The sequence below is a fragment of the Lissotriton helveticus genome, chromosome 1_1 (assembly GCF_964261635.1).
Source record: "Lissotriton helveticus chromosome 1_1, aLisHel1.1, whole genome shotgun sequence".
In the NCBI taxonomy this organism is placed as follows: Eukaryota; Metazoa; Chordata; class Amphibia; order Caudata; family Salamandridae; genus Lissotriton; species Lissotriton helveticus.
Window position 1 is genome coordinate 368,916,237 of NC_136057.1, and position 1,153,433 is coordinate 370,069,669.

At 46.2% G+C, this 1,153,433-nt stretch overlaps 3 protein-coding genes and 3 long non-coding RNA genes across 19 annotated transcripts in view; 3 read left to right on the forward strand and 3 right to left on the reverse strand.

Moving 5' to 3' along the window:
• Positions 1 to 12,534: 12,534 nt before the first annotated feature.
• Positions 12,535 to 234,353, forward strand: LOC144809094 (uncharacterized). Of its 2 annotated transcripts, none has more exons than XR_013606863.1 (3): positions 12,535 to 12,591; positions 183,971 to 184,107; positions 234,124 to 234,353. It is a non-coding gene; the product is annotated as an uncharacterized LOC144809094 (long non-coding RNA). The 2 variants fall into 2 exon arrangements; XR_013606862.1 differs by lacking the exon at positions 183,971 to 184,107 and adding an exon at positions 195,207 to 195,272.
• On the reverse strand, positions 68,431 to 511,171 carry WNT5B (Wnt family member 5B). Of its 4 annotated transcripts, none has more exons than XM_078673681.1 (5): positions 510,904 to 511,171; positions 137,235 to 137,365; positions 131,067 to 131,314; positions 126,345 to 126,637; positions 68,431 to 70,390 (listed from the first exon to the last, which is right to left on the reverse strand). In XM_078673681.1, exons 2-5 carry the CDS (start codon positions 137,306 to 137,308, stop codon positions 69,932 to 69,934), a joined length of 1,074 nt encoding a protein of 357 aa, XP_078529807.1. In that variant the 5' UTR covers positions 137,309 to 137,365; positions 510,904 to 511,171; the 3' UTR covers positions 68,431 to 69,931. The 4 variants fall into 4 exon arrangements, with proteins under 4 accessions (XP_078529807.1, XP_078529806.1, XP_078529808.1 ...); XM_078673680.1 differs by having other exon boundaries at positions 510,694 to 511,171; XM_078673682.1 differs by lacking the exon at positions 510,904 to 511,171 and adding an exon at positions 138,124 to 138,170.
• Positions 243,831 to 247,197, forward strand: FBXL14 (F-box and leucine rich repeat protein 14). The gene has a single exon (XM_078673679.1). It carries the CDS (start codon positions 244,330 to 244,332, stop codon positions 245,530 to 245,532), a length of 1,203 nt encoding a protein of 400 aa, XP_078529805.1. The 5' UTR covers positions 243,831 to 244,329; the 3' UTR covers positions 245,533 to 247,197.
• Positions 511,172 to 511,389: 218 nt separating the features above from the next.
• LOC144809110 (uncharacterized) lies at positions 511,390 to 520,403 on the forward strand. Its single transcript, XR_013606864.1, has 3 exons — positions 511,390 to 511,491; positions 519,701 to 519,775; positions 520,125 to 520,403. It is a non-coding gene; the product is annotated as an uncharacterized LOC144809110 (long non-coding RNA).
• A 119,029-nt stretch (positions 520,404 to 639,432) lies between these two features.
• LOC144809083 (uncharacterized) lies at positions 639,433 to 758,775 on the reverse strand. The gene is made up of 3 exons (XR_013606861.1): positions 758,621 to 758,775; positions 683,951 to 684,018; positions 639,433 to 640,200 (listed from the first exon to the last, which is right to left on the reverse strand). It is a non-coding gene; the product is annotated as an uncharacterized LOC144809083 (long non-coding RNA).
• A 270,087-nt stretch (positions 758,776 to 1,028,862) lies between these two features.
• ERC1 (ELKS/RAB6-interacting/CAST family member 1) overlaps positions 1,028,863 to 1,153,433 on the reverse strand; it is a 2,156,751-nt gene continuing 2,032,180 nt past the window's right edge. For 9 of the 10 annotated variants that reach the window (XM_078673690.1, XM_078673694.1, XM_078673688.1 and 6 more), the window contains 2 exons: positions 1,142,292 to 1,142,480; positions 1,028,863 to 1,035,600 (listed from right to left, as the gene is read on the reverse strand). In XM_078673690.1, coding sequence (XP_078529816.1) covers positions 1,035,463 to 1,035,600; positions 1,142,292 to 1,142,480 — 327 coding nt within the window. In that variant the 3' untranslated portion in view covers positions 1,028,863 to 1,035,462. Of the gene's footprint in view, positions 1,035,601 to 1,142,291; positions 1,142,481 to 1,153,433 lie in introns of those variants that run through there. The other variant, XM_078673692.1, reaches the window with a different exon arrangement.

Genomic DNA, 1,153,433 nt, shown 5'->3' on the forward strand with positions numbered 1-1,153,433 from the left:
ATCTTCATCATCTTCAGAGTCTAGTATCACAATTTCTTCAATTTCTTCATTCAATGCCTCATTTGCATTTGAATTCTCCAGATGTCGACTTTCCTGTCGATCTTCAGGATCTGGATTTCTTTCAGGTTCTTCCTCAGAATCTGAATCAGTTGTTGTGTCTCCTTCATCAGGATTTTCAGGTGTTGGCACACGAATAGTGTGACTAGCATGAATCCACCTTTTCAATCCTTTGCACTTTACTGCATTTGTTGTGACAAGAATCACCTGTCTCGCTTTTTGCCACCTGGGTACTAGACAATTTCTTCTCCGGTGTATTTTTGTCCTCACCCAGTCTCCTGGTAACAGATCATGAGCTTTTTCCTTGTCTCTTGTAATTACATCAGTTCCCACCTGATGGAACACAGAAGTCACTACGTCAGAAAGGTTCCTACAGTATTCCAAAATGACGCTATCATTTATACTTATTAATTTTCCAACTGGTACAAATGCTTGTCTCATGACTCTACCCATGACAATATCATGAGGACTCAGACCTGTCTTTTTTATCAGGGGTACTTCTCAAAGACATCAAAACAAGTGGAAGTTCATCCGTCCACTTTACTCCTGTAGCTAGACACATTTTCGCTATTCTATTCTTAATTGTACCATTTATTTGCTCAACAACACCTGATGCTTCTGGTCTGTAGGCACAGTGCAGCTTCTGTTTTATGTTCAATGCTTCACAAATCATTTGTAATAGTCTGTTTTCAAAATGTGTTCACTCGGTCAGTTTCAACAGTCACTGGAAAACCGTACCTAGGTATGATCTCCCTTAAAAGCAATTTTGCAACTGTAACTGAATCATTGTGACGTGTTGGAAATGCTTCCACCCATCTTGAAAATAGACAGACTATCACAAGAACATACCTCAACCTGTTATGTGGTGGCATGTCAATGAAATCCATTTGTAACCTGGTAAAAGGACCACCCTCCCATCCTATGGTTCCCATGCTCACAACTGTTTTTCTGTTTGGATTAATCTGCTGGCAAACTAAACATCTCTGACAAAAAGATTCTGCAATTAGTCTGAATTTTGGGTTGGACCATGTCTGCCTAAACAACCTGATCATTGAATCTCTTCCAATATGTCCTGGACCATGATACATTCTAGCCATGTCAGCAATCATGCTATCTGGCATAACTGGTCTGTCATCTTTGTAAACCCAAATTTCATCTTCCTCACGCTGTTTGCAACCTGCTTTTAACCATCTGTCTTTTTCCTCATCATCTGCCTCATCTTGTAAATCTTTTACTCCTTGCCATGTCTCAACTACAGATGTTAGCATGAGTGAATTCAAAACATGTTCATTGTCTTTTTCCCGATTGATTGAAAAATTATTCATTGCACAATACCTAGCAATTTCGTCTGCATAGGCATTTCCTTTAGTTATATAATCATTGCCCTTTTTGTGCGCTGTGCATTTCACGACAGCGATTTTTTCTAGTAACTGAATGCCATCAATCAATCTTTCGATCAATTTTGCATTCCTGATTGGAGTTCCCGCAGAAGTTAAATAACCTCTTTGAGACCAGAGCTGGCCATAGTCATGAACTACGCCATATCCATACTGACTATCAGTCACTATGGTAATTCTTAACTCTTTTGCTCTCTCACATGCACGAATCAAAGCAATTAATTCTGCTACTTGAGCTGAACGAATTCCTTCAAGACATGAGGCTTCAACCACATCTGCAACTGTGCAGACAGAATATGCTGCTCTCAGAACACCTTCATCTGTTCTCAAGCATGAACCATCAACAAAATAAACAAAATCTGATTCTGCTAACGGGACATCTTTAATGTCCTGTCTTGGTTTTGTACAGTATTCCAAAACATCTAAACACTCGTGATCAATGTCATTCTCATTTCTGATTTCTGTTACAGTACCATCAGGCAATAATGTGGAAGGATTTAAATTTACACACCTTGCTATTGAGACGTTATCTGATCCCAGAATAGTTTTTTCATATTTCGTTAATTTGTTACTTGTCAGATGCTGTGTTTTGCTTCTGGTAAGGATAATTTCAACAGAATGGGGTACATAAACTTTTACAGGAAACCCCATTATGATTCCTTCGCTCTGTTTAAGACTCACACCTGTTGCAGCCACTGCTTTTAAGCAGCCAGGTAATGCTTTTGCAAGAGGATCAAGAACTGCTGAGAAATAGGCAATTGGCTTTATCAGTTTTCCATGTCTCTGTATTAGAACTGACAATGCACAACCTTCCCTTTCACTGCAATACAGCTCAAATTCTTTCTCGTAATCTGGCATACCCAAAGCAGGTGCTTCACACAGACTTCTTTTTAATTGCTCAAAAGCTTCTAACTCAGTTGGTGTTAGAATAATCAGGTCTTTTATGTCTGCTTTTGTCAGTCTCTGAAGTGGGTTTGCAATTACTGAAAATCCACTAATCCATTGACGACAATAACCAACCATTCCTAGAAACATTCTGACCTGTCTCTGTGTTCTTGGAGGTTGCATTCCCTGTATCATTTTAATTCTCTCAATTGTCACTTGTCTGATTCCTTTTGCAATTCTGTGACCAAGGTATTTAACTTCTTGTTTGCAAAACTGTAATTTTGCAGGAGACACTTTATGTCCCTCATCTGCCAAATGATTTAAAAGAGTAATGGTATCTGATACACAGTTATCTCTCGTTTTTCCAGCCACAAGAAGTCATCTATGTATTGCACTAATGTCGATTTTCCAGGTAAGTCTAGATTCTCCAAAGATTTCTTTAACAACTGATTAAAAATAGATGGACTCTCTGTATACCCATGTGGGATACGACACCATGCTAGAATACGGTCCTGGAACCTAAACGCAAAAATTTGTTGGCTTTCTGGATGTAATGGAACAGTAAAGAATGCGTTGCAGAGATCTATAACTGTATACCACTCTGCATCATGCGGAATCTGATAAAGAATTACCGCTGGGTTTGGAACAACTGGGCAACATGGAACTACTATCTGATTAACCTTTCTCAGGTCCTGAACAATCCTGTACGTTCCGTTTGGCTTCTTGATACCCATAATCGGTGAATTACATGGGCTACTCTCAATTTCTTTTAGCACACCTTGTGTTATAAATTCTTCAATTACAGGTATAACACCTTCAATAGTTACTGCTTTCATTTTATACTGAGGAATGTTTGGAAAATCTACTCCTTGCTTTACTGTAATTTTAACTGGATCTACATTTTTCATCAAACCCATTTCGCTTCCTGTCAAATCCCAAATTTTAGCATTAACTGTTTCTTTTAATTCTTCTGGAAGATTATTTTTATCAAATGCAGGAAATAATTTACTTTCCTCTGGTTCAACCATTAACATCGTTAATTTGTAAAGCCCATCATCCTCTTGAGTTTGGAGCTCTATACCATCCGGTGAGCAATATATTTTGCAATTCATCTCACACAATATGTCCCTTCCTAGCAAGTTTACAGGACTGCTGTTACAAACTACAAATCTGTGTTTATCTTTGAATTTGCCAATTTCAACTTTGACAGGTTCCGTTAAATCTGTCTTAATTTGCTGATTAGCTACACCAACTACTTGGATGGAATCCCCAGAGAGGGGCAGGTTTTCTATTTCTACTGATCTAACAGTAGAACGGGTAGCACCTGTGTCCACAAGAAAAGTGATTTCTACATCATTCACTTTACCATTAACAAATGGACCTGATTGGTCTACCTCAAGAGTGGCTCCAAGCACACACTCTTCCTTCCCTCTCAGGCACCGTCATAAGTAATCATCAGAATCACTCCCTCCATTTTCATTCAACAAATATTGTTGAGAAACATTTTGCACATTCACTCTTTGTGATCTGTTTACCTGTTCACCTCCACAGAATCCCGTCTCTGTATTGTATCTCTGCACATTTACACAATTTGGAAGTGGCGGTTGTGGAATCTGACTCTGCTGATTCACTACCTGTCGCTGTAGCGGTTGCTGTAGCTGTTGCTGCAGATTTATCTCATTCTGCATCTGTGGATTTAATGATGCATTTTTAAAATGTCTGGGCGGATTTTTACATTCGCGCTTCCAGTGTCCAATTTCGCCGCAATTAAAACATGGGAGTTTTTGTTTCAGCTCTTCAATATTCACATTAAATTTTGGTTTATTATAATTGCCTTTAAATTTGCCTTGATTCTGATTAACATTTTTGTTTTCTAAGGTTGCTATTTGCTGCTCAGCTACCTTCACCTGTGCCCACATTGCTTTCTCCTTTAGCTTTTTCTGCTTAGCATCTATCTCGTCACTACAATATTTTGCTTTTCTCAAAATGTCATCAACTGATAATGATTGCCAACCAACAATTCCGTTCCTAATCATATCACCAATTTCAGGTCTTAAGCCATAAACAAACCTGTAAATAAAGTGGCTCATGTCCTTTTCACTTTATTTTTCATAGCCACTGTAGTGTTTAAAAACCAACAGTAACCTTTCATAAAATGAATGTACTGATTCTTTTGGTTCTTGATTTGTTCTATCTATTTTAACCCAATCAACTTCTTTTGGGGCAATCTTGTTTTTCAACCACACAATCACTTTGTCATAGAGATCCATAACATCTTTTGATGGAGCACCTGTTATTCTATCTCGAGGAGGTTCTTCTTTGGGCCAACTTACAGAAATTTTACATTCTGTCCAAAGATCTGATGGCACAACAATGTCAAAGAATCCATCAAGATCAATCCACAGAACTTTTGAAACTTTGATAAATCTATCTACCTGACGATACCACTCCACATGCTTTTCTCTCAGCCAAGGGAAATCATTGGTGAACAACAAAATGTCCTGTCTTGTCCAAGGAACATGCACATACCTGCCACCAGCAATTTCTCTCATTGGAAACTGACCCGCTACTCCTCCTCTTTCTCTCCTTTCTTCCTCTCTTTTCTTTTCCATTTTACTCTCCATTTACTTAAATCTCCTAATCTCTGTAAATATACAATCAATTCTTTTATATGAATTATTCTTCCATTGGTATTCATGCTTTCAATGTCTTTTTCAGAGAAATCCACTCTGTAACTCTTTCCCAACTTTTTCTGTCTACTCAAATCAATTTCTAATTCAGCAGCTAATTCCTCTAATTGATCATACTTTGTTTTCGTTTTCCATTGTATGCTTTTGCAAATAAACAATAATTAATCATCCTGATATTGCTTTAAATTGTCAGGTCCAATTATGCCAATAATTAATTCCTCCAAATCTGCTTTTAGTTTTGCAACATCAAGTAATTTATTTTCTGGAGTCTTTGGGGTATGCGTTAAATCTATTTTATTTATGCTCTTTCCAGGAGTTCCAGAATCAGATTCTGCACCAGAAGGAGTTTTACATGGTGAACTTGGATTAAAAGTTAAGTCAGGCATCATTGTTTTCTCTCTGTGAATTTCTGATAAATCTGAATAAAATTTTTCAGCCACTTTCTGAATTTCTGCATTTAATGGAATAGTCAGAGCTGAGTGTCTAATTTCTCTTTGATCAAACACTGGTTGAACAGGTCCAATCGTTACTGGAACCGTTACTGCTTCCATGCTTTTAGTTAACTGCTGTATTAATTCATCTCTTGATTGAAAATATTCTGAAGTATTTGGCATTTCCCCACATCCTTCTGTTCTCATTATATTTCTCAGAGTCTCATTTCTATGAACTGGAGTTTCAACATAATTTCTGTTTTCTCCAGATATACTGGAACTAGATCTTGTTTCTATTCTTTCAGGAGTTTTTGCATTATTCATATTTAATCTGGGTGATGCCTCATCAATAATTTCTCTAGGAGGTGCACTTGGAGTAGATCCTGGAGGAACTCTCGGGAAAGAAAATGAACAAACTGGTTGATAAGGAGACTGTCTCTGTTTAGTAATATAAATTTCTTCTAAAACTGGATCTTCTAATTTGCTTTCTTCAACATTATTATTTTTCTTTTGGGTATTATTCTTTTGAGCTGATACTTGGATTGGATTGGATTTCGTTTTTATATAGCGCGATAGCTACCCGCAGGCGTCCTAGCGCTAAACAAAAGACAGGTGTGAGAGGCCGGGTTGAGTTATCTACTGAAAAGAAAGGTTTTTAGTTTTTTCCGGAAAGGCAGAATGTTGGGTTCTGACCGGATAGAGATTGGGAGGGAGTTCCAGAGCTTTGCTGCATTTACTGAAAACATTCTGCCTCCACTCCTTTCTCTTTTGATCCTGGGAGTGATGACTTGGAAGGTATGGGCCGACCTAAGCTGTCTGTTGGGATGGTATGGGGTGATCAAGGTGTGATTCAGGATTGCTCCTTTCCTCCAGTAGGCGCGGTGGGTAATACACATGCTTTTAAAATCGATTCTTTCCCTCACTGGCAGCCAGTGGAGGTCTTTTAGTTCAGATCTCACTGATTGGCGGCGGGGGATGCGCAGGAGAGTACGGGCAGCGCAGTTTTGGATAACCTGGAGTTTTTTCAGGGTTGATTGGGGGACACCGAGATAGAGGGCATTCCCGAAATCCAGCCTGGAGAGGATTAGTTCCTGGGCCATGATCTGTCTTGCCTTAAATGGGAGGAGCGGCAGGATTTTCCGGATGAGTCTTAGGATGCCCATGCAGGTGGCAGATAATTTAGTTGCCTGGTAGCTGAGTGTCAGTGTATTATCTAACCAAATTCCTAGGCTCTTCACGGTGTTCTTGGCTAGGGGTGCCGGGCCCAGTGCTGGAACTTCAGTAACCATCACTCTTACTGGGTACAAACCATCACATGCACCACGTCTCCATCGACGCATTCTATCCTCATGAGTTTCCCTATTTATGTCTAATCTGGTACCTCTTGTTATGCCTTTTTTCTCTCGTTCCAATTCAAACATCTCATCCTCCCATTCAGCTAAAGCCTCAAATTGTGTGGGTCTAGGCTTTGGTTCAAGTGTCATCAACTTGTCTCTTAAATTTTTCATAACCTTAATGTTAAATGAACCATCTTCCGGCCATGCTAAAACACCATCATTCTTGGTATAATCCATCCAGTTTTCAAACCATAGGCAAGTATGATAACCATATTAAACTTCCATATATGCTGCAGGTGTTTTATACTTATGAAGTAACCTTCCACCTCGTGTTTCAATTTTCTTGTCAGATTTCAATTTATTTTTCAATTTCTGAAACCATGAAAGTTTCTTTTTCTGCTTGATATAATAATAATCCATGTTTTAAAACGATTCCGCTTACTTTAGAATAGATTGTAAATATTTCCTGTTTGTTCCGCAAAATCAACCAATCCGTGCGCGAAACACACCGACAAGCCAATCAGGTTAAGCTACGTCACCGCCTTGCTCAACCAATAGAATTACTGCTTTCAGGATGAACCAATCAGCTGTCAGCTCGTCTTAGTCATGTGAACCAATCAGTGCGCTTGCTGTGACGTATGCTAGCCAATCACAGCGTGGACCCTATGACGTATACTGCCGCTGCAGCTTCTCTTCTCTCACTCCTTAAGCACACCCCTCCTTCACAAAATATTTTTACAGCGCCATTTTAATAAAACTTTTCAATGAAATTCAAAGTTTGACTCAATCGTATTACAAAATCATTTACATTCATTCAAACGGAATAGATCCCTAACCATGTATACATGTATCTTGGCAGGACTTTAACCAACCAAAGAAAACCTCATACGCCAGTAAGATAGACGACGCTTCCTTACCCTTCACTCAAGCTTGGATAAAATCTACTACTCTTTTCACAGTAAGTTTTGAAACAGGCACCAAGTCCTTATACTCAAAACTAGAATTTCATAGACAATCCTCACTATACATTTTACCTTGCACACCTAGAATCCCTAAACTTGTGTGTACGTCCACAACACTAGTGATGTATGACAATACCACTATTTTGAAACAGAACAAATGCACTGTGCAACTTCACCTGTTACACTACTCTTGTACCGGTACATAACCAGGAATTTTCACACTGCTGGAAAAAACCTTTCGACTACATATAACAACTGAACAGACTCAACATATGTTAAACATTGATCCTATGTAATTACCATGTAGCATGACAGTTACCATAGCAACCGTAACTCTGCTACGAAGGAATTGATCCAGCGCCCCTATAGAAAAACTGTCTCACAAACGCTTCCCAACACCATAATACTCACCATTAATCACAAACCACTCACAAGGCCCATTAACTACCGAGACAATTTTTGGGCAACTGAATCATGTGACCTAATTAAACAGAACCTAGTCACAAACTATTTACACATTAATATACATCTGCAGTTTATCATTTCTTACCATGGTTTTATGCATTTATCATATTAATTAAGTCACAAGGTAAATGGATCAGCTGATGGTAACTAGACCATGAATAAACAAGACCAGCTTGTCGTTTCAAAATCTAATTTTATTAAACTTTATTATTCAAAGAAAAATCATCTTCTTTAATAAGTCTTTATTTTATTAGCAAATAAGCAGCATTTAATGAGGAATGATCAATTAGACTAATATTTTAAAGCAAATCAGTAAACATGTATTAAGGCAAATTAACAGTTTCCAATCCCTCAAGCTATTTCCCTAACTATTCTTTTCTCCACCTGAAAGGGAAAAATCATTTAGGCCTATTATCCTTACGTGCGCCAAGAAAGTTCATCAGCACAACACGCCCTTCTGGAATCGGAAAGCGAGCAGCGCCCTCCTGCCAAAGGGGCCACGTTTTATACCTTTTTCTGACTAGCTAATCTCACTAAAAGTATTCTTTCTTTTGCCATCCAGAGTTCTAATTGGCTGACAGATGTCAGTCCATGTGAGATCATCACCTCTTTTTCAATCCAAAAGTGAGCTTTCTAAAACACCATTGTCCTCTCAGTCATGCGACTCCAGCTTCCTCGGAAATGCAACAATTTATTGAAAATCAGTTCGTTGCTACCTTAACTTGGCAGTTTTGCCTCATCCTGTTCTTGATTTTGTCATTCTCAGAGCACATCCTGCACAAGAGTCATTCATCAGTATTTCTTTTATAACTGTCGATGTGGCAAATGTTTCCACTTCGGAATACGTGCAGGCTCCACTCTGGACAGGATTTCTAAGCACCATCTTAAAACTCTAGGCCTTAGGCCCCTCTCTCGGTAACTAGTATTCAAACAAACACAGGACATTAATTAATTGGAGAATTGAGACCCATTCTGTTACCCACCCCCATTGCTAATTATTAACCCGTTAATTAATGTTACCTAGCTTTAAGCACATGCCACAGAATTCTCCACAAACTCATGCCACATAAAAGACGGAAAGACTTAACATGAGCACATAAATAAGCACATGCCATTAATTAAACAGCCGCATTTAATACAGACAAAGACAATAGACAAGGTTAGTTTATTATTTTCGACACACTTACAAGTGCAACAAAGAGCACATATATTAGTCCCTTATGTCGTGTAAATGCATTTTAATCTAGGTTGATTAATAATTCACCACAAATTAGTTAGTACGGTTATTTTTATGGAAGTTTAACTTTGCGAGTCACAACAAAATTTTATTCTGAACCTCGCTCCATCAAGTTCCAGATAGTTTATGTGTTTCACTGCTTCCACAGGGCTCCAGAGATCTCTAATCTCCAGATTACCCATGTGCGCTCCCCAGCCTTTGAAGTACGTATCAGTTGTTATAGTCACCGTGGGAGCTGGTTACTTGAAAGGTCTACCTGCGCTCATGTTTGTCGGGTTCCACCATTCTATCTCCTTCTGAATCCTTAATGAAACAACCCCGAGATCCTCTTAGCTCCCAGTGGCTTGCGACCATCCATTGCAGAGCCATTCCTTTATGGCTTGCATATGCAGTCATGCATGTGGTATGAGGGGAATGAATGAAGACATCATGCCCATCAGCTGTGTGGCATGTCCTCATGTCAGAGACTGTCCCTTCTGCTAGTGGAAAGTTTGCTCTGTATTGCAGATGCTCTCTTGGGGACTCGGTATGCTTGCGCTGTCCTTGAATCCAATCTCGCACCCAGGAACACCTTCACTTTTTCCAGGAGTGTTGATGGCCTTTTGTGGTTTATGGTAAACCTAAGATTTTTTAAGCTTGTTGATGACTATTTGTATGTCCCTGTGGAATTTTGGTTCTGACTTTGCCTTTACTAACCAGTTATCCAGGTATGGTTAGACATATTTTGTTTTCTTTTTTTTTCATATTGTTTTTATTGATTTTTCATAAACAAGTTACAATATCTCTCAATGTGCATTGCAGTATTTCACATTTTCGGTTACATAGTACATACTTTAGTTGCACAATATACTTTATTAGGTATTAGTTAAAAAATAAACAGTAACAACATGATCAGTCACCTTCCTGTATGACACATTAGTTGTTGAGCATTTTTACTTCTTTGTCTAGGCGTGTTGTTAACGTAGTGCATTCAATAAAATTCAATTGGTCCCAACATTCAGAAGGTTTATGTGATCATACAGCTGTTTCTGAGTTTGCACTTAACACATATACAACGTAAGGGGCCCAAAGGTCCTTTGGTCGTTAAGCTTCGGGCAGTTCCTCTGCATAAGTCTCAAGTTGTGATCTACAGTAGGCCATATCACGAAACCAGTCGTTCTTATGTGGCACCTTTTTCCAGACCCAGTAGATTGATATTCGACGTTGGCTAACAGTAACACCACAGCCATCAGCTTATGATGAACATTTGGTACGGATTTGAGCAGGCCCAGTAGACATATCATCGGTGTGCATGCAATTACTATCCCCACCATCTCAGTCAATATGTCTGTTATTTGTTTTCAATATGCCGCTATGGGCTCACAGAGCCAAGTGAGATGGATAAAATCTGCCACGTCTGATATACAACGTTTATATTTGGTATCCTGGCTCAACCCACACTTATGTAGTTGCTGGGGGGTATAGTATGCCTGTTGTATGTATTTAAAATGTATAATTTTTAAATTACAATTAAAGGTGAGTTTATCCAATAAACTACAGCATACTTCCCAGTCTTTCACGTGACTTGTGTATCTAACACTGGTTCCATTTCTCCCTGGCATTATCCACTGAGCTAATAGTTTCTTCTTGAGCGGCTTTGTATAACTTAGGGGCATATTATCAAGAACGGCGATCAAATTATCGCTGCTTTAGCTGCAGGAAACTGCCGCTAAAGCTGCAATAATGGGCTTGATAATATGTCCTTGTGAATTCCCATAGCAGCCCAGGTTCTGGTGTTATCCTGGGCTTCTATGGGAATTCAAAAGGGCATATTATCAAGCCTATTATCGCCGCTTTAGCTGCAGTTTCCTGCCGCTAAAACGGGGATAATTCTATCACCGTTGTTGATAATATGCCCCTTAGTTATTAGTTTACTTCTGTCTGTGCTCACTAGCATAGTTGGTAGCGACAGCAACTTAGGTGGTTCCTGGGGGAAACTGGGATACAGCACTTTCATGGCCGCTCTTAATCGGTGATATACGAACTTTTGCATCAAACTGCCACTACAGCATTAATAAAATCATCTAACGAGATGAACTCCCCAGATGGGAAACCATCGCCCAGAGTGCGGAAACCTACTTCCTGTAATATGGCCAGTGCGCCATTGAGGGGTGGTGAAGCAATGGCAACTTATTTACATATATTGAGTATTTGCCGGCATGCGATGCTAGTGTATTACAACCTCTAATTGTACTCTCTAGTGTGCTAGCAGTTTAAAGGTTTGTTAGTTTGCGTTCATGTAGTAGTATAGCTTTAAGTGGGGTTGGGTATGCATCAGCTGCTTCGATAGCTACGTGCACAATGAAGTTGTGGGGTTGATACCAGTAATGAGCGAAGTGAGCATGGGCACATAAGTAGTATAAGTACAGATCTGGGGCATTAAATCCCCCTTGTGTATATGGGTGAGTACGTTTGTCAGCTGACTCTGGGTTGTTTGCCTGCCAAGGCTAGGGTTACCATATAGGACTGCAGCGTTTTTTAAGATTTTAGTGTGAGGGGAATGGGGATGTTAACAAAGAAATATAAAAATGTAGGGAGAACAACCATTTTCATTAGTGCGAGTCTGTCAGCCAGTGATAGGGGGAGACTTTGCCATCGCGCTATCTGGTCTCTCAGTTTTGTAACGGCTGTGCCGTAATTCAACCTGATGACTACTTCAGGGTCTCTATCCACCCACACTTCCAAATATTTAAGAGACGACGTGGCTATTTTTTTTTTCTTGGTCAGTCAAATAGCGTACAATGTTCACAATATAGATACACATAATTGTAGTCGCTGTATACAATAGGATCATTACACTAACATGCACCACGTCACCCCCTTTGGTGTCCATAAATTTACAGATCTACAACTTACACAGTGAAAAACAATGAGCCACATTACATCATGAAACAAATAAAGGGATAGAACAGATCTGGCATTCTGTTCATGTAATCAACACCATCTCCAACGAATAGGACTTAATGAGGTGTAACCTCCCGCACCGTACTATGAATATGCACTTACTAATGTACATAATCAATTTTCTGTTTGCGTGGAAAGGAGATATTGCACCAGTGGGTCCCAGAAATCTCGTGACGAGAGGCCTGAGGTTTGTCCTCTGCATATGTTTCCAGTTGTGTTTTACAATATGTCATGTCACTGATTCAATCTGTGTATTTCTGTACTTGTTTAATGCCCCATTTCATTGCTATTCGTCTCTTGGCCAACAGCATAGCCACTGCCAAGAACTTACATCTACGTGCCAGTTTGATCTAATAAATACCCAAAAGGCACATCAGGGTAGCATTAGGAATCTGCTCCCCTAGCATATGCGTGAGAATGTAAGTTACATCCAACCAGTGGAGCTTTGTGCACGCCCAGGCCATGTGTAGAAAATCTGCATTAGGGGCATTGCATCTGTGGCACCGGTCATCAGCCCTAAATCCATATTCGTGCAGCTGCATGGTTGTGTAATATACCTGGTGTATAAACTTAAAATTTATGATTTTCAGGTTGAATTGCATACATCCATTGTCCCAGTCATCTTTGGGAATGGTTGTGCCCAGTGTTGCTTCCCATCTGGCTAGGGGTCTATCCAGTGCGCGGAACTGTTATCGAAATGCCGTAGTATACAGTTTAGTAAGTAGGCTTTGCCGCGTGGTGGATATCAGGAAGGTCTGCAGTGCATTATGTGTCAGTGGCTCGTCCGGGAAGGATGGATACAGAGCTTTGACCGCCATTCACAGTTGCAGGTATACAAAGACTTTTAAGGGAGTGCGATGTGTGCTTAAGGCGGCGTCATCCTGTGATATACACTTCTTATTCGGGAAGACATCCCCATAGTTCTGAGTCCCATCACATGTAACACCTGTACCATTTTGTGTTCTTGCGTCACCGTGAGTTGTGGGTGATGTCATAGAGGTAGTTCCGGCGTATACGTTGGGAGTTTGTGTGCCCAATTCGCTAGTGTGTGCCAGGCTCTCGAGGTGCATATCGCTGGGTGTATTTCCAAATTTGGAGCATACTGTCTGGGTGATGATATAAATGAGAGTAGGGGAGTGGGGTGCATACTTTCGTGTTCTACAGGTATATGCGGTACATGTCCATGTGGCTTTAGCCAATAGTGAGCGTGTTGTGCTTGCGCGCAGTAATAGTATAGTTGGAGGTCAGGGGCACTAAAACCGCCTTGAATGTAGGGTCTTGTCAGTTCCTTCCATCCTACCCTTACGTGTTTCCCCACCCACGTCAGGCGGAGCAGTGCTGTGCGCAGTCGGGTGAACAAAGCCTGTGGGAGCCAGATCGGTATATTCATAAATAGAGAAACCGAGGCAAAACCACCATTTTTCTGCAGCGCCATTCTATCAGCCAGCGACAGGGGCAGCCTGATCCATCTACTCACTTGATCTTCCAGCTTAGCTATTGCTTTGCCATAGTTTTTGCGTACCACTAATTCTGAATCACGGTGTAACCAGACACCCAAGTATTTTACTGGTTCAGTCTGCCACTGCAATGGGTAATCAAGGGATGGTTTGGTCATCGCTGGAGTGAGCGGGATGACCACTGATTTGTCCCACTTAATACTAAGGCCCGAGAAATATGCAAACCTAATATATTCTCGGATAAGTGTATTCAGGCCCGGACTGGTCATTCCGGGCACCGGGCAATCCCCCGGTAGTCTGGATGGGGTGGGACAGGGGGCCGGTTCTGTTGTTGGGGCCGATTTGGACCGACTGTGACTCCCTGAGTCACGGTCGGTCCAAATCGGCCCCAACAACAGAACAGCCTGTCTGACTGAGGCCTGGTGTGAGCAGGACAAGGATTCTCAGCTGCGGTGCTCCAACGCGTGTACAGGCAGGCTTCTAGGCTATTATGATCAGCTGCCGCCCGCCGCCCTACTCATTATGATTTATTAAACCCCCCCTACACCACCTGACCTGTCACGCTGAGTGCGTCTACAACATCATCATGGTCGGGTGATGTGACGTGACTATGAGGCGAGGTCGAGGCAGGCATTCAGAGGTCAGAGGGAGACAGTCAGGAACAGGGAAAGAGAACGGCACCCCGTGATTTAATTCCCCCTGTCTTCAGGTGAGTGCTATTTGTTCCTGGCTGTGGCCAGATGTGATTTATGGGTGACTGGTGGCAGTGGCTCTGTCTGGGGCCGGGGCCGGGTGGCGATGCAACTGGGCCGGGCCAGAATCAAAAGCAAAAGGGCTGGGGCCTAAGGAAGGGGCAAGGAGGGCCTAGGCCCCGGCCCGGTTCCGCAGAGAAGTGACTTTTGTTTGTTGTGTGCCACTTGTAGCAGGGAGCGAGATGGTGGCTGGGCTGGCCTACTTCTCACCCTCCTTTCGTTTATTTGTTTCACTGTGAAATGGATCCAAAAAAGAAAAATACTTTTGCTGCAAATGTTGTCTTTTTCTGACTTTATTCTATTCCAAACTACAGCCTCAGGAGTAAGAGAAATAAAAGGTTCAACTATGAAACATAAATAAATAAATAAATAACTAAATAAAGCAAGACAGTATTCACAAAGCGGCCAGATTGATTTTATTCACACCCAAACACATTAGCGCCACTATACAGAGTTTACCAGTGAAGTGGTACTTTTGTTTTATCTTTTCTTTGAACAGCATTGTTTTCCATAGCTCCTTCGCTGCGGCGGCAATTCCGCCGCAGCGCTAGGGGGGAGGGGGGCCGAGCGGCGCTCGCATGCTCGTGACGGAGCGGTTCCACGGTTGCGCTGTGCTCATGACGAAGCGGTTCCGTCATGGCCCCGCCCGCTCAATGGAACATCCAGCGCTGGCGCGGAATTCGCTCCGCGCAGGCGCGCCGAGCGGGCCATGACGGAACCGCTCCGTCATGAGCACAGTTCAACCGAGGCTCATGACGGAGCGGCTCCGTCATGAGCATGGAAGGAATTAAATGAGGAATTGCAAGACTCCTGGAGATACTGCAATGCAAGATTGATGGGTGGATTGGAAAACAAAATGCGTACCGCGGCTCGGTGGTCATGGAAGTGGTCTTTTTAAACCATACAGCTTGCGTTTTGTAAGTCTATTAGCAATGGACATTAAAGCAGGTCCCTTGCGGGCCCTGTAGACATGTCCTTAATTTTTCAGGCACAAGCACACTCTGATTTCTGAATAGTGAGTGTAGATGCTTTAAGTTATCCATGTTGCTCCTGCTTACATTTTACATTCTTTACTTAATCTTGCATTCTCTATGGGTGTTTGCTTTTTTCCGGATGTTGTTACGTTTTTTTTAGGCAGCATATTGATCTTGTCTAATGCGTAATTTGAACTGAGTCACATCCAGGTATTTATAGCAGGGCACAATTAGGTTGTAGCTAAAGGCAGTGCGAGTTTCTCTCAGTGGGGCTGTATGGTGTTCAGTGGGGAAGAGGATGTGGCACTATGGTCAGATCGTGTGAATTTGGAACTGAGGAACCAGGTTCAGCCTTCATGACCAGCCCCCCCAGACCACTCACCTGAGGGAGCACATTCCCATGCTAGGCCTAAGAAGGCCCGCAAGGCCATAGAAGCCCCGGTGTCTTAGCACCAGCAGGTTTACCCTAGTGGGGGCAAGTGTGGATTAACCTTGGAGGCCTGTCCACCACAATCCATACTGAAGTTGACCTCTAGTCTTGCGGGCAGGCTTATAAAGCAGCACACCCTAGAGCAACAGTGACTCTGTCACTGAGGTCACAGGACCCTTGAGAAGTGCCAGCGGTGCGACCGGTGTGTTTGCACCGCGTGCTGGCTTTGGGTGGCAAGTATATTATGGTTTTAAAAGTGCTTACTGCCTCCGTCCTGGCATCCAGCAATTTTGGGCAACAATAGAAATGTTATGATAACTACATTGATTAATGTTCTTCCTAGAGAGAGATCGAAGTTTTGTCTAGTGGAAGTTTTGATTCATGGAAAGGTTGAGCAGAATGTTAATGTGCCTGCTGCAAAGAACATGTACTATGCAGATCACAAAGTGCAAATAATGTAAATAGGTCAGTGGGTTACTGATTTTGAAAGACAGATCTTGTAGTTTAGAAGTTAAAATCCTAACATAGAACAGTGCGCCATTGTCACCTAGGAGCTGCATGCGAACTGCAAGGAACAAATTAGAGCATTATTTTTTTTCCCCCAGTCTTTGATTATCCTAATGTTGCAAAAAGTGTTCATTTAGATAGAAATCAATTCTGATTATTAAAGAGAACCCCAACCATGGTATTACGTTTTAAATTCTGAGTCTGTGTTTGTTCAGACCAATCACTGATTGTCTCTGTGTAGTCTGTGTAATGTAAAGTGCTCTGAAACCCTACACTGGATTGAGTGGCGCTGTAAATCAAATTAAATGCATCTGAGAGAGAGTGTGGTTATGGAGACTTGAGGGACACTGTTGGAATTGAGGGACTCTGTGGCGGAGGTGGTCATTGGGGGGCACCAACAAACACTGTTGCACAGGGAACCACCAGAGCTAAAGCCGGCCCTGCCCTTGAGGCCAGTCTGCCTCACCCATTGGTATCACTATTGGGCTTGTTTAAGCAGCAGTAGCTGGAACTCACCAGTAATTGGCAATACAGGATTTGCACACACACTAAACTAAGTTCGCAAACTTCACATTCTCTCTGCTTTATGCACAAGCACTTTTAAGATGTGCTGCCTGCTTTGGGGACACTGGAATTATGCAGCAAAAGAAGACAAATTTACACCGCAGTGTTGACTACATTATGCGGCAAAAAAAGGCTGCAACGTAATGCAGTATATTTTCTGACACTTTATTGTTTTGACATTTTTACACATGCTAACATTCTCTTGAAAGATTTTGCCTTATTAGTACCAGTGTAACATAGAAATACAGCAGGGAGAAAGTTGATCAGTCAACCTTTGCAAAGGGCCGTCCACTTCGCAGCAGCACAATTCACATATTTTAGTAACTTTTGATCCGTTTGAGCTAAAAACAATTTATTAGTTAAAATTGTCCGATAATGTTGCAGATGTATTATGTGGCAATATACTAAGGTTGGTTCAATTTTGGCCTGTCTGGATTCGAACCGGGGTCCTCAGGGTGGAGAACAGCACTGCCGGTGTTCCTGCTCCCTGTGCCACTATCCTTTTTGTTAGACTGATGATACTTTTTAGGCTTTTAAATGCGTATCAATAGTAGAAAACAACCTGATTCTACCATCAGGTCCCTTTAAGAATAGGCGTGCCCAGTCAGCTTAGCCAATCAAGACCAGGCTTATAAAAACCCATAGGAAACAGAGTAACAAACTGTTTCGGACCGGCACCGACCAGAGAAGAGGAATCACCAGGAGGGCATTATTGCCCCTCGAAGGTATGCTAGCTGTATGCCCCTTTTTTTTATAAACAAATTTAGCTAACAGTAACCCTGTTCATTAGTAAGACCTCATTGTTAATATATTCTGCGCTACATTTCAAACAGATACGCTTTGAAATTGCCAACAGTGAGACTGACCGCGATTCATCACCGCGCAGTTCCTTGTTATTTCGGCAATATATAAAAGTTCCAAAGGTCTATTTGGCCTATTAGAGGTAGGGTATAATATAAACTGTAGCTCCCTTGATGTTTATAGTTAACGCGCCTTTAACCATTACTCTAGTTACTTACTGGCGCACCGTTTTCCTTACCAGATTCGTGCCCTTCGTTTAAAACGACAGCCAGAGTGCTGCACAATTGAATGTCCGATCAGCCCCGTTAACAGTGGAATCTCCGTACTAATATTTTTAGGTATGTGCTATTTTAATTCATGCAACCCTAACACAGTTGGTTGGGTTAATTTCTCCATCTCGTATACACACTGTTGTTCAACCTTAACAGATAATATTCATGGTGCTATAGTGCATCTGTCAATCTGTAACGTCTCTGCTCAACATGAAGTGACCTGCCAGAGAGCAAGATATTTGTCTAAACATAATAGGGGACTCCATTGGCAAACTCTATTTTATTATTTGCTCTCCGCCAGGATAATGTTTGAATTTTATTAACCATATTGTTCCTGTAGTAAGGACAATACAAAGTTTTTCCCCCCTCTTGTCTTTTATATAAACTTTATTCATTCATGTCTTTTTGATCTTAGCGTTTTCATAGTGATTGACACGCTCGCCCAATTACCACAAATATCACTAAGACAAATCAGAACCTGATGGTGCAGTGCCGTAAGCTCAATCTTTCAGGTGAGATCACTTATAAACTTTTAGAGTCGCATCCTTGTTCTCTCTACTTCTAGCCAATTGGCAGGCATAATTGAAGCGGGGTTATAAATATAATCTGGGTGAAGGTTTTATAACACTGGAACATGCGCACCTTAATGTTTAGTTCCTTTATAGCAGAAGACACTTTTGCCTTGAACAAAATGGATATCGAAATGCGGCCAGCCCCCATCCTGTGTTTTGCTGCTATAACAACATTACAGTACCGCCCTATAGACAAGCGGTTATCTTTACTGTTAGCTCATACAAAATACTATCATCTCATAATTGGCAAGATTCAGTCTTAGTCACCTTCATCTTGGGTATCTAGTTCTTGGACTATATGCGCTATCTCTTTACTTACACGCTCTGTCTTGAATCTTGTTTCCTCGAAGCCCACGATAGGGTACTCCCTAATGTAAATTCAAAAACTGTTAAGTTTAAAAAAAATAAAAAATATGACTATGTATGTACCGGCAATTAATAATGTACTTGTTGGACCCGGTCCTTTGGGCAGGTTCACCCCGTGACTTTTTGCTTTTTCCTAGCCTGTTTTTGGAACCTGGATTGGTGATTTTAGGCCTCTGCGCACTTTTTCACTGTGGTACAGTGTAAAGTGCGTGTGCTCTCTGTGAATGGATGGTGAGTGACCTGCCCTCCCATAGGAATGAATGGGGAATATGTATGCCCATGGTAGATTCCTGATGCATGGGGAGTGCAGGGTCGAGTTTGATATGTGTGAACTTGTGAGAAGGAATGCTGCAGAATGGTATATGCGGCATGGCTGTGTCTAGTCTAGAAGCGCCACTTTTAGAAGTTTAATTAACCCAAAGTGGTGGCTTGGCCCGATGGGAGGGAGGGTAGGCAGGGCCTAAACTAGAGGAAACCAAAAATTTGCCTATGCCTCCAAACAATGCAATAATGCAAACACTGAATGATTAGAGATAAACCATAAATTTATTAGTTTATCTCGACAAAACTTTTGTCATTGAATCAATACGTAAGTTACAAAATTCACTTATTTTAGGAGCAGACAAAGAGAGAACCATCGACTTAATGTTGTAAAGACTCAAGGTAAAATCTTTTTTCCTTCATGTTATTTCCTTCAGCGTGTAGTGGGTCACTTTCAAATCAGTGACAGCAGTCATTTTTCTTGTTACAGCCCAGACCCGCCTGACCAAAAGAGCCAAAGCGCTATTCCCAAAATTGAAGCCACACAGGCCACTACCTTCAAGGTATGCCGCACCACAATGCGGTTCATTTTGCACTTGAACACAATGGCGTTTGTTTGCATTTTACTAAAACAAACTCTTTATTCTTTTTGGAAAACAGTTCCCATGGACTCGTTCCCCGCCCTGATGAAAATCCTGTAAACTACTGGCAGGATTGGAAACGCGTCGGCATTTGACTTTAGGCATTTTGACATTTGAACTCATACATTTGTCTTCACACCAATGGCTTTTGATAGTCACATATTCAAAATGGGCTTACTGTGATTTTTTACACAAACGAATTCACTTCATGAGTTAGGGGTTGTTGTATTTGAAAGATTCACCCTTGCTCTCACATGTTGCTGTATTTATGATTTTCAAACTGTGATCGTTTACCTGTTTCTTGAAAAGTTTCTTTTTGATTCATTAATGTCCATGTATGTACGATTTAGCGCAATGTTTTTGCTTTATAATTGTTCACTGTAGATACTTACACATTGTTCGATTGATCTCCATATGGCTAGAAAGGAAGTCGATGGTTCTCTCTTTGTCTGCTCCTAAAATAAGTGAATTTTGTAACTTACGTATTGATTCAATGACAAAAGTTTTGTCGAGATAAACTAATAAATTTATGGTTTATCTCTAATCATTCAGTGTTTGCATTATTGCATTGTTTGGAGGCATAGGCAAATTTTTGGTTTCCTCTACTTTTAGAAGTTGGCATAATTGTGTAGTGAGTCTGCTGGCACGTGATTGGCTGATGTGCCTGAGCCTGCTGGTAGATGGACTGTCTGGTGAGTAGGACGGGGTCTGCAGGGCCCTGGAGGAGGGGGGTCTGAGTCAGCCGTAGATGAAAGGCCCCCATCTGCTGTCACGGATGGGAGGGAAGAGCTCTGGGGGTGCCAGGCTGTGCCTGTCAGCCCACCCTGCTGCCTCTCCCTCCGGATGGCCCTCTGTCACCTCTGACCTGAGGCTGACAGGAGAGGGAAACCAGATACACCCAGGGCTTAGGGCTCGCTTACACAGAGACTTCAAAAAACTTCAAAGCCTTTTCTGTGTATAAGAAGGGGCTGTGTTCCCTTCCAGTTTGTTCTTGTTTTCTGATTTGAATCTGCCAGGGGCGTGCTGCTGCTTGAGCTCAGGGGACTCCCTGAGTCCTGCCCAGCCCCTGGACTCCTGATGGACTTGCCTGGATTCCTGGGGGACCCCTCTGCCCTGCCTGGGCGGATGGGGGGACTTGGCTTTGCCCCCCCTGGGAAGCTCTGGGGCTCTGGCAGCATGGAGGAGCTGCATTGTCCTGTGGATAGCGCTGGAACTGGATTTCTAGTGCCTGGAGGCGCTGAGCTTCCCCCTGAGCGCTCTGCCTGTTTGCTAGCGCTATGGAGCGCTTGATTTCCCCCCAGCGCGTAGGAGCGCTTTATCCTTGGCCATAGTGCTTAGGAGCGCTTTATTGTGTCCTGTTTATTTGATGGAGTGGGCCGATCGAGTGCCTACCTCGATTTATTCTTTGTTTAAAGAAGCCGGTGCCCACCCGGCATTTGCCTCCCTTTCACCGCCGCCGCCCGGGCTTGGAAGCGCCTGAGGAACCGAAGGCGCCGCGCTCTCATTGGCTGAGAGAGCCGAGCCCCCTCACCAACGCCGCGACGGGATAGGCCCGTGCGGCGCAGCGTCATGGCCCCTGTCGGGCCATGATTGGAGGAGGAGAGGAGACTCGTCATCGGGGCCGCGACGGGATTGGCTGGTCGAGGCGGCCCCGGGAAGCTGAGAAAGGCTGGGGCGGCGCGTGTGGGGAGAGAGGGGAAGATGGCGGCCGTTGCGGGGCTCCCGTGGTCGAGAGGGAGCCCCGAGAGAAGGGAAAAGCCTGGCTGCCTCGTCGCCGGTCTCCCGTGTGGAGAGGGAGACCGGACCTGCTAGGCGCCGAGAGAGGTGCCGGCCGCCGGGAGGACGCCGCAGAGAGCGGCGCGACGATGGAGTCCTCCCCCCGCAGTAGAGTCGGTGAGTGAAGGGCTGTGGGGGAGGAAGCTCCGTGCGGTGCCGGTCGAGGCACAGAGTCAGGGCGGCCCCGGTTGGCAGCGGGTCGCCCCAACGTAGTCTAAAGCCCAGAGAGGCTCAAGGGGCCTCATCTTGTTGGCGAGCCCTGAGGCTCGTAGGGGCACAATGGACTTTGGTGCATCTAGGGCGGCCCCAGTTGGCAATGGGTCGCCCCAACGTGCGTGAGCCTTGAGAAGTTCAGAGGGGCCATGTTCTGTTTAAGAGCCTGTTTGGCTCCAACGACCCCCACAGTTGTCCTAAGAGCCTGCTAGGCTCAGGGGGCATATTTGTTCAGAGCCTGTGTGGCTCCAACCTTTTGCGCAGTGTTGTTCTAGGGCCATGAGGGCCCCGGCGCAGTTTTGAATCTCCAGCTGCCCAGCAGTTAGTGGGCAGCTGCACCGTTTAGGCGCAATTTCAGGAGAGAGTCCCTGTGTGGGACAGCGAGGGCACCGTGGTGCCAGGCCTTCCCAGCTGCGTAGCACTTAGTGCCAGCTGCCACGTTTAGGCCCTTGTGAGTGTGCCCAGGGGCCCAGCAAGTAGTGGGCCCCTGCATCGTTTAGGCCCTGACATTGAGACTCAGGGCGTTCTAGCCCCAACAAGGCCAGTTGGCCTAGGGACTGCCACAGGTGGTGGCTTATGTAGGTTTTGCGCAATTGTATGGTTCTTGCACCTCTGAATGCGATTTCTTGCATCATGTCTTATTCCTGCACCTCTGAATGTTTTTAGACATCATGTGACTATTGCGCTACTGTATTATTCTGGTACCTCTGAATGTAATTTTATTGCATCATGTGCTTTATTCTTAACACCGCTGAATGTGTAGGTTTATGCATTATGTGTTTTCCTTTACTACTCCTTTGAATGTATATTTATGCATCATGGGTAATGTGTTCTTTCTTAGACCCCTAAATGCTGTGTGATACTTAGGGGGTTGTTCTTTTTAGTACAGGTGGTCCTAGTGAGGTCCTGGTCCCCTGCGTGACAGTCTCCTAAGGGGTTAGGGTTGCGTAGGTGGTACTTACCTGTTCCCAGTAGTTACTGGATGTGATCTATAACTGTTACTTTGTGTTACAGTGAAGTTTCTATACTTTTATTCTAATTACTGACAAGTATTTCTATATCTGCAAAGTGTTGATTCAGACAGTGGCCCATGTGGCCCTGTCTTGTAAATAATCCCTTGTGAATATTGCCGTGCCAGTTGGCACAATGTACATGTGTAATTTCTATCTGATATGTTTTGACAATACAAAAGTTATTTTAATATAACCTTGTGTGGAGTCTCTTTTGTGGTGTACCTAGTATGTTGTTGCTGTTGTGCGCTGACGCAAATGCTTTACACATCGCCTCCGAGTTTAGCCTAGACTGCTCGTGCCAAGCTACCTAGAGGGTGAGCAGGGGTTATCTTGGCGTGTGACTTCCTTGCCCTGACTGGAATGGTGGTTTCGGCCTGGCTTTGGCGTCAGCCTTAGCCTACCCGAAATAGCCGGTTTCCTACATTGTTGGTCAGCGGTGCGGATTTGGACTTGTATTTGCACAGTGCCATAGCAACAACTGGCTACATTACAAAAACTCTGCGTTTTTCAGATAGTCACATATTTGGGATTATTGTTTTTGATTTTGTTTTTCCTCAAGAGTGTCATTTTCAGATGGTGTTCCTGCGCTTTATGTTTAGTGGCAGGTGAGAGAAAATGACAGGGCGGGACGCCAGTAGAGAGGGGAGGTTCCCATAGATTAGGAATCCCTTGCTGGGTCCAGTGTCCAACTCCTATTCCTGTCCCTGTGTGGGTAGATGGAAGAGAGGGAGGGTGGAGGAGAAATTGCTTGCTCAGGAGGGTGGTTATTCCCTGAGTGTAGTGTGTGTGTCTGGATTCCCCAGTATGGTAGGATCCAGTGGTGGCAGCTTAAATGTGTCCAGTGCGTGATGTCCTATTCCCAGTTCCCAGAGTATGGTGCCTGGTGCTCAGTAAGAGAGTGACAGGTTGAGAGTCAGAGGCAGTGAGGAACTGTCTCACCAGTCTGGAGGGGGAGTGTGTGGATGAGTGGTGTCTTGAACTGGAGGAGTGCGTGTGAGGTTTTTTTAAGGAGCTTGCACGTGAGGTGTACCTCTGGTGGTGTGCAGGAGGTCCTGCGGAGGCATTGGACAAGAAGGTGGATGTCTGGCGGTGTGCTAGATGTCTTACAGAGACATTAGGGAGTGATTCTAAAAGTAGTGGCATGTGTATCTGATGATCCTGTGTAGGTGAAGAGGTTCATGTGTAGCCCAGCTAGGTCCCATTAGGATGGTAGGGGTGTAGGGGCTCACGTCCTGTCTCAGTGGAGGCGGAGTGAGTGTGGGACGGTGTGTCCCACGTTGGCCCGAAACCCTGTCTCAGGGCCTGGAGGGTTCCCTAAGGGAGCGCCAGGTCAGGGGCCTAGGCTGTACTTACAAGTCATTTGAAGAGGATCTTCCTGTGTCAAGAGGACGGGGAGTTTCTGTAACCAGAACTCCGGCGGTCCTAGTGTTGGGCTGTACCGCTCCTAAGTGGAGGGTGCAGAAGTCCTGGTTCGCTGGGCATTTGACCGTCTAGAGTGCTTGACCATTTGTGGGGCCTCTGGAGGTCGTTCCCCGAGGAGGGGGGAGGCCAGGTTCAGGTTCAGCCTGACCTGGAGGGAAAGGGCATCTGTAGTCAGTGTCCTGACCGGTTGTTGGCTTCCAGGGGTACCGCTCCCAGGTGGGAGGGTCAGAACTCTGGAGGGGGGTGCAGAGGGACGGTGTCCTTACTTCTGACCCCAGTGGGAGGAGAGTGTGTCGCTGCTACGCCGCTGGCGTGTGCTCTGTCTAGCCTGAGACATACGGGGCCTGTAATCATGGAACTGGAAGGGGGTGCAGAAGGACGCTGTACTTCTGACCCCGGTGCAACTTGAGGGTTTAAATCCTATGTTGGGAGATTAGGAAGCTTCCAGGTCCAGAGGAATCTCTACCCAAGTAGATCAGCTGAAGAGACTGAGGGGGCTGCCCTTGCTGTGTGTTCTGGGGCCCACCTGCAGTTTGTTGTTTCCACTAAGGTAGAGGAAAGGGGGCTTTGCTGTGTGCTGTGTCCCCCCCACCTGCTTGAAGAGGGACTGTGCTGTGTGCTTTGTACCTCAGAAGTGAAATAGTTTCCAGACCAGTGACGGAGTGAGGTCCTGATCTGGTAGGAGAGTTGTGTTCTGGTGAGTGCTTCCCTGTGAGGGTTATTCCTTCACCCTGACTGGAAGCAAGGGTCCTTACTTGGTCTAAGGTACTTACCTCTGCCAACTAGAGACCCCCAGTTCTAACATTGGTGGAATAGAGGTAGGTTGGGGCATTCTTGCCGTGACCCCCGGTCAACCTGAGGGTATGGTCCCTAGGTTGAAGGATCAGTGGTAGTGTAGCTACACTGAGAGAGAGAGTGGAGATTGGCTATTGTGTGCCAGGGGCTTCTGCCCCCACTCTGTGGATTGGTTAGGACCTGTGATCCTTGGATGGCCTAGGGCCTGGTCCTGGCTGTGGATGACTAGTGTGTACCAGTGGGGTATCCTAGTTGTGCCAGAGAGCTTTTGTTGAGGGAAGTCTATGTGGGTTCCGAGTGGCGAAAAACTTGATGGTGTCCCTGCCCTGCAGGCCCGTGTCCGTGGTTTTGTCGCCCAAAGCATTGAAGACCATCAGTGTAGTGATTGGTCTACCCTGCGTTTTGGCTGGAAGGGGGATGTGTTGGACCCGGTCCTTTGGGCAGGTTCACCCCGTGACTTTTTGCTTTTTCCTAGCCTGTTTTTGGAACCTGGATTGGTGATTTTAGGCCTCTGCGCACTTTTTCACTGTGGTACAGTGTAAAGTGCGTGTGCTCTCTGTGAATGGATGGTGAGTGACCTGCCCTCCCATAGGAATGAATGGGGAATATGTATGCCCATGGTAGATTCCTGATGCATGGGGAGTGCAGGGTCGAGTTTGATATGTGTGAACTCGTGAGAAGGAATGCTGCAGAATGGTATATGCGGCATGGCTGTGTCTAGTCTAGAAGCGCCACTTTTAGAAGTTGGCATAATTGTGTAGTGAGTCTGCTGGCACGTGATTGGCAGATGTGCCTGGGCCTGCTGGTAGATGGACTGTCTGGTGAGTAGGATGGGGTCTGCAGGGCCCTGGAGGAGGGGGGTCTGAGTCAGCCGTAGATGAAAGGCCCCCATCTGCTGTCACGGATGGGAGGGAAGAGCTCTGGGGGTGCCAGGCTGTGCCTGTCAGCCCACCCTGCTGCCTCTCCCTCCGGAAGGCCCCCTGTCACCTCTGACCTGAGGCTGACAGGAGAGGGAAACCAGATACACCCAGGGCTTAGGGCTCGCTTACACAAAGACTTCCAAAGACTTCAAAGCCTTTTCTGTGTATAAGAAGGGGCTGTGTTCCCTTCCAGTTTGTTCTTGTTTTCTGATTTGAATCTGCCAGGGGCGTGCTGCTGCTTGAGCTCAGGGGACTCCCTGAGTCCTGCCCAGCCCCTGGACTCCTGATGGACTTGCCTGGATTCCTGGGGGACCCCTCTGCCCTGCCTGGGCGGATGGGGGGACTTGCTTTGCCCCCCCTGGGAAGCTCTGGGGCTCTGGCAGCATGGAGGAGCTGCATTGTCCTGTGGATAGCGCTGGAACTGGATTTCTAGCGCCTGGAGGCGCTGAGCTTCCCCCTGAGCGCTCTGCCTGTTTGCTAGCGCTATGGAGCGCTTGATTTCCCCCCAGCGCGTAGGAGTGCTTTATCCTTGGCCATAGCGCTTAGGAGCGCTTTATTGTGTCCTGTTTATTTGATGGAGTGGGCCGATCGAGTGCCTACCTCGATTTATTCTTTGTTTAAAGAAGCCGGTGCCCACCCGGCATTTGCCTCCCTTTCACCGCCGCCGCCCGGGCTTGGAAGCGCCTGAGGAACCGAAGGCGCCGCGCTCTCATTGGCTGAGAGAGCCGAGCCCCCTCACCAACGCCGCGACGGGATAGGCCCGTGCGGCGCAGCGTCATGGCCCCTGTCGGGCCGTGATTGGAGGAGGAGAGGAGACTCGTCATCGGGGCCGCGACGGGATTGGCTGGTCGAGGCGGCCCCGGGAAGCTGAGAAAGGCTGGGGCGGCGCGTGTGGGGAGAGAGGGGAAGATGGCGGCCGTTGCGGGGCTCCCGTGGTCGAGAGGGAGCCCCAAGAGAAGGGAAAAGCCTGGCTGCCTCGTCGCCGGTCTCCCGTGTGGAGAGGGAGACCGGACCTGCTAGGCGCCGAGAGAGGTGCCGGCCGCCGGGAGGACGCCGCAGAGAGCGGCGCGACGATGGAGTCCTCCCCCCGCAGCAGAGTCGGTGAGTGAAGGGCTGTGGGGGAGGAAGCTCCGTGCGGTGCCGGTCGAGGCACAGAGTCAGGGCGGCCCCGGTTGGCAGCGGGTCACCCCAACGTAGTCTAAAGCCCAGAGAGGCTCAAGGGGCCTCATCTTGTTGGCGAGCCTTGAGGCTCGTAGGGGCACAATGGACTTTGGTGCATCTAGGGCGGCCCCAGTTGGCAGTGGGTCGCCCCAACGTGCGTGAGCCTTGAGAAGCTCAGAGGGGCCATGTTCTGTTTAAGAGCCTGTTTGGCTCCAACGACCCCCACAGTTGTCCTAAGAGCCTGCTAGACTCAGGGGGCATATTTGTTCAGAGCCAGCAGTTCCAGCAGTTAGTGGGCAGCTGCACCGTTTAGGCGCAATTTCAGGAGAGAGTCCCTGTGTGGGACAGCGAGGGCACCGTGGTGCCAGGCCTTCCCAGCTGCGTAGCACTTAGTGCCAGCTGCCACGTTTAGGCCCTTGTGAGTGTGCCCAGGGGCCCAGCAAGTAGTGGGCCCCTGCATCGTTTAGGCCCTGACATTGAGACTCAGGGCGTTCTAGCCCCAACAAGGCCAGTTGGCCTAGGGACTGCCACAGGTGGTGGCTTATGTAGGTTTTGCGCAATTGTATGGTTCTTGCACCTCTGAATGTGATTTCTTGCATCATGTCTTATTCCTGCACCTCTGAATGTTTTTAGACATCATGTGACTATTGCGCTACTGTATTATTCTGGTACCTCTGAATGTAATTTTATTGCATCATGTGCTTTATTCTTAACACCGCTGAATGTGTAGGTTTATGCATTATGTGTTTTCCTTTACTACTCCTCTGAATGTATATTTATGCATCATGGGTAATGTGTTCTTTCTTAGACCCCTAAATGCTGTGTGATACTTAGGGGGTTGTTCTTTTTAGTACAGGTGGTCCTAGTGAGGTCCTGGTCCCCTGTGTGACAGTCTCCTAAGGGGTTAGGGTTGCGTATGTGGTACTTACCTGTTCCCAGTAGTTACTGGATGTGATCTATAACTGTTACTTTGTGTTACAGTGAAGTTTCTATACTTTTATTCTAATTACTGACAAGTATTTCTATATCTGCAAAGTGTTGATTCAGACAGTGGCCCATGTGGCCCTGTCTTGTAAATAATCCCTTGTGAATATTGCCGTGCCAGTTGGCACAATGTACATGTGTAATTTCTATCTGATATGTTTTGACAATACAAAAGTTATTTTAATATAACCTTGTGTGGAGTCTCTTTTGTGGTGTACCTAGTATGTTGTTGCTGTTGTGCGCTGACGCAAATGCTTTACACATCGCCTCCGAGTTTAGCCTAGACTGCTCGTGCCAAGCTACCTAGAGGGTGAGCAGGGGTTATCTTGGCGTGAGACTTCCTTGCCCTGACTGGAATGGTGGTTTCGGCCTGGCTTTGGCGTCAGCCTTAGCCTACCCGAAATAGCCGGTTTCCTACAGTACTTAGGTAGAAAAGTCTGTAAAAATCTGTATTAAAGACTGTCTATTTTAATTTTAATTTTAGATTAATTATATGATGGTACTTTCCTGACGAAGACACTTGGTGTCGAAACGCGTTGAAGAAAGCGTCACTACTTCACCCTTACCATCATTTTTAAATTTTATGTTCATGTCTGTTTTATTATTATGTATATGGGGTTTTAGAAAATATATGCATTTGTTGTGTAATTTGTATTAAGAAAATTATTAAATACTCTGATGATTTTTTATAAAAATCGTTTTTTAGTAAAGTGTCATTTTTAATTTGCTGGTTTTCATTGCACTTTGGATTTTTGTTTTTCCTGCGGTTGTTACTTGTCAATCAATCAATCAATCAATCAATCAATCAATCAATCAATCATAACATTTATATAGCGCACTACTCACCCGGAGGGTCTCAAGGCGCTGAGGGGGGGGTCCGCTACTGCTCGAACAGCCAGGTCTTGAGCTGCTTCCTGAAGGCGAGGTGGTCCTGGGTCAGGCGGAGGTGGGTCGGGAGGGAGTTCCAGGTCTTGGCGGCCAGGTAGGAGAAGGATCTTCCTCCTGTGGTGGCTCTTCGGATGCGGGGGACGGCGGCGAGGGCGTGGCCGGTCGATCGAAGTTGGCGTGTGGGAGCGTAGAAGTTGAGGCGGCTGTTGAGGTATCCTGGGCCTTGGTTGTGGAGGGCCTTGTGTGCGTGGGTGAGGAGACGGAAGGTGATTCTCTTGTTGACCGGGAGCCAGTGCAGATCTCTCAGGTGTCCGGAGATGTGGCTGCGACGGGGGATGTCCAGGATGAGTCGTGCTGAGGCGTTCTGGATCCGCTGGAGTCTCTTCTGGAGTTTGGCAGTGGTTCCGGCGTAGAGGGCGTTGCCGTAGTCTAGACGGCTGGTGACGAGGGCCTGTGTGACCGTCTTCCTGGTCTCGGTGGGGATCCACCGGAAGATCTTACGTAGCATGCGCAGGATGTTGTAGCATGACGAGGAAATGGCGTTGACTTGTCTGGTCATGGAGAGGGAGGAGTCCAGGATGAAGCCCAGGTTGCGTGCGTGGTCTGTCGGTTTGGGTGCGCTGCCCAGGGCGGGGGGCCACCAGGAGTCGTCCCAGGCGGAGGGTGAAGATCCCAGGATGAGGACTTCCGTCTTGTCCGAGTTCAGTTTCAGGCGGCTGCTCATCATCCACTTGGCTACGTCTGTCATCCCTTCGTGTAGGTTGGCTCTTGCGGTGGCGGGGTCGTTGGTGAGGGAGAGGATCAGCTGGGTGTCGTCGGCGTAGGAGATGATGTTGAGTTTGTGATGGCGTGCGATAGCCGCGAGGGGGCTCATGTAGGCGTTGAAGAGGGTTGGGCTGAGCGAGGAGCCTTGAGGGACGCCGCAGATGACTTCGGTGGCTTCTGATTTGAACGGGGGAGGCGGACTCTCTGTGTCCTTCCGGCGAGGAACGAGGTGATCCATTCTAGTGCCTTCTCCTGGATTCCGACGTTGCTGAGGCGCTGCACTAGGGTGCGGTGGCAGACAGTGTTGAAGGCTGCGGAGAGGTCTAGGAGGATGAGGGCCGCTGTCTCTCCGTTGTCGAGCAGGGCTCGGATGTCATCGGTAGCTGCGATCAGGGCGGTCTCGGTGCTGTGGTTGGCCCGGAAGCCAGACTGCGAGGGGTCGAGGGATCCGTTCATCTCGAGGAAGGCGGCCAGCTGCTTGTTGACGGTCTTCTCGATGACTTTTGCAGGGAACGGGAGTAGCGAGATGGGGCGGTAGTTCTTGAGGTCGGTGGGGTCGGCTGACGGTTTCTTAAGTAGAGCGCAGAGTTCGGCGTGCTTCCAGCTCTCCGGGAAGGTAGCGGTGTCGAAGGAGGTGTTGATGATGTCTCGCAGGTGGGGTGCGATGACTGCGTCGGCTTTGTTGAAGACGTGGTGAGGGCATGGGTCGGTCGGAGATCCGGAGTGGATGGAGTTCATCGTGCGGATGGTGTCATCGGTGCTGATCGGGGTCCAGGCGCGGAGGGTGGTGGTGGGGGGCGGTGGTTCAGTCGTGGCGTGTGCCAGTTGGGGGCTGAAGCTGTTGTGTATGTCCGCGATCTTGTTGTGGAAGTAGGAGGCGAGGGAGTTGCAGAGGTCTTGCGAAGAGGTGATGTCGTTGTTTCCAGCGTTGGGATTGGAGAGCTCTTTGACGATGTTGAAGAGCTCCTTGCTGTTGTGGGCGTTGTTGTCCAGTCGTTCCTTGAACGCAGTTTTCTTGGTGGCGCGGATCAGTTGGTGGTGTTTTCGGGTGGCGAGCTTGAGGGCAGTCATGTTGTTCGGTGTAGGGTCTCTGCGCCAGGCTTTCTCGAGGGCTCGGCAGTTCTTCTTGGAGATCTTGAGTTCATCGGTGAACCATGGGGCTTTCTTGCTGCTGGGTCTGCTGGGCGGGGTCCTCAGGGGGGCGAGGTCGTCTGCGCAGTTGCTGATCCACTTTGCGAGGTTGGTGGCCGCCTGGCTAGGGTTCAATACGCTGGTGGGGGGGTTCAGGTTCAGGGAGGCCACGAGCTGGTCGGCTGTGATCTTGTTCCAGCTTCTGCGTGTGAGCTGTTGCTGGTGGTGGTGGATCGTGGTCCTTTTAAAGCTGAAGTGGACGCAGCTGTGGTCCGTCCAGTGGAGTCCGGTGGCGTGGCTGAAGGTGATGTCCTTGCTGGATGAGAACACGGGGTCGAGTGTGTGTCTGGCGTAGTGGGTGGGGGTGGTCACCAGCTGCTTGAGACCGAGGTTGGCGAGGTTGTCCAGCAGGGTGGTGGTGTTGCGGTCGTTGTTGTTTTCCACGTGGAAGTTGAGGTCCCCGAGGAGGATGTAGTCAGCGGAGGGGAGGGCGTTCGGGCTGACGAAGTCGGCAATGTCTTCGCTGAATTGTGTGCGTGGTCCCGGGGGTCTGTAGATGAGGGTGCCTCTGAGGGTGGTCTTGGGGTTGATGTGGATCTGGAAGTGCAGGTGTTCGGCGGGTGCGAGGGTGTCGTCGGTGTTGGTCGTGATGCGGATGGAGTTCCTGTGGACGATGGCGATGCCTCCTCCAGTCTGGTTGACGCGGTCTCTCCGGATGATCTTGTAGCCGTCTGGGATGGCGATGGCGATGTCGGGTGCTGAGGAGGCGTTCATCCAGGTTTCCGTGAGGAAGGCGATGTCTGGGGCTGTGGTGTCGAGCAGGTTCCAGAGCTCGACGGTGTGCCTGTGGACGGAGCGGGTGTTGAGCAGGATGCACTTGAGGTGGCTGCTGCTGGAGTTCGGTTTGGTTTGTGCTGGTGTGGTGGAGGTCCGGGAGCAGGTGAACTTGCAGGAGTGGCAGCAGAAGGGTCTGTGGGTGCGTCTCGGGGTGGCTTGATAGCAGCCCGGGATTCGGCCGGCGTTGAGTGCGTAGAGTTCGGTGGCGTTGTAGGTTCGGCAGGTGGGCTGGTGTCGGCGGGAGCCAGGGGTCCTGGCGCTGGACGCGGTCCAGGCGCGGACGGGCGCAGCCGGGCTTACCTTTGGCGCGCCTTCGGCGCACCATCGGAGCGCCCGCTGCGCGTTCGCATGGTCGCCATTTATGGCGAAGTGCGAGGGAGGGAGGAGCAGCTGGGAGGCGAGAGCGGGGAGGGCACAGAAAGAAAAGGGGGCGTGGCCAACCAAACGGAGGCGGGAAGCGGGGAGCGGGACGGGAGGGCACCGAGGCAACAGAGGGGAGTACAGTACCGGGGGACAGGCGAGAAATAAAACAATTAACACAATGGGGCACACAGAAGGAGAATAGCGGGGCACAAAAGCCTAAATAGGCAACAGAAATCAGAAACAAAAAACACAGTTACATATGCCCAGACCGCAGGAGACCACGCCGCTCGAAGGCAGGGGACGTGGTCAGGCGGCAGCAGGCAGGGTCAGCGAGGCAGGCGGGGGGCACACGCAGCAGCTGGTGGCCGTGAGGCGTGGGGGTGTCCTAAACTAGGTCAATATATTGCTTGCCCTGACCCAGGAAATTGATCCACAATCAGGGGGTCCTTGTTATTTACCATTGCAAATATGGCAGAGTCATAATTATATAGAAAACTTTTGCAAACTAGGATATTTTTCCCATTTATGTTTGAACAGCTCTTGTGGAAAAAGGGAGAAGAGCTGATAACAGAATCTCGATGGATCACAGACAAATGGCTTGTGCTTCCACTTTTAAGCATATTTGGGACATTCTGGGATTGGAAATTGGTCTGTATACATATCAATGTGCATGTGCACAGTGTGGATGATAGTAAAATTGTAAAATGGCTGAGTGTTGCTTTAATTAGAAGAGTAATGTAAAGAACTGGACTAGTGATTCACTTAGAGTCATATGTAGACAAAACAATAACAGAGAAGCTCAAAGTTGTGTGGTCATAACCAGCAATAACAGACGGGGCTTGAAAAAAGAGTCCCCATAATGAACACTGTTAATTTTAAAAAAAATGTGCCCTCAAAGGGCAAGTCCCATTTGACAATTGAGCTTTGCATCCTAGTCATGTGTCACCTACCACTTCACCACTTTCTCCATTAATCGATTAGTACATAGTGATAGGCTTCTCCAGTGATCCCTCACTTTGAGTGGAACTACTTTTTTCTTTTGTTATTCTTTAGGCTTCAAAAGAGTACTCTTTAAATGGCATTTCTGTTGTTGATTGCATCTTCCAAGAACTTGCAATGTAAGAAGACTCTATACTAGGGACAGCCACATAGCCGTAAACATGTCTGGCCCTTTAAGAAGGTAGGTTCCACATTTTCCAGCGCTTGCTACTTCATGATTCGGAACGAAACCTCTGGGAGCATCCTCTTCTTAGTAAATATCGTACAACCCTCCCTCCACCATACTTCCTCCCAAGTTTGGTTTAATGTTATTGGATGGCCTATCCATGTCTAACTGAATCTGAGCAATACTACAGGTGATTGCTCCTTTCTCAAAACTGTGCTCCAACTGTCCTGAAAATGATCCTGCGAATAGAGCCCAAGTCTTTGGTAAATACTGTACAATGGTGTGCAAGCTTGTGCCCTTGTTTACAGTATTAGGCAATCAGTATTGGGGTACGGAGCAGAGATGCTTTGCTACCGCAGGACACATGAAACTACTCCGCCACACCCCTGATGAAATTTAAGAGGAAAGCTTCTAAATCAAAATAGTATTCACGATTAACATCAGAACATATTCCCTTCGGACAATAAATGTAAGAAAAAGGTGAAAACCTTTCTAAAGAGGGGTGCTGTGGTTCTCCACATACCACCTTCGCATCTAATCCCAGAGAAAATAAATAATTCCTCTTATGAGGAATTTGATGCTACTGTGTTTCATTGTATCGCTACAAGGAAAGAGAATGACGAACCACCCTTTAAAGTTTCCTCAGACATCAGCTTCCCTCATGTGGGAGACAGTCCTCCTTTTTCAAGAAGACTGGCGGATCCTTCAGATCTCTGGCGGAGATCGATGTTCTGCAGCCTCTGAGTGCTAACATGATTCCTCCTGGGTGGAAGTGTGGTCAGAGAGTGAAGACGTATTGAGAGCTAATGAACCCAGGGCTCCCGGGGCCTGCTATGAAGGGACTGTCTGAACAATTAAACAAAAGGTTTTGTTTTTGTGTTCACTGATGCAACTGAAAGCAATATACAACCCAAAACCATGTGGCATTGGTGTTTTCTCTCCTGTGGTTGCTTTTTTGTATACATACTTCCACATTTTTATTTGCTGTTGTTTCCAATTGAAATTTTCGGCACGTCATCGTAGTTACAACTTGAGCACAACTTCTGGCACGCACAGCAAGGTATTTCGCAATCTCTGACATGCAGTCCTCGTAATATTTTTATTTAAATATTAGCAAATCATGCATGTCAACCGCAACTGCACAGCAGCTCTGCATTGTTTCTTTCTGCATGCACCAACATGTAGAGGCCTTCAAAAATGCACAGATTCTCAGGCATGCCAGAGGTTTTCGTGGGTCCGGGGACCACAATGGGTAACCTGGTGCTCTTGAAGGTCATCATCTACTATTTACTGTGCTTTGAAAGTTGATACAATTGAATATGTAATGAAAAATGTGCTTTAAAATTCACCATTTTGGTCTGTTGTTTTCCAAACTTTTCTTGGAGGGAGAACCCACCCAAACCCCCCTAGAAGCGGTCGGGCTCGCTCGCTACAGTCGAGCTCGTTCGCTTCACTCGCTTGCTACGTGCCGGCGGGGGCTGGTATGGCACATTTTGCCTGGGCTGCTTTCAATTCCCAGTCCGGTCCTGAGCATATTTAAGTTAGTATCCGGGTATCTGGTGTATAAAACCATGTCGTCCGCATAAAGCAATATGCTAATGGCGCAGCTGGAACTGCAATGCTGTTGCAGTGCGTCTCTGGCATATCGTGCACGCCAGCGGTTCCAGTGATAGCGTGAATAGTAAAGGTGACAGTGGGCAAACCTGTCTCGTACCTCTATGAATACTAAAAGGATTAGATGTGGTGTCATCGATTCTGAGCCATGCACACGGTGCTGTGTATAATAATGTTATCCATCTCAAAAACGGGTCTGGTAATCCCATTCGTCGTAGAACATAGAACATATAAGGCCATTCCACAGAATTGAAAGCCTTTGATGTGTCAACAAAGCCGCAGCAGCCAGTTCTGGGTTTATGTGGTGGAACATGGCGAATATGGTCCGCAAATTTTGAGACGTGGAGCATAACAGGATAAATCCCGCCTGGTCCGCAGGACCAACTTCTGCATTAGTGGCTTTAATCTAAGGGCAATGACTTTGGCTAAATGGTTGGCGTCCATGGTGATTAGAGATAATGGGCGATATGACTCGCATTGAACTGGGTCCTTATCAGGTTTAAGGAGAGTTATTAATAATGCTTCGTGTACTGATGGGGGCAACATGCCGTCTTCGGCTGCCTATTCAAACATGGCCACCAGATGTGGTATCAATAGGTCTTTGTATTCTTTGTAAAACTCACCGGGCAGTCCATCTATGCCCGGTGCTTTATTACTTGGAAAGGAGTTGATGGCTTCTTGCAGCTCATCTTCGGTTATATGGTGGCTAAAGTATTCACAATGTGCATCAGACAACCACGCCAGGGCTATATCATCAAAATACTGACTTAGCTCTGTGGGATCGGGTGTAGCCCCTGCCGTATATAGACGGGCGTAGTAGTCCGAGAAACACTGCGAAATAGAGGGGGTATCGTATCGGGGTATGGCCTGTGTGCCCACAATCCGGGTTATATATGACGCTGTGTATGTGGGACTTATCTTACTGGAGAGCATTAGTCTGGGCCGACCTCCCTTCCTGTAAACCTGTGCCGTGTATTTCCTTGAGATATATTTAAGATCATTTTCCGCGAATTCATGGTAAGTGTCTATCTTCCCTCTAATTTCAGCCAGAAGCTTGTGGTCAAGGGTGTTAGTGTATGCTGTCTCTAGTCGTGTAATATCTGCTTCAACCATGGATAACTGTCTTCGGATATCTTAGTATACCCGCATGCTTGCCAATACAGAATCCACGGATTGTTACCTTGAAAGCTTCCCATAACACCTTGGCACTGTCCACTGAGCCCACATTATGCTCGAAGTATTCAGTGATGGCTTGTCTTAGGTCGGAGTTAAACACTTGGTCCTGTAATGCTCTTGGCTGTAGGCGCTACGTGTACTGTTGCAGCGTGTGTGAGGGGATGGCAAGTTCCAGTCGGACAGGCGCGTGATCAGAGAGGGTTTTGGGCATGTTTGTTATACCAGTGGTCCAGGCACCTACATTCGCAGTCGCCATCCAGAAATCAGTCCAGGACCACGTGTTGTGAATGGTAGATATGCCATTGCCCTCCCTGCGGTGTGGGTGCCGTAATCTCCATATTTCTAGCACAGGGGTCTCCAACCTTTTCTGTAATGAGAGCTACTTTTGATCAGCGAAAATCGTCGTGAGCTACTTAAGGCCAAGCAACTCACGCATTGATCGCTTTTTTAACAATGTGCTTGTTATCTTGTATGTTTTTGCTGATGATGTTTTAAGAATCGTCCATGTTGTCAGCACATCATAAAGTATTAATAATATGGCTTTTACTGCATGTCATCCATGTCAAATGTCCAGCACATGGCACCATTTTGATTTCACAGGTGCTGAAAGATGGATTGCTGCGACAGTACAGACAGCGCACAGACAGGCCTTATTCTCATTATCAAGAACTTAAAGTTCAAGTGATGAGAAATAAACTAGATTCGGCGGGGTCAATATGTTTCCAAATGATCACAAAACTGTTCTTCATGCAGGGCCCTAATCTGAAAGTTTACACATCAACTTTTCAGAAAACCTGAAGGATAGAATTTTTAACTGCAGGCAGTTAAAACAGCAGAGCAGCAAAATATCAGTCCTCGAGTGTGGAACATTACTGAAATTAAAAGGCCTAAGTCTCAATGAAAAGTCTTTTACTGCATGTCATCCATGTCAAATGCCCAGCACATGACGCCATTTTGATTTCAAAGGTGCTGAATGATGGGCTGCTGGGACAGTACAGACAGCGCACAGACAGGACTTATTCTCAGTATCAAGAACTTTTAAAATTCAAGTGATGGGACATAATCCAGATTCGACGGAGGCAATACCTTTCCAAATGAGCACAAAACCACACTTCATGCAGGCTCCTAATCTTAAAGTTTATATTAACTTTTCAGAAAACGTGAAGGATCGAATTTTTAACAGCACGCAGTCAAAACAAGAGAGCAGCAAAATATCAGTCCTCGAGTGTGGAACTTTACTGAAATAAAACAGCCCAAGTCTCGATAATATGGCGTTTACTAGATGTCATACATGTCAAATGCCCAGCACATGACACCATTTTGATTTCCCAGGTTCTGAAAGATGGATTGCTGCGACACTACAGACAGCGCGCAGACAAGGGTTGTTCTCATTATTAAGAACTTAAAGTTCGGGTGATGGGACATAATCCAGATTCGACGAGGGCAATGTGTTTCCAAATTAGCACAAAACTGCTGCAGGCTCCAAATCTTAAAAGTTTGCATCAAGTTGTCAGCAGATACATGAATGATCGAATTTCTAACTGCAGACAGTAAAAAATAAAGGAGCAGCAAAATATCAGTCCTCGAGTGTGGAACATTAATAAAATAACAAGGCCTAGGCCCTAAAACACTTTCATTTACATAACCTTACCGTTTACTTTGCGTGGCGCTCCTTTTCCTTCGGTCAAGGTCACTCTGATATTAATCCTGCTTAAATATGTGCAGCCGACATCGGCATTAATAAGGGAGTTCTTCAGATTCAATGCCTTTTCTATTCCATTCAGAATGTACACAAATGCCTGCCATTGCTGCTTTTAAGTTTCGCAACCCAGAGAGCACCACTCATTTCATGCCATTCATTTCAAATAAAGTTCGTAAAACCTCCGAAAAAATATCTCGGGACTTTTCTTGGCAGTATTAAGTGAAAAGCAGTATTCAGACCGTTATTGAACAATAGGCTATTAAAGGCTGCCATACTGCTTTCATTACTAGCAGTTGAGTTATTTGTAATGAATGACTCAATGTCGTGTAGAAATATGGCAATCCACATGACAAAAACGTGACGTGCTAGATAAAGTTTAGCACCACCTTTGCTTTGCGGGAAGCAGAAAAAACTACTACAGCCCTGATTGGCTCAGTTAAGTCAATCTGATCAGCTGGTTTGGGTGAGGGGGGACCTCACCTAAAAAAAGGCCTAAATGCTATAACAACATTGACGGGCTACTAAATTGAGACCTTACCGGCGCGAGCTATACATGGGGCCTTGGCGAGCTACTGGTAGCTCGCGATCGACCGGTTGGAGACCCCTGATCTAGCATATCATAGTATTCCATCCCTTCCCTAAGTGACTTTGCAGAGTTTCTCCCATATCTATCATTTCCTGTGAACCTATCCGTCAGTGGATCCAGGCACGTATTAAAACCTCCTCCCCATATTGTTGCAGATGATAGGAGCATTTGCAACTTGTTCCATATATCTGCAAAGAAGGAGGGATCATCAATGTTCGGTCCATAGGCTGTAACTATAGTTATGATTGTGCCTCAAAAATCTCCCTGTACAATAACATACCTCCGCTGATCGTCTGTGAGCGAGTGGAGCAGCTTGAACGGTATACCATGTTTGATTAGAAGCATTACCCCGCTGGCATAAGTAGAGTAGAAAGATGCTAGTCTATCTAGCTCCAATTCTGCACTCTGTGTCGTTAGTGAGGTGAGTCTCCTGAAGACAGGCCACATCTACATTATGATGGTCCAAATACGCAAAGACTTTCCTAATCTTCTGTGGATTCTTCATCCCTCGTATGTTCCAAGTCATGAGCGCCAATTTCCTCGTGTCTCGAGCACCATTAGCCATTCCCAGTGAGTGTGGCAGCATTTACAGAGCAGCGTAGTGTGCATGTGTGTATCGAGGTGTATGTGACTTATCTGAATTGACCATTTTTCTAAACTTTCCTCCCTTACCTCCCCCCGCCCACTTCGGCAACTCAATCATAGCGAAGACAGACCCAAGAAACTGATTACAATGTCCCCCCTCCCTTACACAATCCCATACTGAGAACAATAAACTGTGGTACAAACAAGGTGGCGGAAGCTGGCAGCCGGTCTTCCCTGTGACCTATTCATACGGGTGGGCGTCCGTCCAATCCTATCTGGTTTACGAAATAAAGAATAAAGCATCTAACATAACCTGATATGGCAGTTAGGGGTAATCAACCCCAGTGGTAGGATATAGGTCCTAACTATGAAACATGACCCTGTGCACAGTGAGCATGCACCATCATCCTTTTTTTGCATAGCAGTTTTAAACCCCCCAGTCAACCAAGTACAGTACTTTTCTGAGTCCATATATACTGTCACTCTGGGGCTCCTCATAACTCTGCCCCACTTCATTCAACATCAGAGGTGCCGCCTTGTTCTTCTTGTGTGCCTCTGGGAGATTTCCGATGTGGAGGTTGTGTGTTCTTTAATTGGAGGTATTTATTCACTTCCTTTGGCTCATTGAAGATCTTACTCTTACCTCTATCCGACACCCGCAGCCTAGCCGGGTAGAGCATCGCGTAGGGATGTTGTTCTCACGTAGCTTCTTTTTCACTTCCAAGAATTTCTTCCGTGCCTCTTGAATTTCCGAGGTGAAATCTGGATAAATGGAAATGTCCATCCCGTCGTGATTGAGGCGTCCCACCTCTCGGGCCTTACGCAGTGCTGCATCACGGTCCCTATCATTGAAGAGCTTTGCAATTATAGGGCGCAGCCTCGCCCCTGGTGGAGGCGGTGGCCCTAGAGATCTGTGTGCTTTTTACACTATGAACACTTCCGAGAAGGTGTCTCTGCCAAAGAGTGCAGTCAGTAGAGTCTCAAGGTAGTGTTCCCTGCTGCCTGTATTGGTTGATTCTGCCACACCCATAAAGCGCAGATTATTACGGCGTGACCGTGCTTCCAGATCCTCCGCCCTTGCCATTATTGCCGTCATGGCCTTATCAATTTTCGCTTGTTTCGCCTCCATTTGGCGCTGCACATCTTGTATGTATAAATTGTTTTGTAGCGCGCTCTGTTACTGGGGAGTATCCTGGCGCGATCTTCAGAGTTGGATATGCGTCGCTCCGCCATGTCGATTCTCTCCGTGTGTCTATTGAGACGTTCAGACATGCGGTCAACCCGGTAGGTTAGGTAGTCAATTTTCCCATCAATATTGGACAGTGCCGATTGAATCGTTACAAACATAGTATGAAAGTCCACAGGCTTGTCAGTGCTCGTCACTGACGTATTCGCCTTGCTGCTAGGTGGGTCATCTGGAATGTGCTCTGGTGCCTTTTTCGACTGTTCAAAATGCAGTTTGGGTTGGTTTCTGTCCGGCTTCCCCATATTCGGAGCTGCAAGTCGAGCTGGAAAGTGTCGCCCAATAACCCCCGCGCCGGGTCTGATGGCCTACCCCTCAGGCACCCAGCGTTAGGAAGTAGGCAGCCAAAGCCTATGTGTTCTGCTCTGCTTTGGTTCTGGGAATCTCCATGCATCTATATGGTGCATGCTGATAGTCTTCTCAGCCAGAGAGACTGCTGTCTCCCTAAACATCAGGGACCAGCGGGTGTGGCCACGTAGTAGCCCAGAGTCCACATCTAGGGACACAGAGAAACTCCAAGCCAGGCTGCACTGTCACAGGATTGTTCAGCCGGTCCCCACCAAGGCGCTTCCTTGCAATAGCCTCAACTGGGGGGGCATAGGGTGTCCGTGTCTAAGGATTTTCAAAACGGGATCATCTCTCCCGCTCCAGCCCCTGTGTGCAGCCTGTCTCCTTGTCTATGGGACGTGTGGCCCCCCGCAGTAGCAGCTGTGCACAGTCCCAGGCCACAACAATAACAGCTACCGTCTTTAGGGTGGTGACCAGCAATAGTAAATCAAAATGAAGGGTTCTCTGTTCCCTTCTGTCCACATCCGCATCGGGGGTAGTATTGCCACAGCAGTAGGCAGCAGAGCGAATAGGGTATAAGCGTGGAAGCGCTGTAGCTACCTTGTCCCCAGCAACCGCGCTGCACAAGGACTGGGTAAATGATCAGAAGCCGGCCTCCATGCTTCTCCACCGAGCGAAGCACTGCGGTCTCGGCAGGCACAGGGCAGGGTCAGTAGAGACGTTGGCAGGGCGCCGCAGCCGTCTTTGCCTTCCTCAGCAGTTCAATGCAGCAGCCACAACAGCGGCCCCACCACCACCTCGACAAGAGGCCCAGCAGTGTAGGCCTCACCTTCAGGACCGGTCCTCGCTCACCTGGGCAGCGGCGTCACAGCTCTCCGGGGACTTGCCAACAGGTTCTTAGCTCGCAGGCAGTTGGTAGTGAACAATAAGTCAGGCCAGTGTCCGAGGCGGCAGTCTCGATCAGCGCCAGCAAAGAGCAGTGCGATCAGGCCCTCACAGCCTGCATAGCTCCGCTCATGGTACTCACTTAGCCGGCTCACCTCGGCTCGCTCACCCATGTAATGCAGGCCGCACCTCGTCTCATGAAGCGCCGTGGCTTTTCTCCACACAGCGTGGGCACAGACAACAGGGAGCAAGCCTCCGGGACGTCGCCGTCTTCCAATGCAGTTTTCTTTCAAAGTTGGGCAGTTTGCGAGTCATGCGACCACGATATTTTCAGGATTTGGATATGGCCGGAGGAGCTCGCTTATATCGCGGCCATCTCCAGACGTGGCTATCTCCGCTAAGAGACGACGTGCACCATGCCAGAGGAAATTCTGTTTCGTGTGGTGTGGCTGCCGGGTTCAGCGGAAATACCACTGATTTATTCCAGTTTATCATTAAGTCTGAATACCGACCAAACCTAACATATTCCCTTAGTGTAGGCTCCAAATGTGTGCTTGGGTCGCTAATGTACACAACCATATCACGGGCGTAGAGTGAAATTGCTAGGGGCCAGAGATCCTAGCGCGGCCGCTGAGTGTTTTTGGCGTATGATGCAAGCTAGGGGCTCTAGATCTATGGCGAGTAAGATTGGGGATAGTGGGCAGCACTGGCGTGTCCCTCTGTGTATATTTATTGGCTCAGATGTGACCTTTGACACGGACTCGTGCTGTGGGTTTTGTATATAACAATTGGATCCAGTTTAAGAAAGCTTGTGGCATCCCCGTTCCAGCCAGCACCATGAACATATATGGCCACTGGATGCTGTCAAACGCCTTAGGGGCGTCTAAAAAGACTGCAGCCGCAGACAGTGATGGATCTATCTGATTTAGGACTGCAAATAGTGTATGCAGATTATGCGTGGTAGATCATGAGGGAATAAAGCCTGCTTGATCTGGCAGTACCCGGTCCGGGAAGCAATGACTTTTGCCAAAATCTTAACATCTGTGTTGATTGGATAGTGGGCGGTAAGAGTCCACATGTTGGGGTTCTTTGCCCGGTTTTAATAGGGTTAGACCTGGGTCTCGTAGAGAGGAGGGCAGGCATTTTTTGTCATATCATATGCTTCTTGATACATTGCCAGTAGGGAGGTATCAGTAGATCAGAGGCGGCTTTATAGCACTCGCCTTGGATCCCATCACACCTGGTGATTTGCCATTGGGCAATGTTCGGATTGAATCTCTCACTTCTTCTTTAGTGAGTGGTTGGACAAAAAACTCCCCTTGGCCGGGTGATAGCCATGCTAATGCTATGTTATTGAGGTATGAGTGTGTTTCATTTATTTCAGCTGACCCTCTAGCCCCATACAACTCTGCATAATAATCCACAAAGGCTTGCAATAGGTCTTGATAAGCCTGCACCCATGTATCTATTTGCATTTTAAGGGTTTGAATGGATGGGATGCCTCTCATAGCCCTGATTTTAGCGGCTAGACTGCGGCCCAGCCACCCTCCTTCCCCGTATGCTCTTGCTACCCATCATTTAGATAGATATCTGATCTCTTAGTCTGCCGCTTCTGTGTATTCTTGAAGGTGTGTTTTTATGTCTGCTAGTTTTAGTGGTTTGGGGTCATTTTCATACGAGGACTCGAGCTCCCGGAGCTTTTGTTCTAGTTGGGCCATGCGAGTTTGTAATGACTTTAGCACACCGGCACTGTGTCCAATACAGGTGCCTCTAATAGTGGCCTTGAAGGCAGAGTCGACAGACCCTGTGTTTTCGTTAAAGTACTGTATGATTGCTGTTCTTACACCATCCTTGAAGAAAAAATCCATAAGGGCAGAGGCCTGCATTCTCCATTGGAATGGGCGCAGAACATCAGTAGGTAGTGTTAGTGACATTAAAAACGGGTGAATAGTCGGAAAGCATTTTGGGCATGTGTGCCACTACGCCTATCCAGTTACTCATTGCTTGAGTCACTAGCTAATAATCAAGCCTAGACCACATGTTATGCACAGTAGATATAAATGTACCCTCCTTTGCCCTGAGGTGACTTAGTCGCCAGATATCGGTGAGATCCCATTCTGAAATTCCCTCTTTGAGAGTTTGGCAAGCTTGTTTGATATGGGGACCTTGGGAGCCAGACCTGTCCCTGCTTGAGTCAAGCGAAAAATTAAAATCTCCTCCCCATATAATTGTGGACGGTTGTAGTTAGTCGAGTTTAGTAAAAATTTTGGTATAGAGCTCAGGGTCATTTACATTAGGCCAGTAAACATGCAGAGGTGCAGAGGTACAAATGTAACACTAATAAATGTTTGCCATATGACAAACCTTCCCTGATGGTCAAATTCTGTATAAGTAGAGTCAAAGGGGACACCTCTTCGAATCAGTGTAAGCACATCTCTGGAATAAGAAGAGTATGAAGATTCTTTTTTGTCGTGTGCTCAGCGTGAACCAATGCTTGCTGCCACTTGTGATGTGAGGTGCGTCTCTTGGATGAGTGCGTTATCTATCTGGTACCTATCGAGGTAGGCAAAGACCTGCATTACTTTTTTAGGGTTGTTCAGCCCCCATGCATTCCATGTAATTAGTTTAAGTGAGTGTACTTTATTATGTGTTGAAGAGGTCTAGATGCCTTATCGGGGCAAGTCAGTAAAGTGATTTTAAGCCTTACAATTTAATGTGAGGGGCGAAGTAAAAGTGTGTGAGCATTCGGTGACTGAAAATTGGAAATCATAGAACATGAAACCCCTCCCACTCTGGCAAAGTAACCATGCCAAAGCCATACCCTTCATGAAGAAAACATTTCCCTTTTAACAATAAACTTCCACGCACTCGTAGAGGAGCACAGTGTAACCAAGACATGCAATTAAAGTTGGGGTCTACCCTGTTTGGGGGCGTCGGAAAGCTTTCAGCCTTCCTTGTACCGAAGGGGGCTGGGATTAAACATATAGTTCCCAAGACAGTCGGACCAACTTGTAGCTAGAAGTGTCTTGTGCACCATTGTGACCTGCGTCCACCCCATATTACATATGTGCCATTAGGAATAACTTATACTACATCATTACAAAAGTTAAACATGTCTTTTCTGTTTTTGTTGTCGTCACTTAGCTGTTTATTCAGATCGGTAAAGTAATTTATTCGCCCTGGGACTGGGGATCGTCCGCGTTCGCATCTTCTTTCATGAAGGGTGGTCTCTGCTTCTTTGCTTTTTTATATAGTCCATGACTGCTTTGGGGTTGTTAAAAATTAGGGGGCGACCATCTTGTTCCACCCTCAAGTGCGCCGGATACAACATGGCATATTTTAGGGCCAGCGACTGGAGTTTCTTTTTTGCAGGCCCAAACTCATGTTGTGCCAATTGTACTGACAATGTAAAGTCTGGATAAAAGGAAACGTTATTTCCCTCAAATTGAATGCCTCCTTTCGCTCGCGATAGAGGTAGTATAGTGTCTCTGTCCCTGTAATTTAAAAAATTCACAATTATTGGGCGCAGCGGAGTTCCAGGGGGGGAGGGGGAGGGGGAGTTGCGCCTGCAGGGTCCTGTGCGCTCGTCCCACTGCAAATACTGCTGGTAGATGCTCGTTGCCGAAAACTTTCCTTATCATTTCTTCTACATAGTGTTCCATTCGGACGGTATTGGTGGATTCCGGGACGCCTAGGATGTGTAAATTATTACGGCACGCCTCCAAGTCTTCATTTTTTGCTTGGATGATGGCAAGTACTTTATCCATATTTAGTTGTTTGTTGCTCAACGACTGTACGTCGTCTTCCGTGGTTGAGATTTGCTGCTCCGCCTCGGTGAGCCTACCATCCTGTTTCTCCAGCTTTGAGGCCATTTTGTCCATGTGTGCGTTCCGCGCATCTATTTTCCCATCAATAGACAGGAGACTGTGTTGCATGGCTTATAGAGTGGCCTCCAAGGAGACGCTCAGATGCGATGGTGGGTCTTGTTCTGAATCTGAATGGGCATGCAGTGTCGGTTTGGACCCTTTTTTTGACTCCAAGGTGAGGTGCTACTGCTGCCAGTCAGCTTTCCCCATGGTAGGGCCGAGCAAGTCCCATTCAGTGACCTCTAGAGTTGCAGGTATGTGCTACTTTTGCCCCTTATTTGCTCTTCTCTGCGGCAGAACAGCCAGTCCAGCTTCAGTGTCTGGCGCTGGCTTCCCGAGCCAGGGCCGTCAGGTGCAGGCACTGCAGTCTCAAGCCCACCCGGAGAAGGCCTGGCAGTATCTGCCTATGCAAGTGAGTGTGCACGTTTGCAGCTGTGTTTTTATCTACACACCAATGTGGCTGGCTGCTCCCAGGTAGAGTGTCACCCCCTAGATCTGGTCGGTGAGGGCCGGCAACTACCCAACCCTAGCGGCGGTGACCTATAATACTTTGAAGCACTTCTGGTTTAAAACCAGATACTCTTAGCCATGCAAGTCTTCTAAGCATAAAGCTGGTATTTATTCCCCGAGCTGCTCTATTAGCGACATCAAGGGCGCACCTTTGATGTATGTTTGCCCCTAGTGTAATTTGGTATGCCCTTTTTGTGTTCTGTTATTGTAGATGTTGTAAAATGTCTACTATTTCTTCCCAGTGTGACCTGTAACTTCGAGAACAGACCTATAGAGTTAGCAATACTGCAGTGATTAGAGGATTGTGCTGAGTTAGCAATACTGCAGTGATTAAAGGATTGTGCTGCCACCCTTTTTCCCACTGCATCTATAAGTTTACTCTCTTTGTCTGGTAGTAGAGCATCACCAGTTGCTTGAGAGTTTACTCGTTTATGTGCTGTTGCAATTACTAAGGAATCTGGGGTACGCTGAGTCCTAATGTAAGTAGGATCTGGTGGAGAAGGTTTATATTTTTTGTCCACTCTTGGGAGTGATAATTCTAGATTTTAAAGGGTATTTTAAAAAGTTAGTAGTATGTTTAGGGTATCTTTTATCATTAGTAAATATTGGGTTGAAGTTTGTGTGGAGGAAAGAGTTTCAAACAAAAAGTCATCCTCTAGTTCCCCAGTATGTAAAGGCACATTATGAAAGTTTGCTGCCCTATTAATAAGGTCATATGTGGTGGTATCATCTGTTGGGGAGGGTTTAGAGGGATGAAGGTCTGGATCCGTATAATCAGGAGGATCTGTGTCAAATGTATCCCAGCCATCTTGTGGAGGTAGTGTTTGTTGACCATCATCAAACCCATCACCTGTAAGAGAGCGTACTGACCCCTCTGAATGTATGTCCTCGTGGTCGTAAGAATGTTGACGTGAAGGTGTATATGGTATTAGAGGAGTAATCCTAAGTGGACTGGTGGCTTTATCCTCCTGTTTTTCTCTCTTTGCAGGAATTACATGTTCTTGATGAGGTCTAGTAAGTATTCTTCCTATATCTGGATAATCTACTAGATGTTTTTGTTTATTGTCTAATTGCTGCTGCACTTTTCAAATACTGGTTCAACCTCCTCTGAAGAATGCTCAACTGAGTGTTTGTGATCCGAGGCTTTAGATTTAGAGCTAAGAGTCTGATCGTTTTTTAGGATTCGAAGGTTTCGGTACCGAAGATGTGGACGCGTCTGCTTTGGATGTTTTCGGCTCTAAAGATTTTTTAGATTCTGAGGTGTGCTGCTTTGGACTGTCTTTTCGGAGCTGAGCCAAGGGAAGACTTTCCATGATCAGTTGTTCGGTGCCAACCATGGATGTTAATTTTTGTGGCAGTTTACTCAAGGTTTGTTGCCCAGGTGTAAGGATTTCTACCTCAGAGCTGGAGCTTTGTTCTCGAGAAAAAGTACCCTCATTTGCAGCCGACGGATGTGCCTCCATTTCTATTTCTTGTTCCTCTATTTCTTGTTCCTTGCCCTGAACCTTTAATCACCGATCTCCGGCCTATGGCTGAGAGGACATGTTCAGGATGTTCTCAGAGCATTATTCCTTAATCCCTGTCTGAGATGAATGAATGAACTATGTATGAGAATGTTTGTTAGTGATTGATGAATGTGTTTGAGTTTGAATGCAGGAAGACTGGTTGTTGATGGGGTGTTTTTTATCTTGTTATATTGAAATGTTTGAATAAATGAATATGCCTAGATGCACTTTAAAACATGAAGTAAATAAAAATAAAAATGATATTTTTTTTTATAAACTTGAATGTGTTTTTGTCTGAATCTAATGTGGCACTGATACCTTGGTGAGCACTAAATGGGTGACTATTGAAAAGAACTGGACTCTTGAAGAGCCTACTATTGATTGAAAACGGGGCAGATCTATCGTCCTTTTAGTTTATTCTGATTATTTCCCCTGCTGATCTGCCTCATATCCTACTCAGGGGGCCCCTTCCTTTGTGATATATTGGATACCTTTTCCCAGCCCTGTGCTGTGGGGTTTAGTGTGACTGTGCGTGCAGGGACCCTCATTCATTTGTTTGAAGCAATTCGTGCTTGTTGCATGTGTAGTGGTGTATAGGTGTGCACTAGCTGTGCGAATGTGAGCATAATTTAAAGTTAAGATTAATAGGACTCCTTTCTTGTCTATCTCCCAAAAGGAAAAAGTGGGGATCCAAAAAACCAAACCTTTTTTGTAGGGCGCCATCCATATATCTTCTAAAAAATGGACAGTATAAAGTCCTTCGGTTTCTCTGACGAAGAGTTTGCTAAAATGATTGGTGCAGAGGGAACATCTAGTACTTTTGCTCCATCTAAAAGAATTGATGGTGAGTGGGACAAACTCCTCAATCTAAAAAATAAATCTATACGAACAGAAGCCCACGCTAAAAACATGTTGGATTACTTAAAGGCAGGCACCATACCCATAGGCCTAAGGATCAGGAATATTCCTGGACTGTTTGTAGAACTCCGCCATTTTTTGGAAAAATGGGCATTAATCTCTAACAGATGTAGCAGAGATTATATGATGCTCATTGTTGAAACCGCTTGTGAGGTTTTATCCATGTTAGATAAAGAAATCCAAGAACTAGAAGAAAAATTAAAAAAGGAAAATCCATCTGACCTTGGGAAAAAGATCCTTGAGGAAATAAACATCGAATTGGATTCCTTTTCTGACTATCTTTTAAAAAGAAAAGTTGAAAAATTCAGAAAAGATGTTAGACTTTTTTCGCAAGAAAAAGCTTACCCGTATTTGAACCCCCAATTCTATACCAATCAGGGAGGGACCAACCAATATGGTAACCAGAGAGACACTAAGAGACGAGTACAAACGTTCTCTAATTCAACCGACTCTGATGGCAATAATGAAATGAACAATGACCCAAACTATAACTATGGATTTCAACATAATCCTGAACAGTTTGATAGATCCAATGGACAGGACCATTTTTTAGCCAATCGCGAGGCAACAACCGTCCGAGAAATCGGACCCCTCCAGTACCTCAATTCCTGCGAGGCCAGGGACCTCCGCAGAGATACATTCAAACTCGACAAACACAGTATTGGAGGAGGTAAAAGAGATCCCGGTGTTCAATTTATCGGACTATGACATCTCTAAGGAATCATTATCATTACTAACTCATGGCTTATCATTTGTCCCTTCCACTCAGGTGGATCGATTCGGGATATTCAGAGACTTACATGCGTTTTTTAGAAAGATTCGTCTAAAAAAATTCTTTCTAACAAGACCTGATTGTGAGAACACAGACAATGTGTCGGGTCTTAAGCCACCCTCTAATTTCACTCCCAGTCTTGAGACTGTGGGACCTGAAGTAGGTGTTTTTGAGAAGGCGGTCATCCATAAACTTTTGAAAGCCCTTAAATTTACTCCTTCCCCCAAACATAATTTAACCATCTGGGAGAATATGGGCCTGAAGGCATTAAGGAACAACCAAGATCTAACGATCAAGCCGTGTGACAAAGGTGGAGGAATCGCGGTATTTAAAACCAGCGATTACATTGAAAAGATGGACAGTTTACTATCTTCTGATGCCCACTATAAGCGGATCTTGAGATGTCCTGAGGAGAATTTAAAGAGACAAATCCTAACAATTGTGACAGAAGCGGCAGACGAAGGTATAATCTGTACAAAAGAAGCAGAGTACCTTACCCCCACACACACTAGAATGCCAATTATTTACGGCCTTCCCAAAGTGCATAAAAGTCAAACAAACCCTCCAATGCGTCCAATTGTTTCTACCATTGGATCTGCTACTGAACCGCTGTCCAAATATATTGACAAGTTCTTGAAACCCCTAGTATGCAAATTGAAATCTTACATCAGGGACACGGGTGACTTTATTGGAAAAATGGAAAATTGCGTATTCGATCCAGACAAAGAACTTATGGTTACCATGGATGTGGAATCGCTATATTCTAATATTCCACAAGAAGGAGCTATTATGGTCCTAGAAGAACTGTTACTCATAGAAGATGCCTTACCCAATGCCCAGCTCCTCATTGAATTTTCGAAAATTGTGATGAATGAAAACTATTTCGAATTCAACCAACAGTTCTACCACCAAGTTAAGGGGGTAAGCATGGGGGCCTCATGCGCACCGAGTATAGCTTGTCTATACATGGGCCATTTTGAAGATAAAAACATCTACAACGAAATGGCCCCATTCTCTGAGAATGTGAGAGCCTGGTCGCGCTTCATAGATGACATTTATTTCGTCTGGAGTGGCGACCAGGGCTCTCTGGATAAATTTATCAAATGGATAAATCTAGCGGACGACCACATCAAATTCACTGCCAAGGCGAGTAATGTGCAAGAGGAATTCCTGGATGTATGGGTAAGACACAATGGGGAGTGCCTATATGTGTCATTATATACTAAACCCACCGCAAAAAACACGCTCCTGGACTATGGAAGTTACCACCCTCGCTGCCAACGTGATTCCATCCCCTTTAGCCAGTTCCTGAGATTGAGAAGGAACTGCTCTCGGATGAGCGACTTCCTAGAACAATCAGACTTACTGAAAGTCAAACTCTTGAAACGTGGGTATCCCCACCGTTTAATCAAGGAGTCCTTCAAGAGGGCCAGGTATTTCAACCGTGAAAGCATGTTCCAAACCCAAACAAAGGATGAATTAAACAGACTGGTTTGCATCACCAATCACTCTACGGTGAATGACAAAATCAGTCAAGCCATAAATTCGCAGTGGCACATCCTGAATGGCAATGAAGGAGAAGAAACTTTAACCAAACCCATTTTTGCTTTTCGGCGAAACAAGAACTTGAGAAACCATCTAGTACGAGGGGTAGTTCGGAGACTAGATGGACCTAAACAAACGGGCCTCTCGGGCCTTCCACCTGTAAAAGGTAACCACCGGTGTGGCAACTGTCACACATGTCCCAATGCCATTGTTGGCGAATCCCTTACCATTGGAAATCGCCAGATAAAACTTAACACCATGAGTAACTGCCGATCATCAAACATTATATATGTTATCATCTGCCCCTGTGGATTGCCATATGTGGGCGAAACCGGCCGTGAATGCAGAATCAGAGTTGGCGAGCACAAGGGAAATATTCGGAATGAAAGGCGGGGAGCTCCCCTCGTTGCCCACTGGCTGAATATGAAACATACTGAGCATGATGTAAAATGGTCCATCCTGGAAAAGATCCGTGAAATTCCAGGCAAAAATACTACCTCCATCAGGAAAAAGAGGGAGGTTTTCTGGATTTTTTTATTAGATGCGGCTAATACTGGCCTTAACGAGGCATGCCCATGGGAAAATGCCATTTATTGACTACTTTCTGTACTCTGAGATGATGGTACCATGTATATTAAAGGAAAACACGAAGTTGATTATTCCATCTCGTGTTTTGGTCAAAACCCGGAACCCAGTCCGGGTCTTTCCTTTTCCTTGAGCCAGTAGCTGTTGAGCACACCTGAAACTCATTAGGTCTTAGCAGTGCTTTATAAAAAGAGTGAAGCGGCGTGTTGAGCTGTCGCCCACCGGCTGCCGGATGCGGAGTGAAGGGGAATTTCCACAAGGACCGTCCGTGTGAGTACGCTGCATGAAAATGCGTATCATCTAAGCTTTAGAAGCTTACTTGCATTTCGTACCTAGGTTGCTATTCGTATCTCTATACGTTAAAGAAAAGCACCAGCCACAGAGCTTACGCCGGGTCTTTACACTTTTGTGAGCCCAGAAGACCTAAACAGTGCATGAAGCCGTCTGTCTACAACAGCGGATTCCGCGCTGTAAATTTTGTTTAAAAACTTACTGCTGTAAAGTCTAACACCTTACTGCTGGGACACACGTTTATCGCGCTGCCTATTTTGAAAGCTTTAAACGATAGAGCTAATGCCGGGTTTGTTTGCACCTTCTATCCGGCAGATCCCGACGGTACTCTTTGCTGAAAGCACCGCAAGACGAGACCCTTAATTTAATTGATTGCGGGTGCGTGCTGAAAGCTGATACTCGCCTGGACCCTTAACTCTGTGAAACAAAGAAAACTGCTACGCGCTATTTGCCACGCGATTAAGTAGGTATCCCATGCTGTGAAACGCCTGTGCTTCTAATTCATGTGGTGGAAAGAGGTGTTTCAAACCCTGTTTTCCCTTTTTCCAGGCCGATTCAGTCTCCGGCCCCGAACCTATTACCTCGCTGCTTTATTCGCATATTAGGACTCCTTTGTACCTAGGTAAGACGTGACACTTATGAATTTGTGAGAGAATTGTGAAATTAAATCTTAGTTGGGTTACTGAAACGCTACTGTTATCTATTGTTCAGGATTCCAGGAAGGTTCCGAAATCCTGTTTGTTATTTAAAGGTGGTGACCTGCCATTACCTCCCCTTGGGCGGACTGCCTAAGTGAATTCGGGCCTGATTACAAGGTAATGCCCTCCCAACAAACTATCTTGATGGGGCTTTTGAGTGTCTGTAAATGGCTGTCACTTAAAACTGCATTAGGAACATGAATGTTTCTTAAAACTGCATTAGGAACCTGAATGTTTGGGTCCTCAAAAACGAGGGGTCAACCAATTATAAATCACGATAGCGATGCTATTTAACCAAACAGATTTTGAAACTAGGCCACCTTGGCGTATGATATGAAATAAATAGTGAAATGCATATATATATATAAAAAATGGATAAATGCTTAGTGCACACAAGTACAGAAACAAAAGAGTCAGGATGTATGTGAGGGTCCTCTGCAGGGGTCGTGATTGTACCTTTTACGCTAATGACTTGTTTTTTAATTTTTGCTTATTGTGTCACCCATTTTTCGAGCTCACCAAGACCCCCAACTTGTGATTAAATCATTGTGATAAATTACTATGTGATCAGTACATATGTATATAGGTCTACAGGATAAGCATTTGAGAAAAAATATGAGGATAGTAAATGATTATCTCTTTAAATTGTTTATGGAATGGGGGCGAAACACAATATTAAAATATGTGTTCTTTCTACAGAGTGCCTGGATATCAGAAGCATTTGTGATACTGTTACCTACCACCCCCTCTCCTCCCCTTTCTTTTGCCCTGACGAAGGTGCGGCCAGTCCACGGGCCTGGCACCGAAACGCGCGTCGGCGTTGAAACAACTTGCCCTGAACCTTTAATCACCGATCTCCGGCCTATGGCTGAGAGGACATGTTCAGGATGTTCTCAGAGCATTATTCCTTAATCCCTGTCTGAGATGAATGAATGAACTATGTATGAGAATGTTTGTTAGTGATTGATGAATGTGTTTGAGTTTGAATGCAGGAAGACTGGTTGTTGATGGGGTGTTTTTTATCTTGTTATACTTGTCTACTCTATCTGCTTGCATTTTAGGTTGTGGAAAAAAGGCTGGCAGGTGGACTGCTTGGTTAACATGAAATTTTGATACCACCTTTGGCACGAGCCTTGGGTTTGTTATCATAACCACCTTGTATCTGTGCATCCGTAGGTATGGCTCTTGGGTGGTGAGCACTTGTATCTCACTTACCCTTCATAGAAAGGTGTTACCGATGAGAAATCATCTTGAGGGTTAGAAACCTCAGTTGTGACTTCCTCATTGGTTCAAAGGATGACATCGTCAGCTGGGTGAGCACCACATTCAAGTTGGATGTAGGCATTAGCACGCTTCTTGGGAGTGCTACTTTCTTTACTTCTTCTAGGAAGCGCATTGCTGCGGTTGTGGTGAACAACCTTCCCCAGAGTATGCCTCTTGTGTATGCTACTATGACTAAGTTGACTTTACTAGAGGCATACGAGAGCTGTTTGTCTACTAGATGTGTCAGGTATTGTAGTTTCTTACCTGTCGGTGTAGTTTTGCAGCTTGAAGACTTTCTGGATTCACTATGCTGTGCATTATTCCGCCATCTAGTGGTTAAGTCCGGAATTGTAGTCCTTCTCTTTAAAAAAAATCGTGGCCCAGGTGGGCGTCGACATACCACCATTTGATGTCCTTCGCGACGTCGACGCGCTTCCTCCGGAAGCTCCCACTAAGGACCTTCCTTTTATCTTTTAAGGTATTTTTCCAGTTTAATCCCTTTCCTCCGGTCTCATCTTTCTGGCGGAGGGGGGTCGGATCGCTAGTGAATCCAGAAAGTCTTCAAGCTGCAAAACTACACCGACAGGTAAGAAACTCTACGTTTTGCAGCGTGAATCTTTCTGGATTCACTATGCTGTGCATAGACTTTGTAGCGGTTTGTCCTTATTGTGGTGGCTGGGTAGAAGATGAGCTCTGGTTACTGAATATGTGTTGTAAGACCTTCTGTCCCACTTCCGCTTCCTTGCTCATTTGAGTTTCTACGCAGTAGTGTTTAGGTAACGTATACACTGAAGACCATGTTGCAGCTTGGCAAATGTCTTGAATAGGTGCGTTCGCTAGAAACATAACTGTTGCTCTTTTCTTCCTTGTTGAGTGAGCATGAGCTGCTCCTTGTAAGTTATCCTGCATGTTTGTGGTAGAGTTGTATGGTTTGTGCAATCCACCGTGGACAAGCGATCCCAGGCAGTGCATCTGTCTACCTTTTCCGCCTCTTACTCCCCCTTATCTTGCGGAGTCCCACAGAGCTCCGCTTTATCCCCCTTATTATTTAATCTTTACATGCAGCCCTTAATCGCCTCTCTTCGCAAATCTTCGGCTACAATTTTTAACTATGCGGATGATTTGCAGTTAATTTTTCCTATTGACTCCTCCTTATCCTCTCGCACTTGGTTCCAGACTACCATGCTTGATATCTCGGAATGGATGTGCCATAATCAGCTCAAATTAAATCCTACTAAGACCGAGCTGATATTGGTAGGCGGGTCAACGAACCCATGGAATGCCAGTTTTTGGCCTCCCTCATTAGGGTCTCCACCTTGCCCCGTCAACTCAGTGAAGAGCTTGGGCGTAGTCATTTCTGGTGATCTATCTATGAGGCCTCATATAAATGCTGTCACGTCATCCTGCTTCTTCCACCTGCGTAGGATACGCAAGATCAGCAGGTTCCTCACCAGAGACGCACTTATACTTGTCATCCTGGCTCTCGTTATGTCCAGAATTGACTATGCCAACACTATACATGGGAATCCCTGCCTACCATCTTTACAGGTTGCAACTGGTGCAAAATCAGGCAGCACGTTTAATCTACCATCAGCCTAAACACCAGCACGTCTCGCCGCTGCTTCAGAGCCTGCATTGGCTCCCGGTGGCCAAACGTTGCACCTTTAAACTTGGTTGTACAATCTATAAAGCTCTGTCTGACCAAGCTCCTGCCTTTATCTCTTCTTGTTTGCGGCGATATGTGCCCCTGAGAGATCTCCGCTCCACTTCACACAATTTATTAGTCATCCCTAAAACCAAACGTCAGCGTTTGAGTAATCCCCGTTCCTGCCCTCCGCATTTGTTATGAGCGCAATGAAACCGTTTGGTGACCGAGCGCGGTATAAATAATTTTAACATGGCATAACATAACAATGGTAATTTTGGTAACTGGTCGTCCCAAAAAACTGCTGGCACAAGAAACAAATAACTACTTTGTCTTGCTGCACTCCTTTATCATTTCTATATAGTGCATTACAGCCCTCCTGGCATCCAGTGTGTGTAGCGCCCTTTCTGTGCTTGTGGCTGGTTTTTGAAAAAACTAGGTATTTGAATTGTTTGATTGATGTGGAACGGTGACACCACCTTCGGCATGAAGTGTGGGTCTGTTCTCGTTACAATCCTATCATTGTGTATTTGCAGGTAGGGCTCTTGAAGTATTAACACTTGTAATTCACTTACTCTTCATGGCGATGTGATAGCTACCAAGAAGGCTGTGTAGAAGGCATCTGTGGTGTAGCCTTTTGAATAGGCTCAAATGGTGCCTTCATCAATTGAGTTAGCACTTCATTGACGTTCCATGCTGGTGCTGGTATTCTGTTTGGAGGTGCGATTCTCTTCGCTCCTTCTAGAAATCTTTTTACTACTTGGGAGGTGAAGAAACTTTTCCCTGTTGCTCCTCTTGTGTAAGCCACTATCAGCACTAAGTGCACTCTTAGGGATGTGTAGCTTAGTTTACTTTGTAGTAGGTGCGTTAAGTATTTTAGTACTGTTGTCATTCCTTTGTGATTTTTCTTTGCAGTTTCTCCCTAATACACCATTCGGATAATCTTTTCCACTTTGCTATGTAGCACTTTCTTGTGGTAGGTTTCCTTACCTCCCTGAGTACTGCCATTGTGCTTGCTCTTAGTTTTAGGTGTGCAAATTCTAAGTCTACACGAGCGATGCTGCTAGACTGAGGCTCTGTGGCTCTGGGTGTAGCACCCTTCCGTTCTGCATTGTTAACAGGTCCCTTCTTCTTAGGAATCTGTGAGCTGGTGCTTGCGCCATTTCCACTATTTGTGAGACCAGGACTGTCTGGCCCACTGTGGTGCTATTAGTATTAGCGACATGTTGCAGATCCTGCATTTGTTGAGTACCCTGTGTATAAGTGGGGTTGGGGCAAAAGCGTATTCAAATGTCTTTGACCAATTTACCCATAGCGCATTCCCTTGGGAGCGATGATCTGGTTGACTGGATGCGAAGTGTTGCATTTTGGTGTGTTGCACATAGGTCTATTTGTGGTGTACCCCACTTTCGGAATAGTTTTTCTATTTCCTGTTGGTTGATCTCCCATTCGTGGTATGCTGACGTCTGCCTGCTGAGTTCGTCTGCTTCAACATTGTCCTTCCCTGGGAGATGTATTGCTAGTAGGTCTATTATTAGTGGAATGGCCCATGTCCATATTTCCTGTCCTAGCCCTGATAGTGCTACTGATTTTGTTCCTCCTCGCTTGTTGATGTAGAACATGGTGGTTGTGTTGTCCGTTTGAATCAACACCCTGTTTCGGTACGGCTCCTTCTGAAAGGCTTTTAAAGCTAGGAACACAGTTTTTAGTTCTAGGTAGGTGATGTGTTTGACCGCATCTTGCTGCGACCATAACCCTCTTACCTTGAGTTTGTTCATGTGCGCGCCCACCCCAGCTGGGAGGCGTCTGTTGTGATGGTCACTGTTGGAGTTGGCTGTGTGACTGGTTTCCCTTGTGATATGTTTTCCTTGTTCCACCACGCTATTTCCTGATGCACTGCATGTGGGACAACCACTAGATCTTCCCAACTCCCTGTTGCCTGTGACCATTGCTGCTGTATCCATTCCTGGAATGGTCTCATGTGGAGTCGAATATTTGGGACCAGGTGTATGTATGACATCATCATACCCATTAGCTTGCTCACCGTCCTCACTGTCAGAACTTGCCCCTTGCAGTAAAGATGTGTTTCCTTCATTAATGCCAAAGTTCTCTTTGTGCTGGGGAACACCTTGCCTTGTATGGTGTCGATCTCTGCCCCTAAGAATATCTTCACCAGTTCCAGCTCTATTGCCGACTTTCCCCAATGAATTGAGAAACCCAGACGGATTAGTGTTTGTACGACCTGCTGGATGTGTTGTGTGCATTGGCTGTAAGAGCTTGCCTTTACATGCCAGTCGTCGAGGTAGGGGTATACGTGTATCCCTTGCCTTCTTAGGTGCGCTGCTACCCCTGCTAGGCATTTTGTAATCACCCTTGGTGCAGAGTTGAGTCCGAATGCCAGTACTGTGAACTAGTAGTTGGTTTGGTTGATCCCAAACCTTAGTAGGCATTTGTGTTTTTTGTTGATGGGGATGTGTAAGTACGAGTCCTTGAAGTCTTTAGTTGCCATGTAATCCCCTTCTTGTATTTGTGGTATTACCTCTTGAAGAGATGTCATTTTGAATCTTTGTGTCCTTATGAACTCGTTTACGTACCTTAGATCTAGAAGAGATCTTAGCGTTTCGGCGCTTCTAGTAGCACGTACGAAAGTTCCTTAGCTGATTGCACCTTGTTCTTTGGTCTTTTGTTTGGAGGTTGTTTTTCTAGCTCTATACAGTAGCCGTATTGTATGATGTTTGGTATCGATTTGTCCGTTGTGACCTTCTTCCACTCTTGGAGGAAGTCCCTTATTCTGCCTCCTACTGGTGTTATGTGTTTGAGGAACTGTTTGTTGTATTGTATTGTATTGTATTGTAATTGCATTTATATAGCGCTTACTACCCCTGACGAGGCGTCGAAGCGCTTTTTCGGCGGGTAGCACGCTACTCCGGGACCCACAGAGGATTAGTGTTGAATTAGTATAGTGAAACATGCAAGTACATTTTAAGTGGTGGATAGGTTAGTCAGTTATTTGGATTTGGAATTATAGCAGAAGGATAGATGAAATATGAGGTAATTTCAGTGGTGTATATTAGTCTGTTACTTGGAGTGAGAAGGATAGCGGATGGATAAAAGGAAAAGAAAGATTAACATTCATATAGCACTTGTTACCCCTGATGGGTGTTGAAGCGCTTTTTGGCGAGTAGCACGCCACTCCGGAACCCATAAAGGATTAGTGTTGAAAATTAGTATAGTATAAATATGAAGTAATTTGAGTAGAGGATATGTTATTCAGTTATTTGGGCAGTATATTAGTATAGTTGAATATGGAACATGGAATTTGAGAAGTGAACATGTTAGTCTGTTAATTTTTATAGAAAAAAAGGATAGTGGAGGGATAAAAGAGTGAAGTTTTTTTTTTTTTTATGAGAATAAGGGCAGCATTTCTGGCCCTAGTCCCGACCAGGCTCGAACAGGCCCAAACAGGCAACTACCCTTGTCCTCTCTGCCCTTAGCCTCGACGCCCGGGCTGAGACGCCCTAAGCCTGGCCTTTTTTGTAGCCCTAGTAATCAGGTGACCCCTTCAGTCAATGGGAACCCTAGCCCTAACACTATCCAATCACAACACTAGCCCTAGCATCTAGAACCAATAGGAGACCAGGACCTTGCAGCCAATCTTAACCCTAGTCCAAGTATCCATTCATTTCAAAAACCCTGATCTCTACGTCCAATAAAGGCCCTAGCCCCATCATTAGTCCCAACCCAAGTCAAAGCAGCCACTGGTACAGGTAGCCCTAGTCCCTACTTCCAATAGAAAGCCTAACCCTACTCTTAGTCCCACAACTGGTCCAACAACCAATCACACCAGAAACCCTAATCACTACTTCCAATTAAAGCTCTAACCCTAGCCCTAGTCCCAACCCTGCAATGATTGAATCACAGACCGAGAAACCAATCAGAACCCTCAAATACCCAACCAATGAGGACATTAACCCTAACCCAATAGAAATACCTGGTACAACCACCAATCAGTGTACACATGTGCCAACCACTAGCACACCATATAAGGTCCCAGCAACCTCAGACAAGGTTTGCTGGCCAGGGAGTTGGAAGCTGTTTGCTCCTGTTCAGAATCTCCTAGGAGACAGACAGGCTCAATCCACAAAGTTGGACTTCAGCAGGTAAAGGCTTCACTAACTCGAAATCTAACAATACTGATTGAATAAAGCTTTACTCCCCCTGCTGGCCAAAAAACGAAGTGCACAGGCCCCAGTAAATACTGTTTCAACAGCTCACAGAAGCACCCTCTGATGTAGAAAATCCCTGTTGCTGGGAGGGGGGAGGCAGGGGGGCTGGCCTCACTGGCTTGTGAACACAAAATGGAGGCTGGGGGTGCACTGTTTGAGCACACAGGCCTAAGCACAGAGCAAAGGAGAAATTTGGAGGGAAAACTGATTTGTCACCAAGGAATTAGAGGGGCAAACTACAGAGGTTGGACTGCAAATCCCACAATTCAACACACTAAATGAAGGCAATCATGGGCAGGGAAAACCACACATTTAAAACACAACACAGGTGATAAAATATGCAATTACAGGCAGGCTAAAACTACAAATTTTAAACTGTAACAACCACAGGCATAGACAGTAAGCACAGAAAGTGAAAATCGTTTTTTAAACAGCTTTTTGTCTTGGGAAGAGACAGCACTAGTCTGTCTCCTTACCACTTCCTGGACTCTGCTCACTGCAATCTGGGCCACATGTAGGCTGCAACTCACAAGATGGAGGAGAATGATTTGGGGGTGCACCCAGCAAGGCCTTAGGGGCCTGGGCTGGTGTGAGGGGAGGGCTCAGACTTGCCTGGTAGCTGAATAGCCAATGGTCTGCTGGCCTGGGGGCGGGGTTTGGGGAGCTGCTTGCTCCTGTTCAGAATCTCCTAGGAGACAGACAGGCTCAATCTACAAATTTGGACTTCAGCAGGTAAAGGCTTCACTAACTCGAAATCTAACAATACTGATTGAATAAAGCTTTACTCCCCCTGCTGGCCAAAAAACGAAGTGCACAGGCCCCAGTAAATACAGTTTCAACAGCTCACAGAAGCACCCTCTGATGTAGAAAATCCCTGTTGCTGGGAGGGGGGAGGGGGGAGGCAGGGGGGCTGGCCTCACTGGCTTGTGAACACAAAATGGAGGCTGGGGGTGCACTGTTTGAGCACACAGGCCTAAGCACAGAGCAAAGGAGAAATTTGGAGGGAAAACTGATTTGTCACCAAGGAATTAGAGGGGCAAACTACAGAGGTTGGACTGCAAATCCCACAATTCAACACACTAAATGAAGGCAATCATGGGCAGGGAAAACCACACATTTAAAACACAACACAGGTGATAAAATATGCAATTACAGGCAGGCTAAAACAACAAATTTTAAACTGTAACAACCACAGGCATAGACAGTAAGCACAGAAAGTGAAAATCGTTTTTTAAACAGCTTTTTGTCTTGGGAAGAGACAGCACTAGTCTGTCTCCTTACCACTTCCTGGACTCTGCTCACTGCAATCTGGGCCACATGTAGGCTGCAACTCACAAGATGGAGGAGAATGATTTGGGGGTGCACCCAGCAAGGCCTTAGGGGCCTGGGCTGGTGTGAGGGGAGGGCTCAGACTTGCCTGGTAGCTGAATAGCCAATGGTCTGCTGGCCTGGGGGCGGGGTTTGGGGAGCTGCTTGCTCCTGTTCAGAATCTCCTAGGAGACAGACAGGCTCAATCCACAAATTTGGACTTCAGCAGGTAAAGGCTTCACTAACTCGAAATCTAACAATACTGATTGAATAAAGCTTTACTCCCCCTGCTGGCCAAAAAACGAAGTGCACAGGCCCCAGTAAATACAGTTTCAACAGCTCACAGAAGCACCCTCTGATGTAGAAAATCCCTGTTGCTGGGAGGGGGGAGGGGGGAGGCAGGGGGGCTGGCCTCACTGGCTTGTGAACACAAAATGGAGGCTGGGGGTGCACTGTTTGAGCACACAGGCCTAAGCACAGAGCAAAGGAGAAATTTGGAGGGAAAACTGATTTGTCACCAAGGAATTAGAGGGGCAAACTACAGAGGTTGGACTGCAAATCCCACAATTCAACACACTAAATGAAGGCAATCATGGGCAGGGAAAACCACACATTTAAAACACAACACAGGTGATAAAATATGCAATTAAAGGCAGGCTAAAACTACAAATTTTAAACTGTAACAACCACAGGCATAGACAGTAAGCACAGAATGTTGTGTAAAATCAGATTTTATGTCTTGATGCCCCATTAGAGATGTTGTTAGGGTGGGCGTTTGCCTTACGGCAAAGTCTCTTGGAGGTGGGTTGCTACCCTCCTCTCCGTGCCTGTCCTCGTCCGTTAGAGCACCCTCAAAAGGACTGTCCTCAAGGCTGGTACTGCCAGTTCTGCTGCTGCTGTCCCTGCAGCTGCTGGCTCTGGCCGTTTCCTTGATAACCTTGTTGGAAGGTTTGGTGCGATGTACTAGGCAGTTTGCCTCCCCTACCCGTTGGCCATCTTCAGGGTGTAGCCCTTCTCATCGCTCTGAACTGCAGTGCTCCCATGAACCTTGCTGTCTCGTTGTCCTTTTGAGCTGAATTAACTTGTCGTCAACTGGTGTTCCAAACAGTTGCTATCCGTTAAAGAGTGTGTTCAGGATGTTATTCTGTACCTCTGGCTTGAAGCCTGAAATTCTAAGCCATGCGTGTCTTCTCTCCATCGCCCCATTCATCATTTGCCTGCTGGACGTCTCTGCAGCATCCAAGGCCGACTTTAAACATGCGTTAGTCATGTTTTTCCCTTCCTCTACCGGGTGGACTGACCTTTGCTGGTACTGTTCTGGTAGGTGTTTCAGGAGTTGCCCTACTTCCTCCCAGTGCTGGTATGCGTGCCTGTTGATTAGGGTGTTTGAATTGGCAATGTGCCATTGAATCGCTGCACTCTGTTCTACTTTCCTCCCCATGAGTTCCATCCTTCTACTCTCCTTATCTGGAAGTGGTCCAGCATTTGTGGGTACATTGGCCCTTTTCCTAGCCGTTGCTAGCCATTATTGAATCAGCTGGCACTAATCCTGTGGTGAGTGCCTGTACTTCTTTTCGGTCTTTGGGGTCACTGATTTACATACAGCTGGCTCCCTGAAAGCCTCCCTGCCCTGGTCCAGCACACTAAGGAGCATGGGGAGGAACGGACTCCTTGGTTGTTGTGGTAACAGAGTTTCCAGGAGAAAACATGCCTTGGGCTTCTCCTCCTCCAATTTCACTCCATATGTCTCTGCAGCCTTTTTAATGATCATATTATAGACCCCTGTGTCGTCTGGCGGTGAAGGCCTCAAAGGGTATGTGTCTACTCCTTCTTCCGGTAGTTTGTCATCAAGGTCATGCCACTCCAAGTCTTGTGCCTCCGAGGACGTTGAGTCCTGGTAGGTTTGCTGATCCTCCTCGCCTTCGCCCTCGAAGTAATAAAGGGCCTCCACCTGTTCCTCGACCCTTTCTGGCGTTCGCCCCTTTCGACTTCGACTTTTTGCTTCGGCGGGATGTTGGACTGGATCATCCTTTCGTTGAAGTCCTTTTTTCGCTGCAGAATGCTCGCCATTTCGGCCTCGAACCTCCTTTTCTTCCTCTCCTTCTCGGCTGCCTGTTCAGCGTCGAGAGTTTGAGCGCTTCGCTTCGAGGTCGTCGACATCGAAGTCGTTGACCCTTCTTTTCTCGGCATCGAGGTGTCCTTTTCAGGGGCATTCTTCGACGACCTAGATTTTTGGTGTGTCTTTCGCTGTCTGGGAGTCCTTTTCGAAGGATAAACTGGGCTGCTTGTCCTTGGGTGCTGTTGCTTTCGCCGAGTGTTTTAACGGCAATGTTCCCTTCGAGGACTTTGCTTCATTCTTACGAGTGTCGCTCAAGTGTCTGGGGGTTGTCGACTCTTACCTCCTTTCGACGTTTTCTTTTGAACTTCGACGACAGAGCAGTCCACAGCGATGTTTTCCTCCTCTTCACTGGAGAGGCCCAAGTCTCGGAGCGATGGATATGGCCCTTGCCCCTGCATGGTGTAGTTCGCCCTTCTCTGCCTCTCTCTTACTCTGAGGGTCTTGGGTGTGAACTCCAAGCACGCGTTGCAGTCCTCGCTGTTATGGTCGAGCGGCAGGTAGAGGTAGCAGACTGGATGCCGCTCCTTCTGGGCGTACTTGTGGTGACAATTGGTGCAAACTGAAAGGTGTTTTGTCCATCCCCGTGCTCATGGAGCCCCCTGTGTGCACATTTTCCGTTGAAAGTCGAGATCTCGGTTGAAAACCTTCTCCTTCGTCGTCCCGATCACCTGACCTGTAGCGTGTGATTTTCTTCGATTTTCTGCTATTTTTGTCGAATCTCTCTCCAAATCTCTGGAACTCTTCGGTAACGAGCCAGACCCAACGGCGGAAAAAAGAATCTGAAGATGGCGACCAAAGGTGGGAGCTTCAGGAGGAAGCGTGTCGATGTCACGGAGGACAATAAATGGTGGTATGTTGACGTCCACCTGGGTCACAAAAAACAAAAAAAAAGAGTAAAAAAAAGACTACAATTCCGGACCCAATCACTAGATGGCGGAATAATGCACAGCATAGTGAATCCATAAAGATTCACGCTGCAAAACTAATGACTGGGGAATCTCTTCCATTTATTGCTGTAATGTTTGCTTGATTTAAATCTCCATCACCCTCCTTGGCAACTTAAGGTGCCCGAACTCTAAGTCTTCAGGAGCCATTCTGCCAGGCTGAGGGTGTTTGGTTCCAGGTACCACACTTGTCCCTCCTGTATCATTAACAGGTCACAGTGTGCTGGTAGTGGGATGTACTGCACTTAGGATATTACCATAACATCTGAGAATCATGTCATTTCGAGCCCATTGTGAGGCTGTCAGGATCAGGTTGACTTGTTCCTGTCTGCACTTTTGGATCACCTTCAGTATCAGTGGAATAATTGGAAAGGCGTAAGCAAATCTCCCTGACTAATTCTACCTAGAGTCATCAGTGACTCTAGGTGGAAAACCTTGAATTCAAAGCTTTGGCATTTTGCATTCTTTTCGAGTCCCTCAGATCTGGAATATCTGTCTTGATACTTCTTATTTTTAGTTCCCACTCATGTTTGGTGTCACCTGCTTAGTGTGTCTGTTTTTTTTGTTTTCTTTCCCTGGTAGGTTTAATGCTACTACTGATATCTTCTTCACTATCACCCCTCTATATAGCTCCTGAGCCAAAGATGATAGCGAGGAGGATCTTGGCCTTTTTTGTTTGTTCAAGTAGTACATTGTTGTTGTGCTGTCCATTTGAATTAAGACCATCCTCCCTGTCACATGTTTCTGGAAGACCGTTAGTGCCAGAAAAAACATCTTCAGCTTCAACACATTTATGTGTTGCAGTGCTTTCTTGGGGTTCCAGATAACACTGACGTTCAGCTTGCCCATGTGAGCTCCCCATCCCATATGGGATCCATCCTTTGTGATGGTTTCAGAGGGAGTTGGTGGTTAAAATGGTTTCCCAACTTTTTTCGTATTTTGAGGTTCTACCATTGCATCTCTCTCTGAACTTTATAACAACCTCTAGATCATTTCAACTCCTGGCTGAGTACGACCATTGCTCTTGGACCCACTAATGCATTTGTCTCATGTGTACCCTTGCGTGTGGCACAAGGGAAATACAGAAAGCCATCATGCCCATCATTTTCTCCAATTCTTTCATCATCAGGTGTTGCCCCCTTCTGGTAACTGTGACTCTGCTCTGCGATTGCTTTGACTCTCTTGTCCACTGGTCATGCTTTTTCTGTCTGGAATCCAAGATTGCCCCAGGAATGATTTTTTTCTTGCCTAGGTTCTGTGATGACTTCTCGTAGTTGATTAAGAATCCTATTGTGTGTAAGGTCTGTATCAACTTGTTGATGTACTGCTTAGATTGACTGTCTTTGCCTTTACCAACCAGTTGTTTAAGTATGGGTAAATGCATTTTCCGTGACACCAGAGATGTGGTTCTACTGCAGCTAAGCATTTTGTGACCACTGATACTGCTGATGTTATTCTGAATAGTAACACCTTGAATAGGTAGTGCATCTTGTACACTACAAGTCTGAGAAATTGCCTGTGGCGTTTGCTTACTGGTATGTGCAGGTAGGCATCCTTGAGGTCTGTGGTTGCCATGTAGTCTCCTTTCTCTATAGGGTAAATGACCTCCCATAGCGCTTTCATCTTGAATTTTGCGTTTTTATGAACTTGTTTAGTGACCTCATGTCCAGTATTGGTCTCCATGTTTTTCTGGTTTCGGCACCAGGAAGTAGTTTGAGTAAACCCCTTTGAGTCTTTGTTCCTGGGGGACTAATTCTATGGCTTCTTTGCTTATCAACTCTTCCACTTTCTGTTAGTAGCTGTTCGACTATTTTTACCTTCTTTGACCTTGGTGGTGAGTTGGAGAGGACTTTGTTAACTCTATGCAATAGTAGTATTTTATGATATTTAGTATCCATTTGTTGGAGGTAATACTTTCCCAAACTTACACGAATCCTCAGATTCTTCATCTTACTGGTGATTTGTGTAGGAGGGTTCCTTGTGGGCAATCACTTGGAAGAGTTCCGCCTCTTCCGCAAAAGGACTGCCTAGAGCTCGAGCAGTACTGCCCTTCTGTGCCGGTGGGTGGGTTCACTTTGCTGGCTCCTGAAGCCTGTGTGGGAAGTGTATAATTGCATGGCTCCTTTGAAGAGGTCGCGCTCTTTTTCTAGGCCAAGCCTCCCCAAAAGGTTCCCTTGTACTGTAGGGCCCCAATTGCCTTGGTGGTCTTGTTGTCCTTTTTCATGCGCTGGAGAACTTCGTCCACCGTCTCTCCAAATAGGCTGTCTTCTGTGAAAGTCATATTTATGATGGTTGATCAGACCTCTTGTTTGAAATCTGAGAGCCAAGCGTGTCTGTACAATGTCGGCGACATGAGGCTATCTACTCGCTGTGTCTGCTGCATCCAGCCTGGATTTTAGGCATGTGTTAACAGCTATCTTGCCCTCCTGCAACACTGTGCTTGCTCTCTTCTTGAATTCCTTTGGAAGATGTTCCATTAGCTCTTCCATCTCGTCCCACTGTTGGTGAGCATACCTATTCAGCAAGGCATTTTGAGTTGGCTATCTGCCACTGTGTTGCAGCAAACGTTTCAGTTTACCTCCCTACCATGTCTACTCTCTTCTGTCGGGAGATGGGTGGGTGTATTAGCTCTTTTCTGTGCAGTTGCCACGATGAGGGAGTCTGCTAGCAAATTTCCCCTGATGTTAGGTGGGTCTCTTAATGAGAAGCTGGTTCTTTAAATGCCTCTCTGCCTTGGTCTAGCATGCTTGGTATCATTGGGAGAAACTGGTTTCTCTTTTGTTCTAGTAGCAGTGTCCCCAGAACGAAACATGCTTCTTTCACCAGTTGCACTCTGTAGGTGCTTGCAGCCCTCTTTACTGCTGCAGTTTTATGCAGTGATGATGTCTGGTGGTGATAGTTTTCATGGATGAAATGGTAAAATTCAGAAAATTCCCCTAAGAAGAAACATGCAAAACCAATTCTAAAATCACACTCAGGCTTATTACAAACCAAGCTATTTTATGGACACCTTATTCATCATACATGGATAAGACTCCACTCCTTCATCTGGTGAGTCTGCATAGATGTCTTTCAGTCATCTGTCAAAGGTGAGAGGCCGTCTTGCTGTTCTTCCTCCAGTTCGAAGAACTCCTTCTTCAATTCTTCCAGCAGCTCTGGTGCAGTGGGCTGTTCTAGCTCCTGTTTCCTCCACTTCCACCTGTTATTTTAGTGGAATTATGTAAACCTGTAAAGAGTCATCTAATTTCCTTCTTCTTTTTAATTAGAAGGCTTCGAATTCGGCCACAAGACACTTTCTTTTATGCTTTACTTCGAGTGATTTTCTTAGTTCGTCAAGCTCCGCTTTATCGCTTCTTTTCTATGTCGATGATGTGGAACTTTTCAATGCTGAGGTAGGGTGCCTCGAGGCTTCAGCAGTTTTCTGCATCGATGCAGAGTGTCTCTTCCATGCTGACAGGGCTCCGGTCATGCTGTCTACCTCCCATACCTTTCATTCTCTCTCTATGACGAAGCAGGTTTAGAGGGTTTGTCTCCATCTGTGTCCCAGGTCTTGGAACTGTGTAGCTCCTTGGGCTTCACTCTGCCCTCTGGTGTTGATGATTTCGACATCATTGCCAGTTTCTTCGAGTCTGAAGTCTTTTGCTCTACAGTGTCTCATGCCAGAGGGATTACCTTTTGTCTGTGTTCCTCCCTCGACACTTTCTGTGACTCTTGGCGGTTTGGCTCTCAACGCCCTCCTCAAAGTCCGGCTCTTCCCTTTAGGCCTCCTCTGTCTCCAGGATGTTTTCAATCGTCCCTTGAAATGCTCAGGTCTTTTAAGGACTCCTGCTCTCTCTGTAGCGTTGCCATCCCATAGTGTGCTCACCTCTGCTTCTGCCTTGCCCTGATGGTCTTAGGCAAGAACTCCGCACTGTTTTCTGCGCTGTGGTCCTCAGGGAGACAGAGGTTACAAACCTTGTGTGTGTTCTTCTGTGTGTACCTGTGGTGACATTTGGGCAGAATTCAAAGCGGGTATGCTCCATCCCCATTTCTCATTCTCTGACCACGTGTTTTTGTTGCATCTGTCTTCTCACCTCCGTGTTCCTCTGTGGGTTTTGATGCTTTCTCTGTGCTGTCTTCTATCAGTCATTGTTAATCCTATTCCTTCTACAGTGATTTCTCAGTGGAAAAAAAGTTTTTTTGCTCCAATTCCTTCTTACTCAACTCCGGAGCTTTCCCTTAGGCTTCCAGACTCAATCGAAAGATCGGTCTACGTCGAGAGATTTCTGGGGCATACATTTGACGTCACACAAGGAGTTCAAACTCAAATGGTCAATGATGCCAATTAAAAAAAAAGAAAGAAAAGGCGGCTTTTAGGAGGCTTTCAGGATTCAACAACTAGATGGCGTGTAAATCCAGAAAAGATTCACGCTTCAAAACTACCCAGTCATGCATGCTTACTTTCTAGACACATAGATCCTGTCTATATCATGAAGACTGATTTTGAAGTTTACATTGTATGGAACACCATTCATGCTTTACCCGAATTCTATTCAGAATATATATATCTATACATCTATATATAGACAGATATGTATTTTATATCTAGATAACCCAAATGAATTTGACTTACTTGTTCAAAAGCATAATGATGACTGTTTGTTCATGTGTATACATATAAATCGTAAAGATGGCAACCACACCTTAACCCCATCATCATTTTACAGTAGGACTCACACCATGTAAAAGTTTTCAATGTGTTTTACTTGACAAGTTCCATTACAAAGATAATACATATTTACAACCTTGCTCATAATGCTTTCGCTAGGTCAACCTCCCTTATTTCCCCTCACCCAAACACGTTGTTGGCAGTCTTTACTTCAGTGGGGTGGAATGATAGTTATAGGGGAAAGTACTCAGGCAAACACAGCGTGTACCTAGCAACGTTGCACCATGGGTGTGTTAACGAGTCTCAAATAAATAGTCTGCAAATCCAAAGTAAAAAAAAAATAGCATTTTAAAAAAATAGCCTAACAGTGAGAGTCCTTTTATACTGTACATCCAAAGAAAGAGGAGAAAGAATGGACATTAATATTGTTACGCAGTAATGCCCAGTCCATGGCAATCCACACTATATGTTGACAAGAAACAAAATGGTTGCTCCGTGGCCTAACAGGTATACCAACATGATCGGCAGAGGGAAGTGGTGAGCAGACAATGGAATTAGCCTTGTCATCAAGATTTTTCTGCTGGTATTGCTTGCCTGACTTTTCTTCTGATTTGTACACCTGCTTACCATAGCCATAGTCCTTGCAGATACACTCAGAAGAGTCCTCACACTACTCTGAAGATGACCAAGCCCTGACTCGACTCTTCAGTGGAAGATGTAAATAAGGCACAATACTAAGAGCGCAGGGTACTTCACAGTAGGAGACATATTTGTAAATGAATGAGTTTGTACCACTGAACACAAATCTGGAGTTAAGTTGTCGACAGGAATGTTCAACTGAAGTGCTTTTTCCACCTTTGGAAAAAAGTGGAATGCAGGATTAGTCGAAAAATTACAAGCAGCCACTGGCATGTTGATCAATCGTTTGAAAGGAAGTAAGAATTATTCCGCTATGATACATTTTAATAAAGAACAACCAACTTCATTTGGGAATTCGATCACTGAGCGGCCTCGGCGTTGACAAGGGTGGTCTTGAAATTCAAAAACTGCATGCAAAAGAATATAGCACACCGCTGTACCCCAGAAACCAGGATGTGGAGTCACCTTTGATGTATTTATAGCCTTTACTGTATATGATCATTCAATTCTGTGCACTTGTGTCAACCTACTGCCCACAACATGGGGCTCAACGCCTTCAAAAAGTTAGATGGAGATGGTGAAGAGGAAAATCAGCTTGGATATACATAAGTTGTCCTTCTGGCACGTTATTTGACGAAAACAGAAAGGTCTGATGGAGATTTTTCACTCTAACATGATTCCACTGTGGGTACTCGATCTGGGCACCTATCTGTCGTATTGGTCACATGGTCTGGCACCAACAGCCGGAGCCACATCCTACCTCCTTCACAGCCTCAAATGAAACATCCATTCCATTGGTTTCGTTATGAAAAAGGTCTCTTAAATAAGCTTTTAATTATTATCTATCTATTTATTTATACAAATATAAAATATATATTTATATATTTATATAATATATATTTTGGCTGTTTTCGTTTTCTCTGCCCTGCTGGTCTTTCATTTACACACGAACTGATCGACAATCTCGGTACATTTTTTGCACTTGACAAAGCAGCACCAGTGGAACTTGCAGTGACAGCGTTCCACCTGGACGGTCTTGAACTGGTCATAGCCCCGGCCGCAGCACATGAGCTCACAGCCATCCATGCCCTCGGAGGTCTTGTTGCAGAGCCGGCCCAGAGTGCCCATGGAGCCGGTGGACTCGTTGCGCAGACAGTAGTCGGGGCTCTGGTCGATGTAGACCAGGTCCTCCACGGTAGGCGTGTTGAAACGACTGTTCATCAGCTCCAACTTCCCCTTCCGGTTGATGCGCATGGCGGCTGCACTGTCGTACTTCTCCTTTAAGTGATCTCCCACCTTCCGGAAATCCGCCAGCTGGAGCCAACAGGTCTTCAGGCTGCAGGATCCCGACACTCCGTGACATTTGCAGGCCACGTCCGCCAGCTTGTAAACCGCCTGGGAAGGAACAACAAAAGCAGAAGGGGAAATTAGTGTTTCAGAAGTATTGGAAACACAAAGGAGTGAATAGTGTTCAACATTATTCTCAGTTACAAAACTTTGTATCAGAATTCAGTATAAAAAGAAAAAACAAAACATTCTATTAAAAGACAACTCTCGAGAGCCCCGGAACGAGTGCAAACCTATGAATATGTTCATACAATCCTCTGTATAGAAGCAGCCCAGTGACGAGTGTGATGGATGTCGACTCTTTCCCATATGTGTCGGCTGGATTGAGCCTTTCGTTCATTTGCACTTTTTTGCTTTTGCCAATGATTTTATTAGGAGCTCTTTATCTTGGAAGTGTGAGTGAATGCGTCAGTAGTAGCACTGTAGCTGCACTCATCAGGAGACCTCAACCGAGCAGGACAAAGTCTGTGATGTCTCTAAGGAAGGCTGAGGCAGACTGTGACTGGCTTTGAATGAGTGTGAGTGAGTGTGACTGCAGTCAAGAAGAAGTACAGGTGTGCGGAGGTCGTGTTAGGTTCTGAAGAAGGTGTCTTTATCCATAGATCCCTGGGTAGCTAGTGTTTAAAGTGCTACAAAGAGCTTTACTAATTCTTAGGCTGGACCCCTGAACTCATGGCCTGAGAGAGCCATTCATCAGGCAGTGGAGCTTCCTGGCCGTATGTGTGACGTCATTGAGGAGGAATATAACACCAAATGGTCGACAACAACCACTCAAAAAAAAAAAAGGAGGAGGGACGGGAAGTGAAGTGAAGGCAATTTTGGACCCAATCACTAAATGGCAGAATAATGCACACCATGTAACTACAGAACGATTCCTGCTGCAAACTCTGATTATTAAAACATGGACAACCCATCAGGATCCCTATCAGTAGCCCTAGAAGAATGACAACCATTTTGCTGACTAAAGAACGATAGCAGGTAGTGCAGATATGACAGAGGAAAATTATGGATGAGTACCACTCAGGGAGGTAAAGACTCAAACCAGCCGAGCAAAAATCCTTTACCAGGGACAATGTACTTAAAGAGGAAGTAGGTTCACTTTGAACTCCAGGTCGCTCCCTGACAATCGGGTCTCCACTCCAAGACAATGTTAAAGGCCCCAATTACACTGAAATTAAGAAAATGTCACACAGCAATCTGAAACCTTGGTAGCTATGAACACGGTCTGATCTCGTCATCAGCTGCTGTCTAATTAGAGTCAGACTAAGTCAGCTGACTTACTCGAGCCGCCCAGCACTGCATAAGGCACCGGACATTAAGCATCAGAGAGTCAGTGTTGACGAGGTTAAGACAGACTGATCCACACCATCACTAAGTTACATTATAGGTCACAGCCAGGCGACCTCAGGCTGGCTGCATTTCAAAAACTCCGAAGTTGTTTCCTGTTTTACAGGATCACGGCTGCACGGCTCAGTCAGTCAGCCAGACACAGAGGCCCGCCCGTAACTGCACCAGATCACACAAGTTCGACAAACTGATACTAAAAGTCATCGGCACTCGCGAGGTACTTACCTCTTATCAGCGACACGAGCGGAGCAATTTGGTGAGGCCAACGCGCCTTTTCTTAAAGTTACAGCTCAGACTAGAACCACCAGCCGGTCAGTGTGGCATGAATGGAAATTTCCGGCCATTCATGATTCTTCTGGGCAGCTGGTCATGTGTCCTCAGCTCTGAGGGTGACGGCAGCGCCGGCTGCCTTTTCCCGACAGCCGGCTTCAAATCATCACGTTTAAAAATTTTAAAAAAACACCAGCAAAACACAGGCAGTGCAGCATGGCCACAACAGAAACAGCAATCTTCCCCTATAATTAACTAAATTCTCTGCAAGCAAGCAGGTGGCGGTGCGTGGTGTGCCTATAATGATCAGCTGTGAAACAGGCCCATAATTAAAGAGGAATGTATCGCGCCACATGGGCTCTGCGTGCTAGCGCATTAGACCGCAAAACTCTAAAATCATGATACCTGGGCTACGCTGGGTACTTCCTGCATCGAGGGTCGGCGAGAGGCAGTGCTGGCCAGGCCAGCCTCCGGCAACACAACTCACTCGGACCCTGCCCGCAGTATTGAGCAACGCCGGCCGCCGGGCATGCTTGAGGAGGGACGTGGCTGCGGCTCAGCTACATAGCTGCACAGTCAGGAACGTTTTCTGGGCAGCTACAAACCACTCCGGCCATCAGTTCGTAGTTCATATCAGCAGCCTATATATTTGCCGCCAGCTGAGGAAGGGTGCAAACTTCGAATTAACTGTTACTACGGCGGGCAGGTGGGTAACTGCAGTAGGACCCACTGCCTATCACACTGGGCACTCGCCGTTTCCTCCCACCTGATCTGTGAAATGGTAATGCAGCGGCCGCGTGGTGAACCCAATCCTGAAGTCTGTTACATTGTAATAGTAGCAGCTTCCCTTGGCCTCAGGCAGACCCCAAGCCTGCGGAACAGCACACAGCGAGCGCTTCGGCTCTGCACTTTCACATTATAAATTGGTGGGTTAGCAGCCAGAATTCTGTTGCTTCACAGCCAAGGAAGCGCTACAAATGCATGACTTTGCATTTCAGTGCGGTGATGCGGATCACCACACTGAAATACGTTAGTGTCACTCCTGGTGCGTGATACTTGGCCGGGCTGGGCTTGCAACGCTCAGCAATTAAGCTGCTGTGCCTTGAGACTGATCGCAGGTTATAAACTTACTGTCTAAGACAAAACTGATATATACAAATATATATATATATATATATAAAGCCACTGAGAAAAAAAAAGTTATAGTGACGCTATAGTTATATGGTAATATCTTATGTTACATTTATTTTTTTTAAACGTATAAAGTCACTGAAAAAAAAAGAGGTTAAAGTAAATTTATATGGACCTGAAAATGTCAGATTAAACTTAAACTAAAAAAAACAATGTAATTCACCAGTTATAGTAACATACGTAACTATAGTAACCTTCTCCACTCGGTCTCCCGGTCGACGCCCTCCGAGAATCAAACCTAAATGGCGAAAATACGCACAGCATGTGAATCTATATTAGATTTGTGCTGTAAAGTAGTTATTTCCTCAAACTGAGGAGACAAATACTCAGCGATTTATTGCAATATTTGATTAGATCTAATTCCGCCACGGCGCCACATGGTCACTGGGTCTATCGCTGCGGCGGATATGACTGCTTGGCTGCCAGGGCCCAGGCTGTGCATTCGTTTCTGCACAGTACCTGGGGCGAGCAGTAGAATGTGTTGTGTGGGTGCCCAAAGCAAAGAACGTGATCACAACACGGTCTCCGCGCGGAGCCTGATAAAGCGTGCGTGACAGCGCTGAAATCTGAATACTCGCTTAAATTAAAGACGATTAACACAGGAAGCATTCAAGATAACTTCCCGCACAGGTTGTCTCTCAACTACGTGGTGGAGGAAATACCTCGAGAGGGACGCACGGATTGTTCACAAAGAAGACAATGTGTGTTTTCGCCCTGAAATTTAGGATGTTTTATCATCTTGAAAGCCGCGCGCTGGATAACTTGTCTGCTGCTGGATAGTGACGCACTGCTGCCATCGTGCGGCAGGCTGCGGCACATACCAGGGCAGTCTACTTGGAGAACAAACAAACGCACGACAGAAAACAGCGGAGCAGGGTCAGCCAGGAGTTTCACAGCAGAGCTTTGAAGTGGAAAATACAGCACAACAGCTGGAGGCGCTGACAGTGACCAGCTGCAGCAAGGCGGATTGCTCAGCCAATTCTATGTTGACCTTTGGCGCACTAAAATGGTATCTCGTTAAAGCGGCGTGGCAGTATAAGAAACAAACTGTAATTCGCTAAGAACGCAAGCAGTGTAGTTACTAGCTGTAATGAGAAGTTGCTCTTTCAGGCTCATTGATAATAATGTAAAACAAGTTTACATCATAGGAAGGTCTCAGATATGTCATTATTCTATGTCTCGTGTCTGCCAATGCATGCAGTGGTTCAGACTTTTGCGTATATCTAACTGTAGTGTATCATGTTCAAAACCAGGGCTGTGTGGAAAACGGCAGGTAGATGCAAAGACACAAACAGGAATGTCTTCAAGGCATCCGCTCACAAAACAGTCCAAAGAGACTCAATCACACTGACCATCTCCATCACTGAACAAGACCATCTTTTAAACATGTCTGTCAATAAGCAATATACCTCCGCCAAAACAGTACAAAACACAAGCAGACACAGGACGAACAGATCACTGACTGTGGCTACTGAGAATATGAGAAGCCCAAAAAAGCAACCCGACTCAAACAGCACTTAGCAACCAGACTAATGGTGGGAATAAGCTAACACAATTCATGTGCTGTGCAGTAACGAGAAACAGTACAGTGTATGTGTACGCGTGTTGACACACTTGGGGGCAGATTTACTAAGATTTTACGCTGTGTTTGCGTCACAAAAGTGATGCAAATATGCGCAAAATCTTTTTATCCGATTTTCTTTCCAATGCTAAACTTTGTAGCGCGGGAATAATAATGTCAAAGTAATGTGAAGCAGCGCATAGAACTGTTCTGCATTACTAGCCTCAAGGGGACATTCCATGGGTGGGCATGGGCGTTCCCATACAACCACCCAAGGTTTCGGACACTAAACCGAATTTACTAAATAAAGTAGAAAGGGTTTAGCATCAGAAAATAGGGCACCCTTCAACCAGGCGCTAAGATGGAGAAATGCTTTTGTTCTACTTTATTTTCCGACTTAGAATGTGTGCCGCACAGTATAGCACACATACAAAGTGGGAAAATGTTTAAAATTAGTCTAAGCATAGTATTTCGTACTGGAAGGGCAACCTTCCAGTACAAAACCCATGCTTGACTCAGGGAGACACCTTTGCATTAAAGCGCAAAGGAGTCTCAGTGGAGCACAGCAGCTAATTTCAGCGCTAGGAAGAGGGGTGGAGAGTGCCATATTTCAGTAACTTTGGCATTCTTCTGCTCTCTCCTCACGCAACACAGCGCAGCAGCTGCACGGCGCGAAAAATTGGTAAATATGGCCCATAGTGCACTGTTTACTGTTCGAGTTTGGCTGAACTTATGACAAAATATAAACAGTACAGATACTGTTGGTGTATCTGCCTACACTAGGCACATGATACAACGAGTGCAGTGTTTATAGCTTGCAAGTCTGGTAGTACAAGCCAAAAGACGTAAATAGTGCAGTATATACATGCACGTCCACCTGCACGAAGTAAAAAAAAACTGTGTGCAGAGATCACATCTCAAAATGTTCAGTTATGGGTAATTGTTTACCCCATGGTACAGTGCTCCCCTCCCAGCACAGGGCTCTTATGTTTTGTTGCAGATTTGTACAGGAAATGTCTGCTTTACACTGAAGATGAATTAGTTACAGACAAATAATCAAACATTCTGGTAAAGGTTAGTTAACTTGGAATGCTGCACCATAAAGGTTTATTGAACCGGATTGCTTGGGCATAGTATCTTCATTACTTAGCACCTTGAGCCATGGAGAGCATCTCGGAAAAATCTGGGGGGAGGAGGGTGGCAACAGCAGGTGAGCTGTGGAAACCCAGCGAGCTGGAGGTTCAGTTTGGAAGTCATGATGCACAGAGTTCAAGAGCTAAATAACATAACGTGTATTTGTAACACGCTTGTTCACCCATAGGCCTCTTGGTGCCGAATAACAGATGTTTATTGTTACCCAACTAAATGATAACTTATTTTATCCACCTCGGAAGAATGAGAGGCCGAGTGGACCAGCCGGCATTTGAACCTGTGACCATGAGGTCAAACACAGGCCCCTACACAGGATGCATTAGTACACTAAGCCACCAGACCTGGCAAATAAATAGGGTTTAGGTAGAAAACCATGGGGCTGCTCTAAATCAGAAGCTTTCACTAAATTGAAGTGTTTGCCACCCACTAAGTCTTGCTGGAATCTCCAAGGCACAATCATATCAAAATCACTGCAAAAAACATGAAATCTGTCAAGCGTCTCACTACAATGAATGCACATTTTGTACAGACTTAAAGACATAGTATTCTTTCTTTGTATCTCTTCTTTAAAAACATAATTTCAAAGCTTGAATCGCCATGAAAAGCAGATCCACTCTCCAGAACATCGGCTGAGACCCTCCTTGTAACTGAACCTTCTACTATTCTTCTTGGACAAGGACACGTTGATGCTTTGCTATCAGAAGTTCAAAGTTAACAGGTATCTGTCCACAAGGAAGAATGGATTTGAGGAAAACCAGACTAGAAATATCACCAGGGATATTTAATCCAGGACAATTTACTTTTTGTTCCTGATGTTGTTCCCCACAAAAGATTTTGGGATGGGGCCACAGAAATCTTATGTCTCCACCTCGAATTTTATAAGACTCAAGAACTGGCCACTGACAGTTTTGGTGGCCCAATGTGAATCAACACATTAAGATCTATGTAAGACTTTGTAGAACCCTTGTTCAGGCCAAGAGTCTGCACAGAAAAACAGCAGATAGAGACATTACCCAGCCCAGAACAGCCCTAAACACAAATACCATCAACGTCATGGTGGAAATCTCAGACTCAGAGGGAAGAGCAGTCCTTCTGATTGCGGGTGACTACTTCATAAGCAAGATCTTTCGTTTACATGTCCACCACTCAAACTAATTTCGTATTTCCCTATACTTATTCACCACTAAACCTTTTTGGGTTCCGGAGTAGCGTGCTACTCGCCAAAAAGCAATTTGCCGCCTTGTCAGCGCTATATAAATGCAATTACAAATACATGTGGTAATAACACAGATATACGGAGGGTCCCAGTTATTTTGGGAAGGAATTAATAATGAGGTTGGAGATTTGTTCATTTACCTCAACTAGTTACCATGCAGACAGTCAGACAAGAGACTGAATTAAAGTTTGGAACAATATTTAAGATGTTATCTCATGCAACACCAAACGGAGTGGGTGCATTAGTTGCCCTGAGCTAAGTTTGTGCATAATAACTCCTTGCACTTCGCGGTAGGGTACTCCTCATTGTATTGTTCTTATGATCCATCCTCACATTTTATCCGATGGTGTTGACCCCTCAAAAAATCCAGCAGTACAGTCCCTGTTGCACAACCTTCACACAACCCAGAAGACAGCACTACCCCAGCTTTGGAAAGGAAAGGTTGCCTCCACAAAACTGCAGATCGCCACCGATAACGTCACTTTTAAGTGTACTGTAGGGGACCTAGCTTGGGTGGCCTCTAGGAATAGGACCATCACAAGGCTCCATCTTGAGTTTAGTCCTAGTTTTGTTAGTCACCTCAAGGTATAGGGGAGAGGATGTAGCCTTGCGGTTAGAGCTGTCGACCTCGAAGCGGGGGAACCGGGTTCGAGTCTCGGCAACGACGCTTAACATCTTGTGATTCTGGGCAAATCACTTAATCTTCCAGTGCCTAACAAAAATGAATGTGTCCGTCTGTAACTAAACTGGTGCTCATGTAAAGTGCTCTGATACCCAATGTCTCGGGTCTAGTTCGCGTTATATATAACTCTTTTATAAATAAAAAATAACAAGGTTTTTTGGTTCCAGAGGCATCAGAATAGCACATCACTCCCTCTGTGGTGCATGCCTCTCGAATACCCACACCTCATGCACCAGCCAATACATTACCACCTTCACTCATGATGGGTGGGTTCCCTGACTACGTACTGAAGGAGTTGCTGGATTTCTGATGAGTTTGGGGCCAGTCGCGATATTTAGAGGCTGGGCTTGACGCTTCTGAACAATCCTGCGAGATTATTTATTTGTCAGAGCTCCTAAGCTAATCAGAAAGTGTTTCATAAAACCTTTCAGTGGAAACCACGCCCACATCCAATATTGGGGGGCGCCTTTGGAAAGGGGCACTATCAGGAATCATTCTCTGGAATCTCCAAGGGTCAGGTCTACAGAAAGACATGCACTACCAATTAAGACTTAATTTTCCAAGGGTCCCTGCAAGTTACAACAGTGGCCCAAACATAGAGGCCTGGAAGCTCTGGAAGGTAGAAACTGGGTTGGCCCTTTACGGTTGGGCTGGAAACCTCAGGACAGCGGGGTCAATTATTTGTGTCAATTCAGTTGCAAGGACACCAGTCAAGGAGAACTGTGCTTCTCAGCAGCGATTGTTGAGTTTTCTCAGGTTCCAACTCAGTTCGCACCCATTTGGCGATCTCACATATTGTTTATGTTTTTCCTTTCCTCTGTTCCCTCAGTAAATAGTTTCCCCTAAGAAATGGCTTGACAAGTTTTCCCTTCTTCCTTTTGTTTTCCAACAGTCCTGTGCTACTCACCATTCCTCCATCGCTTTGGCTCTTGGAGTCCTTGGTTAATGAGCCAAAGTCCCGCTTGACCAATGTTCCCAATCCTTTTGGTTCTCTGGCTGTATCCTTGGAGTTAGGGGTGCTAGTTACAGTTCCAACTTCAATAAGCATCATATTTAGTTTGCACCTTGAAGTAAGTCATGCTTACTGTAGATCTGTTTCATAAGAGTTGTGTGCAGTGCTTAATTTGTAAAAAAAAAAAAAAAAAGTGCCAGGGCTCTCATCAGGTGTCCACTGTCACCTGATGACCATGCCCCTGCCATGCTGCCAATGATAGTAACAACACAACTATTAACTATCACACTCCTACAAGTGTGACAATTGAGACTGTTTAAGGCCCCCAAAGCTATAAGAATGGCTTGGGTGGCAGGCAATAGTCATTTGTAAGGTATATTTAATGAATATTTAACTGTTGTTCTGGTGGTCTTTAAATTTGCCAGACAGCACCACCTTGTGGCAGACTGTCACAAGCGCTGGTGTGCACAGTTAAGTGCTGGTGCTGAGCACCGGAAACCACCTGTTCTAATAAAGCACTGGTTGTATGCTTTCTATATAGAAACCTGGAGGTCTAGCGAGTGCTTGTAATTCCCAAGATGTGCTGAACAACATTACAAGCAGGCCCTTTACTCGTCACACTGACGGTGCAAAATCTCAGGGAGAGAGCCAGACTTTCTCTGCTCCTAAGAAACCACTATCATCTTCGAGTTCTGACAGAAGAAGTTTGAACAATTTCTACACTGCTCATAGGCGCTAGAAGTAGAAGTGCTGGGGGTGCTGCTGCACCCTCAAAATAACCATGCTGGAGTTCAGAAGGTGATTGAGCAATAAAGGTGACTTTCGTTTTTGTGTAAACATTTGCTGTGCTTTATTTAGAGAGAGGTCAAATGTCAGGCAATAACTAGTGGCAAATGGCTGTTTATTCTTTTAACATGGAGATTTGTGTTTACTTCCTCTTAACTGCAAAGCCAGATGATTTGTAAAGAGAAATATGTGGCTGTCTTGCAGGGGTACATGGAGATTTGTGTTTACTTCCTCTAACTGCAATACCAGATGGTTTTGTAAAGTGAATTATGTGGCAGTCTTGCAGGGGTACCATAAATGCAATTTTTTCTCACACAATACAATTTAAATACCATAAATGAACAGGACAAATGTTTCAGTCTGTATCAGCACTTCAAAACACACAAATGAAGCACATTGGTGTAATTCTTAAGTGCGATAGAAACAGAGATTTTAATAGGATCAAAATAAATTAAGACATACTTATTTTCCTAAACTCAAGTTCCACAAATTTTCACTTGTGCACTTTTCATCATGGGAAAACTGTCTGAGCAAACTTAGTGACCATTTCAATGGAAAATGTGCTGTCGGTGAATGATAATGCGCTACCATACATTAATAAGATATGTTGTCAATAAGGGAGGGATGAAGAGGAATAACTGGATTCACCCTTCTCAATAATACAACATGAACAAACAAGCATTTACAATGCAATGGTCTCGGCATTATTAAAGGTAGAGCTATTGGCATTGCTCATGACATTTCTTTATTTTTTTTTAAATCATAAATAAATGGCATTGTCATTTATATTGCCAATAGCTTAATCGCTTGCATATGCCCAATAGCTTAATCGCTTGCATATGCCCAGTCATGCTCCTCGCCCAGCTCTGCTGCTTCTACACAAATTTAGAAAGCGCTGCGAGGCATGACTCTGCTCCTATGGAAATACACAGAGAGACCTACACTATCTATGGAGAGATAGCTAGTGGCTAAATGCCTTCATGAGTAGCCTTGCTTGTTGATGCAGATGCTAAGCAGACCGCCTGACTCACTCACTTATCTCCTTAACCTTTTAACAGATACATCAACTAAGAAAACTTTCCTTCAATATTCATTCCACGAATAACTTCACAAAGCTTACAAACACCGGTGGCACTTCAGGATCATCTGTGGACCCTTGTTTACTTAACCTTTAAAGGAGGCATCATTGCCAGCAGCTAAGCTTCCATCGTTGCCAGCAGTCATCAACCACCATATTGGTCTTTAGCTTCTCTTCCTCAGAAAGGTTTTAACATTAAACAGGTGAGGATCCAATCCGTTATGTAGTTGGTTTTTAATGCTGCAGAATGGGTGACCCAGTAGCTCGTGCCATTTCCGATGAATCAAAGAGCCTGAAGGTTAATACATTGATGTGGACTGCTTGTACAGAGTGTGGTTGTGTATGAGTCGACTGGATCGTTTGTGTTATTGCAACTTTGAGAGGGTTTGAAGATACTATAATAGGTAACTAAAATACCCTGAAACGAATGGACCTTGGCACAAGGAACTCTGCAGCAGCTGCTTTGGTAAACACACCCCCTTCACCTTCCATGTCAGCGTCCTCGCACTACCCTAAAGCCGGTCCTGCCCTGGAAAGGCGGGCGACAGGAGCCTGGCTATGTAGTTAGAACAGACCGGATCCATTTCTGAGACGTTCTCTCGTGAAAAGCAAGCTCGAGAAAACAGTGCCAAATGCGTAGTCAATGATTTTAAATACAATTTAAAGGAGGAAAAGTGCAACGAGTGTATGTCACAGAGACGCATGAACACGCTGAGTAGTAGTACTGCTACCTAAAGACGGAAGGATGGTATCGAATAGTTTTCTTACCTGTCGGTGTAGTTTTGCAGCTTGAAGATCTTTCTGGATTCACTATGCTGTGCATTATTCCGCGGTCTTGTGGTTGGGTCCGGATTCGTAGTCTTTTCTTTGTTTTTTTTGTTTTTTTTTTGTAGCCCAGGTGGGCGTCGGCGTCACACCCCTTTGGGTGTATTTCCGGTGACGTCGGCATGCTTCCTGCGGAAGCTCCCACTCTTGGGCGCCATCTTCTGGTTCTTTTTTTTCCGTGTTTCTTTCGTTTCCGAAGTAATGGCAATGTTCTATTCAGGTGATATTTTACCGCTTTGTACCTTCAAAGTATTTTCCACTTATTCTATTTCCACCTCTTCTCTCTCCAGCCTCATCTTTCTGGCGGAGGTGGGTGGGTTCGCTAGTGAATCCAGAAAGATCTTCAAGCTGCAAAACTACACCCACAGGTAAGAAAACTATTCGTTTTGCAGCGTGAATCTTTCTGGATTCACTATGCTGTGCATAGATTTTGTAGCGGTTTCTCATCTCTGTGGCGGTTGGGTGGAAGATGAGCGTTGGGTATTGAATATGTGCTGTAGCACCTTCTGTCCAACTTGAGCTTCCTTGTTCATCTGTATGTCCACACAGTAGTGCTTCGTGAACGTGGGCACCGAAGCCCATGTTGCCGCCAGGCATATGTCTTGTATGGGTGTGTTAGCCAGGAAGGCTATTGTAGCACCCTTTTTCCTAGTGGAGTGGGCACGTGTCCCCTCTGCTAGCTCTTGTCCTGCACGCTTGTGGCAGAGTTGAATTGTCTGTGCGATCCATCGTGCAATGGTCTTTTTGGTTACTGCTTTTCCCATGTAACTGTTGGCGAATGACACAAAGAACTGTTTTGTTTTCCTGTGTCCCTTCGTCCTCTCAATGTAGTGCATGACTGCCCTTCTGGCGTCCAGGGTGTGCAGAGCTCGCTCTGCGGCAATTGTTGGTTTTTGGAAAAAACTCGGTATCTGTATAGACTGGTTCATGTGAAATTTAGATACCACCTTCGGCATGAAGTGTGGGTCAGTCCTCATCACAACCCTATCATTGTGTATTTGTATGTAGGGTTCTTGTAGCGTCAGAGCCTGAAGCTCGCTTACTCTGCGTAAGGACGTTATTGCAACCAGGAAAGCTGTTTTCATAGTTAGCATCTTTAAGGACGCCTTGTGGAGCGGTTCAAAGGGCTCCTTCATGAGTTCCGTTAGGACTATGTTCAAGTTCCATGCAGGTGGCGGCACCCGCTTGGGTGGTGCGATCCTTTTCGCACCTTCTAGGAATCTCTTCACCACCTGTGATGTGAAGAAACTACTGCAAGTTTTTCCCCTTGTGTAGGCGACTATCGCTGCCAAGTGAACTCTCAAAGAGGATGAGCTAAGGTTCTTCTCTAGCAAGTGCGTCAGGTACTTTAGCACTGTGGAGTCCTTCTTCATTTTATTGTGAAGTCTTTCTTGTCTGCACCATATTGTGAACCTTTTCCATTTCGCAACATAGCACTTCCGAGTGCTAGGCCTTCTTGCCTCCCGCAGGACCTTCAGGGTACTTTCTGGCAATCTTAAATGTGCGAACTCTATGTCCTCAGGAGCCACGCTACTAGGCTCATGCTCTCTGGCTCTGGGTGTAGCACCTCTCCGTTCTGCATGGAGAGTAGGTCTTTCCTCCTGCTGAATCTGTGGGGTGCACACTGTGTCATCTCCATGATCTGCGAGTACCATGTCTGCCTCGCCCACTGTGGTGCGACCAGTATCAGTGTCATGTTGCTCGCTATGCACTTGCTCAGTACTCTGTGCATCAGTGGTATCGGGGGAAAGGCGTAGGCAAATGTCCTTGACCAATCTATCCATAGGGCATTCCCTAGAGACCCTTCCTCGGGCAGCCTGGATGCGAAGTTTTGGCATTTTGCATTCTGGCGTGTGGCAAACAGGTCCACCGATGGAGTTCCCCATCTGTCGAATAGGCGCCTTGTCTCCTGAGCATTGAGCTCCCACTCGTGGGATGCCGATGTCTGCCTGCTGAGCCAATCTGCTTGTATGTTGTCCTTCCCTGGCAGGTGTATGGCTAGCAGGTCTATCTTGAGAGGGATGGCCCATCTCCATATCTCCTGCGCCAGCGTTGAAAGCGGGGCTGACTGTGTGCCCCCCTGCTTGTTGATGTAGAACATCGCAGTGGTATTGTCTGTTTGTATCAACACCTTGTGTTTGTACAGTCTTGTTTGAAAGGCTTTCAGTGCAAGGAAGATTGTCTTCAATTCTAAGTAATTGATGTGCTTTGTCGCATCTGTTGGTGTCCACAGTCCCTCACCTTGAGCTCCTCCATGTGAGCGCCCCATCCCTTCAGGGATGCGTCTGTGGTGATGGTCACTGTTGGCGTTGGGGGCGTTAGAGGCGTTCCCCTTGCTATGTTCTCCATGGTCCACCATGTCATCTCCTTCTGCACTGCGTGCGTTACAACCACTAGATCCTCCCAACTGCCTGTAGCTTGTGACCATTGCTCCTGTAGCCATTCTTGAATGGGTCTCATGTGGAGTCGTACATTCGGTACCAGGTGGATGCATGATGCCATCATCCCCATGATCTTGCTCGCAGTCCTCACTGTCCGAGCTTGTCCCTTCCGGTAGAGGCGAGTTTCCTTCACCAGCGCCCTCGCCCTCTTCTCGCTGGGGAACACCTTGCCCTGTAAGGTGTTGATCTGTGCTCCCAGGAAGATCTTCACTTGTTCTGGCTCCATTGATGATTTCTTCCAATGGATGGAGAACCCCAGGTTTATGAGCGTGCTTGTCACTGTATGTGCGTGCAGCTTGCATTTCTGCGATGAGTTTGCTTTCACCAGCCAGTCGTCCAGGTAAGGGTATACGTGTATTCCTTGCCTTCGTAGGTGCGCTGCGACTGCTGCGAGGCACTTTGTGAAGACCCTTGGTGCTGACTTTAGTCCGAAGGCCAGTGTCGTGAACTGGTAGTGGCTTTCTCCGATGGTGAACCTGAGCATGTGCTTGTGCTTTCTGTTCATTGGAATGTGCAGGTATGCGTCTTTGAGGTCTATTGTGACCATGAAGTCCCCGATCTGCAATTGTGGGAGCACCTCTTGCAGGGAGGTCATTTTGAATTTTTGCGTTCTTATGAATTTGTTCATGAACCGTAAGTCGAGAATGGGTCTCATTGTCTCGTCTACTTTTGGTACCAGGAAGTACGTTGAGTATACTCCTGTATTTCTTTCCTTGAAGGGTACCCGTTCTATGGCCTCCTTCCGCAGGAGTTCCTTTGCCTCCTCCTGCAGACACTGCAGCTGCTTGCCTGCTAGTGGCTTTCTTTTTGGTTTTCTGCTTGTTGGTCTCCCCTCCAACTCTATGCAGTTGGATAATGTTGAGGATCCATTTGTCTGATGTGATTTCTCTCCACTCTCGGAGGTGAAATCTTAATCTTCCTCCCACTGGTGTCATGTGGTCGTAGGTGTCTAGTTTGTCTTGACCCATCTGTACGTGCTGCCCCCTGGGATCTTTTTTGTGGGCGGGCACACAGAGTTTTTTGAAGTCACTTAGAGGTGGGCTGCTGCCCCCCTCTTCTATTTTGTCCCCGTCCATTTCTCCCTCGAAAGGACTGGCCTCTTTTTTGGTACTGCCAGGACTGCTTCTGCTGACCATGCTGAGTCTGCGAGTCTGCCTGGTGCGTTTGCTGGAAAGCCTGGTGTGATGTACCTGGCTGGTTTCCGCCTCTCCCGCCGGGCCTCCGTGACGGGGTGCCCCTCTTGTTCCCTCTGAACTGCAATGCTCCCATGGATCTTGCTGTTTCGTTATCTTTTTTCAGTTGACTGAGCGTTTCATCAACTGTTGTTCCGAAAAGCGTGTTGCCGTTGAACGGTGTGTTCAGGATGCTGTGTTGCACCTCCGGTTTGAAACCGGATATCCTGAGCCAGGCGTGCCTCCTTTCCGTGACGCCCATCATCATGAGCCTGCTGGCGGTGTCTGCCCCATCCAGGGCCGCCTTAAGGCAAGAATTTGCCGCGTTTTTTCCCTCTTCAACCAGCTTTTCGGCCTTCTGCCTGGCATCCTGGGGCAAGTCCTTCACCAACTGCCCTAGCCCCTCCATGATTTGGTACATGTGCCTGTTTATCAGGGCGTTGGAATTAGCCATGCGCCAGTGGGTCGCGGCATTCCGTTCGATCCTTCTGCCCACCAGATCCATCCTTTTGCTCTCCTTATCCGGTGGTGGGCCCGAGGTAGTGGGTACGTTAGCCCTCCTCCTTGCTGTGGCCGTGATAATGGAGTCTGCGGAGACCGTGCCCTGAATGTAGGCCGGGTCCTTTGTGGAATGCTTGTACTTCTTCTCAGTTCTGGGAGTTAATGCCTTGCATGTTGCGGGCTCCCTGAAAGCTTCCTTCCCCTGAGCCAAGACGCTCTCGAGCATTGGAAGGAACTGGCTCCTCGTTTGTGTTGGGAGCAATGTTTCTAGAAGGAAGTCTGCTTTCTGCTTCTCTTCGTCGAGCTTGAGCTTGAAAGCTGCTGCGGCAGCTTGTATCACGGAGTTGTAAGCCCCGATGTCGTCCGGCGGCGAGGGCCTCGAGGGGTAAGTGTCGACCACCTCCTCCGGGCTGTCGGTGTCGACATCTATGTAATCTACCTCCTGTAGGTCAGAGGGTGTCGAGTCTGCGTCCGTCCTGCTTTCCTCTTCCTCCCCATAGTTGTAACTATCGTAGGGATTCTCGTACTCCTCCTGGTCGTCGATCACCTCGACGTCCTGGTCTTGTTCCTCGACGACTTCGGCGATCTCTTCCTCTTCCTCGACTGCCTCCACCACCGGTGGCTTGGTCTTGTGAGGGATCGTGAAGGCCTTCATCTTTGCATCGAAATCTTTCTTCCGCTGCATGATGTTCTCCATTTCGGCCTCGAGGCGCCTTCTCTTCTTCTCCATCTCTGCCGCGTGTTCCGCGTCGGATGGGTCGGCCGTTCTTTTCGGCGGATGGTTCGTCGCCGTACCTTTCGGCGTCGAAGTTTTCGACGTCGACCCGGATCTTGGGTCTCTGGTCGTCGTCGTCGTCAATTTTGGGTCTTTCTCCCTCGGCGTCGATCGATCCTTTTCGGGGACGATTTTCGAAGTTTTCTGCTGATCAGCAGCCCTCGGCGCCGGGGACTTCTTCTTGGAGGATCCGCTGGGCCTGGGAGTAGTCGCGGACGCAGCCTTTTTTGGCGTCGGCGCTTTCGGGGTCTTGCCCTCGATTTTTCTAGACTCAGAGTCTCTCGGGTTCTTGGGGGCCGAAGAGTCTCCTACCTTGTCAGAAGTCTTCGTGTAATCGGTCTCTACGACCGTGTAGCTGTCGTCTTCGGCGGCAGCGTTGTCTTCTTCCTCGGAGGACATCCCCAGCTCGTAGAGGGACGGAGTCGGGGCCTTCCCCTGCAGGGTGGCGTGTGCTACCCTCTGCCTCTCTCTCACACGAAGGGTCTTCGGGGCGAAGGCGGAACAGGCGTTGCAGTCTCCGCTTTCGTGGTTCACCGGTAGGCAAAGGTTGCATACCAGGTGCTGGTCCTTCTGCGCGTACTTGTGGTGGCAGTTACGGCAGAACTTGAACGGCGTGTTGTCTATCATCGAGCGTCCAGGGCCTCTCTGGTCGCGTGTTCGCCGACGGTCGTCGATGATCTCGATGAAAAAACGCCTTCTCCTTGCCGGCTTTTCGTCGATGAAGTCCCCTGCAGTCTTCAGATGACTTCTCCTTGTCTTTTCTGTATTTTCTTTCTTCTTTCTCCAAAAATGTCTGGAGCCCAAACGGGAACGATCCAGACCCGACCGCGGAAAAAAAGAATCTGAAGATGGCGCCCAAGAGTGGGAGCTTCCGCAGGAAGCATGCCGACGTCACCGGAAATACACCCAAAGGGGTGTGACGCCGACGCCCACCTGGGCTACCAAAAAAAACAAAAAAAACAAAGAAAAGACTACGAATCCGGACCCAACCACAAGACCGCGGAATAATGCACAGCATAGTGAATCCAGAAAGATTCACGCTGCAAAAATTTCAGTTATCAGTCGCGACGGCCTCCGTGACAGGTATGTGGAGATTACAATGTAAAAGCAATGCATTCAAAACGCGAGGTGTTGAGTCTTACTATAACATGCTGGAAAGAAGGTAATACGAAGCAAATGCCATGTTTAGCAGCGAATGAGATCTTTGAAGATGGGGAAACAGCAACACCTGGCTCGGTCGGGGGTATACTGAGCACCCATCCTAACAGGAGCACCGTTGTGTCATCTTTCAAGCGCCCTTCGTAGCACAGTGCTGTACGGACATACGGACAGAGGCAATTAATAGCGCCGAAGTCTGCACCCTTGGAACAGTATCCGCGACACATGACTCACCGCTCAACGCCTGCACAGGCCCTGGTGGCCGGCCAGCGCTGCTCCAATGGGACGGGCTGGCAGCCGGCCACGGCTTGGCTCCAACAGGACGGGCAGCTGCTGTGCTGCAGAGATGGGCTGTTCTGTCACACGGGAAGGCGTGCAGCTCCTCCAGCAGAGGTGCAAACTAGGTTGCGCAGGAACGGCGTCCAGAGAAACGGGTCCCTGCGGCCATCCTTTATTCAGCAGTTTAAAAGTGGTGTGCAGTGTAGGGGAAGCGGTGGGGAGTGAGTTGCGGCAAGAAGCGGTGCTGGTCAATGCAAGCGCCTACCTAGGAGCAATTAATGTATGGCATTTCCAAAGTATGCATTAATCAGTCACGGTGTATCTACAAAATGGCGGCCGCAAAGCTCCGAAAATTTCGGAATCGGGAGCGTGTTTTTGGCGTTCTGAGTGACGGATGACATCACAGGGCGAAAGAACGCCAAAAACACGGCCCCAAATCCGAAAGAGACGGGGCTTTAATGGAGTGACACCCCTCTCCTCCAATGGCTGGCCTCCGTTTAGGAAGCCAGCCAATGGGGGAGAGAGGCGGGTTCAAGCCCCCATACTACAAAACATTAAATCTCTCCCCGAGACTGCGCAAGCGCAGCCTACGGTCCTCGACCTAAAAAGGAACCCAGTAGGATGAAAGGCTAGAGATAGGCAAACGTTCCACAATTAGAGAGAAATACTATTGGTACCATTCCTCAAAGTCCCCGGGTGAGCTGATTTAGGTGCAGTGGCCGAAGGCGGCCTTGACGAAGGTGTGACTACAGGCCCCCTCCTCCCCGGCGTGATCATGATACACTAGCATGGTGTCTACAATATACGCAGTGACGTTAAACCTGAGATTAATTTCTCCTGTATGTTGTGTGATTCTGCATGGCATACAAGATAATGTTTTTCTAAGAGGAACGTTAAGGAGTGGTACCAATAGGAACTATGTTCCTTGGTCCTGACGAAGAGCCATTAGAGGCAAGGGTCGAAACATGTATGCATGTACAATGTGCAGCTCTCATTGGTGCATGTACAACATTCAGCTCTCCTCAGGGACATGCAGCTCTCATTGGTGCACGTACAATGTGCAGCTCACCTCAAGGCCATGCAGCTCTCATCAGTGCATGTACAACATGCAGCTCTCCTCAGAGACATGCAGCTCCCATCGGCGCATGTACAACACACAGCTCTCATCAGGGAGGCCATGCAGCTCCCATTGGTGCATGTACAACATGCAGCTCTCATCAGGAACATGCAGCTCCCATCATTGCATGTACAACATGCAGCTCTCCTCAGGAACATGCAGCTCTCATTGGTGCATGTACAACATGCATCTCTCCTCAGGAACATGCAGCTCTCATTGGTGCATGTACAATGTGCAGCTCTCCTCAAGGCCATGCAGCTCTTATCAGTGAAAGTAGAACATGCAGCTCTCATCGGTGCATGTACAACATGCAGCTCTCATCGGTGCATGTACAACATGCAGCTCTCATCGGTGCATGTACAACATGCAGCTCTCCTCGGAGACATGCAGCTCTCATCAGTGCATGTACAACATGCAGCTCTCATCATTGAGGCCATGCAGCTCTTATCGGTGCTTGTACAATATGGGACATGCACTCCTCACTGGACATGTACAACACGCAGCTCTCCTCAGGGACATGTAGCTCTCATTGGTGCATGTACAATGTGCAGCTCTCCTCAGGGATCTGCAGCTCTCATTGGTGCATGTACAATGTGCTGCTCTCCTCAAGGCTATGCAGCTCTCATGGGTGCAAGTACAACATGCAGCTCTCCTCAGGGACATGCAGCTCTCATTGGTGCATGTACAATGTGCAGCTCTCCTCAGGGATCTGCAGCTCTCATTGGTGCATGTACAATGTGCAGCTCTCCTCAAGGCCATGCAGCTCTCATCAGTGCAAGTACAACATGCAGCTCTCATCAGTGCAAGTACAACATGCAGCTCTCATTGGTGCATGTAGGTCCACGGCCATGCCCAGGTGACCCTATGGACCACCCAGGTGAAACACGCAGACCACCCTAGGGGGCTCCTACTGGTGCCAGCCCTGATGGCGGCCTGCCTTAAGTGTGGTGGTTTCCTAGACCAAGAACAAGCAGTTTTTACGTTGCAATGGAAATGCTCCATCTAGCCAGTCGCATTCGGCCCTCCTGGACCGCCGTCCCGGGCGCCTGGCCCCGTTCATGGCATTCTTGGGGGTCTCTCCTTGCCTCGTGCTAAGCTCACCTGACCTCTTGTGGCCCCTTCCGGTGAACCTGGGCAGGGCTCTCCCCTGTCCTGCCAGGCTCGGGCGCCTCCCTGAAGGGCTCTCTCGGGTGCCCTGAGCTAGCTCCAGGCCAGGCCGCACTGATTGATGGCCGGGGCCTGCTACAGCCGCCTGGGTAAACAACACCGACCGCAGAGCAAGAAGAGCTGGGGAGAGATAAGGTGGGCCACTCGGGAGGGGGAGGGAGGACATATGGAAAGAGAGGGAGAGAGGAAGTGTTGCGATCTGGGCTGAGCACAAACAAATAAAGCAGGGCCATAAAAGCAGCAGGGCCCCGCGCCCCGGCGGAGGGAGAGGAGTGGAATGCCCGAGGCAGCCCCCTTCCCACCGCATCCCGATCTAACCGGTCCTGGAAACCATAACATCTGCGCGCCCTCCCCCACCCAGCGCCATCTAGGTGTGATAAACGGGGACCTTTTATTGCACTTTTATTGCAGGTGGCTGCGGAACGGGCCGGGAGGGGCCCTCTGCCCCGCGGCACCGCCCCAGGTACATTGTCGGGCGCTTCTCTGGCGTGCATGGGACCTTTATGACAGGGAGCGGGGGCAAGGCAGGAATCTGCCAGAGGGTGGGGGGGGGGGGAGACAGGGCCAGAACTGCAGGCGAAGGCTGGGTGGGGCAGGTGGGTGGATCGATGTGCAGGGAACTCACAGGACCTGGGCCCCAAATCAAGAGAATGTGGGTCAAATCTCAAATTCAAGAGTCCCCGGGTGTCTGCAGAGGGAATGTGCATGAAAAACAGGAGCCTCGTGCACTGAGCAGCAGGGCAGCGTCAGAAGTGTGGCGACGTGGACAGAAATGCAGGAGTGGGTCTAGGGCATACCGAGAAGGGAGGGCTGAGCCAGGCAAAAGAAGGGGCTACAAGAAACAGAGCTGACGGGGAGAGGAGGGAAAGGGGGAGGGAAGAGAGAGTGGAGGGAGGGCAGAGGGGAAATACGGAGAGACAGACGGACAGTGGCGGAGAGAAACTGGTGCAAAAGAGAGAGCACATGCAGAACAGAAATCTGGAGGAAGACCGAAAGAAAAAGAGCAAAACAACACCAAGAAAGACTCTCTTAACCCCGACGTAATGAGGCGTGAAGGGATGCTGCCTCAGACAAACTTTACTTAACATACACAGACAAACCTGGCAGTCAACCCGGAAGAATCAACACGACTTGGTTGCTAAAGGCAGATAAAACAGCAGCTGCCGATTCTATGCAAATGGCGGGTCCCCTGAACCTAGCAGAGCAAGGCCTATAACAGGCGACGAGCCACAGACCCCGAGCCTGCTGCGCCACTAAATATGAACCTCCTGATGTAACAAACAAATATACGTTTAATTACCTACTATATATAGTGCACCAAACGTTTCACCAATAAATGCATAACGAAAGGGAAACAGAAAACAATTTCACCTGATGGACACACATGGCATACTTAGAGGCAGGAGTTGGGCATGACAGGTGCTTGTATTGCCAGGAACTGATGATCATGACCTGGAGAAAACATACAATTGCGCCCAGGGCCTCTCTGGTCGCGTGTTCGTCGACGGTCGTCGATGATCTCGATGAAAAAACGCCTTCTCCTTGCCGGCTTTTCGTCGATGAAGTCCCCTGCAGTCTTCAGATGACTTCTCCTCGTCTTTTCTGTATTTTCTTTCTTCTTTCTCCAAAAATGTCTGGAGCCCAAACGGGAACGATCCAGACCCGACCGCGGAAAAAAAGAATCTGAAGATGGCGCCCAAGAGTGGGAGCTTCCGCAAGAAGCATGCCGACGTCACCGGAAATACACCCAAAGGGGTGTGACGCCGACGCCCACCTGGGCTACCAAAAAAAACAAAGAAAAGACTACGAATCCGGACCCAACCACAAGACCGCGGAATAATGCACAGCATAGTGAATCCAGAAAGATTCACGCTGCAAAAATTTCAGTTATCAGTCGCGACGGCCTCCGTGACAGGTATGTGGAGATTACAATGTAAAAGCAATGCATTCAAAACGCGAGGTGTTGAGTCTTACTATAACATGCTGGAAAGAAGGTAATACGAAGCAAATGCCATGTTTAGCAGCGAATGAGATCTTTGAAGATGGGGAAACAGCAACACCTGGCTCGGTCGGGGGTATACTGAGCACCCATCCTAACAGGAGCACCGTTGTGTCGTCTTTCAAGCGCCCTTCGTAGCACAGTGCTGTACGGACATACGGACAGAGGCAATTAATAGCACCGAAGTCTGCACCCTTGGAACAGTATCCGCGACACAAGACTCACCGCTCAACGCCTGCACAGGCCCTGGTGGCCGGCCAGCGCTGCTCCAATGGGACGGGCTGGCAGCCGGCCACGGCTCGGCTCCAACAGGACGGGCAGCTGCTGTGCTGCAGAGATGGGCTGTTCTGTCACACGGGAAGGCGTGCAGCTCCTCCAGCAGAGGTGCAAACTAGGTTGCGCAGGAACGGCGTCCGGAGAAACGGGTCCCTGCGGCCATCCTGCATTCAGCAGTTTAAAAGTGGTGTGCAGTGTAGGGGAAGCGGTGGGGAGTGAGTTGCGGCAAGAAGCGGTGCTGGTCAATGCAAGCGCCTACCTAGGAGCAATTAATGTATGGCATTTCCAAAGTATGCATTAATCAGTCACGGTGTATCTACAAAATGGCGGCCGCAAAGCTCCGAAAATTTCGGAATCGGGAGCGTGTTTTTGGCGTTCTGAGTGACGGATGACATCACAGGGCGAAAGAACGCCAAAAACACGGCCCCGAATCCGAAAGAGACGGGGCTTTAATGGAGTGACACCCCTCTCCTCCAATGGCTGGCCTCCGTTTAGGAAGCCAGCCAATGGGGGAGAGAGGCGGGTTCAAGCCCCCATACTACAAAACATTAAATCTCTCCCCGAGACTGCGCAAGCGCAGCCTACGGTCCTCGACCTAAAAAGGAACCCAGTAGGATGAAAGGCTAGAGATAGACAAACGTTCCACAATTAGAGAGAAATACTATTGGTACCATTCCTCAAAGTCCCCGGGTGAGCTGATTTAGGTGCAGTGGCCGAAGGTGGCCTTGACGAAGGTGTGACTACAGGCCCCCTCCTCCCCAGCGTGATCATGACACACTAGCATGGTGTCTACAATATACGCAGTGACGTTAAACCTGAGATTAATTTCTCCTGTATGTTGTGTGATTCTGCATGGCATACAAGATAATGTTTTTCTAAGAGGAACGTTAAGGAGTGGTACCAATAGGAACTATGTTCCTTGGTCCTGACGAAGAGCCATTAGAGGCAAGGGTCGAAACATGTATGCATGTACAATGTGCAGCTCTCATTGGTGCATGTACAACATGCAGCTCTCCTCAGGGACATGCAGCTCTCATTGGTGCACGTACAATGTGCAGCTCACCTCAAGGCCATGCAGCTCTCATCAGTGCATGTACAACATGCAGCTCTCCTCAGGGTCCTGCAGCTCTTATCAGTGCATGCACAACATGCAGCTCTCCTCAGAGACATGCAGCTCCCATCGGCGCATGTACAACACACAGCTCTCATCAGGGAGGCCATGCAGCTCCCATTGGTGCATGTACAACATGCAGCTCTCATCAGGAACATGCAGCTCCCATCATTGCATGTACAACATGCAGCTCTCCTCAGGAACATGCAGCTCTCATTGGTGCAGGTACAACATGCATCTCTCCTCAGGAACATGCAGCTCTCATTGGTGCATGTACAATGTGCAGCTCTCCTCAGGGATCTGCAGCTCTCATTGGTGCATGTATAATGTGCAGCTCTCCTCAAGGCCATGCAGCTCTTATCAGTGAAAGTAGAACATGCAGCTCTCATCGGTGCATGTACAACATGCAGCTCTCATCGGTGCATGTACAACATGCAGCTCTCATCGGTGCATGTACAACATGCAGCTCTCCTCGGAGACATGCAGCTCTCATCAGTGCGTGTACAACATGCAGCTCTCATCATTGAGGCCATGCAGCTCTCATTGGTGCTTGTACAATGTGCAGCTCTCCTCAAGGCCATGCAGCTCTCATCAGTGCAAGTACAACATGCAGCTCTCATTGGTGCATGTAGGTCCACGGCCATGCCCAGGTGACCCTATGGACCACCCAGGTGAAACACGCAGACCACCCTAGGGGGCTCCTACTGGTGCCAGCCCTGATGGCGGCCTGCCTTAAGTGTGGTGGTTTCCTAGACCAAGAACAAGCAGTTTTTACGTTGCAATGGAAATGCTCCATCTAGCCAATCGCATTCGGCCCTCCCGGACCGCCGTCCCGGGCGCCTGGCCCCGTTCATGGCATTCTTGGGGGTCTCTCCTTGCCTCGTGCTAAGCTCACCTGACCTCTTGTGGCCCCTTCCGGTGAACCTGGGCAGGGCTCTCCCCTGTCCTGCCAGGCTCGGGCGCCTCCCTGAAGGGCTCTCTCGGGTGCCCTGAGCTAGCTCCAGGCCAGGCCGCACTGATTGATGGCCGGGGCCTGCTACAGCCGCCTGGGTAAACAACACCGACCGCAGAGCAAGAAGAGCTGGGGAGAGATAAGGTGGGCCACTCGGGAGGGGGAGGGAGGACATATGGAAAGAGAGGGAGAGAGGAAGTGTTGCGATCTGGGCTGAGCACAAACAAATAAAGCAGGGCCATAAAAGCAGCAGGGCCCCGCGCCCCGGCGGAGGGAGAGGGGAGGAATGCCCGAGGCAGCCCCCTTCCCACCGCATCCCGATCTAACCGGTCCTGGGAACCATAACATCTGCGCGCCCTCCCCCACCCAGCGCCATCTAGGTGTGATAAACGGGGGACTTTTATTGCACTTTTATTGCAGGTGGCTGCGGAATGGGCCGGGAGGGGCCCTCTGCCCCGCGGCACCGCCCCAGGTACATTGTCGGGCGCTTCTCTGGCGTGCATGGGACCTTTATGACAGGGAGCGGGGGCAAGGCAGGAATCTGCCAGAGGGTGGGGGGGGGGAGACAGGGCCAGAACTGCAGGCGAAGGCTGGGTGGGGCAGGTGGGTGGATCGATGTGCAGGGAACTCACAGGACCTGGGCCCCAAATCAAGAGAATGTGGGTCAAATCTCAAATTCAAGAGTCCCCGGGTGTCTGCAGAGGGAATGTGCATGAAAAACAGGAGCCTCGTGCACTGAGCAGCAGGGCAGCGTCAGAAGTGTGGCGACGCGGACAGAAATGCAGGAGTGGGTCTAGGGCATACCGAGAAGGGAGGGCTGAGCCAGGCAAAAGAAGGGGCTACTAGAAACAGAGCTGACGGGGAGAGGAGGGAAAGGGGGAGGGAAGAGAGAGTGGAGGGAGGGCAAAAGGGAAATACGGAGAGACAGACGGACAGTGGCGGAGAGAAACTGGTGCAAAAGAGAGAGCACATGCAGAACAGAAATCTGGAGGAAGACCGAAAGAAAAAGAGCAAAACAACACCAAGAAAGACTCTCTTAACCCCGACGTAATGAGGCGTGAAGGGATGCTGCCTCAGACAAACTGTACTTAACATACACAGACAAACCTGGCAGTCAACCCGGAAGAATCAACACGACTTGGTTGCTAAAGGCAGATAAAACAGCAGCTGCCGATTCTATGCAAATGGCGGGTCCCCTGAACCTAGCAGAGCAAGGCCTATAACAGGCGACGAGCCACAGACCCCGAGCCTGCTGCGCCACTAAATATGAACCTCCTGATGTAACAAACAAATATACGTTTAATTACCTACTATATATAGTGCACCAAACGTTTCACCAATAAATGCATAACGAAAGGGAAACAGAAAACAATTTCACCTGATGGAAACACATGGCATACTTAGAGGCAGGAGTTGGGCATGACAGGTGCTTGTATTGCCAGGAACTGATGATCATGACCTGGAGAAAACATACAATTGCGCCCGTTGTGTGCTTAGCTCCTAGAAGCAGCACGGCACTGTATGGAGAGTAACTGTATTGTAGTGGGGGTTTAGGATTCAGTACACAGTGTAATGTAGTGTGTGGGAACAAGATCAGGTACATGTAACCGGAAGTAACGGCAGAGGTGGGTGGGGACATGAACACTAAATAGCACTAGACTGCACACTTCAGATGTGATATTGGAACAGTCTCCACACGCTCATAACCAGGTCCACTGGAGTTATGCAGCAGTGGGGGCAAATTATACGGCAGGGCGTAGTAAATTATGCGTCAAGAAAAGGTAAATTATGCAGCATCATGCCACACATTTTGAGATAGTATCCGTTCGTTTTAAACCTGTCAATAACACTGTCCGGGCATTAGTTGCACCTCTTTAGTACCAGTTTAACCCCTAAATATAGCAATGAGTTACAGAAAAGAGACCAGTCCATCTTTGCAAAGGGCCTACACGCATCACTGCGTTTTTAGTAACTTTTGAAGTGTTTGAGCTAGAAACCATTTTTGGGGGGATAAATTCTGCAGATTATGCAGCAGATGGTGGATTAAGGGACAAATACGGCAACTTTTTTATTGTGCAAAAAAATGCAGCTGGGGCACAATCTCATAATTCTAGTGGCCCTGCTCATAATACAGACAGAAACACATGACTTCCAGGTGAAGGCTCAGTGTCTGGATAGGACCCAGGCCTCGAGGTGCACAAGTCCACAACAGAGACATTAGCCCACACTGGGCACCATACACGTGCCTATTATGGGGGTGGATGATGGATCTTTGTCCGATGTAGAGGGAAAGGTAATGTGTGATGGATAGGGTAGTGGAGACAGGACATTTGAGACAGGACATTACTTTATTATAAGGAGTTTTTTCAGCTGTTGACCAGACTGGCGGTAATTCTGCAAGCAGGTTTTCCTATTTTGAGAAACATTCTTCAGCACAGTTCCTGACAGTATGCCTCACCGATGCTATTCAATGGGCAGTATTAGCATGTTCCTAAATACCGCACTCAGTACTACCAATACTAAGTTTATCAAAACACCAGACTGTGATGTTACCACATAATTAAATATGGATCCCATATAGACCCATATGGAATGGATCATAATATGCAGAAATCAAGGCACAACACCGAAGGTTGCGAGCAAACACGGCATTCTGGACTCTTTTCCGCAGACAAAGTCCGCAAAGGTTGATTTGGAGAATTTGTCCCCAAAAACTCGCGTGGCATTCAGTGGCAACGCATGTCCCTGCTGCAAATGGCATTAAATGCTCAATTATGATGAGGGCCTACCTGTGGGGGATTTAGATGCTGAGTTTTCACTGAGAGCAGAAAAAAAATACGGAACAGTTAGTAAAGACAGAGAAAGCAACAGGGGGAGGAGAAAGAGAGAAAAGCAAAGGGGTGAGGAAAACTGAATTTAACAAAAAGAGAGGAATAGAGAGCAGCAATAATAAGGCGTGATAGTGCGCTCTACAAATCTACATAATATGACGTGAGATAACGTGACTTACATGACATATTATGATGTGACATGACCTGACGTGGCGTGGCGTGACAAGACGTGACATGACAAAGAGGAAAAAATAAATGAAAGGAAGAAAGTGTGAAAGAAAGTGGATGCCAGATAAGAAGAAAGAAGACTGCCATCTTTATGGGAGAAGAACAAGATGGAAAGACAGAGCAAGATAGGCACATGAACTGGTGGACCGGTAACTGTCCTAGGCCTCTACCAAGATGAAGGAGTTGGTAAACGTCAGAGGGTTTCTGCTTGATATCATAATGTGTATTTGTAAAGTGCACATTCACGCAAGGGTATCTTGACGCAGAGTAACAGATGTTTATAGTTACCCAACTCAATGGAAGTCATTTTATCGAACTCAGAAGGATGAAAGGCTGAGTGGACCCGCCAGGATTTGAACCTGTGACCATGAGCTCAAACCTCAGGCTCCTACAGTGGATGCATTACTTCACTAAGCCACCAGACCCGGCCTGATGAAGCTGCTGTAGTATGTGCTCTGGGCATCTGCTTTAATGTGATGGTGAACATTCTAGCTGGTTCTGGATGCACCCTGGAACTGGCTGTGGCAGCTGTTTGTCTAATTTGACATTTTATTCAATGAATTGAATTCCCATTTTTATTCAGTTGAACACATGTAATCTGACTTCCAAGAATCCATATGTAACTGGTTAACTGCAGTTTGCCACAGGGATGGAGGGAAGCAGTGCTTATGTGAGCCGGGGGTTGCAGGTGGGGTCCACCGCTCTCAGTTTTGAGCACCAGGGCTTATTTTCTGCTTCAGACTTTTAGGAGAAGAACAGAGGGAAAAACACTCAAAAGGTAAAGATGGAAAAGCTGCCACAAAGGAAGAAAGAAGGAACCTGGAAGAGTGACGAAAATGGACAGGGAGTGACAGAGCGGATTAAAGACGCATGAGATGGATTTAGGACTACGCAGTCTTGCTATTCAGCGCACTGATATTCCTTTGCACCGGCCGTGGGCTGGGCACCGGCACACATTATTTTACAAGTTAAGCACTTCTTCAATATCAAGGTACGCTCAGATTGAGTAAAGCAGAAAATGAGAAATGCAGGAGACAGAGGTAGGAAAGAGAGTGAAAGACAGACAGGCAAAGAGATAAAGAATAGAGAATGAGAAGAGAGAGGAAAGAGACAGAGAAAGAAAGAAAACAGAAAATGCAATAGGTCTCGCATTAGGAAAGTTTGAGTGATTGGTATTGTAAATGACACTTTTTTTATTTATGTGTTGGTTTTGAAAATAGTAAAATTAATAGCTTTGTCAGTTACAATGTCAATAGTTTTAACTTTCGCAAATGTGACACCTATAGCATTTGTAATGCAATGTGTGTTGTATTTACGTGACTTAGATGTATTGATATTACAAATAACAATGGCTTTTAATTTTGTAAATAATGTGGTGGTGGATGCGGTGGTGGTGCATGTGGTGGATGTGGTGGTGGATGTGGTGGTGGTGGATGCGGTGGATGTGGTGGTGGTGGGTGTGGTGGATGTGGTGGTGGTGGGTGTGGTGGATGCGGTGGTGGTGCATGTGATGGATGTGGTGGTGGTGGATGTGGTGGTGGATGTGGCGGTGGATGTGGCGGTGGATGTGGAGGTGATGGTGGATGTGGTGGTGGATGTGGTGGTGGATTCGGTGGATGTGGTGGTGGTGGATGTGGTGGTGGATGTGGTGGTGGATGTGGTGGTGGATGTGGTGGTGGATGTGGTGGTGGATGTGGATGCGGTGGATGTGGTGGGATGTGGTGGTGGATGTGGTGGATGTGTTGGTGGTGGATGTGGTGGTGGATGTGGTGGTGGATGCGGAGGTGGTGGATGTGGTGGATGTGGTGGTGGTGGATGCGGTGGATGTGGTGGTGGATGTGGTGGATGTGGTGGTGGTGGGTGTGGTTGATGTGGTGGTGGATGCGGTGGATGTGGTGGTGGTGGATGTGGTGGTGGATGCAGTGGTGGATGCGGTGGTGAATGTGGCGGTGGATGTCATGGTGGATGTGGAGGTGGTGGTGGATGTGGTGGGGGATGTGGTGGTGGATGTGGTGGTGATGGTGGATGTGGTGGTGGATGCGGTGGATGTGTTGATGGTGGATGTGGTGGTGGTGGTGGATGCGGTGGTGGTGGTGGATGGGGTGGTGGTGGTGGATGGGGTGGTGGATGTAGTGGTGGTGGATGTGGTGGATGTGGCGGTGGATGTGGTGGTGGCGGTGGATGTGCCTTCCCAGAGTGATGTGGCGCCGTCCCAGAGTGATATGGTGGTGTTGTGCGGCGTGCAGCAGTGTGCGGGGTGCAGCAGTGTGAGGCGTGCAGCAGTGTGAGGCATGCAGCAGTGTGAGGCGTGCAGCAGTGTGAGGCGTGCAGCAGTGTGAGGCGTGCAGGGGTGAGAGGCGTGCAGGGGTGAGAGGCGTGCAGGGGTGAGAGGCGTGCAGGGGTGAGGGAGGGTGAGGGTGTGTGAGGGTGTGTGAGGGGGTGTGAGGGGGTGTGAGGGTGAGGGGGTCTGAGGGGGTGTGGGGGTGTGAGGGTGAGGGGGTGTGAGGGTGTGAGGGTGAGGGGGTGTGAGTGAGGGGGTGTGTGGGTGAGGGGGTGTGAGGGTGAGGGGGTGTGTGGGTGAGGGGGTGTGTGGGTGAGGAGGTGTGTGGGTGAGGGGGTGTGTGGGTGAGGGGGTGGGAGGGGGAGGGTGTGTGAGGGTGAGGGGGTGTGAGGGTGAGGGGTGTGAGGGTGAGGGGGTGTGTGGGTGAGGGGGGTGAGGGGGAGTGAGGGTGAGGGGGAGTGAGAGTGAGGGGGAGTGAGAGTGAGGGGGAGTGAGAGTGAGGGGGTGTGAGAGCGAGGGGGTGTGAGAGTGAGGGGGTGTGAGGGGGTGTGGCGGTGTGAGGGAGAGGGTGAGGAGTGTGAGGGTGAGGGGGAGTGAGGGGGTGTGTGAGGGTGAGGGGGTGTGCATTCTGAGGGTGTGTGGCGGTGTGAGGGGGTGAGGGCGTGTGAGGGTGAGGGGGTGTGCATTCTGAGGGTGTGTGGCGGTGTGAGGGGGTGAGGGCGTGTGAGGGTGTGTGTAAGGGTGAGAGGGTGGGTGTGTGTGAGGGTGAGAGGGTGGGTGAGAGGGTGGGTGAGGGGGTGAGTGAGGGGGTGAGGGAGGGGGTGAGTGAGGGGGTGAGTGAGGGTGAGGGGGTGAGTGAGGGGGTGAGAGTGAGTCAGGTGAGTGAGGGTGTGAGAGTGAGTGAGGGTGAGAGGGTTGCGAGAGTGAGTGAGGGTGAGAGGGTTGTGAGGGTGAGTGAGGGTGAGTGAGGGTGAGTGAGTGAGGGTGAGGGGTGAGTGAGTGAGGGTGAGTGAGAGTGAGGGCTCTGAGGGGGTGTGGCGGTGTGAGGGAGAGGGTGAGGGGGGTGAGGGGGAGTGAGGGGGTGGGTGAGGGGGTGTGCATTCTAAGGGAGTGTGGCGGTGTGAGTGGGTGAGGGCGTGTGAGGGTGAGGGGGTGTGCATTCTGAGTGGGGGGGTGGCGGTGTGAGGGGGTGAGGGCGTGTGAGGGGGTGGGTGAGAGGGTGGGTGAGAGGGTGGGTGAGAGGGTGAGTGAGGGTGAGGGGGTGAGTGAGGGGGTGAGGGGGTGAGGGGGTGAGGGGGGTGAGTGAGGGGGTGAGGGGGTGAGTGAGGGGGTGAGTGAAGGTGAGGGGGTGAGTGAGGGGTGAGAGTGAGTGAGGTGAGTGAGGGGGTGAGAGTGAGTGAGGGTGAGAGGGTTGTGAGAGTGAGTGAGGGTGAGAGGGTTGTGAGGGTGAGTGAGGGTGAGTGAGGGTGAGTGAGGGTCCGAAGTAAATGGTGGCAGGGCAGACATCATTGCAGCTAGCAAGTCGATCTTGACATTTGTATACTCTCTACTCCGACCAAGGCTGGAATTAGTCACTAGTTACAGACCTGAAGACTGGATGTGCTCTCTCTGAACACACTGCAGCGGCAGAGCTGTGAACATCGGCCCGATCAGATCTGCACACAATTTGTCATAGATAGACAATAAGCACATTGCATGGAGAGCAAATGTTCCTTCTGCTGGACTACGAAGCAGTCCGTAAGACATAGACACACACTACATGCTCTACTGCACAACCTCATGAACACACTACAAAGTCCGCAAGAGCTAAAGATAGAGCTAGGCAAACCCAAAGCGCAGCATACATATATCTACGGAAATCTAAGATGAAGCAAAATTAAACTCAAGGCTCACGGTGCCCTCAAGCCACAGTCTAGAACACCATGACTGGGAATCCATTTTAGACGGAGCCATAATGAGCGAGTGGCCAACAGACCCTGTAAGTCCCAGTGGGGTACACGTGTTACTATGGTAATCCCTAAACTAAAGCCACAATAAACATGTGGTAAATGGAGACTATAAACAACAAGCTCTCGGCATTGCTGTGGGGGAGGCGGGGGAGCGGAGCGCATTCCTTTGAAGTGTGATGATATGGGGGGGGGGGCAGGGGAGAGGAGCGGCCACATCAATGGAGAGCTGATGAAGTGCTAGGATTCCCCACGGCCAGACTGACTTTTGCGTGGCGCGCAGCGTACTTGGGAACACAGCGACATATAGCATGGGACAGAGTAGCAGCGTGAGAGGGACAGAAATGCATATTTTTAGCGCACAGCATGGGCGGGGGCAGTATGTGACAGAGGCAGAGCGTGGGCAGAGTGGGACGCAGCAAGAATGTGGGGTCAGAGGGGCACATAGTATGGACGGGGGTGGGGGATCAGAGGCAATATGTGAAAGGAGCAGAGCGTGCCATGGGGCGGACAGAGTGGTGCACAGCATGGACGGTGTTGGGGGAACGGAGAAGGCAGCATGTGACTGAGAGGCAGAGCGTGGGCAGGAGACAGCGTGGCGCGCAGAGTACTTGGGTTGAGAGGGACACTTAGCATGGGGCAGACTATCAGCGCGAGAAGGGCAGAAATGTTGATTTTTAGCGCACAGCATGGGCGGGGGGCAGTATGTGACAGAGGCAGAGCGTGGAATGTTTTTAAGACAAACTTAAAGAGAGGGCTAAGCGTCCCAGCAGACCGCGCCCTAATTTAAGCTCGGACAATTTTATAGAAGCAGCCGAGGGCCAGAGACTGCCCGCTGGTAAAAAAAACAAGCCTTTCACCGTAACACGGTGGGCAGGGGAGGGGGCGGAGAGGGGAGAGGTGCGACACGGCAGGCAGGCAGGGGAGGAGAGTAGGAGGAGGAGGGGGGAGGAGAGTAGGGGAGGCACGGCCTAGCGGCCGTGCAATCAAGTAGTGAGGGGGCGGAGCTGGGGGAGGCTGTGAGAGAGAGTAGGCAAGGCTAGCGGCAGGCAGGCAGGCAGGCAGGGGAGGAGAGGAGGAGGGGGGAGGAGAGTAGGGGAGGCACGGCCTAGCGGCCGTGCAATCAAGTAGTGAGGGGGCGGAGCTGGGGGAGGCTGTGAGAGAGAGTAGGCAAGGCAGGCGGCTGGGGGCATGTGCACGCGCATTTAAGCTCAATGCGCATGCGCATTGAGCTTAAATTTCTCGTGCACTGCAAGGAATCGCCACGATTCCTTGCAGTGTGGATAAAGAGCGGATAAGTGCCAATACTCTCGCCTTGCTCGATGCGCATGCGCATCGACAGGCGAGACCTAAAAACGAAGGAGAAAAGAGAGAGGAGAAAATTAGAGAGGAAAGGTCGAGTGGTAGAAAAGGGCAGAGAACATAGATTAGGGGAGAGAAATAGAGGGAGAAAGGGATACGAAGGGCTAGAGTTGGAGAGAAATGAGAGAGAAAGAGCGAGAGAGAGGAGGGAGTGAGGGGGATACGAAAAGAGAACGGAAAGAAAACCAGGAAAGTAAAGAGGAGGGGAAGGAATAGAGAGCTATGAAAAGTTCTTTCTGAAGCCTCCCGCACAGGAGATCAAAATCACCAAGAACAAAGACCAATATCTGTTCCAATCTCTACAGCCGTGAGGGCCCTGGGCACCGAAAAGAGGTTCGCGCAGTAAAACCAAGAGCACCAGGCTGGGTGCCATCAAGCCGGCAACTAAAGATGCCAGCAGATAGTACAGCGACTCTCGGGTACTGCATGCAACAGAATAAAAGAACACAGAGCAAGGGAAGCTAAACACCAAGGAACTCTGAGCAGGAGACATCACAGGCACACGGAGATCTACCCAAACAGAAAAGAGCAGGGGGTGATTGCAATCTGAATACAAGATAAAAGAAAGCAAAGAGCACGGGGTCATGGAGTCTGTTCAGAAAATACCAGGGGTGTGGCAAGAAAAGATCTGGAGTCAGAGAATATCTAAATCTGAATCACGAAAAGGTGAGGCAGGAAATCAGACTAAATGTGTGAGACAGGGAAATCTGAACTGAAAAGCAAACAGGGCGTGGGAATCTGAAAGGAGAAGAGCAGAGGCACTGGAGGCTGATCAGAAAAGAGCCTGCATGGGGTATGGAACTGTGAACGGTATAAGCACAGGTATGGGAATCCTACAAGAAAAGAGCAAGGAGTTTGGAAAACTGAAAAGACGAGGGCATGGGATAGTGAAATCTGAAAAGAAAAAGAGCATGGAATATGGAAATCTGAAAAGACAAGGACATGGGATATCGAAATCTAGAAAAAAGAGCATAGAATATGGAAATCTGAAAAGAAAAGAGCATGGAAATCTGAAAAGACAAAGGCATGGGAGATTGAAATCTGAAAGGAGCATAGAGTATGGAAATCTGAAAAAAGTATGGAAAATTACGTATGGCAAAGGGGTGAGATAAGGAAAATCAGACGCAAGAGACTGGGGCCTGAGAAATCACAATAGAAAAGACCACGGGGCCTGGGAACCGAGAAAAATGGAGCATGTCAAATAGAATTCTGAATAAAAAAAAGACATATAACATATGTAAACGAAAAAAAAGAATGCGTCTGAGACCTGGAAATCAGAGAGTCACCTCCAGCAGCCAGTGTGTGATTGGAGAAGCAGGAGCAAAGAGCTTCCTACCTTCCTCGTCCAAAAAAATATAGATGTGATGCTAACCGGCTCCATTTCATCAGCCCTCTTATCCACTCCTGGATTTCAAATCAGCAACTTCTGCGTTCTTAGTCCTACAGGCCTTCAATTGTATTAGAAAAACATGGGCAAAACCAATAGATGTCGCCCTTTGACCTATTGACTTTGCCAATGCTTTTTGATGATGGTGTCTAACATCGCCAAAAAGGAATGCTATTGGACCAAAAATAAAAGCTTGCTCGCAGTCGCTTCATTCCATATGCATGGGCACATTTTATGACCTATGCACACGTGCTTTTACTGAAACCAGAGTGGCCAAGCTGCAAATGCCACCTGCTGAGCTACCGAAAAATGTGAAAAAATAATTAGTAATATTGTGTCTGGATAGAAGAAAAAATAAAAACTGGGTGGGAGAAACACCTAACAGGGGGGGGGGGGGGGAAGGTGGAGGCCCGGTGGTGGTTATTTGAGAAGGGGAAGCAGCACAGAAGGGAGAGAGCAAGAAAACATATGTACTCTCATTGAGAGATTAAAGAAAAAGACAAAAAAGAAAAAAAAAGTTCCCTGAATGTGAGCAGTCAAAAGGATGCTAATGAGGTATGCCCCAGAGGAGAAACAAACACAATTAAAGTAAAGGAAGGAACGTCAGCGAATAAAAAGCACGCAAGAGTGACATGGGAACCAACCAACACAACCTTTTCGAATCAAGCCTAAATTGTGAATTTCTTTACGTTTTCACTTAGGTTTTAAATTCGGCAAAGCCGTTAAAACTCCTACTGTAATCTAAGGTAAATAACATTAATAAATAAAAGCTTGCATCTCCCAGTGCTGCGTCGGCTGCGCTATTACACCGTCTACACTGCTGGCACCGCCAATCTCCTCCCCATCAACCACGCAGCTATCTCGAACTGGGACAACACATCAAAGAGAATCTCCCCCACCATCTCAAACCTGTGTCACAGCTCCCAGACTGCCCTGCAGATCCCGACTCTGTGCCCCTGGGGCACGCCCTGGAGGTCGTAGCCCCCACCCATCCCAAAACTGGGCAGTGCTGCGGAGTCCCAGCAGACTCCGAGTCTGATTGGCTGAGCGGGATAACAGTGCATTCTAAGCATGACAGGTTCATCTCTGTGCAGATGGCTACCCAGGAAGGTAAGAAGTGACCAGGCACCGAAACCGATCTGGTAATGGGCATAGATGGTCATAATGGGAACCCACCAGTGGGCCCAGGTGGCATTCTTCGGGAGGGACCAGTGATGGAAGGAAGACGTCCAAAAAGAGAATACGGTAAACCCGGGCCTTTTAAAAAACAAGCATTTGAAATGCAATAGGTCGTACATTTACATGAGTTTGAGCTACTGGCATTTTAAATGACAAAACCTTTTATCTATTTGTTTTTAAAACAGATAAATAAAATGCATTGTCATTTACAATGCCAATAGCTTAAACTCTCGCAAATGCGAGACCTATTAAGTTGCAAATGCCAGCGCCCAGGCTATAAAAATGATAAAAAAGCGTTAGCAGCGAGCGTGTCCTGCCTGCTACAGCAGGCAGGACAAAGCTATTTGAGAAAATAGTGCTCCGAGGCTGTAATTAAAGCCTACTGAGTAACAACACTCGTAACAGGGGGTGTCGCCATGGGAGGTTACAAAATGAGACAAGGCAGTACTACGGAGGGATTACTAAGCCTATTGACCAATGAACAGCCACAGTTTACAGTGGACAATGACACAACCCAATGAAAAATATGGGTGGAAAGTGGGCAGAGATTCATGTCCCTACCTGTCCAGGCTTGACCTAAAAAGATAATCTGCAGTTATAACCACATAGACTGACAGACAGAGTAGGCCGGCAACCTTGCAGTGGTTTACAACTCGCTAAGAATCATGAATGTAATTTTTTTTAGTCCTCTGATAGAGACATGAACCCTCAACATGGTAGATTTGCTTGCCAATTTGTTTCTGCTTTTTAGCCTGAAATTTGTCCCAGGATGCTTGTTTCCTGTCCAGGGAAAACATGGCTTGGCAGTTCGAGCTGGACTGTTCCCATGAGGCACAGGGTCAAGACTGATTTGCATATAGCTGTGTCTAAACTGGGGTGGCAAAGTGAGCTAAAGAACGATGATGGATTTAACCCAGATCTGTGACTGGGGGTGAGTGTCTGAAAAGTTTCAGCACTCCGTCCATCATCTCCTTGTGTTTCCTCAGCATCTCGCGTCAGTGTGTCAGCATGGAAGTCTTTCTCCTCTGCCTGCCCTGGCAAAGATATGGTGTTTATTTACCAAAATGGTACCCTCTGGGGGACTACCTTGCTGTTTTATGTCGGACTAGGACAGTAGGAATGTTTCTTATACATAGTTAGTATGCAGGAGATGGTAGTCCTGCAGAGATTCCAAAAATCCTCATCATAATGAAGGAGGCTAGTTTTCGGCGAAAACCCCACGTCATGTAAGCAGTACTCTAACTAGGTAAAAGGTCAGTACCAAGAACGGTTAGCTATTTTGATGGCAGGGGAAATTTGTGGACACACCAGATGTAGAAAGATCTAAACAAAATTCTGCGCAAATAGTGCCGACAGTCCTTTCATGTGACCGACAGTCCATGCATCAGCTTCCGTCCATATTTACCATTGATTGTAACCACAGGAAGCATGATTTCCTTGATTTGTCTTTGAATTTATTTTGTGTGATTTTGCAAATCAGACCGAATTCTTTGTTTATTAAGGTCTTTTGACCATTATCATGTCACTACCGTAATACCGTGCACTATTCCCAACACCACACCCCTCCCCACCCGATCTCCTTTTGGGGCACTATTTGCGCAGAATTTTGTTTGGATTGTTCTACATCTGGTGTGTCCACATATTGTGATTAAATAACAATGTATGTTATAAATTTTGCATTGATGTCTATTTTTCTTAAAACTAGATCTATCTTTTCTTGAAATTATACGTTCTGGGACCCCTCTTTCCTGTACCGTACATTCACCCAGGTCCCAGTGACTTTTTGGGTATAACCCCCCTTGTTTGTAACGAATAACTAAGGACATCATGCACCACAGCTTGGGTGAATTACCCATTTAGTTATATATTTATATAGCACAACTAATACCCAAAGGCGTCTAGAAGCTTGACGACCAACATCCTGCAGCCATGCGGTGAAGTGTGCTGAATGATTAAAGTGAAATTAGAAATGTACTAAGGTTATGCCTTAATGAGCCAGGTCTTCAGACCCTTCCTAAAAGAGAGCAGGTATGGGGAGTTTTCAAGTGTGAGTGGCAACTGATTCCACAATCTGGTAGTGATATTTAAAAAGCTTTTACCACCCCAGTTAGACAGACTTGCTTTGGGAACCTCCACCAACGTAAGTGAGGAGGACCACAGCATTCTGATTGGTGTACACCAGCGAAAGTGTTCAATCAGATATGCAGGGCCCTGGTTGTGCAATGCCCTAAAGGCAATGCAAAGCGCCTTAAAGTTGATCAGTTTTTCAATTGGGAGTTAGTGTAAGGTATTAAGGACCGCCTTTGCAGAAGAGTATTTTGGCAATCTAAAAAGCAGATGAGCGGCCGAGTTCTGTATAATCTGCAGTTTAACCAGGAGGACTTTGTTAATTCTCTCGAGTTTCTTGGAAGCCAATTCCCTCCTGGGCGACTCCCAAACGGGTTTTCGTCCCGGTCAGGGGACTGACACCGCCCTGCTGGCGGTCGTGGAGAATGCAAGGAGCATGCTGGATTCGGGGGGATCAGTGGCAGTGATCCTCCTGGACCTCAGTGCTGCTTTTGACACCGTGGACCATCAGGTGCTTCTCCAACGGCTGTCGGGGTGGGGGTCACGGGTCTGGCCCTCAAATGGTTCGCTTCCTTTTTGGAAGGTCGTACATTTGAGGTGTGGGAAGGCCATGAAAAATCATCTTCAACCCCTCTCCAGTGTGGTGTGCCACAGGGCTCTTCATTGAGCCCTACCTTATTCAACGTTTACATGGCCCCACTGGAGAGTGTGGTACTGCCGCTGGGTATTAAAATCATCAGTTATGCTGATGATACTCAGCTGGTGGTAGGCCTTTCCCAGTCGGCGCACCATCCCGACAGGCTGCACATGTGTCTTGAGAAGATCTACTCGTGGATGTGCAGCTCAGCCCTAAAGCTAAATGGCTCCAAGACTGAGTTGATGCTGCTGGGGAACTCTTCTCCATCTTTGTCCCCCAGCAGCTGGCCAGACTGTCTGGGACCGGTACCTCCCCCCAAGCAGGAGATCAAGAGCCTGGGGGTGTGGTTGGAGCAGGACCTATCGTTTAAAACTCATGCCAAAAAGACTGCTGGCGTGTGTTTTGGCCTGCTCCGCTCAGCTCAGAAGATTCTGCCTCTGCTCCCAGTGGCTACTCGAAGGCTTCTCATCCAGGGACTTATCATCTCGCGGCTGGATTTCAGCAACGCGTTATTCCTGGGCGCGCCCGAATCCACCCTGAATAAACTGCAGCAAGTGCAGAACGCGGCTGCCAGGCTTTTGACGGGTCTCCCCAGGCGTCAATCTGCTCGCCCGGCGTTGAGGGTATTGCACTGGCTCCCTGTGAGGGACAGGGTGAGATTTAAGTCTCTTTGTATTGCCCACAAAGTTCTGCACGGGGTAGGCCCTCCTATTCTTGAGGAGATGGTCCAGCCTTACAAGGCCTCTCGTTCTCTTCGCTCTGATCATCAACATCTCCTCCAGGTGGGTAGGGCGAAAAAGGTTAGAACGGGTGGCAGAAGGTTCTCAATAAATGTGGCCTCCTTGTGGAACTCACTGCCCCTTCAACTGCGCTCGGAAGCTAGTCTTCTTCGGTTCCGTAAACTTTTAAAAACTTTTTTGTTCTCTGTTTAATCTCTCCTATCTTTCAGTAGTGCTATGTTCTGGTAAGCGCTGGGATGCCTATTGGTAACCAGGCGCTATACAAAACTCAGAATAATAATAATAATAATAATAATAATTCCAATCAGAAGGCTGTTGCAATAGTCCAGCCTTGATAGGACTAGGGCAGAAACCACTGTTTTCTGCAGGTCCAGTGGTATGAAAGGGAAGATTTTTCTCAGGATCTTCAGAGAATAGCAGGCAGCTGAAGTGATTGCATTCACATGGTGGGAGAAGGACAGGGTGGTGTCAAAGATGACACCCAGATTTTTTGCCTTGGCGACTGGTGAGGGGAGATGGCCTAGTTGCGTAGGCCACCAGTCAGAAGACCAGCGAGAGACGTCTCTGCCAAAAAGGAGAACCTCTGTCTTATTTGAGTTCAACTTAAGACAGTTCTCTGACATCCATCTATCCACATGTCCCATACAGGCATGAAAGCTATGGACTGTGTCTCGAGAGTCATCTGAGATGGATACTATAATCTGGTTGTCATCAGCGTATGACACCATAACAAATCCGTAGGATTTAATAAACCTGGCCAGGGGGACTACGTAAAGATTAAAAAGAGTCGGGCTTAAAGATGACCCCTGTGGAACCCCACATGGAAGATTGAAGCTCTGAGAGCTGAGACTGTCCATCTCCACAAACTGTTCCCGGTCCGAGAGGAAAGAATTAAACAATGATACGGTGGCACCAGCAATGCCTATTTCTGGAAGGCGATGTAGTAGGAGGCCATGGTCCACCATATCGAACGCTGCCGAAAGATCCAGCAGGATCAGTGCCGCCATGCCTCCCTTATCTACAGATCGCCTGATTTCTTCAGACGCCGTGATCAGTACGAGCTCGGTGGTATGTCCACTTCGGAAACCGTATTGAGATGGATCCAGGATGTCATTGTTAAGGATAAAAGAAGTTAATTCTTGGTTAACGTATTTTCAAGAATTTTTGCCAGTAGCGGCAGGCGGGCAATGGGACGATAGGTGCCAGGGTCTGCTTTATCCAAATTGGTTTTTTTTAATGGTAGAAAAATTGAGGTATTTTTCAATTTTTTAGGGAAAATGCAATTTTTAAGAACTAGGCTGAATACCTCTGTGAGATGGCCGGCTATTGGCTCAATTGCAGAGAGAATAATCTTAGGGGGACAAGGGTCCAGCGGTGAGCCAGATTTTGCGACAGAAAGAAGTTTAGTGACCTGCTATTGCGTTATAGGTGGAAACTCTGGGAGATACGCCGAGTCAGGGCTGCTTGAGTTCTTAGAAACATAGAAATCCAGACTTCCTGCGTCATGAGTTAGAACCAGCGAACCTTACTGCAAAAGGTGGATGCCAAGGTATCACAGAAGGCTTGATCCGGTGTATTATCTTTGTGGACTTACACTTGGCTGAGTTTTTGGACCGTGGCAAACAGTTCTTTAGAATTATTCTTGCCATTTTCGATCTTTTCTGAGAAGTATTTAATTTTTGCGGTGTGGGTCGTTCCTTTGAACTGGGTTATTAATTGCCAATAGCGCTCTTTTTCCTTTGGAGCATAATTAAGTCTCCAGCGCCTTTCTTGCCAGTGGCAATGACTTTTAAGAAGTCTTAGCTCTTCTGAGAACCAGGGTTCGGTGGGTGATGCTGGCACCTAAAAGAATCTTTAGGTCATCACTGTGAGCCTGACACGTGAGGCAGTAGTGTTTGGCAAATTTGTGCAAAGGTGAACAAGCAGCTGCCCGGCAGATGTTGGCAACTGGACTGCCTGTGGAAAGGGCCTGCAGCAAGCTGTCCGGGGGCCACTTGCGGCCCTCCTGACCACTTGTACGTGGCCCCCCTGGTGAACAGCAGCACAAGCTGCTGATAGTTGATGAGCACTATTATTCAGAAGGAAAATGCTATTCTTACAAATATGCATCTGTTCTTGGGATGTAGAGCTACAGATTTCTTACACTGTGCATTAGATCGCCACCCGGTGTTGGGCTTGGATGATTGCATGTTGTTGTCGTCTTGGAAGAAGTCTTTGTAGTCACGAGATAGGTGACTCCTCCCTTGGACGATAGTGCGCAAGGGCATCGGCCCCATCCTTAGATTGTTTTTCGCCATGATGGGAAATGATGGAGTCTGTAGAAATAAAGAAGGGATGTCCATGCATATATATCTAATTAAGATAGAACTGGAACAGATACAGGCCCCGGGGAGGTGGGAGGGCGTGTAAGAATCTGCAGCTCTAAATGCCAAGAACAGATGCATACTGGTAAGTAGCATTTTCCGTTCAAGGCATATGAGCTGCAGATCTTACACTGTGCATCGATTGTACAGCAGTGTCTCCCCTAGAGGTGGTCACATGTATCTGTTGCGGTAGTTTGAAATAGGGTTTTGAGGACAGCTTGGCCTACTGCAGCTTGCTGCTTAGCTTGCACATCAACACAATAGTGTTTAGTGAAGGTGTATGTTGTAGACCATGTTGCTGCCTTGCAGATGTCTTCTAGGGGAATGTTCCCTAAGAAAGCCATGGAGGCTGCTAGTTTGCGTGTGGAGTGCGCTCTAGGAGGAACTATTAATTTGCGTTTTGCCTTGTGATAGCATATTTGTATACATTTAACAATCCACCTTGCAATTCCTGATTTAGAAATGGGGTTGCCTTTATGTGGTGGAGAGAAAGCTACAAACAGTTGCTTTGTTTTACGAAAAGATTTGGTCCTATCAATGTAATAGAGAAGAGCTCTTTATACATCTAGTGTGTGTAGAGCTCTTTCTGCTACAGAGTCTGGGTTTTGAAAAAACAATGGTAATTCTACTGATTGATTTAGATGAAAAGGAGTAATTACTTTAGGAAGAAATTTAGGATTAGTCCGTAGAACCACCTTGTTACGGTGTAATTGTAAAAATGGTTCTTGTATAGTGGAAGCTTGAATCTCACTAACTGTTCTAAGAGAGGTAATAGCAATAAGGAAAGAGGTTTTCCATGTGAGAAATTGCAGTTCACAGTTATGTAAAGGTTCAAAAGGGGGCCCCATGAGCCTTGTAAGCACAATGTTTAGGTTCCACATTGGAGATAGTGGTAACCTAGGAGGAATGATTCTTTTTAATCCTTCCATAAAAGCTTTGATTGCAGGTATTCTAAATAACAACATATGTTGTCTGTTTTGTAGATATGCTGCAATGGGGGAGAGGGTTTGGCCTAACGGCTAAGGCGCTCGACCTCGGACCTGGGGATCTGGGTTCGAGTCTCGGTAACAACGCCAATAACCCCCTGTGATTCTGGGCAAATCACTTAATCTCCCCGTGCCTAAAAAAATGAAACACTCTACAAAAAAAATGGCTGTAAGATGTAAACGTATAGATGAAAATGCTAGATTACATCTTTGTAAATGGAGACGGTAACAGATGATATTTTGGATAGAAGCATCTAGAGGATCAATTTGATTGTTAGTGCAGTAAATGGCAAATCTCTTCCATTTTGCAGCCTAGCAAGCTCTAGTAGTAGGTCTTCTGGCTTCTTTAATGATATTCATACAGTCTGGTGGCAGGTTAAGGTAACCAAACTCTGAAAGACTTCAGGAGCCAGATCGCCAGATTCAGTTGACTTGGATCTGGATGCCTGATGTCTCCATGGTTCTGCGTTAGCATTGATGGTTTCAGAGACAGTCTTTGGTGTGGAACTAGAGAGAGTTCTAGCAGTGTGGTGAACCACGGTTGGCGTGCCCATGTGGGAGCTACCAGGATCAGTTTGAGAGACTGTTGTCTGAGCTTGCGTACCGCTAGTGGTATTAGTGGGGTTGGCAGAAAAGCGTACGCAAATCTGCCTGACCAGTTCATCCATATCGCATTGCCCTTGGCAAACGGGTGTGGGAACCTGGCGGCAAAGGTTGGGCATTTTGCGTTTTCGAGTGTGGCAAACAGGTCTATGTCTGGATGACCCCACTTGTGAAAGAATGGTTGAAGAACTGGCAGATGTAGTTCCCAATCGTGAATCTGTTGTGTTTGTCGACTTAACAGATCGGCTATCTGATTGTGAACTCCTGGAAGGTGTTCTGCAAGCAGATATATCTTTTGTGGAATGACCCATCTCCAAATGTTTTGTGCGAGCTGGGACAGTTGCAGGGAATGTGTGCCTCTTTGTTTCTGTATGTAGTACATGGCTGTCATGTTGTCCGTCCAGAACAAGACAGCTTTGTTTTGTATGTGTACTTGGAAGGACTTTTGTGCCAGGAGAATCGCCAGCAACTCTAGGTGATTGATGTGAAGCACCTTTTGTTGAGCAGTCTATCGTCCCTGAGTTGTGTGGTGGAGCAGATGCGCTCCCCGCCCTGTCAGGGATGCGTCTGTTGTCAGTACTATTTGTGGAACAGGCTCGAGGAACGGCCACCCTCTGGACAAGTTTTTGGTGTTCCACCACTGCAGAGAGCGATGTGTGCGGCTGTCCACCAACACCAGGTCTGTCAGTTGTCCTTGTGCCTGATTCCACTGCTGTGCTAGACATTCCTGCAATGGACGCATTTGCAGTCTTGCATATGGTACAATAGAAATGCAAGATGCCATCATGCCTATTAGTTGCATGAACACTCTGGCTGGGAGAGAGTGTTGGCTTTGAAACCTTGTGATTAAGGCTTGAATGCTCTGTATCCTGGCTGGACTGGGATAAGCTAGAGCTGTATTGGTGTTTATGGTAGCCCCTAGGTATTGATATACATGAGAGGGCTGTAGATGTGACTTGGTGTGGTTTATTGTAAACCCCAAGTTGTGCAGTGTCTGAATTGTGTTAGATGTGTGTTGAACACACTGGTTGAATGACTTGGCCTTTATGAGCCAATCGTCTAAGTATGGATCTGTTGTCTTCTGAGATGTGCTGCTCCTACTGCTAAGCACTTTGTGAACACTCTGGGTGCTGTTGTTACCCCGAATGGAAGGACTTTGAATTGATAGTGTTGTCCTTCTAGCACAAACATGAGATACTTCCTGTGAGAAGGATGTATGGGAATGTGAAAGTAGGCGTCTTTGAGGTCTAGTGTAGTGAGGAAATCGCCTTGTTGCAATAATGGGAGCACTTGTTGTAAAGTGATCATGTGAAAATGATCTGAGTGTATATAGAGATTGAGAGGCCTCAAATCTATAATTGGTCTTAGTGTCCCATCCTTTTTGGGTATTAGGAAGTAGAGTGAGTAGACCCCTGTTCCTTGATGTTGCAATGGAACTAGCTCTATTGCATCTTTTTGTAGCAATGAGAGAACCTCTTGTTGGAGCAGCGTTAGATGTTCTGTGGACATTGAACGCTGTCTGGGTGGTATATTTGGAGGGGTAGCTGTAAGCTCGAGGCAGTAACCATACTGGATAATCTGTCTTACCCACTTGTCTGTTGTGATGGAATTCCAGACAGGTAGGAACTGTGTTAATCTCCCCCCTACAGGAATGGTAGGCTGTTGGGGGATCTGAAGGAAGTCACTGTTTAGTGGTGGAAGAGGATCAATTGTTGTTGTTACCTCGACCTCTTCCCTTATTGTTATTACCTCTGTAGCCTCCTCTAAAGTATCCTTTATTAGAGGATGCTTGTGTATTAGTTTTAAATGAAGCTGAATTGTCTGCTCCTGCTTGTTTGGAGCCTCCTCTGTAAAAGGAGCGACGAAAGGAGCCTCTTGCTTGGGTGGATTGCCAAGCTCCCATAGACTTGGCTGTATCAGTGTCTTTTTTCATTTTTTCCAGAGCTGTGTCTACTTCTGGACCAAACAACTGTTGTTGGTTGAATGGTTGATTTAAGATAGTAGTCTGTACCTCTTGTTTAAATCCTGAAATGCATAGCCACGCCTGACGTCTAAGAAAGACACTGGTGTTTACTGCCCTGGATGCCGTGTCTGCTACATCTAGTGCGCATTTGATGGAGGCATTAGATATAACCTTACCCTCTTGTATGAGGTCATCTGCTTGTGCCTTATATTGATCAGGTTTATGTTGCAAGAGCTTCTCTAGCTGATCATATTGAGCCCTGTCATATCTTGCTAGGAGGGCTTGTGTGTTAGCAATGCGCCATGCATTACAAGCTTGGGTCGCTATTCTTTTTCCTGAAGCATCTATGATTTTGAATTCTTTATCAGGAGGTGGTGCATCTCCTGTTTGTGAGTTTGCTCTTTTCCTAGCGTTTGAAACTACTAGGGAGTCTAAGGGTAGCTGTCCCTTAATATAAGCAGGATCCCAAGAAGCTGGTCTGTACTTTTTTTCTATCCTTGGGTTTATGATTCTAGCCCGTACAGGATCTTTAAACACCTCTGGGGCATGTTTAATAACTCCTTTAATCATTGGCAGTATTTGCACAGATTTTTGGGAATGTTCAAAAGTGTCTAGCAAAAAATCCTCTTCTGCCTCATCTGAATGCATGGTGTCATTGTGATAGATGGCAACCCTATTAATTAAGTGTCCAAACCCAATATTGTCTTCTGGAGGAGAAGCTTTAGATGGATATGTGTGGGTCAGGAATATCTGGTATATCCTGTGGGTTTGGATACTCCCAGTCTGGTGAACCTGTTGGGTAGGGAAATGGGTCATCTGGGTCTTTCACTCCCCCCATGCTATACTGATCATCATCAGCATCCTGAGGAGGTATATGTTGTGGAGAATGAAGAGGAGAATTTTGAGGTGAAATGTTTAAAGGGAGAGCATGAGAGGGAGATACAGGAGAAGAAGGGTGCATAGGAGATGTGGCAGAGTCCTTCTTCTTGACAGGCAGTGGAGGTGTAGGTGCTGTATCTGACTTCCTCTTCCTGTACGGTGTAGTGGAAACATGTCCTGTTTTTGGGTCTATGTATGTATGTTTTCGGCTTCGGGCCTGGTTTTTGTTTGTCTTTAGCCTTAGGAGTTGTTGTATAGTCCTGTGGCGTACTTTTCGGCACTGAAGGTATTGTTTTCGGAGTCGAGGCCTGGTTCGAGGGCTTGGAGGTATCGGAAACAGGCTTTGTGGGTTTCGGCACCGAAGATTTCGGGGTGGTAGCAGGTTTCATTGGTTTCGGTGCCGTATTGTCTTTAGGAGTCGACGGTTTCTGGGTCTTTTTCGGAACCGGGACTTCTTACGGTTACGGTGCTGAGGGAGCTGGTCGTATCGGCACGTGCGGGTTGCTCGGTATGGAGCTACCGGAAGGCTTTAATATTTTATTCGGAGCCGGGCTCAATGGCGGGGCTTTTGAAACAGTGTCTCGTTCTCGACTGGGCCCCGAAGGCGGAGTTTTGACCTTAGCCTTTGGTTTAGGTGGTTGGGCTGGGGTAGGGCTGGGGTAGGGGCAGTCGTACTCATGCGGTATGGTATGGAGTCGTCAGAGTCGTCTGCCTCAGATACGATCCGGAGATCATCTGAATCTTCCTCGGGGACACATGGACCTTCGTCGCAGATATCCACCGGTTCCGGAGCTGATCTCTGCATGTCACGTCGACGGGCCCTCGGATCTCGAATGGTCTTCTTGGATCGAAAGGACGCACAAGCTGTGCAGTTCGACTCGTCGTGTTCAGGTGATAAACACAGGTTACACACCTCGTGATGGTCGCTGTGTGGGAATTTTGCTCCACACCAGGGGCATTTTTTGAATGGTGTCCTTTCCATGAGGTGTGGGCCTCACCGCGTGGGTAATCCCGACGGCCCGCGTCGAGGACCGGAATCGAAATGATGAGGTCGAGTCTGTTTATATTGAAGTTAAAGTTTGTTTTTGAAAGTTTTGTGCGTCGAAGTCTTCGAAAAGTGGATTTTCAAACCGGAGCGGAAAGGTTGCATCCGAACCCAGTAGCGTAAAAAAACAATCTAAGGATGGAGCCGATGCCCATGCGCACTATCGTCCAAGGGAGGAGTCACCTATCTCGTCACTACAAAGACTTCTTCCAAGACGACAACCACATGCAATCATCCGAGCCCAACACCAGGTGGCGATCTAATGCACAGTGTAAGATCTGCAGCTCATATGCCTCGAACAAAATGTTACAAACAAGCATTTGCAATGCAATAGGTCTCGCTTTAGGAAAGTTTGAGCTATTGGTATTGTAAATGACACATTTTGTATTTATTTGTTGGTTTTGAAAATAGCTAAATTAATAGCATGTCATTTACAATGCCAATAGTTTTAACTTTCGCAAATGTGACACCTATAGCATTTGTAATGCAATATGTGTTGTATTTACGTGACTTAGATGTATTGATATTACAAATAACAATGGCTTTCATTTTTTTTAAAATAATTAATACTTAAATAAAAGTTATTGTAATTTATGATGGCAATAGCTTAAACTTTTGTAAATAACTTTTGTGAAGATTATGTTCAGTGTATTTTGTGACGAAAATTCAAGAACAGAAGTGAAATATTAACATCTTTTTGTGACATTTAAAATAAATCTTGAGACATTGCGAGAACATATTTGAACCAGTTGTTGTTGAATGGTTGCACAGATTGATGCTGTGGTACCGCTGAGTGATGTTGTGGTGGCGACGAGTGATGCTGTGGCGTTCAGTGATGCTGTGGTAGTGCATAGTGATGTTGTGGTGGTGCTGAGTGATGCTGTGGTAATGCGATAGATAGAGGGAGGGCGATAGATAGATAGAGGGTGGGCGATAGATAGAGGGATGGCGATAGATAGAGGGATGGCGATAGATAGAGGGAGGGCGATAGAGGGAGGGCGATAGATAGAGGGAGGACGATAGATAGAGGGAGGGCGATAAATAGAGGGAGGGCGATAGATAGAGGGAGGGCGATAGATAGAGGGAGGGCGAAAGATAGAGGGAGGGCGATAGATAGAGGGAGGGCGATAGATAGAGGGAGGGCGATAGATAGAGGGAGGGCGATAGATAGAGGGAGGGCGATAGATAGAGGGAGGGCGATAGATAGAGGGAGGGCGATAGATAGAGGGAGGGCGATAGATAGAGGGAGGGCGATAGATAGAGGGAGGGCGATAGATAGAGGGAGGGCGATAGATAGAGGGAGGGCGATAGATGGAGGGAGGGCGATAGAGGGAGGGAGGGCGATAGATTGAGTGAGGGCGGGCGATTGAGTGAGGGCGGGCGATTGAGTGAGGGCGGGCGATTGAGTGAGGGCGGGCGATTGAGTGAGGGCGGGCGAGTGAGTGAGGGAGGGCGAGTGAGTGAGTGAGGGCGAGTGAGTGAGGGCGAGTGAGTGAGTGAGGGCGATAGCGATAGAGTGAGTGAGTGTGGGCGATAGAGTGGGTAAGTGTGGGCGATAGAGTAAGTGTGGGCGATAGAGTAAGTGTGGGCGATAGAGTGAGTAAGTGTGGGCGATAGAGTGAGTAAGTGTGGGCGATAGAGTGAGTAAGTGTGGGCGATAGAGTGAGTAAGTGTGGGCGATAGAGTGAGTAAGTGTGGGCGATAGAGTGAGTAAGTGTGGGCGATAGAGTGAGTAAGTGTGGGCGATAGAGTGAGTAAGTGTGGGCGATAGAGTGAGTAAGTGTGGGCGATAGAGTGAGTAAGTGTGGGCGATAGAGTGAGTAAGTGAGGGCGATAGAGTGAGTAAGTGAGGGCGATAGTGAGGTGTAGAGAGAGGGGAGTGGCGTAGAGAGAGGGGAGTGGCGTAGAGAGAGGGGAGTGGCGTAGAGAGAGGGGAGTGGCGTAGAGAGAGGGGAGTGGCGTAGAGAGAGGGGAGTGGCGTAGAGAGAAAGAGAGAGAGAGAGGGGCGTAGAGAGAAAGAGAGAGAGAGGGGCGTAGAGAGAAAGAGAGAGAGGGGCGTAGAGAGAAAGAGAGAGAGGGGCGTAGAGAGAAAGAGAGAGAGAGGGGCGTAGAGAGAAAGAGAGAGGGGCATAGAGAGAAAGAGAGAGGGGCGTAGAGAGAGGGAGGGGGCGTAGAGTGGCTTGCAGGTGTTGTTTTGGGTGCGTGAGATATATGTTGTTGTGTATGTTGGACTCTGATTTGTGAGCAGGTGGTGGGATTTGCCATGTTGGTGGTTTGTGTCTTCAAAGCAGTGTGTTTTATTGGTGGTGGTGTGGTGGAGATGGACAAGAAATCTATTTTTTATGAGAATCTTTTTTTGTATGTAGAGTGTGGATGGTAAGTCGTATTGTTTTATTTATGTATGTGGAACGAAGGAAAAGATAAAAGTATTTTCTTAAGAGTGTGTATGGTGGTGTTATTGTTGTAGTTTGTGGTCGACACGCCAAAATTGTCAGTACGGAATTGCTCTCTAATCTGTCAAACTAGGACACAGGGTGACAGCCAGACTGGGTGGCTGGGATAAAGGAGGATGGGGAGGAGATGGGGGGCGACAGCCAGACTGGGTGGCTGGGATAAAGGAGGATGGGGAGGGCTGAGAGGAGAAGGGGAGTGGAGATGGGGTTTGAGAGCAGTGTCCGAGAACTAAAGCGTTCAGTCTCAGGAAGAGATCGAGGCGCTCTGTGGACAATTTGGAGGGTGCTCGAAGGGAGAAGGGGGCTGAGATTGCAGATTGAGAGCCTGCTGTAGCACGGGTGTCCCTCACATTAAGGGTGGGGGTACGCTTCAAAGGAAGGAGAGGGTAATCCCACAGGGGGCTAGAGTGTACCCTAAGGAGGGAAGGAATGAACTCTTGGTGAGTGTGTACGCAGGGAATGAATGGACACTCGAGGAGTGAGTACACAGGGAAGGAATTGATACTCGGTGAGTGAGTACGCAGGGAAGCAATTGATACTCGAGTGATTGCACATGGAAATAAATAATGGACACACGGTGAGTGAGTAGACAGGGAAGGGATGGGACTCGGGTAGTGAGTGCACGGGATGCTTTGGTAAAGGAATCCGTCGGTAATCCCCGAGGGTGCCCTAAGCCAGAGGAGCGATGGGTGTTCTCTGAACGAGATAGGGAGCTAGTGAGTACCTTTTCAGAGAGAAGGGTTGGGCGCTCTGTATGTTGGTACAAAGGGTGGTGTTTTGGTAAGGCACGAAAAGGGCGATCCATATGGGAGAGAGATGATGCCTGTGGGGGGTGCGTGAGGGATCAGCATGAGGAAGCGCTTGCCCACTGAAGTAGACGCCTCTTGTCGAGGGAGGTGTAACTTAAGCCGTCGGGAGACTTAATGAGCCTAGTCATTTGACCAACTGCACTGAATGCTGTGATGTTAACCTATTGCGGAACTGGTGATAGAATACGAGTCCCAACATGCAAAGTGCTGTCCAAAACAGCTAGGACTAGCTGTTGGTGTTCCACGTGGCAGATGCAGTGATGTAATGCAAATAATGCCCCACCCCGCAGAATGTGAAGAGGACCCCCATACCTCACAGATACTCACTGTCCTTTGGCTTATGATGGGTTAGTGGGCCCCTGAAGGGTGGCGCCTGCCGCTCTGCAGGTGACCCGTGTTACTCCGCTGGGGTGATGAACACTTCAGTTCTGTATACAAAGATTAAGGCAGCATCAGGATAGACTCTTTCGAGGAGTCTCAAATGTTATGATGAGAGGGGATTAGGGTACAGAGTGATAAAGTGCTTTGCTGAGGATCAGAAGGAAACAGGGCAAATTTAAAGCGGCAGTAGGCCACGTAGCACTGCACATTGTTGAAAGTATCGGCAGAGGGGGAAAGGGTTAATGATCTGAAAATGCCGCCAAAGTAAACAGAGGCAGGCAATGTGAGAGTGCTGGAGGGGGGAGTGGATATGCAGTGCGAGGTCTCAGCGTTGGCTCTCCTCTGTGAGAAATCCACAGCTGCGTTTGTGCTTCCAGGGTGGAGAGGGTTCCGAACACGAGGAGGGAGGAGAAAGCCAAAAAAACGATGAGGAAGCAACAGAAGGGAAAGTTGAGGCGGGGGTAATATAAATGCCGTCCAAAACATAAATGAGTGGAAAGGGCCGCGGCAGTGTTTATACGCCACATCTAGAGTTAGAAATTGTAACCTGCTGATGCATAAGCCGGATAAGCAAGAAACAAAGCCGCCAATTATATGAGAGTGAAATGGTTAATAAAAATTGTGCCTTTAGCCCGGATGGTTGAGCTAAGTAGAAAATATTCATCTTCAAAGCTGTTGCGTACAATTAGCTGCAGCTTCCAAAAGAGCGTTAGGGTTGGGGATGAAGCTGTTTGAACTATATTTAAATCCTAATTTAAACAAGAAAGGGTGGAGGGGGCAGGGGAGGAGGGGTCCGGGGAGGAGGGAAGGGCCAGAGGGACTTGATGGGAGTGGTGGGGGGGAGGGGGAGGGTATAGAGAGGGGGAGGAGGAGAGACAGGACAGGGGGAAGCAGCAGAGACACGGCGGGTAAAATAAACAAGCCTTTCACCGTAACACGGCTGGCAGGGGAGGGGGCGGAGAGGGGAGAGGTGCGACACGGCAGTAGGAGGAGGAGGGGGGAGGGGAGTAGGGGAGGCACGGCCTAGCGGCAGGCAGGCAGGGGAGGAGAGGAGGAGGGGGGAGGAGAGTAGGGGAGGCACGGCCTAGCGGCCGTGCAATCAAGTAGTGAGGGGGCGGAGTTGTGGGAAGGCTGAGAGAGAGAGTAGGCGGCTGGGTGCATGTGCACGCGCTTTTAAGCTCAATGCACATGCGCATTGAGCTTAAAAGTCACGGGCACTGCAAGGAATCGCCACGATTCCTTGCAAGTTAGATAAAGTGTGGATGAGCCCCTATAGTCTCGCTTGCTCGATGCGCATGCGCATCGACAGGCGAGACCTAAAACAGGCAAGCATTTGTTAACCTGCAAATAAATGCTTGCCCGTTTATTTAACGTTTTTTTAGACCTCCTTATTCAACTCCTGCTCCACCCATACCCCCTACCGCCACCCTGCTGGCATCAGTGCGGTTCTCGGTCACACCATAGACTGCAATTTGTGGCCCCTGGACAAATGTTTGTGAATACCCATGACCTAGTGAAATGGGCCTAAATGTACTCTGGAGGGTCTTTCTTGGCCAAAGTGTAGGAGATTTAAACAGAGGATAACCCAACGTGAAATGGTGTGCTTTGTCCTTTGTGCCTTGCCCGATCTTGTTCCGGGAAGCCTACAAAGAGCTATCATTCACGCTTTCCTCAAGAGTGTATTTGATGTAGTAAGATACCGCACATCTGGGGTCTATGCTATATAGCCCCTCCCCCTTCACCTCCCAGTCAGACGTCAAGGAGAGAAGAAAGATATAAGTGTAGTAGACTTGGCCATATGGCATTCAGAGACGGCATTAGGCTAAAAGGAAGGGCAGGTGGACCCATGAGGGTTGTGTTGAGGACTGCCCCAGTAAAAACCATCTTCTGTGTGGAAGTAAGGTGTGACTTTTGGACATTTGTGGTACCGCTCAGGTAATGGAGAAGAGTCATTGCCCACTTTAGATTTTCCTAGATCTGCATTGGGGACTAGGCCTTTGCTAGCTAGTTTTATCGGTATGCAAATACATTGACATCTGGCCTCTGAAGTGAAGATGCATGGCTGCTAGCGCATTTGTAAATACAGGTTAGGCGTTCCTTAGTCTGAATTGTGGAACTGAAAACTGATAGTACTGAGACCTCACTGTGGACCTCTAGCAGCACCATTGTTTAGGAAAAACTGGGAGATGAAGTAGGCGTCCTGGAGATTCAGGGAAACCGACCAATCTCCCAATTTCAAGGCCAACAGGATCTAGCTTAGGGACAGCACCTAGAATATGTGATGTCCGTTCATAAAGTCTTGATCCAGCATTTGCCTAGGGCCTTCGTTCGTCCTTTTTGTAAAAGGAGGAAAATGTGCGCCTCTCTCTTCTGTGGGCACCACTTCCCGGACCATAGCATGAGCTGGTGCCTGTGCTTTGAATGAAGGAGGGTGGTCTGGTGGGGAGGATGGAAAGGGAAGTGCATAGCCCCAGCAGATCTGCTGGATCACCCAGTGGTTGGTTGTCATTTTGAGGTGGCAAAGCCACAGAGTAAGCTAGGAACAGGATCTGCTGCTAGTGACAGCACAGCCTAGCCCTGCCTCAAAAAGAGCAGCACATATGCTATGGTGTTTGAAAGTGCTGAGATGGTTACTATTGTCAGGGCTTCTCAGCCTAAGATAACCACAGAACTTCCGAAGCTGAGGAATTTCCATGTGGGATGGTCAGGTCTAGGAAGCTTACCACAACTCTGTTGTTCTTAAAATGTTCCACGGTGGAGTCACCCTTCTCTCGCAAAATGCTGCTCTCCGTCAAAGGGCAAGTCTGTGTTTGTAGCCAGGTCAGCTCTTGAAAATCTGGGTGATACATCAAAGCATGTGGATGCAGCGTGACACATGTACCCATAAACCGGGCAATTGTGTCCCTGAGACACGGCCAGGCTTTAAGATCTGCTTTGATACATTTTGGTCATCACTCACCAGGTCAGAGAATGGCTTCTTCATATTATCCGGCAACTGAAAGTTTCACCAGATCCCACGAGGCAAGAATTTATCGCCCCAAAGGGGAAATGGCTTTAGCCTGTGGTGAGCCAAGCTGCAGCAGACACATATCTTGCAACAATGAATCAAGCTTTTCGGATTTCCTATCTGGGGGAGCCACAAGAAAGGCATTTGGGTTCTGCTTAGAAGATGACATCTGAATAACCAAACTCTCTGGAGACACGTGGGAGGACAAAAATGCAGGTCACCTTTGGTATTTGACGATCTGCCTATTGTCTGTTGGACCCAAAAAGTGTTTCTTTCATGCAACCATTATTGGATCTAGGAGAACCCCATTGTATGGAAGCAAGGGCACCCCAGGACCCGAAGAATATTGAGAAATTACTCATGAATGTTGGACTTCAATCAATCTAGTACTTGTATAGCACGGCTTATCTCCCCAGTGGGTATCCAGGCACTGTGCTGCAGGTATCAATCGAAGATCCAGGTCACCCACAGAAGTCAAAGTCAGCTAGAAGGACTCTGTCACTTTCTGAATATTGTTGTTAAAGATAAGGCCTCTTCAGAAACAGGGCCTGAGGTGTAGGGAATGTATTGGTAAATACATCTCACACATAAAACAAAAGAAGCATGGAAAGCACTTCTATTTCTAAAGCTGAAAGGCAGTCATAATTTGCTGCCTGGCCCTCCAAACAATTAATTAATTAATTTATGCACACGAGGAAGACAGCTGGAAAACACATGCACTATCATAGAGTGCTTGAGAAAAAAAGAAAAAAAGCGGTTCACTAAATGTGAGCAGGGGAAGAACACAAGTAAAGACGTTATACTCCAGGGAGGGTCAACCAAAGATAGACAAGGCATGCCATTGATTAAGAAGCAAGCAAAGAAGAGGGACAAAAAAGCCAACCAATGGGAAGCAAGATTTAGGCTTTAAGCCCGCTACAAAGTCTTGGGAAGCTGATAATAAGTCTTCGCTGTAAAATAGGATCAACCTAAACAAACATTTGCAATGCAATTGGTCTCACATTACTGAAAGTTTGAGCTAGTGGCACTGCATTATTATTTGCAACACCAAAAGGTCAAACTTTCAGTAATGTGAGACCTATTGCATTGCAAATGTTTGCTTAATGTTGATGTTAGCTCCAGGACCCCATGAGTTCTTCAGCAGGCCAGTGGCCTGTAGAAAATGACCTAAGTGTTCCCCCTCCAGATAACGACATGGGTGGACGTTGCATTTGCTTGTAACCGGAGGGGGAGGGTGTGTGAACAGGAGTAAAGAGATGGCATGAGCTGGCCAACCAAAATAATCAATTGGTGATGTCCGCTGGGAGGGAACCAAGCACTAAAAAGAGGAACAGATGCACAATATTAACCAACAAGAGCAAAGGAATTTTGAAAAGCAGCCCAACCAGCCAACCAAAAGCGATGGGCGTTCCCAAAGTCCTAGATAGCCCATATACCGAAAACAGCATGCCTCGCAATGTAGCACATGCGCTGGCCAGGCTCAACCTAAAAACACTAGCATTTACTTGTACATATATGTGGTATTTGTATGGCACAAACCTAGTGGAAATGCAGCAAAGAGCTAAACAGGATCAAAGGCAAAGAAACAATCAACAAATTGTGTCAGTAGCATGGCCCCAGCTTATAAGCGGCAAAACTTCTCAATAGGACACAAAAAAACACTTAAATAGGACAGTACTGGCACTTTTATAGCACTATACATTTGAATAGATAGTAGGACCTCTGAGAAGAATTATAATACTGAAAATGCCCCACTCACAACTTTGAGAGGTAATCTCGTTTTAGGAGCAAACAGAAATTGTGCCTGCAGCAGGAGTCAATAGCCATGATTTATGTCAGGTGCAACCTGACACAATCTGTGAGTGCAAATTGGATGCACTTCTGGTATGAAAACCCTTAACTAGGTGAATTCATCAAAATTGCACTCCTACATATTCACACATCACCCCCCCTCCGAACATCCTGGTACAAGAATATCGAGGACAGAATATCAAGGGCCAAAATATCCCAAGGTATGTGCACATAGGTAAGTATAGATTTACTACTCCTAACTCCACATATACGTACCTTGAGGATAAACGTATCACACAGGTACATATATGCGGAGTTCGGTATAGAAAATGTATACTTACCTGTTGATATTTAGGATTAGATATTTTGTCCTTGATATTCTGTGACATCTGTATCCTACTTTTGATTTTTTGGGTGCACACCATTGAACTTTTTGCAGATATCTTCTTGTTCCAATATATCAAATTCAGAACTGGGTACAAACTGTGCACCCACTAATTATTGCATACTATAATTAATATGAACCCACGATCTGGGGGCCAAGGGTCATAGTCACGCACTCAAACGTATCAGCATTACACTGTTACGTTCACTTGGACTGAACCTACTCTCAGAAGGAAGTGCGTAATGTGGCACAACAACACCTACATGAAGGGTTTTACTCAGCGCTTAATTTGAGCTGGTGGTTTCTGGTGCTCGGCAATGAAGTGTCAAAACCAGCACTTGCGACAATCTGGCTAATTAAAAGATTGCCCAAAAAAAGTTCATTAATAATTAAATATAGAATTAAAATAATGATTACCTTCCGCCCAAGCCAGTCTTGTGGCTTTGGGGCCTGAAATGGTCAGAATTGTCACACTTGTAGGAGTGTGATGGTTAGAAGTCATGTAGTAAGTATCATTGGCAGCATGGCAGGAGCAATGTGTGGTGCAAGCAGCAGTGGCGTCCTGATGATAGCCCTGGCACCTACTGTTTTACAAATTAAGCACTGGTTTTACTTGCAGTATTGAACATGCGCGAGGGCCCAGGATTGCTCCTCAAACACGAGCCTCTTACCCTGCGTCCAGCCTCGTTGTTCTGCAGGTTCATCAGCGTCCGCGCCTGCTCCTCCGAGCCTTTGGGGTAGTTCTTCTCTCGCTCCCGGGCATCCACAAACTCCTTGGCGAAGCGGTAGCCATAGTCCACATTGTCCCCACAGCCTCCCCAGAGCCAGTCCCGGGGCAGGTCCTTGGGCCGCGTCGTCCGGCTGCAGCCACAGGTGGAGAGTTCACCCTCGCGACAGGCGCGACTGATGGCATTCACGACCCCCGCTGCACTGATCGCATAGGTGAATGCCGTCTCTCGACTGCCTGCCATTGGGGGAAACAGAAAGGGAATATATATCTGTAAGAAAGCAAACTGTGCACCAAGATTTCCAATCCCAGCATCCCTGTTTCTCGAGTATTTTATGTGCAGCATCAAAAACTGGGAGATCTCAATTGCTGGTATGTCATTTATTGCACTCCCTTGCATGTGCCCTGGGCCCAATCTTCTGAAGTTCACCACTCCCTGTTTCACCTGAAATAATAAGTGTGCCATCAAAAAAGTAGGTCTTAAGCCGACCAGAAGCCAAAATGTTTTATTCCCGTTTCTTGCTAGATCAATGGTCTTCAAGCTTTGTATTGGCCTATAAAAAAAAAAACATTTCCTCCACGCTCTTAAATTGACATATTTTTTCACAGTTTTCTATCAAACTTGCAGCTGTAAACCTATTTAACAAATCAAGCAGTGCAGTTAGGCTCAATCAACTATTTGAAAAATGCAATCAAATACATGGTTGCCACAATGCTACAGGCAGCCTGGCCCCCCTAAAGTGTGAAAGTATATGCAGTGTGATCCTTTATCAGAAATGGGATGGGGGCACTTTAAGGAGCCCGTGTCTCATTGGAGGACTGGCAGCTAGAAGTCAGCGCGTCGCTCTGCTGCCCTCCAGTGGTCGCTGCATGGTAAACCAAAGCACAAAAGGCTCTGGACAGTAAGCGGGCTGCGAAAGTATGTCTAAATGATACTACTCCGTGCGTGCGTATTATTAAAGGCTATTGGATGTGCCTGCTACCTCCCTCTAGCCTGGCCATTGCAAGCATGGAGAGACCGTAAACCCTAGAATATAGTGCTGCATTTCCAAGTAAGAGAATTTGAACATGGCGCCGAGCGTTCACTTCCTGTAGCTTGGACATCTGGTGGCCCTGGGTCAAACGTATTTCGGGAGGGAGGAGGGGCAGCTTTGAATTTATGACCCAATTTCAGCACTTTCATGCCCTCTTTGGCAGGGTCACTGACAGTGCACAGACACAATGGTCCAAATTCTACGTGTTTACATTTAATATTGAGGGATACTGATGTCTGTTTTCTGATTGTAATACAGCACCAGCTCACTAACATTATTGCAAATAATCTCTGTGCCACCCTCCCATTTCTGGTATGTCAATACTTGTGTTGATCTAAAAGAAACTGTTTTAATGGATGTTGCATGAAATATAAGCACACTTTATCTGCAAATGTCTGTAATAGATTCTCACACATCACCCACATTAAAAATAAATTAAAGGAAAACGGTATTTAAAACAATCTCTTCAAGAATTAATAATGGTCATCAGGGCTAAACTCTCTGCAGAGCAGTGGGGCCTGAAAGCCCACTTTGCCCATGCCTGAAACGCCTCTGCTTTGAAAGACCCTGTACAAGTAGGAGGCAGGATGCCCAGTGCTCCAATGCCATGGGCAGCCCGATTAAACACGGCCAGTGTCCCAAGCTTGGGACAGGCTCTGCATTCCGAACTGCGGAACTAGGTGGCGGGGGAGAGAGTTAGAGACAAAGGGACATATGTATAAAAGGGTTTTTTATCAATTCTGTGTCTATGAGAAAATGCGTGCGTACATAAGGCCCATATTCCCTCGTTAGGAAAAGTTACTACACTAAAAGGCGGGATCACCCGCTCAAACGCCTCACGCCATGCTGAATTGGCAAGTGCAGTTACTGGGGAGAGGACGCCCCATTTGACTTGATCTCTGAAAGTAAAGGACTTAGTAAATGGTATCAGAACAGGTGTCGAACCCACACCTAAATGATCAAAAAGGGCAACACTGACTGCATTACTGCAAAGGCCTTTAAAATGAATTTCTGTTGAGCTCAAATGAGAAAAAAAATGTAGCCCACTGCAGGGCAAACCGCTAATATTTCTACATAATGGATACATAAAATATAGAATACCTGACTTTTGCCAGCACTTTGCTCCCTTGGAACACCATTGCATGATCTCCATGGTGGGGGTTCATTCTGAGTACCACAGCAGGACTGAGTTAGAGAATATCGTTTTTTTCCCTTTTCGCTGGCTCTAGTGGGCATTCATACCAAGCCTCTACCATCATTGTCAAGGCCTCTCTCACCTCGGGGGCTCTGCGGTCTGCATGAGAATGGCCACAAGAGATGTGGATTTGAGCACCCCAGAATATGTCGCAGTGCACCCTGGGAGTCTGGTCCCAGCTCTGCTTCAAAGCACTGCACGTTCAGCCATCCGAGGCCACGCCTGCCTGGATGGCCGCTCCGCATTCATCGGTGGGTTATGAAAGGCAGGACAGGGCCCCCTCCCACGGCGTTCACACCTTCCCTTTAGTGTCCCCCTGGCCCAGGAGACGTCTCTGCAGGCAGAGGACTGCATTTCAAAAGGCCGTGGGAACAATGTGGCCGCCTCACACCTCCGCAACAAAGGCCGCGATGGCCTGTGAACTCGCTGCTGGGATCTGAGCGGCAGAAAGCAGGCAGCAGGGACGGCGGGAAAACCTCCCCTCACCTTTGCATACAAAACGGATTTCACACCAGCCTGTTCTGAAACTTTAATTCGGAATCCTGGCACCTCTCAAACAATGGGTTGCAAAGTGGCTGTGAAAAAGGCCTCTAATATTGGCTATGCAAGACCGTTCCTTTGTAAGGCCCGGGAAGGGTGGTACTGCCTACAGCTTCCGCCTGGAGGTGCCAGGAGCAAAGGTGGCAGAAAAGGTGCACGCCAGGGATGCTGCCAAGAACCCAGCCTGACCTCTCTCGAGTTAGTACAGGGCATGTTTGATTCGATATTATATTTCGAAGGCATGAAATAGTGTTTTCTAGGTCGGCAGCATGGCATCCCATTGACCCCCTCCCAGCTCCAGCAGTGCCCCCTCACCTATCTGCATGAGTTGGCAGCGTGGCATCCCTCCTCCCAGCTCCAGCAGTGCCCCCTCACCTATCTGCATGAGTTGGCAGCGTGGCATCCCCTAGACCCAGCTCCAGCAGTGCCCCCTCACCTATCTGCATGAGTTGGCGGCGTGGCATCCCCCTCCCAGCTCCAGCAGTGCCCCCTCACCTATCTGCATGAGTTGGCAGCGTGGCATCCCCCTCCCAGCTCCAGCAGTGCCCCCTCACCTATTTGCATGAGTTGGCACCGAGGCACGCCCTTGACCCCCCTGCGGCTCCAGCAGTGCCCCCTCACCTATCTGCATGAGTTGGCAGCGAGGCATCCCATTGACCCCCTCCCAGCTCCAGCAGTGCCCCCTCACCTATCTGCATGAGTTGGCAGCGTGGCATCCCCTTGACCCCCTCCCAGCTCCAGCAGTGCCCCCTCACCTATCTGCATGAGTTGGCAGCGAGGCATCCCCTTGACCCCCTCCCAGCTCCAGCAGTGCCCCCTCACCTATCTGCATGAGTTGGCAGCGTGGCATCCCCTTGACCCCCTCCCAGCTCCAGCTGTGCCCCCTCACCTACCTGCATGAGTTGGCAGCGAGGCATCCCATTGACCCCCTCCCAGCTCCAGCAGTGCCCCCTCACCTATCTGCATGAGTTGGCAGCGTGGCATCCCCTTGACCCCCTCCCAGCTCCAGCAGTGCCCCCTCACCTATCTGCATGAGTTGGCAGCGAGGCATCCCCTTGACCCCCTCCCAGCTCCAGCAGTGCCCCCTCACCTGTCTGCATGAGTTGGCAGCGTGGCATCCCCTTGACCCCCTCCCAGCTCCAGCTGTGCCCCCTCACCTATCTGCATGAGTTGGCAGCGTGGCATCCCCTTGACCCCCTCCCAGCTCCAGCAGTGCCCCCTCACCTATCTGCATGAGTTGGCAGCGTGGCATCCCCTTGACCCCCTCCCAGCTCCAGCAGTGCCCCCCTCACCTATCTGCATGAGTTGGCAGCGTGGCATCCCCTTGACCCCCCTCCCAGCTCCAGCAGTGCCCCCTCACCTATCTGCATGAGTTGGCAGCGAGGCATCCCCCCTCCCAGCTCCAGCAGTGCCCCCTCACCTATCTGCATGAGTTGGCAGCGAGGCATCCCCCCTCCCAGCTCCAGCAGTGCCCCCTCACCTATCTGCACGAGTTGGCAGTGTGGCATCCCCCCTCCCAGCTCCAGCAGTGCCCCCTCACCTATCTGCACGAGTTGGCAGCGTGGCATCCCCCCTCCCAGCTCCAGCAGCGCCCCCTCACCTATCTGCATGAGTTGGCAGCGAGGCATCCCCCCTCCCAGCTCCAGCAGCGCCCCCTCACCTATCTGCACGAGTTGGCAGCGTGGCATCCCCCCTCCCAGCTCCAGCAGCGCCCCCTCACCTATCTGCATGAGTTGGCAGCGAGGCATCCCCCTCCCAGCTCCAGCAGCGCCCCCTCACCTATCTGCATGAGTTGGCGGCGTGGCATCCCCCTCCCAGCTCCAGCAGTGCCCCCTCACCTATCTGCACGAGTTGGCAGCGTGGCATCCCCCTCCCAGCTCCAGCAGTGCCCCCTCACCTATCTGCATGACGCGGCCGAAGACCGAGGTGTTGTCCACCGTGCTGCAGTTCCAGCGCCGCTGCTTGAACTGGTACTGGCACTCCTTGATGCCCGTCTTGGCCCCCTCCCCGATGTACATCATGTGGTCCTGGTACAGCTGGCACAGCTTCTTCTGGCCGGGCGACAGGCCGGTGAGCTGGCTGCAGAGCGGCTGGGCTCCGATGATGTACATCTCCGGCCTCTGCACGGGGTTCAGAGCCAGCGACCTGAAACACAAGAGCGACCTTCAGCTGGCACCAAAAACCCTTCTTGCATTGTTGCATCGTTTATTAAAGCGCCTGGATGGCGCGTGCCAGGGCACTGCCGAGGGCAGAGTGCTTCACACAATTCATTCAACATTAACAGCAACAATATGTACAGGTTAAAAAAACATAGACATTGATAAAGTGGGACAGTTCTAGGAAGTTGTTCGTTGCAGATTGGAGTGGGCTGTTTGGCAGGAAATCACACAAGGGACACGTTTACCCGGAGACCCACCATCACCCAAGGCCATGTACCACCGCCCACCACGAGCTCAGCAAGACACACACAAGAACAGCCAGCTACACAGTCTAATCACCCGTTCTTGGCAAGTCCTACAAAACATGCACATCAAACATGACAGCAACCATCAACTGATGCCCAGGCATGACAACTTACATAATCTAAATACATACACATAAGAGCCACAACCCACTGAGTCAATGTCTGTCATGGCAGGGCATATAAACACGAAGCGGGGAAGGCTCCAGGGAAACGTCTGCCACAATCTCACGAGAAAAATACACACAAAAAAGGTAACAGTCATCACCTGAGGCCCAGTGTCAAACTATGCAACAAACTACACACGAAACTGAAGAGCAGTCCTTAGCTGAAGCCCAGGGCTTGCCAAGCCATGGTCTGACTAACCGGTACAGAAAGGGCAGTAGAAATGAAACAAGTTATTTTACTACGAAACACAAACCAAAGGAGAACGTTTGCTGCGTTACCATTGCACAAACTACACAAACCAAACAGGCACCACCATCAGCAGAGGCCCACTGCCAACATCCGATATCATCTACATCATACACCAAACACCATACACCAAACATAAAAGTACAAAAAAAGTAAAATACAAAAAATGAAACGGACCAATCAATGTCTTCCAGGATTTCTGAGCAAGGTACAAAACTGGAACCAAAATGACAGCACGGCCCTGATGGAAGAAACTAAAACAAGCAAGGATAACGGACACCACAGCGGATGCCCAATGCCACCCGTCCCACAATCACATACACCACACAAGCCAGGCTGGTGAGCAGTGGTTGAGTGCACCATGACCCATCTGGCAAACACAACGTACTAAATAGACCAACTGGGCCTGGGAAACTGCCCTAGTTTCTTGCACTGCGACACAAACAACAAATGCCAAGCAAAGTAGCCAAGTCACGCCACAGTCACATAAAAAAGATGAACTATCAAGCTGTAAAACACCTCCAGCGACTGCCACGATTATATAAACAGATGCTGAAGAAAAAGAAAATAATAATACCTTAAGCCCTGGGCTACCTCTGAAGCTCACATATAAATGAGGCCAAACTAAACAGTGATCAGCTTAGGATCTGGTCTAGACACCACAATGCACCAAATGAAAGGTTCTCTAGCCGAGGGCTAGCCCAGCGCCAGCATCCACATTACAGAGACCCGCCTAACAGACGGGCAGCCATCCTAGTGCAAAACACACACACTGTGGTGTTTACACTCCACAGCCTGGTGCGGTCACAACCAAGGTAGGGTGAAAGTACACAGCACAGAGCGTGGTATGACACGGCAGAAACGTGAGCTTTCCTGCTCGTGGCTCGTTTCCACCACACTCAAGTCACTCACAACACCAAAGCGGAGAGCTGGGGATAGGATAAATAACTAGACCAAAAGAAAGGCATTATTAACAGGTGTTGCGAGGACGCCGCCATGTTGCATGTGTAAAACAGCAGCTGTTGTGATTTAGGTGAGTTTTCGCCCAATTAAAACATGTACCTGTCAGGGGAAATGGGTGTTATTTAATGCAGAAAAATGCTGCTTCAACAGTCGGTGTCTTAATTACTACGGTCAGCCAGGGTGGGCGTGTCCTTATCTCCACGATGAACTGCCCACTAGCGTGGAGCCGCCCACAGCTCTGCACTGCCATTTTAATGCCCTTTCCCCCCTCCCCACACCCTGAGGGAGCTCCGACAGAGGGCACAGCAGAGCCTGGGCCAGGTTGTAGTGACGCCCTCTGTCTGCAAGTGACACCTGCTGTGGGTGCACCAGTGCAAAGCGCTACAATAGTGAACCTAAGGACGTGGCACACTAGGCACTACACCACAAGGGAACAGAAAGACAGCCGAGGCTGTGGCATGTGGCAGCGCAGAAGCGCTTTTCATGTACTCAGGGCAGATTCGTTGCCACTGACAAGGCAGGCAGGGTAGCAACAGAAGACAGGGCAGAACTATACAGAAGAACACGCTGTCCACACGTGCAGGTTAGACACGTGCCGAGTGGAAGGACAGTACACAGGGGAGGGAACAGATCGCACAGTCACAACACGTGGATTACACATATACAGGACTGAGGTACAATTCACATGAGGCATGGTGCATTTTCACCAGATAGGAAAGGGACCTTCAACAGACAGGGCAGAGGTTCACTTTACACAGGCAGGGCAGAGGTTCACTTCACACAGGCAGGGATGGGGTGCACTTCACACATGCAGGGCAGGGGTACATTTCACACAGATAGGGGGAGGTGCACTTCACAGACAGGTCAGAGGTGCACTACACACAGGCAGAGCTGAGGTACACTTCACATGGGACATGGAGCATTTTCACAGGCAGGGCTAAGGGACATTTAACAGACAGGGCAAAGGTTTACTTCCCAGACAGGGCTGAGGTGCTTTTCACACAGACACGCCAGAGGCGCATTTAACAGACAGGGTACATAGAGACACTAAGCACATGCAGGGCTGAGGCACATTTCATACAGAGAGTGCAGAAGTGCACTTCAGACAGGCAAAGCAGGGGTACATTTCACAGACAAATGTTCAAGAAACATTTCACACAAACAGAGCAGAAGTGCACTTCACACCGACAGGGCAGATGTGCACTTCACACAGACAAGCCAGAGGTGCGTCTAAGAGACAGGGCAGAAGTGCACTTCATACAGACAGAACTTAGACGAACTTCACAGGAACAAGGCTGAGGCACACTTCACACAGAGAGGGCAGAAGTGCACTTCAGACAGGTAAGGCAGGGGTACATTACACAGGCAAATGTTTAAGAAACATTTCACACGGGCAGGGCTGATGTACATTTAACAGACAGGACATAGCTGCACTTCACACCGGCAGCTTGAGACACATTTCAAAAGACAGTGCAGAGGTGCACTTCACACAGGCAGGGCAGAGATGCACTTAACACAGAAAGGGAGACGGGCAGGGGTGCACTTCACACAGAGGCAGGGCAGAGATGCACTTAACACGGAAAGGGAGGCAGGGCAGGGGTGCACTTCACACAGAGGCAGGGCAGAGATGCACTTAACACGGAAAGGGAGGCAGGGCAGGGGTGCACTTCACACAGAGGCAGGGCAGAGATGCACTTAACACGGAAAGGGAGGCAGGGCAGGGGTGCACTTCAGACAGGGCAGAGGTGCACTTCACAGACAGGGCAGAGGTGCACTTCACACAGATACATGTTATATAGACAGGGCAGAGGGACACTTCACACATGCAGGAATGAGGTGCACTTCACAGACAGGGCAGAGGTGCACTTCACACAGATACATTTCATATAAACAGGGCAGAAGGACACTTCACACATGCAGGGATGAGGTGAACTTCACAGACAGGGCAGAGGTGCACTTCACACAGATACATTTCATATAAACAGGGCAGAATGACACTTCACACATGCAGGGATGAGGTGCACTTCACAGACAGGGCAGAGGTGCACTTCACACAGATACATTTCATATAAACAGGGCAGAAGGACACTTCACACATGCAGGGATGAGGTGAACTTCACAGACAGGGCAGAGGTGCACTTCACACAGATACATTTCATATAAACAGGGCAGAATGACACTTCACACATGCAGGGATGAGGTGCACTTCACAGACAGGGCAGAGGTGCACTTCACACAGATACATTTCATATTGACAGGGCAGCGGGACACTTCACACATGCAGGGATGGGGTGCACTTCACAGACAGGGCAGAGGTGCACTTCACACAGATACATTTCATATAAACAGGGCAGAATGACACTTCACATATGCAGGGATGAGGTGCACTTCACAGACAGGGCAGAGGTGCACTTCACACAGACAAGCCAGAGGTGCGTCTAAGAGACAGGGCAGAAGTGCACTTCATACAGACAGAACTTAGACGAACTTCACAGGAACAAGGCTGAGGCACACTTCACACAGAGAGGGCAGAAGTGCACTTCAGACAGGTAAGGCAGGGGTACATTACACAGGCAAATGTTTAAGAAACATTTCACACAGGCAGGGCTGATGTACATTTAACAGACAGGACAATGCTGCACTTCACACAGGCAGCTTGAAACACATTTCAAAAGACAGTGCAGAGGTGCGCTTCACACAGGCAGGGCAGAGATGCACTTCACACAGATACATTTCATATTGACAGGGCAGCGGGACACTTCACACATGCAGGGATGGGGTGCACTTCACAAACAGGGCAGAGGTGCACTTCACACAGATACATTTCATATAAACAGGGCAGAATGACACTTCACACATGCAGGGATGAGGTGCACTTCACAGACAGGGCAGAGGTGCACTTCACACAGATACATTTCATATAGACAGGGCAGAGGGACACTTCACACATGCAGGGATAAAGTGCACTTCACAGACAGGGCAGAGGTGCACTTCACACAGATACATTTTATATAGACAGGGCAGAGGGACACTTCACACATGCAGGGATGAGGTGAACTTCACAGAAAGGGCAGAGGTGCACTCCACACAGACAGGGCAGAGGTGAACTTCACACAGCCAGGGCAGAGGTCAGGTGCACTTCAAAGGCAGCATAGAGGTGCACTTCACATAGACAGGGCAGAGGTCAGGTGCACTTCACCCAGACAGGGCAGAGGTCAGGTGCACTTCACAGACGGTAGAGGTGCACTTCACACAGACAGAGCAGAGGTGCACTTCACACAGGCAGGTCAGAGGTGCACTTCACACAGGTACATTTAATAAGGCAGAGGTACACTTCATACATGCTGGGATGAGGTACACGTCACACAGACAGGGCAGGGCACAGGTGCACTTTACAGAGGCAGAGGAAAAGCACATTTCATGTGCGTGCCAAACAAGCATAACAGGTGTGTAATTCACGAGGGCGGGTCAGAAATGCCTTTAACTCGGACGGCAAGTGCACAGACTTGACCCAAGCGGGGCAGGAGCCCGTGTTACACATGCCCCGCAGTCACATTTCAAGCAGGCGTCATATGGACACATTTTATACAGGCAGGCGGATGTACCTTTCACTCTCGTGTGGCAGATATACATATTGGGGATGGGGGGGGGGGGTTGAGGCAGCGGTCCCGGAGATGTGCCCTGGCATGAAGCGCTCAGGAAGTACAAGGGGCTGCCTAGAGGAACTGGAGTGAGAGAACGGGGGTAAAGTGCGCGGACAGTGGTCGAGTTTAGGGACAGTAACAGAGTGAGGGGACCGTGGTCGCGTATAGGGTCGGTGGTAGAGTGTGGGACGGCGGTAGAGTGTGGGACGGTGGTAGAGTACAGGGACAGTGGTAGGTATGCGAACAGTAGTACATCTCTTTATCCGTGTTAGTTCGTAAAGACAGGGTATGGTATGGAATAGTGACCAACATGAAGTGTAGGGCAGTCAGTGCGGTTGTGTGGAGGGGTATAGGATAAAGTGGGGCATGAGACCAGGCAGGGGTAGGATCAAATCACCCTGTGCCTAGCTCGCCTGTACCTTGAGCGTGCCTATGCCCCTGCGGGCGTGCCTCAGAGCAGCCAGCGAGCTCGCCGTGGCGCTGGGATCTGCTCGCAGCGCCACACCGGCCACGGCTTCAGAGCGACATGTTACCTTCACAGCACAGTAACTTGATAAAAAGAAAGATGTGGAGCGGTACTCACCACCAGGAGGCGCCCCCCACCGGGGGCGGGCAGCAGAGCAGGGCGGCGGCCAACAGCAGGCGGATCCCGGGCATAGTGTCCCGCAGCCCTCGGTGCAGTCCCTGCGCCAGCGGCCCCCACGGCACGGCTCCCTGCGGAGGAAGGAAGGCAGCGGAGGGTCACTACTGGTGCCCGGGCTCCTCGCAGACTGCCCCTGGGCACAGGCGCTACCTGCCCCTCAGCCCCGGGGAGCAATGGCACAGCACTGCCGCCAGACACAGCCCCTGCCTCGGCTCGGACACTCTCTCTGCGGCTCGGACCCTCTCGCTTCTCTCCCCCTTCTCTCTCTCGCTGCCTCCAGGCGCGGCAGCACTGCCCACGGCACCCAGGTGGCACCTCCGCGACCCCGTCAGCCCCTACCCAGCCCTGTAGGTCCACCTCTTACTCTGCTAACAAGACATCGACCCTACTTTATAAGTCTCCCACCCTGCTCCTGTCGCCCCTTCCTGCTTACTACCTGTCCTGCACCTCTGCCCTTCCTGTTTCTGCCCCTCTAACGCCTGTCTGCTACCTTTACCCACTTTCCAACCCGTTTCTGTCCCTCTGCCCTCGCCGCCTGCTCTTTACTTCTGCCTTGTTTCTGCCCTCGCTCCTCCTGTCCTGTTTCTGCCCTCCTCCTCCTGTCGTGCCCCGTTCTGCCCTCGCTCCTCGTGCCCTGTTTCTGCCTTCACTCCTCCTGCCCTGCCCTGTTTCTGCCCTCGCTCCTCCTGTCCTGCCCGGTTCCTGCCCTCGCTCCTCGTGCCCTGTTTCTGCCCTCGCTCCTCCTGTCCTGCCCTCTCTCCTCCTGTCCTGTCCTCACTCCCCGTGCCCTGCTTCTCCCTGCCCCTCGGCTGCCCCCGGGTGCCCGGACCTGCAGCTCAGCGGCGGCGCTCTCTCCACAGCCCAGTGAAGCCCATCCTCTCTCTGCCCAGGGCTCTGTCCCAGACACCGAGGGCCGGGGTGGGGGGCGTGTGAATGGACGCGCACTTGGGGGCCTTTCACAAACACAAGTGACACTGGGGAGGGAGAGCGCGGCCGGCGCAGGGGGCGGGGGGAGGAAAGGCCAAAGTGAGAGCAGAGCCCCCCCTATCTGCGCAGAGATCACGCTGCCCCCACCCCGCCCCCCTCCCGGGGAAAACCCACACATACAACATGCACCGGGGCTGACCCGCCTCCACCCCCCAGAGCAGGGACCACCAGGGGGCGGCCTGGGAAAACAAGCACGCCAAATGGGAGGACGTCTGAGAAAACAGGCAGTGGTGGGGGGAGAGGGGCCCCCACAAATCATGGGGCGGACAGGGCGTCCCCACGAGCCTGTACTGGGTACTGAAGGCAGAAGTGGGGGGGCCTCGCCAGGTGAGGGGCACTGGAAGAAAGTTGCCCAGTGTGACTGCCCTCCCCAGGGAATAATGTCACTGGCTTCAGAAATGACTTGAAGCCCAGCGGGAGACGCACCCTCTTTCACTAGACTGAGCGGGCCAACCAAGGTGAGATTACCACAGCGCCAAGGAAGCTGCAAGCGGCGCTATACTCCCTAAACAGCACATGCAGTTTAGCAAATTGGGGTAATGGTGCCTGGAGTACACACCAAAGTAAGATCCGGTACACATCCCGAGGATGGTGCACCCCGGGGAGGGGGGAGGGGGGAGGAATTCAAAGGGGTTAAGTACACATAAAAGGGAGTAAAGCACTTCTTTTGCAGTTTTATGGAGCGGCAGTTACATTACACAAAGCCACATTCATGTTTTGCGGCACCGGGAGATTAAGTGATTTGCCCAGAATCACAGGATGTTGAGCTGACCCCGAGACTGGAATCAGAGGGGTAAAACACATTCTGAGGTTAAAGCACCAGAGAGATAAATAAGAAACTGTGGAGGTAAAGGACAAGACAGAGTGGTAAAGCACAGACTACAGAGTGAAGGAGAAGCTAGAATAATAAAACACAAGTCAGACGGGTAAAGCAAACGTCAGGGCGGAAAACTACAAGCCACAGAGACAAATCACAGATCAGAGGAGCTGGATACGTATCAGAAGGGAAAGCTTCACCCAGAGGAGCAGAGCAAAAATCAGGATTTCAGGGCACACGCCGAGGGGTAAAGCACAAGTCAGAGACCGGATACAGCACACATCGGAGTGGTAAAGCACAAATCATTACTAAAAACACAAACCGCAAGGGTATAAAGTACACGTGGGGACGGTAAAACATCAGTCAGAAGAGTAAACCCATTTTTTTTTTTACTAAACTACAAATCAAACATTAAAGTTCAAACTAGGGAAAAAGGAACGAAATAAGGGGATACAACTAAAATCCACGGCAACGAAGAAATCGGAGGGAAGAAGCAGAAATCTGAGGAACAGCACACACATCGGAGCGGTAAAACACGGAGGGGGGTAACTCTCAAAGCTAGAGTGGGGTTAAGCCCAACTCAACTCAGGGCAGTGGAACTCAACTCAGGGGCTAAACCACACATTGCAGGGAGGTGTAAAGCACAATTCAGGGGGTGAAACAAAAGGATGGGTGAAGGAATAGACAGGGGTTAGTTGGATTAAGCAGACATACCACTGAGTGGCTAATAGCTCAATAAAGGGGGTTATGCACAAATCAAGGTGAGATAAGCACAAAAAAGAGTTTAGGCACATATGGATGCGCGTAAGAAATCACAACAGCTTAAAGAGAAGTATAGAAGCCAAACAGAAAAGAAGAAGAAGCAGAAATCAAGGTAGATTGAGAACATACTTCAATTCTTTTGGGTTTGAGGACATGAGTACTGTTGACATGGGTTTTGTAATAGTCACAGCCATCTTTAATGCACCTAGACAATTTGTTCACGGCCCATAGTAACCCAATTCTACAATCCACAACTGAGAATCAAGGACCTCACGAGCCTAGATCACAAATTGCTGCACCCACTTGTTTCAGGAAGCTCCCACGTCACTTGGTGAGACTCCAGGCCAAAAACACCGACCACGCTTTACTTCCAGGGGCGTACCACAAGGCTATATCCAAGGTGCGCTCAAGTGCTCACTCTACCTCCCCTCCCTTGGGAATATCATCTCATCGGTTGGGTTCTCATATCAAATTGATGCCAAAAACACCCACATCTGTTTCTAGGTTACATCTCACCTCCAGTCACGTTTTCGACTGTTTCACCGCCATTTTGCACTAGAAGTTTTCAAGGTCACTAATGTAAAAGCCATCTAGAAGTGAGGTCTGGTATTTTCCTGCCTCAGCAAAACTCCTCTGACCTGACACTGAAATTTGCAAACTCCACTAGAAACCTCAGGGTTCTTTTGAACTCATCATTGAAAATGGAATCCCACATTAACACAGCAACCACAGACCAACACCAATTATTATACATGCACAATATCCACACTCTCATCCAATGTACGCACCCATTAACTGACTAGTACTCAGCAGACACATTTATTGCAAGTTGACTAGCCTCCCTCCCTGAATACTTTTTTGCACCATTCGGCAAAGCCCCCACAGAATCGTACAATCTACCTAGGCATACCCCCGCCTCATCGTACCATCAGCAAGCAATCCAAGCTGCACCTTGCTCAGGAGGCTCAGCTACGCTCAGGCAGGTTGGGGTTTACTTGTGTTTGTGTTCAGAGAGGAGGTGGGATGAACTTCTACTGGAGCATGATCAAGCCTGATCTCCATATGGTGGCTCCATGCCTGGAACTGCAGTGGACAAACAAAGATGGAGTGGAATAAGGCCCAGGAATTGCTAGTGGAGCAGACGTTTGCAAGCATTCCACTCATCGACTTTTGTTGGAGACAAGTGTGAGAAGGAGTAGACCAGAAGCCAGATCTTCTCCATCTACATGCTACAGATCTGCAGCACCATCCCCGGACGCCAGAAGGGCCCCAACCACTCTACACTTCTGAAAATCTGAGGGTACTCCTCTTTACAGAGAGAGCAATGGGTCCAGAGGGGATTGGGATGTACTGGAGCAGCTGAGGTCATTTTACAATCTACTGGCACTAGAGTCTCTATCTAGGCAGGCACCCAACTACCTATTCAGATGGTGAAAACCTCAACAAATGGTTTCTACATGAGATAAGACAAAAACAATGAGATTGGGGGTCAGGCAGGAGGGGCGCAGTGAGTACTAACACAAGCCCTATAAATTGTCTCATGAACGGTACAGGGCTACGCTATAGATCAAAGGCCCTTTTATCACTGTCCAGATTGCGTGAGACTTCGGTATCCCAAGATAGATATTTTCCATCACAGGATCTTTCCTGTCTCTTCCAGGCTACGTCACCAGCGTCAACCCTTAACAGGTTTCCAGTGACAAATTGGGCACTCTTACATGGACATCCAGAAGACTGCCTCACCAGAGCCAGGTTTTCAACATCCTGGCCCAGTGGGTCCCCGGGCTTCGGAGGCAGTTACTCTATCACTCTGCTGATGCGGTCTGTGGTGCACTGAGGGTGCTAGAGGTGATCTACGCAGATGGTCCTTGCCTGGCGTCCATCTTTCAAGCCTTAACCCAGCCATCAGAGAGCATATCTGTAACCTTATAAACACTTCCTGGTATCTAACACAGTGGGACTAAGGGGTGTTGATCCCTTGACTAAGCAACCTAGCCTCGACTAAGCCATCATTAAGAACCATGGCCACATCACTCTTCTGACGGCTACCATGAAAGTGATGGTAAGATCTGGATAACCATCTTGAGGTTCAGGGGCTCTCGATTCGGTTCAGACAGGCTTCTGCTCAAGGTACAGCCCTGAAGGAGCAGTTATACTCCGGGATGGAGGTCAAGATGTAGCCTCCCGATGCTAGGTCTCTCTGATCCTTTTGACGTGGTCAACCATGTAAGCATGAATGCGTAGCAGGGCTGACAGGCTCAGCACTCAGCTGGTTTTATTATTTCCTATTCTACATTCCTTTCTCTGCTATGGCAGATGTGCACATCAATAAACAAGGTATTGAACCTGTGGCCTGTAGATTACCATATGTTTCAGAAGAGAGTGTCCAACTCACTGAGCCATCCTGCCAACTATACAGATAAAGAAGAAGAAAACCCCAGTAAGGGATACTTAAGTGCCGCACCACCTCGCTATACACAGATCATATATTTACTCAAGAATTACGTTGCCCACCTCCTCAGTCCACTGCTGGAGGACCCAACAATTATAAAACAGTACAAAATGCACAGAGAGGCAACATGGATATTTCAAAGCATAAATGCACAAAATATCAATCAATCCGGACTCTTCAGTGATTTCAAAAGATGATCCTTTAATAGCTTCTTGGACCACTTGTAGCGTAAAGTGATGGAATAATCTAGCCAACGTGGCTTCCTCAGGGCAAATTTCACAACGCACAAATCTTTATACCGATCACTGCAGTCCCAGGATCATAATATCTCAACACTTTAAAAGACTGTAAGGCATCAATCCATTTAGTACGGATATCCACAAGGAAACGCTTACAGATGGTCTACCACTTTTGCAAGAAAATTCACTGTCTCTTAGAACACGTCGCAAATGGTTCAATATGTAAAGTACATTCCAAAATTCCAAAGTTTCTTCTGGTCACTATGATAGGTGACTATCAGAAAAGCGTGCTCCACAGACGTTACTTCATGTCGGCGTTACTGCGTGTCAGCCTCCAATAGAGCGCCGTATTGCTTCACCCGCTGTCAGCCTCAAAAACGAGATGCCAACTATAGGTCATCTGCTTCCAAATGCATGGGTATAACTTAGTGGATTAGCATTTCACAGTTCTAATTCCTGATGGATGGGTGTAGGACACTTGCTTTCCAATAGAAGAGTACAGGTCACCTGATGTCCGGCACTTGATTTCTAATGGACAGGTAGAAGTCACTTGAATAACAGGAACCATTTGGGTAATTTATCCGTAATGGACAGGCCATGGTCACTTGTATTCCAAGGAAGGAGCATGTAATTACCAACTGAGGAATACGAGGGGTAGATTTTCAAACATTTTGCGCTGGGTTAGCATCACAAAAGTGATGCTTACCAGCACAAAATGTTTTTTACCAATTTACTTTACAGTGCAAAACTTGTTTTGAGTTGGAAAGTACCAAACAAGTAACGCAAAGCAGCACGAAGCACTGCTTTGTTTTTACTTAGCACCATGGCGGCATTACATGGGTGGTACGTGGGTGTTCCCATGCAACCACCCACAGCTTTTGACTCAAAACCATTTCTCCAAACAATTGTAGACAGGGCTTAGCGCCAAAAGTTAATGCCATCTGAAAGGAGGCGTTAAGAGGAGAAATGCTTTCATTTCTCCTTTCTACTCCTAGTTCGCATGCATGCTGCACTGTCCAGCACACAAAGTGGAAAAAAGTGTTTGAACTTGTCTAGGTATAGTATCTTGTTCAGGTTTTGTACCCAAAAATCTATGCTAGACTGAGGCACGCACCACAGGGCCATGGCGCACGGCAGTGAAATCAGCGCCAGCGCTAGGGAGAGCGCCATATCTCTGTAGATATGGCACTCTCCTGCTCCCTACCTGTCAAGCAACGCGGTGCAGCATTTCTGGCTGCAGCGCTGCGTTGCGAGACTTCTTTGAAAATCTGCCCCATGGTCTCTTTTTCCATTCGGCGTCTATTGGACACTCGTTTTTCCAGTGGACAACAGGGGTCCTCCTTTCCAATAGGTTTGTATTATATGGAGTTGGTATTCAAAAGGCACTTTCTATACTCCTTGTGAGGGCTGAAGCACTTTCCAAATGGTGAAGGAAGTAGCTAATACGTGTTATATTGGTGTTTGCACACTTTCAAGACCTGGGTATGGGTTACTTGTTTTCCAAATGATCAGTGGGTCTCTATTGATTTCTAAGAAAAGGTACACGTCATTTATTTATCAATGGGTTGCTGTGAATTACGAGAGCAGCGAGAGCGCCGGTTCCTCAATTACTTTTTTAAACCTTTAGCTTTACACAGTTTAACAGATTTATTTATTATTTATTGATTAACCAAGTTTGAAACAACACGTATATACGTATATATATTTATTTCATGGGTAGGACATATTACACAACCATCTATTGCATGCATTTTCAATGGCTTTCATCGGAGCTATTGAACAAGGGAACGAAACAGGATACAGTTCCAACCATCATCTCCAAAGACCCCCCCTCTACTGTTCACTTATGAGGGTCGTGATGTAATGAGCTCAACTGCCCAAACTGAGTTATGCCAGGGCACGAGGCACACCACCAAGGTGTGTTGACCACATTTTCCATGTACGTTATTATTACTTGTCCCGGTTCCGGGTCACTCGCACAATCGAGAAATCGAATCCGTATCAGTTCACGACCACTCATTTTATCATGCGCGATGGAGGCCAGCCTGTACATGGTGCACCTTTTATCCACCACAATCTCACCTCTGGCGGTCTGGGATCATCCATAGTCCGGCTACAGCTCGCCGGAAAGCCACAAAATATGTCGACTGATGTTGTTCTAAGATGCCCAGGGGTGCCTCTTCCAGCTCCTCAATACCGAGTAAGAATTCCCCCTGGACTGTGAGCACACGGACGACCTACCAATTGTAGACCACACGCCATCCATACTCCCTCGAGATTTCCACTCCCGAGCCCTCCTCATCTTTCCTCTATAGTTACCAATGGTTAGTTATGTGCTCAGGAACAACTTGTATTATCAAAGGAATTACTTCGTTTTTAGTTTGGAGAAGTGACTCTTTAGTGCCACTAAGTGGACAATGTTGATAATACAAGAACAGTAGGGCTTGGGTAGGGAAATTGTTTCACTTTCTTAGTCCGTAAAGGATGTGATTGTGCGCATCCTGTTTTATGCAACTCGATGCTTAACAACAACAACAAAGATCATTTCTCGAGCTTTTCACAGAATAAATGATCCTTTAGAGAAATACTGGGTGCATATGTTTATTATTCTCACCAAAGATACATAACAATACAAGCAGATTGCATGTTATTCAAAAATAACAAAACAAGAAACGTAAAGTACATAAAGTGATGCCAAAGGCGAGATCTGGCTTCTCTTTCTATAGCTTTCTTCGAGTGTGTTGGTCTGTTGTTACCAGTCTCCCCTGGACTTTCTGTCTTGAATAACAAATAAGTCTCTTGAAAATTAGGAGTGAATTTGTTACCTGTAAAAATTGGTTGATTCAGAAGGCAGCGCCTTGAGGCTTCCACGCCAGTGTGAACTCCATACACTGCAGACCCTTGGTAGCTCCTATTTGTCCTCTAATTCCAGATTCTGCCACAGCCCACCCGCACACATCCTCCCACCGGTGCCAGCTTCTTACATTTCCAAGAACCACCTACACTGGCTACCTTTGCAAGCCGGACACACCGCTTACCAGTGCCAACTTATGAAAGCATCCACCAGTGAAGAAACTGCCTACCAGTCCCACCCCTGGCTTCCACTGTTCACTGCTGCAGCACTGCACACTGTACACCGGTGCAAGCGCTTGACACTACCCACCAAGACCCGTACTCTGCCCTCCTGTTCTTTACTCTGCCCACTCATTCATGCTACTCACACCATACACCAGTGCCAGTCCTTTCACTTCCCACCAGTGTCCACTCCTGCATTGGCCATCAATGCAGCTTCTCCCACTGCCAACCACAGTCTACTCCTTGCACAGCCAGCCAATATTGTCTCCTCATGCCGCAAGCCAATGCGTGCTCATCACGCCTGCAGCAATGCAGGCTCTTCACACTGCTCGCGCCATCGACCGGTACCAGGTCCTCACACTGCTCACCAGTGCAGACTTGATATTCTTCCCACTGGTGCCAGCTCAACAGATTGCCTAGCGGTGCAGCCACGTGCAAGAAAACTGACTTTCACTTAAAACTTCCGATTGTCGATTCTCCTTTGTCTTTCGGTGTGACTCCGTCCTTCCTTTCCATCTTCTGCATGCCTCTTCTCTCCGAGCACAGCCTACTGCAAGTCACATGCATGTTTACTTTAATTCTCCTGCAACCTAACAATACCTAATCTGTTGTAGCTTCTCTATTAATACTGCCAACCCATGCATGAATTCACATTTCACCCCCATCCACTATAGATCACACCTAACTCCTATTAATTTAATCTACCATATACAAACTGGAGTACATGCATGGCATGGTTTCCTTAAGAGTGCAAGCCTAATCCCAAAAACCAACAATTAGCCAAAACCAACCAACCAAACAAGCATTGGCATAGCCAATAAGTCTCGCCTCTGGGACCTTATAAGTGTTTTGCCAGAGATGTTTGGAAGTTTGGTAAGTGGGCAGGGAACCCACTTTGAAACTGGCTTGGTGGGACCTGGCAAGGGGGCAGATTGTGAACTGAACTGCCTGACCACCTTACAGCAATGAACCCCATCAGCCAGGGTTTAGGAGTGACACTTTGACCCTCATAGTGTAAAAACATTCTCATTAATGGACTGTGAGGACGGATTTTGTCTGCAGTACCGAAATGCAATCCAGGTAGCAAGAATAGATTTAGTTCCACTGCTCACACGCGTATTTATTTTCACATCAAGATCAGTGCTCTCAGAAAGCAGCTGTTTCTAAAGGGCCCTGACTTCACAACACTCACAAATATAGAACGTCTCTGTGTAAGTCCCAATCTCCTAGTGGGACATGTATGTACTAACATGAAGTGGACTGGAATGTTCTGCGGGGCTCCGTGAGTGAGAACGGCTTTTCCGGGTGCCTGGTGGTGTGGACACAGGCTGCTCCTGGAGTCGAAGACAGGTTTTACAACATAATTGGGTCATTGGGATAAGGGTAATAAATGAGCCCCCCCTTTTTATTACTACAAGCGTGCGCATGCAAGATTTACTTTTACAAAGTTGTTCGTGTTTTACACAATCTATGTTTCTCTGTGCGGTCCGATAGACGTGAACAAAATGGGTTTCCAGCGCTGGGCTCTGTCCGGCCCGGGATAAAATGACTAGTTGTTGGTTAATACAATTAGGAGTAGGATGTGTTGAATGTGTGCATTTTTTCTTTCCATAGCACCAGAATCTCTTTTTGCGTCAGTGTCAAAAGATTTATTCTAGACAATAATGCTATTTTAAATACTCGCGTAATCAAATGCACATTATTTTATCAAGGTTGTCAATGCTATTATTTACCTTGATAACCTTCATGGCTGAGTCATCGTGTCGCGGTGCCTACTTTCCGGCGGGTTAGATCTACATCACAATAATTAGTGAGACTATTTCATATTTCGGGTGCGAATTTCAACAAGAACCCGCACAAAACTGACCTTTTGGCTACCAAGACATTCAAAATGTATTTAAAATATTGAAATAATTACGGGACATCTGGATTGAGCTGGTTAAAGATTAATAATTCGTTGTTAAAGTAAACATAAGTAGCTCTTTGATCCCAGACAGAGATGTTTACTGATAAAGATCACTGCCGGCACATTACACGCCGAAATCTGGCATCGAAACAGTCAATATTCGGCAGTAAGGATCATCACTCTCCTAAATGGGCACCCAATTGCGGCTGCATTTTTTTACTCGATGGGCGGCGCAGCCTTTTCCTCGCGTCCTTGAGAGCCCAGCATGCTCTTGCTACTAATCACAGCTCATAGCGCTGCCGGACGGGGCATGAGCGCTTCAGAGGGAGCCCGGCCCGGGAGAGGGGAGGCCAGGCCCGTGGGAGGGGAGGCCCAGCAGCAGCCGGGACACTGGTCAAGCCCGGGCCAAATGCAGACTGTGGTGGCTGCTGGATGAGTGTGCCTGAAGCACAGAAAACAACTTTACCCCGTCCTGTTGAACAAGTGCAACCTTGGGGGGAGAGACACTGCGTGGGAGACAAGCGCAGGCACGCTAATAAATCCAGATGGCCCCTGCGCCGCTGCTGGCTCCCTAGAGCAAAATGCTCTGGGAGTAAACATTTCACAAGCAGCTGGGACTTCCACACGCCTTTGGCCAATTGCATACTGAAGCCAGACGCAAAGGCCAATCGCATGTGAGCACCACATGCACGAGCTTCTATACAAGCTGAAATGATTCCAAGAGGTCGATTTCCTATGCAGCGCATGCACGCTGCCTTAGGCTCAACCTAAAAAACTAATACCCAAGGGTTGTGGTGCAGTGTGCTGTCTGACACAGTGCTACAATATCTCATCAAGGGCAGTAAATAATATAGAAATGCAATTACAATATATAACTCACACTAATACTATAGCATAGTCGGTTGGGGCAGTTGATTGTAGTTTATACAAACTGCATGATAATTTCCATAAACTGCTTGACACTCTAACATCAGACAAAACTGCTTCAGGTTATGTCCATCACCCAGTACTGTACCAGTCCAGAGACATAAATCACCCATCACAAGCTGAACAGGTATGGAATAACTGAAAGACCAGGCACACGTCGCTGACCAACAGAGGACCTTAATTTAGTTCACGGCTGCAGGTCCCAACAAGTGCCTTTTAACACATCACAATGGCAATCAGGTATACGACGATAGTAATAAAGTCCATCTCAGCAGATCTCTGATCCATATTTTCCTCCAACCTATGCCTGCTCATGGCCATCAACTTTAAACAAAATATCTCAGAATGGACAACCCAGGGCAGTAACCAGCTAACTGGACTGTGGAAATAAAAATTACCATAAAGGGACTGCAGAGCTGCTCGAAGCGGCCAGCTTACTGAAAACCAAAAACTGTGCACCTATCTCTCACACTTCCTCGTCCATCACTAAATGCTGGCGTCCCATAAGACGATAACACAAGAAAAAGGAAGCATACCCTGCCACTTTATATGGGTCCTATAATGGGATCCCTAAAATATATACACCGTAATTGACCAACACTCGGAGCCAAAATAGCATCCAACAATATAGATTATATTCAAATCATTTTATTTATTCTTTTTTTATTTTTTATCTTTTCTCAAGTATATATGATTTTTCTCAGTGGAATGCTTTACATAAATTATTTCATACAAAAGGTACACATCTGGTTATATGTCATTATAAACAGTGATATTGTCCCACACACACCGCACACTCTTCATCAACACTCAATTCTCAGACATATCCTTTTCACTTCTCATCATTCATACCATCTTCCATACATTTAAAAACAGCAACACCAGGGTACATCCCTGCCTATAAATGAAATCAAGATGGAGATTGCTTCATTTGACGAACTAGGGTGTAGGGCAGGTCAGGTTGGTACAAGGACCATCCAAGATGGAACAAGATTTCTGCCTCAAACACAAGTAGCGCCAACGCGCGTTTCGGTAAATGGCCAGGTCAGGCCGCACCTTCCTCAGGGCGAAGAGGTACCGCGGTGTAAAGGACAACACTATAATACAAAAAATAGATAGATTTGCACAACATTTCATTCTTTCAGTGCTGGAGGTTCTTTCTAGCACACAGACTCAGTATAAAACACATTTCATTTGGCTCTGAGGACTGCTGGTCTCTCAAGGTGATAATTTATTGATAAGCAAAAACTACATAAAGGTTAGCGCCTATTTCACAGCACAGGGAACTAAGAATTTATCATCGCCATCAACATTTATAACAGTACCATACTGGTATTCACTTTCAACTATCACCCATCTCCTTACAGCAGGAGAGCACATACTTTACAAAGATTTAGAGATTTAGTGGCTAGATGGATAAGCTTAATGATTGATTATAATCATAAGGTGTTTAAGATATCCAGCCTAGTCACAGTTCCAGGGAATTATAGTGTCTCCCCCCTCCCTACTTTTTAAAAAAAGGGAAAGGGGACATCAAAGTTTTTTCCTTCTCCCCCAGGGCCTAGTTCCGTAATAAAGGCACTTACCCAAAAAGAGTACTAAGGGTCCTTGATCAAGTTCGTTTTAGTGGAGGGTTCCCTCAGCGTTCATATAAGGGGTGGAGTACAGTTTACGGAGTTCCAAAATATAGCTAACACCGTCTAAACACCACAGAAAAATGATGATAAAATAAAATGGAGTAAAACTAGCATTAGTCTTCAAATGTCAAGTACAGGTCTATAGAGTTAAACGCACCACCATCTCTCAAGGATAGTATCCCATAAGACGATAACCACACCTTGGTGGTCCGCACTCAAGACATGAAAACACTTCCCACACAGGATCAAAACACAGATTACACCCTTGCAACCACACACTGTACATGCTGCAGCAAGCTACCCATGTAGGCAAGCGCTTCGGTGTCCCATATAGGGTAGTAAGTACTACATAAATGCTGCAATATAATACAATATTCAATTTGCCCTTCAGTGCTATTTCTTTACAATGCCAATTCATGCAGGCTCCTGCACTGCTGACGACTGCAAGCTCCTCACACCATCCATCAGTCCCAGCCACACTTCTCACGCTGCTCTCGGTGCCAGATCCTCTGACGGTCCACTCATAAGAGTCAGCTCCCCTCACTACCCACTAGTACCAGCTCTAGCAGTAAAAGCCTACCAGTCTGTATCATTCTAGCTATTCCCCCGCCGCTAATATCCTACTCACTTTCTCTTTCCAACTCTTCCTTCCTTTCCCTTTCTCTCCTACTGGCCATCTCTCTTTCTGTAATCTCATTTTCACTTCCTTCCCATCCTTTTAACTGTCATTCACTACCACTCTATTCTGCTATCTCCCACTATTTTCTTCTATTACCTCTTTCATCCATCTTGCTCCCACTCTCTTCTCCCTTACCCTCTCTTTGCATCCTTCCTTTTCTATGCTCTTTCATCTCCACTGCTATCCCCACCCTCTTCCTGTGTGGATAACAGCTCTCTGGCTTGAGTCTTGGTTTGTTTGGCTCCAGGCTACTACAAGCCAGGGGCTGTTATGTTCAGGCGATAAGAGCAGCTGCCAGGGGAAGGCACAGGGTGAGTGGGTAACCCAAGTCCTTGTCACAGTCACATGCGCTTCTAGTTCTTGTACCTGTTTGGAAAAGACTCTCTTAAAACGGAGCCAGGCAATACTGATGTGTGCCTCATTCGTGATTCACTCATCTTCATTTAGGCCAGAGGTCTTCAAAGGGTGGTCAAAGCTTAACTCACACAGTAATGGAGATACATTTATCAGCATCATTGTGTGGGTTAAAGTTGTTTTCGACATCTTTTCACAGATATGTGTGCTTGGTCTGCAAAAACATGTGTTCTTTCTAGAGAGATGAAGAGGAACTGGATCCAAGAAAGATTATTCACTGCAGGAAGGGGGTGCTGCGTGTGCCTCGGGGAACTGTGCAGTGTGTGGGGAATGACTGTCTGAATTATTCTTTTTACTCTTCACCAGTGGATGTGGTGTTTGTGGATTGTGATCCCACTGAAACTTGGGAGATACAAAAATTTGTAAACTGAGGAAGGTTTTCTTGGGGATGATCCCACTTAGGTCAACAGGGAGGCATTTTGCTTGTTGGGAGAAAAATATTACTCCAGGGAGAGTGACACGCTCCACAGGTGGGTGAATTGAACAATATTTCATGGGGCGGTGGGGCTGAGGTGGTATTGTGTGGGCCTGGGAACAGCAATGCAGGAATCAGCAGGGACAGAGGGCCTAAGGAGCTGGGAGTGAGGAGGCAAGAGGAATGTCCCATCTCTTATACCCCAAAAGAGGTCCTGTCAGCCAAAATGTCTATTCAGATAGGACTAAATCCCACTAGAACAGATACAGATCACACTCTGAATTTTTTTAAGTGAATTTCTTCATATTTTTTTTTCTCTTCAACAATTTGCTGCCAACATCTTATTACAATTCTTACATTTGTGTATCTGTATTTCCACATGAACACAATTCATTTAGCATGACTTTACATTTGTTCTTGAACTATATACATATATTTTCCTCCTTTAAAAACACATTTTATTTCAAAATAAAGCCACCCCCATTCTTCCTCCTCATACACACTCTCCTCTAACATCCCATTCATACCATCCACTCATCAAACAACAATCCAGAGTAACTTTTTGAAAATAAATTTAAAAAAATAAGACATTTGCTATTACAAGTGTAGAGTTTAATCTGGATCTGTTGTAGTGGGTTTAGTCCTATGTGAATAGAAGTTTAGGCTGGTAGGGCCTCTTTTGTGGACGGTTCCTCCGTTCCGCCGATTCTAAGCCTATTTTGAAAATCCAACAAATGTGGGGGGGGTCTCTATTGTGTGTTTTGCCATCTATTATACCTCTTATGTCCCAGTAGAATTCCTAGTGGGCAAGACGATCGAATAAACTTTCTATCATTATACAAGTTGAACACATCAAAAAATGTGATAACCCAATGCATGTCAGCTTGAGGGGCCCGACGCAAAAACATTTTGCTCATGGGGGCTTAGCATTATGTTTGAAGATCACTAATTTAGGGCCCAATCTCATTTATCCACATTTTTATTAAACAAAATGGCCAAAATCTCTCAAAACATTCATCTAGTCAGCTGAATGCATATTATATGTGAAATCCATGATGAACCAAACTCATACAATTTTGAAAGGTTGAGAGGAAATTCCAATGTCTAGGGGACAGGCTCTAACAGTCATTTCTGGTTCAACACCAAATACAAAAGCCATAACTATCTGGTTTCGACACCTCGTCAGTGGTAGGGTGCTAAAAGCATGTTTCCCCTATTCCAAGATTTGCGGACTTGGATTTTGCACAGTTTTCCTGCATGATTTGCACCTGGCTTTTCCAGGCCAAAATGTGGCTTCAAACATCCACCTGGTTCACAATCAGTGAGTGAGATGTAATCGTGTTTCATGCACATGCGAGATAGACTCTGGATTGGCTGGGGTCGTGGAATGTGAGCGAGCCTAAGTGGTGAACGATAACTGAAGTCCTCGGTCTATTTTCAATGTTCTCTGAAAGGGAGATTACATTCACTTCCTCTTAGTGAAAAATCATGACAGTAGCAAAAGGACAGCCCAACACACTTTTTAAACAAGACACAGGGCAGTTTAACACCACAGTCATCTAAGAAGGAGCCACTGGAAGAAAGCATGGTGCTTCAATCCAACAGGTACAAGTGAAGACATTGGACAACTTCAGGGCTGGCATGGAACAGGCTCAGGGAAATTAACTCTAAGCTAGCAGGAACTATTTAGAACGTGACCTTTGATCTGCGAGTAAATACGTTTCCCAAAAGTTGAAGTTTTCAACCAGAAATAAATGTATTCTACCTGAAGACGAAACAATTCACTTGGAAGTTAACACAACATTTGTAGACAATCAGCCTGAGTAAAATCTGGTTGATTGTGAACGGGCCATCTCTAAACTAGGTGAAAGTTATTACAAATTTGAGGCCTGCAATAGTCCTTCTTACAAGGCTCTTCTATCTTCTTCCAGCCTGTGTTACTTTAAATAAACAAGCCGGTGTGTCTAATTTGGTTGTAATAAACGGGGGTTCATGTCTGTGTTGTCAACATTGTTGCTTTTTTTCCTAAGTCACTCATTAGATTTGTCTTTAACAAGGATCTTTTGATTGTATTAATACTATATAGATTATATAGTTATAGGAACTTTCAGCCAGCCCTCTTCATCCCACTGCTGTGTCATTCACATGTTTCTTCTGCCTATTGCAACCTGGGGCATTTGGTCTGCCCACTTCAGCCATTGGAGAAGTGTGGCTCAGTGGTTAGAGGTGGCAGACCCAGAAGCTGAGATCAGCCGTGGACCAGGGTTCGATTCCCCGCCTCGGCGGGTCTCGGGCTCAAAAATTCCACGGACTCGACAATTCTCGCTCCGGTGCCTACTCGACTCACGGGGTCACACTCTGCGTCTCTGGGCAATAGCTTGCTTAATCTCCACTACGGCCCCTCGCGGCGGGATGCCTGGCTTTCACCTTGTGAATACCCTGCCGGGGTATCTCTCACAGGGGAATACCAGGACGGGTTCCCTAAGCAAGCGCCTTGAGACCCCTGGGTGAAATGTGCGCTATATAAATCGAAATACATTTACATTTACATTTACATTTACATTGGTTAAATTCACAGCGAGTGGCTGCATTCTGCTCTTTCCCAAGGAGCATATCAGCAGAAAGTAGCAGAAAGCGTGTTCCTGTATGCTAGAGGCTGTAATGGTGATCTGCGGTTTGTGAGACAAGAAAAACGATCATTGCTCTTGGGAATTTGTTTTGTATTGGTGTGGAGGACCAAGGAGTTCCGCCAACAATAACGCTTTACAAAAGCATTGACAACACATTGGCAAAGCTGAAATGCAGGCAGCTAATGCCAGACGTATTGGCCTTGCCAAGGTTTGTTTTTCCTTTCAAGTCCTTTACGTATATTTTAGCTGAAGCGCTATACAAATATCCTTGTAAAATTGGCCCAATTCATTCGCTTAAGTCCAAGAATATATTATTGACAGCTGTCTATTTCCACAGACTTTCGGCGGAACATTCTGTATATGTTGGATCCATTTGCAAAGGGCAGCACGGGTTAAGTGGTTCCATGGAAAATTCACGAAATGGTGTTTTCCACAGAAAATCTGACTTCACAGAAACTTTGCATTGAGTCTTAAAAACACTAAAGTAAAGAGGTAATGTCCAAAGCTACATGTAAATCTTAAGAGGGAGTCACAGATAATGTTTGGAATATTAAGTAGGTATACCGCGGAAATGGTGGATGGAGCGTTATATAAAAAAAACAAGGTGCAGTAACTGAGCAAGAAAACATTAAAAGTATATTCTCTTGTGGAGCGAGGGCCCCCGTGACGTCACAAGAAGGGTCTCGAGCTCATTTTGTTTTCATATGCGCGGTGAATGTGAGTGACTTAGTTTTTTTTCTGAGAGGAGGCAGGCGAGGTTTGTGGCACATGGAAGCGAAACTGGTGTCTTTTTTTCATATATTGATCATATATTGATGGCATGGTGGTTTTATTGAGGCAAACGTGAGGGTATGCAAATACAGCGGGATCCTTTACCTCCCGCACAGACCCCCGGCTCTCTCATCTGAGAACAGGTAGGCAGGTGCAATCCTGCCCCCCACCCCCGCTCGAGGTGTAGGACTGGCGGAAGGAAGGCAGCAGATCAAAGCCCCCCTCAAGCAGTCGCCTCCTCTTTTGTCATGCACAGGACCCTCTCGGAAATGGCCTAGTGCCCCTGAGAGCCAACTGCTGGAGTCCTCCCTCACCCCCACCTCTCCTTCAAAAGGATCCCGTGCCCCCCTCCCGCTTCCGGGAGCATGCAGGGTCTGGGGCTGCAAGGGATGCGGGCAGACAGGACAGGCACCAATATCTAATGGTTTTATGGTGGGCGGAGGAGTGTGGTCCAGGGTCGGAGAACAACAGGAAGCGGTTCAAAGGGACTTCCTTCCTGCTCGGTCACGCAGGACAATTAGGGGGGAAGGTAGGTTGCACCAAACGACTAGGCCTCACGAAAGCTCGAGCAGCAATCTGCCTTTAATGCACTTCACAGCACCTGGAATCCTTCCACCTCTCAAACGCGCCACTTATTTACCTCACTAATGTACCCACTCCTTACCATGCACGGACTTAATCTCGCCCATTGTTTTCTTAACCCCCCCCCCCCATATCAGTAACTTGCCCTCCAGACCGCAGATCACCCTTAAAGCATCCTCCCTCCTCACAACACCTAAACTCCAGCAGAACCTATCATAATAGAATACGGACACCGAAAAAAACTATTTGTAAGAAAAAAAAACCCTCATCGACCCAGAAAACAGTTGTGTTATTGACCAACATTATCACCTGCAAGATACCGTCCACTATCAAATCATAGCAAAATAAAACTGAATCTTTCCCCGACCCCATATCGTTTCACAAATCAGTTGTATTTCTGATTAGCATTATCACCTGCAAGATGCAGTATACGCTTAAATGATAGCAAAAAAAGGAATTGCCAAGCTGAATAAAAGTTCATTGTGTTTTAAAGACAGGGGGGAAGGCGGGTTACTGAGGGTGTGTTAGGTTAATACCCTGTTTTGGGTGGGCCCAGTACCCAGGGAGGGGAGGGGACAATTGTCTCATTAAAAGGTACTAGAATGGGCCTGAGAGAGCAAGCAGGCAGGTCAAGGTGAGCCCCCATGGCAGAACCTCATAGGAATTGGCGGGTCGAAGGTGACTGGGACCTGATTACCAATCCCTGGTCAACACATCCACTGCATCCTTTCCCATTACAGCTGCCGTTGTGTGGCACTAGTAGTATTGAGATCTGTTCACTACAAAGACACTACCCACCCACGCCACAATAGTTAGTCATAAAAAAGGGCATCGTTTAATGGGTAAGAGAAGAATGTGTGGGGGTGGGAATAACATGAAGCACGGGCTCCACAAAAATGACGGAGAGTCGTTATGTTTTCTAACCATAAAGGTTTATTAAAAATTGATTGCTTCCAGAGGTAAAATCATCAAAGAAGGGTCAATCAATAATCAATACATTAATGCATTAGTTAATATGGAGTTCAAATCAATCAAAGTCATATAAATCAGAGTGCGACCTATCTTAAGTCGCCTTAAAGGAAAAGTCAGGTAAAATCAATTACTCCACAGCACTGCTTCTCTAAATGTCCTTCAAACATACACATATCTGAAACAAAATGAGACACCTTGGGGCAGCCTGTACTCTGCAGGTGTACGGTTGCAATCAATTAATACATTCTACAGTAATCACGTAAAGAAAACATTTCACATGAGAACAAAAGCAATGGAACATCACATTTGTTAACTGGGACTTCAATTTCTCCTAGAAACAGGCTGGCAACCAGACGTTAGCCATTTTATAATGCAGGCCTACATTAGCTGTTGTCAATCTAAAAGTGAATTATACACAATAGCAATTGCATTTTACACGTTGATGTTGTAATGCAAAATATTAAATGTGTAAAACCCTTTCACTGGCAAAGCCTGAATGGAAGGTGCGGGCTCCCTCTGCTACTGGGATGCCAAACGAAAAGGGTGATACAGGGGGGGGGGGTGACGAGGGGGGGGGGGATGGGGGAGGGTGTGTCAAAAAGTGCATCACATCATGGTCTACTCATAGGGGTTCCCTGCTCACACCCCAGAAACAGCAGTTCTTGATGGGGAGCGAAGCCTAGCTGACTAGTTTTCAGCTCAGTAGCTTGAGGGGGGAGGGGTGAGGTTGGAATGGGAGGTGTGTGTGTGTGTGTGGGGGGGGGGGTATTGTCCATGAATCATTGGATTGACATGTAACTTTGACTGACTGCGAATGAGAAGTTATTTTATGGAAATATCAAATTAAACTAGCCCATTTCTTTAACTAGCAAAAGTGTGGCCTACATTAGTCACTTTAGGTGGTGTTATAGGATGGCGGTAGTGAGACATGTCTAGGTAATCCCTTCTAGGGCTAGAAAGCACTCTTGGGGTGTTGGGGGAGTAGGAGGCTGCAGCCCCTTTCTGGTCCAGACCAGAGCCCCAGCTTAACTCACCCAGCTTCATTTTCCTTCATGCCTGCTCTGTCTTGTGAAGACTAGAGAACTGGAGATCTGACACTTATCGTACTCTGTGAAAGTACAAAAAAGGCCCCGTTTTTTGCCCTAATTGTAAGGAGAAACAGCCTAAACCATGCAGCCTAAACAACGCGTGGCTAAACAACACAGGCGGAACCACGAGGGATGCCATCATCATTTAAAGAGAGCCCCATGCCCGTGTCGCTTGATATTCTTGCGCCTCTGATGGTCGAGGCCGAGTTCTGCCCAGTTCCCCTCTTACCCACTCTGTTAAGCTGAGAAGGCATTTGCCAAGATGGAACCTAAACTTACGATCCTTTACTCACCACACCTGGAACCTACCTGTCACAACGCTTTCCGAATCAAATACCCCCTGAACTTATAAAAAAATGCAGCAAAAAACTTCAACCATCAACTACTTAAATCTCATCCGGAAACGCTCATCTCAGACACCTACTTCTCTACCAGAAAGGGTGCTACCATAAATGACCTCATCTCCTACACGAATCGACATGCGCAATGGCAGAAGGCCATCCACTCTCGGCTCAAAATCTCCTCTTCCCTGAAAACGCCACATGGTCTGAGATTGACTGTGACCGCGGATTACAGAGCTGAACCACCATCTCCCTCTACAAAAATGGAATAAGTCTTATACAAACCTCCGACCACAATATAATGCAATTTGACACATTCTTTCCCTCCATCTTAAATACAGTGGCTAGCGGCAATCCCGTACACCGCGCAAGGGTTGGACCACCAGTGGTCTCCAGGACTCTCAGACTCTATCCCCTACTTCGACACCACCTCCCGCGGATCCCACACCTACCTTGTTGGACCCCCACTTCCTACCCTTATTCCTAATAACAACTCCCTCGCAAGGCCCACACTGTACGGGCTGCACCAGTACAGTCCTCTTGCGAACCCTCCCGCTCCCCCTGTATGGTGTGATAGTCCTAACTCGCCTAGTCCCAGTGCTCACAACAACCCAACTCTTCCCAAGTTGCCTTCCGCCAGCCCAATTCACACTCCCACCAGGTTCCCATCAGCCCCCACGGATCTTTATCCATCATTCCCCTCTTCTCCTATCCCACCCAGCCTCCAGAGCTTGCAGTGCCACTTCCCTGAATCCTTCCCCTTCCATATCCATTCTGAGCATGTTGCTCCACTGCCCAGAAATTGTTCCCGCTGGGCGCATCCAGTTTCCTACCGCCCTTCTTTCCCCTGACTTCAACACCTCTTCCCCTAGCCTATCCATTCCGAGTGGACAGCTCCAGTGTCCTGAATCTCTTCCAGCTGGACATAGACAGTCAACACCTGCACTACCTTCCCCCGACATCACTAGCTCTCCCCCGCCCCCGGAGACCGGGGACCATGCCCCCCAATCCCTTCCGCACATCTCACTGGAAGGCCGCCTTAACGATATAGTACTCTGCCTTCAACAACTCGAGACAGAGGTCCGCAGTATATTACATATCACTAACGCCTTGTTTGCAATTCTGAGTCCTTGCGGCCCCACTAAGATAAATCACCATCGCCGTTCGCTCCCTGTTCACGGACGTTCGGGGGTCCCCTTGACGCTCAGAGGTCACCGTCTCATGTTACCCTATACCACGCACTGAGGTCATCGTCTCATGTTCCTCATATACCTCATAGGTGGTCCTCCGCTCCGCTCCCTATTGACCCGTCGCGCCCCTCTAAATGCAAGCTCCCCTGTCTGATACAGATATTCTCTCGCTCCTACATTCGTGTGTGCCAGCTCCCACACCCTCCATAGCAAACTTGCAACAAATTGAATCCATCACCACGGATCCCTTCAGGAAACCTAGGCCTAAAACCAGAACCCTAAATGAGAATAACCTCACGCGAGTCACCACCAGGCTTCCCGCTCCAACAGACGCCATCATTAGTCTCAAATGTGTGCTCATAAATTGTAGATCTGCAGCGAAACATGCTTCGGACATTGCAGATCTAACCCTGGCGCAGGATCTTGACCTTGTAATGCTGACGGAAACCTGGCTCAATGACTCAGCTACACTCTGCATGGACCTCTTAATACCTCCCAACTATGACATCATTAGGTTGGACAGATCCTCAGGGCAAGGTGGAGGCATTGCATGCTTACATCGGAGCAATCTTTCAGTGAAAGTACTTCAGACTGACCTCCTGCCGTCCTGTGAATACCTATGGGCGTCGCAACAGAGGTGGATGCATGGAGACAGGCTCGAGATTTCTACAAATGTCCGGTTTACCGAATGGAGAAGAGATAAGAGGCGAGGCTCTAAATTAAGATGCTCTTATTCTAGAGCTGAGCCTCGTATCTCTTCTCCCTCCTCCATTCGGTATATCGGACATTGGTAGAAATCTCGAGCCTGTCTCCATACATCCCCCTCTGTCAGTGCTTAATTTGTGCAGGTGCTTTCAGGTGCTGAGCACCGGCACCTATTCTCAGGGCCGGGTCTATTGAATTTTTCTCTGAAGCACAGCCAGCACTGTGCACTGGCCATTAGAAAGCCCCAGCTCTGAAGCGAGGCTTGTGCACCTGCTTGTTTAGATTTGGTTCATGCTGCCTGCGTGCTAGCTTTGGTGTGTCTGGTATCCAGGGTGGGCGATGGGCTGGTGTTTTGTGTTATGCGCAGTATAAACTGTGCGTACAATCAACTGGAAGCATAATTTCAGCGGCGTCAGCCAGTGGTCTGCGCTTTCCAGTGTAGCTAAAGCTGCAAGGTCAGGTGAGTTGTGTGTGTGTTATTTTACACACAACTGTTATCTTACAGGAAACAGAGTGACAGAATAGTGTTCCTTGGACATGGGACAAAATCAATAAATTCCTGCACAGGGGCACCTGCAGCAAACTGCCTGCCTCAGTAGCACAGACAAGGCCTTGCAGCATAACAAAATAGTGGAAGGACCTGAGGGTGGTCCAAAAGTTTAAAAAAATGTCTTCCTGCCAGTCAATGTATTAGTATCTAGATTATTCGCTATTGATGGCATTACAATAAGAATTAGAGTGACATCTGGTTTCACTGCGATTTGTCTCATATGGAGAAAGCTATATTTAAGAAAAATCATGATAGGCGGGAAGATTGCGAACAGTACACTGCATGTTACTGAGTGATTAATAAAGCATTCTGTCGAGAGGGGCAGTGTAATGAGGCTCTGATACCCGATTCGGGTCAAGTTCGCGCTATATAAAACTCCGTAAAAAAAAAAGAAAAAAAGGATTTGCTGATGCTGGCAGGGCGCATGAGGCTTCCGGAGCTTTAACGACACAGAACGCACAGGCTTGTGGGGAAAGTGTTTGGATACTCATACTGACTCTGTCCCAGTACCTTCTTGTCCCTATCACACCCATCCAGTCCCTTCTGCAAAGGACACCATTGCAGCCACATGCGCCTTGATGAATACCTCCCAACCCTGCCACTGTGACTGTTGCCTCTGCTACCAAGTACAGTGCCCCTCCACAGTGGCCTTCTCCCGCTATCACAGTGCTCCTCTATCCACAGTACCTTTCTCACCTGTATCTCAGTGCCTTCTGCCTACTGTTCCCTTCACCTCCATATCACAATGCCCCTCCCTGCCACAGCACTCGTTCATTCCTGTTACAGTGCACCTTCGCTCCAGGCCTCACTCTCACAGCCATCCCTCCCCGCCATTGCTTTGTATTAAAGGTTGCAATGGGCCCTGAGCATCCATACTTTATGAGTTTGCACATGAGACCACAAAGCCCTTCTGAGTCTTGGCTACACGAACCAGGAGACTTTCCCAAAACCCACAACCAGAGAGAGGATACATTGGGAATTTATCAGTTTCGACCTGGAGAAAAATAGCATTGATTTAAAACATGCGATCAGAGGGACTAGGCTGTGTTGGGTGTGCTGTACCTCCCCCCCAACTCCTACAAGCCTGCTGAGATCTATGGTCCTGTAAACCCCTGCTGCATACTTGCAGCCTTATGGCCCTGTTGGACAGAGATCAGAGTTTTGTGTAGTTGCATTTTTGACTGTAGTGCAGAGGGGTAACGTAGAACATGTAGCATGCAGATGACACAACTGTATTTATGTGGATAGCTCAGTGGGTTTCTGTTTTTTGTCACAGATTTCCTTTTGTTACTCGCTGATCATAAATTACAACCCTAATATAGCACAGCCGGCAGACTCAGTTGAATTTTGTGCTTTATTAGTTAAAACGTGTGTGTGGACGTCTCTCTGAATGGAGTTGACTGTCTGACTTTGTTTGAAAATAGGTAGCAGTGGGATTTCGCGACTTATAGCTTGATCATGTAATAGAACTATTTGTTTGAAGCATATGAGAGTGGTTCTTCATCAAACCGTAAACCCAATGGTAAAACTGACACTTTATTATGTTTTATCAGGAATGCCTATTGTGATGGCACAAAACATCTTTTGATGGCATAAAACTTAACACAGTTAAAGAATCGCTATTGTGTGTCTTGGACAACACTGCTATGCATTGATGAGACAGGTCAAAAATGATACACTCCTGTAACCCCTCAACTTTACATAATTCATTACTATATATTTTTAATAAAGCATAGGTGTACTCTTTTCTTACTCTCCCTCAGTATCTGCTTTTCTTCCTCCCCTTCACGCCTCACTCCTTCCCTTCTCTCCAATATTCCTTTACTTACTGCCCTACATCCGCATTCTTACTTAATCACCATCTCACCTCATTAAATGCTTGTTCACCTTTCCATCTTTCTCTTCCACTCTACTCTTACTCTTTCCCTGCTGTCCACTCTTCTTCCCTTGCATTTCTCCTCTTTTCACTTTTCCTTCTCATCATGTTCCACTCCAATCTTGCAATCCCAATCTCTGCTTTCCACATTTCTCTTCACATTCTTTGTCTACAGTATCTATCTTTGCCTTCGGACCTCTTCTCCTCCCTCACTCTCCCTTTTAATGTTTTCCTTCTTGCACATATGTTTATATCCAAGTCAGGAATCTGTGTTCTATCTCAGGGTCATAAGTTGAAATCTTGGTGCAGCCACTCAATCTTTCATCTTTAGATAAAATTAGTGCAATTGAGCTGGATAACATTTTTAATTTGGTGTCAAGGCCCCATCTAGTGAATATGTGCTTTACAAACATATGTGGTGTGTTTCTCCCTCTATCCCTTCTTTTCTTCCTTTCACATTCTTTTCTTATTTCCTCCTTCTTTCATCCATTATTCATTTCCTTAATCCAGAGCTACTCTTCCTGCCTGTATTTTTTGTTCCCTTCTTTAATGTATTCCTTCCTTCATCCTTTCCTTTAAACAGCACAGTACAAGCACATTTTCTTTCATTTGCAAAGCTGCCTCAAATCCTCAAATTTCTAAAGCTGCATTTTGAGATTTACACACGTTCTCTAATTTGAGTTCACTTTTAAGTTGTTGTCATAGGTTCCTACATGTTATGTTATATTGATTTGTATAGCACACTAATCACCCAGAAGGATATCCAGGAGCTTAGCTGGTGTGTGGAGCCTGAGATGCTTTTGTGAATAGCCAGGCTTTCAGCTTCTTTCAGAACTCAAGAAGTGAGGAGTTGGCTCTGATTTGTTGACGCTTGTGGATGTTGGTGAAGCCAATAAAGGAAGTGGGTGGAGCTGGGGAAGTGGGTGTGGCCTCTATAAAAACTGTGAGCACCTGCACTTCATATTTTACAAATTAAGCACTGCCCTCTGTTTGTTAAGAGACCCAGAGATAAAACGTGGAAGGATACGAGAGGCTCAGGAGTAAGATAAAAATGTCCCCGCGAGAAAGTTTTGTAAATATACGGAACTACGTAGACGGAAATATGTAGGAGTGACAAGGTACAACATCGGGAAAAGGAATCGAAAATACACGGGATATAGTAATGGCGTCTAAGGCAGGTATGGTGCTGAGACAGCCTCCACTGTACATTTACCGGACTCACTATGCCAAATGTATTGTGGGATTTGTAGTCTTGGGTCAGTTTCGTTGATCCAGTCGATGGTTAAATAAAGGCCCGGCATTGAGTCGGTTCCCCTGGTAACATTTCTCCTGTACTGCAAAGGAAGAAGGCAGCCTGGCTGGGGCCATGTGGTGTGCAAGGCAGAGCAGAGGCTTCTTAATGCTGCAGTCTGTTTGTACAAATTAAGCCGCACTACAGCATATGGCCCAAGTGGCCCCTAATTACCCCTAAAGAAAACAAAAGTAACTCCCTCCATCCAGGAGAAACACATACCAGAGCTGCTGACGTCATCGATTGCCTCCATAAACCTCTGTTAATGGTGCCCTCGGCCCTCCCGAGATGGCAGACAAATGCACACTAATGCAAGGGAAGCTCGCTTAACCCTTTATGGCCCAGTGACCAAGGCAAGTCCCTTGGCTTGTGTGTTTACCCGCCTATTAACCTATACTACCGTCCCTAATTGGGACAAGATTCCATGAATATCTTAGAGGTGCTCCGGGCAATAAAACACGCATTTGGTGAACGTCGATACTCGTAGGTGGGTGTAAAAATCTGTGTGTGGCCACAACTATAACTGTTTGCAGCACAATATGTGCGGGTAACCGGCCCACGAGGGGTGCAGAACGGCTAATGACGCGAAAAAGGAAGGGGTGAAAGAGGAGATCGGGTAAGGGGGAGAAACAAAGGAGGGAAGGTTGGACGAGTGTGCCAGTGGTGTGTTAGTTTGGGGTGACAAACCGGGTATGTCAGAGAAAAAACTGTTATGCTCTCAAACCAGAGTCGCTTTTATACACTGGTGCAGTGATGAGCGGTATTTTCTGAGGATAGTAGGCAGCCTTGGCTGTCATGTTGGAGAAAAATGGGGAAAGGAGGGGCAATCTCCACATGCTACAGCAGTCATTAGGCTTAGGCTCGAGACATAATTAAATACTGAACAGATACTGTGTATTTATGGTAAGAAAACCTCGCATGTGAGACAAGCCTAGGGATACATGCATTTGTAGTGGGGCGGGTGGTGCTGCAGCAGGTGGGATGGGGCAAGTAATAATGGGTGGGTGGGTGATAAGGGGTGGTGGTGGTATGTCATAGGGAAAGAACAATGGAGGGAGGGGGTACAGTGGAAGGAACAACGGGCAAGCAAAGACACAGGAGGGGGCATGGGGCAAGCAAAACAGAGGAGGAGGATGCAACAACGAAGGACAAGCAACTACGCAACAACGGGCAAGCATTGGCGCAAGAGAGGGTAGGAGATAACATGGAGAAATGAGGACGGTGGAAGAAGTAATAAAAAAGTACCTCAATCAAAGCACGAGCTGCGGAAGAAAACTAAAAATAAACAAGCATTGGAAATGCAATAGGTCTCGCATTAGGAAAGTTTGAGCTATTGGTCTTATAAATTACATTTTTTTTTTATTTATGTATTTGTTAAAATAGCTAAATTAATAGCTCTGTCATTTACAATGCCAATAGTTATAACTTTCGCAAATGTGACACCTATAGCATTTGAAATGCAACATGTTTTTTATTTACGTGACTTAGATGTATTAATATTACAAATAACAATGGCTTTTATTTTTTTTGTTAAATTGTTAAATACTGTATTTAATTTGTAATGGCAATAGCTTAAACTTTTGTAAATAACTTTTGTGAAGATTATATTCAGTGTTTTTTATTGTGACGAAAATCCAAGAACAGAAGTGAAATATTAACATCTTTTTTGTGATTTGTAATAAGGCTTGAAAGCTTGAAAACAGCTTGAAACAGTGTCGCCTGTCGTGAACTGAGGGCTATAACTCACTGTGTAATGCACTATGTAAAGGCGACCACAAAATACAGAAACTGTGAATTGAACTTTACAGGTTTGAAATTTAAATGATTCCTTTCTGAAGCCGTACATAAATAATTCATATGTGGGAAAGAAGGGTGGTGGTTGGTGTGGTGTGCATGTATAATAGAGATTGTTTGGAATGAATACCGGGAACGCAGCAATTAATTTGAACCGGTGGTTTCCAGGGCTCAGTACGGGCACTTTATTCTCAGTGTCGGCGCTAATGACAGTTCACACATGGTGGCGCTGTCTGTTTAATTATAAGATGAGAGCAACAACAGTATTTAATAATTCAAAATACATTGAAAATGGCAATTGAGACTATTCCATGCCATTCGTATTGGGAGTCCTGGAATAGTTTGAATTGTTACACTTGTAACATTGCAATGTGTTGTAGTTGTACTGGTACTTTTATTGGCAGTGCAGGCTGCAGTGGCATCCAAAGAAGGGCCCTGACACTTACTTTTTTTTCAAATATAAATTAGGCACTAGTTTCAATAACAATATAGAATTATGCAGAAAAGGAGGCATCTGTGTAAATTTAAGATGATACAGGGGAAGCAGCGAGGAGAGTGCTCTGATTGTGGAAAACAAGCAGCAAGGAGAGAGAGAGAGAGAGAGAGAGAGAAAGAGAGGGAGTGGGGGAGAGAGAAAGAGAGAGTGGGAAAGAAAGAAAGAGAGAGAGTGGGAGAGAGAGAGAGTGGGAGAAAGAGAGAGAGTGTGAGAGAGAGCCAGTGGGAGAGTGGGAAAGAGAAAAAGAGAGAGAGAGTGGGAGAGAGAGAGTGGGAGAGAGAGAGAGAGAAAGACAGAGTGGGAGAAAGAGAGTGAGAGAGGGAGAGTGGGAGAGAAAGAAAGAGAGAGTTTGGGAGACAGGGAGAGAAAGAGAGTGAGAGAGAGAGAAATAGAGAGAGTGGGAGAAAGAGAGAGTGGGAGAAAGAGAGAGTGAGAGAAAGAGAGACAGTGGGAGGGAGAAAGAGAGAGAGAGTGGGAGAAAGAGAAAGACAGAGAGTGTGAGAAAGAGAGGGAGTGTGGGTCAGAGAGAAAGAAAGAGAGAGGTTGGAAGGGAGAGAAAATGAGAGAGTGGGAGAGAGAGAGAAAGAGAGAGGGTGGGAGGGAGAGATCGAGGAAGAGAGAGTGAGAGAGAGAGAAAGAGAGAGAGAGAGAGTGGGAGAGAGAGAGTGGGAGAAAGAGAGAGAGTGAGAGAGAGAGAGAGAAAGAGAGAGGGTGGGAGGGAGAGAGCGAGGAAGAGAGAGTGAGAGAGAAAGAGAGAGAGTGGGAGAGAGAGGAAGAGTGAGAGAGATAGAGAAAGAGAGAGAAAGAATGAAAGTAAAATAGAAAGGAGAGAGGAGAGACGCAATGAGGGACAGAGAGAGACAAAGGGACAACGAATTTGCGTGAGATAGAGGTAGAAGAGAGAGAGACAGAGTGAGAGATAGAATAGAGAGTACAGAGGAAGATGTTGTTGCTTCTTTGCGCCTGTCTATCACAAAGCATGGGGCCAGATCAGGCCTCAGGAATGGAGTGGCAGTTTTTGCAGTCTGGATGAAATAGCTACGCCTGCACCCTTTGATCGCTGGTGCACGGGAGTATCAGATCTGAGCTGAGACTTTACTCTGGAATATATTTGTTCATTTTGTCCCGGTTTTTAGATCCCGATCTTTACATTCAGATATAATTACAGCAATATTTCATGCACTTTGTCTCCGCACTTCAAGGATAGCAGTGGTGATTTGATGCATCTGATATTTGATGGCACTTTTTATTCAGATGGTTCAAGGAGACGACGTTGGTATTATGTGTGATTTCTTCTAATTTTGAACAGGGGTCGCATCGCACTAATCCCGGTCTCAGAGATGAGGAGAACCTCAGGTATCTGACCGGTGACAAGATCATTCATGAGTGAACTATCGGTTCTGAGACATAGAACAGAAGGAGAGCCAAGATAGCGCTGTTGGTCAGAGTGCACGGGTGCATTTGAACGGCGCTATGCGCAGGGCATGGCCATGCCTGTGAAAGATGACAAACAGGTGACAAGATCATTCATGAGTGAACTATCGGTTCTGAGACATAGAACAGAAGGAGAGCCAAGATAGCGCTGTTGGTCAGAGTGCACGGGTGCATTTGAACTGCGCTATGCGCAGGGCATGGCTGTGCCTGTGAAAGATGACAAACAGGAGACAAGATCATTCATGAGTGAACTATCGGTTCTGAGACATAGAACAGAAGGAGAGCCAAGATAGCGCTGTTGGTCAGAGTGCACGGGTGCATTTGAACGGCGCTATGCGCAGGGCATGGCCGTGCCTGTGAAAGATGACAAACAGGTGACAAGATCATTCATGAGTGAACTATCGGTTCTGAGACATAGAACAGAAGGAGAGCCAAGATAGGGCTGTTGGTCAGAGTGCACGGGTGCATTTGAACGGCGCTATGCGCAGGGCATGGCCGTGCCTGTGAAAGATGACAAACAAGCAGATCATAGATGGAATCGAAGCTGTACCGAGGTGGGGGCTGAAGGAAACCAAAAGAAGTGAACAGTTGCAAAGGGACAATAAATACAGTCAGATGAAGGGCAGGGCGACAAACAAGAAAGGAAACAAGACGGAGGGCATTGCTGTGGGGAGGGGGGGAGGAGAAATGCACACGGCGGGCAGGGGAGGGGGCGGAGCGGGGAGAGCGGCATGAGGGTGTGAAGCAGCCGGGGCCTTTGAAGTGAAGCTAAGCTTCACTTCAAAGGTGTGGGAGGAGTGTGGCTTTGGGAACAGATGGCGATTTGATGATGTGCACGCGCATTTCAGGTCAATGCGCTTGCGCATTGACCTAAAAGCGCACGGGCACAGCACCAAATCGCCACAGTTAGTTAAACTTTGTTTAAAGCCCTATAGTCTCGCTTCTCTCAATGCGCATGCGCATTGATAGGTCACGAGACCTAAAAAGAAGCGATAAGTACTTGGTCCATGATCCACAGAAGTGAGAAGAAAACAAAGAGACAGCAAAATTGGCACAAGCTGATCAAGCAGAAGACACCAAATAAGAGTGGCAACGAAGCCAACAAATGGTAAGCAATGGATGGGCTCCAAGACCCCTTTAAGTTAACAAAACTGACAGCGCATGTACTGTCTCAGTTAACACCTAAAAAAGAGAGAAGGAAAGACTAAAATAGAGAAATGGGATCAGGGTGTGTGTGGGACTGATTGTTTGGTGGCAGAAATTGGGCATTTCAGAGGATTACAATTACAGATAGTCTATTAAAGATCTACTTGACCCAAGAGATTTCCATGGGTGGACGAGGCAAGGTGCCACTCTCTTGGGGGCATTTGCACTCAAACAACCATAACACCTCTGACAGCTTCCTCTCCCAGAATAATACATTTACACTACATGTACCTTTTCTTCCACTCTCATACATATATATATATACACACACACACACACACACACACACAACACACACACACATTTGCATTACATTGTGTTTTCATATAAACCTATGATGGTAAAGCAATCAAGGCCTAGTAAGGAGGAAATGCGTCATATCACCTTTCTGAATTGCTTAAAAAATTACACTGAGCAGAATAACTCCAGAGTGGCCCTCCGGAAACTGGACCTCCCACCCCAAGGGGCGGGCTTCGTACCTCGGGTGTTTTGTTCCCCTGCTAACATCCAACAAGCATTTGCAATGCAATAGGTCTTGCATTAGGAAAGTGTGATCTATTGGTATTGTAAATGACATTTTTTTTATTTATGTGTTGGTTTTGAAAATAGCGAAATTAATAGCTTTGTAATTTACAATGCCAATAGTAACAACTTTCGCAAATGTGACACCTATAGCATTTGTAAAGCAATATGTGTTGTATTTACGTGACTTAGATGTATTGCTATTACACATAACAATGGCTTTTAATTTTTAAAAATAATTAATACTTAAATAAAAGTTATTGTAATTTATAATAGCAATAGCTTAAACGTTTGTAAATAACTTTTGTGAAGATTATGTTCAGTGTATTTTATTGTGACGAAAATCCAAGAACAGAAGTAAAATATTAACATCTTTTTGTGACATCTGTAATAAAGCTTGAAACATTGAGAGAACATATTTGAACCAGTTGTTTTTGAATGGTTGCACAGATTGATGCTGTGGTGGCGCTGAGTGATGTTGTGGTGGCGACGAGTGATGCTGTGGCGTTCAGTGATGCTGTGGTAGCGCATAGTGATGTCGTGGTGCCCCTGAGTGATGCTGTGGTGGTGCTGAGTGATGCTGTGGTGATGCGATAGATAGAGTGAGTGCGATAGATACAGTGAGTGCGATACATTGAGGGCGATAGATAGAGTGAGGGCGATAGATAGATAGAGGGAGGGCGATAGATAGAGTGAGGGCGATAGATAGATAGATTGAGGGCGATAGACAGATAGAGTAAGGGCGCTAGACAGATAGATAGAGTGAGGGTGATGCGATAAAGTGAGGGCGATAGATAGAGTGAGGGCGATAGATAGAGTGAGGGCGATAGATAGAGTGTGGGCGATAGAGTGAGGGCGATAGATAGATAGATAGATAGATAGATAGATAGATAGATAGATAGATGGATGGATGGATAGATGGATAGATAGATAGATGCATAGATGGATGGATAGATGGATGGATAGATGGATGGATAGATAGATGGATGGATAGATGGATGGATAGTGTGAGGGCGATAGAGTGAGGGTGTTAGATAGAGTGAGGGCAATAGATAGCTAGAGTGAGGGCAATAGATAGATAGATAGAGTGAGTGAGGGCGATAGATAGATAGAGTGGGGGCGATAGATAGAGTGAGGGCGACAGATAGATAGATATAAAGAGTGAGGGCGATAGATATAGTGAGTGCTATAGATAGAGTGAGGGCGATAGATAGATAAGAGTGAGGGCGATAGATAGATAGATTGATGAAGTGAGGGGCAATTGATAGAGTGAGGGGCGATAGAGTGAGGGTGATAGATAGAGTGAGGGGCGATAGATAGAGTGAGGGCGATAGATAGAGTGAGGGCGATGGAAAGATGGATAGATAGATGGATAGATGGATGGATAGATAGATGGATAGGTAGGTGGATAGATAGGTGGATAGATAGATAGATGGATAGATAGATGGATGGATAGATGGATGGATAGATAGATGGATGGATAGATGGATGGATAGATAGATGGATGGATAGATGGATGGATAGATAGATGGATAGGTGGATGGATAGATAGATGGATAGATAGATGGATGGATAGATAGATGGATAGATAGATAGATGGATGGATAGATGGATGCATAGATGGATAGATAGATGGATGGATAGATGGATGGATGGATAGATGGATGGATAGGTGGATGGATAGGCGGATGGATAGGCGGATGGATGGATAGATAGATAGTGTTAGGGCTATAGATAGAGTGAGGACGTTAGATAGAGTGAGGGCAATAAATAGTTAGAGTGAGGGTAATAGATTGATAGATAGAGTGAGGGCAATAGATAGAGGGCAATAGATAGATAGAGGGAGGGCAATAGAGTGAGTGCGATAGATAGATAGAGAGAGAGTGAGGGCGATAGAGTCAGGGCGATAGATAGATAGAGTGAGGGCGATAGATAGAGTAAAGGCGATAGATAGATAGATAGATAGATAGATAGAGTAAGGGCGATAGATAGATAGAGTGAGGGTGATAGATAGAGTGAGGGCGATAGATAGATAGAAAGAGTGAGGGCGATAGATACAGTGAGTGCGATAGATAGATAGATAGATAGATGGTTGTGTGTGGTTGTGGTTGTGTGTGTGTGTGGTTGTGTGTGTGGGGTTGTGTGTGTGGGGTTGTGTGTAGCCAACAGGCAGATTTTTTTTAGAGTAAATAAGGAGACGGCATTGCGTGGTGGGGGGTGGGGGAGCGGCATTGGGTGGCAGGGGCCAACCCCCCCCCCCCCCGCACCAGGAGGGCTGCGGGGCTATTGTAACACCCTATAAAAACGCAGTTAAAGTGCAGTTAGGGTTTTTAATTTGCACATTTTGTTTTCATATTCACCTATAAAACACAGTTAAAGTGCTGTAAGTGATACAAATTAACGCTGTAATCTGCAAATTATGGTTACCAACACAATCTATAACTCACACAAAAACCATACACACCAAATGCAATGCTAGTGGCCGCACGCTTAATGAAACAGGTGCAATTATAAATGTTGTGAATCATCTTACAGATGAAATTTCATATCTCATCACCCATCCCACTTTGCAAAGACAACTACGAATGAAGTTTCATTACTTGGTTGGATTATGCTTTGTTGTTTGATTGCATTTCGTTTTCAGGTGTTATTAATTGGTATATAAAAGAGGGCTTACATTTGTTTTGTGGCAAAGCCCCATGAGCAAGGTGATTTCAGTTCACCCCCACCCCACAAAAGTCCAGAAGACAGAGTATATGAGTGGCAGAAGTGGACAGGATTTATTAAATCAGCATTATTTTAATTAAAATATTATCTTGGGCTAGAAAGCTACCGAAAGAGGTGTTTCAGTGACATGCATGAGCAGCTCATCTACTCCTTGCTACTTTCTTTGCATTTTAGGACTTGTAGTCCTGATTTGGCAGTGTAATAAACAGAACTACTCATTTCAGGTCTCTCTGACCTGTCAGTGTCCAGCAGATCCACGCCTCGGAATAGCAGGGTCTTTGATGCCAGAGAGTGCAAATCTAAACTTGAAAACTAATCTCCCTGGCGTTAGACAGGCACTATTCTTAAGCTGCACAGGGTGCAGCACAGCAGGGGGCAAATGGAGTCTCAGGTATACTGGTGACTCGAGAGTGGGAGGGCAATGGGGGTGAGGAGAGAGGCACAATGAGTGACCTGGGGTTGTTGGGGAGGGTTGTTTATAAGGGCCGGACTGGGAATCCAAAGCAGCCCTGGCAATCTTTTCACCCCCCTCCCTTGGGGGAGGGGGGGAGGCGTATAGCATGCTGCATAACAAAGCCGGCCCCCAGCACTACTGCTTATGTTACTGGGGGGCGATATTGCAGCATCGCTGCAAAACTGGCTGCCAGTAACAAAACCGGCCCACACCGCTCAAAAGCCGGCCCCACCCTTCCATCCTCCCAGCCCAGGCAAACACCCAGGGCCAGCTACGACCAATCCACCCCTGGGCCCCCGTTTCACACAAGTAATCTTAGACAAAATCCTAAACTTACTACTTTTGGTATTCACAGAAGGCATTTAGTAGTAGTAAAGTTAGGATACCTAGCTTTACTACTACTAAACTGACACAAAATCCAGGTTTAAGTTCCAGCGTTGCCTCAACATCCTGTAGTTCTGGGCAAATTAGCCAATCTCACCAGTGCCGAAAAATACTTGTTTAATGCAACTGGAGCTCATCATGTAAAGCTCTCCAATACTTGCAGAGCTATATAAATTAACAAAAACAATGGTTAAGGGGCGGCAGGCACCAGGAAACAAAGAGCAGGGGGAGGGCCGGGGCCTGTTCATTTTAAAGGCAGAGGAATTTAACACCTCTGCGGCCTGCTAACTTTAAGCTCATACCCCTTCTATTGGCTCAGCACAGAGCAGAGTCAATAAAGGGAGGCTCAGTCTCAATTTATTTAGCCTGCCATGATTTGCAGATATTTGTGGAAAAAAATTCGATGGAGTTTTACAAAAGTGCAGATTTCGTGTTTTTTTTTGCTAATCATGATATTCTGAATCCTGAATTTTCAGTGAAAACAAATATCAGCCCTAAATCTCACCTCCCACCTGTGGGCTGTTGCAGAAACAACTCCAGCCAGCTGTCTGTCACCCCTGAGGCTGTAAGTAAAGAAATCGGCCCTGCACCCCACCTTGTTTTTTTGCAGTTATATATAGCACAAACTAGACCTGAAGGTACTGGAGCACTTATCATGAGCACCGGTTACATTACACACTCATTTTTTGTGTATGCACAAGGAGATTGTTATTTGCCCAGAATCACAGTAGGTTGCGCTAATGCCAAAACCTGAAGCGATGTGATGCACAATCTGAATCCCCATTGCCGTCATTTAAGTTTAGGTGTTAATTCCATAAAAAAGGGCCTAACTAATTTTCTCAGAAATTGTGATAGATCTAATCTATCACTTTAAGGCCAGATATACACCAAGTCCTCCAAACTAACCAAATTTGACTTCCAAATGTTAAAACATCTAACAATTACATTCTCTTTATATTGAATTGTACAAATGTGCTCTTTCTTTCTCTTTATATTCAAATAACTATTCCTGGGCTGAAAGCATGACATTGTAACTAGAAATCCTTTTAAAGGTTATTGAGGTAGCTTGGTAAGCTAAGCACACTATACAATCTAAATTTAATATACAAGCAACAGGGTCAAATCCTGCAGATACTGACTTGATCCTTCATCCATTCAAGGTTGAAAAATGACCACCATTTTATTGGGTAATTTTAGGAGCATTTCCGACCATATCAACAAAACGTAATACAGTAGCAGGCATGTAATGTATCAAAGACAAGTTACTTTGACTGTATCAGAACATTTAGTATAATCACACAGAATTGATCTGAATGAAGTGCTAGATGGCCAGAATCACATTCTGTAGATGTATACGTTTCAAATTGTTCATCTTGAACTAAAATCAACAGAATACTTCCCTAACGATCTTTCTGGCTCTTTACTACGTCTTCAATGGATTCAGTTTACAACACACTGAAGCAAGGTACCTAATGCTCTCAGATTTCACACTCTGGGGCTTACTACTCCTTTTAAATGTCATGCATCTGAGAAACGTACTCGCTTGCATGGTGAGTTGGTGCACGTGGCCTTGGCTGCAGTGCACAGAGACCCTACATTGCCGCCCACAGAGAAAATAAATAGAGGTAACACTGCTAAAGAATAGTTTTTAAGTGCAGGAGCTAACAGAAACGCTTACTCAGAAAAAGGCCCAAATGCCTCCCAGCTAAGTTTTTGAGACAACCCTTGAGTAAAGTTATCAAGAACATCTTAGGAAGATGCCACATATCTTGGATGGCTCCATAAGGACCTACAGGCAGCTACTATTGTAGTTCTTCACAAACCAGATAAACCTTCTGAGGATTGTGTGTCATTGGACAATATCGTTACAGACGGTACAATGCAACATCCTTTCTAAAGCACATGGCAATTGCTTAAATTGTGGCAGAATCCCTAACCCATCTGGTTCAATTTATTTATTTGGTCATTTGATATCGAGCACGACTCACTCATGAAGGAGTATCTTGGCGCTGCACTGAACGAGAAGAATCAATCAGAGTTCATGCAGTGCGTGTCAGCCACGCATAACCAGAGATCCCTGTATGGCTGTCTGGCATACCCTAGAGCCCTGAAAAAGTCGCAGAGGCCCTATCACTAGACGCCGAGAAAGCAATTGGCTCAGTAGCATGGCCTTTTATGTGAGTAATATAAAAAATCTGCGGATTTGGGCCGAAGTTGCTCTCATGGCATTTGCTACTATTTACAAAACCATTGGCAAAAGTTAAGGGTACTAGTAGTCTAGTACACTATCTAAACCCTTTAAACTTCAACCTCGAAGCTGAGGAACCGGGTTTGAGTCTCGGCAGGGACGCTCAACATCCTGTGATTGTGGACAAATCACTCAATCTCCACATGCCTAACAAAAGGAATGTGTACATCTGTGACGTAAGTGGTGCTCGTGTAAAGTGCTCTGATAGCTTCGGGTTGTGCTATATAAAACAAAACAAAACAAAAAGTAAATTGATCCTTTATCCACTCACAGACTGGGAGCCCCCTTTTATGTGCCAATTTAAGAATGCCAAAGAGGGTTTGAAATATCTGGGGATGTTTGTAACCACAGATAAAGATATGCTCCTAAAAAGAAACTCGAATAACAGCACATTGTGATTTAGAGAGGAAGTTGTGCACTGGAAGATGCTTCTATTACCTTCACTGGGCAGGGCGACACTTTATAGGATGGTAGCCCTCCCACGATGTTTACGTATCACGCAGAATACCCAGTTCCGGGTGCTAAAGACATGCTTCGCCAGACTGCATGGGCTGGTGCATACTCAGCAATGCAATGCTGGCAGGGCCAGGATCTCACTTTCTGCTCTGTATATGGGAGTGTATGACGGGGAAATTCTCCTGACAGGTGTAAGAAAACATTACTGGGCATCTCAGCTGGATGTAACAAAGGACTGGCTTTTGCACCCCAGCACGAGCCCTCCGTGTTGGCAGATTGAGATGCTATTGGAATTTGATGATAACCCAGAGCCAAATGCGTGGAGTAGTCGGCATGGGGAAAGGATACCCAGTAGTGTGCCAGGTGGCACTAGGGCACTTGTATAAGCTTGGAGAGTAGCAAATAAGAAGATGGGGTGGCATTACATACGGACTCTAGAAATGCCCGTAATGGATTTAGTGCTACTGCATGACTTGTGTAAGATAGCGTGCTTTTGGAAATGGGATGTACTAAGAATATATACGCTGGGAGATATGTAGGGCCCCGAAGACATTAAAACATATGCAGCCCTATTTGAAGAATTTGGACTGTTGAATTCACAATTCTTTGAATACTTAACAATTCAAATATGCGCTGCTGAAATTAGCAGTGTTTCTAGCGGGGATTCAGAGTGAATCCCTCTGGAATAAAGAGTTTTAGCATCACCACTTAAAGGAAATGCTATATCCGCGGTAGTCAAGATGATGCTACACAACTCTCTGGGCTCCCTGCAGGTGCTTAGGTCCAACTACTAAGCATAACTGCCAATGTGGCAGTGCTGAGTGTTTGAAGAGATAATCTTATTTCCAATAAAATAGGAATTTCTGTAACATTGCTCTACTCGTGGCTCAGTAAGATATTGCAGAAGTTTAGTGATGTTTACATATAGATTAGCATCATTTTTGAACCAGACAACTTGCTACTATGGCACTTATTTCATGACTTATGTCGAGGCGTTTCATAAGGTGCACTTATTGCTTTGTATGACATAGACCTTCTGTCTGAGGCGTAAGCCTGTAAGATTGGCATAACCTGCCTGAAAGCTTTGCATGTGTCTAACCAGAAGAATAGCTCTGCAGTCCAAGGTATGGCCCTATGAAATTTGTGCGACGTCAGATTTTCCAAACCAGGCCCTTTCAAAAAGAATCATAATGATATTATATGGCAGGTAATTTACCTGGAAGTGGCATGTGGGAAAACAAAAGGAGAAGGAAGGTACAATGATGGAAGGCGATTCCTACATTTTGAAATAGTATAAGAAGCAGAGTCAAAATGCATACCCAGATTATCTTGAATGGATATAACACTAATAGAAGTTAGACGATTTTGTGCCAAAAAAATCCGCCTTTCGCCCTGTTTTTGAAACAAGTGTCGGCAGCAAACAATGTATTCATAAAACGTGTGATGAATCGATGGCGGTACCAATATCACCTAAATTATCTGATGAACCAGATGTTTTCTGGATAAAGAAACCTCACCTACATTTTAGTTCCATGCTTCATCATAGGCAATCTTACCCCCACCCTGATAAGATAATTAGATAATACTATCAGGGTGTGGCAAAGGATCTGCTGCTACAAAGGGTCAGATTAGCTCTGCCTGCACATCTTATGTGTTTTTTAGCCACCAGAAGACAAAAAACATTGGCCACATTTCTTTCCAAATATTCTCAAGGGGAGAAACCATCATTCCCTCAATGTCTACTCAGTTGGGGAAGGAAAGGTGGTAAGAGTTCCGACTCGCTCACTCACTTTTACCTATGCACACATACTCAACATCGATAATTCACATTGAGGACAATGATGATAACACTCTAATATCGATAGTCGTTCTAGTAACTTTATTGATAAACCCATCAGAGACAATGAGGGTAATAGACGAGCATTAATGATCAGGTATTCTGCCTGATCTACGTGAAACATGCTACGTATAAGTCCAGCTGTCAGCGCAGACTTCCATAGAATCCCACGTACGACGTGCAAGCAAGCACGGACAGGTCCAGGAAACAAGAGAGGCTCTACGATATTTATACTCGCTCCCCCAACACACAATCAAGATGCGGGACGACCGAGGAAGAATAGGTATCAGAGGGTGAGATACCTTGAAAACGTAAGTGGGCACTCAGAAGGAGACAACCTGGGTTGGAATGCTGATCGCACAACTTTCAACTATTTACCCGCTAAGATTCTAAAGGGAAATCTTCTATAACAAAGTGTAACTACGGGGTCCGCCCCCTTGGCCCATCTCAGGTGGCAAATTGCTACAGTTGCAAAAGTTAGTATTCGCACTCTACTTTACTACTTCCTAAAATAATGACCATCAACACACATACGGTGTAAAAGCGCAGTCGGCCTTATTTCAATAACAACTGATGGGCTAACATATGTTATTATTATTATTATTATTATGCGTTCTTATATAGCGCTCGATTACCCGTAGGCATCTCGGCGCTTGCCTTGGGAACCCGTCCTGGCTTTTCCCTGTGAGATACCCGAACTGGGCAACCCCAATGTGAAAGCCAGGCATCCCGCCGCGGAGGGCCGTAGTGGAGATTAAGCAAGCTAATGCCCAGAGCTGCAGAGTGTGAACCCGTGACTCAAGTAGGCACCGAAACGAGAATTATCGAGTCCGTGGATATTTGGGCTCAAGACCCTGCCGCGTCGGGAATTGAACCCTGGTCCCGGGTCTGACCTCTGCTTCAGGGTCTGCCTCCTCTAACCAGTGAGCCACACTTCTCCACTTATGTCAGTTAACACGGTACAAGAGTCCATCTTTTTGTACGTTAGTCTAGAGAGACAGAGAGAACAAGGGTATGCATACATTGCTAGGTCTGAAAAAACGAGAATCAGATACTGAACTGGATATATCTCTAAAACTTTTTTTGTAAATAGTGTCTTGTGTTTACTTGTGGGTATGTCTTGTATGTCTCATATGTGTTGGGAACTATATGGGAATTTCTGATAGATAAAAGCTAAAAAAAAATTGGAAATTCCTTGCACAAAAAAATTATTTTGCCCCTTATAAATGATTGTCAGGGTCCTTTGGATAGTGATTTCAACTATACAAGTGACACTGAGTCGAGTAGCAAACCAGAACAATGTCCTCGCCTACATCGAGCACTATTTTTAACACTGCTCATGTATATTTAAGTGTAGGAATGCGATTAGACCTATGTATTTTGTCTCCACAGAACTGCGACATGGAGGTTTTCTAGTGGGTTGTTTTAGTGTGCATGCATGCATCTATTGCTCCTGAAGAAAGCCAGATGACTCTAATGGACACATCAGAACATGGTTGAAACATGTAGCCCAATCACAGGATATGAAGGATCAAACTATTATCCTTCACATATCGGCCACCCTTTTAACATTGACCAATACTCTCAATAATAAAATTGAGGTTCTAAAACGATTATTGAGCCAAATTTAAAATCACACCTCACTTGAGCACTTCTCACTCACATTTGTCACCCAAAAAAACAATCAGCTCCACAGTAATCAGGTGTCGGAGCACACCCTGGAAACATTTGGTGAACAGGGTAGAAACCCAATGATGAAGCAGGTCATCTACTAGGTAGGTGAGTGAAGGTTATTTTTCGAAACCTGAGGGTTTTCTAGGCAGTACATACTCTAGGTACATCCTTCTAAATTCTAGTTATAGGTGAGTGCATTTTGACTAATCCATTCTTTTAGTTTAGATATTATTACCTGGGAAGAGGAACGGGTTCGTATCCTGACTTCTCATTTCTCACATTTTGTTGAGTGCCAACATAATTCAGTCTCATCTGTTTAAAAGATCCTTATGATCTCTCTGGATGCAAATGGAGACCAGCTGTTTATGTGTAGAATCTCAGATCTGGTGAAGGTAAATGTGAACGCCCTGGCCTGCTGGCAAAAATATACCCCCAATGTGCTCTATGCAGAGGAAACAGATACGCCCCTGTCCATTAAATATCCCATAACAGTTCTCTCGGTATAACTACAACAGGCAAATCGTCTAATGCGGTCATGCAGGGTGGGAGGACACCTTTACAAGAGCCAATGCCCTGGTGCAATAAGTCACATTGGACTAGCGATGTGCAAGTAATGTAAATAATACTTATAGCGCTGTAGAGCACAACAAGATATAAATAGAGTAGAACTGGTCGTATACTTCTTGTAAGGTGCCCGCTGGGAGTTGAGATACTTCCAGAAGTGTTGGATTCTGAATGCCTTCAAGCATTGACAGCTTGAGGGCTCTGTCCCCAAGTCTTCTGCCACAGCGGAACTCCTTGCACTGCTCATCAGCATCCCTCATGCGAGTGAAAGAGTGCTTCTTAGGAATCTGGCAAGGACAGAATATTGGAAGCCATACTACTGCCCCCACCCAGCAAACAGCAGTGGCAGCCAAAGTGCTCTCCCCACCAGGAAACAGCAGTGGAAGCAATGTTACTGTCCTCCACCCTCAAGAGGGTAGTGGAAGTCATTATGTTCAGTAGAGAGTTGTGTAACCCACCAGCAGGTTCCTTATCGAGTGCACCCTTACCTTAGTGCAAGTTTGGCAGTTGAGGGGGATGGGCAGACGGGTCTCCCCGCTGGCCATCACCTGCCTTCCGGGCACGACCTTCGTTGTTTGTCTTCCCTCAACGGCTCTGGGACGTCCTGTGGCACCGTCCAAGATTTCTACTGGGACGTACTACGTGATTGTAGCGCCACCGATAGATCAACAATGAGAATTCCAACTATGCTGTCGCACTAGACCCTGGAGCCAGTTCTCCAAGGGATTGCGACCCCATGACCACGATCTTGTCTTCCACGATGAATCACAAGGGAACGAGCCGTCCGGTCGCCGTGGCTGCCTCTCCTCTTCGAGGTGGCTGCCGGGGCCCCGATATTGTTTTACCCCGTCCCTACAGCAGGTTGGGTCGCGATTCTACTACCGGACTTCTCTTGATGACCCGAGAGACAGTGGTTCGAGTGACATCGTTTTCCAGCAGCCTTCCTTCCTATCGATCCTGCGCCTGCCTACCCTAACCAGTCCTGCTTCTTGAGGTTAGTTTTTCTTGACGGTCTTTCTTTGGCTTGCATTATATGTTGATTTGGGGGTCCGCCATTTTGTGCCGAGGCTATTGGTGACTGTAACTCTGGGCCCACCATCTTGATTGCCTCAACCGACTCCTGGATCACTGCTTCCCACCAGTCCACGCCTTTGGTCGCCTACCTGTCCATTTCCCCTGGATGGCCCCCTCTGGAGGCGCTTTCCCTCCCAGACATTAATGGCCACTAATGTGGCGCCCTTTTTTCACCCTCTTCTTGTGGTCCTCCCACATTGCAGAGATTACCTAACGCGGTGATTGAATTTGGTACTGGACTTAGTGACTATGTGACCCCAGCTGGGTTATGGGCCCGCCTACTCCAACTTTTTGGGCCCTCACGAGGTACTTTTCTCCAACTGCCGGTCGGCAAGAACTGAACTGCTTCCCAGCCCCGTTTTCACTCCCCTCCCCCATTCCCTCAATTCCTCTATTGGGGACTTGTTCTTCTGTGTTTGACTATGCAACTGTAACTAATGTAACCATGCAAACCCGTTATTCTTGTTATTCCTGACTGCTGAGACCTGAGCAAATGGCTGATGCCTGGTGGAGCTGCTAGACAGCTATAGACGAGATCGGCCCTGGTTCACCCTCTCGGTAGTCACCTACCCAGCTGGACATTGGGCACAGTTCTCCCCGTCTCCCCGCTGTGTCTCGTTTCTCCCCCTCCCTCTGACGATTTACCGTAACTTTGTTTTTTTGCCTGTGTTTTACTATGCTCTGGTAACGGTTGTAATTTTTAACTTGTACCTCAACGATCCTCATGTAAAGCGTCTGATAACTACGGGTCTAGCCAGGCTATATAAAACTCTTCAAAGAAAGGTTCTCCAAGGTCGGTCCTGAAGTGCTGGATCCATGCCAGATTTTAGGATGACTATATTTTTCTAAATGGGGATATGCTAAAGATCTGGCACGGATCCGGCCCTCCAGGACTGACTTTGGAGAACCCAGCCTTAGCGTACAGCTGTAATTTCGAATGTGCACCTGCCTGAGCACACAACTGTAGTTCCCAATGCACATCTGCATGGATGCCCAGCTACACTTTCTGCTCTACCTCAGCCTGAGTGTGAAGATACAACACCTAGGGTGCCCCTGACTCTGTGGATAGCTATAAATCTCAGAGTACTCCAGCCTGAGTGCAAAGAGGCTACTTCAAGTGCTGTTACCTCTACCCACTCTATTCATGTCATAGGTATTTGTCACTAGTGTTGCCTTGGAGAGCTTCTCCCTTACTGAATGGATTGCGACCTGGAGCAGGCGTGACTGGTGTGAGGGTTTCTGATATGGAAATAATCAGGTATTGTGTGTGCAGGCCAGAGATGAGCTCAAATGATGCCACTCTTACCTTGGTGAATGATGAATATCTGGGAGAACCTCTGACTGATTGTAAAAAGGCATTTCCATACCCTTCCACTGTGCACTAAACTCACCCCACATGGTGTCGTTTCTTGAGTGTACAACTATACCTCACACCATGCTCCTCCGTATGGCATCAACTATTTATAGATATTGTCTCCTCTCCCAGATAAAGCTGCCAGTTTTTGCTCAGGCATGCCCCGTCTGAATGTGAAACTACAATACACAACATGCCTCTGCCCAAGCAGGGGCAGTCCATACCCGTGGGCTGGGCTACATTGCTTAGTTCATTTGCAAATGTCCTGCATATTTTTGAGAATTCGGAAATTAGCCACACATTTTCTTTAACTCCCTGAATATACGCGTTGTGAGAAAGCAACCAGCAATCCACACAAATGATGGAGAATGGTTGGCCAAGGAGGCGGTCCGCAGAGGCAGCTATGTATTGTATTGAACTGTAACTGCATTTATAGCACTTACTACCCCCGACAAGGTGCTGAAGCGTGTTATGGTCCGTAGCACGCTCCTCCGGAACCTGAAGTTCATGGCTATTTTAGTGGTTTTTGGTTAGTAAGTTTACTCGTGTTCTCTCAGAAGAGACTGTTACATGCTGTACTCAGTTTGTTTCAGCTAAAATCAGTGGGAGTTAGATGTCATAGGTAAAGTGGATGGGGGATATGTTAAGATAGTGTAAAGGAAATTCCTAATAGGCAGTTAAATGTCAATACCAACAGGGGATTCAGGTGGATGTTCGTTTGTGAGAATGATTCATGGGGTGAGCTGATAGGGTAGTGGAATCTTAGAAGAATAATAGCAGGCAAGTGAGAAGGAAGAGGTTATGGGTTATGGGTCTAGATGGGGCAATTCACACAAGCACATGTACAAGAGTAAGCTGGAGGCTATGCAGCCTTGTGTATGATTTGAATAAGAGACATGCAATTTGGAATAAGAGTTGAATAAGGGGAGCTGGGCATGCAGAGAATTGTAAATATCCATTCTGTAGTAGATGGTGCCTCAAGGAAGCCTTCTCATAACCATTCTTCTACATTGTAGATGGTTCTCAGTGGCTCTAGTTTTTTCCTGAGAGGGACTTTCATAACTTGCCAGCCTGTACAGAGAAAGTAGTGCCACGGACTGTCTTCTTTTGGTAAGGTTGATGACGAATCGTGGTTTTCGTCTGGAACATACATTCCTTACTTAGGAGTATTACTTGATTCTCGTCTAAAGGTATTCAGGAACTTTATCGTGTATTGCATTGAGAGTAGGGGGGCGAATGGTGACCACTGGAAAGCCTTCAAGTCAGGAGAGTTATGTGTGTGTGGGGGGGCGGAGGGGTGTGAATCTCTCTCTCTATAGATGTGAATGTAATCTTGCAGCTATGTACAGAATTTTCTAGCATCATCTCATGGCTGAAAGAGTAATCCTCTGATACAGACTGTTTCCCTAATAAACTTTTGAGAGGATGAGTGATGCTGTTGCTTGAACCTTGTATATAAATCCAGGATGGGGTAATATAGGAGTGTCTTCATTGTGAAGAAGGTTGACTCGGTTAGTTTGTCTAAGAGGGAGATCATTGAGAGTGCAGAGTCCATGACATCGCCAATATTTTGTAACTTCTATATCATCAGGCCAGAGTGTTAATGAATCATATGCTTTCCACTCTCCGCAAGCATTTCAGATTGTTATGTCTCGTCTGAGAAAGTTCCATATCAGACTGCCTCAAAGGGTAAACCAACGGATGAGTGTGGAGTTTTGTTTGTTTTTGGGATGTTCCAATTTGAATATTATTTGGGTGTCTGCACAATTGTAACAGGTAAGGTCAAAACAGTTGAATAGCTCTGGTAATAGTTTTACGTATATGTTAAAGAGGGAGCAGAAGGAAAGATGACGGAGTGTGCATATACCCTGGCAGCAGGACACAAATGATGCCAAGACATGTGTGTCTGGGGAAATGTGTGGAGACGGAGGACTAAATAGGAACCACATTACAGCAAACAAAAACAGATATGTGGGGGGCAGGGGCAGAGGCCTTACATATGCCAATTAACATGCTTTCCAAACATCTTGGAATACTGCAAAATAAACATTGTTAGTGCAGGTTGATGTACTGTTCTCAATATTCTGCCATTTGTCCATGGCACATTAATCAGATTGTTTGCAGATTTTATTTTATTTTTCCACAGGTTTGAACTGCATCTGAAAACAGATATAAATAAGAATCCTATTCCTCGAAGAGTGTCAGTGGGTGCCACTTTCTCAGAGAACAGATACGAGTACCTGCGGGCACAGATACAACTCTTAGCAAGCCCCAGGCTGTGTGGTGAGATACACATCTTCTTTGCCTGCTTTAGTGAAGTTGATACACCAAGACTGTTGCATGTGCTCGCCTCTGCTTTTGAGCACAGCAATGTGGAAGGATAAGTGCACAGAATTGCCCCAGTGTGCTCCTTCTGTGCACAGAGAACACTCCTAACCATGGGCACAGATAATCTCCCAGTGTGGCCCGGCTGCACTACACAGACAGAACGTGAAGCGTGCTCTATGGGCACACACTACCATTTTATCATACAAATCGTATACAATAGCCACAGCACTCCTTGTTATACCCTTTCATCCATTTTATCCTCCTTTCGTTTTCTTTTTGTGTGCTAACACAGGTATCGCCCTCTAACTTACCAATGGGTAGTTTGGGACTTAAAACACTTATTATTCACTTCTCCCTCTTTTGCTGTTTTTTGGTCACAAGTTTGGTGCCAGATTAATTTTATTTTTAATTCCAATGTACCTTAGTCTATTCTTAATGGATTTTTAGGACGTGTATCTGATGTATGAGTAAATGCTTCATTTAATGTAAGAATATCTGACGTATTATTAGCAATTGCTTTTCAGAAAATCACTCAAAATTTGAATGGTTATACACAGTTATCAGTCAAAGCGTGATAGTATGCAGTCTGTCACTACCGCTGCTTAGATACTGCGCAACCTCTACTCCTTGTTTTGAAACAAAAGGATTTATTGACACCTGTTACACAGTTCCTGGATAACTCTGAAAAAGTGTCTTTTGCTCCGTCACCCAACTTTCAAGAAGTCCTACAACCTCCTTGACTTCTCACTTCTGTCACATTACTTTACTGCTACGTATCCTGTTACTCATTTTATGATTTATATTGTGCTTTTGATCAGACAGTATTTTACATGAACTGTGTGTTTATCTCCACCTTCCCTTTCCCTCCTCATTATTAACTTGGATGTGTTTTGTTTTTCCCCCACTGTATTATTATTTTTCACTCAATAAACTTACTAAACTTAAAATGGGCATTTTGGCTTCTAGGTTAACTGCACATCCCCCTTTCAGGAGCATTGTCCTCCACAGTTGCACTATTTTGCCTTGCGTTGTGTTACTGCAATACTTCAACTATATTTCAATAATCATTTTTTATTTATGCCCGTGCAACAGTCATCAATGATTAAATAATACACTGAAATTATGGATCTGAATATATTTCATCTGATTTTGTTTGTTTCATTTAATTTCAACTTTGTTATTCGAATTATTAACACCCCAGACCCAAGGGCCTTTGGGGTGTTCTGCCCTTCAAGAGGGGGTGGGGGAGTGAGGTAATTCATCAAATATTTCACCTGAAAACCAAAAAAACATAAAAGGTCTTAACAAAAGAACTACTTGACAATTGTTAACAGCACATGTTTTGATCTGGTTGTTTTCGAACAGTACATCTTATTTTACCCCATCCCCCTTACACTTCTCACAATCTCTCTTGGTAAGTACATACTTACTTACAAGTTTGTCTGTGATGACCTTTCCAAACGTTGAAACGAAGTGAAAAAAAATTCAGATGAAATAAATTCGGATCAAAATTTCTGTGTAGATTTTGAGTACTATTTAATCTTTCATTACGGTTAAACAAGCATAGAAAAATTATTGAAATGAAGTTGAGTATTGTGCTAACACAACACAAAGCAGAGCAGTGCAACTAGGGAGGACAGACTGCCCCTGAAAGGGGACTCTGCTTATATTATACACATCTTAGTATTTGCCACAGTCTGTGGGCGGATTTCCTCCGGGGCAGATGCTGAAATGGTGTACTACATACATTTTAAAGATGTCCTTGTGCGTTCCCATGCACCTCACAACTGCCCCCCCTGCCTGTCGACACAGACACACGTCTTCTAATGTGCCCTTGGATGTTGGGTGCAACAGGTCTTCAGTAGACGTGTCCACGGTGCCCCTGCCCGGGTGTGGAACATGACAGAAACATCTGTAAAAGAAGCTGCACCGTCTGCTTTCTCAGGTGCCCAAAGCGGGGCAAAAATGAACTTGTGCTTCAAGTCCTGCCCAGGCACGAGGTATTCATAGCTCCCAGTAAACAGAATCCAGGCACGAGAGTATTCATAGCGACCAATAAACAGGATATGGGACATTCCTCGCTAGGATATACTTGTGGCAGGGAAAAAGCTCCATCCAGCCGGGCGGCAGGCCACAGTCACGGTCCCATGGCTGTGTTTGTTTGCAGCAGGCCGGGCCCCATCCAACGTCCTGCTGCTTTCCCTACCTGCGGCCTGGGATGGGCCACGCGGACTGGAAAATGTGCTTAAAATTAGCCCGAGGCAAACAACCCCTGATAACCCAGAAACCATGTGCAGGGGCCCGCTGCACCCCCTAGACAGTCTGGGATACACACACCCCCATGCGCTTAGCTCAGCCCAGGCCCTGCATGTCCGCGAGGCTGCAGCGTCGAAGGGGGGTGCGGGCATCGGCACGAGATGCTGGTGCTGTTAAGGTGGTTTTTGATTAAAAAGGAGGATGTTCTGTTTGCACGTCTTGAAAATGTACCGGATGACTCCGTGTGTCAAGGACGGCGTGCTCCACTCTCTGCATTTAGTTTAGCTGCATGATGCTTTCTGGGAGCTGTAGCCTGGGTTCAAGCCCATGAAAAGGGTAATGTGTGAAAGAAAAACCCAGGACGGGGCAATTGAGTCCCTGGTGACCTGGAGTCTTCTAGTAACATGAACTCTTGGGCACAAGAGCGTTCCAATATCAGTTTAAGTGCTCTGGCAAGGAAGAATTTAGCAATAGCGTCAAGTTGTATGGTCTGGGAAGAAAGGACTTGCCAATGGAGTGACTTTGTGGGGTCTACAAATGGAAGACAATCCATTGGTATCCGTTTGCAGGGCTCTGGCAACGGAGGACGTTCCATTGGTGTCCGTTTATGGGGGTCTGGGATTAAAGGACGTTCAATTGGTGTCTGTTTGTGGGGGTCTGGGATTAAAGGACGTTCAATTGGTGTCTGTTTGTGGGGGTCTGGATTGAAGGACGTTCCATTGGTGTCCGTTTGTGGGGGTCTGGGATTTATTTAAAGACATTCAACTGGTGTCAGTTTGTGGGGGTCTGTGATTGATTGAAAGGCATTTCTTTGCTGTGTTTGCTGAAAATGGAAGGAAGAGTTCCAATTTATCTGCACAGCCCATGTTTTTGTCACTTACGTTCCCTGTGGAATTCATGTGTCAACTCTTCTACAATAGAAGACTATATCAAGATAGAATCTGTCCTGGCTTTTGTCAGTTGCCCACTAGATGACACTCTTCTCTCACGCTCAGTTGGAATGACTCAGGTTGACTCAGAGGTCTAGGAATGTTCTAGAATGGATGGTTGGCATGGTTTTTATCATCTAACAAATCAGAATCTGGTTTTGTAAGATTTTTACATTTTCATTTTAATTAACAATTTATAATAATGTTCATGTATATTTCACAGGCTACAAAGTGCAGTATGTTTTGGTGCTTAACATTACATGTTAGTAGTACCTACATTCTATCTTGGGAGGTTGAAATTCTGAACCGACTCAACTAAAATCCAAATATGAGCCCTGCATTCATACACACACACACACTATATATATATATATATATCATAGGAGTGTGCCCACTAGAGGGCGAAACTTGATATAATCACCAAGGCAAACCAGACCCACATATATCGGTATTAATGATGCGGATAGGGTGAGGCACTAATACACGTGCATGTGAATGTAAATGTAAATATGTAAAAAATGTGTGTTCTGAATTCCAAATTGGGTTGTATAATGAATGAAACTACGACACCCATAACTCTGAGCGAGAATGACAGGAAGTCATGTAGAAACCATGTGACCTTGCATAAACCACTCCTTTAAGTAGTTAGTGGAGAGAGTGAATATTGACCGTGATGAAGCTGTCGGTTGGCGGCGAAACGCGTTGGTAATTTACACGGAGAATTATGGAGAAATAAAGAATTTGAAAGCCAGATCCTGACGAGTGCGTGTTCATTTTCCTGCAAAGGAGGTTTGGATAATTGAATTCGGCGGGGCTCTGCCGCAGAACACGCACCGATTAGAGAAGCGCCAGGGGTCAACCATTTCGAGCCAAGTTGTCGTGATATATATATATATATAACAAAAAAGAAGCAGAGAACCCTGGATAGTTCTCAAGTTTAGGTGGAAAGCAGCTCCACTACAGAGTACTCTCAACACCAGCGACACTAAATTTGCTCACCTCAAATGTCTGTTTTTCTATCAAAGTCTTTTAGCATAGGATTAGCACAGTGCTATCCATGCTGAGCTGTAAAATGTCCAAAGGCTTTTACCACTCCAGGCACAGTATTACAGCTTTGGAGATATATATATATATATTCACTGAAAAAACCATAGGTTTCACACCAGTTATAGTTAGGTGAAAATTTTACTCGCATAAAACCATTGAAATTCCCATGTTATAGTTAGTTGGACTCACTATAACTTGCGCGTGCAATGCACTGCTGATAAAGTCACATATTACATCACTCATGACATGGTCAGTGACATCACTCATGACATCACTGATGACATCTCAAATGACATCACTGATGACAACATCCTTGTGACAAAGTGGCAGACCTCCTATCAGCATAAAATAACCTTTGACACACATTCAAAAATAGAAACTAACATTTTCTTAAAAAAGGAGAAACCAATACCAATTACAAAAACTTATTAGGTAATTCCAACATCTACATACACATCCACTCATTCACCAACAGTTCTATATAGTCACTCATGCATGTACTTACTCATCATATGTACTCATACACCTATACATCCTGTTACACACTAATACTCATCCATATAGTTACTCTCACACAAATTCACACATGCAAATAAACTATCAAAAAAACATTTACTTGATTATACTGCTATATACACACCACTACACATACTTCTACAGAAACGGAAACATATTTACTCTCTTAAACAATCAATTATAAAAACACATACTCACTAACCCACCCATACACACAATCATCCACCCATACAGTCTTGCACACATGCTGTCTTCAAAATACATACAAATAGTGAGTCACTCATTCATGCATCTGTGCTCTAAGTAATATCCCCCACCGAACCATACAGACACTGATACTGATACTCAAAAAAACAACTAATAACACATATACACACTCATGTAGCTACTCACCAACCCATGCAGCCACTTATACACAAAGTGAGACACAGATACAGATATTTAAATATTTAAACATTATTCGCTAATATATGTATTCACTAAGATACATTTAATAAGTCAGTTAACCAATCAATTTTACACAAAAAACATCCATTTAGACATTTATTTACCCATTTATTCTTCCATCAACCTTTAGATATACATATGTAAAAAATATTTATTTTTCAGAAAGATACACATTCACTGGATGATGTCATCAGTGATGTCATTTGAGATGTCATCAGTGATGTCATGAGTGATGTCACTGACCATGTCATGAGTGATGTAATATGTGACGTCATCAGCAGTGCATTGCACGCGCAAGTTATAGTGAGTCCAACTAACTATAACGTGGGAATTTCAATGGTTTTATGCGAGTAAAATTTCCACCTAACTATAACTGGTGTGAAACCTATGGTTTTTTCAGTGAATTTAATAGGTTTTTTAAATGCTAATTCCTAACTATAACTGGTGTGAAACCTATGGTTTTTTCAGTGAATATATATATATATATATATATATATATATATATATAAAATTTCTATGGCAAAATGAAACCCCTCATTTTGTTCCTTTTCAAATTAAATGTATTAAGTGTTACCACTTTATTCCAATCAAGATGACTTCAGGTGTGCCATACTTTTGTCATAAGTAAGACTGTTAGCGTTCTAGTTGTTCTTTAGAACACTCTTGGACATTCTGTCATTGGGCTATAGTTGGGCTACATCTGGCTGATATTTGGCCTACATTTGGGCTCTTTTGTCTCTGGTGGCCATCTTGGGAGACTGCATATCAGAATTTTTTTAATGAAATATAAGAGGATTTGAGAAGTCACTCAAAATGTGCCCTAATTTTTCTTTCTTCAGCACTAATCATAATTTCTATGGCAAAATGAACCCCCTCATTTTGTTTCTTTGCAAATTAAATGTTTTAAGTGTTAACACTTTATTCCAATCAAGATGACTTCAGGTGTGCCATACTTTTGTCATAAGTAAGACTGTTAGCGCTCTAGTTGTTCTTTAGAACACTCTGGGACATTCTGTCATTGGGCTATAGTTGGGCTACATCTGGCTGATATTTGGGGTACATTTGTTTTTTTTGTCTCTGGTGGCCATCTTTGGGCTACATTGGGCTACATTGGGCTACATTTGGGCTCTAACATATATATAGCCCAATGTAGCCCAAAATATATTTTTTCAAAGTTAATTTTCGTAAAAACCACTGGAGCATATATCTTGAGACATAGCAAAGGCACATCGGGGGACCAGTCCCTACAATTTTGCAAAGTTTGGTGGAAATCCATTCAGCCGTTCGGGCTAAAAGTGAGTCCAACCGCCCTATGGAAATTAACATGGGGAAAACACGTTTTGGGACCCCCCTTTTATCTCGGCCCCCGCTTGACAGATCCCCCCGAAACTTTCAGGGAAGGAGCGGAGCGCAGCGAGGCAAAGTTAAGGAAAATTACAGGCAGATCCCTCATTCGGCACCAAAGTTATTCCCAATAGAATGTTGCGTATTTCCTTTGGAAAACGATCCTAACTATAACTACCTACTGGCGACCGCCAGTAGGTAATATATATATATGAAGCAATGGCACAAACTCCTCTTCAGGTTGGCAAAGTAGATTTATTTTTCACAATAAATAGTCGCAACACGTTTCGGCTGTCCTTGCAGCCTTGATCACATAGCGGAATGCAAGTTTGCCATTGTTTTTAATACCACCCATAGTGTCACATGATCCCCCATGAACATAAAAGACATACTAAAAAAGTGCAGAGTGCTAATATGTAAACTGGGGCTATTTTAAACCACTTTTAAAGCAATAATGGTTGTAATTTGCACCAGCCGGTACTACATTAAAACATGCTAAAAAACTATATTTAAAATGAATATTTAAAACGAAGAGGCAAAGGAAAAAAAAATGATGAACATAAACCCAAAATAATCCCAGATAATCTGCCTATAGTAAACTTTGCATGTTGTACTCACAGCATAAATGCTCATTATCAATCACTGTAAACCAATTAATTGCCCCTGTATTGCATTCACTTTTGATACTCATAGCATAAATGCCATTTATCGATAGCAGTCGTTCCTATTTCTAATCAATTCATCATGTTTTTTATCTTCATGTGTATAAATAATGCAGGATGAAAATCTTTGCACAGTCACAAAACAACTACCAACATTAAAATAGGATTACCTAGTAGCAACACATAATATTGTAATATATTGCAATGGCGAGGTGTAGATATAATCGAGAACATAACATGCCTCACAGAATCCTGAATAAATGTGGCAAGTCACATATACCTAATAATAGCATTAAATACCGCAAATTCATATGTCAGGCCACAGCTAACTATATGCCTTTCCTGATCTTATAGCTACCTCTACCCTGAACAGTATCAACTATTTGTGGTAATGTTGTTGCGATAAAGCATCTAAACATAACAGGGTCATTGTTTTGATTGATAAACTATAGGCAGACATATTCTCTTGAATATAACTTGGACCATTTGCCCCCATTTCTCATATAAGGCCCTATGGATTGTGCAAACTTGGCAATATAAAGTGCAATGTGCTTAACTTATTAAAGTGCAATTAGTGTTAAAACCAAATACCCATATTTAGTCTTAAAATCACTTCTATAAAACACTTCTAATTAAACAGTATGTTTTGGTTTTTTTTATATAAAAAAGTTTTATTTAAAACCAATATAAGTGATCATCGGATGATATATGTATTTAAAATACAAATCATGAGACTGAAGCTGATTAATTGTCAAATCTACACTTGACTAAAATAGAAAATCATAGCTAAGGGTCGAGATAGATAATAATCGTGTGGGAAATATAACCTTATTGATTATATAAATAATAGTGCAAGTCTTCAGTTGTGTTGAGGCCATTAGGGAACTTACTGTCAAACTCCATCATCATGTATGTTTCCAGTTTCCTCAATTTTAGTTCTCTATTGCCTCCACGAGGAAGTACAGGAATCGCTTCTACCACATAATATCTTAAACAGCTACGGTCATTCTTGTGCATTGCCTTAAAATGACGTGCTACTGGATAGTTATTATCATTGTTAACAATAGCAGGCAAATGCTGTAAGAATCGTGCATGTACCGGGAGTTTTGTTCTCCCTATGTAATTTAAATTGCAGGTGCATGTGAGGACGTATACAGCAAAATCTGTACGACAGGTCAAATGGTCTCTTATTTCTCTTGGCTGTGTACTAAATGGGACAGTATAATGAGTGGTATTGCTGCCAAATTTACATGCCCTACACGTAGAACATTTGAAAAAACCACACTTGGGTTTTAACCAAGTTGTAGTCATAGTTAATTCTGGGCTGTTTTTGACCAATTCCATTCTCATAGATTTAGCTTTCCTAAAATCCAGTGTTGGAGCTGCAGGTAAAATAGGTGCTAGTACCCCATCCATCAGCAAAATAGGCCAATTGTTCTTAATTATTGCTTGAACCTGTCTTTGTTGCTGACTGTAGGTAGTAATCAGCCTTGGGGCAATGGAATCATCTGTACTTATCTCAATTGTTTCTTTTGTTATAGCTCCTTTGTCTAACAGGGAATCTCTGGACCGAAGTACAGCATTTTGAGTAGCTTCCTTAAGTAATTTACCACTGTATCCTCCTAACTTGAATCTTTCTAAGGCGGCAATTGCACATTTTTCATATTCAGCTTCTGTGCTACAAATTCTTTTTAACCTCAGAAGCTCACCATAAGGAATACTTGTGATCAAATGTTGTGGATGGGAGCTAGTAGCATGCAGGGTGCAATTGCCTGCTGTTGGCTTCCTATGTAGTGTTGTATGTATTTCGTTGGCTGCTATATATATTGTGGTGTCTAGAAAATCAACACTGACCTTATCTATATGCGATGTAAATTTTAGATTGCTGTCATTGGTGTTGATTTCTGAAATAAATAATTCTGCACTTTTGATGTCCTCATCCCATATTATAAAGACATCATCAATATAGCGATACCAATTTACTACATGAGCATCCACCACCTGTTTGTATTGCCCCCTGAGAGCCTGCTCCTCCCACCAGCCCACGTGTGAACACGCATAGCTGGGGGAGAAGCAGGCTCCCATAGCAACTCCTCTGGACTGCTTGTACACTTGTCTGTTAAACATAAAAAAGTTATTAAAAAGGCACCACTTAATCAGTTCTAATAACATAATGTTATGATTATAACAGTTTAACGGCCTGGTATCTAAAAGATGTTTAACAGCTGCCAGTCCTCTTTGGTGCTCTATGCTCGTATAGAGCGATTCAATGTCTAACACAATCAGTAGATATTCTTCCTTCCAGGTTATTTGTTTTAATTTTTTCAAAAAATCTCCTGTGTCTTTAATGAATGTAGGAAGCTTGAGTACATGAGATTGGAGAAAGTGATCTCTATATAGCGACTACTGTTTTCACACATTCCTCCTATCGCCGAAATAATAGGTCTTCCGGGCACAGGTACAGTCTCCTTATGTTTCTTAGGGATTAGATACATGATGGGCATCACAGGGAATTCTTTATACAAAAAAATAGATTCCTGATTAGAAATTAATCCCTGCCGTTTGTAACTCATTAGTATTTTTTCAGTGTGTCTTTAGTCTTAGTATAATCTGTTAATGAAGATTTTGTATAACAGGTAGTGTCACTTAACTTGCGTAATGCTTCCTTCATGTAATCCTTACGAGGCCAAATCCCCAGGTTTCCACCTTTATCTGATTTATTGATGATGATTTCTTGGTTGTTTTTAAGTTTGGTGGTTAACTTCTCGTACTCTTTTTCTCAAAATTTCATTTTGATCTTTTTTTGCTTATTGTTTACCCTACGATACAGAACTTTGAGATCTTCAATTGTTCTTTCGTGGAAGATATTGATCGCGTCCTTTGGCATCATAGGGCAAAATGTTGATTTGTTCTTGAAGGGACTCATACCCGCACTTGGGTCTATGAGACCAGGGGGTCCATTAGGATGGTGGGCGGATTGCCCCCGCCAGGCCGGCGGTAGCCACCGCCAGCCTGGCGGGGGCAATCCGCCCGCCATCCTTCCCTATATTCCCCCCCCCGCCATATTAGAATGGCGGGGGGGACCACGGCGGAGCAAAACACCGCCCGCCACTTTTCTGCCCCGGTCGCATTGCAGCCGGGGCGGAAAATGATTAATATGGTGGCGGTGTCAAGCAGACACCGCCAGCCATATTATGATAGGCATTTTGGCAAGCCTTTCCGTGGCGGCAATGCCGCCACGGAAAGGCAGGCGGTCTTCACTTTGGGGGGCCCTTGTGGGCCCCCAGAGTGAAGGTGGGTAGGGGCATGCACACAGGAGGGGTACCTGTGATAACCCCCCACATTTGCATATACAAAGCGGCAGGCACCGCGCGGTGCCTGCCGCTTTGTTTACGGAAATGCTGCAAAGCAATTTTTGTATTGTGGCAGGCGGTGCAGTGGGCTCCGCCCGCCACAATACCGAAAATACAGGATGTGCCCGCCACTGTGGCGGGCACATCCTAATGCCCCCCACGGGACCCCCGCCCTTATGGCGGGCAGTCCCGTTTACCGATGGGATGGCGGGCGGGCAAACTTCGCCCGCCATCCTAATGGACCCCCAGGTGTGTTGACTCTTTCTTGTGTTGAAACTGCTGCCATGTTATCTAGAATGGTGGGATCGTTCATCCTTAGTTCATGCATAGTGGCTAGCATCCCCGCATCGTGAGGTGCTTTCAAATTCTCTGTTGTGCCATCTTTTTTTGAGGCATCATTCACGTTGTTGTGATGTTGTGAACTGTCTTTGATAGTGAAAAATGTCCTTAGTTTTACTTTTCTTATGTACGAAAAAATTTCCACTTTTGTTTTGCTGTAGCTGAAGTTACTCTCTGGGCAAAATGAAAGGCCAAGGACTAGAAGTTGATTTTCAGCTTTGCTCAAGGTAACTGAGGACAAATTGATGAGGATGTGTCTGTGTGTTTGTATATATAACTGTTTTATAGAACTTTTTATGTTTTAAGCATTCGCAATTTTATTTTCTCATTTACTTTCTCAGTAGTACTGTAGGCAGTGGAGATTGCCAGCAGGTAAAGGTGGCAGCCGAGCTCCTGTTCGGCTATTTGTTTCCTCTGCTGTTTTCCATTGTCAGTGCTTAATTTGTAAAAAAAAAAAAAATGTGACAGATCCAACAAGACCAGTATTCTTCAGACCCTCCATCTGTGACAATTCAGACTGTTTTGACCCCCAAAGCTATAACAATGGCTTGGGCACCAGGTATGGATCATTTTTTTATGTATATTGAATTAATAAATAACTGTTCTTGTGTTCATCTCTAATTTAGACAAACAGCGCTACAGGTTGGCAGACGGTCATAAGTGCTGGTGATAATTTAGAGCCGGTGCTGCGCACTGGAAACCACCGCCTCAAATTAAGCACTGCATTACACACTTCCGATACCGCAACAACTACCAGCACAGCCACCCCTTTTTTATGAAGGGCTATAAATTCAGAGTTACTTCACAACAACACAGCTGGCATGCGCTGCAGGATTGCTCTTAGCACCAGGACCCCCTGATCCTGGTCTGACTGAAAATCACCCTCACGTCTTTAACCCGGCCTTCCGGTCATTTATTCAAACCAAACAGCCCTTATTCAGAATGAATTACTGATCACTCACTTTGAATTGGAAGCCTACGGCATATTTATCAATCAATTTGAATGCTCGTAGGCAGACCGCCACTTACAGCACACATAACTTCTCAATATTCCACCACGATTGTTGGTACTAACATGCGCTCAAGATCATAAATCAAGACAATTCAGTTTAAAAACATCACACAATGGTTATACCTTAAGTTTCATAGTACAGCATTCAACGTCATCAAAACATCATGTTATGTCACACTAAGGGCCTAATTACGTTGTCGGTCAGAGGCTTTCGGACTGACATCGTAGGTTTAAAGTCCAACCGCCATATTACGATGATGGCAGTTGGAGCTTAAGCCGACCAGGGAATCCGATGCGGTATCGACGAACTCTAGGAGGCCGTCGGGCCAGTCGAAAGCCCTCATAATCCCTTAAGGACAGCGTTTCACCCGTCGGGATTATGGTGTTGGTTTACGACAGCCAATCCATGTCAACCTTTTGGACATGGATTGGCTGTCGGAAACTGAATTTGGGGGGCCCTAGTAGGGCTCCCTTTCCCCCGTCCCCCCGCATTTGACTCTGGGGGGCACATATGTTGGCCCCCTTAACATCCCTGTGCCATGTGGCAGGCACCTCACTGTGTCTGCCACACAGTGCAGAGCTGCTTAAATTTTTCAATGGGAGGGAGCCTGTGCTGCCGGCAGTTTCAGCCGGCCGCACAAGCTCCCATTGAAAAATGGAAGTTTGCGACTGCACCATGTGCAGTCACATCCCCATTGCGTGGTTGGAACCACTGACCTATGATCAGGCGGTTCCTTTCACAAAACGGTGTTGGTCGGAGGCAACTCTGACTGACATCATAATGACGGGCGTAGTCATAAATTATTATCTTTGCAGGTAAAATGATGCAGTCTTTAGGAGCTGGAGAATCCCAGTTGACAAGGGCGGGTACCTTTAAAGATGTTAGACTTAACCCGCTACCTTGCATGTCCTCTGTGCCCCACCGTAAAACGGCCTGGCCTGTGAATGCTCTATACCATGTACCCCTCATTAGCTGGCTTACCCTGCCGTAGGCATCCAAAGACATGTCCAGTACTTGTGACACCCCTCGTTACTAGGTGTGGCCTTAAGATGTTCTTTTTGGTGACCGCAACACCGACTGCGGGGCTTATGTCCCCAGGCGGCATTCCCCCCACCTTTTTTTGTCAGGTGCAATCAGCCAGGGTCAGGGTCCCCCACAAGTTAACCCAAAATAACTTCACCCGTGCTTCAGATAGGTGAACCCCATTCTTGTTGTAAAGCTCCAAGCACCTCAAGTTTATCATCTCATGCCTGATGCTCTCCCAGCAGTTTGCCTTGCAGAATTTGTACAGTGCCACGTTGAGTTTGTTCCTTGACTTCTCAATAGCCCGTTGGATAAGGCCCCCCTCCGATGCTACCAGAGAATGACTTCTGACCACATAACGATTGTACTGGCAAATAGCCTTTCCCTTAAGCTGCTCAGCAGAGTTTTTCTTTGTAATTGCGCCAAGTCATTGACCTCCAAGTGAATGGGGGTGGTGGGACTTGCGCCGCTCCATGCTTCTTCAGGGTGAAGCCCATCATTTAATGTCAGGCCAATCTGCTGTTCTTTCCTGCGTCTGGGTCCACCATGACCAAGTACGTACGAGTGACCAACCACCCATACCATTCGGCAATCATCACCGTTTGTGTTCTGACATGCTCCACAGCACGAATCCACACAATTACAGTTAAGCCAGCAGCCTGCGCCTGCCTTCCAGCTCACATCTTGTTTGAAGGGTTCAGCTGTTATCACTGTAAATACACCATTCTGGTTGAAACTACACTTTCTGTCTCACCTGCAAGTTGACGGGCATCCCAGAAAAAGCCACTGTCAATCGTTTCCATATCAACTTACTCTCTTTAGTCAATCACTAAATAGATGTGTGGGGACTTTGGCTCTGTCAGGACCACAATAGCAAGCGTTAGAGCAGGAAAGGAAAAAAAGATTATAGTGCATTCACAAAGAAAGGCTAAATATCCATGCTGGAGAAGAGTGCAACTACTTCATCTGAAGATTCTAACAACCTTCCTTAAACTGCTTAAAATGGAGCCCGTTGTTCCAAGGAATACAAAAGACAGTTCACTACGAAATTCAGGTCAGCGCTCTAGTGTTGTATCCTCACGCTCAGGACCAGGTTCTGAAGTGCGCTGGCATCACTAATGAGCTTCGCACTTCAACTGTGGCTCGAAACACGTTCAATGTCTCGCTGCATTCAGAACATCCCAGTTTTCAAATCTGCTTTCTTCTTCCGCTACAGCCTTTTGATTCCTGTTTGTCTCGGAGAGTTCTGAGAGAAGAAATTTTGATTTTATTTCCTCAGGACAAAGTTTGTTTATTTTTGAATGCGAAGTTAGTTAGTGCGCTCTAAAAAACTTTAGTTAGGCTATTATTAACTTGTGGCATTTGTATTTGAAAATGGAGACTTAACAGTAAGCTGTTCTACGTGGGAATTCAGCTTGAAGAATAAGGTATCGTCTATGAAAAGTAAAAGAAGTATTCACCGGTGTGGTTAGTCTAAATAGTGCACCATGCAGTGAGAAGCAGTCACTCTTCCTTTCCGTGTATTCGTACATAATACCTTTTACTAGGATATCAAAGAGGGTAATTTCATTTGGAACTCTTGCCGAGATTTACTCGATATACAAGAAGAAGAATAAAAACAGAGTTATAAGAGAGAAGCTAAAGCTTCGAGTAGTTTGGGTAATATTTGAAATCTATATATACATAGAAGTCATTCAAGTATACATATATACTTAGTTACAGGTCTATGTATGTCTGATGTTCTCTTCCCTATGCAGATGCTGTGTAACCATTCCAGACCAGAGTAGCAGAGATGCGAAGACGTTCTTGAGTGTCTTCTTATCGAGGCAGTCTCTCTATATCCACTTCCCCTTCACCCGCTGTTGTGCTTACCGAGAGTCTTGCTCTGGGTGAGTTCATTGGTGTAGGGGCATTGGGACCATCTTCGACTCCTGTGGAATAAATTGGTATTCTGATAGGATCCACCACAATCCCGATATACTTTTTTTTCAGAAACCTGATTGAAGCCAGACTCTAATCCTGATATCTTTCTCCCGTCTCCACCAGCTGCTCAATACAGTATCTAGATCAACCGAACAGACGAGGTGAGGGCATTGCCATCACCCCCTGGCCATTACCTTCCATCTCTCATCCTAGGTTGAAATTGTTTTCAATCTTAATATTATCCATATGCCATCTTTCTCCTGCGCCCTCATCGCCCCCTCGGACTTCACACAGATTTCAGTGCCAAACTAGCCTATCCTATTTGGGCACATCACATTCTAAAATCTCACTATTTCACCACTATAGAAGGGTATTTAGACAGAATATTGGATTCAAAATATCAAGTTGCAGAAATATCGAAGAATAATATCATGATGTAAAAATATCGTGATGCAGAGATGTAGTTGCTAACAATATCAATTTTTCAGGTAAGTTATATCGTTTTCAATAATATCGTTTTTAATAATATATTTGTAAAAAAAATTGATGTTCATATATTAATTTCGCGTTATTATTATTTGTATAATTGTTAATAATATTTTGAAATATAGTTTCTAATTGTAAGTGATTTATATGTTTTTTATGTAATTGCTAATAGTGATTGATATTGTTGTACCGGATAAGCAGGTTTATTATTTAATTGATCAATAAATATGTAAAATGTTTAATAATTATATGTTTTAAGGTATATATATTAGCTGAAGGCAGTTGGGTTTGTAGGGGTATTGGGTGGAAAGTTAATTATGTAATATTTAACAATTATTAATTATGCATTATTTAATTGATTAATACATATGTACATTGGGTAATAATTATATATTTTAAGTTCTATATTAGGTGTGGGCTGTTGGGTTTATAGGGTGGGAAGTTAATTAAGTAATAATTAATTATTTAATTGATTAATATATATGTACATTGTGTAATAATTATATTTAAGTTATATATTAGGTGTGGGCTGTTGGGTCTGCAGGGGTATAGGGTGGGAAGTTAATTAAATAATAATTGACAATTTATTATTAATTATCTAATTAATTGTTTATTATGTAAATTCTTTAATCATTGTATTTCTTACATGATATTTTAGTTGCAGGTTGCTGGGTTTGTAGGGGTATAGGGTGGGAAGTTAATTATTAATTATGTAATAATTAAATTATTAATTAAAATTTAATTATACATTATGTTAATTGTATTACATTTATTTTAGTTATATTTTTTCAGTGAGAGCTGGTAAGTTTTTGGAGGTATATTGTGGTGAGTTAATTAAGTAACAAATGGCAATTTTGTAACTGATAATTATTGATTTGTTTACTAATCATGTTCATTGTTTATTTTAAATATATTTTGGGGGGTTAATTAATAAAGTTCATATTAAGAGTTTTATATTTGTTATACATTAATAGGGTTATGTTTAATATATGTTATGTGTTTGAAGTGAAGTACTTTCCTTACTGTTGCACAGACTGGAGAGGGAATAGTAATTGTTACCCCTCCGAAGTCCAGCGCTTACCCTACTGTTGCAGACTGGAGTGGGTATAGTATATCTATTATTACCAGACTTTAATACTTTTTAAACTATTGTTTGAATATATGTTATATTATCTGTTTGTTTAATTGTATATTATTTGTATATGAATTTTTCTGTATACTATTTTGGATAAAAATATATTTAGTAAACGCCTTTTTTAAATTTATTTCATTTGCTACTTTGTTTGATTTGTAATTTGTTTAGGTTTTATGTATATATAGATCATCTCGTCGATCTAAGTGGTCGCAAATTATACAAATTTGTGGTAATCATTAATATAAATGATGCCTGCGAGGACCTCTGTGCAACAACAAGCGGCTGCAACAAGGGGCACCCGAGACACAGAATCCGAATATGCGGCAGCCGAGTTACACAGTGGAAGAAATCTGAGGAAGGTAACAACGGGCCGTCAATGGATGCACACATCGGCAACATCATATTGCGAATCTTCGCTAGATTGCATCCCGGGTGGCCGAAAGTCAGCAAAAAGAATCATCGTAAAGACAGCTTCTCCATTGGCCGCAGACCCACCAATCAGAGACAAGGTGATGAGTCAAAAATCAAGCAGATTTTAAAACAAATGGCAAGCACTGAGGAAGGCTACAATGCCAAAATGCATTTGCTGCTAATTGTTTTAATAAATATCAAAAATGTCCCGTGAGTGCTCCTTCATTTTGAAGTTACTCGTTGTGGCATACGCGAGTCCCGCCCTCGCATTTAAGGAGGCACCCGTTTTGGATTTCGGCAGAGGGATGGTGGGACCTTTTTGAAAAGATATGTATATAAATATATATATATATATATATATAAAGATTATTCCTACCCAGCCATTGGTCACATATAAACGCTGTAAATCTATCAGTGATCATTTGTTCCACTCCTCTGAAAAAAGAAACTGGCACTGCCTTTTTTCCTTGCATGAAATGCAAAGCTACTAAACTTAGCCAGAAATTGACCAATTATAGCACTTCAGAGAAGGGACCAAAATCAGTTAGGAGTATCAATCGGCTGTTAAACTGCAACTCAGAATTCACCATTTATTGCCTCGAATGTCCATGCTCCAAGCATTATGTGGGCAGTACCATTCATCCTGTAAAGAAATGCATTCTCAAACATATGCATGCAATCTCTAAAAAAGATGCCACTTACCCAGTAGCCTGTCATTTTGAAAGAATCCATAACAGTAATCGTGACCTTGTAAGATTCTTCTGCATTGACCAGATTCCCAAAAATGAGAGAGGAGGAGACAGGGTCAGGAGTCTATGTGCTCTAGAATCTAAGTACGATCAAACTCAGCATCTCTCCCAGTGTATTTTGGTCAATGTTGTCCATCTATGCAAAGTTGCAGGTTTTCGAATTGAGCAAAGCTTGATAACTCTTAATTTATTTCAAATATTTAATTTTTCCTAGTCTCATAGAAGTGCTTCAGTGGATTACAGCAGGTGACAAACATGTTGCAGTATAACATTCAAAGACCAGTGCCTTTTAAACTGTCCAACAAACAGCGTGTTACAGCAAGGGTCAAGCCCCTGTGGTGTAAGGCTTTGGCCACAGGAACCATTTTATGGAAAACAACCTCAATGACCAGAATGTACTGGTAGAGCTACTACGTTGTTTTTACTTCAAACAGATGAAGCACGTCCTTGTCAGCTGCCTGTATGTCTGATCGAGATTCTGCACAGGCTGGTTCAGCAGTTCTTCAAAGTGATTCACTAATTTTCATTGTTAGCCTTCATTACCCATGATTGTCTTCCCAGCTTTGTCTGTAACAGGTATTTCTGGTTTGCTATATCCAGGGGACCTACAGCTATTGGCAAGGACTTGCTAATCAACTGCAGCAGAGCAACCAAAGAAGAAATATGGCAAACCATTAAACATCTGAGAATTGGGAAGGCAGCAGGACCCGACAAAGTTCCTGCAGAGGCACTCAAAGAAGACATTGAAACATCAGGAGACATGCTCTACCCTATATTTGGAAGGCTATGGGAAGAGGAAAAGGTGCCATCAGACTGGAAGGAAGAATATATGATCAACATACCCAAGAAAAGTGACCAGAGTAACTTTCCAAACTTCAGAGGGATAATTCTTCTATCAACCCCAGGCAAAGTGTTCAACAGAGTCTTCCTGAACATAAAGAACAAGTAGACATTTAGTTACAAGACCAGCAAGCTGGCTTCCGCAAAGATAGATCGTAACAGACCTGACTGCAACACTGTGCATCATCATTGACAGTCAATGGAACTCCCCCCTCTATGTCAACTTCTTTGACTATGAAAAGGCATTTGACAGCATAACAGGGAGACCCTCTGAAAACTCCTCTGCCACTACGGTGTGGTAGATAAACTAGTAAGAATCATCAGGAGCTCTTACGAGGGAATGACCTGCAAGATAGTCCATGGAGGACAACTCACTGAAGCCTTCGAAGTGAGAACCGAAGTTCGCCAGGGATTTCTCACCTTTTCTCTTCCTGCTGGCCATAGACTGGATAGTGAAGACATTCACAGCAAGGAAAATAAATCGTATCCAGTGGACACCTTAGATGCAACTCGACGAGCTGGAGTGTGCAGACGACCTGGCCTTACTCTACCATACTCGTCTGCAAATGTAGGAGAAGACCAACAAAGTGGCAGTTACATCAGCACAACTTCGGCCTTAAAATTCACAGGGGAAAAACCGAGAATCTGAAGGCTAACATGGCCAGAGCAACTTCAGTCTCTTCTGAAGGCGATGCACTGGAAGAGGTTGAGGCCTTCGCCTACCTGGGCAGGTTCATAGACAAGCAGAGCAGCACAAACACAAACATCAAGGCAAGAATCAGCAAAGCAAGAGCTGCCTTCATTCAACTAAAGAACATCTGGAGCTCCAAGGACCTAGTGCTGCAACCCAAGATCAAGCCTTTTAACAGTACAATCCTCCAAATCCGCTGGCCAAACACCATCAGCAACAACTTAGAACAGCAGACTTTTCAACTCTCTGCTCATTATATAAAGACGCTGGGGCTGGATTGGTCACCACTCCACAAGCCTGCATCAAACACCACCAGACAAGCCTTCACCTGGAACACTCAAGGGAAAAGAAAAAGAGGAATGCCAAGAAACACCTGGCGTCGAGGCTGACTGCAAGGCGATGGGTTGCACCTGGAGGCAGAGTGAAAGAAGAAAAGTCCGGGACATAGACGGATAGAGAGTCCTGATTGATGGCTTATACCCGAGGGGTGGTGGTAGGCATAAGTAAACAGATGAATGCGATTGGTGGGGGCCAGTCCTGTTATAAAGTGCTACCAAACGGAGTGCTCTGTTTTTTTCATAATATGGTTCCTGAGGGCAATGGTTACACACCAGATGGAGATGACCAAACATCCTGTTTGATGGACTATTGCCAGACCCTGCACCCAACCCCCAGTGGATGGCCAACTTCCCCATTGTGCAAACTCCCCCATTGCACACAGCATTCGTCTGTGAGCAGCAGTGGGTTGGGCCTGCACTCAACCCACTGCAGGCAGCCAAACCCCACTGAATATGGCCTATGGCATGCACTATGTTGTTTAGCCACAGGGTCTGGTGTATGACATTTATTTTAGTTATATTTTTTCAGTGAGAGCTGGTAAGTTTTTGGAGGTATATTGTGGTGAGTTAATTAAGTAACAAATGGCCATTTGAATATGGCCTATGGCATGCACTATGTTGTTTAGCCACAGGGTCTGGTGTATGACCAGACCTTCTCATGGTTTAAACCCAAAAAAGTATTTTATCAGTACTGTAAAATAACAGGGGGTGCTGCACTGAGCACTATGGTACCAGGAGCTGGTACCCATGCCCTGATTTTTTTTTATTTGAGTTGGGGGAGGGGGGGCACTTTGGTACTACAGCCAATAAGGCCGTGGTGGTCAGGATATGCCCATCCTTCTTCCTATGTGGCTTTTTTTTGTTTTCAGGACTCGGGGACCGAGTTCCCAAGCCGCAACATATTCTCCATGTCGTAGCCAGCCAATAAGGATCCACCCATCCACTTTGAAAGGGCCATACAGATCATATCTGGATATCAATAGTACAGATAGCTCTAACTTTTTAGCCACATCAACCACTTCATGCGCAACTGGGCACCTTTTTACACGTCATTTTCTCGACAAATGCTAAACGGATTTAGCTCAAATAACAAAAAGCCCACTGAGTAAAATTTTTACTTTTTGTTAAATTAGGAGTAATTGCATTGAGCAGTTTTTTTCTGTATCAGAGATAAAACGTTCCTGTGGAAATATATGTGGGTATCTCACTTTTGGGAAGCCCCTCCTCTTTTTTTCTTGCCCCCCACGCCCTGTCTCCCCTTTTTCGGTTGATGCAAAACTTTCTATGAGAGAGCCAAAGCGGATGAACTTTTTGGGGGAAAGTTTTGTGCAGAATTGTCAAACTGTGCCAAAGTTTTTAAAGAAACAAAAAATCCCTTTCCTATGGAATCTCTGACTTAACTATAACTACAAAGTGGCGATCACCACTCTATTATAATTTATTAATTTATATGTGTGTGTGTGTGTGTGTGTGTGTGTGTATAAATACACACACACTCCATCAGCAGGTGACTCACTGAGCTGTATTGACTATTTTTATTCAAACATTTTCACAGGCAAACCACCAAATAACCTAGAAAAGTTAGCAGGATCCAAACACAAAAAGAGGCCAGTTTTGGAATAAACTAACTGCTCTGCAAAATTAACTGATTATTGAAAGACTCTGATGGGTGACACTAGAAAGGAGCAGAGAGACAAAGAGCTACAAAAGAGAACACAAACATAAACACATCAAACTCTACTAATATCCTGCTCAATCCCCTGAGAGAAGTGACGCAGGTGGAGAGTGAATCCAATCTGGGCACCAAAAGATTATTATACAACTGTACGAGACGCACACATAAATTACCCTAAATTTGTGTCGTTGTTGTGAATTCTATAAACTTGCATGACTTTTGTACTACAAGCAATGAAATGCAAGACTTCTTTTTTTACAGATAACACAGAAAACAGCGAGAGGATGTGGCCTAACGGCTAGAGCAGTCGACCTCGAAGCTGGGGGAACCGGGTTCGAGTCTCAGCAGGGACGCTCAACATCCTGTAATTCTGGGCAAATCACTCAATCTCCCAGTGCCTAACAAAAAATGAATGTGTCCATCTGTAACACAACTGGAGCTATTGTAAAGTGCTTTGATACCTTTGGGTCTAGTTTACACTACATCAAACTCCCCCCAAAAATATTTGAGAATTCCCACACCCATGATGTGATGTGAGCTCAATTTCATGGATACGATCTCTCTATTTTGCGGACAGATACTAGACCACGTATCTGTCTCATTTTTGCCCTATTATTATTTTAAGGGAATGGATGGATGGCCTGATTGAAGCTCAGCAACAGTGTACTTTACAGACTATATCTATTTACACATGTTATTTTACTGAAATACAATACATTAAAAAAATTTGTGTTCGTTGATAATTTGATGTTGAATTAGTTAGTAAATATTCTCCCCTCCAGAGAAAATAGTAAAAAAAAAAAAAAACATTTGTAATGCAATAGGTCTTACATTATTGAAAGTTTGAGCTATCGGCGTTGCTTATAATAATGCCACGCCAATAGCTCAAACCTTCAGTAATGCGAGACCTATTGCATTGCAAATGCTTGTTAACTTATGTGTGCGCCAGTGCCAAGCTCTAGCAACTGCAAAAACAACAGTTGATGGACAGAATGCAGAACAATGTCATACATTCACCCCAGTGCAGAGATCTGGGCCTAAATCCATCGTTTTATTGCTCACCACACCTCCCCAGTTCAGACATGTCTTCCCTGGACCGGAATCAAGCATCCTAGGACCGGTTTCTGGCTATCAGCCGTCTTCAGCACAGGGTCAAGACTGATTTGCATATGGCCATGTCTGAACTGGGGTGGTGTGGTGAGCAAAATAACGATGGATTAAACCCAGATCTGTGACTGGGGGTGAATGTTTTGCCATAGTGCAACATTCCGTCCATCAATTGTTGTTTTTGGCATTTGTCACCCCAAGCGGGACGGGTATGCTCAGATGTGAGTCCCGTTGTCTCCATGCCACTGGAATCAAGCTATCCTGGCTAATGACGGCTGAGAGCCAGAAACCGGTCCTAGGATGCTTGATTCCGGTCCAGGGAAGACATGGCTTGGCAGTTCGGGCTGGACTATTCCCACGAGACACAGGGTCAAGACTGATTTGCATATGGCCATGTCTGAACTGAGTTGGTGTGGTGAGCAAAATAACAATGGATTAAACCCAGATCTGTGACTGTGGGTGAATGTTTTGCCATTGTGCAACATTCCGTCCATCAATTGTTGTTTTTGCAAGCTCTAGCAACGGCACGCAGTCTCGCAGAGAAATGGTTAGCCCCGCCATACATGCATATAAAAAAACAACAAGCCTGACTCATGTAACCACACTTACGTATAGTCATATGCACAAACACACAGATAGGCTGTTGTAGGCTAATGGGATTTGCAACACAGCATAAATGGTATAACAAGTAAGACAGCGCAACATCGCAATTATCTTCCCCAAAGCCCAAGCCGAGGAGGTGATGGTCTCGCTGACGCCCACTCACTGAGCAGTGAAATGGAGTGTCTATTAGCACGTTAGCTGAAGCCTTGGTACACGTGCTGTCTGTCAGGTGGGAAACTGGAAGAAGGTGGGGTGGTATAGACAAAATATCACATTCACATCAGCGAGGGTATGGTGTGGCAAGAACCCTCCTCACCGGGCATGAAAGAAAGGTGACAGCGTGGGGCGCTCGTGCAACGGGCACCGCAAGTGGCACATGAATAAAGAACTGAAAGGCAGCCTGGTAGTGAAAAGAAAGAGTGCAATACGCTTGAAACGGGTGCCACAAGCGGCATATGAAAACAATAGGTTTTACCTGCACCTTTGAGCCTTGCCCACAGAAATGATGCCACACACTGTGTGCCTCCACAGCCAAAATCGCACAAACCTACAGAGTTGTCTGTTTTCCAAAGTGAATCTGGTGAGGCGCGCATAAAGAAAGGGGCGCAGCTACCATTAAAGCTAAAGTGCGGCATGGGATGCTTAAAAAAAAGCCTTTGTTTGTTAAGGTAAATACGGCGAGCCGTGCATAAAGAAAGTTGTGCGGTCACAAAGCGTGCTGCGCTGGTAAAAAAAATAACGGTTATGGGAAAGCATATCCTACCTGCAAGGGCAGGCAGAAGAAAGTCATTTAAGAAAATAGTGCTCACAGACTGTAATTAAACCATCCCGAGTAACAATACATGTAACAGGGGCAGTCCTCATGGGAGGTTACAACAAGAGAAAATGAGGTACTAAGGAGGCACTACTAAGCCTATTCACGAATTAAAAGCCATCATTTACGAAGGACAGTAAAAGGAGCCAATTGAAAAGATGGGTGGAAAATTGGCGGAGCTTAAAGCCCATACCTGAATACAGCATATCTCGAGAGACAGCGCAAGCGCTGACTAGGTGAGACTCAAATAATTTAAATAAATAAAATGTGCACGCTATAACTTAACAGCATTTATGTGGTGTAGTGCATATTTTGGAGAGCACTGTGTCTTCTAAATACATTAAAAGCCCATAAGCATTCCATTCTCTATTTCATAACATTTGGGGAGATTATTCCCAATCGTCTCCCTTTAACTCTAAGCGGGCAGTGTTAATCATGGAGATTAGGATATGAATAATTTTAATATCTGCATTATAGGATGAAGTGGTTCTGAATTTGCATCTGATTTTATACATCGTTCTCTTATTTTCCATAGTTAAATGTATTTCTCTAAAAACCTTTCACGAGATGACCTTTAACTGAGGGCCTGTGGCCATCAAGTGGTCAGCATTGTTTTATTTCAGTTAGCATTTCTAACAAATGCAGACACAATGCCATCCTTGACCTCACAGTTGTGAACTACCCATTTTAGGTTGAGGCTACCAGACAGTGCAAGATCCAAGTCTGCGAAAGACATATTGTGTGTTTGCAGAGAACAGTGAGGGCGCTTGCAGCCAGCCCATTGCTTTACATTACTTAGATTTACTGTCACTCTTTTCCTTGCTTCTTTATTTGATAGCTTGCCTTGTCCATCTTGTGGCTGGCCCGCCATAGGAGCATTTCCAATTTATTTGGGTTGTTATCCCCTGCTCATTTTTAGAGAACTATTTTTCTTTTGTATTTAGCACCCTACAAGAGAGCATGTGTTTTCCAACTCTCTTCCCAATGTCCTTCGCTTCCCTGGTCAATATTGCTCTCACTCTCCCATGTGATTCTCCCAGCACTCCCCTGTGATGCGCTCATACTCATGTGCTTTCCCTGTGTTGCTTTCTCATCATTGTGCTTGAATATAGTCATGTTATTTCGTATAACTCAATTCGTCTGTTCTAGTGATTTTTTTGATTGATGAACAATGTTTCATGGAAGCTGATAATTTTACTTCCGTTTATTGTTTTTAAATAAAAAATAGTTCCACAGAATGTAAGTACGTGAAAAGGTGTCAATGCCTTTTCTGGTTATTGTTTATTCTGAAAGATTCATGAAGAACTGACACGTTCTATTAACTAAGAACAGAGTGTGACAATATATTGGGGAACTTCATACCAGAGACTCAAGACAGAGGCCAAACAGAATCTTATCACATTCCTTTGATGAAAGCTACCAAGAGGCACACTTAGCCTTCACTGTGCGAGCTTATTGGCTTTCCTTTTGACACAGACAAGAATAACAGATGCTGTTATTTTACTGAACATTGGTTTAATTGTTCAGAGGAGGTATGCAAGTGTGAACCATCTTTGACACTCAGAATTAGGCTTTTGTTTTAGCGTTAATAGTATTTTAGTTAACCAAGAGATGAAGGTGGGGTTAGAGATTTCAATATAAAAGAACCTTATCCTTTCCCCACTATGTTACAATATTATTTGTTGTTCAGTCTATTGGTGTGCACTAGAACAGGATTTTGATTTTAAATACATCTTCAAAATATATCCCTGGGTTCCTGGTGTTCAGGAGTGTATCTTTCCATTATGAAAGAGGGTTTGGTTTCCACAAATTGTCTCCGTGATATCTCATTGGATTGATTGTTACTTAAAATGCATCTCCTTGTCATACTGCTCAGTGGTTTGTGGGGAAACTACAGTCCAGTTGCCTTTCTGTCTCAGGTTGGCAACTGGCAAAGTCCTTGTGACAGGGGTCTAAAAAGCCAATTCCAGGGCAGTGTTCTGGAAGAATAATACAGAAAATATTCCTAGTACTAAAATAAATGTGAAGAATGTGTTGGCAGTGATGCAGGAAAGTGGGTCAACAGCATGTCACTGACAACTCTGCCACAGACTTTTTTAAGTGAGAAAAACAGTCAGCAGAGAATGGTGATATGAGGACCTCCATTTTCACTAGGCACCCAGGGAGGAGTGTGGCTCAATGGTTAGAGCGGCAGACCCTGATGCAGAGTTCTGGCCAGAGACCAGGGTTCGATTCCCGCCTCGGCGGGTTCTTGGGCTCAATTTCCTCGGACCTGTTAATTCTCGCCTCGGTGCCTATTCTAATCACGGGCCCCACGCTGCAACTCTGGGCAATAGCTTGCTTAGCCTCCACACCGGCCCCAACAGCGCTAAGGATGCCTGGCTTCACCCTGGGGGTGCCCAGGAGTGGACACTTCACAGGGAAAGCCAGGAAGGGTTCCACAGCGGTATGAGTATCAGCGCCAGGAAGCCGCATAGGCGACACCGCAAGGTGACCGTCTGGTGACAGTGCGCTCTATAAGTACCATGACATTTACATTTGACATTTACAGGGTTGCTGGGTGATGATCTAATGGTGAAGCAGGGAGATTCCCATTATTACCGTTCTGGAATGCTTTGAGGAAAGCTAAAAAGTCCTCTTCTACTTTAAAACTATGTTGACATGAAGCAATTTAGCGAAGCTGGTGTCTGCTGCCTTAGAGCCAGATTAACTGCAACTTAAACATTAAAGAAAAAGTCAGTTGGCTTTGGCTTGATACACCTTAAAGGGCTGGATATTTTGATCCAGTGAAGAGTTTTCAGAGAAATGCATAGTGAGTCCTGATGGTAGCTATCTCCTGATTTTGACCAAACATTCTGCATTTACCCATTTTGGAAATGATTTCTGCCTTTGTAGCCTCTGTGACTTTACACTCTAAACTGGCTACCATGCTACATAAAGAACAGTGTTGACACCCAAAGTCATCTGCGCATGTGTACACACTAACCTCCAGCCTGTTACTCAAACTCAGCGCACACATTCACTGTGACAGCCAATACAAACAGCTGAGAGAAGAATGTGGTCGCTACGGCAGCCGCCCATGAACTGTTCTGCTCAGGCTGACCTATTTTGTGTATTTAGACGACGGGAGGGAGAAGTACAGCAAAACTAGCCTCATGTTGCGAAATACTTACACCGACCGTTCACAAAAAAATTTACCATCACAAATAAAGGAAGACAAAAAGCACCCACCAGAGATAAACAATAAAAGTACTTAACCCTCCCAACTCGTTTTATCATAAGTAGGTGTTTAAACTTGCCAATCAGATCTATGATGAGTGAGATGAAGTGAGTATGTTATATTGAAAAGTGACGGCTGGCAATATTCCAAAGTGGTGAGGCGAGCAAACTTCCACTGAGAGTGTGTCTGGTGGTGCCTGTCATTTATTGTTTAGTCTAAACCTATAAAACTGGTTATCTCAGCTGAGTGATTTATGTAAAGCGCAAAGCACAGAAGCCAACATGTACCTGCATTCACAGTTTATATCAAGCACTATGTGGTTTATACACCGAGACAAGCGCAAGTGCACAGTATGCATCTGTCATTCACAGTTTCTACTGGTTTATGAAGTGCTATATCTGATCTAGATTGAGAGGTTTAATGTGCCGTACCTACCCCATGTCTCTGATAGCGCCAGCCATTTGTTTTCCTCTAAAACAAGTGAGGATGAATGGTGAGTTGGTGTTGATGTCCGAAGCATGCACAAGAGCCCAGAAGTGTGCATTGGGAGCCCCTGGCAGACTCAGTTTTGCTCTTTTTATGCATGAGCTGGGAGACGGTAAAGCACACGAGCCCAACAATAGAGTTCTGGTGCTTTCTCCAGTCCTCTGAGCATGGCTCAGGTGAGGTTCCCAGAGCCAACTCCTCGAACCAATCCCGATGCTGTTCTTATGCTATTAATCAACATAAGAGCAGCGTCTGGATATGTGGCAGCATTTTATTTTTCACTTTTGCTGTGCCTACAGCGGAGACGATGCTCCTCTGCCCAAATGGAGAAGCCGCCACGGGGGATATTAAACAAAGTAACTGGAGAGTTTGGTGCTATCCTGAATCGGATCGTTTTTCATTTCTAAAAGCAAAATAAAGGACACTTCTACAAGAACTTTGCAGTGTACAAGTATGTGAATATATTCACAGATATTGAAGCTCTTCCAATTGAAGTGGTGTACACAGCAAATTAAATTGTACATATATTTCAGTAGACAAATACAATGATAAAGAGGCCGAGCTTTCAAGTATCTCCTCCTGCACTCTGGTGGAAGGTTCTATATGATGAAGGCAAAAAACGTTTGCAGCTTCTTGCTCCTCTATGTATCTTTTGGGATATGTGTCCAGTGTCCCCACGTCATATATGACATCTTTAGACTTTTACAGACTTTTGGCTTACAGATTTCGTTTCATTTTAATATCGCAAGTGCCTGATAAAAATGTCACCACGCATATTGCTTTTGACTACTGGAGATATTACGTGAGACAAGGGGTCACATGGCAACTGTAAAGTTACCATATGGCTACAAGTTGTGAGGACACAACTGTTTCAATCGAGGGCTTTTGTTCACTGTTTTCAGGTTGAGTGGCACAATGGGTTACAGCAAGACTGCAAGATTCAGAAGGAATTGTTAGATTACAAATCCCATTACGCACCACTGTGGCATGAGAAACCCTGGGATTGGAAACAAGGTTTGTCCCGTAGCCTTAAACCAAAATTCTGCAGATTTTGGAGACGCTTTGAGACCCACGGTTTCTTGAGGCATACTGTCTTGTCTAAATAATGTCTCCTTTCTTGTATACCCATCCCTAATCCACCATCCTGATCATCAACTGATTTCAAGCCACTATCTAATCACACTAGTTACATACTAAAATAGTAAACAAAGTTAAATGAATAAATTAATAAGAGGAATGTTTGCCTTAGGTAGCTTCCGTTTAACAAATTATACTAACCACACTTTTTAGGTTTCGCTGGAGGGCGGAGCTCTTAGCTCCGCCTCCAGAGAAATCTCTTGATTTCCAGTAAGGAGAATGGAATACGCCCCCCTGTCCCATTGGCTAGCTCCATAAATGGAGGCTAGCCATTGGAACAGAGATCTGTCCGTCAAGGCCGGACCAGATTCGGGGGCGTTCCCGAGATTTTTTCCCAGGGCGGAGTTACGTTTTTTCCCGTTCCCTCCCCTTTCACTGATGCGCTGTCCCCTCGCTGTCCTGTGCACGTTTCCCGCCGTCCGTGTCCTCTCCCGCCCCCTCCCGCCGTCTGTGTCCTCTCCCGCCCCCTCCCGCCGTCCGTGTCCACTCCCGCCCCCTCCCGCCGTCCGTGTCCACTCCCGCCCCCTCCCGCCGTCCGTGTCCACTCCCGCCCCGATTGATGGTGATCTAGAGCCGGTGCCCACCCGGCATTTGCCCGTAAAAATCAACCCCCGCCTGCCTACCTAAGGAGAAGGGCCGCTGCGCTGCCCGCAGCGACCCGGAAGTGGTTGGCCGGCCGGCCAATCCCAGCGCGGCCGGCCGGAAGTGCCCGCCCCCGCAGCCCGGGGGGAAGAAAGTCACACCTCAGACGTGAGGGACGGAGCTCTTGACCTGGGAGAGGCTGGTGAGTGTTCGCATTAGTTTATCTGAATGACTCCTCTCTACCCCTTTTAAGCGGGATTGTTGTGTGTTGTGCACATGTGTTTGGTATATCGGGTAGTTTGGCGTAATTTCAGTTCCATCAAGCTGAGACAGCAGCGACGGCGGCTCCTCTAAGGGCTCCAGGCGGAAGTGATGAACGTTGCAAGGGTCTGATGAGATGCTGTACACCGCTGGCAGACGCAGGAAGCGACCGCGGGACACCACTCCCCACCGGGGACCGTCGCAGGTCGCCGTGACGTGGCTGTAGGACTAGGCCCCCTCCGGAACACTGGCGGGGCAGGATGTAAATATCGGCAGTCCCCCAGCGGACAAGATGAGGTGACAGAGGCGCCGGGGCAGAATGGGGTATATATGTTGGCACCTTCTGCCACCCAGACCCTCAACAGGGCAGTGTGGAGTAGGCATAGGTCCCCCCACCAACTCTGATCCTCGGCAGGGCAGACTGTGGTAGAGAAGGCTTATTCTGCCACCCAATTCTCGACAGGGTAGAGCGGAGTAACTGTAACTACTTTCTGCCACCCTCATGGCAGAGGGGATTAGATATGGGCACTTCCTGCTCCCACGGCCCTCAAGCAGGGCCGAATGATGTATGTATTAGTATATACATATAGGCACTGCTTCCCACTCCAGGCCCTCTGCAGGGCAAACTGGCAGATAAAGACACTCTCTTCCACCCCAGATCCTTTGCAGGGTAGAGTGGGGCAGACGCAGGCACCACCTCTCATCCCAGGCCCTCCGCAGGGCAGAGTGGGACAGACGAAGGCACCACCTCTCATCCCAGGCTCTCTGCAGGGCAGCGTGGGGCAGACGAAGGCACCACCTCTCATCCCAGGCTCTCTGCAGGGCAGAGTGGGACAGACGAAGGCACCACCTCTCATCTCAGGCTCTCTGCAGGGCAGAGTGGGGTAGACGCAGGCACCACCTCTCATCCTAGGCTCTCTGCAGGGCAGAGTGGGGCAGACGAAGGCACCACCTCTCATCCCAGGCTCTCTGCAGGGCAGAGTGGGGCAGACGCAGGCACCACCTCTCATCCCAGGCTCTCTGCAGGGCAGAGTGGGGTAGATACAGACATGCCTCCCACCCAGACCATCGGCAGCACAGACTGGAGTAACTACTGCACTACAGACATCCCTTCCCTGCCAGTGTCGGAATGGGAGAGAAAGTAGGCCCAGGCATCAAAATACAAGTGGCTCCATTAGCGATTTAGATATATGAAAAGCGGCCCATGTTTACACATTGGTCAGTTTTGAGCATTTAAAGACACTTGTAAACGTGTTTTGCAAGGTATGAGCGTGAGCTTGCTGCAGGGAATGCTTGTTTTCATATTAGATCAATGAACAGTGAGCTGACCCAGCAGAGCATTAACAGGTCTACAAACTGCCAGAATACAGGCCCACACTCGGATCTGTCAGGTCAGCTCACCCGGCGTTGCCTGGTTGCCCTATGGGCCAGCCCGAGCCTGCCCCTCCCTCCCCTCCCCTCCAGGGCAGAGTGGAGCAGCTCCATAGACTGCGGGGCTGAATGTGGTTGCTTCTGGGTGTGTGTGGGAGGGGTCTGAAAGGTCCCAGCAGAGTAGCAGGGTAAGAGGGGCTCAGAGAGGGTTTTTAGATTTCCTTCCCTACAAGACCAGTCGGTGAAGCTGCAGCAGCTCAGAACCCAGGAAGAAAGGGTGAGCTCCCAAGCCGTGCTCGCGAGAGACGTCTCTCCCGAAGGGTGGACTCCGCCTGCTCATAAATCCGCGCTTCACCCTGCGAGGCAGGCAGCGTTATCACCCTGCGGTCAGTATCCGGGTATTCACCCCGGGATAGGCGCACTGCGCCCTTCAGTGAGAGGTACTGGGGCACCCCGAACCCAGCTACCCAGGTCTGCGTGGATGTGGGTCACTGGAGGGGGGCTGGGGCGCGATAGGTGCCCCATGCAATGTGTGAGGTGAGATACAGAGTGTGAGGTACTCGGAATACACCCAGATGGGCATCTTCAACCGGAGAAACCAAACTTCTGCACTGTGGAATCCTCGGCTGTGGGCACGGTGGGCACCCCTGCAACCCACAGGCGCGTACACCCAGTCACTACACACAAGCACCCACTCCACTGATATCACCCACGCAGTCCTATAAACACACAGGCATACATATTTCACCGGCAGTGACATCCACCTACACACACACACACACACACATCCAAACACGTTGGCACAGGCGCGCGCACAAGTCACAGACAGTGGCATTTACCTACAAACAGACACGTAAACACACGTACATCCAAACACGTTGGCACAGGCACGCACACACGTCACAGACACTGACCCCACCTGCACAGACACACACACACACACAGATACAGGCAATCCTAAACGTTGGCAAATATATTCACCCAAATACACAGACACACTCAGACACTGACAACACCCACGAATACATGCACACATGGCCACTCGCGCGAAACTCTAGCACAGCTCTCTTTTTGAGAGCCACGTTCTTGTGTCAGAGCCACAACACACGAGCCCTCCGTGCACACCCACTTGTGTAAGCGAGCGTGCTTCACTTAGGCAATTTGCACCAATCTGCTCCCTCTCACATTTTTTTTCGCTGCCAAAAACAGAGTAGCGTGACTTTTCACAAAGGGTCGCTTATCGGTTAGAAAATGTGGGCATGCCTTTCGCCCCATCCCCTTTTATTATGAACACCACTTTGCTCGTATTTAACCGAGAAGCCAGCTCCGAGAGCGGGCATCCGGCGGGGTGGGGCGAAGAGAGCAACCGAACACAGGGCGGTCGATGCTGACACTCGAGCGCTAGCTGCGCGGAGAATGAAATATCATTACAAATAAAACACCACTCATGCACTGACCTGCTAGAATCCCAGTCGTGGACGCGCACGACCCTCGACCTGTTACAGGCGCGCGAAGCACCCTCTCCACTAGCCTAGACTGTATCCTCATGTGCACGCTGTGGCAGAGGTACCTCGGGCTGCAGCCAGAGACCGATCCAAGGGACGCCGGAGACCGCCACCTCCGAGCGGGGTGTTACAGTAACCGAACACTCGGAGCAAAAGCAGTTTGCACCAATTTCTACTGCTTGTATAGATCGGAATTGGGCAACCGCTATTTGCGCCACAGTCATTATTACAGAAGGATTTTTGCACCAGGCCTATATTAAGTTGTGGAGCCAGTGCTGAATATACAACACCCATTTTTGCTAAAAAATCATTTGCTCGAGTCAGAGAGATTTTAATAAACCCTTGTCCACAATGCCCCCTTAAATAGAGAGGACAGATTATATATTTCAATACTAAATTAAAAAGATAAAACACAATAACTTTGAGCGCAATCCCATCTTTCACAAATTAAACTGCAGAAAATAGCTTGAATTTAATATTATTATTATCCTAGTTTCCCTGAGGTAAATACAATTTCTTTAATTCCGCGAGTTACACTGAATTGGGTGCTAGTACCAACAATTAATAACAAGCATTTACAATGCAACGGTTTCGCCTTTGGAAAAGTTTGAGTTATTGGCATTGTAAATGACAACATTTGTATTTATGTGTTGGTTTTGAAAACAGATAAATAATTGCCATTGTCATTTACATTGCAAATAGCTTTAACATTTCCAAAGGCGAAACCGTTGCATTGTAAATGCTTGTTAAAACTTGTTTGCAACAGACCCTGCATTCCAAGGAGAAGCTGGTGCAATACTACGCGGCCTTCACTCAGAGATACTGTGTGCTATGCCAACTGAAGTACCAAGCTCTTATTTGCCAGACGGGCGAAAGTGCACTCCCTAGTATGCGTGTAACATAAATCTCAATCGAGTGAGGGATTTCAGCATTGTACTGATAATTAGGATTTGTGGAAAAAGCACTGAACTGTGATACGGGTGCCTTGCTTACATGAAGTGATCTGCTAACAGTATAAGCACTTGCAAAAATGTTCCAAAGAGCAAGTTCATCCTTGTTTGCTCAGTTATCAGTATATAAATTATTCTACATGTCAGATTCATATGATAACTTGGGTGACATGGTCGTTTTGAGCTATAACACAGACCCCAAAATACATGTCTACACAATGGGACGTGAACAAATATTTAATGTTTAACTGTTGTGTTGGAACATTCTGTGTGGAATGCAAGAGGCATCATTGATAGAATAAGAATGTATGAGTGGGGAGATTCTGGGGAGGGACAGTTGATGAGTAGACTAGGAGATGTGGACATCGTTGTATGGAGCAGAGTTGCCAATAAAGAAGTTTTGAATCTAATTGAAGTAAGAGTCTATCTTACAAATTGGCGACAGAGGATGCGCAACTCTGCGCGAACCCACGGAGGAGGAAAAGATAGGGTAACGTAAAGTATGCGAAGAAGTAAAATTGGCCGATGAAAGAGGACTGAGGTGAGCAAGACGACGATAATTTGAATATAAAAGAAATGAAACATAAGGAAATGACCTACGAGTGAATATTTAAAAGATAATTGAAGAACTGTATCTTGCACGAGAGGACTAGCGCGTGAAGTGGTGTTCGGACGTTGTGCACGTGAGAATTTGACTGGAGCATCGCGTGCAGCAGCAACGTCATTGCGCGAGAAGAGGAAGTATCACGCATGCAAGAACAGGATAGTGACGTCGGATAGCAACACACGCTGATTGGCGAGCGTGTGATATCATCACGTTTGGCGGCCATTTTAGCGAGTTGGGAAGACTCGCATTTGTTTTAAGGCAGTACACGATTGTTATTGGATCGAGTAAAAGAATTAAAGAGAAAAGGAAAGTAGCTTTGAGAAAGGCAATTTTAACGAGTAGGAAGACTCGTATTTACTGTACAACTGGTGAATTAAGAATTGTGGAGTTTGTGAATGCTACAAGCACCAATAGGATACGGACATTATAGTGAAGGAGAACTATGCAGTAACATAAGGGAATAAGTTTTGACTGTGTTTTAAGAACGAAATTGACAAGATAATTAAATAAGAACAGGAAAAAATTGAGGAACAGGAGTGCTAGTGTGTGTGAATTACAACAAACACTGGTAACGAAGAGAAAGTATATTGTTAAGCATAATTAAAGGAAAATATATATAAAAAATGTGTGCAGCACAAATATTTACATTGACGCCACCTATAACATTCCTGACGGAACCTGGAGAACCAAAAATTAGATGGCAAGAATGGAAAGTGCTTTTCAAAAATTATATGTTCACTATAAAAAATGAAGAGCCAGAAATAAAAAAAAGGAATATTGCTACACTCTTTAGGACCAGAAGGGATTAGGCAATATGAGCAAATGCAGAAGAAGGAAAGAGAAGAAGAAGAAACAAATGTCTATGAGAATGCTTTAGATGACTTAGAAAGATGTAATGCACCAACAGTATGTGTAGCTATTGACAGGTACAAGTTTTTCAGGAGGAAACAAGAGCAGAATGAGAAGATTGATGATTATTTGAGTGTTTTAAGAAGAATGGCGGAGAAATGTAGATTTGGACAAATAGAAGAATTGATAAGAGATCAAATCATCATACTGACAATAAAAGATTGCAAGAAAGGTTGTGGACTATGGCAGATGGAACATTGAATAAAGTACTGGCTGTAGTAAGGAAAGCTGAAGTATCTGTCAGATGCGCAAAAGCAGCTCTGGATGATGAGAAAGGAAAAGAAAAAGAAGAAGTGTGTGTTGTAAGGAAGACTATAAGAGCAAGCAGTGTTGGTGCAGAAAAAAAAGACAAGGCTAATGATATAAAGACGGAGAAGAAATATTTTTAACCAACAAAAAATTAATACAGAAGAGGAAGTCAAAATAATTTAGCGTGTTATAGATGTGGAAGCTATACACATTTAGCCAATAGTAAAGCTTGTAGGGCTAGAGATCAGAAATGTACAGTATGTGGTTTAATTGGACACTGTGGAAGAGTTTGCTACAGGAGAGATAAAACTACAAGGATAAAATATGTGACAAAGGAAGAGGATGATAGGAAAAAACGAGATACAGAAGAAGACTCAAAAGATGATGATGACATTTTTATGATAAGGGACTTTATCTTAGATGTTAAAAGTAAAGGAAAAAGTAAACCAAAATGTGAAATTGATGTGGCAGGAGTGAAAGTGATGTTAGTGGCTGATTCAGGATCGCCATATACTATCGTTAATTTGGATATGTGGAAGGAAAAGTTTGAGAAAGAAATTGGTGTTGATTTAATGAAAAGTGATATCAATCCAAGAAGTTTCACTGGGGAAAGTATTCCTATGGTGGGGTGTAGAGATGTGACATTTGTGTTCAAAGGGAGAGTGGCAGAGGGAAGAATGTATGTTGCTGAATATGGGCCAAGTGTTTTGGGATGGAAATATCAGGCAAGTTTAGATATAATACTAAATCCAAATGCAAAAGAACAAGTTATGGTGCTAGGTGAGAATGATGATTTAGCAAAAGAAATTAAAGAGGAATATAGTGATGTTTTTTCTGGGAAAATTGGTAAACTTAAAGGATTCAACCATGAAATAAAATTGAAAGAGAATGCTGTTCCTGTGAATTATAAAGTGAGAAATGTTCCGTTTGCTGTAAGAAAGGAATTGGAGAAAGAACTAATGAGGTTGGAAACATCAGGAATAATTGAAAGGATTGAGTCATCTGTGTGGATGTCTCCGATTGTAGTAGCGAGGAAATCGAATAGTAAGATCAGATTGTGTGTGGATTTGAGGGGTGTGAACAAAGAGATTCCAGTGGAACCTTTTTCTTCGTTTGCTGTGCTGACACCGGATCATAGAGGAATCACCGCCCTAAAGGCTACCCAGCGGACACTAAGACCAACCTCGCCGGACCCGCTCCGCGGGTCCCGCAGCGCCTCGTGTCCCTGAGGAGGCTGACTGTGTGGCAGCGTGGAAGAGGAGGCGCGGGCAGGTGAGAGTGCCGGCGGGGCTGCGAGCACGCAGGCAGGGACTCCATTGTCCAGGAGCCCCTGCGCGCCCATTTAACACACCTGGGCTGCTCTCCCCGCTGGCCACGCCTCCCGCTTGACTGCCACAAAAGCCGTCACTTCCCACATACCTTGGGAACCCTTTTTCTTCGTTTGCTGTGCTGACACCGGATCATAGAGGAATCACCGCCCTAAAGGCTACCCAGCGGACACTGAGACCAACCTCGCCGGACCCGCTCCGCGGGTCCCGCAGCGCCTCGTGTCCCTGAGGAGGCTGACTGTGTGGGAGCGTGGAAGAGGAGGCGCGGGCAGGTGAGAGTGCCGGCGGGGCTGCGAGCACGCAGGCAGGGACTCCATTGTCCAGGAGCCCCTGCGCGCCCATTTAACACACCTGGGCTGCTCTCCCCGCTGGCCACGCCTCCCGCTTGACTGCCACAAAAGCCGTCACTTCCCACATACCTTGGGAACCCTTTTTCTTCGTTTGCTCTGCTGACACCGGATCATAGAGGAATCACCGCCCTAAAGGCTACCCAGCGGACACTAAGACCAACCTCGCCGGACCCGCGCGCAGCGCCTCGTGTCCCTGAGGAGGCTGACTGTGTGGGAGCGTGGAAGAGGAGGCGCGGGCAGGTGAGAGTGCCGGCGGGGCTGCGAGCACGCAGGCAGGGACTCCATTGTCCAGGAGCCCCTGCGCGCCCATTTAACACACCTGGGCTGCTCTCCCCGCTGGCCACGCCTCCCGCTTGACTGCCACAAAAGCCGTCACTTCCCACATACCTTGGGAACCCTTTTTCTTCGTTTGCTGTGCTGACACCGGATCATAGAGGAATCACCGCCCTAAAGGCTACCCAGCGGACACTGAGACCAACCTCGCCGGACCCGCTCTGCGGGTCCCGCAGCGCCTCGTGTCCCTGAGGAGGCTGACTGTGTGGGAGCGTGGAAGAGGAGGCGCGGGCAGGTGAGAGTGCCGGCGGGGCTGCGAGCACGCAGGCAGGGACTCCATTGTCCAGGAGCCCCTGCGCGCCCATTTAACACACCTGGGCTGCTCTCCCCGCTGGCCACGCCTCCCGCTTCACTGCCACAAAAGCCGTCACTTCCCACATACCTTGGGAACCCTTTTTCTTCGTTTGCTGTGCTGACACCGGATCATAGAGGAATCACCGCCCTAAAGGCTACCCAGCGGACACTGAGACCAACCTCGCCAGACCCGCTCCGCGGGTCCCGCAGCGCCTCGTGTCCCTGAGGAGGCTGACTGTGTGGGAGCGTGGAAGAGGAGGCGCGGGCAGGTGAGAGTGCCGGCGGGGCTGCGAGCACGCAGGCAGGGACTCCATTGTCCAGGAGCCCCTGCGCGCCCATTTAACACACCTGGGCTGCTCTCCCCGCTGGCTACGCCTCCCGCTTGACTGCAACAAAAGCCGTCACTTCCCACATACCTTGGGAACCCTTTTTCTTCGTTTGCTGTGCTGCCCCCGGATCATAGAGGAATCACCGCCCTAAAGGCTACCCAGCGGACACTGAGACCAACCTCGCCGGACCCGCTCCGCGGGTCCCGCAGCGCCTCGTGTCCCTGAGGAGGCTGACTGTGTGGGAGCGTGGAAGAGGAGGCGCGGGCAGGTGAGAGTGCCGGCGGGGCTGCGAGCACGCAGGCAGGGACTCCATTGTCCAGGAGCCCCTGCGCGCCCATTTAACACACCTGGGCTGCTCTCCCCGCTGGCCACGCCTCCCGCTTGACTGCCACAAAAGCCGTCACTTCCCACATACCTTGGGAACCCTTTTTCTTCGTTTGCTGTGCTGACACCGGATCATAGAGGAATCACCGCCCTAAAGGCTACCCAGCGGACACTAAGACCAACCTCGCCGGACCCGCTCCGCGGGTCCCGCAGCGCCTCGTGTCCCTGAGGAGGCTGACTGTGTGGGAGCGTGGAAGAGGAGGCGCGGGCAGGTGAGAGTGCCGGCGGGGCTGCGAGCACGCAGGCAGGGACTCCATTGTCCAGGAGCCCCTGCGCGCCCATTTAACACACCTGGGCTGCTCTCCCCGCTGGCCACGCCTCCCGCTTGACTGCCACAAAAGCCGTCACTTCCCACATACCTTGGGAACCCTTTTTCTTCGTTTGCTGTGCTGACACCGGATCATAGAGGAATCACCGCCCTAAAGGCTACCCAGCGGACACTGAGACCAACCTCGCCGGACCCGCTCTGCGGGTCCCGCAGCGCCTCGTGTCCCTGAGGAGGCTGACTGTGTGGGAGCGTGGAAGAGGAGGCGCGGGCAGGTGAGAGTGCCGGCGGGGCTGCGAGCACGCAGGCAGGGACTCCATTGTCCAGGAGCCCCTGCGCGCCCATTTAACACACCTGGGCTGCTCTCCCCGCTGGCCACGCCTCCCGCTTGACTGCCACAAAAGCCGTCACTTCCCACATACCTTGGGAACCCTTTTTCTTCGTTTGCTGTGCTGACACCGGATCATAGAGGATTCACCGCCCTAAAGGCTACCCAGCGGACACTAAGACCAACCTCGCCGGACCCGCTCCGCGGGTCCCACAGCGCCTCGTGTCCCTGAGGAGGCTGACTGTGTGGGAGCGTGGAAGAGGAGGCGCGGGCAGGTGAGAGTGCCGGCGGGGCTGCGAGCACGCAGGCAGGGACTCCATTGTCCAGGAGCCCCTGCGCGCCCATTTAACACACCTGGGCTGCTCTCCCCGCTGGCCACGCCTCCCGCTTGACTGCCACAAAAGCCGTCACTTCCCACATACCTTGGGAACCCTTTTTCTTCGTTTGCTGTGCTGACACCGGATCATAGAGGAATCACCGCCCTAAAGGCTACCCAGCGGACACTGAGACCAACCTCGCCGGACCCGCTCCGCGGGTCCCGCAGCGCCTCGTGTCCCTGAGGAGGCTGACTGTGTGGGAGCGTGGAAGAGGAGGCGCGGGCAGGTGAGAGTGCCGGCGGGGCTGCGAGCATGCAGGCAGGGACTCCATTGTCCAGGAGCCCCTGCGCGCCCATTTAACACACCTGGGCTGCTCTCCCCGCTGGCCACGCCTCCCGCTTGACTGCCACAAAAGCCGTCACTTCCCACATACCTTGGGAACCCTTTTTCTTCGTTTGCTGTGCTGACACCGGATCATAGAGGAATCACCGCCCTAAAGGCTACCCAGCGGACACTAAGACCAACCTCGCCGGACCCGCTCCGCGGGTCCCGCAGCGCCTCGTGTCCCTGAGGAGGCTGACTGTGTGGGAGCGTGGAAGAGGAGGGGCGGGCAGGTGAGAATGCCGGCGGGGCTGCGAGCACGCAGGCAGGGACTCCATTGTCCAGGAGCCCCTGCGCGCCCATTTAACACACCTGGGCTGCTCTCCCCGCTGGCCACACCCCCCTGGCCACTAACCAATAGCCACCAGGAATAGAGTTCAAAGCTGCCCACTATTTCCGCTTCGCGGGAGCGCGCCGGGAGAAGCCCGGGACAAGGGCGGGACCGTCTGTGGCCGTCCGGGGCCGAAGGAGGCCGGGCTGGGCTAGCCCCTTAACACCTGTAGTTCAGTGGTCCGTGTCTTGCCACACGCTGGATATGGCGACAGAAGAAGAAACCCCGGGGAAAAAAGGTAGATTACGCAATGGGTTATTGGAGAACTATTTTCCGAAGAAGAGTGAGGGTGAAAAGGATTCTATCCTAGCAGAGCGTAGGGCAGAGCGGCGTCGCTCAGTTGAGAGCATGAAACATAGACCCCTCACTGATAGTTCCCTGCTTGATTTGACCCGGGAGGGAGGATCTGTAGACTTGAGTGAGGACAACGCTAGTCAAGAAGGCGTTCCCCTATTGTTCCGTGATTTTGTTTCCACACCCTGTTTGCCTTTGGATAACATTATAATCGTTTCTCCTACTCCTAGTCCAAGTCGCGTCATTGTCACATCTAAACCCAGGAAACAGAAACCCAAGCTTTTACTTGCGGCCCAGATCCACCGCCCACCACCTAGTAAAAAAAGGAGGAAACATAGGGTGGTACCAGGTAAAGCCAAAATCCCGCACACTGAGTTCGGTAAAGGGGCAAAAACCCCCATTTCAACCGAGACTACCCCAGCAGTGGGACAGGATTTTACACCAGCAGTAGCACCACCATTGGTTCACAGTCCATCTGAAGTAGCTATACAGGTGGTGGTACCTGATAGCAACACTAGAGCTACAGCGGCTGTTACTTCTCCTCCCCCCACATTGATAGGGAACTTGGAGTTTTTGTTGAGATCTCTCCTTTTGCCTATTAATGAGTCCATTAAAAAGGTGGAAATCAGACTGACCATATTGGAAGCTGCCATAACTAGCATGGCCACTCTGACTAAAACCCAGGGGTGTGGGGTGGCGCATCTTAAACCCCCAATAAGGCCTCCTCCCACCTCAGTTCAAAAAAATCCACCCGCCCCAGCTCAGCCGGCCAAGCAAACTCTACAGTCCCAGGGTAGAGTTGACCTTCCCTCTCAAAATCCTCCGCCTCCAAAACAATTAAAGACACCAGAAATTGAATTGGGTGCTGCCCCAAATAAACCAATCTTAAAGGCCAGGACAAGTAACAATCAGAACGTCCAAGGGGAAGGTAGAAATAATAGAATACCACAAAAAAAGGTCCCACAAGTGGAGATCCCCCCGGAAGCAGTGCCTTTTGTGGTGGTCTTGACTGGGGTCCCTCAATTAGCAGAAAATAAGAAGGAGGGATATGTTGACCTCAAGAATAAAATTATTCATTGGTTGAGAACGTACAGGCCGATAGCGCCCAATATAGATGGGGATATAGTCCATGTTAGACGGATCAATTGGTTGGGGAGTAGAACTAAAAATATAGAGGGGGGTGTAGTGGTGGTCAATTTTAGAGATCCTCGGGCTGTTGATTATATTTTAAACTGGCCAACAGGAAATGGGGAAACTTGTATCATCCCTCGGGCCTTAACATACTTTTATCCCAGGTCAGAGATTACCCCCTTTAAATATCCAAATAAATTTCAATCCTATAGGCCTTCTCTTACCTTGCCGTACAATAATAATTACCCCCAGCATGGGCAACATTTTGCCTTGGTGCCTGACCAGCACTTTCCCTGGTCTACGGTCCCTTATAGACACACGATGAACCACGACTCCCGGATGAATCATCTGAGACCTTTCACCCCGCTGGATACTTACAATCGGTTTTCTCAGCTCTCTGGGCTGGAAGACTGCGATTGAAGTTCAGTGCCCGGGGGAGAGATAAGTGAACTCCCTGGGGAGGAGGCCCCACGACGACTCTGTGGTAATATAGATACAGGGGAAGTTAGTCCTCTTTCAGCTCCAATTGTTATTACCAACAACATTACTGAGGCTTCTATGTCAGCTAGGCCTCTGACTAGCATGGTTGGTTGTCCTGCAACCCCTATTCCCTTGGCACAGGAGGGGGGGAGCTGCATGACCACGGTGGATAATGAGGGTGTGAACGGGGAGGGATACACCATAGTGCCCAAAGGACGGCGGGTAATAAACCTCCTTTCTTGGAACATCGCGGGGCTAAAAAGGAAGTTAGAAATTCCAGAGTGGCACACGTTCATTGAGAGGTTTGATGTTTGCCTGTTTCAGGAAACTTGGAGCCTATCACCGTTATACAAATCGGGGTACACCACCCACTTTTTGCCAGCAGTAAGCAAGGGAAAGGGTAGACCAGCGGGGGGCCTTATGGTCTGGATTAAAATAGAACTGGATTGGGTGGCCACACGCCATACCCTGGAGTGTAATGATATACTCCACCTCTCCTTTAGAGGAAAGTTAGAGGGTAGTAGGCTCGACCTGTTCAATGTTTACGCTAGAGGGGCCCCTGGGGACTCTGCTTCCTTGATTTTAACAGCTCTGGACTCCGCTTTAGCTAATTGCCCGTCATCAGCAAAAATCATCGTGGGGGGTGATTTTAACTGCACGTTTGAACCCCTCCTCGGAGATGACCCCTTGGGTATTGAAGAGGAGGATGCAAAATGGTCCATCCCCACCTTATCCCTGCCCCCCATTAGGAAATGGTCAGCTAGGGTAATCCAAATCAATGCACTGACTAGGGACCACAAGTTAAGAGCCCTCAACGGCAGGACTATATCCGATCAGGCAGGGGCACTGACCTTCAATAGACTTACTGGGCCGTCCCGAATTGACTACATCCTAATGGATGTTAGTTTTTGGGCAGACCTTATTGACATGGAGGTCCTCCCAAGTCAGGATAGCGACCACAATTCCCTGTGTTGCAAGTTTAATTGGGGTACCCTTAAAGATAGGAGGGCGAATGTCACCTTAAAAACATCTAAAGAGGTTATCCCATATAACAACAATCGCAGACTGAAATGGGATAAGGCTAAACTTAAGGAGGATGATTTAGGGGCCATTAAATCTTTGGTAGAGGGCTTGTCTTCTGATTTGGAGGTCTGGGTCGGTGAAAACCAGATTAGCAGGCTTCCATACCCCTCCCTTGACGTAGTTTATAAATCCACAATAGATCATGTTGGTCAATTTTTTACCTCGAAAGGGAAAAGCAATAGGGCTACTGTTACACCCCCCACTTTTAACAAACCTTGGTATACAGATCAGTGCAAGGGCAAAAGAAAAAATTTGACAAAAGCCCTGATTTCTGGGGATCCTTTGCTGGTTAGAGCGGCCAGGAAGGATTACCTAAAAGTATTATCACTGGCCAAACGTGAGTGGGAGGAACAGCATTGGCAGGACCTATCCAATGCTGTGAGTAGTAGGAACCCGAACCTTTTTTGGGATCTGATCAATAGAACTAGGCAGAGGAAATCGCAACCACTGGCTGTACACATAACTAGTCAGCAATGGTTTGACCATTTCTCATCCCTATATGGAGGCATTGAGGAAACAACCAGCCCTAGGGCAGATAGTTTGGGTGATGGGGATTCCCTAGGGGTGGACGACCTCCCATTTACGACCACAGAGGTAGTGATGGCGATCAGACATCTGACCCCCAAGAAAGCAGCCGGGCAGGATGGGATTCCTGGAGACCTGTTGTTAGCGGAGCCACAAGCTTGGGCCAAATTAATAGCTATAATAATGAATTTGATTACCAGGGGTCACCAGGTGCCAGATTCTTGGAAGGGGGCAGAGGTAGTAACCGTGTTCAAGAAGGGGGCAAGAGATGACCCTGCGAACTACAGACCTATCAGTCTGATAGATATAATTCAGAAAGTGGTTGGCAGGGTCATCATTTCAAGAGTAGGAGATTGGATGGAGGAGGCCAGTATCCTTTCCCACCTACAAGCGGGTTTTAGAAGAAAGGTAGGCACGATGGACCAGGTCTTTCGCTTTTTTGTTATCTATTGGAAGGCAGTTACCATCAAGAAAGGCAGTTTATATATGGCCTTCATAGATCTCAAAACGGCTTTCGACCTGGTCCCTCGTGCAAAATTGTGGGAAATCCTAGGTGAGATGAGATTTCCCAGCGGACTCCTGAACCTAATCGTAAAGCTCCACGAGGGGAATTACGCGAGGGTCAGATGGGGATCCCATGGACAGTTAACAGATAGGGTCCCTGTGAGGAGAGGAGTACGCCAGGGCTGTGTTATGGCTCCGACCCTTTTCTCCCTATTCGTGAATGGAGTGGTGGACCATCTGAAGGGGGAGGAGGCGGATGCCCCATCCCTGGCGGGGGAAAGAATCCCCACCTTACTCTTCGCCGACGACACCTTATTAATCTCCAAATCCCCAGTGGGTTTGCAAAAACTCTTGAACCGGTTTAGCTCCTTCTGTACCATCCGAGGCTTAACCATCAATACCTCGAAAACTAAATTGATGGAACTCTCTCCCTCTAAAAGATTCAAAAATAACTTCTTGCTTAATGGTGTCCCTCTGGAGTTGGTCGAGTCCTTTGACTACCTTGGTGTTCGGATAAACAGTCGCATGTCCTGGAAGGACCATTTGGCAAAAATGCTACTCAGTCACCAAAGAGTATCTGGGGTGACTTTGAGGGAGCTCCGTGAATCATGTAGCAAACCTGTCACCCCGGCTATGGCTATCTATGAGGGTCAGATTCTCCCTGCGGCACTATATGGCTCCGAACTCTGGGGGTTTGAAAATGTTTCAGAGTTATCGACAGCGGAAAACAATTTTCTAAGGAAGGTGGTGGCTCTTCCCACTTCCACCCCACTGATCCCCCTGAGACTAGATCTGGGCAGAAGAGCACTAAAGGACTTGGTAAGGTTACGTCCGCTGCTCTTTTGGACTCGTTTAAGAAGAACTGAGGAGCTTGCAAAATATGCTGAAGGGTTGGACGATCTTCTTCTACTGGATACGGGTAAAAAAATAGGATGGTTGAATAAATTGAAAGACCTGGCACTTAACCTGGGGCTAAGAGATGCATGGGAGTCACAATCGCCGCCACCCAAGGAAGTGATCAAAAAACTATATTGGGACTGGGTACAGAGTAATGCGCTGAGGGTTACGGATGGGGGCTCACTCACGGACCAATTTTTGTTATTTAAATGTGTGAGAAAATTGGAGCCCTTCCTTGACCTGATAACCAAACCTTTAGATCGAGCGCTATATTTAAAACTGCGATATGGGACGCTTCCGGTGCATGATTTCACGGTGAGGTGGTCAAACTCTGGTTCCCCCCTGCGTTCATGCCCTGGTTGTGTAGCACCAAAGGAGTCTGTGGCCCATCTATTTTTTGCCTGCCCAGCTTACAAAGGGGCGCGGAAACTGTGGTTGAAACCTGTTTGCAGGGAACTGGGGTTGAGGTGCCATAGCCAGGCACTACGTGTACTTTCTACGGACTCTTCATCTTCCATCATGATTTGCGGGGTTCTTGGGTAGTGCGTGGATGACGCGCACTCGTTTACTGAAATTGCATCCGGGAGGACCTACGGTCTGATGCTGTATCCGCTGGTAGCAAACCTGTGACTGTGGTGTACTTCTTTTATTTGTATTTTAGTCGTATTTTAATAATTTTTCTGGAGAATTGGAAATGTATATTGCATATGTATTCTTTTATGGTGATTAATTTGCCGAATAAAGATATTGAAACAGAAACAGATTCTAGTGGATAAATATCCTTTACCAAAGATTAATGAGTTATTGGTTAAGACAAAAGGTATGAGATGGTTTTCAACAGTTGACTTATCGTCAGCATACCATCAGGTTCAATTACATAACGAAAGCAGAAAAATAACAACTGTCATAACATCTTTTGGCTGTTTCCAGTATGTTAGAATGCCATTTGGGCTAGCCTCTACGGCAGCAGTTTTCCAAAGGATTATGAGTGAGATTTTGAGAGATATTCATGGTGTGTTGTATTTTCAAGATGACATATTGATAATGGGGGAGAATAGGAAGATTCATGATCAAAGGTCAAAGGATGTATTCAATGTTTTGAGGAATAAAGGATTGACAGCAGAATATGAAAAATGTAAGTTTGCTAAACAAAAAGTGGCTTATTTAGGTTATAATATTGGTATTGATGGTATATCTCCGAAAAAATAATTATTGGAGGTGTTGAGTGATGCACCAGAGCCAAAGAACAAGGATGAATTGCGTTCATTTTTAGGTTTGACGGAGTATTACTCCAAATTTGTGAGAAATGTTTCAGAAAAGTCCTACGATTTGAGACAATTACTGAAACAAAGGAGGACATTTGAATGGAATAAAAAGTGTAAAGAAAGTTTTGAGATCTTGAAAAGGTAGGTATGTAGTGCTACACCAATTAAGGAATTTGATCCGGATTTAAGGAGTGTGTTAACAGTGGATGCAAGCGGAAAAGGTTTGGGTGCAGTTTTGACACAAAATGAAGGTGGTGATAAGGAGGTAGTTATTGGATTTGCATCAAAGAGTTTAACACCAGCTGAAGAACTTTATTCAGTAATAGAAAGAGAGACCCTAGGTTGTGTGTGGGGAATGGAACATTTTAGAACATATTTATGGGGAAATGAGTTTGATGTAAGAACAGACCATAAGCCATTAGTGAATTTATTGACTACAAATGGTATGATAAGAGCATCGGCAAGAATAGCAAGGCTTTCAATGAGATTGCAGGATTACAACTATAGAATCAAATATGTACCAGGTGTACAAAATTAAATTGCTGATTGTTTGAGTAGAATGCCTTTACCAATTAAAGAAGTACCTAGGAGTGAGTGGGATGACTATCAAATTGCTGTGGTAGAGGAAAATGTTGTCGTCAATTGATAAAAGAGAATGGCTTTTAAATTATGGAAGCGATGAGTTGATGGAAAAAAATCAAAGAGAAAGTTTTGGAAGGTTGGGGAGAGAGGAAACCAGATGCAGCAGAGGAAAGAAGTTTTTGGGAAGTAAGAAGCGAGTTGAGTGTAGAGTCAGGATTTGTGTACAGAGGAGGAAAAATGATACCACCAAGGAGTTTGAGGAAAAGGATAGTGGATTTGTCATGAAGGACATTTTGGCATTGTAAGGACAATAAAAAGGGTTAAAAGTTCATATTGGTGGCCAGGTGTAGATATAGAGGTGGAAAGAGTTGTGAAAGAATGCAAGGAATATGCTGATTCAGATAAAAGTTTAATAACAATGAAGTCACAATTGTCACCTGTGCAGTGTCCAGAAATGGTTTGGGATTTGGTTGCTATTGATTTTGTTGGTCCAGTCCAGAACAAAAATGGAGAAAGTAAGTGTATTATAGTTTTAATAGACTACTTTAGTAAGTGGGTTGATTTAGAAGTTGTTGAAAAAGCTGATGCGGAAACAGTGATAATTTTTCTGAATGGTGTATTTTTGAGAGAAGGTTTGCCCAAAAGAATGATTAGTGATAATGGAACACATTTTACAGCAGTAAAAGTTGAGTATTTTTAAAAAAAGGAATGGCATAATACATGCATTGACGTCTGTAAATCATCCTTCGGGTAATGGAGCAGTGGAACGATTTATGGGGTTATCGTCTTACACCGTCTCTCACTGGTTTGGGTCCATTTGTGATGATGAGAGGTAGGGAACCATTCACGAAAGATAATATAGGATGGATGGACAGTACGAAACATATTGAGTGGTCACCGGAGAAAGTCAAAGAGAATATTATAAGAGCACAACAAGTATATAAAAGGAATTTTGATAAAAAGAATGTGACAAGCATGGAAGAACTTGAAGTTAGAGATTGGGTAAAAACTAAGAAGTGGGGAAAAGTGGCAAAAGGAGAAAGTGTATATTCAAAGCCATGTAAAGTTGTGGAATGTTGGAGAAACTCGGCCAGACTAGACAACACCCCTCCGCCCCATGGTACTCGAAGGAGTTGAAGGACCAAAAGCTGGCCTGTAAACGCCTGGAGAGAATTTGGAGGGGGGCTATAAAGAAAATGATAAAAAAGAATACAAAGCAGGGCTGTCACTTTATAAGCAACTCCTTAAGAGTTCAAAGCAAGAATTTTTTAGCAATAAAATTGCTTCAGCAAAAAACTCCCCCAAAGAACTTTTTAACATTGTTAAATCCCTAGCTCATCCCCAGCCTCCTCCAATAGTGGCCAGTCAGGAGCTATGCAATAAAATTGCTCAAAGCTTTTTTGACAAAGTCAACAGCATTTTCCAAACATTTTCATCATCTGACCATAGTACTAGTCCAAATGACGATTGGCAGGCTAAAAATCCCGCTATGCCAACTCTCAACGTCTTTTCCAAATTAGAGGTAGCAGATACCCTGAGACTTTTGAATAAAGCTAAATCAGGCTCCCCAACCGATCCGTGTCCAAGCTCTATTGTAAAAATGGCAGCTGGGCCCATTGCTATACAATTGACCAACATATTTAACAGCATTTATCACAAGGGATATTTCCCCAAGGAATGGAAACATGCATCCATCCTACCTCTCTTAAAGAAGACGAATTTGGATACAGGGGATCCAAACAGTTTCAGACCTATTTCCAGGTTACCCTTCCCTGCAAAATTCATAGAAAGTAACATGAACTTCTAGCTTTACAGGTTCCTACAGGACTCACAGGCCCTTGATCCAACCCAATATGGTTTTAGAGAGGCCCACAGTACAGAAACGGCACTCCTGAAGTCCACAGAAGAGATTAGAACCATCCTAGATCTTGGGGGAAAGCCGTATTGATCATGTTGGACTTATCAGCGGCTTTCGATACGGTCCATCATGATTTGTTGATGGACCGATTGGACAAGTTGGGGATCAAGAACAACGCATGGAAGCTTCTCAATTCATTTCTCACAGATAGAACCCAAACTGTGACTCTAAATGGATTTAAAGCCAAACCTTTTTCCCTGCCGTGTGGTGTGCCACAAGGATCATCACTAAGCCCGACATTGTTCAATGTCTATGTGTCTTCCTTAGCCCCCCCTAATTCAAAGTTTTGGGTTTTCCCTAACATCATACACCGATGACACACAAATCGTCGTGTCTCTTCTACCTGAAAATTTACACGAAACTGTAACCAAATTAAAGGATTGTATGAAAGCAGTAGGAGACTGGATGTCCCAGAACTGCTTAAAGTTAAACTCCGGTAAAACGGAGGTTGTTCTCTTTGGAAATGACACCACTTTTTGGACCCCTAATTGTTGGCCAGATGAGATGGGATCTTTGCCTGTCCCTATAAAAAAGGTCAAGAACCTTGGAATCTTGATCGATGATAAACTGAATTTTAGGGACCAAATAAACCAGGTAGCCTCCACCACCTTGTACATCCTTAAATCGTGCAAAAAAATCATGCCCCTACTACCTAAGGAAGCACAACAAACAGTAGTATCAGCCCTTATAATGTCAAGATTGGACTACTGCAAGTCTTTACCTTACTGTTCATAAAGGATTGATGAACAAGCTGCAGATGTTACAAAATGCAGCCGCCAGACTTATAACAGCCACACCAAAATTTAAATCCATTTCAAATAAAATGAAACAACTTCACTGGCTTACGGTCAGCAAACGCACCAAATTCAAGGCACTCTGCCTTGTATTTAAAGCTCTTCATGGCATAGGACCAAACTTTCTTCAACAACGCTTTACCTTGTATAAACCCAACAGAGTACTGCGGTCAGCTGACCAAAAGCTCATCAGCATCCCTCGAGTAAAAAAAGCGAACTGGGGCTGAAGGAGTTTCGCGATCAATGCGGCAAAATCGTGGAACTCACTAACACCGAACATAAGAAATAATTCCAACCTCCTGCCCTTTAGAAAGGCACTGAAAACGTGGTTGTTCGCAATTTAACTGGATATTTCTCGGTCCAAGCTCACAGTAGGTCTTCTCACAGCGCCAGGACACCTTCGGGTATCAGTCAGCGCTTTACAAATACAATTAACATTAACATTTTCTATCCCACTTTCTCATTCCATGACCTGTTCCCCTACAGCAGTCCTGCCAAGTATCACGCATCAGGTGTGACACTAACACATTTCAGTGTGGTGGTCCGCATCACCGAACTGAAATGCGTTGTCACGCATATGATGCATTCCACATTATGTGTCTGCTGAACTTAGTGCTGCCTAAAGTGAAGTGTGTGGCAGCTATCAGCACGTCGCCCCTGGCTTGCACACACAGCTCGTGCAGGCTTGGTGCGCCCACAGTTAAGCTAAGGGCTGCTGGCAGGCAGCTCACTGCTCTGCTACAATGTATCTTAATCCCGATACAGATATGTAAATTGAAATTGATGAATTGTATTTTGGTTGCAACTAATTGTATACAAACTGTGAGAATGAAGCTTTATTTGTTTTATTTGTTTTTCTATTTTTTATTATGTATTTCAGAATTATTTGTGGCTCCTGAAGAAGGCGTTTTTCTAATGCCGAAACGCGCGTCGACTCATTAACTGCCACTCTTTGAAGATTAATTAAATGTTTTTAAATTGTATTTTTGTTTACCTTTTGATCTGTATTATGATGGTTCTATTTTTATTGTGTAATAATTAGTATGTATTTTGTTTTTATGAAATATAATTGTAATATGAATATGTATTAAAATACCAAACAGATTTTTTACAGTTTATAATTGTATGTTCACCTTTTTATGCAACCATCCCTCTGTTTTATTGTTATTATTGCCTAGGATTGTTATATACAAACCACCCACTGTTAATCCCCGGCGCCATTCTGCCAGTCAGGTTGTAATAAATCTGGCCGCCCGGGCCATGGCGCTGAGGGGTGACGTCATGTCCTGCTGCCAGGCCAGGCCACAATCATAATCATGGCTCTCTTTAAGCAGAGCTGCTGCTGCTTGCATCAACCCGGCAGCCCGCACTGTGGCCCCGTCATATGGCCACCGCCCGCTGCAAATCCTATTGAAATTGCCGAGCCTGGGGTCCGAGTCTCTCTCTCTCTCTAGCGCACTCTGTGCCTGAGCGTCACCCAGCTGTGCAGAGGCCCGGGGCTGCCAGCACTACACAGACTTGTCACACTGACCAGGCCGCCAACCGAGAGCGGACTATCCTGCAGTGGACTGAGGAGGTGGGCGCCAAACAGAAATGATTGTCGCCTGCGGGGGTCAGTTGCTCGGGGCCTGAGGAGCCTGGCTCCTGTCTTAAATGGTAGCTGAAAAGGAAACCAAGCCTGACATGGGTAAGTAACAAGTGTACACTTTGTTAGTAAAATGTGTGCAGGCTGCAAGAAACGGAGAGCTGATATGGGGAACTGGGGCTGATTTTTTACTCGAGTACCTGGTTAAGTTATTCGGAATCGAATTTTGACAAGATGTACTACTTTTATTGTATGAAAAACGTAGATCCTGTATATTTTATGGAGCCGTGCTTCATAGGAAAAAATGCACATTACGGTCATTGTTTTTTCTTTTCATGAACTGCAGAACATGCATAACAATATCTACTACGTTACATTCCATTTTTAAGAATGCAGTCTTTGCCTTAGCCAAAGTAATGTTACTATTATTTTAAATTTTAACTCATTCTGCTCACGTACGTTTATGTGCGCTGCGTGTTGCCATATAGAGAGACATCGACTTTGACACCATGTCGAATCATTTTATACATTACCAGTCACAGGTTTTTTAAAACATGCCAATATGGGAATAGCGACTCAAACCATGTATGATCCAGATATTACAGTCCTGCATAACCCAGACAGAGATCTCCTATGAAAAGATGATCATACAGACAAATAACATTTTTATACCTTGACATCAAAATATATGTGAAATTCCTGGCTGATAGACTTGTTCCTTACATTGTTCCTTACGTAAAAAATACACACTGACCAATTGAGCTACATCGGGGACAAACATTTGGTAATATTAGGAGGGCATTTTGAGTTGCAGACACAGTCACTGTGCCTGCTGCAAAGTGTTGAACAAGTAAGTAGCGGCCACCCTGAGTGTGTGTTAGACGCATTAATGGCAGAGTGGCGCGATCAGGCAGCTGCCTTTCAGAATGGGTGCTCACTAAGGAGACCGGCATTTATGATGTAACTCACTGTTCATGGATGATGTTGTTGGGTGGTCGCCTCTTAGGTTACAAGGGCACTAGATTACTACCTCCATTTCTGGTGCTTTGGAGCAATTTTAAGATTTTGGAGTTTCTTGTTGTTCAATTGGGTGTCATTTCTGATATTTATATGCTTCCCTCGTCCTCATTGCTTGATTTTGCTTGCGAGAAAGTGTTACACATTGTCATTGAAATGTCACTCATAATTACACTGAAATTATGAAAATGTCACACATAGAGATCCAAAACCGTGACAGTTATGCTACAGGGCTGTCCCATCCAATTATCCTGTGTTCGCTTCCTACTCACCTCTAAATCTGGCCCTGCCCCTTCTCCCCTTAAGTATTCAGTTTTGCCCTAGCCAACCTCAACCACTTTGTGTGTCGACCTGGCCAAGCTCAACTTATTGTTACGCACAGGACTGCAGATGTTTAAAATCATAACTCTGGACCCTAAACTTCCTTTACAGTGATTTGCACATGCTAAAAATAACAAGCATTGGCATAGTCAATAGGTCTCGCCTTTGGGACCTTATAAGTGTTTAGCCATGCAACAATTGGTGTTGTTGCACCAATGATATTGTGCTGCTTAACTAAATACGTATAAGGTCCCAAAAGCGAGACCTATTGGCTAGGCCAATGCTTGGATGCAAAGCAGAGGGGAGAAGGGTGCAAGGCGGAGGGAAGAAGGGTGCAAGGCAGAGGGGAGAAGGGTGCAAGGCAGAGGGAAGAAGGGTGCAAGGCAGAGAAGGGTGCAAGGCGGAAGTGGAGAAGGGTACAAGGCGGAGGGGGAGAAGGGTGCAAGGGGGAGGGCGAGAAGGGTGCAAGGCAGAGGGGACAAGGATAAAAGGTGGAGGGGAGAAGGGTGCAAGGTAGAGAAGTGTGCAGGTTGGAGGGAGGGACGGGTGCAAGGGGGAGGGGGGGAAGGGTGCAAGGCAGAGGGGGAAATGGGTTCAAGGTGGAGAAGGGTGGAAGGCGGAAGGGGAGAAGGGTGCAAGGTGGAGAAGTGTGCAGGTTTGAAGCGGAGAAGGGTGCAAGGCGGAGGGGAGAAGGGTGAAAGGCGGAGGGGGGAAGGGTGCAAGGTAGAGGGGGAGATGGGTGCAAGGCAGAGGGGGAGAAGGGTGCAAGGGGGAGAAGGGTGCAATGCGGAGAAGGGTGCACGGTGGAAGGGGAGAAGGGTGCAAGGCAGATGTGGGGATGGGTACAAGGCAGATGTAGAGAAGGGTGCAAGGCGGAGGGGGAGAAGGGTGCAAGGCGGAGGGGGAGAAGGGTGCAAGGCAGATGGGGAGAAGGGTGCAAAGCGCAGGGGGAGAAGGGTGCAAGGTGGAGATGGGTGCAAGGTGGAAGGGGAGAAGGGTGCAAGTCAGAGGGGGAAAAGGTGCAAGGCAGATGTGGAGATGGGTGCAAGGCAGATGTAGAGATGGGTGCAAGGCGGAGGGGGAGAAGGGTGCAAGGCAGATTTAGAGAACGGTGCAAGGCAGAGGGGGAGAAGGGTGCAAAGCAGAGGGGGAGAAGGGTGCAAGGTGGAGATGGGTGAAAGGCAGACATGGAGATGGGTGCAAGGCAGAGAACGAGGAGCGTCTAGCAGCACCAGGCCTGTCAGCAGTTTTTACGGACCCCTATACAAACAACTATGCATGGTCCCAGGTCACAAGTGCCTGTTTCGAAGTTTTAAAATAAAGTGTTATGGGAAAGAGAAAACACAGTAGCTCCAGTCTTCGCCACCAACTAATGATTTCAAATGCGTCAGCTGACATGAAAAAACACAAAAAGCTAGCTTCAAAAAACCTATGCAAAGATTTTATAGCACAAGCATCGGTGCAGTCAAAGCGCAGGGTCTGAGGAAAAGAGTCCCTTTGGCAGTCCTTTAGTGTCTGTATCAAGGCGTGACTGCATCAGTGCTCTTTACACGCGGTATCGAAATCAGCGGCTGCCTCCTCCCGCGCATGGCGGTGTCTGGGGCCTCAGAATATATTATGATGGTGCTGAGGCCTCTAAATAGCAGCAGTCAATCAATCAATCATTTGTAAAGCGCACTACATACCTGTGAGGGTTTTAAGGCGCTGAGAGGGGTGCGGTGGGAGAGGGGGTGCTGCTGTTGCTACTGGACGAAGAGCCAGGTCTTGAGTCGTCCCCTGAAGGTCAGCAGGTCTTCGATTTGTCGTAGGTTGAGGAGGAGGGTGTTCTAGGCCTTGGCGGCGCATTGGGAGAAGGACCTGCCTCCGGATGTGGTTCTACTGATGCGCGGGACTGTGGCCAGAGCGTGGTCAGCGGAGCGGAGTTTCCTGTTGGGTACGTAGAAGGAGAGTCGACTGTTGAGATAGGCTGGGCCGGTTTAGTGGAGTGCCTTGTGTGCGTGGACCAAGAGCTTGAAGGAGATTCTTCTGTCGACAGGGAGCGAGTGCAGTTTCCTCAGGTGGGGGGTGATGTGGTCGCGGCGCGGGACGTCGCGGATTAGGCATGCGGAGGCGTTCTGGATTCTTTGTAGTCTGTTAATGAGCTTGGACGCGGCTCCGGCATAGAGGGCATTTCCGTAGTCAAGTCTGCTGCTGACTAGGGCCTAGGAGACTGTTTTCCTCGTGTTTGTCGGGATCCATCTGTAGATCTTGCGAAGCATGCGGAGGGTGTTGAAGCAGGTGGAGGAGACTGCGTTGACTTGTTTGGTCATGGTGAGTTTGAGTCGAGGATGACTCCCAGGTTGCGTGTGTGGTCGGTAGGGGCCAGGCAGCAGGTTTGGAATTAGCGAGGACATGCTCTGCATATAGCATGCACCCGTTCTCAGAGTCGCGCGGGCCACACATGGCTGGAAGCTTCTCATCACAGCCAGCGTGTTTACCAAGGAGACGTGTCCTTGGCAACCACTGACCCCAAATTCATTCTCTGCAGGTCTCACTGGGGAAGTAGCCGATCCCGAGCTGGAGGGGGCCCGCGCGGCGGCCGCACAGGGTTAAAGTCAGAGGGGCCCCTATGAGGGCAGCAACTTCTGCTGGTAGCGAGAGGAGGGGAGGTGGGGGTGCACAACTAGGGATAGAGGTGAGGTGGGGGAGAGTGTGGTGGGATAGAAGGGACAGAAGGTGAGAAGGGGGTGAGAGTGGGCGCGAAAGGAGGGAGGGCGCAGAGAGATTCAAAAGGGGGCTCTGGTGAAAAAGGGCGAGCAGAAGAGTTTCAAGGTGGGAAGGGGTGAATGTAGCAGAGAGAGGAAGAGAAACAGGAGACAGGTGTGACAGTGGGCAGGCGGCACAGGGAGGGATACAGGTGAGAAGGGTGTAAAGGAGTGGGGAGGGGAGGTAGCAACACAAAGTTAAGAGAGGAGCCAGGTGAGTAAGAGAGATGTAAATATCTTAGAAAAAGAAGGCATTCAGGAGAGAGAGAGAGACAGGGATAGGGCTTGTGAAAAGGGGAGACGTGAGAGAAAGTGACTGAAGATGAAACCGCTGCAGACAGGGAGTAAGACAGTGAGAAGGTGGGTAAATGAGGTATGGGGGAAGAAGGAAGTAGGTGAGCGAAAGGCCTTGGAGAGATATCGAGGAACGTTGAAAAAGAGAGGCTAGAGGGAGCATATGTGACAGGAAGGAAGAGGTTGGGTGTGCCGAGAGGCCGCAAGAAGGGGGTACAGGGCGAGATGAGAGCGGGTCAGCAGCGGGGAAACAGGTGGGGGCCATGGGGAACAGGAATATGTAGAGGGGGACAAGGGGAGGCCGATGAGCAGGAGAGAAGGGGAGCTCAGGGGGGCGAGGAGGTGAAAGAGAGGGGGGCTAAGAGAGTGGGTGACATGGGGAGAAGGTGGAAGGAGAAGCTGCGAAAAGGAGAACAGGTGGAAAAAAAGGAGCTCAAGGAATTCTGAGGCTGGAGGGGAAAGAACGACAGATGTAGAGAAGCGCGGGGTGAGACAGGATTGAAGGGAAGACAGGGATCAATAGGAAAGGTGTGTAGTAAGAGGAAGGGGAGCAGAGGAGAGGTGGACGAAAAATGAGGGAAGAAGGGATCACAACGGAGCCATGAAAGAAAAGTGAGATAAGAAGTGCAAAAAGGAGGTAAAGGGGAGGAACGTGGTGAAGAGGGGAAGGTTCACAAAGCAGCGGAGAGACACTAAAATGTTATGAAAGACGGTGTGCAGGAAGAAAGTGCAGGGGGTGGGATAAAGGTGAGAGAGAGGGAAGATCACAGGTTAGGAGAGATACAGAGAACCAAAGAGGACGGAGAATAGAAAGACAAGAAGAAACAGGGTGCCGCTCACGCCAGGGATAACAGAAGGAGAGGCACAGATAACACAAGGAGAAGGCGCATGGAATTTTCAAAGAGATTCCAAGAGAGAGGCACGCAAGGCTTAATGAGCCTTGACAGAAACCCACATGGCGGCTGCGCGCGTGAACGCAAGCTTGAGGCCAACTAAAGCCTCTGGTAGCACTTCCAAAAAGCCACTCACTAAATTTCTCGCAGAGCAGCGCATGCGCTGACTCAGCGAGACCTAAAAACCTTGTGCCTCTTTCAGCCACCCACGCACCAGCATTGGGGTCAGTCAGTGTGCACCTAAATCTACTATCTAAGGCAGTTTTACGGGGCTTTAGGATTAGGTCAGAAAGCTGCGGCTATGCATGCATGCCAACACTCTTGATTGCATAGCTGCCAAGGTTTGAGATTGCTTATGTGTGACATTTTCATAGTTTCAGTGTACTTATGAGTGACATTCAATGACCAATGTGTGACACTTAAGAATGACACTTTCTCGCGAGTAAAATCAAGCAATGAAGTCCATGGAGACAGATAAATATCAGAAGTTACACCCATATGAGCAGTGAGAAACTGTTACAAAGCACCTGAAATGGAAAGGCACTAATCGCTCTCTTTCATGGTTTTCATTTATTTTATAGCACTCCTCTTACTGGGGTATCAGAGCACTTTACATCATGCACACATTATAGACAGACAATCATATGTGTGTAAATCAGTCTTAATGATATGTTACATAAAACAGTGAGGATGACAAGTTGTAGAATCACATTTCATCCATACTAGTAAGCAGCATATTTTAAGAGTGTTTAGTCTGGAAAAGCACAAACTCATGATTTAAAAGGTACCACAGTGGTTGGTTTTACTTAAAACAATATATTTCTACCCGAACTAAACCTTTTACCAACATTAGGATAATGAAATCCTGAGGGGAAAAATTAGCACTCAGCTCTAACCCATAACACGCAGTTTGAATACAGACCCTTCGGTGCAGTTCATAAGTAATTGTGCTATATTAGGATGGTAATTTAGTATTGTAACCTATAAAGTGTGATTAAGAAAAGGATCTCTGTGAAAAAATCAGTAACCCACTGAGCTACCTACATAAAATGCACTTTAGTGATCTGCATGTACACATTCTTTGCAGCAGGCACATTAACCCTCTGTGCTGCTTCAGGAAGGGGAAAACTGCCACTATACAAAACACCGATCTTCCTCCAGCAGGAACATTATTCACAGAGTTATGTTGGCATGATTTGAATTGTTGCCCGAAAACTCCTGGACACACAAGAATCAGCATAAAGTGTTTTTTATTGAACACAGCACCTGAGGAGAGAGGCAGCCCCACTTCGTCGTAGTTAAAAGGACCGATTCCCATGTCATACTCACGAGCAGGCGGAACCAGCAAATCAAAAGTAAGCGGTCCTAGCACTGGCTTTAACTGCTTATAAATACACAGAACACACGGGCCTCTGCACTGCATGACATAAAGTAAAAGCCAACTGAAAACACATTCATTAGAGGGAAACCTGGCCTATAACGCAAGGCACTGGCCCCTGCACCACAACAGTTGTAACAAACAGTACTCTATTATTTTCTTTTTTTTAACTGTTCCTACCTTAGAAGTTGAAACAACATAAACACTATGGGAAACGGTCGACCCTGCACTTTGAGGAAAGCCTGCAGTAACCTTCACAGAAAGCCAGGCCCTACAACTCTGTGCTGCAAAGAGCGTCCGGCTGCACTGAAGTGTACCTCTGTGGAGATCAGGGAGGACAGTTCAAACACCCTACTGGTAGCAGCTGTTCCTGGGGGCCCAGGTCTTGGCAGAAAAAGAACCCAAATCATGCTGCTGCAGCCTGCGACGAGTCCGGACCCTGCTGCGTTGTCAGACAGTCTGTTCACGCTGAACAGTGAATCACCTGACAGGCGCTATCGGCCCCACTCTTGCGGAGTACGCCAATTTGACATAGAAAGTCTGCCCATTGTGATCCTCTGCACATTAGGCGTCAGGGATGGGTGTTGTTTTCCGACCGCGGGCCCACCTTAACCAGCAGTGATGCCTTCCTGACTAGATAGCAAAACAGGGGGTGCTAGTCACGCGCGCCAACAACCTGTAAAGGCTTCTTTACATTAGCACACAGAGTGCGTGCATTTCCAATAATTACGTGTCACGGACATGGACCTAAGAAGGAAAGCCTCACACACACTCTCAATCTGCAACGAAATAAAAATAAATAAACGTGAGTATAATTTACCCGCCACTCATTCATTGGCTATACTCCCAACACTGATAGTGCGCAGGGGAGCCAATTGCCGGAAATCCAACCACGCACAGCGCTGCCTCCCGACTCATTCAGTGCAGGCCTGCTGCAGGGTGTCTGAGCCTGTGCTGGTAGAGGCCGCGCCAGCCCAGAGACATTCGCCGGCTGTGGGCTCGTGCTGCACATGATGCGGCCGGCGGTCAGGACCCCCCTGCGGCCGGCCCGGCCGGCCTGGTGCCAACAGCCATGATGGATGAGAGGATGTGAGTGTGAGCAACTGAGGCAGCCTGCACGCTCACTCCAGATTTTCCCCCGCCGACTAACTTCCTGTGTTCCTGGCGGCCGGACGTGACGCAGTACTCGATACATTGTAGCGCCGGCTAAGAGCTGCGCAGGGAGTCTGTGCTGTTAACTGTTTGGGACACAGGCAGCACCTCGAGCAGCAGAGAGAGCCACAGTGACTGACGGGCACAGTGACAGTCACAGTGACAGTTGGCTCGCCTGGCAGCATGATGCGTGACATTTCGTTTCAGTGCGGTGATGCGGATCACCGCACTGAAATGCGTGGGCGTCACACGTGTTGCGTGACGCTTGGCAGGAATGTGATTGTGTGCTATTACAAATTCTAATCAATAAAAGCAATAATAACTAGAAATATTCAGGCAGGCCCAGCTACCAAGGCATACGCAATATAAATTTCGGAGCCATGTTTGGGTGTTTGTGTTCCAAATTCAAGAAAATAGCAGGATGATGTGAAAAAAAACCGATGTACTTAAAATATGTTCACAGATGATAAACAAGTGCCTCTATAAATAGAAATATGACAGCGTTATTAAGAACTGCAGGGGATGTGATAGAGTAGTGATTGAAGATGTGCTGTCCTGTGAGCAGTCAAAAAGTGCACTAGAGCATCACGAGAAAAAAGAATATGAAAAAAATTCTAAACAAAACTATTTTCAATGGAAGCAAAAATCATGGACCACAACAGGTAAAACTAAACAAGTGGGTGGAATAAGATCAAAGCACACAAATAAACTAAGAACAATGGGGCAACAGAAAAAAAATAACACACAAATGAGTCAAAAAACAAAACGGTGTGAAGGTAAAACAAACTGATGACTATGACAAGCGGGAAGAGAAAACAAAACTTAAACACAAATAACAAGGCCAGGGCACGGAAAGATAACGATATAAATCGGGTATTGTAGAACACAATAAAAAAATCGTGGCTCATAATAGCAAACGGTTGATTTATGTATTTTATTTTTGTATATAGCGCCTGATTCTTCTGAAGTCCGACTGGTTTGGCGCTTATTTTTACCGGGTTCAGCTTATTTCGGCAAACCTTAGTGCATGTTTTCACAACAGATCATGGACCTATCGTCGCCCTCATTGGAGACACACCTAGTCTATGGCGATCGGCGTGCTGATGTAAGACGCAACGAGGTCTTTCTGTGCAGTCCGCTTTCCATCTCGACGGAATTAGTTCCCGCCTACAGCCTCTTTTCCTCGCCTCTCTCAACAGGCAGAAGATAGGGCAGCTCGGAAGCCAGTTTTGAAACACAACAAAGGCAGAGCTCACGAGGCCCCCCCAGTTTCTCCAGCTGGTGCGCGAGGCCGCGCCGTGAGTGCACGAGCGCGTCGCGAAAATAGAGGGGGCGGGGCGTGAATGCGCCGCGAGACGCAGCAGTAACGGCCGCGACGAGAGCAACGGCTGCGGAGTGGAGTGGAAACGAAGAAAGGGGCCTTTAAAGAGTATCCGCCGCCGGCCCGAGGCAGCCTCCGTCCCTACCGAAAGACATTACCAGCGCACCATCTGCACACCATGCCCGGGACCCGTGAACTCGGGCCTCCGCGGGGCTAAGGCCGCTCACCGGAAGTCCTCGGGAGAGACGCTTCTCTCGCACGGCCGCCCCCACAGCCGGCGCCGTGGCCGCGCCGACGGCATGCGAGACCGAGCGTGCAGGCTGCTGCAAGCGGCGCCCGCGGCCTAGGCCCGAAGAAGAGATTCTGCCGCCGGAGGCCGCCATGGAGACCCACATCTCGTGCCTCTTTCCCGAGCTGCTGGCCATGATCTTCGGTTACCTGGATGTGCGCGACAAGGGGCGGGCGGCGCAGGTGTGCGCGGCCTGGCGCGACGCCGCTTACCACAAGTCGGTGTGGCGCGGCGTGGAGGCCAAGCTGCACCTGCGCCGCGCCAACCCGTCCCTCTTCCCGTCTCTCCAGGCACGGGGCATTCGACGCGTGCAGATCCTGAGCCTCCGCCGGAGCCTGAGCTACGTGATCCAGGGCCTGCCCGACATCCAGAGCCTGAACCTGAGCGGCTGCTACAACCTGACCGACAACGGCCTGGGTCACGCCTTCGTGCAGGAGGTGCCTTCCCTGCGGGCCCTGAACCTCAGCCTCTGCAAGCAGGTGACGGACAGCAGCCTAGGCCGCATAGCGCAGTACCTCAAGGGGCTGGAGGTGCTCGAGCTGGGCGGCTGCAGCAACATCACCAACACGGGCCTACTGCTGGTGGCCTGGGGGCTGCGCGGCCTCAAGAGCCTCAACCTGCGCTCATGCCGGCACGTCTCGGACGTGGGCATCGGCCACCTGGCCGGCATGACCCGCAGCGCGGCCGAGGGCTGCCTGGGCCTGGAGCAGCTTACCCTGCAGGACTGCCAGAAGCTCACCGACTTGGCGCTCAAGCACGTTTCCCGAGGGCTGAGCCGGCTGCGGGTGCTGAACCTCAGCTTCTGCGGGGGCATTTCGGACGCAGGGCTGCTGCACCTCTCGCACATGTCGGCCCTGCGCTCCCTCAACCTGCGCTCCTGCGATCACATCAGCGACACGGGGCTCATGCACCTGGCGATGGGCAGCCTGCGCCTGTCTGGCCTCGACGTCTCCTTCTGCGACAAGGTGGGGGATCAGAGTTTGGCCTACATAGCACAGGGGCTGGATGGGCTCAAGTCGCTGTCCCTCTGCTCCTGCCATATCAGCGACGACGGCATCAATCGCATGGTTCGCCAGATGCACGGCCTGCGCACCCTCAACATCGGCCAGTGCGTGCGCATTACGGACAAGGGGCTGGAGCTGATCGCTGACCACCTCTCGCAGCTCACGGGGATAGACTTGTACGGCTGCACCCGCATCACAAAGCGGGGCCTGGAGCGCATCACGCAGCTGCCCTGCCTCAAGGTGCTCAACCTGGGCCTCTGGCAGATGACTGAGAGCGAGAAGGTGAGGTGAGGTCGCACGGGACACTTCATGGACTTATGCCCTTGCTCGCCTGCCAGCGGTGGCGCGGCCGAAGCCCCAGCCCTCGAAATGAACCACATTCCCAATCGGCCTGCGCCTCCCCCGCCTTAACTTCACCGTGGACTGCGTATATGGGACCACAGACGTTGTAATACCCGATACGTGCGCCCGAGCACCTTTCACTTTCTCCCCACTGGTGACAATGAACATTAGTTCGAGGTTTTATAACTGACTTTATTTGACAGTTCGCACTGAAATAGACACGTACCACCCTGTACTACTCTGTGCTTATTAACTTGACAGTCGCCCATGCAATAAGACAATTCGCTTTTTGTTCATAAGCAACTGTAAATGTGGCCAATTCACCCGCCAAACTAACCCTGAATCTTAAGATCGAACCCAATGCACACCAGTCATATATTTTTGGATACAGTGGCATTAAAATCAAACTGTGTATTTGGCAATATCCTGCAGAAGTGACAGGATTGTTGGTCAGAATAGCGTTTTTTTGTGATCGCTTTTAAGCTAGGTTGTTTCTTTTGACTGACGAATGGACATGTGGGCTTGTAAGCCAATGCAAATAAGCGTTGGCTTTCAATTTCCGTTTTCATGCGTGGTTGTGTAACTTGGCATTTAGGTTTGTTTCTTTTGCTTCCCGTTCACGTTGTTTGGTTAAAGTGCGCATCTTGCCACAAGAGTTTTGTACTTCTGTATTGGCTCTTTTCAGCAGTCGACAGTGAACAGCACACCAGTACTGTCTAAATCTGTGGAACTGGTTAAAAGGTGGAGTTAAGTGTTTAATTACAAAGAGCAAAATATTATGGCAGAACTTCTCTTTTTTTTTTTTTCGTTTTTACTGCCATGTTACTCTTTTTTAGTACTGCCCCTTACAGTACACACCTACTACCGTCTTGTAACTGCTTAATAACAAGGTGGAACAGTTCACCGTGTTTCCGTTTCTTTAAAATCGAGTCACTGTTAGAGTGGACGTTTCAAAGACATTTATGCTAAATATATTGCGTCTGGCTACCTCGTTTTTAATTTACTTTTTCAAGGAAAGTCCGTTTTAATTTTTTAAAGAGGGATGTTTTGAGATTGATAAATTGTGCCTAGACTGGAAGGATTTCCCCCGTGGGTCGAGTTTCTGCTCGTGTGCCTCCCTCTTTATAGTTAGGGGACCCCAAGTGTACTTTGGACCCTGTATAGCACAACTGTGCGCACACAGAACTGGGCTGTACGTATTCCAATAATGCAAGTGCTGGCGAACCAGTGTTTTACATTTTATATATGCAAGTACCGCCCCACGTCTTCAACAGAAATGACGGGGGGAGCGAACAGAACATTAAGCCCTGGGCTGTAACGTGATGGAGAGAGAGTATTGCAGTTTCTCGGCCTCCCACTTTGTTCTGTGGATCAGACATAGCGATTTTTTTTTCTTTCGGTAAAGGGACGAGTGACCTGGACTTTCAAGAACATCCAACCCCCCTTGTGTTTGTAAACCGTAAAGGCCCAAACCATTGAAAGGTTCCCCACATCACATCCCTACAGGCGAATTGTACTTGTTTGTGAATTTGTACACAAAATCCTCTTAAAACATTTTATATTCTTACAGTAAAGGATACACTGATATTTATATAATAAAAGAGGAAATATTAATGTACTGTATTTGACTCATTCCTGTTTCGCCTTCTTTCACTGTTATTTGAATTTTTGATTTAAATATAAATGGCTAGAGATTTATCCCAAATATTTAGAACAATACCATAGTGGGGAGGAAGCTGTTGGTTTAACTGTCTCCTCATTGCGCTGCGTGCAGGAGAACTAGGCCTCTTGAAAATGCGATGCTAAGTACTGGTAGTTTAACACTGGCTGTGGCCGTAATGTGGACTTAAAACGTCAAGACATCAGCTCGCTCACCTCACATTAAAAACAAGCATTGGCAAAGACAACCCGCCTGGCTTTGACTGCAAGCCTCTTTGCGTTGTCGGTCCTTTTTTTACGCTCCAAGTGAAAGACCAAAATACAGCCACCTGTGGTGAAGGTAGCCAGTAGCAGTGATCTGTAAAATGCATTGTTCGGGAGGTAGTAAAAAGCTCCGGGGCCACACGTCTTCCTTGCTTAGTCATGCAGAGTGAGAATAATGTGCTGCAGAATGGAGGAGTGGTTTTTATAGCAGTCCTCGCTGAGCTGCTTTGCCTGCTTGTGCATTTACTACAGCAGGGATGTGCTGCTACTAAACCCATCAAAAGGCTCAATCTTACGAAACTTTAAAAAACAACGATTTCCTAGCTGGCAAAATGTACGTATACTATTTTGAGAAGATCCACAGCCTCAGTCACACATAGCAAATCGTAAAATAAACACGTATTTGCTCGCCCGTAATAAAACACATTTACCCTTCTCACAAATATCGAATTTTACATTTCTTAAACCTCACAGATATAAAACAAAACGCGGAGGTAGGTCGTTCTATGGTCCGAAGTAATTGTGGGGGACTAAAATCTGTTGGCTATGTATTTTCGTTTTATAACCTGGACCACTAGGGGTTGAAGGAAAATTCGTGATGCATTCAAAATTGAGACCTGGATAGAACAGCACCAAGCATTAGTAACTTCCATGGTAGAAGACTAAATACGTGACTGAAATATGCGTGGCGCACTGTGCCGGGGAACTAAGTGGCTGGAAAAATGGAGGCCCGGTATAGTGACAAGGGACTCGGCTCCATAACGCTGTTACTGGTGGGACAAGTGCTTCGTCTACTGTTAACTTTGGCTGTGTGTGTGTATATATATATATATATATATACGCGTTATGCCCTCTTCACAGCTATTGGCTACCTTCACTGTAGGTGAATGTCAATGCATGTGTTGTCGTGCACTCCCAAGTGAAAGATCAGTCTTTCACTTGGACTGCGTGACAAAACCATTGACAACGTGAAGAGGCTTACAACCAATACCAGACGATTGACCTTGTCAATACTTGTTTTTAAGTGAGGTGTGTGGACTGCTGTTCTGGAGACCGAATAAATACACACCAAAACACATTTGATTCACATCACAGCTCATGTTAAAATGCTAGTAATCCGAATGCATTGAAGAGAATATACATTTCAGCTGGCCCTGTCAGAGCCAGTTGCACGCCCACCTTCCTTCGCACATGCTAGCCACAGAAATATTACAAAACATGATCCTGTTTTGTGTAACAGCAGTAGCATGATGCATGTATTATACCCCCCATAGCTGTCTAGTGTCATGAGATTTTTAAGTTAGCGACTAGATAAGGTATCCAATTGAGGATAAATACTTCATACGCAGTAAGGTTCCTGCCCTTTGTGTTTCAGCAGTTTAAGATGTATTTATATTGGCCGGGTGGGGGGGCGATTTAGAAGGTCTTGGAAGCCTCTTTCAGGAGTGCAGTGGAACTTATCCAGTTTTCCAATTCGTTTTGCCCTTTCAGAGCAACTGTATTTTTTTTGTGCCTGTACCCGATATCCTTGTAGCTAAACTGCCTGTGTCCCTTATTCTCGCTGTTTCTGTCCAAAGGCCCTCACGACTATTTAATATCTCCTGTGCAGTGTTTTAAAGTCAATAAGACGTTATTAATCTTCATCCTGATTGATTCACAATGTTCAGCGACTTCTTGAGATATTAAAACCCCATATGCAGATTTAAACAGCTACCAAGTTAAGCAACAGTAACCCAGAGGGAGTTTAATAATGTGCCCATGACTACAGCAGGGTTCCCATCACTGTTTATGTAGTTTCATACACTGCTTTTCGTAGTGGCGTGCTTCCACACCAACTAGTTTGTAATCCCATTTTTAGGGCGAGCCTGGTAAGCGCATGCACTGCTCTGCAAGGCTGTAATCAGTATGGATTTTAAGCTCTGTCCATATTTTTCATTGTCCTTTGTAAAAGCTGGCTTCTGATTCGTTAATAGGCTTGTTAGTCCCTCCTTAATACCTCCTATTAGTACTGGCCCTCTTACTTCTGTTCCACTGGCTTCTGATTCGTTAATAGGCTTGTTAGTCCCTCCTTAATACCTCCTATTAGTACTGGCCCTCTTACTTCTGTTCCACAGTAGATTTTATTTAGTCTTTAAGCACCCCTTTCTTTAATGAATTTCTCCTGATGCAAGCACAATATGCTTTCCTGCAATATTCAGTGTGCCATGCATGCTTACACTTTCCATGCAGCGGCCGCTTCTTTGAAGTGAAATATGTCTCACATTCACAAGAGTTTGAGCAATTGGCATCGTAAATGACTGCCTTTTATTTGTGTTGATGATCAAAACATAAATAAAAGGCATTGTCATCAGTCACCCGTTAAATACGATGGTTTTACTCCCCTTAATGTGTAGACTTGATTTTCTGAAGTTTTTACAGCTAGACACTCATGAAGGGAAGCAATTGTCTACCAATACCTCCCCAACAAACCACAGATTTAAGTACATGCTTCTTACTGTATTCCTATCCTAAGACTACCCCAAAAAATCCACAAGACTTCCTTCAGGCATGAGTCATATCTTTTTTGCCAAAGAGTGGGAGAGAAGAGCAGCAGGCAGGCTAGATGCAGAATATAGTGCTGAAAGAAAAGTAGTTCCCGGATGGTAAGTGGTGGAAGGATAAAACTTATCAAATTAGAACCCCATGGGAAATAGCAATGCTTGAGAGGAGGGACAAGCACAGAAATGAGAGCCTTTGAATAAAAAGCAAGCAAATAAGATTTCAAGTATCGTATACAATAGCTCTTTCAACAAAGCTACACACGGCCTAACTGAAGTGAACAGTTCAAAAAGTATCAGTATTGCAAAGCTTTTATTGAGACATGGGGGACATTCACTAAAGTGCAGCTGGCCAACCAGCAGAGAAAAGACCAACAGGAATGCTTATTTGCGAGAATTCAAATTCATTTGAATTGCGAATGAGAAAGCGGATGCACATTTGTTTTGAGAACAACTTTGTTCTAAAATATAAGCGAGTAGGGTTAGACTGCCAATATGGGATTCAGAGAAAATTTGGGAGATGTATTTAGTCATGAATATATATTACCTGACATCTAGAGCAGTGGTTCCCAAACATGACCCTTTTTTTAACTAACTTTCAGAACCCACCTTCCTTTAAGGGACAAGAACCGCAGTTTTTGAATGCGACAAAACCATCGTTTGGTGGTGCATTATTTACAGGCACCACATTTTCCATTGAAATAGCCACTACATTTGCACCGAGATACATATTTCTGTTAAAACTATATAGCACGTGTGAAAACTAGGATTCTGTGAATATAATTTGTGCATCACCAGGGTAAGCGTCTTGATCATATTAAAATCATGGTTTCCAGCACACATTAGAATTGCAACAAAAAAAATATTATCTTTGCTTTCCTAACTGCTGGACGCTTACAGGTACAATTTGTTGTGTATTGCAAAATATATGTTCCTGCGTTGTCATAATTCACTTTAAAAACTCCTTTCACTTTGCAGTGGGAGGAAATAAGTAATCTCCATCCTCCGTTAGTAGCCAACTGTTTAGGAAATGCTGTTCTAGAAAACGAAACCTGGATTAAACCTTGACCCAGAATATTTCATGAATTTCTCTTATGAATTTTTCCAAACCCATTTGGAGGTGTTCCATAGGTTTGTGCTTCTTTTAGCTGGTGTGGGTGCAGTTTGGCCAGCTGAAGTGCGATAACAATTTTGCCTCAGACGTACGTATGTCCAAAAACCAGGGCAAAGTAGGCATCTCCCTATAGCAGTTGTAAGTTTTAAAAGAAGCTACTAAGTTCAAGGCGGTACAGAGCCACCCAGGGACTTCAATCATGGCCCAGTCTGGTTTAATGTCCAACTGATTTTTCCAGTCTCACTACTTGATTTTCTGAGAGAGTTTTCTACAAAGGTCAAAAGGGCAGACTGTTCACAAAAAAAAACCAACAGTCCAATGTAACAGGAGCGTTTCCTCAGCCAGCAGGTGAGAGTTGTTGGTAAAGATCCGATCCAAAGTATGGCCAGCAGTGTGTGTCAAGAGACGTAACAATTTGAAAAAGGACCATGGTGGCTCAAAGTTTTTAGTCAAACTTGTCTCTCGACAGGAAGATGCTTCTACAGGAAATTTAAAAATCACAAACGCCGTAAAGTTAGGCTTAATTTAAAAAGGGTTCAACCAACTGACCCAGGACAACGAACACTTAATCTGGGCGATAAACGAGCACTCCTGAAAAAGTGGAATTGTTAAATTAAAGGTGATCTCTCCCACCCACCCCCTAAAGATTAAGAGCTAAAGGGCTCCACAGCACATTGAAATGGATTCCTAAAAACTGTTACAAGACCCCCACCAGTGTTATTCACAGCCTAACAATTGCATATTCGGTAGGTGTCGTCATAACCAAATCAGAGCAATCACGTGGCCACATAAGAGTCACACGCTGTGCAAGCACTTACCACCTCCAAATTAGTTATGGCAAGATTACCTATTGAACATAGTTAAGTCTTACCCTTTCACCCAGATCCAAAGGTTGGACTTGAGTATTAACAATTTGTGGGCCCAGTTTTGACCCACAGAGTGAGGGGCTCTGGCACACTCCAGTCGCAGATGGGCTTGCCTTTACTTAATAAAGCCCACCGCGAGGAGAGGGCATGACCAGGCAGTTGCGTGGTGGTGTAAAAAAAAACAGGTGGGCAGATTAAAATGTTAACTGGAGTCCAGAAACTCCAGTCGCAGGTGGGCTTGCCTTTAGCACCAGCTGTGCAGATGCGCTTACATTCACTTACTAAAGCCCACCGTCCGCAGAGGGCATGACCAGGCAGTGGCGTAAAAAACATGTGGGCAAATTAAAATGTTAACTGGAGTCCGTAAACTCCAATTTGCTATCAGAGACTCTCCTTTGAGATAAATGTACAGCGAAAGCAACCTTAACTAAAAGAATAAAATAAGAAATTAGCAACACTACAACAAATTAAATATCCAACTGTTCCTGGCAAGACGGCTCCTAAATAAAATGTAGGGGGGGGGGGAGGGGCACTGAACTGCAGCTGGTGGCCAACACTTTACAATTTAGGTCTTTCCATAAACAAAGAAGTTTCAGCGCTTCTAAACCAAAACCATTCGCAAGCTAGCTGAAACCAGCACTGCCAAGCAACAAGGGGCTATGAATTGCGATACAAACTATTTCCTTGACCCGATCACAGCAACGTAAGTCTGTTATGCGAGCTTCGACTCACATACTTCTTCATATTCCACCAATCCGAATTTAGTCCTTTTTCCTAACTTAATAAATAGGACCGATATTGGGTTGTTAAGAGTGGAACTACATAGAGCAGGCACTCTCGTGTCATGCACAGGGGCAATAGATTCTTGCCTTTTTGGGGTTATGAACTCAATTTAATTGGGCAGAAGAAAGAGCACATTTATGTGAAAAGCCCTTTGAATTCTAGCACTTTTAGTTCTTGCTTATGCTACTTTATAACCTAGAGCCACACCCTTGTTAAGCGTATGCAGAGGGGCTACTTTCTCTTGCCCTGCTCACCCACCTTTTGCTTCACTAAGCTCTCCTCCCCATGCAGCCCCAACCCCCCCCTCCCACTTTTAGTATTGGTAGGCAGCCATCTGTTTTTTTAGGTCTCGCCTGGCATTGGAGCGCGCATGCGCTCCTCGCCTGCGAGAGATATCTGGATAGATTACATTTCTGAAAAGGACTTTAAGCCCCGCCCATGGTTTTCACTGGCTAGTGTCATAGTTTATGTAAAACCCTTGCTTCCGATTGTTAGCCAGGGTTTTTGGTTACCACCCTGTCCGCTTTTCGGACGGCCCCATCAGACACGATTGCCTTGTTTGTGGCTGTCATGACTAACTTTATCAGTCGAGGCGTGTTTTATTACTTTGTTTACTACTCCGTACAGACACAGAGCTCACGCTCACAGGCGCATGGAGAGGACAGCACTTTCACTTTAAAGTGCAATGCAACTGCACAATGTCTCTGGATTAAGCTGCGCATACTTTACTGGCTCCTCGAGGATAGCTCATAGCAAAATCTCTTCTGGCGCTTTAAACAGGCGCTAACGTGTGGCAGGAGACAGCCCGGCTACTGTTCGGAACAAGGTAGTGACATCCAGGTGGTGGTCTTGCTTTCGAGTTGCCTGTGTATATGTGGCCCGCTGGCTTTGCACCCTGATGCTGGGCTCTGCAACTTGAACTGTGAATGAGCCTGGTTATAACGAAAACAAATGGTCCCCGAGGTCCCACAAGGGCACTTCTAACAAATAGTTGGAAAAATAACGTGACTTGGCATGACATTTCTCTTCCTTAAACAAGCCGTCTCCTTTCCCTCTCTCGTCTCCTAATTTCTTACGGTGTGCCTTTACTAACTCCCCAGCTCCATTAATAAAACCCACTACTTCTTCATGGCTGACTGCTTTGTCTACGATTCCCTTCACCCCACAGTACTTCCTTAGTTACTTAACGTAACAAAAAGCATACTGAATTATTTACTTTAATGAGCGCAGTGGCGTCTTCACGGACACCGCGCTATACAAAGCAATAGGTGTTGCCATTTACAATGCCAATAGCTCCAAAACTCGCATTCAAAATTCAAAAAGTCACATATGGAAGACTGATTTCTCTGATTCTGGTTATATTTTTTTGTTTAACTCCCCTTTAATTATGGTTTGCCTGAAATACAATATTTACCAAAGTCAATAGGTTTCAGGGCCAAGGGCTCTTGGAACTCATTGGATTTGGGGGTCTTTTGGCAGACCACCAAAGGTGTCGGGGTCACCCTATAGTCCACTGGGGTCCGGAATACAAACAGACCAACGCTGGAGCCAGAGAGAAAAGATATTTATTACAATCTCATGAGATGGAGCGGTGCCTCAACAACAGACACCCATAGCTGTCTGAGGAGGCAGTCTATTAGAATGGTCTTACTTCACGTGTTGTATACTCTTTATCCTGCCCCAGGCATGTAAGGGAGTTGTGTTACTAATCTTTTATTGCATTCCTAAACAAATAGTAAATCTGGAAAATCAGCAGGTGAGCAGCCTTTAGGGGTTTTCGCAGGATATGGGTAAAACATTATAATTACACAGAGGTCAATCTGATTTAGATGGTACTGCAGGGCATAGCATGATTACATGTCAAACAAAGGTTAATCTGATAAGCACAGGTAACGGTGAGGACCCCGCAGGGTGTAGGCGAAAGGCATGCTTATTACAATTGAGTCCATAAATATTTGTCGTTTGGACTACTGCATGGCAAAGGTGAGAGGTATGATTACACAGCAAACAGAGATAAGTCTGATTAGGCCTGTTGAAGGACGCCTGCAGGGCGTAGTGTGCAGGGTGAGGACGATAAACATCTGGGAAACTCAATGTCCGAATGGTTGAGCATAGGCTGGTCAGTTAGTGGCAGGCCAAAGCATGAACAGAGTGTCCATGCAGGAATGCAACAGGTCAAAAAGTGGAGCTCCAGAGGGTTCGTGATACAGCGAGAAAGTCAGTCATGAAGGTTAAAGCACAACATGGTAGAGTGAAGCACAAAATGGTGGAGTGAATGGCAAGATAGCAGACCCACTTTTCCACAACATGTAGTATCTTGACAGCCTGTGCTCTCCTGTTTGGAACACTGTCCTTTTGGTTCCCTGGCATCTGCTCCTGCCCTTTAGTCCAGATCAGACCACTTCTGTATGCCATTCTAGCCCAGCTTCATATACAAAGGCAAATCCTTCTATGATGAACATGAATTTCTCTGCCTCTAAAATGCTTGACGGGTTGCTCTTTCAATTCTTTCACTTCCAGTAGCGCCATAGCTCACAAATAGATTATGGCTATTCTTTGCAGTCCATTGTCCACTGGCCTATAGGGGAGGTCACACACAGTTATCCCATTGAGTCCCATCTTTCATGAACTGCTGCTTGGCGCTTTGAGTTCTTTTACTTTGTCTGAATTACAGCAGATATAATCTGGCACAAGATGGCCTTGAAGCACCAGTGAGCATAGGTTAATCATAATAGTAGATCTTGTCCTGCTCAGTCATCTTCCTCTAAAGACTTCACCCACTCATTTCTTGTTCATTTGGCCATGCTCTCTATTTTTAGGACTCGCCTGATCCAGCGCATGTGCTGGTCTGGCCGAGACAATTAGTAGCGGCTTTTAAAAGTGCTACCTTGCCGGCCACCAGCTTGCTATTACACACACAAGAGCACGTGCACGTAATAGCAAGCTGGGGGCCGGCGAGGTAGCACTTGCGGTGACACACGTGGGCATCACTCGCAGCTTTTTTTAGTTCATTTTTGCGATTGCGATGACTTTCGCGGCTGCACGACTCTGGCAAATTTGCTACGGCTGAAATGCAATTATCGTCAGGCGCCACACGCCCCCGTCACGGACCGAACTTCCAGCAGGTCACAAAGTCTCTGTTAAGAATGCACATGGCATCTTAGTTTGCAAACCTTTTCCTGGCCCGCCTGCAAAATGACTTTTTGAACCAACAAAAACACATTTCTTTGGCAAAGAATACGTTTTTATAATGGCCGTAGGAAGTGGATACTCATTGGATTGTCTGTAGGAGAACTTCAGCATCCTCTTCCTTCCATAACAGAATCTGTTTTGAAAACCAACTTCGGTTATACAACACTGTCTGAAATAAAGGGTGAACAGATGAGGCACTTGGAACTTTTCCAGGCTTAAAGAAGATACTGCTTCCAGTCAAGGTGGAGGCCAGGCATCCTTAGCGTTGTTGAGATTAAGCAAGCTATTGCCCAGAGTTGCAAATGGGACTCCATGATTGGAATAGGCACCGAGGCGAGAATTATCAGGTCCATGGAATTTTTGAGCCCAAGACCCGCCGAGGCGGGGAATTTTGAACCCTGGTCCCAGGCTAGACCTCTGCATCAGGGTCTGCCGCTCTAAGCATTGAGCCACACTTCTCCACTCCATTGTGACAGAAACCCACACACATACATACACACACCATACAACAGCACTAGTAGAGCCACACCCAATTCAAACCAACTCTCAGCTTGCTAGTGAAGTGAGGGAGGCCCATGTACTGTCCATACCGCCATCCCATCCTGTTATAGTTTTCCCTGGCTGGCCTTTATTTTGTCGCCCTGTTAGTCTCCTGGCACATTCACATTTTTTAGAGTCCGAAATGGATGGACAAAAATTGGCTGAGCCTTCACAAGGAAAATACAGGATTTCAGTGGATCCAAACAAATTAGATCAACTGTGAGGGGTTTCAGGCAGGATAGACTGTTTTAATACCTATCCCTAAATTAAAACCATGGTGTGTGCATTTTTTAACATAGATAGGTCTATGGACACACATATTCACTAGTGTCCTCGACCACGAGTATCTTGAACTGCTGCAACCGATTCAAAGCCATTCAATGAGCTCACAGAGCTGTCTTTGCAAGAGCTGTTGCAGGATTATTTACAGCAGTGCTTTCACAATCTGTACCTCCGTAAGCTACAGGGCAGTCTAAACTCAGCATTATGAGCAATGGTAAACGTGCTTGGCAGTGGGCATACATACCATCATTAGGAAACTCTAAGGACTGTCTATTCATACCAGAATGTGTTGTAAAGCTCTCATTGGGATTCAAAAGCATATACCAAGATAGTGTTTTCAAACAGTACACTCCTGCCATCCAAAAACACAGGCGACACATGCATACAATTTTCTATTAAAAGGTCATAGGCTTCTGGGCACTATTTCACTACTTTCAATAGAGAGCTATGGAAGTCCCTCATGACTTTCAGCACGCGGATCCTCTGAGGGGTTGTATGCCTTATGCAAGGACTTTAATCACAAAGATGTAAAATACAACATCCCCAAAAAATCCCAAAGCTCACAAGAGCGGACTACTCTGCAATATGTGATATATGGTCACAAAAAACAGGTATGTTGTCTAATGTTTGGAAGCTCCAGGAGTGACTCGTCTAAAAAGCAAAACGATAAGAATAAGGCAGAACATATTTGTATTCAGTATACAAGCCACCTGATAGTCACTGTGGGGGAAAAACACTGCACCCAAAAATTCAGACACTCCAAAATGTACCTAAAACAGAGTTCCCACATTTCACTTGGATCGTAGATGGTGTTAAAACTCAGTTTCCTTAGGAAATGTGTCCCCACGTCAAGTCAGATCCCAAAGCACCAAACTCAGAACAATATAATTGATTAATTAATTTGGTCCACTCAATAACTGAGTTCTAGATCAATGAAGAGTTAAAGGGTTTTATTACAAAATGAACAAGCATTGGTATAGCCAACAGGTCTTGCCTTTATTTTATTTATTTATTCCATTTATATGGCGCGACCCTGAGGGTTTCCCGGCGCCTACCTTATAAGTGTTTAGCCAAGCAACAGTTGATGTTGCACGAAGGATATTGTGTTGCATAACAAAATACTTATAAGGCCCCAAAGGCGAGACCTATTGGCTATGCCAATGCTTGTTTAACCTGTTTTTGGGAGCAGAAATGATCCCTGCTCTGTAGCATTTACCCCGTGGAGATGCAGCCACTGGAAGTAGGTTTGTGAAGGCCCAGGATCCCTGTTAACGCCTATGTCCCAGTTTCCAAGACACCAAAGGTTGGGCTTTGGGGCAGAAAAACAGAGAATGACTTCATAGATGGAAAGAGAGGGACGAAAAGAACAGAGCTCGTCTGATTTTTTTTTATTTTTTTTTTTACAGTCCGGCCCTGTTGCCTTCTCGGACATCCCCAAGCCTGGAAATAGGTATACCATTGGAAGAGCTGCCAGTGACGTGTAAGATTTAGGAGAGGTAGAAGGGGAAATGTCTGTCTCACACTGCATCTAAAAAACTAAGGGTCAAAGCTTTTAGTAGGCCAGGGAAGACAACATCACCAGCAAATTTGAGTTGGTTTGCCCATACCTGTACACAGTGTTGCCATAGGACTGGGTTGCTATTAGGAGCAGAATGTCACTTTGCTTAGAATGGCCAAAGCTATCATTTCACCTGGCATGCCAGAGAAAACATGTCTTGATTTATCCGGTCCGATTAGCATGGGAGAAGCTCATGCTGTGGTCCTGGTAATGTATTTAACGAAGGGACAGTGGTACTTAACCTGTGGTCAGGTAACAGCAGGAAGTCCACAACTGCTTGGAAAATTTATTAATAACAAAGTAACAGTGTATAAAGAGACGATGTGTAAAACAGAACATTTTAAAGTGTTCTGTGAATTAAGTTAAAATCTCCAGATTGATATTTGGGAGCAGTGCATCATACAGACTATTGCATGAACGATGAGTTTAGAAAAATCCCAACAGTGGAAAAACTCCAACCTTCCAATTAAAATGTAATTTTTTTACTGCATTTGTGAATTAAGTGAAACGTTTCACCATTTATGTATTTGTTTGATAAATTCTGGCTTCTGTATATTTTTAAGTTAAAATAATAAAAAATGCTTGTCCCCAATTCCCCTGCTTCCAATAGTGATTAAGTGGGGATCTCCCTGGCTTGCAGTAATGATTGGTGGGTGGTGGGTGCGGTGTGGGGGGTAGAATCATTAGAATCCACAAACACACAGACACGTCTGCATTCAGAACTGTGCCAATAAACAAGCCTGTCATAAAATTCGGCCAATTAAGAAATCAAAATATACATGTAACCCTAAGAGGCCAGAGAATGAGAGTGCCTCTTATATTTTTGTTTTTTTAGACCTTGACATTGATCATACAGAACCAATACTTGCATCATGGATTCTCAGAATGTGATGTACATATCAAATAATCTTGTCCACATATTGATGTATAGCCATCTATTGCCTTCCTACCCATGTAATATGCATTGAGGAGGTTGACGCACAAACTGTGCAAACACACTTTTTTAAATCTTCATAATGCAATTTACTTTCACAATTGTGCTATATACAATTTTTTTTTATACACAAACTTTTTTTTTACAACTCTCATGACCATAGCTCCCACTATGAGAACAGCATCAGCAGCTGTTGTCATGCCTAATCCGCCTCCCCACCTACCGTTTGAGATATCTAACTCAGCGGAAGCTTGCTTGATACTACAGGCTTAATTACCACTTCGGAAGCAGTTTGTAGGCTCTCCTCTGTAAGACCACGGAGGCTATATCTTTTGCCTCACTAGTTGCAACACGCTCCTTTTAGGTCTCGACCTACAGCATTGCTTTAGCAATGCTTGTTTGTCGAGATTATAGTAAGCGGTCCGAAAAGTCTACCTAGCTGCGGATCGCATACAGTTTATGTGAGCCAAGCACGTGCACATCAAACAGCCTCGGCATCAGACTTCAAAGGAAGCCGCTCCCCTGCCCCCCCCCCCCATCAGACCTCAAAGGAAGCCGCTCCCGTGCCACGCAATGCCGAGAGCTTGTTACAGTTTCTACCTCCAGCTCCTGATCAGTTTCTTTCTCTTACCTAATGCATGCCTCTCTCTACTCTTGTAGCCCCAACCCCTCCACAAAGTTTCGTTTCTTCTCTCTGCCTCTCTCCTTGACTTTCGTTTCTCCAGCTTTCTAAATTCAGCGGGATGGGCACTGTTAACTTCCGATCTAAGACATTCCTCCCTGTTATCCGCCTTCGGGCCCCGCCCCTATCCTGTACCCATCACAGTTCTACAGCGAGCCCCCAGGGCTACAGCGCACGGGCTCTGAGCTCTCTCACCATTAACTCTTTTGGATTCATCCGTGGGCCAGAGCAGGAACATGGCAATTTTTACCAGCGTCCTCGGACCGAGAAGATTTTTTCAGTTTTCAAAACCACAAGTAGGAATAACTATGACATCCCTGGAAATCATTTCAGATGAACATGGCCGATGATGGCATCACATAAAAATGCAAGGCACGAGCCTTATAGATTAAAGGACATGGCCACGCAGTTCCTAACACTGGTGACATCACTCTTGGTAACGTAGCCATTGCCGCACTGAAGGCTGGTTATGGTATTGAAAACTCCATACCTACTTCCAATATTAAATTTTCAGTCTCCGGGTGTGAATACTTACTCGTCTGCTGTTCTCTCTCTTTCACCTTCTCCGCCTCATCCATGGCCGCCCCATGCAGCTCAGCCTTCAGACGCTCTCCTGGACTGTCTCTTTTATGAGTACTAGTAGCCCCTCTTGTATCCTTGTTTTATTAGTGTTTTACATTTGTATACATCTATGTCTATTTTATGGGATGCTGGCCCATGTGATGGCAATTTTAGCCCAAGGCTACACTCATTGGAACATACACTCTAAATACTACTCAGTGCCACATAATTACACTGCACTCAATGCAACATATACACTCCGAATACCACACAATGCCACATAATTACACTGCACTCAATGCAACATACACTCCAAATCTCACTCAGTGCCACATAATTACACAGCACTCAATGCAACATACACTCCAAATACCACTCAGTTTCACATAATTACACACCACATAATTACACTCTACTGAATGCAACACACACTCCACACAATACCACTCTATCGCCCTCACTCTATCAATGTATCGCCCTCACTCTATCAATGTATCGCCCTCACTCTATCAATGTATCGCCTTCACTCTATCAATGTATCGCCTTCACTCTATCAATGTATCGCCTTCACTCTATCAATGTATCGCCTTCACTCTATCAATGTATCGCCCTCACTCTATCTATTGCATTCACTCTATTGCATCACCACAGCATCACTCAGCACCACCACAGCATCACTCAGGGGCACCACAGCATCACTCAGGGGCACCACAGCATCACTCAGGAGCAGGCCCGGACTGGCCATAGCGGGCACCGGGCAATCCCCCGGTGCGCCGCAAGGGTGGGGGCCGGTTTTGAGCCACTGGGGGCCGATTTTGTTACAGGGCCGTTTTGCAGCAAAAATCGGCCCTGCAACAAAATCGGCCGAAAACCGGCCCTAGCAAAGTGCTCGGCGGCACCTCAAACCGACCCCCCCTCGCCCCCCCCCCCCCCGAGTGGGGAGGGGGGGCCGGCCGAGCACTTTGCCAGGGCCGGTTTTGGTTCCCAGTCCGGCCCTACTCAGGAGCACCACAGCATCACTCAGGAGCACCACAGCATCACTCAGGAGCACCACAGCATCACTCAGGAGCACCACAGCATCACTCAGGGGCACCACAACATCACTATGCGCTACCACAGCATCAATCTGTGCAACCATTCAACAACAACTGGTTCAAATATGTTCTCTCAATGTTTCAAGCTTTATTACAAATGTCACAAAAAGATGTTAATATTTCACTTCTGTTCTTGGATTTTCGTCATAATAAAATACAATGAACATAATCTTCACAAAAGTTATTTACAAAAGTTTAAGCTATTGCCATTATAAATGACAATAACTTTTTTATGTTTAAAGTATTTTTATTAGAGAGGTACAGTGGTAGAGGTAGACAAACATACAAAGGGTCAGTGCTCGCGTCAGAAGCATCTCCGGAATGCAGTTCAAATGTCCCGGCCTCTGGGGCCGTCCAGCACCTGACCCAACACTTTGCAATATGCAGGAAACAAAGGCCGAAAAAGCCATACCCAAACCAATCGAACCCCCCATTAACCAACAAACCCCCCCCCCACAGTCCCTCCCCCCACTCCGTCCGGTGTCATGTAAAACCAAAGCCTTGGTGTAGTCTCTAGCACGCATCCACTCCTCAGCACCACCCGCTAGTACTCCCCTGCAACCCACGCCAACAGTTCCTCACATCGGTGGCGTAAGCCTCATGAGCCTCAGGTATCTAGGGCATGTTATTTCCTTGAATTCCGTGGACAGCAGTGCATGAAAAGGCTGCCACAACTCCTCAAAGCCATCCACCTCCCCAGCTAACGTGAGAGAGAGTTTTTCCATCCCCAGAACATGCCACAGCCTATGTAGCCACCCTGTCAAGGAGGGAACAGTGGGCGTGCGCCAGTGTATTAAAATGTTCTGAACCGCTGAACCCAACATTATCGCAATCTGCCTCCCCCGTCGGGATTTCAAAGGATACATTAACCTATTAGGGAGGCCTAGCAGGGTATAAGCAGGAAATCTGGGCAGTTCAATCCCAAAGCACACATCAATCTCATCAAGTATCTCTGACCAGTATGCCTGTATAATTGGACAGTCCCACAGGATATGTGTTAGAGTGCCTTTCTGCCCACAGTCGCGCCAGCACCTATCATCAATCAGCCGGTTCATCTCGTGTAACCTCTCCGGAGTGCGGTACCAATAAGTAGAGACCTTGGTAAATGTTTCCGTGAGGCCCACATGGTAAGCTGAATGCCGCGCTCGGTATGATATGTGTTCCCATTCCTTATGGCTAAGAGTCCTCCCTAATTCCCTGTGCCACCTCTCCCTGCCGGGAATATGGAAATGTGAGGGCGGACGTTGCAGCAGCTTATACAGATCGGAGATTAGTTTCGTGTCTGAGGTGCGCGTCACTAACCATTTTTCATACGGCAACAGTTCCCTGTCCGCCGATCCCCTGACCTGTGGGTGAAGGGCCCAGTGCCTAACCTGCCAATATCTCATGCGGTCCGTTTCGTCCAACTGGAAATCGTCTTTCAAGCTTTGGAAGGGGACAATCCCGTCAGTCGTGTACATGTGGTATAGTGCCTTACAACCCTTCTCCCTCCAGCGCGAAAAGCCCCCAGGTTCTGTCCCCGGTGTGAAGTCGGGATTGTTCACTATAGGTGTGAAAGGGGAGGGGAAAGTGGTGAAGTCAAATACACGATTGGTGGCGTCCCACACCCTTAACGGGACCCGTGTGATGGAAGAGGCATAGAGATTCGGGGGACGGTGCGATCGGCGGAGAAATGGTATGTCTTGCAGCGGGCGCCCGGCTACCGCTTGATCCTGAAAAAGCCAATGCTTGTCGGATTCCAGCCTGCTCCACTCCACCAGGTATCTCAATTGAGAGGCCTGGAAGTATTTGCGCAAGTCCGGGACCCCCAATCCTCCCGATTCCGGAGCCAGAGTGGTAAGTGCGCGGCGCATTCGGGGGGCGCGGCCCTGCCACACAAATCGGGACACTTCTGTCTGCATCCGTGGAATCCACCCCTTGGGGGGCTGTAAGGGCAGAGCGCGAAACAGGTATAAAATTTGTGGTAAGACCGTCATCTTGACAGCTGCCACTCGCCCCAGCCAAGAAATGGTCCCCTTGTTCCACCTCCCCATTTCTTCCTTGACTTTCGTATACATCGCCTCGTAATTAATGGTGATCGTCGCTTGCAGCGTGGGGGCGAGCGCGATCCCCAAGTATTGCACTTGGTCCCGCGACCAACGGAGGGGGAAAAGCCCCTGCAGCTCGCGCTTAGTCTCGGGTCGAAGGGAGACATCTAACGCAGTGGATTTCGCTACATTCATCTTGAAGCCCGCCACTCTCTCAAAAGCCTCGAGTTCGGTCATGCTAGCTGGTAATGACCGCCTTGGGTTCTCTAGCGCGAAAATCACATCGTCCGCATAAAGGCTGATCGCGTGGGAGTAACCCCCCATCCTAATGCCCGTCACATCCGGATTCCGTCGCACTCTGTGAGCGAAGGGCTCCATATAGAGCGCGAAGAGGAGAGGGGATAGAGGGCACCCTTGTCTTGTACCTCGCGCAATGTCGAAGCGCCCCGAACTGCAGCCATTCACCCGCACCACCGCGGACGGGAACTTATAACAATTAAACACCATGTTACGAAACTTCTCCCCCATCCCCAACCGTGCCATCACAGTCTCAAGGTAGGGCCAGTGTACACGGTCAAATGCTTTCTCGGCATCGACCGAAAGCAACATCCTCTCCCCCGGAATACGCGTAGCTTTTTCCAAAACGTGCACCAGTCTCTTCGTGTTGTCAACTGTCTGCCTGCCTGGCACGAAGCCAGACTGGTCCGGTTCAATCAAGCCAGGGAGGTATCGCGCAAGCCGTGCTGCTAAGATCCCCGTGTAAAGTTTCAAATCTATATTCAAAAGAGAGATTGGCCTATACGAGCCGCATTGGGTCCTATCCTTTCCTGGCTTGGGTATCACCGACACAGTTGCCTGCAAGAGATCTGGCGGAATAGCCCCTGGGTCTGAGAAGGAGTTATACAGCTTAGTTAAAATAGGGGCGAGCGTCGAGCAAAACGTTTTATAGAAAAGGGCCGTGTACCCATCCGGGCCCGGGGCCTTTCCATGTTTAAGCTTGGAAATTGCCGCAATCACTTCTTCAATCCGTATCTCCCTTTCCAAATAGACAGCTTGGTCCGGGGTCAAGGACGGAAGGGGCACCGAATCCAAGTAAGCCTCCGGCTCCTCAATCCGAGTGTCATCTGCAGCGTATAGGTCAGCGTAAAACCGACGGAAGACGTCCGCCACGGCAGCGTCATCTGTGATCAGCTCCCCGGTTGTATCCCGTAGCTCCTTCACCCGACGGCACTGGTGCACCGCTCTAAGTTTAGCCGCTAGTAAACGGCCACACCGGTCCCCCCCCGTGTAATAGGCGTGTTTTGTTCTCAGCGCAGCGTACTCCGCTCTATCTAAATCCAAAGAGGACAAGAGTTTTCTGGCGGCTTTGAGCTGCCTCCAAATTCTCGGAGCCCCAGTCCGGCGGTGAACCTGTTCCAGTTCCCGTACCTTCTGAGTGAGCTCGTCCCGTTTTAGCGCCCTGTCCTTATTGTCCGCAGCCGAAACTGCAATGAATTCTCCCCTCAGCACCGCCTTAAGGGCTCCCCACTGAGTTGAGAGCGAGGTATCCGAGTTAGAATTATGTAACTGAAAGTCCTGAACCGAGTCTCCGATCCGCTTCACCACCGTTTTTTTGTGAAGGAGTGTGTCCCGCAACCGCCAAACCCCGCGCCTCGCAGCATTCAACTGGAGCCGGAAAGTCCCCGAGACCGGCGCGTGGTCCGAAAGACTGATAACCCCTATTTCCGAGGCCGTGGCCATGTCACGGACAGGCCCCGTAACCAGCAAGTGGTCCAATCTGGCGTATGTCTTGTGTGCATGCGAGTAGTAAGAAAAATCTCTGTCCGCCGGGTGTAGGCTCCGCCAGAGATCGTGCATGTCCAAGTCTACCAGCTGGGCCTTAAGCGCCGGAGACAACTCACCCGCCTGGGGACGCCGTTGCGCAGATCTGTCCGCGGAGGAATCAAAGACCATGTTAATGTCCCCTCCCAGAATGACGTTCCTGTCCGGAGAAGCGGTAATGTCATCGAGGGCGGTGCGCATGAACCTGTCTTGCTGTTCGTTCGGGCCGTAAATTGTCCCCACCGTGAACAATTGGGACCCCAACTTGAGGCGATAGGCCAGAAGACGACCCTTCTGTTCCGCGAGTTTATGCAACACCTCCCCCCGGAAGGACTTGGAGAACAGGATAGCTACCCCGGCCGTTTTAGTCGTGTTGGAAGAGAAGAATTGCGCGGGGAAGTGTCGGGAGCGTAATCTGTGACAGTCCGCAGCTAGTAGGTGGGTCTCCTGAAGCAGACAGATGTCCGCCTGAGAGCCTTCAAGCAGCGATAGAATCGCTCTTCTCTTCGTAGGATTATTCAACCCCTTAACATTAAGGGTTACCACCTTCAGTGTCGCCATGAGATGTCTGAGCCCTCCCCTTTGCGCAATGTATCGACTGTGTGGAACCGAGAGAGTGTAAGTGATGGCGCACATGAGTCAGGACAGGTATGCGTGTATGCCCCTAGAGCGCCGGACAGAGTGGCCCCAAGCCCCCAACACCCCAACTCACCCCCACCCAACACCCAAACTTCTTCAACTCCCCGCCATCTCAATGACCCCAGTCTCCCCCCCCCCCAACCCTTCAATTCACACCCCAACTGACCCATAACTACCTGAAAGTGTCCCAGACAGGCCCAGGCGGACCAGTCCGTGGAATGTTACCTTAGTGGACGTCCAGCCACACGTGTCCAATCCGTCGCCCCCACCCCGAGCCAGCAATTGAAGCGTTGCTATGGTGAACCCCCCCCGGAGCACATTTAAGCGGTCAGTGCCGCCACCACCGTGCCTCCAAGTTCTTCAGAGGCTGTCTGGATAGCATCTTCTCGCGCCGCTCTGATAGTTGGAGAACCCGGCCTTCGTGAAACCCCCGTCGTCCTCCTGCGTGACACTCGCTGCCATCCCTCGTCTGCTGCGCGGCGCCTCCTCGGCGTTTGGGATCCCTCCTCCTCCGCCGTGATGCCCAGGATTTCGCAAGTATCTTGTAGGGATCGCAATTGGTGAGTCTCTCCACGCCATGTGAAAATTATACGGAAGGGGTGACCCCAGGAGTAAGGCGTATCGTGCTGCCTGAGGAAGTCCGTTACAATCTTAAACGCCTTACGCCTCTGAAGCGTGAGCGTGGACAGATCCTGAAATAGCGCCACAGGGTGATCGCGAAAGGTGAGTGATCTTGCTTTCCGTGCCTCCGCCATTATCTTCTCTTTCAGTGGGAAGTCCGGGAGGAACGCTAGAATGTCCGGCGGAGGGCCATTAGCCCGTCTAACTGGCCCCACTCTGTGCGCTCTGTCAATTCTGATGGGGAAATCATCCCCTTCACCCAGGACTGACCGAAAGAGTTCCTGCAGGTATGTGACTATATTCGGGTTCTCCTCTGAGGACGGCACACCCCGGACCCGTATGTTGTTTCTTCGTGACCTATTCTCCAAATCCTCGTTATGCAGTTGGAGGTCCAAGTGCTGTTCTCGGAGGGTCAGCACTTCCTGCTGCAGTAAGGTAATCTCCTCATCCTGCCTGTGGGTGGAACCCTCCACTGTAGCCACCCTTTCGCCCAGTCCGTCCACCTCCCTGCGGAGCTCTCTCACCTCTCCCGCCACTTCCTGTTTCAGTGCCTGGAAGTCCTCCCGCAGCGTGCCAAATAGGGATTCCAAAAAGGATCTAGTGACCGGGGGTTCCACCGCCGCGTCCGACTGTGAGGTCCCAGCTGCTCCAGGGGGAGAGGCGGACTTATCTCCTTTGGTCTGAGGTCTGCCGAGCATCTCCGGCAACGTGCGATCGTTCCGCTTACCACCCCTCTGAGTGGTCATGGTGCAGGTCCCCCACCGATTCGCTCGCCCGTCACCCCTCTGCTCCTCACCGGTCCTCACCGCTCCAGGGGTCCGCCTCCAACCCGGGCCCGGCGTCGATCTCCTCGAAGACCGCAGCCCACCGGGGTCTAGTAATGCTTCTCAGTTCAAAACGGGACGCCAACTGCTCCTAAGGCTCTTACGGCGCTGTGTCGCCGGGGCAGGCCGCGGCACACGGGCCCCAGAGCTGTGTCGAGGGCCTCGGGATCCGTGGTCAAGGTCCGCACCCCAACAGCCCGGCTCCCGGCAGCGCACTATTGCAGTTCCTCGAGGCGGCTCCCGCTCCTCCACAAGCTGAGCCCCAGTCCTTGCTCCTGCAGGCGGGGGCTGCCACCCGGATCTCTGCTGCTTCCCAAGGTGGCAGGGGCGGAGAGAGCCGCCGCACCCACGTCCGCTATGTGGCCCGGGCAGCTATGGGCCTCCCTGGCAGGGTCGCACTGAAGCAGGCCGGCGCTGGGGGGTCGTGGGGCTGCCTGCCCGCAAAGATGAAGCGACCTTCCCGCCACCACCAGCGTTCGCCTGGGGCGGAACTCCAAAGACCGCCACTTCCGGCCCTCCGCGCTGCCCGGAGAAGGCCGCAAAGCCGGGCACTCGCGTAGCTCCCACCCCAGTGAGCCAACGTCCCGGGGCGGGGAGTGCACCAGCCGCCAGCCAAGGGGTCCTCGCTGCTGGCAATCCGCCCGGGTCTCCACCGAGTGCACCAACCTGATGGCGGAATCAGCAGTCCCCGATCCGCTCACGTCTCCTGGGTGCTGGTCGTCACGCAGGTTCGGGGAGAGAAGTCCCGGCCTCAGCCCGTCGCCATCTTGGGCCGCTGGGGGAGGGCGGAAGCTCCACCGCACAGCGCTGTGCAGGTACGATCGGGACCCCGACCACGGTCCGCCGGCACAGATCAGCCCCGCTTCGCACCGTCCAGGCAAGTCTCCGCCTCTCGGTGTCTCGAAGTCCACAGCACCGCTGGGATGAAGGCGCCTCGCCGGCTCAGGTCCGCCCCGGTCTGCAGCGCGACACTCCGAACCCAGTGAGTTCTCGCCGTATCGGGGCCAGGCTGCGATGGACAAGCAGCCACCGACTCTCCCGCTCACTCAGCCGCACAGCGCAGCTCCGGGGGGGAGAATTTAGCTGCAGGCAGGGCTCAGGGCCTTAGTCGGGGTCGGGAGCTCCGGCAAACACGTCCGTCTACCCCGCCATCTTGGCCACGCCCCCCGACAATAACTTTTTTAAAAGTATTAATTATTAAAAAAATTACAAACCATTGTTATTTGTAATATCAATACATCTAAGTCATGTAAATACAACACATAGTGCGTTACAAATGCTATAGGTGTCACATTTGCGAAAGTTAAAACTATTGACATTGTAAATGACAAAGCTATTAATGTAGCTATTTTCAAAACCAACACATAAATAAAAAATTGGTCATTTACAATACCAATAGCTCAAACTTTCCTAATGCAAGACCTATTGCATTGCAGATGCTTGTTTGAATTTGCTCTTCTGAAGCTCCTTAATAAGCAGGCACCCAGACAAGACGGCGCTGTGCAAGGCGGTACAACCCGTCGTAGGTAACAGCAATGCACCTAAATTAGAACATTCAGAAAAGTTGGGGACAACTGTTTACACACATGCAATTTTATGGTGTGTTACAGGAAAGGAACATATGCCTATCGTCTAACCAGAAAATATGTAAGTGCTTTGGCTCTTCAGGCTTCAGAAAACGTAGGGAGGTCCTATAGAGAGGCTGTTCTTTTGAGCTTCCGCTCTTTGTTCGCGCCTCTGTCCCTGCTTGTCCCCTCTCCACCACAGTCTGAAAAGCATCGTTGTTTAAAGGAAGTCACTTTCGCTAGGCATCTCTACACAGCCCAATAACCTCATCTGAATACAACGTATACAAGTGAAATGTAAACATTCCTAGCTATTGTGAAGGAACTTTCAATTCTGCTAAGGACACGGAGGTGAGGACTATGCTTTATTTTCTTTAATGAACTATCACAGCAGCCAACAATTAACTGCAACCCCCATGACTAAATAAACACGTTATAAAAACTTAGGACCTCAACAACCAAAAGTAATGCCAACAACAGTATATACACATAGGCACATTATCCTCTTTATTTGCGTGAAGAACAGTTCAGGATTGATATTCTTTTGCCTCTTGTTGGTCCGCATTTATTCTCTTCCATAACTATAAGGGATGAAGGAATAATTAGATCCCATACTTTCCAATCCAAATCACCATTGCATATAATCAGACATTCTTAAGTATATACAAAAATCTTGGTATCACCACTATACTAATACCCAATGTAGGCACATGTTGATTTGAGAGGGTTCCATGTGTGTGGTGGGGGGGAACTGGTGGATTAGTCCTTGCCTCTGTGTCCTTAATAGCATTTACAATTTCCTTCCTAATAGTTAAAACATTTTTTATTTTATATCCGAACCGGAGACTCTAGCTAGACTTTTGAAGCCAACCACCAATGATGCCAACTGTGTGGTTGGCCTGAAATAGAACTTCTTAAAAGTGGAATCTGATGACCAGTTGGCTGTCTTTAATACATCTTCCAATGAGGCACTTAGAAGGAAGGCTTTAGAAAAAAATGATGCCCTGGTTGAGTGGGTACAATCACTGAAATGTCAGTACCCACTTCCTGCATCACCATAGTGGGTCTAACCCAAGGTGGGTGTTGATGCTGCCTTATGGGGCTTCGTGATGATCATTTGTTAGTATCTAACTATCTCGGTCTGAGTTCACTAGATACACTGTTATATTCCTGTTAAAACATTTCACCACACATAATTTGGAATTATCTGGAAATGCTGGATACAAAAATTGCTTGTTAAACCTTGTCCTTTGAGTGAAGGTAAACATTACCCCATTCGGGGTAAAGGACCGTCCTAACAAGTCTAACACTTGTATATCTGAGGCTCTCTTACATAGAATAAGACAAAAGTAGATTAGTGAATTCTGCAAAGTGCTGTTTTCTAGAAAGGTCAGAATTATGTGTCCACCCACTAAGTAGAAATAGAACTTTATTTACACCCCTAGTGTGTGTATATTTGGCTCTAGATGGATTAGATGGCCTGATCGCTCTCCTAAGCTTACTTTTCCAGGAATGAGAACCCCAATGGCTCACCCACTACAGGTAAGCGTCCTGCTAAGATAGCCAAGTTAAATGAATTAACTCTGGCATATGCTCTACCTACCTCTGACAGTTGTGACAGAAAAGTCAGAAAGAATATAATATCCACCCCCACGAGATCCTCATGTCTCTTCAAACACCTGCCTGGTCAACTTGGAGCAAGAGATGTGTATCTCTTACGGGTACCTGCGACTCATGCTAGTTACATGTAAGACGAAGCTGATTGCAAGAGTCCTAGCATTTTCAATCTTGCCTGATATACACCAGTTCATGAGTCAGAACATTGTCTCAATCATCAGATGGAGCTCTCCTCCCAGGCCCTGAAAAATGTCCTAAAATGATGGAAGCATCACTGACCAGCTGGATGACGTCTCCAGAAGCAGAGGAAACCAAGACTAAGTCCTCCAGAGTCACTAAAATAATCTCAACTTGCTGCCTCCTGGATTGCGTCACTACTATGGTCATCATAATATACAGAGGAAAGGCATAGTTAAACTCTCCGCTCTAGTCTTGAGGAAAGACATCCACCTGTGTGACGTCCGGGCTGGCCTTCATCTGTAAAAGAGTGGAACTTGAGCACTCAGCCTAGACACAGAGGTCTGTGGACGGTGTCTCACCATTTCTAGCACAACAGTAGGAACACTTGAGGATCCAGTCTCTAGTTGCTAGCGTTCCTCGGGAACTGTGAATTCTAATCCACTATGCTGTTGAAACGCTCTGGCAGATGAACTCCTGATACCGAAATCCTCCTTCAACAGGATAGTGGATTAGAACTCGGGGGAGGGAGGTGGGAGCGGGCGAATGGGGGGGCAGGGCCGTAGGGGATGCAGCGGCGGGTAGAGAAGGAATGGGCAGAAATGGAGAGGGCACAGTAATGGCACAGATGGGAGAGGGAACTAAGAACCAACAGTGAACTTACAAAGCACAAAGAGAATTGACAAAAAGCACAAGAAGACAAGAAGACCAACTGTGAACTTACAAAAGCACAGATTACAATAACTTAAACAAACCGAACCAGGAACAGGGAGGGCATCGAACCACTGACCGCAGTTGCGGCAGTAGGCTAGGGCACGAGCACACAGGCAGAGCCCTGGGGAGCGACCAACCGCCTACTCTCCTGGACCAACATCAACAACGACACCATCAAGGTCATGGACACCATCCATTCCGGATCTCCGTCAGATCCCTGCCCACACCACATTTTCAACAAAGCCAGCACCGCCATCGCACCCTATCTCCGGAGGGCCATCAACATCTCCTTTGAGACAGCAACCTTCCCGGAGAACTGGAAGCATGCCGAAATTAACGCCTTACTCAAGAAACCCAAGGCGGACCCCAAGAACTTGCGGCCCATCTCCCTGCTCCCATTCTCGGCGAAGCTCATCGAGAAGACCGTCAACAAACAACTGACCCGCTACCTCAAGGAAAACAGCATCCTGGACCCATCACAGTCCGGGTTCCGCAGCAACCACAGCACTGAAACTACCCTCATCGCAGCCACCGATGACATTAGGACCCTGCTAGACAACGGAGAAACCACGGCCCTCATCCTCCTGAACCTGTCAGCCGCCTTCGACACGGTCGGCCACCACACTATGAACGAACCTCCACGATGCCGGGATCCAAGAGAAGGCCCTGGACAAGACCGCCTCCTTCGTCACCGGCAGAACACAGAGCGTCCGCCTCCCCCTCTTCCGCTCTGAAGCCACCAAGATCATCTGCGGCGTACCCCAGAGCTCATCCCTCAGCCCAACATCTACATGGCACCGCTCGCCCATGTCGCCCGACTGCACGACTTCAACATCATCTCCTACGCCGACGACACCCAGCTGATCCTCTCCCTCATCAAGGACTCCCACACCGCCAAAACCAACCTCCACGAAGGAATGAAGGCCGTCGCCGAATGGATGAGGAACAGCTGACTGAAGCTAAACTCGAGAGACGAGAGATGAGACGGAGGTCCTCATCCTCGGATCCACCCCTTCAGCCTGGAATGACTCCTGGAGGCCGACCGCACTGGGAACAGCTCCAACACCCACCGACCACGCATGCAACCTGGGGTTCATCCTCGACTCACTCTCCATGACCAAGCAAGTCAACGCCGTCTCTTCCACCTGCTTCAACACCCTACGCATGCTCCGCAAGATCTACAGGTGGATCTCCACCGAAACAAGAAGAACGATCACCCAGGCTCTCGCCAGCAGATGGCTGGACTACAGAAACACCCTCTATGCAGGAGCCTCAGCCAAACTCCTGAAACGTCTTCCAGAACACCTCTGCGCACCTGATCCTCGACATCCCCGGCCGCAGCCACATCACACCTCACCTGAGAGACCTGCACTGGCTTCCCGTCAACAAGAGGATAAACTTCAAGCTCATCACCCCCGCACACAAGGCACTCCACAACACCGGACCGGTGTACCTTAACAGCCGACTCAGCTTCTACAGCCCCATCCGCCAGCTCCGCTCCACTGACCTCACCCTGGCCACAGTCCCCGCACCCGAAGAGCGACCTCCGGTGGCAGATCGCTCTCCCACCTCCCCTCCAAGACCTGGAACACCCTCCCCATCCACCTACGCCAGACCCAAGACCTGCTGTCCTTCAGAAGACTCCTCAAGATCTGGCTCTTCGAGCAGTAGCAGCATGCCCCCCAGTGCCTTGAGACCCTCACGGGTAAGTAGTGCGCTTTACAAATGCTATGATTGATTGGTGCTCTCCGCCATTGCCATGGACCTCACACTTCCCAATTTGTTGACATATTGCACCCCCTAGACATTGTCCTTCAGCAGTACACAACATTCCACTCTTTTCCTTGACAGAATGCATATGGTGAATGATCCTGCTAACAGTTCAATGCAGTTTATGTGGCTCACATGGGGACCATTTCCCTCCAATGGATGTGTCTCACATCTGGCTCCCCAGTCCCATCGGCTGGCATTCGATCCTATGATGCTTCTAGCATGGACCCGAATGTTTCCCGGCTGTTCCATGCGGTTTAACAAACAGCTAATCTCTATCCTGACATCTTCAATCAGTGCAACTTTCCTCTGAATAGGAGAGTTCTTTTAGCAGATATCTGATCTCTGGGTGTTGCAGGGCCCTGTAATGCAGCGGCCAGAGGAATATCCCCATAATCAATGATGACAGAAAGCTCACTGTTCTCACCAGTGTTCGCAAATTTGGTCTAACACAATCAGCTTCCTCAACTCTTTTATGATCATGCTAATTTTGTTGGTGGGCAACTAAAGAGTCTTCTTGAGCAATTCAATTGTAAATACGAGAAATTCCATCCTGCTTTTCTCGATCAGATCAGATTTGAACTGACTCTCTACCTTTTCACTTCTGGAAGATCTGGGATTTTAGTTCACAGCTTGAATCAACGTAACCATGTCCTGAACTATGAGTATCACGTTGTCCAGGTAAATTATCAAACTTCATCTTTGTGTCCATAACCAAGCCACCACTGGTTTCAGTAGCTCCGAAAAGCACCACGTGGTGTTTGAAAGTCCTAATGGAAGAATTTTTAACTTCCACACTTTGCATCTGCAGAGAAACTGCAGGAACCTCCGAGGTGGGGGGAGATTGAGATTGTAAGGTAGGCATCCATCTGATCTTCCAGACCCCTGAAGGAGCAGAACCATTAAAATGTGGGGAAGAGGAATGTAGCCTTACGGCTATAGCAGGCGACCTCGAAGCTGGGGAACCGGGTTCGAGTCTCAGCAGGGACGCCCAATATACTGTGATTCTGGGCAAACCACCAATCTCCCAGTGCCTAACAAAAATGAATGTGTCCATGTAAATGGTGCTCATGTAAAGCGCTCTGATACCCAATGTCTCGAGTCTAGTTTGCACTATATAAAACGAAAAAAAACATTTAATGCCCTCATACTTGAAGTGCTTGTAGATCAACCAACTATTGTACTCATTCAGGTTTATTAAAAGAGTGTATTCCTTTGTCTTTTTTGCTACAAAAATATTGTTTAAGAATACTCTTGGATGTAGAATGGATCTTTCTATAGCACAGTTCTCTAGGGCCGCTTTCTCTATTATATCATCATCATAACATCTTTAGTCAGTTGAACACAATAATTATTACATAAAAACATACATGTATCACTCATCTACATTAAATCCACGATTAAAAGTCCAATTTACGATAAAACAAATAGGGACACCTAGTAGTGCATTAGAACAATAATCAGTCTGGTGTCGATTGCATGGATATCAAAGCAGCTCATAAAAAGCTAACTACAAAAAAAAAAACTTGTGCATTAAAAAGCATCTGCAAATACACAAGGACAGGGCGTACTTGGATAAAATTCAAGGTTTTCAACAGTGGGACTAAGAACTGCTTTCAGTGCCTACTAAGATAATTTCAGAACATGAGAAAGTGCAGGTTGTCCAGCGGAGACTTATTGTCGCAGCTGTAGGGCCACCCGCATTCAGATTGTTCCCAGCCAGTAGGTAAGGCCAGGAGGTGGTGTAGTTGGTTAAATCGAAACCTGGCCAAAAAGAACCCATCTCGCCTGTTGGATACCTGGATTAGGTAATTCTCTGTACCTGAACAGTATTTAGGAGCATGTGTCTTCTTACCGAGGGTTTCATCAATTCAACCTCTTCGCTGATTACCAGCCCCATTCAAAGAACAATGCTTTTACCCCTTTTAGATCTTGAGGAGGCAGTAAGTGGGGGTTCAAGTATATGTCCGGTTTCCCTAAGGAGGCAAAGGCTGCCTTCAAATAGGCTATGGGGGATTTTATGCACTGCATCAAGGCACAAAAAAATCCAGGAGAATCAGCCTGTTGAACTTTAAGCCCACCCTTGTCCAGACCTCTTTATACAGCAAAGAAGAGGGTTGAGAGCAACTGTGTTCACTAAGTAGCAAATTCCAAGTTCAGCATGAACTGAGAAAACCAGGGTACATTGTGGATCTTGAACAAGTCACCTAAGAAATTATTTCTCTGCTGCTCGGATTATATCAGCCTACACACCCCCCCAGATCTCACTGCCGTACCAGGTCTGAGACACACATTTAGGTTGATAAATCTTAAACAGGACCCGAAGAGACCATGAACCCAATCTACGTGCAAAACTAGCCTCTGCCCAAGTAGTTGTAACAAGCTCAGCTTGCTTTGCCTCGATCAGAGACATACACTTATTCTTAGCATCAAATAACACCCCCAAACAAGAAAAGGCTGAGACTTTATCTAGGGCATGTTGGCCCACTTTAAAGCTCTTAGAACTGGCAGACAGCGGACCTGCTATCATGACATAGGATTTAGTAAAGTTCACAGACAAATCCTTTCTACCCATGAAGGCAAGAAATGTGTCTAAGAGAAGCTGCAGCCCTCTGGGTGTACGGGCCATGATGACCGCATCATCTGCATATAGCAATACCAGGAGTAGCCTCGTACCCACCCGTGGGCAGTCTGCGTGGACCGAAATGAGAGCTTACTCAAGCCCATTAACATGAGTGAACAAGAATGCATCCCTGCTGGACACCCACTAGTCTGAAAAGACGGGGTGTGAGCAGCACCCGTGAAAAACGCATAGAGGCTGACGTGTCCGAATGTAGGTCTGCCAAGACAGCCACAATATATCTAATCCACCTCTAGCTCAAGAAGCAGGGCCCATAATTTTGTGCAGTAAACCCTGTTGAATGCAGACATGAGGTCCATGAATGCCAGGTGGAGGGACTCAGGCCGGGCTTACGGTATACTTATTTACAATTAGGTGAAGATTCAAACATTGGTCAGATGTAGACCTCCCTGGCCTGAAGCTGTATTGGATTTGAGACAGGATGTCATTTCTGCGGGCCTGTTGAGTAAAACCCTCCCACGGTCGTTCAGTACCGCATCAATAAATAAGATGGGGCGATAACAGACTAGGTTATCCTTGTCCCCCTTCTTGATCATGGGCACAATCACTGCAGATGACCAGGAGGGCAGCACCCCTCTCAGGACCTGGGTCAGAAGAGGGCCCCAGAACTCAACATCAGCCTGGAGCAGGTCCTGAGGGACTGGAGCCTTCTTGATATAATACCATATGTTTTTCTGAGAACGTTGAGTCTTACCTGCTGTCTTGGAGTATCCCAATTTATGAAACCCATGTACAGTTTGGTGTGCTAATGCATCTGAGTAGATCTCCACCCATTTTCTCAGGCAGAATGCCTTATATTTACCAGAGGCATTGTGGTTTCCTCTGCCACCACCTCTGCTGGCGCATCGTCTATGGAATCTGTATCTGGAGGGAAAGAAGGGGGATCAGTCTGTATGATTGGTCTAGTCGAACGCTTGTGACTTTTTTTTCAGTGGAACCTGGATGGAAAAAACGGTGATTGACAACTTTCTTGAGCGAGGACTGTGCTTATCTAAGGACATGAAGGCCTGCCCAAATTTTGCAAGGTCCTTAGTGACAGCGTCTCAGAAAACATTTCTCTTCACATCAGGGATGCCCTCTGTAGCAGCCTTTTCCCCCAATCTCTGGTATATTCTTTAAAGTAGTGAGAACCTACGTTCAGTGGACAGGGTACTGTTGGCATTACCTAACCTAAATACTACTCTGTGGACCCACCCTGAAAGAATTTCTGGGGTTGGTAGTGTTTCTGGTACATTTGGTGTTCTCCGTCATCTCCATAATTTTGGTCAGTGGTATCCAGGAGTTTATCTTGGAATCTTAGCAAAGACCTATGGATACCCCCTCTTGGGGTTCTTTTACCATCAGTTGACCCATAAGTGTCTCCATAGTGGTTTCCAGCTCTGGTGTGGCTCCGACTCAATGGCTGGTCGCTGACATTCCACCCACAGTATGTTGTGTACCTCTTTAACCAAGGGTGCCTCAGTCTTTCCTTGAGGTACTATGCTACCTTGGTGGAAGACTCCTACTCCGGGGAGCAAGGCTGCGTTATATTGGGGTCAAAGGGGGGTTTGTCTGACAATGTTTTTAAAGCTATTCTTAACGTATTCCACTCCTTTCTCAGGGAAGGAAAGTCTGAATTGTCATGCTCCTGATCTCCATTCGGGCTGGAGTGAATGGGAGATAAACCGCTAGGGCCTGCACCCTATTGAGATGGGTCAACCTGACCTTTCTTTATTATAGGACACCGTTTTCCAAAGGTTTCCACCAGTTCCTTGGTCTTTTTACAGCCTGGTACCCAAGTGGGGGCCCCACCTGCATTAGGATGAGGTGTCTAGGCCAGAACACCAGAAGAACCCTTGATGATCTTAGCGGAGGGGTTCTGCCACCTCTGCAAATTCAGACATCTCAACAGATTTGGAAACTGCGTCATATCGATCACTGAGACAAACTCTGGGTCTAAATCATAGTAATCGGTAACCTCCTCCTGCCACTCATAGCCATGGTCTTCCGCCATCATATCAAGCACTGTATGCAGATATAGAGAGCACTAACTATAAGGTAATTTTCTAACCATACAACACACCATCCTAAGTACTCCTCCAGTTATGCAGGGGCATTAATCTCCCTGAGCAGCTAGCGCTGGTACTGTTATGGATCTGTGGCTCACCTGACAGGACTCCCACAGAGCAACTGAAGAGCGCACCGACTGATATTCAAAATGGCCGATACGACTACAAGACCTGAGCAACTGAACCAGATTGCTCGATGCGTTCTATATGCGTGGCCGCTCCTATTTCAGAGTGCCACCATTACCTTTTCCAGAACGCAAACTTCGCACTGTGGTGGGAGCAGGTTGCAGTGATTAAACTCAGTGAGCGCCTAGTCACAAGGAGTTACGGGGAGTGGGTAGAATGCTCCAGGCCACAGAGCCTTTCATTTGGCAATGAAACCACAGATTGGCGATTATTATTTGATGTCGTACCTGGGGCTACGGCAGGATATAAACAAGCATGTTTGACTTAACCTCTTCCATGCGTTGGTCGCACTCTGGCCGTCCGACGTCACGGTGGGCATGTGCATCTGTGCAAGCGTCATATTCCGCGCTACCACAGCAGAATTTGTCCCGCACCAAAGCGGTTAATAAAAAACAGTCAAACACAATAAGTATATTTTCAAATGAAGAGCACTTATCTGAGGCTGTAGTGAGCAGCAAAGAAAGAAGAAAGTAAGAGTATGACGTACCTTTAAATACTATTGTGGACATTACTATTGGTTGCTACGGTCATGTGTTTTGATGACCGTTTACATACTAATGAAAGTTGTTTTTTCTACTGACTGCTGTGAAAGTTCAGTAAAGAAAGCATTATCCCAGACCGCGGTACTGACATAGAATAGCAATCCAAAGAGACTCATGTGTCAAGGAGTAGCTTTCGCACCATGGATATCAATTAGGGTTAGCTGCTGCCACTCTTGTACTCAAAGACAGGAACAGAAAGTAAACAGTGTTCTAAGAGCCTTGTTTACGTTCTGTAGTTCCCACTCTGACCTTCCACTAGCCCCTAACCAGTACACAGAAGTTGATCGCCAGAGGTCAACGGGTACGTGACGTCACTTCCGCTACCGAGGCACTTTTAAAAATTGATGTCCATGATTCACACTCCACCGCTGTAGATTACCAGTGTGCTAGAGCATCCTGAGCGGCAAGGGTGAGTCGAAAACAGGCCCGTCACAACAAAGACGCCTCTGATAATGGTTTAGATTTCCCCAAAGCAAGCCATTCGCTTCGGCAGTGGACTACCTGCATGAGGCTGGATCACCCCAACCCATCCCCCGAGTGGTGTATTTAGATCAATATTCACTGGTAAAACTGCCCTGATAAAATACACAGACGATGAAAATACAATATGCGCATGTAGTCAACATCACAAAAAAACAAATAGCCTGACGAGATCTTGTAACACTTTCATGTGACTTCAATTTTATTATTTAAATAGGACATTTAGATTTGGCGTTCTGGTACAGCCCTCTAAACCCCAAAATAATTAGTTAATCTTACACTAATGCAATGTAGCTATATACAAATCCTCTGGCTTAAGCCTTACGGCCTCACTAAATATATAAGAATCCTAACAAGCCCCACCCTTAAAACTCCCACCAGTGACCCACCCTCCCCTAAAGCCATCCAAAACTTCAAACAGGCAGTCTTCACACACCAGCTTCCATCAGACTCTTCATCTCCAATCCACCCAATCAATGTGGAGTCATCCACCCCTGCGATAACCCCAACCAATCGGATTATATTCTCTTGCACTCTCCCTCCAATGGCCTTCACCGTGCCCACAGGCAGTCTCACCTTTTATACTCCAATGTAATCCCCACAGTTGCACTGTCTAGGACAAATAATGACACAGCTGCTGAGGTGATACACAGATGAAGTAATTTGCGATGTATGAAGGCACCTCGAAGGCTCTCATGGGAGATGATGGACTTGGTCTATAAAGATCCCATATAAAAGGTGGACCTTCCACTGAGCACAATACCAGTTTCTGTTCTATGGTTACCAGGGAGGTTAATGGGGCATGTGGCACAATGTAAAAAAAAAAAAAAAAAAAAAAAAGAGTTCCTTGACCAAATGATGCACTATACCCCTGCCTAAAATTGTCCACTGTTTCAAAAGGACATGAGCAATGACCCAGCTTCTTTCTACAAAAAAAACTTAATATGGGGGAAGGCTTGCACTACCCTTGCCCAGTCACCCATCGACTCAAAGAAAACATTTTTGGTGCCCATATATTCTTGCTGCATTGGTTCCAGACATAGCAGCCCCCACATTTGGATTCCCTCCTTCATTAAGTTAAGTTTTTTCCGTATGGTCGACAAGTCACCATATGACCATGTGCAGGCACTCCCACTGGAAACGTGCAGTTAGTGTGTCCTCTAAAATAGAAGGGTCATTGAAATAATCAAAGAGAAAGCTGGGGATATATCTGCAGTACACCCTCAGTCCTGTACTTTACAAGTAACATTACATCCTTCATGAAGATGCAGCTCAAGGAGAACACATAGATGCAGACGTGCTAAACTAACTCCCACAGACTCATTTATTTGATTGCATCTTGCTTGTAGCACTAGGAGGCCACGTCTTAGCATTTTGAGAGGAGGTGGTGTGAAAGCGGACTGGGCTAAGCACGTTGATGGCGTAGCACTGAGGATTTTTAAATGCGTGGGCAAGACTTGCAAACTTTCTCTCAATTTTCTCCATTGTACATCTAGTTCTTCTGGTCAGAGTAGATGATCTTCCAAACTCTTGATCAAATTCTCAACACACCTGGAGATACATAAATGTCCCTCCAGGTCGGGGAATCCAGTGGGCTGCAAAGTACTCACTAAGCGCTGAGGCAGGAACCATGCTCTGGATCTATCATTGCCCAAGTTACACTGGCCTTTGTCATTTGCATTGGTTTTTCTCCACCACCACAAATGATGGTCTCTCCTGACAGGATACCGTTCAAGTAATCCTCCTGCTGCAATGAGCCAGCAGCCACAGGACTCGTTAGAGAATTTTGATGTTCTTGCCTCTTACATGGTTTCCAAGCAGAAACCATCCATGCGATCCTCATCAAAGTTCTCCAATTCTTCTTACGCCCATGTTGTTTCCTCAAAAGCACCATTCACTGTTAAGAAGGATATGCTCTGGAGACTAGGCAGACACATCATGTGTCCCTTGGTGGCTTCACTCTTCTTTGTCCAGTTACTGCAAACATGTCAAGTTCGGTATTTTCCCCCCAGAGCCCTAACCCACTGGTTCCAAACTACAGAATGGATATTCAACATTACTAAGCAGCTGGAGCCAGACCTCAATTAAAGCATCCATGTGCCTTCTAGATACCACTTTCAATACCTTTGAGCAAAGTTTTTCATGTGTGTAGATAAAACCTAGATTCATTTCAGACTGGGTGGTGCTCCTGGAATTCAGTTCAGCTTCCCATCTGGTTTTCAAAGGAAGAGACAGGGAAATTATTTATATTTACTACTTAAAATAAGAGCCTGCGATCATATGAATAATTTTCACATCCATTTACTGTCCTCTAGGAGATCTATACCAGTCGGAACAGGGTCTACGTGCCACCAAGTTTGCACAGGTCAAAAGCCCAAGTATCCTCGTTGGCCACAGAACGCTAGCAAACCAGACGACTCAGCAGACACGGCAAGCTCTGAACTTTGAAGAGAATGTGGTGTGTTTTTTTTTTTAACCTGACAGCCAAAATCAATCCGATTCTTGCTCCAGCCTTGGCAGTTATGTTGTACAGTAATGTACTTCACTGCAGTCTGCCAAAAATAACATTGGCTAAGCTCCAACTGGTTCAAAACTCAGCATGTAGATCATGCTTGTACCCTGAAAGAGTGATCACAGCACTGCTACCTTATGAGCTTCATGCTCGATTCAGATCCAGTAAAGGACCACATTTACTACCCTCCATATAGTGTTAAGTCAATGCACTGCATAGGTTCTAGTTGCATTCAGGCTCCTTTTCAAAGACACGTGACCACACACTGTCTTAGATACTTGGCCGTAAACATGGCTACGGCTGCCATATAAATCTCACAAAGGATCCGACTGTTAAAAGCTGCTAAATTGATCTAGGAAAAGAACTGTAGCATGCAGTATAGCCTCTTCTATGTCAAGTCAAAAGGTGATACAGGGCATAATTGAGTAAGAAAGAGAGGCCATGGAAAATGTACAGTCAGACTTAATCTCCATTGTTTATAAGTCACAGCTTTAAGTTTTGTTAAATTATTTAGTGTGGTCAATGTACACTTGGAGGACAACAGTCCTTACACTGTAACAAAAGCAGAATCATGCCTCCCTTGTTCAACTTTTCCTGCATAAGTCCATCCCAACCCATCGCTCTTTTGCTCACCATCCATACGCAAATCACTCGGTTCCAATGGTACAGTGAGCAAGGGACCCACGTCTGGGCATGAGGTGGTATGGTGGGCAAAAGAAAGATGGTTTGGAATACTACTCCAAGGGACCCACGTCTGGGCATGAGGTGGTATGGTGGGCAAAAGAAAGATGGTTTGGAATACTACCCCAAGTGATTACCAGTAGGTTGACTTATTGCAAGCATTCCTCTCATCATCTTTTGTGAGTCTGATGTAACACCCAAAGCGGCCATGGGTATGCCCAGTTGTGGGTCGCGTGCTCACTGTGCCACTGGAACCAAGCTACACCAGACTAAAGAGGCACAATCATGGCAAAACCGTTCTTGGGTTGCTTGTGTTACTGTTCATGTTCATGAAGGAAATGGCCTGGCAGTACGGGCTGGAAGGTTCTGATTGGGGCCCGGTCAAGAGTAATTTGCATCTAGCTGGGTCCAAACTGAGGTGGCATGGTGGATAAAAGAACAATGGTTTGAATGGCTACCACGAGTGATTGCCAGTGGTTAGACTTGTGCATGCATTTCTCCCACCACCTTTTGTGTGTTTGATGGGATGGGTAATAAGCATCCCGTTATCCTAATTCTGAGACATCCCCCAGCAACAGTGCTCGAGTTTGCCTCATTGTGATGCATGGGTATCTCCAAACAATGGCCGGATAGTATGAAGGGTCTTTATGGCCACTCCCTGGAGTATACAAATCAGTGCCTGCTAATTCCCTGAAAAAAACACGTTTGAAGAAAGCTGGTGAAAATGCACTCAACTGGAGTCGATAAGAATTAAAAATTTTAAAGAAGGCTTGTACTTTGGGTGCCCCAACTGCGCACCTGTGCCCCCAAAATAAGATGACAAATACTACCTCTCCACTTCCCTCTTGAGGAGGTACTTTGTACACTATCTGGATGTCAAAAAGATGCCATCTTCTATTACCACTGTAAAGCATCTGCAGTGACCAAGGATCTGCTGGTCACCATTTGCCTGCAAGGTTAGGATAACCTGCAGAAGACCTCCTGGTACGACCAGTGGAGAGAAGGATATGCAACTGGCCACGAGGAGAGAGTATGGTCCAGGACATGGAAGCCTTCATGGATGTTGTTTCAAATATGTAAGCTGCCCAGGAGCTAGAAGGACCTTGAGGCTGTCTGACCAAAAATGAACTACACAAGGATGGGCAACCTTAAGATGACATTCCTGAACTACAAGTGTGTTAAGCCTGGAGAGCCCCAATAAGTCCTGAATTATCCCCAACGTTGTTGGAGACTGTATCAAACCCCTTTTCACCCCGAGAGGGGCTCACAGCTTTTCCCCTTAACCCGTGGTCTTTTGGTAAGGGATTGTGGATCGGCATTTCTTTAAAAAATACAGTCTTTAGTTGTAGATGGATCTTAACTCTAAATCCCAGGACCCCATCTTTAGCTTGTGAACTAACGGGTCCAATGGGTGACCCTGCTCTCTTGCCCAACAGCAAAAAATCCTTACACAGCCAGGCAGTTTCAAGATGCAGGCCTTGAAAAACAGTGTCCATGGGGCCAGTAGTTCCCTAGTATGAGAACATTACTCGCTGAAACTATTTTGGATATCCCACTTGGGCCACAGTGGTCCTCGTTAACTGGACAGCAACACTTTGTGTCATATGATCTTTGGCATCCTATCACGTAACTTTACTTTTTGTGGGATTCCCTCCCACTCTTTAATTGCGCAAGTTGTATTTCTTTGTATTTAGGGCTGCTGAGAAACGAGGTCAAAGGCCGGGCACCAGTCAAAGACCTCATATGCTGCAGCATTCTGTCTGGCACACTTGCATATTTGACTGGGTTTGGGGAAAAAAATATTAAGTAGAGAATTTCAAAAGGTCGACCCATACGCATTGAAACCCTTTCATTAAGCTTTTGCACTTGACTCGTGAGGGACATCTAGTAACAACTAGTGGAACTGCAGCTTGATGTAAGAATAATTTCAATGACTTTGCATTTGACTCGTGAGGGACATCTAGTAACAACTAGTTGAACTGAAGCTCTTTGTAGAGTTATTTTGATATTATTTGATATTGGATACTATAATATTCACTGACCATTGCTAATCTCGTCCCATAATGCTTTGCAGGACCTTTGGTTGGGATTGTTTTTGCCAATAACTGTGCTTGGGGTGGTCCTAAGAGGATGGGACCACCACCGAAGTTCAACAAGATGTGCTTTTTGTTTATGCTCTTTGTGTTCAAGGAATCTGCTTGGTCCACCCCCTAGGTTAGTGGGGACCCCAAAATGATCACCTCTCTCATTGCATAATATTTTCATTCACAAAGTTCACTTTTGTGGATTGGTTATATGCTTTTTAGCATGTAAAATTGCTTTATCAAAGCATCTGAGGATGTTGTTGATTTAGCGGCCATGCTACGTGATTAAGCACAGTTTTTGTACAGTGCTACGTGCAATTTGCGGAGTGCGAATTATGCTCCATTAGCGTAGTCCGCCCAGGGTCAGCAAAAAGTGCTTCCTTATTTAAATTTAAAAAAAAGGTTCCTTAAAATACCTGCTAAAATTTCACCTGACTGCAGGTCCTAACCCCGAGCCACACTGGCCCAAGAATCAGGAACATCTCTGCAAAGAGTCAGCAGGTAGTCTCTTGAGCATAGTCTTTACAGTTCCTTGTCATTTATTGCTGAGCAGTAACTGCACTAAATATTAACTATACTCAGCGAGCAAAGGAACACCATGCTCAAATCTTTCTGGGATTGAGCCCTCATCTCCTTTAAAGAAATCTTTACTACAAATCTGCCAGAAACCTCCGATACAAACACATTAGTTAAAAATGCCATAGTTTTTTGTGTGTTGTTTTTAATATGTTTATTAACATTTTCAGAGTGAGAACAACACATTAAGGCAGCAGTCTAGATATACAGAGAAACAGAGTGCTCACCTTACTCTCATACATTTCGATCAGCAGTTGAAGGTCTTTCTCCACATTATGCAAATATACAATGACAGATAAACAAGACATGTAGCAACCAACACCCTAGGTGACCCAAAAAGTCAATGTATGGAAAATGGGACAGGCCCTATGTTTATCCCCCCTGCTGCTCTGGTGTACATATTGATAGGAGGAACAACAGTCCAGTGCGTGAAATGTGTAGGAATATATTATGTCTAATTGTCAGAGTGTTCATCACCAGTCAGAGGCGTCAGTCGTGAGGTGGTGTCTACATGGTCCGGCGACATGCGCATAGCTCTCTGGGCCATGAAAAGGGACCAAAAATGTTTGGGCCTGCTGCGTGGGGGAAATAGTTCGCTATAGGTTTCAGTTTGGGTGGAACAGTACAACATATCTCTAGTCCACTGTGATAGTGTAGGTATCGGGCCGCGCATCCAGCAGAGGGCGATACATTTCTTGGCTAAGAGAAAAGCCATGTCCACCAGGTGCCGGTGCTCCTTGGGGAGTGGTTTGGAGTAGCCTAATATAGCTAGCAGTGGGTCCGGAGTTAACACTAGATCAGTGACGTGGCTAACCTCTGCGTAGACCTTACCCCAGAAGGCAGCTATCCCCGGGCAGTCCCATGCCACGTGAAAAAAGTCAGCTACCAGCGTCCCACATTTCTCGCATTGGGAGCGCTCACGAAGACCATATTGATGTAAGCGTTCTGGCGTATAGTACACCCTATTCAAAAATTTGAAGTGGACCAGTCTGTGTCGTCCATTGAGCGATATGTGTTTAATATTCAAGCAACAATGCAACCATTTGTCATCCGGTAATTCTACCCGTAGGTCCAGTTACCACTCCAGCCGTGGTTTGGAATACTCGCCATCTCTCGCAGAGAGGGCGATGCGGTACAGCCGTGACACCAATTTAGCGGGTGACTTAGCCTTAATGATAGTAGTCAGTGCCGTTACCATATCTTCTCCCAGTAGGTCCCGAAGTGCGTGTCTTACCCTGTGGAACTGGAATTGTGATAACATCGAATAAGTCTCCTCCACCCCAATGACATCCCCCCAGGAGCGAGCAGCACCATTTGCAAAGAGATCCCCCATTGTGTTTAGTTTCAAAGTTCTCAGCGCTGCGGTTATCCCTCTGTCCCGGCATGGTGTAAGCCAGGAAGACCAATCGAGAGGAGCCTATGGGCAATAGAGTAAGTTACCAGCCTGCGCTTCTAGCATGTGATGCCAGGCGTGTGTGACCGAATTTAGAGAATCCAATATGCCAGTGCGTCTATCCCAAGGCAAAAATAGTAAGGCTGGTAAGGGCCTGGGGGTCAGCAACAATAGTTTCTATCCGTATATGCGGGATGTCAGCGGGCTCGTGTATCCAGTGATATGCGTGGGAGCTCTGCGCTGCCCTATAATATAGGTCAAAATCAGGGGCGCCCAGGCCTCCCATCGTGTACGGCAGCGTCAATATCTTCCAGGCCACCCGCGGCAGTTTACCCGCCCATGCTAGCCTAACCAATGCTAGCCTAACCATCAATGAATGCAAGCGTTGAAAAAAGATTTGGACAGAACCATGGGAATGTTTGTAAAGAGGAAAAGGAAACGGGGTAGCACGATCATTTTCATGAGGGACACCCTCCCCATCAGTGACAACGGAAGGCCAATCCATCTATTAATGTAATCTTCCAATTTAGAGATGGCAACCCCATAATTTTCCCTCAGGACTACCTCCGAATCCAGGTGTAGTCGTACGCCTAGGTAACGCACCGCGTCAGTGGTCCATTGGAGCGGGTATTCCGGATCCACACGCACTGTGGCCGGAGTTAGGGGAAACATAGTGGACTTGCTCCAGTTAACATTCATGACAGAAAGAAAGCTAAACAGGACTACCTCGCGCAGGACCGGGGGGAGGTTGATTTCAGGCTCCCTGACATACAGGAGGGTGTCATCCGCATACGTGGATACAATTAATCGGTAATTCAGAAAACCTATGCCCCTCTGCCCGTGGTATTCCCGCAAGGCACAGGCCAGTGGCTCCGCCGTCAGAGCATAGATTATGAGAGATAGAGGGCACCCCTGTCTCGTGCCCCTACAAATGGGTGAGGGGTCAGTGACTAGAGACCCAATCCGGATACCGGCCATGGGACCAGAATATAATGTTGCGAGTAGTTGAAGAAACACCGCCCGACTCCCATTCGGCTAAGGACCTGTCGCATGAAAGGCCACTCGACAGAGTCGAAGGCCCTTTCCATGTCCAGGAAGACCGCTATAGCGGGAATCTCGGGCGGGTATGTTGCATGCCGGCAAACACCGTCCGCAGGTTATAGGTTAAATTCCGACTAGGTACAAAGTCAGCTTGTTACGGGGCAACCAATGTGGTGACCAATGGGCTGGGACGGTTGGCAAGCAATTTTGTGAAAATTTTCGCATCGACATTCATGAGAGATAATGGCCTACATGAGGCACATTCTTCCGGTGGTTTCCCTGGCTTAAGTTTAGCCACCAAAATCGCCTCGCGCATAGTCGGAGGCATTAGTCCAGATGTACATAAGTCCTCAAACAACATTAGTAGGTGCGGGGTCAAAAGGTCTTGAAATGCCTTATAAAAGGCTACAGTGAGGCCATCACTACCCGGCGCACTCCCGGATAAGTGCCCAAATTATTTACTCCCGTTCTTTTGGGCGCATCAGAAATTCCTGGTGCAGGTTAGACAGCCATGGTAATTCAATGTGAGTCAAATAATCAAGAATGTGTTCCTCCGGGGCAGGCCCTCTAGAGGCATAAAGTATTGCATAGTATTCCCGGAATTTCTCCGCGATCCGAATGTCAGTGAGCCCCGGCCGTGATCTCATATCCGGTATTGCAGTTCTATCTCTGTGCTGTCTAATGACCTGCGCCAAAACCGAGCCTGGGCGCTCTCCCTCGCCTGAAAATGCAATAGTTAATGCATGATGGAACAACGTGAAGAAAAAATGCTCAAGCAACATTCTTCGGCCAACCCGGACATCCCAAGTAAGAGAGCCAATGTAAATTTAGGAAAGACTGTAAAACAATATATTTCCAAGGTGATTTGGGATATACAAATAAACATAATTCCTCATTTCAGAAACTGCCCCACAACATGAAACTGACCAGATAAACTGAATACTAACTTGCAGTTTTTTTCGTGAACGGAGCCAGAAGGAAATAAGTGAGGGAATAAGAACAAAGAACAAGCATTTACAATGCAACGGTTTCGCCTTTGGAAAAGTTAGAGCTATTGGCATTGTAAATGACAACATTTTTAGGTTTTGCCTGCAAGTGCGCACGTAGTGCGCATGCGCTAGCAAAACCTCTTGAGTTCTATATCTGATCGATGACCCGCCTCTGCCTCTCATTGGCTAGCTCCATAAATGGAGGCTAGCCATTGGGAGACAGAGGCTGTCAATCGCGCTTTCTCGGGGAAAACGCGATTCGGGGGCGTTTCTCTGGCTTTTTTTAAGCCCCGCCCCTTTGTCCCGGGCCGCGCTGCGATTGGCTGCCGGCCCGGGACACCACCGTGACGTCATTTCCCGGGCCGCGCTCTGATTGGCTGGCCGGCCCGGGACCTGACTTGTTTTTGTGTGGAGGCGATATTTTAGTGGGTTCGCTAGACGATTGGTAAGGTTGAACTGCAGGTTAGGAGAAGAATGTTGGTATAGTCGTTTGTTTTTGGGGGACATATTTAAAATATTCTTTCTTTCTTCCTGTCTTTCTTATCTCATTGCAGTTTTATATAGCTCGAGCTCCACCCGAAGGAATTGGAGCGCCTCACATTAGCACCGGTTACATTACAAATGGTCGTATTCCCTTCGCGTTTCTTTATTTCGAACGTGTTTTATGACTTTTGCTATGTGTTTGGACCTATCAGCAAAAGAATTGCAGCGGGCGTCTGGACCTATCAGCAAAAGAATTGCAGCGGACGTCTGGACCTATCAGCAAAAGAATTGCAGCGGGCGTCTGGACCTATCAGCAAAAGAATTGCAGCGGGCGTCTGGACCTATCAGCAAAAGAATTACAGCGGGCGTCTGGACCTATCAGCAAAAGAATTACAGCGAGCGTCGTGGCATTGTGACGTCAAATCCGTGACTGTAACCTTCATTTTAAAATTATAAGAGCAAACGGGTTTCCTCGAAGCTGGTGTTAGGTAAACTTTAACCCCATATGATGAGAGAGACGCAGAGGCTAACAGGCAGTTTCCGAACGTATCGACCTTCTAAATACATAGAATCACTCCGTAACTACACAATGTATGGACTGGTTACTTGTTTAGAAAACAAGTATTCTATTTTTGGGAAAAGGAGTCCATCGGTCGCACTCAAAGTGGCCGATTTCATCTTCTATGTTATTGCTTTAATTTGAATTGGGCAACGCCTTTTATTTTTTGCTATGCTTGTGCTCCCACAACCCTGAACCACAAACGCTGACATGTATGTGCCTCACTTTTTTGTTCGTACCCACGTGTACACCCGGCCCTTTGTTTCCTCTGCCTGCGTGCGCACATCTGGGATATCTCTCCTCCCAGAGTCATGGTGGTCTGCTGCACCAGACCGTATTAGGTGGAGGCGTGGAGCTCAGCAGCCGTCTGCCCACATTCTCTTAAAGCGCTGCAGACGTGTCCTTTAAGCAAAGTAAAATACTCCCCTTTACCCACCTCATCCCAACACACAAGACAAACCGGGACTAAACGGAAACTGGAGCGCCCAGAAATCGGTTCACACACGTTAACATGCGCATCATGGAGCTACCAATTATAAAACATGCCAATTACACGATACCCACATGGTGCATTATTTATCCCTGCTGCATCTGCGCCGGGAGACGACGGCAGCCCGTGTCAGCCTCCTGAGGCTGGGTCGCCTAGACACTGATCTACTTCGTACAGCGAGCGTGTCTAGCATTATCTGTTGAAAACCACAAACGAATTCGCGCGTGTGTATTTTTATATTGGTTACGAGTCTTTTTTTTTTTAACTTAAAATGTGTTTTAAGTACACTATACATAGTTGCTCTTTTTACATTTCGCTGTTGAGGATATATGTAATGAAGTCTTGTTCATTAGATGTCATTCCTGAATCGGAAATAATTGCCTCAGACGTTCCTTACTCACGAGCTTTGCCTTTTCATTCTCGTTGTACATACAAGAGTGCTTGCTCATCGTGTGGTAAATAGGTGGCCTCATCTCGCCTGGGGCTGTGTTTGTTGACAGCCGAGTTAGTTCTGTATCCAGTATCCAGGATCCAGGGTTACCGGTCAACTGCTTCTATTAGAAACCTGTAATTTGGGTGTTGAAGTAAAAAAAAATTGCATTTCCTCTATTGCGTAATGGAAGGAAGATGTCTGTCACAGAACCAGCTTAATGTGCAGAAAACCTCCCGAGAGTGTGTTAAGGTGTCAGACTTTCTGTGTCCTGCGCTTGCAATGATAGAATCAGCTGTTTTTTAATTGTCAGTTCCGGTTTATGTCTTGATTAATTGCATTGGAGTGCTCACGTTTAGTGGCAGCGTCAAGGGCTGTTTATATTTGAGTATGCTGAGCCGAGACTCTGATTTTAGCGAAAACAAAAGCAGAAAAAACACTCATTTTCAGATCTTGAGGACAAAGCTCTGCTTCAGACTGATGAAAGGGATCATGGTTTTCATGCTATGCCTTTTTCATTAATTATTTAGGGGCTTACATGGGCTTTAATACATGGTGGATATCATGTCTCCTACATTACAAATGCCATAGGCTATAATTCGATTGTAATACCGCGGATGAGCCGTCCGCCACGAGTGTAATGGAGTGTCCCGTCTGCGAACCTCCAATGAGACCCTTAGTGGCTGGAAGTTGCTCCCTTCTTGAGGTCATTTCTTAACCCCTTCTGGTGTACACTGTAAGAGCTGTTAAAGCTGCAAACCTTTACTGCTTGCAAGATTAATTAATGCCCGGGTCTCAAGGTGCTTGGTGTGCTCTCCATTTCATAATCTTTACTCTTAGATGGATGTGTTCGTTCACTTCTTGTTAGCTTTTGCAGAACAAAGAGGGGGCGGGCAGTTTTAGATGTGGGCGTGATCACCGCACGCAACGAAACTTCCCAACAAATGCCCTCGCTCTGTTTTCATGCCTTGCGCTTTTAAAGACTTTAATGCACAAACCTCATCGAATGTCGTAAGTTATATTTAGATTTAACTGCATCTCCAAGGTGAGAGGAAGCGGATATTCATGTTGCTAAACCTTGTTGCTGTTGATATCCCTGTGCCTAACAAATCGCAGTCTCAATGTGAAGTACTTTGCCTGCTGGGAACGAAGAGATTACTATCTTTAGTGCCGAGCGTCAAGCACTTCATTATCTTGCCCTGGTTTCGTTTCTCAGCTTCTTGTTTGGTTTTGTTTCTCAGCTTCTTGGCCTGGTTTCCTTTGTCAGCTGGCACGTCAAGCTGAGATTTCACACACTACCAGACTTTGTCGTCCTGTTTTTTCACAATTGAAGCAAAATACAAAGTGGCTGCGTGCGCGTTGTATGCACCCGGTTACAAAACACTTATGTTATGTACATTTGAAGGCATTTACTGGCACAGATGTTGAAGACAGGCCCTCTTCCTGCAAATACTAGACATATGGTCGTTCGCCCCTGTCTTCTTAATTCGTTCTGATTTCGTTGAGGCTGCAAGCCGCTCTCATTCACATAAGAATTACTACTCTGCTGGTAATGTTACTGCAGCAAAGTGCTCTGAAATACGCCCCATGCATACATTGCCCTGAAAGTGTGCAGCGTCACACACTACTAAACCATACATCTACAAGTCTCCCTTCATGGTGTGTTAATGTACACAACACTGTGTTTCATGAGCCACAGCCTTTATCCCGAGTGTGTGCGTGTGTGACTGCTCCAGTGTGTGCGTTCATGTGACTGCTCCAGAGTGTGTGTGTGTGTGACTGCTCCAGGGTGTGTGTATGTGACTGCTCCAGAGTGTGGGTGTGTGTATGTGACTGCTCCAGAGTGTGTGTGTGTGTATGTGACTGCTCCAGAGTGTGTGTGTGTGACTGCTCCAGTGGGTGTGTGTATGTGACTGCTCTGGTTGTGTGTGTGTGTGTGTGGCTGGCTCTGGGTGTGTGTGGCTGGCTCTGGGTGGGTGTGTGTGGCTCTGGGTGTGTGTGGGTGGTAGTAATTGCTGTCTGCTGAGCACGTCCGTAGGGTACAATAGTTCTCACATTTGCGAGAGATTAAGCTATTGGCAATGTAAATGACAATGCCATTTATTTATCTGTTTTCAAAACCAACACATAAATACACATTTTGTCATTTACAATGCCAATAGCTCTAACTTCTCCAAAGGCGAAACCGTTGCATTGTAAATGCTTGTTATTTATGCGTTGGCTTTGAAAACATAAATAAATGGCATTGTCATTTACAAAGCCAATAGCCTAATCTCTCACAAATGCGACACCTATTGCATTTGCACCCACACACACACAAAACCGGGTCACAAGCAGGCAACAGAGGCACACACAAATACGGGTCGCAAGCAGGCAACAGAGGCACACACAAAACCGGTGTATTTATTTTTTAAACACCTTTTTCGTATTTACCCATATTTATTTTGTATTCTGAGAATAAATTGAGCCGTAAAATTGTATATTGTTACATTTAGTTTACTAATAAATATGCATTCATACTTTTCTGCCTGGCACGTTTTACAGCCCAGCCAAGTTTCCCAGGACAAAGCGCATTCCAGTTTTTTCTTTGAATCTGGGACTTCTTGTCTTGTTCATACCATTACAAAACCGGAGTACACGTCCCAGAATTCAAGGGAAAAAACACGTGGACTGGAGAGCGACATCAGGACGGGGGGACCTGGAAACTATGGGAGAACGGAGATGAAAGGTGTACAGAGAATGACAAGCTTTATAAAGGTGTATAGAGGGTGAACAAAGATACAAAGGGGAAAAGATTACGTGTACACTTGTAAAGGGGCGGCTATGGTTCGAAAGGTGTACAGGGTATACGGAGGTACAATGGCAATGCGAGTGCAGGGGTGATAAGAGGGTGCAGAGTTGCTTGGACATATAATGGAGGTGCACTGAGCTCTAAAGCTGTGAAACTAATGACGCGGGAGGTTGATGTGCCCAAATGAAATGTATACGGTGCAAGGGCAGGTACTGCATGTTATTAAAAGTGTGAAGACATATGAAGGGGTTGCAGGCGGTACAGGGTCCCATACCTTTGTGTCTGGCCCACAGCTCTCCTCGCCTCCTTTCCCTTGGGCAGCGGGTGGCAGGATATTAATAGTGCCTCCGCCGCATTAGAGCAAGGTGGATGCCAAGGGGAGATGCCAAGGTTCAACGGGTGGGGAGGGTGCGAAACTGAGGTGGGGGCGAAGGCACCGTCCCAAAATAGCGGGTCCGCAGGGTGGGTATATAAGGCCCGGCCCGGGGGGACACCCACCTTCGTCTCTGGGTCACCCATCGCCCCTCACCCTCCACAGTGCCCCCGGAACTCACCCACCGTAAGTATCCATGGACTTGGAAAAGGGGGACAGCAAGAACCTGGTGTGGAAGGAAGTGGGGACCCTCGAGTCGTCACACACCAGGGCATTCCAACGAAATGGAGGGTGAAAGCAAAGGGGGAGTCGGAAGTAGAGATGAAGCGGAAGAGTGACGTAGCACCGGTGCCACGGGCCCTAGTTTAAGAAAGGAAAATGGTTGACTGCAATTTCAGTAGAAAAATGCAACAATCATTGGAGGTGAGTGAGGCCCATTATGATCTGGGACCCGGTGCCACTGCACCTGCTGCTCCAGTGAAAACTAGGCCCCAGGAGAGAAAGCGGACGGGGCATAGAACAGAGGACAGAAAGGGAAGAGATGGACATTGAAACGGAAAGACAAGGGCACTACTGAGGAAAGTAGCTAAACAAGGATAGCAAAGCAAGGAGAGAGTTAACGCGATACAGAAAGAGAGGCGACAGGAATACAACAGATAAAAGGAGGAAAGAGGAGGGGCCGCAAACAAATAAGTGAAAGATAAGGAAGAACAACGAGAAAATGAAAACACAGCCAAGAGAAGCAATAGAGCAAATGTGTGAGACAAATGAAACAAGCACCTACGGGCACACGGACAGCGGGAGGGGGGGCGGGAACGGACAGCGGGAGGGGGTGCGGGAACGGGCACACGGACAGCGGGAGGGGGGGCGGGAACGGACAGCGGGACATCGCGCAACCCACCCCTGAAAACGCAATTTTGGAAGTGTGGCGAAAACGAAGCTTTAAAAAAAAAAAATACCGCCCACCACCGCATGACGATTGCAAAGGGGCGGGATGAGTAAAAATCGCGGGAACGCCCACGAATCTGCTCCGGCATTGACGGACAGATCTCTGTTCCAATGGCTAGCCTCCATTTATGGAGCTAGCCAATGGAACAGAGGGGCGGGACTACACACAGCATACTCTAAACAAAAGTTTTTTGCCTGCGCGAAAGTCTGCTTGCGCAGCTTTCGGCGAGGCGAAACCTAAAAAGGGAACTCCAACTCAGGTTGTGGAGCTCACTCTTGAAAACTACCACCAAACTACGTAGCATAAGTTGAGAGCAATGTGCTGGAAAATCATCTCCTGAGATTCACCAGAAGGGAATGAGCCCTGGTCACTTCTTAATGTTGAATTCACACAACGTATCCAGTTCCACTATACTAATACTTCAACTACCACTATGCTCAATCCTTCTCACACTCCTCTTCCCTCCCTGTGCCAAAGCTTCTTCGCCTTCCACCGCCACATGTGGTGCCGTTTTTAGTGGTCCAGCTACTTTTGCTTCAGTTCTTGACCTCTTCCTGTGGTGCTGACCAGTGTGGACTCAGCAGTCATGGACTACTGAGAATTCTTCAAAAGCTTTATTTGTATTAAGTTACAGAATGCCCAGTATGCCAAAACACTACCCAGAATCCTTGTATCCCTGAAGAAGTGAAGTGACCGTAAGTAACAAGGCTCTAGAATCAGCTTCTCATGGACCTCAGGAGTACATCTCAGGTTCTTCTCCGACATGCTGAACAAAAAATTGGGTAAAGCTCAATATTCATTTACCAAATGGACACAATATACATTTGAATGTTTTGCACGCCCACTGAAGAAGCACTGGGTTTAGTTTCACTTTACGAATAGCCTGGGTTTAACTAACCATTACCCAGCACATCATTTTGTTATATTGACTTTGGAAGCATAATGATTTTAGGGCTGTGTAAATATAATAACGTGCAAGATTTTTTTTAAATCTTGCCATTAGTGTATTATCCTCTTTTTGATCTACAGTTTAACTTTGATAAGCTGCTCTCTGGTCAGTAGCTTCCTACCAAGTTCTAGATAAAGGCTGTCTACAAGCATAAGGCTTTATCAGTACTGCTTCTCCATTCATGGAATACCCCACACTCTCCAATGTTCTTTATGCAGAAGTGCAACAGCACACAGGCTGGGAAAGCATGCACTTTCAACACTACAGCGTAGAGTGTATAATGAAGGGAACGCAGACATTACCTACTGAATCCCCTGCAGCCTCAGTTGATGAGCAAATTTCAACTGACCGTGCAAGTTTCCACTACTAGGATTCTAGTCTACGTCACTGCAGATTCTGGGAAAGCGTTAAAACTTGGTAGCCTCTCCGATAACAGCACCAAAGAGCACACTGGCACAAACGAATCACAAGGGTAGGCACCTGGGCACCCAGTGAGCAACAGCTTGCGTGTTCTTCTGCCAGGACTAGCTCCTGGGCTAGCTTAATCCAGTTCTCCCCGGTTCCAGGTGTTACCTACTTATTGCTTGCTGCCTGCACTGCTGCTGCCCAGTTTCCACCCGCCCCGTTCCCTACCTTAACCCACCCAGGACCTACAAAATGCAGAGCGCAGTGCAATCGCACTGTGTAGGCCCCTGGGCACCCAATATGCCACAGCTTGCCAGTTTCTCTTCCTGGCCTAGTTCCTGGGCTAGCTTAGTCGAGTTCTGCCCGGTTCCAGTTGTTACCGGCTAATTGCTTGCTACCTGCACTGCTACTGCCCAGTGCCCGCCCTTCATTTGCCTCCCCACCCCAGAACCTACTTAATGTAGGCCGCAGCTCGACCACAGCGAGTAAGCACCTGGGCACCCAGTGAGCCACAGCTGGTCTGTTCCTCTGCTTGGACTAGTTCCTAGGTTAGCTTAGTCTAGTTCTGCCCAGTTCCACCTTTTACCAGCTTGTTACTTGCTGCCTACACTGTTGCTGCACGGGTACCGCTCTTCACGTTCCCCCAGAATCTTATTTCAGCCCGCCCCACGACCTACTTAATGCAGGAGCCCGCGCCAAAGGCAAGCCCATCTGCGTCATTCTGTGCCAGGACCGCGCTCAGCGCCAACAACCCTGACTCTCTGGACGCCTATAGATATTCGCCCAAGGAACTCCTTTGTCTCAGCCATGGATTTCACAAAGACTGCTGCTGCCTTGTCGCACCCCACTCCATGGTTGGTCTTTTCACATGCTTACACTGCCGCTCACCTGTCGCCACACTCTTGCACCCTCCTGCCACACACACTCACACAGCACCACTCCTGACTCCACCACCCACACTCACACTTCACCCAACACCTCAACCGCTCACCAGCAATTACTTGCATGCATGCTCCTCAACACTCACTCTCTCAACAAGCATGCAACTGAGGTCTGGAACCTCATCCATTTTGTTATAAACTCTAAAGACATCTCACTCCTAGGTGATCTCAACTTACATCGCTATGACCCCGCAGACTCCAACACCACATGCCTACTAGACAGCCAACAGAACATCGGACCCACTCACCTTGTGAAAGGGCACATGCATGCTGTTCCCCTATGTTTCCCCACTCACTTGGACGGACTACATCATCATACACTTACGCATCTCGACCGCACCCACCACATTGATGGAGAGGCTACCCACCCCTAACCACAGCTGGAAAAGGGTGACCGAAGTGGCATGCTCAACACCCTCAAGCTCCACCCCCTATCTTCTCAGACTACACCAACAGATCTCCACCAGTGCTGACATCCTGGCACCCCTCAAAAACACCAACCCGAAGCGGACAAAAAACACATGCAAGCTGGTAAACAGATGCACTCGGAGTCCTAGAGGCAATGCAAACAGTTAGAAAAAAATGGAGAACATCACAAGAGCTTGCCCCCAGGAAAGCCTACAAGACCGCACATTTCGGAGCTACCACTTCAAACTGAAAGAGATCCAGAAGAAAGCCCTGACCCAGAGGATTGAAGCCAGCAACAACAACAAAGAACTCTTCACCATAGTTAAAGAAATCACCCATCCAGCAGCCACCTCCAACTCCATCACCCCATCACAAGGACTCTGCAACCAACTCTCTGACGTATCCCATAACAAGATATTTGATATCTACAGGAACTTCGACCTTCAACCACACCCTACCTAAGCCCTAAGGTCACCCCATTCACGGATTGGACCCAGATGACCAACAAAGACACAACAGCTATAATTGGCATCAATCCACTCAGTTCCCCCATGGACCTATGTCCCCACTGCTTCTTCAACCCAGGGAGACCCACAATAAGCATGGCATTCACAACCATCAGCAACACTACAGCCCCTTTTTGGATGCCTTGAAACAAGCAGAAGTCGCCCCACTCCTCAAGATACCACCGCGGACCCTGAAGTGCTCAGCAACTAATCGACCCATCTCCCTGCTCCCCTTCCCAGCCAAAGTCATAGAAAAGGCCTTATACCACAGCACTGAGTCAGTTCTCATCGCAGCTTCAGATGACATCTGCACCATACTAAACCGAGGCCACACTGCTGCACTCATCCTCCTGGACCCCCAACCACATTCGACACAGTCTAGCACAACACACTCAGCTCCAGACTCCGTGAAACCAGAATCCAAGGTCCAGCTCTCAAGTAGATAGCTTTATTTCCTACAGGAAGAATGCAACAAGTCAAGCTCCCTCTGTTCACCTCAGAACCAGATGACCTCACCTGTGGAGTCCCACAAGGCTCTTCACTCAGCCCCACCCTTTTCAACGTATACAAGACTCCTCTAGCAAGCATCATTCGGACCCACAGACTCAACATCATCTCTTACGCCAACGATACCCAACTCATCCTAACCCTCCCAGAAGGGAACAACACTGCCAAAAGTTATTTCAAAATGTACACGACCAACGTGACCAACTGAAAGAGAGACAACCACCTTAAACTCAACACTGACAAGACTGAAGCACTGATATTTGGCAACAATAACTCACCATGGAACTCCACCTGGCAGTCCCTAGACCTAGGCCCGACCACACCATAAACCTGGGCATCATTCTGGATATCAACCTCACCATTAGACATCAAATCAACAAGGTCACCTCCGCCTGCTTTCACATACTTCGCATGCTCAGAATAATCGTCAAATGCTCCCTCTTGACACCAGAAAGACCGTCATCCAGGCCCTCATCACAAGAAGACTGGACTACGACAGCATTCTCTACTACAGGCTCTCGGCACACTTGTTACACAAGCTGCAAACTATCCAGAAAGCCACTGGTAGACTAATCCCCAACCTTCCTGGCCACATGCAAATCACACCTCACTTCCAAAAACTACACTGCCTCCCCATGCAGTAATGCTGCCAGTACAAGATACTCACCCATGCCTACAAAACACTTCACAACCAGGGTCCCACCTACCTCAACTACCAACTACACTTCCACCAACCAACCTGGAAGCTCTGCTCTGCATCACTCAAGCTCACCCACATCTCCTGCATCCATAGAAGCCAGACAAACGATAGAGCCTTCTCTTACCTGGCAGCCAAATCCTGGAACGACCTTCCCCAGCACATCAGGTCAGCCGCGTCACTTATGGATTTCTGCAAGAAACTGAAAATCTGGCTCTTCAACTGATCCTTCTTGCAGAACCTGCACCTACTCAGCGCCTGGAAACCCTCACAGGTGACAAGTTTTGAGCATTACAAATCCACATTACATTAGGTTAGGCGCTGGCTTGAAACTCAGGCATTCAGTATACTGCGCGAAGCTTGTATTGCACAGTTGCACCACTTATGAGCACCTTTATTTCACAAACCACAACACTGCACCAGAATACCGAGAGTGGGACCTGGCAATTATTTTTTAATCGAAAAGCACTAGACGTGGATTGTGACCGATTTAGTTTCAGCAACAATGTGAAACTATTTCACTAAACGGTCAATCTATCCCACACAAAAAAGTCAAATCGAACATTTTGTCTCAGATAGATTTGTTTTCATCATAAATCTTTCTGTGACAAAATCAAAATATGATTTGGGACATACATGTTATCAATCCAGGTAGGTAATTGTTAAATAAATCTAATTCTGACAAAAATTAAACCATGCAGTCTCTAGAAGCTGATTCAAAATGTGTTTAATGGGGTGTTTCATGGGGCACCAGGGGGTCTGACCTAATAACTGAAGAAAAAACATGTTGAGAATAAAGGGGACACTGGTGTCTGTTCAGTCACAATATTTTTGGGCACACTCTCCTGTGCAGCAAATTATGCTGCATTTTTTTGGCCCAAAACGCTGATTGAAATAGGGTCTCTTCGAGGCCAGTAAACATGGCGCGCCTACACTGCGGGGCAACTGGGCACACTTCCCTGTGGACTGCAGATATAGGGTCTGTCTGCCTGCCACAGGATATTCCGGTTGCCCCACCAGGTCCCAGGAGTCAATCAAGACCAAGACTCTACAACGCCATCCTCTCCCATCTCACCCTTACTCCTGCCCCTTTGGAGGGAGCAGACATCCATGCTTAAGGGAATTCAGTATACCTGGTGCTCTATACAGACATCATGGGGGTTAGCGAGATAAAGAGCATGTGTGTGTGTGTGTGTGTTCAACATGTGCTATAGATTCTTTCCACCCTGGGTGCTGGGTGGCTTGTGCTGGAGGAACCTTCCGTGGCTGTCTCCTTACCAACAATCTCAGGAACAACAAGCACTGACAAAGCCAATGTGGCAGGCTTTAATGTACCAGGCCACATAAAGAGACTTTTACAAATTATGTGTACATGTGTTGCGTCCACAAAAACTGTTTAGTAAGCACATTAAAGCAATGGCATACTGGCTTTGCTGATGCTGTGAAAAAGTAGCAAAAAGTATTGCTTTCTGTACAGAATGCATGTAGGAGAGAATAGAACAAACAGAGCGATGACTGAGTGTTCTCTTCAAATGTAAAATACTCCCTCAAGCATTCTTATGGAAGCAGTCACTGAACGCCGAAATGTGACACGAGGGAGTGATATTCTTCTGATTGGAGCCCAACCCCTCTCTGTATATTCTAAAGAACTGGTAACGATAGGTTTTGCAAACAGCTGATCGCTCTGTCCAGTCAGATCTAACAAGTCAGACCTAAACATGTGGTATTCTGGTAGCAGCATAATATGGCAATGTAATGGTTAATTGAGCTTTACATGCCAGACCAATACTGCTTATGGGAGGACAGTAATGCTTTGTACAGGGACAAAGTTGATAACACGTGATGCGTTAATTATTAGGCCAATACCAATTCTAGGATGGCATGGGTACTTTACAGACCAATTGAATATCATACCAAACACCCTGAACAGCCACTCTGGTATAGTGAGCAGTCCGTTAACTCCGCCCGCACACCAAAACTATCAGTAGCCCCATTTAATAAGCAGCCTTGGCCTCCCTGAACACCAGGGACCACCCCTGGCAGGCTGAGGATATCTGTTGGATAAACCTCTAACACTGGAACCTGGAGGCCTGCATTCTAAATCTGCATTTGCAAATTGACCATAATATCAGGTAACTTTGAGCAAATCAATTGTGCAATTCTGCTAAAAAGTCATATTCTGCACAAATCATCCAAGATCTAATGTACACCGTTGTTACTACACAGTCGTTTTGGGAGAAATGCACCATTTACAAATAAATAATGAGCAGTACCAGGGCATGTTTGAGCAGCACCCGAGGAAGGCTGGCATATTTAACATTCACTCAACTGCCTGCACATGTCCACAAACCACATCAGACTACTGCCTGAAATGGAAACTAATGGATGCAATACCATAATAGTCACAGACTGCTTTTACTGTTATTTGTCATTTTTACAATACACAATAATAGTATTAATGACGGAATTAAAATCTTTCGTTATTTTTCCTGGGGTAATATTTTGATGACCAAGTCACATCTCCTAGTTAGGAGATGTCCCCCTGTGCACAACCTATGTTTCCCAATATAAATTGGGTAGAAGTTCAAGCAAAAATAAATAGTTATTCAATTAAACCAATTATTTCGATTAGTGATGTTTATTCACATTAACATGTGATATTCTTTCATCTCAAAAATTCCAAGTTTGAGCCGGACAGAGCGAATGGCGGTGGGCCCTAGCAGGATCGCTGTAGAGTTGGTCGTTGCAAAAGACCCTCTGTGGCCCCGACACGCTTGCAGTAGTGGTCAAGGATCTGAAAGGCACACTTCCCAATCAGGTACCAATAGCTGAGAGAGACGCGTGTCCTTGCTATACAAGTGCTGTCTGTGGAATCTTGTATGCTCCTGCAGCACTTGGTGCAAGAGTTCTAAAAGTTCTTACAATCAAGTTGGTTTACGAGTTCTAGAAGAGAGGCGCTCTTACATTCAAGAAGAGGTAGTGTACGAGTTCTAGAAGAGATGGTCTTAAGGGAAACAGCCTTTACAACGCGACTCAAACCATGAATGCATCTTTACAACTCATTCCTTTACCATGCAAGTCGTTACAACGACTTGCTTTAGGGAAAGTGTTGTTGGACTGATTTTGACCTTAAGTCCAACATTTTCCCTACTGTTGCACAGACTGGAGTGGGAATAGTAAATTACACTATTCCAAAGTCCAGTGCTTTCTTAAGACAATTCGTTGTAAGGATTTGCGTGGTAAAGGAATGCGTTGTAAAGACACATTTGTGGTTCGGACCTCGTAAAGGCATCTGTGGTAAATGCATGCATGGTTTGAACATACATCCCGCTCTTAAACTTAAATAGAGTTGGTGTAGGAGTTCTACAAGGGAGTCCCTCTTACATTCAAGTAGAATTGGTGAAGGAGTTCTAGAAGAGAGCACCTCTTACATTCAAGTAGAGTTGGTGTAGGGGCGCTAGAGGAAACGCTCTTGCACTGATAGCGCTGGTGTAGGAGTTGTAGAAGGTAGCACCTCTTACATTCAAGTAGAGTTGGTGTAGGAGTTCTAGAAGAGAGTACACCTCTTACATTCAAGTAGGATTGGTGTAGGAGGTCTAGAAGAGCACCTCTTACATTCAAGTAGAGTTGGTATAGGAGCTCTAGAGGAAACGCTCTTGCACTCTGATAGTGCTGGTGTAGGAGTTCTAGAAGATAGCACCTCTTACATTCAAGTAGAGTTGGTGTAGGGGCGCTAGAGGAAACGCTCTTGCACTGATAGCGCTGGTGTAGGAGTTGTAGAAGGTAGCACCTCTTACATTCAAGTAGAGTTGGTGTAGGAGTTCTAGAAGAGAGTACACCTCTTACATTCAAGTAGGATTGGTGTAGGAGGTCTAGAAGAGAGCACCTCTTACATTCAAGTAGAGTTGGTATAGGAGCTCTAGAGGAAACGCTCTTGCACTCTGATAGCGCTGGTGTAGGAGTTCTAGAAGAGAGTACCTCTTACATTCAAGTAGAGTTGGTATAGGAGCTCTAGAGGAAACGCTCTTGCACTCTGATAGCGCTGGTATAGGAGTTCTAGAAGAGAGTACGCTCTTACACTCAGGTAGAGTTGGTGTAGGAGTTCTAGAAGAGAGTACCTCTTACATTCAAGTAGGATTGGTGTAGGAGTTCTAGAAGAGAGTACCTCCTACATTTAAGTAGATTTGGTGTAGGAGTTCTAGAAGAGAGTACTTCTTACATTGTGGAAGAGGTGTGGCGCCGCGGCCAGGGCGACTGACGCTGGAATCTGGGGACCACGGTTCGATCCCCGGCTCCGGCGGCAGGTAAGCCCAGCACCATGTGACTCTGGGCAATAGCTCGCTTAATCTTCCCGACGGCCCCCCAGCGCCTAGAGACCCTTACGGGTGATTGTGCGCTTTACAAATGTGGACTTTACTTTTACTTTTTTTTACATTCAAGTAGGATTGGTGTAGGAGTTCTAGAAGAGAGTACCTCCTACATTCAAGTAGAGTTGGTGTAGGAGTTCTAGAAGAGAGTACACCTCTTACATTCAATTAGGATTGGTGTAGGAGTTCTAGAAGAGAGCACCTCTTACATTCAAGTAGGATTGGTGTAGGAGTTCTAGAAGAGAGTACCTCCTACATTTAAGTAGAGTTGGTGTAGGAGTTCTAGAAGAGAGCACCTCTTACATTCAAGTAGAGTTGGTGCAGGAGTTCTAGAAGAAAGACGCTCTTAAAACTTAGGTAGAGTTGGTGTACAGCAATGGTTGGTGCAAAGGTTCTAGAACACCGGCGGTCGTACATTAAGGTGTAGGGGTTCTAGAAGAGAAGCGCTCTTATATTGAAGTAGAGTTAGTGTAGGGGTTCTAGAAGAGAGACGCTCTTATATCGAAGTAGAGTTGGTGTAGGAGTTCTAGAAGAGAAGCTCTTACATTGTAGTATAGTAGGTGAAGGGGTTCTAGAAGATAAGCGCTCTTACATTGAAGTAGAGTTAGTGTAAGAGTTCTAGAAGAGAGACGCTCTTACATTGTAGTAGAGTTGGTGTAGGGGGTTCTAGAAGATAAGCGCCCTTACATTGAAGTAGAGTTGGTGTAAATAGAGTTGGTGTAAGAAGAGTTGGTGTAGGGGTTCCAGAAGAGAAGAGCTCTTACATTGAAGTAGAGTTGGTGTAGGGGTTCTAGAAGAGAAGAGCTCTTATATCAAAGTAGAGTTGGTGTAGGAGTTCTAGAAGAGAGACGCTCTTACATTGAAGTGGAGTTGGTGTAGGGGTTCCAGAAGAGAAGAGCTCTTACATTGAAGCAGAGTTGGTGTAGGGGTTCTAGAAGAGAGACACTCTTACATTGTAGTAGAGTAGGTGAAGGGGTTCTAGAAGATAAGAGCTCTTACATTGAAGTAGAGTTGGTGAAGGGGTTCTAGAAGAGAGACGTTCTTACATTGTAGTAGAGTTGGTGTAGGGGGTTCTAAAAGATAAACACTCTTACACTGAAGTAGAGTTGGTGTAAGTAGAGATGGTGTAAGTAGAGATGGTGTAGGGGTTCTAGAAGATAAGCGCTCTTATATTGAAGTAGAGTTGGTGTAGGGGGTTCTAGAAGATAAGCGCTCTTACATTGAAGTAGAGTTGGTGTAGGGGTTCTAGAAGATAAGCGCTCTTACATTGAAGTAGAGTTGGTGAAGGGGTTCTAGAAGATAAGCGCTCTTACATTGAAGTAGAGTTGGTGTAGGAGTTCTAGAAGAGAGACGCTCTTACATTGTAGTAGAGTAGGTGAAGGGGTTCTAGAAGATAAGCGCTCCTACACTGAAGTAGAGTTGGTGTAGGGGTTCTAGAAGACAAGAGCTCTTATATCGAAGTAGAGTTGGTGTAGGAGTTCTAGAAGAGAGACGCTCTTACATTGTAGTAGAGTAGGTGAAGGGTTCTAGAAGATAAGCGCTCTTACACTGAAGTAGAGTTGGTGAAGGGGTTCAAGAAGATAAGCGCTCTTACATTGAAGTAGAGTTGGTGTAGGGGTTCCAGAAGAGAAGAGCTCTTACATTGAAGTAGAGTTGGTGTAGGGGTTCCAGTAGAGAAGAGCTCTTACATTGAAGTGGAGTTGGTGTAGGGGTTCTAGTAGAGAAGAGCTCTTACATTGAAGTGGAGTTGGTGTAGGGGTTCCAGAAGAGAGACGCTCTTATATTGAAGTAGAGTTGGTGTAGGGGTTCTAGTAGAGAAGAGCTCTTACATTGAAGTAGAGTTGGTGTAGGGGTTCTAGTAGAGAAGAGCTCTTACATTGAAATAGAGTTGGTGTAGGGGTTCCAGTAGAGAAGAGCTCTTACATTGAAGTAGAGTTGGTGTAGGGGTTCCAGTAGAGAAGAGCTCTTATATTGAAGTATAGTTGGTGTAGGGGTTCTAGTAGAGAAGAGCTCTTACACTGAAGTAGAGTTGGTGTAGGGGTTCCAGAAGAGAAGAGCTCTTACATTGAAGTGGAGTTGGTGTAGGGGTTCCAGAAGAGAAAAGCTCTTACAATGAAGTGGAGTTGGTGTAGGGGTTCTAGTAGAGAAGAGCTCTTACATTGAAGTGGAGTTGGTGTAGGGGTTCTAGTAGAGAAGAGCTCTTACATTGAAGTGGAGTTGGTGTAGGGGTTCCAGAAGAGAGACGCTCTTATATTGAAGTAGAGTTGGTGTAGGGGTTCCAGAAGAGAAGAGCTCTTACATTGAAGCAGAGGTGGTGTAGGGGTTCTAGTAGAGAAGAGCTCTTACATTGAAGTAGAGTTGGTGTAGGGGTTCTAGTAGAGAAGAGCTCTTACATTGAAGTAGAGTTGGTGTAGGGGTTCCAGTAGAGAAGAGCTCTTACAATGAAGTAGAGTTGGTGTAGGGGTTCCAGTAGAGAAGAGCTCTTATATTGAAGCAGAGTTGGTGTAGGGGTTCTAGTAGAGAAGAGCTCTTACATTGAAGTGGAGTTGGTGTAGGGGTTCCAGAAGAGAGACGCTCTTATATTGAAGTAGAGTTGGTGTAGGGGTTCCAGAAGAGAAGAGCTCTTACATTGAAGCAGAGGTGGTGTAGGGGTTCTAGTAGAGAAGAGCTTTTACATTGAAGTAGAGTTGGTGTAGGGGTTCTAGTAGATAAGAGCTCTTACATTGAAGTAGAGTTGGTGTAGGGGTTCCAGTAGAGAAGAGCTCTTACAATGAAGTAGAGTTGGTGTAGGGGTTCCAGTAGAGAAGAGCTCTTATATTGAAGCAGAGTTGGTGTAGGGGTTCTAGTAGAGAAGAGCTCTTACAATGAAGTAGAGTTGGTGTAGGAGTTCCAGAAGAGAAGAGCTCTTATATTGAAGTAGAGTTGGTGTAGGGGTTCTAGTAGAGAAGAGCTCTTACACTGAAGTAGAGTTGGTGTAGGGGTTCCAGAAGAGAGACGCCCTTATATTGAAGTGGAGTTGGTGTAGGGGTTCCAGTAGAGAAGAGCTCTTACATTGAAGTAGAGTTGGTGTAGGGGTTCCAGTAGAGAAGAGCTCTTATATTGAAGTAGAGTTGGTGTAGGGGTTCTAGTAGAGAAGAGCTCTTACACTGAAGTAGAGTTGGTGTAGGGGTTCCAGAAGAGAAGAGCTCTTACATTGAAGTGGAGTTGGTGTAGGGGTTCTAGTAGAGAAGAGCTCTTACATTGAAGTGGAGTTGGTGTAGGGGTTCCAGTAGAGAAGAGCTCTTACATTGAAGTAGAGTTGGTGTAGGGGTTCCAGAAGAGAGACGCTCTTATATTGAAGTGGAGTTGGTGTAGGGGTTCCAGTAGAGAAGAGCTCTTACATTGAAGTAGAGTTGGTGTAGGGGTTCCAGTAGAGAAGAGCTCTTATATTGAAGTAGAGTTGGTGTAGGGGTTCTAGTAGAGAAGAGCTCTTACATTGAAGTGGAGTTGGTGTAGGGGTTCCAGAAGAGAGACGCTCTTACATTGAAGCAGAGTTGGTGTAGTTGTTCCAGAAGAGAGACGCTCTTATATTGAAGTGGAGTTGGTGTAGGGGTTCCAGTAGAGAAGAGCTCTTACATTGAAGTGGAGTTGGTGTAGGGGTTCTAGAGAGAGATGCTCTTATATTGAAGTAGAGTTGGTGTAGGGGTTCCAGAAGAGAAGAGCTCTTACATTGAAGTAGAGTTGGTGTAGGGGTTCCAGAAGAGAAGAGCTCTTACATTGAAGTAGAGTTGGTGTAGGGGTTCTAGTAGAAAAGAGCTCTTACATTGAAGTAGAGTTGGTGTAGGGGTTCCAGAAGAGAAGAGCTCTTACATTGAAGTTGAGTTGGTGTAGGGGTTCTAGAGAGAGATGCTCTTACATTGAAGTAGAGTTGGTGTAGGGGGTTCTAGAAGATAAGCGCTCTTACACTGAAGTAGAGTTGGTGAAGGGGTTCAAGAAGATAAGCGCTCTTACATTGAAGTAGAGTTGGTGTAGGGGTTCCAGAAGAGAAGAGCTCTTACATTGAAGTAGAGTTGGTGTAGGGGTTCCAGTAGAGAAGAGCTCTTACATTGAAGTGGAGTTGGTGTAGGGGTTCTAGTAGAGAAGAGCTCTTACATTGAAGTGGAGTTGGTGTAGGGGTTCCAGAAGAGAGACGCTCTTATATTGAAGTAGAGTTGGTGTAGGGGTTCCAGAAGAGAAGAGCTCTTACATTGAAGCAGAGGTGGTGTAGGGGTTCTAGTAGAGAAGAGCTCTTACATTGAAGTAGAGTTGGTGTAGGGGTTCTAGTAGAGAAGAGCTCTTACATTGAAGTAGAGTTGGTGTAGGGGTTCCAGTAGAGAAGAGCTCTTACAATGAAGTAGAGTTGGTGTAGGGGTTCCAGTAGAGAAGAGCTCTTATATTGAAGCAGAGTTGGTGTAGGGTTTCTAGTAGAGAAGAGCTCTTACAATGAAGTAGAGTTGGTGTAGGAGTTCCAGAAGAGAAGAGCTCTTATATTGAAGTAGAGTTGGTGTAGGGGTTCTAGTAGAGAAGAGCTCTTACACTGAAGTAGAGTTGGTGTAGGGGTTCCAGTAGAGAAGAGCTCTTACATTGAAGTGGAGTTGGTGTAGGGGTTCTAGAGAGAGATGCTCTTATATTGAAGTAGAGTTGGTGTAGGGGTTCCAGAAGAGAAGAGCTCTTACATTGAAGTAGAGTTGGTGTAGGGGTTCCAGAAGAGAAGAGCTCTTACATTGAAGTAGAGTTGGTGTAGGGGTTCTAGTAGAAAAGAGCTCTTACATTGAAGTAGAGTTGGTGTAGGGGTTCCAGAAGAGAAGAGCTCTTACATTGAAGTTGAGTTGGTGTAGGAGTTCTAGAGAGAGATGCTCTTACATTGAAGTAGAGTTGGTGTAGGGGGTTCTAGAAGATAAGCGCTCTTACACTGAAGTAGAGTTGGTGAAGGGGTTCAAGAAGATAAGCGCTCTTACATTGAAGTAGAGTTGGTGTAGGGGTTCCAGAAGAGAAGAGCTCTTACATTGAAGTAGAGTTGGTGTAGGGGTTCCAGTAGAGAAGAGCTCTTACATTGAAGTTGAGTTGGTGTAGGGGTTCTAGTAGAGAAGAGCTCTTACATTGAAGTGGAGTTGGTGTAGGGGTTCTAGTAGAGAAGAGCTCTTACATTGAAGTGGAGTTGGTGTAGGGGTTCCAGAAGAGAGACGCTCTTATATTGAAGTAGAGTTGGTGTAGGGGTTCCAGAAGAGAAGAGCTCTTACACTGAAGCAGAGGTGGTGTAGGGGTTCTAGTAGAGAAGAGCTCTTACACTGAAGTAGAGTTGGTGTAGGGGTTCCAGAAGAGAAGAGCTCTTACATTGAAGTGGAGTTGGTGTAGGGGTTCTAGTAGAGAAGAGCTCTTACATTGAAGTGGAGTTGGTGTAGTTGTTCCAGAAGAGAGACGCTCTTATATTGAAGTGGAGTTGGTGTAGGGGTTCCAGTAGAGAAGAGCTCTTACATTGAAGTGGAGTTGGTGTAGGGGTTCTAGAGAGAGATGCTCTTATATTGAAGTAGAGTTGGTGTAGGGGTTCCAGAAGAGAAGAGCTCTTACATTGAAGTAGAGTTGGTGTAGGGGTTCCAGAAGAGAAGAGCTCTTACATTGAAGTAGAGTTGGTGTAGGGGTTCTAGTAGAAAAGAGCTCTTACATTGAAGTAGAGTTGGTGTAGGGGTTCCAGAAGAGAAGAGCTCTTACATTGAAGTTGAGTTGGTGTAGGGGTTCTAGAGAGAGATGCTCTTACATTGAAGTAGAGTTGGTGTAGGGGGTTCTAGAAGATAAGCGCTCTTACACTGAAGTAGAGTTGGTGAAGGGGTTCAAGAAGATAAGCGCTCTTACATTGAAGTAGAGTTGGTGTAGGGGTTCCAGAAGAGAAGAGCTCTTACATTGAAGTAGAGTTGGTGTAAGGGTTCCAGTAGAGAAGAGCTCTTACATTGAAGTGGAGTTGGTGTAGGGGTTCTAGTAGAGAAGAGCTCTTACATTGAAGTGGAGTTGGTGTAGGGGTTCCAGAAGAGAGACGCTCTTATATTGAAGTAGAGTTGGTGTAGGGGTTCCAGAAGAGAAGAGCTCTTACATTGAAGCAGAGGTGGTGTAGGGGTTCTAGTAGAGAAGAGCTCTTACATTGAAGTAGAGTTGGTGTAGGGGTTCTAGTAGAGAAGAGCTCTTACATTGAAGTAGAGTTGGTGTAGGGGTTCCAGTAGAGAAGAGCTCTTACAATGAAGTAGAGTTGGTGTAGGGGTTCCAGTAGAGAAGAGCTCTTATATTGAAGCAGAGTTGGTGTAGGGTTTCTAGTAGAGAAGAGCTCTTACAATGAAGTAGAGTTGGTGTAGGAGTTCCAGAAGAGAAGAGCTCTTATATTGAAGTAGAGTTGGTGTAGGGGTTCTAGTAGAGAAGAGCTCTTACACTGAAGTAGAGTTGGTGTAGGGGTTCCAGTAGAGAAGAGCTCTTACATTGAAGTGGAGTTGGTGTAGGGGTTCTAGAGAGAGATGCTCTTATATTGAAGTAGAGTTGGTGTAGGGGTTCCAGAAGAGAAGAGCTCTTACATTGAAGTAGAGTTGGTGTAGGGGTTCCAGAAGAGAAGAGCTCTTACATTGAAGTAGAGTTGGTGTAGGGGTTCTAGTAGAAAAGAGCTCTTACATTGAAGTAGAGTTGGTGTAGGGGTTCCAGAAGAGAAGAGCTCTTACATTGAAGTTGAGTTGGTGTAGGAGTTCTAGAGAGAGATGCTCTTACATTGAAGTAGAGTTGGTGTAGGGGGTTCTAGAAGATAAGCGCTCTTACACTGAAATAGAGTTGGTGAAGGGGTTCAAGAAGATAAGCGCTCTTACATTGAAGTAGAGTTGGTGTAGGGGTTCCAGAAGAGAAGAGCTCTTACATTGAAGTAGAGTTGGTGTAGGGGTTCCAGTAGAGAAGAGCTCTTACATTGAAGTTGAGTTGGTGTAGGGGTTCTAGTAGAGAAGAGCTCTTACATTGAAGTGGAGTTGGTGTAGGGGTTCTAGTAGAGAAGAGCTCTTACATTGAAGTGGAGTTGGTGTAGGGGTTCCAGAAGAGAGACGCTCTTATATTGAAGTAGAGTTGGTGTAGGGGTTCCAGAAGAGAAGAGCTCTTACATTGAAGCAGAGGTGGTGTAGGGGTTCTAGTAGAGAAGAGCTCTTACATTGAAGTAGAGTTGGTGTAGGGGTTCTAGTAGAGAAGAGCTCTTACATTGAAGTAGAGTTGGTGTAGGGGTTCCAGTAGAGAAGAGCTCTTACAATGAAGTAGAGTTGGTGTAGGGGTTCCAGTAGAGAAGAGCTCTTATATTGAAGCAGAGTTGGTGTAGGGGTTCTAGTAGAGAAGAGCTCTTACATTGAAGTGGAGTTGGTGTAGGGGTTCCAGAAGAGAGACGCTCTTATATTGAAGTAGAGTTGGTGTAGGGGTTCCAGAAGAGAAGAGCTCTTACATTGAAGCAAAGGTGGTGTAGGGATTCTAGTAGAGAAGAGCTCTTACATTGAAGTAGAGTTGGTGTAGGGGTTCTAGTAGAGAAGAGCTCTTACATTGAAGTAGAGTTGGTGTAGGGGTTCCAGTAGAGAAGAGCTCTTCCAATGAAGTAGAGTTGGTGTAGGGGTTCCAGTAGAGAAGAGCTCTTATATTGAAGCAGAGTTGGTGTAGGGGTTCTAGTAGAGAAGAGCTCTTACATTGAAGTAGAGTTGGTGTAGGGGTTCTAGTAGAGAAGAGCTCTTACATTGAAGTGGAGTTGGTGTAGGGGTTCTAGTAGAGAAGAGCTCTTACATTGAAGTGGAGTTGGTGTAGGGGTTCCAGAAGAGAGACGCTCTTATATTGAAGTAGAGTTGGTGTAGGGGTTCCAGAAGAGAAGAGCTCTTACATTGAAGCAGAGGTGGTGTAGGGGTTCTAGTAGAGAAGAGCTCTTACATTGAAGTAGAGTTGGTGTAGGGGTTCTAGTAGAGAAGAGCTCTTACATTGAAGTGGAGTTGGTGTAGGGGTTCTAGTAGAGAAGAGCTCTTACATTGAAGTGGAGTTGGTGTAGGGGTTCCAGAAGAGAGACGCTCTTATATTGAAGTAGAGTTGGTGTAGGGGTTCCAGAAGAGAAGAGCTCTTACATTGAAGCAGAGTTGGTGTAGGGGTTCTAGTAGAGAAGAGCTCTTACATTGAAGTAGAGTTGGTGTAGGGGTTCTAGTAGAGAAGAGCTCTTACATTGAAGTAGAGTTGGTGTAGGGGTTCCAGTAGAGAAGAGCTCTTACATTGAAGTAGAGTTGATGTAGGGGTTCTAGTAGAGAAGAGCTCTTACATTGAAGTAGACTTTCGAGCAGGAGTTCTATCGATGGAAAGGTCTCCTATTTCACAGGTAATGATTAAGGAGTTGAAGTAGTGAGAGGGCTCTTAACTTCCCCTTGCTTTTAGTGAGCTAGAAGGGTGGCTCTCATTACTATAATTCCAAAAGTAGTGTTTTCTGTCTGAGTTCTAGTAGTGAGAGGATCGCTTATATTCCGCTATAAATTCTGGCAGTGAGAGGCGCCCTCGGCGCTTCCACAGTAGCCCTGCTGGCGTGTGTCAGACTGGGGAGTCCTTGCACCCTCTTCCCGTGGTTGTTGCCGCGGTGGTCAGCGCCCTGTGCATGGCAGCGCTCGCTTCTTTAGCTGTGCTAGGTTGGAAAGCCACTCACGCTCCATCAAGGCCTGCTGTGGAGGATGTGGCTGGGAGAGGCCAGGGCCGTCTAAAGTGGGGCGCAGCCCTGGCCGTTTGCCTCAGCTTCTTAAGAGCCCTTCGCAGCCACTGCCAAATATATTATTGATAGTACATCCGAATGCTTAACTTGTCTCTTTTTTTAAAAAATATATTCATGATGCAGCCACCACTAGATGGCAGCATTTACTAGTGGCAGCTGGAAATGTGCGCAAGGATATGGTTTTCCTTTGGGACAAGGTCCTCGCGCACCTAAGAGGAGCCATGCAAAGGACCCCGCTGTACTTGAGGGACGCGGGCTCCGCAAAAGCTTCTGAAAGGCCCCGTTACCTGCATTTCTCCCAGAGCTTGGAAGGTGTTCGTGTCCCTGGAGGGATCACTTGCCATTGAAGGCAGTGGTGAGAGGGAGGCGTGCTTCCCACACAATTACTCACCATCTATCTGGTAGGCTGCCTCTGTGGCTCCTCCAATGCCTTCTCATTATAGAGAATATTTAATTTCTTCCACAGGAGAAGCTTCTGTGGGGAATCAAACATATTTTTCTTGAAGTCGCAGAGCATGCAGGGTCCTCCTGCACCCTGAAGTGCCTCAAACCGTAGACCCTTTAAATCTATTCTTTCTTCCTTCTTTTCAAGTGGGCCAGCCTTGCTCATGGTCTTAGAGCGACAGGGGGCCAGACAAGTGTTTAATGTTCTATAAGTGTTCAATGACCGGACCATTGCCAAAACCAAACCTGCTGGGGCACCGCCGTGCAGCCCAACGCTGCGCGCGCCACCCCCTTCAGCTTAAGCCTCTTGTAATGGTTTTACCTAAATCCCCTTTTGATGGAGCAAATCCCGGCTGGAAGGTTCGGCCATTGGTGGCCCCGACACACAAAGCGTCGCGCGGCAGCGGGCTCCAAAGGACCCCACAAAGGCCTTTAATCGAGTGGAAAATGTGCTGCAGGCCAGAGGTTTCGACCGGCAATTATTCCCCAGGGATTAGAGGGGGCCGAATGGAAGCTGCTGGGGATGGCCCACCCTTCCGTGGCCGGCACCCCCAGCGAGCTCACTTCTGGTCCTTCCATCACACCCGCAGTGGAGGGCAGACCCCGGCCTCCCGCCGGCGACCTCCCTCGAACGCCGACCTATGGCTGGCGTGCCGACAGCCCCATGCCCGAGGCCTCTGCCAGCTTTAAACCATCGAGAAACGCCTATGCCATTCCGTAAAAAGTGCCAGCCCTGCCTCAATTACAGTGCTTGAGTCATGCAATGCCCGTGTTGTACTAATATAGCAGGGCTGTTGAAAAGTGCAAGTGTAGCACTATTAGCACTCTCGTAAGACGTGATGAAGCAACGGTACAGTCCACCAGTTAAAGCTGTGCTTTCAAAAAATAAAGTAATCCGGCTTCGAGTCTCGGCGTCGGCTCAACATCCTGTGATTCTGCTCAAATCACTTTAATCTCTCCGTGCCCATGGACAGCGCCTAGATACCCTTACGGGTGATAAGCCGCTCTATATAAACCTATTATTTACATATTTTTTACAGTACGAGCGGAGGGGTGGGCACATCCAAGGCATCCACACAAAGGCGCTGCCCCACACCTGACCCCGGGCACAAAGAGCCCTGCTGAATAGGCCAAGTATGCACTTTCATTTATTTCGCCGTTTTTGACTCGGAAGCAAGAAATTTCGCCAACATGGCGATCTCTATCAATTAAACAAGCAGGCGTTATCATGGCTCGGGTCGCATTTAACACCAAGTTCACAATTTTCTGTTAAAAAAATTACCTGACAAAAACAAAAAACAACCACTTTTCATCCAGCAAGAAACAAACGCAAACCTCTCGGTTTAATGGTAGGGACGAATATGGCGTAGTTACGGATTATTGACATGTACTTTTTGTAGTGTGTGCATTAACAGGACAATATCGTGAGTCCTCTTCGGGATTATTACCCAGTAGAGTGAAGCACCCTTAACACTCCTCCAGACACCGACTCCCTCTTTGGTCAGACTCGACCTTTCGTCAAGCCCCTCACACAGCTTTACTCCCTCTATTCCCACTTCTTTCCGGCTCTTTAGCACTTTCACCAAAGCAGTCTCCTCACTCAGCACTGTCTCGGGTTGTCCAGCACCGACGTCACTGCCTTTCTCTCACTGTGGTTGGCTGTGCTCACGTGCTTGTACATGGAATGGGCGGGAAAGGCCGTGGTGTGAGTTTAGCACCCTAAAACACGAGGTGGACATTAGTTGCCTAACCTTGGAGTGGGTCTAGGCCTCCAAAATAAGGAATGGGGTCCACAGCGCCTCTGCATACCTCAAACTGGAGGGGCGCGGCAGGCGCGGTGCGTCCATTGGGGCGTAGGGGCGAAGCCCCACTAAGCCCCATGGACCCACCACGTCCTCACTAGAAGCCAAACACAATTATTTTTAAAAATCGCGCTATCTGCCGGCCGGGAACCGGGAGACACCCGACCTTCCCGGAGTGCGCAAGGGGGGGGGGGGGAAGGATCGGGCTGCTGCAGCTGCGCAAGTGTATTTTTGGGCACAAACATGCCCGCGCATGCGCAGATCGTTTTCTTGTGAATTCCCCCTTAGAGAGAGGACCAGGGGGCGGGCCGCAGCCCCCGGGGTTACACAGGTCGACTGGGCGAGGAGTCATGGTGCCCCCCCAGCCAATCCTGGCGCAGGATTGGCTGGTCACTACATAGCCCGGTTACATAACCCCTGACGGATAGCACGGCCGACTTTGGTGCTGGGAAACCAGGTTCGAGCCTCTTATCGAACCATAAAAATGTATACATGACTTACTTTGGTGTTAAATAAATAGATATTTTAAAAAACAAATAAAAATGATGTTCCGACTAAGGTGTGAAATTGGTGTCGAATAAATACATGTTTTTAAAAACAATTAATATTAATCATGTATCATTGGTGCTGGAGTACAAGGTTCGAGACTGGTATTAAACACTGACAAGCTGTGTGCAAGTTATATGGTCATAACAATACATGAATGATGGATGCAGGATGGGTGGATGCATGAATGGATGCAGGATGAATGATGGGTGGATGAATGGATGGGTGGATGCATGAATGAATGATGGATGCAGGATGGGTGGATGGGTAGATGAATGAATGATGGATGCAGGATGGATGCAGGGTGGATGGATGGGTGCATGAATGAATGATGGATGCAGGATGGGTGGATGGATGGAGGATGAATGATGGGTGGATGAATGGATGGGTGGATGCATGAATGAAGGATGGATGCAGGATGGGTGGATGAATGAATGATGGATGCAGGATGGATGCAGGGTGGATGGATGGGTGCATGAATGCATGATGGATGGATGGATGGGTGGATGCAGGAATGGATGCAGGATGGATGATGGATGGGTGGGTGGATGGATGGATGCATGAATGAATGAATGATGGACGCTGGATGGGTGGATGGATGGGTGGATGAATGAATGATGGATGCAGGATGGATGGATGGGTGCATGAATGAATGATGGGTGCATGAATGAATGATGGATGCAGGATGGGTGGATGGATGGGTGGACACATGAATGGATGCAGGATGAATGATGGGTGGATGAATGGATGGGTGGATGAATGGATGAATGATGGATGCAGGATGGGTGGATGAATGATGGATGCAGGATGGATGCAGGGTGGATGCATGATGGATGCAGGATGGATGGATGGGTGCATGAATGAATGATGGGTGCATGAATGAATGATGGATGCAGGATGGGTGGATGGATGGGTGGACACATGAATGGATGCAGGATGAATGATGGGTGGATGAATGGATGGGTGGATGCATGAATGAATGAATGATGGATGCAGGATGGGTGGATGAATGAATGAATGATGGATGCAGGATGGATGCAGGGTGGATGGATGGGTGGATGAATGAATGATGGATGCAGGATGGATGGGTGCATGAATGATGGGTGCATGAATGATGGATGCAGGATGGGTGGATGGATGGGTGGACACATGAATGGATGCAGGATGAATGATGGGTGGATGAATGGATGGGTGGATGCATGAATGAATGATGGATGCAGGATGGGTGGATGAATGAATGATGGATGCAGGATGGATGCAGGGTGGATGGATGGGTGCATGAATGAATGATGGATGCAGGATGGATGGATGGGTGGATGCATGAATGGATGCAGGAATGGATGCAGGAATGGATGATGGATGGGTGGATGGATGGATGGGTGGGTGGATGGATGGATGCATGAATGAATGATGGATGGATGGATGGATGGGTGGATGAATGAATGATGGATGCAGGATGGATGGGTGGATGGATGCATGAATGATGTATGGATGGATGCAAGGTGGTTCGGGCTCGCTCGCTCGCTGCGCTCGCTGCGGTGCAATATGCAAATTAGTTTACGCCCCACCACTTTCAAATGTCACCAGCCACCCCTGGCGTGCACCCACAAACAAACCTATCTGATTAAACAATCTGTTTCCGATCAGACCGCTCCTGCGGCTTCGCTCCGCTAGAAGGTGCTCTTCCTTTGTTGTTTGATCCAAAGAGATACGAAGCACATAAGTGTAACAGGTAATTGCCAGGGCCACTGAAATTATGCGGCAGGGGACAACCAAACTATGTGTCAGGGATTACTACATTATGCGCCAAGAAAAGTCAAAATATATTGTGCCACTTTTTGTAAAAATATGACCTCACATATGTAATTTTTTTTTATATATATGTTAACACTTAACTGGGTTATAGTTTCATTCACATCATTAGAACCAGTCGGACATCCAAATACAGCAACAAGCAACGAAAGACGACCAGTCAAACTTTGCAAGGGCCTTCCACTGAGCAGCAATACGGTTTGCGGCGTTTTAGTACCTGATCCGTTTGGCCTAGAAACTGTTTTTATTTTTGTTAAAGTCTGCAGATTATTCAGCACTTGATGAATTGTGTAGCAAAGCCATAATTACACGGAACACACTGCAGTCGCAAAATCGCAGCAATTCAGTAGTCCATGTTATATGTAGCACGCTTCATAACAATAATGTGCAGATTTTGAATAAAGATAATGTTGTAAACTAGCATAGCGAATTAAATCGTTTATGCCGAGATCTATGTAGACCTGCTAGCGCAGTTTCCAGTTCGAGAAAATAAGATTGGGCCTTTCAATTCAATTCAATTCAATTCAAGAATCTTTATTCGGTGATTAAAAAACACCATAAAAGCACATTTATATACACAGATAACAATAAAACATTATTAAATACTAATTAGGATCCTTGTACATAATTGATACACTAAAAAGAGTGCCAACATAAGGGCCCAATAAATACAAATCACAATTTCTTCATTCATCTCCCCTCGTCTTTCTTAAACGAATTGCGACTTTGATAAAATTCAGAATGCTACATAGAGTTAATGGGTCAAAGGCTTTTAACAGAAATACTAGGGCATCCCTGGCGTGTTCCAGATGAGCCTTTTTTAAAATATTTACAAGGAATCTACGCCTGGGCATGGAAAAATAGGGACAAAGCAAAACAAAGTGAAGGGTATCCTGCGGAGACCGATTGTCGCAGCCGCAGGGACCCTTCTGCTCGATAGATGAAGTAAACCCGGCAGGTACAGCCAACATGAAGGGGAGCAGATTCAGTCTGAGACGGCACATTAAAAATCTGTCCTGTGCATTATGTAGAAGAAATAAGTAAGGCTCCATACCCTCCACGCTTTTTACCAAACCATGGGCCCTCACAGTCTTTTTCACTCCTTCAGCATCAGTTCGCCGTAGGGTTTCTTCCCCCAAAAATAGTTCCCCTACTTGCTTCTTGTGCTGTGCTGAAATAGTGGATGGGTTCGTGAAAAGATTCTCCAGCCCTAGCTCCTCCAGGGTATTTTTCACGTATTTGAGCCAGGGGATGCGCATTGAGTGGGTCCTACCTAGGCAGTCCGATAGAATTTCTCTGCTTAAGTACGCATCCGGGTTTATCCATATTTTTAACCAGGCCACTATTGGCCTGAGTTTTACCAAATCTTCCAAATATGGCCTCCCTAGCTCCCTGTGGGCTATAAAACCAGCCGTACTGGGTGGCACCCTCAGAATTGCTTTCAAATACCTATTTTCTTCCTGTTGGATACTAGTTGTGTTCACGAACCCCCAGACTTCTGCCCCATAAATTACTTTGGAGCATGTTATGGAGCCGTACAAATTCATCACCTGTTCCAGACTCCATCTGCCCACCCTCCTGCCGTATCCAGCTATCGCCCCATTAGAAGCAATCATTTTAGTGCAACGTTCCGCCACCAAAGGAGTAAATTGCAGGGCCCCATCAAAAGTTACCCCAAGGTAGGAGAACGTCTTAACCTGCTCCAAAATGTGGGAACCAATTGTATAAACAAATTTGGAGGAAGGTTTTTTGCCGGCCAGGAGCACATATGATTTCCCTAGGTTGACAAATAGGTCTAGGTTACTCATAAACTCCACAAACCCCTCTATCAGGGTTTGTAGGCTACGTGGTGTTCTTGCTAGTAAAACCGCATCATCTGCATAAAGCAGGACGGGGATATGCCGCAGCCCAACCCTTGGGCAATCTGCCCTTAGACCCAGAAGGAACTGCTCCAGGTTGTTGATATAAAGAGAAAACAGAAAAGGGGCAAGTATACAACCTTGTCTGACTCCACTCCTACATGGAAAGGAGTCAGACAGTCCTCCCTCCCTGTTGAATCTGACCTTGGCCGTGGTGTCACTATGCAGTTCCCTCAATATGGTGATTAGGCCACTCTCTATCCCCATACCTGACATCATATCCCACAACTTTCCTCTGTTGACGTGATCGAATGCTGCTGCCAAATCCATGAATCCCATATACATGGGTTCATCGCTGGCCAAGGTATACTTGGCAGTCAGCATGTATAGGTTCAGGCACTGGTCACTAGTGGACCTCCCTGTCCTGAACCCATACTGGGTATCCGAGAAGATGTTATTCTCTTCTGTCCATTCGGTCAATCTATTCAGGATTGCCCTTCCCAAAAGTTTGGCCGATACGTCAATCAGGGAGATGGGCCGATAACACTTCGGGTCGTCCCTATTGCCCTTCTTGAAAATTGGTACAATGATCGCCTTAGACCATGAAGGTGGGAGCCCACAGGTAATGGCGGTATTTAAGACCCTGGTCATCAAGGGAGCCCATAGATCTATATTACTAAGGAACAGGTCAGGAGGAATTCCATCCGGGCCCGGGGCTTTATTTTTAGTTAGACCCTCCATCCCTGTTATAATCTCCTTGAGAGAGAATGTAACTGGTGGGGCCTGTCTTGGGGATACCGGTGGTTCCACATGGGTGCCCGACTCGTAATTATATAAACCCCTAAAGTGGGTTACCCATTGCTCCGGGAGAATATTAGCCCCTATCTCCGGAGAATCATTTTCTAAAAAGGTCGGTTTATTGATGATTCTCCAGAACCCCGCTAGATCTTTTCTTTCCCCAGCTTCTCTTAGATCTGCCCATGCTTCTGCCTGTAGGGCAAGTTTCCTCCTTTTAATCTCTTTTTTATACTTTTCTCTACTGACCCTAATAATCTGTGAATCCCGTGGTTTCATCTTGAGGGAGCATTTCAGTTCCCTCAATGCCTTAGAGCAATCTCTATCAAACCAACGGGGAGTTACCTGGTTACGTATGGGCGCACTAGACCTCAATAATTCATCAACTAGGTTAGAAATGAGGACAAACGCTTCCAAGACCCTTGGACCCTGTATTTCCAAATCTAAACAATCATTAATGGCCACTAGACCCTTACCGCCCAAAGTTTTGTAAAACTGTGCCCCATCAATTTTAGACCACTTCAATCTCCTGCCTTGATCAGTGGCCCTCTCCTCGATTAAACAACGAGATTTAATTCCAGTGCCCGCCTTGTAAAGGAACGTTAAGGTGAGCGGGTTATGATCACTAAAACCGCTCCACTCTATCCCTACACTGGTTATTTTGCTGATCAATGATCTCGAGACCAAAATGTAATCTATAAAAGATGCACAGCCCCTGCCCTTAAAAGTTGGTGGGAGCGTGCCATCCAACTGTGGGTCTATCATGTTAACGGTGTGCTCTAGGTCGTACTTAAGCAGAAGCAACCCGAGAGCAACCCCAGTCGGTGTATGTACAAAATGCGGCCCCTTCTCAATCGGACATTGTGCCCAATCTGTATTTGCCTTTATCAGTGCCGGACAGAGGTGACAGTTAAAATCTCCTGCCAAAAGCAGGCCATGAGACGGCCCTTTGTTCTGGGATATGATTTCTTGACCCAACCTCTGATCAAGTTCAGCCATTAGGGAGGAATTAGTGTTTGATGTCTCACTATTATAAAAATTGAAAACAGACAATTTCAACCCCTTACCAGAAAACCGAACTGCCTGTATTCCATACAAATTCCAGTCAAGAGACGACCAGATACCTGGGAGGGATAAATCTACATAAACGGCTAGGCCACCCATTGCTCTCCCCGAACTGGATTTTCGGGCGGGAACAAAAAAACACTTGTAACCCTGGAGATGGTAATTATTCACCACAGCCCATGTCTCCTGTAAGCAAATAATATTGAATTTCCTGACAAAATCAACCCACTCCTTGTTGTTAAATACACCTGCTAAGCCCGCTACATTCCAAGAAATAATCCTCACATCCTCTCCACCCAGTGCTACACCCCCCTGACTCCTTGATCCCATCTCCTGCAACTCCCCTTGCGTAACCCCCCCGCCTCCTCCCACTAAACCCTCTACAGCCATACCCTTGTCTTCAAAGAACATAGGTTCCTCCGCCCTAATTGTTTGAATTTGCGGAGCCAGGTGTCTTTGCTCCTCCGATATTACTACTTGAGCGCCCTTATCTGTGTTCTCCTTAGGGGCCTTCTCTGTTTGTCAATCCACCCCCTCTAGGCCGTTCAGGCAGTTAAACCGGTTATAAGTAGGGAGAGGAGGTACTGGTCTGCCAAATAGTGGCCTGGGTTGAAAGGCCTGGTGACTCCCCCTTCTCCCAACCCTCTCCCATCTATCATAATTTTGGAATGGGTGAAGTGGGCCTGGGGCGATGGGAAAGAAGAAGGACACACGGAGGGTTTGGATGGTAGATTCCCTTGATATGTTTTCCCCTTGACATATATGCGACACCGTACCCTTGTCCCTAAAACTCACCAATAAACAGTCCCCAGGGATGGATTTTTGAGTTCTCCCCACCCATGGGACCCTTCTTACCATTATAATTTCGTTATTAAGATGTCTCGGGAGGGGTCTATTTCTGTTTAGCCACTTGATTACCCTGGTTTTTAGGGCACAAAAATCCTCAACTTCTCCTTCATCAAGTTGCGGGACCCCTGCCATGACCACAGTAAGGTCATTGGTCTCTGGTGGTAGGTTAGGCCGACGGGGTCTTGCAGGGGGCTTCATTTGGTGGTCTGGAATAATATTATCTGCCGGGGGCGCCGAAGCTACTGGTACAAGGGAGGGATTAAGTGTATTTGCGCAGAGTGGGTTGGTAGTTACAGGTTTTGGGTTTAGGAATTGTTGAGGGGCTACCCCCTTTACGGCTTGTGGTGGAGCTGGGCTTACTACCCTGTGTGCCGACCCTTGTGGGAGTACAGAGGTGGTAATAGATTCTGGATCACTTCCCTGTCGACCAGAGCGAGTTTTCAGACTTCCCAATGTGGCCTCCAATATGGTTAGTCTGATCTCAATCTTTTTTATACTTTCGCTGATTGGGAGTAGCAGCGACCTTAACAGGAATTCCACATTTCCCAGCGGCACAACAGAGAGGGGGACATTAACAATACTAGTTCCTGCATTTTCGGTCAGGGCACGAACTGAGTTCTCCTGAACGTTGGATTTAGGGAGTGGCTCTGCCGGTACTTTCGCTAGTGATACGGGGTGTTTTAAGGATTTGCCAAAGTCCAAGTGTGAAATCTTGGGTTTACTGCTTCCCTGTGCTCCCTTTGCCCTTCTCCTACGCTTTTTTGGAGGGGGTCCCAAAATTACTTGTGTGTTAACTGCTTTCGATTTGGGGTTCCTGTCATTATGAACTGTGGACGGTTGTGAAATTAAATCAATAGTCCCCCTAGCGGGGGTGGGGCTAATAGCTAAAGCTATACTCCTATTTCCACCTGGTGAAGTGTTAGCACACTCCCGTAGCAGGAGTGGGACATCCTCAATTCGAGTTAACTCCTCCCTAAATGTAATAGATTGTTCTCCCATGGGGGTATTTTTCAAATTGTCCACTGATCGTCTCCGTTCCGCCCTTAACCGGGACAAATTTCCCTCTTTGTCAGCCTCCCCCACTGCCCGTGAGAAATAATTTTCAAGTGTCCCAGTTTTCGCTCCTCCCGGTTTCTGAGGGGTACTCTCCCTTACCGGGGAAGGCATGATTTTACTCAGAAACAGTCAGATTTGCCTCACAGAGCAGGTATAGAAAACAAATAGTTCCAGGAGTTACCAGCACAGACTGAAAAACCTAGAGAGTGGGCCCAGCCCGGCCTGCTCCGGCCTGTGACGGCCTTGGACGGTCCCGCCCTTGTCCCGGGCTTCTCCCGGCCCGCTCCCGCTCGCTCCCGCGAAGCGGAAGCCCTGTACACTATTGTACCTAATACTACCTCGTGATAGGTTATTAGGCAGGGGGCGTGGCCAGCGGGGAGAGCAGCCCAGGTGTGACCAATTGGGCGCGCAGGGACTCCTGGACGCTGGAGTCCCTGCCAAGAAGCTCGCAGCCCCGCCGACTCACTTGCCTGCACCGCGTTCCTCAGCCAGAGTCCAGGGTCACAGTTCCACAACCCAAAGGACACACGCGCTGCGGGACCCGCGAAGCGGGTCCGGCGAGGAGCTGGCTTGCTCCGCTACACAAACAGGGCACAGCAGTCCACACGCTTCCCTAAGGCAATGGTCCGCTCCACACGGCTCTCAGAAGGATCGGGCCTTTCATCTAACCGAAGGTAAATATAACGAGTATCCATTTTGATTCATGGAAATAACCCTTTACAAAAATGTTAAAAGTTAAGTGCTTTCTATGAATTATTTACACTCCTAGAAATCTATTTTATCTCCTACACTGAAAAGCAGATGAGAAAAATGGACCCATTTCACAAGTGAATTATAAACCCGCCTGTTTTAGAGTACCGAAACAGCAAAAGGAAAGGCACCGACCTGAGGCTAAGCAGAGGCACTTTAATAGAATTTTAGTAAAATAATATATGTTAGAACATTTCTATAGAACCCGTCTTAAGGTGCTAATCACCAATAGACCACAGATCCTATTCTAGGTACATAAAAAAAATGACAGTAATAATTACGAGCACGCCTTTTCTTAGTCTTATGCTAAATGATTCAGGTGAACTCAGAATTATGAGTTTCAATGGAAAACTGTAGTCTTCTCTAGGACCGATCAACTCTCACTGCCCCGCCCCAAATTGTGCCGGAAACACGCTGCGCATGCGCACTGAATAGCCCTGGTGGCCGGGGATCTGCCAGGAACGATAGTGATCGAGACAACCAAACTCCCTCCAGGTGAGTTTGGATTGGAGGTTCTTCAGCTGAGGACATTCTACAGCACACTTTTCACCCCTGAAGCACAAAGTGCCATGTGAAGTGAGAATGGAAACGAGGGTGCACTATTCTCACACCACACCTGGGAGCACTGCAGGGTTGCTACCCCCAGGCATATGGCACCGGAGTGGGGCTCACTTCTCGCACCAGTCCAACAGACAGTTCACCTAGATGCTCACCAGTGCTACACCAGAACAAGACTCTAGAGCGGCTGCACTTCCAGAGGGGCCTTGGGCGTCCCTGCCTAGCAGCTTGATACCACATGTCGAATGTTTGTGCTTTTCCATCACCAAAGTCATCCCTAAATGTACTTGGTGGTCTGTACTCCATATTGTTTTTAAGGACATTAGATATCTTTCCTTGCGATGCTCCATAGGTCAGGCCAACAGTACACTTTTAAAAGAACATACAACGTGCACACACAGCTCAGATACATCTTAATAGTTGTCATGGTGCAACTAAAACTACCTTCTACAGGACACATTAGACCGAGCTCAGTGTAGACAAACGAAACCGGGCAAACTACCCAAGCCTTCAAAACACCATGTTAGATATCATACAACACCTCACACACATCCAAAAGAGTAAATGTGTAGAAGGAAGGTGGATATCGGCGTGCACACAGCAGCATTCACCCATTACCATGTGCTATCCATCATCAGAGGTGGCCAAGAAATACACAGACAGAGCCGAGAGTCTGGCTGGGCTCTGAGAGCCCTGGCATGAGTCGAGCCATGAAAATATTTGGCAAGTAAATCGTGCCACAAACATCACCTAAAACTACAATAAAGTCTATTCAAAGTTCAAACAAATGTATTTCTTTAGCCTTTGGAACCATTTCATTTTACTACATCAGATTATATCACTGCATTGAGAAGCATTTATTCAAAGTTTATAAACATGAATTTAGTAACATTCAATCCCTCCGCCCTGTGACAGTGCCACCAGTGAACTAAAAGGCGAGTGCATTATCATTTGCGCCCAATATGTGGCCTAGATTCTTATTATAGCATAGAGAAAGAATAGAGTATTTTAAATCAAACACACAAGCTTTTGTACAGCGCACATCCTGAATGCACATATTTGAATGTGCTTTCATATGTGCTCATTAAAAAAAGAAGGCTTCGTGGGATACGATATTTGCTACAGATCACTATTTGGTTAAGTAGGGAAGCCGGGACTGATCCTAGGTCTTACTCTTCTACGTTGTGTAGTTCAGCCAGCAAATTCATCTTTTTTCATCCATTTTTACATCAAAGGTTACTGCTTTGTCTTTCTTGTAATTCTTGGCAGATGGGGTTAGACCACGAATGGCACCCAGGGGCGTAGCTTGGTCAACAAGATTAGGGGGGGGCGGAGGGGGGAGATTCAGGATTTCTGACAACCATGCTGACATATCATGTTAAAACACATTATAATAGAAGCACTGCAAAATAGGAGTTTAAGTGAAGGTGGAAAGGAAGTGGAGTACAGACTGCAAGGGGCGCTTAAAACTCAATATTTGGTCAAATAACCAACACTTTTTAAGACCTGTAAAACAGACGAGAGACAGTGTTTCTGTGGGTGTGATTTGTCTGTGGATTATGTAAAAGTGCAGTCCAGGTGAAATCCGACAGACTACTCGCCATTCCCAACTGAAAATACCTGTGCCCAACTATGTTACTAGAGAATAGAATTATTAGGGGGTATGGCACCCCAAACATCTCCCGCTGAAGCTACGCCCCTGGTGGCACCATGTGGAAGGTTGACACGTTTTTTGGTTCGAGGGGCAAAGAGAACCTTGAGCTGATCTAAAGCCCGGCCTCTGACTCGAGCTTTTAGGGACCCTCTCACCTCTAAACATCATACAACAGTACATCATACAGGACACTTTCAACCCACCAAACCCCATCATACAACAGTACATCATACAGGACACTTTCAACCCACCAAACCCCATCATACAACAGTACATCATACAGGACACTTTCCACCACCAAACACAGTGCAGTTACATCAGCAGGTGTAGATCAGGATATAACTGCATCAGCCAACTCCTCAAATTCATTCACCTACAAGAAATCCACTGGGCAATGCACAAGCCAAACAACCCAGTTAGCACGTAAGCACCTACACCATAACTCTGGCCACACCCAACAAACTTATAAAGGGAGACTCAAAGAAAATCCAATGCAGCCATGTTTTGCCTTTCTGTGAAAGTGTGGAGAGTTCAACAATCCCAAAGAAATGATCTAAAAAGTATTTTGTCTATCAACCTCCACAACATCTGAAAAGCAACATATGATTTAGGCATTTCATAAAAAGCAATTTTGCATGGTGTATCACTTTTTATAGCATCCATTTTCCCTTCTACCTTCCGCTTACTTTCATCATTGCATCCTGCTCGTGGCAAGTATACCGCCATACGTCATGGGTGACTTTTCTTCGGATGAGCGAGGGTGGCAAGAGTACACACAACTTCAGTCTCAGGCAGTGTCTCAGGCAGTATCACTGCAGAGCCAGGAAGATTTTTTAGGTTTATTCAGGAACTACGAGCACCTTAAATTCAGAACGGCAGGTACATTACACCAATGGTACATGCTAGACTCTCAGACTGGGGTCATAATTTATCACTCAAATATCAGCATTACAAATATATATTTGGAAATGTAATCTTTATCCACTAGCATCATCTTAATATTTTATAAAAAGTACCAAAATTTTGCTATTGAATAAAAAAACAGACCTTATAGTTTTCATTAAAAAGACATAAGCCATGAAATTGCAGCTTTTCGTTTTTAGTAAATACATTTGGTTCCCAAACAGTCGTTATAACAGAACACATGCAATTTATATATGTCAACTTAACAGAATAAAATAACTCCTTATGTATGAAGGTGAACGAAGAGGACTGAAAAATACAGTCAATATATAGTTTCAATGTTAACATAAAAACACAAATGCGTACATATAGGAAGACATTGTATGCCATATTCGATTAAAGTTCTAAATCGTTAAGGATTAAGTTATAACTAGGCCTGGACGGAGTTTGCAGAATTCCGCTGTAGCAGAACTCCGTGAAGTGACCAAAAAACGCAGACGCGCTACGTGAAATTCTGCTAGTGGCAGAGTGCATTAGGTCACGCTGTTAATGCCGATTTTTAGCGTTGGGTGTTTGCCCCGTGCAGGAAAATCAGTGCGAATGTCACCATGCACAGCGCAAGAGGGCACTGCTACTTTCTGCCACTAGATTAGATTTTGTACTCTAGCGGCAACTTCGTCAACACGAACGGATGGTTTCCCAACGCGAACGGTCGCGACCACCTGCTTTGAGAAATCTCACTGGGAGGTGGCCTAGTGTTGGATTTTCCTCGCTCACCAACTTAACGTTGATGAGCGTGAAAAAAACTCTATGCCGCATACGTTACTCCGCGGAGTGCATAAAATTTCACAAACTGAGCGGAGCTCACTGCCCAGTCCTAGTTATACCTCCAATGCCGAGCGACAATCATTTAAAAACATACTTACAAAGTATAACCAGAAATAAACTAGTTTGTGTAGGTTGTCATTAAATTCAATCAACTGATTAAATCAGCTGAAACTACTAGCGACGAAACCTCAGTGTCACCAGGACATCGGCCCATAACCACAATTATAGCTTCACAATCAAACAGTATGCCAATTAACACGCCAGGCAACATTGCCATCGGTGCCACAAAACACTGCCCAGAAAGCTACATAATAGTGTCCCTCATTGCCAAACGATAGAAGCCTCTGATCGTATACCTCTCGCCTCAGGCACAGAATGACAAGTTTAGATCTCAGAAAAATTAAATAAAAAAATAACAAACTTCACTCCGAAAAACATGTAATTTTTACATTTCAAAGTATGATTTAAGGCTGTAGTGCAGCCGAAAAGTAAGAGAACACTGCGAATTAAAAATGTTACCAGTAAAGCATGGCAGAAAAGGAGGAAGGCAGAGTTAATGCACAAAAGAGGACTCGACAGGTCAAGCTAATAGCGGGGAACCATTATGAAAACATAATAGACACAAAAAAAGATGGCGACAGTGGGTAACAGAACAGAGGGTGTGGAGAAGGAAGAAAGGAAGGAACAAAGAGTGAGACTCAAAGAGTACAAGTGAGATTATTTGCAATTAGTCAGAAAACAAATTAACTCTGTGCAGGAACAGCTCCTTGCAGGGATGAACTTTTGTGGAATTATAGGGGCCTTCACCCAGCCTCGTTACCGACTGGTCTGTTGTGTGTCATTAACACTTTTCTTCCATCCTCTGTAGCATCCAGAATGGGGCAATGGGTCACCTGACATTAACCATTCGCTATCTTTACTGTGGGTTGCCCCAGGTCAGATGCCTGGACCGCAGTCGCTTGAGAGAGCGGTGAACCCTATGCTGACCATTGCACTGCACATGCAAGGTCATCAACGCTGGGGGGGCGCTGGTGCCAGGCTGGGCACATTGCAATGTAGTTTCAATGCAGAAAAAATACTGTTGAAGTTTATAGTTTCAGACACTTACAGAACACTGTTAAAAAGTAATCCATGCAAGGAAGGATGTAAGAGGCTAGTTTTTTTAAGGGCTCATTCTTCTCCTGACACATTGGAGATAGTCTTACTTTTGAGTGGTCCCAAAGACATATTCAAAGAGGCGCAGTCTCCTACAAATTATGCAAACCATGAGCTGAAATCCATACACAGCATTCAAAGTGCTTACACCGGTTACATTACTGGAACAAAAACAGCGAGGTGCTAATTTTTAGGTGGTAGAAATGATCGAAAGAGAAATGGGCACTGGCTGCACACACGACCCTACAGCAACAGTAAGGGGTCTGAGAGCGAGAACCCTTCAGTGAACGGAATTTGAAGAAGAAACTTTGAAATAAAAGGCTTGGAAGCAACACTCTAAAGGTAAATGGGATTTAGTGGCAGTAAACCTAAAAGGAAGAGACTTGGGGATGGGACTGAAGGTTTCTGATAGAGAGATTCAGATGAACAGCACTGCAGGAAAACGTTTTGGGAATGGAGAAAAATGTACAGGAAATAGGCTGAAGAGTAGGGCTTACAAGCTGGAGGCACATGATCTGCAAGACAAGCATTGGCAAAGTCAATAGTCAGTCAGTCAAAGCACGCTTTATTCGATTTTCAAAAAAACCATAAAAAGCACATACAATACATATACATTAAAAACACATTTCATAATTAATACAACAACGGGATAAACCCGAAATTTACTAAACTACATCGTGTCTGATACTAATAAAAGATACCTTATTTACAATAAAATGTTCAGTGGAGCTCGTTTTTTTCTAAAACGAAAAGCTTCGGCTAGGAAACTGGCAACACTAAAAGTAATGTAAATATTGCCCAACATCTGGAGGTAAATTAAAGCAGGTCTAACTTGAATAAAACCCGCCTCCCTCAGCACAGGTAATAGATGTTTTTTCCTAGCAGCAGTATAAAACCCACAAAACATCGTAAAATGCATGGTATCCTGCTCAGAGAAATTATCGCAGTCACAAGGGGGTGCATCTTTCGAATGATTCCATGAAGGGTAATAGCCTAGAGAAAAATGGATCAAATTAAACCTGAATCTTGTTAATAAAAATCTGTGAAGGGGTCTTGTAACAAAGTTCATGTATGGTTCCAGGGTTGGGGTAGTGATTAACATAGCATGAGCTCTTATGGATGGTTTCATTATTTCCCTCCCCTCTCTACTAAGGCGGACCCTGTCTGTAAAGTGGACTTTAATCCACTTTACGTCCTCTCTCTTAATGTTGCGAGGAGATGAGAAAAGTTCCACTCTACCCAAAGCTGAAAATGTGTTTTTTAAAAACTTCAGCCAAGGTATTTTCATGGCATGGTCCAAAGACATGACGTCCTCCAGAATAAGATGGTTTAAAGTTAATTCTGGATTCAGCCATGTCCTTGCCCAAAGTAAAAGAGGTGCCAAGTTCAGCTTGTCTGTAATATAACCCAGACCTACTTCCTCGTGAATAGAGAATGTAGGGGTCGATTTTGGAACTGAGAGCAATATCCTAATTAACCTATTTTCTACCCTTTGGATTTTTTCTTGAGTGGCATAACCCCACAGGGCAGCCCCATAGGTGGCAATGGGAATAAACTTAGTGTTATAAACCTTCAAAAGTGCTTCCATTGGCCTGGCCCCCAACCTTTTGGTGAAACCCAACAGGGCAGTTGTTGAACGAGCCAAGGCTAAACTCTTCGCCTTTAACTGTGGGGCCCAAGACCCCCTTTCATCAAAAAGGACCCCCAAATAGGGAAAAACCGGAACCCTGGAAACCACCTCCCCCTTACATTTGAAGATTTTAGATCTCAATTTCCCTCTCTGCTTGCCCACTATCATAGTATGGGATTTTTTCGCGTTTACTTTTAGGTCGAGTTTTTCCATAAAGGCGCCAAAACAATCCAATAGTGTCTGTAGACCGATGCCCGTACGGGCAATCAGTACCGCATCATCTGCGTATAGGAGGGCCGGAATCGGCTGACCTCCCGCACGCGGCACATCTGCACCCCCTTCCTCCAGCTGTTTTTCCAACCCATTTATATAAATGGTGAAAAGGAGGGGGGCCAGGATACACCCTTGGCGGACCCCTTTCTCTGACCTAAAAGTCCCCGTACATCTCCCCTCATTTGTGACCCTTACTTTTGCGAATAACTCCTGGTGTAAAGAGGCTATAAAAGCAACCAGTGAAGAGTCTATCCCCAGCTCAAGAAGGGTGGACCACAGTTTGGACCGATTTACCAAGTCGAAGGCCGAGGAGAGGTCCATAAAAGCCAAATAAAGGGAACCCTCCCCGGCCACCACATATTTGGCAATTAGAAGGTGCAAATTCAAGCATTGGTCCAGGGTGCCTCGTTTCTCTCTAAACCCATATTGTATGTTTAAAAGCCCTCCGCAGGCCTCCAAATTTTCCCTGAGTTTAGCCAATAAAACTCTGCCCAGAATCTTAATGGCCGAATCAAGGAGGGAAAGGGGTCTGTAACACCTGGGTCATCGCGTTTTCCTTTTTTTAAAATTGGCACTATGATGGAGCTTGCCCAGGTATTTGGAAACACCTTATCATTCGCTGCCCTAAAGACTTTAGTTAATATCTGGGACCAAGTTTTCGGAGAGTATCTGTGTAGGTCCGCAGGTACACCATCAGCCCCCGGGGCCTTATTTTTTGAAGTCTCCAAGATAGTCTTTTTAGAGGAGGAAGTTTTAAAGGCTATCAGGGGGGAGGCCTGCACTGTCAATTGGCGGGGCTGGGCTATACCATTCTTCTCGCCGTAGACATCTCTAAAGTGATCAACCCACTTCTCATCCGGGATAACACAGTCGGTGGCTACATTTAAGTCACCTGCAAAAAAAGGATGATTAATGATTTCCCAGAATTTTTTGCTGTCACGTAAGACATCAACAGAAAGAAGTCTATCCCACAATTCACTTTTGATTTTGTCTTTTCTCCCCTTTAAAGTCTTTTTGTATTCCCTCCTCAAGCTGGCAATAAGTTGCCTATCCCTTGGTATAGCTTTTAGTGCATGCATTAGACGGGTATGTATCCGTGAACAATCAACATCAAACCATTTTAACATACTAGGAAATTTCTTAGTGGGCGTAACAGTCAAATCCTTCATGATTTGGGCACATATGGATTCGAAGGCTCGAACAATTGAACTGTTAGAGGCCTCTTGATCCAAGCATAGCTCTAATTCTCCCTCAATTTTAGGCAATAAAATTGCCATAAAATCATCTGGAATCACCTTACCCCACTTGAGCCTTCTCCCTTGATCAGAGGGCACAGGTATCGCCTGCGCCTGTTGGCGGCCCGGCCCCTCTCGTTTAAGGTCCCCCCAACTCATCTCCATTACCACAGGGTTATGATCACTATAGGGTGACTGAATTGTTCTGTAGGTTAATACCTTTGATTGTAGCACCGGCGTGGCAAATATATAGTCGTATAGACCCTTGCGGTGATCCTTTATAGGTAGGGACTCTTTCCCTCCCATCTGTGTTTAGGGGTTCATAAAGATTAGAACTGGCCATTAGAACTTCCAGGGCCTCACCAGTTTTTGTGTGTTCAAAATGGGGTATAAATGTTCCTGCTGGTCCCAATTGTTGCCCAAGTGACAGGGAAGATTGCATAAATGAGTATTAAAATCACCTAACATGATGAGCTCAAATGCGGTGTGCTTATTAAGACTGAAATTGTATAAAAATGTCTCTAGGTGTGCAATGTGATCAGTATCCATTGCCCTCTCCCAGGAATTATAAAAATTAAGTAATAAAATTGAATGGATCGGAGAAACAATCCATTCTACGATCAAAAGGTTAGGGGAACCTGAATCTAACTGTTTAAAAGACCCCGCAAGATTGAGGGAAAAAAGAAAAATTAAACCCCCCTTAGCTCTCCCAGCTTGGCTGGGTATCGCTGGAACAAAGAAGGTAACAAAACCATCCAGCCAGACATCACGTGAGGTTTCCCAGGATTCTTGTAAAGCTATGACATCAAAGGAGGTGATTAAATTAATCCATAGCGGATCATCCTTTTTGGCTCTTAGGCCAGCTATATTCCAGCTAAGAAATTTGCATAAGGCTGTATCATCCTCCTTCATAGGCCCGGAAATAGAGGCAATTGGGGAGATCGGACCGGTGCTAGACACTCGCCTCGATTCAGACCTATCAACAGGGGACACCGACCGTCATTCACAATCATCTAGCCCAGAGAACGCTTCGAACCTATTCGAAGTTTCAAAGGGGTGAAAGGCAACAAATGATTCATTCCACCAGCACTTTGTGATCGGTCCATCCCTCTATAGTTATTCCTATTCTCCCTATGTGGTACAATATTCCATCCAAATGTATTTTTTGGCATTTTGGGGTTTGGATCCTGCCACATATGTTGATTATTAAACATTCCGGTAGGGTTATTAAAAGGGCCAAAAGGAGCCCCAACGGATGTTATTGCAGGCACCTGGGATCTAGGATAGAAGTAGGTTAAATCACAGGGGACAATAAGTGAACCAGTGGTCCTTGGCATCCAATTAAGGATGTGTGTCACTGCCCCTGGGTCTCTAAAATGTATAATTATTAAATCCCCCTCTATATCCTTTACTCTGCTCCCCAACCAGGGGAGTCGCCTTACATGAACAATCTCATTGTTGATGGAACATGGGAGCGGTCTATGCTGCCCGAGCCAATGTATGGTTTTATTTTTTAATTGGCTAAACCCTTCCCTCTTATTGTCTGCCAACCTGGGGACCCCCGTAAGTACAACCACATAGGGGACTGCCTCTGGTGGTAGTTCAACTTGGCAGCCCCTCTGGTTCCCTGCTTTACCAGGGTATACTCTCCCCCCTACCTCCTGATTATTTCTAGCAACCACTGTGCTGACCCCTTTGTTGGTATCCTTCTTACTAATTTGGGTAGGCTTATGAGCTGCCTTAGATGGATTTGCCCCTTGGTGAGTACAGCTCGCAAGGTTACTTGGAGGATTTAAAGCCTTTTGTGTGAGGACCGTGGGTGTAGGAACTACAGCTATAGGCGATAAAACTTGCTTTGCAGGTACTACCAACTGTCCTGCTTTATTACTGATCGCCGTTTCTATAACCCCCAATCGATCCTCTAACCTCTTCAACCTCTCTAATATGGGGGATGTGAATGCCCTGAGTAGATGTTCAATATTTTCGAGGGAGAGTGTTGACAAATTATCAGTAGGGGGAGAAATACTACTAGGGATTAAATTGGGACCAACTACAGTCGATATAGAAGTGTTTAAAGAGGATGGCATTTCATGTGGGGCAACCTGGGCCAGGTCAGAGGGTCGAATTACATTACTTGTGGGTACGGGGGCAGCTGTAACTGTTCTACCCTTCCCAAAATCAGTATGACTGATTTTGGCTCTTTGCTGAACCCCTCCCTTCCTCTGTCTCTTGTTTGGTGGTGGTCCAACAATTTTGCCAACCCCCTGTTTCCCAACTTTCTTATTCCCAGGTGGTGGTGCTCGTGTATTATTAGGTATGGTTTCAATTGAAATGGTGATATCACTAGTACCCACAGTGTTACTTCCTTCTATATCGCTAATGACTAATGATGAAGGGGTCGTTTCTCTCAGGAGCATGGGATATCCCTGCGATGGTTGCGAGTCCTCATTTGCTTGTGACAAACCCTCTCCCACATGCACTTGACAGGTCTCTGGTGATACACCCCTGGTGGATCTGTTTTGAATAGATTCAATGGAGCGTCGGCGCTCTGCCCTTCGTTCCGCCAGATCACACTCCCTGTCTGTGTCACCAGCGGGCTTTCTGAAGTACTTGTCCAAAGTCCCCTTGTTGTTTCCCCCAGAGTCAGGTGACGAACTTTTTTCATGCATAGCAGCCAATAGATGTAACGACGTCAATGTATAGCAATCAAATTTGAGTATGAACGCAACCTGCTGGGGTGATTATTATGTCACAACTCAACTGGGGTAGTGTGAATCTAATATGAACAAACAACAAACTTACTTATGGGTTGGAACGACAGTGGTTAAACGAGAAAATAAATGTTGGAGGGCTGGCCCAGCCCGGCCTCCTTCGGCCCCCGAACGGCCACAAAACGGTCCCGCCCTTGTCCCGGGCTTCTCCCGGGACGCTCCCGCAACTGCAACTCCTATTATAAGGAGGAGGTGTTCAAGGGGCGGGGCAAACAGGGAGAGCGTCCAGGTGCAGGTGATGATAGCGCAGGGACTCCTGGGCAATGGAGTCCCTGTCCCTCACCTGGCGCTCGCAGCCCTGTTGCTTCCTCTTCCAGCCCACAGGGTCCAAGATTGTAGTCCTCAGCGAGGCGAGGCGAAGCGCCCAGGCACACGGGCGAAGCGGGACCCGCGCAGCGGGTACCGCAAGGTCTCTACCGCAAGGTCTCTCGGAAAGGAAAGCAGTCTGGCAAGTAAAAGCGGCACACAAAGGGCTCTCCCGCTTCCGAATCAATCAGCGTCTAGTCAATAGGTCTAGCCTTTGGCCCGCCATTTTGTGCTTTAACCAACGATGAATCATTAGAAGAGTGAGGCAGCAAAACAATTAATTCAACAAACCTGATAAAAACAAGTTTGGGGGAAAAAAGTGGTTAAGCAACAGCTCACGAACTGCATGAACCTGTGGCGCACAAATAACCCAATGCTCTGTCAATACACAAACACATCCGCTGCACACAGAAGCCACTCTGGTCTTGACTATATTTTCACACATCAGGGACCGGCCAGACACTTCTGAGGGGCCATGCACAGGACACAGGGTATTTCAGATCATTCCCCAGTTGAAGTTCAGCTACAGGGTGCACCACGAAGTGAGGGCCTACCACCTAGACTAGACCCGTGGCACTTTAAAAATAAGGACTTTGCCGAACGGGTACGGGAGTGCACCACAACATACTTCCAAGAAAATTAGGGATCGGTCGAATCGGCCTCCACACTGTCGGAGGCATATAAGACTGTGATCAGGGGATATGTGCAGGCGCAAATCGGCATCCGCAATAAAGAACTGGTAACCCTTGAGAACGAAATAACCCAGCTAGAAGAAGAAATGGCAGATGCCTGTGAAGTGGATGAGTCGAAAGCGCTGAGACTCCGACTGAATCTAGGTGAGCAAAAGGCAAAGGCGCACATGCTAGCAACCCATAGGAAACTCTACGAAGTAGGAGCCAAAGCAAACAAATTGTTTACCTGGTTGGAACTCAGAGATAATGATAGAAATTGGGTCTTGGAAATAACTATCCCAGAGGGCGCAGCTCACAAAGCGGGGAAAGAGATAGCAGAGGCCTTCGCCCAATACTATGAAAAATTGTACATCTTCTCCTCACAACGCTCGGCAGAGGAATGTGGTGAACTGTAGCGAGAGATGAACCTTCCTACACTCTCGACAGAAGATAGCCAAACGTTAGAACGCTACTTCACTGTGGAGGACCTGGTGAACGCGCTCACAGACCTCGAATCCGGCAAAGCGCCCGGTCGAAATGGGCTCCCAGGCGAATTATATATAAATGTTGCAGGCAAGATTGCCCCCTATCTATTGAACATGTACAAAGAGTCTAAAGAAAGGGGGGAGCTTCCGCTTGATCAACGAACAGCCACAATAGTGGTGATCCTCAAGAAAGGCAAGGCCCCGGATGACTGCGGATCATATGGGCTGATCTCTTTATTAAACTCTGAGGCGAAGGTGTTAGCGAGAGCTCTGGCAACCAGATTGCAGACAGTGATTTCCACACTTGTCCATCGAGACCAGTCAGGATTTATGCCCCAACGGAGCACACAACTTAACCTTCGCAGGCTATACGAGGTTCTAGATTGGACAAAAAGGAGCTTCAGGGAAGATGCGGTACTGCTCTCCCTGTGTGCTCCAACGGCGTTTGATAGTATTGACTGGGAATATATGTTTGCAACACTGAGTAGAATGGGATTTGGACCTAACTTTTGCGCGTGGGTGAAACTATTATATCAAGATCCACAAGCTCGGGTGAGAGTAAATGTGGAGGTATCCCGCTCATTTCCACTGAGAAAGGGCACAAGACAGGGTTGTCCACTTTCGCCAATGATTTTTGCCTTGGCGCTCGAGCCTTTGGCGGCATGGATCCGTAATGACCCTATACTATCGGGGATACTCGGTGGGGATGCCTGGGACGATAGAATATCCCTCTATGCCGATGACATACTGCTATATCTATGTAAGCCGTCCAGATCTGAAAACAGATTACTTCATATATTCCAGCTGTTTGGAACTTATTCTGGATACAAAATAAAGGGAAAGGTCCGGCAGACACTAATAGACCAAACACCACTAATAGTCAAGGCTAGTTTTACCTATTTGGGTATAAAGATTTCGGCGTCACTAGGGTTGGTGTCACCCGGTGCAGGTAACTCATGGTGTCACCCCCTCACGACTTACCGCATGGACCACCTCTGTCGGAAATGTACGGCGCATGTACTGTCTTACTCCCTCTAGCTCCCTCTCTCTGTCTAGCTCCCTCTAGCTCCCTCTCTCTCTGTCTTGCTCCCTCTAGCTCCCTCTCTTTGTTTTACTCCCTCTAGCTCCCTCTGGTTCCCTCTCTCTCTGTCTTACTCCCTCTAGCTCCCTCTCTCTGTCTAGCTCCCTCTAGCTCCCTCTCTCTCTGTCTTGCTCCCTCTAGCTCCCTCTCTGTTTTACTCCCTCTAGCTCCCTCTGGTTCCCTCTCTCTCTGTCTTACTCCCTCTAGCTCCCTCTCTCTCTGTCTTACTCCCTCTAGCTCCCTCTTCCTCTGTCTTACTTCCTCTAGCTCCCTCTCTCTGTCTTGCTCCCTCTAGCTCCCTCTCATACTTCTTCTAGCTCCCTCTCTCTCTGTCTTACTCCCTCTAGCTCCCTCTCTCTCTGTGTTACTCCCTCTAGCTCCCACTCTCTGCCTTACTCCCTCTAGCTCCCTCTCTCTCTGTGTTACTCCCTCTAGCTCCCACTCTCTGCCTTACTCCCTCTAGCTCCCTCTCTCTGCCTTACTCCCTCTAGCTCCCGCTCTCTCTCTTACTCCCTCTAGCTCCCACTCTCTCTCTTACTCCCTCTAGCTCCCTCTCTCTGTCTTACTCCCTCTAGCTCCCTCTCTCTGTTTTACTCCCTCTAGCTCCCTCTCTCAGTTTTACTCCCTCTAGCTCCCTCTCTCTCTCTGTCTTGCTCCCTCTAGCTCCCTCTCCCTCTAGCTTCCTCTCTCTATGTCTTACTCCCTCTAGCCCCCTCTTACTCCCTCTAGCTCCCTCTCTCTCTCTTACTCCCTCTAGCCCCCTCTCTCTCTGTCTTACTCCCTCTAGCTCTCTCTCTGTGTCTTACTCCCTCTAGCTCCCTCTCACTCTGTCTTGCTCCCTCTAGCTCCCTCTCTCTCTCTTACTCCCTCTAGCCCCCTCTACCCCTTTCTCCCTTTGTCTTGCTCCGTCTAGCTCCCTCTCTCTCTATCTTAATCCCTCTAGCTCCCCTCTGTGTCTAGCTCCCTCTCTCTCTGTCTTACTCCCTCTAGCTCCCTTTGTCTCCCTCTCTGTCTTACTCCCTCTAGCTCCCTCTCTCTCTGTCTTTCTCACTCTAGCTCCCTCTCTCTCTGTCTTACTCCCTCTAGCTCCCTCTCTCTCTGTCTTACTCCCTCTAACTTCCTCTCTCTCTGTCTTACTCCCTCTAGCTCCCTCTCTCTTACTCCCCCTAGCTCCCTCTCTGTCTTGCTCCCTCTAGCTCCCTCTCTCTCTCTATCTTGCTCCGTCTAGCTCCCTCTCTCTCTGTCTTACTCCCTCTGGCTCCCTCTCTCTCCGTCTTAGTCCCTCTAGCTCCCTCTCTCTGTCTTGCTCCCTCTAGCTCCCCCTCTCTCCCTTACTCCCTCTAGCTCCCTCTACCTCCTTCTCCCTTTGTCTTGCTCCCTCTAGCTCCCTCTCTCTCTATCTTAATCCCTCTAGCTCCCCTCTGTGTCTAGCTCCCTCTCTCTCTGTCTTACTCCCTCTAGCTCCCTTTGTCTCCCTCTCTGTCTTACTCCCTCTAGCTCCCTCTCTCTCTGTCTCTCACTCTAGCTCCCTCTCTCTCTGTCTTACTCCCTCTAGCTCCCTCTCTCTCTGTCTTACTCCCTCTAGCTCCCTCTCTCTCTCTTACTCCCTCTAGCTCCCTCTCTCTGTCTAGCTCCCTCTCTCTGTCTTACTCCCTCTAGCTCCCTTTGTCTCCCTCTCTGTCTTACTCCCTCTAGCTCCCTCTCTCTCTGTCTTACTCCCTCTAGCTCCCTCTCTCTCTCTCTTACTCCCTCTAGCTCCCTCTCTCTGTCTAGCTCCCGCTCTCGCTGTCTTACTCCCTCTAGCTCCCTCTCTGTCTAGCTCCCTCTAGCTCCCTCTCTGTCTAGCTCCCTCTAGCTCCCTCTCTTGCTCCCTCTAGCTCCCTCTGTCTCCCTCTCTCTCTGTCTTACTCCCTCTAGCTCCCTCTCTCTCTGCCGTACTTCCTCTAGCTACCTCGGTCTCCCTCTCGCAGTCTTACTCCCTCTAGCTCCCTCTCTCTCTGTCTTTCTCACTCTAGCCCCCTCTCTCTCTGTCTTACTACCTCTAGCTCCCTCTCGGTCTAGCTCCCTCTCTCTTGCTCCCTCTAGCTCCCTCTGTCTCCCTCTCTCTCCCTCTCTCACTGTCTTACTCCCTCTGTCTCCCTCTCTCTCTGTATTACTCCCTCTAGCTCCCTCTGTCTCCCTCTCTCCCTGTATTACTCCCTCTAGCTCCCTCTGTCTCCCTCTCTCTCTTACTCCATCTGTCTTCCCTGGATTTGTATAAACAAGAGTTGGAGCAACAGGTGGCACTGTACTGAAGAGCAAGCTGACATTTGGAACTGGTTCACTGGAAAACTGAAGACTGTGCAAGGTACTGAAAAATAGAAAACCATGCACCCTCAGATGAGCTAGGCTGCTATAGAGTTGCCTTGTGTGAGCAAAGAAAATTGCAGCGAGACGCTGGCGAGTGTGAACAGCATGAGGAACAGGCTTGCACAGGGAGCGACAGTAAAGGTGAGAGCAGAGGCGAGGCTGCAGTGCAGATTGGTGTCACCCCACGTGTTGGTGTCACCCGGTGCGGGCCGCACCCCCGACACCCCCCTAGTGACGCCACTAAGCAGGCAATCTTTACCCCAAACTACGGTGACTTAAAAAAGGCGTAGAACACTTGAGGAAACTGCCGGTCTCCCTGATGGGTAGAGTTGTGCTCTTCAAGATGATGGCCTTACCCAGATTATTATACGTGCTGTAAAATACACCCTATAAAATACCCAACACAACGTTTCAGGGAATAAATAGTGAATTGAGAAAACTACTATGGGATGGTGGCAGCTGCAAAATATCACTGAACAAGTCGTAGCGAGGGGTCTATGAAGGGTGGCTCGCAGTCTCGTACATACTGAAATACTATTCGCCCTCCCAACTGATAGTGGTAAACAATTGGATATTCACAGATCGCAGCAACCCAGTCTTCAGGGCAGATCACATGGCTATGGGAAATGAGGGATGTCTGGCCAGCCTATATCGAAGAAGCAAAGAACAGAAGCTCCTGCAACACACTCAGACTATAGTGAGGGTATGGCAGGAAGCAACAAGACACACGGACTGGGAAGGAAGAATGACGGAAAGTACTCCACAATGGAACAGTAATTATTTAAAGGAGGGCGGGCCCTGAAGGGGTTTAAGAGATGGGACTTGCTGGGAATTGATACGTTGGGGGATATCTGGAGAGGACAGGCAAAGATCACATTCGGCAATCTCTAGTCGGAGTATAACCCGTCGGACTTTGAAAGATTTAAATATATTCGATTGAGTCACGCCCTACTGCAACATATAAGAGAAGGGGAGGCACTGCTGGAATACTCACCATTGAAAGACCGATTGCTAATGGATCCCATGTTAACAAAGGCCACCTCATTAACATACAGAAAACTAATATATAATTCGCCAAATCCAATAGATTCCCTAAAGGGAGCAGGGAAAACTGACACAGGGCCCCTGGAGAGTGGGGACTGGGAGGAGGCGATACAAAGCCCAAGAGAGGTAGCGATACGAGCCAGGTTTCACCTCATTCAACTACGCATACTACACAGATCATACGCCTCACGCATGTTACTTCAGCGAATGGGTCATGATGTTGTTGGGTACTGTGTGAGAGGATGTGGAGAACTGGAATCCTTCTTTCACATAATTTGGCAATGTAGCGCTGTACATGATTTCTGGAAGGAGGTAACCTAGATAATGTCAGAGGTCACAGAGTCAGATTCCGGTAGTACCATGATGGCTCCTACTGTGTGTGACGGTGGACCTAAAATGGCCCAAATATACAGGCATTTGTCTCAGAATAGCAGCGAAACGGAATATTGCAAGGAAATGGGGTGCAAATAGACCTCCAGAGATTGGGGAATGGCAAGAGGATCTTAACTGGTGCTCTAGTGCCGAGAAAGTAACTGAAAAGGCCAGAGGGTGCTCTAAGAAATGGGACAACATTTGGGGTCCATGCCAGGAATATAGGAGATACTGAAATGGAACAATCCAAACAGACTGTAGTGTTAAATTAATATGGCTTTAAGCAGTGTATCGCCAACCGGGGGGAGGCGGACCAATCTGTGAACTACATTTACTGTAATTAAATAGGTGATTCTGCATGATGTGTATGAGGCAAAGTTTGTATTACTATTTATAATAAAAATATATATTTTTTTTAATTAAGAACTGCATGAAAATTTGGATGCAATCAGTGCCACATAACTTGTAGATCAACCTCAAAATTAATATTGCCTACATTTACAGTAAGAGATCCAGAAAACACGAAGTGTACGCAGGTGGATTCATTCAAAATAAATGAGAAGTTGACCACTGGCTCCTGTCCACTCCAACAACTACTGCCCCTTAACATTCCTGCCAGATAATCCAGAACCCCAGCACGGTATTTGAAAAGTACCACAGCATAAATAACCATAGAATTTAGATTACAACATACCTATACGCAAAGCAAGAGGTGGCAAGAGTCCCTTCTTTCTTGAATAAACTATTTTTATTAACAATCTACAAAGAGTTTCATCCTCCAGGCACTGCTGCTGTTCAACGTTCTCAATGGAAACAACTCCATTGCAGGCCACGGTAGAAAGGCTTGTGGCATGGATATCAAAATCTCACCCCTTCGGGGAGTGCAAACCAAGAGGTCAAGCACTCTAGGGGGCAACAAGCAGAACAAACCACCTACAAGCTCCTTCCTTAAACTAACAAGTGGGCCATTCTTAAAACGGCATGGGTTTTGATCTAACTTGCATAGATGGAACATGATTTAAACAGGGGTCTGCTTGGACTTGTGGTCTCTGATGTTTCTTTCTGGTCACTTTACCTGAGAGGGCAAATATTTTACACTTGTGTTGGACCCTTAATCTTGCAAGTTGTCAGAAAAACTTTTACAGTGTCATGCTCTTGCTGTTTTTTTCCTGCTTGATAGTGTTTCAAATGCAAAAACAACAATTGATGGACAGAATGCAGAACAATGTCATACATTCACCCCAGTACAGAGATCCGGGCCCAAATCTGTTGTTTTTTTCTCACCATGCCATTCCAGTTTGAACCCAGCCATATGCATATCAGTCTTGACCCTGTGCCTCATGGGAACAGTCCAGCCCGAACTGCCAAGCCAGGCCCTCCCTGGACTGGAAACAAGCATCCTAGGACCGGTTTCGGGGGTTCATCCTTTCAGCCAGGATAGCTTGATTCCAGTGGCATGGAGAGCCTGGGACCCACGTCAAGAATGTTGGATTTAACCCAGATCTCTTGAATGGGGGTGAATGTTTTGCTTTGTTCTGCATTCCGTCCATCAATTGTGTGTCTTTTGCTTTCTCGCCCTAAGTGTGCCAGGTATGCCCAGACGTGGGTCCTGGGCTCACTGTGCCACAGGAATCAAGCTATCCTGGCTGAAGAGGAGGGTGAAACCCAGAAACCGGTCCTAGGATGCTTGTTTCCGGTCCAGGGAGGACCTGGCTTGGCAGTTCAAGCTGGACTGTTCCCATGAGGCACAGGATCAAGACTGATTTGCACATGGCCAGGTTTAAACTGGGGTGGCATGGCGAGCAAAAGAATGATGCATTTAACCCAGATCTCTTGACTGGGGGTGAATGTTTTGATTTGTTCTGCATCCCGTCCATCAATTGTGTGTCTTTTGGTAGTGTTTCAAAAGCAAAAAAGAACAGAGGGACAGAATGCTGAACATTGCAAAACATTCACCCCTAGTCACAAATATCTAGGTTTAATCCATTGTTATTTTGCTTACCACGCCACCCCAATTTGGATCCAGCTATATGGCAAATCAGTCTTGAATGTTTGTATTGTTCAGCATTCCGTCCATCTTCTTTTCTTTTTGCTTTTGATGCCCTTCGTGGTAAGGGTATGCCCAGACATGGGTCCCGTGCTAAATGTGCAAATGGTTCAAGCTAGCCTGGCTGAGGAGGGATGATACCCCAAAAAAGGCCCCAGGATGCTTGTTCTGGTCAGAGAGGACCTGGCTTGGTAGTTCGGGCTGGACTGTTCCCATGAGGAATAGGGTCAAGACTGATTTGCATATGGCTGGGTCCAAACTGGGGTGGCGTGATGGGCAAAAAAACGTTGGATTAACCAAGATCTGGTCTCTCGGGGTGAATGTTTGCATTGTTCTGCATTCCGTCCATCATCAGTTCTTTTTGCTTTTGGTGGTATTTTAAAGGTATTGGTTAAGGAACAAGAAGAAAGAGCAGAAATGGAAATGGTTTCCTGCCTCAACTCTACACTATTTAATTGGTGAATACCGGGCGTTCGATACAAGCATCAAAAGTAGAAAATACAAGGCCAAGAGCCGAAGATCTGGGATTAGAGCAAGAAGTTGCTATCCCTTGTATGAACACATTGCAGTTGCCTTGCATCCAGCATGACTGGCATAGCTTCTAGAATGTGGTGGTGCAACGATACCAGTGAATATCACAAGGATTACCAAGGGGTTTGGCACATTCTAACAGAACCAGCAAGGATGCGTTCACAGTTCCTTCCAAACTTTGAGTTGCAGAAACAGGTTAAAAAAGACAGCCACATGAAGGGCACATGAAGGGCACATGGATTGCGTTGAAATCTACAAATTGAGTCTAAACCCAGCAGAAACAGGTCACCAAGGGCACTGCTAAGATGCAATGGGGTCAGAAGAGGAGACATTACACATACCCTTTCATATGAAATCCAAAATGGTAAATTTGGAGACGAAAAGGAGGCCACAGAATTATGAGCTGCAGGGACGGAGGCAAAATTCGATCACTTTGCAAGAAATACGACAAAATGAATAAGCGGCAAGAAAAGCAGTGAAAGTTTGGCAAATTCACGAATTGAGCAGTGGGCTACATATTACAGGATGAAGGTAGGCTAGATTGATCGGAGATTCCGAACAGGGCAGTAGGGGTGTGCATCTTTATGGCATGCATTAATGCAAATAGTCGAGATCTGAAGAGCTCCATGGAGAGTCTTCACTCGCAAATCCTGACCAGCTTTCAACCTCCAGCATCATACTAAGACTAAATGGTCCAGAGCATTGGAGCAAGTTTAAAAAAAATATGTGTTCTTTGAAACTGAACAGCGTAACAAACAACGCAAATAACCTTGCATTAAAAGTCATAATGATATATCACAATATGATGTAGCATGGCAAAACGAAAAAGAGTAGGCACAGCATGGTTCATTTACGCAGGCATCACAGCAGCGATTTTACACTCAGTTTTCCAGATAGACATCCCCCATCTCGAAGAAATATCAGCTCCACTGTCTCTCAAGGAGAACCATCTGTGTACATACATTATCGAGAGATCCAATTCAGTGTACATTTACTGGTGCTAAGTTGAACATAGGATTGTCTGCAGAGGTCTCACGGACGCCTCTTATCCTAGCAGCAACAAGCACTTCACAGTCCGCTGTAGAGCTCTGGGGAAAAGTGGAGCTATGTTGACTTCACCAGCGATATGTTTTTTTTTACCCATCTACTAGAGTAAAGTATGGGACAAAAAAATACCACACAGTAGTGAAAAAATAATGTTTTGGTAGTCCTTAGCTGTGGCAAGGCTGTGAGGGTGTGGTGCGATTGTAATTTCCATGTGATCTGTGGTAATGGCTTTCCGAAATATCAGCAAGGGTCTTTTGTGTATTACAAAGGATGTAGCCTTATGGCTAGAGTGGTCGACCTTGAAGCTGAGGAACCGGGTTCGAGTCTCGGCAATGACGCTCACCATCCTGTGATTCTGGGCAAATCATATAATCTCCCCGTTCCTAACAAAAAAAAATTCATGTGTCTATCTGTAACAAAACTGGTGCTCCTTTAAAGCATTCTGATACCCAATGTCTCGGATCTAGTTCGGGCTATATAAAACTCTAGTGTGTACATATATATATATATATATATATATAACCTGGAGCTCACAGAGTAAGAGAAAAGTATACTTTCGCTGGGACTATCATTCTGCACAAAAACAAATTTGAATTACGCTCAGACCCGCATAAACTTTTATAAATATGTGAGAAATTTAAAACTGAAGAAGTTTTTCTATAACAAACAAGGCAATGAAATGGAAAAAAACACAAAAGAACAAAGGAGCGTCACTAGAAGTTGAAGATTTAGGACTCTTGCATCAACTACATGAATTGGAAGAAGAATGTGAAGGAATGACACTCCCAGGGAATGTGGAAGAAACAGTAGAATCCATGGGTATAGATGTGTTTAGCAGCAGCAAGACCCCATTCAGACCAAAATCCAATTTTGGCCCGATGACACTCAATTGAAGTATTTGCCAATGCAGTTATAAAAGATTTACAATCTCTGTCAATTAAATCCAGTGAGTGTTTTTTGAAGGGCAATAGGCAACAGGAGAGAAAGTATAAGATGATTGTGAAGAAAATAAAAATGTGGAAAGATATAGTTGTTCGACAATCAGATACGGGTGGGAACGTGATCTTAATGCTTTATTATTGTACATACTCAAAGGCCATGTCTCAACTGAGGGACAATAAGTGTTATTTTAAGGTACCAAACAGCAACCTTATAGAAATAAAAACAAAGCTACATAATGATTTAGCAAGATGGAGGGGGCTGGGCCTTATCTCCCAAGAGGAGTACAAATTTCTAAGAGTTGATAACCCAGTGACTCCAATCATGTACCTTATCCCTAAGGTGCAAATGGACATCAATGTTCCCCCTGGTAGGCCGATCATATCGGTAATTGGTAGCCTATTTGTACCTGTATCAAGATACCTAGATTTCTTTCTACAAGACCAGGTGAAGGAACTGCCAGCCTACATTCAGGACACCCCTGACTTCCTGAGGAAGGTAGAAAATGTTAGATGGAATGTCACATTCTTGTTGATGACACTTGATGTGTCATCACTATATAGGTATTCACCATGAAGATGGTTTGGGGCAATGAAACATTATCTCAGTAAGAGACCCATTACACTGTAGAAATGGGTAGACTGTGCCTTGAGAAGAACATCTTTATGTATGGAATAGACACATACAGGCAAATGCGATGAACTGCGATTGGCACCTGCTTTGCCCCCAGCTATGCGAATTTGCATAGGGGCTGGTGGGAGGAGCAGGTGCTCAGGACGCAGTACACTGAGGAATGGGACAGGAATGTGGTACTATGGACTCGGTTCATAAATGATCTGTTTGTGGTGTGGGATGGATCATTGGACACTGCCGGGAAGAATCATTTATTGTTGGTTATGGATTGGATGTGGATTAATTAGCCACTGGGCATGTGATGTTCCCGCATTGTATGATAATGACCTTTTTTTGCAATATGAACAGTGTTTATGGATTATGAAAAATGAGACACTGTCAGTTGGCTATGTGATTTGAGCAAACTTGTTTGAACGAGATGAAAAGGTCTATTAACAGTCAATATGAATTATCGAATTGTAATAAATACAATTTACAAAAAGCAAATAACGGGGCAACAATGTTTCTTCGTTTGTGTACATATTTACCTGAATATCTTTTCTAGGTTTATGATCTGAAACCAACTTGGATTGCTTTTAAAGGAATTTGGCACTTTTCACAGTATGATTAGGCTTTGACAAAGATGGCACGGTTGAACCGTGTCAGCGGTATATTAAAGTATTGATGTGAAATATCTCTGGAGGGCTGACTTTTTTCTTCAACAAGAATAGACGACGATGTTGCCTTTATAATATATAGCGGGCCTGCTCCTGTTCGCTGTGCACCAGCCCCATTGGGCAGAGGTGGTCATACGAAAGCAGGAATCTGTCAGCCTGGATTTTTAGAACCAGACTCCTGCTGCCATTGTTAACTACACCAAAGGATCTGTAGAAGACATCGCAGAGGTGACAAGTAATTGAGAGCCGTCTAACGCGTTTGGCTAAAATGCGTGACGTGGCTGTCTCTTACCTGGAGCCTTTATGCCTTCATTATCCTTATACTCATTAAAGTGTTTAATGGTAGGGGTGCCATGATATGGATATTTCTCCATTAATCTGGATACAGAGACTGCACCGATTGTATTGAAAAATAAATTCTCAGCTCAGGAGTCGTGTTGCTGGGGCACAATTGCATTTGAAATGGAAGGAGACTGGATGAGGCCCCTAGCCTCTTTAATGAAAATGATGCAGGGATACAAATCGTTCAAGACAGAGGAGGAAAAGGGGGCTTGACAATCACATGAACCCTACAGCAGAACCTGGCAATATGAGTGGCTCAGTAGAAAAGAAATCAATCACATCTGGGAAGTAATCAATATATAGAAGTGGGAAGGGTGCCACGCAGAGTAGACTCTAATAACACCAACGTTTCTGAATCCCCACCCTAAGCTATTAGAGGAGTGGTCGTTTCTAATGGCGGATACCTGCAAGAATGTGTTGGGACTTTTGTTGAAATATGCAGCAATTGAGCTCGAGCAGGTGGTTGAAGACCTAAAGAAGCTAAAGAAGGCTTTGGATAAACACCCTTCCCAGGAGACAAGATTATACAAATATGAGGATGAGATCAAAGCTAAGAATAAGCGGAAAATTCTTGGAGGCAAGATCGATTATGCGATGGGCACAGTCTTTACTTTTGGGAGAAAATTTGGACACTTGCTTTGAAACAACAAGGAATGGCAACCTCGGAATCAAGCTAAGTTAACTTCTCGATTTGGCAGAGAGTTCTACCAATCAAAGAAGCTTGTTCTTCTCCACCCTAGAAGAATAATTTTTTTTACAGCTAACCAGGTACCAAGGGGAAAACCCCCAAGAGGGAGAAAAGGAGGAGGAAAAGGAGTAAAACCAGAAGAGGAGGAGTCAGTGCCAAAAAACAATGTGCCGCCTGCGAAAAATACAAACATTTTTTTTTGTTTTGCTGGAGAGATAAAAGGAATGCATGGTTACTGAATCTTGTCTTGAGAAGAGCACAACTTGTCCATGTCACTTAAGAACTTATGACGAGTTGAAGTGAAGATGACCTGGAGTCTGTGAGCATTTTACATCCGAAGATGGAGTTAGGTGGAAGAGGTGCCAGAAGTAGGAATGGGTGGTCTGTGATGGGGGCATTCCAGGATGGCCTGAGAGGTGCTGAGGAGGTCTCAAACAAACATGAGCTAAGCCAGGTTGCCACAGGAAGGATTGTAGAAGTGCAAATATTGGTCAGGTTCACAAGGGGCAGTGAGAAGAGTGTGCGGTATATGGTTCTTGCGTTTTACATAAAAGAATGAGGATGAGCGGAGCAGAGAGCACAGTTCACTCAGGAGGCTGCCAAGGTTCTCTGAAAGGCCTGCAGGGGTCAGAATGGAGGGTAGATGACAGTATATGTGGGAAATGGAGTTGTGACAAACTATCAGGTGTGCTGGTGAAAACTTTCCCTGGAGATGGGGGGGTGGGGTGAGTGGGTGGTGGTGCCTTGGTCCTATTTAAAAGAAGGTCTATGACTTTCTTTTGCACAATGTACTCACCAAGTAAGAAAACGTGGCCTGGTCGATGTGAAAGGATCATACTTGGCTGAATCTTCAGGGGCTATTGCAGGTTTCAGTGAAAGCGGTAAAGTGGAAATGGTGATGTGTGAGAGTCAAAGTGATCAGTGATAAACAATGTTTTACTGCAGACTGGTATGGTATTTCACAGGCAAGGGGAAATGGTTTTCGTGTTATTAAAGGGCTTGTAAAGGTAACCAGTACACAGCTGCACACGCATAAGGTTGAGGTGCCTGGCGAGAAGAGGCTATAAGGAGGAGGTTTGTTGGAGCAATGGTGAGCAAGAAGTATGTGCTTATAATGCCAAAGGGGGGCCATGAGGTGTTTGGGATGCAGGACGGACACAAGAGGACTGGCCAGTGCTTAATTTGAGCTGGTGCTTTCCGGTGCTCAGCACCGGCACCTAATCCTCAGCACCGGTGCTTATAGCACCAGTTAAGGACACACTCATTTGGAAGGCACATGATTTTCCACGGAATCACAGGATATTGAGCCACGCGGACACTCAAACTCCATTCCCAGCTCTGAAATAGGCAGTTCTGGCCATTAGGCCACGTCCTCTCCGGAATAATAAGTGTTGGGGCTCTAGTCAGGAGGCAGTTTGCACCAGCATATTTCTCCTGTTTAACATTGCCTCCTGAGGAGAGCCCTGGCACTTTTTATTTGACAAATTAACCACTGGGACTGGCACCCTATGGCGTGGTAGAAGGAGCAAGGGGGAGTTGGAAGGGGGGATAGTGTACTACAGGCTTCTATAGGTCCGGTTCTAAGGTTCAAAGGACACCTAGTTCGACGCAGGTCGCGGTATTTCAGCAACCGAAGAATATAATATGGGGAGAGGATATGGTCCTTCGGCTAGATTGCTGACTTTGGTGCTGGAAACCAGGGTTTGAGCCTTGGGGTTGCGTCCACATCTTATGATTCTGGGCAAATCACTTAATCTCCCTGTGCCTGAATGTGTAAAGTAACCGGTGCTCATGTAAAGCGCTCCAATACCTTCAGGTCGAGTTCGCGCTATATAAATCTTCACCAAAAAAAAGAAAAAATATATCTGCACAAAAGTGCCCGCTTTCAGTAGCGACTAGCACAACGTTTTAGAGCTTTTTCACACACGGTACAGGTGCGTTTCAGCTCTCTTCGTGAGTAGCCAGGACACCTGAGGCGGGGCTGGGCCGTCTGGAAGCCAGACAGCGGTTCACGTCTCATTAACATCGCTTTTGGTCCCAGCCCGCCAACAATGGCTGCCAAAGAGCGGGGGCGCGCGCCGCGGGTCCGCGCCCGGCCCCTGTGGAACCACGCGGAGGCCGACAGCTCCTTGCAGCGGGGCCACCAAACACGAAGCCAGATGGCAGCGGCCTTCAATGGCTGCCGACCCGGGCCCCATTCCAACCGCAAAACAGAGATAAAAATCCGCTCTAAGCCACAGCCAACATCCGCGCCACAGGGCGCCCCGGGCCCGTCGGCTCTGGTGAGCGAGACGACACATCACCGCCCCATCCCCGGCTCACAGCGACCATCTTGTGTTACGAGCACGAAATGTCAGAAACATCGTGCGGCTAATGCAGCAAATCCCGCTCTGGGAGAGCGCTGATTAATTGGCTTGTCAGTTCCCAGAGGAAATGGCTTTTTTTTCTGCTGACTTCGGTTTTTAAGCCAACCTTCCCTGCAGGAATCAAGTACAAATTGCCTGTCTGGAATGCTCAGGCCCGGCAGAGTCGATTCCACCCAGCGGCGCAGAGTTAGAGCAAACATGGGTTCAGGAGGCATTCCCGGCCTGTGCCAGCTGGCAGCGAGTTGAGAGAAGTTACACATGGGGCAGGCAGGCCCCTCCTCGGTGCCAACTAATTCAGATGGAACACAATTTCACACGGCTGTGCCCTCCGCTTGCCAACTATCTGAGTGAACCATTATCTCGCTGTGATTTGTTGCTGCCAGTTTTTAACTCCGTTATCCCAGAGAGCGCTCGAGCTGGATTGCCATACAAAGCACTGCCCATTCATTGCCCATGGCAATGTCCATCGGGGCCATGTTGCACTCCATCCGTAGGGGATCAGGCACCCTTTCGATCCACAATGAAGGTTAAATGGAAATGCGCTTTATTTGCGGGCAACCTGAAGGAACCTGATTGGGCATCTGTTGGCCACTCACCCTTCCATCCTTGCTGACAAGAGTTCTAAGTATGTGGGTATTCATGTACCAATGCTTTGGCACTAGAGCCCCTTTCCTTTGTGGCTAGGTCTCCACTATATCAGCGCCATACATATCAATACCCCAAAGTACTCCATCTTGGTCAGTTACTTATTTTGTACACAGGATTACGGAGAGGTGGAAGGAAGCCTGTAGACTGCGGTCATGTTGTGAAGTGATTGAAGATAGTGGCTAGGGTTCGTAAAAGGTGTGCATTGCCCTCACAACAAGGGAATGGTCCGAGACAGCTGGCAGGGATCATGGCCGACTGGATATTGCTGGTTCAGAGGTAGAAGGATTGGGGAGTGCTGGTCCAGCAGAGCAATGGCTGAAGATTGCACATAGTGGTTCATAAATCCGGGACTGGAAAGTATTGCTGGTCAGGCAGGGGTGGGGTGTATGCACATTGGCATTGATAGGCAAGAATGCAGAGCGCTTTACCATGTCAATCAATGCCAATGTGATGGGGGTAAACAAAAAGGGGAAAAACATCCACTGTAGGGTGCACTTCAAAAAGCGCAAGAATATCAAAGCACTGCACACATCCCTTGAAGGCGAAGGGAAGAGCGGCAGGTACGAAACGTTTGCTTGAAACCCACATTTTTAGCTGCATCGATTCCCAGCAAATGGGAAAAATAATGGTGTCACCTACAGGGTGGCTGCTTGCCCGGACAACCTCATATCTCTACTGATGTCTCAATTCTTCACGAAGACCTCCAGAGTTTCTAGTCTCATGGCCAGGATTTGTGGATTGGGGAAACCGGTAACTGCTGTTTCACTTTTAGAAGGATCCATCATTATTCAGTTCTCTTACCCATGTCTTTTCCTTGCTTTCCCCCCCCCCATTTTTTGAGTATCTTCTCCTTGCTTTCCCCTCGTTAAAAAGAAGGGGAAAAAGCAGCAACGGCAGCGCCTTGGGCCTCTCACAGGTGATTTGCCGCTCTTTATAAATCCTTGATTGATTGATAACAGGCCTCGCTGGGTAGGTAATAATTTTCAGATTAGACCTGGATGATCAACTGTGGGCATTCAATGCAGGTCCAGAGGGCCCTGGCCTCTTTTGCTGGGGCTGTGGGCCAACTTGGGATTTACGTTTGGTCAGACCATGGATGGCAGTCACTACGGCTCAAAAATTTGAGTAGAATTAACATTGCTGGTGAAACTGGGAGGGAATTCTGCATCAATGTTTGCTCTGGGCCACCACAATGCCGATCTTAGTAAGTGATGGGTTGTGCATTGCTAGTGCAGAAAGGAGAGGAATGGGAAAGTGAACTTTATTGGTCAGTTTGTGCAGGGCGCTGCTGCCAGTATCTTTGAACAGCAGTGAAGTGGAGCCACAGATCTGCCTTAAACTTCATTGTAGTAAAACTGTCTTACTCGTATTTGGATGCCCATGTGGACCTCCAGGTTTCAAATTTATGAAGTCTGTCCTTAAGTCTATGTTGCAACAGCTGCTAGATGTGCCAGGTGATGGTAACCCAGTTTTAGACATATGCTGTGAACTGCTCAACAGAGATCATTATTGTGTTTGATCACTATAAGCATGTTAAAGGTCAGGTTCACATTGTCCTTTATTGATGGCCATACCTTTGGGTAACCCTTGTTCTGGTACCAAATTTAACACTATCTACCATAAGGCAACCCATGAATGCTTGCCCACAATTAACACAACAGACTAGAGGAGTCTAGTCTAACCATTCCAGTCCTAGCACGCAAAGTTCGGGTCAGTAAGGATAACATGCATCAATAGCCTGGAAGCAGCTATATACTCTAAAGCCATCTGAAAATGAAAAGCACAAAACACTACCATGCCAACGAAAAACAAGGGTAACGTAGAAATCTTGCAAGGTCTATCCTTTCCCTTGTTTTTTTTCCCCTCTGTGTATATACGAAAGTTCACAGTATGCAATTAAAGACTATGTTACTTATTAAGCTTAGAAAAACATATGGAGCACGTTTATATTTCATTCTTGTTAAGTGCTTGCAATAAAAAAAAGAACAAAAAAATGTAAAAAACGAGTGATTGCACGACATTTGAGAATATGGTAGACCTTGAAAGGGTGAGTGAAGCTCGATGTTGCTTTAAAATTCCCCAAAAGATTCATTTATTTCTCGGTTGCGGCTAGGAACCTAGTTAATTAAATTAATGCAGCAGGAGTACAATTAAAATGTTATATAACCTTTAGGCAGTGAACTAAATTAGGAGCAGTGTTGAAACCCGGGGCTGGTTTGTTATGAAGTTTTAATGAACTGTAATGGAAAAAAAACAACTCCATTGGACTACAACTGTGACGCTTAACTGGTTAATAGCGGCTAAAACAGCTTTCAAGACTTTTTTTTTTTTTTTTAAGTATTTTTGTTTTTATCATCAAGTAGACCTACATAGCACAAGATCCAAAACTCTATATTCCAGAACTTAATCCCGTAGAACTAATTTGTGACTAGCCCGACTTTTTCAGCTGGGAGAAGGTGGAGAAATGGACAATAAGTGGGATGGAATTGGAGAGGAGAAATGTTACCAAACTACTGGGTGACAAGCAGGCCTATGCCATCTCTGGCAGGGCTAGAGCACTGGATCACTCCTACACTCCATAGGTACACAGCTCAAAAGCTGGAAACTAAGCCTCGCCTTCAGGTGCTGCTCACTTCATCTATTAAGCCTGAACAATCATGATAAAAGGCAGACCCAAAGCAAGTAAAACAAAAAACAACCATACAAGTTATTTTTGAGAGTCATACAAAGGTGAAATGAATAAACATGTAAGAAATGTACACTGCACTGTAATATAAATGCCATACACAAGTTCGTACACATTTATCAGCTAAGTGTAATCTATCCAAAAGTCAAAGAAAAAGTGATTTGAGAAAAGCAACAAAAAAAAAAAATCACTAACAGGGTCATTGGAGAATGACATTAAACGAAGAAACAAACCGGTATGAAGCAAAGGCCTTTACCTTCCGAACAGTCCTCATCCACCTCAAGAGTACGGTGATGAAAAGGCGAGAGAGAAAGATACAGTGAGATAATCATCTGTTCTATAACTTTGAAGGCCAGTCTTCCTCCTAGACGGACTGGGAATATTCTAACATGAAAGGGCTGCCTCCAGCAATGAAACAGAATTCTAAGAATTTAGGATTTCCTTGCCGGAGTTAGGGATTACTTTTTAAATAAATCAAATTAGCCCTGAAGAAAAGGGAGGATTTCTCTCAAGGGCGGAATGATTAGGCTCCTTAATAAATCAATCTGGATCTCTGTAGGAGTTTGGGGAATCGCTCTACAGTAGAGAAAGAACAATTCCCATATAAATCAACTGGGAAACAAATGATTCCCGCAGAGGGACAGCTGGTCAGGTTCATGCAGGATTGAACATAACTGACCACTGAGGTGGGGGTGAATATTGCTGTTTAAGGAAAGATTGGACCTTCGAAGCCATGGACGTGGGTTTATGGAAAAGAAGAGCAATAGTGTCACAGAAAACTAGGCCGGTGGGGTTCGGAGATTGTAGCAACCATCACAACTGCTGATGGGCACTGAGTGTCCATTAAGATGTGTTCAGCCACCTCTCTGTTAAGATACCATGTTCAAGACTCCCCGCTCTCCCCCCTGTCCCTCTGTCATTCCACCACGCATGATTTGTATTCTCGGTAGGACCCAACATACACATGCATAACAGAAAAGGACAAGACGGGATTTACAAATCCTTTCTCTTATCTATGTATCATCTGTATATGAGATTTTCTGCGCTTTTTTAAATAATAATTAATTAAAGTGCCAAGATGCCTGCCGGGTGATAAATTTGTGCTTTACAAATGTTTAATTAGAGAGTACATCCGGTTGATCGCTACTATTGTTTCCTAGACCCAAAATGGAATACGGGATGGGCATTCAAGGACACTGGCGGTGAAACAAGCCAGCATGAACTAAAAGGAATGGGGGGGGGGGGGATTTACTTTGTTGATGATGACAAAGTTTTTGGATGAGATCCATTATAACAGTTGCATTGTTTATAGTATGTATTCTGTAATTCACTAAAACCAAAAATAAAATTAAAAATATTTTAAAAAATGTTTAATAATAAATCTTAATAATATTATAACTGTACAGAGAGGGGAAGGGCCACTATGATATTCCACTGGGAAAATATTAGAGTGACAGTAAGGCAGTCAAGACCACGATAGGGGTCAGTAAAGGAAAACAATAAGGGTAGTTACATCAAGACTTAGAGCAGGGACAGTGACCCTAAGGAGGAGGAGCTCGGAAGTTCTGGCGAAGGGACAAGGTAAGGTCACAGGGCTTGGGACCTCTCCCTTATGGCTCCTAACTGAGGGAGCAAAGTAAAGAACATTTGGATACACAGTGTGCTACTCTCCCACCAGAATCTAAATGCCCACAAACCCAAGATAGCATTGTTCCAACATATGTATTGCGTACCTACCTAAACAAGTAATTTTTGTTTCCAGTCTATTTTGTGAGAATCTTTAATAAATCATTTCTGGGAGGTTATCAGCACAATGCAAAACAGTGGAAAGAGTGAGGGGAAACACATAGCAAACATTTTTGAAAACTGCCAAAAGGATATGGTTTTCCTGTAGAACGTGAATCTTTAGACATTATATGCATCTCATTGGTCAGGTATCCCTGCAAAAGGGGCGCTAGCTGTTTAAAAAGCGCCTCTCAAACGAATGCAGATGAACAAACAGAACTAGAATAGGTTTGCCAAAGGAACCAAAAGAAATAACGGCAACCGGATATCCAATGTTGCTTAACAGACTTTAGTCGAAAATTAATTTAAATAAAAAGTTATATAATTGCAGTGGAAAACAGTACTTTTTTGTATTTTAAGCCTATTGCAATATTGAAATGTTTTATGTGTAGTATACTTGTTATGCCTTCATTGTGTTGGCTAAATAAAGTTTTTCTGACTGACGAGTACTTTCTTACAAAGTTATCTAGAAAAAGGAATAAGTAGCTGGGTTGGGGGGGTAGGGAGAGAGCTGTCGGGGCCAGCGTGCCTGTAGCACACATGCTGGAAACATTACTGGATTCTAGATTTTGACGATAGGCCCGAATAGGCCTCTTTTTTTCTCGTATCTTGAAGTTGTTCCGCCAGGAGCCTCAATCAGGCTCTAAAACCGTATGTGTTCGCCGAGCAGGAAACTGAGATATCGTGGCTGGAAGTCTCAACTCTCCCAGTCTGTAGTTTATACATTCATTTACTTTACTGAATCACGTGCTGTAATTGTTTAACCCGTAGTAGTACTTTTTAATCCAAAGGAGAAAAAAATCCAACTACCTACCTGCAACTTCTAACAGTCTTCCTTTTTCACTGCTGTCTTTATACTTACTCAAGCAAGACCACCGCCCGTCCCCTATCAAACTGTATAATCCCGTGTTCAACAGCTTGTTTCACTTAAAAAAAAAAAAAACTTGCTAGAGAGCCCACGGCTCTCAGCAGGACAAAGAAGGCAGATAGCTCTATCAAATGTTTTGAACTGGGTCGGCGACCACTAAGTCGCGGATAATACAAAAAAAGATTCTTTCTGAAATGAGGTAGGGGTGGGAATTGGGAAAAAAATAGAACAGAGAGAAGACGAAAGGAGAACACGCAGGCAAGGCCACTACAAAGTGAAGCGGGCGGGAGGTGCTGCAGCCCGCCTTTCAGACATGCCCTCTGGGGCTCCGGCTTCCGAAAGCTCTCAGCAGCCCCAGACTCTGGGAAAGATTACCGCTCGAGAACGAGCGCCCTTTCACTCCCCGTCTTCTGTTCCTGCTCGCTTTCATTACAGCTATTAATTGTCTACCTACACATAGCAGGCATTGTGCTAGGCAAGATTACATTACGTGTTTTGTTAGCAACTATTATATATATATATATATATATATATATATATATATACACACACACACATATATACCATACACACCACGTTTACAAACGCGGTATATATTTACCCCCCAAGACATTAGAACAAATTTAACGGCCCAGACCAAATATTTCATTACAATTGTGCTCTACTGGAGACAAATGTACCATATTTCTAGTATTTGGGTTGTCCCCGACTTCAGGACTATGAGCTCCAGTGCAGAGCAGTATTCACAAATTCTTAGTGACGCCTAACTCCCAAAACTGAATAACTACAGCACCAAATCTGGTCTAAAATGCTAGGTATCGCAAGTAACGAGCGGTAGTAACAACGCCACATTAAGGTAAAAAATAACATTTAAAAAAAACAGCGCCATTCTTGGAGTCTACATAACAAGGTGGTGACGAATGAAAATGAAACTGAATCGACTTAGAATCGCATTTAAAGGAAAATAAGGTTGGGGGATACAGAGAAGAGAATTTTCAACACAAAATATGTGTCCATACAATCCTAATAAAGTCTTCTACTACAAACAATAAAAAGAAACACATTCATTATTGTCAACAATAAAATATTTAAACCTCTTGGATGAACCTCTATTCCTGACCAGCCTATGGTCTGTGTCAGCGGGTGTGGATACAGAATTCATCGCAATCACACCTGGGATGGATCGTGTCATGTTGTTCCTTGAATAATAAAGGGCACAAGGTCTGGGAGAGTTAAATATGGAACTTGCAAAAACAGATTCAGATATCTTTTAGCTAATAAGTTCCGGGGGAAAGAAACTTAAACTTGGCCACTTGAGAGTTTACGCCAAAATGCATTATTCGACACTGCAGACATTTTGCCTACACATATTCAATTGTGAAGCTTTTCAAAAATTCAAAAGTACGGTTCTACAAAACCACCCACTTGTAATTTATCTTCGTTTAAGCAGGTTAACTCCTTTTGCTTATTTTATGTGTTTTCTTCATTCTCCTTGGCTTATTCATCTCTGGAGTCCCCATCTATTGCTGGAGGTGATGGTACTATTCCTGCACCGTCTCTGTGGTTAAGAACCCGGGAGTGTTGGACAACGAATTATCCATGAGCCACCAAGTCACAAAAGTGGCTGACACCTGTTTTGACATCCTAAAAGGGCTTAAGAAAAGTTTGGGCTGTTTTTCCAGCACTTCCCAAATAATGGTTATCCAGGCCCCAGTTATTAACAGGCTAGATTATGGAACTATCCTCTACCTACGTGTTAAGAAGATCTTGCTCAGGTGGCTGCAGAGTGTACAAAATGTGGGAGCGAGACTCCTACTCCATCCTTCAAAGTTCTTTCCGGATGCCAAGCTACTCCGTGAACTTCACTGGCTCCCTATTGAGCGCTGCGTCTAATTCAAAGCACTGTGTTATGTGCATACAAATCTATCCAATTCTGGCCCTATCCATTTTAGATCTCTGGTGTCACCATATACTCCCAGTCGATCCTTGCGGTCAAGTCATCTCAGCCTTGCTTTAGGTCCTAGGATCAGATGATCTGTAGTTAGTTATTGTGGTATTAGGGCATGTACAAGTGAAAAGGTTGTGATTTGTTTATCAGTTAGTGTGGTTAGTAGATAAGTGAGAGAAGTGGATGCGTTGACTGTACGAATGTAGGAAGATGTGGGAAAGTTAGAACCTTTGTGTGACTGGACTCGAAGATGATGGTTTCATGAAAAACGGTGAGGATGGGTGATTTATTTGTGCGTGTTGAAGTTGGAATGAGTAAAATTAGGGGGGTACGTGATTTGGTAGATGGGGAAATGGAGGCCAAGGGGAGTCGTCAGATGTTAGAGTGGAATAATTTATTACGGCACATTTTGGGATATTGGGGATAATGGATTGATGTTAAAGGGAGTGTGTTAGGTTAAATATTATATGCAACTGATTTTGATTATTTCTTTGAGTAATAAGCACTCGCAAAATGTATCATGGATGTATGTGATTAGCATTGGTTATGTCACACAGAGGACAATCCAGTAATTGTGTACTTTCTTTAATTGTTTGCTTACAATTACCCCTGACAAAGGGCTGGAAACAAGCTCGAAATGCCTTGGGTGCTCAATAAAGAAACGCTGATTTGAACGATTCTCTGTTTTTTGATCATATTTTCGAAGAGGCCCGGATGGGCACACTTAAATACAGGAAGCATTCAAAATATACAATGCCATACATGTGGACAATTTAAAGGAGAACTAGGAAACCTTTTGGCAAAGATTGTGGCCTAAACAGGATTAATTAAGATAAAAGTTGAATTTGCAGTAGGATCCAGTATGAAATCAATGCTGTGCATCTGGGAGTGGAGCGTCCGAACGCGCTCCCCACAGTATCCTACCATACATTCTACTACAACCACTTGAACATTGACAAACAGCCCGCATTGACGTCAAGAGCAACATAAATATACAATGGAGTCAAACTGTGTTCATACAATGTGTAGATTAAATCCAGAGTAGACAAGACTTCCCCATACTGTTGCTTTAAAGTTAGGATAAGTGTGGTTTGTTGTCTGTCATAAATCACACGGATTTGTCCTAAATAAAAGTCTTTACATGTTCAACACTAAGTGTATGCCAACACTTCCAGTTTCTGATAAAATATGTTGACTCTGCTTGCATCAATGATCTAGAAGCAAGTTCTACAGGCTAGCTAACCACATTAATATTATTAGTAGTTTGAGAACAATGAGCCGCCTTTACAGCAGCTTCTTTAAGCTTGTCAAAGACATCATCCTGCTCTTGTAACCATGTGAACCCTTGTTCAGCAGTGCTCTAGAGGGAGCAATCAATCACAAAACAGGAATATTGATGAACACTTAAATCAGGTCCGAGTTGATCTTGTTGGCCAGTGTGCTCACTTCCGTAATAGCCTTAATTAAGTTATCTGTAGGAAAAATCCCCTTTCTAGAGATTCTGTACCCCAGTCTAGCGCTCTAGTCAAAAATTTGTACTTGCCCAGCTGAAGAGTCATTCCATTACCCAGAGACAAAACCTTGTCTGAGGTTTAATCCTGTTTCAGAATGGAATTGACACTTAGTAGATGCCATTCTGGAATGCCACTGCCCCTTTGATATCCCCAAACAGAATGTACATCAGTTTCTGGAGACTTCCACTTTACATTGGCGGCCTGAGCTGTCCCTTTGACCCTCCACCTTAGGCCCCATTTGGAGTCGGTCCAAACAAAATTGAAGACAGAGTGGCCATGACCACATGCACCCCAGACACTTGACACTGCTTCCAACCATGCAGATAAATCTGCACGTCACATCCTTGTCCCACATGGATAAGGGAAAGACCCAGTTGTAGGAAACTAGTATACTTTATAAAAACATGGAAGGGGCCATCTTTACTAGCATGCATCTGGTCAAAATATCTGCCCTGCAATTATAATCGCCTCAGTGCCACCACTGTCAGTCCTCTACAGCAACAAAAGAGAACAGTAGTTAATCTGTAAAAAAAAAAAAAAATGCTGGGGTTCTCGTCAGGAGGCAGCTTGCATCAGCCCGTTTCTCCTGTTAGCGCAGTCTAACAAGGAACTCCTGTGCCTACCAAACAGGAATGGGTCCTTAACTGGTGCTCATGAAAAGAGTTCCAATACCTTTGGCTCGAGTTCGCGCTATAAGCGCAGGTGTTCATGACTAAATACAGTAGCACCGGAAACCACCGGCTCAAATTAAGCACTGACAGTAGTCTTGCCCAGAAGTCGATAGAACAATAGGGGAAAATGTACTGTTGCTTCGTCGACTTCCGGGCGGCCTTTGATTTGGTGGACCGCAGGAGCTTATGGGAGTGCTTGATTAAATATGATATCCCAGTAGGCCTACTGGCCATTCTAAAAGAATTACACAGAGGAAACTGGGCCCAGTTAATTAAGGACACTCAAGGGGCACCGACAAACAAAATAGCCATAGGAAATGGGCTAAGACAGGGCTGCGTCCTGGCCCCCCTCCTCTATTACATTTTTTTTAGCAGACCTACCAGCAGCACTGGAAATAGAAAAGTGCAAGCCCCAGAATGAGCGGTAGGAAAGTAGCAAGCCTGCTATATGTGGACGACCTAGTGATAATTGATCAGACGGAGCTAGGGCTACAGAGAAAATTAAATGCTTTTAGAGACTACTGTGAGGCCAAACTTTTAGTGGTAAATATGGACAAAACAAAGATTCTATGTTTTGGTAAAAGGACCAAAAGTTTTAGCTGGTATCTAGGTCAAACAAAATTGGAAATTGTAAAGGAATATAAATACCTAGGCCTATGGTTTGAAAGCTCCTTAAAATGGGGTACACATTTGGAAGCCCAAAAAGCAAAAGCGTCGTCCTCCATCTGTGGACTGAAAAAATGTAATAAAGACTATGGGGACATGCCACACAAACCAATGTTAAAAGCTTATGAAGCTATGATCCCCCCCAAGTATTGTATGGGGTAGAAGTTCTCCATTTAAGTGGCAAAGTAGGGTGAGATCGGGAGGAAGGTAAGGCCCTAAAAATGCTATTGTCCCTACCTAATTCAGCCATGATACAGGCGATTAGATTAGAGACAGGAACAATAGCATAGAATAGTCAGGCCCAAATGGCCCTGGCAAGATTTTGAAAACGTCAAACCAAAGGGGGCGCGCAGAAGGTTTCACATTGGTGCCGTGAGGAAATCCGTCATAGCAGCCTAAAATGGGCAAAGGAAGCGAGAAGGAAAATAAAGGCGATAACTGGGAGTCTAAAGGTGAGAGCAAACCAGAATCCCTAAGATGTAGCTTTTACCAAGAGTTTACTTAGGGCCCAAGGTATGGAGCAATCAAGGAATCAGGACCTAGAATACTTGAGAAAGAAAAAAAATCGGTCCAATGCATGATAAAAGCGTGGGAAAATTATGCTTGGTACCCATATCTAGAAACTCTGCCAAACCACGGACTTAGATGCGAAATCTTGAAGATACGAATTGGCACTAACCCATGGCTAATGGAGGGGAAACTAAAGGCAGAAATGCTAGATCCCGACGGATTATGCAAATGCGGGCTGGGGACAAAGTCTGAAATATTGCACATATTGTTAGATTGCCTTATGGTTCTAGAGTTGGGAAAACTGTTTTTACGGCCACTATTTGTAAAATACGGAATAAGGTCACGATCTCAAGCCATTGCATTATTGATAGAAATGAAAAATCTGGATATAGCAATTGCACTAGGAAATTATATGAGAGGTGTAAACTGTTTTGCTAGGGGAAAACTTAAGCAAGGACAGTGATTCATTTAGCTCAAACCCACCCATTCAGTAGATAAAGGCTTAAGACCAAAGAGAACTATAGACCAAATGGTTTTAATTTATTGCTGCTAAGGAGAAATGATGTGGGTAAAGTACCTTTTAATCTTAGGATCTATGTTATCATTGTTTTATTATGTTTTTAAGAGGTTTTAAACTTTTTTAACAAGTCTATAAAATTGGAAATATAGAGGCTGCTAGGGGCGATGGTAGATACGGTTTTATTACAGATGTATTAAGCAAAGCTGTCCGCAAAGTAACTGTGTGATTTTAAATGTTAATGTGTTTCTTCTTCTTGTTGTCAGGTATTGTATAGTTTTATGTATTTATAAGACCTTTGGAGTTTAGAGACTAGAGACTATAGTCTAAATAAACAGAGTTCTCTCTCTCAAAAAAAAGTAGTCCGTCTGTTAAAAATGAAGGTGAACCTGGTGCACCCTTCTGACCACAGATCACCGATCCATGCTATAGTTCATAACAAAGTAAGGCCTCAATGCATATGTATGATGGTATGTGTTGCTGATTTCCTTTATCTTGAATTACAAACTTTAAAACAGACACTGGCAAAAAGCCAACAGAGCTGGCGTTTTCTAATAACGTCGTGGGTTTGCAAAGACGTCTTTTTGAAATGTTTTTGTAAATCTTATTTACTAAAACATTAGACCTGGGGCGTTAGGAGGCTGTGTAAGATGCGTCACAGTACTGTTATGAATGTTGTACAAAACATTAAAAAAGAGAAATATAAAAAAAAAAAGTTGTACAGAAACATTCAAAGATTGCCCTCCCATGCTAGAACATGTGCACACATAGGCAGGAATCTTCCAAAGGGGATTAAAACGTATCCATAAATGTGCAATACGTGTAGTGCCTGTGCGGGATGCAGTGCTTTGCAAGGTGCCGTGAGTGCCCAGTAGCAGTGTTTGGTACCCCGCCGGGCCTTCCCAAAAAAAAATACAAAGTAAAAAAAGCACAACAGTACAGTGCGCTCAAAAGGACTATTTTTTGGCACAACTGAGTTTGGTGCACAAGCATAATGCTGCCACTCACACTGAAGGGGCACATGACTGAAATGGACTGGCCCTTGCCCTATGCTCCTAATCCCAACTGTGAAGCTACAGAGTCATGAAGGGCCCCGGACCGGAATCAAATCCATGTGTTAGACACCCAGAACTAGTAGAGATCTTCTCAAAGACCCCAAACTAACTGCAAGCTCAAAACCGATGCTGGCACCCCTGGAAGGCCTGTCTACACTGATGTTGTATGCAAACGCTACCCTATAATATGCTGTACAAGCATCCTACCCCTAATGAGTCCACAAGGCACTTCAATCTTCCTCCAGTGAACTTTGGTTCATCTTTAGCATGGAGTGAAGCAGAGATGCAAGGAGGTTGTGATTTCCCATTTTCAGGTTGTTTGATAAGAAGCGGCACAGATGCTTGCTTTCGATTGGGCTCGCCTCCGTGGTGCTCCACTTGTGACATCCCATTCGTATAGCTGCAACTACGCATTGAATGTGGTATAGAGGTATAAAATAGATATTGTATGACAAACAAATTGGCATACTGCTTATAGAGGTCTACATATTAAGAAATCATTAGTTCCAGGTCAGCCAGGTCTGCACTGTCCTCTTGGATTCTTATCCATGCTGGGTGCAAGTTCGAGAGCTTAGCTGTCTTTACTGAGAAGGAAGTACCTCCAACACCCGACTTATCTGAAGGTTTGGATGGTCACGGGTGGAGTCAGTATTGTGAAACCTGAATCTGCTAAGTTGCCATGTGCCCCACCATCTATGTGACTACAGCGTCCATTTCACCTCTGTTCACTGACCACGTACGTGTCGACCGGCACTCTAGCTAAACTTTTTCTCCGCACCCATGCTAAAATGTTCCAGGAATCTTAAGATGGCAGATGACCTCACCCGGGGGTTCCATTCCTGTTCAAACTACACAGCAAGAGGCAGGTGATCTGCCTAAGGCTTAGACTGCCCCATTCCAGCATCAAGCTCCGTGACAAAGGCAGGTGATCGGTTTCTCCATCCCTGCAAGCTATATGGACTTTCTGCGTTCCTTCTCTGTGAAGGGAGTGCCCACGTCCTATAAAGGATACTGCATGCTCCTTGCAAGTTGAACAGTCTCCCATTACCTACCTCCAGTGGGTCACAGACACTTTTTCATCTCTCGAGATTCCTGTGTAAGATTAATAAACCTGTGTTTCTTCACTACCAGTGGCGTGGTCTCCCATTTTTTAACGTACTTGGAGGAAGCTGTGGACATGGGTGTTTCCTGCACCGCGGGGTGGTCTACTTCTAAGACCCCCCGGTTCTACAATTGGCACATCGACGCGGGGCTCCATCAGAGACTCAGTGGTCTCAGCTTAACCCGGAGAGGAAAGGAAGATCAGTAACTGAGGAGTGCACCTGCGGAAAGCAGACTAGAGTCTCCGCAGCCAACGTTGCCTGGATTTTCTTCCCTCAACTGTGTCCTTGACTATAATGGCCCCAGTCCTGACTGGAAACCCTTCTGGTCCGTCTAGCCTTTCTGGAAAATAAGGAGGAGAACCACCCAGGAGCGGAGAAACAGATCGGGTATTCTGGTAGGGTCGCTTTAAGCGACATAAAAAGAATTCTTATATACTGATTCAGTTACGCACGCATGTGTCTGTTCTTCTGTTTCATGGTTTCTGATTCGATCTTTGCAAAGACCGAAGGACAGGTAATGTGTTCCTGATTGGGAACTGTCTGATTTCTGAGAAGAAATATTATTTAAGTACAGTGAACATGCCTGTTTTTAGTAAGTTTTGTAAACTCTGTTGTTGTTGCTCGAACAGTCAGGATGTGTTAGAAGAAAGTCAGCCAGCCCCTCCAGAGGGCACCCCTAATAAAGAGATGTACATCAAATTTGGTATTTCCGGTATCATTTATACTAAATTATGGCGGAAATACACAAAAAATAATGCTGAGTTACAATGGCCAGAATTTGGTTCTTTTGAGGTACCTAAACTTACATATTGTAAGAGCAGCGCATAGACGGAAGGTGCAAACGAGTATGTTTGATTCCTTTGGTCTATGGTGGAAAGAAATTAATGAAAGAAAGAGAAGAGCTCTACTTAGAGAGAATAAGACACTCAGAAAAACTGCTCAACAGGAAATGGCAGCCCTTAGAGGGCGAGAAATAGAGAGAAATATAGAAGGATGTGATAGGGAACACCGACTCAACACAACAGGACAGTACCTCTTACTGCCCCCAAAAATTGACGAAGACGATGTTATGTTGCTTTTAAGACCTCCCGCTTATCATGAGACATAGCAATGTAAATGTAAATGTAAATGTATTTCGATTTATATAGCGCACTAATCACCCAGGGGTCTCAAGGCGCTTGCTTAGGGAACCCGTCCTGGTATTCCCCTGTGAGATACCCCGGCAGGGTATTCACAAGGTGAAAGTCAGGCATCCCGCCGCGAGGGGCCGTAGTGGAGATTAAGCAAGCTATTGCCCAGAGTCGCAGAGTGTGACCCCGTGAGTCGAGTAGGCACCGGAGCGAGAATTGTCGAGTCCGTGGAATTTTTTGAGCCCGAGACCCGCCGAGGCGGGGAATCGAACCCTGGTCCACAGTGCTGATCTCAGCTTCCGGGTCTGCCGCCTCTAACCACTGAGCCACACTTCTCCAGCAATTGATACAGCCGCAGCCAGCACCCTCCCAAAACGCTCCCATTTCTGATGCCCCAACCCCACCGGCTCAGGTGGAGGTACCTGATCCAGAGACTGAAACCCTATTCCTAAAATTGTGAAGAAATATGACAGAAAGGGACTCCGAAAGGAGGTTAGAGATTCAGACAGCAGTGATGATTCCGACCCGGGCGAGTATAAAAGGTCACATTTTCCTAGAATCAGGGATGAGGAAAAGAAAAAAAATAGATCGCATAGCTTACAAACGAATTACAGACTGTGCATCCCCTTCAGACATCCACGCCGCAGCAGAGGGCCAGGTACATTCGACAAGAAATAGCTATTTTTTTTTTTTTTTTAAGGATGGCTTTTCACCTAATGGCCTAACAGGAGGACCAAAGGGTGGAAGTACCGCTTGATTTCCGGAAAATATATAGGCACTTGTATGATGGTGAATCTACAGAAAATGACAGAGATGCATTACTAGCAATGATAGAAAATACTCTGCATTCCAATAGTCAGACAGAGTATTGTTCAGATGCCAGTCAAAGAGGCTGCTTCCATCTATGTCCCTCCGCAGGGTACTGGAACAGTCCTGAATAACCCAGATTACCTGAATGCCTGTTCCAGATTAATGTTTAGCTTTGTATATACTCCTTGGACAAAGGTTGAGATGTTACAGTTACGAAAATATATACCTGACATCAGAAAGAATCCTACGGGATTCTATGAGAGTGTCCAGCAGATACTGAACACTTATGCCTTGACCCTAATTGACATCACTCAATTGTTTGGCCTTATAATTGCCAGCTGAGCTTTGGAAACCGCTCAGATATGTTAACGATCAGGCAGCTTTCCATGGTACATGGGAAGACCTGGAAACAAGGGAAAAAGAGAAAACCTGGTGAAAAGCCACATGAAGATATATTAGCACTGCCGAAAAGACTGTTAGCCAAACTAAAAACTCTCGCTCCAGAGAGAAAGGTAGATTGGACCCTTCTCAATGCTTGCAAACAGAATACTGATGAATCAGTCTCTGATTATTTTACTAGACTAGGAAAGGCATATACCGATTTCAGTGGTCAGGATGTCGCGACTGAAACTGGTCGCCACCTGCTTATTCAGACTTTTGTTAAAGGGCTCTTACCAGCAGTGGGGAACAGGCTTATGGCCAGTGAAAGTAGCTGGCCAGCGGCAACGCCCGCCACTATATTGACAATGGCACAATAGTACGAAGCTCAGTATAAAAACGCAGAAGAAGGAAAGAGGACTAAAAAGAAGCAATTAAAAGAACAGGTGTTGCTTAGACAGTTAGACATCCGTAATCGCGACACAAATAATGTCAGTCAGCAATATGCCAGTTTCACTCCGAAAACACGAAACACTCCAGTACAGAACCAGCAATCATATCGATCTGGTCCCCAGTCTACTGATATTTGTGCCTATTGCAAGAAACCGGGACATTGGAAGAAGGATTGCCCGATATTAGCTGATAACATTGCCACAGGCAAAACACAACCGCGACAGTTCAACACCCCCTCCCGACCCCAATATTAATATAGAGGCAACAGGTTTGATCATTCAGAACGCCAGGCTTTCCTTCAGGATTATGCCGATGACGATACGGAGATGAGCCCAGTATATTGGTCAGCCTAGGGAGGTCAAGGATTGGGGAAGGAACCAGTGGAGGTACCTGTAGATCAACAGGTACCCTATGTTAAAGCATCGGTGGCTGGCACTAAAGGATGTTTCCTTGTGGATACAGGAGCATCCCGCAGCACCTTGACCACCCCACTAATTCCGAAGGCACCTCCATCCGGCAAACTAATTATATAGACTGGGTTAGATAGTAACCCCTCTGTGAACCCCCTTTCCACACCTAGGCCATTCTCTATCAACGGTGCTGACACTTCTGCAACATTCTTGCTATCACCAGATTGTCCTGAGAATCTCATGGGATTGGATCTGTTAAAACATTACCGTGCCACTATCAGATGTTCCCCAGATAATGTTAAAGTCATTCTGTATGGCAATGTTTCCCCGTGCCAACTGTCTGTACAGCTACTCCAACTTCCCGACATTCAGGAAGATTTAGCGCCCATCCCAAACACCTTATGGACAACTTCTGATACTGATGTTGGAACTATCCAGATGCCACTGTCAGGGAAGGTGCACACTTGCCTAGGTTACCACAGTATAAAATATCTAAAGAGGGAGAGCTCGCACTACAAAAAATTGTAACAGACCTCATTCAGGCTGGCGTGGTGGAACAGGTTCCTTCCAACATCTGCAACAGCTCCATTTTGCCGGTATTAAAATGATCGGTTGCACACCAAAAGGTGTACACATTTGTGATTGACTTGCGGGCCATTAATAAGATAGTAGTACCACAATTTCCGGTAGTTTCAGACATAACTACTATCCTCACCATGATTCCACCTACAGCTAAAGCCTTTACAGTAATCGATTTGAAAAACGCATTATTTTCCATCCCCATTCATGAAGACTCACGTTTTCCTTTTGGCTTCACCCTAATGAACAGATCGTATAGATTGTCGCGCCGCTCAGGGCTATACAGAAAGTCCGAGCATTTACAGCCAAGCATTGAACAAAAACAACTTGACCAGGTCCATCTCCCAGAGGGAGTGGCTCTTATTCAATATGTAGATGACATTTTGTTAGCAACAGATACTACCCAATTGGCTCGACAGGCATAATTACTGTCCCTTGCTGAACATCGCCACAAGGTATCCAAAGACAAATTGCAGTATTGTACAAAACAGGTGACTTGCGCCAGACAGAGGGTATAGTTCTAGGGTCCCCATTAACAGTTCTGGTACCACATGCCATTGATATTCTGTTGAATAAAACCAAAACCCAACACCTTACTAGTGCCCGACTGTATGGATACGAACTCACCCTGTTAAATACACACATTACTATTCAACGCTGTACCACTCTGAATCCCGCTACACTTTTACTCCTACCTGATACCGAGCCCTTCACTCAGCCACCCCATCATGATTGCGTATTCCGAACAGAAGCAGAAACCAAGGGAAGGATGGACCTTAAAGACATAGCCTTACCAGATGCAGAAGGCCACATATGGGTAGACGGTTCTTGCCTGAAACTCCTGAATGGCACCACATCTGCAGCCTATTCTGTCACAACAGCACTTACAGTAGTTGAGACTGCCCGAATATTACAGAAATCAGCCAAAGCAGCAGAAACAACAGCACTTACGCGCGATTGCATCCTCAGTACAGGCATGACTGTAAACATCTACATCGACAGTCAGTATGCTTTTGGGTTAGTACACAATTTTGCACTACTATGGAAAGAAAGAGGTTTTCTCACTTCTCATAGGACGCCTATACAACATGGTGAATTGGTTAATGCCCTTTTGGAAGCCATCACTCTCCCTGCTAAGTTAGCGGTGATCAAATGCGCGGCACACAAGAAAGTTATTGACGAAGTAGGACAGGGGAACGCTCCGGCCGACATTACAACCAGGAACACAGCCTTAGGAATAATACCTGCAACAATGTATGTCCTAAAATCACAAGCTGGGAAATGGCATGATGCCAGACAACGCATTAATGACATACAAGAATCCGCTGCCATAGCGGAAAAAGAACAGTGGAAAACAGATGGTATGTTAGATAAGGAGGGATGTTGGAGATCTCAGGATACTTTTAGGTGTAAACTACCAACAGCATATGTTATTCCCTTACTTACAATGACACACATTGGATCCCAAACCACGTATACTATGCTCAAGGAAGTATGGGACCATCCCAAATTGAGACCCCTGGCCGAGCGATTTGTCAAGCACTGTCTGACCTGTTTAAGATACAATGTGGGAAAGGGAACAAAGGTTCCGACAGCAGGATTTGCACTGCCTTCTGCCCCTTTCGAAGTCCTTCAGATGGATTATATCCAAATGAACAGAGTTAACAGCTACAAGTATGTCTTGGTGGTGGTCTGTGCATTCAGTAAATGGGTGGAAGCATACCCCACCAAGGATAATACTGCCATTACTACAGCTAAAGTACTCCTGAAGGAATTCTTTCCCCGGTATGGTCTTTGTAGATTGATGCAAAGTGATCGAGGATCACATTTTATCAGCCAGACAGTCAAACATATCTTAGAGGGACTGGGGGTCAAGCAAAAATTCCACGCTGCATTTCACACCCAGGCAGCAGGATTAGTGTAACGTTATAATGGAATCCTGAAGGAGAACGAGACTGTTTTTGGTAGACCTATGAATATTTGCAATGCCCCATCTCCCTGACTGACCTTCCCCAGGAAGTGTTGACTGATTATCTGTATGAACTCACTAAAACAATGTCTTTACTCCATGAACAGGTCCGGGCCTCAGTCACAGACAGATCTCAGGGCCCTGGCCATGATATCAAACCCAGAGACTTCCTCCTGGTGAAGAACTTTGCATGAACCCAGTCTCTGCAGCCTCTCTGGAAAGGTCCATTGCAGGTGCTGCTGGGGACCAGAATGGCCTTGCGAGTAGAGGGAAAGAAGTCCTGGGTGCACACCTCCCACTGCAGAAAAGTGGATCCCATAACTGAAGACAACTTGACAGTACACAAAGGAGTTCTAACTTACAACAGACCAATAGACTGTGACTCAGATTCTGAACCTGAACTAGAACTTTGTGACGAGGGAATACACGGATACTACCTCTGATCCAAGGCTAAGCTGAAGAACCAGCCCAGCTCCAAGGGCCGTTAGTACTCCTTTGTCCATTGCTGCAGGGCGGTAGTAAAACCTGACTGAGGCTCCTGGGTAACCCTAGTAGTGGGTTACCGGGGGCAAATATTGGTCAGTGAAGCAACCAACAACTATCGGCAGCTATTAGGGACATTGCAGTACTCTCGGGACACTTGTAGGGAGGTTACGATAATGTGGGACCAATGTCCCCAAAACCTGTATATGTCACGATCCGTCCGATTCATGAGTACCAAAGACTCCACACCCCCTTGAACAATGATTACCAACAAGGGCCATCATCCAGGTCTGCCAATGTTCCCCCAGATGAAGAAAACAGTCAACCACACAAGAACTGTATGAATCCAGAGGCCACATGCACCCGTGGTACTACCCCCACGCCGAAGAAAGCTACAATGAGAGTTTACAGTACCCAGACAATAGTACTGTTTGTCCTGACTAGGTTAGCTGTTCTGCTCAGTGTAGTGTTCTGGATTAGAAACAGCTCCAGCCCATCAGACTATCATACCTCACACCCCACAACCAGCTGAAGTTCCTGAACATTCGTATGTTCCGTGGCCTGATTCCCACTTCAACAGACATTCTGAATTCAGTAATAATACTTTCATCCAAATGCTGCATCAGTTTAATCAAGTTTTTTAATTAATTTTTTTATTTTACAGATTTTTTTTTATATAGCGCGAACTTGACCTGAATCGGATATCAGTGCGCTTTACATAGTACCAGTTGCATTACATGAATGTTATCCTATTTTAGGCTATAACAAAATTATATGGGAAACTATTGTTTCCACAGCATTTAGGGGCAGGTCTTTTGGTGTTTGAAAGGTTACAGAGTGGGGGGCGACCTGTTTAAACCCCATATTCCCCCTAGGCTCCAGTTAGTTTAATGCATTACATGAGGGCACATTCATTTTTGTTAGGCACAGGGAGATTACGTGATTTGCCCAGAATCACAGGATGTTCAGCGTCATTGCCGAGACTCGAACCCAGTTCCCCAGATTCGAGGTCAATCGCGCTAGCCTTTAGGCCAACTCCTGCATATGTTGCTCACCTAATAGTTGAGAAAATTGCCACACTCTGTCTTACAATTCATTAAAAAAGTCAATTTTCAGCATACCATTTTGCATGTAAATAGTGTACGTTGTCGCTTTTCATGAATTCTTACCAAGAAATATCATTGCTTGGTTTTGTGGTGTTTAATCTGCAACAAGACTCACAGTTCATCATTCAAATGATCATGATAATGAGATACTTATTAAAAAGTAGTACATCAGCAAAAAAGGTACTGTTGAAAAGTATTAGCTGTGCAAAATACACTGTTTAAAAATCTGCATCAGTGATATTATAAGTGGCAATCGTAATTCAATGTAAACAGAAAGTAAAACATTGGCTCTGCAGTCTTTATCAAAGAAATACGCTAGCCAAAACGAGGTACTTTTGGAAGACATTACGCACAAAAAGCATTCTGGCCGAAATTTGCATCAATAAATTACGTGCCATAACCAATATAATGTAAATAGGGGCAAGATACCAGCCTGCAATCCTTATCGCAGCAAAAACAAAATACATTTTAAAAAAGCGCACCCGCTGCGTGCTTGGTATAATCCTGCTCAGTTTGCCATCTTTAAAAATCTCCTTGAAGCCAGCAACAGTCCTGCGCGGGTATCTCAAGGGTGCACTTGAACAGATCTTTCACAAACCCTGAATTCGCTTTTAAGACTAAGAGGGAAATTTCTCTTACAGCTAAGGTTCAGGAGATTACTGGAGGCGGTGCGTTATTTTAAAGTCCTATCTATGTGACCTAAACAGATTCCGACACTTGCATTTCTGGAAGTAATACGAGAATTTTGTGCACAGGAATATTTCACAATGGGATATCAGTTTTGCTTCTGAAAGCAGCTACTGTGGTATAATGTAACAGGGACTCAAATCCCTATTCGATCCAACAGTTCAATCCTTCTTCAATTTAGGAAACAGCTGAAGATCCACTTCTTCAAGAACACTTCATCACAACACATTAAGAGGTCCTAGGGTGACAACCTCATGCCATGCAATTCAGGTGACCAAAGTACTTTGTCATTCTGGATATAGGGCTTGATTTAGAGTTTGGTGTACAAGTTATTCCCTCCCTGTATCACAAGTAGATTATATCCAAAGGCACTTGTATTACGGTGGTTGGGATATCCACTACTTTTGGTATAACTCATTCAACGAGCTCTAAATCAGGCCCATAGTTTCCATTCCGGGCTAGTGTGTCAGCCTCATACACGTTGGGTGAAGTGATCCTGTTTGTTTCCATTAATCAAATACAAATAGACTAACCTCTGTCCGTGAAGATATGGAGTGAGATTAAAACAGTAAAAAGCCCATTTAACCCACCAGAACCCAGCATCCCATGCCTAGATTTACTCTTTGGTTGTTCTTCACCTTTGACCTTGTACATGGCTCTGCCAGCTTTTGGCTAGTTGTGTGCTATATAACTGAGGCATATGTACAGAACCATTGCATTGCTCCTGACTCCCGAAACAACACCAGTAGCAGGTTGAAATCTGGTTACAAATTACTCAAAGTTTCCAAAAGATTTTAAGGTTCCTCATAAAAAGAAAGCATCCTCATTGCTCCCTGAACTCTGTGCCATTGACTGTAAGAATGTAAGCATCTCAGCCGCAGGTGAGCTGTTCAGGTGCTGCAGTCATTTAGACCATTTTTAACCTTATTTGTTGCTGTCCAAATAGTCTTTCTTGCGGGTGCAACTGACTTTTATGTTTGGGGACATCTACCTCATGCAACTCAACACACTGTAGAGTTCCTAGTGTTCCCTGCCTCGTCTGCTTATACTTGCACTCTGATGTACAACCTGACAAACGTCTTTCCCTCATGTGGCGACGCTGGCAACCTTACCACATTCCAGCCATTTCTTTGGACCTTCCATGCCCACAACAATACCATCTGTAATGCCTCTGACTCAGCACCAATGCGTACCATCATGTCCATCCCTATGCGAGGTATGTGGGGTTACACTTTCGTTACCATTCGAGCTAAAACAGTTGCCATTTCTGTCACGCCACGCCCTGGTACATTATGTCTGCAAGGCCGAGAGAAAACACATGTAGGAGTCAATCTATACAATACTACAATGACTTATGACAATTTCACCCCATATCTCCGCCTTCCTACAGGATTGCATTTTGTGTGTGGAAACAAAGCTTACTCATGGTTACCTCCCGACTGGAGTGGTACGTGCAACATTGCTTTCCTCTTACCACCCGCTTTCAACAGAGACAATATGTACCACCGCCAAAGAAGACAATTGCCAGATGTGGACCAGACAGACACCGCAGGTCAACAGTTCTATTATGCTATGAAAGGACTGTTGCTGTACTGGGGTCCTATGTCCAACAGCCTCCAAATCAGAAGACTAACCAGAGACTTTGAAGCAACAATTAATGTGACTGTAGGAATACTGACAAACTACTCTGCCGAACTTGATGCCACCCGCATGATTGCCCTCCAAAATCGTATGGTGCTGGACGTCATTTTAGCGGATAGGGGAGGAGCCTGCCGCATCATCGGCGCAAGTTGTTGTGTGTATATACCGGATTCGTCACCGTCAGTATATGATACTATCTCCAGGCTTCACCGAATGGCCTCCGAAATCCAACAAGAAGCTGAAACTCCCTGGTCTTGGAGCTCTGGATTCTGGCAACTACTCGTCTCCTGGGGTTGAAAAATGATAACAATCTTACTGATTCCGCTAGCTCTCCTGTTCTTCTGCTGTCTGTGCATCCACTGTGGTCACGCACTCTGTTCTATCTATGCTATCGGATGTACACCACCTACTACGGCACCTCAATGGACCAAAGATAGTAAAATACCGTATCAACAAGCTGTAGACTAGCTTATGCTGATCGATATTGACTGAGGTGTTGCCCATGGCAAAAGGAGGGACTGTGAAACCTGAATCTGCTAAGTTGCCATGTGCCCCACCATCTTTGTGACTACAGCGTCCATTTCACCTCTGTTCCACTGACCTCGTACATGTCGACCTGCACTCTAGCTGACCTTTTTCTCCGCACCCAGGCTAAAATGTTCCAGGAATGTTGAGATGGCAGAGGACCTCGCCCGGGGGTTCCATTCCTGGTCAAACTACACGGCAAGAGGCAGGTGATGTGTCTAAGGCTTAGACTGCCCCATTCCAGCATCAAGCTCCGTGACAAAGGGCAGGTGATCCGTATCTCCATCCCGCAAGCTATATGAACTTTCTGCGTTCCTTCTCTGCGAAGGGAGTGTCCACGTCCTATAAAGGATGCTGCCTGCTCCTTGCAAATTGAACAGTCTCCCATTACCTACCTCCAGTGGGTCACGGACACTTTTCCATCTCTAAAGATTCCTGTTTAAGGTTAATAAACCTGTGTTTCTTCACTCCCAGTGGCGTGGTCTCCCATTTTTTAACATACTTGAAGGAAGCTGTGGACTTGGGTGTTTCCTGCACCGCTGGGTGGTCTACTTCTAAGACCCCCCCGGTTTACAGTATAAAACACAGCATCCTTTTGTAAGCATATTACTGTGGTATCCATTGACGGAAGGTGGGTCCATCACGTTGGATAGGCCAGTGGGCAACGCATAGAGCCTTGAATGGACTGTGTCTGACTATTATCAGTGGGGGGGCTTATAGGGCTGGAGAGCTGTGGTTGCGCAGGCATACATGTAGCAGTTGCCTGGCAGCTATCTTCCAGATTCTCTGAAGTCTTCAAAGTAGATAAAGCAAGGCCCAAGGTTTGGCCACTCTGGGTAATCAAAGTGTGGCAGGACAGAGACGAGTGGCGGCCTGATCCTTTTGGGGAATCTTAGAGGAGGGAAGGCATGGAACATAATTTTCGTGGTGCAGGATGCACTTTAGCTCAATTGATTTACTTGCAGCCAACTCACAGACTAGGCTTCTTACATTGACTACTAACCAGTAATCTAAGAGGCCTCCGCAAGAAGGAGAGGCTGAACCCTTGTAGACGGGTTTAGTACTCTGCAAGGAGAAGTTATTTTCTAAAAAGCCATGAAGAGAGATAAGGGAAGAGGGGGTACTTTGACTGATGAAGAGCTTTGCAGGATCAAACAAGAAAGATGCTTCTTAAAGTCACCTGTAGCCTCTCAGCTCTTGAAGTCATATGGTCAAGACTACCAATAGGCTGTAGAGATGACCTCCTCATAGATGGCCAGCGCCAGATGATTTGTGATGGTGGAATCATGGAGGCTCTCACGTAACCCACATTCCTGGTGATACAATCCAGGATTCTCCATTGAGATCAAGCTGCCAAACAACACACTAAGCCCCTTCTGGCACCCAAACAGTAGACTAGGAGCACCAGTTTGATGCCTTCATACTTTGTTTTTATACGGAGCTTTTAAAATTATAATATAACAGTACAGCTGTAAACATCAAAACCCAGTGCGCTTAACCCAAAAACACCCTCTAGGAAGGTGTAGTACAGGTGTGCACCTGGTACCGTGTGCACTGCTTGCCCTCTTCAGAGATCATGGGCCCATCATCTCAAATTGATATCTATCCCTAACCAAGGTGTTTGACCTTACAGCTTCCCCAGAAGGACCAGAAACTGGAGACCTTGACCATAACCATCAGCAGGTGAGGAAGGAGAGTTACAAGAAGCCCCGAAATCAAATCATAAGATATTGTAGGCTTAGAAACCCCTGCAGCAGTAAGAATAAACAAGCACTAGCAAAGTATGCAAGAGATATTGGCTTTGCCCTTGTGTTTTAGCAATGATTACACAAATGTGGCTGCTGTTCAGAATGTATAAAAGTTAGTAGCATGGAGTGTCGTAGAGTGTCATTGTATGAAAGTTAGTAGCATGGAGTATCGTAGAGTGTCATTGTATGAAGTAGAGAGAGTAGAGGGGAGTACAGATGTTGGAGTAGATTGTCAGAGTTTAGTGGCTCAGTGGCAGACAGTGTTGTGGTGTGGAGTGATGTAGAGTGGGGTAGAATAGGATGTAGTGGGTTGGATTGACAGTGTTATGGATTGAATTGGTGTAGGGTGGATTGAACTGGTGTGGGTGGATGGATTGAATTGGGAAGGGGTGTATTGGAATGGATTGGGAAGGGTTGTATTGGAATGGATTGGATTGGGGTGGGGTGGATTGGAATCGATTGGGACGGAGTGGATTGGGGTGGGGTGGTTAGGATTGGAATAGGGTGGATTGGTTCGGAGTGGGGTGGATTGGATCGGAGTGAGATGGATTGTGGAGGATGTGGATTGGAGTGGGGTGAGTGGATTGGAATGAAATGGACTAGGCTGGACTCTATTGAAATAGGGTGGATTAGGTTGGATTATAGTGGGGTAGTTTGGATTGGTATGGGATGGATTGGGGTGGATTGAATGGGTTGGATTGGATTAGGGTGGATTCGATTGAAGTAAGTTGGACTGGAGTGAAGTGGGGCGGATAGTACTGGGGTGGATTGGGGTGGGCGGATAGGATTGAGGTAGAGTGTGGTGGATTGGAGCGTACTGTATGATTAAATGATGAGGCATAATTTCGGAAATTACAGATAAGAAAGAAACAAAGTTGCTTTGCAATATCTAGAACAAGATAATCATCATCTTTTGAGAACAGCGCCCACAAGCAAAAACAAAACAAGAGTCTGCAAAGAAGGAAAAGAAGATTTGGCAAAATGAAAGAAAGTTAACTATAGAAAATAAAAGTTTGCATTTTGTATGCCCTGCTGGGCACGCTTTTTGCCAGTCTCACTGATCTTCAAAAGTAATTTGCGGACAGACCTTGAAAATGACTGTTCAGCACCATAACTTGCCAATAATGCTGGCATGCAGCTAAAAGCAAGTCCACCTTTCCTCAACCCCGAGTTAATTACAGTTCATGTCCCGTTATCTGCATTATACCTGGCTTCACACTCTCGAGTCTGCCGCCTTCTGTTTGCAGGGCACTAGAAGTTACAAAGAAAAAATAGTACCTCTATCACGTTGGTCAATGCTTGGTCCCTGCGACACAGAAAGGAACGGAAAGGATGTTTGGCCTGCACTGACCAAGTAGGAGGCTGTATAGAAGAATACCATGCAAGCTAACAAATGGTAAGCAACGGACGGGCTCCAAGCCTTTTTTTTGTAAACAATAGTGTCTCACTAGCCCATGCTATTGCAGGCTCGACCCTAAAGACCCACAATAGAAAGGATTAAATTAATATGAAGGAATAACCTTTAAAGACTCTGGCTTACTCCAATAACCATGGGATTGTAGCAGCTAGCAGATCAATGAAACATTGAACTACAAGGATTACGGATTGAGACATGCACAGAAACTATACAGTCCTGTAGGAGTCCACCGTAGATACTCAAATTGTTTCTGCACAAGGGACAGCTCTGAAGTTATCAACAGTGCTGAGGGAACTCTAGGATAACACTAGATTCACTGTTTTCTGTGTACATGTCTAACTGGAGATCTTGCAACACTACCTCATTGAGAAGCACAGTCACATTTGTGTGCATCTACAAGCGACATCTCATGCGTTTGTGTCAAACCTAATTCGCCAGGGATCATCTCCGAAATGCTAATGGCTAGAATGTACTGATCTTCACTATACTGCCTAACTTTAACTGGAGTCATAATCTTTTGTGTATTAAAAAAGAGATATTCTTTTCTGTAGGTAATACCTCTGACCGCACTATCATCTTTCTTAACATTGGAGGCATCTGTTTTTGATCGTGTCAGGCACAACTTTCATGCCAGCTTCCATTAAGCAGGACTCAACTGCTCAGCCACAGCTAACACTGCACAAGGAATAGGAAGTTCTGCAACTAATGCAAACAGACTTCTCAGAATTCACAACATACTGCTTAGCTACAAGGGAGCTGAGGCAATAATGACCGCACGTATCATATAGTGGGGACAATTAAGTGCTCTTTTTTAGTGCAAAGAGCTGGAAGTTCAGCTCCCCTAAACTTCCAAAAGGGAATTCCTAAACTTCTAAATCAACATAGTGGTTCAGCACCCACATTTACATAGATCGAATAACTTAGGTAAGAGTTCAGAAAAACACGTCAAGTAAACTTCTTAAACATCATATGTTTTTCATTACAAAATATCCATTGGACATGTTCAATTTATAATTCTTTAATTTTTTATCTTCTTTTTCACATTCCATTAAGAACCACAGTCAACGCGTTTCATTCTCTCGGACTTGCAAAATTCTTCCTCATTTGGCTAGATGGTATAGTTGTACTGTTCCTTTAGTGTGTGGCTTGCATGTATAGCCGGCTGTTAATCCGTATCTGTATAGTTGTAGCGCGGAGTCCATGATTTAAAAATAAGTAAATGACAACATCATGTGCAGTCATTCAAACTGTTAGTTCCACTACAGTTGGTGGTGTCCTGTAGTTAAAGGATAAAGTACAAAGGTTCTCTACAATAGACTTCTGCTATCATGGAGAAGCTTGCTCCTTTATCCACTAACTATAGTACACCGCGAACTGGAGTGGAACTATCAGTTTGAATGACTGTACATGGTGATGTTGTTTACTTCTTTTTAAATCATGGACCCGGCACTACAACTATACAGATTCACCTCGCTTTGAGGGGATTAACAGCCGGCTAAACATGCAAACTACACACTAAAGGATCAGTACAACTATACCGTCTAGCCAAATTGAGAAGAATTTTGCTTGGATCCCTGAAGAAGTCAGAGGACGAAACGCGTTGGCTATGGTTCTTAATCGAATGTGAAAAAGAAGATAAAAGGATTATAAATTGAACATGTCCAATGGATATTTTGTACTGAAAAATATATGATTTTTACAAAGTTTACTTGACATGTTTTGCTGAACTCTTACCTAAATATCAAGTTATTCGATCTATGTAAATTTAGGTGCTGAACTACTGTATGTTGATTGAGCCTCCTCAGATTTCTAGGCCAGCAAGGGAAATGTGCAGAATCACCTACTTCAGGAGCCCCTTGACTAGCAGGATCTAGAGAGCAGTCCTGATTCCACCGGACCCGGAGACAGATACTAAGCACACGTGGCTTAAGCTCAGACCCCGTAAACATGTAGGAGGAAAAATAGTAGCGTATTCCCATCAGCTTAGTAAGTGGAAAAGTTCCCACTGTTCTGAGGTGCTCCCGCCCCCTTTAACTTCAGAGAGTCTTGGAACAGCTTGCAGGACACTCCTCGAGATTTCCATATTACTTGAAAGCATTCTCTACAATCCCCGTCGGATCAATCGGAGGATTGTGTGCTTCGATCATTGGGGATGACGAGAGACTGGACCACCCCAACATGGACCTAGCTTCTGCTTAGGGAAGATAAGCATGGGGTTTATCCCACTACTCCCCGTGGCCACACCTCCGCGGAGGTCCACATTCTCTGGCTCTGAACTACCAACTACTCGAACTCTTGGATAGTTATTTCAAACCGCCAGCACATCCAACTAACCAGGCAACACCCAGTCTGCGGACTGCCCTTCATACACACCGAAGGGGACTCTAACACCTTTGTTTCTAGGGAGAGTAGCTTGTTTTCCCTACGCCTGGCAGGTTGTTTCTACCACTGGAGGGCCTAGAAGTGTCGCTGGAAGAGCCCAGTGAATATACACAATGCTATTGAATATCAGACATGCTCTCACTCCTGAAAGGAGAGGAGCTTACAGACACCAGAGGAAACCGCGAACACAACAAAGAAAAGAAATAAAAAGAGCAACAAAACAAGCAGGGTGGAAAAGTAAAGAAAAAAAGAACCCGCAACGAAGATGAGACTTATTTTAACAGATGGTAGTGTAAGAGAATAACCTGGTCACCATGGATCCAATGCAAAAAACGCTTCTTGGATGTAAACCTACTTTTATGAATAAAACTGGCTGGATTTACGCCGCCTATATTATTCATAAAATGTTATGTGTATTTGTAAAGTGCACTATCACCTGCGAGGGTATCCTGGCACTGAGAAGGTGTGTGTGCCTAGCCCTGCCTATGATAGAGTGGTTAATTGAAAAGCCAGGTTCAGGGTCAAATAAGGAAAGGATACTTTCTCACAAATCTATTTGCTTCTACAGAATTGTATCCCATGATTGTGCCCAAACTTTGTGTGGGTGGAAGGAAAGAGGTCTATCCACAGGAAAAATGTTTTCCCTGTGATGTGCAATTTCACATCAGTACTGCCTCTCTCCAAGGCAAAATCGTACTGTGTACACTTCTGTACCGGGAAAATGACTACACACAAAAACCATATGACCTTATCAGTACACCTATCTCTGCTTCCGAGGCATATTTTGACAAATGATAAAATCTGCAAGTACTTTAAGGTTTTGTGTGATTCAGGCTCATGCATTATTACCACTGTGTAGCATCTCTCAGCTTGGACTGCACTTTGATGCTGGGGAGGGTATTCCTGGCTTCCTATCATCTAAACTAATACTTTGTGGAAAGAAGAGGGTGTTGCTGTCTTTTTTTAAATCTGTTTAATGAGCAGTTTTAGATGTGTATGCATGCAGGGTCGTGCACGATCGGCTCACATAACGGACAATCTACCATCTCCTCATTGAGTACATGGCAAGTGTCCACATATCAATGAGTACAGAGGCATGCAGTACATTGATTAATAGTGGAACAGAAAAACAAGATTGCCATTGGAGTAAAAAGATAGAACATGTCTCAACTACAAACAGTAGAACTAGCCCACACCCACTTAGTGCATTAGGAGATCCGGTACTGTGTTATGGCACGAAAATGTATGTTACTTAGTCTTGATAGGCGGCATCCAGTTTCAGGGGTCAACGTGACCATTTGGTGATACCTAGAATCACATGTGGATATAAGATGCTGCGGCTTCAGGGGGGGAAATTATCATCTTTCAAGAAAGATTGCAGCTCTTTGTGCAGAGTTTCTCCTCCTGCAGCAAGGTAGTGCTCTCAGCCTGAGCCCAGGCCTCCATGGAGTGCGCCCAGGAAGTAAGGTCGGGGCGTGACTTTCATCTGCGGGTGATCAACCGTTTAGCTAGCAAAAGAGCCAGGTCTAGGACCTGCACAGTCGCTCTATTCTTTTTGGTATGGTGAAACCTACCTCGTAGGCACACCTTCCATGTATGCAGCACGGGGTTCCCTGTACAGCAGGCCACGATATATGCGATACCGAGCCAGTACTAGGAGAGTGTGAGGTAGGGCACAAGTCCTAAAAAAAGAAGTGGGGGGACGCTGTCACCAGAAGTGACGTCATGACAGGAAGTGACGTCACGAAAGGTGGCTTGCACCATCGGGCTCATTGCCTCCCCTCGCACTCCCCTTAGATGCGATTGCATCTCGAAGCCAGCGCGTGTGCAGTGTCCTGTGAGCTCTGATCTCGTCCCAGAGAGGGCAAAGCATGAAGTCCAGCTGTTTGGCAGGGGGGACGGCGTCCACCCAGTAAAATAAGTGGGGGAACGCCATCCACCCGCGTGGTACCCCGACTCGAGTCCTGGTGTGAGGTATGACCAGAACATGTGCCGGAAATCAGCATCTAGTGAGAGGCAGCGGGGGAAGACTATCTGTACGGTGAAAGTAGCGGTTGATTTTGTGTTGAGTGAGGTAGATCCTGTGTATTATGTAGTATTGAATTAACTTGAAAAGTGCATTGCAAGACACCAAGGGTATGCCAAAATGTTGTGCCACTCCTTGTCCGAACAGGAGGGGCCCAGCTCACGGTCCCAATGGCGTCGTAACGGAGTGTGTGTAAGTAATGAACTAGCGAACCATTTTATTAAATGACATCCTGTCCCCAAGACATGTAGATATTGAATCTTTAGATGTATTGCGGGTCCTTACCGAATGGTGCCCCAGTGCTCCCCGATCATCCAGATAAAGGAGTTGTGAAGGCAAAATTGGACCGGGTGTAGTCCAGCATCAGTGACTAGGTCCTCCAAAGGGAGGAGAACACCTTCCCAATAAAGGTCCCCTAGACTATGGACCTCTGCTGCGTGCCAAGGGGCTACCTCCGGTAGGGAAGTTATCAATCCTCCACAGGATGTACCAAGTAATGGGAGCGGCAGACCATACGGCATCACCGAGCGGGTGATGTAATGGCTCCTCCGGTAACAACGATATGCCACCTGTAAAAGACAGAAGCGGGGTGGTAATGTTTTAGTGAAGATGGGTAAAAGGTGAGTTATCTCCCTGGGGGTAGAGGGAGGGTTGGGAGAGCAGTTGCTGTGTTGTGCAGCTAGCAGCCTGATAACCATCTAGCCACTCACTGTAGTTGCGCAGCCAAATAGTACTGTTCAAAGTTTGGGATGCCAAAGCCACCCTGGTAGAACTGGAACATAAGCATCCAGTGGAAGGACTTGTGCAGCATGTCTAAGTTTAAGGAGGACCAATCTCTGTGCAAAGAAAATCAGAACCTTTATGAATGAAAGGCATGAGGGAGACGTCTGCATGCACTGGGACATGGAGCAGTAGGACCCCTTCTGCTCTGGGACGGATCCAAGATCAGGGAAGAGCTAGGTCATGCTGAACTCAAGTGACTGCCGTGCACCCCCAGGCTGCGGTCAGCATGTGGAGGCGCCAGACTGCAAAGCCTTCTGGAGCCCAGCTTCACTCCCCCCTCCTGGCACCCCGTCCGCCCTCCCCGACCGAGGCTAATTGTCTCAAATGGGGATCATGATCAGATTATCCGCACTTGAAGCACCAGAAGGGTTGAGATTTACAAAGCTCATAATCCGCCAGAAAGTTTGGGATGCCAAAGCCACCCGTGTCCTACAGGAGGTAGAGCTTGGTGAGCGCAACAAAGGGGTCTCGGTCTTATTTGCTAAAGGGATGGTAATACTGCATAGATTCTGGACCTGGGTGGTTACTATGGAGGTGGGAGGTGACCCCACATTGGTAAGGCGGGAGTCTGGTGTCAGGCATTCCTTATCTGCGAACTTTGGTTGGCCATTTTTTTAGTCCAGGGTTGTCCAACATAGGCCCTTGCCAGAATTTAAGGTAAGTAGATAAAACACGCCTACCCACAACGAATCTAAATGGAGCCCCGTCTCATAGGCATGTAGCCAGCCTTCCTGTACCTAGGTTGGGCACCACAGCTCTAGCATGCCCCTCACATTTGCAGGGCACCACCAAGAGGACGCAAACGGCCAGGAAATGCTCACTTGCATTTGGGAGCAAAACATAAAAAGCCGGAGACCAACTATGATTTCGTTTGGTACAAAAGCTAGGAACATTTGTAAAATCATAGTTTGACGGGCCTTCGACGATGTCAATATCTGCGAGTCCATGCCTCCAAGTTCATCTTCGGCATGGGTATCGGTTTCACCGAGGTCTGAGGTAATGCGTTCATTTCAGGGAACACAGCAGATTTAATTGTTTACAGAAACGAGGCTGCGAAACCCTAAGAGAGAATTAAAAGCAGACATGGAAGAGACAAAGGAAAAGGTGAGAAAGATCTACAGAATGCAAAAAAACAGTAAATGAAAAGCAGAAATAAAGTTTAAGGGAGGAAACGAGTAGGAGTAAGAGAAACTGAAAGGCAAGATGAAGCACTGACGGAAAAAAAAAGACAACGCCGAAGGAAACTTAAAGGCAAGACAAACGAAAGGGACAACTAAGCACGGGAAATTGAAGAATTTGGCAAGCTGCAGTGTGCCTGGAGAGGAAGCTGCATGGAAAAAAGTTCCACGTGAAAAATAAGAGGGGTGCTATTGAAATGGCAGACTGAAAAGAAAAAGCAAGAGTTCTAAAGAAGGCGGGATGAGGGGCGGAAGGAGGGAGGACGTGCGTAATGGAGAAAGAGGGCAGAGAGCAGAGCTCTTAGCGTTCACGGCTAAACCCCCCGTTTGGATAATGAGCCTTGCTGGGGGTGGAGGGGTTGTGGGCACCTCCTGCACTGCCGCTGAACTACCTGGAAACGCAGCGGGGAGGGCAGGGGGGACGCAGAGGCCTTACAAAGAACGCGCGCCGCATTCCGTGACTGCATCCCGTCCAAAGAGGACAGGAACCGGAGGCTGCTAGGGGTGGGCTCCGGTGCCCGGGCACCTCGAGGCCTCGCACATTGTCCGCACACAGGCCTAGGGGGTACTGGGAACAGAGGGAGGCATCGTGCACAGTGTGCGACTGCGCCAGGGTCCGCAGCCGCCATGTTGTGTCAGGCTCTATTGCCGCCCATCAATGGGCATACATCCGGCCACAAGACCGGGTAAAAGGGGAGGGTAGAGCGCTGGAACTGCTCATTGTGTCCAGTTCACTGAAGGCGAGCCTGGCACTCTAGGCGCTTCTCTCTACCAACACTGCCAACCTGCCTGACATGGGCGTCCGCAGGGGGGGGGGGGGGGGAGGGGTAGCGCTTGCCCCCCCTCGATCGCCGGTCCATCCACTGCTGGCCCAGTCAGTGACAATGTGGTAATTACAGCAGGCTGTGCTGTTCCCTTGCGAGAAGCCCCAGGAGGAGTTTCATGTTCTCTCACTTGGGGCCTCTCCACTTCTCTTTGAACTCTAGAGGCTGCAGCAGCCCCACCCCGACCTCCCCTGGAGCAGACTGTGGACAGGCCCATTGTCATTCTGTCTGCTACTGTTCATCACATAAAGAATCACCCCCTTGTTCTCCCTACCCTTTGTTTCTGTAAAGCGCTCTGTTATCTGCAAAGATCTTGTTTGCTCTATATAAAACTTTGAATAAATAAATGACAATTAGCTGTCTGCCTTTAACATGCCTTGCAGATATCCTACCTGTGTTTTAAAAAAAAAATTAAAGATTGTCAGCAAACACTGCGCAGCAGCACGGCCAGACACTCTGCTCTATGGGGGCCGGGTGATTCACAACAAAGCTTCATTAACAAGTAAATGGTCTTTTAAAGACCTGTGAAGTACTCGGTGCGGCTGTGTGTGTGCCCAGGAAGCTGGGGTGAGGTGACAGAGGGTGACAGATAGAGGGTGACAGACAGAGGGAGACACACAGTCACCGTCGTCGACTCCCCAATGAAAATCCCCTCATTGTATATATTACTTGTGGATTTCTTTTTGTTGTCCATGTGATATTTCGTGTATTTTCACTCTAACTCAGTCACGTTACACACCTTGTCACTTATGTGAGCACCTGAACGTATATCTAAGATTTGATTTTGTTATATGGAATTAAAACTACAGACGCTACCCTACTTACTCTGCTCCCTATTGATTTAATCCCTTAAAAATAACTCCTTGTTTCTCTTTGGACCTAATTGGGCCACCCTAGAACCATTGTCTTTCTTACATGCACTATAACCCCTGGTTCGCTTAACTGGGTACCCTTGTTTTTGATAAACCCCGCAAGAACTGAGGCTGGCCTCTCACATGCATGCATTAGCTAGAGAACGCAGTTCTGGGGTGTTTTCTCGTCATCAGGGTCTGAACGCTTCTGCTCTACATTTTGTAATAAAAGTTGGGAGAATGTCAACATGTCTAACACAAATGTGGACTAGAAAGTGAGGTTAATTCAAAAAAGTTCAAGTGCCCAGGACCGTCTTACCCATAAAAAGGTAAGATGCAGAAACCAAGGTGGCAGATCTAATGTCCAGAAGAAACACTATACGCCACCATCACCAAAATGTAAATGTAAATGTGTTGTACTTGTAAAGCGTACGGCTGCCTCAGCAACGGGGCGTCCCGGCGCTGAACTCATACCGCTGTGGAACCCTTCCTGGCTTTTCCCTGTGAAATGTCCACTCCTGGGCACCCCCAAGGTGAAGCCAGGCATCCCAGCACTGTTGGGGCTGTTGTGGAGATTAAGCGAGCTATTGCCCAGAGTTGCTGCGTGGGACCCATGATTAGAATAGGCACCGAAGCGAGAATTGTCAGGTCCGAGGAAATTAAGCCCAAGTCCTGCCGAGGCGGGAATTGAACCGTGGTCCCGGGCCAGACCTCTGCATCAGGGTCTGCCGCTCTAAGCATTGAAAACACACCCGATAAGCAGTAACATTCCAGACGCATGACCATCACGTAATCTATGAATACTCACACTATGAGCACTGAGCAACTACACTTGTCGGTTATTTCCAAATAGAGGTGATCCTTCAGGGCAGCATCAGCCTCCATCTAATGACTTATGATAAAACACGGATAACACAGAGCAGGGTCTTGAAGTCCCCCCAGTACCCGCGAGTAATACACACCCTAGCTTCCCTCTCAGGCACACGCCAAGCTTCAGCATGTTGGACTGACTGTGAGCAAAGCAGTTTCTGGGAAAGCCAAAAGAGCAGCTTTCTAGTCCAAAGTCTGGATGTGGACTAGAATTCTGGGACTGTTCAGGTCGAACAATTCCACTGCAGACGTGTAGGGAAGTCCACAAGGCTGGGGGTTGCACTTTGCAGACATACGGAAGTAGTTTAGTCCTGACAGTTCTCTGTAAGTTCTAGTGGTAGAACTGGAACAAGCATCCAATGGAAGGTCTTGTGCAGCATGTCTTAGTTGAAGGAGGACCAATCTCTGTGCAAAGAAAATCCAAACCTTTATAAATTAAAGGCATGAGGGAGACGTATGCATGCACTGGGACATGCAGCAGTAGGACCCCTTCTGCTCGGGGACGGATCCAAGATCAGGGAAGAGCTAGGTCATGCTGAACTCAAGTGACTGCCGTGCACCCCCAGGCTGCGGTCAGCATGTGGAGGCGCCAGACTGCAAAGCCTTCTGGAGCCCCGCTTCACTCCCCCCTCCCCCACCCGAGGCTAATTGCCTCAAATGGGGATCATGATCAGATTATCCGCACTTGAAGCACCAGAAGGGTTGAGATTTACAAAGCTCCTAATCCGCCAGTTGTGGAGCAGAGGAGCGAGAGTGGTGGGGAGGAAAGGCCTCACAGAACAGCTGCTTGACTGCCCTGACTCCGCGCTCTAGGCAGCTGCCCACGCGCAAGGCACTGTGCGGCTTTTAGCTCCAGATGTTACAGCACTGCGCTGCATCCAGCTGCGCACCGACACTATGCGCCTTTCAGCCGAGCACAGCCACCCACGTGCAAAGCTCCAAGTTCATTCAACTGTGAAGTTGTAAAGTTCGCTTATGCAAAGCTCTACACTACTTTGAGCTCCCAACGTTAAAAGCACTAGACTGGTGTTACACACCCTTCCCCGCCGCCCAGATACCGTGGTCAGGTTACCATATTCTGTAGGAGCACTAGTTCATTCATCTGCCCATATTTAAAGTACTGTGTTCCACGCATCTGCTCTTGAAAACTTGTGTGCTTCATCCAGCCGTCCATGATGAAAGCGCAGCGCTCCATCCAGCCGTCCATACTAAAGCTCCGTGCTTCATTTAGCCGTCCATGCTGAAAGCGCAGTGCTCCATCCAGCCGTCCATGCTGAAAGCTCCGTGCTTCATTTAGCCGTCCATGCTGAAAGCGCAGTGCTCCATCCAGCCGTCCATGCTGAAAGCTCCGTGCTTCATTTAGCCGTCCATGCTGAAAGCGCAGTGCTCCATCCAGCCGTCCATGCTGTAAGCGCAGTGCTCCATCCAGCCATCCATGCTGAAAGCGCAGTGCTCCATTCAGCCGTCCATGCTGTAAGCGCAGTGCTCCATCCAGCCGTCCATGCTGAAAGCTCCGTGCTTCATTTAGCCGTCCATGCTGAAAGCGCAGTGCTCCATCCAGCCGTCCATGCTGAAAGCGCAGTGCTCCATCCAGCCGTCCATGCTGAAAGCGCAGTGCTCCATCCAGCCGTCCATACTAAAGCTCCGTGCTTCATTTAGCCGTCCATGCTGAAAGCGCAGTGCTCCATCCAGCCGTCCATGCTGAAAGCTCCGTGCTTCATTTAGCCGTCCATGCTGAAAGCGCAGTGCTCCATCCAGCCGTCCATGCTGTAAGCGCAGTGCTCCATCCAGCCATCCATGCTGAAAGCGCAGTGCTCCATTCAGCCGTCCATGCTGTAAGCGCAGTGCTCCATCCAGCCGTCCATGCTGAAAGCTCCGTGCTTCATTTAGCCGTCCATGCTGAAAGCGCAGTGCTCCATCCAGCCGTCCATGCTGAAAGCGCAGTGCTCCATCCAGCCGTCCATGCTGAAAGCGCAGTGCTCCATCCAGCCGTCCATGCTGAAAGCGCAGTGCTTCATTCAGCCGTCCAGGCTGAAAGCGCAGTGCTCCATCCAGCCGTCCAGGCTGAAAGCGCAGTGCTCCATCTAGCCGTCCATGCTGAAAGCGCAGTGCTCCATCCAGCCGTCCATGCTGAAAGCGCAGTGCTCCATTCAGCCGTCCATGCTGAAAGCGCAGTGCTCCATCCAGCCGTCCATGCTGAAAGCGCAGTGCTCCATCCAGCCGTCCATGCTGAAAGCGCAGTGCTCCATCCAGCCGTCCATGCTGAAAGCGCAGTGCTCCATCCAGCCGTCCATGCTGAAAGCGCAGTGCTCCATCCAGCCGTCCATGCTGAAAGCGCAGTGCTCCATCCAGCCGTCCATGCTGAAAGCGCAGTGCTCCATCCAGCCGTCCATGCTGAAAGCGCAGTGCTCCATTCAGCCGTCCATGCTGAAAGCGCAGTGCTTCATTCAGCCGTCCATGCTGAAAGCGCAGTGCTTCATTCAGCCGTCCATGCTGAAAGCGCAGTGCTCCATCCAGCCGTCCATGCTGAAAGCGCAGTGCTCCATCCAGCCGTCCAGGCTGAAAGCGCAGTGCTTCATTCAGCCGTCCATGCTGAAAGCGCAGTGCTTCATTCAGCCGCCCATACTGAAAGCGCAGTGCTTCATCCAGCCGCCCATGCTGAAAGCGCAGTGCTCCATCCAGCCGCCCATACTGAAAGCGCAGTGCTCCATCCAGCCGTCCATGCTGAAAGCGCAGTGCTTCATCCAGCCGTCCATGCTGAAAGCGCAGTGATCCATCCAGCCGTCCAGGCTGAAAGCGCAGTGCTCCATCCAGCCGCCCATACTGAAAGCGCAGTGCTCCATCTAGCCGCCCATCCTGAAAGCGCAGTGCTCCATCCAGCCGCCCATGCTGAAAGCGCAGTGCTCCATCCAGCCGCCCATACTGAAAGCGCAGTGCTCCATCCAGCCGTCCATGCTGAAAGCGCCGTGCTTCATTTAGCCGTCCATGCGGAAAGTGAAGTGCTTCATCCAGCCGTCCATGCTGAAAGCGCAGTGCTCCATTCAGAGCCGTCCATGCTGAAAGCGCAGTGCTCCATTCAGCCGTCCATGCTGTAAGCGCAGTGCTCCATCCAGCCATCCATGCTGAAAGCGCAGTGCTCCATTCAGCCGTCCATGCTGTAAGCGCAGTGCTCCATCCAGCCGTCCATGCTGTAAGCGCAGTGCTCCATCCAGCCATGCATGCTGTAAGCGCAGTGCTCCATCCAGCCGTCCATGCTGTAAGCGCAGTGCTCCATCCAGCCGTCCATGCTGTAAGCACAGTGCTCCATCCAGCCGTCCATGCTGAAAGTGCAGTGCTCCATTTAGCTGTCCAGGCTGAAAGCGCAGTTCTACATTTTGCCGTCCATGCTGAAAGTGCAGTGCTTCATCCAGCCGTCCATGCTGAAAGCGCAGTGCTCCATTCAGCCGTCCATGCTGAAAGCGCAGTGCTCCATTCAGCCGTCCATGCTGAAAGCGCAGTGCTCCATCCAGCCGTCCATGCTGAAAGCGCAGTGCTCCATCCAGCCGTCCAAGCTGAAAGCGCAGTGCTCCATCCAGCCGTCCATGCTGAAAGTGCAGTGCTTCATCCAGCGTCCATGCTGAAAGCGCAGTGCTCCATTCAGCCGTCCATGCTGAAAGCGCAGTGCTCCATCCAGCCGTCCATGCTGAAAGCGCAGTGCTTCATTCAGCCGTCCATGCTGAAAGCGCAGTGCTCCATTCAGCCGTCCATGTTGAAAGCGCAGTGCTCCATCCAGCCATCCATGCTGAAAGCGCAGTGCTCCATTTAGCTGTCCAGGCTGAAAGCGCAGTTCTACATTTCGCCATCCATGCTGTAAGTGCAGGGCTCCATTCAGCTGCTTGGATACAAAGTTGCATATTTTATACACGTTGCTCTCTACAGTGCGAAGCTCTATCCCCCATTCAGATGCTAAAAGGATTCGCTCTGCGTTTCATTCTGCTGCGCATTTTACAACTCTGTTATATCTTCTTGCTCACTTGTAAAGCTCTGTGCTCCATTCAGCTGCCCGCACCCAAAGCGCTATGTGGCATTCAGCTGCCCACAGCCAAAGCGTCCCCTTCCGTTCAGCTGCCCACAGCCAAAACCCTACATTCCATTCAGCTGCCCGCAGCCAAAGAGTCACCTTCCATTCAGCTGCCCACAGCCAAAGCGTCACCTTCTGTTCAGCTGCCCACAGCCAAAGCTTCACCTTCCACTCAGCTGTCCACAGCCAAAGCTTCACCTTCCATTCAGCTGCCCACAGCCAAAGGTCTACCTCCCATTCAGCTGTCCACAGCCAAAGCTCTACATTCCATTCAGATGCCCATAGCCAAAGGTCTACCTCCCATTCAGATGCCCACAGCCAAAGCTTCACCTTCCATTCAGCTGCCCACAGCCAAAGCTCTAGCTTCCATTCAGCTGCCCACAGCCAAAGCTTCACCTTCCACTCCGCTGTCCACAGCCAAAGCTTCACCTTCCATTCAGCTGCACACAGCCAAAGTTCTAGCTTCCATTCAGCTGCCCACAGCCAAAGTTCTCCCTCCTATTCAGTTGCCCAAAGCCAAATCTTCACCTTCCATTCAGCTGCCCACAGACAAAGTTCTACCTCCCATTCAGCTGCCCACAGCCAAAGTTCTACCTCCCATTCAGCTGCCCACAGCCAAAGTTATAGCTCCCATTCAGCTGCCCACAGCCAAAGCTTTACATTCCATCAGCTACTCGCAGCCAAAGCTTTACCTTGCATTCAGCTGCCCACAACCAAAGCTATACCTTCCATTCTGCGGCCAACAACCAAAGCTATACCTTCCATTAGGCTGCCAACAGCCAAAGCTATACCTTCCATTCAGCTGCCCACAGCCAAAGCTCTACCTTCCGTTCAGCTGCCCACAGCCAAAGCTCTACCTTCCGTTCAGCTGCCCACAGCCAAAGCTCTAAATTCCATTCAGCTGCCCACAGCCAAAACCTCTCCTTCCACTCAGCTGCCCACAGCCAAAGCTCCACCTTCCACTCAGCTGCCCCCAGCCAAAGCTTCACCTTCCACTCAGCTGCCCACAGCCAAAGCTTCACCTTCCACTCAGCTCTCCACAGTCAAAGCTTCACCTTCCACTCAGCTGTCCACAGCCAAAGCTTCACCTTCCACTCAGCTGTCCACAGCCAAAGCTTCACCTACTATTCAGCGGCCAACCGCCAAAGCTTCACCTTCCCTTCAGCTGCCCACATCTAAAGCTTCACCTTCCATTCAGCTGCCCACAGCCAAAGCTTCACCTTCCATTCAGCTGCCCACAGCCAAAGCTTCACCTTCCATTCAGCTGCCCACAGCCAAAGCTTCACCTTCCATTCAGCTGCCCACATCTAAAGCTTCACCTTCCATTCAGCTGCCCACAGCCAAAGCTTCACCTTCCATTCAGCTGCCCACAGCCAAAGTTCTACCTCCCATTCAGCTGCCCACAGCCAAAGTTCTACCTCCCATTCAGTTGCCCACAGCCAAAGCTTCACCTTCCATTCAGCTGCCCACAGCCAAAGCTCTAGCTTCCATTCAGCTGCCCACAGCCAAAGCTCTACCTTCCATTCAGCTGCCCACAGCCAAAGTTCTACCTCCCATTCAGCTGCCCGCAGCCAAAGTTCTAGCTCCCATTCAGCTGCCCACAGCCAAAGCTTTACATTCCATCAGCTACTCGCAGCCAAAGCTTTACCTTGCATTCAGCTGCCCACAACCAAAGCTATACCTTCCATTCTGCGGCCCACAACCAAAGCAATACCTCCCATTCAGCTGCCAACAGCCAAACCTATACCTTCCATTCAGCTGCCCACAGCCAAAGCTCTACCTTCCGTTCAGCGGCCCACAGCCAAAGCTCTACCTTCCGTTCAGCTGCCCACAGCCAAAGCTCTAAATTCCGTTCAGCTGCCCACAGCCAAAACCTCTCCTTCCACCCAGCTGCCCACAGCCAAAACCTCTCCTTCCACTCAGCTGCCCACAGCCAAAGCTTCACCTTCCACTCAGCTCTCCATAGCCAAAGCTTCACCTTTCACTCAGCTGTCCACAGCCGAAGCTTCACCTTCCACTCAGCTGTCCACAGCCAAAGCTTCACCTACTATTCAGCGGCCAACCGCCAAAGCTTCACCTTCCATTCAGCTGCCCACAGCTAAAGCTTCACCTTCCATTCAGCTGCCCACAGCCAAAGCTTCTCCTTCCATTCAGCTGCCCACAGCCAAAGCTTCACCTTCCATTCAGCTGCCCACATCTAAAGCTTCACCTTCCATTCAGCTGCCCACAGCCAAAGCTTCGCCTTCCATTCAGCTGCCCACAGCCAAAGCTTCGCCTTCCATTCAGCTGCCCACAGCCAAAGCTTCGCCTTCCATTCAGCTGCCCACAGCCAAAGCTTCGCCTTCCATTCAGCTGCCCACAGCCATAGCCCTGTTCCTTTCAGTGCCAGTCTACAAAGCTCTACATTGAACTCTGCAACTAAAGGAAACCAACAGCTGTGCATGTCAGACTCAAATGATAACAGTCCCTGCCACTTCTCCTTCACTCAAGGTGAACCGGTCCAGTGTCTACCCAAGCCTAAGGAGAGCTAGAAGCAGAACCAGAGATGCATTCTTAGTAGACACAAATAGTCTGAAAAGTCAGGAAATTTAAATGTGTCCTCGTCTCCAAAGTACATCAGCCAGAATTTACTATACACAAAATCAGAAACAGATAGAAGCCAAATGCCCAAAAATCCTCTTCTGAAGCAGAGGACCGAAGAGGACAGAGCAGGACAGGTTGTGTGTACTCAAACCCCGGCATCTGGGAGTAAACAAAGAAAATCACCCCAAGGGTTTTAGGATGAAACAGAGTTCCTGCATTCACTACAAGGCTGTTATTGGTCTACTTCAGCACTGCACTCCTGTTCGGATGCACTGATCCGTTGCAGGGCCTGCAAGGAATAGGTAAATCACAAGGAAATAGAACTACAGTGATCCTCCCAGACAGAAATAGGCTTCATGTGAAGAGAAGGGTTTACATGGAGAGAAAGGTTTACAAAGAGTCAAGTGGTACCCAATAGGCACTTTTAGAGCGGGCAGCAACCAAAGACTACTTCATTATTAACAAGAATTTGCAATGCAATAGGTATCGCATTTGCACGAGTTTAAGCTATTGGCATTGTAAATGATGACTCCTTTTATTTATGTTTTAAAAAAACACATAAAAGCAATTGTCATTTACAATGCCAGTAGCTTAAACTCTCACAAATGCGAGACCTATTGCATTGCAAATGCTTGTAAAAGCAACCGATGCAGCGCTCACACTTTAATGACGGCCACGCCCCATTCTTTAGACGCGATTCATTTAAAGAAAGGTGCAAAGCTGCCATTAAAGTGAAAGCACAGTATGGGGCACTTTTCCAAAATCAAAAGCATTTGTCTGTCAAGTTGGCCCTATTGGTAATGCCTTGCTGAAACCATAGCGCGGCTCCTAGAGGTAAAGCGGGCACACTTGCAGGAAAGCACTTTGTGCCTGCAATAGGTACAAATCATTAAAGACAATAGTGCTCACAGACTGTAGATAAAACAGACCATATAACAACGGAAGTAAAAAGTCCAGTCCTTATGGCCGGCACTATTATTGTAGTTGTCGGGTGTTGTAAATAAATTGCAATACCTTTGAAATTTTTGAAATTGTTGATTTTCTGTTTTGACTTGGTTTTTGTTAGCCATTGAAGCATTGTTAGTGTGTGTAGCGAGTACAATACACCCTTCCTGCGGGGACCCCCTATTTACATGTATCACAGTCCTTATGGGAGGTTTCAAATGCAGACAAGGTGGTATTAAGGAGGGACTACTGAGCCTATTCATGAATGAAAAGGAACCATTTAGAAACAATAGTAACAGGAGCCAATTGAAAAGATGGGCGGAAAATGGGCGGATCTTCAAATTCATACCTGAATACAGCATGCCTCGCAGAGCAGCGCATGAACTGACTGGGGGTGAGTGCTTGCATTGTTCAACAACTCCGTCCATCAACCCCTTTGGTATTGCTTTGTTCGCCCCAAGTTGGCAGGGTATGCCCAGACATGGGTCCCTTGCTCACTTTGCCACTGGATTCAAGCTCGCCTGGCTGATGACTGCTGATTAGCCAGAAACCGGTCCCAGGATGCTTGTTTCCGGTCCAGGGAAGACATGGCTTGGCCGTTTGGGCGGACTGTTCCCATGAGGCACAGAGTCAGACAGATTTGCATATGGCCATGTCTGAACTGGGGTGGCGGAGTGAGCTAAAGAATGATAGTGGATTAAACCCAGATCAGTTGACTGTGGGTGAGTGCTTGCATTGTTCAACACTCCATCCATCATCCCCCTTTGGTATTGCTTTGTTTGCCCTAAGTTGGCAGGGTATGCCCAGACGTGGGTCCCTTGCTCACTTTGCCACTGCATTCAAGCTAGCCTGGCTGATGACGTCGGATTAGCCAGAAACTGGTCCCAGGATGCTTGTTTCCGGTCCAGGGAAGACATGGCTTGGCTGTTCTGGCTGGACTGTTCCCATGAAGCACAGGGTCAGACAGATTTGCATATGGCCATGTCTAAACTGGGGTGGCGGAGTGAGCTAAACAATGATGGTGGAATAAACCCAGATCAGTTGACTGGGGGTGAGTGCTTGCATTGTTCAATACTCAGTCCATTATCCTCTTTGGTACTGCCCTGGCTCACCCTGAAAAAAACAGGGCCAAGTCTGAAAAGCGTTTTAAAGTTGACTGCAGGGTAAAGTAGGAAAAAACAAAAGGAAGAGAGGTAAATGGAAGAAACAAAACGTGTTGTGAGAGACAAAAAGGGAAAAAAAGAAATCAATAAATGCAGAAAGGAAAGGAAAAGAAAAAATTATTAATAAAAATTGAAGAAAATGAAATAGAAAGGCGGCAAGGGGGAGTTGACCCATATCGTGACAACTCTATCTTGAATGCAATGTTTCCAGGTGTGTACAGAACAGTTCACATCAAAGGAAACCACAAAACGTAAGTTCAATTTGCTTCCACATACATATACACATATATATACACATATATATATATATATATATATATATATATATATATATATATATATATATATATATATATATTATTTTTTTTTAATCACCAATAGCTCTTGCGCTTCGGGAGGTCACACACATCGTTCATGCAATCCAGCTTGTTGGCCTCGCACAGCTTACATTTCCCTTTCTCCAATCATTACAGGAATCCCGACGCGTTTCGAGGCCACTCCGCCTCTTCTTCCAGGGGAAACAGCAGAAGCACACAATTAGGCTCACCTCCGTTTTGCATCTTTTTAATGATTACAAACTACCGCCCTAAGTGGGCGTGGCTTCTCGTTTTGCACCATCAAGCATGATGGTATATGTAGTCCTTTAAGGTGAGTACACACTTCCTTTAGTAGGCTGAATGCTTCTGCGTATTGTCAATAATCCTTTAAACACCTTTAGTAGTATATACATACTACTACTACTAGTATATACTACTAGTATATACATACTACTATACATACATACATTTAGTATATACATACACACAAATATATGCATATATGAAAGGCGTGACAGACCCAAAAGGCGTAAATGCAAAGCCAAAGAAAAGATCGCAATGGCGCAGGAAGTAATAGGAAATGACAATACCATAATCAATTTATCTCCGATTTCCCTGAAGAGCAAATATTATCACTGGGACTAAATTACTGTCCAGAGAGCAGCTGTTTTAATTACACGAGCACAAGGATTGATGTACTCTGCTTCATTCGAAAACTTACGCTTAGAAAGTTTTTTTACCATCAAAACAGGCTTGGAAAACAGCACATGATACAGTGGCTAGTGAAGCACAATCACTTAAGGCATCCGATAGTCCAACGCTGCTAACCCTGCATGAATTGAACAATGAAACCAATATTCCATCTACGGAATCTGAACATGAAGATCCAACACAGATAAGAATACAATAAATAAACATATCACAAAGAGGTGCTGGGAGTAGTCCATTCAGGCCGACATCAACTGTTCTCCATCTCATGCCAAAAGACGCAGTGCATATCTTCCATGAAAGAGTGACTGAAGACATCAAAACACTATATCATCAAGTAAAACACAAGAAAAGGAGCAAACAATACAAAAAATTAGCATATGCGAAACTGATGAAAAAATTAGGAGAAAACCAAGAGATCATAATAAAAAAAATTCAGACAAAAGTGGTAACATTGTGATATGATCGAAAAAAGATGACATTCAGGAAGCAAAGAGACAAACTATGTTCTGAAAAAACAACAACAAGGGACTATAACAAAGCGAGGGAGACATTAAAGAAAGATCTACAACAATAGAAACGGGAGGGATTGATCTCAGCAGATAAATATAAATTTATGTATAAGGAATTCCCGGTGGCACTACTTAACCCAGTATAGGATCATTCTTGATTTACCCGGCTCAAAAATATATTTCAAAATAGAGGGTACCCAAATAATTGGATAAATGAGGCAAGGATAAATGAGGCAATGAGAAAAGAGGCAAATAAGAAAAGAGAGGAAATTCTTTTTGACAAAATTGAAATTAAACAAAAGAAAAATCAGAAGTTTTAGGGAATCAGTGTCGCCTAATAACTAAATACAGTGTCCAACAGGATAGACTAAGAGGGATTCTTAATAAACATTGGCATGTAATCAAGAACAATCCTATACTGGGTAAAGTAGTGCAACAGAGGCAACAAATGACTTTTAGACGTGTGAAATCGTTTCAACAAATCTTGGTAAGAAACACCTTGAAACAACAGCAACCCAAGGAAACCTGGTTAAGTAGACAAAAGGGGTTTCTGAAATGTCCTAAATGTAAGGCATGTCTTTAAGGAATTAATACTACCCAATACAGACCAGGGTTGCCGAGAGAAATGAAAACATCAGAGGTAAATTTACCTGTAAAACGGATTTTGCTGTCTACGTGCTCGAGTGCCCTTGTGGCCTGAGGTACGTAGGCTGCACCATCCTATAAGTCCATAAAAGAATCTTGCAGCACTTACAGGCAATTAAGAATGGGGATCGCACGTATCCTGTTGCGCGCCAATTTATGAAATTTCACAACAAAGACAGCAAAGGTCTCACATATTATGTGATAGATGCAGTGGCAGCAGATAAACGGGGTGGGAATAGCAAGAAGAAATTGAGAAAACTTGAGTCCTGGTGTATAATTGAATTGAATTCTAGATACCCAGAAGGTTTGAACGCAGAAGAAGATCTGTACACTCATTTGTAGACATTAGAACAGTATATATTGTAATATATAGGCTGCAGATTTGAAAGAAGATAAGGTTTTTAAATTCACGTTGGGTGTAGGATAAATGGGTATTCACAAACAGACTAAAATATGAGACTCCTAGTGCCAACTGGGGCATGATGTGAAAAAATAGTTTCCTTTGTGTTATAGATAAGATAGCCTACATGGGCGTAATAAAGATGCATGAATTTGAACCGGAGTGCCCAATGCCCACTCAGGCTAAATAAGTTTGGGAATTTAAAAATATTAAGTTCTCTCGGAACATGTGGTTGTAAATGTTGTCGAGGCCATAATTTGTAAACTTTGTATACGCTATAAATTTTGTAGAGTTTTTGCAAAGTCTAATTTTATGAAAAACTTTCATGCAATTGCAATGAAATGCACAATGTAGTTTATAATGGAAAATTATATGTTAAATTTGGCACGAAGGTATGTTGTAAACATGGAGAAATATATAAAACTACAGGTCTGTTTCACTTTTTATGGTTGTGTAGATTCACGTGACACGCAAAGAGCACTTTTAAAAAATGGCTGCTTTCTAAACTTTGTCGGTGAGCAAGGAGCACAGAGCTCCGAAACACGTTAGACTGAGACAGAATAAAGAGATTTGGTGCACCACACATGGCGTCGTCATCCCTGGTGTGCAAAGAGTGATTGACGGATTTTACGGACCTACTCCCTGGGGTCCGACGCGACTCACAGTTTGGAGGCGGCGTTTCTAGCCGAGGGAGGAATCAAAGGTAGATATATATATATATATCAAACAAAGGCACGAAAGCTTGAAGTATGCACACAGCTGACGTGAGCCTTGCGGTTCAATTAACACACAAAGACCAGCAAAGACATTTTCAGGTTTCTTTATTGCTGCCAACGCGTTTCAAGGCTCCAGCCTCTTCTTCCAGAAATCTGAACCTTTCGCAGAAGCCAAAAGGCTTGTGATGGTTGTGGCTGTTCCACTCCAAGGCTGACCTGGTCTGTATGTTTCGCGTGAATTCTAATGCCATTTGTTGTCTGGAGGTGCATGTTGCAGCAGCTCTATGTGATTGTCACCATATTTGTGTCTGTGATCTTCAACCGAAATATATATATCCAACAGTCCTCACCAGAATCTCTGCTCTACTTTCGGGTGGGTGCTGCCACAAAGCAGCGGTGCACTGCAACAATTTTTCACCAGAACCTCTGTTCACACAAAGCTGTGATGCACACTTTGTGGGATCTATATATACACATATAATAATAATAATAATAATTTCTTTATTCGGTATCTCAGTTATAGAAATCCATAAAAGCAGCATTGTACACATTTTAAAAATATTAAGCAGCATGTTTATAATACACTACAACTAAGAAAGCAGAGTTCAAGAAAATATAAGATCACATTTCATTTAAAAGTTGATTTTTGCTTGACAAGAAGTCCCTTTACAAGTTTTTTCTGTGCCTAAAAATGCATTTCAGGAAGTTGACAACGTGATAACAGGTTTTTTCCGAATCCAAAAACTGTAGGCACAGCATGGCGGGGCGGCACTGCCTGACACCCCACATTTTTAACAAAGATAGTAGCCAAAGTTTGCGGTGATCATTATAAAATTTGCAAAAGAGGGCTACATGTATGGTAGACTGCACCGATTTATCATCGCAGAGACAGAGAGGTAAAGTTGAGTCCCAGGCATTCATTGTGGGGAAAGCTACTAACCGGTGGAATAGGTTTAGTCTGAATCTAGTCAGTAGGAATCGGTCAAAAATACCTACTTCCAGTGTTAAATAAGGCTGGATGGTAAAGGAAGTCTGAACCATAACAGCATGATGGACAGAGGGTTTCCCTATTTCGCTGGCGAGCCTTAAATTGTCTAAGTGGCTCAAGGCCAGGTCTTTTAGCTCTTTCTTAGATATCTCACTGATCTTTGCCGGTGTGGAATAGAAAGTTTCTAGGCCCAGGTCAGTGAGAAAGTTTCTAATATAGGCAAGCCATCTTATTTTTAGAGAACGATCTAGTGCCATAGAGTCAGCTACTATCCCCTTGGTTAGTGTGCTTTTGTCAGAGGTCCAGATACGTCGCCATGGCAGCAACGGTTGGATTTTTGCCAGGTCCTCTATATATGGTATGCCTAGTTCTGTATGGCACGCGTAAGTTGAAGCTCGTTTCGGTGCGACAAGGAGAAATCTTAAAATGTGTTTTCTGCAACCTGTAAAGCAGTAACATCCGCGTGCCCCCAGACACCGGCCCCATACAGTGCGGTTGACTGGCATTTGGCACTGTAGATTTTTAATAATTCTAGAGGCGACCGTTTGCCCAGTTTTTGTGAGAAGGACATCAAGGCTGCTATGGCTCTCTTAAAACAGTGTTTCCTGGCCTCGACTGCTGCTTTCCAGGTCAGTTTGTTATCTATCATGATGCCTAAGTAGGGGTAGTGATCCGTCACATCTATTTTTTGGTTTTTGAGTAATAAGTCATTGGGCCGTTTTCTCCCTGTACCTGCCATCATTACAACGGTCTTCTTAATGTTAATGTGGAGGTCAAGGCTACCCATGAAGGTCGAGTATCTAAGAAGTACCTTCTGCAGTTCGCGAGGGGTCCGCGCCAGTAAGACGGCGTCATCTGCGTAGAGCAGAGCGGGAATCGGGCGTTGATTTACCTGTGGGAGGTCCTGGGCACCCCTCAGAAGCTCAACCTCCAAGCTGTTTGTGTAGAGGGAGAATAAGAAGGGGGCCAGGACACAACCTTGCCTGACTCCACGCTCTACTCCAAAAGACGACGTCAGCTCGCCCTTTGCCCCAAAGCGGACTCTTGCAGATGCTTTAGAGTATAATTCCCTCAGGAAGTCTAAAAGTGAGGGATCCACCCCCATTTGTGACAGTATGGAACATAATTTAGTGTGGGAGACGCAATCGAATGCTGCGGACAGGTCTACATACACCATGTAGAGCCTGTCCTGCTTTGCGTGGATGTATTTCCCTATGATCATGGATAGGTTTAAAGCCTGTTCTACTGTCGCAAAACCTTCCCGGAAACCAAACTGCAAGTCGGACAGAATGCCCCTTTCCTCCACCCACCACTGGAGTCTCTCAAGAATGACTCTACCAGCTACCTTGCCCAACGAGTCCAGTAATGAGATTGGGCGGTAGCAGGCAGGGTCCTGGCGGTCTCCCTTTTTAAAAATCGGGACCATAACGGACTTCGTCCAGGACTCCAAGAGCCCCTTCTTTGCGGCTGCTGTGCATACCCTAGTTAGTATGGGGGCCCAGAGATCTATTTTATATTTGAAGAAATCTACTGGGACCCCATCTGGCCCGGGAGCTTTTCCGTTTTTACTTAATTTTAGGGCCAGTAGGACCTAGGAGATGTCAAACTCTATAGAGATGGGATATACCCCAACTGCGGGAGTATCATCATCATCACTTTCCGAGTATGTTTCACTTTTTTTGAAAATTCTAGAAAAGTGAGATACCCACACGGCCTCATGGATGGCGACTTCGATTTTTGGAGTGTTATCATCAGCCAAAAATGGAGATCTTACTACCCTCCAAAAGGCTTCGCTGTTTTTTGCAAGGGCACTTTTATGGAGTTCGTCCCACAGGGCCTGCTTTAATTCAGCCTCTCTCTGGTTCCTCACATGGAGGTATTCTTTTCTAAGTATGGCGATTAGCTGGGGATCTCTATCATCTTTGTTCAGTGCTATTTTTAATTTGGAATGAGCCAGTGTGCAATCATGATTAAACCATCCTTTTTTGGTCACGGTTTGGCCTGTTGGTTTCCCTGTAAGTAGGGACTTGATTTTTTTCTAAAATCATAGCGAAGTTAGTTAAGACTTCCTCGTCTGCCACCGTTTCATCAAGACATTTTTTGATGTAGAGATATGCTGATTTTATCAGCTCTTCGGTAAGTTGACCAGGATTTATCTTTGCCCATTTTAAGGTATACCCATTTAACTGACCCATGTGTAGGTTTTTCTGACTCAGAGTTTTTGCTATCATTAGGGGAAGGGATTGTTGGTGAATTCAATTCAGTTCCAATTTAAGGGCCGAGTGATCGCTAAGTACGTTCGGAATAACTTCAAAATGTTTGACTCTGTTTAGCATACCAGCCGATAGTAGGATATAATCTACCGTTGTATGGTGACCCCTCCCCACATAGGTTGGCTCCAACTGATTGGTATTACCATTTGGAGTGTTTGCTATTTGGAGGTCCAGATCTGATAGCAGATCATTCATCATGGCCCCGAAGTTAGTGTGACGGAAATGGGTAATAGAGTTACCCCTTTCAGTCACCATTCCGGCACAGTTTTTTTCCGAGAGGGTACAATGATGTAGATTAAAATCCCCGCCCCATAAGAAGAAAACGGTGCCCTTTCCGCCTTTTGTCTGCCTTAAATTGGAGAGTTTCTCATTAAGATTGGAAATCACCCTCAGAAGCTGTCGTTCCTCCAAGTTATTATAAAAATTAATAAGGAAGACTGTCTCGTTTTTGGGTAGGGAGAGGGAAAGAAGCTGGAAATTTACGTCCAGTTCAACAGTGGTTATTTTTATTTGCTGGATGGTGTTAGCTATGTAGATATTTAGTCCCCCCTTTGGCCTGCCCATGGTCCCCGTCAGTGTTGGGGAAAAATACGTCCTGAAACCCAGGAGGTGAAGTTCCGTCAGCGACCATGTCTCCTGAAGGCAGACAATTTGTTGTCTGTCTACTAAGCTCAGCACGCTCCCATCCTCGATTTTTGGCCGAAGACCAGCGATGTTCCAGAAGACAACGCCCAGGACTTGGGGGTCCCCTTCTGGAGCATCGCCAGTAAGTGGAACGGAAGGAATATCAGGCTCCACTTTAACCTCGGTGGGTCTTCTGCCTGTGATGGTCAATCAACTGACTCTAGGCCGCTGTATCTATTCATCGTTGGTATTCCATTCCACCCCTCCCAGCGTGGTGGCTCCCTATAGTTACCCCTCTGATGTTGTCCTCCCCAATATATATATATATATATATATATATATATATATATATATATATATATATATATATATATATATATATATATATCACATTTACCAGATTCCCAAGTTGAAGGGCCACCAGGAAGATTCATAAGAAAACGCCAGGTTTTATTCAGGGCTTGCTAGTGACAAGTTCACAGGAAAACCAAACAGAAAGTTAGTGGGGCCAGACGCGTTTCGGGAGGAACCTGCTCCCTTCTTCTGTGGCTCGATATGCTGAACACAAGAACTGTCTATCTTAATTTATTGCCACGCCCCTGGGCGGGGACGCTGCCACTGCTGCGGCATTATGGACGTTGTAGTGTTACCCCAGTGGGTGTAAAGTTCTTGCGATAGTTTAGCATCAAAATTAAAATCCCAAGTGGGCTCCGAGGGTAACCTGTTCCTTGCCGTTCTGCTTTGTAACCATGAAAAAGCGTTCGCGTGAGCACTACTGGAATCGTGCTCACGCGTCTTCCATCCGTTGTCATCACGCTCCCAGTGGTGCGGACTCGGATCCATTGACTGGGGGGTCACCTTCGCGACCGGGACGGCCGCTGAAACATCACACATTTACCAGATTCCCAAGTTGAAGGGCCACCAGGAAGATTCATAAGAAAACACCAGGTTTTATTCAGGGCTTGCTAGTGACAAGTTCACAGGAAAACCAAACAGAAAGTTAGTGGGGCCAGACGCGTTTCGGGAGGAACCTGCTCCCTTCTCCTGTGGCTCGATATGCTGAACACAAGAACTGTCTATCTTAATTTATTGCCATGCCCCTGGGCAGGGACGCTGCCACTGCTGCGGCATTATGGACGTTGTAGTGTTACCCCAGTGGGTGTAAAGTTCTTGCGATAGTTTAGCATCAAAATTAAAATCCCAAGTGGGCTCCGAGGGTAACCTGTTCCTTGCCGTTCTGCTTTGTAACCATGAAAAAGCGTTCGCGTGAGCACTACTGGAATCGTGCTCACGCGTCTTCCATCCGTTGTCATCGCGCTCCCAGTGGTGCGGACTCGGATCCATTGACTGGGGGGTCACCTTCGCGACCGGGACGGCCGCTGAAACATCACACATTTACCAGATTCCCAAGTTGAAGGGCCACCAGGAAGATTCATAAGAAAACGCCAGGTTTTATTCAGGGCTTGCTAGTGACAAGTTCACAGGAAAACCAAACAGAAAGTTAGTGGGGCCAGACGCGTGTATGTGTGTGTGTGTGTGTGTATATATATATATATATATATATATATATATATATATATATATATATATATATATATATATATATATATATATATATATATATATATATATATATATATATATATATATATATATATATATATATATATATATATATATATATATATATATATATATATATATATATATATATATATATATATATATATATATATATATATATATATATATATATATATATATATATATATATATATATATATATATATATATATATATATATATATTTTTTTTTTTGTTTTTTTATCAAAAGAACAAGTACTGGCTTTTACTTGCAGCCTAAATTCTCTGTGTGTAATAAAGCGAGTTGTAGGGCAAAGTAATTGTGTAGCTAAGGACTAGATGCCCTGTTTGAGAAGGGGGAAGCTCAGTCAACATGTCACTTGTCCAATGGAGACAAACGTCATTCCACCGAAACAAACAGGAGTCTAGGTCTCCTGAAGCGACACATAGGAAGTCTTCAGAATGTGAAAGCAGATGTGTGTGACTACACTCATGCCTCACTACCCAGGAGGCGAGTGATCTGGAGGCAAGAGAGCTTCTAGATGTATGGTAGGCATAGCAATAAACTGTCCTGTTCTCTTCCGAAACAAGGAAGGACGGACACACTACATACACAGATGAGGTTTTGCAGACCTTTTTCCATTACCAAATATCTCAATTACTGAAGCAAAACAGAAATGTGGACCGTAGTCTTGGCCAAGACCCCGGCAATCAGACAAGCATTCCTTCCTTTGTGTTTATTTTTTTAATCTCTGATCTTAAAGTATTTATTGGCTTAAAAGTCACTTTGAGAAAATGAAACCGACTGTGTTCTTTACATGTGCGGCTCTACTTCTGGCGGGCCATAGCACGGTGTTATTGTTTTTAAAATTACATTTTGACCTCCTATTTTTAAAACTGGCTGAAAATTTATTTTTTTCAAAGCAGGCTTTGGCTCCCAAGTGTTGTGACGTCATACAATAAGGACTGTCGCCTATTTATGGGGTCACAAGTTCACCAAGGAAATGGAATGGCATAGTGCAGGGGTGTACAGAGGTGCCAGAGCCATGCCGGATTTTCGGGATATCCACATGAGATTAATGTATAGATGACAAATCCAAATAAAGCTCGTGTACAGAGTTAGTGGCATTCCTAAATATCTGGCATGGATATATCCCTCCTGAACCGATGCTGGAGCTCCCTGGCAGAGAACAGTTATGGAAGGTTCTGGGTGCAATCAAGTACAAGGGATGCCTACACGTTTAAGAATGCCTATGGAAGCCATCAGGAGCATGTCTGAAAGCAGACATCAATATCATGAACATGTGCAGGTCACAGCCGAGGAATACTGGATTGGGGGTACACTGCATCCAGCCAGGTGAACTATCCTTCAAATCGTCTACTAATGTCACTCTTTTGGTTTACACTAACCCCACGGTCCAACCATCTACCTGGGGTTAACCCGGTGGTTAATAGCCCAGGACCAAGCGTGAAACTAGAAGAGGAGAAGGAACATAGCCAACGGGAGGTGTTGGCATCAGAGCCATAATGCTATTACAACACTGCACCAACTCAGGGCAGAGTAGGTAAATTAATTGTGTGTGCATGGGCTGAGTGAGCATGCAGAAGAATGTTCAGTGAGCATGCTGCAAGAATGTCTTGACTCGTGGAATGTTGTGCGGTTTGTGTTGGGGCAGGCCTAGCAGTTAATCACTGTTGAATGGAGTCCTAGCAGGCTGTAGCAGTAAGTAATGCCCATCATGCAATAAACAACTTGCCTCTTCCCTAATGGGCTCCTGACTTGTCTATACCGACTACCAGGCCCCCCCCAACCCCAACATGAATACTGGAGCAGGAGTACATCAGCCTTTATTTGCCCTTTGGCACCCCACTGTAAGCAATGGGGTGCTCCAAACTCACCTGTACTGAAGACCCGAACCTCACCTGCAACTACAACATTCTGGCGACGAGGAGCAACTACAACATTCTGGCGACGAGGATGTTGCGTTGGGCGGGAGGGTCGTTTTCCGAGGAGTTCATGCTCCGTTGGACAGGACAATGCTCAGGGTGCAGACAGAAAGGACACCGGCCTGTGAAATCACAAGGGACGAGAGACCGTGAGGACTGTGCCTTCAGGTTATGAAGATGGAAAGGACAGGAGTAGTCCTTAAGTTGTGCGTGGTCTGCCTGCAGTAACTAGGAGGAAGCTATGCAGTGGTTCATACGGGTTCTACGAAAGAAGACTAATAAAAAGGATTGGCAAGGTTTTCATGATATGTCCAGAAGTCAATGATTTGTGCCATTTCCAAGGGGAAACAATAATTTAATGTTTTTAAATGTGTTAGGTTCCATTCGGATTGGGTTGGTTCTCCCTTCTTGGAAATGCATAATCTTAGGGCTGTGATATTTGTAACCCTTAGCGTAGATCCAATTCTTCATGTGATGCAGGATGCTTTGGGGGAAACTGCAAGCATTTGGTTTGCATGATTCACTCTTGATAGTCAGGATGGGAAGGGAAGGCAGTTTCCTCCTGCAGACTGTGTTCCAAGCATAGTTTAGGTGAAGTTGTGAGGTCTGATTTTCTGTTTTTGCAGTTGATGAATTATAACTTGTATTTAGGAAGCATGTGGTATTTGCCACTTTCAGTTTGTAAGGCAGCTTGGAAAAAGGTTAACTGTATTCTCGTGCAGCTGTGGTGCCGATGTCCACGAGTCCGATTGACGGAATCAGGAAGCAGAGCTTAATATCCTTCTGTATAGCGCTATAGAGGTAAAGCAGGTTATGGTGTGCGAATAGTGGAAGACGACCAAGTAACCTTGTGCAATGTGTGATCTTGTGCCTGCGGAGGGAGAGCAGAGTCCTGATTAAGTAGTTGTGAACAGGGGAAAAGAGCACTATTCAGTGGTGTGTACTGTCCTGTTGCGAATGTGAGGCAGTGCAGTAGCCCGTCAAGAGGAAGTTTGTTTGGAAAAATGTAGGACTAGCTGGCAGTCACGTGTTCTGCCTGGATGTGTTTTGGGACCAGTTGTCACTAGATGCAAATGCAAACATTTGCCAGGTTCGTGGTCCTTGAGGCAGTGTACACTGTTCTTGTCTTGTTTGGGTGATTGTTTCAGCTTGGGTGAGTCATTATTGCGTACAGATGAGAGGATGTGTCGGGCAAATGTTCTGGACTCTAGAGGGCAAACTTGTAGGGTGGAGTATGTGGACACTTTTACCCTGTCATCTTGGGACATTGGTTGGATGTGGCTACGTGGATTGGGGTTGAAGGACTGCACTGTGAAAGTTGTTTTGCAGTAGTTTCAGTCTGCCCGTACTGGAGGCAGTAAGCCCTATGTACGGAAGATTTTGTCTAATGTACATGCAGCATCCAGGGTAATGGTGCCGAGTGCAGTTTTAGGTGCTTTCTTGCAGCTGTGACTAAGAGTTGCATGTAGTGAAGTGCTCGGATGCATTTCTGTTTGTGGGAGAGTGTCCTCATTGTGGGCAGAAATGTGTTGCTTGTGAAAGTGGTGAGAGTTTAACTTGCTGTTTTTTAATGTTCCTTGCATCTTGTAGCGTGTTCCCCAACCCCGGAGCATGCAGACAGATCGCACCACACATGGGAACTGCAATTTAACATAGCTGTATTCTACAACATCTATTCACACTCTGCTTATTACATTATACCACACCCTAACACCTCAACAGCATAGCACCTAGTTCCTTTTCAGAGACCGTCCATATCCACAAGGGTCTTAGTGCACAATGGCATTAATATACTACATCTCCCTCTTTGTTAAATAAATATTGGCAGGCATAATTTTAAATCACATCTCAATTAGTCTGCAAGGAACTTGCACTTGTATGCCGGCTTGGGTGATCGAGGCTCACTCTCATAAGGCAATAACGGCATAGGCTCAGGCTCTAGAGCCGGACCCGCAAATGTGGTCGCCTTCACCGTAGTTTCAGAGGCTGGCGAGTGTCAAGATAGGTGTTTAAAGTGTGATGTGTCCCAAGTAATGGACTTTCCAGGACGATCTGCTGTCACCATGTGTCCCTTGCACACAACTACCTGTAGCGGGTCATCAGCGAAAGGAGTGCCAGTCGTTTGAGTTTGAGTTTAAAGCATTTGTAGAGCGCACGTTCACCTGGCAGTTTCATGGCGCTGCAGTGTATTGAACCTAGGGGGACAGGAAGATTAGAAGGGAAACAAAGAAAGGCAGTTTATAAAGGGAAGGCTTGTGAGAAAAGGAAAGTTTTTAGCTCCTTTCGGAAGAGTGTGTATTGAATGGAAGATCGGAGGTGGGCGGGGAGAGAGTTCCAAAAGGCAGGGGCGAGAGTAGAGAATTTAGTGCCCCCCCCACTTTTTACGCCTAAAGCGGGGGACTGTCAACAGTTGTTGGGAAGATGAGCGCAGTTCCCTGACGGGGGCGTAGGCTTTGATTTCCGAGGAGATGAAAGCAGGGGCTGCGCCGGCCCGGGCCTGAAAAGTAATACATCCCATTTTGAATTGGGCTCGCTCTCGGATGGGGAGCCAGTGTAAGGACTTGAGGAGCGGAGTGACGTGGTGAAATTTGGCCAGGTTATAAACCAGGCGGGCAGCCTGATTTTGGACCAGCTGTAGTCGGCGCACGCTATAGGCCGGCATGCCACAGTATAAAGCGTTGCCGTAATCTAGACGAGAGATTACCATCGCCAGGACAATAAGTTTTAAAGCAGAGAGAGTGAAGAAACGGGAAACTTTGCGGATGGTGCGGAGTGAAAGAAAAGGACACCACTAGGCTGACCTGGGAGTGCAGAGTGAGTTGGTCGTTTAGTTTAATCCCAAGTCTTTTCACAGAGGAAGATGGAGAAGGGGGGGGCCTAGAGAGGGGGGGCAGAAAAGAGAGATCCAGGGACTGGAGCAACCACCTGTCAAAACCAGCTCAGTTTTGTCTGGGTTTAACTTCAGGTGGTTGCAATTCATCCAGTCCCGGATAAAGATCATGACGGACTGGAATTTGACCATGGACTCTGGGGATGAGGACAAGGTAAAGATAAGCTGAAGGTCATCCGCATAGTTATAGACGGAGACCTCCATTTGCTGAGAATCCGAGAAGAGCAAAAATGAGAGGGGCAATATACAAATTAAATAAGAGAGGGGAAAGGGAGGAGCCTTGAGGGACACCGCATTGTACTTTTCGGAAGTCCGCTGAGAAGTCACCCAGGCGCACTGCCTGGGTGCGGTCCCTCAGGAAAGAGGACAGCCAGACCAAGGCTGAGCCTCCAATCCCCGCTGCCCTGACACGAGAGAGTAAGATGGAATAGTCAACCGTGTCAAAGGCGGAGGTGAGGTCGAGGAGGACCAAGGCCTGGTGGTGGTTAGTGTCCATGCCCTCTCTGAGGTTGTCGAGGACCGATAACACCACGGACTCCGTGGAGTGTGCGGGGCGGAAACCAGCCTGACGGGGGGCTAGCACCCCGTTCTCCTCCACATAGGTACTGAGCGCTCTGGTCACATGGCGCTCCAGTACCTTCCCCAGAAAGGGCAGTAATGAAATGGGGCGGAAGTTGACAAGAGCGGAGGGGTCAGCGCCCGGTTTTTTGAGGATGGGGACAATGATGGCCGATTTAAGGGGTTGAATAACAATGCCCTGGGACAGTGAGCTGTTGAGAAATTTAAGAGGGGCTGAACACAAACCGAATAGATATGCCTGAGGATGTGAGCAGGGCAGGGGTCTAGGGGGGGGGGAGCCTGATTTGACAATAGGGAGGAGGGAGAGAAAAGCCTCTTCTGTCAGAGGGGGGAAGGAGTCAAGGCGTGCCCCGACTGTCGGACATTGGGGGTCGACAAAGGAAGGGGGAGGGGGAGGGATGTTTGCTTTTATGTTTGAGATTTTGTCTAAAAAGTAAGTGTTGAGGGAGTCGCACAAGTCCTGAGAAGGGGAGGGTTTGAGGGTAGTTCTGTCAGAGTAGGCAAGGTCATGAACAATGGAGACAATCTCTCTGGGTTGATTTTCGGCGGCCAAGATTTTTGTGGAGAAATAAGCCGTTTTAGTAGCCAAAATAGATTTCTTATATTGAGACAAGAGGGTGGTGTACTGGGCTTTAAGATTGGGGCAGTACTCTCGCCTCCAGGCCCGCTCAGCATGGCGCACAGTAAGTTTTAAGGTCTTAAGTTCCTCATTGAACCAGCGGTTTGCGTCGTTCGCACGCCTGGAGGACACCCGCCTAAGGGGAGCGACAGAGTCGCAGCCTGACAGGAGCCAGGAGTTAATGGAGTCGGCTTGTGCGGAGGATGACCGGCCACGGAGATCCGGACTGGATGCAGAAAGTGTGGCGGACAGAGAGGCCACGTCCACCTGGCTCCAAGAGCGCGCCCAGATGTTTTTAGGAAGAGGGGGCTTGGTGACTTGGCTGAGCTGTAGGGAGAAGGATATCAGGGAGTGATCGGACCAGGTACAGGGGGAGATGGACAGGGAGGCTATAGGACAATTGAGGGACCAAATCTGATCCAGGATGTGGCCCTGGATGTGGGTGGGAGAGTGGACGTGGGAGTAAAAGTTGAGGGAGCGAAGGGTATCCGAGAATTCTTTCATCCGTTCATTTGTGTCATTGTTTTGCCAATATCCAATCTCCATTGTCAAAGACTGTTTCCTGAGAGTGGCATCACTGATCAGCATATGCTTTCATTTTACTCTTACAAGTAGCGTCTGTGGCACAAAGTTTGTCAGCATCCACTGATCAATCTCGTGTCCATTGAGGTAGTTTTGTTCGGATGGCTATCCCAAATTATAAGGTAGTTAGGATCTCATCCGTTGTGGAGTGAGGAGTTGATTGATAAGCCCATAGGGTATGGCACATAGCTGGCTCAACTCTATTATTTTCATGGACCTTTTTGAGGGTGCCCATAAATCTTTTCACTTTCCCATTGGATCTGGGCCAGAGGGGTGTACTCTTTTCGTGTTTGACGTTGAGTAGTGCAAGAAACTCTTTGAACTCCTTGATGTTGAACAGCGTACCGTAATCAGATTTGAGGATCTCGGGGCTACCACAAGTTGCAAAGAGGTCATCAAGCCATTTTATGTCTTTATCGTGAGTTGTCGGACACAGTGTTTTCACCAAAGGAAAATGTGAATATTCGTCAATGACTACCATGAGGTGTGTCCATCTCCTAATGGTCCAAAGAAGTCAATGGCGATTCTCTCCCAGCTATGGGTAGGATGGTCAGACAGTCAACTGCAGATGTGGATTGCTTTCAGCTCCTTTCTAGTCGCTCCTCTAGGCATGGGACCCACACTCGGTTTCTCAAGTCTATTTTGGTAGCTACAAAACCGCGATGTCCTTCATGGGCAAAATTGATGACCCGTTGCCTCAGTCTCTCAGGTATGACAATTCTCGAGCCTCTCAGTATTATGCCTTCTTGTGTGACTGCTAGGTCAACCTGTATGTTTTTGAAAGTTTGGAATTCAGTATCATCAGCCAAAGGCTTTGCACGTCGTCTCCATGATTGGGTTTCAATTAGTTAACAAAAGTCAGGTCTTGCTCTGCATTGGTGGCAAAGCAGCTGGTGTGCTCTGCATGTGTGCTTTAGGTTCCCAAAAATAGTGAGCAGCGTCTGGTGGTCCGTGACTACATTAAATAGTTTCCCATAAAGGAAAACATGAAAATGTTTGCAGGCCCACACCAAAGCCAGACTCTCCTTCTATGGCTGAGAATAGGCACGTTCTGTTTCAGACAGGCTTCGACTGGCATAGGCCACAATGTATCTCTGTGCATTCGAAAGGCCGTTGTGTTGAGCAAGGATTGCCCTCAGCCCCACCGTACTCGCATCTTCTGTGACTTCAGTAGGCGGCTTGGGGTTGAAGTAGGCCATTTCAGTTTCGTTCTCAATTGCATGTTTGATCCATAAGAATCCAAAAATCAGCAGTGTATTGCGGCGTCACATCGCAGAGTGCAGGCTTGTCGGGGCACTGTTTGTAATGTGCTCCTCTGGAAAATAATTGTTCTCACGTACATTGACGGGGAAACTATGAACCATAAGTATATAATGGAAGCCTATCACAAAATCTCAAGGCGGGAACAATACCAAATAAAGAAATGCCACGAGGGTACAAGGCCTGCCTATGTTACATAGTTAGTGTGCACTCTGCAATGTAACACCTCCATACACAGCGGATTTTTAGATTCTTATGGATCTCTCTACGGTTTTCATATAAAGTTATTTTTCTCAAAAATGTTCATGGTTTCAAGCAAACAATGTATTGTCCTGATGGAAATCCCGAGATTTGGGTGGATCTAAAAGTCGACCTATTCACTACGACCCTTCGGACTATATGCAATTGTTAAGCGGGTGCAGTAGTGTTGTGTTCTCTAGAGCTATAACTCTAAGTTAAAATTTTTTTTGACACTCTTCATTTTTTACCTGTGGGTGTAACTTACCTGCATATGTGCGCCCCGTAGGGGTTCTACCCTTATTCCTTACTTTATGTATCAATAAAATGACGTTTTAAAAACTGATTCAAAGTTCCGTGGGTTACATCGATATTTCCAGTACATTGTGTAACTGCCCAATCTCCGCTAAGGAACTCCTTGTTCCTTACAACATAATACTACCCTTGGTCCCTTGATATTCGTGGGACTCCCCTACGTTTTCAAAACAAGCCTCTCAATGGCACTGTGTCTAAATTTCAAATGTATCTTGAGCAATAACTTGCCATGCCTAGAAAGGATCACTGTAAGGTGACATCTGAGGGGAGGAGGGGGAATAACTGGCACAGGTGAGTGAGGACTTTGTCATGTTCTTTCTGGGGTCTTCCAAAGACCAGTATGTCATCACTGTATTTGAAAGCAGGTGCCACAGGATTGGTTAGTGAATGTATAACATCATGAAATATTTCAGCAGCCGACAAAGCTCCAAAACTCACTCTCTCATATCTGAACAAACCAACATGAGTGGAAAAAGTGGTAATATATCTGTAGTTCTCTTCTGATTCAAGCTGGTGGTATCCTTTGTTTAGGTCAAGACGGGAAAAGACTTTAGCTCCGTTCAGTTGCATGATTATGTGCTCAGTCTGTAAAGTGAAAAATCTTGGGGTCATGTTCGACAACCAGTTTTGTTTCTCTGAACAGATCAACCACATTACATCTTCGTGCTTTTAACTTCTAAAGATACTAAAAAGATAATTCCATTTGATGTGCAAAAAATGGTGATAGTTGCTTTGATTTTGTCCAAGATAGACTATTGCAATGCTCTCTATCTAGGAATAGACATATGACTTCAGTCAAAGCTTCAGTCTCTGCAGAACACAGCAATTCGGCTGTATTAAAAATCCCCAAATTCAGCCCCATAACTTACAGCATTAAGGACCTTCATTGGTTGCCTATTCAAGACAGGGTCAAAATCAATGCAATGTGCGCAAGGCATTGCATCGACCCGGACCCCAGGGTTTCCAGAAAATATTTGTTTGGTATGTTCCTTGACGCAATCTAAGATCTTCCAATCCTTGGTTGGTGGTCATCGCTAGGGTGAGGAAAGCCAATTGGGGTCGTAGAAGTCTCTCCTAGTTGGTGGGCAAACTTTGGAATTCCCTGCCTTCTTCCATTAGGTCTCTATCGAATTGGCTCGGTTTTAGAAAATCTCTTTGTCCCCAGGGCCAAGTAAGTCTGTACATTTCCTAGATCAGCAGCAGCACTATTTAAATGCTAATACACCTAAGCATTAGCGTGCTTTAGAAATACTTTACTTACTTAAGACCAAGGCATTTCTCCCTCTCGATGGCTGTTTGGCTGATGCATGTCAACGCAAAAGCTCACTGCACCACTACTGTCCTCTTTTGCTACAACTACTATGGGCAACACCCATGGTGTGGGCCTGTGTAACGATCAATGATGTCATGTTTCAAAAGTGATGCCAACTTTCGCCCAGCTTCTTGCAGATGAAAAGCAAGTCTGCGGTGCCGCTGGGCAACCGGACGAATGTCTTTGTTGATATGAAGTCGTACTTTCACGGTCTTCAGTTTTCCCAAACGGGGACACAATGATGGGAAATGGCCTATAATTTCAGGCTGAGCACGGAGGTTGTAGTAGAGAGATATAAACCAAATATCAGCTGCTTTGGCAAAACTGAGCAGACATGCACTTGGGGAGGTTCTTTGAAGGACACGGATGATGTTTTGTATCTACATCACTTTGTGCTGCATTGCCGCTGTGAAGGACCTTGGCTACTTAGTTTAGAAGCTGCCCAGACGTATACCTTTGCATGTCTGATGGAGAGACACAAGGCACAAGCAATTGTGAACTTTCCCACTGGCATGATACTGATAGACACTCCACTTTCGATAATGTAAGATATGGGGTGACCGTTTACCTTCAACGTAATTCTGGGACAGTGTCCAGACAGATTTCGGCACTCTGTTCAGGAGGATGTTTTTGACCTGGGGTTTTCTTCACAGGCAGCTAACCCCACATCAGCATGCCGTTGTTTGGTAGACATCATTTGCACACACTCATTATTTTCGCTGGTGCTCGATAGCAATATTGAGGAACCTTTGTATGATCAACTTGATAATCGATTTTGCTTGGTCTCCACTTGTAGCGGATATTGCTTTTTTGGTTTGGTGAGTGTGGAGAGTGCACTTCTGGTACGTCCTTGATCCATCTTTTCTCTCAGGTGTGATTTTTCCTTAGCTCGACAAACAGTTATGAAGTGGTTTTCTTTCCCACAATCCTTCGAGATTTGCCCTAGAGCTGGACATTTGCCTTCATTGGGAAAACGAAAATCCAGATCAGAAGCATAGCTTTATTTTATTCATCAACGTCCAATCACGTGCATTTGTTGTGTGCCTATTGTTTTTGTTCATGGTAAACGCTGACTTACTATGCACTGTTCCCGCTTCCTTGTCAGCAGCCTGTCGTTCTGCTCATTCTCTGCTCTCGCAGCAATTAGCATATTCTCCAGACTGAGTGTCTGTCAGCATGCGCCTTCTGAAAGAGTCTGAAAGACAGCCATCGATGATTCCGAGGCACATGGCTTCCTCATCGGTAAAGTCCTGGAACTTGCAATGTTTGATGCATCAAGTCTTTCAACAAACTCATCCATTGTTACGCCAGTTTGTTGTCATGCTTTGCTGAAGATATACTTTTCATAAATCAACATTCGGCATTGGATTGAACTTGGCTCCCAACGCTTCTTTAACTGTTTGGTACAACATTTAATCAGTCTGCGAGATTTTCTTTAGCGCTTCTTTCACTCCATCACCTGTAAGGTTTTACAAATATTTAATGACTTTCTTATCTTCCTCCTTTATGCATTAATAAAGTCAAAGGTTTTAATCCACGACGTCCATCTGGCACTGATGTTCTGTTTCTTGGATGTGTCGAACGGCGTCTTAAGTTCCATATAGGTACCCTAATATAGGCTCAAGTAGTCACCTAGCCTTTCACCTATATTCTCCCTACCATTACACTACATAACGGTTCTTAGTACTGACCTTTTACCTAGTTACAGTAATCTCCAAAGATGACATGGAGTTTTCTCCGAAAAACGTAAACCTCATTAATTATGCAGGATGATTCTTGGAATCACAACAGGACAGCAGACCTACCATCTCCTGCATAATAACTATGTATAAGGGTCATTCCTTCAGTCATCCCAGTCCTACATGACACAGCAAGGTATATCCCCAAGGGGTACCAGTTTGGGTTTAGATGCATCATCTCTTGCTGAGATAGGCAGAGGAGAAAAGGACTCCAGTGCCGACACACTAACGCGAGACGCTGGGGCTCCTGCATGCAGACACTCCAGCTCTCAGTGGTCTGACATCCCTTAGGGGGTGTCCATCTCGAGACCAAGACAGGGTCCCACAGTCTCTTACTTCAGGTAATGGGGTTGACTTTAGCCTAGAGGGATTCTTGGCTTTACACCCACATACATACTAGCTGCATTCAGGTACATCTAAGTTAGGGACGCATCACAGGAGTACGAATTTATTTACTGTCATGTATATTATATACTTACCTGTATTCATTGTTTTAGCACAATGGTAGAAATCTACCATCCTTTTACTCTATTAGTGCTTATAATCATTTAGATCTGTTACTGTCAAATGGTTGTTTCAGCACACCTATTTTACACTAGAATGATGCTGACTCAATAAATGCTTATTAAAAAATGTCCCCAATGTTTATGCTGTGCATGTCTCAGAGACAAAGTGAGCACGAGTGACTGAGCGAAAAGTAATACACTGTTTCCACGATCCCTGATGGAACAGGGTTGTCATGTTCGGTAGTTGCCAAGAACTATTCTCTCCTTGGTAAGAGGGGTTTCTAGTGGCACTGCGATCTAGCTGGTATACAGGCTAACATATTCGGTAGGGGTGTCTAGAATCAGTCCGACTCCAATCCTATAATATATGTTGTCTAAACGCGCAGATCCTATATAGGTTTATAGGAACTACACGTTGGTTTGGTACTTATTTAACGGGAAATCAGAGTAGTTCAATCGTGCTATTCTCAGAGAACCCTACTCGCATTTACACAGAGATGTCTGGAGTGGGAAGGGAACTATCCACCACAGCTGAGTAAGTATATACTATGTACTGGCTGTAGGTTTATCAAGCCTGAAGGACAAACTGTTCCTATTGTGCATAAAACCACATCTCAGTTTCCTTGAAACTCTTCCTTAAAAATCTTTCAACAATGACTGAAGAGAACACCGCTGTGCGAGCACAGCCTGCTGTAGTCAGGGAGGACGAAATAGAAGTAGAAATAAACATTTCAGAAAATGTTAGGTATGCCCTTACTCAAAAGCTAACAGACTACGGAGTCACAACTAGGGGTGGGACAGTAACCTTCGTGATTGATGCTCACGAATCCTATAGAACAGAGGTATGCTGTTCATAGGTTAAATTCCTACAAGCAGATGTGAAGTAATCAATACAATGATCGGTTGTAGAGAGGTAAGAGGGTTTATTCATATAAAAGCTCCGAGTGGAAAATGCGTGGCTCCCTCTCTGGCTGGTCAGCTGTTAACTGCCAGAACATGGAACAGTCAGCCCTAGGAGAATGTGGAACGCACTAGGCACAGTGCTCCACAATCTATGGCTGACGTGTTAGATTACAACATATCTTCTCTCTTTAATAAAACAAAAGCACAGAAGTCAATACAATAGAATAAAACTCAAAACAAGAAAGAAATATAATTCTATAACATTTCACAAAACATAAGATTGACTATAGATGAACATGTGCATCTATTTGCATACAAAATCTTTCAGATAACCAGGAGGAAATCGATTTCTGTACAACCTTACTTCACGAGTGGATTGACTCACAATGTTGGAATCTACAGGGACAGGAGTGAAAGCAGAAGTAGAAGCAGAAGTAGAAGCAGAGACGGAAGTGAGAGTAGAAGCGGGAGTATCACCTCCCCCCTGTAACACACCATCAGAGAAGTGAGGTTCATGAGATTCAGAATTGTGAATCAAGTCACGATCAGACATGGACAAGAATGTATTGTCGTTGCAACTGTTGCCCTTCTTATTCTTTACTAGCACCTTGCTAAGATTCCCTGAATGTACATTACCTTTCTGGTATAGAGCCACCCGCCTGTAGTTCCACCTTTCTCCACTTTCTAAAACCACACAATAAGGTAAGGTGAGTTTCACTTTAAATGGACCCAAAATTTTTCTAAATGAAACACCAGGTCTTCCAGAGCGTATTTTTACCCAGTCCCCTGGACAAATCATTCTTGTCAAGTTCTTTTCGCTAATCACCTTATCCTGCGAGTGAATTGAAGACAAATTAGTGGGCAACACATCCTTGCTTACTAGTTCTTTTAACAATGTGGGGACTAATTTTGTGTTAGGAAGTCTCCCACGCATCATTTCAAAAGGTGTTTTGTTGGTAACACTATGTACACTGGAGCGATAAGCCCAAATCATGTCTGACACCATTGAACTTACATTTTGACCACTAGAGATAGCCATCTGAATGACACCCTTGACTAGGCGATTAGCTCTCTCAACAATTCCGTTCCCTTGTGGATTGTAAAGAGAAGTACGGGTGTGCTTAATGCCACACGAAGACAGAAATGCTTTCATTTCCAAGGATGTTAGTTGTGTACCGTTGTCAGTCAACAGTACAGAAGGCAAGCCTTCGTCTCTCCAAATCTCCTTTAAGACATTAACAGTAGTTGAAGTTGTTATATCCTTCAAAAATTTAACTATTAACCATTTCGTGTGCACATCTACTAACATAACACCAAAGCGCAAGTTTTCTTTCAAGCTATTCATCGGACCTATGAAGTCTACACACACAGTGTGCCAGGGTCCACCTGGATCAGATATGTGACCAGAGGACGTTTGTGAACCAACTTTTAAACGTTTCTCACCCTCTTTACATATTTGACAATTCGTGATATAATGATTCACATCAGAATCTATGCCTGGCCACCACCAATTCGTTCTCAACCTCTGTTTCGTACGAGTTTGTCCCAAATGTCCTTCGTGAGCTAAAGTGATTAAATTCTGTCTAAGAGATACTGGAGGAACGAATGTGTCTCCTCTCATAATTACCATATCCTCACAGATTGACAATTCATCTAAAATTTTCACAAAAGGCCTATTCGTGATGGAGACAGTACTCTCTCTTTTACACCCTTTCCTTATCAGATCTTTGAGTTCCAACATGGCGTTATCAGCAAGCATGGCACTGATCCACACATCTCTATCTAAAGCCTGAGGTTCACACAAATCCAAAGCATCTTGGATTAACGCGACAGCCCCTTCATTCTCTTTTTTCAGTACAGCATCTTTGTCAACCGACTGCTTCTCTAGCTACTAAAGGTGTTCTGCGTGCTTTATGCTGTACAGGGACGGCATTGGGTTTCAACATTATTTTATGCACATAGCCCTTAAAACAACCTAAGTCCTCTCTGAACACATCTTTGGCTTCATTCAAAATATCTTCTAATGAATGATCTTCCACTACTAACACCTGCGTAGGAGCTCTGGGATTTATAATAATATATAAATCAAACTGGTGCACCCACCCCAAGATAGGTGGTCCATCTCTTGATACATATACCTTACCATCAATTTTTCTTCCCTTAAACTCAATGGTAGACTCCATAAAACCAATAATGTCAATGGATTCCCCTTGGTACCCACCAGGATTAATGTCCTTGGGAAGCAATTTTTGGTTAGGCCACAACTTAACAAAAGTACATTTAGGAATGATAGTATACATTGATCCACAATCAACCATCAAGTCTACATGGACTCCATTAACTTTAAACTCTGCTTTAGGTCGATTTCTTCTACCAACTTGGTCTTTAGGGTCATCCACACATAGAATTTTATCCGACGGTACGAATGCGCCTTCAATATCAGCAAGAGCAGTACTATTGTCACTATCAATGGTCGCAACTCTCTGTTTGAAAGATTTCTTGCACATATTTGAAAAGTGACCCTTTCGTCCACATTTTAAGCAATTTTTATCTATGGCTGGACATTTATAGTAGTCAGGATTATGAGGACCTCCACATTTGTAACATGACCTAAACTGTTGTCTTCCTCTCTGAAAATTAGTCTTTTGAAAGTATTTTCCAGGTTTCGATATAGCTGCAACTTCTGATTCTGCATTCTGCATTGAAGAAATGTTGCTATGAGATACTTCTTCTTTCTTGCTCATCTCACGCATACAAAGTTGTGAGTGTTCAACAACTTTCGCTAATTCAATGGCATCTTTCAAGGTTGGGTTCTTGGCTGCCCAAAGTCTTTCTTGGGTCTTTCTACACTTGCACTGCACTATTAGCTGATCGCGCACCATTTCATCCGTCATGGCACCGAATTTACATTTTAAGGATAGTTCTCTTAATTTGGACACAAACTCGTCTATTGACTGATTCTCACCTTGTTTGTGAGTGTAGAATTGGTGATGATTCATCACTAAATTAACTTCTTTAGCGAATCTTGTTTCTAGACTTTTTTTTCTTCATCAAACACATTCTCTATAGCATTACCATTAGGTAGAGTTGCAGTCGGTAAATATTTAAAAATACGCTGTCCTTCCTTTCCTAGGTTGTTCAGTAACAAAGCTTTTTTCCGATCAGCACTAAATTTCGATCCATCTATCGCATCAATATAAGTCTCAAACATAGGCAACCAATCTTCCCACTCTATTGCAAGTGGTCCTGGAGAGGCCAAAAATATAGGTGGAGTGACTATGGAGTTTTGAGTTGCCATGGTTATTATAAACACTATTCAACAGTGACAGAGGTAAATTGTAAAAAAAAAAAAATCCAAAGTTGCACAATATGTTGAAATAACGTGAAAGAGAAACGTTAATAACAAAAGAAAAACAAATAGTACCTTTTAAACGTTTCTTAATATGGAGTTTTCCAATATGAGGTCAGTGCTCAGATGCTGATCGATAAATTTTTTGTCAGTAGCTGATTTGCGCAAAAAACAAAATGGCTGCTACGTTGTTTGCACGTTTTCTCTGAAGGAGATAGGCCTTGTTGTGATAGCGTGATGAGAGAAGAGGTTTGCGTCTTGTTTCTAGAGCAGATCGAGCGTAGCGCTATCCCTGCGTCATGAAAGACGACTCGCGCTCTCTTCAAAAGGCTGCTCGCGCTTCTTTCAAATGCATGCGCTCTCGCTCACAACTGGCCAGCAACAACTTGGCAGCAGAAATACAAGTCACTGAGAGTCAAGTAGACAATAGCACTCAGGACCCGCTGAATCACCACCACACAGCTCCTCATACCATCGCTGTGTAGCACTGTGTACACGATGCGCTTCGGATGACAAAACGGGGTTACGATGTCACGCTGGGTTCCGACCACTTCCACTGCGGAGGCTGCAGCCAGATCGTCGCCAAAATGAAGTAATCAATACAATGATCGGTTGTAGAGAGGTAAGAGGGTTTATTCATATAAAAGCTCAGAGTGGAAAATGCGTGGCTCCCTCTCTGGCTGGTCAGCTGTTAACTGCCAGAACATGGAACAGTCAGCCCTAGGAGAATGTGGAACGCACTAGGCACAGTGCTCCACAATCTATGGCTGACGTGTTATATTACAACAAGATGCACAATCAAATACATTTCATTCTTACACTGAAGATGAAACACCAAATGAATACTGTCCGTATGAGGACATTGAAATTCAGCTCACCTACCAGGAGCACATAAACTGGTTTAAAGGCACCTTTCCCAATACAAAAGACAAAGCAAGACTAGGTCCACTCGGAAGAGATGGAGCCACTTGGCCAGTCTTTGCGGCTTACACGCCACATCCAGAGATTGACACAATGCCAGTAGCAGACCTACATCTACTTCATAAAGAAATAATACAACTTTACAGAAACCTGACACAGTTTGTGATGAGAACACTCACACTTCAGCCAACAAGAGCTACACAAGCAGGACAAATACAGGGTTCTACAATTAAAATTACACCACAAACGCTATAGACAGTTATGGGTAAAATTCCCACTAAACTGGAGCAAATACCATTCTGGATATCTCAAAATATAGCACAGCTAGAGGCAGTATTTCCACACACACACCCTCAAGAAAAACACAGAATGCTAACAATCTGCTTGCCAATGGAGAAGGCTCCCCAAATGGAGGATAGTACCACTTGGGGTACAGTTTTTCCTGCCATATATACCAGAATACATGGTATCCCGTCATTAGCAGTAATACCAGATGTATTAAGGCAAATACAGACTGAGTATGGAGCAGAACTTTCTCTGAACTTAGGGATGAAATTATTAGGTACCTTTGCCCGGGTATCAGCTGTATTAGCAAATATAAAAGGGGAGGCAGCAGCAGTGGCATTACGCCAATGCCTGAGAGATTTAACTCCTTTACATCAGGAACGTGAATTACCTCAAATTATCACAGAAACCAATGCTGAATTAGGTAGAGATAGTTTGGGAGCTAGAGCTATAAAACCTCAACTCATGGGTGGTCATGAAAAGGATAACACCATGCAAGCACCCGATTCTTCTAAGAAGAAATGGGATAATAATAAAAACAAAAAAGTTTAAAGATAGTAGCTCTCTGTCTAGGAGTGAGTCTTCTCAATAGGAGCCCGCCAAAATAGGAACACAAATGGCTTTAAGAACACAGCTGCATTGTATTTTGTGCTCCCTTCTGCTGCTATTTTGCTACCATGTGTCGTTCAGCTGATTTAGCTATGCAGGGCAACTCAGACAACTTCTGCAAGCATTGGCCGTGTGCAGAAGCCTGTGTCACGGTATACTTTCATTGCGACTATGGTCTCTTTTCTTGTACCATGTTGGTGTTATGGTTATTTTCTTGCTTTTTCTGAATAGTTGCTTTATGCTTGGGGCGCAGTGCAGCGCCTCTACCAAAATCACCAGCGGCACTGGCGGGAGTTCCAAATACGCTCCCCTGCACTGCTTTAGCTTTTTTCTGTGGTCGTGTATGGGCTGGAGCAGGTCTTTGACTCCACGTGTGCCTGTCGCAGACTGCTTAGCATCGATACTGGGTACATGCAAGCAGATTGCCGTACCGTTGCAAACTCTCAGGTAGAAAACATTTATTTTCCACTGGCATGTAATCCCCTACTTGTCTCCACTTGTAGCGTCTTCCCCAGCCCTGGAGCATGCAGTTAAACATTTCATATTCTCTGTCAGGGGTGTGGAATTCCTTTTGCCCGACACCCAGGAAGACAAAAAGTTTATATGTTTATTTTATCCTTGAGACAAGAAGGCACAACCACTGGCAGCACAACCCCTTCGGCTGTCAAATTACAATTCCACATTATGGATCATGGAAGGGTATGGTCTGCAGTGTAGTATTTGTGTCCATGTGTTAATGCTGTTCAAAGCTGTATTTATGGTTCATTCATAGAAAGCCTTTATTATTAGGGTGAACGCTGGAAGGAAATGTAAGTTCAGACTGCACTACTGACAGTGGTTCCAGTATAAAAAAAATTACAACGTTTCTAAAGTTTAACATTATGAGGCTAGATACAATACTCCCAGAATGCTCTATGATTGTATGCAAAAGTCTGAAAGCAAAAAATCCAAATGGGAAAACACATTTTTCTGAACTACTTTGAAATTTTAGGTATCATTTCTTTAAAGCATCATTTAGTAAAATGTGTTGATGCATGCTAGTTACTCACAAAAATATTCACAATGGGAAATCAGTTTCAATAAACATATAGGAAACATGAAAATAAACAAGCACTGGAAAAGCCAGTGGGGTATGAAATTGGTGGTCAGCCTTTTGGTTTGTCAATGCCGGTCTGATTTTGACATGGTTTTTGTAAAATTTTGTGATGTAAGCTGCGGGCCCATCATTATAGCAAACATTTGCAAAAGCAAAAAATATGGTCTCAAAACCACACACTGCCACAGTAGTTCCTGGCAATAGAAAAAAGTACTTTGTGTGCCGATATGCTCCTTGTGAAAGAGCAGACTGCTGCCACTCACAGAGAAGCCAGCCTGTAACTAGAGAGAAGGTATTGGGTACAGCCAGACCTAATTAGGGGCCAAATTCTTAAAGAAACTCACAAAATGCATACATGGTATTTGTCCTTTCATTAGTGCAGATTTACAGCTTTCATGAATTCACAAGAATTTACAGAAGTAGGTGAGGAAATCATACATCTAGAAAATATTTGTGAATTGCATTTTAGCACAAGCAAATATGCATGTGTAAATTTGCTCATGCGAAAATCTATTGAGCAATAACAAGTTCATATTCCCACCAACCACTTTTTTTCCTCTGGCCCTGGAAGAAGTTTTACTTCTACCTTTGCCAGAAGCAAATTTCCAACCTCTCTCTATATGGGAAATTTGTTAGAGACAAGCTTAAGAAAACCCATAAAACATGCAAGTTAGTAGGTTTGCACAGACTCAAAAGGGCATGCCAACTATGGCGAACTATTGCATACCTCTAACTCCAGTGCTAATATGTAGGTCTCCTAAAAGGTCACAAAATAAGGGAATTTGTTGCATTCAAACCCTACTATGGTATGAGTTCTGACATAATCAGAGAGGTTATTGTCAGAGCTCCTATATAATGAGATTGCTGCAATAATATGTCATCACACTACATTACAACAATCTGACAAGTGGATTTTGTTACAGGACAAGTAGATTTATGAAGCATCCTGTCCCATGGACATGTAGATATTTTAGTAAATTCTACACCCCTGAACAACCATTCACGTTCTGCTCATTACGTCATACTTCCCAGAACCACACCCTAATACCTACCCCGCATATCACGTAGTTCCTGTTCAGAGTATGGCCAGAACCACAGTGGTCCTAGTGCGCAATGGCATCACTTTACTACACATCTGACATCTGTCCTGTGTATAAGGAAAGGGGACGCTGTATAGACTGGGTTGACATGTATGTAAAAAAGGGAAGGAGGCAGTGAAATTATACATCTGTGTATGCATGAACTGAATGAGCACGCTGTGAAGTGTGGAGTATGATGCTGTGCAAATGTGATAATGCATATAGAGTGTTGGTCTATTTGTTGGGTGAAGCCTGGCAGTCAAGTATGGCTAGAGGGAGGACGCAATGCTAACCGGATATGCCTGTAAAAAAAGGGCTTATCTTGCAATAAACAACTTGCCTCCTGCCTTTGTGGCTCCTGTCTTGTCTGTACCGAAGTTCGAGGGGAAGAAGTAAATTTGGAGGATGTGTGGGGGCAACTAACATTTAACTATCATTATTCCATGGACCGAGGATCACTGATTATTAATTTCTCGTCAAAAGATCACCTCGATGGAGAGAAGGATATGAGTAATGGAAGATTATTGAAGGTGGATGAAGGTCAAGCATGAATGAATGTCTAGTTGTTAGTGCAGTGACAGTAATATGGAAACCAAATGGTGCAAAATGGTAGTAGTTCCAATAGCATGTGAGAGGGCATGAGTCCTAGTGGCCATACTGTCTATTATAAGACCAGATTTCTGATCTTGGGATCCTGCCAATCGAGGACGAATCACTATCACGGTGCATTATTTTCTAATCTACCGTACATGGTAAAGCTAGAGCCATGCCTCAGCCCTATGATGATGCAGTGTTGACTGATTTGGAATGTTGCACGTATTTAAGTATTGACAGCGGATTAAAGCCAAAATCTATATGGACCCCACAATTAACCAGTGGCAACAACATTGAGGTGCTTTACGAAATAGTCAGTAAAGAACTTGATAAATGTGAAAAGACGATAAATCACAAGAGGGTGTGGTCACACACCAATAACCTCACATGGAATGAACAAGATGCCCTTAGACAACTCAGCTCCAATGTTGAAATTATGATTACAGAAGCCGATAAAGGCAGCAACATTGTAGTTATGGACAGGACAATGTATGAGGAAGAAATTATGGGTCAACTGACAAATGAGAATTGTTACAAAAGACTGACATCTAACCCAATGTTTGAGATCAAGTGAATTAACCTAGAATTGAAAAAAATTGAATGAAAAGGGCTTATTGAACGAAGATGAATACAGATACTTATTGATTGATAAACCTAGAATTCCTTGTCTGTATCTCCTCCCTAAAATCCACAAGAATGCCACTAGATCACCAGGAAGGCCGATAGTGTCAGGAATAGGGGGTCCAACAGATGTTGTATAGCATTTTAGGACCCTAGTGTAATTTTACTGATTCATGCCCTTATATAGGTTTAAATCACCATGTCCTTATATAGGCATAGAAATCATAACCATATTTAGACGCACTGAGAGAGACGCTGCCTTTTCTCTTGCCGAGGAATCCAGCTCCAGTGTTTCCAAGCTACCCTTGCGGGTTGTTGGGAAATCGAGTTTTGAGACTGACCTCCTTCATTCTAAACCAAGGTACGGAGCTGATTAGACCCTAAGAGAAATCTTGGATAGATTCTTGGCAAAAGAATACTAATCTTATGCTACACCACATTTACTTCTTCCCTCGTACTAGACTTAGGTTAGGTACATCGGGGTAGGCGTATTTTAGAAGCACCAGTTGAGTACTTTTTAGTCTTTATTTATTTATGTATGTATTTTATGGCTTAGAAACCATACCATGCTTTTACAGTATTATTTTATAATACTCTTCTTGCTGTATGCATTATACTTTACAGCCTGTATCGCGATTGTAGCAGTTCATTTCTTCTGCATGAGAAAGAAGACTGTTCAATAAATACTTTTTCAAACACGCCCGTCTCTCCATTTCTCTGCACCTCTGGTGAAACAAAGCATGCACGAATGACTGAGTAAAATATCTATCTATTCTTTCCACGACTCTGAAGATCAGTTTTATCTTGGGGAAACAAAGTGGTCATGTTTATGCGGTTGTCAGAAACTAATCCCTTCTTGTGAATTCGAGAAAGTTTCTAGTGATCTCTGAGCTAGCTGGCACTCACAATTAAGTTTAATATATTCAATAGAGACCTAGTAGACATAAGTCCTACGTCACATCTATAGGATATATTATTCCAATGCGCAGAGCCTATTGGGAATATAGGAACTACACTACACAGAGAAAATCTCAGAATTTGTTGATACCTTTCTGCAGCCCTATGTGATTAACTTAGCTTCTAACATCAGGGATACGAAACACATTTTGAACATTCTAATGGACATTAACTGGGATGCCTCTATGACTTTGGTGACACTAGATGTAGTGTCGTTATACACGAACATCAGACATGACCAGGGCCTGTTGGCACTTGAATATTTTTTGTTCAAAAGACTTGGGGAACTAATAGAACATTCAGAGATGTTAATCATTATGTCACGTACAATTCTGGAGCACAATGTGTTTTTATTTAAACAAAACTGGAGCCAACAACGATGCTGGACCGCAATGGATTCTAGATTTGCACCGTTCTTTGCCAGCCTCTTCATGAGGAGGTTTGAAGCAGCGCATGTCTGTGGCCAATCGGGGACTAAATGGCAGGAATACATTGTATATTATGGCAGATATATTGATGACATTCTACTCATTTGGACAGGAAGCGAGAAAGAACTCAAAGACTTTTCTGAGTATTCAAACAACAAGGAATTCAATATGTCATTTACCATGTCATATAGTAAAGAGAGCATAGTATTTTTGGACGTAGAATTACCTATTGAAGATGACAGAATTAAGAGTAAATTATACAGAAAAAGCATGTCCTGCAATTCTGTACTGCACTCGACTCGTGCACACCCTAGAGTACAAGTGAATGCTATTCCTTATGGCGAATTCTATAGGGCCCGCAGAAAGTTTAGTTAATAACGAAAAGCTTGTCAATTGCGCTAGTGACATGGAACTGAGATTCTTGGCCAGAGGTTATGAACAAAGGGTGGTACATAACGCAAGACAAAGAGCTACAAAATTGTCAAGGACTGACACCCTAAAATCCAGAGTGAAACAAGACACATGTGGCAACATCGTTGAAATTAGTGACCGGTTACCATCCATGGTCACACAAAATTTTCAATATATTAAAAAGACATTGGCATCTATTGACATCTGACCCCAGTCTATCCACACACATTAACAAACACCCAGATATTATTTACCATAAGGGGAGAACTTTGTGTAACATTGTTAGCCCCAGCTATCCGAAACAGAGAGAAAATTATCGCACATGGTTACACACGCTAATTATGGGCTCATAGAAGTGTGGTAATTTCAGCATGTGCAAGTTTGCCATACAGGGCAAACGCGATTTTCAGTATAATGGTTCAGATAAATTTGAAATCAAACACATATATTGTTCAACGAAGTATGTGGTATATGCCATTGTGTGCAAATGCGCCAACATTTATATAGGCAGTACCATTAGATGCCATTAGAACATCTGAACATTTTAGGGCTCTGAAAAACTTAGACTCAAGATATCCAATAGTGACCCACGCCCTTGAATGTTCAGCACAAAGCACACAATTATAATTTGTTTTTCATGGTATTGAATCGATACCAAGTGATATTAGAGGTGGCAATAGAGAACTCAAAGTACGCCAATGTGAAGCCTGCTGAATACTAAAACTAACTAAAACATACTGTAGATATGGGCATTAATATCAATTCAGAATTACAATATTTTTGGGGCACATAAAAATGGGGGCTAATCAGCAAATGCAACCTATATGCCTCTAATTACTTGTAGTCAAGAAAATGTGACCAAAAAATGTATGTGCATAGCTATTGAGGAGAGACTTCCTTTTTGTCCATTTCTCTCCCCTGAGGCTGAAAGGTCCATTATTGTTCTCAAATGATATGGCACATGCCTGACATATATGTCAAATATGTGCTCATGCGAAGATTATGTTATTATATAAGAATCTTATGTGTATAATTGCTAAGGAGAGACTGGACAGATTCTTACTATTTTTACTCAAGGTTATTTGGGTCTGTGTATCTACTCACTTGATAAGGTATCTACTTACTACCGTGCTATATGTGAGATTTCCTCTCAATCTCTGTTGGATGATATATCTTCTGGGACACTCTTCTTTTCCCCTCCAGTTTTATACTTTTTTTTCATTTGCATTTCCGTTCTTTAATAATTTTTCCTTTCTCTTTTGCTATGGCGGAGTTTGAGACCTTGTCATGGTCAATAGCAGTTTTTGATGAGATCATAGATCACAGAGGGTGTAGTTGACGCTTATTTAGATTTCGTAGGAGACTATGAAAGGCAATACGTGCACCCCTTATAACTAATACTGGATGCTCAACCCACAGTGTGAGAGAATCTCAAATAATGGTGCGGTAATAGCATTTACAGGTGCACTGTAGTTGAGGGAGTCTGATTTCACTTTTTATGATGTGGTCAAATCTGGCGTGTGTCGCGCCTATGTGCAGCCTCGAGCTTGATTATAATACGTACGGTGTATAGTGGATATACTAATATTAATCTGTTTGGCCCAATAGTATGCAACTTAGGTAATACATGTGGGACTTATTTTTTGTCACGCTTTATAGCATGCGAGTACCTTTTGTTTGCCTGAATTGGAACTTATTTTAAATAATGTTTGTTTGCCCTGTGAGGGTGTTATATACATTGTTTGCACTATCTATATAGTGTAGACTAATACAATTGAAGTTCCCCCGTTTTCAGGGGCTGATGATACTTCAAATATACTATTGTCCTAATGTGTGACAATACTAAGATGGCGCTGTTTTTCGTTACAAATGTATTCCCATCCTTTTGGGAGACCTTTTTCTGTTTTTTACGAAGTGATAGTGTATAAAAAGCCACTACAAGATGGCGCTTGTGCAACACTCCAGGATCTGCAGCTGAGCACTCTACGTCGAAGCTCTCACGATTCTTAATAACCCGTATATATATCATTTTGTAATGAGGATTTGGGATTCAGTACTCGGTGCGTGTAATTATAGTGTAATTTTATCTTAAGATAAATGGTTGTGTTGTGGCTTTGCCACTGTACTGCTTAGTTACTGGACGTGTGTACGGCATAGGAAACTGGCAAATACCAGACTGTTATGGTTCGTAGTATGCCGGTCTAAAGTTTTGGTGACCTTACGAGGTAACAATCTGCTTTTCCTGCTATGAAGCCTTGGGCTTTAAGATTCGTTGCTTGCAATTTTAGCATTATTTTTAGATGTTTTGTGAATATGCCATTTTGTTGTGTGGTCACTGAATGCGAGTGAGGCATATGACACATGGTAAAAATCAGACCGTAATATTTTATAATATGTGTCCATATAATGACGCGCACGTTTATTAATTTTAGTGGTCGGTAATTGGCAATTTTACATACACATATACTTTTTGACCCTCGGAGGACAGAACTCAAGTGTTTGAGGATGATTCCCTATTGAAGGAGTTACTTTGCGGAACGTCAATACCTTGTACTTGATGGTGTCAGTTATATTGTAAGTGGTCCAGCATTGATAAACAACTGTATGAAGGGATAGTGAAAATGTATACAAGTTGAATATGATCTATTTACAATTTGATATAGGGTTCATATGAGCATATGGATAGTACCTTTTGACTGTGAAAGAGGATTGCATCTATACTTTTCCTACGGATATTGTTGCTTGTGGTGAGTTTTTCTTTTGCATTAGCATAGTTTGAGGGGATAATTCTGTTCAAAATGGAGATCATACTGGGCTGGTTATATTCTCATTTTTAGGTCTCGCCTGTCGATGCGCATGCGCATCGAGCAAGCGAGAGTATTGGGACTTATCCACTCTTTATCCACACTGCAAGGAATCGTGGCGATTCCTTGCAGTGCCCGTGACTTTTAAGCTCAATGCGCATGCGCATTGAGCTTAAAAGCGCGTGCACGTCCGTCTTTGTTTACCCGCTCCGCCCCCTCCCCTTCCCGCCGTCTCGCATTTCCCCTGCCGCATCAAAGGCTTTCACGGCCGGCCGGCCATGCTTTCAGTTTCACGACCGGCCGGCCGTGTCAATTACATTCCAAAGCCCGCATTTCTCCTCCCCCCTCCCCTCTCTTCCCTCCGTCTTGTCTAACGAGTCTTGAGGTGGTGGGGGGCCGTCATCCACAGTGGGAGGTCAGCGCACGTTCACCATTCAGGTGATTTGAGGCCATTAGTCACCCTTCCTGACTTTGATTGGGGGATGGGGTTGCTATCATACGTGCGTTGATTGATCTGCCCTGTCCATCCGCAGCTCCTTCAGGGCAGGCACTAGTCGAGGGACAGAAGGAGCTACGGGCAGCAGCCACCATATGAGAAGGATAACACCTTGCCAAGGGGTTCCCAAATGCTAATCATCTCACGTGGGGTGCCCTGCTTCTTGAGCTGCTTCTCTAGACTCTCTCCCAAAGCAAGTATTTATAACCACGGACAAAGGCAGAAAGAAGGAGCATTTGGCTTCTACCTTTTCCCAGCCGGACTCTTCCAAAAATAAACCAACATATTTTCCTTAAGGGCTCATTCCTGTACGAGTTGATGGTTGTTATTTAAAGTGCCTGCCTAATACGAGCACTTCCAGTTTAGAAATAGGGCGCTTTATTTACTTTTCTGTTAGGTAAACCCGTAAATGTGTGTTCGTAAAGCTGAAATGCCTGCCTGGCCGCAGTATGGGTGCCTCGAGACAAGGGGCTCCGGTCAGCATAGTCCCACGTCCCCGTTCTCCCAGATCTGCTTCTCTCTCTGTTCATGTGTGTGAAACGGAAGATAATCGCCACATGTAAAATACGCATTCCGGTTGTGTTGCTGTGTCTGAGCAGGGTATGTGTTTGTTTCCTTGCACACAGAAGCTCTCTAACCCGTAACCTAAAATGGCAGCTCTAATTTGACTGCGGCCCATTCATTGACGGTAATAACAGAGGGCCTGGGGCACGCTGCTCGGCTCCGCAGTGGAAAGAAACTTTCAGGCCGTCCGCTCTCTGTATGATTGACGGATTTTCGTGTGTTTTCATTGGTAACAGCCCCTCGTGCTCTGGTAACGTGGCAGTGGGAGCCATAGCCGTTCTGACATCTAAGCACGTTCAGGGATAGATCGGTGTTGACGTACGTTACTCAACTTGCGCTGCACATCCAGCTTCATGCCCCCCGCCCCCATACTGCATTTGTTCATGCGACCGGCGACACAATCAGCTTACTAGCTTTTATTTTTAGTTGTACTAAAACAATGCAGCGTCGATATTTACTCGCGGCCATTTACATTGGTACTGGCCAATGAACCTTGTAAAACAAAAATTATAGTTTTGTACCGTGATTGTGACATGACTCCTAAACTAGTGACGCACTGGATTAATGTATACCAAAGGCTACATTGAATAGGAAAAATCATTTGATTTGTTATGCTTTGACACCTACTGCACCTGTCCCTTTTATTATATTGATATGTCAGTTGGATGTCCATTGATAATCGTTCTTGGCTGTTAAAGGTGACTGATTTTAGCTATAACCTAGTTTGAATGTGACCAATCAGACCTGAATTTATGCCTTTGTGTCTTGGGAGAAGTATATTCATATCTGGGGAGCCCCGTTTGATCTAAGTACCCCGTTTCACCAAAAACTAGCAATTTTGCATCTATTTTCAGAAGGTTGTTGATGAACACTGCCATATATTTTATGCTAAGTAATCTACTGCACAATAACTATTTAAATATCAGAAGTGTTTCACATCCATCCATGTGATATGCATACAGTTTGAGCATCATTTTAGGGTTACTAGTTACAGGAAAATGTTCCTCTAAGCTGCTCATAGACACGTCCTGCCTTGTTTACAAAGGCAACAGGTTGCATAACAAAGGCTTTGTCGGTCGAAATAAACTAGTGTGGTCTTGTAGTGCGACTTGCCATCTGTTTCGCATGTTTTCCCTTTAGCAGGATATCAAGAGTGTATTGGGTTCTGTGCCTATTCCCAGTGGAATACGTTTGACAGCCCCGTCTCCATCTATCGGTAGATAGATAGATGACTCAGTGGTCTTTTGAATTGCACTTTATCTGAATTGGCATCCAGTTATTTTACTGGGCAATTGTGTTGTGAGGGTATCTCGAATGGAAGTACTCTTGAAAGCCTCGATGCGTGTTTGTTATTTTCCTTTCACCTTGTTAGTGTTGTGTTCTTCAGTGGCCCAGAAGCATCGGAGGAATAGTCCGAATGATGGTAGAGCATCGGGCCGTTGTTGTCACAGAGGTTTGAAAAGTCTGTACTTTTGGTAGTTCACTGTATCAGTCCATGCCCTCCATGTTTATTAAATTCAGAAGCGTTCTCCATAATGATGGACGGTTAGCTGTAAGTCTTGTCCCTCTAGCTGGGGTTTGATAGTAATAAACAAGGGCACGTTTACTGAAATGTGCATTAGTTAATTTTATTTTTTCCCAGGAGGAAAATATCCTGGTATAGTTGCCTATATTTCATGAATTTTGGGTTAGTTCCCGCACCATTCTCTGTTGTAGATTTGAGCGGTCATAGAAGCAAAACCTTACTAAATACCATCAGATTTAGGTTTGAGTGTTTTTTTGTAATTCTTTAGCATTGGCTACAGGAAACAAAAATGCTAAAGATTTACAAAAAAAACCCATAAACAATTCTAAAAGCACTAACTCTAATGCTGCGAGACCTATTGCATTTCCAATGCTTGTTCTGGTTTCTGTTTTCTATTACTCTATATCACAAATAAGTCTTGTTTTTTCTTGATGAGCACTTTCTTGATGAGCATTTTTTATTTAGAACACAAACTTTTTCGGTACTCTCCTTTTTCTCCTTCCATTCTTGATTTTTACTTCACATACACTACTTGGGTGAATTTTTCACTTTTAGGTGCCTCTTTCTTTTTACTTTATATTTTACACTAAATTAGATTTTGGTGGAGGTTCTTGTGAAGGCTCTGTGGCTATCTGTTTCTTGAGATGGAGACTGAAGCATATATTTGCAAGACTTGGAATAAAGCATCAAAGAAGAATAGTGGAAAAGACTACTGTGTGGACTTACTTTTTGCGTTACTATATGAACGTGGCTCAGGACATTTGTTTTTCTTTTAGTGTATGAAAGTATACATTTGCATTTACAAACCCCTACTTTCCTGCAACTGATATGTCAACACGCCGCAGCAGCTGAGCTTGTGTGCCTTTAGCAAGTCGTCAGTTCCGGTGCTTGCGCTAATAATTATACTTTGGACAGGTAGAATTTCTACAGCCAACCACTCCTTGAACACCACCATGCTGGCCAATTAGAATACCGGAAGCGATGCCTATTGTCCGAAGGCACCTTAGGACCATACACATGGTAGAAACACTTACAAATCCAGGTAACACAATATAACACAAGGAAATTAACTTTCCCCATGTGTGTGTGCCAAGACATATACAATGAAGGCAAGATATTTAAAAGCTTTATATCTGGGAAAGAGATTGGGCCTACCAACTCCTCCTGACAACCTCACCTCCCAAGTAGGCCATTCAACTGGCTGATTCTATACCAGAGTTAGGTAGGCTCTTCTTCAGTGAAGGCGGTCCGATAGCGTGAACTGCTCTGTGGTGCATGCGTCCACTTACTGGAATTATGGGAAGCATAAGCAGAACTGCAGCCCAGTGCATCAAAGCAATGGGGCTGAAAAAGCAGGGCAATTCTTATTTTGCGGGCAATTCTCATAGCGACTTCAGAAATCAGTCTTTTGAAGGCATGTGCATTAAGACCCATCCAGTTGGAATGAAGATCAGCTGGTGGGCGAGGAACCTGGAGACCATGTCTGGCTAACCTCACAGCGAGATCACTACATTACCAAGGATCTCGGAATGAGCTTAAACCTGACACAAACGCCAATGAATGTTCATATGTGGCCATGAATAGGTACTCTACAAGAGATTTCCTTAGGCGCTTCGGGTCACTTATAATTCAGTTAATGGGGGAAGGCCATTCAAGAGCCTAGGCACCTCTACGATGCACATCTTCACCTGCCCTCCTGTCTGGGAGGGGACGAATGGGTGACGGTATGGTTGGTATAGGGGTGTTCTCATTGTGAAGTCCGGAGGATGGCACTGGCTGAAATTCCATTGCACAGTTTTGAGGGGGCTACCTGTAAGCAGTCTGAATGTCAGGCACAGAACTTTGATGACTAAGATATATATCAAAAGTCAACAACGTTAATTGCCGATCGGCAGTGAAGCATGCCTCCGACATCGACGCATTCATCCTGCGCCAAGGAATTGACATGGCAATCTTAACAGAATCATGGCTCAACGTTGCATTATCGCCCTGCCTGGATTTATTGGTTCCTCCAAACTACAACATCAGAAGGCTCGACAGGCAAATAAAAAAAAGGGGGAGGTATTGCTTGCATCTACTTCTCTGACCTTTCAGTTTCCGAACTACGCTCTGATCCTCTTGACTCCGGCGAATATCTCGCACTCTCCATAAATAACAACTCTAACCAATTGTGCAAAATGCACACCTACCACCCCCTAAGTAGGAATGATCCATTCAGCGACCACCTCATTGAAATAATTACAGCAAATGCCTTCCCCCGCCCCCACTCCAATGATATATTCCTAGGAGACTTTAATCTTCACTGGAACAAGCTTAATGACTGTCAGGTCAGTTCAACATCCTTAAAGATTTCCTAGCTGACCAATCACTTACCCAAGCCTGCACTCTACCCACCAACATGAAAGGCTCCACTCCGGATTGGATCATCTCAAAGGCAATTACGGTAGGGCTAACGTCAATTGCTCCTTGCGACTGGTCTGGCCACCACGCTATTACCTTCCTAATACCTGGCATACATAAGAAAAGATAGGAACAACCAGTGAAACCAAAACTATGGCTCAGGAACACTAAAAGCCTAGACTTTTTAGAAGCTGGCAGCGTGATGCGAGAAGGATCTCCCCCCAAGCTATCAAATGTTATCAAACTTACTCAGTACTACAACTCAACAATATCTGATATAATCAACTCTTTAGCCCTTTAAAAACTTAAAAGAATTCAGGTTAAAGACAAAAATCCCTGGTTCAACAGTTCCCTAAATAATGAAAGGAGACATTTTCGGCTAACAGAAAGGAATTGGAGACAACACCCCTCCGCTTCCCAACTAAAACTTCTCAGAAAGACCAGAAATACGCACAACAAGAGCATCCGCAAATCAAAAAAAATTATTCTTTAGATTGGACCTGGAGAATGCTAAGAACAGACCTCGAAAGCTCTTTGAAATGGTAAAACAGCAATCAAACATACGGGCAGAAACCTCTAAAGAAGCAACAAAATCTCTAATAACCTGTGATGAGTTCTCCTTTACAGCCAAAATCAACTCTTTTGGGAAACAAGCTGAATTCTGCCGCTAGCATCCGTTCTCCCCTCTCTGCTACACATCTCTCTCTACACATTCCCACCAGGCAGTACCCAAAAAACAAGCGCACTAGACTATTTTCAAGTTATATGATGGCCATACCATCTTGAAAGTTCTATCCGCCATAAAACCGAACAGCCACTTCAATGACCTGCTCCCCTCAAACTGCTTGTCCGCAACCAAACAATTTATCATACCCATCTGGACTACAATAATCCATGCCTCCCTAATGCTAGGGTCCATACCAGGCGCTCTGAAAGCTGGTCAAGTCACCCCCTTCTTAAAAAAAAAACACACTTTGTGGATTTGGGGCGACAGGCACTCTGCTTTTTTCATTGGTGGGTGGTTGGAGGCTCACCTGGCAGGGATGGGGGAGTTGGGGGGATGGGGTGTTTGGTTATTCCAGGGGAGGGTGGGGGGGTGGGGAGGGTGTTAGAAACGGGTTGATTATGCTCAGCTCTTTGTCAACTCCTCAGGGGCAGCGGTGGCGGGTACTGCCTGACAGAGTTGTAGGTTCCTGTCTAAACGGTGGGTGGGACTCGATTGCATCATGGGCTCCCAGACACAGGCTAGGATTTGGACGTGGAACATCAATGGCCTAGGCAATAAGATTAAACGAACCCTTGTACTACAGCACCTGAAGCGACACTCCCCAGATGTGGTTCTCCTGCAGGAGATGTATCTGCGGGGCAACAGCTGCCGGGCCCTGGATCGCTTTGGGTACAGAATGGTGGCCCACTCGGGCTTCACATCTGGTTCCAGGGGAGTGGGCATCCTCATACGCAAGACGTTCCCGATAGTCCTTTCTGGGAAATGGACAGATGATGCGGGGTGCATGGTTGCAGTGGCGGGTGGATGGGAGGGACGCACAATTGTTTTCTGCTCAAGCTATGTCCCGCCGGGCCTCCACTCAACGACCTATGCCCGACTGGGGGCCTTCTTGACGGATCTTCCCCTTGGGACGCTCATGGTGGGTGGAGATATGAACGTAGTCCTCATGGCGGATCTTGACAGGTCGGTGGGGGGGGGCGGGGATACCGGGGGGAGTTGAGTTTACAGGGCTTTCTGGACTCATTTGGCCTAAGCGATATATGGCGGGCACATCATCTCTCTGCGCGACAATATACGTTCTATTCGGCCAGGCACGGGTCCTTCTCGATACTGTATCACCTCCTGACTCGGACTGATCAGTTGGGGGAATTTTCAGACCCCCAAATTATGGCCCGGGGTCTCTCCGATCACTCACCAGTGGGTGCCACCCTGAGGGGGCCAGTTGTGAATAAGGCCGCGTTCCCGCAGATAGATCCCTGGCACTTCCAGGATGACAAGTTGAGAGACAAGCTCAGGGAGGGTTCCCAGCTCTACTTTGAGGAAAACCAGGAGCATCACATATTATCCTGTGGGAGGCATATAAGACTGTTCTACGGGGACAGGCCCAGGCATTGATTGGAGCCAAAAAGAAGGAGGACTCCCTGCAGATTAGGAGGCTTGAGGATGAAATCACGGATTTGGAAAAGGGGGAGGAAGGGGTTTCCATGCCGGAGGGTTGCCATGGCCTGGCACTAAAGCAGAAAGAGCTCGTGACAAAGCCCTAAAGCTCCTAGCGTGGCTGGAACGTAGGGACAGAGAACGCTCCTGGGTGGCTGTAGTGCGCGATAAGTCGGGCGCCCTGGCCACCACAAGTACTGATTCGCGACGTACCCGGAGGAGGTTTATACTCCAGTGTGTACGAGGGCGGAGCAGGATTGTGCAGAATTTTTTCAGGATTTTGCGCTTCCCACCCTGTCGCAGTCCCAGAGTGATACCCTGGAGACGGCTCTGTCTGGGGAGGAGGTGGGAGCCGCGCTCAGTTCCCTGCAATCGGGTAAGGCGCAGGGTCCTAATGGGCTGCCGGTTGAGATATTCAAGAAACAATCAAGTATTGTCACGGGGCCCCTCCTCAGGATGTACCTAGAGGCACGTCAGGTACGCGTACTACCACCGGACCAGAGAGAGGCCACAATTGTGGTTATACACAAGGAAGGCAAGCCAGTTGAGTTCTGCTCCCCTTACCGGCAGATCTTCCTGATACATATGGAGGCAAAGGTGCTTGCGAAGGTCCTGGCGGACAGGCTGCTCCCGCTCGACCTGATCCACGTAGATCAGTCAGGTTTTATGCCGCGCAGAAGTACCAGGCACAATCTGCGACGTATGTATGGCGTACTGCACATGACTGAAGGGGTGGGGGACACGCAGACGTCATTGATGGCGCTGGACGCATCAATGGCGTTTGACAGTATTGAATGGCCATACCTCTTCATGGTTCTGCGGAGGTTGGGCTTCGGGCCGATCTTCTGCAGTTGGGTGCGCCTCCTGTACGAACAACCTATGGCATGGGTGAATGGCACGGTTTCTAGAGCCTTTCAGCTCCGGCGGGGCACGAGACAGGGATGCCCCCTATCCCCCCTCTTATTTGCCCTGGCATTGGAGCCCCTAGCACATTGGATTAGAAGGGATTGCTCGTTTCGGGGCCTGGCTTTTACTAATGACTGGGAGGAGCGAATTAGCCTGTATGCTGATGACATCCTGCCCTACATGGCTAGGCCCTACCAGTCGATGGCGCAGGCACTCCACCTCTTTGAACTCTTTGGAAGCTACTCGGGCTACAGGATCAATTAGTCGAAATCGATCAACTTTCCTCTGTCAGGCCGACATCCGCGGATACCATCCAGATGCCCGGCGGTGGTAGCAAGTGATGGTTTCAGGTACTTGGGGATATTTATTACGAGAGACAAGGCAGAGTTTTTCCACTCGAAACCTCGAGCCCCAGTTGAGGCGCCTACTCACGGATGTGAGCCACTGGCGCACACTGCCTCTATCCCTGATGGGCAGGGCGGCCATTTTCAAAATGCTGGCACTACCCGGCCTACTATATATTCTCCAGAACACCCCATATCCGGTGTCGCCGGGATTCTTCAAGAGGGTGTCTCAGGCGGTTCGGACGCTTCTATGGGATGGGGGTGCCCCACGGATTGCGCTTCGTAAGCTGATACGGGGTGGTGTACGACGGTGGGCTGGCCCTGCCGGACGTGCAGTTATACTACCGGGCGTCCCAACTCCAGGTGGTGAACGACTGGGTGTACAGGGATAGGTATGAGCCGGCCTATAGAGTAGATCGCTCAGTGATGCCAGGCGGAAACTGCGAGTCTCTACTGTACACCAGGAGGGCGTGCACTGATTTGCCCTCACACACCAGAGTAGTGGTCCAACGCTGGAAAGAAGCGAATCGGTTTCTAGGGTGGTAGGGCTCCCTGACTGGTCGGACTCCCTTATGGATTGGGGAGCAGCTGAGTGAGTTGACACGGGTGGTTTAGCTCCCGACCTGTGTTTACGGCAGAAGCGAACAGATAGGATTTCTCCCCCTTGTGATTCTGTAACGAGCGGAAGGATTTAACAGAATGGACTAAATTGCCGACTTGGTTCTTTTTTGTGGCGTCCATTGCTGTAAGTGTATCAAGACTCTTAAAGCCACCCAGAAGAGACTTGCGTGCTTCATGATTTCCGGCTAATACTGCTAAATGTTTATACTATGTTTGCCCGTTTAGTCCTGATGAGGCCTGGATTGATAAGAGGCTGAAACGAGTCGACACAGTTTTGTTGAAGACACCAACACAAAATAAGTGTTTTTGACTTGGATGACAAAATAAGAATTTAGTAGTGTCAAAGAGAGTAAGGTTAAACATTCCTAACCTTAGACACTTATTTTGCTTTGTCTTGGTGATCTGTAAATAAGGAATGTTGTCAGAGATACTGTAGACAAACATCCTTTTTTCTAAATAAGTTGGGCAAAAAGAACTTCAAATTTGGTTCTAAACAATTTGTATATAGGTGTAAATGTATTAGTGGCGTTTGTTTTGTATTTATGTACAAAGTGTGTATATTTATGTTAAATGTGAGATAATATTTCATGAAGAAACATAGTTTAATTAAAAGAAATATCTAAACCATTTACATTAAGAGATTGTTTGTGGATAAATGGCTTGTCCTATTGGAGAAACTCTACAAATATAATTTTTTGGATTATGTCCTTTGAAAAATGATTTTTTAAGGGAATGGATAATTAATGGTATCCAGTCTTAGGAAACTAGACAGATAGACTACTATTCCGTAGGCTTTATTTTCTTGTTTTGAGTGAAGTGACCAGGCTGCAGGACTTCAAGGGCGGGCAACTTATTGGCATTGGCTACTTGGGGGACGTGTGGAAGGGTGACGCCCCGCGCTCGTTTGCATACTTGCAGAAGGAATATGACTTTCGGGACTCGCAGCACTATCACTACATACGTCTTGTACACGCACTGTGATCCCATATTTGAGGGGGTGTGTCCGTCCCGGAATACTCCCCCATGGAGGATCTGCTATTATTGGACCCCATTCTGGACAGGCCAATGTTCACGATCTACCGCAAGTTAATCAACAATATGCCGGACCCGTTGGTGTCATTAAGGGCGACCTGGGAGAGGGATCTGGGCCCCTTGGACGACGACGATTGGTGGGACGCTCTGCAAAGCCAGTGGGAAATTGCGATCAAAGTCTGGTTACGGTTGGTGCAACTTAAAATTCTGCAGCGGGTGTACTACCCCCGCACTCTGTCGTATACCTGGGGGGGGGTGGAGTGCCAGTCCTCTCTGTGTGCTTGGGGATGTGGGGGTGGGAGGAGGGTCTATTTACCACATTCTTTGGGACTGTCCAGAGATTGTTACACCTTCTGGACCAAGGTCACGGACATAATGACAGATGTGGTGGGGTCTCCGGTCCCGAGGGAACCCAAATGGCTGCTTAATGATAAAGGGACCCACTGATTGGACCAGGAATGGGGAACTCTGGCTGGCCATCACGGCTGGCAAGGCCAAAAGGAATATCGCCAGGGCTTGGGGGGCGTTGGCGCCCCCACAGTGGGAGCGGGGCCTGGACTGGTGCCAGAGGGCAGAAGAGACCATTTATAAGAGATGGGGTTGCCCTAAAAAGTGGAAGAAGATATGGGGGCATTGGAGGAGATACAGGGGGATGGGGGGGGCCTAGGATAATGAGTTCCATTGTGATTGTCTTGATGCTGGCTAACTGTGATTATTCTGTATGCCTTACACTGCCTGTTTATCAGATGTAATGTGACCTATGGATGGATATGTCAATCAGAATGAGCACTGTTAATAAAAAGAGTTTAAAAATAAATAAAAACATAAATAAATAAAAAACCCACACTGAATCCTGCTGAACTGGACAGCTTCAGACCAATATCTAATATTTCTCTACTAGAAAAAGATCTTGAGAAATGTGTGCAACAACAGCTGAGCCAAAACATCGCCAAATTCAACCTGCTAGACGAATGCCAATCTGGTTTCAGGCCAGATCACAGTACTGAAACTACTATTCTCTTTTTTGTAAATGACGCCCTTCAAGCACTAGACCAAGGCAAAACGTGTCCCTTAATTCTTTTGGACCTATCAGGCATTCAACACAGTTAACCACGAGAAGTTAGTAGAACGGCTTGAAAATAGGACGGGAGTAGAGGCAGCCATTCTCAAATGGTTTAGATCCTTCGTACGGAACCACTCCCGGAGATTCTTAGTCAATTGAAATCTATCCTCTTCTTCTCTGATAACGATCAAAGTCCCCCAAGGTTCAACTCTCTGCCCAACCCTTTTTAACCTCTGTCTGGAACCGATAGCTGAAATACTTCATACCGCCAACATCTTTCCACATGTATGCTGATGACACTCAGATCTACATCAAAATCTCATCCCTAGAGGAGATCAAATTAATGAACGAGGCTCTAAAGCGGACTGTTCAATGGCTCGCCAGCAACCAGCTCAAACTAAATGCACAAAAGACTGAATTCTTACTAATTTCCCCATCCGAAAAGTTCCACTGACATTCTGGAATGGACCAATTCAATCACCACGCTGAACTGCACCAAGCATAGTAGACTCAGCCAAATCACTTGGAAGCACACTGGACACCAACCTGAACATGCAAGCCCACACCAACTCACTGGCCAAAAATGCCAGGTTTCACCTGAGCTACCACAGAAAACTAAAACCATTCCTAGATTCATCGGACCTAAAATTGGCAGTACAGGCATTAGTTATCACTAGGATCAAATACCGATGCTCATCCCTCTCTGGCCTACCCAAGATCTCAAAGGCTCTCCTAAAAGCTTGTCTCAACGCAGCCACTAGACTCTTAACAGGTTTAAAAAAATTGGACCACATCTCACCGCACCTGAAGGCGCTGAACTGGCTTCCATGTGAAGCCAGAATCCAACTCAAATTGGCCTGTATCACACACAAAGCATTACACTCAAATTGTCAAGTATATCTTGCCCAGAAAATCGTGGTATCTGGAGGAGGCAGGAACTCCCAGTCTGTGCCAGGGTTTGTGCTGAAACCAACCCTCTTCATAAAAAAGAAAACGTACAACAGAGTTTTCTCTGGGGCCACTCCTAGAATCTGGAACTTGTTGCCGCCTAATATCAGAGGAATACCTTCTTTGTCAAGATTCAAAAAGGAAGCTAAGACTTTAATGAGCAAATTCCTCCCACAAACACTCAGTACATATATAGTTCAGCTGCCCAGCGATTTGTTTTTGCTCCTTACCTGAACTTTACCTGTGTGTGCCGGTTTTGATATAATTGCTGTAACATTGCGTTCTTGTATCATGGTCGTTTGCTCATCATTTTGCATAATTCGTATTTCACTGTCACTTTATTGGGCAGAGGCTGGGGTTGTTCAGTCCTCCTCTGCTCCCGCTAAATTCTGCTTTATCTCCCTCCAGACTACCCATGATCGCTTATTCCTATTCTTTGTTAATAGCTTGTTATCTCTACAAAGTGTTCTCTTGATCGCCTTTTCCAAATCTTGTAAATAACTTGCTTTCGCCCCAAGTGTACGCATGATCGCCTAGCCCTACTCTTTGTAATAGCTTGTTATATCGCCTATACCGAATTTTGTAAACAACTTGTTATCGCTATAAAGAGCTCGGATACTCTAACAGGTCACGTTCGAGCTCTATAAAACACAAAATAAATAAATAAATACACTGGGACCATCCACAAGAGAGGCGTTTCGCAAGAAGCACATACATTTTAGAGGTTTATAAAACATTGAATTTAATGGCAATTTCAATGTCAACATCAGAAAGTTATGGAGACAAGAGTCTTCCTTCACTGGTAGGTTTCGATCCAGCTGCTGCAGGGCTTAGAGCGCAGGGGGTTCCTACTACTACAATGCCTCTGAGCCTGTATTACAGAAAGGACTTTCAGACAGGCTGCTGGATGGGGCCAAAGTGAAAACGAAAACAAATATACAAATATACCAAATTCTATTTTGGATTTCTGCAAACATTTCGAAATTAAGTTGAAAAGCAGCAGGCTTAAACTAGTGCACACCACCAAGATGTCCTATTTCAGGCACAAGCAGCTTATTCAGTTCTGGTGTAGTCCTCAAGTCTCGTGCTTTGTAGTTTTGATCAGGCCTCACATATGGCAACTTCAGATCTTTATAAAGAGAAAAGACATGCTTCGTTGGAAACTAACTGGAAAAGACCTGCAACCTCGAAAACTGGAAAAGTCAGGACCAAGACTGGCCCCTTCGCCTGTACTGCGGGAATTCTAAGAGTCCAAAAACGCTCAGTTTATTAGCACTGATTGCAATCAGGACCCAACTATCTGGCATTTATTTTCCATAGCAATATACGACTTTGAAATCTGCTTCAAAGTAACAATACACTGACAAGTACATGTACAGGTTGGGTAGTATTAAGCTACTGGGTGACTAGGGGTTAAGCTGAGAAGACTCCAGATACAGACCATACACAATTTAGCAAAACTATGCCTTTTATTTGGGAACGTAACTTGGCACTATGTCCCTGAAACACAGCATCAATTGACATAATCGAAGGACAATTTTAATTATTTAGCAAAGATGGTAATAAAAGGAGTCCACTCTTTACTACCCACAAAACGTTGAGAAGTAGATAGTAAAGTTATTAAACCCCCAAGAACAGCTGCTTGGTCTAACAGATGCAACAGTAAAATTAAGGCCCAGAAGAGCTAAGCAAAAGAAATACCCATGTATATATGCAGATTAGCAGAGTGTAATATGCTGTTTATTGATTCTGGGGTGTGGGGAGGGGCAATGACTCATGAGAAGAAAAGCCTTAAGTTGGTCACGCTTTTCTTCCCCTGCCTCACCTGTAGTAATAAATAGCATATTACACTGTGTATCCGTATATATGGTTTTATGCCATGCTATCTTCCATGTGCATATGCTACCAAGTTATAGAAGCTGAACCTGAGCACAATCTCATTGCATGGTCCCACAGCATGAAGCTGTGATGATCACAAACATTTTCCAAGGGCCAAAAAGTCTTGTCTGGTCTGTGGTGTGACTGAGGGCCACATTTATGGCAGTCGGTAGTGAAGGCGGGGGGAGGGGAATCCCAGGGAGTGAGGGGGGAGTGGGTGGGATCCACCTGGGCTTTGCATATTTGATTGAATTGTGTGATCCAAGGCAACTGTCAATTCCCCCGCCTCCTTTTTCTTCATTATCACATACAAGACGACCTCGAAATGCATGATTTCAGGATGTGCGCTGTACAGAACCTTCTCTTGGGTTTCATTTAATAAACTATAATGTTGTTCATTGCTGGGGCAGCTGTGCGCGGTAGAAGTAAAAATAACAATAACATGTATAATAGCAACCCAGGCGAGCCAGAGGGTGAACATAGCTGCCTTGCCTCTTAGTTCACTGCTGGCTTGTTGTCGGGGTGGGGGGGGGGGGGAAGAATGTTTCTCAATTAATGTATGTAAACGGTCACACAAAAAAAAAAAACACTTCAATGCTCTGATATAACCTGATGTACTAAGGTGAAACGCCTATGCGTGTTCATGAAATACACGTTTTTGAATTTCGAAGGTACTTTGTATTTTTATCAATCAATCAATCAGGAGTTTGTTAAAGCGCGACTACTCACCCGTAAGGGTCTCAAGGCGCTAGGGTGGTGCAGGTTCCATTCCATCAAGGAGGGGGTCTGTCGAAGAGCCAGGTTTTGAGGTTTTTTGCGAAGATGGGGAGCGATGTTGTCTGTCTGTGGTGGAGCGGAAGGGCGTTCCATGCTTTGGCCGCGAGGAAGGAGAAGGAGCGGCCTCCCGATCTGGTCTTTCTGGTGCGGGGGACCACGGCGTAGGAAAGCTGGGCTGATCGTAGAGTCCTTTGGGGTGCGTGGAATTTGAGTCGGCTGTTCAGGTATGCTGGTCCGGTGCCGTGGAGGGCCTTGTGTGCGTGGGTGAGCATCTTAAAGGTGATTCTCGCCTCGACGGGGAGCCAGTGGAGTGTGCGCAGGTGCTGGGAGATGTGGCAGTGTTTTGGCAGGTTGAGGACCAGTCTTGCGGCGGCGTTCTGGATGTTCTGTAGCTTGCGGATGAGGTTTTTGTTTATTCCGGCGTAGAGTGCGTTGCCGTAGTCGAGTCTGCTGGTGACCAGGGCGTGAGTGACTGTCTTTCGGTGTTCGAGGGGGATCCATTTGAAGGTCTTACGAAGGAGGCGGAGGGTGTGGAAGCAGGAAGATGAGACAGAGTTGATCTGGCGGTCCATTTTGAGCTCGGAGTCCAGGATGATTCCCAGGTTGCGTGTGTGGTCTGTGGGGGTTGGCGGGCTTCCGAGGGCGGTGGGCCACCAGGTGTCGCTCCAGGCATCGGGGTTTGGGCCCATGATGAGTACTTCTGTTTTGTTGGTGTTTAGTTGTAGGCAGCTGTTTTTCATCCATTTGGCGACGGCTTCCATGCCTTCTCGAAAGTTGTGTCTGGCGGTGTTGGGCTCGTTGGATAGGGAGAGGATGAGCTGGGTGTCGTCTGCATATGAGACGATGTTGAGTCCGTAGGTTCTGACGATGGGGGCAAGTGGAGCCATGTAGACGTTGAAGAGCGTCGGGCTGAGGGAGGAGCCCTGGGGGACTCCGCAGGTGATAGGTGTGGGGTCCGAGAGGAAAGGGGGGAGTCTGACCCGCTGCGTCCTGCCGGAGAGGAAGGAGCAGATCCAGTCGAGGGCCTTGTCCTGGATTCCTGCATCATAGAGTCTGCGTATTAGGGTGCGGTGGGAGACTGTGTCGAACGCCGCTGATAGGTCCAGGAGGATGAGGGCTACTGTTTCTCCTTTGTCCAGTAAGGTGCGGATGTCGTCTGTTGCGGCGAGGAGGGCGGGCACGTTTGTTGCAAGACTTTTTAAAAATGAAAGTGTTCTTGAAGTTAAGAGCGGTGCAGGACACCTTCTGTGCTTCTTTTCTTTCACTTCAGTTCGCCTGTATATAAATACCTGCCATTATTTAACATCTTTATGAATGTTAGTTCTCTGTAAGGTAAACAGCAGCTCAGTACGGCTGTCCCCCGGGGGCTGCATGTAAAGGTCAGTCCGCAAGTGGCCCCCAGACCGTACTTCGAATATCACTGATCTAAAAGATTTAAGGTAGGAGAGGTCCAGAATACTTAGGCAAAAACATGCAGTTTGGCTCTTGCCTTAGTGGAATACAAGCCTGAATGTACGTTTAACACCACACTTGCTTCAATTAACATTTGTTGGGTTAGGTTTATTTCCACTGCCATGGCGTGTATATAGGTCTTGTATTTTTTTATTTGACATAGGAGCACCTAGTGTAGCTCACCACCTCATGATCTCTCCTGCTGATGCGGGTTTTACATCCTACTTACAGACCTCGGGGTTGGTGGTAAGGGGAGTGCATCACAGAGCAACCTGCCTCGCCATGCCGCCTACATCAATTTAGAGGAACAGAAACAAAGTGGCAGCGGTCTCCCTAAAAACAAGTCATTTCAGATTCAATTTTTCACTAGCATGTATTTATGGGCAGCTTCGAAAAAGACATCTGCAAGTAACACTAAAAAGGGACCCGTAAAATGGTAGTCAGGAGTGATTGAGGAAACTAGTACTGGCAAAGCCAATAGGTCACGCCTGAGAAAGAGCCATTGGCTTTGCAATGTGTTTTAGCCATGTTGTACACCAGCATGGCTGCTGTTCAGCATGGTTAAAAGTGAGTAGCATGGCGATGCGCAGAGTGACACAGAGTGGAGTGACAGGGAGTGGAGTGGAGTATAATGGCACAGAGTGGGGTAGAGTAGAGGCGTAGAGTGGAGAGCCATGGAGAGGCCTAGAGTGAAGTGAAGTGGTATGTTGTGGATTATTGTAGAGTGGATAACATGGAGTAAAAAATTTACAGAGCGGAGTGCCATAGAGTAGAGTAAAGTAGCATGGAATAAAGTGTCAGAAAGTGGAGTGGCATAGCGTGGAGTGACGTACAGTGAAATGTGTGGAGTGTCCCAAAGTGGAGTGACGTAGAATGGAATGTCAGAGTGGCATAGACTGGAGTGGACTAGAGTAAAGTGACAGATTGGAGTGACAGTGTCGTCAAGTGGCATGGTGTGTCAGAGTGGAGTGGAGTGACAGAGTAGCATAGAGTGAAATGTCAGAGTGGAGTGTTGTATGGTGAAATGGCATGGAATGGCATACCGGAGTAGAATACAACGGTGTGGGGTAGAGTGAAATGGTATGGAGTAGTGTGTTTTAGAGTGGAATAAAGGGAATTATGCATGGTGTGGCAGCACCCTGCCATTACAGACAAAACATTTTCAATTTAAGTGACCATTAGAGCAGCACGTACAGTTCTACAGCTAAAACTATACAGCGGCAGAAACGATAATGTCTGGAAATGGCACCACTTAATGTATTGATTTGTTTTGAACATATTCAAATATTTTTCCCCGCCACACTTCAGAATTACTAGCAAAATGTGCTTCATTTGTGCTTGCCAAATTCTGAAATATTAGCACAATTGATTTACATACATTAAAATGTTGTTGTGTGCTAGAATACACCTTTTCTTTCTCACCCCCAGTATCCAGCAAGAATGTCCCATAAATCCTCTCACTGTGAAGTCCTAAAAAGAAAAGTAAACACCAACCCCCCTGGAAGACAGAGCCTGACATTTGACCCCTGACTTTGAATGCATAGCAAATGTGACGGATAACAAAATGTAAATACCTGTTATAGTAAGCGAGCATTCGTCGAAGAATATAAAGAGAGGTGGAGAACAGGCCATACCCCACATGAGAGACAAGCGTGCTTGACAGTCTAAAACAAATAATGCAAGTAAAAGTTAGTTACTAATCTAATGGTAAGGAATGGGTGGAATGCATTCCCAGGGAAGCTTTCAGTATGTCCCCAAGAAGTATTTACACAACCAAACAGCTGTGCGGTCTGGAAGGCTTCGATCTCAAAATGAGGTGCGGTCAAGGAGGTAACACTGAACATCCTAAGCAGCAAAGCATATGTAGTTGAGGTGGACAGGCCCCATGGATCACAATAGGATGCACAGGGCAAGAATTTGGTACTGACACAAGTAACATTCTGCCACTTCCCTGCCCATCATTTAACTATGGCAAGCGTCTCGCCATACCTGCTTAAACAAGAAATATGGCCCACCTGCTGGTTTTGCCTTTGCCCTGCTTTACCCTAGAACCACGCCTGAGGGGGATCTTGTGCCCAGTTCATCCCAGAGCTGCAAATAATCCAAAAAGAATGACCTGGTCGTACAAAGAGTCAAACACTCCCAATGCAAATCCAAAAGGATCCAATCCACGTCAGATTTTCGGTAGTATAACCACTACATAAAAGTGTTTCATCTGGATTCACTCTATGTAAATCGATTATGTGGATCATGTGTCAGTCCCTCCTGAACCTAGGTTGGACAGCCCTGGTGGAAAGGTGACACTTAAAGCATAGAGACTAACCTCAGGAGGCCGCACTTGCAGAAGGATAAAGAAAGGAGAGAAGCCACAATAAAAACTACCAACACTGTATATACATGGTGTTAGGAATTTTAAGAAAAAAACCTGTAAATACTCATATGTATAATCAGGAAGAGAAGGCTGGGCAGCGAGGAAATCAGTTATTGTATAGTAATTGCATTTAAATAGCTCTTACTACCCCAACACTTTGAAGTGCTTTTTCTGTGAGTAACTAGCTACTCAGAGAAGCCTAGAGTAAGTGATTACCCTAACTGTTTAGTGTTTTTTGGTTGGTACTTTCACACGTTGGTTAAGTTAATAGCCTTTAATGAACTGTGTGATCCAATCATTTTTGCCCTGAAGAAGCCTGTGTGGGTGAAACGCGATGGCTGCTGTCTTTTAATATATTGAATAAAAAGAACCTAAAACAGCATCATTGTGGAAGAACTACTATTTCTGTCATCGCAGTCTTCTTCTTGTGTGGGACTTGAACCCTATGATAAATTGCTTGGGATCCAATGCCTCTCCCACCTTTTGTGTTTAAGGCTTTAAGTTTTCTTTAGGGTGAGACACTTCATGCATTAAAAATAGAATTAATTACATTTAACTGTAGTTTATGAATTATATGAATTAGAAGACAAAGTAACAGTTTTGTGTGAACATGCAAATAAATTGTTGAAATGAGCAGAGGATTACGATGTGGTTAGAAACTAATGTTCTAGAGCACTGCTTCCCAACCCTTTTATAAACCACAACCCACTTTTCAGTGCGACAATTGTTTGGAACGCACTGCGCTATAATAGACATGCGGCAGGTGATTTTTTTAATGTAATAAAGCATGGTGTAGTAGCTTGGTATTTGCAGACAGCGCATATTCCATTTAAATGGTTAATAAATTTGCACAGACATACGGTTTTATATAATACTATATCGCGCACAAATGAAAATGTGTGGAAATCAGGTTTCAGAGAATATTTATTATTTATGCATCACCAAGTAGTGTCTTGATTTATTCTGATCCTATTAAAATCTTTGTTTCCATTACACTTCAGAATTACAACAACAAAAAGTGCTTCACTTTGCTTCCCTAACTGCTGAATGTGTTCAGTTCTTTTATAGGTATTTACATTTTGTTGTACTTGGGAAGAAATGACATCTTCCAGCTTTCCTTTTACATAATTGACTTTGTTATTTTCTCTGACTGCAAAGTGAAAGGAGTCCAAGCTTTCTGAAATCAGTGTTTATTGGTGTTTGTTCAGCTGCCTAACTCCCAAAGTACACCCAAATTGTGTTTTTCCAGTTGTTACGAAACATGTTCCTTTTTTTCCCAAGTGATTGTTAGTACACATTTAATTTAAAAGACGTTAGCACGGTTTCTAGTGCCTTCCCTCAGACCATGTCTTCAACGGACGTAGGGTGGACCGTGCTAAATACAGTTATCCGTCTGTCACACTCCCACTGACACTCAAATTCTCACCTGCCCCCACTCACAGCTCATTACCTCTAACACCGTGTCTCTCTGGACTCTGGTTACCAGGCTTATTATGTTGCTTAGAAAACTAAGAAAGAGTTACATTTATATGTTTTTAACAAACAAAGTACAGGACACAGTTGGAAGAGGGGATCATTCACCTACTTATCCAATATGATATTGTAGGAGTGGTCACTCATCTAAACTGCACTGAACTTTGCAGGAAACTGGATAACTTCATGAACGTGTGCTTCTGTTGCGTAGAGATAATAGCTGCTAAGTGTCACACGTTAAGTCAGTTGTAGCTTTTTTACCCGCATCACATTGACTTCTGGTTCTTGATATTTTTCCGTTAAGATTTGGAGTCCTAGTCAAAGATTTTACCTTCAAATGTAGGTCCTTTAAGTCCCAATACACCACAGGAGTACACTTCTTAAGGCCCCACAGGAAGGGAGTGACTTAGACACTCACAAGGTGTCAGGCAGAGGCCAACAACTTGGTCTAGTACAGAGCTATGTGTTAATGGTCAGCAGGGTAGTTGCAGGAAAAGGCCTCTTGTAGGTTATGTTCCTATAGCTTTAACACAGAGTCAGCCAACTGACCCTTGCAATCCAGATCTTTGTCCTGGGTACAAGCGTGAGCAGGAACAGTCATTCAGGGCTCCTCTTAGGTCAGATAGGTCAGGTCAGATAGTAGGAACAGTGCTCTTCTATTCTTCCTCAGCTAAATCATCCAGGGATTATCATTTCAGTAGGTGTGAAATGTCTCCCAGAAGCAACCTATAGGCGCGGACCTGAATTGGCAGGGAGGACTTGAGTGTCAAAGACTGCTTGGCAAGTCTGCTGAGTTTACATACAGCATTTGGAGGTGCATTTGTAAGGCAGAAGACAATTCAGGTGTATCGAATGTTTAGTTGATGAAGAACCGTGCTTTGTCATACCAGACTTCTGCCTCTGGGGTTTATGGATAACACTGGGCGTAAACTAGAAAGGACAGGGAACAGGATGGCAAGAAAATTCTTGTGTATCTGTCTGGTTGCTGATTAACCCAGTTTTTGTTCTACCAGACGTCTGTTTTTGGGTTTATTATGGTACAGTGGTTGCTTCAAAATAGATTTTGGTTAGATGTGGGAGGACATTATTTATTTATTTATTTTATTTTAACGACTTATAAAGCGCCTGGTGACCCGAGGGCATCCCCGCGCTATGAGGAGTGTTATCCAGATGAGGGGAAGAAATGAGGGGGATGAAGTTATTTAGGGAATAGAAGGGTTTTCAATTTTTTCCTGAAAGCCAAATAATTGGATTCCAGTCTAAGGGTACGTAGGAGGGAGTTCCATCCAGTGGAGGCTTTCACGGAGAAGCGTCGACCTCCCGTACGTGTCTTTTTAAATTTGGGAATGTTGGCTAGGTGCTCATTCTCGGAACGCAGGGATCTAGGTGCTTTATAGGGAGTGACCAGGTCGCTGAGGATCGAAGGGCCACCTCCATTGATCAATTTGTATGCCGTGCACATGGCTTTGAATTCCACCCTTTGGCGCACAGGGAGCCAGTGCAAGGCCCTGATGGCAGGTTTCGCCGATACTCTGGATGGAAGGTTCATGAGTAAACTGGCTGCTGCATTCTGTGTTCGTTGAAGTTTAGTCAGGGTGGCCTCCGGGGCTCCCAGGTAGACCATGTTACTGTAGTCCAATCTTGACAGTATGAGCCCTTGGACTAGTAGTTTCCTGGAGGCAGGGGGGAGTAGGGGGAGAATCTTGCGGGTGGTGCGCATAAGCCCAAAACAGGTTCCTGCAGTTTTGGCCGCTTGCGTCTTCATTGAAAGCTCGGGTTCTAGCCATACTCCTAGGGTCTTTATTTCATGTTTCGGGGTGGGAATTTCCCCGAACACGTCTGGCCAGACCGCTGGGGGGATGGTCACCCATTGCTTTCCCATGAGCATCACTTCGGTTTTTGACCCGTTTAGTTTTAAAGATGAGTCACACATCCAACCGTGGATTTCCGTGCCAGGTTGTCTGGGTGGTCGTCTAGTTGGGACAGGGAGACGACCAGCTGTGTGTCATCGGCATAGCTCACTATTTTTATACCGAATGGTGTCACCACGTCTTCAAGGGAGGCCATGTAGGCATTAAAAAGCGTCGGGCTCAGGGACGATCCCTGTGGAACCCCGCACGTGAGGGGGAGGGTGGACGAGTGGTAATCGCCGTCCCAAACCTGAAACGTACGCCCGGCAAGGAAGGACTCTATCCATCTGAGTGCCGTCCCGGTGAGCCCTGCTGCCGCCAGCCGATGGAGAAGGACACGATGGTTAACTGTGTCGAAAGCTGCACTAAGATCCAGGAGGATCACTGCCACTGACCCTCCTGAATCTAAAATGCGCCTTGCCTCCTCGATGACGGCAAGAAGGGCAGTATCTGTGCCGTGGCCCGGGCGGAACCCAGTTTGGGATTGCCGCAAGAGGTTATTTGCCTCGAGAAACTGGGACAGTTGACGGTTGACCAATTTCTCGGCTACCTTGCTAATGGCAGGGAGTAGTGAGATTGGCCGGTAGTTTGCCATTTCTGCTGGGTCTAGCTGGGGGTTTTTAAGGAGTGCCTTCACCACTGCACTCTTCCAGCTAGCGGGGACAGATCCCTGGGCCAGTGAGCTATTAATGAGCTCTGTGATCGTGGGAGTGACGACGGGGGCTACGGTTTTAAGGAATCTGAAGGGAACAGGGTCCAAGGGTGATCCGCTTTTCATTTTGGTCATAATGGCTTCTACCTCGTTGCCGCTTACTGGCCTGAATGTCGCAAGTTGGGGGGGTAGGCTGCTTCCAGTCTGGCTGGGGGGTGAATTATTGTCCATGTGGCTAGAGGGACAAGAAGGGGGAAGGGATGCTAGGATGCGACCAATTTTGTCATTGAAATAGGTGGCTAGTTCATTGCTTCGGTCCACCGGGGGTATGTTGGAGGAGGGAGTGGTAGGTACTTTCAGAAGCTCCTTTACGATTCGGAAAGATTCCCTGGCTGAGTTAGTGGATTCTTTTATCCGAGTATCGTAGTGGGAAGCTTTAGAGTGCCTAATAGCAGTTTTGTATATTCTAACCGAGTTTTGGTAGGCTTCCTTGCTGGCGTGCTGCCAGTCTTTCCTCCAAAGTCGTTCGGCTCTCTTACAGTTTTTGCGCAATAGTCGGAGTTCCGGGGTGTACCACGGGGCGGAACCTGGTTTCCCGTTTTTGTCCTCCCGAGTTCTAAATGGGAGCACGGAGTCCAGGGAGGTAGTAATCCACTCTCTAAATTTACTATCGGCGATAGCCGGGTCTTCTGCATAGGCAGGGGTGGTTGACTTAAGGGTCCTGGTCCATTCTTCGGTAGGAAGCTTGGACCAGGCCCTGTCCCTAGTGTACGTGGGTGGTTTTTGAGGTTTCCTAAAAGTTCCTGGTAGTTGGAAAGAGACTAAAAAGTGGTCCGTCCATGGGAGGGGAAGGGACTTATTGGCTTGCATAGTGGGGGTGCTCGTGAATACAGGGTCCAGCAGGTGACCTTTGTTATGAGTAGCCCCAGTGTTTAGGAGGCGGATGTCGAGAGCCGCCAGATCAGTGATCAGGTCGACTGCCCCAGAATCTAAAGGGTCATCGAAATGAATATTCAGGTCTCCTAGTATCATGAAATTAGTGATGGAGTGGGCATGTGTAGCTACTGTGTCCAAGAGAGAACTAGCAAAAGAACCTGGATGACCGGGGGGGCGGTACACTAGGATCCCTGTGAGGGAGTTAGTAGGGTCTACCTTAATTGTAAATAGCAGGCTTTCAGAGTCGGGAATCTGTGCATCATTGGATTTGCAGAGGAGGTGATCCCGGTGGATAATGGCGACACCACCACCCCTACCTGAGGGACGAGGTAGGGACTGAATAAGGAAGCCCGGTGGGGTTGCTAGCACCATATCTGACTCCGAGTTTGGGGAGAGCCACGTTTCCGTCAGGAAGAGAACGTCTATGTCATGGTCTTCTATGAGGTGGTTAATCAGCAACGCATGTTTGGGGAGAGAGCGACAATTCAGCGAAGCGAGGTTAAGGGTTGAGGGCTTGTGGGGTCGGGTAGGGAGTTTGAGCTGGACAGGATGGCAGTAAGTACAGCTGATGAATGGTCCATTCAGGTCGTGAACATACTCACAGGAGGAGGCGATGGGGGGTCTGAGACTTAGGAGGTCCCGACATGAGTAGCTTGCCTTATGGGCAGCTTTATCCAGCAGGGGTTCTGGCCCTAGGCCCGGCCGTGCGCGGACGGGCGCAGACGGGCTTGCCTTAGGCGCGCCTTTGGCGCGCAAACGGCGCTCCCGCTGCGCTCGTCCGCTGCGCTTGCCTGAAAGACACATTTGTAGTGGGGAAGGTGGGCGTGGCCTCCTAAGTGGGCGTGTCCTATCGTTAGGGCCGCGATGGCGGCCGAGCAATCCTACCCTGTCTTCAGCGCTAGGTCCGCTGGATCAGGGTCAATGACAGGCGATTTATGAGCAAGTGATCAGGGTGAGTACCCACTCGTTTTAAAATCAAAGTTTCACACAAATGTACAATTTTTAAAAATGCGGGCAAAAACACCTCCGGCTTTCCGCCTCAGAGGACAACAAAGAAGTTATGGCGCGCTTGCAGTCAGCGCTTTAAAAGGCCGAGGTGGGCGTGGCCTCCTAAGTGGGCGTGTCCTATCGTTAGGGCCACGATGGCGGCCGAGCAATCCTACCCTGTCTTCAGCGCTAGGTCCGCTGGATCAGGGTCAATGACAGGCGATTTATGAGCAAGTGATTAGGGTGAGTACCCACTCGTTTTAAAATCAAAGTTTCACACAAATGTACAATTTTTAAAAATGCGGGCAAAAACACCTCCGGCTTTCCGCCTCAGAGGACAACAAAGAAGTTATAGCGCTTGCAGTCAGCGCTTTAAAAGGCCGAGGTGGGCGTGGCCTCCTAAGTGGGCATGTCCTATTGTTAGGGCCGCGATGGCGGCCGAGCAATCCTACCCTGTCTTCAGCGCTAGGTCCGCTGGATCAGGGTCAATGACAGGCGATTTATGAGCAAGTGATCAGGGTGAGTACCCACTCGTTTTAAAATCAAAGTTTCACACAAATGTACAATTTTTAAAAATGCGGGCAAAAATACCTCCGGCTTTCCGCCTCAGAGGACAACAAAGAAGTTACATTAGGGTTACCATAGTACACTCCACCCCACCTCACCCCCACAACCACAGGAGAAGTTTAGTGTGGCTAGATACTTTCACTATCTTGAAAATGCTCAAAGGGAGTAGGTTTGGCGCTAAGAACATTTACCCCATTGATTAGTGTGTTCTCACTAATCATTCTCACCCACCAGTTTGTGCACCGCATAAATGAGCAGCTACACATGTGGATTGCTCTGGAAAGTGAATCTACTTTTATCTGGGAGTTTAATGCATTCGTAACACATGTCATGCAAACAGCAGCTTATCAGTGAGAGGACTTGAAAACTGCATCAGTCGGTCGCAGTCCTCACAGGGTTTAAAACCTGGCATCCCTACCGGCACCGTTCCGGAGACGAAGACTCGAGAAAGAAACGATCAAAAAGGATCAAAAAAGTTTAGTCAAAAAAGACTAAGGTACCACTTTTTCCGGATCTGCGATGTTGGCGTGGAAAAAAGAAGAACTGACGTCAGCACGCGGAGGCGGCGTCTAAGTACTCCGACGACGTCATCACGGCACCCTCCGGCTTTCCACGACGCCGGCGACAGACGCGGAGCCGCAGACGACGCCTGCCGACGCGCAAGGGTACTGCTACGCAAAAATTTCCGGATCCAGTCGGACGCCTCGGGATATTCTAAGGTAAGGAATCTATCACTAACGTGTCTCTTTCAGATACATTGCAAAAGATCAGAAAAGCTGTGCAACGGTATTGAAATGGTTACTTTGGGTCTGGTCTTAGGCATCTGACCTTTAATAGAAACATTTACATACCACAGAAGAACTACAGTAAAGTAGGCGAGCAGTGTCCAGAAGGAGTGGCGCTACAGAAAGCATTAAACTACAGCTTATTAAGGGGGAATATTTAAGAGCTTTAAAACGAAGATATTAAGATCATTTCTGGTAAATTAAAAGTAGCATTCTCGAGAAAAAACAGAGAACAAAATTAATAACAGAATCAAACAAGCACTGGCAAAGTGAATAGGTCTGCCTTGGGAAGCCTGAAATGTTTCAGTAAAAGAGCTGCCATCTAAAAGTGGCACGAATTTGCATGCAATAACAAATGCATAATATAAAATTCAAATTAAAGCAGAAATTAAAGCAAAGATTGGATCACCACGTTTTAGGTGGATAAGCAAGTGCGCAAACAAAAGGTTACCCTAGTGCCCCAGGTGCTTGACGCCATGTGCCCAAGATGTTTGGAGCCGGAGGTAGATCTGGACCACATGCTGTGGGGATGCCCGAAGTTAGGGGAATACTGGCCGGAAGTGGGAGAACTCCTGAACGCTGTCACGGACAGAGAGGTAGAATTTGATATGGCTGCATGTCTGCTCCTCTGGTTCCCGCATACCACGAAGACTAAAGTAACGAGCAAATTCATTGACTTGGGGATAATATTGGCACAGCGTGAAATCACTTGGCGTTGGAAGTCCAAGGAGGGCCCGTCAGTGCGGAGATGGAGGAATGAGCTGTTGAAGTGGTCGGGATGTGAGAGTGTGATTAGGATGCGTCAGGCAACTAGAACTGGCACCGAGAAAAGTTTGGAACTGGCGCGGTCCTGGGAGCTGGTAGTACAGGCATTACGGGACTATATAACGGAAGGCGCAGAGGATGATCAAGAATAGGAAGGAATTCCATGGGGACTACATGTTTGACTGATTATCCTGGTGGATGACATGCTTCAGAGCAGGGAGAGGTTCCTGAGACCCGCATTAGCAGCAGTTGGAGGGGGGGTGGGAAGGGAGGGGAGTTCGTGGTTGGGTAGTTTGCCACCGCGAGACAGCCTGCCGAACCCGGGTGGCCCAGTGAGGTCGTAGAGTGGATTTACGGGAAGCGACAGTGGGTGCAGCCTGGGGCTTGGTGGAGAGGGGGGAGGGTTGGATGTTACGGGGTAAAAGCGGATAAGATACGATATAACTGACCTATGGCCCGGACAAGGCATGCACTGAGGCACCTCCAGGAAACCGGTTCATTGAAACGCCGCCCAGCCTCCGGGATGTGGGCTAAATGGCTGTGTATTGTGTTTCATCATACTAACTGTTGGGAACCTTCAGTGTGTAGGTTGGCCTGTTGCATGGTTTTATTTCTGATTCTGCAATAAAAATATATTTTAAAAAAAAAAGGTTACCCTAGTGCCAAGGCTGAAACGAGCTGGCCCATTGCCCTAAACTGTGTGATGTAACAGGAGGACATAAAATGTGAACAACAAAATCCCAATGGATGAAGAGGGCCGACCGAAAACCTCTAAATGTAAATATATATATTCATTTATTTATCTATTTACCTTACGATTTTTTTTTTTTATTATTCAGGAGGCTAGGAGCACAGATCATAAAATGTCTGGACAAACAAGGAAATAATTATTGCATAAGCACAAAGGCAGAGTCAGTGGAGTAAAACTAAAGACGGAGCTAAGGAAGAAGTACCCATTATGACCAAAGTAGTCCTCGGACCTGGGTGTCGATTGTTACAAAACACAGTGGTCCTAGACCAATCAATCAGAAAATTGGCAATGATTATTTCAACCTATTAGAAGCTTACAGTAGTCCGCTCACAAACGTATATAAATCTCAAGATTTATCAAAAGAACATGATGTGCAGCACAACAATATGCTGTATTACAATATATTTATTTGAAAATTGAAAAACAAGGTTGAACAAACCTTAGAGGGTCATGGAAAAGGGGAGAGAAAATAGTTTAAGGGAACGTGTGGAAAGGTGTGCTCAAAAAATTAGGAGTCAAGAGTTTTCCAAACAGAAGGTAAGAGGCATATATTTACAAAACTGTACAAAAACGGATATTAAATATACAGTTCAATGCAACCTGGCCATATTCAAAAACAATCATTTTAAATAATATTTTCATTAGAATACGAAGTAGATTTTTCCAAGCAGGGACAAGGGTAATGGATAGGATGGTCTAGGTAGCGTCGACGTTTCGATCCGACTTAACGGCAACAGAGGGACATTTGTGCCTCAGCCATGCGGATCTTCCTCAAGACAGGGGGAGGGATGAAGTGACCCTCATCATGAATTATTTCATGTTCAAAGGGTCCAGTGCCTGAGACATCAGTACCCAAATAAATAACAATTTCAAACTCTTGTTGGGTTTCAAGGTGATGGCGCTAATGGGATCCAACCGATGTGGTATCGCAATGCCCACATACGTGGTGCAGGTCACGTGATTGACTAAAACAATCCGACACAGCCTATTCAATACAGCTAGTGGTGCTGGGAATCAACTTCTTTACTCCAACGCTGTAAAGCATAGGTTGTTACAAGACCCACGTAAGTCGGCACTGGTGGTCCTGCTCTGCTGCTCACATCTATGGATCTAAATCTGTAGTCTGCAGGAGGAAGCATCTGTATGTCCAAGATTATTAGGTCCTGGCAGCAGTCTGGAGTTGCCGCCTGCATCCTTCAGCAACAGCGTTTTAGAGAACAGGTTATTATGGACTCACGGCAAGTAAAGCAGCATGGGTGATTTTCCGCTTTGCAAAAACGACCCTAGTAGTATTTGATGGAATCACTATTTGACCCACCTAGTTCACAAGGACATTTAGATAGTCGTGGCGACGTCACTAGGCAAAGAGATATGGTTTGCCGTAAGTTCATTACTGGTTTTATAATTAACTTTATTTCTGGTTAAGTTACTGCAAAAATCAAAATCCAGACATTAGTTAACACCCAGGGTCAGTCATCAGGCCTTGAGGAGCACAGCAGGAATGAAGAGAGCGCATAGCATAAGCTTACATTTTGGGAGTCCCGTGAGACTTCGAAGATCTTGGCAGCCATCTTAGACCCGCCACTATAAAACTGCGCACTTCAGATTATCGATGCTACGCATTCAGGATCTGAAGAGAAGCGGTCATGTGCTGCTGCTCATTGGATGAGCAGCACTTCTTCAAGGGAGCAGATTTTGCAGACTGCAACCATAACCTCACTACCTGCCCTAAGCCGGGCACAGTATTATTTTATTGCCTGCCACCACTAAAAGAGTTTGCTATTGCGCTATGAAAGACAGTGAAATGTTTGTAAACCTAAACTTGCAGTGAAGAACTTGATTATCTATAAGTAAAGCGATATAATGACAATCTTTTGGAAGAATTTTAAATAAAAACTGCAAAAGCTAAAAAAGTGAATAATTGATATACTTCGAATGTGTGATAGGCTAAGTATTAACAATATGTGAGTGAAACTCAGATCTGCCGTAGTGCGATGAAACATTACTTGAACCGAGCATTAGAATCTCTACAGAACCCGAACAAGACACCCGTGTGAGCTAAGAAGTACGAAGAATAAATGGCATAAGAATTGAGAAGTTCGGCCAACCAGGGGTAAGGGCCTCCATAATGGACTGGGGGCAGAGGATCAAAACATAAGTGCAAATCACAAAGGAAAATAATGCTAATACCCGCTGTCTGAATCTCTTCTAGGTTGACTAACACCCATACACAAACGATTGGTACTGGGAATGGAGAGCCTGTCCAGACGTCATCAGGAAGGTTACAATGTCAAGTATGACTATCACTTTGTCGAGTGGACCAAATAAGTATTGCAGAAGGAAAATAACCACCTTTTTTAATTTCTACAAGGAAACGTGTTTTATTTTGCACTTTTTATTTTAGTTAATTATCTGGTCTTCTGATTGGTTTCACACCATCAACACTGTGTACACATTTCCAGTGGGGGTAGCAAGGACACGAGGGATTGAAGGGCCCAGGCTGAATCTTAGAAGGGAGAAAAGCATGTCTTTCTTTACCTTGACAACAAGCATTTACAAGAGTTTGAGCTTTTGCCATTTTTTCAACAGCTAAATAAAAGGCGTCATCATTTACAATGCCAATAGCTTAAACTCTCGCAAATGCAAGACCTATTGCATTGCAAATGCGTTCAGCACCCGTGCTATAAAGATTTTTTTTTTGGGTGTTAGGAGAGAGCATGTACTGCCTTTAACGGCAGGCAGGACAAATCTATTTGAGAAAATAGTGCTTGGGTGCGGTAATTAAAGACTTCCGAGTAACAACCCATGTAACAGGGGGTGCCCTCATGGGCGGTAAAAAAATAAAACAAGGTGGTACTAAGGAGAGACTGCTAAGCCTACTGACCAATGAAAAGCCTCAGTTTACTTTAGACAATGACACAAGCCAATGAAAAATATGGGTAGAGAGGGGGCGGTGCTTCAAGTCTATACCTGAATACAGCATGCCTCGCAGAGCAGCACATGCGCTGCCCAGGCTCGACCTAAAAACAGATGGGACAGTGAGAGCTTCAGCATTCTGCAGGAAGTGAAGTGCTGGAGATAAGGGTGGCACTGCTGCAAAAGCCTGGAGGAAAAGACTGTAGTAGGAGGTGGATAAAGGGGGAGAGTGATGTAGGAGTCTAAACAAGCGGGAACGCAGCAGGAGCATGGGGGGAGTACTGCAAGTGCCCGAAAAGAGAGAGAGCCACAGGATCCTGGAGGGAGAAAAGGACAGAGTACTACAGTGGTGGGAGTAATGGCTGGGAGTACTCCTGCAGGAGCTTGTTGGGACTGAAAGTCTGGTTATGGGACCCTGAAGGGAGGCAGCAAGTGCAGTCTCGGGAAGAGAGTGAATGCTGCAGGAATCTAGAGTGAATCAATCAGTGCTGCAGCAGCCTGGAGGTACTGTGTGATGCAGTTGCTTAGAAGCACTGGGCGTTACAGAAGCCTGGAGGTATTGAGTGCGGCAGGTGCTTAGAGGCAATGGGCATTACAAGAGCCTGTAGGTATTGAGTGTGACAGGCGATTAGAGGCACTGGGCATTACAGGAGCCTTGAGGTATTGGGTGCGGCTGGTGCTTAGAGGCACAAGGGGTTAAAGGAGCCTGGATTTATTGAGTGCGGCAGGTGCTTAGAACCAGTGGGTGTTGCAGGAACCTGGAGGTATTGAGTGCAGCAGGTGCTTAGAAGAACTGGGCATTACCGGAGCCTGAAGATATTGAGTGTACACAAAAGCACACACTCCAACTCGTCACACATGCCGGCGACCTCTCAACATGGAGCACCTCCACTTCCAGGTCCAGGCCAACCCGAACACACTCCCCTCCGCGGCACCCTCGTCTACAGACCCCTCTCCGACCCCCCCCCCTCCACCCCCTCCGGACCTCGTCCACCCTTCAACAATTCCATTATAAACTTCATTGTACCCCACAGACTACATCCTCCTTGGCGACCTCAACTTTCACCTGGACAAGTCCAATGACAAAAATACCTTGACCCTACTGGAGAACCTCACCACCATCAGACTCAAACAAATGGTCACCTCCCTAACCCACTGAGCAGGACACGCGCTAGATCCCATTTTCTCCGCCAGCAACAACATCACCTTCAGATACACCACTGAGCTCCAGTGGACTAACCACCACTGCGTCCACTTCTTCACAAAACCCATTGTACACCACGACCCCTACCACTAACCTCGTAGAAGTTGGAACAAGGTCAACGGACTTCCCTCAGCAAAACCCCTCCACCGACGCCAACACCATAGCACACAACCTCCACCGATGTTTATCCAACTGCGCAGACTTTCTGGCTCCTCTGAAGAAAGCCCCAAGCAAGCAACACTCCAAGAACGCTAGCTGGTTCTCTCCCACCCATTATAAGCCCAGACGCACCTGTAGACGGCTTGATAAGAGATGGAAGCAGCAAGACCCCAGAAGGCTACTCAGCCTTCAAGACCGCGATCACTACACACCACCACCTCATCAGAACAACAAAGAAAGTGGCCCTGCAAAAAAGGAGCAACACCAACACACTCATTAGTAAAGAACTTTTCTCTGTGGTCAAAGAACTCGTCAGTCCCAGCTCCAAGAAAGCAGACATTGACCCCCCTCCTAAGACATCTGCAACAACCTTGGCACCTACTTCCACCACAAGATCAATGAGATATACAACAGCATCGTTACCTGAGACCCTCCCACCCCACCTGCAACCACCACACCCTACCAAGCCAGACCCCAACAGATCTTGCTCAACTGGACCCCCCTCATCGCAGACAACACCCTCAAGATCATGAAGAGCATCCACTCCAGAGCACCCGCGGACCTCTGCCCGCATGACCTCTTCAACAGGGCAGCCACCAACATCGCCCCCGAACTCTGCCGCACCATCAACTACTCCATTTACTCCGCCACCTTCCCGGAAGTCTGGAAACACACAGATATCAACCCCATGCTGAAGAAACTCTCTGCCAGCCTGACGGATCTCAAGAACTTCAGACCCATCTCGCTTCTCCTATTCCCAGCCAAAGTCATTGAGAAGGCCATCAACGACCAAGTTCATCGAAGCCCTTCATGTACATCTCCCAATCTGGCTTCCAAAACAACCAAAGCCCCGAGACCTCGCTCCTCACTGCCACAGATGACATCCAAGCCCTCCTTACCCGAAGAAAGACTGCAGCCCTCATCCCCCTGGAACTCTTAGCCGCGTTCTCTCACCGCACCCTATGCACGATACTCCATGACGTAAGCATCCACGACAAAAGCCCTGGAATGTATCCACTCCTTCGGTCACCAGCCGAACACAGAGTCAGACTACCTCCGTTCCTCTCAGAACCTACAGAGATGCGCTGCAGAGTGCCACAGGGCTCCTCCCTGAGCTCCACTCTTTCAAAAATGTACATGGCCCCGCTCGCAGCCATCATCAGGAACCACGGATTCAACATAGTCTCCTTCGCCGACATCCAGCTACTTCTCTTCCTCACCACCGAACCCTCAGTCGGCAAGAACAACTTTCAAAACAGGATGAAGGCTGTCGCCACCTGGATGAATAACAGCTGCCTCAAGCTCAATTCAGAGAAGACCGAAGTCCTCATCATGGGCTCCACCCCCTATGCCTGGGCGACTCCTGGAGGCCCGCAGCGCTTGGAACCCCCTGACACCCACAGACCATGCACCTGTATCATCCTGGATCAACACCGTCTCGTCATCCTGCTTCCACACACTGCGCCTGCTCTGAAATATTTTCAAGTGGATCCCCACAGAGTCCAGAAAGACGATCTCCCACGCACTCATCAGAAGCAGAATCAACTACGGCAACCCACTCTAAGCCGGCATCACACAGAAACTCCTCAAGAAACTGCAGAACATTTAGAATGCCCCTGCCAGACTCATCATTCAACATCCCACGCCGCAGCCACATCACCAGCCACTTGAGACCTTCACTGGCTCCCAGTCAACAAAAGAATCACCTTCAAGCTCCTCACACATGCCTACGAAGCCCTACACGACGTGGGACCTGCGTACCTCAACCACCGCCTCGCATTCCACGTATTGACCAGAGACCTCCACTCCCCACAACTGGCCCTGGAAACCGTCCCATGTACCCGCAAGACCACAGCCAGAGAAAGATCCTTCTCCTACCTCGAAGCAAAGACCTGGAACTCCTCTCCAACTCAGGCAATCACAGTCACTGCCTCACTTCAGGAAGGCCCTCAAGACTTGGCTCTTAGACTTAACCACAGTGCCCTGTCGGACCAGCAGCTACCACCACCCTTAGCGCCTTGAGACCCTTATGAGTGAGTAGTCGTGCTTTACAAGACATCTGATTGATTGAGTGTTGCAGGTCTTTAGATACAGTGGGCACAGTAGATGTCTGGGGGATGCGCATCATGAAGTAGTCTGGAGAAGAGATTGTTGCATCAGTTAAACTCCTTCAGCGCTTATAACGAGCTCGGCTCGTCATGAGGCACAGTGGAGCTGTGAGCTGAGCTGGTCATAACTGCCGTGGAACGCCCACACGGGGATAATTCCCCTCCTGTGCGGGGCGTTCCATTGTGTGGGCGAAGTCATGACGAGCTCAGCTTGTCATGAGCACAGCTCCACTGTGTCTCATGACCAGCTGAGCTTGTCATGAGTACCGCGGCGCCGCAAGCGGCCTCCTCCCCCCGCACCGCGGGGGAATTAGCCCCACGGCAAAGGGGTTAATTTAATGTGGTAGCTGGACAGGAATGGAAGCTTGCTGGCGCAGGGGACCTGGTACAGGGAATGGCTGCCGATAGTCAATTACTAATGGATGGTTCCACAAAAGCAGAACGCTTAAATCTTCCAATTCCATTCTGCGAGTAGTACATCCAAATCAGGTTTTTTTTATCTGCAGTTTGGTAACTTTAGCTCGTATTATTTCATTATAAATTCAGGACTGCAGATAAGAACGCAAAAAACAGACATGCCTGATGTTGTCCACAAATGAGATGGTAAACTTAAGAACTCTGGCGCAGTCAACTAGCTTTATGGGTAACATCAATGGTGTCATTTTACTTATTGTCGGGACTGCTTGGAGAAATTCAATATTCGAATTTGCGCGAATATACTAGAGAGCAATAATTAATTTTGCTACGGTCGTTTCACTATTTTGCATCAATAATGAACTCTGCTGTGACATGTCAGTCGAGGTGTCATAAGTGAGACAAGATAATTTACACAGGTAGAATGTAAAACTGAAATGTTGCGCATATCAGGCTGACAACCAAAACAGCTCCGGATATCTGCAAATGTTAAGCGATCATGGAAATCTAGCATGGGGAAAGCTTCTGGGTCAAAGGCTCTGGCCTGCTGCAAACCGGAAAGGGACCAACATGTTCTTCAAAGAACGCCCGTGTGGCACGACGGACTTCCCTTCTGGGACGCCACGTGCTTGCAGAAGAAAGGCAGGGGCGCGTTTCCCATGTAAGGGCACGCGGCGCGCGCGCACAAACACTACCCATCTGCTTCATGGGTGGTGTCTTCTCGTCTTTGAGCCCTGCAGAGACTCGCCAACCAACGCGGCGCGGCCCAAACACGGAGCGAGTGTCAAGCAAGGCTACCGCCGTCTGTTATTGTTTCATGCACATCAATTAAGACCTGGCGCAGATGGATCATGTAACTGCGGTCCCTAATTGTGGGTATGGAACAAAGTCTGCTTCTCCTCACAGTAACGTCATTCGCTTCTCTCATCTACTCCCCATCCCCGTGGACACTCGGGTGCCATGCTGGGCAGTTTTCCATGCGCACAATAGAAGAAAAAAAAAAGACATTAAAAAAACGAAAAAATAACTTCTGAACGCTGACTTTCGTGTCAGGAGCCGCCCGCGTCATCGGGTGCTTCTTGCAGTCTGCACGGATCCCTCCAGGGATATAGGTTTGCTATTTTATGTATTCTTAGTTTGGTCCGACCCCTCTCCAAACACACCTCAGCCATCACTTGTTGACTTTCAGCCCAGTATCAAGGTTAACCTTAGTTGTCTGGACTCTATTTTTCTTCAGGCTTCAGAGGCGTGGAGCAGTGGGTAATTTATTTATTTACTTGTGGTAAGTGTAGAGTCTACAAGGCCCGCCAGTGTCAATGAACTTTACACAGTGAACCGAAAGAATGCAAGAATTCAGGAAAAAGTGTAGGGATATACCATAACTGAAGGTAATCATATTTTCAAAGTGATCTATACAACCAACGAGCTACTCAAAAATGATAAAAACATATTGGGACTGCTGCTAGCCAAGCCCAACATTGCACATTTGTAGGGGGCGGAGAAACGCCGCAATTGAGAGTGGAAAACCGACGTGGACTGGTGCATGCTTGCAGAGAAAGTGGTGAATGAAGGGAGCGGATGTCCCCAAATATGGAGGAAATGGAAGGAGCACAGAGGCAACCCCTGCACATCTATGGCTGGGACTGACGTCGATTTACTGCTCGCTATTCAACCTGATTCAATTGTGACCACTGGATGGATGGAGTGGCGAGGGGCATAGGAGCAATGGATAACTGGCTCTGTCAGAATAAACAAACACATGGCAGTGTATTGTTTTCTTTATTTCCTTTATGTTTTGATGTTTACAATAAACAACTGCACACAAAAAATGCTAAAATATGAAAGCAATTACAGAATTGTTCAGTGCCTAATAAAGGAAGAGTGAAGCAGAAACTCAAATGTCTGAAAGAAAACAAATCATAATATGAGGTTATAAAATCAAAATACTACAGTGAGTCAGTAAAAGTAGCAGCGTGCTAACAGAAAAGAAAACAAGCATTTACAATGCAATGGTTTCGCCTTTGGAAAAGTTAGAGCTATTGGCATTTTAAATGACAAAATTTGTATTTATGTGTTGGTTTTGAAAACAGATAAATAAATGGCATTGTCATTTACATTGCCATTAGCCTAATCTCTCGCAAATGTGAGACCTATTGTACCCTACGGACGAGCTCAGCAGACAGCAATTACTCACGAACAAAAATCATGCAATGAAGACGAGGGAAACTTCAAAATATCAGAAATTACAGCCATTTGAGCAACAAGAAACTCCAAGAAGCTAGTGCTCCCTCCTGTAACCTCATATTAAATGGCAAAATTACAGGAAGTTAAAAATAATGACACGGACAGCGGGAGGGGGGGGGGGACGCATAGCTGCCAAGGTTTCAGATCATTTTCATAATTTCAGCGAATTTATGAGTGACATTTCAGCGACTATGAGTGACACTTTCTCACGAACAAAATGAGAACGAGGGAAACTTCAAAATATCAGAAATTACAGCCATTTGCGCAACAAGAAACTCCAAGAAGCTAGTGCTCCCTCCTGTAACCTCATATTAAATGGCAAAATTACAGGAAGCTAAAAATAATGACAGTTCAGACATTGACAGCTGAAACGCTTAGCACTGAGAACTTGCTACACTGCATGAGATACATAAATTCATTACATGGAATTCAGTTGTGCACGTTTATTTTAAGGTTAGACTACTGCAGTGCTATATTGTAGGCAGCTTTCAGAGATCCCCCCGGCCTTTTGACCAATTTTTAATGAAAAGTCTCACCTTGCTCTGGGAGTGACGGCAAAGGGAGCAGGAGCAGTGGCAGTAGGAAAATGATGACGGACATTAAGCGCAGGGCCCGTGCGTGAATAATCGCCGCCTCAGCGTTCTGAGAGGGCGCCCTGTCAGTGGCGGTTTGTGCACACCGTCATAGCGCGTCACTACAATGGGAGTCGTGTGCGTCATTCAACGCACTTAAAGGAATGCACGGAGGACACCTGGAACTTTGATGGCAGCAAGGCAGCCATCTTGTCATCTTATGTTGAAAATGTTGCCGTTGTTTTGTGTGTTTTAAGTTTTTTTTGGGCAGCGCTGTAATCAATTAGTGCAACCGAACAGTGGTTTGATGCAGTGATTGGGACACTTCACGTGCAGTTTCCCTGCTCAAAAGCCTGCACTCCATTTCAAAGAAAATTAATTCGTGCATAATGATTATCGTGATTAAGAATGCGGGCTATGTGAAGCAAGATGCAATTCTTCTGGTGAGTGTTCCCGAGAAAGCTTACTCTAGGCCCGCTGTCTGATGCAGTCGGGCGGTGAGCAAACGCTTGTAGCACAAAGGATTGCCATGCTCAACTTGTTCCATGGGCTGGCTCCAGTTGTATTTTCAATTCAGTGGGGGAGGGATGCTGCAGCTGTTCTGAGCTTGTGCTAAAAGCTGCTTCTTTTTAAGGAGAAACTGCATGTATGTGCTTCTCTTTTGAACTTCTGCAAGATTTTATTGGATGAAATCCCATGAGGCTGAAGTCTTGGACCACAGTAAAAAAAAAAAAAATATATCAACTGATAAGGCTGATAGCAAAAAGAGTAAGCTGTACATTAAGCCCTTGCACTCAATGAATGGTGGAGTTCCTTGTATCCGTTGCCTAAAAAACAGGCAAGAGATCTTTCTCACTGTCCTTTTAACTTCCAACAGTGCAACTGAGACAGTACTTTGTGCGCTCTCAACAAAGCACAGATATTCCAAGTTACCACTGCGCTGACAATAGCGTTCTCCATCACCACACATAAACAAACAAGGGAATTCATTAGACCGAACCCTTAACATATGCCAACAGATCCCACATGGTCCTCATGGATGGCTATTGTGTGTTTCTAGAAACTCGCATCTCCCACACTCGCCACTTTCAGAACATCCTAAAGTTAAAGGTGGAGACAACTATTGCACATTAACGCAACATTGCACAGATGGGCCCACACGGACAGCGGGAGGGGGGGACGGGCACACGGACAGCAGGAGGGGGGCGGGTTAACGGGCACACAGACAGCGGGAGGGGGGGCGGGGGGGCACACGGACAGCAGGAGGGGGGGTTGGGAGCAAAAAGAGTAAGCTGTACATTAAGCCCTTGCACTCAATGAATGGTGGAGTTCCTTATATCCATTGCCTAAAAAACAGGCAAGAGATCTTTCTCGCTGTCCTTTTAACTTCCAACAGTGCAACTGAGTTATGCGCTCTCAACAAAGCACAGATATTCCAATAGTTACCACTGCGCTGACAATAGCGTTCTCCATCACCACACATAAACAAACAAGGGAATTCATTAGACCGAACCCTTAACATATGCCAACAGATCCCATGGTCCTCATGGATGGCTATTGTGTGTTTCTAGTAACTCGCATCTCCCACACTTGCCACTTTCAGAACATCCTAAAGTTAAAGGTGGAGACAACTATTGCACATTAACGCAACATTGCACAGATGGGCCCACACGGACAGCGGGAGGGGGGACGGGGGCACGGACAGCGGGAGTCACGAGGGGGGGGGGGCGAACGGACAGCGGGATACAACCATGCGGGACCAGGACGATCGAACAAATGATGAAAAACAGCCATGTGAAGAAAAAAAAGTACACGCCCACAGTGGACACGTCTTCATGACGTTGCGAAAAGCCTAAAAATCGCCGGAACGCCCACGAATCTGCTCCGGCATTGACGGACAGATCTCTGTTCCAATGGCTAGCCTCCATTTATGGAGCTAGCCAATGGAACAGAGAGGCGGGACAACACACACATACTGTACACATAAGATATCGCCTGCGAAGAAAAGCTGCGCGGTGCGCAGCTTTCGACAGGCGAAACCTAAAAAGCGGGATGAGAATGGTTCCCTCGGAGGACCCTAGTTACTACCATGTGGAACATGCCCATCGGACTCCACTAAATCTTCTGTCGAAAACGCGAGGGAGGATCCACTGGACAGTGGGTCTGGGCAGGTTTATATTTTTGGGCCTAAAGTGGACTACCTACCAGCCATAGACAATACGCCCATCAGTCTTTTGGAATGAGTGCTAAATCAAAACACGGGATGATCCTATTCATATAGTTTCCCACTGGTTGCAGGGCACCTTAGTGACATCCCCGACCCAACTAGAAGAATACATTCTGTACTTCAGACAACTGACCATGGTGGCGCAACCTACAATGTGAAACAGGAGAGGGCTCCCCCAGCCTCTCTAAACAATCTCCCTCCCACCTCCCTGAGAATTCAAAAGCAGACGGACTTCAGGGGTGGCCATTTAGGCACCTGGACAATTACACTCCTCCCCTGAAAACAATGGCAGTCAGGTCCTGCTCACGAGTTACTACGGGGGGGCTGCAGTTATCACGCCCCCTGTAGGAGCGTTAGTGCAGTCCCTTAGAGGATGCAAATAGGAGAATACACACAGAGCATTCACTCGCTTTCGCTATGGCAACCTAGGTCACACCCGTTTTCTGGTAAGGGACACCTACAGCATGACATGTGGGTCTTTTATGATAATGATAAGAACAGAAAGTGCCAAATCAAAGCTAATCCACAGTAGACAAAAGGTCCAAGTCCAAACGGTTTAAAATAAAATACTTTAAAGGCAGAATCACTAGGAGGACCTGGAGATCTCACTTTTTTTGATAAGCATCCCATTTTAAAAGACGTTATAGACCTTAAAAACCCTACCGGTCTCCTAAAATAGAGACTTCAATCGATACCAGTCTGACGTATGAATCACCCAACCAAGCTTACAAAAAGGTAGCGCACCAGCTACCCACACTCCCGAATCCAAAAAGATGCAACTACTAAAGTATGTCAAACTTCTACACTCAATGTGAAAAACTTAACGAAGTAAACTTAGGATTCCATGGGGAAACTATGTATAGAATATTAAGGCAGAAGCGCAAGCATTTCAAACAGAAATTATGGAGAATGCCAGATAAGCGGTATCTAACCACCATGACAGTTTGGCAGGATACAGGTTTCATAGGTCTGTGCAATAGAACTTCATCCAGCCTGCAGTTTTTTTTGCATTCTGGGAATTGTGGTTTATTTATTTATTATTTATTTATTTATTTATTTTTGCGATTTATTGAAGCGCACAACTACCCTAAGGTGTCTCGGCGCTATTGAGGAGAAATCCGTGCTGAGAGAGAGGTAGCCTAAGCTTGATCAAAAAGCCAAGTCTTTAGATGCTTACGAAATGTCAACAGTGAAGGGCTCTTTTTTATGTGGAAAGGAAGTGTGTTCCACAGTCTAGAGACGGCGACAGTGAAGCGTCTGTCTCCTCAGTTTACCTTTTTCGTACGGGGGACTGGCAGTAGATGAGCTGAAGAGGAACGTAGAGTTCTAGTTGGCATGTATGTGCATAAGGCTTTTTTCAGATATTGCGGCCCATATATTATTCATAGCCTTATAAGTGATGCACAGAGCCTTAAATTTTGTACGGCTTCGAAATGGAAGCCAGTGTAGTTGTCGAACAATGGGGGAAATTGATGCAAATTTAGGTGTCCGGGTCAGAATTCTAGCAGCGGCATTTTGGATTAACTGCATCTTACTCATGACTCGCTCCTGAGCGTTTAGCAATAGTCCGTTGCAGTAATCCATTTTAGATAGTACTAACGTGCACATAAGGGTCTTGCCTGCGTAAAGCGGGAGAAACGGCAGAAGTTTCCTGATCATTCGGAGGGTATAAAAAGATGACGAGACCACTGCGTTTGCGTGACTCATAAACAACAGCTTCTCATCAAATAAAACCCCTAAGTTTCTGACCTTTTTTACTGGGATTGGGGGGAGGACCCAGATCTAACGGCCACCAAATGGGAGACCAAGAAGGAGTCAACCGGCCAAAGATCAGGACCTCAGTCTTTTCTGAATTCAACTTTAAACAATTGTGGTCCATCCAAGTACTGATTGCCATCATTCCATCTTGAAAATTTGTTGCTACTGCTTCTCCATTGTTATGGATGGCTAATATCAACTGCGTGTCATCATCGTACGATGTTAACCCTATTCCATAAGACCTATTCCATATTCCAAATAAACAATCAGAACTACGAATAAACACAAGGCACAGAAAAAACCCTGCATTGGATTAACTGGTCACACATGTCCTTATGAAACTTTACAGCTCTGATTGTATAGAAATGTAGTGACGAACGAGATGGATGATTGAAGTGAAATTTTATGCATGTAATATAAAGTTCGATATATAGTGGTCAGGTGTGGGATAGCCTTAGCAGTGTGGCTCACCTGCCATACTGGTCCTCAACCAGGAAGAAATGGTTTTTCAGTAATACAAACATTAGGAAAGAGCAAGATGCCTTCAGTTCACTAGGGAGGTAGTTTGACTGGAAGCGGTCATTGTAGAGGAAAACAACCTGAATCCAGAAGAAGCATGGGGTTGTTCGTAAGCACAAAGATGGTGACTCCCTCATCTAGAATTTGTGAGATAAAGTAAAAGGTAGCAGAGCCAGCTTTGAAGATCAATGCAAGGATCTGGCAGAGGAAAGTGTTTTTGATGATGGGTATCTATCAAGGTTTCGATAGAGATGGGGGTAGGTCTGGTGAGACTTAAGTGGGTTCATGTGCAGTGCATTAGGAGTACTGTGGAATAAGTAGTAAGGCGTTGCTACAGTGGTCATGGTTGCTCATCATAAGGGCGAGGGATGCAGGCAAACAGATGTTCACAGTTTTTAGTTCAGCAGAAGTGGGTGAAGAGACATCATGTCTTGGATGACTGACTGATAGTTCAATATGTATTTTTGGAAGGAACAGTCAGATTAGAGGAAAAAAAAGATTGGTGCATCACCAACTTAAAGCCAAGCAAACCTTTGCCCTCAAAAGGGGCTGTGTATAAAGAGAAGGGACACCAGGATGAGCCTTGGGGGCTTGTACAGGTAGAGTTGTAGTGATGAGAATAAGAAGTATAAGGATACAGGGAATTAGCAATCCGAAAGAAAGGGAGAGACCCACTTCGATGTGGTTGATGATGCCTAGGAAGACAAGCGCAGCCAGCATGGTAGGTATAAAGACTGTTAGGTCTTTTCCCTAATACTGAATTATGTGTTCCCCACTGACCGGTATACGGTCTACATTAGAGTCCGAAAATCTGGCCTCAAAGCTTTGACTCTTTGGGTAGCTAGGGCAAGCCTTCATAATCTTGGCCAGTGATGTGACGGGTAAGCCCGATACTAAAAAACACAACTATTTACGCAGACAAAATAAACATGAGTATTGAGTCATAATTATTATCTTAAAAAGGGGGTCGCTAGATGGGGCCAAGCAAGATGGACGCACTATCGTGAGGCTCTTGCTACTCGGAGAACCATCCAACAGTTATCCTGGCCATCCAGACTTACTGAGCACTGAAATAATAAGCATTGTGCAACAGAACCACGCTGAAATGCCTGAGAGTGAGAAATAAGCTCCTACCTGGCTGTGGAGCGCTAATCCACTCGACTGATCCGGAACTGTGGCTCCAACATGGCAGACATGGGAAGGCAGACGGCGTTGGGGTGAGAACTGACGCGGAGAGTAAAGTGCTGGCCCCGGTTGCGGTGGAGTGGGATGCTGGGCTGTGCCGCGCGAGCCGCTCCTTGTCATCGTGGGAGCGCAGGCTGGCGGCCCCCTACTGAACATCGCTGTGCATCCTAGGTGGCGCTAGCGAGACATAGGAGACGCTGGCGTTCAGTTTGCTCTGATCTTCCAGGCAGGCGGGCGGACATACAGAACGCGGCTGCAGACTGAGGCTTCCCGCAGCTTTTCAAGCCCAAGGAGGAGGAGGGCGAAGTGCTGAGTGCCAGAGAGCCGGGAGCCGGGAGGGGCGGCCCACACGGTGAAACGGAGAAACAGCGAGAGCGGAGCAAGCGGACAGGCGGACAGGCGGTGGCGGCTTGCGCGAAGCCCTGGGAGAGTGCCCCCGCACCCCATGCCCACCTCTCCTGCCGCCGCAAATGCTAGCCTGCTGCCGCCGCCGCAGACGCTAGCCTGCTAGCCGCTGCACCCCCCGCCCCAGCCACTCCAGCTGCAGTATCACGGACACGGACACGAGCAGACCCGCTTTTTGCTCTCCCCTCCTCCCCTCCTCCCACAGAGGCCGTCTCCTGCAGTAGTATCTGGCAGCACTTTAGCAGTAGTGGTGGTAGCCTTGGTGGTTATCCGTGTGGCAGGGGGCGCGCAGAAGCTCAGCGTCACGCTGACAGGGTGTTCGCACTGCCTGTACCGCCTGAGCTGCCTTTCTGCCATACTGCTAAGAGCAGCCAAAGTACTCATCTACACCCTTGGGGAGTACACGGGAGCAGCCACACAGCAGGAGCCGCCAATTCCAACTCCAGCGCCGCATCGATCTGAAGAGCGGCCAAGAGGCGACGCGGGGCGGCTGTCATCAGCGTGACTGCAGCGGCGCACTTGCCAGCATTGCCGGTGGCGCACCCCTTCAGCAGCTCCGCGTTGTGGGGTCAGCGAGGGTTGGCACCGGCTCGTTGGACAGTTGACGGCGAAGGGGAGCAGTGCGCAGGCAGTCCGCTGGCAGTCCGCCATGAGGTCTGGAAGGGAAAGAAGACCTCCAGTGACCCAGCCGAACAAACGGAAACGGAACAACACCAGCACATCAACAAGTCCACCCGGCGCGACCAAGCTGACCAAGCAGCCCAAGCAGACCCCCAGTGGAACAAACGCGGCTGAAAACACAATTGGGTGCGAAACATCGCTGGAAGGAGCTGACGAAGGACCCAGCATCAATCTACTTGATGTACAAGCAGAAGGACCACGACTGGGAGCAGAGGACAGTCCCGCCTCAACACCTGAAAACACCAGGGACAACAAAACAAAAAGTAGCTCATCTCCAAAACAAGGGAGGCGCAGAAATCACAAAAGGAAAAATAATCAACAATTAATTAAACTATCAGGACAACAAAGCGAAACAACAACAAAATACAAATTTCAGCCTAAAATCTATACTAAATTCAATTTCCTAAAAAACCCAGGGAATGTAATCTATTCTTCAAATGATTCCATTACTGGTCTCCAATCCCCTCTGCAACCGGCCAGTGAGCCCAATGCCAGCCCCGCGATTACAGGCCACACCACAGCGGAAATCCACACGGCACCAACGCCAAATGAAATAACAAACTCGACTGGACATGGAGCAGATGATAGGGGCAACCCGGTACAGCAACACACTAGAACATCGTCAAAAGACGGCCGCATCAGTCAGGCACTTCCACAAGCGGGTTGCTCAGAGAAAATTCAACTAACAAGCCCACTACAGTCACCCGTTGTATCGAACAACCAAGCAAAAGGGCACAAAGGGCACGTAGGGAACTCAGGGTCCCCCAGAAGCAACCCGCATTACCAGCTTGCAATAACAAATCACTCCCTACCCATTCAAGCTGTAGCACCAGAGGAGGAAAAGATCCGAGATATCGATGAGCACCAAATTCAAAACACCCACGTAGCCATAGAATCAAAGCCTCATAGCAACACAAGGACCACCGACCTCCTAGAGCTAAAACTAGATCATGAAATTTCCACATCAACTTCCTCACCAACTAAGGATATGACCTTTCTGACCTCGGAAGAATGGATAGACCTGGAGGCAGCATATAACGGCAGGCAGCCCACAAACAAAAACAGTGAAGAAAGCTCACATCCGCCTCCAGAGAGGACTATGGATCCAGTCAATACTTTTTGGATCACTCTTCTCAATACAATACAGCTATCTTCAACGGCCCTACAGTACCAATCTGATAAGATGGACTTACAACTATCTGTTCTGCAAAGCCTAGCAGAGGCCACAATGGGGATAGACAGGAAATTGGCAGACCTGAACGGACTCATAAAAAGAGGACAAGAGTCAGTCAAATTAACCGAAATAGACAGAACTAGCTATACCTGCTCGTTAATAAATCGACAAGTTGTCATTATTACCTACGATGCTGAGCAACCTTTTGGACGAAATAAAACTAAACTCCATAAAACTCCCCCAAGCGGAAGTTAGGTTGGAGATGTCTGACCAAAAACCAAACGCGGCAAAGCCTTCTCCAACAAAGGCAGGACCTCTAGAAAAAATTGCCGACACGCAAAAACTTAATTCGCCGAGGGGTCAAACCCAAAATGTCACGCTCACAGCAGAAAAGATCACTCAGAACACTCTCACAACAGGACAAACTAACGAACCAGGGAGCCCGCAGAATGCACGGGCGCGTCGCAAGCAAAAAAGGAAGGGGCGCAACAGAAAAGTCAACGAGGACTGCCAAGGAGAAAACTCCACAGTTTCGGATGGTACGGGGCAACCAGCAACCGGCGAACCTCAAAGGAAAGACAACTCCCCTTCAATGAAACCAGAAACCCCATTGCCCTCAACTGGAACGTCAATAGAAGGACTAGGAACCCCAACCATCAGCGCGGGTCCAAAAAACCAACCAGAGAGAAAACAGACAGTAAGCAGAAACGAGTCAACTGGCCGTCATCGAATAGAGCCAGCACTAGGGCAACCGGACGGTCATCCAAGGGCAGAGAATACAAATTCGGAGGAAGAAATAGAAGATCGGGTAGAGCCAAACCCAATCAAAGACAACGTGACACTGAATAATTCTATAACACGGAGTACCTTCAAGAAGATAAAGACGACACCTTCCAAAGCAAACCCACAGACTCCATGCATCGCAATCACCGGTGATAAACATTCTAGCGATCAATCTCAGTGGGATATTTCAAAGTGCAAACCAAACTAACAGATCATCAAACTCCCAGAGCGAACACACGCAATCAGGGAACAGCCCCACCAGAAAACGTTGTCCACATTGGAAATAGACACAGAAACAATCTTCTTTATACCCGAATACAAATCCAAGGGAAGAGTAGACATCCTAAATAGGGGCAATATACTAAAGTTAACCAACTCAATAGACAAACTAAAATCTATAAACACTTCGGACTTGCTTTTAATTGAATTCCACCCAGCAACACACCCACAAGGGAACGAGAAAACAAGGGCCACGTGGAAAACCAGGGAGATAGCAAAATCAATCATGGAGAATGCATCTAGCTTCTCCGAGTGGGGAATCCGGCTTGAACCAGAAATAAAACCAGCTTACCCTACCCCGCTACTCGTACAATGGAAGGAAGAACGACCCCCACTGGCCAAGTCAATACTTAAAGGAGCATGAAGCTATTCCCCAGGACGGGAAAAACACCTGGCTAAATCGCAAAACCTAACGTTTCAACGGACAACTCCTCGTAAAGAAACAATAACCCGTACAATAACAGGAAGCGACACCAACTGACAAACAAAGTCAGCTTTAGCCACCAAAACTGTGGGTTCCTTCAAAAACAAAAACAAATTCAATATTTGCAGTTGGAACATTAACGGACTAGCCGACAAACTGGAGGACCCGGAAATACTGAACTACTTGCAATCCTTTGACTTGATTCTCCTCCAGGAAACATGGGAGCCCAACGACATAGCCCTACAAGGATACACAGCCTGGACATTTCCGGCCCGCAAAGAATCACAGTACGGCCATTCCTCCGGCGGCCTAGTAATCTTCGCGTCAATATCAGTTATAGGAGAAATTAAACCATCAAGCATAAATATTACCCCCCCCGAACGCAATACAGGCAATATCACTTACAATCGATAACAACCACGGAAGTCATCAGTTACTTGTAGTTAACACATATATCCACCCTAAGAATAAGCTGACCGGGTCAAACGAACTAGTTCAAGAGTTAACAAGACTCATGGAGGATGAGGAACCGGACAACATACTACTGGCAGGCGATTTCAACCTCCATCTATTTTGTGAATCGGCAACCGACGATATGACGCAGGAAATGGATACAGTATGGAAAATCCCATCTCAATCAATCCCTTCCAGTTACAAACATAGCAACATTGCCTCTCAGTTAGTAAAAGCCCTAGAACAATTGAACCTGCGCGTTCTCAATGGACGATTCAAAGATGATATTCCTCCAGCACCAACATACCACTCGTCAATTGCCTCATCCTACCTAGACTTCATGCTAGTTACACTCCCATTGTACGACAATCTACAGTCATTCAAGATAGGAGATAGAGCTCAGAGCGACCATTTGCCGCTAGAAGCTCATTTAGCCCTGACCTGTAAGAACGAAGCAGCAGAAACAAGAAGTATGTGTACAGAATATACCGCTAACTACAAGCGATTACGATGCAAGACCACGGACATGTAAAGTCTTGCAATCAGTGCAAAAACAATAATACAGGAAATATCCAATACAACCGACAACCCCCTTGTCCTTTGAGAAGATTTTACAGTGGCACTAGGAGAAAAGCATGCCACAGGGAAGAAAGTTCAAAATGGGAACACCACAAGGTTCATGCTTGGCAAAGTAACAACAACAGAAACAAAAAACATCAAGCTTGAAATAAAAAAGACCCTCAAGCAACTCCGTCAAGATCCAAACAACACGGAAGTTCAACTACAGCTTCGCAGGTCAAAAGCAATGTTGCAAAAGAATAGCTCTAGTTTTTGGAAAACCATCCACAGGCTTCAACAGCCAGACCATAATGGCATCAATTCGGAAATATCGGAATCCGACTGGGCTAACTATTTAACAACTCATTTTAACACAAACGACCCCGCAATGAAGAAAGCCGGAGGGGTAGATTCGGAAGAAGGAGCTCTCCTCCAATTGGACAAAATTGCCACATTCACCAAAAAAGCAAACCAAGTGCCCAGAAAGAAAATAACCGGGCCCCATATCCCAGCGAAGGACGAAGCTAGTCCTATGACAGTTGAGCCTAGAATAATCGAAAATGAACTATCGGCTCAGGAAACAACAGATACTATTCTCAAACAAATCTCGAAGGGAAAACTTGAGGGGGCCCCAGGACCAAACGGGATCCCTCCGATATTATACAAACTGGATCCAGCTTTTTGGTGCTCTATATTGACTCCAGTATTCAACGAAGTAAGGGAAACAAGAAAAATACCAACATCTTGGAGTGGTTCGATAATAAGCCCAATATACAACAAGCATTGGAAATGCAATAGGTCTCGCAGCATTCGAGTTAGTGCTTTTAGAATTGTTTATGGTTTATGTTGTTTTTTAGTCTAAAAGTCTAATTAGTCTAACGTTCCTATAACCTTTTGTTTTGTCAGTAAAGAAAAAATAAATATATATATATATATATATATATATACGGACCCTGGAGTGCGAGTCTTTTGTGTTTCCAAAAATACTTGTGGGGACCTTTTCTGACATATATACATACATACATATATGCACACACATATGTATACATACAGTTTAATTTGTCCTTTACTTATCTTTTGGCACTGCGCTTCAATCTTTTACCACAGGGGACAGAGCGCATCCTTGACCTCTTCTGACCTTATGAGAGCCAGGCCAAGAGCACATTTTGCATGGGGAGTACTGGCGGGGCCAATAGACCGCAGGCCTCTACAGGATAAGGGAGTGAGTGTCCTTCAAACTAAATTCTCCTTAGTTGATTAACAGGGTCTTTTCAAAGAAGAGCAATGGAATTCACTTTAGAGCAATCTTCAGTGTGCCACTTTTGCACTAAAGGTGCCATATATAGATTCAGCAGTCTAAAAACTGCTATTTAAATTCAGTGTCAGATCTTCATGTGCAGGTGCTTACCTTTTGAATCTTTGTGAATGACAAGATGAAACATTATACTGTTATCTTAATTATTTTTTACATACATAAGTCATTCACGTAAAAAAACAGTCAACAGGCACGAGAAGGGCATTACGAGTTAAACCCCACTTCTGAAAAAGTCAAACAGAAAAACATAGGAGGTCGTTTAGATCTTGGTGGATTCCAAGGCCTGAGTAGGGAGAATCAGTGGAAGCAGGCACTTGCAAGGGTGGCTGACGGACAGCTAGGTAAAGATTTCCTGTTGGCGGAGCAAGCAGTGGCCATGCCATTTCAAAGCCTCATGGTTCCCCCACCTCTAAATGAGGAACTCACAACACAAATTCAGCGGAGTAAAGCTCTGCCTGTTGATAGCTGAGTTCACAATAAAGAGAAATCTAAATGACCTTTGAAGTGTTGATTTACAGCATTATAACTATCCACAAAATAATATCAAACAATAGGCACAGTCGTCTAAGCAGTGGTTACAAAATGTACGGCTCGAAAAAATGAAGCAAAGTAATATAGCCTAACTGCACAGTTCCAAAAGATTACAACAATAGGGATTTGGGGGGAAGCCGACAGGAGGGAGGTCTGCCCCCTGAGCAGATCGGGAGGGTGGTTCAGTCCATGGGACTGCCATTTTGTGTTTTGTTTGGGCTTCATAGGTATAGCCCACAAATCGCTTACAGGCTATATAGGGTTAAGATTTTAGACTGCTTGCCACCATTTTAGGTTCTGAAGAACTTGGTGGCAGGGAGGTGCATTTATCATAATTTTTCAAAAAATGTTGCGTGTTTAGCGAATGATTGTAAGGAGTTGGTGACTACAGCGAACGTATATTGTGCAGATTAATTTAGTTGTGCTTACCTGTGATGGAGGATGAGAGGGTTTGTGAGGCGCTGCGCCGCCTCCTTGAGGCGGGTCGTGTTGACTTACTAGTGGAATAAGCCATGGGGCCGGCACCCCCAGCAGGGAAGGCGTCAGCGGGGGTAGCCACTGCGGTGGTGGAGTTCTCCCTGCCGTAGAAAGTGAAAGCGGCAGGAAGCCACCAGGTAAGGGTGAGAGGGGCCTCCCATATGGAAAGAGAGCGGCCCCTCGGGGAATGAGGCGCTTAGATGCCGGGTCGCGTTCTGTGATTCCAGTTTTGAGTCTTGAGGCGGGGAGTGGCTGGGCCCTTTCGGGCAGAGAAAAAGGCAGTGTCTGTCCTTGCGGCCGGGAGAGTGGTGAAGGTGCCTCCAGCCTCAGGGTGTTCTGGTATGGGGCCGCACGAGGAGAGAAGGGAGGACAGAGCAGCCTCGGCTGTAATGCTGCCCCGCTCTGCCCCAAAGTATGGGCAGGGCCAAGCACTGCAAACCTCATCGACGGAGGAGCTAGCGATGAAAAAATTATAAAGAAAAGAAGAAAGGCTGAGAGGAGGGAGGGTGGGGAGGAAGAAAGGGAGTAGAGTTGGCGGCTGTAACGCCAACCCGCTAGGGCCCAAATTAGGGGTGGGGTCAAGTACAGTGAGCCACCTCGATGAAGAGCTCGCTAATAAAGATAAAGAAAGGGTGAAAGGATGGGGGAGGGGAGTGGGAGGAAAAGAGGAAGGCGAGCCGTCGTGGTTTGGGCTGCCTGGGGAGGCAAGCAGCACATAAGGTGGAATGCCAGGAGTGGAAGAGGGGTGGGAGCACGAAAATGAGGTGGAGGGGGGCCCTGAATTAATGACAGGCTGGACAGGGGCTTGCGAATGAGTGGAGGAAGAGGACATGCCTGAGGATTTAGAACCGGCTGGAGAACACAGAGCGTGGAAGAGTTTACGACTTTTTGAATCCTGGGGAGAGGAGGTTCGTTGGGGGGTACTGGGTGGCGCAACTCGACGCAAGAGGGGGTTACTTCAATGCTAAAGAGGAGCTCCATCTCAGAAGGGAGACTCGGGCAGGGAGAAGAGGTCCAAGTAAACAGAGAGGGGCAGAGTCAGCGATGATTCAGGGTCCAGCGTCCGTGTTTATTGCGGCTATGCTGGTATGGAGTGGGGAGGAAGAGGAAGGGGAGGTGAAAGGTTTAACAAGCAGTGGAAGTAAGAGAGGTGGATGGACAGGTGCAAAGGAAACAAGTAGAAAGACATTGGCGAGGAGAGGCAGGAGAGAAAGAAAACAAGACGGACGGACGGAAGAGAGGGGAGGGGGGAGGAGAAATGCGACACGGAGGAAAGGGGAGGGGGCGGAGCGGGTTAAATTATACAAACCAAATTGGCGAGGAGAGGCAGGAGAGAAAGAAAACAAGACGGACGGACGGAAGAGAGGGGAGGGGGGAGGAGAAATGCGACACGGAGGAAAGGGGAGGGGGCGGAGCGGGTTAAATTATACAAACCAAAAACAAGCCTTTCACCGTAACACGGCGGGCAGGGGAGGGGGCGGAGAGGGGAGAGGTGCGACACGGCAGGATGTGACCGTTGCGGCGGTGTTACGCGGAAGGAAGTTAGACGGCGTTAGACGGAAGGAAGAGAGGGGAGGGGGAGGAGAAATGCGACACGGCGGGAGGGGGCGGAGCGGGTAAACAACGACGGACGTGCACGCGCACGCGCTTTTAAGGTCAATGCGCATGCGCATAAGCTCAATGCGCATGCGCATTGACCTTAAAAGTCACGGGCACTGCAAGGAATCGCCACGATTCCTTGCAGTGTAGATAAAGAGTGGATAAGCCGCAATAGTCTCGCTTGCTCGATGCGCATCGACAGGCGAGACCTAAAAAAGGCGCTAGAATCGATCCAAGCAGCTACCGTTTGATTGCCCTGATAGACGTAGAGGCAAAGTACTACGCAGGCCTCATCCTGAAAGATCTAACAACATGGGCAACAAAAAAGAACATCATCCCAGCAACACAGACGGGCTTCCGGATGGGCCAGGGTACCCTAACTAACATCTTGGCATTATCCCTACTGTTCGACGCAGCAAAAATGACAAAAAGCTCCCTGTTCGTGTGCTTCATTGATTACAGTGCCGCATTCGACCATGTAGATCGGCACAAACTATGGCGGAAGCTGAGCTCATGGGGAATCCCCGGCCCCCTCCTACAGCAGCTGGAAATGCTGCATACTGACACCTGGGTTCAAATAAAACTGGGATCTGGCACACACCTATCGAGAAAAATAAAGACCAGCAAAGGACTAAAACAGGGCTGCGTCCTAGCCCCAACGTTGTTCAATCTCTTCCTCGCGGACCTTCCCGAAGAGCTACAGACAGTCACATCACACGCACCGCGGTTAGGAAATATTACGCTCTCAAATCTGCTTTACGCAGATGACCTGGTCCTCATCAGCCGGTCTCCTTTTGGCCTCAAAAACCTTCTGGACAGAACCAATGCATTTTCGAAAGCAAACTTCTTGACAATCAATCTGAACAAAACCAAAGTCATGCCAATGAACTACAACAAAAAACGGAAACCCGTATGGTACCTGGATAATCAAAGACTAGAACTGGTGACCTCATATAAATACCTAGCAGTCATAATAGAGGGCAATGGCTCCTTCAAGCAACAACTAGAGGCCATCCGCCGGAAGGGCATGACCTTCCAACTATCAACAAGGCCCCTGCAGAAAGCTCTCCCTGACAGGACATTAGCGCCACTCTTACAGGTAATAAAAGCTCGCCTACAGCCTATGCTCTCCTACGGCAGCGAATCTATTCGAGGTAAAGATGCAAGTATCTGGATAACACTATCAGCCGTGCATATAGGGCAATTTTCCACCTCCCTAAAAACTCTTCGCCCGCTCAAATTCGTCTCGAATTTGGACTGCTGAAACAATCTGTTGAGAGGAAAGGCCAATATATAAAAAGCTGGCGCAAAATTAAAGACGCCGAGCAAGGATCCCTAAACGCCAACCTATGGATTGAGCTTAACGCCAAAGAAACCTCACCTGCAAGAGCCTACCTAACAAACTCACTGGAGAGCCTAGGACTAAAAACGCTCTGGGAAACAAGAACGGATTTTGGGACCTTTAAAAAAGCAGTGTCGAAAGTCGTTAAACTGGTCTCCTCACTTGAGGACAGAGCCACCCTAACCAAGAGAGCACATGGATGGGTTGTGCTTGAAGGGTACAGAACCATAAAGCCACAAGAGTACCTATCAACGGGTCTCACACAAAAAACAAAAAATAAGTTCCTAAACATGCGCTTAGGCAACATACCCATAGCACGTCATCTAGCACCATGGAAAAGGCCTGATCCATCAAACGCATGTCGCCTTTGCCAATCTTATACACATCATTTGTATTTGTAAAGCTCTTGTGGATACAAGGCGCTCCATGCTTCGTCCCCTATGGAACCAGAAGGGCGTAAAAACCTGCAGGCAAGCAGTGATGCTCTGTTTTAACCCCGAAGAGACTCAGTTAAACAGTCAAATACTTTGAAATAGTGGCCAAAAAACGAAACAAAATAACACTTGGGTGCGAAAATCCAACCGCACCTGGAGAATAGTAGTCTTTCCTAATGGCCCTAAAACTTTAAGGCCCACAGACATCGAAGCCAAAGTAATTATAATAAAAATATGAAATCACTAACAAAACTAAATGAAAAGACAGTTGGGTGAAACAACTAACCATATCAGGAGTACAGTGATTTCTCCAATGGCCTTATAACCATAAGAACTACAAGTATTAAGGCCGAGACCAACAGGAAAGACCATTAATCTACTGTAGACTGTTTGTGATTTTATTAACGTGCAATACCATTTTTTTTTTTTGTAAAAGCCTTTTTATATAGTCAATGACTTTTTATCTATTGTGTAATATTGTGAGTTTTTATTAACTGTACAATAAACAAATTCAAAATTCAAATACTGAACATCGCAGACCGGCTGTGGGGAGGAGGAGCCGGTGATCTGCGGCGGGCATTGCTGACGGCGACTTTCAGAGGAGCTGCAGGAGGACGCCATATCTGCAACCGGAGCACTGCCGGGGGCTGTCTTGCCGGCTCCGAACGCCTGTGGCGCCAGGGCAACAACGGGAACGAGGGAGCCTAAGGAGGGCGTTTAAGGACTGCGGGAGTGGAGGGCCTCGGGCTGTCTGCTCTGGGGCCTCCCGCCTTGGCTGGCGAGGCGGAGGCTTGTGGGCCGGCTTGGGGCACTGACGCGGTGCCAGATTTGGTGGTTGGACGTGGCGAGGCTAAGAAACGCCACGGGAAGCGGAGCTGGCCCCGTCCCTGAAAGAAGCTCCCGGAGAACTATGGGCGGTGAGTGGGGCCTACTGTGAACTGTTGGGCCTGCTGCTGAGGCCGGGGTAGACCGCGCTGGACTTGCTGTACGAGGCCCCTGGGCTGCATTAATGCTGGTTAGAGGTAGGGGCTGAGAGGGCCCTGTGAGGCGTCTGCCGGCTGGCTGCTCTGGAGATTAACACCTCCAGTGCTGAGGGAAGAGGAAGGTGCCCACAGCCCGGACAGGGAGACATAGCGAATTGAAGATCCGGGAGGGGGAGGCCTCCCCAATCCAATAGTGGCAACTAAAGTGCACCCAGAGCAATTGCTGGACGCAGAGACTGGAGTCCCGAGGGCGCCTAGAAGGTACTGGGGGAGCTACAGGCAAGGTCGAAGGAGGCTTGCTGGGGAAGTATTGGGGCACCCCCTTGGCCCCCCTTGGTGCGAAGAGAGTGGGGTCTGGCTCTCTCCCCCCTGGGCGCCTCCTGGTATAAACCCGCTGCTGAGTGGCACTGTGTTTTGGAGGGTGTGGAACTCAGACAGTGGCCCTCATTTTCAATACCTGGCCGGAGAAGACGACGGACGCCGAAGGCCGCACTGGGCTACTGGACACCATGGGGAAACCTGACAGCCGCCAGCCGAAGCTGAAGTTCGAGGCGCGAAAAGGCACGCGTTCGCACACGGACCCTGAAGAGGAACATGCGAAGATCCAGGCTCCCTCGACAGCTGATCTGAAGGACCTGCTCCTCGCCATGCAGTCTAGCCTGATCTCTATTGAATCCAAAATGGACTCCATGGCTGCGCGGCTATATGGAGTGTGACATTAGGTGGACCAACATGAGGAGCTCCTGGAGGAGCTCCTGGAGGAGACGGAACAACGGATTTCAGACCTGGAGGACGCTTCTACCACGACTACGTCTCGCACACTGGAAATGGAAAGGGTGCTGAGGGTGATTGCGGCCAAAAACGAGGATCTTGAATCCCGTTCTCGAAGAAATACCCTCCGCATTTTGGGCGTTTCGGAAATAACTGCGACTGGGAGAATGGAGGACTATGTGGAGCGCCTACTCATAGCTTTATTCAGAAGGGAAGCTTTCTCCCCGGTGCTGGCGGTGGAACGAGTTCATAGGTCGCTTGCGGTCCGCCCGGGGCGACTCCACGTCCAATAATCGCCCGCCTGCTCAATTACCGGGACTGGGACGTGGGCCTGCGCCTATCCAGAGAAAAGGGACAGCTCCTACATGAGGGGATGGACGTCTCGATATACCCCGATTTCACTATGGCGGTCCAAGAGCAGAGATGGAAATTCCTACCGGTAAAGAAGAAACTGCAGCAACTGAACATCCCTTATGCAATGCTCTTCCCCGCAAAACTTAAAGTGACTTATCAATGTAAGCAACACTTCTTTAACACTCTGCAGCTTGCACAAGATTTCCTGAAGACCCTGTCGAAGACGGCGGCGGGGCGGGCTTCGCCGACTCGCCGCCCTGAAGCTGGAGGAGGCACCTCGGATGTAGAATGACCCTCGACCTCCTTTATGACACCCGCGGAGGAACATACAATCTCTGGGATCCTGACCCGAATGATATAGGTGAGGGGAAGCTATGTAATGCAGGGGGTATTGGGGGGGATGTTCACCCCCCTCTGGAAGGGTACTGGGACCCAGTTGAGTACTCTGCTTTGTTGGCAGCTGTCCTGGAAGTATGGAGAGATGATCGCAATGACACTGTTTGGGATGGGTACCCGTCCCTGCTGCTTGTACAAACAAGAACAGTTATAATTTGCCCCTACGCCTGTTGCAAGAACAGATTGTTCTAGGTAATATGCAACTAAGCTCTGGATGACCGTTATATACTCCCCCGAGCACCCTCGCTAGGGCGAGGAAGACCCCTGGACGCCCTCTGGTTGCCACCTAGCAGGAGACCCCTTACTGAGATGACAATGGGTTTAGCACCACTAGTTATGATACTGGTGCAGATGTTTTCCCCTGTTGAACCTAATTTGGTGGGGAGGGGGAGAGGAGGGAGGGATCCGGGCCACAGCAGGTTTGGGCTGCTGATGTGGGAGGGGGGTGTGGAATTGTTAGTTGGGTGTTTGAATGCTAATCGATGTCAGGTCATGTCACTGGTCACTGATTTCCGAGCTAATGATACATGAGCACTGAGTACCGGGATGCCACTTCATGCTGCAAGAGTATACAATGCCCTAGGATGTGTAATGGATATGGATGAGCGCTCAGGGCCCTCTACCTACCGTTTCCTTACCTGGAAGGTCAGAGGGATGGGAGATGCCCGTAAGCGGAGGTACATACTATCGTATTTAGACAGACATAACATACACTGTGCTATGTTACAGGAGACACATTTTAACCCTACTGTCCCCCCAACCTTCCAGCTCGATGGGCCAGTCACACGTGCTTTTCCTCCTATTCTACGTATGCCAGGGGCACGTGCATACTGGTGAGGAAGTCCCTTCATATACCCCGTTGGAATGTTGCGGATAAGCAGGGGCGATATGCCATCTTTTGGGGACGGATAGCTAACCAAACCTTCACCCTGGTGTCCTGCTATGGACCCAACACTGATGATCCCGAATTTTTCCAGGTGCTCTGGGGGAAGATATTGGAGATTGGGTAAACACATTTGATATTGGGGGGGAGATCTAAATGTGACAATAGCTCCTGGTATGGATCGCTCTCACCCGCAACCACACCATTACTCCCGTTCGCAAGCCGTCTTTAAGTAATTACTTGAGGATTATGGAGTTGGTTGATGTTTGGCGACAGTTGCATCCGACTAAGCGGGAGGGCACTTATTACACAACAGCCAGGGCGGCATGGTCAAGGATAGCTGTATGGTTTGTTTCGAAGGGCCTTGCCCCATGGGCTACACATTCTTCCCATTTGCCTCGGACCTACTCGGACCATTCCCCGGTATTGGTCACTGTGACTCTCCCGGGCATGGACTCCCCTTTTCAGTTTTGGCGCTTCAATCGTCTCTCCCTATTAGACCCTGTTTTTAAGCAGGAGTTTGCAGACTTCTTCCCTAGAAATGAGGGCTCTGTGGCACACTATTCCACCCTATAGGACGCCTTCAAGGCTACGGTGCGGGGAATATGCATTGCGAAGAGTGGCGGAGTCCTGAAAGACATCCGTTCCACCTTGCGTCGCCTGGAAACAGAAATTGGGCACATAGAGACTGAATTGCGGCACAATCCCATCCCTGCATTGCAGGCCAAGCTACGCAGTGTCTTAGTGAATATCAAGAAACAGTGGAGAGGGAAAGCAAATACAGAGGGAAATATCATAGAGCACGGCAGTATGGGGAGGGAGATAGGCCTGGGAAGATGCTGGCGGCTTTGGTGAGGCCCCTGCGTTTTTCGAACACGGTGCTGGAGATAGAGGGGGAAGATGGACAAATGCACAATGACGCGACTGAGATTGTGGACATTTTTAGGCGGTTTTACAAACAGTTATATAAAACTCACAGAACTCAGGCTGTAGATTTTGGCCCCTTCTTTGAAGATACGGCGATTGCCTGGCTGGGGAATGGGCAGAGGGAATTTCTGTTACGACACCATGAAGATGACGAAATTATTACAGCGATCATGCAATTACAGTCCGGGAAGGCCCCGGGACCGGATGGCCTTCCGGCTGAATTTTATAAGACCTTCCATCATCTCCTTATTCCAGTGCTGAGACATGTGTTTGAAGAGGCCCTGGAGAGCGTCATACTCCCCCCCACCCCCCCACCCCCCCCCCACCCACTATGAGGGAGGCGCGTATCATCTCTATACCTAAACCTGGCAAATCTCCTAATTCGTGCGATTCATATCGGCCTCTCTCTTTAATAAATGTTGACGCTAAAATCCTGGCAAAACTTATTGCTGATCGTATCAGCCCCCTTATGACGGCGCTGGTGCTGCCGGACCAATCAGGCTTCATGCCCACTCGAGGCACATCCCACAACCTGCGGATGCTCTTTGCGCTCCTTCAGGACATTGATCCGGATGTCAACGCTGCGGCGATATTTCTGGATGCCACTAAGGCGTTCGACTCCCTGGAGTGGGACTACCTTGCTTTTGTCCTTCAGCGCATGGGGTTTCCGATGCCCTTTCTGGAGTGGATCAACTTGCTCTACTCTGGGGTGCGTGCCAGGGTGGTGGTGAATGCAATCCAGTCGGCGCCCTTTTCTATCACACGCTGCACAAGGGATTCCCCTTCTCGCCGCTGCTTTTCGCTATTGCTTTCGAGCCCTTGGCGGAGAAGGTACGGCAGCACTACTGAGAGCATGCCCTAATATATCCTGAGAGGCAAATTTTAATTTCTTTATACGCAGATGACCTAACACTCTACTTGCAGGACCCCGCGATCAGTCTTAACCCCAACCTCCGCCTGCTCATCCTCTTCGGACAGCTTTCCGGCGTTAATGTGAATTGGGGTAAACCCCAAATCTTCCCCCTTACAGACGCTACAGAGGAATTTACGCCTGACTTTCCGCTGAAATGGTGCGGAGACACCAATACCTACCTGGGTATCAGTATCTCTCGCTGCCGGGACAAACTGATGCGTTCCAATTACGGTCGCGCGCTCGACACCATCACGGACAGGGTGGATGGATGGGTCTCAATGCCTCTTTCCATGGCGGCTAGAGTGTCATTGATCAAGATGATCATTTTACCGAAACTGCTTTATCTATTTACTAATATCCCCTACAGTCCGAGCCGGTCCTTCTTTAAATGCCTTAAGACGCAACTGATCCAACTAACATGGGGAGGTAAACAGCCCAGATTGGCCTAGGAGATTTTGAAGATGGTGTCCTTTGAAGATGGTGGGTTCGAGGTCCTGGATATGGACCTATACTTTGCTTGCGCTCAAGCGCACTTTGCCGCGTACTGGTTCTATCCCCCCCCTATATGCCTCATCTGGCTGTTGAGGGCGGGTATATGGCACCCATGCCATATCTTCGCACGACCGCGGTGCCCAGACACCTGGCGGTCACCACGGTCCAATGCACGGCACGATATGGCGCGTACACTTTAGTGCGCCCTTCTTTACTAGCCTCTAGTGCCTCTAGTGCCCTTGCAGGGGAGGCAGGATATACCGTCGCTACGGAAGGTGGGTATCGTCGCATATTGCGGAAACTGTCCTATCTGACCTGGGGCCAATTATATAAAAATGGGAAGTTTAAAACGAGCAAGGAGTTTTTTGACACCTGCACCCCTACTCCTTTAGAGCTTTTACTATGTGCGCCTTTAGGCAGGATATACGAACACTAACCCAGGACTTTCCGTCGGAACCCCCCATCATGGTCCCTTTACACACTTTATTGCACACTTTATTGAGTATGTGGTGTTGCGCTTATATAGTTCCACTCAAAGAGAATGGGGAAGAGACCCTGCTCCGGCTAAAGGGAAGTGGGAGAAGGAGCTGAGCTCTCCCATTTCGGAGGAGCAATGGACCTTTTGCTGTCGCCAAACAGGGGTCACCCCTGCAAATAGCAGGTTACGTTTGATAAACTATAAATACGTGCATCGTTTATATTATACGCCAGCTAGGTTACACCGGCTACGCTTGCGCGACACGGACTGCTGTGATAGATGCGGGACTGCTGGCGCTGACTTTGGACACCTAGCATGGGACTGCCCGGTTGTTCGGGAGTACTGGAGGGAGGTACTACAAGCGCTGAGTGAAACGACTGCAATACATGTGCTTGATGATCCCCTTACCGTTTTACTGGGCTATACAGAGCAAATTCCCGCTGAGGTCCGAAGTTCACCTCTCTAGCTCTTTTGATGGCGAAACGGCATATAGCCTGTCGTTGGGGACACAGTCGAGCTCCCTAAATTAAAGAGTGGCTTACTGACCTTGTATACTGCCAGGAACAACTGGATATTTATGCTGACCTTATGCCACCTTCCTCACACCCTAAGGATATTTGGAGCCCTCTCAGAGCATATCTTCTGGAACATTCTGAGAATAAGGGGACAGAACGGAGTCCGGAGGGGGAGGGGGATGGGAGAGGGGACCGGGAGGAGCTTGTAGAGGCGGGAGCTTTTTCGGGTGTGGGCACATAAGATTCTAGGGTGGGACACTGAGACGTAGGGCGGGACACAGGGGGTGGGAATCCTTGACCACATTTAATTGCCTGTGACCTGAGTGGTAACCGGACTAAGATATTGTATGGAGATGTGGCTAACTGTGACTGTTAACCTTGCAGGGATTCTGTATTAGAAGGGAGCTGGTTTTCTGTTACCTTTTAAGAGACCTAAATGGACTGCTGTTTGCTTTATTTGATTACCTAACTCGGCCGGCCCTTTGGGTTGTAGGCGTCTTGCTGTGTATGCATCCCCCCCACTACCTTATGCATGGAATGTCGTATATTGCTGTGCCGGCCCGAAGGGATGTAGGCACCAGGCTGTGTCACCTCACAGATGTCAATCAAGGTCAAGTTTAAAACAAAAAAATTATTATTATTATTACCTTAAAAAAGAAATAGCGCTTAATTAAAATACAGTAGAATTAAAGACCAACAGTGACAGTTTGAAGAACTCCGGCAGAACAGTGCAATAGTCAATAAAATAATTTCAAGCTTAGAGACTTGTTCTACAAGTTACAGACTGGTTCAAGCTCATACGCACAGTTCACTTTGACAGAACACCTCAGGTAGTATAGAATGGGTCGATGTTATCTCATAAGTGTATAGCACAATAGACAGACCTGAAGCTGCTGAAAATGGTGAATTTTTTTAACATGGAGTCTGTAGACAAGGTACCTTTAGGATAGGCCACTCCAATGTCCTAGGTAGAAAATTATTGTTAGTGCCCCTGGCGTAATTACTCTTGAAAGTCCCCTGGGTTTCAAGTAATGTTTTGGCTTGTTCTCCAAAATAGACAGGAATCTAAATAAAACTGAAATAGCCCAGTTACTACTGCCAAAATATTCTAGTCCATCTGTGGTTCAAGTGTCACTTGGTACCTCACGTTAATGGTTAGGGGTAACAACAGGCTACGAGAACCACTATTTTGATTTCTACTGGTGTTGGTTGAAAATGTTCAGTGCCTCTGGTGTAGAACCCTTAACACAATTCGTGGATTACTATCAATAGTCCAAAAAACACCAACATATCCCAGACAACAGAGATCTCCTAAACCATCTCAAGGACATCACCTGCTAACAAGGTACCCGCATTTTAGTTGGGCTAGAAAGAGAGCCTGTATGCCAGTCTCGCACAAGAAGCCACCCTACAAACAACTGAGAATTTACTTGTTAAACAAGAATGGACACACTCTCAGACACTTCATCTTGGCATGCTGGCTCCTAGCCCTGAGTGAAACTTTCTTTGAATTCAAAGGTGTCCGCTACCTCTAGACCCAAGGGGCATCCACAGTAAGCACTTTTGCCTAGTCTGGCAGGACTCTATGTCAGCACTTTTGAGAAGAAATTTGTACTCAACGAGACAAATCCTTGTAGAACCAAGATCTTATTCTGGAAGAGGTACATAGACTACATCTTAATGATTTGGCTAGGTACTGTAAATGCCCTCCCAGAATTCCACGACAGGCTTAACTCATGTGACGAGTTCCTGAATTTCACTTACACCGCTAATGCAAAGACACTGGATTTCTTAGCTGGCACCATTTTTACAGAAGACAACTGCCTGAAAACTAAGATCCATTACAAACCAATGGCAAAATATAGTCTCCTTTACTTTCACAGTTTTCATCCTAGACCATTAGGGGAAAACCTCCCTTACAGCCAGTTTCTACACATATGACGAAACTGTAGTGACACAAAAGATAACAAAAATCAAGCACTCAATCTAACCAACAGGTTAAAAGAAGACTATACAACCAAGGTTATCCAAAAATGTCAAAAGAGAGCGAGAAAGAAAGAAATCAAAACCTCTGAATACTTTTAGAAACAGAAAAAAGCCTAGAAAAAGATATTCTCACACGAGTCACAACGTACAACACAGCTTAAAATATGATCAAAAAGGCTATTAATATACACTGACGAACACCGACTACAGGGACCCTTAAATGGCCTAAACCCAGGTTTGTAAACAAGCGGAGCAAGAACATTTGTGACCTCCTGGTACATACAAGATCCGCGCAAACACACACAGAAAACAATACAGTGTTAACCACCTGGGTACTAACACCTGTAATAGAACATTACCCTCGCAGTTCATGTGTAGGTCTGTCACCTCACCAAAGTAACAAAAACTCTCAAATTGACCGACAATTTTATATGGACCCTCAAACAACATACAAATTGCGACACCATAAATGCAATTTAGATGATCACGTGCCCCTGCAACTTGAAGTACATTGGCATTACCTCCCGAAAAGTGAAATTATGCATTCAGGAACACAAGAATAACATTAAAGAGGAAAATCGACCACCCGGATGAGTGGCCATTTCTTGTCCATGAACCAAAGCACGGATGAACTGAGTTGGGTAATCCTAGAAACCTTAGACACCTTCAATAGTAATGCTGAACATATTTTATTTGAAAAAGAACAAAGATGGATGAACCGCCTCAGAACGTACAACCGAGGCCTCAATAACAATATACACTGTTTCTCTTTCAACAGTTAAACCTCTATAAAAGAGCACAGTAATTCTTTGGATAACTTCTTCATGTACCCAAAATTCTGCACAGTGAACATCCCTAAACCTGCTGTTTGCACTTGGACATGGAGAAAAATATTAAGAGAATGTTCGCCACACTTTACTATATTAGTTCTATTTCCTATTTAAACATTTTTATCAGAGTAAATACATCAAAGGTCACCCTCAATGGGATTTGAACACCCCTAATCACAGCACAACATAAAAACCATCATGTATGCATTAAAGACTCATGGTCATTTGAAAGACAATGACCATCCTAACCTTTTCTGGAACTCACAAATATGTCCTTTTTGCCCAGATCAAGCGACACTTTGCAAAACGCACCTTAACAACTTGATTGCACTTATAAGTAATATTTTTTTACGTTCTACCAGAACATCTTATGGTTGCAATACATTTGTAATATTACAATTATATGTATTTTCCTTCAAACATATGTAACTTTTTCACTGTAGTCTTTTTTTTTCTTTTTTTTATTATTTTTTTTACAAACTTTCTCTTCACGTGGGATTTCTTTTAGTTTTTACTATGGACGCAAAGCTACGTTTTACACACCAGCGGCACTCATCAATACAGCCACTCACATAGCTTCTCACTCACCCACAGAGCCCCTCACTCACCCACACAGCTGCTCACACACCCACACAGCTGCTCACACAACCACTTATACACCCATACAGCTCCTCACACACCGATACGCACAAGGATACATACAGCCACTCACATGATAAATATTAAAAGTAGTATAACTAATTAGTAGTACACCTAGTATTTTACTTTAAGTTTTGTAGTACCTTAGTATATATATTTAGCAATCAAACTCTTACAGAATACTTACACCCACTGGATGGTGTCATCAGTGATGTCACTGACCATGTTGTGAGTGATATAATATGTGAGGTCATAAGCAGTGCATTGCAGGGACTTAAGTCATAGTTGGCTAAGTTAACTAGAACTGCTGAATTTCTCTGGTTTTATAGGAGTGAAATCTGACCCTACACTTAACATCCCTGTAACCTTTGTTTTTTTTTGTGAATTTCGAAGGTTTTTTTTTTTATTCTATTTGCCCACTATAACATCCCTGTAACCTTTGTTTTTTTCAGTGTATTTCTATGTTTTTTTTAACTAGGAATCTCGTTTGCAGAGTGGTGGAGAAAGGAGGCTGGGCCTCCGACCAGCTCTCAGGAAACCAGATGTGTAGGACTTACAAGAGGTACTAGGAGGGCTTCATAGCTCCTAAGGTCCCTCTGGAGTAAAGTGGACTTCATCCCGCAACCATTAGTGCACCACAAGTTGAGCCACTTTTGCAGAGTAGTGGAGAAAAGGGGCGTGGCCTCCAAAGACCTCTTAGACATCCTGCTGTGTGCGACTTACTGGAGGTAATTGGAGGGGTAGTTAGCCCTCAAGGACGTCCTTGAGGGCCAACTACCCCTCCTGTTACCTCCAGTAAGTCCCGCACAGTGGGTTTGCGGAGAGGTGTTCGGTGGCCAGGCCTCCTTTCTCCACCACTTTGCAAACAAGCCTCCTGGTGTACTACTAGTTGGAGGATGACGTCCCCTTGGCCCTTGAGGGTCCCTGGGAACCAACTACCCGTCCTTCCCACACAGCTGGATTGCTGAGAGGTTGTCAGAGACCACGCCCCCTTTTTCTGCCACTCTCTAAACACCTCCTGATGCACTACTGGATGGGGGTAAAGTGGAATTCATTCCCCAACCAGAAGCACGCCAGGAGGCGCGTTTGCAGAATGGTGGGGAGAGGGGGCATGTCCTTCAAGTCCACTCAGCAATCCTGAGGTCTGGGACTTACTGGAGATAACAAGAGTGCTTGTTGGCCCCTACCTAAAGACCCTCAGCATTCAAGGGGGATTTCATTCCCCAACCACCACTGTGACAGGAGGCTCGTTTGCAGAGTGGTGGTGAAGGGAGCATGGCGTTCGGGGACTTTCTTTTGTATTAAATAATTTTTTTTTAGGGAAGAGCGGCCACGTAACCCTCTTCTCTCAGCCAGCCCAGGGTACCACCTTCACTCAGGTTCAGCCTTTTCAAAGAAAATGAGGTTGGGGGCTGCGCAGCCTCCCTCCCCCAGCCGATTACGGCCCCAGGGACCCTATCACCCAGTCCCTAGCCTTTTCCTTTTTATTTTTTAAATAAAGGAATGGGGGCCACGTGGCCCCGGTTACCAAGGCCAATTTTGGCCTAGGGGACCCCATCCCCCGGGGCCAGACTGTCGTAATTAAACAAAACAAAAACAAATGGGGAGAGGGACCTGTGCGCCCCTCCCTCCCCCGGCCGATATTGCCCCACCACAGCGTAGATGAAAAGGAGGCGGTCACTTAGACACTGCGCGCTCGCTGCATGATTTGGTCACGGCTCATTCAACATCTTGAGCACAACTGGACTAAAACACCCTGGTCAGAACACAGTGGGGAAGTCTTCCCTTCTTATCTACTTTTTCTCTTTTGTCTTTTTTCTTTGCTCTTTCTCTTTTTTTGTGTCCTCGATTTGTCTGTTTGGTTCAGGGTTGGGAACCGGTTTTGCCTTTTGGAAGATTGCTGTTCTGAGGTATAGACAGCAACCGAAGGGGATGGTCACTATGTAAGGATTTATTCCTTCGATCCATATCTTCATGACTCCCGAGTTTATTCTGTTTTCACTATGTATGCCAAAAAGCAGATGGTGCCCGATATGCTATCAGTGTGCATGTTTCTCTGTATTAGTCTTCTTTTTTAAACTCAATAAAAAGGACCTTTAAAAAAAAAAGAAAAAAAAAAAAAAAAGGGTTTTCTATGGTAATTAACATGGAGAAAAAACGCTTTGGGAACACCACCCCCTTTTTCTTGGCCCCCACTTGAGGAATCAGCCCAACATTTTCAAGTCAGCAGCTGAAGTGACTGCCCCGATAGTTTTGAAAATTTCACGAAGATTCGTCAAACGACACCAAAGTTATTGGCAAATCAAAAAATGCTCTTCCTATGGAAATTGCATCCTAACGATGACAACCTACTGGAGGCTGCCAGTATGCAAAATACATACATATACACCCACATATATACATATACATGCACACATACACACGCACTTATACACAAACATATATACATATATACATATACACATAAATATACACATATACATATTTGTTTTCAATTACGCCATAATAACCCCCTCCACCACGTTGCCTAACATATTACATTATCTATTTTGCCACCATCACTACTTCCTGGAATATACAATGAGATCTACATGTAAAAGATCCTTTTAGCACTGTCTGAAAACGTTTCCTTTTTTGCCAACACTTCCTGACAGCATAATTTAATAGCACAGCCCCTGACCTCAGTTACATAGTCCAGCTAGGGCTTGTGCAACCCCCTGTAAACGCTCAAATTTTGAAAGTACCCCCACATTTACTAAGAACACATACTCTAAGTAGATACAGAAACTTACTAGGGCCCACTTTGGTGGTAGCTTATGCAACTAGCCGCCCAGTTTCTGTGCCTTGGTATGAACAGCTTTTAAGTATAAAGCAGAGCCATCCCCCTTTTTCCTTCAAAATACAGTAGTATCACTCGGGGTCTACTTAGGGGATGCTACACACTACATAAACATTAATTTTCATTAATGTCTGTATGTTTACAGAAAAAACTGTCTATGTATCCAGGGGATGTCCAAAGAAGTGGTCTCAAGTATGGTCGAAACGGAATTAATATCGCAGAAGTATATGTGTTCCCCGTGTCTTCCTACTCTCCCCGCCCTTGATGAAGATATGTCAGCGGATTAGTGTGAATCCTAAATAGGTGTAATTCTGCCTGCTTAATGTACCATTTCAAACTTATGTTAGATACATGTAAGAGCTTTCTTGTCTTCATGTCATACTACTGTATATTTGCAATACTTCTCTCAATAAAAAGTTATAAAAAAAGAAAAGAAAACTAAGGTAATGTATTATGTTCCCTATATTGTTTTGTTATCTTCAGCCATAGGCAAAAGACAGTGCCTATGACACCTGTCAGCAACAAGCAAATGTGCTCCCCGATGAAGAGTGGTAAGTGATTCAACTTACCTCCGTTAAACAGAGTGTTCTAAACTCAAGACCACTCTCTTACACACCGGTCTTGATGAAGGCCACCTAACCTGTTTGGGCACCGCTCTGGCAGAAACATATTTAGCACACATGAGGTGCAAAGGACCAATAATCAATCTACTTAAGCACTGCAGTTTCTTTTAACAATATCCCTTTTCTGACCACTAAACTCTTCCACAGAAAAGGAGATTTTTTTTTCACTTTCATGACTGCCACTATCCAAATAGTCTCCCTCCGGACGGAGGATGGTAGAACACTTAGTGAACCAAACCCTCAAATTATAAGACCCAATGATGATACTATCCAACTGACCACATGAGTGGAAAACCATACCGCATACTATGCAAGTGTGGTTGAGGGTCTCCGATCTAATTCTCTGGCGGCTCTGAAATAGCGATATTAGTGATTGATTCTCCTTTAATTATAAGAATATGGACTTCTGAACCTGAATGAATCCCTGCTTCTCTCACCCTCACTTCTTTGAGTGGTATGATAACCTCCATTCGACGCAGTTGAACTTCCCCCCCAGCTCCCCTAACTAAAAAACGTAATCTCTCTGGAACAGCCATCCACATTCTAATAATTTCAACAGATTTTGAAGGCAGGAAGACTAAGCTTGTTTTTTAATTGGGGTTAGGAACACTGTAAACTAAGGCACATTAGGTCTTAAAAGTCCACGGTGAAAGACCCATGGTGTCCCTAGGACCTCTCACCTAGAATTGAAAAGAAACAGAGGGCACTCAGTTCTCCAATAGATTATTTTTAATGGTGGTACTGGCTGTCTAAGAGACAAAATTGGTCCTGGATGAAAGTCAAGTTACTGGGCCTCGGCACTGCCCCACTACGTCAGAGATATTGTAGTATGTTGCCCAGACACAGAAAAACAGCTTCTTATGTCCGAGCTCCTTCCTGTGTCTGCAGGATAGGAGGCTTCTTTCCACACTTGCCAGAGGACAGTGACTGAGTGAAAGGCACATGGATCCCTTCAAGATGGAGGAGGAAAAAGAAACCAGGCCGTGGAGATGGCATTTGGAGTTGCTGTGCTTGCAGGCATTCCACCACCATTTTCAGGCATCCACCATTCTGCAAAGAGCACATTCGCTTAACACACTGATACAAACGCCCTTGAGAGGGAGCAGAAGAGGCTCCTAGTTATGAGGCATCCGGTCTATGTGACTGCAAAGGTACTGCCACATTCACAAGTGGACAGGATGCATGAAAGCGGTGTTTAATGCCAGTTACCATGAAGCAAAGCCAGTTAGGTCAGATTTGGGATACCACCGCTTGCCATTTAATAATATTAGCGTTCCACAATTTATTTTGATCTTCCTAAGGCCTGCTCAACTAAAAGAATATGGTCATTCTTTTCCTTCAATCCGCCCACTGGAAAAAATCCTCAAACGAGTGACGCAATTTAAATAAAACCTCATGTAAAAAAAATCCCTTCAAAGAAACAATGTAAACTTAGTTGAGGAGAAAAGTGCCAGAATGACCGCAGTGCTACGCAAACAAATGACGGACGGAATGCTGAATAGATCATACATTCACACCCAGTCAAGAGATCTGGGTTAAGTCCATGATTATTTGGCTCACCATGCCACCCCAGTTTAGACCCAGCCATATGCAAATCCGTCTTGACCCTGTGCCTCAAGGGAACATTTCCAGACCTAACTTCCAAGCCAGGTCCTCCCTGAGAACTCTAATAAGAGCAAGAGCAAGAGATTATTGTGCATCCAGAACTCACGGTGACAGCAAATGCTCCAACAAACACACGAGCCACATAACCTGTGAAGTGAATCCAAAATTCTTCCAAATCTTAGACTTTTTGGCTGATATAGCCGACTTGATAGCAGGAGCAATACACAATGTGTAGTAGATCTATTGTAGGGAGATGGGAACTGATTGATGGTCATGCTGAATGTGTTTTGTAGGACCAGGTCATCTGGGTTCTAATCCTGGAGTCTCACATTACCAAAGTGTGTGGCTCCGGGCATATCATGTTATATCCCAGCATTTTAGGAACCTCTTCTTAAAAGTTGAGATGTTCACCAGGTAGGCTAACCCCCCACCTGTATTAAACACTTTTGAAAAATCAATGCAACATTTATTTATACATACAATTGCACAAATTCCGAGGCAACTGAAGCAATCCAACATGTAGCATACAAGTTCAGTTTCATCGATTGATGCCCTATTTAGATTTCCTGATAGGTGAAAATTGTGCCTTAGATAAGAGCCAGTACCCTTGTTGTCACCGACTCTTCTGTAGGTGCTTTACGTCCCCACCAGTTATCAGTACATACACTGCTCTTCCACAAAAAGGTGGACTCAGTCATTATTGCGGAAGGAGGTCTCATAAGTAACCCACTTTGATGAACTCAAGCATCCCCAAAATCATGAACAGGGTGCCCGTTTTATTAGGTCTGGGTTTTAACAGCACAGCTGTCTAACAGACCTACTTCTTCCAATATACAGTGGTCCATGTCACCCATTGGCTTCCTTCAACCAGCCACTTTCTGGAACTGACTTGAGACTATCAATCACGCCCTAGCTGAGCCCAATGGAATACATGCATCTTACACCTAATGCTATTGGCTGCACTCTTTCAGCTCCTCTCTAGTGCTTGCATTAAACTGCATGAAGGACTGTTTTATAACGAGGGAGACTTCAAGACAGCTCGCTTTTCGTTTCTTGTCTGGCTTTAATGTGCTCCCGCTGCATGTTAGCACCTTAAACCCAAACCAGTGAGTGAGCTTTGCTATTGCTGGTCATTAACATTAGCCACGTTTTTTAGGATAAAGTATTTAGTTGGCAAAATGCAATCTGCTAATATTCCATCCGAGTATGTGAGTGCTGACCTGATCAGAAATAAGCTTGGCAAAAACGTGGCTTCAACATCTACAGCTTTGTCGACAGTTCGCCCTGGTGTCGTCCAATGAGAGGAGGGCGCTTTTATTAGCTCATCCCAAGTGCTGGCTTAATGAAAGCCAAAGGCAGCCAGGGTTCCGTTCATCAAACGATGTGAAACGCTGATAATTCTGAGAAACGTGTTCAACCTACTTTTTTGAGACTCCCAGCGGAAGAAGCCGTGCCGATGACCTTTGTAGCTGTCAAATTGTTTCCTGACCTGGCAGATCCGGAAGTCGTCAGCAGGTCAAAAAGCCCTTTGGGCATCCGGTCCCAGATGCTTACGCTCACTAATAAGGCAGATGATGGTCTGGGCCTGGACAGGAGCAAGAAGCAGGATTCCGAGGTCTAACAGATCCGGCCTCACCTCGCATTGGGGTGTGAGCAGGTGCTTCCGGGTTCATGGTTCTGGCTGCGCTATTTACAACCTCAGTCATAGCTCACAGGGAGAAAGTGACACGTCCAAATCAGCAGCAGCTACCCAGCTGAGAAACATATAGCATCTGCTTATTATTACCCATAGGTGATTAGAGGTCTGAGTCTGACCCAGGGACGTCAAATCACCAACTGCGAGAGGAAGTGACATTGTGCACCCTTTGACTCGGGATGACATCACAGGGTTGACCCCTTCTATCATTAGACCCTAAACAGCCAGGGACTAGGCGAAGGACGAAAAGTGAAAACAACAGAATAGGCCTATTATTCGGGATCTGCCTTTAAAAACTCCGAGATAGGGTTAGCAAGAGAGTAGCAGAGGTGCCATTTGTATCAGGGGTTCCCCCTAAACACACATCAATGCAATCCATGATCCGGCCATAACCTATAGAGCGAGTGTGAGGGAGTAATGGGTGGATTTCTGCACTATTTTGCAAAGAAACAGCTGTTTCTTTCAGTTAACTATTAGGAGACCTCACAGAGCAGCATTTCTTGTGTCACTGTAAGTTATTGTGAAGCCAAACTCTGAAAGCAATTCCTCACCAATACAAATGCAATTTTGCTATCCCTTCAAAAACGGCCTAGGACTGCAAGATACTTAATGTATTTTTGGTACTGAATGAGATAAAGCTTTTTAACTTCCTCATTCCCAGATTTGCAGGTTCTTAAAATTGTGTTTGTTTGGGGTTGGATTGTACTCCCACGCTGTGGCTCAGTGATCGGTCTGACATAGCGTTGAAGTACACAATCCCTGAAGTTGCTACCTTATGTGACAAAATTTATGCCAAAGTCATTTTAACCCAGAGGACAGAATAAAACAGATTAACACAGAAATAGACTGGACAACAAATACACACAATTTTCAAAGTATGCATATTTGAAAAGGTAATCTAACCTGAAATCCCATTGCTTTTGGGAGAATATGAGAGACTATTTAGGGTCTGACTATATATCATGATTAAGTTTACCAATGCTATTGCTTACTTTCAATGAGTTATTTAAATGTTGTACATTGTTGCGTTTTCCAGATCTATTTAAAATGAGGTGTTGTACTCTAATGCGTGCACTCAATAATAATGTATCCTTTTTTAAGGAAAAGTTAATACAGTGAGGATGGTATGCAACTGTTTGACAGCTTTCTCCTCCCAGTTTATATGCCTTGGTGGTCTGGCAATGCCCGGATTCTGTATATGAATTACCAGTTTGGCCCCACCACTTCTGCTGTGAAGCCTACCAATTTCTAGACCATTTTTCGAAGACATTAACACTGTTTAAAGTCCCTTTCTCTCCTGTGGTTCATGTGTTTCTCATCAAAGATGTGATGGATTGCCTTACTATATAAAGGCTGCAGCCTTGAAGAGCATTTGCCTCCACACAGCTGAATCTGTCCTACTGAAGACCTCACCCAGTGCTTAATTTGTGCCTGTGACGGCAGGAGGTGAGCACTAGCGCTCATTTTTATGGACCAGACCTTATTTTTCCATCATCAGACTTTGACCGCGAGTGAGAAAGGCAGCAAACGGAGAAGGAAAGATAAGAAAATAAAAGGGTAACAAGGGGATAAAACGTGGATTGGAAAGTAACCTGCAAAAGTGAGATACAGAGACAGGAAGTTTAAAGGTGGTACAAAACAAGCATTGGCATAGCCAATAGGTCTCGCCTTTGGGACCTTATAAGTGTTTAGCCATGCAACAGTTGATGTTGTTGCACCAAAAATATTGTGCTGCATAACTAAATACTTATAATGTCCCAAAAGCGAGACCTATTGGCTTTGCCAATGCTGGTTTCATCTTTTTTCTGTTCTTTTGCTTGTCCTTCCTCTTGCGGGTAGCCCCTGAGCTGTCAGTGCAGTACAGTCAACATCCAGAGTGAGGCAGCTAAAAGCATCGAAGGAGAGAGTCCACAGAGGGGCCAGGACTGGGGGCCATTCAGAAAATTCTCACATTTCCACAGTGGCATCAGCTGACCCACTGATAATATTCTGCTGACAAACAAATACACATTTTGCAAAAATAAAGAAGAAGAATTTCACTGCAATACATGCTATGTTAAGTCTGTAAAAGAAAGATCAACCGAACTGTGAAAAACGGGACACAACCTGAAAAACGGACGCAATACACATAATTCATGAGATAAAAACATCCACCAAGCCTCGCATGTTTGGCCTCATCAGAATTCAAAATGTATGCACCACAAGCAAATAATGTCAAGACAAAATAATCAAGAGCAAAGCAGATAACAAAACAACAAAAATATGAATGTCTGTAAAGGTGCTGAGGATTAGACCCTCTGGACGTTACAGTTTGGGCTCTTGAAAAGGATCATAAATAGAGAAGGCGAGGCGTCAAAACAGAACACTTGAATCCTAACCCCTGTGCCACATAATCTGCTGCATTTGTGATATTTTCAATGACCAGGTGCTGTCCTCAGAGTTAGCGGAGGCTAGCGTGCTGCATGGGGTGTGAGTCACTATGTGCCCCTGAATCAATTCTAGCCTAAGAGGCAGTAATAAAGAGGGAGACCGAGCATTGGGTTTCATACAGTGCGCACTGCAGCAAGAGCAGAACTGCAGCTGACACTAAACCCAGGTCCCAGTGGACCCTGCTCTATTTATGATGAGCAAGCAGGGCCGGCCCAATGTACCACGTGATGCTCTGATGCAGCAACTCAAATGCAAGTTAATTTTCCATTTTAAAACTGCACTTCGTTCTGCGCCGATTTACAAGAATACGTGTATTCTTAACAAATCAAGAGTTCTGATTGCGTGCATGCTCAGTTCAAAACATACATCATTCACTTACCTCTGAAAAGTTATTCTACAAGAAAAGTTTAACAGCTCTGTGCATGTTGTTGGGCACAACAACAAAGAATTCGACTAAACATATGATATGTTATTGTGGAGGTTCAGGAGCGAGGATGTTCCATTATTTACACATGCAATACAATGCATACACATACAGTGCCGAGGAGAAAAGCAATGCCAATGCGAAATTAAAAAATGCAGACGTGAAACGATAAAAACCAACGTTTGCCAAAACAGTTGTTGTCCCAAACAAGTTCTCACAAGCACCTGTACAGCGACAATTGTGATGCAATGATAATAATAAAACAGTGCTGAGGCAAAATAAATGCAGGTGAAAAGTTAATGGCGAAAAAAATGTCAGAAGCACAAGTATGCCGCCAGCTGCGATACAAACACAATGCAAAAAGCAAGGCCGATGCAAAAGAATTTTTTTAAAAAATGTATGCCAATCTGAACCGCTAGCACTCGTGCTTGTACCCACCTTGCGGGATTGAGCAGCGGCGAGCGGGCCATCTGTTTTCAATTAGCGCGCGCGCCGATGCATGCTCCCGTAAGGTGGATGCCACCACAAGCACGAATGCGAGTGTTTGAAAAGTCAAGACTGATTGCTAAAGGCCCTCTCCTAGAGCAGCGCATGCACGCTTCCTAGGCGAGACCTAAAAAGGAAGCATTGATGTTCAGTAACCCGAGCATTCAGCAGCACTACCACTATCCACTCTAAGGGGGGGTGTTGCCTATACACCACATTAGCATTTGTGAAACGCGAACACCACAAACATTCTAGAAGCAGATTCCATTTTGTACCAAATTGGATCATTCCAATGAAAATCGTGATCTCCTCATCCCAGGCTCCTTTATCAGCAACACGTGAGAATACTAAATCGCAAGCCAAATAATATCGGCATTACATATAAAAAGTTAACATAAATAAGAGCCCTGCACTCACTTTCCACTGATTACTAGCTTACCCAGTGCACAAATTTAGAAAAAGTTCTTGGGGCAGCTATCGCAAAAAGGCCAGCTGTGAGAGAATTCAGACGTAAAACACTTTTGAAAGACATCTACAATGAGTCATGAGAACCAAGTGATCAGAAATGTATTTTTTGTGGTGTACAAGCTCAGCAAAGCACAACTTTGTTGTGAAAAGCTAGACAATGCCTATCACCGCTTTCCCACCAAAATGTTAAAAAAGGTAGCCATCAAAAGGTCCTTATTTAATGTCTGATGCGTCAAAAGGTCCTTATTTAATGTCTGATGAAACCTTTGTACAGCCTCTCTTCAAAATACACAATAAATACAGACCCACCTTACGTGGGACTGACTGGCACCAGTTGAGTCAAACAATTTTAAAACACATGCAATGGCCATGAAAAGTCGACTCAGATGTTTCTTACAGTGGTTAAGAAAGAACTTATTTTTACGTTTCTATCCAGCTACAGTACATGCACCTTGTGTGCCACTGCCCCTAGGCCAGGCTTTCGCTGCAGCTCACTTCTGGTATGCTACAGCTGTAAGTGTTTAACTTTTCCTGCTGCCTGAACCAGGACAGACTTCAATTGGTAACCAATGAACAAAAAATAAACACAAAACAGTTGCTATCGATGTGCGACTAAAAAAAAAAAAAATAATAATTACGCTGAAAACATAAAAACGTGCCCGTGCACCTCTCAAGTGGTAGGCATCGTTGTAACAACATCTCGGGCCTTTATTTCATTTTGGGACGGAGGCCCAGCAGGGCCTTGGCCCACGGCCCTTTCTGACCTCTCTTCAGGATCTGTACCAGCGCGTGCGTTTTCTGCTGGCACTGCCCACTAAAAGATGCTGGACCTGTGCCATTCTACCCAAGTAACCACAGAGGCCCACTGGGGAAACAAAAACCGGTTCTCTGCCGGGCGGCTTTATTTTTATACCAGCCCTTATAACAGGAGCCCCGAAGCAGACTTCAGCTAGCTGTGACAGTATATAAATGCTGAGTCTTTTTGCCCACATTCTGAGATGGTCTACCCACCCCCTTCTACTTAAAGCTCGGAGTTTACATCAGGCCTCCTCTCGCCTCTGGCATTATGCGGTTTTGGTGATATTATGTAAACTGTCAGCTAGAGCAAACATGTTATATTCCATTTAACCCAAAAGAATCCTGTGAGGGAGGAGGGGGGGCTGCAGCCTGCACCCTCCCTCTCCCCCCCCCCCATCGGGTCTTTATTGCTCCATGGACTTATTCACCATTCACTTGATGCAACAAAACTGAAACATTTTTACCAGACGGGTGGTTTTAACCATTGACCATAAACCAAATGAATGCGTACAACACAGGTGATCTTTGGTTTTGAAAAGCCTTGAAGGTAAAATGAACCCCTTGCCCAAACAATAGCCCTCTCCTATCCGGAGGAATCTGCACACAAGTGTGGAGTCGGGGGAAGGGGGAGCAGAGGGATGGAAACAGATACACTGCCAACTGCGGAATATGTAAACTAGTCCAAAACCCAGTTTCCCCATTTGTTCACATTCTGTAATCCTGAGCAAATGTTATATTATGTATCATCTTCCCATGCCCTGCTTCCTTAATCTACCTAAACAGTGCGTGCTTGGGAAACGGCAGAATCCTTGACCTCCACCCCACTCCAGGATTAAGAGCTATATAAACAACCAATCTGCATAAACAATCACTGGCAAATCCATAGGTCTAGCTTGGATTGAAAATTAAGAACCTTCTACAGTGAAAAAAGCCAACAAGAAGGGTTGGTTTTCAGTACATCCATGACTCAAGGAATTTAATGTGTGATGATTAAATTTACCTTTGGGGTGCAAAACTTAAGGAGGCGGCATGATCAGTGGTCGGGATCTGAAGTCCACAGCGTGCTCCTACTTTTTTAATTTAACCAAGTCTGTTCCCCTACTTCTTCATTTCAAAAATGCGTCCCAGGACTGCAGGAATGCTCCGAACATAAAAAATATTACAGGATCCTCCAGCCCTGTGTGGTGCACATCGAGGAAGGCCTCTGCAGTTGCCAAGGCTTCCTCCCCTTACCCTCTGTATCTGTGGGCAGGGGCCTGCCCAGCAACACTGTAGGAGTAGTGTTGCACTGGAGGAGCAGTCAATCAGCACGAAAAAACAGCTACCTCTGATGGCCAGGCTGCTGCAGTGATGTACGCCTCATTTAGTGAGGATGCCACATACCTGCCCCCACTGTGACCAATACAATGGTCACATCAGGACACATCGGCAGCACCGCCCCTGACCCCATCTGCCTATTATTTTCGGGCTCACCCTGACGGACAATGCTCAAGGAAAGGAAGAGGACTTCATGTGTAATTCGTGGCAGACTGTGCCCAAACCTCGGCGTTTTTTTAAAAATAACTGTGGAAAATGTTTAATGTCTTATCAGCTGTTTTCCTTATTATATTTCATAAAACGTGCGCTGCTCATCTGTCTATGTTCAGGGATGTGGTCTTTCTAAAAATACTGTTTACCCTTTTCTAAGGATATAACATAAAAGCAGCCAGAGGTGTCCAGTTATGTGACACCAGAGCACCTTGTGGACCCCATCCAGGGTCTGACTGTGATTACAAAATAGCCCAGGCACCAAGGTGTACTGGGCATCGGATGGTGGCTGGAGTGGTGGGAGACTGGTTTTGTTAGTGGAGGCTGCAAAACAGACCCCCAGTAACATAACCTACACGGCTGTCCAGCACAATGACTCACTTCTCACGCTCAAAAATGCAAAAATCACTGCAGAATTCCTTGCAATCCCAGCAGATTTAAGGCAACAACAAAAGAGTCAAGATTTATATCTCATTTGGTTGATCTTCCTGTTGGAGAGAGACTGGAGTACTGTCTATGGGCAGCTTTGACTCATACATTGTAGCACCGAGGGTTAAGATGCCTGCTGCAAAGAACCTGTACCATACAGATCACAGAACTATATTTAATGGGCATAGCTCAGTAGGTTACTGCTTTTGTTACAGATATCCTTTAGTTACTTGCAGTGCATAACTTACAATTGTAAGAAATCTAGCACCTTGAGCTATGACCTCCATCAAAGGCCTGCGTGCAAACTGCATGGTGCAGGTTTGTAAGTTATGTTTTTCCTCCAGTCATTCAATATCCTAAAACTGCTAAAATTGGTTTGTTTGAATTGAAATTCATTCTTATTAGAAAATCCAACCACTGTCTTGTTACGTTTTGAATCCTCGGGTTGTGCTTCTCCAGATCTTAAAATATGCCAACCAGAATTGATGGCATGTGAATCCTAACACCTTGTAGCCCCTTTTGCCTTGTAAAATTTTCTAAACATTGATTTACACACATATGATTCATTGTCTCTGTATGTGTGCATGATGTAAAGTGCTCCAAGTCCCTCTCTGGTATGAGAGGCACTATAAAACAAGTGTAATACATGTGAGAGAGGGGCTATGGAGAGATGAGAGGCAGTGTTGGAGGGTGATAGTGAGGGAATCCTTGAAGGGCCCCAAGAAGATTGTAGTATCCTGGTGCACCGTGAAGTCATCATTTACTGTGCTCTAAACTCTAATACAATGGGATATATAATACAATTTGTTGTAGAATGCACCATTTATATATTTTTTTCCAAAATGTTCTTGGGGAGAGAACACCCTCTCCCCATATCCCCTTTGCAGTCGTCAGGCTTCCTTACTGTGTTCGCTCGCATCACACCCTGCAGGAGATGGACACAAATTTGCCAGGGCTGCTTTGGGTTCCCTGTCTGGCACCAAATTAAAAGTGCCCCATTTAGCAAATGAGATATCTAAACAAGCATTGGCAAAGTCAATAGGTCTTGCCTTTGGGACCTCTTCGGTTTGTGATTTTTTTAGTGACGCTTTACAGCATAACAAATTTACTATTTTGTCGCCACAAAAATTAAGTTGGATGTATCCTTCACTTCCCGAATGAAAATATAATTTTGCCTATTACTCTAAAGAGCTCTCACTTTTTTTGTGAGTAGGAGTTAGAAAGCCAGACAGTTCAAAGTTATCGTTAGCAGGACACTTAAATACATAATGTCGATGTTTGAGCAGCTAGCTGGCTGACATGAATGTGGAGGAGTCCTTGTGGGTTTCTTTGAGTCAGATCAGATTTTCCTGAAGAATCCCTTAATCCTGAGCCCTGCTTATCCCCTTCCTTGCTGTCTACAAGTACACCAAAGGCACACCTGTGTGCACGAGGAGCACTGTTTTCATGTCCTCAACGTTTGAGGCAAAAAACAAACACTCATTGATTTCCAAACAAGGAGTGTAAAAGCTAAGGTAACCATGACGTTTCTTATATTTTGCATGCTTTACATAATCTTGCATTGCCTATGAGTGTTTGTTTTTTCAGGATGTTACGTTTTTTCCAAGCAGTGCACAATTTGAATTGAGGCACATTAAGGAGTTTATAAAAGGGGCACAATTGGGTTGTAGCTGAAGGCTGTGCAAGTGTCTCTCAGTGGGGTAGAAAGGTGCTCGGGGGGGGAGAGGATATGGCACTACGGCCAGAGCTACCAAATCTGGAACTGGGGAATCAGGCTTCATGAACAGTCCACCAGACCACTCTCCTGAGGGAGAACATTCCCCCCCCCCCTAGACCACAGAAGCCCTGGTCTCTTAGTCCCAGCAGGTGGGCCTTAGCCATGGCAAGTGTGGGTTAACCTTGAAGGTCTGTCCACCACAATCCATACTGAATTTCACCTCCAGTCTTGCGGGCAGGCTTACAAAGCAGCACACCCTAGATTAGCAGAGACGTTGTCACTGAGGTCACAGGACCCTTGAGGCCAGTCTACCTCACTCATTAGTGCCTCATTGGCCTTGTTCCAGCAGTAGTAGTGCAACTCACCAGGGATCTGCAATGCGGGATTTGTGCACACCAAACTGAGGGGCATATTTATGAGGGCCTTGCGTCATGCTTGCACCAGGGAAAGTGATAAATGCACAACACAAATCTGCAAGTCATATTTATGAAGCCACGCAAAGCCACTTTGCATGGCTTTGAATGACAACACAGCGCAAATTGCTGCTTTGCCTTACCCTGCACAAGGGAGGCGTTGCAGTGGGTGTTCCCACTCAACTCTCCCGGTTTTTTTAGGCATTGACTTGTAAACCTGGAACTGCATCAAAATCTTACGCCTCCCCAAGGGAGGTACAACAAGGAGAAATATCTTTATTTCTCCCTGTTTTTCCTTTAATCTATATGTGCAGCACGAAGAGGAAAAAGCCTCTCTGGATTGTTTTTGTGCAGGAAGGTGCTCCTTCCTGCACAAAAACAATCATGCATGCAACATAGGCACCCTTGCACCATGGTGCAAGGGTGCCTGCGTTGGCACTAGGCTGACGAAATGGCACCAGTGTACTTGGAAAAACGTGTATCTATTGGTTGCTTTGAATAACATAAGCTGTAACTCATCAGTGAAATGCCAAACATAGTCAAAATTGGGATGTTTTGCTCTTTCTAGCCACACCTCTGACTGCCCACTGATCCAATCCTCAGAATATTCCTGACCTCTGATGCTCCACCCACAGTTCCCCAACTTTTTTTCCCCCACTTCGACCACAAGCATGATACACAAAAAAAGCCAATTGACCCACATGAGATAACACTGGCCCCCTGGGAAGAGCCAATGGTTGTCTGTGCAGTGTTTTAAAACGCCAGACAGAAAAACTTCTTGAAAGAGGCCAGCCAGCAAGTGAGCGATGGCTCAATAACTAACGAGACATAACAAGGGGTCTTAAGGAGTCCCCCGTGTTGATGCTCTGGGTAAGAGTGCTAGCTGCAAGGCGGCTTTCTTCTGTGGCCTCTTTATAGCGAAATGAACTAGTCCCCTTTCATTGGCGCAGTAAACGACTGTGGGCAAGGTAATGCCAGAAGGCAGGCTGCTTGTGGGCTCACTGCACTCGCCGCATTATTCTGGTGGTTGGTCTGCAGTGATGGGGACGGAGCGAAGGGCGGCGAGAGGGTAACGGCGAAGCAGGGAAGAACAGCTCCATGTGCGGTGTCTGCTATGAAAACGCACCCTAGGCTCGAGTTTGCAAAGCACGGTGTAATGCCAGATAGTTTCCAGCCTGGGAGTGGAGTGGGGGCAGGAAAAGCCGTCACTCTCCAGCGCGGTGTCAAGGCAGGCGTCTGTCAGGGTTTTGTGGAGAGATTTCCCCCGAAAACGACCAACTACAAATATGAACGGGGTTGGGGTCTGGGGAGAACACACTCTGAACCTCAAACACGTTGATTCTAGCAATACTGAAGAATAAGCCAATACAAATCGGAGTATTTAATGGAAATGGAGGGAGTGTTATTTGATATGGCAGTGTGATAAATATAACACTTTCTGCTAGCTGGCTGGCTACCTATTACACAGTTTGCAACTATACATACAATGGTCAATTAACCTTCCCTGCTGTTTACCCGGCTGTCTGGCATAGTTTCACATTTTCACACCTGTCCGACACAATGACACTAAAAATAAGATACTTTCTGCTATTGGTCTTGCTGGCTACTGCACACAAAAGCTCATTTTATATACATCTCGCAGCCCCACTAACAATACGTTTTTTGTCGTCTACGTACCTAACACGCCAAAACAAAAACATTATAGTTTTTTATTTTACAGTTTATCCACCTGTTGATTTCCCTAAGAAGTTTGAGATGGTGGTGAAAGGCTCCGCGCCCACGCCCGCCTTGTAACACGTTTAATCGTGTGGTTCGTCCTTAAAAAATCTCGCTAAAACTTTTCTGCACATGTAACGGAGACAGCTGAACGTGCTGCGGGAGTAACGTGCACCTCAACTTCATCACTGCCTTAAACAAAGAGCGCCACAGCTGTACCACTCGCTTTAACAGCCCCTCTGCAAATACCGGTGACAATTGGTTTTATTCGACTTTTAAAACAAAGTCCCTACTAAGGATAAAAGGAAAGCGTTTTGAACGTTGCAGGCAGTGGATGAAAGCCGGGGGGAAACCGTGAACGACCTCATGCACACACAGGCAGGGAGAGGGGGGTGGTCCTGCAGCTTTCCAGGAACCGGGAGGGAGAGAGTTAGGAAGAGTCAGACAGCTTCAAAGGAATGTTTGACAGGAGGGATGAAGAAGGGAACGAGAGCCCGCGGGCCGGGATTGTTTGGCAAGCATCGTGCCCTTATCGCCTGTACTCAACGCAAGAGAAAACACAACACGAGAAAGAGGAAAGGTGGGATTAGCCTCTCCGTGTTTCTTCCCAGGGTGGGGGGGGGGGGGTGATGGGATTACAACGATACAAACAAGCGCCCCCTCCCCATCCATCCCTCCCTCCATGAACAGCCCTTCCCCTACCTGCATGCCCGCGGTACTGAAGGGGCAGAGTGGCTTCTCCCACATTGGGGTCCTCCTGCCTGAGACCCCAGGCGCCTGGCACGGTGCAGCTTCTATGGCAGGGCAAATCACCGCAGTTCGCTCAAGCCGGGGAAGGATAAGGTGGCCTTAGAGGCACAGTGACACTTCAAAGTAGGGCGAAACTGTGCCGGGTGTCAGACCAGTGCCCACCTTGCAGATCACGACAGGACATGCACCAGGGCAACTCCTTTAGGCGCCAGCGCCAAAGTCAATCCAGGGGCAACAAACACCAACAGACAGGGCTGGCGGGGTCTGGACCCTCCTCCCGCTCTGCCTCCTGCGAGGTGCTGCAGGTCCCGGGCTGGATCCCAGAGGTACGCCTGCACTGAGGTCTGTTCTCGCATGCATGCGCTGGAGGAAAGCAGGGGGCGCGCGCGCGCTCGTGTCCCAGACCTGCCTGATCCACGGCTTTGCAGTTCATTACTGGCTCGCGCTGAGCCCACAGACCGCCCGCCCGCGCGGGCGCGAGCCCAGCGCCCTCCCTTCGCCCCCAAGAGCAGACCGCCCCGCATGCCATTGGCCAGCACCAAGAGGGCTGGGACGGCTGGGCGGGGCCTGTGCTTCCGCGCGCGGACCCTCAGGGCAAAGAGGCAAGGGAGGGGTCCCTCACCTCACTCCGACCCAGCTGGGGGGACCCGCGGAGGAGGTCCCAAGTCCCCACAGCAGGCCAGACGCAAAGAGGCAGCAGCAGTCGCCACCCGACACCCCCTTTGCAAGAGGTGGCCTGCGCGCTCACCAGTAAGTACCGCTGCGAGGTACTGAAGTGAACTTTAACTCCTCGCGCAAATGTTTCTGAGGCGATGTTCCTACTGTTTGTGTGAGTGCAGCCCCTAAGCGCTGTAAATAACAGGTGTTAGTAGTGGTACCCTGACCCAGCAGCATGTTACCAGGGACCTGTCTCGCATGCAACTCAGCCTGGCAAGTTGTGAATGGCAGATCAAAGACCCAGCACACTCGGGTCCTCCAGCGCGAAGACCCCTTTGGCACGCGCTGGACTTCGATGGATAGTTTAGGGGACGCAGCAATGACATGTACTGTTATTTGTTTCAAATGGGTTTTGAAATGCTGACCGGACTCTTCCGCCATGTATTTTGTGACTGGTTACTGCAGACGTAGAAAATGCTGCTCCAATATTAACCTGGTGTGAGGGCGCTGAAAAGCTCGTTTAACTTGATCTTTCCACTGAAGTGTTTGGACTGAGTGTATAGGGTCACAGCAGGACAACCGGCCACCCTCCCCGACCCCTTCAAAGCATGACCAATTGAGAGAGGTGCCCAGTTGTAACGAGATTACTTTGACTTGGAACTGCTTGCCCAACTTGAACTTGTTTTCATTAACATGCAGTGCGACTGCAGAATGTCTTGGAAGGTCGTGAAGGCAAATTGATCATTTTGTGGCAACGTAAGAGAGTCACTTGTGGGTCAGACTCTGCAAAGGAAGCTCATGCCAGTTTCGACATTGCAGGCGATGCACCATGCAGCAAGAACATGTTGCAATGTAGCGTTGCATCGGGCCGCGTAGCCCACGGATCTATTATCAGTAACCTTTAAAAGAAAATAAGGATTGTCACAGCTGTAACCGTTTTACAGCTGGTGAACCAAACCTGATGCCTTTCTGTCACTCTGCAATATATGCACGGGGCCTGCTGCTAGTTGCAACAGAATATTGCAGCATAATGATTGGAAATGGTGTATGGCAGTCATTTTGCATCGTGCTGTGTCAGCACTGTGCTGCATTACTGTGTACGGTGTTCTTATCAGCCGCACCCTTCAACCAATCGTTGTAACCTCCGGACAGCTAGCTTTGCGTGGAGAGTAACAAGCCGCGTGCAATGCAAACGAAGCGAGTGGCCGTGCTTTGACCGTGGCGTGTCCACGTGCACGGTATGTCGCGATCGTAAAATAGCCACCCGCTAATTCATTCGTCCTTTTCAGGCAACAAGTCTACTCCATGTGAGGTGTAACAAACTGCTTGTAAGCACGAGCGGCCATGCATTCTAACGGAAGCCTATCGCGGTGCACTTCACGTTAGGAAAAGCTTTAGTTTGTTCATACCTAAAGAATTCTTACCTCTGCAGCAGTACCACCCTTCACTGCCTTTGATGTAACTTTAAAGGGACTCGTTATTGTTCTTTCACAGTCCCGCCATTTCAAAACTGAAGACTTTTCAATATGCTATAATACGAAGGCATGACTGTTGCTTATTTATCTTATGCAACTAGCAACCATTGACAACGTCAATAGTACTGACTAGTTGTACGTATGATGTTACGTGCTGTATTATATATCTGGGTGTATCGACTGATATAGCCCAATACCAGTGGTGCGGCACATTTAGCTAAGCATAGATTTTCAGTTTACGTGCTTTTAAGCCACGCCCATAATTACATCTGCCACGCCCCTGTCAGAGACCATCCCGTTTTTCCTCCATCCATTGATTAATCTGCACCTATGCAGCTCGAAGGGCAGCTTACAAAAGAGATCGGACCCTAACGTGGTCATTCTTGTAACTGTTGATCCCGCCATATGATTTGAGGCGCTATATAAAATCCTTCATAAAATCATGTGCCTTTCTCTTGTAATTAACTACCTATAGGTGTACTGCGGCTAACCGAATGCAAACAAACTAAGCACTCACTGTTACTATTCCTACTGCATAGTATGCAGAGCTACGTCAAAACGTTACTTTTTTTAATTTATTCACTCAAATACTGTAGCAGGCCAGCGCAATCCAGATTGTAATAAAAAAAAATAGGCTGAATCAAACTCGTTACTATTAGTTGTAAGTGGTCCAGCTGTATGATTTTTGGAACTGTATTTCGCGTTTTATTCATTCATTTAGTCGTCTCCAGCGCCCAAAAGCTGTCCCCGGGCCCTGTCGGAACCCACCGCCCGAGTGTATAAACATTCGCTGCAGCCATCTCTTGAAGCCGACAGCTCTATCTAGGCTGCGATAAGAGCACATGTAAAGTTTGTTTATAGTCTGCCTGCGGCCCCTCTCGTTTTGCGAGCTGCCTGCTTTAGACATTCCTGTTAAAGTGGTTTTGCATACAGAGTGCACTTGGGCATTTCTCAGGCTGTCTTTCCCCTGTCAATGTCTTTCTTGCTCGCTGCTTTCCCTCCCCAACTCTGTGGATTTTTGTTGTTGTAACCGGCAGCAGCCATGCTCACTTTTTCGGCATCCTGATTGCAAGATGTTCGGTGTAAAGCTGACTGTTCTATAATTTCAAATAAATTCTCGTGTGCACACCGAGTATCCTGGCTCCCCCATCAGCTGCCTCACAAATGCTGAGTGATTAAAAAGGTCCAGCTGAGCAACAGACCCCATACACCCAGTTCCCAGCGGCTTAGGCAGCTCGGTGGCTAAATGCACCTGTTGTGGAGCCTTGTGCAGACCTCGGGTCATTTGTATAAATACTTGCAAGGCAGATACAGCCCTCCACCAGGGGAGTAGTTATCACTAATGCGACAGGTGCAGCAGCACCAGTCCCAGCTGGGCAAGAGGTGACTGCAGCCAGATTTTTGCAATTTTTACTAGAAAACTGGGAGAGTGGCATAGATGTAAATTCACCAAAACGCCAAGGATAGCGGAAGTGACATCGCATGTCCTTTGACCCCGTGTGACATCACATGACCCTTGGACCTGATGACTTCATGAGAAGTGATGTTAGGCCATGAGGGAAAAAATGGCTTTAAGGAAATGTACATAACATTATTAATATCATTTTGAAATCTAATGCTAGCTTTGAATGGCCTATTAGCTGCAAAGTTGGAAGCTGCACAGGGCGTCTATGACCATAAATAGGGAAAAGATCAGTCATACATCACACATCAACGCCTCGAAAAGAAACAAAGACAATTTATTTCGATGCTTTCTCGTGGTGTCTATCTACAGGCTAGCGGGCGGATTTTGATGCAGCACTATCTTCACTGGCATTCTCATGGAGTCGCCAATTAAATGGGCGTTCAGTTTGGTTGAAGTTTGATGCCACTGACAAGATTCCATTAAGTTTTTATGACGCCGTGTGTCCTCACGCGTCAGTGCCATCAATTTTAGAATTCCTGCGGATGACCATAATGAATTATTGGTCTTAACCATTTTATAAGGATACATAATGCTCAAGTAAACTGTGAGTCCTGAAGATGACCGCACAATAATATAGCGGTTGAAACGACGTAGACTCTTTTTGTGGCCAAGATTGAATCAAGGACACATTATTTATATTTGTGTTGTTCCTTTACACTAATATGTAATGGTTTCGTTTGCCACATGTCTGGTTTGTGATTTGTGTTTTTTTGTACACCAGCACTTTTGTCATTGAGCGTAATTGTTTTTAGAAAAAGTTTCTTTGTATTATGTATAATAAATAATGTTTTTGTGATATTTGAAATATTGTTTGAAGGGCTTCTTCAATTACTCTGTCTTATCTTTCATTGACTAACTGTTTTTCTCTATTGTTTGTAAACTGATAATTAATGTGTTGGATCATATACAGTTTTTTGTGTGATCGCTTCCCTGAACCTACTGTTAGGTGTTTTAATTATTTACAGGCTAGGGCAGTGATTCCCAAACTTTTTTGACCCGTGGCTCCCTTGACCTAATCGGCAGTTGGCCGTGGCTCCCCACCATTTTTTTTTTACCGGTGGGCGGGATGTAAGCCCGACCTCGGGAGTACTTCCAGTTGTCTTCCTTAAAGTAATTGGGACACAATGAAGGTATTATAATGATATTAGTAACAAAATAAGAAGATAACAGTTGTTTAATAAAAACTTTTTAAGTGAGAAACAATACAAGATTTTTTTGGACCATAGAACAATAGTTTAAAAACTTCTGTATAATAAAATATCTTTTTCAATGACCAGGAAAAACAAGAGTCCGAATTTACCTTACAAATCCTAGTGAGATGGATGTGCTTGTTTTTCCTTACATAGCTCCTGAAATCTTGGAGTTATTTGTGAGATCGCAACACACATTTCCTTTTCAAGGTTAATTTTTGCCCTAAAACGGGATCAAAACATGCAGGGCTCCCTTACTTATCATTGGGTATTCATCCCCAGCTTGGCACCAGAACTCAAACAGTGACTGAGACTGGGACCTTACTTTCAATGCTAAGTCACTTGCAACATCAATAAGCTGTTCTGCTTCCTCATTGTTGAAATGCTGAGGTATCTCAGCATTGAAAGGGTTGCTCACCCATTTTATTGGTTCCACTTCATCCTCTGTAAAATATTTGTCAAGGTAAAAACACAGTTGAGACAAATACAGAACAAAAACTGTCTGCAGTTCCTCCTTTAACACCATTCCATTCTCCTGCAGAAACTGGTCCAATGAAGGAAAACATTTATAGTCACCCTTGCTTACACTGCTTTCCCAAAGGATCACTTTGTTCTTAAAGCCTGAAACTTTGGCTGACAGTTGCAAGATGTTAGTGTTATTGCCTTGCAAGGACTTGTTCAGTACATTCAGTTTTTCAAATAGATCAGAAAGAAAACCCATTTGTATTAGAAAGTCTGCATCAATAAATTTGTCAGCAAAACAATGCTCATCATCATGTAAATATGAGTATATTTCATTCCTCAGCTCATACACTCTAAGCAGGGAATTACCAAGAGACAGCCACGAGAGCTGCTGTAGAACAAGAGGCATAAGTGGTCGGCACCCATGTCCTCACACAGTTTAGCAAAAAATCGCGCTTTCATTGGTCTTGTTTTAATATGATTTACAACTTTGATTACTATTTTCAAAATACCATGCAGTTCTTCACTGAGGGTTCCTGCTGCCAGTGCTTCTTGGTGTATTATACAGTGTGTCCAAACAGCATTGGGCGCTTTAGATCGTATGCGAGCTTGAAGTCCTTGGTAGCATCCTGCCATTGAACGACACCCATCTGTACAAACTCCAACACATCTCTCCCAGTCAATTTGATTCTGTTGCATAAAATCATCCTCAACTACATACAAGTCTTGAACAGGGGATTAAGGCTGCTTTGCCCGCACTGGTGACAAAATCCCCAAGAGACTTGTTTTACAAATCAAATTACACAAAGGGACCCCGCACACTTCAACAGTGAATAAATAATACAGTATCAGTAACGTTGTACATATAGTTCCATTGACTTGCTGAGAGCAAAATTAGAAAAAAGAAACGATGTGATACAATAGCTAAACAACCTAAAAAGAACGCAAACACATCTTTAAATCAATGCGCATTCATAACAGAATATGGAATGTATAGTAGCCACATCTATAATATCTTAAGGAAACATTAGCACCTCTTGAAATCGGATACATTACCGGCGGGTGTTATCTCTGACAAACCCAGAGTTGTCTACAAAAAGGGCACTACGATCAAAAATATTCTTTGCCCTAGCTATGTAAACCCACCCAAACGCCGTGGTTCTGCGTGGCTAACGGAGAAACCGGCTGGTTTCTTTATGTGTGGCAATTGCTCAGTGTGTGAATATGGGATGAACAATACGGACAGCTTTAGTTATAACAGTCCCAAGAAACATATGATCACCACATTCATAAACTGCAACAGCACGTTTGTTGTATACGTGATCATCTGTCATTGCAATATGATTTATGTAGGCAGTAGTATTAGATGCCTGAAAATACGAATTCAGGAACATCTTAGAAATATAAGACACAATGACATCCGTAGCCCGGTGGCACAACATATCTTGCAATACCATCCTTTGGAAAAAGAGATTACATTCCATGCGATTGACAGAGTCCCGGTAAGCAAACGGGGTGGGAATAGGACAACGTGCCTCAGACAATTAGAGGCACTTTGGATCTGCAGATTGAGATCGGTGAATCAGGGTCTAAATATAAATAATGAATTTCATCATTTTCTGTAGAAATCTGTATCCTTATAATTTGCTTCTTTACCGTTCGGACTTGAGATTGAGATCTGCGAATGAATATAAGTGATGAATTTCATCATTTTCTGCTGAAATCTGTATCCTCTTAATTTTCACCGTTACTCCCCAGACTTGAGTTTGAAAAGAGAAATATAAAAAAGAGAAAAAATAGGGACAATACGTTAATTTTTAGAATCTGTATTCTTATTAGTGTTTTTGAAGATATAACATAATGAACCCTCTTCGAAATTTGATTCAGGATGTGATGGTGCCCACTGATTTCATGTTAAGGCACACATTGGATCGTTATTGATCTATTTGAAATGGTGCTCATTGCATCTAGTATATTGGTTCTTGACCATTCTAAGATGGCGACCATTATCGAGTGAGTTTAAATGATTCACCACTCGATCGTTAATACACCTCTGATCTATATCACAAAGGTTTCCATATATGTGCTTACATTAGTCGATTTTTGATAGTTATCTCTTGTCATCCCATGTGAGTTTTTTAATGATGGAAGTCTGCTCTTAAATAAACTACACGTGTTTTGTTGAGTGGTGTATCTGTAAAAGAGAGCAGGTATATTCTATTATTATTTAATCTGTTATGCGACAATGATTATTTTATCCTTTGTTCCAGAAATGAGAAGGCTAATGAATACATTCATTTTCTCCGTTCTATTGACCACTCTAAGATGGCGGCCATTAAAGAGAAAAAATAGGGACAATACACTAATTTTTAGAATCTGTATTCTTATTAGTGTTTTTGAAGATATAATATAATAAGCACTTTTCGAAATTTGATTCAGGATGTGATAGTGCCCTCTGATTTCACGTTAATGTACACATTGGATCGTTATTGATCTTTGATCTATCTAAAGTGGTGCTCTTGCACCTAGTTTATTGGTTCTTGACTATTTCAAGATGGCGATCATTATCCAGTGAGTCCAAATGATTCACCACTCAATCGTTAATACACCTTTGATCTATCTCACAGAGGTTTCCATGTATGTGCTTATATTAGTCGAGTTTTGATAGATATCTCTTACCGTCCCATGTGAGTTTTTTAATGATGAAAGTTCGCTCTTAAATAAACTACACATGTGTATTGCCGAGTGGTATATCTGTAAAGGAGAGCAGGCATACTCTATTATTATTTAGTCTGTTATGCGACAACAATAACTTTTATCCTTTGTTCTGGAACTGAGAAATCTAATGAATATATTCATTTTCTATGTTATTTTACCACTCTAAGATGGCGGCCATTATTGAGCACACGTACACGTCATCATTATTCGACCTTATCTAGCTTAATTACCAATTAAACTTATCAATTGCTTGTTAATGACTGTTCGAGAGGGTATAAATACACTTTTCCCAAAGCAACCTATTGAACCAGACGACCGCATGATTTACGAGACGCCGACACTCTGTTTACGGTGAGTAATCCTTCGAGAGAATGGCATAGGATTACATTTCACCTGGCGGATTCTTGTTTTTAAACTTGGTTTATACCGTAGGCAATACTTATGTGTTGATTAATATTACGAAGTGTTTGGTGTTATTATCTGATGGTAAAGATATCGCATTTTAAGATGGCGGCCATCTGATTTGTTTTCACATCGATTTGAATGCCAGGACTGCCTGTCACCATGGTGCCTGGTGTCATTAGTAACATCATACTCACAAAACGAACTTTGGTACAAAATCGTTTATAACAGCAACAAACACTGTTGATATCTTTTCTAACTCTCGTGTTTCCTTTGTGTGTACGATCCACAAACTTACTAGGACCATTAACGCTTTGCTTTAAGGCCCATAGTTCATTGTGAGTTAGAATGCTATCTACATATGATTTTATTTCATTCTTATTTTGACTAAGCCAAGAGGGCCGCGGTCATGTACATATAAATAAGCAGCAAACTGGGTGTGTTGTATGTAGAAAACCATACACGCAGTGCATCATGATTTTCGAATATAGAAATCATGTGTTTTCTAATAAAAATCCAGTACGCATATTATATACTGTGACTGATAGCTCGTTACATCTTCATAAACGTTCTTAACCTTTTTTTCATAGGCCTTTACTGTTTTATTTCTTCAAAAATGGATACTTGGTACACCCTGGAATTATGATTACTTATTGACATTTGAAGTAAGTGATCAAATTGATTTCTTTTCTTAATAGACTTATTGCACTTACGGTACCTGTATAGATGATCAAAACGAACTAATGTCGAATAACTTAAAATAAAACCTTTTTTGTCATTATTCGATGAAGTGATGCATAACAGGTCATCTGCATAGATAAAACAGACCATGATACCTAATATAGATGCCGATTCACAATTCATCATATGAAATATAATTTTTTAGAGGAATTGGCTATTTATAACATGATCATAAATAAAAGATGCGTTAATTGGGAGTTAATGTTAAAAGCACCGTACTATCCATCATATGATCATTATATGAAATGTTAAAAATACACTATCCCCTTACAGAATATTCGAACCTCAAGCTTGAAGACCATTGTGAAGCTTTATTATATAGAGAATTCTAAACAAGGTATTTAATGAATATATACCATGGAACTATACTCCAATGATTGTGCTCTTATCCTCTAATCAAATTTGACTAGATATTTTTAAAGGATCAGAACAATTGCATTTGATCTATTTCTGTATAAATTTTCCAACTAAAAGGGTTAAAGAATTGTGATGTTTTTCGTGTTTTTGTTAGCTGTAAATACTTTGTACTATGATCGTTATATTTGTTCTCTCAATGTGTTCTCCCTGGAAATGATGTATAACACCTATGTCTGATTTTGACCAATGCTTATCATAAACTGTCTGGTTTTCTCTTTGTTTTTACCAATGTGAGTAAAAATTTGTATGGATTATTTCTGAATAGATCAATACTATTCATATGTAAATATTTTTATATTTTGTATTTTTTAATATAGCCCTAAAGAAGTCCGATCACGGGCGAAACGCGTTGGCTATTGGTTTTAAGTATCATTTGTGAATAAAGAATCTGTTTACTGAAGAAATCTGACTTTGGAATTCTTGGGAGAACGATTGGAAAGTCAATGGAACTATATGTACAACGTTACTGATACTGTATTATTCACTGTTGAAGTGTGCGGGGTCACTTTGTGTAATTACATACAAGTCTTGACCTGTAGTTCCACCTTTGATTTCTTTACAGAACAACAAATCCTCAACAATTTGTTTTTCGTGTAGAAACCGGACATAGCAAATAAGATGGGTGTCTTTGTGGTTGTCTGTTGCCTCATCCAACTGGAGTGCAAAGTCTTTTCCTCTTAGATTACAGATGAGCTGATTATTAATATCTTCAGCCATATCATTTATCCTCCGGCTGACAGTATTATTAGAAAGAGGCACTTTCAGCAGCTGTTTACCCGCATCTTCGCCGACTATGTTTGTTACCATTTTAACAGCAGCAGGCAAAATCAGCTCTTCTGCAATTGTGTTTTTTTTTACTCTGTGCAACTAGATAGGCCACTTGATATGAGGACAGGAGGGCATTCCTATTCATTTTGGTTTGTTTAGAGAAAGTGGACTTTTGTAGTTTGGCTTCTGCAACTTTTCTTACAAAAAATTCCCTTGGCTTTCCGACCACATTTGGGTGAAGACTTTCAAGATGCCGCTTAAGTTTACTTGGAAGCATGGATTCCAGAGCCAAAACTTTTAAACAGATTGCAAATTGAGGACATTCCTCATTATTAACCTGGACACACGTGAAACCATAATCCAGATACCTGTCATCGTACTTTCTGTACTTGGCCTTTCGTTTCCTGTGGTCTTTGTCAGAAGAACCTGCAACTTCACTTTGTGCAGATGAACTTGAACTTGGCATTAGAAATCTCTTCATTGTCAATCAGAAAGATGGGAATCAGTTCCACGTGTCTGAATTATTCAGATGGAGGGGTATTTCTATCTGTAAAGTTCCTGGTCTTCTTTTCTTTTCCTTTGCTCAAGTATTTCCAGGTTTCTTCCGGGTCTCATCCAGTCTCCACGGTATAATAAGTCTGAAGTACAAAACATCCAGGTAAGACAAGTATAAGAAGAACAAAAGTTATCCTCTTTCTAATGATGGATCTATTATTGATGTTAATTTCCAATAGCAGCACGTGATGATGATGACCATTTAGAAGGTCGACTTGTAAATCAGCTGTGTGGGCATTTCTCTATTTTGGAAGCTGGCGCCGGGACACTCCCAAGTAGCCGTGGTTGAGTGGCTGCCATTTATTGCAGTATTATACCTCTACTTGTAGTTTGTACGTTTTTGTAACTTGCACACATGTCACCTTTCCCCGTGGTAATGTACCTTTTGCTACCTCTTGTATTTTGTTTGCTCTTATTACTGCCTCATGTTTTTTTGCCTTTTTACCCGGAGTTTTTGCAAATACATTTTTGGAAACCCATCAGTGGAAAACTGCAAGGGTGCAGTTATGACTGCAAAATACAGATGTTTCATTTGTGTGTGCTTTGCTTTGTTCCCACCTGTCCTCGTTAATTTCGGACAATTTAACACCCCCCCAGACCTGCCACCGTGCGCCCCCTGTAATGTACCTTTTGCTAACTCTTGTATTTTGTTTGATCATATTACTGCCTCATGTAACTTAACGTTTGCTTTTGTAATTTGGTGACTTGTAATTTTCTCATGTATCATTACTGTTCCTATTGTGAAGCGCTCTGACATCTTCGGGCATTCCACGTAGACCTCCCTTCACACTATCTCCCACTGAAAAGCCGAGAACACACGGGTACAAGGAAGACTGGAAAAGCCACCGGAAAGCTGGAAAAAGACTTAGAAAAGCCACTGTTCTGAAGGGTTTGATCATCTGGCTCGCTTTTAAAAAATGCATGGCTTGTAGAGAATCGAGTGGTACTAGAATGAACCCTCGTTACATAAGGATGGTCATGGAATCATATTAAAGTGAGCCCTGCTTTAACCTGAAATTAAAGATACACCAGGCTAAAACATCATATTAAGGTCCCCGCCGACGGTACAGGTGGGTTTGAGGAGATAATAATCTAGTTAAGACTTCAAGCCCTTGTATGCTGTGGCAGTTTAAACCTCTTGTAGTGGCGAAGACCCTCGGTTCATGTGTCTCTGGTCTAAGAATAGCCTCTGTGCAGGTCCCGACACCCAGGTGACACAGATTGGATTAACCCTCTCGGTGTCTGGTGAAGTGCACATCGGGCAGAAAAATATAAACTGGGTCACAGCTCCCCAGAGCACCAGGCAGAAGGGACAGACCCCCATGTCACCTCTCTCCTCTTCCACTTGGAGTCAGCAGGTTTAAGGGAAGGCAGACAATTCTAAAGCGATATTAAAAAAGGTTTAGCAGTATGGGGAATAATCCTATCAGACAGAGAACAACGCTTACTTACCGATTTGAACAGGGTCCTGCGAGGCGAGGCAGGGCAGGGCGCAACACGGGGGTCACCAGCAACGTTTCACCGACGCTCCAAGCAGGGCAGAACACGGGGGTCACCAGCAACGTTTCACCGACGCTCCAAGCAGGGCACAACACGGGGGTCACCAGCAACGTTTCACCGACGCTCCAAGCAGGGCACAACACGGGGGTCACCAGCAACGTTTCACCGACGCTCCAAGCAGGGCACAACACGGGGGTCACCAGCAATGTTTCTCGGACGTTCCAAGCAGGGCACAACACGGGGGTCACCAGCAACGTTTCTCTAACGCCCCAAGCTTAAGTACAACGCGTACGTGCGTACGTACGCACGGAAGCGTATGTGTGTGGGCAAAACCATTTCAAAGGTAGTGTTTTAAACCCCCCGCATGTTGGGCTGCAATTCATATGACCCACTTCCTGCGTGGCGCCCTTGGCTGCTCATCACGGCGCACCAGGGCGCCGCGGCGCACAGTTTGGGAACCACGGGGCTAGGGTATCCTTGTTTAAATCCAGACAAAAAAGAGAAAAACTCTCAACCCAACTATCAATGATCACTTCTCGGGACATATATGTGTTGTGTAAGATTAAATAACAGTGCTTGTAAGCTGCACACGTCCGGCAGCAAGTGCTATGGAAATGCTGTATAATCAATGCTCATTGTTTATATTACTTAATCAAAGAATACAGAGAAGTTACGAAAATCCCACTGAAACATGTTGCAGAGGAAGGGTGTGTATGAGGCTTCTGGGACAGGGGGCCCATCGTCCTGAGCTTCATGAAATCAGGGAGCAGCAGAAAGACAAAGAATAGGGTTAACAGAGAAGGGATGTTCCAGCAGGAGGTCAGCAGTGGCTACAGGGCAGGCTGCAGCTTCCCCAGCTATTCCCATCTGTCTTTCTCCCCCCCTTTCTCTCCTGTTTCACTCTTGTTATCTCTCTCTCCAACTTTGTTACTCTTTTCTCTCCATCTCACCCTATTTTGCTCTCCCATCTCTCTCCACATATGTATGTATTTCTAGCTCGTTTCTATCTCTGACTGTTTAGCTGTCAACCTTCTCACTTCTGCCTCTCTCACATGCACTCATCCACTCTACTACTTTTTCTGTGACTCTACACTATGTGCCTCACTCTCTGCTCTTAACTTTCTCCTAATATCAGTTTCTCAACATCTTTCCCTTGAATTTTCTTTCACTTTTTATTGCAATTTTGTCACTTTCTATTTACATCTTTTCACCACCTCTACTCTTATTTCCTTTCTCTGCCTCACTCAGTTCTACCTTCTACTCTCTTAGCTCTGACATTTGTATATGTACTCTTTCCGCCTCCCTGCACTCTGCTTGTTACCTCCGCTTACTAAACTTTAAGTTCTGACAGGCATCCCTTTACCGTGCAAACCCACACTAGGGATCCAAGGGAGACAATCCCAAAAGAGAACATATCTCTCCCTGTCTCTGAATGAAACCCCACACAAGATACGCCTCTCTTGTACCGGGGGCTGTGCATTAGAGGAAAAAGAAAACAGAAAGTGATCCTTTATAAGGATGAGAACCCTCACTCACTGAAGGTGACATGCTTCGCCATTGGGCTCCCTCCTCACATCGAGGCCGCAAGGTCCCAGATGTGGGCTACGACTCTCCACCAAGAAGGGTAGGTGGAGAGGAGCTGAGGTGTTTTGAGTGGGGGATGGCACTAAGCAAATGGGTGAGTGAGGGTCAGAGTGCAAAACCAATACAAGTGATAAGATAAAACTATCTCAGGGGCCCATTAACTCTATTTGGTGGTATCCTGGGATAGAGTTAAAAACCAAGAGAACTAGGGGGTTCAGATCAAATATACCCCATAGTGGTCAACATGTGTCTGCCTGTGTTAGACTCCAAAAGGAGTTCTTAGGCATTCACCAGGACCACGAAACAAATCAAATCACTCTGCACGCAACAATAACATTTAAAACAATCAATCAGATGGCTATACTGGATGTGTCCAAATGTAGTCACGGAAATGATGGGTGGTTAATACAGCATCTCCATCTGAAAAAGGAGGACAACATGTAAATAGAAGAAAATAATATAAAGGATCACATTCAACAGATAAGTTGCACCTAAAGTATCATAAGGCACACAAACACTTTGCTCCCTTAGCAATCGACAGCAAACATACCAGTCAATCAAAGCCAGAAATAACATTGAGGAATCATTTACCTTATGGAGGAGATACATTTCCACCTCTCTATTGGCACAAGGTACCCCTCTGCCACACTCAGCTTTTTGGTACTGGAAAACATTGAAAAATAAAAACAATGGCAGGATGGTGTGGGTAGCGCTGGTGTAAATCAAGCATTAAACTGGTCAAATGACACAAAATCCTTGAGCAATCATTGACACAGACCCGGAAACGGAGACCGGGACCACAGCAATCTCAAACGAGATTGAACCTCTTTGATTATTGCATATGAACATCCATTTACTGTGTAGAATGCTATCATAGTGTAAAAGGCAGGATAAAGACCTCGTACCCCCGAAGGAGCCTCAAAATGCGTCTCCAGTCCACTAGATATAGCGGAAGACAAGAGGGGACTATGCAAATGCTCCCAAAATGTAAACACGGTGTGAAATGTCATCCTAATGCCTAGGGCGGGATAGAGGTAACGCCCTCCTATGCCCGCTGGAGCCTCAGTATGCGGCTTCAGCCCACTAGATCGCGCGGCAGTCGAATTGGGTACTGTGCAGGCGTTTCCCTAAATTAGAAAATTGGGATCTATGTGCATCCAGTCTAACACAAACCCCTGGGCTATATGGACCTAAGTTAGCCCTTAATGATTTCTACAAAATACAAAGAGCATAGTCTGGTGCAGTTCAGACAGCGCCTCAGATCGCTAAGGTCCCGGGTGTCAGCTAATTTCCTAGGTAGCGAAAACTATTGCCAAGCGCCTCAGGATCAAGCGGCGAAGCAAAGGAGAGCAACTTACCGCAGTGCTCATGGTTTGCTGCATTGAATGGGGTCCTGGCGAGAGGAAAGAGCTCGTGTAATCGACAGGATATGTAGCCGTCCTCTCGCTCGCGGACATGACGAAAGGACGTTAAGTGCGTGCTGAGCATCATGGCAGGTGTAGTCCCATGTGCGGTACGCTTCATGGGAAATGTAGGAATCGTCTCGGAGGTGATCCGCCTGCCAGACAGGCTTGGAAACAATTCACCTGTGTGGGCTAGTTAAGCCAGTACAGGAGGGTCCTTGGCCAAAAGCATGGCTGTGAAAAAAGTAAAAGGATATAACAGAACGGAACAGTAGGACCAATTAAGAACTTGAGCTGTAAAGGAGCAGAGTCATCCAAAGCACATCCCAAAGTATTTGACTATGATCTCTCAAGGGCAATGATATAAGATATGCCCACCATAAAAAAATTGCAACCCTCTGGGTGTCGTATGCACGACATATAGCGCATACATAAAGGGGCTAAGCAGGAGTGGATGCGGCTCATTGTTGTTTAACTGTAGGACCTAGTTGACTAAGTCTCAGCAAAAAGGAGAGCAGTCCCTCATAAATGAACTAGACACGGGGCAGCTGAGGCTGCTAAAGATTTGGGGACAGCCTGATTAGGGCCTAGTGGATGAGGGGCACTCTGGTCTCCATCAGAATGGTGGAGTTACCTTCCCAGACAAGCTCAGGGGATGTCATAATTTAACCCATGAGTGTCGCACCAGAGCCTATAAATCCACCTCTTATCTCTGCGGAAGAAACGCGTTACTTACCTGTAACAGCAGTTATCCAGTATTGGTGTCTTTCATAGATTCACATGCCTGAATCATTCCCCGTCGTCGAGACGGGAGCCTCCGGTACATAGAAAAGTAATATCCTATAGACATACATAGAGAAAAATAGGCCTAAGGGCCTCACCTTAGTAGCCTATCCTTGTCCTTATGTAAAAAGGACCAAACTCTTGGAGCCAGCCAATCAGCTATCACCTCCCTCTAGAACCTTCCTGACAGGAGCCTCAGTCTCTCAGATTTTCGTACGCACCAAGCTAGGTAGGCGTAATATAGTTAGAGAGAACGTGAGTCCTTCCAGGGGAGGCGGGAGGGTTGCATGTGAATCTATGAAAGACACCAATACTGGGTAACTGCTGTTACAGGTAAGTAACGCGTTTCTTATCCAGTATTAGGGGTGTCTTTCATAGATTCACATGCCTGAATCAGAGTAGTCAGCAATATATTATGCACATTTCTGATGTAATCATGCTATATAGTCATTTTAGATAATACACCTATTATCCTGCGACTTTGAAACATTGGCATACATCAATATATCATAACAGCAAGAGATGTGCATACCAGGATGGCGGGATGTTGGAAGGCTCACCTCACTGGAATAGATGGCGAAGCACCGCCAGGCCCACTGCTGCATCCTGCATAAGTTCAGCATCCAGGCAGTAGTGTCTGGAGAAGGTGTGCGGTGACTTCCACGTCGCCGCTCTACATATGTCCAAAATCGGCACTCCAGCGAACAGCGCTGCTGATGTGGACATTGCTCTGGTGGAATGCGCTTGAACATTAGCATTCAAAGGCCGTCCGGCCCTGTCATGGCAGAATGCTATCGCTGAGGAGATCCACCTGGAGATGCTCTGTTTCGTTAGAGGCATACCCATCCTTGGCCTACTGTAGGCCACAAATAGTTGTGATGACTTCCTGAAGCTCTTTGTCTTGTCTATGTAAAACTTTATACACCTTTTGAGGTCCAAGGAGTGCAGCGTTCTTCCTGCTGCGGTGGTAGGGTTTGCAAAGAAGGAACGTAGAACCACCGGTTCATTAAGGTGAAAGTCTGAAGGCACTTTCGGTATGAACTTGGGATTTGTCCTCAGCACCACCCTGTCCCGTTGGAACTGCATGAAGGGTTCCTGAATGGATAGAGCCTGTAGCTCGCTGACTCTCCTGGCAGATGTTAGAGCGAGCAGCAGAGCCGTCTTCCATGAGATGTACTTGATGGGTGCTCGATGAATGGGCTCAAAAGGGTGCTTCATGAGTTGGGTGAGGACTAAATTGAGGTGCCATGTCGGTGGGACCCTTCTAGGTCTTGGGAAGGATCTATATAGTCCCTTTAGGAACTGCTTGATAAGTCTATTGGACCAAAGAGACGGTCCCTTGTAAGTCCTGGTGAATCGTGAAATGGCTGCCAAATGCACCTTTATAGATGCGTGCGCCAATCCTGACTGTGCCAAGTACAGAAGATATGGCAATATCTGTTCGGGTGTGATATGGAGTGGTTCCAGGCCTTTCTCTAAACACCATATGCAGAATCGTTTCCATTTTAGAGAGTACGTCTTGTTGGTACTGTCCGCTCTTGCTTTTGCCAGCACGTCCCTGCATTCCTGCGGGATGTTTAGATGACAGAACTCTCTGTGCTCAGGAGCCAGGCCGATAACCTGAGCGATTGCAGGTTCGGGTGTTGCACCTGCCCGTTGGACATTGACAGCAGATTCGGGTGCTGCTTCAGACGAATCGGTGTCCTGATGGAGAGGCGATGAAGATCCGAGAACCAGTGCTGCCTCGGCCAGAACGGGGCAATTAGGATCAGGGTACAAGGCTCCGCCTTCATCTTCCTGAGAACCCTGGGAATCATCGGAAATGGTGGAAAAGCGTACGCAAATACGCTGAACCAACCGATGGAAAGAGCATTTCCGAGTGACCTTGGTTGGGGACGCCAGCTTGCATAGTTTGGGCATTTGGCGTTCTCCTTGGTGGCAAACAGGTCGATTCCTGGGACTCCCCATTCTGAGAATATGTGATCCAGCGTATTCTCGTCGAGCTCCCATTCGTGGGAGAGGGATTTCTGTCTGCTTAGGGCGTCCGCAATGGTGTTGTCCTTGCCCGGGACATAGTCCGCTTTGAGCGTGATCCCATGGAGTACAAGCCAGTTCCAGATCTTTTGCGATTCGCGTGATAGAGTGAGCGAACGCGTTCCTCCCTGTTTGTTGAGATAGTGCATCGTCGTGGTGTTGTCCGTTCTGACGAGCACCTGGGAGTTCTGGATGCGTGGTAAAAAGGCTTGCAGTGCCAGATACACAGCCCTCAGTTCTAGAAGATTTATATGGAGTTGCTTCTCCTGATTTGTCCATTTGCCGCTTATTTGGAGGTCCTGGAGAACAGCTCCCCAGCCTTCCAGGGATGCATCCGTGGTGATCACCAGAGGTGCTGCTGGAAGTAGGAATGGCAGCCCTATAGACAGATTCTTGTGATTTTTCCACCATTCCAGGCTCTTGGACATTTGTGGTGTTATCTTCACTATGTCTTCGAAATAACCTGTACTCTGTGTCCATTGGTTTGTGAGGGCTTCTTGCAATGGGCGCATCCTGAGTCTGCAGTGCGGGATGAGGAGTATACAAGAAGACATCATTCCTAGGAGTGATTTGTAAGTTCGAACTCTTAGGGACTTCCTTGATGCCACAGCCGTGGCCAGAGATATTATCTTGTTTTTCCTTTCCTTTGAAGGAAATGCTCTTGCGCATTCTGTGTTCAAGGTCGCCCCAAGGAAGATGATGTTCCTTGTTGGGGTCATGCGGGATTTCTCGTGATTGAGAGTCAATCCTAGCTGCTGAAAGAGATTGGTGCAGGCGTTGGAGGATTCGGTCGTGCCTGAGAGCTGAAGGTGCTTTTACCAGCCAGTCGTCGAGGTAGGGGAAGACCTGGTGACCCATTTGACGCAGAAAAGCTGCCACAGGTGAAAGGCACTTGGTGAAAATCCGCGGTGCGGATTTGAGGCCTAACGGTAGGACTTTGAATTGGTAGTGCTGTCCTGCCACCTCGAACCTCAGGAATTTTCGGTGCCCCTTGAGTATTGGGATGTGGTAGTAGGCATCCTGGAGATCCAAAGATGTCATAAAATCTCCTTTTTCCAGTATGCCTAGTATTTCTTAGATCGTCACCATCCTGAACGACTGACTCTTCAGGAAAGAGTTGAGTGCTCTGAGGTCTAGTATGGGCCTCCACTTGTTCTCCTTCTTGCGTATAAGAAAGAAGCGGGAATAGAATCCCCTCCCACTTTGAGACGATGGAACTCTCTCGATCGCTCCTTTCTTCAACATCGCAGATATTTCCTGGAGCAGCAGTCGTAGATGTTTGTGCGGAAGCCTGCGGGGAGGTGTTGCAGGTGGGATGGTGGTGAATTCCAGGGAATGGTCGAATCTTATTAACTGGAGTACCCACTGATCTGTGGTGATGAGATGCCAATTGTCTAGGAAATGGGTCAATTTTCCTCCAATCTTTAATGAGGGATATAGTTGCTGGACTGGCTGGAGTAATTGGTCACTGGCGTCCGCCAGTGCCCCTCCTCTGGTTTTTGCCCTTGAAGTTTGATCTCCCGTAAGAAGTCTGACTACCTTGTTGCTGCTTCTGTTGGTACTGGGATTTATTCTGATAGGAATACGAGGACCTATTTTGATAGGATCCCCTGTAGGAGGACTGGCCCCTGGATTTGTTACCTCGAAAGGACTGGTTCCTTGCCTGCAAAGTACCAAGTGCTCTGGCAGTATCAGTGTCTTTTTTGATAGTTTGGAGTGCCTCGTCAATTTTGTCTCCGAAAAGGTGTTGGCCATCGAAGGGCATGTCCAGCACCTTCGTCTGCACCTCTTGTCTGAATGATGTTGCCTTAAGCCATCCCTGACGGCGCAGGACTGCTGCCCCAGCTAGTTGTCGAAAACCCGTCATGGCTACATCTATGGCACAATCAATGATCTCAGCTGCCGAGGTTTGACCCTCCGTAAGCAGTGCCTTGACCTCCTCCTGAACTGTATCTGGCAGTTCCGCTATATATGGGACTATATCTTCCCAAAGCTGGCGGTTATAACAAGTTTTCAAGTTTAAATACTTTATTCGACAACACTGTCATAAAAGCATGTTTCCCTAGGCTATAACAATAAATACTATTCTATAATTTAGAAACAAGATAAAATGCAGATTAAACCGTTCATGATGTATAGTGCTGACGAATAGTTCAGTTCATAAAAAATCCAGCATATAAAATCCAAGTCACAGCATAGAGCCTTGCATGCATATGTAGTTATAGTTACAATTTTAAAGTGCGCGTGCGTATTAGCCAGGCCCATCCCATGTATTTGGCCACAGCGATAGCAAGATGCGGGGCACAGTTAGATCTTAATATTCTCAGTGCCTCTGAGCAATTCCTAGTCCCTAAATTCCTGCAAACCGGCTTTAGCCATCTACTTCTTGGGGCTGCATATAATGGGCAAACAAACAAAAAATGTGGGATGTCTTCTACATGTACTTTACAATGAAAGCAGGTATTCACATTACCAGAGGACCATTTGACAGTAAAAGCATTAAGGGGTAAGGAGCCAATTCTAAACTGGAAATATAACTTCCTATCTAGGGGTTTGGAAATCAAATCCCAATACTGTTCATATTTAGGTATGGGTTTAAAATCCAGGAACTGGGATGTCAACATCGATGGTTGGTTAGAAATCAATGCCATGTTAAATATCATGTCCCAGTACATTTTTTTCAAACATGTCTTGGAAGGAAAAACCTGTGGATCTACTGCTGTCCACAGGTGATCTAGGTGCAGTTTTTGGAGCAAGGTTCTTACTTCATTGAGCCATGATATCTTATGAAAACAATCGGAGCTTACAACATCCATTAGAGCAGCTGCGTAATGATTCAGTTCGGGAGTAGTTTTTACGCGTCTCCAATATAGGAGGGGACGCAATCTTATCATGTCCTCTATCTTTTTTTCTCCCGAGGTCATATTGTAGCGGGATCGTGGGTGTGCTCTGGGGTGCACCAATCATTCGTCGAAGAAACTTATTTTCTGCGACGACTAGTGGGCTCAAGTTTGAGAAGCCCCATAACTCAGACCCATACAAACAAGCTCCCAAAACTTTCATGCTGTAAATCTCCATAACTGGCTGAGTAGGTTTTGTGAATGAAGATTTGTATTTTAGCGCTATTGAACCTGTCAATTGGTTAAACTTTAGCACCACATTATCCATATGAGATTTCCAGTTCATGTTTGACTGTAATAAAATGCCTAGATAGGTAAAAGCATTCACTTCTTCCAGTACAGAGCCATTAAAATACATTTTCCCCTTGAATTTCTTAACCGGGCATAAGTTCATGAACTTTGTCTTAGATATATTTAGTTCTAAGCCCCAGTTCCGGCAGAAGTCACCAAAAGCGTTTAGTGTCTTTTGTAATCCACTGGGGGTCCGCGAGACCAGCAGGGTATCATCGGCAAACATCAATACTGGTACTCGCTCCCCACCTAGTATTGGAGCATCTGTCATGGATTGTTTCAAGAAATCAACTATACCATTAATATACAGTGAGAATAAGGTGGGGGCCAGGACACAGCCTTGCCTTACCCCCCGCTCTACCGGGAAGGATTCTGTGACATCTCCCTGGGCACCCCACCTGATCCGGGCATAGTTGTCTTCGTGCAATCTCACAAGCAGGGTCAACATTCCTGGGCTTATTCCAAGTTCCCTCAGTACAATCCAAAGTTTATGTCGGGGTACTAAGTCAAACGCTGACTTCAAGTCCACAAAGACAGCGTATAATGGCCCGTTTGTCAGGGTTACATTTTTCCAGAACATTGTCAAAAAGTGGAATACCTGATCGACAGAGCTAGTTAGGGGGCGGAAACCTGCTTGGTACGGAGAGAGGATGTCCTTATCATCAATCCAGGCTTGTATTTTGTTTTGTAACATCCTGCCCATCAGTTTTTGCGCAGCCTCGATCAGGTTGATGGGCCTGTAGTTGCTTGGTAAAACATTGTCCCCTTTTTTAAAAACTGGTATTATCTCCGCGCCCTTCCATGTTGCTGGGATCGTGGCACCTTGTGCGATTGCGTTAGCAAGCCATACAAAATATTTACACCAGTTAGTCCTGTCGGCTAAAAACACATCCGCTGGTATTCCGTCAATGTCTGGCGCCCTACCTCTGGTTACTCCATCCATAGCCACTTGTGCATCTTTCAATGTGAATAGGGCTTGGGTATATAATACCCTTTGCAGGGGGGTTTCAGTTGGGGGAGGTAAATTGTCTGCGTATTGCGGTTTGAAGAATTCCACCCAGTCATTCTTCGCTACATGGTTTTTTGGGCAATCAGCATTTCCCCCTTTACCCCACTTTAATATAGCCCAAAACTCCTTCTGTTGCTTAGCAGCACAAGCTTTCTTCAAATCTAGCCATGTGTTCTCATCCCACAATCTTTTTGCCCTATTTTGTGCTTTTCTATAATCATTCCTGGCTTTTAATACATCAGTTTTTGTCCTCAGCGCTATGCTGAGTTTCTGTCGCGCTTCTCTACACGAGTTGTCATACCATGCTCCTTTTGTTAGTATTCTAGAACCTTTCTTCTGTTTAGTTTTTTTGAAGAATAACTTCTGAATATTAGCGAACAGCTTTTGCTGTGACTCTTCAATCAATTCGTTAAAATTCATCTCGTTGGTAAGAGATTGTAATCTAGAAACCTCTACATTAACTATTTCCTCTAAGACCTGCATGTCCCCTATATTATCCATCAGTGTTGCCCATTTAACATGACGAAGATTATTAGATGAAACAACATCTAATGTTGCAACACCTTTTTTCTGGTTAGTTGTGTTTTCGCCTGATACCAGATTGATGAGCAAGCACAAAGGATTGTGGTCGCTCTCCAATCTCGGTACCACTTGCATATCCACCACTTTGGACCAGTCTCTAACATCTATGAGGATGTAATCTATCCTACTGCTAGACCTTCCGTTATCAAAGGTATGTTTACCCTGGAGGTCCGAGGGGGTACGACCATTTACTGCCCTCAGGCCTCTGGACAGGCATAAGCTCTTAAGCTGTATAGCTACTTCTGTCCACTTCTTTACCTGTGGTAGGTCTAATTGCGGAATGCCCCATTTAGAGTCTTCTTCTTGGGTCAGATCATTATCCTCACAACCTAGCGGTTCAAATGTTGTATTCAGATCTCCCCCCACACAGATAGTATAATTTGCGGGTAGGATCTCTAAGTCGTTGTCTAATGCACCTATCACATCAGAGGCAACGCCTCCTTGCATTCCCCTGGCATAAATGTTATACAGAGCCATGTTTTGGTCTTCCGGCGTAGTGAGCACTAATGAAAGTAGATCACTATTATTAATGGGTCTCTTTTTGATGGTGCATTGTAAGGATTGTCATACCCAAATAATTAAACCCCCAGAGGGCCGTCCCTTAATGTTCTTTTTCGCAGGTATATGATAATTTAAATACCCCTGGCGAAAGACTGGTACCACTGCCCAGGTTTCCTGCATCATAATGATATCATAGCTATCTATGAACTCGCACCATTCCGGGGTCTCCAATTTATGATGGATACCTGCTATATTCCAGGAGATGAATTTGGTGCTACCTTCTGTCTGAGCAATGCCCCTTTGTAGCAAAGGACATTGACTAAGAGGAGACAGAAGGTGTATAGGATTAATTTCCACCTCCTGTGTGTTAGTGCGGGAATTTAGCGAGATTAGCTCAGCTATGCTAAGGGTGTCTTCCCTGCGAATGGATTTAATTCTCTCGCTGCAGTTTAGTTCTGTGTTATTTAAAATACAATATTTTCCCTCATAGGATTCAATAGGCTTGACCACTTCTGTGCTTGACCTTTCTTCCAGTCAATCACATTCGCTTAGACCAGAAAGGGACGAGAACCTATTTTCCAACGATATTCCCCAGTTATTTGTTTTTCCACTAATTTTGGCTTTCCTTAGTACAGGGTTCCATTTGGTTTTCAACATAGTTGGGTTTAAGGTGTTACTTTTCTTTGAATAGAAAAAGTCCAACGTTAATGGCACAATTTCCGTTGTTCTGCGCTGAGGGGGGTATATATTAGCTAGAATATTTGGCAGAACTTCTGGATCAGTAAGATGCAGCACCACACAATCCCCCTTACATTTTTTGGCGCCGCCCCCGATCCATTCAACTCTTCTAGCTTTAGTTATTTCTTGTGCCAACTGGTCCCTGCCTCCTTGCGAAAAAGCCATGTTCCCTGATAACCAGTGAAGAGATTTGTTTATTAGGGAGGGAATATTCTCTACTTGCCCTCGCTCTAATTGAGGGACGTTTGCGAGGACTAGTATTAGCGGAGAGGCCTCAACAACTAATTCTACAGCCCCTTTGTCTAACTTGGCATTTTCTATGCTATGTGTATGACTTGACCCTGTGTTGTTCCCTATGTTGGTATCTGGGTCCAAGTCTCTTAGCCCTCCCCTCCCATGATCAGAGCTCTCCAGATTGATTGTGGGGATTTCTACTAATACTTCTTGTCTGGGGGCTGTTTGGGTAGATTTGGAATCAACTACAGGTACTTTCAATAGCGGGCGTTTAGTGTTCTCCTCTATTGATTTGTGCAAGAGGTCCCCTAGTCTATTCACCTCTTCAGTTAGATGGTCAATTTTATTTAAGAGTGGTTTGGTTATTGATTTAATTTTATGATCAATAGCATTTAATAACTTTTTGAATTGATCATCATCCATATGTGCCTTTCCTTCTATGGGAGCACTTGTATCTTCTACACTGATTTTCTCGGGGGTCCCATTGGGGCGTTTTTTGCTTGACCGTAGACCACCCCGCTTGGGCATATTCTTCTCCCCCCCCTTTACTATTCTCGGTGCTGGGACAGGTACGAGGGCCCCCTCTTCTATAGAGATTATTCCTTGATCTAATATACTCTCGTGGGCTGGTTCATCTATGACCACCAAGAGTTCAGTCAATGGGATAACATCCTGGGTCTGGAACACCTCGTTACTGATATCGAGTGTAGGGGTGGGTGGTAGGGTATTTTCAAAGTGCATATCAGGTGATTGACTCAACCCCAGAGATGATCGCCTGTCATGATTTATTTGGACAACTTTTTGTACCATGTAATTGTCTATGGTATTGACGGGGACAGTCACTTTCGATTTGGACATGTTAGTTAGATTTATCGAAGCTGTAAAAGCAGGTACTTAGTTTTGGCAGTCTATGGCGGTATCTTTTACACTGACGATTATGGGTGGTGGGATCACACTTACTTTGGATTTTCGTGCAGGGGTCAGGGCCCTGCCCCTGCCTCCTCGTGCCGATGAGGGCCGTAGAGGGCCCGCCCTTCGCCCGGGCTTCGCCCCGGGCGTTCCGCTCGCGTCCCGCGACGCGGGGGTCTCAGGGATTTAATAGCGCCTCCTGGTGCGTTCTCCCCGCCTTCCCGGTCACTTCCTGCGTGTTTCCTGCGCGCCGCCGCGTGGCCTGCCGGGTATTGTAGTCCCCGGAGCGGCGGCGCGGTAGTTGTACCTTTCGTGACTCTTGGCGGTGGCGGCTGGTCCCAGTAGCAGCGTTTTTAGACTCTCGGCGGTGGCGGCAGTAAGTAGAGTTCCCCCGCTCTGCCGGGGTCTCAGGGATTTAATAGCGCCTCCTGGCGCGTTCTCCCCGCCTTCCCGATCACTTCCTGCGTGTTTCCTGCATGCCGCCGCGTGGCCTGACGGGTATTGTAGTCCCCGGAGCGGCGGCACGGTAGTTGTACCTTTCGTGACTCTTGGCGGTGGCGGCTGGTCCCAGTAGCAGCGTTTTTAGACTCTCGGCGGTGGCGGCAGTAAGTAGAGTTTATAACGCCCCAACAGGGCTATGGAGTTGGCCACCTTGATGGTCATGGCCGATGTCGTTGTAAACCGTTTACCGATTGTGTCCAACTTCCTTCCTTCCTTGTCCGGTGGGGCTGACAGAGGAGAGGAAGGGTTGCGAGAATTCTTTTGGGCCGCCTGGGTTACAACCGAATCCGGTTTCGGGTGCCCATTAAGGCAAGCTGCCGCTGTGGTTGGAGCCTTGTATTTTTTATCCAGGCGTGGAACCACCGCAGGTACAGAGGCCGGCGTCCTCATCAGTTTCCTTCCCTAGTCCCAGAGAAAGTCTATTATTGGGATAGACTTCGTTATCTTCTTTGTTTGCTCCTTAAAGTCATATAAGAAGCACTCGATTCCATTTCCATATGAAATCGCTTCGCTGCTCTTTCCACTATTCTATGGAACCCGCCAATGTCCACTGGCGGTGAATCTGCCTGGCGCGGTTGGGGTGAAGCTGGGGAAGATGCCACATACTCTTCGTGATCCGTCTGATCCTCTTGGACGTCCCCCTCTTCCATTTCTTCAGCCTCCTCATCTGATGATTCTATCACCTGAGGTGGCACTTTCTCATGGCGGACCTGAGTAGTTGGCCGTGTCTGTCTTGGGGCTGCCGCTGGTGTATTTGTAGCAGGCGTCGGGCCCCCTGTCTCAGTTGCCTGTTTATCCGGGAAACGCTGTTTGTAGTCCTGGATAAGGTATTTAAGGTCATTCACAATTGAAGCGGGAAGGCATACCATCGGGGTGACCTCTGTAGGAACATGCGCTTGGAAAGAGTGTTCCTGGTAGGTCATCTCATCCTGTTATTCGTCCGTGCTCTGACATTTCACGTGAAGGTCTGAAATGGAAGTAGCCTGATCCAGGAGTTCTTCTTCAGATTCTTCACTCTGGAGAATCTCCGTGGGCAAATGACTTTGTACCTTACTTGGTGACGTTGTTTCTGGTGTAATCTGCTTATTGGTCAGTTTGCCAGACACAGGACCTTTTGCAGGAGCCCCTGCCGTCGTCCCTGGTGTTGTCGACGGTGGTAGGGTCAAAGACGACGTTTCTATCAGCCTGGATTTCTTCCACGGCTCAGTAATGACTAATTCCGACGACGATTCCCCCGTCGACGGTACCCTCGTCGACGGCATGACCTTCGACGACGGTGCCTCCGTAGACGATACTTTCTTCATCGACGATGCCTTCGTCGACGATGCGCTATGCGACGATGCGCTCGTCGACGATTCATTCCTCGTCGACGTCTTCGTCGTCGACGTCTTCGTCGTCAACCCTCCCGTCGACGGTGGACTCATCATCGACGATGTCGTCGTCGACGGGGCAATCTTCGTCGTCGACGAGGTCTTGGACGTCAACGACGGCTTCAGCAGTATAATAGATGGAATAGGTTTACCAGCTGACGACGATGAAGGAGTGGTCGTCGTCGATGAGAAACCGGACGACGCTGTCGTCGTCGACACAGTCGTCGTCGCTGTGGAGACGGAAACTGGCGCCACAACTCTTTTTTGCGTCGAGGAGGATGTCGCAAGCTTACTGGACGACTGCGTAGGCTTCTTAAAAGCCTGAGAGCCCTTTTCAGACACTGAAGATTTTGTCGATCTTGCCTCTGAAGACTTCTTTTGTACCTTCATAGGAGGAGTGTCTGAGGGGCCAGGGGACTCCACCCGTGGCCTCTTCAGGGAGACTTCTGAGGTCATTGAAAAGCTTCCCTCTGAGGAATCCACATTTTCCCTCTTTTTGAGCCTGTCCAGCCAGATGAGCAGGCGACCTTCTCTGTCCCTCAAGGTCTTGTTAGGGAAAGACCTACATATCTTACAGTCTTTAGGTATGTGGTCAGGATAAAGACAATATAAGCATAGGTCATGCTTGTCTTCCACATGTAGCCTTTTCTTCCCACATGAAGAGCAGGCCCTGAAAAGGGCTTTCTTCTGGGATTCAGACATGCCAGAATTTTGAAGAAATAAATCACTTACTCCAATGATAAGTGGTTTGAAGTAATCCTGTTCGAGATTTTTGGAGAAAGAACTCACTTTTAAAAGTGAACAAGTTGGTTTTGAAGAAATCCTGAGGAGAACTCAGGTTGGAGACTCCCTAGCACAACGTGCGGTAGAAAATCTGAGAGACTGAGGCTCCTGTCAGGAAGGTTCTAGAGGGAGGTGATAGCTGATTGGCTGGCTCTAAGAGTTTGGTCCTTTTTACATAAGGACAAGGATAGGCTACTAAGGTGAGGCCCTTAGGCCTATTTTTCTCTATGTATGTCTATAGGACATTACTTTTCTATGTACCGGAGGCTCCCGTCTCGACGACGGGGAATGATTCAGGCATGTGAATCTATGAAAGACACCCCTAATACTGGATAACAGAACAGATTAATGTGTGCCCATCTCCTTGACATAAATTGGCCTGTCAATCACTGCCCAAAAGATGTCATCTTCAGAATGGCCTTAACTCAAGTAGTGTCTTGTGAGTTTCGTATTCTCTTTCTTACATCTAATAGAGCTCCTGTGCTCACCTATCCTCAATTTAACCTTGCGTGTCGTCACCGCTATTTACAATAAGTTGCATGGACATCGCAATAGGTAAATCACCCCACCTGTATTGCGGTTTGTCAGAGAGTTAAGCCCTCAGTGGGTAGGCAGTCCCAGGTCTATCATGAGTAGTCTGGATGTAAAAGAAGGTGGATTTGGGTTTAAAGCCGGTGTTGGTATCTTTCTTCCCTTTTTCCAGAGATTTACATTTTAGCATCTTTTGATGTGGAATCTCTGAACACCAATATCCCACAGGACGAATCTTTGAACACCATACGTTCATTATTGGAAGGACATGAACGGGATAATTCAACACCATCCTCCTATGTGCTACACTGGCAATGAAGGAGAATTTTTTCCAATATGGTGAACAACTGTACCTGCAGGTGACAGGGAATATTGATGAGCAGTACATTTGCTTCTATTATGGCAAATTTGTACATGCATCACTTTGAGACCAAACACATCTATCCGGCTGAGAACCCATACTCTTCCAACCTGAAGGTTTGGAAGAGATATATAGACTACATCTTGATAGAATGGGAGGGCACAGTAGCCAGCCTGGAGACATTTGCAATCTAGCTGAATTCACGGAATCCTCACTTGAAGTTCACTCACAAGTACAGTAAAGTCTCCTTACCATTCTTATACTTGTTGCTGTATCCAATAAATGGAGGTATCTACTCCGAACTATTCACCAAACAGATGGCTCGGAACTCGCTTTTGAAATGTACCAGCTTTCACCGACACTCATTGAGGAACAATCTTCTGGTGGGCCAGTTTTTGAGGCTATGGCGGAATTGTCCTGAAATAAGGAAATTCAAGGAACACGCACTAACATTGAGCTCCCACCTACAACAACATGCATATCCAATCAGTATCATACAGACAGCGTAGAAGCGAGCAAGGAACAATAGTCGTGATGCTCTTCTTGACTCAGTAACGAAGAGCTCTATGGACCGGATGGTCTGTGTCAGTACCTATAGTCACTTGACAAACATAGTGAAGAAATCGATCAATAGTAACTGGCACATTCTCAATACTGGTTCTGCACACCTCCCTAAGCCCTTATTTGCACTGAAACAGAGTCAGAACATCAAGGACATGACAGTCCACACACGTCCACGTGGCACTGTCACGGAGGCAAGACAAAGCACACTATGGTCATCAAACTCCACGAAAGGACACTACCGGTGTGGGTCGTGCTCTGTCTGTGCTTTTACATCCAAACTACTCACAATAGACCTGGGACTGCCTACCCACTGGGTGCTTAACTCTCTGAAAAACTGCAATACAGATTGGGTGATTTACCAATTGCGATGTTAATGCAACTTATTCTATATAGGAGTGACGACATGCAAGGTTAAACTGAGGATAGGTGAGCACAGGAGCTCTATTAGATGTAAGAAAGAGAATGCGAAACTCAAAAGACACTACTTGAGTCAAGGCCATTCTGAAGATTACATATTTTGGGCAGTCATTGACAGGTCAATGTATGTCAAGGAGATTGGCACATATGAATCTGTTCTGTTCCGCAGGGAGCAGGGGTGTATTTATAGGCTCCAGTGCGACACTCATGGGTTAAATGACGACATCCCCATGGCTAATATGAGAAGGTAACTCCACCATTCTGATGGAGACCCGAGCCCCCCTCATCCAGTAGGCCCTGATCCGGTTGTCCCCAAATCTTTAGCAGCCTCAGCTGCCCAGTGTCTAGTTAATTTATGAGGGATTGCTCTCCTTTTTGCTGCGACTTAGTCAACTAGGTCCTACAGTAAAACAACAATGAGCCGCATCCACTCCTGCTTAGCCCCTTTATGTATGCGATATATGTAGTGCATACGACACCCATAGGGTTGCAGTGTTTTATGCTGGGTATATCTTATATCATTGCCCTTGAGAGATCATAGTCAACTACTTTGGGGTGTGCTTTGGATGGCTCAGTTCATTTACAGCTTAAGTTCTTAATTGGTCCTACTGTTCCGTTCTGTTATATCCCTTTTCACAGCCATGCTTTTGGTCAAGGACCGCCCTGTGGGGGCTTAACTATCCTACATGGGCGAATTGTTTCCAAGCCTGCTGTCTGAAAGGCGGATCACCTCCGAGACGATGCCTACGTTTCCCATGACACATACAGCGCATGGGAATACACCTCCCATGATGTTCTGCACGCATATGACGTCTTTACGCATGTCCGCGAGTGAGAGGACGGCTACCTATCCTGACAATTATGTGAGGTCTTTCCTCTAGCCAGGACCCTGTTTAAGGCAGCCAACCACGAGCACTGCAGTAAGTTGCTCTTCTTTCCTTTGCTGCTTGATCCTGAGGCGCTTTGCGATATTGTTTACTACCTGGGTGATAAGCTGACGCCCAGGACCTTAGCGGGCTAAGTCGCTGTCTGAACTGCACCAGACTATGCTCTTTGTATTTTGTAGAAATCATTAAGGGCTAACTTAGGTCCGTATAGCCCAGGGGTTTGTGTTAGACTGGATGCACGTAGACCCCAATTTTCTAATTTAGAGAAACGTCTGCATAGTACCCAATGCAACATTGTTCACTACCTGGGTGATTAGCTGACACCAGGGACCTTAGCGTGCTGAGGCACAGTTTGGACCGCACCTGACTATGCTGTTGGTATTTTGTAGCAATCACCAAGGGCTATCACTTAGGTCCGTATAGCCCAGGGGTCTGTTTTTGACTCGATGCACATGGCCCCCGCTTTTCTAATTTAGGTAAGTGTCTGCATAGTACCCACCGTGACTGAAGCGAGATCTAGTGGGCTGGAGCCGCACACTGATGCTCCAGCGGGGGTAGGAGGTCGTTGCCTCTATCCCGCCCTAGGCATTAGGATAGCATTTCACACTGTGTTTACATTTTGGGAGCATTTGCATAGTCCCCTCTTGTTGTCTTCCGCTATATCTAGTGGACTGGAGCCGCATTTTAAAGCTCCTTCGGGGATATGAGGTCATAGCCTTTATCCCGCCTTTTACACCATGATAGCATTCTACACCGTAAATGGATGTTCATACACAATAATCAAAGAAGTTCAATCTCGTTTGAGACTGTGGTGCCTTTTTCCATTTCCTGCCCATGATTGCGTAAGGATTTTGTGTCATTTGACCAGTTTAACGCTTGATTTACACCAGCGCTACCAATATTTGATCACTTTAACGGATGATTTACACCAGCGCTACCCACACCACACTGCCATTGTTTTTATTTTTCAATGTTTTCCAGTACCAAAAAACAGAGTGTGGCCCAGGGGTACCTTGTGGCAATAGAGAGGTGGAAACATATCTCCTCCATAAGGTAAATGATTCCCCAATATTCTTTCTGGCTTCGATTCACTGGTATGTTTGCTATTGATTGCTAAGGGAGCAAGTCATTTGTGTGCCTTATGGTACTTTAGGTGGAACCTATCTGTTGAATGTGATCCTTACATATTATGTTCTTCTATTCACATTTTGTCCTTCTTTTTCATATGGAGATGGTGTGGGAAGATGTGTGGCGCAGCGGCCAGGGCGCCTGACTCCGGACCACAGGGTTCACGGTTCGATCCCCGGTGCCGGCGGCATGTTAGTCCAGCACCAGTGCCTTGACACCCTCGGGTAATTGTGCGCTTTACAAATACTGGATTTAATTTCATTTCATTTCATTAACAACCCATCATTTCCGTGACTACATTTGGACACGGCCAGTATAGCCTTCTGATTGATTGTTTTCAATTTTATTGTTGCATGCAGAGTGACTTGATTTGTTTCGTGGTCTTGATGAATGCCTAAGAACTCCTTTTTAGAGTCTAACATAGGCAGAAACATGTTGACCATTATGGGGGTATATTTGCTCTGAACCCCCAGTCCTCTTAGTTTTTATCTCTATCAGAGGGTACCACCAAATAAAGGTATTGGGCCACTGAGCTAGGTTTAACTTATCACTTGTATTGGTTTTGCACTCTGCCCCCCACCCATTTGCTTATTGGCATACCCCACTCAAAACACCTCAAGCTCCTCTCCACCTACCCTTCTTGGTAGGGAGTCATAGCTCACATCTGGGACCTTGCGGGCCCGATGTGAGGAGGGAGCCCAATGATGAAGCATCTCTCCTTCAGATGAGTGAGGGTTCTCTTCCTTATAAAGGATCACTTTCTGTTTTCATTTTCTTTTTCCTCTAATACACAACCCCCTATAGAAGAGAGACGTATCTTTTGTGGGTTTCATCCCTTCACCGTGCACATTCATGGGCAGGAGGGCTACACAAAAAGACTTCAGGTGGTCAGGATGCGCTAGTGGGCAGTCTAAGGAGGGGCAGTAAGCAAGTAAACCTGTGCATAGTGGCAAAGTAGACCCCAGTTTTTGAGGCTATGGCGGAATTGTCCTGAAATAAGGAAAATTCAAGGAACACGCACTAACATTGAGCTCCCACCTACAACAACATGCATATCCAATCAGTATCATACAGACAGCGTAGAAGCGAGCAAGGAACAATAGTCGTGATGCTCTTCTTGACTCAGTAACGAAGAGCTCTATGGACCGGATGGTCTGTGTCAGTACCTATAGTCACTTGACAAACATAGTGAAGAAATCGATCAATAGTAACTGGCACATTCTCAATACTGGTTCTGCACACCTCCCTAAGCCCTTATTTGCACTGAAACAGAGTCAGAACATCAAGGACATGACAGTCCACACACGTCCACGTGGCACTGTCACGGAGGCAAGACAAAGCACACTATGGTCATCAAACTCCACGAAAGGACACTACCGGTGTGGGTCGTGCTCTGTCTGTGCTTTTACATCCAAACTACTCACAATAGACCTGGGACTGCCTACCCACTGGGTGCTTAACTCTCTGAAAAACTGCAATACAGATTGGGTGATTTACCAATTGCGATGTTAATGCAACTTATTCTATATAGGAGTGACGACATGCAAGGTTAAACTGAGGATAGGTGAGCACAGGAGCTCTATTAGATGTAAGAAAGAGAATGCGAAACTCAAAAGACACTACTTGAGTCAAGGCCATTCTGAAGATTACATATTTTGGGCAGTCATTGACAGGTCAATGTATGTCAAGGAGATTGGCACATATGAATCTGTTCTGTTCCGCAGGGAGCAGGGGTGTATTTATAGGCTCCAGTGCGACACTCATGGGTTAAATGACGACATCCCCATGGCTAATATGAGAAGGTAACTCCACCATTCTGATGGAGACCCGAGCACCCCTCATCCAGTAGGCCCTGATCCGGTTGTCCCCAAATCTTTAGCAGCCTCAGCTGCCCAGTGTCTAGTTAATTTATGAGGGATTGCTCTCCTTTTTGCTGCGACTTAGTCAACTAGGTCCTACAGTAAAACAACAATGAGCCGCATCCACTCCTGCTTAGCCCCTTTATGTATGCGATATATGTAGTGCATACGACACCCATAGGGTTGCAGTGTTTAATGCTGGGTATATCTTATATCATTGCCCTTGAGAGATCATAGTCAACTACTTTGGGGTGTGCTTTGGATGGCTCAGTTCATTTACAGCTTAAGTTCTTAATTGGTCCTACTGTTCCGTTCTGTTATATCCCTTTTCACAGCCATGCTTTTGGTCAAGGACCGCCCTGTGGGGGCTTAACTATCCTACATGGGCGAATTGTTTCCAAGCCTGCTGTCTGAAAGGCGGATCACCTCCGAGACGATGCCTACGTTTCCCATGACACATACAGCGCATGGGAATACACCTCCCATGATGTTCTGCACGCATATGACGTCTTTACGCATGTCCGCGAGTGAGAGGACGGCTACCTATCCTGACAATTATGTGAGGTCTTTCCTCTAGCCAGGACCCTGTTTAAGGCAGCCAACCACGAGCACTGCAGTAAGTTGCTCTTCTTTCCTTTGCTGCTTGATCCTGAGGCGCTTTGCGATATTGTTTACTACCTGGGTGATAAGCTGACGCCCAGGACCTTAGCGGGCTAAGTCGCTGTCTGAACTGCACCAGACTATGCTCTTTGTATTTTGTAGAAATCATTAAGGGCTAACTTAGGTCCGTATAGCCCAGGGGTTTGTGTTAGACTGGATGCACGTAGACCCCAATTTTCTAATTTAGAGAAACGTCTGCATAGTACCCAATGCAACATTGTTCACTACCTGGGTGATTAGCTGACACCAGGGACCTTAGCGGGCTGAGGCACAGTTTGGACCGCACCTGACTATGCTGTTGGTATTTTGTAGCAATCACCAAGGGCTATCACTTAGGTCCGTATAGCCCAGGGGTCTGTTTTTGACTCGATGCACATGGCCCCCGCTTTTCTAATTTAGGTAAGTGTCTGCATAGTACCCACCGTGACTGAAGCGAGATCTAGTGGGCTGGAGCCGCACACTGATGCTCCAGCGGGGGTAGGAGGTCGTTGCCTCTATCCCGCCCTAGGCATTAGGATAGCATTTCACACTGTGTTTACATTTTGGGAGCATTTGCATAGTCCCCTCTTGTTGTCTTCCGCTATATCTAGTGGACTGGAGCCGCATTTTAAAGCTCCTTCGGGGATATGAGGTCATAGCCTTTATCCCGCCTTTTACACCATGATAGCATTCTACACCGTAAATGGATGTTCATACACAATAATCAAAGAAGTTCAATCTCGTTTGAGACTGTGGTGCCTTTTTCCATTTCCTGCCCATGATTGCGTAAGGATTTTGTGTCATTTGACCAGTTTAACGCTTGATTTACACCAGCGCTACCAATATTTGATCACTTTAACGGATGATTTACACCAGCGCTACCCACACCACACTGCCATTGTTTTTATTTTTCAATGTTTTCCAGTACCAAAAAACAGAGTGTGGCCCAGGGGTACCTTGTGGCAATAGAGAGGTGGAAACATATCTCCTCCATAAGGTAAATGATTCCCCAATATTCTTTCTGGCTTCGATTCACTGGTATGTTTGCTATTGATTGCTAAGGGAGCAAGTCATTTGTGTGCCTTATGGTACTTTAGGTGGAACCTATCTGTTGAATGTGATCCTTACATATTATGTTCTTCTATTCACATTTTGTCCTTCTTTTTCATATGGAGATGGTGTGGGAAGATGTGTGGCGCAGCGGCCAGGGCGCCTGACTCCGGACCACAGGGTTCACGGTTCGATCCCCGGTGCCGGCGGCATGTTAGTCCAGCACCAGTGCCTTGACACCCTCGGGTAATTGTGCGCTTTACAAATACTGGATTTAATTTCATTTCATTTCATTAACAACCCATCATTTCCGTGACTACATTTGGACACGGCCAGTATAGCCTTCTGATTGATTGTTTTCAATTTTATTGTTGCATGCAGAGTGACTTGATTTGTTTCGTGGTCTTGATGAATGCCTAAGAACTCCTTTTTAGAGTCTAACATAGGCAGAAACATGTTGACCATTATGGGGGTATATTTGCTCTGAACCCCCAGTCCTCTTAGTTTTTATCTCTATCAGAGGGTACCACCAAATAAAGGTATTGGGCCACTGAGCTAGGTTTAACTTATCACTTGTATTGGTTTTGCACTCTGCCCCCCACCCATTTGCTTATTGGCATACCCCACTCAAAACACCTCAAGCTCCTCTCCACCTACCCTTCTTGGTAGGGAGTCATAGCTCACATCTGGGACCTTGCGGGCCCGATGTGAGGAGGGAGCCCAATGATGAAGCATCTCTCCTTCAGATGAGTGAGGGTTCTCTTCCTTATAAAGGATCACTTTCTGTTTTCATTTTCTTTTTCCTCTAATACACAACCCCCTATAGAAGAGAGACGTATCTTTTGTGGGTTTCATCCCTTCACCGTGCACATTCATGGGCAGGAGGGCTACACAAAAAGACTTCAGGTGGTCAGGATGCGCTAGTGGGCAGTCTAAGGAGGGGCAGTAAGCAAGTAAACCTGTGCATAGTGGCAAAGTAGACCCCAGGTGGGGTTCTTACCTGGCCTGTATTTTACCAGTCTGGCCAGTACTTTTTTCATATCAGTACCTGGAAAACATCTGTGTAATCAGTGTAATAAAGATTTTTTTCATTTTTCTGAAACATCAGACAAAAACAACAAAAGGGGGCAAGCTGGGATTTAGACGTTTGTACCATCCAAGTTAGTCCAGAGATGCAGACTTAATTGACCTGGGTAGCAAGCAGCCTCGTAAGGGTAGCAAGCCAAAGCACAGAAGTCAGGAATGCAAACTACAGCTACCCCTAAAGTATGTCCATGCACATAAGCAAACATAAAACTTGTCATCTTTCATTAGCAACTAGAATTGTCACCTTCAAGATTTAAAAAAAAAATGTAATTTGGTTTAGACCTCTACTGAGGTCAACAAATTATATAAAATACATTTTTTTAAAACAATGATAATGTATCTACGTTAAAACAATTAAAAATAACTCTTAAAAATGTATACAAATGACAGACAAATTAATCAGGTGGCGATTTACAAAGCATTATAAGACCTAGTACTGCGGTTATATTGTATCTGTTACAAATGGGATTTAAATAACGATGTCTGACCTCTACCAGGGTCGAATTTGGAACTACAAACAGTACATGTAGTAAATCTTGCACTCCTCCATCACAGTAAAAACGTTTAATAGTAAGATCCCCAACCACCAAAAATTAATACAGCGTCGGACCCTGTGAACTAAAATAAACCTATATATTGTTGCTGTGATTTGTATTCTACTGATTCTGCATATTTTGCATAATATTTTAATTGGGAACAGTGTTGAACATCGAGGTCGTAGCTTATTCTCGTTGTCAGATTTTTAAAGAAGTGTGCAGGTGTCCAAGATTTTAAAATTGCTATTGTGCAGTGCGAAAGATTTAGTGCTTTATTAAGGTTCTTATTAAAAGTATATTGCATCAACTCCTTTCTAAAGGTCTCCATTTTTAATATGTTCCATAAAGATCCTGAGTCGTCATGTAGAAGATTATACGCCCATCTTATTATGTTAGAGATAGTTCTAGCATAAGGATAGCTCAAGGCGTAATACTTGGGCTGGGACTGCTTGGTTACCTTTTATCAATTCACATCGAACATTCCCTTCTTTTTAGGTCGAGCAGACTACTCTCAATGCGTGAGCATTGAGAGTCTGCTACAGACCTAATGTGGCCCGTATTCAGGAGAGTGGACAGCTACCAGACGCGCGCTTTGACGAGGTCAGATTTCACCTCGGGAGCGAGCGTCTGGTAGCTGCGCATGCGCGAATCAAATCCCTTGCTCACACACACACAGGCAGCCCCCACCCCTCTGCATGCACGCACACACACAGGCGCGCGCATGCACACGCAGGCATACGACACACATACAGGCACACATACAGGCACACTATCCCCTACCTCGCATTCTCTCTCAATCACACAGTCACGCATGCGCACACACATTCCCACACGCACACACGCGCGCACACACTCCCCCTCCCCCACCACTCCCAGGCATACACACAGGCACGCACGCACGCACTTCACTTCAGCCCTGGGCCCCACTCACCGACTGCGCTCTTCCGGCGGGCTCCTCTCGCGCTCCGCGCCTCACGGCGCGTCTCGTCTCCTCTTCACAATCGGGGCTCCCTCAGGTCCGAGGAGCCCCACAACAGACGCCACACTCCTCCTTCTCCCCGGCCCCCTCCTGGGGACCCGGGCTGATTCGGACAGGCAGGGCGCTCCATGCGCCGGCAGCTCGCGGACCTCGGGAGGCGGGACTTCCGGTCGGCCGCAACCGGATTGGCCGGCCGGCCAAGAGCTTCCGGGTCGCCGCGGGACTTGTTTGTTTAATGAGTTTCTCTCGCTGCAGGCACGACATGGGCTACTTCAGCTGGTTTCACTTTGTGCTGGCGAATCCATTGCTTCGCCTCCTGTTCTGGTGCGGATACCGGCCCGGTGCGTTGGTTAGGTCACAAGGACCGATCTAGGATGGTTTGGAGGGTGACGGCGCACACTTTCATCATTATTTTTAAATTACTGCAGGGGCGCCGTGCTTTGTATTAGCACTGCGCCTGCTTTTATAAAAAAAAATTCTCTCCTCGGAAACGTGCCTTTGTGCCGCCATTCACATGTTAAATTATATACACGGGTGCCGTACTTTTTATTTTAGCACAGCGTCCGCTTTCAGCATTATTTTTAAATTACTGCACAGGCGCCGTGCTTTGTATTAGCACAGCGCCCGCGTTTATATTTTTTACACATTGTGCTCACGAACCCATCGCCTCTCCTCGTTCCTGTTGCTATGCGGGCTCTGATCAGCTGTTTGATTGTCCTAAGCTACTCTTCGAATGCCCAGCTGCTCATCCCCAGGATCCACTCATTTGCTCCACACTTCAGCGCAGTTTGAAAAAGCCAATCAGGAGGGCACTGTGGGTGGAGCTGCCATGCTTTGCCTGGAGGCTCTTCACAGAGCAACGATTGAAACTACAGTCATCATCCCGCTGCAGCTTCAGTGTGGGTCTACCTGTAGGCCATTTCAGAGGGTGAATGTACAGGGTCCGAAGCTACAGAAGTCCTATATTGTGATATTAAAGTCCACAGCTGAATTTGGTAAACTGATTCAATAATGATATACTTTGATATACAAAAATGAAGTGCAGAAATCTTGTGCCACTGTTATAAAATAAATCATTTATTTTCCAGTACAAGCACATTTAATATTTCCCTTCAAAAACAAGAAAACATAAAAATAATACTTTGGTAAAAGGATTTGCTATTTTGTATAGGCACACTTGTGCTCTGTTTCCTATAACAGTTACATTTCATTGGAAAGATGTCCGCCAAATGTTAATATACATGTGTCATCCTAGTCCTCTTACTGTGTATATTATAACGCATGCTGTGCTGTCAATCAGAGTGCCGCTCACTGAAAAAAAGTCCCAGGAATGTATAGAATAACACTTCGCTTTAGTCTTTACTGGCTGAGGGTGGAACTTTCTAAACGTTTCTTTGACTGTGGAGACATTTTATTAGGAAGTGATTCATCAGTTCCTACTTGTTGGGTCTCGCTGGTAATGCATCCAAAGGATGCATGTGTCCAGCTGGCTGGGTCTCGCTGGTAATGCATCCAAAGGATGCATGTGTCCAGCTGGAGACGTATAGTTATCAGTCTGGGGGTAAGCAGGGACAAGAAAGTGGTCTGCGCTTTTTTCCTGGATTTGTGTGCGCGAACGCGCACGTTCCGTCCTGCGCCGCGCCGTGCACTTCCCTCCCATACTCCTAGCAAGCCAGCCTAACGCGCATGCATGCACACAGAGACACACACGCGCGCACACGGACTTACACAGACACGCAGGCACCCAGACAGGCACCCAGACAGGCAACCCCCTCCTCCTCCCCCACAGTCACACACGCATACACACAGACTCCAAGACACACGCACGCACGCATACACAGCCCGCCGCCGCGCGCGCACACACATGCCCCCCCCGCCCTCGCAGGCCAGCAACAAAGCGAAGCCCCACTCACCGGCTTCCTTGGTGCAGCGGCTCTCACCGGCAGCAGGACTCTTCCTCCCTTCTTCGGCACCGGGGCGCAGAGTAGGCTCCTGCCTGCTCCGGTGCTCCAAACAATCGCGGCTCTTCCGTGGGAGGCGGGGTAGGCTCCCGCCCTCCTACTTCCTGTTTCCGGTTGTCCCGCCCGGCCTGCCTGACTTCCTGGTCGCAGGCCGGCGGCGCGAGCTCTGGACGGACTGCAGCACGCGAAGATTTCCCTGCCCTCGCAGTTGTTGTAAGGTAAGAGAATACTGCAACGAATGCTTAACTTGTTTAAATCGGGGGCTCTAACATGTGTATCCTTGTGTGTTTCAGTTGCCATTGCTTCTGCTTACAGGTTTCAGAAAATCATGAGTTACGTGCCAATGCCAAACGCGCTTTTCCTGTTTGGTCATTTCTTCAGTAGGCTTATGGTGTTTATTTTGATTTTGATTTTACTGTGCAGTGTTGGAACCTTTTTTCGAAATTAAGATATAAAAAAAGACTATTATGGTGAGACGTTTCAGGAGGCTTGCGAATTCTCAGCAGTCATTGAAGAGAGTTTAGGAAAAGAATTGTGGCCTTTTAGAGTAATGAGAATTAGCTTCAAGGAAGAAGTTGATCCAACTAAGTGTTCGTCCTTCACGAAGTTTGGCATTCATTTTCACCCATTATGAAGTTTGGCATTAATTATTCATTCAATGTTGTCTCTGCTAATTAGCTCAGGGACCTCCGCTCCGTAACATTTTGTGAACCCACAGATTCGCAAGCAGAGGACGGGGAATAGCGATTCGATTGAAGTGCACCGGTTTTCATAAGCACTTTGTCCACCTTGCACGCCTGATGCCCATCTGCTGAAGTAGGAGTCCAAGCACAATCGGCCCTTTCTATGCCCCAGCACCACATGACTACTCTGGTTCAGCGCGTGAGTCTCGAGCCTTCGTCAAATCCACCAGTCAGAACGGAAGCGTATAACCCCCTCACTAATGGCCGCATTTCCTCATTCCGGGTAAAATGTGCTCACCACGCGCACATCTAATGAACGCATTCGAGCGTCTGGCAAATACTCTTACTGAAATCATCAATCAGCGATTTAAGCCGACGAGCTCATTTGGTACAGCAGAGACCCAGTTAAAGCTGTTACTTAAAGCAGTCATTTCAAAGCGCCTTCCCCCCCTGCCATATGCTCGCCCTCAATTTATGAATGGCGATAACATATCAAATGCAGTTAAGGAGCTTTTCCGTTTGCATGAATTCTGAGGGCTTGGTGTTTCGTATCTCCAGCGACCATGTAAATACAAAACATATTGCTTTACAAATGCTATAGGTATCATATTTGCGAAAGTTATAACTATTGGCATTGTAAATGACAAAGCTATTAATTTAGCTATTTAAAAAAAAAAACATAAATAAAAACTTTGCCATTTACAATACCAATAGCTCAAACTTTCCTAATGCGAGACCTATTGCATTGCAAATGCTTGTTTTGTTGCTGGTTTCCAGTTATTAATTGGGATGTATTCTATGGCATAAGATAGAATAGGAGGTATTTTAATACTATAAACCTCTGATGGGGAGTTAAAATGTCTATTCCCAGAGGAAGAATATAACCGCTACAGTGCACCGACATGGGCATCTGCCTTAAGCTTTACATGCTAGAGATGTGAGGAATTTTGTAAGGTTTGTGAAAAAATTGCCCCACATATGTGTATTCTTTAACTACCTCTATGGATTTGCCCCCAAATGTCCAATTAAAATGTCATCTTCTTTAAAGAGAAATATCAGCTATTTGCTCATGTTTGAGGTTACAAATGGGTGAGGGACTGGTACACACATTTCAGTAAAATCCTCTTTTTAAATTGTATTCTCCCTGTGTTTCCTTTTATAGTGATTTAGGATTAAAGTGGACAGCTGCAAAATCCTTTTTGGTGTAGTTTAACTATATGGGACTATATATTTCTATTGAAAATGAAGAATAAAACAGCTTCATCTGATTTTGTAATTGGTTTTGTTTTACCTTTACCAATCTTGTCACTAGAATTCTGGCCAAACCGGTACAAATACTATCTATGTGGCAACTGAGCATTATAAAGTCACACTATGATAATTGGGAAAAAATGAAAGCACTTACTGCATCTGTCTCCAATATTCCGACAGCCTCTGGTAGTAAAGCTCCTGGCCCAAACACAGCCTGGTCCCAGGAGCGCAGGAAAGCTAGGATAGACTACGTCCACAAGTCATCTTAATTCCGTTTTCCTTTTCTGAAGCACTTCAGTCCAACACATCAAAACTGTCAGCCTGCAGGTGAAGCAAAGTTATGCTGCCTGGGACTGGGAAATCTAAAACGGAATTTTGCTAGACAAAACTTCCCTCATTGGGTAAAACTGAAACAATTACAAGTTTGAACTGTGTATAGTCCAAATAAAGTGCAACCTGAAGCTTTTGCATTTTCATATACAGCAGATTTATTTCCAAATGAAAATGTGCTGCCTTTAAAACCAGGGGCCGGAAAGACAGCACTAGGGGTAGCTAAGGACATGCCATGGGTCGCAACTGCAACCCCTGGTGACCCCTAAATGATGTCCATGGAGAATGGGGTCAGATCCTTGCATGCATTGCTGTCCGTGGAACCTCTGGTACGCCACTGGATTGGATAAAAGAAGAACAGGTTTCTTGGAGAAATACCGTAAAATGTAAATTTTTAAATATTGGTAGATAAACAGCTGTGATTCCCCTCTAATATTTACTTTAATAGTTCGTAATGTCATAAACATGTTAGCCATCAGTGAGTGCAGGCCCGTAACAGCTCTTTGTTTCTCTTTAAGTGACTTTAATATGAATGTAAAGATTCAGATTTCCGTGAAACAGGTTACTTAACGGGTAACTAGGTAAAATGTTCCAATGTTGCTATCAAGGGGTCGCAATACCATCCTAAATCACGAGGCTAAAGGCAGAGTGATTTGTATATGTCACCAGAAAGACCAAGATGGCAGTATTAAACCATATTACATATTAGGACCCGGAACCCCCAGCATGTCCCCGCCCCAGCCCACCATACCCTGCACCCACATGTACATCAACAACAGAGATTTGCGTGGGTTAAAAACGGCCATGTTTAATACACATCTCACATAAACATGACAAAGGAAGTTCAAATGCATATTTAGCAATTTACAAAACACTTTTTTTTTTAAAGTTAAAACACTTTTAATATTGACCTTCAAGCTTGTAAAACCCCCAGCATTAAGGGGGAGGGGGGTATTCCTGACTCACTTCTCCAACGCTGAGCCTCCTGCGCAAGGTGCAACCCACCTGCGCCCTTGAGTGGTGTGCCCCACCTCTGATCCTTGTCCGCCATTCCGGGGCCCACCCCCCGACCACCAGGCTGCCCAGGAACCCAGGAGGCTCGAAACCTGTCGCCCTAGCCTCCCCAGCCGGTGGTCACCTTTTCCCAGCGGAGAGCTTACCGTCTCCCCCCCTCAGTGCTGGCCTAGGGAGTACGCAGGGCGGACTCCCATCCATTCTGTGAGTAAATGTCACTGTTCGCAGGTCTCTTTACCGCCACAAGGGTGACCCAGGCCCTTAGGTCTGTCACCCTCCCCACCTGCGTTCTGCACAAAAGACCATAGTCCCCTGATCCAGGTATCCGTGCCCAAGTCCGACAAATGCACTCCATCCTGATGGTACATCGCTTCTCCCGAGATCGTTCTGTGTGAAATCAGACACAAGCGGCCCTTCTCTGAGCATAACTTGGCCAATTCCCCGTTAAGCCGCCTAACTGACACGTTCAAGGATCTAGCCCGCACTCCGGGGCCCCAGGTCCTGCGTGGGATCATGCAAGACCAGACAATTCTGGCCAAAGGAAAGATAAGCCCTAACCAGGTGAACTCTGTCAACAGTGCTTCCTTGACCGCCAGGCGTCCCCGGTCTACCATGTCGTTTCCTCCCAAGTGGATGATGATCCAATCCGGGGTCCTCTGCCCTTCCTGATCTCTTAACTCCTCCACGAGCCGCCGCAGGTGCCGAATTCGCAAGCCCCCGACGCCCCGCCACAGGAATTCCGTCCCGCCGGCTTCTCGACTCGCCGCTGCTGCAACCGCATCGTGGCGCGCCGCACGAACGAGTGCCCCAGTACCCACACCACCTTTGCGGGCATACTACTGAACAGGAGAGAAATGGAAAAGTCAACACAAGTCTTGGCAATATATATTATCATTTAGTCACAACAACTCAGGCCTTATGTACCTCCTGAAACAATTGGACGACCAGCGCCCGACCTTTTTCACCGTGTTGGGCGGCAAGCCCGCCCCTGCCGCTAAGGTGGCGGCCCCAATCCTGAATGAGTGCGAGGAGTATCCCCAGGCCCCTAATCCTAATTCGGATAAAGCCAGCCCCAAGACCGCCTTAAATTGGTATTGGGAAAGACAATCGGCCAGTTCATGTATAAACAAGGCCGCCCCCCCTTGCTGGGCGCAGCGCCAAATACGCTCGCATCTGGGTGACTGGACAGGCGATAACGCTGGGTGCTGGGTTTAGCTGTATGGTCGCCCCCTTCCCTCCCTGATCAGTTTTGGACATTCTCAGGGTCACTTCCAGGCCCCCCGGGGATAACAAGAAGTCCCTGAACTGCAGACCCCTCCCCTGGTCGGACCTAGATGACCCCACGAGTTCGCCTAGCCGGAAGGCTCCACAAAAGGCCAATGTAAAGGTGGCCCCAAACAGGGTACATTCAAAGTGTGAACTACAGACCTTGGGAAGGGATACTATGATGTTAGATAGGGTTGCAATATCCAGGGGCCTCCGGCAATCCCGTCTGGGCCCCTCCAGCCTAGCCCAACCTGCCAGGGCCTTTCTTACCACAAAGGAGGCGCTCGGGTCGCGTTCCCCCGCTAATTTAGCAAAGAAACCTATTGCTGAAACATGGACCCTCGCTTAAGACACCGCCCTGCCCTGGTCCCTTAGGATTTGAAGGAAGCCATATATCGCTTCATGAGAAAACAATTCAGGAATACCGGCCCCCTGCACGAACGCCCTGAAGGAATTGAAATGCTGTTGGTATGCTCTCCTAGTGCTATCGCTCAGTGAGGCACCTACCAGCCCCGCTAGCGCGGGGCTCCAATCGTCCACAGTGATGAAGGGAACACTGTCATCTGCTCTTCTGCTTGCGGGTGGAATCTCCGGAAGTCCTGTAACTTGGAACGAGACAGAGCAACAGCAGCGTGATTGTCAACCCCAGGTATGTGTGCAGCCTTAAACGTTAAATTCAGCCTCAAACATTCCAACACCAAGTGTTTCAACAATCTCAAAACATGCCTACACAAGGCCCCTTGCCTATTGATGGCTTCTACCACTGCCATGTTGTCAGACCAGAACACCACTGACTTATTCCTGAAGCGGTCGGCCCATATCGATATTGCTACTACAATTGGGAAGAGTTCCAGAAAGGCTATATTTTTAGTCAAGCCAACCTCATGCCACTCTACTGACCACTGCGCCCAGCACCAGGATTGACCCAGAATGGCCCCAAAGCCGCTGCTGCCGGCCGAGTCTGTAAACAGGCCCAGTTCTGCGCTAGACACTTGCGGAGCAGGCCACACTACCTTTCCATTGAAGTCCCTCAGAAAGTTGCGCCACACCATGAGGTCCTCCTTAACCTCGGCCCTAAGGCGCACGTGGTGGTGCTTCTGAGTCAGCCCACCCATTGCCCTGGCAATTGACCTAGAGAAAGGGCGCCCCATGGAAATAATCCTAAGAGCAAAGTTGAGCTGACCCACCAGTACCTGTAACTGACGCAGAGTAACCTTAGGTACTACCAGTGCTGCATCAATGGCCTGAGAGAAAGCCTGAAACTTGTCGATTGGCAGCCTACACTCCCCCGCCACTGTGTCAATCTCAATGCCTAGAAAGGACATGCATGTATCTGGGCCCACTGTCTTACCTGGTGCCAAGGGCACCCCAAACTCTTGAAACAAGGCCACTAGGTTCCCCAAAGCCCAGGAGCAAACCTCTGAGGCGGCCGGACCTATAACCATGAAGTCATCCAGGTAGTGCACCACCTCCTCATAACCAGTCCTGTGTGTAAAAACCCACTGCAGCATGGAGCTGAAAGTCTCAAAGTACTTGCAAGAAACTGCACACCCCATCGGTATACACATGTCATAGTAGAATTGGTGGTTCCGCTGAAAACCCAAGAGATGATAATCCCCTGGGTGTACTGGTAACAGGCGAAAGGCTGATTCGATATCTGTCTTGGCCATGATAGTCCCAGGCCCTAAGTCCCTCAACTTCTGCAACGTAGCATCAAAGGAAGAGTAAGTCACTGAACACAGAGAGGGGTCAATGGCGTTATTAACTGACGCCCCCCTTGGTGCTGAGAGGTTGTGGATCATCCTAAACTGTCCTCGTTCTTTTTTAGGTACCACCCCTAGTGGAGAACATACATACCCTTCCAAAGGGGGGGGGGAAGGGAAGGGGCCTGCCACCCGACCCAAAGTGCGCTCCTTCTCCACTTTCTGTGCCACTACCGTGGGGTGCCTGCGCGCCGAAAGCAGATTATTACATTGACTGACTGGAGACACGCCCTGGGCCGGAATGCGAAACCCCTCTGAAAAACCTAAATAGAGTACCTTGGCCGCTGCCCTGTCCGGATACTGATTGAGCCAAAAGATCAGTTACCCAATGTCCACAGGTGTGGGTAGCTTAAGCCTGCGGGGGCTTGATCTCCCTGCCTCCAGCCCCCCCGCTTCTTTGATTTCTTGATGCATTTAAACTCTGGATGGGAGGAGTGGACACAGAAAGAACAGGCGTGTCTAAATCTGCACTGCCCCGTGGGCCAGGTGCACATCTTCTTATTGAATGCCCAACACGTCCCCTTCTTTTCCCCTGGGCCCCCCTGTGACGTCCGAAAGGGCTGCTTGGTGTGCTGCTCCCTACTGTTAACACTCTCTAACCACACATTGATTTCCACTTGATCCCACCCTATGTTTGGGTTAGCCACCTTTGCCCACTTGAAGTCCCTATCATAATCAGCTGTCCCGCCATGTGTGGCATGTGCCTTCAGGATCTTATTTGTATAAAACACCAAAGAAATTGCCAACTCGGGCTTCTTTTCCAACATCACTGTTCTAAATACGTGAAAGCCAAACAGCCAATTAGTAATGGACTCCTCCACCCTTGGTTTTCTATCCCTGAAGGACCCCTCCTTCCCCTCCTTCTCTTTGTACTCAACATCCCTCCTCTTGGGTCTGATTAGCGCGAATATGTCCACATATTCCCCTTTCCAGATTTTTTCTTTTATCTCACAGGGTACATGCGTAGCTAACATCCCTGGCTGAGACAACACATTACTTTGAACCCCCCTACCACAACAATCCCCTCAGGGGCCTTGGTTGCCCCGTCACCTCTCTTACCTCCCACGGGTGCTGTCGGCCCGCCGCCGAGGGGGAATTCAGACCTGACGCCAAAGTGGCCCTGCCACCGGCTTCAACCAAGAGGGCTAACTGCTTTTGAATATTGCTTAGCGCGTCCTGCTCTGCAGACCTTGGGGGAACCCAAGGTGCCACTGCTGTACTACAGGGCATGGGACTGACTGTTGGTGCTGCCAACTGACCCACTAGGGTGGCCACTGTTGCCAAGATGCCTGCTGTGGGATCCTGTGTACCCCCTGCCTGATCCCCTGCTTGCTGCTGAGGCGTAGGAGGGAGAGGAACTGCTATTCGTGGCAGCTGTCCCGGGGTCTGTGCTGGCGTTAACGCCTTCAGGGCTTCCTTAATCTCTGCCAGGGCTGACCTTAAAGTACCCAGTGTTTGTGGGTTTCCTCAGAGGGAATGGTGAAAATAGGCAAAATGTAGCTACATTTTGAGTTTTGGGGGAAAATAGGAAAAAGTGTTCTGGATAAAAGTGTCTGTGTTTTTTGTTGTTGTTTTTAAATGGCTTCAATCAATGGTTTGCTGTGCTAAAGTCGCCATCTTCCCAGCTTTCAGAAACATGCAGAGATGACTAAAAAAACAAATGTTTTACCACAGTTTTGGCTTTTTGAAAGAGGTAGTTAATTTTTCCTATTTTTGTGGTCTCAATCTGCTTTTAGTTTGTGGCACAAACAGGCCCGGTTTAAGGAATTTTCATTTGAATGGGCTGAGGGTACAGTTGGGTGGGCCAATACAGTTCCAATTTTTGTCAATTCTGGAGGTAGCCTACAAGCCTTAGATTCACATCAGTTCTTATTACAAACAGGCTTACAGATCATATTTAAGAGTTATTTGTGAGTATGAACTCATGTCTATACTTGTCAGCTCTAACCATCAATTTCCAGCACGCTAGGCTTCAGCACAAGCACCTGGACACCAAGCAGAAAGTAATAGCTCAAGCTTATGTATGTCCCTGTTACCACACCCACGCCTTTCCATCTTTGCACTGGAAAGACTGACTTTTTAATCCTTCCAATTTACCTAACACATATTTCTTTGCACACAGTGATCTCTGTAACTGTTTCTTTTTGCGTCATTCTTTTGCAGTGTACTTTCATTGATAAGTTAAAAAAAAAGAGGAGCACATTTCGAAAAAAGGAAGCAATATTGTTGACGACTGAGAGCAGTATTGATGCCTGAAAATTGTAAACCTGGTAATTGCAGTGAAAGAAGTAACCTTGAGGAACTGTATTACACAGATACAGAAGGGGCTGCAGATGCTTGTGCAGCCACTTATGTAATACTGATAGAGCTGGCGCACTTGTAGATCCAGCACTATCCTCCGAGGATATTCCTTCATTTGCGTAAGGGCGTGCCCCTATGCAAATAAGGGATTCACTTTGTCTCTCCACCCAACCCATATTATGGATGTGGGCACAGAGGCAAACAGGCACACGACAGGGGAAACAAAAGCAAGCATCCAGGCCAACAGAATACTCCAACTATTGTTGAGTTTTGTACTACTCTGAACTGAATGATCTCTCAATATCACCAAATGTGCTTTGTAGATGAGATTTAGGAAATGGTTGGGATGTACAGACATACATTGTATATGTTATGTTGATCTGTAAAGCTCACTCTCACCTGGGGGTAGGGCCGGACTGGGAAACAAAATCAGCCCTGGCAAAGTGCTCGGCCGGCGCCCCCTCCCCACTCGGGGAGGGTTGGAGGTGCCGCTGAGCTCTTTGACGGGGCCGGTTTTCGGCCGATTTTGGTACAGGGCCGATTTTGCAGCTATGCTGCAAAAACGGCCCTGTTACCAAAACGGCCCCCAGGGACCCAAAACCGGCCCCTACCCGTGCGGCGCACCGGGGGATTGCCCGGTGCCCGCTATGGCCAGTCCGGGCCTGCCTAGGGGGTATCCTGGCACTGAGCAGGTGTGAGGCTAGCCAAGCCTAGGGGCTAAAATGGTTACTTTAAAAGGCAGGACTTCAGCTTCTTGCAGAATTCAAGAATTGAAGAAGAGGTTTGGATGTGTAACAGCAGGGCATTCCATGCTTCAGAGCAATGTAGAAGAAGGCTCAACTGCTAGATTAGGTTTTCTGTATGTGTGCAAGTAGGAGTCCTGCCAAGCTGAGGTATCTAGAAGGTTTGTGAAATCAGATGCTATAGCTGAGGTATGCTGGGTCAGAGAGCCTTGAAAATGTGAGTGAGGAGTTTCAAATATGTGTAATTTGTGTATGGGTAGCCAGTGTAACTCCTTGAAGTGAGGTGAGATGTGAGAATGTCATGGGAGGTTGAGAGTGATTCTGGCTGCTAAGTTCTGTAGCCTCCTGATAAGATGCTCACTGATCCTAGCCTAGAGGGTGTCCTTGTAGCCTAGATTGCTGTTGGCAAGGGTGTGGGTATCGGCTGGGAGCCATTTGAAAATCTTCCAGAGCATCTTCAGGATGTGGTAACATGAGCCAGTGACAGTGCTGGCTTGAGTTGTTGTGTCAAGTTTGCAAGCTTTGACGATCCGAAGGTTCTTAGCGTGTATGGAGGGAGTAGGGCCTTGCTCTGTCAGCCACCAGGTGGAGTCGCACTGAGAGGAGCTCGTCTCAAAGATCACAACTTCAGTCTTGCAGGTGTTCAACTACAAGCAGTTGCACTCTATCCATTATTTATTAGTCATTGTGATATTTATATTATAGGCAGATTGAGCTAAGGGCAGAGACGCACTGAGAGCTTGTGGGGCTTGCAGTTTTTAAGACCTTGTTTGTGAATGGTGAAAGCTTGTGTATCTCTTGTATCCACACACAAGAGATACACAAGCACAAATGTGCACTTTTACCTATGTGGTTGTGCACTTTGAGATCGAGTGTTGTACATGTACGTGTTCACGCCTCTGGTGTTTTTGTACATGTGTGTGCAGCATGGTCATTCTGGTGTGTTTCAGTGTGCAGCGTTCATTTCTATTCTATTATTCTATTAAAATTATTTGTACCGCGCGCTATCACCATAGGTTTCTTGGCGCTCAAAACAGTAACCAGTGACCTAGGGAGGGGAGTTAGTCGAAAGCAGCTTGAAAAAGCAAAGTTTTTAAAGATTTTCGAAACAGCTCATATTTAGGGCAGAAACGGAGAAAAGGCGGCAAGGAATTCCAGGTCGATGGGGCCAAGACCGAGAAACTCAGACCACCATGTTTTTTCCTTTTAAATCGGGGGACATCCAGAAGGTTGAGTGACGCAGAGCGGAGAGCTCGAGAAGGGATGTGACGAGACAGAGTTGAGGATATGAACAGAGGGGCTGCGTTCGAAAGAGCCTTAAAGGTGGTGCATGCCAGTTTGAAAGTGCAGCGCTTCGAAACGGGGAGCCAGTGAAGGGAACGGAGAAGGGGGGTGACATGTTCATATTTGGGCAGACGGAAGATCAGCCGGGCAGCCTGATTCTGCACCAGCTGAAGTCGGTGGAGGTGACAGGCGGGGATTCCAGCATACAGACTGTTAGCATAGTCAAGCCTGGAAGTTATGAGCGCGATGACAACTTGAATTAATGCTTCTTTAGTAAGGAAACGACTGATCTTGCGAATTCGCCTGAGGTGAAAAAAACAGGCAGATGTCACCGCGTTAATGTGCGGCTTCATGGAGAGATCATTGGAGATGATCACCCCCAGGCTTTTGACAGAGCTCACCGGAGTGGGTGCTGACCCCAAAGTGGTGGGCCAGAAGGTGGCATTCCAAGGATGCGAGGGTCCTCCTACCAGGACAAGCTCTGTTTTTGTAGGATTTAACTTTAAATGACTATGATACATCCACTCCGAAATGGACAGCATAGTGGACTGAAAATCGATGCGGGAAGACGGATGAGAAGTGATGGGGAAAATTAACTGAAGGTCATCAGCATAATTAAGGATTGTGACTGGGGCGTTTCGAAGGGAGGCTAAAAGTGGCTGGAGATACAAATTAAACAGGAGAGGGGAAAGTGCAGAACCCTGGGGTACACCACAAGGAAGGGAAGTGTAAGGAGCGGAAAAAGTGGAAAGATGAACAGATTGAGAACGCTGATGAAGGAAAGATCTGAGCCAGTCAAGGGCCACTCCTTGAATGCCAGCGTTATGGACACGGTCGATCAAAATAGTATGATCGACCGTGTCGAATGCCGCTGAGAGATCCAGTAGGACAAGGGCTTGAGAGATGTTGTTATCAGCACCCTTCCTGAGAGTGTCCATGACTGCTACTATGACCGCCTCGGTGGAGTGGAGGGGTCTAAAACCTGCTTGTTGAGGATCCAAGAAAGAGGATTTCTCTACAAACGAGCTCAAGCAGCGGGTGACATAAGTCTCCAGGATCTTTCCTAAAAATGGAAGGAGGGAGATGGGTCTGTAATTACTAAGTAGGGTAGGGTCAGCATTTGGTTTTTTTAGAATCGGTAGGACTGCAGCTTGCTTGAAGGAAGATGGAACCTCCCCAGAGGCAAGAGAGTTGTTTAGCAATGCTAGTGGGGGACCTGGGCATGCTAGAAAAGCCTCTTTCAAGACTTGCGGAGGACAGCAGTCACTGGGGGCGCCAGAGCTGACTTTGCGGAGGAGAGAGACAAACTCTTGATGCGAAATGGGTGGAAACTCCGTCAAGGTACTAGTGTTGGTAGGGGGGAGAGGGGGAGAAATGGAAGAGGCCGGAATCGGTATGTTGTTTTTAATTATTGTTATTTTCTCTGAAAAATAGGTGTTGAGCGAATCACAGAGTGTTTGGGTAGGTAAAGGTTGGGGGGTGACTCTGTCTGGGCGGGACAGCTCATTCACGATTGAGAAAATATCCTTCGATTTATTATTAGACTTCAAAATTTTTTGAGAGAAAAATGCCGTCTTGGCTGCTAGGATGGATACTTTATAGGTTTTTAAAGTCTCCATGTAAACGAGCTTAAGCTGAGGATCGTAGTGGCGCCGCCATCGGCGCTCCGATTGCCTGAGCGCAAGTTTGGCTGCTTTAAGTTGGTCAGAAAACCAACATTGAGCATCATGGGGGCGCTTGGTTTTTATTTTCTTAAAAGGGGCTACTTTATCGCTGGCCTGGCGTAGCCAATCATTGAGATTATCAGCCTGATTCTCAAGTGAAGTATACAACTCCGGAGCAGTAGAGACCAGCGACTCGTGAAAGTCAAGCAGGTTGGCCCTTTTCCAGTTGCGAGCTGACAGATTTTTAATGCGAAGTGAAGGGCACAAAGTGTGAAGGGGTAGCTGAAACGAAATGAAATAATGGTCTGACCAGGAGCAAGGAACAACTGAAGGAGGGGAGATGTCTAAGTTAGAGGTCCAAACTTGGTCAAGGATATGGCCCAACCGATGAGTGGGGGTATTGATGTGTTGAGAGAGGTTCATGGTTTTTAGAAGTTCGGAGAATTCAACTGACGTGTTGCTTTCATGGGCATCGGAAGGCCAATAATTAAAATCACCGATTACCAAAATGTTGGCATGGTTAATTACAAGCGGAGCGATAGCGTCGCTGAAGAGTTGGGGAAACAGAGGCATATGATGGGGGGGCCTATAGACAAGAACACAAATGAAGGACGATTTAGGGGAAATAAATTTTATTGCCAAATAGTCGATTTTAGGGATGGGAATTACCGTAATCTCGGAAAAGGTATATTCAGAGCGGATTATTGCCGCTACCCCGCCACCTGTCTTCCCAGCAGGTCGGTTAGCGTGAATGATGTAATATCCCGTGGGGATAGCTGCCAAGATGTCGGGGGCGGAATCTTCGTTAATCCAAGTTTCAGTTAACAGAAGGACATCAATTGAACTCTGATGCAACAATTGAAAGAGCTCAAGCTGATGACGAATAAGGGAGCGGGTGTTGAGGTAATAAATCGATAGGGACGAGGATGTCTGGGGGGCCAGGGGGGAAGGGTCAAGGGAGCAGACCTGTTGCAGAGAATCTGATGGAGCCAGGATATCGCATGCCAGAGCCGCTTTAACGGCACGGGCAGGAATGGGTCCGAAAGATTTGAGTCTCATGAGATCGTCCGAGGAATAAGAATAAAAATGGGCATTACGACGAGGCCCTGGGCCCGGTCGGCCACGGACGGGCGCAGACGGGCTTGACTTAAGCGCGACTTCGGCGCGAAGTCGGCGCTCCCGCTGCGCTCGTCCGCTGCGCTTCCTCCATGCCGTCATTAAGTACTGAAGGGGGAGGGAGTACTAGACCGCTAACCTGCGGGGCTTCTGTGCAGGGCGGAAGTGGTGTCACGAACACAAAGTGACTGCTCCTCGGACTGACCCTCCGCGCAAACGGCACAAGCCGGGGCGGAACGGGGCCACGAGGGGAGAAGGAAACAGGTAAGAGTGACTGTGGCAGGCTACAAATGCAATGTGCAAAATACAATTTTTAAAATGAACTCTGCGTGCTATTAAAATCAGCAACAGAGTCAAAGTGCAAATATACAATTTAAAAGATGCAATAAAGTGCGTGCTATTTGGTCAGCAGCAAGATTTCCGACAGCCTGCTACCACAGCCTAGGTCGCCGTGTATGTCAATGAGGCCGGGAGCAAAGAGGAAGTTAAATAACAAAAGGGCTCGGCAGCACTAGACCGCTAACCTGCGGGGCTTCTGTGCAGGGCGGAAGTGGTGTCACGAACACAAAGTGACTGCTCCTCGGACTGACCCTCCGCGCAAACGGCACAAGCCGGGGCGGAACGGGGCCACGAGGGGAGAAGGAAACCTGATTTGAACCTGGTGTGAGTGTGCTTATGTGTAGTGTGTCTAGGACTAAACATAGTTTCATGTATATGATAGGTGACTGTATGTGGTGTAGTTTGTGTTATTCAAACACTGGATGAATGTACAAAATACTGATATATTAACACAATACCTTATATGTGGTAAGCCGCAAGGATGCTTTTTCTGAATGTGTATGGGATGCAGCTTTCCATCTGGAAGATCGAAGGACCACAGGCTCTGCAACTTCTGTGCATGGATCATCAGCGGTGTGACCTCTGACTGTTACAGCGAGCCTCATCAAACCAGTCCTGTGCAGTGAAATAAAAAAAGTGAACAAATACTATTTATGAAATGTGACCAAAATCTTGTCTTACAAATTGTACATATTTGGTTTTAATGTAGCTGTATAACGTATACCCTCTAATGTACGCAGAGACCATCCATTTAGAAATGTCTATTATAAAATCTACCTGTGGAATCAATTATTTAGTTCTCATCTAAGTTTAGATAATAAGCATTAATGCCACTGTGTATATAAATATCATGCAGTAGTAAACAGTAAAATCAAATCTCCCTTTGGGAAATCACCATCTCACATATGTACACTCTGCCAATCACTTTTCAAGCATGTCACTCCAAGCCACTTTTAAACAGAACGGGTACCACAACAATGTAGGGAAGCACAGAGCATTCAAAAGCATGTACACACCGTTTCCAATTGCAGATTGTTAATAAAGTTTCTACTTTTTCACCCATTATTTTGGATGTAAGACTGTGCCACCTAGACGCCATATACCCTTACCGGGTTGGAATAATCACCGGCGTTGGGTTACCAATGATCTTGAACTCAGCCACAGAGCCCTGAAGAGTCGGAGAACACTGTTTCTCTGATGAAACACGTGTCGACTGGCTGTGTGTTTTGCTTGATGACCAATTAAAGAAAGAACAAGATTTCACCGTTGGATCAGTTGCTTTTGCTTTGAAAGAATATAGACATTGTGTTTTGCTATATTGTATGAGTGCGCAGATCCGCTGCTATTTGCATCTCATTACTATCCAATTATAGCAATAAGCAAAAGAAAGGTGACCAGTCAACCTTTGCAAAGGACTTTCATCTGCACAACAACACATTGTTCTCCTTTTCTGATAGTCAAAACCTGCAGAACAGTTTAAGTTTAAATAAGCAATGTGCAGCAGCTTTTTTAGTAACCTTTGATCACTTTGAGCATGAGACAATTGTTTTAACCTGCATATTATGCAGCAGATGATGAATTGAGAGGCAAATGTGGGAAATCCAAAATTATGGGAAAAATAACACAGGCAAATAATTACATAATTCCAGTGACCCTACTATAACTTGGGAATGTGTAATGTACTAAAACAAAGTATCAGAATATGAAATGCTCACATATGTAACCATGTGTGACGAGGAGAGCCAGTCTGGAACCGAGGCGGGCAAAAGTCTGCCACCGAAGCATATGAACAGGCCTCTCTCACCTCTCTTCTTACAGCAGGCAGAAAACTGGAACAGAGCCGAGCCTCCTCTCTTTCTACCCGAAGAAGAAAGCGGTCCCTGTTTCTTTAACTGGGCCGAATTCACAGAAAGCACCGGCCCCTGGGATGACGCCAAGGACTCCGAGCCGGTAAAAACAGGAAGTGAAGGTGGGACGGCGTGGAGAAGGAAGCGAGTGCGCGGAAACTACAGTGACAGATGGGAGGAGAAGTACGGACGGAGCAGCACGAGAGAAGCCAACCCGATGTCTACCGGAGCCAGGAGGCCAACGACACGGCGTATCGCCCAGCCACGCTTCGGGGGAAGCGTGGCTTACACAGGTACGTTCGCGTATCTCAGGCTGGGCGGGACGGAAGGGTTTTAAACCACCATAACCTCGATTCGGAGAAACCCTGTCTCTCCCCTTCCTAAACACCGCCGACACCTGGTGCCAGTTGTTTTTGCTTTCTTTTATGCACAGCGTGACTCCTCACTTCCCTTCCCTAAACACTGTATAAATATTGGGCACCCGACTGAAACCAGTCTTTTGTTTTCCTTTACCCCCACATACTACGGAACCGCGAGCAACTTCCCGGTCACCCTGGAGTGGAGAAAGCGACGAAAAGGCTTTCTGAAAGGGCGAGAATCCCCTGAGGAGAAGGAATCTGAAGCACCTCTACCGTATTATAGACTTAATACCCGCAGAAAAAGACTGTTAAAGCCACTAAAACCCGGTTTAAATCTCCATAGTGTCATCCTCTAGTCCGCCACACCATGCCATACTTGTAAAAACAAATTCACTCCGGCACAATATCTTACGTGACCACAACATTTGGCAGAGAACAGACAGATGGAAAAAAGGAGAAAAAACCCTATTGACTGAAGTAGGGACAGGGTAATCCAGTGCAAACAAATGAACAGCTCCTTATCTGGAACTATTTGTGGATCATATGTTGTGGTATATGTTGCTCCAAAAAACACAATGTTAGCGCTTGTCCAACAATTGTTCTAACCCTGGTTGCAAAGGAATTACAATGATAAATAAGCAATAAAAGTAAAACAGGAACAGCAAATAAAATAAAATAATTCAGTTTTTATTCCAAAATATGAAACTCCACACAAAGACTTTGGCACTGTTAAAATTCAAATAAAATGACAAATTTATAATATTGAGTACACAATCACAATTTCATAAAAATTGGACATACTATATATATAAAAACAGAGAAAACTACAAAACAGTCGACGCGGCGTTTCGGTGAGACATGGATCAACCACCTTCTTCAGGACAGAGTTTTCTAAAAGCAATATTGAATAATACAACAAGATATTAGTTTGTACATCCACAATCACAACAAGATATTAGTTTGTACATCCACAATCACAATGTTCATATTTTTTTATTTGCATTCCCTATTTTGCACATCCAAACATCATCTGATTTCCCTTTGCAACCCTAACCGTGATGCACCATAACAACAATGACTACAACAACACATGATCCATCCATATTCTATAGGCCAACCTATTGCAATAACGACAACAGAAAATGAATCCCTTTTTCAATTAGGAGGATTAGCGTTCTTCTTGCGAAGAGTATAGGCGGAAATATCCTAAAAACACAATGACATAGATACCAATGTTAACCTAATTTTTACAAAATTGCCTTGCTCCAATGGTTATACCTTGACATGATCTAGATATTATTGATCTACAACGTGTTTGTGATTGTAGGCGCCATACCTTTTTATGGGGTACTATTCCATAGTAGTTGCGTTTGTAGGAGCCACCAATGTGGTAAGAAATAATATTTGATAATCTTTAAAAAAGGAGAAAGGGGTCTTAGATTCTATGATAACACACTAGTTAATTGCCAGTGTTATAATAGTTAAAAGACCAAGGGGTCGATTCCGATCCGGTAAAATGCGCTCCGAATCGTCGTACAGAGTGTTTTTTCCCCATACGAATCGTACCCGTAGACGTCCCATACGTACGACGAAGTACGATCCGTACCAGGTGCCAAACTCCGTACGAGTCGTACAGGACTCCGTACGACTCAAATCTCCATACGAGTTTCACTCGGAACCGGCTGTACGCGACATCACTACGGTTCGCGGCTGGTTTTTACGACCCAGCAAGTACGATTCGTGTCGGGTACGCGCCGTACGACCCTTTTCCTACGGGAGCCGAAAACAGTCGTAAACGCAGAGTTCGCGCCAAAACAGGTACGGAACGCCCCCCCGGGTACGGCACGTACCCCCCATGATCGCAGGGGTACGCGCCGTACCCCTGTGATCATGCGGGGTACGTGCCGTACACCCAGCGTACATGGGGTACGCACGTACGTACCCCATGTACGCTGGGTGTACGGCACGTACCCCGCATGATCACAGGGGTACGGCGCGTACCCCTGCGATCATGGGGGGTACGCGCCGTACGGTGTGTAGGTGATCGTGCGCTTTTCCGTACGAATCGACGTGTACCGTACGAATCGCGTCCAGGTCGGCCGATCGGGATCGGAATCGTCCGGTCGTACGGCGTCCGTACGAGTCATACGGAAACGGCTCCGGATACGAATCGTACGGACGGGGATTTTACCGGATCGGAATCGACCTACAAATGTACCTAAAAAAAAGTTTCGTTTTATGGACAGTACAGGTGAGCCATGATGTTGCCTTTAGTATATGTTATTACGTCTTTTATGTGTCGATAAACGAACTAGAAGGAACAGTTTTTAGAGGATTGTTGATATTGTTGTATAGTTGAGAAATGAACAACTATAGTTTAGAAACATATGCTATATGATATAAGTTGATCAGTACCTAATTATGTTGCTGTCTTGGAATTGCAACGAAATAAAATGAAATCTGTAAAAAAACATAACAGTAGAGAACATTTGTTCTTGTCCCAGCTATTGGTATCACTTAATTACATATTAGCTAAGAATGAGGGGTCTAATACTGAATACACCACTCACTGGATTTTTTAATATCAACTGTGTACACCTTGGAATAGAGTCTGATACTGTATGAAACACTCCCTAGATTTATTTATCAACTGTGTGCATCTGGGAATAGAGTCTGATGTTATCTGGGACATATTATTATTTTGTTGCTTTAGCATGATTTCTAAAAATCCTCCTTTTGTACGAGGCATGATACACAAACGGTATGCACAAAATGTTAGGTTTGAAACGACAATAAATGGGCAAATATTTCTATACAGGAATTACTTTTGTATTTTTTTTTATTTTAAAAGTCCTAAGCTGTATCTAACCAGTTCTAAAAATAATTCTTCTGTCTTCTATCAAAGTGGTAAAAGGAGAAAGCAAATGTTTACGTGCGCTAATTCAGTTTACATTTGCAAACAAAGTTGCGTTTATGCAACGCTTCCTGAATATAAATGATTCTAATGGGCATCTTCTACTATCTTAACCTAGCGCTAAGTCCACAGGGGGACCAAACAACACAAACTATCTAGCGTGTGACCTATGGCACTTTTTAAGTTGATAAAGGAGAGATTAACGGGCGAATAGACCGAATACCTTTACCTGATAAAAATACTGCAGCCTCCCTGCTCCCTACAAATGTCTTTCATTTTCCGGGTCAGGTTACATGAGTGACCTCCATTGGAGAACAGTTTAAATATCGGAATACAGGTCATGTGATCCCATCGTTTACTTCTTGGCTTTATTTTTTTAGTTTCATCATTATACCTCTATAAGGCTTCCCTTAGTGTCATAATACGCAATATTGAAACCCATTAATTATTAAGGGATAATTATATAAAGAAGACCAGGATTAGAAAGTAGTAATGCAATCTTATAGTGAAGGCGGCAGCCATTTTTGAGCTGTGTGGTGACTATAGTACTCTTAACTTACTACTCTGTTAGTATACCACACCCGTCTTCATAGGCGCTGATTTGCCATATTTTTTATCTATACCGTAGTATTTCTAAAAACTGTTATAATCACCGGATGTCTATAGATGATTTAAATATATCTATAACTGTAGTTCATGTATTCCTCTATAAATAGGCGGCCATATTGGAACGGAGAAAGTTCTAACTTCATGGAATAAAGGTGTTACAACCATCATGACGATGAATAGGAATAATTTGTGCCTGATCAATATATATTGTAGAAGAAATGTTGATACGTCACAAGGAGTCTGGGATTATAATATCTAAATATTCTAAATACTGGAATAAAGTTTTTTTAGGGAATCATCATCATTTCTGCCTATATTCTTCGCAAGAAGAATGTCAATCCTCCCAATTGAAAAAGGGATTGAGGAATTTTCTGTTGTTGTTACTACAATAGGTAGGTCTATAGAATGTGGATGGATACAGCACCTTCTATATTAAATTTACAGGTGTTTTTTCAGAGATTTACTTGTGTAACGAGGCTTCAGTACTGCAGATCGTGCAAACCTCCATACGCAGCCTATAAATTGCCAGTTCCACCTCAAGGGGTCCGCAACACCTGCCTGCTGCCTCCGTGTGGGCGTCTGATCTGCCTGAATTTAGTCCTGCCTTGTGCTGCTTCGTTACTTGTTTGTCCAGAGATCGCAGCGGGAAAAGGAGAAAGCGCCGTTTACACTAGCCAAAGCGAGCATTCAATCCTGCATAGGTCATTGCAATCCACCTGGTCGGATTCCAGTCACGATAGAGGGCAGGGCTGGGAGGAGAGTGCTGGAACACTAAGGGCTACGTGCATGGGAAATGCAAGCCGTCATCGAGATCCAGCCAGTTCTCCCCATTCTCGTTGCAGAGGGCCTTTGTGTCGATGTGGGTAGGCCTAGTAACTGTGACAGGAAATGGCCCAAAACGCAACATACATACATCACATTTATCCACTCAAAACTGACCTGTTTTTTTGCAAAAAAAAAGCTGTGGATTTTGGGCCTTAGCTCAACCGGCACCTAGGGAAATTTAGCAAACCTGTACCTGGTGAGAGCCATGCAAGTCACCCCATCCTAGAGGAATCCAGGATGGGGTGACTTGTGTGACTCTCACCAGGTTGTTTTACCCAGAATCCGTTGCAAACCTCAAACTTTGACTAAAAAATATTTTCCTCACATTTCTTTGATGAAAAGTTTTGGAATCTGTAAGGAGCCACAAACTTCCTCCCCTCATCATTCCCCTCCGTTTTCTGAAAATGTTTTGGGTGGATTGCTACAGATTCAGGACATTTCCATTACAGAAATGTAAGGAAAATGGGTGATTTCAGGCAGTTTGTAGTTTGCAGGGCATTGTGGGTAGAAAACCTTGTGGGGTTCACCTAAGGCAGACCACCTTGGAATCCTCTGGTTGTTTAGTTTTCAAAAATGTCTGTGGTTGGAACGTTTGCATTGGTGGCGGCCGAGCACGGCTTCAAATCCTGCAGCTACCCCTATTGCTGATCTCTCCATGTTGCACATTAGGGCCTTTTGTGTCAAGGTCTCTTGGCCCACCCACACAAGTGAGGTACCATTTTTATTGGGAGACTTGGGGAAATGCTCTGTGGCAGGAAATCTGGCAATCCCCACAGATTGAAGAAGTTTTCCTCATAGAAATGTGAGAAAAATGTGTTTTTAATCAAAGGTTGAGTTTTGCAGGGCATCGAGGGTTAGAAAAGGGTGTGGGATGCAAGCAAAGGACACCACCCTGGCCCTGCCCCGGATGTCTAGTTTTCTGGGTAGTCTATGTCTGGTAGGATTTTCCAGGGTGCAGCCTACCCAAGCCCAAAAACAGCAGCTGTTCATTATTTGAAGTAAGACGATATTGGATGTTAGCCACACTCCCCTTACCCGTATGTCAAAAGAATCAAATATCCTCTCGCTTGACATTGTAATTAGATGTTTTAGTTCGCAGGGAAGCAGCAACTGGGAAGCAGATTGTTGAGTTTTTAGGGGTGAGGGGCCTGATGTTTGGATTGGCAAGACACACTCCATTATTTTATTTTAAATATATATTCCTGCCATACATTTGGCTTTCTGCCCACTCATCCTCCCAGGGGCAAATTGGGGGCACACCTCCCATCTTCCCCTGGTGGGCGAAACAGACTGACTTGTCCCTTTTCAGGTGGGGTGTGGCCAGCAGGGCCGGTCCTAGAACTTTTGGGGCCCCGGGCGAAAGGGAAGATGTGAGGCCCCTCTAATTTGCATGTAACATCACAAGAAGTGACCACAGAAAGTGACATCGCGGGACTATTGATCTTATTTGGCATCACTGAAGAGACCTAACATGGATATCAGTAACAATGACAATAAGTCCACATATTTTCAAACTGTATTAAATGGATTACATTTGTCACATTGGATGGAAAAGCTAGTTCCAGGTCTTAGAAAGAAGGATGTTTTTTCACTCAATGTTAACTGCTCGTTTCCAGATGAGTGCTTGATAGAAATTCCAGTTCTGCCTCATAAAGGGAGGAGATCCTGTTGAGGTAATGAGGGGCGGGATCATTCAAAATATAAAATTACACAAAAGCAAACCTCGCACATTTCAAAAGTCTCCCTTACCATTTTGTGTCATTATGCTGCCACCTTATGATGACATTAATACTAAAAACAAAACACACAGAAAAAGTAAGGTAGGGTCGGAGGCCAGAGTTTAAAGACCAACTGGAATATGCTGCCCCAAACTGACATGTAAATACAAAGTATATACCAGCGTCTATATGATAAGAGAACAAAAGAAGATACTTAACAAGACTCAAAAATGTGATATGGCAAGGTGACATAAAAATGTATGTGTGTGGATTCCCATCATTCACCAAGCCTGGTGATTAGCTTCATCATTTGGGTATCCTTTTGTATAGGATGACAATCCAGCTCTATATATATCAGAGCTCTCGAGTGTCAAAAGGTATAGTTACCAAGATGAGCAAGATTGAATGTGTGGGAACAAGTTTTTTAGTGCAGTGCAAATTGTGAAGTGCAAAACAATAATAATAAAATTGATGCGTGAGCAGACTGTAAATTATATTAGTGTCAGTCACGATCAAGGGTTAAAAACACAACTCAAGGACCAGTTTTAACAAATAGCTGTCCTCAACAGAAGTGGTCAACATGTTTCAGCTCTTAAAGGCAAAAGGTTAAGCCATGTGCTTTTGTCAGGACCTCTAAAGATAATAAAGCTACTGCTATTAACAACTCATCAAAAAGGATATACTGTGAGTATAACGTCTCACAATCCGGAATTCCTCGTGGTATCAACAAATTTCTGAAAAATAAAATAGCACAAAACACAAATGCTTCTTGAAAAAGAATATCTTGACAGTTCTCTAATTGTATGTGGCTATGAAGTGTTATACCATCACATATACACCCACTCAATGGTTTTGTCCTCCATACTATAAAGGTAAGAAGGAATGTTGCCCCATATATCCTTTTTGATGAGTTGTTAATAGCAGTAGCTTTATTATCTTTAGAGGTCCTGACGAAAGCACATGGCTTAACCTTTTGCCTTTAAGTGCTGAAACATGTTGACCACTTCTGTTGAGGACAGCTATTTGTTAAAACTGGCCCTTGAGTTGTGTTTTTAACCCTTGATCGTGACTGACACTAATAAACATCAACACATCCTTCGACACCGCCACCTTCCCGGAGAGCTGGAAGCACGCCGAACTCAGCGCCCTACTCAAGAAACCTACAGCGGACCCCACCGAACTCAAGAATTACCGCCCCATCTCGCTCCTCCCGTTTCCAGCCAAAGTCATCGAGAAGACCGTCAACAAACAGCTGGCCGCCTTCCTCGAGACGAATGGATCCCTCGACCCCTCACAGTCTGGCTTCCGTGCCAACCACAGCACCGAGACCGCCCTCATCGCCGCCACCGATGACATCCGAACCCTGATGGACAACGGAGAAACAGCGGCCCTCATCCTCCTAGACCTCTCCGCGGCATTCGACACCGTCTGCCACCGCACCCTAGTGCAGCGCCTCAGCAACGTCGGAATCCAGGAGAAGGCACTGGAATGGATCATCTCCTTCCTCGACGGAAGAACACAGAGAGTCCGTCTACCACCGTACAAGTCAGAGGCCACCGAAGTCATCTGCGGCGTCCCTCAAGGATCCTCGCTGAGCCCCACCCTCTTCAACGTCTACATGAGCCCCCTCGCGGCCATCGCACGCCAACACAACCTCAACATCATCTCCTACGCCGACGACACCCAGCTGATCCTCTCCCTGACCAACGACCCCGCCGCCGCCAGAGCCAACCTGCACGAAGGGATGAAAGAAGCAGCCGAGTGGATGACGACCAGCCGCCTGAAACTGAACTCAGACAAGACGGAAGTCCTCATCCTGGGCTCCTCGCCCTCCGCCTGGGACGACTCCTGGTGGCCCCCCGCCCTGGGCACCGCACCCAAACCGACAGACCACGCACGCAACCTGGGCTTCATCCTGGACTCCTCCCTCTCCATGACCAGACAAGTCAACGCCGTCTCCGCATCCTGCTTTAACATCCTGCGCATGCTACGGAAGATCTTCCGGTGGATCCCCACCGAGACCAGGAAGACGGTCACCCAGGCCCTCGTCACCAGCCGACTGGACTACGGCAACGCCCTCTACGCCGGAACCACCGCCAAGCTCCAGAAGAGACTCCAGCGGATCCAGAACGCCTCAGCCAGACTGATCCTCGACATCCCCCGACGCAGCCACATCTCAGGACATCTAAGAGACCTGTACTGGCTCCCCATCAACAAGAGAATCACCTTCCGTCTCCTCACCCACGCACACAAAGCCCTACACGACCAAGGCCCGAGCTACCTCAACAACCGCCTCAACTTCTACGCCCCCAAACGCCACCTCCGATCGACCAACCACGCCCTCGCCGCCGTCCCCCGCATCCGAAGAGCGACAACAGGAGGAAGGTCCTTCTCCTACCTGGCCGCCAAGACCTGGAACTCCCTCCCGACCGACCTGCGCCTGACCCAAGACCACCTCTCCTTCAGGAAGAAGCTCAAGACCTGGCTGATCGAGCAGTAGCAGCGCCCCACCCCCCCCAAGCGCCTTGAGACCCTCCGGGTAAGTAGTGCGCTCTACAAATGCCTTTGATTGATTGATTGATTGATAAAATTTACAGTCTGCTCACGCATCAATTTTATTATTATTTTTTTGCACTTCACAATTTGCACTGCACTGAAAAACTTGTTCCCACACATTCAATCTTGCTCATCTTGGTAACTATACCTTTTGACACTTGAGAGCTCTGATATATATAGAGCTGGATTGTCATCCTATACAAAAGGATACCCAAATGATGAAGCTAATCACCAGGCTTGGTGAATGATGGGAATCCACACATATACATTTTTATGTCACCTTGCCATATCACATTTTTGAGTCTTGTTAAGTATCTTCTTTTGTTCTCTTATCATATAGACGCTGGTATAGACATTAATACTAAGTCATTTCTTTTAACGTATATCTTCTCACCAGTATACCACACGCACATGCTAAGAGTCGTAGGGCAATCTTTTTTGTGTGTGGGCTCTTTACTTTCCAGAATTATGTTGAGTGCAAAAACACAACACATACAATACAAAATTACAAGACACCATTGCAAACAAATTAAGATTGTACATAAATAAAAAAGACCTAGAACAACCGAGACCACTACTAAATCCTACATTGACTGGAAGGTATGCTGCAGATGTAAGTTTTTTTTTTAAATCAACGTTTTTGATTTGGTGTTAGAATTGTAGAAATGCAAGTGGCCGGCTTTAGCGCTGGTGGAGCCCTATGCAACAATGTTTGTTAGTGCCCCTAATTACTTCCTCTGCCACGGATTCCCTCACTACCACCCTTTTACAGTGCCCCTCGAGTCTCCATAACCACATTCTCACTGAGATGCCTATAATTTGATTTACAGCGCTACTGATACCAGTGTAGGGTGTCAGAGAAATGTATATCACACACATTATACAGAGACAATCTGTCATAAATGTGTAAATCACTGTATAGGAAATGTTACATAAGACAAAGGACTACAAGGTGTAGGAGTCATCAGACAATCATGTTACTAGGCATTATAGTTTATTAGTGATTGGTCTGGATAAACACAAACTCTGGATTTAGAACGTAATACCATGGTTGGAGGTTCTCTTTAATATATTAACACACGGAAGATATCAAGGGTCTTTTGTAGTTATTCACTATGGTCGGTACCTATTTGTAGTATCCAGACTCACACATACCAAGGGGTTATCTAAGAGGTTACAAAGGAGAGAGAAATGAAAGATCAAAGATAAAGACAAGAAACCCATCAGCCCACTCATTGGCGGAACTTCATCATCTGGGTTTTAGTGGAAAGATGGTATCCGCTAGACTCTTCCTCAGAAGGATTCTTGAGGATTTCTAGTGTCGGATCAACAGGTCAAACCATCAACACAAAGATGAGAGTTTTTAGGCTGAAGGGGCAAGTTGCAGTGCTCAAAAAGTGTGAAAAGTAAACAAATATAATAGTGATATAAAAATACCTGTTTTGATGTCTAAGAAAACTTTATTGGATGCGACCATCAAAACGGCATGTTTAAAAACAGAGTGAAAATAGTACATAAAGAATTACTATTCATCATGGATTGAAGTTGGTCGACATGTTTCAGCCCCACGGGCTTTCATCAGGACCTATGATGTACACTACTGCAACACTTACCACTTAACGTGATAATCAATATAGATTATGTAGACCTACCAGTTGTGAAGTAGTCTCATATCTTAATTTTCAAACCTCTCCCATTTATGTAGGGGGAAAAACCTCACCTCGCCTGGCGCTCGCTCAGGACACAGAGGCCACGCACTGTCCGTCGTTACCTCGGTCTGGCATCTGAGCCGAGGGGAAGTGTTAATATATTGTTCAGTTGGGGGACAAGATACAAGCCGGTCTATAAATACTGATTCCCCTTGGGCCCCTTTCTCATATTTCTTGTTTTTGGTTCTCTTTAATAGCCAGAATTGAATTCTATCCAAATGAACCCTTTTAGCAACATTAAGATAACCAAAGACTGGGGGAAAAACATAACCCTCCAATTAATACCTTGAAGTTTGCATGCAGCTCTTAGATGACAGTTAATAGCTCACTGTTCAATGTTAGGATTTTGACTTATTTACAATATGTGCACTTTGTGATCTGCATGGTACATGTTCTTTGCAGCAGGCACATTAATCCTCTGCTCTAACTTTCCACGAGTCAAAACTTCCACTAGACTAAACTTCGATCTCTCTCAAGGAGGAACATTAATCACTGGAGTTATCATGACATTTTTATTGTTGCCGAAAATTGCTGGAGACCAAGAAGGAGGCAGCAAGTGCTTTTAAAAACATAATATACTTGCAAAGATGATGCCCCCACCCGAAGTGAGCGCTCAGTGCTATGTCACCGGTCCCACCGCCTTAGAGCCTCCCTGCTCAAGGGTCCTGTGACCTCAATGACAGGGTCACTGACCCTCTAGGGCATGGGTACTCACAAACTTTCTCGGGGGGGGGCAAATTTACAGTGTGGTTTTTGGCCCAGGGTCGCACCGGTGGGGGCGGGGTCAGAGGGGGAAAGCAAACAAAAATTGTGACCAGGAGGTTTAACACAGGTCTCCCTCCCTCCCTGTCTCTCTCCCTCCCTGTCTCTCTCTCCCTCCCTGTCTCTCTCCCTCCTTATCTCTCTCTCTCCCTCTGTGTCTCTCCCTCTGTCTCCCTCACTCTGTCTCCCTCCCTCTGTCACCCTCCGTCTGTCACCCTCCGTCTATCACCCTGCCTCTGTCACCCTGCCTCTGCCCCATCTCATAAAAACAAAAGTAGCGCTTCACTGGCAAACTCTTTAAAGTGGCGCTAATGTGCTTTGGGTTTGAATAAAATCAATGTTGCCACTTTTTTCGATCCACACTGTCTTGCTTTAATTATTTTTCAATTTTAACCTTTTATTTCTGTCCCTCCCGAGGGAGCACATTTAAAGTGAGAAATGTCAGAAAAAGACAACCTTTCCAGCAAGCATGGTTTTTTTGTGGGGGGACGAAGAAAGGAAAGAGGGAGTAATGGCTACAAGGCACAAGGAGGGGGCCCCACACCTGGATCTTACTCTAGTGCCTAGAGGCACAGGAAAAGGGGGCCCCCTCCCCTGGGCCTCCAAGCAGTAAAGAAGCATTTAGTAAAACACTACCGTGACACTTCTAAATACATTTGAAATCCACATTCCCATAATAAAAATAGGGGATACAAAAGTAAACATGAGCCAGTTGATCTGGCTGCTCCCTCCTCCCCTCACCCACCTCTCCTTACCTGTGTCTGGCTTGTTCTGCTAACAAAGGGGGCCTTCTGTCACCTAGCAACAAAATGCAGAAAGGCAATGGCCGGTACTTAGCAGAGGTGTTGCCTCGCCCCTGACACTGTGAGCCAACATAATTGCTGGCCCAGTTGCTGTGCAGTCCCTACTTTGTTTGTCCCTTCCGCCCCCACCCCTGCGCCCCCAGGAATGCCCTCACACCCTGCCAGGAAGGTCAAGACACCTCGCATTTGTAATTTGATTGCGTGGGGCAGGGGGCCCTGGAGGCTAACTTTGAAAGCGTGGCCTTTCACAGTGAAGCAGGGGGCCCCCTGAGCGCGAGGCCCTGGGCAGCTGCCCACACTGCCCATGCCTAGCGCCGGCCCTGGTGGCCAGGGCCAAAGTGCAACACGTGCACCACTTCCATTTGCCCGAAAGGTAAAATCACTTGTGTCGGGTGGAACCTGTCATAAATGCTCTGTCCCTGCTGCAATCTGCAGCAGAGGCAGAGTTACGCCAGCATAAGGGGGACTTGGGGGGGTGCCGACCACAGGGAGATCTCACCCCGGGCTATTTGGGAGGGCTCCGGGGGGGAGGGGGTTCTCCTCATTTCCAGACCCTTCTAGAAGTTTCGTTGGGCTGCTTTTGGTAGGTTTTTAGCAGCCCAACATATAAGACTCCCTGACTCCTCCCCTCGGGCACCATTTTGGGTTTGGTGACCTGGTGGCTGGAGGCTTAGCTTAGTTTTTGTGTGGAACTTTGTGAGTTAGTATTTTTACATTTAGCATTAAAATTTAGGGCTAGTATATTCTACTCTTGTTTTATTGCGGCGATGGAAGATCACCGTGTGCTGGAGGCTCTGCGCTTGTTGTCCGAAGCCGGCCAGGTGGATTTGGTGATTGGGGGAGGCCCAGCGCGTCCCTCGCGCCAGGCCTCTGCTGGCGTAGCTGCGGTAGTGGCAGCCTGCTCGTCGCCGAAGCAGCGCCGGTCTGAGGCGGTAAATGAGCGGGGCCGCTCCCGTACTCGGAAGGCGGCCCCGCCTTCAAAGGCGCGTGCGGGGAAAGCGGAGGTGTCGGGTGTTTCACGCGACCCTCCGTGTGCAGGAGCGGAGGTCGTGCGTGTGATGCAGGTGACCGGGAGCGCTTTGGAAGGTGCCTGTGGCGATGCGAGTGTTAGCAATTTGGAGGCTTCAACGGCGGCCGTTCATGGCCGTGGAGGTCGTAAAATGAGCGCGAAACGCTCTTCATCATTAACGAGGTTGGAGCAGCAGGAGGGGTTGGGAGCCGGTGCTCGTAGAGGGTCAATTGCTTTGGGTGAAGGGAGGGGTGTTTTGGGGGAGGGCAGGGAAGTTTTCTCTTTTCATCACGCAGCTCCTGGTCGGGTTCAGTTTGACCAACACTTGGTTGAGGCTGTGAATATGGCAGTCTATGATGTACCTAATCTCGATTTAGGCCAGGCTTCTTTTGATATGGTTATTACACAGGAAGAGGGGGCAGATGAGGAGGCAGGTTTGACGCATAGCCCTTTGTTATTTTCTGGTCTGCCTTCGGAACATGAGGAGGCTTTGTCTGTATTGGGAAGCTCTAGAGGTGAGGGAGAGTGGGCTCAAGTTGGGGAGGGGGGCGTCAGTGCTGGAGCTGTTTTTGATGGGGGGGTTGACAGGTCAGGGGCTGGTGTTCAAGTTGTGGGTTTTTCTGATGATGTTTTATTACATGAGTTGGAGGGTAGGGTTGCACAGGGTGTTCCTCCTCCCCTTTCTCGTGTGGACTGTAATGTGAGGCAAAATGAAGTTTTGCCTGTTAGGGGTTTGGGTAGTTTAAGGGATGAGAGTGAAGGAGCTCTTGTGGGAGAAATGGGTGCTTCTAGGTCTGGTTTCTCTGAGATGGGTGTGGGTCAGGTACCTGTTGGGAGGTCAACATTAGTGAATTTTTCTGAGGCCTGGCAACATGTTTCGGATGTTGGGGTTCGGAATGTGGTTCCTTCTACATTTTCACAGTCTGGTAAGGGTTTTGGGCGGGTGGGTAGTGTTGGGGTTCGGGGGTCTTCAGATGCTCTTCCTGGTTTTTCAGAGGGTATGGTTGGCTCCCGTTTTGAGTATCAGCCTTCTGGTTGGGAGCGTTTTAGAAGGGTGCACATGGATAGGAGTGGGCTGCAGAGAGAGGGTGGGGAGCAGGGGTTTAATGAGAGAATTTCAGGAAGAGTCTCTTCTTCGGCGGTTGCGCCGACTAGAGTGGTTTCGAGTGACGATGAGGATGTGGTGAGGGATTCTCCTGTGAGGGGGGCACCTTTGCGGAGTGAGGGTAGGGTTTTGTCTCTTGATAGGTCGCAGGCAAGGCCTAGGGTGGGCACAGGTTTTGTTATGAGGGGCCCCAGCACACCAGTCCAAACTTTTTCTTTTCAGGTCGTAGATCAGTTTGGCGGTCCAGACTCGGTAGGGCGCAGTCCAGTCCCATTTCGCCGAGGTGAAGTGAGGAGAGAGCCTAGCGCGGCGATCTCTATTCCACCGAGGGATCCCTTCGCGGTCAGCACACGAAGGGATTGCGCAACCTCGCTGGCCCCAACGAATAGCAGGTATAGTTGGTCGACCTTGCCGTCGGCTATGGAGCTACAGAGTCAGCGCGGGGGAAGGTACAGGCGTGTACAGTCTGCTCCCCCTCCAGGAAGACGTTCTATTCAGTCTGAGCTTAATGTTTCTAATGACGGGTTGGGTAAGACCCGAGGTGTTATGGCACATGAAAATGTGGGGCTTCTGGAGATGGAGCCAGTGGTTTTGATGATGATGACACTCCTGAGGAAGGAGAATTTTGTGAAGGGGCGGAGGGGGAGTCCTCTCATGTGTCCCATAGTGTTTTGCAGGTGTCGTCAGTTACAGACAAGTGAAAGGAGAGACGAGAGCATGGCACATCCAGTAGGGCTCCTCGAGGAAGGACCCTGTTAGATTTTTCTGCGCCACGGAAGGAGGCAGCAAAGACAATTCCTTTAGAGCCAGGTGAGAGAGCACTTACACAGGCCAAACCAAAAATGGTGTCTGTGGGGACGGCAGTGGAGGGGGTTGGGGGGGTTGGGGAAGGGAGATTGTTGAAAGGGAGATATGTTAAGGATACGGGTGTGGGTACGGAGGCCAGTGTTGGGTCAGTTGAAGGTAAGACTGAAAGTGGTACAAATACGGATGCTGTAGAAGGAGTCAAAGACCCACTACACAGTAAGGAGTTGAAATTAAAAAAATTGCCATATATGGGAGTCACTAAACCGTTAGGCGCTCACCTTATGTTGGCAACGAAGGAGCGCATTTGGAAGGGTGAGTATGTGGAGATATTAAAGCTCCTCCACCGTGAAGTTAGGTCTAAAGAGGGCTCAAAGGAAGAGGAGTATGAGCTGGCAAAACGCCCAAAGGTACCACTGAAGATTGAGAATTGGACAGCGGCGTTTCTCATTTATGCCAGTGTTTATTGTGAGAAATTTCCAGAGCGCAGCGTTTCTATATTTAAATAAATGGATGTGATTCGGAAAGCGCAGCTTACTGGTGGTGGATATGCTTGGGCCCAGTATGACGAAGAATTTAGGGCAAGGATGGCATGGGACTCGGAAGCAAAGTGGGGAGAGCTGGATACTGATTTATGGCAGCATACGATGGGGGCCGCCTCTGGGGGCAAGACCATTTTTACGGCCAGCGGTCTCCCTTTAATTTATCAGCCCTTTCAGGGGAAGCCCATCCGGGGAGGGGTGGGGAGTAGCTCAGGTTCACAGTGGGGAAATGGTGCTTGCTGGGATTTCAATAAGGGGTTGTGCACCAGAGAGTATTGCAAATATAGGCATGAGTGCTCAGGCTGTGGCAGGTGACACCCCTTGTTTAAATGCTGAGGGCCCAAGCCGGGAGGTGGCCAACAGGGGAATCAGACAAGTTCAGGTGCGGCAGGATCGTCACAGCAGTTTAGAGGGGGCCGGGGAGGTAGAGGCGCGCAGGGCTCTGGGCCAAAGAGCTCATACACCAGTTAAGCTGCCTCAGTTACAACGGGCCCTTCAGGATTATAAGAACGCAACTGTTAAGCAGAAGCTCTTGGAGGGCTTTCAATTTGGTTTTCGTTTGGGATACCTGGGGCCAAGGCAGAGGCAATGGGCAGACAATTTAAAGTCAGCTTTCGAGCATAAAGCAGTGGTCCAAGACAAATTGAGTAAAGAAGTGCGTGAAGGTCGGATGGCAGGCCCTTTTCATGACTGGCCGATCCAAGATTTGATCATTTCACCAATTGGTGTGGTCCCTAAAAAGGAGCAGGGACAGTTCAGACTTATTCAGCATTTATCATGGCCGGAGGGGTCTTCTGTGAATGATTTCATTGACGAGGAGGCTGCTTCGGTGTCATATTCCTCAGTTGACGTGGCCATGTCACTTGTTGTGACCGCGGGCGCAGCTGCAGAGATGGCCAAGTGTGACATTAAGTCTGCATTCCGGCTGCTTCCAGTCCATCCAGATGACTGGTGTCTTCTGGGTATCCATTTTGAAGGAAAGTGGTACGTGGACAAAGCATTGCCGATGGGTTGTTCCATGTCATGTGCTCTTTTTGAATGTTTCAGCACTTTTTTGCAGTGGCATTTCACACACCATTCTGGTCATTCCCTGGTCACGCACTATTTAGACGATTTCTTTTTTGTAGGTTCCCCGGCCTCCGCAGAGTGCCAGACAGCTCTGGACACCTTCCATGGGCTCATGGAGGAACTAGGCGTGCCTTTGGCTCCTGAACAGACTATGGGTCCTGCCACAGTTTTATCGTTCCTAGGCATTGAAATTAATTCTGTGTCGATGCAGGCTCGCCTGCCGGAGGAGAAGAAGACAAAAATGCTGGACCTATTGAGTGGTATGTTGTTGAAACAGAAGGTGCAGGTGAAAGAGATTCAAGTGTTGTTGGGGCACCTTAATTTTGCGTGCAGAGTGGTGCGAGCGGGGAGGACTTTTTGTCGGCGGTTGGGCAGGGCTCTGGCTGGACACCATTTGCCGCACCATCGTGTGCGTCTCTCAGCAGGAGTGAAAGAGGATTTGCGGATGTGGAAATATTTTCTGACTTCCTTTCATGGTGTGCCTTTGGTGAGAGATATGGATTTTCAGTGGGATGTGCAGATGTTTTCTGATGCTGCGGGCAGTGAGGGTTTTGGCCTGTATTGGAATGGGAGATGGTGTGCAGAGAGATGGCCGGAAGAATGGTTGAATGGGGGAAGGAGTATAACATTTCTTGAGCTTTTTCCTTTGCTGGTGGCTTTGACCCTGTGGGGTGAGGACTTAGCACACAAAAAAGTACTTTTTCGTGTGGACAACATGGCGGTGGTCGAGATTGTGAATCGGCAGTCAGCCAGAGACGAGCAGGTTCTGAAGCTAATGAGAGTCTTTGTGTTGGGTTGTTTGAAGCATGACATTGCATTTCGAGCCTTACACATTCCTGGTGTGGACAATGACATAGCAGATGCTTTGTCTCGTTCGCAGTGGGGGAGATTCCGTGGACTGGCCAGGGAGGCGGACAGATCACCGACCCCAATGCCGATTCATCTGTGGCACGTAGGCAACGTCGGGTATTACAACTGGTGGTAGGTTCTTTGTCTCTGTCCACGCGTTCAGCTTATTCCTTGGCTTGGAAGGAGTTCCTGGAATTGGGGGCGTCCAGGCGTGAGGAAGTTTGGCGCCTTTCCGAGGATGTGATCCAATTTATTTTGCACCTTATGGATAAAGGTTTGTCTAGAGTCACCATCGCAGGAAAGTTGGCGGGGATATCCTTCATGGGTAAACTTTTTTGGGGATATTCTCCTTCAGCTGGTGAGATTGACAAAAGAATGCTGGAGTGTTGGGCCAGGGAGCGGGGAGGTTCCACAAGGTATAGGGCCGCTTTATCTTGGCAGACATTGGCGCGGGTATTAGCTGTCCTGCCTTCTGTTTGTAGCGATGATTTTGAGGCTTGTTTGTTTTCCATGTTAATGGCCTTTATGTTCTTTGGGGCTTTTCGGGTTTCAGAATTGTTGGGTTCTAAAGCTAAGGTTGGTATATGTTGGAGAGATGTATTTTGCTCCGAAGAGGGTGTTCATGTGTGGCTTTCTTGTTCCAAGACCGATCAAAGGAAATTGGGTAAAGTGGTGTGGTTGGAAGCCCGTTCCCCTAAGATTACATGTCCGTTGCGCTTGACTCGCCACTGGCGCAAATTATCCGGGGGTTCTGACGGTGATCTGTTTTTCCAGCACGTTAACAAAGCTCCTGTTACAGCATACCAACTGCGCATGGTTTTGCGTAAAGCGCTGCAGCACATTGGTTTGGATGGCGACCAATTCGGGACACACTCATTTCGTATTGGTGCGGCGACAGAAGCGCATAACAGGGGGTGGTCTGAAGGGGACATTATGAAGTTGGGCCGCTGGTCATCTAAGTGCTTTCAGCGTTATGTGCGGGGAGATGCGGGGGAGGCGCATGCGTCATCCTCTTTTCCTTGAGCATTCATTGTTTTCTCTTTTACAGGTTCTGTGGCTGGGCCTCCATCCCAAGCGGTGACGGTGTGGATTGTTGGGCCATTCGTTCGTCAAGTGGGCCCGGGTTCAGGCTGCCCAAAGTTATTTTGGAGAATTGTTGGGATTTAATGATAAAATGTTCACTATTGTTTGGAAGGGTAAAGGGGGGATGCTTTGGAAGGAATTAATTCCGTGTCTTAACAAAGGTTTAGTTGGGAATTGTTGTCCAGATATTTTGGTCATCCACTTAGGCGAAAATGATCTCTGTGCAACGAAAGGGGTTGTTTTGTTGCGGGCCATGAAGAGGGATTTGAGTTTCATTAAGGAACGTTGGGCTGGTTGCCATGTTTTTTGGACCGAACTGATACCCCGCAGGATTTGGTGTGGAGCCGTGAACCCGAGAGCAGTTGACAGGGCCGGAAAGAAGGTGAATGCTGAGGTTTCTCGTTTTTGCCGACAGCTGGGTTTTGGGAGACTTTCTCACAGGGAGATTCGTTTTGAGTCGGTTGAGTTTTTTAGGGACGATGGAGTTCATCTATCCAGAATAGGCATGGACTTGTATTTGTTGGAGCTAAGAGAGGTTTTGGCGAGGGCCTTGTCCGTGCAGCGTTGAGGTTTTGGTTTCATACTCCCCTTTTTTCCTATTGGGGGGGGCAGAAAGGGGGTGGGTGGGTAGTGTTGCCCCCCCTCCTTCCTGGGTGGCGGGGTCTAGTTGTTTCTGGGCAGTTGGTGTCAGATTTTGGTTGATTGTTGTTCAGGTTTGTGTTAGCGACAGGGATTGGATAAGTTGGTCATTGGTTGGATGATCATATGTTTTGGGGGTTTGACAGAGGTGAAGGGGCAGGCAGGTGATTGGTTAAGGATGGGCCTGGTATGTGTAAGTTATTGGGATTGATATGATGACGTTATGTTTATTAATGATGATGTAATATTTTATAATGTTGTTATAATGTTTCAAATGTTGTATTGCATGGGTGGGGCCATAAAAAGTTTAGGGGAAGGGGTGGCAGCGGGGGTCAGGTTTATTTATTTATTTAGTGAGGTCTAGTTTTGGAAGGCGTTGCCGAGGTTATGATTTTGTAATGTGCACCTGTTCCTAATAAAGCGGCCTTTTCCACACTTCAGTTTCTGGTCTGCTTTAACCCCCCCCCCCCTGACCTCCCTCCCAAATTCCCCCGTCCAGACGGAAGGAGCACTTCGCGTTCCAGCTCCTGCGAGCATTTACTTCACGTCAGCACTTCCGGTTCGCAGCTGCGTCCAACTTCCCGACGCCCGACTCCTCACATCGAGTACTCCTCCTTGTCGCTCTCCTCGGCACAGCGTCCTCAGTGGCAGCCCTCCTGCAAAATAACAAAACATAAAGAATCATTCAAAGGCAGTAACGAGCTTGCACTTGTGAATAAGAAAGACGACTGAGAATGGTTTAGCAATGCATATACTTATCTGAAGGAATCTCTGTGGCGTGCATGGGCATTTGCATTTCTTTTGTGGCATATTTCCTGGCTTTATGAAACCACAGCAGTCAGCATCACAAACTCCTGAATTAAAAGAGACGTAATTCGTTCAGTAATTTCTGGCTGTATGAAAGCATAGCAGTCAGCATCACGAACTCCTGAATTAAAGGAGACACACAATTCCTTCAGTAAATCTTGGCTGTATGAAAGTATAGCAGTCAGCATCAGAGACCCCTGAATTAAAGGAGTTAAGTTTGGTTTAGCCTGCACTTTTTTGCATATTCGTGTTACATTACCTCTGGCCTGTCACATAGGTCGGTCTTCATTACTTTGGGCTATGTGCTATGTGCTATTTTTCTAGGTTACCTACACTAATACGCACCATTTAGTGTAAATCCATTACACAAAAGAATAGTGTATCCATAGTGATTTCTCTCTCTGTTTTTTATTATTATGTTCATGCAGAATTGATTATTGACTCCTGAAACCACTTCTATTGGACGCTAGTGAAATAGGGGAACAAATCAGGTAAACATTGGTGTATATGTAGTGGTTATCTATTTCTGTTTTGCACCATTCATTAAAGTAGTCTATTGATGATACTTTGTTTACAGGATCACAGAAGTCTCCAGTAACGTATCCTTGCTGCCCAGGTTGTGCCGAGGAACCCTCTTCTGCTTTCTCCTTACCTTGTTTCCCCTCTTCCCCCTGTAAACTGGTCTTGCTTTGACTCTGTTGGGTGGACTATGTGGTAATGAGAAGTGATAGAACGCGAAGCCCATGTTGATTTTTCACCTGAACAAGATGGAGGAGCACCAAATTACCATGGCTGACCTGGCACACATGATAGGAAATATGCAATTAGAGACACAAGCTCTTTCATTGAGAGCAGACACGAAACAAAGGGATGTTACACAGGATACCTCCCAAGGATACCTCCCAAGGCAGCTTTAGGGGCTTCTGAGGGTACCTTTTCTCCCTTTTCCACTTCCCCCATTTCGGGGAGTCCTGTTATACAGGTTACTACCCTTCTTTCTATAACTTTAGCCCCCCCGAGAGATTTATGGGTGATCCATCCCGATTCGCATCTTTCATTAATCAATGCCAATTACGCTTCATGTGGAAGGCAGCCTGTTTTCCGACCGATCGAGCCAAGGTAACATTTGTTCTTTCGTACCTGGGTGGTGTAGCAGCTACATAGTCTATACCAATGGTTGACTTTAATGATCCACTCCTTTATGATTAGGACTCATTTAAAGGTGAACACTTTTTGATAGCCATTCCTTTATCGAGTCTATTGAAACAGAACTATTAAATCTTAAACAGGGAACCAAAGACTTGATAACGTATATTGCTGATTTCAATCGCCTAGTTGCAGAGGCTGGTTGGCCAATGGCTAAACAAAGTGCCTTTTTTTCATAAAGGACCCAGGATGAATTAAAAGATCTTTTGGCTCAGGTAGTAGATCCCCCCCCCCCCCCGATACATGTAGGGCTCTCATAAATCTGTTGGTAAAACTCGACCATAGATTACATGAACAGAAGAAAGAAAGGGGTTGTACTGATGCGCGTATTGTAGTATACAAGGAGAAACAAGCTGAGACAGAAAGACCTGTGACCAAACAGAGCCAATGCAAATAGGGAGCATTAAGGGTCCCATTAGTGATGAGGAAAGACAGCGTTGTCATGACATGAAACTGTGTCTGTATTGTGGGAAGCAGGGGCATTTTTTAAGGGATTGTCCAGTTAAACCAAAAAGGCATACAGATTCTGGAAACTGATGAGCCTGAAGTCTAAGGGAACAAGAGTTTCAGATGGGTCAGGGTTAATAGTCTCCCAACACATCCCTCAGAGTAACACAACAGTACAGTATTCTCATTTGTATGAGGGGGTCCTGTCTATTCTGGGAAGATCAATCTATCAAAATACAAATCATGGTAGATTCTAGTGCTACCGGGAACATCATGGACATACAGTGGGCCAGGAACATGAAAATACCTGTGGAAGAGAGAGATCCATAGAGAAAGTTAAGACCATAGATGGCAGTGCATTTAAATCAGGTCCAGTTACTCACTCTACAGGATCATTGACTTTATGTATCCCTGAGTTACATACAGAAACTAATTCCTTTGACTTTATTAAATCTCCACAATTCCCAGCCATTTAGGTGTTCCATGGTTAACTCAGCATAATCCTGCCACAGATTGGAGACAGAAGATACTAACCTTCCCTTCTGCCTATTGTACAGACCACTGTTTAAATATCGAACCCCAACAAACCCTTCTTGCTTTCAGGAATCTTTGATAAACAAAAGGTCACAGTCCTCCTTCCACACAGACCATATGACTGCAGGATTGACTTAATTCCTGGGGCCCAGATTCCATGTAGCCATATCTAAATCTCACTTAATGCCTAGATGAGATGTTGTGCATTGAGTTTATCCGACCCTCAAGGTCCTGACTCCTCTCCTCTTTTTATTATACCTTAGAGGGAAGGGGGTCTTCGATGTTGCATTGACTATAGAACACTAAATGAGAATAACATAGAAAATAGGTATCCTTTACCTTTAATCCCCTCTTTATTGAAGGAGGTAAAGAAGGCTAAACTCTTTACCAAGCTTGACTTACGAAGGGCATATCACTTGGTACGAGTACAACAGGGAGAAGAATGAAAAACTGCTTTCCGTACTAAGTTTGGGTAGTATGAATATTTGGTAATGCCTTTGGGATTATGCAACGCTTCAGCAGCTTTACAGTTCTTCATTAATGAGGTCCTGCAAGAAATGTTTGACATATACGCCATAGTTTATATCGATTACATCCTGGTCTATTCATCTACTATAGCTGAGCTTGAAAATCACGTATGATCAGTACTTCTGAAACTGAAGGAAAACCAATTGTTTGTGAAGCTAGAAAAGTGTGAGTTTCTCATGCATCAGGTAGCCTTTTTGGGGGTTTATCCTCTCTCCAAATGGAGTGAGCATGAATCCTCAAACGGTTACAGCAATCACGCAGTGGCAATCACCCAGAGCTGTGAAGGAAGTACAGAGCTTCTTAGGGTTCGCTAATTTTTACAGGCGATTCACATAGAACTTTTCAGCATTAGCCTCCCCTATAACAAAGCTGCTCAAGAAAGGGGTAGTGTTCCTTTGGTCCCCTGAAGCAGAAAACGCCATTGATACACTAAAAGAGGCCTTTACTCAGGCTCCCATACTGAAACACCCAAACCCTTCTCACCCCTTTACAGTAGAAACTGATGCATCACAAATGGCAATAGGGGGTGTTCTTTCCCAGAGAGATGCCACCACCAGGTACTTGCATCATGTTGCCTTTTTCGCACACAAACTGAATTCCACAGAGCAAAATTACTCCATGGGGGACAAAGAACTATTAGCCATAAAGAGAGCCTTTGAGGAATGGCGCCAGTATTTACTGGGGCCTTACATAAAATCACTGTCCTTACTGATCATATAAATGTATTGTTTTTGAGATCAGCAAGGGTTTTGTCTATGAGGCAATTGCGGTGGACTTTGTTTTTTAATGAATCCTGGAAAGAGACATGAAAAGGCGGACCCCTTATCCAGATTTGGGTATTCGGTTGAGGAACAAGAGTCGGATCCCCCTCCTATTATGGCCACTGAACGTATTCTTGGTCATTATTTCAGAAGCGGATATTTTACAGAGGGTGGCAGTGGCACAAGACAGAGGAGATTACCATTTGGGAAGAGAAGCATCAAGGAACAAGAATAGAGAACCTCCTATACATTCAGGGAGGGTTAGTGGTTACCACAACAGATTTACAAAGGCAGGCCCTAGAATGGAGTCATGCTCATGTACTCTCATTTCACCCGGATATTAGAAAAAAAACGTGGATCTTGTAAGACGCCACTTCTGGTGGCCTTCCCTGGCAACTGACACTAAGAATTACCAACAGAAATGTTACGTATGTGCACAAAGCAAAAGATCTCATCAAGTCCCCGCTGGGCTTTTGGATCCTATGCCGACTCCTCCTAGTCCTTGGCATGCCATTTCTATCAATTTCATAGTGGAACTACCCAGAACAACACAAGGAGAAACTGTGGTATGGGTGGTGGTAGACATGTTGACTAAAATGTCTCACTTTATATCTTTGAAGTCCCTTCCTACATCTCAGGAGTTGGCCTGCTTGTTTGTACAGCACATCGTTAGGTTACATGGGCTCCCTTCCATGATGATTTCTGACTGTGACCCTCAGTTTGTTTCCAATTTCTGCAAGGGGTTGGGCAAGCATTTACACATTGATGTACAGTTTTCCTTTGGTCATCACCCACAAACCGATGGACAAACAGAAAGGGTTAATCAGTTATTAGAGCAGTATATACGGTGTCAGTTGTTACAATACACCCCTGATTGGGACAAGTATTTGTGGGCTGATTCATTTTCCGTTAACACAGTATACACTCCTCTACTGATCTTTTCCTCTTTTTTTGTGCGTATGGGTTTCATCAATGATTCTTGCTATCTCTCCCTACTGCCTCTGCTTCAGCTCCTGCTGCACAGGAATTTGTCAAGGAGATTCAGGAAATACAAAAGGCCACTATATTGAACCTAGACTTAGCTAAAGCAGATTACTAGAGAAGTGCAAATCTTCATCACCGCCCAGGTCTTGAATATGCTGTAGGGGACATGGTTTGGTTGTCAACATGCCATGTTACAATCAAAGGTGCCAGAAAATTCAAACCTCGTTATATAGGTCCCTACAAGTTCATAAAAGTAATAAACCCTGTGGCTATTAAAGTAGAACTCCCTGAAACCCTGAAGATACACCCTGTTTTTCATGTGTTATTGCTGAAACCTGTTACGCAAGGAACTGTGCTACCCATCCAGACAAATTCTGTAGATGCAAATGATGAACAGGAATATGAAGTAGGGACTATGGTGGACTCCAGGCGTGTGCGGTGTAGGCTCCAATACCTGGTACACTGGATAGGATATGGGTCCAAGGATCAACCAGGGAACCTGTGAGACATGTCCATGCCACTCGCTTGGTTCGTCTTTTTCATCGAAAGTATCCCTGGAATCCAAACCGGTTGGAGGCACTATTGGGCGGGGTGTACTGTCATAAATGCTCCGTCCCTACTGCAATATGCAGCAGGGGCTGAGCTACGCCAGCATAAATTCCCCCATCTGGATGAAAGGAGCAGTTCGCATTCCAGCTCTTGCGAGTATTTCTGTCATACCCTAGGTCACGTCAGCACTTCCTGTTCCCGTCTGCGTCCGTCTTCCCAACGCCTGACTCCTTGCGGTACTCCTCCTCGTTGCTCGTCTCGGCACAGCGTCCTCGGTGGGGGCCTCTCCTGCAAAATAAGAAAACATAAAGAATTATTCAAAGGCTGTAACGCGCTTGCGCTTGTGTGTATGAAAGACGTCTGAGAATGGTTTAGAAAAGAATTTACGTATCTGAAGGGATCTCTTTGGAGTACATGGGCATCTGCATTTGTTTTGTGGCATATTTCCTAGCTTTATGAAACCACAGCAGTCAGCATCACAAACTCCTGAAGTAAAGGAGACCCAATTCCTTCAGTAATTCTTGGCTGTATGAAAACATAGCAGTCAGCATCACAGACTCCTGAATTAAAGGAGGTCTGTAAAGATGACTCCAATGCAGAAGTAGTAATTGAAGTTACTCTTTAATGGTCAGAAGTAAAGAGACCTCCAGCTCCTTCCACAGCTCCCTCTGTCAATGCAGAAGTAGTAATTGAAGTTACTCTTTAATGGTCAGAAGTAAAGAGACCTCCAGCTCCTTCCACAGCTCCCTCTGTACTGTCTCCTATTCAGACTATAACATTCTAATCTCCTAGCAACCAGCTTATAGTTCTATGAAGCATTGATCCTAACACATCTCCCCCATCACAATATAATACAACATAAAAATAAAAGTCAAAAATCCAAGCAAATACAGAAAAATAGAAAGTGACAATTAAGGAGGATTACATTTTGCAACATTACCACAACTCCAAGCTGAACCATCATTTAAGATGAGAACATTTTTTTTTACCGATTTCACTTGTTTAGGTCGTGAGTATTTACTTTCCCCCTTTATGACAAAACCACCTTTCTTCGTCACCACCCAATCACCAACATTTATATCCGAATCTCTCACCCTCATTCTCAAATTGTACGAATGTGCAGAATCACACTGTCTTTTGACGACACCATCTTTCACACTAGAACGGTCAACCCAGACACATTCTTTGTTCTTCAGCCAACCCGGAACTTCCTTCAACCCTGGCTCACGCCCTTTCAGAGAAACAAATGGAGATACACCTGTGACTGAATGCGGGGTCACTCTATATGACCAGACCATCTTCTTAAGTTCGTCAGACCACGACAGACCATTCGCCAAAGATAACTGAATATTCTCCATCAACAATCTATTTATTCTTTCCACAAGACCATTTGCTTGTGGCCTAAACAATGCAACTTTCTCATGACAAATTCCCATACCACCCAAAAATTCCTTCATCTCTCTTGATATTAATTGTACACCATTGTCTGAAATTAAAGTTTTTGGTATGCCCTCATTCAGAAATGTTCTTTCCATGAAACTTATCACCCTTCTAGTATCAATGTTCTCCGTCGACTCCATTACAAACCATTTTGAATGATAATCTACAAGGACCATTATAAATCTATTCTGAGCACCCAATTTGGAAATCGGACCCAGGAAATCAATCGCCAATTTCTCCCAGGGACGTGCTGGAAATTCAACACAGGAAAGAGGAGGTTGCCTAACCACCTTTGATTTCTCACTCCCAGCACACGCATGACAATTTCTGACCAAATCATCTATTTCACCATCCATACCCGGCCACCAATACGATTCACGGATCCTTCTTTTGGTCATGTTCCTTCCTAAATGACCTTCATGCGCTATGTTCATAAGTTTGGACCTGAGATTACACGGTGGCACCAACCTGTTCCTCCTCCACAGCTTACCTTCAGAAACACTCAATTCAGCTTCTACATTAAAAAAACCCTTCAAACGAATATCATTAGAAGATTCCCTAGACCATCCTCCAGAAACATTTTCCATAACTAAAGGAATTAGTTGATCATCTGCCATGGCAGTCTCCCATTGACCCTTATCAAATGCTAGGATTTCATCACAACTAATCACTGGATCATTGATTTCTGACTCACCAACCACCAAATCTACAGGCATTCTAGACAGATAATCTGCAATGACATTCCTCTCTCCCTTCACATATTCCATTTGAAAGTTGTATTCAAGCACAGATAAAATCCATTTAGATATCCTTGGAGTGACATTTCCCTCCAAGCCTCTTCCTCCTTTAAACAAATGCACAAGGGGCTTGTGATCCGTCCGTACTCTAAAAGGTAAACCCCAAAGAAAATACCTGAAATGTTTAACTCCCCACGTACAAGCGAGAGCTTCCCTCTCAATAACTGAATAAGAAACTTCAGCACCCTGAAGTCTTCTAGAGGCAAAGCCTATAATCCTTTCTACACCATCAGATATTTGAGAGAGCACAGCCCCAATTCCCACAGTACTCGCATCAGTGGTAACCAATGTTCTGGCTTTAACGTCAAAGTGACCTAAAGTGGGTGCATGAAGGATTGCCATTTTCACACATTTGAAAGCATTCTCACAAGCTTCATTCCATTCGAAAACTACACCATTCTTCATCAATTGCCTTAAAGGCTCAACTACATTGGAAAACCCCTTGATGAATTTCGAACAATATTCAGCTAATCCTAGAAAAGACCTTAACTGGTCTTTAGTCGTTGGCGTGGGAGCATCATTGATTGCAGAAATTATACTTTTTTTAGGTTTAATGCCTAGACCAGATATCTCATGACCAAGATATGTTACATTATCTTGCTTCAACTGGCATTTTTCCTTTTTTATCGTCAACCCATTGGTTTCCATGCGTTGCAAAACTTCGGTTAATATCTTATCATGGTGATGACAATCTTTTCCAACTACTAATACATCGTCCTGAAAACAGAGAACATTGTCTATTCCAACTAGAACTTGCTGCATCACTCTTTGGAACACCGCTGAGGCCGATGCCAAACCAAACGGCATTCTACAATAACGAAACGCCCCCAGCGGTGTTACAAAGGAAGTGAGGTGTCTTGACTCTTCATCCAAATCTATCTGGTGGTAGGCTGCAGACATGTCAATTACACTAAAACACATACCACCACCCATGGCACTTAACATTTCAGAGATGTTTGGTAAGGGTTGCCTATCAACCCATATATTCTTATTTAAGTCGCGCAAGTCCACACAGAGCCGAATCTTGGTCCCACCATCCTTGGGTGCGACCACAATGGGGGCGAGCCACTCAGATGCCTCAATCGGTTCTATAATTTTCAGATCTAGCAACTTATCTAATTCTTGTTTAAGAGGTTCCCTCATTAAGTGTGGCAAATTCCTCACTTTGTGAACTACTGGTATTGCCTTCTTTTTAAGGATTATTTTGTGAGAAAACCCTTTCAACTTTCCTAATTTATCCGAAAAAACATTAGGAATTTTTTTTATGATATCAGTTTCAAAAGTGTCAACACTTAGAACAGAAAAGGAAGAGACTGGTTCAATTGCATTGGGATTCAAGACAATTCCTAAGTCCTTTTGGTGGCGCCAACCAAGCAGGTTAGACCCTTGTTTAGTAAGATATACTCGTCCAAAAACCTTGTTATTTTGAAAAGTTATTACCATCCATCTGAGACCTAGGATATCTATAGTTTTGCCACCATATCCCACTGCTTTTATGTCTGGTGCACTCCAAGAATCAATGTCACAATCATTCTCCCAAATTTCAACATATGCATCCTTGGACAATAAAGTATATAAGCTTCCAGAGTCCACTAGCATGTTGACACATCTAGTTTGAGGATGCTTGGGATCTCTACAGTCAAAATGTATCAAGCAATGTGGCTTCTCAAGCTTATCAGTACTTTCTGTAGCTACATCAATTAGACATATGGGTTTTTCTACGCAAGGGCAATCTCTGTTTTCTAATCCATCTACACATAACATGAGTTTTTCAACATTTTCACAACAATCGTCAATCTCATTAATATATTGCGTCTTAGCGTTACAAGCTTTGAGTATATGTGCCCTTTTTCCGCATCCTCTGCATATGGCATTTCTAGCTGCACAACGTGGACTGGATGCAATGTGTCCAGGAGAACCACACCTATAGCATTTTACTGGACGTGAGTTGTTCTGTTGGCTAGAATTAGGAGGACGGTAACCTGGTGGCTTACTTACAGTTTTGGCATCAAACTTCCCAACATTTTTAATAATTTTAGTTTCATCAACAGAAGTTTGAGCCTTTGCATTAGCTTCAGGTTCCTTTACTGTACTGTCCTTAGATACAATGGAACTAGTGCATTTATCCATTTCCTTAATCCATAAGTCAGTATTCTCTAAACCCTTAACAATTTGAATTGCTTCTTCCAAAGTGCAATCCTTTATGAGCAGTTTCTCCCTCACTCTTTTATTGTTGGTACATCTGACGATCTGATCACGAATTAGGGAATCTGTCAGGTCTTTAAATAGACAATTTAAGGATAAACCTCTTAAAGCTGCTACATAAGTCGCAATGTCTTCATCATGTTTCTGAGCGCGACAGAAAAACTTATGCCTCTCTAAAACAGTATTAATCTTAGTAATAAACCTCTTTTCCAACATTAACATACTCATTTCATATACATTACTAGCTTGCCCATCTCCTACACCCAAAGATATTTCAGGCAAATCTTCATATAATCTCCTACCCTCTACTCCTAAATTGTGGAGCAAAATTGCTTGTTTACGAACAGGACCATATTTGTCTGCCCCAGAAGCTAAGACATAAGTCAGGAATAATTTCTTCCACTCTTTCCAAGGTATAGAAGGTTCACCAGGAGAGGGTAGAAAAGAAGGAGGCGTTGAGAAAGCTTGATCACTCATAATGATGGACAAAATCAATTAAATCAACAAAAGGAGTAGTTAAGGAAAATGAGAAAAAATGTTTCTTGCAGTCTTACGCTTCCTCGATACAAAATTCCACTGGTAGAATGTTGTTCAGAGGTGAGTAGTCTATTTGCGCTTCCTTCACGTTACAGAAAAGTCGTTTGTTACTCCGTGAGGCGAGCACACTTGAAACGAGTAAACGAGGAAACTTCAAAACCTTAATTCGAGGAATACCAAGATGGCCTCCACGCAGGGGTCGCGCAAGTGACGTTGACGTTCTTGACCCTGCAAAGCTGCGCGACCAAGATCAGCGACGCGACGTCCCAGCTGATGACGAAGGCTCGAGAGGAGAAGACTGGAAGGCTTGAAGATTCAGCGATGGCAACGGCTTATCAGCGCGCGCAGGCGAGGCAGAGGAAACTTCAAATGATGCACTTGAGATGCGGCCGTGTAAGTAAAGCGGCAGAGGTTTCTTGAGATATTTGAAATATCACACAACGTCGCATTTGAAACGCTTGCACCTCTCACAGTGAAAGATAGTCAGTAACGCTTCACCACGCTATCGCAAGCTCAGACAACGGCTTTCATGCATCAGGCATCGAATTGTCCACAGAAGAATATTAATTCTTGTTTAAAATGTTCAGTCTTTCCTCAGTAATATTAGGACTGCAAGAAGGAAAAGTACATACCAACACATAAGAAACGAAAACAGGAAGTCCAATTGGAGGAGTAAAATGTATACCACAACAGAATCCAGTGGTATCATCCAGGGGTGGAGGTCACACCATAGTCTCTGTCCCCTGCCAGAGCTCTAGCCCTCGTCGCCAATGTAAAGATGACTCCAATGCAGAAGTAGTAATTGAAGTTACTCTTTAATGGTCAGAAGTAAAGAGACCTCCAGCTCCTTCCACAGCTCCCTCTGTACTGTCTCCTATTCAGACTATAACATTCTAATCTCCTAGCAACCAGCTTATAGTTCTATGAAGCATTGATCCTAACAAGGTCAGTTTGTTGTAGCCTGCATTTTCGTGCATATTTTTGTTACCTTACTGCTGGCCTATCACATGGGTCGGTCTTCGATACTTTTGTGCTATGTGCTATTTTTCTAGGTTACCTACACTGGTAAGCATCATTTAGTGTAAATCAATTATACAAAAAATAGTGTACCCTCAGTGATTTCTGTCTCTGTTTTTTATGATTATATTTATTTTATGCAGAATTGAGTGCTGACTTCTGAAAGCACTTCTACTGGACACTAGTGGAAGAGGGGAACACATCAGGTAGACATCATTGATGTATATGTAGTGATTATCTATTTCTATGTTTTCCTTCATTCATTAGAGTAGTCTATTGACGATACTTTGTTTACAGGATCCAATGACGCATCCTCGCTGCCCAGGTTGTGCCGAGGGACCCTCTTCAGGTTTCTCCTCCCCTTGTTTCCCCTCTTCCTCCGTACACTTGTCTTGCTTTGACTTTGTTGGGTGGACTATATGGTAGTGGGAAATTGGTAGCTATTCTTCAGTCTCCTGTCTCTTGTTCCCGTGGAAACTTCAGGTGAGCCGTGATAGACCCACCCGAACTTTCCCTAGCATCTAGAGGGCTTTTAGCCCCCTTGGGAGCAGATCAGGGGTAATTACAACCATCTGCCCCGGGGATTGGCAGAACCACTATTGCCTCATTTATTTAGGGTGGGAACATGGCCATGCCCATGCAGGGTTGCCCTCACCCCTGCATTAAAAAAATACATCTCTGGCAGCTATTGGGCTTTCTGCCCCCACACCCCCCATGGGAGGCAAAAAGAATGTTGCCCATTTAGTTGGTGAGGGGGCATAGCCATGCCGGTGGTAGGTGGCCCCCAGTCCTTTATGTATTTTTTAAATACCTTTTCCCTGGCATCTAGTGAGTTTTCAATAATTAACCCATCTACCCCTGAGGGGTAGAAAGACTGTTGCCCCATTTACTTGGGGTGGGGGCAGGGCTTTAAGTGGGGGGGAAAACTGGTGGTGCTCTAAAAGGGGAGTGGCAAATTTCTTAAAGGGGTGTGGCCTATCCGAGTAGGGACGTGGTCTAAATCAAGATAACTAGCATTGTGTGCTTAAGAAAATCATGAAGTCGCATCCAGCAAAGGATAATAAAATAGGCAAAAAGGTATATTTATTGAGTATAAGCCATAAAATACCAAACATTTTAAAACATGTAAAAATTATTTACATTACTTAGAAATCTATTGCAGGATTTCCCAAAACCCTTGAAGATATTCACTGTGTCTATTTTGCTGGGGTTTCTCACAACAATTTTCTTCAGCAGACCTTCTACCTTTTGCCAGCCAACTCACAGCACACCAGAGTGGTGAGAGGAGGAGCACCTGCGTCTCAATAGGGCTGTGCCTGCCTGCCACAATGCTGGCTCCACCTCCTGCGGTGCGTCTGATGGCCCTGGCCCACACTCACTAAGAAAGAAGAGGTGCGCTGGCAGAGTAAACCCATCTGCTTGTAGAGTACATGCAGCTGGGTCTATACAGCCTTGTGCTGACTTAGCCAGCCTCCTGGAGCCGAACCCAGCCCCTGTCACTCACAAACCAGACAGTCAATACACAACCAGGCAGAAACACACAAAGGTTTAACAGGAAAACAGCCACTTTCTAAAAGTGCTATCAGCAAACTTAGAATTTAAAAACCATCTTCACTAAAGGATGTGTTATTAAATTCTGAGTTCAGGGATACCAGATTCCTTATGTCTATCTTGCCGTTATGGGAAGATATGCAGGTAGACGTGTTACACAGCATTCCCCATGCTATCCTATGGGCAAGATAACCTTTCAATAGTGAAAAACAGAATTGGCAGTATTTCACTATCAAGACATGTTACCCACACTAGTAACACCAAACAAAAACCAGGACGTCTGGTCACCCTACCTTTGAGGCCTAAAAATAGACCCCCCTTTTGAGGCCCCCCCAAAAAAACTGGGGGGGCTCAGACCCCCCACACTTAAAGCCCTGGGTGGGGGCATGGCCATGCCCTATCTGGGCAACTTCCACCCCTACACTAATTAGCCCATCTGCATATATATATATATATATATATATATATATATATATATGAAAGCAATGTTCCTGTTCCGCCACTGCACGGCGGAAACAAAACCAGGTGCAGACCTCCAAGCCAACTCCGTTTCTGTAGCCCGTAGTGGTTCAGAAAGAAAGTACAAATCCTCAAATGGATAGCAGAGTTCAAGATTTTATTCAATCAAAATCATAGGGACCAGTGTCCATCCACGACGCGTTACACTCCTCTAGGGAGCTTGATCACATGAAACGCTCAGAATGGTGTGTCAATATATAGTAAACATAGTGGTGGGACAAATTAGTGCAGTGCACGTATTCGACGTGCAAACAATAAAAACAAATGACAGACAAAAATATATATTGTACTAATCATTTCATGCAATAATAGAAAAACCATTTTGCAGTCTTTTGCAATAAATATCAAATTCAAATTGCATGTATTTAACATTGTACATTTTGTTGATGTTTTGAGTTTTAAATCAAGGGAGAAATGCTAAAATAGCAAGAAAGCGCAAACAATATTAATTTGAACTAAAATGCTCAGCTTATAGATTTTAGCCAAAAATTCAGGAAAGGACTTAAAGGCATAGTGCCATAGTCAAGTTTTACTTATTAAGTAAATGACAAGTGTCAGAAACCTGAGATTATAAGGTAAGCCCATATAGTTTTTTTGACGCTATACTATATCCCCCATATATCAATGCTCAAAATTTACCAAATATAAATAAACATAAATGGTACCTTTCATTTGTTTAAGATTTTTGCTGTCAATAAAGTGCATAAAAAAGTGCAGTGCAGAATAAACAAAATAAATGCATGGTTTCAACCCACAAAAGAAAATATATACAAGTCACAGTCGATTAAGCAGCCCATCACAGTTCATATGTGTTATATAAATCGCTAAAGTCGTTAATTATGTATGTAAAAAAATGACACTAGTCATCATCCGATGACACATCTGTTCCATCGTAATTTAGCGATAAAACTTAAATGCAACAGTATGATTATAACCTGAAAAGGTGTTATAGACAGTTCATTCTCATAAGAAGTTATTCAAATCCTCAGTTAAATTCAGACCGTTAGGAGCCTTGGTGTCTAAAGATAGTATGAAATGAGACTCTTTTTGCCTGAGTAGTTTCTCACGGTCCCCACCCCATTCGGGTGAGGTACTGAGCATAAAACAGTGTATTCAAGATCTTTCAATAATTTATTGTGAACAGCCCGAAAGTGCCTCGCCACAGGATAGTTATTATCACTATTGACGATTGCTCTTATATGCTGTAAAATGCGCTTTTGGACGGGCAATGTCGTACTTCCTATATATTCGAGATTGCAAGTGCACTTCAATTTGTAGACTACGAATTCTGACCTGCAGGTTAAATACTCTCGAATAGGGACAGGAACCTTACTGAAAGCTGTCATGTAATGGGTACTATTTTTTGCAAATGTGCACGCACGACAGGAAGTACACTTAAAGAATCCTGTTTTGCTCAGCCAAGTTTTTTTAGGAGTAACCTCAGGTGTGGGTCTATCTAATGCATCACGCATCGAAGGAGCCCTCCTGAATGTTATATTTGGTGTACTAGGCAGAATTGGGCCCAAAATGACATCTGTCAACACAATTGGCCACTCTGTGCAGATAATACGTCGAATTTAACGCTCTTGTGCACAAAAAGTAGTGATCAGTCTAACTGAGCATTCTGATCTAGTAGTTTCAATGTTTTTGGGTGCAAGAAGGGATTTACGATCTATTCATCTGGCTTTAGTTAAAGCTTGTTCCAATGCAAGCTTCGAATATCCCCTGTTCAAGAACCGATGTACTGATTGGTTTAGACAAAGATCCAATGAGACTTTATCACTGCAAATCCTACAGATACGTATAAACTCCCCATAGGGGATGCTCTTAATAGTGTGTGCAGGATGGGCACTCCGGGCATGTAAAATTGAGTTGCCCGCAGTAGGTTTACGATGGAGCCGGGTCTCTAGTTTGTTGTCTTTTATGAACAGTTGTACATCTAGAAATTCCGCCACTTCTGTGGTTATGGCAGCAGTGAATTTCAAATTGAGTGTGTTGATATTTAAATCTGCTACAATTGTTAGTGCCTTCTCTGTCGTCCCCTTCCAGATTATACAAACATCATCAATAAACCGCCAATAATTGACGATATTGGGCAACCAATGTTGGTGTGTGGTTTTGAGCACGTGCTCCTCCCACCAGCCCACATGCAAGCATGAGTAGCTGGGGGAGAAGCACGAGCCCATCGCCACACCGCGTAGCTGTTGGTAAATATTGCCCTGAAACCTGAAGAAATTTGAGGTAAGACAGATTTTGATCATCTCAATTAACATTGTATTGTGATCACGAAAACAAATATCACGTTTACTCAAATAATACTCAACAGCACTGATGCCATGGTGGTGGTTGATAGATATATAAAGTGATTCAATGTCCATCACTAAAAATAAATAGTTTGCACACCATTTGACATTCATGATCTTAGTAAGGAAGTCAGTAGTGTCCTTCAAGTAGGATGTCAGATTGATCATATGTGGTTGAAGAAAAAAATCCACGTATTTGGAGATATTCTCATTCATACTCCCGATTGCAGAGATAATTGGGCAACCGGGAGTAGGTGTAACTTGTTTATGTACCTTTGTTATATGTTATGTTATGTTATGATGATGATTTATATAGTGCACGGCTACTCGGGCAGAGTGTCCCGGCGCTGTACAGATCTGTAGAGGGAGTCAGAACACATCATAGCACACTAAAGGCCAAAAAGCCAGGTCTTAAGGCCTTTCCTGAAAGACAGGAGATTGTCTGTTCTTCTCAGAGAAAGGGGGAGTTGGTTCCAGAGCTGCAGAGCGCGAGCCCTGTAAGAGCGGCCTCCGATACGTGCACGCTTTACTGCTGGGACAACAGCCAGGGCTTGTGTGGCCGAGCGTAGAGATCTAGAAGGATGATAGAACTGGACATGTTTCCTAAGATAGACTGCACCAGTACCATGCAGAGATTTGAAATTCATGGTCAGAGTCTTGAAGATGATACGCTTCCTCACCGGGAGCCAGTGGAGTGAATCAAGAAGGGTCGAGGTGAAAGAGGAGCCAAGATGGCCGTCGGGACGGTCGTGTAAGCGCCCGGCTCCGCGAGCCTTTCACTCCTGCATCAATATCCTGCCTCCTTTCCTGTGCCTGTGTTGCGGTATAACAGAGATTGAAACGCGCTGACACCGCTTGCGTTCCTCCGAAGTCTCTGCCTGCTGGTATTACGGAGATTTGTACACGCCGATTTTCCTTCATGGTTGCCCCTGGACCCTCTGCCTGCCGCCGCCGCTGGGCGCTGCTTTACCGACGTCGGAGAGACGATCTGGGGAGGCGCTGTTGTTTGCGGTACTGCTGCCGGCTGCAGTGGGAGATGGTGTGTATCCTTCACGGATGTGGCGAGTTCCCTCAGTGCTGTAATGTATACCGGCGAGGTGGGATCCCCCTCTCGTACTACCTCCCATTGTTCCTCTGCTGATGAGCTGAGCTGCCTCCATTTTGCGACATTCTTCCTGCCTAGGGTCGCCCTCCTCGCCTGAAGCACAACTCTGTACTACAAGCCGTGTCTCTACCGGCGTCCCGGCCTTTCTCCCGGGGTCCGTGTCGCCCTCCCCTTACCACTGTGGTTTCATCGGCGATATGGTACTGGCGCTGGTTTTTCAGGACGGGGTGATGAATGCCTCCTTATCTCCCGGGGGTGCTATCCTGCCTAGTCTTGAGGGTGGTGACGGCCCGACGGCAACTACCTACGTCGCGGACAGGTTGGAACCGCAGCGGGACCTGACTTACGGCGACATCCTGGCAGCGCTCACCGGCTTGAGGGACACATGGTTGCGATGCACCCGGGAGCTGGGTTGGAAGATTGACGACGCCATTTCTGCTCCGAGGCGCCCGATGCGATCCGGCTCCCTGCTGCTTCCTATCACTCCTGGAATGGATAGTATGTTTCTACATGCGTGCTCGATACAGCGGATGATTCCTGGCAACAACGGATTGTATCTGCCGGTTGACGGAGCTGATGTTACATTGTCTCCCCCCACTCCGAGAATTGTGACTGTGCCGCTGCTTTCGTCCCCATTACCTCGCTCACCGCCTTCCCGGCTGCTGACCCTCCTGGCCGCCTTTGCCTCTGAAGGCTTTTTTCTAAGGTGGTGGACTGTTTTTCATCCTGTGCATGAGGGGACAATGGTATTTTTGGACACTGGACTTATTGGTCAATGGAGACTTTCATTTCATCTTCTCCTGCTTCTTCTCGGTGGGGGGCGGCCATCTTGTCCCTTTGTTCTGCCTTCGATGAGCTCCCAGCGGTGGCCATGTTTGGTGGACTTTCGACGTTCGGGCCAGGGCTGATGGTGTTCTTCTCATTGACTTTGTCTGTTCTACGGGCGATGATTCGGACTGGGACGCTTTCTACTATGTTTGAATGCGCTGTTTTAACTGTTTCTTTCCCCCACTTCAGGTTGTATTAATCTGTCCTGTTGTTGATCCTTTTTGGTGGGGTATAGGTTTCGTGCGGGCTGTGGAGTCTGGGAATAATTGGTTCTGACCCTCCTCCGGGTTTCGGTGCTCTATGGGAGTTTTAGATTGGGATGTTCCTTTCTTACTCTCATAATTTAGTTTTTTTCCTAATTCCTTCCTTTTTCTTTTTCTCTTCTTGTTCTATATTTCGGGTTTGCTGGGCGACAGACACACTGCTGGGGGGGGGGGGTAGGCCGTAGCCTCCGCATGCGTGTAGGGTGGGGGGTGGGAGAGGGGTCTTTAGTTTATTGGTTTTAGTTTCTATGGTGCCTTGGTCTTTCTTTCTTTTGTCTTTCTTCTTTTTTCTTTCGGTCCGTGTGTCGGACTATTGCGGGCGGGTGGCGGCGTGCGTTGATTTGATTGCTGCTTCTGTTACCTTAGTTCCACGTACTTTGAGCCGCCGTGCCGCCTGGGGAAACTTGACTTTTGGGCTGTTGAACTGTCGGGTTGATTTGTCACTCGGTGCTGTTATGCCTACACGGATTCTGTTTTCTTCATATATAATTTGTATTTTTGATCTGCAAGTGAAAAGCTGACCTTTATTGTTGCAACGAATTTTTTTTAAAATGAACCTTCATTGCTCCTTCGTCACGGTATCATGTTGATCTAAGCTGTGGTCCTCGATGCTCCCTTGTGGTAATGATGTATTACTGTGTCGCTCTATTGTATGCGCATGTGCTTTCACAGTTTTTGTGGCCGGCCGGTTGGTTGTGGGCCCGTATTTTGTCATCTTAATGCACAATAAAGGTTTTTGAAAAAAAAAAAACAAAAAAAAAAAAAGGGTCGAGGTATGGGTTCTGCGGCTTAGGCCAAAAATGGCCCTCGCGGCCGAATTCTGTACAGTCTGTAGGCGAGCCAAGAGGTACTCTGGGAGTCCTAAATAGAGTACATTGGCGTAATCGAGCTATGCACATGTTTTTCTGCAAGTTTGGCAAGAGCAGGAAGCAAAGATATCGGCCTGGGAGGAAAGACAAACATGGTGTTATTGGATATTCGATGTTTAGAAATGTTGACTCATCTTTAGAAATTAATCCAAGTCGTTTCCAGTTAGCAATCTGTTTGCGTGTATTTTCGTTGCTTTTGTTCATCGCAAATCGGGTTGCCATTGAATAACATGATGAGTCCGATAGATGTCTTTCGGCCTCAGTTACATAGTCTTTCAATGGCCAAAGAACTGTATTTCCTCCTTTGTCCGCATTTTTAATTATGACATTATTGTTGTTCTGTAATTTTCTCATGAGTAGCTGGTATTGACTGTTATTATAGTTTTGTTGTTTGTTTTGGTTCATGACTCTCAAGTTTAAAGCTTTCAATTCCATTATCACCCTGTGACTAAATACGTCCACCGCATCTTTCGGCATTAACGGTAGGAAAGTTGATTTTGGGCGGAAGGGACTGGTGACTGGTTTGTTGACAATAATGGCCTGGCTTACAGTGGGGGTGGTTTGAGTGTCATCAATATATGCCAAATCATATAGGTTTTGTAAATCAGTGATGTCTTGAACCTGAAGAGCCGGTGCAGTATCTTCATGTGAAATCACATTAGAGGGTTTGTTACGCTTAGACTCTAATTGAAAATGTTTGATCAGTTTGATTTTACGAATAAATTTGAAGACATCAATCCTTGTTTGATTGTAAGAAAACCTGTTAGATGAACAATAAGATAACCCCAGTGAAAGCAGCTGTTCCTCAGCTTTAGTTAAAACAAGATCAGTCAGATTACTTACTGTATTTTCAGTCATACTGGTTATTTTCTCCAATTCTTTTTTGTTTTGCCTTGAGTGGTATTTTTGTTTACAGATCCGCTTCCTTGCGCGCCTGCGCTGGCTGTTTGATTTCCTTGCTTTGATTGAGGATTGCGGGAACGCAGGGAGTATCGCCGGTCCTCGCTCACAAAATTTAGCTCCTCAATTAAAGAAAAATTCTCACGACTGGCTAGGCCGGGAGGTTGTATTCCTTGCCTACCTTCATCAGAATCACTATTAGAGGTGAGTGAATTCTAGGACAAAGCATCAATATTGTCAGCGGGGATCGAAGAAGTACCATTAGGCTCTGAAGCCTAATGGTAAGCCTCGCTCACAAAATTTAGCTCCTCAATTAAAGAAAAATTCTCACGACCGGCTAGGCCGGGAGGTTGTATTCCTTGCCTACCTTCATCAGAATCACTATTAGAGGTGAGTGAATTCAAGGACAAAGCATCAATATTGTCAGCGGGGATCGAAGAAGTACCATTAGGCTCTGAAGCCTGATTTGGAAGTTGTTGACTGCTGTTTACTAGTGCCTTGCGTTTATAGTTGTCGTATTTACAGGAGAAGGTGAAAATTCTGCCGGTGGCAAAATCATTTTTATCCCGTGCAAATTTTGTGATTTTCCGTTCAATAATAGTTTCCTCTAATTATTTAATGCGAATATCAATTTCCGCTTTACTTTTGGTGATGAAATCAGTCTCCCCAGTTGCTTCTAGGAGACTGTTTACTCGGTCGATTTCCACCAATAATGCTTCCCGGTCCGACTCTGCATATTTAATTAATATGTGAATCATGTTCATTGAGCTTGTGAGGTTGTTTTCGGCCCATTCCTGGAGCATTTGGGGATTAGGGTTCTCATACTTGGGTACAATTAGTACCCGCAGGCCACGTGGAACTCTGTTAGCGTCTCGATATTTCTCAAGGGATTTTTTCTCCCACCATTTGGAGAGCTCACTACGAAGATGTCTCTCCAATGTTTTCAACAAAGATTTGACATCATTATTAGCAATCGTTAATGCTGCATATGTGTTATTTAGCACAGGAGCTGGAAGGCTATCAAAACGCGCCTCGGCTGTAGCTTCTCTGTTTCTGAGCGCATCACTGGATATCATTGTAAATGATTGAGTTTCGTATTCGGCATTCAAACCAAAGTTCGCATATATATCTCGCCGATATTCTGCTCAAATGAGCTCACTTTTCGTTACAGGCAAAATTCAGGAGGTGAATCCCGCAACCCACTATTCACGAGTGTTTTCAAACAAATGCACGGCAACAGGTGGAGTGTCTTACCGGAATCTGTGCTGGGCTGCCCGCCAGTCAGCCGACCAACTAGCCCTATATATATATATATATATATATATATATATGTAATATATATATATGTAATATATATATATATATTTTTTTTTTTAATTTTTTTTTTTACTTTTACTGGCTTCTAGCGGGCTTTCTACCCCCGTGGGTCAGATGGTGGTAATTACCCCATCAGCTCCAATGGGGGGAGGGCAAAAATATATTTTCCCCATTTATTAGGGGTGGAAGCAAAGCTATGTCTGGCAGTCCCACCCCCATATTTTATTTAAAAAACAAATCCCTGATGCCCAGTGGGCCTTCTGCCCCCTTGGGGAAGGCAGGTCAGGGGTAATTGCCCCTGTCTGCCCCCGGGGCAAAAAGACTGAAGTAAAATAATTGTTCCGGGAACACAACCCCTTGTCCAGGGGCAGCTCCCTCATTCCTGGTGTCTAGAGGTTGGATCCCTGCTTGGGGTCGCTCTCTTGCAGCAATCCACAAGCAGGGATCCATTGGGCTGAGGTACCATTGGAAAGGGAAGATTCTCCCCTTTCCAACTATGCATCTCCCGTTAGAATCGGTGCTCAGGGGCAGAGATAGCTGGGCCTTATGATGCCTCCCCAGTGTCAGCCAGTGGCCTACACATGCACTGGGTGGGTGGTGCAGGTGTTGGCTATTGGAGGATACCTGCAATTAATAGATTAAGAGGTTTAAATGAAAACAAATACAACTGTCATATTTGAATGCCTTATGATTTGGATCAAGGCAATACGTACATTTGGAATGATAACCAAGCCTTAAAAAGAGATTTCTTGTCTCTGTCAGCCATGGTGACAGTTGGGGAGAGATGGCTGTCAAGTACGAAGATCTCCCTAGCTCAGAATTCAACACAATTTCCCCTAACATCAACTCACAGTACTTCAGTTCTGAAGATAGGGCTGGTTCAGATGAGGCCAGAACTTAAGCTTATACCTCATTGACTAATGTTTAGGTTCTTTCAAATGAGGTTAATGTGCTAATAAATAAACAATCTTGTTTAAGGCCTGTGACCTTTTACCCTGTATGGTGTACATTTTACACTGTATACAGCTGCCGAGGATTCCCAAACTAACAACAGGTAATGATTAAATCATGTAAATATATAAAAGATCTAATGTTGGGGAAATATATATATATTCTCCAAATGAAGATGTCGGCTGCCTCAAAAGATATTTCTAGGATTGCAGATATCGCTGTGCATCTACTGGTTCAAGCAGATAATTTGCGGTTTCTTGCACATGCTCAAAAAGCTCTCACAGAGGGGAGTCGCGTGCACCGCGACCCAAGATGGCCGCTTGACATTGGAGCTCCGCGCCGCTACGGACATCGCGGCCGTCATTACGGCGGTAATTTCACAGTTTTCTACATAATGGGGCATTTTCTTGAATCGGATTCCTTCCTCTACACAAGGCTACCTTCATTATCTGCCATGATTTAGTAATAAGGCATATTTTCTTCAGGTGACACTTTCTGATTTTTAGCGGCCGTCATTTTGAATTTTAGTTTCTTCCTTTTTTCAATATTCTCCTCACATTTTTGTCATAATGCCCCTGGAACTATCAATTTCTACTCTTTTCTGCTTATTACGAAAATACATTCTTGGCTAATGCTTATTTCTTGGTTGGAAGACCCACATACTTGTTACAAATTTGTTCTTCTATGGAGTGTCTTTATTGGAAGATTGTTGCACTATTGGACTAGCCTGCTTTCTTGATTCCTGGTTGCTCTTCTCATGAGTAGAGGCAAAAACCTATTGCACTCCTCCAATAATTTTAAATCCAGTGAATCATTGTCACCCCCTGATTATTCTGCGCTCTCCTATAATTCCTCTAAGCCTTCTGAGAAACTACCACAAACGGCGCAATCTCGTCCTACAGCTGTGTTGAAAAATTTGAGCCTGGCCTTACATCATGTCTTGTGAAGGTCTCTGAGTGGATGGACAAGTCATTCCTAAAACTCAATGGTACCCCACTGGCACCAAAAATACAGATCAAAAGTTTGGGAGTCTGGTTGGATTGCAACTTGGATTTCAAAGTACAAGCTCGTAAAGTCACAGCCAATTGCTATGGACTTCTTAGGAAAATTAGGAAGATTCTTCATCTCCTTCCTTTTGTTGCCAGACGAATTTTGGTCCAAACACTTATACTGTCTCGGCTGGACTACACGAAAACAGTATATGTGGGAGCGCCACAGGGGAGAGTTAAAAAACTACAGATTGTTCAAAACTGTGCAGCCCGCCTTCTAATGTGCATTCCCAAACGTAGCTCAGCCAAACAGCCCTTACTATGCTGCACTGGCTCCCCATCCAGGAAAGAATCAGGTTCAAAGCAATGTGCATCGTCCATAAATCTTTTTTTGGTAAGGGTCCCCCATTTTTTCACTCGTTGGTGCAACTATACCGCCCTAATAGGACTTTGAGATCTGACAATAAATGACTACTCTCAGTCCCTATGATCAAGCGCTCACGAACCAGAGCTTGGCGCTTCTCATATAGTGCAGCCAAGTCTTGGAACCAGCTCCCGGATCATTTCAAGTCGAATCTGACCATCTTAAATTCAGAAAACAGCTTAAAACTTTCCTCTTTCTGTGATCGGCTCTGTGTTGAAGGTGTCACATTAAGCGCTGGGATGCCCTTGAGTAGCCATGCGCTATAGAAATGTGTATTCATTCATTCATTCATACTTCAAGCAAATTAAATATTCAAAGAGCGCACAGACTTGATCCACGCTTGTCCTATTCATCCGCTCCATCTAAACCTTGTGATTTAATCTTCTTGTTTCTACAATTCACAGATCTTCTACAGGTTCTGAATACAGCTAAGTCCAAGAAGCATGGCAGGGCACAACATTAATTAATTCTCAAGATATTTCTTCAGTTACCGCCAAGCAGCGAAAGGAATTCTTGGATCTTCGCTCCCTGGGGGCACGCTATGGCTTATTTCATCCATGCCTCTTTAAAGTTACCTTTTTGAACACAACCTCTACATTCGAGGACCCTGCAGATCTCAGAAAATCCATTCACTCTAATTCTCCTTCTTCGATGGAGATTTCTGGTTCTCCTTCCCAAACTTGACTTTATTGATTCTTCTGTAATGTTTAAAATGTATTTGCTTTTGCTTTTACTGTAACAGGTTTCACTGACTTTGTATTCCTATTCATTTACATGACTTCATTCTTTTTCAGGTTTTTTGGATCCTACTTTTGTACCTACCTCATGTTCCAGTCCCATTATCTGTTTTTATTGATGTCCCGGTGTGATTCGCTGTCCTTTGTTAGGTGTGCCATCCCTGTTGTCCGTTCACGCTTCTCATCTTTTCCTTTGTGTTTCCCCGTAAAGGTATGTATTACAGTCGTCAATTGACATGAACTGTCTCTTCTTACTCATACTTCTTTTTTCCTTTCCCTCTCTCCTCCTAAGATATCCTTATTCTAAACTCTGGCTTTACCTATTACTTTCCTTATACTCTTCCATTTTTAATTCCACTGTTTTATGTGTATGGTTCTTGTTTTTTCATTCAGAGTTGTTACATGGAATGTAAAAGGTTTCATTAATCCTATAAAGAGGCAGAGAATTCTCTCTCACTTAGCCTCTTACAATCCTGATTTAGTTTGCTTACACAAATCTTATTTATCATAAACTGAGGCCCTTAAGCGTAACTGGGTTTTTCTGTTTTTGTTTCTCCTTCAAGTACAAAGCACAATGGTGTTATTATTTTAGATCATAACAATGTAATTGTTCTGTTATTTCACAAGAAATTGATGCTGAAGGGAGATGGATCTTAGCTAAATTTCTTATTAATAATATTTCTCAAACTGTTTTTAATGTTTATCGTCCAACCCAACCAGATTTCACTTTCTGGCCTGCTATTACTAATAAATGTATGCAATATAAGGATGAATCTTTTATCCTTGGAGGTGACTGTAACTGGTTATGGACCCTTTTATTGATTGCAAATCACATGTACGCTTCACACAAATCTCATAAACAGTTTCATAGCCAATTACACAGACTCATCTTGTAGATGCTTGGAGACTATGTCACCCAGACCAATCCGAATTTTCCTTTTTCTCTCCTCCACATGGTTCCCTATCCCGATTAGATTATATCTTCCTATCTAAACCTTTAGCTCAAAATCTCATTTCATCATTGATTGAACCCATTTGAATTTCAGACCATGCTTCAGTGATTGTTGATTTTGATCTGCTCCGTTCCCGACCTAAATCTTCTAGATGGCGATTTAATAATTTTCTTTTACAGGATCCGGCATTCTCTTCGTCTTTCACTTCCTTTGTGGAAGAATTATTTTCTTTGAATGAAAGTCCTTCTATGTCTCCAGCTTTACTGTAGGATATCTTTAAAGCCACTGCCCCTGCTTTTATTATTGATTTTGTGGCTAAGAAAAAGAAACACAATCTCACTCAGCATAAAGCTCTATTAAGCATCTAGAACATCAATTTTACACTTCCTCATCTAACTCTGTCTTGCAGGAGCTTGTTCGTGCTAAATAAGAGTTTAATAAGATCTCTACTGATAACGCTTCATCTATTCTTGTTCGCAGTAGTGCCGATATTATGGAGGTCGTAATACAGTTGGATCACTTTGAGCAATTATCTCAAATCTAGAAAGGAGAGACAACTGATAGGTTCTATTCATTTAGCTGATGGGAAACATCTTTTTTTAAAGACCATTAAATCCTAGATGAATTTATAACATTTATAATAACGTATACACTTCAGAAGCACCTGCATCAAATTCTCTTATTGACTCCTATTTAAGTTCTATTCTCTCTCTTATCTGCACTGATCTTGACTTTAATTCCCTGGACTCAGACGTTTCACTTCAAGAAATTGCTAATTCTCTTAACTCATTAAAGAAGTATAAGTCCAGAACAATGCGGATTTGTCAAGGGTAGATTAACTTCTGATAATTAGCGATTATTCTTTAATGTTCTAAATGAAGCATCTACTTTATCTGATTCTCCAGCCACGATATCTATTGACGCAGAAAAAGCTTTTTTATTCAAATCTCTTTGTTGGCATGGTTTCAGCTCTTAATTCATTTCCCTAGTTTCTTTACTTTATACGGCACTGACAGCCTCCACTATAGTCAACGGTCTAGTTTCAAATCGTTTCTCACTTCACCGGGGTGTTAGACAGGGTTGCCCACTATCTCTGCTTCTTTTCATTCTTTCCCTTGAACCCTTTCTAGCTCGCATTCACAATAATACTTCTATCTCTGTTTTCTTATATGGAGATAAACACCTGAAGCCCTCTGCTTACGCAGATGACATTTTACTCTTTAGTTCTAATCCAAATATTTCTATTCCCCTATTATTACAAAAAATTTCAGATTTTTCTGCAGTATCCGGTTATAAAATTAAATCGGATAAAATAAAGATTCTTCCTATAACCGTGTGGCCATGGAGGGGTAGCTCTGTAGTCAAACCTTCATCAAGAGTCCTGCCCCGCCATCAAACCTGTTCGGTCTAAGTCCGGGGACGGGGCAGGACTCTTGATAAAGGTTTGACTACAGAGCTACCCCTACATGGCCACACGGCCCCCTGAGAAACAGATACTCCATAACATTTGGATGGAGACCCACATGTGATAGATAAAATATTAATCCCAACACATAAGGAGCAGCTACTCTGCCCTTTCATCACTGACAGGATAGGGAATGCCCTTAACTGCTACCTAGGGAGACCAACCTCAGCCCTGAAGAAAGTCCAGGACCTTTACGGCCGCATATGGACTGAAACATGTTGGCACTAGGGTCTTAGGACCATAACACTTCTGAGGACACCCGCGCGATTTGAGATGACGGCGCTCTTTCTAGAATAATGGGAACCAGATAAACCACAGAGATCGGATTTGGATCTTATTCTAGACAGTTAACCACATGTCATATATAGTAAGATGGTTGTCCCCGTACAAGAACTGGATGGTTATATAATATATTCCAGGACTAACTAAATTCACGAATATAAATGGGTGAATAAGTCCATAAAGGATTTGACTTTTTGTAAGGTGCTGTTCTTAAAGAACATTTATTCTCGGGGACATTATTGGAAGACTGACAGTAAAGCCCAATACATCAATCTGTTTGCCCTGAAGAAGCCCTTTTGGACGAAACGCGTTGGCTACGTATTTTGTGAAGAAAAAGAATAAAGAACTTTTAAAGCCTTACAGAACGGATTCTAGAATACCTTATTATATTTGTTTAATCTACTTGTCTTTTATTGAATATCTCTTTGTGGGGAGTGCTGGATCATAGTGTTTGACTCCTACGCTGACCCTATTTTTATGTAATTTTAATAACCCTGACAGACCCAACAATAAAGGGAAACCGGGGATCTGTCGGAGGTTTTTTAATCTATATAGTCCGCTTGGCCTACTATAACTTCAAAGAACTCCCAACACTGTGGTCGAGCCCACCCTGTCTTTTGGGCATCGGGGTGACCCGATGATGAAGCATGACACCACTAGGGTGTGTGAGGTTAACTAAACAAAAAGGAATTGCTTCCTTGCTCACCTACTGGTGAAGTAACACGATTTCCCTCACACTTCATTCTTCAAGTCCTCCCTCTTAAGTGCTTTCTGAGTGACCATCACCTGGTCAGTTGGAGTAATTAGTCGTGGTATTGTATAGTTTAGTAGGAGGTGTTACTCTGACCCAATATCCTCTCTACCCTCTAGGCATGAAAATAGTATTTCAGGAGCTTTTATTGTGAATACACGACTAGGGCATGTGCCAAAGTCGGGCAGAAACCACAACTCTAGTCAGGATAAGGGACTTACACTCCTAAAATAACCCCTGCTCACCCCCTTGGTAGCTTGGCACTAGCAGTCAGGCTTATCTTAGAGGCAGTGTATAAAGCATTGGCACATAACCAACAGTAATACAGTGTAAGCACTACAAAAGGACATCACAACAGTTTAGATAAATATCCAATATTTTTATATACTAAAGACAAGACCAAATTTGATAAAAATCTACAATACAATACATAAAAATCTTCGGGTATCAAAATATGCTTGAAAAACAGTTCCTTGATGTCACTAGCTCCGGATGGGGCTATCACGGCGTCATGAGCAAACAGATCCAAACAGTTCTGGCTGACTGCGGTGTCGCAGGCCAGCTTCGGTGTCGGGAAGACCCACAAACAGTACCTTTTAGAAATGCAGGGCGTCGGCGGCGTCTCGTTTTTCCGAAAGCACGCGTCCACAGGCGTCGGTTTCGGAGGTCGGCATAGGAGTCGTTGGGCCCTTGAAGTCGCACGCGTTGCAGATCAATCTCCTCTCTGTTGGAGTCAGGAGCGCTGGCGTCGGGTGCTACGGTGCAAAGTGCAGCATGCGGTGCCCTAAAGTCACGGTGTTAGCAGCGGCTTCGTGGCGGCATCAGATGGCACTGTCGGTGAGACCAGGGTCACGGTGCGAGGTGAATGCAGTGCTTGTCGCGGTGCTGGCAGGTCACGGTGCAAGCAGCGTCGTCGTCGTGGCTGAAGCGCTGCCGTCGGCTGACAAACTGGAGTCAATGGCGCCGGTAGGCCAAGTCTGCGGTGCGGGATGAGGGCGGTGCGTCGGATAACTTTATGAGCAGTGCCCTCGAACCACGGAGCAAGCAGCGGCATAGATTTTGGCGTGGAGCGGCATTGTCGGGGATACCAAGGCGTCGTCGTGAAGCAAGGAGGTGCGGAGTGCGGTGCCCACACGTCACGGAGCAAGCAGTGGCTCGGTGGAAGCGTCAGCAGGCGTTGTCGCTGAGACCAGGGTCACTGTGCGGCATTGCGGTGGTGCCCTCTGCAGTGCTTTCAGGACACGGAGTCGGCAGCGGCGTCGTAGACGTCGTCGGGTTGCTTTTCTTCTGTTGCAGCACAAAACACACAGTCCCCAGTGCTGAGGGCAGAAGAGCTTGAAGTCTTTGCTGTTCTTGAGACTTCTGGAACAGGGGCAAGCTCTACCTCAAGCCCTTGGAGAAACTCACAAAGTTGGTTGCAGAAAGTTCAGTCCAGTCCTTTCACTGCCCAAGACAGAAGCAGCCACTTCCGGCCAACACACCAAAGCTCACAGCAAAGTGGTAGTTCCTCCTCACAGCTTCTCCAGCTCTTCTTCTTGGCAGTCTTCTTGGTCCAAAAGAGTTCTAAAGTTCAGGGGCCTGGGGGCCCAGTATTTATAGCCCAAAATCCTTTGATCTCTTAGGCAGAGAGTGTCTGTGCCCAGCCAGAACCAGTTCTGCCTTCTCTGGTGTGACTTCCTGGCATGAGGAGGAGACGGCATGGTCAGAGGCAGACCAGGCCCTTTGAGGTGCAAGGAAATCTTCTCCCCCTTCCCCAATTGCAGCCCAGGTCTATTCAGTCCTTTCCTGACCCACCTAGACTATCTGGAGCCACTCCTGCTTTCCAGCCTTCTGTCATCCAAAACCCAGACAGGCAATCCACATTCCAGCAGAGGCACAAGGGATGACTGAGCAAGAAAATATCTACTTTCTAAAAGTTATATTTTCGAACATAGATTGTAAAAATCACCATCACTAAAAGATGCATCTTTAGAATCTGAGTTCAGGAATACTAAACTTTATTTTCCCACCTAATTTCCCAGGCCAGTTATGTTTACAAGATGTTATAAACAAACTCCCTATTCTGTCCTATGGAGAACAGGTAGCCTTGCAATAGCGAAAACCGAACTTGGCCGTAATTCACTATCAGGAAATGCAACACACACCAAGGCCTGTCCTAACTTTCACATACACTGCACCCTGCCCAGAGGGGTACCTTGACCCTACCTTAGGTGTTGGCTGACATGTAAGAAAAGTGAAGGTGAGGTACTGGCAAGTGTGTGCACTGGCCAAGTCGATATGGCAGTTACAAACTACGCGCAGACTCTGCAATGGTGGGTCTGAGGTACCTTTTCCAGGCTACTCACGTGGGCGGCACAATCAGTGCTGCAGGCCCACTAGTAGCATTTGATTTGCAGGCCCTGGCACACTTAGTGCTATTTACTAGCGACTAACAAGTAAATCAAATATCCAATCATGGAAACAATCCATAACACAATTTACTACAGGAGCACTTGCACTTTACCACTGATAAGCAGTGAGAAAACTGCGCAGGAACACTAAGCCAGCAAAAACAGAGTCAAAACCGGGAGGTCAGAAAGATAAAACTCAGGGGAAACACGCCAAAAGATGGCAAGTCTAACAGCTATATATTCTTCAATAATTCCGGTCCATATTCCTTCCATCTATTTAAAAAAAAATTGACTCTCTTCTCTCCAAATTTCTATGGCACAATAAAAAATCCAGAATTTCTTTATCTCACCTTAGAAAATCAAAACTCATAGGTGGGGTACATTTTCCAAACTTTAGATTTTATCATACATCGTTTTGCCTTAGACAAGCTTCTTACTGGCTTCAAGCAAATACTTCCTCTTTCACCCCTTTATGGGTAAGTATCGAGCACCATCGTTGTTCCCCTTTTTCTTTCCTGGATGTCCTGGCTTTTAAGGCCAAAACTAATCTCACTTCTCTTCCATTATTCAAACACCCCTGCTCATTACTGAGGCCTTACTGTCAACCGAAGAATATTTGTAGGAATATGTTTTTAGGCTTTCCTATTTAGCATAACCGTTTTATTACCTTTATTAATAGACCTATATATTGGGGTTCCTGGAGATCTAGAGGTATTGTCTGGATTCAGGATATCTTTGATGGTATTTCTCCTTCTTCTTTTCCTCAATTCCAAACCAACTTCAACTGTCTTACACAAGTTCACATTGCTTATGGAAGCTATTTTGGAAGCTTTTTACTCCCTTCCTTCTGAGAATTTCCTATCTATTCCAGAACCACTTCTTAGAATTCTATCAGTATCCCCAATGCCCTCCCTCATTTACAAATATCTCAATTCTACTGCCCCAGAATGTTCTAACACTAAAATTGAACTTGCCTGGGAATCTGATTTCTGTTGTTATTGAAGCACTGACTTCTGGAGCAAGAAATGGTCTTGATCGTTGAAAATATATAGATCTGCCATTACTACTAAATCTATGTTCTTTCTCTATCACAGACTTTATTTCACTCCCATTTCCATTGCCAATTGTATACACTCTAATACGAAATCTTGCCGGTCCTGTGACCATCATGTCCTCCTGTAGCTTTCTTTTTGGTCTCAAATTTGGCCTTGGATGTTAACATTTTTTTATCTATACATTCCCCTATAGAAGACCCTCTTGTTCATGGGTAGTTTATCAGAATCACTTGATTTATCACCTTATGAACATGGGCTGTTTGACCTTATGTTGGCTTTAGCTTTTTAACAAATCACACTTAATTGTAAATGCTCAAATAAGCTCATAGTCAAATCCTGGTGGAATACTGTATGCCATTATCATAGATTGGATATTGTATTGCCTGCTGTTGTAATCCTCAGATAAATAGAGATCTAGTTTGGTTACCCCTGACTGTTTATTTAAATAACGTCTCTAACTCTCGAATCTCTCATAACTGGTCAGAAAATGTTCAACCTCCATAGGTTTTTTCTTTATTTCTTTATTTGCCTTCTTTCTTCTGTTTCATTACCCTTCATATTGTGACTGTTCATGGAAAATAGGTTAACTGTATTTATTCTTATGAGTATTATTTGCCAGTTTTATCTTTAATTGTAAAGCTTATCTTATATCTCCCCTTTCCCTTCCTTCCCCCTTTTCCTTTCCCATGTAGTTCCAAAAATTGAAAACCGCTTACTGCTATTTTTTAGGCATGTCCTTGATCACATATGTCTATTATTATATATTGTTATATTCTGCCCCACGTTGCATGATGAAGATATCTCAATAAAGCTTCTAAAACTTAAAAAAAAGCTCACACAACAGCATATCTAGGACTTAAACGCTTGCTGGTAAGTTCACCACTACAAGACAAAACTGCGTGGGCACCTAAAAATTACTATAGCCCATTCTTTTCCACTCAAGAACTTGTCCATCGACCAGTCTTATAACAGACCCATTTAGTGACAGTTGCTCAATAAGGATTAATTAATATTAGGATAATTTGTAGCCTTGAAAAAGCTTAAACAGCAGAATAGGGCAAAACATGTGTTGGGCGAGCCTTTGTCAATTTTACCAGCTGTACCTGTGTCATCATTACTGGGAAAATATGCCATTATGGATTAAAGTGTATTGGATAAATAGTATTATAATAAAATTAAATAGTATGTAATACAGCAACCAGATTATGTTTTTTTTTTTTAAAAAGAGTATCCAATAGACCAGGCACCAAAAATGAAAAGCTGAAAATGAAAATCAATCAATCAATCACTTCTTGAAAGTTTAATATGAACTAGCAAATTTGGGTGCTATATGTCGCACACTCCATTTTGGATGTATAGCAATGGGATTATGGTTGCCCAGTTTCAGCCCATAGCACCCACAATTTTAGGGTGTTTTCTGGGTTAAGGTTTTCTCCAGGGCCGGACTGGAGAACCAAAGCAGTTATGGCAAAGATGCTCACACCATCCCAACACCAGCTTGGTCTTCACTCTCTCTCTCTCCATCCATTTTCTCTCTCTCTCCCTTCTTCCCCTCAGTTCACATCCTCTCTACCTTCCTTCCTTCCCTCCCTCTCTCTCTCTCTCTCTCTCTAGAAGCCTCCTCATGCCTGCTGCAATTAACCTCAAAGCGCTGGGGAAACGGGCAGCAGGACCAGGAGTGGCCCTGGGCTTAGAAAACCGGCCTCCAAGAGGTCCAGCCTGCTGGGGGGAAATACCCAGTTGAATAAACGGCCTGTCTGGCCTTTGTTTTCTCCAGCTTCGAATACCCTTTTATTTTAATTCACTCAGAAAGCTCTGCTAAAGGTGGTAAAACAAAGAATAAACATCTTTAAAACAAAAGTGATTGTCTTTAACCAGTCTCAACAATACAATTTAAACAGGAGAATTATTTCCTGAACAAAGAGAATGTGCCCTGCACGATGTTCAGAAGACAACTTCCAATAACTTCCACAGATTATCTGGTGGACAAAGATTTGGCTAAACACCTAAACACCTAAAGTTAGGATAAACATCCAAAGTTTCTAAACTGGGATTTCTGCAATTTGAGAACTGCTGGACTCAGAAGTACCTTTAACTGAGAGCGAAGGTAAATATATTGAATATATTTCCCTGGAGGAAAGCAAAAGCAGACGAGAAATGGAAAAGACTGGCACATCGTGGCTGGTAGGATATTTACGTTGAGGATAAGTCTACAGCGGTGTGTGCAGACGACTGCAAATGTTCAACAGAGAACGCTGTTGAAACGGCAAGGTTAGTGTGCTACCACAGTGGCTATCTATAGCATTGAGAAATATAGCAATATTCACTTTTAATCTTCCTTCTGTACTAAGTTCAATGGGATAAAACAGTTGTATATTGACAAAAAATAATGTAAGTAACACAGCAACTGCAGTGCTTTTCCTGCTCTATGTTAAGGATATTACTCTTACAAGAATGATGGGACATTTTTATGTCAAGCCTATCATACAACACAAGCTTTCTAGCTGCAAAAGACTCACTGTGGGCTTACCAAAAGCGTACAGGTGCTTAGAGCATGTCCATTGCTTCCATTGCTTGGTTTTATTGTCACTCGTGTTTACGTCTTATTCAGTATCTTTTCTTGTCCCAGCCTATCCATCTTGTGTAGTCCTTCCCATACAGCATAGTCTTTACCATCCCACGTATTGCCTGGCTTCTGTACTTCCATTGCTGTCTTTTAGTGAACCTTTTTTGTTAAACGCTCCATGAGAGTGCATATGCTTTCCAGCTCTCTCCTTCTCATCCCCGTGTGCTCTGCCAAATGCCCACTCTGTAATTCTCTCTCATGTACTTCTCCATGTCTCTTTTCACATGCACTCTGTGTTCTTACCCTGTGGTCTCTCCCCCGCTATCGTGCTCTTCCCACTCTTATTTGATCTCAATGTGTAGTAGTTCCTATATTCCCAATAGGCTCTGCGCATTGGAATAATACACACTATAGATTTGACATAGGACTGAGGTCAGTATGTCTCTATAGAGTATATTAAACTTAATTGTTTGTGCCGACTAACTCAGAGGTCACTAGAAACATTCTCGAATAAACAAGAAGGGATTAGTTTCTGACAATCGCGTAAACATGACAACTTTGTTTCCCTAGGACTGGAACAAATATCTTCAGAGTCGTGGAAACAATAGATAACTATTTTACTCAGTCAATCGTGCATGCTTCATTTCTACAGAGTTGCACAGAAATAGAGAGGCGGGCGTTTCAATAAAAGGGATTTATTGAACAGTCTTCTTTCTCATGCAAGAGAGGTGAACTGCTACAATCGTTAGACAGAATGCAAAGTATAATGCGTACAGCGAGAACAGTAATATAAACTAATACTGTAATAGCTTTGTCTGTTGCTATGACATGTAAAAACACATACATAAATAACACAGGCTAAAATACTCAACTGGTGCTTCTAAAATACGCCTACCCCAATGTACCTAACCTAGGTCTAGTACCAGGGAAGAAGTAGGTGCTGCTTAGCCTACGTTTTAGTTCTGCCAAGAATTGCCAAAGGTTTCTCTAGGTTCTAATCAGCTCCATACTTTGGAATGAAAGAGGTTGGTATCTCTGTCTCGGGACTCGATTTCCCAACACCCCGCAAGGGGAGTCAGAAACATTGGAGCTGGATTCTCAGCAGGAGGATGTCAGCTTCTTTGTCAGTGCATAAGCTGGAGAGTCGGATTCCTTCGGCACTTGCTGTAGAGAGCTGCGTCGGGCAAGTAGGTAGTCGAACTGCACCGAACCACACCATGCTTTGCTATAGCAAGTGAAGGTATATTTATACCTTGAGGGTGTTTAGGAATTCTGCTTAAAGTATCAATTCATATAGAAGAGATGTTCAGTGAAGGCCATAAAGGCGACTCCCTGTCTGTCTTGGTTTTAGGAAACAATACTTGCATACAGGAAGTGACCCTGGCTGACACAGTTACTAGATATGGTATACCTGGCAAAATGCCACAGCAGCTGTGATCGTTCAACATGCGGTAACTTCCATTTGAAAGTTGTCCAAAAATTGGATCAATCACCGCAGCTGGTGAACCTTGCAGGTGGCAGGATAAGTTGTTGGAGGAACCATCGCAGGCCCCGTGTAAGTTTATACCGTGACAAAGGAGAGAACCGCTTAGTGCGTTTTTACAGTTTTTACCGCTAAGAAACACTTCTCGTCCAAAACTCCAACATCTATGTGTGTACGGTAATTCCCAGAATGTCTTGATGTATTCTTTACCCAACCTTTCATATGTGCCTGCTGGTATGTGTTTTAGGCAATACTGAAAATGGAAAATTGTAACAGGCAGAGTGATTGTTCCATGTATAATCTATTCAGTAGCTGGTTTCTCTGCTACCGTAAATGGCAATCTTTCCAGTTTTTCAATGCTCAGCATTGTATAGTCTGCTCCCCTTTGTGCCAGTTTGATCTGTTTATCAGTGAGATTAAATTCTGAAAACAGTGACGTAGTATTGATTAAACGCCAAGGAACATAGCCTGAACAAAGGTTTTGCAACGTCCAGCCTAATAACATGATAGAACGTAATTGTGACTGACCATGTTGCAGCATGACCATGTCCTGTTCCATGATGTCTATGTCAGACGATACTATGCTGTCCAATGAATATATCCTGGATGATCAAGTCGTTAACCCATTGTCAACCACAGAGAGTTTTCTCTAAATTAATACGATCAATTTCTCGTATTCTTTCTGCAGTCTCTGCTTGCGTAATCTTCCATGCTTCATTAATCTTCCATGCTTCATTATAAGCAGCATAGATACCGGCATATATAAAACATTTTTGACGCGGTTTTCTTGATCCTAGTAAGAATTCCCTACGGTCTGCGCCATCTTTAAGTGAAGATAAGTGTTGTTTTACATCCTTAAGTGTAGATCTATGTAGCCAATCAAGGCAGAGCTTCCTTACACTGTATGTTGTTACTATTCCAGGATGCTGTCTTTGAACATATCTTGGGTCTGGCCTAGTGAATGTGAAACCCTGTGTCTTGTTCAGGAATCTATCTTGACAGTTGTTTGTGTCTGTGGGCCGAATTAACCATTTTTTCCAATCTGGATCTTTTCCGTTGTGATGCAAAATTGTATGTACGTCAACCTCCCCCTCTGAAGTGTTATTTCTATCAGGTGTAGGTGAAGGAATGGACGGATTGTTCAGGTCTTTTTACTTGGCTAACCCAAGGCAAGACGTCTGTTGGATAGTGTCATTCAAAAACATAAGTTGCTCAGGGATGATGCAGGCTCTAAATAAAGCTTCTATACCCTGTACTTGCCAATCTTTTGTACCCCAGTCAGTTTTTGTCTCAATGTTGTCTTTCCAAAAGTCGAAACCTAGTTTAGACAATTGGGCATAAAAGGCTGCAGAACAGATCTGTTTTGTATTGGTCAGCATACTTTTCTTTCCTGTTTTGTTTACATTTTTAAAGTAAAATGATTCAGCATTTGATACATTGAACCCTGAAAAGTATGGAAACTTATTGGCAAAAGTTTTTGAGCTACCCGTTGGTGGCGTAGGACAATGTTCTCATTGATTATACATTAATACATTTCTAGGATTTGCAGATTTGTGCAAGAAATGATGACCATAGTGATTATAACAATACATTTGTTCATAGCCTGATGAGCCTTCTAAATATTCATGATTAGTGAACACTGCAGACATTTCTAGGTCTGGCATCATATTATTAACAGTCTCAAATTCAATGAAATCTTGAATAAGTGTGGAATCTTCAACAGCTCCAGCGGGCCAAAAATGACATAATCAGTTCTGTCCCAAGCTATAACCCCAGGTATAGGAACAGCTGTGATGTTCACTGATGACAAGTCTTTTTGTTCACGATGAGATGATTTGTGTGGCTTGAGTAGTAAGTTGATGTTCTAACTTTCTGTGTCCATTTTGACACATCTTCCATTTATCATCATTCCCTGTGTTATTAACCAGAGTTAACCAAAGTAGAAGAAAAAGCACACCCAACACAATCCAAAGTTCAATCCATGGTGAAACCAGATAAGTATTTTCCAGGTGATGAAAAAGGTCTGCTGCTTGTTCTTTGAAAGTTCTTTTTGCTGGCGTCGTTTCAGGTTCGCTGGGATCCTCAGAAAGCGTATCAAAGTTAATGAAATAGCCAGAGGCAGTTCTTTCAATTGTTTGTATTGCATCAGGATTCGTTGAAATCGCTGGAATCACTTGATCACGTGTTACTTTGTTGTAGACAGGTGTTTCTTGACGTTTGTAAGAGGTACAAGTTCCATAGCTTTGTTGCTTAGCCCTTCATTTCACACTGCAGATTCTTCAAAAGAGATGAGTCTCTCAGTTTGAACCTCTTGGATAGTAGCTAGATTAGGGTGTCTGCTACATTGGCTGAGTCCACTTGGCCTACTGTTTAGTATTGGCCACATAGTGTGGTTTGATCAAGTCGATGGACACAAACCTGTTCTCCTTTTTACCAGCAAGGGGCGGCAGTAAAACTGTTCTTGATCCGTGGATTGCTAGGAAAGGTACTGGTTGTCTGTAAGAAGGTCCAAATTCCTTCTTGTCTGCGATCTTTTCTCTGACTAGATCACCAAGCTTTGGGATTCAGACAGGCCTTGCTGGGACGATCGGTTTTTCTTCAGTGTTGGTTGGCTTCAGAAACACATTGCTTTGTTTAGTTCTTATTTCATTTACGTCCTGAAAAACAGCCAAACGGTCTTTGATGTCAAATGTTTTTTGGTCTACCACTGAAGTCTGACAATCGAGGTCCGCTACCAACATTGTGGTCCCAAAAAGGACTTCATATGGAGTGATACCCCCTAGAGAAATTCTTGGAAAATTGTTAAGACTACGTTGGACATATATTAGGTGTTTGACCCACCCGTTACCCGAGCCTAATACCCAAGCTGTTATAGATTGCTTTATGTCCCGTTTTTTTCTCTCCACAACCGAATTTCCCTCAGGATGGAATGGACTAGGGTACCGCAATGCAACACCCAAACTGGCCATGGCCTCCTTGTAAGCTCGAGAGCTAAACACAGGACCCTGGTCAGAATGTAGCGTGCAAACTGTGTATGTGCCGATAAAGACTCTTTTATAACAGTTCAAGCGTCAGCCGAGCGCTGAGGCCACATTCAAATGAACCTTGTCTTAACATTTGTGGGACCACATCTGTCCACAGGGACGTTTGCATGTAGACCGTATAATGCTGTCTAACAATGGTGTCTGTACTGGGCTGGCTGTGCTATAGTCAGGAATCTGGCGGCGTTCTGTGCTACGATCTCTATTGCAGTCATTGCAGTTAATTACAAATGTGTGAATGTGTGCATTCATTCCTGGCCACCAGTACATCTCTTTTCATTCTAATATAGTCTTAGAGATCCCCAGATGTATCAGAGCCTCTCCCAGATGCGCTTCGTGTATCAAAGCTACCCTGCGTTTCCTGTTTGGAATTACTCTGTCCCCCACTCCAGGGATTCGAGCAAAAGGAACGCTGTTTGCATCAATTATATTTGAGTGGAAAATTTTGAGGTAACGATGCAGCGCTGCCTTTGCATGTTGCATTGACAGCCAGCATTATTTTGCTGTCTATTTTAGTTTTCGAACGAGTGATTGCAGCTACAGAAGTCGTTTGCACAGCTGCCTTAGCGGCTTCATCAGCCAATGAATTCCCTTCAATGCGAACGCCATCACGTTGATGACTCAGTGTATGTATCACGTGAGTCTTTTGTAGTCCTTATCGTAACTGAACTACTTGTTCCCAAAGCAGTTTATGCTTGATTGTGCCACTTTTTGCATCTTTGTAACCATTTTGAATCCAGTTTTGCAAGTATTCATTGTAAGATTGAACAAAATAATACGAATCGCACACTATGAGTGTGGGGAATTCGCGATCCGTGTTTTCAAGTGCCATCTTGAAAGCTTGTAGTTCAGCTCGCTGAGCTGTACAATCCCCTAGAGATTGAGGTTTTGTGACCATTGGTCGGAATTTGCCATCGCGCCAGCGACTTTTAACGATTGCGCACGCCGCACTATAGGCTTGTTTACCCTCTGTAGCGGGTTGAGCTGATCCGTCAGTATAAATTATACATTCATACGGGTCAAGAGGCAGAATTTCAGTAGGCAGAGGACATTCTTGTTCGTATTGTAGTAATGCTTGTGTTTTCACATAAGGATCAAAAACATATTCAACATCTGTTGCAATAAGAGAATTAACCCATTGTATCCATCTCAGATGTAAAGCTTAAGCATTTGGAATGCTCGCTTTTGTCACTGCCTCTAAGGCAGGTACAGGAGTTACGACCATAATGCTTTTTCCCTGTGCGAGGGCGCTTCCTTTTGCTACAGCGGTTTGAACAGCTGCCAGAATTTTTTCTGCTTGTGTGTACAAGTGTGATTTGTAAGCTATTGGTACTTTTTCACCTTCTTTAAAAGTTAAGTATGTGAATCCGCATTGTCCTGGAATGATTCGGATCACTAAATTGCATACGTTTACGCCTGTATGCAAATGTTTATTTGCTAACATGTCTGTTTGGAGTGAACACAACATTTCTGTGTGTTTTTGTGTCCAATTTACTGTTTTAAAATCAGGTTTGATTAATTCGTAGAGAGGTTTAACCCTTTCTGCATAGTTCAGAATGCAAGTTCTTCCGAAATTTAAGAATCATAGAATCGACTGTAAGTTTTTCAGCGTTTTTGGAGGTTGCAGCAGCGCACACTTTTCTAAAAAGTTGGCTGCCAGGCATTTGCCTTCACTTGATAACTCATACCTTAGAAATAGGACGTTGAGATGGGCAATTCTAGATTTTTTTAAATTGAATTTGTAACTCTCCGAGGCGAATCCAAGTTTTATTGTATTCATCCTGTTCAAGTGCCTATCCAAGTCATCATCTGTCAGATAATGTCATTTACATATGATAATGCTTCATCATCATAAGTTTGTAGTAACTCTGTTACTCTTGCTGAAAATAACCCAGGACTATTCTTGAATCCCTGACGGAGATGACAGAAGTGACGCTGTGTCCCCATAATTGAGAAAACGGTCAAATGACCTGCTTTCAGGTGCAATATTTTGACAAAAGAAACCATTAGAAATATCTAATGTGGTTTTATATTTTTTACGCGCAATGGTATTCATTAATGCTGCACTGTGTGCGCTCTGCACTGCAAATGTTTTGCAACAAGAATTTAGATGTCTGTAATCCAATACTATACGATATGTATTGTCTGATTTGGAGACAGGAAACAAAGGATTGTTCATTGACGAGGTGAATGTTTCAATCACCCCTTAGTATTCAAGTTGATCTAATATCTCCCTGACCTGTTTTTTAGCTTCTTGCTTAACTGGGTACTGTCTTTGTGCAGTTGGTTGATTTTGTTTGTTCGATTTTATTGTAAGGGGAGTCCTCATCCCATCCGACATGATTTTTTTATAATGCAGGAGCTTGGGCGACTGCCCATTTCCTGGCATAAGTATATTTTAAATTAATTTGAATATGGTTAGAGAAGGCTGGCATAATGAGGTCTTCGCCATGTGGGCACTCCCTGACAATTGTTCAGCTAGAAGAATGTCATAACCCTTAGAAAGTCGCTCCCAAAAGAGTGCTCTCACTTTTCTTGGTATGTCTCCCTCCATCTGGAGAGTTATTTCATATAACCTATGTGTTATGTTTTCTTATCCTGGAACTCTTTTTTGAGAACACTCTCTATGTAACATGTGATGCTGCATGGAATATTCACCGTGTAATGCATGATGTGGTTAGTGTTCTACTTCTGTTAGGTTGGGCATTTTATGAACTACCACACTGGCAGTTTGAAGCTGGATTGCACCTGTGAGGGTTGTATTTTACCTTACTGAAATAAATCTACTTATTGGGACTTCTGCTGCGCTGTCCAACCTTGTCTGAGCCCATTCTCCGTTCTTGAGTTGTGTCCTCAAGATCCTCGGCATGTCTGATTTTTAGATGTGCTACCTTCTTTTTGGTAAATTGAGGTTTCTTGTTTTTCTGAACGTGTTGATCGTCTTTGGACTGCACACGTTCTTCTTTGCTTTCTGACCGTCCTCTTCTTTTGGTTTTCTGTGACGAAGTCTGAAAGGTACGAGAGGAACGTGTATCAGTGTATTGATATCTATCAGGTTTTCTCAAATTATCCCTATTCCTGAGGTTATACCTCCTTTCAAAGGGCTCCTTTTGAGGAGACCTACCTCTGGAATGAGAACGCTTCTCTTTAGAAGTTTGTTTGCTATTTTCCCACTTCTTTTTAGAAGAGGTAGGAGTGTTTTTAGTAAATACCTTTTCAGGACTTTCAGACAGTTGGGGTTTCACTGGTTTCCCACCCAGTCTGCCTCTGCCTAATTCTTCATAGGATTTTTCAATTATTCTGGCTAATTCTTGTGGTTGCTCCATTCCATCAAATACCCTTAAGTTTTGGTGGATCGCCACTGGTGCTGCTTCACCTTTAATATTAGCTAATATTATTGCTGAGACCTGTTTGAAATCTTTTTTTTTTTAACAACTCTTTTTATTGACAAATCGCATAGAAGATACAGCTCTCCGTACCCCGGAGGAACTGTGGCAATTACAGTACAGCATAATCAGCTATTCAGTTTACAGTAATATTTAAACAAGGAAAAGAAACCCCAACCCCCAGCCCCTTAACCCCCCCTATCCTGACCCACCTCCTCCCCTACCCATCCCCTGCACGGCGTCTCTCTCGTTCTGCAGCTAGTGTACATACATGACAGTAAGATATTAAACATCTCCCTCATGTGCCCGTCGCCTCCTCCCCTGCAACATCTCTAGTCGGTGCCGGAGGTTCCAGCCACAGGCCTCTGTAGTCCGCCCATCGTTTCCAGATTTTATAATGTTTTGTGGGGCAACCTCTGGCCTCAAATATCGGCCGCTCAAGACCCATACAGAAGTCCAGCCCCTTTTTCCACACAATCACTTTGGGAGCACTGGGATTCTTCCACGCCTGGGCCACATCCCTTTTCGCCACCGTAAGTCCCAACAGACGTAGGTGTCTCTTATAGATGTTACCCCCAACCCCTTCAAGGACATGCAGTAGGCCTAGCTTAGGGGTACGGGGGAGGTCCCAGCACAGCACTTCCGACAAACAGCTCCACACACCCGTCCAGCATCTCACCAGACCAGCACAATCCCACACTGTATGCAAAAACTCCCCTAATTCGTGATTATACCTCAAACACGTCGGGGACTCAATCAGGCCTGCCCTCCACAGCCTCTCCCTAGTATAATAGGCGCGATGGAGATATTTAAATTGTATAAAGCGCAGGCGCATGGCAATAGCTGCTCCCCTGGGGGATTCAAGGGCTTCTCTCCAGTCTTCCTCCTCTAGTTTCCCCACATCTCTCACCCAGCGATCACGCAGTGTCTGTAGATCAGAAGAGCAGTGTATAAATAAGGCCTGATAGATTCTGGAGATTTTCTTCTCTCCCAGATCCCCCATGAATAGCTTCGGTTCTATTGAGCTGAATTCGGGCAGGGTGTCTAATCCCTCTAGTGCGGGTGTGATGGCATGTCTAAATTGTAAGTATCTGAAGAACTGTGTTCGGGGCATACAAAACTCCTCGCTAAGTTCTTGAAATGATTTAAGCGTTGTGCCCCTCATGACATGCCCCAGTGTGGATATCCCTATCTGGTCCCATCCGTGAAAGCCCCGCAGTTGTGTTAGTGCCGGCAGTCGCCCATTGTGCCATAGTGGGGTCTCTTCAGTCAGCTTCCCCCACCATCCCATACGACGCAGTACCTGCTGCCATATCTGGAAGACCACCTGGGTCGCCCCTGGCAGCCTCCTTCTCAGCCTTGCCGAGTACAGAATAGTGTGCACTGTATCTGGGTCCATCAGATATCTCTCTAGGGCGTATGCGGGGTCCCCTCTATCGCTGTACCACCATTCATTCAGAACAACAAGGTGGGAAGCCTGATAGTATGACAGCATATCCGATGTCGCCAAGCCCCCACAATACGTGGACAAGAAACAGGTACGCAAGGCCACTTGTGCCTCTCCTCCGGCCCACAGGAATCGGCCCAGTGCCGAATTCACCTGTCGGAACCATTGCAGCGGAATGGAATATGGATGATTCTGTAATTGATATAATAGGCGCGGGAGGGCAACCATCTTAAAAATGGTCGACCTGCCGTAGATGTTAAGGGGCATACAAGACCAGCTCTTCATATCCTGCTGTACCCTATCCCACACTGGGGCAACATTACGTTCCCAAGCAATTGTCGGTGAGACCGCCAGGAACACCCCCAGGTATTGAAGACCTCCCATTGCAATCTGCAGTGGCGATGCCCACGGCCCAATTTCCATGTGGTTATATAGCAGCCAGAGGGTGGATTCCCGGGGGTTGAGGTACAATCCCGAAACCTCCCCAAAGATTTTCATTACCTCCAGAACCCTAGGCCCGGATCTATTCACGTTGGTAAGGAAGAACAGGACGTCGTCTCATACAACGCTATTCTGTCAGACGGTCCCTCCTCCCATTCGAAGCCCCTCAGCTGCGCGTCCACCCGGACCCACGCCGCCAATGGCTCCTTAGCGAGAGCAAACAGGTATGGCGAGAGCGGGCATCCCTGTTGGGTGCCTCGTCCTATTGGGAAGGCCTCTGAAGTCGGTCCAGCCACCCTCACAGAGGCTGTCAGATCAGTGTAAAGCAGTCGTACATATGATATAAAGCGTGGGCCTAGGTTGAGCCGTGTCAGGAGAGCGAACAAGTACGTCCAGCTCAAAGAGTCGAAAGCTTTTTCAATATCGGCCAACAGCAGCGCCGCCTGGTCCCCAGTCCTACACATCGCCTCTATTGCCACATGGGCCCGTCTAATATTGTGTCTCGTCGCTCTGTGGGGCATAAATCCCGCCTGATCCGGGTGGATTAGGTCCGTAATATATGGGAGGAGGCGATTCGCAAGCGCTTTGGCCAATATTTTGGCCTCGGTATTTAAAAGGGAAATCGGTCGATAAGACTCATGGCGGTCCGGGGGCCGCCCAGGCTTGCAGAACACCACAATCTCCGCATGCCTCAAGTCTGCTGGCAGTAGGCCATCTTCCCTCGCCGCCTCCAGGGCCGCCCCATAGTGCAGTCCGAGCTGGAGATGATATCGTTTGAAAAATTCGCTTGGGAACCCATTAGGTCCTGGGGCTTTACCGGTGTTACTGTTTGAAATCTTTAAGTAGTTTCATACCCAAATTTAAAGCAGGCTCTGTCCCGTATTCATTTTGAATCTGTTTCAGAACTTCTGGCATTACTGCCATGGACGGACCACCATGTGTTTTAGTGTAGATTGCAGCAAAGACTGTACCCCAAGTGGTGCAGTCCTCCAGATGTGGTGTGATCCCATTGGTAAACAGATTGTTAAAATTCTGTGTTTCTCATGAGGGTTAGTATTAGGAAATACTGCCTCGATCTGAGTAATTTATCGAGCTATCCAGAATGGAATTTGTTCCCTTTTTGCAGGCAACTTACCAATGACTGAGTGTAATGTCTGTGGTGTAATTTTTAGTGTATTCCCCTGGTGAGATGTATGTTGTGGAATCACTATTGCAGGTTGGACTGTGAGAGTCCGCATGACATATTGAACCAATTGTCTATAGATTTTGATTAACTCTTTAAGTTAAGTTAGTAACTCCGCATCTGACATTTCTTCAATGTCAGGATGTGCTGTATAGCCGGCTAACATCGGCCATGTTGCTCCTGGTCTACCTAGTGGACCGAGCCTGATAATGTGATTTAAATGTTTTAGGGTGCCTTTAAACCAGAGCTCATGCTCCTGGTATGTGAGTGGAATTTCTATATCCTCGACTATCCAAGAATAGAATACCTCCGTCTGGTGATATTCATGTGCCTCTATCACAAAAACTGCCCTACCACTTCTTGATGTTAGGCCATGTTTTATAGGTTTTATAGTGATGGCTTTCCTTAAATTTGGAGGAATGATTATAGCTTTCTTATCGGTTTCTTGGAAACCTGTTAGGTTGAAAGCTGGTACGGCGTTTTCGCCTGCAGCTCCACTAGCCCCGGGATTATCTAAGTCGGCCATTTTGTTGACTAAAAGTTTGCAGAGCAAGCTTCAAGGAAACAAAGATAAAGTGCACAATATTTTGGAACACTGTATCCTTCAACGTTGAACAAACCAAAAACTAATACATAGGATTTTCGTCCTACTCAGCTATGGCGGATATTATCCCTTTTACCCACTCCAGACCTCTATTGGAGTATCACGGGAAAAAGGGTCTTGCTACCCCATCAAGGGTAGCAAGCGCTTTATAAATACAAACCTCTTTCCCTTCACTATCCCGCCACCTACCCTTCTCTCTCCAAATAACTGAATAACATATCCACTACTCAAATTACTTCATATTTTACTATACTAATTTTCAACACTAATCCTTTGAGTTCCGGAGTAACGTGCTACCCGCCGAAAAAGCGCTTCGACGCCTCGTCAGGGGTAGTAAGCGCTATATAAATGCAATTACAATACAATACAATACAATGTAGTGTAGTTCCTATATTCCCAATAGGCTCTGCGCATTGGAATAATACACAATATAGATTTGACATAGGACTGAGGTCAGTATGTCTCTATTGAGTATATTAAACTTAATTGTGTGTGCCGACTAACTCAGAGGTCACTATAAACCTTCTCGAATAAACAAGAAGGGATTAGTTTCTCACAACCGCATAAACATGACAACTTTGTTTCCCTAGGACTGGAACAAATATCTTCAGAGTCGTGGAAACAATAGATAACTATTTTACTCAGTCAATCGTGCATGCTTCGTTTCTACAGAGTTGTACAGAAATAGAGAGTCGGGCGTTTCAATAAAAGGGATTTATTGATCAGTCTTCTTTCTCATGCAAGAGAGGTGAACTGCTACAATCGTTAGACAGAATGCAAATTATAAGGCGTACAGCGAGAACAGTAATATAAAATAATACTGTAATAGCATTGTCTGTTGCTATGACATGTAAAAATACATACATAAATAACACAGGCTAAAATACTCAACTGGTGCTTCTAAAAATACACCTACCCCAATGTACCTAACCTAGAAGTAGGTGCTACTTAGCATAAGTTTTAGTTCTGCCAAGAATTGCCAAAGGTTTCAAATCTGCTCCATACCTTAGAATGAAAGAGGTTGGTATCTCTGTCTCGGGACTCGATTTCCCAACACCCCGCAAGGGGAGTCAGAAACACTGGAGCTGGATTATCGGCAGGAGGATGTCAGTTTCTTTGTCAGTGCGTAAGCTGGAGAGTTGGCTTCCTTCAGCACTTGCTTTAGCGAGCTGCGTCGGGCAAGTAGGTAGTCTAACTGCTCCGAACCACACCGTGCTTTGCTATAGCAAGTGAAGGTATATTTATACCTTGAAGGTGTTTAGGAATGCCTGTATTGACATAAAGTCGGGCATATGAACGTCATGGATGAACCCCTCAGGAATATTGTTCATGCATAATAATGAGTTTCTTGGAGAAATCAATATCCAGGCTAGGGGAAGTCCCTTCTGATTAAGAGTCTGTTTTTCCAAAAAATCATTGTGAAGTAGATGAACGGATGGAAGTAGCCATGTCTGTATTTGGGTAGCTTGGGCTATGCCTAAATAAGGACTGGAATTCTATGCCTATGTAAGGGCAACACGAATTATACCGATGTAAGGGCATGAATCGGGAATATGTATACGGAATCTAAATCGATACACAACAAATGGATCAGTAAAAATAAAGTTGAACCAAACAGCACCCGCATCATTCCACTGGTGCCACAGGCATTCTCATGCATGCCTTTGAGTATGTCATCACGCATGTGCGCACAGTAGAATGATGCGACTTCAAGCAGGTTTTTTTAACGTATTTATTTAGTTAGTATGCTGCACATTATTTTTGGATGATTCTGCGCAGTATCTGGAAAAAGACCAAAGATGTAGAACATTGCCAAAAGGCACTGGTTTAGCCAGTAGGCCTCAAATATGCTCCCCATTGGCTTTGTCAATGCTTGTTTTTTTAACTTACTTGTAAATTGCAGATGAGATATAATGATGCCAGGGATGACAATTATGTCTAAATTAAACTGCTACTCAAAAGTGATGTACCTGAATTCAGGGTAAAATTAAAACGAGGAAAGCATATTTGAGGAAATAAAGTCATTGAAATCCTAAATTAAGGAAAGGCAAGTAAAACTAAGTATGAAAAAAACTGAAAATTAGATGGAACGTTTAAATGGAACCAGTTTATTGAATTGTACACACAGAAACAACACTTACCGACATTTAAACAAATATGTTTTCTAGGGTTAACAATAGCCTACCTCTAACGAGTCGCAGTGAGAGAAAAGTTCAGAAATGTTAAATCACACAAAGTTTAAAATAATTGCTAAAAAGGTTAACATAGACTTGTTAAATGTTTGTTTTTAAAATAAAGCGCTGGAAATATAACTTCACAATGCCTTATTGTTAAACTGGCACAAAGGTTAATGGTCACACAAAACCACTCTAGAAAAGATGAAGAGGGTTTGATTTGGGGCACGAGGCCTGGCTAATGTAAAGTCCCTGATCATTGAACTGGAAAAGAAAGTGGACTCATGCTAAATTGATTTTTTTGCTGGTTGGGAACAAGTAATAATTTCAACTATTTTATAGCCTTATCCTATCCCTTGTATAGGTCTGTCTTGACAGAACAGTTCTTCAAGCACTGCACTGTTAAAATCTCACAGCCAATTATTTATCTCTTGAATGCATTATGTAGAGAAAGCAATCCTATTTTTATATATATATATATATATATATATATATATATATATATATATATATATATATATATATATATATATATTGCGCTCAAACTTTTCGTGTCCTCAAAGAAAAGATGCAGCACTCAAGGAGGGGTTATGAATTTACGGTATGATTTATTAGGGGAAACTGCACAGACGCGTTTCGGCGTGCTGCCTTCGTCAGTGTGTCAATTTTGACTCAAGATCACCATGTTGATAAAGTTTTTTACAATCAGTGACATCAACATAGGACTAACCCCTCAGACAATAACATGAGCGCCATATTGGAATGTCTATATCAAGCATTGTTCCACATACGAAAAAACCTTTTAAGTCCATTCATGGACTTCGTATTCATGTTAGGAGGGTATTTTTCTTTCAAAATGTCACAACATTTTGACAAAGAATAAAGCCGTGGATCGGCTAATGTCCTATGTACAAGATGTCCCATCATGATTATGTAACATTCGCAACATACTAAAAGTAATACCACAGTTCATCAAATATCAGCATTGATCGGATCAAGATATTCGAGCATATACACAATACATTGTCTATATATTTCTTAGGTCAATTCAATTTATAAATGTAATATTCTCTACTAAAAAATTCTCTTTCATGAAATTCAGTTCAAATCACAGTAACATAAACCTAGCAGTCTATGTGCCCTGCAATAGCATCTTAGGTGATAGTTAAGTGCAGAGCGTTCCTCAGAAAAAGCAAAGGGCGAAACAAACGAAGGGAGACCTTGCTAATTAGAACAAAAAGCAGGAACTAGAAATCAATGTCCCTTCTCTATCTACATATATGTGTTATACCTTATGTCGTATCCCTCACCCAGTCAGAGATAAGAGGTTGCGAATACAGTAAGTCCAGTAGTGACATGAGAATGGGGAATTCCTATTGTATCCTCTTAGGGGTCCCTACTTAGGTAATAATCTTGTTGTTACTGTGTCACTTTCCTAGATGAAATGCCATCTCTTCTCCACTGTTAAGTCCTCTAGGATGTTTAGTGGAAAGGTCTATGATGTACCTCGATTCTAACCTGCGGAGTCTTCTCAGGCTCCTCGCCTCCTCTCACTTTGGGAAGGACAATGTCCAACCCAAAGAATTGGAGTTTCTCACGATCCATGCCATGCTCTTTAGCGAAATGCCGGGCGACCGGATAGGCGGGATCCACCTTTTCGATTGCCCACTGGTGCTCTAATATCCTTAGTTTGAGTTCCTTAATTGTACTGCCGATGTAGCGAAGGCCACAGGGGCAGAGCAGACAGTATACAACAAACTGGGAGCTGCAGGTTATGAATTTCTTGATAGGCATTGTTCTCCCTGTGTCGGATATAGTGTATGACAAGACTCTTCTGCTGCCGGCACAGGCTTTGCATCACCCGCAGGGAAAGAATCCCCTCATCTCTTTTAAGGGATTAGTTTTGGGTGCGGGTTTCTCTAAGTGGCTGGAGACCAGCATGTCTCCCAATGATCTTGCTCTGCTGAATGTTAATAAAGGATATGCAGGTAGATCTTCCTTCAGTGTGTTGTCCGTTTGCAATATATGCCAGTTCTTATGTAGCATTGCTCTGAGATCATTGGCACCTGATGAGTAAGGAGTGATCAGTCTAAACTTCCCTTTGTTGGCGACTGCGTTCTTCTCGCGGTCACCTCCTGGGTTATTGTTAGTCAATAATGTTACCCTCCAGATCTTTCTTACTTTCTTCAGTGTTTTATTTAGAAGTTCCTCACCAAAATCCCTAATGGAAAAGCGCGCTAAACATTCTGAGGCAGCCGCCTTGAAATCTGAATCCCTAGAGCAATTCCTTTGGAGCCTGAGAAGTTCTCCGTAAGGAATGCTCCGTATGATTTGGGGAGGGTGACTGCTGCTGGCAAAGAGTGTTGAATTGCCAGCAGTTTCTTTCCTGTAGAGGGCAGTGTGCAGATGGTCCCCATCGACAAACACCCTCAGGTCCAAGTACTCCGCTGCCACCGGACTAACCGAACCTGAGAAATGCAAGTTTAGGTCATTGTTATTAAGTACCCTGATGAATTCCTCTGCTGTGTTTGTCCCACCGTTCCAGACGATAAATAAATCGTCGATGTAACGATGCCAGCATACTGCCTCCCCTCTATTTTGCCCAACCACACAGCTCCTGGGCACCTGCTCCTCCCACCAGCCTACGAACAAGTTCGCATAGCTGGGAGCGAAGCAGGTGCCCATCGCCGTACCAGACCTTTGGATGTACAGTTGGTCTTCGAATAGGAAGATATTGTGAGTTAGACAAAATTCTGTGAATTCAAGAATCATTTCATTATGTTTAGCAAATCTCATCTGGCGCTGATCTAAGAAATGTCTGACTGCCTCCAGGCCATGTCTATGTTCCATACAGGTGTATAGGCTGGTAATATCCAGCACCATCAGCAGATATTCTGGACTCCATATTAGATCCTGGATCTTGGTTAAAAAGTCCTTGGTGTCCTGTATATAGGAGTCTAGTTTTACCACCAAGGGAAACAAGATGTTGTCCATAAAACGCAACATATTCTCCGTCAAACTGCCGATGAACAAGATGATTGGACGGCATGGAGGGCAGTCCATGTTCTTATGTAACTTGGGGTGGTGGTAAAAGGTGGGTGTCATCGGGTTGTTTTTCCTTAGGAAGAGATGTTCGTTTTTACCCAGCATCTGAAGACTGTACCACTTCTGAATTAGTGTCTCATATTGTGTGATACTTTGTTGATATATTGCAGTAGTGCACTTCATATAGAATTTATCATCTGCAAGTTGCCTCAGTGCTTCTTTTGTGTATTGGTCTCTACCCATTAGGACGACATTCCCCCCTTTATCGGAGGGCTTGATCACAAGGGTTTTATCACTCATCAGGTTTTTCAAAGCCATTCGTTGTCCGTCAGTGATGTTCTTCCTTAAAGCTCGATGCTCCGCTTTCCTGTATTGCATTAGATCATTTTTCATGGCCTCCGTAAATACATACACAGCATCCCATGGCGATTGTGGTACAAATACTGAGATGGGTTTAAATGTACTTTCATCCCTTTCCTGCTCTACTCCTTGTAGGATTGCTCGTTGGGCGATGTTTAATCGACTGATGTCGGAATCCTGTTCTGATCGCAAATCCTCAAAGACCTCAATTGTTGGCAAGTCTCTACTACTAAGGGTGTCTGTCGCCGTCATCTTGCACCCTTCCTATTACTGTCTTTCAGGTGGGGGCGTAGTTTAAAATGCGTGTGGAGTTTGAGCTTTCTGGTAAAGCGGAACAGATCTATCCGTGTTTGCGTATATTCCAGATCGTTGGTGGGGCAAAATGTCAAGCCCAGACTCAATACTTCAGTTTCCACATCGGTCAATTTCTTCTCGGTCAAATTAACAACCATCAGATTGACCGAATCACAAGGGCCATCGCACCCACTTCTTATTATTTCTTGTTCGTGTTGCGATTGGTCCAGCAGGAGGTTCTTGCACTTGCTCTGCCTCCTCTTCCCGCCGCCTGCTCTCCTCGTCCTCCTTGTCCTCCTGATCCCCCTGCTGATGTTACATCTGCATCCGGCGGTTTGTTCTTCCCGTCGCGCAGCCAGGACTTTTTGATGATTTCGAATTCCTCCTGAAAAGGGGTTCTTTTGGGTCGAGCACCCTGTATGGTTTGAGCATTATGTTGTTTTCCTGAGCCACCGGGTCCTTGTCGTTCGTCACCAGATTCATTTTCGGTGACATCAGACTCCGAGGTGACAGCCTCTGTTTCCGATGTTATATTGGCACCAGGGCCAGTCCCGGTTCCCTTCTGAAGAGCCTTGCGTGGAGCATCGTATTTCTTAGCGTACGTTAGTACGCGGCCCGTGAGATAATCGTTGGCATCACGCTCATATTTCTCTTGTTTGCACAATCGTATTTTCTGCTCATATTTGGTGAGCCTAGCTTTCATTAGATCCCTCATTTGGGATATCTGCGCGCTTTGTGCCGGGTCTGTGTCCTTCTCCAGCTCTTCATCAATTGATCTGATCTCAGCCAACGCCTTCTCTCTGTCACTCCAGGCGTATTTGACCAAGATCTTGAGGGTTCCTTCACAATAAGATGCTGTATGCTCGAACCAATCTGTTAATAATTGAGGATCTGGATGTTCGTAGGAGGGCACTGTGTGGACCCTTAACCCCCTTGGAACTCTCTGTTCTTCCACATAATTGGTCAGGCTTGTGGCTTCCCACCATTTACGCAGTTCGCGTTCATGAAGCCTTTCCAGCTTCATGAACGTCTCTTTGAGCTTATTGCTTTGTGGTGCTGGCGTTAACGTAGTTACTGTCTCTAAGGGCGGATCTCGCCGTTTGAACATGTCCTTCGCCGCAGTGTTACGTTCAGTCTCTGAAAACATGATGTCTTGGAAAGTGTTACTCTGCTTTTATTTCCGCAGCTAAACAGTGCGTATTCCCCTCTTCCGTGTAGTCACTCCCCTCCTTTGTCGATCTGCCACTTTGACACGCTCTGATTTACATGGATATGTAAGTAAGGGGGCTCACCGGGAAAGACGTCTTCCGTCGGGGGCTCCAGAAAACTCCAGCGCTTTCCCTTCAGCGTCGTCTTCTCCGGATTCGTTAGATCTTTGCCCCGGCGGTTGCGGCGGTGCGCAGCATAACTCCTTACGGAAAACGCTTGTGTCCTACGTGGAACTGCTCACTCTCGAACGGGTGCTACAAGCGGCTCGTGGGACGCCGCGTCACATTGCGCTCGAACTTTTCGTGTCCTCAAAGAAAAGATGCAGCACTCAAGGAGGGGTTATGAATTTACGGTATGATTTATTAGGGGAAACTGCACAGACGCGTTTCGGCGTGCTGCCTTCGTCAGCGTGTCAATTTTGACTCAAGATCACCATGTTGATAAAGTTTTTTACAATCAGTGATATCAACATAGGACTAGCCCCTCAGACAATAACATGAGCGCCATATTGGAATGTCTATATCAAGCATTGTTCCACATACGAAAAAACCTTTTAAGTCCATTCATGGACTTCGTATTCATGTTAGGAGGGTATTTTTCTTTCAAAATGTCACAAAATTTTGACAAAGAATAAACTGGCACAAAGGTTAATGGTCACACAAAACCACTCTAGACAAGATGAAGAGGGATTGATTTGGGGCACGAGGCCTGGCTAATGTAAAGTCCCTGATCATTGAACTGGAAAAGAAAGTGGACTCATGCTAAATTGATTTTTTTGCTGGTTGGGAACAAGTAATAATTTCAACTATTTTATAGCCTTATCCTATCCCTTGTATGGGTCTGTCTTGACAGAACAATTCTTCAAGCAATGCACTGTTAAAATCTCACAGCCAATTATTTATCTCTTGAATGCATTATGTACAGAAAGCAATCCTATTTATTTATATATATATATATATATATATATATATATATATATATATATATATGGTTTTTCACCGCGCACAGCGGCTGCTGTGCAAATGCACTTCCACTCCAGCCTCTCACAAAGCACCAGGAAAAGCGCGTGTGCTCAAACGAACTTTAATTCATTTTTGGTTCCAGCATGTTATCACCAGGAATCACGGAACAAACCCAAAGCGTTTCGGCGAAACACACTCGCCTTGGTCACGGGTAACTCCTGTGACGGGAATGAACAATTTAAATCAAGTTACAAAAAAGTGCACATGTGACTTTCTCAGTGGAAAATAAACATAAACAAAGGTCATGGAGCCTTTGGTATTGGTGGCCATGTTACAGTGGAGTTTGTTCAAGTTCTACTGATACGTATATTTCCTATGTATTTACAAAGTCGTACTATAACACCAGTACTGCATAATTTCAACTAATTATATCATTCCCAGTGGAAAATCATAATATTTACAACACACATCTAGCTGGAGTAACAAATTAATTGTTATACTTAGAAAATAATCTCTATAATCACCCCACAAGCAATTCAATACATCTTCAATAAAGTTTCTATATGAGCTGTCAAAGGCTTCAGTATCTCTGGAACATCAATTGAAAGGAACGTAGCGCCCATAATATATAACATGATAATAATACGTCAATGTGTGACAATCTCTATATAATCCAAGTGGATTGAGGGTCACTAAGCAAATAAATTTCACTAATCAGTAAGGAATCCTTATCCATCAGAGTACTGGTTAAAGATAAATCATATATTTCCCCAGTGGGAAAATTAAGGACAGAGTCAATAGAAAACTCTTCTTGTCTTCACGTGGGGGTTTTTTTTGAGGGTTTTTTCTTTCTTCTACAGTGTTCCTCCAAAGTCCTGTGCATAAGTGAAGGAGAAAAGAGAAAGAAATGCAGACCTGTCAGAACTGAACTTTTCATACCACTTTCTACAAAAGACCAATACCCGTTCCTGTAAAAAGTGCCCACACCCTTGCTCAAATGTGATAAAAGTAAACTAATGTTAAAACAACATTCCACGGTTATCTCGCATAGGCTCGGTAATATCAGTAATGCCATGATGCAGACAGAATTTCATACTACGGAACAATGTTAAAATTGATTACATATCAGACATGGTATCTGCCTAACATTCACAGATTGCAAAAAGCATCAGAATTCATTCTCCCAGATGCCATACCATTTCCTCCTCTGAATTGAGACCACCTGGGATCAGGGTATCGAGATTAACAATGTACCTATTCTCTAACTGCCGCAACCTCCGGATCTTATCTCCTCCTCTCTTCATCGGGGGCAATTTATCAATCACAAAGAATTTGAGGAGGTTGCGATTACTCCCATGGTGTTCCTCAAAGTGTCGAGCCACAGGTGAGTTCTGCTCTTTGTTTTGAATTGCCCTCATATGTTGTAAGATCCGCGTTTTAGCCGGGAACATAGTGCTCCCTACGTACTTCTTGGGGCAAGGGCAGACCAATACATATACACAATATTCAGATAGGCAAGACAAATGTTTTTCAATATTGATATCCTTGTCCTCTATTGGATAATGTACTTGCTTCACATTTGTGCTATACCTAGAAGCTTTGCACTTCATACATGTGAAGAAGCCAAAGATGTTATTAGTACTTGGTCTGATGGTACTGACCTCATTTTGACTGACCTTGCTCCTGAGTGTGTCTGCCCTTCGGTAACTTATACTTGGCCTGTCTTCCAAGACTTCACTCAAGGTAGGTTCAGTCTCAAGGACCTTCCAGTGTTTGTTGAGGTTTTTCAAAACTTTCCATGATTTAGAGTGGAAAGTGGAGATAAATCTGATTGTTTCCTTTTTGTTACTCACACTTTCATCTTTTGGAGTCAGTATTGACAGATGGCTGATCTTACTTGCCTTAAGGAATGCCTGATCTATGACAGTCTCTTTGTACCCTCTTTCCCTGAAACGTTCCTTCATGCACTCCCCTTCCTTTACAAAATCCTGATCAAGTCTACAATTCCTCCGAGCCCGGAGGAACTCGCCAAATGGTATACTGCGGATTAGTGCTTTGAGATGACCACTCTCTGCATGAAGCAGTGTATTTCCCACAGTTTCCTTTCTATACAGCTTCATAGCCAGCTTACCTTCAAAAGCATCTACTGATAAGTCAATGAAGACTGCTCTAGATTCACTGATCTTACCTTCTAGAGTCAGGTTGAGATTATTCTTATTCAGATCTTGAATGAATAGTTCTGCAAGGTTGCCAGGACCATCCCAGATGATAAACAGGTCGTCTATGTATCTTGTTTTGCTCCCAGCTTTGCTAATCTATTCTATTCATGGCAAGCTGGGAGCAGCAAGTAGCCAGGACCAACACTCTGTACCGCAGCCATGTGAGAGTATGGCTGCGGTACATAGACGTCCTGTTTATCAACCTGACTCTAGAAGGTAAGATCAGTGAATCTATAGCAGTCTTCCTTGACTTGTGCATATAATTAGAGTTTAGTGAGGTTTAAATTGTTCTCTTATTTATATTTATATATAGTATACCACCAAAAGTTATCTAAATTTTGAACCGGCAAAACATGGATTGTTATGAATTATGTGATGTATTTCTAGGCTTCAAAATGGTTTTGATAAACGTTTTTGTACTCTCAGATTTGACTTTCAGGTTGCCGTAATATGTATGTATTCTGCAATGTAAATGTATTTCAAAAAAATATTTTTTATTCTAATACACTTATTTTTTTCATATTGTTATTTAGATAATATGCATTTCTTGTCCTGAAGAAGGTGACAAAATATTTAACTTTCACCGAAATGCCGCATCAACAGTTGTTTTTATGAATCTCTAACCCATTTGCAAGTATATTGTTTTTTAATGATATGTATATCGATTAAATTATGTTGACATGATCCCGTTAATCTATGCATTTGCACTTTGTCAATATTTGAGCAGTTTCATGGACATTTTTAAATTACGATATATTTGATCATATGTTTTATATTGAATTTTTGAGTGTATTGATTATCACTGCTTCACAATTCAGCAATCTGGAAGTTTTTTCACTTTTTCCTTATTCTTTTTCTTTTATGTTGAGTCTATCAAAAGATCTCTTTGGGAGAAGCTTTTTATACTACATCACATAAGCCTTACATCTGGTTTGCCTGTGTTATTAATTTTTAGACTAGGGTTGTCTTCTGATCAAAGAAAAGGGAATTATTGCTTTGTGTTATACATACCCGTCCCTTTTCTAATTAGTAGGGTGCCTCCCTTACATTTTGGTGATTTGCTAGTACAGCTTGTTAGCTGGAGAGATTTCTGCTTCAGTAGTGATTTATCCTTGAATTCACTTCATATTGTGTGTGTTCTAATTAAATATGGACACCTTCAAAACTTTTGTTTTCTCAGAAGACCAGTTCAATAAAAGAATTAATGGTACTTCTAAAAATAATAATACCATCACAATGGGTAATAGTGATGAAGAACAGTGGAGAAACCTATGGAATATGAAAAAGTAGGTTATTAGGACAGAACTACAAGCTGATTTTTTAATAGAGTATTGCAAAAAAGGCATTATCTCGAAAGGTTTACAAGTCAAAAATGAACCATGTCTATCAAAAACAAGAAATGTATAGAAAATTGGACATTCATAGCAAATAGATGCAGTCGTGACTGGATGGTGTTAATAATAGAAACAGTCCATGAAGTCTTAGTAATAGAAAAGAGAGAAATAGACAATATTGAAATAAAATTGAAATAAAGTACTTCTCTAGAGGAGGTCAAAAGAAAATTGGATGAAATACAAGTAGATTTAAATGGATAAAAGGAAAATCTTGTGAATAAGAAAACTAACAAGTTTAGAAAACATGTCCGCAAATATAATATCGAATTTGTATATCCATATCAACAAAAACATTATTATGACACACCAAAGGAGGACTATTCTAATAGAAATCATTTGCAATCAAACATGAGAAATGTCCCCCAAAAAAGGGTGACCTTTTCTTATATTTCATAAACCAATTCAGTTTCAGATAATGATACCATCCAAGATACTCAGTTAGGAGAAGATAGAGAATCAGCCCCTGGATCAAGCAGAGATAATTTTACTTTTTTAGAACAGTGCCAGATGAACTATGGCCAAAACAACAGAGGCGGAAGAAGAGGGGAGGAGGGTTTTATCCCCAGAATCAGGCACAAAAACGGACATACATGAAGACCAGAAGTCCAAAACATTGGGATTAGAGGATAAAGCCCCAATTATAAACCTATATACTAGAGTTTTAACAGATGAAGAAAGAATTGTTTCAGAAAAACGATTAGGTTTTGCTATCTCTTCTTCCACTGATATATTTAACTTTGAAAGAGAATTGAGCAGTTTTTTTCGTAAAAGTGCTTAATTGAGTTTTTTGAAGGTAAAGAGAAAATGCCCTCAGAGAGTACGTCTGGGCTGAAACCCAAATCTACCTGGACTCCGTCTAATCAGATGGTTAACAAGGAAATAGAGATCTTTGAAAAAGGGATTGAAGACCTCCTGGACAGGAAAATATGGGTAAATAACAATCTTACCCAACAGCAGCGTAGTGCACTGCATGATTTAGTACAGTGCAAAGAGATCACCATAAAACCTGGTAATAAATTAATATTATGCGGCCGATAGTCTTGATAGATTACTTGACAGAAACCTTAAGTAAGTATGTTGATACGTTTCTGCAACCCCTAGTAATAGGACAAAGGGCCTACATTAAAGACACCATGGACATGATCCACTAAGTGGAACATGTTCCTTTTGATGCCGAAAAACATTGGCTAGTCACGTTAGACATAGAGGCCCTTTACACGAATATACCACAGGACGACAAGATTCGGATGGTAAAGGGCCTCTTTTTAAACAAAGAGAGTGATCTATCTACACACTCGGCGTTTATTGTAGAGTGTGTCGAAATTATTCTCAAGAATAATATATTGTTGATAATGAAAAATATTTTCATCAAGTCAATGTGACTACCATGGGAGCCACATGTGCTCCCAGCTTAGCATGTCTCTACATCTCTTCTTTTGAAGATAAACATATTTTAAATGAACTAGCCCCTTTTTATGAGAACGTGATTAATTGGTCTTCATACATTGACATGTTTTTTTTTATCTGGCAGCAACCTAGAGAGTCCCTTGAGGCATTTATTCAATGGCTGAAGAAAATTTAAAGTTTACTGCATCAGTCGATAATAACACCTGTGAATTTTTAGACATTAGGATTAACAACAATAACGGTGCCCTGTTAGTGGTGTTGTACACGAAACCGACTGACCGTAACACGATGTTACATTATGAGAGTAATCACCCTTTGAGCCAGAAAGATAACATCCCTTTCAGTCAATACCTCAGGGCATGCCGGAATTGCACAAATCTAAGAGATTATGAACATCGTGCAAAAATGCTGATAAACAAATTCATTGATAGAGGCTACCCCATACAGTTAGTAAAGAGAGCTTAAAAAGAGCCAAATATTATAATAGGGATTGTTTTTTCGAACCTAAAGTAAGAAGTAGGGACAACAAACAGCAAATTACATTGGCACCAATTTTAGTAACATAAGTAATAAAATGTAAAATCTTATTAATGGGAACTGACATCTTCTTAACTGTAATAATACAACCACATTGCAGAATCCTATTTTTCATGCAGAAGAAATAGAAGCAATTGCTTGGTACATACCTATAGGACACATAAAGAAAGTAAACAACTTAGTATAATTGATGGTTCATGTTACAAGGGTAATTTTCCTTGTGGATTTTGCAATAGTTGTGCCAGTGTAGTAAAGGGCTCTGTTGTTGTATATAATGGCATTACACACCATCTGAGAAATCTGGTCAACTGTCGGACAAAGAATGTCATCTATTTAATTGTGTGCCCTTGCAACAAGGGATACATAGAAGAAACCTCAAGAGAAAATTAACAAGACTAAATGAACATAAATCAGCCATCCGCACAAAACTGAAAAATGCTCCTCTAGTGGACCATTGGACGGAGATGAGACATACAATAGATGATCTCAAATGGGGCATTATTGAGGCAATGCAAATAAATACAAGAGGCGGAGATTTAGTGACATAAAGAAAAGAACAATTCTTTATGTCCAAATTTAACACACACAAAAATGGGCTGAATAGTAGGGAAGAATGCAAAAACAACAGCTGAAGGCAGGTCCTCCCTGGACTGGAAACAAGCATCCTAGGATCGGTTTCGGGGTTTCACCTCTCTTCAGTCAGGATGGCTTGATTCCAGTGGCATGGAGAGCACGGAAACCACGTCTGGGCATAACCATACCATTCGGAGTGACAAATGCAAAAACAACAGTTGATGGACAGAATGCAGAACAATGTCATCCATTCACTCCAGTTCAGAGATCTGGGCCTAAATGCATTGTTTTTTTGCTCACCATGCCATTCCAGTTTGAACCCAGCCATATGCAAATCAGTCTTGACCATGTGCCTCATGGGAACAGTCCAGTCCGATTTGCCAAGCCAGTAGTAGGGAAGAATGGGATATCCTCAAGATGGCTAATACGATGGGCCGGAGCTATCAATACTACAAGGATAAGACCTAGTATATGTTTTACGTATAGAGCAACACTATCATGTTAAGTCATAAAGACTGCTTTATGTTTCTAGTATCTAGTTCAGAGATTGTATTCGTATTATTTCCATACTCTAAGATGGCCGCCACGATACGTACACCGAACATACCACCAAGATGGCTGCTGTGTTTGCTTGTATTAGGTTCTTTTCTAGGCAGAGGTGTAGTCTTCAAATGCAGTTTTCCATTACGAATTTGTGTATAAAAGGACCCTGTGAAGAGTAAGGAACTTTTAACACATTTGTACATTGGTCAACGAGATTGACGGTCGCTTAATTCAGGAACGGTGAGTGCCTCCGCGTTTCGATTTTGAAGTTATGTATTTTCTGCCAAATACCGGGTCTATAGGTGGGCGAGACATTAGCATTCATTCCTTTTATATTGTCTCCTAATAATATTAAGGAGCATACATATGTAACCTATACTCTCTCATGTATAAAAAAAGAGCCATTATTTTGGTCATTTCATTAGAGTATACTGAGAAAATAAGGTTGAGATTTGTTTTGATAAACACTCCTTTTCCAGCATTATATCCTGACTTTCATACCTTTTACTAGATAGAGTTCATCAATAAATCGATCTTGATCCAACATATCTTGAGATAATTAAACACGCTCAAGAGGTGTACTTATACAGCAATACCAAATGGGTTGCCAGGTGAGATCAATACATACCTGAAGTTGATTTTATGGCATGACACGGAGGACAACATTATGCAAATTCTCCTTTATTGCTACAGCTCAGCAGTAACAATGAAGAGCATATAGAACTTGTGAACATTCTAGGTGTATTATATAAACCGTGAGTACACAGCCATCATCCTTCTTTGTTGCTGCTGCTCACACAGATAAGTACCTCTTTCATTTGCGCTTGCTCAATGCATATGTTTGTTTGATTTTTGTTTGATTATCGCATTCCTGGGTCCAATTGACCCTATCATGCGATTGTTTACTCTTCTTTAATGGCCTGAATGCTTCTTTGATTCGAATGCCTCTTTTCCCTCTATTGCTCTCCATTTCTTTAATGGAATGCCTCCTCAATTTAGATTGACCCTTATTGTCTGCCGCAGCCTTCGTTCTCCAGTATTAGGGTGACTTTCATAGATTCAGATGCTTGTATAATTCCCCGTCGTCGAAGTGGGAGTCCCACGGTACATAAAATAGTAGTAAGAAACATATATACATTATATATATATATATATATATATATATATATATATATATATATATATATATATATATATATAAATATATATAATATATAATAAAAAGTAAAACCTTAAAGTACTATAGAACAACATTGGCCCATAGAAAGCATAGAGGGAGAGTTCACTTTAGTAACATATCCCTGTCATTATAATAGTCCACATTCCAGCCAATCAGGCAGTAGCACCCTCTAGAACCTTCTCCTCAGAAGCTCAAGCCCTCAGATTTTCTACCGCACGTCGTGTGAAGGGAGTCTCCCTGGGCTCTGCTCAGTTTTCTTCATCTTCAAACCTTCAGAACTTCAAGAACATATCTTCTACTAAAAAGTCTTTATTCAGGCCCTGTTCTGCCTGTGGGAAACTTCGTCTTTTCTCTGAGGACCCTCATAATAAAATGCATCTATTGCTTGTACCCGGACCATGAGGTGAGGAGTTGCAAAATTTGCAGAACATTTTCTTCAAAGACCCTAAAAGATAGAGAGGCCTGTCTCCTTCTGTGGCTACAGAGGTTGAAGACCTCAGACAACTCTGTGTCTGATATAGAGAGTGTGTCTTCTCGCCATTCTAAGACCTCTCTGAAGCGTTGGTCTGAGACTGAGATTCCTTCTCCTTTTCTGAAAAAGAAGCTTGTGGACGCTCCGAAGTCTGTCTCCGCACGGGATCTGCCGGCCTCTATGCCTGCGGGACCTAGTTCTCTGGTGTCGCAGATCCACACTGTGCCCTCGTCCTCTAAAACGAGTGCCAGCTCGTCGACTCGCCCGTCGACGATGAAGAGATCTGTCGACGTTATACCTACTTCGACGACGACCAGCACTCTGTCGACGACGACGTCTACATCGTCGACGATGGTCCAGGAGGTCCGGCCTATCTCGTCTATTGTTAAGATCTCGTCGTCGGCAAAGAAATCTGTCTCGTCGACGACCCATCCTAAGAGTCATTCGTCGACGCTACCTCTTCCGTCGACGGTGGTCTCGTCGACGCCAAGTACCTCGTCGACGATGGCTCCGTCGACCCTGAAGACTTCATTGACGACAGCAACATCTTCGTCGACGCCAGTGTCCTCGTCGACAAAGACCTTGGCTTCGTCGACAGCAACCACATCTTCGTCGACGCCAGGGACATCATCGACGAAGCCCTCGATGACGACTTCGTCGACGAGCTCGTCGATGGCACACTTTTCTCTGGCGACTGCAACCACCTTCACAGTAGTGACAGCTACTACTGTTAAACGTCCAGCTCCACTAGTTTTGAGCCCTTTACAACATCGGTCAGGTCCACCTGCTCAACTATTTGCGTCTGCAGAGGAGGACTCCGCAGATGACTCATATGCAGATGACACCTTTCGTGCTGCAAGTAGCCCGTCAGAGCTACATATCAAGTGCCAAGACTATGATGATGATGATGACCGGGAGTCACACATCTCAGTTCCAGATGACACACGTGATGATGGCCATGATGTTCCTATGGCTCAGTTACCAATGACTTTGATCACAAATCTTCAACATATGCTGAAGGATTATAATCATCGCTTCCCACCTTCTTCACAGGCCTCCCCGCCGCCTCCTTCAATACAGGCGTCCCTTCAGGTTGCACCGGCCCAGTCACCAGTTCCTCAGTACCCTGGTAATGATGATGATGACAATCATAACGATACAGACCAGGATGATGACGCTGTCCTAGCAGATTGGGACAACTACCAGGCTCAGACTCCGTCCCCTCCTCCTGCCTCTCCTCTGGCATCTCCTCCAGTGGACATTGGAGGTTTTCACCTTTTGATGGCGAGAGCAGCAAAGCGTTTCCACTTGCCTATGATCATCAGACAAGAGGATTGTTTTCTTTATGATTTTAAAGACCAACCTCTGAAACAGGTGCATGCCATTCCTATTATAGAATTCATTTGGAAGGAAGGAGTCAAACTCATGGAACGGCCTAATTCAGTTCCGGCCGCACTCCCACGCATAGACAAAAAGTATAAGGCACCAGAAGATTTCCCTGCCTGCGTTGTTTCTCAACCAAAGCCAGACTCTGTAATTACGCAGGCTGCCCAAAAGAGATCACGTAATCCGGCTTCTCCTTTAACATCCCCGCCAGACCAGGAAGGTCGCCGCCTGGATACCATCGGCAAAAAGTTCTCCACGATGGCTGCGACTACAGTAAGGACGACAAATTCCTTAGCCATCCTCGGCCATTACGACCGACAAATGTGGTCGGAGATCGCAGCCTTGGTCGACCTGATTCCTGAATCCTCCAGGGCGGAGGCACAAAAGATCCTGCAAGAGGGTGAGAAAATGTAATCGGAAATTATAGACTGCACCATCGATATTTCCTCTACAGGTTTCAGACAACTGGCAGGTGCTGCAGCCTTAAGAAGGCAGGGCTGGCTTAAGGCTACGTCCTTTCGGCCGGAGGTGCAAGCAAAAATACTCTACTTGCCCTTTGATGGAGAGTCCCTCTTTGGCAAGCATGTGGACGATGACTTGGAGTCCATCAAAAAGGATACGGACACTGCTCGCGCCCTAGGCTCTCTCCAATATCGGAAGCGACCATTTCGTGGGAGCACGTGGCAGGGGCACATCCTCCAATTTTCGAGGCTCTTCCCAGTACCGCTCCTAACAGACAGCGTTACTCCAACCAGAATTAGACTAGACAGACTGATTCCAGACCATATAGGAGAAAATCCATCTACAGATGAGGTAACTCCTCCAAAAAACAATGACTTTCGAAAAACCAAGTCTTATCCTGCTCTGAAGATTGGAGGTCGAATCTCCCAACACTTTTACAATTGGTCAAAAATAACATCAGATCATTGGGTCTTGGATGTGATTTCAAGAGGCCACGCTCTAGAATTTCTCACGTTTCCTCCCAACCGCCCTCCAACTGGTCCATCTCCAGCGCACTTGAAGGAACTGTTTGCACAAGTTGCAGTCATGATTCAAAAAGGAGCAGTCAAAGTGGTTCCTCGATTGCAAGGGACGGGCTTTTATTCCAGATTTTTTCTCATCAAAAGGAAATCAGGAGAGTGGCGCCCGATATTAGACCTCCGAGCCCTCAACAAGTACCTCAAATCCCAAACATAAACATTCGAATGTTGACTTTGTTGGAAATCTTACAGTTCCTAAACCCCGAGGAGTTCCTCTCCACAATCGACCTCCAAAATACCTACTTTCATGTGCCAATCCATCACAGACACAGAAAGTACCTCCGTTTCAAAGTAGGAACAAAGCACTTCCAATTCAAGGTTCTGCCATTTGGCCTTCGTTCCGCTCAGAGGGTCTTCACAAAGATCATGGCTCCAGTAGCGGCTTATCTACGCCTACAGGGCATACAAATGTACCCCTATTTAGACGATTGCCTGATAAAGGCCCCAACCTTTCTCGCAGCACAACAACACACTCAGACTTGCCTGTCAGTCTTCCAAAACTTGTTTCTTTCCATCAACCACGAGAAATCGCGTGTCCTTCCGGCACAGCAAAGAGTCTTTCTGGGAGTGTTAATAGACACAAATCTAGCAAAGGTGTTTGTTTCACTGGAGCGCCAAGCTCGCATTTCCAAATTGGTGGCTCTTCTACAATCAAGAAAGTCTGTTTCTGTCCGAATATTGAAATCCTTTCTGGCATGACCTCGTCCTGCATACCGTTGATCCCCAACTGCAGGTTACACATGAGAGTATTCCAAGAAGAATTGGACAAACAATGGCGGCAAGTCTCAGGAACATTCAATGACAAGGTCTCACTGACACCTCGAATTCAGGGAGCGTTGAAATGGTGGGCTCACCCTCCCAACATCGCTACAGGGCGAATGTTTCAGGAGACAGCCCCCACGCTTACCCTTACAACGGACGCTTCCTTGGAGGGTTGGGGCGCACACCTCGAAGGGTTGTCAGTCAACGGCAAACGGACAGCGGACCAAGGCAGGTGGCACATCAATCGCCTGGAACTCTTGGCCATTTTTCTCGCCCTGAAATCCTTCGGTCTGCTGGTCGAAGGAGAGTGACTGTTTGTGCGTACGGACAACACCACCAGTGTGCACTACCTAAACAAGCAAGGGGGTACGAAATCTCTTCTGCTTTCCAGACAAGCACAGCAGATCTGGGAATGGACAATACAACATCGAGTCTGTTTGACGGCAGTTCACGTACCGGGCATCTCCAATGCCCTTGCAGACTCTCTCAGCAGATCTGTCACGGACAACCACGAGTGGGAACTCCATCAGCCAACTCTGGAGTATGTCTTTCGCATGTGGGGCCAGCCGGAACTGGATCTATTTGCGACTCCACTCAATCGAAAATGCCTACACTACGCAAGTTGGCATCCCCACAAAGGGTCGAGCGGGAATGAATTTTCGATCAACTGGTCGAAAAAAGTTGCATCCGCTTTTCCGCTGATCCCTCTTATACCTCGCCTCCTACACAGAATGAGAGCACAACCATGTCACATCCTGTTAATTGCGCCCAGGTGGCCGCGTCAACCATGGTTCACGGATCTTCTTCTTCTTTCTCAGTGCGATCCGATCCCAATTCTCCCCCTGCCTCACCTTCTCACCATGAACCACGGACAGATCTGCCATCCAGACCCGGCATCTCTCCAGCTTCACGCTTGGAACCTGAGTACCACAAGTTCGCCCATCTAAATATTGCTCCTGACTGTAGAGAGGTCCTTGCTCTTGCACGTGCTCCTTCAACCATCAAAACCTATAAATTGAAATGGAAACGGTTTTGTGTATGGGCCACTCGGAAAACATTGATCCTATGCTTGCCACCCCTGAGCAAATCTTGCCGTTCTTCCTCCTTTTGGCAAAGTCAGGACTTTCACATTCCACTCTCAAGGTTTTCCTGGCTGCACTTTCCCGCTTTCGCCATGATTGTTCCACATCTCTGTACTCCTCTCAGATCATTCGCCAGTTCTTTAAAGGTCTGTGCCGGATGTTTCCACCTATCCGGCGTCCTCCACCTTCTTGGCGCCTGAATCTTGTCTTAGCCCAGCTTCTCAAGCCTCCATTCGAACCAATCCACTCAGAGGATTTGAAATTCCTTACTTGGAAGGTTTCCCTCCTCCTCGCACTTACGTCCTCCAGGCGAGTGAGCAACATACAAGCCTTTACCATTCAGCCACCTTTTCTTCAGTTTTTCAAAGGACGCTGTTGTACTAAGTACAAACCCTAAGTTTATACCATAGGTTCCATCTGACTTCCACCTTAACGAACCTGTAATATTCAAGACTTTTTCCCTAATCCTCAATCCCCCGCTGAGCGTACTCTTCATTCCCTAGACCTGAAGCGATGCCTCAAATTCTACATCCAATGCACTGCTGTCTTTCGCAGGTCAGACCAACTCTTTGTGGCCTATGGGCGGATGCGCAAAGGACATCCGGTCACTAAACAGACCATCACTCATTGGATTTCTTCTGCCATCTCTTTCTGCCATCAACGAGCTGGCAAGCCTCTTTCTGCTCCGGTGCGAGCACACTCAACGAGAGCAGTAGCATCCTCTACTGCCCTGTTTGCTGGAGTGCCTCTACATCAGATCTGCAGGGTGGCAACGTGTTCCAGCAGGCACACGTTCGGGAGGCACTACTGTCTGGAGACAGCTAATGCTGTGGACACTGCTGTGGGTCAAGCAGTGCTACGAAATCTCTTCAAATAAAGGTGAGCCTCTGTTGCTTCCCGCCTCCGGTCATAAAAGGTTTTTTTGTGCAAATACTGCCATGTTACCAATGTGTATTTATATGATTGTATTTTTCATTATTGCCTTTTATGACTCTACTTATTATGGCTTACTGCTTTCTATTCTGATTCAAGCATGTGAATCTATGAAAGACACCCTAATACTGGAGAAGAACAAAAGTTACTTACTGTAAACTGTGGTTCTCCAGTATTGGTGTCTTTCATAGATTCACATGCGACCCACCCTTCCTCCCATCAGAGGCTCTCTTCTCCTCATGCACTCTTGGTCACTTTTGTGCTACGAAAATCTGAGGGCTTCAGCTTCTGAGGAGAAGGTTCTAGAGGGTGCTACAGCCTGATTGGCTGGAATGTGGACTATTATAATGACAGGGATATGTTACTAAAGTGAACTCTCCCTCTATGCTTTCTATGGGCCAATGTTGTTCTATGGTACTTTAAAGTTTTACTTTTTATTATATATATTTTTTGATATCTATATTTATATATATATATATTTTACCTACTGGCGGTCGCCAGTAGGTAGTTATAGTTAGGATTGGCTACCATAGGAAATCCGCAACATTCTATTGGGAATAACTCTGGCGCCGCTTGAGGAATGTGTGTGTAATTTTCCAAAATTTTGGCTAGCTCAGCTCCGCTCCTTCCCTGGAAGTTTCGGAAGGATTCGTGAAGTGGGGGCTGAGAAAAAAGGGGGGTCCCAAAACGTGTTTTCCCCATGTTAATTTCCATAGGATGGTCGGACAAGTCTACAGCCCGAACTGCTGAACGGAATTACGCCAAACTTGGCAAAATTGTAGGGACTGGTACGCAGATGTGCCTTTGCTATATTTGGTGAAAATTGCTCCAGTGGTTTTTTTGAAAATTAACTTCAAAAACACATATATATCTATAAGCGCTCTCCGAGCGCTCACAGGTGCGCGTACCCGGAAGCGCACCCGGCGTGCTACGGGAGTGTGCGAGCGGAAAGCTGATTGGCTGTCGGGTGTCTGTCAACATTCTAAACAGTCCGGAGAGTCCGCCATCTTGTGTCGCGGTAGAATCGAGACACAAGAGGTGAAAAAGAAAGGGGGATATAATTAAAAGGGGGCAGAGTAGACACATCCTGACCCCCTAGGTTTTCTGAGGGGGGCCTAGAAGGACCCTGAAGTGTTGAAATTTTCGCAGGGTAAGCGCTGGGTGTGTTCCCAGGTGCGCGCTCCAGTACGCGCACCCTGAGCGCACCACAGGGAAAAACAGTGTAAAAAATTATAGTAAAAAAATAATTTAGAGTGCTTAGAGGTAGGGTAGCTCTGAAAAGAGCTGTTGTGTTATGTGGGTGTTTTTGTACCTACAAGTAGGTACCAATGCAGAGTCTTATATTCAAGAGGAAAACTCTATTCCCCTCATCTGTAAAATGCACACCATCTCTCCTATAGATGTCTTGCATGTTGTAACGCAAGTTGTTGTGGTAAATGGAACCCATACCATAGTCTCTGAGGAAAGCAGAAACAGATGTATTCACATGTTTCCTTGCTTTCTCAATCTGTGGACAAAATTGGTTGGACCAGTTCCATTTTTGCCTTTGGCATATATTAGAAATTACCAAGGCAGTTTTGGGAAAAAGCGACATCAATTGCCCAAAGATGTCCTTTAAAAGCATTTCCAGACCTACCCCAGTCAAAGTGCCCAGGTCATTTCCACCACAGTGCACAATTATAAGGTCAGGGTGTGGTAAATGCATAAAGGATTTTACCAATGGTATCAATTGGTGACTTATCAATCCTCTCTGTCCAATCCATACAATGTCCACATTTGGTAAATCAAGGTTGTAAATACCTCTGTTAGCTGCGTATTTTTGACTCCAGTGGACAAAGCTATGACCCACAAACCAGACTTTTGGCATCTTGCTTGTATTCAGATGAGTTGTGGAAATGAAATGGCAGTTTGAAAGTAGGAGTTATGTAAAAAAGTGGTTGAGATTCAGTGCACTTGAAAAACAAAAAATGATTGGTGCTTTCTTAACATTCTCCACTGAAAACTAGGGTGAATCCTTTTGTTTTTTGAAAGAAGTCATTTCAATGGTTGAGGAAAATTAATTTCAAGAAACATTGCACATGATTAGCTGGTACATTGAGTGGTCAAACACCTTGCTGCTTTTTTTTTGCAACATAGTATGATGAACTTCTGAACAGTGTGCTGGGTGAGGAGGGAGTTACCATGGTAACAGGGGATGGGGGATGGGTGAATGTTATGTGACTTTCAAAGTGTTCAAAAGTACAACCAATTAAAATGTGCAGTTTCTTACTCCACTTCATTAACTCCTTCTCTTACTCCTTCTGTCCTCTTACTTCTACACTCCCATTCCCTCATTCTCTCCGTCCCCTTAGTCTCTCACTCCTTTTCTATCACGCTCACTCCCTATAACTCAGCCATACTCCCACACTCACCTTCTTTGAAACCTTCTCCTTTACTTCCCTTCCTCTCTCTTCCCATCCTTCGCTCCTTCACTCTTTTCCCTTCCCTTACTCCACTTCAGTAACTCCTTCTCTCAATCCCTCTGTCCTCTAACTTAGTCACTCCCCTTTTCTCACTCTCTCTCTGTTACCCACATTCTCTCTGTCCCCTTAGTCTCTCACTCCTTTTCTATCACGCTCACTCCCTATGACTCAGCCATACTCCTACACTCACCTTCTTTCAGACCTTTTCCTTTACTTTCCTTCTTCTGTCTTCCCATCCTTCGCTCCTTCACTCTTTTCCCTTCCCTTACTCCCCTTACTCCATTTCAGTAACTCCTTCTCTCAATCCCTCTGTCCTCTAACTTACTCACTCCCCTTCTCTCACTCTCTCTCTGTTACCCCCATTCTCTCCGTCCTCTTAGTCTCTCACTCCTCTTCTGTCATGCTCACTCCCTATAACTGAGCCATACTCCCACACTCACCTTCTTTCAGACCTTCTCCTTTACTTTCTTTCCTCTCTCTTCCCTTCCTTCACTCCTTCACTGTTTTCCCTTCCCTTACTCTCCTTACTCCACTTCATTAACTCCTTCTCTTACTCCGTCTGTCCTCTTACTTCTACACTCCCCTTACCTCATTCTCTCTCTGTTAGCCTCATTCTCTCCATCCCTTTAGTCTCTCACTCCTCTTCTGTCATGCTCACTCCCTATAACTCAGCCATACTCCCACACTCACCTTCTTTGAAACCTTCTCCTTTACTTCCCTTCCTGTCTCTTCCCATCCTTTACTCCTTCACTCTTTTCCCTTCTCTTACTCCCCTTACTCCACTTCAGTAACTCCTTCTCTAAATCCCTCTGTCCTCTAACTAAGTCACTCCCCTTTTCTCACTCTCTCTCTGTTACCCACATTCTCTCCGTCCTCTTAGTCTCTCACTCCTTTTCTATCACGCTCACTCCCTATAACTGAGCCATACTCCCACACTCACCTTCTTTTAGACCTTAACCTTTACTTTCCTTCCTGTCTCTTTCCTTCTTTTGCTCCTTCACTCTTTTCTCTTCCCTTACTCTCCTTACTCCACTTCACTGACTCCTTCTGTTACTCCCTCTGTCGTCTTAGTTCTACACTCCCCTTCCCTCTTTCTCTCTCTGTTAGCCTCATTTTCTCTGACCCCTTAGTCTGTCACTCCTCTTCTATCACGCTCACTCCCTATAACACAGCCACACTCCCTCACTTATGTTTCTTTCCTCCCTCACTCAGGGCCTCATTTATGAGAAATGACGCATCACTGCGTGAAAGCAGTGATGCGTCACTTCTCAGTGCGCTCTCCTTGCGACATTCCTGATGCGTCATATTTAATGTATGACGCATCATGTCGCAAGGAGTTACAGATACGTCCGTATTTCTGACGTATCTGTAAGCGCAAAAGTGACGCATTGCTGGAGTGTGTCACAAAAGTGACGCAACTCCAGCAATGCATCCTTTCACATGGGGCAAGCCCCATGTGAAAGGGCCTGCATCAGTCTTACGCCTGCTGTGAGGCAAGCGCAAGATTTTGACGCAACGGCGTCCTAAAAGTGACGCAGTGAAATCTCATAGATTTCACTGCGTCACTTCTACGACCCTTCCTTGCGTCAATACGCCCCCTTTGCATACATTATACCTGGCGCAGGTATAATGTGGCGCAGGGGTTTACAAAGTGACGCATCTACCTAGATGCGTCACTTTGTAAATATGACTCAACAAGGTGCATTTTTACACCACTGGTGCGTCACAAAAAGTGACGCACCGGCGGCGTAAAAGTGACGCATGGCCTCATAAATGAGGCCCTCAGTCTTCTATTTTCAATTTTTCTTTCACTTTCTCTGTCTCTTCAGTCCCTTACTCACCTTGTCTCACACTCACTTGCCTTTATTCAGTATGTATCTCTACTCTTTCCTAAACATCACTGCTCTTTTCTTACCCTTCCACACCCCCGTTCCTTTACTACATTTTCTTCACTTATCCTCATTCCCCATGTTCACTCTCCTTCCCCACACTCACCTTCTTTCAGTCCCCCTACTTCACTTCCCTTCCCCTCTCGTCCCTTTCTTTGCTTTCTCACTCATTTTCCTCTCCTCTCTCACTGCACTCTACTTCAGTTACTCTTTTTCATTTTTTTAAGAATACAGCTCTTTTTTGAAAATTGGAGGTAGTTCTTAAAATAACTTTTTTTTTCTTCTTTTTTCGTTTTTTTCTCAACAAAAACAAAAACAGGGAATGGCAAACTGCTCAACAGGAGCAAAAAAATAATCAAAATTAGGGCTGGGGACGGCAGCGGTGGTTCTCTAATGCTCGAACAATGATCATAATACTTTGTTCCCCGTAACAAAGTAGAGCATCACAATGTTTGCATTTCATTGTGGCCTCATTAAAAACAGGCTAAATATTTGGGATCAGCTGTTCTGGTCGCCCCCTCACCGATGCAGTTGCTCCTCCAGTTGAAGTAGAAGCACCATCCCTTGGAGCATCTCGTGCCAGAGCCCTGACACTCTCACGGGCATAGTTCTGGGGGTGCCTCCTCTGGACGTGCCGTATCATAGTTGAATTACCAAAACTATACTTCCTTCTGGGGTCTCCTCGGGAAAGTATAGTATGGCAGATCTTACACTCCACCTTTGGAGCATTTACTTTTTTATGTCCCTCAGGTATAGAACAATTTTTCCAAATAAAATGTTCTTTCAACTTCGGCTGAGGAGGCTCTTAATCTATGAAACCATCTGACTCCTCACTGCTGCTGGATGCTCTGGCAGCCATTCTATCCACAAATTGTTAGCACAGAAAAAAGGAGGTCTTGCTCTCACCAAAGTGAAAGAAGAAGTGAAGGAAAAGGGTGGGGTTTTCATTAGTTGTAAACAAAAAACTGTTAACAACCAATGAAAAGAGTTATTTTAAGGTCACATGACTTGACACGCTTACACTGCGCGCACCGGAGTGCTTCCGGGGGCGCTTACGCGGTGCGAACGTAGGCGCTTCCGGGGGCGCTTACTCGGCGCGCCTTAGTGACGTTTTGGTAGCTTTACGGAAATGTAAAATCATTTTCATTCGGAAAATCAAAAATACTACTTTTATAAGTATGGTACTGAATGTCTTGCATTATTATTTAGTTTTCATACATATTTTTTTTACGAACGCAGAAATAGCGCTCTCGCTGCGCTCTTGGCAGAGCTTACCGGTGCGCGCACCCTGAGCGCTCCAAGACAAAATGGTACGGGTAAGCTTACCGGTGCGCGCACCCTGAGCGCACCAGGAAAAAATGATTAAAAAAAAGAAAAATACAGTGAACAAATAATTTTTTTATTAAAAAATAAAAAAAAAATTAATAGTTATAAAAACCAGCTAATAAAAAAAAATCGTAGGTTACAAAGTCGATATACAAAGGAATTAGCTTTTAAAAAAACTATGAAATTCACTGAAAAAACCATAGGTTTCACAAACGTTATAGTTAGAAATTAGCATTTAAAAAACCTTTGAAATTCACTGAAAAAACCATAGGTTTCACAATCGTTAAAGTTAGGAATTAGCATTTAAAAAACCTTTGAAATTTACTAAAAAAAAAACATAGGTTTCACAATCGTTATAGTTAGGAATTAGCATTTAAAAAACCTTTGAAATTCACTGAAAAAAACATAGGTTTCACACCAGTTATAGTTAGCTGAACATTTTACTCATACAAAACCATTGAAATTCCCACGTTATAGTTAGTTGGACTCATTATAACTCGCGCGCCCGCAATCCACTGCTGATGATGTCACATATTACATCATTCATGACATGGTCAGTGACATCACTGATGACATCTCAAATGACATTGGGTAACACGCCTGGACTTAAAGGACGCTTATATGACCATTCCTATTTGCCCCCCTCACAGGAAGTTCCTCCAGTTCACCTGGGAAGGAAAACTCTGGGAATTTTGCAGCCTTCCATTCGGACTGTCCTCAGCCCCTTGGTGCTTCACCAAGGTCCCACGTCCAGTAGTGGCATGGCTAAGGGAAAGGGGTGTGAGACTAATAATCTACCTGGACGACATTCTTATCATGGCTCAGTCTAAGGCAACAGTTTCTCGACACACAGATCTTAATACCCGCCTCCTGGAACATTTGGGCTTCGTCATAAATACAAAGAAATCTTGCATTGTCCCCTCCCAAGAAACCCAATTCCTGGGGTTCATGGTAAACACGTTATCGGGAGAGTTAAAGTTACCCAAGGAAAAGATAAAGAAACTCAGAAAGGAGTTAAAAAAGATACTTTCTCTGGAAGGCTTCCCCTTGACACTTTCAGCAAGAATCCTGGGTCTCCTCTCCTCAACCATTCAAGCGATTTTTCCGGGCCCTCTTCATTACAGGGCCCTACAGAGACTCAAAGCGAAGGCTCTGAAATCGACTCATTCCTATACCCAGATGACCTCCTTGGATGTAGATTCAAGAGAAGAACTTTCTCGGTGGCTTGAAAAATTGCAGAAGCTTGGAATGGCAAAGTCATCTTCGGGTACACCCCGGATTTGATAATAGAGTCGGATGCGAGTCTAGAGGGTTGGGGCGCCACTTGGGCCAACCTTTCCACTGAGGGGCGGTGGACACGCGAGGAGAAGAAACTGCACATCAACTGCCTGGAACTTTTAGCTGGTTCCTTTGCAGTTCGAAGCTTTACCTAGAAAACAATTAAATATTCTATAATGCACCGCATGGACAATGTCTCTGCGGTAAAATATGTCAACAAGTTGGGGGGACTGTATTTGAAAGGTCTAACCGAAATAGCGAAAGTTTTCTGGGACTATTGCTTGAACAAGGGACCGTCAGTCACGGCGGAACACATCCCAGGTTTGAACAACGGTGTAGCAGATTGGTTTTACAGAAATTTCAGGAATTCCAGCAATTGGAAATTGTACAGGGAGATATTCTTGATCATTCAAGACCAGTGGGGCCCCTTCGGGGCGGACCTCTTCGCAGACAGATTAAACACTCAGATGGAGAGGTTTTTCAGTTGGAGGCCGGACCCTCAGGTATCAGGAGTGGATGCCTTCCTCCAGAACTGGCAAGGCTTAAGTCCATATGCCTTCCCGCCGTTTGTAATGCTTCCGCGTCTTCTCTTACACGCTCGCCAATAGCTACAGAGTATGGTGGTGATAACCCCCCTCTGGAGGTCTCAAGCATGGTTCCCGGTCATCTTGGAGATGACCATGGATTTTCCAATCCCGATTCCATCTTTCAGTCGTCTTCTCCTGGGCCCTCAGGGCAAATCTCACCCCCTCCTAGACCAAGGCATCTTGGTCCTGACAGCCTGGAAGATTTCAGGCAACATTGGCAAATCCCTGGCCTTGCGCACAATGCTTTCCGACTCATATCTGAATCTTGGGCATCTGGAACAAATGGGTTCACTGGTGTCTTCAACGACATTACGATCCCGTTTCAACTGGTTTAGTTCACGTAGTCAATTTCCTTTCAGAGCTTTTTGCTTCTGGCCTCAGCTACAGAACCGTTAATGTCTATAGGTCAGCAATAGCTGCAGGACATTCCCTAATCGATGGTGTCTCTGTTGGTCAAAATCTCTTAACCAAAAAGATTATGAGAAGCATGCGGGTTCTCAATCCTCCAACTCCTAAATATTCAGCCTTATGGTACGTGAGAAACATATTGCATCTTATCTCCTCATGGGGAGATATTGATGTCCTCTCTCAAACGTATTTCTTATAAACTTACTGTCTTACTTTGTTTGGTTTCCTTTAGGTGAACTTCGGATGTTAAGGCCTTAGATGTTACTAGCAGAGCTTTTCAGCCTGAGGGACTTTGTTTTTATCTTAAGAAAAGGATCAAAACTATGTCTTCTTCTATCTTCTATCCTTTCTTTCCTGAGAATGAAAGTTTGTGTGTTGTCAAATATCTTAAAGAATATGAAAACAGGACTGTAAACTTGAGAGGTACTTAAACACAACTCCTGATCACCCATAGATCTCCTCGCAAACCAGTTTCTTCTCCCACTCTCGCGAGATGGGTGAAAGAAGTGATGAGTGACTGTGGTATCGATATTTCTATTTTTGGTGCACTCTTAGGGGTGCATCAGCTTCTAAAGCTTTACTGCTTGGTGGAGGGCTCCAAGATATCCTAAGAGCCGCTGACTGGTCTAATGAAAGTATGTTTAAAAAGTGTTATTTTAGACCAATCAATAATGTGATTGACAATGTTCTCAATTCACTTTGAACTTGCATAATGTGTGCCTCCGTGTCATGCCATGAAATTTAGATTTTTTACAGCCTGCTGGGCAGAAAATCTGGATTTTATTAAAGACGCGGAGGCTATTATTATCCCTCCACTAACTGACCCTCCCTAAGGGTTTTATCTTTTAACTTTTTCTATCTTCTTCTTTTCAGAATAAGAATACCTATGTTTGGTTAATGGAGATGGCTCGTTCGACGTCATATTTGAAGTTTGAGATTTGTTGACCTTATTCTTTTGGTTCGCAGCATTGGACAAAGAAGGATGATGGCTGTGTACTCATGGTTTATATAATACATCTAGAATGTTCACAAGTTGTATATTATCTTCATTGGTACTGCTGAGCTGTGGCAATGAAGGAGAATTTGCATAATGTTAGCCTCCATGTCTTTAATAAAATGTAGATTTTCTGCCCAGCAGGCTGTAAAAAAATCTAAATTATCCCTTCGACTATTATTTGCTTTAGACTCGTATAGTATTTTAATTTTCCTCAGCCAGTATTGAAATTGGAGAAGTCATTACTCACTTCGATTCACCTTACATTTGGCAGCAAATAAATCTATAAATTGCTTCATTGACCTGATTTATAGGGGAGATTTATTTATCGTATGTAAATTTTCATCACATACAGGTAATATGTCTAGAATTCAAACTTTATCTTTTTATTCATAGATTTTCCATTGCCATGATCTTTGGACATCAGCAAGGGATTTTGTATTCTGTATTGACGAGTCTTCTCAGAAAAGTTTAGACCGTTTAGGTGGGTCTTTATTGGCATAGCTCTCTAACTATTATTAACTTCACTAGACAGTAGCTAATTTCATAAATATATTTTCTTTATAGAATTCTTATCTGTGTCTATGAAGTGTTGAAGAAAAATATATAGATACTTTCGTTTGAGTGCTACGCTATTCCATGCGTGAGACAACGTCCTGTAGGGTCTACATATATATATCAATAGGTATGATTCTCTTGTGTATATAATTAGAGTTCAGTGAGGTTTAAATTGTTCTCTTATTTATATCTTTAGTATACAACCATAAGCTATCTAAATTTTGAACCAGCAAAACCTGGAAGGGAAATGGTCGAGGTTGGAGGAGTCCATTTAGGATGAGGACGCTGAATGGTGGTGAAAGCAGATTGTGGGAAGCAGGGGCGGCTCCTCCATGTGGGCGGAGGAGCATTGCCCCCCTTGCTTTCTTGCAGTGCGAGAAGCAGTAACATAAAATGGTATACCATTTTGTGTTACTGCTTCTCGCACTGTGAAAAAGCAGAAGGGTTTGGTTGCGGCGGGTGGGTGGGCGGTTCTGCAAGAGGGCAGGGGAGGAGTGACTAGCCCAATGTTGCGGGTCCGACTCTTTGTGCCGACCAAACCAGTCATGTGCACTCTGCCATTTTCTCCATGTACCATTAAGTGTAATGGGGTAACCCTGTAAATCTCAGAACCGGGGTGGGTAATTAAACAAACAACAATGGTTGAGTCGGATCACGGTTCAATTGAACATAGTACTTAATACATGAATATAGCCATATACCCCATGAAGGATATATGCAATAATTTACACACTGACCACAAACATAAGGAACAATTACGTCTTTAGTATTCAATCTTTTCCAGTGTTTGGTTTCTGCAATAAATCCGATATGCTGTCCAATATACATAGAATACATGAGCTGTGAATAAACAAAGTGTCTAGGTTGTGACGGGTGACTCAGTGTTACGGGTGACAAAACATAAATACATAAGACAAAAATCTTTTTCAGAATATCCACTGTAAAGCACAATAGTCACAGGAAATTTGAATTGTTCCTTTTGTTCAATGGGACTTTTTTAGAACACATAAACTACTTGCGCGTTCATTGCATTTGTGGGAAGATTATTTTAAAAAGATCTGCCGTTCACAAGTCTTTCCTTATTGCACGATGCACTAATGTAAGTCTCTCACGACCTCCGATCATTCTGATAGGCTCACCTCATCTTCCCTTTCATAGCTGTTATTGTCGGCGGTCAGTAAAATCGGTTAAAGGCGCAAGGCTGCAGATGCTATGCTAGGCGGTGCCTGCAGCGCTCATCGTCGGGAAACAACCATTACAACGCAACTTTTACAACGCACTACCATTACAACGAAATTTTTACAACGCAAAAACCATTACAACGCATGTATTTACAACGCATGTTTTTACAACGCAGGTACCTTTACAACGCATACCATTACAACGTAAGTATTGGTAAGTATATAATTATATTTTAAATTTTATATGTTTGGTTTTTTTTAAGGGGTATTTTTAGGGTTAAGGGTCAGTTTTCAGTTTTTGGGTAAAAGGGTATTTTTAGGGTTCAGGGTCAGTTTTCAGTTTTTGGGTAAAGGGGTATTTTTAGGGTTAAGGGTCAGTTTTCAGTTTTTGGGTAAAGGGGTATTTTTAGGGTTCAGGGTCAGTTTTCAGTTTTTGGGTAAAAGGGTATTTTTAGGGTTCAGGGGCAGTTTTCAGTTTTTGGGTAAAGGGGTATTTTTAGGGTTCAGGGTCAGTTTTCAGTTTTTGGGTAAAAGGGTATTTTTAGGGTTCAGGGTCAGTTTTCAGTTTTTGGGTAAAGGGGTATTTTTAGGGTTCAGGGTCAGTTTTCAGTTTTTGGGTAAAGGGGTATTTTTAGGGTTCAGGGTCAGTTTTGGGTTTTTGGGGTACAGGGGTACAGGGTAAAAATAAAATAAAATTAAATGTAAATTAAATCAATCAAATGAAATGAAATTAAATTAAATTATATTATTATCAATTATTTTAAATTAAAAAAATTAATATATACTTACCAATACTTACGTTGTAATGGTATGCGTTGTAAAGGTACATGCGTTGTAAAAACATGCGTTGTAAATACATGCGTTGTAATGGTTTTTGCGTTGTAAAAATTTTGTTGTAATGGTATGCGTTGTAAAAGTATGAGTTGTAACGTCATACATCCCTCATCGTCACATCCCCTTTAAGGCACGGGTCTGCAGCTGTCGGAGGGCAGGGCAGGCTGGGCAGTGAGTGTCAGTAGCGGCACAGGACGCGGGTAGCGAGGAATGCACGCCGCTCTCTGCCTCTTCGGTGGCTGTAGGAATCTGCCCCAGTAACGCGTTCCAGAGCTGAGACTCCTGCGTGTGTTGAACGGCCCTCGTTCTGCAGTGTGCCCTCCTGCGGGTCCCCGTGGACCCCCACAATCAGCGCCTCCATTGCACGGCCTCCTGCTGCTCCTGTTCGGTGCCGCCTCGGGGTACTTCCCCGAGGAGCGATGGAGCCCTGAGTCCCCTCTGCGGGCCCCTCCAGTCATGTTAGCTCTACTCGCCCGTAACAGCGCCCAATCCCTGCCCTCGGCGCTGGGCTGCACCGAGAGGCTTCGGTACCCCAAGGACCGGCTGGCGATCTGGTAAGTATAGTCATCTTAGGATGGAATGGGATACCTCCGTTCTCTATGGAAAACCCCAACACCTCAAGCAACTCCTTAACATTTATGTGCAATCCCTCGAGGGTGCTATACCCAAAGGATTTGCTGGTTGCCTAGCAAGTTCAAACTCAAGATCTGGGGATGTGACAATTCTAGAGTCCCCACTCACTCTTGAATCGCAAACCCTCAGCCCCAAAGGACCCAGTCATCGGTTTTACCCCCTCATTCACCACCCCCCAACTCCTCCTCGCCTGTGGGTAGTATATTCGAGCCCCATCAGAGGCCGCAGTATTCCAAGGGAAGGCTGGCAGTCTGATGAATGAAGCTGTTGAACCCCCCCCCCGACCTCTGCACAGATCTTTCCACGAAGAGCTGTAGTTGCCCATGGATGAGCTAGTATTCTATGGAGTGGAGCATAGCACACGAGGTGGGGAGCGAGAAGACTAACCCCTGCCCCCCCACGTACACGCATACTCCCAACATCTTCCATTCAATACTACAAGGGCCCCAACATGCAGGCCCCTCTGTAGGTGTAATTAAGTTCAAAGTCGGTGGCGCACAGCTTTTTAGATTGTGTTTGTGAAACTGGTTTAAGTTTAAATTTAGGATGGTTGGGTGCTCCACCAGGTGACGTGTCCGTCCTAGGCACGTCTATTCAGCGAGTATAAGTGATGTGTCACCATGAGCCCATGATATGCCCTTCTTCGGGGAGCTTTCAGTGTGTTGTGTTCGGCGGCTGCGGTCGTCGGTTTCACGATATCCATTCATATCTTGCCCGAAATGCATTGGAGCAGTGAAATAACCGGCTGTATTCATGTCGCGAAAAGCTTGATTTGATTTTGTACAAATGCCACTAAGATGATGCAGATGAATGAATAAACAATTCGTCAAATGATATTAGGAGTCTTGCTTTTACAAGAACCGAAGTAGTGCCCAACACACAGGGATGACACCATGGGCTCATGGTGACACATCACTTATACCCTCTGTAGGTGTGGCATAGATCATCCAAGGGAAGCCTACCTTTTAGTTTATTATTCATTTTGTTTACATCATTAACAATGTGCATAATGTGTGTGTGTGTGTATGTGGCTGTGTGTGTGTGGCTGTGTGTGTGTGTGTGTGTGTGGCTCTGTGTGTGTGTGTGTGGCTGTGTGTGTGTGTGGCTCTGTGGGTGTGTGGCTCTGTGTGTGTGTGGCTCTATGTGTGTGTGTGTGGCTCTATGTGTGTGTGAGGCTCTGTGTGTGTGTGGCTGTGTGTGTGTGTGGCTCTGTGTGTGTGTGGCTCTGTGTGTGTGTGGCTCTGTGTGTGTGTGTGTGAGAGAGACAGCCGTGTGAGAGAGACAGCAGTCTGAGAGAGACAGCAGTGTGAGAGACCTTTTATTTATGTTTTGGTTTTTGAAACATAAATAAAACGCATTGTTTGCAATGTCAATAGCTCAAACTCGCATAAATACGCGACCTATTGCATTGCAAATGCAATAGGTCTCTCATTTGCGCGAGATTAAGCTACTGGCATTATAAATGACAATGCCATTTATTTATCTGTTTTCAAAACCAACACATACATAAAAATGTTGTCATTTACAATGCCAATAGTTCTAACTTTTGCAAAGGCGAGACCATTGCATTGTCAATGCTTGTTTTTAACATGTCAGTAAAATTTTCATGTGTCTCTGAGGCCTAGGAGCCATTTTACTCAGTGTTGTGCAATGCACATTTTCCCTGCATCTTGTATTCTTTGTGGGCTCGCTTTGAATACTGAAAGTAAGAAGCTTTAATCTCTGGAAGTACTGGGCTCAGCATTATGTTTATAGATTTCAAGCTACTCTTGAAGGATTTTTGCATTCCCCCTCACGAAAAGATCCTACCTCTTATTCATTAGCTAGTCTAGTTAAGGTAACAAATTTCTATCAGATGTTCACTCCATTTACTTGCAATTGAGAGGCAAGTGTAAAACTACACCGGATGTATGGATTTTAGCAATATGTGCTTCAACTGGATTTTGAGAGGATGCTGTGGTCTGTTGAAATTACATTTGTCATTTATTATTTTGCTTGCTGTAGGAAAGTAGGATCTGCTTTCATGGTTACCCCCCATATTTTCCTGGTGTCAGTGTGTTTTTGACCTAGTTTGACTGGGATCCTGCTAATCAGGACCCCAGTCACTGTGCTTTCTCCCTTAAATTGACTATGGTAAGTACTTTGGTACCTCCACAATTGGCTACTGGTGTACCCTTATAAGTCCTTAGTATATGGTACTTAGGTACCTAGGACATAGGTACACCAAGGGTCTCCCATGAGCTGCAGCATGTATTGTGCCACCCATGGGAGTCCACTTAAACTGTGACTACAGGCGTGCCATTGCAGCCTATGTGAGTTGGTGCTTGCCCCTCTCACAATAGATAAGTTTCCCTATATCTGAGGTAATTGCACTTAAAACCTATAAGTCACGCCCATGGTAGGCTCTTCAATCCTGAGGGCAAAGTGCTTGGTTATAAGTGTGAGGGTGCCCCTGCATGACACCCCTACACACCCTGGATTTGATTCTCCAGGCTTTGCAAGTGTGATCAGCCCTTTTAATACCTATAGTGGACATCAACCATTCCGACATGTGTAACTTTATAGTGGCTGCACCAAACACAGTCATGTTTGGTATCAAACATGTTGTAATCATACCCCAACACCGATTCCAGTGTTGGAAATATGAGTCCATGTATCCCCGGCTGCTCCCTTGAAGTACCTCACTACTCCCGGTGACACATGTTTAAGGGTCTGCCAGAAAGCTAGTGCTGCAGCCAACCCCAGACATGATTCTGCACTCCAGCTGTTTAGCTGTGCTCGAGCAGGGGAAAGTAGAACAATAGGTATCCTGTCACAGGGAGGTGTGACCACCTCCTAGACAGGATTCAGTGTATTGGGCTGGGGTGGGGGTGCTTGCCAGCATCACCAGCCTGCTTTGAAGGGCACATTTGGAGCCTTCCTTGCATACTCCAGTTGAACCAGTTCAGGGAGCCCTTGCCCAGCCCCTCTTTTGGGAGGGACCCCTGAGTTGTTCCAATCCTTTTCTTTGGGTACTTAAGGGCTTACCTGTGGTTGGGTCCTGAAAGCCTGAAACTACGTTGCTTTTCGACTCTCTGGACACTTGGACTTCGACTGGAACCAAGAGTGCGCCAAGGAAGACTCCTGCTGCTCCTGGTCTCGCTTTTCTTCAAGACTGCCTCGTTGTCTGTGCCTTTTCCAGGTTCTTCAACGGACCTGTGGGCATCCAGGACACCCAAAGTAATCTCCCTTGGAGTGCAGGCACCGCAACAAAGCTGACAGGTCTGCTGTTCCTGCCGTCCTACGGACTTCCCAAGGCTCAGCAACACAGGTGGTGGTTCTGCAACACCCTCGAGGCCTGACCTGTCCTCTCTGCAATTATGTGGCCAGTATCCACACAAGGGATGCTGGGAGGGGTGAGACGTGAACTCGTGGAGCTCCGGAATGGCTGCCTTTCTCAGCATATTTCTTGACACCAGGGCGGATATTATCTCTAATGATGCCGTGACCCTCACCGGAGGAGTCCTTGAGCCGCCTGATCACTCTTCTGGGCATCTTTGAGTCCTGTAGCGATCGTCCCGGCAATGAAGACTGGGGGCTTCCTCCGCCATCTTGCTGCAAGGACCTGGGACGAAGAGTGAACCGGCGTCCCCTTTGGGCCATCCCACACTTGCATGGAGTCCTCCTCGCATTGTTTGAGGTGGGGGCTCCTGTTGCGAGCGATTGGCGCCCGTGGCCAGCAGTCGGGTGAGCTTTTCTACAGTGTCCGTTCGGGACGAGTGTTGCGGCCGCCATTTTGGGATTGGCACGAGTAATAACAGCCGGGTGAGCTTTTCTACAGTGCCCATTCGGAACGAGTGTTGCGGCCGCCATTTTGGGATTGGCACCGAGATAGGGGGTTCTATCGCGAGGCCTGTGCTGCCGGACATTCCCCCGCGGCAGCACTGCATGCTCTTTGTGAGCCGATGAGAGTGAATTATAAACAGTGATTTATGAAGAAAAGAAAAGACACCGGCCCCCAGTCTTGCTGTAATGCTGCCAGTGTTACGTGCGCCTGAGATCCCGGTGCCGTTGCGACCACGGCGAGGGTGCCTAACTTTAAAATGGCACCTGGTGGAGATGCTCCATGAATAACAAGGCAGCAGCACCCGCCTAAAGTCTCTGAAGCATTGTCCTCCACTGAAAGTCCCTACATCAGACTTGTGGCCTCGCCCGCAGTGTCTGCCCCTGGCCCATTCTGTCAGAAATCAGAGGGAGCATATACAGGACCCAGCAGATGCAACTAGAGAGGCTAGATCAATTTGAATACAGCCAGGCTGGATCTTAATAGTCAGTGAGTGATGCCCAAAGCAATTACGGGATGCAAACAAAGAAGCTTCTATAAGTGCACCAATGATCACTCACAGCACCACACAGTCCCTAATAAAAGGTCAGTTAGGAACTACAACGGAGGCTGGGACAGCCGTGGTAGCTTCCCCAGAAAACACATCCGACTATCAATGAATCAATCAACGAGCATGATATACGATCCGAGTCTCCTCCACAAACCAACAAACACCATGGTTGAAAGATTTTGGGGCTTCCCGCAGCACAGAGGCATAGCGAATAACAGCGGGCACTAACTAGACCCATAAGAGACCTCCAAGGAGTCACCTTCAGCCTTATGCTCCGGACAGTCAACGACCAGCCCTAGAGACAGCACAAAATCTCTCTACTATTTGCACTTTCCACCCTCAGAGGGCAACTCTGGAAACTCTAGCCCACCCTTTCTTTTAGTGTGGCTGCCCCCCATCCCACCTAGTCACTATGCCATCCACCACGTCAGCCTACTCCAACCCTGCCTCTGCGAACCACTTAAAACCGCATGGCCCGAACTCCTTCTCAATCAGTTTCCCCCCTAACCTCTCACCCAAAGCGAAAAAAAACCTTAAACAAAAACTGATCAGATAACATCCTGAATCACTATTCATGGACATCTACCACTGCACCTCCAAAGGATAAGTAACAAGCATTTACAATGCAATGGTCTCGGCATTATTAAAGGTAGAGCTATTGGCATTGCTCTTGACTTTTTTTTTTTTAAATCATAAATAAATGGCATTGTCATTTACATTGCCAATAGCTTAATCGTTTGCATATGCGAGACCTATTGCATTAGCATCCACACACAGAGTAAGTAGTAGAGTGCGTAGTTGATAGTGAGTAGGAAAGAGTTCTTAGTAAAGAGTATTAGAGAGCGAGTAGTAAAAAGTGAAAGAGTCCCCCCAAAACCTCCTTTAAACCTCACCTCCTTCCTTCCTTCTTCTCCTGTCCTGTAACATACATGCATTCTTTCTAAAGAAAGATCAACACCCACTCCTTCAGGTCCTAATCTTCTAATATTCACCTCTGTTACGCTAGCACTACTTCTAAGTAGACTAACAGGCCAATTATCTGACACCACACATACATCAGCTTCGTTCTGTCCAACTTCTCTGCATAATACCTGGAATTTGTGCATGTTGTGAAGATTCTTTGAGTTGTTCCTATGATTACTTTTCAAATTTAATACTAAGGCTGGTTGTAGATGGATTGTATCCACAATGCTGGACTAGCTCCCAGGAACACAAACTATGGCTGGATGGATGTACTGTATCTACTTCTATGGACTGCTCTCTGCCAATTCTGGGAGGACTCAGAGCAAGTGCCATGACAGATGCCCCTCAGGAGTCCACGGAAGAACGATACTGAGCATTCCATAGGTGTGAGTCCAGTGTGAAGCAACTAACTATTGAATGCAGTTAAGGCAAGCCTGAGTCATAAAGGTTGGGCCATTCACCTCTCAACACTATTATGCCACATGTTGAATGTGGTACAAAGGGTATGATACAAAATAACCAAATGCTAGCATATATTCAAATACATGACCGACTATGCATAAAATGTTATCCTACAAGGTGTAACAGCAGCTACAAGCTTGCTGTGAAAGGGTGGGCAGTATCTGTCATACACCTAAAGTTGAACGAGTATATTGAGAGTGGCCTAACAGTGAATCGTGGGGAGTCTACCTTAATAATGTTATAGTTTTATTTATATTTCGTATTATTGTCATGTATCTGCTTTTACACAATAAATACCCAAAAGTGAAAAAAAAACGTAAACCTGTTACAATTCCGCGTTCTGTCATTTTGTACGCACAAGTTGTCAGGGGGCGTATCTAGACAAATTTAACACTACTCCTATCACTAGTTGCTTTCCAAATAGCACCTGCACCTGTTTAGCCCCGACTAAGCCAGTTTTAGAACGAGATTTATAACTGAGCTGTTCGTGGATGACGGTGTCACGCCACTTATTACCCTAGACAATATACACGGATACCTTGCTATGCATACACCGTTCCTTCCATAGATAGGTTCGGCGGTTTGTGGGGGCGAACATCAGGTCTCATATCAGTACTTGAGTCCCAATGTCGCGCTTCACCATGTTTATGTTCTTGGAGGATTCTTTTAAGAACTGGGTGGAGTGGGGCGTGGATCCGTCGTTAAATTCCAACAGTGCTAACGTGTCCATAAGTCACTAGGTCAGTTCTATGGCCAACCATCCAGGTAAGCCCAATTAGCGTGCAATATTTCTGTTCAGACAATTTCATACGCATATATACTTTCTGTAAAAAGTTTGATTTCAGTCTCATGAGAATTAAGATATCAACTTAATGCCCTACATCTTAAATTCTGATCCAAACTATTCCGCATTGCCACTTTTTCCAATATCTTGCCCTCCGCCACCTCCAGAAACTCACCCTGCAGGGAAAGGGAAGAGTAGAAGCCACTTTCTCCATGGCCAGGTTATGGATGCTGGGGGTGAGCGGGCCTCTGCAGGTGGGACAGCAGCTCATCTTCTGGCGACACTGATTGCACACAATGGGCCCGATTCACAGAACTAACTTAAGACAAATTCCTAAACTTACCACTTTTGGTATTCACAGAAGTTAGGATTTTGTCTTAAGACAGACTTAAGGCAGACTTAAGATAGACTTAAGACAGAATCCTAACTTAAGTCTGTCTTAAGTCTGTCTTAAGACAAAATCCTAACTTCTGTGAATACCAAATGTAGTAAGTTTAGGATTTTGTCTTAAGTTAGTTCTGTGAATCGGGCCCCAAGTGTCCAGCCTGACACTGCAGAATAGGCGGCAGCACATAATCGAAGCACACGGGGCACTCGAATAGGGCCGTCAGCTCAGCGGCCTGAGCAGGCAGGGCGGCGGGCCCAGCCGAGGAGGAACCGGCGGCGGCGGCCGAGGCGCCCTGTACCAGGGAAGGCAAAATCCCTGCTACTGAGGGGGCCGCTCCGGCCACTGCCGCCGCCCCGCCAGCAGCGGCTGCCCCGCCGTGCTTCCCGCTGCCGCCCGCCTTCCCCGAGCCCAGGCCTCCCCTGGCCGAGGAGGGGAGGCTCATGGCGGGCAGCAGACAGCACTCGGCTCCCAGCTTTAGACGGGAGTTGCCGCGTTCAGTCCGTGCCGCCTGCCCTACGGAGCGGCATTGCGAACGACCCCCACAGCACCAAAAACGCTCGAGCCTGCACTAACATGGCGGTAGCAATACACGCACACAGATGAAGAGTGGGGGCTTGGGAACAGGAGAGCTCTACCATTGGACGAGAAAGTGACAGAGTCTCGCTCCGTATAGGAACTTACGGATGGCACATAGACGACGCGGCCCTTGATTGGAGGAAATGGACTTGGACCTCGGAAATAGATTCTGGTGTTGCGCGGCTGTTTATTGGATGATATGGCTTTACCTGACAGTAAGAAAACGCAGTGACATCTTCAGTGATTGGGTGATCATCTGTACACATAGGCAAGTTCCGGGCAACAATGGCGGCCGCAAACGTCCGAAAATTTCGGATTCGGGGCTTGAAAGGAGTGACGCCCCTCTCCTCCAATGGCTGGCCTCCGTTTAGGAAGCCAGCCAATGGAAGAGAGAGGCGGGTTCAAGCCCCCATACTCAAAATCATTAAATCTCCTACCGGAGACTGCGCAAGCGCAGCCTTCGGTCCTCGACCTAAAAATGGATCTCATCTTTCACACTGAAAGACCCGAAATATGGAACTCCAGCCTCAGATCACAACTCAATATCTCCAAAATGACTAACACTCCTCATAGCTGCAAACTGACTTTCTCAGCCCAGACGTGGGTCCCTTGCTCACTAAGCCACTGGAGTCAAGCTATCCTTTCTGAAGACGGCTGATAGCCAGAAACCGGTCCTAGGATGCTTGATTCCGGTCCAGGAAAGACATGGCTTGGCAGTTCAGGCTGGACTGTTCCCATGAGGCACAGGGTCAAGATTGATTTGCATATGGCCATGTCAGAACTAGGGTAGCTTGGTGAGCAAAATAACGATGGATTAAACCGAGATTTGTGACTGGGGGTGAATGTTTTGCCATTGTGCAACATTCCGTCCATCATCTTGTGTGTTTTGCACTTCACTCGGATTAACATGACTGACCTAGAGAGAAGGGTTAACTCTCTTCTTACTGCCTCCACGGATGATCTATCCACAACAAAACTCACCTCTAACTACAACACAACCATGACATCCATTCCAGATCAAGTAGCTCCCTTGAAATAAAAAAAAACAGGAACATCCCATCCAGATCGTGGTTCAACACGGTCATTAACAACGAAAGAAGACAACTAAGAGCTACAGAAAGACTATGGAGGAGCAACCCCTCCTCAAGCCTACTCGAACAACTCAAAGCAGCCCGTAGGAAATGCAAAAAACACATCAGCAGCGAAAAATCCAACTTCTTCTGCGCCGCCCTGGACAACGCACAAAACAGGCCCAACATACTGTTCAAAATCATCAGGCAACAAACCTCCAAACCCCCGGAATCATCCCTACAAGCTTCCAAGGACCTGTGTGAAAACTTTGTCAACTTCTTCGAAAAAAAAATCACCAATATTGAGCTCTCATTGGACATTGACGTCAACCCAGTCTGCAAAAGCCTGCCCCTAGTGATAGTAGATAGCATGCCCAAGCACCCCACAAAAACCTGGAAGTCCTTCAACCCCATCCCGGAAACTGAGATCCTCAAACTGATCTCTACCTCCAAACCAGCCTCTCACATCCTTGACCCGATACCCACCGAACTTGACCAAAAAACTGAAACTCTACATAGTCCCGTGCTGGTGCAAGATCATAAACAGCTCCCTGAGAACCGGCATCATACCGGAATATCTAAAGTTGGCCAAGTCATGCCACTACTGAAAAAACCAGGCCTTGACTCCAAGGAGCTGAATAACTTCAGACCCGTCTCCAATCTCCCCCTCCTATCAAAAATCCTTGAAAAATGTGTCCTCCAACAACTGACTCAGCACATGGATAGCATCAATCTTCTTGACCCCCACCAATCAGGTTCCAGAAAAGGCCATAGCACAGAGACCGCGATCCTTAACATCACAGACGACATCGACAAATCCCTCGATACCGACCAATGTTGCCTCCTCATTCTCATAGACCTATCGGCAGCCTTTGATACGGTTGATCACCAACTTCTCATCAAAGCTTTACAAGAAAGGGCAGGAGCTGATGAGGTGGTTCTACGCTGGTTCTCCTCCTTCTAACACAACCGCTCACTAAGGATAAAAATAAATAACTTTACCTCCGACTTACACCCCATCAACAAGGAGTCCCCCAGGGTTCAATACTCTCACCTCAACTGTTCAACATATGCTTGGAACCCCTCACCACCCTACTCAAAAATGCTAACATCCCTTTCCACCTCTATGCAGATGACACCCAGATCTATCTAGAAACCTCCTCCATTGATGACATTCACAGACTAAATATCACTCTAAAAGAAATCCAACATTGGCTGTCGCTTAACCACTTAAAACTCAACCAAGATAAAACCGAAACACTCCTCATCTCCAACAAGGAAGAGAACCCTCATATTTCAGAATGGCTAAAAGCTTTGGATGCTCTTAACGACAATCACACTCTGACCCACTCCGTTAAATCATTAGAAATCACCCTAGACTCAAAACTCAACATGGCCAAACACATCAAAATCCCCGGGCAGCTCGGCTGATTCGGGCAAGACCAGTAAAGGCGATGCCGCTGCCACAAGAGCTAAGAGGGGCCTGACGGAAAAAAGATACCAGCTCTTTTCTCTGCAGCTAAGGATAAGCGGAAGGGGAGAAAGGCTGAAGTTATACTAGAAGGGGGAGCAGACCCGGTTGAGTCAAGTGACGGGGGGGCTCTCGAGTGTGGTAAATCTGAATTTAACTGTAGATTCACTATCTATGGAAGACACTTTCCCGGGATGTATGGGACCTCTTTCAAGCGCAGCCGCTGGTTCTCCTCGTGTCACTCCGTTGTCCTCGGAAGACTCTGGTGGGGCTTCGGTTGGCACTGGAGGGGCAGACTGCGGGGCTGCAGGGGGAACCCAACTCTCTAAACTGCTTATAAACTCCCAAGTTGGTGATCAATTACATATACCTGACGCAGAATCTGGGGATTTTTATTCCCTTTCAGGGCAATCCATATCATCCTGTGAAAATTTGGCAGTATAATATATGGCACAGCTGAGCATGGCAGATGGCAGTGACCACAGTAGCTTGAGTCAGGGGAGCTTGCAGAGGGTCAGCCCCACACTGTACGGAAAAAATTGGAGCTGAATACTAATAAAGGTGACACTGTAAAGGCTCAACACCTGGTGAAGCATGCACAAGGCAACGGGGAAGAAATTTCTTTATCATTAATATATCGATCAATTATGTCCCACCGGGATGAAACCCGAGAGGAAAGCCAGAGAGTACAGAATTTATGCCGTAATTTGCAAAACTCGGTAGGCGCATGGCTAAATCCCACGCTAACTTTATCTCTAGGTTCAACGAGGCTGAAGCACAAATTTCGAATCTAGAGGATGAACTTGCCACTGATTTGATTCAAGCTACTAGGGAGGACACTCAATGGAAGATGGCGCAGATAGAAAACCGGGCACGGAGAAATAACTTGAGAGTACTCTAGATCCCAGAGGGGAAGGAAGGGCAGGACCCACGCAGATTCATTGTAGATGTGTTTAAAAAAGCATTTCCTGAGTTGACTAGGTGGGATTGGGACAGAGAGATCGAACGTGCTCACTGGTTCCCTTTTAATATTCGTCTCAGAGCTGGACAGAGCCAGAGCCTTCTTATCTCATTTAATAGTTTCCTGGCTTGAGAGGCGGTGTTACAGCTAGCGCGACCTGACAAGAAAAGAGTAGGGGGAGATATTGAATTTTTCGTGAGGCCGGATCTTTGCCAACATACTGTTGAGCTTCGCTGGCAACTTCGGCAGTTGATCACACAATTCCAAGCTAAGGGGGCTTAAGCGTATTTAATGTTCCCTGCAAAGCTAAAAGTGATTTTTCATGAGCGTACCCACTTTTTCACGAATGCAGGGTCTGCTAAGGAATTCTTTAAAAAATATATATTTTTATTTGCATTTTACAGTACATAAACACAACAAGCATGTCACATAAAACCATCAGCCACCACCCTTCATCCCCCCGCCCCCCCTCTCCCGCCAAACCACATTCCCTCCTTTCTCATGACAGGACTGTGCATTTCTTCTCCAGGAGTCCCAAAGTGCAGTAAAACCTTCCAAGTCAGCCCCACACCCAACCAGAGCAGCTGAGTGGCTAAGGAATTCTTAAGCTCTATTTAGTGAGGTTGCCTTCTATCTGTTTGATGTACAGGTTATTCTAATTTCCTCTCCAGGTCTCCTTTCTCTTATTCTCTTTCCTTTTGTCTTGGGTGAAGGTGGACATATTCTTTTCTCTACTCCTTATAACCTTTTAAATTGGTATTGAGGGCTGTTTTCTCCTGTCTAACTTTGGGGGGAGGCTACTTTTCCTCTCCCTCGAGTGGAGGGGTCCGCGAGTAATGGTAGGGGACTCACGGGAGCTTGCATCTACAGGACCATGGGTCCTAAACCCTTGTTACAGGGGGAGGGAGGGGGAAAGTGGGACACCGGGGCTGGCAGGGGGGGGCACACTTAGGTGGGGTAGAAAGGGGGAAAACTCCACAGTAGTAACTATCCGGAAGAATATAAATAAAAATAAAATATTGATATGGCCACAAAGGGAGTATGTATGTTCTGTTATGGTATTACATGTAAATTGGCATTCATGGGGAGCCTCTTTGTAATGTTACAATGATATTTAAAGGTATAAAAATGTGTTCGTTAAATGCTTCCGGCCTTAACAATTGGAAAAAGCGGAAGAGGGTAGCTGTTGAATTGCGAATCATTCAGCCAGACCTGGTGTGTCTTCAAGAGACGCATATACCCTGGCCTAAACGGCATATTTTAAATGAGTTTGGGTTTAAGCTGATTATGGCCTGTCAGCAATCCTCAATGATTCGGGGGGTTGCTATCTTAGCTAAATCAAATGTACAGATTATTGGACGTTCCCTGGCCGATAAGCTTTGTCGTTGGGCCTTAGCGGAGTGCAGACTTGGGGATAGCAAATTCACTGTGTGCACCATTTATTGCTCCAACTTAGATGAGGCAGAAACTTTGGAGAAGTTAAATTTAGAGTTGGCTACTTGGGGACAACCTTTGTTAATCTGAGGGGATATAAATATCAATTTGGCTAATCAAGAATTGCAGGATCGGCCTTGAAGATATAAAGGTCGTAAACCACAGGTTTTTAATGCTTTATACTATCTAGTGAATGATAATGGGTTAGTTGATGTGTGGGGTAAGTTAAATCCTTTGGACCCGGGTTACACGTTTTATTCTTTTCCGCATAAAAAGCTAGTTCGTTTGGATTTTTTTTGCATCTACTGCCTCTTTAGTAGGTGTCTCAGTCCAAATATATCCTAGGATCTCGTCTGACCATGCCCAATTGTTTTAGAATTGATCGCACCTGGTTGGAGGGGGCTACCCAAGGCTTTTTCGTTTGATCGGAAACTTTGTTTAAACGATGAATTTAGAGAACATATGATTTGTTGGATGAAGGATTTTTTTGATAACAATATCGCAACTATTTGGGATAAGTTTAAAGCTTGTTTTCGGGGGGTAATTAGTTTCGGGCTTGATCAGCAAAGAAAAATTAAATCAGAGGTACAGGAACTATATGCAGCTTTGAGAGCAAATTAACTTTGGCGATTGCACAGACAGGTAACAATATCGCGGAGCTAGAAAACTCCGTCGCTAGATCTCAGACTAAAATTCACGGCTGGTGGAACATGGAGAATGCTAAAAAGTATTTAGTTTATAAAAAGCAAAATCATGAATATGGGGAAACAGTTGGCAGATGCTTGGCATTACGGCTGCGCATGAAAGAATCATCCCGCTCTATCGTGTCCCTGAAGGATAAGAATGGGCAATTTTCAATTTTTCATCAGTTCTATACTGAATTGTATACACAACAGGAAGGGGCAGGTGTGGATAATAGTGTACTCTTTGAGGAGGCAATATCATATTTATATCCTCTTGAGTCGGAACAACTGGATAGTGCAATTACAATGACAGAACTAGAAATGGCTGTTAATAGTGTTACCTTAGGAAAAGCGGCTGAGCCTGATAAGCTACATGCAGAGATTTACAAGCTTTTTTTTCATCAATTAAAGGATGAAATATTGAATACTTTCAGGGCTGCACAGGAGGGTCATACCCCCAAATCATGGTCAGAAGCCACTATTGTGGTTTTTTGTAAAAACGGCAAAGAGACGGATTTGGTTGGATCATATCGCCCGATTTCGTTGTTAAATTGTGACAGTAAAATATAGTCCATGATTTTGGCAAATTGTTTATCTAAGGTTATCAGCACATTAGTCTCCGCGAACCAACATGGGTTTATACCATCTCGAGGGACTGTTACCCACGTAAATAAAGTGGTGACACTTTTTGATGTTGTCCATACTGAAAAATGAGATTTAGGATTAATCTTATTGGACGCAGAGAAAGCATTCGATCGGGTGGAGTGGGATTATTTATGGCAATTGATGTGTCGAATTGGGTTTGGGAAAAGATTTATGACCGCTTTGCACGTATTATATACGTCACGATGGCTAAGATCACCGCACCAGGCAAGGCTGCCCCTGCCCCCCACTTGTGTTTGCTTTATATATCAATCCTTTTGTTGAGCAGTTGGGTAACAGCCCCCGTATCGAGCCTTTTTATGTACATGATATTCCATTCTCAGTCTTTGCTTATGGTGACGACATAGCTGTGACTTCGGTTGACCCATCCCTTGCACTCCAAGAGATTGAGCGATTAGCGACAACGTTTGGCCAGGTGTCTGGTTATGAACTTAATGTGACTAAAACACAAATGCTTTGTTCAGAGAATATTGTTTTGCATGATGTCAGAGTGTTAAAAGAGGTGACATAGTTGGGCATTAAAATAAGGACATCGATGTCTGAGGTGGTTGATGCTAACTGGAATGCAATGTTACATAGTTTCAAGGACTCTCTTGACAAATGGAGACGACTATATCTTACTTTAATTGGTAGAAGTAACATCATAAAAAATGAATATTTTACCCAAGGTCTTCTATTTTTTTAGATCAATACCTTTGGAAGTGGCAGGAGCTCACTTGCAACATCTTCAATCCTTGTGCGCGAAGTTTATTTGGGCCCCTGGTAAATCAAGACGAGCTACCATATTTATTACACTACCAGTTGAGAGAGGTGGTCTAGCCATACCTGATTTTGCTTTATATTTCTACGTATGCTTTTTGTTAAAAATGCGGGTATTATTGACTGGGGAAGGAGTGGCCGGTACAGCAGAGGCCCCTTTTATTTTTGAGATCTTGCTGGGATCTGAGGCTCGACAATGCCTGTTCAAAGGAATTGATGGCAGTTATTTTAAGCGGACAAGGCTCAAAGTAGTGGAAGGTGCCTTTAAAGTGTGGAAGAGAACATGAAAATTATGCTTATTGGAGAAATTATCATACTACACCCCTATGAATGCTGTAAAGATCCTTCCCCCCATATTTTGGGATAATGTAGCACACGGCTGGAGGAACAAAGGTATTATAAAACTAGGGGATTTTTTTGCCACAGGGGGCCTCTCATGTCCTTTGAAGAACTTGCGAGACAATATAACTTGCCTAATATTCAGTTTTTCAAATTTCTTCAAATTCTGGACTTTTTATCAAGGACAAATGCTATGCTTACACCTAATTTACTTGTAGAGGCTGTAAGGCGACAGGAGAAAATTGGGGTGTTGTATAAGATTCTATTATCGTATAGAAAGCACAATGCTAAATGATCTATAACTTTGGGGGAACATAACCTATCTATTGAGAATGCTATTGCTAGATCTCAGGGTGTTTTAATTTCGACTAATTTGAAAGTGCAATTTTTCAAAACTGTTTTTTGATCTGTACTATACTCCAGCTCATATGTTTAAGTGGGGGGGTGGGTATGATGGAAAATGTTTTCGTTGTAGGGGTGATAATGCCTACAGTCTTCATATTTTCTTTAGTTGTAGCAAACTGTTTAGATTTATTGTGGATATTGATACATTTTTGTCTACAATTATTGGGAGTACGATGAGGATTACACCTGCCATAATGTTATTAGGGATGGGGGCAGACACTAATAAGGGGACACCATTGTATAAACATCGACATTTGATTTTTATTGCAATGACAGTCGCTCGGCTTTGTATTGCCTCTGATTGGCTTCAAACTGAACCCCCCACATTCGAGTTATGGCGGGCTAAAATGTATAATCTCTTTAATTTAGAATTGAGTTTATTTTCTGTGAAGGGGGTAAAGAAAAGCAAGATTTGTCTGAGCATTTGGGGGGCTTTCTGTGACCATATGAATTTGTGAAATTGTCACACCAATGAGTTATACTGTTTTTGTATGGTACTGTATGCTACTGTGGAGCAATGAAACAAAAAAAAGAAAAAAAGGACTCCGCAATGACTGCCTTCGTCAACCTGAAGCTACTTAACAAAATAAAACCATTTATCCCAACCAACAACCTCAAACAAGCCACCCAATCATTGGTGCTATCCAGACTTGACTATGGGAATGCCACCCTCACTGGTGCAACAACATCTCACCTAGTTCCCCTCAAAACTACTCTCAACGCAGCAGCTAGAATGTAATCAGGAAATGCGACCACATCTCACCAGCACTCAGAGAACTATAATGGCTCCCAATCGAACTGCGTGACAGTTTCCGAACTGCCTGCCTCACACACAAAGACCTGCACACAGAAAAACCTGAGTATTTGGCTGGCAAACCCCAAAAAGGGCTGGTTAGACAAGGAACCTCAGGAGCTCCAGCACCCTACTACTCATCCCTATGAAAACACGCAAACAAAAAACTGCTGCACTGTCCTGCACCGGAAATGCACCGAAAATCTGGACCGTCATCCCAGTCGGTATCAGGACAATCTCGTCCTTCACAAAATTAAAAAAAAAACACCTAAACGTCCTTTGCCTCAACCGCTCCCTCCCGAATGGATAGCCACAATCTAAACGCAGATCCCTGCTTGTCGTCTCTCCTAGACATTGTAGCTCTAGGACTTATCTCCTCCCTGCTATTTGACCCCGAACTGCTCCTCCCCAAGACAATGTGCACTCTATGCGGTTATCTCAGGACTCACGGACTACCTCAATGTTGCTCAGCACACTTGGACTTCCGAACCTATATGTAGAATATTGCTTTATTGTATCAACCCCAAGAGAACGTGCACTCTATGAGGTTATCTCAGGACTCACGTACTACCTCAATGCTGCTCAGCACACTTGACCTTCCGAGCCTATATGTAGAAGACTGCTTTATTGTATGAATTTTGCTCAAAAACTGTTGTGAAGCGCTCCGAGCCCTCGGGTCAGACTAGCGCTGTATAAAACTCCTTAATAAAAAAGGAAAATAATAATAAATATCCCTTGTCTGAACTGCTGGGACTGAACCCCTGTGCACTGCATTGACTTGCAGTTCCCAAGGCCTGTTGGCTCTGCACTCCAGAGATGTTCAGGCTACAAGAAGCTCCATCCTCCAGCATCACTTCCCTCCAAGATCAGCATCCTCACTGCATCCTCTGCACCATGAGTCTTCATCCTTGTTGAGCTGCTCACGGTCCTCTTGCGACTCCTGTGGCTTCGGCTTGAGGGTCCTGCTGAGGGTCTTCTACTGCTTCAGTGGGCTCCCCTGCTTGCTCGTAGCCTGCTCTGACTCTCCAGCTATTGACGAGTCCCTTGGACCTTGCTGGTCCCAACGTTGCTCCTTCTTTGTTTTCCACACCAGTTGCGGCTACTTTTGCTCCCACCGGACACTGACAGCCTAGTCACCGACATCCAATGGAGGACAGCTCATGCATGCCTCCTGGTCTTCCTCAGCATCGCCTTGTCCTCACAGCTGCAGCGACAAAGTCTCCGTCGACTCTTCTGAACCTCCCGACATCAGTGGGAATTCTGTCTTTCTGCCTCCTGGTCATGTCCAAATGTCATAGACTCTGTCCCCTCTGCTTGCAGGTTCTTCACTTCCAGAATCCACCCTTGGATTCCACCGGACTGCTTCCTGAACTTCTCCAGAGGTATCTTCTTCCAAGTCTTCCATTGTCGTCTACGGAGGTTTCCGACGTCTCTTCACCCCTTTGAACCTGGCTTTCCTGGTGTAGGTAACCTGGTTCCCAGGGCATCCATGGGCAGGGTGGCTCTCTAACATTCCATCCTCCAAAGGAATTCTTTGGGGTCCTCTGGGAAGGGTCCTTCTTCTACAAAACTGCAACCTTGACTTCTCCAGGGACTTCCATTAGGCATGCGGCTTTGTTTCCACTCTGCATACAGCCTCCGTTAGGTTCCACGGTACTTACCTTGTGTGGTTCCTTGTGTCCCAGGCTCCTCTGGTTCTTCTGGTCCAAGTCCCGTTTTCTTGTGCATATCGCATTCCACTTTCTTAGTGTATTTGTTTGGTTTCCCCCTGGAGACCACTGTATTTTGTGCTACTTACCTTACTGCAATTGAAGTATTCCTGTATATTTTGTTGACATCTCCTGGTAGGAGATATACCAATGTTTTAGTGAATGTTGTGTATTAAATAGAAGTATTTTTATATCAACACTGTGTGGTTCTTTTTCATTTAACTTGCACTATAAGATTAAACTGGTAAAACAAGCTGCTTAACACTCCTTCAATGTAAGCCTGAAGGCTGCTTTCCACAGCTACCACATTGAGAGCTTTCTATGATTATTAAAGAACATTAAAATCAGTGGTGTAGCAAGGTGAGGTGGGAAGGGGCAGCCCGCTCCGGGTGGTTCGAGTTTTGAGGGTGGTGGCATCCTCTCCCTCCCTTACCTGCAGCGACGCGGGGCGGTCGGAGCAGGATTCGTTCACCAGCACTCATGCCCCCTCCCCTCTTACAGTTGCTGCAATCGGCAAAGGCTTGGACCACCACAGGCGGCAAAAGACCTAGCTATGCCACTGACTAAAATCACCATAAGGGTTGCCTGGATTAGTGCAAGGTGCACCACTTGAATAAGTGTGCATCATATACTAAGCCAGCCACCTACACTTGCATATTGTCTATTTTTGCATAAATCACGTTAGACTTGTGGGCCTCCCAAAGTTTTGTGTTGTTTTACAGGAAGTGTTACACTATGCAACCCACCCATTTCCATTTTTAATATTACTGTATTCATATTTGTTTGTGTTTTTTTTGACTTAACACATATTACCCAGTCAGGCTGGCATTACCCCAGGGAAGATAACTTGAGACAGGGCTACCGATATTCTCAGGGAGCTAATGGGCTCGCGGCAGACGATAGTTAAGAACTGAAAGGGAAAGTATCCCTCAGTCTAGAGGCGTCGGACCTTCCCCAGTGAAATGTAATGGCTCTATCTGTAACAGCAATAGAAACAAACTACAGAGACAAGACGAAAGAAGTAAACTGAGAGAGAAGATAGGAAAAAACATAAACTAAGGCGTCTTTTATTTTGTCTAATTTTCTGTAATTATGAGTGGTAGCCCTGACTTACCTTTGTTTATTTCCAGGGGCCTGGAAGTGGAGATCTCGGACGAAGAAGGATGAACTCCTCTTCAGCACCTAAGAACCAGGAAAACATGAGACAAGATGCATTATTAAGTGAGACTGATGAAGATTGTGATTAAGTAAGTAAGTAAGTAAGTATTGAATTTGTAGAGCGTGAACTAAGCCCAAGGGCGTCAAGGCGCTTATGCAAACTAAAGGAGGGATGCGGACCAAACAACATACTCATACTGAAATCTGTGGAAAGAGCCTGGTTTTTAAAGTTTTACGGAAGAGAGACTGAGACACCTGACTAGAAAGCTCTTCCGGGAGGGAGTTCCACAACCTGGCTGCAGCCAAGGAAAAGCCTCTACCTCCCCACCTGGACTTTTTAAACCTAGGAAGTATTAGCAGGTTTTTATCTGAGGAGCGAAGTGGTCTACTGAGAACATACTGCTAGAACATTGCCTTGATTCCCTCTGGGCCTGAGCCATAATAGGCATTATGAGTCAGCAGGGAGTTTTAAACAGGATCCTTTGGTCCAGAGGCAACCAATGCAGTGACCTAATGGAGGCGGGATATTCATCACCAGCCTGGCCGCAGCATTCTGCACCATCTGCAAACGTCGCACTAGACCCTTGTTAATGTCCAAAAAAAGGGCATTCCAGTAGTCCAGTCTGGACATTACCAATGCAACAACAGCCTGCTTGCGTGCTTCAAAACAAAGAAAATTAGCAATTTTTCTATGGATCATAATGATCCCAAAGCAGGTGGATACGGTCCTTCTGACCTGGAGGTCCAGAGAGACCGAATTATCAACAATGACCCCTGAATTATTTCCGTGTAAAACCAGACAGGGACAAGTACCAAGACTGTCTGGCCACCAGTCAGCAGATCTCCAATTTATTGCCGAAGAGCAGGACCTCAGTGGTACAAAAGGGGGTGGTAATGGACGGAGCATCTGAACCAATCAAACACTCAAACCCAGTCAACAGATCTGGGTTTAATCCATCACCGTTCTTTAGCCCACTCTGCCACCCCAGTTCAGACATGGCCATATGCAAAACAGTCCAGCCTGAACTGCCAAGCCATGCCTTCCCTGGACCGGAAACAAGCTTCCGAGGACCGGTTTCTGGCACTTCAGCCGTCTTCAGCCCGGCTTGCTTGAATCCAGTAGCAAAGTGAGCAAGGGACTCACGTCTGAGCATACCCTGCCAACTTATGGCAAACAAAGTGGTACAAAAGGGGGTGGTGATGGACGGAGCATCTGAACCAATCAAACACTCACACCCAGTCAACAGATCTGGGTTTAATCCATCACCGTTCTTTAGAGCAGGACCTCAGTCTTGTCTGTTTAATTTCATGAAGTTTTCCACCATCCAGGAGGAGACGGCCTGCATGCAATTCCTGAAATTAAGGGCAGAGTCCATTATTTGGGTGTCGTCCACATAGGACAACACCTCCAGCCCTAAGGATCTAACAACCTTTGCCAGTGGAGCAACATAGATGTTAAAAAGCGTTGGACTCGGGGAGGAGTCCTGAGGCACACCACATGATAAGGATTTAGAGGCCGAGTAGAATTGGCCAAATTTAACAGTCTGTGCCCTTTCACTAAGAAAGGAGGTAAGAAGCCTCAAAGCCGAGCCCCCGATCTCCTGAGTCGTTCAACCATCCTCACGGGAGACAGGGTATCAAAGGCAGCGGTATGGTCAAGTAGAACGAGCAGAGTGGTATGCCCAGCATCCACTTTAGTACGGATGTTATTAGAAACGGTGGTTGGTGCTGTTTCCGTACTGTGGTGGCTTCTAAATCTGTGTTGAGTGACATCAAGTAGTAAGTGAACCTTTAGGTAAGTACTAAGATGGGAGTTAAGGTAGGTCTCCAAAATCTTAGTTGGGACCAACAGTAGGGAGATCGGTCGATAATTTTTCATAATCTAAGAGAGTTCTTAAACAGAAATAAACATACTAAACACAACAGGCTGTATGTAGACCGATTTGTTACTGAACCAGTGATAACCAACAGTTTACAAATCCACAGGTGCAGTTCGTAATAAGTCAACAACAATTCCTAGAGGAGGTATGGATAATCACTGAAACAATCTAAGTGTTGGTGGAAATATATAGCAGGTATTATTCAAACAGAGCAAAAGCACACCATCACACACACCCTCTACCTCCCTTCTAGTTCAATACCAACTATCAACTCCACTACTTTGTACTTTAGAGTGTTACAGGGTTACCTCCCGAATAGCATCCAATCACAGCAACACCTGATCCCTGTACGCAATACATTATGATACATCACAATCAAGAAAAAAATTTGATCTTCACCAAAATACTAAGCTGCATTGACAACACTGGACAATAACATCACAACTACATAAAATAGGTGTTTTATTATGGTTTATATCCTTGATCATACAACAATCCTATTTTACATATTCTTTTAACTGTACCGGCAGCGAATGAGAATGTACGCTCTCATTTCCTACAACCAGCTACAATTGGCCCTACCTTCCACAGTTTTCTCACAAATCGTACCACACTGTTGAGAACTAAATTATTACTCCACAAGCTTCTTAGGTTTTACGGTGGAAATAAAATGATTTCCTTCTAGGACACAACATTCCTTGTGCACCCTTGTGCATGTTCATTATCACAGGCCCTCATTTCCTTCGCTTTGTGCTGGTATGAAATTGATAGGTATATCCCCTGTAATTCCTCTTCACCTTACAGAAACACTTCTAACAATCCACCTTCACTCTATTCATACCAACACACTATCTACAAACGCCGTTATGCCTGGTTTGCACCTCTATAAAGACACTAGAAACGCACAGGCGTAACACAGGCCCCAGCAGTGCGGGGGGCCCCCACGCACCAGGGGGCCCCCTCAGCACAGTGCTCCAGTCTGAGAGCTCCTGATTAAATGAAATTAAATTAAATGAAAAGGTGATTTATAAAGCATGGTGGCTGCCCTCAGGCGTCCTAGCACTAAGTAAACAGCAACTTGCAGATGAGACAACTGAAGACATTGTTTATTCCGATTTTTTAAAAAGGAAAGTTTTTAGATGTTTGCGTAATAGGAGTAGGTTGGGCTCGGATCTCAGGTGGAGGGGGAGGGAGTTCCAGAGCCTGGCTGCGTTATATGAGAATAGCCGGCCTCCGCATCTGGATCTTTTGATCCTAGTGACTGTGGCGAGGAAGGAGGAGGCTGAACGGTGGTAGGGGATAATTAGGGAGTGATTGATAGCAGCCCCCGTTTTCCAGAATGCTCGGTGTGAGATACAAAGGGTCTTGAAGTCGATTCTCTCCCTGACTGGGAGCCAATGAAGGCTTTTTAGACCGGGCTTGGCTGAGAGGCGACGGGGGATCTGAAGCAATGTTCGGACAGCACAGTTTTGTATGATCTGGAGCTTATCTAGGGTGGTTTGAGGGGCTCCTAGATAAAGGGAGTTTCCAAAATCAAGACGGGATAGGAGTAGACCTTGGATCATGATCTGTCTTGCCTGAAAGGGCAGAAGGGGAAGGATCTTCCGGAGAAGCCTGAGAAGCCCGAAACACATAGCTGAAATTTTGGTTGCCTGGCAGTTGAAACTGAGGGATTTATCCAGCCAGATGCCAAGGCTCTTTATAGTGTCTTTAGGTGTGGGGGGGGCCAAGACAGATGGGCCAGAGTGAGTTGATTGTGGATCAACTCACTCTGTTCATATTTCATCTTTGGGATAACCCTATTGCAGTTTGGCACATCAAAAGCTGATGTTTCATGCACATACAAACAAACAAAGCTGGTGACCTCGAGAACTGATTTTGTGGGTGGCAGAATGTAATTTTGTAGTGCGATACCATCCAAATTGACAATCATAGGACATCAACATGCTGGAGCAACCCGCTAAACCAAAATAATTTTACTCTGCCCTCTTAAGTTTGCCATGTGTTTGACTCTACAACCTTGGTAAGGTCTCCCTCCAACCTTTTGCCTTCTCCCTCCTGTTTGCTGAAATTCGTTTTTGTTGTCATCGACTATGCAATTTATCATTGTTAACCAGTGTTAAAGTGCTTGTGCTCTCCCATTCAAAACCCTATTGGCGCATTTAATTTACTTTAAGTCCCTAGTACAGTGGTACGACATTTGCCCAAGGCCTATACATTAAATGCTACTGGTGGCCCTAAGCACTTTTTGTGCCACCCACTAAAGTAACCCTTTAAAAACATTTCTCAGGCCTGCCATTGCAGCTTGTGTTCAGTTTTAAATTGTCAATTTGACCTGGCAAAATAAACATTTTGCCAGGCTTAACCCCCTCTTTTTAATACATATGTCACAACTATTACACCCCTATTGTAAGCCGTTAACAGACCACAGGGCATGGTACATTGTATTTGAAAAATAAGACACTTGGTTTTAAGCTTTACATGTCCTGGTAGTGAAAAATTCCCAAATCCATTATTGACTACTGTTTGGCTTACCTCTTCCATTAGGGTTACCTTATTATATTTAATAAGTTCTAACTTTGAATTGGGAACAGGTAAAAATGTCATGTTTGGACTCTAAATTAATTGTAATTTAAAATCCTCTTTAATGGTAAAGTTGGATTTTAGATTACAATTTTGAAAATGTCACTTTTAGAAAGTTGAAAACAAAAACAAGGGTATGTCATGTGTAACAGAAACAACGGTTCCAGCGGAAAGTTAGGCTAATCTATAATAATAATCAAATGCACAATCGCAAAAATGGGTTAAGGTGATGTCAGAAAGAAAGAGGTCCTTGCAGACTTTATGTTCACATTAATTCTTTTAATCAGATTTGTAAAATTCAAATTGATATATACAGACTAAGAAAAATCAATAGTAATTTTGTGTCCCCAAGTGAAATGGAACCATAAAACAAACCGTGAAAAACATGTAACGTGTACAGCTTGGGTTCCACAATTTTTTAAAAAGGCGACCAAAGATTAACTTAGTAATGATTCCAGCTTCTGTGTACAATAGTCAGAGCTTTTAAACTGGTCAAATACAGTCAACGGCGTGTAGACCCTTTAACAGTGCAGGGTCTCTTCAGGACCAAGGGCTATGGGGACAATCTAATGGCGATTGTTCATCCTCGTGAGACAGTGAAATAAGTGAGAGAGGAAAAGGCAATACTCACACGGGGACCCGGTCGGGTGCCCCGTATGAGAGATGAACTGGTGGACTGACAGTCTAAATCATAGGTTGCTCAATCGTGGTAGATGGCAGAAGTACATGACCCCCACTTAGTGTAGTAGTGATGGTGCAGATTCTTCAATTTCATTGAACCAGCCACGGGACCAATCCTGCCACGGGGATAGTGTTACTCTTTGGTATGAATCTGTCAATTCAAACTGCTCCGGTCGTCTGCCTGGTTACAATGACTTAGAATTAATGTGAACATAAAGTCTGCAAGGCCCTCTTTCTTTCTGACATCACCTTATTGTGATTGCTATTGGGCATTTGATTATTATTATAGATTAGCCTAACTCTACTGGAACCATTGTTTCTGTTACAATTTTAGAAAGTTGTCATTTTCCTTCCGTAAACTTTCTGAGGCCTTCTAGGAGTTTCCAGCTGCCTGGTCCTGTTCATTGCTCCCCCACCAGGAATGCATATTGGGCCCAGACAGTGAACAATAGGACCTGGATGTAGCTGAAAGAGGGCAATCAAGCCAGGAAGGGAGGTGTTGAGCTATCCCCTGCCCCACTTACATTTCAGAGGTCAGTCTCCAGCACACCCACAAAGTAACTTGACACCAGCCTTTTGTCACCCTAGACTTGATGGAGCCTGGGCAGGTGAACAAAGAGGAAGGAAGGAACATTCCAGAACCAGATGTGACGAAGACTAAAAGTTAACCCCACTTCAAAGGGTGGTATTGGACATTCTGAGCCACTCATCAGTACACTACTCAACCTGTGGAAGTATTCAGGACTGCCCTGTACTCCAAATGACTGCCCTGCTGCTTTAGAGCTGCCTTGTTTCTCAGAGCACCTCTCTGCTGCTCCCAGAGGATTGCCTTGCTGCTTGTAGCTTGCCTTGTTTTCCAGAGGAATGCCTACTGCTTGAGGCCTACCTTTTTCTTCAGAGGACCCCCCCCCTCCCTTGCTGAAGGAAAACTGAACCATCACTTTGTTCCCAGGAAGACCTGAGTGACTCCAAGGGTCAGTTGGCTGATCTTCTTTTCTGAGCTACAGGGACACAGCAAGCTTTAGAGGTCTTCCCGCAATAGGCCCTGCCCGAGCCCTGCTGTGGCTTTTGTTGGAGTGAGTTCCTGATCCCCAAGAGGTGCCTCCCAAGGCCCTGAACCCTTGGCTGGCATCAATGGAGTTCCTCTTGTGAAATCCTGAAGTTCTGAACTCTGAGTGCCGGGCTTTGAGAAGGTAATTTTTTTCAGTGGGACTAACCTGGTCGAGGTATCTAGCCCATAATCCATCAGGTCGGCATGAACTTTGTCTCCGTCTAGTGCAATAAGATACCCACAGTTAGTGGTTTCTGCTTCTTGGCGCTATTTTCACTTATTATCTCTTGTTTTACTGATTGGATTTTTGTTGTGTTGATCTAATTTAATTTATTACATTTTAATCTATATTTCTAAATTCACGTAGGATATCTCGTGTTGTGTGTTTACTTTATTACTGTTTGTGAGCTGCATAAATACTAAGTTAAGCTTGCCTGCTTTTTTGCCAAGCTACTAGAAGGTTAAGCACAGGCTAAGTTAGTAACTTTTGTGGTTCGCCCTGATGCGGGTTGTGGTTGTTGCTTGAGTAGGGTCTTCACCCCCTCAATCGATAACCCAATGTCTTACACAATGCAACTGACGTTACTTTCTTTGTGGTGTGGTTCTATTGTAGTTGAAGGGAAGGCTCTTCGTACAAAAGTATGGAGCTACTCAGGGAGGAGTTACATTAGGTATTTCATGGTAGACCTTAGGATACAGCAACAGCAGGGAGGTCCTGTCAGGGCTCCATTCCTCCTTCCTGCAACTGTTTCTTCCCTAGCTTCCATCCACACAAATTCTGCATTACATCATTGACTCTCAGTATTTGAGACTCCAGCCTAAACATTCAGGGAATGCAAACACACAGGAAACTAAACACCTCCTTTTCGTATAGACAACAAAACAGTCCATTATGTTTGCACATATCTTCCATTTATTTTGATCTTCTCTGCCACTTCATGTATGCATGCTTGACAATTCCCCACTGATTTGGCTGTTGTACTGGCCTGCTGAAGGGTCAAATACCTACCCAACCACAGACTCTTTTGCTTTTTACAATCATAACATTGTGCAATTACCTGACTGCGTACAATTTGCTTCCTCATTGCCCTTTCACATGTTGTGCATGTGTGTTTAGCTTTGTTTGTTTGATGACGTCAACCCCTCGTTGATGGTGTCTACAATCACTAACCTTTCTTCATGTTAGGACAAAGCATGTGAGCCTTCGTGTTGGCCTGTAGAAATCTGTCTGCCATCATAACATCAAGAGAGGATGGTCCTAGTGTGAAGCCCTGGATTTCCTGTTAAGACAAGTCGCATCTTAAATCAATCAATCAATCAATCAAGGCTTGGTAAAGCCCAACTACTCACCTATGAGTGTCTGAAGGTGCTGGGGGCAGGTGGGGAGCCCGGTCTGTCTAAGTGCTGGGGTCATTCGAAGAACCAGGTCTTGAGGTCATTAACTGGGGTAGTGTGGGAGATAGTCTGAGGTGGAGGGTAGGGTGTTCCAGGTCTTGGCAGCGAGGAAAGAGAAGGACTTTCCTCCGGTTCTGGTCTTACGGATCCATGGGACGGTGGCCAAGGTGATCTGGGCAGATCGGAGGTGTCTTGTTGGTGCATGGAAGGAGAGGCGGCTGTTCAGGTATGCTGGGCCGGCGTTGTGGAGGGCCTAGTAAGCGTGGGTGAGGAGTTTGAAGGTTATTCTTCTGTCTGCCAGGAGCCAGTGAAGTTCACAGAGGTGTTGAGTGATGTGGCTGTGCCGGGGGTGGTCAAGGACCAGTCTGGCTGCGGCGTTCTGGACATTCTGGAGCTTGCAGAGTTTTTTTTGGGTACCGCCGGTTTAGATTGTGTTGCCGCAGTCGAGTCTGCTGCTGATGAGCGTGTGAGTGACGGTCTTTTTGGATTCAGTGGGGATCAATCTGAGGTGCTTTCGCAGCACGCAAAGGGTATTGAAACACGCAGAGGATACTGAGTTGATCTGATGGTCCACAGTGAGTGATGCGCCTAGTATGATGCTGAGGTTTCGAACATGATCCGTCAGGGTGGGAGGAGTTCCTAGCGCAGAGGGCCACTAGGTATCGTTGCATGCGAACGGGGTGGATCCCAGGAAGAGGACTTCTGTCTTGTCTGAGTTGAGCTTAAGGCAGCTGTTTTTCATCCAGGTGACAAGCAATTTCATCCCTTTTTGGAAGTTGTGCCTGGTGACGTTTGGTTCATTGGTGAGAGGGAGGATCAGCTGTGAGTCGTCGGCAAAGGAGAGGAGGTTTAGTCTGTTGTTACCACTGATGGTTGCGAGGGGGGCCCAGTAGACGTTCAAGAGGGTGGGGCTGAGAGAGGAACCCTGGGACACTCCCCAGGTGGTCTCTGTCAGTTCCAAGAGGTATTTGTGAAGTATGACCCATTGTGTTCTGCCTGTGAGGAAGGATAGGATCCAGTTGAGGGCCTTGTCACGGATGATGGCGTTGTGGAGTCTAGTGGTTAGGGTGCGGTGGGAGATGTTGTGGACTGCTGCAGAGAGGGTCAGGAGGATGAGAGCCGTGGTTTTGTCCTGGTCGAGAAGGGAGCAAATGTCGTCGGTAGCGGCAAGGATGTGGTCTCGGGGTTGTGATTGCTTCAGAAACCACATTGGGAGATGTCCAGGATGTAGTTTGTTTTATTGAAGTCGGCTAGTCGGTTGTTGACAGCTTTTTCTATGACTTTGGCTGGGAAGGGGAGCAAGGAGATGGGCCTGAAGTTTTTAAGGTCTGCCAGGTCCGCAGAGGATTTCTTTAGTAGGGGGTTGATTTTGGCATATTTCCAGTCGTCGAGGAAGGAGACTGTGTCGGTGGTTCAGCGTAGCTCGGGTGCGATGGCGGCTCTGTAGAAGATGCAAAGCGGGCAGGGGTCCTATGGTGCTACGAAGTGGATGCTTTTCCTGGTCTTTAGGGTGTCGTCCGTAGTGACTGGGGTCCAAATGAGCAGAGCCTGTTGGGGGAAGAGGTTGCTGGTGTGTTGGGGTGGTCCTGGTTGATCTTTGGTGGAAGAAGTTGCTGAGTCTGTTGCAGAGGTCTTGGGAGAGTGAGACTTCTGTTGTTTCGCTGTTGGGTTTGGTGAATTCCTTGATGATGGTGAAGAATTCTTTGCTGTTGTGTGCATTGGTGTTGATTCTGTCTTGGAGGTCCTTCTTCCTTGTGTTTTTGATGAGGTGGTGGTGTGCAGTGGTGGCTGCTTTGAAGGCAGTGTGGGCTTGTGGTCCCTCCATGTCTTTTCGAGTCGTCTGCAGGAACGTCTGTATTCTTGGAGAGCAGGCGTGAACCAGCTTGCTTTCTTCATGTGTGTACGTTGGCTTTCTTGAGGAGGACCAGGGTGTCAGCGCAGTTTGCGATCGATTGGTAAGGTAGCGTGCTGCAGTAATGGCGTCGGAGGTTGATGGTGGTGAGGTGCTGTTGAGGGCGGTGGTGAGCTGGTCCTCGGTGACCTTGTTCCAGCTTCTGTGGGGGAAATGATTGGCGTGCTTGGGTGTGGTGGATTTGTTGAAGGAGAAATGGGTACAGTGGTGGTCTGTCCAGAATAATTCTGTGCTGTGGCTGTAGGAGATGCTGTTTCCTGCGGCGAAGACGGTGTCGACTGTGTGCCCTGCTGTGAGCGTTAGGGCAGTAACTAGCTGTTTCAGTCCTACATTGGCGAAGTTCTCTAGGAGAGAGGGTGCTTGGATCTTTATGATTGTCCAGGTGGAAGTTGAGGTCTCTGAGTAGGATGTAGTCTGTGGATGTGAGGGCCTGGGGTGTGATGAGTTCGATGATGATGTCAGTAAATGGAGCACAGGGGCTGGAGGTTTGCAGATGAGGGTGCTACAGAGGGTGATTTTCGGGTTGGTCTGTATCTGGAAGTGTAGGTGCTCTATATGGGTTGTGGTGTCATCTGAGTGGGTAGTCAGGTGGAGGGTGCTTTTGTGGACGATGGCAATGCCTCCTCTGGGCTGGTTCGGGCGGTCCTTGCGGATGATCTTGTAGCTGATGGCGATGTCTGGTGCTGACCTGGCGTCTGTCCAGTTTTCCGTAAGGAAGGCGACATCAGGTGAGGCGGCGCCGAGGAAGTCCCAGAAGTCTGTGGCGTGTTTGTGGAGGGATCGTACATTGAAGAAGATGAAGTTGAGCGGTTTGAGTGCAGTGAGGGTTGGTTGGGTGATGGAGCTGGGGTACGGAGGTGGGTGAAGGTGCGGCAGCAGTGAAGGCAGGAGAGAGGGCTAGGGGTGTTGTTCAGCATCGAGAGCAGACAGTTGTTGTTGCGTCTGGGGTTGAGATCGTGGAGGCTGCTGGAGTTGTAGCGGAGGCGGTTTAGGAGGCCTGGGTTCCTGGCGCTGGGTGTGGTCGGAGCACGGACGTGCGCAGTCGGGCTTGCTTTTGGCGGGCTAGCAGCGTGGCCGCACACCGACCGCTATTAAGTAGGGTGGGCGGATCCGCTGGGAGGCGGGAAGCATGGAACTGCACAATGGAATGAGGAGGGGCTGCAGGGGCAGACACTGCATGAAAAGGGTGAAGGAGGTGTGGAAGAAAACAAAAAAGGGACCAGAAAATAGAAACAGGAAAAAAAGAGAAACAGGCAAAAACTGAAAAAAGGCACAGAGAAGAAGAAAAGGAAGGGAAGAAAGACAGAGGGTAGAACAACAAAAGAGCAGACTGCTCTCCCACTGGACCACCAGGGATGAGGCGAAGGCGGGAGCCTGCGGGTGGAGGAGGGCCTCGAACACCCTGACACAGAGGTCAGAGCGCGCTCTGGGCAGCACTTAGCTGATGGAGCTGCATAGGAGGAAAGCAGTTTCACTGACTACGTCAGTGGGCTTGCTCTTCTTGCTGCACAGCGGGCGCCATTAAGGAGGGGGAGGGCGGGTCAGCTGAGAGGCAGGAAGCAGGGAACGGGAAGGGCACAATGGAGGGCGGGAGGGGCCGTGGGGTCAGAAGCGGCGGGAAAAGGTCGCAGGAGGTGCAGGGGAAAAGAAAAGGGGGCACAGAAAAAGGAAACAGTTAAAAAGGAAAAACAGGAAAACAGGCAAAAACAGAAAAAAAGGCACAGAGAAGGAGAAAAGGCAATAGGGAAAAAAAAGGCAGAGAAGAAAGACAGAGGGCAGAACAGCAGAAGATCGATATGCTGTCCCACTGGACCACCAGGGATGAGGCCCAGGCGGGGAGCCTGCGGGTGGAGGAGGGCCTCGAACACCCTGACACAGAGGTCAGAGCGCTCTCAGGGGCAGCACTTAGCTGGTGGAGCTGTGCAGGAGGAGAGCAGTTTCACTGACTAGGAGGGTGTGAGCAGAAACCCATTGACAAGTATACCAGCCATGCACAATGGTCTGACATCAGCGGACAGGTATCTAGCTTTTGTAGATGTTGAAGGAACAGATTTTACCCAGAAGACTAATCACGAGTGGCTCTGCCTGGCCTTTCACTGCTTTTCCCAACTCTTGGATGTCTCTGGAACCTGCCCAGGTCAATGTAGCCCTCTCCAGGTGAGCTCTTCTCACAACAGCCAAGCTTATGGTGCAATGCGTTGAACTGAAGTGTCTTGTAATTGCATTTATATATCTCTGATGAAGCTCTAATGCTCATTTACTTACAGATGGCATGCTACACGGTGGAGAGTACTTGGTTGGAAGAGTGCTGAATTTGTCTAAGGACTATGAAGGAAGCATTTGGGTCTTGTAACTGTGTGGCCAGAGCAGTGTTTTGGTCTCGTCGTACACTGTAGAGACAAGGGGTGGGATGGCGCAAAGACGAGTGAGACCTCGAACACTTGAAATTTAGATTACTAGATTGCTGCGTCTACTTGAGTTAGTATCTATGAAACCTACCCATGAGCAACACAGGAACAACATCACTTATGAACATGCCGTTTGATGGCTCCTGTCTTTTCAGGGACAAGACTGATTTGGCGTTGGAGCGCTTTAAAGACAGCAGTGCTATAACCAGGTTCATGGGCCTTTTCCGGCCCCTGGTCAACCCCAATCCGCCTTTCCCTCTTTTCATGACCACGGAAGAGGCTTCCAGCCGAGGATGTTGTACACACAGGCCTCGTGAGTCAGGCAGCCAAAGGTTGAGCCAATCCCCTCAACCCCCAGCTATAGCCTTTACACCCTTATAGTTTGCTCTCATGGGCACCCAGTGGGAGGCAGGACATGCTATCACTTGACCCACCGGAAGACTATAACATCAGACTGATGGGTTCTTCACATTGTCCGAAGGGGCTACTGCCTTCCCTTTGTGACTTTCCCTTCTGTGCCACCTGCCTGCGACAGCCTGACGGAACACCATCTTACCTTGCTCTGCCAGGAAGTGACGCCTCTCTTGGCCAAGGAAGTCATAGAGAAGGTGCTGACGTCCGAAGTAGGTAGTGGTTCCTATTCTGGCTAGTTTCTGGTACCCAAGAAGGTCAGAGGCTGCCTTCCTATCCTAGCCCTGACCTGCCCTTCAAGAAGAAGTTCAAAAGGCTCACACTCTCGAGTCTTGTCTTGAATGGTAGTGTTGAACGAGCAGGACGCACATACATCCACGTTCCTGTCTTGCCTGCCCACAGGCATTACATGTGATTCACAATTGGCCGCGAGCACTTTCAGTTCACTATGCTCCCCTTTGGCCTCACCAGCACCCATTGGGGGTTCACCAAGGTGATGAGGGTGGTTGAAGCTCATCTGCGGAGGTCTGGTATGCCAGTCTTCCCCTAGCTCTACAACTGGATGTTGAAGACGGGCTCGCCCCAGGCTGGTGTCTCCCATCTCCACATTACGGCGGACCTCCTGCATTCTCTGGGGTTCACTATCAATGTGCCAAAGTCACACCTACCTCCCTCTCAGATGCTCCTTTTCATCGGAGCTATTCTGGACACGGTGTGGTTTCTGGCTTATCCTCCCGAACCATGAGTACAAGATATTTGGGCTATGATGCAGATGTTTCAGCCTCTATCCTGGATTTCCGTGAGACTGACTGTGGGTGCTGGGTCTCATGACCTCCTGTATCCTGCTCCAGGGACATCTCTTCTACATGGTCCAGATCTCCGAGGGAACTGCACAAGATCTGAAGTGGTGGTTAACGAACAGTGATTGGATAAGTGATAGCCCCTCTCCCTTCCCCAACCAGATCTGACAGTAGGGATAGATGTGTCTCTCCTGGGATGGGGCGGCCATCTGGGAGAGGTGAAGGTCAGAGGCCTCTGGTCTCTGGCGGAATCCTGACTCCATATCCACCTTCTGGAGCTCCAGGTGATCTGGCTGGCATTGAAAGCCTTGTGACCCTTCATCAAAGGAAGGCTAGTGCAGGTGTTCACGGACAAAACCACTGTAATATGGTGCCTATTAAGTGGGCCTGCGTCTCTGGACATAGCTGGAACAGCATGGCATTTCCCTGGTGGTCCAACACCTGGTAGGCTCTCTGAACGCCTTGGAAGACCAACTCAGTCGTAGATGTTTAGCAGAACACGAATGGTGAGACACCATCCTGAGGTGATGCAAGGTCTCTTTCCACAGTGGGGAGATCCTTGGTTGGAGCTTGATGCCACCACCAAGACCTCTCAACGGCAGCAGTTCTGCACGCGCAAGTTTCCAAGGCGGCTATTGCTCGGATTCACTTTTTGTCTTGAGTAGAGTTCAGACCTCCTGTGCGCCTTAACGCCCATGGCCGTCACTTACCCAGCCAGACATCGGACACTGTTTTTCCCACGTCTCCCCGTTGTGCCTACTACACCCTCCCCCTCCTCTTCCCTCCATTATCCTCCGTCTACCTCCCCTATTGCTTCCTTCTCTCCCCTAATCTTCCCTCCTCTTGCTTATTTTTTTCCTCATGTTTATGCTATGCTTTTGTACTCATGTAATTCCTGTTACTATGCTCCAGTAACTGACGTAACTTTGTAACCATGCTCAGAAACAATGTTTCTTCCTCATGTAAAGCGCTCTGATACCTCCTGGTCTAGCCAGCGCTTTATAAAACTCAATAAATAAATAAATAAACCTATTGCTAGCAGCCAATACATAATTGTCGAGACAGTGTTTTTGCAAAAAAGTAAAAGTACTTTTAAAACCCAACCCAATACATAAATACCAGAGGGCAACAATATGGTACACAACTATCAAGGGCATATCAATGCATTAAATGGGCTGTCACGGTCCCCCCCAAAAATTAATCTCGTAATCAGCAAAGCAGCAGTCTGTGTCTTATACAAAGATCACTCAATGCACGTAATAAGGATGATACGAAAGAGGTCGAGCTGAGCCAGTGCTTCGACTTGATGCAAGATCCAAAATATGAGCTGAGACCGAGACTGCTTCACAGACTGTACATGCAGCAGAAGTTAACTTTGTATACAGTCTTCAAATACTTTTGGAAAAACTTTTCGAGTACACTGGGCTTCATCTGGCTCTTTCTATACAAAAAGCTGAATAAGACATAAACGGAGTATTTGGTTGGAGCAATTCTTGTCATCCCACCCTCCTCACAGTGCCATAGTCTACCATGTGCCACATCAGGGAGTGCCTGACAACACACCAAGTTGAAAAAATGCTGTCCTAAGAAACAAATGATACTTTTACTACATTGACAGAGCAACATTTCTAATATTTGGTATAACTGCATCACACCTTTCGACATTACCTATGAGGAATAGCTACAAGTAAGACAGCGTTTCAAATCTGACTTATTTTTCACCATCAAACTTTGGCCCACAGCAAGAGAAAAAATACCAGAAAAAGAAAGAGAAAGATACGAAAATAGTATCAGAAGGAGAAAGTAGGATTTAAAAAGAACTTCCAAGAGTGAAAGAAAGTGTAGGGTGCAGTGGAATCAAGACTAAGCAATCTTGGTATTTGGCAACAACATAATTCGGCATCTCCCATGGAAAGCTGCTGAGAAAAACTTTGGGTCCTTTCAATTATTATTGTTATATTTTTAATTAAGCAAGTGGTTAGTGGATAGCAATTGCTTTTGTTTCAGCTTCAGGAAAACATGCATTCATTGTGCCCTAGCTAGTATTGAGCACAAGACTGAGTATTTGAGATGCTTGACCTGGTGAAGCAAGCGCTTAATTTCAGCAGGTGGTTTGCGGTGCTTGGCATTGGCAACACCAGCGCTTGTGACAGTCTGCCAAAAGGTGGAGCTGTCTGGCTTATTTAGAGATGACCACAACAACAGCTAGTTATTAATTCAATATTCATTAAAACTGACTACTACCTGATGCTCAAGCCATTCTTATAGCTTTGTGGGCTTGAAATAGTCCAAATTGTCTCGCTTGTAGGTGTGTGATGGTTAGTAGTTGTGTTGTTACTATCATTGGCAGCATGGCAGGGGCAAGGTGTTGTGCAAGCTGCATTGGCCTCCTGATGAGAGCCCTGGCACTTTTAATTTTTACAAATTAAGCACTTGGTGAAGCAGTGTTGTTTTTTTTTTTTTTAAAAACCTTAATTGAAAGACACGTAGAAGTACAAGCGCAGGCCTACAACCACAGGGGCCGGCCGCAAAAGCAGGAGAGTCAAAAAGAGGCAACATCAATGCGTACAATAGAATGAATACAGGATAGACGTGAAATAAAGACGTTAAACAGTCAGCGCCAGGATAAAAAAGGTTTCATTTTACATTTTATAGAGGAGGCAGCAACCATATCTACCGGGCGTCACGCAACATATACAGAAAACGAGGGGGGGGGGCGGGAGGGAGAAGCCCCCCACGCAATCAAATAACCCTAGTAGGGCGAAGCCCAAAGACATCCCACGCCCAGCAAAGGTTCAAAAATAAAGGACAAATGTCAGCAAACAAATAACGTGGACGCCACATGTACAGCCTTCCCGCCCCGGAAAAGGAGAAAGTGCGGACACGTACGAAACAAAGGAGTGAAAACAAAGGGACATAGCCCACCCCCTGAAAAAGCAAAAAGGGACCATAGAATAAAACAAACTAAAATAACAAACACCCCCCCCACCCTACATCACTGTAATGGCTACGGCCTACCCCACTAAACAGCGTGCCTGTCGCCCAGAGTCACCCGAAATATAGAAGAAAGAGAAAGGGAATAATAACAAAGAAAGAGAAAGAAGAAAGAGAGAGAAGGAGAGGAAAAAGAAGGACAGGAGAGGAGAGGAGCCAGCGATCGAAACATGGAATACTACCCCACCCGCAACAACGGATCACCAATCGAGGTCGAAAAGGACATTGAAAAAAGCCCACACAAGGATGAAAAACAAGAACTAACCAAAATAATGAGGCCTGGAGATGCCATTTAAAAGGGTCCCACAGGTACTCCGGCACAATCACCCCTGTCCACTTTTATGAAGAGTCGAGCTTCCAGACCCCGCCACGGCCGAAAAGCAGAATGATACAGTGGGTCCATACCAGTCCAGGAAGGCCAGTGGGATCTCCGCAAAACACCGTCCCGGCCAACAAGAAGCAACCAGGAGAACTCGGCAGCAGTCAGAATGCAAAAGTACCTCAACGATCCACGTGGCCAAGCACAATATCTGGGCTGTCCAGCACGAAGCAGAGAAATCAGGATGTAGGAAACACTGCAGCATCGGCACCGGGTCCACATGATCCCATAGAATCAAACACCCAGCTGGAGATCCCAGCACAGCAGCCGGAGAAGTTGCAACCATTACAATTCGGGAAGACGACACCGCGTCACAAAATGGCAGAGCAGCCATGGCGGAGATCCGCGACTCCAAGTCTCGGCATTTCAAGGACAGGTCGATCCCCAGAGCAGCCAGGGCAGACAAGACAGCACTCCGAGTAGGGGCCGCCCGAATCAAACGAGGGCTGGAGAGAACAAATGCAGCAACTTCCCTGTCTCCAGGAGAAAGACTCTCCGAGGGGCCATCCGCCATCTTAAGCACAGCGCCCGCCGCCATCATCGTGGGCGCCTCCAAGTCCACCAGGAGCACCGGCGGCCCCAGGGCACACAACCGATCCGCGGCGGATGGCGCTCGGCAGAGAAAGGAGAGTCACCAGAAGAACGGGCGTGCTCCCCACAACACTCGGGGGGAGCCCAGCACCGGACCCCGGGCGGGACAAGCAACAGGAGTGGGCTACCCACTTGAGGGGTGCCGGACAGCACGGCTTCTCTTCTTCGGGCCGGCAGGCAATCGGACATACGGGGTGGCCCACCCGCGGGGGTGGGTCCGCTCCAGGGCTTCCGGCCCGCGGCTCTCAGGCTCCCAGCATCGGGTCTCTCCACCGGTTCCGGACCGCCGGTACTCCGAACATCTCCGGGCAAGCACAGCACTCGAGGCCCCGGCGTCAGGGCCGGGAAGGCCAGCAGGGCAACAAGGGCAGAACGCCGAAATGACTGCACGCCAGAGCCCCGGACAAGGATGGTAAGTGAAGGCTCTTCCTTGGTGACCAAATTCGGAACACCCCGAACAGGATGAAATACAGGATAGGTGGCGGGGAGGAAGAAATCACGGAGCGAGGCGGTTATGCGACTGTTCCGATCGCCATCTTGGCTCCTCCCCCCTGAGGCAGTGTTGTTGATGATTTCCATGTAGGCGAGACTGGTCGTAACAAGTGATCAGTGTGTATGTGTGCAGAGGTCTTGTGGAGGCAGGTCATGGTCTGCTGTGACTACATGTCTGTAGGTGACTGTTTGACCCTTTGTGGGCCTTTAGCTACTTCATGTGTGCTGCTGTAAGTGAAGAGTAAAAGACACTTGAGTTGGTGCAATCTCTGCACCATCTAGTGTCTTTGGCCTGTGAACAATGTATAGGCAAGACTCGGACAAGTAATGTTAATAAAAAATCCATTTAGAGATGTGAGCAAGACTTCTAACATAGTGTTTCGTGCCCTGTAGAGCATGACAAGGTGCTTGATGGGTCACATATAGTTACCCACTTGCTGTGTAAAAGTGTCTACAGCACACCGGATTGAAAGGCCTACTTGTGCCTAAGTGTCATTGCCTGCTAGTAAAGGAGACTTATCCGAGGGATGCTGCAGCCACCACCGAGCTAAAGGAATTAGCACTGTTAAATTGACAGTGTTGACTCCATGTCACAGTTCGCTTTTTTTTTAATTTAAGCCCTGTTATCAGGGCTATCTACAAAAGGAGGCAATTTATAGCTCTGTTGGAAAATACGTTGTGAGATAAATAGCCTCAGATGGCATTGTATGGCTCGTCTTGCAGTAATGGTGGGTTGGTGGCTGGAATATTAAAATCCCAATAGCTCTAGTTGAGAGGCCTGTTAACAACTACTATATACCATTCTGCGTATTGATTTTGAGAAAAATAAACCTTGTGATCGTAATATATGGTAAGAGAAATAATAGGAGAATCATCTTGATCACTCATAAGAAAATATATATCAATACTTTCTCATCTATTCAAATGAATACATATATGAGTAGAAGCATAATACCAAAACACACAGAAAATGTGTCGTAGGTAAGGCACATTGTTGTACAACAATGAAAATAAATGCATCAGCCATTATAAATGTATAATGGCATATGGTTTAGGTAAATGAGCAAATGCACAAACTAGAGGGCTTAAGTTAAAACACGTAAATAAGGCAAAATATATATGATGACACAGTTCCTCCTCTAAGATGCCCGAGTTACATAATTAGATTTTGATCACCATTGTGTTCTTTGTATATTCTGAGGAACCTAGCCTGTTTTTGTTAGCTGATTTCACTTTTTGTTTTAGCTTGTATTACCAGATTTATTTTTTATTTCTCTCATTTATGCCTCTCTTACCAGGAGTAGCATGTTATGGGGCAGTGTTTCCCCCTTATTCCTCAGATGAATAAGTTCTCTATGATCCCTCCTTCCAATTGGCAACCAAAGCGCAGATGTGCTGGTGATTGACAAAGGATCACTTAAGGCAAGCCTTCTGTGGCTGTCTGCTTCTAACAGCTGTTTTCTTTGCTCCTCAATGCCTAATCCTTTTAGCTACTCAGGTGAGTGTCTTCTAAATTTGAGCTCCTCACATTTGGAAAGTGATTTAAGTATTGTGAACTTGTTGTAAAGGGATATATTTTTACCTCCTGCACCTTAAGGAACGCTAATGTTCCAAATGAAAAGCCACATTGTGGAAAGTTGTTTAATGCACTTGTATTTAACAACACTCTAACAGGCTTTATGCTGAGTCCCACAGAAGTGCTGTCTACTAAAATCGTCCTGTGGATAATCTGTTCATACGCCTTGCGTTTTTCCCCAGGTCGTGAGCGCGTTTACCACCTTATACTAAGTTTTTCGGGTTGGAATGAGGATTATGATGCAGAATCGGCTGTTTTACCCAAGACAGACACACATTTTTACCAATACCAACCTGGTTTTTTATGCAAATTCTCTTACATGCCCGTAGGAATGTGTGCAAGAAAAAATCTCCAGGGGTGTGGTAATTTATCACTATGTGGAATTTCTATTCATGTGTAAACACCATGTGAGCCTGAATATAGATTTACCAACTTGCTCAGAATGCTCACCTGGCCATGTATTTTGCTATTGATCTGTTACGTATTAAATCTTGGGCTACAGAGGTGTATGCACTGGTCATAGGATCTCAAGCTCCTCCAGCCTGCAAAAACATTAATGCCAAGATCAGCATCAAATCTTAAACTGGTACCTAGTTGTCAGTTTCCAGGAAGGGATATTCTGATGGCTATTATTCAACACTAAAAAAATTACATACATTTACTTTATTCTTGCCTGTCAACCACTGACACTTTCCCTCACTCAGGGGCAGATGTAAGTTTCCTGGCGCATCCCTGAAAATCAGCAGGGATGCGCCAGGAAGGATGTGTGACGCTAGTTTACCCTTGCGCCACGACAGACGAGTCGCATTTACAATGCGGCGCATCATGGCGCAAGGATAAACAGATGCGTGTCGCATCTGCCGGCGTAAGGTTGGCGCAGTGCTGAAGTTGTGTCGCGGGTGCGGCGCAACTCCAGCACTGTTCCAACCTGGCCAATACTCAACATGGTGCATCGTCGGAACACCCACCCTGCGCCGGAACGCCCACATGAAATCTGACGCAGGTTTCATGTGGCCCAGGGCTTTACAACGTGACGCATCTCCCTAGATGCGTCACTTTGTAAATAGGGCACAACGTGGCGCATGGTTTACGCCACTGCCGTGTAACAAAAGTGACGCAAATGTGGCGCACAAGGCTCGTAAATATGCCCCTCAGTTTTTTTAGTTACTTTGAAGAAGTATTTTTCTAGTCATGTTTGTTTAATAAAATAGCTGGGGCTCACCCACCATAACCTAGCTGAAGGTTCTTGGCAAATAAAACTACCTTGAATCGTGAGATGGTACATTCTGCTACAGATTCAGCAGGCCACATTACTGACTTAATTTGTGGGTTTGTCGTCTTAAATGCGGTTCACAGTCGCATCCCCATATCATTTTGTTTTCCTCCTGTCCCTCAAAAATTATTACTGTAGAACCAGTTACGAAAGTACGGAGCATGAAAATACATCACTTCTTTAGTTTTCATGCCCTGTTATATAGTAACATTTAACACCTAGATTGTCTCATTCAGATATCCTTCATTCTACTATGGGTAAATTTGTTCAGACTGGCAGTGTGGTGTTACTGGTTCTAGTCAAATCTAGGATGAGTCCGATGCCGGTGGAGTTGGAGCCCTAATATTAATGGTTTTCAGCACAGTTGACATCCACTATTCCATTAGACTGTCATTAGACCTTTAGACTGTGTGAACGTTACTTGTCGGTTCTATTTAAATCCAATTCTGAGGGGTGTTCCCTAAGACAGGATGCAGAGTCCTTACTCTTTTACAAATCCCATAAAGTCCTCCATGTAGTTGGGAGGTAGAGAAATTAGGTGTCCTATATGCCTTTGTATACACGGAAGAGAAGAGGAATGTATGTACTTTCCTCTTAATTTAAGCTTCCTCGGTCAGTTTGCCTTACAGAGTCCTTTCCTCTTTATACACCCATAAACTGAGCCTTGCCCTACTTCCATGCACCGCTTTCTCAAGCTCCCTCTCAGCCTCTGACCTAAAACCTTTCCTAATACCTAATTTGATTTACCCTCAATGACTTGAAATCTAGACATGAATGTTCAATGTTTAGAAGAAAAATTTTAATCAGAGGTTAACAAAATAAAAAAATGCACTGCATATTAAACCCATGCGCAACAAGTTATCACAATTTCAAACCCCAAAAAACTAAACCGACAGATGGAAAACATTCAACAAAAAGGCTGGAGTCTAGTTTAGTACATGGTACAGCAGTTGTTGAAATATTATTTATTCTGAGTTTATCCTGTGTGTTTGTAGTTCGCTATGCAATGTTTAAGATGTCTTTAAGGCATATTTTAAGCTTTCTCAAAACTTCTGGATCAATAGCATTTGTACTCCAAAGAGAACATTGTTGGGGAGAGGCTAAGGCGCTCGACCTCGGACCTGGGGATCTGGGTTCGAGTCTCGGTAACGACGCCAAAAACCCCCTGTGATTCTGGGCAAATCACTTAATCTCCCCGTGCCTAAAATGAAAGTGTGTCCTCATGTAACGTAACTGGTGCTATGTAAAGCGCTCTGATAACTGATTCGGTTCTAGTTCGCGCTATATAAAAACTCTGCATAAATAAATAAAAAAAGTGAACACTGTACCTTACATCTTTTCATTCAACTCCCTACTAAGTCTGGTCTCGAACCATTCTTTAAAATACCCCCCACCCCTTTAGTTGGTTCTCCATTTTTAGGTCTCGCTGATCCAGCGCGCATGCACTGTCAGCGAGACATTTAGTAACTGGCTTTTGGAAGTGTTTCCAAAGCGGCGACCAGCTTACTCTCATGTGCACAAGCACACGTGATCTCTTTCACTTTCGCACGCGCGCTAACAACTCCCGTTCGCATGAGGCGCCTTATGCCGCCCCTCCACTAGATGGTGCCACAGGCCATGTTTTCTCCTTATACTTGGCAACTCTTGCCAAAAAGGGACGAAGCGTTCGGTGGGCCCCGCTTTGCTTTGCACCCAGACATGCAATAACTTCCGACAGCCTGAGTCAGAGACACATTGTAGCAATCTCAAAATATGGCAATATGAGATCATAATTTTCAAATAGGCAGATGTTTAAATTGGGGAAGAACAAAATAATGATTGCATCCACTGTTTGGCACATTTTTCCTTCAGCCATCCATATGTCCTATTAGGCTACGGTTTGGTATGCTAGTGGCGACAGAGGGTTGAGCCCCATGTGGTGGGTGTATCGCCCATGCCGTGCCCTCTCGTCGCTCCTGAGGCCGACTCGCTGCTGCACCGCACATTGTTGCTGTCAAAGTGGCACCTTCAGGACGCGCGCGGCAGTCAGCGTCAATATCAAATATGGCGCACTTGACCGCAATGCTGTCTTACGGTGCCACAAATTGCCATGGAGACTGAAGCATCGGAGAACATGACGTATCATGCAGCACCCACGTGCTCACATTGTCAAGGATACTACACCGATCCTCTTTTGCTGAGGCTCCAATAATTAGAAGGTACTCTACTTTTACACAATTGTACAGGGAGGGCATTGTAGAAGTCTATATGTGAAACTGCAGTTAACTGCCCAGCTTTTTGTTCATATTATGAATTTCTCCGAGTGTGTATTTCCATCTCTGACAGCAAATTCATATCACTAGGTGAAGGTATGGCCAGGGCCGGCTTTAGTGCTACCCCCTTAAAAGCACAACAGGTTCTCTTTTCTATAGGCCATCTCACATTCAGGGTCCCCAATTTTTGCTGATACGCAAGAGATCAAAACATTTGTTGTCTCCATCCTGAAGGAGGCTGACCCCTCCTATTACTTTTCTGAATACCTTGTGGTATTTGTTGTGTTAGCAACACTAGTCAGAAGGACCCATTTTATAAAGTGATTATACAACCATCTCCCGGCCCTTTTTGAATGCTTTACTTTGCATATTCATGTTTATAGTATTTGAAAAGAAAGTCCAGCCTCGTTCCATTCTAATCCAGTTTTCTGTCTCCCTGATCCCTCGATAACCCCGACCCTTGCGAGCCATTGGTCATTTTCCTACGTATGTGCTAGCCCCCCCTCCCCCCTCCTTCACAAAACATGATTGACCCACGCTGGAGTTCCCCTTTCCTGGTGTTAGATATTTTCTGAGAATGCTTTGGATGGAGCCTAGGTCTCTGGTGGGGTTCAGCATTTTGAGGCAAAGAATTCAGGTGAGGAAGAGCTCTAAAGAACCATGCAGAGCTGACACCATTTTCAAAAAGCTGTCTCTTATAGGTGGCATGGCTCTCACTGCCAAGAACACTGCTACCACCATAGAGCCGCACACAACGCAACAGATCACAGAGAGCTTGCTAGTCCCAGATATTAGTTCTGTCTGACCCCTTACCCCTGCTCTCCGCTACCCCTCTCTCCACACTTCTGAATCCTACAGCTTCATCTACCCCTAGATAGGTGCCTCTCCTTATTGGCACCACAACATTGCACCTCAGCATAAATCACAAGAAACTGAGCTTCTCTCCGCCTCTACCATCCCCATATTAGCAGAGGAAGAGGACCTATCTTCGTGTTCGCAGTGCAGAGTTCCTCACACTCCAACCGGCTAGCTTTTCTGGCCCATGCTGAACCCATGCGAAATCCACCAACTATCATTAAAAAGCATTGGCATAGCCAATAGGTCTCGCCTTTGGGACCTTATAAGTGTTTAGCCATGCAACAGTTAATGTTGTTGCACCAAGGATTTTGTGCTGCATAACTCAATACTTATAAGGTCCCAAAAGCGAGACCTATAGGCTATGCCAATGCTTGTTTTCTACAGTTCTAACCTAAGCTTGCACCCTTACTCAAATACCTATTTACCTGCGCTCTCCACCCAATTCCATCTTTCACATCCCTCAGTTGTAAGTATGGTTAATTCTGAAATCTGGTTGGACCATTTCTACCACCCTAATGGTGGTCTATATTCCTCAGACAAGAGATGGAAAGAGAGACTAGAAAGGATAACCTAGAGGGAACGGAGGGCAAACCATATGGATGGAGATGTCTTCTTGTATCTCACTGACCGATGATTTGTGGGCAACTGGTTGTCAGCACTGAAGATGGGCGGAAAGGGGATAAGAGATTATTGTGGCTCTAAAGGGAGAGGGTCAGGGCTTTACAAAAGATAGACTGCATGGTACACTAATCAAGTGATGTTTGAGCAGGCTAGGAAGAATCCCTGGCAGTGGCGGATCTAGACACTTCCTCATGCTCCTCCTGCCCAACAGTACTCATGCAAGTCTCCGCCTTCTGGCCCACAGCTAAATAAGTGGTGTAAGGAAGGGAAGCTGAATAGCTAGAGCCAGGTATGTACTTTGAGTTGACAATGGTATCAGTCTTCACAGAAGAGCCCCTTCGGGTGAGAGAGGCATAGCCCTACAACTTGCCTATTCTCTGTGTTAAGGCCTGAGTTTTCAGGTGAGCAAGGGAGAGAGAAGAGTAGTGTGATATCAGCATTTTATCACTGACAAGCTAGCAACAATGTAAGAATTAATAAAAAAGGGACCCCAAAAATCCAAAACACATTGTAATCCAGCTAATTTCAGATGGATGCTGAAACATAGGGCCCGATTCACAGAATGAACTTAAGACTCAATCCTAAACTTACTACTATTTTGGTATTCACAGAATGCACTTACTACTTTTGGCATTCACAGAATGAACTTACTACTTTTGCTATTCACAGAAGTTAGGATTTTGTCTTAAATTTGTCTTAAGACAAACTTAAGACATACTTAAGACAAAATCCTAACTTCTGTGAATACAAAAAGTAGTAAATTCATTCTGTGAATGCCAAAAGTAGTAAGTGCATTCTGTGAATACCAAAATAGTAGTAAGTTTAGGATTGAGTCTTAATTTCATTCTGTGAATCGGGCCCATAGATCTGTGTTGGTTTAAAAAAAAAAAGCTCTAATACAACTTGGCAACTGCATCCAAAAAAGTTCCCTTATCCAGAAAGACTGATCACTGAAATAGAGATAGATGAAAATAATAACGGTGGTAGAAGGGTCTAAGTTAAGGGGAGTAATCCTTTCTATAGTGCTGTAACCCCAATGAATACGAATACAAGACATGGTTTCAAAACAAAAAGTCTTTGAAAAAGAGCCAAGCAGGATTCCTTCCAAAACACGGAGCCACTGATCATATCTTCACGTTCAAGACCCTAATCAGTAACCATATAAAAACACGCAAATGGAGAGAAAATATGTGCTAGCTTCATAGACTTACAAAAATTGCATTTGACCCCGCCTGGCACCCAGGACTAAATAAAAAATAACTGCTGGCTGGAGTGGGAGGAAAATGTGTGATAATAATAAAATCAACGCATGCCTCAATCATCTACAAGGTGAAGGTAAACTGAGTTCAGTCTCAGTCCAGCTATGTTTAACATCTACATCAACGACTTGGCACCAAGGCTAGATGAATCACAAGCCACATGTTTGATACTGAAAGACTCAGATGTAAAATGCTTGTAAGATGCAGAGGACCTGAACATCCTAGTGAAGAACAAAAAAGAGCTACAGCACATCCTACACGTCCTGTACTGTTAGACCTGGTCTTGGAGGAACACTAAAGACAGACAAAAAAAGCCAAATCTATTGCAAAATTAATAATAAAAAGGTGATAAATGTATAATAGAAAACGACTGTCTACATACAACGAACAATGCATATTTTAAGATCAGATTAAGGTAATCTGAAGATGTTTAAGACCACTCGCATCTTCTAATACATAGAGAAACAACTAAGAATTCTGATGACCCTTCCTCCCAATCCAATTTATTTATTTATTTATTTTATGAGTTTTATATAGCGCTAGCCAGAGCCGAAGGTATCGGAGCGCTTTACAGCATGAATCACTCGTAGGATACATTAGGCCAATTGTTATATACAATGTTCCGGGAAGCATCACATTATATCGACGTGGTGAGCAAAATGTTACACGTAAAGTAAGTTATTTCAGTACAATGTACAGGGAGCATATGACCGTTATCACAGTAGAATGTACCGGGAAATAATGACGCCTCGCTTCGGTGGTTGTTGAGGATCCAGTGACTCCTGGAAGGGATCGACCGGTGGGGGGGTGAGGAAGAGGTCATTGATGACCGAGTGGCCATGTGCTTCTATGGTTTATAGCTATCCATTTGGGCGAGATCAGGTGAGGAGGAGGTCCTTGAGCTGCCTTTTGAATTTGAAGTAGGAGGGGTTAATCCTGATATGGACTGGAAGGGAGGTCCATATTTTCGGCGCATTTCCCGCGAAGGGTCGCGATGCGGTTTTATGTCTGCGAGATTTCGGTGGGATAAGGAGTGGAGTGTTGGAGCTCCTTAGGGTTCTTGACTGACCGGCCTTCTGAAGTTTAGCAGCTAGGTAGGCGGGTTTACCTGTGTGCAGCACTTTGTGCGTGAGGCAGGCGGTTCTGAAATTGGCACGCATTTCAACAGGAAGCCATTTTAGCTCTCTTAGTGCAGGCATGATGTGATCGTATTTCTTTACTTCGGTGACCATTCTGGCTGCTGCGTTCAGAGTTGAAGTGAGTGGAACAAGATGGGATTTTGCTGCTCCCGTGAGGGTTGCAATTCCGTAGTCCAGTCTGTTCAGTACCAGGGATTGTGTAGCTTGTTTGAGGTCACCCGTAGGGATGAATGGTTTTATTTTTTTGAGTAGTTTAAGGTTGAGGAAGGCGCTCTTTGCAGAGTTTTTGATGTGTTTGTTCATATCTAGTTTGGGGTCCAGAGTAAAATTCCAGCGTTTTCGCAGACTCAGCTAGGGTGAGGTTGTGGTTGAGATCCTCAATGGCTTTTATCCATTCTGTGATTTGAGGGTTCTCCTCTTTGTTAGAGATGAGGAGTATTTCCATTTTGCCCTGATTTAGCTTTAAATGGTTGCGAGAGAGCCAGTGTTGGATTTCTCGTAGAGTGTCGTTCAGTCTTTTGATGTCTCCAAAGGAGGAGGCTTCCAGATAGATTTGTGTATCGTCAGCATAGAGGTGGAAGGGAATGTTTTTTTTTTTCAGTATGGAAGTGAGAGGCTCCATAAAGATGTTAAAAAGTTGTGGGGAGAGTACTGATCCTTGGGGGGACACCACTACCCACGGGGAGTGGGCCATACGAAAAGTTCTTGATTTTTATACTCTGTGTGCGGTTCTGTAGGAAAGACGTGAACCACTGTTAGACCACCTCGTCTGCTCCTACACTTTCTTGAAGTGCTTTGATGAGTAGTTTGTGGTCAACCGTGTCGAAGGCTGCCGATAGATCCAGGAGTAAGAGTAGGCAGCAATGGCCTTTGTCCAGAGATTTGTGCATGTCGTCAATTACATTTAAGAGCGCTGACTCTGTGCTATAACCTTTCCTGTATCTACCTCTCTGCTTCCATTGTTTAAAAACATCCTAAACAATTAGATTTTATTCATTTTACTTCCGTCTCCACCATTTATAATCTGCAAGGTTCCCTTTCAGACTGGATTCAGGCGTCGCACTCCACAGGCACAACCGAACTTAATAACCGCTCCACAACAAAATCACTCATCTTCTGTTCTCCCCACATTCAGAGTTTCAGGTATGCTTTCCAAGCACACCCCTAATCTTATTAATAGTCTGTCTTCTTTGCCCTAGTGGAGAGCCTGTACTTTCTACTCTGGCATGTGCAAGACTCTGAGCAGAAGTGAGAGGTCATGCAGAAGTACAGCAACACAGCAAACCGAGTTGTTACAGAAGGCTTTCAAAATGGCTAACATCTTCATAAACACATTATGCAGTAGAACAGAAGGACAATGCATGACTGCCAGAAGCGAGATAAATGGTCACATATAAGTTTATTGCATACTCTGCAAGGGGCTCTAGATGAAACTGTACCATAGACTATTTAATGTAAGATGGAACTTAGGAAAGATGTCTGGAAACTTTTCCATGTTGCTTTCCGTTTACTTCTTAGACAGTTTAATACCACTGTGATTCTCTTCACACTCCCCTTCTTCTCTGTGTGCCTTTCTCTTTTGTGCACTAGGCAGGTTTTTTGGACTTTGCGTACTTCCTAGTAAATCCTTTATCCTTTCTCCTTGACTGGATTTAAGCTATTTTGGTCTAAGCCTTTCTGACTCTGTAGGTAATTCCCATTTATCAGGCAACAGCCACTCAGGGGTTAGGGCGATGGAGTTTTACTGCAATGATCTCCGTTCCCATTTCTAAAAGATCTTTTTTCTCCTTAGCGGCTCCTGACGTCTTTGTCTCTCAGTCTCCTTTCCAACACACCTGTAGTAGTTTCTGACTGAAGGTCAGTCAAAGGGTGAATGAAGTTTGCATGCCTCATCATCTGCTCTCAAACAGCCCATGAGATCTTGACACTTGCCCCTGTTGGGTCAGCTCCTTATTTGGAAGAGAGAGAGAATAATTTCTCTGAGAAATGGACAAGAACATGCAAGTGCAAATATGGGCTTCCAATTTCTCTGCACATTTTGCAAAATGTTTATGTTCTCTGATACTGTTGGAAATGGCCCTTCTTTCCTTCTATTTTCCTGACCTGCCAATCAGTGCTAAAGTACACATGCTCTCTGTGTACATTTTTATCATGATTGGTGACCCATGATTTATTTATTTATTCAATTTATATAGCGCGCTATCACCTAGCAGACATCCTGGCGCTGGGAAACGTGGCTCAGGGGGGGCGCAAGATTCATATGATTGACATAATTGATTTACTGGTAAGTCCCTAGTACAGTGTACTGTATGTGTCCAAGGCCTGTAAATCAAATGTTACTAGTGGGCCTGCAGCTCCGATTGTGCCACCCACATGAGTAGCCCTGTGAAGGTACCTCAGACCTGCCACTGCAGTGTCTGCTCTCGGTTTGTAACTGCCATGTTGACCTGGCAAGTACACCCACTTGCCAGGCCCTAACCTTCCCTTTTCTTACATGTAAGTCACCCCTCAGGTCGATCCAAGGTACCCCCATTGGCAAGGTGACGGGTAGGTGAAAGGTAGGACATGTATTGGTGTGTGTCACATGTCCTGATAGTGAAATACTACCTATTTCGTTTTTCACTATTGAATCATGGGAGTTTATGTGTAACATCTTACTTTTATAACGTTTCTTCAGGACAAGATAGAAAACTAAAGTTAATAGCACATCTTTTTAGAAAGATGTTTTTTCTGTGTGCCTCTGCTGTTTGTGTATTGGATGTCTGGTTTTGGAGTGACGGGCTGAGGATGTGCATTCACTGTACATAGACACAATGGGTGATGGGGGGGTCCTGCTTTTCCTGGGTGACTCATAGCTAGGCTGAATAGACCGTGGCTGCATTTAGAGTGGTGGGAGGAGTTTCACTTGCACCTGAATAGGCTGTGTCTTTTTTACACAATGCTGTCTCCACCTTATGTGGTCATGCTGCACCAGAAAGGACAGAACTGATCTGGACTCAGAGACCCTTGCCACAAAGAGAAAAAAGAAAAAATGGTGTATACGTATTGGACCTTAAACCCCAGAGAATTAGATAACTTCTGGACTCAATAGGAACCTCTTCCAAGCAGAAGAGCTGGAGAGCTATAAGGAGGACTACTGCCCCTTTGCTGTGTTGCTTTGTTGGGTTGGCCTGTAGTTGCTGCCTCTGCCAAGGAGAGGACAAAGACTAGAACTTTGCTGTGAAACTGCTTGACGAAGAATCTACAAGAGCTTGTGCGCGCTAGCCTCCTGTTTTGAAGTCTCAGGGACACAAAGACTTCACCTGCAACCCACTGACCAGCACCTGGACTCCTCTGTGAACTCCTGTATTCAAAAGGGCACCAATTCCAGTTCCAGGGCCCTGAGAATTGTGTGGTTGGTGCTGCAAAGCAAGAACAACTTCAAATCCGTCAGCGATGATGCAGCCGGCACCGAGGCCGGGGACACTGCTTGTGAAGTGCACAACGCACTGCCCCACCAGCACCACAGCTCTAACGCCCTTCAATTCCTGCAGACGCCTACAGTTATCAGCCTTCCTGACACCAGCGCTCGCACCGACGCCGTCACCTCCAGCGCCAGCATCAAGTTATTGCAGAGCCGATAACCAGCGGGGGTGACTTCACAAACTCTTCTATATCGGATCGCCTGAACTGATGCCTCACCACCGACACACCTAACTTCCCCTGTCCTGGATTCAACACCTCGCCTTCTAATGGACTCGACGCCTTGCCTCCCTCGTAGCAACCAGGGAACCAAGTCTGCTCCGGCACCAACTCCTCACCTTCATGACGCCTTGCATCGTCCATAGACTTCGATTCCAAGATGCTGTTGTTTGGGGGTCCGTGCCACTCCATGCCCGACACCACGCACCTCGTGGTTGGAACCATACTTTGAATGTATGCCTGTAACAACATCGCAATAGCCCCAGGGGCAGCTATGTGTTTCTACAAGTGCTATTTTTTTAAAAACTGTTCTAAACGTGATATCTTGATACATGTATGTTAGTTTTTTGTCATTTTGGTCTTGTTTGGTTTAGATAAAGATACTTTGTCCTTCTAAACTGGTGTGGTGTCCATTTATGGTGTTTTCACTGTGTTACTGTGTGTTTGGAATACAAAAACTTTACTCATTGCCTTTGGGATAAGCCTGTCTGCTCGTGCCAAGCTACCAAGGGGTTAAGCATGGTTTATCTGAAGTGTGTAACGCCCTTACCCTAACTAGAAGCAAGGGTATCTACTTGGACAAAGGTGCATACATCTGCCAATTAGAGACCCCCATTTCTAACAGATACACAAAGTGGACTTGTGCAATTTGACAAAAATAACCATGCTGTAATGCTGTGGAGAGGGGGTAATATGTATCAAACGATTTTGTATTCGCAAACAGATACACAAAGTGGACTTGTGCAATTTGACAAAAATAACCATGCTGCAATGCTGTGGAGAGGGGGTAATATGTATCAAACGATTTTGTATTCGCAAACACTGCGATTCGCAAAATAACAGTGTTTGCAAATACAAAATCGCAAAACGCGATGTATGAGCCATTTTCGCATCGCATTATTAAGGAATCGCTAATTTTGCGATTCCTTAATTTTGCGTAAGCATTTAAGGAATCGCAAATTGCGATTCCTTAAATGCTATGTAACAAGCACCCAAGTTGTGAAATTTCTCCTTAAGAAATTGCAAATTACCACCAACTTCAAGTCGGTGGTAATTTGCGATTTCTTTGAAAAATTCACTTTTTGGCATGTATGTGCGCCATATGCTCACACATGTTAATTTCAGGGGTGCATCAGGGTGTCCTTATGACACCCTTGCACCCTTGAAATTATTCTCAATTTGCGATTCTCTAATTGCAAATAGCAAATTGAGAATGACTTCCCATTCATTCCTATGGGCCTCCAGGCCCATAAGAATGAACGGGAAGGTATTCCTTAATTGCGATTTCGCAATTTGCTAATCGCAATTAAGGAATAACAAGAAATCGCAAAATATTTGTGAATTTTGAAATGCATCCGGATTTGCGATTTTCAAATAGCGATTCTCAAAAATCGCTAATTGAGAATCGCAATAACGGATTTTGATACATATGCCCCTTAGTTTCATGTTTGTTGGTTCTACAAAACCATTTGTCAGAGGAGCCAATAGCCACTATCATCCATTCACAAAGATGGAAATCATCAGACTGAGAGCCATAAATCTATTCACGTAATGGCATCTATACACAGATCATACTGGGCCATGGCTAGCGTTATTAAATTAGAACATGTGCTGGAATTTTCAAGAGGTTAAAGGGGACCTCGAACATATGGAGACCAATTCACAAAGGTATTTTAGCTCATAAATTTATATGTACAGCTGAAAATATCTCCATTTACTGCTGCCACAAATGCAAATGGATCCCAACAGGCATACATAAATTTGCTACTGAGGATTTCACCAAGAGTGCAGAAAAATCTGTAGTAGTAAATCCCGTGCAAGTGGTGGGAAATGTGTGTTAAAAGGTGCTGCTTGCCTTATACATTTCTGAACGCCCACAAATATGTGACTCAGCCAGCATTCACAAACTCCGCTCTAACCCCAGGGTGAGATGGACAGGGGAAAGGATCATCCATAGATTTGGGGAGGACTTGCTTGTCATAGGAAAATTGCATTTATGACGGAGATAAATAAACAAAGAAAGGAAACAGGCATTTGCACAGCAGACTTCATTCCCCCTGTGCATAAATATGCTCTATAAAGACTTTAGCACTGAATAGGGTCCCACAGGAAATGACACATGACATTTCCAGTAGCATGCTTGGAGACCAAAGCCCGTTGCAGCTTTCCAGGTGTACTACTAGGAACGTTTGTAAATTGTAAAAAAGAAAAAAAAAAAACGTTAAAGTACATTTGTGTGGAAATGTAAATCTCTGCATGCACTTTTACATTCATGAGGTTTAACTGTTCATTTACCTACCCTTTATGGAAGGATTTTGCAAAACCTATACACCAGCTTGTCAACATTAAAATTGTTTTGAGTCTAATGACAATCTACCTTTGTATGCATGCAGCGAAATCCATACCTAGGTTGGATATGACATATGAGCAATCTCTCGCTGGCTTATTTTTCATTATAGGAGTGAAGACGATAATTTCAAGTTGGATACTGTAGTGTAGTTCCTATATTCCCAATAGGCTCTGCGCATTGGAATAGTATATCCTATAGATTTGACGTAGGACTGAAGTCGACTAGGTCTCTACCGAATATACTAGACTTAATTGTGAGTGCCAGCTAGCTCAGAGATCACTAGAAACTTTCTCAAATACACAAGAAGGGATTAGTTTCTGATAACCGCATAAACATGACAAATTTGTTTCCCAAGAATAAGAAATCTATCTCTAGAGTCGCGGAAACAATAGATAATTATTTCAGTCAATCGTGCATGCTTTGTTTCACCAGAGGTGCAGAGAGACGGACGTTTTCAATAAAAGAGTATTTATGCAGAGGAAATGAACTGCTACAATCGTAATACTGGTTGCACAGTATAATGCGTACAGTACAAAGAGTATTATAAAATAATACTGTAAAAGCATGATATGGTTTCTAAGCCATAAAATATATAGAATACATACATTAATAAATAAAGACTAAAAAGTACTCAACTGGTGCTTCTAAAATACGCCTACCCCGGTGTACCTAACCTAGGTCTAGTACAAGGGAAGAAGTAAGTGAGGTGTAGATTAGTTTCAGTATTCTTTTGCCAAGAATCTAATTCAAGAATTCTCTAAGGGTTTAATCAGCTCCGTACCTTGGATTAGAATGAAGGAGGTCTGGTATCTCTCTCTCAGGACTCGATTTCCCAACAACCCGCAAGACTAGGTTGGAAACACTGGAGCTGGATTTCTCGGCAAGAGAAAAGACAGCGTCTTTCAGTGCGTCTGCTGGAGGGTCGGCTTCCTTCTGCACTTGCTGCAGGAGGGCACTTGGGGCAAGTAGATAGTCGAACTGCTCCAAACCACCGTGTGTCTGTTTGGGCAAGTGTGGGCATATTTATACCTTGAAGGTGACAAGTTTGACGTAAGGTTGGACATAATAACATCATCAAAGGCTCAGTTCTTTGAAAACTCCATGAGTTCTAGGATAAATCAATATTCATGCAGTGGGAAGTCCCTGACTGCTGAAGGCGGGTTTTTCCAAGAAATCGTTGTAGATTTTCGGAACTAGTGGAAGTAGCCAAGCCGTATTAGGACTACTTAAGCTATGTCTTAATATGGTTATGATTTCTATGCCTATATAAGGATAGGGTGATTTATACCTATATATGGGCATGAATCGGGAAAATTACACTAGGGTCCTAAAACACTATACAACACCCACTCAACGTATTATCTCTAATATTACTAAATCCGTAAGCATCTAAAATATAACATAAGCATGTGTTCACAATCCTACCCCACAATACACAAAATGCATTTGATAAGGTTGCACACGAAAAAATGAGCATTTGTATAGTACGCATATAAAAGCAAAAGGCGTCATTCAAAGCATGCAGTATGATGTTGGCAAAGCTAACTGAATGAATCATGTAATGGCATTTATGAAATGGCTCTAAGTTTACAGAAGAAAAAGTCGAGACCATTCCATAGTACAATATATATAAACTGTTATTGTTTTTTTTTTTCAGAGGACAAGGTCAAATATTGTCTCTAGGAAGTGTTGAATTTCTTGTTCTCTAAGAATAGTTCTACTTTAAGCAGATTACTTTGTGCCAAAAAAAAAAAAATCTTTTAAGTTCTTTGGGAAAAAGTCAAAATTAGCTGTAGAAAAATAGAGTTCCAAAGTTTTTGGGAATGATTTTTATGAAAAGTGAAGACCAAATTTAGAGTTCATGGAACGCTGTGTGCAGATTTCAAAAGTTATTCTCGGTGTCAGGAGAAAACATCAAATCGTCTAAGCTGGCAAAGAAATCGTCTACCACAGTAGGTGAAAGTGGAACTACTTCATCAAGTAGATCAATTGTGCACAGGTGAGAAGCATCGCCGTCAGTTGCCGCGTTAGCAATGTTCATATCAGATGGTAGCTGTGTTCCTGTTGTTCCTCGTATCTCACTACCAGTTGGAATTGCTGGTGAGATCTCAATGAACGCCGTCATCAGGATTGGTAGACGTTGGGAGCAACACAACACGTGAGCCGTTACCGGACCCAGTAATTCGTCTGCATCCGTTGGCGCAACCGATGGTAGTGTCAGACAAACATCTAACACGCATTCTTCTCCACAAAGCAGGCCTCGTAGAACAGGTAAGATACAATCTTGCCAGATTGGTCTGAGCGAAAGAAACCAAGTGGTATTCAGATCTCTTAAACGCGCCAAGCAAAGAATCTGTGTAATCCTGTCACGATACCGCATGGCTAGGAGAGCTTGTTCCATGGTAGTCTAGGTATCGTTGGTGACTGGACTTGCCATATCGGAGCAGAATAAACAAAAATAGAATTCCTGCTACGAGTCCCAAAATGAGAGGCAGGCAGCTGAACACAGAGTGCACAAAATTTGGAAAAATGCCGAGGACTGCTTCAAAGGGTGCTAACAGTCCCGAAAAAATCGTCTTAAATACATGTGCGATGCCACTGGTATCAGACATGTTTAACATTTGACCTAACATTTCTGCGAAATGTACTGGGCAATTGGTTGATAATAAGGCATGTATCTCTGCAGAAGTTCTTGCAACTTGCAGATCCTACGTTTCTTTAGACGAGGTCAGTGGCACAGTTTTTTGCAAAAGAATGGCTTTCATTCTGCTTAAAGTATCAATTCGTATAGAAGAGTTATTCAGTGAAGGCCATAACGCCAACTCCCTGTTTGTCTTGCTTTTTGGATACAATACTTGCATACAACAAGTGACCCCGGCTGACACACTAGATACGCTTTGCCTGGCAACATGCCTCAACAGCTGTGATCATTGAGCATAACGTAGCTGCCATTGGAAAGCTGCCTGAAAATTGGTTCTATCAATGCTGCTGGTGAACCGTGCAGGTGGCAAGAGAGGTTATTTGAAGAAACTTCGCAGGCTCAGTGTAGATTAATACCTTCCCGTAAAAGTGTACCGCTTAGTGAGTTTTAACAATTTTTAGTACTAAGAAATACCTACTTTCCCCCACTCCAACATTTGTGTGTGTATGGTAAATTCCAGGTTGACTTAATGTATCCTTTACCCAACCTTTCAAACAGGCCTGCTGGTATGTGCTGTAGACAATACTGAAATTGGAAAATCGTCACTGGTATCGTGATGGTGCCATGTATTATCCATTTTTAAACTGGTTTTTACAACTGGTTTCTCAGAAACAGTTAATGGTAATCTTTCCAGTTTTTCAATGCTCAGCACCGTATAGTCTTCTCCTCTTTGTGCCAAAGAGATTTGTTTATCTGTAAGGTTAAAGACAGTAAACAATGATGTGGTATTGATTAGATGCCATAGCACGTAGCCTGAACGCAGATTTAGTAACGTCCAGCCTAGCAGCATTATAGAACGTAATTGAGACTGGCCATATTGTAACATTAGCAAGTCCTGCTCTATTATGTCAATGGCAGATGATACAATGCTGTCCAAAGAATAAATTCTGGCAGACAGAGTCATTAACCCATTGTCCACTACAGAGAGAGCTTTCTCTAAATTAATACAATCAATTTCTCGTATTTTTTCTGCAGTTTCCAGTTGCGTGATTTTCCATGCTTCATTGTAAGCAGAATATATACCGGCATATATGAAACGTTTTTTTAACGTTGTTTACGAGGCCCTAGTAAGAAGTCTCGCAAGTCAATGCCTTCTTTAAGTAAAGTTAAGTGTTGTTTAATTTCAGGAAGTGTGGTATTTCTGTAGCCACTCAAGGCATAGTTTTCCTACACTGTATGTGGTGACTATCCCTGGATGTTGTCTCTGGGAATATCTTGGGTCTGGCCTGGTTACTTTGAACCCTTGTGTTTTGTTCAGGAATCTATCTTGACAGTTATTCGTGTCTGTGGGCCAGATTAACCATTTTTTCCAATCAGGATTAGTTCTGTTTTGTTGTAAAATATATTTTACGTCTACCTCCTCATCTGAAGTTAAATTACTGTCAGTTGTGGTTTTAGGTATCGACGGTTTGTTTAAATCTTTTATCTTAGCTATGCCAAGACATGATGTTTGTTGAACAGTGTCATTTAAAAATATAATTTTTTCTGGGATAATTGTAATCCTGAGTTCCTCGGGATCGGGTAACCCAGACAACTCCCAAACACCCCTGTTTGAACCTCACAAAAGATGTAACAGACTTGTCTTTATGATAGAACAAGCTCTTAATTTTGGCATGTTCAAAGGGCAAACGTAAGCGAAGAATTATAACTAATTGGCACGGTAGAGGATCTAACCGTCCTCTGCACGGATGCCCGTCCTAGCACCCTCCAACAGAGGACACTGTGCTAATTAATGGCCGAAAATGCCACTCAATTCGTTAATAGCCAGATAAGTCGTTTAACTCGTTAGCTTCGTCCTCCGCATTCGTGTCAGTCCTGACACGCTCCAACGGAGGGCAAACACAAAGAACAACGCAAAGAATTAGGGTCTTTTCCTCTCGCTCGGTAACCCTCGAGCGGGGACTGGCCAATGTCAAAATAAGGGACAAAATCCCAAGCGCTCGATAACCCTCGAGCGGGGACTTGCCAAAGTATAAGAAGGGACTGCGTCCTGGCGCTCGATAACCCTCGAGCGGGGACTGTTAAATGTACAGAAAGGACCGGAGTCCTAAGCGCTCGATAACCCTCGAGCGGGGACAGGTAATGTTTCAGAAAGGACCGGAGTCCTAAGCGCTCGATAACCCTCGAGCGGGGACAGGTAATGTTTCAGAAAGGACCGGAGTCCTAAACGCTCGATAACCCTCGAGCGGGGACGGTTAACTGTTCAGAAGGAAGTGAGTCCTCAGCTCTCGAGAACTCTCGAGCGTTGACAAACGGAGGTAACAGGGCGGGTCGCGAAGCCCATGAATCACAGTATCGGGTAGCGGCTTGGTTCCTCACCGGTAATGCGTACGGCGCCTTCTCCACTCCCACTTGTATAACGGAGCTCACCTTCCTTGTAGCTGCAGCACACGGACTCGCGTCTACTGTTCAAAATATTTGACGCCGACTGCTGGCTTCCGAGTTGTTTATAAGGTGACGCCCTCCTAGTGCGATTGCCGCGCAATGCCTTCTGGGATTGGTAGTTCTGGCGGGCGTGCTCCTGGGTCTTGTAGTCTTCTTTAGCGCTTGTCACCTACGCGGGGCTCCAATGCGTGTCTTAACAGTACATCCCCCTCCCGTCAGGGGCCACCAGCCGGACCGGGCTTGGTTGGGTGCTTTCTGTGGAACGCGGATACCAACCTCGGCGCACGAATCCCAGCGACAGGCTCCCAGGATTCCTCCTCCTGCCCGTATCCTTTCCACGCAACAAGGTACCACAGTTTACCCCTGCGCCAGCGAGAATCCCTGATGCAGTGGACCTCGTATTCTTTCTCTCCGTCCACCCACACCGGTGGAGGAGCAGGGTGTTTGGGCGCCAAGGAGGGTTTGAGCAGGGAGATATGGAACACTGGGTGAATCCGTAAGTTGTCTGGCAACTCCAACCGCACGTTAACCGGGCTGAGGCATTTCTTGATGCGGTATGGCCCTATGAAACGAGGATGGAAAACGCTGTGTTTACGGAATCTTAGGTTCCTTAAAGACACCCATACGTAATCCCCTGCCTGGTACAGCGGGCCCGGCCTCCTTTGTTTATCCGCCGACGCTTTGTATCTCCTCTTGGCCTCTTCCAAGCACTTCCTTGCGCTCACCACAGTATCCCTGATGTGGGCCACTCTTCTGGTGGTTTCAGGAACGCCCGACGTCGTCGAGGGGTGTGACAAGGGGAGGAACCGGGGATGGTGCCCGTAGTTGGGGTAAAAAGGCGATACCTTGGTTGAGGTGTGCGCGGCGTTGTTGTACGCGATTTCTGCAAGCCACAACATGTCCACCCACTCCTCCTTTCCCTGGTCTATGAAACACCGGAGGTATTGCTTCAGCGTTTGGTTGAGACGTTCCGTCTGGCCGTCGGTTTGCGGATGGTAGCTGGTGGACAACGCGGAGGTGATGTGTAGCGCCGAACACCAGGTCTTCCAGAACCTTGCAGTGAACTGCGATCCCCGGTCCGAAACAATGACGCTGGGGAGGCCGTGAGCCCTTACCTCCTCCTTAAGAAGCATGACCGCCAACTGTCCGGCCGTGGGTACTCCCTTACATGCAATAAAGCGACCCATCTTGGTTAAGTAGTCGATGACCACAAGAATGGCAGTACATCCTTTGTCCACGGGTAACCCCACTACGAAATCCAGGGAGATGCAGTCCCATGGCCTGGTGGGAGTCGGTAGCGGTTGCAGTAGGCCCTGTGGGCGTCTGTGATCCGATTTCATGGCTGAGCAGGTTGCGCATGTGTCGATCCAGTTCCGAACATCCGCCCTCAACGTCGGCCACCAGAACTGTCGCAATACGTATTCGACCGTCTTCTCCAGTCCGAAGTGCCCAGCACTAGGCGACTCATGGCACCACACGAAGACCTGTTTCTGTAGACGTGTGTGTGGTAGGTACCAACACACAACTGCCCCTCACTGGAATGCCGTCTCGGACCTGCCACTCCTCGTGTCTCCGAAGCCATGTTTTCCATCGAAAGGTGTTGACTCCTTTCTGGATGTCGCGTAGGAACGCCCCCGGTTGGATCGCCCCTACCCCCGCACCCGGACTTATGATGGACTCAAAAGTCGGTTTGGGACGCACGGCCTCGGTGGTTTGCCGAGACAAAGCGTCTGCTTTCCTGTTCTCGGTTCCTGGCCTATAAGTGATGGTGAAGTGAAAGCCGGAGAAGAACAACATCCACCTTAGTTGGCGAGGAGACAATTGCCTAGCGGCAGTCATGAACTGGAGGTTCCGATGGTCAGTGTATACCATCACTACGTGCTTGGCCCCCATCAACAGGTGTCTCCATTCGGCAAAGGCGTCCTTGATGGCCAGGAGCTCCTTTTCGGCCGCCTCCACCAGATATTGTTGTTCCGGGTCAGGGTGAGCAAGGATTGGAGCAGACACAAAGGCTTGTTTCAATCCACGGAATGCCCCCTCCGCCTCGTCCGACCACATGAAAGTCACCGACCTCCTCAACAGCTGCGTGATGGGCGTCACTAGCCCAGAGAACCCCTCTATGAACCGGCGGTAGAAATTGGCAAAGCCAAGAAAGCTCTGCACGTCCTCGATGTTCTTGGGCGCCGGCCTGTCTGTTACCGCTTTCACCTTTCTCTCCGCCATTGTTTGACCTTCGGGGCTTAACATGACCCCTAGAAATTCCACCGTGGAAGTCGCATTTACTGAGCTTGCAATAAAGCGAATTGTCTCTGAGGATCTGTAGCACCGACGCCACATGTTTCACATGATCCTCCGTGTTGTCCGAGTAAATCAAAATGTCATCTATGTATACTACGACGTATACATCCAGGATGTCTCTTAGTACGTCGTTCAAAAAGAACTGGAACGCTGCAGGGTCGTTACACAGCCCGAATGGCATGACTCTGTACTCATATAGGCCGAACCTCGTTTTGAAAGCCGCCTTCCACTTGTCTCCGCGACGCATGCGGACTAGATGGTAAGCCCCTTTCAGATCGAGCTTGGTGTACACATGTGCCTTCTTCACTTGTTCAAGGAGCACGTTGATGAGAGGCAGTGGGTATCGATTTTTAATCGTGATGGCATTGAGCGCCCTGAAGTCCACACAAGCGCGGAGTTCCCCGTTGGTCTTAGGGATGAAGAACAGCGGTGATGCCGCAGGTGATCTAGAAGGCCTGATGAACCCTAGTCGTAGCATCGTATCCAAGTAGGCACGGAGGTGTAGGTTTTCGGGCTCGGACAAAGCGTACAGCCGACCGCCAGGTATCGTAGCTCCCGGGACTAGGTCGATTTGACAGTCGTATACCCTATGCGGAGGGAGCGTTTCCGCTTGGTTGTCATCGAATACGTCTCTGTATCCTAGGTAGGCTTCCGGGAGAACCACCTTCTTCTAATGCGTGTCTTAACAATAATGCAGGCTCTGAACAAGGCTTCTAAACCCTACCTGCCAGTCTTTTGTGCCCCAGACAGTTTTTGTCTCAATGTTGTCATTCCAAAAGTTAAAACCTAATGTAGACAGCTGAGCATAAAAGTTCGCAGTATAGGGGGGGCGTGGCCTGACGGCAACCAAGATGGCCGCATAACATTGCGGAGCAGCTGAGGATGCACCGAAAGCCCCAAAAATCCTATACTCATCCTGCTGCTGACTTTCATTCATCAGTGGATTCCGAAGCTGTGAGTGCTCCGGAGTCGGAGGGCGTTATCCCGACCTCTCTCCGGCAACATACGGCGCCGCAGCAGCACCCGACAGAGAGGAGTCCCCTGGGGCCTACACGCGGTAAGAAGCACCGGCCTCGCGTGTCAGTGCGGGCCTGGTGCAGGAGGGTCGCATCGGCGCCCGACAACAGGGAGCGTGGAGGCCCGGGCATACTGAGGTGGGGCCCGCCCAAACGTGACCTCTCCCGGTCTGGCAGCACTGAGCCTGCTGGCTTGGATATCGTTCATTGCACGCATCACACGGATGACGGGCCTATCGTAAAAACGGCCGAAGACCCGCTTGGCGGCTGCTGGAGGTGGCCCGCTTCGGCTCTGACCCAGCCAGAATTTGAAGGGGATCGACTGCAGGGTCCAGGTGCGCCTGGCGGTGGCAGAAGCAATCCTGCATACCCCGGATCTGGGGATCCTGGGGGTACGCCAAGCGGATCACGAGGGGAGGCTCCCCTGACGACGCCAGGCCTCGACAACAGACAAACTCCGGGCCAGAAGGAACTAGGCACCGTCACCCTGCGCAGTTGACCTCCAGCAGGAGTCCTGGGGGGTGAAGGACACCGGCGCACCAAGGAGGGGGCGCCCCCACATCGAGAGATTGGCCGCAAAATGACTGGTGTACGACAACTTAGAGCATAGCAGGGGCAGTCTGGGGCCGCGGTGGCGTCTGGTCTCCGGAAGGTGGCCCACTGGACATTAAACTTTGGCCCACGGAGAGGAGGGAGCCACGGGCATGAGTTTCCATTGAGAGGCGCGGTGGAGCAGCGCGTGTGGCCCAGCGAGACAGGCGCTTCTGTGGTGGCGACAGCCCTTTCTATGTGGTGACGCACCTACCACGCAACAGTTGCGCCAGTGGTTATAGCCAGACAACTGGACGGAGCAACAGCATGTGTGCAGGGGGTGCATTCGAGGTGAGATCCCCCCACCACGCCTACTTGTCGGAGACCTCCCCTGAGGCAAAGATGAAGCCTAAGAGGTCCACCACCACTCAAACCAATACTATGGACAATTACACGGCGTCGACTGGGGGGGCAGAGGGGGCCCCTCCTGGAGGATCGAGCAGTACTGTGGAGCCGTCCCTGGCCTCTATGATGCAGGCAATACAAACTTTGGGAGCGACGTTGGAAACTAAAATTGACGAAATGGCCCTCCAGCGAGCGGACCTGAATAAGATCTCGGAGAAAGCCACTCATAACGCCGCAGTGATCGCTGACCTGAAACAAACTACGAAAAAGAGCTGAAAGACCAGGTCCAGCAATTAACCCGACAGCAGAAGCAAGCGGAGGACTGGCTGGAGGACCAGGAAGGGAGGGCCCGAAGAAACAATATTCGAGTAGTGGGAGTGCCGGAGAGAATGGAGGGGCTGAGTGTCGATTTGTTTCCTAAGTCTAAGAGGCTCTCCAAGTTTTTCGGCATTGAAAGGGCACACAGAACTCCGGTGCATCCGCCTCGTCCTGGTGCTCCCCCTAGAACGATCATTGCCCGGATCCTAAATTATAGGGACCAAGATGCCATCTTACAGGCCGCCCAACAACATGGAGGCCTACGGATTGACAACGCCACCATCCGATTCTTTCCGGATTTCACCGTCAAGGTCCAGCAGGAGCGCCGTTCGTTCGACGGAATCAAAAAGGAGCTTCGAAATCGTGGCATCAAGTACATGATGTTTTTTCCGGCGCGTCTCAAGCTTCTTTCGCATGGCAAATCCTTCTTTTTTACATCCCCAGAGGACGCCCATGTAAGGCTGGAGGAAAATGTGCAGTGCCCTAACAGTCAACGGCCGAGAGACAACTGGAGAGACACTGTGGTGCGTTCTCCGGCCTCCTCCATTGATTCGACGGAGAGAGAGAGACGGCGACATGGGGGGACTCGGAGGCTTGGTGGGGCTAGGGCGCGGAGCCTATCTGCCTCGCCCAACCTTGGATGAGACTGTGGACGGAGCCCTGGCCTGGAGGGCCAAGTTGATGCACACGTAACGTATAAATATGCCACAAATTGGCACTTAGCTGTAAAAGTGAGGCACTTACCCTGACTGTCTGAGAGATGAGACACTTGATCCCGATTTGACTCTCGGTGCGGGCATGTGTCACGAGGGGGGGGAGGAACTGCTTTATATCTCTGACTGCCTTACTGATATTACTTGACCTGTCTGCCCTCAGATGGGATGTTTTGGCAGCTAGATATGTAGACTGTGGGCTGGTTGGGACCCTCAGGATGCCTGACTGGTTGTAGCACACCCCCCCAAAGTTATCGTTTTATGGGCGACATTGGTTGGGGTGAGTCGGGTCATGTTGGCCTGAGGAGCAGGGTAGCAGGGAGGGGGGAAGGGGCAGGGGTTTGGGGAGGGTAGTTGTATGTTCGATCTTTGTATTTTGGTTTATACAGAGTGTTGTTCGATGGGCACAATTAGCACTATTGATGGTCATGCGGGTGGCGGTATGGGTGGACAAAAGTCTTTTAGTTCCCTTTTCTTAACGAAATATGATACATATACCGAAGACACAGGGGATTAATCTTCTGTCTTGGAATGTTAATGGTCTGCAGGACAAAATCAAGCGCACCATGGTCCTTCAGTACCATCACAGACACGCCCCAGACATAGTCTTCCTTCAGGAGACACACCTGATGGGTAACCACTATAAGGCCCTTAACTGATTTGGCTATACACTACAGGCCCACGCAGGCTTTACTACGGGCTCTAGGGGGCCGGGATCCTCGTTACCATTGGTGGTTGGCCGTACATGGCTTGACCTCCTGGGGCGATATGTGGCGATATCTGGACGGTGGGAGGGCTACACGATCAACCTTTGTTCTGTTTACATCCCCCCGAAATTGCACAGCACCACACTCCCAGACATTGGGAAACTGCTCCTGGACATGCCGGGTGGAATCCTGATCATAGGGGGAGACATGAACGATGTGATGGCTAGAGAAATGGATAGGTCCGGGACTCCTCCGGGGCGGGGGGAGGGACGCCAACTCAGGGACTTTGTACATGCGATGGGTTTGGTGGACCTTTGGAGGGCGCATAATACCCACCTTCGACAGTACACACATATTTCCGCGGCACATGGCTTGGGGTCCAGGATTGATTACCTCTTTACACAGGTGGGACACATGGGCCTCTTCCACAATGGTTGTCACAAAGCCAGAGGTATATCCGATCATTCCCCGGTAGGAATAGAGTTGCGGGGCCCCGCGCGGGATTGGTCTACGCCTCCTAGATTGGATGTTTTTCTGTTCAAGGATCAGGACTTTCAGGAACGGTTTGGGGAGCGAGTGGATCAATATTTTGAAGAGAATGTGGGCTCTGTTAGATCTCACTGTACCCTCTAGGAGGCAAACAAGACTGTTGCCGGAGAGCTACTGTCATTGGATGCCCATATGGCGTTTGACAGTATGGAATGGCAATACATTTATGCGGTCTTGGCCAGACTTGGCTTTGGAGAGATCTTCAGTTCATGGGTGAGGCTGCTATATACTGCACCGCTTGCTAGGGTCCGTGTAAACGGCACCCTCTCTAAGGAGTTTCAACTGGGGCGGGGCACGAGTCAAGGCTGTCCGCTTTCCCCGACGTTATTTTCCCTGGCTCTGGAACCACTAGCAGCGTGGATACGGACCGATCCCATGGTACGAGGTATTGACTTAGGGGGCGGTTGGGAGGAACATATATCGTTATACATTGATGACGTGTTACTGTATGTTCAGTACCCGGCTGATTCCATTTGGCGACTCATGTTGATCCTGCGTTTGTTTGGCGAATACTCGGGGTACCGCATTAACTGCGGCAAGTCCTTGGGCCATCTGCCTGTCGGGGCCTCCTCCGGATTTAGCTATGGAATGTCAAGGGCTGCTATGGAAGGAGACCTTCCAATACTTGGGTATCTGGATCACGAAGTCGTCGGAGAAGTTCCTATGTTTGAATGTACAGGCCCAGGTGGAGCGGCTACGTGGGGATGCTGCCCATTGGAGGACTCTCCCCCTCTCCCTGATGGGACGTGCCGTCCTATTCAAAATGATGGCCCTTCCCCGCCTACTCTATGTTCTGCAAAGCACTCCCTTCCAGGTCCCGGAGCGAGTCTTCCGGGCGATTGACTCGGAGCTGCGTACTCTGATCTGGGGAGGGGATGCCCGAGAATCGCCTTGAGGAAGCTTCAACAGGGGGTATACCTGGGAGGATTCGCTGCCCCTGATGTTAGGCTCTATTACTGGACGGCACAGTTGGTAAACATTAACGGGTGGGTGTCCGCCCCGATGGATGAACCGGCGTATAGGACAGACCGTATGGTCTTGGGCAGAGGTACCTACTTAGATGCGCTGTATCGCAGGGGTGGGTGCAGATCAGCTATGCCACCTCAGACAGCAGCGGTTGTGGAGGCGTGGAGAAAGGCGACAAAATTGTTAGGGTGGGAGGCAAAACTTACTGCCCAAACCCCGCTGTGGACTGGGAATTACCTCTCTGAGGTGACAAAACTGCGGGGCCTTCGCAAGTGGAGTCTAATTGGTATTGATGTGTTGGGGGACATATTGAAAAGAGGGGACCTGTTGTCATTTTCCATCTTGCAGGAGGAATTTCAGATGGGGGAGTGGGGAGTTTCTTCATTACCAGCACTTACGACATGCCATGTTCCATCATATCCATCAAGGCGATCAGTTGCCAGATTATGCCTCACTGGAGGATAGGTTGTTGCTAGATCCGATGATAGACAAGGCCGTTTCCCTCACATATAAAAAGCTTATCAACAATCTGTTTGATCCCCTGGGGCCTCTCCGAGAAAAGTGGGAGTTCGAAGATGGCTTATTAGAGGAGGATGACTGAAGAGAAGCCCTGCATAGCCCCCGGGAGGTGGCGATTCGTGCCCGGTTCAGGCTGGTTCAGTTGTGCATCCTACATCGCTCTTACACCCCGCACACGACTCAATACCGTATCGGGTATGTTGATTCACTGTTCTGTCTGCGAGGCTGTGGAGAAGTGGGTACCTTCTTCCACATTTTGTGGGACTGTGCCAGGATCCGGGCGTACTTGTCCAGCCTGGCGAGCGTCATGTCCGAGGTGATTGGTGCGGAGGTTCCTCTGGAGGCCTGCTGGCATATCCTGGGAGTGACAAGTGACATTACCTGACCCAAATGGGATGAGGCCTGGTTAGCATTGGCGAGCATGGTCGCCAAAATAAATATAGCCAGATTGTGGGGCAGTGATGTGGTGCCAAGTGTGGAAGAATGGGGACGCGACCTAGATTGGTGCCAAAGGGCTGAAAAAGTGATATATAAGAGCTGGGGATGTCCCAAGAAGTGGGAAAAGATTTGGGGTGTGTGGAGAATGTATAGGGGGGAGGTGATGGATACTCAAACTGTTTCTATGCCTAGCTGATGTGCTGTATGGATCTGAGGACTGATTATGCTGACCGTAATGTTCAAACTGAATATTGTATATCTCTTTGTCACATGTATGTTCACCTGCCATCAAGTGCTACACGGTATGTAACGGTCATAGTGCCTGTTATCTTAATAATAAGATTTTTTTTTAAACGTTCGCAGAATAAATTTGTTTAGTATTAGTCAGCATGTTTTTCATTCCTGTCTTATTGTCATTTTTGAAATAAAACGTTTCTGGATTTGTGACATTAAACCCTGAGAAGTATAGAAACTTTTCATAAAATGTTTTCGAGCTGCCTCTTGGCGGTGTTGGACAATGTTCCCATTGATTATAAGTAAAAACATTTCTAGGGTTTGCAGATTTGTGCAAATAATGGTGACCATAATGATTATAACAATACATTTCTTTATCACTTGATGAACCTTCTAAGTGTTCATGTTTTGTAAATTTTGCTGACAATTCTAAATCTGTCATCATGTTATTAACAGTTTCAAAGTCCCAATCATCAGATAATGTGCTTGGTGAGACAAAATCACTTAAAGAAGCCTTAAATTGGTGTAGAATCTTCAATAGTCCCACCGGGCCATAAATGTCATAATCAGTTGTGTCCCATGCTATACCACCAGGTATAGGAACGGCTGTGATGTTCACTGATGACAGGTCTCTTCGTTCACGATGAGATGACTTGTAAGGTTGCAGGAGCAAGTTGATGTTCTTACTTGCTGTGTCCATTGTACTGTATTTTCCATCTATCATTTTTCCCAAACTTAAAACAAGAATGAGCCAGAGCAGGAGAAAAAGTACACCTAACACAATCCAAAATTCAACCCATGGTGAAACCAGATATGTTTTTTCAAGTCGATGAAAGAGTTCTGTTATTTTTTCTTTGAAGGTTTTATTTGCTGGCGTAGTTTCAGGTTCACTGGGATCCTCAGAAAATATATCAAAGTTGATGAAATAGCCAGAGGCAGTTCTGTCAATTGTTGGGATTGCATCCGGATTTTTCGGAATCGCTGGAGCTGTTTCTTCCTTTTGTCATATTAGTATAGTCAGAGGCTATATCATTGTAGACAGGTGTTTCTTGACGAACTGTTATTTGGGTTTCAAGAGGCACAAGTTGCATGGCTTTGTTGCATAGTCCTTCTTTTCTTACTGTAGGTTTATCAAAGGTGATAAGTCTTTCAGTTTGAACCTCTTGGATTGTAGCAAGATTTGGTCGTCTGCTACATCTTGGGAGTCCACTGGGCCTACTACTTATTATCGGCCACATGGTGTGGTTTTACCAGGTCAATGGACACGATTCTGTTCTCCCTTTTTCCAGCAAGCGTCGGTAGTAACACTGATCTTGTTCCAAGGATTGCTAAGACAGGTACTGCTTTTCTGTAAGAAGGCCCAAATTCCTTCTTTACCGTGATCTTTTCCCTGACTAGATCCCCAATCTTTGGAATCCAGACAGGCCTTGCTGGGACAGGTGGCTTTTCTTGGCTTTTGTGTTGTGTTACTCAGACTTCTTCTTGTTTCATTTAAGTCCTGTAAAACAGCCAAACGGTCTTCGATATCAAAGGGTTTCTGTTCCACCACTGAAGTTTGACAATCAAGATCCTAGATGAGCATTCTAGTACCAAATAGTAATTCATATGGAGTGATTCCCCCAGAGAATTTCTTGGCAGATTATTAAGACTACGTTGGACATTTATTAGATGTTTGACCCATCCGTCACCCGAACCTAATACCCTAGCTGTAGTAGATTGCTTTATGTCACGGTTTTTTCTTTCTACTACCGCATTTCCCTCAGGATGGAATGGACTTGAGTACCGCTATGCAACGCACAAGCTAGCCATGGCCTCTTTGTAAGCTCGAGAGTTAAACGCAGCACCCTGGTCAGAATGTAGCGTGCCGATTGCGTATGTGCCGACAAAGACTCGCAAATCTTTTAGACCAGTTCTGGCATCAGCCAAACGCTGGGGCCATATCCAAATGAATCTTGTGCAGGAATCCACCGCGACCATGATATACTTATAGTTGCCATCCCTCTGTAAGGGACCACAGTGGTCCAGGTAAACACATGATAATGGTTTATCTGAAATTAGGAGGGGCGTCTGCGCAGGTCGCTTCACTGTAGAAACTTTCATTTTTTGGCAGATTTCACATTCTAGAACATAATTTCTAGCTTGTTTCCTCACGCGTGGCCACCAATATCTATGTTTTAATAATGATACGGTGGCGGATACTCCTGCGTGTGCAGAGGCGAGTCCTTCATGTGCTGCTAAGATTAGTCCTAACCTATGTTCCATGTTTGGGATTGCCCTATCCCCCACTACAGGGATTCGAGCAAAGGGAAGATTATTTGCATCAGTTATATATGAGTACTTTACTGGAAAGCCTTTTGGAAGTGTCTTACCACTGTCTTTTACTGAAGTGGTGACAGCTTGCATTATTTCGCTGTCTATTTTTGTTTTTGAACGAATGATTGCAGCTACGGAAGCCGTTTGCACAGCTGCCTTCGCGGCCTCATCAGCCAATGAATTCCCTGCAACGTGAACGCCATCACGCTGATGACTCATGTGAGTCTTTTGTAGTTCTTTTTGCAAAATAACTACTTGTTCCCAAAGCATTTTATGCTAAATTGTGCCACCTTTAGCGTCTTTGAAACCGTTTTGAACCCAGGTCTGCAGATATTCATTGTAAGACTGGACGCAGTAATACGAATCGCACACTATGAGTGTGGGGAATTCGCAATCGGTATTCTCAAGGGCCATCTTGAAAACCTGTAGTTCAGCTCGCTAAGATGTACAGTCTCCGAGTGATTAAGTTTTAGTGACCATAGGTCTAAATTTACCTTCGTGCCAGCGACCTTTAACAATCGCGCACGCAGTACAATACGCTTGTTTACCCCCAATTGCAGGCTGTGCTGATACATCCGTATAGATTATACAGCCGTAATGTTCTAGAGGTAGAATATCAGTCGGCAGAGGACATTCTAGTTCGTATTGTAGAAATTCTTGTGTTTTCAAATAGGGGTCAAAAACGTATTCAACGTCATACAGCATATTGTTGCAGCAAGAGAATTAAACCATTGCATCCATCTTGGATGTAGAGCTTTTGCATTTGGAATGCTTGCCTTTGTTACTGGCTCTAAGGCAGGTACAGGTGTAACGATTTTAATGCGCTTAGCCTGTGCGAGGGCTCTCTCCTGTGCTACCGCTGTCAGAATTTTTTCGGTTGAAGTGAATTTCATTTTGGCTTGTGTGTACAAGTGTGATTTGTAAGCTATTGGTACCTTTTCACCTTCGTTGAAGGTTAGGTATGTGAATCCGCATCTCCCTGGGATGATTCGGATCACAAGATTGCGCACAATGTCGCGTGTCTGTAACTGTGTTTTTGCTAACATGTCAGTTTGTACTGAACGCAAAATTTCTGTGTGTTCTTGAGTCCAATTGGTTGATTTGAAATCAGGTTTTATTAGTTCGTAGAGAGGTCTAACCCTTTCTGCGTAATTTAGAAAATAAGTTCTTCCAAAATTCAGGAAACCTAGAATTGACTGTAAGTTCTTCAGCGTTTTTGGAGGTTGAAGCAGCGCACATTTCTCTAGAAACTTGGCTGCCAGGCTTTTTGCCTTCACTTGATAACTTGTATCCTAAGAATAGGACGCTGAGGTGGGAAATTCGTGATTTCTTAAAATTGAATTTGTACCCTTCAGAACCCAACCCAAGTATTATGGTGTTCACTCTTTTCAAGTGCACGTCCAAATCATCGTCTGTAAGATAGATGTCATCGACATATGATAATGCCTCATCATCAACCGTTTGTAGTAACTCTGTTACTCTGGCTGAAAATAAACCTGGACTATTCTTGAATCCCTGGGGGAGACGGCAAAATTGACCCCTTGTCCCCATGATGGAGAAAGCGGTCAAATACCTGCTTTCTGGTGCAATGTTTTGACAGAAGAAACCATTTGAAATTTCTAAGGTCGTTTATATTTTTTGCGCACAATGTTATTCATCAGTGCTGCACTGTGTGCATTTTGTACTGCAAAAGTTTTGCAATAAGAGTTTAGATGTCTGTAGTCCAAAACTAGACGATATGAATTGTCTGGTTTGGTGACAGGAAACAAAGGATTGTTCATGGATGAGGTGCATATTTTAATCACCCCTTGGTATTCAAGTTGATTTAAAATCTCCCTGACTTGTTTTTTAGCTTCCTGTTTTACAGGATATTGCCTTTGCATTGTTGGTTGAGTTTTCAACTAGATTTTATGGTGAGGGGAATCCTCATCATATCCTACATGATTTTGTATAATGCTGGGGCCTGGGCTACAGCCCATTTCCTGCCATAGGTGTATTTTTTATAAATTGGAATGTGATTTGAGAAGGCTGGCATAATTATCTCTTCACCATGTGGGCACTCCCTGACAACTTCAGGTGGCCAGTCTTGTTCAGCTAGAAGAATTTCATAACCCTTAGATAGCTTCTCCCAAAAGAGTGCTTTTATTTTCCTAGTTATGTCCCTCTCCATCCGGAGTGTTACTTCATATAACTTATGGGGTACACTAACCCTGGTATCGGCAGTTTCAACCTGAATGCATTCATTCAAGTCCACTGTCTCCAGATGATCCTTCAGGATCTTGCGAGCTATGGTGACCTCTGCTACGCTGTCTAGCATTGTCTGGGCCCACTCCCCGTTCTTGAGTTGTGTCCTCAAAATCCTCAGCATGGCTGATCTTCTTCTTGGTGAATTGAGTTTTCTTATTTTTTGGAAAGTGCTGTTCGTCTTTGGATTTCACGCGTTCTTTTTGTTCTGATCGTCCTCTTCTTTCGGATTTCTGCGAGGAAGTCTGAAAGGTACGAGAGGAACGTGTATCAATATCTTGATATCTATCAGGTTTTCGCAAATTATCCCTATTTCTGAGGTTATATCTCTTTTCAGAGGGCACCTGTTGAGTAGACCTTCCTCTGGACTGGGAACGCTTCTCTTTAGGAAGTGTGTGTTTAGTGTTTTCCCACTTCTTTTTAGGTTTTAGGAGTAATGAGATTATTTTTAATAAACACTTTTTCAGGATTTTCAGTTAGTTGGGTTTTTACTGGTTTTCCACCCAAACTATCTATACCTAGTTCTTCATAGGATTTTTCAATAATTCTGGCAAACTCATATGGTTGCTCAGTAATATCTGTTTCTTTTAGTTTTTGGCGGATCGCCACGGATGCTGCTTCACCTTTAATGTTGGCTAATAGTATAGCCGAGACCTGTTTGAAAATTTTCAGTAACTTCATACCAAGATTTAAAGCAGGTTCTGGTCCGTATTCATTTTGAATCTGTCTTAGGATGTCTGGTATTACCGCCATAGACGGAACACAATGTGATTTTGTGTAGATTGAAGCAAAGACTGTACCCCAAGTGTCGCAGTCCTCTACGTGTGGTGCAATCCCCACTGGCTGCTACTGATCGAAGAGCCAGGTCTTGAGGAGTCCTCTGAAGGCCAGCAGGTCCTGGGTCTGTCGTAGGCTGGTAGGGAAAGCGTTCCAGGTCTGCTGCCGGCGGTGGTTTTCCGGATACGAGGAACTGAGGCAAGGGCGAAGCTGGCAGAGCGGAGGCTGCGGGTGGGGGTGTGGAAGCTGAGTCGGTCGTTGAGGTATGTAGGTCCGGTGTTGTGTAGCGCTTTGTGTGCGTGGATGAGGAGTTTGAAGGTGATCCTCTTGTTGACGGGGAGCCAGTGTAGGCCTCTCAGATGGGGTGTGATGTGGCTGCGTCGGGGGACGCTGAGGATCAGTTGTGCCGAGGCGTTCTGAATTCGTTGTAGTCGTCTCAGGAGCTTGGTTGTTGTTCCTGAGTAGAGAGCGTTCCCGTAGTCGAGTCTGCTGGTGACGAGGGCCTGGGTGACGGTTTTTCTCGTGTCGGGGATGGGTCCATTTGAAGATCCTGCGGAGCTTTCGGAGGGTGTTGAAGCATGACGCGGAGACGGTGTTGACTTGCTTGGTTATGTAGAGGGCGGAGTCGAGGATGACCCCCAGGTTGCGTGCATGGTCGGTGGGTTCCGGGGCAGTGCCTAGCGATGTGGGCCACCAGGAGTCGTCCCAGGCTGATGGGGTGGGTCCGAGGATTAGGACCTCCGTCTTGTCTGAGTTCAGCTTCAGTCTGCTGTCCTTCATCCAGTCGGCGACGGCCTTCATTCCTTTGTGGAGATTGGCTTTGGCGGTGTGGGGGTCTTCGGTGAGGGAGATGATCAGCTGGGTGTCGTCGGCGTAGGAGATATTGTTGAGGTTATGTTGTCGTGCGACATGGGCGAGCGGTGCCATGTAGATATTGAACAGCGTCGGGCTGAGGGAGGATCCCTGAGGGACGCCGCAGATGATCTCGGTGGTTTTTGAGAGGAAGGGTGGGAGGTGGTCGCTCTGGGTTCTGCCGGAGAAGAAGGATGTGGTCCAGGCCAGGGCCTTCTCTTGTATTCCGGCGTCATGGAGGCGTGCTGCTAAGGTGCGGTAGCAGACCGTGTCGAAGGCTGCTGATAGGTCCAGGAGGAGGAGGGCGGCTGTTTCTCCCTTGTCCATCAAGGGAGAAACAGGACCCTGATGTCGTCGGTGGCGGGGATGAGGCCGGATTGAGAAGGGTCCGCTGGAGGTTCCTCTACTTTGTAGTAGTGGAACTCGTGTGTTACTGCATTTGCTGCAGGAAACAGGGTCCATGAATAGAATACCTCTGTCTGCCGATATTCATGTGCCTTTATAACAAATAATACTTTACCACCTCTCGATGATACTCCATTTTCTATACGTTTTATAGTGATTGCTTTCCTTATATTTGCCGGGATAAGTATAGCACCTGCGTTATTTTGTTGGAGATTTGTGTCGTCTAAGACTGCCCGAGCTGCTGCTGCAGCTCTCTCCCTTTCGTCGTCACTCTCCGTCATTTTGTTGACCGAAAGTCTGCAGAGCAAGTTTCAAGGAAACAAAGATTAGGTGCACAATATTTTGGAACACTGTATCCTTCAACATTGAACAAACCAAAAACTACTACATAGGATTTTCGTCCTACTCAGTTATGGCGGATATTTTATCCTTTAACCCATTCTAGACGTCTATTGGAGTATTTTATGGGAAAAAGGGGTCTGTGTGACAAGCACGACTGAGCTACTTTAGTATCTAGCAGTAAATTATCGCCTTACAAAACGTTGGGCGCCATGTAGTGTAGTTCCTATATTCCCAATAGGCTCTGCGCATTGGAATAGTATATCCTATAGATTTGACATAGGACTGAAGTCGACTAGGTGTCTACCGAATATACTAGACTTAATTGTGAGTGCCAGATAGCTCAGAGATCACTAGAAACTTTCTCAAATATACAAGAAGGGATTAGTTTCTGATAACCGCATAAACATGACAACTTTGTTTCCCAAGAATAAGAAATCTATCTCTAGAGTCGTGGAAACAATAGATAGTTATTTCACTCATTCAATCGTGCATGCTTCGTTTCACCAGAGGTGCAGAGAAATAGAGAGACGGGCGTTTTCAATAAAAGAGTATTTATTGAACAGTCCTCTTTCTCATGCAGAGGAAATGAACTGCTACAATCGTAATACTGGTTGCAAAGTATAATGCGTACAGTACGAAGAGTATTATAAAATAATACTGTAAAAGCATGATATGATTTCTAAACCATAAAATACATAGAATACATACATTCATAAATAAAGACTAAAAAGTACTCAACTGGTGCTTCTAAAATACGCCTACCCCGGTGTACCTAACCTAGGTCTAGTACAAGGGAAGAAGTAAGTGATGTGTAGCTTAGTTTCAGTATTCTTTTGCCAAGAATCTAATTCAAGAATTCTCTAAGGGTTTAATCAGCTGCGTACCTTGGTTTAGAATGAAGGAGGTCTGGTATCTCTCTCCCAGGACTCGATTTCCCAACAACCCGCAAGGGTAGGTTGGAAACACTGGAGCTGCATTTCTCGGCAAGAGAAAAGACAGCGTCTCTCATTGCGTCTGCTGGAGGGTCGGCTTCCTTCGGCACTTGCTGCAGCAGGGCGCGTCGGGCAAGTAGATAGTCGAACTGCTCCAAACCACCGTGTGTCTGTTTGGGCAAGTGTATGCATATTTATACCTTGAAGGTGCTGAGTTTGACATAAGGTTGGACTTAATAACGTCATCAAAGACTCAGTTCTTTGAAAACTCCATGAGTTCTTGGATACATCAATATTCATGCAGGGGGAAGTCCCCGACTGCTGAAGGCGGGTTTTTCCAAGAAATCGATTTTCGGAACTAGTGGAAGTAGCCAAGCCGTATTAGGACTACTTCAGCTATGTCTTAATATGGTTATAGTTTCTATGCCTATATAAGGATAGGGTGACTTATACCTATATATGGGCATGAATCAGGAAAATTACGCTAGGGTCCTAAAACACTATACAACAATACATAGTGGCTTTGGCTGTGTTTTAAATACAATGTTAAAAATGTAGCCTTGAAATATGGCATTAGTGTATATTGTAAACAGAACTAAAAATCTGGGAGTTTTATTGATTGGGAAAGAACATAACATATCATTAGTCTTCTATTGTCCAACAACTAAATAGAGCAACACCTCTTGTTGATTGGAGATTGAAACTTTTTCTCACTGCTCCAGACTATGTTCTCAGGTACAGGATGAGACTACACTATTGTATCATGTATTTTTTCTTCTTCTTCTTATATGCAAATAAACGGTGGCAATCCTTTACATGTTAGTGATGTGTATAGCCTGAACATTCATGAATATGGTATTCATGTTTCAAGATACTGCTGACCCAACTTAATAAGGAGATCAATGTGAAGTTTCTTTCTTTATTTTCAAGAAAAGCAAAATATTGCTACATTAAAAATAACAGGCTCCAAAGGCATACTGTCTAAGATGTATGTTCTTTAATTTATTTTGCAAATATACTTAAGCCTGTTCATTTTCTAAAGCTACACTCATGAGCTTATGAAGGTAAGCCTTGGGGGAGGTTTCATATGAGTCAATAGTGACTACTGGTAATACTGCACAGCACTGTTGCTTTATACTGCATTAGTTTCTAGATAAAGGGTGTGCAGGATCTGCAACTGCAGGTTGTGACTTCCTGCTGTTATGCGCTCTTGCCCTATTAATAATAGCACCATAACAGGTTATGCATTTGTTTACACGATTGAGTCGCTGCTGTTTTAACTTTATATTTGTTTCTGTTGTTTCACATTCCCAACTTTTTGCCTAGCCGAAGCCGGAGGTAGACATGACTAGTGCTTAAAATACTTTAATATCAAATATTATCAAAATTCAATCAATCAATCGATCATGGCATTTATAAAGTGCACTACCTGCCTGTGAGGTTCTCAAGGTGCTGGGGAAGGGGGTGGGGGGTAGCTGCTACTGTTCGAAGAGCCAGGTCTTGAGGAGACTCCTGAAGATTAGAAGGTCTTCGGTCTGCCGCAGGCGGATGGGGAGGGTGTTCCATGTCTTGGCGGCGAGGTGGGAGAATGATCTGCCTCCGGTGGTTACTCTTCGGATGCGGGGGACGGTGGCTAAGGTGTGGTCTACGGAGCAGAGCTGGCTGGTGGGAGTGTAGAGACTGAGTCGGCTGTTGAGGTACGCTGGTCCAGTGTTGTGGAGAGCCATGCGTGCGTGGGTGAGGAGTTTTAAGGTTATCCTCCTGTTGATGGGAAGCCAGTGCAGGGGTCTCAGGTGGGGTGTGATGTGGCTGCGGCGAGGGATGTCGAGGATCCGGCGTGCGGATGCGTTCTGGATGCGTTGGAGTCGTTTCAGGAGTTTGGTCGGGGCTCCTGCGTAGAGTGCGTTTCCGTAGTCCAGTCTGCTGCTGACGTGGACCTGGGTGAACTTCTTTCTTGTTTCGGTGGGGATCCACTAGAAAATCCTGCGAAGCATGCAGAAGGTGTTGAAGCAGGAGGAGGAGACGGCGTTGACCTGCTTCTTCATGGAGAGGGTGGAGTCGAGGATGGCCCCTAGGTTGCGTGCATGGTCGGTGGTTGTGGAGGGTGCTCCTAGTGCAGTCGGCCATCAGAAGTGGTCCCAGGCAGAGGGGGTGGATCCGAGGATGAGGACCTCCGTCTTGTCCGAGTTCAGCTTCAGTCGACAGTTTCTCATCCAGTTGGCAACGACCTTCATTCCTTTATGGAGGTTGGTTTTGGCGGTACATGTGTCTTTGGTGAGGGAGAGGATCAGCTAGGTGTCATCGGCGTAGGAGATGATGTTGAGGTTGTGGTGTCGTGCGACGTGGGCGAGTGGTGCCATGTAGACGTTGAACAGCGTTGGATTGAGGGATGAGCCTTGGGGTTCGCCGCAGATGATCTTGGTGGCTTCGGAGCGAAAGGGGGGAGGCGGATGCTCTGTGTTCTGTTGGAGAGGAAGGAGGTGGTCCAGTCCAGGGCCTTCTCTTGGATTCCTGCATCGTAGAGGCATGTTCGTAGTGTGTGGTGGCAGACCGTGTCGAAGGCGGCTGACAGGTCCAGGAGGATGAGGGCCGCGGTTTCTCCGTTGTTGAGCAGGGTCATGATGTCATCGGTGACAGCGATGAGGGCAGTTTTGGTGCTGTGGTTGCTGTGGAACCCAGACTGGATGCTGTTCTCCTCGAGGAAGCTGGTCAGTTGTTTGTTGATGGCTTTTTCGATGACCTTTGCCGGGAATGGGAGTAGAGAGATGGGTCGGAAGTTCTTGAGGTCCTTGGGGTCCGCCTTGGGTTTCTTGAGAAGGGCGGTGATCTCTGCGTGCTTCCAGCTCTCCGGGAAGGTCCCTGTCCCAAAGGAGATATTGATGGTTTTCTGGAGATGGGGTGCAATGGTGCTGCTTGCTTTGTTGAAGATGTGGTGTGTCGAGGTCGGTGATGTTGGTCCAGGCAAGCAGGCGGTCGGTGTGGGTGGTGGTCGTGGGGGCGGGGGTTTCAGCGGTTGCCGGGGTGGAGACGGCAGCGAAGTTGTCGTGGATGTCTGCGATCTTGCCATGGAAGAAGGTGGCCAGCAAGTTGCACAGGTCTTATGACGGTGCGATGTCGTTAGAGTTGGCGCTGGGGTTGGAGAGTTCCTTCACGATGTTGAAGAGCTCTTTGCTGTTGTGTGCGTTGTTGTCTAGGTGGTCTTTGAAGGAGGTCCTTTTGGCGGATCTGATGAGGTGGTGGTGTCTGTGGGTGGCGTTCTCGTGAGCTGTGTAGCTTTCTGGTGTTCATTCACAGATCCAGTTTTTCTTGAGTTTTCGGCAGGTTCGCTTGAAGGCCTGGAGCTATTCGGTGAACCAGCTGGCTCTCTTGCTGGTGTGGGCGTTGGGGGGCTTCTTGAGTGGGGCATGGGTATTGGCGCAGTTGTCGATCCACTGTCTGAGGCTATGGGCTGCGGCGTCGGGGTCAGTCAGGTCTGCGGGTGGGCTCTGGGCGATGCCGGTGGTTAGCTGGTCCTCGGTGACTGTGCTCCAGTGGCAGCAAGGCATCTGCTGGGTGCGATGGTGTGTGGTAGGTTTTCGGATGGTGAAGTGGATGCAGCGGTGGTCTGTCCAGTGGAGTTCAGTGGTGCTGTTGAAGAAGACGTGGGAACTTGCTGAGAAGATGGGGTCAAGCGTGTGGCTGGCGGTGTGGGTGGGTGTAGTGACGAGTTGTCTGAGTCTGAGGTTGGTGAGGTTGTCGATCAGGGTGAAAGAGTTGGGGTCGTTGTTGTCCTGGAGGTGGAAGCTCAGGTCCCCGAGGAGGATGTTTGTCTGTGGAGGCAAGGGCGTGTGTGCTGATGAAGTCGGCCATGGAGTCGCTGAACTGTGGACAGGGTCTGGGGGGTTTGTAAACGAGGGTCCCTCTGTAAATGACTGAATAGTTTAATAAAGATGTTCCTTTTTTTAAAAGATTTCATTTTCTTTGATCAAACATCCAAAACAGCCTGGATATGCAGTGAGCCAATTCATCTCACATTCATCAACTGAAAATTCTTCACAGGGTTGAAACTCAATTGGGACGAAGGAGTTCAAAATACAGCGTACAAAATAAAGGAGGTGGCAATTCTACATATATCTACAAGAAAAGCCTCCCCTCAAATGAGACAAGGGTAGCACGAGGCAGTGTATTCAAATCTTTGGGAGGACAGAGGAAACATGAACAAGATTCTGAGCAAAAAAGGAGTCATGAATAGGTGTATTTTTTGAGCTTTCCAAAGAAATTAGAATGAAGGATGGATGAAGACTATGATAAAATGCTACAGAGAAGCTGGGCCATTAGTGGATTTAAAGTCAATACACAAAAATATAACTTTGAAGTAATACGAGACATAGTGCTAAAAGAGGCTAGTTAATTGAGGAAAATTGGCTTCAAAAGTGAAGTTTGATTAGACCATGGACTGCTCAAATTTAGAGAGAGCTATTTTAGAGAACGCATATAAAACCATATAAACAAGATATAAAAAGCATTTAGTTGATATGTGAGATGGTAAATGCTTTAGCAGCATTAAATGTGCTATAAAATTTAGAATGCACTGGAAAGTGGATGTGGTTGGAGAAATTGAGCAATAAGTTAAATGCCACACCACGATTCCTGGCATCAGTGGGCTGTCAGATGAAGTGTGGTGGGAGTGGAGTGAACGGAATGATGAGCAAAGACTGGGTGGACTCTCTAGAGACAGAACCTCTGCTTTTAAAAGTTTATCAACTAAATATTTTATTCTATACCTAATTTTATAGAAGAAAACAAAAAAAGTTATGGGGATGGGTGGAATGATTGAATTAATCCCAGCCACTGGAAATTAATTACTCAGGACTGCATCCAAGCTTATTGTTTTTTGCCCACTATGCTACGTTCGACAGAAACCAGCAGTATGCAAGTCAGCTTAGTTCCTGCTCCAATATGAGCTTCAGTATGAGTCCAGCTCAAATTGCCAGACCAGGTTTCCTCTGAAAAGGAACACGAGCAACTCCAGACCAGTGTCAGCCTAATTAAGCCTCATCAGTGAGATATAGCTTAAATCCTATGGCACAGTGAGCACTGGGCCCTGTGCATGCCGAGCACACTTAGAGAATCACATTAGGGAAAACAAAAAAGCGATGAGTGAAATGACTGAATTAATCTTAACCATATGCAAATCAGCCTTTTCCTGTTCCAACAGGGACATTCTATCTAATGTCGCCAGGCCAGGCCTCCAATGAATGAGAGCAAAAGCAATCAAAGACTGTTTTTGGCCAAGATAGATCTCGGCAGTGATGTATAGCTTGAGTCCTGTGGAATTTGTAAACTCAACTAATAAAAGAATTGTGATTCATAATCATAAAAGGGAGAGTGGACCATGTCACAAATTGGACAGTAGACACAAAAGAAATAGTATAGATCCAAAACTGGATGCCAGTCAAAACCAAGTTGGAGCCCAGTCACGATTATGGATAGTGACTATTAGCAACAGCTGAAAGGATTCCAAGATGCAGGACAGAACATAAGAAAGAAGGGCCAGATGACACAATCTGAGCTGGTATAAAGGTAGGGAGGAAGGCATGTGACCTGGGGCAAAGTTTAGGGCCGAAGCAACATTAAAAGGGGAGTGAAAGTATGATCCCTGCATCGGTATTATTAAAACTCATCTACGTTTATACCAAATCTGAAACCACACGCCATCCAACAGAACAACAACGAGCCCTCAGCTGAGCATCAAAAACCGTGTGCTTAACTCCCACACATTTCAAAACATAACATTCTACTGCTTCTGTAACTTTACATGGCTCGTGGGATCACAGTCAATGGGTCGCGAAATGCAACAGAAGAAAGACTACAATCTAAACACAACATAATCTTTCCCCTTCTAAAACAAAATAAACGGGGCGTGGCCAAGATGGCGGACTGAGTGGTCGCACTCACCGTGAGCTCCGCCGTCCCTGAACCCTGATCCTGCTCTGAAGGCACGGATTCTCCCCCCGGGACACCGCGATTCAGGGTGCAGGGGAGTGGTGCCACGGAGGAGCAATCAAACGTTTGCTGGCGGCCCCCGGAACGTGGGACGGCCTCCGGAGGCGGCACCGCTGTGGAGACCGAGTGGGGCCCAGCACACGGCCCGGCGGAGAGGCGGACCCCGCCCGGCCCTGGTGATAGCAGCTGCGTTCCTGCATTGCCCGCCTATCCCGGACCGCTGCGCTCCTCGTTGCTGTGGGGGTCGGCACCGGGGTTGCCTGATCCGGGGCCGCAGAGAGTCCGACGTCGGGCCGGCATCGGTCTTCGCGCAGGGCCGGGGCTCGGGCCTGAGTCCTGGGCCTCGCCTACCCTAGCGGACTCTAGGCGAGCGGTGACGGACTGTGGGTTTTACCGGCCGGGCCTGGATGGTCCTGCCTAGCCCAGCGGCGCCCTCCCGGAGCGTGGATCAGCTGGAGCGGAGGAGCCGGAAAGGAGGAGCCGGTCTCGGGGGGCCCCCTGCTACGCGAGGTCGGGGCTTTTGGCCTGTGCCCCGGGCCTCGAGGGCGCTGCGTAGCAGTGTGCTGCCGGCCTGCCGGTCGAGACTGTGGGGCTTGGAGCGGATCCCCTGACCGACGGAGACCCTGCGGTGAGTCCGGCGACGGAGGGCCCCTGGGGAGGAGAGTTACAATCGACATCCCCTGGAACCGCGGGGGCCTGGGGGCAGGGCTATCGAGTCTCGGGCTTCCACTGCACCTGACCACCGGCCTGGCACTGGACCGGACCCCCTTGGTGGCATCTTGGGTCTGACTGTGGGGCAAGGTGGAGATAGACTGGGCGTTGTCGCAGCCCCCACGTGGTCCCCGAAGGCCCGTTGAGACCCGGCCTGGAGGGAGATCCCACATTGGCACTGGTGACGCCGAGCCCGAGGCCGCGGGGCTTGTGGCGTGTGAGGAGGGTGCGCTGCCAGACGGAGTGGAGCTAGGGGAATGGACAGTGGCCAGCAGATCGCTGATCAGTGGGGCATCCCGGCCCCATAGGCCATTTGGGGACGGTGTGGCAGATCATCAGCCCGGCTCCTACGTTGCTTCCAGGGTGAATTGCAGAGCTTCCAAGAGGGACGTAGCGGTGGCTAGCATGTCGAATAACAAAGGGAATCGGAAGGGAGATCGCACGTTGCCGGAGATGTTGCACCGGAACGCTGCGAGACAAGACCGAGGTCAGCCATCCCCACCCCACCCGAGTACCGCCCAGGGAGCGAATGGAGGAGAACCCCCGGTCACGAGGTCCTTCCTGGAGTCCCTCTTCAGCTCATTGAGGGACGACTTTCAGACGCTCAAACAGGAGGTCGCGGGTGAGGTCCGAGAGATACGGAGGGAAGTGGACGGTTTGGGGGACAGAGTATCCACGGTGGAAGACGCGGGCCGTGCCAGGGACGAGGAAATCACGCAATTGCAGCAGGAGGTCATCCAACTCCGGGAACAGCACCTTGACCTGCAATCGCACACGGAGGACCTCGAAAATCGCTCCAGGAGAAACAACATCCGCGTTCGGGGCATTCCGTCCCGAGAAGAGGGGGAGGATGTGGCGGCCTACCTCGGCGAGCTGTTCAGAGAGGTGCTGGGGGAACCGGCTGATTTCACTATCCGAATTGACAGAGCACACAGGGTGGGCCTGCAACGCCGGAACTCTGCGCCTCCGCCCGACATCTTGGCTTTCTTGCCGGACTACCCCTTGAAGGAACGAATCCTGAGGGAAGCTCGGAGGAGACCATCCCTGGAGTTCAGAGGCCACCGGGTAGCGCTCTATCAGGACCTGGCGGCGTCCACTCTGCAGAAGCGCAAAGCTTTTAAAATTGCGACCGACTTTCTCAGGGAGCACGGCATTCAGTATTCCTGGGGACATCCCTTCCGGCTCATCTTTAGGTGGAATGGGACCTTGCACCAGCTGCGTTCGCTTCAGGATACGTGTGGTGTGTTGGGGATTACTGCCACTGAGGACAGAGCTCACACGCCGCACAGGAGCCGTATCACCAGGGACGGATGGCAGACAATCCCCGGCCGACGATCGACTGCTCCCATGACGGAGCCGGGTTCTCCCACGGCCCGGGCAGAGTCGGGCCTTGCAGTGCAGGACGAACATGGAACTGCCAATGCATCGGAGGTGGCGCTCACAGCTTAAGTGAACTCCGGGGGGAGATCGACATCGATATGATGGAGCTGCAGGTTTGAGGGTTCTGGGGGGGGTGGGGGGAGCGGAGGGGTGCGTGGTGGCTGGACGTCCACTTTTTCTGACTTTCCGCAGGCTTGTCCGATAAGGACCGGACTGGGACAATGGATCTACAGTTTTTTGGGGGGGAGGAGGGAGGGGTGTTTGAAGTTGTTGATCTGGTCTCAGTTGTGGGAGGGGACAGGATGAAGGAGGATGGGTGGGGAGACCGGGGTTCAGTTGAGGGGGTTCAGGGGAGTTGGCAATGGGGAAGGGGGGTCGTCCAGTGCACCCTGAGGTTTCTGGTTGCTCTGGCAGTGTCCGTACTTTTTGGGTTGCTTCCTCTGAGCTACAGCGCCTATGGCTTGGCTTGTCTTCATGGCTTCTGTGTGACTGGGAGGGGCGGGGGGCATTTGGTGCGATGCATTTCGAGGGCGGTGGGTAGGTGGCAGGATGGTGTGCTCACTGGTTTGCATGGCGCGGACTGCTTCTCATGCCCCTGTGTGTTGCTTTATGCTCTACGGCGCCCTGTGCCGTGCTTGGCCTTTGTCCTCCCACTTTGGCTGACGGGGGACCTTGCTGCTTTTTGCTCCGCTGTTGTCCATGCCTCCCACCACATGTAAGGTGGTGACCCTGAATGTTCGGGGTTTGAATAATCCTGTCAAGAGGCGGGCAGTCCTCTCGCTCTTAGAGAACACACAGGCAGACATTTGTCTCTTACAGGAGACGCACTTGCTTTCACAGGACACACACAGACTCAAGTCCCACAAGTTTCCTACACAATTTTTTTCCTCTTGCACCACTAAAACGGCCGGGGTGGCGATTCTGGTGGCGCGCCACTTCAAAGGGGAAATTCTTCACAAATTCACTGAACAAAAGGGTCGACTACTGGCTTATCGGTTTGGGATAGGGGGTCTTCCGTTTACAATCGGGTCCTTATACGGTCCCAATGAGCGGCAGGACCGCTTTCTGCAGGCTGCGATCGAAGAGGTCCCTGCTACGCAAGATAGGCATATCATACTCGGGGGGGACTTTAATATTGTCTTTGACTCCGCACTAGATAGGTCGGCGCAGCGCTCCCCCAGGTCGGGGAACTCTCTGCGGACCGCAGAGCCCAGCTCGCGGAGGTGGACCTCCTTGACTTATGGAGACAGCTACACCCGAATGATAGGGATTATTCATATTTCTCCCACGCGCACAAGACGTATGCACGGTTGGACTACCTTTTGGTTACATCCCCAGTAAAGACGCTGGTCTCGGGAGCGGAGATGGGGGTGATCTCCCTGTCGGACCATGCTCCGGTTGAGGTTCTGCTTGATATGCCTCCGACGGCCCCTCGCCCTCGGACGTGGCGCCTTCGTGACACGCTGTTGCACAGGAAGGAGGTAGTGGCTCGCATTGAGACGGTGATTAAAGAATTTCAGTCTCATAATGACAACACTGACACTAGTCGGGCTACGCAGTGGGCGGCCTTGAAGGCGGTTGTCAGAGGGGAATTCATTGCGATCTCATCGGCGGAGAATAGGGCGCGGCAGGCCAAACGGGAGGAACTTACAGATCGGGTGAGAGAGCTGGAACAGATCCACCGCAGGACGGGGGCTCCCCGAATTTGGCGGCAGCTCAAGGAGGCCCGAAAGCTTCTGACAGCCCTGGATTTCGACCGGGCCGAGTATGCAGCGTTACGGCTGCGGCACACCTTTTACACCGGTGGGGACCGGTGTGGCCGGTTATTGGCAAATAGGCTCCGAGCGGCGAGGCAATCTCAGCTTGTCAAAGGCATCACTGACCCATCGGGGCGACTGGAGACTGATGACGCGCAGATTGCGGCTGTCTTCCGCGGGTTTTATGAAGATCTTTATTCAGGGACTCCCCCGAGTGAGGAGGCCCTGGATGCATATTTGGGCTCGGTTGACTTGCCCTCCCTAGAGCCGGTACAGGCGGACCACTTAGACAGAGATATCCGGGTTGAGGAGGTGATCTCCGCTATTGCCAGGCTCAAGCATGGTAAGGCACCAGGGCCGGACGGCTACATTGCACTATTTTACAAAACGTTCTGCACTACGCTGGCTCCCGTCCTGACACGTCTGTTCAACTCCTTTGCGGAACATGGGGCCATTCCACCTGATCTGCTCCGAGCCACCATCTCGGTAATCCCTAAGCCCGGTAAGGATCCGACAAAGTGCGGATCGTATAGGCCGATCTCCCTTTTGGATATTGACCTGAAGTTATATACAGGGATTCTAGCAGCTAGACTGGCACTCCACCTACCCGGACTGGTCGATCCCGATCAAGCGGGTTTTGTCCCCGGACGTCAAACGGTGGACAATACGAAACGTGTAGTACATTTGCTGGAGAAAGCATCTCGGCTTCCTGGGGAGCGGATGCTGTTAGCAGTGGATGCGGAGAAGGCATTTGACCGCGTCCACTGGCCTTACTTGGAACGGGTGCTGCTCAAAGCAGGTATCGGAGAGAAATTCCGCTCCATGATTCTCAATTGCTACAATCGCCCGTCAGCGGTGGTCCGGGTCAATGGGTGTGCCTCAGCCTCCTTTAGCATTGAGCGGGGCACCAGGCAGGGCTGCCCGCTCTCGCCTCTGCTTTTCGCGCTGTACATGGAGCCATTAGCCCAGCGGATGCGGGATAACCCAATGGTGACTGGCATACGAATGGGGGGCTTTGACCACGCTATTAGCCTCTACGCTGACGATGTTATTTTGACCATTGACCGGCCTCGCGTGGCCCTGCCTGCGAGTATGGAGGAACTGGCCTCTTTTGGCATCGTGTCCGGGTTCAAGATGAACATGGGGAAATCGGTGGCGCTGGATGTCTCCCTCGAACCGGACACTAGGTTGTATCTGCAGCAACGGTTCCCTATGCTCTGGTCCTCGGGAGCGGTGCCGTATCTGGGGATCCAGATTGCCCCTACCTTGCCGGCCATGGTCTCAGCAAACTACCGGATTCTAGGTGCTAAGATTAGGGAGGAGTTGAGCCGGTGGAACCGAGGCATTCTTTCCTGGCTTGGCAGGATAGCTGCTGTCAAAATGACGGTGTTGCCTCAGGTACTATACCTTTTTCGGGCTCTGCCGCTCCAGCCACCGGTGGGATGGATCTCGCAGCTCCAGGCGGACGTATCTCGGTTTGTCTGGCAGGGTAAGAAGCCTAGGATGCGTCGAGCCCTCTCGTTGCTGGCCCCAGAGGCTGGTGGGTTGGGTATCCCTGACTTCCGCAAATACTTTCAAGCTGCTCAATTGCGCTACCTAGTAGAGTGGAGTAAATGGGAATCTGATAAGCATTGGCTTTTTCAGGATCAGTCGGTAGCGGGGAGGCCCTTGCAGGAGATCCCTTTCCTGCGTCGCCCACACCGGCCTAAAAACCTCTACGCCTCCTTTGTCACGAGAGTGCCTCTGCGGGTATGGGACGCTACTGGCGTTCTGCGCGGTCTTACCACGTTTCCGTCTCCACTCACCCCGCTGGTGGACAACCCGGACTTTACCCCGGGGATGGAAAAGGGGGCTTTTACGGAATGGCGTCAGGCGGGATGTAGGGCCTTATGTCATCTATATGGCCCGGAAGGGGTTCACCCCTTCCTCCAACTCCGTCAGGAGTTTTCGCTTCCGGAGACGGAGCGACTTCATTATCTGCAGGCTCGCCACTGGGCTCTTCAGCCGCAGGTGAGAGGAGCGGCCGACCGGCCTTTTCTCCCCTATGAACATTGGCTCATGACGCGGACTTCGGACTCCAAACTGATCTCTGATTTGTATAAACTACTGCAGCCACCAGCGACACACCTTTATCACCCCGGGAGGGAGCGATGGGAACGGGAGTTGGGGAGGACACTAAGCCATAAAGAATGGGAACACATATCATACAGAGCGAGGCATTCCGCTTATCACATGGGGCTCACGGATACACTAACGAAAGTTTCTACCTACTGGTATTACACGCCGAAACGAGTGCGAGAGTTTGATCGCAGTAAGGATGATACATGCTGGAGAGGATGTGGGCTCCGAGGTACTCTCACTCACATACTTTGGGACTGCCCGCTTCTGGAGCCTTACTGGAGGGAAGTGCTGGATGAAATTGATTCTAGCTTCGAAATTGAATTGCCCCGCTTCCCTGCCTACACTCTGTTGGGGCTTCCGAACGATCTAATGTACCCCCTTCGATCTCGCAGGGGCAGACAGATTGCGATAGCCCTGGGTTCCGCAGTCCAGAACATTTTAATACACTGGCACACGGCCACGATCCCGTCTATCACTGGCTGGCTTCACAGATTGTGGCACGTGTTGGGTATGGAGAAAATGTCTCTTACAGTGGCGGGGGATGTGGATCAGTTTAGAGAACTCTGGCAGCCCTTTCACTCCCTGTTGCTTACTGAATTTCGGGAGCTCACCTGTCCCAAGTATCTCCGCCTTCTCAGGCTCCCGATTCCGGAGGGCTCTGTTTCATGATCTCCCTATGGACTGGTCGTCGTTGATACTGAGGCTTTGATGTGTGTCACGATTTAGGAACTGTGCACTGGACGAGGGGTGGGGGGGGGGGTGGTTGGGAGTTGGGGGGGCAGTTGGGAGGGGGGGGTTTTGTTGGAAATGTCATGGCACATTGAGGCGACATTTGTACTATGCTACTGAGTGATCGGACTTCACAGGGTGTTACTTGTTGCTGCCGCTTTTGAACTCTGGCACTGCGCCCTGCTATGTCTTTTGTATCATCTGTCTGTCTTTATGTGTGAATAAAATACTTTAAACCTAAAACAAAATAAACAATACTATGAATCGAAGAATTGTTAAAAAGAATTAAAAAAATTAACAACACAAGTTATGTATACAATCTAAAACTAAATAACAACATAAGTAAATTATACAGAACACTCCTATATTACACCAATAAAGAAAATAATTGAAGGAAATGCAGTCAATTCTATGTCAGGACTGGAGGCGAGGATTATGCCTTCTCTCTTCACTTTATTTTTTTTGTGTTGAAATTTTTTATTGAAAAAATTTAGATGAAAATTCAAATGCATATACAAATGGAGGGAGAGTACATCAGAAGGAATTGATAAATAAAACATAGTGCATGTGAGAACATTGTACGAAAGATATGGCATAAGCAAGAAAAAATAGCAATGATTCCATGATCTAGAAGGTAATGAAGCAAGGAGTATGTGAGTAAAAATATAAGATAAGAGAAGAAAATAGAGAGAAGAAAATAGAAAAGGAAAGAAAGGAAAAGGAGAGAGCAGAGAAGAAAAGGAAAGAAAAAAGAAAAGGAATAAGAACCCCAGAGTAACAAAACCGACTAAAAAGGAAGATAAAAGCAAAGGAAATGGAAGTCTTCACTTTATTTTAACAGCAGCCAATATTAACATATAACAACTACTTTTCCAATGAACCGTTGGGAAACACCAGCTTGTCAATGAAGAAGGAAATTAAAGGAGGCTTCGCACTCAAGGCTTGTTATTTGCTGAGTTGCCTTGCTGAAGTAATAGCAGTTAGGAAAACAACCTTAAACGTCAGTAACAGTAAGGACACTTGTGAAAGGTTCAAACGTGAAACACATTAGGCAAGTAAAAACGAAATTGAGATCCCATTATGGCATAATAAAGAGTAGGTGGGTACTTGTTTGCGAGATCCTTGAGGAATATTAGAGCATTGGGATATTTAAAGAGAGGTGGCTGATCTGGAAGGCATAAGAAAGCCAATAAGGATGACAAATAACCTTTGACTGTGGCAACTGCGTAGCCCTGCTGGGCTAGTGAGAGGGCAAAATGAGAACATTAGCCAGATGAGCTTGAAGAAGATCTATGGAGTTGTCTGTACACAATTAAACAAATTTGGCCCATCTGCCAGGATAGACAGTTTTGATGGAGTGTCTTCTAGAAGATAAAATAACATCCACCACTAAAGGAGGTAAGGAAAAAAACCTCTGGTTGCTCCACTCAATCTCCCAGCATGTAGGTGGAGACTCTGGAGACTGGGGTGTAGAACCTGCCCCTGTAGTTCTACCCTGTAAGAGAGATGGAGCGAAGGCCATAGGGAGAGGTGAACAAGGTCTACGTACCACACACTTTGTGGCACTTCCAGAGTGACTAGTATTACTTTGGCCCAGTCAAGGTGAATCTTTCTCAAGACACGAGGAATCAAGGGTGTCAGAAGAAATGGGAATTAAGTGGAAAGTTTGACTTCAAGCTAAACGCATCCCTCAATGCTCCCTACATCAGATACTGGAGGTGGACACAGAATTTTTAGGGCAGTGAGCATTCTCCTGTGTGGCAAACAGATCCATCTGAGGAGTACCCCAGTGTTGAAAGATGTTCTGGACTATCCCCACATGAAAACACCACTCATGGTCAGCAAGATGACGTTGGCTGAGATTATCCACTCTTACATTGAGCACTCCAGCCAGGTGATCTGCCACTACACGAATCTGATTAACCTGATTCCAGGACCAGAGACATAGATCTTCTTTGCAGAGAAAATGCGACCACACTCTCCCTTGCTTGTTGATGTTTCACATTGCTGTTGTGTTGTCTATCAAAATCTGGGCTTATCAACCATAATGGGAAAGGAAGGCCTTGAGAGCCATACATTTTGACTACATTTCCAACAGATGTATGTGTAAAATCTGTTCTTCTGGCGACTCGAGCCACTGATATCCAGTTCCTCCAGATGAGCTCCCAATACTAGAATGGAAGCATCCATGATCATTGTTGCCACCAGATGAGGGTGAAAATGTTTTCCTTGAGACAGTTTTCTGTTCATACTCCTCCCTCATTGTAGGTCCACTGCAGGGTCCCTGGTGATGTTGATACAGGCCTGTAAATTCCCTCTGTGTTGGAGCCACTGTTTTTGGGGAAGCACCACTGGAGGGCCCTCAGGTGCCAGTGTGCTTGGGTGACCACCGGAATGTAGGATGCTAGCAGACTTAAAACGGTTGGGACTGGAATGGTCGCTCCATCCTAAAACATCAGGATCATAGACTGAATATCTTGAGCCCTGTGAGGGGGAGTGAAGGTTCAATTCGTTGTGGTGTCCAGTGCTGTTCTTATGAACAGGATGCCCTGAGAGGGCACTAGGTGAGATTTGACTTAATTAATTGAAAAGCCCAGGTCAAACAACAATTGTGTTGTTGCCTGAAAATCGTGAGACACCACGATCTAGATAGCTGGGTTTCTTGAGCCATTAATCCGAAAAAGGGAATACTGGGATTCCTGTTCTTCTGAGATGGGCTGCAAGCACCAGCATCGTTTTCATGAAGGACAGTTCAAATCCTCCTGTGAAGTGAAGGATCTTCCTGTGAGACTTTAGGACTAGGATGCGGAATTAAGCATCCTGCAGGTGCAAAGACACCTTCTAATCTTCAAAGACAGCACTGTGAACCTTTCATTTTTGACTAACCAGTTTAAAATCCTGAACTCCTGGATCGGATGAAGGAAGCTCTCCTTTTTGAGGATCAAGAAGTATCAATACCCTCCTTAACCTTGCACTGTCTTCTAGGATTACCTCTGGTTGGGCACAGATAGGAGGTGGTGATTGTTAGAAGGATAAGGTATATCATCTTTCTGCAATGTGTAAGACCCTAAGGCCTGAAATAATGGTCCTCCATGTTTGTGGAAACGCTGTCCTGCAATGGACTGAGTGTGCCTGGGTAAGAAGGAACTAGGGCTACTTCCCTGCAGTGGCTGGGGACGAGGAGGAGGGAGAAGATGAGGTAGGAAGAGGTAGGGAACGCTGCCTTCCTTTGCCAGGCTCTCTATATTGCTTATTGAAAAGATGTGTCTGCTATTTTTGCTGAAAGCCACGTTGTTGAAAGCCCCGATGAGGTGGGATCCATTAAATAGCAGGTCCATTAGTGTGGTCTGGACAACCTTCAAGAATCCTAAGTTGCGTAACCATGCATTACTTCTTAGGGAGTTCGATGTCACCATGGCCCTTGCCACTGAATCAGCACTGATTGGATAACTTGTTTAGATGCTGCATGAATATCCCCAATAAGCTCAGTAAAATGAGAGCAAAGATCTTCTGATAGGGTGGAATGACTGCCTGTGCCGAATCAAGAGGGGCATGTGCACATGTCTCCAACAGGCATGTGCCATTTAATGATTTAAGCGTCATGCTCCCTGCCCTGAAAATCTTCTTGGTGAACTGCTCCATTTTGTTTGACTCACAATCTGAAGGTGTTTTTTGAGGTGTCTTAGATGAACAAGAAGACTGCACGACAAAACACTCTGGAGATGGATGAGCCATGAGGAAGACTGGGTCTCCAGGTGCTGGATTATATTTCCTAGCAATGACCCTTGAAAAGCCGTTTTTGAAGAGGTCAGTTTCTCCTATATAGCCAAAATAAGTTCCAAGAGGGCTTCAGTGAAAGGAAGGAGGAGTTCCGCTGCATGAGAGGAGGCATGCAAGACCTCTGTAAGGATATTAGATTCTACCTCAGAGGATGGGGACGATAGATCAAGCATTTGAATATGGTACAAAGTCACTTCTGGTGGAAGGTTACCTGTGGGTGATAGGAGCCTCCATTGCAGGGAGGTGTCAAGTCCATTTGCATCCTTTAAGCCCTCAAAATCCGTGAATATTCCAGTTTCATCATCTCCATCACTGCGTTCATTTATATCTTCTTGTGAGCCACTGTCCCCAAAGACGTATATGCCCCCTCAACTAGCCTTTGAGTCTCTCTTCGGGAGCAGTGGGTCATAATAGGAAGGTTCTCTGCTTGAAGTAGTTGTGGGGTCGGAGAAAGGGGTTATATTATAGCAGACGTGGGTTGAGCTGGAGGCCTTTGAAACCGCCAGCATCATCTGTGGCACTGAGGTAGTCGATTGAGATGCCACAGAGATGTTCAGTCCGGTGACAAAATATTAGGACTCGGAACAAGCAATGGAGGCTACGTCAACTCTGTCTGCGGACCCAATGGTGGAGTCAGGTTCTGATTTGCCCAGGATACTTGTGGAAGAGGTAGATATGGTGTTGGCATTCCACCTAGCAAATATGACAAACAGACCCATGAGACCAGCAGCCTAACAAAGGGGACCATGGTTCAATTGAACAAATTTAACATTGCGTTAAAAAATGAAAATGGCATGTCCGGGGGTGGGTTGGGCATACGGAGGAGGGACATGGGTGCTGTGTTTTATGAGACGCTTATTAATAACTTTATGAATATTACCGATGTGTATATACATGCTATGCAAAATGTGCTGTCCTTGGAATGCTATGCAAATTGTTTCAATAAAAATTGTTTAAAAAAAATAAATGAAGATGGATGTGTTTCAAGTGTTTGGAACTCTGGGTATGGACAACCAGTCTGGGGCCTTGGCATCAGCGCAGCAGGCAGTATTGTGTCTGGAACCAGCGCTGGGTGTGCCAGAGCCAAAGGTGTCAGATTCTTTGAAGATTCGTCGAAGGCCTAGGCAACTTGCTTTGGGAGGTATGGCGTCGAGATGTGTGTCCTCTCTTCTTGTGTTTCCGTTTGGAAGATTTGCAAGATGGGGGCGTAGGGGACTTGGACAGAGGACAGGATTTTTGATGACTGACATTCATCACTCGCTCAATCGAACTAAAAACATCTTAGCCTTACACTCCTTGAGAGCTTTTGGATGCATTTCCTGGCATGATTCGCAGGCCATGACATTGGATCCAAGGCACCACAGGCATATGCCATAAGGATTTGTTATAGACAATTGGTTGTCACCGTCCCAGCAAGGTTTTAATCCCGACAGAACATGGCACCTAATTGGAACAAGAAAGAAGAAAACGTTGAATAATAAATTGGTCTGTTAGGAGACTTGAAGAGATCCAAATGCGTCAATGGTGATGGTCAAAAGGGAAATGATATCAGCACACTGTGATGAGAGTGCTTTATGGCTATAGTTATGTTATGTTAAAAATATTTGTAAAGCGCGCTTACACCAAGCGGTTTCATGGCGCTAGGAGAGAAGGACAGCGGCGGAGGGGAACAGGAACATTACTGATATGCTTGTAGGAACAAAAGGGTTTCGAGGAGTGTTCTGCATTGAGTGTAACTGGTTACAGATTTCAGTACTATCGGGAGAGTGTGAGCAGATTGAGGTGGGAGGAGCGAAGTTTGCGTATGGGAACACAGCGATGGATCATAGAAGAAATGAAAGCAGGACCCTGGCCTGCGAGCGCTTTGAAGATGGTGCAGCCAAGTTTAAAGACACAGCGTTTGGCCACCGGGAGCCAATGAAGGCTCTTTATCAGAGGACTGACATGCTGGTACTGAGGTAGATGGTAAATGAGCCTGGCTGCTTGGTTTTGGACTAACTGTAAACAACGAAGTTGGTATGCTGGTATACCAACATAGAGCTAATTTGCGTAGTCAATACGAGAAATGACTAAAGCCAGGGTAACAAGAGTGAGAGCTCCGGTGGTAAAAAATCTGCAGATCTTGCAAAATCTGCGAAGACGGTAAAAACAAGAAGAAACCACTGCGTTAATTTGGGGTTTCAGAGACAGATCATTGCAGATTATGACCCCGAGGCTTTTTACAGTATCCACAGGGTGGGGGGAGCTGCCCAAGAGCGGGGGCCAAAAATTGGAGTCCCAGGGGTTGGCCGCTCCACCAGTCAAGATCAGCTCCGTCTTGTCAGGATTGAGTTTTAATTGATTGGTATACATCCATTCGGCGATGGCTGTCATGGTGGATTGGAAATTGGTGACTGATGTGTTGGAGGGGTCAATGTTGAATACCAACTGAAGATCGTCGGCATAATTAAAGGTTATGACTGGGCTATTACGTAAAGAAACAATCAAAGGTTGCATGTACAAATTAAACAAAAGGGGAGACAGGGAAGAGCCCTGAGGGACTCCACAGGTCAACTTGGATTGCTTGGCCGAGAAGTTAGCCAGGTGAACTGCCTGGAATCGTTTATGCAAAAAAGAGGAAACCCATCTAAGGGCCAAACCCTGGATGCCAGCATTACTGACACGGTCGATCAAAAGATCATGATCGACCGTTTCAAAAGCGGCTGATAGGTCTAAAAGTACCAGGGCTTGGGTGGTGTTTTTATCGGCTCCTCTTCTCGGCTCCTCCATCACTGCTAGGATGACGGACTCCGTAGAATGGGCTGGTTGAAAACCCGCCTGCCGAGGGTCAAGGAACTGCGAATGCTCAATAAATGAGCTCAGGCAGTTCGCGACATGCGTCTCCAGTAACTTACTAAGGTATGGGAGCAGGGAGATTGGACGAAAATTGCTCAAGACCAATAGGTCGGCGTTTGGTTTATTCAAAATCGGGACAATCACGGCGTGTTTAAAAGTGTCCGGAACGATACCTTGTTTAAGGGAGTTGTTGAGGAGTGAGAGAGGCGGATCAGGGCAGGCAGCAAAAGCCTCTTGCAGGATGTGGGGTGGACAGCAATCATTAGGGGAACCAGATCCCACCTTCTTTAGGAGGGCAAGAAATTCCTCTCTAGAGATAAGGGGAATTTGGTCAAGCGTGAGGGAATTTTTACATGTGATTGGAGGAGTGACTGGAAGCGTGGAAGTGGGAATATTGCTTTTGATAGAAATTATTTTATCGATAAAGAAAGAGTTCAGGGAATCACATAGTGTTTGTGAGGAGACAGATTTAGCTATCACTCTGTCAGGTTGCGCAAGCTCATCAACTATTGCAAAGATGTCTTTGGTTTTCGTAGCTGAATTCATAATTTTTGAGGAAAAGTAAGTGGTCTTAGTCTGAAGAATAGAATTTTTATAGTTTTTTTGCAGAGCTACATAAGCAATTCTCTCCTCTGGGGCATACGTACGCCTAAGTGTCAGTTTATCCCTTTTCAGGTCATCTGAAAACCAACATTGTGTCACAAGGTGTTGCGTGCTGCAACAAGATGGAACAAGCACTCCTTAATAGTATGGGAGAGCTATTGAAAAGTTTCTGAGTCCAGCCTGACACCCGAGATATTCAAAAGGTGATGAGTCATGAGGTAGAAACATCCAATAGAAATAAGTACTTATTTAGAAGTAGGTTTAAACTTCCAACTTCAAGACGCCAACTGTACTGAAGTTCCCGAGCTTCAACTACCACATATTGGATTCAGATACCGTCACACCTGGTGACTGACCACGAGACAAGCTCTTGCTTTGTAGCACGAGAATAATTTAACGTAAACACTAACTCATCTCAACAATAAGAGGTTGACTACATTTCAAAATGTGTTATTCAAAATTTGAATCCTGACTAAAATTTACAATATCCTTACTGTGGTAATGGTCCCGCTGTTTCTTGCAGACGAGGTCCACAGATGTATTCGTTTTGCTCGGAAAACAACCCACAGCCTGACATTGTGAAAGTTGTGCGTCAATTCTGCGCAATTGTATGTGCGCACAGGCAGACCCAATTCGACGTTGCCTGACTTGAACGTCGCCGACTAGAGCGTGCGCGCCACTCAGGAATACAATTCGATGGTGCTGTCACCTCAATTCGTTAGCGTTACGTAACACGACGTAGAAGTGACGACGTCAGTAGGTAATTTCCCACTTTCCTTACGGGACCTATAGACTAAAGCTGATGTTAATTTAGGGTCTTTGTGGACAACCATGACAGTTATCCGGGCCGAACATCCAATGAAATCGATGACGTCTCGATCGGCCGCCGTGAGTACACAATCTTGGCCAAACGTGGTGTGATCAGTACACTGGTATGATTAAAACCCTTCGAAGTTTATTTCATACTTGCGTTTGCACGCCAGATGTAACCAACCCTGTGCCTAACCTTCCCCCGTTTCAAAACCTAACGTTCTACTGCGGTCACATCCGCGGCTCCTGAAACCACATCTCGTGAAATCAGACATGGCAATAAATGTGAAAGGTAAAAAACCGAGGTTTCCACACAAACACTACATGCAAGGAATATTGTAATAGCCAATCACAAAGTCCACCCAGACTGATGCGGAAGAAATAAGAAGACAAAGAAGTACATTGGAGGGGCAGGGATGTCCCACTGTTCAGTTTATATGTTTCCCTTGGAATGGGCTACCGTCAATTTAAAGCTATGCATAACTGTATTTTTCTGTTTTTGCATGCTACAGGCTGAGCAGTCTTCTAAGCTTTGGAGTCTTTTAATTTCAGTAGCTTTGGGACCCTTGCTCATGTCTGGCACACGTCTGACTAGGCTGTAAACAGGTGGGGCGACTTACACGTCTGAAACATGTCGACATAACAAGCAGTATAGGAGAAGAAGGGGGTCCTAATTTCTTCGCCCAAAACCTTCTCCACCTATTCTTATTTTATCCTAACTAGGGAACCTCAGAATAAAGTTGAACAGTAGGTATCTCTGAGTTAGATTTAAGACTTCACACCACACTGTCTCACGTTCTATTGCACTAGATCCCAACACTTTTGTCTGTTTTTGTCTTCCCCTCTCTTTGCTCCATCCCAGGCGTTAGTGAGTGCCGGGATGTTGTAGCAGCCCTATGATGAAGCATGCCTCTATCTAGTGGATGAGGGCAGTTTTTTAGGATGCCTTTTGCTTTCCCACTGATGCTGTGAAGAGACGGGGGCACGTATTGTACCCCCATTCTCTTCCTCCTTTCCCCTAGTTGTGTTGATATGTGGATCTTCCAGGGAGGATGGGCATGGAGTTGTACCTCTCTCCCCTTCTTTTTGTGTGTGAAACGAGGCTGAAGACAGGACAGTACTGGGGCAGCACCTAATGGTAAGGCAGCACCACCACAGAATTGTCCTCCAACTACACCTCCAGCACACTTTGTGCCATACACCAAGCATGAACAAGTATAAAGCAATAGAACAAGTACAATAACTATAGATTCAACAGTGGTAGCAACAGCAGAACACGGGATAAAATGATACAAAAGGAATCGACTGACCAATTAATTTTCAGGCAAGGCCACACACCTTTACCTAATGTTTGAGGAATTATAAGTTAAATTTCTCCCAACCGTTAATTGCAGTCTGGGATCGAAATCTGAGTTATGTTATATCAGCAGTTACAATTCACAAGAGATGTCAGAATAAAGAGGTAGCCTCTTCCCTGTTGATAGATTTTCAGACAAGACATTTACGGAACCATCAAAGATTTCAAGACATATTCCCGACATCCCAGTATGCTTTGTATAAAAGGGAACTCCGAGTAACCTCTCTCAGGTGCACAGAATAGAAGTATATATGGTTCCACCATCTTGGACTGGAAGTGCTGCTGATGGTCACCATCTTCTTGGAATGATATATTGAGCTGTTTGCACCGTGGTGTTTGAGTCTGCTACTGCCAGGCTTCTGTAGCTCCTGTTCCCTCTCTAGAGAATCCACAGTCTCCAGTTTCAAGAGATACATATTAAGTTGGGGAGAGAATGAGGCATAACGGCCAGAGCCGACGACTTTGGAGCCAGGGAATCAGGTTCAAGTCTTGGCGTTGGCTCAATATCCTTTGATTTTGGGCAAATCACTTAATCTCCCTTTCCCTAACAAAAATCAATGTGTCCTTGTGTAACGTAACTGGTGCTCATGTAAACGCTCCAATACCTCCAATATAGTTCACGCTATATAAAACTGCAAAAAGAAGTGATCAAATATGGAGGCTGGTATGTACTTCAAAAACATATTGACGCTCCATTCAACCACTCCATCGTAACATAAAATATTAATTGGTTTAACACACAAGCTGGTGCTCATGTAAAGTGCTCCAAAACATTTGGGTCGAGTTTGCGCTAAATAAAACTGCCCAAATAAAAAAGTCAATACAATACTGTGTCTGGACGCATCTGTCGAAGAACTCTGGGCACCGCTAAGTGGGCCATTGAGTGTTGGGCCACAGAGTGTACAAATGAGTGTGTTCTATTAAGTCTTAACATATTAATGCCTCCTAATGAGCGAAATGTGGGCCTGCAGTTGCCTTTTCATATCTCTTGTTCTCCTGAATGGTGGTCACTAATCACACATCCAAAGGTTGTAATATTTTGTCTCGAATGATAAATACTTATATTATGCTCTGGTTTGGCAGGTGTGGTCCTGAGAGTGAAGTAATGTGCTTAACTTGCAATGTTTGCTGCCTAAAATTGAAGTTTCCCAGAATGTTTAACTGTTTTCCATATTTAATGTCATGAAATTGTGAATCACCCTCAGATTATAACCATTTTGGTTCCCACCTCTTACCAGAGCAATATAATTTGGAAAAAATACTTGTGGGAAGTTACAGCAAGTTGCGAGTCAACAAAAAGAGAGGTAGGGTAGATGGAGCACTCTTACTCCCCACTCTAACTAGAAAACTAACAACAAAAGAGTGCTACTTAGTGAAGGACACAAAGATAGCTGAGCACTAGAAATCAAACAACACCCATTAGGTGTGTTAAGAAAGCCCTCACTCACCGACCTGGTCGGTGACATGCTTCATCATCGGGCCCCACTGGGTGTGACCGAATGTCACCCCAGTGTGCTTCAACGCCAGATTTACTGCGGAGTGGGTAATGTGAAGGTGTGAAGGCTAAGTGACAAGTTCAAGTGAATAGAGTGATGTGGTGATTTAAAAATGGCTTGAGTGTATCAAAAATTAATTTAATGGTTGATCACCAAGGACATATTAAAAATGTGTTGGTAAACAAGGTCAACTAAATTGGATGGCCTGTTTCCAATAACATTACGTGAGCGGTCAACATGTTTCTGCCAATGTTGGTATAATTAACCTGGCATTCGTCAGGACCTAAAGTGACTAAACCCCGGCGGTATGGGCACGCTAAGGCCCACCCTACCAAAGGACGTGAAAGTTAAAATATCTGTCGGAGTGCTCTGTGAAGGTGGCTTCACCGATCAAAAAACGGGAGGCACAACCCTTCTGGTCTCAAAATGAGAGACTCAAAAATCAGATGCACCTGTAAAGATAAAGGGTACAAACAGACATGAACAGACAAATGCACAATTAGTTATTGTTCTGCAGACCAACAGACACACAATGGTGACTAGTGCTTAAATGTACAGGCAAGTGCACCACACATGACTATTTCGCAGAGGTGTGTGGTTCTGCCTGTGGCTATATCTTATCGTACTACATGATAGCGTTATGGGTGAAATATCATTATCACGTTGTGCCAGTGTTGATGGGCGAACACAAATGTGGCCCACCAGTGAGCATGTGTCATTACATGCGGCGCGTGGAAACTGCGTGGTATGGTGGGGGATGGGCGTTTCTCAATCTAAAACGCATTCTTTGATAGGAACTTAGCGATCAATGGGCCAAGGCCTGCGACCAATATCCCCCGAAAAACGAAATGCTCGTTTAATGGTTCTCACTTGGAAGGAGAGAAAATATCACCCCATAGACTGCGGGAGGGGGGTGACGGCGCATTTGGCACATCCTGTAACGTAGAGAGACAAACAAACACGAGACAAACTTAGTAGGGAAGCCTCGAAGGTACTTAGCTCATGCCGAAGGAAGCAGAAGAAAACCGGGACCACACTCACGCCCACGACGCCAGGCACCCGTGTGTAAACCTGACCAGCCCTCAAGACCGTGTCTCGACGATCAAGAGCCGATGTGGTTGAGCTGTATATGAAGCCGGGGCTCCGTCAACAGCGCGCGCTCTTCCTGGAATGGGCGTGGCCGAAGGCGCGTTTGCGTGTAGTCGACCAATGAGGAAAGGCGGTCGGCGTAAAAGTTCAGTCATAGACATAGAGAGACTACGACGTCTCAACTACTATCCAGTTGACTGAAAAGGTGACTCAAACTGAGGAGGTAATTTTAATTAAATAAAACAGTAAGAGTGAAACTGTAGGAGAAAAACTACAGTAAGTTAAAATTCTCTTATCGACTATGAGGACGGGGAATGGGTCGTTTCATCTACCCACCCAGGGACCCTCCGCAGAAGTTCCCATAATAAGTCTAATCTCGGGGGAAAAACAATGAACAAGCTCGAAAAGCAAAAACAAGTTCAAAAAACAGCGGGGTCACAGTGGGGGTTAATTTTGTTGAAGGTAAGCTTACTAGTTCGATTAGCAGGTGTTAAAGAAGTATTATTTCGAAATATATTTCGAAGTATATTTCGAAGCTAGGCTAAATCCCTTCAATAACGAATGAGAGTGAGGTCATCTGTTAAAGCTGATACATAGCATGGATGCCTGGTATAATATGACCGCCGAACCAATGGACAGAGTTCATGCACATGGGAATGTTTATTTTCTGATAGTCCCCCAAGGAATGTCATCATTCATACCACTAAGGTGGGTGCCAAGCCGATACACCCATCGCTGCTCTTTTTCAAATAGTCTTTCAGCAATATTTGGGCCTTCAGAGAGCTGTTCAATTACAGTCCATCTTAGATCGTTGGTGGTATGGTTAGCTTGCAAGAAATGATCACTCATCTTGGTGGTGGTCTTCTTGCATCTTATATTACTCCTGTGTTCACACACCCTCTGCTTGACCTTCCTCGTGGTCATGCCCACGTATCGGTAAGAACAGGGGCACGTGATGAGGTAGACAACGTTGGCTGAGTTACAATTGGTGTGCGATCTTTGCCACCAGGTTTTGTCCGGTTCCAAGGACAACGATTTCGTGTCAGATGGCACACGGAGCAATTGGAGCATGGGTAATGTCCGGTGACCCTTGGTAGATTCCATGCATTAGTGATACTGCGTGTTGGCAAGGGAGCTGGTTCTTTAGGTCTGGTATGCACTAAGGAGTCTCTTAGACTACGACCTTTTCTAAATGAGAAAAGGGGTTTCTGCCAATCCTTTTTAGTGCTAGAAATTATTTTCCAGTTTTTGTTCACAGATTTTTTCATCAGGTTGGACAAGGTACTGTGGGTAGTAACACATGTAAGGGGAGGTTCCTCCACAGTTCTCAGTTGTGGTTCCAAGAGGACTTCACGGGGCTGATTACGTGCCCGTTTAAATCCCTTATTCAGGATATGGTTAGGGTAACCTCTTTGTTGTAATTTCTTAGTCAAGTCAGTTGATTGTTCTTTGAAATCATGTGTACTACTGCAGTTACGCCTAATACGGAGATACTGCCCATAGGGCAGATTTTCCCTCAATGGGCGTGGGTGAAAACTGGAAAATTGTAGCAAGTTGTTTTTTGCAGTCGCTTTATAGTGAGTTTTCGTGGTTAGAGTTGTTCCACTGTTAGTTATCACTATGTCAAGGAAAACCACCTCAGTGGTACTTACAGTGTGAGTGAATCTCAGATATCTGTTGATGGTATTGATCCATCCGAGAAATTCCATTAGACGTTCCATACTCCCTTTCCAAATCAGCAGCACATCATCTATATAGCGCTTCCAAAAGAATATATTTCCAGTGAAGGGGTTCGTAATGGATTGGATATTCTTTGCTTCGAAATCAGACACATATAACCCCGCCACGCTCGGGGCAAAAGTACTGCCCATCGAGGTGCCAGAGCATTGGAGGAACAGTTGTCCCTTGTATGCAAAAAAGTTTTCTTTGAGTGCAATGGTCGCACAGTCTATTATAAATTCTTTGGGGGTGGTGTACTCCCAAGAGACTGAGTTGAGAGCTGAACTTAGAACTTTGATCGTCTCATCTTGAGGAATACTCGTATACAGACTCTCTATGTCTAGGGTAGCCAGTATTATCGAGTTAGTGTCAAAGGACATAGACTGTAATTGGTGGAGTAAACTCTTAGTGTCCTTCAACTCGATAATACTGGCATTAACCCCCACTGTGACCCCACTGTTTTTTGAACTTGTTTTTGCTTTTCGAGCTTGTTCATTGTTTTTCCCCCGAGATTAGACTTATTATGGGAACTTCTGCGGAGGGTCCCTGGGTGGGTAGATGAAACGACCCATTCCCCGTCCTCATAGTCGATAAGAGAATTTTAACTTACTGTAGTTTTTCTCTTACAGTTTTACTCTTACTGTTTTATTTAATTAAAATTACCTCCTCAGTTTGAGTCACCTTTTCAGTCAACTGGATAGTAGTTGAGACGTCGTAGTCTCTCTATGTCTATGACTGAACTTTTACGCCGACCGCCTTTCCTCATTGGTCGACTACACGCAAACGCGCCTTCGGCCACGCCCATTCCAGGAAGAGCGCGCGATGTTGACGGAGCCCCGGCTTCATATACAGCTCAACCACATCGGCTCTTGATCGTCGAGACGTGGTCTTGAGGGCTGGTCAGGTTTACACACGGGTGCCTGGCGTCGTGGGCGTGAGTGTGGTCCCGGTTTTCTTCTGCTTCCTTCGGCATGAGCTAAGTACCTTCGAGGCTTCCCTACTAAGTTTGTCTCGTGTTTGTTTGTCTCTCTACGTTACAGGATGTGCCAAATGCGCCGTCACCCCCCTCCCGCAGTCTATGGGGTGATATTTTCTCTCCTTCCAAGTGAGAACCATTAAACGAGCATTTTGTTTTTCGGGGGATATTGGCCCATTGATCGCTTAGTTCCTATCAAAGAACGCGTTTTAGATTGAGAAACGCCCATCCCCCACCATACCACGCAGTTTCCACGCGCCGCATGTAATGACACATGCTCACTGGTGGGCCACATTTGTGTTCGCCCATCAACACTGGCACAACGTGATAATGATATTTCACCGATAACGCTATCATGTAGTACGATAAGATATAGCCACATGCAGAACCACACACCTCTGCGAAATAATCATGTGTGGTGCACTTGCCTGTACATTTGAGCACTAGTCACCATTGTGTGTCTGTTGGTCTGCAGAACAATAACTAATTGTGCATTTGTCTGTTCATGCCTGTTTGTACCCTTTATCTTTACAGGTGCATCTGATTTTTGAGTCTCTCATTTTGAGACCAGAAGGGTTGTGCCTCCCGTTTTTTGATCGGTGAAGCCACCTTCACAGAGCACTCCGACAGATATTTTAACTTTCACGTCCTTTGGTAGGGTGGGCCTTAGCGTGCCCATACCGCCGGGGTTTAGTCACTTTAGGTCCTGACGAATGCCAGGTTAATTATACCAACATTGGCAGAAACATGTTGACCGCTCACGTGATGTTATTGGAAACAGGCCATCCAATTTAGTTGACCTTGTTTACCAACACATTTTTAATATGTCCTTGGTGATCAACCATTAAATTAATTTTTGATACACTCAAGCCATTTTTAAATCACCACATCACTCTATTCACTTGAACTTGTCACTTAGCCTTCACACCTTCACATTACCCGCTCCGCAGTAAATCTGGCGTTGAAGCACACTGGGGTGACATTCGGTCACACCCAGTGGGGCCCGATGATGAAGCATGTCACCGACCAGGTCGGTGAGTGAGGGCTTTCTTAACACACCTAATGGGTGTTGTTTGATTTCTAGTGCTCAGCTATCTTTGTGTCCTTCACTAAGTAGCACTCTTTTGTTGTTAGTTTTCTAGTTAGAGTGGGGAGTAAGAGTGCTCCATCTACCCTACGTCTCTTTTTGTTGACTCGCAATTTGCAGCGCACATCTGTGAGAGATATTTATACTTAAGGCTCAGGACCGCGTCCTGTTTTCCCCTTTTTTAGCACATCTCTTGCAAACATGGCAAACTTGGGACTTACTTACTCAGAAGCCGAAATCGAAGCAATCATGGCCGATTCCACCCTCTTTGCAGATCCATCTATCTCGCAGGCCATAGCACATACCTCTGACTGGGAGAAGCTGACCGAACAAAAACGGGATAGAATCAGAACTATATTACATGGGACCATCATGAAACAATACCTGTCAACGGACTCTGCACCGAAAGGCCTCTTGGTGACCAATGCACCGCGCATCTTTCTCAATGATGCCACGTTTCGTAGAGAATGGGCCATGATCGCATGGCATTGCACGCGAGATTGGCTCGTTCTTATAATAAAAACTGCTTTACGTCTTTCCGAGGCTCTATTAATAGAGATCCAAGAAACTGAATCAGCAATTCAGGACAACAGTGACCGGTTATAAGAAGAAACTCGATGAGATTAATAGGGAGCTCAACGAGTACAAAGAAAACCTGTTGCAGGCTAAAATAACTAAATTTCAAAAGGACTTAAAAAAGTTCGAATTTAATAAAATGTATCCTTTTGCTGACCCAAACTTCGTGGTCCCAATTAAAAGTAATAACGATCCAGACCTCGCAGATGACAACTCCTCCAACAGCAGCGGATCCAGTACAGGCTCCAACAGACAAGGAAGGAGACGAGGGAACAGAGGGAACAGAGGAAATCAGCAATTCTACAACCATGCTCCTAACTGGCCAGCAGTACCACCTGCCGGCTATGGACCCCCACCTTTCCCCTTTCCCCATCCCCAATTCCCAATGATGGGGTGGAATCCAGGCTGGCACCAACCACCACCCGCTCAGAATCAATACCAGCCTCCTTTTTTAGGGAGGGGTGGGAGAGGAAGAGGCAAAAGCAGACGAACAACCAACCAAGTTTCCTCGCAGACAGAGGACCCAGTCGGCAACCACACCAGGAGCAAGACACCACAAGCAGGGACGAGCAACCAACAAGTCTAATTACCAATCTTTCGGATCTACAATTGACAAACACCGAACAACAAGTGCTTGAAAAAGGACTGGGCTTCGTGCCATCAGCCCGCCCAGATAAATTCAGGCTCCATTGCGAATTAACTGACTTCTTCCGGAAATTGAAATTAAAAGCCTTCTTTGAAGGAAAGGAAGACCCTAATGCAGACCTTCGCAAGGGCGATACGGGTCTGAGATTGAAATCCACATTCACACCGCCCCCCCATACAGTACCGGCAGCTATTACCGCTTTTGAACAAGCAGTGTTCCTTGATTTGGAAACCTGTCAAGAACATGAGGTATATGGGAATTTCAAGGCTGAAGAGTATCAAGCACTCGAGACACTGAAGAATAACACCAAAATTACCATAAAACCGGCCGATAAGGGCGGGGGTATCGTCATCCAGAATACCGTTGATTATGAGAAAGTATGTGAAGGCTTGCTCAATGATACCAACAATTACATTCCTCTCACTCATGACCCTTCAGAAGAACTTCAAAATCGAATCACCACCATGGTCAGGGAAGCTGAGCAGAAGGGAGACCTGTCAAAAAATGAGGCTGACTTCCTGTCCACTAGCAAAGGCATAGTTCCTTACTTTTACACTCTTCCGAAGACCCATAAAAATAAACTGCCACCACCGGGTAGGCCTATAGTCTCTGGAATTGGGTCTCTTTTGGAACCCTTATCTACCTTTTGTGATCAGTTTTTGAAACCCATCGTTCAAAATACACCTACATATTTGAAGGACACTAAGAGTTTACTCCACCAATTACAGTCTATGTCCTTTGACACTAACTCGATAATACTGGCTACCCTAGACATAGAGAGGCTGTATACGAGTATTCCTCAAGATTAGACGATCAAAGTTCTAAGTTCAGCTCTCAACTCAGTCTCTTGGGAGTACACCACCCCCAAAGAATTTATAATAGACTGTGCGACCATTGCACTCAAAGAAAACTTTTTTGCATACAAGGGACAACTGTTCCTCCAATGCTCTGGCACCTCGATGGGCAGTACTTTTGCCCCGAGCGTGGCGGGGTTATATGTGTCTGATTTCGAAGCAAAGAATATCCAATCCATTACGAACCCCTTCACTGGAAATATATTCTTTTGGAAGCGCTATATAGATGATGTGCTGCTGATTTGGAAAGGGAGTATGGAACGTCTAATGGAATTTCTCGGATGGATCAATACCATCAACAGATATCTGAGATTCACTCACACTGTAAGTACCACTGAGGTGGTTTTCCTTGACATAGTGATAACTAACAGTGGAACAACTCTAACCACGAAAACTCACTATAAAGCGACTGCAAAAAACAACTTGCTACAATTTTCCAGTTTTCACCCACGCCCATTGAGGGAAAATCTGCCCTATGGGCAGTATCTCCGTATTAGGCGTAACTGCAGTAGTACACATGATTTCAAAGAACAATCAACTGACTTGACTAAGAAATTACAACAAAGAGGTTACCCTAACCATATCCTGAATAAGGGATTTAAACGGGCACGTAATCAGCCCCGTGAAGTCCTCTTGGAACCACAACTGAGAACTATGGAGGAACCTCCCCTTACATGTGTTACTACCTACAGTACCTTGTCCAACCTGATGAAAAAATCTGTGAACAAAAACTGGAAAATAATTTCTAGCACTAAAAAGGATTGGCAGAAACCCCTTTTCTCATTTAGAAAAGGTCGTAGTCTAAGAGACTCCTTAGTGCATACCAGACCTAAAGAACCAGCTCCCTTGCCAACACGCAGTATCACTAATGCATGGAATCTACCAAGGGTCACCGGACATTACCCATGCTCCAATTGCTCCGTGTGCCATCTGACAACGGCCACGAAATCGTTGTCCTTGGAACCGGACAAAACCTGGTGGCAAAGATCGCACACCAATTGTAACTCAGCCAACGTTGTCTACCTCATCACGTGCCCCTGTTCTTACCGATACGTGGGCATGACCACGAGGAAGGTCAAGCAGAGGGTGTGTGAACACAGGAGTAATATAAGGTGCAAGAAGACCACCACCAAGATGAGTGATCATTTCTTGCAAGCTAACCATACCACCAACGATCTAAGATGGACTGTAATTGAACAGCTCTCTGAAGGCCCAAATATTGCTGAAAGACTATTTGAAAAAGAGCAGCGATGGGTGTATCGGCTTGGCACCCACCTTAGTGGTATGAATGATGACATTCCTTGGGGGACTATCAGAAAATAAACATTCCCATGTGCATGAACTCTGTCCATTGGTTCGGCGGTCATATTATACCAGGCATCCATGCTATGTATCAGCTTTAACAGATGACCTCACTCTCATTCGTTATTGAAGGGATTTAGCCTAGCTTCGAAATATATTTCGAAATAATACTTCTTTTACACCTGCTAATCGAACTAGTAAGCTTACCTTCAACAAAATTAACCCCCACTGTGACCCCGCTGTTTTTTGAACTTGTTTTTGCTTTTCGAGCTTGTTCATTGTTTTTCCCCCGAGATTAGACTTATTATGGGAACTTCTGCGGAGGGTCCCTGGGTGGGTAGATGAAACGACCCATTCCCCGTCCTCATAGTCGATAAGAGAATTTTAACTTACTGTAGATTTTCTCTTACAGTTTTACTCTTACTGTTTTATTTAATTAAAATTACCTCGTCAGTTTGAGTCACCTTTTCAGTCAACTGGATAGTAGTTGAGACGTCGTAGTCTCTCTATGTCTATGACTGAACTTTTACGCCGACCGCCTTTCCTCATTGGTCGACTACACGCAAACGCGCCTTCGGCCACGCCCATTCCAGGAAGAGCGCGCGCTGTTGACGGAGCCCCGGCTTCATATACAGCTCAACCACATCGGCTCTTGATCGTCGAGACGCGGTCTTGAGGGCTGGTCAGGTTTACACACGGGTGCCTGGCGTCGTGGGCGTGAGTGTGGTCCCGGTTTTCTTCTGCTTCCTTCGGCATGAGCTAAGTACCATCGAGGCTTCCCTACTAAGTTTGTCTCGTGTTTGTTTGTCTCTCTACGTTACAGGATGTGCCAAATGCGCCGTCACCCCCCTCCCGCAGTCTATGGGGTGATATTTTCTCTCCTTCCAAGTGAGAACCATTAAACGAGCATTTCGTTTTTCGGGGGATATTGGTCACAGGCCTTTAGCCCATTGATCGCTTAGTTCCTATCAAAGAACGCGTTTTAGATTGAGAAACGCCCATCCCCCACCATACCACGCAGTTTCCACGCTCCACATGTAATGACACATGCTCACTGGTGGGCCACATTTGTGTTCGCCCATCAACACTGGCACAACGTGATAATGATATTTCACCGATAACGCTATCATGTAGTACGATAAGATATAGCCACAGGCAGAACCACACACCTCTGCGAAATAGTCATGTGTGGTGCACTTGCCTGTACATTTGAGCACTAGTCACCATTGTGTGTCTGTTGGTCTGCAGAACAATAACTAATTGTGAATTTGTCTGTTCATGTCTGTTTGTACCCTTTACCTTTACAGGTGCATCTGATTATTGAGTCTCTCATTTTGAGACCAGAAGGGTTGTGCCTCCCGTTTTTTGATCGGTGAAGCCACCTTCACAGAGCACTCCGACAGATATTTTAACTTTCACGTCCTTTGGTAGGGTGGGCCTTAGCGTGACCATACCGCCGGGGTTTAGTCACTTTAGGTCCTGACGAATGCCAGGTTAATTATACCAACATTGGCAGAAACATGTTGACCGCTCACGTAATGTTATTGGAAACAGGCCATCCAATTTAGTTGACCTTGTTTACCAACACATTTTTAATATGTCCTTGGTGATCAACCATTAAATTAATTTTTGATACACTCAAGCCATTTTTAAATCACCACATCACTCTATTCACTTGAACTTGTCACTAAGCCTTCACACCTTCACATTACCCGCTCCGCAGTAAATCTGGCGTTGAAGCACACTGGGGTGACATTCGGTCACACCCAGTGGGGCCCGATGATGAAGCATGTCACCGACCAGGTCGGTGAGTGAGGGCTTTCTTAACACACCTAATGGGTGTTGTTTGATTTCTAGTGCTCAGCTATCTTTGTGTCCTTCACTAAGTAGCACTCTTTTGTTGTTAGTTTTCAAGTTACAGCAAGTGGCATAAAAGCAAAGGTCAAATATCATGCAAAAGCTCTGGGTTCCAACTGCCGGTCATTCAAGCCAGTTACTGCACATCAGATAAAGACAGAAAATGGTGTTCAAATACTCCACTCTACGGAAAACGTGGTTTGGGTGTTCAGATTCTTCTGTATTTGATAGGAGAGGTAATCTTTCTACAAAAATCACAGCAGAGTAAACGAGCAAAGACAATTTGTCATCTCGGGTAAAAGTAAAACTGAGGTAGAGGTTAATGAGGCAATATTAAGTATTTCAACTATGCTCTGAAACATTATTGATGCCCTGTGCACCTGAAGAGCTTAGTCTGGTAGATGTGAAGAGATAGGATCCATTTGGGGTAAACAGATTCACCTTCTACGCGCATGCACTGAAAACACGCACACATTTCAGTTATATTCTTGCAATCCAGCACGGACACCAACTGAGCCAGATATGTACATTAAGGAATGCACCAACCATGTTAATGCAAGCCTGGTGCTTAACTTGAACCAGTAGTTGTAGGTGGGGCCCACATGTTCTCATTTTTGGGGGCCGTCACTTACATTCCCTCATCAAACTTTGACCTTGAGCAAGAAAGATAAAAACACAAAAGGAGAAATGGAGAAGGGAGAAAAAGACAGAAAAACAGTGACAAATGAATAAAGCAGGGATTAAAAAGAACCTTCAAGAGTGAACTAAAGAGAGAGAGAGTGTATGGTAGTGGAAGAAAGAGGCATGAGTTGAAATCCCGACTATACAGCCAAGGTATTTGGCAATGACTGTATTCATCAGAACCGGCTGGGGTGTGGCATCTGAGAGAAACGTTAGGCACCAGCACTTGTTTTGCAAATTAAGCACTGCTAAGGCTTAATCAAAATTGAGAGAAACCAATGATCTAGAAAATGAGTGAATACATCCTTGAAGAAGCTATGGTTAATGAAGAAATGAAAACAAATAATAAAAAGTACAAAGATACACAATCCCAGAGAGTTAACCTTATACAGGGCTTTCCATAACTCCTTCGGTGCTCAGGACGAGCCCAGCTTGTCATGAGTCACAGTGGAGCTGTGCTCATGACGAGCTGGGCTCGTCATAACGGCTGCGCGCTGCCCACGTGCAATTAATTCCCCGCCTGTGCGGGAGAATTAATTAGTGGGCGGGGTTGTGACGAGCCCAGCTCATCATGAGCGCAGCTCCACTGCGAGTCATGACAAGCTGGGCTCGTCACGAGTACCGCGGTGCCGCGGACCCCACCTCCCCCGCACTGTGGGGGAATTACCCCCGCAGCAAAGGGGTTAATATGTTTTAAGTGGTGAAAACAAATTCAACCTTGTATAATTTTAACAGAATATCACAAAAGCGGAAAGAGAGCAGGGATGTTCTTGTTGCAAAGACTAAGAATTTATATATGCATGCAACTATTCATTTAATGGTGATTCACACAACTGTTTGAAGGAAATCTGCCAAAGTGAGGTTGGTTCAGAAATATTACTTGATACCGTGCAGTATTATGGAACTCCGATCCCAAGAAATCTTAAAGTCCATAGAAAGAGCTTTTTTTGGTTTGCAAATAACTTCAGCACTGTTGGACGAATCTTCACAAAAGTTCCCAAAAAACTAAAGGTTCAAGTCCCTCAGCACACCTTATTACGACCACCCGTCATATTAGAGAGGCGTCTCAGCCGAGAGACCAGAACCTTCATATGCCCTACTACACACACCTGTTGTCTGAGAGAGAGGTCTAAAAGGAGAGGCCAGCCCTACTCCACATCCTACTATGCACGCCTGTCATGTGAGAGGTCTCATACTACACACAGCTGTGATTTGAGAAAGAGGTTTCAAAGGAGAGGCCAGGTCAACCACTCACCCTACTACGTAGACTTGTCATCTGAAAGAAAGGTCTGAAAGAAGAGGCCAGTGGCTCACCAATCACCCTACTACCCACACTTGTCATCTAAGAGAGAGGTCTCAAAGGAGAGGCCAGTGCATCCAAACATCCTACTATGTACACCCGTCATCCGAGAGAGGGCTCAAAGGAAAGGCCAGTCAAACCACATACCATACTACACACACCTGTCATGTGAGAGCGGTCTCAAAGGAGAGGTCAGTCTCTTCCCACTCACTACTATGCACATCTATTATCTGAGAGATAGGTCTGAGCAGAGAGGCCAGTCCCTACCCACACCAACTATGCACACCCGTCATCCAACAGAGGGGTTTCAGCGGAATGGCCGGTCCCTCAACACACCCTACTATGCATACCTGTCATCCAAGAGAAATGTTTCAAAGGAAAGGTAGGCCCTCCTCACACCCTAGTATGTACACCCATTGTGCAAGTGAGGGTTGTCATTTGAGAGGCACGTCCTTTCCAAATACTACTATTTCCGTATAATACTGTCGCGATCTTGAAAGAGTAGAACGCTAACTTCAGGGAGTGAAGTTTGCTGCATGATGCTCGTTCAGTCATGTGAGACTTTCGAGAGACCCACATGGAATATTACTCAGCCTGCCTCAAGGTGTTTTACGATCCAGCAAGAGTCTTGCGAGATTGTATGGAGAGAAGTAGAAACAAGCATTTATAATGCAATGGTCTCGGCATTCTTAAAGTTAGAGCTATTGGCATTGCTCATGACATTATTTTTATTTATGTTTTTGTTTTTAAAACATAAATAAATGGCATTGTCATTTACAATGCCAATAGCAGGGCAGGAGAGCAAGCACAACGAACGAGGGGGCAGGACAGCAAGCACAACCAACTAGGAGGCAGGACAGCAAGCACAAGCAATGAGGGGGCAGGACACCAAGCACAAGCAACGAGGGGGCAGGACAGCAAGCACGAGCAAGGAGGGGGCAGGACAGCAAGCACAAGCAAGGAGGGGGTAGGACAGCAAGCACAAGCAACAAGGGGGCAGGACAGCAAGCACAAGCAACGAGGGGACAGGACAGCAAGCACAAGCAACGAGGGGGCAGGACAGCAAGCACGACGGGGCAGGACAGCAAGCTCCGGCAAAGAGGGGGCAGGACAGCAAGCACAAGCAACGAGGGGTCAGGACAGCAAGCACAAGCAATGAGGGGGGCAGGACAGCAAGCACAAGCAACGAGGGGGCAGGACAGCAAGCACAAGCAACGAGGGGGGGCAGCATTGCACGGATAGACAGACTGACACCGCAAGTGTTGATGCGAGAAAAGAGTCGAGTGACACAATGCAGAGCGCAGGCGCTATGAGTGAAACATACTTAGGGCCTGGGCAGGGAAGGCCTTAGGCCAACAGTGATAACGACACAGAAAGACCGAATGAAATCAAGGGGTAGAGTGCAGCTAATACAGAGAGACGGCTAAAGTCAGAGAAACAGGGTGACACTGAACTGCGTGACTACGAGAAGCAGCCACCACTCTGAATCTGCAAGTCGTACACGTATTAAGACAACAAATTTGCACACCGTGCACGTTTTGCAGCATTACAGAGCTGCGCATTTGGAGAGTAGAGAAGCAGTGGACCTGAGAGAGTTAAACGTGACCGGGCAGTGGCTGGAATGAACCAGAGCCGCACACGTTGGGAGTCAAGATGTCGCAATCCAGAAAATCTAGAAGAAGACATCTATCGACGTATGGAATAAGCTTTCTACATAATTGATAGTCTCCTTTCTTGCCTCCATGGGGCTCTTGGTCCTCCTCACACCCCCTTCCTGACATTTTTCTTTCCCTCATTAGATGTTGCTTTTTTTTTAAATAAAAAAATGTAATCTATAAACAAATTGCTGTAATATGGCGGAGTGTTGCCATAAGAAACATACCAATGCACTAGGCAATCATACTTAAAAGTGCTAAGCCTAATACTCTGAGACATTGCCATATTAAGGTTAAAAGAGCTAAGAAATCGTAAATTCAGCATTTAAACATGATCTTGACTTTTCAAACAGACTTGCTTTCTTGCAATGAATGGTTGATGCGCAAAAATGTTTTCTTTTTACTTATATAGATGTTTCAACTTGCAAAAAGACCAGTGTTAGATAATAAATAAACTTGTTATTTAGAAGGTTAGAAATTAAGTTTCACGCGTGGAAATATAGTCTTGAATGCAGGTATAAATCATGAAAACTTTGACAAAATAGTTACACAATAAGACATAGTTGCAGTCTTAGAAGTTGGTGGCTGAATAATTCTATGTTCCTGTGAGAAGCTCTGCTTTGACTGATTATTTATTTATTGAACTGACTTTTAATTCTGAAGCTTTATCATAATGGAATGGCATGGCGAGCACAAAAAAAAAAGATGGATTTAGACCCAGATCTCTGTACTGGGGTGAATGTATGACATTGTTCAGCATTCTGTCCCTCAATTGTTCTTTTTGCAAAACAACAATAATGGGGCAACACCCATTCTAGGGGCCACCAAAGTTGCCTTGTGAAAAGAAAACTCAACATTCATCCCAATCTAATGTAGGCATGGAGAATACAGCATGCAGAATCCACAGTTATTTGGCATGGCACAATGCACTTTACAGTCAATGTTAACACTCAAAGCTTCCATAGACATACACCAACCAAAGTTAATCCACAACAATCTGCCATTGAGACAGACTGCCACGAAGACTCTCAGACATCATATCATGTACCCTTCGTGGGATCATCGTCAAGCATCAAATAAGTCAAAACACTCTTAAGGCCTAAATAAGGTCTCCCTGCTAACAAACTTCCACTGCCACCAAAACATTATTCATATGAATTAGAATTGAAATGGATCGTCCAGGCTTCATGAGAACGCCCCTTGGACACTTAGGAGGGCGAGTGGGATGTAGGGATCCTATTCACAAGCACTCAACAAGCAATCCGCTAAAAACATAGTTTACTCAGTGCGCAACCATTATATAGGTTATGAACAAGTTGTACTCAACATGCAACTTAACTGCAACCGCTGTAGAGCATACCTTATTAAAATGATAAGTCGTGCCAATACGTTACGGGCAAATAGAAGGTGATGTGCATCGGTCGTGAAAACAAAGCATATACTTTTATGCCCATACATGAAATGCATCCCTGAGAAAGGAATCAACACACTGTGTTTGGGAAACATGTGCAGTCTGCTCTTGCCTGCAAGTAAGGCATGCGTTAATCGACTGAATGCCATTTCATCGGCACGATGCCCCTGTGCCTCTCGTACCTGCTGCCACCTCTGCAGCTTTGCTGTCCTGTTGCCCAACCCCAAACTCCTCCACCAGGCTGCAAACCCAGCTCTCCATCCCTGCCATGTTGCTGGATGGACAGGAAGCAACATGCGGCGCAGGCGCATCCGCAGCTGCACGTGCACCAGACGGCTCGCAGAGCCTGCTCGTCATAGTCACGTGACAGGACAGCATCCATTGTGGTTTTCTTTTGCATCCATGGGACATTAAGGGTACATTTTCAAGTGCTCCGTTAGAGATTACTTCCTGTAAAATGCAACGTCACATCTCTATGTATAACGGCGCTCGTGTAAATGCGAAGGCTAAATCGAAATGAAACTCTTGTTTTATCAGACCTATGAAGGCTTATACTAAATACCGGTGCGTCGTTATTCCCCCCCCCCCCAGAATACTATACAAACCTATAAATAAAATATTTATTAATATTTTATAATCTTGCATGAAAGGCAAGAATGAGGCATATTTTCAATACCATTGGACTCTGTCTTTCTGTTCGATTTTAGTCCAAAGTCTTTTTTTTTTCAATTGTGACCTGTTTGAAGAATGTCCTTTACAAGATGGCTGCTTTATTCTTATGTAGTCTGAGGCGGAAGTCCACTTTCTGTCTCCATTTCGGCTCAAACAGATCATTGGAGTAATCTTAAAACATGTTTTACATTATTACACCAACGCTCGGGAAAAAAAACCACACCTCGAACAGACATCACAGTGAGAACGAATTTGCAGTGCTACTGAGAATACCTTTTAAAACAAGACGGTGAAAGGCAAAGCCTTCTGAGTGCAGTGTTAATACAACCCATGTACTATGCAGGCTAACGGGTCCATCTTTTTCAACCGGGGACAGATATCTGTCGTCACCCAGCCCCGCATCTACTTATGCAGTGAAGTAGAGCAAGTTGTCTGTCATTAAAGAAAAAATGAATCCATGGACCTCGGCGAGAGGGAGGGTGTAACCCCCACCACTAGAAAAGGGGCGGGGCTTAAAAAAGAGAGAAAAACACCCCCGAATCTGCTCAAGACGGGGCCTGAACTGAGTGACGCCCCTCTCCTCCAATGGCTGGCCAGCATTTATGAGGCCAGCCAATGGAGAAGAGGGGCGGGTTCAAGCCCCCATACTACACAACATAAAATCTTCGGCTCCGCCCACTGCTTACGCAGTGCAACGGTAGCCTCGACCTAAAAAGTTTTAAAAAAGTTACATAGTTGAAGAAATGGTGTGATGTGATTGGCTGCAGAGCCAGAGATAGCTCAGATTGTCCTTGGTGCTTTGGAAGAGAAAAAATCCTCTTTGAATTGTGCTCAGATGAGGTGACCTAATTTGGAATCAAATTAGACTGGTGCTTTCAGCTGCATTTAAGAAACAGCTCCAAGTTCAGGTATTTAATTATATATTTTACAAACTTTGTGGAGAAGTGTCAGTAAGTGCACTACTATTGGTAAACATATTCTACATGAGGTTTCCTGAATGAAAAGTTGTGTGTAGATTTCTAAATATATCTTTTGAGAAGGAGGCATTAAAATGTAGAACGATATCAGCAAGTATTGCATGTTGTGTAAAAAAATGATCTGTTCAATCTGTATGTAATTAAAAGAGGCAGTGTTTCTCAAATGATAAAACAAAGAATCTGCAATCTGTTAATACAAGCCCTAGTATTTTATGAACCTTACTGTTCACATATATTACTTCTATGAAATGTTTGTGTGGAGCTAGTACCATTTCTAGAATAAAACACAGTGCTAACTGTTAGGAAAGATGCATCAAGAGGAATGTGTTCCTTTATAAACTTTTATGGAACCAGGGTTAATGGCATGTTGTAGTTAATTGTGAAAAAAATGCACAGCTTGAGGGTGTGGAATTTTTCAGGAGACAATAATAACAAGTTAGTGGTACACTAGGTATAAATATATGATTGTGGGTGAAAGATGCAGAAAAATATAGAGAATATAGTGATGAATCATGGTTATCAATTATTGACCAGTATGTAGTTTTAGTTTTCTGATTATTTTGTCTTTATGTAGGAGGAAAATGGAAAACACGGACTGTGAAAAAGAAAACTACCATGACAAACAATATATGCAGGGGAAAAATAAAACTTGTTCACTTTTAAAGAAATAGGAAACAATAGCTATGCGGAAAATCAGGGAAAAACAAATAATTGGAGAATTGATTATGTTCTTACTGCCTAGGGGTTAACTTGTAGTCTTGCAAAACCTTGTCCTGTGCAGGTCCACTTGTCTCTAATGAAAACATCTGTTTCCATAAGCAGTAGAAAGAGCCTTCTTAACTGAAGCAGGATTATTGTCTTGTTCAGCAGTAAGCACTTGCACAGGCACAGTGTATCTAGGTTGAGAAAGATGCAGAAGCACATGAAATGCTCTGCATTTCAGCAGCACGAGCTAACTCTACCCAAGTTATCCTTTGTGAACTTTTTTTAAAAACTGTCCACATAATAAACTTCACTGAGACTTTTTTGCCAGCTAGCCTCAAAACAAAAAACTTCTAAATGTAGGATTCTTTGGGAGGCTGAGGTGTTACAAATGCACCAGCCTGCTCATCATAATTTGACGAACACATTATAAATTAGTGAAGTTGATTGTTTTCTTTGTTTTATAGTTGTTCAAATAGTTTATTAATATAGTTTTTTTAGTTTTGTAATGTTAAGTAATTTTGTTATAATAAAAAAGTGTAATGTTAGTTGTGATTTCTTTGCTTAACAATTATCAAATGGTGTTTATATTATTGCAGTATTGCAATGTTAACTGAAACTGGCAGGTCAATTTTCAGAGATTGTAGAAGTATTCCTGCATGTGTCTATACAATACTACGCACAAGGTTTATGCAACAGAGACTTGGTAATGGAGAAGCCACTTATTTGAATACCCTACTATGCTGACTTGTCATGCAAGAGTGAGGTCTGAGTAGAGAGATCAGTCCTTGTCCACACTGTAGTATGGGGACCTCTCTTAAAAGAGAGGTGTTTGCACACAGACCACTGCATCCTCATACTCTACTATGAACTGTTGTCAACTACTAGAGATGTGGTAGCGTAAACTTGAATTCTTTTGCACATGTTACTGTAAATGTGTGTCAATCTGAAGAGAATTTGTGCGTAGAGGCATGTCCATATGCACACTCTACTACGTATGCCAGTCCTCATTGGGAGACATCTGAGGCAAAGGTTAGTATGTCCCCACATTCAAATACACACACCCGGACCCGGAATCTGAGATCGGTCCTGGACCAGGGTTCAATTCCCCTCCACGGACTCGATAATTCTCGTCCCGGTCCCTCCTCGACTCACGGGTTCACACTCTGCGACTCTGGGCAATAGCTTGCTTAATCTCCACAACGGCCCCTCGCGGCGGGATGCCTGACTTTCACCCTGTGGACACCCTGTCGGGGCTTCTCACAGGGGAATACCAGGACGGGTTCCCTAGGCAAGCGCCAGGATGCCCTTTGTGGTGACAGGTTGCGCTATATAAGTATACCTACATTTACATTTACATTTACACCAGTTGAGCAAGTCACAGTTGTCAGCAGAGAGGATACTCTATTTCTATACCTTACTATGGGTATTTATCACCATGAAGAAAGGTGTGAACAGAGACAGCTGTCTCTATCCATAGCCTACTACACACTTGTTATTCTGGGGAGTGTCTGAGCTGACCCGACCCGACAGTCTCTCTTTATACCCTAGTCTCTATGCTTGTCATCGAAGACAGACTTCATGTAAAATAAGTGCAATAATAAAGACTCTTTGGCAGGCTTAGGTGTCTTAGCTGGTTCTACAGCACCAGGCTGCTCATCAGATTCAGAGGAAAACATTTTCTATGCCAAAACAAAAAGGCACTCAGAGCAAAGCAACAAGGTCTACCCACAGCAAACTCCAAAAGGAAAATAAACCAAAAGGATAGTATCTACCTTTTGCAAATAAAAACATCCATATCAACCAATCACAACTTCCCCAGGGTGTGTTTCCCCTCTCGGAATCTCAGAAAATCATTTAAAAATGATTTATGTCATAGAACATGTCATGAGTGATGTCATACGTGAAGTCATAAGCAGTTCATAGCAGGGGCACAATTTATAGTTCGTGCTGCTAACTATAACTGTAGAGTTTCTGTGTTTTTTAAACTTAAAAATGTTAATGTCATCACTGAGAAATTCAGCTAACTATAACGTTACTTTAACCTTTGTTTTTTTCACTGAATATATATATGTACATAATCGGATATCCTGAGAGTGCACAGATTATTGTTTATAAGAAAGTGGGAAAACTATATATAGTTAAAATATAGTTTCACCACTGTCTTATTAACAATAATCCGCGCACACTAAGGATGTCCAATTGATTAAAGGCTCTATATTTCCCATTGTGCTTGATAACTCACAAAGTGTTTTGACTGCCTAAAACCCTGCCTCTACCTCAATCCGCCCCAGAATCCTAAAAACACCTTATGTCGCTTTACCCCTACTGTCCCCTGAATTCTAAAATCTCCTGACCTCCCTTTACCCTGAACCCCTAAAATCCATTCCTTTGGGTGCCTAGTTTTCAAATATGTCTGGGTTTAGTAGATTCCGCTGGGTGAGGTCCAGCCTCAAGCCCAAATAGCGCTGCTATATACATCACCAAAATGGGTAATTTTTCATGACACAAATTTGATGTTTCTCGGTTGCGTTTTGGGACCTTTCCTTGTTGTAAACGATAGGCCCAGCCACTGTAGTTGGGTACCTTTTTTGTTAGCAAATGTTTGAGAATACAGAAGAGTAGAACATTTATTATCCATTGAATTTCTCTTAATATGTGGCTCCCAAACCTAAGTCAGTATGCAAGAAAGAACACATTTTGCAAATGCACAAATTCAGGGCTGCTCAAATAACCACTATTCCTAAACTCAGTATCTTGGACACATAAACAAAAATCATAGGTTTCTTTCATACCCACTTTTGATTCACCAGATTATACAATAGGAATTGCTGCATGGTCGGTGTACAATGAAAAATCGTTATAAGCCACAGCTCATTGTTGGCTCTGGGTGCTGTAATGTTTTTTGAACAACCAACAAACCCTCTAAACCCCTGTGGCTAGAAGGGTTTGACAGACGTAACAGTATATTACTTTAGTAAACCGGCCATTGGGGCAACAAATTATAGATGAAAACGCCACCTACTGCTATTTTTCTTACTTTATTTCATTATTCTTTTTTATTTTAACACTAATTGTTTTGGGGAAAACTATACGTTATCTACATATGTGACCCCTTACTGAAATCAGAATTGTCAACTTTTCAGAGATGTATAGCTTTATGAATTGACCTGTGAGTTACACAACTGTTTACACCAAAAACCTGTAGTAGGTTCAAACCATAAAAATGTTTAACAAATTGACTACCACTTAGATAAATGCAAAAACACTGGTTGTTCCCGAAAGCTGGTGACCATAACGCAGCAAACCTTTACTAAAGCCATTTGTTTTCGAAAAATGTATGCTTACTAACACAGCACTTTTTCCTTCCATTGTTCAACAATAAAAAAAAATTATATTTGTATATATTTAGGCTATTTTCTAAGTTACCTACAGGAGAATCCACAAACACTGTAATTTTACCATCCTAAGATCCGGAGAAAAATTACACACATTTGGATACCTTTTTTGCAAAAAATATTATTAAGGTTTAAGCACAAAGTGCCCGATGCTTCAGAACAATGGCTCGACACTGTTTGAAAGCTAGGGGGTTAATCAGTAGTTTTAGCTTTTAGAGACATGCTCCCAGTGTGGTTAACGTATGTCATGTTAATTCAACAGTGCCCAGCAGCATTGTTGTAAATGTGCTTAGTAAATTTACTTACCATAACATATTGTTATTCCCTATCTATCACTGGAGTCGTAATGGTTATTGTGCTCAAGTAAAGGTAATCCCCTGCTCCATCATTCAGTATTTCAGCTAGCTAAGTAATATTGTCATACTGGTCATTTTTCTTTATCATAAATAATGGCTTATGAGTTGTTCACCACCATCACTGTATCTAGGATGCCTATGTAATGTATTTTGGAAACACTTTAGTTGGTCTGTTCTTTAATAAACTGTTTAAAGGTTTTCAGGATACAATTTAATGTTCACAGTAATACATTATTTGTTACTAATTTGGGAATACATATTTGTGTTCTTTGAATGTTTGTTGGATGAGCTCTTTCCTAATGAAAAGGACAAAGAAGTCATTTTTTTAATAAATAATGTTAGAATGTAGAAATAATGGTATGCTCTCTGCCTTAGTTGTGACTTTTAACATTAAGCTCTTTGGGTATTATTGATAATAATCTTAACATAAATTGAGTGCATCAGTGGCTCTGCCTGGACAAGGTCTTTCAGTACCCTGAATTTGCCAACCCAGATATAAAGAATATGAAGAGTATCATTAGATTTGATGTGTGTGGCGTGTCCTAATAGTGAATTAAAGCCAATTGCTGTTTTCACTTTTGCAAGGCTACCAGTTCCCGATAGGATAGAATGGGAGGGTTGTTTATAACATCTTATAAACATAACTGGCCCTGGGAATTCGGTAAGAAAGAAAATTTTGTATGCCTGAACTCTAAAGATGCATCTTTTAGTGAAGGTGATTTTTACATTCTGCATTTGAAAATACCACTTTTAGAAAGGGGTTATTTTCTTGCTCAGTCATCCCATGTGCCTCTGCTGGAATGTGGATTGCCTGTCTGGGTTTTGGATGACAGAAGGCTGGGGGGCGAGGGGCTCTAGATAGTCTAGGTAGGTCAGGAAAGGGCTGAATAGACCTGGGCTACAATGGGGAAGGGGGAGGAGATTTCCCTGAACATCAAAGGGCCTGGTCTGCCTCTGACAAATGCCGCCTCTACCTCCTACCAGGAATTCATGCCAGAGAAGGCCCAACTGGTTCTGGCTGGGCACAGACACCCTCTGCCTGAAAGATCAAAGGATTTTTGGACATAAATACTGGGTCCTAGACCCCTGAACTTTAGAACTGGATCCAGAAGACTGCCAAGAAGAAGAGCTGGAGAAGCTGTGAGGAGGAACTACCACTTTGCTGTGTGCTTTGCTGGACTGACCTGCAGTGGCTGCTTCTGTCTTGGGCAGTGAAAGGCCGGGACTGGACTTTCTGCAATCTAATTTGTGAGTCGCTCCAAGGGCTTGAGGTAGAGCTTGCCCCCTGTTCACGAAGTCTCAGGAACAGCAAAGACTTCAAGCTCTTCTGCCCGCAGCACTGGGGACTGTGTGTTTTGTGCTGCATCAGAAGAACAGAAACTCGACGACGTCTACGATGCCGCTGCTGACTCCGTGTCCTGAAGGCACCACAGAGGGCACCGCTGCACCGAAACCTTGGTCTCGCCGACGACACCTGTTGATGCCGCCACACAGCCGCTGCTTGCACCGCGACCTGTGAGCTTCGCACCGCCTCGCTTCACTCCAAAGATGTGGCACCGCAGAGAGCACCGCCGCAATGCTGCACCGCGACCTTGGTCTCACGACAACGCCTGCTGACGCCACTACCGAGCCGCTGCTCGCACTGCGACCTGTGGGCACAGCCTTGCTTCACGAGGACGCCTTGGCCTCCCCGATGCTGCCGCTCCACGCCTAAATCAATGCCGCTGCTAGCACCGTGGTCCGAGGGCACCGCTCGTAAGTCACACAAAGCACCGCCCTCATCCCTCACCTCAGCCTTGGCCCACCGACACCATCTACTGCTTCTCGTCAGCCTGATGACAGCGCTTCAGCAACAACAACGACGCTGCTTGCACCGTGACCTGCCAGCACCGTGACGAGCACCGTCTTCATCTCGCCCTGTGAACCTGGTCTCACCAACTACGCCACCTGACGCCGCCACCGAGCCGCTGCTGGCACCACAACCTGGTGGCACCGCACCTCTGCACTTCGCACCGCAGCACCCAACGCCTGCTGACGCCAGCGCTCCTGATTCCATCAGAGAGGAGCTCGACCTGACAACGCGAGTGACTTCAAGGGCCTCATCACCCTGCATTTCTCACAGGTACTGTTTGCGGGTCTTCCCGACACCGTAGTTGGCCCGCGACCTGCCAGAACTGTTGGATTTGTTGTTCACGACGCCCAGACTGAGCTACCGACATCGAGGAACTTTGTTTTTAAATTTATTTTGGTAACAACAGACTTTTTTCATATAGTACTGTGGATTTTTGTCGTTTTTGGTCTTGTTTTAATTATATAAAAATATTGGATATTTTATCTAAACTGGTGTGTCCGTTTATAGTGCATATACTGTATTACTGTGGGTTCTGTGCACATGCTTAACACACTGCCTCTAAGATAAGCCTGACTGCTCGTGCCAAGCTACCAAGGGGGTGAGCAGGGGTTATTTTTGGAGTGTAACTCCCTTATCCTGACTAGAGTGGAGAATTTTGCCTGGCTTCGGCCCGTGCCCTAGTCAACCAGAAATCCCATTTCTAACAGATCCCATTTTATTATTTTTTTTACACCTTAGGTCTTTGTGCCCTTGCAAACATTTCAACAGCATATATCATAAACATTTAAACACAAGTTAAAGAAGTACCAACAAATAACTGAATTAGTATTTTACAGTTCGAGGAAGGATTGAACTTGTGGACACATTTTTGGGGGGCAGAACATCCCTATCAGTCATGATTGCTTTCTTCATAAATTGATGATGGTTGTTTAAAGCAATTTCTTTATGAATACACTTTGATTGTTTTTTTCCAAACTAGCAGTTGAAATAGGAAGCGGTGATCAATCACTCCATAGTCTTCCTTCAAAAGTCTTTCTTCTGCTTCTTTAGCCTGAGCGCATCCTCTGTGTCTCCGACATTGTTCCAAAGCTTCCTCGAACTGCAAAACACTTACCCCTAGATTTATGAAACCCATTTTCTGCAAATTCTAAATTGCAATGGGATTCATGAAAATCTGCGAAAATAAATAGCGATTCGCATTCGGCCGCAAAAGCTGATTGCGATATTCCCTAAATCGCAGAATAATCGCTAAATCGGACGATTTCCGTGTTGAAATTGCGATCTCGCTCTTAGCGAGATCGCAAAAAACGGGAAGTCGCATTTCGAGCACAGTGATGACTTCACAACCAGGAAGCAGGCAGTTCCCTCCCTCATTCTGAATACTGAGGCTGATTTGGAAGCAGCACTGCCAAGAGCTCCACTCTAACCCACCTCCAGCTTTGATTCAGAATACACCCCACTGCAGCAATGTCACAGGAAGCAGCAGGGGCCAGTTCCACTGGGAGGAAGAGAAAAATTAAATTCTCCGAACAGGAGCTTGAACATCTGATTGAGGGAGTCAGTCGAGATCATGACAGACTGTTTGGGAAGGACTCCAGGAGGGTGCCAGAGGCCGACAAACGGCGAATATGGTTGCGCATCTGCGCAAAAGTCAATTCTGTTGGAGTCATCCAGCGATCAATCGACGACCTCAAGAAGAGGTGGTACGACGTCCGAGGTCATGCCAAGGAGAGGATCGCCGAGAGGCTGGGTGAGCGTGTTGCTACAGGAGGGGGAGAGCCAACTGTCCCTTCCAACATACCATTGGAGGACCTCGTTGAGGACACCTTGCAACCTGAGGCATGCGTGGGGGTAACCCGTCTGGACTCCTCCCGACCCACCCAAGAAAGCCAAGGTAAGTGCCATGCGACTGAGACCCTGTCCCCTAACAATGGCCATGACCCCAGAGCTACCCATTAGAAACCCCACTCATGCAGCCCATGCACACCAGAAAATCCCTATTGCATAGTGGGACATGTAGTCTGACCACAATTTACATTCAGCCCCATACAGCCAGACAAGTCCTAATAGAGTCAATCCAACAGCCAGTCAGGGAATGCTAGCCTGCATGCATGTAGCAACCTTCCATGTGCAAGATACATTTTATTAATCAACGTCCACTTTACATCACAGGTGGCGCTGAAGATACCAGCAGCGACAGTGAGGGGCTGCAAATTGCCGAGAATCAAGAGGATTCTGAGGGTGAAGCACATCCATCCACACAACCTGGTCCATCAGTGCGAGCACCAGCGCCAGCAGCCATACCACCACCTGCAACGCCAGCGACAACAGGCGCACCACAAACGCCAACTGTGTGACCCATGCCAGTTGCATCGGAAACACCAGCAGCCGCCAGGCCACCAACACAAGGCACACCTACTGTGCCCACCCAGTCCAGCGGACAGGTCAGGGAGCGGCACCAAACTACACCACACGCCGGCAGGAGGGGGGTGACTGTGCGTGTGCTGGATCTCTCATTAGAGCGCCGCATGCTGCGCGTCCACCAACAACAGGCACGACACCTTGCAGCAATACAGCTGCACAGTACAGCCAGGAATGTTGGCCAGCTGTCCGACCTGATGGAGCGCATGACCACAGCAGTGGAGGCAAACACTGAGGCCATGCTGCCCAAGAGGGACCTCACCCGGCGCCGCCACCGCCAGCTCCTAACACGCCTCTCGGCGTACACGCGCTCCAATTATATAATTGGCAACGCAACATCCCAGATGTCCTGCAGATCATTGGCCATGCAAATCCAGATGGTCCAATGCTGCCAGGACGTGGCACGGGCACTTGAGCAGGCAACCATTGCAGTTCAGGCTCTGCAGGCAACCGGCCACGGCCAGGCAGGAGGGGATGACGCTAGTGAGGGAACATCTAGCCACAGCAGCCTGTCTTTGCCACCGGTTAGAGTTCCCCGCCGCAGCAGCAGGCCCACTGCGGTCTCACGGGGGAATCCGGAGGAAGATGTGTAGGCCAATCGGAGCCTCTGGCCGGAGACGCCATTGACATTTTTGCTCATCATGCAGGGACATGCTGATGAGAAAAGCATGCCCTCCAACAAATCAGGAGATGTATGACGCAATACACCTCAAATGTATCTTGAGAAAATAATGCAATATTATTGTGAAAACAACAATAATATTTATTGAATAACAGTACATCAGACTCATGTCATTATTTCATTTGTCATGCATGAGTGAAGTGTTGGGTGAGGGGAGTGGGTGCACTAGAAACAGTTAATTGTGATTTGGTTGCGGCGTCTGTGTCCTTCAGCTGGATTTTCCCCACGTGCATGACGCGCGTGTGCTGGTGGGCGGTTGTCCCCTTCCGACTCGCTGCCAGATATCTCAACAGGTATCCTGCGCTTAGTAGCAATGTTGTGTAGTATTGCACACACGGCAACAAAGCGGCAGCAGATCTCAGGCTCGTATTTGAGGGCCCCACCAGTCTTATGCAGTATGCGGAAGCGGCTCTTCAAAAGCACAAATGTCCTCTCAATGCAATTCCTAGTGCGGATGTGTGCTGCATTGTAACGCCGTTGCTGTGGTGTTGCAGGGTTGGGGTGAGGTGGTACTCACGGAGACCGTAGGAGCTGTCACCTGAATGAAAGGAGCAGAGGGTGAGTGCATGTCCTGTGCAGCTACATGATCACAGTGTACTATATGGGGGCGTGTGTACTTACCTAGTAGGTGTCCTTCGCCAAAGTCTCCCCTCGCCTGTCGTGTGTGAATGCCGCTGTGCCGGAAAATGAAGGAGTCATGTGTGCTCCCCGGGTATTGTGCCACTATGTCCGTGATGTAGGTCTTTGCGTTGCACACCATCTGGATATTGAGGAAGTGGTAGGACTTGCGGTTGCGGTACATGTATTCCGTTTGTGCTGGTGGGCAGATGTGGATGTGGGTACAGTCAATGCATCCGATGACATGTGGGAATTGCGCCACGTTGTAGAACTGTAGCTTGGTCTCATTCAAGTCCTGTTGGGTTATCGGGAATGAGATGTAGTGTTGTAGCCGGGTCAGCATTGCCTCCAGGAAACTCTTTAGACAGCGGGACATGGTGCTCTGGGATATCCCCCCAGCAACAGCGACTATCCCCTGGAAGCTTCCGGAGGCCAGTAGGTGCAGGCAGCACAAGACCTGGACATGGGTGGGCACGGCATTGGTCCTCCTTTTTGGGTGCTGCATCAGGGGGTCTAGGTCCCGGATCAGCTTTAAGATCATTGGCCATTCTGGCGGTACTTGGAGTAAATTTACTCCGCTGTTTGGTCCAGCAGGGTGACCCGCAGGCGGAATATTTGCTCCTGGATCCTGCGTCTGTTCCGTGCTGTAGCCTGGAGCCTGCGCCGCCTGACCACCATGTAGAGTCCTGGCATTGTGAGAGTCCTCATGCTACTACTGTGTTTCCTTAAGTGTGTTTGTTTAGGACTGTTCCTTAATGGTTACCCCCTGCTTTTGGTTCTCCTTAAATTGCGCCTCGCAAATAGTGATTTTAAGCTATTTCGCAAATTGCTATTTTTCATGAATAGCGTTTGCAATTATTTAGCGAATTCGCTAAAGAATTCGCAGAATCCATGGATTATCGCAAAATCCGATTCGCTATAGGGGTTCCTCCTAGATTCTGCGAATTTTTTAGCGTATTCGCTAATTTTTTTTGCGATTTGGCAAAATCTGTATTTTTGCAATAATGAATTGCTTTTCTGTCAATTGCGATCGCAATAGCTAATTCGCAGCTATTGCGATCACAATTTTGGTTCATGAATCTGGCTGTTATTCTGCAATTTGGTTGTACTTCTTCATCTTGTGTTTTACTTTTTATTATAAATGCTGTTGAAAAGTTTGCAAATACACTAAGAGAAAGTGTTAAAAAAAAGAATAAATCAGATCACAGTAATTAATTCACTTAACCATAAACGAAAAGTCATTTTGGTGTAAAAATTAATGTCTGTTTTGGTGGTTGTGTAATTGTTACTATAAAAAATAGAGGCAGTATCCATTGTTATGGCAGTTCCATTGGAAGCATCAAAAGGTTTTCTGCCCATTCAATATAAATCAGTCCCCATCATGAAATGGTTACGCTCCTCATCCAGTCCAGGCAATCAAGTCTTGCCTTAAACGATATAGCAAAGGGAAGAAACACGGCAATTGAATTAACTGACTCAAGTAAAACTCTGTATCCACTTTAGGCCATAATTATGGTTTTTACTCTCAAGATTACCTTTTCTATTCAAAATCCTGTGCATATCAGAATCTTGTCAACAAAGGCTGTACTTCACTGACCCTTCTGCCATGATGTTGCGGGCAGCAGAAATGCAGTCTTCACAGTAATTAATTTCACATCTGAGCTGTGAAAAATTCAAGATGGCAGGAACATCAATTGAGTCGGCCCTGGGATACATCCCTTATATGCCAGTTGCCCAGCCATTCAAGAATCACCAATACTTCTAGCAGTCATGAATCAACAGCCACCAACATCACCACCTTTTTGTGAAAAAGTGTGGTAGAGACAAAAGGCAAACCTCTGAAATGTTGATCTTTTTCCTCCAGGTGATTTTGACAAGCTTCTGATACTTATTTGAAGCTAGTTTGCTTTTTAAGGCAACTCTAACAAGAGTTTGGTGGATAAAATGGCCAATTGTTTTCTCTCCGAGAGCATAAAGGGGTATATTTACAAGAACTGCCACTAACTAGCGTTAGTTAGAGGCACTTTTCTTACCGCCACGTATCGTCGAAAACTATCGCCTTGGTACCGACGTATATACAGTACATTGCAACATGGTGATAGTATCAGCTAGCCTTGGTGAAAACTGGCACTAACACTAGTGTCAAGGCAATAAAAAATTTGACGTTAGGTATAGGAAAGTGATGAAAGGCCAATTAGTGGCAATAACTCACGGTAGCCAGCCCAACATCACTTTTCAGCAACTTGAGATAAAAATAGCCTATAAATACGGTAAACAGTCTAAATATCGAGTTTTTTATTTCGACCTACAAGAATATCGAGTTGGAAATATGGTAAGGACAGAATATCGAAATCAAGAATATCGACGACCAGAATATCGACCTCAAGGTAAGAAATAATGTTTTTGTTAATATTGAAGTTAGTAATATCGATAGCAAAAATAATCAATATTACTAATATCGATATTAATATTAGTATTAGGGATTTTAATATGTATTTTATATGTTTGTTTTTATAATTTGTTTAATGTACTAGTTTTATAATATTTGTATTATATTTTTAGAAGTTAGTAATCATTTTTAAGAGTAAATTATTCGTTTTAGTACCGCAGTGGGTTGTGGGTTTATAGGGGAATAGGGTGGGAAGTAATTTAATTATAGTAAATTAATGTGTTTTAGGAATTAGTAAATACTTTTAAATACATTTTGCGTTTTAGTTCTGTAGCAGGTTGTGGGTTTATAGGGGAATAGGGTGGGAAGTATTTTAATTGTAATTAAGTAATTATTTAATTTTTATTTATTGGTATTGATAATTAATATTATATTAAATAATTATTAATTGGCAATTAATTTTTATTAATTGGTAATTTATTTTTATTAATTGAGTAATTGGTAATTATATTAAGTGTATTAATTTATTATTGATGTGTGTTGTGAGATTATAGGGCAATAGAGTGGGAAGTAATTTAATTGTAATTAAGTAATTATTTATTTTAGTGTTAGTATTAATAATTTATTGTTAATCAATTATTATTTGGTAATACCTTTTTAATAATTAATATATTTTGGGGGGAATTGATATATTGTTAATTAATTATTATTTGGTAATTCAATTTGATTATTTATAATGTATTGGTATTGATCAATAATGTATTGTTAATTATTAATTGCTAAAGGTTTTTTAATAATTATTGTTTTTTAGTATTAGAAAGTATTTATTTTATTATTATTTAGTAATACATTTTTAATAATCATTATTTAATTGTATTTATCATCAATTTAATTGTTAATTATTAATTGGTAAATATTTTTAAATAATTATTTATTGGTATAGTTAATTAATTTATCATAATTTAAATTACTATTTTTTACAAAAATATTTTAACCCCTACGCTATCCAACACTTTCCCTACTGTTGTACTCTCTGGAGTTGGAATAGTAATTTTAACCCCTACGCTATCCAACACTTTCCCTACTGTTGCACTCTCTGGAGTTGGAATAGTCATTTTTACCCCTACGCTATCCAATATTTACTGTTTTAGTTAATGTAGTGTATAATTTATTTAAAAAAATGTTTTATAATTTGTTATATATAGTTTTGATATTTTTATTTATATTAATGTTATATGTGTATATATGTATTTATAAAATATTTTTTAACAATTTATAAGTTATTAGAATAATTAATTGTAAATATTATTGAGTAAATGTATATATATATATATATATATTTTATATGTACATTTGTAATTTTGTTTTACATTATATGTATTACTTATAATTTTAAACATATTTTAACTATGTTTAATTATCTGTATTATTTATTTAATTGTACATTATTTTTAAACAAACAATATTTTTAACGATATTTTTGACAATATATTTTTTTAAATATTTTCTACTTACCATAATGTAGATAGGACTTTGATATTATTGACATCGATATTCCGCCTCTGATATTTTTGACGTCAATATTATGTCACACATTCTATAAATACCCCGTTAAAGTCAGGGCTAAGTCGTTCCTGCACACCAACGTAGGGAGGTCTGCATTGCAAAGCACACACCACCACTACTACACCAGGGTGCACGGAGGAGATTGCCAATGGTGGGCTGCGCCTCTCTGCATCACAGGCTAGAGGATGTGGCACTGCCTGGAGGCTATGCAGGGTGGGGCGCTAGAGACGTGCCGAACTTGTGTGTTGGGAGTGCTGCAACTTCATGCCTAAGGGGGCCCTGTTGCATTACTTGCATCAGGAGGTTCCCCTGCGGACATGTCGATGACTGCTTTACCCAGGCTTGTGAAATTCCACCTGGCTGAGGCTCCTGCTGGCTGAGTCACAGATTCAGAGAGAGCGCAGTGAATTGAGCCCCGGCATTGATGTCTAAGTGAGGATAAGTTGAGACGGGGAGCGGAGGAGGACTGGGGGTCATTTCGGGCCCAGGCTTAGCACCTGTGGGTGGCGCACACTGATCCCTGAGCAATTTCTGCACTGTGGAGAACCAACATTGCTGAGGACAATGCACAAGACTGGTGGGGGACTCCACTAAGTGGCTCAAGTCACTGAAATCGGGCATTGGGTGCAGCGGGTGCCAGGCGAACAGGGCGCAGTGCAGGGCAGGGCCCCTGGGTATGCAGCTTGATCCTCCATTACTCACTGGGGAACACAGAATCTGGTCACCACAGTTAGATCGGAGGAGGCAACCGGGTGATGCTTCCTTTTCTCATCCCGTGGGAGTTTGCTGTGCCGTCTGGTAGATGCTGCCCCTATCTGCTGCTGCTGGTTCCTCTAACCCGGAGGTCAGGTGTTCGAGTCCCTCCTCCACCTGCGCCTCATCCCTGGTGGTCCAGTGGTAGAGGGTCACTGCTCTGCTGCTTGACTACCCTCCTGTCCCTCTTTGCTGCTGTTCCCGTCAATCTTTCTACTCTTCTCTATTGCTTTTCTAACTTTGGCTTTTTTTTCTTTGCTTTGTTTGGATTTGTTTTTCCTGTGCTTTTTTTCTGTTACTTTTTTACTCTCCTTCTCCTCGTTGCCGCTGCGATCCGCTGTGACTCCTTCCCCTCCAGTGTCCTTTTTCGCGTTTCCCGTCTCACAGCTGTCCAGCCCACCCCGCAGCACTACTTAATGGTGGCTGCTGTGCGGCCATGCACAGCGGGCGTGCCACTGGTGCGCCAAGGCAAGCCAAAAGCAAGCCCGTCTGCGTCTGTCCGCCCCTGGACCGCACCCAGTGCCAGGGACCCTCCACTGCTATGACGTCAGCACCCTCCTCGCCCTAAACCCTGGATGCCAACGCCACCTGCCAACTAGCATCTCTGAAGAATAGTCTTGCACCTTTCGGCTCCCGAAACTGCAAACGCATGTTCTGCCACATCAACAAACCAGCGCATCTTGCCGCCCAGCAGACCAACAGCGCACCCTACCGTCTCAACTGCATCCTCCTCAACATGCGGTCCCTCCACAAACATGCCACAGAAATCTGAGACCTCCTTGACGCCACCTCTTCAGACATAGCCTTCTTCACGGAAACCTGGACAAACCGCTGCTCCGGGCTGGACATTGCCATCGGCATCCCTGACAGCTACAAAATCACCCGGAAGGACCATCCCGACCGCCCAGAAGGAGGCATTGCCATTGTCTACAAAAGCACACTCGACTGTCCACGCACTCTAATGACCCAATGGCGACCATTGAACACCTCCAGTCCGAGATCCGGGCCAACACCACCCTCCGCGGCACCCTCGTCTACAGGCCCCAGGCCCTTGACCCACCATTTACTGATGCCATCGTAGACCTCATTGCACCCCAGGCTCTCCCATCCACTGACTACATCCTAATCGTAGACCTCACCTTCCACATGGACAACCCCAGTGACCAGAACACCACCACCCTCCTGGAGAATCTCGCCAACATCAGACTCAAGTAGCTAGTCCCCTACCAACCCAAATAGCCAAACACACGCTTGACCCCGTCTTCTCTGCCAGCGGGAACTTCAACCACAGCCACAACACCACTCTCCTGGACCGACCATCATTGTATACATCATACCTTCACCATGCCCACCGTACACCACCGTCATCATTGCCCCCTGTCGCAGCTGGATCAAGGCCACCAAAAAACTTCTTGTCAACTCCCTCAGCATGACCACTCTGCCAACGGTTAGAGACGCCAACAGTGCAGTGCTCAACCTCCACTGATGGATCTCCAACTGCGTCTGCACCTGGCAGCTCCTCCGTGTCAGTGGACCGAGCAGCTGGGTGTCGCTGGCCGCCAGGCCAGGTGACAGCAGACACCCTGGATGCCAAAGAAGAGTCTGTACTCGCAGCTGTGGAGAAAATAGGTACCTCCCTCGAACACATGCTCACTTCGCTTGAGGGCCTCATCGACAAAATCACAGCTGACTTCACCCTGGAGCACGCAGATCATCGCAAGCTAACTGACAAGGTACAACACATTAAGCAACAACTGTCCGAAGTCCACCCTATTACCTGGAATGCAGCTTTGGAGGTACAGCAGCTTTGACGTCACCAGAAAGAAGAACTGAGGATGAGGAGTGCCACTCCCGGTAGAACAAAATGCAGGTAGTGGGTCTGCCCGAGGGAGCAGAAGGAGCTGAGACAGTGGGATGTACTGAGACAGGGTTGCGTGATCTACTGCCAGTAGTTGCACTGTCCCCATTCTTTGTTTTGGAGCAGTCTTATCAAGTTCTAGGGAGCCGCCTGCTGCCACATTATACCTGCTTCAGGTATAATGTATGCAGAGTGGGCGTTTACTGGCAGCAAAGCCTCGTAGGAGTATCGCAGTGAATTCTATGCGATTTTACTGCAACACTTCTAGGACACCACTGCGTCAAAACCAAGCGTAAGGGTGATGCAGTGCCATAGGGATCAGCCTGCCCCATGCCTTGCTGAAGTTGCGTGATGCTTGTGACACAACTCCTGCAATGCGTGACTTTAGCACCAAAAGATATGTTAGGTTTCCTAATGTATCTGTCATACCTTGCGACAAGGAGCGCTGTACAGAGTATACAGCGCATCCATGGTGTCGCAAGAAGGGTGCAGTGAAAAGCATTGCATCGCTGTTTTATCGCAGCGATGCAACACTTTTCATGCATGAAGCCCAGGAATGCGCCCTATCTTATTGATAGGGTGCATTCCTGCCCTTTTGTTTTGTCGCAGGGCAGCGCAGCAACATTCTTTGCAGTGCTGTCCAGCACCAAAACCTCTGAAATGAGGACCCAAGTGTTTGCACCAGCTATTTTCTGATCTTAAAAAAATGCCTCTAATGGAACTTAGCAGCAGTTTGGGGGGGGGTTATCAACGTATGGGAATTTCATTGTAAATATTGCGAAATGTGGTTAGCCGCAGTGTTTTTTACAGGAATGCCTACCTTGCATTTCATTTTGGTTAAGTCCCACTAACAGAAGTGGTGATCCTGAGAATTCACATTTATGCTGGAAAAGTGCCGCTAACTGTAGTTAAATTTGTAAATAAGGCGATAAAAAAGCTGCTGTAATGACAAAAAATTAACACTACTGCTGGTGTTAAGTTCTTTTAAATATGCCCCAAAGTTTCATATTTCACACTGCCATGACCAATTGTTAAACATCACATTCATCTGCCACGGGAATCAGCCACAGTTCTTGCTACCGCTTTTAAACCCTGAGGGGACTCAAGTATGTCATGGATTCCAGACGCATACATGTCATAACATAGACTAATACTGATTATTTTCCTCCTCCTCCTCCACAGAAAAGGAATTTCCAGTATCCGTTGATGAATTGGCACAGCTATACCACCTCCATATTCTGCCTAAATAAAGCTTACAGAGTTATATACTAAATCAGACAACTTTTTGGGCAAAACTGTACTACAAAGTGTGGCAGAAGGTACTGATCTGTTTTTGATTCAAGCCTACTAGACAGCGCATGCACTGTCTGTTGCAAGATATACTGTGGCTCACCATGAACACAGAGATACTTGGAGCTGACCCATTGCTTACCATTGGTTGGCTTTCCTTGTCACTCTAATTTGCCTGGTTCCTGTTTGTTTCCGAGCTTGTCGATCTTGTTTGTCCCTCCCATTGAGTACTGCCTCTTTACAAATTCTTTTGGTATGCGGCCATTGCTGCTTCCACTGCTTGCATTTCCATAACTACTTTTTTTCCCTTTTGTGTGAAGCACTCAAACAGGGTGCATTTTTTTGGAGCCATCTCTATCATCTACGTCTCTCCCTCTGCACTCCGTGCTGCCCTCTGTTGCCCGGGCCTTCTTGCACTCACCTGTGTGCTTCTCCCCTTTGCTTCCCCCACCTGCATCTGCAGTGTCGCTTTCCCTCATTCCCATGTCGCTTTCGCTCCTGCCGACTTCTCTTTGCCTTCATGATTCCTCTAGTCCTCCATTGTTGCTTTCTCGTCCCCTCCTGTATTGCTTCTGAGCCCTCCCCTGTTGCTTCACCGTTCATCCTTCATCCTCCTAAGTGTTGCTTTGCTGTTCTGCCCACCCTCTTATACTATTATTTCAGCTCTCTCCACAGGCCTACTTTAAAATAAGTGAGTTTTATTTTCTTAATAGTTACAGAACCAATTTGAATCTGTAACTTTAAAAAAACAAGCTTTTGCAATTCAATAGGTCTTCATTACTGAAAGTTTGAGCTATTGGCGTTGCAAATAATGTTTGTAAGATTCTTTTCGTTAAAAAATATCCCAGTAGTAGCATAAGTAAGGGTGCAGTACCTTATGTGGCTAATATAGGTCCCTTTACAACTCCACAGGGACACCGAGTAACAGCCTGTGGTACTGCACCCTTTTCTTGCTTTGTGGATTTAATTTTATTACTTATGCTACTGGTGGGATGTTGTTTAACAAAAAAAATGACATACATTATCATTTGCAACGCCAATAGCTGAAACTTTCAGTAATGTGAGACCTATTGCATTGCAAATGCTTGCAGTTGAACAAGGGTGACACAAAACACCAATCTGTCTAATGAGATTTAACACGTGTGGGTAAATTTAATGGACTCAATCAAAAACCAGAATACAACTAACAGGCAACTGGCTGATAGATGTCTATTTGTTGTAGACAAAAGCTGTGCCAGGAACACTGACCTCCAGGCGGCAGATGTTCAGATCACTCAACAGAAGCATGGCCGTGTATCTTACTAAACAGTGAGAAACTCCACCACTGGTCGATACATGATCATGATTAAAACAGTACAGTACTGTCTTGTAGTTCCTAAAAATAATAGCATCTGCATGTTTGTAGGTAAACTATGGGATTGATGTCTAGACTGATTCCAGATACCCCCAAAGGATATGTCAGCCATAGACCAGCTAGCTCACAGTGTCATAATTTTATTTTAAAGGTTTTATATAGCGCAGGCTAGACCCGGAGGTATCAAAGCGCTTTACAGGAGCAAGAGCAAGGCAAGTATCAATGGAACACAGTATACAAGCAAAATACAATCAAGGACAAGAGAATGTCCAACATAAGCCCCCTAACCTTATCAAGGAGCGAATCGTGTCTGACGACCATCGAACTTGACAACCCTTGACCCTTCAGAACAGTACTTTTCGCTCAGTCAATCGTGCTCACTTAGTCTGAGAGAGATACACAGAATGACCGTTGGGGATGTTTTCAATAAGCATTTATTGAACCATCGTCATTCTAGTATAAAACATGTTTGCTGCGATAATCATTAGACAGAATCAAATGTAAAAGATTACAAGCACCAACAGAGTAAATAGAAGGTAGAATTCTACCATGGTGCTAAAACAGTGAATATATGCAGGCATATAAACATGACAGTAATCAAGCATACTCCTACGATGCGGACAGTGCAAACCCTACCTAAGTGTACCTAGCACGTATGTGGGTGTAAAGCCAAGAATCCCCTAGAAAAGAGCCAACCTCATTACCTGATGGGAGAGAATCAAGGACCCCTTTAGGTCACAAGCTGGACACCCCCAAGGGATATCAGACCACTGCGTGTTGAAGCTTTAGCGTGCAGGGACCTCAGTGTCTTGCAGAAGCATCCCCTCTAGTTACCTAATGAATGTGCGGTTCTTTTATACCACAATAGCCTCAGAGTTCCTACCACAATCAATATGTTGGGAGTACGATTATGTAAATGAGCCTAAACCAATAATTGGAACTATGCAAAGTAGTTCTGTCGCCCTATGATTAAGATAGCCATGACTTTCGTGCTGATTATGTTAATCCTATTATGTACATCATGTGCTGGGGATTTTACGAAGAATCCTCATGCATAATAAATGAGGCTGGTTTCAAGGAAACCAATAAACATTTATCCAGCACATAACTGGGTCAAAGGTCAGTGCTAGAGCCATTCTGCATTGCAAGGTAGGACAAATGTAGGTGAAAGGTCGCTTTGCTACTTAGGCCTAAGTTTGGGAACATAACACCCACTCCTTATCCGAAGGTCGACAAGGTCACCTAATGCCAAAATAAGCCTACTAAAACGCATAAAAACATTGTCATAAAACCAGTGTCTAAAAACCTCTAAAAACATGTTATATGTAAAAAAGATGCATTCAAATTCAAAAGCTCTATAAGTCCACTAAAAATCAATATATGATCACACTGACAGAGCACATCGAAAGCTATGGTGCTCAGTGAGAGCAGGAAAATAAAACAAAACAATGTTTTTCATTCCAATTTGATCATGTTTTGGAAAAAGGACAAATTATTCCTATCAAACAGAGAGCCAAATGTTTATGTGTCCTTTGTGGGAGATGCAACATCACTTTCGCTGGCATTTGCAGATGAGACAATGGAGACAATGGAGTGCTCCGTGCTTCTACATGCCGGTATAGGTCCGCAAAGCAACATTCCAATGTTGTTTAAACAAAGGCCTCTCGGAGCCCGAGGGGATTTCAATCCCCTCGGGCTCCGAGAGGCTTTTGGTTAATTTGTTAGAACATTCTGCCCTCTAGTGGCTGTATGTTCTAATAGCCTTATAGCCCTTCATAGCTGGGCTATACCGGCTATTACAGTTCCACTCCCTTGTTAAAGGCCCTCGCTTTCGGGGGTGGGCCTTTATCGCTAGAGCGAGCCTTTAATAGCCGGTATAGTCCGCTAAGGTGGGCTATAAGGGTATATTATGACCTCACAAATATATTTTCCTCCCATCAGCGAGTCGGGTTACTAAACATGCGTTGACGGACCAAGACCGTTAACATGCTTTTCTAAGTGAAAAATCTAAGATATTTCGAAAGAGCAACCTGTGCCCTGCAGGCACTTCAAACTTAAGTCGGTCAAGAAGTACATCGAAGAGCAGACCTCTTGACTGCTGCAAGTAGCTAAAATGTATGCCCAAAGGGACTTTTTGTGTCCGTGGAGTACGTTTATCTGGATTTTGCCACCTAACCAGTTACCCTGTAATCAAACATTCCTCTGTACATCCATGCCTAAGACAGTGAACGGAAAACACGGTAGTTCTGCTTCAAAGAAGTCCCAGGAAAAGGCCTAAAGTTGGCGCAGACAGAATTAATCCATGGGCGCAGACGTGCGCTCTCAAAGCCCTCAAGATGTGTAGAGCTAACAACTAATAGCGGACAGTGCACAGCCTTGAGCGATGTACTTCAAGAACCGGAGAAGTCTTGGGTCTACGGAATTGAAGAAGTGTGGAGGAAGGCATCAGCTGCCTTGCGCATGCGCTTCAAATACTTTATTTCCTGCTGAAGGAGCTTCAAGCTTTATCCTTATGTACAGAGCTCCCATAAACATATTACATTAACCTGGTCTGGCTTTCCGTTTTACGCCGCGCCGTCATAAGCCACGGGCGGCGTGTGCTCATGACGGCGTGGTTCCGTCATGCCGCTCTGCCCACGCAGCACTAATTCCCCGCCTGTGCGGGCGAATTAATGAGAGGGCGTGGTCATGGCGGAACCATGCCGTCATGAGCACACGCCGCCCGTGACTTATGACGGTGTGGAGCACCGAAGCGCCGCGCTCACCCCACCCGCACGTGCCGCGGCCTAATTCATGCCGCAGCGAAGGGGTTATATATATATCTCAGGGGAAACCCAATAAACCACAAAGCATCTGGGATGTTACAACAAAATAAGTACAATGATGCCTCTGGTATTTCTTTTAAGGAACCTTCTAGTTGAAGGACAGATACTACAAATTGTCTGTCCATGGGTATTAATTTACACACAGAATAAATCTACCACCTAATATTCTTTGTTCATCTAATCGCTATCAGAAAACATTATACCAACAAAATTATACACAAACACAAGAAATTGGTTTAGATTACTTGTTTTAGTCAACCAAATTTTCTTTACACTAGATTTTTGGGTTTTGTTTAATTTTATATACATAAATATCCAGACGTCATATATCTATCCACATTATATACACTGTACAACAAGACATAAACAATACGCACGAAAACCACACTTTATACCCTTATTCTCCCGGGTTGAAATGAAGCCCAATTTTTTACAAAAGGAAAATCATGGCATAATCTTTTTTAGCCTTAATTCCTTTTTTCACAATCACCATATAGTCATAGAGCCTAGGAAGCTGAAATAACTTTATGCTTCTTTTTTTTGCAAAGCTCTCGTAGGATTTTTCACAGTCAATTCCACATTTGTATGATGTCGGATTATGGTAAATGTCGACACGTTTCGGCCTATCAAAACAGTTTAAGGCCTCCTCAGGACTTTGGGCAACAACTACCAAATTACCTACAAAAGAATAATAATAAAAATAAATACATATCTATATACATCTACGACTATTATAGTCACGGACACGAGCGCCCAAAGGTGCCCCTAAAGCTCGAGGAGAAGAAAAATTCTCGAGGTCTTGGCAACATTCTTTTTTACAAAAAGAGAAAGAAATGAAATAACACCACCTAAAGTGCACAAGTCCATATCATAATAGACCCATAATCCACTACACCACAAAGTGTCAACGGTGTCTACTACATAATAGTGCATCCACAACCAAATGCCATAATTCAAAACAAAACAAACCTACCAGCAATAAGCTGTGTTCCACCTCTTAGTACCAAAGGTGCCAGTATCGTCCTCTACCTCTCAAAATCGAGGTAAATCGATCTCTTGCACCTACCACTTCGGGTAGTGCTACGTTATAACTTGACAATACTCTGCTATCCAATTTTCTAAATACAAGAATCAAAAAAAGGGTATAAACTAAATTATTATAACTACAAACACATATATTCGTTGCTTCAGGTTGGAAATGGCACAAGGAACTCTAGCGTGCCCCATTACTTACATGTCAAGTCATCTAGTTGGAGAAACGAGATGGCGTCAATTATTCAAATACTATCGAGTCGCTCCAAAAACAGATACAGCCCCTTTCAATTGCCGTAATCAACTCTGTTAGTACATCCGTTACAATGCGCCTTTCGTTCACGCTACTGGAAGAAACGTATAACCCCAGCTATCTATATCCTGACCTACATAGTGCATGGAAACAAACAACAGACTATTCCGGCTATTTCTAAACTTGAAAGAGTAAACAGACTCAGTGCTTAGGATCCAAGTCAGTGCCTGATCCAAGATGGTGGCAAACAATCGTGTCTAAGCAACTTTCAATCATCATTATCATTATTCTAAAGACGTGGTGATGTAAAAGTATATATTGCGATCATACAAAAAAGGAATAACTAAAATATAAAAGCAAAACAAACTAATTCTAATATCTGTCGCAAATGAGTAATAAAGAGACCTTATATCCCAGTTAGTTGCCAGAGCCTCTTACAATCTAAGGTAGTTTCATATACATTACAGAATATATTATTATTATTATTAAGCTGTTTTATAGCGCGCTCAATTACTGCCGGAGTATCCTGGCGCGAGAAGAAAGGAAAGTAGTAATGATAGCAGAACCCTGAACCAGCACAGAAATCTAGACAGCCAATCTAAACAAGTAAGTTTTTAGCGCTTTCTTAAAAGCCATAAAGTCACCAATACTGCGCAAAGAAGCCGGGAGCGCATTCCAAGCACGAGCGGCCCTCACTGCCACAGAGTGTCCACCCAACCGGACGTGCCGAAAACGTGGGACCAGCAACAGATGTTGGGCTGCAGAACGCAAATCTCGGTTGGGGGAGTACCGAATGAATCGCTTCATCAGGTAAGCGGGACCCAGCCCGTTGATGGCCTTATGGGCCAGAGTCAGAATTTTGAAAGTGATCCTATGCGGCACTGGCAACCAATGCAGACTCTCCAGGTAACTCTTAACGCTGATCCGCCTGGAGATATTCCCCAGTAGTCTGGCGGTAGTGTTCTGAATAATCTGGAGCCGCCCTATCAGGTAAGCCGGAGATCCACTAAACAAAGCGTTGGCATAGTCCAGGCGCGAGAGGATTAAAGCTCTCGCGACTGACTCGCGTGCTGAAGCGGGCAAATAAGGAAAAAACTTTCTAAGAGACTTCAGAGTCCTGAAGCAACCACCAGTAAGCCTCCTAATATGCCCCTCAAATCGAAGGTCTTCCCCAAACCAGACCCCCAGGTTCTTAGCCAAGGTGTTCGAGGCACATGGTATGGGAAAGCCATCCGGCCACAGTCGGATCCTAAAATCAGGAGGGAACTGGCCATAGAGCAAGATTTCGGTCTTGTCCTCATTGCACTTCAATTGCGATGACGCTAGCCAATTGAACACTGAGGACAGACAGTTCTGAATCTGCTCTGTCTCCAGAGCCTCCCCTGGCCAGGTGAACAACAACTGCGTGTCGTCCGCGTATGCTATGATTTTGGCTCCCAAATGTTCGGCTAAATCAATCAAGGGGGTCAGATATATATTAAAAAGTAAAGGGCTCAAAGTCGAGCCCTGAGGGACCCCTGTCGAGAGAGGTCTAGCCGATGATGAAAAAGGAGGGAGCCAAACCTGTTGAGATCTTGCGGTCAGAAAAGAGTTTAGCCAAACTAATGCAAGATCTCTGACACCAATGTCGGCAAGCCTGGCCAAGAGATGTTGGTGGGGAACCGTGTCGAACGCGGCAGAGAGGTCTAATAAAATTAGAGCCGCTCTGCCGCCACCATCCAGACACTCCCTAATTGCTTCAGAGATTTCCACCAAGGCCGACTCCGTGCTGTGAGCAGCACGGAACCCCGATTGGGCCTCGTGAAGGGCTCCGGATTTTTCCACAAACTCATTGAGCTGCTGAAACGCCAGTTTCTCACCGATTTTCGCCAGGGCGGGCAGCAATGATATAGGCCGGTAGTTGGTCAAAACCGCAGGATCGGCCCCGGCCTTTTTGAGCAAAGGCAGGAGCTTAACTTGTTTCCACTCTGAAGGCAAACTGGCTGATTTAAAAGTAAGGCCGACTAAGTGTGTCACCTCATGCACAACCACATCAGCAACAGCAGCCAACACTCTTGCTGGACATGGGTCAGACGGTGACCCAGATTTCAAAGATTTAATCACAGCCAGAGTGTCAGTAGTTGTAGGAGGGACAAACTCCGTCAGCCTGGCCAATGAAACCCTCGAAGGGAGACAGGGATCCGGCGAGGTGTTAGATAGACTGATGGCAGCAAAATTTGACTGAATGGTAGCTATTTTGTCCTCAAAAAACCCGGACAAACTCTCACACCAAGCCTTTGAAGCTGGAACTATCCGCTGCTCCGCGCAGGGGGCGAGAAAGCTATTCACGATAGAGAAAATCTCTCGACTGCTATTGTTGGCTTTAGCAATTCGATTGGCGTAATAGCAGCCTTTGGCCTTTTTAATACTAGCATAATAATTTCTCTGTTCTTTACGTAGTATTTCCTTGGCCAAAGGGCAATAAACTTGACGCCAAGCCCGCTCTAGTTTTGTGCAGGTCTGCTTATGGGCGCGCAGCTCTGGGGAGAACCAAGGTTTAGAGGGGGTAGAGCGCAGTCTGCCACACCTCCCTTTAGAAGAAACCGAAACCCCCGTGACCAACCAGTCATTGAAAGACGACACCGCGGTGGTAAGGTCACTACCTAACGCGGGCCGACTCCCAATCAAGGAGGCCGCCAGAGTCTCATTGTTGATTTTATTAGCACATAGTGTTTTTACCCTCGCGGTGGGGGTGCCCAAAGTTGACCAAGCAAATCTGATTAGCTGGTGGTCGGACCACGTCAGAGCTTGAGGGGCCTCAACCTGGATAGAAAAATTAGAACAAATCACATCCAGAATGTGCCCCCCCCGAGTGCGTGGGTAGGGAGACCCACTGACACAAGTGCGCAAGTTCCAAGAAATCGAGCAGGTTTTTACTCTCTGGGAGATCCACCTCCTCCACGTGGATGTTAAGGTCACCCAGAAGTAAAAAGCTGGGGAATCTAAGGGCTCGTGGGGTAATAAGATCAATCAGGGCCGTAAGAAAAGCCCCGGATGAGCCAGGAGGTCGATATATCAGAGTACCTCCAAGAGTGAAGTGAGGGGAAAGAACCACTGAGAAATTCATCGCTTCGCCACCATCTAGGCTTTCCCGAGGGTCAAGCTGGAGAGTCAGTGAATCTCTAAGAATAATTGCGACACCTCCTCCTCTTCCTAGCGCTCTGTCCTTCCTGAATATTTTATAGCCACGAGGGACAGCTAACTCGACATCTGGAGCACTGGCCGCAGTGAGCCAGGTCTCCGTCACAAACAGAAAGTCGAGCGAGCTGTCGACAAGAAGCTCAAAAATATCCGCAGCATGTTTACACATCGAGCGCGCGTTAACTAAGGCGGCAGAGAAAACATGAGGGGTCAGCTCCTGGGGAGAGGGGGCCGGAAGTGTATCCACACAGCAGAAACCACAAATCGGGCAAGGGGCAAGCCAAGGGCAGTTTCCCACGACACCACCAACATTCAGGCACCCCTCAGAGCGCAAAGATAGCAGCTGCTCGCTTGTGTACCTAAACGTGGAGCCGGGAACAGTCCGAGGCTGTAGGGCAGCCCGTCCTGCGTCCGTCACGGCCGAGGCGCGGACGGACGGACGGAATATACAATAAAAGAATTCAATATACAAACACACAGTCACATTATCAGCAGGTACAGATCAAAAAATTTATATATATAGGGAAACAAAGCCTCTCTACATATTATGGTCAAATTGTTTACATACTTGTGATCGCATACATTATTCAACTAAGTAGTGACCAAACCTCATCTTTATCATTTAACCCTGTTTTGGATGTTTGGTATTTTTCAATAAGTCTCGCTTCCAGGTGGTTGAGTTTAAACTCTGTTTCTCCTTAACTCAGAGCCGTCACACAACACAATACTGACCAGTACATGTCTGTAAATGAATGGTTGTGTGTAAAATAATGATTGACCAATGGAGCCCCTATTGTCTGACACTTGATCCTGGATGTATGTTGTAAAATCCGGGTTTTCACTGCCTGAATAGTTTGTCCAATGTAAAATTTTTCGCATGGACACTTAATACAGTAAATCAAATTTTTCGAATTACAGTTTGAGAATGTTTTTTGAATGTGTGTATTGCCATTGATATTAATTTCTTTTGAGTCCTTCGCCAGGTCACATGCCACACAATTATGACATTTGAAATGACCAATCACCGGAGGCAAACCAAGAAGATCTCTAGTGTCTCTCGGCATTAACTTTCCAGTGTTACTCTTGGCTCTCACTAGCTGACTTCGGATATTTTGCCCTTTCTTAAACGCAAACAAGGGTTTGGGTATATCTAGGTCACCCAACAGTTTCCAATTTTTTCGAATCACCTTTTTGACCTTGTTAGCTCTTGGATCAAACGTTAGTACACACGTTAGTGGAGTATTGGTATTATCCTTATCCTTAGGTACCAACAGGATGTCTCTTGGGGTGTACCAAGCTCTTTTGAGCGCAACTTTAGTTAATCTTTTTGGGTAACCTCGTGTAATCAATTTCTCTTTTAAAATATTGGCATGGAAGAAGAATTACTGTTTATTACTGCAATTCCTCCTTATATGGAGAAATTGTCCATACGGCAGATTTTCTTTTAGGGTACGGGGATGATTACTGCTGAAGTGCAGTAGGGTATTGCGGTCTGTAGGTTTGGTGTATAAGCTGACACACAAATTCCCGTCCTCTTGCTCGATGTACACATCCAAAAAATTGATTTTATGGGGGTCACTCGACATCGTAAAGTATAATTCTTGTGTTCGGTGATTCAACCAATTGTGAAACTCAGTAAGTTCTGTCACATCTCCGTTCCAGATCATAAAAATGTCATCTATATAGCGACACCAAAACTCAACCTGATGTTTAAAGGGGTTGGTGTCGCTATATATCCATCTCAGCTCAAATTGGCCCATCACCAAATTGGCAATTTCCGGAGAAAAACTACAACTCATTGCCACCCCCGAGATTTGAAGGTATAGTTTTTCTTTAAAGTTGAAGAAGTTATTTTTTAAGCAAATCTGGGCTAGTTGGACAATAAATTTAGTAGGCACTTGATGTGGGCGGACCCTCGACTCTAGTACAAACTCCAACACACTCATGGCGTCATCCTGAGGTATGTTGGTGTAAAGGGATTCGATATCGAAGGTGGAGAGTAGTTGTTTATCTGGGTCAAAGTGTAACCCCTCCACCTTCGATATCAAATCCATGGTATCCCTAATATACGCAGGTATTTCTTTAACCAGTGGAACCAAAAATATATCCACATATTGTGCGAGAGGTTCCAACAGGGATCCACATGCTGCCACAATGGGTCTCCCTGGAGGATTATTTAGAGACTTATGGACTTTTGGCAATACATACATATTGGGAATTTTCTTTTGATCGCTATTCAAAAACTCAAATTCATTTTTGCACAACCATCCGGAATCAAGACCTTCTTGAGTGATAATTCAAATTTCTTCTTTCAAACGTGGGGTAGGATTAGTGTCAAGTGGCCTGTAAAAGTGCCGATTCGACAATTGATTGTTAACTTCTTGTTCGTATTTAACTGTATCCCACAGAACTATCCCTCCCCCTTTATCCGCTGGTTTAACAGTTATGGAAAGATTCTTAGATAGATTGTTTAGCGCTAGCATTTCTGTTTTACTACAGTTGGACTTATAGTAAAATTTTTTGCTTTGAAGTTGATCCAAATCACGTAAAACATGGTTTTCAAAAACTAATATTTCTGAAGGTAAGCGGGTACTTTCTGGTAAAAACTTGGATTTATTCTTCAAACCACTAACATTAGTTAAGGTAACATCTTCTTGTTCTAAGAAGAAGGCTTTTAATCTTACTTTTCTCAAAAAAGCCAAGATCTCAGTTTTTGTGTCTATTGGGTTCTGTAACCTTGTTGGGACAAATGTAAGTCCCTTGGACAAAATCGATATCTCTTCTTCAGATGGATTATGATCAGATAAGTTGTAGATCGGGATAGATTCTGTCTCTAATCTACTCTGGTTAGGTAATCCTATCGTCTGTAGGTCCTTTTCCTTGTTCGAAATGGCTCAGATTCCTGATTCTGATATTGGTCCCGTTGTTGAAAAGTTGACTGGGGTGGGTATGCCTCCACTTGATAATTGTATCCCCTCCATCTGGGACCCCCTCCCCATGGTCCTGAACCTTCCTCTCTTGAAAAAAGGAGGTCTTGATCTTGGATACTGTGGATAGGGGTAGTAACCACTGTTGGACCCTTGGCTCGAGTCCGAAGAGGTGTCAGAAAAAGTGATGCATTTATTTCTAGATCTACCACGATACTGTAGGTTCAATGAATTCGGATTGTTAGTGGTGAAGAAGTCGTCCTTCAAATAAGGATATACCTCTTCGACCTTGAAATTTTTAATATCCCTCGCTACCTTGGAGATCTTTAGGTTGGTATTATGAATGGCGAAATCAGCAATTGTTTTTTCAACCGCTTCCAACAATTTTTTTGCATCCTTAATAGTGCTGTCGCCTAAGATCTCTTGTTCTAATTTTTCAATAGCTTTTAATTCTTCATCATTCAATCTTAATGCCGTCTCAACTGAGAGGGCCATCTAATCTATTGAACATTTTGTGCCTAAGTCGCCAAATCTATTTAAGTAAGTTTTGTCAGTGATAAAACCGGAATATTTTTGACCTGAAGGCCAACCGGAATAGTGTTTAGAAAGTACCTGTGCGTGTAACTGTGTACGAATATTCTTCTTTTTCAATTGTTTTAGCTTCTCTATTTTATCTACAGTGGCAATGAGAGCCTCTCCTTTATCCCCACTCAACAGTGAGGGAGTTTTAGATACAAGGGCACTTATTTCCTCTTCACTATAAGTGACCGTAATAGGTTCTGACATATCTTTTTTTACCTTATTAACTTTTTCTCCAAGCTTTAGGTGTATCAACTTGACCTAGTCGCAACACGAATAATCTCCATATATGTATACACAATATACACCAATAGCCAGAGATGAACAGGATGGAAAAATAATAATTAGACCCAACTCCTGGGTCAAAGATAGAAATTCTCAACAAACCCTCACACTTAAAAAAGTGTAATTAAATCTATATATATCTCAGGGGAAAACCAATAAACCACAAAGCATCTGGGACGTTACAACAAAATAAGTACAATGATGCCTCTGGTATTTCTTTTAAGGAACCTTCTAGTTGAAGGACAGATACTACAAATTGTCTGTCCATGGGTATTAATTTACACACAGAATAAATCTACCACCTAATATTCTTTGTTCATCTAATCGCTATCAGAAAACATTATACCAACAAAGTTATACACAAACACAAGAAATTGGTTTAGATTACTTGTTTTAGTCAACCAAATTTTCTTTACACTAGATTTTTTGGTTTTGTTTCATTTTATATACATAAATATCCAGACGTCATGTATCTATCCACATTATATACATTGTACAACAAGACAAACAATACGCACGAAAACCACACTTTTATACCCTTATTCTCCCGGGTTGAAATGAAGCCCAATTTTTTACAAAAGGAAAATCATGGCATAATCTTTTTTAGCCTTAATTCCTTTTTTCACAATCACCATATAGTCATAGAGCCTAGGAAGCTGAAATAACTTTATGCTTCTTTTTTTTGCAAAGCTCTCGTAGGATTTTTCACAGTCAATTCCACATTTGTATGGTGTCGGATTATGGTAAATGTCGACGCGTTTTGGCCTATCAAAACAGTTTAAGGCCTCCTCAGGACTACAAGTACAAAATTACCTACAAAAGAATAATAATAAAAATAAATACATATCTATATACATCTATGACTATTATAGTCACGGACACGAGCGCCCAAAGGTGCCCCTAAAGCTCAAGGAGAAGAAAAATTCTCGAGGTCTTGGCAACATTCTTTTTTAGAAAAAGAGAAAGAAATGAAATAACACCACCTAAAGTGCACAGGTCCATATCATAATGGACCCATAATCCACTACACCACAAAGTGTCAACGGTGTCTACTACATAATAGTGCATCCACAACCAAATGCCACAATTCAAAACAAAACAAACCTACCAGCAATAAGGGGTTAAGCAGGTCCATACCAGCCTGATGAGTGTCTCTTTTTTCATCCACTGTTATGTTATGTTATGTTAGCTGCATTTATTTTGCGCACAGCTGCTCCAGCGAAGGAGCGTCCTGGCGCATGGAAAAGGTGAACATAACACAACGCGGAAAAAATAGGTGAGAAGTCAACATAAGAAAATTAAAACAAGTGGGTTTTCACGGCCCTGCGAAATGCTAGAAGATCCTCTAAAAGGCGGATTTCCAAAGGAAGCGAATTCCAGAGAGCCGCAGCTCTCACACGGAAGGAGCGGCCGCCCATCCGGCTAAGCCTGAAACGCGGGGTAACCGCAAGGGATTGCCCTAGGGATCTGAGGGAGCGAGTCGGGACATAGGGGGATATAAGGTTATTGAGGATCTCAGGTGCCGATCCTTTTAAAATTTTAAAAGCAAGGCTGAGTGCCTTAAAATGGATTCGGCTTTTCACTGGTAACCAGTGTAAGGACCTCAGAGTGTTGGACGTGGGACATGACCTCGGCAGGCCCACCACTGCTCTCGCAGCCGCGTTCTGGACGCGCTGCAGGCGGACGATCTCAGCTTGGTTAGCTCCCAGCAGGAGCGAGCTGGCATAGTCCAGCCGGGAGATGATCGTCGCTTGGATGACCAACTGTCTCGTCGGGGCATCAAAAAATTTAAGCACCGGCCTCAGTCCGCGCAGAACACCAAAGCAGCATGCTGCCACTCTCTTAGTGTGGGTGGTAAAACATAAGGTGTGGTCGAGCCATACTCCCAGGTTTCTGAGCTCCATCACCGGTATGGGGGCAGGCCCGAGCTCCTGAGGCCACCAATTGTCCCCCCAGCAGTCCGTTCCTCTTCCCACGATCATCACCTCGGTTTTTTTTGCGTTCAGCTGGAGACAGTTGTTATTCATCCAGCTGGCCACCTCTCTCAGCCCATCTCGGAACCTGGGGGCATCCAGTTCGGCATCCCCGCTGATCGTGACCGCTAGCTGTGTGTCGTCGGCATATGAGACCATAGTAAGGCCCCACTGCCTGGCGACATCAGCCAGCGGCCGCACGTAGAGATTGAAAAGCGTGGGACTCAGCGAGGAGCCCTGGGGGACCCCCAGGTCCAACTGATGGAATTTGGACTGGAAAGGAGGGGTGGCAACGCAGAAGGAACGATCGCTGAGGAAGGAACGGAACCACTGCAGAGCGAGGCCACAAATGCCAATGTTCTCCAGGCGGTGTAGGAGGATGCGATGGGACACTGTGTCAAAGGCAGCGCTAAGATCTAATAGAATAAGCGCTGCCGTTTGACCTGCATCCAACACACTCCGCAGATGTTCCACCATTTGTCCATTAAACTGACTGAGAAATGAGCAAGTGGCAATGCTGCTCTTAGTGGCCAAACACTTCACAGTGCATAGGTCCCGCATCTACCATTGTTAGGGGCAGGATATTCATGAACTAAACCATAGTCCATGCTATACATTACTATATCAAGGCACAGCCTAGGGTAAAACAGGGAAAAGGATGTGGTCTTACGGCTAGAGCAGGCGCTGGGGAACCAGGTTCGAGTCTCGGCAGGGACGCCTAACATCTTGTGATTCTGGGCAAATCACTTAATCTCCCCGTCGCTAACAAAAAATAAAAAAATTAATGTGCCCTGGTGTAACGCAACTGGTGCTCATGTAAAGCGCTCTGATACCTGAAACCTTTTGGTCAAGTTTGCGCTATATAAAACGTTGTAAAAAAATAAAACTGTATACTCTGCTGTGATTCATTTTTAATCTTACATGCTACCATTTCTAGCTGAAGAGTGCCACCAGTGGAATACAAAGTTTCTTAAATTCTCTATAAAATCCTAATGTAGGGTTTTACAAAGAAACTACATTTACTACTTGCAGTGGGGAGTGTGCACACGGAATCATCACTTCCTAGGAGACAGGGGTGCGCAAGCGCAGTGAGTGAAAGGTGCCTCAAAATATGGGACCATCGAAACAAAAACAAAGAACAGTATCAATGGCAGGTTGAACCTCTGGAGAAGAGTGGCGGTTTTCGCTGGGACTCGAACCAGTGCGCCTAATGTTTTTCTATATTCCTATGTTGTAATGAAATTAATGTGAATTAATATTCCCACGATTCCTTGCTGGTGGAGGAAATGTGCTGCTATGGAAGCGTTTGCCTCTTGAGGTTGCGTCTTTGCTTGGTGCAGGTGGGAACTGCTCATGTCTGGCCCTAGATTAGTATCTGTCAGCAGTCAGGAGCCTCACACCCAGAAGCAAATGCAGCAGAAGAGAAACAAATGCTCACACCTTGTTAGCACTTCACATAAACTTAAGAGAGGCAGCTTTTTACTTTGTTCAGGCCCTGTTTAATAGATATGCATGCACAGTAAGAATGGCAGATGTGTTGGTCTTTCCCAGTATTTGCACAACATATATATGGGCTTCTTCACAGCCCCTTGTGCCACTTTTGTGTCACTTTTCCCATGTTAAAAATGATGCAAAGTGGCGCAAGAGGCTTGTAAATAGCCCCATAGTGTTTATAAGGTGCTTACTACCCCTGAGGAGGAGGTATAATAATTAAAATATCACTACTGTTTCTTTTAAAGCACTATGGCTAGTGGAAGCTTTACGCTGACAAAAGGCAACATTGTTTTATGTGTAGCGTACAAAAATGTGAATCTTCTGCTTAATTCAGGAGAGTTTACCAGTATACTTGACATGTGCTCCAATGTAATCATGATACAGCCGCTAAAAATGTATGTGAGGGCTTAAGATCTGATGTCACTTCTTGTGATGCCACTTCCTGTGATGTCACACGCCGTGATGTCACGCGCTGTGATGCCACTTGCTTACTGACTAACTAGGTTAGTCTCCCCACTTCTTTTTTTAGGGCTGTGCCCTGGTATCTGTTGAACCTTACACGTTACTTGGAGCCTTCTAGAACTACAGTGGAAAGCGACATATCTACAGCAAGACGAAGAAACGCTTCTTCACGTGCACAAGCTGCATTTAAAGGGCATTTAGATGATCCAGTGCCAGTTACCTTGCCGACCGCTCTTCTTACTACAAGATTGCGCTTGTGACTGGGTGGCACCGTCACTGCTCCTGGCGTCCGCTGATGAGTAATGGGGGTGAATGGGGGTGGGGCGAAGGGGTGCTGTGAGTGTGGGGACAGTGCGTCAGCTACTATGAAAGTGAAAGCATGGTATGGCACTATGTTAAAAAGTAAGAAATCAATGTTTGGAAAGTTGTTTTCGGTGAGCCGCGCCTAAGAAAACAAAAGCATGTCAGCCATTTTACATATTAATCGTGGTATGCACACTACTGTAAAAGTGAAAGCGCGGCATAATGTCAAATAAGAATTCAACAAAAAATAAATAAATTGCGCCCTCTATTATAAAAGCTGAGGCATGCGCACTGGTTAAATAAAAAAAAAAAGCATTACGGGAGAGCGTTTCCTACCTGCAACAGCAGGCAGGAGAAACCCATTTTAGAAATTAGTGCTCCGAGGCTGTAATTCAAGCATACTGAGTAACAACACATGTTACGGGGGGGTCCTGATTGGAAGGTACAAGAAGAGAAAAGGCGCTACTAAGGAGGGACTATTAAGTCTAATGATCAATGAAAAGCCACCATCTACAAAGGACAGTGACAGGAGCCAATTAAAAAGATATCCTGAATAGTGTGCTACAAGTGATATACGGAATGCTGAATAAATAATACATTCACCCCCAGTCAAGAGATCTGGGTTAAATCCATTTGCCATCCCAGTTTAGACCCAGCCATATGCAAATCAGTCTTGACCCTGTGCCCCAAGAGAACAGTCCAGACCGAACTGCCAAGCCAGGTCCTCACAGGACAGGAAACAAGCATCCTGGGACCGGTTTCTCGGTATTACCCTTCATCGGCCATGCTAGCTTGAATCTAGTGGCACAGTGAGCAAGGGACCCACGTCTGGGCATACCCATCCCACTTAGGGTGAAAAGTGCTACGCAAACAAATGATGGATGGAATGCTGAATAAATCATACATTCACCCCTAGTCAAGGGATCTGGGTTAAATCCATCGTTCTTTTGCTCACCATTGCATATCCTGAATACAGCAGCAAAACCTAAAAATCACTCCTGTCATTTTGTAGATACGCACATGCACGGTGCAGGCATCTACAAAATGACTTGGGTGGCTGTGTCAAAGGCTATTGCTTTTTTTCTTTTAGCCACGCTTTTTTTCTTTTAGCCACGCTGCACAGCATCAGCAATGCTGTGTAGTGTGGCTGAAAACAAATTGCAAAGTCAATAGATCAAAATGGTGGGACCTATTTGCTTTGCCAATGCTTGTTCTGGTATTAGCCACACAGGCATGGCCCAGTAAAGGGAGTCATACAACAAAACCTTCTGAAAGGAAGAAAGCATCTACGTTAATCTTACAAAACTGGTCAGCAAGATAGGCTGTACATGCAGCAAAGAGAAGGGACCACCACTCAACATAGGAAAAATACCACCTCAACCAGCAGTGCTAAAATGCTAGAAACCAGGAAAGGGAAAAGCAGGGGCAGGAAGGAAGGGAGGCAGAGAGGGGTTCTCAGTAATTAGGGGCAGGGCCGGACTGAGAACCAAAACCGGCTACCTCCCCTCCCTCCCCCACCGTGGGGGGGAGAGGGGGGTTGGGGGTACCCCCGAGCTCTTTGCCAGGGCCAGTTTTCGACCGATTTTGTTACAGGGCCGATTTTGCAGCTATGCAGCAAAACCAGCCCTGTAACAAAAACGGCCCACAGGGGCCCAAAATCGGCCCCCACCCTTGCGGCGCACCGGGGGATTGCCCGGTGCCCGCTAGGGCCAGTCCGGGCCTGATTCGGGGAAAAGGAAAAGTAAGCATATAGAGGAATCCACAAGGGAGGGTCACAGATGAATAAAGCAAGGTCTCTTTCAGCATTCTAAGAATTAAGACCATTCGATCTAGTGGTATGGCCTCATGGAGGATATAAAAGGATATAAGTGTTGTGAGGCGTATAGTCAACAGCTCTTGCCCTCACAATACTTCATTCCTCTTGACCTCACACTACGTCATTCCCTTTTTAAATGTAAATCAGGTAGCCTTGAGCTACGTCTGTAAGAGAGAAAATATAGGACTGGGCTTCAAATCTGCTGGGTAGCACAATGAGGAGGGACACCCAGTTCTAGGGTGTTCTTTTCCCATCATCCAAAGTTCCTTCCTGCAGGCATGAGTCGCACTTCTGAGATCTGGAAAAAGGAATTTGTACCTTCACTGGCAGGTTAAGTTTCAAGCCAGATCCGGAATGAACATTCACGAGTTCCACACCGCAGGCTTTTCCTGATGGGTTCTTATGCTAAGTGTATCAGGGTACACAAATCTCTCCTAGGCACAAGTTAAAAATGATGTCCGAAGAAGGTTCCACAGCCTCTTTCTGAGTGGTACGAAGCACCGCAGACAAAGGTGAGTGAGCCTTGCTCAGACAAACACAGAATATCTAGCCACGGGCCTGAATCACAAACTGCACTTTGTAGTAGTACAAAACATACAATAAATTGCAATTCACACATTGCATGCAAAGATTTATGCTTCTGCATTATCTAAACTTATGTGTGTGGAGTTCTTCACCCTAACTGGGGAGTCTCTGCACACTTAAGTATACGTTTTAGCAGTAAATGTGGGTAGGACTGGAGGGAGTGGGTGGGAAAAGGGGCAGACTTACTACAAATGGGAATGGAATGGCAAGGAGGAAGTGAGGTTTAGGGAGAGTGAGGGACGGATGTTGCCCACCCACACAAAACTAAGCTAATTGCATTACTCTGGGTTGCAGACATGTGACGTACACTTTTGTATATACGTTTACACTCTGAATACTGAAAGTCGTGAAGTGACTCCAAACTGTAAACATACTAAAAAGTATGTTACCATTGTGAATCAGGCACCAGGTCTTGATTTTCACTTATTTTTTAACTTTCAGAAATGTTTGCCCCACTCTTGGGTGTTTGCTTCTTATTAAATGAAATTAGTTTCTTTCTGGGATTATTTATTTGGTACCGAAAACTGTATGGGTCAAGCGAATCCAGTCCCTTAGATGTGTGCACCTTTTAATGAAACAGATCGTTTTTTATACTTGATTCAATAATAAAAAGCTGTGTTTTTGTCCATAAGCCCGGCGGCCAACAATGCACCTCAGCTGGAAAAACAAGAAGGGGGCAAGGCAACAGAAGAAGAAAGAGAGTCACAAGGAGCATGACCAAGACAACCTAGTTTTGAATATCTCAAGTCAACAATTGACCAGCGCACAACTTGCATTATTAAACAAAGGCACTTCATTCATTCCAGTATATAAAAGCAATCTACAAGAGACAGAAGTAGATATCTTCAAGTTCTTGTGATCACTCAGATTAAGATATTTCTTTAGTGTTATACAACCAGCAATTGACAATGAAGAGTCATCTGGAGTGAAGGAATTTAGAGCCAAGAGTACTTTTGCGCCCCTGTATCACATAAAACCATAGATGCATTTGAAAGAGTCATTCAAACTGAAATAAAAAAAATCATTTTCAACAGAGGCACCCATTGTAATTTTTCGAAAAATGAATGGAGCACACTACAAAGCCTGTTGGATAATGCAGATCTTACTTTTCAAAAAGCAGATAAGGGTGGAGCTTTCATCGTGATGGACACGGAGTTCTATGAAACTAGCGTCACTAATCATTTACAAGACATTGGGACATATATGAAACTGGACCAAGATCCCTCTAACTGCTTTCAAATCACACTTCGGCAAATTTTAGATCATGCTTTACAAATGCAATGGATTACAGAGAAAACGTACAAGTTTTTAGACATCAAATATCCTTGACGTCCTTAATTTTATATGCTTCCAAAGGTGCACTAAAATGCCAGGACACCACCATTCAGACCAATTGTCTCAGCATGTGGTCCCATATCGGAACCCATTGGTAAATATCTAGATTGGTTTCTACAACCGTTGGTGCAAAAATATGAAACCTATATCAAAGATACCACAGCCTTCTTGAATATGCTAAAAATGGTGGACACAAAGGATATAGGGGATTGGTGGTTATTGTAATCTGCCGTGTGTTCTCGAGATCGGGGGAGACAATAGAAAACACTACAACAAGGCTAGACCAATGGTTGTTTTCCCCAATATAGATTTATTGGTTCACAGGTAAAAGGAAAGTAAAATAAACCAGAAAACAACTGTCCCGCTATTGCGTGGTAACCCCACGACCAATAGTTCACCAGGGATGAAAGTAATATAGTTTAGATAACGATACCCATTAGCCGCCAGTGTTCTCTGGTAGAGTTTCTGCTCCAACCGTCCTCCGCATGAATACCGGTCCCGGATTCCCCAACGGAGGGCACTGTGCAAAGCAACAGCCGAAAATACCATTGGAATGTGGCTAATGGGGGGGGGGGTTTGCCTCTGGAACCTGGAAACAGCGCGTGTGTAATAAGGCTTTGGTGCTGCACAGGTGACTGCGGGAATGCCCAGCCGGGCACTCTACCGCGGTTTTCAATCTGGTGTCAAGGGGAGCAGCCGCTCAACCTTACGTGCCTTGAACCTCAGAAAAGGACACCAGGGGTAATTCCTGTGTAGAGCCCCGGGAGTCCAATGCACCTACACGCTCTGTTATCTCTCAGGGGCAAATGTCGCTAACAACTCAAGCAGAGACGCTGCAAACACCTCCTTGGTGTGCTTCTCTGCCCAATCCTACTCAGGAGCGTACAAACCAACACTCGACCAAGACTCGGCAAAACAGGGGTAAAGAGAGCAGCCGCTCTATCTTACCTCACGAACGTCGCTCGAACTGAAATCAAGGTCCGCGGAGCAGGAATGAAGAACACGGGTCCACAGGAAACAGTGGGTCAGGAAGGCCGGCAAGGATCGCAATATCCAACGCCTTTCCTTGATCATGTACGCCTTTTATGGGTGTTCTCGATCCGCGCGCTGGTCGCGCTAGGAATGCTGGTGCCTGTAGTTCTCTAAGCCCGCCGGCTGATTTCTGTATTTCCGTGATGGTCTAACGCTGCTGTCACTGTGCTGCAGGGTGCGAGGAACTCCTTGACAGTACATCCCCATCCTGTCAGCCCCATCACACGGGGCCCGCGCGCTCAGGATGCTTCTTGTGGAACGATGACACTAGCCTAGGTGCATGCACACCAAACGCAGGCTCCCACGACTGCTCCTCCGGGCCATACCCTTTCCAGGCCACAAGATACCACAGCTTACCCCCTCTCCACTTGGAATCTTTTATACCTGCCATCTCATACTCGACATCGGCATCCACCGACACCGGTACGGGCGGAGCCCGTCGGCCAGCAGATGAGGGTTTAAGCAGGGAAACGTGGAACACCGGATGGATCCGCATATGCCTAGGCAGACATAGTTTCATGTTCACAGGGCTAATGCACTTGGTAATGCGATAAGGGCCGATGTACTTGGGATGAAACACGCTGTGCTTGTGAAACCGCAGGTTCCTGGTGGACACCCAGGCGTAATCTCCTACCGTGTATACCGGACCTGTCCTCCTCCTCTTGTCGGCCGAGGCCTTGTACGTTGCCTTGGCTGCTTCCAAGCACTTCCGAGACAGCAGGAGTGTTTCCTTGATGTGAAACACCCTCTTGGCCGTCTCCGGTACTCTATGGTCCTTGATGGGGTGTAGGAACGGCAGAAAACGTGGGTGATGCCCATAATTACAGTAGAACGGGGATGCCCTGGTGGAGCTATGTATGGCGTTATTGTAGGCTATTTCCGCAATCCATAGGAGATCCTCCCCTTCCTCTTTTCCTTGATCAACGAAACAGTGCAGGTATTGCTTGAGGGACTGGTTCAAACGTTCCATCTGGCCGTCCGTCTGAGGGTGGTAGCTCGTGGACATGGCTGATGTGACATGTAACGCAGAACACCACGTTCTCCAGAACTGGGCCGTGAACTGCGAACCCCTGTCCGACACGATCAGGCTGGGCAACCCGTGCTACCTTACCACGTTTCTCAGCAACAGCAGTGCCAGTTGGCCAGCGGAGGTCACCTGTTTGCAGGCTGTGAAGTGCCCCATTTTTGTGAGGTAGTCGACCACCACCAGGATCGCCGTACAACGCTGGTCCACCGGCAATCCCACAACAAAATCCAAGGAGATGTTCTCCCACGGTCTGCAGGGCGTAGGAAGGGGTTGTAGTAGGCCCTGCGGGCGACTATGGTCCGTTTTCATGGCAGCACAGGTCTCGCAGGCGGCTCCCCACCTCCGGACATCCGCTCTCATGGACGGCCACCAGAAATGCCTCCCCAGGCTGGCCACCGTTTTTTCTGCCCGAGATGGCCCGCGCAGGGCGACACGTGGCACCAGCTGAAGGCCTGTTTCCGGAGCTGCGGAGTCGGTAGCAGCAGGCGGCAACCGTTCACCGGTATCCCATCCTTGATCTGCCATTCCCTGTGACACTGAAGCCACCTTTTCCAGGAAAAAGAGCGGATCCCTCTCTGGACACCCTTGAGGAACGCATCCGGCTGTATCACCCCCAACACTACATCCGGATGGATGATGGAGTGTACAGAGGTGGGCACCTGCTCCGGGACAGAGGACTGCCGGGAAAGCGCATCGGCTTTCTTGTTTTCCATACCAGGCCGGTAGGTGATGTGGAAATGGAAACCGGAGAAGAAGAGCATCCATCTCAACTGCCGAGGCCGTGAACATGGTAACCACATGCCTGGCTCCCATCAGCAAGTGTCTCCATTCTGTGAAGGCGTCCTTGATGGCTAACAGCTCTTTCTCCGCGATGTGGTAGTTCCGTTCCGCGTCGTTCAGTTTCCTGGACATGAAGGCCACGGGATGCAGCATACCTGTGTGCTGATGTCGCTGTGACAGAATGGCCCCTAGAGCCACTTCTGACGCGTCCGCCTCCACCACGTATGGCAGTTCCGGGTTGGGATGAGCCAGTACAGGAGACGTAACGAATGCCTTCTTCAGAGCCACAAATGCAGCCTGTGCTTCTGGATTCCACACGAACGACTGTGACTTTCGCAACAGCTGAGTGATCGGGGCCACATGTCCGGAGAACCCATCGATGAACCGCCGATAAAAATTGGCGAACCCGATGAAGCATTGCCCTTCCTTCACTCCCTGCGCAGTAGGCCAGTCCTCCAATGCCTTGACCTTGCGCTCCGCCATCTCTTGACCGTCCGGGCTAAGCATTACTCCCTGAAACTCCACGGACGTGACATGGAAGTCGCACTTGCTGAGTTTACAGAACAGCATGTTCTCTCTGAGTTTCTGGAGCACCGTTGCTACGTGTCGTACATGGTCTTCCTCTGTGTCAGAGTAGATGAGGATATCAACTATGTACACAACCACGTACACATCCAGAACTTCACGGAACACCTCATCAAAAAGAATTGGAAGGCCGCAGGGGCGTTGCAGAGTCCGAATGGCATGTCGAGGTATTCGAAGAGACCAAAACGGGTCTTGAAGGCCATTTTCCACTCGTCGCCTTTCCTCATGTGCACGAGATGGTATGCCCCCTGGAGATCTAGCTTTGTGTAGACTCGGGCTTTCTTCACCTGCTCTAACAGGACGCTTATAAGCGGCAAGGGGTACCGGTTTTTTATGGTGATAGCGTTCAGAGCCCTGAAGTCCACACATGCCGTCAATTCCCCATTGGCCTTAGGGATGAAGAAGAGAGGCGATGCCGCTGGGGATTTGGATGGTCGTATGAAACCCAGCCCTAGGAGCTTGTCAAGGTAGGAGCGCAGATGGTTGTTCTCAGGCTCCGTCAAGGCATAGAGCCTGCCGCTGGGAATACTTGCACCCGGACCCAAATCGATTTGGCAGTCATACGCCCTGTGTGGAGGGAGAGCCTCGGCCCGTACCTCGTCGAAGACGTCCCTGAAGCCTCGATAATCCTCAGGTAGGGTAACCGCTTTCTCCGCCGCCGTAGCTACCGTGTGAACCAACCCCTGGATGTTGACGTGAGAACCGCTGTTCATGCCGCAATGTCGGAGGCAGTACTGGGACGTCATCAGTAGTTCGTGAGACACCCAGTCGACGAAGGGGTTGTGTTTTTGGAGCCAGGGCAGACCCAAAATGAACCCGTACTGGGGAGCCCGGATGATACTGAAATAAATCACCTCCTTGTGATGTTCCCCGTATTTCACGGGAACTTCTCCTGTGTGATGTCCGATAGGGCCTGTAACCAGCCTCCTCCCATCCACTGCATAAACGTCTTCTGGGTGCTCTTTGGGTATGAGGGCAATTCCCAATCGCTGTGCCTCCTCCTGATCCATGAAAAGTCCGGTGGCCCCTGAATCTACCATGGCCACCACAGGAATCCAGCGAGACCGAACACACACCTGAACGGTGATATACAGGTGTTGTGTTCGTATTTGGTCAAGGCGTGATAAGGAAGGGATACATGAACGACTCCGAAAGGCCCCTTCACGGTTCCGGGAGTCCGTTAGTTTTCCGCCTGGACATCAACCGCTGCCGTCACGGATCGGCTGGCCCTGAATCGACTGTTCTTCGGCTTGGCCGGGCATTCACGCACATAATGCCCCTTCTTGCCGCAATACAAACAGAGGCCTTGTTTGCGGCGTGATTCCTTTTCGGTAGCGGTTAGGCTGGCTCTAATGTCTCCAATGTCCATGGGTTCAGCTTTAGCTGTGGTATTGGTGTTGGGTGTTCCTTGGGACACATAAGAAGGCAGAGGCCTCCCCTTTCTCTTGTGGTCTCCCTTGCGTTCATTCAAGCGATGATCCAGGCGCAGAACCAGGTTGATGAGACCTTCACATGTTTTGGGCTGCGGGTCAATCTGTGCTACAACATCTTTGAGGTAATCGCTTAGCCCTTGATGGAAGAGCGCCGTTTGTTTTGAGACTGGCCACTTGCAGCCAGATTCATCATTGTAAAATCGGCTCGCAAAGGGCCAGAATCTGAGAATCCGGCCCTTTGCGAGTGCTATTTTTGCATTTGGGATTCATCATCCCAAATGCAAAAATCGCTGTTACAGAAAGCGCAAAATTGCGAAGAATCGCATTTAAGGAATCTCAATTAGAGATTCCTTAAATGCAATTCATGAACCTTTAAAAATTGCGAATTCGCAATTTCTGTCCGCTATTTACCGCGAAGTCTGACTTCGTGGTAAATAGCGAAAACTTAGAAAAATGCACTTTAGTGCATTTTTCTAAGTTGTATGTTACACACACACATGTCCTTTGGACATGTGTGTGCACAACATCAGGCTACATTTTCATTTCAGGGGTGCTACAGGGTGTCCTTTGGACACCCCTGGCACCCTTGAAATCGCATCCTTATTTACGATTAGCAAATTGCTAATCGCAAATAAGGATTGACTCCCCATTCATCGCAAATAAGGAAGCTGTAGAAATCGCAATTTTGTTTGCGATTTCTACATGAATCCCGTTTTGCGAGTCTTTAATAGCGATTCCTTAATAATCGCTATTAAGGACTCGCAAAACGGGACATTGATGAATCTGGCCGTTGGTTTCTGCTACCAAACGGCGGAACGCGTTCAGGTATTGCAAGAGATCGTTGTTGCCCTGACGGAGCTCCATCTCCCTATATGCTGTATAAGAATCAGTGCGTCTATCGAACACCTTCAGGAATTCTTCGAGGAAAGCTCCCCAGTCGCAGAGGAGAGGGTCGTCCCGACTCACCAATGGGACAGCCCATTGCGCTGCGTTCCCCGCCAGATAAGAGATAAGAAATGCCACCCTTGCTTGGCTGGTGGGAAATGCCTTGGGTTTGCACGACAGGTGCAATGCCACTTGAGTTAATAAGACCTGCACGGTGTTGGGATCTCCGTTGTACCTTTCGGGTGTGGCCAAGGGTATGGAGACGGGCATCTCCACCACCACCGCAGGAGAAGGGTTCACTGAGGGAGTCCCAGCGTCAAAGTGGTTCCTTTGCATGGTGTCTAGTCGGGACCGTAAGTCCGCGGTTTCCTGCCTGGATGCTGTGAGTTCAACTTGGACAGTTGCCAAAGCCGCCAATACGTCTTCCAAGGTGGCCATACTCCTTCACCCCGACCGGGAGAAAGATATGATGTTCGGGTCAGATATTGTGTAATCTGCCGTGTGTTCTCGGGATCGGGGGAGACAGTAGAAAACTCTACAACAAGGCTAAACCAATGGTTGTTTCCCCCAATATAGATTTATTGGTTCACAGGTAAAAGGAAAGTAAAATAAACCAGAAAACAACTGTCTCGCTATTGCGTGGTAACCCCACGACCAATAGTTCACCAGGGATGAAAGTAATATAGTTTAGATAACGATACCCATTAGCCACCAGTGTTCTCTGGTAGGGTTTCTGCTCCAACCACCTCCGCATGAATACCGGTCCCGGTATTCCCCAACGGAGGGCACTGTGCAAAGCAACGGCCGAAAATACCGTTCGAATGTGGCTAATGGGGGGGTTTTGCCTCTGGAACCTGGAAACAGCGCGTGTGTAATAAGGCTTTGGTGCTGCACAGGTGACCGCGGGAATGCCCAGCCGGGCACTCTACAGAGGTGTTCAATCTGGTGTCAATGGGAGCAGCCGCTCAACCTTACGTGCCTTGAACCTCAGAAAAGGACGCCAGGGGTAATTCCTGTGTAGAGCCCCGGGAGTCCGATGCACCTACATGCTCTGTTATCTCTCAGGGGCAAATGTCGCTATCAACCCAAGCAGAGACGCGGCAAACACCTCCTTGGTGTGCGTCTCTGCCCAATCCTACTCGGGAGCGTAGAAACCAACACTCGACCGAGACTCGGCAAAACAGGGGTAAAGAGAGCAGCCGCTCTATCTTACCTCACGAACGTCGCTCGAACTGAAATCAAGGTCCACGGAGCAGGAGCAAAGAACACGGGTCCACAGGAAACAGTGGGTCAGGAAGGCCGGCAAGGATCGCAATATCCAATGCCTTTCCTTGATCGTGTACGCCTTTTATGGGCGTTCTCGATCCGCGCGCTGGTCGCGCTAGGCATGCTGGTGCCTGTAGTTCTCTAAGCCCGCCGGCTGATGTCTGTATTTCCGTGATGGTCTAACGCTGCTGTCACCGCGCTGCCGGGTGCGAGGAACTCCTTGATAGTTATGCACAGTGAATGTCACCGCTCTGTATACATCAATCCCTCACAATGAAGGCTTAGAAGCCATCTAATGTTTTTTACTCACAAACTACATGGATGATGTGGATAAAGTTTTTTGCTAGAACTCATGCACTTCGCACTATACCACAGTTATTTTCAATGTATTGGTACATCCATGGGATTCGCGGGGGCTCCATCCTACGCGAATATCTTAATGTTAAAGTTCGAACATGAACAGATTTTGCAGAAGCCAGAGTGGAAAAAAGGATTAGAACTATTCAAAAGATATATAGATGACATTTTCATCATTTGGAAAGGGGAGAGGAATGTACTACAAAATAACATCTCATGTCTCAACGTGTGCCATGAACGCATTAAACTCACCCATCAAATAAAGAAGACACAGATAGTATTCTTGGATTTTCTATTATCTATTGAGAACAATGCAATCAAAACTAATGTGTATGTTAAAGCAACAGATTGCAACAACTGTTTCATTTCCAAAGCTTCCATCAAGAATCTTTTAAAAAAACAGCTACCAATGTCACAATTCATAAGGTTAAAACAAATAACGTCCAATCCGGAAGAAGCAACAACTACCATCAATCATCAAGCTATGAGATATATGAGAAGAGGATATCCGAGGGACATCATAGAGGAATCCATTGTGAAAGTTGGGAATTTGAACAGGGAAACTTTACTCATCACCAAACCGTCCGAAGAAAGAACACCGGCTGTTTGCATGTTGAAATATTCCACACAAACTAACAGAATCAAAAATATAATCAGGAAACAGTGGGCACTCATACAACAGGAACCTGATTTAAAACCATTGTTTGAAGAAAAAATAGGTCAAAGAATCTTAAAGAATATTTATCTCACAACAGGAGGAAACAAAAGCAACAAGCATTCAAAGGTATGCAGAGATGCGAGAATTGCATTCATTGCAATAATGTAATTTGAGGGAATGAAATAATACATCCGACCAAAGGCACGGAGATATCATTGTTACACTCGAGCACATGTGACACCAGAAATGTGATATACAACATTAAATGCCTATGTGGCAAAATATATGTAGGACAGACAGAAAGAAAAGTAAAGATCAGAATGACGGAACATAAGAGTAATATCAGATTGAAAAATATGAAGTCCACAGTAGCCAAACATTGGCATTAATCTGGCCACCAAATAGCACAAGTCAGATTCCCGATCCTTGAAACTATTCAACAACGCAATGATATGGACCCTCACAAACAACTACTCAGAGCTGAATTTTTTTGGATCAGGAAATTGAATTCCATGCAGCCACATAGAATGAATGATCGTATAGAACTGGCATGCTTGCTATAATCTATCAGACTAATAATGTTTTAGTTGTATTTGACTTTCACTCGTGCTGAGATTCGGTTTTTCACTCGAGTTTTGAATATCATTTTTTTTATTTGCTTTATTGAAATCTGTTTAACATAGTAATGTGGATGGGGCATATTTTACTAACATTGATGAGGTAGCCATTTTGTATTTCTGATTAGGGTTATTGTTATAATTAAGTTCGACCTATAGTTTAGAGCTTAGTTGCATTTAGAGAATGTAATTGCCATTAAGCGATGAGCGCGGCGATATGACCGCAAATAAGACACAATGACATGGATAGGACACAGTTAAGGACTCCATCATATCACGTGGAGAGACTGTGCATGTGCTCTGAGTGATGATTGGTGAATCAGAGCACATGATGAAGGAGAATGTAGTCATCTCGCGAGGAGTTCATGAGCCAGTTAGATCTACTATGAGGGAATGTAAATGTAAATGTAGTTGAGCTTATATAGCGCACAGCTACCCGCAGTGGGTGTCCCGGCGCTTGCTTAGGGAACCCTTCCTGGTATTCCCCTGTGAGATAGCAGGGTATCCACAAGGTGAAAGTCAGGCATCCCGCCGCGAGGGGCCGTTGTGGAGATTAAGCAAGCTATTGCCCAGAGTCGCAGAGTGTGAACCCGTGAGTCGAGGAGGCACCGGGGCGAGAATTATCGAGTCCGTGGAATTTTTAGCCCAAGACCCCGCCGAGGCGGGGAATTGAACCCTGGTCCAGGACCGATCTCAGCTTCCGGGTCTGCTGCCTCTAACCCCTGAGCCACACTTCTCCACAGTGTAGAAGGACTAAATCTGTAAGGAACGCAGCGATAACAGTTTGCCACGTTGGATCGACGCCATAACATTTAAGCTTTTAAACTATTTTACTGACACGACTTGGGCCTTCTCGACTGATGTTTCATGTTTGTACTGTGAATAACGATAGTGGCGCCCGCTTAATCCAAGTAGTGTGATGTGTACTAAATTTACAGATATTCATTTTCTTTTCTACCCGCTTTGCCCCTTTTCACAATTGATTCACATAAGGTTTAGCTAACTCGTTTCGACAAAATTCCCCTTCACATACTAAAGTAGATTTAGTAAGTGATTTCTATACACTGCCAACCGGCTTTGTTGCCAGAGTGCAGTAAGGAAGTTCTTGGGGGACAAACTATCCACAAAGCATTGCTATTTCCTGTATCTCGAGGTTGAGGTTGCAGAGGCAAGACTTGTGAAACTAACCCGAAATAAACTTTGACTTCAGTGGTTTTGAAAGGGTGCCATGGCCCAATGCAGTGAATGAAAATGGACTCCCTGCTCCCAAGTTAGGAAATAAAGAGCAACCATAACTGAGGAGCAATAGGCCCCTGGGGATCATGGGCCCGGGCCTCACTGAAGATGCTGCACTTCTGGAAGCTGAGTCCCACTCTGATTTATTTGGGGCCGGGGCAGGGTGAGGTGACAGGTGGGGTGGGTGTGTGTGTGTACACACAGGAATTCGGCAGAATAGAACCGTGGTTAATCACTTCTTCCAGATGCTTTGAAGGGCGCCCAGATGAAGAAGGCGCTACGGCGCCTGAACAGTGGCTGAAAGCGCAATACAAATGTCAACTGATGTAACAGCGCCATTTGTCAGCTCCATCTGACTTGGAACTAATCATTGGAACACATTTTAGGGCACACTGGTGGAGCGAGGGGGCATCTCGACGGATGTAAGAAACGTCACATGGCTGTGTGTGATGCAACGCTCGATTATTCCTGCTAAGGGAGAAGATGGCTGATGACCATGTAGCAGTTTGCCGGAAGACAGGGCATGCCTTAAGTAAAGAGAGGCGCTGAGTTCGCGCGGGGTGCTTTGTGCGGCGCCGTGGATTCAAAAGCCCAGTACTGCGCTATTTGGGATGTAGCATTAGTGAACACCAGTTCGTTGCTTGTTAAATAGAGCTTCCTGCTACTATGTCCACTTCGTGCGTCTCTATAGCTCTAGAAACAGCGGCTGTAGCCTGTAACTATGAAGTAGAAAAAGAGCACCCAAGCGAGGATTTGAATTTTAAAAGGGTCAATGAAATGCCCGTGTTCATTGTGCAATTGTGTTACACTGCAAACTTTTGGAAGCAACTGTGACAAGTCCACGCCTCCCTGAACACCAGGGAGTTTTGGGATTAGCTTGCAAGAGCCATGACTGAAAAATCAACAAGCGCTCGCCATTTGTCACTAAGCCCGTCCTTTTCGGATTGGGGGGGCATGTTTTTTAGTTTCTTTCTCCCCTCTTCTCCATTAGCTGGAATGTAAACAACGGGCGGGCGTGTTTTTGACTGTTGTTTACATTCCAGCCAATGGAGAAGAGGGTAGAAAGAAACTTAAAAACACGCCCCCCAATCCGAAAGGATGGGGCTTAGAGCGAAAGAATGTCGTCACTGGGACCTCTTCTCCAATGGCTGGCCGCCATTTAGGAGGCCAGCCAATGGAGAAGAGGGGCGGGGTTAACCTCGCTACTCAAAGACATTAAATCTCGCGAGCTCGAGTGTGCATGTGCGCACCAGACGCCACGCGAGACCTAAAAAGCACATTTTGTTGAACTTCAGTGGTTGTCCCATCCTCTTAGGACCACCCCAAGCACAGTTATTGGCAAAAAAACAATCCCAACCAAAGGCCCTGCAAAGCATTATGGGATGAGATTAGCAGTGGGCAGTGAATAATATAGTATCCAAAATCAAAATAATTCTACAAAGAGCTGCAGTTCACCTAGTCGTTACTAGATGTCCCTCACGAGTCAAATGCAAAGCATTGAAATTATTCTTACATCAAGTTGCAGTTCCCCTAGTCATTACTAGATGTCCCTCACAAGTCAAATGCAAAACCATTGAAAACCTTTCATCAAGCATTTGTATTTGACTTGTGAGGGACATCTAGTAACCACCAGTTGAACTGCAGCTCTTTGTAGAATTATTTTGATATTGGATACTATATAATATTCACTGCCCACTGCTAATCTCATCCCATAATGCTTTGCAGGGCCTTTGGTTGGGTATTTTTTTGCCAATAACTGTGCTTGTGGTGGTCTTAAGAGGATGGGACCACCACCAAATCGTCCACTAAGATGTGTTTTTTTTGTTTTCAAGGCATCTGTTTACTACTCCCCCTAGGTTAGGGAGGATCCCAAAATCATCACCTCTCTCACTGCTTGCTAATTTTTCAGTTTCACTTGTGTAAAAGTACTATATGTACTTTAGCATATAAAGATAGAGATACTTATTTTATCATAACTGGCACTGTGCAGGATGCCATTTGCAATTATTTTGTAATTTCTTCACAGTGCAGACAAGTACACAGTATCATCAGCTACGCTACGTGTACTACGTGAAGCTATATGTAGTGCTGCTACGCAAACTACGCCCAGGCTTAGTAATCAATCAAGAAGCAGCTGTAGATGCCTCTAGATCCAGGGTCCTTGTCGCTCTGTTCCCGCCGTGTATGGCGTCATGAGTCGCATCCTTTTCCCCGTAGAGTCCGGTGGTCAAGATAAGCACTCTGGGTAGAACATTTAGTGAAAAGCTGTTTGTCAAACACTTCAGCTTCATTATGGGTAATCTGTTACAGCTGGAAAATAACTTCCATTGTGAAGTTAATCCTCTAGCTTTCGTTAATGAAAACCAGCTCTAATTTTACTGCATACGTTCAATAGTTACTTCTTTTTCAGCAGTATTTTTTTACGGTTTGCCACTGGAACTATTTGCTTCATTTTTCTTAAATGGACTTCAAAGCTAGTATCTTCATTTATTTTGCAGACTGTTTTGGCTGGTGTTCAGAGGTCAGTTCTTGAACTCTATTTATTTGTGTTTTGTTTTTCAACTTGGAGAAGTCCCAGTGCTGGAGACCGGATTTTGTACACAGTAAAATGCAATCCATATTTATCTGTTCATTTGAACAGTCGTTTTTGCTATTCAAGAAACAGCACAGGTTTCGTTTTTGGCTTATACTCAAGAATCCCTGCTGGCTCCCCATGATTTATGGCAATGCTCCGGCATTTTCTTAGCTTCTCTTCTAGTTATCAGATTAGATTTCACATAATCCAAGTTTCCTTTGTGTAAGTAGTGTTAGTTAGTGTTAACTAGGACTTTAAATATCTCTTCTGATTAGTGCTTATTCTCCTAAATACCCCTCTAGAGTTTAGCTCCACAGTTCTTCGTGAAACCTGAGCACGGTCCAGGTGAGGTGAGGTCCAGTCCCGGGTCAAGCTGGGTGAGAAAAAGTTTTTTATTTCAAGATTTTTCACAATTTGAACTGTGGGAATGGTGCACGTTTTCATTTACATCCAGTACATCTATCATGTAGATGTTGATTTGTTTATTTTTTGCATCTCTTTTTAGATGTGCTTATACATCCACTGATCAGGAGGATTAGCTTTCGACAGGTTGTATTGGTTCCAACCTATGACATTTGTGTTTTACATATGATTTATATCACTTTCAATAGCAGTAGCAATATACCAAGAGCAGAGGCCCTGATGAAAACCGGGGGACTTTTTTGCCCCGCTATGCAGAAACATGTTGGCCTTGTTTAACAACAGTTATTTGTTTCTACTGTCGCCTGCACTGTTCTGTTTTTAATTAGGGGGTCTGTCCTTTGCCTAATAAAGTTCTTCTAGGACATCCTACTCTATTTTACATTCACCACCCCTTTTTTTGCTTGCACTGCGTTTTCACTAATTTCACAACCATCAATGATCAGCCATTGTATGTCCGTCCATAAGTGCCTATGGACTCGATTTTGCTCCACTATCAATTCCGTGGGTAATTGTTCTCGATGATCAAGGGACCAACCACGTGATATTGGTGAACCAGATGATAGGACTGATCACGAAGTTCATTTTGATGGTGATCCACTCATGAGCTATTGGGATTGAGTAAATTGGCACTGTATGTACGTGATCTCATGCACACAGACCCATTGCATTTCTGTACTCTGTTTCTCGAGCTATCTAGGGTGATTAGGGCACCGACTGATTAGCTTTATTGGAGTCAAGGATAGCTAGCCACACACTGTGCTGCTTTAGACCCCCTGTGTTCTTTTTGGTGTATCACGTATTGAGCTGGGGAATCGAACCTGGAGTGGTCTCTAAATATTTGTATGTCCCTTTCAATCAATCAATCAGGTCATTTATAGAGCGCACTACTCACCCGTAGGGTCTCAAGGCGCTGAGTTGGGGGGGGGGGTGCCGTTACTGCTCGAACAGCCAGGTCTTGAGCTTCTTCCTGAAGGAGAGGTGGTCTTGGGTCAGGCGCAGGTCGGTTGGGAGTGAGTTCCAGGTCTTGGCGGCCAGGTAGGAGAAGGACCTTCCTCCTGTTGTCGCTCTTCGGATGCGGGGGACGGCGGCGAGGGCGTGGCTGGTTGATCTGAGGAGGCGCTTGGGAGTGTAGAAGTTGATCCGGTTGTTGAGGTAGCTCGGGCCTTGGTCGTGTAGGGCTTTGTGAGCGTGGGTGAGGAGACGGAAGGTGATTCTCTTGTTGACCGGGAGCCAATGCAGATCTCTCAGGTGTCCGGAGATGTGGCTGCGTCGGGGGATGTCGAGGATGAGTCTGGCCGAGGCGTTCTGGATCCGCTGGAGTCTCTTCTGGAGCTTGGCGGTGGTTCCGGCGTAGAGGGCGTTGCCGTAGTCCAGTCGGCTGGTGACGAGGGCCTGGGTGACCGTCTTCCTCGTCTCGGTGGGGATCCACCGGAAGATCTTACGTAGCATGCGCAGGATGTTGAAGCAAGACGAGGAGACGGCGTTTACTTGTCTGGTCATGGAGAGGGAGGAGTCCAGGATGAAGCCCAGGTTGCGTGCGTGGTCCGTCGGTTTGGGTGCGGTGCCCAGGGCGGGGGGCCACCAGGAGTCGTCCCAGGCGGAGGGCGAGGATCCCAGGATGAGGACCTCCGTCTTGTCCGAGTTCAGTTTCAGGCGGCTGGTCGTCATCCATTCGGCTACATCTCTCATCCCTTCGTGCAGGTTGGCTCTGGCGGTGGCGGGGTCGTTGGTCAGGGAGAGGATCAGCTGGGTGTCGTCGGCGTAGGAGATTATGTTGAGGTTGTGTTGGCGTGCGATGGCCGCGAGGGGGCTCATGTAGACGTTGAAGAGGGTGGGGCTCAGTGAGGATCCTTGAGGGACGCCGCAGATGACTTTGGTGGCCTCTGACTTGTACGGTGGTAGGCGGACCCTCTGTGTTCTTCCGTCGAGGAAGGAGGTGATCCATTCCAGTGCCTTGTCCTGGATTCCGATGTTGCCGAGGCGCTGTACTAGGGTGCGGTGGCAGACAGTGTCGAAAGCCGCGGAGAGGTCCAGGAGGATGAGGGCCGCTGTTTCTCCGTTGTCCATCAGAGTTCGTATGTCATCGGTGGCAGCGATGAGGGCGGTCTCGGTGCTGTGGTTCGCTCGGAAGCCAGACTGTGAGGGGTCGAGGGATCCATTCGTCTCGAGGAAGGCGGCCAGCTGTTTGTTGACGGTCTTCTCGATGACTTTGGCCGGGAACGGGAGGAGCGAGATGGGACGGTAGTTCTTGAGGTCGGTGGGGTCTGCTGTGGGTTTCTTGAGAAGAGCGCTGAGTTCGGCGTGCTTCCAGCTCTCAGGGAAGGTGGCGGTGTCGAAGGAGGTGTTGATGATGTCCCGCAGGTGGGGTGCGATGACAGCGTCGGCCTTGTTGAAGACGTGGTGAGGGCAGGGGTCAGTCGGAGATCCGGAATGGATGGAGTTCATTGTGCGGATGGTGTCTTCGGTGCTGATCGGAGTCCAGGTGCGGAGGGTGGTGGTGGGTGGCGTTGTTGCAGTTGTGGCTTGCGTTGGTTGGTTGCTGAAGCTGTTGTGTATGTCCGCGATCTTGTTGTGGAAGTAGGACGCGAGGGAGTTGCAGAGGTCTTGCGACGGGGTGATGTCATTGTTTCCGGCGTTGGGGTTGGAGAGCTCTTTCACGATGTTGAAGAGTTCCTTGCAGTTGTGTGCGTTGTTGTCCAGCCGGTCCTTGTATGTATTTTTCTTGGTGGCCCGGATCAGTTGGTGGTGTTTCCGGGTGGCGAGCTTGAGGGTGGTCATGTTGTCCGTAGTTGGTTCCTTTCTCCAGACTTTCTCGAGGGCTCGACAGTTCTTCTTGGAGCTCTTGAGTTCGTCGGTGAACCATGGTGTTTTCCTGCTGCAGGGTCTGCTGGGTGGGGTTCTCAGAGGGGCGAGTTCGTCCGCGCCGTTGTTGATCCACTTCGTGAGGTTGTCGGCGGCCTGGCTGGGGTTCGCTGAGCTGGCGGGGGGGTGCTGGCTCAGGGAGGCGGTGAGCTGGTCGGCTGTGATCTTGTTCCAGCTTCTTCGGGCAACCTGTTGCTGGTGGTGGTGGATCGTCGTTCTTTTGAAGCTGAAGTGGACGCAGCTGTGGTCCGTCCAGTGGAGTCCTGTTGCGTGGCTGAAGGTGACGTCTTTGCTGGATGAGAAGACGGCGTCGAGTGTGTGTCCGGCGAGGTGGGTGGGGGTGGTCACCAGTTGCTTGAGTCCGAGGTTGGCGAGGTTGTCGAGCAGGCTGATGGTGTTGCGGTCGCTGTTGTTCTCCAGGTGGAAGTTGAGGTCCCCCAGGAGGATGTAGTCGGCGGAGGGGAGGGCATGCGGGCTGACGAAGTCGGCGATGTCCTCGCTGAATCGTGTGCGTGGACCCGGGGGTCGGTAGATCAGGGTGCCTCTGAGGGTGGTCTTCGGGTTGGTGTGGATCTGGAAGTGCAGGTGTTCAGCGGTGGTTAGGGTGTCGTCGGTGTTGGTCGTGATGCGGATGGTGTCTCTGTGGATGATGGCAATGCCTCCTCCCGTCAGGTTGGCGGTGCGGTCTCTCCGGATGATCTTGTAGCCCTCCGGGATGGCGATGGCGATGTCCGGGGCTGAGGAGGCGTTCATCCAGGTCTCGGTGAGGAAGGCGACGTCAGGGGCGGTGGTGTCGAGGAGGTTCCAGAGTTCTACGGCGTGTCTGTGGACGGAGCGGGTGTTGAGCAGGATGCACTTGAGGTGGTTGCTGCTGATGTTCGGCTTGGCGAGTGCTGGTGCAGGATGAGTCCGGATGCAGGTGAACTTGCAGGCGTGGCAGCTGAAGGGTCCGTGGGTGTGCTTCGGGGCGGCGCGATGACATCCTGGGATGCGGCCGGTGTTGAGTGCGATGAGATCGGCGGCGTTGTAGGTTCGTCGGGTCGGCTTCCGTCGATGGGGGCCAGGGGTCCTGGCGCTGGTCGCGATCCGGTAGCGGACGGGCGCAGACGGGCTTACCTTTGGCGCGCCTTCGGCGCACAATCGGCGCGCCCGCTGCGCGTTCGCACGGTCGCCATTTAAGGCGAAGTGCGCGGGTGGGCGGAGCAGCTGGGAGGCGGGAGCGGGGAGGGAACAGAAGGAAAAAAGGGGCGGGGTCAGCGGTGGTGGCGGGAAGCGGGGGGCGGCGAGGAAGGCGGGAAACACGAAGGAGAACGGGCAGAGACTACGGAGGAAACAAGCACAAATGGCAAACAAAACACGCTTAACACGGGCAAAAAACTACGAAATACAGGCACAAATGATGGTAAAAAAAGACTTAACACGGGCAAAAACAACGAAGGAAAAACAAGCACAAATGATTTTCAAAACAGAACAGAGCAACGACAGCGGGGTCAGCCGGCAGCGAGGCAGGCAGCGAGGCAGAGGGCACAGCAAAAGGGGCACACGCAGCAGCTGGTGGCCGTGCGGCGCGGGGGTGTCCCACAAGTGGCCCTCTTTCCCCCGTTTGTTATGAGATTTTGTGAGCAGCTGTTAGGCTGCGGGTCATATATGTTTGTGATGACTATACTGAGTAGATAGTCAGTATTCATAGTTACTTTATCTAGAACTACCTCTACACTCTGTTCTAGTCCGTCTTCTTAGGTACCTCCCATTCCTCAAAGTAACCTCAACATTCATTGTATTCAACATTGTCTGTCGTTACACTTAACATCATGGCAGAAATAAGTGGTTTGGCATATGATGACACGGTCTACCAGTCGATCTTAGACAGTATGCCTAGTATGCTTGAAGCACTTCCTATTGTGACCACCGGCACTCAGGATGATTGAGCAAAGGTCTTAACCCTAAAGAAGTCATACTCACGCACTCTGGTGCATGGTATATCAATGGCCGAATATTTGAGGGCCAGCTGTGCACCTCCTGGGTTGATCGTCACGAATGCCCCACGTCTCTTTCTGCAGGACAGATCATTTCTGAAAGACTGGTCCCTCATAGCCTGGCGGTGCACGAGGGATTGGCTAATCTTGATTATCAGCACTGCCCAAAAAATAGCTGATAATACACTAATAGAAATTCAAATCTTAGAAGCCTCTATCAAAACCACCATTACTGGACCCATTTTTAAAAAACAACAGGACGAGTCTAATAAGATTTCGAAAGAATTTAATGACTCAATTTTGCAGACTAAGCTAGATAAATTCAAGAAGGATTTGTCCAAGTTTAAACACGAACGTGTGTACCCCTACACCAGTGATACATATACCCCAACAGACTTCAGAGGGAATGGCAAACGCTATGGGTCCAACTATTCGGGCTCTAGCTCTGATAGTAGTGATCCTGATAACACTGGGACACCTTCCTTCTCCAGAAGGGGGAGAGGGCGATCAAATAGATCATCCTTTCGTGTAAATTTTCCTCAAGGTCAAATTCAACAATGGTGGCCTCCTGCACCATGGGGTTAACCGCAACATCAAACAGCCTATCCACCACCACTAGGGCCATTTCACGGTTTCCCAAACAAATTCCACAACCAGCCTTTTTTAGGGTATGGCCCGCGCAGGACGCGGGGCAGAAATCATTCAGGTCAACAGCCAGGGGTCCATTGGGCAGACCAATCAGGCCCATCCTCAGGGACTCGCAGTTAGACGAGCAAGAACCTGCAGAAGGCGGGACCATCAGGGAACCAACCCTCATAGTCAACCTCTCTACAAGAGTACTAAGCGAGATTGAAGAGCGGGTCCTCAATAAAGGCTTGGGGTTTGTGATGACGAGTGATGGAGACCCTTTCCTCCTTCAATGTGAACTCAGTCAATTTTTCTGTAAATTGTGACTCCACTACTTCTTCAAGGACAAGGACACCGAGCAGGTGGACACACCCGGAGCAAATACGGGACTAAAACTAAAATCTAAGTTCCAGCCTCCTGCACATGCAACCCCCCCTCAGGTCTTAGCCTTTGAGAGGGCTGTGCTGGATGATGTGGCAAAGATATGGGAAACGAAGGAGAGATCTTTCAAGAACCTCTCAAGAGAGGAACATCCTGCACTTAACACTCTTTCTGAAGACCAGTCCATAATTATAAAGCCAGCAGACAAGGGGGGCTCGACAGTCATCTTGAACACCTCTGACTATAGATCTGAATGTCTGCGGCAACTAGGCAATAGACAAGCCTATAGACCACTCAAGCAAGATCCCACTGAAGATCTTAGAAGACAGATCCACATTCTAGTGGAGGAGGCACTGGCAGAAGGATGGATAACCTCGAAAGAAGCACAATTTTTGATAATCGAAAACCCAGTTATGCCATATTTTTACACCCTTCCGAAAGTTCATAAGCAACAGAGGCCCCCTCCCGGAAGACCAATTATTTCCGGGATAGGTTCAGTTTTGGAACCATTATCCACGTTCGTGGACTTTTTCCTCAGGCCCATTGTCCAAATGCTTCCTATATACCTTCAGGACACGAAGGATGTTTTGAGAGCATTGCCTGAAATTGACTTCGATGTGGACCAAGACCTTCTGGTCTCCTTTGACGTAGAGTCCCTTTATACCTCCATCCCCCAGGATGAGACTCTGGAGGTGGTTACCTCCATTCTGGAAGCACGGGGACTTAGACACAATAACACCTGTACCGTTCATCATGGCTCTGGCGAGATTAGCCATGAAAGAGAACTTTTTTCGTTATGAAGAGACGATCTATCTGCAAACCTCTGGGACGAGCATGGGCAGCGTTTTCGCGCCAAGCCTGGCATGCCTCAATGTCCATCAATTTGAAGAGCAGCACGTGCTCACATCCACTAATACATTCCACTCCTCGATTCGATGGTGGAAAAGATACATCGATGATGTATTAGTGGTGTGGAGAGGCAATAAGGAGTCGGTCGCAGCTTTCCATCAATGGCTGAACAGCAGGAATGAATATCTGAAATTCACATTTGAATTTGAGAAAGAAAGATTGGCCTTTCTGGACCTTTCCATCTTTGTTACACCTGTAGGCTTGCAGAGTGAGCTTTACAGAAAACCTACAGCCAGAAATTCCTTACTGCTTTCCGAAAGCCACCATCCCAAAGCACTTCGTGATAATCTGCCCTATGGGCAATTCCTCAGAATACGGAGGAACTGCTCTAACAGAGGGGATTTTGAGATCCAAGCTAACAACTTATCTACACAACTTCTTGAGAGACATTACCCGCTTTCTCTTGTCAAGCGGTCCCGGAAACGGGCGAGGAACAACAATCGGGAATCGCTTCTGGAACCTCCTACCAGCAAAGTTCCTTCGGAGAGACTTACACTGGTTAGCACATTCAACACCAGAGGCAACCAGATTCAAAAGATAGTTCGCCAACATTGGCGCATTTTGAACCACGGTAGCGACAAAATTGCTCAACCGTTATTCGCTTTTCAAAAAATCAAGCAGTATTCGGAATCGCTTGGTGCACACCCGTCTTAAGGAGGTACCCAAGAGGACACTTGGAACATTATGGGATTTGCCACCAGTTTCAGGATATCATCCCTGTGGGACCTGCTCTGTTTGTCCTCAAACCAGACACTCAAACCAAATTGATATTGGGACAGACCGGCCGTGGGTACAGACCCACTTCACTAATTGTAACAGCAAGAACCTCATTTATTTGTTAACATGTCCATGCTCCATTCATTATGTGGGCATGATTATGCGCAAAGTGAGAGTACGCATGCTGGAACATAAGAGTTCATTCCGCTGTAGAAAATCAATGACTGGCTTGACCAAACATTTTCTGGATAATCAGCACAGCAAAGCAGACTTCCAATGGACTGTCTTAGAAAAACCGCTGATTCCATCACATACTAGCGATGTCTCTAAATATCTATTCAGGAGGGAACAGAAATGGATCTACAAGCTTCGGACGAATGTGGTGGGACTTAACGACGACATACCGTGGGTCTCTCTGTAAAAACCGAAATGCACGTGAATATTGTCCTTGTAGTTATCATGGTGCACTAACTAAGCACACACGGAATAATTTTGAAGCAGGTCACCTATACACATACTGATGGGCCACCATACAAGGTCCGATTTAGACACAGAATTATGAAACTGCTACTGATTCTTACCCTATTAAGTGTACAAGGTGTGTTTATAACCCCTATCTGCGGGTAGTTTCACTCCCTATTACATATCACTTTTTTAATCTAGTAGATACTGGAGAGATTTGATTGACCTCTAAGACGCTGAACCAGCACTAGATATTCATGATACACAGGCCACATTTGGCTTTGAAGGCTGTTTTTTACAACATATAGTATATTGGCATTGTCAAATGGGCCTCTCCCGTAATGGCAACTGAATGGGTAACTAGGAGCGCACACTTGGAAGTAACCAACATTTATTTGATTCATGAACATTTGAGTTATAAAGGTTGACACACATGGGGATTATCACTTCAGGTAAAGTGAAGGGCATAACCTGATGTCACTTACTAACCATATCGAGGATAGTTTTCAGGGGGCATATCTATGTAAACCACCCTTATACCACTCCTATTTCAATTTTATTTCAGTTTTAGAGCAGCTCGGATGCCGCCCACTGAACTACTTGAGGTGACGCTCTGACGCCACTTCGTAGTCCTTTGCGAATGGCCCGTATCAGGAAGGGAGTACTGACACGTCTGAACTACAAGGAATGACATTTTGACGTCATTCTGTAGTTCGACGTGTGAACTGGGTGTTAGAAACATTCCGCCGACCTGAAAAATCGGGAGGCTTACTAAAGCGAGTCTCAGTATCAGATTTAAACCTCTATATTGATTGATTGCTCAGCCATATAGAGGGCGATATCTATGCATGTTTGTACTGGCAACGAAGGAGATCGAGAGCAAGTGGAGCGCATTGATACAAAATAGTGCCCTTTGTTGCTTTACCCTAAATACGCCTGAAACCGCCGTTCGGTGCCTCCCCCAAAGACTCAGGCTTGAGCTTTCAGGCACCGACGGACAGGTAAGACAGAGTTTTTCCTTTTCCCCACCTTTTGTCCATAAGGAAGACCTGCCGCACCCTCGAGAAAGCCTGGCTCCTCGACCGGACCACCGACAACATGACCGCCCTCAAACACGCTACTCGCAAGCACCACCAGCTCATCCGTACCACCAAGAAGAAATCACTGAAGGAACGACTGGACAACAACGCCCACGACGGCAAAGAGCTCTTCACCATCGTCAAGGAGTTCTCCAACCGCAGCACCGGCACCAACGACATCACTCCGTCACAAGACCTCTGCAACTCCCTCGCCTCGTTCTTCCACCGCAAGATCGCCGACATCCACAACAGCTTCGGCGCACCACCCACGCACCCAACCGTCGAACCAACGCCCCCCACCGCCACCCTCCGCACCTGGACCACGGTGACCACCGAAGACACAGCCCGCACGATGAACACCATCCACTCCGGATCACCGACCGACCCCTGCCCACACCACGTCTTCAACAAGGCCGACTCCACCATCGCACCCCAACTCCGGAACATCATCAACACCTCCTTCAACACCGCCACCTTCCCGGAGGGCTGGAAGCACGCCAAGATCAGCGCCCTCCTGAAGAAACCTACAGCGGACCCCACCGACCTCAAGAACTTCCGCCCCATCTCGCTCCTCCCTTTTCCTGCTATAGTCATCGAGAAGACCGTCAACAGACAGCTGACCGCCTTCCTCGAGACAAACGGATCTCTCGACCCCTTGCAATCCGGATTCAGAGCCAACCACAGCACCGAGACCGCCCTCATCGCAGCCACCGACGACATCCGGACCCTGCTCGACAAAGGGGAAACAGTGGCCCTCATCCTCCTGGACCTCTCCGCGGCGTTCGACACTGTCTGCCACCGCACCCTAGTCCAGCGCCTCAGTAGCATCGGTATCCAAGAGAAGGCACTGGAGTGGATCATCTCGTTCCTCGCCGGAAGAACACAAAGAGTCCGCCTCCCCCCGTTTCGCTCCGAGGCCACCGAAGTCATCTGCGGCGTCCCGCAAGGATCTTCACTCAGCCCCACTCTCTTCAACGTCTACATGAGACCGCTTGCAGCCGTCGCACGCCAGCACAACCTCAACATCATCTCTTACGCCGACGACACACAGCTGATCCTCTCCCTCACCAGAGACCCCGACACCGCCAGAACCTGCCTACACGAAGGGATGAAAGACGTCGCCGAGTGGATGAAGGACAGCCGCCTGAAACTGAACTCGGACAAGACGGAAGTCCTCATCCTGGGATCTTCGCCCTCCGCCTGGGACGACTCCTGGTGGCCCCCAGCCCTGGGCACCGCACCAAAGCCAACCGACCACGCACGCAACCTGGGCTTCATCCTGGACTCCTCCCTCTCGATGACCAGACAAGTCAACGCCGTCTCCTCATCGTGTTTCAACACCCTGCGTATGCTTCGCAAAATCTTCCGCTGGATCCCGACCGAGACCAGGAAGACTGTCACCCATGCACTCGTCACCAGCCGACTGGACTACGGAAACGCCCTCTACGCCGGAACCACAGCCAAGCTACAGAAAAGACTCCAGCGCATCCAGAATGCCTCCGCCCGACTCATCCTGGATGTCCCCCGACGCAGCCACATCTCCAGCCACCTGAGGAACCTGCACTGGCTCCCCGTCGACAAGAGGATCACGTTCCGGCTCCTCACCCTCAAGTCTCTCCACGACCTGGGCCCCAAGTACCTCAACGACCGCCTGACCTTCTACACGCCCACCCGCCAGCTACGGTCCACCAGCCTCGCCCTCGCAGCCGTACCACGCATCCGAAGAGCAACCGCCGGAGGAAGATCCTTCTCTTACCTGGCTGCCAAGACGTGGAACTCCCTCCCCACCCACCTTCGGCTGACCCAGGACCATCTCGCCTTCAGGAAACAACTCAAGACCTGGCTATTCGAGCAGTAGCACACCCCCTCTCCCAAGCGCCTTGAGACCCTCCCGGGTGAGTAGTGCGCTATACAATGTAAAAAGTTCAATCGGGTCGGGGACAATCGATAGTTGCCCGGCGGTATTGCCTCTGTGACCCTCTAGTTATTTAAATAAATGATGAGGCAGGCGCTGGAGACTGGAAAGCAGGAAACAAGGGTTTTTTTATTCTCTCCGGAGGAGAACACAACGAAACGGACAGAAGGTATCGTTCTGAGGTGCTCTAACTGTATTCCTGAGGCCTGGCCTCTTATACCCACATTTATGACTTTATTGTAGATTACACATACATGTTAAAGCTTTGATGTACGGAAAAGACATTCTCGGAACTCCCCTTTGGGCCCGTTCCCACACACATTTACAGTTGAAGTCCCCACCCTAGTCACAACAGGTGACGAGCATCGCGCAGCTGGATAATCCGCCGATTCACGGAATGTGGGGGGTTTGATCGGATCTCATGGGGTGGGGGCTTTGATCAACCTGGGGATCCTTTGATGGGGGAAGCTTTCTATTGCACGGGGAGGGGCAAGGGATGGTATCGGCAGAGCTGGGTGTCAGCCTGGGAACGGGGAAGACAAAACGGGCACACGGGGAAAAAGGGGTTTGCATCTAAGGGCCGGAGATCATGAAAGGAGAGCAGGGAGGTGTCGCGCTGGGAACAGGATGAGGGCCTGGGGCAGAGCAGCGCCGAAGAGGGGTTTATGACTCAAGGCAGGTGCAAGCAGGGGGTAGTCAGCGTGCAGGCTTAGTGAAGGCGAAGGGCTATGTCAGGGGCCAGCGGCATGCAAAAGGGTCCGTTCTGATCGGGGCATCTTAAAATGGCGGGCGCGCACGACAAAAGTGTGGCATCAGGGGAAGAGGCAAGATGGCGCAGATAATGTTCACCAAAACGTACTAATTTTCAACAGTCCTCCCTTTAACATATTCAAGACATCTTGCTGGTTCATTTTCTACTCGGTTCTATTGTGGTGGGCATGAGAAGGAAAATGGTAGGAACCCTTGATAAAAAGAGTTGTAAACAATACATTTTAACATTTCTAGTTTTCAGGAGGTGGGCCTATTTGATAAACTTTGATAAACTTGTTCAGCAGGAAAGTCATAGGAATGTAATACAAAAACGGCGAGCAGCAAGTACATAACTGGCAGGTTAATACATATTTCAGATTCGGATTGGAGCAGGATCAATACAATGGCGGCTGGGAGAGAAATGAGGCATAGAAAAAACGGTGATTGAGGATGTCAAATGTTCGAAGTTTTCATTGTTCTTTGTGGTCTTTCGTTGGCGCTGTTGAGCACCGGCGGTGGAGCTACAAGTCCAGCTCTGTTCTAAGTTCTGCGTTGCAGGGCACGACCCTTTCCTCGCGTTTTCTGGCCGGGAAGGTCCTTTTCGCCCTGTGTCCTTTGAGGTGATAGTCAGAAAGTTCAGATGGAAGAAGAGCGTACAAAACAGTCCATAGGGTAGGTCAGAGGAAAAGGGGGATGGAGCAAGGCCAAATTAGGAACAAACTAGGGGAACGAGAGACTTCAAATAGGCGAGCATGTGACCGAATTCAGAGAGCGGGGACTTGTCGACAGGCACTGGACACCAAGCAGGGGCATCAGGTCGACCCTTTCTTCTCATGTTGTCGAAAACAGTGCCTCGTCCTGCAGCTCTTTTCTGTCGTGGTCTCGCCTTGGCTAATGTCGCAGGTGTTCCTTAGTCTGCAGTCAGGCCTCGTGCTCCCACATCCGGTCCTTCTCTCCTCCAACAGCAGTACCCTTAAACAAGTTTGAAAAGACAGTCTTTAGAAAATTTGCAGATGGAGATAATCAAAAAAGTCTATTTCTCTCCCAGCTCCAGGCAAAGAATGAAAATGCTCGTTCTCACAACTGGCATATGAAATGACCGGTGACGGGCCTGTTGGATTTACTTATGACTTTCCTTCATAATTAGTTCACGACAGTTCATCTGATGGTGACCCACCTTCGTGAGACGAACCTGGCGAAGATATGCTGTTCCCTAGAGTTTTACATTTACAAAGGGTACTGTGAGTCATCAACATGGTACTACACAGGTATTTTGCTGAGAGGCGAACATGGCTAAAACATCTCCTTTCTATAGATGCATCCTGCTTTTAAACTACTACGGGGTTCATTTCGGTGATTTCTTTACCTTGGGCTAATCTGTTAACCTTGTAAAACATCATTCTGGATCCTACGTAACCTTTTACAGCCCGATTACTTAATCAGGAAGGACAGGGGTTTTATGGGAAACAACCAGGGACATATACAGGGGAGGTAACGGGGGTGATCATTTTTTTTGGCTTGGGTATTGCGACAATTCGGGGAGGGGAGGGTCGCGTATTCTGAGGTCCTTGTTTTATACCATAGGAGCCGTTGACATGTAGTTCCCTTATTTCGGGTCAGATTAGGGAACCTCTGTCGTCTTACCTGTCCTTTCCCTTACGGCCCAACCTGGGTTCATTGACTTCTAGCGGAAAAGGAGAGGTAATGACGCGGCCTCAGGGTGATTGTATTAAAGACAAGTGTTTGTGCAAATACTGACGGTATTTGAAGCCAATTAGGTGGTGTGCTAGGGGTGGCAATCTGCCAATTTCGGGGCTAACCACTCGGAAGAGTGGGAGTGCAGAAATAGAGAGAGAGAGAGAGAGAGAGAGAGAGAGAGAGAGAGGGAGAGAGAGAGAGAGAGAGAGAGAGAGTGCAACGGCAGGCTAAATAGTACACGTGCAACAGAGAGGGTGGCAGTGTATTCAAGAAAGGCTATTTAGTGCATTACACAGTAAAGGGCATTCACGGGTCTGCGTTAGGATCTTGTAATCATGCAGTTTGAGCATTAGACAGGGTAGAGGGGACATGCTTTGAGAAAAAAGGAAAGAAGAAAGGAGGTACCATTTTGTCGCACTTTCTCGCATTCTCGGTCCTTTGACCAGTTGGGTCAACGCCTCAGTCACACACACACACATTCCCTCACAGTTTCGCATCATACGTGACATGGGTTCATTCGTCCGGTCTGGTTTAAGGGTGATCACTTTTTATCAGGTTGTGCTAATTTTTCGGGTTTGTTCGATACGTGAGTAGTTTGCAGGCGTGCTTAGACACCACCCTGCGGCGCTAGTCCGTTTCGTGTATTTAGACATGGCAAGGTCTCAGATCTTCGCCACACCTTGGCTGTAATCTCTGATGTAACCTGCAGAGGGAGGAAAAAAAGGGGGGGGGTGGGGGAGACAGCATTCGCGCGCATTCAAATACATGGATTCATAAGTCCTTTACTTACCTCTTACTCGTCTTTCCTCCTTGGGGCAGGGTCCCCGGGGATATGGTTTCTGGAGTCGAGGGGGGGTAGTGTGTCCATATAGGTCGTGTGCGGGGAAACGTAAAAAGGAAACCAGAGGTGCCTAGTGCGAGGTATCTAGTCAGAGGATGTAATTTACTATCGGGATCCTTAAACCTCTTTCAACGCTGTGGCGTTCTAAGGTTCTTCGGTTCTTGGGTCAGCTCCGTTCCCTGATACTTTGGAACGTTGTACTTTATAACATTTACATTATTTTATTTCACCCTCCTTTTACATTCCCTCATTTACACCGTTCGTTTTACCCATCCTTGGAAGTCAAGGTCTTCCTCTACGCGAGAGTTCATGGGTCGGTCGCGTACTTTGAAGGCGGAGTGTCGTGTTGTCGATCCGATCCGTCCTCCAGGGCTGGGCAACCATCTTCTTTTAACCTTAAAGAGAGAGCAGAGTAGGGTGCACAGAAAAGAACTTTCCCACCGATCCCATATTCTTAAAATAAAGCATGCAATACCCGTCCATAGTTTCAAAGACTTTATTTTGCAAAATCATTTCAGCATATGGATTATGAGGGTGCGGTCGTATTTGGCCGGTCGTGGCAATGGCTAAAGTGCATACAGTGGGGGGTTTCGCTTGCAGCAATAAAAACATCGGAAAGTTTTACTCGTTCATTTGTAAGTAACTAAAACGTCTATTAATTGGTTGGGGGTTCGGGGGCATTTATTTTCATAATTTAGAAGCATAATCATAATAGTGGTAATCAGATTTCCTATATGCATACCGTACGTGAGCGTCGTAAATGAGGTTTACATCAGTTATAAAAATATAATACATTGTACATTTGTAATCAACATTTGTAACGGGGATCCTTTCATACTGTTCGTCGTGTGAGTTCTCCTTGTCTTTTCTAGCCAAGTGTACAAAGGATCATATAAAATCTCAGAACATCAAGTTTATATTAGTGCGAAGGAACACCACGAGGTGTTCGTAAGTTCCGATTGATACCAGCGCCATTTTGGGCGGGGCCGGCACAGTCCGGAAGCAGCATCAGGGGGAAATGTTTCCATTACTGGCAGTTTGGACCAGAGTCCTTTTCGGCAGTTCTAGAATTCACGCTAACAGAAGGTGTGGCAATGTCATGTTTGTTTCGTTGGCGATCAAGGCAGCCGTCCCTTACCGGAAACCTGCAAAGGCCGAAGGTTCCGCCGGGGACCTTTGTATGATCTTCAAGGCTGCGGAGATGCTGTCGGAGATGGGGGCTCGTGCTCCAGGGGGCAAATGTTCGAGTTATATTGCTGGTCAAAGTTACTCTAGTGGCCGGGGCCCGCCTTCCAGCGGACCCGGACGCCATTTTGAGGCCCTACAGGGGCCACTACCGTCGAGTTTGCAAGAGTGGAAGAGACCCTTCGGAGTGAAAGGAAGAGGTCCCTGTTTTGTGAGAGCGGGACGTTCGGCTGGGGTGCAGCTGTGATGCCCCCACCTGGGGGGGCGAGGGAGACTCGTTCACATCGTCTCCTTCTCCCGGTGCACTCCATGCCGCTCCTTTTCATCGCCCCGCATGAAGGTCTCTCCACATCCGGTGTTCCCCAAGTGCCACCATTGTACGTTCGGTGCTGCGCAAGTACTGGGGTGCCACCATTGTACGTTCGGTGCTGTGGAAGTATTGGCACCATCGCCTGACTGGGGGTGTTCGGCGTCGGGCCGGGGGCTGGGAAACCTCCTATCGGTGGAGGTGGGAGAGGCTCGTCCGCGTCGCCTCTCCCTCCCAGCCCAACTTGGACAAATTGTTGTGGAGGTACGTGCAGGACATCCCGCCGTCCAGGACTGCTGCGGCTGTGACGGAAGAGAAAAGGAAGAGGTGCCTCGTTCTCCTCTGGACATGTGGCGGGACTACCTTAGTCTTTCCAGGCCCGTTGCGGCCGGCCAAGGAGACATGTGGCGGGACTACCTGCAAATGCCCAGGCTGCGGGCTCCTGCCTCTCCTCCGGCTCCCCCATACGTTAAGATTTCCTGACCAAGAGTTGGCGGCCGGGCTCGCCTTATATGGGTTGCCGTTGGTTGGGCGTAGCCGTAACCCTGCCCTACTTTGGAAGGTTCCAGAATGGGGGGGGGGCGAATGTTCTGTTTGACTTTCATTTTCTACAGTTTATCGTTATTATTCCTTGTTTGTTGTGTTAAATTAAAAGTTCAAGTTCATTAATGGTCTACGGATTTTGTTTTACCATTTCTTTCTTTCCAGGTTGCTTTTATGCTAAGTTTCTGCTAACAGAGGTCGAGTAACACGGAAACACGTGTAGAGGGATGACGCAGATTTGTACATTACATACACACAAACTCAGACGGGGGACAGTACAAGTACGACATACAAAGACCCAAGACAAATATAAAAACAGTTATTGGTCATAATTATCCCTTTCCGTCTGTGAATTTTAAACGAGGCTGGGTTCCCGTCTTGACATTGCCCGACCTAGGAGAACTTGAGCATGCCGCTGAGATTTTCCTGGCGAAATCTGTGCCATCGGGCATAATCAAACGTGGTAGTTCTGTCTGGTCTGTCTATGTAAGTCGGGTTCTTCTTTGTCTCGCGCCTTTTCTCGTACTGTCGGTCTGTCGTTCTTGTCGGCCCTTTGCCTTTACTCACGCTCAGTAGAGTCGGGCATTGGGCTTTCCAGTGTCCGACATACCTACAAAAAGCGCATTGGTCTGACCCTAAGTCTGGTCGTCCTTTGCATAGTGTCGGGGGATAAGTTGTGGGTAGCGGTGTCCTGGGGTTGTCCTGTCGGTATATTTCTCTACTTGGTTTGTCCTCGTCTTTTCTCTGTCGTTTCGTAGCCTCTCTGCGCCACATACCGAGACTGTCGAGCATAATTGGCGTTGTCTTATTATTTCGAAGGGCTATTTCTAACGTTTCTATTTTATCAAGGTCAAAGGATCCTGCCAGTGGCCTCTGTTTGTCTTGACTCTCTTCGGTATACCTGTGCCATAATTTATTATAAGCTATGGTGACTAACCCATAGTTTATGAACATGTCCTTATTAGGGGTGCCTTCTAGTGGAGCTATATGGTCCACCTCTAACACCCGGTCCGGGCTAAACAGGCTATTTATCAGTGGGGAGAAGACAGACATGACGGCTCGTAACGAGGGACTAAAAAAAGTCAGCACTGCCTATCTTATCACTAGGTGCAAAGACTAGACAGAATATTTCTATTCTACGTTGTTTGCAGGCAGTGAATACCTCATGGACCAAAACCAAAAGACCAATAAATAACAATGGGGAGAATGAGTAGGTCCGCAAAGATCTGCGTTACCTACCCTTTTCACTATCTGCAAAAAGGGTGGTCACTTCCCTGTTTGCAGACAGGGAATCTCCAGGAAACAATATTTTTGCGAACAACAGTTCAGTTTCAAGCAATTATTAAGTGGGGGAGAAAGAAAACAAGCACGGCTGCTACCCTACCTATCCTCCACTGCTTGCAAAGAGAGAGAGCCTGTTGTTTCTCCGTTTGCAGACAGTGAATCTCAAAATAAAAAAAATAAAAATAAAACGAGCAATACTAGTATTTTTGAACAATCAAGCAATCAAACAAATTTTTTCGCAACTTGTCGTGGCAACACGACCTTACCCGGACCATGTGGACAGTTTCTTGTCTTCCGAATCCAGCGCCCGATCGTCCTCTTTTTCTCGTATTTCTCACGGCACTCCTGATGGTTCCCAGTCAGGACCGTAGATCACTCGAGAGAGGTCTGTTCGGAACTAGTGAAGTTCGGATGATCGGCTGCCAGACGAGGGTCTATTGGGCAAGAGCTCTCCCGATCGTTGCAGTCGTTCACTCTGTCGTCGGGACCTCTCCCACTGGATCCATGAGTCGCTGATGGGCCCCACGCTTGGGACGCCAATTGTAAAAAGTTCAATCGGGTCGGGGACAATCGATAGTTGCCCGGCGGTATTGCCTCTGTGACCCTCTAGTTATTTAAATAAATGATGAGGCAGGCGCTGGAGACTGGAAAGCAGGAAACAAGGGTTTTTTTATTCTCTCCGGAGGAGAACACAACGAAACGGACAGAAGGTATCGTTCTGAGGTGCTCTAACTGTATTCCTGAGGCCTGGCCTCTTATACCCACATTTATGACTTTATTGTAGATTACACATACATGTTAAAGCTTTGATGTACGGAAAAGACATTCTCGGAACTCCCCTTTGGGCCCGTTCCCACACACATTTACAGTTGAAGTCCCCACCCTAGTCACAACAGGTGACGAGCATCGTGCAGCTGGATAATCCGCCGATTCACGGAATGTGGGGGGTTTGATCGGATCTCATGGGGTGGGGGCTTTGATCAACCTGGGGATCCTTTGATGGGGGAAGCTTTCTATTGCACGGGGAGGGGCAAGGGATGGTATCGGCAGAGCTGGGTGTCAGCCTGGGAACGGGGAAGACAAAACGGGCACACGGGGAAAAAGGGGTTTGCATCTAAGGGCCGGAGATCATGAAAGGAGAGCAGGGAGGTGTCGCGCTGGGAACAGGATGAGGGCCTGGGGCAGAGCAGCGCCGAAGAGGGGTTTATGACTCAAGGCAGGTGCAAGCAGGGGGTAGTCAGCGTGCAGGCTTAGTGAAGGCGAAGGGCTATGTCAGGGGCCAGCGGCATGCAAAAGGGTCCGTTCTGATCGGGGCATCTTAAAATGGCGGGCGCGCACGACAAAAGTGTGGCATCAGGGGAAGAGGCAAGATGGCGCAGATAATGTTCACCAAAACGTACTAATTTTCAACAACAAATGGTTTGATTGATTGATTGATTGATTGATAATGTTTAGTCGACTTTTGGGCACATTACATCGCTACCAATGTTTTTCTTGGCCTTTTAGTTGGGCTAAGGGCTTTCACACACGAGGGTGGAGCATTGTTCTGGACACCATTGCATTCCTCATGATTTAGTAACAGCAAGTATTGTAGACTATCCGTGTGGTCTTGTTTAATCTGCAAGCGTGAACTATTGCGTGTTAAAAATAAAAACAAAAATGTGAATAATGATAGCTTTCTAGCAACTCAGCATAATTGAGCACTTATCAGTGAACAGTGAGATAAGGATGTTGATTGTCTGATGTCATAGTAGTTTGCAACCAGTCACAACAGTTTCTGAATGCATAGATAACCATTTGCATTTTTGAGTTGCTTGTAAAACACAAGGTGATTGCACCAGTTACAACAGCTTCGGAATGCATAGATAACCATTTGCAAGTTTGAGTTGCTTGTAAACACAATGGGTATGCAACTTAGATGTAGTATCGGGTTATGTAGAGTTGGGAGGGCGATGCCCTTACGGACGGATTCGAAAGAGGTCAATAGATACGTTTCTGGAACCATGAGGTGCTTTGATAAATTCAAGAGTTGGAATATCGAAGTTGGTTCTTGTTTGTTGACCATCAGAGCGGGGCCTCGTGAAACCTGAGCACGGTCCAGGTGAGGTGAGGTCCAGTCCCCGGTCAAGCTGGGTGAGAAAAAGTTTTTTATTTTAAGATTTTTCACAATTTGAACTGTGGGAATGGTGCATGTTTTCATTTACATCCAGTACATCTATCATGTAGATGTTGATTTGTTTGTTTTTTGCATCTTTTTAGATGTGCTTATACATCCACTGATCAGGAGGATAAGCTTTCGACAGGTTGTATTGGTTCCAACCTATGACATTTGTGTTTTACATATGATTTATATCACTTTCAATAGCAGTAGCAATATACCAAGAGCAGAGGCCCTGATGAAAGCTGGGGGACTTTTTCGGCCCCCTAGGCAGAAACATGTTGGCCTTGTTTAACGACAGTTATTTGTTTCTACTGTCGCCTGCACTGTTCTGTTTTTAATTAGGGGGTCTCTCCTTTGCCTAATAAAGTTCTTCTAGGACATCCCACTCTATTTTACATTCACCACCCCTTTTTAGGTTTTGCCTGGCGAAAAGATGCGCTCTGCGCATCTTTTTCGCGCAGGCGAAAACCTGATGAGAACTGTAGTGTGGGTTTGGGTCGGCCCTCGTCATTCATTGGCTGGCTCCATAAATGGAGCCTAGCCATTGGACGAGGGGCCTGTCCGTCAATGCCGGACCAGATTCGGGGGCGTTCCCGAGATTCTTTGGCTTTTGCCGACGTCACGCGACGTCAGCCGAAAGCCGGGAACGCCCCCGAATCTGGTCCGGCATTGCCGGGACCTGCCTTTTTTTTTTTTGCTGACGTGTCGGGTTTCCTTGTTGTAATGTTTGGATTTGGGCGGCGGTTTTATTTGGCGTTGCTCCCGCGCTAGGCGCGGCTGCCTGTCCACTTTGCCCGGCATCTCTAAATGCTTTTGCACCTCCACTGCCGTGCTGAGCATCTGGGGTGCGGCAGTGCTGGGTTGGTGGCGTTTTCCGCCAGGACAGGACAGAGCCTGCTCTTATAGGCAACGCGACGGCAGCGCCTCGGCTCTGTACACGACAGAGCCTGCTCTTATAGACAACGCGACAGCAGCGCCTCGGCTCTGGACACGACAGAGCCTGCTCTTATAGGCAACGCGACGGCAGCGCCTCGGCTCTGTACAGGACAGAGCCTGCTCTTATAGGCAACGCGACGGCAGCGCCTCGGCTCTGTACACGACAGAGCCTGCTCTTATAGGCAACGCGGCGGCAGCGCCTCGGCTCTGTACAGGACAGAGCCTGCTCTCCCTTTGTCATGATACTGTTTGCTTGTGTTGTTGTTGCCCCGCGTTGTGTATTGCCCTGTAAAACACCACACTGTGCTTTGTGTATTGAAGAAAACAAACATGCCGCTCCGCGGGGGTTAGGGGGCTGGCCGCACCCCTTCGGTCCTCAATATACAAACACACACACAGATGGGATTTGCGAAGATTAGATCAGCCCGCAGCATTGACAAGATATTTAATAAGCTCTTTTGTGGAGGGAGGGGGCACTTCACCTGCATGCCTCTCTCTCTGGGAGCAGGCCTGGACGGGGGCTTTGATCCCCCATCTCCCGCCTCTCTTAAGCCGACTCTCCGTCCGCCAATGTGGCTTTAACAGATTTTTAAAAGCTGCTTCTCGCTGCTAATCCCTTTCTCTCTGCCCTCCCGGACTTTGTGCTCCTTGTTACACTCTGGGGGCGCTTTCACTAGGCTCCCGGCTTTCAGGGGCCCTCGGGCGTGCAAGGGGGCAGTGAAAGCTCAGGGCAGGGGACGTTGTGTTTGTGGGGACCCCACACCCCGCCCCGGCAACCCTCTGCTCCAGTAGGCCGTGAAGAACCTCACAGGATGGCAAACTTGGGCATACTCCTTCGCCCCCCTAAAAAGAGTCAAGTATTTGCACCTCTGCTCCAAGGCCTCAAAGTCAGACCAACAATAAACGGACACACCCGAGGGCCCTTGAAGGGAAAGAAGCAACTCCCTTATAACCTGCAGCACCCCACATCTGACCCGCAGCCTGCTACCCCACCCAGAGAACCCCAAACACGCAGAACCCCCGAGCAGCACGGCTGCACAGCTGTCCCTCCTTCACACAGCTGCAGCGTCACGATGCACCAACCATGTCCCTTCAACAACGCTCACCCAGAATCAGATCTCACTCTCTGCTACCCCAGCACTGACCTACACACATCTCTCTCTCTCTCTGCTACTCCAGCAATGACGTACACACATCTCTCTCTCTGCTACCCCAGCACTGACCCACACACATCTCTCTCTCTGCTACTCCAGCAATGACGTACACACATCTCTCTCTCTGCTACCCCAGCACTGACCCACACACATCTCTCTCTCTGCTACTCCAGCAATGACGTACACACATCTCTCTCTCTGCTACCCCAGCACTGCTGAGCATCTGGGGTGCGGCAGTGCTGGGTTGGTGGCGTTTTCCGCCTACATGCAGTGCTTTTAATGCTCCTACCCTTGAGCGATCAGGTGCGTTTTTGTTTTACTGCCTCTTGGAGGCTGAATCGGTTTGGGCATTCTGTGGTGTGCGCTGTACTTCAGCGGTACTTGCGCCGGGCCATGCTCGTTTGTGTGGTTCTTCTGCCATTTCACTTTCTGTGCCCTTGTTTCCGGTGTCGGAACTGCCGTTCGGGTATTCAAACTCACGGTTTGAGTCTCATGTGCGACCCACTGATTGCCTCCCAGTGAGGAGGGGCTCTTTATCTGTTGCAGCCAGAATGTGGGTGCCTGCCTATGCTGGGCGTCTTGTTGGTTCCCCGGCGGGTGGCTGTACTGCTTAGAGCGGGGACTGGGTTCTGGCTCTTCGGCTCGTGTCCTATGTATTGTGGTGAGCGTACTTGCTCTCCAAAATTCCCTTCTCTTTCGCTGCCTCTGAATCTGGCTTGGTGTTGGTACCGCATACTTGCGTGGCAGGCCATTGCTGGCTTTGCTTCCATTCAGCTCTCCTGCTTGTGTTTCCCATTGTGATGAAGCTTTCTCACGGAGCAAGGGTTTGCATCCAGCCAGTGAGGGGAGTGGATTCAGCTTAACGGCTGGGGCGATTGTCCTCCCCCTGGTGAACTGGGTTCGAGTCGCGGCAAAATCATCATCATTCTGGGCAAGTAACTTACTCTACCCGTGACTTTGTATCCTATGTTGGTACGTTTTGCATAAATGGTCTCTGTCTCGGATCTTGGGGACTTAATAATCGCCAGACTTGTGCCTTGCTTATCACTTTGTGCAGTACTCGTTCCCCGGACAGGGAGGCCTTTACGCTCCTTGTACGTGTTTTGTCTTGCGGTTGCAATTCATAGTGTCCCATGGTGGTAAATCTTCGTGCAGTGCTTTATGATGCATGTTTCACAGCAGGCTTCTACACGGGATATGTGTATATACATCCTTGTGATATATGATATGTGATATACATCCTTCATCCATCCACGCTATCATCTATACATCAATACGCCCACCCTTTCATCCATCCACACATCATTCATCGCATCCACCCATCATTCACCACAGCACCTTTTCACACATACATACATCATTCATCCATGCAATTTTTATCCATCCATACATCCAGCCATGTTTTCTTTCATCCGTCCACCCTTTTATCCTTTCATGCATCCTTTCATCCACACTTTTATTCATCCATCCACACTTGCATCTTTCCATCCATACATCCATCCTTTTCTCATCCACCCTTCAATCCATACACCCATCATACAGCCACCTACATTTGCACACATCCACCCATCATTCATGCAACATTTTTATTAATACATCCATCTACCATTTATTCTACTAACAATACATCCATCCACACTTTCAGCTTTCCATCCATACATTCATCTTTACACATCCACCCTTCTATCCATCCACTCATCATTTGTCCAACCACCTTTTCAACGATCCATCAATCATTCATCCATGCAACATTTTCGACATCCATCTTAAAATTTAATTCCCCAATCTATACACACATCAACGCATCCATCCAGCCACACATTACTTATCCACCTACATTTTCACTCATACATCATACATCCATGCAACATTTTAACTATCCATCCTTTCATTCTTCCATCCATCCATCCTACATGCTTCATCCATCCAACGTTTCATCTATACATCAATACACACACACTTTCATCCATCCACCCATCATTATCACACCACCTTTTCACACATCCATACATCATTCATCCATTCAACATTTTATACATCCATACATCCACCTTTTATTACATCCGTCCTTCTTCCGTCCACCCTTTCATCCTTCCACGCATCCTTTCATCCATTCACACTTTCAACAATACATCCTGCATCCATCCACCCTTTCATCCTTCCATCCATACATCCATCCTTTACACATCCACACACCTTTTCACACATCTATCATTCATCCATGCAACATTTTATCCATCCATACATCCACGTTTTCTTCCATCCACACTTTCATCCTTCCATGCATCTATTCATCCACACTTTCAACAATGCATCCTGCATCCCTCCACCCTTTCATCCTTCCATCCATACATCCATCCTTTCAACATCCACATTTCAATCCATCCAACAATCAATAATCCACCCACATTTTCACACATCCATTCATCCATGCAACTTTTAATACATCAATCTTCATATTCTTCAGAAGTTATAGGGTTTATTAAATTAATAAAGTCACTGTGCAATATTGTGCCTCTGCATGGTTCGGTGTCATCCACATGTACCTTATTAATGTTTTACAACAATACATGCACTCACATTCTAAGACCTTGACCTCCTTGTATATGGTGTTTCAAAAACTTTCTAAGCATCTGCCTGCGTCCATCTAAGAGTGGCTTCAATAAGATATATTGTACACCATTGTATAGTTACCTAAAAATATATTCTTCATAATAAAAAGTTGAAAATAACTCTCCAAAGATTTATAGAACTCTAAGGGCTTACTATACATTGCCAAACAAGGGGACAGCTTTCTGTGTGTGAGCGGGGTGGCTCTAAGTGTGGAGGGGGCTTTGTAGGAGGTGACTCGCAGTTTATAGAAGAGGCTCACAGTCTGTGGAGGGAGCTCAAAGTGTGTGTGGGGGGGCTCGCAGTGTGGTGGTGCTCGCAGTGTGTGTGGGAAGGGCGCAGTGTGGGTGTGTGTTGGGGGCTCTCTGTAGGTGTTTGTGGGTGTCATTTGCAAAAGATAAAGCTAGTGCCATTGCAAATAACAATGCCATTTAGTTATGTTAAAAAAAAAGGTCAAGAGCTTTGCCAACAGCTCAAACTTTAACAAAGGCAAAACCATTGCATTGTAAATGCTTGTTTTGCTTGCACTGCGTTTTCACTAATTTCACAACCATTAATGATCAGCCATTGTATGTCCGTCCATAAGTGCCTATGGACTCGATTTTGCTCCACTATCAATTCCGTGGGTAATTGGTCTCGATGATCAAGGGACCAACCACGTGATATTGGTGAACCAGATGATAGGACTGATCACGAAGTTCATTTTGATGGTGATCCACTCATGAGCTATTGGGATTGAGTAAATTGGCACTGTATGTACGTGATCTCATGCACACAGATCCATTGCAATTCTGTACTCTGTTTCTCAAGCTATCTAGGGTGATTAGGGCACCGACTCATTAGCTTTATTGGAGTCAAGGATAGCTAGCCACACACTGTGCTGCTTTAGACCCCCTGTGTTCTTTTTGGTGTATCACGTATGGAGCTGGGGACTCGAACCTGGAGTGGTCTCTAAATATTTGTATGTCCCTTTGACCCTCTTCCCCCCGTTTGTTATGAGAGGTTGTTTTGCGGAATCCCCGTCAGGACATTTGTTCACCTGCTTCTCCGGATGGTCCCTTTAATTGGGAGCTGTTCTCGGAGGACCCCACCTCCCTTCCTCGGCCACTTGTCATAGGCCCGATCCAATTGAAGACGGAGAACAAGAGGAGAGAACGGACCCAGGAAGACGCTGGAGGAGAGAGAACGCCAAAAGCAGAGCCCGCGAGGTGGAGACGAGAGCTGCGGGAGAAGACGCTCCGGTCCCGATATTGGCAGCCAAGGGAGAAGTTCCAGAAGTGTCAGGAGAGCCAGGAGGCCAACGTCCCCACTCTCCACCCAGCCGTGCTCCAGGAGGAGCTTGGCTCTAACAGGTGCGTGCACAGTTTGCAGGGGGCCGGGAGGTGGGAGAAGGTCGGCGGTAAAAAGCCAAGCGATTCCCCACGTCCTTAACCCGTCCCAATCACCCTCCCCTCTCACATGCACAGCCTCTTCAAGCCTTTTTTAGTAAAGCATCGGGTGTCTCCTCACTCCTTTTCCCCTTTGGTGAAGGCGTACATACGGAACCTTTCACCAACACTCCATTTGTTCCTTATGTTTCGAGGGAAGCCTGAAACCTGAAGACTTCCCCAAGGGATGCCAGAACGCCCCGAAACCTGACGATACGAAGAAGACAACATTTGGATAAGAGGTATTATCCCCAGAACAAACCCTGGCAACACCATCCCGACGTGTATACAAAATAAAAACCTCACAAACATCTATTGTTGTGGACCTCAATCCTTCATCCTGCTCACAGTATCAATAAATCTTCAAAATACTGTTCATGTTCCAGCCATTACCCATATATCGACTATGATGCCAAAGGGTGCTGTTGGTGCAAGTGCAGTGAGTGTGGGTAAGTGCATCAAAACTTGGAGGTAGCTCAGGAGAAAGCTCCCTTGGTGTTGTATTGTTCAACAGCATGTGGAGGGGCGGCTAGGGCTGAACATGCAGAGGGTCGTAGCAGCATGAGGGAGCGAAGACCAGGATTCCTGGCGCTGTGCACAGACGGCCATGCCTTTGGCGTGCTTTCAGCAAAACTGCTTTGCGTGTCCACTGCGTGTCCTCCATTAAGTAGGTTCTGGGAGGGAGAAAGACGATGTCACTTCCTCTGCAGATCAATGATGGAACATCTAGAGAACACATCCTGTGCAGACAGATAATGGCAAATCAAGTCATGCTTCAAATTGCGGTTACCAAATAAATAATCACAATTTAATTTTCAGTGCACTCCAATTTCACTTTTTAATTCAAATTTTTGTTGATTTATTTTGTGCTACTACATCTGTTTCGTTGTGTCTGACAGTGCCCATCAACGTACCGAAAACTGTATGGGTCAAGCGAAGCCAGTCCCTTAGATGTGTGCACCTTTTAATGAAACAGATCGTTTATTATCTTGATTCAATAATACGCTATACAAATTCAATATCCATTCATCTTCAGTTTCTCCAAAAGTAATTTTTTATTATTCCGTGGATTTATTCCTTTATTAATTCAATCATTAAATTCATGATTCCATCATTCTAGTCAAACAACATGCTTTATGTCAAACCCAATGCTTTTCGGGTCAGGCCTAGTCCCACCCCCGCAACTCCAGCAGCGCGAGGCTTGGATGAGCGTAGGCAGCCGCTGACCCAGCCTTACCCAGCTATTGGCTGGGTCAGGGGCTGCCAACGCTCATTTGGAGCCTTGGGGGCTGCGACAGGAATCCCCTCGGCTCCAACATTGCAGAGCCTGGAGAGGGTTCAAGTGAGCATGTTGGGCGGGTTGGAGCGCGGCACCTGTCCAACCCGACAAGGTGCACTTAACCAATCAACACCTCAGCACCTGCCAATCAACAAGCAGGCTCAGAGCAGAGGCTCCCCCTCCCTCTTGTTAAACTTCTTTGCCCAGGTAATGCTGCAACGCGAACTGTGGCAAACAAAAAAGATGGAATAAACAGTGTTAACTTAATTTAAAAAAATTAATATGGCAAAAAAAAAAACGGGAACGATGCCCTCGTACCCCCATAAAGAAACCTCCACTGCCTGAATTAGACAGGAAACATATTTTTGACCCAAAACTAATTTTGAATTGCATGTGCATTTTAGAACGCTGACACAGATTGTGGTGTATCTGAAGTTTTACTTGCGTTCACAGTGGTTCAGATCATTGGCCCTGATGAAGCCTTTTGTAAGGTGGAATGTGTTGACTGCGCTTGTTTGGAAATCTATATTAAAGAAAAATTCTGCATTAACACTCAAGACTTATGATCATCTCTCTACACTAAATATATATTCCTGTGCTTCTCGTTTTGTGTATTGAAATGTAGAAAAGTAAGTGCCAGGGCCCTCATCAAGAGGCCACTGCAGCTTGCACACTCACATTGCCCCTCCCAACACAATTACTAATCATCACACTCCTATAAGTGTGTCAATTTAGTCTATTCCAGGCCCTCAGAGCTATAAGAATGGCTTTGGTGTCAGTCGATGGTCCTGTTCAATGTATATTAAATTAATAAACAACTGTTGTTGTGCTAATCTTTAAATCAGACAGACTGCGCCACCATGTAGCAGACTGTTACAAGCCCCAGTGTTGACAATTAAGTGCCGATGTCATCACTGTAAAACATTGGTGACAAATTAAGCAATGTCTGCCCATCAGTTAGGGTCAGTGTAATAAGGAACGCCCAGGTCACTAATTATGTAACAGATTTTGTCTGTTTAAGAAAAAAATAACTAAAGTAAAAAAACGATTAATAGTAACTAAGTATTTTATAAGCAAACATTTCGCATATTAGTAGAGTAGCCAATTTAAAACTAAAAAAATATCACAAAACTGGCAACATGCTTTTTTCAAAACGATGAGTTAAGTTGCGAATCCCCTCTCGCATTTATTAATTGTTCTCTAGACTAGTTCCTAGACACATCTACAAACCAGTTATTGAAAGATCCCTATTAAATGCCTTAGACTTCAATATAAGAACACATCACCATTTTTAGGTCCTTTAAAATTTTAAATATTGCATATTCGTCCTTCCAAAACGGTCTAAAATTAAGATAGTGCTATCTTTGGAGTAAGCGTCTGCCACACTATACTTTTAGCGTCCACCTCTGCATAGAGCAACACAATACCTGTAAAATGACAATCAATATCCAGCCTCATTGGGAGCACTGACTCTCCTGATTGGATGACACATACTGGCTCTCCTGATTGAATGACACTTACTGGTGTTTACCAAGTGACCATGTTATTTCCTTGTACACTCCTACTGGGAAAATGCTGGCCGCCTTCTTATTAGCTTGGCTTTAGGTTGTATTATATCTTTGTTTTCAGTTTATATTTTAACTTTGACCTTCGTTCCAGGAAACCTCATTAGCAGGGGAAACTTCTAGGTGAATATGGAGCAGTTGGGCTCCAGTTTGAATATTTGTATTTCTCCCTTCTCCATGATTTCAAGACTATGCAAAGGCAGCAATACTCAAGTCATGCTCATTATGCATGGTGGGCCATACCTAGGGAATGTTATCTGAAGGAGAGCCCAAAAGCAAGCCCATCTGTGCCCGATCACGCCTTTCACCAGGGATTCTTAACTTTCTGGCCTGCATACTACCCAATGTTTATCATGTTCGGGGGACTAGATATGGCGTTTACAGTCTACAAGTAGGCTTGAGGCTCTACATAATCTTATTGGCTTAAGCATAGATTCTATTTTGAAATGTAAAATCTGTGGGCATCAGTCTCACTAGCCCAGCCTTGAACCTACAGACCATCTAACCTATTACCACCTTTACATAGATCGGTTTCTGGCTTACTCATCAATTTCTCCCTAGGCACAAACTAGTAAAAAAAAAAACTTTATTGATACCTAAAGCCAGATTTACTTTTCGAAATGGAAACCTCGTGACGACCAACTGCAGGTCCTGATACAGCAGATGCTACCCCTGCTAACTTATTGCTAGATGAAAACATATTGATAAAACAGGAGCCACTCACTGACATTTTTTTAGAATTCTAGAAGCTAACCTTCCTTATCCAAGGGATTGATGTTTACCACCACTTTCTCTGGGGTTCTCAATTATCAATTCCATCCACAAGAACATCATTTAGTAATGCAGCCTGCTCTCTTCTGCCACTATTTTTCCTAAAAGCTTATAACTTTTCAGTGTTGGGTGATTTTAACTTTTATATAGATTTTATATAGATGATCTCACCAACTCTTTTACTGTTAACCTCCCTGACTGTGCTTGTCTTTAAGGAACTGGTAAAATTCACCACCCATTTCGCAGATCATATTCTTGACCCAGCCTTTGTTAATCATGATGTTATCAAGCCTGAATAATCTATGCCACTGACATGGTCAGATCAGGGACTAAGAAATTAAACCTGGCGCACAAAACTCATCGATGGACTAAAGCCAACCAGACTAATTTTTAAATAGTATAATGTCAGTACATGGCATTAGTTCTAATGACAACCTAGTGAAGAACTTTAATGGCTGTATAAATACAAGTTTAGACACCATCATCTCAGTTTAAGTGGGAAAACTGAAAAGACAAACCCCACATCTCCGTGGGTGTTGAATAATCTCAAAGAGGCCAAATAACATTGTAGAAAATTGGGAGCACCAGTGGATGAAAAATGATGATGTAGAAGCCAAAGCTCAATGCTAGATAGCTATAATAATAATGTACAATTAAATAAAGTCCCTAGGGCCTTCATGAAAACTAAAGATAAAATGCTACTTGTGAACTATTTCCTATAGTAAAACAATTTAGCAGTCATGAGGCTGGCAAAAGTTATCTCTGCCACAGAGTCTTTGTATGACAACCAGGCAACATTCTTAAAAGAAAAAAAAATCAATATGGACTTTTCCACCTCTTCTGAAAGCTACAGCTTTTTATCTCTTCCTGAGTTTGTTTCTTTCCCTGATAGTATTTTCATCCCTGTCAGAGGCTAAGGTCATTGAGGTTATACATGCTCTCAAATCTGGTACCTCATTACAGCCTCCCCCATACTACTCCAACATTTTGCTGTTAGCCATTACTAAAATAAGCCCTATTCCTTTTAACATGTGTAATCTTTCCGTGGCAACCAGCACGATTACATACTCATTGAAAAAGGCCATGATTATGCCTCATTTTCCTGCCCACAGAAGACCCGTTTGAACTTGGTTAATGCATCAGCGATGGATGGGAAAGACCGGTTATTGTAGCTCGTAAACACTATTCAAGGTGTAACTGAGATAGAAGCATTGCTTCTGGGTTAGTAACAATACCATGTTAGGATCAGGGGCACCGTGGAAACAGCAACAAACCTTATTTTGTTATTCACAGTATCACACACACTGTACTATGAAGAATCAACTCTTTTATGTTAAAAGTATTTATTACTACAGGAATAATCTGTTTCTCAGTACATCTACAACAAATACACAGAATATCATAAAACAGCAATGAGACGTTATTAATAACGAGAATAAAATGTACTTCCTAGCATTGTTATAATGTCATTAAATGTTAGCTAGAACTTAACACCCTAATGCCTACTTATGGGTGCTATACTATGAGAGTGTGAAAGGCAGAGCAACTTGCAGTCCAGAGTTTCTTAGGGAAAAATAGACATATTGCATACCTTGTTGACAGCAAATGCTGCCTTTATTAGTGGAGGCGTGAAGACAGTGTTCCCCATAAAGGACAACTGGCGGAAGTTGAAAGGCAGAACGACGCACTCCTAGGTGGTAAACATAAAAAATTTAAACAGGTGAGTAGTGTAATCGGGTTGATCCTCCCGAGTCTGAGGATAATATAAGCATACAAAATAGGCACTCTCCTTGGGATAAGAAGAGTGTCTCCCAAATGCACTCGAAAAGAAAGTTCAATTTGTTATTCCAGTGGTAAAGAACTTGATTGTGAAACTCTGGATTTTAATCTTGCAATGTATTCTTCATTCTTTCAAAAATAGATACATCTTGGGATGTTCTTTCTTTCCGTTATTATTCAATCATAATAACTGGGAAGGTTACCCGACATTATTTATGCTCAATGCATTTCAGGCAATAATGCCCTTCTTCAGGGGCAATATGGTAGATGCCGGGTTCCTGTCTCTTATACCGTCGATGGTGATTAGTCGATTTGTAGAGTTCTGTAAGACGCGTTCTGAAACACCGCGCTTCTTACAGAACTCTACAAATCGGCTAAACACCATCAACAGTATAAGAAACAGGAACCCGGCATCTACCATATTTCCCCTGAAGAAGGGCAATATTGCCAGAAATTCATTGGGCATAAATAATGTGGGGTAACTGTTCCAGTTATTATGATTGAATAATAACGGCAGAGGTTTACTGATGACCATTATTTAAATATTAACATCAGTAAGAGTAAAGTGAGGATAATTCGAGCTAAGAGGGGTAGAAAGACGAGAAATGCTATGTGCGAGTTTGAATGTGTTACTTCATATCCTTTTTTGGACAAAATATTCTCTGCCAATCTTTCTGTGCCAGAATATAGCTCGCTTTGATCAGGTAAACTGATGGCACATATCAATGCACTCTGAACACTTTACAGGGCTATTGGCCACAGAACCTTTACCCACTTACTGTCTGTGTAAAATGTAAAACTCCCTTCAACTTTACTTTATGCCATTGAAATCTTGGATTTGAAATATTGGAACATTCCGCATAAAATGGAGCGGAACTTATGTTTTGAAATTTGCAGTATAAATACCCTTGCTCCGTTTGAAGCCTCACGCCTAGAAATGGGGCTCCCAAGCATTTATGGTAAAGAACTGGCCAACGTCCTTCAATGGAGCCACAAGCTTTTGCTTAGCACAAATAATTTCTTTATAAATTTACTATCTTTAGTAGTATTTGGCCAATGCAGGTCTGTCAGCACCCTTCTTAAGAATTTTAATAATGCACTTCAGTCTGAACAGGGCTGACCTTACGGCTATGTCATGCTTTGCCCTTAAGAATTTTTTAAAACATATCAAGATTACTTCAAGGAACAAGATATGATTTTATGTAGGAAAAAAAGGGAAGATAGAGGTAAAAGTTTTCACATGTTCTTGGGTTCAACCTAAACCATATTTAAAGTGGAATTAGGAACATAGTATTTGTCATTTTTTTGTATTGTTTCAAATAAATATTTTACCATTAAGAATTATTACAGGAGCATGATTTGGCGTGGCCTCAGAGTTCAGATTGTGTAATCTCTGAAAAGTCTTCATACAAAGCTTAGAGCATGTTTTTGTTGTGCCCCACACTGCATAATAATCATTGTCAACTGTTGAAAACATTGTTTTTGAAACACAGAAAGCGCTCAATGCAAGAAGGTGTGCAACTTTTACTTAATAAAGTAAATGAATGCCTTGATGCATTCACAGATCTTAGAAAGATAAGGTCAGGCAACATTTGCTTCTAATGGCAGACATGAAAATGATTCTTCATAAATCTGGAAAGATGGCGAATTCCATTGTTTCAGAGTGGAAACATGGCAACCTCTATTAGACAAGATAAAGTCTGGGCCTAAAAAAGATGGAGCTGAACCTTATGAGCTTATATGTCTGAATATGACGTCATAGGGGTGTATCTAACAAATAGGGTTTTATCTAATGTATAGGGAAAGCCATGCTCTCCAATTATAGAGGTCCAAAATATCCAGAGCAAAATATATACCTAATCAAACTATGTGTGTAAAATATAATAAATATCAAATCATGCAATATTAAACATATGAATGAAGCATAAAACAAAGGCAATCAATATATCAAATATGTAAATGGCAAAAATGATACCTATAATAAGTACAGCGAAGCACGAATACTTTCAAGCCTTGTGTTGTTTTAAATGATCAATATATATTAATACTGTAGTCTATCTAAAAGGGTTCTATGCATGTGATTATATGGAATAGACCAGATAAAAAATATGTGGTATAAAAATAAAAGCAAATATTTATTAAAAAAAGTCTTTAAAAGGAGTTTTCTTCAGTTCTGAGAAAATTCCGGCTTTTGTGGAATAGAAAGCAAATCGTTGTTTGTTTGCCGACTCGTGTAGTTTGTGTATTTGATAGAATAGCATTGGCTGCTCATCTGAGACACTCAAATGTAATTGAAGCTCCTCTCCAGGAGGCTCTAACGATAACAGCGAATCAGGCCATTCAAGAGCGGAGTCAAAAAGTGCCACAAGTGATAATGCTCTGTCAAAGGTGGCATCCTGTAGGAGAGACAGATGCATTGATCAGCAATATTTCTGTTGCTTATGTAGAGGTTGAATAATCACTTACATATCAAGATAAGCCACCAGAGCTGTTCCAGATTTAATTTCAAGATGACTTCAGTCAGACAGTTTATGCACCAGAACACAGGTTTCAGTTGTGTAGCGTTAATTTTACAAAAGGTGAGCATCCAGTGCTCGCTGAGTTCAGATACCCAAGCATGTCCCATGTAGCATGCTAGAATCTCTCTCTGCAGCTTTGTTCAGCTGGATACGTGTACTCCATGTTGTCGATTTCCTTGTCAGAACAGGAGAAAGATGAAAAAAACGCAGCTGGTTAGCAGTATGATGATTGGAAATCCTCCAAAAAGTCTAGAGAACAGAGAATGAAAAGAATTATAGAATCAGTCCAAATACTGCTTTAAATCCAGTCACCAGCCCAGAACCAATGCTCTTACAAAGATGCACAACACCAGTTGCCACAAATTATATATCGTTTGTACAATATCTCCAAAATGTGTTGAGTATTGCATGTGTAACAGCCTATGAATTTCTGAAGCAGTTTTGGTTGTCTGCAGATTATAAACTTCAACCACTCAAGTCAAGAGACTTAATTTTATTTAAATCATCAACACTCATAGATTTCATACTTATACTAGGTCAAGGGTTGTTCCCAATGTTATTTCAAGGTGGACGATACACGTTCCTTCCACAGCACTGTATTGTTTCTGAAACTGTTATTAGGCATGGCTGGCCCGGTCCCAACCCACAGCAAGTAACATTTGTTAATAATAAATGAGAACCGTTATTCAGAAGTTTATGATGTGTGGAAATGATGCAATGAGGGAAACAGATAAAACACAACTAAACCCTTGCATAAACACACCACACATTCCGTGCAATTATATGTTGTCACACAGAAGGGAGTGTCCAAAAGGCTTTCGGCAATTTTCTGTACTTATGTGCACAGATTCATTATCATTTTCAGTTAAATAGTTGTGGGGAAAAAGAAAATTCCCATGAATGAAACAATTGTGGGTTGTGCATGGTTTCATACCAGCTGATAGATATATATTTTTAACAGTTATGAAAATGAAAGATTTTAATGGGGAATGAAATAATACAGTGTATTTATTAGCCAAGTAATAGGTGGAGTGTCTGTCACTGACTGTAAATGGTGCGTCTTTAACTTGTTAGGTATACTTTATGTTATGTTATGTTATGTTATGTAATGTTAATTGTTTTATTAAGCGCGTCTGTTACCCTTGGGTGTCCTGGCGCTAACTGCTGTCCTGGAGAGAGGAGAGGCTGAGGAGGAGACTAGAACAACCAAGTTTTAAGCATTCTCGTGAACCGTAGCAAATCGGTGCTGTTCCTCAGGAAAAAGGGAAGCTGGTTCCACATCTTTGCAGCACCTACCACAAAGCTTTTCCCACCCCAACAAACTTTTTTTACAGGTGGGACTTTAACCAATTTTTGAGCCGATGAACGTAGCGGCCTAGAAGGTATGTACCATTAGAATTGTTCCTGCAGGTAGCGTGGTCCTTGATTATGAAGTGATTTAAAAACCAGACATAGGGATTTAAAATACACTCGTTGCCTTACTGGCAGCCAATGAAGTCTGCGGATTTAATTAGAAATCGGGGCAAATTTTCGTATGCCAGATATCAGCCTAGCAGCGGTGTTTTGCAGCATCTGGAGTCTATGCAGCAGACTCTCTTGCATGTTTAAATAGAGGCTGTTGCAATAGTCCAGGCGTGACATAATCAATGCCGTGACCACCGTCTGCCGACTCTTCTTAGGCAAAAAAGGAAGAATTTTCTTAGTGGTCCTGAGAGTAAACATAGTAGATGATACAATGGTGTTAACTTGCCTTTTCATGTCCAGTTTATCATCTAAGTACACTCCCAGGTTTTTCACTTGCGTAGAAGGAGATGGAAGGGGCCCCAAGGAGTTAGGCCAACATTCAGGGGTCCACAGGTTAAGATCATTCCCAAATAGGATGACTTCAGTCTTGCCTGAATTTAATTTAAGGCAATTGCTGGACATCCAGGAACCGACAGCCTCCATACAGTCATGTAGCTTGTGGCTTATATTCCTTTCAGATCCCGGGAGAAGTGATACTACTATCTGTGTATCGTCTGCATAGGAGGTAAGATGGAAACCAAAGGATCTAATCAATGGAGCCAGCGACTATACGTAAACATTAAATAAGGTAGGACTCAAAGATGACCCCTGTGGCACCCCACATGGCAATTGGAAAGGAGGGGAGCAAAGATCACCTAAGGCCACTATCTGCTGACGATCGGAGAGAAAACATTTTAAAAACCCTTCAGGCGGCCTTCTGTACTCCGCAGGCTGACAAACGGTCCATCAAAAGAACATGGTGGACCGTGTCAAACGCTGCGGAGAGGTCCAGCATAATCATTTCTGCTCTGCCACCCTGGTCCAAAGTTTTCCTGATCTCATCGGTGGACTTCAAGAGGGCAGTTTCTGTGCTATGGCCCCCCCGAAAGCCATATTGGGTACCGTCAAGTACCTCAGCATCTTGAAGGTAACTACTCAAGTGACTGTTAATCCATTTTTCCAGCATTTTGGCCGTAAATGGGAGGCGGGAGATCGGTCTAAAATTATGAACATCTTTGGGATCTAGGTTAGATTTGTTTAGAAGAGGAATCAAAGAGGCTGTTTTCCAACTAATTGGGATCCTACCTGCTTCAATTAATAAATTAAAAAGAGGGGTAAGGGCTGCAGCAAACGTTAATGGGGCCATGTTAATAGGGTAATGGGTTAATAGGGTTAATGAAACTTGTAGCCAATAGGGACTGTCTGTCCTTTATTGGAGATCACATAAGTGTAACCATAGAGACTGGGTATGACTGATAACTAGGTTGTTTTGTTGTCCCTAGTTTGTAAATATTTAGTCTCAAGCATGTCTGCTTGTAGAGCATGCATGATATCAGTATGCCTGTTCAGCCATTGTTTGAAATGTGGGAGAAATCAGGTCATACAACGGCTTCACTCTTTTCAGCGTAGTGAGGCAAATAAGTACATCCACAGTTAAGAAATCCCAGTAGGGATTGCAACTTTTTAAGTGCGTCGAGAGGTTGCAAGGTAGCGCACTTCTGAATGAAGTCTGAAGCTAAACCTTTACCCTTGCTGGATAACTGGTGTGCTAGGAAGGTCACCATCAGGTAGGCAATCTTCAATTTAAAAAATAAAATAGTAATTTTGAAAGCATGCAATGTTAACATGGTCACCACTCTGTCTACCTTAATCAGTTGCAGATTCAAATCATCATCATTAACCCGTTCCGTGCTCACGTCGGCCAGCACACCCTCCCAGGTGCTGCGAACGGCCGTTGGCAGGCGCAACCCTGCCCACCCTTCAGAACGCCTGCACTGCGGTGGAATTGCCGCCTGGGTTAAGGCGTGAATATAGAGATCATCAATGTATGACAATACCTCAGGATCTGGTTGTAAGATATCCATGGTTCAATCTGAAAATAAGCCAGGACTGTTCTTACAGCCCATGGGCAAACGTTGGAATGAAAATTGCACTCTGTTGAAATTGAAAGCAGTTAGATACTCAGGTGCTGAGTTTTTACTAAAAAACCCATTGGAAATATCCAGGGTCGGTCTGTATTTTTCTCACACCAGGTTGGTCATTAAACCTGTGCTATGGTTCTGTAGGAGCCATCTGGTTTGGAGACACAAAAAAGGGGCTTGTTCATTGGTGAGAGGCAAGGCGCTAATGATGCCCTGATACTGCAACTGACCTAATATTGCTTTATAAAATATTTTACTTCTGGCTGAAAAGGTGTTGTGCTTGTGGTTCACTGCGTAAGGCAGTGACATGTGGACTAGAATGTTCATCTAACTATGCTTGGTTTCTGTATAAGGCTGGAGCTTGTCCTAAAGCACATTAACTGGCATAGGTTTCCCTGATATCTTCAGATACTATGGGAGAAAAGGCTACTCTTATGAATAACTGCCCCCGGGGTGCTTCCCTCATAAAGGTTGCAGGCCAGTCTTCTTCCACAGGGATGATGTTTTAATCATCAGATAATTATGACCAAAAGACCTATTTGATTATACGTGGTATGTCCCCTTCAATTTGTATGTTGAAGTTGTAAACCTTATCAGGAGAATTTAAATGTTGATCTGGAGTCTCGAGCTGTATAAAGTCACCAGTTGGATTCGCATCCAGAAACCTCTGAAGCATACTATTGTCTAGGAGCGCTCTTGCCCAAGTCCTGTTTTGCAGGAGGACTTGCAGCTCTATTGGCATATATTTTAGAAAGTTCTTCTACTTTCTTCTTTTATACTGGGGTTTTAGAGTCCAATCATTTCTGCGCCCTCTTTTTTTTTTTTGTAAAACAATTTTTATTGCAGAGCCATACATTAGATGCAGTAGCAGTTCACACACCATTGTTGGAATCACAGTTCCCATCGTAGTATGATACACAGCCATTTAGCCCTCAACCCGGAGGTCGGGCGGCGGTTCATGTGGGTCAGGTATGTTCGTAGGTGTGTTAGGCTATGTATAAGGAGGATAGTTCAATCAGTTTCTGCTTTATGGTTACATCCTCCTCTCCCCGTTCTGCTTCTATTTTCGATCGTAGGATTCCGGCAGTGCTTATGGTGGTCTGCGCTCCCCCCCCCCTCCCCCATTGTGTGTCTGTACCCATGTCCGGTGCTGGCGCCCATTTCCATGGTATATGCCGAAGGAGTTTCATATGTTCTCTTGTGTGTGTGCGCCTGGTGGCGGTGCTGGGCGGGCGATGGGTGCTAAAGGAGTAGGGGGGGCCCTCAACCTCTTCGTCTTCTAGCCCCTCCAGTGTAGTGTCCCTCAGAGCTTGGACCAACGTCTCCCATGCTCCCGCCGCGTCCTGCGCTTTCTCGTCTGAGCTGCGGCGGGCCAATTGGTATCTAATCGTGCTCTCGGCAGTCGCCCATTTTAAGAATTCGGAGAGCCATCTCCTGTGTGTCGGGGCCTTCTTTGACTTCCAACCCTTGGTTAGCTCCCGTTTGGCTAAGAGCAGTCCCATGTCTATGAATTTGCTTGTTAGCTTGTTTTTACGTGTGTGTGGGAACCAGTGGAGTAGTGCAACCTCATTATCGTATTGTAGTTCTCTGTCCGTTACTGTGTTCAAAGTGTCGCCTATCTCACTCCAATATTCCTGTATGTGAGGGCAACCCCGGAGCATGTGGAGTAGATCTGCCTGCACCAGGCCGCACCTGGGGCACGCTGCATCTGTAACTCCGAAATATGTTGCCACTTTGTTCGGGGTTAAGTAGGCTCTGTGGAGGATGTACAAATGTATAAGTTGAAAGCGCGCATTCCTGGTACCTTTCCTAGCCCTGCGTACAAGTTGGGACCACGTTGTGTCGGGTATTTCTTTCTGCAAATCAGCCTCCCATTTCATTTTGAGTGAAGTGAGGGGTTGGATGTGTTCTGAGGATAGTCGGGAATTAAGGCACGTGACTGCCTTGAATGTCCCTGCCGCCATCATCGCGTATTGGCACACCAGTGTTGTCTGTGGCTCGGTCAGCCCCTCACCCCAGTGCGTTTGTATGGCCCGCACTACCGCTGCGTGTATTAGATAGTCGCCTCTTCGGAGATCGTAGCGCTCCTGAAGAGTCTGAAATGGTACCAGAACGCCGTCGTCATAAAGGTCCCCTATCATTTGCAAGCCTGCTTCCTCCCAATCCTGCAGCCCCGACCAATCCCCCCCATGTGGCAGCGCCGTCACCATGCCCAATGGAATTTCGGGCGCGTACGGGTGCTTCAGCCCCGCTCGCTTCTGCGACTTGTTCCAGCATAGCCGCAGTGTTCGTTCCTCCAGGGATAGTCCTCTAAGGACTAATTTCTGTTGCATGGTAATGTACGCTAGAACATGGCGGGGTGTTCCGGTGTCCCTTTCCTGTTCCGGACCTCGGTAGGCTCTTGCAACCTCTTGCGTAAAGTGTTGCAATTGGGCTGCCAGGTAGTATAATTCAAAGTCCGGGACCGCCAGGCCACCCTCGTCCTTCGAGCGGGTCAGCGTCGTTAGAGCGATTCTACGCCTGCCCGATCCCCATAAGAAGGAGACTACCAATGACCTAAGCCGTTTAAAGGTTGTCCCCGGAATCCATATCGGGAGGGTCCGGAAAAAGTACAGCAGTCTCGGAAGGGCTATCATTTTCAGCAGTGGTACTCGACCCGACATGGATAGGGGCAAGGTTGCCCAGAAGGAGATATTGCCCTGCAGGGCTCTGATGCAGCGTCCGATATTGCCGACCAACAAGTCCGCCGGGTCATGGTAAATGTGCACTCCCAGGTAATTCAGGCAGTTGGGCTCCCATCTCACCAGCGAATGGGATGAGGGACGCGCCCCCTCTCTGCGCAGTGGGAAGAGACAGGTCTTCGACCAGTTCACCCGCAAACCAGAGATGTCGCCAAAGCAGTCTAGCAGCCTCTCGGCACCTTCCACTGCCTCCTCTGCATTCTCCAAAAAGAGGAGCAGGTCATCTGCATATAGGGAGATAAAATGGCGGGCTTCCCCGGAGTCCAGGCCACAATAGTGGTCGCCCCGTCTGGCAGTTGCCGCCAGAGGTTCCATTGCGAGTGCGAATAGAAGGGGGGAAAGTGCACACCCCTGTCTGGTTCCCCGGTTCACCTCATATCTTTCTGATACCAAGGCTCCGACTCTCACCCTGGCTCTCGCCGACGCGTACAGTACTTTCGTCCACGCTATGTACCCCTCACCCAGTCCAAAGACTCTCATTACTCTATAAAGGTAATCCCACTCTAGGCTGTCAAATGCTTTCTCTACATCGACCGCGAGCACCAGGGGGGACTGTGCTCCGGGAGGGGGGTTATCTATCAATCTGAGGAGTCTGCGTATGTTATGCGTCGTGTTTCTCGAGGGTATAAATCCCGACTGAGCCCTGTGGATTAATTGTTGCATGTGGGACAGTAATCTGGTGGCTAAAATGGTACTGAGGATTTTGTAATCCGTCGTCAACATAGAGAGCGGTCAGTAGGACGCCGGGTCCATGCCGTCTCTCCGAGGTTTTAAGAGGGGAATCATTATGGCCTCGCGCATTGAGCAAGGGAGGCAGCCCGTCTCCTTGGCCTCATTATAGATTATGCGGAGGCGCGGGGCCAGCTGGTCAATGTATTTGACATAGAATTAAACGGGCAGTCCATCCAGTCCCGGCGTTTTGTTGTGCGCCATACGTTTTACTGCACCCCTTATTTCCGTTAAATCTACCGGGCTGCCCAGGGACTCGGCGTCTTCACGAGTTAGTTGGGGCAAGTGCAAGTCCGCCAGAAAGGCGTCCGTTGCCGCGCTCTGGTCCACCAGCCTGCTTTGATACAGCCGTTCGTAATAGGAGCGGAAGCAGGTCAGTATCTCTGGCTGCGTTTGGAGCATACAGTCCCCGCTCCCCTTAAGAGATAGAATAGGCTTACTGTTTCGGCTGGGGTTCGCTAGCCAGGCCAGGAGCGCACTGGGTTTATCTCCTTCCGCGAGGGTTCTCGTCAGGTACAGTTTATAATCAAAGCTACGCAGGCGCTCCACTTCCACTGCCACTGCTTCCTGCGCATTACTGACCATATCCTGGAGTTCAGGACGGGTGGGGCGCTCCCGCTCCGCCTTTCTCAGTGTTGAGTCTGCCTTATCCAGATCTCCTATCAGCGTTCTGCGCGCTCCCGCAAACTTTCCTATACAGTGTCCCCTCACCACTATTTTAAATGCTTCCCATTCTACAGCCCTAGAGGAGGCAGTGTCTTCGTTCTCAGCGAAGTACTGTTCAATTCTTTCCCCCAACGCTTCGCGGAAAGGCGGGTCATCGAGCGTGTCCGGTCGTAGCCGCCACGTCGGGATAAGTGTGGGTTCGTTCATCCAGTTCAGTGTAAGGAGCAAGGGGTTATGGTCGGATATTGTTCGCGCTAAATATTCAGTTCGGGTCACAGACGGGAGCACCGTTTGCGAGCTCAGGAAGACATCGAGACGGACATGGAGATCATGAATGCTTGAGTAGAATGAATAGTCTCTGTCCCTTGGATGTTGTACCCGCCAAGCATCTGATAAGTCCCATTTTCCCTGCCAGTCTGCTCGGTGCTTTGCTAGTCTATGTACTGGGGATGTCTGCAGTGGTGGGTGTGATCTGTCCAGGGAGACGTCCGCTATTGAGTTGAAGTCCCCCCCTATCAGCAGCGGACTAGTGAAGTAGCTAGCCAGAGTCCGAGAGAGTTTCGTGAAGAATGTCACTTGGTCTACATTCGGGGCATATACGCTAGCGAGTGCTATGTGTCGGCCCCTAAGCAGGCCCTCGATTGCTACGAACCGCCCATCTGGGTCCACAGTGTGTCTAGTAACCTGGAAAGGGACACCTGCTCTGATCCAGATTAACACCCCTCTAGCGAAGGCCGAGTATGTAGTGTAATAAAGGTGGCCCCTCCACCTACGCTGCAGCGCCACCCCCTCCTTCCGTGTCAGGTGGGTTTCTTGCAGGAATGCTATGTGCACCCCCCTACGGACTAGATAGGAGTGGATCTTGTGTCTTCTCGTCATTGTATTCAACCCCCGCACATTCCAGGACACACAGTTCAATGAACCCATGTTAGCCATAGTCCCATTGGGTGCGAGTCAACTCAAGCTTGGTTGGCAACCAGACAATAGGTTCGACAACTTCTCCCTCCCTCCCAACAACCCCAACAATCCCTCCCCTTAAACTGTGCCCCGAGTGCCCCCAACTACTCCAGGCTCCCTCCCCCCCCAGAACAGGACCTAACTGCGACAGAGTAGCTCCCATCCAAACAGGCGAGCAATCGTGCTCAAAACGTCTATGTGACCGCGATTAGTATCATGGAAGCCTTATGGGCTCTGGGGAGCGTGAACTAGTTACTGGTATTGTCCAATGTCGTCTCCACAAACCCTTCCCGCCATACACAGTGCAACTTACGAAACTGCAGTCTAACATTCTCCTGCTCAGGTGTGCGCAGAGATCTATCGGCTTGTCATCGCCAGGCGTCCATTGGCCACGTTCGGGAGGTTAGCTGCCAATTATAACTTCCGAGGTTTGTGGCGTGAGCCTCGGACCACCATATCTGCCCATTTCCGACAATTCAGTCTCTGATCCCGAGCCTCGGTCCTCTGAGCCCGATTCCCTCTCCGATCGGCGCAGAGTGGATCCCGAGACATCTTTCACCGCCTGGAGCGCCGCTTGTCGTTCGCCTTCCGTTTGGGACTGCGTCGGTTTTCCGGTGCGCCGTCTCAGCCTTCGGAGCCTCCGTGATTTCCGTACAGGTTGATTTCGGCGCTCCTCCTCAGCCCTGAAAAGCGCCCCATCCGTGCCTGTTTTGTAGGCGTCCCACCAGGCCCAGGCCTCCTCCGCAGTTATAAAGAACTGAGCTTTGCCATCTAATTCTACTCTGAGCCTGGCGGGGAACAGCAGGGAGTACTGGATACCTTCCGTGCGGAGTTCCTTCTTGATGGAGAGGAAAGAGGCGCGCTGTTTTTGCGTTTCAAACGTATAGTCCGGAAACAGGGTTACCTTGCTGTTGTCTACTTGGAAGGGTCCCGCTTCCCTGGCTCGTTGCAATAGCCAGTCCCTGTCTTTGTAGTGCAACAGTTTGACGACCACGGGGCGAGGAGGCAGGCCCGGTTTCGGGGGTCTGGACGGGACACGGTGCGCTCTTTCCAACGTGAAGAAGGGGGAGAGACCCTCAGGGGCCACTGCAGTGCGGAACCAGTCATCGAGGAAGCCCACCATGTCTGTGCCTTCTTTTTTCTCCGGAAGGCCCACTAGGCGCACGTTGTTCCTGCGGCTGCGGTTTTCGGCATCCTCAGCCCGCCTCTCCAGGGCCTGAATGCGGTCCAGTGCCTCGGTGAATCGTCCCTCAATTGATTTCTGCGCCGGTGCCAAGGTTGCAATGGAATCCTCCGTCTCCTTGACCCTATCCGCCAATTTTGCATGGTCCGCACGAAGGAGACCAAGGCCTGTTGATACTTGGGCAATATCGCGGTGTAGGGCATCCTTCGTGTCCGTGATCGCCTGGAGGATCGTGTCTTGCATGCGTTGCAGGTCCGTGGGTGGCGGAGGAGTGTCTTCCGGAGGGTCCGTGGTGGGGCCGGCATCTTCCTTCGGTCCCCTCGGTTTCCCCATAGTGGCGTGATGGCAGGAGAACCGGGCAGTGGTGAGTGAGGGGGAGGCCCGGCAGTCGTTATGCGGTGCAGATGTGGGAGTCCGCCGCGGAAGTAGTCGGAGGAGCCAGTCGCGCTCTCCGCTGCCTCAGGGGCCGTTGGTTTGGAGCGTGGGCAGTGGGCTCGCCCCGCGGCGCTTCACGGCCACGTCGCTGTCTTCCAAGGAGGGCGACCCGCCTCTCACCACTGGGTTCTTCCCCCGCCCGGTTGTTAGGCGCCTGGCGCTCGTGTTCGCCCCCAACCCCACTAGACCCTCCGCGCGGCTCCAGGTGCACGGTGGGTCATCGTTCCAGTGGGGCGAGTACGGCTCGGATGGGGGGGTTCCCCTATTCTGGACAAGCGCTATTCCCCCACAAGGTCGCCACCAGGCGCGGGTCCCAGCGAAGTCCGGTCAGGTCGGGTCTCCACCGTGGGACTCCCGCAGTCAGGCCGGCGTACGCACTCCTGGTCGTCTCAGCCCTCCAGGGCAGCAGAGGCGCGGTACGGTAGCCGCACCGCCCAGGGTTCAGCGGCGCTCTCTCGGTCTTCTCCGGCCCCCTTGAGCCCTGTCTGCGCTCACCAGCAAAGGCTGGGCACTTCAGGTTGGCCCCAAGGATGGGGGTGGAGAAGTGTGGCTCAGGGGTTAGAGGCAGCAGACCCGGAAGCTGAGATCGGTCCTGGACCAGGGTTCAATTCCTCGCCTCGGCGGGGTCTTGGGCTAAAAATTCCACAGACTCGATAATTCTCGCCCCGGTGCCTCCTCGACTCACGGGTTCACACTCTGCGACTCTGGGCAATAGCTTGCTTAATCTCCACAACGGCCCCTCGCGGCGGGATGCCTGACTTTCACCTTGTGGATACCCTGCTATCTCACAGGGGAATACCAGGAAGGGTTCCCTAAGCAAGTGCCGGGAAACCCACTGTGGGTAGCTGTGCGCTATATAAGCTCAACTACATATAAGTTACTCTCCCGGGCCACCCGGTGCCACCCCTCGGGCGCACGCCGCGGGTGTCGGGCAAGTGGCCTTAAGGTCTCGGTGTGGGGAATGCACTCACCCAGGAGGGCGCCATCCGCGCCGGAGCAGCAGTCGTGGGCCCCCGCGCCGGTCAGGAGCGCTCACTCACATCTGGGGTGGTAGGCCTCGGCGGCGCCGGGGTCTCGATTTTGGCTTCCCGGGCAGAGAGGAGTCGCCCCAGGGCCAGAGGGGCGCTTAGCTCAGCTCCGCAATGGTCTCTCCTCTCGGTCGCAGAGGGCACCGGGGTCCGTCGTCGGGCGGTCTCCTCCGCTCTTCCCCGGGCCGCTCGTCGGCACTCTCAGTCAGGCTTCAGGGCTGCGCCGGAGGTCTCGGCTTCTCGGGATTACGGGGCCGCTGTCATCTTGCGTCCCAGGGCCGCCAGACGTTTGCAGGGCAGTACGTCCTTCCTGGTGTCAGAAACGGCTCTTCTGCAGCACCGGAGCAGGCGGCAGTGTATCGCCGAGGTCACCCGAGTTTTCACGGGGTTCTCGGGTGTTTTAAAACAGGATAATTTAGCGGATTACGGGCGGTGGGTTCGGGAGCCTCGTTAGGCTGCCACCATCTTCGTTGGCTGCTAGCCACGCCCCCCCCTTCTGCGCCCTCTTGACACTAATTTCAGTCTTGTGTTCCCCTCTCTTTTCTTTTACCTTCAGTGTCCTGAAAAGCACTTGAAAAGTGGCTATCAGAATACAGATACCAGTCAGGTTTTTCCATTTTTTGTGTTCTCTTAAGTTATAAACATCCCTGCCGGATTTCCGAGAGGCGGATGATCCAGTCTGTCTTTTATCTTTCTGTTTTTTACTCCCTCCCCTTGCAGATTTCTCTTTAACAGAACCCTCAGTGTCATTTTTATGTTTTAAATATGGCTTAACGGGTCGATTACCCAGAGTATCATGACTTACAGTGGTATAAACTTCGACAATTATTTTTTTATAGTTCATGTTCACTGTCTTGAACAGGATCTGCTTCAAGTCTCTGGCGAATAGCCAGAAATGAAGCCAATCTCTTAATATTGCTTAGGAGGCTGTAGAGAAGTTCCTCATTAACTTTATTAAGAAGTCCTAAACTACTGCAGCTCCATGCTCATTTTGTACTGTCAAGTAGATCAGGGAGGACTGCCAATGAAGGCATACTGATGTAAATATATTTCTAAGAAAATGTCAAGCGATTGAAAATTCAAAACATTGTGGGCACAAAACTCAACAATGTTAAATAAATGAAATAATAAAAAAAATCGTGAACAACAAAACAAAATGTCAATGACTATTTTTTATAACAAAAGTAAGAAAATATTTTTTTTAATGAAAAGTACTAAAAATAACAATACATAATTTAAAAAGAATATTCGGCAGGCCTACTCGCACTCATACTTGCTGACATCATGTACTTGATGTCCATAAGTGTTTTGTCTAAAGGATACAATGAATATTTAAATCTAGAGTAATACAAAATTGGACATAATATTCCTAATAATCAATATTGCTCATTCATGGGTAAATAATAACCATGAGACATGATTCTGAAGGGCTTATATGTTGCTACGCTTGTTTCGGCAAAATGCCTCTATCAGGAAGTCGTCAGGAAAATGTCTGTAAACAAACAGCAAAATATTGGTTTATTCTTATAGATAGAATGTGCCCACAAAAAGATAAATGATACAGACAAAGAATGCTAGTCTTCAATTAAAAACGGTTTGTGTACCATCTTATGACTACACCAACAGATTTAACAGAATGTGTACTGTGCAAGAGCGATAAAGGGGCATTCATGCAGAGTGCTCTGTTATTAAAAACTGCAAGGTAAAAGTGTGACTAAGTGAGGTATAAACTTGTCGCTGTTGCAGTTTTTTTCGCAGTGAACCACTTATAACATGAGGTAGCCAATAAATGTGGGCAGATGAAATGTGCCCACATGCAGGGATAGTATTTGACCCTGTTGCACCAACCTAAAACCTGTTGAGGTTGATGTTTATCCTGCTAAGATGAAAAATGTCACCTGTATCTGATTGCACATATATGTAGGTGTAGCTCACTAACTGTTGGAAGCTGCTGGAAAATTCAAGCTGCAATCTAACAAGATAAACAGAGATGAATAGTAACTATGAAACTAATAAAGTAAAGAATGGCCATAGGTGAAATATCCGTGGTTGAACTGATGTACCGCGTGATATAAAAAGAGGATAGACAATGGGAGAGTCGAGGCCCCGAAGGATTTTGAGGGTTAATAATACAATCACTAAAATTAAAGAAACTACCTCATGAGCTGCAGACTTTAAATTAGTCAACGCAAGGGCAATGCTCGGCATTGATGATAACAGCCTTAAATATAAAGATGAGGAAACCGCCAATATGTGGGGCCACAGGCCGAGCAACCAACGGAGTTAGATTTACTGTTAATCACACTTGGGCTAGACGCGTCCAGGGATGGAGTATGGCATCATGAATTCAATCCATGGCGGCCGTAATTAGCGTGAGGAGGGATGTAAATGCGTGCCCTGGAAATTATCGTTATGGGCAATGAGTACGCAACCATGAGAAAAATGGGGTGCCAGGTTGGAAAAGGAAAACGGTATAGCAATATTTCTAAGAGAGAGAATACAATTTAGGAAGTTTTATTGTCTATAGACATAATACAGTCAATGAAATATAGAAATATGGAAAAGATATCATTAAAATTAATATAAAGTGAAATGAAAAAGTAACGGGGAATGATGGGGCAATAGGCTTCACCTGTTTAATAAGTCGCTAAGGTCTAAAATTCCGAGATGTTAAAACGGACCACGTCAAAGATCATTTATATAGGGCATGAAGTACAAGGTAAATGGAACTTCTGAAAAAATACTAGTGCAACTTACAATTCAAATATAGTTAGTAGTCAAAACGTATGGCTTGTTCCCAAGGTGTTTCATTGTTGAGACCCTAAATGTGTGTATTGTGAGAAAAAAATCCAAAAAACCTCTCAGTGTTTCCTGATTGCTTCTGGATCGATACCCGGTCACACTTGTATTTTCTCTAAGAAGATCCATTTGATATCTTTGGGTGTGTGGTCTAGGTCCAGATAATGTTGGGTCAAGGGAGCTGAGAGTTTCTTTGTCTGAATTGCTGATCTATGTTCAGTGAATCTAGTTGAAAGGGTATGAGGTTTCTCCCACGTATCCTAACTTGCAAGGACAAATGAGTAGATATATTATGTCTTTAGTTTTGCATTTGGAGAAAGTTTTGAGGTTGATTTTATAACTGTTGAAAAATAATTTGTCTGTTTCTAGTGCTTGATCCATGCTTTGCATTTAAAGATACCCACTAAAGGGTTGCTGCCATCTAGGGTCTTTTGGATAAATCGTGTGCTTGGGTGGAGTCTGGATCTGACTACTTGGTCCCTTATGTTCTTATTGCGTCGGTGAGCAAACATTGGTCTCAGTATTTTTTGTGTCTTCTCTTTATCTGCGTTAAGAATGTGCCAGTTGGAACAAACAATTTGGTGTATCATTTCATTAAGTACAGAGTGTTGAGTGGCTAATACTAACTTGGGTGTCTCTTTGAGTCTTCTAATTGTTAGTAGATTTTGGCATTCATATAAGCGTGCACTTTTGTATGAGTCTCTAACAAGTTCCATATCATTAACTCTTATATCATAAGCGGACAGGTCGGTACAGTTTCGGCATAAACGTAAACATTGTCCAAATGGTATACTCTTTTTACGTGTGGAGGGATGAAAGCTATCGAAATGTAGAAGAGTATTGCGTACTGTGGGTTTTACAAATAAATTGACCTCTAGTTGGCTAGCTCTGTGTTTAATGATAATGTCAAGAAATTTTACCAGTTCAGTGCAAGTTCTTCATGTGAAATACATGTTTTCATCACGTAAATTGAGCCAAACTATGAATTCTAAAAGCGTGTCAGAAAGGCCTATCCATATAAAAAAGATATCATCAATATATCGGGACCATCTGGTGAATGATTATGAAAATGGAGCAACTTCATTGAAAATAAATGTAGTCTAAAATTTTGCCATGAAAATGTTGGCTATGGCAGGCGCACAAGATGCTCCCATGCTGACACCTTTTATTTGCTTATAAAGCGTGCTATTAAATTTGAATGTATTTTCCGTCAAAACGATTTTGAGACGGTTGAGGATGAAGATGATGGAACAATCTACGTGAAAAGTGTCGATGAACCATAAGACAGCATCTAGGGTTCCTTGTTGGGGGATGTTGCTGTATAAGGCCTCAATATATAAGGTGATCATTAGATCAAGGTCAGGGTTGAACTGGAGTCCCTCGACAATGTTGATGATATGTCTGGTGTCTTGGACATGCGATTGAATATTTGATACATAAGGTCTTAAGATAGTATCAATATATTTTTATAATGGTTCTGTAATTTAACCTATCGTAGTCACTATGGGACGATATGGGGGTTTATCGGTATTTTTGTGGATTTTTGGAACACCATATATACTGGCCATCTTGGGGTGTCTAGTATTCAAAAAGGCATATTCTTTTTCACGAATGTACTCATTGCGGAGCGCTCTGGCGGTAAGGGATTCTAATTTGGTCTTAATTCTTGACGTCGGATCAGAGGCCACCGTCACATAGTCTGTAGTGTCTTGCAGGAGATCCATCATTTTGGATATATTTCATTTGGTGTCACATACCACGATGCCGCCACCTTTATCACAGTTCTTAATTGTGAAAGTGGGGGTCTGTTTGAGCTCTGAAAGGGCGGCAAATTTGTGGTAATTAGGATTGTATGGAGTCTTAGGAATATACCGAGTAGCTGTTATGAATTTTTTATACACCACCTGTTCAAAGATAGCTAATTCAGTTCTTACCTAATCTAGGATAGGCGTAAAGGTGGACAAAGGGGCTAGGCCTGTTCTGTTGGCAGTGTCTGAAATGGCTGGTTGCTTAGAATTGAAAAATGCCCGAAGTCGAATTTTCCTGAAAAATGCGGTAAGATCTGTGAATAGTTTAAAGGTATTTAGACCAGTATGAGGCACAAAAGAAAGGACTTTGGAAAGTAAAGAATGTAAGAAGATATCAAGGAATGAAGTAGCAAGATTAAAAATAGGAATCTGTTTAATTCCCTCCAATATTGGGCATTGTTCATGACTTGATATTAATTGTGATCTAGTTGCTGGCTGCCCCGATATCAGGGTTGATACTGTGGTCACCATTGACCCCTGCGGTTGTTGCGCCTGACTAAAAAAGGCTGGCCATTAAAGTGTCCTCTCAGTGCAGTTCTATTCCCTCTCTGGTCAAACTGGTTCGAACTGCCCTCATTCTCAGAATCAGAGATATCTGAAAATGTTGTGATCTTGCGATTGAATTGCCTGGAAGAATGTTGATCTGTTACTTGATATTCTCCTTTGCTATAGTTTTCTGCTAGGTAGGGATATGTATTCTCTATTCTATATTATAGCAAATCGGATATCTTTTTTTAATTTGTCTGGTTTTTTTGTTGTCAAGTAATCAGTAAATGAGGCCATTTCCCTTTCTTCCAATTTCTTTTATGCTTCTTCAAGTGCTAGTGTGCTTTTTTTTTTTTAACAGATTTTATTGAAAAATTGCACACATTCCGCAGAGCTCTGCATACCAGAGACATCTGCAGGACAAATATACCACATCAATAGAAATGCGAGCAACCCTTCTGTTCTTTGGAATACATACATGAGCAATGCAATATTAAACACCCCCCACATCCCCACCCCCCCTTCCAACTCCCCCCTCCCGGATCCCACCCACCCAAGTCGCACTAAGTCCGTCACACATCTCCTCCATATTAAACAGTAAACTGGCTACCTGCACGTCCCTATATCCTGGTCCCTTCATGTCACTTCCGGAAGATCTTCCCGGTCTACCGGCGCCTCCAGCCACAGGCCCCTATAGTCAGCCCATCGTTTCCAGATTTTATAGTGTTTTCGTGGGCATCCCCGGGCTACAAAAATTGGCTGCTCCATCCCCATACAGAAATGTAGTCCTCTCTTCCATCCCACCACAGAGGGAGCCCGCGGGTCCTTCCACGCTCTGGCTACGTCTCTTTTAGCCAATGTAAGGCCAAACAGCAGTAGATGCCTCTTATAGACATTACCACCCACCTCATCCATTACATGCAATAAGCTAAGCCGCGGTGTATGAGGGAGCTCCCACCCCAAGACCTCAGACATGCAATCCAGCACCCCCTTCCAGAACCGTTCCAGTGAGCCACAACTCCAAACCGTATGTATAAATGTCCCCACTTCCTGGCCACATCTAAGACAGTCTGGGGATGCAATCAGCCCCGCTCGCCATAGCCGCTCCCTCGTGAAGTAGACTACTTGAACTGGATGAGCCGTAAGCGCATCGCTATGGCTGCGCCCCTGGGAGCTGCCAGTGCCTCCCTCCAATCCTCCTCCTCCAAGGCACCCACGTCCCTTTCCTAGGACTCCCTGAGCTGTTGCAATGTTGTGTTGGAATGTGTGACTAGTGTTTGGTATATGCGTGATATCTTTTTTATCTCTAGATCCCCCATAAACACCTTTGCTTCCAGGGGGCTAAACTCGGGGAGGAATTCCAGGCCCTCCAGGCTCGGGGCGAGGGCATGGCGCAGCTGAAGATACTTAAAGAACTGAGAACGAGGCATGCTAAATTCCCTACACAGGTCCTGAAAGGACTTAAGCGTCGTACCTGACAGCACATCTCCCAGTGTCGAAATTCCAATGCTGCTGTCCCATCCCCTTAAGCCCTGCAAGTTTGCGAGCCCAGGGAGCCGCCCGTTGTGCCACAGGAGGGTTTCACCTGTCAGGGTGTTCCACCATCCCATGCGACGCAGGGCCTGCCTCCAAATCAGAAACACAGCCTGCGATGCAGGCGGCAGTAGCTTTCGCAGTCGCGCCACAGAGAGAATAGTGTGGAGCGTGTGAGGCTCCATAAGGCTGCGCTCCAAGGCATACGCCGGATCCCCTCTGTCACCATACCACCACTCATTCAGCACTAGGAGGTGGGAGGCCTGATACTAAGAAAGAAAATCCGAGGTTGCAAGGCCCCCACAATAAGTAGACAAAAAACAGGTGCGCAGCGCTACTCGCACAGGACCCCCGGCCCAGAGGAAACTGCCCCATCGCGGAGTTTACCTGTCGGAACGACTGGGGCGGAATAGGGTATGGGTGGTTCTGCAGTTGATATATTAGTCTGGGTAGGGCCACCATTTTAAATATGGCCCACCTACCATATGTGGTCAGCGGCATGCGGGACCATGTCTTAATATCCACTCTGACCCGTTCCCAAACCGGCACGATATTCCGCTCCCAGGCGACCGTAGGGACCTCGGATATGAACACCCCCAGATACTTAATGCCGCCCACCGCTACCTGCAGTGTAGATGCCCAGTCCCCCTCTCCTGAGTGCTTCCCCAGCATCCATAGAGTCGATTTACGAGGGTTCATGTAGAGTCCCGATGCTTCTCCGAAGATTTGCATGATTAGCAGTAGGCGCGGCCCGACCTATTAAGGTCTGTAAGGAAGAAAAGGACATCATCTGCGTAGAGCGCAATCCTATGTGACAGTCCTCGCTCCCCCTCGAATCCCCGCATTCGCGCATCTACACGCACCCATGGCGCCAGCGGCTCCATAGCTAGAGCAAAGAGGTACGGAGACAGGGGACAGCCCTGCCTGGTGCCACGCCCAATGGAAAATCTAGAAGATATGGCTCCCGCAACTCGTACCGAGGCTGTCAAATCTGTGTATAGAAGTCGCAAGTATGAAAGAAAATAGGGCCCTAAATTAAGCCGGGGCAGGAGTGCAAACATGTAGACCCAACACAGCGAGTCAAATGCCCTATCCACGTCCGCTAATAGGAGTGCTGCTTGTTCCCCTGTACGCTGGACCGCCGCCACTGCTACATGTGCTCGCCGAATGTTGTGTCTAGTCGCCCTCCGGGGCATAAAACCAGCCGGATCCGGGTGGACCAGCGCTGCGATATGGGGCAACAGCAGATTAGCCAATGCTTTGGCCAAGACGTTGGCCTACACATTGAGCAGGGAAATCGGGCGATAAGACGCGTGATGTTCCGGGGGCCGGCCCGGCTTATGGAACACCACCACTTCAGCATGGCTCCAATCTGGGGGAAGGCTACCTCGTTCCCTGGCCTCCTCCAGGACCGTCCGGTAGTGTGCACTTAATTGTAGGTGATATTTCTTGAAAAATTCACTAGGAAACCCATTGGGTCCGGGGGCTTTTCCCGTGTCGGCAATAAACTTGTCCACCATCTCTTCACTGAGACATTCATTCGGGGCATATAATTCCGCACAATATGTAGCGAAGCCCTCCGCTAACTTCTTCGGATCTGTGATGAAATCACCCGCTCCGTCTAGTATTCCCGGTAGTGCCTGCACGTGAAAGGTGCCCTGACACAGCCGGTGTAGCATCGTTCCCGATTTGTCCCCCCCACTGATATATCCTGCTGCGCGTCGCCAACCATATCTGCCGCGCCTCATCAATCAACAGAGAAGCATAGGGCTGTTGCGCCAGTAATAGTTGCCCCACCACCTGTCCCTGGCTGTCGGTACTGCTTTGACGCTCCAGCGCCTCAATCTCAGCCTCGGCCCTTACCAATTCCGTCCTGCGCCTCCTCTGGGCGGCCGCACACCAATCAATGTCTACCCCCATAGCGTGGGTTTGAGGGCCTCCCACACCGTCCCCGCGCTGGCGACAGACCCCACGTTCTCAACAAGATATGTAGCTATGGCCTCGCCCATATGTTTCTGGTAGTCTTCATTTTGCAAATGCCAAACTGATAGGCGCCATCGGAACGGCTGCTGTCCCCGGTCTAAGGAAATGTCAACCGTAGTGGGGGAATGATCTGAGAGCCCACGCGGTAGTATATCCGCCGACTCCACCCTGCCAATTACTGCCCTGGGAACAAAGATATAATCCAGTCTAGAGAAGGATTTATGGACAGCTGAGAGATATGTGTATCCCCGTGTGTTGCCGTGTAGGTGCCGCCATGTGTCCACCAAATCCAAGCCCTGAACCATGTCTCCCAGTTTGGTGGAATGACCCACTACCTGACCCCCCCTCGGGTCTACACCTATCCCGGAGACTATCCATGACGTCATTCCAATCCCCTCCTATCACTGCTAACGCATCAGGGACGTCAGCCCACACCCCAAACAGCTTCTCCACCAGCGACCATTGCAGGGGGGGGCGGGGCATACACACATCCCAGCACCAACGTCTCCTCACCGACCGTCCCCTTAACAAACACATACCGTCCCTGCTTGTCAATCCATTGAGCGGCGTGAACATACGGAAGTCTACGATGTACTAATATGGCCACCCCCCTAGATCCCCTAGCAAAGCCTGCATGAAAAACCTGTTGGTAACCATACCGCTGCAAACACAGTGTCTTTGTTCCTAATAAGTGAGTTTCCTGTAGCATCAAGACATCAGCACCAGCCCTCTTTGCCTGCCTTAGCACTGCCCCCTCTTGATCTTGTCTAGGACTCCCCGCACATTCCAACTAAGGACACAAAGAGAGCCTCCGGGCCCCTGCGCTCTGACCCGCGGGATTCATCATTAGGGAACTTTCAGTGCGGAAGCCCGGACCCTGGACCATGTAGGTGTATAGAAAACAATCAGCAAGACCTTCACGTGACTGTGCGACTCATGCCCAACCTGAACAAACCCCCCCCGGAACAAACAACCCCGTCCCCCCCACCCCCTGCCCCCCTCCCCATACCTCAAGAACATTGAAGTACCTGTCGCGGCGTGAAAGACTCTTGGCCCCAAACGCAGGACCTGAGGCCGCCTACACCAATGGATCCCCCCCTACAACAACCCGTATCCCTAGGCCACCCCCAACTAGCCCTATGCTAAGGGGAGAAAACCCAGTCCGCCCACCATACTGTTCCCACCGCCCCACCACCACCCACATGCACTCACGATCCTACTCATAACCACTCGCCAGTTACCTCCCACCTTCGCATCAATAACAGCAACAGCACATATTAACATAACACAATGCTATCCCATTGCCTCATGTCCGCCGGTTTAGAGAGGTCAGGGGTCCACAGTCTGATGTACAGGGGCGTCCTTTCTCACATTCAGGGCCCCACCGGATGCAGACCGCCGACTGGACCTAGATCTCCAGCCCCCTCTCCTCCTCTGGCCCCGAGATGTCTGCGATTGTGCCTCGCTTAAGGATGAATCCGATTCCTGTCTCGGCGGAGTGTGCACCCTCACCTTCACCGTTTCATCGGTCCATTTACATTCTACGGAGTATCGAAAAAGTGAGTACGGGGTTGAAAGACCACCCGCAGGCGGGCCGGGAAAAGCAAGGCATATGGGAGTTTAAGGTCTCGGAGACGAGCCTTGGCAGCCATAAAGGATAGCCGCTGTTGTTGCACCAAGCGTATATAGTCCGGAAAAATCAGGATACGGTGGTTCTCAAATAACAGGGGTTCCTTGGCCCTAGCCTACTCCAGGATAGCGTCCCGGTCATGATGCTTCAGCAGTTTGGCTATTACAGGCCTAGGGCGGGCCCCCACCGGTGGCTTCTGCGCGAGAGCCCTGTGCGCCCGCTCTATCACAAAAAAATTTAGAAAGGGAGTCAGGGGGGAGCCAACTCTCCAACCACTTCGTCAGGAAGCCTTCCATATTGCCCTTCTCGCAACCTTCCGGGAGTCCGACAAAACGCCGGTTATTCCGCTGGGCCCGTCCTTCCGCATCCTCGGCCCACAGCGCCAGGCCCTTTAGGATGCCCTCCATGCTGGACACTTTACGTTTAAGGGCTGCAACGTCGTCCTCTACCCCCTAGATCCGGGTTTCTGCCTCCGTAATACGAGACACAGCGTTCCGCAAATCCTGGCGCAATAATGTAACGTCCGACCCAACGGCGCCGATTTTCGCATCCAGCATGTCCCTGGACTGGGTTATGGTGGCCATCAGTGCTGTGTTGTCCGGTCCAGAGTTCTGTTGACTGCCTGCAGCCCCCGCACTTCCACCTGGTCCCGTGAACTTGTTGATGGGCCCATGTTTCGTGGTCCCGCTACCTCCCTTGTCCCTCGTCATGGCCGCTCGTTGTAGGGGTCTGTCCAAGGGAATATATTTCAAGGCAGTTCCCAATGTAAGTAAGGGCACACTTGGACCAAGGCCTGCCGTCCAGTTATGCCCCTCGCCCCCTACCCCCGGCTCCAAGAGCAAGGCGGTCCTGCGTCCACGCCAGGCCTCAGTATTCCACTGCCCACAGGGCCTCAAAATATGCTCTCAGGCACCTCCCGCCCAGATCCTGGGCACCCTCAGGCCAGGGCCTGCTGTATTGTTCTGCGCCCCCGGTATTTGTCACTTGCCTCCAGTATACGGGCCGGTGTCCACTCCAGGCTGCAGGATATTGCTTGGCCTCACCGCCACTCGAACCACCACCGCGGCATGATCCAGCTGCCGTACGATACTCCGTGAGTCCCCTTCAACTTCTCACACCGGCTGTGCCCTGGGCTCGCTCCCCTCCTCAGGGGACAGGATACCCCACTCTGGGCCAACCTCACCCCTGCTGCATACTGTATGCCTCTTCCGAGGGCCGATGCGCCCCCCCGTATGCCCAGCCGCCGGATGCCGCCCTTGGGGCTGCCTCAGACTTGAGCCCCCGGCTTTTGGCCCGAGACTAGGCCTCACTGCTCCAAAGCCCCGGTGCACCAGGAAGGAGGGGCCCCCCCACAGGGCCGCCACTCAGGATCCGGTTGCGGGCCTCGCTGGCGTGGAGACCTGTTCTGCTCTCGAGTGGCCGCAGTGCTACCTCCTCACCAACCGCCAGGTCCCCAGCCTTACCAGGCAACACACTGTGCGACTCAGGGATTCCGATCACCGGGCACCCCCAGGCGCCCAATTTGCCACCGGAGGCTCGTCGCCCACTTCCGACCACCAGTCCACCCCTCTGGGTCTCATGGGAACGGGGGGAACAGGATATGTCACAGGATAAATGCCGGGCTGGACGGAGCTCCTCTAAGCCGCGTCCGCCATGTCGGCTCGCGTAGCCGCTAGTGTGCTTTTGATCTTAGTTTCTAGTTCTGTTATTTCTGCCATGAGTGTTAGTACTAGTTCTTTTGCTGTCTCAACAATTAGCATCATTAAGTCTCTTGAACAGCGATTGGCAATCATAGACCAACGTTCTAGAAATGTCTTTACTTGAACAAACAAGCATGGGATATTTTTAATTCTTAGGCCTCGTGGGATAACCACGCAGATATTCTAGCCTTGAATTACCATGTAATTCCATGTGTTTTATTTTCTTCGTAAGTCCTGCTAACGTGTGGACATCCTCTGTATCTGGAGTTTGAGATATAGTTTGATGTCCAAAACTTACTGAGTTGCCTACTAGGGAAGCAAACTCTTCGTCAGAAAATCCAACGGTTAGTAGATGTGCCATGGTAAAACAACACAGGGATGTATTGATCAAATGAGGGTAGGATATGAAGGAAAGGTAAAAGATATCACCACCTAAGTGTAGAACAGCAGACGTGAGAAAGTGATGGATCGGTTACTGAGTAGTTTTCGATGAGAAAGTACTCCAAACTGTGTAAAACAGGATAGCAGTATCTATAGATTGAGAAATACTCCTGCACAGACAGGCTGTGGGAACAAATAGCTTAAAATGAAGGGGCCCTCTGCAATAGGATAACATGCCAAGAGCAGGGAATAGAGCAAATACATTTCTAAGAAAATGTCTTAAGCAAGTAAAAATACAAACAAATTGTGGGCACAAAACTCAACAATGTTGAACGGATGAAATAATACAAAAAATCACAAACAAAAAACAAATCATGTCAAAAATTGCGTTTTTATAAAAAAAAGTAAGAAAATATTTATTTAATGAAAAGTGCTCAAAATGACAATTAAAAAAGAATATTCTGCAGACATACTCACACTCATACTTGCTGACCATATGCTTTGATAATACTTGATGTCCATAAGTGTTTTGTCTAAAGGATACAATGAATATTTGTGACTACACCAACAGATTAATAGCATTGTGCAAGAGTGATAAAGGGGCATTCATGCCGAGTGCTCTGTTATTAAAAACTGACAGGTAAAAGTGAGACTAAATAAGGCTTAAACTTGTCGCTGTTGCAGTATTTTTCGCAGTGAACCCCTTAAAATATGAGGTAGTGAATAAATGTAGGTAGATGGAATGTGCCCACATGCAGGGATAGTGTTGGACCCCTGATGCATCAACCTAAAGCCTGGTGCGGTTGATGTCTATCCTGCTAACATGAAAAATGTCACCTGTATCTGATTGCACGTATATGTAGACGTAGCTCACTAACTGTTGGAAGCCGCGGGGAAAAAACAAGCTGCAATCTAACAAGATAAAGAGATATGAAGAGTAACCATGAAACCAATAAAGTAAAGAATGGCGTAAGTGAAGGATCCGTGCTTGAACTGACTTACTGTGGGATATCAAAAGAGGATAGAAAAAGGGAGAGTCAAAGTCGCAGATGGTTGTTGAGGGGTAATAATACAATCACTAAAATGGAAGAAAATACCTCATGAGCTGCGGACTTTAAATTATTGTTCATGCCAAGCGGTATGTTACATACAGAGGAGCCTTACCGAGATTGAAAGGCTGTGAAGACTTGTCTTGTAATTAGTCGACGCAAGGGCAGGGCTCGGCATTGATGATAACTGCCTTAAACGTAAAGATGACAAAGGCTAGGAAACCGCCATTGTGTGGGGCGACAGCCCGAGCAAGCAACAGAGCTGGACTTACTTGTTAAACATACTTGGGCTAGGCACGTTGCGGGATAGAGTACGGCATCATCTGAAAACCTGGCTCTTCCCATAAACTGGTCGCTCTCTCTGGTTCTGCTAGGGGCTGGGATGCTCCCGGGTAGCCTTGCGCTTTACAAGAACCCATTTCATTTAATTTCATTCATTCATTTCATCATGAATTCAATCTGTGGTGACCGTAATTGGCGTGAGGAGGTATGGAAATACGTTGCGCGTGCTCCAGAATTGATCGCAATGGGCAATGCGTGCTCAACCATGGGGTAAATGCATACAAAGATGCTTTCCCAGGTGATACACTCCTCTAGAGGAGGCACCATCCCAAGAAGGAGACACAATCAATATTCTGTGTTTATCTTTAGGGGTGGAGTATGGATACACTGTTTCTAACTGATTGATGTTATAAGCCATCCAGAAAGCCATTTCATGGCGATTCATGGATGCTTTTCCCATTTTTGCGTTAATAGCCTGTGGACTATTAGTTTGTATTTGTGCGGAAGTGGCAAGTCCTGCTGTGACAGCAGGTCTGGAGCCCAAAGTACGTTGTACAAACTGCACAAGCCTCCTGTATAAGGTGACTCTGTAATTTAACATCCCTACCACCTCATCTTGTATCATGTTGTCAGGATGAGAAACAAACATGTAGCCAGGCAAAACTGACCACGTAGCCCCTTCATTGCTCGGAGGCCCCAACCAGACATTTCTGTGCGTATATAGAAATTGACCAACTGTTATGATGGTCATACCACTCACCTGAAATCCAGGTTGTCAGCAGGAGCGATGAAAGTAGTCCAGCCCTCCTAGACTATCTCTCAGTCTCACTTTTAGTAAACCGTGATGCTGGCAGATACTCCAAGAGGGAAGGGGTTTTGGGACGACAAAACAAGAATAAAAAGACACTGCAGACTCTGCTACCAGGACCAGCCGGGTTCTTAACCACAGAATCATCTACTTCTAATTTGCCTAGACACAAATGCAAATGAGCTGTAATAATAATCCTATCAACTATGCAGAAGGTTTGAACACTAGGATTTAAACAAAATCACCTGAAGTATCAAGGCTTCTCAACCTTTTTATTGAATAGGCCTTATTGTTCTATTTCCAGAAATAGAATTGTTTTGCACTCTTAAGTTGGAAGGAATCTACAACAGGCAGAAAACAACATTTACTCATAAACAGCTCTTTTTAGATAGCGTGGCTAAATTTAAATATAATTAATGACTAGTTTGATTCTTACCTTGACTTTATCTTTTCTGTCCTTGGTGATATTTTCTTAATTAACACGAATCTGGTGCTCATCAACAAATAACTAAACACAAATGCTTCAGCTTTGTTTTTACATATCACTAAATGGTGCCAATTGTCTAATGGATTCCTTAATTTACAATAAACTGTGCCCTTCAAATGATTTTACTAACATGAAAATAAAGTGACCTTTCAGCATTCCTTAATTCACAATAAACAGTGCCTTTCAAATGATTCTACTAACATGAAAATAAAGCGACCTTTCAGCAAGCAGGGTTTTTATAGGTGATAGGTCAAAAGATTTAAACAAGAAAGTCTTGACTCTTTTCACAGACACTATAGTTCAAAGATAATATTCTTTATAAAGCTTCGTGACAGTGTCTTGAAGGCTGTTCTCGTAGTCATTAACAGAGGTAAAAGAAAAAGTCTTGAAAGGAAAAGGACTTATCTCCTTGAACTTGAAACGTCCTTGTCCCAGGTTGGAGCCGGGTCTTCAGGAAGGCGTCTTGATTTGTTGCTGGGAAAAGACACTAATCCCAGTTGAAGATAAGCATTTGCAATGCAATAGGTCTCGCATTTGCGAGAGTTTAAGCTATTGCCATTGTGAATGACAATGCCTTTTATTTATGTTTTGATTATTAACACAAATAAAAGGCATTGTCATGTACAGTGCAAATAGCTCAAACTCTTGTAAATGTGAGACCTATGCAAAGAAGTGGCCCCCCAAGATGGGGGATCTGTTTCAAGAGGGCGCATTCCTGGACATCGACCACTTAACATATATTCAGAACATGACCCCAATGTTCCGCTTCACGTATTATAGATTGACACGCGCACTGAAGGAACACTATCCGTCATTCCCCGTGGAACCGGATTGCTTAGCGCCACTACAGCTAAGTATTACCACACAGGACTTATCACACTTGGTGTCTAGATTATATGCAGCAGCGCAGTCCGAGATAGCACAACCAGCTGCAAAGGCTAAAGCACGGTGGGACTCGGAGCTAGAGAATCCGTTATCAGATGAGGACTGGCAACGGACCTGTGCATTGACACAAATACTCACACCTAATGGGAACCTGAGAATTATACACTACAAATACATTAATCAGGCATACTATACCCCTACAAAACTACTTAAATTCGGACTTCAAGACGAGGATAGATGCAAAAGATGTAACAGGGAAGGTGCGGACTTTACACATCTAGCTTGGTACTGCACCAAGATATCAGATTACTGGGTAGACGTTACATCCACGCTCACTATCATGCTAGAGGAGGAGGTGGAATGCACGATACAAACCTGTCTCCTTGGTATTGTCCCCCAATTTCGTGCGCTAAAGCGTAAATTCTGTGTTGTTTCTTTATTACTGCTTAAAAGACAGGTCGCACAGTGCTGGCATAGTCGAAAGGTACCCAAGAAATCCACATGGCTACATGACATGTCCGTCTGTAGAGATAAACTGATGACATACTAAGAAAACCTCCCTGCAAAATCTAGGCCCAAGGATTATTGGTGCTTCCTAACAGACTATATCAACTCACTAGAGGTAGACACAGAGGTGTAAACTATGTGCCTGTACAGTCAAGGGTGTTAATAAATTATGCACAGGCTGAACACGTCCATTTAACTGTCCTGAGGGGAGAACCGGGTCAGTTATGTTGATCGCAGATTCCAATGTAGAAGGTCTCAATGTTAGGTCTTTAAGTTGGGTTCTTTCGCTGTTCCTATCTATAAAATTACAAAATGTGAGACTCATGTTAAGGTGCTAGCCGCGAGATCTATGGAGGTTGACCGGGGCGGCGGTCTCAACTGTTTTGATGAGAATGATCTTATTATTATTGTCATTTGTGTACTGACTACTCATACTTTGCCAGCCGGCCCCCGGGTTGTAGGCTCACGGCTGTGTAAAAATGATTGTGGTTAATAAAGGTCTTACAAAAAAAAAAAAAAGAAGTGGCCCCCAGTGTTCCGGGTGAATGTTGAATGAAAGCATGTCGTGCCTGCAATAGGAGAAACTACTTATGAAACTAGTGCTTACGAACTAAAAAGACTCACTGTGTAACAACTGAAGTAGGGGGGGCGTGGCTAGCTGGCCACGATTGCTGTCGGCTGCCTCTAGAGCTCCGGGTCCGCTTGGGGGCCTGATCCTGTTTCGGGACCCTACATGAGCTCTTGTCATGGGCAGCTACACGGAGGCTGAGTCTGGGACCGGCGGAGATCCTGCGATCCGCAAGGGAAGTGACCGCCGACCCTAACACTCGAAGAGGAGGTAGCCCGGGCCTGCAACTGCATCGGCAGGCCAGACGTCGGGGACTAAAGTGATATCGGAGCCCGGAGCAGCCGGGACATTGAAACCGGAAGTGCCGGACACGCAACCCCCCCCTGGCTGGCGGGGGGTGTTCCACCACACCGGAGGCTTGTCGGAACACGTTACTCAACTGCTGGAGGAGCTGGGACCCGGAGGAGAGCTCGAACGGGTGCCCTGAGCCTGTCCCGGCCTGTGAATGTCCTGGGGCTCCTTGTTGGCTATACGGAGGTAGGGGGTTGTAAGGGGGACTTGGTGCGTGGCCCCTGTCGCCCCCCCCAAGAACATACGAGCCAGCGCACGGTTGGCCACGGATACTCTCCTGATAAGGACCGGAAGGGACAGCGAGAGGCGCCATCTTCTTCTCCCCCCTCCCCACCCGCGAAGCCTGCAGATCCGGCCACTGGGATTGGGACCAAGTACTCTGGAAGGCTATCCCCTGGGCCCGGAGGAGGGGGCTTCTCACCCCCCTCTGTTTCCCCCTCCTCTATCACAACTACGGGGTGGGGGTGGTGAGTGCGAGCCTGGCAGTACGGGGACCCACTGGAGATACAGGCATGTGAGGAGTGCTGACCGGACAGTGGGACTGAGATCCTGCAACACACGACCCGTGGCCCCGGATTGAGTCGGGGCATGGCGCATTTTACCTCTGGCTGGACTGGGTTGTGGTGAGCCCCCCTTGGCACCGGCTGGCCCGACGCTGCGAACAGCTGCCCCCCGCTGGTGTCGGCTACGTGGAGGGAACAGAGGAGGGTGCCCTGTGAACACAACTGGGGGGACCCCCTCCCCCCCCCGGGGCTGGTCACTCATTCACTCACCCTGCTGCGAACGGACTTGCTGAGTAGCAGTTGAACATGGTGCGTAAGTGGGTGAAGGGGCCAGATGGACTGGGAGACCCTGCAATTACACGCACGGCAGGGAATGCTGGGGAAGGACGGACTCAGCCTGGCACCTCTGCATCAGACTGCTCCGAGGGACAACAGGCAGACAAACTGGACTTAATACTGAAGGAAATAAGGGACTCCAGGTCGGCAATGGAGCAGCAGTTGGGGGCCCTCACGACAAACCTATCACTGCTGAAAGCGGACCATGGAAATTAGCAGACAAGGTAAAAGACCAGGGACTCGCCATTGCCGACCTCACACCGACGGTGTCCGACCACTCCGCCTCTATCCAACAACTGCAGCAGCAGATCAACTCCCTTGTGGATCGTGTAGAGGACGCGGAGGGCCGTAACCGCCGCAATAACATACGCGTTATAGGCCTTCCGGAGCGCTGCGAGGGTGACCGTGCCGCGGACTTCATGGAGCAGTGGTTCAGGGACCATGTTGCCAAGGAGGGGCTATCCCCATATTTTTGTGTCGAGCGGGCGCACCGGATCCCGATGGGGAGGCCCAGGCCGGGCCGCCCACCCCGCCCCTTGATTGTCCGGATACTCAATTACTGGGATAGGGACAGCTTATTACAAAAGGCTAGAGAGAACACCCCTATCCATTACAAGAACCACAGAATATCCCTGTACCCGAATTACACCAACGTGGTCCAAAAACAACGCTCTTCTTATGTGGCGGTGAAGAAACGACTACTAAAGGCCAAGTTGAAATATGCGCTGCTCTTCCCTGCCCGGCTGAAGGTTGTCCATGAACGAAAAACGCACTTCTTTGAGAGCCCTGCGGACGTGGAAGAATGGCTTGAGGTCATGGGCATAGAAGCGAGCCAAGATGCTACCCAGGAATCTGCGACCGGTGGCTCGAGAGGCGGCTCTGACCATGAAGAGGGAGGATCGCCGAGGCCGGAGGACAGAATGGGACGGCGCAGCCTGTCACCGGAACAACAGAAGGAAGACCAGCTAGGAGCATTGGCGATGGTGGGCACATTCGGTGAGGATTCCGAAAATTTTGCAACGGACTCGGATGACAACACGGTCCACTCTGACTCGGAACATAGTGTGGTTCTGTTTCCTACTGTTACGCCCAGAGCAGCTGATGACATGCTAGAAAATTGAGAAAGAGGAAGACTCCACTTAAAGCAGACTGGCTGGATTGTATCTACTGATATCCTTTATGTTATATATACTGTTGGAGGCTCCATGTACCCTTCCCCTGCTAGTGAGCATGGATGGACGGCGGAGAAGTGTGCTTCTAACTGATTATATTATTGGTGGGAATTGTTGCTGTCCCCTTGTTCGGGCGGGGAGCGTGATACTGAAGGGTAGTCAGATCCAGATGGACTCATTGAAGTATACAGAAGTAGGGCCTGTAGACATAGATTATTTGTATGATCCTACATTAGAGCCCCCGAGGCAGGATGCCGTTGAGCCAGGAGCACCCGGGAGCGACCGATCAGATGACCGAAATAGTGTCTAGCCACCCCTCCATTGGCGTAGGCTCTGTAGATAGGACCCTATTGTTCTCTGTTATTATGTTGGGCTCAGCAAGGTTGTATTGTTGCGCCAAGTTTGTTTTGTTCTTGAAGGGGAGTTCAGGGTACGTAGTGTCCTGGTCGGTAGGTATGAAGAATTGTGATATTGCAATGCAGATTCACTCACACTCAATTAAAGATGGTCATGGCTAATATAGTGGGGTCTTATCGTTTCACAACGTGGAATGTACGTGGGCTGGAGGCTATACAGAAACGTCATAGGATCCACTCCTTCTTGCTTAGACACCATACCCAGATTGCATTCCTCCAAGAGTCCCACCTTATAGCGTCAGAGTCCCAGAAACTACGAAATAAATGGAGAGGAACCATCTATTCCACGACTTACTCAGCATTTTCTAGGGGGGCGACCATCTGGATTAGACACGGGACACCATTCGTAGAAATAGAAAAGAAGGTGGACGATCAGGGGAGGTATGTCCTAGTAAAGGGCACCTTAGATGGTGAATTGATAGTGCTGGGCTGTATCTATGCCCCAAATTTCGATCAAGATAAGTTTTTACAAGTGGTGGGTGTGGCGCTTGCAGACTGGACGGGCATCCCCTGGGTCCTGGGTGGGGACTGGAATATGGTACTGGACCTGGATCTGGATAGATCACACCCTCCCCTACAAATAGCCGGGGCTTCCCGTCTGTCTGAGGTGTTCACAGCGTGGGCGGAAGGCTGGGTGGTGGCAGACGCATGGCGGATATTGAACCCTGCCCATAAGGAATATTCCTATTACTCACACATACATAACCTACACACTAGAATTGACCGGTTCATATGTTCACAAACACTAATACACACGGTGGAAAACCCAGAGTACCTGGCCAAGACCTTTTCAGATCACAGACCCCTTACGCTCAGCCTCCTCTGGGGCAGAGTGCCGACTCCGGTGCCTACCTGGAGGCTTAATCCCCTCCTCCTGGAGGATGCCCCCTTTCGGGCGACATTGTCAGATACTCTGGCTAAGTATTTTACGGACAACTGGGACACGGCTTCCTCGAATTTAGTGGTGTGGGACGCCATGAAAGTAGTAGTAAGGGGAGCAGCCATAGGCCAACTGGTGGGAGCGAGACAGGAAGTGCACAAAAAATTATGTGAGTTGGAAGACTGTTTAAAAAAACTTGAGAGGAAGGCTAGTGTGGACCCGGAGAAAAGGGGGGAGTTGCAGGCAGGTAATATTAAACACGCAGAAATACTGGAAACACTTAGGAACATTGATTACAAGGATTACCTACGTCGCCAACATGCCGAGGCTGACAGATCGAGCACTCTGCTGGGCCGCCTGATACGTGACCAACCTGACACCCCAGTGATAACACGGATTATTGATAGTGCGGGTAACCTGATCCGATCACAATCTGGGATTAACAGAGCGTTCCACGACCATCTGAGAACACTTTATGCTCCTCTAGGTCATGAGGACCCGGAAAGGGTGTCTGAGTTTTTGCAGGACCTCCCCTTCCTGACGCTGTCTGATGATGTGCGAAAGGAACTGGAGGGGCCAATAACACAGCAGGAAATACGTGTGGCCATCAGGTCTCTCAACCGCAACAAGACACCGGGCTTAGACGGGCTTCCGGTGGAATGTTATTCGATATATGCGGATACCTTGGCTCCGGTCCTTGGAAAGATTTATAAGACTGCGTTCGAGGAGGGACATTTACCTGTGTCGACGATGCAGGCTCTAGTTACGTCGATACCTAAACCGGGGAGAGATGCTGAAGATATGGGAAACTACAGGCCTCTGTCTATGCTTCCCACGGAGTATAAGATTCTCAGCAAAATAATAGCCTTACGTATACAGTCACACCTTCCCACCCTGGTACATCGAGACCAATGTGGGTTTCTCCCGGGCAGGAGTAAGTCTTTGAACACGAGGCGGCTGCATGCAATTATGACAACTACGCCACGAGACTATCCCCGGGCGGGCTGTATAGCTCTGGACCTAAAACAGGCGTTCGACTCCCTGTCATGGACGTTTATGTTTGTTGCCTTAGAACGGTTTGGCTTTCCTGCCCACCTACTACAGTGGATCAGGTTATTATACACGGATCCTACAGCCAGGGCGCGGATGGGTAGGCATGTGTCTGATAGTTACCCGGTGCATAGGGGCACAAGACAAGTCTGCCCCCTTTCTCCGCTCCTATTCGTACTTGCCCTGGAGCCCCTGGCTATAGCTCTACGAGCGCATGGAATTTAGATGGGCATCCCGGTCAGAGGCGTACATAATTTAATATCTATAAACGCGGATGATATTTTACTGTACCTGAAAGACCTAGAGGTAGATCACGCGGTACTTTATGAAATATTTAACCGATTCGAAGAGTTATCCGGTCTGGCAATCAACCCTGTAAAGTCGAACGGCTTCTATTTTTTGGACGCGCAACACCCCGCCTTCATAAGCTTTGGAAGGTATTGCATACCAGTGGCCCAGACCACGTTTAAGTACCTGGGAATACAGATATACAGAACACCGGAGGATACCTTAGATGGCAATCTTAGGTGAGCTATAACACGCCTCAGGAGCAGTGTGGGTTTCGGAACGTCCTCGCCACTGTCTGTTATGGGGAGAGTCGCAATTTCTAACATGGTCATGCTTCCCCGACTATTGTATTATTTCGTAAACTTGCCCGTGATAGTCCCCCAACAGATATTTAACATGCTCAACACCATTCTGATTAATCTTATATGGGGCTCCGGTCGACGACGTATCAGTCTCCGGAAATTGCAACTGGGTACCAGATCGGGAGGATTGGGTGTCCCTGACTTCAGAGGGTATTATTACGCCAGTCAACTCCAATGGCTCTCCTATTGGGTAGCCGGTAGGAATTTCCACAAGATTGAATTCACGCCAGAGAGACTGGCACGAGGCACAATGCTATTGCCGAAAAGCAGGATCCCCCCGGACAGTCACCCGCTTCTCCACACGGCCCTGCTATGCTGGAGAAGAGCACTGGCATACATCTCATCGGCAAAGCCATACGCGACGAACATTCCTTTGCTGGGTATTCCGACACCGCAAGGCAGGACCACAAGGCAGGTACTACGCCCATGGATAGAGAATGGGATCGAGGAAGTGGGTGCATTCTTTGGGGACGGGACCCTGCTAGACCACGAGTCCTTTCAACAGATCACAGGCGCACCCCCCAGATTGTATTTATTGCATGCCGCAATATCTCATTATATCCGGAACACTTGGGCGCCACAGCGACTCCAGCCTACACAACACGAGTTAGTTCACTTATTATATAATATGGGAACAGGAGGACACTTGGTAAGATGGTTCTATACAGGGATCAGGGAACATGCAGCCATCCCACTCAACACACTCAGAGATACGTGGGCCCGGGCCACAGACGAAGTACTGACTGATAAGGCCTGGCAGATTATCATTGAGCACCCCAGGCGAGTGTCACGGAATGTTAAATTTAGATTCATACAAGCAATGGTGCTGCACAGGGCGTATCTGACCCCGAAGAGACTACATAAGATGTTCCCGAACTCCCCACACACATGCCCACGTTGCGGGGAAGAAGAGGCCGCAGGCGTCCACATGCTCTGGGCCTGTGCACGCCTGCGGGGATACTGGGCGGGGATATGTCAGATACTGGGGACAGTTACTCAGATGCCGGTACCAGAGGAAGCCCTATACTGCTTAGTGGGGCTTCGTAAAAGACCCAAACAGTTGAAGGCCAAATTGAAATTCTTAGATCTGTCACTCTTATTAGCGGTCAGGGCATTGACAATGAGATGGAAATCCCCCCGGACACCCCAAATGTCTGTGTGGCAGACAGACCTAGTGAAATAGGGCCGGGCGGAGGGGTCAGCCCTGAGGAAAGAGCAAGAGAAAGGACAGAGGAAATATCCCATAGCACAGGACTGGGAGGTAATGCTGATGGATCTGGAGGGGATGGACCTTATACTGTCACAAGGAGATAGGGTGTGATATTTACGAAGAGTTTAGAGTTGGTTGGACAAGTTATTCTGGCAACCAGGGTAGCGTACAGGACACAAGTATGCCTACGTTAGGATCTGCATAGTTCCGTGAAGAATCAGAAGACACTGCACTATAGCTGTTTCACTGCGACCAGGAGACGAGGGTGGGACTGGGTGGGACTGCTGGGGAGGGTAGGGAGGGAGATAAGGGCTGTTTTCTCCTTGATATGTTTTAGTGGAGCTGCAAGACTACTGCAGGCTGTACCCATAGTGCCAGCATGGTACACCAACATGAGAATGTTGGACTTTATTATTGATGGTTCATAAACTTTGAGACAGCCCCACATATTGTGGGGAAGAAGGTAAACACGGTTGCGACAGTTAAGATGATTGACTCTTCAGCTTTTGGGAGGGGTGAAAAGATAAAAATGGGACTGATGGAAGCTACATGTGTTAATATGTAGAAAGGTCACCTTGATGCAATCAGTCTTAAATAAAGAGTTAAAAAAATTTTTTTTTAAAAAACAACTGAAGTAAAAGGTCCAGTCCTCATGGAAGGTTACTAATGAAGACAAGGTGGTACTAAGGCGGGACTAACACACCTATAAACGAATCTAAAGCCGGCATTTACGAAGGACAATGACACAAGCCAATGACAAATATGGGCAAAGAGAGGGCGGGGCTTCTTTTCCATACTCCAGTACAGCATGGCTCGCAGAGCAGTGCATGCGCTTCCCAGGCTCGACCTAAATATTGGAAGAGGTGAGTACTCTGCAGCAGCTTGGGACCATATGATGAGGAAGACAGTATCTCATAAACTATGTACATCAGGTAAAGGGTACTGAGATTTTGTATAGTAAAATAACCTCCTATTCCCCACATGAGGCTACAACCCCATGTTGGGCGCCATGCTCCTCTCATGTCAGTCGGTACACAAAGCCTCATAAGTCCGAGCCCTGCTGTATTTAAATACTCCATTTTGAGACAACATCAACCTCGTTCTAGAGCTCACCGATTTCTGTTTATTTGAAGGCATCGAGCGCATAGGTGGACCTATTTAGGAATATGTTATTTCATATTCGAAGAACGTCAATTGAATCAAAAAAGATCCAGTCTGGTGATATATCCTGCCTGAACAGACTGGCGACCCTGTTCTCTGAGAAGAACTTGTCAAGAGTCTGAACTGCTGTCATTACATGTTCGAAGCCTCAAGAAAAGAAGGCCTGAAACATGACTTTTGAAAGTTGATATGGGGGTGTGTGAAAATCTCATAATGTCCTTTTGCATAATTACGCAAAACTTTGGAGAAATTGCACATAATTATGAGAAATGCAAATCTGTCATTTCCTGATGTGTAACGTGTCCTCGCGTTAATTCTTGACAGTGAATGCATTTAAGCAAAGCTTCGCAAACAACAGCCAACCATTGTTTGCATGCGACCGCAGTCATTTTTACTGCTAATGGCACAATTTTTTGGTAGATTTGTACTCCGAATAACACATAACTATGTCAAATTGCCATCATTTCAGGATGTTTGCATAACACGCATTTTGCAAAATTCCCAAAACTACGAGAATTATGCTGGCATAATTTAAGCTCATCCAGGCCCAGTTGATATATATAGGTGGCATCGGTCTTCTCTGCGAATGCATGGGGTGGATCTGTGTCCGCGCGCTGTCCCATTGGAGATGCATGGCAGTCGGGCTCTGACATTGTACATATACTGTGTTCTTTCAATGCACTACTGCATACAGGAGCCAGGTATGGGAAAACCTGAAAGTGCCCATTCGGTTAAAATTTTTCTTCTTCCTCATTGGCTTCACTGCATGATTTGTCAGACTTCCAAGGTACTCTTAGCACAGGGAATGGGTGTCAGGAAGGATGACTGTACCCTCTCTCGAGACACAGAGTTACAAGGCAAGCAACCAATCACTGACATTTGAGTATATTGGTGGATTGAGGATCTAAGGATGGATACTCAGAGGCGCCTTTTATGGTCATGATAAAAAGACTGAACCTGAAGACGGCTTAAGGTGCGCCAGTACCCTACATTATCCCCAGAGGACTCCCACACCGTTTCCCTCTAACCTTTTTTATTTGTTTATTTCTTTCTTTTTCGCTTCTCTCTTGTAAATTCTAGTCCTCCTACTTTTAGATCCCTGTTCTCCTGTTCCCCCGTTTCCCCTCCATTTTCCCTCCCTTTTAGTCAATATTTTCAGTTTTTTATATCAAATGTCTTAGTTAAGATTTTGGGCCTAAAGCAGCTTATCCTGTTTGTTGAACAAAGAGAGGGTCTGGGGGCCAGTTTAACGAGGTCCAGCGTAAGTACCCCCAGGGTGCTATATTGTCAAGAATGGTACGAAGTTCCTCTCAAGTAGTTGAAAAAAGGTAATAGGAACCGGTTAAAGGGTCTCAAAAAGGAGGGGCATTTAGTGTGTGCAAGAAGGAGGAGGAGGGGGAATCCTCCTTACGGAACTAGGGCTCTCACACACCCAGCAAGCTAGGTGTCATGCTTCATCATTTGAGCCTGCCCCTCGCCAGGTCGGCGCTGCAATACCTGACGGGCACCCGAAACCGGGGCTCTTTATCGGGGATCTACTGTTCCTGCCGGTGGGTGCAGTGGGGATGAGGGGCCTAGTAAGTGTAGATGTGGAAAATGTGAATTAAAATAGGTCAGTTAGTCCTATCCAAAATTTTTATTCCGTAGGTAAACTGCCTAGTTAAAAGGTGGAGAGGGGCCCAACCTAGTCGCGATGTGCCTAGTTGTAAGGTACCTACTCTCAGACGATCAACATGTTTCGTGTCTCCACAGTCATTAAAGATCTAGACACTTCTTCAGGATCAAAATGTCATACTATCTACACTGGTAGGTAAGTGTAAAACTACATACCCCACTGTTTTCATAGTAGACCTAAACTGTATGCAACATTGTATGCAACAGTGGCTGGCGGTAAAAAGACACCAATTGGGTCCGGCGAAAGAATCGCTCCAGGAAATTACACCTACCCTGCCGCCGACACCGACACAATGTTTGACATTGTACTGTCATTTACTGTCCATTGCTGCATATTTTTCAGCCAGTGTTTTAACATTCCATATCATTCTAAAATATAAAATAAAAAAATTGTCCTTAAAAAAGAAAGAACATTAGGGTTGGAGGACAGTTAGCTGTCAGACAGCCCACATATTATTATGACTGACATTTTGCTGCTCCTCCAGCCTTTCAGTACTTTTACCTGCTGAAGTCTCTCTCTCTGTAACCTCTGGCTTCCTGTGTCTCACAGTCCTTGACAGATGGTCCCCTCGGGCAGTCATCCGTGCTTGACTCATCTCATGCGGGTTGCTGGCCTACAGCAAGTGCCTCTTATAGTAGTGTCTCTCTAAGGCTGGTAGGATTGGTACAGTCAGCCGCATGTGAGTTGCTGTTTGACATGCAGCTAACAGTCCTCATAATATGCTGGTGCCAGCCAGCCCTGCCGACTTCCCATCTGCATCAACCTGCAGGTGAATCTCCCCGCCACGAGGGCTCCCTTCTGCGACCCCAACGCCCTTGAAGTGTGTGGGGTGCTGGAAAACGGGTGGGCAGTGGAGAACCGAGTTGTTAGTCACAGTGGAGAGAACAGGCCTGGCGTGCCGGGAAACATCTTTGTTGTGTTTGTCAGGGGCGGGGTCACGGATGAAGGAAGTGTTCAAATACTCAAAGTTATACATGTATAATTACAGGCCATGTGCACGCCGTGTAACCAAAGCAAGGCACTTCCGGGTGCCCTCTGGTGATGTGAGCAGCAGATATTAAACACGGACGGCGTGCCCTTTCCCTCGGTCACGCGCAGCCAATACATTCCCTATTCTTCATGTTAATTCATAACAAGCACCGGCACCTGAGAACAGCCTCTGTGGCCATACACAGTGAAGAAGGACGAGTATGACGGTACTTGAACTATTTTAAGTGTCGTATTAAAATTGGAATAGAGCCAATCAACGTTACATTATGCTCTTCAAATTAAGGACAAATAAAGATCGTGTACATGCTCGCTAGGCCCGTATCTAGTGCTTCTTTTCCTGACAACAAGGCTCTGAAAGTCATTCGTGTTGAGCACCAAACACTATTGAATAGCACGGACGGCTCGCTAGAACCCCGTTCAAAGCACCCGCCCTGGAATGTCCAGCTTCGAGATCTCATCAGGGGTAATTTACTGTAAGCTGAGCTGACGGGGGGGAGGAAAAGCGAAAGCACGCGATGCGCGTGCTGTGCCGCCGCTTTCTCTGCAGAAGGGAGACAGGAGGTGACACGCGTGGACAGGAGATGTGCACGCGTACGGAGTGCACATCTCCTGTCCTCGCGTGCCACCTCCTGTCTCCCTTCCACCACCAAAGCGGCAACAATAGTCTCGCTAGCGAAACAGCCCATGTGCTGTGTTCGCACGCGAGACCTAAAAAATGAAGTCAAGTGCGGAGAAAACGATGTGCATCTATTTATAGCTGAGGCAGGGCGTTGGCCGTGTTAACAAGCATGAGTCAATAGTAATTGCATGAAACACGTGTTAAACTGCCACAAACCAATGCGTGCACCAAAAGATATCATGGCACAAGCAATTATGATTAAAAAATAAGAGGGGTAAAAACATATTGTGAGACAGGAAAATGACTACATGAATAAATTACAGAAGCAGGGCTAAGACATTCACAAGTTTAATCTAGTGTACAAAACATTCAAAAAGCTGTTCACTCTGAACTTTCTGGAGGAAAGTTCCTTGCTAGATTACTCAGTGCCCTTTTTTATGTCACTGCAGATTACTGTATTTTGAATACTAGCAATTTAAGATGAACAGAGAATCATCTTGGATCAAGGCTGTACTGCCTCCTTCTTTTAGATTTTTGGCAGCTGCTGATATCAACACTGGCTGATTTTGGCATTTGTGGTCAGGCCCTGTGAGAAAAAGAGGATTTACATATGGCCTTCACTCCTCCTCTTACTTCTCTTGACACCTCACATCATAGAAAAGAAAACAAAAGCATTACCAGGGAAGGACTACAGAAGAGAGAGGAGAAGAAACAAATGTAAAGAGACACAAGAATACTGTTTTTCCCTTCTTGGTGGTAATATGGAAGAGGAAGACTCTAATGGCAGGCCCCCCGGACTTCTTAGAACGCCAATACTTGGAACAGTAGGAGGAATTCTACAATACAGAAAGCCTTTCAGAAGTCAGTCTACTGCGAGGAGCCAGAGGTATCCAGGAGGACATGCAAGCAAGAGAGGGACAGAGGAAGACACCGCAGTCAGCTGCAGTGCTTATTGTCCGCCAGCCAGAATGAGGAGGTGCCCGGCTCCCGCCATGATCCAGGAGGGGAATGGCTGACTCAGGTGGGTGACGTGCTCCTGAACTAAAGGCGTGGAGTAGCAGGATACCATTTTTTTTATTGGCCTCTGCTGTTCTTAACTTTCCACATCGTTTCCACTCTCTTTGGACCCAAAATATATTTCAGTAGAGAAGTACTAAAGACATAGGGGAACAAGGCGATACAGTCCAGAATCAAGAAAAGAATAGATAAGAGAATCTCTCATGTACAAAGAGCTTACCACTTATCTGGTGCTTTCTTTTCTTCTGAGGGTATCATACCCTGTCTCCAATACATACGACTTTCCGAGAGAATTATGAAAAGAGACGCGTCGGCTTGCACAACAGAAGGAACTACGCTCAAGCAAAGCAGATGAAGAAGAGAAGACATGACTTTATACTTACACATATCCCCAAGGCACGTTGTACTACCACCAAAATAAATAAGCATAGAAATGAAGAAAACAGCATCCTCATTTTTTTTTTAAAGTCCTCAGGTTGGCATGCGCTGAGTAAGAGCGAGCGTTCTCAGAACTCCACTCCTGAGGCGGAAAGCCGGGAGTTAGCATTTTAGACTGTATAAATTGTGTATTTTAACCTTTTAAATCGCTGATTTCCCTGCTGGCACCTTGATCGAGCAGCACACCGCCAAGCCGATTCTGGGCTGACGCGGTACACTGCTGCCAGGGCAACGCCGCCTTCCCAATCGGCGGACACGCCCACACGCGCTGGCCACACCCCCACTCCAGGTCACTGCCAGCACAATAAATCATGTGCTGCAACCGGAAGCGCAGCGGACGAGCGCAGCGGGCGCGACGATTGCGCGCCGAAGGCGCGCATAAGGCAAGCTCGTCTGCGCTCGTCCGCGCCGAGGACGGGCCAACGGCCAACCCCCATGCGACTTCTACTTCTCGACCTCCCACCCAAACGGTGAGACTAACCTATTCCACCATCGATCTAATAAAACTCAGGCACTTCGCTACTCTACCCCATGCACCTCTGCATCTGGGCTATTCTAATCACATCCTAGGCCCTCTCCGATGTCCCACTTGTATCAATCTCACGGAGAAAGCTTCTACAAATGACCCTCCGTTGATCCAAGCAGCGTTAATAAACGCCAGATCTCTTCCTAAACACAAATTAGAAATCGCCGATCTCATCGACGCACACAAACTGGATCTCCTGTTCATCACCGAGACTTGGGGCGACGATGCCTCAGGTCCCGATTTCAGAGAAGCCACCCCCACCAATTACAATGTATGTAGACTAGACAGGCCTTTAAAAAGAGGCGGCGGCATCGCCATAATTTACAAAGACCTCTTTAAACTCACGACGAAACCATTTACCTGCCCAGAATACGAGTCTCTTATCTTTACACTATGTCTCTCAGCCAAATCATCCTTCAAGGGCATGCTGATGTATCGCCCTCCAGGGTCAAGAGCAAAGTTTTTAGCTAAGATAGGCAGCGTAATTGAAGCTGCGGCGGACGCCCCTCACTTTACGCTACTAGGTGACTTCAATTTTCACCTTGAGACTCTGAACAACAACGACACTACGCAGCTTCTCACAGACCTTTCAGCTGCAGGCCTAATGCAACTAATAACCTCCCCTACGCACCAGGCAGGCCACACATTAGACGGTATCTTTACCAATAGCCCTCGGGTAAATGTCACCCAAATAATTCCACTCATTTGGACAGACCATTCAGCCATTTGCTTTACAGTCCAAACAAACCCCATCAAACCTAGCCTTAATGCAACAGCTCCTTCATCCTACAGAGATTGGAAAAACATAAACCTAACTCAACTAGCACAGATGATACAAGATAACCATATTCCCAACGAGCATGACCCCACTAAAGCATCCTCCAACTACTTGACAAACCTAAACATGGCCTGTAACAAACTGGCACCGACAAAAACCTCCCACCGGAACAGGAAAATACCCTCAGCCCCATGGTTCACAGAACCCCTGCGCATGCAAAAACAATACTGCAGGAACCTGGAAAGACAGTGGCGTCGCAATTACAGCCCTGCAGACAAAATCAACTATAAAAATGCCATTTCCATTTATAAAAGACTGATAATCACTGAGAAAAGCCAATACTTCACCACTCAAATCAATCTTGCAAAGAACTCGGCAGGAGAACTATTTCGGGTAGTCAATTTTCTATCCGACCCCCCTACTCCACGCATAGAAAGCTCCCAGGCACTGGCAGACTCCTTGGCCAGTTTCTTCGAGGAAAAAGTCAGCTCCATTTTCCAAACTTTCTCTCACTCAGCCCCCCGTTCCTTACCGGCAACACTCCCTATGGACACTCAGCCCACCTTAACAACCTTTACCCCTGTTGATCAGGACCACATTCAACGCCTGATAACCAGCATCAAATCTGGATCCCCCCTCGATCCCTGCCCCCCTTCTATTTTGAACCGCATCCCTGAAGCAATTTCCCCCGCACTGTCTACTATCTGCAACGCCATGTTCTTAACAGGCATTTACCCCACAGTCTGGAAGGAGGCTATAATTAAGCCACTGCTGAAAAAACCTACTCTGGATCCTCTCATCCCCGCAAGCTATAGACCTATCGCTTGTCTCCCATTCCCAGCAAAGATCTTCGAAAAGTCCATGAACACCCAACTTTCGAAATTCATCAATGATAACAACTTGCTTGATGATACCCAGTTCGGGTTTAGACAAGGGCACGGGACGGAAACAGCACTCCTGAAAGCCGCAGACAAAATTAGAACAACCATGGATAAAGGCGGAGCGGCTGTCCTGATACTCCTAGATCTCTCCGCTGCATTTGACACGGTCGATCATGTCACTCTGATCGACCGTGTCTCAGCCATGGGAATAGGAGGTACAGCTAAAGATCTGATTGTATCATTTCTCGCCAACCGCCCCCAGACTATCAAGATGGGCAATTTCACTTCCCAGACCTTCTCACTTCCCTGCGGCGTCCCTCAGGGTTCCTCGCTAAGTCCGACGCTTTTCAATATCTATGTTTCGGACTTAGCGAGGGTGATAAAATCTTATGGAATTGCCCTTACAACATACGCCGATGACACACAATTAATACTATCGGTGTACAACAACGGAGCCAGTGTTGCAGCCAATTTTCAGGAGGGAATGAGGGCGATAAGCTCCTGGATGTCATCAAACTGCCTCAAACTCAACTCCGACAAAACGGAGGTGATGACGTTCGGGAGCTTACACCCATCATGGTCCCCGCAGTGGTGGCCAGCTGAGTTGGGCTCCCCCCCCCAACCAGTGGTAAAGGTCCGCAACTTAGGAGTCACCTTTGACAATAAATTGACCTTCCACCACCACGCCAATGCCATCGTATCATCCGCTTTTTACACCCTCAAAAAAATTAAGAAACTTCTCCCTTACTTACCACAGTCAGCCGGCAAAACTCTTATCAGCACTTTAGTCTTTTCAAGAACGGACTACTGTAACTCACTTCTTTTGAATGCCCAGGAAGGAGTGCTTAACAAATTACAGACCGTGCAAAACGCGGCGGCCAGAACCTTACTGTCCATTCCTAAATTCACATCCATCTCTCACCACATCAGAAAACTCCATTGGCTCCCAATCAGGAGTCGAATCAAATTTAAGGCTCTGTGTATAGCCTATAAGACCTTGAATAACCCTGGACCACGGTTTCTAAAAGAAGCCCTCCGCCATGCGGAGCAACGCAGAACCTTACGATCCTCGGCAGCCTTCTTGCTGAACGTCCCTCGGACAAGAAAGGCCACCTGGGGAGACAGATGCTTCACGACAGCCACAGCCAAACTGTGGAACACCCTCCCACTCCATATCAAATCCGCACCCACGCTTCTTACATTTCGGAAAAACCTTAAAACATGGCTCTTCTCCTCCTCCTAACTCCCCCGTCATACTTTAGTGAGCTCTGAGATCACCAGCGCCGAGACACCCGTATGGGTATTTGTTGCGCTTTAAAAATTGCAAAAATAAAATAAATAAATAAATAAAGATTTAAGGTCCTTAAATGCTTTCTTTCCTTCCACTCTTGCAGACGTCAGATTGTCACCTATTCTCTCTATCAGTCATTGCCATTTTGACTTTGTTGATGAGTCCATCAAGGTTCATACCTCAGTCCTGCCCTATTTAATATTTAGATCTCTCTATTATCTTTTCTGGTCAGAGAATTTGGCTTTCATATCATCTTCTATGTAGATGACACAATTTACTATGTATCTCAGAAAGCCACACGACCACTAAACTCAACTAAGCTGTGGTCAACTGGATGAGCCAAGTTTGTCTCCTACTCAATAGAGACAAGACTAAGGTCTTGCTTTCTGGCAAACAATTCCTTTTGTGAAGCCCCAATGGTGGACTGAAAAAAAGGATTGCCTGCAGTTACTGTCAGTTATGCAAAAATAACTTTGGTGTTCTATTCAACATTGAACTTTCCTTTTAATCCCAAATCAATCATGTGGCTGCCTCCTGCTTCAATATACTCAGAATCTGGTGTGAACTCTTCCCTTCATTCCAACAGCCTCATGTAAAACAGTTGTGCAATCCTTTGTTTCTTCTCACCTCGATAATGGAAATTCACTGGGGCAGATTCACAAAAAGTGGCGCATCCCTGCATATTAGCAGGGATGCGCCACTTATTGTGCGCCATGCCTCCGCCACCATTGATGCGCTGCATTTACAATGCGGCGCAGCAATGGGCAAAAACGGCACAGATGCGTGACGCATCTGTGCCGTAAAGGTGGCGCATTGCTGGAGTTGCGTCGCAAGCGCGACGCAGCTCCAGCAAGGCTCTGGGGGGCTCTATCTTGTTAATGCTGCGTCAATCCTTACGCCTGTTTCTAGCAGGCGCAGGGTTTTGAAACAGCAAGGGCCCCAAAGTGACTGAGTGAAATCTTGTAGATTTCACTCAGCCACTTTTAGGAGGCGTTCCTGCGCCGGAACGCCCCCCCCCCTGCACAGGAACGCCTCCTTCTGGCGCAGGGCTTTACAACGTGACGCATCTCCCAGATGCGTCACGTTGTAAGTACCCCGCACCATGGCGCATCTTTTGCGCCACTGCTGCGTCACAAAAGTGACGCAACGGCGGCGTAAAAGGGGCGCAAGGGGCTTGTACATCTGCCCCACTGTTTTTAGGCATTTCTCTATGCACTCTTCAGCATATACCACTAATGGAGAATGGAGCAGAATAAGAGCAGCCAGTCTTACTCTTGAGTTTCTCAGGTAAGCTTTTATCAAATCTAACTTCAAAATGGAGGGACCCAGGAAAACAAGAGGCACAGCTTAGTTTTCCCCCAGGAAACTTTGTGCAATGAGGAGGCCAGACAGGGGATTATTTCGAATTTTGTATAGCGCGTAGTTACCCTAGAGCATCCCAGCGCTTGTTCCAGAACTGTGGAAAAGTAAATTTTGCCATGTTCTGTGTCCCTACGTGTCCCCCATCTTATGTTATGTGTGCATGATTAATATGCATATGTATTCCCCATGTTCAATTAAAGACGCAATTACAGTTGTGTCCATCTCTAGTATGCCAGTTTCCAGTTCTCGTGAAAGCTACGAGTATTAGGCCTATGTAAAGTTACGTTGCCACGTTTCTCAGTGTGCACGTTATTTCATTGAAAAGTCCCCGTTTCTAGGCCTCAAAAGGGCCCGGACACCAGATTCAGCTCCTGTTTCCTGAGCCCTCGCTGAGGAGCGATACAGCCCCCACCTGTGTTCCTGACCCTTCACTTACTTCCTGCCTCACAGTGCCCGGCTCGGCCTGGCTCTGCCTGCTAGTCTGCCAAAAGTATGTTATGATTCTAGTTATCAGTCCAGCCCTCCTTCTCTGCATTCCTAAGCTACTGAATCGCATCCATAGTTTCCGTCATGGTCTAGCCTTTACGTCTCCATGTAAGAGAAATACTGTATTTATGGTCATTTCATATTCTTCAACACGCACTACATGTAGAATAATGCATGCACCAGTCTTAGAGTCTGTTAGCCTTTACCCCGATAACTTTTGGATTCTATCAACATGTTCTCCAAACATCAGATACTAGATAGTGTTTGGGTACATGTCGCCCTGACTCTCCAGACTTCAGTCTCTGCTCCTAGCGCAGAAGTCATAGCCCCCAGCTTCTCCTAGTAACACGTCATTGTCAGTTTGCGCGCACCATTAGGTTAGAGGTCCCGGCTCCTTAGGTAGCCCCCTCCATGTTTCCGCCCCATTTATGACATATTCTGTTACGTTTACATCACATGTCTATGTATACGCCTCCTGTTACACCTCTTTTCACCCTTATCTTTCGCGACTGCTATTGACCACACCCACTGCTCCACCTATCGTATGTATTGTAATGCAACTGTTTTAGTATATATGCTTGTGCACTGTTATTAAATGTTATCCTTTACGCCAACACCGATCCTGTCCCCGGCAGCGCTGCCATCCTATTCCTGTGCAGGTTGTCCTGTTCCTGTCCTTATGCTGTATTAAACCTGCAAACTCCTACTACCTCGAATCTTGACTCTTATTTATTGAGCTATCTGTTATTACTATATCCAGTCAAAAATAGATCCGGTATTATTTATTTATATACCACAGAACAACAGAAAGATAGCAGTCAAGCGTATTGACAGGCATCAGTTAGGAAAGAGGTGCGTTTTGAGGAGTTTGCGAAACCGGAGAAGACAAGTCTCCGATCGCAGACTCAGGGGAAGTGCATTCCAAAGAATCGCTGTGTTCACTGAAAATCTTCTCCCCCCCGTACGTGCCTTTTTAACTTTAGCAATTTTGAGCAAATGTTTCTGATCTGAGCGCAGGGCTCTATTGGCCTTGTAGGGCACAACTAGGTTCTTCAGGATAGGAGGTCCCTTGTCCTGGAGAATTTTATGCGCAATGCAAAGGGACTTGAATTTGACCCTTTCACGCACCGGGAGCCAATGCAGCGCCTTCAATGCGGGTTTAGCTGACCGCGTCATTGGGGTACTCTTAAGAAGCCGTGCTGCAGCGTTTTGAATCTGTTGGAGTTTGTTAAACGTTGCTTCAGGGGCACCGAGAAAGATAGCATTGCTATAATCCAATCTTGATACGAACAGCCCCTGAATAAGCAGTTTTCTGGATGGCGGTGGAAGAAGGGGCAGAAGTTTCCGAGCTGAGTGGAGAAGACCAAAGCAGACTCCCGACTTTTTTTTCGCTTGGGTCCTGAAAGAGAGGTCTTGTTCCAGCCAGACCCCAAGACTCTTAATCTCCTCCTTTGGACTCGGGAGCTCGCCCAAACAACTGGGCCAGATAGTCGGAGGGAGAGAGGGTCCTTTGTGTCCTAAAAGCATTATTTCGGTCTTTGAGCCATTCAGCTTCAATGCCGATTCACACATCCAAGTATAGACTTTGGACATGCAGGAGTGCAGCGTGTCTGGACTTTTAGCAAGCTGGGATAAGGCGACCACCAGCTGAGTATCATCAGCGTAGCTCACGATTTTGATACCAAATGGGGCAACCACATCCTCCAGGGGGGCCATATATACATTAAACAATGTGGGGCTTAGTGGTGAGCCCTGTGGCACACCGCAATGGAGGGGGATTGATGCTGATCGTGCGCTGCCTTCCCATACCTGGTAAGTCCGGTCGCTAAGGAATGACATGAGCCATTTCAAAGCCGTCCCTGTCACTCCTACATCTGACAGCCGTTGAATTAGCACTTGGTGATTAACAGTGTCGAAAGCCGCACTGAGATCCAGGAGGATCACTGCCACTGATCCTCCCGAATCCAAGATGCTTCTGGCTTCCTCAACGACTGCCAGAAGAGCGGTGTCGGTGCCCTGACCCGGCCGAAAGCCTGTTTGTGAATTACGCAACAGGCCATTGGACTCAAGAAAGTGTGATAGATGTTGGTTCACCAACCTTTCCGTGATTTTGCTGAGTCCAGGAAGCAAAGAAATAGGCCTGAAATTCGCCAGATCCGATGGATCTAGGTGAGGCTTTTTCAGGAGGGCTTTCACAACTGCTCCCTTCCAGCTCGGTGGCACCAGACCCCGAGCAAAGGATGCGTTAATTAAATCGGTAACAGGGGTGGCAATAGTAGTTCCTACCTGTTTCAGGATCCTCATAGGGACCGGGTCGCTGGGGGAGCCGCTCTTAATAGTAACCAGCACTTTAAGGACCTCGTCCACTGACACTGGTCCGAAGGCTTCCAGGTGGACAGGGGCTCCAACTGGCTGCCTACTGGCAATCTGCTCTCTGGTCAATCTGGGGCAGGGTACTTAGAATGTTCTCTATTTTGGTGTGAAAATAGTTCGCCAGATCCTTACATTTGTCGCCTGGGTTGTCGTGAGCTAAAGAGGGCTCGGGAACTCTCAATAGTTCCTTAACCACTAGGAAGGTTTCTCTGGAGGAATTCAAAGAGTTTTTAATTCTTTCATCAAAGAATTGCGCCTTAGTACGGCGAAGAGCAGATTTATACGCCCTTATCGCGGAGCGGTATTCATTTCTATTAGATTCGCCCCACTCCTTCCTCCATACGCGATCAAGCTTCTTACAGCCCTTCCTAAGAATTCTCAGCTCAGGCGTATACCAGGGGGCCGAGCCCATTCTCTTCTCCCTTTTTGAGACTGTTCTTTTCGGGAGGATGGAATCGAGTGAGCTGGTCAACCAGTTACCGAGGTTCGCATCTGCCATTACCGGGTCCAAGACTGGGGGGGACGCGAACGTTCAAGTTTAAGGATCCAATTCTCAACCAACAACCTGGACCAGGCCCTTTCCAAAGTACGAGCACTAGGAAGAGATGTAGCCATGGACTCAATTTGCCAGGTGAAAGGGACCAAAAAGTGGTCTGACCACGGGAGAGGGTAGGAAGGCATGGCCCTAAAAAGGGGCACATTGGCAAAGATCGGATCGAGCAAATGGCCCTTGTTGTGTGTTGCTCCAGAGTTGATCAGGCCCACCTCATAGGCCTTAAGATCACATTGTAGGTCTGCCGCCACCAGGTCCGCCGGGTCGTTAAAATGGAGATTAAAATCTCCCAACGTCATAAAGTTGGTAGTAGTGGATGCCAAAACCGTGACGGTTTCCATCAGAGAGCTGACAAAATTGCCAGCACACCCCGGTGGGCGGTACACCAATAAACCTGACACAGAAACCGTAGGTAAAATCTGCAAAGAGAACTGACAGCTCTCGCAGTCCACCACCCCGCTATTCAGTGCCCTACACACAAATGAATCCCTATATAGTATGGCAATGCCACCCCCTCGATCCACAGGCCTGTTCTGATAGTGTATTAAAAAGCCTGGGGGGAGGGCCCGTACAATATCCACCCCTGAGCTCGATGTGAGCCACGTTTCCGTCAAAAACAGGATATCTAAATTATGATCCTGTATGAGAAAATTAATCTCTAGGGAGTGCCTCGGGAGGGATCTGCAATTCAACAGGGCAATTTGCAGGGAGCTCTTTCCCTTAGATGACTGGGGCGAGCAACATACCTCACAATAGGAAAAAGGTTTTGCTCCTCTGTAAATGTAGTTGCAGGTCGTCTTTTTAGAGGGTCGTAATGATATAAGGTCGTCGCGAGTATAGGTAATACTGAGCCCTAATGATTTTAACAAGGGTCCTGGCCCTAAGCCCGCCTGGGCCCAGACGGGCACAGACAGGCTGGACTCTGGCGCGACTCCGGCGCCATTCCGGCGTGCCCGCTGCTCGTTTCCATTGCAGATTTATATAGCGGTTCGTGAGTCTGCCTGGGACACTGAAGCGCTGACCAAAATGGCGCCCGTGGAGTGTCCCAGCCTACCCCAAGATGGCTGCCGAATCGGCAATATGCAGCAGCTAAGGACCCGCTCAAACGGCGGTGTAAATACGATTACAGTGCAGGTAAGCGCTAAGAATTAAAAACAGGGGCTAAAAAATGAGGCTGTAAATAATAAAAGAGCTAACAGGAATTATTAAAAAATGAAGCGCTCGCTTCCAGAACTGTAACGCTATGTGCAAGAAAGGCTGCCGGGTGCTAGATGACCAGCAAGCACCAATTGTTGTTTAGAGGCCGACTCACCTCTTAAAGACCGTCTTATATAGCGGTTCGTGAGTCTGCCTGGGACACTGAAGCGCTAACCAAAATGGCGCCCGTGGAGTGTCCCAGCCTACCCCAAGATGGCTGCGGAATCGGAAATATGCAGCAGCTAAGGACCCGCTCAAACGGCGGTGTAAATACGATTACAGTGCAGGCAAGCGCTAAGAATTAAAAACGGGCTAAGAAATGAGGCTGTAAATAATAAAAGAGCTAACAGGAATTATTAAAAAACGAAGCGCTCGCTTCCAGAACTGTCACGCTATGTGCAAGAAAGGCTGCCGGGTGCTAGATGACCAGCAAGCACCAATTGTTGTTTAGAGGCCTCCACCTTCCAAGTCGCCTTGCAGACCAGTAGGGTAAGCGGTTTGAGTTGATGGTGGTTCACTCTCTTAGTGTTTTAGAATTCTTCACTTAAAAACCAATTTTTCATATTTTATTTATTCTTTTTAGATATTCCATTGGCCCTGAGGAGAATCCCCCGTTGAATTCATTTGGGATTCGAAACGCGTAGGCCCTTGTACCAAATGTTGCTCTATTCTTGAATAACTCAAGTGTTGACCAATACCGCACTTGTAGTTGTGTACACATTGATATTATAAAAAATCTTTTTCATTGTATAATTGATTGTATTTGAACTCCAAGTGTACCTTTTTTTCCAGGTTGATATGCATTAATGTATCACATCTGAGGTTTTGATTAATTGAGCAACTTCTGTTTGTTTCTTTCTTTTTCTTTTTCTTTTTCTTCAAATTGTGTAAGATTGAATGTATGATATTTTGAATGACTGTGATATGTCTGAGTAGATTGAATGAATATCCTTAGTGTTGCAATATTGTTTAGTCTAACGGTGTAGTGTCCTATTGTATATAACATGCATTAATCTTTTTCAAAAATTTCTTTGTCTTAAAAAATGAATAAATAAAAAGCTATTAATTAGCAAAACCTAGGGTGGAAATATAATTTCTTCCTTTAGTTTAATCATATATGATTAATTGCATCAGTTCAGGCACTTTCTTTTGTTGTTGAGATATAAGTGCTCAGCCTAACTGATTAGAGCCAACTCTTTGTTGCTAATAGATATCGCATGGCGTGGCAGCCACGGTAGCAGCTTCTTTCTCTCTCATAGGGGAGGACACGTTAAAAGATAGGGGGTCCGGGACGCAGAAGCAGTACGAGGCTTACAGTGGCAAAAGTTAAGACACCAGGGAGGTGGCACAGCCTCCCTGCTAAATTGGATCACACAACAGGCACAGGGCCGGTACTGGGCCCAGAATGCAGTGAGTGGCGAGGCCTAGCGGAAACAGCCATGCATCTGCACACTCGCTGCGGCATGAAAGCTCTACAGTTTCCAAGCCTGTGGAAGGTGATTAGCCCCTAAGTTTAACAGCTAGATAGACCATGAGGGGGTTGGGGTGTCCAGCAGAGCCTGTGGCAGACCCAGCCAATAAATGGAAGAAGCGTGCCTAGTCCCAACCCAGGCAGGTGGGTGGGTGAGGGCACACTGGGAGGCCGAGAACATGTGTAGGCTCCTTGTGAGGGAGGTGACACAAAGCAGAGGCCGGTGGGGCTTGGGACAGAGTGGAGATCCAGGTGGCAAGGGTTGGACCTGGAAGTGACAGCTCATTCAGGATATGGAAGAAAGATTGTTTATTACTTATTTAGGGGCGACGCTAGAACAGGGCCACCTCATGAAAAAAGCAATGGGCATGCCAGGGGTAACGGGGATGGGGACAGGCCTGATGGCAGGGGGAAGAAGTGGGGTGATGGTTATTGGTGCCAGAAGGAAGATAGGTGGGGCCAGGGAACGTGGGAGCTAGTACAGCTCGAGGAGTCCATCAGGATGGTGCAGCCTGATGGGTGAAGAATCAGCCATGCCAGCAGGTGAGGGTGGCAGTCAGTTGGCAATGCCGACGGGGAACATGGCATCCCCTGAAAAGGTGGGTTGTCTGCGGTGGTCCTCCCTAGCCCATATGCTTGATCAAGCAGCAGGCACCGCTGGAAAGCTGGCCCCGGCAGGCGGCAAAATTCACAAGGACCGACGGGACATTGGCAGATTATCTTCAGGTAATAAAGATTGGTGGTCAGGGCAGGACACGAAGGAAAGGGGAACTGAAGCCAAAGCATGTAAGTCTGTGGCAGTCGGGGATGGGGTCAATGATGGAGTGGGGTTGAAACCGAAAGAAGCACTGAGGGTGCAGATGATGCTCAAGGAGGCAGTAAGTGACAACATCAACAAAGGAAAGGGTGTTCAGACAGATGCAACAAAAGCGAAAGACGCCACAGGGGAGACGAGCAGAAAGGGCAAGGCACATAGGAAGAGGCTTCTTTACATGGGCTGGGCAATGCCCCTGGGGTCCCACATATCTGACAAGATGAAGAACAGGAGATAGATGCATGAGTACGTGGATGTTTTCAAGTTATAACACAGAGACATTCATGCTAAGGAAGGGTCTAAGGAAGAGGAGTGGGAGCTGGCAAGGCGAGCCAGGGTGCCTATTAATATGGAAAAGGGGATGTCTGCCTTTTTAATTTACGCTAACATTTATTGCAAGAAACATGTGGACAGGGCTATTGAAGTATGTGGATATTATTAGGAAGGTGCAAATGCATGTTGGAGCTATGAGCAGCTTCACTATGATGAGGAGTACAGTATTTGGGTGAGTATCAACCCAGACAAGCCACAAGGGTATGTAGATTCTGAATTGTGGATGCATTGTACGTCTTCAACACAATCCACTGCTTCTATGAATACAGCTAGTGACCTTCCAATCACATCATAGCCTTTTCAGCCCTGGCCCGCTCAACGGGGGTTGGGATATGTGCCAAAACCAACTGGACCCAATGTTGGGGCATGTGGGAATTTCAATAAAGGTTTCTGCTTCAGACACCCATGCAAGTTCAAGCATGAGTGTTTGAAATGTGAGGGGAGACACCCCATTACTCAGTGCTTCATCCAGGCCAGTCTTTCAGAACAGTGAAGGGCAGCCAGGTGGAGGGGATATCAAGGTATTGCAGGGCCAAAGAGCTCATATGCCAATTAAGGTGGAGGATTTGCTCCCACGGCTCTCTGTCTACCCGGAATGGGAGGTGGATTTGAACTGTGAATGGGGATTTATAGAAGGTTTTAGGGTTGGTCACCATGGCCCTAGGTGACAAAGGTGGGCGGACAATTTACAGTCAGCAAAGGCAGTTCCAGAGATGATGGCAGCGAACTTGCGGAAGGAAGTTGAGGAAGGGACTATTGTAGGTCTTTTCTATGATTGGCCCTTAGCCGACTTGATCACATCCCCAGTGGGGGTGGGTGGGGGGTGGCCAAGAAGGTGGATGGGGCGTTCAGGCCGATACACCATTTGTTGTGGCTGGAGAGAGCCTCAGTGAATGATTTCATAGCCGCAGAAGACACTAAAGTGGTGATGCATTAGTTGATGATGCTATTTGATTGGTGAGACAGTGTGAGTTGGGGTGCTAGCGATATGTGCTATCAAATCTGTATTCCGACTGTTGCCCATACACCTGGAGGATTTTCCTTTGTGGGTCATACAATTTGGAGGATCCCTTTTCGTGGACAGAATGTTTTCAGCACCTTTTTGCAGTGGGTGCTTACCTAGAGGAGTGGACACCGTGAGGTGTCCCATTACTTGGATGATTTTCTATTTGTTGGCAGAGAGGAGTCAGATGATTGTCCAGGGGCCTGAGACAATTAGAGATGTTAGCAGTGAACCTGGGCGTTCCACTGGCTCTGGAAAATACGGATGGGCCCAGAAAGGTGTTGACATTCTTGAGTATTGAGCTAGACACCAAATTGCTGGTGACAAGGTTGCCGCAGGTCAGGGCTCAGGAGATTCAACAATTTTTGAATGAGGTCATTGGGAAAAGGAGGCTTGAGTTGAGGAGGGTGCAGAAGTTATTGTGTTTCTTGAACTTTGCATGCAGCGTATTGAGGGTTGGATGGACTTTTTGCAGGAGATTGGGAATGGCTATGTCACGGGCAGTTCTACCCCACCATAGAGTCCGGATTTCTTTGGCAGTGAGAGTGGATCGTTGTATCTGGAAGACTTATTTGGAGGACTTTAATGGGGTATCAATGATGTTTCTGGAAGGGAACACGGTTTGGTAGGTTGACATTTTTTCTGATGCAGCGGGAGCATATGGCTTTGGTCTTTTCTGGGATGGAAGGTGGTGTGCAGAGAGGTGGCCGCCACACTGGTTGCAGCAGGGCCAATGCATCACCTTTCTGGATTTGTTTCCATTGTAGGTGCTATTGACAATGTGGGGAGGGCAGCTGGTGAACAGGACGATGATGTTAAATATGAACCACATGACAGTAGTAGACTTGGTGAAGGCAAGGGATCTGAGAGTTCTTCAATTGCTGAGACAGATTATGTTGAGCTGTTTGTGATTGAACATTATTTTAAGGGTTAAACATGTGCCAGGTGTGAACAATGATATAGAAGATTTATTCTTTCGTTCGTAGTGACACCAATTCCACAGATTGGCACCGTGAGCAGAGGACAGCAAGATGCCATTACCTGCAGGCATTTTGGTGTAGGGGAGTGAGAGTGATTGGGCTGGTGGAGAGGTCTTTAGCAGATTCTACCAGGAGAAGGTATGTCTGCCATGAAACAAATTTGAGAATTTTGAGGGATGCCCAAAAAGGCCGAAGATACAGGACTGCAGTGACATGGAAGGGTGAGAGATGTTTTGTGATGTCTAACTGACAAAAGTGTATCACCCACGATAATTTCGGGCAAGATGGCTGACGTTTTTTATGGGGTACTGGGGCTTTCACCCGGTGAGAGATGAGATCTTGGGGAGAATTTCGAAACGGTGGGATTCAGAGCGGGGTGTCTACCTTACGTTTGAATTGTTGCATGGTCTTCTTAATGTTTTAGCCAGATTGTTGTTATGATGGTTTAAAGTGACGATTTCCAGGTTGTGCATGATCTGGATGTTCTTTGGTGCATTAAGGGTGTCTAAATTGTTGGGCTCCACATGGGACTCAGGTGTGTTACACGGCGAAATACGTTTGGAACAGAGCCAACTGGGGAAATGGCTGAGGCGATCCAAGAAGGATCAAGCAGGCAGGGGTAGGTGGATATGGCTGCAGGAAGGGAGCAGAGTGGAGGCGTGCCTAGTGAATGAGTGGCGTAGGTTTCAGGTTTGACCTATGCCTCAGGCAAGAGGGGATCTTTTGTTACAAAGGGGTGGGGGAGGGTTACTGCTTTTCTGCTAGTGGCGGTGCTGCACATGTCATTGCGTAAACTGGGGAGGAATCCAGCCAGCTTTGAGACGCACTCCTTTAGGATTGGGTCAGCGGTGTGACTGGGATGGAATTGGAACCAGATTCGGAGTATAGGCAAGTGGAGATTGGTTGGTTGTGAGCGCTATGTGCGGAAATAAGGGGATTCTGTGTAAGGGGATGGTGGTCCATTACTAACTCCTTTTTCACTGTAGGGTGCAGGAGTGGTCCTGGGAGAAGTAAGCTGGTGATTTGGATAGTTGGAAACTATTTTGAGCATTGGGCAGCAAAGTATTCGGACCAGCAGGTTTATAGACGGAGCCTGGGATTGCCCAGCAGCAGGCATGAGGTCCTTTGGTGGTACTCCATGAGTGGGATGCACTGAGGCAATTTATTGCTGTTTTTGTCGAAGGTGGTTCCACAGAGGGATTGCCCGGATATGCTCCTTGTGAACTTGGGAGAGAATAATTTGGTCCAGTTGTCGGGGTTAACCTTACTGCAAAACATGCAGCAGGATTTGCAGTCGATCAGAGTCTTTAAGGGATATGCTTGGTATGGACAGAGTTTGTGCCTGATAAACAGTGGAGGGGTGTGATTAAACATGCAGCCATTGAACAGGCCAGAGAGATGAGGGTGTTTAGCATGTCCAGAAACATTAAGGTGATAGCCCACGAGGGCATCAATGAGGGAGAGCAGGGGGGGCATGGCCTGATGCCGGTGGAGACGGGAGCCTGAATCAGAGCTCTTGCCAGCGATCCCCTCTCCAGCACCATCCTGCCCTCTAAAGGGGGGCCCCAAGCCTGGTGACCTGCTCAGAGAGGGTCGGAAACACGGGTGTCGGGGGCACTCGTTCCGATGACTGGCAGCCCTCCCCCAGAGACGATACGGAGGTGTGGCCGCGGAGCGTACAAAATGGCGGCCGCGTGGTGATAAAATCTCCGGAACGAAGGCCGTACAATGCCCGCTTGCTGCCCACGGTGATTGACTGCACCTGAGAAAGGCAGGGAGGTGCCGGTGGCGGCCGGAGCCGTGAAAACCACAAGTAAGGAGGAAGAGCTGTGCGAGTGTGAGGCGGAGCCTGGGGGTCTGGAGTGCAGGCTGCCTGAGACTGCGACCGTTAGTCACCCGGCCTGGGCGGGGGCCTTGAGGACAGGGGCTGCCTTTTGCCGGAGCGGTACGCCTGCACGGCTGAGTGGCCAAGTGTTCATGGCGCCCTGCGCCCATCGTGATAGTACTGTGGCACACGGAAAGGGCGGCCGCATCAATGGCACAGCATGGAGCCTGGGGTCTGGAGTGCAGGCGGCCTAGGACTGCGACTGTTGGTCACCCGGCCTGGGCGGAGGCCTGAAGGACAGGGGCTGCCTTTTGACGGAGAGGTACGCCTACATGGCTGGAGCGGCCAAAAGTGCACGGTGCCCTGCGCCCATCGTGATAATACTGGGGCACACTCGGAAAGGGCGACCGCATCAAGGGCATAGCGTGGGGGCAGCACTGCGAGGGACAATCCTGCGGGCCATTGCTGAGGCCAAAGAAGGACACACAGCGGGGCACGGCAGGGAAGGCCTGGTGCCCCAGGGCAGTCCTGGAAGTTTGGGAAGGAGAAGAGGCAGACCAGCACAGTGTGGCACACGATAGGCGGAGCAGGGGGGACAGCAGGTACGGAGGTGCAGCGACGGAATGGCTACCGCGATTGTCAATCCTGGCCTGGACACTGGCGACGGAGCTTGGGCTGCGTGAGTAGACGGACTGGCACATGGGTCCGCTGAATACAGGCCTACTGAGCCATCAGTGGAACAGCAGTGGTGGTTGGGGCTTCGCATCGGCCACGAATGCAGCGAGGACAGATTCGGAGGTGACGGGCCCAAAAGCGGCGGGGTCTGAGGCAGAGGTGGAGCACGAACATCACCAACGCAGCGGACCTGGTTCCCGCTGAAGACGGGGCTAAAGCTTGAATATAGCATAGACAAAGGAGGGCAGCACAGGACGGCCAGCTCCCACTCACCCTGCAGAGAGAGCAAGTAAGATCGCGACCAGCCCCATCCTGACATAGGCCACGTTGGGAGTAGGGACTACCAACCTCGACGGCACCATGGGCCGGACCACCAAGAGGCGGGACACCGAGCAACAAGAGGGACCGAGCAAGGAACGCGGAGACTCTAATTCACGCCTGGGGACCAGGAAGGAAGGGGTGATGCCCCAAGAAGAACTCACTCCATGATATCCTACAGGCCATAGAACGATAGCGGATGGCAGTGGAAACAAAGATAGACATTATCAGGGAAGTCTTAGGCCTGCTCCTAGCGGACCATAGAAAGCTGGCGGATCGTGTCACGGCCGCAGAAGAGGAGATAAAAAGCTTGAAGCCACCAGTCACTGCGGTGACACGTAAAATCACGGACATAGAAAAGAGTGTTGATACTAGAGCAACGAGCAGAGGATGCGGAAAATAGGGCCCGCCGGAATAGCAGTAGAATCAAGGGCTTTCCCGAGAAAGTCAAAGGGAACGACATGGTAGCATACCTTGAGCGCTGGCTGCGCACAGAAGTTGCAGAGGAGGGGTTATCAACATTCTTTGCCCTAGAACGGGCGCACAGAGTTCCAGCTCGAGCCCCAAAACCTGGCAGATCGCTGAGGCCGGTGGTGGCCCGCCTCCTATTCTACAAAGATAGGGACCATGTGCTGGGACAGGCGCGCCTCAAAGGGCAACTTAAGATAGACAACATCGTGGTACGGATCTTCCCAGACTTTTCACGGGAGGTGCAACAACAAAGAGCATCCTTTACTGCGGTCAATAGGAAACTGCGCCAGATGGGGGTGTCCTACTCTATGGTTTTCCCAGCTAAAATACGCATCGTGCGCCCAGGGGGCACTATATTCTTCACCACTCCCCAGGACGTATGGGACTGGATTGAGGGGCAAGATCCCCAAGAACCGCAGCAAGAAGAAAAAAGCCCAGTTGAAAAGGCCTCGACACGTTCCCCCGACAGAGGGTCAACTTCGAAGAGCCACCCGACGACGGAGGAGGCGAACCGGGCCAGAGCCAGTGCAATCGCAGCGGTGGCCTCGTTGAGTGCGGCAGGCGCCCGGGAACCACTATCGCATTCCGGGAAAGAGCAGAGGGACTCAGACTCAGAAAACAGCTCGAGTTCGGTGAGGGATGCTAGCCAGACCCTGCCTCATGTAGTGCGAGAGTGCGAAGTTTGGATGGGGGAGACGTTCTCACTTGTCCTGGGGAGGGAGAGTTGGGATGGTTCTCTTAGTTTTAGGTGGGGTCTGGTTTTATTGTTAATAGGGGGGACGCTGCTGTCTACGTGGGGAAGGGCCAAGATATGCCAGTCCGCAGGGGATGCTTGCATGTTACACAAAGGGATTCTTGGACTCGGGACATGCAAGGGGGTGAGTATGAGCCCTCATGCAGCAGACAAAGGCCACCTATAACATAATGTTGTGGAATGTTAGGGGCATGCACTCCATGAATAAAAGGTATAAAATATTCTCTCAGTTAAATAGGGGAGGGATGCAGATAGCGATGCTCCAAGAGACTCACACACTGGACACAGAGGGTGCGGCGCTGCGCAGGCGATGGAGAGGGCAAGCATTTTAGACATCATACTCAGCATTTGCCCGGGGAGCCCTGATCTGGGTGCGGGCTGGAGTCCCCTTTCAACCTATTGAGCATAGAATTGATCCAGAGGGAAGATACGTGACTGTCTCCGGGAGGCTTGATGGGCAGGATGTCACTCTTGTCAATGTGTAAGGCCCAAATGTGGATCACATTCGATTTCTGGAGAAGCTGTCGGGTGTTCTGGCACCGTACATGACTGGGGCGGTCTTAATAGGGGAGATTTTAATTGTGTAGCAGATCCCGAAATGGGCCGATCACACCCGCCTCTTCGAGACTCTCCAGTACATACCGTAGCTCGAGCTTTTTGAGACTGGCAAGCTCGCTGGGGGCTTGTGGACGCATGGCGCAGCTCACATCCGACTGATAGGGACTACTCGCACCTATCCCACACTCACGATTTGCACGTCCAACTAGATACCTTTTTAAGCACACCGGACCTTAACACCCAACTGGGGGGGACGGAGTACCTGACCAGGACAGTTTCGGACTATAATCCACTCATGCTTCGGTTCAAGGGGGGGGAAGTTATCACAGCCCATCCCTACATGGCGCCTCAAGCCAGAAGCACTGGAAGACCAGGTCTTTCAACATGAGACTAGAGAACATATCATACAATATTTCGCTGACAACGCCGACACCACTGATTCTAGAACCACGGAATGGGAGGCCTTCAAGGCTGTAATCAGGGGACGATGCATTGGGGTCCGCAGGACACTTACGGCAGACATAGAGAGAGTGGATGGGGTACTCAGGAACTTAGAGCGTAGACGGCCGGAACACCCGGAATTGAGGCAGGAACTCCTAGAGGCCAAGGTGGAGGTGGCAGTGCAGGAGGAGCGTCTACGATGCTTTGACTACCAGAAATACATGTATAGGACACATGCTGACTGAGATAAAGCGGGGCGATTGCTGGCATGGCTCGCTAACCCATCCAGGCAGGGAAGTGCTATACTGACGATTCATGACCAGGGGGGTGAGGGGGGCGTCCCTTACATAGGCAAGAGGAGATTAGTAACCGATTCCGGGAGTACTATGCCTGCCTATACAAAAGCACTGGCAACCACGACATAGACAGAATTACAGAATACTTGGCCCCCCTCCCGCTCCATACCCTTGAGGCAGAGGAGGCAGAGTTGCTAGGAGCTGCAATCACAGAACGGGAGATTAGGGGGGCAGTCAAAGCTATGGCACGAGGGAAATCTCCAGGCACAGACGGACTACCCCAGGAATTCTATGCCACATACCTGGCGGAGCTGGCACCCAGATTAGTGGAACTTTACGCGGAAAAGTGGGAGAGTGGGAGATTACCACACACAACGAGGGAGGTGGTAATGATTCCCCTGCTCAAGCCTGATAAGATCCCAACGGAGTGCTCAGCATACCGACCTCTGTCGATGCTAAACCTAGATTTTAAATTTCTCAATAAGATATTGGCCACCAGACTGCTACCACATATGACCTCCTTGGTACATTCCGACCAAGCAGGATTCATCCCTAGCAGAAATACCACCCTTAACATCAGGCGACTGTTCGCAGTGCTACAACAAGGTGCGGAAGAGGCACCGAAGGGGGCGATTTTCGCTATTGATATTGAGAAAGCATTCGATAGCCTTGAGTGGGAATTTTTATATGCAGTGCTCACGCGGATGGGGCAGGGGCAGGGGTTTGTCCAATGGGTTCAAATACTATATAAGGACCCAGTAGCGAGGGTACGCACGGGTCGCACCATTTCCATGCAATACAACGAGGAGAGGGGCACAAGGCAAGGGTGTCCCCTCTCCCGCCTACTATTCGCGCTAGCGATAGAGCCACTGGCGTGTATGGCACGCTTGGGGACGCCATATGAGGGGCAGGCAGAACAGACACACCACATCGCATTAAATGCGGATGATCTCCTGCTATTCCTGAAGGACTCAGTTGTAGCGTTAGGGGGAGCCCGGCACATGATGGACGAGTTCCGAACACTTTCTGGACTATGCGTCAACTGGCAGGAATCACGACTCTTCCCAATGACAAGGGAGGCTCTGCCGCCCGAGGACTTAGGAGACCTACAATGGGAGCCGCGTTGTTTTAGATACCTAGGGGTTAGAGTATATCATGATCTCTCTGATGTTCAGGAGGGAAATATAGGGGGGGGCTCTCCGATCGCTAAAAGGCAGTATGGCGTTCTGGGGGACGTTACCCCTGTCAGTGGCGGGGCGAATATCATTGCTAAAAAGGGTGGCGTTGCCCTGATTGCTATATTTTTTTACCACACTCCCAGTGTGGATCCCCAGGGCGTGGTTTCACTCCCTCAACTCTCTTATGACTACTTTTATTTGGGAACCCAGCAGGCACTGAGTGGCATTGGCGACGTTGAGAAGGGCACAAGCAGAGGGAGGACTAGCTGTGCCGGATATGGAGAATTATTATCTGGCAGGACATCTCCAACGCTTCACACAGTGGGTGGCAGGGAGCCTAGATCCGGACAGAAGGAAGCCCCCATTCACCCTGAATAGGGCAGATGTCCTGAGCACATTAATGGGCACCATTAAATAGCGAACAATAAACTCTTCGGAGCACAGGGTAATAAGAAATTGCTGGGTCAGGTGTCTTCAGAAGACCAAACCCAAACGTCCTTACTCCCCAGAGATGTCCGTGGCGTTATTGGAGGCACTCCCACATGGGGGGTCACTGGAGGGGATTAGAGGAATGGGCGCAAGCGGAAGTCACTAAGATAGGAGACTTATACGGAGACGGGGAACTTCTTACATTCGCGGCCTTCAAAGCACATTGGGACATTCCACAGGGCCACTTTCTACTATATGGGGCAGTCACTGGAACTATGCACAGGCACTGGGGTCACTAGAACCCCCTACGCACTCTACATGCCAATACATAATTCTGACAGGAGGGGTAATCAAGGCGGTATTGTGCCTCTATCGAGCCATTCGGCGGGACTCCACGGGGCCGCTGGGGGAACTGAAAGATAAATGGGAGGCAGACATTGGGAGTCCTATAGCGGATAAGGGTTGGGAAAATACCCTTCTCCGAGCCACCAAGGTATCCTGCAACGCACGATTCCAATTATTTAGTTTTTATACCCTGCATAGGGCCTATATTACACCTGACAGAATTAATCGCTATTTCCATCGGGAGGATGCGAGTTTCCCTCGCTGCCAGGAGATAGGGGTTAGCTACATTCACATGATGTGGAGCTGCCCACAGTTAGAAGGGTACTGGCAGGAAGTGGTTAGGGAGACAGCGCGCGTCCCTGAGAAGGAGATCCCATGCACCCAGAGTCATGTGCTGCTCAACCTATTCCCCAACTCCGCTAAAACCAAGGCCACGGCCAGGTTCCAAGACCTGGCATATATACTGGCAAAACGCGAACTCACCAGCAAGTGGAAGGCCCCGACAAGGTCCAGGGGTGGGCAATTGGGAAACGGGAACTAGTGAAGTGGGCGAGCTGCGAACATAGAATACTGCTTTGGAATGAGAAGAGAGGCATAGGACAATTGGAGAGGGCGCAAGCTTGGGGGGTGTTGGTAGACAACCTGAAGAATGCAGACCAGGAGTCTGCACCTAGCACGCCACTGACTGGATCTCAACTGGCCAGCCCCAATGGCAAAGGCCAAGAAGGGAGTGAAGGGGAGGCATGAGCAGACCATAGCATCCTAGCATCCACGAACATGGTGGTTTATACGGGTACGACCCACGGCTTAGACGGAAAAGAGCGAGACCCAGACCATGCGTACAGCGAGAGGCATATTGGCGGGTTAGTCGGCAGCAGCAGGGGAGGGGGGGCGGCGGGCAGGATAGTAGAGGGAAAACTGTTAGACTGTTATAATAGAAGAGGATCTGTTACAGCTAGAAATGCATAGCGCGACAGGAAGTCACATGGCGAGAGGAGATATGAATAAGAGACCGGATGGGTAGTTCAATCTGAAGTGTCACTGGGAATTTAAATGAATGTGAAACGAATCGTGGGTGCAATGCTGATTATTAAATGCCAATAAAATATGTTTAAAAAAAAAAATCAATGAGGGAGAGCAGTATCTCTTAAGGGATGATGGCACGCACCTTTCACAGCCCTGGTCCAGCCTCTTCCTGACTTCTACACACCACAGGCTAGAGGGGTGAGACTAGTTTGGACCATCCACCCACCCTACACAATCATGAGAATGGAGGGGAGATTGTTTGAACAGCGAATGCCATATTAGGATACGTTGCAAGGGTGTGAGCAGTAGTTGGGGGTAGGGGAGAGGTGGATAGTCAGATGCGGGCTCATCCACACCTCGGGGGGTGGGTTAAGGGAGCACAGGCAAAGGAAGACGGTGTGCGGGATTCTCCATTTGAGAATGTTTTGGTAGGGGACATGAGAGAGAGATTAGGGAATGGAAGGAGGTTAGCGAGTGAAGGTGGGAAGGTGGGAAGAATGAAGCAAGGTATGGAGCGTTGAAGTGAAAGCCTGGTGAGAAGTGAGAATTGTTGGGTTTAGAAGGGGATGGCATATCAAAGATGTGTGACGTTATGTTAATGTTATTTTGAGGTTGACTTATCGTTTTGCAACCCTGCTCCAATAAAATTGCCTTTTACGCTCCATGATGGTATGGCGTGTGATTATTTTATGATGTCACATTGGCTTCTGATTCATCAGCACATTGTGTACAAAGCCCTTTGCTTTACACACAAAGCCCTGCAATACAGAGGCCCGGTCTGCATAAGGAAGTTTATTTTCTAACTTCCCACTTGTCACCTTTGCTGGAACTTGCAGAAGGTCCTAATAATCCCCTCAGATCAAGCCAAGTAAGTAGGGCGGCAAATCTTTCACCTACCAGTCAGCCACACTGTGGAGGTTTCCATCTTTGCAAATTCACGAGTTGCCCAACCACATAATATTCAGAAAGAAATTAACACTTGCCAATTTCAATAGTCTTTTCTTCCTCTGTCCATTCTCTCTAGGTTGAGCCCAGGACGCTTTGTGCCGTGAAGCCCTTGGGTAACAGTAGCACTCTACAAAAACAATTTCATGTATTCATATTTCTTGTGCATTTCATTGCTCAAAGTTGGATCCTATTAATTCATGTCCACCACTCGCAGACTCTCTCAAACTTTTTTCCCCTTAGAAATTAACCTCTATACGCAGTATCTACCAGAATGCCTGTTTAATTTTGGTCAAAAGAAAGGGGTATCATTCTAAAGAGATCTTTCTCTTTACAATAAAAATGATTGCAGACTGGGAGTGCCCAGGCTTGATGTGGCTAACCCACGCATAGTAAACCAAATGAGTACCTTCTTTTTTAAATATTAATTTTTTGTGTTAGACCTGGCATCTTTGGCGTGATTTCCCCCTATCTTTTTGCCTCTACCTCCTGTATTTTTGATGCTGTGCTGGATTTCGTTTTTGCTGGTTTAGACGCTTTGGACAATCTGCCACTGCTGATCAGTGCCAGAGTGTAAGTGCTCCCTATGTAAATTGTTATTATGATTGGATATACATGATTGGCATATTTGTATCACCATGAAGTCCCTAGTAAAGTGCACTTGGTGTGCCAGGGCGGTGATGACAGATGCTACTAGTGGGCCTGCAGCACTGATTGTGCCACCCACATGAGTAGCCCTAAAATGGTGTCTCAGGCCTGCCACCGCAGTGCCTGTGTGCAGTCTGTGAACTGCCATGTCCTCCTGGTCAGTCTCCCCACTGACCAGGCCTAACCCTTCCCTTTTTGTGCACATTGGTCACCCCTATGGAAGGCCCAAGGTACCCCCCTGGGCAGGGTGCAGTGTATGTGAAAGGTAGAGCATGTACTGGTGCAGGTGACATGCTCTGGTAGTGAATTATGGCCATTTTCGTTTTTCATTATTGTAAGGCTATCTTGCTCCATAGGTTAACATGGGGGAGGCTGGCTACAGTGGCTACCAGCCTTTCTTCCCATAGGAATAAGATAGGACATAAGAGTCTAGTATCCCTGAACTCAGAATTTAATAACACATCTTTTAGGAAAGGTTGTTTTTAAATCCTGTGTTTGAGAATAGCACTTTTAGAAAGTTGCTGTTCTCTTGTCTGACCTTTCTGTGTGATTCGGCCTGTTTGTGTATTGACTGTCTGGTTTGAGAGTCACAGGGGCTGGGGATTCCCCAGGAGGCTGGCTGAGTCAGCCCTAGGCTGAATGACTGCATTTGCAACTTGAGTGGTGGGAGGAGATAGCACCTGGGCCTGAATAGGGCTGTGCCTGCCTTCAACAATGCTGGCTCCACCTCCTGCTGGGCGGCTGACGACCCTGCCCCTCACTCTGAAAGGAAAGGAGAAGCCAGGAAAACAAAGTGCTCAAGCAACACCCAGAACTGGTTCAGACCGGGCTCAGGGCCCACTTGCACAAAGAGAACAAAGACTTTTAGGGGTATAAGTACAGGACCCCTGACAACAGAAAATTAGATAATCCCGGAATCAAGAAGGAACTTCTGCCAAGGAGAAAGCTGAAACTGAAGAAGGAAGACTGTCCTGCTGTTGCTCTGCTGGACTGACCTGCTGTTGCTTTGCTGCCAAGGAGAGGGGAAGGACATTGCTGCTGTGCTGTGTCCCCTGTCTTGAAGGAATCTCCAAGGGCCTGAGAAGAGCTGGCTCCCTGTCCTGAAGTCCCAGGAACAAAAGGGCTTCACCCCCAGCTTCCTTGAACTCTGCTGAGAGAGTTCTGTCCTTCCTAGAGTGCTTGATCCAGTTGTGGGGCCTCTGGAAGTTGTACCTGTGCCAGGAAGCTTGAAACTAAGCTTGAGAGACTTTTGCAATTGAAAAGTTATCGCATCGCTCGCTGCGGAGCACATCCCCGACAGTGCGAGGAAATTCCCGCCGCTACGAAGGCCTTCGTTTGCGGGACGCACCAGACCGGTGCGGGAAAGTCTAACATCACTGCGAGTGTCGTCGCAGAGCCTGTCGTCGCTGGGGGAGATCGCCGCACCGATTGCTTGCGGACCGCATCACGTCGCTGCGAGTGTCGTCGCAGAAACCATCGTGTCGAGGAGCTGCGTGAGAGAAGATCACCGCTGGTCCGCGCATCGTCGCCCCGGAGATCGTCGCAACTCCAAAGATCATATCGTGCCTTTGAGAGAACAAATATCCTATGGAACCTCCGCACCGGAATCCATACAAGTGGCTTTCCTCCCCATACAGACCGGATTCATCGCAACACGCCCGCTGCTGCAGCGGGGTTGTCGCAAACGCCTCCCCAGGGTCTCAGGAGCAATGCATGGCTTGTTTTCCACCGCACCAGCTTCTGCTTTTGGAACTTTGTCGCAACTAAAAGGTACTGTGAGCTAACGTGACGCAACTGTGAACTTTTCACGCAACTGTGGATTATTTTTATCGCAACCTTAAGAACTCTTTTGAAACCATATTCTTGAACTGTGTATGTTGGATTTTTGTCGTTTTGGTCTTGTGTAGTTTAGATTAAATACCTTTATTTTTCTAAACTGTTGTGGAGTCAGTTTGTGGTGTTTTCACTGTGTTACTGTGAGTGTTGGTGCAAATACTTTACACATTTCCTCTGGTTAGCCTAGATTGCTCGTGCCAAGCTACCTAAAGGGTGAGCAGGGGTTATCTCAGAGGGTTTCCTCCTTACCCTGACTAGAAGCAAGGGTCCCTATTTGGACAGTGGTACCTACCCCTGCCAACTAGAGACCCCCAGTTCTAACATTCATTTTTGATGACATTTTGAGAATCGATTTGGCAATTTTTAAGTAATGTATGAAAAGTAATTCCTTACGAAACGTTCACTGAAAACAGTTTTTGTCTCCAGGACTATGCATATCTATAAAAAAAAAAATCCACATTGCCATTTCGATGTTTACTACATTTGCCAGCGTCATCCATTCTGGCAAATGAAGATGTTTGACCTTGTGCACACCAACTGCAGGTAACTGCTTTTGCAGAGTATTTCCTTGACTCACCGAGTCAAAACAGCGGAATCTACCCTCTGTTGGATTTCAGAAAAAAACGTGTTCCGATATATGCACTGTGGCAGAAGGGAAAATGGCTAAGGAAGGATTCTAAAGGAACCAGGCATTCTGGGAGTCCTCTGCACCAACCACCCAAGCTGTATATGCGGATAAAAACTGAAATAAAAACACATCTGGGTTGCTGGAGAGAAATCATTCAAACCCTTTGAAATAAACAAGTCCTTTCCTCTTAATAGAAATATATCTATTTAAGGCCACTAGGTGCAGCACAGTGGTGAGACAGGTGAAGCGTCATCCATGACATAAACCGACATCCTTACAATATTTAAGATCCTTCACGTGATAACGTTGAAATATTTTCACATAGTTCCTTTTCTCATACTGGTCGTTAAACGATTCCAGTGCATCTTATCCAGTGCATTTTCAGAACTTCAGGCACAATGGTCAGTTGGTTAATGCGCTCCCTGCAAAGATGTGTGTTAAGTTGAAAGCCACTGGGAGCATTGCCTCCTTTTCCGAAAAGTATCATGAATACACATGAATTTGGAACTAGTAACAATTGTTATGTAAAACTCAGGTAAACTGTTTGTGGTGGGAATGCTATATGAAAAATGTTACTAGTGGGGCAGGGATGAAACACAAACTTGAAATCTGTTTCGATAGAATAAATAGTTATGGCTCTTCTTTATTTTTAATTTTTGCAAATATGCCATCTGCAGGTTGAGCCCTGGAAACATAATATGTCCTGTACGGCTCCACTTATGTCTAATGAACAAGTTACTTGCCTTCAGTAAGAGGCATATATAGTTATAGATTCCTTACCTTAGAATTACCCCCAGGCATCAGACAGGATCCGGAGAATTTTTCTTCAGCAGTACCCCTGCGCGTTGGTAGGTGCCATCGGTCGACTCCACGTTCGTGGTTGGCATCGTGATAGCCGGATTGACGTCGCAGTATCTACTTAAATGCCGCCCCTGCGCACTGACATCAGTTCTTTACACAACCTTCAACACCAGAAGCACAGAGCCATGCAAAACGCTGACCACTAGTGCACAAAACTAGGGCCCTGAAAGGGAGTCCCTTACTCTAGAAGTCAGTTCGGAGAATGGGGAGGATGGGTGAGGCGGTAAGGAATCTATAACTAATATATGTATCTTACAGATATATTGTTACTGAAGGTAAGTAACTTGTTCATCTGAAAGAGACTATTAGTTATAGATGCCTTACCTTAGAATAGATACCCCAGCAATACCAACCCCGGACGTGGGTCTGCGAACTAAGTTCACACCAGAATGTCCTGGAGAACTGATGACCAAAGAAGCCGTCTCTCCAGACCGGACTATCCAGGCAATAATGCTTAGTGAAGGTGTGCAGAGATGCACACTTGGCTGCCTGGCAGATGTCACTGAGGGGGACTTCATGCCCCAATGCAGTAGTGGCTGCTGTCGCCCTGGTGGAATGGGTGCACAACCCTACTGGAGGCTCCTTTTTCGAGAAGGAATAACAGATTTGAATGCAAAGAATGACCCATCGAGAGATGGTTCGTTTTTGCATGGCCGACCTTTCTTGATACCCACATAGGCCACAAAGAGTTGATTATCCACCCAGAATTGTTTTCTGCGATCCAGATAAGATGATAGCGCACGTTTTGGATCCAAACAGTTGAGCCTCTCCTCCTTAGAAGGATGCGGGAAGAAGTTAGGCAAATTAATTATATGTCCTATGTGGAAAGAGATAACCACTTTGGGACGAAAAGAAGGCCTAGTTCGAAGGACATACTTGTCTGGATGAACAGCAAGGAAAGGAGGTTTAGAAGAAATAGCCTGAAGCACACTCACCCTGCGAACAGTGGTGATGGCAACCAGAAAAGCAGTTTGTAAGGTCAAGAGTCTGAGAGGACAATTATGTAGTGGCTCGAATGGAGCACCCATGAGGTAAGTTAAGACCAGATTCAAGTCCCATTGGGGTATTATGAAAGGAATAGGAGGAAAAAGGTGAGTAATGCCCTAAGAAAACTATTTACAATAGGGGACTTGAAAAGAGAAGGCTGATCAGGAAGGCGAAGAAAGGCTGACATGGCCGAAAGATAGCCTTTAAGTGTGCCCAGAGCAGAGCCCTGCTGGGCCAAAGACAGAATGAGGCAGAGAACATCCGAAAGTTCCATCTACAGGCGTACACCATTTCAGTGGAGGGACGCCTGGCTGCCAAGATGACATTACAGACTTCGGGAGGAAGCTCAAAAGCTGTCAACTGCCACCGTTCAATCTCCACGCAAGGAGATGGAGCTGGACATATTCGGGTGGAGGACCTTTCCCTGTTGCTGCGACAGAAGATCCTCCTGAAGAGGCAGTCAAATCGGGGTATCGATGGCCAAGTTCAAGAGCCCTGGATACCAGACTCTTCATGCCCAATCGGGAGCCACAAGAATGACTTGGGCTCGGTTGCGCTTAATCTTCTTCAGCACTCTGGGCAGAAGTAGTATAGGCGGAAAGGCGTATAGAAGAAAGCAATTCCACTCACGTCGAAAAGCATCGCCGAGCGAGTGCCGCCTTGGAAAGAGTAACGCGCAGAACTGCTGACATTGGGTGTTCTCTTTGGTGGCGAACAGATCTAACCCAGGCTCTACCCACTGTTGAAAGAGCTCTTGCACCACCTCCGAGTGAAGATGCCATTTGTGATCCATCATGCACCAACGGCTGAGTTCGTCCACCCTGGCGTTCAGGGAACCTGCCAGGTGTTCAACCACCAGGGACATGCCCTGATGTTCCAGCCACATCCAGAGGCGGAGAGCCTATTGACACAGGGTCCGCGACCCCACCCCGCCCTATTTGTTGCAGTACCACATGGCGGTGATGTTGTCTGTGAACACCTGCACTGCTCTTCCTTTGACAGAAGGAAGGAATGCTTTCAGTCCAAGACGGATCGCCCGGAGCTCCAGCAGGTTCATGTGGAGCCAGGACTCCGCCGGAGACCAGAGGCCTCTGATCTCTGCCTCTCCCATGCAGCCTCCCCATCTGAGAAGTGACTCATCTGTCACTAACGTGAGGTCCTGTTGGGGAAGGGAAAGGTATCTGTCGTTGACCCCATTCTGGTTCATTAGCCACCACTTCTGGTCCCACAGCAGAGCCCACATACGACACCTGGCATAGTCTACCAGCAGGATGCAGGAGGCCATGAGGCCCAGCAGCCTCAGGGTCATTCTCACCAGAATCCGGGATAGATTGCTGAAACATCTGTATCATAGCCCTTATATTCCGGACTTGCTGCTCAGGAGGATAGGCCCGAAACTGCACTGTCCAGAACCGCTTCGATGAAAAGGTGCTTCTGAGAGGGGTTCAGGTGCGACTTCGGCACATTGATAGTGAACCGCAGTGATTGCAGAAGGTCCGCCGTAGCCTGGAGGTGGGAAATGACAGCTTGAGGTGAACTCGCCTTCAACAGCCAGTCGTCGAGATAGGGGAAGACTGGATGGACCCCTGATCTGCGCAGATGAGCTACGACCACCCAAGGGGCACTGGTAAGACCAAAGGGGAGCACGGTAAACTGAAAGTGTGCGTGGCTCACCGTGAACCGTAGAGAACGCCTGTGGGCCGGCAGGATGGGGATGTGAAAATAAGCGCCATGCAAGTCCAACACTACCATCCAGTCTCCAGAGTCGAGGGCAGACAAGACCTGAGCCAATGTCAGCATTTTGAACTTCTCCTTCCGGAGAAAGCAGTTGACGTCCCTTAAATCCAAGATAGGATGCAGGCCTTTGTTCTTCTTGGGCTCCAAGAAGTAGTGGGAATAACAACCACCACCTACTTCTGGCACAGGGACTAGTTCAGTGGCTCCCTTGGCCAAGAGAGCCGCAACTTCCTGACGGAGAAGGGCCAAGTGATCCTCCTTCATGTGATGGGGTGTTGGTGGCATGGACGGAGGGGTAGTTTAGAAGGGGAGGGAGTAGCCCATTTGGACTATCAGCAAAACCCACCTGTCCGACGTGATGTTGTGCCAGTGGGGGAGGTGATGGCGAATCCTGCCACCCAGTGGCAACTGGTGGCTCGAAAGGTAAGACTAGGAAGGCTTGGAGGCTGATGCAGAGGGAGCACTGGTGGATTGGCCTGCCCGCCGGCCCCCAGACCAACAGTGATAGGTCCCACGTCCCCAGCTGCACAAAGGCTGAATAGCTTGCGCCGGCCTGTGGCCCTGGGTGGAACGTGGTGGGGCACCCCTTCAGTAGCCCTGAAAGGGGCGAAAGGCAGACTGAACGGGGCGAGAGGTGGCAGCGAGGCCCAAGGATCTGGTCCTAGTCCGAGGGTCCTTGAAGCGCTCGAGTGCATTGTTTACCTTGTCACCAAACAGGCGACGGCCATCAAAGGGCATGTCCAAAAGGGTTGATTGGACATCCCCAGAAAAGTTAGTGGACCTCAGCCAGGTGTAGCATCTCAAGGCTACTGATGTCAAAGTCGTTCTACCTATCGAGTCGGAAGTATCCAGCCCACATTGAATGGCAAACTTCACTGTGTCTCTACCCTCTGCAAACACACGGGTGAGTACAGTCCGGACCTCCTCCGGGCACTGTGGTAGCACTTGCGTAACCATATCCCACACAGAGTGGGTGTAGCGGGCCAAGAGATATGCGGTGTTCACCGACCGCAGTCCTAAGCTGGCGGCTTCCCGAGATGGTCCAGTATCTTGGATTCCCTATCTGGGGAAGCAGTAGGGAACGCGCCACCAAGCTCTCAGGGGTAAGGTGTTGGGAGAGGAAAATGGGGTCACCCGGGGCAAGGCAGTGGCGTCGAGCAATCCACAGGAGCCCCTGTACTGGGCTTGGACCAAGTACCCAGAAGGATGTCGGTGAGTACCTCATGGAACGGCAGCAGAAGCTCCAAACAGGCTGCTGCCGGCTGAAGCACCTCAGCCAAGTCAGGAGGTTAGTCCTGACTGCCACCGTAGGAAGCTCAAGGTCCAAGACCTCAGCCACCTTACGCAACACCACAGCGTAGGAGGGTCCCTCCTCCGTGGCAACGGCAGGGGAAGAAAGCATATCAAGGTCTGGGGAAGTATCCAGACTACTGGCATCACCCAACTCCTCTGATGAAATGAACATTTTTTGCTATTTTGTCCCTGCATTGTTCCACAGAAGTTAGCATTCGCTGCACCATTTTATGTTTAGCCGCCATTTTGAATCATGCTATTAACTGCTTATTGCTTCCTCGTGAAACAGGTTGTGAAAAGTTTAATTTCTCCAAGGTTAGATCTTGCTCTGCTAATGAATACACTGTTCTTATTAGCACATACCTTTCTCATTAGATAGAGGCCTTCTCCCACCAGTCTAGTGGCGGGCACGGACGGAGTGACCTTGGGTAAAAGATACTGTGTGCCCTGCCTCAGAACCGAAACTCATCCTACTATACTCGTTTGTTTAGCTGCACCTGCTTAGAAAATTCCATTGTGGGTGGGCCTTCCATGGTTCTGAAATTTACATAATGTATCTCTATGTTTTGCTGAAGTCAGTCTTCTCTGCAGCACTCCTAAGCGACTGGGCAGACGGGGCTCCACTCGAGTGTATTTGAATAAAAATATACTTGGTTTGTATTCTCTACTGTCTGACCGACTCTTCATTTGGTATGGAAGGCTGAGAGGTGGTTGGGAGAGACCCGGGTGACCCTAAACAGCCACTTCCTACACTTGGCACCCGAACAGGAACTCCTTCGGGCGAGTGAACCATCCCTTCCCAGCGGATAGGTGGGGAGGTCGGTCCATCGTCTGGTCGAGCGGACGGATCAGAGATCCCTGCATGAGAGAGTTCTTGTACTCGCAGCTTCCCCTTCTGTCCCGCCGGACGGTGCCTCGCCCAGTGGTCATCCCGACTGGAGTCCTGAACGGCGAAACCCTTGGATCAGACCATTTGGTCCAAAGAGTCGGCAGTGTAGAATAAACTAATTTGACCTGCTTATATCAGGCGAGTTAGTTTTGGTTCTTTGTGGATATGGTACCATTTTGGTTTGTAGTTGGTGCGATCTGAGGACCCATTTTTTGTGAAGTGTTTGCAAATACAGGCATAAGTAGTGAACTTGTTTTCTTTTGAGAATGCTCGGTCTAAGGAAATTGTTTTCTTTGTGCTGTCGTTGTTGTTCTGCTGATGCTCAACTGGAAGAAAGTCAGCCGGCGCCTCCAGAAGGCACTCAGAATTTTAATATGTATGTTACGCTTGGCCGTGACCCTATTATGTTTAGTACGCTATGGCACAAATATACAAGGGACTATGCCGCATTGCAGCGGCCATTGACAGGTACTTTTGAAGAGCAAAAAATTGGTTTCTTACAGGAAAAAGTGTTTGCGAAGCAAATGAAAGCAGAGAAAGAGGCCCAGAAGGGGAGAATGCAAATATTGACTTGGACAGCTGTAGCAAATTATAGAGAGAAGCAAGAAATAGGGATTGAACATGAAGATAGGAGGTTTCGATTACAAATTGATAAATCTTATGTTGCACGAGAAGACGATGAGACTTTTGTGGAAGAATTACTGGATACTCAACGCCCACCTCCATATGCCCCGCAGAGGATATATCCTGCTATTCCCTCACAGTCTCAGCCACCCGATCCCTCTGCCTCTGCTGTTTCTGCTACTGCTACTGTTGATCAGACTGCTTTGGCCACAGCACCTGCTGTCTTTTATCTGTCCTCGCCGTCTGCGGCAACAATGACTGTCAGTACCCCTGCCACACCTATTGTTTCAGCATCCCTTTCGCCAGCCCTTACACCTTCGACGCAGCCAGCAGCGACATTAGTGCCTGAAACTTCTGTTGTTACTCCCAATCTGTTTTTCCATCCCCGACTGTGGGGTTCTGGATTGGAATGCGAACGTTCATGACAGGGATTCTGTGGGCGGCAGTTGCTGCCTGAGGGGGATAGCTGACGGTCAAAAAAGTCCCTTCTTACCGTGTGAAGGTCTTTGTACATCTTTTCAATGGTGACGAGTGACCCTCAGTCTGTCCACCTCCTCTGTGCTGCCTGCGCCCTTCCTGGAGCCTGTTTCCTGCCTTCTACGAAGTGCTGGTCCTTCTGCGGTGGCATTTTGCGTTGTTGTGCTGGCATTCCTGGTCTCCGGTCCTCCCATCGAGCTTCATGTTTCTGTTCCTGCGGCGTCCGTGGTGTTTTCTGGCTGTGGGTAAGCCAAATCGCCATAGTGACTTTTGCGGGACTATGGTGCTCGTGTTGGAGCGCATGCTTATGCCAAGCCATTGAGCTTGTGCAGCAGTGAGTGACCGCGCTGCTGTGCGCGCATCTTTCATCTACAAAAATCTACGTCTCATGCGAAGACGTCGCCGTCATATGTCGGCGGCCACCTTTAAGGTAGATTTTGCTCACGGTGACCGGCACACCATTGCCTGTTAACCTTCATCTTTCTGATGCCAAGACATCGTCGTCATAAGTCGCCAGCCATCATTAAGGTAGATTTTGCTCATGGTGATAGGCACAACATTGCCTTTTAACTTTTAACTTATCCACATTACATCATTGCTGCATTTTGATGACCAATGTTTATATGTTACTTTATGTACAGTGACAGGCACACCTTTAATAATCGCCTGTCAACCTTCAAGTTATCCACATTATGGCATCGCTGTATTTGGGTGTTCAACGTCTGTGTATTACTTTGCATACGGTGATAGGCACACTTTTCATTATTGCCTGTCATCTCTACAAATTTTTGTTTGCGGACACCACTTTTCAACTTAGTATTTTATGCGTGGTGGCAAGTACATATTTTATTGTGTCTTCTCTTCGTAACTGTGACACAAACAGTTTTACATTTTATTGTTAGCAGCAACTATCTTTGCGTGCACGTTTAGTTATGGAAGGAATATCTCCGACACCTCCCTTTTTAGCAGATCCTGGTTCTCCACTGTTGAACTGGACACAGTAGCGTGAAGCTTTGAAGCTTATCTTGATGCAATAAATGGTGACACCTTCCTGTCCAAACATAAAAAAGCGTTATTGGTGTATAATTTGGGTCACAAGGGTAGATCCATTTTAAAAACATTACATATTGAAATGGTACATGTTCTGAGGGAAATGCTGAACTCATTGTCAATGAATATGCATCTTTAATTCAAACTCTACGCAAAAGATTCTCTCCTACAAGGAATGTAGTATTAGAGAGACATAGATTTTTACAACAGGCACAACTTCCTGGAGAATTAATAGACGATTTTTTTTCAGCCTTACGCACTTTCTTTGAACTGTAATTATCGGGATTTGAAGGAGGAAATAATTTGTGATCAACTCATTGAAAAAACTTGCAATAGAAGGATCCAAGAATGTCTTTTAGCTAGCGAGGATCTTAATTTGGAACTGGCATTGAAATTAGCAAGAAGCATTGAACAATCTGACATTTGTATGAAAGAGTTAGCTGCAAGTCGCCCCAAGGTAGAATCAAAGGTGGTGAATGTTGTACAAAATTGTGGGGGTGATAAACCTAAGAATCAAAATGTAAAAGTTTTAAAAGTACCTAGAGGGTCCTCATTAAGTTCCAATAAGGATTTTGTTTGTTACAGGTGTGTTAGCAGGTCACATGTGGGAAATTTTAAACATTGTCCTGCTTTGAATCAAACTAGTTTCAAGTGTGGCCGCAAAGGTAATTTTTCTCGTATTTGTAGAGCAAGTAGCCAAAGAAAGAAAGCTGTTAGTGCTATGTGTGAAGATGATGATGGTAATGGAAATGTGGATAGCGATGGTGATCTTTTAATGATTAGTGGAGAGGAGTCAAGTCAGTTTGATGATAGTTGTGTATTCATCAAACATATTGGTAAAAGGCGATCTCCGTTTTGTAATCTCTCACTTAATGGCCATTGTGTAAATATTATGGAGGTTTCCTGTTACCCTCTTATGTTTTTTTTTGTGAGTTTTATGTAGCGCAAACTAGACCCGAGACATCGGGTATCAGAGCGCTTTACATGAGCACCAGTTTCGTTACATTTGGACACATTTATTTTTGTTAGGCATGGGTAGATTAAGTGATTTGCCCAGAATCACAGGATGTTGAGCGTCAATGCCGAGACTCGAACCCGGTTCCCCAGCTTTGTGGTCGATCGCTCTAGCCATAAAGCTACATCCTCTCCCTTATGCATCTGATAACGGGTACTATGCCCGTGCTATCCTGAGACATCTGTCTCCCCTGTCCACCAGGAGTTGTACATATTTAGGGATTCACGTCACCATGGACCACCTCCTCTTTTATAAACTCAACCTGGTTTCCATCCTGGAGCGTTTTGTGAAGATGAATTCGCAAAAGTTCATGATGTTATATTAGAGTAAACCGATATTAAGTTATTTGGGTATGGTGGAAAAGAAGTGGATGTTGTTGGCAAGTTTACGCCGATTTAAAGTTTAGTGATAATTCCATTAACACTGATTTATTTGTAGTCAAGAATGGGTCAAATTTCTTAGGTTGGTATGACCAGGTTGATCTCAGTATAATCTTGGATCCCAACCATCCTGAGTTAGTGATAACTGGAGATCGCTTAATAAATCCAAGTCTGAATGTGGTTGGTAGTGAAAAAGACATTAATGCCTCAAATTGGGTCAACGAATTCAAGTAAGTATTTTGTGACCACTTGGCAAGCTGCGTGGTTTTAAACATCGTACAGTGTTAAAAACAAATGCCATTCCTGTAGTTCACAAATTAAGGAAAGTACCTTTATGTCTTAGACAAGAACTTAAAAAAGAGTTTGATAACTTGTGTGCCATGTCTACCATAGAACCTATACAAGGTTCTGAATGGATATGCCCCCGATCGTTTTAGCTTGCAAGGCGGACAAATCTTTGTGTTTATGTGTGGACCTCTGCGATCTTAATCGCAACATTTGGATGGATCGCCAACCTTTGCCCAATGTCAATGAAATGTTGGCTACTTTAGATCATGCTGCTGTGTTCACATCCATAGATATGTCAGCAGCATATCACCAAATTGAGCTGGATCATGATTCTAGACATTTAACCTCATTTGTCACACCAGAGTGTGCTTTCCGTTATATCTGCATTCCTTTCGGATTTGCATTAGCATCCTCTATGTTTCAAAGAGTCATGGACATTTGTTTAAAGCTGTGAGTGGAGTAACCTGTTTTCAAGATGACATTTTAATATATGGTAAAGATGACAAGGAACATGATGCTAGGGTGAGAAGAGTTTTGGAAATGTTAAGGGAAAACGGCATGGCATTGAGAAGAGATAAATGCAAATTTTCTCAGTCTGATGTAGATTATTTGGGGAACCACGTATCTGCCGATAGGGTCAAACCTAAATTGGAAATCTTGAAAGCCATAGAGGATGCATCGGCACCTAGAGATAAAGATCAACTTGGGTCCTTTTTAGGATTATTTGATTTTTACGCCAAATGTGTTCCGCAATTTGCTAGCAAGACTGCAGTGTTACACAATCTTCTTAAAAAGAGTACTAGGTATGGTTGGGCGAGTGAGTGTGAGTTTGTTTTTAAAGAAATTAAAAGATGCATAGTTTCTGCACATCCTTTGAAGTCCTTCAACGCTGAGGATTTAAGGATCTTGATGACGGATGCTAGCAGCGTTGGTTTGGGGGCTCTATTGTTACAGAAGTGCTCGAATGGCAGTGAGGAGATTATAGCTTTTGCATCCCGGACTTTACGTGGAGTTGAGGCCCCATATTCCACCACTGAAAGGGAAGCCTAGCCATCTGTTGGGGTAGTGAGTATTTCGAAAACCTACCTATGGGGGAAGAGATTTTGTTTTGCGAACTGACCATAAACCCTTGGTGGATTTATTTTGTACCCGTGGTGGTGGAAGAGCAACTCCCAGCATTGCCAAGTGGCAGTATCACAGGCAAGAGTTTCAGTACAAGTTAGAACATGTTTCTGGAAAAAGGAATTTTGCTGCAGACTGTTTATCTAAACTACTCGTGCAAGATGATGATGGTTTGGATTTCATTTTTTTTTATAAACTCTTTTTATCGATAATTGATACAAAACATCATCAGGTTTAATAAGCAATGAGACCATCAATCATTTTACATTATAGCATTCTCTGCTGTTCCACAAAATCTCGTAGAATATATCATTGAGTCTGTACAGTTAGGGTCATCCTATAGTCCGTGATTCATTCACCGTTGTCCATTATGAAGTCATCGGTCGGCCATGCACATATGTTGCCTCTGAAGGCATTCCACTTTCCCCAAACCCATTCCCATTTCTTAGGGGCACCCCCTATGTATGCATACCGCTCTTTCAACCACTATCGCCATATCCATATCCTTACTCCAGTCCCTTACGGTGGGAGTATTTTGTGCTCCCCACTGTTTTGCAATGTTTCTTATAGGTATAGTTATACCTAGTGTTGCCCAAGTTTGTGCTGCATTATTAGGGTCAGTGGCCTCCCAGATATTCAGAAGACATCTCCTCGGTTCCGGTGGTACCGGGGCCTTACTTACATTCGTGATTGTGGACATCCCTGCCTCCCAGTATGTCATAATTTCAGGACAGTCCCACAATGTATGGTAAAATGTACCTGTTGCCCCACACTGTCGTAGGCAGAGCGGACTGTCCCACCTTCCCATTTTATATAACGTTACCCTAGTGTAGTAATTTCAGTTGGATTAAATGTAGTTTTGACTAGATCGCCACCTCCCTCGGGGACGCTAGTGCCACTTGCCAATCCGTCTCGTCCATTTCTCCCACCGCTTCCTGCCACCTCCCCCATAGGGAAAGTATGGGGTCAGTGGCGGTGCGTTCTTTAGGGTGCAGGGTTGTTGCCCCACAAGCCACCCGCAGCTCCCTCAGCGTCTCTGAACTTAAGTTCAGAGACGCGAGGAAGAACTGACAATCATGTCAGTCATGCAGCATGACGTCGGACTTCCCACCCCTTCATATTCTGACGGGGGTGGCGGTCCGGTGTCATGTTGACTGACATGCATGATGCATTGTCAGACCAGGGGCAGGCAGCGCCACAAGTGCGCATGACTGGTGAAGGTCGGTGAATTTTTCCGCCGTGCCCAGTCACGCGCACTAGTGTCTGCTCTGGCTGGCGCATGCCCATTAGGAGAGCGAGGGTTGATCAAAGGCTCAACCCTCAGTCGGTCTCCTAATGGGCAGGCAGGCGGCGAGGAACCCTGCTAAGCGAAGCCTGGCGCTGCTGCAGCAGAGTCAGGATTGGCTGAGAGGGGTTCCCACTCTAGTGCTGTTTGTGAAGGCACCAAGGGCCCAGGATGCGGCGCTGACCGGCGGTCAGGTAAGTTTTCTTTCTTTTTCTTTTATTTAAATTCCACGGCCCCCACCCCGCACGACGCCCCGTGGGTATACTATGGTGCACGTTTTGATTGCGATGTGTACATGGTGAACGTTAGAAGTCTGTGCTCCAATGTTGACTCTGGCTTTCATCAACATATTTTTTTTTTTGTTTAAATCTGTTTTATTGATTTCCAGCGCATCAAGAACATTACAGTATAACAAACAGGGACCCCGAGAGTAACTCTGAAAATCGTTTCTATACCACCCTCCCGCCGCAATGAGAAAGCAGCGTGTACTACCAGGGAATGCGATGTGTCCAAGCCAGCAAGCAGCAGAAAGCCCTCGGTCAGCAATGTGTCCGGATGCCCCATTAACAACCAAACTCTCCCCTAGTGCCCCCCCCCCCCCCCAACTCCCTCCCACCCCACCCTCGCGGTGTGTCGCTTCCTTCCTCATGGTGATGAACCGGTATCAAGCTCCAGCAGGCTCTAACTTGGGGAGACGTCCCTCCGGGCAGGATCATCTGTGAGTCGCAGCAACCTGAGGTATTTTGGGCCCGTGAGTTCATGCAATTCCCCAGCTAGTAATGCAAGGAAAGGTTGCCATATGGTGGTAAAGGAGTCTGAGGTTTGAGTTAAGGACGCCTGGATCCGCTCCATACACAGTATGTACCAAAGTCTATGAAGCCAGCCCGTGTGTGTAGGTCTCCTTGTGGTACCCCATGGTGAAAGAATAGGATGTGCCGCTGCCCCTACTGGCAATCCCAATTGTCGTCCCCTGTTCAATTTTAGTGGGAATGTCAGGGCATTCGGGAGGCCTAGTAGTGTGTAGGCAGGGAAGTGGAGGACCTCCGTCTTAAAATGTAAGTCAATGTAATTCAGTACATCCGTCCAATAGTCCGCCACTTCCTCACATTCCCACAATAAGTGGGTCAGCGTCCCCACTTTGCCGCATCCCCTCCAACATGTGGAGCTGCGTTTAGGATTACCCTGATGCAGCCTGGCCGGCATCAAATACCAGTAGTATGCAATCTTAACTGCAAACTCCTTACTTCCCACATTCTTGGCTGTATGATGGGCTCTATAATAAATATCACGCCACTCTTTATCTATAAGATTCCTACCTAGCTCTGATTCCCAATGCTTCTGGCCAGCAGAGCATGAGCCAGGTAGGGGCGGGCTCAACATTTTATAGAGGTCGGTGATCGCTTGCCTGTCATTCTCTTTCGTGACAAGCCATTCGGCTCACCTGGGGCAGCACGTCTCGCCGTGTCAGCCAATGACGTAGCTGGAAATATTGAAACCGACGCGGCTCTATCAGTGTGCACATCTCCTTCAAGGTGTCAAGCTGGATGAAGCCACTCAGGTCAAACAAGTGACCGGCAGACTTGCATTCCCAAGCTCGCCATGGTCCAAACGCCCGGTTGTCAAACAGTGGCGTAATAGGAGAGGGGAAGGTAGTGAGACCTCTGGTGACTGCTACTGCATCCCACACTTTAAGTAGCGAGCGAGTAACAGGCGACTTTTTAAGATAAGACGGTCTATCGGAACGGTTCAGGAAGGGGACCTTCCAGAGCGACATTTGAGCCATCGCTCGGTCCTGGAAAAGCCACGTCTTTTCCGGCTCTGGACGATTCCATTCCAGAAGAAAGCGAAGCTGCATTGCTTGGAAGTATCGAAAGAGGTCAGGGATGCCCAAACCGCCCTCCGCAGGAGCCCGTCTAGCCAAATCCCTACGAAGCCTCGGTCGCCTGCCCGCCCAAACGAACTGCCTCAAGGCGTCCTGCATTTTCTGAAGCATCCCTATCGGTGGAGTCACAGGAATGGTTTGGAACACATACAGGATCTTGGGTAACAATGACATTTTAAACACCGCCACTCGTCCCAACCAGGACAACTGCAATTGCCGCCATCTCTTTAGATCCCCTGAATTTGAGCCAGTAGTGTCGCGTAGTTGTGATCAGCCGTTTGTGTCATGCTGGGCTTCAAGGTAATCCCGAGGTATGGCAAAGACATACGGGAGGAGAGTCCCCCAAACTACAGCTGGCTGCCTGCGGGGCTGCGGGTGTTACGGCCAGGGGAAGAATCAGGGATTTCCCCATATTCATCTTAAACCCCGAGACCTTCCCAAAGGCCTCTATTTCAGAAAGAAAAGCAGGCACGGAGCGCCTTGGATTATGGACCGCTGCAAGTATGTCATCAGCGTAAAGGCTGAGGTTGTGTGGCTCACCGCCAAACGTGATTCTAGTGATATCTGGGTTGTCACTGATTTTTTGCGCAAAGGGTTCTATGTAGAGCACAAACAATAGGGGTGATAGCGGGCACCCTTGCCTGGTGCCCCGCCACATATCAAAGGGCTGCGAGCCAATACCATTCCCCCGAATTGTCACTTGGGGAGTGTCGTAGCAGCTGGCGACCCATGCACGGAAGCGCTCCCCAATGCTAAAGCCCGCCAAAGTCTTGTCCAGGTATCCCCAGTCGACTCTGTCGAACGGCTTCTCGGCGTCGACCGAAAGGAGGGCTGCGTCTGAATCGTTAAAGTGGGCTTTATCTATGACGTGTAGTAGACGCTTGGTATGATCGCTGCATTGCCGACTAGGTATGAAACCCGATTGATCGGGCTCTATGATGCCCGGAAGGCAGGGCCCTAGCCTTGTGGGCAAAAAATTTCCGTAAATATTTTAAGATCCAGGTTGAGCAAGGAAATGGGCCGATATGTGGCACACTGTGAGGCATTCTTGCCCGGCTTGGCCAGGACGATGATATCTGCAGGGAGCATATCAGGTGGAATTGAGCCCGGCCACTGGAAGGAATTAAACAGCCTGGTGAGGACTGGCGCCAGTAAAGGGCACAAGGCTTTATAAAAGCCGGCAGAGAATCCGTCTGGCCCAGGTGCTTTAAGAGGCTTGAGGCGTGCTATTGCAGAGACCACTTCCTCTGTCCGTATCGGGGCATCCAGGGAAAGCACGCCATCGCTATTAATCGCTGTAAGCGCCGCCTCACGAAGGTAAGCATCCCCTCTCTCAGAATCTGAGTTGGGGTCCGCGGCGTAAAGCAAGGCGTAAAATGCCCGAAACGCGTCCACTGTCTGCTCATCTTCAGTAAGCGTTTGCCCCCCTAGGCCCTGTATAGTGGAAATTTTAGATCTTTGGACCCGAGCCCTAAGTTTACTGGCTAACAAGCGACCCGTCTTGTCCCCTCCCACATAATATGTATGTCTTAGGCGTAGCACGATCCAGGTCGAGGCTCGCAAGCTACGCCCTAGCCGCTTTGAGCTGACGCCAAATCCGACTATGCACCCTTTCTAGTTCCAGCACTTGCGCCGATAGAGCCTGACGTCTATCCTTGCATTCCTGAGCTTCAGCTGCTGCAATTGCAATGAGATTGCCGCGCACGACGGCTTTAAGCGCCCCCCAAACCGCTGACACCGCAACATCAGGGTTATCATGAAGGTGCAAATATTCCAAGATACTCTTGCGTAATTATTGTGTGACCCCTTTGCGCTGTAACAAGGCCTCACGGAGGCGCCACCTGCCTGTGTGCGATTTAGTTCGAGGGACCGCCAAGTGAAGTGTGACCGCGTCATGGTCGGAGAGTGCGACCGGTAGAATGTACGCATCTGTCATTGATGCAGCTAAGTCGGGGGTCTCCAGAAAGTGGTACAGCCTAGCATAGGTGTGGTGCACATGAAAAAAAAAGTGTACCCTGTGGCATGGGGGTGCGCCTCCCGCCAAAGATCTAGAAAGCCTCTACTAGACAACCACTGCTTACCCCACCACTGTGTATCTCGATTGACCAGCAAGGATATCAGCCAGGGCCCCAGTAAGGAAACTTTCCTGCCTAGTGTTGGGAGCATATATCAACCCAATAACCATTGATCTGTCCCCCACTTGTATATTGTACGCCAGGAGCCTGACATTAGTTTCAGCAACCTTGTCCCCCACCCAGCCCTTGAAATGTCTGAAAAAGAGAAGGGCCACCCCAGCCTTTTTCTCCGTAGTGGAAGAGTAATATTGCTGGGGGAAAGCCCTGGAGCGCATTTGGTGCCAGTCCCTGGATAGCAGGTGTGTTTCTTGCAGCAGGCAAACTGATGCACCTGAGTTCTCCAGAAAAGGTATGACGGCCCTCCGCTTTATGGGGTTGTTAAGCCCCTTCACATTCAGGGTGAGAAGTTTCAGGACATCGTCGCCCATTGGGGGATCCATACCAGATTACTCTGAGGTTGGGGAAGGCTGAGAACACCCATTGCCCTGCCCGCACCCCTCTGTTTTGCGACATACTGAGCCCTCCCGCACCACCCCCCTCGTCCCCCTTTCCACCCCCGCCTCACCACTCACTTCCCCCACCCAACCTACCCTCCCCAACTCCCTACCCCGACAGCCCAACACCCCTTCCCCCTCCCAACCCAACACGCCCCCCTCCCTAACCCCAACTGGACCCGCCCCGAGAACAGACAGTGTCCAGTTCCTGTCAGTCTCTAGGCCTGAACACACCAACCCCCATCAACATATTTTTAATTCAAACTCCTAAGTGTGAGCCGAAGCCTCTTCTGTGTGCTTCCAATCTGAAAAGCAACCTACCCGTCATCAGTTCCTGCAACAATGCACAGTTTTAAAACATAAACATAAGGGGCGCCCCTTTATTTCGGTCCTTTATAACTGCGTAGAGGGAGAGGTTATTTTTCCTGGTCGTGCTAAAAACAGTGAATAAAAAAAGAGCAGAGCCAAGCCGGCGCTCCGCCGACCTCCGTTCCTGCTACAACATCTTGCAGCCTATCCTGTGCCCGAGCCCCACTCCCTGATTCAGGAGTAGAAGCGATGCCTCTCGGAACTGCCCCGGGCTGTCTCCGTTGCTTGGAGGCAAAGTTACACCACCTGAAAGATTGTGGCCTTGTCCGGTGTTGAAGCCGGGGCCTCGAGTGATTGTGTGGCCGCCTGGAGTGCATAAACAACGGGGGCGCGGACCGGCTGACATCGGTTTGGCCCGAAGTGCAGGAGTGCAATTTCTGGGATTATAGGTGAGCCCCACTGCATCAGCACGGGCAGCGGAGCTGGTTGGGGTGGGCCGGGCGCTCGAGACACACCGGCCCGGCCCGAGGATCCTCATGTCGGGGTTGCGCAGCGTCACGGCAGCCCCGGATCATGCATAGCCAGGGCCGTGGAGAGCCTGGTGCCGGCTTGGCCTTTGAATGGAAGCACCCCCGGGGCAATTGGAGAGCCCATTGTGTGCGGGGGAGTGGAGTAGCAGAGTTGGAGTGGTGTAGACACCAAACACAGGGCCTGCCTGACCCTGAGGATATTAAGAGTGATGGTGCCTGGGGAGAAATGGAGGCTGTGCTGGCTCACTGAGGCCCCCAAGTGAGAGAGGACAAGTTGGTGGGCACATAGAGGAGAGACCTGCCTGGGCCAACTTGGGAGGGCCCCTCTTTGGATGTCCTGTGCTGCCAGTGGCTGGAACCAGGTTGCGGGGGGTGCCTGCAGAGTGCCCACTTGCGGTGCTGTTTCTGAGAGGAAGAGGGGGCGCCAAGGATGGGGCGCGAACGGTGTAGCCTCGGCACGCTCTCTGGATCCCTAAGAGGGCACCGAGGAGAATATCTGCCAGGCAAGGCCATACCACGGGAGAGCTCCAGGGAGGTACTTCAGTCATAGTCTATGCGAAGGGGAACAACAGAGACACGTAACGGTGCGGTCTGATCTCACCGGAGTCGGGTGGACACCGCGATTGGAGGGGAGACGTTGGAAGAGGAGTGAAGCCCTTGGACTGTTGGTCACCTTCCCTGGGAGCTGTGGAGTTTGTTGGGCGTGCTCTTGACCAGCTGACCAGACTTGCCCTAGTGAAGGCCCTGGGGGGGCGAGATCAAAGGCGGCCTGTCGGTGGGCATCAGAGGTAGGTGGCCGATCTGTGACCCCGACTGCGGGTGTGGAGTTTGGCCAGGCTTGGCCTCGTGGAGTGGGGTGTTCGAGATGGCGACGAAAACTGACTTGGATAAACCTGTACCTCGGTCTTCCAAAGGGTCTAGGACCATCCAATCAAACAAGCTGAATCGTTACACTTTACCTAGAGGGTCCCCGACGGACTCGAAAAAGGCCCCGTCGGGGGGTGAGAAGGTCACTCTTGCCCCTACTGAACCAACATTGACAGACCTTATGGCAGCCATCAACGGGGTTCAGGCATCCCTGGGCCAGAAGATGGAAGCCCTAGATAATAAACTTGACACAGTTACAATTGAGATGGGGCTGATACGAGCGGACCTCACAAAGGCTAACGAGAAGGTAAAGTCACTGGAGATCAAGACGGCCAGCCTGACCGACGATGTGAACCTGTTGCAACAAGAGGTGCGGGACCTCAAGGCCTCAAGAGTCCTCACAGATCGCAAGCTGGACGACTTTGAAGGGAGGGCTTGGCGTAATAACGTTCGTATTCTTGGGGTGCCCAAGAAATTAGAAGGCAAAACACCAGATCTGTTAGTCGAAAGTATTGTCCTCAACCACCTCAAGCCTAAAGGCCTAAGTAATTTTTTCACGGTCGAGCGTGCACACAGAGCCGCCGGGGGCAGGCCAAAACTGGGGGCGCCCCCCCCCCCCCGCCCTATGATCGCAAGGGTCCTGAACTTTCATGACAGGGATGTGATCTTACAGGCGGCTCGTACTGGGCCCCCTTTGAAATATGAAAATGCAACACTCTCCTTTTCCCCAGACTTTACTCAAATGGTACAAAAGCAGCGTCAGGGCTTCTTATCGGTGAAAAAGAAATTGAGAGACAAGGGACCAAAATATGCCATGATGTTTCCAGCCCGTCTATGGGTGGAGCTCAATGGGAAGGCCTGGTTCTTTGACAATCCTGAGGTGGCGGCGGACTGGTTGGACAGTACACATGCGACTGAGACAGAGAGCCGAGATCAAGGCGAAGCGGAAGAACAATAGACTAGCGCCAAATGATGTTCATAGGGCTTGAACAGTAATATGTTCTGAACGGGGTGCGGGGGCGGGTATGTAACACTTCTCCTGAGTTGCCGCATTAGTAAAGATATCACTATAGTTGGACCTGAAAAGGGGTGGCGGGGCGGGGGACGGGGGGGTTGTACGAGCCCTCCCTTTATTTTCTACTTTTAGTTAGCTGTCGATCAGTTTTGGGGCGACAGGCACACTGCTAGTTGGGGATGAGCGTAAGCTACATGCAGGGGTGCAGGCTGGGGGGAGGGGGGCCAAGGGTTGGGTGTCTTTTTGCAATTGAAATCCTATTATGTGTTACATTATTAGCAATTTGTTTTTGTTTCTTTACAGTGTCAGGTGATCTTGACATGATTTACCATTACAATGTCAACTGGTAGACAGGGATTGGGGATATCCACGCTCAGCTGGAATGTGAATGGGCTAGGGGACAAGATAAAGAGGGGGATGGTTAGTCAATTGATCAGGAGATACTCCCCGGATGAGGTGTTGTTACAAGAGACATCTGGTCGGTAATCGTTGTATGGCGCTGCATAAGGGGGGGCTATAAGTTGGTGGCACACGCCAGATTCACTACAGGGTCTAGAGGGATGGGTATCCTAGTGAGAAATTCCTTCCCACTGACTGTCCAGGCCACATGGGCTGATAATCGAGGCAGGTATATTGACATTTCGGGGTTGTGGGCGGGGAAAACTGTCACTTTTTTGTCTGTGTATGTTCTGCCGGGTCTGCAGACTGACACCTTCCGAGACCTGCGCGCAATTTTTTTAACTCTGCCGGTGGGGTTGCTGATTGTGGGTGAAGACTTTAATGCGGTAATGGATGGTAAAATGGATAGACACCCAGCCCGAATTCTGACGCCGTCCCAGAGGTGGTTGTCGGATTTTGTAGAAACAACCGGGCTTACGGATGGGTGGAGATTGAGGAACCCAGGTGGAATTCAATACACACACCCCTCTGCTGCGCACCACTCCTTATCAAGAATAGATTATGTCTTAGTACCAAAGTCGCAGGCAGCATGGGTCCGAGAGGTGCGACATGTGGGCAGGGGGATCTCCGATTACTCCCCAGTCTGGCTTAGGGTGGAGATGGGACAGAAAGATGTGGGCAGGATCGCCCCCATTAATGCCTGGCACTTAAGAGACCCAGACACTAAGAAGGAGGTGACACAGGTCACGGAACGGTATATCCAAGAAAATGTGGGAAGGGCCGGGCGGAGGTGGACAGAGTGGAGGTTGAACTGGCAAATATGGAGGGGGAAATGGCGAGAGTAACCACTCCCGAGGGGTCGCACCGTTTGAGTCTCCTCCGAGATGAGTACAGGGGCATGGCTAGAGAGAAGGGCTAAAGTGCAGCATGCAGACACCCAGAGCAGGGTCTATGAACATGGCGACAAAGCAGGGAAACTGATCGCGTGGCAGGAGAAAAGGGAGTGGGGGTCAAGGTTGGTGCCCGAGTTGCAGGTAGAGGGCTTAGGTAGAGTGACAGATCTGCAAATGATTGGTGATGAGTTCTCGGCTTATTATAAATCGGTGTATACGTCTGCAGGTACCTATTGAGAGGCAGATAATGCGGCTATGGTTCAGGATATTCCAATGCCCGCACTGTCGGAAGAGGATAGGAAATACCTAGACTCCCCCCTCACGAACGACGAGGTGGCGCTGGCTATTAGGGGGGTTTATTCCGGGAAGGCCTCAGGCCCGAACGGATTCCCCATAGAACTATACAAGCTCAACGTGAATAGGTTAGCGCAGTTTCTTCGGGTCATGTTTGTAGAGAGTAAGGAAAAGGGCCAGCTCCTGTACGATCAATGAGTCGCAAATACTATTGTTATTCATAAAGATGGCAAACCCAGGACGACGTGCTCTGCTTACCGGCCAATATCGCTACTAAACGCTGAACCCAAGGTGCTGGCAAAACTGCTGGCGACCAGGCTGGTCAAGGTCATTACCACTCTGATCCACCCAGATCAGTCTGGCTTAATGCCGCGCCGAAATACAGCCCTTAACTTACGGAGGCTGCACGGGATTCTGGGAGGCGCACCGTATATATACGAACCGGCGGTTCCGTTGTCATTGGATGCGCCTATGGCCTTCGATAGGGTTGAGTGGCCCTATTTATTTGCAGTCTTGAGGAAGATGGGTATCAGCCACAAGTATATAGGTTGGGTCCGTCTCTTGTATACGGGTCACCTAGCCAGGGTTGTGGTGAATAACCACAAATCCGCTGACTTCTCTCTGGATAGGGGCACACGACAGGGGTCTCCTCTGTCCCCACTATTATTTGCACTGGCCCTTGAGCCGCTGGCGGCATGGGTTCGTTGGGACCGATCGATTAGAGGACTATGTTGGACGCCAGAATGGGAAGATAAGATCTCGCTGTACGCAGATGACATTCTGCTTTATCTCACTACTCCCAGGGAATCACTGATTAGTTTTCTGGATGTCCTGGCCATATTCAGGAGGTACTCTGGTTTCGCCATTAACTGGGCAAAGTCGGTGCTTTTCGTCCTTAGTGGAGACCCCCCCGGTCATACCGAGTTCCTGCCGGGTACGAGTTGAGCCGGTGGGATTTTGGTACCTGGGCATATATGTGACTATGGACCCGAAAGTGAGATATTATAATAATCTGGGGTCTCCTCTGGCCAGATTCCGCCGGGATGTGGTGAGGTGGAGGTCGCTGCCGCTCTCCCTGTTGGGTTGAGCGGTGCTGTTTAAAATGATGGCCCTTCCCCGCTTCTTATATGCACTCCAAAACACAATGGATCCAGTCCCCGCCACATATTTCACGGAAATAGAGTCCCTCCAACGACAGCTTCTCTGGGAGGGCAGACCCCGTATAGCTTTCTTCAAGCTTACTCTTCCCTGGTACGACTGAGGGATCGGTTTGCCGGATATCCGGAAATATTACTGGGCCTCCCAGCTGGCGGCGATAAACCACGTGGTCTACGGGTCTCCTCTTTACTCATGATATCCCCGGGGGGACTTTACTAGGGCACTATATGCTAGGAGTTGCCGATTTCCCCTTGTCGAGCCAGCGGCGCTTGCGGTCCACGTGTGGCATGCTGCTACTCGATGCCTTAAATGGGAGGGGAGGCTTACGCTGGCGACTCCTTACATTTGAAGCCCTGCAGGGAAAATACCAACTGCAGGAGAGTGAGCGTTACCGGTACCTCCAGGTCAGACATGCCCTACTTGCAAATATTCCCGGGGGCGCCACACTTCCGGAGGCCTTCCCGTTGGAAGACCGGGTCTTGGATGGCCTTATCCCAGAAAAAACGATCTCACTGATATACAAAAACTGATCAACCATATGGGGGATCCGTTGGCGACTCTTAGGGAGCGGTGGGGCGCCGATGGCCTAGTACTGGATGATGAGGACTGGAGAGAGGCAATCGCCTCCCCGAAAGTAGTGGCCATCCAAATGAGACTTATTTACAACAAGGGGTGGTGATGGACAGAGTCTCTGAATTAAGCAGAGTACTCTCACCCAGTCAAGAGATCAGGGCTAGATCCAACACCGTTTTTTAGCTCATTGCACCATCCCAGTTTCAGAACCTGGCTGTATGCAAATTAGTCTGTCCCTGGCCCAGTGCATCATGGGAACAGGGCAGACCAGACTACAAAAGCCAATTCTTACACTGGGAAGGAAACAAGCTTCCGGGGACCGGTTTCTGCCATTTCAGGCGTCTTCGGCCCGGCTTGCTTGAATCCTGATGGTGCAATGAGCAAGGGACTCACATCTGAGTATACCCTTCCACGCTTAGGGTGGACAAAATTATTTACAACAAGGGGTGGTGATGGACAGAGTCTCTGAATTAAGCAGAGTACTCTCACCCAGTCAAGAGATCAGGGCTAGATCCAACACAGTTTTTTAGCTCATTGCACCATCCCAGTTTCAGAACCTGGCTGTATGCAAATTAGTCTGTCCCTGGCCCAGTGCATCATGGGAACAGGGCAGACCAGACTACAAAAGCCAATTCTTACACTGGGAAGGAAACAAGCTTCCGGGGACCGGTTTCTGCCATTTCAGGCGTCTTCGCCCCGGCTTGCTTGAATCCTGATGGTGCAATGAGCAAGGGACTCACATCTGAGTATACCCTTCCACGCTTAGGGTGGACAAAATTATTTACAACAAGGGGTGGTGATGGACAGAGTCTCTGAATTAAGCAGAGTACTCTCACCCAGTCAAGAGATCAGGGCTAGATCCAACACCGTTTTTTTAGCTCATTGCACCATCCCAGTTTCAGAACCTGGCTGTATGCAAATTAGTCTGTCCCTGGCCCAGTGCATCATGGGAACAGGGCAGACCAGACTACAAAAGCCAATTCTTACACTGGGAAGGAAACAAGCTTCCGGGGACCGGTTTCTGCCATTTCAGGCGTCTTCGGCCCGGCTTGCTTGAATCCTGATGGTGCAATGAGCAAGGGACTCACATCTGAGTATACCCTTCCACGCTTAGGGTGGACAAAATTATTTACAACAAGGGGTGGTGATGGACAGAGTCTCTGAATTAAGCAGAGTACTCTCACCCAGTCAAGAGATCAGGGCTAGATCCAACACAGTTTTTTAGCTCATTGCACCATCCCAGTTTCAGAACCTGGCTGTATGCAAATTAGTCTGTCCCTGGCCCAGTGCATCATGGGAACAGGGCAGACCAGACTACAAAAGCCAATTCTTACACTGGGAAGGAAACAAGCTTCCGGGGACCGGTTTCTGCCATTTCAGGCGTCTTCGCCCCGGCTTGCTTGAATCCTGATGGTGCAATGAGCAAGGGACTCACATCTGAGTATACCCTTCCACGCTTAGGGTGGACAAAATTATTTACAACAAGGGGTGGTGATGGACAGAGTCTCTGAATTAAGCAGAGTACTCTCACCCAGTCAAGAGATCAGGGCTAGATCCAACACCGTTTTTTAGCTCATTGCACCATCCCAGTTTCAGAACCTGGCTGTATGCAAATTAGTCTGTCCCTGGCCCAGTGCATCATGGGAACAGGGCAGACCAGACTACAAAAGCCAATTCTTACACTGGGAAGGAAACAAGCTTCCGGGGACCGGTTTCTGCCATTTCAGGCGTCTTCGGCCCGGCTTGCTTGAATCCTGATGGTGCAATGAGCAAGGGACTCACATCTGAGTATACCCTTCCACGCTTAGGGTGGACAAAATTATTTACAACAAGGGGTGGTGATGGACAGAGTCTCTGTATTAAGCAGAGTACTCTCACCCAGTCAAGAGATCAGGGCTAGATCCAACACCGTTTTTTAGCTCATTGCACCATCCCAGTTTCAGAACCTGGCTGTATGCAAATTAGTCTGTCCCTGGCCCAGTGCATCATGGGAACAGGGCAGACCAGACTACAAAAGCCAATTCTTACACTGGGAAGGAAACAAGCTTCCGGGGACCGGTTTCTGCCATTTCAGGCGTCTTCGGCCCGGCTTGCTTGAATCCTGATGGTGCAATGAGCAAGGGACTCACATCTGAGTATACCCTTCCACGCTTAGGGTGGACAAAATTATTTACAACAAGGGGTGGTGATGGACAGAGTCTCTGAATTAAGCAGAGTACTCTCACCCAGTCAAGAGATCAGGGCTAGATCCAACACCGTTTTTTAGCTCATTGCACCATCCCAGTTTCAGAACCTGCCTGTATGCAAATTAGTCTGTCCCTGGCCCAGTGCATCATGGGAACAGGGCAGACCAGACTACAAAAGCCAATTCTTACACTGGGAAGGAAACAAGCTTCCGGGGACCGGTTTCTGCCATTTCAGGCGTCTTCGGCCCGGCTTGCTTGAATCCTGATGGTGCAATGAGCAAGGGACTCACATCTGAGTATACCCTTCCACGCTTAGGGTGGACAAAATTATTTACAACAAGGGGTGGTGATGGACAGAGTCTCTGAATTAAGCAGAGTACTCTCACCCAGTCAAGAGATCAGGGCTAGATCCAACACCGTTTTTTAGCTCATTGCACCATCCCAGTTTCAGAACCTGGCTGTATGCAAATTAGTCTGTCCCTGGCCCAGTGCATCATGGGAACAGGGCAGACCAGACTACAAAAGCCAATTCTTACACTGTTAAGGAAACAAGCTTCCGGGGACCGGTTTCTGCCATTTCAGGCGTCTTCGCCCCGGCTTGCTTGAATCCTGATGGTGCAATGAGCAAGGGACTCACATCTGAGTATACCCTTCCACGCTTAGGGTGGACAAAATTATTTACAACAAGGGGTGGTGATGGACAGAGTCTCTGAATTAAGCAGAGTACTCTCACCCAGTCAAGAGATCAGGGCTAGATCCAACACCGTTTTTTAGCTCATTGCACCATCCCAGTTTCAGAACCTGGCTGTATGCAAATTAGTATGTCCCTGGCCCAGTGCATCATGGGAACAGGGCAGACCAGACTACAAAAGCCAATTCTTACACTGGGAAGGAAACAAGCTTCCGGGGACCGGTTTCTGCCATTTCAGGCGTCTTCGGCCCGGCTCGCTTGAATCCTGATGGTGCAATGAGCAAGGGACTCACATCTGAGTATACCCTTCCACGCTTAGGGTGGACAAAATTATTTACAACAAGGGGTGGTGATGGACAGAGTCTCTGAATTAAGCAGAGTACTCTCACCCAGTCAAGAGATCAGGGCTAGATCCAACACAGTTTTTTAGCTCATTGCACCATCCCAGTTTCAGAACCTGGCTGTATGCAAATTAGTCTGTCCCTGGCCCAGTGCATCATGGGAACAGGGCAGACCAGACTACAAAAGCCAATTCTTACACTGGGAAGGAAACAAGCTTCCGGGGACCGGTTTCTGCCATTTCAGGCGTCTTCGCCCCGGCTTGCTTGAATCCTGATGGTGCAATGAGCAAGGGACTCACATCTGAGTATACCCTTCCACGCTTAGGGTGGACAAAATTATTTACAACAAGGGGTGGTGATGGACAGAGTCTCTGAATTAAGCAGAGTACTCTCACCCAGTCAAGAGATCAGGGCTAGATCCAACACAGTTTTTTAGCTCATTGCACCATCCCAGTTTCAGAACCTGGCTGTATGCAAATTAGTCTGTCCCTGGCCCAGTGCATCATGGGAACAGGGCAGACCAGACTACAAAAGCCAATTCTTACACTGGGAAGGAAACAAGCTTCCGGGGACCGGTTTCTGCCATTTCAGGCGTCTTCGGCCCGGCTTGCTTGAATCCTGATGGTGCAATGAGCAAGGGACTCACATCTGAGTATACCCTTCCACGCTTAGGGTGGACAAAATTATTTACAACAAGGGGTGGTGATGGACAGAGTCTCTGAATTAAGCAGAGTACTCTCACCCAGTCAAGAGATCAGGGCTAGATCCAACACCGTTTTTTAGCTCATTGCACCATCCCAGTTTCAGAACCTGGCTGTATGCAAATTAGTCTGTCCCTGGCCCAGTGCATCATGGGAACAGGGCAGACCAGACTACAAAAGCCAATTCTTACACTGGGAAGGAAACAAGCTTCCGGGGACCGGTTTCTGCCATTTCAGGCGTCTTCGGCCCGGCTTGCTTGAATCCTGATGGTGCAATGAGCAAGGGACTCACATCTGAGTATACCCTTCCACGCTTAGGGTGGACAAAATTATTTACAACAAGGGGTGGTGATGGACAGAGTCTCTGAATTAAGCAGAGTACTCTCACCCAGTCAAGAGATCAGGGCTAGATCCAACACCGTTTTTTTAGCTCATTGCACCATCCCAGTTTCAGAACCTGGCTGTATGCAAATTAGTCTGTCCCTGGCCCAGTGCATCATGGGAACAGGGCAGACCAGACTACAAAAGCCAATTCTTACACTGGGAAGGAAACAAGCTTCCGGGGACCGGTTTCTGCCATTTCAGGCGTCTTCGGCCCGGCTTGCTTGAATCCTGATGGTGCAATGAGCAAGGGACTCACATCTGAGTATACCCTTCCACGCTTAGGGTGGACAAAATTATTTACAACAAGGGGTGGTGATGGACAGAGTCTCTGAATTAAGCAGAGTACTCTCACCCAGTCAAGAGATCAGGGCTAGATCCAACACCGTTTTTTAGCTCATTGCACCATCCCAGTTTCAGAACCTGGCTGTATGCAAATTAGTCTGTCCCTGGCCCAGTGCATCATGGGAACAGGGCAGACCAGACTACAAAAGCCAATTCTTACACTGGGAAGGAAACAAGCTTCCGGGGACCGGTTTCTGCCATTTCAGGCGTCTTCGGCCCGGCTTGCTTGAATCCTGATGGTGCAATGAGCAAGGGACTCACATCTGAGTATACCCTTCCACGCTTAGGGTGGACAAAATTATTTACAACAAGGGGTGGTGATGGACAGAGTCTCTGAATTAAGCAGAGTACTCTCACCCAGTCAAGAGATCAGGGCTAGATCCAACACCGTTTTTTAGCTCATTGCACCATCCCAGTTTCAGAACCTGGCTGTATGCAAATTAGTCTGTCCCTGGCCCAGTGCATCATGGGAACAGGGCAGACCAGACTACAAAAGCCAATTCTTACACTGGGAAGGAAACAAGCTTCCGGGGACCGGTTTCTGCCATTTCAGGCGTCTTCGGCCCGGCTTGCTTGAATCCTGATGGTGCAATGAGCAAGGGACTCACATCTGAGTATACCCTTCCACGCTTAGGGTGGACAAAATTATTTACAACAAGGGGTGGTGATGGACAGAGTCTCTGAATTAAGCAGAGTACTCTCACCCAGTCAAGAGATCAGGGCTAGATCCAACACCGTTTTTTAGCTCATTGCACCATCCCAGTTTCAGAACCTGGCTGTATGCAAATTAGTCTGTCCCTGGTCCCTGGCCCAGTGCATCATGGGAACAGGGCAGACCAGACTACAAAAGCCAATTCTTACACTGGGAAGGAAACAAGCTTCCGGGGACCGGTTTCTGCCATTTCAGGCGTCTTCGCCCCGGCTTGCTTGAATCCTGATGGTGCAATGAGCAAGGGACTCACATCTGAGTATACCCTTCCACGCTTAGGGTGGACAAAATTATTTACAACAAGGGGTGGTGATGGACAGAGTCTCTGAATTAAGCAGAGTACTCTCACCCAGTCAAGAGATCAGGGCTAGATCCAACACCGTTTTTTTAGCTCATTGCACCATCCCAGTTTCAGAACCTGGCTGTATGCAAATTAGTCTGTCCCTGGCCCAGTGCATCATGGGAACAGGGCAGACCAGACTACAAAAGCCAATTCTTACACTGGGAAGGAAACAAGCTTCCGGGGACCGGTTTCTGCCATTTCAGGCGTCTTCGGCCCGGCTTGCTTGAATCCTGATGGTGCAATGAGCAAGGGACTCACATCTGAGTATACCCTTCCACGCTTAGGGTGGACAAAATTATTTACAACAAGGGGTGGTGATGGACAGAGTCTCTGAATTAAGCAGAGTACTCTCACCCAGTCAAGAGATCAGGGCTAGATCCAACACCGTTTTTTAGCTCATTGCACCATCCCAGTTTCAGAACCTGGCTGTATGCAAATTAGTCTGTCCCTGGCCCAGTGCATCATGGGAACAGGGCAGACCAGACTACAAAAGCCAATTCTTACACTGGGAAGGAAACAAGCTTCCGGGGACCGGTTTCTGCCATTTCAGGCGTCTTCGGCCCGGCTTGCTTGAATCCTGATGGTGCAATGAGCAAGGGACTCACATCTGAGTATACCCTTCCACGCTTAGGGTGGACAAAATTATTTACAACAAGGGGTGGTGATGGACAGAGTCTCTGAATTAAGCAGAGTACTCTCACCCAGTCAAGAGATCAGGGCTAGATCCAACACCGTTTTTTAGCTCATTGCACCCTCCCAGTTTCAGAACCTGGCTGTATGCAAATTAGTCTGTCCCTGGCCCAGTGCATCATGGGAACAGGGCAGACCAGACTACAAAAGCCAATTCTTACACTGGGAAGGAAACAAGCTTCCGGGGACCGGTTTCTGCCATTTCAGGCGTCTTCGGCCCGGCTTGCTTGAATCCTGATGGTGCAATGAGCAAGGGACTCACATCTGAGTATACCCTTCCACGCTTAGGGTGGACAAAATTATTTACAACAAGGGGTGGTGATGGACAGAGTCTCTGAATTAAGCAGAGTACTCTCACCCAGTCAAGAGATCAGGGCTAGATCCAACACCGTTTTTTAGCTCATTGCACCATCCCAGTTTCAGAACCTGGCTGTATGCAAATTAGTCTGTCCCTGGCCCAGTGCATCATGGGAACAGGGCAGACCAGACTACAAAAGCCAATTCTTACACTGGGAAGGAAACAAGCTTCCGGGGACCGGTTTCTGCCATTTCAGGCGTCTTCGGCCCGGCTTGCTTGAATCCTGATGGTGCAATGAGCAAGGGACTCACATCTGAGTATACCCTTCCACGCTTAGGGTGGACAAAATTATTTACAACAAGGGGTGGTGATGGACAGAGTCTCTGAATTTAGCAGAGTACTCTCACCCAGTCAAGAGATCAGGGCTAGATCCAACACCGTTTTTTAGCTCATTGCACCATCCCAGTTTCAGAACCTGGCTGTATGCAAATTAGTCTGTCCCTGGCCCAGTGCATCATGGGAACAGGGCAGACCAGACTACAAAAGCCAATTCTTACACTGGGAAGGAAACAAGCTTCCGGGGACCGGTTTCTGCCATTTCAGGCGTCTTCGGCCCGGCTTGCTTGAATCCTGATGGTGCAATGAGCAAGGGACTCACATCTGAGTATACCCTTCCACGCTTAGGGTGGACAAAATTATTTACAACAAGGGGTGGTGATGGACAGAGTCTCTGAATTAAGCAGAGTACTCTCACCCAGTCAAGAGATCAGGGCTAGATCCAACACCGTTTTTTAGCTCATTGCACCATCCCAGTTTCAGAACCTGGCTGTATGCAAATTAGTCTGTCCCTGGCCCAGTGCATCATGGGAACAGGGCAGACCAGACTACAAAAGCCAATTCTTACACTGGGAAGGAAACAAGCTTCCGGGGACCGGTTTCTGCCATTTCAGGCGTCTTCGGCCCGGCTTGCTTGAATCCTGATGGTGCAATGAGCAAGGGACTCACATCTGAGTATACCCTTCCACGCTTAGGGTGGACAAAATTATTTACAACAAGGGGTGGTGATGGACAGAGTCTCTGAATTAAGCAGAGTACTCTCACCCAGTCAAGAGATCAGGGCTAGATCCAACACCGTTTTTTAGCTCATTGCACCATCCCAGTTTCAGAACCTGGCTGTATGCAAATTAGTCTGTCCCTGGCCCAGTGCATCATGGGAACAGGGCAGACCAGACTACAAAAGCCAATTCTTACACTGGGAAGGAAACAAGCTTCCGGGGACCGGTTTCTGCCATTTCAGGCGTCTTCGGCCCGGCTTGCTTGAATCCTGATGGTGCAATGAGCAAGGGACTCACATCTGAGTATACCCTTCCACGCTTAGGGTGGACAAAATTATTTACAACAAGGGGTGGTGATGGACAGAGTCTCTGAATTAAGCAGAGTACTCTCACCCAGTCAAGAGATCAGGGCTAGATCCAACACCGTTTTTTAGCTCATTGCACCATCCCAGTTTCAGAACCTGGCTGTATGCAAATTAGTCTGTCCCTGGCCCAGTGCATCATGGGAACAGGGCAGACCAGACTACAAAAGCCAATTCTTACACTGGGAAGGAAACAAGCTTCCGGGGACCGGTTTCTGCCATTTCAGGCGTCTTCGGCCCGGCTTGCTTGAATCCTGATGGTGCAATGAGCAAGGGACTCACATCTGAGTATACCCTTCCACGCATAGGGTGGACAAAATTATTTACAACAAGGGGTGGTGATGGACAGAGTCTCTGAATTAAGCAGAGTACTCTCACCCAGTCAAGAGATCAGGGCTAGATCCAACACCGTTTTTTAGCTCATTGCACCATCCCAGTTTCAGAACCTGGCTGTATGCAAATTAGTCTGTCCCTGGCCCAGTGCATCATGGGAACAGGGCAGACCAGACTACAAAAGCCAATTCTTACACTGGGAAGGAAACAAGCTTCCGGGGACCGGTTTCTGCCATTTCAGGCGTCTTCGGCCCGGCTTGCTTGAATCCTGATGGTGCAATGAGCAAAATGAGACTTAGGCTGGTGCAACTGAAGATTCTCCATCGGTCCTACACCACGGGACCTCAGCTAGTGCGGATGGGACTGGTGGAGAGTGGGGAGTGCCGGCGGGGTTGTGGGGAGATAGGGACGTTCATGCACATCTTGTGGCACTGCGTAGAAATACAGGACTACTGGATCAAAATTCACAATAAGATACGAGAAGTGATGGGGGTGGAGTTAGTGTTGGAGACCCGACGATGTGTCCTGAATGTCTGGGAACCTACAGACCGGACGTCACATGGGAAACAATGGGTGACCCTGGCGTGCATATTTGGGAAATTGCTTTGCTTGTCAGAGAACGCTCCGGTGTGTGGTTCCCTGGCTGAATCCCGCAGCGGTGCTTGAAACATCGATCCTTCCAAGTGCAACGGTGTTCGGCGTCGTTATATTATGTGTCTCTTACCAAAATGAGTAAACAAAGAGGGGGAGTTGGAGTAAAGCAATGTAACCATCAAAACTGACCCATACTAACCACAGTCGTCCATCCCCACGCTGCTTGCACTAGCAGATATGGAACTTTAACAAGTACAACTCTTAGTATATTTGGGGCCACGGCAGGGAATAGTGGTGGAAAATACGCCACCCTTAAAAAATACCCGAGGGCAGTAGTAGGTGGTTAATTGGGAAGGAGTGTAGGGGGTGTAACAGAACGAGGGGCACCCCAACATGCAGAGTTTAAAGTTGTCAATGTACCTTTTCAGGCTGTTGACCAAGAGGGCTTTCTATCACACACATGGATATACCCCTTGCCCCCTATTTTATTACCAGCAGTTTTCAAACAGCGGGTTTCTAAAGGTGCACGGTCCTGGGGTGCACCTGAAGAACAGGGCACACCTTCTTGGACAGGCACGCACAAAAACATGCATGCCATGTCCTGCCACTGGCACTTTGACGCTGACAGCAGAGCCAGATGTTACCCAAGGAGTTCCAGGTGAAGCGAGGCACCATGCCGACCCACGTGCAGCAAATAAACACATGCCCCGAAGACCAGGACCCGTCCAGAAAGATTTACGCAATCAGGTGTAGTAGTCTGTCAGTAAGGCAGTTGGAAGACAAACATACACTCGCACAACGACAAACATGCCCCTACAACTACTTGCCATCGAACCAGAATTAGATACACAGTAGAGCCAGCTCAGGGGGGTCACAGGTAATGCGAGGTATCCTACCTAACCCGGGGGACTTAGTTTTCAGGGGGCAGCGACACAGACCTGGGGCAAAGGACCCCTGACGCACGTCACTGTGGACAGGTCAGAATGTACCACGACAGGAGACAGGAGAAGAGAGGAGACTGCTTACTGCAGGGGGTGCCCCCAAAACAAAAGACCTGTGGCAGAGGACCCCTGACGCACTTTACTGTAGAAGGTTCGGAACGCACCACTCCCAGAGCCAGGTGAAGAGGGGAGACTGCTCGCTACAAGGGGTGCCCCAAAATAACAGACCTGGGGCAGAGGATCCCTGACGCACCTCACTGTGGACGGGCCCGTTGCAGCACTACCATAGCCATGGGAGACAGTGAACCCCTGTTATATGCTCTGGGTCTCCTAAAACTACAAGTCTGAAGCAGAGTAAGTCAGATCTAGCCATGTTGGGGTCAGCTCAGATAGAGGCGCCCCATTCCATCAGTACATCACAAAACAAAGAGCCGGACCAAGGAGACCCTTTGGGGATGGGGCCAGGCTTCAGCCAAGGACTGCACACACATGCCTGAAATCGTGGGGTTTGGATAGATGACCTCAGTCCAGGGGTCAGCCTGATGCTCGGCTGCAAGAAAGGAGATCTGCCCCAATGCACAACAAGAACACCCACTCTCACCCACTCTGTGGCACGGGCTGGGGCCCGGAAACCCCGCTTAGCCCACTCCAGGAGGCTGCGCTTGCAGTCATTTCTAGGGTCACTACCACGAGACATCTCTCCTCAGTAACCCACAAACAACACATCTTGCGGCAAGGGCACAGATACACATGGAGCCAGCATGCAGGCAAATGGTGAGGGCAGCAAGTGAGTAGATCCCCAGTCAATACACCAGGCACATTCCAAACTGAAGGTCCGCGGGTGAGAGCCCACAAGCATCCCACAGTCACCCCCTTCGACACAGAGCCAGCAAGCAGCTTTCGGGGACACTTGACACGCCAGTCCCTCTCACTTGGTCTCCTTTCCTTTCACGCAGATTCCACTGCTCAGCTCATCCTGAAGTTTCACTGGCAACACACCACTCTCATCCTTTCCCTTCACGCTGAGCCCAGGGCCTTCCTCGTCTGGATATTTTCCGTGAACTCATTGCTCTCATCCATGCCATTTCTCGCAGGGCCCATCGATCCACTACGTCGATCCTCCCAGGCTTAATCACTCTTCTCACCTCCCCCTTTCAGCGATCCGATCGCCCACTCCTCTTATCTTAAGTCCATGGCTTTCCTCGTCTTCTGCTTTTTCACACGCAGCCTATCACTGGTGTTGTCCACTTCTGTCCTTTCCCACATAGCTGACCGCTCTCTTCATCCCCTGTTTGTTCAACTTTCAGAGAGCTAGTTACGCACATGTCCCTTCACCCTGAGCCCATTGTGTCCACCCATAATCAATTATTCTTGTCTTTTTACACAGAAACCACCAATGTCGTATCCTTTGACAGAGCCCTCCACGCTCCTCTGACCTTTCTCCTTCCACCAGCTGCCATTTCCCCTTCACATCCAGACCACAGACGATGGAACAAGTAGTCAGTCGCAGGTGTTACAGCTGCAGCATCCACCTTTATGTATTCGAGGGATTCCCACGATTGCTGGCTTACATTGTGCAGCTTAAAAATAATAGGTCTAGCACTGCTACTAAACAAAATGTTCCAGCTCCACTGACAGGGACGACTTCTCCCTGCCTTTCCACCCATAACACCATCAGCCCCGTCTCTCATCTCACAGCGAGCACATTTATTAAGTGTGACGGGGTGTACACAAAGCACATCCTCCTCCGAGTCGCTCCTTCCTCCCTTCAAACCGATGCGATCACTTTCCTCATTCTTGCATTCCTCTCCAGTGAGCCAAACACAGCCTACGCAGTGTTCGCATAGGTCTGTGTGCAGTGTCCTGGTATACTGTTGTCAGTGCTCGCATTAGTTTGTGTGCAGTGCCCGAGTGGTTCTTTGCACAGTATCTGCACAGGTCAGTGTGCAGTGTTCGGGTTGTTGTGTGTGCAGTGCTCAGTGGGATTTGAAGAAAGGGAAACTTTACACCTGTAAGGTGTGACAGGTTTTATCAAATTTACATGTTTACTTAAACTTGCATTCCCCAGGAGTTAGCTATTTTATAATGTTGTTGTTCATCTGTATATTGTTCTGTGCATACTTTGAGGCTTGAGCCATTCTAGGTGTTTATGAGGGGCTTTGAGTGAGCATGCTGGTGCTAATGCTAAAGCCAAACAAAGTGCCTGTCTGGGTTGGCCTCTATGAACAATGTTTGTGTATTCCATTTACAACTGAAATTCTGTGGAAATGTGTGTGAAGGGGGTATAGGCAAGGCAAAAGTAAGAGAAATTATGGTGCTTATATTTGAGGGAGTGCAGTGCATGTTGGGGGTGGTGAAGTGACAGATGTGAGGAAGGGCATTCGGCGAAGAGTGAAAAGAGGATGCTGAAGAGGAAAGAGGGGGGGTTGAAGATGTGCAGAAAGACAAGATATGCAGAGAAAAGAGGATACATATCTAACATAAAGCACACATAATTGAAGGCCAAAACTACTTCCACAGTCCTAAATGCTATTTAATTCACAGACTCACTATTTCAGAAGTTCACAATTTAAACATTTTCAATGGTAATTATTTATAAGAAATCATCGTTGTGACTCATTTATCTTAAACAGCTAACACCCAGTGACAAAGTCAATTATACTGACAGGCTTCAGGCATATGTCGTTGCTGTGCCATTTATCTGGATAAAATCACATCTCAGAGAGAAACCCGAATACCGGTCTGATGGCACACTATGGGAATCACAGAAATTTCTTTGGCATGTTCCTGTACAGAGAGCATCCACTTTTTTCATCTCACTTAAAGACATGTCTGCACATATTTCTATATGACTGGTTACAGCCAGCAGCTGTGGGTGCTTCCCGAAGTCTGGTTGGAGCATATTTTTCCAAAGTTAATGCTGCATGCAGTGCAAGACACTGAGCAAGCATACATTTTAAAGGGCTAAAGTTGTCATGCAGAACAATTTACATATTACAGTAACTGTTGAACAAATGAATGCAAGAAGATACGGGGCAGTTTTTAATGTGTTTAATATTTCAAGACTATACGTTCCCACTGCTTAATAAGCCTTTATTTATCACTGCATTCCTTTGCTTTACAATGCACCATTTGCCAATCTTTTTAACATTTCTTTCTCAGGAGAGGGACTCTCCCTAGACCCCAGGTTTGTCCATTGAACTTGTTCACATCACTAATTAGTGTTTGCTATTGGAAAGGGTAGAGCCAATTCAGGCTTGCTTAGTACCCTAGCCCTCTTCAGAAGTCAGACTTGCTTGGCAACCCAGAAGTTCTCTGAAATAATGTATGAGTTTACTTTTATGAATGCCTAGAAGAACTGAATTTTTAGTCCATTTATCACAGAAATAGTGCTGAGAATCGCACCAAAAAGATGCCAATTAAAAAAAAAATATTCACGAGGGAGAACCCCCCCGAACTTCCCTTATTGCCGTCGGGCTCGCTCGCTGGGCTCATTCGCATACGTTGATTCGTTCCGCATACGCCTCACCAGTTTCAAATTCCACCAGCCACTGTGTGGGGTTAGGGTGATTATTAAGGAGTTTCCGATATGTTAAGGACGTGGCTTTTTTGTGCATGTGTTCAGTCAATATTCTGTCTTCCAATGGGGAAGCCTTTGGAAGGACGGTGTCAGGCGGGATAGCTGCCTCTAATGCGTGTCGAATTTGATGATATCGAAACATTTTTGTGGTCGCCATCTCATGGTCTAGGAGTTGGGTAAATGGAATCACCTCTCCCTTGGTCCAGAGATCGCCTACTTGCGATATCCCTATGTCATCCCAGCGCTTGAACCCTTTACTTTTGCGTAGTGTACCCAACATGGCAGTGTCCCAAAGGGGTGTTGCTTGTGTGATCTTTTTATTCCATCCAAGCTTTCTGTGTACAGCGTGCCAAAGATGGACCGTATGTTTAGTCAGCCCTGCTAGGGCCCTCTGGTGGTTAGTGTTATACAGTGCTCGATTAAGTCCCCCTACCCCTAGTGCAAGTCTGTCAATGTGATAGGGTGGATCAGTGTGTGGGACATGTATCCATTGGTTTATTACAGTCAGGTGGGATGCCCAATAGTACATTTTATGTTAGGTAGTGCGATGCCCCCCGTCATACCAGGAGTGAAATAGTTTGGTCATCGCTATCCGGGCCGGTTTCCCATACCATAAGAGTTTGGTCACCTCCGTCTCAATGGCCCGGAAGTAGGCTGGAGGGACCGGGAATGGGGTGTTCTTTGGGGCATATAAAATTGGGGAAGTGCCATCATTTTAAAAAGTGCTGCCCTTCCTAGATGTGGCAGTGGCAGGGAGTGCTAGTGTTTGGTGTCTCTACACAATCTCTTTAGGGGTTCCAGCAGGTTTAGGATCAGAAAATCCTCAGAGTCAGATGTGATGTGGATCCCCAGGTATTTAAAGCGGTCTTCTACTATTTTCACTGCGCAGCCTTTAGGTAGTCTTGGAGACGGACATATAGTATAGAATTACTCCAATTAATGATATAATCTGAGCTTTTTCCATAGGCCTTGCAAATGTGCAGGATGCTATGTAGGGAACGATAGGGGGAAGCCAGATAGAACAGGATGTCATCAGCATATAGGGATATGCGATCCTCGCAGCTCTCAGTCCAGTGGAGCCTGCGAGGAACCGGGTCTTGTCTTATTCATGCTGCGAGAGGCTCCAAAACCAGTGCAAAAAGCAGCGGCGACAACGGGCATCCCTGTCTTGTGCCTCGCCCCAGCAGAAATTCCCTAGAAATGTGCACATTCGCCACTATGTGCACAAGTGGTTTTGTGTAAAGTAATCTTACCCATGAGCAGAATCTAGGTCCAAAACCGAACCGTGTGAGGACAGCAAATAGGAATGGCCAATCTACTGTATCAAAGGCCATACGGGCGTCAAGAGACAATATTACGGCTTCCTCCTGTATCGTGTGTTTATGTCCTAGTACACTCTGGAGTCGCCTTAAGTTTAGGGCTGTGTTCCTGCCAGGCATGAACCCTGACTGGTCAGGGTGGATCAGATTAGCGAGGTGGGGTGTGAGTCTATTTGCTAAAACTTTGGCCTAAATCTTGGCTTCTGCGTTGATTAGGGAGACGGGTCTGTAGGAAGCACAGTCTTGGGCTAGTTTCCCTGATTTATGTATGGCCACAACTGTTGCTGTTCTCTGATCTTTAGAGAGTTAACCTCTTTCTAAGCAGGCATTATACATTTTCAATAGGTAAGGGGTGAGTGTGTTTGGGCTTTTTTTTAATAGTTCAATAGGAATGCCATTTGGGTCTAGGGCTTTCCCCGACTGTATGTTTCCTATTGCCAATGCCAATTCCTTAGTAGTGAGCTCTGACTCTAGCACTTTGGCATCATCTTCTGTTAGCGTAGGTAGGCAGATATCTCTAAGAAACAACTCTGACTCTTCCTGCTGTATCGAGACTGCTGGGGTGCAGACCGCGGAGTAATGGTGCGCTAATATGTCTACTATAACTTGGGGGTCCATTACCACCACCCCCAGCACAGGCTGGAGCTCTGCTACCCAGCAGCTCGCACGCTCCCGTTTGTCTAGCCACGCCAGTAGCAAGCAGGCCTTATCTCCTACTTCATATATGGTATGGCGCGTGGTTGTCAGTCGGGTTTTAGCATCTTCTCACAAATATTCCTTATATTCCTGTTTTTTTAAGATGGAATAGATGAGTGTAAACATAGGAACGGTCATGGGAGTATTGTGCTTCTAGTGTTTGGAGCTCTGGTTCCAGTGTCGAAACCGTGTGCGCCTTCTCTCTTTTATAGTCCGGATTTAAGTAGATAGCTTGTCCCCATAGGACCGTCTTGTATCCTCCCCATAGAATAAGGGGTGAGGAGACCACTGGTTCTTGGATTTGAATTTTGATGATGATAATTTGCGTATGGTTTGTGTGATGAGTTCTCTGAACAATGCATTGGAAGGGGCATTATGCGAAAAGGAGTGGTTAGAATCTTTGGGAAAGGATGATGTTTTGTCAAGTGTCCAAAAGTTTATGGTTCAGGGTTGGCCCAATATTAAGGATTTAGATGAGAATTTTGTTACGCTTGCAAGAGTAAGTGATGAATTATTTGTGGTAAATGGTATTTTGCTCAGAGGGAGTTTACCGGTCGTTCCTGAAGATCTTAGAAGGTTTTACATCTTGCCCATAATGGCCATGATGGCATTAGGACGCTTAAACGTAGAATTAGGGAAGATTTCTGGTGGCCCGGTGTTAACAGAATGGTGGAACATTTTGTCAAAGACTGTAATGCTTGTGTCATTAGTGACAAGTCGCAAGTTACTGTACCATCTTCTGTGATATCTGTTGAGCAACCGTCTGTGCCTTGGAACAAATTGGCCTTGGATATTTCTGGACCTTTTGCTGTGTTTGGAGATACACCTAAATTTGTTTTGATTATTTATCCAGGTGGCCTGGAATTAAGGTGGTTGAACGAATTTCCACTTCTGTCATGTTGGATTTCATTAGTGAAGTTTTTGCCAAAGAAGGTTATCCAGAGGAACTGGTCACCGATAATGGTACCCAGTTGAAATGTGTGAATTTCTTCAAAAGCTAGGTATTTGCCACATTAGGACGTCCCTGTACCACCCCAGGAGTAATGGTTTGGTGGAGAGTTTTAATTGTGTGGTGAACGATCAGTTGCAGTTAGCTTTGGTGAATAACTTGGGTTTGAAGAAGGTCATGAAGGACATGTTGTGGGCGTACAGAACTACCCGCATAGTGTCACTGGTGTGTCTCATTTCACCCTTATGAGAGGAGGAGTGGCTGGAACTAATTTGAATAGGAGTTGGATGGATCGTAAGATGATGAATAATGATGTTCTAGGAAAAGTTTTGGATGTGGGAAAGGCATTGGCTGACAGAGCTAGTGTGAAAACGTCCAGCAGAACTTTATCAGTCAAGCCTGGTGATTGGGTCGGCATTAAGAAACCTGGTTTCGTGAGGAATGGTTGCTCCAAATTTTCTTCTCCTAAAAGAGTGGTTGGTGTTCGTGACCGTGTGACTGTGGTGGCGAGAGGAAAAGTGTGGGAGTAAGAGTATGGTTTCTGTTATTCCCAAGAATAATACTAAAGTGTAGCGTTACTGTTTGGGCGGTCGTCATGATACTATGTTCAAGCATTGCGGTTCCCAGTTGGATTCCACTGTTTCTGTAGAAAATTGCAGTGGTGTTTTGGATGAGGGTACTGTTAGAATCAGAAGACCTCCCACACATTATAGTGATTATCTTATGCATTGACTGGTGTGTTACTGTGATTCCATTTATTTCATTATATTACATGCATATATCTTGAATATATTTTCTTCTTGTTGCATTATTAATTTTGTGATTTATTTTTGTTGTATAGGATATTACCTTTTTGTGTAAGAAGGGATATGTGTGGGGTTCTATATTGGAATGGGAACGTGCATGACAGGGATTCTGTGGGCGGCAGCTGCTGCCTGAGGTTGATAGCTGACTGTCAATAAAGTTCCTTCTTACTTTGTGAATGCCTTTGTACATCTTTTCACCAACATTACTGAGTAGTTGAGTAGTGGGACACCAGTACGCGGACTTGAGGATAGAGACTTCACGAAATGTAAGGAACGTATGGGGTGAACGTTAGTGCGATCTAATGTGGGAGATGAAGGAGAAAGGGTAGTAGCTAATCAGGCTGCCCAGTGGGCTTGAAATCCCATTTACAGTGTGGAAGATGTGTGGAACGTGAGGAAAGATTATGGGCCTTTTGTACAGCAGCATGCCCTTAAGCATATGTCTGCTACTCTGATTGGTCTATGGGATCAGTGTTTCAAAGATGCAGCACAGCGGATTTTGTATGATATAAAAGATCATGTATATGTCACGAATATGGGGCCTGAGCAAGTTTTTGACAGTATTACGACCTTGATTGCATACCAGGGTAGGCTATTTGAGAAGAGCCCCATCTCAGTTTCCGATGCAGAAGGTTCACCCTATGTATCACCCCTAGTTACCGGAGCTATGAGATCAGCACAATGCTGTTATTAGACCGGTTGTAGCAGCCTGTTTCCAAGAACAGTGGGTTTATACTCCACAGAAAAGGAGTGAGGTTTTGTCTCTCAAGACTCAGTTGCCTGATCCTAGGAAAAATCCTACTGCATATTATAAAGAATTGACTGAAGCAGCTTCTTCAACAGTGATGACGCTTGCAGGCATTGAAATGTTCTTTGGTTTACTGGTTCCGGTTGATATTTGGAGACAAGTGCACACACAGGATCATGTTGCAGAATTGGGTGGTACCTAGGATCAAATTAAAGGATGGGATCAGGAGAGAAAGCCAGGTGAAAAGCCTAGAGCAGAGATACTTGCTTTGCCAGGCCGCATTATCACATACATGCATTCTCTTATTCCACCAAGAAAGGTTGATTGGGGAAAGTTATCGGCTTGTCTTCAGAAGAAAGAAGAGTGTGTCTGATTTTTTCACTGGGTTTGAAGATGTGTTTCTAGATTATAGTGGACAGGATTTGTCTATTGAGGGTGGTGTTCAGTTGTTTGTTAATAGATTTATTTCAAACATGCTTCCTGAGATTGCGACTTGATTGCAGGCTTCCGAGAGCACCTGGTCCACCTCTTCCCCTTCTGTTATTTTGAATATGGCACAGTATTATGAGGACAGGGAGAATAAGGATAAGGAGAGGATGGAGAAGAAGCATAAAGATTTGAAGACCAAGGTGGTGTTGCTGCAGGCTTCTAGAGGGAACGGTAGAAGACTGGGTGGTTCGGGGGCGTGGCTTGAGCGCCGATGGCGGAGGTCGCCTAGCGTCTCGGCTCCGCGGCCGAACTCTTATTAATCCTGGTGCAGGGAGATCCCCGGGACACCTATACCCCGACTGGAACCGCCTGATGATCTGATCGCCCCCTCCTGTACATAGTGCCCCGCGGAGACCCCAGGACTGAGGGAAACGACGGAAGGCGGAGATCGTGAGGAGGAGCCCAAGATGGCGCCGGCACCTATCGCATAGCCCCGGAACTGAGAGCGGTCGAAGCCCCAGGGACCACGGAAGCCCTGACGGACCGGGTGTTCCCTTCCCCGCTGAAGCAGTGCCCTGCGACCTGCCCCCCGACGATCCCCGCGAGGGGACGCCGACATCCTGTGGCCGGGACCCGCTAAATTGGAGCGGAGCGGGGGAGGAGCGGAGAGACCTGCTCGCCGTCGGGTGAGGGCTGTTGCGAAGGCCGGCGGCGTGGACGGGGGCGCCCGGCTCCGAAATCAGTGAGTGGCGCTGGAGTGGTGGCCGGGAACAATATGGGACGCCCTTGTGACCCCCCACCGCGATGAGGCTGCAGCGCTGGGCCCCATGACGCAGTGCTGAGTGGAGACCATCGGAGGAAAGGCGGTGGCAGCGGAGGACCCTGGGGTGAGCCCAACCGTCGAGGCGGAGGGGTGTGCGAGGACAGACGAGGCGAATTGATCGCTACAGAGAGGCGCCTGGGGACGCAGTCCGTTGCTCTGGCACTGTCCCCCGGACTTGCAGAGGAGGGGTCGCCACCGAGCTCTGTGGAGAGGCCTGGTTGCCGCGAGGCTGCGGGGACTTCCGGAGAGGCTGAGTGACGGTGAGACGGCCCCGGAGCACTGAGAGGGCTCGCTACTCCCGTGACCTGCGCCGAGCTCATATGGGGCCTGACTGCCCTAAATGCGGCAACGGAGGGCACACGTTTGGACAGCAGTTTGTAGCCGTGTGAGGCTCTTATCGGGAACCTGATCTGGCCCACTGTTGAGTGAACAACCTGACCGCCGCCTGAAGGCCTGGTGGCCTAGAGGGGATCCCGGGAGACGGTGGAGGAACGAGCGGCGGATTCGACACGGGCCTACTCGTCCCTGCTTTTGCCATTACTGAACTGCTGAACTGCAAACACCACACGACATGGGGAAACCCAGAGGGTCAAAGGGGGGCGCCCAGACAGCGTCGGACGCAGAACCGCCGGACAACGAGGAACGACTGCAAGCAGAAAATCCAGGGGGCCCCCACATTCAAGAACAACTTGATAAAATTCTATTGGCGATCACGGAGACCAGATCGGCCCTTCGGGAGGACATTGCGCAGGTTGCGACGGGTCTAGGACTGCTCCGAGCGGATCATGGCAAGCTCTCCGACAGATTGAAAGAAGTTGAGGGGTCGATGAGACACTTGGAACCTGCGCAAAAAACTTTGGACGCGACGATGAAGGACGTTCTAACCCACATAGAAGCACTGGAGAAACGGACGGAGGATGCGGAAGGGCGAAACAGGAGAAATAACATTCGCGTAGTTGGCCTTCCCGAAAAAATTGAAGGCGAGGACATGGTGGCGTACCTGGAAAATTGGCTACGGACAACGGTGGCGCAGGAAGGGCTATCCCCCTTCTACACATTGGAAAGAGCGCACAGAGTACCGGCCAAACCGCCACTACAGGGCCGACCTCCCCGTCCAGTAGTAGCACGGTTGCTTCATTTTCGAGACAGGGACTTTTTACTACAAGCTGCCAGACAGAAGGGTCCTTATCAGGTAGACAACAGCCGAGTAAATATTTTTCCGGACTATACCTACGAGACGCAGAGACGTCGATCATCCTTCCTGGCCATCAAGCGGGAACTACGAGCAGAGGGGATCCAGTACTCCCTACTATTCCCAGCGCGACTTCGCATCATTGTGGATGATTCCACCAAGTTCTTTGACACCCCTGACGAGGTATGCAGTTGGCTGGAATTATACAGGGCGGGCAAGGATGGCTTTGGAACCTCCTCTCAAACCACGTTGGAGGATGCGCTACAGAGGAAGCCTAAGAGGTTCAGACACCGCAGGGGCAGGACTACTCGGCCGTCCACGGTGGAGACTGCGGCGGAGCGGCGTGGTGCGCTGGAGATGGTCTCTTCCATATCTGGCCCCCAGATAGAACATGGAGCTGCTCATTCGGAACCAGGAGAGAGTGGAGGCCAATCGGACACGGAGGGCTCTGAAACGGACAGCGTGAGACTCCCGGTGGTCACCCCTGAGACGGCAGAAGGACTACTAGATGAACAAGGAAGATTTGGGGTGAGAGGGTTCTGGTTGGGGGACTGCGGGAGGGTGCGGATACGGGAGAAATGTAGGATTCATAAGGGGAAATTGTTGATTCACTGTTTACGGGGGGGGTCGTAGGGACTCCCTTTTATAAATTCTAATACTGTTGAGTTCGGCCGCGCTGCGGCCTGCAGTGGGACCCCGCGTCGACGCTCGGCCCCCCACATTGCCCTTAAGGCACGCCTACGGTGGCTACCGGTAGGCTAGTAGAAGAGGAGGTTTGGGAGAATACAGTTTGGATGGGGACTAGATGGTACTATTTGGAACCTGTTCTGGGGGGGGTGGATGGGGGTTCATGTTTACAAGTTGAGTTACAGTTGATAAGGGGGGGGACTCTTCATCGGTACGGATGTTGGTGGGCAATTACCCATGGCTGTGATGTGCTCAGTGAGACTGGAAAACGCGATGTGGGATAATGGCAGACTTATCAAATCTGAAATGTATCACCTGGAATGTGCGGGGCCTACACATCATGTCCAGGCGTCATAAGGTCCGTGCTTATCTAGTGCGCAGAGGAGTGCAGATCGCGCTACTACAAGAAACACATCTCACCAAAACCGAGGGACTTGCGCTACAGCGTAGATGGCGGGGGCAAGTATACTGCACCTCATACTCAGCTTACGCGAGAGGCGCGCTGATATGGATAAAGGCGGGAGTACCCTTGCAGGTTGATAACCACACTATAGACCCGGAGGGGAGATATGTTGTGCTGGCAGGGAAGCTAGGGGGCAGAGATTTGAACATTTGCTGCATTTACGCGCCTAACACGGACCAACTCGCCTTTCTAAATACGCTGTCTGGCTCCTTAGCTCGCTACTTATCGGGACCCATCCTGCTGGGAGGGGACTTTAATTCGGTGCTCGACGTTGACCTGGATAGATCTCATCCTCCCCTCCCGGACTCCCAGACGCATCGGATGGCAAGGGGTAGATCGAATTGGCAAACTCAGTGGGGACTAACGGATATCTGGCGAGCGCACCACCCGCACACTCGGGATTACTCTCACTTTTCTGGCATGCACGAACTTCACGTGAGGTTGGACGGCTTATTGGGGTCGGTGGAGGTGGCCGCCTCGGCAGTGCGATCCGAATATCTGTCGAGGACGATCTCTGACCACAATCCATTATTAATGGACCTCAGATGGCTCCAGGGGACCCCTTGTGTACCTACCTGGAAACTGCGGCCGGAGCTGCTGGAAGACCAGGTGTTCCGCGGGGACCTGGGGGATAGGGTCGCGGGATACTTTGAGGTCAACGAGGGCACGACGGCGGAGAGAGCCACGGAGTGGGACGCCTTTAAGGTAGTGGTTAGAGGCTATTGTATAACGCAAAAAGTCGGAGTGCGCCGCGTGCTCCTGGAGGACCTGGCCAGAGCTGATCGAGCCCTCCGCGACCTGGAACTCTCCCGCCCTGGCCGCCCGGAGCTCCGGCAGCAGGTCCTAGCGGCTAAGGAGGCGGTGGCGGTAGAGGTTGAGCGACTACGTAGCTACGACTATAAGACTTACCTCTCTCGCTCGTTGGCGGAAGGTGATAAATCGAGTGCGCTGCTGGCTTGGCTTGCTAACCCTACTAAACGCTCCTAGCCCACCGTGGCGATGAGGACTGACGGGAATGAGGAGGTTTATACTCCGCCCGAGATTCTTAATTGCTTCTGGAATTACTACAAGAGGCTATACCGCAGTCGGTTACCGCCGGACACTTCCACGGCGGACACATTCCTGAGGGAACTGCCGATCCCCACACTAGAGTCGGAACAGGCGAAGGATCTGGGTCGTGACGTGGAGCTAGGCGAGATCAAAGGCGCGATTAAAAGAATGGCACGTAATAAAACGCCGGGCCTGGACGGCCTGCCTGTGGAGTTTTATTCCGCATACATAGATATCCTAGCCCCCAAACTCCTGCAGGTTTACAAAGAGGCGAAGTCTTTGGGACGACTACCGAGCTCGATGCGGGAGGCTCTGGTGATACCTCTCCTTAAACCAGGTCGGGAGGGAACGGAACCGGCCTCTTATAGACCGCTCTCGATGCTCACGGTCGACTACAAGATCTTGAGCAGCATACTGGCCGCGCGGCTACTGAACCATATGAGCTCCCTGGTGCATGCCGACCAGGCGGGCTTCATCCCCCAACGCAACACAACGATGAACATCCGACGGTTGTTCAGACTCTTGGAGGGAGAGCATGAGGACGCTCCCGACCCTATGATTCTTTCGATAGACCTAGAGAAGGCCTTCGACAGCCTAGAATGGATTTACCTCCACAGGGTCCTTGAGAGATTTGGGTTGGGTGAGGGATTCCTGAGGTGGACCAAGGTGCTGTACGCCTCGGCGGTGGCCAGAGTGAAATCAGGCCCGCTGATATCTCAGCAATACCCAGTAGAACGGGGCACGAGACAAGGTTGCTTGTTATCCCCATTGTTATTCGCCCTAGCGGTAGAGCCGCTGGCTATCTCGATCCGTACAGGAGCCCACTATAGGGGATTGCAGTCTCCGTTGGGCCACCAATACATCTCCTTATATGCTGACGACCTATTGCTTTTTCTCGAAGACGCTCGCACGGCCCTGACGGGAGCGGACTCGGTGCTTACGACTTTTGGGGAGATATCGGGACTTCAGGTGAATTGGGCTAAGACCTGCCTCTTTCCGGTACGCCAAGACAGCCTCCAACCAGACATTCACAGAGATATAAGATGGGAACCGGCTTGCTTTAAGTACCTGGGGGTGCATGTTTACCATCGCCCCGCTGACATTCTAGAGGGTAATATCTCCAGGGGCATCCGGGCACTCAAGGGTAGCATGTCCTTTTGGTCTACCCTACCCCTATCGGTGGCAGGACGTATAGCGCTGTTAAAGATGGTGGCACTACCCCGACTACTGTACTACTTCCGGACACTCCCGATATGGATCCCCAGATCTATTTTCCAGGGCCTAGATTCCATGATAGTGTCATTCCTATGGGGCTCAGGCCGCCGTAGAGTAGCGCTCCGGACCTTGCTGAGACCAAGAGCGGAGGGGGGGCTGGCGGCACCGGACTTTGAGACGTATTATTTGGCGGCCCAGTTACAGTTCTACACCCAGGAAGTCGCGCGTGAGTTTCGAGGCCCGGAGGACTTAAGGGGCAATGGCACACCCAGACATGTTTTATCGTATATTGCGCTGCAACAGAGACTAGAGTTGAGACACCTCACTCAGGAGGAACGCACCATACGTTCCTGCTGGAACCGGGTACATCGCAAACTGGGCAGACCGCGGCCCTATGCCCCGGAGATCCCGCTGGGAATGCTTACTGCATTGCCCCACGGCGGAGACTGGTCTCGACTTAGTGTTTGGGAAGATTTAGGGATACAGACAGTAGGTGACCTCTACGAGGATGGAGTATTGCTACCCTTCCAGGCCCTTCTGGACCGATACGACATCCCAAGAGGCGACTTTTTGACCCATGCGGCGGTCACAAGAGCGCTCCAAGTTCACTGGAGAACTGGTCTCGAAGAACCACAGCTCTCAGCGGCATGTCAATATGTCATGATGTCCGCGGGGACAACTAAAGCAGTGTCGTGCCTCTACTCCAGAATGGCGGAGGAGAGGTTGACCCCCCTGACAGTCCTCAAAGTCAGGTGGGAGACTGATATAGGTAAGGAAATTCCAGAAGCCACGTGGTCCCAGCTGCTTCTGAGGGTCTGGAAGGGAACGAGGAATGCGCGATTCCAGTTGGTCCACTTCTATGTGTTACATAGAGCCTAACTGACCCCGGTGAGGCTACAGCAATACTTTGGTCTGGAGACGGCAGCCTGTCCTAGATGTAGGGCAACCAGGGCGGACCTTCTTCACATGCTGTGGTCCTGTTCAATGCTGACCTCCTATTGGTCAATTGTAGGGGACACGCTGTCCGCAGTGACTGGAAGATCGGTACAGATGGAAGCGGCTGTAGGGATTCTACACTGGTTTCCGCATACCCCTAAAAATAAAATTACTAGTAAATTCATCGATTTAGGATTACTGTTAGCTAAACGGGAAATCACCAGACACTGGAAAGTGCGGGTTGGTCCATCGGGCACTAAATGGCGCAATGAACTGCTTAAGTGGACGGGGAGTGAGAGCACGCTGCGATTCCAGCAGGCGAGGCGACGACGAGATGAACGGGCACTAGAACCGGCGCAAGCTTGGGAAACGATAGTGCAGGCCCTGCGCGACCATAACGCACATACTGACTCAGACGACACAGATGAGGGACAGCCTGGATCCCAATAACGCGCCATAATGGACCGGCGTCACCTAGGGTGAACTACGGCCAATATTTCACATGATAATCGACCACAAGATACACTACCGATGAAGAGAGGGGTGGAGGGTGGGGGATAGAGGACGAGGGGTGACATTCGCTTCCATCAAGCGCTAGAACAATACATCATGATGAACAACGTTTTATTCCTCTGGGGGGTGAGACAGGTGGAGGGAGGGAGGGTATTTTGTTTGGGGTGTTTTGACAAAGCAGAAGAGATTTATTAAACTACCTGTGATGTACTATGAGAACGGAGGGATACACACTGCAAGAGTATGGCACACGCCGCCCGACCCACGGGTTGTGGGCTGAATGGCCGTGTATAGAGGTTGTGTAGATCCCACCTACACTGGATTGTAATAAGATACAGGTGCCAACGTTGTAATTGCATTTACTCCCTGCAATAAAAATATATCCCAAAAAAAAAAAAAAAAGACGGGGTGGTTCGGCCTGGCAGCTTCCACGCACTAGCAAGAACACTATGCCTTTAGGGCCAAATCAGTGTGCGTATTGTAAGGAGAAGGGACACTGGCGTATCGAGTGACCTGTGTTGTTGCAGAAGGTGGCAGCCCCTAGAGGACAAGATTCTCGTGGATGGGGTCGTGGTGCTGTGGAAGCAGACATGGTTCAGAATGCTGCGACCTCACCGGGTCGTTCTGACAGTATTATCATGATGATTATGATACAGATGAGGTGACAGGAATGTCAGATAGCTAGGACAGCCAGGGACAGAGCGAGTGACCATTTCCGATACCTGTAGATCAACGCGGTCCTTATATAATGCAAACTTGCATGGCTCGGCTAAGGAATTTTTGATGGATACAAGTGCAACAGACAGTTCTATTTCTTGCTCTTGGGTCCCTGGGGCGACTCGGTCTGGCCATAATAATGTTTCGGTAGGTTTTTCTGGCATACCAGTTGTAAGCACCATTTCGAAACCTCTTGCATTAACTATCGGTCCTTTCACTGTGGATTTGCCATTTTTTGCTGACATCTAATTGTGGTGAGAATTGATGGGTCTGGATTTATTGAAAAAGTTGCATGCCACAAATCATTGCTCTCCAGTAGGTGTCTAAATGACACTGGGTCTGGATGTGTTGTGCGCTAAGCAGTGTCTGACCAAAGATGCGCCCCTTCCTGCTGAGTTTAAAGACATACCACCCACTCTGTGTACAACAGGCGACACAGATGTGGGATTATTGCAGATACCGCCTGTTTCTATACATGTTCAAGATGGTGCTGTTTTAAATCAGTCCCTCAATATAAAATACCGCAGTCAGGAGAGAGAGCCATGTAACAAATCGTACAGGATTTGATTGATAAAGGTGTGGTTGAGGAGACTGCTAATATTTGCAATAGCCCTATTCTTCCAATTCTTAAAAGGGTGTCCCCAGGTTCCTCTGCTGACCAGATCGATTTGCGTGAAGTTAATAAAATAGTGATTCCCCAGTTTCCGGTGGTCCCAGACATCACCACTCTTTCTGCTAAATTCTTTTCTGTCATTGATTTGAAGAAGGAAAGGTTGTAAGGACAGTATAGTTAAGTTGTTTTTGGACTAGGCACACCTGGGGCATAACGTTTCTCTTTCTAAATGTCAGCATTGTCGACAGGTGGTCACCTATATAGGTCACCTACTGTCGAAGGAGGGTGGGAGATTGACTTCAGAGCGCATCGGTACCATTGTTAAAATGCCCATCCCACAGACTCAGAAAGTTGTGCGTACCTTCATAGGTATCACTTCCTACTGCATGCAGTGGATACCTAATTACCCTTTATTAACAAAACCCCTGCTTGCACTAACCACTAAAGATGTGCATGAGATCCTGCCTTGGACACCTGGATGTGTCTCGAACACTCCCTTTTCTCAAACATGGGGTCAGAGTATCTCCACCCTGACCCCTTATGTTAGCTTGGACACAAATTTTTAACCCCGGGGAACGTTCTCGACCGATAAAATGGCAGCCGTAAACTTTCTGTCCAGGTTACGTCTGGCCAAACCAAGCATTCCTGTGGTTCGTGCATTCGCGATTTACCACAGAATCATCACAAAATATCTGCGACCACCACGAAATATCCGCGACCACCGCTGCCAGAGATATCACTATATTGTTCTGCTTTGATTTCACAAAAACTACTGAACAGATTTGCACATATAACAAAAAGCCTAATCTGCGGAACAACATCTTTCTGCCAAATTTGGTGTAATTCTGTCCAGCAGTTTGAGCTGTGGGTCCGACAACGCATTCCAATGGAAATTAGTATTACAAATACACACCTATTTTGCGCCCCATTTCTCGGCCACCACTCCACAGACCACCCCCAAACTTTCCATGACACACAGAACCTACTTTGACACTTTTTTGGACAACATCATGCAGATTGGTCAAACAACGGCAAAGTTATAGAGAAGTCAAAAAAAATGTTTTTACAATGGAAACTTGGTCCTAACGAACAAGTTACTTACCTTCGGTAACGATATATCTGTAAGAAACAGTAGTTAGTATTAGATTCCTTACCTTAGAATATCCCCAGGCGTCAGTCTGGATCCGGAAACTTTTGCGTAGCAGTACCCCTGCGCGTCGGTAGGCGTCGTCTGCAGGCGTCCCCTGCGGCTCCGCGTCGTCGGCGTCGTGCGCCGTGATGACGTCGCTGGAGTATATAGACGCCGCCTCCGCGCGCTGACGTCAGTTTTTTGCACACAGCTTTTCCGCGCCAGAACACGCAGAGCCATGTGAGAACCAACACTGGTGCCATTTGAAACTAGGGCCCTGAAAGGGATGTCCTTAACCCTAGGTATCAGGTCGCAGAACGGGGAGGATGGGCGGGGCGGTAAGGAATCTAATACTAACTACTGTTTCTTACAGATATATCGTTACCGAAGGTAAGTAACTTGTTCATCTGAAAGAAACAGGTTAGTATTAGATTCCTTACCTTAGAATAGATACCCCAGCAATACCAACCCCGGTGGTGGGTCTGCGAACCAATACAACCTACACCAGAAAGTCCTGGAGGACCGAACGGCCAAAGAAGCCATCCCTCCGGACTTGACTGTCCAGGCAGTAGTGCCTCGCAAAGGTGTGCAGCGAGGCCCACGTGGCCGCCTGGCAAATGTCCTGCAAAGGGACTCCCCGGCCCAGGGCAGTAGTAGCCGCCGTGGCCCGAGTGGAATGGGCCCTCAGCCCAACAGGAGGCTCCTTCCGAGCCAAAGAGTAGCATGCTTTGATGCACAGGACGACCCACCGAGAGATGGTCCGTTTCTGTACCGCCCTTCCCTTCTTCTCACCCACGTAGCCAACAAACAGTTGGTCATCCACCCGGAACTGGCGTGTGCGATCCATATAGAATGAAAGCGCACGTTTTGGGTCCAGACGATGGAGCCGCTCTTCATCCTTTGAAGGATGCGGAGGTGGGAAGAAGGAGGGCAAGGTGATGGACTGCCCAATGTGAAAAGCAGAGACTACCTTGGGCAGGAAAGAAGGTCTAGTCCGAAGAACCACCTTATCGGGATGAACAGACAGGAAAGGAGGTTGAATAGAAAGAGCCTGGAGCTCGCTCACTCACTCTCCTGGCAGAGGTGATGGCTACCAGGAAGGCCGTCTTTAAGGTGAGAAGACGGAGAGGACAGGAATGAAGGGGCTCAAAGGGAGCGCACATCAGGAAAGTCAAAACCAGGTTCAAGTCCCACTGAGGCATCACGAACGGAGTTGGAGGATACATGTGCGTGATGCCTTTTAAGAATCTTAACACAATAGGGGACTTGAACAAAGATGGCTGATCAGGTAGCCTCAAGAAGGCGGAAAGGGCAGAAAGATAGCCCTTGATAGTGCCCAGAGCAGAGCCCTGCTGGGCAAGGGAAAGGAGGAAGAGGAGAACCTCAGACAGAGGGGCAGAAAGGGGATCCACAGCCTTCGCTGTGCACCATGCCACAAATCTGTTCCACCGGCAGGCGTATACCGACTTTGTGGAGGGACGCCTGGCTGCCAGAATGACATCACAGACTTCAGGAGGCAAGTCAAATGGCCTCAACTGTCGCCGCTCAATCTCCACGCATGGAGGTGGAGACTGGACAGGTTCGGGTGGAGGACCGTCCCCTGCTGCTGCGACAGAAGGTCCTCCTGAAGGGGCAGGCGGATCGAGGGACCGACTGTCATGCTGAGTAGCTCGGGATACCAGTACCTTCGAGCCCAGTCCGGAGCCACAAGGATAACTTGGGCCCGGTCGCGCCTGATCTTCTTCAGCACTCTGGGCAGAAGTGGTATAGGCGGAAAGGCGTACAACAGACCGCAACTCCACTCGCGCCGAAAGGCGTCGCCGAGCGAGTGCCGTCTTGGAAACTCCAACGCGCAGAACTGATGACATTGCGCGTTCTCTTCTGTGGCGAATAGATCTAACCAAGGCTCTCCCCATTGCTGAAAGAGGCCTCTCGCCACATCCGAGTTCAGACGCCATTCGTGATCCACCGAGCACCGACGGCTGAGTTCGTCCGCCCTGGCGTTCAGAGAACCTGCCAGGTGTTGAACCGTCAGAGTCACGCCCTGACGTTCCAGCCATTGCCAGAGGCGCAGAGCCTCTTGGCAAAGGGTCCACGACCCCACACCGCCCTGTTTGTTGCAGTACCACATGGCGGTGGTGTTGTCCGTGAACACCTGCACTACACTCCCGTTGACAAAGGGGAGGAATGCCTTCAGTGCTAGGCGAATCGCCCGCAGCTCCAACATGTTGATATGGAGCCGGGACTCCGCCGGAGACCAGAGGCCTCTGATCTCCGCCTCTCCCAAGTGGCCACCCCAGCCTTGGAGGGACGCGTCCGTCACAACCACGTGCTCCGGTTGGGGAAGGGAGAGGGATCTGCCCCTGACCCAATCGCGGTCTGTAAGCCACCACTGCAACTGTCTCGCAGTGCCCTCCGAGATCAGGACATGGTCGGATAGGTTGCCCTGATGCTGGGCCCACTGAAACTTCAGGTCCCACTGCAGAGCCCGCATCCGCCATCTGGCGTGATGCACCAGAAGGATGCAGGAGGCCATCAGCCCCAGAAGCCGCAGCGTCAACCTGACCGAAACCCGGGATAACGGCTGAAAGATGGGAATCAGAGCCTGAATATCCCGGACCCGCCGTTCCGGAGGATAAACCCGAAACTGCGCCGAGTCGAGAACCGCTCCGATGAAAAGGAGCTTTTGAGAGGGACACAGGTGTGATTTCGGCACATTGATGGAAAACCCCAGCTCGTGCAGGAGGTCTGCCGTCATCTGAAGGTGGTGGACGACTGTCTGGGGCGAGCCCGCCTTCAACAGCCAGTCGTCGAGGTAGGGGAAGACTGAAACCCCTAACCGGCGCAGATGAGCTGCGACCACCGCCATCACTTTCGTGAACACCCGTGGGGCGCTGGTAAGGCCGAATGGGAGCACGATAAACTGAAAGTGCTCGTGGCCTACCGTGAACCGCAGGTAACGCCGGTGGGCCGGCAGGACGGGGATGTGAAAGTACGCATCCTGCAAGTCCAACGCTACCATCCAGTCTTGTGGGTCTAGAGCAGCCAAGACCTGAGCCAAAGTCAACATCTTGAACTTCTCCTTCCGGAGGAAGCCGTTGACGTTCCGTAGATCCAAGATAGGACGCAGGCCTCCCTTGTCCTTCTTGGGTACCAGAAAGTAGTGGGAGTAGCAACCACACCCTACTTCTGGCCCAGGAACGCGCTCGATGGCCCCCTTGGCCAAGAGGGCCGTAACTTCCTCCTGCAGAAGTGTCAAGTGGTCCCCCGACACACGGTGGTTCTGCGGTGGCATGGCTGGAGGAGTGGACTCGAAGGGGAGGGCATAGCCCCTTCGGACAAGCTGCAGCACCCACCTGTCCGATGTTATCGCGCGCCAGCGGGAGTGGTGATGGCGAACCCTGCCACCCACTGGCGTCACGTGAGCCCGAAAGCTCGGACTAGGAAGGCTTGGATGCCGCAGCGGAGGGAGGCGTGGACTGACCACGACGCTGGCCTCTACCGCCACCACGGCGGAAACCACGGGCGCCACCGCGCTGGGGAGCGCTCTGCGCCGCGTGGCTGGCAGCACGTGTGGGACCTCCTCTCCCTTGGCCACGAAAGGGCCGAAACGAACCCGTCTGCTGGCGCTGGGTCTGGGTCGAAAGACCCAAGGACTTGGCCGTGACCCTGGAGTCCTTGAAGCGCTCCAGCGCGTGGTCCGCTTTGTCACCAAATAGGCGACTGCCATCAAATGGCATGTCCATAAGTGTATTTTGGACGTCTGGTGAGAAGTTGGCAGATCTCAGCCAGGCATGGCGACGAATCGCCACCGTAGTGGACATGGCCCGTCCTAGTGAGTCCGTGGTGTCCAGACCACAACGGATCGAGTACCGCGCCGCATCCCGGCCTTCAACAAAGGCCCGGGTGAGCTTGTCCCGCACTTCCTGGGGGCATTGCGGCAAACACTCCTCGACCGTATCCCACAGGGAGTGGGTGTAGCGGCCCAAGAGGCACGCGGTGTTACAAGACCGCAGTCCAGCACTCAAAGAGGAAAACACTTTTTTTCCAAATTGGTCGTACCTCTTTGATTCCCGGTCGGGCGGAGCCGACGGAAATGCGGACTGTGAAGTGGAGGCCTGGATCACCAGACTCTCCGGGGAGGGATGGGTGGACAAGAAGGCAGGGTCGTCCGCGCAGGGACGGTGACGCCTGGCAACGTTCCGGTCAACCGGCGCACCAGAGGCGGGCCTGGACCAGGTGCCCAGAAGGACATCCGTCAGGGCCTCATTAAACGGCAGCAGAGGCTCCTGGGGGCATGACTGCGGTTTAAAAACTTCCGTCAGGATATTCGGTTTGACCTTCGCGACGGGGAGCTCAAGGTGTAAGGCCTTGGCAGCCCTCATCAGGACCACCGAATAGGCAGCACCCGCCTCGGACGCCACAGGGGACGGAGAGACAAACCCAGGGTTGGGCGACTCGTCCAGGCCACTGGCATCACCCAGATCACCTACCCAGTCCACATCGTACTGGCAGGCACGGGATAGAGGGTCCTCAGACCCCTCCCAACCCTCTCCATACTCCTCCTCGTCATACCCATATTCTGGGTCGACGATATAGACATCGGGGTCAACGGGCCCCATCGGCGTCGGGTCCGGCGTCGGCCGACGCCGGTCCGGCTCCGAGTCCGGAGTCGGGGAGGAAAGGGGGGTGGCGCCGCGCGGCGTCGGTGCCGGGGACCCGACGCCGGCCGGAGCCGACGGCGGAGTCGCTGCACCACGCGGGGGCGGTACCACGGGCTGGCCCACAGGAACCGACGCCGGAGAGGCCGGGAGACCAGCCGGCGACGAACCAGAGGGAACCAGCGGCGCCGGGGCCGGAGCCACCGGCGGCGCCGGGGCAGGAGCACCCGAACCGCTCGGGCCCCCAGACGGGACCGACGGGCCCGCAGGCGCCGAAGGCCCCGCCGGAGAAGACCTCGCCCTCATAGCAATGAGGAAGGCCTCGATCTCCTCACGCGACGCGCCTTCCCCAGGGACCGACAGGTGTGGGGTAGACGGCGTCGGCGACCCATGCGGGACCGCGGGGGTGGGGTCACCCGAGCCCCCGGCCGCAGCACGCGGGCGTCGGGGGGAGTCGGGGGTGCGATGGCGACGCCCCGACTTCTTGTGCTTACCTGACGAGCCGGAGGAATGGTGGCGACTCCCGGAGCGCCCATGGCGGCTCCGCGACCGCTCCCTCGACCGCTCCCTCGACCTCCGACCGGACCGGGACCGCTCTCGACGCGGGGCCGACAACCGGAGCTCGAGAAGCTTGCGGGACCGCTCCCGCCTAGCTTTTCCAGTCAAGGCCCGACAGTCGACGCAGGACTCCACGTCGTGGTCCGCGCCCAGACACCGGAGGCAGAGTCGATGGTGGTCGGTGACCGACATCAGGCGGTCGCACTCGTCACAACTCTTGAAACCGGGCATCCTACCGGCACCGTAAAGATCAATCAGTTAACAAAAAACTTGGTCAAAAGACCGGAGTACTGCTCTTCGGATCTGCGCTAACTGGCGCGGAAAAAAGAAGAACTGACGTCAGCGCGCGGAGGCGGCGTCTATATACTCCAGCGACGTCATCACGGCGCACGACGCCGACGACGCGGAGCCGCAGGGGACGCCTGCAGACGACGCCTACCGACGCGCAGGGGTACTGCTACGCAAAAGTTTCCGGATCCAGACTGACGCCTGGGGATATTCTAAGGTAAGGAATCTAATACTAACCTGTTTCTTTCAGATTATAACTACCTTCTGATGACCAGCAGTAGGTAATATACGCATATATGTGAGTACACACACACACACATGTATATTATATATAAATAAATAAAAATGAAGGTAGACAAAATTGATAAATATGGAAAATGGCTTTATTTTAGATGGAGAGGAGAAGGATTGGTGAGAAATCTGCAGGTAGAGCAAGGTTCAACAAGAAAGATCTTTACCAAAGGTAAGTAGTTTTTCCTTCTGATAGACACTTCTACCTGCAGATTCCTTATCTTTGAATTGATTACTAGAGAACTGGTGGGTTGTAGAGAAAGACTAAATAAGGAAATGCTACAATACTGAATGGGCAATCTGATCATTCCTCCTCAGAGTTCAAACAGTAGTGGTGCTGCTTTGCATAAGTACACCACAGGCAATTGAGTGGGCACAGAGTCCCTCAGGCAGCTCCTTCTTTGCTAGAGCATAGCACATATTTAATAAAGCATACTTTTTTTTTATTAAAGAGCTGATCTTCTGATCTGATCTCTTAACTGTGGTCAATGTAGAATCTGATCGCATTTCTGCAGTCCAGTCTGTGCAGTTGATCCTCCTCTATTGTTCAATGTGGTGGGGATAAAAGGTGGGTAAGGTTAGAGAATGGTTGAGATGGAAGGGAGACACAACTATTGGTAGGAAAGTCACCTTAGTTCGGAGTACTTACTTGTCCAGGAAAAACATCTAAAAGGTGGATAGAGACTCAAGGCCTGAGTCTTGCTAATGCGAAGGGCTGAGGTAACCACAACAAAACTACTGTTTTAAGGTTAAGAACCATAAGTGGTAACTGTGTAAAGCTCAATGGAGCCCATATTAAGAACATTAGAAATGAGTTCAGGTCCCACTGAGGAACAACTGAAGGACTTGTGGAACTAATTGAGTCAGTCCTTTCAAAAAGTAAATGATTACTAGTGACATGAATAAGGATGGCTGATCAAGTAGACACAAAAAAAGCACACAAGGCTGCAATGTTTCCTTTGACTGTGCCAGAGGCACATCCTTGTTGGGCTAAGGAAAATGTGAACTGCAGGATATTAGCCAAGCTTGTCTTCAGAAAGTCACTACTTTTGCTGGAGCACTAGGAACCAGATTTGATTAGTCTGTCAGAATAGACTGATTTAGTTGATAGCCAACAAGCTAATAAGATATCATCCACTTCCGTGGGAGACAGAAATCCCTCAGGTGGCTCTTCTGAATCTCTAGGAATTGAGATTGGGGTGCAGAATCTGACCTCCCGATTGGGAGAGTAGATCCACTCTGATTCGAATTTGAAGCAGAGCACATAGTGAGAGGTCAGACTGTCTGTGCACCACACTCTTCTCGGACAGTCCAGGGTGATGAAGAAGACTTGGGCGGAGTCTGGGCGAGTCATCTTCAGAACCTGAGAAAGCAATCATATGGGAGAAAATGCATAGTGAAGTGGAAAATGTAACTTCAACTGAACTGGAAACTTACACTTCAACTGAAACACATTATCTCATGGCTCTCTGCAATGGATGACGGAGGGCACAGAACAATGGACAGTAACTGATATCACAACGATCAAAAAAAGGTCCACATGAGGAATGCCCCACTAGGCAAAAAGACTTTGGCGTCTACACCGTTAGGTTTAGATACCACTCTAGATCCATGAGGCGTCATCAGCTGAGGCTGTTGGTCCCTGATGTCCAGCGAGCCTATTAGTTTGTAGGCAACCATCCACAGATTCTGTTGGCACTCTCATGACCAGAATTTCAGTGCTCTTCCTTGCTTGTTGATGTACCACATCACGGTCATATTTTCGGTTATAATCTGGACCACCTGACCATAAATGGATGGGCAGTAGGCCTTCAGAGATAGCCAAATCGGCCGTAGATATAGCATATTAATGTGTAGTCTTTGCTTCCCTGGAGGTCAGAGGCTTCTATCTTCAGATCCCCAGACGCACTTCCCACCCAAAGTTGAAGACCTCCTTCACAATCAAGGTCACTGCTGGAGCAGGACAATATGAACTCCCTTACTCTCTTGTTTTGTTTACCACCAGGATAAATCCGCTGCTGTGTCCTTGGAGCTCATCATGGAATATTTTGGAACTCACTGGTGTTGGAACCACTGCCTTTGGAGAGCACTCGGGTCAGCATGCATTAGTGATTAAGGGAATGCAGGAGGCCAACAGACCAAGCAGGTGCAGAACCATTAGGACTATAATACAAGCACCCGGTGGAAACATCTGAATCACATCTTGAATGCTATGAAGAGGAATTAATGCTTGGAGTATTGTATTAATCCGGTGTAGCCCATATCAACAGGCAGCACGGGGAGGGCTCCAGGTGAGACTTGAGTACAATGGCTGAAAATACCAAGTCAAACAAAAGAGAAGTTGTCTTTTGCAAACGACAGAACACCTGCTTTCAGCAGCCAGTATTTGATGTAAAAAAAACAGCAACTACTGACCTCCTGAAATGAGCAGCTAACACCACCATTACCGTGGTGAAGATATGCAGAGCTGATGTCAGGCCAAATGGAAGCACTGCAAACTGGTAGTGAATATACCCCATTATGAATCACATATACGTCTTGTGTGACTACAGGATTTGGATGCAAAAAATAGACATCCTGCAAGTCAGGAGGTACCATCAATTCTTTTACATCCATGGCAAAAAGGACCGGAGCTATGGTCAGCATCTTGATTCACTCCTTGCATAAGAAGAAATTTGAGAGCCTGTGGTCTACAATCACATGAAGACTAAAGTCCTTTTTGGGGATCAGGACGTATTGAGAGTAGCATCTCCGCTCTTTTTGCTGCTCTGGGCACCAACTAAATTGTCCCCTTCTGCAGCAGGGTTTTCACTTCTTGCCATAGGATGCTCAGTTTGGACAAAAGGGAATGACAGGGAGGGATTCTGAGGGGTTGCTAGTGGAATGGTAGCGAATACCCATTTTCTACTATTTGTAAAACCCATTCATCCGAAGTAATAACCTTCAAGGCCTGCAGAATTGAGGTTACCCGTCCTTCTATTGGCTTCACATGTTCCGTCATACCCAAACTACTGTGGCTTCCAATGTGATGCTGGGAAGGAGGATGAACATGAGGAAGACTGATGCTGTTTAGCACAGCCTTTTCCTCTACTCCTGAACTGATGTAAGAGAAGATTGGGACTGCTGAACATTGGCATTTGTAGGGATAGCCCCTTGAAAAGGTCTTGGTTCATAAAATGTGCCTGTCGTGGATGCAGAGAGGCCTAATGACCTAGCTGTAACTTAGTCCTCCTAGAATCTTTCCAATGCTGTATTAGCTTTTTGTCAAGCTCTCGGAGAGCAAGCACGCTCTATGGCCCTCTCGAGCAACATGTCGCCGTTCACATGTTCAATGTTCTTACAGCATATGTAAAGCCAATCATGAGTAGTGCCAATCATGCAATTCATTCATCGAATTATTCTGTGATATTTATGTATTCAAATAGAACTAATCTGGTTGCTTTTGTTAAGGAACTACAAGTTCCATGCGCCCTAGCTCGTCGGACATCTTGGGCAGGGCATGTTTATAAAAACCAGCTCGGCCTGATGACTCATGCTCACTATTCAGAGAATTGCCTGGAGAGATGAGGTCTCTGCTTGTTGATACTTATTGCAAATCGCTGAAATTCGATGCTGCTTTCTATCCTGATGGTTCAGTTTAGAGGCAGCTGACTGGAGATCGGTCGGGTATCCTAGGTAAGGGCCCAGCGGGACAACTCCTTGTTGGAAAAACAGAATCTTTGTGTAAGGAGAGAAAGAATACCTCATTTATCAGGACCATTTTAAAGAACGAATTATTGTGTACTATTGAAAAACAAATTCCTAGAAATCTTTAGCAATAGTCCGCATGAACCAAGTGAATGGCGTTATTCTGACAAATTGTTTATGAGAATCAAATATCTTTGCATAGTTCGATTGCACAACAAACTCTGTATTCAAGAGTCCAAGCCACGGTTCAACAACATAGTAAACATGTCTAAATTTAAATCGTCTTTACATTTACTGTCACGCTCTTCTCTCAAAGCAGGGTGAAGCAACCTCTGCTTTTTTCAAGAAAGAGCTACAAGAGGACTTCGTAGTGACTCGTTGTGGGAAGTACACAAAGTTCATACAAGAATGGAATATTGTCTAAAACTGGAGAATTGGGCTGTTAAAAGTTTTTTTACTTCATATGTATCTTGTTTTGTTAGCCACCCATGATTTATAAAAGGACATAATAAAGAGAGGCAGAAGAGTCGCCATCTTTTTATTTTCAGTTGCTTATGTTATATTGCTACTAAAGGAAGAATTAGCTAGAGAATTAGTGAGGCGATTTGTAAGGAACCTAAAACTATAACCATTCTTTTTCAGATCACCATCTTCACTGTTCCTCTCTCAGCCCCTTTCCCCCACCTAGCCACTCCAATCCTTTGTGCTATTACAGCAAGCATAGGTGGTGGTGCTGCTGGGAGGTTGGTTGGAGTTGAGGCTTGAATTAAATCATTCAAACTGACAGAAAGGTGTTCTGCTGAGGGTAGGGGAAGTTCCAGGGTCACTTCCACTTTCATTAAGACTAAATGAAACCCTACTTATGGTGTAGCTGAACCTAATGTTGGATCAATAGCTATTTCAGGACAAGTGTTAAGAATACTATCTTCTTGAAGAGTTAATTCTATGGAACCTTCATCCGTCAGAGTGCAGGCCTTCTCTTGATCAGAGTCAGAGTCAAACAGCTCATGAATATAGTCCAAATAAACATTGTAGATGTCCTATCTATATTGTTCTTCCCTAGGACTCTTTGCATTTCCCTTCTTGATGTTACTCTTTTGACTGGGGGTAGAGGTGGCAGGAGTATACTTTCTGCCTCGGCCCTGGCGCCTGTCTGAAATAGTTGCCTTGATGGGAGGTAGTACCAAAATCGCATTGTGGGGGACAAGGAGTCAACGGAACATTCCACATTGCAATGAAACTGAATGGAGTCCCAAATAAACCTGTGTGGCTATGTACTGCATCAGAGGAGACTGCTGATTTTGGAATATCTCAAGCATCTCATGGAGAAACGATGATTAGTTCCTAATAATGGAAAATCAAGGTAAGGCAGCATTAGTACTGAGGAAGACAGAGGCAGTGGGGAAACAGACAAGAAGGTGACCTCTTCACTAATTGTAGCTCTAGCAAAGCCTGTGGCTTGGGAAATGCCCTAGAAAAAGCCTCCCGTTTGGATCTGGATCTCCTCAGAGAAGAAGAATGCTTCCTTTTCTTGTGTTAATGTCAATGTCAAGTAGAGGAACGGGGAAGAGGACCTTGTTGTTGTTCGGGCCCTAGAATGAGATCTAATACAGCAACGGCTCTTACGGTCGTGGTTTGCTTTGGCCATGATAAGCCTGGCCTCATGTTTGTGTACTGCTGGGCTCATCCTCAGGAAAAGATCACACCTTGCCGAATCATGTTCGGAGCTGAGCTACCAGAGACATTGTCACATGGATCCATAATAGACATTTGTCCATCACATTTTCAACAGAGCTTGAACCTTGACTTCTTAGGGGGTAGCACTGTCATCCGCACTGTACTAAATTGTTGTGAATCTATCTAGGACCCTAATTAGATATCCCCGATTCATGCCCTTATGCGGTTATAACAAAACATACCCTTATAAAGGCATAAGAATCATGTCCATATTCAGGCATAGCCCATGCAGTCCAAATACGGCAAGGCTACTCCCATAGACTCCTAGAAAGCACAACGTGTTCTTTAAACAAACCAAGCCTCCAGCAGCCCGGGAATTCCCCCTGCTTTTGTTTTGATTTGCACAAGAACTCCTGGAGTCCAGAAAGAACTGTTAGTTCTTGGTGACGTCTTATGTCCAACCTTACGTCAAACACGGCACCTTTCAGGTATAAATATACCAACGTTGCCTTAAGCAAACACACGGTGGTTTGGAGCAGAGCGGCTATCTACTTGCCCGACGCCCAGCTGATGCGAGTGCTGAAGGAAGCCGACCCTCCAATTTGACGCACTGAGAGAGACGCTGTCTTTTCTCTTGCCGAGAAATCCAGCTCCGGTGTTTCCAGTCACCCTTGCGGGTTGCTGGGAGATCGAGTCCTGAGAGAGAGATACAAGACCTCCTACATTCTAGAACCAAGGTACGGAGCTGACTAAACCCTTAAGAGAATTCTTGATTCAGATTCTTGGCAAAAAAACAACTAAACTTAAACTGCAACTTACTTACTTACTCCTTTCCACGTATTAGGCTTAGGTCAGGTACACCGGGGTAGGCGTATATTAGAAGCACCAGTTGAGTACGTTAGTCAATGTTTTTATGTATGTATATATTTTATCCATTTTAAAGTATCATATGGCTAAGAAACCATATCAATGCTTTTACAGTATTACTTCATAATACTCCTTTTACTGTACGCACTTTACTTCATAATAAGTATTGCAATTGTGGCAATTCATTTCTCTTGCATGAGAAAGAAGACTGCTCAATAAATAACACCTTTTATTGAAAACGCCTGTCGCTCTATTTCTCTGCACTCTGGTGAAACTAAGTATGCACGATTGACTGAGTAAAATAGTTGTCTATTGTTTTCACACGACTCGAGATATACTCTTTATTCTGAGGCAGCAAAGTTGTCATGTTTATGCGGTTGTCAGAAGCTAATCCCTTCTTGTCTATTCAGGAAAATTAAACACCTCCTTGTTTACTCGAGAAAGTTTCTAGTGACCTCTGAGCGAGCTGGCAAAACTAATTAAGTCTAATATAGTCAGTAGAGACCTAGATGACCTCAGTCCTACGTCTACACTGCTGTTTATATTATTCCAATGCGCAGAGCCTATAGGGAAAATAGGAACTACACTACAAAATTTCTTTCCGCACATGAGGGTAAGAGAGAAGCTCCAGACCCTTGTCTAACTTAATGGAAAAACAGATCTGATTACAAGGCACTGAGTTGGCTACTTTATGGCTGCAGGGAGGTAATCTCAACTTTGCTTCCTGCCACTTCCTGATAGTCAAAGATGATAAACAATAAACAAAAACGTTTATAAGTACAAACACCTATTCTTTTATGCATTTTCTACACTCTAATTCAACTTAAATGTGTTAACTAGTCTGGTCATCAAAAAAAGATTTTTTTCTTACACGAATAGCCAGTTCAGTGGACCATTACAAGAAGACGGTTGGATCCACAAACAAAGGGAAAGATAGAATACCCTATTTACATAAAGTAAGTGTACAAGTATGAGGACATAGGGGACGTTTATCAGCAATATGATTAACTTAAAAACTGAAAGTGAGTCTCCTGTCTTTAACATCATAGGGAACGGAGGTAAAAGTGAAAAGACACTCCCTGAAAAGCAAATGTGAAGGTCCACCACTGCATGAATGAAAGCCACTGAACTGGCTATTCGTGTAAGAAAAAATTATTTCTTTCTATCTTTGATGACCAGACTAGTTGACACATTTAAGTTGAATTAGAGTGTAGAAAATGCATAAAAGAATAGGTGTTTGTACTTATAAACATACACAGGTATTTATGATTCTAATTGTATATATTTATTTTTAGATCAAAGATATGTTTTTTTTTTTAACAATTCTTTATTGATAATTTTTGATCATTCTTTCCCACCCATCCCACCCAATTATAAAAACAACCCCACACAAACAGGCAATGAATATAAAGAGAAATATTTTAAATTAGGCGTTATGCAAATATTGAGCGAGACACACAACAGATAAGTGCAAAACCATACAAAGAAAATCCTTTCATATACACGCAATTTATCAGCATTACGAGTCTGATCTCTCGATCCATTGTGTAACGGTATACCATATTTCTAACCCTTTTTTTTTCCTTTTAAGGCCCTTATGTTTGTATATGGCTATTTCCAGGCTATAGGTAGCAAGGAATCGTGCCCGCCATTGCTGGAATGTAGGCGGGTACAGGTCCAACCATGCGGATGTTAAGCAGATTCTAAGTACCGCCATTGAGATAAACAGTAATCCCTGCATATTGGCGGATCTAACGTTCCTATCCACCCCCAGTATAATTTCCGCAGTGGTGATCTCAATATTACTCTCAAATATTCCTGACAGAAACATTGATATATCTTGTCTAATAGTATTTAGGGTTTGACATGTAGCTAACATGTGTACCAAATCTGCTTCGGGCTGAGCACATAGAGGACATAATGTGCCTTTACCGGTACTCCATTTGGATATTCTAGCTGGTGCATAATAAAGTTGAAAAAACGTCTTGTAAAATTGGGCTTGAAGTTTGGTTGACATTAATAAGCAATTTGAGATTTCTAGAGCATTTGCGTAAGGGGTTCTGTTAATTCTAATTTGTTTTGCCAATAATGGATATGCTTGTCTAAATCATCTGGGAGACTTACAACTAAGTCTTTATAAATTTCACCAATTTTAACACTATTAGTGCGCACCACCGTTTCGATTGCTGGAATTTTATTCATGGCCCTACTGCCACCCCCCTTTTTAGCAATAAAATCCCTAACTTGCAAATATTTTAAAAAGTCTCGTGATTCTAGCCCAAATTTCGTTTTTAGGGATTCGAATGAGCAGTAGCCCGTACTGTCATATAACGAGCCAATCTGTGTGATTCCCGATCTTACCCATCGTGTCATACAATAATCTGTAAAAATCTCAGGGAGATTAGAATTTCTAACTAGGGTGGTATAGTGGGAGAACCTACCGAGTCCCAAGAGTTTTCGCACATGGTTCCAAACAATATAAATACCTTTAAGTGTTTTAAAGCGGACCTTTTTGAAATGACAGTCATATGTTAACCTCCACAAATGATCACTTGTCTCTCTGCCTAGAATGAGTTCTTGTGGGGTTGGGACTAACATATCTATATTGGGCTCTTGCCTGGGGGTTAAAAGAGCTCTACTGTATTTAAGAATGGTTGCCCACCAATAGATTTTAAGGTTGGGAAGCGCCAGACCCCCTCTTTCCCTTGGTAGGATAATATATTTCTGAGCTCTACGTGTTCTTCCATATCCCCAGATAAAACGAGAGAATATATTATCCATATCTTTAAATATTGATGGGTCGAAATTTAAACAGATGGTCCGAAAAAAGTACAGAAATTTCGGAAGGAATAGCATTTTAATAAGATTACATCTTCCTATGATAGATAAATATAAGTTTCGCAGGCTATTTAGACTTTTCCCAGTCTTTTTAAGAAGTGGGTTCAAATTGAGACTTCCTAATTGTTTAGATTGGAGGTGATATTGACACCAAGATATAATACATTCTCTACCACCCTGTTGTCAGAAAAATTGATTTGACTATTGATTACAATCTGGGTTTTGGTTTCGTTCAATTTATACCCTGATATATCGCCAAACTTTTTCGCTTCTTCTTCCATTTGTTTTAGTGTTTCCTCTGGATCAGCAGTGACTATTGCAATGTCATCTGCAAAAGCCAAGGTCTTTGTTGCACCATTGGCTGTTTTCCTAGGTTGTATTAAGTGGTTTGATTCTAGCCTTGAAATAAATGGATCAATAAAGATGGCAAATAATAATGGGGAGCAGGGACAGCCCTGCCTCGTACCTCTAGTCACATCCAGCGATTGATGACTGGACAGCCCTCACCACCGAAGACACACTGAAGACAATGAAGTCAATCCACTCAGGGGCCCCCACGGACCCCTGCCCCCACCACATCTTCAACAGAGCCGCCAACACCATCGCACCCATGCTCCGCCAAACCATCAACCGCTCCCTGGCGACCGCCTCATTCCCCGACGACTGGAAACACGCCGAGGTCAACCCCCTCCTAAAGAAACCCTCAGCGGACCCCACCGACCTCAAAAACTACAGACCCATCTCCCTGCTCCCGTTCCCAGCGAAAGTCATTGAGAAAGCCATCAACAGCCAACTCGCCACATTCATTGAAGAACACAACATCCTCGACTCCTCCCAATCCGGCTTCAGAAAAAACCACAGTACGGAAACCGCCCTCCTCGCCGCAACAGACGACATCCGCACCTTACTGGACAAAGGAGAAACAGTAGCCCTCATCCTCCTTGACCTATCAGCGGCGTTCGACACAGTCTCCCACCGCACCCTAATACGCAGACTCTACGATGCAGGAATCCAGGACAAGGCCCTCGACTGGATCTGCTCCTTCCTCTCCAGCAGGACGCAGCGGGTCAGACTCCCCCCTTTCCTCTCGGACCCCACACCTATCACCTGCGGAGTCCCCCAGGGCTCCTCCCTCAGCCCGACGCTCTTCAACGTCTACATGGCTCCACTTGCCCCCATCGTCAGAACCTACAGACTCAACATCGTGTCATATGCAGACGACACCCAGCTCATCCTCTCCCTATCCAACGAGCCCAACACCGCCAGCCGCAACTTTCGAGAAGGCATGGAAGCCGTCGCCAAATGGATGAAAAACAGCTGCCTACAACTAAACACCAACAAAACAGAAGTACTCATCATGGGCCCAAACCCCGACGCCTGGAGTGACACCTGGTGGCCCACCGCCCTCGGAAACCCGCCAACCCCCACAGACCACGCACGCAACCTGGGAATCATCCTGGACTCCGAGCTCAAAATGGACCGCCAGATTAACTCTGTCTCATCTTCCTGCTTCCACACCCTCCGCCTCCTTCGTAAGACCTTCAAATGGATCCCCCTCGAACACCGAAAGACAGTCACTCACGCCCTGGTCACCAGCAGACTCGACTACGGCAACGCACTCTACGCCGGAATAAACAAAAACCTCATCCGCAAGCTACAGAACATCCAGAACGCCGCCGCAAAACTGGTCCTCAACCTGCCAAAACACTGCCACATCTCCCAGCACCTGCGCACACTCCACTGGCTCCCCGTCGAGGCGAGAATCACCTTTAAGATGCTCACCCACGCACACAAGGCCCTCCACGGCACCGGACCAGCATACCTGAACAGCCGACTCAAATTCCACGCACCCCAAAGGACCCTACGATCAGCCCAGCTTTCCTACGCTGTGGTCCCCCGCACCAGAAAGACCAGATCGGGAGGCCGCTCCTTCTCCTTCCTCGCGGCCAAAGCATGGAACGCCCTTCCGCTCCACCTCAGACAGACAACATCGCTCCCCATCTTCGCAAGAAACCTCAAAACCTGGCTCTTTGACAGACCCCCTCCTTGATGGAATGGAACCTGCACCCCCCAAACCCCCCACCCCTAGCGCCTTCAGACCCTTACGGGTGAGTAGTCGCGCTTTAACAAACTCCTGATTGATTGATTGACATTGATGGCATCTGATAAATCCCCATTAACCATTACCACTGCCTCTGGAGTTGTATACATCGCCTGAACAGCTTTAATAAACTGGTCGCCAATCCCACTTTTCGACATGGCTGTCCATAGATACTGCCAGGAGACCCTATCGAATGCTTTTTCGGCATCTAGCAATATCAAGGCCATAGGGTCTCCTGCCACTTCAGCCATGTCGAAAAGTGTGATCACCCTCTGAATATGGTCTGTGGTTGATCTCCCTGGTACAAATCCGTGTTGTCTAATGGATACAATTTTATGGATTAAAGGTGACAATCTACAGGCTAATAATTTAGAATATATTTTGGAATCGTTGTTGATTGGTGATTGTTTTTAACTGATCTGTCCTGAAGAAGGTGTAATAACTAAAAAGACACTCAAACGCGTAGACAAAAGGACCATTATTAGTATTGTTTAATCTTTTTTGTACAATTTACTGTATATTTTGTGCATGTGAATATTGTTGTATGCCAGAGTATAGACGTATCATGTTAGAAGATAGAAATTGTAGACCGAAATAGTATGCTCTGAGGTAGTCATACTCAAAACTGTGTTGTTTCTTATATTACTTGATGTATTGACAATTTTTAAAAATAATATTGATGAAAAAAAGAAAAAAGTGCTTTTTAATAAAATAAACAAACAAAAACTATTTTTGCATTTGAACAATCTTTAAGTTGTGTCATGGTAGTCATTAGATGATCGTTTTACATTATGGGAATTAACTGAGGAACACAGAAAGGAAACCTTTTTGTTTATTGTTTATATTACCCAGTCCTTTCTGGTCTTTTTGGGGAACTCTCTCTTTTGAGATAGTCAAAGATGAGCCATCTGCATGTAGAAGTACCCATCAGAAAGATCAGCAAGCAATACCTAACACATTTGAATGGAGTAGCCTTGGCTACGCAGAGTGAGGCAATGTTAGATGAAATGTGGATTTGTCAAGTGGTTTCTGAACAAAGGACAATCACACTCAGCTACTTTAAATGTACCCACTGTGCTTGTAATGCAGGTAACTTTCAACGCATGAATTTGATATTCTGAGCTCGAAAATTCCAGGCCATTGAACACATTTTTGCCCTGTGCCCATCACACTATAAACATTCTTCCTTATCAGAATATACGAAGAGCACTGATGATACTGTGACACCAAATCTAACTGATCATAGTAGTGACCTCATGCTTTGCCTCGCCTGATGTCTAACAGAATGCAGGATGTCATGACACTTAATAACCTGAGAAAATGTACTACTTTAAAAGTATGTCCAGTGGGAATAAATGAATCTTCTCCTTTATGTGTGGGACTCTGGTCTTGTAATGAATATTCTACAATTGTTTCATCCATGGCAGTGATCCTGCTGTGCTTAGCGTAGTATGACCCTGCACTGGCTCCCAATCCCAATCCGTAAGCGGATCGCCTTCAAGGCTCTGACTTTGGCATATAAGGCCCTTCATGCGTTGGGAGCGAAGTATCTCCAGAGGAGACTGACTTTCTACCAACCAGCTCGCTCTCTGAGGTCAGAATCCTTATTTCTGGCTACTGTCCCACGAGTGAAGAGAGCACGTCTGGGAGGTCGCTCCTTTGGATTACTGGCGCCCCAATTATGGAATTCTTTGCCCCTTTCCCTCCGGGGATCCACTGGCTTATTAGCCTTTAGAAAGGACCTTAAGACCTGGCTGTTTGTCCAGTAGGCCTTTTTTGTGTGCGGTCTTTTTTTTTCTTTGGTGTCTTTTTCTCTTTTAATGTGTTATGTTAGTTTACTGCAGCCTTCTTCAATTAAAAGCGCCGGGACACTCTTTTTGAGTAGCCGTGCGCTCTACAAAAAACCATTTAACATAACATAACATAACATAACATAACATTGGCTGAGCTGATGACATCTGGAGCCCCAGGTGGGGTGTGTCAAATGTGTTGTACTTGTAACTAGTCATCTTGTAGAATAAAGCAAATGTGTTTGCACCTATACACTTGAACTTTCTTCATAGTTAAAGATACCACTCTGGCAATGATAATACTTTCAACAGTGAAGAGTCTATCACTGCTGAATAAACAAATCCATTGATGTCTTATGTGCAAACAACATCCCATACTAGAAGGCATCAAGGGAGCCAATCGTCCAGGTAAGAGAAAACCTACAGTGCTTACAAAATACAAGACTAAACCACTTTTTCAATATAGGTCCCACCGACTGACTCCAGTCTCACCCACTCCAAAGAAAATCCTATCAACGTCCCTGAAAAAGTGATGGCATTGCGTTTATGGAGGCTAATAGAAATCTAAAAATATGAATCCCTTGTGGTAATGGATAGCAAGCTGTTCATCAAAGCATACTGATTAGTTCTCCACAGTTTAAGTACTTTAACTTGAAGACATTGATGAAGCAAGGTCCCTGAGAGAAGAGACTTGCTCCGGGCAATCCGCTTGCTTAACTCACTAACAAGTTATTAATAACATTTTGTGGGAACTAATACGCATTTAGATGAACACTTTTGGGTCAGTGAAGCTTGCATATGGACGTAATAACAGATAACATTGAAGAAGGACTAATACCACTTTAAGCGGGAAATCTGTTTTGCGCATGCATCAACTACATCTACGTAGTATGACGAGGTAACGCTTGGAGGGAAATTCTAGCGCACGAGCAGATGCTATTAACATTGCTTGAAGACTTGCATGCATGGCACCTGCTTATCTGAAATTAGAGCAAGCTAATTTACTAATGCTAACGCGGGGATGAGTCTAATAAATAAAATGGGATAGAGTAGAGAAGGGCGGTATACAGTGCAAACACTTTTTCAGAAAAATTAACATCTGTCTTTCGACTTATCATTAGTGTGTATTTGGGCCTTTCTCGCATAACTGAATGAGCTGAATGACGCGAAGTCTGCGCATGCTCACTAGGGAAGTCATGAAGGTCAATGACACAGCAATTGAAAGAAAACCAAAAACTAGTGCAACAGCCTGGGAACAGATGGTGAAGAGTTCAGCAGTGAAATGTTCTATTTATTGTAATGTTTTAATGTTACCATATGGATACATGTAGTTGATGGGAATACAATGTATGAATAAAAAGTAAGGGGTTGACTTTGCGAACAATGGTTTGACTGAATTTTGGGACATGTAAGCATGGTGTGATGAAGACCACCCTTTGCTGGACCAATCAAATTTTGTGCTTTCCCAATATTGAAACATTAATGGGTGGAACATACAGAATGAAAAGTATAATTAAGATAGCTTTAGTTAGTTAGTCAGAACCAAGAACTGAACGCTGTGAGAGATGCTGATGTTGTGAGATGCTGATTTGCTGATGAAGAGCTGATTGCAGAACCTGAAGCAGAAATTTCTATCCTAATTTAATTAGGGTTAGATTTGAAGATTGCGGAAGAATCTCGAGAAGGAAGAGAGTGTCAGAGAGGGGTGCGGCGCAACCATCGGTATCTTAGAGAGGGTAACTATCCTGTCCTGTTTCCTGTCCTGAAGTCTTTGTCTCCTGAATCTATCTCAGGGAACCCCCACCAGCCCTTTGGCCAGGGGGTTGTTCTTCCACACCATCCTTGGCAATGATAAATTTCAGTTATTCGTAAATGGTTTTTGATCTCTTCTCTCTGTCCTCTCCCTTTCTGGCATTGATCATTGCTTGAGTCAGAGATAAATGCATTGTGTTTATTGATTGAATTTTCTCTCCTATGAATGATGGTGACTGCACTGTATTGAGACTGTTCACATGCAACTAAAATTTTAGATAAAGTTTTGAAAACTTCTGGAGTCTGTGGTGATTTACTTAAACTGTAGAAAAGTTAGTTAATTCATCACCATCAACTAGATCAACTAATGGTCCATCGACCAGAGTAGAGAACTTGTTGATCTGTGAAGGGTTCATTGGAAAAACGATTAAGAGGTATTGAATAGACTAATCCTAAACAGGTTGTGGAAATTATATATAAAACTTGACCCCCTCCAGCGGGTTGTCCACTGTGTGTTTTATGGGCCCAGGTGAGTATATGGTAGTGGAGTATCTGTTGTTCGTGAACCGCTGAAATAGTTTTCTGGTAGCAGAGCTATGGGTATTATTGACTAGTGTGGTGAAAAGTATTGATTATTAATTATCGATTTATGTTTAACAAAAGAGTTAGCGTCTTGTTTTATGTTGTCTAGAAGCACAGGTACAGGGGATACCTGGGCATACCGGGATTTTAATTTTGAATAGCGGGTGGTGACAGAAGCCATACTACAGAAGGTTACTCATCTGTTGTCGTAATACTGAGAAGCGACGGAGGGCTGGCAGTGTTACATTAGGGACTATATCGTGTAAAAGTAGAGTGCGAATGATAGCAGAGTGTGTTACTAAAGGGACCTAAGCCTCATTTTGCCAAAAGGGGTATTGCTGAAGTAGAGACGGGTACTCCCCGAGCTTGAAAAAAAGGGTAAACAGTGGTGTTACTCAGAGTGAAAAGAAGTACTTATTTACTTTAGAACAAGTTGAATCTATTCTTTATCTAGTGGAGCAGACAGAGTAGCGCTGTTTTTATGTTGTTACTAACAAATTTCATTAAGAAAAGTTAAAGAAATACGTTTTCGAATTACCTTGTGAAGAGAGGGTCAGCCGCAGGAGTTATACTGACGTCACAGAGAGCCACGCTGGGATTGGCCGAAGCAGCAGGCGTGAGAAGGGAGCAGATTGTAAAGGGAGGGTCATTAGTGAGGAGCAATACTGACGTCACAAAATGCCACAATAGTATTGGTTAGACGAGCAGCACAAGCTTGAGCTGTGATTGGTGGTTAGATAGAAGCTTTGTTAGGATTGGTTAAAAGAAAATTGTATGTTGGATTCTGATTTGTCTAGCACCCAGGTGGGATAAACCACGACAAGTTATACTGGTCACTACAACAGCAGTGAAGTGTGCAGGTTTACCCAATTGGATTCACGCTAGTCATACCAGAAGGGTATCAAGTCCACCTGAACAGCAAGAGCAACAACTGACTGAACAAGCTGAAACGTCAGAAGCTGAAGGTGGTGAAGCTGAAGAATCTAGAGCGATAGATTCTGACATACAAATAGATGAAGAGCAACCCAGTACAAGCCAAGAAGATTGGATTCCAGTAATTGAAATACCTTAAGTAGCTGTCCAAACAAGAAGAATATATAATCTAGAGAAACAGGAAAGTAGAAAGGAAAAGACAGGGGAAGAAGAACATATTCAGGAAGAAATAAACAAAGCTATCGAGAATCCTGAGCAGTGACAGATAGAAGAAGTAGTTGTTCAGGCAAAAATGAAGAGCAAATTGAAATAAGACCTGAACAGGATCAGATAGGGGTAGAAGAACAGGTTCAGGCAGAACAAGAACTACAGAAAGACCTGAACAGGACCAGTTAGATGTAGAGGAACAAGTACAAACAGAAAGTGTAAAAGACAAAGAGCAAATTGTGCCTAAACAAAGTGAAAATAAAAGAACCTTAGAGAAAGACAGAGAAGGTGAAAGTGCAGTTCAGGTCAAAAGAGTAAGAAAAGGTGACAATTGGCCAGGCGGGGTTAAAAGACTAAAATATTATTTAAGAAAAACAAGGAAGAACCCAGAGCAAGTAAATGAGGTTTCAAGTCACCTGAACCAAAGAAGTCATTAGCAAAATCCACACGAAGAAGCCCAAGATTGAAAATCTTGAACAGAAAATATAAGGCTCCTAAGTGGACCTATATCATACTCGAAGAGTTTGAAAATTTAGATTTACGTGAAGAATCAGAGAGAGCCTCTGTCAGTCAGATGAAAGCAAATTAAAGCCACCCTAAGTGTGCGAGAAGGCCGTCACTTTTCAACTTACCAAGTTCATAGAGGAGTCCAAGGTGCTTCACCCGGCTCAGTCAGGTTTCCGTGCAGCTCATAGCACGGAATCGGCTTTGCTGGAGGTTGCTAAGGCTATCAGGGAGTGTCAAGATGCCGGCGGGAGGGCAGCATTGGTTATGCTGGACCTCTCGGCGGCATTTGACACGGTACCCCATGCCATACTGCTTAACCGCCTGTCTGCCATTGGTATCAGTGGCAACGCCTGGCACTGGATTAGTTCCTTCCTCGAGGGCTGGCAGCAGCAGGTTTGGCTCCCCCCCACCCCCCGAGTGCCTCTGCACCTCTCCCGGTGTCAACGGGGGTGCCTCAGGGTTCATCACTTAGCCCCCTCCTTTTTAACATCTATGTGACCCCGCTTGTGTACCTGGCGGAGTCACTGGGGGCTAAGGTGATGGCCTACGCCGACGACACCCGGCTGCTGTTTACTTGGCCTAAGAAAGTGTACTCGGTCGGGCTGGCCCAAAACTGCCTTTCCTCGGTCTTTCACTGGTTATCTAATGCCCAGTTAAAATACAATGAAGGGAAGTCTGAGGTGCTGCTGTTTGGTTCCGCTCGTAGTCGCAACTGTGACTGTGCCCTGTTTCCAGTCCCGAGTACCGTGAGGAAGTGCCCCTGCTGCCGTCACTTCGTGTGTGCTTGTGACTCTCGGGGTGATTAGACAACCGCCGTTGGATTTCCGAGTCCGGGACTGCGAGGCCCACAGGTCCCTACGCTCATCACACCACGCGCACCTGTTGCCTCTTCCCGGACTCCTCCCAGCTGATTTGGGCTTCTTTATCAGCGACTCGCGGCCCCCGCTTCACGGGAGCCGCTCGTAGTCGCAACTGTGACTGTGCCCTGTTTCCAGTCCCGAGTACCGTGAGGAAGTGCCCCTGCTGCCGTCACTTCGTGTGTGCTTGTGACTCTCGGGGTGATTAGACAACCGCCGTTGGATTTCCGAGTCCTGGACTGCGAGGCCCACAGGTCCCTGCGCTCACCACACCACGTGCACCTGTTGCCTCTTCCCGGACTCCTCCCAGCTGATTTGGGCTTCTTTATCAGCGACTCGCGGCCCCCGCTTCACGGGTGCCGCTCGTAGTCGCAACTGTGACTGTGCCGTTTCCACTCCCGAGTACCGTGAGGAAGTGCCCTTGCTGCCGTCACTTCGTGTGTGCTTGTGACTCTCGGGGTGATTAGACAACCGCCGTTGGATTTCCAAGTCCGGGACTGCGAGGCCCACAGGTCCCTGCGCTCACTACACCACGCGCACCTGTTGCCTCTTCCCGGACTCCTCCCAGCTGATTTGGGCTTCTTTATCAGCGACTCGAGGCCCCCGCTTCACGGGTGCCGCTCGTAGTCGCAACTGTGACTGTGCCCTGTTTCCAGTCCCGAGTACCGTGAGGAAGTGTCCCTGCTGCCGTCACTTCGTGTGTGCTTGTGACTCTCTGGGTGATTAGACAACCGCCGTTGGATTTCCGAGTCCGGGACTGCGAGGCCCACAGGTCCCTGCGCTCACCACACCACGCGCACCTGTTGCCTCTTCCCGGACTCCTCCTCCGCACTATTTCAATCCCGCGCGTTAGCGGGACGCACGCGCGACCGAGCCCGGGGCTAAGCCCGGGCAAAGGGCGGGCCGTTTGAGGACGTTCGAGGACGTGAGACTGGACTGGGCCACCCCCCTAATTTCCACCTTCTGCTATTCATTTCGAAACGTACGTACTGTCTTTTCATTGACTTTGTTCCTGCGATCCTGGATACATTTTTTCTCGCTGATCTTATATTTATGTTAGAAACTTTTCCCCTGTCTTTGTCTAAAAGGAAAAATGGTGCTAACTAGAGGAAACAAAACCAAGGCCCCTGGGAGTGTGGATAAATTGTTAGGCCCCATGGATGATTTTATTACCAAGGCAAACTCATTCATCGATCAAAGTATTTCTTTGATGGAGGAAAGGGTGTCCTTGGACTTGGCGTTTGCTAAGAGATCTTCTATGGGTAATTTGGCCGACGCTAGAACTTCCGTACTTGATAATAATGTAGGGCAAAGGACCCTTTGCGAGGGTAGGCGAAGCCTCCCAAACAACGTGGACCTGTCGGCCTCCCAGCTCTCTGATTGCCAGACAAGCTCAGACTTAGAAAGAACACCTGAGCTAATACCCCAAATTTCACCCCAAATTACATCAGATGAAAGAAGGCAAGCAAGAGGGAGGAGGGAGGGCGCAATAAGGAAAAGAAAGAACGGTCCGAAAAATTCCATCCTTAATGAGACCGGTAATATCTCTAGTACTCTAGAGAATCCTCCCCCTAGACCAGAACAGCTAGTAGTTTCTGCGTTGGTCCATCATCTCGCACATGACACACCCGCCCCTATTAATTTGGAATCTCCTATTCTTCTATCCTGCAGTAAGGAATCAATTGATAGCAATAACTCCCAGCTGCTAAATAAGATCGCTGATCTATTAAAATCCTTTCTTCAACCAGTAGAAGCAAAATTAGCGCAGCTTGAGATTCAGCTAGCCAAGTTTACTAATCTTCCACAATTTAACCATGTGCCAGGGGCTAAAAAACAGGGGGAAACAAACAGAATAAACAAGCCCTCCCTAAGCCTGCAAATACCCTCCCTAAGCCTGCAACTATTCAAAAGAACGCACCTTTACCTCTAGTCGCAACAGCTAAATTAACATTTTCGGAAACACTGAATAATAAGAGCACAGTGAATCCATCTACCAACGTTGCCACAACTCTGTCACAGGGAAATGCCCCGTCAACAATAACACCTGCATCTAAGACAGTGGTATCAAAAAAAGCGGCATCTAAAACCCCGGTGACTCAAACTCCAGCCTCTAAAACCCCGGCCCCAGTATTCAATAGAAATGGCCTCAGGGGACCCACCGAAGCTAGATTTCCTGCTGACATGCCACCGAAAGCATGCCCTTTTGTAGTGGTAATGACTGGTGTGCCTGAGCTAGTGGACCACAATGTAGAACCTATGTGGTCTCTGAAAAATGAGGCCCAACACTGGCTAAATACCAATCGTCCCATTCGGCCAACTTGGCAAGGTAGGATTCGGACGGTACGTAGGACCCCATGGGTGGGAAATGGCAGAAAAACGATCCCGGGAGATTGCATTGTGATCACATTCGAAGACCCCCGAGTATTAGATTATATCTGCTCTTGGGACCACACGAGTGTAAATGGAGGTATAGGTACTAAACCACTTTCCTTTTTCTACCCCTCAAGACACCCAAAGGTCCTTTTTACGACCACGACCCTCCTTGGGTTGTAGCACCCCCTCGTCATTTTGAATATCCCAATACAAGGCAAAAGGGGGCCCTCATCACCGTGACTATGATAGTACCTGGCACACAGTGGGTCCGCGTTATCAGGGAGGAGGATGGGATGACTGGGGTCCACCCACGCTGAGAACGGCTCGTAGAGAACCGCCTCGCTGGGATCCTTGGTTTAGCATCCCGACGAGGAATAGATTTAGCGGCCTTGAAATGGTCGATTGACCATTAACGGAAATCGAATCCATTAATTCTAATTCACCCCAGTTAATCTCTAAAACAAAAACTATTTCTCCAGCTAACGAAGCTGTAGTGACAAAAGTAAGGCCACAGCCCATACCTATCCTCTTTTGGAACGTTGCGGGTTTACGCCCTAAGATTGAGGACGGGACTGCACTGTATTTCCTGGAGCCAGGCAAAATAATCTGTCTCCAGGAGACATGGTCTACAACAGAGCTTCATCTTTTGGGCTATAAAACATATTTCACCCCAGCCCTCCATAGTACAATAGGTAGACCTAAAGGAGGGCTAATAACGTATATTGCAAACATCATGAACCACCTAAAAGTGTCCATAGTCCACTCCGACCCAAATTTCCAAATACTTTCTCTTTCCTTTACGAACAAGGAGTCCATCCTCTTGATCAATATCTATAACAACTTAGAGTATGATCAATTCCTGATTCTTTTGTGTAACATTCAGGAGAGATTAACTCAGCTTTACCGGTTGAAGGCAGGACAAGTGGCAATTCATCTCTTATGGGGAGGGGACTTTAACCTCCACCCATGCCCACAGGCTAAAACAAATTGCTGTGGGATAGCGGATGAACACGACGCTCCACTAGTGCATTTTGCCCATACTAAGGTGGGGTTTGCTATGAACAATTTGCTATCCGACTTGGATCTTGTAATAGCCAATAGCCCTAGTACAGGCCTAAACCCCCTTCAACCGACTTATGTGGGAAGGGGACACCAGACGACAGTTGATTACATCCTCCTGTCATCTGGACTGCTACATACAGCTAGAGCCTTTCAGGTTATGGCTTACTCACTCAGTGATCATTCCGCTGTGAGGATGGATCTTCACTTGACTGATTCCAAGCCCCGAAATATAGCTATAGCAAAAACTCTTGCCCAGAATAAATTAGACCTAGGCAAACAAAATGGATATTCATTAAAATGGGGAAAAAGAAATCCAAATGAAATTACAAAAAAACTGGTAAATGCGGCACATCCAAATATAATTAAATGTTTGGATTTATCGGAAACGGATGAAGAAGTCCTAAACAATTTTATACACATATTAGAGAAAATTAAGGGACTTCTCACCGCAAAACCAAGGACCGTGAACCCAATTAGAAAAGGGTGGTTCAATCATAGTTGCACCGTGGCCCTAACCAACCTAAAGCTGGCCCTGCATAATAAACCCAGAGACTTGGGGCAGATTCAACTCCTTAGGCGGCACTACGGAAGGGAACGTAAATTAAGAATTCATGAATTGAAACAGAAACTTTGGGAAGACCTGCACATGAGCGCCGTCTCCAAAAACAGTGAGGCTTTCTGGCGAACTTTCAGATCACCCTACCTAACAGAGAATAACAGTCCTAAGATAGAAGTGGCTATACACGAAGATGCATGGGTGTCCCACTTCTCCAATATCTTTAAAAACACTGCAACAGTAGGTGGGACAGAAAACATACACTCAATAGTCGAATATCCAATATCCCTGCACTTTGATATTCCCGATCTATTAGTGGCACTGGAAACAAGTAAAAATGGGAACGCTCCAGGCCCAGACGGGGTCCCAGTGGATCTCTTTAAACACAACTTGGACCTTTGGGCCCCCATTCTCACCAGAGTGTGTACAGCAGCTGCAAAAGTGGGGCTGTTAAAATCCTGGACCAATTCCATCATGGTCCCCATTTTTAAAAAAGGGGACCGCCAGGACGTGAAATGCTACCGCCCCATCTCATTGCTGGACTCTCTGGGCAAGGTTGTTGGTAGAGTAATACTTGAGCGACTCCAGCAATGGGCGGAGGAGGGAGGCATTATTTCCGACCTCCAGTTCGGTTTTCGAGAGGGGTTCGGAACGGTAGAGCAGGCCCTTAATCTTAGCCTGATATTGGGCAAATATACCCAGGCAAAGAAGGACATGGTTTATATGGTTTATGTAGACCTGTCCGCTACTTTTGATTGCGTTTCGCACGCAAAACTTTGGACGGTCTTAAGACAAATGGGAGTGGATCTCCCTCTCCTAGATTTTTTGAGGGAGCTCTATTCCAAAGCATCGGCAAGGGTGCGCTTTGGCGTAAATGGAGAGTTGACGGCATCTTTTGGAGTAGAGCGTGGAGTCAGGCAGGGGTGTGTCCTGGCCCCCTTTCTCTTCTCACTGTACACAAACGGTCTGGAGCTAGAGATGTTGAGGGGGGGCCAGGATCTCCCACGGGTAAAACAGCGCCTGATTCCCGCTCTGCTTTATGCAGATGATGCAGTCATCCTCGCGCGCACTCCGCGAGAATTACAGAAATCTCTGAATAGATATACGGTCTTCATGGGTGGATTGGACCTACACGTGAACGTTAAAAAAACGTTTGTTAGGATAGCAGGTAGAAAGAAAAAACGAGTAAAGGACATCTATCTCGATAACCAAAAACTAGAGGTAACCGCCCAGTACCCATATCTAGGAATCATGATCGACGAAAGGCTGTCTTGGAGGCCAGCAGTAGAGGCAAGATGCCACCAGTTTAGAAGATCCATAGCGGCCCTGATGAGCTTCTCCCAGAGACTGGGGAGGAGGGCACCAGTGGAGCTACTAAAAATTTATAGTGCCAAGTGTCAGGCTATTGCTTTGTATGGAGCGGGCGTTTAGGGACACGTACACGTTAGCGCCCTTCAGGTAGCAGAAAACACCTTCCTCAGATTCCTTTTAGCTACTCCGAGATGCACTTCAATCTATGCATCTCACTTGGAACTTGGAATTCCCTACCTAGAGGATTTGCTTAAGATCCAACCATTGATGCTTTGGCGGCGCATTTGGACCTCGGTCAAAAATGCGCTGACACAGGCGATCGTGGCAGACACAATGGCTCTTGATCAATCCTCAAAAGTAAAGTGGCTTTGCTATATCAGAAACTTTCTTAAAGACCTTGGTCTCGAGAAATACTATTTTCAACCTTAAGCCATTATTGACCTTCCTAAGAGAGTCCTAAAACAACTGGCCCTCAGACATTTAGAGTCTTTGAGATTGACTTCTGAGTCGTCAAAACCCTCGGTCCTTCATGCGAATCTGATTCAGGCTACACATTCTATCCAGCCGTACCTAACAATACAGATTAGTACACATGAGAGAATGTTAATGACAAGATGCAGATTGGATTTTTTTTATAGACTGGTAGCATTTCCTGAGAGTAACAGATGGGACTTAATCCTCCCTCCCTGTCCCTGTGATGAGGAATCTAAACAGTCCAACATACACACAATTATGTTTTGTAAATTCCATCATTCACACAGGAAAATTTGGCTATTACCACCACTGAGGAGTTGGGGACTTAGACAGTGTCGTCCTGCAATGCTACGTCTCCAAATGTTGGAATCTGAATATGTCTGTTATTTTGTCCTTAATTTCCTAAAATGTGTCATGAAGCATAGGAAAAATCTGTAAAAAGTATTCTGGATCTAGCTCCAGTTGATTAAATGAAATAATTTGACATTCTATTTTAAAATATATTAATCTGTCTATGTATGAATTTTATTGCATTTTTTAACATGTTTATCTGTTTAAACATCTAAATTGTATTTTTAAATGTTGTCTTTCATGGTTTTCCTTTGTGTAAAGCCGAATAAAGAAAGAAAGAAATGTTTGGTTCCTTTCCTTCTGACTTCAGAGAAAAGCTTTGGCCCATGGGTTTTTCTCGGCCCTCTGAAAGAACGGGCGCGGTAAAAAACCTGGGCGTCTGGTTTGACCAAAACTTGTATTTTGTGACGCACGTAAAGAAAGTGGCCGGGTCCTGCTTCGGCATATTAAAGAGCTTGAGGAAGTTTCTTCCTCTCTTGCAGTGTGCTTCTAGGGAAACCGTGGTCCGTGCGTTGATCCTGTCCCGCCTGGACTACGCCAATGCGCTCCTGGTCAGTTGCTCGGGCCACTGATTAAAAAACTTCAGGTCGTGCAGAATTCTGCGGTCAGACTCCTTATGGGGCTTTCCCCTAGAGATAGTGTGCGGATACACTTGCGCTCCTTGCATTGGCTGCCAGTGGAGTCCCGCCTGAAATTCAAAATGCTTACCATCGATCACCGGGCCCTGTATGATACCAGCCCCCTTTACCTACAGAGAAGATTTGCCTTCTATGTGCCTGGCAGAGCGCTGCGGTCCTCTGCTCAATAGCTGATGCAGATCCCGAAGTTTAAGCGCCAGCGCCTTGGCGGAAACTCCTTTGTGCGTAGGCCTGGTCTGGCCTTAAATCTACTGCCTTTAGCCCTGAGGACTACTCAGGACCCAGTGCTTTTTAAAAAAAAACTCAAGACCTTGCTGTTTTAACTTGATACATGTTCATCCTTCCTTCAGGAGCTAGCGCCGGGACACTGAGTAGCTTTACAAGTTTAATAAACATAAACATAAACAAAAGATAAAGATCATATTCTTCCTTTAAATTGATTAAGAAAGAAAAGAGGAAAAGGATATTTCCTTTGTTTGAAAATTGCAGAAGTTAAAGTCACTGAACAACTGAAACGAGGTTGTAAACAAAAATGTTTTAGAGCTTGTTTACGTAGTATTTCATTAGTAATATTTACAAGGTTATTTCTAACAGTGATAGTACCTTCATTAATGGTAGCCAGTAATAGAAACAACATAGTCACTAATGAGAAAATAGATACCAATACAGAAAGTACGAAAACAGGATTAGAACAAGTAGATGAAGCTATGTATCTTCATGATGGACCTAATAATGATTCTTCTTTAAATGTGTTTACTAAATTGTTGTTTCAGTATGTAGATACAATGGAGATTAGTAATTGTTATGTCTGTATGAAATTACCCACATCAGTATCAGAAGGGGCAACTTATCACCATATTCCTTTAACATATGATGTGTCATTTAGTGTATTATCAAGCTTATTTTATGCAATCAGAAAGTTGCAGTATTTTTATTCTATTATAGATGTAGTATTTTCAGAATTACCTAGTCGCAAGAATATGAATCCAGCATTTAGTAGTAAGGATGCACAGTTCATGGGTGAATTCTTTTGAACAATGAGCCCAATAGATATAGTACAGGCACACAAGAATGATCTAACATGTTTGTTACGTGAAGAAGAAAAGGAGTTTCTTAATTTAGTTGTAGAAAGGAGACAAGATTTAACAAAGAAAGCTGCTGAACAGAAAACGCATGTACCTCCATGAGTTGAGAAGGAGGGAATTCATGCAAAGAGTGAGGCTCATGCTGCGATGTCCCTAGACTTTGTGAAGAAAGGGAAATTTTGCCTCCATAGGTTAAGGAGTATAATAACATTTTCATTGGTTCCAGTGAATGTGAACACATTTTCCTAATAATAGGGGAATGGGTATGAAACCTTAAACACTGAATCTCTCGTTTTCTAATTAGCTGTGCTTCATACATGCTCACCTTTGACCTGTTTTCAGCCTGAATCTATCCTTGACACCACACCTGCATAAACATTAGGTCACAAATCTAAGTTGAGACATTGTAGGCTGCGTAAACATGCAAAGTCAGCACAAAAGAATAGCTCATGTCTGCACTGTGGGTTTCATGTGTGTTTTACACAATGGCAAAGCCTTAGATAAAGTGTGCTCAGATAAGTCTATCTTGTTATGCAGCCTCAAGATGCAAAAGTTACACAAGGCACCAAGGTTGTTGATTCTTACAGATTGTCTCATTTGTGTGATCACCCCAGAGCCTTATTTACCTCTGGGCATTTCTTGTCTGTGGTTTTCACTATATAAACCCATGTAACCATAGTTCAGTGTCCTCAGTATCTTGATGGTACTGGTCGGATGGAGACCCATTCATGAATGATTGAATAAACTACCCATGGTTTGACTTCACTCCAGTGTCGTTTCCTCCATACTTGATAAGAACCTGTGGCGAAGTGGTGATCCCTGCAACAGCAGGTTATAGATTAAGCTGCTCCACAAATTGGCACCTCTACGTGGGTCCCCATCAAGGCCTTGCAGTCGGACTGGGGGAGGAGATCAGATCGGTACGACTAACTTCGCTCAGGAGCGCACTGCCTGATGAGATTAGTGTTGCTAGTGGTCCAAGGTGATTTTACAGCTCTCCAACTCTGATCTTCCTGGCGGCTGCTAGCCTTGACTGGGGCCTTTGGACGATCATTTTTGGATCAGGGAAGATAAACAGGTGGGAGGCGAAGACTACGCAAGAGGTAAAACTGTATTGTACCTGTACATTTGGTTTGGACCTGTTTGATCTTTGCTTGACTTGGTATGCGTCTTGACTTGGTATTTGATTGGTAATCTGTTTGGAATTTGGTAATCCGTTCGGACTCGGTTTAGAATTTTGAAACCTAGGTTCTGTTTGGTATTTTAAGATCTAAGTTTTGTTTTGAGACTTGCTATTTGTTTGACTAACATTTTTTCTTACAGGTAAATGTGAGAATATTTTTTATTTCTCTCTGTTTATAAGTTTTTTTTCTCTTATATAACATGCCTGTGTTTAGCACCCTTTGGAAGTTTTGTTGTTGCTGCTGCGATAAGCAGAGCATTTTGGAAGCAAGTCAGCCGTCGCCACGAGAAGGTACGCCAAATTTTGAGATGTACATCAAATATGGTATTTGTCCCATTATGTATAATACATTGTGGAACACATACACAAAAGGGGATCCCCAGCTGAGATGGCCATTAGAGGGAACTATGGACCCTCACAAACTTTAGTATTTAGAGAATCAATTGTATTTGAAGAAAGTTAGGCCCGCCATGTTTGACAGTTTGCGTATGTGGAGGAAAAAAGTAAGGGAGTGATAGCTCAAGGCAGAGAAGGTACAAAGGAAACAGGAAAGGAAAAAAGAGTATCAGAAGTATAAGGAATTGAAGGATAAGGATGTTCAGGAGAAAAAAGAATGTTTAGATAGGGAGCATAAGTTATTAATATCTAAGGAATATATAGTTAGACCAACTGTAGCAGTCCAGGTCCACCAAGAAGATGTGGATTTAGATATTGATGGGTTGTTGATAGAACAACACCCATCCCCCATATGTACCTTTAACACCTCTTCCCCCTAGACCCCTATATATCACCCCCCTTGGACCCTCGGCTCCCCCTCCTTTGCCCGCGGTTGTCCAGCTCCCTATTTTCCAACCAGTACTGGTACATTCCTTACCCCCTCCAACCCAGGCTGCTACACCCCAATAACAAGCCTCTTCGCCTCCCCCTCAGGCCACTGCATTTGAAATGTCTAATAATTCTGTACTTCCTGCATCTGTTCTAACCCCTCGAGTTCTTCGCTCTAATGTACCTCAGTTTCATCAGGATGCGATCAGATTGATGGCATTAAATTGGTTACGTGATTTAGAAATGGAAGTAGAAGACATGATGAACCAGATTTAGAATTTTTCTGAAGGCGAGCTTCTTTGCCTTATAAATAAGCTTTCTCATCAACTTATGGTTCAATGGGAGATGACTACAGGACAAAATGGCCCGGATGATGTTAGAGCAATTAATAGACAGTGTCAGATAGGGGCCTTCCCTGTAGATAGAAATAATACTGCCATAGCAACGATAATTTGATACCGTAATGAACTCTCTTCCTCTCCCCCGAATAAGACCTATGAGAAAAGCTGCGCCCCAGTTCATTCTTGGAAGAGGGAATGCAGACTATGATGACCCAAATAGTGCTAATGCTAGAGCCCATTTTTTTGTATAATTGGATATATACGCCATGTAAAAGGACGGATGTACGCACCTTAAAAGCCACTTTACCAGACATACCGAAAAATCCTAGAGGATTTTATGATGATGTACAAGCAGCTATTGATTCTTGTATTATGACTTTAGTGGATATCAATATGTTTTTTGGTATGATCTTACCACCTGATATGTGGCAACTTACTCGGAAACAGGATCATGCTGTTGATATGGGAGGAGATTGGACTGCCATTATAGCAGCTGATAGGGATAGGAAACCTGGTCAGATACCTAGTCAGCTTATACTGGATCTTCCTGGTAACATACTTACTTATATAAAAAAGAAAACGATGGTTCTAGCCAGGAAAATAGATTGGGCACTCCTTACTGCTTGTAAACAAAAACAGGGAGAGGCCGTCCCTGATTTCTTTACTCGCTTTGAGGTGATCCATGATTTTAGTGGACAAGATACATCTACACCTACAGGTGCACATTTATTTGTAGATAGATTTGTGTCTACATGAGCCCCCTCGCGGCCATCGCACGCCAACACAACCTCAACATCATCTCCTACGCTGACGACACCCAGCTGATCCTCTCCCTGACCAACGACCCCGCCGCCGCCAGAGCCAACCTTCACGAAGGGATGAAAGACGTAGCCGAGTGGATGACGACCAGCCGCCTGAAACTGAACTCAGACAAGACGGAAGTCCTCATCCTGGGCTCCTCGCCCTCCGCCTGGGACGACTCCTGGTGGCCCCCCGCCCTGGGCACCGCACCCAAACCGACAGACCACGCACGCAACCTGGGCTTCATACTGGACTCCTCCCTCTCCATGACCAGACAAGTCAACGCCGTCTCCTCGTCATGCTTCAACATCCTGCGCATGCTACGGAAGATCTTCCGGTGGATCCCCACCGAGACCAGGAAGATGGTCACCCAGGCCCTCGTCACCAGCCGACTGGACTACGGCAACGCCCTCTACGCCGGAACCACCGCCAAGCTCCAGAAGAGACTCCAGCGGATCCAGAACACCTCAGCCAGACTCATCCTCGACATCCCACGACACAGCCACATCTCCGGACATCGGAGAGACCTGCATTGGCTCCCCGTCAACAAAAGAATCACCTTCCGTCTCCTCACCCACGCACACAAAGCCCTACACGATCAAGGCCCGAGCTACCTCTACAACCGCATCAACTTCTACGCTCCCAAACGCCATCTCCGATCAGCCAGACACGCCCTCGCCGCCGTCCCCCGCATCCGAAGAACGACAACAGGAGGAAGGTCCTTCTCATACCTGGCCGCCAAGACCTGGAACTCCCTCCCTCCCGACCTGCGCCTGACCCAAGACCACCTCTCCTTCAGGAAGAAGCTCAAGACCTGGCTGTTCGAGCAGTAGCAGCACCCCCCCCCCCCCCCCCAGCGCCTTGAGACCCTCCGGGTAAGTAGTGCGCTCTATAAATGTTTCTGATTGATTGATTGGGAAATTTGCTTCCTGAGATATCAGTTCGCTTAAAGAACTATGAAAGCACATGGGCTTCAGTGGCTCCAAAAGCTTTATTAGATATGGCTCAGTATTACCAGAATCAGGTTACCACTGAGCAAGAACGAAAATAAGGAAAATTAAAAGAATTGACAACTAAGGTGATGATGGTTCAGGCCTCTGGACCCCAAGGTCGAGGCCGTGGCCTAAATTATGGTCAGAATTATAGACAAATGCCTCCAGTAGGGCCACCGCGTAGACAAACTCCACTAGGGCTAGATCAATGTGCTTATTGCAAAGAGAAATGACATTGGCGTTCTGAATGTCCTGTTTTAGCTGCTGGTCGAAGAGGAAGGGGACAGGTGAATAATAATCAAGGGACTTCAGCTCCCCGCCAACAGCCACAGCAGGTTCACGCTCCAGAGAGGAATAAGTCAGGAAATTATTTTGATCAGCGAAATAATCAATATTCTATGGAGGATTGGGAATCAGAGGAAACTGTGGAAACACATTTTGCCTAGGACAGCGTAGGACAAGGAGTACCAGTTGAGATACCTGTAGATCACTCAGGGCCCTATGTAACAGCAACCATACTTGGGCAGGAACAGACGTTTTTAGTGGATACAGGGGCAACACGTAGGTCAATATCTCACAAACTGGTCCCTGGGACACCCATGTCTGGCCAAGTGATCACATCGATAGGGTTTGATGGAACCCCAACTCCTAGCCCTGTGTCCCAAAAACTACCCTTGCAGGTTGAGAATGTCATCACTAAAGCCCCCTTTTTACTTCCCCCACATGCTCCAGATAATTTGATGGGACTTGATCTTTTGAAATATTTCCATGCTACTATACATTGTTCCCCATCTGGAGTACGTGTCATTTTTTGGGAAAATACATTGCCTTAACAACATAATTTTTCGGCCGGACCTTGATTCTGTCCCTTCATGTGTTTGGGCTACTACTGACACAGATGTGGGAAGAATGGATATCTCCCTAGAACATATGCAGGTTCGGGAGGATGCTTCCTTACCAAGGGTCCGGCAATGTAAAATATCAAAAGAAGGTGAAGATGCATTGATGTCTATCATTGATGACATGATACGTACAGGAGTTGTTGAGGAAGTTTCCTCCAACGTATGCAATAGCCCCATTCTTCCCATTCTAAAATGGGGTGATGGAACAGGAGATAAGATTTACAGATTCGTGATTGTTTGAGGGAAGTTAATAAAATAGTAATTCCTCAATATCCTGTTGTCTCAGATATTACGACTTTGTTGACATTAATTCCACCTACAGCAACTATATTCTCCGTTATTTACCTCAAGAACGCCTTTTTCTCCATTCCTATACATGAGGACAGTAAATATCTTTTTGAGTTTTCATTACAAAGTCGCTCATTTAAATTTTGTAGGGCTTCACAAGGCTATACAGAAAGCCCTGGCATTTACAGTCAGGCACTTAAAGTACAGATGGATGTACTTCTTAAGCCACCAGGGGTTACACTTGTGCAATACGTTGATTACATTTTGCTAGCTGCAGACACAGTTGAGCAATGTAAAGAGGCCACTGTCTCTGTTTTACAGCACCTTGCTGTCAAGGGACAAAGTCTCTAAGAATAAGCTGCAATATTGTCAATCTGAGGTCACTTATTTAGGTCACATCTTGTCTAAGGAAGGTCGCACTCTGACTAAAGACAGGATTCAAACTATTCTAAAAATTCCTTTTTCACAAAAAGAAGTCAGGGCGCTTATTGGTATTACTTCCTACTGTAGACAGTGGATCCCAAACTTCTCTTATTATCAAACCTCTTTTGTCCATGGTTACCAAAGACACTCCCTCTCTACGATAGGCATCTCAATGAGAGGAAGCATATCAGCAGCTTCGCGCATCCCTTTGTTCTGCTCCAGTGTTAGACACTCCAGACTATGCAAAGCCTTTCATATTATATGTTCACGAGAGAGAAGGATGTGCATTGTCAGTTTTGACACAGCCATATGGTAATAAGCATCATCATTGTGCTTATTTTTTAGCTGTATTAGACCCAGTGGCCAGAGGACTTCCAGGTTGTCTCAGAGCAGTTGCTGCCACAGCGATTTCTATACGCCAATTTGAGGGGACAGTGTTGAGCAGCAAGCTTATGGTTATGTTATGGTACCCCATTCGGTAGATGCACTCCTGAATCAGCCGAAAACTCAGCTCTTAACTAGCGCTAGACTTACATGATACAAACTTACACTTTTGGCACATCACACTCAAGAGATGTTTGACATTGAACCCAGCTACATTGTTACCTTTGCCAGCAGAACAAGCTCATGATTTGCATAACTGTATTTTTCTCACAGAAGAACAGACTAAGGGAAGAATACATCTAAAGGATACACCTTTGCTAGACCCTGAGGGAGAACTATGGGTGGATGGCTCTTGTTTAAGATTATCTGATCGAAAAGGAAAGACAAGGGAACCCTACTCACAACGGAACCAGGGTGATTAAGTATTTTAAGAAAAACATTGGTTCCTGTGGAGAAAAGTACTTAATATAAATTGATAAAATAGGAGCGAAAATTCGCATGTATAGACAGGGTTTTGGTGACATCCCACCAAAACCCTGTCTATACATGCAAATTTTCGCTCTTATTTTATCAATTTATATTAAGTACTTTTCTCCACAGGAACTTAGATTATCTGATGGCACCACATCTGCATCCTATGCAATTACCACCTTACAGACTGTGGTAGAGTCAGCCCGTATCCCACAAAAATCAGCCCAAGCCGCTGAACTTGTTGCACTTTTGAGAGCTTGTGAACTTAGTGAAGGATTAAGAGTGAATATTTATACCGATAGTCAGTATGCATTTGGCGTGGCACACAATATTGGCAAGCTCTGGAAGGAACAGGGATTCCTAACCTCCCATGGCTCTAAAATACAACATGGTGAATTGGCAAAGTCTTCTTACTGCCTTGACATTGCTAAAGAGTGTAGCTTTTATCAAATGTAGTGCCCACAAGAAAGTTACAGACAGGTGGGACAAGGAAATGCTTTTGTTGATGAAGTTTCATGAGAAACTGCAAGTGCACTCACAAGTAAAATATATGTACTACGCCCCCAAGCTGAAAGATGGGAAAACATGTATACAGAGATTAAGGACATACAGCAATCAACCACTGAACAAGAAAGGGCAGCACGGCAAAAGGAAGGAGAGTTAGATGATGATGGATGTTGGCGATCAAAAGATATGTTAAAATGGAAATTGCCCTATGCCTATGTATTGCCTTTTGTAACTAAGGCTCATGGACCTGGTCACGTTAGTGCCAAAAACATAATTTCCCAATTGAATCCAGTCTGGGATAGTCCACTCATCTGGAAAACGGCTGAGCATTTGGTTAAAAATTGCATAGTTTGTGTGCAGCACAATCCTGGGAAGGGAGTATCAACCCCTACTGGTGGATTTTCTCCACCTCAGGTTCCCTTTGAAGCACTCCAAATGGATTATATTCAACTAGAACGCTGCAACAATTTAAAATACGCACTAGTTGTGGTTTGTTCCTTCAGTAAGTGGGTGGAAGCCTATCCCACCAAAGATAACACAGCCTTGACAACAGCTAAAGTTCTATTAAAAGAGTCCCCCCCACCCCGTTTTGGGGTTTGTAGAGTCCTGTGGAGCGATAATGGCCCCCACTTCACTGGCCAGATAATCGAATACCTGATGAAGGGTTTAGGGGTGAAGCAGAAGTTTCATGCTGCTAATTATCCCCAGGCAGCGGGTTTGGTAGAAAGATAAAATGCCACCCTGAAAATCAAGTTGGCAAAAATTCAAGAAACAACGGGCCTTAAATAGCCAGATGCTTTGCCATTTGCTTTGCTATCTGTTCGTTCCATCCCACACAGTAAGATTGATCTTTCTCCCTATGAGATCATCTTTGGTAGACCTATGAATGTATGGGGACCCCCAAGACCAAATATGATTAAAGAAATACAGTACCCTGTTTTGAGTGATTATCTTTGAAACGTGACTGAAAAACTGTTTCTGATTCAACAGCAGGTGTGTGAAGCTAGTCCAGATAAATGAGAGGGTCCAACTCCTGGTCTCCAACCTGGCGACTTTATCCTCCTCAAGAAATTCCAGCGTTCTAAGAATCTAGAGCCTCGTTGAAAGAATGACGAGCAAGTACTGCTGGCAACCCGAACTGGTGTCCGTATTACCAACAGACGTCACCTGATCCATGCAGGGCACCGCAAAAGGATCCCAACAACTGTTCTCCAGTCAGAAGGCACGAATGATCTAGAGGACAATTTGCAGAATAGCGTTGCTGCTCTGAACGAAGACACTCTGTTCCCAGATCAAACTGTGCCATCGGCATCAAGGTATGATCTACGACCAAGGAAGGGAAGGGGCAGATAGAGATACCGGAGGGCCGATGTCAATTAGTGGAACGGTTCGGCTGCGACGCGGTGGGATTATAAAATCGGCTGAACTAGGTTCAGAGGGGGTTGTGATACGTGTTCAGTGTTACCTGGATCTCTGTTCGACCTGTGGTGTATCGATACCGAGAAGGAGACATGCAGAGACTGGGATCCAAGTTGGAGTGGCAAAACAAAGACAAACCTCTGTGTATGGTGATTTTGAGTATACTCTTGATAATCTTGGCAGCAGTTTTTTGGACAATGGAGAAAGTGATTCCGGGCCAAACCCTATTACCCGCTACTACACCTGTCCCCAAAGAACACTTTTATTACACTCTTCCCTACCATGAGAAAAAGCACCGGATGTCCTACCTCAATAACACTTTTATACAAATGCTACATCATACTCACAATGCTACGAACACTACCAACTGCTGGGGGTGTGGAATGATGCCAGCTCACCAGAAGAGAGGAACACCTTTTATTCCCTTTCCATTCTCACATAATGGTTCATGTACAGCCTGGTTCGCATTATTTTGGGCCACTGAAATAAGTCACAAGGTGTTTGCTGATGTGGGTAGATTCAATGCCCAGCTCAACAGGGTTTGTTACCCCGATGAAGGAGATCCCCAAGCCAAAGGAACTATATGGGAAATAGAGGAATATCGCAGAGGAAATTCCTCCACCAGATATGTCTTCCCTAACACCCAAACAGCTAAGGGTAATGGGCCTCCTGTTATCACTGTAACCAGAGCCAGAGCAGAACGTTGTGTGAGCAGTATTGGCAGTATTCATGTGGGAAAAAGTGACTGTACACACTGGGACAAACAACAGCACTTTTCGGTCTTCCCTCAAAACTTACTTTATTTGTGGAAATAAAGGTTACTACCAATTACCAGTCAGTTGGTCTGGGATTTACTATGTTTCCTTTTTGCTTCCCCCTTTGTTCTTAGCACCTGCCTCCTATCACAAAGACCAGAAATTGTTTAATGACATCTCTTTAAATAGATTCAAAAGAACCATAAATAGTGATGACGTAGATCAGACTGATACAGCTTTACAGCTATACCTTGATTTTAATTTAGGACTCTTTTTCTTTGTTGGTGCAGCCCTAAATAGTAGAAAGATTAGACACCTAACCTGAGTAGTAGAAGCAGGAACTAACCAGACAGCAATGGCTCTAGGAAATATTACAGAAGAGCTCCGAATTACAAGGATTGTAACTCTTCAGAATAGAATGGTGCTTGATGTAGTGCTTGCTGATCGTGGTGGAGCATGCCGCATCATTGGTAGTAGCTGAAGTGTTCATTCCTGACCACGCCCCTTCTGTCTATAACGCCATTGCAAAATTACACAAAATAGCTGCAGAAATACATCAAGACCAAGGAACCTGGTCCTGGTCTGAATGGTTACAGGGACTTATCTCCACCTGGGGTTGGAACTTATTAATGGGAATAGTAATCATAGGAGCCATCCTTCTCACCTGTTGCTGCTGCATTCAATGTGCCCCTATGATATTCACCACTTGTATAAATATCTGTAGGAGTATTAAACCCTCCCCAGCCAATGTTCATGAATTGAATAGACAAATGATTATGCACACCGAAATTCATGAACAAATGAATATTAATGTACACGTTTAATATATGTACCCCTTAGAGTGTATTCAGCACAGCTGAAAAAGGAAGGACTGTGAAACCTTAAAAACTGAATCTCTCATTTTCTAATTTAGCTGTGCTTCATCCATGCTTACCTTTGACCGGTTTTTAGCCTGAATCTATCCTTGACAACACACCTGCATAAACATTAGGTCACAAATCTAAAGTTGAGACATTGTAGGCTGCGTAAACATGCAAAGTCAGCACAAAAGAATAGCTGATGTCTGTACTGTGGGTTTCGTGTGTGTTTTATCTGAACAAACTTAGATAAAGTTTGTTCAGATAAGCCTATCTTGTTATGCAGCCTCAAGATGCGACAGTTACACAGGCACCAAGGTTGTTGATTCTTACCGATTGTCGCAGTTGTGTGTTCTACCCAGAGCCTTATTTACATCTGGGCGTTTCTTGTCTGTGGTTTTCACTATATAAACCCATGTAACCATAGTTCAGTGCAGTCTATCATCGGTATCTTGATGGTACTGGTGGGATGGAGACCCATTCATGAATGATTGAATAAACTACCCACGATTTGACTTCGCTCTAGTGTCGTTTCCTCCTTACTTGATAAGAACCTGTGGCGAAGTGGTGATCCCTGCACCAGCAGGTTATAGATTAATCTGCTCCACATGGGGATTAAAAGAGGGGGAACTGATCCTGTATTTCCAGGCATCTATTATGTATGTGGAAATAATGCGTATTATAGATTACCTGCAAGGTGGTATGGTAGCTACTACTTTGGAATAGTATTTCTAAAAATTTACCATGTGGCCAGAATCAATGGAATCAATGAAATATCTAACAAACTAACACGAATAAAGAGGGCTAGTTTTTCTGAAATACTGGGTGACACATTTGGCGCACTGAGACCCTCAGTTGGAGTCATTCTGAATTCGCACAAAAATGTGTAAATTGTCAACAGTAGTTGATCGTCTTTCGACTGATACTGCTGGAGGATTCTTGATGATTAATACAGAAATGGTTGCAATGAGATCGATGGTTTTACAAAATCGTCTTGCTCATGAAATATTTCATTGGCAAAAGAAGGTGTCTGTGGAATGTTTAAAGTTCAACATTGTTGCACCTACATACCTGATAAAAGTAAGGAAATTAAAAGATATATTAAGAATATTACAAGAATTCATAAAGACTTGACCCAACTGGAGTTTGACGGTGTATGGGAAAGACTAACAAAGCGCTTTATTGCAATAGGTAATTGGTTTTCTGACTTTGGAAAGTTTCCTAGGACGAATAATAATACCAGTAGTTATAATAGTGACACTAGTGTTAATAATAATGATCACATGCAAGTGTTGCAAGAGTAAAGGAAAAATGAGAATACATGATGGGAAAGGAAAGAAGAGAAAGAGAGAATATGAGGAACTTCAGTTAGAACAGATAAAAAGGGAAAATATATAAAAGAATGAAAGAATTAGAAGGAAAAGAAGCAAAAGATGAAAATATAAAAGGAGGAGAGAAAAATTGAGAATTGTTGATGTTGGCATCTGGTTGGGATGGGTAATTTTGTGATGGCTCAAAATGCCATCAGAGAGGGGATCGATGGAGCAAGGTCTCGGAGAGAAGAGACTTGCTCGGAGCAATCCGCTCTTTTAATTCACTAACAAGTTATGAATAAAGTTTTGCAGAAACTAATAATACGCATATACATGAACACTTACGGGTCAGTAAAGCTTGCATATGGACGTAATAACACAGATAACATTGAAGAAGGACTAATACCGCTTTAAACGGGAAATCTGTTTTGCGCATGCGTCAACTACATCTAAGTAGTATGACGAGGTAATGATTAGAGGAAAAATTCTAGCGCACGAGCAGAAGCTATTAACATGGCGGCTTGAAGACTTGCATGCATGGCACCTGCTTATCTGAAATTAGAGCAAGCTATTTTACTAATGCGAACGCGGGGATAAGTCTAATAAATAAAATGGGATAGAGTAGAGGTGGGTGGTGTAAACACTTTTTCTGAAAAATTAACATCTGTCTTTTGACTTTTATCATTAGTGCGTATTTGGGCCTTTCTCGCAGAACTGAATGAGCTGAATGAAGCGAAGTCTGCGCGTGCTCACTGGGGGAAGTCATGAAGGTCAATGACACACAATTGAAATAAAGTCAAGAACTAGTGCAACAGCCTGGGAACAAATGGTGAAGAGTTCAGCAGTGAAATGTTCTATTCATTTTAATGTTTATATGTAGTTGATGGGAATAAAATGTATGAATAAAAAGTAAGGGGTTGGGTTTGCTAACAATGGTTTGACTGAATTTTGGGACATGTAAGCATGGTGTGATGAAGGCCACCCTTTGCCGGACCAATTACATTTCGTACTTTCCCGATATTGAAACAATGGGTGGAACATGCAGAACGAAAGTTTTAATTAAGATAGCTTTAGTTAGTCAGAGCGAAGAACTAAACGCTGTGAGATGGAGACTTGCTGAATGCAGAGCTGAGGAGAGGTGCTGATGCTGATTTGCTGATGAAGAGCTGATTGCAGAACCTGAAGCAGAAATGTCTATCCTAATTTAATTAGGGTTAGATATGAAGATCGCGGAAGAATCTCGAGGAGGAAGAGAGTGTCAGAGAGGGGTGCGGCGCAACTGTCGTTATCTTAGAGAGGGTAACTATCCTGTCCTGAAGTCTTTTTCTCCCGACTCTATCTCAGGGGACCCCACCAGCCCTTTGGCTAGGGGGTTGGTCTTCCACACCATCCTTGGTAATTATAAATTTCAGTTATTCGCAAAAAATGTTTATCTTTTCTCTCTGTCCTTTCCCTTTCCGGCATTGATTATTGCTTGAGTCGGAGATAAATGCATTGTGTTTATTGATTGAATTGTCTCTCCTATAAATGATGGGGACTGCACTGTATTGAGACTGTCCACATGCAACAAAAATTTTAGATCAAGTTTTTAAATCGTCTCAAGTCTGTGGTGATTTACTTAAAGTGTAGAAAAGTTAGTTAATGTATCCCCATCAACTAGTTCAACTAATGGTCCATCGACCAGAGGAAAGAACTTGCTGATCTGTGAAAGGTTAGTTGGAAAAATGATTAAGAGGTATTGAAAAGACTAATCCTAAACAGGCTGTGGAAGTTATATATAAAATTTGAACCCATCCAGCGGTTTGTCCACTGTGTGTTTTATGGGCCCAGGAAATTATATGGTAGTGGAGTATCTGTTGTTGGTTTAAGTACTTTAACTTGAAGACATACCATCATAACCATAAGGAATTCATATTATTAGGTTTCTGTTAGCCCTTCATGAAGCAACAACATTATTTTCTGCAAAACATGTGTTTGCTTTCTGTATGTGCTTTTGTGCCAAATATTCGGAATCCATTTGGAATTTAATGAAAATATAAATGTGAAGAAATACAAATGATCATTGAACAATTGGATTTTATTACTAATAGGAAACCACACAAACTGAAGAGCCTGCCATAGGGGTGAATTATAGGTTTCCAGTGCAGTGACCAAGTGCAGTAACGTCAGATATAAGGAAACTTATATCTGTTGTTAGTGGTGCTAGCATCATCTTACAAAGGCTGCAATGGCAGGCCTGTAGTCAGAGTTTGAGTGGTCTCTCATGGGTGACATCTGCAGCCCACAGGAGGCCCCTGGTGTACTTATGCCCTGGGTACCTTAGTACATTATAATAGGGAGGTACCTGGGTACACCAGTAGCCACTTGGGAAGGTACCAAAGTACTTACCATAGTCACTATTAGGGACTGGGGTCCTGATTAGTAGGATACCAGTCAGACTAGTCAGAAAACAGAACAACACCAGCAAAAAGTGGGGTTAATCATGAAAGCAGATCTTACTTTCCTACACTATCATGTACCATCAGAGCAAAGGGACTAAATATGTCCTCCACCTCATGTGTCATGTCCCAAAGGGGTGAATGTGCAACAGTCCAAGAGGCAAACTACATTTGGAGAATGTAATGCCAAACTGGCAAACAAAAACACTTTCTTGTCTATGCCATTGATTCTTTACGACTTTGTCCAGTGTAGAGGTAATAAAAATGTGGGTTTCCTGTAATGATGGATGCCTGTACTACAAGGCTTTCTTGTGTTTGGTGTTGCGTCAAAACTTTTGGATCATTTGGCACTAGCCTGTCATGCTTTGTAATGATGCAACTCACAGCCAGGGCTGAGAAGGGTTTTGATCAAGCAGCCAGAACAGACTCAGACATGTTTACATATAACCCAGAAGAAAATTGCTCTCATCTATATGCAGACTATTGGGGACGAGAAGCTGCATTGTAGCACTGAGAATCCTAATGACAGACACTAGCCTCTCAAATGTATGCTCTGTATCCGAGTTCCCGGAATGGATGTGGACAAGACAGTGAATGAACATTAAGTGAACCTTAGAAAATGATATCAGTACTTAAATATTTTATTGAATTGGACTTATTTTATGTGCATCTACGTATAATGTGCTATGGTACTTTGCCTTCTGCTTTAATATTTTGAACAGATACATTTGTTGTATCTGCCACAGAGCGCCAAGTTGTCCACATTTTTCTTTTTAACTATGGAAGTTTGAATATTACATACCGTATATCAATTTTATTTTATTCTCGGTTATGTTGTGTCATAACTGCTTTAATGGCATTTCTTGTCGAAATAAAACTAACTGAAAGGAAATGACTCAGTCAGGGCATTGTTGAAAGGCAACAAATGGTAAGAAGTTGATGGTTCATCGGTTGTAAAATTTCGGTAATTAGGTTAGCTTTGAGGGACTTTCCTCCATGGGAGGCCCTGGAGATATTCAGGGCAGGCTTCTGAGAGATATCCAAGTCACCAGTGGTGTTTTCCAAACTGAGATAAAGGCCAGCATAAGTATGATGAGAAGCAATGTATCTGTCTCCTCACCATCATCACCCGAGACATGTTGGAAGTTTTGAATGGCGCCTGAAAGAGACCCTAAAATAGCCATCCTTTGTGAATACTGTTGTGGATGCAAAGGGACTGGAGGGGAGCCATTAATACCTACCAGAATGCACTTTGGAAATTGTGCATCTTGACACTGGGTGTTTCCAGTTGAAGATAGGTTTTAAATCGCCTTCCGGAGTTGAATCCGGAGCTCGTGGTGACAGAGTGCCAGGAAACATGGTCTGAGGCATAGGGGTGGGGTCGCAGACTGGTGTAGTTGGTGGGATCCGCTGACTTTGTCCAGGGTCAGTCATCACAGGGGGAAAGGCCCACCCGCAAGTCAATGGTGCCAGAAGCTGCACAAGAGGGAGCCGGAAGTAACTTAAGAATCTGCAGCATGGCTTCCTTAAAGGCTGCAACCTGCTGTGTAGTAGATTATGACTTTCAGAATTCGTAGTTAGGAATACGGTTCAAGTCAGACACAGAGGATGGAGTCAAGTGGACCATTTGCCAGAAGGGGTACCTTACCCTAAAGAAGGAGCGTTTGGACGTTGAGGAGCTTTGGCTGCTATTCCTCCACTTATCTTTTGACTTAGACCACTTAACAAGGGTAACTGCGACCAAGACCAACTCGGCTTCTTTTGTTGTGTAACAAAGTGTTTGATCTCTCTTTTCCTGATGGCCTTCGGGTGCATCAAGGAACACTTGTTGTCCTGCATGTATTCATGGTCCTGAGCACCATAAGCAGATGCCTGGTAAGTCCAACACACGCAGTATGGCTTGAAACTGAATTTCTATGCTGGTGATATCCTTGCACACTACCAAACTTCCAAATTTAAGGATTTAGTAAAAACCAGAATCAATAAAAGCAAAGCTCTGGATCGTTGCCTTCGGGCGTCAATGTAATGGGGTGGTGTCCCTCTGTGGCTCTCGGTCTACATGTCCATACATGGGGCAGAGTCACAGTGAAGACCAGTAGCGCTACCGCTCAGCACATAGAAGTTATTGCAGGAATGGCCTTGGGAGATTCACATGGTGAGGAATCTGCAGTTAGAAATATCCGGCAGAATTATGGGATATAACTGGCGTTACTAAAGCACCATGACAACTTGTAAAAAGTATCCTGGGGGATCCACATTGGGCTGTAATATTTCAGAGACAGAACCTACCGAGAAAATAGTACTCACAAGAGGCAACAAGGTGTGATTACAACACTGAGAATTCAATAATGAGCAACTCTTAGCTGACTCCACATTTGTATCGGTTTCCTGACAGAACGGGAAACAGTGTATTAAAGACATTACCGTAGCCATGACATTTCCTTAGGCTTCAGTGCAACTTCCACAATCGAAAAATAAACAAATGCATTCAACTGCAATATGAAGTCCTTCGCCATGAACTGAGTGGATAGGTATCACAGGTTTTCAATGCAAAGGAGTATGTGAGAGGGGGCAGAAGAAAAAGATAAAAAGCACTTCGTAAAACACCAACCAACAGTCAATGTAAAAAAACATCTATTGAGGAAAAGCTCGTCGGGGTAGAATCCAACCTTAATGCCCAATAAATGTGTCACGTCATAAGTTTTAATGCTAAGCAAAAGAGACAACGCACTCATCAGTGTTTTAAATAATTTTATAATCTCTTGATGATTTTTAGTTTGTGAATAAAAAAAACGAACAAAGTGTTTCTATTATCAAGGCAAAAAGGTTGAATATAACACAATTTCCTTTGTAGTTTCGTTATCCTTTCAGTAACACGATTCCAGCAATAAAATACATACAAGTGAAGGCAGCATGTTAGCTCTGATTGGAGACACAAACCTTTCCTTCTGCTCCTGGGGTTTTCGAGAGGAACTCAAACTATGCGCCCGACTGTAACTGAAGACGACCTCCTCCCCGACTAAAGTGCAATCATCTCTCTAAGCTGCCACGAGCCGAGCCTAGACTGTCATGAAACTGATACCTTTCTGTGCAGGTTCCTGCTGCGATGGGGAACCCAGTGCTTATAGGCTGTCAAGGTGCCGACGTCATCGCCACGAGCTCCACTATCAGCCTTTACAGTATGTGTGGGATTCTCTTTGAAACTGGTTGTGCACTAATTGGGACTGAACGATTATTGGGAAACAAAAAGCAGTCTTGTCAGGTCGGGAGAGTCAAGTACCTTGTACAATGATATATAACCTGTTATTAAAAGTTAGGGAGTCATGTCATCACTGAATAACCAAGGCAAGTCTGAGGCCAAATTAAGGGGTATATAGGTGGGCAACACCACTCAAGGTGGGCACGAGGACACAGATATTACTACACAATCAAATGTTTATTTCCTATGTCGAAGTGCGTCCGCTAGAAGGCCTCTGTCCAGAAAGGACGTTGCTTGACGCACTGAAGCCCTAAGCTTGTTCTGGCTAGCCGCATTCATTTCACTAGAGAAGCCAAAGGCAATAATAACAGAGCTAGGGAGAAGGTTAGGTTCTTCATGGCACGCAACACAAATGTTACAAGGACGGCCAACTGAGAGGGAGTTCTGGGACATTCCTGGAAAAAATCCATTTAAAAGAACTCCTGCCATTACAGCAGGCTGCTGTCGATTCTTCGAAAGCACTGCTATTGGAACATTCTGCTGGTAAGAACACTTAACAGTAGCCAACCATGTTCTTACGACATGAATCAACTGTAATATTCAGTAATCATGGGGCAAGGTAAAACTTAGACAGGAGGCAACACTAGATTAACATGATAAGAGGACTCTGAGTCACCCTCCTCAGGGTACATCATAAAGTAGTGCTTTGTAAACTTTAATCTATTCTATAGTCTCTAAATAATATTTATATACTTTGTAAGATTAGTAACTTGTTCCAAAAGGCATGTATGAACTAGTGTCCTGGACCAATTTCAAGCAAGGGTTTACATTTACAAAGACTGTTTTCTATGGGAACTAGTTGGAGGAAAAGCTCTTGTCAACAGAGCCTCTGTGCAGAGGAACCTGGGGAGGAGCCGGAAGATAGGACCTATGCTGCTTCATAGCTTGAATTCCTTTGTGTATGTTATTTTTTCTGCAGCCTTTCAATTCTATCTCTGTAGTTTTTTTTTATTTATGTAATAACAGACACAAACACATATCCTTGGTAACTGCCCCAGTCTTAAGACCACACAGACAATATTGACAAGCATGAAACAGAATGGAAAAGGAAGTAAAGAAAAAATAACCCCCCTGAAAAAGCCAGGAGAATACCAATGACTGGTTTACAGTACTCGTCAAACACACCAGAAAAGAGTCTGTTGTTGTGTTAAGTTTTTTTGACACTAAAAAGTTTTTTCCATTTAAAAATAGTCAGCAGCAATCAGCCATTTTGCTCAAAAAGATTCTCTGTAGTGTATTTTTGCAGCCATTCCTCTTATGAGTTATGCTTTATGTTCCTTTAAATCAAAGGACATTTTGCAGTTTTTTTTACCACACTAGGAAGTCCATAGTGGCAACTGTGATTATTTGAACACTTTGCTATTTTTGGACTGCCATTCTTTTGTACCTAAACGTTAAAAAACTCAACTTAACCTCCCACCAATTCTTTACTTTCTGTATTCCTGGGAGCTTGGCAGATGTAGGGTCCATATGGACCCAAGTGCACTGCATGCACACACAGAACTTATGCAGAGCGGATACATTCTTTGACACTTTGCCTTGATTGGTATATTCTCATTTTATACTGCTGCACGGGTGGTAAATTCATGTGATGGCAAGGAACTAATATCTAACACTACAAAACAGCGAAGAGCTATGTGCCAAAGAAGTAGAGTAGAAACCATCTCTGGCAGTCACAGTTCTCCACAAGTCACCTCATGTACTCTGCTCTGACACAGCTCAAATCAGATGGGCCTGAGGGCCTGTCTGCCACACTGCCTCAAACACTACATCTGCTGCCGGTCAAAGTCGGACAGCTGTCTTCTACTTTGTGTGCCAAGGCAAAACCACGCAGCCACACGCTGCTCTTTGATGAACACACGAAGCACTCAGTGCTAGACATGACCCACTCACTGCTTGTGCCATGATCACCTCATCACCCAAGAACAGTCAGACATAGTCCAGCAATGAAATTGATTAAAATAAATAAGTGAATTACAGTAACTGAATGTCTGCCACGCTGTACGCAGCTATAATGCTGGGTAGAATAAACGTTTGAGGACGGCAGGGGAAGTTAAAAGGTTGACCTATGCATTGCAGAACCGAATAATTTTGTTAACTGGCCTGTGCCATACCATCAATTCTGCATCACAAGCTATATTTTATTATGTTAGTGGTAAAAGTCAGCACAGTAATCTCATTTTATAATAGAAGTTCATTAAAGGAGTGCTTGACTCCAAAAAGGACTTCAGGACAATTTGCAACCAAAGCAAAAACATCATGTGCATTTACCGACGCCCCTAGTCACAATGACTGCACTGGAAGGAGGACTTTATACTGCATAAGAGATGGGCACATTTTAAGAGAGTTGGAAAATCTAGATTAAAGTCGTGAGCCTGTTGAGTTTTACCTCAGGCTCTGCCACATAATCTCAAGATGCCCTCACAGGTGTCACTGACGCAGGCAAACATTTCACACCTGACGAGCTTACAGTTGCTGCAGTCCAAGACAGACGTCTGGGATCTGGCCATGGTTAATATTCAAACGGACGCGACCCTTCGCTGAGCTCTATAAACCTACCGTGCAAAGCCCAGGAAGCAGGAATGAGACTCCTATGTCCTGCCGGGGTATGGATTACCAAAGCATGCTCATTCTAGCTAAGTTCTGACAATGGGAGATCAATATCACAAAAGACACTAAAAGCGATCTTATTCCCTAATCATTTAACCAGATGGCTCGCGATAAGAGTGTGCACTGGTAGGCAGCAGCCTGTCTTACTTTGAATGTTTCAAAGCAGGTTCCCCCGGAAGATTCTTCTGATCTATTGAAAACCTTCCCATTAGTTCTAGGAGCTTAAATATGGATCATGTCTGTGGATTCGCGTTCAAATGCTCCATAGCTTCCCTAGGATGTTCATGGGTGGGGTAAATATTACCCTGACTCCCTACTCTGTGTGAGGAGGGACGAATCATGACAGGAGAGGGGCACAAAGTGTAACCACTATATGTGTGTGTAGGATACAGCGAGAAGAAATCACCTACATCTAGTAAGGCATGACATATAACCGTGGTAAAGAGGCTGTCAGCAGAAGGAAAAGCCTCCACTTTGTAAACTAACAGCAGGGTCCTGAAATGAAAATGGGCTGCAGTTTCAGGATGCCATTAAGGCAGGCTCTCATCAGAGACAGGGCTATTCAGCTGTTCCCTGCGGAAAGGGTAATTCCTTCACTGCCAGGATAGCAAACAGGGTGACAAAGGGGCTGACTGACAACACTTGCGTTTCATGAGGCCCCAAGTCGCCCCCTGGCCCAGTCCTTGCAGCAGCCATTCCAATCCATCTGAGGACAGGAGTCTGAAGCAGCAGTCATCACTGGAGCTGTGATAAGGCGAATTCCAGGCATTCTCTGCGGAGGGAGATTGGTTTACAGCTGGTGAGGAAAGCTGGCCGCAGACAATAATGAGATGCTGAAAGAGAAGTGGTGGGAGAGGGTCAGTGCACGACCGACGGGTTAACGAGCAGCTTCAACAGTGGGAGGAATTAGAAAGAATGAACACAAGGGCGGGTTGGTAAAGCCAGGCCCCTAAGAAAATGTGCAGACAAGGGCTGAGGCTGCCTTCCGCTACGTGAGTCATGATACTGAGATTGGTACAGTCACCCCGTCTACGCGCCTTCCTTGAAAGACCAAGGACTCTTGCTCCCCCAGAAATGCCACATCAGGACAGCCATGCACGGCTGCGAAGCTGCAGCACCCTTCACTTCAACAAGAGACAAGTTAATGTCCAGGGCAATGCCTTCACTCATGGTGCCTTCCTGCTGGGAGACATTTCAATGATATCTTTTTGGAATTGAATGGCACCTGGCAACAAAGACAACCCCAAGTTACCAAGACATGTTTCTGTGGGAGTTCCACTTCAGCCCACCCCCCCCATGTCTCATCCTTCAACCCTTTGCCTTGGGGGTTGGTTCTATCCACTTGGGCATTCCGTTTGGGTTCATGAACTTCACCTGCAGGCATGATCCGATTCAAACCACTTGACTCTAGGCTCAGAACCCTCCAAGTGCCATCTCTGTAGCTCACGGAAGGACTCTCACTCTTCACACCTTCAGGTTCCAGAGTTCACACCTAGAACGTCAGTGCTTTCTTCTGTCGCTCTGATGATGGCCTCAGGAATCCAGGTATGCACACCGTCAGCCTGGTGGAGAATGATCGTCTTTACTAGGCAAAGACCAGAAGCTGAGCTCCTCCGGCACAAAGAGAGAGAGAGATAATCCGCAGTGCCAATATATAAATGCAGCAGCCACTCGCTCCTGCTCAGGGATGGACTACGTTCTTTCTGGTCTGAATTACATCAGCTCAGTATTGCATGGAATCTAGATTTCCATTAACACCCCCCCAACCCCATTTCCAACAGGATTAATAGGGGACACCTAAGCAAGGTAGAGTGCAAAAAACTTCTGGTGAACTGCCTTTAACCCCTTTAGACTGCACACTGACTGGAAAGACGGCCACTAATCACCATACACCGCACCAGAAAAACTGAAGAAATCCTCGCATTATTATCTCTTCTACCAATGCTTGACAAGGTCATCTTTGGGCTCCGAGCAGATTCCCACCAACAGGCTGCGCTAGATTCACAGCTGAATTTAAAGGACGCAGCTCTGAAACGAATGCCATTAGAGCAGTAGTTCACTGAAGGCTAGTGGTATGAATTAAAAGAGTAAAGAACTACATAAATATGGCGGAACCGAGGCACAGTAACGGTTTAAGGCTCACAGAATTTGTGTTTTTCCTCTTGCAATTACAGCGTTAGGCGAAGCAATGTTTAATCTGTACTAGGGCGATGTTTTTCTACTTTACTTGCAAGCATGCAAAGCAGAACTGAGGGTAGCCTGCTCCCCTATGTGGTCAGAAAGAAGGGGCTCATAGCAGGGATACCACTAGATCAAAAACGCAAAAACTCAGTGCCATTATGTCAGCATGGCGATGAAAAATCAATAAAAGTCTCTCTTTACCTCTACATTCGACAACAGACGGCCACTGGCCGGGTTACCATTGCGCTGTGGTAGGAGCTCTGGACTAATGCTTGAGATCTGAGCAGAACTGAGAACAAAGGTATTCAGCCCAGCATGCAACAGGTCACATTCAAAGGATTCTGTTTGTATGTGCAGTGATGGAACCATTCCAGTGGTCTAAAGGAAAGTTCAGTGTCATAGCAAATTCCAGGTGCTGTCTCTTGGTATACTCAGTGACGTACACAAATTGGGTGATGTTGCTGTACATGTTCTGTATCAGAATTCAGTGGTTCTCAACCAGAAACTTAGATCTCTGTAGCAATCATGCTGGGTTTTCATAATGGTGACAATAATAGTGTTCACCTATTCTCAATGCTCAATCTATTCAGATAAATAACATCTTAGTATATTTAACTATGGGGAAACTTTAGCAAATAATACCCCATCCACTTTCATGACCTATAGCAGACTTGTGTGTCTGAGGCTGTACTGCGTCAGTGAACAGTCAAGGCAACAGTGTCAAAGAGTAGTGTCTAGGCCGCTTCCAGACAAGTGTGTGTGTGAACAAGCTCAGTGCCACTTTTTTACATCTGTGCCATGGTCTCTTAAAGGAAACCGAGCAAGCTCGCCTTAAAAGGAATACACTGCAGATCACAGAACACCAGCTTCCTTGGTGCCAGAGCCTGTTCCAAGCAAAGGGGATATAAAGCATTTATCATCAAAAGTTTAACATCATACTTTTGAGATACATTGACTCTAAAACATAATCAACGCATCTGATGAACTATAGGTTTCTGGCAATTTGCATCACAACCTGGGAATAGGTTAACGTAACTCATAATGTACTTTAACACTAGAAAGGCAGTTTTGAAGTTGAAGCTTTAAGGACACAGCCACAAGCTGGAAGCACTCAAGGGATGGTAATCGGAGCTGGAGCTGCGCTTTGGTAAAAGGTAGACCAAACGTTTCAGTGTGTTTTGGTTCCATGTTCTTGATTTAACACCCTTTCACGTATCTTGCACTCTCCAAAGGCTTCATGGACAACGCTAGCAGGTACGATGCTCTTTCTCAGTAGTACTGCAAGGTCAAGAAGACTCTTCCAAGGCGTTGACCACTTGCTCCAGAATGTCAGGACAATGATCCGATATTTGCTGCAAGATGGTGTTCGCAAACTCCTGCAGATCAGCACTCTCCCGCTCACACCTCTCTAGTTCATCATTCAGCTACAAGGCAAGAAGAGAGGCAATGGTTAGCAATGGAAAACAGGAAATAGAAGAATGTGGAAAAAGAAAATTGCAAACTAACACTCATTGCGAAGAAAAGAAATAGGGGAAGATTAAACTAAAACATAACGAGCAGTTATTAGTCCTGGAGAGCCCCCGTCACCGGGACACCATATTTCCAGAGCTGGGTTTTCGTGGTTCAGCTGTGGTGAACCATAAAACATCTAAAACTTGTATATTGAGTAAATGAAAGCCCAGGAATGACAACATATTATCCTGATGACAGATCACAATCCCAGTGTGGGAATATATTGGCAACTTCATAATGTATCATTTGCTTGTCGAAGACCTTGTGACTTTAAAAAAAAAATCTTTTTATTGCAATTCAAAACAGATCTACGGAGGCTATTTCCAAGGTTTCTGCAATGTTGCGTTTTGCAATTACTAAGGCTAATGTCAACTAGAGTCTCATCACCAGATATCAACAACAGGAACCATTTCGGTTCGACCTGGACCTCAGCTCCCACCACCGTGGTCATGATTTTTTTTTTTTAAACAGATTTTATTGTGTCAAGCATCAAAAACAATGCAGAGCTCTGTAACCCAGAAGCATTCTGCTACAGTATAAAATACAGAGTAATTGCATTGACATTTAGAATATACATTTCCAGGAGAAAGAAAAGAAAAATCCAATAAAACAAACAATTTAACCCCCCCCCCCATTGCACTTTTGTAGCACTGCATCTTGAACACCACTCCAACATCCACTTTACCAGATGCCAACACCCACTTTACCAGATGTAGATGATCACTGAATCGTTGGTCCCTCACTCCACCACCCTGATCAACCCGGAGACAAGTCGTCCATAGAGGAAATCGGCTCGAGGTATAACCCTTGATAGTTTGCCCATCACCTCCAGGTCTTTTGATGCTTTTGTGGGCAGTCCCTAGCCTTAAATATTGGGATCTCCAACCCAATACAGAAATCCAGGCCATTTTTCCATACTGCGAAAGAAGGCAGGATCACTGCCTTCCATTTCTGTGTGATATCTCTTTTACCCAACGTGAGCCCCAGGAGCAATAATACAGTTTATAAAAATTTCCACCGATTCCCTCCTTTATATGTAACAATACAAACTTAGGCGAGGAGGGGAGCTCCCATCCCAGCACCTCCGCAAGGCGGGCCAAAACCCCTCGCCAGAAGTTTGCGAGTGCTGTGCAATGCCATATCGTAGAGACTAGAATTTCCTCTTCCTGGCCACACCGTAGGCACATGCCACCAGGCCTGCCCTCCAAAGGCCTAACCCTGGCATAATAAACCCGCTGTAGGTATTTAAATTGAACTATGCGGAGCCGCATTGCAATTGCATCCTCACACAGTCATCCCCATCTAAAAGGGCCTAGATCTCCCTCCCAAGATTCTCTTAGTTTGTCTAAGGTGGCCGGACTATTTGTAACCAGAGACTAATTGTGGCCAGGATTTTACCTATTTCAAGCCAGTATGTTTGTATCACCGGACAGTCCCATAACAGATGGAAGAAAGACCCCTCCTGCCCGCATCCTCTCTGGAACAGACCATTCTCAGCTTGCCCCAGCCAGTGCAGCACTTTTGTAGGATCTTTAGTTGGGTAAGTTAGAATCTGGTGCGTATCGCTACCTCCCTCGGGCCCTGTATGGCCTCAGTCCATTCCTCATCGTCTAGTTGGCCTAAGACCTCGTGAAATTCTTAGATGTGTAAGGCAAGTTTCAAAGCTTCGAAGCCAAGAATCACGGTTTGACCCGGCCTCGTGGCGTGGTTCATCTCTGTCCCTCCACACCCTGTGAGCGTAAGCCTGCACCCCGAGCCTGGTCGTCCTACTCCAGTTAAGCCTAGATCCCCCTAGAACCTCGACCAGGCCTGCCTTTCCCACTCCACGTCCGGCTCCGAGCCCCTAAACCTTGCATGCCCCACAAGGGCCGGACGCCATCTTCCCTTCCCGACATCCCTGTCTCCCTGGGCCTAGCGTGACCCCGGCCCCCGCGAAACCCAGACTCCAAAGGCGCGCCAGTCCCGGATGGGGGGTAAAGGGCTCCCCGAGTGAAATAAGCCGGGGAGTTTCGATGGCACCTCCAGCCTCCCCTGAGAGTCTGGTATCTGTCACACCTTTGGCACTCCCCTGTGGGCCAGTTTCGATCACCCCTCTGGCCTCCCCGAGGGCTGGCTCCAGACCCGCTGGGCGTCTGGGAATTCCCGGACCCATTTTTCCAAGGGATCAAAGAGCCAGCCGCCGGACCTCGCCAACGACCAGCCCCCCGGGCAGGAGACCTCTGCCGGCGAGGGTCCGGAGATCAAAGAGCAAAAGGACTAGAACTGGGCCCGCCCGACAACTAGCGGGCAGTTGTATCTTGGACCTGAAGCCTGCTGATCTGATCGCGGCTGACCCTAAGAAGACTCATCCTGAACCTCTGAGCCCTGCTGACGCTGTCGCGGCTCAAGCTGAACTTGTAACCATCGGAGCCCTGCTGACGCTGTCGCGGCTCAAGCTGAACGTGTAACCATCGGAGCCCTGCTGACGCTGTCGCGGCTCAAGCTGAACTTGTAACCATTGGAGCCCTGCTGACGCTATCGCGGCTCGAGCTGAACTCGTATCCATCAGAGCCCTGCTGACGCTGTCGCGGCTCGACCTCTAAGACCACCCGAGCCCTGCTGACGCTGTCGCGGCTCAGGCTTGAACCTGCAACCCTCCGAGCCCTGCTGATGCGGTCGCGGCTCCTCACGAACTTCTCCGGATCGAGCCCTGCTGACCTCGTCGCGGCTCGAGGAGTACTCTGGTCCGGCTGGACCATCGAGACCACCATCACGACCAAGCCGACTCGACGGAGGTGAGGCAGCCAGTACGACCATCATCCCGTATCCCCCAGCTCGAGGATTGAGAGCTGTGCGTAGGGTACGCCTCGTACTGACCAAGAGACTAAAAGACTGTCCCGCTTCCCCCTTCCTGAATCCTCCAGGACTTTATGGTCCCTCGACCACCGTGTATATAAGAGTGCTTCCTTCGTCTATTACTTATATAAAGAACTTGTTATTAGAATCCAACGGTGTGGTGTCTGTTCATAGTGTGGTGTGAGCTCCGTGTGTACAATCCTAGACACGAAGTCCTCCCCGGTGAGGACCTCACAATCAAGACTCTGCAAGTTCTGGGGAAGAGGTGGGTCTTGGGGGTGTCGGGGTGAGCACAACCTGGCCCTCTGAGACGTCCCCTTCTAACATTGGTGGCAGGGTCGCGATAAGAACCTACGTCTAGGGATCGTACAGCACTGACACACTACCCGAACGAAGAGCAACCATGAGCATCACCAACGACGAAACCACCTTCCAGATGGAACTTCTGGGAGATTATACACACCGGCAGCTGAAGCAGTTTTGCATAAATCGCCAAATCCCGACAACGGGACTAAACACCAAAGAGGACTTTCAACAAGCTCTAACAGCCTGGGGGGAGACCGGAGCCCAACCTCCAGCACCGACAGAAGCCGATGGAGGGGGAGCCCCCCGGATCGAAACCCACGCCCCAGAGCAAGAAAGAGCAGAGTCCCCAACGCGGACTCACAGCACAGAGAGAGGTCTGTCTCAAGAGGAGATGACCGACCGAGAACGCAACCGAAGCCACGAGCTAGAACTAGCCCGGTTGAAGATGGAGGTAGAACTCAAGCTGGCTGAGAAAAAGCTAGCCATCGAGCAGCTGCGGCTGCAAGGAGAACTAGAGGAGAAGAAACTCCAGCGAGAACATGACGGAAAGAAGCTCCAGCTGGAGCACGAGCGCAGCGTATTGGAAATAGAACTAAAGACCCGGAACGAAGACAACCGAACAGCAGCAACCCGAGAGTCCGTTCCCCCGGTGGAACCCAAGGTCCACATCCCCAAGGATGTGGTCAAAGAATATTACAAAAACGATGACATCCAGCAATGGTTCAAGGCCTACGAGGTCGCCATGACCTCCCACCGAGTTCCGCAGAAAGATTGGGGAGCCGGGCTGTGGGGTCGATTCCTGAGTGAGGGGAGAGACACCCTACTCGACCTACCGTCTGCCGAACAGACCTCCTACAGCCACATGAAAGAGGCCCTCCTCACAAGGTACGGGCTCACCCCAGAAATGTACCGCCAACGCTTCCGAGAATGCAAGAAGATCCCCGGCACCACATGGGTAGAATATGTCAATTTCTACAGCCGGGCCCTGGAAGGGTGGATCAAGGGCAGCAAAGTATCCACCTTTGAGGGACTCATCGACCTCATTGCGTATGAACATTTGTCCCTGAATTGCTTTGTGGAACTCCGACAGCACCTCCTGGACAGCAAGTTGGCTGACCCACGGAAACTGGCCGTCGAGGCCGATCGCTGGGTGAGCACCAGAGTACCCTGGGGGCCCGGGGCAGACTCTGGCCGAAATGAACAGGGATCATCCCGCCAGAAGGGAGGGGGAAGTCAGAATAGACAGAGGGGATCCCAGGTAGGGTCCCCGCGCAGCCCCCCCAGAAACCAGCCTGGCACTTCGCCTCCCACAGCGCGCGCAGCGTTCCCCCCAGCTAAGCCAGGGCCCCGGGTAAGCCAAGCCTGCTACCATTGCCAGCAACCAGGGCACTATGCCAATGACCCCCGCTGCCCTTTGTTCAAGAAGCCTGCCGCTGCAGGGCCCCCAGTGCGCCACATCACCTCAGTAGCCCTAGAAGAGGAGGGGGAGGAAGAGTTCGAGGGAGCGGACCCCGCAGCGATGATGTTAGTCTCCCTGGGTGATAGGGAGATGGTCCCAGGAGCCCCCCTACCCGACAACACAGAGAAATACCGACAGCAGGTGACTGTCAATGGCCACCACATAGGGGCGCTCCGAGACACTGGGGCCAGTATCACCGTCGTCAAACGGCACCTCGTCACCGAAGCCCAGATTGTTCCCCACATCTCCTGCAGGGTGATCGCAGCCGATAACTCCGTCCGCACCTGCCGGATAGCTCAAGTCCCGTTCGAATGGGGGGGCGTCTCCGGAGAGTTACGAGTGGCGGTCCGCTCAGACATGCCTGTGGACTGCCTGCTCGGCAACGATCTAGAGAGCTCCCCATGGCAGCGGGTTGAGAAAAGGACCCACTTGGAGATGGTGGGCCTGCCCGAGTGTGAGCACCCGGTCGATGACCGCCCGAAGGACCACCCCCGAAGGGGCGACCGTAGAGGCGGCACCGGCTACCCCCGAGGACCCCGAGGTCCCTGAATCCCCTGAGACCCCTGAGCTATTCTCCGGGGAGAGCTTCCCCCCCGACGCAGGGCCCCTCGGCCCGACGTCGAACCGACCCCCAGCTTGGACGATCTTCCTGAGCTGGCCCAGTGGCGCCAGGAAGGAGGACTGTCCCGAGAAGAATTCTGCCTAGAACAGACCTCCTGCCCATCCTTGGTTGGGCCGCGGGGCAGCAGGCCGCCGCCCAGGCCGCCGGTGACCAGTCCGGCTCCCACTTTGTCTATTGGGAAAACGGCCTCTTGTACAGCGAACAAAAGTCCGCCGAGCTAGGGTCAGGCCGAGTGCTGGTGGTACCCCTACGCTTCCGCGGCTTTCTCCTGAACTTGGCCCACGATGTGCCTCTGGCGGGACACTTGGGTCAAGACAAAACATATCACCGCCTAGTCACCCACTTTGACTGGCCGGGCATGCGCTCCGATGTGGAGGCCCACTGTAAGTCCTGCCCCACGTGTCAGTCCAGCGGAAAGAGCGGGGGGAAGCACAAGGCCCCCCTCCAACCCTTCCCCGTGGTCAGTACCCCCTTTGAAAGGGTGGGAATCGACATCGTGGGCCCCCTCGACCCCCGGACCTCCTTGGGGCACCGCTTTATCCTTGTCTTGGTGGACCATGCCACCCGATACCCCGAAGCCATTCCCCTCCGAACGGTGACCGCCCCCGTAGTGGGGCGGGCCCTTATGGCCATCTTCTCCCGGGTGGGATTCCCCCGAGAAGTCGTCAGCGACCGAGGGACCAACTTCATCTCCAAATACATGAAGTCCCTGTGGCAACAATGTGGGGTGACGTACAAATTTATTTATTTTATTTATTTATTTATTTTGCATATTTATAGAGCGCTCTAATACCCGGAGGTGTCCTGGCGCTAGAAAGATAGACTGGTGTAACGGAGCGTGCTTACTGAGTGAAGAGCCATGTTTTTAGACCTCTTCTAAAGGCCATCAGATTCTGGGTCTGTCTGAGCGCAAGTGGAAGTTTATTCCAGGCCTCAGCCGCCCCAAGAGAAAAGCTCCTGCCTCCCCAGCGAGCCTTTTTGATTCTGGGGACCTTAACCAGAGCCAGTTGTCCTGACCTCAAAGTTCTTGCTGGTTTATGCCAGCAGAAAAGAGATTTCAAGTGCCTAGGTCCCGAGTCATGGAGGGCCTTGAAGACCATGCATACTGCCTTGAAAGTGATTCTTTTACGAATCGGCAGCCAATGTAGGTTAACCAGCTCCTGAGATACTGAGGCAAATTTGGGTGTGTCAGTAATTAGGCGGGCGGCTGCATTTTGCAGAAGTTGGAGTTTATTCAGTATACTCTGCTGGGCATTTAACATCAGGCTGTTGCAATAGTCTAGGCGTGAGAGCACTAGACCAGTGACTATTGTTTTCCTGTGTTTCTTATCAAGGTAGGGTAAAATTTTCCTGATGGTTTTGAGTATGAAGTGAAGGGAGGAGGAGAGGGCACCCACCTGGGATTTATAGGTCAGGGTGGTGTCCACCAGAATACCGAGATTTTTCACTTTGTCCACCGGTTCTGGGAGAGGTCCCATTTCGTCTGGCCACCATCTCGGGGACCAAAAGTTGTCTCTGTCACCAAAGAGCAGAACCTCGGTCTTTGAGGAATTCAGTTTAAGGCAGCTTTGTGCCATCCAGCGGCCAACTTCGAGCATGCAGTTTCTGAATCAATCGGCGGTGTTTTCTGTGTTGCCGGGAAGGAGGGACACCACAATCTGAGTGTCGTCGGCGTAGGCCGTGAGTTGAAAGCCGAACGATCGAATCACCGGGGCGAGGGTGGACACGTATACATTAAAAAGGGTTGGGCTTAACGAGGAGCCCTGGGGGACTCCACAGGGAAGTACAAAGGGTTGAGATTCGTAGCTGCCCAACGCCACTGTCTGGGATCTATAAGATTTATCACCCCCAGGGTAACGGTCTGGTGGAGCGATTCAACCGGACCCTCAAGGGAATGATCATGGGTCTCGAAGAGCCCCTGAGGCGTAAGTGGGACGTCCTCCTTCCCCGTCTCCTCTTCGCATACCGCGAAGTCCCCCAGAAATCCCTGGGGTTCAGCCCCTTCGAGCTCCTCTACGGGAACCCCGTCAGGGGACCCCTCACCCTGGTCAAGGAAGGGTGGGAGACGGCGGCCCCAGAGCCCCCTCCCGATGTGTTTCGATACATTCTGGCCCTCCGGAACCAGAGAAGTTCAGAGAACTGGCCGAGGCCAACCTCGAGGCCAGTCAAGAAGAAATGAAACGGTGGTATGACCAGAATGCCACTCTGGTCGAGTTTCAACCCGGACAGCAGGTCTGGTGATGGCCCCCGTGGAGCCCTGTGCCCTGCAAGACAAGTGGACAGGGCCCTTCAAGGTGGTAGAGCGCAAGAGTCAGGTGACCTACCTCATCGATGTAGAGTCCCCCAGGAGCCCCTTGCGGGTCCCTTCATGTGAACCGCATCAAGCCCCACTTCGCCCGGTCCGAGTTGAGCTTGCTCCTCGCCACGGACGACGGGGAAGAGGAAGAAACGAAGCCTCTCCCCGATCTCCTGTGTACCAGAGAGAAAGACGGCTCCGTAGAGGGAGTGAGTCTCTCCTCCTCCCTCTCTCCCGAGCAGCGCGAGGACTGTCGCCAGTTGTTGGGACAGTTCTCGGACCTCTTCTCCCTCACCCCCGGCGTCACCAACTGGTGCGTCCACGACGTGGACACCGGGGACAGCCCACCGGTACGGCACAGAGCCTACCGCGTCCCTGATCGAGTCCGGGCCTGTATCAAGGCCGAGGTATCAAAGATGCTAGCTCTCGGGGTGGTCGAGGCCTCTGACAGCCCATGGGCTAGCCCTGTGGTCCTGGTTCCGAAGGCAGCCGCCCCCGGTGCTGTTCCCGAGCTGAGGTTTTGCGTTGACTACCGCGGGCTCAACGCAGTCACCAGAACCGATGCGCATCCCATCCCCCGAGCAGACGGCGTTTCTAGGGCTCACGGGGTACTACCGACGGTTCATCAAGGGGTACGGCAGCATCGTAGCCCCCCTCACGGAGTTAACCTCCAAAAACCAGCCGAAGAAAGTGAGCTGGACCTCTGCCTGCCAAGAGGCGTTCGAAACTTTAAAAGACGCCATGTGCACTGCCCCCATCCTACAGGCCCCCGACTACTCACAAGAGTTTGTAGTCCAGACGGACGCATCCGAGCATGGCATCGGAGCAGTCATGTCCCAGGTGAACGAGGGCGGCCTAGACCAATCAGTGGCATTCATTAGCCGAAGGCTACTCCCTCGAGAACTAAGGTGGAGCACCATCGAGCGGGAGGCCTTCGCGGTGGTTTGGGCCCTGAAGAAGCTGAGGCCCTACCTGTTCGGTACTCACTCCCGGGTCCAGACCGACCACCGACCTCTCCGGTGGCTAATGCAGATGAGAGGGGAGAATCCCAAATTGCTGCGCTGGTCCATCTCCCTCCAGGGGATGGACTTCACTGTTGAGCACCGGCCTGGCTCCGACCACGCCAACGCAGACGGCCTGTCCCGATTCTTCCGCCTCAGCGAAGAGAACCCCCAAGAGGATGGGTAGTTCTCCCCGCCTTCAGCTGGGGGGGACGCGTGTTGGACCCGGCCTCGTGGCGTGGTTCATCTCTGTCCCTCCACACCCTGTGAGTGTAAGCCTGCACCCCGAGCCTGGTCGTCCTACTCCAGTTAAGCCTAGATCCCCCTCGACCAGGCCTGCCTTTCCCGCTCCACGTCCGGCTCCGAGCCCCTAAACCTTGCATGCCCCACAAGGCCCGGACGCCATCTTCCCTTCCCGACATCCCTGTCTCCCTGGGCCTAGCATGACCCCGGCCCCCGCGAAACCCAGACTCCAAAGGCGCGCCAGTACCGGATGGGGGGTAAAGGGCTCCCCGAGTGAGATAAGCCGGGGAGTTTCGATGGCACCTCCGGCCTCCCCTGAGAGTCTGGTATCTGTCACACCTTTGGCACTCCCCTGTGGGCCAGTTTCGATCACCCCTCTGGCCTCCCCGAGGGCTGGCTCCAGACCCGCTGGGCGTCTGGGAATTCCCAGACCCAATTTTCCAAGGGATCAAAGAGCCAGCCGCCGGACCTCGCCAACGACCAGCCCCCCGGGCAGGAGACCTCTGCCTGCGAGGGTCCGGAGATCAAAGAGCAAAAGGACTATAACTGGGCCCGCCCGACAACTAGCGGGCAGTTGTATCTTGGACCTGAAGCCTGCTGATCTGATCGCGGCTGACCCTAAGAAGACTCATCCTGAACCTCTGAGCCCTGCTGACGCTGTCGCGGCTCAAGCTGAACGTGTAACCATCGGAGCCCTGCTGACGCTGTCGCGGCTCAAGCTGAACGTGTAACCATCGGAGCCCTGCTGACGCTGTCGCGGCTCAAGCTGAACTTGTAACCATTGGAGCCCTGCTGACGCTGTCGCGGCTCGAGCTGAACTCGTATCCATCAGAGCCCTGCTGACGCTGTCGCGGCTCAGGCTTGAACCTGCAACCCTCCGAGCCCTGCTGACGCTGTCGCAGCTCCTCACGAACTTCTCCGGATCGAGCCCTGCTGACCTCGTCGCGGCTCGAGGAGTACTCTGGTCCGGCTGGACCATTGAGACCACCATCACGACCAAGCCGACTCGACGGAGGTGAGGCAGCCAGTACGACCATCATCCCGTATCCCCCAGCTCGAGGATTGAGAGCTGTGCGTAGGGTACGCCTCGTACTGACCCAGAGACTAAAAGACTGTCCCGCTTCCCCCTTCCTGAATCCTCCAGGACTTTATGGTCCCTCGACCACCGTGTACATAAGAGTGCTTCCTTCGTCTATTACTTATATAAAGAACTTGTTATTAAAATCCAACGGTGTGGTGTCTGTTCATAGTGTGGTGTGAGCTCCGTGTGTACGATCCTAGACCCGAAGTCCTCCCCGGTGAGGACCTCACAATCAAGACTCGGCAAGTTCTGGGGAAGAGGTGGGTCTTGGGGGTGTCGGGGTGTGCACAACCTGGCCCTCTGAGACGTCCCCTTCTAACAATCACAAATGCAAGTAGGACAAAATCTTGGATGTAATCTAACAGTGAAGCCTCACCTCAGGCGAAGAGTAAGCCGCATTGAACCCTGCAAACTGCAATCCAGAATCACAGCTCCTTTAGTCATTAGACAGGGAATTAACCCCGAACCAACAGTTTAACAAACCGGCTTTTCCCATAAGGTGGATAGACCACAAAAGTGAGTTACTTATAATGTAATTATTTTAACAACGCGTTCTTTCTGGCACTGTAGTCTAATATATTACAACACATTTTAAAGTACACCAGACATAAATATAATATTTGGTAGCCATTCTGCCCCCCACAATCACTCCGCCACTACAGCTGCCATAAAGTAGTGTGCCATTTTCCCTAGTACACGTTAATGACTAAAAAACGGTCTACAAACAGCAAAGCCATAATGAGAAAGCACGCTGATGTTCCAAATTTCTAAGTGCCAGGGTCTAATCAAACCTGAAAGCAATCCTTTATCTGCAGTCAGAACCAGATGATTTCTACACTTCTACCCCTGATTACTTTTGCAAAAGTAACAATACAAAGTTCTTCTGGCCATCAGCCTGTAACGAGCATGTCTGAAGATTTCGCGGTGCACAAGTGGAAAACTCAAGGAACAAGAGAGCTTAGACAAAAAGAGTCTCGTTGGAGTAAGAAAAAGGAGTTCAACATTTATAAATGAGAGAGTAGGTATAAAATGAGTTTGATGAATGGCATGGGAGAACTAGAAATGGAGGGACAATTTACACGCCTGGCGGAAAGCACAAGCCTATTAGTAAAATAAACAACAAAAATGAAAGCAAAGGAAAAAGTAACCATAGTAAAGCCTTGGGAATTCAAATACATATGTATGTAAAATAAGGGAGAGCAGAGCCAAACAAGAATCTTTAGTAGGTAGGTTTCCCAATCTTAAGTTATTCGAGGTCAAGATGCAAAGACAGAACACTTTAGCTGAGAAGACCAATTTTCACAACAATGAGGACGATAAATACACAGCACATTGTATAACAGGCTTGTTACGATTAATGACCAAAATTAACATTATGAGATTAATGGACCACAAAAAGAAAACGTAACTTGTGACTGATTAAAAACATAATACTTCAATTTAATGATTACTTTCAGATGACTTTTCTTGTGGAAAGAAAAACCTCAGAGGATATAAATAGTGCAATGTGAAGGATAACAAACAGGGCGCCACAAGAAAGTAACACTTTCCATCATATTTAGCAGGCTCTGAGGTTGTAATGCTTGAGGCCGTGGGAAGGAGAAAAGGCATTTTAAATTTCTCGTGAACATGACCCTCCAGTAATCATATTCAGGCAGGCAGAAGGCACAACCCTTCCTGGTCAATGTCAGCCCCCCCCCCCACCACATACTTCCAAGTGACATTAAGGATGGGCTGGGCAATAAATGTGCTGTTCTCTGGTCAGACAACACCACCCAAGGAATTACTCTTGGCAGAATGGCACTGGAATGACAACCACTTAAATCTATATTTACAATATTCATGTAAACAGTTATTGTAGGAAACTGGGTTACTAGTTGACTGGTTTGTGAGCCCTGGTCAAACAGCAACCACAATCCTTGTCAGGGTAAGGCACAAGCAAATCCCAATTAACCTATCCTCAACTCCCTGGTAGCTTTGCACAGAGCAGTCAGGCTTAACTTAGAGGCAATGTGTAAAGTATCTGTGCAATACGTCAAACAGTGAAAACACCAACACAAAAAGATCCAACACCAAATTAGAAAAATAGAGCCAAATGTAATAAATAAAGGAAGAACAAAACAACCAAAATCCAATCAGTAAATCGGAAATATGAATTTGTAAAGAATAAAGGTTAAAATAGCACCCAAAAGCACTATGCGACAACTGCGGGTAACTGGTTGCGCTGGACAGGGTCAAAGTCTAAAGGTCAGACTGACTGCAGTGGAGCGCAGGTTGGATACAGTCCCAGATTAGTCCTGATGAAGTTTTACCGTCTCAAGTTTTGTGCCAAGAGTCCCGTGCGTAATGGAGAGGGCCGCAAGGAGAGCATCGTGGGAGGCTGTCGACGTGGTGCAAAGAGCAGGCTAAGTGTCACTGGCAGGCTGGAGCTTTGCGTTTGTGGTCCCATGCGAGCGGTTGATGTGAGCGGAACGGTCTTGGTGTAAATGGGCCCATTTGCGAAGAGCCCAAAAGCTTGATTTAAGCTCACTGAACCAATGTAAATGTTTTCCCATGGAATTATATCAATCTAAAAACAACAGATATAACTTTGATGAAAAAAAGAACTAATTATGCTCCAACCACAATATTTAGAATCTCATAAATATTTAATAACAAACATGAAATACTACTGACATTTGTTAATATAGTTTATCATCCATTGGACCAGACACATCATTAAAAACATTTGGTCCAAAAATAATATAAAAAAAAATTGTTACTATCAAAGTACTAAAAAAGCTATTGTCTCACAATAACTTTTTTGTTGTTGGAGCATAATTGGTTATTTTTTTTTACATTAAAGTCATATCAGTTGTTCTTAGGTTGATAATTAAGTATCCACATAGCGAAAGTTTGGATTTTAGCAAGTCCAGGGGAAAAACTTTTGTACTGGTATGGCTGAACCCAATCCCCTGGATCTTTATAAAACGGGCTACTGATGATGTAAGATCGCTGAGCCACACTGAGGGACCAGGACCTGAGGGCACCACTTGGAGATCAGGAACTCACTCGAGGTGGGTCCAGGCGCTGGTTTGGGAGCCTTTTATGTCCCAGAGGCTCAGATCAGGAGGTCAGCAGACTAGCCCTTTGAGTCACTCTGGAGTTCTGGGTTCAAGACGAAATTGCAAGTCCAGTTCTCCTTCCCAAGGCAAGAGAGCAGCAGGTGAGCACAGCAGGGAAGCAATTCTTTTAGAGCAGCCGTCCAGCAGAGTGGCAGCCCTTGTATTAGCACAACAGTCCTTCCTGTCAGAGTAGCCACAGATCCAGAAGTGTACTGAAGAGTTTGTGTCTGAGGTCCAGAATTTATACACAGTTGTGCCTTTGAACTGGAGAGAAGATTCTAGAGGCAGGCCTTTGAATTGCGCAGATGCCCTACCATCCTGGCCCTTCCTCCAGACTAAATACAGAGGGGTATGCAGCCCTTTGTGTGGGGACAGGACATAGCCTATTCAAGTGTAAGTGGTGCTAGGCCCAGCTCCTCCCTCCATGCCTGCCAGTGATGGCCCATATAGTAACACCTAAGCGCCCCATTGTTTGTGGCACAACTGTCACCCACACCCAGTCATGTGACCCAGAGACAGGCTGCCGGTACCAAATGACTAAGGCAAGAAAATGCCAACTTCTAAAAGTGGCTTTTTCAAAATTGTAATTTAAAATCCGACTTCACCATAAGTTAGGATTTTTAAATTATGCATTCAGACATCAAACAAACGGGTTACCTATTTCCATTTTGGAAATTACACTTATAAAATGTAATAAGGTAATTCAAACGTTATCCTATGCGAGAGGTAGGCCTTCCAGTAGTGAAAAATGACTTTAGTAGTTTGTCACTACCAGGACAAGTAAAACGTAATAGCACATGTCCAAATCTTTAAATACACTGCATTCTGCTCTCTGGGATGTCCAGGGCCTACCCTGGAGGTTACATATGTATTAAAAAGAAAGGTTTGGGCCTGGCAAAAGATACATTTTGCCAGAATGAAATGGCAGTTTGAAAACTGCACACATAGGCTGCAATGGCAGGTCTCAGACATGTTAACATGGATACTTAAGTGGGTGGCACAATCAGTGCTGCAGGCTCATTAGAAGCATTTAATTTTCAGGCCTTGGGCATATGTAGTGTCACTTTATTAGGGACTTACACATAAATTAAATATGTCAAAAGGGTATAAGACAATTCTACCATGTTATGTTTTAAGCATAAAGCACAAGCACTTTAGCACTGGTTAAGTGCAAAGTGTCCTAAGGACAGCAAAAACGAATTCAGCAAAAAGTGGAAGGTAGAGAAAAAAAACATTTCGGGGCGACACTGCATAGAGGGCCAGGTCCAAGAGTTATGTATAAGATGATCATATTTAAAAAAAAAAAACATTAAATAATTTACATTAAAACATTACCTGTCCTACATATTACAAACCTTAGTTCCGTAACAAAATGGCTGGTGGCAGAATAATGAGCAAACAGATTTGTGGTTTAATACATATTGTGTTTGTGCCATATCCAGAACTTGTCTTCCAGTTTTGAAATATTAGCTTACTTCTGAATGCAAACCACTGCCGAGTGTAATAAAAGTAGCACTCTGTACTAACAGTGAATTTACCAGGGCTATGTGCTGGCTGAGAGAGAGTCCATTGGCTACTGGAATTTCCCTTCACATAATCTAAACTTCTTTTAAGAGGCATGTTTCATCAATGAGGGTTTGTATTACTGATATATAAGCATCCAATAACATGATAACCGCCACTCTGAAGTCCTCAACCACAACATGGAAACACTTTGCAAATGGGGTCAAAAAAGAAAACACACACCATACATGGTGCATGCTACCCATGTAGGAGAAGGCTTCACCACCCGAAATATGGGTAGTGAGCACTATATAAATGTTAAAATTCATTAAAAATAAAACATAAAACGTAAGGCATCGCTGCATATTAAACATGTTTTCAATATGAAATAAATTGGAAGATGCAGAGTTGTTTCATTACCAAGTAGTGGTTGTGAAACCTGCCACTGTCGTTTTAGTTTAGTTATATTGTTAAAATGCATTTTACCACAAGCAGGACACTTAACAGGGGCTTTAGAAGATGTGAAAAAGGTTAAGAATGCGGACTAGTAGGGGTACTAAGTGACACAAATCACACTATTTCATAAAATAACTAACATTGTTGGAGACTTTCAAATCCGAGAGATGGAGAGCGTTTTGTCTGTTTGTATGTAAAGCAAGCATCTGCAATGCAATAGGTCTTGCATTTACGTGAGTTTGAGCTATAGCCATTGTAAATGACAATGCTTTTTATTTATGTTTTGGTTTTTAAAACATAAATAAAAGGCATTGTCATTTACAATGCCAATAGCTTAAACTCTTGCAAATGTGAGACCTATTGCATTCCAAATGCTTGAAGACATCACTGAGTTGCCCCCTTCTGTCTCCCATGGCCCCTGAAGACCTCCCGGTTTGCTACGGGTTAAATAAACAAGCCGGTGGTCACGACTGCGCATGAGAGACCCTCCTGCAGTAAGGGAAACTCATTAAAGAAAATAGTGCTTCCAGACCAAAGAATATGAGTAACAAACAAGTAAAAGGGCCAGTCCTCATGGGAGGTTACAAATGAAGACAAGACAGTTCTAAGGAGTGACTAACAAGCCTAATTACGAATCTGAAGCCAGAATTTACAAAGAACAATGACACAAGCCAATGACAAATATGGGCAGAGTGGGCCAGGCTTCAAGTACATACTCCAGTACCGCATGGCATGCAGAGCAGTGCATGCGCTGCCCAGGCTCGACCTAAAAAATCCTGGTGAAATCTAACTTACACCTCACCAAACCCAACTGAAAGCAATTGTACCCAACTATTTACCAGAAAATGCATTTATTATGGGGGTGTAACTCCCCAAACACCCCCCTCTTAAGCAACGCCCCTGCTTTCACCACATCAATAACAAGCTATCAACCAAGGTGTTTTTTGTGTGTCTCTTTATGCGTACCTTCCTGCCCCCTCACAGTTCAACTTTCCTACTTACTCTCTTTCCATGTGTGAAACAGATTGCCTATTATCACTTACCTACATTATCACTTCATCAGCCAACCTTTCCCCTTTCTCCTACATTTGCCAATGTGTGATCATACACTGTCTTGGACATTTTCAGGATAGACAAACGAAGACAATCAACAATTTTTTCGAATAACCCTTTACATACAGTATCCAAACACAACACATTTACAGCTGTAAAGGGAACTGTAGCCCAAAGTACTAACGAGAAAACAAACTGTAACTAACACTGGCGCAAAAAGCAGAATAACATACCGCCCTATGACATACTCGGCCTGGCACTAAGTCCACTACGAAGCACTTGCCACTAAATATTTTAGGACGGGAATTAGATTAGAAAATTAACTCAATCCTAGTATATTAGTATAGTGAGTTTGGCTCAAACTGGGTTTAAACACAGATGGCAATTATTGTAGTGAGAAATGTATGTATAGTCGGAATTTGGCAGACTATATTTTTTGCAATCGCTGTCGTTGGTGTTGTCTATGTTTACATATAGAACTGCCCAGGAATGTTTCACCTGTATGTAGGGGAAACGGTCATGAGTCATGACTTCAACCAATTACACCAAAGAGCAGAAGTTAGGCATGGCAAACTTTCACTACTGATTGGATTCATCTATAATCAAATTTCTCTGAAAGTCTATTAGTGCTAGAAAAGGGTCTAGGATCAGAAGCCTTGCACCACAACAGTCAGCAGACTCCATCAGATGGTGAAGTATGACCTTGTACATCAGCTTCTGAAGTTTGAGTCTCACTGTTTCTCAATACGGACTGGTTGACGGCAGTGCTTAAATTGAGCCGGTGCTTTCCGGTGCTCAGCACCGGCACTTAATTGCTAGCATCGGCGCTTATTGCCATATGTTGTTTTTTTTCAAACCAAATTTTTATTTAATGTTCCAGCAATGCTGTGCGTCATGGTCGTTCTTTTACCATTTGATTAGATCACACTAAAAGCTTTGCAGGTGTTGCTAAGCTGTGGTTTTCCAGGACAGTATTTAATTTAACTTCTAGCTTGATTCTATTTTCGGGTCATGGACGACAGAACCACTCACAGTAAAGAGAGAGAGATGCAACCCTCATGCAACCAATGCCTGCCTTGGGAAGGAAATGAAAAGTGGACAGAAATACATGCGTCAGGAATACTAGCAGCACCGGGTCTGGCACAGCTGCACAGTGTTCCGTTTTTAGGGCTCGGCCTAGCGTACACTGCGCAGCAGTGTCGCGCAGGCCGAGATCTTATGTTTTCCCAGTACTGGGGCTTGAACCTGCCTTCTCTTCAATTGGCTAGCTTCATAAATGAAGGCTAGTCATTGGAAGAGATGTGTGTCACTCGGGGCTTGAGCAGATTCGTGGGCGTTTCTTGCTTTTTTTAAGCCCCGCCCCTTTTTTCCCGTCATTCGGAGGTGGGCCATTGAGGGCGTTTCTCTCTTTTTTTTTGTTTTACAGGGCTGTTTTTTTGTCATTTGTAACTTCTCTGTTGCCGGTCCCGGTCCCCTCTGAAGACCCCCGCGTCCCGGTCCCGCTCTCCCCCGCAGCCCCCCCGCAGCTCGCTCCCGGAGTCCGCCGAGGGCTTTTGAAGCGCTTTGCTGGGTTTAGGGCTTCCGGCTAAGGGGGGATCGTGACGTCGTTGAACCAGTGGCCCTAAAGCTTCTTGAGTGGCGTGAGTGAATCCTGGGGAGTCTTAGCGGCCGGGGCTCTGTGCGCGTGGAGTCCCCACGATAATAACCATAATAATGCTGCAGAGGACCTGCTCGGCCCGCACGCTCACTCACTCACCGGCCTCACCGCTCCCCTGCCTGGACCTTGAGGTTGCGCGGGCCATTTACAGGCCGACTTGGGGGCAGGTTTGCGGGCCGATTATGGCAAGATTGCCGAGGGCGTCTTCCCAATCCGAACTCCTGCTCCATAGCCCGTGTTATATTTCTCGGGTCGGGTGGCACTGAATTTTTACTTTCTGCAGTACTGAGCGGCAACAAGATTATTAGTATTTCCGAGAAGGGCAAGCTGAAAAAACATAAAAACAAACGTGTCGCGTTATTTCGCAAATGGTGCAGGGAAACCTATACGTGATTTAAAAAAAAAACATATGGTACGCGATCCATTTTGCGTTGAGCATTCAGATTACACCAGGGATAAAAACAATGGGCAAAAACTGCATGCCGTGAATTGAAAGCAGGAGTGAGAGGAGAAGGCAGGGGGAGCTGCAGCAAGAAGGTGCCGCGCTCCAGGGGGCAAGCGCGGGGCAGAGGAGCAGCCCTTCCTGGCTAGTGCATGTGCTGGTTCCGCCTAGCTCCGTGCCAGGTACACACCAGCCTCACTCCAGGCGGCATCACCAACCCGGGGGACTTGGCATTGCGACCACCGACATCTTCACTGAGAAGTACCAGCTCTTCTTGGCACCTGGAAAGTAAGGATGCTACCAGATATCCCTCCCTGGGGGGCTTGCCCATTCCATTCTTGTCACGCATGCTTGTCCATCAGCTCTCCCATCTTTTTCCTTTTCGTGCATTCCAGTCACTCGTTCCTTCCAATGGAGGAGGGCGTGTCACCCATTTCTTCCAGAGGGATATTTGTTCGAGTCACCTTTCGATAGAGAGGCCTGCTTACCCCGTCCCCACCCCTCCCCCTTCTGACTCATATGTGTATATCACAATAGGTGGTACTACGGGAAACCCCTGCAGGAAAAAGGTAGTGAGGAGGAAATTGGGGAAGAGTACCACAGGGCGAAGAGGGGAAGCTTCCCTGCCCACACTCCTGCCTACCTGCAGCCTTGGGTGCCCACTCACAGGGCGAGAGGGGGTGGGGTGTTGGTGCATAGCAGTTACTCGCTGCTCGCCTGCCCCCTTTTCCATGGCTGCGGTGCTTTAAGTCCGTGCTGCTGCCTACCCTCCTTTTCACCCCCCACCTACCCTTCTGGAAGCCTGGACTACGAATGCTTAGTAACCCCGAGGGGGTAGACGGCCCACCTGGTCTATAAACGGAGAATTGCGTTGTGTGTTAACACTACACCATGGAGCCAAAGAACGGAGGACTGACTTGTCCCCTCCTCTCATTGCTCTGACGAGCCCATGTCTCCTGTGATCTCCGAGGAGGGCTTTGAGAGGATGGAACTCGCTGTGTGGGGGAGGGGTGCAGTTGTGGACATACCTTTGGAATGCATGCTCTGTGGCTGGCTCTCCTATGCATGCCTGGTGGCCGTTTCTGTAGTGGGGTCCGGCTTCAGCCGCTGTCTCTGTTAGAATAGATATTTCCCACTGTTTACATCGTAGAACGACGTGCTAGTCTGTTAAATTGTTAATTATGAGAACTGGCTTGAAAAAAATAACACTGCTGTGAAGAAATGTGTATAAAACGTACGCACATAGAATGCACGCGCATACACGTGCACACATTCAGTGTTCAAAGTGAAATTGCATGCACGCACGTATTATGCGATTCTCACTAATCAATGAACATAATTTTGCAGAACATCTGTGCACTGATTTTACCTGAGTGACAGTGTAAAGGGGTTTGAATCTGCCTCCTCCAAATTCTCTTTTTTGCCGCCCTGAATTTAGAAGGGGTATTGAGAAAAGAATGGCCTCCCTGTGGTAGCAGAGCACTGGCCCCTGATTGCGTTATTGTTACTACCGACTAGGCAAACGTTTGGTTCTATTTTATAGCAGCATTAGTTCTTGCTGTTCAGTTTTTTATATGTACTTTCCGTTCTGATTCAATCTGTCCCGAATCTGCTCTGGAGGGCCAGGTGGCCGCCCAGTGGGTTCACGCGCCTGGTGCAGGGATCTGTGTAGAGTGCGCAGAGCACCTATTCTTGATTTCACAAATAGCTATCTCAGCCTCTCACATTTCTAATCTTTGTACGTAGAGGCCATTTGCTTTGGTAATGGGGACACTTGTTGTGTAAGGTCACATGTGCCATGCAGCTGAGGTAGCAACACGTCACGTAATAAACCTGTGTTTCAAATATTCACTCTTGTACAAAGTACCTTATATGGGCATTTACCTTCTTTAAGCACTCTTAATTTTGAAAGGTGCATTTAATTAAGCACATGGAAAATAAGCAATGTGCCCAGGCTCACACAACGAGCCCCTGAAGTGCCTTTTGCCTCTGCAGTCCACCACCAGTAGCCTGTGACTGATCTTCACCCCTAGACATACCTCTCATATCCTTAAGAATAGCACCCCTCCTCCCCTTACACATCCACACCTGGAGTCAAAATTCAAACTCTTTTACAGTACTGGTGCCGCCTCTTCCTGATACAAAGAGTGTTGGCCGCCTTAGGTTTACCAATATGCCTTGTTACTCTTCCTTTCCTCACAGAGCTCTCACACCCTTGGAGCTTCTCCTCGCCCAAGGCATTTCTGCAATCCTTCCATTTCACTGGACACTTTGCCATAATGTTCTTCTAAAAGGTGCATACTCAGTCACGAACTGCGAGACCACGCCCCCTCTGAATGGAAATAAAAGCAACCACGGATATCTAGTGCCTTGTTAGGCCGCATCAGTGAATAGCAGCTTGAGGCCTATTGAGGGGCAAGACTTTTGCTTTTGGCACTCTCCATGATAACTCAGTGAGCAAAAAAAAAAATGGAAGGGAGAGCCGCCATGAATTTTCACCAGTGACTATGGTTATTCAAAGCGGTTCCACTCCACACGTTTGGTTTTTCTCTGTAAGTGACTTTGAGTGAGACCAATACTCAAGTGAGGACATTTTCCCCAGTACTGGGGCTTGAACCCGCCTTCTCTTCCATTGGCTAGCTTCATAAATGGAATGGAATCTCTGTCACCACTGCAGGCCCGGAAGGCAACGACAGGAATTATGTCTACAGTAGAATACGGAAGCATCTGGGCCTCTCATCACACAGAGCGGGTAACATGTGTTTCTTTACAAGGACATTGTCAAAGAAGCTGAAGTATTGCACTGTGTTACTGCCGGTAATTAAATATGTGCTTCATGACGATTATTAGACATTAGTTGTGTACATACAGTAATAGTAACAACTGATCACATAACTTGGGCAGGCGTGTGTGTGGCTCTGTCTGTCTGTGTGCGTGGCTCTGTCTGTCTGTGTGCGTGGCGCTGTCTGTCTGTGTGCGCGTGGGTGGCTCTGTCTGTGTGTGTGCGTGTGGGTGGCTCTGTCTGTCTGTGTGTGCGTGGGTGGCTCTGTCTGTCTGTGTGTGCGTGGGTGGCTCTGTCTGTCTGTGTGTGCGTGGGTGGCTCTGTCTGTCTGTGTGCGCGTGGGTGGCTCTGTCTGTCTGTGTGCGTGTAGGTGGCTCTGTGTGCGCGTGGGTGGCTCTGTTTGTCTGTGTGCGCGTGGGTGGCTCTGTCTGTCTGTGTGTGCGTGGGTGGCTCTGTCTGTGTAGGTGGCTCTGTGTGGGTGGCTCTGTGTGTGTGGGCGGCTCTGTATGTGTGTGGGTGGCTTTGTGTGGGTGGCTCTGTGTGGGTGCAAATGCAATAGGTCTCGCATTTGCGAGCGATTAAGCTATTGGTATTATAAATGACAATGTCATTTATTTATGTTTTCAAAACAAAAACATAAATAAAAATAATGTCATGAACAAAGCCAATGGCTCTAACTTTAACAATGCCGAGACCATTGCATTGTAAATGCTTGTTAAGTTAGGTGCTCATAATAGCAGGTGTGTCTAACAGAGAAGAATGCAGCCTGCAGGGGCCAGCAGCCAGCCTAGCCGGTCACCAGCCCGCCCAGCTTTTGAAACTAATCCTATGTTACTGGGGACCCTGCAAGTGCAGAGCAGAGCTTCTGAAGATGACACGGCACGCTCTCAGAGCTCCAGGCGCAGGTGTCCGCTGTGGAGGAGCAATTGTAGGAGAACTGCTGAGCCTGGAGGAGGCTCTGGATTTGCACCACCTGCAGGAGGAACCTCCGGGGATAGGCGAGGCACAAGGGGTGCACGTGCCCCACAGACTCCAAATGATGAAAGGGCAGTCCATTGTGAGCAAGGGGAAGCACATAGGCCAGTCAATGCACAACAGAGGGGTGGGCCCACCATGGGTACTGAAAACAACCTACAAATTCCCGCGGGCAAGCAGGGCCTGCACCATATGTAACACATCCAGCAGAAGGGGCCACAGCTGCTGCGTGACGATGGCTCTGAGGGCCTCTTTACCACCCTACATATAACCTGCACCAAAGACCCGATAGTTGCCAGAGCCATGTTTCTGGCTGTCCCAGGGGGTGTGTTGACCTGGTATCAGTTCATGGAGGCATGCTGTGAAGAGCCACGTTGTTGTGGGGCTGTGATGGAGCTGTCCACCTCTTCAATTGCATGTACCGGGCCACAGCGTATGCACCTTCTCATTACACCGTGGCTTCAACAGCTTTACCTGCTCCCGGGTAAACGAGAGTGCCACCTGCCAGCTAGAGCCCTCCAACAACACCCTGCAGAGCTGGCACTGATCGCAGAGCAGGAGGTAAGAGCAACCAACTGCTGAAAGTGCAAACTGGCACATGTAGCACACGTGCAGTGTTTGAGGTTGCATGCTGAAAAAATTGACTAAATGTCTCTGTATGTTAATGAGCATGCTATCTATAATTGAGGTTAATCCAATGACTCACTACATCCTATTTGAAGCATTGCTCACTCATACATTTTGCCCGTACAACAGAGGTGACATCAGGTTTTCACAACCAAGCAATTTTTAATTAAGACTGTACTGCTCCTGCTGTAGTCTCAGACACCCTCAAATGTGTTTAGGCCCCTGGCTTGACAGCAGAGCTGTCGCCAGGCATTATGTGATCAGTTAAGAAAAGGGCTTTAAACGTCACTGCCGGGTGAGGGGCTTTGGCTCAGTCCATATGTTGGTAGCCGGCCTACATGTTTTGATTGTGCAGAATTTGTGTTCATCCACAAAAAATGCTTGCCCTCCAATCAGCTGTGATCATGGTGTTTTTTTATCCAGCTGTTCTTAGATAAGTGATAATTTACAGGGTTTATTGTTTACTCTGGAAGCAGCATAGATGAGAGGAAGGCAATAATTAACTTAAGACTTGTGCATGGATTTTTTTTGTCTGCCTTCACAGTTTAATGAGTGGTTGACCTTCTGTCATCAACAAAAAAGAGCTTTCAGAGTCCTACTGAGACAGGGGCTTAGGCTCCATCCACAAATTGATGCATCTTCAGCCCTCAAAAAATCATAACCTCCAGGTATGGTAACTTGAAGAATCCATTTGACTTAACTGTCATATACATGACCCATTAACTGGTCTTATTGTGTCATCCTAGGCAAATATTTAACATTGCAAAGCCACTTTTTTCTTCTTTATCACATACAAGAGCACATTCTTTTCAAATCTTTATTTCGGCATTACGCCATAAAAGAACAAATTAAACATTACAATTCAGTAAAAATTAATAACATTCAGTTAAAATGTAAAACACATTCTATATAACTGTGCAACATATGTTAGAAACACTTGGAGCGTAACAATAAAATCATATGAGACAGGAGGACACCACAATAATTCTAAAAGCAGTTTCAGTTAAAGAATGTTATTGCAAACAGATTCAAGTCCATAGTTCAGGACCATAGATTGAGGAAACTTGGTTCACAGCTGATAGCCCATTTTTTTCCTACGGTAGCAAATAGAAAGTAAAAATCTACTAACACTAAATATTATCTGTTGCGAAGTGTTTGTAGTTAAAATTCTCAGAGCCTGAGGGCAGGACCTCAAGCCTAATAATAGGCATATTGGTTTAATCCATCTTTTCCTTTCTTGACCGTAGATAGGACAGAAGAAAAGAATATGCTGCTCATTCTCTTTTTGGTTATTTTCACAAAGTGAGCAAACTTCGTCCAATACCTCGGAAGATGGATCACGGTTCCTTGCCCAACGTGCCAAAGTTGATTTTATTAAAAGATTGCCATGTCTAAACTTTAAAAATAGTGTTTTGGCAAGTGGGGGCTCTATTTCATCCATAAAGGCCTCATATAAAGGTTCATCCTTAAAATTTAGAAACTAATGAGCCACTAGTTATGGTGTTTACAGTCACATTTGCTACGTAGGACCAAAAAGCTTTTTTCAGGACTAATTTGGGATTAGATGGTAACAGCTCAGGGTACTCCCAGAAATGTTTCAGGCCTATATTGTTAAACCAAGTGCTAACATGCCTAAGCCATGGGATTTTTTTCTGGCTGTCCAGCGCCATGATCTCTATCAGCCCTTCTCTATATGCTTGAAGTTCGGGGACATGCCACAGTCTTACCCAGAGCATAAGCGGCCTAATAAGAACGTGGTGATCTGTTCTTTTAAAATTAAGGTCCAATTGCAGAGGAACTAATGGAGTTCCTCTCGGAACCCTTACCAAGCTTCGCATGAAATTATTATCTTGGATACTAAAGGTCTCCTTGGACCCTGGCCCCCACAATTCGGCACCGTAAAGCACTGATGATTGAACTTTAAATCTAAAAAGTTCCATTACTGGAAGCACCGCTTTACTAGTGCTTAAGCTTTGCTCTCTAAGTATTGGTTTGACATTCTGAGCAAATAGCAATTTGCTTTTTTCCAATTGTGCTTTCCAAGTAAAGTTGGAATCTAGTGTCACCCCTAAATATGAAAAGTGAGGCACTGACTCCAACTTTATTCCTTTTAAGGTTAGGCAACCCTTGTCCGGTTTGGTTGGGTTTAGGGCCATGTATTTCGTTTTCTTTACATTAATCTCTAGCCCCTTTTGACTACAATAATCATTAAAAGTATTCAATAAAGTCTGCAAGCCATTTTTTGTTTGGGATATCAGAATAGTATCGTCAGCAAATAATAGAGATGCTACCCTTTCGCCATTCAATTTAGGTGCGTCATTTTTACATCTTTCTAAGTATGAGGGAATATCGTTCACAAAAATCGAAAAAAGCGTGGGGGCCAAAACACATCCTTGGCGGACTCCACGTTCAATTGGAATTTTCCGTGATAATTCGCCATTTTGACCCCATCTGATTCTCGCGAAGTTCCCTTCATGTAATTTTATAATCTGAGCTACTATATTGTTTGGCATACCCGCTGTACTCAGCGTTTTCCACAGAAGATCACGTGGCACCAGATCAAATGCTGCCCTTAAATCAACAAAGGCAACATATAAGTGGGCCTTTTTTATCTTTACGTACTTCCAATAAAGGCAGCAAAATCTAAAGCACTGATCAATAGTGCTGACTTTTGTTCTAAACCCGGCTTGGAATTTAGTCAAAAATTAATTTTCGTCCAACCAATTACTCACTCGTACTAAGATATGGCGTGAGTAAATTTTCTGAAGGATGTCCATTAAGCTTATTGGCCGATAATTACAGGGATCCTTCCTGTCTCCTTTTTTATATTTTAAAACAATTTCAGCTCCCTTCCAGCTTTCGGGAAATTCTAAGCTGTATGATAGTTTATTGCACAGATAATTGATATATGGTGCCCATATTTTCGAGTCGTGCTTGTAAAGATCCCCGGGGATTTTGTCCAAACCTGGGGCTTTCCCAGTTTTTACTTGGCTTATAGCCAACTCTGTTTCCCCCAGGGTAAAGACAAGTGGATCTGCTGGAGTTTCATAACTTGCTGCGTTGGATGCTATGTGAGGATCGTCATATTTTCTGTACAAATTGGTAAAATGGGTTACCCAGGTTTGCTCATCTAAAAAAGTGTCCTTAACCACCCTTCCTACGTTATTCCCATTTGCTATCAACCTCCAAAAAGCTACAGTGTCATGTGATCTTGCAGCTGACAACAATTCCGCCCATTTCTCTTCCTCCCACGCAATTTTTGATGTCCTTTGGACAGTTTTGTAGTTGCTTCTAGCTTTTTGTATATCCAATTGCGATTTGGATTTAATCGCAATTAGCAATTCCCTCTTGCAAACTCTACAGGATCTGTCATACCAAGGCTTGCTATGAGACAAATTCTGAGTCTTCTGCTGGGTTTTTTTAGGCATTTTTGTTACCAGTAATTTTAATTTACGAAAAAACTCCTGGTGTATAGTCAAAAAGGGAGTTTTAACTTCCTCTTCAGGGGTTAAACTTAAGTATGTAGCAAAGGTCCCAGCAAAAAGTGAGTATATTTCGCTGAGAATATCGTTACGATCCAAAATAAATGGCCATTTTAGCGATCTCCTGTTGTTACTAATGTGGATCTCATTACCATCACCAACATCTTCCTCAGATGAGAGTGGTAAAAAAAGATCACTAAATAGTACAGCGTCTAGTGTCAAACTGAATGGAAAATGATCACTTTCGGCCCTCTCCATTATTTCGAGATCAATAAGATACGACCAGAGGGGGATTGAAACTATTACAAAATCCAAATTACTCTTATAGGTGTTCCTACTAAAGGTTGGTTTTTTTAAGATGTCAGATGGTAACCGACCGTTACAAGCCCTAAGGTGGTGCTCTGTGCATAATTTGATCAGTTGTAGAGCCAGTGTGGAACATTTAACCGATTTGATGTTCCCGAGGAAGGGGATTTTATTTGCCTGATCTTCTTCCTCAAAAATCTCACTTAGGCCCGAAACAGGTTTGTAGTTACAATTCAGATCCCCAGCCAAGATGACAAAATCCTCCCTAGGATCCAACCCACTCAGGAAACAATCTAGCTTAAAAATGGTTGAAGATTCCTTTGAAGAGGAGGTTGGCCTATTATAGATATTTATTAGGAATAATTTATTCCCATTGGAGGTTGTTATTTTTAATGCTAGGATATCTACAGAATTTGTGTCTATCACCTCAATATTAACCTTTAGATTGATTTTTGCCCAGATCAAGAGACCCCCAGACGGCCTACCACTTCTAGAGGGGGTTGCTCCAATACCATAGGTCTTGTAGCCCACCCTGTGGGGAGTGTCGACTGCCCATGTTTCCTGAAGTAAGCAAAAATCGAAGGATTCTATAAAATTAGCCCACTCAGGATCCCTCAGATTGCTGGCAACCCCGGCTACATTCCAGCTAACCAGCCTAACCGGCGCCCCTAGTGCAGCAGACATAGCAATATTAACCCTTGGCGTTTCATCGCCAGTATGTGTCACCTGTTGGGTTGCCGAAAATATTCCCTCAGAAGGTAAGTAACTTAAAGTGTGTGTTGGTTCTACCTGTTCTTCAGGAATATTATCATAACATGTTACATTTTTAACCAGAGATCGAGATACATTGGTTGGCAATGAATTACACTCAATTGCCACTCCCAGAACAGTGGGATTACTTGTGTCTCTTCCCTCATCCCCCCCACTCGGGAAACTTCAATCGCAATTATCAAGACTACTGAAAACATCAAATCGATTTGATGTTTCAAGTGGTGTGAAGGGTTTTAGATGATCCATCCTTCTGTCTTGAAAGTTTTGATTTCTAACTGGAACATGATTCCATCCCAAGGGATCTGGAGCTGTCATAGAGCGAGGGGCGTAATACGTATTCCTCATGCTCTGTTGATTCGGAGGATACTGGGGATAACTCCCAACATTCTGTACAATTGGATAATTAGGTGGCTGAGTTTGGGTTATACAGTGTGAAGGGGGAAACTGAGATGGGAACACCACTGACCTTGGATAAAAATACGTTAGGGATCTTGGAATTATAGTGTTATTAGAGCTGCCCATCTGCCAATTCAATATAAAATGGACCGCATTTGGGTCCCTAAAGTTCACAACCACTACGTCACCTTCGATGTCTTTGGTTCTGCCCCCCAACCAATCAAGGCGACGAACATGAACTATTTCCCCATTGATGTTATTTGCAATAGGCCTATGCATTCTCAGCCAATGCGTTATCTTATCTTTTAATTGGAAAAAACCCTCCCTCTTATTTTGATCCAGGGCCGGCACACCTGTTAGGACTACCACATAGGGTAATGCCTCTGGTGGAAGTTCGGGCAATGGAACCCTTTTTGGTTTCCCCCAGGTGCGTCTAGATTCCCTCACCTCCCTTGTTGAATCTGTGAAAACTAGATTAGATGTATTACCAATGCTTTTGGATGTACTATCACTAGTTTTGTGATCAACAGTACCTAGCAGTTGATCACCAGTTTTTGCTTGAGGTGGTCTAGGGGATGCATGGTGATGAACAATAGCTGATACTATATTCCCCAAAGATTTGGGGGCAGATATAGTTGAGGAAGGGATAGGAGCAATATAAGGGGAAGTAGATGGAGGAGGTTGGACAGTAGATGACAGAATTTGTGGTGCGTAATTAGATGCCTGACTGTCTACATTGATAACACCTTTATGGCCTACAAGATCTTTATTGGCCAATGCATCCTCAATTTTTGACAGTCTACACTCCACTTCCATTAACCTCTCCAAAATAGATGCAGAGTACGATCTAATCAGATTCCCAATATCAAGAAGGGACACAGGATCCTTATTCTCAATATGAACATCATCAATCACACTGGTGTCCATACTGTCCTCCTTGTCTGCAGATGTATTCGGTAGGACTGGGGATGTAGATATGGTATAGATCCCCTCTGAATCTGATTGTACAACACAGGGGTTCTTGGCAACCGTAATCAATTTTTTGCCAAAGTCAGAGCAGCTCAATTTGGGTTGCAATGGATCCCTCCTTTTCCGCCGTTTTTTGTTCGGCGGCGGACCATAAATTTTCCCCGTAGGTGGTAATTTTTTGGCCTTATTACGGGCTGCATGCAATTGTAACAAAGCATCTCCCTTTAATGTCGTTAAGCTACTTCCAATAGATGTTACAGACAGGTCAATCGTATCCGATCTAGATACAGTGTCCGGTGAAAGTACAGCCATATTAACTTCCGGGAGTATACTATCCAGTATCGGAATCATCTCATTGGCTATTACCCCAGTAACAGTGTCAGAAGGTCCAGTCACGGGAGATAAGGGTAGTGAGGCAGACCCATTCTTTATGCTTTCCACGGAACGGCGGCGATCAGCCCGCCGCTCCGCCAAGACAATCTCCCTAGCCATATCAGGCGATGATTTAGAAAAATAATTATCCAAGGTCCCATTGAGCAACAGACCCTGTTTGTCCTGCACAGACTGCTCATCGTTATTGGTAGCCATCTATGAGTAACAGGGAGCAGTTGGTAAAGCAAATTGGCGAAAATAATACAGAATTTGCATAAACAGTCAGTACCTGTAAACAAATGGTTATGCCCGGCCCGGCCTCCTCGGTTCTCGGAGGGTCTCAGAGGGTCCGCCCTTAGTCCGGGCTTTGTCCCGGGCTGTGTCCCGCACACGCGTCCCGCTAACGCGCTGTAGCCCCACTTGTTATACAGGAAGTTAGCCAAAGGGGAGGGGTCACGGGAAGAGGCGGCAGGTGTGCTCGGTGTTGCTCGCACAGCCTGGTGGGCCTCGCAGTCCCGCAGTCCGCAAATCCCTTATCACAGCTTCTCCAATACTACAATCCGTAGGCAGGACTCACGGGCACAAGGGAGCTTCCAAGCGGCAAAACGTCCTTTTACACTTCACTCCTCGGCGAGCGGCCCCCGCGGAGCGGGGGCCGCGAGGAGTTTTGAAGGAGGACCCAGAGGGGAGGGGTCACGGGAAGAGGCGGCAGGTGTGCTCGGTGTTGCTCGCACAGCCTGGTGGGCCTCGCAGTCCCGCAGTCCGCAAATCCCTTATCACAGCTTCTCCAATACTACAATCCGTAGGCAGGACTCACGGGCACAAGGGAGCTTCCAAGCGGCAAAACGTCCTTTTACACTTCACTCCTCGGCGAGCGGCTCCCGCGGAGCAGGGGCCGCGAGGAGTTTTGAAGGAGGACCCAGAGGGGAGGGGTCACGGGAAGAGGCGGCAGGTGTGCTCGGTGTTGCTCGCACAGCCTGGTGGGCCTCGCAGTCCCGCAGTCCGCAAATCCCTTATCACAGCTTCTCCAATACTACAATTCGTAGGCAGGACTCACGGGCACAAGGGAGCTTCCAAGCGGCAAAACGTCCTTTTACACTTCACTCCTCGGCGAGCGGCACATTCCAACTTGTGAGTTCAGCTTTCCTGCTGTACAAAAAAAATCTATTTGGTTTAATTGAATCTAATACCCGTATGCTCCACGCTCCATGCATAATAAGAATCTAGGAGGGACTGAGACGGTAGATTGGAAGGGGTTAGTTACACCGTTCCAATGGTGCCTGGGAGGCTGCTTTCAGAAAGAGTCTGCCTTTCCTGCCCTCAAAGCAACTCACTCAGCCCTTCCTCACTCACAGCACACTGCGCCTCAGTCAAAGCAGGAGTCCCCCTATCCCCTTTGCTCGAGGGTGCCTATCACAACCACTTAAGAGCAACCCTATTAAAGCAGTGGCGCACACGCACCACTATCACACCTTCAGTTCTGAGGGGGAACCCCACCTACCACCGAATACTACCTAGGATGCAAGATAGATTATTTCGCAGCATGGCACATTATGGAGCTTAGTTGGACATTTAAGGAGGTGTCAGAGCTCATATGGCTGCAATTGGATTATACATGGTGATTGTTAGTAGACATCTGCGCTATGCTTGGGCACTAGGGGCAGTGCGTAGGTGGTGAATTTGAAGATGTTATAGTATGACTGTGCAAGCCTAATGCACCTGGATATTTAACGGACATGACCCACTATATATCTTGGACTCACAGGGTACTACATCCGGCTTTCAGAAGTGCCAGTTGAAGATATGGTTAGAGTCAAAAGAGTAAGTAAGTGGAGCCAGTGAAAGAAGTGGGTGGAGCTGGGAAAGTGGGTGTGGCCTCCTAAAAAAAATTGAGCACCTGCACTTAATATTTTACAAACTAAGCACTGGTTGACAGTCACACCATTCTCTGATCCTTGGCTAAAGGGCCGCTCCATTGTATAAATCACCCCTTCTCATCATACTCTCAAACCCCTTGCCTGAGTAGCTCAACTCCATTTCTGAATAGAGCTCATCGATGAGCAGTAGCATTGCTGGTAATAAGGTGTAGTAGTTTATTTACTGAGAAGGTATCCCATTCCTATTCCAGATTTGCTCTGACAGACAGACATGCTATCTGGGACCACTAATATGACATTTCACACTTTTCATCGACTTGCCCTAACACCACTACTTATTATACTATCCAAGTCACCCACCTAACTTGCTTTAACATACAGATGTACTCATCAGGCCAATAGAGTCTCCTAGTTTTCCAACGGGCTTGCTTCAACTCACAGTTATACTATGAGGGATCATTATTGTGATATCAAAGCCTTTCCTGTGGCATTCCCTAACTCCATCTATTCGTAGGCCACACAGACATTCTAAATGGGGCCACTACTTTGGTACTCCAGTCTAACACTCTTATTCACAGACACTATCATGGACTACAACTAGGGTATTCCAGTCAGTGTTTGACTTGATTCAATTCAGCTTCCGAGTGGACCACATTCGTATATTAACAGGAACCAGTAGTATCACAATTCACCTGCGCTACTCTAACTCTGCATCTGGGTAGACTCACAAACTGCTACTAACAACTACATACCCTTACATTGTACACCTCCTTAACAGATCAACTCACTTAATCCCTTCACTATTCCAGTATCTTCAATGCAACACCCTATATTTATTTATTTATTTTTCAAAAATATATTTTGAGTTTCAAAAAGTAAAATTAAACAAACCAACATTCTTCAAAAGGGGTCCCTGCCTACCACTCGCCACCCTCATTAGGCAACATGTGACAACCCAGTAAGCACAATCCCTCCAAAAGTTCACATTGATTTCTCGCTGCACAGATCAGTAGCTGGCCACCCAGCCCCCTAAAGACTGCTGCTGTCCAAGGGTAAAAATACTCCCTGTGGACCTCCCGATGTGTCCCAGCAACTTAGCCCCCACAGTCTCTCAGCCCATGTTTTTGCTCCTCCGGGCCCTCCACTCTCCCCAAATCTTTTAAAACTTTTTAGGACAGCCCCGGGACATATAAATGTGTTCCTCTGCTCTAATAGACCAATCCATGTTCCTTTCCAATGCTCTACTCCCGAAAAGGTGAATATATTTGTCTAACGTTTGCTCACTCCAAATGCTTAAAATGATGAGTTTCGGTATGAGGTGTGGTGTGGTGTTAATAACGCTGGCTACCCTATTAGCCAGGCTTGCCTATAAGGACCTCAGTCTAGGAGACTCCCATATTGCGTGAATTAATGAGCCCAGTAGTAGGGAGCCCCTCGAACACCTACCAGAAGGGCATCTATTCATGGAAAAGAGTTGTGTTTTTATAAAGTATGCACAATGCGAATTTTGTGTTGAATCAGCCTACAGTTTGCTCTGGTTGCCACCTCTCCAGGGTAACACACCTCCCCCCACTCGTACTCAAGTCTACCTAGATCTCTAAGGTACTAGAGTGTCGGGGTGCTGTACGCCAACAGGGTGTTGTATACTGATGATATGGCATACCTGTGTAGATGGGTGCAAAGTACCCAGAACTCTAGGGGACTCTTCTCCAGGAGTTCCTCAACCTGGCCCAGACATCTCCTGATGAGGTGCCAGACCTGGACGAACCGCAAGCATTGTCTACCCACCAAATCATATTCCGCCAGGAGTGTCTCAGAGGGGATCGAGCCTCTCGTATCCCAGACATCTCCTAACTTTGAGATGCCTCGAAGATCCCATTTGCTCCCTCTGCTCCTTGTAGCGGTGGCAAAGCGTCAGCTTGCCATAGGGGAGTTTCCAGTGTGAGGCCACGTTGCCATTCGATATGTGCCATGGCCTTTCTCCAAGCCTTGGGAGAGGGGAGCAGTAGACTCCATTTACCATACAATTGCCTAACTTAACTCACTGGTGCCATAGCTCTCTGATCCGCTACCAACGAGGGGTCTCTTTGCTCCACAAATGACCAATCATTAACAACCACTAACTGTGTATCTCAGTAATAGAAACAGGTCTGGGAGGGCAATACCCCTGTTGAAGACCTTTCTAGTCAGGACCGACAGTGCTATTCTGGGGATCCCACCGTCCCAAAGTAGCTATCATGTTGTGGCTGCCACTTGTTTGAAGAATCTGTTATGTTATATGTTATGTTATATAAATTTCTTACGCGCATGGCTACTTGTGAGTTTCCAGGCGGGAAACCAACAGGGAGTGGCGGTGAGCTTCAAATGAATAAATGGGTCTTCAATTTTTTCTTGAACATGCCTGAATCCTGGATGGTACGCAGGGCCAGAGGGAGAGCATTCCATGCAACAGCTGCTTTAACTAAAAAAGAACTACCCCCTATCCTCTGAAGCTTGAAACGAGGAACCTGGGACAGGCAAAGGGACGAAGAAGGCAGAGAGCGAGCAGGAGCATAAAAGGAGACACGCTTCTGCAGATAAAGAGGACCACACCCATGGAGCGCGCGGTGGGCTATGATCAATAATTTAAATTTCACTCTAGCTGCCAAAGGCAGCCAGTGGTAAAAGAGCAACTGATGGTGAACACTGACCCTGGATGACAGCCCCAATAACAATCTAGCAGCGGTGTTCTGGACCACCTGTAGCTTCTTCAGCAGGTAGCCTGGGATGCCAGCAAAGAGGGCATTAGCGTAATCCAGTCGGGACAATATCAACGCACATGTAATTGTTTGCCTTGCCGCAGGTGGTAGGAGGGGAAAGGAACTTCTCAAAGATTTCAGCAAGGCGAAACATCCACCGGCAAGCTTCTTGATGTGAACCGCAAAAGAGAGGTCTTCGTCGAACCAAACCCCAAGATGTTTTGCTGGCTGCCCAGTGGAGGTCGGTCGTGGGTACTCAGGAGGCCAGAGCTGTTCTCAGAAATTCATAGGAAATGAGCCAAAGAGCAAAATCTTTGATTTCCCCTCACTGCATTGGACCTCAAACATAGAGTTCTGGAGGGCGTATAGACATTTTGGGAGGTATATCATTTTATAGAGAGTGGCGCACAGTGACAGTCTATGCCAGCGTACCACATGCCTCCCATACTCCACCAGGAGCAGCCCCAGGCTATTGCCAAAGAAAGGCCAGGGGTCATGTGCAATAAATATGCCACCTGCAACTTATTCTTAAGCACACATCTTTAATGCCTTCCACCAATGCTAAACTATTTTACACTGTTTAACGTTTCCACTGTACCCACAAACCAGCTTTGTAATCCTTCCCACACCCTCAACTTGATATGCCCCTCTCTATACCTATCTGCTTAACTCACACCCCCTGAGGCTATTATACTCTCAACAACCACCGGCCAGCGTCTTGCTCACTCCGTGTTCATCCTCCTTGCTTCACACTACTACCACAGACGAATCTGTTCACACCGTTCAACTGTTTACCGCCACCAACATAGATGAGAACACTATTTTCAGCACTCGGTCTCAATCATCCTTATATAAATGCATCCAGACACCCGTCCTTTTTAGGTCTCGCCTGTCGATGCGCATGCGCATCGAGCAAGCGAGACTATAGGGGCTCATCTACTCTTTATCTAACTTGCAAGGAATCGTGGCGATTCCTTGCAGTGCCCGTGACTTTTAAGCTCAATGCGCATGTGCATTGAGCTTAAAAGCGCGTGCACAGCCGCCCGCATTCCTCCGACACCTTTGAAGTGAAGCTTAGCTTCACTTCAAAGGCCCGGCTTCTTCACACCCACATGCCGCTCTGCCCCGCTCCGCCCCCTCCCCTGAGTCATCCTGCCTGCCCCTTCCCGCCGTTTCGCATTTCTCCTCCCCCCTCCCCTCTCCCCTCTCTTCCCTCCGTCTTGTTTTCTTTGATGCTGGTATTTCCATATCTGGCAGCTTCCTGCCCTCACCCCACGCACGCTGTTTATTTATTTATATTTAATATGCAGGAGATCTCAGTTTATTTAATTTATAATTAATGATGCCGCCCACGCTGAGGCTCGAACCCTGTTCTCCTCCTCCAAAGTCGGCATCGTTATATGTTGAGCCACCTCTTCGCACCGTTTGTTTGTGCTGACTTTCTTGCTCTGCCGCTGCTGGCAGCGGCATTGCGCTTGGAGGGAACATGTAATTGACCCGTCTCGCTTCTTTTCATTTGAATTTTTTTTACATTGTCTCCTTCCTTCCGCCCCTCGCAGTTTGTTTTCCTTGCACCGTCCCTTCTTACAGTCCCTTTAACCATTTTGGTGTTGCTCAGCCCCAACTAGCATGTTATTGTCAAGCCTCCAAATATGCAGCACAAACACGACGTACAAAGAGATTAACGTGTTGCCTGGAGCACATTTCGGGAATAACATTAAATGAAAGCCCAAACCCGCTTTACCGCAACTTGCTTTCACTTGTTGTCTTTGTTTCCAGTGCTATTTTAGAGCTTTGTGCAAACTACACTCTCGTTATTTTGCTGGTAATAACTTTGAGGGAATAGCGTATTTTTGTTTTTTAAATAGCTGGCAGCTTCCTGCCCTCACCCCACGCACGCTGTTTATTTATTTATATTTAATATGCAGGAGATCTCAGTTTATTTAATTTATAATTAATGATGCCGCCCACGCTGAGGCTCGAACCCTGTTCTCCTTCTCCAAAGTCGGCATCGTTATATGTTGAGCCACCTCTTCGCACCGTTTGTTTGTGCTGACTTTCTTGCTCTGCCGCTGCTGGCAGCGGCATTGCGCTTGGAGGGAACATGTAATTGACCCGTCTCGCTTCTTTTCATTTGAATTTTTTTTACATTGTCTCCTTCCTTCCGCCCCTCGCAGTTTGTTTTCCTTGCACCGTCCCTTCTTACAGTCCCTTTAACCATTTTGGTGTTGCTCAGCCCCAACTAGCATGTTATTGTCAAGCCTCCAAATATGCAGCACAAACACGACGTACAAAGAGATTAACGTGTTGCCTGGAGCACATTTCGGGAATAACATTAAATGAAAGCCCAAACCCGCTTTACCGCAACTTGCTTTCACTTGTTGTCTTTGTTTCCAGTGCTATTTTAGAGCTTTGTGCAAACTACACTCTCGTTATTTTGCTGGTAATAACTTTGAGGGAATAGCGTATTTTTGTTTTTTAAATAGCATGCACGAAAACAGTATAATTTCAATTTGCACCACTTATTTCCCATGTTTGTGTCAATGTAAAAATCGACCCTGCACACCCAGCACCAGGGCCGTGTGCCTCAATGATGCAGTACACGCACCAGTAACTGAAATATGACGAAAGACTGAAAGGAGTAGCTACAAGCTGTGCTCTAGTTCTGCTCTCCAAAAAATCAGCAAAGAAACAAGCAATTAAGAACATTTCATTGAAGAAACCATTGAGCAGGAAACAGAAGGAAATCCTACAGAAAGAATCCTAGAGAAAGAAGCTTGAGGTATGTAAACACTTTTATTATGCAAAGGACGTCAATTTCAGGATGCTCAGATGCTCTCATTGGAGTGAAGCGATGGCTTACGTTGAATGAAGAAGCAGCTCTGAGCACTTCAAGAACAGCTGTAGTTTACCACAAGGCACAGAGGCTCTGGCAAGCTTGCATAATGTGGCGGTAGTCCACATCTCGTCATCTAGTGCCCCTCCCTCTGACCACATTATAACACGTTTGTGCCGAGTTGGCTCTATGGTTTATGCAGGAATGAAAAGAAACAAGTAAAATGCATCAGAGATGAGAAAATAAAAAACAGCGAATCTTTCGTACTAAAAAGATGTATGTGAAATAGTTACGAATCTGTTAAAATATGAGCGACAATCCTCAAGTCATCCACAACTTACACTGGTGCTGTTCACTGAAGGGTTCACACTCTGCTTATTCAATTGTTGGCCTCTTGCTGAGATGGTGAATAAAAAGCTATTTAGTGTTCATTTGTATTAGAGCATGAATTACAAGATCAGCGAGTAGTAGTGAGACCACCCAACAATTCTCCATCAGTTGGCAAGTAAGGGGCCATTCTAAAATGGCAACACCCAGATCCTGGACTGCCTAACTCTCGGCCCACCCATAGTATAGTCTGGTAAAGATGATGCTCACGAGTGCCTGTGCAGCAACAAAAAATATCAAAAATGCATAATCTCGCCGGCGCTGAACTATGGATCGATAATTATTTGTCAAATACATTTTTAAAACATAAATGTTCCTCTAAGGCACATGGCAGATGCTATCTGTAGCCTTGAAAGTCCATAGGCCCTGAGAAGTGAAAGGTGATTGGTGAGGGCAAGTTGTGCTAAGACATACTCCTAAGCTTGTGTGCTCACCCTCACCCTCAAACCTTCACCCTCAACCCCTCACTCACCCTCACTCTCACTCACCCTCACTCAGCCTCAACTACTCTCACTCACCCTCAACCCCTCACCCTAACTCACCCTCACCCTCACTCACCCTCAACACCTCACTCACCCTCACCCTCACTCACCCTCACCCTCACTCACCCTCAACACCTCACCCTCAACCTCAACCCCTCACCCTCACTCACCCTCACTCTCACTCACCCTCAACCCCTCACCCTCACTCACCCTCACTCTCACTCACCCTCAACCCCTCACTCACCCTCAACCCCTCACCCTCACTCACCCTCACCCACTCTCACCCTCACCCTCACTCATCCTCAACCCCTCACCCTCACACAGTGCAATAGGTCTCAGACCATTTCAGTTAGAGCTTTAAGAAATGTTTATGGCTTTTTTTATTTGTAATTCTTTAGCATTGGCTACAGGAAACAAAAATGCTAAACATTTACAAAAAAAACCCATAAACAATTCTAAAAGCACTAACTCTAATGGTGCGAGACCTATTGCATTTCCAATGCTTGTTATACCCTGCTCTCCCTCATCTCACAATTCTCGATCCACCTCATGACCCTGCAATCATACCTAACCTCTTTGCAACACATCATCTAACACTCAACACTCCCCTACTTCACCGACTCGCATTCCATCCGTCCGGCAGTCTCACTGCTCGTTCCCTCAGACATCAGTTCGCTCCTTCCTATCACTATGAATGCCTCTAACCCATGTTCTTTTTTGGGAAAGAAAACTTCTCAACCTCTCACATCAAAACCCCTTCCTGTAAATAAACCCATAATGACTTATTTAGTATCACCAATTAATCACCCCTATCCCATAGTAATTCACCCAGCCCTCCAATATCACCACCTTCTTATTCTGTCACTCGTCTTAGTGCAAACACTTGAATACCTTTAATAACAACTCCACACTCCAGCGTTCATAACTGTTCGCTAACTTCTTAACTACCAATGACCAACTCATCCAGACAAACCTAGATGCTAAATCTGACAAACACCCAAACATACTGCAGTACCAAACACACAGCTATCATATGTAGCTGCTTTCCAAGAACTCAAACCACCTTCTAATTCCCTCCCAACTCATATAACACACACCATCCACAAACAGGAGTCAGAAAAGGAAAAAAGGCACCTTGCATCCCTCAACACTATTTTCCTCCTCAATCTTGTTTCAGCAGAACAAATCACACATGAATTCAACCACTACACAATACATCAACCACCTCAGAAGCACATGTACTCACTCCCCGACCAGACTGCCCACAATACACTCTCCAAGGTAACCCAATACATTTCTACACAGCTTTTTTTTAGCAGGACCGTTACTCCAAAGACACTAGACAACCATCTCATCAAAACCTTTATTGTTTTTGTATGTTACCAGTGCCAACACAACACACCCTCCCCATTCCATTGTGTGTGTGCTTCATCAGTGCCAATACACATCACATCGTTCTACCTACCCCACTGTCTTACTCCACACCGGCATCAGAATCGAAACCTATCTCAACCACCTCATTCACATGCCCCTCTACTGCACAGTCCACCATCTGCATCTAAACTGCCTATTAGTCAATACACGAACGATGACGAAGAAAAGACAAAATGGATGAGCTACTTCTCTTAGGTAATGATATTTTTGGTGCTTATTCTATCCGCCTGCAGAGCATTCATCATATGAAGGCTGCTCTCGGAAAAGATGAAATAGCTCTCCTGAACCAACACGCTGCAACACAGGCCCCACTTTCACACTGTTACCACCCCAAATGAGATGTCATAAAGCTGTTTTTGGCTTTACCCTAGTACTGTGATGCAAGTTTTCTGTACACACACACTTCATCATGGATCGGGAGTGGCCCTCCATTTACACTTTGTTTCTAACATTTCTTTTTCAGTGATTTTTGGAAAATGTCACAGAAGAAGAGAACAGGCAGCCAAAGTTGCGCTTCGGACCCCCATGGTGCCTGCAGTCAAAGTTTCTCTTCGGACCCCCATGGTGCCTGCCCTTGGATTTTGGATCCCGTACACACCTCCAGACCCGCCTCTGAGGGTTCTTGTCTTTGACATATATCGGGAGCATTGTTCGTTCTTTCATGCCTTGAAGCTGTGCCAGCAACAGTTTCAGTACTTGTCACAACCTGTTCCCAGGATAGACAGAGAGATACCATTATTCCCAAGGATTTCCTTCTGCTCCAAGTTTAAGACTTACAAGGCAGGGAGACTCTTGTGGTTGGAGGCCTGGTCCCTGACCCTGAAGTCCTTTTCCTGCACTGGCAGACATAAGGTCCATGGCTAGCACTGTTCCATTTCAGTGTCTGGCGCTGCTGAACCACTACTTTTCCAACCAACAGCACTCACCCAGCTCAAGTGGCAGCTTTCACCCACGCCTTGCTGACTATATCCCCCCTTCCCCCAACATCGTCTGGCGCCTTTCTGGGGGCTTACAGTCCCCGAGGTACTTGCTGGACATTCAATCAAGTTTCTGCCAGCATCTCCTGAATGGCATACACATATCCACCAAATATGCTACGTTGTGCATTATTTGTGACCTGAATATCTAGTTTGACAGACTGGCAATGCCTCAACCAAAAAGCATCATAACGTATCTGGAAGCTCAAAACCTCTTCTATCAAGGAACAGGTACACAAGGACATATGCTGGAAATTGTTTTCAGGCATTCAGAAACAAGGCAATGGAACGACCATCGTGAGAGAATTAGAAGCTAACCTGCATGTGATCTCAAATTTGGAACAAATAACCACCGTAAAAAACATTTACAACGGGAAGAACAAAATAATTCCTTTCAAGCCTTCTACACAGCCAAAAGACAAAACAAAGACGCCATGAATGAATGATGAAATAAACAGAAAAACAACAATCTACTCTTGCCCTACAACACTAATAGGACAACCCAAATAGTGCCCTACATGAACTACTGTGGAACTGCCCGAAAATCCTTTTAGAAACAAACATACTAACTGACACCTTATGGATTCATTTGCTGCCGTTTTGCTCTTCATATTGTGCCCATATTATACATAATCTGTTGTGTTCTCTAGCATCTGACCTCTCAGCCATGTACTTGGCACTGCTGAGGACTCATAAATGACCCGCACAGTCTGATAGTGTACAACGGTTGTATCTTTCTCAAGGCTCCTTGTCAATCGGCTCATGAGAAAGCGGTGGACCCGCTAATTTGTGTTTTGGTTTCTGTCATCATTTGTAGCCATGTATAAAGAAAGTCTATAAAAGTTATGCCCACTGGGAAGGAGGTAGCATAAGATGCTAACTGCTATGGAGAGGGAGAGGCTTTTGATTTGCTTAGCAACATTCAATATGGCTTGCTCTGCTGAATAAATCTGTGCAGACCTCATAGGCATGCAAGTTATTTTTAATGTCTCTCCAACAATGCACTCAACAGGATTTACAAATCCACCATCAAAAAGCTCATTACTGCTACAAGATTTACATTGTAAATTGTATTACTAAAGAACTCAAGAAAATACTATCAGAGGTCCGGTATCAGGTGACCAACTCTGTCTCACCTCAGTCACAATACTTAAAAAAAAAATATATATATATATATATCTTTTTTTTAGATTTCTTATAATATGAACAGAAAACTATACAATGAGGCTAACAAATTTGGTCATTATCCAGCTCAAACGTAAGCAGTACTGAGCCAACAAGCAAGTAAATAAGTATATTATCTCCTGACCCTTCACCATAAATTAGTTGATGCATAACTTCTTGGACAACGTCATAACTCCCAACTCTGCTGAGCTATAACAACGGCAGATCACCGCATTTACCTTTTGTCACCATCTAGTCACTGACGCTTCTCCAGGGACTTCATATTTTTTCAAATTTAGGAAGGCAACCACGTTCCTTATAGACCAGTTCTCGGCCCTCATGCACCAATCCATATTACATTCCCATATTTTCAATGTTGGGACAGATATACCTCCCCAGTGCCTAATTTTATCACACCTTACCACTATCAGGGACACATCATAAAAAAGGAGTATAGATATTAAATATTTATCCAGGGTTTACTTCCCCAAATGCCACCTGAGAGGAAAGATGCATGCATATGCCACCCCATAGGCTTGCGTTGCACTTATCCATATCTTGGCTACCTTGGCTGTTGGTTCTGAGTGTGTAGCAAACTAACCTTTGCCACACAGCTGGCAAAAATATCCTTTCAGGTACATCACCTACCTATCTGTCATGAGTGAAGGTCCTTGTTGTGTTGCAAAGGCCCATTCAAAAACAAAAAGTAATTGGGTCGTCCAATAATCTAATTGCAAGTTCGGAAAGGGAATTTCCCATCACCCCTCACCCTCCCATCACAGGGCTCAGTTACTAGTACTTAGGTAATTTACGGGAAAGACCACTTTTATGCCAAAGCCTAAAACATTGAAACTATCTCATCAACAAAACACCCAGCTCTTTAAATAAACTCAAGTCAACAGAGAGCACCACAACGAAAAATCCTCAAACCTCAAAGTTGGTGGCGCTTCTGGTCTTTCCCGGATTACTCTTTGCTGCCTGGTCAGGACTTTAGTACGAATACCAGTGCATCTAGTTGTCACATAGTGGAATCCAGTCTCCCGCTGCTTGCACAAGCAAGACCCGAGAAACAGAACGGGTACAAAAAGCAATCAAAAAGCCTAAGTATGAATATTCAGTTAAAAAGACAATAAAGACACCTCCATATCCTTATTAACTTAAAAGATATGGGGCCGGACTTAGATCTTGGTGGACGGGTTACTCCATAACAACAGTGATGGATATCCCGTGCGCCAAAATATAAATCCTATAGGATATAATGGGATTTCAATTTTGGCGGAAGGGATATCCGTCACCGTCTTGACGGAGCAACCTGTCCGCCAAGAACTAAATCAGTCCCAGAGACCCCAGAGCAAGACGGGGTCGAACCCTGTCAACAAAAAACATACGGTCTCTGCTCACTGCCGTCAAACTATACCCTGTCTCTGCAATATCTGTAATGGAGTACTAAGCAACTGTTCAATAAAAAGAATGTTTTTCAGAGGGCATCTGAGTCCAAGATTCCCTGCTATTAGGAACAACGTACAGAAAAACCTGTCGACTTTTAGAATTCTCACATTTTTGCTTTTATAAATGACGAACTAGTATAACTTTCTTCTTCACCACATGACCCAAATAACTTTTATTGCCGATCAAACCTTTTGTCTACATAACACTGGTATAATTGTTGACGGGACACAGCCTTTTCACAACTAAGGCAATACAGATGATGCAAGAATTGTTCTTTCCTTTCTTTGTAGGATACAGAATGAAAACATTGAGACATGGTTTTGTAAAACATTTAAGCAAATCGTGAATGAATTAACATCATGATGATCAATTGACTCGTCTCCTCTTGATCCATCTACAAATCTGCATGATAAAACACACAACATAGTTCTTTAGTTATATATTTAGGTATGAAAACGTCCTGTGTCATAAGGCCCCACATCCTGTACTACTCTGGAGTAGTAATAGAAAGGACATGACCATCCAGGCTAGCACCACAACTAATCGAACCACCTTACCAGAAGAATGCTATAAAAGGCACAGCGTGCAAGCCACAAAACTATGGTACTCCCTGCCAGTAAGGATTAGAGCCATCGACAACCAGCTTGAATTCAGAAGGATGGACAAGCCCAGGCTTTTTCCTACTTGACGCCAAGAGATTTACTCTTACACCACTGCAACTCCGAAAGGATAGGAACCATAGTGTTGTAAAACAGACACTGGAATCTTAAAGGAAGAAAAACATCTTCTTCTTCAGAAACACAGAAGTGCCGCACAGAAAAGGTTTCGCACCACCAACTCAACATTCCATAACATTCTACTCCAGTCAGGAGCAGCAAACTACTTGATGGGTAAAAGAGGGTATAAGGGAAGTCAATGAAAGAAGGAAAGGCAGAGGTAAAATGGCCAAAGTTAGAACAAAGTATCCTATTTTGTATGGACTTTAATTTTATTGATAAGCAAGAATAAAACGACAGAGCATGCTAACATTTGTGTACCCCTTTGCATGTTACATGATTTGTGCTGCAAATACAATTTACTCCGCATTTCTTAGACAGCCAAAAATAACCATCTCCTCGCCATTGTAAAAGTCCCTCTAAGGCGACTAGATTTTCTGGTGTTTTCCTTGGACATCACCTACTGGTGTATGCCACCTCTTTCGCTTGGGCACATGTGGGCATCTTCCACAACCACTCCTTTAAAGATTGAGGATTTCCAATGCTGAGCAATTTCTTGTTTTGTCAAAAGCAAACCCATTCCCACAGTACTAATGTTCTGGAGGCCAGCACAACACCTCATTAATCTATCAGCCCTAGTAAGAAAAGCTTAGGGCTCTATAGTGGCCTATTCAAGCACAAACAAAACATACAAAATATTTGCTTCATCCAGCCAACTGTCATCCACCATGCACGACTGAAAATATTCTTCGTAGCCTTTTCCATCGTCTCATACAGAGCAATGCCAGCCATAGTTAAAGAGCTGGAAGGGACTTGACTGGCTTTAAAAGAGGCATATAAATGACAACAAATAAAGATACCTCTACAGAAAGTGTTTTGGAAGATTCTGAAAACGTATCATCACCATGAGAGAGTATGAATGTTCCAGTTGTTTCCCTTGTGTGCTTCTCTTTACCTTCCATGCTCCCTCGCACTGTGTGCTCCTCCGCATACCGCCACAGGCTCCTTTGTAGTTCCCCTGAAATGCCTGTATGTCTAGTAACTTATTTAAAATTTTCGGAGGGGCTGAAAACTGCTATTTGCTGCAAGACTGCTTTGCAGTGCTTTAAGCTTTTTCGTGCTAAAATAAAACAACATTATTAATTAACAGTCCATGTGGGTGTGCACCATCTTGGATCTGAAAATAAAAACAAAAATCATTCACCACTGTGATGAGTACAGTATCAGAAACAGCACTTTGCTCTTGCAATGCACCATCTGCAAAAAGCATTGGCGAAGCTTATAGGTCATTTAGGCAAGACCTCTAAGTACAGATCTGACAGTGCTCAGGGTTTTGCCATCCCTCCATTTTGTTTGACCTAATTCATTATATCTTGTGTGGTCCCTCAGGGCCCTTCTCGGAGTCTCACTTATTCAGCATTCACGTTACCCCACTTGAGTTCGGATGGAGCACGATGGTGCTCTCTCATTTGTAGGGGTGCAATATAATCATGTGTAGTTTGCACCCACATTTTTTTTTCGTATTAACTTGGGACAGTAGAACATGTGCCATAATAATATGAAATGTGATGTGCTAGGTATATTTTTCATATAAACGTGAAGAAATTAACGTTGCAGTATATGCGTGTTTTGCTGAAAACATGAACGTGTAAAATTGTGTTAGATGCTTACACCTATTCACATTCATATTTGAAGTGCCCATGTAACGTGTTGATTTAGAAATGCTCCGTAAAAGAGCTCATTTATATGTAAATCTATTAGGCCTATGTGCTATTCTCTTATGTTGGCCGATTTCTGTAGGTCTGAAATGTCTTCTCCCTGACTGCTCTAGCATATTAGAGATGAAAGTTGAATTTCATGTGCATGTTGGATTTGTTCTTTTCTCATGTTTCAGTTGCAGGTGGAGAAACTCGTCTTTGTTTGTTACAATAACGGTTTCGTTTTAGGAGTTAGTCTCAGGGAGGAGCGGATACATTCGTACAAGGAGGGCCGATTAAGTGAGACCATGTTATTTCTCAGTGGAGTAGGCCTGGGAATCAAAGTCGTCGAGCCAGGAGTATTAACACTGAGTGGAAATTCACCTATGAAAGGCGCCTAGCGGAATGAGGTGATCAGAAGACGAGCATTGGGCGTGTTTTGAGAATTTGGTGTTGGAATTAGCGACATTGCCCCGGGGGTTGAGTGGGGAGAAGAGAGGAGATCGATGCTCAGTAAAGGAGCATCTTAGAACGAGCTCTGTAGCCTTTGGCTAGTTGACCCATACAACATGAGTGTACTTTTTAGGAAGTCTTCACACGCTGACACCTTTTCCTGACTTGTCTGGGAAATGCTAAGTAGGGATGTCACTTTAGTAACATAGGGACAGACTAATGGTTTTCACTTACGAACCCCCAATGAAGTCTGATCTTGATGCGGGAGCACTTATTGCCTGTCTTCTTGTGTTGGAATTCATTATTCTCAACATGCTCCAACGCTTAAACTTTGCTTGTAGGTTTGGCTTTGGATTAGTTGCGATGTATTTCTACAACCTCATCTTGAGGTGCCTGTATGTTCAGTTATTTCTGGCTTTGTAAACCCACTAACCTATAACCTGGAGTCTGTGATTCTTAGGAGTCATGAATCATTGTTTTTCTGAACCTGATGTGAAAAGTTATTTCTCCCCTTCACACTTCTAAGCAGGCACCAACGGTCCATCGACCGCGAGTTCCAGAGTAAATTGGCGTCAGGGAACTCAGCCCCATTAGTTCCCTCTTTGGATTCAGTCTCTTGTCATATGCCGACAATACTCAAGTTAACATCAACAACATCTCTCATAACCAGAAGCATTTTCTGTCTGCATATTTGTCTGCAGTTGCAATGGATGCAAGAAAACAGTTTCAAACCTAAAGAGAGAAAACAGTTTTCATTCTAGGAGTGTAATCTTCCATCTGGTCATCTTCTTAGTGACTTCCTGAATTCTGTTCCACTTCCACCCGTTACCTCAGCTAAGAATTTAGGCGTTACCTCTGTTTTCAGGTCATTCATAAAGTTGGGTATATTTACATTACAAATACATTTTGGTCCTAATTAGAGCGAAATTGCAGCGTTCTTCATCAACAAATCTTCTCTTGAATACTTCTTTTCACCCCACTTTCATGGGTGCCTGTACCTAAACATTGGCTCTCTATCCCTCTTGAACTTCGCCATCTGAACTTTATCTTATCCTTCAGAAAACAAGTTAAGACCTGGCTGTTTCAAGTCATCTGTTTTTGTTTCCTCATTCACAGTCCGATCCTCTGTCAGTGCAAGGATGCCCCTTTTAGGTAATAGAGCACGCTCTACAAAACTATTTTTATTCTCTCATTCGTTTATCCAGCAAGCATGACAGACGAGTCTCTAAGAAATAACATTTTTCAATCCTCTCATAAAGAGCATTAATAGAGTAACACCAGTCACAGGCGAACAGTGGGACCGACCAAACTTGCAGTAACAGAATCATGTAAATTACAACAAATAAAAACACCTCATTACTACTTTAACCTGATTATGATTTGAATGTAATAAGCGTCTTTGTTAATCACTAAGCAATTGTGAATTACTTACACATGTACCACCCTTGCTTGACCACTGTATATCTGGATTAGACAACGTCCTACACTACTCTAAGCATGAACTACAAGTGTAATACCTGCTTGAATGATTGTTCGACATAAGTGTTCAGTAATCTCTGCTTGCCAATGAACATGAAGAAAACAAGTTACTTACCTGTAACTTTGGTTCCCCAGTATTGGTAACTTTCATAGATTCCCATGCTTTGTATCAGAGTAGCTAGCAGTAAATTACCAAGAACACATTTTGTAAATACATGGCATCACATAACCATATCAGTAATACATATAGCATAAGAAAAACCAACAAAATGTGCTCACCAGGATGGAGGGATCGTAGGGAAAGCTCACCTCTCAATGAAAAAGATTCAGCAGGACTGCCTGACCAACAGCCGCATCGTCTCGTCCTGCAGACTCCAGGCAGTAGTGTTTCGTGAAGGTATGAGTACTGCTCCACGTTGCTGCCCTGCAGATGTCCTTAATGGCGACTCCCGAGAAGAGAGCCACCGACGATGCCACAGACCTTGTGGAATGTGCACGGACTCTACTGTCCAGTGGCTTGCCCGCTTCCTGATGACAGAATTGAATCGCACTGGAGATCCAGCGGGAAATGCCACTCTTTGCCAAAGGAAATCCCTTCCGTGGTGCACTGTAGGACACAAACAACTGGGTTGACTTCCGAAAGGGACGTGTGCGCTCCAAATACAATTTTAAGCATCTCTGAACGTCCAAAGAATGTAGCGTGCGTTCCGCAGGCGTAGAAGGGTGTGGAAAGAAAGATCTCAAAATCAAAGGTTCATTCAAGTGGAACTCAGATGGCACCTTAGGGATAAACTTGGGATTGGTGCGAAGAATAAGACCCTCTCTTTTAAATTGCAGGAATGGATGCACTATGGAGAGGGCTTGCAGCTCACTCACTCTTCTCGCTGATGTTAGAGCCAAGAGGAGGGCAAGTTTCCAAGACAGGAACTTTAAATCTGCTTTGTGCACAGGCTCAAACGGAGCTTACATTGGTTGAGCCAGGACAAGGTTGAGCTGCCAAACTGGTGGAGGCGGACGAACTGGCGGATACATCCGGAATAAGCCCTTTAAGAATTGTTTAACGATCCTAGAGGACCATAAGGAAGGACCTGAAGAACTGCGTCGAAACCTTGATATGGCCGCTAGATGCACCTTTACTGATGAATGTGCCAAGCCAGACTTAGCCAGAGATAGTAAATATGGCAACAATTGATGAGGTTGGGATTTGTAAGGATGGAGACCTTGACCTTGACACCACAAGCAGAATCGTTTCCATTTCCCCTTGTAAGTCTTATTGGTACTTGGTGCTCTGGCCTGAGACAAAACCTCTCTGCATTCCTGGTAGAGTGTTAGATGACTGAACTCTCTGTGTTCAGGAGCCACGCCGTCAAGTGGAGCGATTTCGGGTCTGGATGGTATACCTGCCCCAGACTCCTTGACAACAGGGACGGAATGGGTAGTAAGCGAATTGGAGGAGCTTGGGAGAGCCTCAGAAGCTCTGTGTACCAGAATTGTCTGGGCCATGCTGGAGCAATTAGAATCATTTTGCAGGGCTCTGCCTTCATCTTCCTGAGAACTCGAGGAATGAGGGGGATTGGAGGAAAAGCGTAAAAGAATGCGCTGCATCAAGCCATCGAAAGAGCGTTCCCCAGGGACCCCTGATGGTGAACTTTGCTTGCATAAAACCGGCATTTGGCGTTCTCCGGATTAGCAAAGAGGTCGATGGCTGGCGTCCCCCAAACCGAGAACACCCTGTCCAGAATGGACTGATTCAATTCCCACTCGTGAGTCACTTCTGTCTGTCGACTCAAGGCATCCGCCTTGACATTGAGTGATCCCGCCAGATGTTCGGCTGTCAGAGTGATGTTGTGTAGAATCGCAAAATCCCAGATCCGTTGAGCCTCTGTGGACAGAGTTTGCGATCTGGTACCTCCTTGCTTGTTGACGTAGTGCACGGCCGTCGTATTGTCCGTCCGGACCAGCACTGTATGGTTGCGAACTCTGGGAAGGAAAGCCTGCAAAGCCAACCGAATGGCCGTTAGCTCCAGGAAATTGATATGGCACTGGCGCTGTTCTGGACTCCAGTGGCCACTGACTTGAAGCTCTCGGAGCACTGCACCACAGCCCTCCAACGAGCATGGGTGAAGGTGAAATCCTGAATGTCAGACCTTGGGCGATATTGTCTCTTAGAAGCCACCATTCGGTCGCCTTCTTCATTGTCGATGTTACCAACACCTTGTCGTTGAAGGACCCCTCTGCCTGGCGCCATTGCTTGTCTAGTTCTTCCTGCAGAGGACGCATTCGCAGCCTGCAATGCGGTACCACTGGTATGCAGGATGACATCGACCCGAGAAGGGATTTGTATTGGCGGACTGAAAGGCATTTCTTGTGGTACAGGTGCCGAGCTGATACCATCAACTTCAGTTGTCGTTCCTCCGAGGGGCGAGCCGTACATTGCGTGGTGTCCAAAATGGCCCCCAGGAATCTGGCGGTTCTGGAGGGCAGCAGGACTGACTTGCGTTCGTTCAGCTGAAGGCCCAGGTGACGGAACAAATGGATGCAAGTTGAAACTGCTTGAGAAGTTTCCTCGAAAGATGGTGCTTTGACGAGCCAGTCGTCCAAGTAAAAGCTGCTACTGGTGCTAACACCTTGGTGAACACTCTTGGTGCCGACCGCAGGCCAAACGGAAGCACCTTGAATTGGAAATGGCTTTTTCCCATTGTGAAGCGTAGGTATTGTCTGTGAGCCGGATGTATCGGAATATGGAAATACGCATCTTCCAAATCCAGGGACGCCAAGTAGTCACCTGGATTCAAGAGAGGAAGAATTTCCTGGAGAGTGACCATCCTGAAAGAGAGCTTGACGAGATAGGTGTTGAGCTTCCGGAGGTCTAGACTGGGACGCCAAGTCTCTACCGTCTTCCGCACGAGGAAGAACCTTAAATAGAAACCCCGGCCCCTCAGAGAGAGGTACCGGTTCTATCGCTCCCTTGAGGAACAATTGATGGGCTTCGAGATGGAGTAGTCCCAGATGTCCTGTGCGGATGGCGCCCGGAGCTCTTGTTGGAGGAAGATCTTGGCATTCCAACGTATGGCCATACTCTACAATATTGAGGACCCACTGGTCCAATGTTATAGATTTCCAGCTGTTCAGACAAAGGGATATCCTGCCCCCCACTGATGTGATTGGGAGGGGAGGAACAGTAGGTAGAGCCAGGAGGCCGCTATTGCCGCTTGGTGTTGTCCCGTCCGTGACGGTTCTGACGGCCCCGCGGCTGATGGCGAGAGAAAGACGCCGATTGCCCCTGACTCTGATTTGAATACTGGGGTTTATAAGACTGTGAAGGCTGAGAGGAATATCTCTGTTGGTTTCCTCTGTACTATGTAAATCCTCTGCCTCGTGCGCCCTTGAAGGAGACGTTACGGTAGTTGAGTGACCCCAAGGATTTTGCTGTGTCCGTGTCCTTTTTTATATTCTGCAGGGTATCGTCCACATGCTTGCCAAACAGCATTTCCCCATCAAATGGGAGATCCAGGATCCTATTTTGGACCTCCTGACGAAACCAGGTGGCTCTTAACCAGCCCTGGCGCCTTAGCACTGCTGAGCCTGCTAAGGCTCGAAACGCCGTGGAAGCAATGTCCATTGCACAGTCGATAACTTCTGCGGAAGACTTCTCCCCTTCCATAAGCACTTTTTTGGCCTCCTCCTTTGTGGGATCTGGTAATAGTTCCACAAAGGGTTCCATGTCGCACCACATCTGGCGGTCGTATCGGCCTAGGATGGCAAGAGCGTTTGCCGCCCTAACAAGCAAGCTGGCCATGGATGAAAATCTCTTCCCAACGTTATCTAGACGTCTACCGTCCTTGTCCGGAGGCGTGGTCAAAGGTGTGGACGGATTCTTAGACTTGCTTTGGGCCGCCTGAGAAATCACTGAATCAGGCTTTGGCTGACCAAGAAGGCAAGCTGGACTGCCTTCTGGAGCTTTATACTTTTTCTCCAGTCTTGGGAGAACCGGAATAACTGTTGCCGGAGTTTGCATAATTTTCATCCCTTCCTCCCATACATGCTCAATGATGGGAATAGATTTGACAGATCTCCGGTATTGTTCCTTAAAGTCATAAAGGAAACATTCCGATTCCTCTCTCGTAACAGGCAGTCCAAACCTCTTCGCTGCCCTTTCCATCAAGTGATGAAAACCCCCTATATCCACTGGAGGGGACATGGAAGTGTCGCGACCAGCGGCGTCCGGATCTGTAAGCCCACTGTCGCCTTGGTCCAAGTCTGGGTCTTGTAACGGATCAATTAAGGGATCCACCTGTACGACCTCCTCATCCGAAGAGGTATCCTGTTGGACAGCAGGAACCGGGTCAGGATCTGGTGTGCGGACCCGGACCAAAGGTGTCACTGGTGGTGGTGAGAGGGGCACCACTGGAAGACCAATAGCCGGCTGCACTTGCGACTGTATCTGCGGTGGAGAATGCGCAGGCTGCCCCGAAGGATCCGACGGAAACCTTTTACGATAATCCTGTATCATCATTTGTAGATCAGAGATGAGCGAGGAGGGCATGGCCACCATGCCCTGTCCCAAACCAGGAGTGCGTCGCTCTTCCGGAACATATGGATGCACCTGATGGCCACCAGCATGTTCGTAATACTCCTCCGTGTCCGTCTCCTGCATCTTTACATTCAAGTCACAGGGACTATAGGCAGGCCCATAATTGTCATCATCCTCAATCTCATCCTCCTCAGATTCGTCATCCAGAAGCATTGTTGGCGGATGTGAAGAAACTCGTCGCGGAGACGTCATCTCCGGAGTTATTTTCATCTTCTGAGGTGGAAAATGCATTTTTTGACCCGTCGACGGAGCCGTCGTCGCCGGCGCAGCAGTCGTCGACGGAGCTGCCAAAGGAATCGTCGACGGTACCATTGCCTTCGCCGACACTATCCTCGTCGTCGACGGAACAATCGTCGACGGCTTCGTAGACGAACTCGTCGTCATCAACATTATCGTCGACGTTGAAGTTGTCGTCGTCGTCGACGTAGTTTTCGTCGTCGCCGATGCCGCCGACAGCACTTTGCTCGTCGTCGTCGACAAGGAAGACGTCATCGTCGACGAGCTCGGGACCTTGAATGTCGACGAAGTCGTCGTTGTGGAGATCGCTACCGCCGACGAGCTCATCGACGGAGCCAAAGAAACAGCGGGAACTTTAACAGAAGTAACTGTCGTCGACGTACCTGGTGTTTTTGTCGTCGACGGACGCTGTTTTTTCTCCGGCACAGATCCTGAAGTGACAGAAAAGTGTTTGTCACTGGATTTGCTCTTTTTGGACGGAGGAGAAGGGAGAGCAACCTCCTTTTTGTCCTTTAAGGCTGTAATCCCTCCAGCAGCCTGTCCCTGCCTCTCCTTTTCACTTCCGTGAGGAGATTGAAGGGGACCAGCCCTCTCAGACCTATCAGAGCTCTTATGAGGTGCTTGAAGAGTGGGCTCAGATGTAGAAGCACCAGGGGGAGACCTACCCCTCTTCCTTGATCTGTGAGATGAAGCAAAAGATGTGGAATCCTCCTCATCCGAAGAGAGCACCTCTTTGCGAGTCTTCATCTTCTGAAGCCAGGTCAACAGCCGGCCTTCTCTGTCCCGAAGAGTCTTGTTCGAGAAGGTTCTACAGATCTTGCACTCTGTGGCCTTGTGGTCCGGATATAAGCAATAAATACAATTTTCATGCTTATCTTCCACAAAAAGTCGTTTTTTCCCACAAGAGGCACAGGGCCTGAATAAGGCCTTCTTCTCCTTGTCAGACATGTCGAATTTCAGCAGAAAAACTTGAAGAAATAACCAGAAAGTAGTGAAAAACTGAGGAGAGCTCAGTGGAAACTCCCTAGCACAACGTGCGGTAGAAAAATCTGAGGCTCTGAGCTCTCTCAGGAAGGTTCTAGAGGGTGAGACTGCTCTGATTGGTCCTGGCAAAAGTTTGGTCTCTTTTTACAAAAAGAGGGTGATAGGATACAAAATGAGATGAGGCCTAGGCCTAGGTTTCTCTTTTGTTTCTATGGTTTTTATACTACCGAGGCTCCCATTCCGACGACGGGGAATGATACAAAGCATGGGAATCTATGAAAGTTCCAATACTGGGGCAAGTCTAAATTACAGCTTGCAAAAGCCATACATATCTAATTAAAGGACAGCCTGCAACATTTACATACCACAAATTGCTCAACAAATGGTGAGATATTCTTGTTTTGCAAATAACATGACAGCTATGTGACAACAAGCATTTGCAATGCAATAGGTCTCGCATTTTAGAAAATTTCACCTATTGGCATTGTAAATCACAATGCCTTCTATTCTTGCAGCTTTTTAAAACTCAAATAAAAAACATTGTTATTTACTATGCCAATAGCTCAAACTCTCGCAATTGCGAGACCTATTGCATTGCAAATGCTTGTTTTTGCCAATGCTGTCCTGCATTAGTAAAGAATGTCTATCTTTTTATTCTTGCCAATGCAGAACAGTATCAGAAAGAAGCACTGGCTAAACCAAAAGGTTTTGTATTGCTATTGAAAGACAAGATCTATTAGCTTTGTCAATTTTTTTTTAAGGTCTCGTGCTAGCCAACACCTTTATATTTTACTATAGTTGTATATATAATGCACTTACTAATTGAGGCTTTTGTATAGCTTCTCTTCATCCATTGGTCTGTTAGTGTGTCAGTGTGCTCACTTGTGCAATGGTGATGAGGCCAACCATTCTTTCAAACTCTGCGGTCCTCTCTTCCCCCACAAAGGCAACATACTCAACTTCTTGGGTTAGGACATTACAAATTTACTTCACATGAAACAAGGTGGCCTAACAACCACGGCAACCAATAATATTACGCAATAGAAATATAGAGACACCAGCAGCACATCAGGGGACAAAGACGGGGCCCTAGGTGCTAGCCTACTTTTCAAGGGTCCTACTCTGCCCCCTCCCTTCAGTCTCAAACCCATGACCACTTCCGGTAATAACCCTCTTCTTGGGTCACCCACCACGCCATGGTGGTGAGACTAATGACACCCCACCGCAAATGGCGATGGGCTCTTAGCCTTCCACACTGCCAGTTGGTCAGCCTACTTCATCCATGTACTAACTTCACTGGGAGTGACAGCATTCTGCTCTTTCACAAAAAGCCACAAATACTCATCAAAGAAGTTCGCTTCTTTGATGAGGATGTTGGCTGGATATGTAGTTGTTGGATGTTGGTGAATGACCGGCAGCCCCCGCAGCAATAGTGTTAAACAACTATCATGCCAAAACAAAACAAGCAAGGCAAGGCTTATAAACCCTCCGTGTTTCAGTGAGGACCACTTGTGGAATCTGCGAGTACTGCCTATAGTGCGGCGTGGGATATTTCCGCAGAAGTACATGGCGTCGGTGCACCTTGCACATTGAGGAGCGAGCAGGATGTTCATTAGTGGTCGATCGAGTGCCTCCGAGCAACTCAGTACTGCCATCCTAGTATCCCGGAATGTAATGAGAGCAGCACATTCACCCCATCTAGAGTAACCCCGGGCGTCACGAAGAGGCTCACCTGAATATTATTAATTACCGTCACCGCGCGCGCAGTGCTCTCGCTCATGAAGGCGTCCAGGCGCTCTCTAGTCAGGCCCCCTCGAGACGTGCTTTGGGGCGTGTCTCGCGGGAGGCGGATCCGTGACTAATCTCGGGTTCTGCAGGTCCCTTGCAGCGAGTTCCAAAGGGGAGGCGCCGTCCTTGCAATGAATATTAATGTACTGGTGCCGTTTTCTAACTGTGCTCCAGTGGTCTCTGTTGTTTACGCGGTTAAAAATCCACATTGCATAGAATCCTTCCTAGGCAACATCTTCAGACCCTCCTGTTAATGGCTGCAACAGGGGAGAGCAATTGTCCTAACGGGTAGAGCGGCCGAAAATCCTGTGATTTTGGGCAAATCACCTAATCTCCGGATGCCTAAAATGAATATAACGCAACTGGTGCTCGTGTAAAGCGCTTTGACACCTTCGAGTCGAGTTTGCGCTATATAAAAAAAAATACATTCAAATGTGAGGTTGTGTGTGGGTGGGGTTGTGTGTGATTGTGTGTGTGTGGGTTTGTGTGTGTGAGTTTGTGTGTGTGGGGTTGTGTGTGTGTGTGGGGGGGGGTTGTGTGTGTGGGGGGTTGTGTGTGTGTGGGGCGTTGTGTGTGTGTGTGGGGTTGTGTGTGTGTGTGGGGTTGTGTGTGTGTGGGGTTGTGTGTGTGTGGGGTTGTGTGTGTGTGGGGTTGTGTGTGTGGGGTTGTGTGTGTGGGGGGGGTTGTGTGTGGGGGGGGTTGTGTGTGTGTGGGGTTGTGTGTGTGTGGGGTTGTGTGTGTGTGGGGTTGTGTGTGTGTGGGGTTGTGTGTGTGGGGTTGTGTGTGGGGGGTTGTGTGTGGGGGGTTGTGTGTGGGGGGGGTTGTGTGTGTGGGGGGTTGTGAGTGGGGGGGGTTGTGAGTGGGGGGGTTGTCTGTGGGGGGGGATTGTGTGGGGGATTGTGTGGGGGGTTGTGTGTGGGGGGTTGTGTGTGGGGTTGTGTGTGTGGGGTTGTGTGTGTGTGGGGGTGTGTGTGTGTGTGTGGGGTTGTGTGTGTGTGTGTGGGGTTGTGTGTGGGGTTGTGTGTGTGTGTGGGGTTGTGTGTGTGGGGGGGGTGTGTGTGTGTGGGGGGGGTTGTGTGTGTGTGGGGGTGTGTGTGTGTGGGGTTGTGTGTGTGTGGGGTTGTGTGTGTGTGGGATTGTGTGTTACACAGTTAGGGGCCTATTTACATGTCCCTTGTGCCACTGGTGCATCAATTTAAACATGCGAACCACCCCCTTAGGTGGTTCGGGCTCGCTCGCTGCGCTCGCTCGCTTTACCGTGTCCCTGAATTTTTTTTCACAAAAGGTGTGTCACCAACATGAAAAGTTTGGAAGGCAGTGCTCTGTACCATAGCAAGTGCATCTATAATTGAGGCACTCCACAATGGGTATTCTCTCCTAATGTATAAAAGGAAGGATATCTCCAGGAATTTTCACGATTCTAGACATAATTTTAGATAAATATGTAGGTAATTTAAAGAAGAAAAGAAGCCTACAAGAGGTAACATGTTTTATCTTTCTTAAATGAAAAGCAAGCAAATTATACATTGAATAACAAATCTGATGGAAAACATTATTGAGGGAATACGTTTCTAAAAGAAAAACCAAGCTTTAATAGTTAAAACTAAGTGGCTTCACTGAAACTGAAAAACAATGCTAAATTGATCTTGTCACTTTAAGAACTCTGGAAAAAAAGCCCTAAACCATCATGAACTGATGGAAAACTGGTTTTGTGTCCGCAAGTGGGTTTGATTTAGATTAACACTAGTTTTCAGCACCTAGAAATAATGGAAGTTTGCTCAACAGAGATGCTCATCAGCAGTCTTATCATTTTAGTTGTTACATCCAGCAACAAAACCATTTTAGACAATGGACTCTCTTTGTCTATGTAGGGACCAATGAGTATAGGCCGTTTCAGGATTCTCGCGCCAGGGATGCATTCAGCACACAAAGATGTCCGTGACATCTAGACGCAAGACTTCTTTGGTCCATGCATTCATGAAAACTACCTGCTTAGTATGTGTTGCTTGGAAATGTATGCTCAAAAGATAGCCGTCTAATTCACCAGTCAGGCTTGTGATACTATCACAAGATGCAACATAATACAAAATATCACCAAGCGGTCTGTGGTTTTTCCATAAAGATCTGCAGTCCGTAACAGAAGCTAAACATACAGAATGCTCGCTTTAACTCCAATGCATGTGTTAGGTTTATCTCATACAGTTATTTGTGCCTGCATAGATGTCTAAAACGTATGACGTGATATCTGCTATTTACTTTTGCCCCTATTTAGATTGCACCTGGGCAGCGCATGCGCTCCTCTGCGAGGCATGCTGTATTTGAGTATGGACTCGAAGCTCCGCCCCCTCTCCACCCATATTTTTCATTGGCTTGTGTCACTGTCCTTTGTAAATGCTGGCTTCTGATTCGTTAATAAGCTTGTTAGTCCCTCCTAAGAACCACCTTGTCTTCATTTGTAACCTCCCATGAGGACTGGCCCATTTACTTATGTTGCTACAAGGTATGTCTTATTCAGTCTAAGAACTAATTTTATTAAGGAGTTTCTCCAAACTTCAGGCATGACATGCTTTCCTGCAACACTCTACATGCCATGCGCGCTTTCACTTTCCAAGCAGCTCGCGACAACGGCAGCCGCTTCTATAAAATGCAATAGGTCTTGCATTTACAAGAGTTGAGCTATTAGGATTGTAAATGGCAATGCCATTTATTTATGTGTTAATTATCAAAACAGAAATAAAAGGCAGTCATTTACAATGCCATTAGTTTAAACTCCCGCTAATGCGAGACCTATTGCATTGCAAATGCTTGTTCTATTTGCTGCCAGTGATATTTGCGTTTTCTGGTTTGTGCTGGTAGAAACACTTCTAAATAAAAATGTAACATGCAACAACGCACGTTGGGAAGGTTGGTGAAATGTGTTGTCATTTGTAGTGGGGTTTACTTTACAGACCCTGCTCCAATTATGTCATAATTATTGAAAATACAATAGAATTATTCTTCTCTCCCCAAAGGGGTTTGACGACGGTAGTCTTTTTGAGATAATAACAGAGTGGGCTGGTTAGAATTTAACGCACCGGATTTAAGCCAACTTAAAAAACTCATTAAAATTCCAAAAGGGTGAAATATTGTTCCCTCAGGGGTTTGAAGGAAACGAAAGAACGAACCCTAGGTCTGAGGAGAACATTCGATGCACAAAAGGGAACGACTAGCAATCTAGCAATTTAAAGCTTTAGATGTTCATAAAAGAATGCACTCCATATTATACAAAAAAAACGTTACTGGCCTTATAAAGTGTGTAAAAGAGAAAAGAATAAAGAAAACAGCATTCAACTGGGTGAGCCCTCTTTTGCAATATTTGTTTTAAAAAAACGGGGGCGCTATACATCCCAACTGACAGTAGCTCACCTGGGATTGTTAATGATAAAACGGAATTAGATAAAAGACCACACTACAAAGTGCTCGTAAACAAACATTGGAGGAGAATGTGGACAGGCTGGATTTGGGTTATTTTCACCCAGATTATCCTCTTGGCCAAAGCATGCGTCACCCGTCCTTGTCTGAGACATGGGTGACTGGGCTTCCCAATGTCTGAAGCAATAAGATGTCCATGTGGACATAATAGCTCTTCAATCAGATGGGGAATCTGGGGACAAATTCCACCAAAGGAACATGCTGGATGAACAGATACTGGTTCAGATGAAACTGACACAAGAAGAGATAGAAAAGACGGTTTTATCATTAAAGTAATCTTTTCTTTAGTAACTATGGAAGATGCCACGTTAGTCGATAATGTCTTTAACTTACTCTCCCAAACGGCTAACTGGCTTCTAGATGAAAAACAGTTTTCAATTAAAAACATTTGAGAACAGCTAGGCTAGAATTTAAATGGCAATTGCAAACAAAGTGCTAACAAACCCCTTCTGAAATTAGTCGATAATATCAAATGACGCAAAGTGTATGGGTGCCATTCCAAAGTCGAACACAAGGTGGTTTAAATCCAAAGCTTGCACCTGTAGACAACATAGTCTCGAGTTACTAACACTGACCAGCTGAAGATCAAGGACTAGTAGTCTTGGCTGAAATACTGCCCTGTGACTAACAGACAATTTGAAGAGAAAATGGTCCCATTCACAGGGTAAATAGGCCCTAATAATTATGTCAGAATCCCCTCCAGATGGGTGGCTGTCAATGTACTTAGGTCTGCTGGAAAAAGACGGGTGAAGGAATGGGGACTTTTTCATTTTTTTTTATTTTTTAAACAGAACAGCCTATAAGGGGCCCCCAAATGAGAATACTGCCGACACCATGCCCTAGATTAGGAGCCCTAGAACTGAAGAATGTGTCTTATAAAGTTATTTTGACCAAAGGGTTCTTCTCTACGTCTCAGAACCCCTTCACTGAAGGAACACATATATATTCAATGGCACTGTTGCAAGCCAGTACACTCTTCTGGACTTAATAAACATTACTGGGGCCAGAAACCATGAAAATGTGGGCACTTGCTCCCATCGCCATCTCTTCGAATATCAAAGTATGAACACAGTACCTGAAACTGACCCCAAATTCAGACACCCGGGACCGAATACACTTAGGAAACATACATTTAGCCATTAGGTATGTATTTTTCTTCGCTGACCTTTGTAAAAGAAGCTAAGTATTTGGCTGAAGACTAGATACAACTATATAGTGTTTGCTTACAAGAAATGAAAAGGCGCGCTTCTATCTGACGGTTTAATAAAAGCAACACACATTCCCTTCATCCAACAGTTCAGATGAGATCTTGTGCCCTTAAAGCGTGCGGCTACTGCCACAAAACGAGACCGGCGCGAAGGGGTTGGAAAGGAATGTATGCCAGAAGCGTCAGTGTACATTTTCTCTCCGGGCAATATGCTTAATCTACTCCATCTGTCTCAATAACTAGAACTTTAGGGACTCGAATAAAGAGAGCACTGTGAAATATTAACTCCAAGAAGAAATGTAACGAATGTCAAGAGCCCCATACGAACCAGTTAAACTTTGCTCTAGAGGACAGCGGTCATCGATCGTGGTCATCTTGCGAAATTGAAGGGAACTTAGAACTGGAAGGTTGTCTTTGCTTCAGGTTGATTACTTCAACATAGTGAGCGGCATCTCTTTCATTAATTACCAACAGTGGCTGGCAACCTGCTAGCCACTGCCCAGTTCCTCTTTATCAAATTAGTTCCAAGCATTGGATGACAAATCTTTTAAGGTAAACCATGCTTCGTGTGCAGTCTGTGACATAGGATGGGAGCCGACTATGTTGTAGGATTTACAAAAGACGCAAAACCAGCTGAAAGTGTTTAAACCATTCATATTGTGCACAACACAATTGTGTTACAGTGTTGACTTAAACCGATCAGAATATCAAGGTGTTAGTGTATCATTGTACAAAGATATCGACTACCAATTAATCATGAAGGTATCTGTAGGTAAGTATACATTTAATATTCTTTACGCCACATCGCAATACCTTAAATATACATATACATATAAATATATATACATATATATATATATATATATATAAATAAATAAATAAATAAAAGAAGCAGAGAACTCTGGGTAGTTCTAAAGTTTAGGTGGAAAGCAGCTCCTGTATAGAGCACTCTCACCACCAGCTACAGTCTAGATCTGCTCACCTCAAATGTCTGTTTTTCTATCAAAGTTTTTAAGCAATAGGATTAGCACAGTGCCATCCACGCCAAGATTGAAAGGGTCAAAGTCTTTTGCCATTTCTACAGCAAAGTCTTTAAGCATAAGACTAGTACAATGCTGTCCATGCCGAGCTGTAAAATGACAAAAACCTATTACCACTCCAGGCATAGTATTACAGCTTTGAATTGGTAAAATACAACCAAGTCAACCTGAAAAGATTAAACGCAACCCAAAAGGGTATTCACTGACAAAACCATAGGTTTCAGGGACGTTATAGTAATAAATTAGCATTTAAAAACCTTAGAAATTCACTGAAAAAAATCACAGGTTTCAGGGACGTTATAGTTAGTTGGATATTTCACTCATACAAAACCAGGGAAATTCGGCGGTTATAGTTAGTTGAGCGAACTATAACTTGTGCACTGCAATGCACTGCTGATGACGTCACATATTACATGACTCATGACACGGTCAGTTGACGAATCTTCGCGAAATTCTCAAAGAAGATGGGGCGCTCCGCTCCTTCCCTGAAAGTTTAGGGGTGATTCGTGAAGCGGGGGCCGAGAAAAAAGGGGGGTCCCAAAACGTGTTTTCCCCATGCAATTTTCCATAGGGACCTTCAGACACGGCTACAGCCCGAACTGCTGAACGGAATTACACCAAACTTGGCAAAAAGGTAGAGTTTGGTTGGCAGATCACGCTTTTTGTCAAATGGTGTAAATCCGTTCAGTAGTTCCTGAGAAAATCAAAATTAAAATCATAGATATATCTATAGACTAAGTACGGTACGCGTACAGTACGTGTACGCTACCGGAGAATGGGCTTTATGCTAATTGGCTGTCAACACTCCAAACCAGGAAGTGTTGGTAGCCATCTTGTGCCTCGGTAGAACCGAGGCACAAGAAAACAGAAAAAGAAACGCGCAAAACGCGAAAAGGGGGCAGGGTAGAAACACCCTGACCCCCTAGGCCTGATCAGGGGGTCTCACATGGACCCCCAAGGCCCCAAAATTGCGGGATACGCATAGGGGGCGCGCACCCTGCCGATACCCAAAAAAAGAAACAAAGCACGGCTCCCGCGCTTTAATGTAAATAAGCCCCCGGGGGGGGGGGGGGCAAATCCCGGGGGCTTTATACAAATAAAGTGTGTGGGGGGCCCAATCCCCCCACACTGCCCTGGGGCAAAGTACGTATTATAGTGGGGGGCACATGGCCCCCCCCCCCGCAGCCCGCCACCCCATGGGCTTAATTGTATATTGATGGGGGGCCTCTAAGGCCCCCGAGCCCCGGGGACCGCCACCCCCCGGGGCTTAAAATGAAGTGTGCGGGGGGGGGCTCACGGCCCCCCCCCGCAGCCCCGGGGACCCCCTGGGGCTTCTTTTTAAAATAATAAAAAATAAAAACCTGTGTGGGGGGCTCAAGCGCCCCCACACGCCCCAGGGACAGCCACCTCCCCGGGGCACTACATATTTAAATTGGGGGTCCTTGACGGACCCCCCAGCCCGGGGACCACCACCCCCTGGGGATTTGTAAATGATGGGAGGAGGGCCGCGCAGCCCCCCTCCTGGAGCCTGTGATGGCCCTGAGGACCGCCACCCCCCAGGGCAGGCTCCTGCAGTGTCCCAGGGTGCCCACACCCGGGACACTGCTGTTTGCTATGGTAGGGCGGGAGCCTCGCGGCTCCCGCCCTACCTTAGCAAACTGCTTTGGTTTTTGAAAGAGAGAGCAAGAAACCTGCTCTCTCTTTCAAAAACCAAAGCCGATTGCTTTTCTGCATGGGGAGCAGCATGCTAGCTGCTCCCCAAGCAGAAAAGCAATGCCGGCTCCCGCAGACTGCGCAGAGCCGGCAGGGACCGTCGGGGGCCCCCCCACGGTCCCCAACGGAGAGGGCCAGGCTCCAGGGGATGGAGTCCCAGGGGCCTTAAGTGGCCTGAGGAGGGGGGCAGCCCCCCTCCATAAAAAAAAAAATGTGGCATGCCCCAGGGGATGGGGTCCTGGATTAGCCAAGGGAGGGGGCCACACAAAGAGGTGTAAAAAGGGGCGTGGCCTCATTACACCTCTCTGCAACGCATCCCCCTGGTGCATACTGGAGGTTCCTGGTGGGCTAGTTGGCGCCCAGTGACCCCCAGTATTCAAGGGGATTTAGTTCCCCCTCTGGAAACGCGCCAGGGGGCTGGGTTGCAGAGAGGTGTAATGAGGCCAGACCCTTTTTTACACCTCTCTGCCATGCAGCCCCCTGGCGCATACTGAAGGTTCCTGGTGGGCTAGTTGGCTCCCAGGGACCCCCAGTATGCAAGGGGAGTTAATCCCCCAACTTGGAACGCGCTACGGGCGCGTTTGCACAGTGGTGAAGGTAGGAGGCGAGCTTGAGGTGATATGTGTGCAAACATGCCCTGTGGCGCGTTTTAAGTTGGGGAATTAATTCCTCTTCAATCCAGAGGTCCTCTAGGGGCCAACTAACGCAACAGGTACCTCTAGTAAGTGCCACAGAGCTGCGTTGCAGAGTGTTGTAAAAGGGGGTGTGGCCTCTGAACACCTCTCTGCAACGCAGCTCCCTGGCGCATACTGGAGGTACCTGGTGGGCTAGTTGGCCCACAGGGGACCTCAGGATTGAAGAGGAATTAATTACCCAACTTAAAACGCGCCACAGGGCGTGTTTGCACACATGTCACCTCAGGCCCTGCCCCCTTCCTTCACTATTGAGCAAAATATTCCTCTAAAATCAGCCGAACTACAAATTCCGATTTACTCACCTGTTATCACTAGAGACGTCAGTGCTGCATCTTTGAGCCCAGTACGGACCCTGAAATGTAAATCTAAGTGTACTTACCAGTAACTTGTATTTCCTTCCATAGGATATCATTGCCTGCTATATAAAATAAAAAATATATAAAATAAAAAATAAAATATTACAATTTCAATATATATATTTTTTTAATTTATATTAAAAATATGTAATGTAATTAAATAAAATAAATATCTAAAAATAAATACTTTAAAACAATGTAGTAAATCAGTATAAAAAAAATATAACAATTAATACATTTAAAAATTATCATTTCCAAAACCTTTGAAATTCACTGAAAAAACCATGGGTTTCAGCCAAGTTATAGTTAGGAATTAGCATTTAGAAAACCTTAGAAATTCACTGAAAAATACATAGGTTTAACACATGTTATAGTTAGCTGGACATTTCACTCATACAAAACCAATGAAATTCCCCCGTTATAGTTAGTTCAGCTAACTATAACTCGCGCGCCCGCAATTCACTGCTGATGACGTCACATATTACATCACTCATAACATGGTCAGTGACATCACTCATGACATCACTGATGACATCTCAAATGACATCACTGATGACATCACTGAGAGAGTGAGGGCAACTGGGGAGGGAGAGGGGAAGGAGAGAGCAGGGGTAGGAAGATGAGGATTATCCTAAAAAGTAGAGCAGGGGTGGCCCAAATGAAAGAATAGGATGGGAGGGGGTTGACACACAGAGGTGAATGTAAAGAGGTCAGGAAAGGGTAGTAAATAGTAGCCAGTGGCAATATATTAAGGACCCCAGTATTTGTTGACTAGTAGCAGCTTGAGGTTGTTTTTGAAGCTGGAGTAGGAGGAGTTGCAACGTAGTTCTTTAGGGAGTGCATTCCTAGATGGAGGGTGCGTTACCAGAGAACGATCGAGATTGTGTTCAGTTATTTTTTAATAAAGGAGGGACAAGGACAAGAGCGTTAGTGCTCCTCAATGATCCAGTACAACCAGCTTTGTGGAGTTTGCTGGAGAGGTAAGATGGGGTATTTTGATGGAGGGCTTTGTGTGTGATGCACACAGTCTTGTAGGTGGATCTTCCTTCAACAGGAAGCCAATTGAGGTCTTTGAGGACGGGAGAGATGTGGCCAAAACGCTTACAGTCAGTAATAGGCCTGGCAGCAAGGTTAAGGACAGATTTGATAGGGTAAAGGTGAGCTTTAGGGGCACCGGGAAAAGTGGCATTGCCGTAGTCGATTCTAGACAGGCCCAATGATTGCACTACTGATTTGAAGTCTTCAGCAGGGATAAAGGATTTAATTTTTTTTTTTAGATGGTGTAGTGCGGAGAGAGCACCTTTGGCCGACTTTTTTATGTGGGGAGTAAGACTGAGGCTTTGATTGATGCTGATCCTGAGAGATTTGACAGAGTTAGAGATGGAAAGAGATCAGTTAAGGGCTTTGATGTCAGAAATTCAGAGTTGAATAGGAAGAGAGTTGTTTTTGGGAGAGAATAGGATGATTTCTGTTTTTTTAGGGTTTAGTTTCAGGTGGTTGCAATGAAACCACAATTGAATCTTAGTCAGGGCATCGTTCAGATGAAGGACATCAGCATGAGATTTGATCCTATAGTAAAGTTGAGTATCATCAGCATATAGGTGATAACTGATTTTTGCTTGTTTGAGAATGGACGTCCTTGGGGGCAAACTACCCCTCCTATTACCTCCAGTAAGTCCCACACAGCAGCATTGGTAAGTTTACATAGCAGGCCACGCCCCCTTTGCCGATTACTCTGCAAATGCGCTCCCTGGCACGCTCTTGGATGGGGATTGAAGACCCCTTCGCTGCTGGGGATCCTTAGGAGCCAACTAGCCTACCTGTTCCCTCCAGTAAGGCCCAGATACTGGGATTGCTGAGAGGTGGACACAGGCCATGCCCCCTTTCTGCACCACTCTGCAAATGCGCCTCCTGGCGTGCTCTTGGTTGGGGGATGAAGGCTCCTTGCCTCCTGAGGGTCCCTGGGGGCCAACTAGCCCTCCTGTTATCTCTAGTAAGCCCCACACAGCTAGATTGCTGAGTGGTCTGAGGCACCCCCCTTTTTACATCACTCTGCAAACACGCCTCCTGGCGCACTGCTGCATGGGGATGAAGTCCACTTTAGTCCTGAGATTCTCAGGACACAAGAGGACCTCATCGTCCCACCACTAGTGAGCCAATCGGCTCGTTTGCAGAGTGGTGTAAAAAGGGGCATGGTCTCTGAAGACCCCTCAGCAATCCCACTATGTGGGGCTTACTGGAGGTACCTAGTAAGTTGGCCCTCAGGATTCAAGGGGATTTAATCCCCCAACTTAGAATGTGCCAGAAGGTGTGTTTGCAGAGTGGTGCAGGGAAGGGGCGGGGCCTCCGGCAAGATGCTGGTTTTTCTTTTTTTTCTTTATTAGAAGAAAGGCTATGTGGCCCCCCTTCTCTTAATATTGTTGTGGTCCCTGGGGAGCCCATCCCCCACGGCCTGCCTCATTTCTTAATTATTATTTTTTTTAAACGGGTAAGGGGCCGCGCAGCCCCACACCGAGGCAGATTTTGGTCCCGGGGACCCCATCCCACGGGGCATGGCCACATTCATATTTTTAAGAATCTTTTTAAAGGAGGGGGGACCCCTTCTCAGGGCCACTTCTGGCACCGGGGACCCTATCCTCGGGGCCTGGCCTCATGTTGGGGATCACGGGGAGCCCCAATGCCCCCGCGGTCTCAGCTGGCTCCCGTCTCCTGCAGAAGCCGGCATTGCTTTTGGACAAGGGGAGCTGCTGACATGCGGCTCCCCTTGTCCAAAAGCAATCTGCTTTGCTTTTTCCACGTAGCAAAGGAGTGTTTGCAATGACACGGCGGGAGCACAGCTCCCACCGTGTCATTGCAAACTGCAATGTCCCACGGGTAGGCACCCGGGACATTGCTGGAGCCGGCCCTGGGGGGTGGAGGTCCTCAGGAGCATCTAGGGCTTCAGGAGGGGGCCATGCGAGCCCCCTCCATTTTATTTAAAGACCTGGGGAGGTGGTGGTTCTCGGGGCAGTGTGGGCGGTCCCTGGAGCTACAGGAGCCCGCGCGGCCCCCGCATACATTATGCACATTGACCCCGGGACCTGGTCTAACTGGGGGCTAATTAAAACAAATTTCTCCGGAAATACTGAACGGATTTAAACCATTTAAAACAAAAGGTCGCTTTCTGAACCAAGAGCTACCTTTTTGCCAAATTGTGTGTAATTCCGTTCAGCAGTTCGAGCTGTAGCTTTGTCTAAAGTTTCCTATGGAAATGAACATGGAGAAAACGCGTTTTGGGACTCCCCTTTTTTCTCAGCCCCCACTTCACGGAGTGCCTCATTTGTTTTGAAAATGTTGCCAAGAATCGTCAAACGGCACCAAAGATATTGGCAAAAGAAAAAATGCTTTTAGAATAGAAACAAGGTCCTAACTATAATTACCTACTGGCGACTGCCAGTAGGTAACATATACATATATAGGAGTGGATTTGGTTTTTTGGTGCGGCCACAAGCACTTGAGCGCACCCATCCCCAAAGCAGTTTGGCGGTATTTGTGGCAAATTTGTGGTTTCTAAAAACATTTTGGAACACGCAGAACCGCCACATCCTGCATGCTTGACCTGCCAATAAGTATTGGACTGTGACCTCTCAGGAAAGCACTGCTTACTTTATTACATCGACTCAATGGCATAGGAGTGTTGGGCGCGGCCCTGACATGGCTCACTTCCTTCCTGGACGAACGCTTCTTTCAAGTTTTTGAAGGAGAGGCTGTATCCACCAAGCAGCCACTTAGTTGTGGAGTCCCCCAGGGCTCCGCCCTGAGCCCCACACTTTTTAATGTCTACATGAGGCCTTTAGCAGGGATAGTCCATCCTTTTGGCGTTCGAATTGTCACCTACGCAGACGACACTCTGCTGGTGGTCTCATTGAACCACGCTGAGGGGTCGTCTAGCACTCTGAGCCCATGTTTAGAGGCAGTGGCCAGATGGATGGAATCCTCCTGCCTCAGACTAAATGGGGAAAAGACGGAAATTATGCTACTGGGCAACCCCTCACCTACCATTCTGGTCCCCATCTGGCCTACTTGTTTAGGCCCCCCCCCTCCTCCCAAACCACAGATAAAAAGGCTGGGAGTTTGGCTAGATAAATCACTGGATTTCACTTTCCAGGCCACCAAAACCTCATTTACCTGTTTTGGGCTGATGAGAATGCTCCGGAAAGTTCTCCCTTTGCTCCCGTTCCAGGCGAGGAGAGTCATGGTTCAGGCCCTGATACTCTCTCGCCTGGATTACGGTAATGCTCTTTACCTGGGAGCTCCAGTGGCCGCGATCAACAAACTCCGGGTCATCCAAAACTGTGCGGCCCGACTGCTTTTCCAAATTCCACGTTGGCAGTCGGCCAAACCCGCCCTGAGGAAGCTACACTGGCTTCCTGTGGCAGCTAGGGTACAATTTAAGGCTATGTGCCTGGTCCAGAAAGCCATACACAAAACAGGTCCAGCCATATTGCACCCTCTAGCCACTCCCTACCTTCCCCTCAGAGCTCTCCGGTCCAGCTCGTTACATCTGGCCACCACGACTAAAATAAACAAAGCTCGCTGGGGCGGCCGCTCATTCTCACACAATGCTGCGAGAATATGGAATTCCCTCCCGCTTGACCTTAGAGGGAACAACAATCTGCTGGCATTCAGAAAGCTTTTAAAAACTCATTTGTTCGGAAGAGCCTGTTAGCACCCTATCCTGCCGCCCTTTGATTCCAGCTAAAGCGCTGCGAGGCCTCAGGGTAGACTACGCGTTATATAAATATAATTTTCATTTCATTCATTCATTTTACTTAAGTGGTGTTTGCAGGTTTATTACGGGATTTCAGCGGTGGGATGAGAGGCAAGGGAGGACACTCGCTGCCCACAGTAAGATCCAGGTGTGAGGGAAAGGAGCAGACACCACCCACTAGGGAGAGTACTTACGTCAGAGTGCTGCTCCGTGCATACTCGGAGTACCAAGTTCGGGACAGCCCCCTCTCAAACCTGTCAGAGATACCTCAACCAATCTTAGCAGGGCACTCTGTATTTAAATGTGATCCTTGAAATCATTTGTTGTTTGGCGGCATCTGAGCAAGTCGCTTACAATGAAACGCGTCATGCTGCTTGATTAATAAAGAACGAGTTTCTTGCTGGACCCGTGTGTGCTCTACTTCTTTCCAAAGTGCGCATGTGTGGATTTGGTGTTTTGGTGCAGCCACGAGCACTTGAGAGCACTCATCCCCCAAAGCAGTTCTGCTGTATTTGTGGCAAATGCACAAGTTACTTACCTTGGGTAACGATATATCTGTAAGAGACATGAGAGATAAATTCCTTACCTTAGAATTAACCCCAGGCGTCAGACTGGATCCGGAAAGTTCGTCAGCAGTACTCCTGCGCGTCGGAAGGTGGCGTCGTGCGGCTCTGCTTCTGTCGTAGGTTTCGTGATCGCCTGGTCAGTTCTGTACACGACTTTCCACGGCAGGAGCCATGCAAGATACTGACCACTGGTGCATTGAAACTAGGGCCCTGAAAGGGTGACCTTAATCCTAGAAATCAGTTTGCAGAACGGGTAGGATGGGTGGGGCGGTAAAGAATCTATCACTAACTAATGGCTCTTACAGATACATCATTACCGAAGGTAAGTAACTGAAAGAGACATGTTAATATTAGATTCCTTACATTAGAATAGATACCCCAGCAATACCAACCCCGGTGGTGGGTCTGCGAACCAAGATCACACCAGAAAAATCACGGAGAACAGAACGGCCAAAGAAGCTCTCTCTCCGGACTTGGCTGTCAAGGCAATAATGCTTAGTGTGCAGCGAGGCCCATGTGGCTGCCTGACAGATGTCTTGCAGAGGGATACCATGTCCCAATGCAGTAGTAGCCGCTGTCGGCCTGGTAGAATGGGCGCGTAGCCCCACTGCAGGTTCTTTTTTTGCCAGAGAATAACAGGCTTTTATACACAAGAAGACCCATCAGGAGATAGTCCTCCTGTGTACAGCCCGGCCTTTCTTGACCGGGCTGTACATCCACCCGGAACTGTTGTGTGCGGTTTAGGTAAAATGAGAGCGCACGTTTTGGGTCCAGATGGTGGAGCCTCTATTCTGCTCTGGAAGGGTGTGGAGGCAGAGAGAAAGTGGGCCAGGTGATATTTTGACCGATATGGAAGGCAGTAACAACTTTTGGCAAGAAGGACGGATGAGTGCGTAGCACAACCATGTCCGGATGAACAGACAGAATAGGAGGTTTACAGGAAAGAGCCTGGAGCTCACTCACGCGCCTAGCGGAGGTGATGGGGACCAGGAAAGCAGTCTTTAAAGTCAGTAAACGCGGAGGACAGTTGTGAAGCGGCTCAAAAGGAGCACACATCAAATAAGTAAGAACCAGATTCAAGTCCCACTGCGGTATCACAAACGGAATAGGAGGGAAAAGGTGAGTAATGCCTTTGAGAAATCTACTTATGACAGGGGACTTGAAAAGAGAGGGTTGATCAGGGAGGTTGAGAAAGACCGAAATTGCAGAAAGGTAGCCTTTAATAGTGCCCAGAGCAGAGCCCTGCCGAGCCAAAGAAAGAAGGAACAAAAGGACTTCTGAAAGTGGGGCAGAAAGGGGATCTACAGCCTTTGCTGTGCACCATGCCACAAATTTGTTACACCTGCAGGCGTATACCGATACCGATTTAGTGGAGGGATGCATGGCTGCCAGAATGATATCAAAGACTTCAGGAGGCAAGTCAAATGAAATCAACGCTCAGCCCTCAATCTCCACACAAGGAGGTGGAGGCTGGACAGGTTCGGGTGGAGGACCGTCCCCTGCTGCTGCGACAGAAGATCCTCCCGAAGAGGCAGTCGGATCGGGGGATCCAAACTTATACTGAGTAGCTCGGGATCCCAAGCTCTTCGAGCCCTGTCCGGGGCCATAAGAATGACTTGGGCCCGGTCGCAACTGAGTTTCTTCAGCACTCTGGGTAGAAGTGGTCTAGGCGGAAAGGCGTACAATAGACCGAACTCCACTTGTGACGGAAAGCGTCGGCGAGCGAGTGCCACCTTGGAAATTCCAACGCGCAGAACTGTTGACATTGAGCGTTCTCTTTGGTGGCGAACAGATCTAACCAAGGCTCTCCCCACTGTTGAAAGAGACCTTGCACCACCTCCAAGTAAGGACGCCATTCATGATCCATCATGCACCTGCAGCTGAATTCGTCTGCCCTGGCGTTCTAAGAAACTGCCAAGTGTTGAACTACCAAGGAAATGCCTTGACGTTCCAGCCATGTCCAGAGATGCAGAGCCTCCTGACATAGGGTCCACAAACCCGCCTTGCTTGTTGCAGTACCACATGGCAGTGGTGTTGTCTGTGAACACCTGCACTACCTTTCCTTTGAGACAGAGAAGGAATGCATTTAGTGCAGGCAGGACCGCCCGGCGCTCCAGAAGGTTGATAGGGAGCCTGGACTCTGCTGGAAACCGGAGGCCTCTGATCCCCGCCTCTCCCATTTGGCTGCCCCATCCCAGGAGGGACACATCCGTCACCACTGTGCACTCCGGCTGGGGGAGGGAGAGGGATCTGCCGCTGACCCAATGCTGGTTCATGAGCCACCACTGCAATTGTTGTGCAGTACCCTCCGAGATCTGGACATTGTCGGACAGGTTCCCCTGATGCTGCACCCACTGGAACTTCAAGTCCCACTGCAGAGTCCGCATATGCCAACTGGCATGATTGATCAGCAGGATGCAGGAGGCCATGAGGCCCAGCAGCCTCAAGGTCATCTTGACCGAAACCCAGGGCAAGGGCTGAAAGATCGTAATCATAGCCCGAATGTCCTGGACTCACTGCCCAGGAGGATAGACCCGAAACTGCGCCGTGTACAGAACCGCTCCGATGAAGAGGAGCTTCTGAGGGGATCAGGTGTGACTTTGGCACGTTGATGGAGAACCTCATCAAATGCATTAGGTCAGCCGTAGTCTGGAGGTGGGAGACGACTGCCTGGTGTGAGCGCGCCTTTAACAAGCAGTGGTCGAGATAGAGGAATACTGAAACCCCTGATCTGTGCAGATGAGCTGCGACCACCGCCATCACTTTCGCCAGCGAGGTGCGCTGGTAAAGCCAAAAGGGAGCACGGTGAAATGAAAGTGCTCGCGGCCTACGGTGAACAGCAGGTAACGCCAGTGGGCTGGCAGAACCGGGATATGAAAATAAGCGTCCTGCAAGTCCAACGCTACCATCCAGTCTTGCGGGTCTAGGGCAGACAAGTCCTGAGCAAGTGTGAGCATCTTGAATACCTCCTTCCGGAGGAAGCAATTAACATTCCGAAGGTCTAAGATGGGACGCAGTCCCTTGTTCTTCTTTGGAACCAGAAAGTAGTGGGAGTAACAACCACGACATACTTCTGGCGTCGGAACGTGCTTGATGGCCCCCTTGGCCATGAGGGCCAGAAATTCCGGTTGGAGAAGTGTCAAGTGATACCCCGACATGTGGTGGTACTGAAGTGGCATGGCTGGAGGGATAGTCTAGAAGGGGAGAGGATAGCTTCTTCTGAAAATCTGGTGCGCTAGTGGGAGAGGTCTGGCAAATCCTGACGCCCACTGGCGTGTGGTGGACCTGAAACACTGGACTAGGAAGATTTGGAGGCAGTGGTGGCAGGGGAGGTGGTAGACTGACACACCCGCTCGCTCTGTGGCCCACCTTGGCGGGTCCCACATCCGCGGCTGCCTTGAGACTGTTGCTGCGCAGTCCTGTGGCTTTGAAACAAACGTGTTTGGGCGCCCCTTAATTGGCCACGAAAGGAGCGAAAAGCAGACGCCGAAGGAGTGCGCGTCCTTAAAGCGCTCCAACGCACTATCTGCCGTGTCGCCAAAAAGGCGAGTGCCATCAAAAGGCATGTCCATCAGAGTGTTCTGGACATCCCCTGAAATGCCAGTGGTCCTCAGCCAGGCGTGACAGCTTAGCGCCACTGTAGTGGAAATTTCTCGGCCCAGCGAGTCGGCGGTGTCAAGGCCACAACGAATCGTGAACTTGGCTGCATCTCTCCCATCAGCAATAGCTTGGGAGAGCACCGTCTGGGCCTCTTCCGGACACTGAGGTAGCACCTGCGCTACCGTATCCCACACAGAGTGGAAATAACGGCCCAAGAGGCATGCAGTGTTCACAGACCGCTGCCCTGAAATGGCGGTAGAAAAATCTTCTTCCCAAACTGCTCCAGTTTCTTGGATTCTCTGTTCAGAGGTGCGGAAGGGAATGCACTTGGGGAAGCAGAGGCTAAGACAACCAAGCTCTCAGGGGTAGGGTGTTGGGAGGGGAAAATGCTTTTGCCCAGGACTGGGCGATGGCGTCGGGCCACGTTCCTATCCACAGGAACCCCTGTGTTGGGCCTGGACCAGGTGCCCAAAAGGATGTCTCAAAGTGCATCATTAAAGGGCAGCAGCGGGTCCGCAGAGGATGCCGCCGGCAGCACTTCTGTCCTGACGGCCACTGTAGGGAGCTCGAGGTGGAGAGCCTCTGCTGCCCTATGCAACACTACTGAATAAGTACCACCCTCCTCCATTGCCACGGTAGAAGGAGACAGTGAACCAGGTTCTGGTGAGAAATCCAGATCACCGGCGTCCCCCAAATCCTCTGCCCAGTCCGGGTCTAACTGGCAAAGACGGCGGAAGGGTCTGAACACCCCTCCCAGTCCTCCCTGTCCTCTATAACCTGCTGGGCAGGTGGGTAAGATGGAGAAGAATGAAGATAGGGATCACAATTTCCCCATCTACGTTGGAATCGGCGTTGATCGACACCAGTCCGGCACCGTCTCCATGTCGGGGTGGACAATATCGGCCGGTGAGCAGGCCGGTGGCTGTGCCGTAGACGTCTTTGTCGGTCGAGGTCGTACGAGGTCAACCGACATTGGCTGGGATCCATGGGGGTCTCGTGGTGCCGAGGCCGGAGCCGCAGATGAAAAAGGGCGAGGACCCCCAGTCGTACCCACGGGGCCCGACGGGCTAAAGAGGCGGGCCATGGCTGACAAACTCCTGCAGCTGGGCCAGAGTCACAGACCGACCCGGGAAGGGAGGGTAGGCCGACGGCAAATGCGTAGTCTCCTCCAGAGCCGCCCACACCCTGAGCTGTGTCACGTGACAGGCTAGGGGAAGGTGAAGAGCTACGTCGCTTCTTCGACTTCTTGTGCTTCGTCTTACCTGACCCAGAGTGCGAAGACTTTGTCGAATGATGGTGGCAGCTCCGCGACCGGTTCCTCGACCTCCCACGGGACCGGGACAGTGAACGGCATGGAGCCGACTCCCGGGCCTCAAGCAACTTTCGAGACCGCTCCCGCAAAGTTTTGAGAGCCATGGCCCGGCAGTTGGGGCACGACACCGGGTCGCGGTCGCTCCCCAGGCAGTAAAGACACTTGCGGTGCGGGTCTGTCACCGACATCATGCGGGGACAAACCTCGCAAGACTTGAATCCAAGCAGCCCTATACACCAGGAGTCAAAGACTCAAAAAAGACAGAGACAAAAGTCCAGAAAAAGTCAGTCAAAAATTGACTGGGGGTACCGCTCTCTCCGGATCTGTGCTTGCTGGTGCCGAAAAAGGAAGAACTGAAGTCAGCGCGCGAGCGCGGCGTCTAAGTAGCTGCCGCAATGTCATCCCGGCGATCACGACACCTACGACGGATGCGGAGCTGCACGACGCCACCTTCCGACGACCAGGGGTACTGCTGACAAAAACTTTCCAGATCCAGTATGAAGCCTGGGGGTAATTCTAAGGTAACGTGTCTCTTTCAGATTTGTGGTCTCTAAAAACCTTTTGGAACACGCTGAATCACCGCATCCGGCATGATTGCCCTGCCAATAAGAATTGGACTGTGACTTTGCAGGAAAGCGTTGCTTACTTACGTGGTGTTTTTAGGCTTATTACGGGATTTCAGCTTTGGGATGAGAGGCCATGGAGGCTGCTCGCTGCCCACAGTAAGATCCAGGTGCCAGGGGAAGGAGCGGACACCGCCCACTGGGGAGAGTACTTGCGTCAGAATGCTGCTCCATGCGGACTAGGAGTACAGAGTTCGGGACATCCCCCTCTAAAACCTGTCAGAGATACCTTAACCAATCGTAGCAGGGCACTTTGTATTTGAATGTGAGCCTTGAAATCATTTGTTGTTTGGTGGCATCTGAGGAAGTCGATTACAAAGAAACGCGTCATGCTGCTTGATTAATAAAGAACAAGTTTCCAGCTTGACTCGTGTGTGCTCTACTTCTTTCCAAAGAGACGAGGTGTGGATTTGATACATAAATATATATATATATATATATATATATATATATATATATATATATATAAATATTTTTTTTCTCCCCAAAAAAACTTTCCTTTGTGCTTCGGAAAAGGAAACAGAACAGACTCCACTTGAATATGTGCTCAATTCTTTTTATTCAGTGCTTGTTGCCGCCACGACGCGTTCCGGGCTACCTGGAACCCTTGATCACTTGACGTGCTCAACTGTTTTTTTCTGTTTTTAAAGTGACACTGTACAAAGTGAAAGATAAAACTCGAAAACAGACTTGCATGTAGTTTTCTGAATTCAACATTGCAGTTATCATGGCATATAGTACACATTTGTAAATGTTCCATTGCTGTATCTTATGCAACAATCTTATTCATAAATATTCATAAAACGTTCATTATATAAATATAATAAAAACAGATTTTATTTATAGCATATTTCTTTAAAAGGAAATACACATATTGGCAATTCAATTTACTGAGGCTAACTGCTTAAATGCAATTTGACCATATAATTGTGCATATTTGTTAATCTTTGTTGTAATATTCAAATAACTAAAACAATGCCTGTATAAATACATATTGTTAAAATCACACTAGATAAAAATTATCAGACCATAATGTTTTTTGTATTTCTTACTCACAATTCGATCTTAAAATAAAGCAGGTTTGCCTATGTGTTCCCTTTATTTGCAAATTCGGAACAATTTAAGGGCCCAAAACATTTTTTGTGTATTTGGGCACCAAGGTAGAGTACATGATATGTGCAAAATGAGCTTGTAAAAAGTGCATAAAGTGAAATTAAATAGGTAAATGTTATTTATAATTACCATAAAGTGTCACCGTGCCTAGTGCAATATTCATTTTAACAGTATACCATGAGCCCATGGAATTACTGATAAAAACAGATTTATTTACAGGGGGTGAAAGAGAGAGACCAAAAATTACTTCATGTATTTACAATTTTTTTTTTTAATTAAGTTGTTATCACAGCCAGGTATATAGATCCTCAGTTGTATTTAGGCCGTGCGGACTCTTGCTGTCTAGCTCCAAGATATATTTTGTCTCAAGTCTCCTGAGTACTGCGTCTCTATTTCCTCCTCGTCTCAGCGGAGGAACATTGTCAATTACATAATACTTCAACTGATCAAATTTGTATTATGTATTTCGTTGAAGTGCCGGGCTACCGGATAGGAGCTATCGTTGTTGGTAATCGCCCGTAAATGTTGCAGTACCCTCTTATGGACTTGGAGACGAGTGCTACCAACATATCTTAGTCCGCACGTGCATTCGAGCACATAAACTGCGAATTCAGATTTACAAGTTAGCAATTTGTTAATAGTCCTGGCTTGTCATTAAACGGAATATGGAATGTGGTCTTAATCTCTCCATATTTACATGCTTTGCAGGTTGTGCACCGCACAAAGCCTTTATGTTTTGTAAGCCAGTTGGTATTAACAGAAACTTCAGGGCTACTACTGACTAAGTGGTTGCTTTTCTGTAAGTAATAACAGGGGAAGCTGGCATTTTGTCCCCTATTATTAGATCACTTCTTACCAAGTTCCAGTTCTTTTTGACTATTTTCACAAGGCTATTCCTTTGTTTGTTGTACGTCAGGGTAAGCCTGGGATTGATGGACATGTTATCTTCTGTTGCAGACTGTTTTATTTTACTGCGTGAAGGTTTGAATAGCAGATCATCTCTGGACATCGTTGTAGTGCCTGCAATGGCTTGGTCTATGATCTTGTGCCCATAGCCTCTTGCAAGAAATCACAATCTACATTCTTGTTGTGCTGCTTTTAAGACTTCCTCCTTGCTACACAACCTACGAATGCGCAACATATACGGTATACTTTGTACTGTATGTTGCGGGTGGAAGCTACTTGAATGTAAAATTGTGTTCCCTGCCGTGGGTTTACGGTGTATTCGTGTTTGCAGTGTCTTCTCATGCACATATACTTGCACATCCAGAAAACATATACTTTTTGCATGTCAGATGTGAATTGCAAATTCAAATCATTGTTATTGAGTTCACAGATAAAATTCTCAGCACTTGTTGTGTCTCACCGCCATATTAAAAACAGGTCATCAATAAAGCGAACCCACAATCAAATTTTCTGTCCAATATTTTCTATGTTGTATTTAACAACCTTCTCTTCCCACCACCCCATATGGAGACAGGCGTAGCTGGGCGAAAAACTTGCGACCATCGCTACGCCTCTCTCCTGGTGGTATATCTGCTGTTGGAACATGGAAAAGTTGTTATTTAGACAGAAGTTGGTGAGATAAATCAATAACTTATTATATGCGTGGAATTCAATGGGCCTTGTGCCCAAGAAATAATCAATCGCTTTAAGCCCATCCCTGTGATGAATTGAGATGTATAAATTAGACACATCCATTGATATCAAGACATAGTCATCTTCCCATTGGAAGTCATGCAACGGTCTTAAAAAACCTGTGGTGTCCTGTACATATGACGGTAAAGTCTTCATGTGTTCTTGTAAAAACGAGTCTATATACATTGATACATTTTCCAATAAACTGTCTTTCGCAGAGATTATTGGTCTGCCCGGAGGTTTTGATTTATCCTTGTGAATCTTTGGGATGAAATATATTACTGGCGTTCAGGGATATTAATTTTTGAGGAATTTATGTTCTTCATGATTAATTAATCCTTTTTTTTCCATGCCAGTAATTTGCCAAATAATTCATCTTTTTTCGCATTCATAACAAATTTGGAGCTCAATCTGTAGCAATTACGGTCCCCCAGTTGTTTTTGGGTCTCCTCCATATATTGCTGGCTGGGCCAAATGACTACATTTCCCCCTTTATCGGAGTTACGGATGATAATAGAGTTATTTTCCTTTAGTTTTTTCATTAATTGATGGTATTTTTGCAGTTGAGCATTATATTTCTTATTTTGTTTTGGGGTTTTTGAATGCAACTTTCCGAACTTCAGTTGTGATTATTTCATTAAAAGTATCAATGGAGTCCCTTGTCATTACTGGCACAAATTTCGATTTTGGTTTAAAATTCGTGATTGGAGCAGTGTTGAAGTTGATCTCCATATTGTCCATCATTGCCTGGGTAGTCTCTTCACCAGTTAAAATCTCTCTTCAAATCATATTTAAGTCACACATTAGATTGACAACCGCAGCAGTCAGATCTACATTGCTTCTGTTTAATACCTCCATAGGGGTTGCTGTTGTCGATTTGTCCATTCTCAACTGATGAAATTTGTGAAGCTTTATTTTTCGGATAAACTGATATATATCCAATCGAGTTTGTGGGTATTAAAAGTTACTTTCCATACAATATGATAACCCCAATTTTAGAAGCTGTTCCTCTGCCTAATCTAAGTCTATGTTAGCCAAGTTAATGATGGAATTTTCACTTGAACTGGTGGTATTTATTTTTGGCGCCATCCTCTCTTGTTCATTTTCTTGTTGTTTTGCGCACTCCCTCCTTAGTTTCCTTCTTTACCTGCGCCTTGCATTTCTCCTCTGTATGGAAAGTTATTTGGTTTCCTCGGACGAAGTGTTTGGCGTCTTTGGTCCTGTAAAAAAATCAATTCTTCTGCTAATGTGTGACCCTTTTTATTGCTTATTGTTTGTCTTGATGTGCCGGGGTTTGTTTCTGCTTCCGATTCTGTATCTGCGGCGGAGCCGATATCTGATATTGACGACATAGATTGCATTCCACTCACGGGTCCCACTGTTGGCCTTCCCTCTCTTTGATGAGTTGCATTAGATTTCGCTGCTTTTACCGCATCATATTTGCGCGAAAACGTAAAAATTTGGCCCTGCTCGTAGTCTATTTTATCGCGCTGAAACTTGATATATATATATCGTCTCATAGTGTTCTCCTCTGAACCACCAAACAGCAGCACACAGACCCTTTGGCAATCAGGTAAACTTAAATGTATTCAATGTGTAATCAACATATTTACTGGCAATAAGAAAATAAAACAATGAAACGACCAAAGTGTTTCGGCTGACGCCTTCAACTGGATCTCATATATATAGTGTCAAGGTACATAGATCTTAAGAATAGCAAATGTGCACTAACCTATATATACTTACCTTCAGAATATAGTGATAGTTGATACACTGTAGCAGATCTTTTTGTTGGACTTTAGGTAAATATTCTGACATACAACCAGTTAAACCTCTAAACTACTGATCACTAGAATCCTATGTAGATTGTTACAGGCCAGTTAAAGCTATACCATCCACTTTAGAATAATTCAGACTATTATAAATGTTTTTAATTGAAAAATACCCAATTTCTTTGAAATAGAATAGTTTCTCACTTTTAACTGAAGTTCTTGGTCATGGGAATTCTCATCAGTGATTTCTGCTTGAAGCTTACAGGACACACTGTAACCTTCCTCCACCCGCAAATCATTTTTTAAATTCGAAGCCTTTTCAGAAATCGTTTACCATATCTAATACTTCTAATACAGGGAGAAGGAGTCACTAACAAACCTAGTTCTAAAGCAATAGAGCGCTGCACTAGATAAAGGTGTGTGATATAACAGTGATATGACAAGCAGAGAATTATTATCTCTAACAGAGACTTCTAACTGCGAATTCCTCACCCTATAAATATCCACCAGGTGTCAGACTTGATCCAGAAACTTTTATATAGAAATTTCAAGCAGGACCAACAGGTGATGTCATATGGCATCGTATTGTTTCGTGCCGCTTCTTCCTGTGTAGGTATGATGATGGGACACTTGTGTAAGGGCTTGAAGGGAGAACCCATCAAGTAGGTTAAGACAAAATTTAAGTCCCATTGAGGCACAATAAATGGAGTGGGCGGATATTTGTTGGTAAGGCCCTTAATGAATCGTAACACAATGGGCAATTTAAACAAGACAAAGACGGCTGGTCCGGCAAGCAAAGGAACGCAGACAAAGCCGATAAATAGCCCTTCACAGTAGCCACAGCAAAGCCCTGCTGGGCTAGGGAAAGATCAAATTGAAGGATGTTGGATAAGCGAGCCCTCAAAGGGTCATTAGACTTCTCCCCACACCAATGAACAAATTTGGACCAACTATAGGAATAGATAGACTTGGTGGAGAGACGTCTGGCGGACAAAATAACGTCCACCACGTCAGAAGGAAGAGAAAAAGATTTCAGGTTGCCCCGTTCAATCTCCAGGCATGAAGGTGTAAGCTCTGGAGGTGGGGGTGTAGAACCTGCCCCTGCGACTGCGAGAGGAGGTCAGCCCTGAGAGGGAGAAGGAGCGGAGGGCACGAGGAGAGGTGGAGTAGATCTGTGTACATCACCCTTATTGGTCAATCCGGGGCGATCAATATGACTTAGGCCCGGTCTTGGCGAATCTTTCTCAGAACCCGAGGAATCAAGGGTATGGGAGGAAACGCGTAAAGGAGTTGTGAGCCCCATCCCAACTGAAACGCATCCCCCAAAGCTCCGTGCATCGGATACTGGAGACTGCAGAATGATGGGCAGAGAGCTTTCTCGTGAGTGGCAAACAGGTCCACCCGAGGAGTTCCCCACACCCGAAAGATGCGACAAACCACCTCTGGATGAAGCCTCCACTTGTGGTCAGCGGAGAACTGCCGATTAAGACTGTCTGCACGCACGTTCAGAACTCTGGCCAGATGATTTTCCATCAGACAAATCTGAAGGTCCCTAACCCAAGACCAGAGACGCAGAGCCTCTCTGCAGAGACAATGCGACCCCACTCCTCCCTGCTTGTTGACATACCACATCGCGGTAGTGTTGTCCATCAGGACTTGAACCGCCTGACTGCGAAGGGAAGGGAGGAAGGCCTTGAGCGCCAAACATATCGCCCGCAACTCTAGAAGGTTGATGCGGAGCAACCTTTCCTCTGGAGACCAAAGACCCTTGATCACTTTGGACACCGATGGCGGTAGTTGGAAGGGCTTTCCTTGAGACATATTGCCCTCCACGCTCCACCAAGACAGATCCGCCGCAGCTTCTCTGGAGATCCTCACAGACTCCCTGAGATCCCCATTGTGTTGATACCACAGCCTGCGGAGGCACCACTGGAGCGCCCTCATGGGCCAGCGCCCATGGTCGACCAACAGAATGCAGGAAGCAACAGACCGAGCAGGCGAAGGACCTTCAGGACTGGAACGACCGCTCTGTTGTAAAACAAGGGAATAATTTCCTGAATGTCAAGAATCCTTTGTGGAGGAGGGAATGCTCGACACACAGTAGTGTCGAACATTCGTAGTGTTCGACACACAGTAGTGTCGAACAGGTTGCGCTGAGAGGGCACCAGGTGAGACTTGGGCACATATATCGAGAAACCCAATTTGTACAACAGCTGAGTTGTAACCTGCAGATGATGAAGCACCTTCTCTGGCGACTCTGCTTTGATCAGCCAGTCATCCAGATCGGGGAAAACCAAAATCCCCGATCTCCTGAGATGGGCTGCCACCACTGCCATCACCTTGGTGAAGACTCGAGGTGCAGTAGTAAGTCCAAACGGGAGGACTGCAAACTGATAATGTTGCGACCCTACTGTAAAATGGAGATACTTCCGGGGCGACTTCAGGATCGGGATATGAAAATACACGTCCTGCAAGTCAATCGACACCATCCAATCTTCCTGTTGCAATGCTTGAAGAACCTGCGAAAGGGTGAGCATCTTGAACTTCTCCTGTTTCAGAAAAAGGTTCAAGATCCTGAGATCCAGGATTGGACGTAACCTGCCATCCTTCTTAGGAATCAGGAAATACTGGGAGTAGCATCCCTGAACCCTTTCCCACTCTGGAACCACCTCTAGTGCACCCTTTTTCAGTAAAGTTAGCACTTCTTCCTGCAGGAGAAGAAGGTGGTCCTCTGAGCAATTCCCTTGATGAGGAGGGTAATTTAGAGGGAATTCCCGAAAGGGAAGAGCATACCCATACTCTACAAGATTGAGAACCCACAGGTCTGTAGTGACCGATTTCAATCTTGAAGAAAATGAGTAAGCCAACCCCCCACAGGACCAGCATGATCCAGAATGGTGGATCTAGGGCTGCTTTGCTGTGGTAAGAGGAACGGAGGTAGAGGAAGAAGAGGAGGAGGAGGAGGGCTGACGGCCTCGTGGACTACCTCTGTTCTTGCCCCTGTAGGACTTGTACAAGATGTTTTGCAGTTGCTGCTGCTGCTGCAAGGACGATCTCCCAAAACCCCTGTACTTCCTATACAAGGATCCTCTAGGCTGAGCCTGAAGGCCCAAACACTTGGCAGTGCCTTTACTGTCCTTAAACCTTTCCAAGGCAGCATCCGCTTTCTTTTTAAACAGCCCTGAACCATCAAAAGGGAGATCCAAAAGTGTCCCCTGCACATCTGGAGAGAACTCCGATGATTTAAGCCAGGCACTCCTTCTTGTAGCAACAGCAGATCCCATGATCCTGGCAACAGAGTCTGCAGTGTCCAGACCACTTTGAATCACTTGACGAGCAGCCGCTTGTGTGTCTGACAAGACCTCATTAAAATTCTGTCTGTCCTCCCCAGACAATTTATGGGCAAGTAGCTTAGCAGAGTCCATTAGTGCATGGATGTAACGCACCAAAAGACAGGTGGCATGTGTGGACTTCAATGCCATGCTTGCAGAGGAAAACACCTTTTTTGCAGACTGGTCAAGTTTTTTCGACTCCCTATCGCCAGGAACCTGGGGAAAAGCCCCAGAAGATCTCTTGGAACAGGCAGGTTGAACCACCAGACTCAGGAGAAGGATGGGAAGTTAAAAAGTCCAGGTCCCCTGGAGCTGCCCTATATCTCCTGGCAACAGACTTGGAAACAGCCAGAGCAGAAAAGGGCTTTCGCCAAACGTCCATTACAGGCTCAGTGATGGCATCATTGAATGGTAGCAAAGGCTCCACCACAGTAGAAGGTGACTGAAGAACTTCTGTCAAGATATGTGACTTAAATTCAGTCGTGGGAAGCTGGAGGTCTAAAAGATCTGCTGCCTTCCTTATCACTGTGTGGTAAGGAGCCACATCCTTTGAAAGAGCATCAGATAGTGGTGAAAGCTCCCATTCTGGAGACATATCAAGGCCACTTGCCTCTTTCAGTTCAACAAACTAGTCATCCGACTCCTGAATCTCACCTTCCTCCATTTCCTCCAAACGATACCACTGCTCTTCTAAAATCCTCTGAGCCTCTCTCCTAGATCTCATTCTCGGCACCGGCGTCGATGGAGCCGGACATGACTCCGAAGGAGCCGGAGTTGAACATGGATCCGGAAGCACAGCCGGTGTCTGACGAGGTCGAGCTGACAGCGCCGGAGATGACGGGAATGGTGTCGACGTCCTCCGTGCCGGTAAATGCCAAGACGGAGCCACTGGTAGAAATGGCATGAAGGGTGCCTGAGCCTAGGCTTGAGGAATCCCCAGATTAAACGCCATAGGACTCATGGGAGCCGAAGGTGCTCCAGGGGGGTACATAGCCCTTTGAAACACACCATACATTGCATTTAGATAAATCGATGGATCTTGCCCCGGGCCAGGGAAAGGAGGACAAACGCCTGGAGAAGGCTCAGGCGCAAGCATTACCGGATTCGGGCCAGATGGCGCAGACGGAGGCGCCACTGGAGTCGACAACTCATCTGGCACTGGAACGTCTTCCTTCGGAGCCGGAGAATGTGCCGAAGTCGGGGGTGGAGCCGGCGTCGGAGAATGAGCTGGCGAAGCTGATCTTACCGGAGAACCTTGGTTCGAGGGAGAAGATGACATGAAGTCTTTACGACGTTGATGAGCTGGCAAAGTCGACTTCAGATCCGTGTCTTTATCTGAACGGCGTCTTGAACCATGCCCGTTCTTTTTCTTATGCTTCTTAGATCTAGAAGCATGCCCAGATGTCTACTTCGAGCCTGACCTCGACCTGGAACGAGACCTCGACCTTCTTTGCCATGAAGAGTTTAGCTTCTCTTTCCTTTAATGCCTTCGGATTCATCTTTCCGCAACAGGCACATCCCTCGACGTCGTGATCCGACAACAGACACAATCTTCATGTGGATCTGTAATTGACATGTGCCCACCGCACTCCCTGCAGGGCTTGAACCCGGACTTCCTCGACGACATCCTCGAAAAGGAAACAAGCAGAAACACAAAGTAGCACGTGAAACCACAGAGAGTCCAAGGAAAACCGTTAGCGTCGACGGCGCGGAAAAAAGGGAACTGACGTCATTACGCCAACGAGGCTCTCTTATGGCTCCAGTGATGTCCTCCTCGTCAGCGTGGAGAGCTACAAAACATTTCCGAATGCTGCTGGCGCAGGGGATATTCACAAGGTGAGGAATCCACTGGCAGATGTATCAATCAGAAATTGGAAATACGAACTATCCCCCACATTGGAGGGATGGAAAGTGGGGTTGGACCACAATCAGCCTGGAGAGGCAGGTCTACACAGTCAGAGGTTGTCCACACAAACATTTGAAGATCTGGGGAGATAGGGCCCTATATAGAGGGATCCTGTTAGAATCTAGTAGGAGTCAACAGAGGTCCTTAGACATAGAAATTAGAATTGCGTTTGGGGCTGGTTCGGGGAAGGACCTAAAATGATTGGGAGGAGTTGGAGAGGTAAGGTGGGACATACACACACTCCTATGTACTGCAGATATTCCTCTGAACCATGTCCCATTGCAGTCATAATGCTTCTTCATTGTGCTAAAGAGTCTACATTGAATTTTCGCCAGTGGCGAACAGATCTATCCAGGTCATATTACACTGGTCAAAGATGCGCCTTATCACCTCCAACTGGAAATGTAATTTCTGGTCTGCCAGCCAACATCTGTTCAGCTCGTCTGCTCTGGCATTCAGAGTCACCAGCCAGATAGTTGGCTCCCAGAAAGATTTTCTGTTGGTTCAGCTACTTCTGTAGGTGTGCAGCCTCCTGGAACAGGACCCATAACCCCACTCCACGCACCTGTTAAAGTAGCATATGGTGGTTGTGTTGTCCGTGAGTATCTGCACTGGCCTTTCCTTGTTAGATGGCAAGAATGCTTTCATGGCCAGATGGGTTTCCCAAAGCTCCAAAAATCTATTGTAGAGCTGGCTCTCTGCCAGACACCAGAGGCTTCTGAATACACCCAAGTGACCTTCAGGCCCCAGCAGTGACAAGTCTGTCACAACAGTGTAGTCAGAGTGTGGAAGGGACAATGGCCTAACACCAGTTGGGGTGATGCTTATCTGCCACCACAGAAGATCCTGAGCCATCTCCTGCTAGACCTGGATGGAGGTAGAGAGGCAGCCCATATGCAGGACAGAAAAAAATGAACTGGCATCAGCAGGCAGGGGTGGCACATGTATGCGGCTTTAATCCTCTATCCAATCAATTTAATGGCTACGTTTTGCAAAGCTAGGTCTTTGTCAATACCTCTGCGTTCAGCACACCTTTTGCACCAGAAAATATAGCTGTAACCAACAATCCAATCTGAAAGCATCTTGAAGGGATGACTGTAGGTAATGAAAAGATGTCTGTAGCTGGGGTAGTCAGCTGGTAGAATGAGAAGTATGTAAAATGGTGGACAAGATGCTGTTTTTAATAAAGTAGAGAATTGATTAGCTGTTTCATAAGTTTGTACGTTCAAAAATAGGGTGCTTGTTTTTGCAAAGCCAACCACACCTGCTGTTTGCGTTTGCAAAACTGTGTGGTGAACTTTAAAATATGGTGAACTTTGACCTGTCAGTTAAGTTAAATGTTCCATGAACTGTTACTATGGAAACTGAAATTAAGCAGAAAGGGTGAAGAAGTCAGTTGCTAAGGGTTGTTATGTGGAACCAATAGAAATGTGTTTCACAGTTTGAAAAACTCTGGGAAGCAATGTTATTTGTTGCTTATGTGTATTTGTACGGAGAAAGAGAGGGAAACCTGGCCATTACTGGTTTTACCTTGCTGAGTCTGGTGCATTATATTGATTATGTGTACAAGAAAATCCTGTCAGAGTTTGTAAGATTTTTAATTCAACACATTTATTTGCAAGGGGAGTTATACATTTGTGAGGTTTATTTAAATAAATGTAACATTATTCTAAAACGTTGTTTGAAATATATTATTAAATGTAGAGATGTATATTGGAGTTTGTTTCATAGTACTTAAATGTTGTTTAAAAAACGTCTGTACAGTAAGATGTGTATTTATTAAGATGATTATTGATATTATTATTCAGGCTTCCTTTTTAAGTCTATTCAAAGGTATAGTTGAATGATGCCGCATATTTTTAGATAGTTGGTTGAAGACACAGCACAAATGTGTAGTTTGAAAGATGTTCATTTAAGGTGTAGTTTATTACGCTTCATTTTTTGTTGTCTCTACAAAGGTATAGTTGAATGATACTGCATAATTATAGATCGTTTCATAAAGATGCAGCACAACTGTGATGTTTCAAAGATTTAAGAATAAGCCGTTCCTTTGTACCTAGACTGATCATGGGTCCCCCCACACCCTTAGTAACTCACTACACTATATTATCATCGGGGCATACGCCACCCTTAGGCCTCATCCACTATCTGTACCCAGCATTCCATGAGCACCCCCCCCCAGTTATATTCAGCAATTCTTCATAGGAAGACCTCCATAGTGACAGGACACTCGACTAGTAATTGCATGAATACTTATGCATTCTGACATAAATACCAGTAGATGTATTCTATGAGAATGTTATTTGATACATGTCACTGTAAATGCAAAATGTCAATAAAAATAAGTTACAAAAAAAAACTGTACTGTTTCAAAGATGATCATATAAGGTGTTAATAATTCGGTTTCTTTTATTAGTTTGGACAAAGGTAAAGTTAAATGATGCCACATATTTTAAGATTGAATGGTGCGATAAGGTGCTGTTAATTAGGCTTATTTTTGTAGTCTGAACAAAGGTATAGTTGAATGATGCCATATAATTTTAGATAGAAAGATGAAGATGTAGAATAAAAGTGTGGTTTTAAAAATGCTCATAAAAAGTGTCGTTAATTGGCCTTCTTTCTTAAGTCTGTTGAGAGGTATAGTTTAATGTTGTCGCATATTTGTAGATAGAATGGTCAAGATGTAGCTCAAAAGTAAATCACCACATATTTCCCTTGCAGGCATGTTGTACTTATCTACTTAACTAGATAATATGTAATGACTCATCTATGTGCTCAGATTGTATTTAAACAGTTATATGTATGCTTAGTGAACTATTGAGAGGTGCCTGACTGATTAGAGGAGTGCAAAGGTAGTGAGTAGGTGATTTTAAAACTACTTAAGTAATGATTGACTGATTCCATATTGTGTAATCACCCAGTTAGTATCAATGCACTCATGAAATCACTCTGCCACTACCTAAACAGTTATGAAATCACTCAGGCACTACCCATACACTCTCCCAATCAGCCAAGCACTACCCATGTAGTTATACAGTAAACCAAGCGCTTATACATTCACCATGCACTCTCCTTGCAGTAGTCTAATAGTTCAGTCAGTATCTATTTACTCATGTAATGACACAGGCAGTAACATATGCACTGCTGCAATCCCCTGTGCACTACCCATGCAGTCCTCTAACCACATACACACTACTCATTCGGTCCTTCAATTCCCCAGGTAGTACCCATGCAGTCCAGCAATCACCCTGTCACTCCCCATACAGTCCTCCAATCACCCAGCTTGTACTTATCCAATCACTCCGACAACTCCCTAGCACTTATAAATTCACCATGCACTCTCCTTGCAGTACTCTAATTATCCAGTCAGTACTCATGTACTCATGCAATGACCTAGGCACTAACACATGCACTGCTACAATCCCCTGTGTACTACCATGCAGTCTTCTAAGCACCCACCTACACACTACTCATTCGCTCCTTCCATTCCAAGAAGAATTATTTTGCAATTCCGAGGTCGGAGGTGCAGATGTGCTCCCGCCTGATAGTTCAAACAAAGGAGCTTTCCCCCTTAAGGTTAGTTTGTCATACACTTGCATTCAGGAAAGTAATGTGGCTTAGTGAGGGTGGGGTTTGGGATTTGTGGGGTTTAGGATTCATGTTTGACATGTCTTGCATGTGGCAAATGTGCGGCATCACTGTGTGTTACGTTGCCTGACAGCTGCTCCTCCCTCCCTCCGAGCCTATTTACTTGTGTGTGTTATGCGGTTGCATCACTTGCACTCCTACGGCACACCATTGTCATGCTTTTCTGCGCATGTCCACAAGTCTGACAACACACTGATGTTGGCCGTTTAAGGTGGGCGGCCACATGAGTGTACCTATGGTAGGGATAGGGCTGACAGAGATGTAGAGTTTATGCCTGGCTGAAGTCACGCTGTGAGTAGGGCTCGGCATGTGGTTCATGGTGCTGCAATACAGATACACACAACACTGGGCATGTTTGAGCCAAGACCCCGAGCACACAATCGACAATGTTGCAATGTAGCATGCCCCCTCCGGGAGCATGCTACATTGCAACATTGTCGATTGTGTGCCAGGTGGCGCAGACACTAAAACACAGACACACGCGTATGTTACTTCCTTGTCCAGTCCAGAACTAAACCACCGCCAGAGCCCGGGGCAAATTCAGCACACCCCTATGCTGTACAGGCGTATGCCGGCTCGGCCCAGTCTGCTTACACTCACTGTGCCACTGGATTCAAGCTAGCCTGGCTGAGGAAGGGTGACATACCCTGAAACTGATCCCAGGATACTTGTTTCCAGTCCAGGGAGGACCTGGCCTGGCAGGTTGGTCTGGACTGTTTCCATGGGGCACAGGGTCAAGACTGATTTGCATATGTCTGGGTCCGAACTGGGGTGGCACAGTGGGCAAAAGAACAATGGATTTAACCCATATCTTTTGATTGGGGGAGAATGTTTGCATTGTCAGCATTCCGTTTATTTGTTTGCTGAAACACTTTTCGCCCTAAGTGGGATGGGTATGCCCAGACGTGGGTCCCTTGCTCACTGTACCACTGGATTCAAGCTAGCCTGGCTAAAGAAGGGTGACATACCCTGAAAGCGGTCCCAGGATGCTTGTTTCCAGTCCAGGGAGGACCTGGCCTGGCAGTTCAGTCTTGACTGTTCCTATGGGGCACAGGGTTAAGATTGATTTGCATATGGCTGGGTCCAAACTGGGGTGGTGTAGTGGGCATAAGAACAATGGATTTAACCCATATCTTTTGACTGGGGGAGAATGTTTGCATTGTCAGCATTCCGTCAATCATTTGTTTGCTGTAACACTTTTCGCCCTAAGTGGGATGGGTATGCCCAGACGTGGGTCCCTTGCTCACTTTGCCATTGGATTCAAGCTAGCCTGACTGAAGAAGGGTGACATACCCTGAAACCGGTCTCAGGATGCTTGTTTCTGGTCCAGTGAGGACCTGACCATTCGGTCTGGACTGTTCCCATGGGGCACAGGGTCAAGACTGATTTGCATATGGCTGGGTCCAAACTGGGGTGGCGTAGTGGGCAAAAGAACGATCAATTTAACCAGGATCTTTTGACTGGGGGAGAATGTTTGCATTGTCAGCCTTCCGTCCATCATTTGTTTGCGGTAACACAGTCCACTTACGCTTACAGGGAGGGGGGGGGGGGACAAAGCTACATAACCAAGCTCTTCCCCACTGCCAGAGGTAACATGGATGCGTCCGCTGTCCCCACACAATGTAATGTGGTAGGGTCTGGGGCCATCATGCGTACATAATGAACACATGGACACAGTTAGATAGACAGTGGAACTGGCTACGGGCATGTGCGGCCTGCCCCTTTTTATTACCACAGTCGCATGTCCAGTGACGCCTGTGCTGGATGCGTGTGGGGTGAGTGTAAGCCAGCCCTCAGGGAATGGTTGGTGCTACCAACAACTACAACAGTGATCATCAGATCACACACAGAGATTCAATCATAAAGGGTCCATAACTTGTGGTGACCTAAGGCAGGGGCACCAGATCTGAATTCACAAAAGATACTATCATATAGGGTCCATGACCTGTGGTGCACTGAGATAGGGGTACCAGATCTGAAATCATACACAAAAGATTCTATCATAAAGGGTTCATGACTTGTGGTGCACTGAGTTAGGGGCACCAGAGATGAGCGTGCTCAAGTGAAGAAATTGTTAATGTCCCTTCGGGATATTCCTGCTGCCTGAGGTGACATTGTTGCGTCAGCTGTTTACAGACTGTTTACAGCCCGAATGTCAATCATAAAGGATCCATGAGTTGTGATGCACAGAGTTAGTGGCACCTGAAGAGCTCAGCGTGTGTGCAGTCAGCGATGATGGCGTGTCCTTGCAGGTCAGGATTGGATTGGATATGTGTGAGACCTGCTGACCACAGTGTAGGCCGAAGGCAGCGGTCAGCAAGGGCACAAAGCCACGTGGCGTCTACTTGAGCTCCACAGAGTTAGTGGCACCTTAAGCACTCAGTGTGTGCGCAGCCAGCGATGATGCGTTGTCCGGGCGGGCCGCACTGGATGCAATGTCTGTTGCCTACTGGACTCTGCAATTAATAAATGAAGACTCAATTTTAATTGTGAGCCTTGCTGTCCGCAGTGTAGGCCTGAGGCAGCCGTCAGCAAGGGCCCACAGCCACGTGGCGTTGACTTGAGCAGCACAGAGTTAGTAGCACCTGAAGCACTCCGCGTGTGTGCAGCCAGAAATGATGCGTGGTCCGGGCGGGCAGCACTGGTAGCAATGTCTGTTGCCTACTAGACTGCGTCATCTTCAATCGTGACTCAATCTGTATTGTGAGCCCTGCTGTCCGCAGTGTAGGCCAGAGGCAGCGGACAGCAAAGGCCCACAGCCACATGGCGTTGACTTGAGCTGCACAGAGTTAGTGGCACCTGAAGCAATCAGTGTGTGCGCAGCCAGCGATGATGCGTCGTCTGGGCGGGCCACACTGGATGCTATGTCTGTTGCCTACTGGACTGTGTCATCTTCAATCGTGACTTGGTCTGAATTGTGAGCCCTGCGATCGAAGGCAGTAGTCATCACAGACGTAACTCTGCAGTGCTGTGCCGCTGGGTTCGCAGAGGGCCTGTGTTGAGGAGGCCGGCGGTCACGACGGCGGCCTCGTGGCAGGGTCCGAGCCGCCGCACTGGCAGACGCGTTGGCCTTCCCATAAGTGAACCACGCCCAGAACCCTGGCCTATTTATTCACACTCCTACTCTGGACTGGCAAAACATCGGACCAGCCCAATCTGCTTACGCTTACAGGGGATCGACACAGCTACATGACTGAGATCTTCCTCACTGCCTGAGGTAACTTGGTTGCGTTCGCTGTCCACAACACTGCAAGCACCAGCAGTATATGTCCACATAGACAGGTCTGTCCAGCAAATCACCGCCACACTTGGCATTGTGTGCATTCTTATTCATGGGTGACTGGCCTCCTTCACACATACTTGGTTCCCACCTCTCCCAACATTCAGCTATTGTGTGGCCGAGGGGCCATGCCGTTTTCAGAAAGTCCGCTGTCCTGTTCTGCGCCGCTGGTAGTTGGGGGGAGGGTGCCCTAGGGGTGGTGGCGGTGGGTGTTGTTGCCTTCTTGGATCTCTGAGCTGCATGATCAGTAGCTCCATGACATGTGTTGGTATTCAGATGTGGCTCTGGGCTGGGCTCCCTTTCGTACTGCAGGTAGTCTTCCTGCTTCACACCAGTAAAAGACAGGTGTTAAATTCCTACTGCTAACAAGGCTTATCGCCTGTTTTTAGCTGGTTGTTGAAAATATCACAAAGTGGTGTTTTCATGTTTTTTGCAAGGGAACGCCTACTCTGAATTTCATTAGCGTTGTTTGTCGCTCTCATCCATGGTGATGTTTTTTGCGGAAGCTATCGCTGGAAAACATTAGATATATATTTTACTCAGTCATTCGTGCATGCTTCGTTTCACCAAAGGTGCAGAGAAATAGAGAGATGGGGGTTTTCAATAAAAGTATTTATTGAACAGTCTTCTTTCTAATGCAGAAGAAATGAACTGCTACAATCGTAATGCGTACAGCACGAAGAGTATTATAAAATAATACTGTAAAAGCATGGTATGGTTTCTAAGCCATAAAATACATACATAAATAAAAAAAGACTAAAAGTAATCAACTGGTGCTTCTAAAATATGCCTACCCCGATGTACCTAACCTAAGTCTAGTACGAGGGAAGAAGTAAGTGTGGTGTAGCATAAGTTTAGTATTCTTTTGCCAAGAATCTATCCAAGATTTCTCTTAGGGTCTAATCAGCTCCAAACCTTGGTTTAGAATGAAGGAGGTCTGGTATCTCTGTCTCCGGACTCGATTTCCCAACACCCCGCAAGGGGAGCTTGGAAACACTTCAGCTGGATTTCTCGGCAAGAGAAAAGACAGCGTCTCTCTCAGTGCATCTGCTGGAGGGTCGGCTTCCTTCGGCACTTGCTGTAGCGAGATGCGTCGGGCAAGTAGATAGTCGAACTGCTCCAAACCACCGTGTGCTTGCTATGGCAAGTGTGGGCATATTTATACCTTGAAGGTGCCGGGTTTGACGTACAGTTGGACATAATAACTTCATCAAAGAGTCGTAGTTCTTTGAAAACTCCATGAGTTCTAGGACAAATCAATATTCAAGCAAGGGGAAGTCCCTAACTGCTGAAGCCGAGTTTTCCAAGAAATCGGTGTGGCTTTTCGGAACTAGTGGAAGTAGCCATGCCGTATTTGGACTGGATCGGTCATGTCTAAATATGGTTATGATTTCTATGCCTATATAAGGACAAGGTGATGTATACCTATATAAGGGCATGAATCAGGAAAATTACACTAGGGTCCTAAAATGCTATACAACACTCCGAGCTAGCTGGCACTCACAATTAAGTCTAATATATTCCATCTAGACCTAGTCGACCTAAGTCCTACGTCACATCTATAGGATATATTATTCCAATGTGCAGAGCCTATTGGGAATATAGGAACTACACTACATGGCACCCAACGTTTGGTAAGGCACTAATTTAATGCTAGATACTAGAGTAACTCAGTCGTACTTTTCACAGAAACCCCCTTTTTCCCGTAAAATACTCCAATAGACGTCTGGAGTGGGTAAACGGATAAAATATTCGACATTACTGAGTAGGACGAAAATCCTATGTATTCGTTTTTGGTTTAATTCAACGTTTAAGGATACAGTGTTCCAAAATATTGTGCACCTTATCTTTGTTTCCTTGAAACTTGCTCTGCAAACTTTCAGTCAACAAAATGAGTGACAAAGAAAACAGTGGAGATGCAGTAAATGCAAACCAACCGGGTTTCAACCTTACAGGTTTCTAAGAAACTGATGCAGATGCTATAATCATCCCGGAAAACCATCGCTATAAAGCTTATACAAAATGACCTATCATCAAGAGGTGGTAGGGTAATTTTTGTCAGAGGCACACTAATATCGTCAGACAGAGGTATTCTATTCATGGATTATTTTCCCTGAAGCAAATCCAAGAACACAAGTGTTCCGCTTCTACAAGATAGAGGAACCTCCAGCGGAATACACTCCTTTTGAGGATATTGAAATTCCATTAACATACCAAGAGCATGCGCTCTGGTTTAAAGGCGCCCTATAACATCAAAATCACATTACCAGGCTCGGTCCACTAGGTAGTCCAGGAGCAACACGGCCGGTACTAGCCAGCTATACACCACATCCTGACATTGAAAGAATGACAGATGTAGAACTATTAGCTCAGCTAAAACAATTAATTAAAATACATAGACAATTGGTTCAATATGTCATGCGGACTCTAACAGTCCAACCTGCTATAAGGATTCCACAGCACACCCCTCATCAGGGGAACACAAACAAAATTAAACCACAGACTATACAATCGGTCATTGGTAAATTACCTACAAAAAGGGAACAAATTCCATTCTGGTTAGCTCAAAAAAATTACTCAAATCGGGGCAGTATTTCCAGATAGTACACCTCATGAGAAACACAGGATTCTAACAATCTGTTTACCAATGGGGATCGCACCACACCTGGAGGACTGTGACACTTGGGGTACAGTCTTTGCTGCAATCTACACAAAAACACATGGTGTTCCGTCTATGGCGGTAATATCAGACGACCTGAAACAGATTCAAAATGAATACGGGGCAGAGCCTGCTTTAAATCTCGGTATGAAGTTACTGAAGGATTTCAAACAGGTCTCAGCTATAATATTAGCTAATATTAAAGGTGAAGCAGCAGCCGTGGCAATCTGCCAAAAACTAACAAACTTACATTCTAAACTATGCAGAAAGGATTTAACCTTTCTACGAACTAATCAAACCTGATTTCAAATCAACTAATTGGACTCAAATACACACAGAAATGTTGCGTTCAGTGCAAACAGACATGTTAGTAACAACCCATTTACAGACACACGTAAACGTATGCAACCTTGTAATCCGAATCATCCCAGGGAGATGCAGATTCACATACTTAACCTTTAATGAAGGTGAAAAGGTACCAATAGCTTATAAATCACACTTGTACACAAGCTGAAATGAAATTCACTTTAACAGAAAAAATTCTGACAGCGGTTCAAACTGCAGTAGCGAAAGAGAGAGCCCTTGCACAGGGAAAACACATAATGGTAGTTACGCCTGTACCTGCCTTAGAGGCAGTGACAAAAGCGAGCATTCCGAATGCGAAAGCTTTACATCCAAGGTGGATACAATGGGTTAATTCTCTTGCTGCAACAGACGTTGAATACGTTTTTGACCCTTACTTGAAAACTCAAGAATTTCTACAATATGAACAAGAATGTCCTCTGCCAACTGAGATTCTGCCTCTCGAACATTACGGATGTATAATTTTTACAGACGGATCAGCACAGCCTGCAATTAGGGGTAAACAAGCTTATAGTGCTGTGTGCGCGATTGTTAAAGGTTGCTGGCGCAATGGTAAATTCCGACCTATGGTCACAAAAACTCAATCTCTAGGAGATTGTACAGCTCAGCGAGCTGAACTACAGGCTTTCAAGATGGCGCTTGAAAATACCGATCGCGAATTCCCCACACTCATAGTGTGCGATTCTTATTACTGCGTCCAGTCTTACAATGAATACTTGCAGAACTGGATTCAAAACGTGGCACACTCAAGCATAAAATGCTTTGGGAACAAGTAGTTCAATTACAGGAAGAACTACAAAAGACTCATGTGATCCATCAGCGTGATGGCGTTCACGTTTCAGGGAATTCATTGGCTGTTGAAGCCGTAAAGTCAGCTGTGCAAACGGCTTCCGTAGCTGCAATCACTCGTTCAAAAACAAAAATAGACAGCGACATAATGCAAGCTGTCACTGCTTCAATAAAAGACAGTGGTAAAACACTTCCAAAAGGCTTTCCACTCAAGTACTCATATATAATTGATGCAAATAATGTTCCTTTTGCTCGAATCCCTGGAGTGGGGGATAGAGTAATCCCAAACATGGAACATAGATTAGGACTAATTTTAGCAGCACATGAAGGACTTGCCTCTGCACACGCAGGTGTTTCCGCCACAGTGTCATTATTAAAGCAAAGATAATGGTGGCCGCGCATGAGGAAAAAGACCCAAACCTATGTTTTGGAATGTGAAATCTGCCAGAAAATGAAAGTTTCAACAGTAAAACCCCCGGCGCAGACGCCCCTTTTAATTTCAGATAAACCACTAGCATGTGGTTACCTGGACCACTGTGGTCCCTTACAAAGGGATGGCAACTGTAAATATATCATGGTCGCAGTGGATTCATGCTCAAGATTAATTTGGATGTGGCCTCAGCGCTCGGCTGATGCCCGAACTGTTATAAAAGATTTGCGAGTCTTTATCGGCACATACGCAATCGGCATGCTACATTCTGACAAGGGTCCTGCGTTTAGCTCCAAAGCTTACAAAGAGGCCATGGCCAGCTTGGGCGTTGCATTGCGGTACTCAAGTCCATTCCATCCTGAGGGTAATTCGGTTGTGGAAAGAAAAAACCGTGACATAAAGCAATCTATAACAGCAAGGGTATTAGGCTTGGGTGACGGGTGGGTCAAACATCTAATAAGTGTCCAACGTAGTCTTAACAATCTGCCAAGAAATTCTCTGGGTGGAATCACTCCATATGAAATCCTTTTTGGTACTAGAATGATTGTCGAAGACCTCGATCGTCATACTTCAGTGGTAGAACAAAAACCTTTTGGTATCAAATCCCGCTTAGCTGTTTTGCAGGACCTGAATGAAACAAGAAGTCTAAGCAACACATTACAGAAGCCAACAACCACTGAAGAAAAACCACCTGTCTCAGCAAGACCTGTCTGGATTCCAAAGATTGGGGATCTGGTCAGAGAAAAAATAGCAGAACAGAAGGAATTTGGGCCTTCTTACAGAAAACCAGTACCTGTGCTAGCGATCCACGGATCAAGAACAGTGTTACTGCCGCCCCTTGCTGGAAGAAAGGAGAACCGGTTCGTATCTATTGACCTGGTAAAACCACACCATGTGGCCGATAATAAGTAGTAGGCCCAGTGGGCTCCAAAGATGTAGCAGACAACCAAATCTTGCTACTATCCAAGAGGTTCAAACTGAGAGACTCATCACCTTTGAAGAATCTGCAGTAAGAAAAGAAGGACTATGCAACAAAGCCATGGAACTTGTGCCTCTTGAAACCCAAATAACAGTTTGTCAAGAAACTCCTGTCTACAATGATGTAGCAACTGACTATACTATTATGACAAGGGATCAAGCCGCTCCAGCGATTTCAAGCAATCCGGATGCAATACCAACAATTGACAGAACTGCCTCTGTCTATTTCATCAGTTTTGATACGTTTTCTGTGGATCCCAGTGAGCCCGAAACATCGCCAGCAAATAAAACTTTCAAGGAACAAGTAACAGAACTTTTTAACCAGCTTGCAAATACACATCTGGTTTCACCATGGGTTGAATTTTGGATTGTGTTAGGTATACTTTTTCTCCTACTATGGCTTATTCTTGTTTTAAGTTTGGGAAAGCTGATGGATGGAAAATATAGTAAAATGGACACAGCAAGTAAGAACATCAACTTGCTCCTGAAGCCACACAAATCATCTCATCGTGAACAAAGAGACCTATCATCAGTGAACATCACAGCCGTTCCTCTACCTGGTGGTATAGCATGGGGCAGAACTGATTATGACATTTATGGCCCTGTCGAGCTGTTGAAGATTCCACACCAATTTAAAGTTTCCTTGAGTGACTTTGTTTCACCCAGCACATTTTCTGATGATTGGGACTTTGAGACTGTTAATAACATGATGGAAGACTTAGAAATGTCAGCAAAATTTACAAAACATGAATACTTAGAAGGTTCATCAGATTATGAACAAATGTATTGTTTTAGTATTACATATGTTTATTGAGGGTACAACAGGTGGTAATTAAAAACTGGCATTTTCAGAATGACAAAACCATCCGGGAGCAAACCCACCAAGCAGTGTTGAGGAGTACTCAAAGCCTGACCACCTTGTGAGAAAGCAAACTTATACACAGCAAGCCGCCTACAACCCAACCAGGGCCGGCCGCGTCATAAACAAAAAGGTGGAGAGTGTGCGTCCCTGAGGCATTGCTACATCCCCTCCCGCTGAAAGGCCAGAGGTCTCAACGACCTGCGTTACCGCCGCCGAGAGTCTGGCGCTCCATCTGCAATCGCTGGTAATTGCCATTATTGCATCTCTGCCACCCGAAGCCCCCCGCCCGAAAAAAGTTCAGAAACCAACTCAGAACAAAACAGGAGAGAAAAGAAAGGGAGGACTTATCATAGTCAGTCTCAATGTCTCTCGAACCCCCGCCCCCCCTCCTAACTTGCCCCCTCCCCCCCCCCCCAAATACCCCCCCCCCTCACCCCATGGTACATGGTCTATTTGCGTGCCGGCCCGGGGCCTACAAAGTCCTCGATGGCAGATCACTGAGCGTTTGGCTCCTATCCGACGTCCGTCAGTCTCAACAGCTGGAGGTACTTGGGGCAGGTCACCTCCGTGAACTCAGATGCCAATAGGGACAAGAATGGTTTCCACAGATCCGCATAGCGCGCTCCCTCCCCCGCTCTTGATAAAGACAATTTCTCCATACCCAGAACCATCCACAGGCGATGTAGCCAACCCAGGTGTGTGGGGATGTGTTTAGATCGCCAGTGTGCCACTATATTTTGTACCGCTGACCCCAGTGCGATCGCTATCAAACGTCCTCCCCGTGATTTCAGCGGATAGGTCAGCGCGTTAGGTAACCCCAAAAGCACGTATGCGGGGAAGCGTGGGATGTCTGTTTCAAAGTGTGTGTCTACCTCCCTCAATATCTGGCTCCAGTATTCCCGTAGAAGTGGGCAGTCCCAGAGTATATGTACCCGTGTGCCAATCTGTCCGCAACCGCGCCAGCACCGTGGGTCTTGCTTGCTATCCATTTCGTACAGGCGTTCGGGGGTATAATACCAGTAGGACGCAAGTTTCGTAAGTGTGTCTGTAAGGCCCATGTGGTAGGCCGAGTGTCGTGCCCTGTAGTAGACCCCCTCCCACTCTTTGTGTGTCAGGGCTCTCCCCAACTCCTTCTCCCAGCGCACCCTACCCGCATTATACGTGTATTTGTGTTTCTGCATCAGCATCTTATAGATGTAGATTATAGATATGATTAACTGTTTGTCGTTGGTGCGGGAAATTAGCCAGCGTTCGAATTTGGCCTGGTGTCTATCCGCCATCGGCCGCACTGTGGCGCCGATCGCCCAATGCCTCACCTGTAGGTAGCGGAGCCGTTCGGTCTCTAGCAGGTCAAATTCTTGTCGAAATTGCTGGAAGGGAATCACCCCCTTCCGAGTCATAGACATGATGGAGAGCCAAACAGCTGGCAGGCTTCCAGCGCGCGCAAACGCCCTCTCATCCAACCCTGGGTGGAATTCCGGATTTCCTATGATGGGCGTAAGGGGGGAAGGGTGGGTGGTGAATTCCTGACTAATCCCCACTCGGTCCCAAATTTCTAGGGGGACCCGTGTGATGAAGGATGCATAGAGATTGGGCGGCCTATGTTCTCGTCTCATGAAGGGGATTTCCTGCAGAGTCCGTCCCGCTACCGCCTGATCCTAAAACAACCAATGTTTCTCGGACTCCCACCTGACCCATTCAACTAGAAAACGGAGCTGGGATGCTCGAAAATATGTCGCTAGGTCTGGTATCCCGATTCCGCCCTGTTCTGGCGCCAGCATGGCGGTCTGGCGTTTCATGCGGGGTTTCCGCCCGTTCCAAATGAATTGTGACAAGTCGGACTGCGTTTGTTTTATCCAGCCTCGGGGTGGTGCAAGAGGGATCGTACGAAAAAGGTACAGGATCTGGGGAAGGACAGTCATCTTCACTGCCGCCACTCTACCCAGCCAGGATAGCGGATAATATTTCCAACGGCTCAGCTAGTTTCTGATCTTCTGCAAATGTATTGTTTTAATCATTATGGTCATCATTATTTGCACAAATCTGCAAACCCTAGAAATGGTTTTACTTATAATCAATAGGAACATTGTCCGACGCCACCAAAGGGTAGCTCAAAAACATTTTTTGAAAAATGTCCATACTTCTCAGGTTTTAATGTCACAAATCCAGAAACATTTTACTTTAAAAATGTTAATAAGAAAGGAATGAAAAGTATGTTGACTAATACTAAGCAAATGTATTCTGCGGCCTTTTATGCTCAATTGTCCACATTAGGTTTTGACTTTTGGAAAGACAACACTGAGACGAAAACTGTCTGGGGCACAAAAGACTGGCAGGTGCAAGGTTTAGAAGCCTTATTCAGAGCCTGCATCATTACAGAACAAATAATGTTCTTTAATGAAACTGTTCAACAGACATCTTGTCTTGGCTTGGCTAAGATAAAAGACTTAAACAAACCGTCCATACCTAAGCCCACACCTGATAGTAATGGAACTACAGATGAGGAGGTAGACGTGAAATATATTTTACAACAAAACAGAACTAATCCTGATTGGAGAAAATGGTTAATCTGGCTCACAGACACTTATAACTGTCAAGATACATTCCTGAATAAGACACAAGGGTTTACAGTAACTAGGCCAGATCCAAGATATGTCCAGAGACAACATCCAGGGATAATAAGAACATACAGTGTAGGAAAACTGTGCCTTGAGTGGCTACATAAATCCGCACTCCCAGATATAAAACAACACTTAACTTTACCTAAAGATGGCGTTGATTTGAGAGACTTCTTACAAGGACCTCGTAAACCACGTCATAAACGTTTGATACGCCGGTATTTATGCTGCTTATAATGAAGCATGGACAGTCACGCAAATGGAAACTGCAGAACGAATAAGAGAAATTGATCGTATTAGTTTAGAGAAAGCTCTCTCAGTAGTTGACAATGGGTTAACAACTCTGTCATCCAGAATTTATTCTTTGGACAGCATTGTATCCTCTGCCATAGACATAACGGAACAGGGCTTGCTCATGTAACAACATGGACAGTCTCAATTACGTTATATAATGCTGCTAGGCTGGACGTTAAAAAATCTTCGTTCAGGCTATGTGCCTTGGCGTCTAATCAACACCACGTCATTGTTTGCTGGGTTTAACCTTACAGATGAACAAATCTCTTTGGCACAGAGGGGAGCAGACTATACGGTGCTGAGCATAGAAAAACTGGAAAGATTACCATTAACCGTTTCTGAGAAATCAGCCGTAGATTGGCTAATACATGGCACCATCACGATGCCAGTGACGATTTTCCAGTTTCAGTATTGCTTGAAACACATACCAGCAGGCCTGTCTGAAAGGTTGGGTAAAGAATACATAAAGTCGACCTGGGATTTACCATACTCACACAAATGTTGGAGTGGGGAATAGGAGGTATTTCTTAGTGGTAAAAATTACAAAAGCTCACTGAGCGCTACACTTTTATGTCAGGGTATTAATTTGCATGGAGCCTGCGATGGTTCTTCGAGTAACTTATCCTGCCACCTGCAAGGTTCTCCGGCAGCAGTGATAGATCCAATTTTCAGGCAGCTTTCCAATGGGAGCTACATAATGTTGAATGATCACAGCTGTTGTGGAATGATGCCAGGAGAAGCCTATCTCGTTAGTGTGTCAGCCAGGGTCCCTTGTTGTATGCAAGTATTGTTTCCTAAAACTAAGACAGACGGGGAGTCGCCGCTATGGCCTTCACTGAACAGCTCTTCTATACAAATTGATACTTTAAGCAGAATGAAAGCTATTCTTTTACAAAATACTGTGCCACTGACCTCGTCCAAAGAGACGTATGATCTGCAAGTTGCAAGGTCCTCTGCAGAGATACATGCCCTATTATCAACAAACTGCCCCATACATTTCGCAGAAATGTTAGGTCGTATCTTAAACATGTCTGATACCAGTGGTATTATACATGTATTTAAAACGATTTTTTCTGGACTGTTAGCACCCTTTGAAGCAGTCCTAGGCATCTTTCCACACTTTGTGCACTCTATGTTCGGCGGCCTGCCTCTCATTTTGGGACTCGTAGCAGGGATACTATTTTTGTTCCACCTGCTCCAATATGGAAAGTCCTGTCACCAGCGATACCCAGATTATCATGGCGAACACTCTTCTGGCAATGCAGTATCGTGAGCGCGTAACAAAGATTCTTGGCTTGGCTCGTTTGAGAGATCTGAATACCACGTGGTTCCCATCATTCAGACCAATCTGGCAAGATTGCATCTTACCTGTTCTACGATGCCTGCTTTGTGGAGAGGAATGCGTGGTGGATATTTGTCTGACACTTCCATCAGCACTGCCAACGGATGTTGACGCTTTGCTTGGTTCGGTAACGGCTCATGCATTGTGTTGTCCCCAACGGCTACCAATCCTGATGACGGCATTCATTGAGGTCTCACCAGCGACTCCAGCTGACGGTGAGATACATGGACCCACAGGTACCATCTACTGCAAACATTGCTAATGCGACTGACGCGAACGACGATGCTTCTCATCTGTGTACGATTGATCTACTTAATGATGTGGTTCAACTTTCACCCACTGCGGTAGACTATTTCTTTGCCAGCTTAGAAGATTTAATGTTTTCTCCTGACACCGAGAATAACTTTTCAAATTAGCACACAGCGTTCTATCAACTTTGAATATGACCTTCGTTTTTCAAAACAAAAAAAAATTCTAACTTTGGAACTCTATTTTTCTATGATTTGATTTGACTTTTTCAAAAAATTAACTTTGGCACAAAGTAATCTGCTTAAAGTAGAACTATTCTTATAGAACAAGAATTCTTTGAATACTTCCTAGAAACAATATTGACCTTATCCACAAACCAAAACAGTTTATATATTCTGCTATGGGATGGTCTCGCCCTTTTTATTCTGTATTTAAGAGCCATTTCATAAATGTAATTTTCATGATTCATTCAGTTAGCATTGCCAATATCATACTATATGCCTAAAATGAAAACATTGCTTTCAAATGCATACAGTACGAATGCTCATTTTCGTGTACAACCATTTCAAATGCATTTTATGTATGGGTGGGAATGTAAACACATGCTTTAGATATGTTTTAGTACTTGAATTTAGTAAGGTCGAACATAATAAAGTGTAGTGGGTGTTGTATAGCATTTTAGGACCCTAGTGTAATTTTCCCGATTCATGCCCTTGTATGGGTATAAATCATCTTGTCCTTATATAGGCATAGAAATCATAACCTAATTTGAACATGGCCCATGTAGTCCAAATACAGGCATGGATACTTCCACTAGTTCCGAAAAGCCACAACGATTTCTTGGAAAACTCTGCTTCAGCAGTTAGGGACTTCCCCTTGCTTGAATATTGATTTGTCCAAGAACTCATGGAGTTTTCAACGAACTGCGACTCTTTGAGGACGTTATTATGTTCACCTTTACGTCAAACTCGGCACCTTCATGGTATAAATATTCCCACACTTGCCCTAGCAAACACACAGTGGTTTGGAGCAGTTCGACTATCTACTTGCACGACGCAGCTCGCTACAGCAAATGCCGAAGGAAGCCGACCCTCCAGCTGACACACTGACAGAGAGGCTGCCTTTCGCTCGCTGAGAATCCAGCTCCAGTGTTTCCAAGCTCCCCTTGTGGGGTGTTGGGAAATCGAGTCCTGAGACAAAGATACCAGACCTCCTTCATTCTAAAACCACGGTACAGAGCTGATTAGACCCTAAGAGAAATCTTGCATAGATTCTTGGCAAAGAATACTAAACTTATGCTACACCTCACTTACTTCTTCCCTCGTACTAGACTTAGGTTAGGTACATTGGGGTAGGCGTATTTTAGAAGCACCAGTTGAGTACTTTTAGTCTTTATTTATTTATGAATGTATTTTATGGTTTAGAAACCATACCATTCTTTTACAGTATTATTTTAGAATATTCTTCTTGCTGTATGCATTATACTTGACAGCAAGTACTACGATTGTAGCAGTTCACTTCTTCAGCATGAGAAAGAAGACTGTTCAATAAATACTTTTATTGAAAACACCCGTCTCTCTATTTTCTCTGCACCTCTGATGAAACGAAGTATGCACGATTGACTGAGTAAAATATCTATCTATTGTTTCCACGACTCTGAAGATGCGTTTTATCTTGGGGAAACAAAGTTGTCATGTTTATACGGTTGTCAGAAACGAATCCCTTCTTGTTTATTCGAGAAAGTTTCTAGTGACCTCTGAGCTAGCTGGCACTCACAATTTAGTCTAATACATTCGATAGAGACCGAGTCGACCTAAATCTTACGTCACATCTATAGGATATATTATTCCAATGTGCAGAGCCTATTAGGAATATAGGAACTACACTACACCCTTAAACAGAGACACGGGTCGATTAATCTCATTTGGAACAATCCGGTCCTCGTAAAATAGGCTCTGTGGAGTATTGTCAGCTGAATTCATTGGAATCCCAAGCGTATGGCTACCTCACATGGGTAAATTCACCAAGGAGTCTGAGGGGTACTATGTAAGCCAGGTCAGCCCCCCACTCACTGAATCACAACACTCACTGAATCACAACACAATAATGACCTGGCCTAAATCCTAGGACAGAAACAAGTGGACCTAGTGTCTGTCAGTAGCTGCCACGACTTTGTGTGCTTCATGAGCAGTTAATCATACACTGTCTGACTCTGTAGGTTCCTGTCCTATCTGTAAAAGTGATCCCTGTTAGTGCAGCCCAGTGCTAGGTGTAGTAAATACAGTCCAGATTCTGCAAGTGAGTGCCAATAAAGTGCAAAAGAACAAAAATTGTGTGCAGCGGTACGGGGAGCCTCACGGAAGTAACACCATGGGAGTACACTGGTTGGTTCTTACCAGTGGACTCAGGTTCTCTTCATTAGCACACACGTACCTTAAAGAAAACAAAAAAGTAAGAGTAAATAAATGATAATGATAGTAAAGTGCACGTGAGGTGAATGTACAGTGAAACCATTCGTGAATTTACTGGTTATAAGCACTAAAGTGTTTCTCTAAGTGCTAAAAAAAACTGACTTCATAAAGTGGATCCTGACATTTAAGGATCACTTTATTGTTGTTAAAAACAAGCTATAACCGACACTAGCTTTTCACCTTTATTCCATGTTGTGGGTTTGCTCACATTAAAAGGATACTATTGTTGTCTCTTTTCATCATAGAGAGCCAACATGTTTCATTGCCTGTCGATTTTGAGGCAATTTCTTCAGGGCACGGGTCAGTACCACCACTCTGCTTTCCTTTCACAAATGAATGTATTCCGCTTAGGTGCTCAGTCTGAGCATACCGGTGACCTCCTTTTTAGGGCTCGGCCTACGTCAACCCTGCGTCAGCAGGGGAGGCGGAGCTCCGAGCTCTTATGTTATTAAAAAAAAAAAAGTTTCTTTAGGGGTCCGGGCTGCAACATTCCTTAGTGCGCGCGCGTTTTTTATGGCATCTGCATAGTGATTCGTCTTCGCTGTGCTGTGTTTTTAGTAGCCTTGACGCGATAGGCTTAATGTAATTTGTCCTTCGCCATGTTGGCATTTTCTGTGTGGTTACGCGCACAGCAGTGCATTAATTTCAATTAGGAGCTGTCAGGGTGCCGCGATAATGTAATGCAGATGTTGTGGGCGCGTTCACCAGTCTGCAGTGAATGGCGCGCGTTCGTGCTTTTCTTGTGTTTTCTTTCCGTGTAGGGCAGACGTGAAAGGCATTGTCTTAAGAGCAGAAGGCCATATATCTTCAATTATCTCGCCATCACGGCGGAGATAATTGAAAACATATGCCTGGAGTGGCGCGCGCGAGGCCGAGAGCTGAGCAGGATGACTCCATGCCACAGTGTAAGCAGTGCTTAATTTGTAGAAAAATAAGTCCCGGTGCTCAAAATCTTTCTTATGCGGCGGCCGCAACTTCTCACAGTTATTCACATGGTTAAATTACTACGCCACCCAATTGTACCATTGTTATGGCCACTGCCTACACTGACAACTCGGAAGCAGCCAGAATCAAAAATAAACTACTGCTTGAGCATCACGACATCGATTATAACAGTCTACTTATTTTACAACTGCATTAATTCAAACAAAATGCATTTGAAAGTGCGTTCCTGGGCAAATTGCTTTCATGTGCCGAGCATTACGATCTGCTGCAATAAAGAGGTGTTTTTTAGAAACAAAGTTGGGTAGACTGTTAATTGCTATATGTAACAAAATCAGACCATTCAGTTTAGCGTGTAGAAGCAATTTACTTGAGAATGGTTTTGCATGAAAGTATAGCCATTCAAACATGTCAAGGCACTGGATTGTCCAGAGGGGATTAAACAGTCCACCTAAATACTTTTTTATTTATTTAGTAGTGAATTTATGAGCGTTTATGTAGTGAATGCCACCTGGTAGGCATACGCCTTTTGGTGCAAGAGCTTTACATTCTTAAAATGTATTAGTTTGTAAGGGTAGTCCACTGTGCCTCGCAGCGCTTTGGTCGCCTTTGACTATGAACATGAAGCAGCTTTGGAAAAGTGCGTTTTGCCTACTAGCCCCGAACTAGTTATAAGTACAGGGCCAGTGTAATGCCCCCAATAAGCAGCGGGTGCTGGTAAAAGGTAGCAGTGGGCATTCTTGGCACAGTGGTGCAGTGTGCAGCCTGCAGTGGAAGGTAACCACGAGCGCAGGCAAGTGAGTGTGCCCAGCACCTGTCAAAGACTTTAATGCCTCTGGGCACAGCCCGGGTAACTTGCCGTTATCGTGTGTGTAGTGAGCGCAGAGTAGTGAGTGCAGAGTGCAGAGTGCAGAGTAGTGAGTGCAGAGTAGTGAGTGCAGAGTAGTGAGTGCAGAGTAGTGAGTGCAGAGTAGTGAGTGCAGAGTAGTGAGTGCAGAGTAGTGAGTGCAGAGTAGTGAGTGCAGAGTGGTGAGTGCAGAGTGGTGAGTGCAGAGTGGTGAGTGCAGAGTGGTGAGTGCAGAGTGGTGAGTGCAGAGTGGTGAGGGCAGAGTGGTGAGGGCAGAGGGCAGAGTAGTGAGGGCAGAGTAGTGAGGGCAGAGTAGTGAGGGCAGAGTAGTGAGGGCAGAGTAGTGAGGGCAGAGTAGTGAGGGCAGAGCAGTGAGTAGTGAGGGCAGAGTAGTGAGGGCAGAGTGCAGAGTAGTGAGGGCAGAGTAGTGAGTGGAGAGTAGTGAGTGGAGAGTAGTGAGTGCAGAGTAGTGAGTCCAGAGTAGTGAGGGCAGAGTAGTGAGGGCAGAGTAGTGAGGGCAGAGTATTGAGGGCAGAGTAGTGAGGGCAGAGTAGTGAGGGCAGAGTAGTGAGGGCAGAGTAGTGAGGGCAGAGTAGTGAGGGCAGAGTAGTGAGGGCAGAGTGCAGAGTAGTGAGGGCAGAGTAGGGAGTGCAGGTGCAGAGTGGTGTGTGCTGTTGAGTGCAGAGTGCTGTGTATTGACAATGTAAATGACAATGCCATTTATTTATGATTTAAAGAAAAAAAAAGAAATGTCATGAGCAATGCCAATAGCTCTACCTTTAATGATGCCGAGACCATTGCATTGTAAATGCTTGTTTCTTTTTGTCACTGCAACGATTATGCCCCCAGCTACTGTAGTTAGCCCATGAGATGCAGGTGCCGGTCTGTTACTCGTCCAACTCGTGGACGAGTAACAGACCGGCACCAGCATCTCACGGGCTAACAGTAGCTGGGGGCATAATCGCTACAGTGACAAAAAGAAAAATGGAAAGCCAGTGTGCTGAGTGTGGAAATGTGAGGTTAAGGCAGCTCAAGGCAGTTGTCTGCAGCTTAGCAGCAGTTGCAGAGGCTTTTGCAGCCTGAAGGGGCAGAATGCAACACGAGGGCATGGCCTCCAAGAGCGTTATACTCTTGGTGTTCTTGGAAGGTGGAAGACTGAGGATGCTCTAAATGGAATCCTCCCCAAAGGATATAACCAGTAGAGCAAATACAGAATCCTTTCTTTGTCTTTCGGATTTTTTTGAGCAACATGTTCTGCGAATGTTACAGTTCTGATGATCATAATCAGATTACGGGATCATTCAGAAACTCTTCTTTACGGCATCAGTATAACACTACATGAAAAAAATGCTTTTCCAGTATCAGTGCAGTCATAATAAAAGTGTAAATGTTAAGTCAGAGTAAAGTGAGTATGGGAGTGCGTTGCTCTTTCAGAAAGGAAGGACAACTGGTTGCCGTTGGGAGAACCCACCGGTGAGGAGCATGTTAATCTGGGGCCTATGTGGTCTAAAGGCTAAAAAGCATTAGTCTAATAAAGGTGAAATGATGGAGAAAGACGTTATTGTTGAATACTACATTTTTCATATATTATCTAGATAACGCTTCATTGCTCATTACACACAATAGCGCACTAAAATATCTACACAAATAACTGTAAAGGTTTGTCACTCAAAGAAAACCACAATGTGGTGAAAAAGAGCAACTGACTTGATCTTTGGTCATCTTCTGCAGCTCCTCCTCCCAAGCTGCTCTGTCGTCGTCTAGATAGTAGGAAGCAGGTGGGCTGAGTCCGTGCAGGATCTGGGGGTCTCGGTCCTGGCAGAGGGCAGTCAGGTGGCCGATGTATAACTTCAACTTGCTGCGGTTCTGGTCGAGTTCTAAAAGAGGCTGGGTTATCTGGTTAAGACAATGGAAAATGTGTTCATACACTTACGCAGGGTGAAAGGTCAGATAAAAAGTGTACAGTGATCGGCAGAACTCCATCACAATATGCCACAGAGAATGAGAACGAAGTGAAGAAAAGCGCTTTGTACTTATGCTACTCTGCAAACACAAGAACGAGTAATATGCATATTCAGATACAATTTAAAGCCTTAAGGCTATATAGATTTTAATCGCATCCCAACTACACAAATCTAGAGTTTATTAAATGTGTCAGTCATCAAATTACATTTTTTTGTTTCATTTTCAAACCATAAAAGTCGCAGAAAAAAAAAAATACAGAAAGTGCTTTGAAGACATGGGTTTCAAGAGAGAACAGCTTGACACGTTTAGAATTCATGAGGACACATCAAGGCCCACCAGATCAAGTCATTTGAAATTCAATGTCCTCGATCAGACACAATAAAACAATAATCAATTCAGTTATGTTTAAGTATATGATTTTTTAAAACTTTTTTGAGCATGACACCACACCCTAGAAATAAACAATGTATTTTCTTTATAAAGTGCATAGTGCCTTTGACCATAGTGTCCAAGAGAAAACAGCTTAACACGTTTAGAATTCATGGGGACGTCCAGATCAAGTCATTTAAAAGGCATTGCTCTAGATCAGACAATAAAACAATCATTCAGTTATGTTTAAGTATATGAGTATTGTTAAAAAATTTCAAGCATGACACCATACCCTGGAGAGAAACATTTAAAAAAAAATTATAAAGTGCACAGTGCCTTTGACCAGCGCCGGAAAATCACCAAAACGGCAAGCAACCTTAGAGACAGACATTTTGTAAAGTGCGTGGTCCCTTTAAAGGTGCCAGGAAAGATTTAAAATTCTCCAGAGTTCCGAATGATCTATTTAGGCAAGTAAAAAGGTAAATTTTGATGCATAATCAGAGAGCTAATCGTTTTCCAACTAGCCTCCTTAAACGAATTGCAGCAGCGATGTATCAATACATCATTTCGCAGATATATTCTGTTTGCTGAAGGTGGAATAAGGCGGCCTACATTTTCTAATATTCAGCACCCTCAGGAGTGGTACAATGAATTCCCTACGCACTTTATCATATAGCTGACAGTAAAAAAGAAAATGCAGCATGTTCTGCAAAGAATTACAGAATTACAATCACAAGGGCAGGGATCCAGATGGGCATCGTGATATGTTTTACTAGGATACGACACCAGAAAGTGCGCGATGCCAAATCTAAATCTTGAAAGGTAAAACTTTTTTAAATGGCTGAAAGGCTAAAAGGGTACAGATGATATGGCCCAATTTCTTCATTGGTAACCAAAGGTAAATAATCGGCTACAAGCTTTTTTTCTGACCTCCCCATGTTCTCTTCACACCATTAAGCGATTTAAAAGATCTCTTTTTAATTGAAGTTTCGTAACAAAGGCAATAAGATGATGGTTAGCAAAACAGTCTTGCCTCCCCACCAGGGCCAGCTGCGTCCTGACATGGCCAAGCCACGGTATTTTGTGCACATGGTCACACTATAGGCCATCTGGAATTATTGCTCAGTTAAGGCCGGTTCCTCAATTACCCAGATCAAACGCCAGAACATAATTGGGGCGATTTGTATTCGAGCTGCCAGAGAAGTTAGCCCCAATTCCTTATGACAAATAATGAAAGGCATGCTGGGTGGGGCAGACATTAATCTTCTAACAAAGACATTTTCAATGGTTTGTAAGGTTGATCAATTACAAAAACCCCATACCCCAGCACCGTACAGAATCACAGCACAGCACCGGGCGTTATAAATATTAAGGAGGGTCTTGATTGGTTTAGACCCAAGCTTCCTACTGAACCTGGATAGGGCTTCAAGCGTGTTTTCGAAGCTCCATCTCCTAGCTTCTACAAGGTGGGCCCATGTGCCTTTCTGGTCGAAAGGAGTGCCTAGGTAGTTGAAATTTGAGACCTGAGATAATTTGTTATTGTCTTTTTTTTACAGTGTACTTTCCCCACCACCATGACATGACTTGGCTGTATTGATCTTTAGGCCCAGCTAACTCGTGAATTTATTAAATTTGTTCGCAAGGGATTGCAGCCCCACACCTGTTCTTGAGATCATAATGACCACGGAATGCTATATTTGTCCAAATTATAGAAACGCTTAAAAAATGATTGGCCGGATACACTATATACGTACAGACCAACAATAACAGTAATACAAATATCCACTTAAAAAGGCATGCTAGGAAACATATCCGCAGCATTCCGCATTCAGGAGAAAAAAAAATGACTATTTAAATTCTGGATTGTAAATATGTAGACAGTTAAAAACACTGGCAAAGCAGTAAGCAGCGTGCGAGACAAAAATCATACTTTCTGATGAGCTTTCTGCTCCGAGTAATGGGCTGTCAAATCTATAGCATCAGATCATTTAAATGATTTGTGTAGTGCACATTGGAGAGATTACATATCCAATCCAAAATATAGAATTTGGTGACAAAAAGAAAATGAAAAGCTGTTTTTTGCGAGAAAAACATTGTACTTTCAGCAGAAAACGCTGCACTGCTATTTCTGGATACAATTAATGTATTTAAATTAAAACTATTTAGCAAAAACAAAAACATACTATTGGATGTCAAAATTAATATTTAAACAAATAGCTGTATTTTCCTAATGTATTTAATCCTCTGACCAAACCTATGTTGATGGCAGTATTTAGGCAGCTTGGCATAGTCATAAATAACAAACCAGTTAATAAAGTGACCCATCCATACCATGGGCGCTCTCTTAAAATGCGTTGTGCCTCTGACTTACTGATTAAAAACAACACTCTTATTGCCGCCACTGCACCAGGGGACTTCAGGACCCAGAAGACACTGCTGCTGCCTGGGGGAGGTGCCGTCTACGACGCCCGCGCTTAAAAGCGCGCAACGCCACCCGCGACACGGGAAAACAACACTCTTGTTGCCGCTACTGCACCAGGGGACTTCATGCCCCAGAAGACACTGCTGCTGTCTGGGGGAGGTGCCGTCTACGACGCCCGCGCAACGCCACCCGCAACGCGGGAAAACAACACACTTACTGTCGCCACTGCACCAGGGTACTTCAGGCCCCAGAAGACACTGATGCTGCCTGGGGGATGTGCCGTCTACCAAGGATGTGCCAAGGGCGGGCCCGTCCTAGCCAGGAAGAGGCAGGGCTGGGCCCACCCTGTTCGCCTCACTCCCCGCGAACTTCTTCGCGAAGAAAGTTGGCCTGAATCAAGGTACTGTTCTAATCCATACTTTGGCTCCTCGATTTGTGTTTGCCTTGGACTTTTGGACTATTGTTATAATATTACTAATCCAGTTTAAAATCCTGTATTATTGAGGTTTATTAGGTCCAATGAGAAGTGCGATTTTTGGGATAGACCAGGCTATCAGTCATTCTATTGTAGCCAGCCTTAGTCCAACTATATCCGGGCTACTCCTAGGATAATGGGGAAGTGGAAGCCATTGGAGGAGAGGTGGGAGGGAAGCATGGGGGGGGGGGACGTAATATTAGGAAAAAGGCAAAAAAGTCATGGAAGTTTGCTGCAAATACTTGTGTCATGGACCGAATAAACACGCTTATTAGCGAGTGTGAGGATATCCTCGTATCAGCACCTCTTAAACATGTAAATAGCAACACCAAAACTCATCAGAAAGAGAAGCTCTATGTAAACCAAGCAAAGCCAGCCATCCCAGATATGTTTTGCAAAGCCAGAAAGAGTCAGTTGCCCACCTCAACCATTGAGGCCCAGAACCAAAGTGCTTCTCTACAAATTGTAATACAACCTGAGGGTGGTGAGCTTTCTCTAGATGTAGATCATGTAGTCCACATTGATCCAATCGTCATTTGCACCAACAGATTCCAACCACTTGGAGACGCACAAATGCAAAACAGGGTAGAGGAGATTAACCTAATGCGAGTACAAGCTCAGATTCAAACTAATAACCCCCCTCAAGAGCAAATCACTACTGCAGGTATGCAAGTTCAGACTCTAGAAAAGATGACACAAGAAGTTTCCATATTGAGAGTCGAAGTGCAGGTAATGAAGGGTTCATTGGAGGAGATACTTGTACTGGTTAAATCTTTAGTTCCGGGGGCGGGACCACAAGGTCAGCGCAGCTCACAGGGCGTTAATAAGATGGAACCCTTATTCGGACCTCCACCTAAAGACTACCTGGGTCTTCGGACCAACTCAGGCCTTTCAGTTAATAATGGGAGAGGCAAGTTTATACACAAAACCATATCCAGTCAAGAAAGGTCCCAATGGCTCGAATGCTCAATCAGTGAGGCGCACAGTCCCCGCCGCAGATTATGCCAATATCCTTACACCGCATGGCACACAACTAGATAGGACGATCTATCAGCTCCTTAGGCACACAGATTAGGCACACGAGGGCTCAAGGTTCCCAGGACCTGGCTTGGGGCCAATCGGAGAGTATAAGCATAATACACATAAGCTGCCAAGAATTTATATGGCCAAGGTCCCAAAACTAACTCCAAATGGTGGCATTGAGAATAGGGATTCCCTAACGAACAAAGCCATCCATTGGATAAGGCAAGTGAGAGGTTGTTACTCAGTGATTAGGGAGGACATCGTAGCTGCGCGAAGGATTTCTCTCCATAGTCATCCTTTTGATAGTATCGAACTTACTATGAAAAGCACAGACCTAGTTGAGAAACTCTTTACACTAGAGTTCCGCACTAGCCCCCCGGAGAACTCTAGAATACAATTCAGACGCTCCCTCCCTGGCTATGACATCGAGGCCTCCCAGGGACAGTATATATTGCAGGGTTGCTCTAGCCTTGAGACTAATGACTGACTAAACCTTAAAGATTCACCCAGGGTTCAAAAAGGTCCTACTATCACATCCTCTAGGGCGGGACCTAAGAAGAGGCCATCATCCCCTAATATAATTGTGGCTCCATCGTCGGAAGCTGATGGTGTGTTAGGAATGACTGTCCTATCAACACCGAAACAATCCATGCCCCAGACCCCAGATCCTACCCTACCCGAAAGCAATGTCTCAAGTGGGTTTTTTGCAGAACCTGTTATTATGCTGGGCACGCATCTACCAGGAATGGCTAGGTACCCAGCACAGCATAATATAACGCCTCAGATTTTAGAGACCCCACCAACAGAATGTAACATTTTGAGCTGGAACATCGCAGGACTTAATTAAAAGCTAAGCTCGCTTGAATGGCATACATTTGTAGAGACACATGATATATGTGTCTTTCAAGAAACTTGGGCCAAAACACCCCTGTTTCGCGATGGGTATTTAAACTTCTCTGTAGGAGCCGATAGGGGAGAAAAAGGAAGGCCCTTGGGTGGTTTAACTATTTGGGTTCGCCAAGAGCTTAAGGCCAATATCCAGGTTCTTTCCACCCAGAACAAGGATATACAGGCGATCAGATTGACCACTCGCAATCATTTATCAATAGTGCTATTTAACATCTACGTCAGGGGCACTAGTGGGAAAAGATCGAGAGTTAAAGCGGCTCTCGAAGACTTCCTTGATATGCAACTTGATGCTTCCAAGGTGATAATAGCGGGGGACTTTAATACATTGATCGAACCCCTTACTGTGGAAGATGGACCCCCAGCAAATGGGGGGTTCCACCTCGAGAGCTAAAGCCTATTAGAAAATGGTTGGATGTGGCCATTCAATTAAATAGCATCTGCATGGAACAGGGCTTACGGGCTCTGAATGTGTGCACCCAATCAGACAGGCAAGGAGCGAATACTTTTAACAATCGCTTTGATGCAAGTAGAATAGACTATCGCTTGGTAAGCCTGTGCCTATGGCATTTGGTGGCGGACATGAAGGTCATTGTTAGGCTTGAAAGCGACCATAACCCACTGTGGTGTACTTGAAGTGTCAAACGGCAGATTCACACCTTAGAGACAGGCATCACTTAGGTGAGGTTGTTTCCACCAACGACTAAAGGAGGCTTAAGTGGCTACAGATAAGAGAGTCGCCAGACTTATTAGATAACATCGCACAGAGCTTAGATCTTGCTATTAAGGAACTTGAGGCTAATGTATATCAAAAAAGGGATCATGCTAATATATTAAGTATTCACTCCGCCTTCTTTAAACTCTTACGCTCCTACTTTGTAAAGCAGGGAAAGAAGCCCAAAGTATCTGCCCCGAAAGAGGGGCGTTGGTATAACGGTGACTGTCGGGAGGCGCGCCTGGCCCTAGGGAAAGCCATAAAAGGGGGCGACCCAATAAAGGTTCGCGAAGCTCTACAAGCTCATGCAAACAAAACCCAAGAAAGCCTGGGATGATAAAAGGTGGCAGGAATTAAGGGACGCTTGTGCCACGAATAATCCAAAGCAATTCTGGCACGTCTACAAATGGTCTACCGGGGGACAGGCTGAGCACCCTCAAAATCACGTCTCCGTATCTTACTGGGTAAACCACTTTAAACCCCAATATGCTTCAACCCCATATTTGGGCGATAATGAATTTATAAGCGTGTTGTACTCAGAGGAAACTTTCACCAAGGCCGAAGTAGAGTCTGCACTGAAATAAATATTGCCGGGAAAAGCACCAGGGCCTGATGGCATCCCTGGCGACATTTTTCTACATGATAAAGCCAGATGGTGCAGATATATCCTCTTGCTATCAACTGCGATTGCACAAGGTGCCCCGATACCCGTTTCTTGGAAAAGTGCGGAAATCATCCCGGTCTATAAGAAAGGGGACAAAGCAAGCCCGGGAATCTATAGCCCTATCAGCCTAATCGACTGCCTCCAGAAAATAGTTGGTAGGATGGTGCTAAACAGATTACAGGGGTGGGTCGAGGAGTCCGGGGTTATATCTCCATTGCAGGCTGGATTCCGAGCGTTCTTAAGCACCATCGACCAGGTGTTTAGATTTATCTTAATATACTGGAAGATTGTGACAATAAGCAAGGGTAGTCTTTATACTGCCTTTGTAGATCTTAAGGTGGCATTTAACCTAGTTCCCCGTTGGAAGTTATGGCTAGTTCTGAAACAGCTTGGGCTCCCGTTAGACCTCTTGACTCTGATTAGAAGGCTCCACGAAGACTACAGTGCCCAAATTAGATGGGGGGGGGGGGGGCAGGTGGAAGTCACTGAATTGTTCCCTGTAGAACGTGACGTGAGACATGGGACAGGGATGTGTGATGGCCCCTACGCTATTCTCGTTTTATATTAACGGGAAAGTTGAATGTATGAGCGCAACACCAACTGATGCCCCCACATTAGAAAAAACACTGATATTGATGTTTGCCGACGACACATTGATCTTGTCCAAGACCCCTAGTGGGCTTCAGAAAGCCCTAAAAATTGTTGAGGACTTTTGCTCACAGAAGGGCTTGGAGGTCAATGTGTCCAGGACAAAGCTAATGGCATTCAATGCGCGTAAGGCTAACTTGAAGGGTTTCAGTATGAAGGATGGACCGCTAGAATTAGTTAAAGAGTTCACCTATCTAGGGGGGAACTTTCAAGGAAACATGAAATGGGATCGCCAAATCGAACTAGCATCTCTTAAACTCAGGCAGATTTCAGGGATTCTCAGTCAGGAACACAATCAATCAATCAATGTCTTTATTTAGATATAACACAGATATCTTTAAAAGAAGAATACAAAATTCACATTATAATCCAAATGTTAAAAAAGTACAAAAACGCGATTGGTTATTTAACAGTCGTATAAAAAATAGAGGTCATCCACAACTTGATCCTTCTTATTCAATAACATTATAAAATTAACGCAACCGTGGTATCTTACGTATAAAAACAGCCCAATACTCTTACAATACATTTTATAATCATTTCATTTTTGCTTCCTTAGAAGTTAATAAATGTTGTAAGGTATATTAAGTGGTTAAAGGGATCAGGGCTAGGCTTAGTGGGGACTCATTTGGTTAAAATTACGATATGCTTGTTGAATAAAATTGGCTAGCCTTGAGAACTGTGGTTTCTGAGTTCAAGGCCACGAAGATGGCTTGCCTGCAGGTCCGGGCACCCAACCTGTTCCATTCAGCTTTTAGTTTGCACCTACGTTGAGAAATATAAAAAGGGCAAAGGCAAACCACATGCAGCAAAGTTTCCCCCGTTTTGCCACACCCTCTACAGGTTGTATCTTCCACCGTACGTTGCCAGGAGGGCAGGTCTTGCAAAAAACGCCAGTCACCCATTCTGATAGCTATAAGGCTACGTTTAAGATACAGTGAATATGTACAAGACAGGTAAGTTGCGGGTGCTAGCCGTCTGTATGAGTTTATAAGTGCCCAGGAGTGGTAAGTTTTGCAAAAAGTGCTTTATCAATGTTTAGCGGTCTCATTCTCACACATTTTTTAATAGCCATTTTAAAAGCTGACTGACTGGGATTCAGGACCCATAGGTCACTCGCTGACATTCGATCAATGGCGTCCTTAAAAAGGCGACCAAACGTTCCACATGGGTTATTCTGAGTGATTTCTAGCCAGACTAAGGCTCCGCCTGCCTTAATTTATGGCAGAGCTTTAGGTAAGTGCCCACATTTGAAGCCTCATAATTAGAAAGCCCCATCTCTAGTCTTATCTGCGCTGGGGATGCAGACTTTGGCAGTCGGAGAACTCTTTTATAAATTCTGGTCGTGTGCTGGTTTGAGGCAGTGTTCAATTTCCCCCTGAGTATCTCAATGCCGTAAGAAAGGGTGGGGCCGATTTTAGCTCAGGAACACAATCTTTCTCACTCTAAGCCTATTAGCCCAGCCCTAGAAATGTACAACTTGAAAGCTGTTAGTTCAGCACTATATGGCTCGGAAGTCTGGGGTTGTGAGAAATCTTGTAGCTCTTACCATCTCAGAAAACAGGTTCTTAAGAAAAATCACGAGACTACCCCCAGAGTACCCCAATGAGCCCATTATTAATTGATCTAGGCAAAAAACCTATCGCAGCAGTTGCCAAACTGTGTCCCCTCCTGTATTGGAGGAGACTATGGATTACACCAGAACTTGCAGGCTATGCGAAAGGTTTCCTAGAATTAATAAGGGCCGATACCTCACACCGTATTAAATGGTTATGGACGGTTAGAATTCTTTTTGGGGATCTAGGCCTGATCTTGTTGTGGGTAGATCCTGTAAACTCCCATTTTCCAACAAAAGAGGTGCTGAAGGCTAAGTATTGGGGATGGTTTCAGGCAAAAAACATCAGGCAATTAGTGTCATCTTCCCTCACTAGCCGCTTCTTGGACCATAAAGCCGTCCCGAAGCTGGAATCTTACTGGTACATTATCACTAAGCCACTGGACCGTAAGTTGTACTTCCAGTTCAGGGTGGGATCGCTCTCGGTGAGATCTTTTACCGTTAAATGGCCAGCTCAAGTTACATCCAAGTGCCCGGGGTGTATATTCCGCAACGAATCCCTGGCCCATATCCTTTTTACCTGTGTTGCTTATGCTGCCCCGCGCCGGGCCTGACTGTTCCCAATTTGTAGACTTTTAGGCACGAGGCGGGTAGCTGAAGCGGAACGCATTCTGCAGACTGACACATCACCGCCCATTATAATAGCTATGGCAACATTTTAAGGGTGGTCATGGACTTTGAGGGCTCGCCTAATAACCCAGAGTGAGTGTAAAAATTGAGGCGTCCCAAAGTAAGGCTCATATCATCAAGCTCCTCATGGGGGGGGGGCAGAGTGTGTGTCCCAATTATGTTCTATATGGTTATATACCAGGCAGTATATTAGTTATAATGGTATTTTACCTAACAATGAGATTTGTACATATCTTTTTATTTCGTACTCTAACAAGTTTTTAACTGATTTTAATTCATGAATTTCACATATTGGGGATGCGAAGTAGTTTTATTTATATGATCTATGTATGTCTTCCTAGTGCTTCATGTCTTTGTATAATTAATTCTATTTGTATTTTTGTGAATCGCTTTTATGACTGTAAATTGTCGAATAACGCTGTTGAACTGGAAATGGAAAAACAAAAGATTGAAACGAGGTCGGCCAGCCAGTGCACCTGAATGCAGGTTTAAATCTTCTAAAAGAGTGACTGCCAGAGGATCTAACTATCTTATCTCCCACAATGTCTATCAAAGCGAGGACTTCATTGGGGAGCAAGGATGATGCATCAAAACATAACAAACACCATAGGACAGAGAAACATCGAACAACTAACCCTTCTAACTATATTCCAGCCGCATGTTTTTTTTTTTTTTACAGATTTATAAATAAAGCCAGGCATTCCCGGACATGCTATACAATCACAATAAGCAATCGTATAACCATCAGGAATTGCCCAGGCTACATTGGGGCAAACGCTTCATGTACCATGTTTTGGTTGAAAAGTCTATATCAAACTGATTATTGACCAAGTGACTGAATGTCTCCATGCTTACGTAGTTAGCAGGACAGCAGTACAGGAAGATCGCCACCCTGTAGCAGGGAAATGGGCCATCAGTGGGCTCCCAGTTAGCCATAAGTGACACTCACCAAGTTGGAGATGCAATATTAGCCTATCAGCTAAAAGCATATTACAAGCATATCGGGGTGGTGCATTTCTGCAGCAGAGTACAATAGGCAAGAGATTACCCAGTGGTCCACGTGTTCTTACTGCATATGCACATAAACTGGGTTTTCTTTGTTGCCAAACAGACAGTCCTGCTTGCTGATTAATAAATAAATAGCCTAAAAGGTTGGACTGCAACATGCAGTTCAGGAAAAATGTCTCCTAAGATGGTCACTAGTTAGGAAAAGACTTTCCAGCATACGATCAACAGAAGAAAATGCACAAATACAGTTAAAAAATAATTAGCATAGCACAGTCACAAAAGGCACTAACATGTAAAGAAACTGAATAACAAATAATACCCCCATCCCAAATAGGCCTCACAAAAAATTGTGGCAGCCAAGTCCTAGATAAACAGTCAGTCCGTAGAAGATCCCAAGTTATAACCTTAT

Excerpts from the sequence above, each read along its gene's own strand:
- WNT5B (XM_078673680.1), bottom strand. The coding sequence starts at position 510,738 with ATGTGGGAGAAGCCACTCTGCCCCTTCAGTACCGCGGGCATGCAG. Across the intron at positions 137,366-510,693 it reads TCAGTACCGCGGGCATGCAG|GGAGCCGTGCCGTGGGGGCC; the intron begins GTAGGGGAAGGG and ends CTTCCTCCGCAG. Across the intron at positions 131,315-137,234 it reads GTGGGGGGCGCCTCCTGGTG|GTCGCTGGCTCTGAACCCCG; the intron begins GTGAGTACCGCT and ends CTTGTGTTTCAG.
- FBXL14 (XM_078673679.1), top strand. The coding sequence starts at position 244,330 with ATGGAGACCCACATCTCGTGCCTCTTTCCCGAGCTGCTGGCCATGATC.